The sequence below is a fragment of the Ochotona princeps genome, chromosome 18 (assembly GCF_030435755.1).
Source record: "Ochotona princeps isolate mOchPri1 chromosome 18, mOchPri1.hap1, whole genome shotgun sequence".
Lineage (NCBI taxonomy): Eukaryota > Metazoa > Chordata > Mammalia > Lagomorpha > Ochotonidae > Ochotona > Ochotona princeps.
This window is the reverse complement of record NC_080849.1, coordinates 28686177-29781029: the sequence shown is the minus strand read 5'-3', so window position 1 is coordinate 29781029 and position 1094853 is coordinate 28686177. Positions and strand designations below refer to the sequence as shown.

The window sequence follows — 1094853 nt, the reverse complement described above, 5'->3', positions numbered from 1 at the left end:
CACCAGTTTGTGTCCTGGCTGCTCCACTTCCCATCCTGCTGCCACCTGCTTGTGGCCTTGGGAAGCAGTCAAGGATGGCCCAAAGCTTTGGGACCCTGCACCCACATGGGAGAACCTGTGTATTTGTCTTTCCAATATAAAAAAAAAAAACAATTTCACCAGTGACTAGGCAGCCTTGGGGTCCTGGGAGCTCATGCTGGGAACTGGTAGAACAGGCCTGGTGACTCATGGTTTAGGTCCAGGAGTGGGGTCATGGAGGGGAAGGGGCTAGGGTCCCAGGCTGGCATGCTGGCATAGAACGATGGTAGACTAGACTTGGGGACTCATTAACATGCTTGAGTCCCAGGTGGGCAAAGGGGTAGAGTCTGAGGCCAGTACATGTGCCAAGGACTGCACCTGGGGTCCTGGGGAGGTGGGAAGGGCTTCAGGCCAGCACACCACCAACCAGACCAGAAAACGGCTGGGAACCATCTGCTACTGGGTGCAGTGACTGTGGGTTGATTGGGAAAAGGTGTATAGGATGTGTGGGAGGGGAACCACGGAGGGAGTGCATTACAGGTGAGGAATGACTTCTGGGGGACTTCAGCTAACAAGGCCACTGTACTTGTGTGTAAGCAAGGGTTGAGGCCCAGAGGTTTCAAGGAGGAAAACTGATGGCTCTTTCTGGGTCAGAACAGTGCATCCACCCACATGGGAGACCTGAGCTGGGCTAGTAAGCATCAACCACTGTATACAGGTATACATAAAAGCTAGGACTGGGAGCCCACCTGCCAGAGCTGGACTGTAGTTCCCACCAGCAAGTTTGGGGAAGGGGATAGGTAATGTTAAGTTGAACCATGACACGTGTGATTCAAAGCCTGGGTGTTGGTCAGGTAAGGCTGCTCCACTTGGCAGGTGTGTGGGTTGGCCCTGGGGCAGCAGACTGGGCAGGGCACTTATTTCATAGTACTTTGTCATAATGTCATAAGGCAACCCCTAAACATTAATATAAATCTTGTTTCCAAGTTGGGTCCGCTTCTGATATTGTGGATAGATGTGAACTTTAGGATGATGACAGTCAACCCAACAGAAGACATTGAAAGAACTAATGCCAAACTTTCAAAAGGAAATCTCTAATTTTTCTGTGATGCTGGCATTACTGATACTAAATCCCGTTTCAAGGGGAAAAGCAGTACAAAAGGAGGCAAGATACAAGATTAGACCCCTGATGAATATTGATGCACAAATTCAGTAGAGTCCAACAACGTATTAAGAAGATCATCTCAAAATGAAGTGGGATTTGTCCTAAGAATGCAGTGTTACTTCAACATACAGAAATCCATCTAATACTCATAAAAGACCACATGATCATCTCAATAGACAAAAACAGTTGGCAAAATCCAATACACTTTCATGTTAAAAAAAATACAGCAAGCTGGAAATAAAAAGGACTTCTTTCCATCTGTAAAAGACCCCTGTCTCTACAGCTAACATATTTGACTGGCAAGTGGACAAGGATTTTACTCCCACCACATCTATTCACCATTATACTAGAGATTCTCAAACCAATCAGAAAAAGCATCTAAATGGGCAAGAAATAAAACTTTATGGGCAGATTACAGTTGCATATTAAAAAATCACAAGGAATTTATTACAGACCTATTAAGGGCCTGGCACGTGGCTTAGCAGCTAAAGTCCTCTCCTTGAATGTGCCAAGATCCCATATGGGCACCAGTTCTAATCCCTGCCGGTATGTTTCCCATCGAGCTCTCTGCTTGTGGCCTGGGAAAGCAGTTGAAGATGCCCAAAGCCTTGGAACCCTGCACCCACGTGGGAGACCTGGAAGAAGGTCCAGGCTCCTGGCTTCAGATCAGCTCAGCTCTGGCTGTTGTGGCCACTTGGGGAGTGAATCATCAGATGGAAGCTCTTCCTCTCTCTCTGTATATCTGACTTTCCAATAAAAATAAATATTTTTTAAAAAATAGAGAAGTTCATCATCAAGATTGCAGAAGATCCATATGTATACAAAATAAGTTATTTATGCCATCAATAATTCAAGCATGTAACAAAATACCATTTAAAATTTAAAAAAAATCCACACTTTCATGTTAAAGATTTATTCATTTTATTACAGCCAGATATACACAGAGGAGGAGAGACAGAGAGGAAGATCTTCCGTCCGATGATTCACTCCCCAAGTGAGCCGCAACGGGCCGATGCGCGCCGATCCAAAGCCAGGAACCAGGAACCTCTTCCGGGTCTCCCACGCGGGTGCAGTGTCCCAATGCATTGGGCCGTCCTCGACTGCTTTCCCAGGCCACAAGCAGGGAGCTGGATGGGAAGTGGAGCTGCCGGGATTAGAACCAGCGCCCATATGGGATCCCGGGGCTTTCAAGGTGAGGACTTTAGCTGCTAGGCCACGCCGCTGGGCCAGAAAGTGTGGATGTTACAGGACAGTTGGTTAATCCACCTAGGATGCCCAGTAAAGCTATTTGGTCCTGGACTTTTCTTCATTGGGAGAGTATTTAATACTGACTCAATCTCTAGCCTAGTTATTGATCTATTTAAGTTTTCTGTGTCATGGCTAAATTTTCATAAACAGTATGTGTCCAGAAATTTATTGTTTTTTTAAAAAGAGATTTACCAGTTTGTTGTCACAGTTATTTGTAGTAAATCCTGATGATTCCTTGTATTTGTGTGGTGTCTGTTATACCTTCTTTTTCATTCTGATGTTTTCGATTTGGGTCTCCTTTCTTAAAAATTTTTTGTTTGAAAGGCTGAGTTACACAGCGGGAAGGAGAGACAGATAGTTCTACTCACTGGATCACTCCCCAAATGGCCACAACAGCTGGATCTGAGCCAATTTGAAGCCAGAAGCCAGGAGATTCCTCCTGGTTCCCGACATAGGGACCCAAGAACATGGGCCATCCTCCACTACCCTTCCAGAGCTTCAAAGGGAGCTGGATCAGAAGCAGAGCAGCAAGAACATGAACTGGTACCCATATGACATACTGGCGACGCAGGCAGGTGTTTAGCCTACTATATCACAGTGCTGACCCCTCTTTTTCTTTTGCAGGGGGACTGGCCAATGGTATATCAATTTTTAAACCCCCCCACAAAAGCTCTTCAATTCACAGATAATTTTTTTTAATTTTATCTTTTCTCTAATTATTTTTCTCCCTACTAACTCTGCATTGATTTTGTTATTTTCCTAGGTCCTTGAGATGCCTTGTTAAATCATTTATTTGATGCCCTTGGCATGCATCCACAGTAGGGCCCCAGGGCTGCAAGACTCAGGTGCAGCCCAACTCTGCCAACCTCGGGACCACTCACCCCATGCTTCTCCCCCAACCGCAAACACCATGGACACAGCGATGGTTTTCCTTGGGAAACAGAGATAGATAAATGGATGCCAGACATAGAAATGGGAACTTGGGGTTCTATCACAAGGACCCGTACATGTCTGCCTGACTTTGAGCTAGTGTTGCTGCAATCCCAGCCATGCTACTGCCTATGGAGGTACCCACATGACTCCCCTGGGACAACTCTAACCACAAAAAAAAAAGGTAGTAGTACTCCCAAAGCCTGAAGTCCTGCACTATAGGCTGCTACTAAAACCCATGACCCTCTGCTGGGACTGAAAGGAACACTCCACATCCCCACTGCCACTGGCCTTGATTGCTGCAGAAGAGGTAGGGAGACTACTACAGCATCCACTGGAAATAGGGCAAAGCAGCCTAACAAACCATCACCCAGAGACACCTCTTCAGAAAACAGCCTTTGTTTGCAAAAGGCACTCATTGAAAATACAACAACTAACATGCCAGATGCACAAATACTAACAAAGGGAGAGTTAAGTATAAAAAATATAAAAGGTTATGCACCCAAAGGAACATGATCATGCTGTAACAGACTCCACAGAAAGGGAGACTGACAAAATGTCTAAAAAAGAATTCAAGGGAATGATTATGTAGACACGTATTTTCTTAAAACAGAAAATACAGACAGATGGTTGAATGAAATCAGGAAAACAATGCATGATTTAAATAAGAAGTTCAGCAAAGAGATCAAGAGATCTTGAAAACCAAACAAATCTTGGAAATTAAAAACATAAGTAAATTTTGAAAGTGTACTTGAAATCCTCAAAAACAGACTAGATTGAGCAGAAGAAAGAATGTCAAGGGTAGGGAACTGTGGTGTAGCAACTTAAGCCTCCTCCTGCAGTGCCAATATTATATATGGACACTGATACAAGTCCCAGCTGCTCCACTTCCAATATGACTTCCTGCTATTGGCCTGAAAAAGCAACAGAGGATGCCGCAGGTGCTCGGGCCTCTTCACCCACATGGGAATCCCATAAAGAACTCTTGGATCCTGGCTTTACACTGGCTCGGCTCTGGCTGCTGCAGCATGAACCAGCAGATGGAAGATCTCTCTAACTCTGCCTGTCAAACAGAAGTCAGTCAATCTTTAAAAAATAGTAATTTCAGAACTTGAAGACAGGTCTTTTAAATATCCCACTCAGACACAAGGGTCACACCCTGGGCAAGGAGAACAGCCGATGCTCCTCTAAAGTGCTGCTTCCTCCCTGCCTCCTCAACTCCTTCCCTTTCAGAAGCTGCAGTTGGGCCTGGGACAGATCTGTGCCCGCTCCCAGGCCCAAGCCCCTGCCTTTACACACCGGCAAGAATGATTCACTCTGACATGAACTCTGGGCATTTACCAGATTCTAGAACAGCAGGCAACAAGGAGCTATACTCTCAGTGGGGATGGGGACATGGTGTCTGAAAGGCCAAGGTTAAGGGTCCACAGTGGGAGGCGGCCATGTGGGAACATACCAGGGTTCAAGTTAGGCAGTCATGGGTTTAAACCCAAAGTGGGCCACCTGGCAGCCAAGGGACCTTTAGTCTCCCAGGAGTCTTGGTCACATCTTCCTGAAATGCCTTCCTCGCTGTGTAGTCAAAACACTTGACAGAGGTGGTGCCGACTGCTGGTTGTTTTTTTGTTTGTTTTTGTTTGTTTTTTCCTGTTCTCATGTTCTGTTGCAGAGGCCAGGGCCTTTGGGCAGGGCAGTGGGACCAAAGCTGGCTGGAAAGATGAATCTCTTCTAGAAGAATCTAAATTTAGTGTCCTTTTACCAATGCATGGTTTAATTGGATTCTATCATGGCAATAGCTAAAACCAAGAATGGGATGAGTTTGGGAGAGGATGGTTGTTGTGATATGTGAGGTTAAGCTGCCCACATCCCATATCTGAGTGCCTGGTTCAGGTTTTAGCTACTCTGAACTGTCAATCTAGCTCCCTGTTATTGCACCTGGGAAGCAGCCGATGATGGCCCAAGTACACGGGTTCCTGCCATCTGGGTGGAAGACCTGGATAGAGTTCCTGGCTCCTGGCTTTGGTCTGGCCCAGCCCTGGTGGTTGCAGACACATGGACAGTTAACCAGTGGATGGAAAATGAATTAATCTCTGCCACTCTATCTTTCAAATAAATATTTTAACTATATTAAAACAAATCACAGATTGTGAAAATATTCACTCAAGCAATTCCATGGTAACTAATCCCAACCCACTTAAGTCCATCCTGTACTGGCATGTGCCTGCCAGGAGAAGCTGATCCACAGGACAATGACAGATAAGGGAATAAGAAAGCTCACACAAAACAGAGGCCCCCAAGACAGACACATCTCAGCCACTCTCCGTCATGACTGCAGACTCCAACCTCCCAGGTACGGTACAAACATATGGTGCAAGTATTTTTGGCTCAGAAGTTTAGATGCCAGTTGACATGTGTCTATATACCACACTGGTTCCACTCCCAACTCCAGATTCCTGTTGATGTGCAACTAGGGAGACAGCAGGCAATAGTCAAGCAGTTACATCTTTGGCACACACAGGAGACCTGAACTGTGTTTCCAGCCCACAGTGTAGGGTTGGCCCATTGTTGCAGGCAGCTGGGGGACAGAATCAACAGCTGGGAGCTGTGTGTCCATCTCTCTGCCTCTCCAATGGATTTTTTTTTCAAATACAGTATTATTAAATAGAATTCAATATTATATTAAGTCAAGTTGGAGGGACCATTTCAAGATATTACTTAGGTTCAAGAGCAAATTTGAGTGCATTAGATTGTAGGATGTTTAATAAAACCTAGTAATTTGTCATAAAGCATGCATTTAACATGCATTTTCTAAAGTGTTCTTGTAACATTAACTGATTTTACTTCAAATCAATAGCCAAAATTATATTTAATTAGAAAACCCTGGAGACTTTGCTATTTAAATCAAAGAAAACAGATATGCCTGCTATCATTATTACTACTTCAATGTTCAGGAAGTTCTGGGCAATGCATTAGGATATGAAACAAAAAGACGAGACCAAAAATATCATCAAGAACAATAATCTGTTACCAGGACTTGGTGGGTGGCTGTAGTGATGTGTTCACTAACTCACCAACTATCTATACTGAGGCTGCCTCTCCCACAGCATCCAAGGATTCTGAGGGACAACTCCTTGCCCTCATGGTGCTGACTTGACATGGGAAGGGAGCAGATAAAAGAAGTCAACCATGAGGCAGATAGAGGCAGCCAGCAGAGTGGCAGCTGGGAAGAGGAAGTCCCAGGGCAGGTGCATAGTCTGTGGTGGATATACTTGAGCAGAATTCCAGAGACACAAAAGAACAAGCCGCAGGCTAAATGGTATTGTTTCATTGGGCCAAACAAGCCCCTGGGACAGGGACAGGGCTGAAGCAGGACAGCATGACCAAGCACAGTGGATCCAGCGCTGAGTGGAGAAGCAAGCAGGAGGCAGATCTCATGCCTGTGAGACAGGTGCTGCACGTGATGGGCAGGATCGCTTTAAGAATTAAGAAATTATTTGAAAGAAAGACAGGTTTTCCACCTATGAATTCCCTCCCCAGATGGCCAAAGCCAAGAACCAGGAGTTTCATCTGCATCTCCCACATGGGTGCAGGGGCCCAAGCACGTAAGCCATTCTCCAGTGTTTTCCCAGCGCGTTAGCAGGAGCGGACCAGAAGTGAAGCAGCCAGGACTCAACATGGGATGGCGGCCTCAAGGGGATACCTTAGGCTGCTACACCACAACGCCATCCCAGAAAGGATGGTTTTGAGCAATGCAATTGCACAAGCTGATAGGTCTCAAACATCACTCTGGTCTTGTACGGAGAATCCTATATGAAGACTAGGAGTAGTAAGTAGAAGGGGTTAAACAAGGAGAACATTGTAAGAATTCAGTAAGCAAGACAGGGTAACAGCATCCAGATATATATTTTGAAGAAAAAGAACCACAGAGCTCACTGATAGAATGGATGTGGGATATGAAACAATGGAGTGAAGAACACACCAGTGCTTTTGTCCTAAGGGACCGTTACCGTTGAATGCAGCAGGAGAGCTGTGCCAAGGGAGATGACAGGGAAAGACAGCTGTGCTGCTTGCAAAGCTGTATGAATGTTCTAGCCTGGAGTTCAGGGAAGAATCCACAGGTTTTGAGTAGTCGTTCATAAATAAGCTTGTCTAACAAATGACTCACCACATACCACCCTTTGACTTAGGTGGTGAAATTTGGGAATGTTGAGCCCTACATGAGAATTCGGACTTGATACCGAGAGTTGAGATTACAGGGGACCGTGGTATGGGGCAAACATGGAGTGTGGCATGTAAAGTGGACGTGAATCTGAAGGAGTCAGGGGATAACTGATGACCTCCAAAAGATGCCCTTTAAGGGCATCTCAGTAGTTGAAAGCAGCAGCCCAGGCCTGCCATACACACTGGGGGCTGGAGAAGGTGCACTGACCCTTGGCCTGCTCCCTGCTGTAGGCTCCTTCCACTGACCATGAAGCAGAACCTCTGCAGGGGTCTGGGGAGCACCCTCGGACACCCCAATAACCCCTCGCAGCAGAGCCCTCCTAGGACGCAGAGCTCAAAGTGAACATGAACTTGTTGGAAATCACATTCCCAGCCAGCCCCCAACTCCCCACCCCGCCACCAAGACAAACCATCAGAAACTTTGGAGTGGCCAAAATCTGTGTTAAAGGACAGTGTTCAACCAAAAGGAATAATGATTCTAGTGTGAGCATTAATGGATGCTGTTAGCGATTTTACTTGGCTCATGGTTACTGAAGAAACCTGTAAGATGGCCCAAGGAGTTCAAAGGGGAGAGTCGGCAACCAGGTTGTTGATCCTGAATTGGACCTTGACACCCCCAAAACTCAAACTTACACCCCTGAACCTAAATGTTGCCTCTGTTTTCCCTCACCTTCTTGTTTAACCACAGGTTCTGTTGGGTAGGGAGCTAGAAATTAGCCTGTGTGAGTGTGAGGGGCCTAAGAAGAACGAAGTACCAGTGCCAAGGCATGTAGTAGCTGAAGCAGCACCTGGTGGCCGCCCAGCATCCACGTTACACACAGCACTCTGGTCAGTCCCCATGGCTTTACTAGAGAGCCCAGTCCCCTCCCCTCCTTCCCCCCACCCCCGCCAAGGAAGGGACTCCAGGGGAATTCTCCGCTGGCCACCAGATGGGCTTCCCAGCCTGGGAACGTTGGGTAATACAATGCTGGGGGGTGGGAAGCTCACCTTCACACCCAGCAAAACCGCTTGTCCAGGAAGACATAAAAGCCAAATTACTCAATCGCTACTCCTTGTTGTGTTCACACACTCCATCTCCAAGCCAACCCTCACTAGCTTCAACTAGACTGAAGCTAACCAGAAAGCCTCGCATGCGCTGAAAGGACCCTGGCCCACAGATGACATCCAGAATCCAAGTGGCATCCTGAATCCAAAGCTGCAGAAAGAGTGCAAGTGGGAGAGCCAGATGGCTGTGCCTTTTGGAAGTGAAGAGTCCCACAGACGACAGCACCCACTGGGGACTGCTTCCTCCCTCCAATCCCACCAACACCCTGCTGTGGCTCCACCAATCAGAAACTGCCCTATTGAGGCATCCACATCCTGACTTCCTCCTGACTGTAAAACTTGCCTTAAACCGGGAAACTGGAGCCACTGGGTCTCACTCCCTTTCCATGCTGTCGGGACCTTGTAAAGGCTTTGCTCCTGTGGCTTGGAGCTATGACCCTCCTTTGCTTGGTAACAGCTCAGAGATCAGAGAACTTATATTTTATGCATCGAGAATATCAAAATGAACTTGTAAATGGGTCCCCCACTGGCTTTAGCATATGTGGGGAGGGCTGTTCTTCTGCCAGGACCACAGACCGACCTACTTTGCATCACTGTCAGTCATCGGTAACTTCTGGCACAACAGACGCCCAGCTCTCCATCCAAACAACTCGGCTTTCCTCTTGAGCCTCTGGTTAACCCTGGCGGTGCCAGCCCAGCACCTTTCCCCAGGAGTGGGAGAAGTGAGAGAAACCCGAGAGCCAGGACAAGGATCTGGAATTCCCACAGGAAGGCTCACAATGCTTCAGGACCCACGAGGAACAAGCACTTTGTTTTCAGTGGTCCTTCAGGTCATTCACTCCTAAAAGGAATGGATTTGCCAGAGAGCAGTCAGCTTTAATGCCAGCCAGCCAGCCAGCCATGCGGGTCCTCAGAACAAAATATCACCCACCCAAGCGACTTGCCTTTTTAAGAGAGTCCCTACCTATCTTGAGCACCAAGAAGTAAGGAGTCAGAGCTTCTAGAAGAATCCAGCTTGTGTGCAAGATTGCACCAACCTGGAGATAGAGGAGGGTGGGGCCTGCAATAGACCATCGTAGCTCCACACTTTGGTCCCACTGTGGTCAATGGGTTCACATCACCTCAGCTATGCCCCCCCAAGTCCTGCCCAGACTCCTGCTCAGCAGTGACCAGGGGCACAGGGAAGGGAACCAGGAACGAAGCCCACATACAGTTTATTGGCTAGAATGAGACTTGAGCCAGCACCATTCTCAGGTCCAACTGCCTCCAAAGCCCTGAGAACTTTTTCTTTTTAAAGATTTATTTATTTGGGGGGAGCCTAGTGCAATAGCCTAGTAGCTAAATCCTCACCTTGTATGCCTGGGATCCCATATGGGCACCAGTTTATTTCCTGGCTATTTCACTTTCCATCCAGCTCCCTGATGGAGGCCTAGAAAAGCAGTGGAGGGAGAGCGTTCCCTTTTTCTCTCCTTCTCTCTGTAATATCTGCCTAAATCTAAAAAAATATTTTTATGGGAAAGGCAGGTATTACAGAGAGAAGGAGAGACAAAGGTCTAGTTCACTCCTCAAATGGATGAGCTCATCCAAAGCTGGGAGCCAGGAGCTCCTTCCAGGTCTCCCACACGGGTGCAGGGTCTTGAGGACTCTGCCAACCTCCGCTGCTTTTCCAGGTCACAAGCAGGGAGCTGGATGAGAAGTGGAACAGCCAGGACACGAACTGGCATCCATATGGGATGCTGGCATTGCAGGCGGAAGATGAGCCAGTTGAGCCACTGTGCCGCACCAGTCTCATGCTGGGGACAGTGGGCATGGCACTGCAGTCATCCAGTAAGAATCCTCCAAGTCTCCCTGATGTGAAGATTGGACTCCTTTCCTGGGGGAGGAAGCTTAGCCTTGGCTTGAAAAACAAGCCACTGATACAGGCTCCAGAAGTTTTTATTGGGGCTGGCACTGCGACATAGCAAGTGAAGCTGCTGCCTGTAAAGCAGTGCTGGTAGCCCACATGGATACTGGCTCGAGCCCCACATGTTCTACTTCCAGATCCAGCTCCTTGCCAATATGCCTGGGAAATCAACAGGAAGAAAGCCCAAGTGCCTGGGTCCCTGCCGCCTGGAGAGATCTGGATGGAGAACCTGCCTTTCACCTGACCTAGCAGCTGCTGTGGGAGCCATTTTGGAAGTAAACTAACTGATACAAGATCTCTCTTTCTCTCCCTCTCCTTCCCTCCCTCCTTCCATTTCCGTCTCTCTGAAGAGCTCAGACATTCAAAATGAATTATTTTAAGAGAAAAAAAAAGTTTCTCTAAGGTGGCCAAGAGCTATCAGGCTGAGTCCTCCCCACAGTAGCAGGCAGCCTTAGCAAAAGAGTTGGCAGTTGGAGCTGGGCTCAGAGGAGGGGCATAAGCAGGAAGGATAGCCAGGGGTGAGGGGGGCAGGGTCAAGCAAAATGGTAAGCAAGAGAGGGGTACAGCTCCTGTGAGCTTCAGGTGCTGAGTAAACATTTTCAGCACCTGCAGGCTACAAGGCTAAAAAAGGGCACCTGGAAGCCTCCCAATCTAAGCACCCCAGAATCTTAAAAGGTGTTCCATGGGGAAGAAGCTCCAGGTCTCAGCCCAGCCCAACCCAGCTCCAGCCATTGTCCCACTTGGGGAGTGAACCAGCAGATGGAAGCTATGGATATTTGTCTTTCTCTAACTCTGCCTTTTACATAAATGAATATTTAAGAAAAAATGGGCCTGGCGCAATGGCATAGCGGCTAAATCCTTGCCTTGCACGCCTGGGATCCCACATGGGTATGGTTCATGTCCTGGATGTTCCACTGCCATCTAGCTCCATGCTTGTGGCCTGGGAAAGCACTGGCCCAAAGCCTTGGGACCCTGTCCCAAGTGGGAGACTCGGAGGAAGCTCCTGGCTTCAGATCAGCTTGGCTCCAGCCGTTGCAGCTGCTTGGGGAGTGAACCAGTGAATGCAATGATCTTTGTCTCTCTTCTGTAAATCTGCCTTTCCAATAAAAATACATAGGAAGGAAGGAAGGAAGGGAGAGGGGGAGGGAGAGGGAGGGAGGGAAGGAGGGAGGCAAGCCAAGGAAAAAGGTCTGTTTCCCACTGACTTGACTGCAACCTGGGAAGCAAGACAGGGCAGACCACTGTGAGCAGAGCGCCCTCTGGGGGACGTCTAGGGAGGCAGCATAGTAGGCTGGGCAGCACCAATCCGGACTCCAAGGCTCCGGGGGATTGGAGGCCCTTCTGGACAGTTGAGGGGTGGATGGGTCCTTGATCCCCTAAGGGATAGACGGGCCTTCTGCTGCCTGCCCTGCCTGTGAGTTTCGCTGGGGACTGGGTCACCCATGGACCATGGGGGGGCAGCAGGAGATCCCCAGGGTCCACCGTGGAGGTGGGCACGGTTCATGGGACAGCCCAGGTGCGCGGGTGATTGCAGACCAAGGGGGTCCAAACCCACATTTGGAGCCGAGTTCAGGGTGGTGAATACAGAGGCCGGAAGAGCTAGGGTGGGTGGGGAGCACAGGGTCCCCCTGGCACTCAGCAGGACTTCAAGCAGAGAAGCGGGATCCTGGCCATGCCACTTCCCTGACGCAGGGACCTGCTCTTCATCCAAACACAAATGCACCTGCCATGAACAGGAGACCAAGTCCTTTCGGAGGACACAACGATATTGAGTTCCATTCTTGGGCACCACTCACAAGACAGAATCCAGTCACTTCCTGCCCTAAAGCTCCCCAACCCCCAAAGTTTGAACTCAACCCATCAATTATTCAAAAGTCCACAGTCTCCTCTGAGGCCGGGAAGGAACTCCAGCAGAGAGCCTGGTAACTGCAAACGGGTGGGAGAGGGGGGCAGGCGTGGGTATCCGGGTCCAATCCTACAGGGAGAGAAGCTGAGCAGGGAAAACTTATCGGACCAAAGTGAGACGAATACCCGCAGGGCAAGCACGGAGCGGGAAGCTCCATCGGCAGCACCTGCAGCCGTGGCAGGGCAGTCCACCCCCACACCGGAGCCCCGGGTCCAAGCTCTGCAGCGCCACCAGGCCTTGGTGGGACACTGGACACCGGCCCCGCCCCTCACAGGTGGGCCGGATACCTCCTCTGCAATCTAGGTGCAGGCCCCTGCCTGCAGGTATCCGGATGATGGCTGAATCGCAGACATCTGTGGCCGCGCCAAGCTTGCCGGACACACTGCTGGCAGGTGCCCCAGCAGACAGTTCACACTGCCACTGTCTCGCTCCCGCATGGGTCCCCACGGCAGCTCCCATCCCTTCGTTAGGCATCACTCCCCCGGGGGCTCCAGCAAGGACTGCCACCCCACCGTGCAACGCTGCCTGGCCAGTCAGGTTCTTCTTGGACCAAGGGCAAGCCGCATGGCCCCTGTAATTCTTGCGTTCTTCATGTCTATACACGCAGCACCATGTGGAGGTTAAGGGCAACTATAGAACTGAAGGGACAAGGGCTGTGGCAAACAAAAGGAGCCAAGATCAGGACTATACAAAAGTTACAGAAGAGAGACCGAAAGTGAGGTGTCACGTTTGACAGACAAGGCCGACCCAGCTCCACGGCCCTGCGGCTCCTCCCTGTTAACTCCGCCAGCACCCCAGTGGCTCAGGCTGTGACAGCCGGTGATTCGCGTCAGACCCTCATAAAGCAAGCACAGAGGAATGCAAAATCACTTCCTATGTGACAGACAGACGCCAGGGAACGCGGGGCCCGGAAACGCTGCTCTAGAAGGCCGCTGTGAGCAGGCAGCCTGCTTCCCCCAGCCTCGAGTGGCCAAGCTGCCGGTGGAACCGACTGCACCTTTACCACGGAACAGGGAGAAGCTGCAGGAGCGCACCCCCGGGCTCACACCGCCCCTGGCCAGGATGCCCAGGGTGATGCTCTGAGCGAGGCGCCGGCCACACGCGCCGGGGCAGGGGCTCTGCTCCCCATGCTTTTCCCTGTTTAGGGAAAGTTAAGAATCGCACTCACAACAGCGAACAGTGTCACAGCGTTACTACACCTGCAGCTGAAACCAAGTTTTCCTTCAAACTCAGCAGGTCCTGTTTTGTGGCTAACAATGACCTTCTTAAAAAGTAGAGGCTAAAATTTATAAAACTGTAGATTCTGTTTTCAAAACATGCCAATTTATGCGGTGCGATGGAGTGCTGGTTCTTCAAATGGGAGTTGGTCAACACACACTATTTTGTGGTTACTTTGGGTTCAAGATTAGTTTCAAGTTGCTTGTATTTAGCTTAATTCAGTACAAATGTAGATTAAAACCTTAATGAACACCTACATACATCAAGCTGCTACGGCCTAACACACACAACCATCTAATTAAAACATTAACCACATGCTGGGTGATCTTCAAGGTAAAAATAACCTTCCTCGCCAGGCAGTTCCATAGGAAAAGTGACCACAACTCACTGGGTCATTATTTCAACCTCCTGCTCCGGAAACTCACCCACACCTCCTGCATGAGGTCTCTTACCTTTTCGAGTCTCCATGGTCTTGTCCAGTGGTGGCTCCCAAAGTGCCCTTAGGCATCACCCCAGCAGCCCCCCCCCCAACCCCGCAGGGGAACCCCAGCCTCCCAGGCTTCTTTTGAAAATCTCAGTGGAGGCAGCCAGGCCCCCAGGATGCAGAATCCCACGTGTCTGCAAAACCGGCTGGAGGCACGCGGAGGGCCACAGTAGGTCAAGTTGGAGCCAGCACAAGCCACACCTGAGCCTGTATGAGCCACAGCTGCTGGCCAGAGCGCTCCGCAGCCTGGGGGGACGCATCCCGCCCCCACCCTGGGGTTCAAGGAACACCACTCCCCTCCCTGGCCTCTGCCTCGCCTGGAGCCTTCTCCAGGAATCTTCTCCCTTTGTCCAGTTAGCCAAATGCCCACTCTGACCTGCTACGTCTTTCCCTCACTTTGCAGTCCCCAACAGACTTCCGCTTGGCTCCTTCCTGCTCTAACAGCAGAGTCCCGCACGCGGCTTGTAGCCGGGACGCTTTGCTGCCTCAACATTTCCTCTGCCGAACAAGCAGCTGCACCTGCCCTAAACCTAGCCCTCTCCCCTCCCCCCAGACAGGGACACGGTGCAGCCAGGCTCTCCCCACAGGGTAGCAAGGGCGGCCTTTAGTCTAACCGCTAGGACACCTTGCTTCTCTCTGCCACGACTTCCGTCGAACGCATTCCTGCTCTTGCCTCACTCTCTCTGCAAGCCTTCAATGGAAGTCTGCTTGTCACTCGGCTCTACTTACAGCCATCGAGGCGCTTGCAAGCCTGACCCTCTAAACTCCTAACGCACCCTGCCTGCTAGCCAGTCCCAAAGCGGCTTCCACGTTGTTTTGGTGTGTTCAGTGCCCCCACCCCCAACCCGCCGTTGGTACCAACGTTATGCCTTGTAACAAACTGTACAAACTGTTACAGCTGTAACTGTAACAAACTGTGTAGGACGGGTTGCTTCAACTCACAGTTCTGAAGGTTCATGGCCTGGAACGGGAGGACAGCAGAACACAGGTAGGGGAAGGCTGCCGAGCCCACGCAGGAAGCAGAGCGCGAGGGGCAAGCCTGCCTCTTATAGCCCCTGAGAGCAGCCTCCCAACAGCATGCCCCCCAGTGGCCGAAGGACCTTCCCCCGGCCCACATTCTAAACATCACAATTGGAGTCGTGGGGAGACGTGGGGAGTCAAATCTTTAACACGTGGCCCTTATGGGATACCTAAGCTGATAGCCAAGCAGCAGCAAAAAGTATCTCAGTGTAAACCTCAATGAACTTTGACAAAGACGTGCATCTGGCAGACATTCCAGCAGGTGGCGCTGTGATACTAGCAGATACTTGACGAGCACACTAGCTCAGGTTAAATCTTTAAAACTGATTTCTTTTCTCTTGCTGCGATTCTATTTGCCCCAGCTGGAGCACCCAGGGACTATCTATATAGGTAAGAGCGGAAGGGCAGAGGATGCCAGAGAAAATACGGAAGATGAGAAGTGAAGATTGGAAATGATAAATATTTGGATGACTAAAACAGACTGTTCTGAGTTCTTTAAGTATGACATTTCAAAGGAAAAAAATGCATCATTTAGAAGGATTTTGAAGTATATATACATAACACTTGAGACAGTTAAAACAAAACTGTTAGATCTATGTGGTGTAAAAACCTTTACTCCACTTAAAATGCTGAAATGTTGATCACAAATAGACTTCAAGTTTATGTGTAGTATAATCTCTAGAACACTGAAAACTTATAAAAAGAGATATTAAAATATACTAGGTAACTTAAGCTACAAGACTGAAAAGTGAAATTTAACTCAAAGTAGGGGAGAAGATTAATGAAACATTGAACTAGAAACTAATAAAACGGGAGACCTACATTCAAACATATCAATAGTTAAATGTAAATGATGTAAACACACCAATTAAAAGGTTTGGGCCCGGTACAATGGCCTAGTAGTGGCTAAATCCTCATCTTGCATGCATTGGGCTCTCATATGGACCTCAGTTCACATCCTGGCTGCTCCACTTCCCATCCAGCTCCCTGCCTGTGACCTGGGAAAGTAGTCATGGACGGCCAAAACTCTTGGGACTCTACACCCAAATGGGAGACCCAGAGGAGGCTCTTGGCTTCTGGCTTTGGATCTGCTCAGCTCCAGCCATTGTGACCACTTGGGGAGTGAACCAGCACACAGAGGATCTTTCTCTCTGTCTTCCTTCTCTTTATAAATCTGCCTTTCCAATAAAAATAAACAAATCCTTTTTAAAAAGGTAGAAATTCACAGAATGGATTTGATTTGGCATAGGGGTTAGCTGCTGCTTGGGTGCTTGGAGCCCATGTCAGAGTGGCGAGGTTCAAGTCCCAGGTCCTCTCCTGATTCAGTGTTCTGACCATGCACACCCTGCAAGGTAGCCAACCATGGCTCAACGACTGAGTCCTGCCACACACATGCAAGACCTGGGTTGAGTTCCAGGCTCCTGGCTTCAGCCTGGCCCAGCTCCTGGTGGCGCAGGCATTTGGGGAGTGAATTACATCTCTTCCCTCTCAAAGTTAAAAATACATTTTTTAAACATTATTTAAGATTTTTTAAAATGCAAACATGTTGTTATGCACCAAATAGGGAATAAGGAATGCCACTTATTGTTCACAAGCAAAAGTTTTTAGATAAGTCATTTGATTTAAAAGGGGGAAAAGCCTCCCCCAAAACAGATTCCAAGCTGTCAACAAGGCACTGTTCAATTACAACACAGCTCCCAGATTTCTTTTTGCTTTCTTTTATATACGTGTGTGTGTGTGTGTTGTCTACATAGCTGACAAGGATGTCTGCTCATTTGGGCCGCTGATTAGGTAGGAAGAATTGAGGTATGGAGGGAAAAGGATGGGACTGAGGTTTCCAGTTTCATCTTGGGGGCAGAGTTGGGGAAGAGGGTAAGATTTATTTTTGTTGGAAAGCGAGATTTACAGAGAGAAGAAGAAAGACACAGAGAGAGATTTTCCACCCGCTGGTTTACTCCCTAAATGGCTACAATGGACAGAGCAGGGCTGATTCCAAAGCCAGGAGCCAGGTGCTTCATCTGCGACTGCCACCAGCAGGGAGCAGAACCTGAAGTGGAGCCACCAGGACTTGAACCAGCATCCATATGGGATGCCAGTACCACAGGTGGAGGATCAGCCTGATATACCACCACACTACCCCTAAACATTTTTAAAATAATGAATTACCAGAGAACATGAACATGCTGTCTCTAAAAATCTCACTTCAAATATTATATTGGGAAGATTAAGAAAATGCAATACGAAAAACTCACAGCAACCCTAACCAAAACAAGCCTGTGGATTGACATCACAGTAAAGGCCAAGGAAAGAGAATTACCATGGTTAAGGCATCTCATGCTGATGAAATGTTCCCCTCAGGAAGGCATAACAATTCTTTTTGTTTTAAAGATTTATTTATTTTTATTGGAAAGTCAGATATGCAGAAAGGAGGAGAGACAGAGAGGAAGATCTTCTGTCCACTGATTCACTCCCCAAGTGACTGCAATGGTCAGAGCTAAGCCAATCCAAAGCCAGGAGCCAGGAGCTTCTCCCAGGTCTCCCACGCAAGTGCAGGGTCCCAAGGCTTTGGGCCGTCCTCGACAGCTTTTCCAGACCACAAGCAGGGAGCTGGATGGGAAGTGGGGCTGTTGGGATTAGAACCGGTGCCCATATGGGATCCTGGTGCATGCAAGGTGGGGACTTTAGCCACTAGGCTACTGTACCCAGCCTGGGGAATAACAATCCTTAAGAATAGGACTCCAAAATATAAGGGGGGAAAAGTGAGAACAGAAAAGCAACAGACAGATTGACAATTATGCCTGGAGAATGTAACACTCTTTTCAATGTAATAAATAGAATTGCTGGGCGGAGAATTAGTGAGGGTGGAAGAATAGCCACGCCAACACGTTGAAGACCGCACACAACAGAGAAGACGCCACACCCTCATGAAGGCACGTGCATTCGTATCATGGGCCGCAAGTCAGACCTTAACCAATTTTTAAAGATTTTACTTTTTATTTATTTGACAGGCAGAGTTGCAGAGAGAAGGAAGGGCAGAAAGATCTTGCATCAACTGGTTCACTCCACAAATGGTCACAGTGGCCAGAGCTAGGCTAGTCTGAAGCCAGGAGCCAGAAACCAGGACCTTTCTCTGAGTCCTCCTTATGGGCACAGGGTCTCAAGGACTTGGGTTACTTTCTGCTGATCTTCCTGGTGCACTAGCAGGGAGCATGATGGGAACTGAAGTATCCAGGTCTACAACAGGTGCCACATGGGATACTAGCATCACAGGCAGTGGCTTTCCCCACTACGCTACAACCTCATTCAATTTTAAAGGATTGAAATCTTTACTAACCATAATGCAACTCAACTAAAACCAGTAACAGGGTAACAGAAAAATCTCCAAACATAGGAAACTAAACACCACACATTTATACAGAAAACCAGAAGATATATTGAAATGAAATAAACATAACAAATCAAAACTGATGAAACATAGATTAAAGAGGAAGGGGAATTTGCTGCATTTAAAATCTTGTATTTAAAAAAATGTCTCAAAGCAACCATTTAAACTTTAATTGGTGGGGAGAAGTGGAAAAAATAAACTCAAAGCAAGCAGAAGGTAGGAAATGATAAAGAATAATCATTATTTTTATTGGAAAGGCAGATTTACAGAGAAGAGATTCAGAAAGATCTTCTATCCACTAGTTCACTCCCTAAAGGGCTGCAACAGTGCAGCTGAGCCGATCTGAAGCCAGGAGCCAGGAACTTCTTGCAGGTCTCGCACATGGGTGCAGGGTCCCAAGGCTTTGGGACATTCTTTGCTGCTTTCCCAGGTGACAAGCAGGGAGCTGGATGGGAAATGGACTAGCAGGACTCAAACCTGTGCCCATATAGGATGCCAGTGCTTGCAAATGGAGGATCAGCCAGTTAAGGCATTGTGCTGGGCCCAAAAGAAATGATTAATGAAGTGGAAATAATAAGCAATAGAGAAAACCATTGAACTCAAAAGGTGGATTACTTGTAAGATCAATAAAATTGATGGGTTTCTAAAAAAGATGATGTTTCTAGTCAGACTGACAACATTTTTTAAATCCACAAACTACAAAATCAGTAATGAAATTGAGAAATGTGACTGCAGACCCAACAGATATTAAAACAATAGCGTGTATACAAATGAATTTGACAAATCACATGAAACTGATCAAATTGTCAAAAACAGCAGACTACGAAAGCTTACCCCCAGCAGAAATATAAATATATACCAAATACTCTTGTAATAATCTTAAAAATTGAATTTTAATTTAAAACTATAATTTACAAATCTCCAAGCCTGAATGCTATTTGTAATAATTTTTTTCATAACAGCTTCATTGAGATACAATTCACATATAATACAATGCACCTACTTCAAATGTACAAGTCAATACTTTGTGGTATGTTCAGAATTACAGTCATCACAATTCATTTTCGGACACTCTCAGCACTCATAGAACTCTTGTCTGTCTGAGCAGTCACTCTCCCCAACCCTGCAGGCCCAAGGGGCCGTAACTCTACATTCTTCCTCTATGGGTCTGCCTATTGCCAACATTTCACACAGATGGACTCTATGTGGTCCTTGTGACTGGCTTTCGCCATTTAGTTCACATCTGAGAATTTTCCAACAGTCATCACATTGTAGCAGGTGTCAATGCATCCTTTATTTCTTTTTATATTCAGATAATTTTGCATTGTATGAATACACACATGAACATGCCACATTTGATTGATCTGTTCATCTGCTGATTCACTTCTAAGTTGTTTCCACTATTTTGGTTATTATTAATACCATTGCTATAAACATTCCTGTATATGTTTTCATGTGGACACATTTTTGTTTTTTATTTCTCTTGGACACTTATTCCTTGGGGTGAAATTGGTAGCTTCTATTGCAAGTCACAGTGTATTTTGCATCTTAAAGAACAGCCAGGTTTTCCCAACAGTTGCACCATTCACATTCAGACATACAATACAGACTCCACTCCCACCACATCTTTTTTTTTTAAAGAATTATTTATTTTTTATTGAAAAGTCAGATTTACAGAGAGGGGAGACAGACAGAAAGATCTTCCATCTGCTGGCTCACTCCCCAAGTGGCCTCCTCCGGGTCTCCCACGCGGGTGCAGGGTCCCAAGGCGTGGGGCCGTCCTTGACTGCTTTCCCAGGCCACAAGCAGGGGGCTGGATGGGAAGTGGAGCAGCCAGAGAATGAACTAGCGTTCATACAAGATCCTGGCACTTGCAAGGTGAGGATTTAGCCATCAAGCTACCAATCTTGGCCAATCCTCTTTTCATCTGCTTATTTACCACTTATGTATTTTCTTCAGATAATTTCAAGTCTTTTGCCTTAAAAAAAAAAAGCTATCTGTGCTTATACTATTGAATGGTATATGTTCTAATGCAAGTCCCTTAAATATACAATTGCAAATGTTCCCTTCTATTGTATATGCAGTCTTTTCATTTTCTTGGTGGTATCCTGAGAAACACCAAAGTTTTTCTGAAATTTTGGTGAGACCCACTTTTCTTTTTTTTTGTCTTTTGGTGTCATATCTGAGAATACTCATTCAAATCTAATCTTAGGTCTTTGTTTTTCTCCTAAGAGTTATTATATAATTGGGCTTGAACCTTGACATTGGGCCTAGGACCCGTCCGAGGCCTATGCAGGGTGTGAGGAATGGCTCTTCCACCTGTGACTTCCCAGCTGTCCCAGGCCCACTGTTGCAAAGACCATTCTTTCTCCCATCGAACTGTCCTGGCAGACCCATGCAGGTGAGGGTTTATCTCTGGACTTTCAATTCAGCTTCATTGGTCTGTAAGTCTGAGCTTATGCCAGTACTGCGCTTTTTTGACATTGTAGCTCTTAATAGTAAATTTGAAATGGACAAGGACGAATCCTCCTCTGTTATTCTTTTCTGAGATTGTTTCGGCTCTTCCAGATCCCTTTCCTTTTCCATATGAATTTTTAGATCAGCCTCTCCATTGCAACACTAAAGGAATCTGGAATTTTATAGGACCTGTCCTCAATTACAGATAACAACAGTGTCTTCTGAGTCATCCACATGGATTGCGTATATTTAGGTCTTCTTTGGTTCCCTCAACAACGTTTTATAGTTTTCAGTGTTCAAATCCTGCACCTCTTGAGATGTATCCTTTCATGTATTATTGTTGGGGGCTCAGAAAACAATACGCCACAGGGTGGCACTTCAGAATGTCGAGTACTTTAAACTCCAGAAGATTGGAAAGCCTCTGAAGTTGCATGGGACAGGGTCTCTGTGACCTCCTGCCCTCCAGTCTCTCACCCCTGCCTTTCCGGAGGTGCCAGGAAGGGTTTTTCTCAAGTGCCCTTGTCTTGTTAGAGAAAGCTCCTCGGAAGAGGAACTCAACTGCCATCCATGCCCTCCTTGGAGCCCCAGCTTGAAGAAGGCAGCCTGCTTCCCAGGAGAGGAAACGGAGGGGTGCCACCCGCTCACATAGCTTTAGCACACATTAGCACCTGTCTTGCTGAGGGAGGGCTTATTTATTTTTCCCCAAAATACTGTGCTTTCCCTTGAATTGTCTGCAGTGTGAAGAGGGTCTGTAAGCTTCTGTACCTCGCTGGGGTTGGGAAGTATCCACTTCTCTTCCGCGTGCTCTCCCCAGGCACACAATAAATTTGTAATTTTTTCCCCCTGTTTATCTGTCCACTGTCAGTTTGTTTCATAGACTCAATTATTGAGCCTTCAAAAGCAGGCAGAAAGTTTCACTTTCCCTCCTCTATTATAAATGGGACTGTTTTCTTAATTTTATTTTTGGATTCTTAATTGCAAGCATATAGGAGTAGAATTGATTTTAGTGCATTGATCTTGTGTTCTTCAACCTTAATGAAGTTGTTTATTAGTTTCGATAATTTCTGAGTGCCTTTCTGTGGACTTTCAGCATCAAGGTCGTGTCACCGGCAGACAGATGAAGCTGAAGAAAAGATCACTGAAGACAGCACAAGTGCTGTGCTCACTCACAGCTTGCCTCAGGCTACCTCCACCCGCATCCCCAGAAGTGGGGACCCCTCTCCCCTGCAGCTACCTCTGCCTTCCTTGCTTCACTGGGCTCCCAAGAGTTGATGCCCTGGATACAGGAGCCCTCTGTGCCTCTCTCAGCCTCACTGTTGGCCCCTGGCTCCAGCACCTTCTCCCAAGTAGAGGCTTAACTGTGACTACCCCACATGGGCACCTCTGAAACCAGGAAAAGAGAAGCAACTGAAGGTTCTTACATCCTGTGTTTCTTCCTACCAATCAGGGACTCCGTTTGTGAGTTCCAGAGAGGGGAAGATCTTGGATGAGGCCACAGGGGAATAGGAGGAGGGTAGCCCCAACTTGTGAAAGACTCCAAGGAAACATCAGAATAAAGAACTACAGAAATGCTAACTGTAGGGTAACATTTTTCACATCTAGAAATTCCATACCCACGCATATTACATATGTGTATAGCAACTTCTAAAACCCCATCTCCTTTTCCATACTGTCCACATGGCCTGGGCTCTGTTTCCAGCTCCACGGTGGAGAAGCAACTGAGCTGGGTTCGATGCATTTGCTCGCTCCTTGGCAGAGCCCGCCTTGCACTAGGTGGCTCTTAGCTTGCTCTCTGGGCTCCGGCGGTGTTGAAATGCCATCTTCTCTTTGCTCAGGGCACAGGCCCAACCGCATCCTCCAGCTACTTCCAGAGTGGGGATACAGCACTGCCACCTCTGAGAAGCAAATGGTCTCATCCTGTACCAGGCTGGTCCCACCACCCAACTCTGCCCCAACCAGCTGGGGCCCATGTGCAGGCTGGGAATAGGGGCTAGTCCATCTGTGGCAGGCCTGAATGTCCATGCCCACCCACTGCCCCATGCCCACCTTCCTAGCCTCTTTCTTCATTAAGGCAACAATGCCACCTCCAAAGGGCCAATGTGAAGATGAGGGTGGCATCTGGTACACAGCAGTGACTCAGCAAGTCACCTTCCTGCCTCCCACAGGGTGAGGAGCTTACTGGCCAGCATCCACAGGCCTCTTCCCGCATTTCAGGTGCTGAGCACGGCTCCTTTTGCCTCATTCAGTCCTGGGGCTTCTAAGTAATTTCAGGCTGCTGTGCAACACTGAAGCTTGGAAGGCAACCTAAGGGGATTTGGGAAGCTCTGGGCAGAACAGTCTTGGTCCAAAGGTAGATCACAAGCTTGAGTGCCTACCAAGAATCCCCACACCCCTAGTCCATCCCCTGGCCCCAGGTTCTCACACCACCTGCATCCCAACAACACTGGCTGCTCTGATGCTATTTTCCTAGGCTGCAGAAAGCAGGTCCAGTAGCATTTGGGAGAAGCCTTGCCCTTAGTCAGTTTCACAGCACATTTGCATTTAAATAGATTCTCCAACTCTTTTTCTAAACTTCACAATAACATAGCCCTGAAAGTGCTGACTAACAGGGCAGAGCATTCTTAGCATCACTTTCATCTGAACACCCTTGCATGGTCTTATTAGAGCCCTTGCAGTTCAAATGACCTCCCAAAGCACGTTCAGGCGTTTTGTCCTGCCAGTTAAAAATCAGGCCTGCAAACAGGGCAAGTGTACCTCCTGCAAGCCGGTCTGAGGTCAGCTTCTTCAATGGGGTCAAGGCTGTCCCAACAGCAGAGAGGCCTGTGTTTTAGGAAGGAGCTCTGTGGGTTATGACTCCACCGACTGAGCCAGAACTTGACCCTGGAGTCAGCCGGTAGGAAGCTGGGACTGGCTAGACCGCCTCTCCAATACTGGTCATGACATCTTCAGCAGCCATTCCTGAAAAGTCAAGGATGCAGACCTGTAAGTAAGCAAATGAAATTTTAGATGAAGGTTAAAAATACCCAATCCCTGGCCATCCTGTTACTGCTGAGGCCATTCGTGCTGCTTGCGTCTCTGGGTTGGAGAAGCACACAGTTGTGCTCCCTGGGCTTGGGGCTGCTGTTGCGCATCTGCCCTGCTGTTAGCTTTGCGAGCCAGCCCCCTCTCTGCCTCCTCAGCCAATTGTGAAGCGGCTGTCACACACCAGGAGCAACAAGTGGTATAGGCACAGCACCAAGGGATTCTACAGCATCCTGAGCTGCAGTCTAGGAGCCAAGTGCCTGATTTCTCTGGCTCAAAGCCACCCCAAAGTTTGTTGTGCCCCAAGGGTCTTGCTCACCCCTTCAGCTGCTGCTCTGGCCTGTTCCTGTGACAGGGCCTAACAAGGTGTCCTACATACACACGTGACAGGACATCTGAGAGGCACTTTGGGTAGGGGCACCAAATGGCATAAGCTGCCATGATCCAGGAATGGTGCCAGTTTAAGGGTCTTTTGGCTTTTTTAGTCCCCCCCCACACACACACAATCTCCCAGTATATAAAGTACTAAGGGCTGGTATCAGTTTACCCCAACTACAGAGAGGACTTCAGTGGGAGTACTTCAACAGCTGGACTGGTATCTTCCAGGTCTGGCAGGTGCCATGGACAGTGTGGGTGTGTGCCTTTCTAGAAAATATACAGGGCCAGGGCCTACTGCCTGGAGCACAGGATAGGGCAGGGATGGGAGACAGGGTCCATGTCTTCGGGATTCTACAGGGGAAAAGGGTGAGTGGATTTCAGACAAGGGTTAGAACGCTAGGCGAGAGAAGCACAGTGATTATATCGTCATGTCAGGGGCTGCAGCAGCTTGGCTGAGGTGCCGAGGCCTTGGGAGGAACTGTGGGCTACAGAAGGCACTTGGCGCCAGGCCTGAGCCCTGCCTCCATCCCCTGTCTCCCACCTCCTTAACTTTTTCTCCTGCCAGGTCTCCTGTGCCGGAAAAATCTCTTCTGAGTCTAAACCTTGTTATTGAGAAGCAGAAGGGCAGACATATACACACAGTGGGGAAGACAGAGAGAGATCTGCTATCCACTAGTTCACTTACCTAATGCCCACAACAGCCAGGGCAGGACCAAGCCAAAGGCAGGAGCCCAGAACTGAATCCAGACCTCGCTTAGGGGTAGCAGAAACCAAATATGTGAGTCATCCTCTGGTGCATCCTAGGATATAAGCAGAAAGCTAGAATCAGAAATAGACCAGGACGTAAGCTTTGGCACTCTGCCATGGATGCAGGCTTCCCAAGTGGTATCTAAACCTCTGTCCCTCCAGGGTCACCTGTACCCAGTCATCTCCTGCCAAGCCCAAGCCGCTCTCCACACACACACAGCCACCTTCTCTTGTGCAGACCGCTGGCCTCCAGCTGCCCCTTTGTTCTCCACATTGCATCTAGGACAGTGCTTCTGAAAACCTGCACCAAAGCAGTTGGCTCCCTGGCTTAAAGCTCCCAGTGACTTTCTGAGAGTTGAGGCAGCAGCTCTGGGCGCTGGCCTCAAAAGCGCTGTGTCTCTGCTTCCTTCCTGCACTCACTCATGCTGTGTCCATTCTTGTGCCCTCCCCAGGGCTTATCTCTTCTGACTTAGGTCTCTTGTAGTTTCTGGTCTCCCCTTATTCTCTCTCTTTTTTTTTTTTTTTTTTTTTGAGATTTATTTATTTTCTTTGGAAAGGCAGATTTGCAGAGAGAGAAAGACAAAGAGAAAAGGCTTGCATCCACTTGTTCACTCCCTAAATAGCTGCAACAGCCGGAGATGAGCTGATCCAAAGTCAGGAGCCAGGAGATTCTTCTGAGTCTCCCACGTGGGTGTAGGGTTCCATTGTGTCATCTTCCATTGTTTTCCCAGGCCACAAGCAGGGAGCTGCATCAGAAGCGGAGAAGCTGGGACACGAACCAGCACCCATATGGGATGCAGTTCTTGGAGATAGAGGATTAGCCAGTTGAGCCACTGTGCCGGCTCCTGGTCTTCCCTTCTAAAATGCTCTTTCCCTAGCTTTCAATGTTCAGGGCTCAGCTTAAATCTCTCCTCCCTGGGGACAGTTTCCCTGATCACCCGGCTCACTTTCCCAGACATTTCTTGCTCTTGCCACCCCTGTTAGTCACCAGGACAGTCTGTGGGCTTCTTTGTATGTCTCAGATATGAGCACTGAGGACTGCCTTTGGTGCTGGAGACTGTCTCGCCCAGCTGGCCATCCTCAAGCCATCCCAGCATGGGGAAAAGGTACCACAAGTATTTGTTAAGAGACTTTGCTGCTTCATGAAGCGAGATGTGCAGGGAATAGGTCTGAACTGATTAAAACAGTGTCTTAGCAGTAAAGTCTCCCAGATGCGAAATATTTGCTAAGCAAGCCAACTGGAATACGGCAGCAGGCAGTTTGCTCCCCATAATGAATGCTTGTTTGGAGCAAAGAATCCTTTTGTAATGTAAATGATCCTTCTCCACCCCCTCCCAGCTCTTTGTTGTTCTTGTTGTTGAGGAGCATTTTCCACGGGTTCAAGCTATGCAAAACGCACGTGCGCATGCGTCTGGCGTTCTTTGGTGAATGTTCATGTCTTCCATTAGATCCTTAAAGGAGTGCAGTACCCCGAATGGGTCAGGAGACAGGGTTCTGACCTCCGCCCATCTCTCAGCACCCTTTGGCTGGGGCTCTTTCCGGGTGAGTGGATTCCCTGATGACTGTCTATTTTTAGACAGCGGTTCTTCATTAGCTGCAACTGCCAGCCAGCCAGCCTTAAACGAATCACCCGATTCACATGCTCCGTGAAAACCCCAACATGAAAAAGCCTAAACGTGCTTGCTAAGGCCAGGAGAGAAAATATTTTTCCGCCGCACTTCAAAGAGACTGAGAGCAACAAGTCTTTGGAGGAGGGAGAAAATCTTGCAGTGTGGCTCAAAGCCGGCAAGCCCTTAGACTTTTCTGGAAAAGAAGAAAGAGTGCTCTGGGATTCAAGCTGCCGCCAGGTCCTTAAGCGGGAAAGGAAGGATTTCTTCCCCCAGCACTGGCAGTGCAGAGTGGGTCTGGGGAAGGCACAGTCCCTTCAGCAGCATCCCTCAGGGCAAAGACCCAAGTTCCAGCCCCTTGCTTCTAGGGGTGAAATCCCACTCAACTCCCATCACCGTTCTGCCAACAGCTCAGGTGCCCCTGGAGTCAGAGTGACTCCAGCCACCATACTTGTTCCGTGGGAACCAGTGACACTTCCCTTCCTAGCCCCTAGGACTTTATGCCCATTTCCTCCCAGCACTGACTGCCTGAACCTGAGCAAGGAAGTGTGGGTGGGGCTTGTTGATATTTACTAGGCAATGGCCCCTAGGAGCAGCCCTGTCATTAAACATGCCAAGATTCCAGCTTTTCTGAGTGCCACTGATGTCAGGGAGAAGCATGACATCACAGCAGGACTGTGTTAGGAGGACTTAGTGACGATCTGAGTTCTCGGGATGTGAATCCTGTGGGAATCTCAACAACTGTTGTGGAATGCAAGACCATGCCAGATACAGGTGTAGAATGTGCTAAGGAGTCTTTATTAGTCAAGCTTGGCTAAGGCGCAGCCCATTACTCTAGCAGCCACCAGTGTGTTTCAAGTTGCACCCTCCTAATTACTAGCTGCAGGTACTATGCAACATTCATCTGGTGATAACAGAAATTAGCAAATGAAAAGTCACCGTGGCAATCCAGTCTGAATCGAAACCCCGAGAGGAAGAAATGGTCATTACTGTGAAATCTGTCCATTAAACTGAAGACCAATGTTCCCATTACCCCAGAAAAATAAATTATCCTAAGAGACATGCAGCGAACAACCTGGATACACATACAAAGCTGCAAACATTCACCTTTTTCCTGGATTCTCTGTCCATATTCCATTACTGCTAGGCCTCACTCTCCTGGAACTCTTGAAAGTACACAAATTAGAAATACTAACCATCTTAACATTTGCAGCTTTGCTGATTTGCCCAAGCAGTAAACAGAGGGTGAGGAATACAGACATACAGGGACCATGCTCAGGGGCTACCTGCCCTCAGAGTCTAGCTGCAGGAAGCTAGAGAGCAAGCAAGCCTAGAGTTGGAATGCAAGACTGCTGGAAGTGCATGATCAAGAGAGTGAGGCCCTCCCCAACCCAGGTCTTTTATGGGGGTTTGAGAAGGGAATGGTTGTACAAACACGCATACCGCCCCCACCCCCTTAGTTTCTAGGTGATAATAGGTAAAGTCATTTGACTCAGGTGGGCAGACTCACAGGTGGATTACCTAGGTGGGAGAGGTATAGCTTCCAAACTCATGTCCCTGAACTAACTGTGTAAGACTGTACAAGAACCTCACCTAGGCGCTGGGAAGAAGAAAATAGTACAGACTCTATAAGCCACAGTCCCTCCTATTAGCCACATAGGGGGCTCTGTCAGTTGCTTTTGGGGTTCAGATAGGGTCTTTATTTCAATACCATGCTTGCTTATGGGGCAGTCATGTTTTTAGCTTGGTATGTCCTGGCCATAGAGAGGCACCACCTGACACAGGTGTTCTATGACATTGTTTTGTTCAGCAGGAGACTCTCTGGGCCTGGTTGGGTCCCTCTTGGTGCCTCACTGCCCCTGAGCCCTCGGGGCTGCCCTGTGAGCTGTCAGCTCTCTCCTCTGCCAGCAATTAGCTCTCTCTGATTCAACCCCCTTTGCTTTGCTAGGCCAAGGCCCACTTAGATGTGACATCTCAATCTGTGCTTTCTTCCTTGGCTGTGGTCTCTGCCTCATCTTTTCATTTTCAGGAAGGACCTGTACCCTGCCCACCCCTGTGTCTTCACTGTCATTTTAGAGAACTTTGAAGAGAGAGCAGAGGTGAGGTTCTGCACCTCTGTGTGCGCGTTTGCCTGGGAGTTCTTTGGAGCCTCAGCCAACTTCCAGAAACCCACTTCCCAGTGAAGTCTTGTGTCCTTTGGAAGTGGAGGCCCACTTCTCACAGTCAGCACAAAGTATGGGAGTTATCAGCAAGGGCCACAGGCTGACTCTGGGATGAAGAAAGTTCCAGCTCTCTTATCGAATGAGAACTGTGTTTTTCACAGGCATTCTACTTTATCATCTGCTCGGCGCTGAGCCTGTAGCTTCCAGGGGAGTCTTGGGGATTCATTTGTTTTCCAAAGTGGATTTCCCATGCTGAGCAACTTTGTTCCTTTGTATGTGGAGCAGCAAAAAATATTTGTATCTTACAAACTGCCAAGGCAGCTAACAGACACGTGAATAAGAACCCTACTTCTCATCTGCGATCTTCAGTGTTTTTAATTAGCTAAGTGCACAGCTACCTGTCTCCTTCTGTAAAGTATCAATTATTAAAAGCCGCAGGGGAGAACGCCTGGTTAACACAGGGACATCCATGTGCTGTCTGCCTCAGCAACTTGGCTCTACCCAGTTGGACTCTGTGGAGAGATAATGGTAATATGACAAAAGAATCATCATTAGGCTGTAGCCCCACAGAGCTGGGACTGTTCCACTGCCATTGCGACGACACCTCTGTGCTCACATGGGGAGGCAGAGGACAGCCTGCGAGGGAGAGGAAGCAATGAAGTGGGATGTCTGACTCCAGGTCCAGGTCCCCAGCACCTATCATAGATTGGGTCCCACTTGTCACAGAGCAGGCAGCAGCAGGTACAGCAGCTGTGTGGAATTCTCTTGGTAAATCCCATTTATGACACCACTGAAAGCACATTATGGCTGCAGGTACAATTCTTTTGCTGGAGAGCTGTGTTTGCATGTAGTCTAGGCTTGGTTGCTAGCAGTGAATGTAGCCTCTGGAAAAGGAGGGTGTGAGGCTGGAGAGTAGCCCTTCCTATTACCAGTAGGTTCCAAGCCAAGATGGTTATCAGTGCCACCTACTGGATGTCTAGGCCAATCATTATGTACCCTAGTATATTTCATTTCTTAACAGTCCTACTGAACTTAAAGAAAGAGAGCCAGAGTCTGATAACATTTTTAACCATTAGAAGGAGATGCAACCTCCATCTGAACTCATGTCTGACTCAAAGTCCCCTCCTCCAGGAAGGCTTCCCTGACTTCACATGCCCTCAGTATACCCTGGGCCTGGTACATTGTAAGAACTGGGTGGGAACTTCTTCCACATTTGTCCCTGGTTCTGGCCCAAAGCAGCTTCTGGATGAATTTCTCCTGAACCCACACAATGCCAAGCCATGTCTCTTCCTCCTTGGTGGCTAAGTACAGTCATCTCTCCAACTTTGGTTCACACTTACAGCTACTTGGGATGAGAAATGGTTATGAGGAGCTACCTGTTGCCCATACAAAAAGAAACCTTAAAGTTAAGCACCTTAGGGGCTGATGCAATGGTGCACTGGGTTAAGCCACTGCCTGCCGTGCTGGCATCCAATAGTGGAGTACCAGTTCAAGTCCTGGCTCTCCATTCTAAACCAGCTCCCTGCTAACGTGCATGGGAAAACAACAGAAGATGTCCCAACTACATGGGCTTCCGATACCCAAGGGACAGACCTGGATGGAGTTCCAGGCTCTTGGCTTCAGCCTGGTGCAGCCCTGACCAGGTGACTGTTTAGGGAATGAACCAGTGGATGGAGGACTGAGCTTTCTCTCTTAGTCTGTCTTTCTAATACATACAAACAAATCTTTAGAAAACAGTGTTGAGCATTAAGGCTGAGCTATCATCTTTTTAAACAAACATAACGAAAGAGATGACCAAGAAGGAGTAGCTACACTCTTGCTGATGCCACTTGCCAGTAAGCAAAAGCAGAAAAGGACCAGGGATCTCATCAAAAAGCCCATCTCACCTCTCCAGGTCCCCATCCCATTCTCACCTGTTCACCTTGGTGTCCCTACCCAACACAGTCCCAGTGACCGTGGCTGTGGCGGCCTCCTTTACCACCCTTGCCACCCTTGGGATACACAGCTTCTCCTCATTCTCATTCAGGTGGCCTTGGTTTTTTTTTTTTCATGTGTGTTTCCATATCCTAATACTATTTTGCTTCTACAAGGGTTCAGACAACTGGCGATGAAACGTAGCAAAAGAACAGGTTCTCTGTGATAATACCATGCATGGCCTCGGGTGATGAAAGCAGACCCAGTAAATGAAAATTCCATTTTATGCTAAAATAAATCCTTTGCTTTAAAGGAGAATTGATTAAGTCCTGTCTCCACTGTTAACTTTGAAATACTGCTTACTCACCGCCCACCTACCCCACAGGCATGCTCTCAGCAGACAGGAGCAACCAGGAAGGCGGGCATAGGTGCTTTCTGCCACATCTGGCTAGGAAGCAAGAGCTGGTGGGTGGCAGGGAAAACACAGGACTCAGTGGCATGTCCCCTGAAGAGAGGGAAGGCCATGGGCACAGGGCACACCAAGAGGAACCCTTGGAAATGAAGGGGCAATGGAAGCCAGTGGGTAAAGTAAAAAACTCCTATTCTGACACTCAACTATTGAGCAGATCTCATGGCAGGCACTGGAGGTCAGTCTGAAAACTGGGAAGGTAGTCCTAGAACTTACAGTTGGAGGGTATTGTGTAAATATAATGGAACAACACAATTTGCCATGCTATCAGAAGCGAATTCTGAGTTGGGGGAGTAGCAGAAGGCTTCTATTAAAACACCAGAGAGAGAGAGAGAGAGAGAGAGAGAGAGAGAGAGAGAGAAGGCGGTTATAGAAAGAGACATAGAGGGGAGGTTTTTTCATCTGTTGCTTCACTCCCCAAATGACTGCAATGGCCGAGGCTGGGCTAAGCTGAAGCCAAAAGCCAGGAACCCCATCTGATACTCCCACATGGGTGGCCAGGGCCCAAGCACTTGGGTCATCTGCCGCCTTCCCAGCACATTAACAGGGCCCTGGATCAGAAGCGAGCAGCTGGGCTTGAACTGGTTCTCAGATATGGGGTGCTGGTATAATAACTGGTAGCTTCACCTGCTATGCCCCAACACCAGACCTCCATTTTTAATTTTATTGTGTCTTATCCTGTGCTCCTTTTGTGTTTCCATGTTTTCTGTAATGAACATCCAGAATTTCTTGAAGGAGAAAGCTATTTTTAAGGATATGATTTTATGGGGAAGGTAAGAAAAGGTGGTATTCCATGTAAGTATGAAATCATGAAACAGTGGCTTAAAATTAACTGCAAAAAAGGCCACTGCTCAAATGCAAGCTGTAAGCTTGTAACACTTCACTGTAGAAAAATATTTTGTGGCTTGTAGAAGTGTTGAGGCATTGGATGATAAGGACGTGGCCAGGATACCCAGGGATGGATGCCACAGGAGCCCCTGTACTGGCTGTTCCTCTTACCCCCAACAGTTTGTACCCAGGCCTCCTTTGCTCTGGTGTTGATCAGACTATCCAGTATAGGAAAGCAGCCCCCGCCCAGTCCCCTGTGCTTTCCCATGGGTCGTCTTCTCCTCCCTAGAACACGACGTGTGCAAGAGAGGTCAAAGTCATTTGTTCACTGCCACAACCCTTGAGCCTGCCACAACAGCAAAAATAGGCGCTCCTTAAGCCTCTGTAAAGGGAACAAGTTCATCAATGAATGAATTTACTGGGAGTTTCCAGTGGGTGGTCTGATATTTGTTTCTGACTCAGGATCCCAACAGCCTGGTGTCATTGCTCATGGCCTCCGTAAGGCTAATCAGCACCCTGGACTCTCCAAGCAGAGCAAAGGCTGTGCTTGCTCAGTCTCTGGTTAGCTCTTCTGTTCCTGAGCCACTGGAGTAAAGTGAGTAAAGTGAGATGTGAAGAAACCAGACTGCAGCTCCCAACGGCAACTCCCACGAGAAGGACCCAGAGTTCCTTAGGGAAATGGCTTGCTTCCCATATGAAAGGGAAGAGGAACTTGGGACACCTTACTGTGGCCACAAATAGTTTTTAGACTAGGATGGCCACGACGGGAAAAGGCCCAAAACCCCATGAAAAGGGATACTACTGCCCAAAGATGGGAGCCCTTGAGTGATGATGGTTGTGTTCCGTAACACATTGAACATATCAAAACCTATGAGTTTATATTGATACTAAAAAAACAAAATTCATCGGTCACCTTGGGAGTCTGCTAAAGCACAAATTGATTTTTGCAAAAATTGTTCACGGGAAGGGGAAGCATGGCCTATGTATCCAGTCTTCTTTTATAAACTGCATTTCAAGAAAACCACATAGAACACCATTCCAACTAATAAATGAAGAAGCAAAGAGATAGTTAGAAAATCATCATTTTGTAAATCTCCGGTGGAATAATGGATCCCAGTAGCAATAATTAATGGCTGCTAACAATTAAGGGGAAATCAATGGAAGATATTACAGTGGGTAGAACAGGATGAGAAAGTGATTAATGCCACCTAACATTACAGGAGGTGGGGGACCAGACAGACCTGTCTCTTGGGCCAATGCACTAGGAAGAACACAGCACCCCTTGGGAAATAAGCGTGTTCTCTCTCGCTAATCTTTTTTTCAAAGGTTTAGTTTATTTTTATTGCAAAGTCAGATAGATAGAGAGGAGGAGAGAGAGAGAGAAGATCTCCCATCTGATGATTCACTGTCCAAGTGAATGCAACGGCCGGTGCTGTGCCAATTTGAAGCCAAGAGCCAGGAGCTTCTTCAAGGTCTCCTATGCAGATGCAGGGTCCCAAGGCTTTGGGCCGTCCTCAACTGTTTTCCCAGGCTACAAGCAGGGAGCTGGATGGGAAATGGGGCCACTGGGATTAGAGTCGCTGCCCATATGGGATCCCAGTGTTTTCAAGGTGACCACTTTAACCACTAGGCCACCATGCCGGGCTAAGCTGATGCATACACCAGCAAGAGCTGGGACTGAGGGCAGGCTGGGCTGAGCCATGCTGCAACACCCACTAGTGAATGCCAAGACTGGTGGTGGGCCATCTCGGACTGGGCCATAGCTTCAGGACTAGGTGTATCTCATGTCAGGCTGGACCTCAGTATCCCCTGGCAGGTGTAAGATCCAGGCCTGGTAGAGGAACTGTGAGCACTCCCCTGCTGGGCTGCAGCTCTCTCTAGGGAGCATGAGCGCCAGGGTTGGGGGTGAACACAGTGGTCAAGGCAGCAGCACTTGTCAGTTTGTTGTGAGAGATGGGAATGAGGCAGAACTGACAGGCAGCCGCATTCACTGGTACGTGCATTGATTAGTGCAGATATTGGACTGAACCAGACCCTGCACCAGCAGGCACACATAAGAGTCAAGTGTAAAGTTATCGCAGGTGAGGATTTTAGAGGTACTCCCCACTAGATCACTAGACTCAAATTCTGGCCACAGGGAAAATAACAAGATATGTGGTTTGACCTTGGAGTATATGTATCAGGACTAGGCCTCATCAGTTGCTGATGCCTGCGCAGTGGACAGCATGCCAAGATGCTCTGGGGGACATGACAGTCAGGTCATCTAGGCCAGCAGAGGACATCAAGTGTCTCATCAAAGGATGGAAATCAGAATAGGATGGACAACTCTCCAGCAACTGTCTGTCTATGGATGTACTCTGAGGTAGACTCGGTTAGCCAATACACCATGAAGAGGTTTTCTCATTCCTGGTACAATGAAAACAACAATGTCTCAGAACTATCAAAACCACTAAAGTAACACCCTGGAAACACTTCCCCACAGTGGGGTCTCTAAGGTGTCATTAAATGACTGTTCCCAATCCCTGGGTGCTGATGTACTTTGACAGCAAAGAACTGAAACATTTGTGCCAACCCACCTTCCTTCATATCTGATACTCCCCACGTGAATTGGAGGCCGACATGGGTGTGCATCCTTGTCAACATTGTAAGCAATATTAAAAATAAAATTTTAAAAATTTAAAAATTTAAAAATGAAATGTTGATTTGAAAGGCAATGAGACAGAAAGGGTGAGCTCTTCCATCCACTGGCTCAATCCCCAAAGGCTTCCAACAGCCGGTGCTGGGCCAGGCTAAAACCAAGAGCCCAGAACTCCTAGTGGGTCTCCCACATGGGTAGCAGTGATCCAAGTACTTGAGCTACCATTGGGTGAATTCCAAGGCAGGAAGCTGAACTGGAAGCAGAGCAGCTGGGACTGGTACCAATACTCTGATGTGGGATGTAGGCATCCCAGGCTATGACTTTAACGTGCTGTGTCACAACACTGTCACTTCCATATGGTTTAATTTCTTTTTTTTTTTTTAAGATTTTATTATTATTGGAAATCCGGATATACAAAGAAGAGGAGAGAGGAAGATCTTCCATCCGATGTTTCACTCCCTAAGTGAGCTGCAACGGGCCAGTGCGCGCCGATCCAATGCCGGGAACCTGGAACTTCTTCCGGGTCTCCCACGCGGGTGCAGTGTCCCAAAGCTTTGGGCCGTCCTCGACTGCCTTCCCAGGCCACAAGCAGGGAGCTGGATGGGAAGTGGAGCTGCTGGGATTAGAACCGGCGCCCATATGGGATCCCGGGGCTTTCAAGGTGAGGACTTTAGCCATTAAGCCACGCCGCTGGGCCCCAAGTTTAATATTCTTGTACTGTTCTAGCCAACAGGAGAGAGGATTGGTTCTTCTATTTTTAAAAAACATATATTTTATTGTATTGGAAAGGTAGAGTGACAGAGAAAGAGACACAGAGAGAAATAGCTTTTATATGAAGGCTTACTCCCCAGATGCCTGGAACTCCATCTGGATCTCCTACATAGGTGGCAGGGACCCAAGTCTTTGAGCCATCTTGTGCTGTTCCCCGAGTGCTTCAGCAGTGAGCTGCATCAGAAGGGGAACAGCCAGGACTCGAACCAGGTCCCGTGAGAAACCAGTGTGCCATAATGCTAGCATTGTTCTTATTTTCTAATGTCCAACTTATTGTAAAGCGACACTTTTATAAATGACAATATAATGAGTTGTCAAACAAGTAATGCAAAAAAAAGGCAAGATAAAACTTCAAATTTTTCATCTATTCAACACACATAAAGTGATACTTGTAATAGAAGCAAAACAAACATACCTACATGAAAAAAATTTGTAAATCATACAATTTCATGAATACATGCATGCTAAGTGATGAATATGGGAACTGTTACTACATTGATATCTTTTTGTCATTCTACAATCACAACTTAGAATAAAATAATGAGTAAGGCAGTGATTTTTCATAATAAATGCCTCTGTGTCTGAAGAAAATGATGCACCCATCAGTACTTAAAGATTTTAAAGTGACAAATTAACTTCCCTCTTGCTTGTTAATTTATCTCATCTCATCGAAATTGACGACAAAGCTGCTCACGGAGGTAACATGCACATAGCTTCCCTTTTCATGTTTTAATATTTATTTATTTTTATTGGAAGGCAGATTTACAGAAACAAGGAGAGCAGAAGGAAAAATCTTTCATTTACTGGTTCACTCTGCAAATGGCCCCAGTAGCCAAAGCTGAGCCAGGAGCCTCTTCTGGGTCTCCCACACAGGTGCTAGGTCCCAAGGCTTTGGACCATCTTCCACTGCTTTCCCAGGTCGCAACCAGGGAGCTGGAAGGGAAGTAAACCAGTCAGTACACGAACCAGCACCCATGTGAGATTCCTATGCATAAGGGGGGGAGGATTAGCCAACTGAGCCACCACCCCAGGTCTTTCTTGGCACTCTTACTCGAGAAATCAGCCATACAGTGGCTTCAGATCAGCTCAGCTGCAGCATTTTAGCCATGTGGAAGATAAACCAGCAGATGAAGATCTTTCTTTCTGTTTCTATGCGGACAACACAGCGAACAAAGCAAGTCAAAAGCCTCTTGTTAACAGCATCAGGAGTGGGGGCTCCAAAAAAGGAAGACCCAACAAAATAGTGGGAGTGATGTTTTTCAAGCACAGTTCAGGTGAGCAGAGCAGCTAACAATCAACTAGTGGGCAGGACAAAGCCCATCAGATCACAACTGTAATCCTGTCTAGCTTACTTGTGGCAAAATAAAAAACCATCAGAAGGGTGTCATTGGTAACTTCTATTCCTGAGATATAACTAGAAACTCAAAAGGGTGGGAAAGCATTTTTATCTTGTTAAAAGCACCTTTTGGGTAGGTGCGAGCATCTTATACCCTTTTAAAGAGACTCCCCCATTTCTCATTCTAACTTGGACGTGACCCTAATGATGTATTAGCCTGCCCATCTGTCACACAGGGGGCAGAAAGAAAAGCATGGACAGAGGGTGAAGTTTCCAACTGGAAACTTCTAGAGGACAGGATATTTTTTTACACACCTATAAATTAACTATCTATAATGACCACTTCTTCACATGGACCAGGGCACATGGTATTCAATAAATATAACAAAGCTGAGTTTATGATTTAATTTAAGACTGGAAAACCAAGGTTGAATCAGTCCAGGAAGCAGATTCCAGAACGTGGAGAAATCTGAAAGCTCTCTAGGACGAAAGCAGTTGTAAGATTTGTGTCATTTCTAGGGATAAGAGGGGATTTTCTATATTACAGGAACAGGACGAGACAAGGACTAATAATGATTGAGGGATACCACAGGGACCTGGGTGATGGTTCCAACATTATCAGGCAGACACATGTAATAATCAGCCCTTCAAAACAGGAGGGAGGGCTGCTTTGAAGAACTGTATGAGCTCACAGCAAAACAAAGAGGACTCAGTCCCAGGGACGGGAATTAGACCTAAGGGCTCCAAATCTGAGTCTGTGAGAACTGACTTCATATGGGATTTGAGAGAAAGATAAGGGCATGATTCAACCAAACATTTCAGAGCCAGATTCACATTTTTTAAATCCTATTAAAAAAACAAAAGAAATCCCATTTCTTTTCTCTTTATCCACCCTGCAGATAATGTATTTCAAAAACACTGCACACCCCACATGTTTAATTATGTTGTATTATCGTTAGGTCTTTGGAGTCAAATACAGTCAGACTTTGGGAATATTGGGTTTCTGTACTCTTCGTGTCTTGAAATCATTTATATCCAGGCTGAAATGGATTAAAATAAGCATACTATTTCTCCAAAAGGTCAAGGTTATCTATTACTTTGAAGCTAGTAACTAGTTTTATTTATAGGGATATAGCTGACATTTGATTGAGAAAAAGCTATATTAGGTATGAACGTGGACTGCATTTAAAGGTCAGATTATACTTTAAGTTTTTTTTTCTAACAAATAATGTATTGCAAATTGAACAAATCTGAAACAGTTCAGGGCAAATGAGAGCTTGTTTGTTTAACTACATGAACAAACCCAAGAGAGTGACAGATATTTGCAATTTTTCAACTGGATGACTACTATTTTAATCAATGGTGGTGAACTTATAAATTAAATCCATTTAATCATAGAGGCAAAGGTTATATTTTATCATACATTTTGTGTGATTAAAATTTCTAAGAGAAAATATCTGAAGGATATTTTAACATTTTTCTAAATTTCTCACTGACATTTGGGGCAAAACTATGAGCTATATTTTGTTATCTCATATTGAGTTATATCTCTAAATCTCAAGCTCAGCTGGGTTTGGTCTGAAGCAGCCTGCTGTAAATCAGCAGACGCTGCCACAGTTCATCAGAATGGAACAAATTACAGGAAGATTATGTATTAACCTACGCTCCTTCTTTATTAGTCGTGTGCCACAGTTTTATTTTATGTTTTCATTGCAGGCCAGTGCTTTATCTATCATAAAAAGTCATAATTTCTCTTAGTATTTCATATTAATTGATCAAAACCAGCTTTTACATCGATACAGACTTGCTCTCCCAGAGATCTGGTTGGGGGTGGGAAAGCCAACTCACCATACCAGTATCATGGATGAACCAGTAATTCTAATTTAAAAAAAAATGTGTATTGAATAGCTTCTATCTGGCAGGTAGCATCCTGGGCTAGAAGTATTGAGTAAATGATACGAAGCTTTAAGAATACAGTTTGGCTGTGAAGTCATACATACGATGAAGCCATAATATTGTTTTTTAAAAAAGATTTATTTATTTTTATTGAAAAGGATATACAGAGAGGAGGAGAGACAGAGAGGAAGATCTTCCCTCTGATGGTTCACTCCCCAAGCAGCTGCAACAGCTGGAGCTGAGCCAATCTGAGGCCAGGAGCCAGGAGCTTCTTCTAGGTCTCCCACACGGGTACAGGGTCCCAAGGCTTTGGACCCTCCTTGATTGCTTTTGCAGGCCACAATAAGGGAGCTGGATAAGAAGTAGGGCTGCCGGGATTAGAATAGGCGCCCATATGGGATCCTGGGCGTTCAAGGCGAGGACTTTGGCCGTTATGCTATTATCACGCTGGGCCCAGAAGCCGTAATATTCTAACAACTGAAAGTAGTCATGGTGGGATGGAGGAGGCAGTCAACTGGAGAAAATGCATAGCTCTGAAGTATCTTTTCGGACACTTCTTGACTCAGGGATCTTTTATTGGATGCAATCAAATTAACATGACACATTTAGATCTCATTTTATATTAAATTCTAAAACAGCCTATTTGGTGGTTGATTTTATATCCGCATGACTGGGCAACAGGATGACCAGATATTTGATTAATAGTATTCTTACAGGTCCCAGAGGCTGTTTCTAGATGAAGTTAACATGTGACTTGGTGCGCTGAATAGAGCAGATGGCTATCCCCGAACAAGCTGAGTAAAGGAGGATTTGTTCTGTCCCACCTTCTTCAGCCTTCAGACTCGAAATTACTCCATTAGCTCTTCTGGGCCTCTAGACAGCCAAGTGCAGATGTTGCAACAAATTTCTTTCTCCTTCCCTCTTCACACATACACCCCATTTATTTTTCTGGAGAATTCCAATGTACAAATAAGTTCATGGAACATTTGTGTTATCTTTTACCTAAGATAATAGTAAACCTGTGAATATCCATCAATTTCTGGTAGGAATGGTGAACTTTTGCCCTCACTTCCAATCTAGTTCCTGGCTAATGTGCTTGGGAAAACAGCAGAAGGTGGGCTCCTCGTATCTATGTAGGAGACTCATAATAGGTTTCAGACTCCTACATTCAACCTGGGCCAGCCATTGTGGCCATTTTAGGAAACAACTGGATAAGACACCCTTCCCTCTGCCTTTCCCTCTCTCTCCAACTCAGCCTTTCGCATACATAAATACATCTTAAAAAAAAAAAGATGCTAATTGGAACGCCCATTTCATCCACCAGACTACTTCAGTTTAGGACTCAGATCAGCTCCAATTTCAACTGCCTGCTAACGCAGACCCTGGTTTGGTCTCTGACACTGATGTAGGAAACCTGAATTAAGTTCTTTTCTTCTGGCTGCTTCAATTTGGCCCAGCTCTGGTCAGTGAGAGAATCAATTCGGGAGTGTGTCAGTGAATAGCATGTCTTTCTCTCTCTCTCTCTCTCTCTCTCTCTCTCTCTCTCTCTCTGTCTCTCATTCTCTAATAAATTAAAGATAAATTTTCAAAAACAAAATACAGTGGACCCAACACAGTAGCCTAGTGGCTAAGGCTAAATCCTTGCCTTGCATGTGCCGGTATCCCAAATGGGCACCTGTTCGTGTCTCAGAAGCTCCACTTCCCATCCAAGCTCCTTGCGTGAGGCCTGGGAAAGCAGTAGAGGATGACCCAAAGCCTTGGCACCCTGCATCCACGTGGGAGACCTGAAACAAGCTCCTGGCTTTGCTCCTGGCTACAGATCGGCTCAGCTCTGGCTGTTGCAGCCACCTGGGGAATGAACCAGCAATGGAAGATTTTTCTGTCTCGCCTCCTCTCTGTAAATCTGCCTTTCCATTAAAAATAAATAAGTTTTGGGGCTCGGCAGCGTGGCCTAGTGGCTAAGGTCCTCGCCTTGATCCCATATGGCTGCCGGTTCTAATCCCGGCTGCTCCACTTCCTCTCTGTCTCTCTTCCTCTCAGTATATCTGACTTTGTAATAAAAATAAAAATAAATCTTTAAAAAAAAAATAAATAAGTTTTGACTGGACAGTGGGATGCTGGACTCTGTATGGTGTGAGCTTATAATTTGGGAATCCCAACGGAACCTGAGCTGTGGTTATGCATCATGGTGAAGGAATTCACCATGGGGGAAGGGTTTGGGGTGAAGGGGGGAGAATCCCAGTACCTATGAAATTGTGTCATGTAATACAATGTAATTAATGAATTAAAAAAACTTATAAAAAAAATAAAAAATAAATAAAAGGCTTTTCACAAAAAAAAAAAAGTTTTTTTAAGTGTAGGCTTCTGGGTCTCTTCAGGTACCCTCCAGGGACCTGTGTGCAGTTAAAGCATAGTCCAGCAAGCAAATCTGAAAACACACGCAATAGCCATTTTGTTGCTGCCGTTGCCCACAGTAGCATGAGCAGGGTTGGAGAGAGAGAGGCGAAATGCAACTGAGAAAGTAAGAAATAAGACAAACACGAGATAAAGACTACAAAAGTGAGCAGCCAGAGGCAAACTCCTTTCTCTAAGGACAGAAGTCAACCGAGAAAGCTCGCTGCCTCAATCTTTTATTGAACTGCCTGGAAATCAAATTATAGGATGTGGCACAAACTTTGACACCTAAGTTTCACATTTATGTTAACCAACAAATGCCTGATGATCAGGATGTGGCACTGTGGCCCAAGTACAGAAGTCAGTACATGACTATCTCAAGGATATCTTATGGACCACTGCTCAACTGTGGACACTCACGCGAAGGCCTCAAACTTGGTCCTAAAATTTGCTCACTTATGAACCACTGACTACAGAATTTGACTTTGGTCTCTCCAGCATCAGCAATCTAGGAACACAGGATTCCAGGTGCAGTCTGCCCTATGCAGTGTACAGTGTCAAGTCATACTGTTACATGTGCTGGTGGGAGCTGTGGTACAGTCTGGCATGGCCTACCTCACCTCGACACTCACCAGCGGGTACTGCAGCCTGGCCCGGCCTGGTTCGCACATCTGCCAGTGGGTGGTATGAACTGGCCCAGACCTGACCCACACCCAGACCTGACCCACACCGAGACCTGACCCACATGTATGACAATGGGTGCTGTAACCTGGCCTGGTCTGAGCTGCTCTCAGCCTTTGTTGTTGCGCTCACTTGCAGGGACTGTGTCCGGACACAGGAGTTTCCCAAGTTCCTCTATCAGGTCTCCTCCAGGGCACACTGGTGGGTCCTTGGCCCAGCCTAACTTGCTCCACCTCCTGTCTGGCAGGAACACACTCAATATTTTCTATTTATTTATTTATTTACAAACTGCCTGTGACAATCCCTGCTGGTAACCTGGGAAAGCAGTCAAGGTCGGCTCAAAGCCTTGGGACCCTGCACTTGCGTGTGAAGGAATCTCCCGTCTCCTGTCTCCTGGCTTTGGATTGGCTCAGCTCCAGCCATTGCAGCCGCCTGGGGAGCAAACCACTGGAGGGTAGATCTTCCTCTCTGTCTCTCCTCCTCTCTATATATCTGCCTTTCCAATAAAAATAAATAAATATTTTTTAAAGAAAAGAGAGAAAGAGAGAGAAAGATATTCTAGCTACTGGTTCATTCCCCAAATGGTCACAACAGCTGGAGCTGAGCTGATCCAAAGCCAGGAGCCAGGAGCTTCTTCCAAGTCTGCCATGTGGGTGCAGGGTCCCAAAGTTTGAGAACTGGAAGGGAAATGGAGCAGCCAGAATAAGAACCACCATCTGGGATCCTGGCATATGAAAGGTAGAGGATTGGCTAGTTGAGCCCACAGCACCAGCCCCTACTTGCTGCCTTTTATAAATTAATCCTAAAATGTGTTTTCTAAATGCTGCAATATTTGTGTAGTCCTTTTCCAGAAGCAACTCTAGTTTCCAACATTTCCAATTAGTTTTGCGAGCCTGCCAGTCCATAAGATAACAGATAACAGACATTACCTGTTGTCCATCATGGAGTGGCTTTGCAAAAAAGAATTATAACATCTTCCATTCCACCTATTTAACTAAAAAGATAAGAAATTAAATCTGTATTTCCAGGAATTCTTTCCCTAGCTGTGCTAGGGCTATAGTTGGTATTATGAAGGCAATAAAATTGTGCCCTCAAAATCAGATCTAGGGCCCAGATGTGGTCCTGGTGAGCACCTTTTAACAAGGGTGGGGTCCAGTGTGATAAGACTATGCTTGGCTTTACTCATTGTCTTGCTGAGGTATATCCCAACCTGATCTCCAACTGCCCCAGTCAAATGCTTTCTATGTGCTATGTGTTGGCACAACCTTGCTATACAAAGTTTGTGATTTACTTATCAACAAATTGAAAAATAAAAACCATATGATCCTCTCAGTAGATGCAGAGAAGGCATTTGATAAAATCCAACACCACTTCATGCTGAAAATGCTAAGCAAGATAGGCATAGAAGGAACATTCTACAACACAATCAAAGCAATTTACTAAAAACCCAATGCCAGCATCATGCTAAATGGGGAAAGATTCAAAGCCTTCCCACTTATATCTGGAACTAGACAGGGATGTCCACTGTCACCATTACTCTTCAATATAGTATTGGAAGTCCTTGTCAGAGCTATTAGGCAAGAAAAAAGAATTAAAGGAATACAAATTGGAAATGAGGAATTGAAATTATCGCTATTTGCAGATGACATGACTCTCTACATAGGAAAACCAAAAGATTCAGTCAAGAGTCTATTGGAACTCATAAGAGATTTTGGCAGAGTAGCAGGATACAAAATTAATGAATGCAAATCGATGGCACTAGTGTACGCAAATAATTCCATCCCTGAGAAAGAAATTGTAAGTACAGTCCCCTTTAAAATAGAGAGGAATGTTAAATACCTAGGAATTAAGCTAACTAAATATGTGGAAGACCTCTACGACGAAAACTATACAATATTAAAAAAGAAAATAGAAGATCTTGAAAAATGAGAAACTTACCATGTTCCTGGATTGGCAGGATCAACATTATCAAAATGACCATATTACCAAAAGCAATATACAGATTCAACGCAATCCCAATCAAAATCCCAACAACATTCTTCTCAGAAATAGATAAGATGATGCAAAACACCATGAATAGCCAAAGCTATCCTGAAGAATAAAAATCAAGCCAGAGGAATCACCATTCCAGACCTTAAGACATACTACAGAGCAGTGGTTATCAAAACAGTCTGGCATTGGTACAGAAACAGAGAAGAAGATCAGAGGAACAGATCAGAAACACCAGAAGGGAGCCCACACATGTATAGTCAACTAATCTTTGACAAGAAAACAGAAAACAATCCAGGCAAAAATCCTAGTCTATTCAACAAATGCTGTTGGGACAACTGGATAGCAGCTTGCAGAATAAAGAAGCAAGACTTGTACCTGTCACAGTATACAAAAATCAGCTCTAAATGGATCAAGGACCTAAATCTACACCCAGAAACTATCAAACTATTAAAGGAAAACATAGTAAGCACACTCCAAGATATAGGAACAGGGAAAGACTTCTTAGAAAAGCACAGGCAGGGCCCGGCGCCGTGGCCTAGCAGCTAAAGTCCTCGCCTTGAAAGCCCCGGGATCCCATATGGGTGCCGGTTCTAATCCCGGCAGCTCCACTTCCCATCCAGCTCCCTGCTTGTGGCCTGAGAAAGCAGTCGAGGACGGCCCAAAGCTTTGGGACACCGCACCCACGTGGGAGACCCGGAAGAGGTTCCTGGTTCCCGGCTTTGGATCGGCGCGCACCGGCCTGTTGCAGCTCACTTGGGGAGTGAAACATCGGATGGAAGATCTTCCTCTCTGTCTCTCCTCCTCTCTATATCCGGCTTTCCAATAATAATAAAATCTTTAAAAAAAAAAAAAAAAAAGAAAAGAAAAGCACAGGCAGCCAAAGCCAAAATGAACAAATGGGACTACATCAAACTAAAAAGCTTCTGCACAGCAAAAGACACAATTAACAAAGTGAGGAAGCAACCAACAGAATGGGAGAAAAATTTTGCACACTACACAAGTGATAGGGGACTAATATCCTGGATCTACAAAGAGCTTCAGAAACCCAGGGACAGCCAAAAACATAACCCTATAACAAAATGGGCAAAAGAAATGAACAGACATTTTTCGGGCCCAGCCCAGTGGCCTAGTTGCTAAAGTCCTCGCCTTGAACGTGCCGGGATCCCATATGGGCGCCGGTTCTAATCCCGGCAGCTCCACTTCCCATCCAGCTCCCTGCCTGTGGCCTGGGAAAGCAGCTGAGGACGGCCCAAAGCTTTGGGACCCTGCACCCGTGTGGGAGACCTGGAAGAGGTTCCAGGTTCCCGGCATCGGATTGGCGCAGCACCAGCCATTGCACTAACTTGGGGAGTGAATCATGGGATGGAAGATCTTCCTCTCTGTCTCTCCTCCTCTCTGCATATCTGACTTTGTAATAAAAGTAAGTAAATCTTTTTTTAAAAAAAAGAAATGAACATTTTTCAAAAGAACAGATTCGAATGGCTAACAGACATATGAAAAGATGCTCAGGCTCCCTAGTCATCAGAGAGATACAAATGAAAACCACGTTGAGATACCACCTAATTCCAGTGATACTGGCCTACATTCAGAACTCAATTAACAACACCTGCTGGTGTGGATGTGGGGAGAAAGGTACCCTCCTTCACTGCTGGTGGGAGTGTAGGCTAGTACAACCACTGTGGAAATCAGTATGGAGAATGCTTGGAGAATTGCAAATAAATCTGCCATATGACCCAGCTATCCCGCTCCTAGGAATATACCCAATAGAAGTGAAATCTGCATATGAGAAGGGGATCTGCAATTATATCTGCAAATACAATCCTATATTTGCAGCAGCACAATCTACAATAGCAAAGACATGGAAACAATCCAGATGTGCGCCCAAAGAAGAGTGGTTAAAGAAGCATCTACTCCATGGAATATTATTCAGCTATTAAAAAGAATGAAATTGTACTATTTACAACTAGGTGGTCCCAACTGGAGATCATTTTGTTCAGTGAAATGAGTCAATCACCAAAGAACAAATACCATATGTTCTCTCTAATATAAGGAAACCATGATGGAAAATGTAACTTCAATAACCTGATTGATACTGGGTTTTTTTTGGCAGCATCCCATGTGTTTTGATGTTTTTCATTTCAGTTTCATTTATTCCAAATACTTTCTTTTCTCTTGTTGAATTCATCATTGGCTCATGGATTACACAATGGCATCATTTTTCCTAAGAGACTTTGTGTTTCCATTTTGTCACTCATGTGTTGGTTACTCAGTGGTTTTTTTTTTTCATGGTGCTGTTTTGTTGTTGTTGTTGTTGTTGTGGCTATTGTTCTAATTTATACCACTTGTTGACCTTGTTTCATGGCTTCTCATTTATGGAAATGTATAGTGATGCAGTACTGGGGTCTACCATATCATGATGTGGGGGTAAAATACAACATGCATCCCTGCTTCCAAACAAAAGATGGACTCCCAGTGAAACTGTTGGAAATGTGTAGACAATGGGATGCCGGACTGTCTGACACTGTCTGTACCAGCAATGTTGGGGCACACTTAAATAACAGACTGATGGAATTGTGACTCCTTATGAAGGATTATACAATTGTAGCAACGTGGGGAAAACCTGTCAGAGGGTGGGAGTTTCGGGGGAATCCCAAATAAAATAAAATTTAAAAAAAAAGGAAAAAAACAAAGTTTGTGGTAACTTCATGTCCTTTCTCCTCCTGGGGGCATTGACTCAAATAGCAGTTACATGAAGAATAAGTAAAATGTGGTATACCCATGCAATAAAAATGAATGAATTGTTTGATCTAACAAGGATTGAATGAACTAAAACAAAAATGTTTAATAAAGGAGTCAGTCACAAAAGGAACTGAGACCACTCCATGGAGCCAAGCCTGAACCCACGGGAAGGGTTCAGGGCAGAGAAACTCTGAAGGACAGCTCACCAATTTGGCTCTGCCTTTTTATTATTATTATTATTATTATTTTCTTTATGATCTTAGTCATGGCTCAAATGTGTTTGAACCTCACTTTTCTCATCAGCAAAACAGCAAAACTAAGAAAATAGAATCTTCATTCCTGAAGATCAAATGAAACTGAGTGTCTTCGATGAGGGTGATTTGTTAAGTGGGTCCAATCACTCCTTCCCACATCAATACCCTTGGCTATCTCTTCTCACATACATTCTAGATTAGCCATGTGACTTGCTTTGGCCAGAAGGGAACTGGCAAACATAGAGAAACAGAGAATTAAAATGTATATTCGTACTTACTTTCTTATGCCTTCCAGTCCAACATGTGAAGACAGTTGGGCAGCCAATGGGAAACATGTGGCTCAGATGTCATTCAAGCCAAAACCTAGTTTTGTGAGTGAAACCATCTTAGACCATCCATTACGTCTCTGTGGAGCTATTGATGACTACGGCCATGGGAGTGACTCCACATGCAGAAGAACCAGACACCTGAGCTCAGCCCAGACTGCTGATCCACATATGTAAGGCCACTACAAATACCTCATAGTCACACAAACTTTCCCTTACTAACTTGCTGCAACCAAGAAGAGTTTCATCAGAAGGAATACGAGGTAAGATTAGAGGGGCTTATTACAGAATCTGGCAGTCTGCTGGATTATTCTATAAAGGGTTTAAGAATGTAGGGGACAGCACAGTGGATTAAGCAATGGCAGCACCTCACGTGAGCATCAGTTTGTGTCCCAGCTGCTCTACTTATGGTCTAACTCCCTGCTAATACACCAGGGAAGGCAGCAGAAAATGGCCAGCCACATGGGAGATCCAGATGACGTTCCAGGCTCCTGGCTTTGGCCTGGATTAATTCTGGCTCATGTGTGGCCATTTAAGGAACAAGTTGGCAGATGGAAGCTTGTTCTCTCTCTCTCTCTCTCTCTCTCCCTCCCTCCCTCCCTTCCCTCTCTCTCTCTCCCTCCCCTTTCCCTCTTTCTAAGTCTCTCAAATAAATTGATGAATCTTAGAAGAAAAGTGAGGGGGGAAGAGAAAAGTAAGCAGGAGCCAATTGTTGAGCACTGTTAGGAAATGGAGACAACTTGGTAACTGATCTCCTGATAACTTTTCTGTTCAAGGCAGAAGGATTAAGGTGGAATTCGAGCTAATAGTGCTAAGTCATATGAGCTGGAATGGGGAAGTATTTAGTTATTTTTGAACCATGGAAATTCTTTGCATAGTCATGATGTATAGGGACACACTCTGAGAAATGTGTTGTTAGGCAATTTTGTCATCATATGAATACCATAGTGTGTATTTATACAACTAAGATAGTGAACTATCACTAGGTGATATGATCATAAGGGGCTGCACTGTGACACAGAGGCTACTATCAACAGAAGCATTGCCCATGAGACACATAACTGTAATTTCAGGCATGGTTACCAGTTTGTTTCTGTCTTATTCCACCACAGACAAAGCAAGGCCTTATCTGAGCATTGCTTCTATGCCACAAAAACTATTTCTATATACTCACAATTGCTATAGCTGCTAGTTGCTGGTTTTTGGAGAGCCTTTTTACTTACTTAGATAGAACTAAGAGCAAATAAAATGTTGTCTTAAGCCTTTAAGTTTTGGGGATAGTTTTAATTCAGCAACAAACACCTGGTAGGAGCTGTCTGTAATGCATAAAGTACTATGCAGACTTGATAATTCCTTCAGTTGGGTTACTTAGCTAGGAAGTTCCAACTCCATGGTGTTCCACGTGGAGAACGTGGGCAGGAGGCTGAGAAGGACAAGTGGCAGGAAGCGGCTCAGAGAACTGAATTGGCCGTACCCGTGGCTGCAGACAGGGCTTTAAACCACCTCCTCCTTATGTCTGTCTCTGCCTCTTTCAAATAACGATGCTTCCCAGGGTCAAATCAGGCTGCCCTCTCTGCCTTTCCGGTCCCTCCACATTCAGGGACCACTGCTGGTTTGTAAGGCAGAAGGACTCCAGACAGGATCCTGGATAATCTTCTTGATTATCATTTCTGATAGAGAAGGAAAGGCCACTATCATGCACACATGAACAACATATCCCGTTGACCACCTTTGTTGGATTTTATCCTCCTAAACCACACTGAAGCCTGTTAAGTGTTCAGTAAAAAGACAAACCCACATAGTTCTGGGTACAGGGTGCTGACTCATTCCAGGGAGGCATAATTAGGGAGTGACACTTCTTGGTTGTTTCACTGCTTGAATGGTCAATAATCCAAGAGTGAGCTCTCCTCCTCCTGCTGTTCAACTAAGAGCTTTTAGCTTTAATCTCCATCGGCCACACCCCTGCCATCAGTCTCCTGAAGACAGGCCGTATTTCAGTTACTTCTTCACTAAACAAAACCTTCAGTGATGTTCAGGGAAGAACCAAGGACTGCAAATCTGTTTCCCGTTATGTAAACTCTTGGAAGTTTAAAGAGGGACTCAAGTTTAGCCAACTTCTGGGAGTTTTCCTTTCTCTTAACACCAAGAATATTTTTCTAGTCACTCTCAAGGCCAAATGCAATGACTTTATCAGACAGAATCTGTCAAAGACAGGAATAGAAAGATCCAGATGACTGAAGAGCAAACTCTCAAACTGGCTGACAGGAAAGGAAGGATGGAAAGCCCGGTGGGAACACTGGGACAGCTGTCTTGGTTCAGGAAGTTCTGAAAAGAAAATAAAAACTACTTCAAGGGTGTTGAATTAAATTTAATATGAGAAATGATCACTACTGGGACTAGTGCTGTGGCATAGTGGGTCTGGCCACTGCTTGTAGTATCAACTCCCATATAGGTGCCACTTCCAATCCCGGGTATATCCAGCTCTCTGCAATATGCCTGGTAAAGTTGAAGATGCCCCACGTGCCTGGGCTCCCACCACATGCCTGGGCTCCCCATGTGGGAGACCTGGAAGAAGCTCCTGGCTTCTACCTTCAGCTTTCCCCAGAGCTGGCCAACGCAACCATTTGGAGAGTGAATTAGTGAGTGGAAGATATCTCTATGCCTGTAACTATTTGTGTGTGTGTGTGCCCCTCATCTCCTCCTCTTTCTGTTAACTCTGTCTTTCAAATAAATAAGATACTTTTTACTTTTTAAAGAAATGATGATTACTAATAACAGAGGACTTTTGAATTTCAATGGATTCCTCCTTGTTCTGGCATATCAGCTGAGGGCCAAACACTGGCAGAGTGAGACATATTACTGAAACCACAATCAACTAGCTCATCTGTTCCTGGATGCTTGTTTTGTCAGACAATATCAACATTAAGATGAAAATTTTGAAACCACTGTTATACAGTACAACACATCCACCCTTGATGAAAGTCCCACTGGCCAGATACCTGCTTCTGTCTCCCCTGGCAGTCTCGCAAGCAGCTCAGCTGCTGGGGTACAGAATGTGCTTCTATCCATCTCAGAGGAGTGTTCCAAGCAAGAAGTGAGAAACTGCAGCATTGCTTTGGAAAGTAGAAAATAACAAACATATGTTCCGTGAAATGTTATCATTTTTTTTTTTTTACTTTCTTGGAATCTTACCATAACTCTGTCCTAAGAGGATGAATGAAAGCAACCTGAGACATCTCTTTCTCACTAACAACTTGGGAGGCCCTTGCAGAGAAGGGTCGTTTCCAACCCATCTGTATATCCACCATGACTTGTAGCCCCCTCCAACCTCCCACCCCAGGAAACATATCTAGCACAGAGATGGAAGATACAGTATTGAGCAGACGGACAAATGGAAGGGTGAGCAGATGGGTGGTGGATGGACCAATGGGTGGAAAAAAGGCTGGATCAAGATGGCATTATTGGCTGGGACATTCAGATATTAAACTGTGTCCACCTATGTAGATGAAGAGCCCTTTCCCTGGGTCCCTCTGGTGTCCTGCTGTGGCTCTGGCCATCTCAGATCCTCCACCACAAAGTTGTGGTTCCTTTCCACAGTCTTACACAGCATTCCACACAAGTAGGCAACCTAAGTGGCTGCTGTCCATTCCCCACCGAGCTGTGAATTATTTTTGAGTAAGTCTCTATTGCTTGGATGAGTGGCCATTTCCATATGAGGCCAGCTTGAGGCCTTCAGACAGACTTCTTAGTAAATCCCATGAATTAGATTAAAACTTACTGCCAGCATTACTTACTTTATAGGATAAAATTCTTCAAGATACTGCATTGTAATCAAAAGTCCCTTAAGGCTTAATTTTTATTGTTGAAGCTTTTTTTTTTTTTAATTCACCACTCTCCAAACTTTCCAAACTGTGATTTTCCTCATGCTGGGTGACTTCTTCTCTTACCTAGTTTTTTTTTTTTTTTTAATCGTTCATCTTATCCACAATGTGGTTCTGAGAGATTTCTGTGAGTGGAAATGCCTGCTCGGAGTATCAGGGCCAGTGGGTGACCTATCCCTCACTGGACCCTTGCAGAACATGTGGTAGGTGTTTCAGCTGCAGCAGGTACATTTTCCTATCATATTTGAGAGAATAGGTGTTGGTCACACACAGATCCTGTGCCAGCCACATACCTACTGCCTGCTACATAGCACCTGGTAATATGGCCTAAAACGTCTCGATGGCCTACCAGAGCATGGCCTTCCAGGACTGCTGCCAGCTCTGACCAGGCAGGCTCCTCCTCTCCTCCCCTACTCCCTCAGTTTCCCTGCCAATGTCTTGTGCAGGTATGCCCCTACTCCCCCACCCCACGCACATACCTTCTAATAAAAGATAATCTTCAGAAGCAGAATAGCTTAATAACAATAAACAAGCATTTTCCATGGTGATTTTCTTTCCTGTGTTGGGTACCAGCTAAGCTCTTTGTCTATTTTCCTCTTTCTCTCTAGACCATTCCCAGGTATCCCTCCCCCTTTAGCAAATAGCTAAGATGTTGATATGCAAGCTGTGAGTCAGGACCGTGAAACCTGAGGGATCTTCTGAAAGTTCATGGAAAACATAAATTATGAAACCACTGTGCATAGATTTTAAAAAGTTTTGAGCATTAAATAATTTTATCTTCAATTTCATTTTTTTATTTTTAAATATTTTTAAAATGTTATTTGAAATTCAGAAAAGCAAACAGAGAAAAAGGGAGAAAGGAAGGTTAGGAGGGTAACGAGGGAGGGGAAAGAGAAATCTTCCAACTGCTGCTTTACTTCCCAAGTCTGGGTCAGGCCAAGGTTAGGAGCCTGGAACTCAAAGTCCTCCATGTGCATGTCAGGAACTCAGCTATTTGAAACATCGCCTCTGCCTCCACAGTAGCAGCAGGATGTTGGAGTTGGAAGTGGACCCAAGGCTCAAATTCAGGGAATTTTTTTTAAGATTTATTCATTTGGAAAGTCAGATATGCAGAGAGGAGGAAGATTCTCCATCCAATGGTTCACTCCCCCAGTGGCCACAACTGCTGGAGCTGAGCCAATCCGAAGCCAGGAGCCTGGAGCTTCTTCTGGGTCTCCTACACGGTGCAGGGTTCCAAGGATTTGGGCCATCCTCAACTGCTTTCCCAGGCCACAAGCAGGGAGACAGATGGGAAGTGGGGCTGCTGGAATTAGAACCAGCACCCATATGAGATCCCAGGCATGCCAGGCAAGGACCGTAACCACTACGCTATCGTGCCGGGCCCTCAAATCCAGGGATTTTGATATTGGATGCTCATGTCCCAAATGGTGTCCTAACTATTGGGTCAAATGTGTGACTCTTAATTCCATTTTGCCAAAAACTTTTTCAAGTCTCTTCTTGTAAACTCTTCCATTGCCTAGATGCAAGTTCTTGGGAAGAGGTCCCTCTCGTCACTCCATGCCTCCCAAGGATTTGTTCTATTTTTTTTTAAAAGATTCATTTTATTTTTCTTGGAAAAGCAGATTTACAGAGAGAAGGAGAAACAGAAAGATCTGCTGGCTCACCTCCCCAAGTGGCCACAATGGCCAGAGCTGAGCTGATCTGAAGCCAAGAGCCAGGAGCTTCTTCTAGGTCTCCTACATGGGTTCAGGGTCACTAGGTTTTGGGTCATCTTTTACTGCTTTCCCAGGGCACATGCAGGGAACTAGAAGAAAATTGGAGGAGCCAGGGCACAAACCGGCACCCAGGAGCTTGCAAGGTGAGGATTTAGTCACTGGGCCCCCAAAAGGGTTAATTTTTAGCCCAAAGGTTACACCGGAGACTGTACTCTCAGGGCTGGATGTCAGGAAGGGTACCCACAAAGTCCCAGTTTTCTCTTTGTGTTGCATGTTGCTGTCTCTTAGAAGCAAAGCTACACTCTCTCCCATTTGAAGAATATTTATCAAAAGAAAGCTGCTATCAGAAACACAACAGTTAGCATCTAGAAAGCATGCTGTAAGAAAGGCTATTACACACTAGGGCCAGGCAGTGAAATCTGTCAGCCACTTTTGCAGTCTGGGGAGGGAACAACACAGTGGCTGTCATCCTTCAACAGAAAGCATACTGAAGGATATTTTATAATTAGCCACCACTCTTCTGACACAAAAAATGAAAGCCAAAAAATCAATTCCCTCAATCAGAGCACCAGGAAAGAAACATTGCAGCAATATTGCAGCAGCCACCTCCAGGAGCACCTGCCAAAGGCTAAGTGGAGACCTGCTCCTGCCAGCATTATTCTCCATTCCTCTACCACTAAAGAACTGGCTGAAGTCCCTCTTTCACACCATGTGATATTCATTTATTATTCCTGTTGTGATCAAGTAGAATAATGACAGGGCCAACTAGGAGTACACGGGAAGAAATGTAACATGTAAAAAAGCAGCTGCTGTGCTCACAAGCTGGACTGACCTCCTGAGTCTCCAGGGCCTAGGTGGCTGTGTGTCACCAGCCACTGTTCTTTTGACCTTCTCCCCAGGGACCCCGGCAAAGGGCTTAGTGAGCTCCCAGGTGGAATGTCCCCATACTCATGGCCCCTGTCCTAAAAGGCCAACGCTGTGGGTGTTCAGAGCATGCCCTCCTTGTGCCTGTGACTGAAGCACCGGGCCTCCCAGGAAGGCCTTACAGCCTAGCTCCCAGCAGGGGATGACAGTCCCCTAGGAGTGACAACTGTACTGGTTGCTGGAGTTTGTCTGAGGGGAGGAGGAGGGGGACAGTCCCCAGTCTGAGCAGATGGCCTTGTCATTGCTACAGCTCAGGACTTTCCTCACTGCCCGCCCCTCAAAAAGATTCTGTAATTGTAACACATTTAGCTCTTTAAAAAGAAAGGAATTGGGGTGTTATGTTGTGGCATAGTGGGTAAAGCCATTGCCAGTGGCACCTGTATCCCATATGGGCAGTTCAAGTTCCAGGTACTCCACTTCTGACCCTGTTCCTAGCTAATGCACCTAGGAAAGCAGCAGAGGATAGCCCAAGTGCTCAGGCCCCTGCATCAACATGGGACACCAGATGAAGTTTCTGGTTCCTAGTTTCAGATCAGCCCAACTTTGGCCACTATGGCCATGTGGGGAGTAAACCAGTAGAAAAAGAGCGGTGTCTCTCTGTATCTCCATCTCCATCTCTCTATAACTGCCTTTCAAATAAATAAACAAATAATACATCACTTTTTAAAGGTAAGGAAAGAAAAAGAACAAAAGGAAATAAAAGGAAGGAAGATGGGTAGGTAGGAAGGTAAGTAGAAAGGTAGGAACGAAGAAAAGAAAATCCTTTTTTCCAAGATGGGCAGCAAGGAAGAAACAAGATTTCTGTTTTCCGTCTCAGCTGCCTAGTTTGCAAAGCAAACTATTATATTCAGGAGGCAGACACACAGACCTCCTCAAATGCCTGGAATGGTTGGGGCCAGGCCAGGCCAAAGTCAGAAGCTAGGAACTCAGTTCAGGTTTCTCACTTGGATGCAAAGAGCCAACCACTTGAGCCATCAGCTATTGACTGCTAGAATATGCACTGGCAGGAAGCTGGATCAGAAACAGAATTTGAGTGCTGGTGTTGGGGCATAGGAAGTCAAGCCAGTGTTGGTAGTGCCAACATCCCATATCAGAGTGCTGAGTCAAGTCCTGGCTGCCCTGCTCCAACTCAGCTGCCAGGAAATGTGCCTAGGAAGGCAACAGAGGATGGCCCACATACCTGGGTCCCTGCCATCTGTGTGGGAGACCAGGAAGGAGTTTCAGAAGGCTGTTACAGTTACATGTAAGTATGCTCTGTATTAAGTAAATAAATAATCTTAAATAATAAATAATCTTAAATAAATAAATAAATACACAGAGCTGAGACTGAAACTGAAATGATATGGGATGCAAATGTCCAAATTAGCATCCTAATCTCCAAGGCCAACAACCTGACCCATGAGTCAGTCTTTGAATGGAAGAATTCAATACGGGGAATTGGTTGACCAGGTGACAAGCAGAAGATTTAAAAAGGGAACATGAGAAAAAGCAGAAATCAGACACAGTTGGAAGCTACTACGCACTCTGGGTCCACAAGACCACGAGACACTGGGAGAAAGGCTGTTCCTGGGAGACACAGCCAGCAGCATTGAAATGGCAAGGAGCTGGCCTTGCTGGTGCTGACGGCCTCAGGGAGGGCCGCCTGGAAGAAGCTGGAGCCACAAACAAACAGCTATTCCTGGGATACAAGGAGTAGTGCATCGGCACTTCCTTTCCTCCCTCCCATTTCCCACCAGACTTCCCATTGGCTTTGCCTATTAGAAACCATTGATAAAGGAATCTGGGAAGGAGAGTCATGGAGGCAGGGCTGGGATGGTTCTAAGGCACCCCATCTTTCTCTTTGCCTGCGTCAAAGACCAGGAAGACTAGGACAAAGAGGCTGCAGGACCATCTCATTGTAAACTCCGTCTTAGTTGTCTGGTACCATCAAACCCTTAGAAGGAGAAACAAGAACATGCTCAGATGTGGGGATGAAAAAAGATTCCAGCAGGAGCTTGAAGATCCTAAAGTTGAGAGGATCAGGTCATGAGTTTGCCTAAGCTGAGCTTCTGAAGATGACTGGATTCAGGGATCTGTGGGTTGGAAGTGCTTTGGACAACAGCAGAAATCCAAATCCTCAAATCCCACCAAGGCCTCAGGCCAGAGATGGCCCATGATTTGTCAAAGGGATAGAAGTCAGGGTGCAGCTACCTGCCATCGGAATCTGGTTCTGTAAGCTTATCTCACCCCTTCACATTAGACAATCTGTATGTTTTGCATTATAATGAAAGTCCTTCTGCCTCACCAGGCTGCTGGTGAGCTGGGACAGCTTAACAATCATAGGCCCAAATAGGCTGGGGGCTTTAGACTTCTAACCTGTCCATTTCCTCTGCTAGAAGATAGAGTTGCTAACACTTGTTCACAGAATTGTGAGAAGGGTTACATGAGACAAGTACTTCACAGTGAGGCATGTGAAACAGAAGCTGGCTTCCCACAGTGCTCCAATAATGAGGTCTAGTCTACAGGAGGGGAGAATCTACTTACCATCTCTAGTGGGACCAGCCATTCCCAAAGGCCTCCAGATGCTCCCATGCCAGGCTGGACCAATGAGAATGGACATGGACCCACAGCTGCCCTGCTGGCTATCTCCACAGCCAGATGACACCCAGAGAGCAGACTGAAGGTGGCAAATTATCTTCCAGCCCCTGGCTCCTCAGTCACAGGAGCACCTCCACAAATCACAGCCCTTCAAGACAGCTCCAGAAGAAAGAAGAGAAGAATGTACTTTGTACTGGTAAAATTTACAGCTCTGTGATGGTGATGGAAGCTCACAGTGTGATGCACCTGTCATATCAGGGGAAAGAAAAACCCTCACAAACACAGGGAATGACCACTGCGTGATTCCTGGTGCCAAGGAGACCTGCTGAGGTCTGGGGACTGGGCACCCTGGGGACTGTGAGTTGCTGGGTGGAGCTGAAGTGCCAGTGAGAACAGACAGAGCTGGCTATGCAGGGGCCTCTCCATATAGTGCACGGGAGCTAGGAGGACCTCCCATGGGGTGACCATAGGGTAAGCAGAGGCAGCTAAGGGACAGCTGTAACCAAAAGGGCATGAGAGAGTCACAGAGATCAAACAGGCAGGGTTGACAGGAGGCTAGAGATATGCAAGAGGCAGAGAATGAAATGAGCCAGTGAGAGGTGTGGGGCATGGTATGCGGCCCAGTCCTGGAGCCTTGGAGGACAGTGCACTGTGACAGGCTGAGAGGGAACAGCAGGACTCATGGGGAAGTCTGCTTCTATAGCAACCATCAGCCTCCTCATCACTGCTCCACCTGCTGCTACCACCCACCAACACATTCCCCTTTTTCCATCCCTCCTGTTTGTGCTGCCCACAGTGGGCCCATGCCATGGGGCCTGTGGGAGACCCTTGGCTTGGCACTGCCTCTGCAGGTGCAGACACTTGTGCACCTCAGCTCCTGGCACCTGAGAGCTGACACAATGGGGCTGCCTGCTACAGGTGCACTTGCCTTCGTAGGAACAAAGCTGCCAACTGGGTTCTGTTTCTGAAATACAGCCTGTACCATACAAGTGCTCAAAGAGCTCATAAAAGTCCCATAGAATATAAAGTTGTGTTTTTATAAACACTGAAGTAAAATTTAAGTGTGTTTACTCTTTATTCCCCTAGCTTGGTGAGCCAGGTCTTTGGGTTGGGGAGGGCCCCTACAGAGCTTCTGATGCCAGGCAAGGGAGGAAGGCATCAGTGTGGAGAGACAGTGGTTACATACAAGGAAATCAGTCAAACAAGTTAGAAATGATCAGGTGAGAAGAGCTGGATTTCTCACTGATAAGAGACAGAACTAAATAATAAAGAAAAAAATCACACGCTCGGGTGCTGACTTGGAACTGAGGGAATCAGGAACTTCTGTGATCACACAGTACATGTGTATGGATAGAGAGCAATGGAGACCTGGAGATGTAGGTGCTTGTGTTGCAGTCCATTTTCTGTTGCTGTCATAAAATATCTGAGACCAGTGATACATAAAGAAAACAATTTGCACTCATAGCTCCAGAGGCCAGAGTCCTGCATCACAGCCTCACTGGGGGAGTGCCTGTCACATGCTGACAGAAGGGCAGAACAGAAGGTAAGCATACGTGAGAGATTTAGCACACTGCAGGAGCTTGGTACAAAACCACCTGCTCTCACAGTCACCAACACTCCCACAAAAACAGCATCAACCCATGGTGGGTGGTGGGGCACAACCCAGACATCACACCCCGTCTCCCAACTCTACTACCCTGAAGGTCAGTTTTCCAAAATGTACATTCTACAGACACCCTTGACCCTGTGCCTGTGAAAATCATCAAATAAAGGGGTCTGGGAAGGAGAGAGGCACTGAGGCAGTGTAGTTTTCCTGTGACCTGCAGCCATTTGGGAAGTGAATCACCAGATGGAAGACCTCACCTTCTCTTTGTCTGTCTCTCTCTATTTCTCCCTCCCTTCTTCTTTCCTCCTCTCTCTCTTTCTCTGTAGCTCTGCCTTTCAAATAAATAAAATAAATATTTAAGAAACAAGAAGAATAGAAGAAGACAACATGGCTGCTTCCTATAGTCTTGCCAAAGGAATTAAACTTGAGTCTGGGTCATTCCATTTCCAGCTTTCAATCAAAGGAAATTCAGAAGGCAAGAGAGTGTGCTCATATGCACCTCAAATGGATAATCAGCAGAATGCAACATCACTGATCAATAGTGACAGTACTAAAGGAAAAATAAGCAAAGAATGTAGAAATGCACTTATTAAAGATTAAGACATCATTATGTAGATTTTTTTTAAAAAGAGGTTTAAAATTATAAAGTAAAAGGTAAAACTAACTTTTTTCAATGAGGTAGAATTGCACCTGACGACTGACACAATTATATAAGAACAATTAGAAATAAAACATGTACACAAAGTAGTTTAAAGAATTAATAAACAATCTTCGCGGTTTTTCTACATGTAACAATAACTAGCTAGCAGACAAGACAAATGATTCCATTTCAAATTACCACAAAAACAAAGCAAAAATAGCCAAGAATAAGTTCAAAGTATGCAGCATGAAGAAGTTTCACGCTCTATTCATGCAAATGAAAGAAGAAATGAATAAAGTGAAACACAAAAAAATCTACCATTTAAAAAGGTATCAATTTTCCCTACGCTCATCTACAAATTCAATGTGATCCTCATAAAAATAGCATCAGTTCAACATCCGGATAAAAAGCAATTTCAGAAAGAACAAAGAAAGTGGTAGGAAAAAATTATCAAAGAAAAATGATAATTTCTCACAAAATATTCAGGATTGAAAGGATCCTTTGAATACTCAGCACAATAAATAAAGAAGGGAGACAAACCCATGCAAAGGAGTATGACTAAGAGATTACAGAGCAAGTGTAATGAAACAAAAGCCCTATAGAAACGTGTCCACATCTCCATGGAGAAAAGTACAGAATTTTCCTGAAGGATATAATAGAAATTCTAATAAAGAGAGAGGGTGATGCACCAGGCTCATAGAAAGAAGATCGGTTGTTGACACCCAGATCAATCAATACTCCCAATACAATGGATATCGAATCCCAACTAGGATCTTGATTTGACAAAGCCCGTGGAAGAAGATCAAATGCTGAGGAACAGCGAAGACACTCTTCAATAGAATAACACACTTCAACTTGTGAGAAAGCCCCATCAGCTGAAGCGTTGCACTGTAACATGCAAGTACCATGATTCCTCCAAAGCTCCAGCTGAAATGTAATCATTGTCATGATGGAAACTCAGGGTGGTGCCTAAGGTCTTGAGGGTGACCTCCTCACAAACAGATGCGTGAATGTGTCACAGGAGTGGGTTCCCATGATGGGAGTACCTTTGTCCTAACAGCAACTCTCCCCCTCAAGTGCTTATTAGACATTTTATTTTAAGAGATGAGACAAAAAAAAATCTTCCATCCTCTAGTTCGCTCCTCAAATGACCGCAAACGCTAAAGTTCAGCTGATCCGATGCCAGGAGCAAAGAGCTTCCTGTGGGTCTCCCACACGGGTATAGGATCCCAAGGCTTTGGGCCATCCCCTACTGCTTTCTCAGGCTATAAGCAGGGAGCTGGATGGGAAGTGGAACAGCTGGGACACAAACCAGCCCCTCTATGGAATACCAGCACTTGTAAGTGGAGGATTAGCTAATTAGTCATCATGCCAGCTATCTTCTTTTGCTTTCGCAGGCACACAAGAAGGAAGCTTTATTGGAAGCACAGTAGCTGGGACTGAGCCTGGCGGACTTATGTGGTTTGCCGTTGTTGCACGCAGCAACTTACCCCATTGCACCACAATCCCAGTTCTCCTTGTTTGTTTTCTGTTGTTTGTTTTTGTTTTCTAAAGACACTGTCTGCAATGACAAACATCCCATATGAGTACTGGTTCAAATACCAGCTGCTCCTCTTTCCATTCAGCTCCCTGTTAAAATGCCTTGGAAAAACAGCGTACGATGTCCAAGAAGTTGGGCCTCTGTACCCACAGCGACAACCCAGAACAAGTTCTTGGTACATGGCTTCGTTCTAGCCTAGCTCTGGCCATTGCGGCCATTGGGGAATGAAGCAGAGGAAGGAGATCTCTCTCTCTTTCAAGTAAATAAATAATTCTTTTTTAAAAAAAAATTGTGGATTTCTGCGTAGATAATACCAGAATGTGGCAAAGTTCAGCCAAAATTCTCCTTTCATTCTACTACAAGTATTGAGTATCCTATTTACATAAAACATTGGATGAGACTAGAAGAAAAATTACTGTAATTCATTAAATGATTTTACTCTATTCAGTTTTATGCTAAAAACAACCAACAGGTATAGTATCAGATGATTAAAATTTAAAACTTTAGCTTTCCTGTAGCCATAATACCTGAAGTATTATAACATCACAAAAAATATCTCCTGGATTTAATTAAGACCATAATTATTAGCAGTATATATTTTACAACAATGATCTTTCATTTTATGTACTACAGAGTTTAATAGGAAGTTACTACACACACACACACACACAAAAATTACAGAGGGACAGTAAAAGGGAGATCTCCCACCCACCAGTTATCTTCCCAAATAGCCACAATGGCCAGAGGTGGGCCAGTCCAAACCTAGGAGCTTCTTTCTGATATTCCATGTGGATACAGGGGCCCAAGAATTTGGGCCCTCCTGTGTTACTCTCAATAGTGGCATGGGAGGCAACTAGCAGGGAGCTGGATTGGAATTGGAACAGCCAGGACTTGAACTGGTAACATGGGCAGAGACTTAACTTGCTACACCACAGCACTGACCCTAAAAATATTACTTTTAGTCACAAGCATCCAGATAAACCGAAGCAGGTGACCCATGTGGCGACATAGACTGCTTGTCTGGCTCTTGACTTCAGATTGGCCTAGCTCTGGCTGTTGCAGACATTTGAAGAGTGAGCCAGTGGATGGGAGTATTACCTGTGTCTGTCTCTAGCCCTGTCTCTGTCTTCCAGGTAAATGAAATAAATATTTTAAAAATTAAAAAAAAACCTTAATAAAATAGGAATACGTGTTTTAAAATTGAAGTAGGCATTATGGCTATAAAATTTCATGTTTTCCATCCCAATTATTACAATACATTCTGTATTACAAAGGAGAGTATTGAGTAATGAATAAAGCTTAAGCATTTTTAATAGGATATACTGGGAAAGAAAATGAGCTCATGATTTTGGGAACAAGCTTGACGCTGGAGGCCAGGTTCTAAAAGCAAGGAAAGCCAAAAGTGAGGGGTTGGGGCAGAACAGGCAAGGAAGGGAACTAGGCTTTCTGGGGTGTCCCCTCTCTGAAGCTAGCATCCTTTCCCAGGACCATAAAGCCTCAGTTTCTTCTCAATACGCTTTTCTTCAACTCTTCCTGGAAAACAGACATTTCCCTTAACCTTTATTCTTCATTATCTTTTCAACGTGCTCACATTCTTCCATTATCCCTTCCAAACACCAAGAGCATCCAACTATCATGAGAACCCTACTGCCCCCAAAATGGTGTGCAGAAGCACTCTCACTTAGAGGACATTGACACCTGCCTGCCTGGGACCAGGACCCAGAGGTGCAGGTGTCTTAAGAGTCCGGCATTATAGGCCTCCTAGGGAAGTCCTCCGACCACTCAAGGCAAGGGACCTGAACAGAGACACCGAGCACCCAAACATCACACAACCCAGGGCTTCCTAACTGGGCTCCCAGTACCTCAAGGGGAAAATTTGAGGCCAGTTCCCATCTGAGTCCATTTTCTACGGTTGTAACAGAGCACCAAAAGGTGAGTCATTTATAAAGAAGACAGGTTTGTTTTGGTTCATGGTTCCAGATGCTAGAGAGGCACCAATCTCTATGTTACTTCTGGTGAGGCTCTGTGTATTGTAGAGAGGGTGAAATGGAGTAGGCGCATGACAAGAGACTAAGGGTGAGTTCCCGAGTTACTTTGAAAAAAAAGATTTTATTTATTTTGTTATCTAAAGTGCAGAGTGATAGAGAGACAGAAACATAAAGATAAATCAATATTTAATCTGCCGCTTCAGTCCCAAATGCATGCAAGAGCCGGGGCAGTGTCAACCTGGAGCCAGAGGCTGGGACCTATGGTCAGGGCTCCCACATATAGCTTCATAGCAACTCAAGTACTTGAGCCATTATCTGCTGCCTCTTGTGTGCATTAAGGAAACTGGACAAGAATCAGAGTATCTGAGTAACTGGGGCTCAAGTCATCACTCTAATAGGGGATCCAGACATTCCAAGGGAAACTGAATCTCCATAATGTAGAAGTGGGACCCAGCCTCATGTCTGTCTCCCTTAGTCCAAGGTTCCTTGCATGCCCAGGAATTCACTGACTTAAAGGAGTGATCCAGCTGGTTTTACAAGGCTCCAAAAACTGGACTCAGGAGTCATTTACTTTGCTAATAGGTAAGAACCTTGATGGCCAGTGCTGTCCTGGGATGATTCTTACAGGAGAATTCCAGGCCTCGGCATAAACCTTCACATAGCTACCAGAACAACTAGAGCTCACTTGGCCATCATAAATTCCCTAAAGAGAACACTAGCAGCAATCATCAAAGGAAAGTTTCACTGACTAACCAGGAACTGGCATACAAACTGACCGTGCACCTCTCAGCTTCTATTTCAATCTAAAAGACCCTTCACTCCTAACTCCTTAGGGAGCTCAGAAATTAAGCAATAGCTACCCGGCTCCTTGCTCTGAGTTTTGCAATAAATATTTACTTTCTTCCATCACCCCAATCTCAGTGAATGGCTTTCTGAGTGCTGGGCAAGCAGATCCAGTTTGGGAGTTCCACAACAATGCCTCCAATAGTATGGGGTGTTCAGCAACACAAACAGTAGCTTAGCCAGCTGTATGACAATCGCACCCCAAAATTCATTTCATAATAGCCTGCCATTTTGTGAGAACTAATCTATTCTCATAACAATTGATCCAGTCTTGCAAGAAAGACAGTAATCCCTACTAAAGACCACAACACTTCTTCATTGGCAAGCAAATTTCAGCATATGTTTTGCTGGATACAACCACATCCACACCAAAATATTTTACCTCTCAGAACCACAAGCTCTTGCCTCCACTAAGAAAATCACAACAAAACTGAAGTATAAGATGCTGGGAAACAAATATTGACCCAAGGGTTTCTCCCATCATCTAGTCCTCATTAAAATTCAGAATGAATTAGGGAGTATTTCCTAATAATAACCTCATTGTTGTCAATGTAACTTTCAGCAAAACATCCGTGACTAAATTATTATTTTTGAGTTGTGTTGATTTCCATCATTTTAAATGTATTTGGGTTTTTATATAACCATGAGCATATGTTCCATATTTGCACTTAGTATAAAAATAAATATACACACAGAGTCATTCTTTTTTCACTGAAGGAGGTCTGTGCCCATCTCTAATTTGAAAAACACTGCCTTAATGTCATAACATACATACTTTAAAGGACAGTAGGGATAAGAAAGCCAGACCCAGGTTCAGACACTGTAATTGCCACCCCAGAAAGAGGAACTAGGCACTGGGAATAAGCATGGTGGCATGTTGTGGGCCGTGAGGTGGGGGTGAGAAGGTTGGTCTGGGGTAACCGGGTCATTGACTTCCTCACTGACTTATTCTCAGCTGGTAGAGGCCAACTTCTCAACTCAGATTGGCTCAGGCCTTGGAAGAATGAATGTTCTAGCTATAGGAGAGTTCAGGCTGGCTGGTGGCCCCAGAATATCATCAGAGACCTTCCCTTTCTTTTTGGCATCCTAGCTTCATCTTGGCCAACTACGGATGGAAGTCCCTCATTACAAGCTGACAGCAAATTCCCAGTTTCACATCTTCCCAACTTGGAAATTTGTATAGAACTTCTGCCGTAGTCTTTGCATCAGACCTAGATGGTATAGACCAGTCTCTGTCCAGAAAGTAGCCCCGGGCCTGGCAGTGTGGCCTAGTGGCTAAAGTCCTCGCCTTGAAAGCACCGGGATCCCATATGGGCGCCGGTTCTAATCCCGGCAGCTCCACTTCCCATCCAGCTCCCTGCCTGTGGCCTGGGAAAGCAGTTGAGGATGGCCCAATGCATTGGGACCCTGCACCCGCGTGGGAGACCCGGAAGAGGTTCCAGGTTCCCGGCTTCGGATCGGCACAGCACCAGCCCGTTGTGGCTCACTTGGGGAGTGAATCATCGGATGGAAGATCTTCCTCTCTGCTTCTCTGTGTATATCTGGCTGTAATAAAATGAATAAATCTTTAAAAAAAAAAAAAAGAAAAGAAAGTAGCCCCAACATAAAACCTGTGCATCATCTTGGTCACTAAGAAATTGGTACGATAAAAGGAGATAAAAATGAAAGGATGCTAGCCAAGGCAATTGCTCCATCATTCTCCATCCCTATCAAAAGCAATTCACTGACTTAAGGAGTGATCCAGCTGGCCTTACAAGCATCCAATCATTGAACTCAGGAGTCATTTACTTCTCCAACAGGTAAGAATTTTGATGGCCAGTGTTGTCTTGGGGTGCCAGGTGGATAGTGTTGGTCATGGGTCCATTTTCATCCTTACTGCAAGAAGGAAATGAAGGATGAGACATGTGTAAGGTCAACAGCAAGTTCTACTTGCATGCACAGTGAAAGTATATGCTGAAGTAGTACAAGTGAGCACAAGACAGAGCTGGTCTCAATGAAATCCAGGTCCTTCCCTTTCTATGATCCAGAGGCGTGGGTGAAGGGGTGAGGTCTTGGTATGGTTTAACTGAATACTCACAAAGGGTAGGGCTGGGGGCCATGGCTTGAGTGCCACACATTTTCTTGCCCTTTGGTGAACATCTCAGATGTGTCATGGTATCAGTGCCTGACAGCAGGAGTATCAGTCACAGTAGATTCACTATAAGTGACATTATAATGAGCAGCTGGCAGCCATGTTGGGCATTCTTGACTGGCACTGATCCTGAGTGTAAAGCAGTGGTGCTCCACTGCACAGAGAGGGTAGGTGAGGGTGTGGGCAGTGCAGGCAGGCTGCAGAAGGGGCTTGTGACCTCAGCTCCTCCTTGCTAGCTACCTGCTGGCATCCATCATTTCTACAGTCTTCCAACAATATCAGGTCCTGGCAGACAGAGTGAGATCAGGTGCACGTGCTCAAGAAAAACGTAATCCTGTGGCAACAGGGGAAGGAAATTGGGCTCCACTCTGAGTACAGCAAAGACAAGTAGGGATTTATAGCTATGGCAAACCAGAAAATACTGCCCCAAAACATGACAGGCGGCCAGAATATGCCACCCTAAAACATAACTATACAAGACCAGAATATGCTGCCCCCAAACATGCCTTCTTGGCACAAAAATCATTTTGAAGTGGTTATTTTAAGAAACTAGACAGAGAAACTGCTCTAAAGACTGAGTAGGAGTTTCCCTTTTGTCAGAGAAATTTACATTTGTAAAGGAAATCTCCATTTGTAAGACTGCCTGCCTCTCGCTGGCAGGAAAGATGAAGTCACTGGAGACTCTCAGGGTTCCAGAAAGTGCCCACTACAATTTACATAATAAACCTTAACCTTGTGGGTTGGCCATATCCCAGTTACCTGTTCCAAAGCAGCCTTCCACCACACCCTTTGTTTGTTTCAGTAGATGATGGCATTTCAACGGGGACACTAAGTCACCTCTGGGAAAGACTGATTTCTCTGGATTATCTCCTGTGTATACACCGTGTAGGGATGTCCCCAAACCCCTGACAAAGTCCCAAGGCTAAGAGTGCTGCAGGCACTGCACCCAGAAATGCAAATCAGAAACCTGAGAAAAATTCTTTGCCCTGAAAAGATACTTGCACTTCCAAGGTTGCTTCTTGGACTGCAGTCCAGACTGCCACAGAGAGCTTCTGGCTGCTCTGCTCACTGTTCCCGTGCAACTTGTTCCATAAATCTAACTCAGCTTGCTCTGCATCTGACTGTAATAATGAATTTTTTTCACCAAGAACAATCCCTGTCTCAATAAGTCACTTCCCACAATACACATGCCTCTGTATTTTCTTCTTCTATTACTACAGTATCATTATTTTTTTTCCACAAAAACATTTTTTAATTTATTTTTAATAGTATTTTTGATGCTATTTACATAGTTGAAAAGGATGCATGCCCATGTGGGCCACAGATTAGGGTGGGAAAGTTCAAGGATTAAGGGAAAGTGGATGAGACCATTGTTTCCAGGTTTCATTAAAAAAAATGTTTTATTTATTTATTTTGGGGTGGGGGAAGGCAGGTATACAGACAGGAGGAGAGAGAGAGGGGAAGATCTTCTGCCTGATGATTCACTCTCCAATGGCAGCAATGGGCCAGAGCTGAGCCCATCCAAAGTCAGGAGCCAGGAGCCTCTTCCAGGTCTCCCATGCGGGTGCAGGGTCCCAAGTTTTTGGGCCGTCCTCAACTGTTTTCCCAGGCCACAAGCAGGGAGTTGGATGGGAAGCAGGACTGCCAGGATTAGAACTGGCACCCATATGGGATCCTGGCACATGTAAGGCAAGGACTTTAGCCACTAGGCTACTGTGCCAGGCCCTCCAAGTTTCTTTTTCTTCTTCCTGTATCTAGCGAAAGTGGGAGAGAGGAGGCAGCAGTTGCAACCAGTTAAGATACCAGGCATGGGAAATGGCTACTTGATGTCATCCTGGGGTCCCTGATGTGGAGAATGCCTATGAGAGTACTGCTCAAGTGGTTTCACTAGCTCTGAAATGCTGTCAATCTCACTAACCCAAGAATGAGGAAATCCTTCCAAGGTTTACTGGCTGACACAGTCCACCCTAGAGTCTCCATTCGCCCAGACATTTGCTGTCAACAGTTTGTTGCAAGAGATGTCCAGTTTGTTCTGCCCTCCTCCTTCTGCTATGGTACTAGATGCTCTCTGCAGGCCCCAATGGATTGCCATATTATCCATGTGCATCTGGGCATGCTGCCTACTACTACATCATGTTAGCAAATGAAGAGGCCCAGTTCTGACACATGCACTCCACAGTCAGACCACAGGTCCTGTTATGCTCCCCATGGTTGGAGTTCTGAGTCTAGCAGTTCAGTTGGGGGTGGAGAGAATCCGCAACGAAGCCTTGCCTGAGGCGACCCAGCCCTGACTCCTGTGTGTGCCAGCTGTGAGGAGTGGTTTGAACATCAGCCCTGAAGGCCCCCACCATTTTGGACTCTTTACTATTTTAGATATCTACTCCCCCTTTCCCACAGCTTGCAAATTCTGTGCCATTCCAGATGCCCACCAATTCCTTGCAGCCCCTCCTCCTAATCCCTGCCCACCTACCAGTTACATATGGCTCTGACAATCCTATCCACCAGTCGCTCATGGATGCTCTCCCATCTACTTCCTCTTCCTCCCTCACTTCCTTGCACATGCTGCAGCTTCCCCACTTAGCTCTCCACCATCCTCCTCCATTATGCCCCCCTCTCCCGCCCTGGCAGCCCTATCTTACCACTATGGAAAGAGACGTTTCCCTTCTTGTTCTCTCCCCCTCCACCCCGATCCTGTTCTTATCCTGCTGGAGTAAAGAACCTCCTAAGTACCTCACTGCGCCTGGTATTTTGGCTTTAACGGCAGCAAATGTATGCTGAAAAGTGGAGTTGGCTGAGGGAATTAGCTTTGCGTAAGAACTTAACTGCATGTAAAAACTAACACTAGCCAGTATGGGATCCATCTCAGTCTGTTACTCACATCAGCCTACACACACACTGGTAGCAGTTGCTGGGTCAGTTCTGTCTCCAACCCATCACGTACACAAACCAATGGATGCTGCGGCCCAGCCCAACCCGGCCCACCACACATTCAGCTCTCACATATACCAGTGGGAACTGCAGCCCAGTCAGGGCAACCACCAATAACTCCCACCAGACCTACCCCCAGCCCTGGTTCCTGCGCATGCAGGTATGTGCAAGTGGTTGCCTAATTCATAGCACCGCAACCCCAGCAAGGGTAGGGGGATTGTTGCTAAACTCAGTGGTGTAGTGGCAAAATCCTCACTTTGAATGCCCAGGATCCAAGATGGGCCCTGGTTTGTGTCCCAGCTGTTTAACTTTCCATCTAGCTCCCTGCTTGTGGATAGAAAGACCAAGGGCATAGTCACTAGGAACAAACTCCCCCTACAAATCTGGAAAAGCATCAAGAAAAATGTAAGGTGAGATATGCCTGAGGAGTGGCCAGCCAGAGCTACTAATCTTATCCGCCAGGTAACTTTGACTTGGCAGATGTGCGCATGGCATCTGTTCCATTTAGCATCTGGAGCAACATTAAGCAAACTTTTTTTCTTTATTACTACATTTCTTTTCCTTCCCAAGAAATACTCTTAAAAATTAGTCAGAGGTCTGGCTTTCTTCTCTTCCTCAGAAGGCAGCTCTCAGGGGATCCCTAGCAGACATCACCTGCATTGTAAGACGACGTTTGTTCACACTGCACATCTGGCCCTCACTTGCCCACAGCTCATCCACACAAGCCTTGTCCCCTTTAGTGTCCCAAGCAGTAAGGGTCATGAAGCTTGGAAGAGCTAGCACATTTTTTTCTCCTGTTAATCTGTTTGCACTTCATTCCAACAATTGTTCAGAGGACAGAGGACAATTCCACCATTGCTACCGCAGCCCTTGCAGTTTCCCTGCAATTGATTTTAATAGAGGAGACCCAAGCATCTCTCCTGGATTTCTTGCTCCCAATCCTCAATTTAGGCAACTGTTTCAGACAAAAAACACCTCAAACAAACCCTAAGCTCCTCTGAGCTCTCTTTTTCTTCTTCTTCTCCTTCTTCTTCTTTTTTTTTTTTTTTTTTTTTTTTTTGAGTGGTCCTCCATCCTCTGGTTCACTCCCCAAATGCCCAAACAGCCACAATGGCCAGAGCTGAGCTGATCTGAGACAAGGAGCCAGGAGCATCTTCCAAGTCTCCCAAGTGTACAGGGCTCAGGGACTTCAGCCATCCCTCTACTGCTTTCTCAGACCATAAGCAGGGAGCTGGATCGGAAGTGGAGCAGCCAGGCACCCATGTGGGATGCCAGCACCATTCTGGCTTCATGAGCTCTCTTCCACAAGGCCTCCACCTTGGCCCTCTGTGTCTATGCTGTCCTCACAGTGATTACATAGTCATGTTTTAGCAAATATCTAAGTAAGTTGAAGGAAAATCTCACACTCTTGATAAGGATCCTGTTCATCTTCCCACGTGAAATTGATAGGGAAAAAACAAAACAAAACAAAATTTAAAAACCTGCTCTACAAAAAGGCTAATATAGAGTTTATTCAGGGGAAAATGAGTGGCCTAGCCCCTGAAGACAGAAGTACAATGACTTTTAATGAGTCTTGGGAAGTGGTCCAAACTAGTCAAATTCTAGTCAATTTATATATTCTGTGACAGTAAATTTGCTGTTTAAAAGTTATTTTTAAAAGATTCAGTCATTTATTGCAAAGATACAGTTACAGAGAGTGGGTAGGGGAGAGAGAGAAATCTTTCATTTACTGTTCACTCTGCAGGCAACCATGGTGGCCAGAGTGGAGCCATGCAGAAGTCAGGAGCCAAGAGCTTAATCTATGTCTTTCCTGTGGATGGCAGGGACCCCAGCACTTTGGCCATCTTCTGCTGCTTTTCTCCAGCAAGAAGCTGAGTCAGAAGGGGAGAAGTTGGGACGTGAACTGGTGCCTATGTGGGATGCTGGCATTGCAGGCAGAGGCCTCAGTGCCAACTCCCATTACAGTAAATTTTCATTGATCACTATCTATGCAATGCCTTGGCTCCCCAAAAATGTGGACTTTATGCAAGCGGAGACAAAGTTCTCACAAGATGGAGATTATGTTCTTTAGAACAGCAATGAATAAAAACAACTTCAGAAACAGGGAAGGTGTTATTACCTCTGAAAAGAGGGCTGCTGGTGAAATTTTTAAATATTTATTTTTGTTGGAAAGGTAGGTTTACAGAGGGAAGAGACAGAAAGATCTCCCATCCACTGGTTCACTCCCCAAGTGACTGTAACAGCCAGAGCTGAGTCAGTCTGAAGCCAGGAGCTTCTTCTGGATCTCCCATACTGGCACAGGGTCCCAAGGCTTTGGGCCATCCTCTACTGCTTTCCCAGGCCATAAGAAGGGAGCTGGATGGGAAGTGGAGCAGCTAGGACACGAACTGGCACCAATATAGGATCCCGGCACATGCAAGGCGAGGATTTAACGAATAGGCTATCACGCTGGGCCTTCTTTTCTAATATTTGATGAAAATCCTAGAGAGAGGACTTAAGACAAGTGCATTTTTTTTTGTGGAAGAAGTTTCCTCAGCTAGATGTGGCTTTCCCAGAGTGTCTCCTTCCTTGAGGGAGTAACAGGACAAGGTCAAAGAGACCTCAATTCTGAGACTATTTCTTTTCTTTTTTATTCAAATTTATTTATTTTGTTATTTTATGATACAGTTCCGTAGGCTCTGAGATTTCCCTTAGCCACCCACCAAGTTCCCACCTCCCACCTATTAATTTCCCCTGTATCATTACAATAGTACAGTGCTTCATTAACAGTCATAAGTCCATCATTCTGCTTTTTAAGTGTATCCTGACATTGTAGGTACGGACAACAGCAGGACGCCCAGGATCCAATTGTTGAGACTGCTTTTTTAGCTCAGCTTGTGAAAGGACACACTCTGGGAGCATTATTTTCTGAGCTCCCAAAACACTCTCATAGACTAACTCAAAATGAGAAGGTAATCATAAGGGCATCAACCCTTCCTTGTTTTTCACAAATTTTCCTGAATGAAGGCATTCTCCCCCACCTTTTTATGTTTCAGGTGACTAGTCTTGGTGAATAATGGATGTTAAGGATATTAATAGCCTACTGAAGAGTTGAGTTCTCAGTCCTAGCTAAGAGGGAAGCCTCTGCCCTCTGAAGCTACACCTTGGATCTCCTGGAGGCACTACCATCAGAACAAAGCCTGAGAAGCTGCCAATTACCAAGAGACTGCACTCTTAATTACCAAGAGACTGAACTCTTATTTTTCTCCTAAGGTCCTTCTGCAGCTACACTTGCACCTGGTTTGTTTGGCAGAAAGCGAACACTTCAGATCCAGAGTTCATTCCTTCCCAAAGACTGAGAACTTCTGGAAATATACCCTTTCCTCCTCTTACCATCTCTCTCCTCCAGTGAACTGGTTCTCTTGCAAGGGCCTGATTATTGTCCAGTAACAAGGCTACCCCCATGGAAGTTGAGGAGTTAGCTGCCTTGGGCTTGGGGATATAACCATCTCTTGTATGAAAGAGCCAACACTAAAGCAAAAGATGGTTGCTTTAAACTCCTCTGGGAGCACTGCCTAACACTCCTACAGAGCATTTGCTACTCCAGGATGAAGATGCCAAGTTGACACACTGCTGGCTACTATTGACAGACTGTCAACTACCGATCAGACTGGGATGCTAGGTATTGATTGATAGATGACCGTTACACTGCAAATGGTTTTTGTCTGATGATTGTGGATTTCTGGACTCGTGGCCATTTAATCGGTGCTGCACCTCTTTTAGCAATCCCCCTATTAAATAGGCTTTATGTCAAACTCTTTCATTGCTAAGGCCACAAATTCAGGTAGTATTGTGCAAAAATTCAAACAAAGCTCTAACAATAGTGGTCATTCTGAGTATCCCACCTGCAGAAGAGTCAAAATGCTGTCAACCTGAGAGGGTGCTGGGGAGATGTTCTGGGGGCTCCCCTATGTACCAGTCTCAGCAGGGACTGTGGGAGCAGCCTATTTGCATAACTTTCACTTTCTGGGTTTAGAAACTTATTGATTCAAATATGCAAAAAAGCCTGGGGCAGGGACTGAGTAGGTGTGAGCGACAGCCCAATGGCTCTGCTTGGCATCAATTAGCATTTCAAAAAGTGTCAAGTTGCTGGAAGACCTTTTTTTTAATTGCTGCTAATCAGAGGTTCTAAAGGAGCTATCTGTGGGTGCAGATCCAGTGTAGGGAAAGGGGTCCAAAAAGAGAAGCAGCAGCTAGGGTGCAAAGTGGGGAGGGGCAGGTTGCAGCTGAGAGCAGCAAAGGGCACTTAGAGTAGGGGGATTCAGAATTCTTCAAGCTTGGCTCCCTGCCAGAACTTCTGGGATGTTTTTTCCACAGAGGAGGGGGGCGGGGAGAAAGGCGACTGAGGGCTGAAATCTTGCCTTTAACATCTGTGTGAGTAATGCAGTTCTGAACACTGAGAAAAGATGCTTCTTTATTCCTCTGCTGTCCCTTGATTGCATTCTTTTAAGGGAAATAGAGCCCATCACCATAAAAACACTGTCTTTGCATTACTGAGATGTTTTCCCTCCGAGCACTTGCCGGCAGGAGATAGAGGAAGCTTAAGGGCTATGGCTCACCCAGCAGGGAAAAGACAAAGAAGATCACCTGAATGAGAGCAGGTAGAGACCACCTCCACAGTCATGGTCATGGGCCAGTCGCAAGGCAGGAAGAGGAGTTTGGAGAATTTCATAGTGGGGAAAAAGGATGGGTGGCTTCAGGAATGCTGGCTGGAGGCAACAGGTTTGGGGAGAGCCACGGTGAGCTGAGTATAATTGAGGAATCTTGTTTGACTTAGGAGGCAGGACAAATATTTGGCTTTCTCTGGCCCTCAGTCGGGGAGGGGCAGTGATGAAAATGAGAAGGGAGGAGGCACCTGGAATTCATATGGGATGTTGCTATTGCAGGTGGCAGCTTTACCTGTTTCACTACAGCACCATCCACACATATATTATTTCAAATCCAGGGACTTGGCTCCCACAGAGCTAGAAATACTAAGCAGACAAGTGATACTGTGAGCAAATAGTAGTAAGAGAATAAACATACATTTATGATGAGTGTGGGCTGCCCCACACAGAGTGAAACCCAACACGGAGGGATCAAGGAATTGCCCATAAATGAGAGAGGAAGAAACATGAAAAACACTACTTCTAGATGTGGGACTGTGTCTAAGAGTGGGGGAAGTCTGCCCAAGACCCGTCACAGCAGAGAAAAACACAATGGAGAGAGGCGAAAAGCAGAAGGGTACTTGTAAGCAGGATCCATGGTGGAAACAGAGCTTGCCCCTGCTTTACATCCCCTTTTATAAGGAAAGGGGGTGATACCACAATTAGATATGCCAATAGAGTGGGGTTTTGATGTCAGAACCTCAAATGTGACAGGTGCACCCTAAGAAAGTGGACCTACCAAAACAATAGTTAAACAGACAGCATTTCACTGAAGGTACACAGGAGTCACAACTCATCTACTCTTTAACTAGTTACACCATAGTACTACCAGTCAAGAGAACCCTGGTTTCCTCACCCTGTGGCCATCAGGAAAGGAGGCTCCCTGCCATTGTGTGAGTGGCAGTCAGACAGGTCATGCTCAGCTGCCTTGGTACTTCTCCACTGCTTCTAATCCACAGATTCCTGGATGTTTCACCTGGAGCCCAATGTATCAAACAACATATTGGGTAGAGATGCCCATCTGTGATCAGAGCCAAGAGTAGGCAAGACAATTACAAGTAGGATAGGGACAAGGTGGGCAACCACAGGCCCTGAAACTAACCCACCCAAGGGGCCACTAGTCCCCCAGGAGACTGGCAAGACAGAACTGGAGGAAAATCCAAAGCAGCTGGTCACTGTTGTGCAGAGGGACAGACTGCTCAGAAAGAACTCGGATCCCTTCTTACTCTGTCCTCCAAATGGAGCAATTGCTTACATTGTAGTCAAAATCACATATCTCAATGCTTCCTTGTTCCCTTCTTCCAAGCTTTTCAAGCTGGACTTCTGCACCAGAGATGAGACACGAAGCCAGCGGAGGTCCCTGCAAGAAACTTTGCCCATCTGCCCTTCGGCTTAAGGTGACATGGCCCCAGAGGTGAAGTTCATGCCTTGCGTGTCAGATGACCTTGGCTAAGGCTGACTAAACACTCACTGATTATTTTAGGACCTGGCAAAATTAGGGATGTCACCCCTGTCTAAACCAGTCATACCATACTCAGAATCTTTTTTTTTTTTTTTTACTAGAACACAAATATAAGGTACAGGGCTCTGAGAAATAGCAGAGATGGGCTTAGTCTGCTTATTCCCCAGGGAGAGCAAGGTCTATAAAGTCCATACATGGCTGGGCTGCTCCTTCTGTTGTCTGAACATGGAATTTCATCCCTGACCAAATCCACAAGAGCTGGCTCAGTTTACTTGTCTTTGGGGGCATAAATAAATAAATAAATAAGGCAATAACACAGACTGTAACTAGATCATCTCTCCTGGGGACTGCTGACTTCGGCCCACCTCTTTCTTCAAGGCAAAAACTCTGAATTCCAGGTGACATGTAATCACAGTGCTCTTACCTTGATGGAGAACAGCCAGACAAACTTGCCTCTAGTCTTTGACTAGAAATATTTTGTAAGAAGAAAAGCATCGCTTCTGAAAAAAGAGAGAATTAACTAGGAATTTGTAAAATGGCATTCACTTATTCCCTTGGTTTTTTGCAGATACATGGTGTCTGTTCTGGGAAGGAACACACCAGTCTTGTACAAATGTGTATCACTTAGGGAAAAAAAGAAAATTGTCCTATTAATCCCATCTGCTATCCATAAGAAGGAAAAGCAATTGGTGTCATAAAGGAAGATTTCTCTCTAAAGTCCCCTAAACAGTGCTCGAGTGTTTCTGCCAGCCAAGTGCTGAGCACCAGCTTGGCTTCTGTCTGCGTTCCAGAGACCAAAGACCGGTTTAAAAAAAAAAGTCATAATGATAACAAATACGTTTTTGTATTTATTTATTTTAAATATTTATATATTTTTATTGGAAAGTCAGATATACAGAGGAGAGAGACAGAGAGGAAGATCTTCCATTCGCTGATTCACTCCCCAAGTGACCACAATGGCTGGAGCTGAGCAGATCCAAAGCCAGGAACCAGGAGCCTGGAGCTTCTTTCTGGTCTCCCACATGGGTGCAGGGTCCCAAGACTTTGGGCCATCCTCTTCTGCTTTCCCAGGCCACAAGCAGGGAGCTGGATGGGAAGTGGAGTAGCTGGGAAAGGATTGAAGTGCTTGCAAGGTGAAATTTAGCCAATGAGCCATTACGCCAGGCCTAACATCCACTTCTGAGACAGCTCCCTGCTAGCACACCCGGAAAAGCTACAAAGATGCCCAAGCGTTGGGGGGCATCGGGATTAGAACTGCTGCCCATATGGGATCCCAGCTCATGCAAGGCAAGGACTTAACCACTAGGCTACTGTGCCGGGCCCATTTTTGTATTTATTTATTAAAGAGAGAGAAAGAGAAACAGACACAGATTTTTCATTCCCCAAATGCCCAGAACAGTCAGGAACCCAGAACACCCTGCAGGTCTTCCACAAGGGTGGCAGGAACCCAACTCCTTGAGGCACCACCCACTGCCTACCAGGGTGTTGCTGAGCAGGAAGCTAGACTGGAAGCAGAACCAGGACTTGAACCTAGGCATTCTGACATGGGATATAGGTATCTTCAGCAACAGTTTAATCATAGCAACAAATGGCCACTCTTGAAAAAAATGTTTTTTCTTGTTCACCAAGACAAGGTTCTTTCACAGGACCTGGAATGAGAGGGAAGAAGATCAGGACATCTTTTGTCTTATCATGTAAGAAGCTTTTGGTCTCCCCAAAGGGACAAGAAGTTTACTAAAGAAGGGCAAGTGGCCTGCAGAAGGCCACCTATAGGACACAAAGCTGTGGAATCGGGTGTGTCAAGCTACTATCACCCTCTTCTGGAAGTTCACTGGGTCCCCTCAGAGCTGAGCTCACTGGCCACAGCCAGCCAGAGAGGTTAAGGGACCCGCTCAGGGTCTGTGTTGATGGCTCATCTCAGCTTGCACCTTAAGTGGTTTGCTCTAGGAAATTACATTTTGAGACTCATCTTTTACACCATTCTGGAGAGAGCAGTGTGCAAACTGTGCTCACGGCCCTAAAGCATTTCTAGTGACTAAGTGCGGGCTTCTGGATGTAACCAGTGACCTACATGCAGGCTCAGAAGAACCAAGTATCAATCTGCAAAAGCTGGCAAAGGGGAGGGACAGCAGATGTGACCCTGGCCATAAATCCTGATTCCAGAGATCTGGCCAGGCCACTGTTCACACCCCAACAAATATGACACAACAAACTCCAAGAGGACTGAAGGTGAGGTTCGGAGGGTGAGCTGCAGAGTCCCTGGGAAAATAGAGGGGGTATAGGACGAGTCTTGGTGGGTTTATACAGAATTCAAAGGCCTAGATAAATATAAGAAATGTTCCAGTCCTACAAAGCCACTATATGGATGAGGATTTGGGGCCTGGAATAAAGAATAAAGTGCAGTGCAGGGATCACTCCAACTCTTTCCATAAACATCATTTAGAAATAAATAGCTATGGGCCCAGTAGAGTAGCCTAGTGGCTAAAGTCCTTGCCTTGCATATGCCTGGAGCCCATATGGGCACTGGTTCATGTCCCAGCGGCCTCACTTCCCATCCAGCTCCCTGCTAGTGGCCTGGGAAAGCAGTCAAGGATGGCCCAAAGCCAAAGGGATCCTGCACCCACGTGGGAGACCCCGAAGAAGTTCCTGGCTCCTGGTTTTGGATTGACTCAGCTCTGGCCATTAAGGCCACTTGGGGAGTGAACCAGCAGATGGAAGATCTTCCTCTCTGTCTCTTCTCCTCCTCTCAGTATATCTGAATTTCTTTAAAAAAATTAATTTCAAGAGTGTTTGCCTTTATAGCACCCTTGTTAAGAAAAAAAAAGATAGAGCGAATAAGAGGACAAAGAGGACCACAGACTGCTGGCAAAGTTCACATCCAGGACTGGACAGAACCTGGAACCTTATCTTGTAAGGAAAATTTGAGGCAATGCGAAGTACTTAGCCCAGCGAACACTTGGGTACAACAATGGACTTTTATGATGGAATATTGAAGTCTATCAGCAAGTTTACAAAAATGATAAAAATAATAAAGCCAGTGAAATAGATGGAAGTGAGAGGATGCATATTTTATCCCAACATAAGAAATTGGCAGCAATAGCAGATAGCTATGCTACAGAAGGAGTTGCTGAGCTGTGTTTGAGCAGTAAGCAGCTGGCACAGAACGGTCCAGGGAATTCATAGCTGGACATACTTGCAACTCCCACTGTTGCTTTCTAATTCTTACAACAACTTGGTAAGGTAAGATTTACTATTCCCATTCTACAGATTAGAAACCTGAGGCTCAGAGAGGCTATTCAACAGGCCCAAGGTCATCTACTGAATGATCAGATCAGTCAAGGTTCAAATCCAGATCTGACCCTAAACTACATACTCCATTATCCCATGAGGTTGACTTACCAGTTCATTCTTCCCCATGGTTCCCATTTCTGTTGGTATATTTTCCGTTACTCTAAATAAATACCATCATATTAGTTATCTTCTCACTTCTATAATGAAATATCTTGGGCAGGATAACTTGATAAACAAAAGCTATACTGGCTCATGATTCTGCAGGGGCAAGGTCTATGCCATCTTCCTGGTAGCACCCCAAGGCAGTGCAGAACACCACATGGCAAAAGACCTGGAGTGGGCACATCTGTCCATGTGGTCTCTCTCTGTAGAGCCTCAGGATTCAATCATGGTGACTTCAGCCTAATAATGTCCCCATCCAATTCAATCACATTCCAAAGGCCCCACCTCTCAACATCATAGTCAGATTAAGTTTCCACTCTTTTAAGAAACACTCACCAAAGGATTAAATTCCCCCATGGATCCAGGGGCACCAATACTTTCAAATCATAACAAAAGTCTAAATAATTTACAAAGGTTACAGACTTCGACTCCATCCATGGGTCTGGAGTCCAAGTGTAAAAATCTAATCCTCTGCCTGCCAGTGCTGGCATCCCATATGGGTGCTGGTTCATATCCCAGCTGCTCCACTTCCCATCCAGCCCCCTGCTCATGGCTTGGAAAAGCAGAAAAGGATGGCCCAAGTCCTTAGGCTTCTGCATCCAGAGGGGAAACCCAGAAGAAGCTCCTGTCTCTGAACTTTGGATCAGCCCAGCTCTGGCCATTGCAGTCATTTGGGGAGTAAACCAGTAGATGGAAGACCTCTCTGCATCTCTCCCTCCATCTCTGTAACTCTTTCTAAACTAACTAAATAAAATAAAACAAAAGGTCCAGCATGATAGCCTAGCAGCTAAAGTCCTCATCTTGTATGTACAGGGATCCCATCTGGCTCTGGTTCTAATCCTAGCTGATCCACTTCCCATCCAGCTCCCTGCTTGTGGCCTGGGAAAGCAGTCAAAGATTGCCCAAAAGCCTTGGGACCCTGCACCCACCTGGAAGACCTGGAAGAAGCTCCAGGCTCCTGGCTTCAGATCTCAGCTCCAGCCATGGCAACTACCTGGGGAATGAACCAGTGGATGGAGATCTTTCTGTATCTCCTTCTCTCTGCGTATCTCACTTTCCAATTAACAACAACAACAACAAAAAAGTGAGCATAGGACCAGAGTGGCAATGACATCCACACACTCTCTTCTTTGCTCAGTTACCTTCCAGGGACCGCTGCCATCCACCACTGGGAGTCCAAACTGCCGACAGAGGAGATACCACGACCTGTGACAATGTTGCAGAGCTCACTGGGAGCAGCCAATCCAGGGAAACTTTCAAGTATGCCCATGATGGAGAGGAGAAAGGCTCACAGTGATCACTCAAGACTGCTTCTTCTGATTTTACCAGGAGAGCACTGGGGCGTGTTGGTATCACAACATGGGAGCAGAACCACAGGAGTGCTGTTGGAGCTGCAGGGGCTGATGACTCTGCAAGCACTTTTCTAATCCTCCCCAAAACAACTGGCTGTGTACATACCAACAGTGCTATTGTTGCTTTTATATTAGCCAGTTTCCCTTTACATTGCTATGTGGTTTTGTGCTTTTTTTAAACAGCTTTCTTAAGACATAGTTTGCATACTAGACTCTTCCCTCATTTAAAGTATACGGTTCAGTGCTTGTTAGTATATTCATGGAGTTGCACAAGCGTGACTATAACCAGCTTTGAACACACCCATCCCCATGCACAGTCACTCTCCATTTCCTCCAAACTCTCCATCCCCAGGCAACCACTAATCTTCTTTCTATATCTAAGACTTTGTCTCTTCTCAGTATTTCTTATTAATGGAATTATGCAACATGATTTTCTGATCAGCCTCTTGGCCTGATATTTTCAAGTTTCATCCATGTTGGCTGGATCAGTAATTCATTCTTCTTTGCTGTCAATAATATTCTATTGTGTGGATGTATCATTTATAAAAAAAATCTTCCATCAGTTGATGGACCAGTGGATTATTTCCACCCTTTTGCCTATTATGAATAATGCTGCTACAAACATTCAAGCACAGGGCTTTGTGGAGGTAGATGTTTTCTTTCCTCTTGGATGTATCCTCAGGAGAGCTGCTAGGTCGCATGGTAATCCCACATTTAATTTTTTGAAGTACTGGCAGGTTGTTTTCCCAAGTGAGGTACCACTTCACATTTCCATCCAACAGTCTGTGGAGGGTTCCAATTTCTTTATCTCCTCATCAACACTTGTAATTTTCCAGCATACTAGGTGTGAAGTGATATTATATTTTGGTTTTAGTATTTTCCTGCCTTACCGAGTTTCTTTTTTATTTTTATATTTTGAAATTATATAAAGCATATGGTAATTACATCTTCTCCCTAGAAGATAACTTGTCATATGAAAAACTTTCTTATTTCAGAATCAATTTTTGTCTTAAATTCTATTTTGCTGGTATTAATGCTGCATTACATGTGTTATTTATTTTGAAAAACACATTTCCACGTGTATTATGACCTTTTACTTCTTACTTAAAAGAAAAGACACACAGCCAGCTTCTCTTCCCCCATTAGTTCCCACTGCAGTCTCTCAGTCACCGTGATCTGGGATTTCAATTTCAATAATAAGAATCCTGTGAATACTCGTAATAATGCAAGAACTAGCATTTACAGAGAAACAACCCTAACCCACAACTTGTCTTCAGTAAGTGAGAAGCATTAACTCCTCCAACCTTACCAATGCATCTCTATGAAGAATGCATGTGATATTAATCACAAAGGTTACGCAGTTTGTACTAAGGTTGCGCATCAACACTTCAACTTTACTGTTGGTTTCACTGGTTCATTGCTATACTTAATGATTCCTCTGGATTTTTCTATTTTTATCTTGCTATACTTGTTTTCCTGGAGAAAATCCTTGAGTATTTCTTTTTGCAGCAGTTTAAGGACATTTCTTTTTTTTTTTAAAGTTCTTATTTTATTCGGTATTTTACTTCAAGGATGACACATTATATTCTTTTTTTTTTTTTTAAGATTTATTTTATTTTTATTACAAAGTCAGATATACTGAGAGGAGGAGAGATAGAGAGGAAGTGGAGCTGCCGGGATTAGAACCAGCGGCCATATGGGATCAAGGCGAGGACCTTAGCCACTAGGCCACGCCGCCAAGCCCTTTAAGGACATTTCTTACAGGCCTGTCTTGCTTTCAGATTGAAAATCTAGCTTGGCTAGATATAAAATTCAATATAAAATAATTTTTCTTTAGAGTTTGGTTTTCTTAAATTTAGCATCTGTAGCACCTTTGGAAATACTTATGCTATTCAAACTTTCATTTCTTTATAGATTCTCTTTCCTTCTCTTTCGCACATTATTCTGCCATTATGTGAATATATTTTGTTTTTTATTCAACTAATGTCTTATACATGGACATTTATTTCTAATATTTTAAACCACAACTAAAGTCATAATATTCACATAAATATCTTAAATGATTGTATGTTTATGTTTAGTGGAATTTTTGAGAAACAACACTGCTGGGCTCAAGGGTAAACTCAGACACCACAAAATAACCCTCCATAAAGGTTGTAGCCACTTGCATTCCCTATGATGACTTTGTATTTTTCTATTTAGTTACTTGAATTAGTTTTATCACTGCATCACCCAGGTCTCTAAACAGAGTTTTGTCACTTCTTTACTAATTCTTTTGTCTCTATTTCTCTTGAATAAAACAGTGGTAGAGATAGTGGTTACTCTGGCCTTGATCCTGTTCCTAGTAAAAAATACCACTAATATTTTCCCATTAAGTAAACTGCAGGCTTAGAACTAAGGTTCCTCTATTTTACCAAATTAAGACATTGTTAACCAATTCTTATTTCCTTGAAGATTTTAGCCAGGAATCTCATCAAATATCTTTCTCAGTATCTATGGAGAACATTCTATGATTTTTCCCTTAGATCTATTAATTAGGTGTGTTGCATTTGAATTTCCTAATATGGAACAACCTTACATTCCTTTTAAAAATTCCTAAAATAAGCTCCACTTCATTACAATGTATTACTGTCCTATTTTGGTTAGGTTATGGTGTTTAAACTTATTTGTGCGGAAATTTAAAAGTTTCTTAGGGTTTTGTTTTGTTTTGTTTTGTTTTTAATGTCTGCATTGGTGTAGCATACTTGAGTAAATCTACTTCCTGCAAGTGCCAGCATTCCCCATGAATGATGGTTAGAGTCCCAGCTGCTCCACTTCCATTCCAGGTCCCTGGAATTGGAATTCCGTCTTAGTGTCCTACATGGGTGCAAGAGTCCAAGGACTTGAGCCATCTTCCACTGCTTTCCCAGGCATACTAGCAGATAGCTGGATGAGAAGTGGAGCAGCTAAGATTGAAACCAGTGATGTATGGCATGCTGGTGTTGCAAGTGGTGGCTGAACCCCTGGTTAATTTCCTTAAAATATTCCTTTATTATATTACGGTCTATTTTGTTTACTTCCACTCTTATTTTCATTACTTCGACTGTTGTGGGGTTAAGTTTGTTTGTTTGTTTCTTTGTTTCCCTTGCTATTGTTGTTTCAAGATTTTGAAGTAAAATCATAACTTATTTTCCTTCTTTTATTTCTATTGATAGAACTGTTTCATGCTGTGATGTTGATAACTTTTTAAATGCACTACATAACTTCTGAAATGCAGTGTTGTGATTATCTCTACTTATTACAAATTCTGTAAACGTTTCTTTTTTTTTTTAAAGATTTATTTACTTTGATTGGAAAGTCAGATTTACAGAGGGAAGGAGAAACAGAGAGGAAGATCTTCCATCACTGATTCACTCCCCAAGTGGCCACAATGGCCAGAGCTGAAGCTAGGAGCCAGGAGCTTCTTCCAGGTCTTCCACATGGATGCAGAGTCCCAAACTGGACCGTCCTCGACTGCTTTCCCAGGCCACAAACAAGGAGCCGGAAGAGAACTAGAGCAGCCAGGCTATAAACCTGCGCCCACATGGGATCCTGGAACATGCACTTAGCCCACGAGACTATCATGATGGGTACTTGTAAATGTTTCTTTTTAAATATTTACTTATTTATTTGAAAAAGAGAGAGAGAGAAATCTTCATCTGATGATTAACCCCCCAGATGGTCACAATGGCCAGGAGTAGGCTAGTCCAAATTCAGGAGCCAGGAGCTCCATCTGGCTAATCCCACAATTTACAGGTGACCAAACACTTGGGTCATCCTATGCTGTGCAGGTCACTTACAGGAACACAGATGGGAAATGCAACAGTTGGGACATCAACTGGTGTCCATATGGGATGCTGGTGTTGCAGGCAGCAGCTTTACCCACTATACCACAATGCTGGCCGCACCCATGCTTCTTTGAGACCTAATAGTACAGTAACATTTTGTGGATGCTCACTGTGCTTGAGTATAAAATTCATTCTGTACTATAAGAGTCAAAAGAGGCATTTCCTTTTATCAGTGTTGTGAGTGTATGTGTGTGTGTGTGTGTAAGATTCACTTTGCTCGTTAGGCAGTCTGAATCTTCATATCCTTTTTCTTTCTGGCCATAACAGTGTGCTAAAATCTCCTGCTATTATTGTGCCTCATTTCTTCATGTATCCGTTACAGTTCCTTCTTACAATGGTGGTTGTTACGTTTTTTGGGTACACAGGTCTTCGTAAGAGTTTCAATTATGGCTTTCATAATTTAAAAGTGTTTTTAAATTTTGGCTTGAATTCTATTTGTTTAAATCAGTATGTCAACACCTGCTTTCTTACTATTTCCATTTCTCCTGTAATGTTTAGTACATCTGCTCCCCTTTAAAAGCCTTTAGAGTTGAGTCTTGCTTTGGGAGCCAAATGGAAAATCACTTTCTTTAACTATTGAATTAAGTCCATTTATATAAGTTAACAACTGCCACATTTTAAGTTTGCCATATTATTTTGGTATCATCACTATCTGTTGGATTACATTTTATTGTGTTTCACTATACAGTCTGTTTTCTTTGGTTTTAATTTTCTTCTAAACATTTTTCAAAATTTTTATTTGAAAGGCAGAGAGAAACAAATATTCTCCTATTTATTGGCTTATTCTCCGAATGCCATCAAAGCCTGGGTTGGGGCCAAGCAAAGTCAAATGCCAGGAACTCAACCCAAGTCCTCAGGTGGGTGGCAAGGACCCAACTATCTGAACCATCACCTGCTGCCTATTAGCATATTAGCAGGACACTAAAATCAGGAGCAGGGCCAGGACTCAAAACTGACAGGCAGCTCTCACCCACGAGTGGCAGGCAGCCACTACTTGAGCCATCGTGCCCTGCCTCCACAACATGCGTTAGTAGAAAACTTATATGGGAAGGAGAGCTGGAACTAGAACCCAGACCTTGTCTTAACCAGTTCATCAAATGCCCACTCCAATGTTGTCCTTTTAACTATATGTGGCTTCTTACTTTGAAGTTAATTTTTAGAACCTAGTTTATCTTTATATATACAGTCACAGTCATCTAATCTTTGTTTTGGTCTTAGATTCACAGATAAATATTTCAGTACTCATATCAGAACTTCTCTGGCATTTCCCCAGGCATCACCTGCTTTGATGAAACTCATCTTCTAGGTTCCTTGTCAAGACTCACTGAATATAGTATTTCTCTGAGTTAACTGGATTTTACGATGCTTTTCTCTGGCTTTGAAGCAAGTTGGCCAACACAAAATTTCAGGCTCATTTTTCTTTCTTTCAGCTTATTATAAATGCCCTCCATTTTTGTCTTGCTTTACATGTTGCTCTCAAGGACTCTAACACTATCCTACTTATCTTAATCTTGTAAGAAAAAAAAAAAAAAAAAAAAAAAAAACCTCATTAATCTTTTAAGCAGCTCTAGAAGCCCAGAGTTCTGAGGATTTTCTTGAAAAAAGGACTTACTTACTTATTTGAAAGGCAAGGTGATAGGGAGAGAAATAGAGCAAGGTCTTCCACCTGCTGTTTCACTCCCCAAATACCCACAAAAACCAGGGCTGGGCTAGGCCAAAGCCAAGAACTCTGTCCTGGTCTCCCACATAGGTTGCAAGAACTCAAGTACTTGTGCCACCATCTACTGCCCCCTGGACAAAATTAGGCAGCAGGACTGGAGGTAGGCATATGACTCGAACCCAGGCATCCTGACATTGGATATGAGCATCCCAAGCAACAGCATTACCCATTGTACCACAATGCCTACCTCAGGATTTGGTTTCTATCTTTAAAATCTACTACTTTTATTAACACATTTCTTGAAACTGATCATTTTGGGTGATTTTTCCAAGGTATTGTTTGGACCTGTGAATACATATGTTCAGGGCCCGGCGGTGTGGCCTAGCGGCTAAAGTCCTCGCCTTCAAAGCCCCGGGATCCCATATGGGTGCCGGTTCTAATCCCGGCAGCTCCACTTCCCATCCAGCTCCCTGCTTGTGGCCTGGGAAAGCAGTTGAGGACGGCCCAATGCATTGGGACACTGCACCCGCGTGGGAGACCTGGAAGAGGTTCCTGGTTCCCAGCTTCGGATCGGCGCAGCACCGGCCCGTTGGGGCTCACTTGGGGAGTGAATCATCGGACGGAAGATCTTCCTCTCTGTCTCTCCTCCTCTGTGTATATCTGGCTGTAACAAAGTGAATAAATCTTTAAAAAAAAAAAAAAATACATATGTTCAGGCTGTTTTGTATTTCCAAAGTATTTTTTTGTTTTCTTGTTTTAAACATTAGTTCTATTCTGTTACTTAGTTTCTGCTTTGTGAGCTGCAGTTGTGATGGATTTCCTTTGCCTGTTCTCCATTTTAACAGTTTTTGTTTGTTCCTGCCCATCCTGCCCCACCAGCCACTGTTAGGTTGGGTTGGCATTTCAATGGCATTTTCATATACTCTTTTCTTTTTTTTAAACTTGAAACTGAGAAAGACACAGAAAGTGAGCCAGACCTTATACAGACAGGCATATGTCTTCTATCCACTGGTTCACTCCACAAATGCCTGCAACAGCTGGGACTGGACCAGGCTGAAGCCAGGAGCCTAGAACTCGGTCCAGATCTCCCTCTGGGTGAAAAAGATCCAACTTCTTGAGTCATCACAGCTGCCTCCCAAGGTGCACATTACGAGGCAGCTGACATCAAGAATGGAGCCACGGGCTTGCATTGTGTCTCACCTGGTTAAGCCAATGCCTGAAAACCAGAATGTCATATGGGAAACAGTTCAAGTCTCAGATATTTCACTTCCAGTCCAACTCCCTACAAATGCACCTGGGAAAGCAAAGGAAGATGGACCAAGTACTTATGCCCTTATAGCCATATGAGATACCCAGATGGAGTTCCAGATTCCTGGCTTCAACCTGGACTGTTGTGGACATTTGGGGTTGGGGGAGTGTGAGCCAGGAAATAAAAGCTCCCTCCCTCTCTGTTTTTCTACATCCCTCCACCCAGGCCCATAATTCTACCTTTCAAATAAACAGTTAAATCTTAAAAAAAAAAAAAATGGAGCCAGAACTCACACCCGGGCACTCAAATATGGAATGTAGTGTCCCAACTATTAGGCCAAATGCCTGCCCCATTTTCTATCTTAAACTCAGCTAATTAGCAACCTCAATTCTTCTTTGCCACTTAATATAATATATTCACACGTTACTGGGATTAAAATGTAAATATCTTTGGGGGATGATTATTCTACCCAACAAAGATATTTGTTAGCATTTAATGAGGTCAATTAGCATTTAATGAGGTCTTACCGTATTGTGACAAGGCCTTATTATGCCCCAAAGTAAGTAAAGATTGAGTGGAAACACCACGGATCTCCAGACAGAACATCAACAAATACATCTTCACTTGCACCACACACACACATATACTCACCCGACCCCCAGAAAGGAGGCTAGGGGCTAGAAGCAGGGATGGACGCATGATGCAAGTTAACCAGAGCACAACGAGGGTAAAAAAACAGCCTCACCTGACAATTTCACCTGGATTCAACTAGAATTTGATGAACTAGGTGTTTGACCTATCAGTTAAGACACCTGTGTCTCATACTGTTGTGCCAGCATTTGTTACCCAACTCTAGTTCTTCATTCCAGTTTCCTGATAAATGAAAACCATGGGAAGTAGCTGAGATGGATCAAAGAGTTGGGTTCTGGCATACACATAGGAGATCTGGATGGAGTTCCTGGCTCCCAACTTTAGCCTGGCTCAGCCCTGGACACTGTGGGCACATGAAAAGTGAACCAGTGGATGGGAACACACTCTCTCTCTCTCTCTTCCTATGTGTGTATGCCCCCAAATCAACAAAAACTGTATACATTTTCAAGATGCAGGGAGGGCACCTGGTGCAGCAGTTGAGTCCCTACTTTGAACATCCCACATATCATATTTGAGTCCCTGGGCTCAGGTCCTGCCTCTGCTGCAAATCCAGTTAACAGGTGATACAGGTGATAGCTCAAGTACTCAGGTCCCTGTCAGTCACATGGGAATCCAGGGTGAATTCTAGGATTCTAGCTACAACTGTCCCAGCCCCAGTTGCAAATATTTTCGGAGATCTGGTTTTCTATCTTTTAAATATAATTAATTAAAAAACTGTTTAGTAGAATGTTTTTGATGATAGCAAGCATAGAGTTAAGGTTTGAAAAGGAAGCAAGAAAATCAAAGTTCAGTGAGCATCATTTACAATCCAGAAGTTTCCCAGCAGGAAGACAGAAGGAAATAGGTCTAGATGAGATTTATTTATTTTTATTGGAAAGGCAGATTTACAGAAAGACGGGGAGATGGAGAGAAAGATCTTCCAGTCAATAGTTCACTCCCCCAATAGCCACACTGGCCAGAGCTGAGCCAATCTGAAGCTAGGAGCCCCCTTTGGGTCTCCCGCATGGGTGCAGGGTTCCAAAGCTTTGGGCCAGTTTCCTCTGTTTTCCCAGGCCACAAGCAGAGAGCTGGATGGGAAGTGGAGCAGTTGGGATACAAACCAGCACCCATATGGATCCTGATGCATGAAGGGAAAGATTAGCCTATCGAGCCATTGCACTAGACCCTCCACAACATGTTTAATGTTGTATCTGGAACTGCTTGCAGAAGAGGCAAGCAGGGGACCTGGGCATGGAAGGGATAAAGACAGTTCCATGTAGCAGAGGGAATAACAAGCTCTCCCATACATTCCTGGCTTCCATGCCTAAGTCAGTCACTGCTGCACAGAGGACTAAAGTTGTTGCACCTTGCCAAGGTCTCAGCAGGTAGCACAAGCTGGCTGAAGAGTTCCTCGGAGAGAGTATTAACTGAGAAGCTTGGAGAAGCACCTGGGGATGTGGAGGGAAGTCACTTAACCTGGAAGCCTCTACAGTAGCAGCAGGCAGGAGCTGTCAGTGGTCAGCCAGGCTCTGGGGTGCAGAGCGAGGCTCTCCTTCATGCTGAGCAGCCTCTGCTCTCGCTGGGGCTGCCCACAGCTGAGCTAATCATAAGCCAGAAGGGAAAGAAGTCCCGGCCACCACAGTCCAGAGAAATCAGTCTTTTGGGGGCACTGAGTGGGAGAGAAGAGTGGCACAAATATGACAGCCAGCCACTGCCCACATCTAATTTAATTCTTTCTCCAGTACTTCTTGAAACCACCAGATCTTGCAGAGTGGCAGTCACAGAATGCTTCAGCAGTTGTCGCTGGAGCCCAGGGCTAGAACAGCAATGATTGGCAACTCCAAGAGAAAGGGTGAAGGGCGGGCAGCAGAAGGGAAGAAAGGAGACTGTCAGAGCTGGGAAGCAGCTGTGGTTGCCCGCTCTCCCTCTCACAGAGACAAGCTTAGGGCCTTGGTCTAGACGTCAGTGCAATGAGCTGTTTACCCACCTTGAGTGCTCCCCACAGCCCCACATCTGTCCTTCCACTAGATGCTTCTGGGCCCATTCTCACCTATTAAAACGTTTCTTAATTGCCCCATCTTCCAAGGCAGAGAAAGCCTAATCTGAATGCAGCTTTAAAATCGAGAGCAATCAGCAGAGCTCGGTCAATTAGCACTCGGCATTAAGCCACACAGAGCATTCTCCACGGCGCCAAGAGCCTCTCCACACCTGAACATTTCACAAGGTTCTCTGAATACTCTGTGGGCTCTTAGCTCCCAGTCTTGACTGACACATCGTTTTCCTCAGCTGCCAAAAGTATAATCAGTTCTCTACGGTAGCTCTTTGCCAGCTCAAACAGTGTACCTCCCACAAAGCTCTTTACTCTGCTACACAATTTTTTTTCTTCAAAAAAAAAAAAAAAAAAAAAAAAGCAAACAGAAGTATCTCTGTTTCAAACCACTAATTATAATTTATCATAACAATACTTCCTAGGAAGCAGGGACGGGCCTGTAATTAACTACTGAGGAGTAGGAGGAAGCAGCTGTTTATTTAGTGTCAATCTACTGGTTCAGAATTTGTTACCCTTTGAAACTGAACTGGCAATCAGATCTAAACTCAGAATGTTGCAGAAGCATTGTCAACTCCTGACTGAATATTTTCTATCAAATTTTGTCTCTTTTTCTCAAGATTTTTACTAGTTCACATCCCCTGCCATTTTCTCTAATTGAAAGATTTTATCCTAAAGTGTTGACACAGGTAGGCCTTTCCTGTGAGGTTGAAATGAATGAGTGACTTTTGACCATCACAGCTGACTTTGAAAGGCTACATTTTGAGCAATGGAAATACACAGTCCAGGAGCCTAAATGTACTGAGTACTGCAAAGATAGTGCCTAATCCTGTACCAGGACTTGTAATGACCCTCGGTTCCCCTATCCATAAGATGGGAAAGGTTATAGCTTACAAAATTGTGGTACAGAATAAGATAGATGACAAAATATTATCCAAGCATTTGGGCACAGGACCTGGTACACTAACAGCAAGTGGTTTTCACTTTTCAAAGGAGACAGTAGTGTAATGACGGAAGTAGGTGTGAAGGTAGTTCTGTTTATGCTGAATCGGCTGTAAATGAGGAGCAAAGCATGACAGTCTCGAAGTGGGTCCCTTGTCTGAAATCCTCCATGCTCAGTTCACAACAGTTAGGCTCAGTGGTTTTACATACTTGAATCTCATGTCTCTAAGGTTATAAATCCTTCTGTCACTGTCTTATTCAGATGTTTCTTTCAGATCATTTAGCACCAGGGATCAAGACATCTGTCTTTAGAATGAAGTAGGGCATTCAGTTCCTGACCTTCTCTGGGGAGACTTTGTACAAAAAACTCTAGGAATGCCAAGGAAAAAGTTGCTTTGTAATGCTGTAATTCACCTATAGTTATTCAGGTGTCATTTCTGACAGCTCAGAGAGTTGACAGGGAAAGATCTAACTGGAGACAGCTAACAATATTAAAATGACTTGTATAAATATTTTGGATGCATTTCTCTTTTTAATTCCAGAATATAAATAGTTTGATTGCTAAAACGGGAAAAGCCTTGTGCAGTGGGAGTTAACAAGTCTGGGCTGCTCGAACTCTCAACATTCCCAACATCTTCAGAACAGGCCCTTGACCTTGGTTGTATCCTGCCAACAGGAGCATCTGTGAGTGCCCAAGGCCTTAGGACATATCAGAGTTGATGCTAACAATGTGACTTAGAGCTAACATGCTTTTCTATATGCTTGCTATTGGGGGAGCTCAGTGTAGTCCCTGGCATGCTGAGTTCTGAGCAGCTGAGGTCAGCCATGCAGGCACCTATACCTTTGTGTCTGACACTCCCTCCCCTTGCGCCCACACCAAGGCATCAGTGGGCTTGTTTGGTAGCACTTTACATATGTAGTCCTGTTGTCGCAGGCAGAATTAAACACTGTCCCCATGACTCTCCTGGGTTTGTCCAGACTCTGTCCCTATATGGCTTCTCCCGTTGCTGATTTTCATCCGAATCCTATTGCTTTAATAAACCGCAACCCCGAATGTAACAGCTTTCCTGAGTCCTGTGTGTTTTGTGACAAGTCATCATACCCGACAGTGCTATTGGGGACTCTGAGTGCTGGCACAGAAAATAACACACAAGGGATGGAGGTTTAGTGCAGTGGTTCTGATGCCACTCGGAGTGACTACATCTCATGTCCTGGCTCCACTTCAGGTCCCAGTTTCCTGCTAATGTACACCTTGGGAGGCAGTCAGTGATGGCTCAAATATGTGGGTTCCAGCCACCCACGTGCAAGACCTGGGTTGAGTACATGGTTCCTGACGTCAGCCTGGCTTGGCTGGGGTTTAGACGCACATTTATGAGTAAACCTATGAACAGGAATGTGCCCTCTTGCTCGTTCTTAGCCTCTCAGATAAATATTTCTTTAAAAGATGTATTAGAAAAAAATACAAATTATTGTCCTTCTAAACATTTTCTTTAAATATCTACGTATATTTACATACTCAAACATATCTTTTGTTTACAGGAATAAAAGATCATATTCTGCCTAGTAATGTTTTCTCAGTTAATACGAAATATACTTTCTTCTGCCCTTAATTACAGCTAGTTACTTATATGGCATTCCATTTTAGCAATCTCGAGATTTTTATTTTTCTTTCCTTCCACCTTTTCCTTCCCTTCCTTCTTTCCTATTTAGACAATTAGAGTTCCCATCTGCTGGTTTACTCTCCATAGACTCACAATGGCTGAGATGGGACCAGGTCAAAGCAAGGGCAAAGATCCATAGCTCCCACATGATTAGCCAGAACCCAACTAATTGAGCCATCACCTGCTACTTGTAAGATCTGCATTAGCAGGAAGCTGCAACCAGGAGCCAGTGCCAGAGCCAGGAGCCAATCGCTGATACCCTGTCACGGGACACAGGAGTCTTAACCATTAAGCTAAATATTTCTTCCATTTTTCCTTTTTGCGTTCTTTTTAATAAGAATGACATTTTCAAATTGGTAAAAGAAAATACATTAGTCAACTCAGAATTATATGCCAAGTAAAACTTCATAACTGAGGAAATTTTATAATTTTATACAAATTAAAATAGAATGTATAGCCAAGATCATATTACAAAAAAAAAAAACCCTTAAGGATATGATTCTAGAGAAAAAGTCAAGATCTATAGGAAGAAGTCCTAAAATGGTAAAGCTGTGACACACAGCTCCCTTTCCAAGTTTATTCTAAAATCTCTGTGGACTAGGAGTTGGGCTTTGTAGTTATGTTGCCGACCCATCACAGCGCCTGCCTGGGTCTGAGCGCCAGCCCTGCTCCCAGTTCTACCTTCCTACTCACGTACACCTTGGGAAGCAGTTCTAGCAGCTGGGTTCCTGCCACCTGTGTGGCAGTCTGCACTGAGTTCCCAGGTCCTGGCTCGGCCTGACCCAACCCCGCTTGCTGTGAGTCAGTGCATGCGAGTGCTCTCTAGGAGTCTGCCCATCTGCCTGTTTCTCTCTAGCTTTCTATCTCTCTAAATTAATTATTAATTAATTAACAAAATCTAGGTGGAAGGGCACAGGACACAGAACAGTCAGATCACTGGATAACAAAGCAGAAGCATCTGAATAACAAAGCAAAAAGCCATTTTGAACTTCTCTTTAGCTACAGTGGAGACCATGAGAGAGTGGTGGAGGAACATACATTCAGATAAAACAAAATAGGTTCCCCTCACACAAATGGGTCCTGCCAATTAGTGACAAAAAACAAAAACAATTCACCGGAGAAAGGGTAGTCCAGCCACTGATTGTGCTGGAGCATACTAGAAATGAAAACAGGAGGCAAAAAAAACTCAGTCTAAATCTCATGCCTTTTATTTTAAAAAGTATTCAGAATGAACAAGAGACTTAAACATGTAATCTTGGGGCCAATGCTGTGACATAGCATGTTAAGCCACTGTCTGCAATGCTGGCATCCCACATGGTCTGGTTCCCATCTCAGCCGCCCCTCTTCCACTCCATTTCCCTAAAATGCCTTGGGAAAGCAGCAGAAGATAATGCCAAGTGTCTGGGCCCTTACACCAAAGTGGGAGATCTGCCTCCTGGCTGGACCTGTGAGAATGCTTGTTATACCTAGATCTGAAAGATAGGTTGGTCTCTCTCTCTCTCTCTGCCTCCCTCCATCCCTTCCTCTTTCTTTAATTAAGCCTTTCAAATAAATAAATAATCCATATTTTAAAAACGCATAATATAAAATTAACACCTGTAGAAGAAAGTGTTAGTACCAAAAAAAAAAGTGCTAGTATCTAGGCTTCAGTTGGACACCATTAGCCATTAAAACTGACACCAGCAGCACCACCTGTGTAAAAATGAAGTATTAAAATACTTTCGCTCTATTAAAGACCTTAACAGGATAAAAAAGACAAGCTATAAATTGAGACAAAAGATTCACAAACTATGTATTTAGCAGACATTTTACCAAGAGATCTATGAATGGCAAACACAGCTTTCTACCTTTTAAATACAACTTAAATATAATTAATAAAAGACTGTTTATTAGAATGTTTTTAATGATAGCAAGCATAGAGTTAAGGTTTGAAAAGGAAGCAAGAGGATCAAAGTTCAGTGAGCATCTCTTACAATCCAGAAGTTTCCCAACAGGAAGACAGAAAGAAACAGGCCTCAGTGAGAGGAGAAAGGTTGTTCAACATCATTAGCAATTAGAGAAGTGCAAATTAAAATCACAATGCTTTTACATTCTGGCTAAAATAAAGATAACAACAACAAATGCTGATGAGAATGTGAAGAAACTAGACCTCGTGGCAATGTAAAATGGGACAACCTCTTTGGAAAACATATAAAATGACTTATGAAGTTATAAAGTTACTATTCACTTACCCCCTGGCCCAGCATCAGCACCCTTGAGCATATGTATCCCAGAGAAATGGAAACTTATACTCACAGAAAAGCTTGCACATGGATGTTGACAGGAGCTTTATTTATAAAAGGCAATACACACATAAAAAAAAAAAAGGCAAGACACAGAAACAGCCTAAGTGTCCTTATCAGGTACATGGATAAACAAACTATTATACATGTCTACCAAGGAATACTATCCAGCAATGAAGACAAAAAAAGTACTGCTAAATGCTACATCATGCGTGAGGTTAGGGGCACTGTTCTAAGTCAAACAAAACCTACCTTAAAAAACAAACAAACAAACAACTATGGTATGGTTCCATCTCTATACCACCCTCAAAATGAGAACTTTGTGGGGATGGAGAACAAAATAGCAGTTGCCAGGGAAGTAGGGACGGGACTATAAAGGGCAAGAACAAGAGAGTTCCTTTGTGAAACAGGGACAATTTTGGATCTTGATTATGGTGACTGTCACATAAATGTATGCATGTATAAAATTGTATACAACTATACAAACATACAGAAAAACACTTCTCTGTGAAAACTGCTGAAATCTGAAAAAAAAAGCATAGTTAACAGTAATTTCCCATGTCAACATCCCAATTTTGACCTTGCATTCTAGTTAGGTAAGATATCACTGTTGGGAAAAGATGGGCAAAAGATACTCAGGATTCTCTACACTAATGTGGTAACCTCCTGTAAGTTTATAACTATCTCAATATCAAAACATTTTAATAACTGTTGATTATTCTAAGCAAACACACCGACAATGTATACAGGTGCCTATAACACAGGGAAAACATACAATGAAAATATCACAAAGCAAGAGATGAAGTAAAATACTATTGTGAGAGTCTCCCATTGTTTATGAAATGGAATGTTAACTCAAGTTAAGTTGATACTTTGGTCCTGTCATTTTAGGAATGGGTTGTTCATTGGTTTAGTCTTCTGTTGTTAGTTTACTGGGATGTTCTTCACATTTGCCTTTGGCTTTGTTTGGTGCCATTCCTCTTTTTTGTCAAGAGAACATCTTGAAGTATCATTCATAGGGCAGGTTTGGAAGAGGCAAATTCTTTTAACTTTTCTTTACTGTGGAAGAATTTTATTTCATTTTCAAAGACAAAAGAAAGCTTTGCTGGATATGTTATCCTGGGCCGACAATTTTTTTCTTTTAGGATCTGGGATATGTCACTCCATTCTCTTCTTGCCTGTAGAGTTTCCTGTGAGAGATCTCCTGTGAGTTTAATCGGCATTCCTTTATATGTCAATTGATTTTTTTCACGTGCACATCTAAGGATCTTTTTCTTACGTTCAATTGAAGACAGCTTGATGATTATTTGGCTTGGTGAAGATCGCTTTTGATCAGGACTGTTGGGAGTTCTGTGCCCCTCCTGGATGTTGTTTCCCAATTCTTTCTCTAGATTAGGGAAATTTTCCTTTATTACTTCATTAAATATATTTGTAAAACCATTTTTTCTTTCTGCACCTTCTGGGACTCCCATAATTCTTATATTTGGCCTCTTAACAGTGTCTTTCAATTCTTGAATACTTTTTTTGGTCTGATCCAGCTCTGCTTCCAGCTTTTTGTTTGCTTCCCCCTGATGACAGAAATACCTTCCAATTCTGAGATTCTTTCTTCTGCCTCCTTCATTCTATTTGAGACTCTCCACTGTACTTTTAATTTTCTCTACTGTGTTCTTAATTTCTGATACATCATCCTTGGTTTACTCTACTGCTGCTATTGCTTGTGTAAAGTAGTCCTTAAATTCTTTGAACTCTTGTATGTGCTTCTCATTGTTGATCAGAAGCTTTATAATGAGTTTTCTGAATTCTGTGCCCCCCATATTCTTGAGGTCTTTCTCAGTTAACTCTGAGGTTGGCATAGGGATTTGCTCCTTTGCAGGGGAGTTTTCAGTAATATTCCTTGTGCCTTTGTCTCTTCTTTTGCTCTTGGTTATTGTACTTCTGGTTAGCAGAGTCTTCTTGGGGCTGTGTCACCCACAGGTCTACAGTTTGATTCTACTTATTGCAGTTGGTACACAACTCTTTGCTTGCAGCTAATTGTGCCACTCCCTCCAGCGAGTTCCAGGTCTGGGTTTTTATGTTAGATTTCCACAAAGAACTCTGTAGCCACAGCCCCTGGCTCACCAATCTCCACATCCTGTGATACTGTGCTGAGACTGCACCGTTGTCTGTACAACCTTTCCCCCACTTCCGGTTGGAGTAGGTCCCAGGATTAGGGAGACATCAGGTGTCCCATATAGCTAGGTTGTTGGTGGCACTGATCTTGCCGGAACCTGTTGGACCACCTATACATATTAACCCTGAATGTAAATGGCTTAAACTCAATCAAACGTCATAGATTAGTAGACTGGATTAAAAAAACAAAACCATTTGTTGTCTAGAAGAGACACATTTCACCAACAAAAATCAGCGGAAACTATATTGCATGGGTTTTGATGTTTTCTGTTAGTTTCATCTCTTCAAAACACTTTCTTCTGGTTAAATTCTTCAATGACTCATAGATCATACAGTAGCATCATTTTCTGCAAGAAGGTTCTTGATTTTCATTTCTTCAGCTACACGTTAGTCATTTAGTAGCATGTTATTTAACTTCATGGTGTTGTTAATTTCTTTTTTCTTCCAGATGTTGATTTTGTTTTGTGGCTTTTCATTTAAGGGGATGTATAGTAGCTGTGTAATGGAGACTGTCATATCTAGTAACATGTTATTTAACTTCATGGTGTTGTAAATTTTGATTTTTCTATTGTTGATTTTGTATTATGACTTTTCATTTGAGGGGATGTATAGTAGCTGTGAAATGGAGATTAATATATCCAGATGTGAGGATACAATGTAGTATGCATTTCTACTTCCAGACAAAGATGGACTTACAATGAAACTGTTTACTATATCTTGACAATAGGATGATGGACTCTCTGCCATTGTCCATGCCCGCAATGATGGACATATGACTGCGGACATATACTTTCGTAATGATAAAGAGGAACTAGGTGGTGGTGGGGCGAATTGGGGTGGGGATAAGGGAAATACCAAGAGCCTATGGAACTGTATCAAAAAATGATGATGATGATGATGATAATAATAATAAAATGTAAAAAAATTAAGTTGATAACTAATATATGGGTAGGATAAATCCCTGACCAGACATTAAATATCTCACTTTATAAACAGATGGTATTATGAGCAGATGCGTGTATCTCTGTAAAGCAATAGAGTCCCAAAAATGATAAAACCTAACATTAAAAAGAATTTTCTTAATCCAAAAGAAAGCATGAAACAAGGAACAAATGAGACAAACAGAACACAAGGACAAAATGGCAAATTTTTAACCCAACCACATCAGTCATTATAACTGAAAGTGAATAAAATATTCCAATTTTATTGGTATGAAAGAGGAAAGGAAATATATAGATCAGCATTTTGATTTTTCACAAAGACTGTATTACTTATTATTTATAAAGGCTACACACACATTAAATGCTAAGATTGGAAATGAAAGTGTCAAAAGATATGAGTATGCTTGCCCATACTAATCTTCAGAAAATTGGTGTAGCTCTGTTATCAGAAGAAGGAGACTTTGAGATAAGAACTGTCTCCAGTGAAGGAAATTTCACAAAGGCAAAAGGATTAACAAGACAAAGTAACCCCACACATATGCACTAAATAACACGTCTCCATACACAAAAAATAAAGCAAAAATTGATAAAACAAGCAAACGTAACCTACATCCCTTCTCGGCAAGGTTAACACTTTTTTCTCACTAACTGACACAAGACAAGGAACAAAAAACATCAGGTAACTCAAAACTGGAACACAATTGGCCAAGTTCACTCAACTGATAACTTCCCCAACAGCAGAAACCACATTCTTTTCAAGTGCACATATTTATCACATATTTATGCTGGGTCTTCAAACAAATTAGTACATTTCTAGGATGAAAATCATAGAGCATGCTGTGTGACCACAATAGAAGCAAACCAAAAAAACAAACTGCAGTTCTTTGACTGACAGCTGTCTCTCAGTCTACAGGATCTACACAAGACTGGCCCAAACCCTCCTTTTCTACTGCGGAACTCCAGTATCATCTGCTATATTAGGGTTTTCCAGAGAAATAGAACAAAAAGGCATGCATATAGAACCCTTCTCTTACTGCTGAGTGAGTTTGGGCTTTGTTTTATTCCTGCCTTCAGTGGATGGGAGGATCTTAGCTGTGTAACAGAGGAAAGTTTTATTCAAAGCCCACCCATTTAAATGTTAATCTCAGCAACAAAATACACATAGACACCTTCACAGCACTATCCAGAATAATCTTTGGGAACTGTGGCCCAAACAAGATGATGCGTAAAACCAACTATGACACCTCGTTCTATTATGATTTCTTAAGTTTCATGAAGGGTTTCTTTTCCTGTGACCTCTAAACTAGTATGCTAATTGAATCCAGTTATTCCGTGATCAATTCACATTCCTTGTGTTGTTAATGTGAAATTCGGTGCCAACCATCAAGTCTCAGCAAAACCCACAAATCAACACAACCCCGCTCTCACACAAAGCCTCCATGGCTATGACAGGCTTCAGTCAAGGTCTGAGGGACAGCACGGGGATTTCTGCAGTAACACAGACAACTTCCAAGTGCCCAGCTACATCCCTGCCACTCTCTCCCATTCTGTTCTCTCCCCTTTGTCTTCCTATTCTCTTTCATGATAAAACTACAGGGATTTTAAAATTTACTTATGTGAAAGGCAGAGCAGGAAAGAGAGAGAGAGAGAGAAAAAAAACTACCATCCTCTGATTCACTCTGGAAATGGTTGAAATTGGCAGGGATAGAGCAGACCTCAGCCAGCAGACAGGAACTCCACTGGGGTCTCCCGCATGGGTGACAGGAGTCAAGTACCACCATCCCAGTGCATGAGCAGGCCGCTGGACGAGAAGCAGAGCAGTCAGAGATGTTGGTGTCACAAGCAAGGACCCCTTATGTTTATTTTTACTACAAAGCAATGCAATGTTTCAGTAGAGCCCATGATGCCTCCCCCTACACCATACCCCCAGAATCTTTTCCCATTCATGGTGTTTTCTTAAATAAAGATAACTGCTCAAGAAGAATTCCAGTGTCAACTGTTGAAATTATAACACTTTCCTCCCTAACTGACATAGGAAAAAGACTGGGAGGAAACAACAAAATCCTAACAATGGTTGGTTTTGAGTGAGAAAAATTTAGTTTCATTTTCCATTTTTCTTCAGTTTCCACTTTTCTTTAATGAGCTTTTCTTTAATTTGTTTTGTGTTTGTTTAGTGAGTTTTTGTTCATGATGAAGGGAATTTCAACTTTTTCAAATACACCTTAAATTTATGGAAACTAGTAGAAAACCTACTGAATCATTTACCTGCATCATTTGATTATAAGGTAGGGTGATCACATCCTTTCATTTTTTTGATTTCTTGACTGAGTATTCCCTATCAACAGAGACATTTCTCTATTCAACCTTAATAAAACCATCAAAACCAGGAAATTAACCCTGACACATCATCCCAATCCAAAGCCTCCAGTTTGGGCATCTTCTTTTGGGGTTTTGTCTCCGTTGAACTTCATGATCTGACTTCATTTCCTTCTGGGGTTCCCATCATGTTGGAAAATAACATCATTCACCTATGTCTGCCGTGACCATCTCTATACTCTTGTAGCAAATATTCACACTTTAGTAATAGTTATGTGTGTCCCAGATTGTATGGGTAGAAAATGGCCTCCATGCTGCCCTTCAGGTCTTACTGTGAAGTTTCGGTCACTGGCCTTTGTAACTGGGAGAAGCAAAGATAGGGCACTCTCAAAACCCAGGACCAAAGTGGCTGTGTCACCCGGAAGCCAGCACAGTAACCTGAAGTGGACCAGTGTGAAGAGCAAGCCATACATGTTAAGACTGAGCAAGGACAGGAGAGAGCACTGAGCAGGTCTCTGTGCTGGACACACCACCCTGGTCTCCTCACTGTCTCTGCCTTGGTTCCCCTAGTCAAGTTCCTTGGTGGGGGTGGCTGAGCAGGACCTGTTGCAAACCTGTGTCCCTCCGGCTGCAACACAAGACACGAGGGGTCAGAGCAGCGCCCGGGTCCTGGGTTGTAGCCCGAGGTCCCACACTGTGTCACGGTGAATCCGGCCTGCTGGCACCTGCTCAGCTCACACCTCCAGGTGGGCTGCTCAGCTTCTGCTTGGGGAATCCAATTTGCTGTGCACCTGTATGATGAAGCTGCAAAGGACCAGAAAGGTAGGCACGTGGAGGGCAGTCTGGGCCTGGGGCTGTTCTCAGGTCAGCAGATAATGATCCTGTAGCTTAGATCCAGGATGTCTGGCAGGGGAGACACACTGACCTATACACGCTCGAGGCTGAGTGAGCAGCTGGTCTGATGGAAACACTGAGAAGTGGTAGCCTGCTGCACAAATATTTCACCATCCACATCCCTTCTCCCGTAAACAGTGAGGGATGGCAGTTTACAAGCCACTATTACAGTTTATTATAACAATACTTCCTAGGAAATGGGTTCTTACTCTAACACTATGATGAGAATTTTATAGATGCCAGCCTAGCACAATGGATTGCCCTCGGTTACAATAAATATCCATACTTTGGGAGTTAGAGCAGTAAACATGACATCATTGCTACCCATTTTCAATGGCCCCATGCAGGATTTATTACTTATTTATGGTCTATTTTTATTCAAAAATCCTTATATATCATTTTTATGTGAACTCTTTTTCTGGCAAAACATTTTTGCTTTTTCTTGTAAAATAAAACAAGGTAGGTCCAGAATACCCCCAAAAAGCACCCCATCCTTGGTTCCCCCAAAGGTGATCTGCTTGAGAAATACCTCCTTCAAACTAGCAGTGAGCTCCTCTCGCTGCTGCGGCCCTGGGCTTCAGCTCTGTGGAGGACGCTGCAGCACCACCTCTCCATCTGCCTTCAGGGACGCAGGCCTGTCAGTTTCACTCTCCCAGTCTTTCGGGGAGCTGGTAGACTGGGAGCACAGTGTAGACGCGAAACAAAAACACAGAACTCAAGTCTGGCATGTTTTTCTCTGCCAATGAAAGAAGACAGAATTGCACAGCTTCCCGAGGGGAGAGGAAGAGGAACAACAACAGGCCCAGAGCTGTGCAGGAACTAACAGCCAAACAATTTAGAGGAACAAAATCCCTGAAACTTCTGCAGAAGACAGTTATGAGGGGTTCTTCCCAAATGATACAGAGATTTCCCACTGGATGTGATGGTCAGGCAGGCAGAAAGCATTAACACCCTACTTTCTAATCCAACCCTTATACAGTAAATAGGATTACCCTGACCTGCATGGAGCAGGAAAACTGGCCCCTGTGGGTCAGCGTGGCCAGGTTTTTGCTTTCCCTCCCCAAGCAGCTCTGACTTACTTGATCTTGCCCTGCAGAAGCTCATGGAACTGGGGGAATTAAGCAGCTCTCTGGCACTGGTTTGAGCACCCCACATCTCTGGTCTGTCCTGTCCTGGCTCTTGCAGCCACTATATAAACACAGCAAGTGTTTCAGCACAGTTGAAGTGGCCTGCTCCCCAGGACCTGGCCGAGGGTACACACCCCCAGACCCTGACACTGCTTCCCAAGCCCAGCTGCACAACATTACCCTAGCCTCAAGCAGCCAGGCTCAGGGGCCCGGCTCATACTGAGAAGCAGCATTTCTGCAGGGTCACCTTGCCTTGAAGCTGGCTGCCATGCTAGGAACTGCCAGAGCAAGAAGAAGGCATCCCAGCTCTCAGCAGGTACCAGTAGTGCATGCAAGCAACCTGGCTGTGCAGTGTCAGACACTGAGAGACACAGAGAGGGCCAGGCCATAGATGAGAAAGCCCGTGGTGATGATGCAAGTGCAGGAAGACTCAAGCTATGGTCCTGGCCACGGCAGTAGCAGGGAGAGAAGCCATGATGAACAGACAACCACACCATGCTGCATGCTACTTAAAACAAAAAAAGCACATGACCTCTGACACAACCTTCACCGCATCCCTAACAGTGCCTGGCCCAAGTTCAGAGACATGCCGTGGGGGAGGTGGCAGGGACAAAGCTCCAGAAGCAGCCTAAGGAAAAGGTGGACCACACAACGAGCCCTAGAAACCTGAAGGCTGGCAAAGCAGTGAGGCTGCAGCACTGTTTGAGAAACGGCCGAGCAGGAAATGCTACAAATGACCATCATTACTCAGGGTAGGGGTTGCAGCAGGAGCACCCACAAATGGCCCATTTGCTTCCCATTCACAGGTTCTCTTTGCACTCTTTTTCTGTATTTATTTCTATATCTTAAAAAAAAAAAAGGCCTATACATTATACAGTCACCCTTCAACCATTTGTAATTCTTTCCCTCTGGGGCCCTGCAAATTTCTGTTATGTGATTATCATATTAGAGAACCTAGTATTTTTTTCTACCCTTGTACTCAGAACAGACTCATGGATCTTTCCCAAAGAAAGACCACAAGAGGAGGGCAGGAGAAAAGAGAAGAGGAAGGGCACAGAGAAGGGATAGGGAGAAGGGAGAAAACAGAAGGGAAAAGAAGAGTGAGAGCTCCCCTGGAGCGTTCCCACCCATCACCAGACCCACTTCACATGCAGCGTTTTTTTTAAAGATTTATTTATTTTTTATTGCAAAGTCAGATACACAGAGAGAAGGAGAGACAGAGAGTAAGATCTTCCATGCGATGATTCATTCCCCAAGTGACCACAACAACCAGTGCTATGCAAATCCAAAGCCAGGAGCCAGGAACTTCCTCCAGGTCTCCCACATGGGTGCAGGGTCCCAAGGCTTTGGGCTGTCCTCAACTGCTTTCCCAGGCCACGAGCAGGGAGCTGGATGGGAAGTGGAGCTGTTGGGATTAGAATTGGCGCCCATATGGGATCCATGCGTTTTCAAGGGGAGGACTTTCGCTGCTAGGCCACCACATGTAGCATTTACTAAAACAGGCCTGTTAGTAAAATCTCTCCACCCATCTTTTAAAAAGTGGTGAGAAGGGCTGGCAGGATGGTTCAACTCCTCTGCCTGCAAGTGCTGGCATTCCATATGGGCATCCCAGCTGCTCCACTTCTGATTTAGCTCCCAGTTTATGGCTGGAAAAGCAATGGAAAATGTTCCAAAGCCTGTACCCACATGGAAGACCGAGAAGAAACTCCCGATTCCTGGCTTCAGTTCGGCTCAGCTCTGGTAGTTGTGACCATTTGGGGATTGAATCATTGGATGAAGATCTTCCTTTCTGTAAATCTGTTTTTGCAATAAAAATAAATAAATCTTTAAAAAAAGAGTACTAAGAAAAGATGAATATGCATCTTGGAGCCACCTTTGTGGCACAGGGGGTTAAGCTGCCATCAGTGAGGCTGACTACCTTATATGAGCACTGATTCAAGTTTTAGCTCCTCTGGTTTCCCAGGAAAGCAGAGGAATTTGGCCCAAGTGCCTGGGCCCTTGCCACCCAAGCAGATAAGAATGGATTTCTGGCTCCTGGCTTTGGCCTGACCCAGCCGTGGTTACTGCAGCCATCTGGGGACTGGAGAGCAGAGAGAAGATCTGTTTCTTTGCACATACTCTCACTCTATACATAACTCTGTCTTTCAAATAAAAGAAATAATCTTTTTTGAAGAGCAAATATACATCTTAGATGCTACCACATTCTTTAGCAAAACTGACAGAAGGGTAGAACTCTCATCTGCTGCTTGAATTCCCGAACATTCACTGCAGCTAAGGATGAGCCAAGCTGAATCCTGGTGCCCTATGAGTGGCAGGGACCAAAGTAACTAAGCCGTCACTGCCTTCTCTAGAGTGTGTGTTAGCAAGAAGATGGGTCAGAAGTGGAAGTGCAGTTGAACTCAGGTGTTTCAACAAAATGCAGGTTTCCCAAGAGGAAGTTTAAGTGCTACACAAACACTCACCCCATAGCATTGGAGAAAGTGTCCTGAATTCAAAATCAGAAATCAGCTTTAGAATTCTACACATCAATTCCCTGATTTTCTGATTTCAGAAAAGTTACTAAATATTCTCAACCTTAGCTTTTTCCTCTGTAAAACTCTAAAATTAAAACCTCTCCTAGCTTCTGTAGAGCTGTGAGCTAGGGTAGCACCTGGAGTCTCCTCTGTGACCCCTAAAATCGCAATGCTCATACTTCCAAAAGCTACCAGGAAAGAGTGTGAAGGATAAAGCAGTAGAACAATATTAAGATATTAGCAGATTATTAGTCAAGGAAACACATTCAATCTTGTATTCACATAACAAGCATTTGCTATCTAGTGTGTGCCAGGCTTGGTGCTAAGTGCTAGAAGGAGGTGTTTAACCCCTATTTCAGTCATGGTCAGACTCTGTTAGCTGCAGCTAAAAGCAATCCTATTTCATATTCAAATGGATGGAAAACAAGCTGATGTGGGTGTGAAGGCCTACCAGCATCTGATCCATGAAATCCAGGGAACATTATGTTGAGTCCTGAGAATAAGCTTCTAGCTCTACAAAATGGAGGGTGCTAACTGTGGCATGTTTATGGAACGGCCGTGAGAAGGAACGAGGTGTAACATCATCAAGTCCAGGGACCACAGAGCCTGGCAGCCAGCGCAGCTACAGCCAGTGGTAGGAACTGCTGTTGCTGTCACCACATGGGTGAGTACAATGAACTGAATGTTTGTCTTGCTCCAACTTCCTGGGAGATGACGTTAGGAGGTGGGGCTTTGGGGAGGTGCCAGGTGCTGGTGGGATAAGCATCCTAACAAAAAAGAAACAGCAGAGACTGCTGGTCCTTTTCTTGGGCATGTGAGGACACAGAGGGAAGGCAGCTGTCGCAAGTTGGGAAGCAGGCCCTCACCAGACACCAAATCTGTCGGCGCCTTGATCTGGGCTTGCCAGCCTTCAGAGCTCCAACAAGTAAATCTGTTGATGCTAAGCCGCCCAGCCCGTGGTATTTTGTGATAGCAATCTGAGGCCAGCCAGTCAGCCAGACTGTCTCTTGCACAATGTCAAGTCCTGAGATGATGTGACCATGACCCAGACCATGACACAGACTTCTCTTCACTCCTGCCTCACTGTGGTCAGCCTAAACCTGACTGCATGGCAACCTCTGTCTCCAAAAGGGTGAACTTGCCAGGGAAGCAAAGCAAGGACGTGGCCCACACTCCTTCAGGAGCTGGTGCTGGCTGGCATCACAGAGGCAGCAGGGTTCTGTGCAGGCTGTGGGCCTTGGCCTCCTCAGCCAAACCACGAGAGCACTCAGTGCAATTGGCTGTACTGGGCCTCCCAAAGCAAGCCTGCTTCTAAACATCCACACCTGCAGTGCACACACCAAAGATCAGGCCTACTTCAAGCAAGAAGTTTGGGGGCAAGGCACAGTATATGAAAGCACTCGGCTGGGCTCAGTTCAACAGCCCAAACATCAGCCTGCAAAGGAAACAGGCACAATAAATTATTTTGGTAATAAGTTGAGGAAACCCTTCTGGGTAGATGTCTTGGAGGCTTGTCAGGGAGGCTCTGAGCAATAAGCCACCTTATCAAGCACAGTGCGACTTGCTGTCTTCCAATCCGAGGTAAGGCTTGCCCTCCTCCACGCTCTCCTTAACACTGCCTTCCCAGGCTCCTTGGTGCTGCCTGAAACCCTGCCACCTGCCCTCTCAGCCTTCCACCTGCTCCCTGCAGTGCCCTCTGAGCCAGCCCTCCCTTCCCCTCACCTCCCGTCACCACTCTTCCTCAGGAGCAAGCCCAGACTGATGCCCTTGCCTGGCACTGAAGACCATCAACGGTGCCATAGCCAGGAACTGATCCAACCAAATGTAGAGTCCATTAGAATGCCAGAAGCAGATCAAAGGCAACCATAGCTTTAAAAAAAGATAAGCTGAGACTGTGCCTATGCCGTTTTCATGTCAAAAATTTAACTTTCAATTTTCACATTTGTGATTTTTCTCAAAAAATTGAATCAGTCCATCTCCAGTTACTCCCTGATAGTTATTTCTTTTGGGGAGGAAAGAAGAGATTGGTAGGGCCCGGTGGCGTGGCCTAGTGGCTAAAGATCCTCGCCTTGAATGTGCCGGTATCCCATATGAATGCCGGTTCTAATCCCGGCAGCTCCACTTCCCATCCAGCTCCCTGCTTGTGGCCTGGGAAAGCAGTTGAGGACGGCCCAATGCATTGGGACCCTGCACCCGTGTGGGAGACCCGGAAGAGGTTCCTGGTTCCTGGCTTCGGATTGGTGCACACCGGCCGTTGAGGCTTACTTGGGGAGTGAATCATCGGACGGAAGATCTTCCTCTCTGTCTCTCCTCCTCTCTGTATATGACTTTGTAATAAACTCAATAAATCTTAAAAAAAAAAAAAGAAGAGATTGGTAGATTGATGGATGGATGGGTGGATGGATGGGTAGGTGGAGGGGTGGATGGATGGATGGGTGGGTGGGTGGGTGGGTGGATGAGACAGAGACAGAATTCCCATACACTGCCTTGCCCCAGGCAGACCCAAGACAAAGCTGAGAGCTGAGATTTCCATCCAGGACTCCCATGTGGGAGGCAGGGACCCCCAACTCCAGCCATCACCTGCTGCCTCCCAGGGTGCACCCTAGCAGGAAGCTGGAACCAAGAGCAGAGCCAGAACTTGAACCCAGGCATTCCAATATTGGAAGTGGGCATATGTTAATTACTACGACAAGTACCCCCAAGTTGGTGGGTATTTCAAGGTTCATGGAACTAAACTGCTGACCTGTCTCTGTCCCCAAGATTCTGCCCACACCACCCCTCGATGGGTGTGCCCCTAGTCACATTCCCTTTCCTGAGACACTAAGGCTCCTTCTCATCAGACACCCCACTTCTTAGTGCCTCAAGTGTTAAGACTGTGTTATATTTTTTATATTTCTTTGTTTTGTGTTTCTTATTAAATAATAAATGTTTTTTAAACTCCTGGGTTGTAAAACTCTGTTAGATCAGGAACTAAATCATGTATGGCATTGTGTACCCTGTGGTCCTTAATAAGATATCTTTAAGATTGAAGGTATGCAATAAGTATTTGTTGGATAAATTAAATTACTTCATGAAAATTCCCCTATTTATCATTGAAATGGCCTTTTTCTTCCACGGTTAGAATGCAACAATTCAATATCTCAGAAGCCTTTGCTGATATCATTTTCTCAAGTATAGCTATTAATAATTTGCCTTAAAAATGCTCATTTGAGTGCCCAACATGAAGCTAAGAGGTCTGCTTTCCTGTTGATGCTCACACTCTGCCATAATTATCTGTCATAAGAGGCATGACGAGGTGTGAAGATGAAAGCTCTAAAGGTCGCCTCAAAATCCTGAAATAGGGAACAATTAACAGCAGCCTTAAGTGCTGGGGGTGGGGGGCACCATTAATGTTGCGAGGCTATTTGTTCTGAATGTCCTAAGATTCAATCTCTACTCCCACATCCCAGCTCAGCTTGCTTGTGCATTTTCTTTATTTCTCTGTCACACACACACATTCTCTCTCTTTTTCTTTCTCTCTTTCAGAGCTACCCTTTTTCCTGCTGGAAAAGAGTACTCATCAAGACATAGCCACAGGCAAACCACCACCCAACGCCAACATCCCAGATGGGCACCAGATCAAGTTCTTGCTGCTCCACTTCCTACTGAGCTCCCTAATAATGAGCCCTGAGAGAGCAATGGCAGATTGCCCAAGTGCTTGGGTCTCTGCCACCCATATGGAAGACCCAAATGGAGTTCTAGGCTTCCGGCTTCAGCCTGACCTGCCCCAGTCCTGTTCGTTGCATCATTTGAGGAGGGAACCAGCAGATGGAAGATTCTCTCTCTCTCTCTCTCCCTCCCTCTCTTTTTCAAATGAATAAATCTTTTTTTAAAAGATTTATTTATTTTATTGGAAAGACAGATGTACAGAGAGGAGGAGAGACAGAGAGGAAGATCTGCCATCCGATGATTCACTCCCCAAGTGGCCACAATGGCCGGTGCTGTGCCGCTCCAAAGCCAGGAGCCAGAAACTTCCTCCAGATCTCCCACACGGGTGCAGGATCCCAAAGCATTGGACCATCCTCAACTGCTTTCCCAGGCCACAAGCAAGGGGCTGGATGGGAAGTGGAGCTGTTGGGATTAGAATTGGTGCCCATATGGGATACCGGCACATTCAAGGCGAGGATCTTAACCATTACGCTATCATGCCGGGCCCCAAATGAATAAATCTTAAATAAAAACACTTATGGGACAGCAGAGGATTGTCCAGCCTTCTTAAACATGAGATGTCTCAATGTAATCCAACTTCTCACTTACCTTTCACAGCCACTATCATGAACATTATTTAGTATGTCGTGCATACTATAATTTTTCTCCATCTGGTGTCTTTTCCTCTCGACTGCTAAACTATTCAGCTCCTGTATCTGCTGTTCATAAATCTGCAACCTCACTCTGAGAGAAAACAAGTGGTCTCTGGGTGCATCTGCTCTGGAGGGCATGATGCGTATTCTCACTGGCTTGAAGGTTGCTAGACTGGTCAAGCTGTAAGTAAAGATACTGAGTTTGGAGTGAAGACAGTGCAGAAGCACTGAGCACCCTGTAATCAGCAGCAGAATCATTCATCTCGGACCTGGCGCCGTGGCCTAGCAGCTAAAGTCCTCGCCTTGAACGCCCCAGGATCCCATAGGAGTGCCGGTTCTAATCCTGGCAGCTCCGCTTCACATCCAGCTCCCTACTTGTGGCCTGGGAAAGCAGGCAAGGACAGCCCAAAGCTTTGGGATCCTGCACCCATGTGGGAGATCTGGAGGAAGTGCTTGGCTCTTGGCTTTGGATCGGCACAGCACTGGCCATTGTGGCCACTTGGGGAGTGAAACATCGGACGGAAGATCTTCCTCTCTGTCTCTCCTTCTCTCTGTATATCTGACTTTGTCATAAAAACAAATAAACCTTTTAAAAAAATCATTCATCTCATTCAATTAATTCCACTAACTAGAATCTACTGGTTTTGTAGCTTTTATTGTATTCTGCTTAGATATTCGCTTTAGTTCTATAGCTGAAAATAGGCTTGCATGCATTTTTAAAAGATTTATTTATTTTTATTGGAAAGGCAGATTAACAGAGGAGAGACAAAGATCTTTTATCCACTGGTTCACTCTTCAAGAAGTTGCAACAGCTAGAGCCAGTCTGATCTGAAACCAGGAGCCCGGAACTTGGAGCTGCTTTTGGGTGTCCATGTGGGTGTAGGGTCCCAAGGCCTTGAGCTATCCTCCACTACTTTCTCAGGCCACAAGCAGGGAGCTGGATGGGAAGAGGAACATCTGGGAAATGAACTGGCACCCATTTGGGATCTTGGTGGTTGCAATGCCAGGATTTAGCCACCAGGCTGCTGCACCTGGCCCGGCTTGCATGCATTTAAGTAGCATTGTAATAAAGTCAACATTGCAACCTCTATTAGTATAGTCCATTTTCTGTTGCTGTAGCAAAATATCTTAGGACTTTACAAAGAAAAGACTGAAACAGCTCAGAGTTTCTGGAAACCGTAAGTCCAAGATCAGGTGTCCTTGTCAGTCTGGCCTCTGACAGTGAGGATCCCCTGGAATGTATGACATCACAACAGGTGGCATCATTGCTGGGGCATCTGTGAAAGGCAGCGATAATCACATGGCCAGACCCAGCATCAGAGTACACCCACTTTCAGAGACACTAAATCATTGACATCAGCATTGATCGCTTCTAAGACAATGCCTCCTGCAACCTAACTGCCTTATCCTACAGCCGATCTCTTAGGCCCACCACCTCTTAACACTGCCACACTGAGGAACTGGCTACAAGTGCCCAGGCCCTTGGGGTGGGAGCCCCCTACACCACACATGAACCACAGCAGGACCCATCAGAATATTTCTCAGCTCTGCCCTGGGGAACTCCTCTTGCTTCTTCGCACTAGTGCCTGACATTGGGCTGCTCTCCCAAGGGAAACCAGCCTCTAAGCAGCTGGGGTTCCTGTGTGGGATGCAAAGTCACTCTTGCCCAACAAGGCCCTGACAAGACTGGGCTATGTGGCTGTCAAGAACTCCTCAAACAATCCAAAAGATTCTGAAATTGTCTTTTAATTGACTTCAAAATATCCACATCACTTTTTAATTGAATGACTTATTGTGCATTTACATGCAGTCCTAAAATATAACACAAAGAAATTTCCTGTACTCCTTACTGATTTTCCTAGTGGTGACATTTTTTTAAATAGATTTATTTATTTTTGGGCCTGGCGGCGTGGCCTAGTGGCTAAAGTCCTCGCCTTGAAAGCCCCGGGATCCCATATGGGCGCCGGTTCTAATCCCGGCAGCTCCACTTCCCACCCAGCTCCCTGCTTGTGGCCTGGGAAAGCAGTCGAGGACGGCCCAATGCTTTGGGATCCTGCACCCGCATGGGAGACCAGGAAGAGGTTCCAGGTTCCCAGCTTCAGATCGGCGCAGCACCGGCCGTTGTGCTCACTTGGGGAGTGAATCAACGGACAGAAGATCTTCCTCTCTTGTCTCTCCTCCTCTCTGTATATCTGACTTTGTAATAAAATAAATAAATGTTTAAAAAAATAGATTTATTTATTTTTACTGGAAAGGCAGATATACAGAGAGGAGGAGAGACAGAGGAAGATGCTCCATCCAATGGTTCACTCCCCAAGCGGCTGCAATGGCAGGAGCTGAGCCAATCTGAAGCCAGGAGCCAGGAGCTCTTCCGGGTCTCCCACGTGGGTGCAGGATCCCAAGGCTTTGGGCTGTCCTTGATTGCTTTCCCAGGTCACAAGCAGGGAGCTGGATGGGAAGCAGGATTTCCAGGATTAGAACCAGTGCCCCTATGGGATCCTGGCGCGTTCAAGGCAAGGACTTTAGCTGCTAGGCCAGGGCACCAGGCTCCTTTAGTGGGAACATCTTATAAAACCACAGCATATCACAACCAGGACTTCAACAATGATATCATCTGTCCATCTGAAGCATACTGTGCCAGTATAACAGGCACTCACTGATTCAAGAGTATTTATTTTGGGATGTATTCAGTTCTATGCAATTGCATCATATATGCAGGCATATATATCCACCTCCACAGTCCAATAACAGAACAAATTCATCACCACAAGGATTCCTAGAACCACCTTTTCTTAAGTACTTACACACAAACCTCCCTCAACTGCCACATGCATCCTTAAAGCCTCAACAGTACTGATCTGTTATCCCGTGCAAAATGGACTCACACAGCAAGAAAGCTTTTAGAACTGGTCCCTTGTCCTCAGCATAATCCCCTTAACATGCACCGAAATGGTCATGCCTACAATCATGCAATGGCTTACTCCTTTCATTGCTAAGCAATGTTCCATGGTATGAATGGGCCATGTTCTTTTTAACATTCACCCATAAAAACACACGTGGCTTGTTTCTAGTTTTAGAACAGTACCAATAAAACTGCTAAGAACATACCTATGTGGGTTGTTGTGTAAACATCAGTTTTCACTTCTCTAGGGAAGAAGCCCAAGAGTGAAAATGCTGGGGTGTACAATAATGGTGTTTAGTTTTACAAGAACCTGCCAAACTTTCCCTGCATGCCTGTATCATCTCATTCAACACAATATTTTTAAATTCTCTTCAGGACCATGTGGGCTCCAGTTTACGCAGTGTGGGTTTAGTGAATACCATCTGACAATTAAAATAGCCAGAAGGACTCCTCAAAGGCATGAAACGAGAAATGGCCAGTTCAGAAGGAAATAAATTTTTTAAATTTTGATGAATACATTCTGGGAGCACTTTTTTTTTTAAAGATTTATTTATTTTTATTACAAAGTCAGATATACAGAGAGGAGAGACAGAGAGGAAGATCTTCTGTCCGATGATTCACTCCCCAAGTGAGCACAACGGCCGATGCTGCGCCGATCTGAAGCTGGGAACCAGGAACCTCTTCCGGTTCTAATCCCTGCAGCTCCACTTCCCTTCCAGCTCCCTGCTTCTGACCTGGGAAAGCAGTCGAAGACGGCCCAAAGCTTTGGGATCCTACACCCACGTGGGAGACCTGGAAGAGGTTCCTGGTTCCCAGCTTCAGATCGGGGCAGCACCGGCCGTTGCAATCACTTGGGGAGTGAATCATCGGCTGGAAGATCTTCCTCTCTGTAAAAACAAAACAAAACAAAACAAAAAAAACAAAGTATTGGGCCCGGCGGCGTAGCCTAGCAGCTAAAGTCCTCGCCTTGAAAGCCCCGGGATCCCCTATGGGCACCGGTTCTAATCCCGGAAGCTCCACTTCCCATCCAGCTCCCTGCTTGTGGCCTGGGAGGGCAGTCGAGGACAGCCCAAAGCTTTGGGACCCTACACCCGCATCGGAGACCTGGAAGAGGTTCCTGATCCCGGCATTGGATTGGCGCGTACTGGCCCATTGCGGCTCACTTGGGGAGTGAAACATCGGACAGGAGATCTTCCTCTCTGTCTCTCCTCCTCTCTGTATATCCGGCTTTCCAATAATAACACAATCTTAAAAAAAGAAACAAAAAACAAAAAAACAAAGTATTGTTCTGCCTCCTGAATGGTAGAAGCCTGCCTTTTGGAGTAGTGTTCCTGGAAGTAGGGAAAACCTTCTAAATGGTCTTTGGCAATTCCAGGGCAGAACGAGTGCCTGCACATCCTCACGGCTCACAAGGTAGCTGACCTGCAGATGGAGAGCTGGAGCTGAGTTTGCGGCTGTGCTTGGAAGGTGCCACTCAGTTTACCTCAGAGGCCTCCTACACTTCAGCTTCAAGGCCCTTCTCTTAAATGGGTCACTTTGCAGACCCTGGAAACATTGCCAAAAGCTTCTAGAAAATCTCTAAGAAATAATACACAGTAAAATTACACAGTAAATAAGACCATTTTCTGTTTTTACCTTTCCAATGTCACTTTGTCCTTCAGGCCAGCTGATGGTGGAGCCATCAAGGACACTTACAAGATCTAGAAAGGGAAGTAAGGTTAGGGATTGCTATGGTTTGAGTATAGTTTGTCCTCTTGAAACTCAGCTTGACATCTGATCCTCAACAGAGCAGTGAGTTAAGAAGTGCTGGGACCACTAAGAGGTACTTGGGTCACGAAAGGATTAATGCTGCGCTCACAGGAGTGCATACACTGTCACAGGGGTGTACAAGTTCTTGTCTCAGAGGAACAGATGGGTCACTCCAAGAGCAGGCTGGTACAAAGCAAGGCTGCCATTCATATTTCGTCTTTTTCACACATACCTGCTTGCCGTTCTGCCCTTCTATCACATTACAATACAACATGAACTCTTCTCCATTATGGCCACCAGATCTTGAATTCCACCCTCCAGAGCTGTGAGCTTTGGGCCAAGCCTTTATTTATAAATCACCCAGTCTCAAGTAGGTTGTTATAGCAAAAGATGATGAATATTGGAGTACATACACTTTGGGTTTACTGGGATCTATTTACATGGTTTGCGATCACACCCAGGTGAAGTTAAGTGACTGCCATGTGTCTTGGCACCAAGTGTCATCCAGGAATGTCCCACCACCTCCAGGCCTGGCCACATCCTACAGCAGGAATGTCTTGAAGTAGTCAGCGACAGAAGCAGATGGGCTGAAAGAGAGACATGTTTTGAAATATACAGAGCCAGAAAATTCCTAGAATCATCAGACACACCAAGCGGTAAGCAGAAGATTCACTTCTCATGAAGCTTTGCCTGAATGGAGTGTCTCCCTGGTTGGGAAGAAGTGTCTCCACGGGGAAGCCTCCCAACTATTAATCCACCTGACTGTATCTGAATTTCTATTTGTGGCACGCAACCTGTAAAACATCACCAAGTGCATCTGTGTCAAGTCATATGTTTTATGAATTTCAGTGCTGATCACGGTCTGATATATCTGGCACATCTTGTCTCCAGGAAGTCTCATGGCTCCAAGGGAAATAAATTTTGATCCATCTTGCTAAAGGAAATTATTCTAAGTAAAAATTACACTAACTACAAAGTCCTTCTAGTTTCTCTCAAAAATCTGATAGGTAATCAGGGAGTACTCAGCCTAAAAAAAAAAAAATAGAGGGAAAAGGAAGTTGCTCCTTGATTAAAATAACAGGCAATTTAGTGCTAGACTTAGTGATAGTTCAGCCATTTTTCAGCTTTTTAAAATCCACACTTTGTTGTAGGATTTTTTCTGCATTGTTTTTATAAATATTCACTGTTGAGCTGGCTTCACATTCATGTTATATCATCTGCCCCACTCTGGGAGAAACGAGTGGCCATGGCTGCATGGACTCTGTACCTAACCTTGCCCGGGGGACACTTGCTGTGCCTCTGCTAGATGGGTGGTTGGCTGGTGGGGCCCACAGTGAAGACCTGCCTGGAGAAATACCCTGACATTGATTTCCCCACCTCACCACCAGGCAGGCTGATCTCTTCTGCAGAGCACTCCAACTGCTGAGTCCACATTGGTTTTTGCTGCTTCTAGAAGTCTCTTCCATTATTCAGCTTCTGAGGCCTCTATTTCCATTTCACATCACCCTCAAGCTCTCTGATCCTACTGCTTCCCCCTAATGGCTACCCTTGTGCTTCTGTCTGGATACTCCAAAATGATCTCTCATCTCATGATCCTCTGCCTACCCTCTAAGGGAACACACCCTGGGCATCAGGATGTGGACATTCGTCTGTCTGCCACAACCTCCAACTTGCATATGATCCTGACTAACTCATCAACTTCTCTGAACCCATCTTCTCTTTTGTCTGTTGAAACAATAAGCCAAATCAGGTCTTTTAACTCCAAACGTTCATGATTCTCTGATCCAGCTCACAGCATGCCATGCCGACATGGCAACTCGGACCACTCACTGTCTTTTGGCTGATGGGTAGAAGCAACACTGTGGAAGCCAAAGAGCAAGGAGCTAAGCCACACGTGGCCTGTTTTTAATATGCTTGGGAAAGGGCATGAAATATTTTTAGGAGATAGTTTTCTGCCTTTTACCTCTACCTCAGGCAAAGCTGCCTCACAAAGGTAACTGCAACATCCTCGGCAGAGTCAGAGTCGCAAATTCAGTCATCAAAACATTGCTTATTCCACCCCCCGACACTCTGCTGAGCTAACACTGCACTGTCACTTCCCATACCCACCATGGGTTCAGAGAAATGGCTCCTTTCCCTCCCTTACTGGTGGAGTCCAGACCCAGCTCTCTACTTAGTGCAGTTTGCAGCCTTGATCTCACACCCAGCCAATTATCCATTGTTACCCTCATATTCCAGAGACCAGGAGAGGGCTGGAGTCTGCGTGCAGCACCCATGCCCCTCAGCGTAAGGGTAGAGGGCCGCTGTAGAAAGATGGGCAAGACACAGCTGTCCAGAGGTATTCCCCTTGTCTAGTGCCTCGGGGTCATCTTCCCAGAGGAAGGACAGCATCCCACACTGCTGCCTCCAGGGCTGAGACACTTTCTCAGAGTCCAGAAACTCTCCTGCCACACCCACCCTTCAACCAGAAACACTGCAAGTCCACCAGACCCAGCCTTGCCAACACTGCCCCTGCTCCAGCCTCCTGCGGTTCCATCACCCACCTGCCTGGCTCAGCCAGCCACCCAAGTGACCACTGGACCCATGGATCTGCTGTCATTTGGGCTATGACAAAGAGAGAGCCTGTAGGTTGGTCCACCACCAGCCCCCTCATAGACCCCTGCCAGGCAACTATGCTGCAAATGTGAATACAAGCAGAGAATGGCATGCCTGTCACCCTTCCTTGTTAGTCATTCCTGCACTCAGCAAATCCTCACCAGGAAACAACTCAGTAGTGGGCATGTGGTAAGACATAAACTCCTGCCCTTTGGGAAGCAGTATGTTAGAAGGTTGGGAAAGAGGGGATTGAGTGAAGGCAGGGGTTGAAGAGTGCTAGCAGCAAGAATTTCAGAGAAGGTAACATTTGACCAAAGACTCAAAGAATATAGGATGCAGGCCCTGCAGGTGTCTTAGGGAAGACTCAGCCAGGCAGAGGGAGCCGGCACAAAGGCTCTGAGGCAGAAGACTGCATATGACATGTGAAGAACAGGCAGCAGGGCAGAGTGGCAAAGGCAGAGTAAGCAAGAGGGAGCAGTGGTGGTGAGGGTTATAAGCCATTAGAAGGTCTTGGAAATTTCCTCTAAGTTCAAAAAGGAGATACTGGAGGGAACTGAGCAGAGGAGTGACCAGATAATATTTTTTTTTACATTTTTTTATTATTATTATTTTTATGATACAGTTCCATAGGCTCCTGGCATTTCCCTTATTCCCTCCCCCCATAGATAATATTTTAAATAGGATCCTTCTGGCTGATCTAGACAACAGACTACAGGAGAGCAAGGGCAGGAGCAGTGGACAACAGACTACAGGAGAGCAAGGGCAGGAGCAGTGGACAACAGACTACAGGAAGGCCAAGGGCAGGAGCAGTGGACAACAGACTACAGGAAAGCAAAGGCAGGAGCAGTGGACCAACAAGAGGTATCTAAGTCACCCAGGAAAAGGGCCATGACAGCAGGTGGGCCAGCAGGATGGGGGAACGGTCACATTCCTGATTTGTTTTGAAGTAGAGTTAATAGAATTTTCTGACCTGTTTAAGTGTGGGAAAATAAGAGAAATAAAGATTTTTGGCCTCAGCACTAGCATTAGCACTTGCTAACGACCAAGATGGGAGAAGCGGGTTAGATGGAAGAGAAGGAGATAGCCTTAATTTGGACCTGTTTGTTGGGTAAGCATTTAAGGAGTGACATGAGGAGGTGGTGGATTCATATATTTGGATTTTGGATGTGAAAGTCACACAGGACCTAGTGAAGGGCCGTTGGCATCTAAACAATACTTCAAGCCATGAGCCACAGACAGAACAGCACTCCTGGAAACAGAGCCACACAGATACAGCCAACTGGTCTTCGACCAAGCAACAAAAGCAATGCAGAAAGAACAATTTGTTCGTTTGTTCATTTGTTATTTATTTATTTGAAAGGCAGGTTTACAAAAAGGAGAGACACAAAGTGAGAGGGAGAGATCTGACATCTATTGGTTAACTCCCCAAATGGCTGCAATGGCTGGAGCTGAGCCTATCAGAAGCCAGGAGCCTCAGGCTTCTTTCTAGGTCTCCCATGTGGGTGCAGGACCCAAGGACGTAAGCCATCCTCTGCTGCCTTCCCAGGTTATAAGCAAGGAGCTACCATGCTGGCCCCCAAAATGGTCTTTTCCACAAATGGTGTTAGGACCACTGGATGCGCAGATACAAAGTATGAAGTTGGACATAAATCTCCTTGCACCTTTCACAAAACGTAACTCAAAATGATTTACAGGGGCTCAGTGCAATGGCTCAATGGCTAAGCCCTCACCTTGCAAATGTCAAGATTCTATATTGGCATCAGTTCATGTCCTGGTTGCTCAACTTCCCTTCCAGCTCCCTGTTTATGGGCTAGGAAAATATGGAGAATGGCCCAAAGCCTTAGGACACTACACTGGTGTGGGAGACCTGGAAGAAGCTCCTGGCTCCTGGCTCCTGGTTCAGCTCAGGTCGTTGTGAATATTTGGGGAGTGAACCAGGAGATGGAAGATATTCTCTGTCTCTCCTCTCTGTACACCTGCCTTTCCAATAAAACAAATAAACATTTTAAAAAAAAAAGAATTATAGACTGCAAGGTAAAATACAGAACTGCTAAATGCATGGCGGAAAAATAGGGTAAAATCTTTGCGGCCCTGGCTTTAGGGACAAGCTTGCAGGTGCAGCTCTAAAACCACAATCCATGAGAGGAAAAGTAGGTAAAGGGTAATCTGAGCTTCACAACAGAGCTGTGGAAGTGGACAAGGTTCCCAAAGAAGGAAATGCACAGAAAGAAGCCCGAGAATAGCTCCAGGAATAGCTCTCTTGAGTTTCCAGGGTTTTAGCATGGGACAGAGTTGCAGATAAAATCCAAGACTCAGCATAAACAGTATCTAAAGTTCCCACAAGGCTGCACGAGATGACCTGAAGGTGTCTCACCCAGCAGAAAAGAGTAGAGAGGCCAGGCTTAGGAATCTCCACCGTGATTGAGATGATGCATAGAGGCAGCGTGGGAGGCTGCATCAGAACAGGAGTAACGAGTCAGTGTCATTCCAGAGGTCAAGGGAAGAAAGGGCTTCAACAAGGAAAGAGTGGTCAGATGCAACTGCGAAGCCAAGGGAAGCTGCAGGCTGCCCACTGGGATGGCCACCGAAGGTCCCTGGCAACAGTGTTACAGGCCATGTAAAAGGAATTCAACAGGGAATTAGGGTGCTAGTGCTGTGGCATAGTAGGCTAAACTGCCCTCTGTGGTGCTAGCACCAATATGGGTGCCAGGTCATATTCCTGCTGCTCTGCTTCCCACCTATCTCCCTGCTTGTGGGCTGAGAAAGCAGTGGAGGATGGTCCAAAGCCTTGGGAGCCTACATTGGTGTGGGAGACCCAAAAGAAACTCCTGGCTCCTGGCTTTGGACCTTTGCAGCCATCTAGGGAGACGACCAACAGATCTTTCTCTTCTTCTCTCTGTAACTCTGCCTTTCAAATAGAAATAATTTAAAATAAAGAGAAAAATAGAAATAAAAGGAAAATAGAAAGGATGGTGAACTAAGGCATTTCCATCACAGAATTTTATGAAAATGGAATCAGAGATACTAAGCAGTACCTAAAGAAGGTTTTCTTTATTTCTTTTAAAGATTTTTTTAAAACTGGAAAGTTGGATTTACAGAGAAGAAAAACAAAGATCTTCCATCCAGTGGTTCACTGCCCAAATGGCTGCAATGACCGGAGCTGAACCAATCCAAAGCCAGAAACTTCTTCCAGGTGCCCTACACATGGGTGCAGGGTCCCAAGGCATTGGGCCATCCTCTTCTGCTTTCCCAGGCCACAGGCAGGAAGCTGGAAGACAAGTGGAGCAGCCAGGACACGTATCGATGCCCATATGGGATCCCAGCGCATGCAAGGCAAGGACTTTAGCCACTAGGCTATCACGCCAGGCCCAGGAAAAGGTTTTCTAAATGGAAGAAATTGTAAGACATTTGCTTCTGATGTAAATTATCTAGTAGATAGAGAAAACCCTACAACGACTACAGAAGAGAAACAGGAAAACTGTAGGCGCAGAGAGGCCTTCCGGAGGGGAGAGGAAAGGGTCTGCTCACTCATCCAACCCTATGGGAAATAAGTAGGACTCACATGCACCAAGAAAGTTCTTCAAAGCTCCAGTGTGAGACTAACCTCCTGATGCAGTCTGCTCTGTAACAGCCGCTCATGTTCTGAGGCGTCCCCAGGCCTCCAAGGTTAAATCAATGAGAAGGAGGAAAACACCACAGTAAGCAAACACATACACACTCCAGGCATTTACTTTCTCAAGGGTAGCTCCGTATTTTATGTTGCTATGGGGAACAATGCGAAAGTCTTCAAGGCGGCCAGTGATTCTGATCTTTCAGACTAAATAGCAAGAGAACAAGCAGTAAGAAACTGTTACGACATAGCACATTTAATTTGTTAAATGATGACATTTTTTATTTGATATGACTGAATATCAACTGCTGCATAAATAGTTGACAGTCAGATGCAGGGCAGTTACTACGTTTTTGCCAAACATCTCCTGTTTTCTCAGCTTCTACAACTGTTCACAGAAACCAGGTCAGTGCTTGCCCATGCTTCAGGGTCAGAATGTGATGTGAAGGCAAAAAAGGAGTCTTTTGGGATAATGGACATGTTCCCAAGTCAGGCACATACAATATACTTATAACTCATTAAGTACGCTAAAAATCATTGAATCATACTCTCAGAGTGGGTGAATAGCATGGTACGTAACTTCACAGCTCAAGGAAACAAAGAAAAAAATGTTTATAACAGATGTGGAAGGAATCTGATTGTCTTCAGCTTGGGCAATGTCTTCTCAGAAGCCAGATTCACCTTCAGTGGAAATCCCAAGGCCACCTTCAGGAAGTCAGAGCTCCATCCCCTGTTAGCCAAGAATTTCAGAGACACCAATAGAGCCTATCCCCAGGTAGGTCTGTGCAGGCTTTGGTTCACAAGGACTTGGCAGGAAATCAGCAGAGATTTTTTTATCAGCCAGTGAGGAGTGCTGTGTGTGATGCTCCTTGGTCAGTTACGGCACCCTTCAGACATAAACAAGTGCCATGTGCAGGTAGAACTGACACCTGCTCCTAAGCCCTCATTTCCCTTGTTCACCCTGTTTAGTTTGCAGAGATCTCCGGCCCTGGCCCCCTTCAGCTGGATTCTACTCCTAATGCCTGATTTTCAGTCCAACCATCCTGCCCAAATGGGAACTCCTAAGAAGATGGGCGCACATGACACACAGCTCAGCTTGGCCTTCTAGAACACTTTTCTGAATTGGTTCAGGGTCTCTCTGAGTATAGTGATGTCACTGAAATCCCACCACTGCCTCTAAGAGTAGCAACATTGCTTCTAACAGAACCAAGTCTTGGCCTTGACCTGAATATACGGAGCTATATGGCAGGTGGAAGATTTTCTACATTTCCTAGGTAGAATTTGCCTCCCTCTAGTTCAAAGCTGTACGCTTCTGTCCAGTCCCCACCTGTCACTCTGCCATTGAACTCTTGTACAGCCTCCTTCTTTGCTGACCTGTGACTCTGATCACCAACACCTCACATTCTCAGATTCAACACAATTTTTTTCTTTTGGATCTGAGTAACTGGGTGTAGAGACTCAAATCCTCTCCTTCTCTTCCTCACGAGGCACCCTGAGCAACCAGGCTGGGCCCCTCTGTGTGATGTAGCCTCTTCATCTGCCATGAGAACTAAATGGCTAATACAAAGCAAAGAGTTTATCAGCACAGCCATGCGCCCCGCAGCAAGTGCACAGTCATTGCCAGCTCTTCCCATGGTCAATGAGCCATGCCATCCTCCTGCAGTGCCTTTGGGGATCTTCAGATCTGAGGCACTTTCCAGCTGCCTACAATGTTGTTGATCGTGACTCAGAGATGGCCATTTGAAAGTGGAAGAACTTTTCTTTCCTCTCTTTTGTGCTGTTGGCAAAGTCTGAGATTGCTGGGCTGTCAGCTCTGGCTGACAAATCTGCTTTCTGTTAGTTATGTGCACTGGCTCCAGTGATTTCTACAGCACCTCCAATTCCAATGCTGATTTCTCCAACACCAAGGCACCCTGAACTTCAGCCAGCAGCCACTGCTGCCCCCACCGTTCTCGGATTTCCATCTCCGAACAGAAGCAGAGAAAAGAGCTAGCTTTTTTTCCTCTGTAGGGAGGCATGTTCTCTTCCCAGCTTTCATTCTTAGTCCTTTTAAGCCAAAGCTATTATTACTTCTAATTTGTATTGAATGGTCCCTTAGCAACCATCACATACTGAATCTGCTACTAACTTGCTTCTAATACTTCTAGATTTAGCACAATCTTGGCTCTTTCAAAATACAACTTAAAATGTGATAAACGAAATGTAAACAGCTTTCACTATATCCACAGACATAAAAATCCTCCTTTACCAAATAGTCGCACTACTGCCAAACTGACTGGGAAGCAGGTTTTAGATGAATCCTATTTTTCCCTTGCCAACAATAAAAACAACCTCACAGATTTACTTCCCTGGAAACATCTTTGGACGCAAAACTCAGGCACCGCTCTTAAGAACAAGGGAAATAATTTAAATCACAAACAATATTTAAATAAGTAGGCAATTCAGCATACTTTTTAAAAACATGGTCAGACTTCATCTCATCCAGGAAGAATATTCAAAACAGTGGCTTGCTGAAAGGAGAACATATATCTGTTTCACAGTATTTTGGTGTATGTATTCTCATTATGATTGATTTCAGCTACCAACGATTTAAGCAGAGGCTCACAAAAATACTGAACCACAAGCAAGGAGATTGGGACCCAGTCTTAAGAGATACATAAAATACAAGATAGCATAAATAAAAAGAGGGTGAGAAAGAAGGAAGAAACAAAGAAATAGAAAATGAAGCCAGGAATTCATAAATACAAAACTGCACACTGTAAAACCCCCACACTCATGTTTCATACTCACACGTGGTTTGAGGAAACTTCCAAATCCGAACGCAGCTTACCTGGTTCACAGGGCTCTGAAGATTAAAATAAGCCTCAGGCTGAGGAGTGCCAGTTTCCTGCTCCTCAAGTAGGTCAGCTCTCTCCTCCTGAGGGTCTCTGAAAACAGAGACTGCATCCCAGGGTCAGAGTCCTCCTCAGCATCAGGCTGCCAATCCAACCTTGTGGCTGCAATTAGGTGAAAGCAACGAGACAGGACACGGTGCGCAGCGAGGGGCCAGGAACCAGTGTGCTCACAGCCTCAGCTGGCAGGCAGCTAGAGACTCACACCACAGTCTTGGACTCATCTTCAGCGTTCTTGTGAAAAACTCCAGACTGTGCTAGTCTGAAATGGCCCTCCCAGGCAGATTTCTCCACCTGAAACTAGGTTGCCAGCCATAAAACTCAACTGAAGTATCCTAACGGATAATCAGGGCATGGGGGAACACACTGCATTACCTTTGGAAAAACAAGGGTGTCTCCCAGGAGCCCCTCAGGACTCCAGGTCTCTTCCCTTTGGAAGTGATATCTGATGCACTATTCCTAGTGCCTGGGGAAATACGAAGCTAGGCTCAAAGTCACAAAGGCACAATGGCTTCACCCGTCCAAAGGCAAAGGGAAATGACAGTTCGCAGTGAACTGGGCATTTCCTAGACTTTATCAATCTTCTCAAAGGTCCATAAAGAAAAAACAGAAAAGGTCACCTCTCCATTCCTTAGCATTTGAAAAGCTTTTAGTTTAAAAAGCAGTAAACTTTCTGCTGATGTGTAGCATACAGACAAAAACAGTTTACAAATCATAACACAAAGAAAACCAGGACATCAGCAGCAGATCAAGAGAGTGGAGACGTGTGCTTTGCTGTGTTACAATTCTTGTGACTCTAATTAGATTGAGGTTTTAATTATGACTAACCTGACCAGGTTTTGACAGCACTAACTCCATTTTGAGCTTTTTCTTGTAACCCAAGCAATTCCAGGCCAAGCAGCTGTCCGTTACCTTACTCCTTGCTGATGCCATTGCCTTACCGACTACTGTGTGCCCACCTGCAAAGAACACAGTTTGGATCTGGGGTTGTCCCTCTGCAGTTGTCACCTGGAAGCTAAAATATTATGCCTCTGGGGCAATAAACTCTAGTGCCTTCAAATGGGCATCTGAAATACACACTACTATGACTCAATTTCTCCAGCAGGAATTTACTCTGAGAAGCTATCAGGTGCCAGAGGCTCCAAGGAAGTAAAACATCTTTTGCGTCATTACTGATGACTTGATGGCAGCTAGAGCCATTCTTGTCACCCAGATCATTTGGGAAATTTCCTACACGGATGAATGGTACTTGGCTGGCTGTGCTCTAATAAATTTCTTATACCTATTTCCCTACCTTTTTAGCGCACTCCCTTTGTTCACTTAGGCTTATTCTGCTTTTGCATCTTGTAATAAACCAAATGATTTGGGAGCTATATCTGCCTCCATGCCACTTCATTTGATTAAAGTGCAAAAGTTCGTGCCCCCTTGGCAAAATTACAATCCATGAGATTCAAACTGTCACCAAACACAGAGAAAACCAAAGCCATCCAGCAGGCTCAATCAGACAAGAGGTAGAATATCACCTCTCCCAACTGCCCTCCCATACTTCCCTCTTGACACTATTCCATAACCCCTGACACTACTGATTCATTTCACCTGGTTCTGAACCATATCTAAAGGGACACACAGCAGGTAGTGCTGCTTGCCTGACTCCTTTCACAAATCATCCTGTTTACGAGATTCATCTGCGTGGCTGCAAGCAGGTACAGACACTTCATTCTTACTGCTACATAGTATTCCATTATCTGTACATATCCCAAGGCATACATATTACTTTTGATTAAAGTTGGGTTGTCTGTAGATTTCAGTTGCTAGGAATAAAGGATCTTTTTTTATGAGCATTCAGGCACATATGTCTTTTTGGACCTGGCAATCATTCTTTTGGGTATGTATACAGTAAGAAACTATTGTGTCATATTGTACTGCTTTAGTCCTGCCACAGAGTTTTCCAGAATGGTTGGATCAAAAGGTAACAACTTACCTTCTCAAAATTGCAAAACCCTTTTCAAACATGATGATTCAAGCTGGAAAAACTCTAACAGATTTGATCCATTAATATATACAGCTTGTGACGCAACGCTATACAACCTAGCACCACTGGGCATCATGTATAAATAGATTTGTACATTTAAATAAAGCAAAGATTTGAAGTTAATTATCCATCAAGGAAGCAGATGAATAACACTCATCCATCCACTGATTAAACACACAAGAATAAATTACTCAGGGTGTGTGTGCCAATGAAAGGGTTTGTTTCCCATAAGGAACAAGGTGAGAGTAATTTCCACTTCCCCTGCTGTTCAATGTTGCATTGCAGATGTGGCCAATGCGTTTAGAATAGAGAAAGACCTAAAGAGGCAAACCTATTTCTACTTGCAGGTGGAGAGTATACCTAGGAAGTCTTCAAGAAGCAGCATGACTAACTCAATCAATAAAGTAATTCAAGCCCGTAAAAGGGACATGAACCTTTGAAAATGCTAACCTGCATAGACACAAAGAATAACCAGTTAGAATTCAGAATGGTAGGGCAAATTCTGTTGACAAAACACAAAAATGAATAAAATATACAGAATAAACGTAACAGCAAATGTGAAAAAATCTAAATGAGAAAAACCTTAAACTCCTGATGACAGAAAAGTAGATTTGAACAAATGGAAAAACAACTCTAGCTCCTGGATGGGAAAACATTCTACATCATGAAAATGTTAGTTCTCCTGAAATTAATTTCCAAATTTAATGAAATTTTCATAAAAATACTAAGATTTTCACAGAACTAAGATGAAATTAAAATGTATATGGCTAGTCATAAAAATACTACATATTGCACAAATCCATCTACATGAAACAGTCAATAATAATAGAAACACAAGGGCCTGGCCTGGTGGCCTAGTGGCTAAGCTCCTCGCCTTGCACGCACTGAGATCCCATATTGGCTCCAGTTCATGTCCCAGCAGCCCCACTTCCCATCCAGCTCCCTGTTTGTGGCCTGGGAAATCAGAAGAGGATGGCCCAAAGCCTTGGGTCCCTGCACCCGTGTGGAAGGCCTGAAAGAGGCTCCTGACTCCTGGCTTCGGATCGGCTCAGCTTTAGCCATTGTGGCTACTTGGGGAGTGAATCATCATCAATCTCTCTCTCCTCGTCTCTGTATATCTGACTTTGCAATAAAAATAAATAAATCTTAAAAAAACAAAAGGATAGACCAGTAAACAAAGAGGGACTTTTATCCCCTTGTAAAAAGATAAAATCATATTCATGCTTCACACCTGACACATGCCAAATGCATTAGGAAAATAATGCATATTTTTAAAGAAAATCATATAAACAAGACTAACTATGAAACAAAATCCAGGGTTAACACAAAATATTGATACAGATGTTTGTAAAAATTAAAATGCTAGCACATCAAAACTCGCCATAAACAAAGACAAAAGACAACTTCCAGGATGATGACAGTTTGTATAACACTAAATCTCCTGCAGATAATGGCCATACACTCCAGACAAAATCTTTTTAGTAACTGTTTAAAAGTAACAATCTCCAAGTATTGGAAGAGAACAAGGAGCAGGCAGACACTGGACGGGTGTCTATCCTTGAATAAAGCAGCCCACACTAATGAGTTTCCATTTTCACAGCCTCTCACCTGAGGGCAGCCAGGTCCTATGTGGCACCTCCCAAGGCAACTCAAAATCAGATAGAAGCCAGTAGTCTGACTGGCTTAGGGAATCAAAGATGAAGCTCAGGGCTATTGCCACTGTCGACAGATGAGAAGGCAAGCAATGAAAGCGGAAAACCACAGAGAGGAGCTCCATGCCCCTCCACAAGGCATGTGTCAAACAGGTCAAGCAGCCTTCCCAAAGCTAAAAGCGCAAGAGACAATGTCAGCAATTCCAAGGGCAGGTCCTGATGCCAGTTCTCAAGCTTACATCTTCCCTCCAAGTACATGCGTCTGACACCTACCTTCAGCCTCTGACTGCAGTTTCCTGCTTAAGCGGGCCCTGGGGAATAGCAGTGATGGCTCAAGGAGCAGAATCTCAGCCACCAGCATGGGAGACCAACTGAGTCTCTAGTTCCTTGCCCTGATCTGGCCCAGGTCCAGCCCCAGCTGTTGCAGGAATCTTCAGCTGATGGACTCTCTGTATCAAACACATTTTCTTAAATGTCAGCCTTTGCTTACCACAGCTAAGATAGATTTCCAAATATGAGTTCAGCCAAGTTAACTGCTAAGACAGAAACTTACATCTTCAGAGGAACCATAATAGAAGCCAGAGGCCTTCTATTTCTCTTGTCCACAATACAAGAGAAAACCACGGCACCTCTGCACATGCGAACACACACACATGCACAACACACAAACACACAGAGGACGTGGCATCCCCGATGGAACACAGAAAGCACAGTTAATGAAGAATTATCCTAGCCTTACCAAGATGTTGGATTTAGAAGATGCAGATTTTTAAAGCAGCCAGTGAAAATATGTTCAAAGATGCAGAAGAAAACAAGCTCAAAATCAATTTACAGATGAAAGCTCTCAGTAGAGAGACACACATTTGGGAAATGATGAATCAATCCAACCCAACCCCCAAGCAAAGAGAAAATGCATCTATACCAAAAGTCTCAGTTGTCTGTGGATCAGTATCAACAGATGACAAATACAGAATCCGAGAAGGAGAGGAGACAGAGTGCAGGAGGGACTAGAACGTGGAGCAGCAGCTAACACACTAACGGACCTGTGCACCCCACATTTAAGTGCATCAGTTCAATGCAAGGCTCTGCTTTGGGAGGCAGAAGATGACAGTTCAAGTACTTGGGTCCCTGTCACCTTCTGGGCTCCTGGCTTTGGCACGGTCTAAGCTGTAGAGGAGTGAACCAGTAGATGAAAGATTTCTGTCTGTCTCTGCCTTTCAAATAAATACAAATACAGTTTTTAAATATATACATATATATAAATGAAGCAAAAGTGAACATTCTTTGAGGATTGTTGAAACATCCCCAAATGTGACAAAAGAAACATGTTTAAATATTCAAAGAAAATCTCAGTGAACCCTAACATTTAAATATATACATGGAGGTATCTTCAAAAGTTATAAATAAGTGAAATTAAAAGATAAATTTATCTTGGTACAAGAAAAATTGAAATCCATATACACTTTTTTCCATAACATGTATTTTTTAGTAAACTTTGTAAATAGCCTCCATTGTTTGCAAAATAACACTACAAACTTTAAAAATCAAAGATAAAAAAAATCGCTGAAAACGGTTCAAGAAAAATGATACATTATATACAAAGAAGGAAAATATGAATCATGCCTAACTTTTTGTCAAATAAAATGGAGGCCAGAAAATAATGAAGGCATACAGTTAAAATGCTCACAGAACAAGATCAACCCAGAACTGGACACTAAGCATGCAGGAAGACACTTTCAGGGACCCAGTACAATGGCATAGCAATCTAATTCTCCGCCTGCAGTGCCAGTATCCCCTAAAGGTGTCGGTTTGTGTCCTGGCTACTCCACTTCTGACCCAGTTCCCGACCAATGACCTAGCTAATGGCCCAGGAAAGCAGCAGAGGATGGCTCAAGTCCTTGGGCCCATGTGCCCGCATGGAAACCCAGAAGAAGCTCCTGGCTCCAAATTCTGACCAGCCCAGCTTTGGCCATAGTATCCCCTTCAGGAATGAACCAGAGAATGGAAGATCTCCCTCTTTCTGTAACCCTTTAACTCCCCCCAAACAGTTGTAACAGCCATGGCTGGGCCAGGCTGAAGCTAGGAGCCTTCCATCCCAGGCTCCCACATGGGTAGCAGGGGCCCAAGCACTCGGGGCATCTTCCACTGCTTTCCCAGGTGCTTAAGCAGGGAGCTGGATCAGAAGTTGAATAATCATCCAGATAAGTCAGCTCAGAGATGCAGGTGTCTGAATCTCCCAGACACTTGGCTGTGGCTGGGAGAACCCATGCTGAACCAAGGTTCCTGCTGGGGATTCCAGCTCCCCAGTCACTTCTGCCCTTGGGCGAATCCTGGGCTTATGGGCAGCCAGAGCGACAAAAGAGATGGACTTCACCTGTTGGTTACCCGGCGGCAACTCTGGGATGCTGGGGGTCTGGAACTACTGATAGGGATAAGGCCACAGGATGTGTAGCTGAGGAATGAATCCTGAGGGACATTCAATGACAGAGCCACTGTACTTGCAGGTAAGCAAAGGGACTAAGACCTGGTGCTTTGGAGGGGAGAGATCAAGATATGTATGCACCAGCCCACATGGAAATCTGGAGTTGGGCTTGTTAGCGTGGAACATTGCTGACTACCACACGCCAGTCCACATGAAAAGTAGGGCTAGGGGCGCGTCTAGCAGGGCTAGATCCTAGTACCTGACTAAATGTTGGAACAGGGGATGGGTCACATTAGGCAAGGCCATAACACTAAGCAGCACATGATAGAACCAGACCCAGGGATAGATTCTGTGGGCCAAACCCCATGTAAATGTAAGTCACGCTGGGTTAGCTCAAGAGTTGGGATGGGGAAGGGCTGAGTTAAGTGTGACCATGGAACCTGCCAACACTCGTAAGTACAGGAACCGAGAATAGTCTGGGCAAGTCCAGGCTGCAGCACTCATACGTACATCCTAAAACAGAGTGTGGGGCAGGCCAGGCCACAACATTCACCAGCTCATACAAGGCCAAAAACGAAGAGCAGACTATGCTGGGCAAGGGCCTAGCACCCTTTGGCATATGTGAGATCTGGGTCTGGGAGTGGACTGAGTGGGAGAACTTGGGAAACTCCCCTAGAGGGTCATAGCTCCTGCTAGTGAGCACATGGTACAGGCCTGGGAGTTGGGCAGGCTGGACAAGGTACCTCCAACTGTTGGCTGATGAGTGGGGTGGTTTTGGAAGGGGGCAGACTAGGCAAGACCAAGGAAACCTTAGCTCACTGGCAAATGCAGAAACCAGGTTGGAGCGTAGGTCATGCTGTGTTAGGCTGTCACACCTGCTGGTTTACATGAGCCAGGAATGGGAACAGACTGAGCAGCACAAGGTTCCAGCACCCACCAGCAAGAGCTGGGACTGGGGTCAGGCCGGGTCAGGCCAGGCTACAGCATCCAAAGGTAAAGACCAAGACAGGTGAGGCACTATGCCAAGCTAGGTCAGAGCAACAACTGGCACATGTGAGATCTGTGGCTGGAAACAGGCCTGGTTGGGGAGCAAAAAGGATACCCTGTCGGGCTGTGGTTTCCACTGGTGAGTGTGAAAACCAGAGTAGCGGCTGTTGTCTAGTCTGGGCATGGCTACAGTGTCACTCAGCACAAACGTGGACTGGATCTGGGGTGTGCCAGACTGCGCTAGACTCCAGCATCCACTGGTGCTCATGAGAATCAGGGCATGTGTAGGACAGGCTAGGCCAGGTCTGCCCTTACTGAGCCATGTGTGAGCTGTGTCTGAGTGTGGGCCAGGCTTGGCTGGTGTAACATTCAACAGTAAACACCAGAATACATGAAGGCCAGTCAGGAAAGGCCATGTTCCCACTAGGACAGCAGGTGGACTAAGTAGAGCTGGGCACAAGATCTGGCACTGGGAGAGGTTCTGATGGAGGAGGTTAGGAAACTCCTCTGTCATGACATAATCCCTGCAGGTGAGCATAAGAACCACAATAGGGAACAGCCCAGACCAGGCCAAAGAATGGTACCCACTGGCATACTATGGTGCAGGCTGGTGGCAAATCAGGCTGGGCCAGTTCATATCACCTGCTGGTGAATCCAAACACCAGAATAGAGTGTGGGTTGGGCTGGGTTGGGTCACAGCACAAACCAGCACACATGAGAGCCAAGACTGGGGGCCAGCTGGGCTGGGCTAGCCTGTAGTCTCTACCAGTATGAGTTGGAATTGGGGGTGAGCTGAGCCCAGGCAGGCTACAGCACCCACTGGCAAGTGCCGAGGTGAGGTGGGCCATGCCAGACTGGGATACAACACCCAATTAGCACATGTGAGACTGAGGAGTGAGGGAATGAAGCCAGTAGGGGAGCTACATGGGGCTCAGCTACTGGATCACCACTCCCACTGGAGAGCGTGAGTTGGGATGGGGACAGATCAGGCCAGGCAGGGCTACAACACCTGTGGGCCTCATGTGGGTTGGATCAGAAGAAAGTCAGCCTGGGTTGACTGTTCCTTCTGGTGCATGCATAAGTCAGAGTGGGTGTGGGCTGGTTGGGCTTTGCTACAGCACCAGCTGGCAGATGCTGGCACTGGGGGCTAACCTGTCAAGCTAAACTACAAACCACCTGGAGAGTGCAAGATCCGGGGATGGGAGTGGGCCCAGTAGGGAAACAGTGGGAACCTCTTTTTTGAGTTTCCACTCCAGCTGATGAGCATGAAAACCACAACTGGGGCAGGCAGGGGCACCTGCCAGCACATGTCTGGGCTGGATAGTAGGGCTGGTTGGGTTGAACTAGGCCTCAATGCCCATTGACATGTATGAGAGCTGAATGGAATATGGGACAGACTGGACCGGTCTGCTCTACATACTGGCAAGCACGGGAACCAGGGCAGGGGGCAGGCCTGGTGGGAGTTATTGCAGGTCGCTTCGACTAGGTTGCAGCTCCCACTAGTATCTGTGAAGGCTGAGAGTCCAGTGGGCAGGCTACAATACCCATGGTTTTGCATACAAGACAGGGTTACAGACAGAACTGACCCAGCAATTGCAACCACCAGCATGTGCATAAGCTGACTGGGGCAATAGATGGTCTCAGATCCTGTATTGCCAAACACACACAAGAGTCAGATTTGGTATCACCTCAGACGAAGTTTCTATGGGGATCCACCCAACTGAATCATTGGACTCAGAACCCCAACCATGGAGAGAATTGCAGGTTCCATAGTCTGACTGTGGAGTGCATGTGTCAGAGCTGGGCCTCCTCAGTAGCTTACATGGAGCAGTGGACAGCATATCCAGGTGCACATGAAGGATATGGCAATTCAATGGCACCTGTAGAGGACACCTAGTACCACAACAGGGGATTGAGGACAGAACAAATTGATCAACTATCCCAGCCAAGCGTTGACAGTGAATAATTGTGCAAACGGAGACTCTAAGGTGGACTGTGTCAGCCAGTGGATTCTTAAGAGATTTCATCGTGCTTGGAGTGGCTAGATCAGCAGTAATTCAGAACAGTTGAACTAATGAAACCCCAGGAAGAGGACCCTTAGAGAATGTCCCTTGGGGTGGTGTCGGGTGGCTGTCCTCCAATCCCAGAGTGCAGAGGCGTTTGGCGGGCTGGGTGTGGCTTCCTTCTTTGTCTCCCCTCTTCCTCAGATACAGGAAGGAGAAAAAGAATGTGTAAATGGTGATCTCACCCACCTTCCTGTAGCCCTTGGCCCTAATCACCCTAATCAATCATGCAAAAATCATCAAAAATAAAAATAATTGATTTTTAAAAAAGAAGTGAAATAATCAGAATACAAACTGGCACCCATATGGGATAGCACCATCACAGGCAGTAGCTTTACCCACTACAACACTAGCCTCTATTTCATTTCTTAGCACTTATAGCACAAATTTGTTAGCAATTAATATATTTAGTTTTTCTTTGAGAACAAATTGATACACTTAGTCTTTATTTGTATGTGTCCCTTTCTATTGCTCTGTTTTACAAATAACTAAATCCTGGTTTAAAATGTTTAGAATTGAGGGCCTGGTGCAGCAGCCTGGTGGTTGGGTCCTCGCTTTGCACATGTCAGGATTCCATATGGACGCCATTTCATGTCCTAGCTGCCCTGCTTCCCCTCCAGCTCCCTGCTTGTGGCCTGAGAAAGCATCAAGGGCAGCCCAAACCCTTGGGATCCTGCACCAGCATGGGAGACCTGAAAGAGGCCCCTGGTTCTTGGCTCCTGGCTTCGGGTTGGCTCAGCTCTGGCCACTGAGGCCACTTGGGGAGTGACTCAGCGGGCAGATCTTGCTCTCTGTCTATCCTCCCTCTGTATATCGATTTTCCCATAAAAGATGAATAAATCTTTAAAAAAATGTTTAGAACTGGACCCATCACTCTAGCCTAGCAGCTAAAGTCATCGCGTTCCACACACTGGGATCCCATATTGGCACCAGGGCACCAGTTCGTATTCCAGCGGCCCTGCTTCCCATTCAGCTCCCTGCTTGTGGCCTGGAAAAGCAGTCAAGGGCAGCCCAAAGCCTTGGGATCCTACACCTGCATGGGAGATCCTAAAGAGGTCCCTGGGTCTTGGCTCCTGGCTTCAGATCAGCTCAGCTCTGGCTGTTGCGGCCACTTGGGGAGTGAATCATTGGACGGAAGATCTTGCTCTCTGTCTCCTTCTCTCTGTATATATAACTTTCCAATAAAAAAACTTTTAAAAATGCTTAGAATTGTCCAGGAAAAGAATGGATATATCAGACAACATCCATGAAGAATAACTGTTGTACTAGAATGTGAAACTTAGATTACCCTGTTAGCCAAGATAAAAACTATCATCTTACTGTCTAGAAAATATCCATTTTGCCAGAAAGCATGGTGTTTTCCCCTAGCTTTAAGTGTTAGGACAGCTGCAGTCAATCTGGAAAGTAGGCCCCCAAATACTGACATTTGCCGACCCCCTTTGGCTCATCTGCATTTAGAGCAGCCCGGAAAGTGCCAACATTCATCTAAGCAGTGACAACATCGGAATATTCCCAAATTTTGGCAAGCAAATAGAATGGGATCCAGGGAATTTTTTTTAAGGTGGTCCAGTGTGATGTAGTTTCATGGGACTGCAGCCAGTAGCAGCAGAAGGGTACGTTGAAGGTATGAGCTCTGCAGTCCCTCCATATCCCAAGGACACACCAGGGCAGGAGGGCAGAGAAGCCGAGGGATGAGAGAGGAGAAGGAAAAGCGTGTGTGCATCCAGGGGGAGGAAGTGGAGTTCTCTCAGAGAAGCCACCAAGCAGAAAGACCCTGCGGCAAGAGAGACAATATACGTGTGTGTGCCAGCATAGGCCTCCACATTTTCCTGGAGAACTATGGAAGCAAAAAAACAAAGGTTGTGCCTGGCCCAAACAAGAAGCAGATGTCTACACACAGCTTAGACTACAGCAGTGGTGTTAGACAACCAGAACCAATCTTCTTTATCCCAATACTCCACAACGGAAGTTCTATTACCATCTCTGTTACACTGATCAGAGAGAGTGACTTGGACATCTGCCCCAAATTTCCAGGTTCATCAGTGACAGAGCCAGCAACTGGACTCCAATGCCAGCCACCCGTCCATCCCATCCAACCTCTCCCGTTGGAGCTGCTGCCTCAGGGGGGCAGTTTCAGGTGAGCTATGACTGCATCCCACCTTCCCACGTTCCCAGAGGACTTCACTCTGCTCCAGCCAAGAGGGCATGACAAAGAGGAGCCTCCACACAACAGGAGCCAACAGAAAGATACAGCAGTCTGCAGCCACAGCTCTGAGGCCAGCCTGTACACCTTCCTTCCCTTTTCCACATTCTGTTGTACAAAAGCTAACTGCTGACCTAATGCCTAAATAGTGTCTGCTCAATTCAACAGCAAATGCTTGCTTGAGGATTCCAGAAGCTGGCCTTGAGAAAGGCAGCTGAAGCTGCAATCTGCCCACCTCGGCATGACCAGAGGACTGGATTTATGACTGCAGGACGGCAATAACCAACCCCTACAGCCTGGCTGGGAGCCGACATGCAGCTGGCCCTATCCTTCGTTTCCCTTGTTTGTGATTCCCCATTTCTTTAAAGGACAACTTGAGGGGAAAAGCACCCCACCCCAAGCGTCTGGGTCTCAAATCAATTTGCCCCCTTGTATCAACTCTAGCCAACTGACCATCCTGCACCAAGCAGCCTATACCTAAATCAGCCAGTATCACTGACAGAATCTAACTCTGCTCCTCTGCCTACTCACCCTTCTCCCACAATCACTTTCCAGCTAAGCTGCCTGCAGCAAGGCCCTTATCTCAGGCTGTGCTCCAACCGAGGGAAGGCATCAGTGTCATAGGACCGAGACAACAGAAAGGACGGTCTGTCGGATTCTTCGCAGTCATGTGCTTTTGTTCACACTCTTGATCACTGCCCTGTTTTGAAGAGAGAAGTCACAGGGGAGGAGTAGGGTCTCAGGCAAAGGCTGACTGGTGCTCAGCCATGAGCAAAAGATTTCCACGAACAAACACATCTGGCTGAGCTATCTACCTTCTGAAGGATGGCTTGTCCACTTTGGAGTCAGCCACCACAGGAATCATCCGACCATGGAGTTGCCAGACAATCCGTGGCGTTCTCAGATAAGAGTGCCTCCAAGGACTGCTTCTCGGGGGCAGGTGTCTAAGGCTGATGAAATTCACCCAGAGTGTTACTTCTCCTTTCCTCTTCTCCTTTCCTGACTTTAAGCAGGAAAAAAAAAATACGCATGACTCACTGTATATTCTAATGCTATCAACACCATCTGAAAAAAAGAAAAAGAAAAAGAAAAGAAACTTTGCAGCTTTAGAGGGAAGGAACTAATCTCTCCAGGGTGTCACTTTTTCACCAGTTTGTAAAATGTGAACAGCTAAGAAAGACTTTTCGGGCTGCATTATACTCACACAGCACGTGTATTCAGAGGTCACCCCAGAGACCTGGGGTTTCCCTGGGAACAAAAAATGACCTTATAGCTAAACAGACCTGGGCCTTTCCCCCTGAGCAAGGAAAGAGAGCAGGAAGATAGCTTGTTTCTGTTCATTTCCCTCACTTCATGAAATCAGTGTGGTCTAATATACTATTAAAAAAACAACAACAAAAAACAAAACAAACAAACAAAAACACTATTACCAGAGAACTGCCTTTCCTGAGACACATTTCATGAGAAAGTTCTACAGCAAGGGAAGGTGTGCTTCCTTGGAAACCAGAGGACAAACTGCTCCCTGGGAGCTGCTGTCCTGAGCTGCTCAGAGACAAAGAATGCAGACCTGGGGCCCAGACCTTGAAGGGGATGTGTGGGCTAGTTGGTGCAGGTGTCTCCAAGAGTGGTCAAGAGCATGCTGGGGGAGAGGGACCCTTGTGGCATAGAAAAGTAAGCCACTGCTTGGGATGCCCATATCAGAGTACCTCGGATCAAGTCCTCCCTGTGCTTCCAATCTTACGTACAGCCTCCTGCTCGTGTACACCTTGGGAAGCAATATGCTTCCCACTCACCCACATGGAGCACTGGGATGGAGCTCCTGGCTCAGGGCTCAGCTCTGGCTGCTGTGGGCATATGGAAATGGAACCAGCAGAAAGAAGATCACTCTTTCTCACTCTTCCTCTCAAATAAATATTAAATTTTTAAAAGAGCAATGAGCCTGGGGCATAGCCCTTTGACGAGGCACCAAGAACACTGTGCTGGCATCTCAGACAGGCATAAGGAGACCACTGCTGTGAGAGTTGCAGATATTTCAAACAGGATCCTGCTGCTTCATGGAAGGAAACATCTGTGACATGGCAAATCTATGACTGATGTTGATGCCACAGGAACCACAAGCAGAGAGGTGAGACTGCAGCAAGCCCATCGTCCTCCAAGAACCTGCCATTGTCAGCTAACACTCCTTCTCACCAGAGCCTAACATGAGCAGCAGAACATAGGTTTGTAGAGATGTAGCTGGCCGCAGGTTGGAAGAGCACAGCAGGGCAGGCTGCAAGCTAAGAGGCAACCATGTAGCAAGCAACACTGCACACCATAGGACGCAGGCTGTGCCTGGCCCTTCGTGAAAAACAGCAAGAAAGCCGTAGTGCAAGTACATTCCCCTAAGGTGTTGGCAAAAGTGGTTTTGGCAAAACAAGGCAACTTTTGCATAGAAAATAGAAATGGGGTGGGCATTCAGTGCAGGGAATTAAAGTGGCAAGTCACTGTATCATGCTGGAGTGCCTGGGTCTGAGTCCTGCTCTGCTTCCTATTTCAGCTTCCTACTAACGCAGTTCCTGGGAGACAGCAGGGCATGGCCCAAGTACTTGGTTCCCTGACAGCCACTTAAGAGACCCAAACTGGTTCACAGCTCCCAGTTTCAACTGCTATGGATATTTGGAAATGGAACCAGTGGATGGGACATCTGTCTCTCTCAATCAGCTCCATTTCAAAGAAATAAAACTAATGGGCTTGGTATGATGAATCAGTTAAACCCTTACCTTACAAGCACCAAGATCCCATACTGGGTCCGGTTTGTGTTCCTGGCTGTTCCCCTTCCCATCCAGCTCCCTGCCTGTAGCCTGGGAAAGCAGTCAAGGACGGCACAAAGCCTTGAGACCCTGCACCCCGTGAGAGATCTGGAGGAGGGTCCAGGCTCCTGGCTTTGGATCGGCTGGGCTCCAGCCACTGCAGTCATTAGGGAGTGAACCTGTGCTGCAAGATCTTTCTCACTGTCTCTCCTTCTCACCAGAAATCTGATCTGATTTTTCAACAAAATAAATAAATCACCCTCCCAAAAAGGAAATAGAAATGAATACCTTATTATAATTCTAACAACCTGGAAATGGTTGTTAAGTTCTGCATGCTGTAGCAACTGAAACACTAGACAGCTGGACAAGGAGGCTGAAGAATTGCATTGTGCTGGAGATGGGTTGGAGGCCAACAACCAGGACACCGCTGGAAACCATAGGGTACAAGAGAAATGTGAGAGTCCTCAGTCCTGTGCCTTGGGGGCAAAGGTGGGTTCTGCTTGAAGCACCTTCATTAAGGTTGGAGAGAAGCAGCCCTGTAAAGCTCCCTCCAGGTCTGCTGCCCTGCACTCTCCTTGGCACTGCTCTCAGGAGGGCATAAACAAGAAATCAGTGGGCACGGGGGCGGGGGTTGATGTTTTATAGCTCAATGGGTTAATCCATCACTGCAAGTGTTGGGATCCCATATGGGCACTAGTTTGTGTCCTGATTGCTCCACTTCCCATTCAGCTCCCTTCTTGTGGCCTATAAAAGCAGCTGAGCATGGCCCAAAGCCTGGGACACTGCACCTACACAAGAAATCCAGCATAAGCTCCTGAGCCTCTGGCTTTGGACTGGCTCAGCTCTGGCCTTGTGGCCACTTGGGGAGTAAACCAGTGGATGGAAGATCTTTCTGCCTCTCCTCTCTGTAAATGTGCCTTTCCAATAAAACTCATAAATAAATCTTTAAGGAAGAAAGAGATTAAAGGAAAAAAATCAGCTCAATCTTTATACCCTCCAGAGTCCAAGCGTATTCCCAGCCGAGCACACCAACCAACTCGCACCTCATAGGCTCAGTCCTCTCTCTAGCAGAATGGGTCAGTGAGAGAAAGCATGCATGAAGTTCTCTTGGAAAGACTTTTGCTTACCTGCAGATATATGTGGATGTACAGGATTAACACCTTTCAATCCAGAAAACTCGTGTTCAATGGTCAAAACTCACGTTGATGGTCAATGGAAAAATGAAGTCTCCAAACCCTGGCAAAATACCACCTGTGACAAGACCCGCACTCACCCCGACGCCCCGATGGGAAGGAGGAGCGGCTAAAGTCCTCGCCTTGAATGTGCCGGGATCCCATATGGGCGTCGGTTCTAATCCCCGCAGCTCCACTTCCTATCCAGCTCCCTGCTTGTGGCCTGGGAAAGCAGTCGAGGACGGCCCAATGCATTGAGACCCTGCACCCACGTGGGAGACCCGGAAGAGATTCCTGGTTCCCAGCTTTGGATCGGCGCACACCGGCCCGTTGCGGCTCACTTGGGGAGTGAGTCATCGGATGGAAGATCTTCCCCTCTCTCTCTCCTCCTCTCTGTATATCTGACTTTGTAATAAACTGAATAAATCTTTAAAAAAAAAAGATTTATTTATTTTTATTGGAAAGGCATATTTATAGAGACAAAAGACAGAGAAAGATCCTCCACCTGCTGATTCACTCCCCAAGTGGCTGCCACAGAGAGAGCTGAGCTGATCCGAAGCACAGAGCCTCTTCCTAGTCTCTGATGTGGGTCCCAAGGCTTTGGGCCGTCCTTGACTGCTTTCTCATGCCACAAACAGGGAGCTGGATGGGAAGTACAGCAGCAGGGACAAGAATCATTGCCCATATGAAAGCCCAGGGCTTGAAGAGGGAGAACTAGCCAATTGAGCCATTGTGCCGGGCCCACTCTTACATCTTTTCTAGACGGTTCCTGTGCAGCCATCTTGGGGGGTTGGGGGAAACAGGACATCTCCAGCCTGGATACCTCGGAGAGGAATTATGACAACAACTGAATGACTATTCAAAAATGCCCCCAGGGTAAATACATTATGCACATCAGGAACAGCCCCAGCTCTAAATGCCTCCGATTATTGTCCGGAAAGCTTTCTGTTTGTTTTTGTTACATTTAACTTCAGCCTCTTACTTCCATGCAGGGTGGATGCTTTTCAAGTTCAAAGTGAAAACTGCGTCTTTTATCTTTCTTGGAGGTTTTTTCCTAATCTTCACCTGGCATTCATGTGCGCTCTGCCAACAGGCGCTCCCAGCCCCTGCCTCCTTGCACGGTGATGCTCAGGGCTTTGTGGGTGCTTTAATTAGCTTCAAGGGAGGAAAAAAAAAGTAATTATAATGTGGTAATAGTCCTTTATGAAGAGAGTCTTTCTAGAAAATCTTTCTTCCTCTGAGACTTCAGGCAAAGAGCCAAGGAGCCTGGAGTTATCGGGGAGTGGTGAGGCCCGCTCTGCAAGTGCGCAGGGGTGTGTAAGCGCTGCTTTGGAGGGAGATCACAGGAGCTGACTTGCAGAGAGCTTCTAGAGCTCATAACAGTTGAGGACCCTGAATGTGTCCAATATCTGTTGTATGAATTCCCAGAGGAAAAGGGATAAGTTAATGAAATATTATCTGTCTGCCTTCTGCTGTCCATTTTGTTTCTCCTCACAAACCCCACCCCATAACTCTGCACCCCAATGTGTGTTTGCCCATGCACATGCACCTGCCGGAAGCCAGCTCCAGCCGAGTTCTGAGCTCAAGAAGGGTGCGTGGAGTAGGCATGAAAAGAAAAGAAAAAAGATGGGCCACTACAATTTCCTAATCATAATGGACAATGCAAGAAAGCTGTCCCCTTTATTTATACAGAGGCAGTCACAAACTCTGGCACAGACTCTTTAAAGTCATGGTCAAGTGGGTGTTTCCAAGGATAATTCTGCCGTTTGTTTCATCTTAAAGCAGGACAATATCCATCCTGACCCTGTGGCCCTGTGGTCTGGAAGTTCTCAATAGATGGCACATATCAATCAGAGACACATTCCTACTATAATCCTCATTCTACAAGTTAATCTTAAATCAGTTAGGCGAGAGACATCACAGAAGAAGCAATCTAAAGATCAAGGAAAGAAAACCCTAAACACAGATTCCCACTACACCTATGGACTTACTACCCTAAACAGCATGTTTTCCAATGTTAGTGTAAACATTCTCGAGCTCTTCCAGCCATACGGTCAACGGGGGCAGCAGAGACAGCAAGAATTGTTAAAGGCCCTTTTGCCAAGACGTTATCAGCAACATCAACTTCCAAGCTCACACTGATAGTAAAACCAACTCAGCAGAGGCAAACAATGCCTCAATTACAGAATTCTCAGCAGGTGGTCAGGTGTCCATGCCAAGGGGACTGGAACTGTCTTGAGGTGCTTGCAGACATCCACTGGGCCTTGCCAGCAGCGGACAGATCCTCTTGGCCTTGCCTGCAGGGCAGCAGCTCTCCTCATAGCTTCATGTCCTCCACACCCACCGCAGAGACCCCAGCAGACACACACACACACTCTTGGTCTTCTGCATCTTGACTCTTCTGAGTGCTGCCTTTGGGGCTATGCCAGCTCCAATTCTGATGATCACACACAGGACAAAAATCCATCTATCCCGAACTCAATGCTACGAGGCATCATTGGCCTCATTTGATGTAATTCCCCTGCCCTTCCCAGGCCCCTGGAGCTGTGGACAGGAGTTCTCAGAGGACAATGATCCAGTCAGATGGACAGAGAACAGCAGAGAGAAGAAGGTTCTAGCCTGCTGGGAGTCTCCATCCTGGAGGCAGCTCTGAAAGCTAGTCCTAGGGCCTGCCATTTTCACATGCACAAGCACACACATGCTCTCTCTCACACACACACACACACACTCTTACCTATCATGTTCTCTGAGACCTACAAGCTCCTGCAAGCACTCCATCAGCTAATGTTTTGGAGATTCAGTTCCATCCCAAATACCAGGCACTAGGCAACTACAGCTTAGTAAGCACCACTCTAACCACATAGCGGTCATTACGCCATGGTCTAAGTGCTGAAAGCCACACATAGGTCCAGGAGCCCAACCTGTGAGATCACTTCTTGATCACTCACTGATCATGTGAATGTGACCTGTGGAGTTACACAACTCCGAGGCCTTGAACGTGACCCAGGAACATGCAGATGGGTAGCAGAAAGGCCAATCAGCAGCGATGGCAAGTACTGCCCAGAGACCAGACAGACAACTACCTTGTCCACATCAATCTGGTGCCTGCGCCACCTGCTCCACTCTGCTGCCTCCTGCTTTGTCCTTGCATAGTGGTCTTTAGGAAGCCGACACATTTAAGTCCATAAGATACAGAGGCAAATGATATGAATAACCAACCTATATGCATAAAGGCAGATGTCCAAAATCACTAGCTGGAAGAACAAATGCAGCTAACACTGATGAGGAAATGCACATCTCCTATAACTATGGGGTAAGAATATTTACAATCTTGTGGAAAATAGCCTTTAAAATGGGAAACACACATCACCATGGTCCCAAGAGTCTCACTTAGGGGAGTATCTCCTACAGGAATAAAAGCGCAGCAATGGGAAAGATCCTAAGTAGCCACAACAGAAGAATAGTTGATGGGCCCAGTGTGATGGCTCAGCAGCAAAATCCTCGCCTTGAATGTGCCAAAATGCCATATGGGCACTGGTTCATGTCCTGATGCTCCACTTCCATCCACTTCCCTGCTTGTGGACTGGGAAAGCCTTGGGACCCTACACCACATGGGAGACCTGGAAGAAGCTTACGGCTAGTGGCTTCAGAATGGCTCAACTCCAGCCATTATGGCCACTTGGGGAGTCAATCATCAGAGAGCAGATCTTCCCCTCTGTCTTTTCTTCTCTCTGAAAATCTGCCTTTCCAATAAAATAAACAAAATTAAGAAGAATAAATGATAAAACATAAAATAATAATAAATATAATAATAGAAAGAATGCATTACCTGTGCCAAGGAGTACTATGACAGGACAAAAGAGCTAAGTTGCTTTTATAGATATTTGTAAAGAAATATACCAACGGAAAAGAAAAAGTAAAACTATGGAGAAATATATTGAGACAATATATTGAGACAGAGGGAAAGGTGTATGAAGAGTAAGAAAAGTAGAGAGATCTTCCACTTGCTAGTTCACAGCCCAGATGCCCTTGACAACCAGTGCTAGGGCAGGCCAAAGCTAGGGACGCCAGGCTGGCCTCCTGCGGGAGCGGCAGAAGCATAAACAGCCGGGTCCTTCACTACCTTCCCTTGCATTAGGCAAGGGGCTGGATCAGAGTGGCCAGGACTTACATCAGCACTCTGATATGGGAAAACCAGTGTCACAACCCGTGGCTTAACCTGCGCTGCCGCAGCACACAGTTCAGGCAGTAACTTCACAGTGCACAATAAGCAGAATAAATGTAAAGCAGTAAAATACCCCCACTGTAAACACAGAAAATATATCACTGGAGGCCAGCACTGAGGTGTAGCCTGGAAGGCTTCCTGTGACACTGCATCACATATGAGCACCAAAGTCACGGCCGCTCCATTTCCACTCGAATTCCCTACTGATGTGCCTGGGAAAGCAGCAGAGGATGGCTCAGCTGCTTGGATCCCTGAACACATGGAGGGGACCAGTAAGAGGCTCCTGGTTCCTGTTTTCAGACCCAATTTCAGCTGTCGCAGCCATTTGGGGAGTAAACCAGTAGGCAGAAGATCTCTCACTTGGTCTCTCCCCCCTCTCTCTGTAACTCTGAAGTCCAAACAACTAAATAAATCCTTGCAAAAAATACACATCAAATAAATTAATCAATAATCTGTAATACATCCTGCTTATGATTAAATAAGCTATTACGAAAGAAATCACAACCATCTCAAAAGCCTTCCCCACAGAGAAGACCCCCTGTACCTTGGATTAAAGCATAGCCTGAAATGAACTGAAAGCATGTCTTTCACCAAAATCCTTGCCTTGCACACAAAGCTTTGGGACTGTGCACTCATCGGGAGACCTGGAAGAAGCTCCTGGCTCCTGGCTTCAGATTAGCTCAGCTCCAGTCATTGCATCCACATGGGAAGTGAACCAGCAGATGGAAGATCTTTCTTTTTCTTTCTCTGTGAAAAATCTGTGTTTCCAATAAAAAAAATAAGTAAATCTTTAAAATAATAATAAATAACGTATGTCTTCAGGGCCAAAACCATGGCATAGTAGGGTAAGCATTCACATATATGAACAGCAGTTTGAGTCCCAGTTGCTCCATTTCCTATCCAGCTCCCTGCTTGTGGCCTTGGGAAGCTGCAGAGAATGGCCTACGTGTTTGGGCCCCTGCACCCACCTGGGAGACCCAGATGGAGCTCCTGGCTTCGGCCCGGCCCAGCTCTGATTGTTGCAGTCATTTGGGGGAGTAAACCAGTGAACAGACTCTGTGTGTGTGTGTGTGTGTGTGTCTCCTTCTGCCAATCTGCCTTTCAAATAAAATAATTTTTCAACAGTCTTCAAAAGCACCCATACACTACTGGGTTCTCTTGCAAGCTGTTCTACCTCCAGGATTCTGCTAAGTCCCACCCAAGGTGGCTCGGCATGATCAACTGACTGCTAGTGAGAGGCACATGGCTCTTCCCTCATTCTCCATCCTCTATTCACACCAGAAAGATCAAAAGCAGACACACACAACGTGCTTTATGCACTCATTTACCTAAGAGGCAGACAGAATGCGAGAGCTTCCCCAAACGTCCGCAAAGGCCAGGGTTAGGCTGAGCTGGACTAAAGCCATGAGCCAAGGGCTCAATCCGGGTCTCCCATATGAGGGACAGGAACACAAATACCTGAGCTGTCACGGAGCCTCCTCAGGTCGGCATCTGTTAAGTTGAATCAGCAGCTAAAGCGGGACTGAACCCAGGTATGGGATGCAGGCATCTTCGACGGCATCAAAACCACTAGGGTACACATCCACTCTGGTTACTGCGGCTGCTCAAAAAGCCTTCTTCTTTTTTCTTTTAATCTATTTTCTAATCTATTTATTTTTTAATCTACTAATCTATTGAAAACCAGTTACAGAGAGAAAGAGGGACAGACAGAGAGATCTTCCACCTGTTGGTCATCATTCCTCAAATGACCTCAAAAGTCAGAGCTAAGCCAGTCTGAAACCAGCAGCCAGAGCTTGCTGCAGCTTTCCCAGGCAGGTGCAGGGTCCCAAGGCTTTGGGCCATCCTCTGCTGCTTCCCCAGGCCAAAACCACAGAGTGGGATCAGAAGTGGCGCAGCCAGGACTCAAACCAGTGCCCATATGGAATGTTCCTGCCACAGGGGGGAGTATTAGCCTGCACCGCACCAGCCCCACAAAAGCAATCTTACATCAACAGTTACCATCCTCCAACCGAAACTTTGCAGTAGGAGAGAATTCTCAATCGAATGACAGCCACCTTCCCTGGTAGCTAACTTTCCTTCCCTGTTCTTAGTGAAGATTTGTTTATTCATTCGTTTACTTGGAGTGCCCCAACCCCCTCCAACTGGAGGCTGTCCTGCCACGGCTAACTCCTGGAGGGTAAGCTCCTTTCCCCCCTCTTCCCAGTTTCTAAAAACACCAAGCAGAACAGGCAAGTTTTTAAACAAAACAGGCTGGGTTTTCACAGGTGCACCTAGCAGGATCCTAGAACTGGTAGTATGAGAGCTAGGTATAACAGGCAAGACTGAGGTAGGAGATGTGAGCTGCGTACTGCGGACCGATGCTACGAAAAGCAGGTACCTGCAGCTAAGCTTTTAGGACTATTTCTCTCACTTCAAGGTTTAGCAAATGTTCTACGTGGCTTTTGCATGCATTTCAAATGACGAGGGCATTTTATAATCCTATCTACTTGGGCAGCTACCTGTTGAAAACAAACGGACACGTTCTTGAATCACATCAAATACAAGGACAGCAAAGCACACTGTTGATTCAGTCTAAATAATTCATCTTACTGCTTCACAGCACCTCGGTCTGCTTCTTTACACGCAAAGTTCGCCTAGAGACTGTCACTTGTTTCTCTGGTTCAGAAACACACAGCCTGGCAACTTCTCTCCGAATCCAATGAATGCAATGTTTGCATCTCGCCATCTGGTCGAGTGTCCAAAGGAAACTCGCTGCCCGCGCAGTACGCGCGCTTCCAGTCCTCACGCGCCAGTGAGAATCTCCGAACATGGACGGGAACCGGGGGCTTCGGCGCCGACCACCTCCCCGGCCACCCCGCAGGCGTCCGTGGGGCCCGCGCAGCTCCCTCCCCAGCACCCCGCTCCGCGTCCACCGCGTTGCCGAGCCGTTTCTTTTTGGACCTTCACACACCTCTGCGTCTCCGCGTCCAGTCTAACTCCCGAGCCCGCACTCCCTGCTTCTTTGATGCCAGCCTCGCCCCATGCCAACCTGGTGCAGCATTTACTCGAAACTCAGGAGCGCTGGCCCCGGTACCACCCCAGCATTTAGCCAAGGTCCTGGGCGCCAGCTCCCGCCCGCCGCCTCAGGGACGCAACCTGTTCCACTGCTAAAACCGCCGAACCACTAGGCGGAAGGTCCCTTCAAGCGCCACCTGCCCAGGGCCCTGGAAGACACACCTTGCCCGGGGGTCAAGAGCCGCTTCGCCCGCGGCTCCCACTCGCTCGGCCCGAACCGCTCGAGCCCCCGAGGCCACCTGACGACCGGCGCAGGTTCACCCGGCTCGCACTCCGCGGGCGCGTCGGCTCACCTGGTACCTCTCACACAGGGCGTGCACGCACCTGAGGTCCCGCCGCCTGCCCCGTTAGGCTCGCCCGGACGGCTCTCGGGCCCTCGTCCCCCGGCCAAAGATGCCCCGCACGCACCCGAACCCAGCCGCGGGCTCACCTGGTCCCCGTTCCTGCCCCGCGCCGCCGCGGCCGGCTCCGAAGGAGGTTTGGCGCCGCCCTCAGCCGGGAGTTCAACCCTGCTCCAAAGTTAGCCCCTGCGTCTGAGAAGCGACAGCTGCGGGGAACTTATGAACTCCTCTGACAGGGCCTCTGCGTCCGGAAGGAGCCCCGGGGCAGCCTTCCCCGGGCGCTGACCGCGGGGCCCACCGCCTGGCTCGCCCACCGCCTGGCTCGCTCTGCAGCCGGCTGAGCCCCAGCGGCGCGGCGCGGGTCTCCGTCAGGAAACACGCGCGGCCCGCCCCCTGCCGGCCGCTGGCGGGACCTGCATGCCGGGGCAGCCGGCCAGCTCGACTCCAGCTGCTCCTGGAGCCCAAGGTTGCAGTCAGCCCGCCTCGAGCCCCGTTTGAAAAACGCTCCGTTCTCTTTGATAAGCACCGCAGCTAGAAAAATAAAAGAAAGGAAAAAATGGGGGGAGGAGGGTGAATGAGACGAAAAATCTCCTGTTGGACCGTTGTGTTTCTTTTAACAGTGTGAGATGGCAAATGTGAAAGCAGACAGCAGAAGGTGGGGAGGTTGGACGGATCTTTATGCAAACGGTACTACAGACTGTGACCCAGGGACTGGCGTCTGGTGCGGGGAGTTAAGTCACCGCCCAGATACTGTTCCTTGCCTCCTGCGGATGCCCTCAGGTGCCTGGTAAGCAGCAAAACGGTGGCTCAAGTACTTGGGTCTCTGGTACCTGCCCGGTAGTCCCAAGACCGCCTGTCTCTTTGAGAGTCCAGCCCTGGCTGTGAAGGACATTTGGGGAGTGAGCCAATTCTACCTTTCATATTAAATGCAAATAATTTTTTAATCGAAGCTAATTCTCATGACTTGCCTCCCCAAAAATCAAAATCTGTGCAAAATTGTCTTAAATGTATTTGTTATTTGAAAGGCAGAATTATAGAAAGGGAGAGACTGCGAGATCTCCCATGCACTGGTTCTGACCACAATGGCCAGAGCTGGACAGGTCAGAAGAGCCAGGAACCTCTTCTGGGTTTCCCACATGGGTACAGGCACCCAAGGACTACCTGCTGCCACCCCTACGCACACACACCACTGCTTTCTCAGGCTATAAGCAGGGAACTCAATCAGAAGTGGAGCAGCAAGGCCAGCACCCATATGGAATGCTGGCACCACGGGTGTAGGCTTAACCTATAATGCCACAATCCAGTCCTTAGGCAAAACATTTAAGAAATCATTTGAAAGTCTTAGAAGTTGACAGAAAGTGTGTGAGCCCATCCAGGTCTTCCGCTCAGGGTGCAAGCTGTACTGCCCCCTTGCCCCTGGGACACCCTCTGCGTTGCACATCACACAGAGCTCTCCCCACAGCCGGGAAGCTTTGGGGAGAAACTAGACAAAGCCTGAGCCAGGGGAAACAGTCGAAGAAGAAATGTGCAAAGAACTTGCTCAGGGAAGAAGCCAGCCAGGGAGGCATGACATCTGTGCTCCCCATAGTGGCAAAATGACAGGGAAAAGACAGATCCAGAACCAGAAAGACATCAAGGGTGGCCGTTACAGAGGACATATGTTATAACGGAGCTGACCCCCATTAAAGCAGTCTGTACCGCACCCAGAGCAAAAAGTGTACAATCTGACCAGAGAAAGAGACTATGGCATACATGAACTGTGGAATGCTACTAAGCCATAAAAAATGAAATTCTGTCTCCTGCAACCACATGAATGTAACTGGAAACCATTATGCTTAAAGGAAAAAACTAGTCCCCAAAAGACAAATATTATATGTTCTCTCTGATCTGTGACAACTAATACACAGTTTACAAAAACTGCAAGATTGCCATCTTGAGATTCGAATATTGTTTTCAGCCCTTGTCTATACTCCTGAGGACTAGGGGGTGGTTTATTTTGTCTTATTATTCTTCTTTTCTACTTGCTGTGTGTTGATATCTTTACCTAATGGAGTGTTAAGCCTGTGATTGCAAAGTGAAATGAAAATACGCAACTGTAAAACTTGAGAGAGAAAAAAAACAGGAATAAAGAAGGGTGGGGGTGGATATTGTCAGGAGGGGAAGATGGGAAGTGTTGCTATACTCCTAAATCTGTATCATGAAATACATGAAAGTTTCTTACCTTGCATAAATTTTTAAAACCAAGGGTTTTTAAATTTTTTATTAATTACATTGCATTATGTTGCACATTTTTATATGTACTGGGATTCCCCCCACCTCTCCACAAACCCTCCCCCCACGTTGGATTGCTCCACCTTGTTGCATTTCCACAGTTCAAATTCAGTTGACATTCTTTCATTGGAGGTATTTACCAAGCATACAGTCCAGCATCCTATTGTCCTGGTAAGTTCAATAGTTTCTTGGTGAGACCATCTCTGGTCTGAAGGTAGAGCCAGCAGAGTATCATCCCAATCAATTAAAAGCCCCAACATAATATTTACAACCAATTACAACATTATGGCATTAATTGACATGGTATTGATTAACCAATATTAAAACCAAGTTTTTAAAAAAGAAGTGTTCCATAACAGGCTCTCTGGGAGGCAGGAGCAAAGGAGACCACCTTCAGCTTGGAGGTTAAGATCCCGCATCCACCTCTGAGTGCCTAGGCCCCACTCCCAGCTGCAGGATCCACAACCCTGGGAGGCAGCAGCTAGAACTCAAGTGGTGGGATTCCTGTCCCTGACACAGGAGATGTGGCCTTTATTCCCAGCTCCAGGCTTCAACTTCTTCCACATCCCCATCCCTTCTTCAGTCAGTGTTTCTGGCATTTGGGAAGTGAATCAGCAGATAGGAGTACCCATTTCCTCTCCTCCTTTTCTCTCTGTTTCTTTACTTTCTCTCCCATCATAAACAAAGAACACATCCCAAACATCAGCGTGACTTCCATTTCTCGCCTGTGTGCTCCATGGCCCCCAGATTGATGCGTAACTTGTATGAATAGCCTCAATCTATACACTCTGTTTGACCAATTTCAGAAATTGACCAATTTCAAACCCACCTCGGGCTATTATGACAGCTGGAAATAGAGGGGGAAACAAGAGACCAAGAAACTGAAGGCAGCAACTTGGGCAGGTGCAGACAAGTGAGCGGTGATTCCAAGACCACAAGAGGGTCTGTACCAACCTTAAGAGAAGCCCAGAGCCAGAGAGCCCAGGGAGGAAGAAAAGAAGGCACATGGGAAGCCAGATGACCACGTACAAATACTTCTGGAAGTGGGGCGATGGGCTCATGACACTCTCCTTACTCTGTTGGAGTTTGGACAATAGTTGGGTCTCCTTTGAACCAAAGGCTCGGTCCCTAATGTCCTGTGTCAGTGGTCATGATGGATTGTGCATGGGCTGAGGCTCCTGCAATCAGAGTGTCCAGTGGACAACCGGAGGCCCTGGGACTGGCCCTGGGCTGGTAATCCCAGCAGAGTATTGGCACTCACTAACTCACCCTGTGATTGTCCCTCTCATCAGATTCCTAAACCGACAGGTACTGCCAGGCTCATGCTGCACCTACTGGAAGCGAGAGCCAAACTTCTTCCCACTCAGTGGTTTCTCCTGGGGGATTAAGTAACAGACAACTGCTGCCCTCTTTGGCTTTTGCACCTTTGACATCTTCCATGATGAAAAAAAATGCATTTTGGGGACAAAGGGAACAAAATGGGAAACAAAGTAGCTACTCCAAGCAGGCCACACTTCATTCTTGTGGATCTCTCAGAGAAAATAACCTGGCAGAAGTCAAAACAAGCAGCCGGGAGGGGGGTCGCGTCAGCCTGCTGGGTGGCTCCTGCAGCCCCTCTCTGGGCAGCGACAGCCAATGCTGAGTCAGCCTTGCAGAGGGAAGGTGTCCCCCATCCCTGGCTCTGCTCCTCCCCCTCCCACCCGCCCACCTGCCCATATTTGCTGGACTCTTGAGGTCAGGGCAGGACCTGCAAGGCTGCTCCTCTTGGACCCACTTTGACTGACTCAAGTTTCACGTGTAACGTGAACACAGACACCAGCCCGAGAGTTAAGTCAGTGTCACGAATGGAATGGTAACAGAAGTCCACCAGGCAGTGCAGGAGTACTGATGGGCTTTGGATGTAACAGTGGACGCTCCAGAAGGAGCCTTTCCAAATCACCAAATCATGGCTGGGTTCTTCTCTCCCACCTCTCCCCTCCAGGCCTCTCTGCCTCTTCATCATTATTAATATTCACTGTGTCAAGTCCCTGCTGTTTTAGAGTTATTGACATGCTCCTGCTTCTGTGTTTGTGCCAGTAATTAACACTCCATTCTTCTAAAGAGATCCTTGGGTTTCTGTTATTTCTAAATCAAAATTAATTTATCCCCCAAATCAATTTGTCTCAATGATTCTAAGGACTCGAACCTGCCTCTTGAGAGGAGTAGTACAGACACTAACAGAGAATACAGGAAGCTGGGGCAGGCATGGGAGGGAGGCTGCCCCAGACCCCTGACCCTCCCTGAATGGTAGGGGGGTCTCATATCCAATGACGAGCTCCCAGGGAATACACAAGCAGTACTTGAATGATCAAGAACCACCTGTTATTGTAGTTCCAGCCCCCCCCTTTCCAAATGACTCACATGAGACACCAGCAAACTGAGTAAAGTTTGTTCAAGGTCAGAAAGCTGATAGCTGACAAGAACCCAGGGTTGCAGGCTGCGAATTCATCCTGCCTCCCGACTGAACCGAGAAGATAATTCTGAGGTGAGGAATAAAGGATAGGATTTCTAGAGAAAGAACTACAGGTAGAAGAGCTTGCTATTTTGGACAAAGGAGTTGAGTTGAACAGCTCTTGCAGGTTTGGGAGCAGGACAATAGGACCAAGAAAATCAATGTTGCTGCAGAAGTCTGTGGTTGGCAGTACCACTTTGCCTGGTGGTCTGAGATGTCCTGGTGTTCAAGTTAGCCACAGACCAGAGCAGGGCCAGCCTGGGGAGCCCAGGTTTTGGAGCCAGGGGAACCGGGTCAAGTCCCTCACTGGCATGTGGCTTTTGCAGTGATGACATCTCGGTTATTTCAAGTGTGAAGTGAGGAGGCTAATGGTCTTGCCCTGACTCCCAGGACCCTTGTGATATGAGGAGTTAGCAGGGTTCCAGGCAGTTAGGAAGGGCCCCCATGGGAAGGAGGAATCAAATGTTTGTGCGACGCCTGCCATGTGCTAATCATACAAAAAACAATGCCCCATGTGGGTTCCCCTGCTGGACAACTACTTCCATTGGAAAGTGTGAGTCGGGATGGGGACAGATCATACTAGGCAGGGCTATAACATCTGTGGGCCTCATGTGAGCTAGACAAGAGAAGGGCCAGGGTGGGCTGACTGTTCCGACTGGTGCAAGCAACAATCAGAGTGGGTAAGGGTTGGTTGGGTTTTGCCGCAGCATCAGCTGGTAGAGGCTGGCACTGAGAGCTAATTCTGTCAAGTCAAATGCCAGAACCACCTGGAGAGTGCATAATCCGGGAGTGGGAGTGGCCTCGTAGGGAGATAGTGGGCACCTCCCTTGGGGTTACTGCTCTCACTAGACAGCACAAACACCAGGACAGGGGCAGGCATGGCTAGACAGAAAGGCACCTGCCAGTATGTGTGTGGGCTAGATAATAGGTTGGTTGGGTTGAACTAGGCTTCAATGCTGATTGACATGTGTGAGAGCTAAATGGGATGTGGGACAGACTGGACAAGCCTGCGGTACATACTGGCAAGCCTGGGAACCAGGGTAGGGGGCAGGCCTGGTGGGGGTTATGGGGAGTCGCCCCAACTAGGCTGCAACTCCCACTGGTTTGCGTGAAGACCGAGCGTGAAGAGGGTAGGATCGGGCTGGACTACAACACTCATTGGTTCATGAGGAAGACAGGGCTGGAGGCAGAACTGACACAGCAATTGCAACGACCAGCATGTGCATAAGCTGATTGGCGCGACGGACTGTGCCAGACCCTGTACTAGCAAACTCACGCAAGAATCAGGTCTGGGATCATCTCAGAAGAAGTTTCTTTGGAGATCCCTCCAACTGAACTGCTGATCTCAGAATCCCAACCATGAAGAGACCGTGTCAGCCAGTGGATTCTGAATAGGTTTCATCGCGATTGGAATGGTGAGATTGGCAGCAATTCAGAACTGTTGAACTATCAAAACTGCTTGAGCAGGACCCTCGGAGCGCGCCTCCCATTGGGGATCTGGGATGGGTGGGAGGCTGGATGGGGCTTTTCCCTTTGTTTCTCCCCTGACTCCAGAAACAGGGAAAAATGATAATATTAGTGTGGAAACAATGGTATTACCCACTTTCACCCGGTAGCCCTTGACCCTTTGTACCCTAATCAACGAAGTAAGATTATTTAAAAAAAAAAAAAAAAACAAAACACAATGCCCCGAGAAGACAAAAAGCATCAACAGGACCGCAATAATTCCTGCAGCCTTAGGTAACTGACCAGAATACGCCACAAAGCAGCATGCTGTCACCTGTCACCTCTCTCAAGTGGTCAGCACAATAATATTCATTAATGGGTCAGTAACTGTGACCCGAGGAATGACATCCACACCACGGAGCAGACCCCGGACTACTGAACCTATGCAGAATTGACCAACTGATATGCACTCTCTCTATCAGCTCCCAGTAGCCCTCCCTTGGGGCCTCCTCCCAGTCACAGAAGTCTTGATTCTCAATTCTCCATTAAATCTCTCAGTAAGACTTTCCCTTTACTCACCCTCCCTTGCTTGTTTGCTGTGTAATCTTTCCTTGCTGAGAGATAAGGAACAGATTGAATGAACTCTTCTCGCTGTGAGAAGCATTCAACAAAACTTTTTGGGAACTCCGCTCTCTGCCAGGCCCTAGGCAGGCAGCCACGCATGGAACAGGTTCAGTCTGGAGGAAAACAGGTAAAAAAAAAAAAGAAGAAGAAGAAGAAGAAGAACAAGGTCAGTGGGACACCAAGGTTGCAATGAGTTCGAAGGAACGCTAGAGACAACATGAAGTTTCCCAGGCTTTCATGGAGTCCAGAACAAGTCTTGAAAGCCATAGTGGGTACAGGGAATTCTGGACTACAATGTGGTCAGAAAGCATTCCTGGACATCACATTTGAGTTCAGAGCAGAGGCAGCTCGACTGGTGGCAGCTGGATGCTGGCTGCATCTGATCACATGACTGCCTGCAATGGCCTGAAATGGGGCACTGCGACTGCCCAAGGCCCAACCACAGGTCACAAAGGAATAGTACTAACTAGGCTTTCAGTTAGTTCCTGTCCTGTAAAGTTTGCAGTTCATGACATAAAGACTGAAGTCTGGGGGCATCCCTGAGTCAAATTTAGTGTGACATGTGACAACAGAGAGCCAGGAATGGCAGAGCACAGCTTGGAGGGTGGGAAAAATCTTTTATTCAGGCAGTCAAGGAAGATATCTCCTTGGGATGGTGATGAAAAGCAGCAACAAGAAGGATCTGAGGTTAAGTCTGAGAGAAGGCCAGGGTGGCAAGAGCCATGTGGAGTGGGAAAGGGACACGAAGTGTGAGTGGAGACAGTCCCCTGTCCAGACATGGTCTGGAGAGCTTGGTCAGGCTGAGGTGTTTCCATGGCATCCTCATAGGACTCTTGTGTGGGCTCTGAGAAGGAGCACCCCAAACAAGATTCACATTTTTAAAAAATTAATTGAAAGAATTAGAGAGAGATCTTCCATCCATTGGTGGCCAGGGTAGATGAAGTAGGTGGAGAACCAGATGGAGTGGTGATTCATTTCTGGGGTAGAGTCGGGCCCTGTGACACCTCAGCAGCACATGATGGAAAGAGAAAGCAGCAGTGCTGCCCGGGAAAGAAGACGGAAGACTGGGCAGGTGGCAGGCTGGTGGGAAAGCAAGAGAGATAATTTAGGGCCACTGTGGTGGCACAGCGGGTTAAACGATTCTCTCCAATGCATGAATCTCATAAATGTGCCAGTTCTGGCCTAAGCTACTCCATTTCCAACCCAGCTCCCTGTCAAAGTGCCTGGGAAGGCAGCAGAAGATGGCCCAGGTATTTTGGTACCCAACCCCACATGGGAGACCTGAATTTAGTTATAGGCTCTTGGTTTCAATCTGTCCCATTACTGGCCATTGTGGCTAATTAAAGAGAATTTGGAGAAAGGAATGGAAGGTCTCTCTCTTAAATAAACAAATATTTCATAAATTGATATTCTGGTTATGTTGTATGTGAGTAGCTGAGTTGTTGGGAGTGTGGTGCCACAGTACAGAAGAGAGGGGTGGTTGCAAGTCTGTAGGGAATCAGGGTGTGAGTGTGTGTATGTGTCAGTGCTATACACATTTTTACTCTTTTCAGCTTTGTTAGCAAAACCAGATAGTCTGGAAATAGATACCATGATCAGAATACCTTCCACGTAATGAAGTATCACTTATCTTTTTAAAAAATTATTTACATTATTTTTATTTGAAAGGCAGATGAGATTTATAGAGAGGAGAGACAATGAAAAATATCTTCCATCCACTGGTTCACTCCCCAACTAGCTGCAAAGGCTGAAGTTGAGCCAATCAGGAGCCAGGAGCCAGGTATTTCATCCGGGTCTCCAACTTGGGTGCAGGGTTCCAAGGCTTTGGGCCATCCTCTCCCGCTTTCCTAGACTATAAGCAGGGAGCTAGATGGGAAGTGGAGTAGCCAGGACATGAACTGGCATCCATACGTGATTGGTGCTTGCAAGGTAAGGATTTAGCCACTGAGCCATTGTGCTGGGCACTTAAGTAGCATTTCACCTACACTGTGGAGCTGCCCTGAGGATCACATGAATTCTTACCTGTTAAGATGTTTTGAAAAGTGCCTGGCACATACTCAGGGCTTACTATTATTTTTATTTCAATCCAAATGGGAAAAGATCAGCTTACCTAAGAAGGGTTTTTTGCATAATAAGCTATACATGTTGAAAAAAGATTAGATGTTGTACCTTCTACATCAGTAAATGTATATTTATTACTAAGTAAAAATTTCCATTGAGGAAGTCAAACTTAGATATGTTTGCATGAATATTTAGTAGAATCAACATAACTCAGGCCTTTTCAAGCTGCATAGAAAACACAGATTTAGTAATGAGAGTGACTCTTTTGACCATGAACAGAATTCTGCATGGCATGAATTTTTATAAACCATGCCAAAGATAAGTGAAAAATACTGTATTATATATGACAAGCAGAAGACAAACTTCCCTAAAATGCAGTATCTCTTGGAAATTGTTCCACCAGCCGGTAGAATCTTTCTCTTCAATAAAACCAGGCAGAACACATGAAAGAGCCATTGCCTCTTCACCCATCAAGCGGGACAGAGCCTTCTCAGGCACTGGAAACAGGACTTGTGACCGACAACCCTTTCTGGACCACCAGGTAGATTTTTAAAATGCATAGCATTTTACCCAGAAATTTCTTTAAGGAATTGAAACCAAAGGGATTAAAAAGGACCAGTGTGTACAAGATTTTTGCTGTTGTACCATTTGAACCAGCAAAGTGCAGGAAATGTTTTTGCATTTCCATCAATAGGCAAATGGCTAAATTAGCTATGGAACATTACATTTTGAAACACTGACAGTTACTAAAAGGCATGTGTGAGAATGACATATGCTTGGTGAGATGACTGCGGCCTGCTAAGGAAGACAACAAAATATATAAAAAGCGGTTAGCTTTCTATCTTTTTTTTTTTTTAGTTTGGGCTTTTTATGTGTATGCATGGGTTTAGTTTTGTATGTGGCCATGGTGGGTGGGGCATGCTTATATATGTGTATATGTAATTCAACATATATAGACATAGCAGACACCTACATATTAATATCAATTACTTCAGGGAATGGGAAGGAGGCAAGGATGGAGGGAAAACTGTATTACACAGATGTACATCTACACCTTGCTTCAACCAACCGTGCTAGGCCACCGGCCTTTCTGATTCCTTTTTTATTCTGGCAAGCTCTGTCTTAGAAGCAGAAAGTGAGGCTTTCCCAGAAATCAAATTTGCTTCTGTCTTGATTTTAGACTTCCCAGATTGCACAACACTGAGACATTTCTGGTGTTTACTTTTACAATCTCCAAGGTCAATGTGCTTTGTTGTAGTAACCCCAAAAGCCTAAGACAATTTGGATGATGCAGCTTTCTCAGCTGATACTTATCAGCCCCACACCCTTCTGATCTGCCAGCATTTTAAAAAAAGATTTTTTTTTTTAATTTGAAAGGCAGATTTACAGAGATAAGGAGAGACAAAGATCTTTCATCACCTGATTCACTCCCCAGGTGGCTGCAATGGCCAGAACAGAGCTGATCCAAAGCCAGGAGCTTCTTCCAGGTCTCCCACGTGGGTACAGGGGCCTAAAACTTTGGGCAGTCCTTGACTGCTTTTCCAGGTCACAAACAGGGAGCTGGATGGGAAGTGAAGCAGCTGGGACATGAACCAGTGCCCATATGGAATCCTTGGTACATGTAAGGCAAGGATTTTGGCCACTGAGCCATTGTGTCAGGCCACCTCCAGCATTTCTGATAAGAAGTCTGATGATCTTAGGGGAAAGGTTGATGAAGGATATTTTCATCTCAGATTCTATCTTCATCTGTAGATGGGACTATTGTACCTGTTGTCTTGAGCAACAGAGCATTTTGTCACAGTATCAAGAGTCATGTTGATACCTATCATTGAGAGGTTAAAAGAGAAGGAAGGGATATTTCAAATACAGACATTTAGTCTTCAAAAAACAGAAGTTACCATCACTTTTTTAGGCAGGCTTTAATTTCTCAAAAAATAAACATCAATCTCTATTACCAACCTAAGCAAATAACTTTGAGGGGTTCTCATTTTTATTTGGGTGGAAAGTTCTTGAAGAAATCCCTGTTGGTTATCTGTAGTTATGGTTGGTTCATGGCCATGACTCTATAAAGACCTACTGTTATGAATTTAAAACGGATACACATACCTTCTGGCTAGGAGCTGATTGGCCAATGTCTTTCTCTGACTTTATAAGGAACCACCACCCCTCTTCCGTCATTCCAAAATGACACATGGGCGACAGTACTGTGCAGGTCAAGCCCTGGCCTGCAAGACTGGCATCTCATGTTTGCCAGTGTACCAGCTGCCTTATTTCCAATCCAGCTCCCTGCACATGCACCTGGGGAAGCAGTGGCTGGTCCAAGTACTTGGCCCTCTGTACCCATATTGGAAACCCAGGAGAAGCTTCTGACTCCTGACATTGGCCTGGTCCAGTCCTGATGTTTGTGACCATTTTGGAAGTGAATCAGAGGATAGAAGATCTCCTTCTGTGTCTTCTTCTCTATTTTTTTCTTCCTTATCAAGGGAGCTGTTATTATGTTTTGAAGGACCTTTTAAAAGAGATTTGCGTATTTATTTGAAAGGTAAGGTGACAGAAACACGGAGCAAGAGAGATCACCTATCCACTCATCACTCCGCAAAGGGCTGAGCCCAGCGAGGCCAGGAAGCATCAACACCTCCCCTCCCTCTCTGTCCCCCTCACCAGTGCAGGAACCCGAGCACTTGATGCAGGAATCCGAGCACTTGGTCTGTCACTCTGCCTCTTTCCCAGGTGCTTTAGCAGAGAGCTGGACCACAAGTGCAGCAGCCTGGAGTAGCCCTGGTGCTCAAATGGGATATCAACCTCATAGGTAGTGGCTTTACATGTTGTCCCACAACATCCCACCCCAAATTGTTTACGTTAAAATGATTAATTTTATACGGTGTGAATTTCAGTTTAATTTAAAAAAGAAAAAGGAAAGCTGACTTGCACACACAGGCCAAAGGCAGGCGCGGACCCTCTGCCGTTGGAGGCTAAGATCTCACTCTTTCCGGTGGCTTTCTGATGCCCCAAATTTGGGCTCCAGAATCTAGCTGAGGCCTAGGAGGAAACCGCAGGAGCCGAAGAGAAGACAAGCAGGATAGGCGGATAAATGGGCGCAGGGGACCTGACCACCGGGTCGGGACCCTCCCTGGGAGACCAGGAGGTCTCTACGGCTGAGGGGCAGGGCCGCGCCTGCGCGCTTGGCGGGACGCTTAGCGACCCGGAACCCGTCTGCCCAGGGTGCCGGTTTCCGGAGGGAGCGGTCCCTCTGTAGGCAGCTCTGGGAGATCTGCTTCCGGCGTGTCCCAGTCTCCGCGGCGTGTTCCCCTGGCGTGTCAGTGTCTTCCCGGCGAGCGGTCGTGGCGGCCATGAGACAGAAGCACTACCTCGAGGCTGCTGCGCGACAGCTGCGGGAGAGCTGTCCGGGCCAGGCCCGCTACCTTCTGTAAGAGAGGGCCGGGCGGGAGGCTGGAGGGCGCGGCTAGCAGGTGTGGCGTCGCCCCTCACCATCTGTCCGTGTTTTACAGATGGACCTACAGTTCCTCCCACGGTAAGCAGCGCTCCTGTTCCCGGGGGGGCAGGTGCTGGGACCTCAGTCCTCGCCGTGCCGCAAGGACCACGCGCCCCTGCCTGGCAGAGCTCGAGCGGTCTCCCTGTCTCAGCCGGCTTGAACACGTGGCCTCACTTCCGGTCATCGCGCTGGCCATCACCAGCTTCTGGAGTCCACGCGTCCCGACTTGGCGCTGCGGCCTCTTCCAACCCTCCCCAACCTCTGCCTGAAGGGGTGTCCCGGGACCCAGTCCCTGGACCTCCTTCCCCGGCTACACGTCACCTTTATGGTGACCACTTTTTCCCAGACTTACATGCCCAGCCCAGTCCTCTCCCCACATTCTAGACTCGCATCCCCGGGTGCCTGAAGTATTGCAGATTTACTGTGTCCAAAATCTGGACTTACCCCCCAACAGACCTCCCCTCTCCAGTTTCGCTCTCCCCACCACCACCTCAGAGCCATTCTTGATTTCCTCTCAGCCCGACCCCACCCCACCTTTGGGCCATTCTGCAGGCAGGTTCCGTTATCCTTAAACTATTCCCACTGTGAGGCCACTTCTCACCATCTCTGTTGCTACCGCCCTGCCCAGCCCTGGGTGGCCGCCGATGGCTCCCATGACCTGTTCTCAGGCCAGCGGCCCAGCAATTGTGGTTAAAGCCAAGCTTGCCACGGCTCACCCTAAGTGACCTCCCATCTCACAGGGGAAGCAAATAGAGGGAGTCAGGGCTCAGACAGGCACACGGGCCTTCGGAAGGACCTTGCTGTTGTCTCTGCTGTTGCAGCTGTCCTTCCCTGGGCTTGCAGCTGTGGCCTCTCGCATGGACGCCCACTGCTCCCTGCAGCTGTGGCCCAGGGACACCTTTCCTAGCCCTCAAAGTTGCAGTAAGGCCAGCAGTCCTCGCTGTCCTTTCCCTTTTTACTCTGATTCCGTAGTACTTAGCACCTGTTACCTGCCTGTGTGTCCTTTTTGCACGATTGTGTATGCAGCACCATGGCAGTGCCTGACAGCCTCTGAAGGAATGGGCCTGAGCTTTACATCTGCCAGAGTTGAGCTGCTGACATGCTTCCTGGTGCTTTGTAATTGCTTTCCTAGCACTCAACACAGTCTCTACAGTAGGTACTTAAATCATTGTGCTAGGTGTTTTAAAAATGAAACAGAGTTCTGGTGCCATTTGTTGTTTTTGTAGAAAATAGGTTAGTTAGATGTATAAGTATATATACATGTAAGTACCAAGTGATGAGCTAGGTAGCAAAGATTGGAGACTTGCTTGTCCTGCTGAGAGAAGATAATGGATGAAATTGTAGTATTTTGCAAAACAAATTGTTACCAATTTAATTATTTTGTAAATGTATGTTTAGTGGGCTTAGAGAGTTGTTCGTATGCTCATGTTTTCCTTACTGTTTGTTGAAGTAACAGTATTCTGATTTGATGAACACTGAGTTTTGTGTTTAATTTTAGATGATAAGAACAGTTTTGAAGAAACATGTCCATACTGTTTCCAGTTGTTAGTTCTGGATAATTCCCGAGTGCGCCTCAAACCCAAGCCCAAACTGACACCCAGAATACAGAAACTTCTTAATCGAGAAGCAAGAAATTCTACACTCAGTTTTAAAGAAGCAAAAATTTTGAAAAAGTACAGAGAATCCAAAAGTGTATTGGTAAGATTTCACTTCCAAATGTATGGCTGAACTGGAATCTTTCGTTTCTTTAAGAATCAACCTGAAGGGGCCAGTGTTGCAGCATTGAAACCAAAGCCACTACCTGCAACTCTGGCAGATGTGCGGGCACTGTTTGTATCCTGACTGCTCCACTTCCAATCTGATTCCCTGCTAATGGTCTGGGAGGAGCACTGGGAGGAAGCCCAGGGGTCTGATTCCCTGCTAATGATCTGGGAGGAGCGCTTGGGGGAAGCCCAGGGGTCTGGGCCTCTGCCACCAGTGTGAGAGCCGAGGATGAAGCTGTGGCCTCTGGGTCTGGCCTGGCCCAGCCCTGGCCGTTGTGGCCGTATGGAGAGTGAACCAGTGGATGGAAGAAGTGCCTTTGTGTCTCTGTCTCTTTCAAATTGACAAACCTTTAAAAAAACAAACAAAAAAACCTGATTGTAATTAGAGATTTACAGTATTATCTCATTGGAATTATCAAGATATGTACACAAAATTTTTTTCTAGTGATTGGTATATTATCTGGAATATGGTTTGTGTGTCACTATCACCTTTGTTTTGTTTTGTCTTAAAAATTTATTTATTTTACTTGAAAGAGTTACAGAGAGGGAGAAAGAGATCTTCCATCCACTGGTTCACTTCAAATTTCTGCACGGGCTGGAACTGGGCTAGTCTGAAGCTATGAGCCAGGAGCTTCTTCCGGTCTCCCAGGAGGATATAGGGGTCCATCCCCCATTCCTTTCCGAGGCCGTAATGGGGAACTGGATCAAAAATGACTTAGAATTAACTGGTTTGCCAGTGTTAGATCAGGTAAGTCCATTGTGCTTTTTCACAAAATTGAATATTTAGAGGAAAAGAGAAGACAAACTATTGAAGTGAGTAGGATTCATCTCTTATTCCAGAAAACACTTTTGCCGCATTTTGGCATTTTTAAAAAAGAGTTACTTATTAGAAAGTTAGATTTACAGAGGCAAGGAGAGACAGAACAAAAGATCTCCATTCACTGGTTCACTTCCCACATGGCCACAGTGGCTGGAGCTGAGCTGATTTCAAGCTAGGAGCCAGGAGTTTCTTCCTGGTCTCCCATTTGGGTGCAGGATTCCAAGGCTTTGGAATCCTCTGCTGCTTTCCTAGGCCATAAACAGTGAGCTGGAAAGTGAAGCAGCCAGGGCACGAACTGGCACCCTGACGGGCCTCTGGTGCTTGCAAGGGGAAGATTAGGCAATTGATCCCTTGCACCAGACTCTGGGAAATGTGCTTAAATGGGAAGTTGATCTCCTCTAATGTTTTGCCTTCTTGAAGTTTACATTGTAATGCATTTTAATCAGAGACGCCAACTAGAAAGATGGTAAAAGTATTTGTTTTACTGATTTAATCTATATACCACCTCTTTCCAAAAATCCTAAGATCAGTGAATCCTAAGATCAGTGATGGAAATGAGGTGTGAGAATGTGATTACTCATCTGGTTTTATAAGTTAGACCTATATTTATAGTATTGCTAAGTATTGAAGGAGGGCATTTTTATGTTTTGTGGAGAAAAGGCTTGAAGTTCGTGTGTGAAAGGTAATAGATGTCTGATGCGGGGAGGATTGTCTAGTCTCCTCCCCAAGCCCAGCTTAGGCTGTGTTAAGCTAAATATATATTCTGAGGTGCTGCCTTTTATTGCAGAGTTTTAATTTTAAGTATGTCTCGTCTGGTCCCTGCTGCTGGACTGTAGGCTCCCAGAGCGCAGCCCCTGGCAGAGCAGCATTCTGTGACATTTCTTTTCCTGACAGCTGGTTACTTGTAAAACATGCAATAGAACAGTTAAACATCCTGGTCGAAGTAGAAGCTTTCTGTCAGCGCTGAAGAGCGGTCCAGCCACTCCGATGAGTAAACTCAGCCAGAAGGTCCCAGAGACAAAGACTCCAAGACACCTCAGTCTGACTGGTTCTAAAGTCAAGAGCCCAGCACTGATCTTCAGGTACCTTCATTTGTTAGCCTTATCTGCACTGGCAGTGTTCATGCACACACTTCTGCCTGAATCCATGCTGTTCCCTTCCCCTGCGTGCCCCATGCACTTCCTGCCCTATCCTCAACTCCTTGCTTGTGTCTTCCAGTTATGTTCCTCTGCTTTCAGCCTTCCGTAACCTGTTCCCTGCTTCCTGCTCAGTATACCCTCCTCAGGCTTTACATGTCCAAAGCAGCTCATCTTGTCCCGCAGCTAACCACTCAAGCTTGCTGGTCCTTACAAGTTCCTCACTCTCAGTGAAACATGCCCTTCTAGACATTCTGACCTAACATGACAGTCCAGTTGACATCCCTTCTCCCATGTGCCTCGTTGCCAGTTTCTGATCTTCGATTTCTGTGATGTTTGCACAGGTATTTTCTCCTTTTCTTCCTACCGTCGTAGTCTATGCACTTTTTGTCAAGACTACTACAGTGATTGATTTCTTCATACATCTTCCTAATCTCAGCTCAGATTAGCAGCCTTTTGCAGTTCTCCTGTAGCACAGATCAAAAACTAGCCCAGTGTTTGCGGCCTCACTAATTGGCATCAGTTTGTCTGCCTTACCTTTGCCATCCTGTTTTCTAGCAACACATCTTACGTGCCAGCATACATCCTCCCTAAACTTTTGTTCTTACTCTTTTCTCTGTCAGAAACACCTTAACTGTATGATTTCACCTGTTTTTTTGTTTTGGTAACCCTCAGCACCCCATTCATTGTGATGCTCCATAAATTAAAATTTTCATAGAAACTGTGAAAGTAGTTTTGGAACATTTTGTTACGAAGAGAAATTGAGTCTGATAATCTCTTGAACATAAATAACAAAATTCAGGGCTCGGCAGCGTGGCCTAGTGGCTAAGGTCCTCGCCTTAATCCCATATGGCTGCTGGTTCTAATCCCGGCAGTGCCACTTCCTCTCTATCTCTCCTCCTCTCAGTACATATGACTTTGTAATAAAAAAAATAAAAAATAAATAAATAACAAAATTCAGCAAGGACTAGAGTATCTCTGCTTATTGAAAGTTTTATATTGGGCTTTAAGTTTATAAAATTGAATGAAAGTTAAAACTGAGTTTTCTCTGTGTTCTTAATTATTTTTATGTTTTTTATGCTGGGAATTTATCAGAAATCTTAACTTTATTGAATGCAGGTAGAATGAACTTTAGTTGCATTTGAACCAGACCAGTTAGCCTTCTGTATCTGCAGGCTTTATATGCAGATTCAACCAATTGCAGTCAGAAATTCAGAAAAAATTTATGTCTACATTGAACATGGAGAGGCTATTGTTCTCATACTCCTCAAAGGATATGATGTAACAGACATTTAGATAGTATTTACAATGTATTAGTGTAACAATTAATGAAAAGCTGACTTAAAGTATATGGGAGCATAGTGCAGGTTGTCTGTTGTCGGGGAGGTGGTTCCTGGAGCACAGTGTTGGCCACCCGAGGGATGACTGCACCGGTAGATCAAGGCTGCAGTAGGACACACCCTTCACTTACACAGATGGCACGTTAGAAGGAAGCAGACTGTCAGGCCCCAAACAAGGGCTCAGGGAGACAGGGCTCCCTGGAGGGAATGAGATACGCTAGAGTGCCTCCTGTTTGGTACCGTCAGAAAGCACTGCGATATGCAGTGGAACCACAGAATGTTTGCCCTGCGCACTTCCCTTCTAGTGTGGAAGGTATTACGGAATACTATCTACAGTGTAGGTTGAGACTCTTCACTTTTAAGAAAAGGTGTGTCTTTGAGCTGTGAGGAGTATGTTTTTAACGTTCTTGCTTAGAAATACTATGTTTTGAAGGACTGTACTATTGTAATAATACAGGGGAAAACAGTGAGAAGCAGAACTGGGAAAGGAGGGAGGGAAATTCCCCTGGCTTCTGGGACTGTAATATAAAATAAAGAAATTTAAATACAAAAGATTGCTATGAATGTTGTTGTCAGACCTGAGTAGAGGAACTTGACCCTGATGATACTTTAACATCTACCTTTATCTTTCAAGTATGATAGAAACTTCCAGAACCCCAAGGTTATCTATAACCTATTTTAACAAAATAGGAACGACTCCTGAGTACAGCAGCCACTGCCGACAGATGGTAGTAGTATAAAAAAAGTTTTGAAGGAGTCTAGTAGCAGTTACCTAGGCTAAGTGGAAGCAAATGTCTATTATTTGTTGGTCTGTGGTTTTCTTTCTTTCCAGAACACCTACATCCGTACAGTCAACACCGCTCTGCTCCCCAAAGAACGTGAGCAAAACAAAAAAACACTTCTCTCAACTAAAAATGTTGCTCAGCAAGAGTGAATCCCAAGAGACTCCAAAAATGGACTTCAGAAATTTCTTATCTTCTCTCTGAAGGATGAACTTTAAAATGTATACACTGGGGACCAACAGGTGGCATAGCAAGCTAAGCCTCAGCCTGCAATGTTAGCATTCTACATGGGCACCAGTTCGTTTTCCAGCTGCTATACTTCTCATCCAGCTCCCTGCTTGTGACCTGGGACAGCAACAGCAGATTGCTTAAGCCCTTACAATCCTGGACCCAAACAAGAGACCCAGAAAGAAGCTCCAGGCTCCTGGCTTCAGATCTGCTCAGCTCCAGCCTTGCAGCCATTTGTGGAACAAACCAGCAGGTGAAAACCTTCTCTCTGTAAGATCTTTCAAATAAAAAATAAATCTTAAAAAAGTCTACTGCAATATCTGACACTAAATTAAAAAAAAACTTTATTGTTATTCATTCTTTTTAATACATGCCAAGTTCAAAAACAAACTATTGTTGGTATCCTAAGTTAGTGGGGTAAATGCCTCACGATGTATGGGTATACCCTGCTTCCCTCCCAGGGCGGCTGTGAGGATCATCGTGTACTTGGACATGAAAAGTTCTCACAGTGAACTTACGGGTAGACACCAGGTGGTGGGGTCGTGTCATTTTCTTGAGAGGATTTCTTCACTCATGAAGACTTCTTTACTGTCTGTAGCCTTACTGCTAATTCAAAAGAAGGAGCAAAGGAGTATTGCTATTTTCTCAGTCACCTGCATAAGTATATTATAAGTAAGTATATTCATAAAATCGGAACATAGTACATTCTTTATTATAGGTGACTTGAGACACTGAAGTTTCCGTTTGTACAACTGTTACTCATGGTAAAATTTTCCTGAAAGTGGAATTTCCATTTGCTCTAGTGAAGAATTATTTCTTGGTCCGAAGATCCTGTGGCAACCAGTGTTGTGCCTAAGTGGGTGAAGCTGCCACATGCAATGCTGGCCTCCTATATAAGCACCAGTTCCAGTTCTAGCTTCTCTACCTCCAATGCAACTCCGATGAACCAGGAAGAGCAAAGGGAAAGGGGCCAACCATCTGGGGCCCCACTTGGGAGATCTGGAGGGAGCTCCTGCCTCCTCGCCTCAGCATGGCCCAGCCCTAGCTACCATGACAGGAAGATCTCTATCTGGAACTCAGAGTTTCAAATGAATAAAATCTTAGGAGGAAAAAGGAAGATTGTACCAGAATGTAATACATAAACTTTTTTTTTAATGATTAGAATTGTATTCAACCTGTTTTTTAAGAATGTATTTATTTGGGCCCAGCGCCGTGGCCTAGCAGCTAAAGTCCTTGCCTTGAAAGCCCCGGGATCCCATATGGGCGCCGGTTCTAATCCCAGCAGCTCCACTTCCCATCCAGCTCCCTGCTTGTGGCCTGGGAAAGCAGTTGAGGACGGCCCAATGCATTGGGACCCTGCACCCGCGTGGGAGACCTGGAAGAGGTCCCTGGTTCCCGGCTTCAGATCGGTGCGCACCTGCAGTTGCACTCACTTGGGGAGTGAAACATCAGATGGAAGATCTTCCTCTCTGTTTCTCCTCTCTGTATATCTGACTTTGTAATGAAATAAATAAATCTTTAAAAAAAAAAAATGTATTTATTTGAGGGCCCAGTGCGGTGGCCTAGCGGCTAAAGTCCTTGCCTTGAACGCAGTGGGATCCCATATGAGTGCCGGTTTTAATCCTGGCAGCCCCACTTCCCATCCAGCTCCCTGCTTGTGGCCTGGGAAAGCAGTAGAGGACGGCCCAAAGCCTTGGAACCCTGCACGCATGTGTAGGGAGACCCGGAAGAGGCTCCTAGCTCCTGGCTTCACACTGGCTCAGCTTCAGCCATTGCAGTCACTTCAGGAGTGAATCATCAGATGGAAGATCTTCCTCTCTGCATCTCCTCCTCTCTGCATATCTGACTTTGTAATAAAAATAAATCTTAAAAAAAAAAAAGAATCTGAAATATGTTGCTCCGTTCTCTTGTGGCCTATAGAGTTTCCTGTGAGAGTTCTCCTGTGAAATTAATTGGCATTCCTCTATATGTCAATTGATTTTTTTTCACATGCCCATTTAAGGATATTTTCCTTATGTTTAATTGAAGAGAGCTTGATTATCATGTATTGTAGTGAAGATTGCTTTTGGTCAACCCTGTTGGGAGTTTTGTGCCCCTCCTGGATGTTGTTTCCCAGTTGTTTCTCTAGATTAGAAATTTTCCCTCATTATTTCACTGAATACATTTTAAACCCAACTTCTCTTTCTGTACCTTCTGGGATTCCCATAACTCTTATATTTGGCCTTTTAATAGTGTCTTTCAGTTCTTGAATACTTTTTTCTTAGTTTAACCCAGTTCTGCTTCCAGCTTTTGGTTTCTTCCTGGTGACAGGAAGTATCTTCCAATTCTGAGATTCTTTCTTCTGCCTCCTTCATTCTATTTTGGAGACTCTACTGTACTTTTAATTTGCTCCACTGTATCCTTAATTTCTGATACATAAGCTTTTGATTCATTTCCTGTATGACATGACCCTTAAATTTCTAGAACTCCTGTGTTACGTGCTTCTTGTTGATAAGAAGCTTCATAACACGTGTCTTGAATTCTCTAGCCCCCAGTTTCTCGATGTCTTCCTCAGTTAACTCTGAGGTTGGCAAAGGCTTTTTTTTTTTTTTTCCTCCTTTGCAGGGGAGTTTTCAGTAATATTCCTTGTGCCTTTGTCTCTTCTTTTGCTCTTGGTCATTGTGCGTCTGGTTATCAGATTCTTCTCCTTGGGGCAAGTTTCTAAGCTCTGTCATCGACAGGTCTACAAATATCTTCCATTGACAAGTTCACTCCCCCAAACGCCACAAAAGCCAGGAATGGACCAGGCTGAACCTAGGAGCTACATCTGGCTCTTCCACATGGGTGGTAAGTACCCAAGCACATAGGCTGTATTCTGCTACTTTTCCAGGCTATTAGCAGGGCAGCTTAACTTGCCAGACCACAAGGGAAAACTAGCTACTCGCTCTTTCCCTTTCTGTAACTCCACTTTTCAAACAAAAAAAAAGTTTAAAAAAAATGTGCAATGTTCCAAAGGGCAGTGATGTTCTGGAATAATCAGTTCTTTTCCACTTTTATTGAACAGCAATTAAAAAAAAAATGCCAAGGAGCTGTCTTTTCATCAATATACTTTTTGCCTGTTAAAATACAACACAAGCAACTGAAGTGGGGAGTAGCTAAGCCTGAATTTATATATTCTGTTAGCAGAGTGAGCAGGAGGGCTTGCAAGGAATCGTGGTAGACCATCTATTTTGAGTTGTGAAGATGGCTCTGTCCCATTTTCAAGCCCCAAGGCTTCTCTCCCAAACGAATATGGCTACTGTGACCACCACATGTTTCCAGCTTGAGGGTTGTTAAGGGCCTATTTTATTAATAAAAGGTGATGCTAGTCTGGGATGCACTCGCAGGTGGCTCTTCTCCCCAGAAGTTATCCTTGTAAATCCTTTCACCTGAAGCCTCACTGGTAGTGTAGCGACGAAGTGGCCGATAGTAAATGTTCAGTACATGTTTCTTGACCAAGGAACTTGACCAAACAACCAGTCCCACAGCTAGCAAAAATGTGTAACTAGGAATACAGTAACAATACTGTATTAATACTGTGCCACAGGAGATAAAACCTCCAGCATTGTCCTCAGCTGACATCCCACACAACTGCCAGCTGGAGGCCTAGCCATTGCACTTGAGAGTCAGCTCCCTGCTAATGTGTCTGAGAAGCAGGGGAAGGTGGCCCACATGCTTAGACCCCTGCCACCCATGTGGGGGACTTGGGAGAAGTGTAGGCCCCTGCTATGTTGAGAGCATTTCCCACCATCCACAGACCCAGAGTTCCAGGTCCCTGACTGCAGCCTGGTTCAGCCCTAGCTATTACTACCTTCTGGGAAGTCAATCAGCTGACGGAAGTTCTCTCTCTTCTCTCTGTAATCCCGCCTTTCAAATAACAAATATATCTCTTAAAAAACACTGTTTACATATTACTACTGGTGTGGGCAATGAACACATTCAGTTTCCAATCCAGGTTCTTGATTAAAACACTGAAAAGAGACTAGTATTGAGTGTTAACAGGGACAGAATTTATTTAACAGGGAGGAAATACACCTGCGTTCATACACAGGGAGGAGGAGCAAGCCACAGGGAAACAACCAACACGAGTGGGCTAAAGTGTTGCCCATAAATGGCTGAGGCACCTCTGAGTATGAGCGGGAGGCTCATGGGGTCCTAGAAAAACAAGAGCCAGCTATCCAAAAACATTCTCCAGCCTTCTGGTGCTTCATACAGAAGGCAAAGCGACACACCCAGGAGGGCAATTCACCAGGACCTGTGACTAGAGAACTGCATGTTGGAAAGGTGGGTACACAAAGCTGAAAGTTAAAGAGACAGCATCCACTTTAAAAAAAATTATTCTTTAAGATTTTGCGATGGACTGGCTCAGCCGGGAGCAAACAGTCTGAGGGGAAAAGGAGCCCGGGAACGGTGGGCAAGGATTCGGCGAGTGACAAACAGACACAACAACTCAAGGCAGTTGTATCTGAGTGCATTTTACAAAAGCAAGGCATCAACTTATATACAATAGATTATTGCAAAGGGACATTTTCTTTGTTTATTCATGTGGTAACATTTCTACAAACAATTACTCCAGGCAGGTAAGCGGGGCTGTTGAGAAAAGATTGTTCTCTAACAACCTGGTGACAGACTGCGGTTGCTATTTCTTGTGGACGTGGTTTGGCACCAGTTGCAGTTTTAATTATTAGGTGGTCAGCTCTCATTGTGTTTGTGCCTTACATTGGTTCTAATATTAACCTATTTTTCTTAGTTTTTCTTCCTGTATGGGTTAAAGCCATAAATCTCTACTATAATCTTCTTTTTAGGACTCCTCGGGCCCAGCGCCGTGGCCTAGCAGCTATAGTCCTCGTCTTGAACACGCCGGGATCCCATATGGGCACCGGTTCTAATCCTGGCGGCCCCGCTTCCCATCCAGCTCTCTACTTGTAGCCTGGGAAAGCAGTTGAGGACGGCCCAAAGCCTTGGGACCCTGCACCCATGTGAGAGACCCAGAAGAGTATCCTAGCTCCTGGCTTCAGATCAAGCTCAGTTCCAGCTGCTGCGACTGCTTGCGGAGTGAACCAGCAAATTTCTCTCCATATCTCCTCTCTGTGTATCTGACTTTCCAATAAAAATAAATAAATCTTAAGAAAGAAAAGAAAAAAGAAATGTAGACATAACGAGAAGCTCTAGGGATGGTACCCAGCATGGGCTACTTTGCTCAACCCTTCTTCGGATAATGGTGATGCTCACTACAGATGTGGAACTGCTGGCCAGGTCAAGTGATCTTCAGCAGCTTCTTGACCATAACGTCCCCAGATTCACCATGGCTTTGCTTCCCTCCTGGTTCAGCAAGCAAAGCTGCCCCCGCAACACGGTCGACCCCCTATGTCCAATGAATCAGATTCATAAAAATAACCTACACCAAATGTTTCCAAAAGAACATAAAACTTTATTAAGAACATTTTATACTTCCATCAGATATAGTCAAAGAAAAGGGGTAAACAAACAGGGAAAGTTCATCTTCCCGTGTGCTATTCCACCTCATAACAGACTCAGGTGTGGATGGCTGGAATTACAGTTGGCAACAAAGGCGCTGTTATAAATAAATTCCTTAAGTTACACAATGTTCCCTTTCTACACAGAGAACTGGGCCTATGCTTTAAATGCTCTGATATATTGCAACAACTATGAAACAAGACTACATCTTTAGGACTATTTCCTAATAGAATACACAACAGTTTCGTAGCTTTATGTTATTCATAGAAAGTCAGTTTGTATAATGGAAAATTCAGAAACGATCTTCTAATTTCCCTAGTTATTTTGTAACTTTGAGTTTTTCTCTCTAAAGATTTCTCAGAACCAGTTCAAGAACTGTAACAGATGAGTTGCTCAGCCAGTGACAACTATTTAGTTTCGCTTTTGTTAAAAGTCTGCAAGTCAAGGTGAACTGTTTTATCCCAGATGTAGCTGACTCTGAAAGATTTCTTATAGAAAAATCCTGGTTCAGAGTGCATGTGTGAAGAGGGACCACGAGCGCTGCACCTGCAGAGGTTTTCCTTGGGCAGGGGCAGCCTGCATCCTAAGCACATCTGACTAGTTCAGCTTCCCAGTTCCCCCAGAGATTCTTTTACTTACTGTAGTGATGGAAGGAGCAGAAGGAGCGCCAGAGAATCGGTTCAAAGTGCCACTCCAGACAGCTCTCAGTACTGTTTGTGGAGAAAAAGAGCATGGTGTCCATTCAAACCACAGCACCTCTACTGTAGATGCGGTGACTGTTCTTGAGGGGCCAGGCCTAATGGCACACAGATGCATGATTTGCCTCAGATACACACACAATGGAGAAAATGCTCATGATTCAGATTTTGGTATTACAGTACCCCCACCTAACCCATTTCTTGAGTAAATGCAGTCTTCCTTTTTACAACAGAAGACTGTATACTGCTAAGGCTTACTATGTTAACCATAAGGCTGAAGACAAGACTCCTAAAGCAGACTAGACTGTATTCAGTTAGAGTTAACCAAAAGCTGAGGTCTGTGCAGGGTCAGTCAAAGGATGGGAAGCAAGTTCTTGAGTACTATCACTTATCACAAATCTCATCAAGCTCTTTAAAAAAATAATGCATTTTTATCATAAATATTTAGAGCAGATACTGGCATTAAAATCAGTACCTAAGTCAGAAGTCTGTCTTAAATGGTGAAAATATTTCAACAAACTTCTAAGATTTCAAATCCTCCCAGGAGTACACGGCTTATAAATTAGTTTTAAATGGAAAAAATATATTTCTTGAAAGGATAAATCACCACTTCAGCAGATCATAAATAAGGTCAAGATATTAAAAAATAAGTTAACATACAAATTTTTGCTTTTACCTTAACAACAACAAAAACTAACATAGTTGGTACACTTTCATTACAGATCTAACTGGGCTTTAGAACTGCATTTGCTACCTCCCCTCTTGCTCCATCTTTTCCATTTCCTATGCGTAGAGACAGAGGGGCACAGCACAGCAGACACCCCAATGTTGGAGTCTGGCTGCAGCACACAATTCCACTAGAGTGATGTTACAAATGCTGGTCAAGATCTACTACTAGTGATCTACCAACTACATTTCAAGTTAAACACATTAATGGTTCAATGGCTTAGGTTCCCAGGTGAGCATTCAGTGAGTGGCTATGTCCACAGGAAACCTAATTCCTATTTGTTTATTGATGAAAATTCACCCCAAGCTCCAAAAAAAAAAAAAGACTAAAAACTTGGGAATGTAAGCCATATATGGACAGGAACTGCTGATATCCATCTATTTTGGAGAGGTCAAATCATTAAAAGCACTGTGTTCAGAACAACTACTATTTAAAATCAATGTTTGCCTTCTTACATGTAAATTCATGTTAACTATAATCTCTAGTGCTGAGAAACACACAGAGTGAAGCCATTTAAACTAGCAAGCCATAACTGGCTTATGGAATTCAAGATGTTTTATTGACTATCTAATTTGAATCCTCTTACAATGAAAAGAAAAATATCTAATATGTAAAACAACAAATGAAAAAGAGATGTTTACCCTAAGTCATTACTGAGTACAAATCCACAGCTTAATGTGACTTAGAACACAGGAGAGCATGCAACTGCTCTAACACCAGGGCTAGACATGAAAAATAAAAGGACATTTGTTTACAACTGCAAATATACAAATATAAAATTTACCACATCTACCCTGTAGTGTAGCACTGCTTTATTTCCAAATACAGTCATTCAAAAACCTTAAAGAAACATTAAAAATGTTTCAAGTTAGTTTACTGAACATTAACGATGAATGTGTTGTTATCAGAGCTAAAAATACTACTGCTTTTGAAGTTATATGGCTGAAGCAATAACAAAAGTAATATTACTTTGTTTCTTTAAATCCCCCAAGATGACATTTTTATTAAAGGGATCGTTATATTAAAAGAGACTGACTTGACAAATAGAAATCAGTTCTAGCACTAAAGTTGTTCTCATGGTAGAATGTCAAAAACCTTAAATATTTCTAAGGTATTTTTACATTAGTCCACTCAAATTTTAAGCAGCTGAATCAAAGGAGTCTTTATTTTTAACACTCTCTTTATTCTACATGGGTAGCTAGAATGGAACCCCTATGTACTATTGGGGAGAAGTTCTCTAGGCTGTCCCTAACCCTCAATGTGGCACCCATGTGCAGTGTTAAATTACTGACCTCTAGGAAATAAGGAGTCAAATACACGGAGAGGCACAGAATCTTTATCTGGGTTGGGGAATAGGGCAAAGAGTAAGTTGGAACATTTAGCCCCTTCTACAACAAAGTCCTTACTATACCACAGCAAAGTTTCAACCAACTCCTGATTAGTTCTTCCCCTTTAGGAATTACATGGCATACAGTGATTAGATACTGAATAAAATAAAGGAAAACAAATAAAAATATACAAACATAAACATGGAATTTCTCACAAGACCCTGACTCAAAGAAATTTACAAAAAGATCTTTTGAAAATAATCACTATCTGTAAGCTTATTAGTACACAGAAATCATCACTTTGTTTAAACTAAGTCATGTAACTTCCAATAAAATGGTAAACAAACCAACATCTTACACAAAATTACTTGCCATTTCTTTTGTTGGTGTCACTCTTTCAACAATATACAAAAATAACACTACAGGACTATCCCCCTAACCTGTCTCCATCTCTTGCAAAGTTCTGGGCCCTGTAGAGACTGGTCATCAATCTTCAGTGTAGAGGTCTCCCGCAAAGGGAAGGTGCATGTGGCTGCCAGTGACATTGGGCAATCGAGACAAGTCTGGCAGGCTCTGGATCCGGGACCTGAGTTCTTTGCGCACCAGGGAAACTCTGGCTAACTTGCGTTTATATTCCTGTTAAATCAAAACACTTATGTTAGCATTCACAGAGAGCTTTCTGATGATCTGTTTATCACCCAGTATATCCTCAGTTAATGTCAAATATTAAAAATCATCCCAATTTGCATCTTAGAATCAGAAGAGGAACTTTGGAAACACCTCATATCATAATTGTGAAAAACTGCACTCTTTATCTGTTGCTTAACACCCGCGGAAAGACTAACATATTAATATGCTTAACCTCAGATAACTACTCCTAAGATTTTCCAACATGCTTCATTTGAACAATAAAAGTTACATTTAATTTCCTAATTCTTAACTGAAATTGAGCATTATTTTCAGCTATGACTGTTGGTAACAAACAAGAAACATTTCAATGCCTGTGATTTGGCAAGAGAAATCAACTACTTCATGCTACTTCCTATGGCAAGAAATACCGCCCATATTTGTCATTATTCTAAAATTACGATGGTTATGAGACAATCACTGTATGTTAATGCATTGATAAGAAACCATTTTAAAATTTGTGATGACAGCACCTCAATATAACTTAACTGCTTTGCAATTAGTCATTTTATGAATTTCAAAAGCTAAGGTAATATTTGGCCTAGCAGGCTAGGGTGCCTACATCCATTATCTGAGCACCTGGGTTTGCGTGCTGGCTCCACTCCCACTTCTAGTCTCCTGCTAGTGCAGACTAATGAGGAAGCAGGGGATGGAAGCAGAGTGAGACCTGCACTGAGTTCTCAGCTACTGGCTCCTGCCAGAGCTACACATTTAGGGAGTGAATCGGCAAACGGATTATTATCTCTCAAATAAATAGCTAAATTTTAATAACCAAATGTGTGCACAGCTTCACCACACCACCAAATGTCCAAGGCCAATCAAAACTTTTTTGACTTGGAGGGAACAGCTCCTTCTCTGCATTGGGAATATTTCCTTGGAACAGGTGACTCCGAAACTGCCAAGGGAGATAGGAATTCTAAACTCCAAACAGTAGAAGAAACCTGTTGGAATAAATACTCTCAAGCAGCAAAGTTGGTAGGTTACAGCAGTGCCATTGGGAATAAGGTCTCATTCTTCTCAACTCTGTTAACAGGAGTCACTTCACAAGCCTCTCTCCCATCCAACGAGGCCAGTAACTGATCTACTTGCCAGTGTCATCATTTCTTTCCTGTAACTCGCATCTCAGTCTCCCACAACTGTGCTTTTTCTGCTCCAGGTTCATACCAAGGCTCACTCCCAGTTTAAATCCAAATGCTTCCATCTTCAGAATTACACTCCAGCTCCATTTCCATTTTTCTATAAACCCTATACTCATCCCAGCCATTTTCACACAGCCTCTCTACTGACATGCAATCTGCTGTTATATCATCCCTAATACATAAATATGTCTGTCTTCCCAAAGGTAGGAGCCTTCTTGTGCCACACTAAAACATTAATAAAGAGGTATGATTTACATTATTATGCAAATCATATGGATTTCTATGGAAACTGCTGCTCCAGCCTCATGCTAACTTAATTTGATATGCTACCACTCAAGTGACTTCTGAATACAACTAGTTCAGGATTGTGTCCTGTTTCATATTTGGAATGAAGCACTGTCTATTTCTTGCAATGTCCAGTAAAGAAGTGAGTATCAACAGGTGCCCCTGTCCAGATTCCACAAAATCAGCTCTGGATTAAGTATAGCCTCCTCAGTCGATCATCTACGTGTCCTCCGGCAGAGAACACAAACACCTTAGGATGACCTAAGTCTCGGATACTGCCTTTATAAAACAGGGGTATCCACTTTATAGGATTACAGGGCTCCAATATTAATGTGGATATTTTCAAATTAAGGAGTAATGTTCTAAAATATTAGTTTCTAAATAATCTAGGGGAAGGCATTTCGCATAGTGGCTAAGGTGCTGTTTGGGTCGTGCGTCCCATATCAGAATGCCTGATTCTAGACCTGGCGCCTCCCACCAATGTGGGAGGTCCGGATGGAGCTCTGGCTCCTGATTAGGCATGGTTAAGTTCCAGCTGCTATAAGCATCTGGTGAAGGAAACAGAAGGCAAATTTAACTTGATCTGTCTTTCAAATAAAGTGGAAAACAATTTTTAGGATAATGCATTTCTTTATTATTACTGAAAAGTTAGATTTAGAGAGAGGCGCATCTTTTATCCACTGGTTCACTCTCCAAGTGGCCACAACAGCCAAAACTAGGGTGATCCAAAGCCAGGAGCCAGCAGCTTTTTCCAGGTCTCCCATGAGTTCAGGGTCCCAAGCACTTGGGCCATCCTTTACTGCTTTCCCAGGCCACAAGCAGGGAGCAGGATGGGAAGTGGAGCAGCTGGGACACAAACCACTGCCCATACGGGATCCCGGTGTCATCACACTAGGCCCAGATAAAGTATTTCCTAACTTACACATTTATTGTGGCTGCTTTTTCCTTGCAGATGCTAATAATTCTATTCTCTTCCTTGCATAATTGTGAGAGAATTTCAATTGCAGAAATTTCAACCGCATTCACATGGGACCTTTAATGGCAAGTTCCAAATACCATGCCTACTGAAATGCAACCCCTATGACCTTCTACTCCTTTCCTGAGACAAACATGGGAGCAAAAAGGTGAATGTACCACATCATAAAGTCTCTAGTGATTTAGCTGTGTCACTTATTACATGAAGTGGTTTGAATGTTAAGTTCAGATTTTAGAAGATTTTGAAAAACACTAGGCTTAGAAAAGTCACTCCCTCTTTTGATTTATGACTCCCATCTCCAGGGTCCCTTCAAGGTGTAATATGACTAGGACTGGGACACCAACTTGGAACAGCTATATTGGAAATGTATTTGAGCATGGAAAACAGTGATGCTGTAGCATGACAAGGGCTTCTCCAACAAACCCTACAGTTAATAACACAGATCGAGATAGTTGTGTAATATTTCAACATGACATTTCTCAGAATTCCAGATATTGTAACTGTGTAAACACTCAAGGAATTTAGTATCTTCTAGTAAATGTTAAGTATCCTTAATGTGAAATTCAAATGCTCTAATTTTGGTTACTTCAAACTAGTCTATCAGTCTAAGTCATGTTTCAGCTTAAATATTTGAGAATGAAAATAAGTGGACTCCTGGATCAAAAGACTGATGTTTAAGACTAGTCACCTCTGCTCAGGGATGATGTCAAGAGGCAGGCATTTGGGTTCATAATGCCTAGATTGTTGCTTGGGGGTGGGGAACAGCACAATGGCTCAATTAGCTAAATACTCCACCTGCAAGCACCAGAATCCCATGTGAGCGCTGGTTTGCCTCCAGCTCTCCACTCCATGGCCTCCTGAGGAGACAGTAGAGAATGGCAGAAGACTTTGGGCCCCTGGCTCCATATGTGAAGTACAGAAGCTCCTAGCTGCTGGCTCCTAGCTTTGGATTGGCTCAGCCCCAGCCACTGCAACCACTGGGCAAGTGAACCAGTTGATAGAAGACCTTTCTCTGTAAATCTCTTTCCAATACAAACAAATGTCTTAAAAAAAAAAAAAAAAAAGATTGCAGCTTGAGGCGTCCTCATCCCATATCAGTGTCTGGTTTGAGTTCCAGCTCAACCTGAGATCCAGCTTCTTGCTCATATGCACCCTGGAAAGCAGCAGTGAAGACTCAAGTACCTGGGTCCTTGCCATCCACATGGGTGACCCAGCCAGTCCCTGGCTTTCTTTCCCCAGCACAGCCCTGGCTGCAGGAATCTGCACAAAGATTAGTAGATACAACTTTCAAATAAAGTGAAAATGAATGAAAAAATGGAAAGGACATAACAGAAGTACCAAGATCACCTTTATATTACAGAGATCCTCATGCTGATGGTATAACTTATACAATTCTGCTTTTATTTGTTCTCTGGATGAGTGCCTTTGTTCTTCCATGTGTATTTCATCACGTCCTTTGCCACTCAAGAATCTTACAGGGCTGGGGCACAGTGCATTAAGTTTCCACGTGCAGTGCCAACATCCCATATGGATGCCAGTTCAAGATCAGGCTGCTCCACTTCCAATCTAACTCCCTGCTGATGTGCCTGGGAAAGCAGTGGAAGATAGCCCACGTCCTGAGCCCCTGCCATTCACGGGAGAGACCCAGAGGAAATCTGTGATTCTAGCCTAACTCACTCCCAGTCATTGAAGCCAGGTGGAGAATAAATCAGTGAATAGATCTCTACTTCTCCTTCAGTCTTTAATATACATTTTCTATTTTTAATTTTATAAGGGCCAGCATTGTGACACAGTTTAGGCTGTCATTTGTGATGACAGCAAAATTAGAGCCATGGTTCAATTTCCTGTTCTGCTTCTAATCCAGCTCCTTGTCAATGTTCTTGGAAGATAGCAACTGATATCAAATAAAGTGGTCCTCAGCCACCCTCATAGGAAACCAGAGCGGCGTTCCAGTCTCCTGACCTTGTCTGGCCAAACCCCACCTACTACAGTCACTGAGGAAATGAACAGTGAATGCAATCTCTCCTTAACTCTTTCCAACACATACATCTTTTATCTTTCTGAAGACACTGCTTTCAAGGTAATGAATAAGTTTTCTCATTTTTAGAATCCAAAGTTTACTTTGCTAAGAATTTCAGCTTCTTTACTAGTTTACATAGGAAAAGAAAAAAGAGGACCAGCACCATGGTAGTAGTAGAAGCTTCCGACCATGACACCAGCATCCCATATGTGTGTTGGTTCGTGTCCTCATTGCTCCACTTCCCATCCATCTCCCTGCTTATAGCTGGAAGGCAGTAGAGGATGGTCAAAAGCATAGTTCCCAGATGGGGAACCCAGAAGTTCCTGGCTCCTGTCTGGCTCAGCTCTGGCCATTTGGGAAGAAACCCAATGGATTGAAGATTTTTCTCTCTGCATCTCCTTTTCTCTATAAATCTTTCACATAAAAATGACCAAATCCTAAAAAAATATTTACTCAGTACACTACCATCTTGCAGAGTTAACAGCTTCATGTAGAACACAATTAAGCAAACATTTCTTTAGTTCTTGCCCCTCAGCTTCTTGATCTTTATCAAGCAGCACCTTCACTACTGTTTCACTTTTGACGAGTAATTTCACAGTATGGAAGAGTCTGGGTTAGCAAGCCTTTTTTCTTTCAACAATTTTCACCACATTCTTCCTGCCTGGCTCCTGCTGACAAGTTCCCTGTAATTCTTTTCTTTGTTCCTCTACAGAAACAGGGAACATTGCTTCTCCCTCTGGTTTCTTTCAGTTTCCTGAACTTTTTTAAGACTTATTTATTTTTATTGGAAAGTCAGATATACAGAGGGGAGGAGAGACAGAGAGGAAGATCTTCCCTCCGATGATTCACTCCCCAAGTGCGCACAACGGCCAGTGCTACACCCGATCCGGAGCCAGGATCCAGGAACTTCTTCCAGGTTTCCCACACAGGTGCAGAGTCCCAAGGGATTGGGCCGTCCTCAACTGCTTTCCCAGGCTACAAGAAGGGAGCTGGATGGGAAGTGGAGCTGCTGGGATCAGAACCGATGTCCATATGATATCCCAGCATGTTCAAGGCGAGGACTTTAGCCACTAGGCCACACTGCCGGGCCCAGTTTCCTGAACTTTGAATACAACACACCCAAGCAAAGTTTGTTCTTTGACATGTTTTTGTTATTTTATGCAGAGTGTTTTGAATTAACAGCTCTGTGTCTGTCATTAACTGGAAAATTCTTGGTCATTATTTCAAATATTTTGCTTTATTCTCCTGGTATCCCATGTTTGTCACATCGCTCCAAACTCTGTACAACTCTTGGATATAGTATGTGGACTTCTGAAAACACTTCTTTTCCCTTTGTGTATCAGTTACAGAAGTTTCTACTGGCCTATTTTCAAGTTAATCAATTTTTTTCTTGGCAGTGTCTAGTCTATTGAGGAGCCCATCACAGAATCTCTTCATTTGTGTTTTGTTTCTTTTTTTTTTTTTTTAAAGATTTATTTTTATTACAAAGTCAGATATACACAGAGGAGGAGAGACAGAGAGGAAGATCTTCCAGCCGATGATTCACTCCCCAAGTGAGCCGCAACGGGCCGGTGCGCGCCAATCCGAAGCCGGGAACCTGGAACCTCTTCCGGGTCTCCCACACGGGTGCAGTGTCCCAAAGCATTGGGCTGTCCTCGACTGCTTTCCTAGGCCACAAGCAGGGAGCTGGATGGGAAGTGAAGCTGCCGGGATTAGAACCGGCGCCCATATGGGATCCCGGGGCTTTCAAGGCGAGGACTTAAGCCGCTAGGCCACGCCGCCGGACCCTGTGTTTTGTTTCTAATTTCTGTATCTGGATTTTATTTTTAGCCTTTCCATTTCTTTATTTATATCACCTATCTGTTCTTGCATGGTACCTACATTTTCTAATGTAGCCCTCACAGCATAAATCAGTCGTTTTAAATTGCTGATCAAATAATTCACATCCTACTTGAGTGTGGTTCTGATGCCTGCCGTGTCTCTTCAGACTGCTCCTGCCTTTCAGCATACCTTCTAATTTTTTCTATTGAAATCTGGACTGGAAATAACAAATCAAAACTCTGCTGTGTGAAGTTTTATGTTAACATGATTAGGAGTTGGGTTGCTTTTACTGTAGATACAGCTACCACAAAACAAACCCACCGCTGATATTGAAGAGCCTGTTCATGTCACGCAGTTTAAACTGGCAGAATATTCTTGTCACCCGTAATACATTCATTGGTCCTAAATCTGTGCAAAGAATTAAACCCAATGCCTATTTTCTGATGGCTTTCGCAGTTTCTGAGGCAGATAAACTCATTTATTTTAACTCATCCCAACACTCCATTTCCCATAAATTTCCCAAAGTACATTGTTTCCATTTCCTTGAAACACCCAGGTCCCTACCACGAATTAACTGTGGTATGTAAATTAAATTTCCTATGTGGAATCTCAAGTTAAATACAGAAATCTAGATGTGGGGTTTAAGCAATGAAATCATACTTTTTATATTCTAAACACTTCTTCTTGTAGTTGAATAGCTGCAAGAATACCAACTACATTATCATTCTGATTCATAGCTGCATAACTTCTGAGCTTTCTGCAAGAAGGATTGTCCAATCACGTCCTCACTAGACTGACACAACTCACACAGAAATGCAGGCATCTATGCTAGAAACTTTTTGGCAGAGAAAAGGGATAATGAAAGCTCACATTGTAGCACAGTGATCCCAAAACGACAAGTCATGCATCTCACCAAGGAATGAGTTTCAGAAGCAACTTTAAGACATCTGAAGTTGTAAGCATATTTGAGTACCACTTTTCAAAGCTGTTCGCAACTCAAAAAAAAAAAAAAAAAAAAAAGATCGACAACCTTCATGTTCTCCTATTTCACAAACTGCCTTTATGACGCTTCAATGCACACATTTTCTTTAAATTTTAAAACACCTGGGGCCCAATGCAGTAGCCTAGTGGCTGAAGTTCTTGCCTGGCATGTGCCAGGATCCTATACAAGCACCAGTTCGTGTCCTGGCTGTTCCATTTCCATTCCAGCTCCCTGCTTGCGGCCTGGGAAAGCAGTAGAGGATGGCCCAAGGCTTAATAGCATTTTTCCTTCCTGTGGTTCATATGCACTTGCAAACAGTTTTTCAATATTTTCCAAACTCTCCCTAATAAACCTGTATTTTTTTATAATGGGAAAATACATGAGGAAACAATGCTAAACACTGCATATTGCTCTTTTTTTCTGCATATTGTTTTTTAAGTTGAACTAAACTGAAGTAGTAAGAAGTGCCCATTTAATGGGATAAGTACTAGGGAAAAAGCCAAAGTGCTAAATTCAGCAATAAAGATAGAACTTGCAAAGCATTAGGTTTGAAATTCACATTCTGAAGGTACCAAAAAAAGCAATGGACTTAATAGAAGATAATCTGCCCAGGACTCAGTGAGTCCTGGAACCCTTAACACTTAATTCATTATTATTCCATACTCACTGAAAATGACCAAATAGTAAATATGGAATGACTAAAAGTAATTTTTAGAAATCAATAAAAGAAAAAAATAACTATTACAAAGAAAAAAGAGGGGGAAAATGAACAGCTATACCTATTTTTAGCTTTTACTGTTTTGTTTACAATGACATTTTTACCTCTACCTCACCATAACTACCTCCTTCACAGTCACAGTGTCAATAAAAAGAACAGTTACAACAGTGCCCTGGAAGGTAATGCTACCTAAGTGTAATCGCTTAATGATTAGAAATGGTAAAATACCACCCCCTCTGCAAAGGAGTTTAAAGCACCCCTGCAAGGGTTTAGGTTATCTCAGATACTGGGAACCTCTCACCCACTGGAAGTGTTTCCTTTCTGCTGTACTGTGCTGAGGCAAGAGGGTCGGCAGGGAGGGGGCGGGAAGGGCCATTCAAGATGGCTAAAAATTGAGAGAAACTCAGACTATCAAGCTACGGAAGGTTTTTCTGATAAAAAGTCCACCCAATTATAAGCAAAGTCCAATAAATGAAGCAACATGGTAATTATGCCAGAAAGGAATAACAACATTAAACTACAGAGAGAATGGAATTGAACAGAGTGAGCAAGAGGTGATCTCCCTTAACTCACACTGGTCCACTCCACCCTGAAGACAGAAAAATCTAAGAGAGGTCTAAGTAGGAAGTTGAGGAAAAATGGGGGGTCAGATTCCAGGTATGATATCAGTTACTGGTTGAGGACATAAGCACAAAAAGGCCGTGCTGTGTTGTGTGTTCATTTCTTCCTTTCTCTTTAATCATCTCTCTTCACCTCCACTTTTGCTCTCTGCCCACCCTGTATTCTACCACTCAACACTTCACTCTTCCAACACTACAGAACTTCAGTGATTCTGCATTAGAAACCACCTCCAACTATCAGCGTTCACTTTAATGTTATGTACCTATAATCATATACAGCTTTTTCCATGTCAAATTCTAGCTCTCAAACATAACTTGGAAGAAAACAAAGACACGAAAGTGTGACAGTCGGCCTGAGATTGTACAGCATCTATCGGGTAACATGGGTGCTGTACTCCTTGGGACCACAAGAGAACTCCCCAGAGTTGAGTGCCCAGAATTTAGGGCCACTGAGATGTTCACTGGAGTTCACATAGTGGATGGCTTGTTCAAACTGGGCTTTCAGGAAGGTGGAGCAGATCCAATTTGAACTTTTTCTGAAACGAATTTTCTACAGATAGATTACCCGCATGCTTTCTGGCAAGCACCCTGATCTCCTTCCCCACACACTGTGATAACAGAAGATTCCTGATGTTCTGACCTGGTCTGAGAAACAAGATGCACAGAGGCTCATCTTCCTGATTCCATGGCAGAGTACTGCATCATTGTGTATTACAGCTCCAATCTCCTGCTTCTAAGCTTCTCTTGTGGCATGAGGCATTCTGTGTAAACGTTGACAGTTTTATAACAGCACATCATGGGCTGGCACCACGGCACAGCACACTAAGTCTCCAGCTGCAGTCCCAGCATCCCTAATGGGTACTTGTTTGATACCTGGCTATTCCACTTTCTTTAAAAAAAAAAAAAAAGATTTATTTATTTTTATTGGAAAGTCAGATATACAGAGAGGAGGAGAGACAGAGAGGAAGATCTTCCGTCTGATGATTCACTCCCCAAGTGAACGCAATGGCCCGTGCTGTGCCGATCCAGAGCTAGGAGCCAGGAATCTTCTCCAAGTCTCCCACGCGGCTGTAGGATCCCAAAGCACTGGGCCATCCTCAACTGCTTTCCCAGGCCACAAGCAGGGAGCTGGATGGGAGTGGAGCTGCTAGGATTAGAACCAGTGACCAGATGGTATCCCGGCGCATTCAAGGCAAGGACTTTACCTGCTAGGCCATGCCGTCGGGCCCCTGTTCCACTTTCAATCCAGCAACCCTACTGATAAGCTGGGAAGGTAGTGTCGAATGGCCAAAGTGGAGACCTAGAAGTAATTTCTGGCTCCTGGTTTCAGACAAGCCCATCTCTGGTCATTACACTTATTTTGGGAGTGAACCAATGGATAGAAGATTTGTCTCTCCTTCTCTGTAATTCGCCCCTTCAAATACAAAAAAAATACATAAATCATTTTTAAAACTAGATTGTTAAATAAGATGTATAAAGTACAAACCTTGTAATATACATATTCAAGTACACTAAAATTTTTAAAAAAGCACATTCCAAGATGCTGATCTTTTTCTTCAATTACATCCTGTCAGTTTTTCAATAGCACTTCTTTTTTTTTTCTTTTTTTTTAAAGATTTTATTATTATTATTATTGGAAAGCCGGATATACAGAGAGGAGGAGAGACAGAGAGGAAGATCTTCCAGCCGATGATTCACTCCCCAAGTGAGCCGCAACGGGACGGTGCGCGCCAATCCGATGCCGGGAACCTGGAACCTCTTCCAGGTCTCCCACGCGGGTGCAGGGTCCCAATGCATTGGGCCGTCCTCGACTGCTTTCCCAGGCCACAAGCAGGGAGCTGGATGGGAAGTGGAGCTGCCGGGATTAGAACCGGTGCCCATATGGGTTCCCGGGGCGTTCAAGGCGAGGACTTTAGCCGCTAGGCCATACCGCCGGACCCAATAGCACTTCTTTCTAGCCACTCACATCACTTCTAACTTGTTAGAGACATCACACACAAACACATATATAATTAACTCATTTATTATGTATGTCTTCTCTTCCTTAAAGATATTTTTATTGGAAAGGCAGATTTACAGAGAGAAAGACAAAGAAGATCTTTCTTGTCTGCTGGGTCACTCCCCAAGTGGCACAAAGGCCAGACCTGCGCCAATTCAAAGGTAACATACAGGGAGCTGGATGGGAAGTGGAGCAGCTGGGACATGGGATCCTGGTGCATGCAAGGTGAGGATTTAGCTACTGAGCAATTGTGCCGGACCCTATATATCTATTTCTTTAGAGCTCTTTGGTCCCTGTTCTCATGTGGAAGACGAAGAAGAAGCTCCTGGCTTCAGACAGGCCCAGTTCTAGCTGCTACAGCCATTTGAAGAGAGAACCAGCAGAGGGATCGCTCTCTCTGTCTCTAACTCTTCTAAGTAAAATAGATCTTTAAAAAGGAAAAGTCCAGGGCCCGGCATGGTTGCCTAGCAGCTAAACTCCTCACCTTGAACACGCCAGGATCCCATATGGGCCCCAGTTCTAATCCTGGAAGCCTTGCTTTCCATCCAGCTCCCTGCTTGTGGCCTGGGAAAGCAGTCAAGGACGGCCCAAAGCCTTGAGATCTTGCACCCATGTGGGAGACCTGGAAGAAGCTCCTGGCTTCGGATTGGCTCAGCTCCCGACATTGCAATCATTTGGGAGTTAATCAACGGACAAAAGATCTTCCTCTCTGTTTCTCCTCCTCTCTGTATATCTGATTTTGCAATAAAAATGAATCTTTGAAAAAAAAAGTCCAAAATTGTTCTATAATTTATACAAACAAGCCAATACTAACTGCCAAAATGATGTAAACGCCAAAAAAAAAAAAAAAAAAAAAACAAAACCACTCAGCTCTAAAAGTAAAGCATAACTCATTTACAGCAAAAATAAATAACAAAGTTCATTTTGCTTTGTAAAGTAAAGATTTAATTTACTGGAACTTATTTTAATATTCTTCAAATAAAAGTAGACTCATAATGCATTTGGCTATAATTACCTAAACCCATAGATTAGGCAAAGCAATCTAAAAGCAGGAGTAATCAAACTGTAAAAAGTTAGCCAACAAAAAAATCACACCAATATTATTAAAACAAATAGCAGCTAATTACACAATATTTACACAAACAGGTCTGAACACTTGCATGGATTTTCTAACTTCTGGAAAATTACTATTTTACAGTCATTACTGATAAACGGCTGACTCTACTCCAAATCATTTTAACAAAGCAACCTGTGCCTGGTGTGGTTCCCAGAGGCATAGAAGTATACAAAGATCATAACAGAAAAGACACAAGTGCAGAAATGTGTGTGCCAAACCTGTAAACTGAACTAGACTCTGGCACTAACATCTCCTGACCCTGGATTCCTTCTCGTCTTGTGCTTCAGCATGTGTGAACTGGCCTTTTCTTCAACAGAGACCCACTGATGAGACTACCTCAACTTCCAGCAACAGACTAGCAAAGTTCTCCCACCAGAAGGAAAAACGAGTACAGATGCAGCATATCACCACTATAAAAACCTCAGGAAAAACAATGAAATATCTTAAGAAAAACGCAAGACCAGTTAAGGTCTTCACAATAAAAAGGGCATATCAAATGTCAAGCAACACTAGTTAGAGCCCGGTGTCTTAAATATGCTTCATCAAAATTTCAATTGTGAAGGATTTAGAAAAAAATGTCTAAGCCAAAAGGGAACTTTTTCTCTCTTTTAGCCTAGCTGTGGCTCATGGGCGAACAGAAGGGAAAGACACTCCTCAGACATGCTTGGGCTTGTGCTATTTTTGTAGCTCTTCATAACTTCTGTATTTGTATCTTCTTATTTTGACACATGTCTAACTCAAGTAAATTTTTAATAATACATGAATAGTAATGAAGCAACAAAATATGACTAAGCAGCAATAAAAAGACTTAACATTTTATAGACAAAACCGGCCCACAAGTAAATGGGAAGGGAAGAAGGAATCCACAAGAAAGAGTACAAGACACATCGCAATTATTTCAAATCATGAATTTTCATTATCACTAGTAGGATGTGGGTCTCATTTCCTCTTTGGAAGGTACTCTTTGTTTTCTACAAAAGAATATGTGAATTTGGATACAAGCTTCTGAATTCCTTAAATGAAATACTGTATCATGGACTCCTACCAACTGTCCAAAATATGAAGCCAACTGCTCTCCAAATACTATCGTCCTTTTACACCAGAGCCTTTGAGACTAGCTAATCCATCTAATCTTAGGCAAACTATATGGAATCATTTCCAGTACCTAGGTTAATAAGATGACTTCCAAACCCTGCATCATCTGACTTCTCAACAAGTACTGTCCACCTAAACCTGTATCATCACTTCAAGTGGGGGGAAAAGGATTTCATTTGATTAGGCAGAGCTACAGAGAAAGAAACACAGAAACACCTCCCAGTTGGTTCACTCCCTAAAAGGCTCACATCCTGGAGCTGGGCGAGACTGAAGCCATGGGCCAACAATTCCATGTTGGTGGCAGTAACCCACGTACCTGAACCATCACCTGCTGCCTCCCAGATACGTTAGCGCAAAACTGAACTGGAATTGGAAGCAGGACTCAATCGCAACGACTTGCCTTGCTGCCCCACACCACCTCTCTCACTACACTGCAACTTCACAACAAACCAACAACCAAACCTTACTGTGGGCAAACAGAGCGGATAGTTAGCCTGGCAGTGAGGATGGTCACGTTCAGTATCACAGTACCTGGGTTTGACACCTGGCTCTGGCTCCTGACACCAGCTTCCTACCAGCACAGTCTGTGTGAGGCAGCAGGAAGAGCTGAATTAATTGGGCTCCTATCACTCATGTGGGAGACCTGGACTAAATTCTCAGCTCCTGGCTTCTGTCTTGACCACTGGAGGCATTTGGGGAGTCAATCAGAAGATGAAAGCTCTTTCAATCATTCCTAATCTTTTTCACATACAAATATTTTTAACATGGGCAAAGGACTTGAGTATACATTTCTCTAAAGAAAATAAACAGCTAGGGCCTGGCACAGTAGCCTAGCGGCTGAAGTCCTTGCCTTGCACGCACCAGGATCCCATGGGTGCCAGTTCCAATTCCAGTAGCTCCGCTTCCCATCCAGCTCCCTGCTTGTGGCCTGAGAAAAGCAGTCAAGGACAGTCCAAGGCCTTAGGGACCCTGCACCCACATGGGAGATCCTGAAGAAGCTCCTGGCTCCTGGCTTTGGACTAGCTCAGTTCCAGCCACAGCAGCCACTTGGGGAGTGAACCAGCAGACAGATTATCTTCCTCTTTCTCCTCTTTGTATATGACTTTCCAATAAAAATAAAATATATACATACAAAAGATAAATGGTTAGTAGATAAAAATGCTCAACATTTCTAATTAGGAAAATAAATAGCAAAATCACAATGACACTAGTCTGTACCCATTATGACAATGACTAAAAACAAAAGACAGCTAGTGTTCACAAGGATATGCAGACACTAGAATGTGTATGCTGTGTTGCTGGGATTGCACAATACAATACTACGGAAACCAACACGACAGTTCTTCAAGTTTACCGAACGATTGCATTTTTGGCTATATACAGCTAGAGAACTGAGAGAATGGTTTCACAGATATTCTTTGTACACCAGCACCATCCAGAGGTACGAGGTGACCAAGCAGCCACTGATGATGACAAATGCCTGCTCCTACTACAATGTTTTCCAAGACACAAAATGATATCCTGCCTTTAATGGAATCATTTAGAATTTGTCTACTAAGTTTCAGATCAGTATGCAATTTCCATGGCCCAGTAAATCATAAAGCCTAAAGCAATGGCTTTCAACACTTTTTTGGCAAACATTTCCCCATCCCTCTACCCCCTACTGACTGGACCACATGACCTTGTGCCATCATGAATGTTCCTCCTTCATAAATTGGAGAGGACTTCAGAATGAACACAACATGCTGAATCCTACACTATGGTGTAGCAAGTTAAGTCTCCACCTGTCAAGTCTACATACATATGGGCGATCGTTGGAGGCTTGGCTGCTCCACTTCAGATCCTGCTCCCTGGTAATGCACCTGGGATACCAGCAAAACATGACTCAAGATCACAGGCCCTTGTACCCATGTGGGAGACTCAGAAGCTCTGGGTTTCTGGCCTTGGCCTGGTCCACTCCTAGCCATTGTAGCTATTTGGAGAATGAATCAGCAAATAGAAAAACTCTCAATTTTGCCTTTCAAATAAATAAAAAATGCACTTTTTAAAATGCCCATCTCCGGGCCCGGCACAATAGTGTAGTGGTTAAAGTCCTTGCCCTAAACACGCCAGGATCCCATATGGGCCCCCGTTCTAATCCGGGTGGCCCCACTTCCCATCTAGCTCCCTGCTTGTGGTCTGGGAAAGCAGTTGAGGACGGTCCAAAGCCTTGGGACCCTGCACCCGTGTGGGAAACCTGGAAGAGGCTCCTGGCTTCAGATTGGCTCAGCTCCGGCCGTTGCAGCTGCTTGGGGAGTGAAACATCAGACGGAAGATCTTCCTCTCTGTACATCTGCCTTTCCAATAAAAATAAATAAATGTCTACTTTAAAAATGCCCATCTCGGGCCCGGCGGCGTGGCCTAGCAGCTTAAGTCCTCGCCTTGAAAGCCCCGGGATCCCATATGGGCGCCGGTTCTAATCCCAGCAGTTCCACTTCCCATCCAGCTCCCTGCTTGTGGCCTGGGAAAGCAGTTGAGGACAGCCCAATGCATTGGGACCCTGCACCCGCGTGGGAGACCCGGAAGAGGTTCCAGGTTCCCGGCTTCGGATCAGCGCGCACTGGCCCGTTGCGGCTCACTTGGGGAGTGAATCATCGGACGGAAGATCTTCCTCTCTGTCTCTCCTCCTCTCTGTATATCTGGCTGTAATAAAATAAATAAATCTTTAAAAAAAAAATGCCCATCTCCTCTCTGTTTTGTCATTTATTCTAAGAATTTATGAAAAACCACAGATAAATGAAGAGTCAGCTGAAAAACGATCTGCAATAACATTTTCCAATAGCAAGAAACTGAAACAAAAATGCTAAACGCAAGTAAACAAAACATCAGTTCTTTAAAAAGAAAATGTGCAATTTGGTAATGCAACTCAATCCCTCCGTATCCTGTCAAAAGCTTTTAAAAATGTGACGAAGCTTCAGGGGAGAATCTCCAGATCTTCATCAATGGTTTCCAAAATGTCATAAATACATAGTATTTCTTTAATTTAAAGTTACTGCTTCGGGTCCGGCGGCGTGGCCTAGCGGCTAAAGTCCTGGCCTTGAAAGCCCTGGGATCCCATATGGGTGCCGGTTCTAATCCCGGCAGCTCCACTTCCCATCCAGCTCCCTGCTTGTGGCCTGGGAAAACAGGCCCAATGCTTTGGGACACTGCACCCGTGTGGGAGACCTGGAAAAGGTTCCTGGTTCCCGGCATCGGATTGGCCCATTGCGGCTCACTTGGGGAGTGAATCATCGGAGGGACGATCTTCCTCTCTGTCTCTCCTCCTCCTCTGTGTATATCTGGCTGTAATAAAATGAATAAATCTTAAAAAAAAAAAGTTACTGCCTCACCCCACACAAGTCTGCTCTTTACTGCCCTGAAAATGATTTTCTAATCCTATCTATTGCTAATCTTACTCCATCCTAACACAATCAGAGTTATGATCAGGTGTTGATTATTCCACCTCAGATCCAACTCCCTGCTAATTTCCTTGGGAAAGCAGCTGAAGATGGCCGAAGTGCCCGGGTGTCTGAACCCACCAGGGAGATCTGGGGAAGTCTCCTGACTTGGAATGGGCACCACACCAGGCCACTGCAGCCACCCTGGGGAGTGAACCAGCGGATGGAAGCTGGGTCTCTCTTCTTTGTAACTCTGCCTTTCAAATAAATATTAAATATTCTGATGAATTGTGAAGTCAACCGCCTAGGACATTCAACACCCCTCCACAATGTGGTTCCAGCCTACATTTCAAATATATCTCATTCCCCAAACCTCTCAGCTGGCAACCAAACTAATCAACAGAGATTTTCCTGTACCTCAAGCACAGTGTAACTGCTGCAACGCACAATTCCATTTAGCCACAATTTTTTTTACTAATTTTTATTAGAAAGGCAGATTTATAAAGAGGAGCAGAAACAGAAAGCTGCTGGTTTATTCCCCAAATGACCTCAATGGCTGGAGCTAAGCCAATCTGAAGGCAGAAGGCAGGAGCTTCTTCCAGGTCTCCCATGTGGTACAGGGTCCCAAAGCTTTGGGAAGTCTTCAACTGCTTTCCCAGGACACAGGCAGGGAGCTGGGTGGGAAGTGTAGCGGAACAGATGCCCATATGGGATCCCAGAGCTTGTAAGCAGGATGATTAGTCAATTGAGCCTTTGTGCTGGGCCCATACAATCCCTTTCAATAAGTAGTAGCTTCATGAATGAGTGAACAGACCAAGTTAAATTCCACCCTTGCAGACTTTAATTCATAGCTTCACTTCTTCCATTAGGTGGCACTGTAAGTATCTGCAAATTCAGTGCTTTAAGGATGCTAGCCATAGCTCATTTATTAGTCATCCGTTCTCACAATGTTAAAGCTCCTTTTCTATTGAAGGGACAAAAAGAACAATGCAATAGAAATCTTAAAAACTTCAGAATGGTCATCTATTTGTTTATTTATTTATTTATTTATTTTAAGATTTTTTAATTATTATTGGAAAGCCGGATATACAGAGAGGAGGAGAGACAGAGAGGAAGATCCTCCATCCGATGTTTCACTCCCCAAGTGAGCCACAACGGGCCGATGCGCGCCGATCCGATGTCGGGACCAGGAACCTCCTCCAGGTCTCCCACACAGGTGCAGGGTCCCAATGCATTGGGCCGTCCTCAACCGCTTTCCCAGGCCACAAGCAGGGAGCTGGATGGGAAGTGGAGCTGCCGGGACTAGAACCAGCGCCCATATGGGATCCCGGGGCCCTCAAGGCGAGGACTTTAGCCGCTAGGCCACGCCGCCGGGCCCATGGTCATCTATTTGTTAATGCAAAATGTTCACCTGGGGCTGAGTTAAACTGCTCCCAGATATATTAGTATCCCACATGTTGGAGCCTGGCTGCTCCACCTCCCATCCTGCTGGGTTGTTTCTGGGAAAGCAGGAGAGGATTGCCCAACTTCTTAGGCTCCTGTACCCACAAGGGAGACCCAGATAAAGCTCCCGGCCTCAGCCTGTCCCAGCCCCAAATGGAGCATCTGGGGAATGAACCTCCAGATGAAGTTCTCTCTCTCCATCTTTTCTATACGAAATAATTTTTTACAATGCTTAACTACAGTTCTAGACAGTGTGACCTAAATACACTACCCATGCTATGGTCAAGTACAGTGGCTGCCCCACTGACCCACTGGTGCAATAAAGAATTAAGATATTTGGAAAAGAAGATTGGACAAAGGTGGAGGTAATAAGAAATCAGCCACACTCAGATCATTTTTTTAAAAAGATTTATTTAATTATTTGAAAGCCAAGAGTTGGAGAAAGACAGGAGAGATGAAAGAGACATCTTTCATCTACCGCTTCAACTCTCAAATAACCACAAAGGCTAGGGTGGGCCACGAAGAAGCCATGGAACTGGAACTCCACTTGGGTACTCTACGTAGGTGATGATACTCAAAACATCCTCTACTGCATTCCCAGGAGTGTTAGGAGGAAGCTGGATAGGAAGTGGAGCAGCCAGGGCTTGTGTCAGCACTTCTGGTAAGAAATGAAGGCATTTCAAGTGCCAGCATGCCTGCTGTGGGCAATGCCAGCCCTTCAAAATGATTCCAAGATACTTCAGACTCATATTTAGTACAAGTGATGTTTAACTCAGTCCAATATTATAGCTACCCATCCATCCAAGGCTACATCCAAGACTGCAGAAGTACCAAAACATGTAAATACTGCTTTCCCTGGATGTCCATATCTCTTCAAAGTTTACAAGTTGGCCATTAATGATAGCTAATAGCAGGTTAACCTTTCACCGGCAACATCAGATGACCATGCCTTTCAAATTAACCTTTTTAAAGGCATCTTGGAACAATGAGTTAAAACATTACTTGAGATTCCCACAAAGTCTACTAGAGTACCTAGTTTGGATCTCCACTGTCCTGCTTGGGTTGCAGGTTCCTGCTAATATACCTGGGAAGGCAGCAGATAATGGCTCAGGTTCCGCAGTCCCTTCTCCCAAATGGAAGACCAAGATGGAGTTCCTAACCTGGCCTGGCCATACCCTGCTGGCTGTAGGCATTTGTGACTGAAACAGTGGATAGATTTCAACTTCTCAATCTCTCTCCCACAACTCTCAACACATCTGTACTTTTATGGGCAAGTGTTGGGTGCAATTAACATCAGAATGGCTGGGTTCATGTCTTGGACCTGCTTCCAATTCCAATTTCCTGCTAATTCCACACCCTGGGAGGAAATAGGTTGACAGCTCAACTACCTGGATCTCTGCCACTTACAGATCTGGGCTGAGATCCAGGTTTCCGGCTTCAACATGTACCAGCCCAGGTGCTCAGGTATTTGAGTAGTGAAGGAGTGGATCAAAGATCTCTGTCACCCTGCCTTTCACATTAATTTTAAAAATCATCTAATTATTCCTTCAAATATTTTTAAATACAAACAATTGTAATTCATTAATGTTAATAAGAAAAGAGTGAATGATGACCATCAGGGTCGCCCCGGAGCCCCGCCCAAACAAAACAAAACAAAACAACAACAACAACAAAAATTAGGATAGACAGAGAACAAGAAAAGCTTAGAACCAGATAGGAAACGGTCAGCAGGGAATCACATATACCTTACTAGGTATGACATGAAAATAAGTTACTCCTCACTTGGGTATTGAAGATTTCTCTGCACACCCCTCCTAAAACTTTTCTGTGCCTCAACTGTTGACATAGGCCTTGTTAAAATTATAAGCCAGTTTGGACTATCCTAAAATCTGCCAAGTTCAGCAAAAATTATGCTTCAATACAATAAACTGGGCCCGGCGGTGTGGCCTAGCGGCTAAAGTCCTCGCCTTGAACACGCCGGGATACCATATGGGCGCCGGTTCTAATCCCAGCAGCTCCACTTCCCATCCAGCTCCCTGTTTGTGGCCTGGGAAAGCAGTCGAGGACGGCCCAAAGCTTTGGGACCCTGCACTCGCGTGAGAGACCCGGGAAGAGGTTCCAGGTTCCCGGCTTTGGATCGGCGCGTACCGGCCCGTTGTGGCTCACTGGGGAGTGAAACATCGGATAGAAGATCTTCCTCTCTGTCTCTCCTCCTCTCTGTATATCCGGCTTTCCAATAACAATAAAATCTTTCAAAAAAAAAATACAATAAACTGCTAAATACAAAAATGAAAAGACACGAGACAGCTGAATAGTATCCTACAATCATTTTTAAGGCAGATAGAAGCCAGTTATATATAAACTAAAATTGAAATGTCAATGAAGTAGTCACAGGATGTAGTTAAGAACTGGCATTTTCTAACATATTGGTCACTCCATACCATGTCAATTAACTCCATAATGTTGTAAACTGTTCTAGATGTTATGTCATGGCTTTTAATTGGTTGGAATGATACTCTGCCAGCTCTGCTTTTAGACCAGAGATGGTCTCCCCAAGAAACTGTTGAATTGATCTGTACAATAAGATGCTGGACTCTATGCATGGTACCTGCTTGCAATGAAAGAAGCATGACTGGATTTGAACTGTCATACAGCAATAAGGTAGAGTAATTCACCACAGGATGAGGGTATGGGGAGGAGTTGGGGGAACCTCAGAGCCTAGGAAACTATGTCATAGATGAAATGCAATAAAAAAAAAAAAAAAGTGAATGATGCTGAAGTACTTGGGCCCCCAATATCCACTTAGGAAACCCAGATGAGATCGGGCTCCTGGCTTTGGCTTAGGCCTGTCTGACCCAGCCCTGACTGTTGAGGCCATCAGGGAGTAAACTAGTGTATGGAAAAATGGAAGAGCTCTCCCTACACACCACTGTGCTATAAGTAAATAAATCTTAAAAAACAAAAAAAAAAAGAAAAAGAAAAAGAAAAAAAGAAAAGCCCATAAGCCTGCGGTGTTACAGGGAGTTACAAGAGGGAGCAAGAGGCTCAACTAGCAACAATCAAGGCAACACATGTCATCCACTTAGACAAGGATGGCTGGCAGCAGTAATGAAGCACGCATACGTCACTACACATACAGTAAAGTGTTCCATCTACCTGACAAGTGCAACTCATGTATATCTGCTCTCTCCTAAAACCCACTAAAATAACAAATGCATATAGCAAAAACCTACAAAGGAGAAACAGGACCATAGTACACGAAATCACACCATTCTGAAATATGGAATTACCTCCAAAAGGCTGGATTCAGAGCTATCAAGCTTCCCAAGACGAAAGGTTAATAAGAAGGATCAACTGGAAAATTCCTATACCAACCTATTAAAAGCCTTATTTTATAAAGTCAAACGATAGGAGACAAGAAGTTGAACAAAAGATGATTTGTATGGAGGAATCCAAATCACAAAGGCAGAGCAATATTTTGAAAACCTACAAAGATATGCAACATTTTATAGCTGTGAATAAAGGCCAAGTAAAGTACACCAGGAGAGCTCAGAATTTATCACAAAAAACTAATTACAGAAAATCACAGAAAAAGTAAGTAATAAAATCAGGACCAAACAGAAAAGTGGTCAAAGGCTAAGGGGAAATGTAGGAGAATAAAAAGTCCAGTAAGTACTTTTAAGAGGTAACTGAGGGCCCGGCGGCGTGGCCTAGCGGCTAAAGTCCTCGCCTTGAAAGCCCCGGGATCCCATATGGGCGCCGGTTCTAATCCCAGCAGCTCCACTTCCCATCCAGCTCCCTGCTTGTGGCCTGGGAAAGCGGTTGAGGACAGCCCAATGCACTGGGACCCTGCACCCGCGTGGGAGACCCGGAAGAGGTTCCAGGTTCCCGGCATCGGATTGGCGCGCACTGGCCCGTTGCGGCTCACTTGGGGAGTGAAACATCGGATGGAAGATCTTCCCCTCTGTCTCTCCTCCTCTCTGTATATCTGGCTGTAATAAAATGAACAAATCTTTAAAAAAAAAAAAAGAGGTAACTGAGCAAACAAGTAAGTATCAGACATGGAAAAATAAAAACTACCACATGGTTGGCATTAAGTGATGTATAGCAGAAGATACACTTTCAGGAATAGGCAGACCATTCTGAAGAGTTAGGGTACACTGTTAAGGACTGAACATGCACCCCTGTGATCCAGGTGCATTGTACTGACCATCAGTCTTGTAGATGGACTTGCCGAACTATGCCAGTTGGCATCGCCTGGATATTTGTGGCACCTCCAATACAAATACAGTTCTAAGTGACAATAACCTAATGAAGTCAATCTCTCGCAAAACACATTCATCACTGAATACAGAACAATTTCTCAAGTCAACAGTGCTCCTCTCTAAAAACAACAAAAATAAAAATTTCACTCTAAATCTGTTCACGTGAGACAATAAGCTAAGTGAACAACAGTTTTTAAACTATTTTAAAAACTTCTGAATGGTAAAATGATTCCTATAACAATCTGTGAAACAGATTTTATATATATGAAATTAAGTCAATGTTTAACTAAATCAGCCAGAACCTTCAAAAACCATTGTATATCTTATATTTCCATTAACTCCCAATTCTTCAATATTAGCCTCCCTAAGAAACTTTTAAAAGGGCCCAGCACGGTAGCCTAGCAGCTAAAGGTCCTTGCCTTGCACGTACCGGTATCCCATATGGGCTCCAGTTAGTACTCCGGCAGTCCTGTTTCCAATCCAGCTCTCTTTGCTTGTGGCCTGGGAAGGGAATCAAGGACAGCCCAAAACCATGGGAACCTGCACCTGTGTGGGAGACCAGGAAGAGGCTCTTGGCTTTGGATTGGCGCAGCTCTGGCGCTGTGGTCACTTGGGAACTAAAGCAGCAGATACAACATCATCCTCTCTGTCTGTCTTCCTTTCTCTATATATATCTGACATATATATATATATATATATATATATATATATATATATATATATATATATATAAACAAACTGGCCTGAATTGTGGTATAACAGGTAAATCAGTTGCATACAATGCTGACGTCAATTTTGTGTCCCAGAGTTTTCACTTTCGGTTTAGCTTTCTACTAATGACATGGGAAAAGCAGCAGAGGATGGCCCAAGCATTTGGGCCCCCAAACCCACATGGGAGACCCAGTGAAGGTCCTAGCTTAAGTACAGCCCTGCACCAGCTATGGCCGTCTGGGATGCGAACCAAAGGATGGAAGACCCCTCTCAATCTGTCTTTCCCTCTTTCTGTTCTTACAAAAAATTTCCTAAACTGACATTTAAATTTATACTATTACCAACAAAAAAAAAGAGAGCAACTAATGACACATAAATACCTGTCAACAACAGGTGACATTCAAAAACCGATGAGGACGAAAACTACTTCAAGTTAAGTTAGCTCATATGCAAATATTCACATTTCAGTCTGAACTTAGTAGAAAAAAAATGTCTAACTCATTTTCACATCTTATGACAAAGAAATAATTTTGTTCTAAGTGATAATGCACAAAAACATCTATAGAATAATTTCCAAGTTTGTGCAATATCTAAATATTTTACTTGTAAAAAAATGCTCACTGGGGCCCGGCGGCGTGGCCTAGCAGCTTAAGTCCTCGCCTTGAAAGCCCCGGGATCCCATATGGGCGCCGGTTCTAATCCCGGCAGCTCCACTTCTCATTCAGCTCCCTGCTTGTGGCCTGGGAAAGCAGTGGAGGACGGCCCAAAGCTTTGGGACCCTGCACCCGCATGGGAGACCCGGAAGAGGTTCCAGGTTCCCGGCATCGGATCAGCGCGCACTGGCCCGTTGCGGCTCATTTGGGGAGTGAATCATCGGATGGAAGATCTTCCCCTCTGTCTCTCCTCCTCTCTGTATATCTGGCTGTAATAAAATGAATAAATCTTTAAAAAAAAAATGCTCACTGGTTAATATTACATAAAATCTATTCACTTTCAACAACAGAAGTTACTACAGCCTTTTATTATAAGACTGATGACCTTCGAGGAGGCAAGAAGCATAGAGCAGAGAGACAGAGCTTTAGCCTTTGCTGTAATCTTACACTTCTTTGAACAAAAATGCAAAGCAAATAGAAGTCTTTTTGGTTAAGTGTTTCACTTTGGAAGCAAATTCCCTCGGTTCCAAAGAATTCACTAGCTTTTTGTGCTCTCAGGCCAGTTATGGGTCATAATGTCTTAGCAATAGAACACATATGATATGTTGTATAGAACTGATCTGACACATGAAGTGCTTAGTAGAGTACCTGACTTGTGGTAAACGGGGCCGTTACCACCGTTAGCTTCACCATCTATGAATCTGAGAAACAAAACACAGTAATGAAATACACAGGAATTTTCTTTCTTTAAAAAAACAAAAAACAAATAAAAAAAAAAAAACAGAAACCATCTATGAATCTGACTGGAAAGCACTGGGAAAATAAGAATTGTTTGGGGTGGTGTCTGATTTACTTTGTACACATAAATTTCAAACAAATTCTATTTTTATAATTGGTGCTAATAATGGAAATCTTAAGTGAGCCAAATGAGGTAAAATAATAGTTTCAATCTTTTCTTCAATTTTCAAAAACAGGAGACAATACAGGATTTGGAGTTTGATATTTATTTTTAGCAGGAAGAATATGCTAATGCTGATGACATCATTAGAAGACACGCCCATGTCCAATATCTGCAACAGAAGCTGGATAGAAGTTAAAGAAACCATTCCAAAAGACTAAAGACAAAAGTTCTATAACGTTACTTACTCTTAGATAATAAAAACAAGTAATAATTAGATTGAAGCTCCATGGTAAGATCAAAAATAGTAGTAAGTCAGCTATCAATCTTTTTTTTTTAATTCATGTCATCCTTCCCATGTAGTAGTGGGTAACATCTTCAAAGGTGGGAAAAACTACCCTTTAATTGTTTATGTGAGTAAAGGAGGAGGGTAGACTGAAAAAACATAACGCTCAATTAAGAAGTGAGAGAATTTGGAGTGGGAGTAATTGCTGCTTTCACAAGTAGCAATGGCAATCCTGTAGCACTATTTTTGGCACAATTAGGTCTTACTGAGCCAAGAACTAAAAACTACTCAATACAAGAAACCATGAAATACATACAAACTTACAGTGAACCATGTGTAAATTGCAGGATCTAGACAAGCAGAAATTCTACACACTGCTAGAAAGAAATTGCCATAGAAAAAAATTTTAACGAAGAGCCAATCAAAATAAATTTTCTTTTATATAAGAACAAATCTGGCTCATCTATTCAAACCATGGCTACTCTGCTCAAGTAAACATAAGCTAATGTTTCTTTATTATTACCTGAACCCCCAGACTTCTCATCAAAATTATCAGTTTTTACTTGGTTTAAAGGAGTCACGACTTTCTACATGAGCATGTTTGTGTGAGCTGGAGTAAATAAAAGGGTAATTTGAAGATTTAATAGCACATCTAAAAGACTGCACGTTCTCAGAACAGAAATTAAACAAATCCAGCTACAATACAGTGCAACTAACCCAAGACTTTATCCTAGCTGTTATCTTTCCTATTGTTTCTGTGCTTGAAGACACAGGTTTAAAAGGGACAAGATAAATTACTACTGCATGGGATCTCACATCAATACACCAATTCTGCTAGTTCCAAATTTCTAAATTTACTTAGGCAGGCTGATTTGGTTCAAGGCGAAGGGAAACCATTAATGCAACGAGACACTTACCTGGATCACTGCCTAAACAGATCCATCTTCCAAAAAACACAAGATGCACAGTTACATTACGGACTTCAAAATTCCAAAGAATATATTAAATCAGTAAGCACTAAAGAAGGAAAAGATTACGCACTTCCAATTTTTGCTCTTTCTCTGCAAGGGCTTCCTTTTGACACCGAAGAAAATCAGCTAACATTCGAGTGAGTTGCTTCCTATCATCTATTTCTGCCGCCAATCTGCCATTGTAATCTGCCAGCAACATACAAGCATCCTCTACCATTTTAGAAAGCCTTTCTCCAGATTCTTTATCTAAGAAAAGCACAGGATAATAAAATTACTACATAATAAAAGCAATGACATTTTATATTCCTTAGTCCCAACTCCCCCCAAAAATCCCAGACCATCTCTCATTACCTGTTATTTTATCTAGTAGGGATACTTCTTGCACTTCCACGGGCAAAGAAGCGATCCTCTGATGAACTGCCGCATCGCCCGAAGCGGCATTTTCTAGATCTTGCAATGCTCTAACGAGATCTAGAGTCTAAAAAGTAATCAAACTTTAGAATCAAAATAAATGAGGCTCAAGCAAATACAAGAGTTAAAAGTTATTTTACCTTCCTTCATCTTCACAGGCTAGATAAGAGTTTAAAGTTTCCATTATAAATCTCTTTTGAGAACAAGTCATTTCTTTTTTTTTTTTTAAGATTTTATTTTTATTACAAAGTCAGATATACAGAGAGGAGGAGAGACAGAGAGGAAGATCTTCCATCCAATGATTCACTCCCCAAGTGAGCCGCAACGGGCCGGTACGCGCTGATCCGATGCCGGGAACCAGGAACCTCTTCCGGGTCTCCCACGTGGGTGCAGTGTCCCAAGGCATCGGGCCGTCCTCCACTGCTTTCCCAGGCCACAAGCAGGGAGCTGGATGGGAAGTGGAGCTGCCGGGATTAGAACCAGCGACCATATGGGATCCCGGGGCGCATTCAAGGTGAGGATGACTTTTAGCCGCTAGGCCACGCCACCGGGCCCATGAGAACAAGTCATTTCTTTTATATATCAAGAAAAAGAATCTAAAGTTAGGTGTTCAAAATACAAACTTGATGCTGAGAAGCCAATATGCCAGCAATAGAGGCAATTTATATAAAAACAATTATTTGGGGCCCAGCACTGTAGCCTAGTGGCTAAGGTCCTCTCGCCTTGCATACGCCAGGATCTCATATGGGCTGATTCCCAGCTGCTCCACTTCCCACCCAAACTCCCTGCTTGTGGCCTGGAAAAGCAGTCAAGGACAACCCAAAACTTTGGGACCCTGCACCCACACGGGAGACCTGGAAAGAAGCTCCTGGCTCCTGGCTTCACACTAACTTAGCTATGGCCGCTGTGGCCACTTGAGCAATCAATCAGCAAATGGAAGATCTTCCTCTCCATCTCTCCTTCTCTCTGTAATTCTGTCTTTCCAATAAAATAAATGAATAAATACATATTTTAAAAAAGAGAGAGAGAGAAAGTCCTACCTGGGGTGGCTCACTTGGTGAACCAATAGATGAACAGTTTTCATTTTCATCCACCTTTATCTGTTCATAAGTTCGCTTCCTAGGCTTCTTCTCACCATCTAAGTTGAAAGAAAGTCTAAGTTTTACTGAAAGAATATATTTAACAAAGACCTCATGATAAGCGATCATGATTATATACTTACACAAAGCTTGCTTAAGCTGCTCTAATACATCATTTTCATAAACAGACCTTTCCTCCCATATAGACAGCACTCTTCCAAGGTGTTTCTTACAACTTTCATCAGTTTCACTAGAGAAAAAAATTTAAAAGCACAAATAAAAAAAAGCACAAACAGTAAAAATGCATGACGCTATCCAACTGGCAACAGCAATTGTAAATCCAATCGGTAGGATATTCATTTCCCCAGGGAAAAAGTGTCCCACTGCTTACAGACCACACCTACATGGCTAGCAGTTTACACCAATTCCATTTAACTCAGTGATCAATGTATTCCCTGACACCTTTAAAACATATATACAGATATTATGAAAGAAAAAAATTACACATGGTAGAAGTCTTACTACTGGCCATGCAAGATTACAAAGATGTTCTAATCTAATGTAGCTAAACATGCTGAGAAAGATGACAGGGAAAGGGAGGGGTGTCTTTTTCACTAACTCAGCAAGCATTTACTGATTAAGGGAAGATCTCTGACAAGGAAAACTGCTGTTAAGTGACACAGAATAGAACAAGGAGCAAAAAGACAGCCCTGAGAGAGGCCTGGACCATTTTAAGGAAGATGAGGAAGAATCCCTGAAGATTCTAAACTGAGATCGCAACACTAGATGTATGAAAACTGGAAGCAGACTACTTTCCAGCCATTTCGTCCCTTCGTCACTACCAGGACAGAGGAAGCAACCACTGAGCACAGGTCTGGATGTTAATTAGTAACGATCTTGTCACTGATCCTCAGTTCCGCTCTCTCACCCTGGTGTTGCGGAAGCATCCTATGAACATACATCACCACACCATTCTTCATCTTCAGAGAACCACCAATCATAACAAGAATGAAAATCAAACTCCCTCTCCTAGAACCTCAAGGACATGCTCTGCTTCCTGGAAACCTCCATCCGCATTTCCTCATACCTCTCCCAAATCAATCTTGCTCATTCAAAACGATGCCCAGCACAGCTGTCTCACTGTATCTGTCCTATTTTCCCAATATTTCCTGTTTCCTAGCGTGCTCTCCTTCTAGAAAAAGTTAACTGGTTCACTGCATCCCTTACTTGAGTCTCTATTCAAAAGGCACCTCCTTTGTTCACCTCATTATATAACTGAGCCTTCCTTTGGCTCCTTGCATGCTTTACATTTCTTCACAACATCGGTCATCTGTCACCGCAATACGTATTCGTTCACTAGTTACCTCTGTGTCATTTACTGAAATGTGCCATCCACAAAACAAACCTTGTTTTACTCAATACTGTACCTTAGGGCTAGCACACAGGAGACAATCAATAAATGTTCTGTTAAATCTGAGGGAGAGACAACATTCATACACAACTCATCAGGTGCAAAGAACTATAACAGGTACAGGTGCAGTCAGCGTGAATTAAGACTGCAGACTGGGCCTGCCCTCGTGGCTAAATCCTCGCCTTGCATGTGCCAGGATCCCATATGGGTACCAGTTTGTATCCCGGCTGCTCCACCTCCATCCAACTCCCTGCTAATGGTCTGGGAAAGCAGTGGAGGACAGCTCAAAGCCACTGGACCCTGCACCCACATGGGAAACTCCGAAGCAGCTCCTGGCTCCTGGATTCACATCAGCTCAGCTCCAGCTGTTGTGGCCATTTGGGAAATGAATCAGTGGATGGCATATCTTTCTGTTTCTCCTTTCTATAAATCTATCTTTCCAATAAAAATAAATTTCAAAAAGAAAAAAACAGACTGTAAACTGCGTGAATATGAATCAGCGGAGAAGTAGGAAGTTCCACAGAAGAATACCTTAGGGCCTGGTGCAATAGACAAGCAATAGAGTCCTCACCTTCAACACGCCAGGAACCCATAGGGGCACCATTTCTAATCTTAGCAGCCCCATTTCCCATTCAGCTGTGCTGCCCCAAAGCCAAGAGCCAGGAGCCTCTTCCAGATCTCCCCCACCGGTACAGGGTCCCAAGGCTTTGGGCCATCCTCAACTGCTTTTCTAGGCCACAAGCAGGGAATTTTGGCAGGAAACAAGGATATCATCAAATCAGTATGAGACATAGTGAGTTAAAGATATTTAAGATGTACAGAAGTGTGACCAGGTGCCACAGCCTAGTGGCTAAAGCCTTCTTCGCCTTGCATGTCCTGGGATCCCATATGGGTGCTGGTTTTAATTTCAGCAGCCCCACTTCCCATCAAGGTCTCTGCTTGTGGCCTGGGAAAAGCAATCGAGGACGGCCCAAAGCCTTGGGATCCTGCACTCACGTGGGAGACCCAGAAGAGGCTTCAGGTTCCTGGCTTCAGATCAGTGCAGCTTTGACCATTGCTGCCACTTAGGGAGTGAATGAATAGACGGAAGATCTTCCTCTCTGTATATCTGACTTTACAACAAAAATAAACTTATAGGGCCCCAGAGGAAGGCCTAGGACTGAACTTTAAAAAACACCAACATGTGGGCCTGGTGCGATAGCATAATGGTTAAGGTCCTCGCCTTGAACGCGCCAGGATCCCATATGGGCGCTGGTTCTTATCCTGGCAGCTCCACTTCCCATCCAGCTCCCTGCTTGTGGCCTGGGAAAGCAGTTGAGGACGGCCCAATGCACTGGGACCCTGCACCCGCGTGGGAGACCCGGAAGAGGTTCCAGGTTCCCGGCATCGGATCGGCGCAGCACCGGCCGTTGCGGCCACTTGGGGAGTGAATCATCGGATGGAAGATCTTCCTCTCTGTCTCTCCTCCTCTCTGTACATCTGTCTTTCCAATAAGATAAATAAATCTTAAAAAAAAAAAAAAAACAAAAAACCAACATTTGAAGAGGACAGAATACCTAAAATGAATAAATAAAAATCAAGAAAGTAAACAGCAATATTTTAAATTCACTAATTTCTCTAAATTCACTAATTTCTTTAAATATGTGACTAAACTTGCAGACAATGTGGCGAGCTGATTTTCGTCCTTCTGTTGTTCAAGTCACCCCCATTCCACACTGAATTCTACACTGATTTAATACATTATTCCAATAATGCTCACCCAGAATTAACCATATATTTGCAAATCTTCGGAAATAAAAAATTTAAAAGGTTTCAGTTAAAGCAGACACCTATCCTCAGGATTACTAGTAAAATTTTTCAACGGACAACTTTATATATTCTCTACTTCTAAAGCCTTTTAAAATGTCATTGCATTTTTAAAGTAGTATAAATTTTATATCACTATAAAATACGAATATTACATTTATGTCACATAATTTTATTATAAATATCTTACAGATTTTTAAATCATTCTAAGCAATATGAGGGGAAAAAGAACACAATAATCTGTATATAGAAAAAAAGGTACAAGACTGATAGCCTCCTAGGTACACAAATTCTTAATTCAACGCCTTCATTCATTCTTAATATACTGGCCTGTTTTATCGTTTTCTTTCCTTCTTCAAACTGAGGCTGGTTGTTTTCATTTCAAAAAGAAAAGCTGTAATTTAAACACCCTAAACACCAATCTCACTAATCATTCAAAAATCTTTTCCATCATGGACAAGATTTGACACATTTACAAATGTCACTTAAGGGAAGTTTTCTTCCCCACCCCCAAACAGAAGCTTCAAAGAAACATATTCCTCATTTTTCATTTCAATGTTTTTAGACAAATTTTATCAAAAAAGTGTATTATGCATTTAAAATAGGTTACTCAGAACAATTACTGTACCTTGAAACATGCTTAAAAGCCTCCACTATAACTGGTGCAAAATCTTTGGTAAACTCCGGACCCTTCCGTTTGCTGTTCTGAATGACATCATTGGCTAAGTAGAGAAAAGTAAGCTTCCTGTTTGGCTTGGCTGAAAAATAAGAAAATAATTTAAATGAACTTAAAAATTTTCTCAGTAACTTAATTAAAACTGTATGAGATCTAGAACAAATCAATCTCTTTGATTCTCTTTCCCAACGTATCAAGTCACAGCTGTTAAACTCACCAGAATGACTATTCTTTCTGAACATCAATTATGTGAGCGAAAAAAGAGAATGCAAGATAAGAGCAACAAAAGAGTTTTCTTCCATCCACTGGTTGGTTACTCAGCAGCTACACCAGCCAGAGCTGAGCCGACCTGAAGTCAGGAGTCGGGAGCTCCTTCTAGATCTCCCACATGGGTTTGGGGCCAAAGGACATTAGCCAACCTCTGCTGCTTTCCCAGGCTGTAAACAGGGAGTTGGATCAGAAGTGGAGCAACTGGGTCTCAAACCAACACCCATGTGGGATGCCAGTGCCAAAGGCAGGAGTTTATCGTACTACACCGCAGCAGTGGCACCATGAAATGAGTCTAGAAACTCCAGTTTTTATTATTACCTCTTTGGGAGACAGCCTACGGTACTTTTGACTAGACACTTAAACCAAAATTCCTTTTCCTAATAGTGATGACGTTTACAAACTTTCCTAGGTGCAATACGCTATCCTAAGGATTTTAAATATAGTATCTAATATAATACAAACAACTTAATGAATCTTTATTATTCCCATTTGGCAGGGGAGCAAACACCAAAAAGATTATTTGCCAACAATGAAACAGCCAGAAAGTGATTGGCAGGATATGAATGCAAAGGTTCAAATGCAAGCCACTGTAGCAACTGGAGTATGCATCCGGTCAAATGAGTGCAGATTTACATTTGGTAAGATTAAGAGAGAGACTAAGAGATTTCCCAACTAATTCACTCCCCAAAGGGCCACACTGGGCAGGGTTACCCAGGCTGAAGTCAGAAGCCTGGGATTCCCTCCATGTCTCTCACATGGCTACAAGGGCCCAAGGACTTGGGCTATCTTCCACTGCTTTCCCCGACACATTAGCAGGGAGCTAGCTCAAAAGTGGAAGAACACTTAAACCAGCACTCATAGGGGTTGTACTTTTGCAGTTATGGCTTACATAGGCTTTTACATACCTTGCTACTCGTCTTCTCAATACCTAATGCAGTATCTATATATACAAACAGAACATACTAAACAATTATCTGTAGAGTAAATTAAAGTATGGCATGAAATCTTATAATCAGTCCTTGGTTAAATTCATGCAGTCTACTTCGAGAACATAACTTACATTCATGTATCTATCTGCAGTTAAAACTTTTTTACTTGAGGTCAATAAATAGAAAGTAAATGAGCACCCATACATTGATTTACTCCCTAAATGATCAAACAAGCTACAGCGGGACCAGGCTGGAGCCAGAAGCTCAATCTGGGTCTTCCACGTGGGTGACAGGGACCCAACTGCCTAAAGTCATCACCTGCTACCTTCCAGAAGCTGAAAGGAGTAAAATACTGATAGAGCTGAAACAATGTAGGACTATTAGGATACTTCAGATTTTTGACAGACCAACCCCTCTTCTCACTTCAAGTTGCCCAGGAAGGATTTATACTGCCTCTTCTTGCTTCAAATCCTTCAGACTGTTAATTTATTCCACACCTCAGGCACAGAGATTCCTCCCTGAGCAATCTATACAGGCGAGGCAGTCCTGATTTGCTCCTGTGGTATTCCCTATTTTTCCAACAGTGAACTCACTCATCTAACCCTATTCTTACTTAACTTTGTATTTCCCAATAAAACTGCTGCAGTTGGAAGAAGCTGCTGGCTTTTGGCTTCGGATTGGCGCAGCTCTGGCTGCTGCTGCCACTTGGGGAGTGAATCAGCAGATGGAAGATCCTCCTCTCTGTATACCTTTCCAATAAAAAAATTAACAAATCTTTCAAAAATAAACTGTGTTGCACTGAAACTTGTGGTCTCGTCTACCATTCTATGGAATCAAGTCCAACAGAAAATACTTTGTTTAGTAACTGGTGAATAAATTTTTAAAAATACTTATTTATGGGGGCTCAGCAGCGTGGCCTAGTGGCTAAGGTCCTCGCCTTGATCCCATATGGCCGCTAGTTCTAATCCCGGCAGCTCCACTTCCTCTCTCTATCTCTCCTCCTCTCAGTATATCTGACTTTGTAATAAAAATAAAATAAATCTTTAAAAAAAAAAAATACTTATTTATTTGAAAGGCAGAGCCACAGAGGGGGGGAAGATACAGAGAGATCTTCTACTCACTGGTTCACTCCCCAAATAGCAACAATGACCATAGCTGGGCTGGTCCAAATCAAAGAGCCTGGGGCTTCTTCCAGGTACCCAAGGGCTGCTTTTCCAGGCATATTACATGGAGCCGGATTGGAAATGGAGGAGTCAGGACTCAAACCAGCACCCACATGGGATGCTGGAACTGCAGGTAGAGGTTTAACCTACTACTACATGGCACCAGCTCTAAAAGCAATATAATTTTTTATGTGCTGTCCCATGAGCTGGGTTAATAGAACAAGTAGGCATAGTATGGACAATTTTGAACACATAAATTGGACACTTGATGAAACATCTCTTCCTCAAGACACAAGCTATCACAATTCATTCAATGTAAAATAGCTTGAATGACCCTACAACAATTAAGAAAACTGAATTTGTAATGTTAAAGCTCCCCCAAAAGAGCAATCTCCAGGCTTCAGATGGTTTCCACCTGAAATTTTTCTCAAACGTTTACAGTCTCTAAAGGGCTCGGGGTTGGGAGTACCTTGTTCGGTAGCCAGTTCTGCCTCCTGGCGCTGGCTGGCTAACGCAGACCCTGGGAGGCAGCAATGACAATTCCAGTGACAGAGTCCTGCAATCTACACAGGAAAGGAGAAATGCCTTCCTGGTTTCCTTTCCCCCCAAGACACTTGCAGCCATTTGGGGAGTGAACCAGCAGCTGTGGAAGTACATGCTTGCTCTTTGCCCAAATGTCACTCTGAGCAAATAAACATTTATTCATTCGCCTCTTTCATAAAAAAGAAACTATATCAACTCACACTAATAAGGGGATGAGCACTTGGTATGCAAATTAAGATTGCATGGGGGACCCGGCATGGTAGCCTAGCAGCTAAGGTCTTTACTTCGCATGCACCAGGCCATATGGACAGTGGTACTAATTCTGGTGGCCCCGCTTCCCATCAAGCTCCCTGCTTGTGGCATAAAAAAGCAGTCGAGGACAGCCCCAAAGACTTGGGACCCTGCATCCTCGTGGCAGACCTAGAAGAGGCTCCAGGCACTTGGCTTTGGATTGGTGCAGCGCCAGCCAATGTGGCAGTTTGGGAGTGAGTCAATGGACAGAAGATCTTCCTCTCTGTCTCTCCTCCTCTCTGTATATCAGACTTTCAAATAAAATAAATCTTAACAAAGACTGCACGGAATGAATGCATCCAAAATCAGCCTAAATTCAAGCTGTGGCTCTAATTCTGATATAACCTCCTGAGAGATACCAGTCATAGTGCATCCCAAATGGATGACCCAGATTGAGTTCCAAGCTCCTGGCTTTTAGGCTGGCCCAGCCCGAACTGCTGCAAGCTTTTCAGGAATCAACAAATGGAAGATATCTCTGTGTGTCTACCTCTCTCTTTCTTTGCCTTTAAAATGAATTAAAAATAATTAAATTTCTTTAAATTCACTTGACTCTATAAAAAGCAACCCAAAGTGAAAAAAAAAAGTCAATTCAAAATGGACTGGGCCCAGTATGGTGGCATAGCCAGCTAACCCTCTATATGCAACACTGGCATCCCGTACGGGTACTGATTAGAGTCTCAGCTGCTCCACTTCCAACCTAGCTCCCTGCTAATGACATGGAAAAGCGCTGGAGGATGGTCTTGGTCCTTGTACCTGCTCAAAGAAGCCCCTGACTCCTGACTTCAGACTGCTCAAGCTCTGGCTGTTGCAGCCATTTGGGGAGTGAATCAGCAGATGGAAGATCTCTGTGTCTCCCTCTCTGACTTTCAAGTAAAACAGATCAAATCTTAATCTAAAAAAATCCTAACAAATGGATTTTTAAAAATGTAACTAAAAGCAAAAAAAAAAAAAAAAAACCTAAACAAACAAAAAAGCCACCTCTTTAGAAGAAAACATAGAGGAAATCTTCATGATATTGTGTTGCCAGACTCCTCCTCGGCTAAGCCATCTAAAACACAAGTCACTATAACAAAAGGATCAACTGGATTTCAAAACAGTTTAAAACATTACTATATCAAACAACATCAAACTAACTTTCAATATAACTTTCAAATAAAAATAAATACATCTAAAAAAATGTGGGCAAAGAGCTTGAACAGAAAAATCTCCAAAAACATATAGATAGCTAAAAAATACAATAAACAATACTCAAAAATCACTACACATTAGGTATATATAAATCAAAACCACAAGCAGATATTACTTCATACTAATCAGCAAGGCATTATCTGAAACAAAACCAAGGGAGATGTTTGGGCTGTAAGTTAACACTCCACTTGGGATGCCAAAAACTCCCCATGGAACTTCCCGAACTTGAGTCTCGGATCTGCTTCCCACTCCAATTCCCTGTTAATGCACACTCTGGGAGGCAGCAGGATCCCGTCCAAGTGATTGGATCCCTGCAATCAATGAGGGAAACCCGAATTAATGCTAGGCTCATGGCTTCAGCCTCCCTCAGCCCCAGGTGTTGAGTATTAGGGGAGTAAACCAGTAGATGAGATCTCTTTCAAATAAACAAAATGAAAAACAAAACAAACAAAAAACAAGTGTTATCAAAGATGCAGAGAAATGGGAATCCTGCTGCACCGCTAGCTGAAATGTAAAACACTGTAACAGAACAGAAATAATTTCAGTGCCCACATCTATAGGAGTAGTGTTCACAACTTAAAAATTGAAAGCAGCCCAGGTATCTTGCCACAGATGAATGGAAAAACAAAATGTGACATTTATACAATGACGTATGACTCAGCTTTTAAAAACAGAGAATTGCTGTCACATGCAACAACGTGAATGAACTCTGAGAACGTAATAAAGACAACAAATCGTATGATTCCACTACGTGCCAGAATAGTCAAATTTATCGAGACAAGGCTGGGTTTGGCTCACAACTTTCGATACCGCTTGTTGGGATGCCTTTATCTCATAGTGGAGTGCCTGATTCATGTCCTGGCTACTCATTTCTGATGCAGTGTTTTGCTAATATGCATCCTGGCAGACAGCCAATAATGGTTCAAATACTTGGATCCCTGCCACGTACCTACTACAGCCTGGCAGACCCAAGCTCCTGACTGGCCTGGCCAGCCTGGACCATAGTGGGTATTTGGGAAGTGAACCCCATCCATCTGTTCCTGTTGTTTCAAGTTTACAAATGGGCCAGTTCTTACTTTTGCAGGAAATAGAGGAATGAACCAGTAGATGGGGACTCATCCTATCTTTCTTGTCTCTACCTCATAAATACATTTGGAAGTGAAATAAAATATTTAAAAGATAATGGCTTGGGACAGGCGGCATGGCCTAGTGGCTAGAGTCCTTGCCTTGAAAGCCCCGGGATCCCATATGGGCGCCGGTTCTAATCCCGGCAGCCCTGCTTCCCATCTAGCTCCCTGCTTGTGGCCTGGGAAAGCAGTCGAGGACAGCCCAATGCATTGAGACCCTGCACCCGCGTGGGAGACCCAGAAGAGGTTCCTGGTTCCTGGCTTCGGATCGGCATAGCACTGGCCATTGTTCCGACTTGGGGAGTGAATCATCGGACAGAAGATCTTCCTCTCTGTACATCTGACTTTGTAATAAATAAATAAATAAATAAATAAATAAATCTTTAAAAAAAGGATAATGGCTTAAACTCATCAATTAAACATCACGGATTAGTAGACTGGATTAAAAAACAAAACCCAAATATTTGTTGCCTACAGGAGACACATCTCACCAACAAAAATCAGTGGAAACTATATCTCATGCATTTTGATTTTTTTATTAGTTTCATCTCTTCAAAACACTATCTTCTGAATAAATTCTTCAGTGACTCACAGATCACACAGTAGCATCATTGTATTCAAGAAAGTTTTTAATTTTCATTTTTTCAGCGACACATTAGTCATTAGTAGCATGTTTAGCTTTGCAGTGTCAATTTTTTTTTCTTCCTGTTGTTGATTTTGTATTGTGGCTTTTCATTTAAGGGGATGTATAACAATGGTGTAACAGAGACTGTCATATCCAGATGTGAGGATACAATGTAGTATGCATCTCTACTTCCAGACAAAGATGGACTCCCAATGAAACTGTTTACTATATCTTGACAATAGGATGCTGGACTCTCTGCCATTGTCCATGCCCACAATGATGGACACATGACTGTGTATGAAGAACTACAGTAATGATATAGTTACTCAGTGAGGGGGGAGGGAATTGGGGAGGGGACAAGGAAAATCCAAGGGCCTATTGAACTGTATCATAAAATGATAATAATAAAAAATAAAATTTTAAAACAAGTAATGGAAAAAAATTTAAAAATACATATTTTTTAAATTTGTGGACAGAAAGGAGAATGGTCAAAGCAGAAGGAAATGGAGAGTAAATGTTTTTAAAATTTGAAAATTCTGAAAATAAACAATGACAAATGCAAAGTAATGTGAATGCATTCAATGTCATCATACAGGACACTACAAAAATTGTTGAAATAAAATTGTTATGTCTTTTTTGCTACAATGGAAATATGCGCCCTCAAAAAAAGACCGATGTACTCAGAGACCAAGATTTAATAAAGCTAACTTTTTTTTTTTTTGGAGAGCTAGATTTACAGAGAGAAAAAGAAACAGAGAAAGATCTTCCAACCGCTGGCTCACTCCCCAAGTGGCCAGAGCTGAGCTTATCCAAAGCCTGGAGCCCCCTCCAGGTCTCCCACAGGGGCACAGGATCCCAAGGCTTCCAGCCGTCCTCCACTGCGCTCCCAGGCCACAAGCAGGGATTCCTATGGGAAATGGAACATCGGGACACAAATCAGTGCCCATATGGGACCCTGGTGCAAGCAAAGTGAGGATCCCAGCCACTACGCTACCGTGCCAGGCCCAAAGCTAAGCATTTATACTGGTTCAATGTCCTGGCTGCTCAACTGCCCAACTAGCTTCCTGCTTAGGGCCTGAGAAAGCAGCAGAGGATGGCCTATGGGATCTTAGGATCAGCTTTATGGAGTAAGCCAGTAGATGGAAGATCTCTCTCCCTCTAAGGAACAGTACCAAGCAAAATAAATTAATATTTTTTTAAAAGCAGTATAAAGTAGACAGAATGTCATCTACAGCAATTTATTATAAATGTATTGAGTTATTCTGAAAGTTCATTTGAGGCCAGCATGTGGTACACCAGGTTAAGCCATATTTATGTTGCCAACATCCCATATCAGAATGACATATTCCCTCCCTATCTATCCCACAATCTGTATCAAGTCCTGACTGCTCTACTTCCAATCATGTTCTCTGTTAATGTTCCATGGAATACTAGGCTAACCCTCCACAGCATAAAATCAGCATCCCGTATGGGTGCTAAATCACATCCCAGCTATTCCACCTCTGAGCCAGCTCCCTATTTATGGCCTGGGAGGCCAGTAGAGGATGGCTGGCTCAGGTCCTTAGGTTCCTGCATCCATGTGGGAGACCCACAGAAGGTTTGAGGCTCCAGGCTCCAGGATCAGCTCAGCTCCAGTTGCTACGAACCAACAGATTAATCAAACAATCCCACCCCATAAATCTGCCTTTCCAATAAAAATAAATAACCTCTTTTAAAAGATTTATTTATCATCTCTTATTGGAAAGGCCGATACACAGAGAGAAGAGACAGAAAGATATTCTGTCCACTGGTTCACTCCCCAAGCAGCCGCAACAGCCAGAGCTGCACCAATCCAAAACCACGAGCTGAAAGTTTGCTATGGATCTCCCACGTGGGTGCAGGATTCCAAGGCTTTGGGCCATCCTCGACTGCTTTCCCAGGCCACAAGCAGGGTGATGGATGGGAAGTGCAGCAGCCAAGATACCAACTGGCACCCATATGGGATCTTGGTATGAGCAAGGTGAGGACTGTGAAGTGGAGCAGCCAAGTTACCAACTGGCACCCATACGGGATCTTGGTACGAGCAAGGTGAGGACTGTAGCCACTAGGCCACCACACCAGACCCAAAAACAAATCTTAAAAAAATAATAATATATCACATTAAGGATCCAGTATTGCAACACAGCTTTTAAGCTGCTCTTGTGACATCCCATATCAGAATGCTATTTGGAGGCCCAACTACTCCACTTTTGATCCAGGTTCTTGCTACGGCACCTAGGAAGGCAGCAGAAAATGGTCCAAGTACTCGGTCCTCTGTCAGTGATGTGGAGATCAGGACAGTGTTCCTGGCTCCCAGCTTTGACCTGGCCCAGACTTGCCTACTTAGAGTCATCTGGAGGAGAGCAAACGAACAAATGGAACATCTCTCCTGCACTGTTCCTCCAGCTCTCTCTTTGGTTCTGCCTTTCAAATACATAAATCTAACACATGTTTAAGAATAGCTTTAAAGCAAAAGAATGGGGCCCATGCGGTAGCCTAATGGCTAAAGTCCTCACCTTGCAGCCTTGCAACTATCGGGATTCCATATGCATGCCGGTTCTAGTCCCGGCTGCTCCACTTCCCATCCAGCTCCCTGCTTGTGGCCTGGGTAATGCAGTGCAGGCTGGCCCAAAGCCTTGGGGCCCTGCACTAACATAGGAGACCCAGAAGAGGCTCCTGGCTCCTGGTTTCACATCAGCTCAGCTCTGGCCATTACAACCACTTGGAAAGTGAACCAGCAGATAGAAGATCCTTCTCTCCGTCTTTCCTGCTCTCTGTAAATCTGACTTTCCAATAAAAATAAACAAATCTTTACAAAAAAAAAAAAAAAAAAGGGGGGGGGGAACCTAGAATGCAAAGGGATTTAAAGAATTGACAGGGCCCAACAGGGTGGCCTACCGGCTAAAGTCCTCGCCTTGAACGCATGGGGATCCCATATGGGCGCCGGTTTTAATCCCGGCAGCAGCCCCACTTCCCATCCAGCTCCCTGCTTGTGGCCTGGGAAAGCAGTTGAGGACGGCCCAAAGCCTTGGAATCCTGCACTCACGTGGGAGACCTGGAGGAAGTTCCTGGCTCCTGGCTTTGGTTCGGCATAGCATCTGACGTTGTGGTCACTTGGGGAGTAAATCATCAGATGGAAGAGCTTCCTCACTGTCTCTCCTCCTCTCTGTATATCTGACTTTGTAATAAAAAATAAATAAATCTTAAAAAAAATTTAACACTTTCAAACAAAAAATTAACTTTCTAAAAAAAAAAAAAAAGAACTGACATAAAAGCCATTCGCAATGGAGAACTTTATTTGGACACTGAATCAAGTAAGAGGCTTTAAAAAAAATAAAGAGGTAATGAAGAATTACCCCTGGGTTGCAGCAGGTAATCCTCAGAGGAAAGCAAACACAGAATCCCTCCACATGCCCCAAGGCACCAGAGACAAAAGGCAGAGGAGGGGATATCTACCCTTAGTCCTGACAGGAGCATTGGGACACCAACAAAAGAACCAATTCACTGATAGCATTTCAACAAACTTTTTTTAGGGTATCAGCCTATTAATCAATAATTCCAACCTGCTGTAATGTTACAAAACTCATTTTTTATTACAGATCTTATTTAAAAATGTGAAAGATCTATGAAAATGGAAACAAAGTTACATAGCTGGAATATAATCACATAGTAAATGTATGTTCAAATTCATAAAAATCAAAGCTTGGCAACATCAAAATTTAACTATAGGAACTTCAGACAAGTCTTTTTTTTAATTATGTATTTTTATTTACTTTTTTTTTTTGGAAAGGCAGATTTTACAAAGGAAGAAGGAAACAGAAAGAACGGTCTTCCACCTGCTGGTTCACTCCCCAGACAGCTGTAACAGCTGCAGCTGAGCTGATCGGAAGCCAACAGCAGCTTCTTGGAGGTCTCCCATGGAGGAAACCCAAGGACTAGAGCCATCCTCCACTGCTCTCCCAGGCCATTAGCAGGGAGCTGGATCAGAAATGGAGCACGGACTCTATCCCATGCCCATATGGGATGCTGGTGCTGCAGCTGAGGATCAGACAAAGCAATGTCTACCAATTCATTCTAACTTCAAAAGAAAAAGAAGCATGTACAAGAAAACATGAGGTCCTGAATTTGTCAATCCAGAACAGAACTTCCTTATTTTAAAGATGGTGTTGGTGGTTTTTTAAAGCAAATGTTCTTTAACCGTTCTATTTTTTTCCTAAACAAAATAAATCAGGACAGCTAAGAATACTTATTTTAACTTTTCATATACTTCTAGCCTTTTTCATGAATTCAAATTCAACAAATACAAGTATATAAGAACTGTCATTAAAGGTATAACAATAGAGCTGTGCAAGCACAAAATTCAAAGCAGAGCCCACCATGTACTTGATAATCAATATATAATCCCCAACTATAATACAATGATCATTGGTTCCTGGGTTCTGAGCGGTTCCCATTACCATTGTACCACAGGAGACAGGATCCTGAAGTTGATGAACACTGGACACAACAGCCAGGACTGCCCAAGCACACCCTCTCCACCAGTGTGCAGCAGTCAGTCGCAGCAGCTCCATTAAACCCCACTCCTGCACCTTCCATCAACTTTCCACTTTCCAAAAACAGCATCATTGCCACCCTCCTTTTAAAAGCCTCTTAGACTCCTCTCAGGCACTTACCTTTTTTCAAATTATGAAGCAATCCAGAACCCAGCTAACTTTTAAAAATTATTTTTAAAACATACATTTCATAATACTAGAATAAATTTTATCCCATTTTTTCTCTCCCCATGGTAACCACTATCTTGGAATATGGTGTTAAGCATTACTGTGCGTGGTTTTTTTGAAGATTTTTTTTTCTTTTTCCATTTTTTAATTTTATTTTTTACAATCTTTACATAGTTAATTAGAATAAAAAAGGTTCAAGGGCTACAGGAAAGTGGGCAAGACTATTATTTCCATATTGTTTCCTTCATGTATCTGAGGTAAAGGGGGATATTAAGGGACAAGCCCCACCCAGTCTCCCACCCACCCCAAGTCCCAGATGTGAGGCATTCTCCGAGGGTCCTGCTGAAGTGGTTTTGATAGTCCATCAGCCATGAATCGCTGCCAATCTTGCCACTCCTAGCACAATGAGGTCGTTGAAAATTCCACTGATTGACATAGTTCATCCCAGAATCTCCACCTGGCCAGCTCTTCACTGCCAACATATGGCTGAGGTGGTTGACTGACCCATTCTGTCCTCCGTCTTTTCATGGTTAGGGTTCTGAGTCCAGCAGTTCGATTGGGGAGATCCCCAAAGAAACTGTCTGAGGTATTCCCAGACCAGGTTCTTGTATGCACTAGCAAGTACAGGGCCCGGTACAGTCCACTGCCCCAATCAGCTGGTGGCTGCAATTGCTGGGTCGGTTCTGCCTCCAGCCCTGTCCTCCACTGGAACCAATGGGCATTGCAGTCCAGTCTGTTTCTGCCCAGCACACACTTGGCCCCCACATAAGCCAGTGGGAGCTGCAGCCTAGTCCAGTCTGTCCCACATCCCATTCAGCTCTCATACATGTCAATGGGCATTGAAGCCTAGTTTCATCTAACCAGCTCCACCATTCAGCCCACACAGATGTTGATGGGTGCCTTTCTGTCTAGCCACCCCAGCCCCAGTCCTGGTTTTCGTGCCCTCCAGTGGGAGTGGTAACCGAAGACGGAGGAACCCACTATTTCCCTACTAGGCCACTCCCACTCCTGGATTATGCACTCTCCAGATGGGTCTGCTTGACAGAATTAGCCCCCAGTGCCAGCTTCTGCCAGCTGTTTCTGGGGCCAGGACCAACCAACCCTCACCCACTCTAACTTTTGTTTGTTTGTTGTATATCTGACTTTTTATTGCAAAGTCAGATATACAGAGAGGAGGAGAGACAGAGAGGAAGATATTCCATCCACTGATTCACTCCCCAAGTGACTACAAGGGCTGGGGCTGCGCCAATCTGAAGCCTGAAGCAGGGAGCCAGGAGCAGGTACAGGGTTTCAAGGCTTTGGGCCGTCCTTGACTGCCTCCCCAGGCCACAAGCAGGGAGCTGGATGGGAAGTGGGGCCGCTGCCCATATGGCATCCTGGCGAGTTCAAGATGAAGACTTCAGCAGCTAGGCTACTGTACCAGGCCCTACTGTGCATGTTTTAACTGTTACCTTTATGTATCCTAACAACAACAGTATTACTCTGAATGTTTTCAAATTATATGAAATAGCATACCGGTCTTCACCTTGCTTATTTTGTTTTCTATTTTATTTTAATTCAGTCATGTTGTTTCATGCAGCTCTGGGACCATTTACAAAAACTGTTAAGACAGTTTTATATGAATTTCATAACTTAGGCCCATTCTATAACTAATGGAGTGTAAGCTACTTTCCATTCTGTTACTACAAGGCTGCCAACATGACACTCCTTTCTAGGGTATACTCACATTTCTACAAGAGAACTGCAGCATATGAGGACACAAACTTGCAACTTCAGTATCCACTGTCAAGTCCATCTCTACAAAGGACACACTTTTCCACATTCCCACCAAGCAGCATCAGAATGTTATTTCTCTTCATCCACAACAGTTCTTCACACCTTTTTCTTTTGCCAAAATAATGAACAATGGTACCACTCCAGTTTATTTTCCTTTTGAGTTGCAAGATTAAGCATCGCTTACTGGCCTTTCAAGCTTCCACCTGTGAAAATCCTAGAACCATCATTGCCATTTTCTGATCATTTGTGTGATCATCCTCAAGAGTCCCAGGGTGTCAACTCTTCAGAGCTCTCTCCTGCTTCTCAATGCTTTTTGCAACAATAAGGATAAAGCCAACGCTGATCTGAAGTCCAGTGGAGTGTAGAACCAAAGCCAACTCCTGACTTCTCAAGGTTCTTTCTGTGATTGTTTGATTTATTTTATTTGAAAGACAGAGATACAGTAAGAAAGGGGAGGCAGAAGGAGGAAGAAATAGTCCATCTTTCACTCACTCCAACTGCCACAACCACAGCGGAGGCCAAGCAGGATAGCAGGACATCAGCTGTAGGAGGACATTGTGACCCTAGAAGGTCAGTGAGCAAAGGATTACAGTTGATTGGACAATATTTGTATGATAAACAACTTAATGGATGTCTTATGTGTGACTGATTGGATATCCTTTGCATGAGAACAACTGAATGGCTACCATTTGTATACCTGATGAGATATCATTTGTACAACAGATGAGTGGGAAGTAATATACAAGGCAAAAGGACTTCCAAACTAAGGCATAGAAACAGTTCATGGTTCTGTTGATGAACTAAGTATCTCTATCCTAATCCTGTATGATCCTCAGCATATAAAGTCTGTTGCCCCTAATAAATTTTGGCTATTGATCATCAGTCAGTAGTCCATGCGTGTTATTATCGGCTCCGTGCACCAAGTCCACCGCTGCAGGACAGCGACAATCAACCTCAATATCAGAATCTGCCATGGTGGCAGGGTCCAAGGATTCGCGCCAACCTCCACTGCTTAGCTGGGCACATTAACAGGGTGCCAGGTTGGAAGTGGAGCAGCCAGGTGCAAACCTAAGCTCCCTCTACCCTCTAGGCCAAAACGCCACCCACCCCCATCCTCCCCTTTGGGTATTTACACTAGTGCTGTCCACTCACAGATGAACATACTGTGAAAGCCGTTTCACAGGAGCCAGTGCAATGGTTCAACTGGCTAACCCTCTATCTCTAAGCGTTAGCATCACATATGGGCCCCAGTTCATCTCCCAACTGCTCCACTTCCCATCCAGCTCCCTGCTTGTACCTGGGAAAGCAGTAGAGGATGGTCCAGGTCCTTGGGACCCTGCACCCATGTGGTAGACCTGAAAGAGGCTCCTGGCTCCTGGATTCAGATTGTTTCGGCTTTGGCTACTGTGGCCATTTGGGAAGTGAACCAGCAGATGGGGGACCTTTCTCTCTGTGAATCTGCCTTTCCAATAAAAATAAATAGATCTGGGGCCCGGCGGCGTGGCCTAGCGGCTTAAGTCCTCGCCTTGAACTCCCTGGGATCCCATATGGGCGCCGGTTCCAATCCCGGTAGCTCCACTTCCCATCCAGCTCCCTGCTTGTGGCCTGGGAAAGCAGCTGAGGACGGCCCAATGCATTGGGACACTGCACCTGTGTGGGAGACCTGGAAGAGGTTCCTGGTCCCGGCATCGGATTGGCGCGCATCAGCCAGTTGCGGCTCACTTGGGCAGTGAATCATCGGACGGAAGATCTTCCTCTCTGTCTCTCCTCCTCTGTGTATATCTGGCTGTAATAAAATGAATAAGTCTTTAAAAAAAAAAAATAGATCTTTTTCTTTTAAAGATTTATTTTTGGGCTCGGCAGCGTGGCCTAGTGGCTAAGGTCCTCGTCTTGATCCCATATGGCTGCTGGTTCTAATCCCGGCAGCTCCACTTCCTTTCTATCTCTCCTCCTCTCAGTACATCTGACTTTGTAATAAAAATAAAAAATAAATCTTTAAAAAAAAAAGAAAAAGATTTATTTTATTTTTATTGCAAAGTCAGATACACAGAAAGGAAAGACAGAGAGGAAGATCTTTCATCCGACAAATAAATCTTAAAAAAAAGAAAAATTAAGCCACTTGGCCTTACATACACATAAAGTGAAAACCACTACTGTAAATCAGTTTCTTCTGACATTTCCTTAGCCATAAGCAAATAACACAATACCTACAATGTGTCCTCACTCCATGCAGTCAGCAACATCATATTTTGGCTCTCATACCAACATCAACACACAGCTCCCACTTGGGTCAGCAGGCAAGCATCTTCTCTGCATAATAAGGACTACAATTCTAGATACTTAAGAAAAATCTGAATCAATAATAAAGAGTGCTCACTCTATCCAACGAATCATGGATCAAACTCAGACTAAGCAAATGTATTATGTTCAGACTATCAAAATCCAAGCCACATAAATAAAGTTGCTCTAGGTATTTCAGAGACACAAATCTGCTAAAAATAAAAAAAAAAGTTTGCTTTGTTTATAGAATCACTCTGAACTGTTTTTGCAAAATAAACACTGCAACAAAGGCATCAAACCTAACGCCTTTCAGGGGAGACGTCTGCCACGAAACTTTGCCCAATCCAGAGTGCCCAAAATCTGGGCCCCTGTTCACCATATCATGCACCTTCTATTTTAGACACCCCAGTTCTACAGCCGATTCCTCCGTCAATTCCGTAAGGCTGGCCGATACTGTTACAGGCGCGATCAAAGTCCCAAGCACCTACCTTCTCCCTACTTCCCTACCTCTCCTTCGCCTATTCTCCATGGTAACCCATGGAATGAAACCAAGAACCTACCTGCCTTTCTGGCCTTAACTGGGCACAGTCTCAAGTCCCGGCCATACACTATTTGTTTTCAATCAACCTTCCGTGATGTTGACCCCTCCCGTTCTCCTTCCACACCTGCTCGGCGCCGCTCCTCCCCAGCCCGCGGACCACCGCGCGCGGGCCCCGACCCAGGGCTCCGCACGCCGGGGGTGCAGGGCAGCCTGCCGGGGGTCCCGGGGAGTCCCGGCCCACTGACCTTTGCGTAGCTCCCGCTCCCACACGGTGACGATGGGCCGCGAGTGCTTACGGTGGTGGATAAGCCACAGGGACAGGGTCTGCACGCTCTGCTGCGAGTTGCTCAACTCCGACAGCTTCTTCTCCAGCGCCGCCTCAGAGAAGGCGGACATCCCTCCGACACCACGTTCACGCCGGCCCGCGCCGTGGGGCAGGAGGGGAGGAGAGTTTCGCCGCCCTTGTCGCGGCCTCGCCCCCTCACCCCACCCTTCCCCACGCCCTCACCGCCGCCTCCGACTCCTCCGGCCCGGCCACAAACCAGCAAGATGGCGTCAGGCCGGCAGTGACGTCAGGCGCAAAGCTCCGCCCCGCCCGCGGCCGGCCCGGGAGGAGGCGCCTCCGAGGGACGGAAGGGCCGAGGCCGCAGCAAGCGCGTGTGCTCGGGGTCAGGCCTGAAGCAGGAGGATGGGGCTGGCTGGGCCTCGAGCCCACCTGGTGGTAATCTCTTTTATTTATTTCTTAGGATAGGCTGTGGGATTCCCCCCTTCCCCTTTCCTCCACCCCCCTCCACTGATGGCCCTTACATTGTTGCAATGTTGCAGGGTGCGAGCGAGATCACACCAGACATGTCTAAGGTTTATAAAGGAGTCTTTATTAATCAAGCTTGAAGTCAGCAGAGCACAGTAGCAACTTACAAGTCCATACAGCAATCCACCCAATTCTAATCCAATCAATCATAATCCTGAAAGGAACAAATGGTCATTATCCTTAAGTCCATCCATTAAGCTGAAAACCTATGTCCCAGCTTCCCCAACAATATAAGTTATCCTAAGAGACATGCAACAAATAACCTGGACACACTTACAACGCTGCAGACATTCACCTTTTCCTGGTTCTCTGCCCACATTCTACTACTCCTTGGCTTCACCCCTCCTGAAACTCCAGATAGTACACAAACCAGAAACGGCATCACTATACCCATTGCCTCTTCTAAGCAGTACACAGGGACCCTGCTCAGGGGATTACCTGTCCTGGGTCAGCCAAGAGTCGAGGTGCTAGCATAATGGAAGCACCTGGCCAGAAAGAAAAGATCCCCTGCTTCACGGGCCTTTTAAAGGTGCTTGTGAGGGGAGTGGTTACATAACAACCCAATACCGTCCCCTCTCAGTTGATAGGTGAGTCACAGGTGGGCAGGAGCGAATACCTAAGTATTGTGTGCCAAGGAGTTGATTAGTGCTGGTTAGGATGGACAGGAACAGGAACAGGGCTGGTAGCTAAAAATACCTAGACTAATTGGACTTCCAGTATCCTGGCTCATTTAGGATGTGGGGGAAGTGGTTGAGGATGCAATTACTATTCCATTGCTGTTAGAATCCACCTTTAGGACAGAGGTTGGGGGACCCAGCCACATTTCATTTGTCCACTTGTCAATGGGTGCTGGCTATCACAGGCTGCACCCCATAATAGCAATAGTGTAGTTCAACAGTCACCAAGTCCATCGTTCAGGCTGTTTAATTGTAGCCTCACATTGTAGGTATAGACAATGGTAGAAAGACCATCACCCTACTGCCAAGATCTGTTTAACAGTTTCTTTGGGAGTAGAGATGAATACTGCACTGTCTCTTCACTTCCTGGTATGCTAGTCTCCGTTATACAGTTCCTCTATATGAGGATAGGTACATACATGTTTCTGTAAGTAACTAAGTCAGTCCCTACAGAGGTGTATGCATTGGCGTACGTTGGCTAACCTCTTTAGAAATCTATGTAATCAGTTACATTAAAAAAACATGCACCATCCCTACAGTCTCACTAATTAGCATCAGTGCTGCAGAAAAACCAGCGCCTTTGCCCAAGGAGCTCGGTTGCAGCCGACCACAAATGAAGCCAGGACCCAGGAGCTTCTTCCAGGTCTCCGATGTGGATACAGGGGCCCAGGAACTTGGGCCATCCTTCAGTGCTTTCCAAAGCACATTAACATGGAGCCAGATTGGAAGTAGAGCATCTGGGACTTAAATGGTTGCCATGGTGGCATGGTGGCAAGTGACACCTTTACCTTCTGTATCACGATGCCAGTCTCTAAACCAGCAAGTCTTAGGTGCTACCTGTCTTGACTTGGATAATTCATCAAGGAAATAAAAAGATGAATGTAGGAGGACATTGTGACCCTAGAAGGTCAGTGAGCAAAGGATTACAGTTGATTGGACAATATTTGTATGATAAAACACTGAATGGGTGTGACTGATTGGATATCCTTTGCATGAGAACTGAATGACCACCTTTTGTGTACCTGATGAGATATCATTTGTATAAGAACAGTTGAGTGGAAAGTAATATACAAGACAAAAGGACTTCCAAACAAAGGCATAGAAACAGTTGATGGTTTTGTTGATGAACTAAGTATCTCTATCCTAATCCTGTATGGCCCTCAGTGTATAAAGTTTGATGCCACTAATAAACTACAGCTTTTGACCATCAGTCAGGGTCCACGTGTGTTATTATCAGCTCCGTGCACCAATCCATTGCTACGGGACAGCGACAGATGAACATGCATTCTAAATAGTAATATAAGAAATGTCCAAATGGGTCTGGCGCAATGGCCTAGCAGCTGAATTCTGCCTTGCATGCACTAGGATCCCATATGGGCACCTGTTCTCATCCCAGATGTTCCACTACCCTTCCAGCTCCCTGCTTGTGGCCTAGGAAGGTAGTCAAGGATGGCCCTCCTCAGGGGAGACCCTGAGGAGGCTCCTGCGTCCTAGCTTGGGATTGGCTCAGCTCTGGCTGTTGTACCACTTATGGGGTGTACCAGGGGATGCAGGATCTTTCTGTCTCTCCTTTTCTCTGTATATCTGTCTTTCAATGAAAATTGATAAACCTTTTTAAAATTTCCAGGCACATAAATGAGGGAGGCACCTTCAAAAGGTAAAAATTAAAAGGCCCTCTGGAATCAAAAGGAAAGCTCAAGACCCTCAAAACAAAGAAGTGCATGCTGGCCTAACTGGTAACTCTGTACCCATGCACTACCTTAGAGCAAGCCTATAGCTTTAAAGTAGCCAGTCAAAATGCATGTAACCCTATAAGGGAGACAAAGAAACCAGGATCATACAGGAGCCGAGTTTCTACTCTGTTCACGGGCACAGATTTTTGGGTATGAATCCACTGGGCCTTCTGACAGCACAAGTAAATAAATCCTGCTTCTTGCTAAAGCCTTAGTGTCATGTTTTGAGTATCTCACAGTATATGAAACCACAGGAATGACTAAACCGTCTTTGAGGAGAACTGTTCAAGAACTTTGCACCCGTGGGAACAGTGTGGTAGCCTAGTGGCTAAAGATCTCACCTTGCATGTGTGGGGATCCTGTATGGGCACAGGTTCATGTCCTGGCTACTCCACTTCCCTTCCAGCTCCCTCTCTGCAGCCTGGGAAGGCAGTTGATGACAGCCCAAAGCTTTGGGACCCTGCACCTGTGTGAGAGACCCAGAGGAGGCTCTTGGCTCCTAGCTTGGGATCGGCTCAGCTCCAGCCATTGCAGCCACTTGGAGAGTAGGCAGCAGATAGAGAGGATCTTTCTCTGTCTCTCCCTCTCTCTCTGTAAATCTGACTTTCCAATAAAATCTAAAATAAATCTTTAAGAAAAAAAAAAAGAACATGGCACCAAGTAGGTAATAAAAATGCTTGATTTATTTGCTTGTAAGGACTGTCTCTTCTCATTAGTTGTGGCTTGAGGTTTGGAGAAAGCTCAAGAGATGAAGTGATCTTTCTCTTCCTCTCCAAAAATTCTTTTTTTTTTTAAAGATTCATTTTTATTACAAAATCAGATATACAGAGAGGAGGAGAGACAGAGAGGAAGATCTTCCATCCGATGTTTCACTCCCCAAGTGAGCCGCAACGGGACGGTGCTGCGCCGATCCGATGCCGGGAACCAGGAACCTCTTCCAGGTCTCCCACATGGGTGCAGGGTCCCAAAGCATTGGGCCGTCCTCGACTGCTTTCCCAGGCCACAAGCAGGGAGCTGGATGGGAAGTGGAGCTGCCGGGATTAGAACCGGAGCCTATATGGGATCCTGGGGCTTTCAAGGCAAGGACTTTAGCCGCTAGGCCACGCCGCCGTGCCCTTGTCTGCCTATTCTTACTGTAATGACGGCTCCATGAGCACAAAGATTTGGGTCTGTACAGGACAGTATCTGGTCGTAGTCAGGGCTCCATAAGGGTTTGTTGACTAAATAGTCTCATAGCTCTATGTACATTCATTAGTTTGGCAGCAATTCTCTAAGATGAGTAGAGTCTGTTCTAACCAGGTCCTGGACTATCAGGATGCTTTTCTTTTGTTCAGAGCCTGGTCTTTTATGGTGCAGCTCAGCCAGTAGAGCCTGTTTGGCAGCTTTTGCACGGAGCTGCTTCAGCCTCCTCATCCAGGGCTCTGCACTAACACCGCCCCCCCCCCCAAACCGGCCATGAACTCCAGCATCAGACAGCTCCTCCCAGTTGAGGTGTCTCACATCTCTAAAGGCATTTAAAATGGATGGATATAAAAAAATACTGAAGAGGGCCCGGTGCAATAGCCTAATGGCTAGATATTCACCTTGTATGCCCGAGATCCCATATGAGTGTCGGTTTGTATCCCAGTTGCTCCATTTCCCTCCCTGTGGCCTGGGAAAGCAGTAGAGGATGGCCCAAAGCCTTGGGACCCTGCACCCATGTGGGAAAGACCCAGAGTGAGCTCCTGGCTCCTGGCTTTGGATCAGCTCAGTTCTAGCTGTTGTGGCCACTTAGGAAGTGACCCAGCAGACAGAAGATCTTTCTGCTTTTCTCTGTATATCTGCCTTTTCGATAAAAATAAATAAATACTTAAACAAACACGCAAACAAACAACCAAAAAGAAATAATTTACCTTGATTTGGATATTTTGATCCATAGTGGCATTTGAACTTTTCTTCATAAAAACCATTTGTAAAGACTGGCATCTTGGCCCAACTATAGCTAATCCTCAGCCTGCAATTGCCAATATCCAGTATGTCCTGGATGCTCTACTTCCCATCAAGCTCCCTGTTTATGGCCTGAGAAAGCAGCCGAGGATGGCCTAAAGTCTTGAGACCCTGCACCCATGTGGGAGACCTAAAGAAAGATCCTGGCTGCTAGCTTCGGATCGGCACAGCTCTGAAAGTTGCAGCTATCTGAGGAGTGAACCAGCAGATGGAAGATCTGCTCTCTGTCTCTCCTCTCTGTGAATCTGCATTTCCAATAAAAATAAACAAATCCAAGAATATTTATACCAGCTCTGTTAAATGAACTGTGTTCTTAATTTGACACTAAAACAATTAATGGTCGAATACAAGTGGCATCATGTATACATTACAATAACCCTTAGCTTCTAGAAGCCGCAGTGTCATTAACATTCCACCAGGAGGCAGAGCAGTCTATTATGCTGAGCCCACTGCTGGTTCTTTTTTTTTTTTTTTTTATTAATTATTTTGCATTATGTGACAGTTTCATAGGCTCTGGAAATCCCCCCACCCCTCCCCTTCCCCTCCCCCCTGGTGGATTCCTCCACCTTGATGCCGCTGATGGTTCTTAAACACATTCTGCACATGGCGCTTACATGAAACAAACCAAAACAAAAAACATTACTCAGGGCCTGGCGGCGTGGCCTAGCAGCTAAGGTCCTCACCTTGAATGCGCCAGGATCCCAAATGGGCACTGGTTCTAATCTGGTGGCCCTGCTTCCCATCAAGCTCCCTGCTTGTGGCCTGGGAAAGCAGTCAAGGACTACTCACAGCCTTGGGTTCCTGTACCTGCGAGGAAGACCTGGAGAAAGTTTCTGGCTTCTGGCTTCAGATCGGCACAGCACTGGCCATTGCGGTCACTTGGGGAGTGAACCATTGGACGGAAAATCTTCCTCTCTGTCTCTCCTCCTCTCTGTATATCTGACTTTCCAATAAAAATAAATAAATCTTAACAAACAAACAAACAAAAAACGCTACTCAGCGTTTTCTGACACACTCTAAGGCTTGGATGAATGAACGTTTACAGCAATATGTTGAGTGAAATATTGCCAGTTACAAAAGAACAAATGTTTCTTGTTTCGCTTATAGGACTTACCTAGCATAGTCAAAGCCATAGGTATAAAGTAGAAAGGTGATTGACAGGGGCTGGAGAATGAAGGGGAGAGTTATTGTTTACTGTGAGCAGAGTTTTAGTATCAGAAGACGAAAACCTTCTGGATACAAATGCACAGTAGTTAATGTGGCTGAATGCCACTGAAATTTACACTTTGAAAACGGTTAACACGGTATCATTATTGTATATTTCACCAGAATACAAACTGAAACAAATCCCTGCAATTCAAGATTGCAGGATTCAAGGACTAATCAAGATTGCAGGATTATAGGACTATTCAAGAAATTTATTAATAGTAAAACCATCCATGTTACCATGTAACTTCCCCCAATCCCTATAACTACAAACCTGTACCCGTGTGTAAATAACTTGCTATTACAGTTGTAGAATTACATCAACACTCATTGTGCAGCCACTTTATACTACACTGTCCTCAGCACTAACTCTGGAAAATCATTGATCTATTTTCCTAATCATATTATCTTTCATAGAATATCATCTAAGTAGAAGCAGCTAAGATGCAACCTTTTATAACTTATTTATATAAAGCAAACAAATGTCACATATTTTGCAAGACAGATATATCAGAGCATAGTGATGTTTCCCACCATATCTCCCCTCCTGTCCCCATTCCCCACCCACCTACCTCCTTCTATGCCTTTTTTCCAAATTATTTTTACCATTGCATACTTTTATTTCACTTCACAACGACAGGCTTCAGTAAAGATTGGTAAGTTACATGAAGATTGCAACACAAAGCAAGTAGGAAAATACCCTGCTATTTCTTAAGAGTGTAGGTAAAGGTGTGAATGATAATCAATACTCCAAATGTTATTCTCACTCATGTAGTTTGCAGTTTTTTCTTTTTTACTTTGTGTTATTAGTTACTGCAGATCAGGGAAAACATGATATTTGTGCTTTGGGGACCACTTTTTTTGGTTAGCTAAATGCCTTTCATAGTCCTAGAAGTAGTTGCCTTTATCCATAGATCATCTTTTAATTCTATTTCTTTGAAACACAGAGTTACAGCGTGCAAGAGACACAGATAGAGAGATCTTCTATCTGCTGGTTTGTTCACCATATGGCCACAACTGCAGGGCCAGACTGAAACCAGGAACCAAGAAATTATTCTGAGTCTCCCATGTGGGTGCAGGGGCCCTGGGACTTGCGTCATCTTCCACACTTTCCCAGGTACATTGCCAACAGGGATCTGAATCAAAAGTAGAGTGCCAGAAAATTTGAATTGGTGTCCGTGATATAGTGCCAGCATTGTTTTCATTCACTAGTTGAAGGTCATGTGCGTAGCTTCTAGTTTGAGCAGTTCTGAATAGCATGACCGTACAGGTTTTCTGTAAACATAAATTAGAATTGCTCTAGGGTAAATAAACAGCAGAAGGAATGTTGAATCATAATGTAGGTGAATTTTTACCTTTGTAAGAAATTACCAAGTTGTCTACCATTGTGGCTTTTTTTTTGCATACTCGTCAAGTTCTGTTTCTTCATATCCACTGATAATCAATTTTTCATTGTGTTTTACTTGACTTTAATGCTTATTTTCATTTTACTTCAAAGTCATTGAGGGAGAGGGAGAAAGAGAGAGGGAGAGTCGTCTATTTGCTGGTTGACTCTTCAGATGCTTGCATTAGTCAGGGCTCAGCCAGGCTGAAGCCAGGAGTCAGGAAATCGATCAGGCTCTCCTACACTGGTGACAGGAATCCAAGTACTTAAGCCATCATTTGCTGTTTCCCAGGGTAAGCCCTGGGACTGGAACTAGGCACTCTGACAAGAGATACAGACGTCCCAACAGCAAGTTTGCTGCTATGCTAACTACCTACTCCAAGGAGTTTTCATTTCGGCCTTTCTATTGAGTTGTGTTATTTCATCATGGCTGTATTTTGGATTGCCTTCCTGATGAATGATGTTGAATATTTTCCTGTGCCTTCAAAGCTTTGACCCATTCTAAAAAACGAAGCTATTTGCTTTCTCAATACTATGTTGTAAAAATTCTTTGTAAGATCTAGATATAGGTTCTTTGTCAGACAGGTGATTTGCAGCTGTTCTCCAAGCCTGTAGAAGATTTTTGTTCTCATGAAACTTTCCCATTTTGATCAAGTCCAAACTTTCCCATTTTGATCTTTTATGGGCTGTGCTTTTGGTTTATGTTTTGCCTACCTCCAGCTCATCAAGATTTTCTCCCAAAAGCTTTTGGCTTTTTATTTGTATCGATGATCCACATTACAGTTTTTTTTTGTACAAATTCTGAAGTTTAGGTTGACTTTCATATTTTTTCTACAGTGATCAATAGTTTTATCACTATTGAAAACTACTGATATTCCACTGAATTGCTTTTTTTAAAATTTTCCTTTATGACTTTTTAAAGGATTTTATTTTTACTGAAAATGCAGATTTACAGAGAGAAGGAGAGACAGAGAGAAAGACATTGTGTTCACTGGTTCATTCCCCAATTGGCTGCAACTGCTGGAGCTGAACTGATCCAAAGCCAGGAGCCAGGAGCTTCTTCTGGGTCTTTCATGTGGGTGCAGGATCCTAAGGCTTTGGGTCGTCCTCGACTGCTTTAGCAGGCCACAAGCAGGGAGCTGGAAGGGAGGTGGGGCAGCTGGAATGCCAACCAGCGATGATGTGGGATCCCGGTGCATGCAAGGTAAAGGCTTTAGCCGCTACGCTACTGTGTCAGTCCAAAGGAAAATAAATCTTAAATACAAAATAGTTGTTTATGTTTGTGTAAATATATTTCTAGACTCTGCTCTATTGATCTACAAATTTATTCCTTGGAGATTACCACAGAATTACGATTATGTCAGGTTTATTGTGTATTCAGATAGTACGATTCTATCAATTTTATTCTTCAGAATAGTTTTGGTTATTCCAATTCATTTGCACTCACACATGCCAATGGGTGCTGCCACCTTGTCCAGCCTGGTCTGCCACCAGCCCTGGCTCTGAGCTCAGCAGCAGGAGCTGCAGCACAGCAGAGGGGTGCCCACAGTTCCCTACCAGCCTGGCTTCCAGCCCTGGATCTTGTACTTGCCAGGGAGTACTACAGTCTAGCCTGACATGAATTTTTAAAATATGTATATATATATATACATATATATATTTCAGTTTTTGATGACTTTTACATAGTTTATTAGGGTGCAAAAGGTAAAGGGTTACAGGAAAGTGAGACCACTATGCCCGCATTCTCTTTTTTTTTTTTCCCTTCCTGTATCTTGGGGATGAGGGGAGGTAACGGGAGAAGTCGCACCCAACCTTATACCTTGGGATGGAGGACAGCCACCCAGTAGCATTCCAGGGTCCTCGCTGTGGGGCATGCTCTAAAGGGTCCTGCGCAAGAGGTTTTGATAGCTCAAAAATTCTGAATGACTGCTGATTTTGCCACTCCAAGCACAATGAAATCTCTCAAGAATCCACTGGTTGACATAGTCCACCTTAGAGTCTCCGTTTGCCCAGATATTCACTGCCAACACTTGGCTGGGGTAGTTATCAATTTGTTCTGTCCTCCATCCTCTGTTGTAGTACCAGGTGTTCTCTGCAGACTTCAATGTACTGCCATATCCTCCATGTGCACCTGAATATGCTGTCCATTGCTGCATCTGAACCATGAGACCCAGCTTTGACACATGCACTCTACGATCAGACCATGGAACCTGCAATTCTCTCCATGATTTGGGTTCTGAGTCCAATGATTCAGTTGGGTGGATCCCCATAGAAACTTCATCTGAGGTGATCCCAGACCCGATTCTTTCATGTGCTTGCCAATACAGGGTCCGGCACAGTCCATCACCCCAATTGGCTTATGCACATGGAATTACTGGGTCAGTTCTGTCTCTAGCCCTATCTTTTACACAAACCAACGGGTGTAGCCCATCCTAATCCTGCCCACCACCTACTCAGCTCTCAAGCTAACCAGTGGGAGCCATAGCCTAGTTGGAGTGACCCACAATAGCCCCTACCAGGCCCACAAGTCCTCTACAGAATTTATCTCCAGATGCAGTTCTTTCATGTTCTGGTGGATGCTGTGACCCAGCCTGAGGTGGCCTATCCCCTGCTCTGACACTCACAAATAGGTACTGTGGCTTAGCCCAGCTTCCATGGTACCTGCACACATGGGAGACCTGGCTGGGCTAAACAGCATTGTCTGCTGCCCACTGGCACGCTGAAAAACTGGGGCCAAGTGACTTGGCCTGATCCAGACATGCTTTCCAGTTGCCCCCCTCTAAAGCACTATTTCAGCTCCCTTGCCTACCTGTAAGTTTAGTGGCCTGGTCTGTGGAAGATCCCAGAAGTCATTATTCCCTTGTCAAACAGGCCCTAAGCTGCTCCCACTCGAATATATTCCCAGATTTCCTTCCCTGGGTAATCGGCAGCCCTACTGTCTGCGGTTAGGGCATTCACCGCTTTCCCTTCATATCTTAAACAAACAAAAAAGCAACGAATGTGTTTGCATACTGGTATAGTAACCCAAATTTGACATTAACTAGGCCCAGAATGCCAACCTTGGCTGCTTTTCCCCAGTAGTGCAAAAAAGAAACCTATGCAGTTGCCTATAGCTGGGCAAGCACGTTTAAACATGTTAAGGATGGGGACGCCACACAGCTGTGGTGGCTAGCAGCTGTGACCAGTGAGACGTCTTTGGGTCACAAGGGGGTGCCCTCACAGTGTGCTTCTTCTGAGGGGGTTGGTCACTGAGGCTCCACCTAGCTGTTCTCTGGGCTTCCGGGATCACCCCGTGCTCCTCAGCATCCATCATGATCAGCCTCCGGAGATGACACATTGCAAGCCTGCTCCATCCTGAACTGCCATCTTCAAACTCCAAGCTCAAAGGAACCCGTTCCCTCCCATGTAACTCTTCCCAGGTTTTTAAATGTGTACTAATACACCCCATATTTGATAAATTGCTGCATTCTCTTTTCCCCTTCATTCTCTATGGAGCCACGAGTCATGACCACTTAAACCCACTGACAGGTTTAAACTGGAGGTGGGCTTATGACTTCTTTTCATTCTGGTCTGGCACACCTTCAACCTTCAGAATCTCTGAGAAAGGAGAATGTTCCAGTCTCCCAACTCTTACCGGGACACTTCCAGCTCTTTCAAGAATTTCCTTACTTTGTACTGATGTAGCAGTGGCACTAGGGCAAGTCTGTGAACTTCTGACACCGAGTACCAATTCAGGCAAAGGACAGAGCTCATCTCATTCATTCAGGCATCCCCAACCAAGAGAGCTTTTTGAGAACGTAAATGCTGGTCCTGTGGCCTCTCGGTGGGCCCTAGCATATCGTACTTATTCCTGATTCTCTCTAGAAGGCAGGATGTTAATGCTCTTTCTGCAGCTTTAGACCTTAGCTGTCAAGAAAAGAAAACGAGGGACAGCTGGAAACTAGTCACTGATCTAATTTTTGAAAGTGCCCTTAGTGGCAAAAATAAAAATTGAATACAATAGTATAAATGAATTAAGTAGTAATCTACAATTTGAATTATAATTTAAATATTCAGCTAATACAATTTCATAGAGATAGAAAATCTAGTGGCTACCAGCAGCAAAGGAGGAATAATGTTCCAGTTTTGCAAGATGAGAACCATCTGGAATCATCTGTGAACATACTCAAAACTACTGAACTGCACACTCAGAAAATGGTTAAGATGGCTAAAAGAAAAAAGAAAACCAGATGTCTGAAATTGAGCTGACATAAGGAATTTATTTTGTAGAAAAAAAAAATCTAGAGAATGCCAGACAGCCCTAGTCTGTCTATAGTACTATATATAAAATGACAATTGCTCATAATGACAACACTGAGACACCAAAGAAGTCAGATTTTACTCAATATGGTTTTACCCCAAATATAAATCCAAGTCTCAATATTCTGTTATTTTGTAGACCTGATTAGCAGTATACACAATCATATAACATTTGGCAATATCCAACTTGGTGATTACTAAATCTTCTGGAAATCTAAAAATGTACTCATTATATTCATCTGGTATATCTCTACACAAATATTTCAAAACTCCAATTTCTGGACCAAGTGGTAAACTGAATTAATTAAATTTACTTAGATTTGTTAATAAAAAGTTTTCTACACTTACACAAAGTCAAATGTACAGTGAAGTTATTGTATAAGTGCTCATTGTGTTATTACAGGGATATTAATACTCTTACACAAGTGGTTATGAATATATTCTATAATGATTTTGCCTTTTTTCTCACTTAATCTATGCTCCTTCTACATGACAGCCAATTTTGTGATGTTTTTATAAGTAATTTACACCTCCTCAATGATCAGATTCTTCTTTCTTTTCTTGTAACTTAAATTCAGTAGGAGCTTTATCGGTATCTTGGTGTTCATGCACAATTCTGAATCTTCGGCAGCGGCATTTTGTCAGATGTCCAAAATCCAATATGGGAATTACTATGTTAAATTAGTTTCAGAAAAGCTATTGAGAAATTTTCCCTGAAATACACACAATAATTCATGCCAAATCTTGTTTGTATAATAAATTGATAATATTGGTGAATTGCACATATAGCTTATATTTCCAAAATAGAATAACTTAAATAGTAAAACGTACCTTTATGCTACCAACATAACTGACTTATAAGTGTAACAAACAGCAATACTCAATACAAAAGTCACAAAATCCACTAATTTTAACTGCTCTATATCACAGTGTAACAAATTTCTCTCTGTGACCTATTCAAACTATAGACAGCAATGCTTTTTAAGCTACTTTAGCATTTATACCCTAATTAGAAATTAATACGAAACACTATTTTATGTTCAAATATAGAAATAAGTAACATAATCCCAAAGCCCAAGAGTATCCCAGCATTCTGTAGAAAGAAATATCCCCAACGGCTACATCCATGGTCACTAGCATCATTGTGTAGCATCTCAGGAACCTTAAAAAAGAAACAAGAGAGCAATATTTAAGTTTTCAGAACAATCTGCAGGACAGTATACTAGACTAGCTTTATTGGTTGCTGGGTATTCTATAGGTCAACTCCTGGAAACAAATACGCACAGATTGCGGTACAATTATACACCGACTGACTAGCTGATAAAGTCTAATGTCACACAGCATCTCCTAATGGTTTAATGAATGATCATGCATGGTGTCCTAACCAAGCAAAAATTGTTATTGGTCCTGTTTGCTCCACTTTAACATGGAAAGCTACATTGACATCTCTGTTTCAAGTAGTGTCTATATTATCTGAACTGAAGACATGGCCCAGCTATAGTTCAAAGATAGGAATTCTTGTACTATTTACAATATAATTGTAGCAATAAGATTGGCTGGGATTGATATGTAGGCTTTAGTGAAAAAAGGGTATGACTCCTTCATGAGTTAGTAAGGCCTTCTGAAGTATACAGACCATACTGACAACATGTTGTTTGTGCAAGGTGTCCCAAAGGCCTTCAGACAACTCAAGGCCTCATTACTGAGAGTCTACTGTCAGTATGAGACAGAGCTTTTTGAATACAGAATTACCTTTCAGCATATTGCATTTAACCTACATTTTTTCATAATGAAATTTTACTGAACACATTCTATATTGTTAGTCAATAATGTAAGTTGACCTCTTAAAAACTTACCATATCGACCAGAGCGACATACATAAATAAGCCAGCAGTAAGTGCAAATATCCACATAGAAACATTTTCAGCATAATGACCAATGAAAATTCCAGTTGCCATCCCAAGATATGCCAGCATGGCTGATAGAGCATTGTAGAGCACAGCTTGTTTAACAGTCATGCCAGCCTTTAGGAGAACAGCAAAGTCCCCTTCAACAACAACAACAAAAAAAGCGAGGTTAAAGAAATTATGACATCCTTTTTAAGACAGATCCAAAGGCTTTCTGGAGTTAAGTAAAATCCCTAATTTCTTTCAAGGAAAAAACATAGCCAAACAATTACCCAGGACAAAAGCAGTGTATCCGTTTTAAAGCTATTTTTTATGAGAAAATTTTTTAAGGCTTACATTTTGTCAATCAATGATAAATAGTACAAATCTACAGTTGTGCTCTGGTGTTGTCTTCAAGGAGCTTATAACTGGCAACAAAGAAAGGGGAGCACAGAAACCACACAAGAAATGATCAGCAAATGACAAAGGCAATCCTTAATTAAGAACTAATGACTCCTCCCCTCCTCCAGATACAGGAGAAATGGGAAGAAGTGGGAAAATTGGAAGCATTTGTCCCACCCTCGTTATATCTAAACCTTGACCCTCCCGACCCTAATTGGTGCTCCTCATGGGCATATATCCTTGTCAACTATATAAAGAACATCAAAAATAAAATAAAAGTTAAAATAAAAAAGAACCGATGACTGTGGTATGTGTTATGACTGACACACCAAGATGGAAATGCAGGACACGAAAGATCTAGAATGTGGAACACAGTAGAAGATGCTGAGGATGTCAATCAGTGAGCAGGCAGGTGGGAGGCACTGTTGTTTTTTAAAGATTTATTTTTATTGGGAAGTTAGAAAGAGAGACAGAAGTTAGAAAGTTAGAAAGAGAGACAGAAAGATCTTCCATCTGCTGATTCACTCCTCAAATGGCTGCAAGAGCCAGAGCTGAGCAGATCTGAAACCAGGAGCCAGGGGCCAGGATCTTCCTTCAGGTCTCCCATATGGGTACAGTGTCCCAAGGCTTTGGGCCATCCTCAGCTGCTTTCCCAGGCCATAAACAGAGAGCTGGATGGGAAGTGGAGCAGCCAGAACATGAACCAGCACCTACATGGGATCCAGGTGCTTGCAGGTAGAGAATCAGCCTGTTAAACCACTGTACTGGCCTCTTAGGCCACATTTTTTGAAATATTATTTATCTGGAAGGAAATTAATAGTGAATCAGGGAAGGAGAGATGAGAGAGAAAGAAAATTATCTTCTATCCTTTGGTTCACTTCTAGGTGGAGGCTAGGAGTCAGGAACTCATTTGAGGTCTCCCATGTCAGAGACCCAAATACTTGAGCCATCAGCTTTAACCTCCCAGGCACAAAATTAGGAAGCTGGGTTGGGAGTACCAAGAAGTTACCTGAACCAGTGGGCTTAACCCACTACATCAGAAGCGTGGCCCAGGAGAGGTTTACTGGGTGCCTGGCAGCAGCAAGAAACAAGTGAAATGATGTCAGGCAGGGCATGTGTGTGGATAAATAGTCTATGGGAAGGAAAACAAGGACATGAACTTGAACCCAAGTCAACTATGGAAGAGCAATATTCAACATACAACTCATCAAACTTCCCTTTTCTCTAGCTAGCAGGCAATTCTGTATCCCACTTTCTGTTCAAGAAAAAGATGATTCTTTCGTAGTCTATTCACAGTGAACATGATCAGTGAGGTCATTTGTAAGCCTCCATAGAAAGATAGTCGGAAGGGACGGGGGCAGGGGGACTCAGGTACATCTTTGCCAACATCATATACAGGCTACTTGGGAGGATCAAAGTTCTAGCTGGAGAGGTAAGCATTTGACTTAGTGTTAGGTGGATTTGACCTTGCAACATCTGCATCCCAATTTACAGTTCTGGATTTGAATTCTAGATTCACTTGCAATTTCCAGCTTCCTGTTAATATATACCCTAGGAAATCGCAAATGATGGCTCAAGTAGTTGAGTGTGGTCACCCACAGTGGCAATCCAGACTGAGTTCCTCATTCCAAGATTTGGCCTGGCTCAATCCCAGCTGACATGGCCATCTGGGGGCGTGAACCAGCAGACAGAAGATATCGCTCTCTTTACAATAATCAAAACAAACAAATACATAACATTTGTCTTTATCATTAAAAGGAAAAAAAAAAAGAATTCTGCTGGGAAACAATACCAGGAAGTCAGCAAACTTCTGAGAAGGCACGGAAGCTATGAAAAAGCTTGTTGGAACATTCACTAGCAAAATTTAGTGACACGAAGACAGCCTACATAGTTGTCTTACCTAATTCATGCGGCAACTCATGACAAAATACAGCAACAGAAGTACTTAAACCACTTGATAAACCTTCAGTAAAAGCAGCACCTGTGCAAAAAATATTTAGAAGAAATGACTACCTGTTTTTTGTTTTAAATTCTATTAGCATAAAAAAGGAAGTAACAGAAGCAAGTTATATTTTGGCTGTAAAAAAAATAAAACTTTTCCTATTGAACTGTGTATCATCTCCTTTTACAAAAATTTATACTACATCCTACCACGTCTAAATTTCCCCAAAGAACACAATCAAGTATGGCAGAGAAGGGAAGGTTCAGTTATATGTGAGAATGAATGGATGATCTTACATAAACTTAGAAGTAATCACCACTGTGTAAAACACAAGAATAGAAAATAAGCAGAAAAAGTTTAGAAGAAAACCGCTGTCATGAGTGGAAATGCGTCACTTGCTTCTACTTAGAATTAGACTAGGTTGCTACATTCAGTGTAAGACAGCTCCTTCCCCTTTACAAAGAGAATGCAGCACATAAACAATGATAAACCATGATTCTGCACTTGGACACTCCTTTGTCTGCCTTGGCTGCATCAAAGCCAGCCCAAACAGGAGGGCAGAACAGTAGGTGGCCAAGGAATCAAGGCTGGAGCTTGTATTAGTCTGACTGTACACAGCATGTGCCCTTGAGCAAGCAGCTTCACTTTTCCAGGCCTCAGCTACATCAGTTTAATTATTTCCATGGATCTTGCTGCCATAAATCACTAAAATTTTTAGGTAGGCTACAGCCTTGTAATCAAGGCATAATCATTAACTTAATAAAAAAAAAATTTAACTGGATTTACCAGATATGTTGAAATTTCTTTAGCATACACAAAAGATGATGGAAAAGATAATTTTACCTTAGGTAAAGGAACATCAAAATATATGGGGGAAATATTCACCCATACTCCACATGAGTTAAATCCTGATCTCACAAACGAAGAATTTTCAACATTAACAGTTCAGATAATGACTAAGCACATTTCCAAAGCATTTACTTGCATCTAAAATTTTTGAATACTTTAGTATTTAAATACTCAGACAACACTTTGATAATCGGAAAGTTGCAGAGATTCTTACCTAAACTAAGCTATTCTCAGATTTGACTAGGTGTTTAGTGTGACATTTTTAGGCAATCGATCAGTGAGAATTATGCAGACACATACCAATGGCTAGGCCATCGCTGAAGTTGTGTAGACCATCACCCATTATCACCATCCAGGCCAATGTGGCAATGCCGGCGTCTTTCAGTTCCTCCCGCGAGTAGCGCTGACTGTGACTGTGGGGGTGGTGGTTTTGGTGGTGGTGATGATGGAGAATATGATGGTAGTCATGATGGTGGTGAATGAGATCATCAGACTGGCCGAGCGTATCATGGAAATGGGAGTGGCATTTATTCTTGCACCCTCGGGGTACATATTCATTGTAGACTTCCTGTGGGTGGGCATGAGCTATCATGACCTCTTCTTCTTCCAAGATGGCTGGCTGTTGAGAATCAAAGTGGGAGGGTTCTTGTGTGTCCGCTTGTAAATAACCTTCAGGTCCTAGGAATAAACATACAGGACATTGGGACAAAGTCAGAATACTTGCTAATAAACCTGGACACATGATGAATATTTTCATCGGCCAAGTCAACAATAGATCTCAGAGCGTGGTAACTCACACCTGTAGAACTAGACATCAGAGTATTGTTCAATTTTAGACACAGAAGTTGAATATATTTATGGGATACCACGCCATGCTTCAATACAAGTATAATGCCAGTCAGGACAAACATCTGTTTCCTAAAACATTTAGCATTTCTTTATGATGAAAATATGCAATCTTATAGTTATTCTCCTTTTAAAGGGAAAAAATACGGTATATTGCACCTTACTGGGCAACAGAGCAGTAGAGCTTATTCCTACTTAGCCATAACTTAGTGCCTACCAATCAATCTTTCCTCACTCCTTTCTGCAACTCTGTCCCATCCCAGCATCTGGGAGCAATTACTATACTATTAGCTTTCATTATAGTGTAACTAATGGAAAACATTAAGATATTAACAAATTTTAAAAACGGAATTGTCTTGTATATGGATGGATTTTAAATGTTAACTTTCAATAACTACTCCCTAGCTTCTCCCTTAATTTTTCTGACTTTCCATACTTACTAAAAAAATTTTTAAAAGATTTACTTGAAAATAGAATTAAGTAGCTGGACTCTATGTTTGGTATAAGTTTGCAAGGAAAGAATCTTGATTGAATTTGAACTGTAATACTACACCAAGGTGGAGGAATCCACCAGGGGGGAGGGGCGTGGGGAGGGGTGGGGGGATTCCCAGAGCCTATGAAACTGTCACATAATGCATAATAATTAATAAAAAAAAAGTCAAAAAAAAAAAAAAAGAAAGAAAATAGAATTAGAGAGAGAGAGAGAGAGAGAGAGAGAAAGGGAGACAGAAAGAGGAAGAGGGAGAGTTATCTTCCATTTGCCAGTTCATTCCTAAATGGCCACACACCTAGGGCTGACATAGGCCAAAGTCAGGAGTCTGGAACGCCATCTGGATTTTCCATGTTGGTTGCAAGGGCTCAGGTCCTGGGTTACTTTTCACTGATTTCCTAGGCCACTAGCAAAGATGTGGGTGAGAGATGGAACAGCCAGGACACGATCAGGGACGAAGGGAATGAAGGCACCACAGGAGGCAGTTCTGCCTGCTATACCACAAAACTGCTCCCATCCTAATACTCCGAAAGATGACTTTTCTTACCATAAAATAAGCACATATTTATTTTAGGAAGAATTTTATTATTAATTTTTCTCCAAAACATTATTTACAATGTTTATTTCAGAGAAATGTTAAAAGCAGGAGTAAAAAAATATAGCATTCTGCCATACAACTTTTTGGAAAAAAAATCTAAGAAAAAAACCACAAATCTGAATTATGCTATCATTATGAAGAAGCATTTATTATCTATTTGTGCAAGGAAAAGTTAACTACCACCGAAAGGCTGTTATTCTTTGGTTCCATATACTTTTTTGGAGAGCATCTGTGATCCTGTAATTCAGTTCTAGAGCAGTAATTTTCTCCCATGATTATACACTTCACCAGAATTCATTAAAAAAGTCAAAGAGGGTCTGGCACAGTAGCCGAGCAGTTAGAGTCCTCATCTTGCATGCACTGGGATCCCATATGGGCACTGGTTATAACACTGGTGGCCCCATTTCCCACCAAGCTCCCTGTTTGTGGCCTGGGAAATCAATTGAGGATGGCCCAACGAGGGAGACCTGGAAGAAGCTCCAAGATCCTTGCTTCTGATTGGCTCAGCTTCAGCCGTAGTGGCAATTTGGGGAAGTGAGTCAGTGAATGGATCTTCCTCCCTGCTTCCTTCTCTCTGTATATCTGACTTTCCAATACAAATAAGTAAATCTTGGGCCCAGCGTGGTGGCTTAGCAGCTAAAGACCTTGCATTGAACGTGCCAGGATCCCATATGGGTGCCGGTTCTAATCCTGGCAGCTCCACCTCCCTTCCAGCTCCCTGTTTGTGACCTGGGAAAGCAGTCGAGGATGGCCCAAAGCCTTGGGACCCTGCACCCGCGTGGGAGACCTGGAGGAAGTTCCAGGCTCCTGGCTTTTTTTTTTTTTTTTAAAGATTTATTCATTTTTATTACAGCCAGATATACACAGAGGAGGAGAGACAGAGAGGAAGATCTTCCGTCCGATGATTCACTCCCCAAGTGAACCGCAACGGGCCGATGCTACACCCGATCCGAAGCCGGGAACCTGGAACCTCTTCCGGGTCTCCCACGCGGGTGCAGTGTCCCAATGCACTGGGCCGTCCTCGACTGCTTTCCCAGGCCACAAGCAGGGAGCTGGATGGGAAGTGGAGCTGCCGGGATTAGAACCGGCGCCCATATGGGATCCCGGGGCTTTCAAGGCGAGGACCTTAGCCGCTAGGCCACGCCGCCGGGCCCCAGGCTCCTGGCTTTTGACCAGCGCAGCACCAGCTGTTGTGGCTCACTTGGAGAGTAAATCATCAGACGGAAGATCTTCCTTCCTGTCTCTCTTTGTCTCTGTATATCTGATTTTCTAATAAAAACAATATAAATCTTAAAAAACAACAAAAAAAGCCAAAGAGGAAAGATATAAAGGAACATGAGTAAAAACGCTTTATTTACTCTTAAGAGAAAAATAGTATGCTGGGGGCCCAGTGCAATGGCTCAGTGACTAAATCCATGCCTTGCATTTTCCAGGATCCCATATGGGTAACAGTTCATGTCCCAGCTGCTCTACTTCCCACCCAGCCTCCTGCTTCTGGCCTGAGAAAGTAGAGGATGGCCTAAGACCTTGGGAATCCTGCACCCACGTGAGAGTACAAGAAGCTCCTTCCTCCCAGTTTTGGATAGGCTCAGCTCTGGCTTCTGTGGACACCTGGTGAGTGAACCAGCAGATGGAAGATCTTTCTCTCGCTCCTCTCTGTAAATCTGCCTTTCCAATAAAAATGAATAAATCTTAAAAAAAAAATAGTATGTGGAAGAAACAGGGTGGACAGGAAACCTTACAAACAGGAAATTGTAACAACCTGATTTTCTACCTTCAGTCACCAATTATTAAGCACCAGGCTGTGTTGGGCAGCCCAGCAGGCACTGGGAGAAGGAAGCACAGAAGTATCTGCCTTCAAGAAGCTATGCTCTTATGGTCAGACTGCCACTTAGCAAGAAACACACTGGTAGGAAGAGTTCACGCGAAAGTTTGGGAGGGGAATGTCCCTGAGAGAAGGGACAAACAAGGACAAGGCAATGAGAGCAGCCTGGTGTCAGAGGCTGAAAGGAGGGCCAGTGAGGCTCTGGAGCAGGGTGACTAACAGGTGATAGCGGGTGGGCAGCATGTGATTTCCAAGGTCACGGTGAAGAGTCTGAATCTTCACTGAGTCTGCCCAAAGACAAATGCCAAGCTTTCAGTCCAATTTAGGGAAAATATTAACACTAACTGTAGAAAAATGCTAGAAAGAACAGTAGCCAAACTCTACTAGCAAGAGACACACCATACAATGAGTCACTGAAAAGGACACAATGCCAGGAGGAGGTATTCCTCTTCAAAGAAAAAAGCTTGATCATGACTGACTAGAAAAACTCCAAATGAGAGGCAACCAAATACATCTGATCCTAGATTGTACTCTCAGTTAATTTCTTGGTATGTGGTATGGTTTAAAAAGAACATAACAAAACAAAAAGTTGGGGCATACATTTTGTGTAGTAGTTAAGTCATTGCTTGGGAGGCCTGTATCCCATATTGGAATACCTAGTCCAAGTCTCTTGTAATCCTCTACTTGTAATCCAGCTTCTTGTTAAAGCAGAGGCAGTGGATGATGGATTATGCATCAGACGCTCAGGAATCCAGCACCCATGTTTGAGACCTGGACTGAGTTCTGGGTTCTGGCCTGGCCTAGTCCTGGATATTGCAGGCATTTGAAGAGTGAACCACATCATGAAAGAGCTCTCTCTCTTTGCCTTTCAAATAAAATGAAAACAAGTAAGAACTTAGAATAAAAATTGTATAAACCAGAGAATGATGCTGTATTGAAATAAGCTTCCTGGTTCTGACAACTGCACTGTGGGTATATAAGGCAATGTCCTTTTTCTTAGGGAACACACATTCTAGTATCTGAGTGAAGAAGCATCATGTCTATTATTCATTCTAAAGTGATTCAGAAAAAAATACATATGCATGTGTAGATAGAGGGAAATAAATGAACGTGGCAAAGCAACTGAGGCATCTGAGTGATGGCGAGTTGCAAATTCTTTGCACAATTTTTAACAATTTTTTTCTATGTGTGAATTTTCCAAAGAAAATACAAAAAAAGAAATGAAAATACATGCAGAGATAACCTATTATCACTTTTTAAAAAGTTACAGATTATTGAAAAAAACAGACGGACAGGGTTTCATCTCTTTTAGATGGCTCACGTTGCTGCTAAGACCCCAGCAACGCTTTCCCTCTGGCTCCCAGATCCAACACAAGGACTTACGATCATCTGGATCTACTTTCTCTTCATTAGCTGAAAGTTGAGATTCGTATTTGGATAACTGCTTCTTAATCTCCACATCATCATCGCTTTCAGGTTTTTTTTGATTCTAAAATGGCAAGGGAAACCAACACTTAACACTAGCTGATTTGCTTATGTATACAGCTCTAAATAAGCATGCAAGCAAAATGATATGGAAAAAGACAGAAGAAAGGATCCCTACAGAAACAAAAGCCATCCAAGGTAATAGAAAAATTACCCATAGGAAAAAATTACAGATTACTGGGCCCGGTGCCGTGGCCTAGCGGCTAAAGTGCTTGTCTTGAATGCGCCGGGATCCCATATGGGCGCTGGTTCTAATCCTGGCAGCTCTACTTCCCATCCAGCTCCCTGCTTGTGGCCTGGGAAAGCAGTCAAAGCCCAATGCTTTGGGATCCTGCACCCGTGTGGGAGACCCGGAGGAGGTTCCTGGCCCCATTGCGGTCACTTGGGGAGTGAATCTTTGGACAGAAGAGCTTTCTCTCTGTCTCTCCTCCTCTTTTTTAAAGATGTATTTATTTTTATTACAAAGTCAGATATACAGGAGGAGAGACAGAGAGGAAGCTCTTCTGTCCAATGATTTACTCCCCAAGTGAGCCACAATAGCCAGTGCTGTGCCAATCCGAAGCTGGGAACCAGGAACCTCTTCCAGGTCTCCCACGCGGGTGCAGGGTCCCAAAGCTTTGCGCCGTCCTCGACTGCTTTCCCAGGCCACAAGCAGGGAGCTGGATGGGAAGTGGAGCTGCCGGGATTAGAACCGGCGCCCATATGGGATCCCGGGGTGTGTAAGGTGAGGACTTAGCTGCTAGGTCACGCCGCCGGGCCCAAAATAAATAAATCTTTAAAAAATATTACAGATTACTTTACATGAATGTAACCATGGCTGTTTAAGTGTGGTCTATTTTTTTTTTTTAAAGATTTCTTTTTTCATTTGAAAGGAAGTGTTGGAGAGACGTCTTTGATTTCCTATTGCACTCCCCAGATGGCCACAATGGTTGGAGGTTGGCCAGGCCAGACCGAAGCCAGGGCCCAGGAGCTTTTTCCAGACCTCCCAGGTGGGTGCAGGAATCCAAGTATATGCACCATCTTATGCTGCTTTTCCAGGAGTATTTTCAGGGAGCATGATACGAAGTGGAGCATCTGGGTCTTGAACCAGTGCCAAGATGGGATGGTCTTAAAACAGTATGGTTTAAAAACAGCAGCACAGCATCCCCTGGACAAGCCTGTGAAAAATGCATACTAGTAGGGGCTGGTGCCATGGTACAGTAGGCCAAGCTTCTGCAATTGGCATCAATATCCCATATAGGTGCTGGTTTGAGTGCCAGCTGCTCCACCTCTGATTCAGCTTCCTACTATGACCTGGGACAGCAGTGGAGGATGGCTTAACTCCTTGGGTCCCTGCACCTTTGTCGCAGATCTGGGGGAAGCCTCTAGCTTCAAATTAGCTCAACTCTTGCTTTTGCAACATCTTGGGAATTAACCAGTAGATATAAGATCTCTCTTTTTCTCTCTATAACTCTGCCTTCCAAATAAAAATAAAATACATCTTTTGGCAGGTCACACCCTAGACGTAAGCAATCAGAAGAGATTTTAACTAATCCTGGGCAACTCAAACACATCTGAACACTGAGAAGCTCTACTTTAGGTCATCCATTTAGAACCAGCTAGGTGCATTTTCTTCAGGTATTCTGTCATCTGGCTATCAACTTTTTGGCCTCTGTTATGCCTCTTTCAGGTACTGAAATTTTATTCCTTTCATACTTTTTATAAACTACAACCAATCATGTTTTAGTCAGCTTTCTGTTAATGTGCACCGTAGGAGGTTCCAGAAAAGGCTCAAGTCACTAGGTTCCTGCTACCTGCTTGAGAGGCCTGAGTGCATTCCCAGCTCCAGCCCCAACTCATTCTGTGCCATTGCAGGGATCTGGGAGGGAACCAGTGCACAGAAGCCTTCTATCTCACTCAAAAGAAACACTATTACCATGTTCTTTCTTTTTAAGCAAGTCTTTATTAGTTTTGAATTTATCTTGAGGTTTTTAAAATTTTGTTTTATAAATCATCCTGAATACTGTGCTTGAGAGATTATTTTTATCTGAGTCCTAGCAACATTTATGTTGCATAAAGGTCACCAAACAATAGTGCCCATGGACAATCTGCTTACGCAGAGTATTTCAAATGAGGTAAAGTATCAGACAAATAATAGACTGCTTATTTGTGGTAATTCTGATTATGACTTAAATAATTACTATAGGACCCAAGGTTTTATTCTAGCTCTAGCAAAAGTTTAAGACATCTACTGCTTCTTAGAGGCTACGACCAAACACATAGACAAATACCACTTATGCCTAGTCTAATGTGTCAGTGAAAGTATTTAAATATTTATGAAAATAAATGAATTTAGAGTATTTTTTGAAATTTTATTTTAATTAACAAATAATTATATATAATTATAGGATGAATTGGGGAGGTCTTATAACTTCTATTTGATGCCTCATTTCTCATTAGGCAATGATTCCAGAATCTACAATGCAACCAATTCCTTCATTCTGTAGGTTTTGGGGCCTATAAAGCCCTCCATGGGAAGTTCTGTTGGTACAATACTAAACAGTATCTGTATCTTAGTGCTTGCCTACCTTTCACAGGCTGAAGGAATTTACACAGAAAATGATTGTATGTGTCTGACTGAAAAGTGATACATTTCACAAAGGGAAAGCACACAATGCTAATAGAGGGTTAAAAACAAGACCCAAATGAGTTTCAGTGCAACTTCCTTGAACAAATGTGACATTTACAGCAGGGCCCTGAGGTGAGCAGGAGTTTGCTGGGAAATGGTGCAGGAAATGGTATCCCACAAGGGCACATGAGCAGGGCCCAGAAGCAAGAAGCTGTCAACGCTGCCCACAACTGAAAAAAAGCACAAGGTACGTGGGCCCTAAAAGCCAGAGGAAAGGTGGCTAAAGGGAAGACTGGGGCAGCTGAAGAGATCAGACAACCAAGGAAGAGTAGTGGACTTCATTTTAAAATCAATGTGAAAGACTTTATGTGACGGTGTACAATCTCATCATATTTTCATGTACACAAATCGCTGTCTGCTCCGTGAAAACTAGACTGGCAAAGGAACAAAACAAAATAACATGGCTAAGTCAGTGAGGAGGCAACTGCCGTCACTCAAGTGGGAGATAAACATGGCCTCGACAGGAATGACACCAAGAAAAATGGAAAAAATTGGAGACCATAACATTTTAAATACAATTTGGCCAGGTATTGGGAAAAGGAGGATGTCACAGACATTTTTCCAATTTCCAGAATGAACAACAACCTGTGCTAGTTAAAGAAGCAGGTTTGAAGTTGAGGATTCTAAGGGTCTAATTGGATAAACAGGTATGAGATGGAACACCAATTTGAACAGAGATCTTAGGTGGACCTATATAGCATATGACTTAAACTAATGAAACACAAACTCTCCCAGTAATACTGGATGGGTCCTCAGCAAAAATGCCAAATAAAATGCCCTGTTATAGACAGGCCTGGAGAGCTCCTGTCACCATCTAATGAGCAGTAATGGTTTTTTTTTTGAGAGCGAATCAGTGAGACTAAAAACTACTAAGTAACTAATACTATAATCGGGATGAGCACACATTGTTTTCAAAACTTCCGTAGGAAGTCATTATCTAGAAATTATGATTGCTTGCTGTTCCATGTCTTACATACTCAATAAATATTATCACTCATCTATTATGTTACAGAGAGTACTCCAGGTACTGGAGATAGAGTAATAAACAGACAGGAAGGTACTGGCTTTTAAAAGCTTATATTCTAGCAGACATTATTTCAGGGCAGAAATCATCAACCTTCACTGACTGCAACCCATACTAACATAAGTAATTTATACAAAGTAAGATATGCAATTTATGCTTGCTTCCAAAAATATTGGTCATGACACAAATTGATTTCACAACTCATTAATTACTTAGTTATAAGCTACAGTGTGGGGAGTGGGAAGCTGTTTCATGCCAGGTGAGGAGAATCCGTTCTTGAGAGCCACAGGTTGAAGAAAAGGTATTTTTGAATTCACTTTGTAACTAAACTGGAAAAAAAAAAAAAGAAGTCTCCAAGGCCTCTAAAGCTCAATCACTGCTTCTTAAGACTGGAATAATTAAGCTAGATCCTCCAACCAGCCCAAAGCCGGCAGTGGCCAAAAGCACAGCACACAACACGACTTTTAGGCTAAGAGTGCGTTTTGATGTTACTGCTTCCATCTAAATTTGGGTCCACTGAACAGAGGGTTCAAGCTTAGGAGCTTAGGAGTTAAGAGATTCTTAGAGACCATAAAATTGTACGACACATAAGCAGGTCACTACCTTGTTCCCACATGCACTCCTGCTTCCCACGGAAAGCTCAGCCAGTAGCAGGAATCAACCACATGAGGTTTCAAACCTCTTCATGCCAGTTATACTTGTTACTGTGATTGCACAATTTAATTACATGTTGCTCAAACTATAAAACCATGGTGAGAAGCTACTTCAACAAACATGTAAACTGAACGCTTTTAAACAATTCAGAGGTGAGCTGACTAAAAACAGGACCACCAAATTATACAAGGCAAGCATTGCATGAATCTTTATAATTTCCAAAATCCAGATTCTACACACAGAATGACCTTATAAGTGTGTAATTTTCAACTTTAGAGAAATCAGACTGAAACTGTAGATGAACTGTAGTATGACCCTAAAAAGAGAAATAAGGAAGGTGGGGAGAGGGCGTGCAGGACTAAAAAAGGAGGACACGCAATTTCAAATCAAAGAAAATCCTGGTTGACACCAATGAGCACAGTGAGTATACAGACACTTTAAGTTAAACTATAATAACGTTTTTAAGTTTCCTTCCAATGGTCTTTTGACCACAGGCAATGGGAAAGCATTTTTATCAGAAATAAGGAGCATATTACTATTCTTGCCCAATTTACAAAAGTCAAGCCTATGAAAGGCACACGTCTTTTGAAACAGAATATTCAGGTACTTAGTGAACAATCACAATCAATCACAACAATTAGTCATAGCCACCAATCTATACTGAGGATGTCCCCAGGATGCTCCTGGTAAGTACTTGGTATACTTTTCCTTACCTTTTTCTTTTTATCTTTAAATTGTTTGATCAATGTGAGTACATGCTCAACCAGAAACATGAAATACAAGCCTCCTAGAGCTGTCAGACCCTTCCACGTGGAGTCAAAATAGGGGCTTTCTTCTATGTGTTGAGAAGACAGGTGACTGAAGAGTGGTCCTCTTTTCATTTCCATTGCTGGTTCTTCATGGCTATGACTATGGTGGTGACTTGCATGAGACTAAATGCAAAAAGACACCGAACTCAGAAGATTCCTTAGTTTCAATTAACACATTGGAAAAACTGGCCAGGACAGTAAGGTTAAAATTTGAAATCCTTCAGAATCTGGCAATCAACGAGCCCTTAATTTAATTATAATTCTAGAATTGAGAGTTTAGAACATAAAAAAATGAACAGCAGCCAGCTAACTATCGGGAGCTTAATGTATATAACGCGCTGTGGCATTTTACAGATTGGTCTAGACAGTTTTAATTCCTCTGCTCACCTGCAGAATGTGTATACATACAAAGCAACAGGGAACTGCCAGACTTCACACGCATATAATACCCACTGCTTATATTCTCCACTAAAAAGCCCAAATCAGGTAGTGACAGGCCAAGCAAGGTACCCAAGACCCTGATGCCCCGCCTGAGAAGCCCCCAGTACAGTGCCATAGTCACTACTGCTACTGCACTGATGCTAGGGCGTCAGTTGGAGCACACTAACAGAGGTGAGGACTGGGGATCTCAGAGGAAATTCCATGTACACTCAGCTCTGTGTACCAGGTATTCTAGATATGTCACCTGGTGGCTGGTGGCAGGAGAGCCTGTCACAGCAACATTCTTTCAAGGCCCGGCATAGTAGCCTAGCAGCTAAAGTCCTTACCTTGCACATGCTGGGATTCCTTGTGGACGCCATTTCTAATCCTAGCAGCCCCACTTTCCATCCAGCTTCCTGTTTGGGAAAGTAGTTGAGGATGGCCCAAAGCCTTGGGACCCTGCATCCGGGTGGGAGACCCAGAAGAGGCTCCTGGCTCCTGGCTTCGGTCAGCAGAGCTCTGTCTGTTATGGCCGCTTGGGGAGTGAATCAATGGATTAATCTTCTCTGTATATCTGACTTTCCAATAAAAATAAAACAAATCTTTAAAAAAAAAAAGAAAGAAAAGACCCTTTTACTGCTTTCCCAGGCCAGAGGCAGGGAGCTGAATGGGAAGTAGATTTGCCGGGTCATAAACCAGCACCCATATGAGATCTTGGTGCTTGCAGGGGGAGAATTAGCCAATTGGACCATCGTGCTGGGTCCAGAAAGACTATTTTCTTTCACTGATAAAAGGAACATGAGATTTGTCCTACTTCAAATATTTAATGAAAAATTTTAAATGAAGTAAACTCACTTTATCTAAGTTGTTTAAGAGTTTCTTGGATCACGAAGTGTGAATCTCTACATACATACACACATAAAAACCTGAAAAACCTCTGAGTATATGATGAGTCATATATTTTATTCCTATAGCAATTGCATTAACAGGCTAAGAGATAAGTAGAGGACTTGAACTTCTAGTCTCCTACAGCATAATATTTGAGCAGAATTTGTCTACTTTCACTTAGTGGGTTCCAGACAGTTAAGTTACTCTGAATTTAGTAAATATTCTTAAATATACAAACAAAATAGATGCACATACGTTAATATCCAGCACAAAGTTGTAGCTTTCAGCTATCGAATGTATTTTAAAACTTACTTTTCTAAATCAAAATTTTTTAAGATTTATTTATTTTTATTGGAAAGGCAGATTTACAGAGAGGAGGAGAGACAGAGAAAGATCTTCTGTCCGATGATTCACTCCCCAAGTGACCTCAATGGCTGGAGCTGAGCCAATCTGAAGCCAGGAGCCAGGAGCTCTTCAGGGTCTCCCACACGGGTGCAGGGTCCCAAGGCTTCTGGCCGTCCTCAACTGCTTTCTCAGGCTATAAGCAGGGAGCTGGATGGGAAGTGGGGCCGCCGGGATTAGAACCGGCGACCATATGGGATCCCGGGGCATGCAAGGCGAGGACTTTAACCACTGAGCTATTGCACCAGGTCCCCTAAATCAAATTTCTAACATACTGATATAAACAATTCTAGTGTAAAATGTCTAGCATAATGAAACTAATCTAGTAACATTTAAAAAAAGAAAAACCTCTATGTTGAAGGATAAAATAAATAACAAGACAACTGAGTGTACTTACATGAGGAAGAAGGTGTAAAAAAGCATCACCACTTAATGTCCCAACAGCCAGTGCCACAAGGAAACTCAGGAGAAATTTGAAAAATACACGGTTCATGAGAGGCACTAAGATAACTCCCAGCAAAGACAGGAAGCTGATGATGGAAATGGCTATAAATCCACCAACCCAGGCTGTCAAACACAACAGAAAAGCAAATCATACAATTGGTAACTGTTAAAAGAAAGACTTTTGGAAAGAAGCTAAAGCAATGAGTTCAATGTAAATAGTATGGTGGTAATAGCTGTTGACTCAAATGAACAGTCTGGTGCTTCAGGGTGCCCAATGTGAGAAGATCAACCATGAGAAATCCTTTCAAGGTCGGGGCGGAGAGAGGAAGAGTTACCAAGGATGAACTCCAGTAATTCGGAAATCGAACTTCTAGACTCTGCTAATAACTAAATTACGAGGACGAAGTTAAAAGAGGGAAGTGCAAGAGACAGAAAGCAGGAATTCAATGCTTTCCTCAGTATTTCTTCCTTATTGCATCTTTCGAGCAATGAGACTCTACACTATGGCAAGGCTTTTCCTGCTGTCACTCATCAGTAAGAACATACCAGAATTAGGTTCCTAACTTCAGAGGTGAATCATGCCCTTCTTCCCAGTATGACAATATAAAAATCTAAAATGTCAAATTTCAGGTTTTTTTTTTTTTAATTTATTTGAAAGGTAGAGTAACAGAGGGGTGGTGGTAGACTGAGATCTTGGTACACTTCCCAAATGCTTAAAACAGCTGGAATTGGGTCCAACAGAAGTCAGGTGTAAGGAATGCCATTCAGGTTTCCTATGTGGGTGGCAAGGAACCCAAGTACTTGGGCCATCTTCTGCTGGCTTCTCAAGTTAAACAGTAGGAAGCGAGATGAGAAGTGGAGTGGTCAGGACACAAACCAGCATGTTGATATGGGATACACACATCCCAAGCAGTGGATTAACCCATGATAATCTGAAGTGATTCTGAAATGCTCTCTGGGATGACTTCAAACAAATCCTAACCTAAGTTTTAGTTTCTATTCTTTATTTTAAACTTGGAGTCACACACACTTGGTTTCTTCCTTCACATTCAGGGCAGGAAACACTAAGAAGACATTTGAAACTAAGCTAAAAAATAAAGAGGCTGATGATGCAAATATAAGAGAAAAATAGAACATAGACTTATCACTTGAAGTTATTTTTACATAAAAGTTATACCTATTTGTAAGGAATAGGTCTTTGGAGGGATTTCAGCCTTCTTTTCGCTCGTTGTATGAATCAAACAAGATCTAGCGTCGATTTGATTGATGATGGCTGGGCAGAGGTAGTTGAATTCTGTTGCATTCAGCAGAACCTGGATGCCTATGCCATGTGAGGTAAGCAGCTTGGATGCATTGAAACACTAAGGAAACAAAGCAGTGAAAATCAAACACCAGGCATTCCCACCAGAGAATCCAAGAGTAGTTGGATGACAACATCCTTTCCTACCTCAAGCTATGCCTTCATTTAAGCTAACACAAACTAGAAAGTTACTTTTGTTTTGAGAACTTTGGAACTTGCTGCAAGCTCCCTGGAAGTACTATGTCACTATGGTACTATCTCATCCTCTTCTGCCTGTTTCTTAGGAAAAGCTCTTACATCACTACTCACCTAAGGGGAAAGCCTCCTGTGAACAAGCCTGGGGATGAATGGAGATTCACAAGCCTGTTAACGCATTGTATAAACCGATTAAGGAAATGAGCTTTAATTTTGAAATGGGATTCATTAAAGATTGAGAAACATGTTGTTTCAAGATTAACGCTATCCTACGTGGCCTGGACAAGTCCAGGACATGTTCTTTCAGCACAGACCCTACCTGGAAAAACCTAGCTCAGAATGGTCCACATACCTGGCAAAGAAACGTTCTACAATGAGAGAATATGAAATTATTTGGATTGCTCTTGCGGAGGGCAAGGCTGCTAATAAAACAAACCTGCACTGGCAGGCATATGTGTTCAACAATTTAATTGCATGACAAGCCAGGTTGGAAAAGAAGCTCCCTTATGCAACTTCAAGCCCCTCTCCCCTGCTTGCAAACCAAACAGCCTGCCTGTAGTACCTGTTTCCCACATTCTGACTGATACCCCCACAGGTTCTCAGCCAGCATTACTTAGGACAGACTTCATCATCCCTGGTGTTGCTAGGTCTATGATCATTAGCAGGAATGGGCTAGGATGAGTACAGTCACGTCCTCCTTTGAAGCACTGAAGTTATGATTAAGGCATTCTACCTAATACTGTGGTCCTGACATTTTTCAATCAAGGCGAACTTTGGATACTGTAGAAGTTTATTTTAGAAAAAGCTAATAAATGTTGAACGTGACATCCCAGACTTTTCACCTGCCCAGGACCTAGTTCGTGGTGGTAGCTCCAATGGCAATCTCTAGAAAGTCATTGTGATCTTTGCTAAGGAGATGCTCTGCTCTTCTTAGCATTCTTCGGGATTTCTGACCATGCCTTTCCCTAAAATGTGGATTCTAATGCCTGATTTTCCCATTTTCTGATTTTGAGTGATAATATTCACCTTTAATGTCTTCCACCAAAAAACAAAAACTCACTTGCTATCTTCCTGTAAATATTTTACATTTACATTACAAAAAAAGTTTAGCAGGCAGCAGTTCTCTTTCCAAAGAACTATCACCCAAAGATAAGGAAAGCTTATGACGTAGCAAGAACACCTTGATAGAGAAGCTGGACAAATCTGCTTTTCAATAACATCACTGTCCTATTTTCACTCTATGCCCCTTATAACCAGAAGCACAGTGGCAATCACAGAACTGATAAGCAGCTGCAGAACATAACCAACAGCATTTGTCTTACCTCCTGCGTATTTTCCTGTGTGTTTCTGGAATATATAAAGCCTCTTCTGGGCTCACTCACAGATTCGTTGCCTTTCCTCCCAGCCCTCCGGCTGACCCGGCTCTTCTGTGTGATGCTGGGTGGAGTGGACCTGCTTCCATCTTTGGGGAGGGGTTTTCCAGGTTTTAGAGTTTCGATTGTCTCCAGAAAGTGAGTTCCTTCTGACACAGTGTTGTACACAGTGGAGGTCACTTCACTCACACCCTCCTTGATGTTCTGCTTCCGCTCCGCCCGCTCTTGCCGGTGAGATCCTTTTCCGGGGCTGTGTTTAGGCTCCTTACCTGAACTCTCAGAGTCCCGCTCGGGGCAAAGGGCTTTGCGATGATTTTTATTGGAAGCAGCACGGTTACGGTGAGAGTGACGGCTGCGGTCTGAGTGATGGTCATGATCATGATGGATGTGGATTCTTTTCATCTTGTCTATGCCTATATTCTGAAGCAATTTCTTGAATCCTTCCACAGACAGGGAATTATTTTCCCCATAGCGGTGGAAAAGTTGCTGCAGATGATGTCGTCGGGTAGTAACTGCCAAGTCAATGTTAATGCCGGATTCCCAGCTGGGCTGACTTTTCTCAGTGGTCTGAGGGAAAGCAACTGCTGATTCCAGTTCATGAAGCGGATGTGTGAAGGAAAAGGCCAAAGTCAGGATCAGGAGAACAGACAAATTCCTCGCCATCGGACCTTCCTGGAAAAGAGGGGAAACAATTCTTGAACTCACTGCTAGAAACTATACAAACTAAGAAACCTCAAGCTAGAAATAGATGAGTGATGTTTAAACAGATAATCGTGGTCCACAGAGTATTAGTTGGTGTGATGATATAGAGGACTCGACACCTAAATCCTGCCGTAGCATTGTGAAAACACAAAAAGCAAATGTGGAATAGCTGAGGGCTGCGAATGGAACAAGCCTGGTAACGCCAAAGGTGAGAGAGTGGCAGAGCCAGCCACGTGGTCAAAGCCACACTGGCAACAAATTAGACTTAGAACAGTGAATCCACACAAAACAAACCCATCCCCAATGACTGTTCCACACCAAGAAAGGTAGAGGTGATCATTTCAGAATTTACCTTGAACATTTTTCCTTAAACAAATTTACTTTCATTTTATAGGAATTCAAGCAAGGTTCCTTTCCAGCCAATCTCCTTTAAGGCACTTAATTTTGCCAGTTTTACGAATCCCTGGGATTGTTCTCTATGCATACTCAAATAGATGTGTTTTTTTAGCTAAACAAATGGAAACATTCCCCACCCTTCGACAATGAATGAACTGGACATGTTTTCAAATCAGTACAGATTTACCTTGTTCTTTTAAGTACATAACAGTTCAACCTCATTAAAAACGACATTATTTTCATGCGGTCGAGCCTCCTGCCCCAAAGAATAGTACAAGTGATAGAACCAGGTTGCTCCAGTACTCTTGTTTAGTTCCCTGCACTATCCATCACCACCAGGGAAACCCTCGCAGACTCCTACTCATTCCCACTGCAGAGACTAGAAGACCAAAGTTTTAGCAGAGGAACTGTGGCTTGAAAGGCAGAAGCAGAGCACGGCATAGTCAGACAAGAGAATACATGAATAGCTCGGGGACTAGCCAATGTCCAGCAACCAGTGCTGGACAGTGATGACTAAAGTCGTATTGTCTCCTGCAAAGTCCTAGCAGTGGGGCAAGCTAGTTCTATTACTTTCTTCTTCGGAGCACGAGGCTCCAGTATTCACCAAGTCAACGGGAAAACCCGAAATACCTATTCTACTGGGTGAACCAGGGGACCCCACGAGTGAATGTGGAAGTACTGGTTACACTCGTGTGTTGCACCATCATGGGCGCAGTGAAGAATGCAGGTCTGCACTTAACATTGAGCTAACACTCCTGCAAAAACAACTTCCAGGGCCTGAGGTTTGGAGAACTGAATAGGGTCAAGGGAATCTCGAGCCATCCTTCCTGGAAAGAGGCGGGGACGAGCCCAAGGGATGCGATCGGCCAGTGCCCACGAAAGGCCTTGGCGCCAAGGGAGTGGCCAGCAACGGAAAAGATGGCAAGGTGTTTTCCTTCCCAGGGCTCTTAGAAACACGCCGCTAGTACCTTCTTTAAATTCGCCACACAAAGTACAGATGTCTCCTGCAAGTCTTCCCTCCCTCCAGCCCCCGAAGCCCATTTGGGCGCCCCATTTTTGGGATGCCCGGCTCTCCAGGGCGAAGGGGCATCCCCACTCTGCAACCCGCTCGGCCTCCGCTGAGCCCCCTTGCCCGTCCTGAGCCCCACACCCGAGGCCTGTGGGACTCACCTCTGGGCGGCCTCGCCGTCCCACGGCCCAAACCCGCGCGCGCAGGCTCGGCGCCCCGCGGACGGTACCGGGGGGCTCCGGAGGGGCTCGTGCTGAGCTCTCCAAGAAAGCTCTCCACGGCCCGGGGAGGCGGCCCTCGCATCCGCCCCGCCGGCCCTCAGCCCGGCCGCGCCGCAGCGCCCTCGAGTTCCCGGAGGAGGAGGACAATCGGTAATGACTGAACCGCGCGCGGCGCGCTCAGCCTGGACCACCGCCTCCTGCAGCCGGCAGCCCCGGGCATGCGCAGTGCAGCCCCGGAGCGCCGGCTCTGCACGCGGCTCGGGGAGCCGGGCTCGCCGAGGTGGGAGCAGTGGGCGCGGTCTGAGGGCCCAGACAGCGCCTCGGCGTCGCTGCTCTTCTCTGAGGACCTGAGACTCGCTGGCCGAGGCCTCCAGGACCAGTGCCGTCGGCCACTGACAGAGCCGGGCCGTGAGGGGGAGCGGGATGTTCCCGACGCCGGCCCGACCCGAGCTGCCGCCGCCGACCAGCTCCGGATCCGCGGGCTGGAGAATTAATTGCTCTGGCTCGGGAGGGGGCGGAGCCTGCGGGGGCGGAGCCGCCTGTGCTCCGCCCCCGGCCGCCCCCGAAACGCGGTCCGGGTGACGCCCTCCGGAGACGCGGCGGTCCGCCAGTTGTTCCGTTCCCCGGGCGGAAGTGCGCGCCCCGCACTTGGCTGCGTACGGGCTGGCAACATGGTGGCTCCCGAGCTGGAGATCTGTCATGTGTTTTGCTGCCCGAACCGGGTGCGGGGAGCCGTGAGCTGGAGCTCCGGGCCCGGAGGACTGCTGGCCTTCGGCACATCCTGCTCCGTGGTTCTCTATGACCCTCAGGTAAGGGGATAGGCAGGACGTGGCGCCGCTCCCTCTGTGTTTGGAAAGCTGAACCTTGTGTGGCGCGCTCGGTTGAGTTGCGTTGACTGCCCTCGAGCCCGAGGCGGCCAGGTCCTGAGCTTCTTGGCTCAGGGTAGGAGGCCTGGGCGGGGAGTGCCCTGTGGCCTGCCGGACCTGCCGCTGTCCATGGCGCGCTGTCACCGTGGCTCTATTCTTGCCAGTGGTCTTTAAGCCTCACGCCCTCCTGTCCGAATCCGAAGATGCTTCTCTGACCCCTTGCTGGGGAACTGTGGTGCGTTTGGATTTTAAAATAACCGAAGTGAGGGATGGATGCAAGCCATCCTTCCTGCCCGTGTGTTCCCTTTGGGGTTGGTGAAGGAACTTTTGTGGTGTGACATTTTACAGAAATAGGTATTTTAGCTCCGAGAATAGGCTGTTTGAGGAGAAGCTCTTAGGAAATGGGAATCCTTACCATTGGTTGTCAAATGGACTTCACCCATTCCCTGGACTTCCCTCAGTCATTGGGGTGTGGAGGGGCCCTGCTGCTGTGAGACTTCTTGATTAAGTAGTTTTTGCATGCTTCCCAGAGTTTGTTATGATCCTATTCCCAACAGGTTGCTTAGGATGATGCCATTACGGATTGCATATCAAAAGAGCCACAGCGTAATAGCAGACTACAAATTTAAAGTGCAATGTGGGAGATTGGTATTATGTATTTCTTATACTGCCTTATTGATTTATTTGTGAAATATTTCTGTTTTACCTGTCTGGCTTGTCGCTTTGTTTTCGTTTCTTTCTCATTTGGCATGCTTGCTGGATGACTGGAGAAAACAGGTGAAATCAAGGCTGAACCTAGCAGTGACCATCAGCTGAGAGCTGCCTTGGCAGGAGGTGCCTGTCTTGGTGCAGCAGTTAGTGGCTTAATGCGTTCAACCTGTGTTTAATCACCCAGTGAGTGTGTTAGTGTACCTTAGCATCAAGAAAGTAGTGTATTGAATCTAAGAAGTACTTTGTTTTGTTTAATGTTTGCTGGTTGTGCACTTAATGAAATGTTGGTATGCAAGCATGTGAAATGTTGAGGCAAAGTTTCAGTAATGATGCTCTTCCAGCAAACTTTTGAGAACCTTTTGTTGGATAATTCTGGACTAAGTGGTAATGAAACAGACAAAAAGAATTATAAAATTGCCCATGAAGTGCTTCATAAGAGAGGTCATGATGTACGGTACCTTGTCTCCAAGCTCAGAAATCATGTGTGTGAAATACACTGGCTTCTCTGTGCCTTTAACTGTCTGTATTTTTCCCCCTCATCTGTGCCAGCAGATACAAGGTCAGGCTTATTAGCAACGAATTATCCCAAGGGGAGGGCGCCTGGGAATCTCCCAGTTAGACTTTCAGCCATGGGCAAAATTGGTAAGCTCAAATGTGGGGTGATGTTGGAGAAGGCAGGGGTCATTGCCAGGGATTTGAGTTGAGCCCCATGCCCTTGGATCACTAGGGCTAAAGAGCCTACTGTATGATTAGCCCTGACTTGAAAGAATAGCTGTGAATTTATATTCATTCATTGCGGGTTCCTCTACTCCAGGCTTTTATGTCAACAGAACTCTCAAGTTGGTGTGAGAAATAGGCTCCACACCTGTGAAGGCGTGAGAAAGGGGCTGTTTGTCTAGTCTAGGATGTCAAGGCTGGAGCCCAGGAGGGAGGGTTCTGGACCTTGTGCAAGGATGAGCAGGTGAACGGAGACCTGAGAGCACGGTGTCATGAGAGGGATGCTTAGTGTGTGCAGTGCGAAGAGAAAGCAGGCATGATTTAAAGTTACTCTTTCACTTAGGCCATTCAAAGTTTTTACACAACTTTGGGGCTGGCATTGTGTTGTAGCACGTTAGGCTGCTGCCAGCAGTGCCAGCATACCTTACAGACAATGGTATGTTCTGGCTGCTTCGTTTGCTATCTGACTCTTTGTCAGTGTGCCTGGGAAAGCAGCAAAAGATGGTCCAAGTGCTTGGGAGACCCAATGGAGCACCTATTCCTGGCTTCCATCTGGTCCAGCTCCGGCTGTGACAGCCATTTGGGGAGTGAACCAGCAGATGGAAGATTCTCTCTCTCTCTCTCTCTCTCTCTCTCTCTCTCTCTCCCTCCCTCCCTTCCTCCCTCCCTTCCAATAATTCTTTCAGATAAATAAACAAATCTTGTTATTTTCTTAAGATGTATTTATTTTTACTTGGAACAGTTAACAGAGAGAGGTGAGACAGAGATCTTTCATCTGCTCCACTCCATCCTTTGGTTTTCTCCCCAAATGGTTGCAAAGGACACAGCTGAGCACATGTGAAGCTGGGAGTCAGGAGCTTCTGCCAGGCCTCGCACGTGGGTGCAGGGGCCCAAGGTCTTAGGCCATTGTCGGCTGCTTTCCTAGGCCAGTAGCAGGGAGCTGGATCAGAAGTAGAACAGCCAGGAGTAGAACTGGTGCCTCTCTGAGGTGCCAGCACCACAGATGGAGGATTAATTTGCTATGCCACCACTGTGGCCTATAAATAGATCTTTTCTTTAAAAAATTTGGAAATTGGGCCCAGTGCGGTAACCTTATCGACTGAAGGCACCACCTTGTATGCATCGCAATCCCATGTGGGTGGGTTCTAATCCCAGTAGCCCCGCTTCCTATCCAGCTCCCTGCTTGTGGCCTGGGAAAGCAGTCGAGGATGGCCCAAAGCCTTGGCACCCTACACCTGCGTGAGAGACCAGGAGGAGACTCCTGGCTCCTTGCTTCAGATCCACTCAGCTGCGGCTGTTGTGACCACTTGAGGAGTGACTCAATGGAAGATCTTCCTCTCTGTCTCTCTTCTCTATTTATCTTACTTTCCAATAAAAAAAAAGTTTTTTAAATGAGAAAGAAGAATCTCTATAATATAGTCTTAGTCTATTATTACTGCCCAAAGTGGTAGAATCTGACTTTTACTAATTTGTTACTGTTCCTGTAGGTTAAATTCTGTTATACTAACTGGTATTTTCTTTTTTAAAGAAAAGAGTTGTTGTTACCAACTTGAATGGTCATACTGCTCGAGTCAATTGCGTACAATGGATTAATAAACAGGATGGTTGTAAGTATTAATCTGATAGTTAAAACCTAACTCAGTTGTTTTCTGATAAGATATGGTTAGTCATTGTTCTTTATTCTCTTAATTTAGCATGATCTTATCTGATAGTATGTATGGGAAAACAGAGGAAAAGTGGTGTGTTAGGTGAAATGCCTATTATTGTTACTTTATAGCTAGTAAGCGTTAATATTACAGCCGTGTTTAGGATCAAAGTAGAGACACCTTTGGACTCTGGCAACGCCTCTTGCCCCGTTACTTAGAGTATCCACTGAAAACCTGGAAGCCGGGCCTCGGCTGAAGCTGGCTTTCAGAAGACTCCAATTCTACATCTGTTTGTTAAAGACACCCCTTTACTTTCTAGAGGAGGCACTCTCTTATCTGCACCTCAGTAACCTCTCATAAGTGAAGGATTACACTACTGCAGGGGGCATGCAAAGTCAAAATTGCTCCCATAATAACACTAAAGTGTTCACTTGTTTTATTCTGTCATGAATGTTCTAGTGACCGCATGATGTGTGATCTCGCAGCAGATGTGACAAGCAGCTGTAGTCCAATGAAGTCAGACATTAAAGAAATTTGCAGAACTCTAAAACAGTGCCTCTTGAATGTTACTTATGTTAACAATTAATTAAAAAAAATTTGCTGATTTTTCTTTTTAATATTTGTTTATGTTCATCTACTTGAGGCAGGACAATAGAAAGAGGTGGGGCAGGGGGTTGCCAGAGACCAACTCCAGCTAAGTTTGCAGCTCAAGGAAGAAGGTGTGGAGTCTGTGAGAAAAGAGGCGTGGACCATGATCACTTGGTGCTCTGAATGAATAGCTTCAAAAAGCTGTCTTTTTTATTTACACAAAAATCATCAGAAGTTTCTGCACAAAGATTGAATTGTTTTATTTTTTACTTCATGACTAAGCAGGCATGCACAGACATTCAGTTGTTCTATTTTGTACTTCATGGTTAAGCAGGTGTCTTTAAAGATAATTCTGTAAAACACTATAATCATTTTACTTCAAAGCAAGCCATTTTTCATTCTTCAGTAGTTGTCCCTGGGTGACAGCCAGGCCACATGCGGTTACCTATTAAAACATTCCTACTACATTTCTGTTTCTACAAGGAATCTATCACTTAATGTGAGAAATATGGCAAAAGGAAAAACATATTTTTACAATGTATCTATCACTTAATGAAAACAATATGTTATAAGGAAAGATACATAGGGCCCGGCTTCGTGGCCTAGCAGCTAAAGTCCTCGCCTTGAACGTGCCGGGATCCCATATGGGTGCCGGTTCTAATCCCGGCAGCTCCACTTCCCATCCAGCTCCCTGCTTGTGGCCTGGGAAAGCAGTCGAGGACGGCCTAATACCTTGGGACCCTGCGCCCGTGTGGGAGACCTGAAAGAAATTTCTGGTTCCTGGCTTCGGATCGGCGCAGCACTGGCTGTTGCGGCTCACTTGGGGAGTGGAACATCGGATGGAAGATCTTCCTCTCTGTCTCTCCTCCTCTGTGTATATCTGGCTTTCCAATAAAAATGAATAAAATCTTAAAAAAAACAAAAACAAAGGAAAGATACATAAAGATCCCAAACTAAAAAAAACCTTTTAAACCTTAAATGCCCCACAACTATGGGCTTTACAACCCCAGGAACAATCAAACAATAATTAAAAACATGTTTCTATAGTATTAATGCAAGCATCCTTTAAAGGTTTTTATGCAACAAGGTGGAGGAATCCACCATGGTGGGAGGGTTTGGGGAGGGGTGGGGAGAACCCAAGTACCTATGAAACTGTGTCACATAATACAATGCAATTAATGACTTAAAAATAATAAATAATTTAAAAAAATAAAAAGCTGAAACAGATACTTTTTATTTATTTATTTATTTATTATTATTTTTAAAAAAGATTTATTCATTTTATTACAGCCAGATATACACAGAGGAGGAGAGACAGAAAGGAAGATCTTCCGTCCGATGATTTACTCCCCAAGTGAGCCGCAACGGGCCGGTGCACCGATCCGATGCCGGGAACCTGGAACCTCTTCTGGGTCTCCCACGTGGGTACAGTGTCCCAATGCATTGGGCCGTCCTCGACTGCTTTCCCAGGCCACAAGCAGGGAGCTGGGTGGGAAGTGGAGCTGCCGGGATTAGAACCGGCACCCATATGGGATCCCGGCACGTTCAAGGTGAGGACTTTAGCCGCTAGGCCACGCCGCCGGGCCCTTTATTTATTTTTTTAAGATTTATTTATTTTCATTGCAAAGTCAGATATACAGAGAGGAGGAGAGACTGAGAGGAAGATCCTTCGTCTGTTGATTCACTCCCCAAGTGACTGCAATGGGTGGAGCTGTGCTGATCCGAAGCCAGGAACTCCAATCCTGCTCTGGGCCTCCCACATCGTTACAGGGTTCCAAGGTTTTGGGCTATCCTCATCTACTTTTCCCAAGCCAAAAACAGGGAGCTGGATGGAAGTGGGGCATCTGGGATTAGAAATGGCACTCATATGGGATCCTGGCGTATGCAAGGCAAAGGCCTTAGCCGTTAGGCTGCTGTGCCGGGCCCAACGAATACGTTTTCTAAGGTTACAGTATCTGTATTTATCACCACAACAATTTTGGTTGGTTCTCCCATTGTTTTCATCAATTTTTAGTGTACTTATCAAGCCATTTCCCAGAAGGCATGCTACATATCTGGGCCAGGTTCCGGAGCAATAGTTAGGTACACAAAAGTACACAATTAGGTGTCCAGGAATGGGCTTAACTATACTCTTATGTACATTAATTCTCATAAATTGTTAAAGGCCCGCTCACCAAGACATCAGCCCCCAAGCTCACTTCAGTTGCAGAAACTGTCTCATAAGGGTAAACAACAATGCCTTAGTGGATTTCAGAATTCTTTAACGGGGTAGTTGAATGTCCATGCAAAAGGGGTGAAACTGTGTTGAAGTGATCGGAGAGTCGTCTGCTAGGCCTTGCCATACAGCTGGAAGCTCCTTGTAGCCTGGCCAACAGGGGAGCTGTTCTCTTTACACTTTTGTGTCATCCAACTCCATTGCATGGCTCCCAGCAAGGGGGAAAAGAGAAAGAAAGAGATTAGTCTTCCTGCTGCTGGTCTATCCTCCTGATGCCCACAGTGACCAAGATTGGGCTAAATGAAACCTAAGAACTCCAAATTCCATCTGGGTCTCCCTTGTGCATGGCAAGGACTGGAGCACTTGAGCCACAATTTGGTGCTTCCCGGGTGCATTACCAGGAAGTGCAATCTGAAACAATATAGCCTGGCACTCTAAACCAGCCCTCCAGGATAGGATGTGGATGCTGCAGTTAATGTCTTAGTCACTAGGCCAAATGCCCATCCCAAAGCTAAAATGTTCTTAAGTATGAAAATTGAATTTTTGTGCTATAAGAGAATCTTCCAATTCTTAGGAGATAAGTGATAAAAATCTTTGAGGGTGGGGGCCGTCACAGTATGTGCAATGTGTTTTTTAATGGCTTGTCCACAGAATATATATGCATATTTAGGAGATGAAATATGAAGCCAACGGCAAAATGTTTGTGAATTTGAGTATAGGGTATGGGGGTGTTCTTATCTCTTTTCTGTAACCTTGATTTTTTTTTTTAATAACTAGGAAAATGACTGAGAATATTTAATGAAATGTAATTTTTTTTCAGCTTCTTCTACTGAATTAGTTTCTGGAGGATCTGATAATCAAGTGATTCTCTGGAAAGTAGAGAATAATCAGGTGGGTTGACCCGTTTGTAATGATAAGAAATGACTTGTATCAACTTTTACTTTTGTTGTTGCTTTATGAAGTCCCTGTATTTCTGTTCATAAGTAACACAGATACTTTATCTTCTTTGCTGACCATGTACACATCTGTTCAATTTCTGCTTCCATATTCATTGTCAGTTATGACCATGTGTTTCCTATCATTTTGGAATACTTTTTAAACTGTAATTTTTTTTTTTTGAAAGATTTATTTACTCAAAATGCAGAGTGACAGAGAGAGAGAGATCTTTCATCTTCTGGTTTACTTCCCAGATGCTGTAGCAACCAGGACTGGGCCAGGAGCCAGGAATTCCGACTGAGTCTCCTTTGTGGGTTGCAGGGACTCAAGTGCGTGGACAATCATCCACTGCCTTTGCAGCACATTACCAGGGATGTTGGCTTGGAAAGCAGCGGTTTAATGTGCAGTGCCATGACTCCAGCCCCTCAAGCTGTTTTTTAATAGCGTATCCCATTGTATGTGTGTGATTTATTTGTTTGAAAGGCAGATACACACACACACACTCTCACAGATTGAGTCCTTAAATGTCCTACAGGAGGGCTAGATCAGGCTGAAATGAGAAACTATCTAGATTGCCCGCATGGATGGCAGGAACCCAAGTATGTAGGCTGTTCTTTGCTGCCTCCTAAATGAGTTAGCAGGAAACTGGATCAGATCAGAGGTTGAAGCCCTGGAGTGAACTGGCTCGGTGACTAAATCCTCCCCTTGCAACTGCCGGAATCCCATGTGGGCACCGATTTCTGTCTCTGCTGCTCCTCTTCTCATCCAGCTCTCTGTTCGTGGCCTGGGAAAATAGTAGAGGATGGCCCAAAGCCTTGGGATCCCACACTTGTATGGGGGACCCAGAGGAGGCTCCTAGCTTTGGATCAGCTCAGCTGTGGCTATTGTGGCCACATGAGGAGTGAACCAGTGGATGGAAGATATTTCTGTCCTTTTCTTTGTAAATCTGCCTTGCCAATAAAGATAAATAAATTTAAAAAGAAAGAAACAATCAGAGGTAGAACTCAGTCCCAGGCATTTAGATAGGAGAAATAGGTGTCACTAGCAGAGGATTAACCTTTGTGAGACAATGTTTACTCCTGTCTGTCTTTAAGGGTTGTAAACATTGGTACTGCTCTGTTAAGATAGCATAAGATAGCAGCTGCATCTGAGTGAATGTAGATTTACGTAATTTGGAGGGATGTTACGTTAATGCTTGGTTTGGATGGACCTCTGTTGATACTAGTTGTAAGCCAAGATTGAAAGTAAAAAGGAGGGAAAAAGAAGTGAAAGGGGTTAGCGCATTAGCTGTTCGAGTATCTGTTGTGTAAGAGATAAAGCACAATATTTCTATTCATGAATCAGGGATGCAGTCTTGAAGGCAAAACCTACGTGAATAACAAAAATTCAGGTGCAGCTCCATGGGAAGGTGCTCTAGCCTGCTAGAGCAGAACAACAGTGCCAACTGTGCTGGGTGTTCAGGAGAGCTTTGATGGTGATCTCTTAGTGTAGGATGCATGCCTTAGGCCAATTAAAGGGCAAATATTCTAGGGAGAAAAAAATAGTATTTCTCAAATAAATTTCACGTCTGAGCCATTTGTAAACTTTTCAGCATTCCTTGGAACTCTAAAGCAGAGTTTGGGAAATGTTCCAAGGTAGCATTGGGGGCACTTGTACTTCTCCAGTAGAAAAATAGAGTAGGAAAAAGATCATGTGGGAATTTTGAGTACTAGTTTTGAAAAAAAAAATTTTTATTTATTTTAATTTGGGAGGAAGCATTACAGAAAGATAAGGAGCAGCAGATTTCTAAGTACATTAATATGGTTTTGAAAGATAACCTGACAGTCATGTTCCAAATAAAATAGACAGTAATAAGAAACAAGGGATAAGGAATGTATTTTTGAAACAAATTATGTTGGCATCAATTAAGTTGTTGCCAAAGGTTTGGGGAACTAGTTGATAGTCATGAATAATCAAAAAAAAAAAAAAAAAACAATAAGATTCGGGGCTGGCATTGTCAGCATCTCATATGGGCTCTGGTTTTATAGTCCCAGCTGCTCCACTTCAGAGCTAGCACCTTTTAATGTCCTTTGGAAAAGCAGTGGAACATGCCAGTACCAAATTCTTGATATTATCAGCAGAAACATATTTCTTAAATATTTATTTGTTTGAAAAGCAGAGTTAGGGAGAGACAGAGTAAAAATCTTCAGTCTGTTGGTTTACTTCTCAGGTAGCTGTAGCTGCCAGGGCTAGGCCAAGTGAAAGGAGCTTTATCCAGGTTTCCCATGTGAGTGGCAGGGACCCCAGCTCTTGAGCCAATGTGCCCTACTTTCCCAGGCACATTAGCTGGTAGAAGGATAGGAAGTGGAGTGTCTCTAATTTGAACTTGCCCTCTTAGGGGATGCTGGTGTTGCACGCTTAGTTCATTATACCACACTGCTGATTTGATTTATATATTTTTTTAAGATTTATTTTATTTTTATTACAAAGTCATATATACTGAGAGGAGGAGAGATAGAGAGGAAGTAGAGCTGCCGGGATTAGAACCAGCAGCCATATGGGATCAAGGCGAGGACCTTAGTCACTAGGCCACTCTGCGGAGCCCTTTTAGATTTTATTTTAAAAACTGTTTATCAGGCCAACAGACGGATGAAAGAGAGTTAAGTGAGAGCTGCCATGTACTGGTTTACTTCCCGGGTGCTCACCTGGAGCTAGTCCAGGTGAAGTCTGGGAGCTGGGGATTCCATCTGTTGTTCCTGTGAGTGGCAGGAACCCAACTACTCAAGCCATCAGCTGCTGCCTTCTAACGACTCTGCAATCACAGCAGAGCAATGTAGACTTCAGGCATCTTGGCAACATCTTCACCACTAGACCAAACACCCTAATCAAAAATGACTTCTAGCAGTGAGCAAACCTGGTAGAAACTAACTTCACTAAGTTAGCAATGGCACCTTTGCTGCAATTGCAACAAACTGATACTAGGTGCCTCTTGATGTGTTGCTGTGATAGCATTGTTGTCAAATGTGTATTCTGGAATGTGCTTGTGAGGGAATGTCAGAGTAATCCAAAAGAAATTACTCTGGCAATTCATATTGCTGGCCTGTATTCTTCAAACATGTCAATTTCATGGGCATCTTATTTTCCTGGTAGTAAGCATACATTTATTTATATTACCCTTTTTCTTTTTTCTTTCTTCTTTTATTTATTTATTTTTTTAAAGATTTATTATTCTTATTGGAAAATCAGATTTACACAGAGAAAGAGAGACATAGAGAAAGATCTTCCAACTACTGGTTCACTCCCTAAGTGGCTGCAGTGGTTAGAGATGAGCTGTTCTGAAGCCAGGAGCCCGGAGCCAGGAGCTTCTTTTGGGTTTTCCATGTGGATGTATGGTCTCAAGGCTTTGGGCTATTCTCCACTGCTTTCCTAAGCCACAAGCAGGGAGCTGGAAGAAAAGTGGAGCAGCTGGGACACGAACTGGCGTCCATATGGGGTCCTAGAGCATGCAAGATGAGGACTTTAGCCAATAGGCTACTGTGCCAGGCCCTACCATACCCTTTTTTATCAGCTACAATATACGTCTACAATAATTTAACCAGTCTCCTTTAATAATTTTAGTTTACGCTTGATATTAGCCGAAAGGCCAAGAAGCAATTAATTTTATTTTTATTATAGTTTTTTTTTTAACTACATAATAAGCTGAGTGGTTTCTATTTTTCTTCATTTGTCTCTTCATATTTTGTGTTACCTGGTGCTGTTACATTGTCAGTAGAACCTTGGTGGTGTTATTGCTGTATCCAGGATTGTGTATTTTTTTATGTTATTATTAGGACCTGTCCTGTTTCTGGGTCCGGTATGTTATCTTTCCTTTATTTAGGCTGTGATCACAGCCTAATAAAGCTGAAGCTTTGTTTTAATCATATTGCTTTTGTCATCCTTTCTGATTCAGCTTTCTAAAACAGTCTGTCTCCCCGGCCATGAAGGACCTGTCTGCGCTGTGCGTGCGGTTTACCTGAGGGATGCCGCGGATGCCACATGCGGCATACTCATAGCTTCTGCAGCATCGGATTCAACTGTTCGACTTTGGTCTGAAAAGGATTCAGAAAGTAGGTCTGGAGACATAATCAAGACAACTGAAAGACTAATTATCACATGTTTATTTCTTTTGCACTAAAAAATTCCTGTATATTCAGAGTTCAATATGGATTTTTTTTTTTTTAACCTGCCTGACATGTTTGGCCATGATAATGATGTTATGTTACCTGTAATGAAGCTCAGGTAATTTTTCATGTTTGTTTGTTTTCTTATTTCTTAGTAATGTGCCTTCAGGTCTTGGACTTTGAAGATGGATTTACTCTGGCGCTCTCCTTATCTTTTTTACCTAATACTAAAGGTGAGTGTCTTATTACACACTTACTAAGAGGGTAATATACTTTCATATCTCCAAATGAGCAGAACGGAAAAGAAATATATTGGGTATTAATTTATCCATCTAACTATTTCCGTAAAAGAGGCTAAAACTTAGATAATGTACTTTTGTTAGAGTAGTCAAATGATCAAAGCATAGAATTTAAAGTTTAGGGAGGCCATTGGTGTTTTTTAAAAAATGCTTAGTTTGAATGCTTTGTTTTGATAGAGAGAGAGGGAGAAACAGAGATCTTTCATTCATTCAGAGCCAGGAGCCGGTAACTCATCTGGGCCTCCCACATTTGGTCTATAGCTAATAGGGCTATATTTTGATCATTGTTTCAGGCACTTGGGCCTTCTGCTTTTCCAAGGCCCTTAGCAGGTAGCTGGATTGGAGTGACAGCAGGGATCAGAACAGGTGCCCATGTGAAATGCTGGTTTCCCAGATGGCAGATTACCTGCTAGGCGATAGCACTAACCCCCATGAATTTTCATAACTGTTGAAAATGTAAATCGATTAATATATATCCAAGATTAACATTTCTGTTTATCAAGCGTATGCTGGATGTATATAGGTCTCACTTGAGGAATACCTTAATCTCAAGAACGCGAAGAAAGATCTAGGGAAAACTGAAACAGGGTAAAGTTGGAACCATTGTAAGCATTTCCCGCCCCACAATGAATCCTGCAGAGTAAAAGCTTCCTGGGACCACTTAAAATCTCCAAAGAGAAGCATTTCTCTTTGGCTAGGAGAACTGTCTGTACTTATCTTCAGGTTATCCTCCACCAACGTGATGGCCAACGTGACTTAGTCCTTTGCTTCCTCAGTGACCCTGAAGACAGGACAAGTGGCAGGAGGCAGGGTCTGGTCAGCATCTCTTGACCTCAGCAGGACCTGTTCCTTGGGATTTCCTGCTGTGCTTCCGTTTTGTGCAAAGGCTTCTTAGAGGCCAGGCTGCACTCAGTCTGGTGTCCTAACCTAGAATTTCATTTTGTCATATCTGTGTTGAGGCCAGAAGAGGGGGTGTCTGTTGTTGTTTTTAGGTGCTTTCTAGTGAGTAACTCTTTGAAAAATGCATTTCACAGCAAGGCATTTTCTTTGAATGGAGGTCCCTATTTTATTTTGGTCTATAGCTAATAGGGCTATATTTTGATTATGTGAATTAGTCTTTATATTTTAAGAAACTAATGTTGGTCACACCTTCATCACTTTTAAACCAAGTGTGTGTATATATAAAAGATTTATTTTTATTGTAAAATCAGATATACAGAAAGGAAGAGAGACAGAGAGAAAGGTGTTCTGTCCATTGATTCATTCTACACAAGTGGCTGCAGTGGCTGGAGCTAAGCCGATCTGAAACCAGGAGCTAGGAGCTTCTTCTGGGTCTCCTGCGTGGGTGCAGGGTCCCAAGGCCTCAACTGTTTTCATAGACCACAGGCAGGGAGCTGGATGGGAAGCAGGACCACAAGGACATGAACCATGCCCATGTGGGATGCCGGTGCGTGCAAGGCAAGGACTTTAGCCGCTAGGCTACTGGGTTGGGTCCCCAAGTGTATTTTTTAAAAGAAGTATTTATTTGTATCTGAAAGGCAGATTTACAATGAGGAGAGATATCTTGCATATGTTGGTTCACTCCCCAAAAGGCTGCAATGACTGAAGTTGAGCAAATTTGATTCAAAGCCAGGAACCAAGAACTTCTTCCAGATCTTCATGTGGATATAGATGCCCAAGGACTTGAACCATCCTCCATTGCTCTCCCATGCCGTAACAGGGAGCTGGATTAGAAATGGAGCATCCAGGACTAGAACTGGCACCCAAGGGCCTGGCAGAGTAGCTTAGTGGTTGAAGTCCTTGCATTGCACACCTGGGATTCCATATCAGTGCCGGTTTGTATCCTGGCAGCTCCGCTTCCCTTCCAGCTCCCTGCTTGTGAGCTGGGAAAGCAGTCGAGGACAGCCTAAAGGCTAGGGACCCTGCACTCACATGGGAGACCCAGGGAAGGCTCGGGCTCATGGCTTCAGATCGGCTCAGCTCCAGCCATTGCTGCTATTTGGGGAGTGAATCATCAGACAGAGGATCTTCCTCTCTGTCTCTCCTCTCTGTATATCTGACTTTCCAATGAAAAGAATAAAGAAATTAAAAAAAAAAAAAAAGAACTGGCACCTATATCGGATGCCAGTGCTAAAGGGTGAAGGATTAAACTGTTAAGCCACTATACTCAACCACTAGCCAAGTATGTCATTACATACGATCTTATTAGTTAATTAATTAAGATTATTTATTTATTTATTTTATTGAAAAGGCAGATCTACAAGAGAAGGAAAGACAGAGAGAAAGCTCTTCCATCTGCTGGTTCACTCCCCAAGTGGCCACAATGGCCAGAGCTAACTGCTCCAAAGCCAGGGGTCAGGAAACTCCTCCATGTCTTCCACATGAGTGCAGGGTCCTAAGGCTTTGGGTCATCCTCGACTGCTTTCCCAGGCCCCAAGCAGGTAACTGGAAGGGAAGTGGAGCAGCTACAACATGGATCAATGCCCATAGAGGATCGTGAAGCATGCAAGATGAGGATTAGCTACTAGGCTGCTGTGCTGGGTCCATACTTCTTAGTATTGAATTTGCAAGCAAAATGCAAAGTCCTTGGAGTAACAAACATAGCTATGGGGCTGGCCTCATAGCAGCTCCTTGTTCCCACGCGCTCACAACCCCTGGCATTTCCCATTGGTCTCCTGACTGAGGTGGTCCAGATGCCCTGTTTTGCTTTAGATGAGTTTCCTGGTGTCTTCCGTCACAAACGACGTGGAATGGAGTGAAGCACTCTTAGTTGTTTAGTAGTCATTCTTTTTTCAAGTAACCATTAAGTGTTCATTTTATTGGTAAAGACATTTATTGAGCACTTTAATTTATTCACTGGGGTGGCAAATAAAAATAACCAGGATTTTCAGCTGGAGCTTGGAAGCTAGTGTGGGTGATAATCAACATGGCAGAGTAATCACACTGAAACCTGTCTCTTCCCTCAGTACCAATATTGGCGTGTGGTGGTGATGACTGCAAAATTCACTTATTTGTTCAGCAAAACGATCAGGTAACAAGTGATATGTATTAGGACTAACATTATGTTCTGTTGAATTACTTATTTTGATGAAGTTTACATAGTTGACCAGGCAGGGGTGGGAACGGTTGAGCATTAGGGGAGTGTGGGTGAGACCCTTGTTTCCAAATCTTCCTCCTGTTCCTCCCATATCTGGGGGAAGAAGGGAAATTAGGGAAGAAGCCGCACTCACGCTCCTCGCCACCCCAGTACCTGGGAATAAGGAAAGGCCAGCTGATGCCTTCCCAGAGTTCCCTGATGTGGAGCAGGCTCCGAAGTTCTACTCAAGTGGTTTCAGTAGTTCTGAAATGTTGTCAGTCTTGCCAGTCCAAGGATGAGGAAATCCTTCCAAGGTTCAGTTGTTAATACAGTTCACTTCAGAGGCTCCCTTTGTTCAGATATTTGCTATCAACACTTCGCTGGGGCGGATGAGCAATTTGTTCTGCCCTCCTTCCTCTGTTATGATACCAGATGTCCTCTGCAGGCCCCAGTGGACTGCCATATTCTCCATGTGCATCTGGACATGCCTTCCACTGCTCTGTCTTAGACACTAAGGAGGCCGAGTTCTGACATATGCATTCCACGGTCAAACCACAGATCCTGTGATTCTCCCCATGGTTGGAGTTCTGAGTTTAGTAGTTCAGTTGGGAAGATCTATGGGAGTAGATCTTTAGGTGAAGGAGGATGATATGGAGGAAGTGATAGATAGATATACATATATATATGTATGTATTTTTCTTTACAAATTTCAAATACAATAACCTTGAACACCCAGGATCTCATATGGGTGCCGGTTCATGTCCCAGTTGCTCCACTTCCCTTCTGGCTCCCTGCTTGTGGCCTGGGAAAGCAGTCAAGGAAGGCCCAAAGCCTAGGGACCCTGGCATCCGTATGGGAGAGCTCCTGGCTCTTGGCTTTGGATCAGCTCAGCTCTGTTGTGGCCACTTGGGGAGTGAACCAGCAGATGGAAGAGCTTTCTCTCTTTGTAAATATGACTTTCCAGGAAAAAGTAAAATAAATCTTTAAAAAAATTTTTTAATGAGGTGTAAGAAAACATGAGTTTAAATTTTTTTTTGAAGATTTATTTATTTTTACTGGAAAGACAGATTTACAGAGAGAAGGAAATACAGAGAGAAAGATCTTCCATCCACTACTTCACTCTCCAAGTAGCCATAAGAGTCAGGCTGGAGCTGAGCCAATCTGAAGTTAGGAGCCAGGAGCATCTTCTGGGTTTCCCACACAGGTGCAGGATCTCAAGGCTTTGGAATGTCCTCTGCTGCCTTCCCAGGCTGCAATCAGGGAGCTAGGTGGGAAATAGGGCCACCGGGATACGAGCTGGCATCCATATGGGATCCCAATTCATGCAAAGCAAGGACTTTAGCCACTAAGCTGCTGCAACGGGCCACTGGGTTTAAAAATTTGAAATGAGGCTTAACATACCTCATGGGGTAGCACCCGCTGGAAGGATTTGTTTGTTCTTATGAAGTTTATCAAACATTTTAGTGGTTAAACTGTGGGAGAAAATTTCCAGAAAAGGGGATTATTTCTAGGCCCCGTTCTTCCTTTGTTTATTTTTCAAGGTTCAGGTTTATTTATTTCTTTGAAGGAATTGCTCAGAGAGGGGAAAAACCAAGATTTTCCAATTGCTGGTTTACTGTCAGCAACCAGGACTGAATCAGGCTGAAGCCAGGACTCTGGAGCGTCATTCTGGTCTCCTATGTACTTGGGCCATCTTCCACTGCTTTCCCAGGTGCGTTAGCAGTGAGTTGGATTAAAAGTGGAGCTGCTGGGACTCCTGTGGGGATGGCTATATGGGTTTCTTGCCCCATAGATGGCCGGCTTAGGTGCCTCCCCATAACTGTAGCCCCAAGGATACTTGTTTTTCTGTATTTTATAGATAAGCTGAACCAGCATTGGAGCCCAGAATGTGAAGAAAGATCTAGGGAAAACTGATACAGGGCTAAAGTCTGTTCTGGTAGTGTTCCCAGTCAAAATGACGCAGTAGGTTTGGCTGATACCAAATGAAATCACTGATGTGCATGCAAATGTTAAATTCTTACATCAGCTCACTGTTTTTTTGTTCTTACTAGTTTCAGAAAATGCTTTTTCTCCGTGGACATGAGGATTGGATAAGAGGCGTAGAATGGGCAGCATTTGGTCAGTATGAACTTTTGCTGAAGCTCATATAGTGGAGACAAATGTGTGTAAATTCAAAGGAAGCAGCCTTTTGTTTTTTTGTATGCTGCATATTTCTATTCTCCCAATTAGAAAGTGGATATTAATCCCTTCTGTTAACTTGAATTGGGTGACAGAGCATGAAACATGTTTGTATGTATTTATAAGTAATGTTGACTATAGACTTTACATGCAGACATTTTTGGAAATTTCTTTGTAAAATCTTATACTGCGAAATTACTACATGTCATAAGCATTTATTTATAAATACTGCATTTTTTATTTGTCAGTGTTGTTATAGAGGAAAACAGGTAAGATGAATGAAAGATAAGGCCATAGTCTTTTTTTCTCTTGCAATCTAGAAATATGCATATTGTAGAGGAGAGTCTTATACCCGAACTTAAGAATGTAATATTTAAAATTAATACATTTTATTTTTTAATTAGGTAGTGATCTTTTCCTAGCAAGTTGTTCACAAGATTGCCTGATAAGAGTATGGAAGCTGTATTTAAAAACAACCTCTCCAGAAGCTCAGAATGATGATACTGTAAGGCTGAAGGAAAATACTTTCACCATAGAAAATGAAAGTAAGTAAGACTAGAAATATTTGATATAATAATACTATAAAGTTTATATTTTACTACATTCTTGTGTGAAGTTTAGTTTTTCAGAACTGTCAGGTCCCTACCTGAAACTGAGTGTATACGTTTTTCTGTTTTTATGTGAGGATGAATCATTTTCTTAAGCATTTATTTATTTTTATTTATTTGAAATGCAGAGTGACAGAAAGAAAAGAGGGGAAAAAAGAGCTTCCATTTGATGGTTTACTTCTCAAATACCTGCAGGAGCCATGGCTGGGCCAGACCAAAGCCAGAAGCCAGGAGCTCCAACTAATTCGCATGGATGGTTGTGGGGCCCAAGTGCTGGGGCATCAGCTTCTGCTTCCCGTGGTGCACATTAGCAAGACATTGGATTGGAAGCTTGCAGGATCCAGTCCCTTGCACTTACTTTAAATATATATAAAGATTTATTGTTATTTTTCCATTGGAAAGGGGGATATACAGAGAGAAGGAAAATCAGGATGAACTTTTGTCTTCTGGTTTATTTCCCAAGTAACTGCCTGGCTGGACCTGAGCTGATCTGAAGCCAGGAACCAGGAGCTTCTTTCAGGTCTCTTGCTTGGGTGTAGGGTCTCAAAACTTTGGGCCATCTTCAATTGCTTTCCCCGGCCACAAGCAGGGAGCTGGATGAGAAGTGGAGCTGCTGGGATATGAACTGGTGCCCATATGGGATCCTGTGGATGCAAGGCAAGGACTTTAGCCACTAGGATTTGTGCTTGGCCCAGTCCTTTGTACTTCCGTAAGGGATGTGAGCATAGCAGTTGCAGCATGTGCACAACGCCTGCCCCAAGAATGAGTCATTTTTCACTTAATAAATATTTTTCTTTTAAACCTTATTAATAAAAGCTTTCTAAATTGCTGAAAATAATATTTAATGTTTCTCAATAAGTTAATTTGTAAAATGATACTAGTATTGCATTTTTAGTATAGGAAGAGCTAAAGAAGTAATGTTAGTTATCTTTTTGTTGGAGTACATGTACTACAAGGGACTTACCAGATCCCTGCACTCAAGTAGTGTATGTAATTCTGAGTTTCTCACTCTGGCATTAAAAGAGTAGTCTTGCGTGGTAGATCCTGTTAGAGTCTCCTAGTGGAAGGAGATCTGGGGGAATGTATATCTGAAGTATAAAGTTAGACCTTGCTGGGTATTATAAACCTCAGTATGCTGTTCTTGTTATAACTCTTCTTGGGTATAGAGATCATGAGTTGAGCTTTCAGCAGTTTTAAGGGGAGAACTAAGAAATTATTTGTGTACCCAAATACAAGTTATTTTTGATATTAATTGGTTTGAGAAATGAAATAACTTATCTTTCTGCATTTATTAAGTTTTTAAAAATAACATTTATTTTAAAGATTTGTTTACTTTTATTTGAAGTACAGGTTTTACAGAGAAGGAGACAGTAAGAGATTACTCATTTGCTGGTTCAATCCCCAAATGACTGCAAATGACCAGAGCTGTGCCAGTCCAAAGCCAGGAACCTGGAGTTTGTTCTGGGTATCCCGCGTGGGTACAGGGTCCCAAGGACTTGAGCCATCCTCTGCTGCTTTCCCAGACCATAAACAGATAGCTGGATCAGATGAGGAACAGCCGGGACTCAAACTGCCACCTACATGGAGTGTGGACACCACAGATGGAGGCTTCGCCTACTACTCCATTATGCTAGCCCCCATCAAGCTCCTTTAAAAAGAACATCTTCACAGCCAAACTAGTTTTGCAGTTATATCAACAGTGATTAAAACGTGAGTTGCTTCTTGGCCTTTTGGCTAAGATCAAGTATAGAACAAAACATTATAGCTGAATGTCAACCAATTAAACATACATTTTAAATTTCATTCATTTCATTCATTGCTTAAAATCACAAGACAAAAATAAAATAAATGAAATCACTCAACCAATACTTTTGGAGAAAATCTACATTTTCTGTGATCAGAAGTAAATACTAATAAACGTGCTATTTTTCAAATTTCCAAAATAACTGCTTTTGTACTACAATTAAAAAGCAAAATTGGACATGCTAGACCCTGTTTGATCTTCACTGATTATCAGGTTGTAATAACCTGATTAGATGGGAGACCCGGGAGAAGCTCCTATCTGCTGGCTTTGGCTCAGCTCAGCTCTGACTTTGGGGCCAGTTGGGAATAACCAGCAGATGAGAAGTCTCTTCTCTGCTCTCCTTCTCTCTGTGTAACTTTTTCTTTCAAATGAAAATAATAAAAAAAAGTTTTAGAAAAAAGGCTTTGATAGAAAAATTCCTTCATGCGTTTGTTATAGGTGTGAAGGTGTCATTTGCAGTGACTCTGGAGACTGTGCTAGCTGGTCATGAAAACTGGGTGAATGCAGTTCACTGGCAGCCAGCATTTCACAAAGGTGAGAAGGAAAGCTTTCACATATCCATTAAATCTCACCAAATCTTTAGCTAACTATGTAAAGTGGGGAACTTTTTTTTTTTTTTTTTGGCTTGGTCAGAAATTTCAAATAAAGGATTTTTTTTTAAGTTGGCAAGCTATATTCCTTGTGTTCTGAATACTCATTTTCCCTTAAAAATGTCTCTTACGTAAGGAAGATAAGACTCTTGCCATGATATGGAAACTACCACAGCCCCATTATCAAATTTTACTCTTATAAATTACAGATTTTCACTTATGCATAAAGAGATTTTTTTAAAAAAACTTTCAAATTAATTTCACTGGTAGCTTTATCCTTAGTGAAACAAGTTGCTAATATTGAGATAGGTTATTTAGGAAAAAGTCAAGACTGCGCTTGGTTTCACCCTTCACCTCTGTCTTTGGAGTGATGGCTCTGTGCCTGCTTGCACTGGTGGTGCGGGTCTTGGAGCTGAGCAGGCATGGCATCACTTTCTCAGCTCCTGTCCGAGACAGGAACAGCAATCGTTAATACTCAGCCTCTACTCGTGTTATGCTGCAGTTGTGTTTTGCTTTAATAAATAAATTGGATGCCATCAGTTTGCAGAAACTTTCCAACTTTCCTTGGAGGCAGCTACAGTGCTGAATTCAGGACATAGCATTACTGACATGGCTTTTTATTTTAGTAGAGCTATACTACCACTAATAGTATTGTTTCATAGTTAACAGAACTTGATTACCAAGAAATATTTTATTTATCCTTTTACAATTTGCCTTTCAGCTTAACAGTTTTTTTAAAGATTTATTTATTTTATTACAAAGTCAGATATACCGAGAGGAGGAGAGACAGAGAGGAAGATCTTCCATCCGATGATTCACTCCCCAAGTGAGCCACAACGGGCCGGTGCGCGCCGATCCGATGCTGGGAACCAGGAACCTCTTCCAGGTCTCCCACACGGGTGCAGTGTCCCAAGGCTTTGTGCCATCCTGGACTGCTTTTCCCAGGCCACAAGCAGGGAGCTGGACGGGAAGTGGAGCTGCCGGGATTAGAACCGGCGCCCATATGGGATCCCAGGGCGTTCAAGGCGAGGACTTTAGCTGCTAGGTCATGGCGCCGGGCCCCTCAGCTTAACATTTTAAACAAGTCTGACCATGTTGATTCATGTAACTCTAGTTTTGTTTTTATTGCACTGTACCATTCTGTTGTCTGAATTTACCACAACTTATTTATATGTTCTTTCCACAACAGATCTTTGTGTTTTGAAATGTTTGCTATTACCAGTAATGTTACAGTGGCATTTTTGTAGTGTCCCTGTTGTTTGCTTAGATAATCTACAAGCATAGTGTTTATTGATTACCTGAAAAGCATTAGTTTTTATTTTTCAGGTGGTGTTCTACAGCAACCAATGAGATTATTATCTGCCTCAATGGATAAAACCATGATTCTCTGGGCTCCAGATGAAGAGTCCGGAGTTTGGCTGGAACAGGTAAAGCTGTGACTGTTCAAGGAACAGAAAATTGGGTTTTGTAACCTGATTACTAAATCCTGAATCTATGTTCCTAGAGCTGTAATTTTTCACTCTTACATACATCAAGTGAATGGGAATTTGGCAGTCTCTGGGATTAGTGGTTTCCGTGTTGTGAATTGTTTTCTTTCTGTCATGGCCTAGGTTCGAGTAGGTGAAGTAGGTGGGAATACCCTCGGATTTTACGATTGCCAGTTCAATGACGATGGATCCATGATCATTGCTCATGCATTCCATGGAGCATTGCACCTTTGGCAACAGAATACAGTTAACCCGGTAAGAAAAGTGTAATTTCAAAAATTCAAAGCAGAGAAAGATTATGCCCATTTACTGGAACATTCTGCAAGCCAGGAACTGGAAACTCAGTTCATGTTTTCCATGTGGGCGTCAGGAACCCAACTACTGAGACATCACCCACTGCGTCCTAGAGTTTGCATTGGGAGTGGACTGAAACTGGAAACGGATACATGAATTGAAGTCACATACTCTTATAACGGATGCAGGCATCCTAAGCTGCCTTAATTTTTCTTTTTTAAAGATTTATTTTTATATATTTGAAAGTTACACAGAGCGAGGAACAGACAGAATGAGAGGGATTTTCTCTCTCCAAATGGCTTCAGCGACTGGGTCTGTGCAAGGACAAAGCCAGAAGCCCAGAACTGTTTCCAGGTCTTTCACATGGATGCAGGGGCTCAAGCATCTTATGTCATCTTCCCCTGCTTTTTTTTTTTTTTTTTTTAGATTTATTTTTATTACAAAGTCAGATATACTGAGAGGAGGAGAGACAGAGAGGAAGTGGAGCTGCCGGGATTAGAACCAGCGGCCATTAGGGATCAAGGCGAGGACCTTAGCCCCTAGGCCACGCTGCCAAGCCCTTCCCCTGCTTTTCAAGGCACATTAGCAGAGAGCTGGCTCAAAAATGGAGCAGCTGAGACATGATCTGACACCCATATGGGATACTGCTGGTTTCTCAGACAGCAGCTGAACTGACTACATCATGGTGCTTGCCCCGTAAGTTACTTCTGAAACACAATGTTAAACTCCTGCATCAGAAAAATACTTTTGAATGAAGTTTTTTGTTTGTTTTGTTTTTGTTTTTTAAGATTTGTTTTACTTGAAATTCAAAGTTACAGAGAGTGGGGCAGAGATCTTCCATCCATTGGATCACTTTCCAAATGGCCTCAATGGCCAGAGCTGGGCTGGTCTGAAGCTGGGAGCTAGCAGCTTCTTTGGGTATCCCATGTGGGTGCAGAGTACCAAGAACTTGGGTCATCTTCTGTTGCTTCCCCAGGTCATAGTAGGGAGCTGGATCTGAAGCGTAGCCACCAGCACTCAAACTGGTGCCCAGTTGGGATGCAGGCATCACAGGGGGAGGCCTAATCTGATATACCAGGGTGCTGGCCCCAAATTTCTTTTGTTTAATTCTGAAGGCCTTAATGGAAAAAAGCATCAAGTGAGCAAGGAGAAAGAATTCTATCATTGGGTTTCAGATATTTTTTAAAGATTTATTTATTTATTTATTTATTTTTAAAGATTTATTCATTTTATTACAGCCAGATATACACAGAGGAGGAGAGACAGAGAGGAAGATCTTTCGTCCGATGATTTACTCCCCAAGTGAGCCGCAACAGGCTGATGCGTGCCGATCCGATGCCGGGAACCTGGAACCTCTTCCGGGTCTCTCACGCGGGTGCAGGGTCCCAATGCATTGGGCCGTCCTCGACTGCTTTCCCAGGCCACAAGCAGGGAGCTGGATGGGAAATGGAGCTGCTGGGATTAGAACCGGCGCCCATATGGGATCCTGGGGCGTTCAAGGCGAGGACTTTAGCTGCTAGGCCACGCTGCCAGGCCCAAGATTTATTTATTTTTATTGGAAAGTCAGATATACAAAGAGGAGGAGAGAGAGGAAGATCTTCCATCTGTTGATTCACTCCCCAAGTGGCTGCAACAGTTGGAGCTGAGCCAATCCGAATCCAGGAGTCCGGATCCTCCTCCGGGTCTCCCATGTGAGTGCAGGGTCCCAACGCTTTGGGCCGTCCTCAACTGCTTTTCCAGGCCACAAGCAGGGAGCTGGATGGGAAGCAGAGCGGCTGGGGTTAGAACCGGTGCCCATATGGGATCCTAGCACATGCAAGGCAAGGACTTCAGTTACTGGGCTCCATGCTGGGCCCTGGGCTTTGGATTTTACTTAGCAAATATTGGGATTGATTTGATTTATACATAGTTTTTGCTTTTTAGAACAATTTTAGGGTAACAACCAAATAGAAAATACAGAATGCCACATAAGCCTGCCCTATGTGAACATAGCTTTCCTCACTGTCAACCTGCCATACTCCTAGTAGTATGTTTGTTGCAGTCTGCCCTTTAGGGCTATGATGGTGGTAAGCAGTTATAGTCCAAAAGTGCTCTTCATTGCTCAGAACTTTTTATAAATTCTCTTAGTGCTAATTTTAGATCCAGTTTTTGTGTCTCAGAGGAAATTAATGTCATTTCTTTGTCACAGTCTTTGTAGTTTAGTCATGGACTGTATTCATCAGGATTGGCTTTGAATAATCTGTTCGCTGTTCATAAAAGAGTACTTTTCCTCTAAAGGTCAAGATTTTTTATTTAAAAGATTTACTTATTTGGAAGGCAGGGGGACAGAGAGAGGGGGAGATACCAAGAGAAAAAGAGCAAGTTCCTGCATCTGCTGGTTTAGTCCGCAAATGTTTGCAACAGCTTAGGCTCATCAGGCCAAAGCTGGGAGCCCAGAATTCTATCCAGAACTTTCACGTGGGTGGCAGAGGCCCAAGTACCTGGGCTGGCATCTGCTGCTTTCCTAAGAGCACTAGCTGGAAGCTGGATCAGAAGCATAATGAATGGCCTTCTGTAGTGGCAGGTAGTGGATAAAGGCACCACCTACAACGTATCCCATCCCATATGCATGCTGGTTTGATTCTCAGCTTCTCCACTTCCAATCTAGTTCTCTGTTAATGTACCTGTGAAAGTAGAGGATGGCGGCATGAGGCCAACACAGGAGAGTAGAGGGACTCCTCCATGAAACCCAGGGACGAGGCCGCCCCTCCTCTCTGGAGCCTGTCTGGAGGCACAGTTGAAAGAAGAAAAAAAAAAAAAAAAGAAAGTAGAGGATGACCCAAGTGCTTGGCTCACTACACTGAACTGGAGGACACATGTGAAGCTCCTGGTTCCTGGCTTTGGACTGACCCAGCTCCAGCTGTTAGGGCCATTAGGAGGGTACACTAATTATAGGAAGATCTCGTTCTCTGTGTTTCTCCTTGCTCTCTGTTACTCTGCATTTCAAATAAATAAAATCAATCTTTAAAAAACAAAAAGGCAACGCAAGTGGAAGTAATGAGTTTTGGGATGGGATGCTGACATTGAAGGTGGTGGGTTAACTTTCTGTACCATAACACTGGCTCCTAATGGATTTCATCACCACTGAAAGTTGTTTAAAAATATATATACTCTGGATGAGGCATGTGACATTTTCTTTCTCTTGTGTTTATTATATGTTTATGTGGTTGTGTTTGTAGGCAGACTGGCTAGGTTTGATTTAACCTTCTGCCCTTGACACCTGTAACTTGTTTTATTTAGTAAGAAAAGCCATCAAGTTCACTCTCTGCATCTACTGACTCATTTCACACAATACTCTAGAATTTGGCATAACAAATACATAGCACCTAATATCTGCTAGCATTCTTCTGTATACTTTAAGAGTGTAAACTTGTCTAATCTTCCCAGTGACCTATTGAGGTAAGTGCCATTATTGTAATGCTTGTTTTACAGAACACTGATTTTAGCCACGCAAGGCTGAAGTCATGCCTGGCTGGTGAGAACCATTCAGTAAATGAGTGGAGAGATCGTCCTAAGATAACTGCTTTAATGGATACAATGCATGTTTGAATGCTTTAGTTCTAATTATGATTGATTGGAAAATTTACCCTAATATTTTATGACCTCATCTTACATGCTTGATTTTTCATCTTGCTAGGAGGTTTCATTCATTCTTCTTGTAGGACGTGTTTTGCTTTGAGTGGTACTATCTGTGGTGATTTTTATATGTGTCATGAACACTTTAATTGCAGAAGGAGTGGACTCCAGAGATTGTCATTTCAGGACACTTTGATGGTGTCCAAGACCTACTGTGGGATCCAGAAGGAGAATTTATCATCACTGTTGGTACTGATCAGACAACACGACTTTTTGCTCCGTGGAAGAGAAAAGGCGAATCACAGGTGAAATGCCCTCCAACGGATCCACATTCAGAAGGCTTTTAGGAGCCCATGGAAAGTAGGGCAATATTGTTAGTCATCAGGATAATGTAAATGAAAACTTTTTTAAAGATTTATTTATTTTTATTTATTTGAAAGGCAGATTTTACAGTTGGGGAGAGACAGAGAATCTTCCATATGCTTCTCCCCAAATGGCCATAATGGCCAGAGTTGGGCCCGGAGTTTCTCCTGGACTTCCTGTATAGGTGTAGGGGCCCAGTCACTTGGGCCATCTTCTGTTCCCAGGCTGTTAGCAGGGAGATGGATTGAAAATGAAAAAAACCAGTGCCCATATGGAATGCTGACGTCGTAAGTGGCATCTTCACCTATTATACCACAATAGCAACCCCAAAATGAAATCCTTGAGTAAAATACCACTTCATAGTTTCCAAAGGCTAAAGTAAAAAATAGGGAAAATAAGTACTGCCTGTAATGATGCAGTATACCTGAAGCTTTCCTAGTTGTTAATGTCAATGCAAAATGAAACTGTTGTACTGCAAAAGTTTAATTTTTTTAAAGACTTATTTTATTTTATTACACAGGCAGATTTTACAGAGAAAAGAGAGATATATAGAGAGAAGGTCTTCATCCCCTGGATCACTTCCCAAATGGCCACATTTTCCAGAACTGAGCTGATTCAAAGTCAGGAGCCAGGAGCTTCTTACATGCTTTCTATGAGATATAGTGCCCAAGGAATGGTGCCATGCTCTGCTGTTTTCCCAGGCCATAACCAGAGCTCTACTGTAGCTACATTATGCTTTGGTGTTGCAGGTTAAGCTTCTGCCTGTTGATGACCAGCATCTCATCTGGTAACTGGTTTGAATCCCAGCTGCTTCATTTCCAATTCAGCTGTCTGCTGGTGGCCTGGGAAAGCAGTGGAGGATGGCTCACGTGTTTCGGATCCTGTGGGAGACCTGGAAGAAGCTCTTAGTCCCTGTCTTTGGACTGACTCAGCTTCAGTCATTGTGACCATTTTGGAAATTGAACCACTAGATGGAAGGTCTCTCTGTGTGTCTCTCTGTCTTTCTCTGTTTAAACTCTGCCCTTGAAGTAAAATAGAGAAGTCTTAAAAAGAAAAAAAAATCACAATAAAGCCTTAACACTGATTAAGCCATTAAACTCCTGTGTGGTAAAGAAAGCCAGGGTCTTCAGCCTTTGTTAGTATTTGACAAAAATTCTCACCATTAACTGTGACCCAGTCCATGAAGGCTAATGATATTTCCAACTGACAATACTGCTTCAGTTACACATGATCCATCCAAATGGCGAGAACTGAGCACGTGTGTAGAAACAGCTGTATTCAACTAGAAAATAAGTCAAATGATTTGGAGTGGTTTTCTGTAACTTTCAGTGATTTGTTACTGGTTTTATCCAGTTGTTTATGAGTGAATCTGCCCTGTGATCATAGTTCCTTGGCATCTAATCTTTGGTCATTGAAAATAATTTGGCTTTTTAAAGTGTTCATTTTGTTTAATACCTAGGTGACTTGGCATGAAATTGCAAGGCCTCAGATACATGGTTATGACCTGAAATGTTTGGCAATGATTAATCGGTTTCAGTTTGTATCTGGAGCAGATGAAAAAGTCCTTAGAGTTTTTTCTGCACCTCGGAATTTTGTGGAAAATTTTTGTGCCATTACTGGACAGTCTCTGAATCATGTGCTTTGTAATGTGAGTATTCCTGTAAATGTTTCCCTTAAAACTGTTCCCTTTATTGTGAAATTAAAAAATTTTTATTCAACCTATAGCTATAGTAATGAATAGAAACAAAAGCATATCACTTATTATTGATGTGACAAACTTTGTGTGCCCTGGGGCATTTAGTTGTTTAGATGTGCAACAGATGAGTTCAAGCCATTGTTAGGCAACGTGGCACTGTTCACCTAAGAGGTGAATTTTCTGTTGCATCCTTCTGCTGGATTTTTAGGATAAACAAAATGTGAAAGATGGAATTTGTATATAACCAGGGAGGTTATCATCCATAGGCTAAGGATGGGGGAGGAGAACTAATGTACTTGCTGTTATCGGATAGGTCAACTGCTGAATCTTATGGTACCAAAGTCAGTTCATAGAAGGAAGAGGGCAAGAGGGCACTGTGTTGGAGCATATAAAATATATTTAATGGGATTTCATTTGGGTTTTCGAAGGGTAAGTTTTTAGTTTTGTTTGTGTCCCATTTCTGTAAAAGATTATAAATATATGAAGTACTTAATTTTAAAGGACGAGAACTAAAGCAGCAAGATAGTTCTGATATACAGAACTATATATTCGAAGGTCCTTTATTTACAATTGTGTCACAAATTTGTGAGTTCAGAAAGGATCAGTGCATTTCTCATAGATGGAAGGAGAGAGAGCAGAGTTATTGGGGTTCTTGTTGGAACGAAAACAGCATAGAGGGAATGGAGAAGTGGGAGAAGACATGGTGGTGATTGTGGGATGCAGGTTTGTTTCAGACTGTGGGGTTCTGGTGGATAACCCTGCACACAGAGATTGATGAAAAGCAATCCTCTTTTGGGGAGCAAGAGGCTTGCCTTGGAGTCGAGAGACTAAAAGCACTGGAACTAGCAAGAGCTGGAGAAGGCAATGTGTCATTTGAAATGAAGCACCCAGCTAAACTAGCCATAGTGTGTACACAGGATCTCATGTCACAGCCTTTGCTAATGATTGGAAGAGAATGTAAGATCTTGTTCTGTTTGTTTCTAATAAAGACAGTAAGAATGAGAGTTGGGCTTGTTGGGGAAGAGGCAGATTGTTTCAGAATATCTTCAGTTCTGGGGATTGAAATGGTGAAATGAGTTGCCAGGTATACTTCAGTTCTGTGACCCAAGACACAGGATCCCTATGGACTCTTACTATTTTGGGGGTTTACTCCTGTACTGTGTGTACTGGGTGTACTGGGATAGGGATATAGGAATACTTCTTACTGCTCTTTTTCATCTGTTCTATTTTTCTTGATTTCTGATATAAAGGTTACAATGTTGGTGATGATTTATAATAATATTGCTCATGTTTGTGTCTGGTTAGGGTCCCCGTATAGATCACTCTCAGCATATGGGCCCAGGCCAATTTTGAGGGTTAATGTGTAATTTCACATGAGATAACTTGAAAACTGTGGAAGTCTTGGGAAGTTTTAAAATACAGTTTTGATTATTTAAATATGTTTGATTGAAGCACTGTTGACTTTTTGGGCAATGGCTGTTCACATGGACATATCAGGTTGTGCATGTGAGACTGTTTTTTTTGCTAGTTCAAGCATTCAACCTTCCATTTTCAGGCTGCTGCATTTCTTGCCAGACCCTGAAACCTCTTGAGCTAGTAATATTTAATGAGCTTGTAGATTAAAGGGTGCTTATTTTTTTGGATGGTTGGGATTTGAGGTTAGGTACAGCCTGTCTCTTGAGAGTGTGTTGCATCTGTCGATCAGGAAGTGCACATGGAGGCGAACATTCATACAGAGGTAGTCTTTTAAACTGTTAGCGTCTCTGATTACAGTGCTTTTGTATTGCCTGGAGTAGTAGTAACGTTTAGTGTTTGAAACTTACTTGTTCTTTTCATTCCAGCAACACAGTGATCTTCCAGAAGGAGCCACTGTCCCTGCATTGGGATTATCAAATAAAGCCATCTTTCAGGGTAAGTCTTTAGTCTCAAAAATTGTTGAACCTATATGATACTTAAACCTAATATAATACGTGTCTAGATATATATTAGGTAAAATGTGTACCTAAGGTTTGTTGCAGCTAATTTTTTAGAAAGATTTATTTATTTGAAGGCCTAGTGTGATAACCTAATGGCTAAATCCTTGCCTTGCATCTACTGGGATCCCATATGGGTGCTCATTCTTGTCCCAGCTGCTCCACTTCCCATCTAGTTCCCTGCTTGTGGCATAAGAAAGCAGTAGAGAATGGCCCATAGTTTTGAGGCCCTTCACCCAAAGGGGAGACCCCGAATAGGTTCCTGGCTCTTGGCTTTAGATTGGATTAGCTCCAGCTTTTTTTGCCACTTGGGGAGCGAACCATCAGAGGATGGAAAATCTTTGTCTCTTCTCTCTGTATATCTGCCTTTCCAATAAAAATAAATACATCTTTTTTTATGATTTATTTATTTGAAAGGCAGAGTTACAGAAAGAGAGACAGAGATCTATTCTCTGATTTACACTCCAAATGACTGCAACAGCCAGAGCTGAGTGGGGCTGAAGCCAGGAACTTCATTTGTCTCTCCCATGTAGGTGCAGGGGCCAAGTACTTGGGCCATCTTGTGCTGCTTTCTCAGGCCATTAGCAGAGAGCTAGACTGTCGATGGAGCAGCTGGGACTCAAATCAATGCCTGTAGGGCATGCTGGTGTTATATGTAGTGGCTTAATTCACTGTGCTGAGCACGAGTACCAAATTTTTAAAATAATACATTGGTCCTTTACGTAAAATATTTCATGTTAGGTACACTGTATACACAGACTGCTGAAATAGGTGCAGCTTTCACAGTGCAGTTCATGGCACCACAAGCACAGGTGTTGCCTTGAAGGATCTATTATATGGTTATATTTTTTTATTTTATAAAGATGATTTATTGATTTGAAAGACAAAGTTACAGAAAGCAGGTGGGGTGAATGTGCAGGCCTTCCATCCTCTGTTTCATTCCCCAAATGGCCACAACAGCCAGGTATGAGCGAAGTCAAAGCCAAAAGACAAAAGCTCCATCCTGATCCCCTATGTGGTGCCAGGGACCCAAGCACTCAGGCCATCCTTCGCTGCTATCCTGGGTACTTCAGCAGAGATCTAAAATTGAAGCAGAGTGGCTGGGACTCAAACGGATGCTCATATTGGATGCTAGTATCACAGATGGCAACCAAACTGTCTATGTTATGTGCTAGTCTTGTGAATCTTCTTTCTTAGTACTCCTAGGAACATATTTGGAAAATACTAGGTGGTGGAAATACTTTTTGCTTTGGCATCCCATGGACACAGCTTTGAATACACCAGTTGAAAGTGTCACTGCTTTCTAACTGGTGGTCTTAATATTGAGACAGCATAGGAGACATGGAGATAACAAATGGTGTTGATGTGTTTCCTTAGGAGATATATGTCCTCAGCCTTCTGCTGAAGAGGAGCTGTTAACCAGCACTGGCTTTGAGTATCACCAGATGGCCTTTCAACCCTCTCTACTTACTGGTAAGAAATGGCAGAACACTGGTACACAGTATGGTATCTGTCACTGCTGACCTAAATATGTGCTGTAACATTTACTGTTTTATTTGGATGAAAACAAAAATTAACTGAAATACCATACATTTATTGTAGAACCTCCCACTGAAGATCATCTTCTGCAAAATACTTTGTGGCCCGAAGTTCAAAAACTGTAAGTTCAATTGTACACAACAATTTGATTCTGTTGTAATGTGGGATGTTCACCCCTCCCTACACCCTGCACACCCACAACTTGATTTGTCCCTTTCCATTCTTCCTATCTGTAGTTTTTTTCTACTCTAGATCTTTTTCCTTCATAGTGGTGAAAATCAAACCTCACATTTTTATGTTACTTCTTAGGTTTATTTATTGATCTTAATTTTAAAAGTAGAGACAACATTTGTTCCTTTTTAAAAAAGATTTAAAAAATTTTATTATTCTATTTTTTCTTTTTCTTTAGTGGTTTGCAATTGAAACCTTTGCATGATTTAGTGTTTATTTTGCTGGCTGGCTATGATAGGAGGTGAATACTTGTATGTTAATCTGGTTGTTTGAATGAGTTGTATGACTTCAGAGGGAGCTGATGTTTCTCACCAGCTTCCCAAATGTTTGAATAAAGATTATTCTTTTCACTTTGTAAAATTTTGCAGCTTGAAAACCGATAAAATTACTAATGTGTGTAGAGATTATGCATTTTTCTCTCTTTACTGTTTCTATTTTAGATATGGACATGGTTATGAGATATTTTCTGTTGCTTGTAACAATGCAAAGACTCTGCTTGCCTCAGCTTGTAAGGTAGGGGATTTTCCTTTTGATTCTGCCTGATCACAGGTTCTTCCACGTTTGGTAGTGATGGAGACGAGTCTTAAGTGAACGGCTGCTGGTGTCTGCCTTTTTTAAGTCTTACTTTCTCAGTCTGTCTTTCTTTTCCGACCCTACTAAAGCTTATGTTTGCATTTTAGATCTGTATTTTAACTGCACATTTTTTGTTCCTGAATGCTCAATTTCAGCTGAGTTATGCCCGTGCTCAAAAATGTTTTAATCAGGTCTCTTAAAATGAAGGATACCTACAAGTTTGATTTTAAACAGCTGGAATCCTTGGAGACAGAAAAGAAAAGGTGAAGCTTGGAATGAAATCTCTCTAACTTTTTTTTAAGACACTGTGGCACAGACCTGAGTAAGTGGAGTCCCTTGGCCTGACCATGTTAGCTGGTTACTGCAGCACATGGCACTGTAGCGCAGGACAGTTCTGCCTTTGTCCAGGAGAATGATTTTGAATTCACGATTTAGAATTTATACACGTACTAAGGAGTAATATTTACAAAGGATTGTCTGAAGGATCTGAATCCCACATTCCTCTATATATTTTCTAAAATGTATTTATGTTTTGAGCATGTTGGTGAGAGCTGTCTGTAAGGATGGGCCCCTGAGTCCCTGCTTTTGTTGTAGAGACTGCATTTCCCTACTTTCCCCCTACCTGCTGCTAACAGGTTCTGTGGGGACAGTACTAAGAGTGCTTTCATCTTCTATTGTGAACTTTGGGAAGATTGGGGCTCATTAGTTCAAAAGGCTGTGCTTCTCTTGAGCTGATAATTTGTTTTTAACTTAGGGTATTCTCAATCATGTAATTAGCTCTTCCGTTTTAGAAACAAATAGTAGCTTACTTGTACCAAGTATGTGCCTCTTTTTTTGAAACAAATGCTTTTTAGCTACATTATTTAGGTGTCATTAACATAAATGGTATGTTTTAAGTAAGCAACTTGATCAGTTTTGACATGTTTAGAAAGTGTTAACTGCAATCAAGACAATGAACGTATCCTTCAACCCTCAAAGCTTTGTATGCCTGTCAATAATTCCTCTTTCCTGCCCCTTTCTTTTTTTTTTTATTGATTACATTGCATTATGTGACACTATCTCATAGGCTCTGGATTCCCCCCCACCCCTCCCCATACCCTCCCCCCATGGTGGATTCCTCCACCTTGTTGCAGTATTACAGTTCAAATTCAGTCAAGATTCTTTCATTGCAAGCATAGAGTCCAGCATCTTATTGTCCAGATAAATTCAACGATTTCTTGGGGAGACCTTCTCTGGTCTGAAAGCAGAGCTGGCAGAATATCATCCCGATCAAGTAAAAGCCACAACATAACATCAACATCAATTTACAACATTAGGGAATTAGTTGACATAGTACTGAGTAACAAATATGTTAAAAAATGCAAGTTCTTAACCACATCCTGTGACTACTTCATTGATATTTCAATTTTAGTTTATACACAGAACCAGATGCTATATACCTTAAAATGGTTATAGGGTATTATTCAGCTGTCTCGTGACTATTTTCATTTTTAGCATTCAGCAGTTTATAGTGTTGAAGTTTAATTTTGCTGAACTTGGCAGATTTTGGGATAGTCTAAACGGGCTTATAACTCTAACAAGGCATATGTCAACAATTGAGGTGCAGAACAGTTTTAGGAGGGGTGTGCAGAGAAATCTTCAATACCTTAGTGAGGAGTAACTGATGTTTGTGTCCTACCTAGTAAGGCATGTGTGAGTCCATGCTGACCCTTTCCTGTCTGGTTCCAAGCTTTCCTTGTTGTTCTCTGTCTGTCTATTCCAAATTGTGTGCGTGTGTGTGTGTGTGTGTTTTTGGGTGGGGGGCTCTGGAGCAACCCTGATGGTCATTGCAAGATAGGGTGGGGATCCAAAGTTGAAACTAAGTGAGGACCAGAGAAAGCTCCTCTCCCTAGTCCTGAAGGAAACTTACTGTTCCGATGACCTTGGATCCTGCAAGGAAGGGTTTGGGCTTCTTCCATCCCATGTGGTAGATCCAAACGGGGGTGGATGACTTCCAAGTTCTTGGCCTCCGAAGGCATTCCAGTTCCCTGTGGTCTCCTTGTCCTGCCCCTTTCTTCTCCCCCTTGCAGTTAATCTGCTTTCCATCACGATAGAGTAGCTTTTGTTTTCTGAAATTTCATGTAAGTAGAATCATTTGAGGCACTTTAAAACATTCATGTAAATTGGAATTAAATGATAGTTGATTTGCATACCCCCACATTTTCATCTCTGCAGCTAGTTTTTCCATAATGCACATTCCCGCGGCCTGTAGAAGTTCCCATAAGGAAAAAAAGCAGTGTGTGCTTTTTTCATTTGGCCGGCTCCGTCGTTCATGAAAATCAGAGCTTGCATGTATCCGTAGTTCATTCCTTAGGCCTGCTGAATGATTTTCACTTGTACAGATACACCACAGTCTGCTCACTTATTAATGGGCATTTGGGTTTTTTTCCAGATTTTGGCTTTTTATGGGTGGAACACCTAAGAACATTTGTGTACGAATCTCCATACAGATTTACACTTTCATTTCTTGTGAGAACACCAGTGAGTGAAATTGCTGGATGATACAGTAGACACATTATTTGGCTTTCAGAACAGTGCCAGCCATTCTGAAGAGTGGTTATGCGCAATGCCACTGCCATCAGATCCACAGTGACTCTCCACTTTCACCATCACTTAGTGTTGTAGACTTCTTAATGACATTATCCATCCCATTAGCTGTGTAACACTTCACTGTAGATGTCATTGGAATTTCTCTGAAGGTTATGAGTATAGACTCAATATAAGTTATCCTAAGAGACATTCAGCGAACAACCTGGGCACACTTGCAAAGCTGCAGACATTCAGCTTTCTCTGGCTTCTCTGCCCACATTCCACAACTGCTAGGCCTCACCTCTCCTGGAACTTCCAATAGTACACTGTTGTAGAGTCCAGCGGACATCTTCAGCCATTTCACTGGGAGTCCGTCTTTGGTCTGTATGCGTAGAGACATACTGTACTTTGTCTTGACTACACTCCACTACACTTCTTTATACATCCCCTTGTATGCAGAGTCAATAAACACAGTTCAAACCAGGGAGAAAAATAGTAAATTTTCATCAACATGAAGTTATTGAACATGCTACAGAAATACCAATGCATCACTAGAGCGATAAAAAAGAAAATCAGAAACCTTGTAGGTATAGATGCTAGTGCTTGGCCCATGTGGCGCTGAAGAAATTGCAATAAAAATGAGAACTTTATTACTTATGACATGTAGCAAAAACAGTGTTGAAAGGGACATTTACAATCTCGTGTTTACAAGAGATCAGTCTCCTATGATTGATCAATTAATGAATCACAAGGACTTATTGAGAAAGATGCAAATAACTAGGAAGTGCAAAAAAGTAAAATTCATAGCAATGATAATTAGATTTGACACTACAAAGCTGCAAATTGAAACAAGGAAGAACCATTCTCTACAACAATGAGCAAAACAACCCCTAGCCATATTGGCATTGAGCATCACCAGGGGACAACCACTTGAAATTAGAGATGAAAGAGAAATGGTTCCAACTTTTTGCTCTTTACGTGGCAACTTTTTGCTCTTTGTGACATTGTTGGCATAGTCAGTATGCATATTTTATGTTATTTTTTTTACCTCTTGTGTTCCCATGTTTGTTTTTATTAATATGGTGAATTATATTGACTGATTTTTTTCAAATGATTAACTTTGCATTACTGGAACCAATCCCCTGTTGCTCATACAACATTATCTATTTATATATTTCTTTATTCACTTTGCTGACATTTTTGTGGGAACTTTAATATGTAGTCCACAAGGGACGGTACAGTGCCATTCTCTCTTCCGTCCTTATGGCTTCATCTGGTTCTGGTACAACATAATGCTGGCACCATAGAAAAACCTCTCCTGCGGTTTTCTGGAGTGGTTTTTGTATAATTTGCCTTTGTTTAATTTTTGTTAAATTCACAAGTAAAACCAACTAATCATTTGTGGGGAGGTTTATAATTACATGAAATTTCTGTACTAGAAATAAATAAAGAAACTTGTCCAATTTTTCTTTGATTTCAGTCTTGTAGTTTGTATCTTTCATCTTGCAGAGTTTATTCCTATTTGAGTTGTCAAATTTGCTGGCAGAGTTATTTGTAAATTTTCATATACTTTTAGTATCTGCCAAATTTCTTATGATGTCATCTTATTGGGAATTTGTGTCTTTCTCACCTCCTACTTTTTTTTTTGAACAAATGGAATATTACAGAAGTTTAACCATAAATTGTTTTATTGACAGTCTCTGAAAGTTAGCAGTTTAGATCTGCTATGTAGGTGGCAGGAACCTAATGACCTGAATAATCAGTGCTGCCTCCCAGGAGCCACATTGGCAGGCAGGGGGCTTCAGAGCTGGGTACTGAGCCCAGGTACTCCGAGGTGGGAGAACAGAGTCAGTTGGTTCCTATTGTTGCATATTCACCAGAAGTAAAAGTCTCTGAGTTTGCTTGCTTTTTTGGTTTTGTTTTGTTTTTGTTTTTTAATATTTATTTGAATAAGTGACAGAGAAAAATTAGGAGAGACAGAGAGAAAAGGAGATCTTCCATTCCCTCACTCCCCAAATAAGTGTCTTCACCAGCTAGAGCTGGACCAGGGCAAAGGTAGGAGCCTTAGAAACCCATCTGGGTCTCCCACAGAGGCGGCAGGGATCTAGATACTTGGAGCATCATCGGCTGCCTTTCTAGGCCTGTTAGGAAGAAGCTGGACCAGAAGTAGAGGAGCTGGGATTTCAGCCAATACTTGGATACAGGATGCAAGTGTCCCAAGGAGCAGCTCTACCTGCTGTGCCATAGTGACTGCCACTGAGTGTTTTTCTTATAAAAAGTCAAAAAGTTAAGTGTTAGGATTATGGCATCAGTCCTCAGTGATTCATTTCTGATCTTAGTCTTCTCTTTCCCAGAGATTAGCCTTTATTGATTGGTATCTTTTTTTTTCATTTAAAAAAAATTTATTTTGGATGATGTTTACACAGTTGATTAGGGTTGGAAGGGTTGAGGACTAGGGGCAAGCAGGTGAAACCACTATTTCCACACCTTCCTTCTCTATCTGGGGAGAGAGGGGGAACAAGGAGAGAAGCCAGACCCAGCCTCCCATCCGCCCCAATACTCAGGGATGGGGAAGGGCCACCTGATGTCATCACAGGGTCCCCGATGTGGAGCATGTTCTGAGGGTTCTGTTCAGGTGGTTTCAATAGTTCTGTCATGCTGTTGATCTCACAGATCCAAGAAAGAGGAAATCCTTCCAAGGTCCATTGGCTGACACAGTCCATCCCAGAGTCTCCTTTCGCCCAGAAACTTGCTGTCTTACTGTTCTGGGGTAGATGACTAATTTATTCTGCCCTCCTTCCTCTGCTATGTTACCAGATGTCCTAAGCAGGCTCCATTTCCTCACTTAAATGGGCACATAAAGTATACCTAAACAAATAATGTGTTATTTTTTTTTTAAGATTTTATTATTATTGGAAAGCTGGATATACAGAGAGGAGGAGAGACAGAGAGGAAGATCTTCCATCCGATGTTCCACTCCCCAAGTGAGCCGCAACGGGCCAGTGTGCGCTGATCCGATGCCGGGAACCTGGAACCTCTTCCGGGCCTCCCACACGGATGCAGGGTCCCAAAGCACTGGGCCGTCCTCGACTGCTTTCCCAGGCCACAAGCAGGGAGCTGGATGGGAAGTGGAGCTGCTGGGATTAGAACCGGCGCCCATATGGGATCCCGGGGCTTTCAAGGCGAGGACTTTAGCTGCTAGGCCACACCGCCGGGCCCTGTTTTTTTAAATGTCTTCAGTTTACTTCTTAAATAACTTCATTGTTTCGTCTCTGTCCCGCAGGCAGCTAAGAAAGAACATGCAGCCATCATTCTTTGGAACACCACATCTTGGAAACAGGTGCAGAATTTGGTTTTCCACAGTTTGACTGTCACGCAAATGGCCTTCTCGCCTAATGACCAGTTCTTACTAGCTGTTTCCAGAGATCGAACCTGGTCTTTATGGAAAAGACAAGATATAATCTCAACTGAGTTTGGTAAGGTGGCTTATAAAGATGAAGAAGCTAGTTGTTATGGGATATAGAATGGTCATAAGGTGAAGGGCTGCAGAAGCCTTTCAAGGTTCCTGGATAGCTGAGGAAGCCTTGACCTTCCCTGTAAGACTTGGACAAGATGGTCTTTGGGTTGACTCTGTGATTGTGTCAGTAGGGTAGTGTGCATTCAGACGTTGTAGTGAAGAAAACGCAGATCTACGAATGGCTATGGAAAGCCACCCCTAAGTCCATGAATGTGAGCTGGGATTTGATGAAGTAGAGGAATAAAGATAAAAGGATGCATACTCATATTTGAATAGTTTCTTTCCGCTGTCTCAACGATCTTATGATTTTTTTTAAGATTTATTTTATTTTTAACTGGAAAGTCAAATACACAGAGAGGAGGAGAGACAGAGAAGAAAATTTTCCGTTCATTGATTTCATTGCCCAAGTGGCCGTGATGGCCGGTGCTGCGCTGATCTGAAACCAGGAGCCTAGAGCCTCTTCTAGGTCTTTCACACAGGTGCAGGGTCCCAAGGCTTTGGGCCATCTTCTACTGCTTTCCCAGGCCACAAGCAGGGAGCTGGAGGGGAAATGGAGCCATCGGGATCAGAACCGGCGCCCCTATGGGATCCTGGTGTGTGCAAGGCGAGGACTTTAGCTGCTAGGCTACCGCATGGGGCCCAATGATATTTTTGCTTGTGAAACTGAGACAATTATCCCTAGTCCCTGGCTGCCCTCCTTTGTTACTTTGATCATCAGGAAGGGTGTGTTGGTGTTATCTGTGGATCAATTGATTGCTGGTCCCTGGGCAAAGTGCTTTCCCATGGGCCTGCATTCTATTCTGATGCCAGCATAAATGGGAAACAAAAAAAAAAAAAACCACAAAAAAAAACAAGAGTAAAAGTTTTACGTTGTTGATGTTGTTACAACACTGGTCTGATTCTTTTACTCAAGTTTTTCTTTCTTGAGTAAATTTTAGAGTATTTAAAATATATTACGATGTTTTTATTTTTCCATTGATATGGTTTAATGTACATTTGAATTTCATGGTATTTCTGGTTGTTTAAGTTTTTTGGATCTTAAAACATGTTCAGGGACGATAAAACATATTCAGCAATGTGTGTTGGACTGTTTTTTTTTCTGCTGCACTAGTGATCTACCATACATCATTTGCTTTTTTAAAATCTAAAATGATATTGACAAATATATTATTTCATGTTTATGGGTTACAGATTGATAGATACACTCTTCTTCTCTCCCTGGCAAGCAGTTGCATTTTGCATTCAGCCCGTATAAAAGTAGAATTTACCTTGTTTTTAATGGAACAAGGACAGTATTCTGAGTATTTTTTACAACAGATTTACTTATTAATTGATTAAAAGAGAGAAGGAGAAAGATCTTCCATCTGCTGACTTACTTCCCAAATGCCCACACATGCTGAAGCCTCGGCCTTCATAAAGCCAGGAGCCAGGGACTCCACGTGGGTGGCAGGCATTCATGTGCTTGAGCCTTCATCTGCTCCCTCTTGGGCAACAGGACATTAGCAGGCACCCGGTGTGGGGTGTGGGCCTTGCCAGCGCCGGCTTCACCTGCGTCACAATGCCACACCTCCCCCTCCCACAGGCTTTTGACATTTTTAATGTTGTTTAAGTGTTACATTGATCTCCTTGCCACAGCCTAGTTAGTAAATCTAGTTCCTTTCTGAGTAGAATTACACCGTGTAAGGCTTCTTCCCTGGATGTACACTGACCGTTCAGTTATGTGGCTGCAACATAGCTGTCATTAGTCACGATATGGTGGTAGCGTGAAAATCTGCCCTCCTGGGGGAAATAACTGCACCCAGAACCTTCTGCCAAGGGGGCAGCTGCCGGCCTCAGGCTGCTGCAGAGGCCAGCAAGTTGGCTTAGTAAGGGCCATGATACCCCATACACGACACTTCAGGAGCTTTCCGACAAAGCTTTCCCTGCTTTGAGAGTGCTCTGTGCCTTTCTCTTTGATTCAGAGCCGGTGTTCAGTCTCTTTGCCTTCACCAACAAGATCACGTCTGTGCACAGTAGAATCATTTGGTCTTGTGACTGGAGTCCCGATAGCAAGTATTTCTTCACTGGGAGTCGGGACAAAAAGGTAATTTTAGTTTTGAACTTTTTTTGTCAACTGTGGGATAATATTTTTTACAGGTATGTTTGAATAAAAAACATGAATTTGCTTTTATGATACAACTTTGAAAAATCAATTGATGTGTTCTTTTCTGTGTTTTCCATATACATACATTGAAAAGACATTATTAACTTCTGTAAGTACGTATCTCTGAAATATCATAAATACAAAGGGAAAACTTTTCATATAACAAATGGCCTCAATGGAAAAAAAGTAGTAAATGAAATGGATCAAGATTAAGAAACTAGGAGAGTGGTAGGTGAGGGATAAGGACGAAGGGATTGTTTTTTCAAGATTTATTTACTTATTTATTTTTTAAAGATGTATGTATTATTCTTATTGGAAAGTCAGATTTACACCAAGAAGGAGAGTAGAAAAAAAAATTTTCCATCTACTGGTTTCACTGCCCAAGTAACTGCAATGGCTAGAGCTAAGTCAGTCTGAAGCCAGGAGCCAGAAGCTTCTTCTGGGTCTCTGATAAGGGTACAGGGTACCAAGATCTTAGACCATCCTCTGCTGCTTTCCTAAGTCACAAGCAGGTAGCTGGAAGGGAACTGGAGCAGCCAGCATGCGAACCAGCACCCATATGGGATCCTGCCACATACAAGGTGAGGACCTTAGCCACTAGGCTATTGCACTGGGCCCAAGTTCTTCTTCTTCTTCTTTTTTTTTTTTTTTTGTAAGATTTAATTATTTTTATTGCCAAGTCAGATATACAGAGAGGAGGAGAGACAGAGAGGAAGATCTTCCGTCTGATGATTCACTTCCCAAGTGCTGCGATGCTGCGCCAGTCCGAAGCCAGGAGCCCAGATCCTCTTCTGGGTTTTCCACGCAGGTGCAGGGTCCCAAAGCATTGGGCCATCCTCGACTGCTTTCCCAAGCCGCAAGCAGGGAGCTGGATGGGAAGTGGAGCTGCCGGGATTAGAACCGGCGCCCATATGGGATCCCGGTGTGTCTAAGGCCAGGACTTTAGCCACTAGTCCACTGTGTCAGGCCCAGATTTTTCTTTTTTAATGTTTATTTTTATTATTTGCAGGGCACAGAGGTAGAAAACTAGAAGCTCCTGTGCTTCCCATTCAGCTTCATGTTAATGTATCCTGGGAAGCAACAAATCATGGTTTAAGTGCTTGAGCCCTTGCCACCACATGGACAATCCGGATGGATATCTGGGCTCCTGCTCCAGCCTGACTCAAAGGCTGTTGTGGTTTCTACTGTGCACCCAAACACCCACATCACCTTTGAGTGGGTGGCAGGGGGTGGTCTTCTTGAAAGCTTAGTTGATTTTCTAAACAATGAATGATACCGAGGAAGAGCTGGAGACTTGGTTGGGAAGTTTTCTGGGAGGTGCCCAAGTGCCTCACTGGGGCCACAGCAGATGGACTTAGACCAGATCAGAACTTGTTTGTGGGGTTCAAGAGCATGCCAGATGCTCCTCTGGTCTGCGGCCAGGGACAGTCAGTCTGTATGACATGGTTGGCTGAGCTCTCCGAGACTCAGTATCTGGTTTGAAGCCATGGAATGTCACATGTAAGCATGAATGTTGTCCCCTTTAAGTGCCAGAGCATATTCTGTGTTATCTGTATCTTCAAAACTCTGGAGTGAATTGCTGGGATCTTCGCCAAGAGAAAGCTTCAGCACGTTTTGCCTGTCTGTATCAGGTGGTGGTCTGGGGTGAGTGTGACTCCAGTGATGACTGCATCGAGCACCCCATCGGCCCCTGCTCCTCGGTCCTGGATGTTGGGGGCTCTGTGACAGCTGTCAGTGTGTGCCCAGTGCTTAACCCTTCCCAGAGGTCAGTCTGTGCTGGGGCTCATTGTGTGTCTTCTGCAGTAGGACTGCTGGGATTTTCAGCGCCTCAGCCTTCTTACCGTTTCATTTGTTCATTCATCGGGTTGCTTCGCTTCTAAATTGTCGCAGTTTTCAAAGTGCTTTTGTTTCTGTTAAGAATTTTTAACTTGATTGAAGTGGATGATTGAGGATGGGTAACTAGAGACTAGGATGTGATCCGAAGGTTCTTGTTTCACCAAGGACAGATTGTAGTGCTTCCTTCCTAATAAGCATCTTTGATAGAATGGGGCTCCCTGCGGATGTCGGGGGGAACGCTGGCTTTCAGGTGCTGTCAGTTGAGGCCACTAAACCTACTTACGCCCTCAGCCAAGGGCAGGCTCACTGTGAACCCACTAGACATGCAGCGTCCATTCTAAGCCAGGGACAAGTGGGGTCCTGTAAAAGCAACTTTAGAGTGCTGATGGAGATGACAAATCCATGCTAAAATAATCACTGCTTTTCCCCTTCCTTACAGATATGTGGTTGCAGTGGGATTGGAGTGTGGAAAGATCTACTTGTACAGCTGGAAAAAGACCAATCAAGTTCCAGAAGTGAATGACTGGATCTGCTGTGTGGAGACAAGTCAAAGGTATTTTCTTCCTAAATGAAAACCTTAAGTGAAGGTTTTATGCCAGTTTCACAAAGAGGGCAGGACTCTCCCTCTATGGTACTTTCTACTAAATGGAACTGTGTTAACCTCACTGGAAAGTCATGTAGTTCTGTATATTAATGTTGGTTTTCACAAGTCTGCTTGACCACATTGTTTGTTTGCTTAATACTGTTATTAGAAGCAATAGAGAGTTGAGAAGAAAGTGGTTTTCATAATGGCGTATTTGGAATTTGGCCATAGTAGGTTCTTTTTTTCTTTTTTTTTTTAAAAATATGTATTTATTTTTGTTGGAAGGGCAGATATACAGAGAGAAGGAGAGACAGAGAGGATGATCTTCTGTCCAATGGTTCACTCCCCAAGTGGCTGCAATGGCTGGAGCTGAGCCTATCCGAAGCTAGGAACCAGGAGCTTCTTACGGGTCTCCCACGCGGGTGCAGGGTCCTGAAGCTTTGGACTGTCTTCGACTGCTTTCCCAGGCCACAAACAGGGAGCTGGATGGGAAGTGGAGCTGTCGGGATTAGAACCGGCGCCCATATGGGATCCCGGTGCTTTCAAGGCAAGGACCTTAACCGCTACGCTATTGCGTTGGGTTGCACAGTAGATTCTTATTGAAGTTGAATTAAAGCTTTGTGGTGTTTTGGAGTATTTGAAAGCCATTCTCCTGGGATTGAACACTGTGCCTCACATCTGATAATTGAGCAAGTTGCTGGGTGGCTCTCAGTGCTCTGCATGACTTTGAAGCACAGGCAAGTGCTCTGTGAACCTCATGCCCTGGCATGGCCTTGGCTGCCTGAGCTCAGGTAGAGCACCTGCTGTTCACAGCCTTAACATGGATCATTTTGTTGTTTGTATTGTAGGGTGATTTATTTACTCAAAAGGTGGTCAGAGAAAGAGAGAGCTCAATGATTTATTCTATCTGCTGGTTCACTCCCCAAATGGCTCCAATAGCTAGGACTGGTCTAGGTGGAAACCAAAAGCCAGAGCTCCATCTTGGCCTCTCACGTGGGTGGCGGGAGCCCAAGTACTTGGGCCATCTCCCACTGCTTTCCCAGACACATTAGTAGGAAGTTCAACCAGAAGCAGGGCAGCCTACTGTGGAGCCAGTGCTCCAATATGAAATGCTAGCCTTGTCGACAGCAGCTTAATATTCAGGGATCATTTTTAATGTAGTTTTTGAAAATTCATGTTGTTCTTTAAAAATGTCAAAACTTTGAAAAGTCCTAATACTAGCAGGGGTCATATTTTTAAAAATTTTTTTAATGTCCATACTGTTTAAAATACAATTCAGGTAAGCTCCAACGTAAATAGCACAATGGAGAAAAATTTTTGAGGCCATTTTGTACAAGGTTGCGTCCTACAGTGGAGCTTGCCTCTATATTGGCCAAAAACATTTAGTGCTTGTTGTAGTCATGTTTGCTTAGATTTTACTCTTACTCTCAGAGCTTCTTTCTCACCTTGTGGTGATTAGCTGACAAAATAGCCCAGCACAAAGGCTGAATTGACTAATCCTCCCCCTTCATGTGCCAGGATCCCATTTGGATGCCAGTTCATGTCCTGGCTGCTCTACTTCCCATCCAGCTCCCTGCTTATGTCCTGGGAAAGCAATCAAGGATTGTCCAAAGCCTTGGGACCTTGCACCCGCATGGGAGACCTGGAAGAGGCTCCTGGCTCCTGGCTTTGGATCAGCTTAGCTCCAGCTGTTGCAGCCACTTGGGGAGTGAACCAGCAGTTGGGAGATCTTTCTGTCTCTCCTGTCTATAAATCTGACTTTTCAATAAAAATAAATAAATCTTACAAAAAAAAATTTTTTTTTTTGAAAACCTGGGGGCACAGCAGTTGTGTTAAAACTTTGCAGGGTGACAACTTGTGAGGGAAGTCATTTGGTTGCATGTGTCTTGATGGCAGATTTTAAAAATGTGTTTCATGGACCCGGCGGCGTGTCCTAGCGGCTAAAGTCCTCGCCTTGAACGCCCCAGGATCCCATATGGGCGCTGGTTCTAATCCCGGCAGCTCCACTTCCCATCCAGCTCCCTGCTTGTGGCCTGGGAAAGCAGTTGAGGACAGCCCAATGCTTTGGGTTTCTGCATCCGCGTGGGAGACCCGGAAGAGGTTCCAGGTTCCCGGCATCGGATCGGCGCGTACCGGCCCGTTGCGGCTCACTTGGGGAGTGAATCATCGGCTGGAAGATCTTCCTCTCTGTCTCTCCTCCTCTGTGTATATCCGGCTTTCCAATAGTAATAAAAAAATCTTTAAAAAAAAATGTTTCATAACTTGAAGGTTATACTCCCTCCCTACGTCTGTATTCAGAGTGAACCTGGTGACAGGTTTGAGCATTTGAAAGGATAACTTCCTGTGCTGTGTATTTTTTTCAGTGTTGGTGCCTTGACACCTTTGTAGATTGCTGACTTCATTACTTTTTTATTTGAGTGTCTAATTTGCAGTTTAGATTTTTAGAGGTTATTGAGATTATTCAACTTTAGTTTTTAAGATGCTTTTAATTTTTTATAAGATTTATTTATTTTTATTGGAAAGGTGGATTTACAGAGAGGAGGAGAGACAGAGAGGAAAATCTTCCGTGTGATGATTTACTCCCCAAGTGACTGCAACGGGCCAGTGCTGTGCCGACCCGAAGCCAGGAGCCCAGATCCTCTTCCGCGTCTTCCACGTGCAGGGTTCTGAGGGTTTGGGCTGTCCTTGACTGCTTTCCCAGGTCACAAGCAGGGAGCTGGATGGGAAGTGGAGCTGCCGGGTTTAGAACTGGTTCCCATATGGGATTTCGGGGCATTCAGGGCGAGGACTTTAGCCACTAGGCCACTGTGCCAGGCCCAGATGTTTTTAATTTGAAAGGCAGATTTTACAGAGGAGAGGGGGCTGTCATCTGCGGATTCACTCCCCACATGGCTGCAGCATCCAGAGCTGAGGAGATGCAAAGCTGGGATCCGGGGCCTTGGTTCTTGACTCCCGCGTGGCACAGGGGTCCCAGGATTTAGGCCATCCTCTGCTGCTTATCCAGGACACAAGCAGGGAGCTGGATGGGAAGTAGAGCAGCTGGGACAAAAATTGGTATCTTTGTGGAATGCCTGCACTAGCAGGTGGAGGATTAACAGGTTGTGCCACCACACTGACCCCAGTTATTGCACTTTCATAGAAAGCTACTATTAATCTGTACTGGGTAGTGTTCTGGGTGGGTCTTGGGGAGATGGGGAGCGTAATGCGATGGTCTCTCCCCAAGTCATGCAGTAATAGGCCACACGGAAGACTCAGATTCTCCCTGTGCAGTTCATGAAACCTTTCACTTTCTTTCCTTACTTTTTATTTAATTTATCTGAGAAACGGAGAAAATGAGATAGGAGAGCTCCCCTCCGCTGATTCATTCCCAAGATGTCTGCAGTGAATGCGCCTGGGCCAACAGGCAGCTGAGAATAAGCAATAGTTTAAACCATTGTGCCACAAAATCAGCCCCATATTAATTAAATTAACATGTTGTTGACACTTGTTGAAATATGTTGTGGTTATAACATGCTAATTTCATTTTTCTTTGTTTCCAGCCAAAATCATACGCTTGCTATCACAAAGCTGTGCTGGAAGAACTGCAGTGAAAGCTGTGAACAGAATGAAGACGACACCGAATGGTTGTACTTTGCCAGTTGTGGTGAAGATCACACTGTGAAGATACACAGAGTTAACAGATGTGCACTGTAGGGGACTTAACAACTACATGCTTACAATCACTGAAGACTACAAGACTTGCCATGTAAATACATCACCTTCCTTATCTCCCTAATTGATTGGAATTTCATTTTTGAGTTGGCAGGGTTCTTATGTGGATCTTAGATGCTCGAAATCTAGTGGAATCTCCAGAACCGTTGCTTATTATTTACAGTATGTGCCCACACATGCAGAATATTACCCAGATCCTTGGGCCTTTAGACCTCCCTTTGGGTATCCCCAAGAACCTCTCTTCACCGGATTTGCCTGATTTTGTGTTATCCTGCGACTTCTCATTTTTCTTTGTACTGGTAAAACAAATGAAGATGTACTACTGGTAGGTGCTTTAGGCAGGTGGCATCACTGCAGCATAAGTGTATGCAGAGAGGATGTCATGTGGTGAGGCAGGAAGCAGGAGAGATTCATAGGAGACGCCAGCTTGCTTGCAGTAGCTTTCTTGCTGGGAATGCACTCCAATGAAAAAAGCATTAACTTCTCTGAGAGGCTGATCACTTCTTTCCAGACTTCACCTCTTAAATGTTCCAGAACCTCCCAACATCACACTGGGGAACAAACTTTCAGCACCTGCGCCTATTGGGGACACACTCAAACCCAGTCCAAACAATTGCATCCACTTTGCGAGATCTGTTACTCTCTTTAGGGTGTGGACATAGGAAATAGAGAGGACATTCAGGTCATTAGGTTTGTATTTTAATCTGTTTGTAAATGGAAACACCATACAAAATATGCTGTCTTGTTCCTTCTTCCAAGTGTACTTCCAATTATTCCAGGAATTTGCCAGGTAGTTCTAAGTTCCTTCCTTTAGTTTTCAAAGATGTGGCTGCTGCTGTTGGGTTTTACTTGGGCTGCCTTGACATTTGAATGGATGGATGGTCTTGGCATTTGAGTGGATGATGGTCTGAATAGTACTTAAACAGTACTCTGAGGCATCTGAATGCATGGGATGGCTGAAGTCAGGGGATGTGTATCCCCCAGCAATGATACAGAGAAGGTCTGGAAGTAATGTGAAGTGTTTCCCCTGAGGGATAGGGCAGAGCTTACCCTGCTGCAACATGGAGTCATTGGGCAAATGAGTCTATTGCCTCTGAAGGTGCCCATGAGCTGGAATCTGGGGCCAACCCGGACTGGAACCCACGTGATCCTGTAGGGCATGAGGGCATCCCGAGCAGCATCTTAGCTGCTGTGGCCGAGGGCTCCCAGAGCCTCTAGGTTGGAGGAGATGAGACTGGGCTTTGAGGACATCCTGATGTGAGCGAATCGGCCTTGAGAGACTCATGGGCCATGTACTTAGCATGAGTTGGGAGCTTTACTCTGGAAGGAAGGGAGAACAAGTGGTAGTCTCAAAAGAAAATAATTGCTTTCTGGGATTATCTGGAAGATGAAGTGAGCCAGTCATGAGAAATGTTAGTCTGGTGTCTGGGATCTAATAAGAGAGCAAAATTGTATCTTACTATCATGATTAATACCTCGGCTCATAAATTACTAATCCTCTCATTTCAAGTATTCTTTCTTTGAAGTCCACAATGTTGTATTTTTTTTTTACTTTAAAGATTCATTTATTTTTATTGGACAGTCAGATTTACAGAGAGAAGGAGAGACAGAAAGATCCGTCTTCTGGTTCGCTCCCGAAGTGGCCACAACATCCGGAGCTGAGCTGATATGAGCCCAGGAGCCAAGATTTTCCTCTGGGTCTCCCACATGGGTGTAGGATCCCAAGACTTTGGGCCATCCTTGACTGCTTTCCTAGGTCACAAGCAGGGAGCTGGATGGGAAATGGAGCAGCCAGGATACAAACTGGTACCCATATGGGATCCCAGCATGTACAAGGTGAGGACTTTAGCCACAGGCTAACCGTGTTAGGCCCACAGTGTTGCATTTGTTCTTTCATAGAAATGGTCACTTTCTATGTCTTTTTTTTTTTTTTTAAGATTTATTTATTTAAAAAAAATTTTATTGGAAAGTCAGATATACACAGAAGGAGAGACAGGGAAGATCTATCTGATGATTCGCTCCCCAAGTGGCTGCAATGGCCGGAGCCAAGCTGAGCTGATCTGAAGCCAGGAGTCAGGAGCTTCCTCCGGATCTCCCACGCGTCTGCAGGGTCCCAAGGCCCCGGGCTGTCCTTTACTGCCATTCCAGGCCACAAACAGGGAGCTGAACAGGAAGCGGAGATGCTGGGACACGAAGCGCTCACATGGGATCCCAGCAAGTTCAAGGCCACCATGCCTCACCCTTTATGTCCTTTTTTTTTCTTTCTTTTTAAAAATCTGTTTATTTACTTGAAAGAATTGCAGAGAGAGGGAGAAACAGAGATTTTGCACCTGCTGGTTCACTCTGCAGATGGCCACAATGATCAGGGCTGGGCCAGGCTGAAGCCACGTTCTAGGAGCTTCATCTCCCATGTGGGTGGCAGAGGCTGTCCTCCACTTCCCGTCCCAGGCACATTAGCAGGAGCTAGATCAGGACTGGAGTGTATAGGACATGAACTGGTGCCCATATGGAATACTGGCATCACAGGTGGTAGCTTTACCCACTGTGCTCCAAGCTGGTTCACTTTCTGTCTTCTATTTGTGTATGTCTTTAACATGCATTAGATATTTTTTGTTTGAAAGTTCGTCTTAAGTACTCCAAAGAGTTACTGCCTTATATAACTTAAAAGTCCAGCAGTAGGATACGCTTCAGGTATGGCTTGATCAGGATTCTGTTTCCTTTTCTTTAATTCTCTTAGCTCTCTTAGCCCCTGCTTCATGTCAGGTTTTTGCTAAGGTTTCTTTCCCTCGTTGCTTTCAGAGAAATGCAAGTAGGCATTGAAATTACATGTTTCCTTTTTATATCAAAGGAGTGACTTTTCATATTAAATCTGTAACTTTGATCAAACCATCCCTTAACATCCTGCACAGTATGTAAGAGAAAGTCACACACTGAGAGGCTTAGGCCTACCCATCTGATGTAGCAAGAACCATGAGGTGACCTTGGAGCAAGGGTAGTCCCAGCAGCAGCACATGCCTGTCCAGTGCCTGCTGGTTTCCAAGGCACAATGAGAAGGGCAGGGCAGATGTTTGGCCTAGCACTTAAGGTGGCAGTTAAGATCCCTGTGCCCTGTATCATGGAGCCTGGGTTTGATTCCCAGCCCAGCTCCCAATTCCAGCTTCTGCTAACATGCACCCTGTGAGTCAAAAGGTGATGGTATGTTTGGGTCCCTGCTGAGTGGGAGATCAGGAAAGAACTCATTGCTTCTGGCTCTGGACAGACACTAGCTATTGAGGCATTTGGGGAGTGAACCAGCAGAAGGGAGCTCTCTCATTCTCTGCCTCTCAAATAATAGTATCACAGTCATAAATCAAGTGGATGTTGGAAGGGCAGCCCACACAAGCCCAGTGCACCGTCCTGCCAAGCCAGAACACCTGAACATCAGATAGTTCTTGTTCACAGCACGGAGTGCAGGGTATTGTCACACGTTTGCTGAGTTCAGGGTCAGGTGTGAGTTCAGCAGGGTTCAGCTGTTTGATAACAAACAGTTGACAGCATTCTCGAACATACTCTGTCAGTGACTAGAACACTGGTGTCAGATCCTCTGCCTGTCGTCTCATTCTCATAAAAGTGGAGGGAGCTAGGAAAGATGTGAGTCGAGAGGAACCAGGGCGGTGTGGCCCAGCGGCCCTGCACAAGCAGAAGCTGAGCTCCCAAGAATAAAGATCAGGAGGGTGGCTGCTCTGGTGCCTGTGGCCTGCAGCGACTTCTGGGTGTTGTGGTTGTAGATACCAGGAATATGGATACAATGAAGCCTTGTTCCAGCCATATCATGATTCCCAGATGCCCTTTCAGCTCTGTTCACAGAGAATGTCTTGTGCGCACTTCTGGGAGGGAGCTTCCTGGGATTTTGAGCTTTTTCTCCCTGCCCTCCAGCTGTGCCCACCCAAATGCCCTGCCAGACTTTGGATACAAACTTGCTCCACTGCTATGCCTGTGTTAACACTTTCTGCTCTGCCAGCCCTCTTGATTCCCTGGGTACCAGAATAGCGAGGACTGCAGGTTCTCATTGTTAGAGAGGTGTGCCTTTCACTTTAGCAGGAAATACACATTATTTTTTGAAAAGGATTATGGATTGATTTTGAGAGAGGTACAGAGAGAAAAGAAGATACAGAGAATCTTCCCTCCATTGGTTCACTTCCCAGGTAGCTGCACTGGCCAGTGCTGCACTGACCATCTGCTGGCCAGGAGCTTCATTTTTTTTTTTTTTTAATTGGAAAGTCAGATATACAGAGAGGAGGAGAGACAGAGAGGAAAATCTTCCATCCATTGAATTACTCCCTACGCAGCTGCAGTGGCTGGAGCTTAGCCAATCCAAAGCCAGGAGTCCAGAACCTCTTCCAGGTCTCCCACGCGGATGCAGGGTCCCAAGCCCTTGGGCTGTCCTCTACTGTTTTCCCAGGCCACAGGCAGGGAGCTGGTTGGAAACTGGGCCACCGGTATTAGAACCAGCAGTCATATGGGATCCCGGGGCATTCAAGGCAAGGACTTCAGCTGCTAGGCTACCATGTGGGGCCCCAGGAGCTTCATTTTGGTTTCACTTATGAGAGGCATGGGTCCCAGCTCTTGGACCATCTTCTGCTACCTTTCCTAGGCAATTAACAGGGAGCTGAATTGGAAATGGAAGAGCCCAGATTCCAACTAGAGCTGATATTGGATGCCAGCATTGCAGGCAGCATCTTAACCTGCTTATACTACATCATCAGCCTGGAGAAAATACACATAAATATCTTTCTCAAAATCGAATTCAGCCTTTCCTTACCATCACCACACCCCACCACTACTCTTGACCATTTGGTGGAAAGTTTTTTTTTTTTTAATATTTATTTATTTTATTACAAAGTCAGATATACAGAGAGGAGGAGAGACAGAGAGGAAGTCCGATGATTCACTCCCCAAGTGAGCCGTAACGGCTGGTGTGCGCCGATCCGAAGGCGGGAACCTGGAACCTCTTCCGGGTGGAAAGTTTAATCCATCACAAGACAGAGATTCCTTCCCCACCACACAACTACCTCCCCCCCACACACACACACAGCCTCCAAATCTCAGAGACAGCAATCCTTGGAGTTTAGTGGAAAAGCCTCTATGCTTCCTCACCATGTAAGATCGGGCCATTGTAGGAGTGGGCATTTACCATCATCAGATGCTACTTACGATGCTCCTGTCCCTTATCAGAGGGTCTGGATTGGAGCCTCACCTGCCAATGCCAGCTTCCTGCTAAGGTGCACCTTTGGAGGCAGCAAGTGCTGGTTCAGTCCTTGACTGCTGCCCATGAGACCCAAACAGAGCTCCCTGTGCTGTTGGCTTTGACCTGGTCCAGCCCTGGCTATTGCAGACACTTGGAGAAAGGCAAATTTACAGAGGGAAGGAGACACAGGGAGAAAGATCTTCCATCACAACAGCTGGTGCTGAGCTGATCTGAAGCCAGGAGCTTCTTACGGGTCTCCCACATAGGTGCAGGATCCCAGAGCTTTGGCCCATTCTTTGCTGCTTTCCCAGGCCACTAGCAGGTGTCTGGATGGGAGGTGCAGCAGCAAGGACATGAACTGGTATCCATATGGGATCCTGGCACTTGCAAGGGGCCAGGACACAATCCTGTGCCCATATTTGAGCCCAGTGCTTATGGCGGGTGTGGGGGGGTCTAGCCAGTTGAGCCATTGTGTTGGGCCCTAATCGCTTAATTTTATCATCTGCTTAATCCTTGTCCTCACTGGCCATTCAGTCAATTTTAGCTTGGCTCCCTTGCATCTCTGACCTTTCTCACCCATTAGTGGCACGAAGCAGACACTCCTCAGGCATCATTGTCCTCAGGCCAATACCCTCTTGGGACACTTTGGAGCTCCTAATCTGTCTTCTTCATAGGTCTCTGTTAAGGCATGAGCAGGATGTGGCTCCCTAACTGCTTGGATTTGTTCACACTCCAATGCCTTATGTTAAAGATCAACGGTTGGGCCCGGTGCCATGGCCTAACGGCCAAAGTCCTCGCCTTGAATGCACTGGGATCTCATATGGGTGCCAGTTCTAATCCTGGCAGCCCCGCTACCCATCCAGCTCCCTGCTTGTGGCCTGGGAAAGCAGTCAACAACGGCGCAAAGTCTTGGGACCCTGCACCCGCGTGGGAGACCTGGAAGAGGCTCCTGGCTCCTGGCTTCAGATCAGCACAACTCCGGCTGTTGAGGTCACTTGAGGAGTCAATCATCTGACAGAAGATCTTCCTCTCTGTCTCTCCTCCTCTCTATATATCTGATTTTGCAATAAAAAAAAAAAAGAGAAAAGAAATGGGCCATGGCAGTGACTTAATTAAGGAAAAAGTATAGGGAGAATAGGATGTGGGGGCATGTGGAAAACCTTGTCCCTACTTGGTGCCCTTAGGTGCTCCTCACCAACATTCCCTAGACCTCTTCTAGAAAAAGACTGTCGGCACGTTTCTTGCTCTATCCCTGATTTAAAGGGACCCTCCAGCCTCACTATGGTCTCACTGGCGTTTATCATCCAGTGAGCACCCGAGCCCTGTGCGGAGGACCTGCCGCTGCCCCCTCTCACCTGTCCAGCTGCTGGCCCTGGAGCCCAGAGGAAGCTAAGTTGCTCCATGCCAAGGTCCTGGGAGGCAGCTTCTGCACCTGAAGCCTACAGTTTTGCAGGAAACAGCTCCTGCTCCTGCAGCTTACAACTTGCGCTCCTCTGAGAACCTGGGCTCCACACCTGGTGATCAGCTGGGCATGTGGGAGAGACAGTCTCGGATTTGTACTTAGAATCTCTACCTGCGTGCCAGGCTGTGTTCCTGGTGGTGTTTCTGGGCACTTCCGTTCTGCATGGGAGATGCTGTTTAGTCCAGCCCAGGTCTCCCATGGGGGAAGGTGCCCTGGCCTGCCCCAGAAGTGTCGTATGGTCTCCCTTCTCTAAATCACTCTGTCTCCCTTGCCGACCTGCAAGTGCAGTGGCTCAGTCCATGGAAGACCCCAGAAGTCATTCCTCTACCAGACTTAGTCTCAGCCACTCCTACTCCCGTGTATCCCTAGAACCCCTTCTCTGGGCAATCTGCAGTTCCCTTGCCTGGGGGCTAGGGTGGCGTGCCCCAGCCCAGTGTTCCCTGTCTTCCCCATATATCTTAAAAAAAAAGAATAAGCAACTATGCTGGCATACTGGTAGAGTTAACACAAAATTGACAGGCTCAGAATGCTCACCAGCTATTGGCTGCTTTTCTTCTAACAGTGTAATGCCTGGGTATAAGGCAACCTAGGCAGCTGCCTACAGCTGGGGTGACCTTGGATGAGAATGTAAGTGGGGTGGCCAGGGCGGGCAAGCAAATCAGTACAGCTTCTTGCAACTGTCAAAGCTTGAATCACTGAACACGAAGGAAGCCCAGACTCTGACAAGGGTAGTCCTTCAGCATTGAACTTATTCCAGGTCCCCCATGCGGATGTAGGCTCCCAAGGCTTTGGGACATCCTCTACTGCTTGCTTAGGCCACAAGCAGGAAGCTGGATGGGGAAGTGGAGCAGCCTGGACATGAATCGGCGCATATATGTATGGGATCCTGGATGTACAAGGCCAGGATTTAGCAACTAGTCTGGTCTGTCCCACCGGGCCTTATTCTGGTGGGTTTTGTTTGTTTTGTTTTGTTTTTAAGCTGATTGGTGTACACAGTGTCAGGTACTCTGCAGTGTTCCGGGCAGTGCCTGGCACATAGCCAGATCTCCACAGAGCTGCCAGTTGCCTAAAGTAAGGTTTACAGAAGAGAGGCCAGTGGGGCACTCCCACATGGTGGTTCAATGTCCATTGTGGCAATCTGAAACATGACCGGTGTGGCAGTAGTGGCATGGGCAGAGCCAGGAGCAAATGCTGCGACTGCCTCAGCTGTGTGATGCGGCCCTGGGGCTTTGCAGGGAGGGACAGAGCTGGCTTGCCAGTGCTCAGGTGCCAGCCACAAACTCGCACATCTGCCCTTTGCCCCTTGCTCCCGGTCCTGCACTTGGCCTTGGCTGATTCCATCCAGAGGAGGGACAGTGATGCCCCAGGATGCAACCATCCTGTCCCTGGCACCAGAGGGCAGGCTGGAGAGTGGAGAAGGTGCTTCCCGGAGCCCAGAATGGACAACAGAGCTCGGCTGCTTCTTTGACACGCCTCTAGGGGGAACACTCACAAGCCGAGCTTTGCCGCCGGCCCCGGGTATTCTGGTGGGCTCTGCTGGGACTCTCCAGAGTGACCAGAAGAACCTGCCTTCGCTCCTCCGGTCCGGAGGACTGAAGTGAAACTCCAAAAGGCAATACGTCCGGGGTGAACCGGCCAACACGCGAGGCGCCGCCCCTGGGCCACGGACTTATCACCAACTAGTCTCCCCGGAGGCGCGGCCGGGGCGGAGTCGCCGCGGGCCGGTCTCGCGCACTTCCCGGGATCCGGTCCGCCTGGACGGCTCAGTCATGGCCGGCAGGGCAGCAGAACCGGGGGCCAGACTGCGGGCCTTGGCCCCGGACGCGTCAGAGCTTGTCTACAACTACGGCTCGCTTAGCCTGCACGAGCTGCGGGCGCGCGAGTTCCGCCGTCTGGCAGGTGAGGCGGGCTGGAGGGCTGGCGGGCTCGGGGATTCAGAGAGCATGCAGTTTTGGGAACCGACGTGGAGGGCTCTGTATCCTGGGCAGCAGCAGTGCCACTTCGCTTGTGGTGTGTTTTGAGTCGAAAGATCGGAAGGGCCGCGTCCGCCGGGTGCGCACGGCGGCGCCCTGGGGTCCCACCTGCATCCTTTCTTGCTCCTCAGACACTTCCCGCCCCGCCGCCGTGGGGCAGGATCCACCCGTTCCCTTTTCACTTGCTGCCATCCACGAACAAGACTCGTGGGGTTTCCAGACCCTCGCTTGCTGCGTAATCGTCTCAGCTCTAAAAAGTCCGCCCGCAGCTGAGGTTACGAAATCCTGAGGTCCAGGGGCCGTGACTGCTAGGATGGCCGCCCCAGACAGGAGCGCTGCGGAGGCGGCCGGCGCGCGGGGTGGGTCCACAAAGGCGGGGTCCTCCCAAGGCTGCGCTCCCACAAAGCGGGGAGAGCCCAGGGGTTGCTTTGATTTTTCCCACCCGAGTCGGAAGAGTGCAGCGGGGTCCTAAACTCTCTGGGGGACTGGAAGAACTAGCCAACCATGCGAGCTTTAAGAACAGCGCGAGCCTGGCATTTGGACCCGAGGGCCAGGATCGCCAAGTGCCTTTGAGTGGCCAAGCGGAACGGGTGGATTAAGTTGGAAATCCAGCTCTATCTGGTTGTGTCAGATCTTACTTCGTTGTTGTAGGTGCCGGGGGTCGGGCAGGGGTAGCAGTGAAATGGGCAGCCCCAAGGCGCCTGGAGTGCAGTGGGTGTGGTCTGGGCTGATGACCAAGGCCTGCTCGCCTGGTAGCTGATTTCAGCTCCTGTTTGCTGCACAAACTGTGCTTCCTTTTGGGCTTCCAGGGCTGGGTTCTCCTCCCTGTGTGTTTCCTGTCTGCACCGTGGGGAGAATACAGAAAGAGCCAAGGGCCTTCTGGGGGGCACTCCACTCCCTCCCACGTGTCCCTGTCTTGGACCACTACCTGCTGGAAGTGGTCCATCAGCTCTCTGGCCACTCATGCCCTCTCTGTCAAGCGTTTCTTATGGCAATTTCTCTCAATTCAGAAACAGCGACTTAGCTGTCACAGGTGTGGAGTGTGAGGAGGCCTGGAACCAAATTCCAGGGGCTGGATCATTGAGTCGGTGATTAATTCAGCACCACGCTTCCTTAATGCCCTTAATCCTCTCCAGCTTCGAGCCCTTGCACCTGCCACCACCGACCAACCTCTGCCCTCTACCCTACCCTGGGAAGGCAGTGGTGTTCTGGGTTCTGCCTGGTGTTCCCTGCTGTGCCAGGGTGGGAACCCTGTGACAGCTCGGATCCCAGGCTGGCCTCGGAGCCCCTGGATGCCTACTGTGGGAGGGATAGTGCTGTGTGCACTCCCCTTTAATCAGGGGCCGTTCTAGGGTTTCCCCTGCACCAAACTAAGCTCAAGTAGACTCATGTGGACTGAGGCACCCAGCCCACTGCTGGGAGGCTTGGAACAGGTATACTTTTTTTTTTTTTCTCATGGAGACAAATGAACCCGAGAGAGGGCGGGGAAAAACAAACAGACCAAGCCCAACTCAAAGATCTTCTCCCCTCCCAACCTGACAATTTTTTGCCAGTTTGACAACTTACCTAAGTGGTAGCTCTGGTGCTGAGCTGTTTGGCTTCACCAACTGGTTGGGGATTTCTTTGTGCCAGTGATGGGGGTGTGTTGAATTTACAGATGTGCTGCCAGTGCTTCTGACAGACTCCTGACCACTCACCCTGAGTGGAACTGGGCATGGCACAGAAGAGACCTTGGAGTCTCCCTTCTAGAAATTGATCTGATGCCAATTGGATTGGGGGTAATTGCCCACATTCTAGTAAGAGTTAAACTCGTGGCGTGCTCACCAGTGTGGGGCAGTGGACTGGGTGCTGCCATGTACCACATCCCCTCTGCAGATGAAGGATGGGGTCCCAGGGGGTCAGGGATGGAGCCGGGATCTAAACAACTGAGAGTCTTGGCTTCTGCTGTGCTCATCCCTGCGCTGCCTGACCTCAGCTCAGACCTCAGGCTCATCTGACACAGCTGCTTGTTCTGCTACCCAGGTTGGCTGCTGGAATGGGACCAAAGCAGCTCCAGGGTCTTGACTTCAGAGTGGCTCACCTCTGGCCACTGCAGCCGTTTAAGGAGTGAACCAGTAGATGGAAGGTGTCTCCTTCTTTCTGTAAACCTTCCTTTCCAATAAAAATAAATCTTTTCTTTAAAAAAGGAAATTGTATTACCCCAATGCAGGCTAGTTACGTAAAGCCCCACAGGTAACATTATACTTCAAGGTGAAACACTAAAGCCTGCCCCGTGCCTCCACACACTCAGCACACCGGGTGAGATCTGCTGGTCTGAGTAGACCCCAATGTGCATGTGTGCATGTCTCTAGCAAAGAGAGGCAAGGTGGGAAGATCGGGTCCATTCCGTGTTCTCTGGAAGCCCCAGGATTGTCAAGCTGTGTGGGAAAACAGCGTCAGCACTCCCCCATCAGGGATGTCACACGGAACCTGCAGAGCAAGGTAATGAGTCACCCTGTGGTGCCTAGCTTTATCGTCACTCATCTCCCAAGCTGCCCAGGTGCCTGCTAAGTGAGGTGAGAAGCATGTTTATCAGGAAGCCTCTGGCTTCGGCTTTAACCTTGGGGCTCTCCCATTGCTCATGCCCACCCTGGGCTGCAAGTGAAAAAACACAACGGAGAGGCTCAGAGAAGCATTAAGAATGGCATTAGGTCTAATTGCGCTGAATAGGTGTGGGTTGAACTTCTACAAGCAAGATCTTGATACCAAGACTAGAACACCCAGGGAAAGCAACCTGTGGCTGTTCCCTGTGCTCTCTTTTAGGAACTGTCTACCTCGACCATGCGGGAGCCACGTTGTTTCCCCAGAGCCAGCTCACGAACTTCACTGAGGACCTCATGAACAACGTTTATGGTAAAGACAACATCCAGTCTTCTGTCATTCATCTCCTTGCAGCTAATACCAGCTGTGTGAGTGCCACAGTGCACAGGGCTCAGGCAAGCCCCAGGCTTGTCTGTGTCACACAGTAGTGGTCCGGAGGGTCCTGGTGACTTCCAGCAGAAGGGATTGGTCTCAGGAAACATAGAGAAGGTCAAGTGGGCTGTGTTTGCTGGTGGTGAGTAGCTCTGTACAGGACAGAGGGGAGGGAGGCAGAAGTGGTATTTGTTTATTCGTTTATTTACATGATAAGTTAGAGAGAGAGAGAGAAAGATTTTCCTCCTAATAGTTTATCCCCCAAATGGCCACAACAGCCATGGCTCTGAACCAGGACAAATCCAGGAGACAGGACATCCATCTGGGTCTCCTGCATGGGTTACAGGAGTCCAAATACTTGGGCCATCTTCAGCTGCCTTCCTCAGGAGTATTAGCAGGAAGCCAGATCAGAAGCAGAGCAGCTGGGTCTTGAACCAGCCCTTCAATATGGTGTATGCAGACATTGTAAGCAACTGCTTGACCCAGTCACTGTGCCACAATACCAGCCCATCCATAAACGTTTATTGACTTTCTGTGGGGCATGGGGCACAAATGAGAACAAAATAATCAGAGTCTTTTTCTTTGTGGAGGCTTTTGATCTAGTCTTGGAAGATAAGACTCTAATCAAGTGATCTCCAAATGAATGTCATTGCCAACTGTTGAGAGCTTTGAACAAAAGGTTCCCCATTCCATGAATGTCTCCATCTGCGGAGTGACAGTGGGATTGGCAAGTGTGTGTATGTTGGGAGCACAGGATGGTGGATGAGCCACAATTCACTTGGACAAGAGGAGAAGGCAGGCAGCGGTGACAACATGAGCCAGGAACCAGGGAGGTTTCAGCAACTAGCCTTTGTGCACGGAGAGGGGAGAAATGTGGACCAGGATGGAAAGGGAAGTGGGAATAAGGGCCAGGACATTTTAAATACTCTAGGGAGCATTATTATTTTTTTACAAGATGTATTTATTTTTATTGGAAAGACAGATCATATTTATGCAGAGAAGGAAAGAGAGAAAGTTCTCTCATCCACTGGTTCATTCCCCAAGTGGCTGCAATGGCTAGAACTGAGCTGATCCAAAACCAGGAGCCAGGAGCCTCCTCTGGGTCTGCCACACAGGTGCAGGGTCTCCAGGCTTCGGGCCGTGCTGTACTGTTTTCCCAGGCCACCAGCAGGGAGCTGGAAGGGAAGTGGAGCAGCTGGTGCATGAACTGGTGTGCATATGGGATCCCAGCACTTGCAAGGTGAGGATTTAGCTATGAAGCCATCGACCCAGGGCCCAGAGCTTTATTATTTATTTATTTTTAAAATATTCATTGACTGGGGCCAGTGTTGTAGCATAGCAAGTAAACCTGCTGCCTGTGATGCCAGTTTGTGTCCCAGCTGCTCCACATGTGATCCAGTTTCTGCTGATACTCCCAGGAAAAGCAGCAGAAGATGGCCCACGTATCTGTGCTCCTGCCAGCCACCTGGGAAATCTGGAAGAAGCTCCTGGTACCTTCCTGCCTGGCCAAGTCTTGGCCTCTGTGGCTCTGTGTGGAGTGGACTAGCAGCGGGAAGATCTCTCTTTCTCTGTGTTTCTCCCTCCCTCTCTGTCACTCTTTTATTTATTTGTTTGAAAGGCAGAGTGACAGAGAGGGAGGAAGAGGGAAATCTTCCATTTATTGATTCACTTCTCACCTGGCCAAAAAATGGCCAGGGCAGGGTCAGGACAAAGCCAGAAGCCAAGAACTCCACCTGGATTTCCCACATGGATAGCAGTGGCCCAAATACTTGGAACATCTTTCACTGTCTTTCCAAATGCATTAGCAGGGAGTTGGATCAAAAGTGGAGCAGGCAGGACTTCCAAATCAGTGCCTTCATGTAGAATGCTGATGCTGCAGGTGATGGCTTAGCTGGTGGCGTTGCCTGGAGCTCGATCCTTATTCTGGGAACATGGGATGTCCTTGAGTGCATTAATGTGCAGTGCAGCAGAGTCGGGGATAGCTTTGGAAAGTACTAGCGACAGGAGCAGATGCAGCGCTGCCAGTGGTAACACACAGATAAGGGGAGTGTCCTCATGTGGGGCACATGGCTGTTCCATATGCTTTTCCTGTGCTGCTCTTTCCTCACAACTCTAGAACTGTGTGTTAGTAACCTGTGTTCCAGATGAGGAAATTGCCAGCTTTAGGTGTGCACTTAGCGAGTGCTGGAGCTGGAGGAGCTCTGGCTGAGTCTCCAGAGCTTTCCCCTGGGCCCTCACCAGAATGCCCCAGTGAGATGATGTCACAGCAAGGCATTTGACACATACCTGCAGGGCTTTAAATCCCAGGAACAGGGCCCAGTGGCATGGCCTAGTAGCTAAAGTCCTCGCCTTGAACGTGCCGGGATCCCATATGGGCACCGGTTCTAATCCCAGCAGCTCCACTTCCCATCCAGCTCCCTGCTTGTGGCCTGGGAAAAGCAGTCCAGGACGGCCCAATGCATTGGGACATTGCACCCGCGTGGGAAACCTGGAAGAGGTTCCAGGCTCCTGGCTTTGGATCGGCATAGCACCGGCCGTTGTGCTCACTTGGGGAGTGAATCATCGGACAGAAGATCTTCCTCTCTGTCTCTCCTCCTCTCTGTATATCTGACTTTCCAGTTTAAAAAAAAAAAAATAATAAGTCCCAGAAACAGTCTTCAAGGCAGGTCCTGGCCAAGGACTTTATCTTGACTGTACTTGGTGATTTGCAGTCACTCCTCCCTCATCCTTTATAAGTATGGTAACGAGCTGACCTGGAAGGTGGCCTCACGGAGGTGGAGACGACAGGTGTTTCCTTGCAATGCAGGGCCAGAGGCCATGAGGATCGGTACCAGGTTCTTCAGGGTTCTGGGTGTGGAAAATCAACGTATGTTAGCCAGAAATGCAATGTGATCCTTTCCTTCAGTGGTCTTTTGGGAAGAAGAAGAAAAAGAAAAAAATGAGAAAAACCAAAACCAAATCCTATCCCTACCTGCATTCCCCATCCCTGGCCCCAAATCCTGTATCACTGTGCACATGTGGCTCTGACCCTGAGAAATGCAGATGCCTTGGCGGCAGGTCAGGCCTGTGGAGAATCCAGACACTCTGGGGCACCTGGTAGGGGAGAATATCTTAAAGTCAGCCCAGAAAGATTGGACCTGGGGGGTGGGGCTTCCTCCCTACCCATGGACAGCTGAGGAGGGACCTGCTGGCTCCCTTCATGTGTTGGGTTTCAGCAGGAATAGACAGGGGCAATGAGGGGCATGGTCAGGTAACAGATAGGCCTCGATCAAGTGGAGTTCGTGGCTCAGTCTCAGGGTTGGCGCGAGGGGCAGCTGCCTACGGATGTGTCCTGCAGTCTTTTTATTTATTTATTTATTTATTTTTATTACAAAGTCAGATATACAGAGAGGAGAGACAGAGAGGAAGATCTTCCATCCGATGATTCACTCCCCAAGTGAGCGCAATGGCCGGTGCTGTGCCAATCCAGAGCCAGGAGCCAGGAACTTCCTCCGGGTCTCCCACATGGGTGCAGGGTCCCAAAGCCTTGGGCCGTCCTCTCCTGCTTTCCCAGGCCACAAGCAGGGAGCTGGATGGGAAGTGGAGCTGCCGGGATTAGAACCGGTGCCCATATGGGATCCTGGTGTGTTCAAGGCGAGGACTTTAGCCACTAGGCCATGCCGCCAGGCTCCTGTGTCCTGCAGTCTTATGTTCCATCACAGCGCCCCTGGCCACCTGTGGCTAACTAGCAGGTCTCCTGCTCTGACTCGGCTACTTCCAGGCCAACTACAGCTCCAGATCCCTCTACACCTATGGCAAGCACATAATTCAGTGATTTTTCATAATTTTACTGAGTGGCACAATTATCATTATACATCAGAATGTCTTTTCTTTCTCCTGGTTTAATTCCCCATGCCCATCTGTCACTCCCAGCCCTGGACAACCATTGTCACACTCCTCCTGTTACTCTGTATAATGCCCTGTACTGGACATTTCCTGTAAATGGAATCAAGCACTATGTGGCCTCTTGTCTGAAGCCTCTTAGCCTCTTTTTGAATCTGATTCATGATGTAGTCAGTTATTGTTCCGCTATATTGCCACACAACTCTCCACTGTGTACTATTCTGTATACCCTGTCTTCTGTTACACAGCTGTACCGTGGTTTGTCCGTCTGTGCACCAGCTGATGATGGACATTAATGTCACTACCTGAATTTGGCCCTGCAAGCAAAGCTGCCAGTCCTTGTGTGGACACAGTGTATCTTTTCTTCTGGAGAGATACCCAGGAGTGGAGTTGCTGGGTCATGTGGTAGTTTTTGATTTAGCTTTTTTGAGAAACCGAGGGAAACGGTTTTGAAGGAATGCAGAAACAGAGATTCGACATAGTAACGAGCTGGCTCTGTTTTTGTAACCTGCCAGGTAACCCGCACAGTCAGAACATCAGCAGCAAGCTCACCCATGACACCGTGGAGCAGGTGCGCTACAGGTGAGTGAGGGGGCACCTGCCAGAGTGGACCCCTGGGGTGGGGAGGCTTCCTTCCTGGTACCACCTGTACCCGCTAAAGGCTGAGTTGGGTGCCATAGGAACCCATTCAAGGGAGATGGTTGCACCACAGTAAGCTTCAGGGTCAACAGACAGGAAAGTTGGGGTTGGGCAGACCAGAAGCACAGGCTGGTGGCTCTGAGGTGTGTGGCTCACGGCTGGTGCCAGAGTGGCAAGGAGGGACTCAGGCCCTGGATTTTGCTTGCAGAAAGAAAGCAATGTTTCTCTGACTTTATTAGGCATCGTTTTGTTTATATACTTCCCTCTTTCTGCTATTTGTGCATTAAACAGCTCTTTGTACTTTCCTATGTTACAGTAATTCATTTCTGGCAAATAATCTCAAGTGGTACCTAAAGTTCCTTGAAATAATGTAATTTCAAATTTAAAGTCATAGTTTTACTATAGGGTTGCTAATACTTTATTAAGAAGGCAGATTTACAGAGAGAAGGAGGGAAAGAGAAAAATCTTCCATCTGCTGGTTCGCTCTCCAAGTGGCTGTAATGGTCAGAGCTGAGCCAATCCGAAGCCAGGAGCCCAGAGCCTCCTCTGGGTCTCTCATGTGGGTGCAGGGTCCCAAGACCTTGGGTCATCCTCCACTGCTTTTCCTAGGCCGCCAGCAGGGAGCTGGATGGGAAGTGGAGCAGCTGCAACATGAACCGGCATTCCCATGGGATCCCAGAGTGTGCAAGGCGAGGATTTAGCCACCGAACATTGCACTGAGCCCGAAACATATACATTCTAATTAATTTATTTGAGAGACCAAGATAGAGTGAGAGCAAAAGGGACAGAGACAGACAGCGTGGCTGAACTGGGCCAAGGTGAGAGCTGGAAACTCAATCCAGGTCCCTCCCAGGGGTGACACAGACCCAGTCACCTGAGCCCCTTACCATTGCCTCCCAGGGTCTGCACTAGCAGGAAGTTGTTGGAACAGCAGAGGCAGGTATTGAATTTAAGCAGTCTGATATAGGACACAGGTGTCTTTACTGCTGCACCAAACACCTGCCCCTAGGGCGGCCACTGCTAAAGACAAGCTAAAACCCACAGATGATGCAAAACTTGTTACGATGGTGCTAGACAGAAAACCCAAAGAGAGGCCATTTTTAACTGCAATTAGATTGCTGTGAAGTTTTGCCCTACCCAGCAAGATGGGATTTAGGAGGTGAAGTAACCTTCTAAAGTTTGAACTTGTTTAGCATCTCGTCCCATGAGTTCATCTACCCCTGCTCTCACCTCACAACTGTGGCGAAACCAGTCTGAGCTTGCCCCTCAGCTGTTGAAGTAGCTAGGTCCCTTTTTGTAGCAGTGAAGTAACCCCCAGATGGGCAGTCCCCCGAGGCTGACTGTGGCGGTGGGTGGCTCTGTGCTTCCCCAGGATCCTGGCTCACTTCCACTCCAGCCCAGAGGACTACAGCGTGATTTTCACTGCCGGCTGCACGGCTGCACTCAAGCTGGTGGCAGAGACATTTCCATGGGAGCCCCAGGGCCCAGCGAGTGGTGGCAGTCACTTCTGCTACCTCACCGACAGTCACACATCCGTGGTGGGCATGAGAAAGGCAATCACAACCATGAACGTCACGTCCACCCCTGTCACACCCGAGGACTTGAGGGAGAGCTCTGCTGCGGTCAGTGACCCGGACTGCCAGCTCCCACACCTCTTCTGCTACCCGGCCCAGAGCAACTTTTCTGGAACTAGATACCCTCTGTGCTGGATAACAGAGGTCCAGGCTGGGCAGCGGTGCCCTGTGAACACAGCTGGGAAGTGGTTCGTGCTGCTGGATGCCGCCTCCTATGTGAGCACTTCGTCTCTGGACCTGTCGGCTCATCCGGCTGACTTTGTTCCTATCTCCTTCTACAAGATCTTTGGCTTCCCCACTGGCCTGGGCGCTCTGCTGGTCAGTAAACGCGTGGCTCCCTTGCTGCGGAAAACCTACTTTGGAGGAGGCACTGCGGCTGCCTACCTCGCTGGTGAGGACTTCTACATCCCCAGGCATCCGGTGGCAGAAAGGTAACTTCATTTTGGGCAGTTGCCCAGGCCGCTGGTTGGGTTGTATAAGCCATGGGTCTTGGGAGCTGGCCGTTGTTGGCAGGGACAGGCTGGTGGCCAGGTTCTGATCTGGGAAGGCAGGGATAGGCTAAAGCCATCTCACAGGTGGTTTGGTCACTTCCGCCCACCCCCTCCATCTGTGGGCTTCTCCCTGATGATTGTAGAATCAGAGCCTGTAGGTAAGAGCTGCAAGCAGTAGAGGCAAAAGGCCTTCTGGGCATGAAGGAGGGCGGGCCACCTGGCTTTGGTCCTGTGGCACCGATGAGAGGTGACAGCACAGGCAGTGGGACTTCTTCAGCATGGGACCCTATGGAAGGAGTGGGCATACACGCTGGCAGTACAGCTGGTTCTCCAGGGGCTGGAATCAACTCAGCCTGGCACCCAGAGTGTCATGAGGGTTGATGGCACTGGAGGCTGCCAGAGGTGTGGGCCTTGTTGGCATAGGCTCTGAGAGCCCATGGAGAGTGTGGTTCAAGGAAAGCGTGAGGGCCACCTGCCAGCTGCCCTCATGGGCCAGAGACCTTGGCCCTGGGCTTCTTGTGCTGTGCCTTTTCCTCAGCTGCAGGAGCAGGTGCTGTGGTTATGCTGGGGACTCTGCTGGAGAGTGGTGGCCAGGGCCCACAAGGTTGAAGGTTCCAGTGGGTGGGAGGGGCAGCTTTCCCTGGTTCTGTGTGGAATCACAGTGTGTGTGTGTGTGTGTGTGTGTGTGTGAGGGGGTGCGCCATAGGTTTGGGGTGGCAGACTAACCATGCCACTGATGCCTGGGAAGACCTAGGGTCTCCATAAGAATGTGGGTCAGACCCCACAGACCCAAAGATCCTCCAGGTAGGGCTTTGGCAGTAGAGTTAGCTGTCACTGGGTAGGCCTTCGGGCTCTCCTGTCGGGAGTGGAGGCTGTCTGCCCTGCCTCCCCCCACTGAGGTGGCCTGTGGCTGATCTCTGTGCACCTGTAGAGCTCGGGTGGGTGAAGCAGCACCGAGTGGCGGCTGTGTGTACTGAGAGGCTGTGCGATGGCTGTTTCATCTAGGATGTCTCCATAGCCGGGGCTTTCTGAAGCAGCAACATTAATGGAATGAGTGGGTTTACTTACCACGTGGTCTAACCCAGTGAGATAACAATTACAGGCACAGCATCATGCAAATTAAAGGCAGGCCAAGAGGACCGCTTTCATCTGGCCAACAAGGGCATCTGAAATCCAAGAGAAGTGGGGCAGGTTGTTGGGAATCAGCATGTGGGTGAGCCAGGGCCCCCTCAGACCTCTTTCCTTTGACTGGGGTGGGTCATTTTCCAACATGTGCCAGGCCAAGATGCCCAGCAGGCAGAAAGTGGTGACTCACCAAGAGAAGCCTGTTTTTTTTCCCCCATGTGTATTTGTGACAGGAACTCAGGAGTTCTAACACCCAACTCAAATGCTCACTAAAATCATACCTGGGCCATGAGTTATAAACATAACATATGGCTAGCCACAAACACCTTTTCTAAGAGTTTGTTATGAGTAAATATTTATTAATGATCTGTTAATGTTTTAATGTATGATTGGCCAATAGGGTCCCTTACTGATTATACGTGAACTCAACTGTCAGTCAGCTTCTGAGATAAACAATGCTCCCAGGAGAGGACGCAGCACGTACCTGGAGCAGGAGCTGCTCGTCACACAGCAGTCTGCACACATGGTGGGGGCAGCAGAAGGTTAGGCACACAGGTGCACAAAGGGTGCCCCATGGGGCCAGGGGTTGTACAAGACCCCTCTGGCCACTGGGCATGCAGACTCTGTAATGAGTTACTCAATCACTAATGCATGCATGTGGATCAGTCATCACTTGGTTATTATTAGTAGCCTTTTCTCTGCCCCCCGAGTCCTCCTCAGTGCTGGCTCAGGCGATTTTCCCGAAGAGGACTTAACCCTGGCCACCTTGTCCCACCCAAGTGGCCGCCAGCCCTTTTGCTGACTGCTTTCTTGGCTCTTCTATGTGTGTTTGTTGATTTTTGTGTCTTGTCCCACAGGCTGTAAGCACTCTGTCCACTGTAGCTTTAGCAGCTAGGTGGTGGGCATCCAGTAGGTGGGCAGTCAAGATTTGCTGGCAACCCTGAACTAATTGTGAAATGCAGACATGACAATGCTTTGACAATCAGGAGGGTGTGCATTTGTTGTGTTCCTGATACCTTTGTAATTTTCACCCAAACCTGCCACAATTCCACAGGCTACAGGACCACAGACCAGCCAAAAATTTCAGAGCTGTCCACTAGGGTCTGCAGAATGGACAGTCAGTAGTGCCCTCTGGTGGTCAGAGGGCAGTATTTCAGGTGCTATGGCACCTGAGGTCACTTTTGACCATTTCCTGGGGACAGCAAAGCATATCTTATTGGCTTAGCTTCTCAAGGTGAGGGTTGTGTCTTGGGGCCCTTCAGGACCGACCACTGCTACCTGAGGAAAGTTGGAGCTGCAAAGTGGGTCAGGTCCAGAGGCAGGCAGTGTGTCTGCTATGCTCAGCTCCTCTGCTGCAGGAGACAACGCTGTAAGGCTGCTGAGGAAAGCTATTGGCAGACTATATTCAGCCTATAATCCAAGCCTCATTTTAGAGAACAAAACGCACCTGGATTGTGTTGGTCATCCTTGACCTTGTTCCCCTCCTGCCACGGTCACAGGTTTGAAGATGGCACCATCTCGTTTCTCGACGTGATCGCGGTAAAACATGGATTTGATGCCCTAGAGCGCCTCACAGGTCAGTGCATGTTTTTCGTCCTTAAGTTTTTGTTTATTTATTTGAAAGACAGAGACAGACTATCTCCTATCTGCTGTCTCATTCCAAAATACTGCTGCAGCCAGGCCCAGAGCCAGGGTCCCAGAGCCTAACCTGGGTCTCCTACGTGGGTGACAGTGGCCCACCCACTTTGGTCCCTTATCTCCCCGGGTTGTGCATTAGCAGGTGGCTGGATCTGAGGCAGAGGAACCAGGACACCAACATAGATGCTCCAATATGGGATGCCGGCATCTCCTGTCATGGCTTAACCTACTGTGCCCATTTCCTGTTCCGTCAATGGGCATTTTGTTCATGTAGAATTTGCTCTTCATTTTTGCAGTTTTTTTTCCTTGTAAAGATTTATGTAAGGATACACAAAATTTAAAAGATTATGTAAGGAAAGAAATTTCATGTATTTCATATATAGAGTTTTGTGAGCACCCTCCCCTCCATTCCCCCCTTTTTAAATTTTAATTTTTAAAAAAGATTTATTTACTTATTTTTAATTGGAAAGTCAGATTTACAGATAGAAGGAGAGACAAAGATCTTCTGTCTGCTGGTTCACTCTCCTAGTGGTCGCAAGGACCCGAGTTGAGCCAATCTAAAGCCAGGAGCCAGGAGTTTCTTCTGGGTCTCCCATGTGTGTGCAGGGTCCCAAGGCCTTGGACCATTCTCTGCTGCTTTCCTGGGCCACAAGTGGGGAGTCGGATGGGAAGTGGAGCAGCTGATGGGACAGGAACCAGTGCACATATGTGATCCCAGCGGAGACAAGGCAAGGATTGAGCCACTAGGCTATAGTGCTGAGCCCAATTTTAATTTTCATTATTATTATTATTTACTGAAAGTCAGATATACAGAGAAAAGGTGAGACAGAGAGGAAGATCTTCTGTCTGATGATTCACTCCCCAAGTGACCGCAGTGGCTGGAGCAGAGCCAATCTGAAGCCAGGAGCCTAGAGCTTCTTCCACCAGGTCTCCCATGAGGGTGCATGGTCCCAAGGGTTTGGGCCTTGCTTGACTGCTTTCCTAGACCACAAGCAGGGGACTGGATGGGAAGCAGGGCCGCCAGGAATAGAGCAGGCACCCCTATGGGATCCTGGGTGTGCAAGGTGAGGACTTTAGCCGCTAAGCTACCGTGCCAGTTCCTAATTTTCATTTTTTCAAAAAATATTTTCTAACTATCTGCTGGTTCGTTCCCCAAATGGTTCCAGTGGTTGGAGCTGAGCCGATCCAAAGCCAGGACTCAGAGAAGGAGAGAGGTAGGGAGGGAGGGAGGGAAGGAGGAGGGGAGAGAGCAAGAGAGAGGAAAAGCAAAGTCTTCCCTCTGCAGATTCACTCCTCAAATGGCTTCAATGGCCAGAGCTGGGCCAGGTCAAAGGCAGAAGCCTGGAGTATCATCAGGGTATCCCATGTGGGTGCAGGGGCCCAAATACAGGGACCACTACTTTCCCAGACACATCAGCAAGGAGCTGGATCGGAAGTGGAGCAGCCAGGACTCAAACTGGTGCCCACGTGGGCTTAACCCGCTGTACCACAATGCCAGCCCCCACATTTGCTACTTTTAAGTACAAGTCACAGACAGTAGTTCACGCTGCCAAGCAGCTGTCTTCCACTCTCCGTCACCTCCAACTGAGACTCTGCCCTTTAATAGTTCCTCACCTCTTCCTCCCTGCCAGGCCCAAGGGCCCTCCACCTACTTTCCGTCTAAGAATCTGGTTATTGCAGGTGCCTGCTGGAAGAGAACAGTGTGTATTCCTTTGCATCTGGCTTATTTCACTGGGCGTAATGTTCTCCAGGTTCAGCCAGGTGGAACCATGAATTTTTCATTGCTTTGGATATTAAAATAATTTACACATCAATAAAAACAAATAACAAAAATGGTTCAGCTTAAAGAAAAAAATTTCACATATGCATTTTTAGTTTTATTTGTTTGAGAGGCATAATGACAGAGAGCCAGAAAGAGACATGTCTATCTCTATATAGAGATATTTCATCCGCTGCTTCACTCCCCAGTGATCACAGTGGCCAGTACTAAGCCAGGCAGAAGTTAGGAATTTCATCTGAGACCCCTGAGTAGGGGACAGGAAGCCAGATGTCTGGGCTGTCACCTGCTGCCTCCCAGGGGTATTAGCAGGAAGCTAAGAGGGCAGCATAGAGTAGTTAGGACCTTTAGCTAGCAACCTGATACAGGCTGTGGGCACTGCACGCAGTGGCTTAGCCTCATGTGCCACAACACCCACCTACCGGGTGATATATACTTTTTGCTACCTGTTACCTTTAAATAGCGTTATGAAAGAAAAAGATGACAAGAATTTCTATGAAAAAAGCCCACAGCATCAGCCGTGGAGCTAGTGTTGAGCTCCAAAGACCTAAACATTTGTTGTTAGGGCAGTACCATTCCATGTTTGCAACATGTAGGATTCTTAGCACAATATCTGGGGTGCTAGTTATAAGGAGCTTTGTTTTCTTTTTAAGGAGTTGAGAAATGTATTTGAGAGGCGTGTACATAACACAGTGTGAGGGTGAGCAAGCCCTCTAGCCTGTTGGTTCCCCACTAAAATGCCTGCAACGTGGGGGCTGAGCCTTGGGCCCAGGCACTCCCTGGGCCTCCCATGTGGCTGGCAGCAGCAAAGGTAGTTGAGCCGTTCTCACGGCCTTCCGCGGCCTGCATCCAACCCAGGCGCTCCATTGTGGCTCGTGGGCCCCTTAAACCAGCAGCTTAGCTGCTAGGCCAAAGTCCAGGCCCCAAGCTTGTTTCTTAAAGGAGATTGGGTTTTGTGTCACTCTCGTGGTGGTCTCTCTGCATTTCCTGATTGGTCTCCAGGTGGCATGGAGAATGTAAAGCAGCACACCTTCTCGCTGGCGCGGTACACCCACACTGCCCTGTCCTCGCTCCGGTACCCCAACGGAGCACCGGTGGTGCGGCTTTACAGTGACACGGAGTTCAGCAGCCCTGAGGTTCAGGGCCCAATCATCAACTTCAATGTGCTGGACGACCGTGGGAACGTCGTCGGCTACTCCCAGGTGGGTTTTTCTCTTCCTCGGGCTGTGCTTTTCACAGCAGAACGGCTCCCCGCTGGAGCTGGGCGCCTCCCCACCTGGGACCCTGGAGCGCAAGGCCTCTGCGCTCTGGAAGCCGCCGTGGTAAAGCCCTGGCGCGCCCAGACCACCGGCAAGTGGTCTCACTTGCAGCTATTTCTTTCAATTACTTCAAGTTCTCTTACTGTGATTGTTATGAGGGGACTTCCAAAGGTTGAGGGGAAAGTGGAAATCGAAAGAGAAGCTTTGCTGTGGGCATCTGATGTAGCGGGACTGCATTTCCTATTCTGGAGTGTCTAGGTTCAGGTCAGCTTTGCCTTCCGCTTGCTAAGCCTGGGAGGCAGCAGGTGACCCAGATGGACCTCTTTCTGACCCTCTTTCTCTCTCCTTTAAATAAAAGCAAACATTTAAATAGATAGGTTTCATTATGAATTTTGAAATCTATGTGCCAGTTTTTTATAATGCACATTTTTCATGAGATTTTGGAAAACGTTGTGTATGGAAAACAATCCACTGTTTAATTTTCCAAATGCCCCCCAGTGGCCAGGTCTGGGACTGCAACCCAGGTTTCCCTTCTCGGTGACCAACACCCTGAAGGTCCTCCTAGTTGAACAGCCAGGTCTGCCTCCCAGGGTCTTGGTCTGCAGGAGGCAGGAGTGAGGAACCAGGGCCAGGGACTGAACCCAGAGATTCAGTGTGGGACACGGGCATCTGAACTGCTAGGCTCAAGACTCACCTCAGAGTTCCAGTTTCTTTGCAGTAAAATAAATGTTACAGCACCCTCCCTTGAAGGCAGGCTGCTACCTGTCCATTTCCACTGCTGTAAGAACAATCAGTGTCTCTCTCTCTCTCTCTCTCTCTCTGTCTCTGTCTCTGTCTCATTGAGTCAGCAGGTACATTCCTGTTTTCTTGAAACATCCCAATTGCTCTGGGTGCTGAGGCACCCATGGTCTCAGGGGGCTCATGGTTCTGGCCAGGCTCACCCCTTAATCCTGCTTTCTGCGTTACCCCCCTCCTGCTGAGCTGGTCCCACCTCCACTGAGCAGCACATGATATTGGTTGTGGAAATACCGTCTTTATAATTTTGAGAAATGTTCCATCTACAGCTAATTTGTGGAGAGTTTTATCATGAGAGTTGAATCTTACCTCAGTCATAGTTATTCTTTCATTTACTTGAAGTTCTATCAAAGTTCTAGTCACTGTCATGAGTCGTATCAAATGCTTTCTCTCTGTGGCTATTGAGCTGACTATATGGTTCTTGTTATTCCTTCTATTGGTGGATTTATGATGTTTGTTGATTTGTTAATGCTGAACCACCCTTGCATTTATAGGATAAATCACACTTGATCGTAGTGTTTGATTTTTTTTTGATGTGGTTTTAGTTGAGAATCTTTGCATCTATATTTGTTATCTATGGTTTTGTTTCTGTGCCTCGTCTTTCTTTGGTTTTGGCATTAAACAAAAATACTGGCCTTATAGAAAGAGCTTGATGGAGTGCCACCTTACTGGATATTTGCAATAGTCTGAAGAATATTGAAACTATTTCCTATTGGAATGTCTTGTAGAATTCAGTTGTCAAGCCATCAGGTCCTGGACTTTTCTTGATGGAAGACTTTTGATTACTGCTTCAAGTTCATTCCATGTTATAGCACTGCTCTGGTTATCAGTGTTTTCTTGACCTAATCTTGGTAAGGTATATGAATCCATTTGTTTGAGGTTGCACAGTTTATCAGTGTTTAGCTCTTCATAGTAGTTTATGGTTCTTTGTCTTTCAGTGGTGTCAGTTATGGTATCTTTGTTTTTATCTCTACTTGCATTTATTTGAAATTTTCCTCCTTTTTTTTTTGCTTTGCAATTTGGCTAGAAGTTTATCAGTTTTATTTTCTAAAAAAGCCAACTTTTTCTTTCATTGATTTTTTTTTAGTTTCAATTTAGTTTATTTCTGTGCTGATCTTTATTATTTCTTTTTCTTCTGTTGCTTTTGAGTTTGCCTTTTAAAGATTTCTTTGTTTTTACTGGAAAGAAAAATATACAGAGAGAAGAGAGATAATGATCTTGTATCTGCTGGTTCACTTTCCAAATTGCCAAAATGGCAGGAGTTAACCCAATCCAAAGCCAGGAGCCAGGAGCTTCTTCCAGGTCCCCCCCGTGGGCACAGGGTCCCAAGGCTCTGGGTCATTCTTTGTTGCCTTCCAAGGCTATTAACAGAAGTGGAGCAGCTGGCACATGAGCCAGTGCCCACATGGGATGCTGGGACTTGCAGGTGGAGGATTAGCCGGTTGAGTCATTGTGCAAGCTCTTACTATTTTTTCCTCAAGTCTTCGATGTCTGAGACATTTGAGACATTTCTCTTTTCTTAATGTAAGTATTTAATGCTATAAACTTCCCTCTCAATACCGTTTTTGCTGTATACCATAAGTTTTGATATGTTGTGGATTAATTTTCATTTACTTCAAGAAATTTTTAAATTTCCTTTTAATTTCTTCAATGATCCAATTATCACTCAATAGCATGTTTTTAAATTTCCAAGTATTTATGAGTGTTCTGTTTTTCTTATTGATTTCTTGTTTTATTTCTTTATGTTGTGAGATGATACATGGTATGATTTCAATCCTTTTAAATTTGCTGAGATTTGATTTGTGTCCTAATATGTGGTCTACCCTAGAAATTGATCTGTGAGAAAAAAAATGTGTATCAGGCTTGGTGCGGTAGCCTAGTGGCTGAAGTCCTCGCCTTGAGCGCTCCGGGATCTCATATGGGCACTGGTTCTAATCCTGGCAGCCCCCCTTCCTGTCCAGCTCCCTGCTTGTGGCCTGGGAAAGCATTTGAGGATGGGCCAAAGCCTTGGGACCCTGCACCTCTGTGAGAGACCCGGAAGGGGATCTGGGCTCCTGGTTTCGGACTGGCGCAGCACCGGCCGTTGTGGCCACTTGGGGAGTGAATCATCAATCATCATTGTTCTTCCTCTCTGTCTCTGCTCTCTGTATATCTGACTTGCCAATAAGAAAATAAAAATAAAAAGGATGTATATCTTGTAGCTTTTGGGAGAATGTCCTATAAATGCCTGTTAGATGTATTTCTACCTCCTGGAACCAGCAGAGGGCAGGCAAGAGCCTTGAAAACCTGTGGTGATTGTGTCATTGAACCCAAAGGTGGGGGAACTTAGGCAAAGCAAGCACCAAGCACCTCACATCATCCCAGGAATTCTTTTTGCCAGGCTGCCATGAGGCTGCCTGGCATAGTGCTTGACTGGGGCCTGCTCTGGGAGGGCCGCAACTCCACGGAAATATCTTGTGAACTGGGCTGGAAACCTGGGGTCTCCAAAATTAAATTTGTTATTTGCACATTTCTGAAGCCTACTTCTATAATCCAAACACTGACCTGAAACTCCTTCCCTACAAGGCAGAGTAAATTGGACATCAGTAACCCTGACTCATGTCCCATTTAATCCACAGGTGGACAAAATGGCATGTCTTCATAACATCCACCTGCGAACTGGCTGCTTCTGTAACACAGGGGCCTGCCAGAGGCACCTGCGGATAAGCAACAAGATGGTCAAGAAGCATCATCAGGTGGGTCCAGGGCCCTGTGGCCCAGGCACTGGCCTGAATGGCCCCGGGCAGCACCTTTTGCTGAGCTTGTGGGGGGTCCTGTGTCTGCCATGGGGGCTGGTGCTGTAGACTCATTTTTCTGAGGGCATTCTGTGGATGTATGGAGCAAAACAGGGGTCAAAAAAACCAGAAAATAGGATACTATCTATGGCAGTGCTTTCTGAGTCAGTTCTTACTTTGGGGGCAGAAATGTTAAGGTAGAGAGGGGTTTAACTAGGGAGGTGTTAGTATCTGCTCTTAGTCTAGTTCCCCCAGAGTATCACCCGTATGCTAGAGTTGGCTTCCTCTGCGTTGGGGGTGGCATGGACCCTTCTGGGGTTGAAAGACTTTGTGTCTCCCTGAATCCTCCCTCCCTAGCTTTCCTTTGGGCCTGAGGTTTCTCACTTTGGAGTGTCATAAGAGTAGCTTGAATGTCAAAGAGCGCTGATTTACTTTGGGATCGTTTGTAATTTGAGTTTGCTTTGGTTGCTACTGAAGATTGCATATACTAGATCCTAACTAACTGTTAGCTGGGGATTACTGAGAAGGAGAGAGAAGAAAAGGGAGAGAGAGAAGGAGAGGGAGAGGAGAGGGAGGGGGGAACAGAGCACATGGGAAGAGGGAAGAGAGACTCTGAGCCCAGAGAGTGGTGGTTCTAGACCTAACATTTGGCCCTGTGGAATGCCACGGCACCATGTCTCTGGGTCATTGGCGTGGACCCAGGGAGATTTCCAGGAAGCTAATGCACCAGGTTGACCAGTGCCCAACACCAGGCAGCTGGGCGAGGAGACCATCTGCCTTTTGTCCCCGTTCCTGGCTGAGACTCCTGGGCTGACTGGCTTCACAGCAGGGACCTAGGCTGCTTGCTTTGCAGGCAGCTCCTCTGTCCTCCACTCCTGTCGAAAGGGCAGCTCTGCAGGCCTCCTGTCGATACTGGGGGAGGTTGCTGGGGGCCAGCAGATATCTGTTCCGCTTCAGATCAGGTAGGCATGAGCTGACACCTCCATGGGCCAGCACTGTGCTGAGTGCTGGGTAAACAATTGCCAATGAAGTATTTCTGCCCAAAACTTTCACGGTGCCATGAGGTTGGGCAGTTCCACTTAAGTTCTGAGCAACTGAGGCCCCGAAAGCAAGTTCCCAAGGGCACAGAACTGAAGGCTGTCTCAGACACACAGCTATGGATTACTTTACTTTCTTTATTTTTACTTATCTGTTTATTTGAGGGTGGGAAGGAGGAAGTAAGGGAGAGAGGGAGAGGAAGGAAGGAAGGAAAGAAAAGGGGGGAAAGAGGGAGAGAGATGGGGAGGGGGCTGGGAGGGAGTGACTGAGCCCATCTGCTGGTTTACTCCCCGAGTGTCCATGATGACAGGCTACCCTGCAGCTGAAGCCAGGATCCCAAGAACTTGAGCCATGAATCACTTCCTGCTAAGGTCTGCTTCAACAGAAGGATGGAGCTGGGAGCCAGAGGCAGGTGCTGAACAGTTCCTGTTGATGTAGGATGCTGATGGTACTAGTGTCTTAACCAGTATTACTGTACTTAACTACTATTAATTTTTAAAAATTCTTTTATTTTGGTAATCTTTACATAGTTGATTAGGGCACAAAGAGTTAAGGGCTACAGGAAAATGTGGGTAAGGCCATTGTTTCCACATTAACATTATTTTTTTTCCTGTATCCGGGGTAAGGGAAGAGATACAGGGAAAAGCCCCACCCACTACTATTAATTTTAAAATTAATACAGTTTGCCTTGCGACACGCATCCCTCTGGCTGATCTGTGTCCCCTGCATTCTAGGCTGGCCACGTCTGCGGGGACGACGTGGACCTCGTTGATGGGCAGCCGACAGGCTCGGTGAGGATCTCGTTTGGCTACATGTCCACGCTGGAGGATGCCCAGGCCTTCCTCAGCTTCATCACGGCCACCTGGCTGCACTCGTCCGAGGGTCACCCCGCCCGTGTGGCTGCACCGCTAGGGGTGCAGGATGTGGCGACGGTCCGGGAGGGATGTGACCTTTCTCCTCAGGAAGGCTCCCTCCCCGACTCCGGGCTTCCGATGGATCCGGCCACCCCTGTGAGCGTCCTGGGCCCATCCTCGGGTGAGGCCAGGTCGGCCCTGCACACGCCTTCAGAAGGAGTGGCGGGAGTACCTGATGGGGCCTCGGGGACACATGTTGTCACCAACATTTACCTCTACCCCATTAAATCCTGTGCTGCGTTTGAGGTAAGGACTTCCTCTTTTTTTCCCACTAGAATACCCATCTTTATTTGTAAAAATGCAGCAATAAAACGTGTTATTTCGGTCCTTCTAGATTTTCTTTTTTTACAAAAACAAAAAGGCACAGAACGCCTTTCTTGTCGTTGGTGTTTTTTGGGCAGCCCTCTCTGCTGCCCCCTTCAGTTAGCTGCTAGTCATTGCCTGAACTGAGACAAATCCCTTTTCCTGGAGTGGTCATTTAGCCTAGCATTTAAGATGCCCACATTGAACCCTGGAGTGCCAGGGGGCATTCTTGGCTGGTCTACTGACTCCAGCTTCCTGTCCATGCAGACCCTTGGTGGCATTAGTTAACGACTGGATCTGGTGATTGGGTGCCTGCCACCCACACGGGAGGCCTGGACTTGGGTTCCTGGCTGCTGGGGTTGGCCTGGTGTGCAGCCCCAGGCGCTGTAGCTTCCTCTTTCTCTTCTGCGCATGCACTCCACAGCCCCTCCTCTCCACGGTCCACGGGGCCTCAGTCTTTCCTGTGTTCCTTCACTGGAAGACCCATCTAAGTTTGCATCCACTCTCCCCCCACCCCCCAGGACACCTTGAGTAGAAACTGCCTTTTTGATCACATTTCCAACTAAAGCTTTCAGATTCCTGTGGGTAGGCAGACCAAGTGCTCAGAGGAAAATAACAAGAGAATGAAATAGAATCTCAGTTACTTTGAAAGTCATGCTGTCCTAACCATCCCCAAATCTTCCCAGTCTTCGCCGAAAGACAAAGCTGGCTAGGGAAGGCAGAGTCCTTATGGAGGGGGTGCTGCACCTGCCTTATTGCCCGCAGGTGCTGTTAATTAATCTACGGGCAAGGACACTTGCCCAAGGCCTGCAGCGCCATAAGCAGAAGGGGTCTTTCTAGGTTAGAGATGACTATGAGCTTGCTAGTATGAGGATTCACTGAAGAAATGCAGGCGGTGGAAGACGAGCTGGTGGAGTAATAGCTTAGGAAAGAAGTAGAAAGGGACAATACAAATACGTAACAGAAATGTAACCCCTGGTTGGTCATCTCCATCCAACCTCTCCCACCACCTGCCAGTGGCTCAGGGGAACCACGGCGAGTTCCTGGAGCAGACGGAGCAGCTCAGCACCCCTGACTTTCCTCAGTCTTGGCTTTGTTTCTCTTGGGGGCCTGGGTTCTGGTCCCAATTGTGCCAAGCCCTGTATTATTCTTTTTTTAAAAGATTTATTTATTTTTATTGAAAAGACAGATATACAGAGAGATGGAGATGCAGAGAGAAAGATCTTCTGTCCACTGATTCATTTCCTAAGCGGCTGTAAAGGCTGGAGTTGAGCCGATTTGAAGCCAGGAGCCAGGAGCCTCTTCCAGATCTCCCACGCTGGTGCAGGGTCCCAGAGCTTTGGGCCATCCTCAGCTGCTTTCCCAGGCCACAAGCAGGGAGCAGGATGGGAAGTGGAGCAGCCAGGATACTTACTGGTGCCCATATGGGATCCCGTGCGTGCGAGGTGAGGACTTTAGCTACCAGGCTGCCATGCCGGGCCCTCACACTATATTATTCTTATTATCTCATGTTGTTCCAGCCTTGTCCAACTGCCAGGCTTTCCATTGCTGTCTGCATCCCTGTGAATTACCGCTATTGTGTCTTGTGAGTTCTTCCTCATTTTCTGGCATGACAAGTAGCTTGTGGCTTCCCAAGCATGTTCCCTGCTGCAGCCATCGGAGCAGTGATTTCCCCAAGGATTTCCAGTGCTTTTTCAGTGGTGGAAAGTGCTAGAAAGCATGAGCCAGGCACTGGTGTGGTTAGCATTAGTTTTGTAGAACCACAAGGCATTCAGAAATTGTACATGCTTACAGTGGATCAGTGAGCTCAGTAGCCATCCCAGGGCAGCCCCAGTTTGTGCAGAGGTGTGTCTGTGCTGTGAGGCTGTGCCTGGCGGAAGCCTCACTGCTGGGATGGCTGAAGTCAACGGGGAGAGAGCCAGCAGGAGACAGCTGAGGGCAGAGCTTTGCTCACCCCCTGGAGATGCCCTCTAGTGGGCTCTGAAGGGATGCAAGCTGCAAGACTTCCCTACTCAAAATCCGGGCTGCCCTGGAGGAGGGCAGAGAGGGGACCTCCAGGCTGAGCGGAACCTTGCTCCCACCATCTGCTTAGCCCTGCCTTCTTGATTTCCTCTCTTCCCCTCCTCTTCTTCTTCCTTCAAGAGTATCTGCTGGATGAATAAAGTCCATTGGCACAGTCTTTTGCGGAGGAGCCCTGCCCTCAGCTGCACCTGCCCTTTCTGTCTAGGTGACCAGCTGGCCTATAGGAAAGCAAGGGTTGCTGTACGACCGGAGCTGGATGGTTGTGAACCACAATGGCATTTGTCTCAGTCAGAAGCAGGAGCCCCGGCTCTGCCTGATCCAACCCTCCATTGACCTGAAGCAAAGGATCATGGTCATCAAGGCCAAAGGTACGAAAATGACGCTCACTTTCAGAGAGCAGTTCAGAGCGCTTTTATCTCACGTGATCATAAATAATAGACTTTGTTCTACAAAAGGTTGAAATAGTCCTGAAGTAACTGATGTGATTGGGGAAGATGACAGCAGTTTGTTCCCAAGTTGTTTTGGGGAAATTTCTGGCAGAAAAGTAATGGTCTGATGGTTCAGTCAGAAAGTAAAGAGCCCGGCGTGGTAGCCTAGCAGCGAATCCTCGCCTTGAACATGCCGGGATCTCATATGGGCACCGGTTCTAATCCCGGCAGCTCCACTTCCCATCCAGCTCCCTGCTTGTGGCCTGGGAGAGCAGTTGAGAACGGGCCAAGACCTTGGGACCTTGCACCCGCGTGGGAGACCCAGAGGAGGCTCCTGGCTTTGGATCAGCTCAGCTCCAGCCTTTGCGGCCACTTGGGGAATGAATCAGCAGACAGAAGATCTTGCTCTGTCTCTCTTCCTCTCTGTATATCTGCCTTTCCAATAAAAATAAATAAATCTTTTTTTTTTTTTTTTTTTTTTTTAAGATTTTATTATTACTGAAAAGCCGGATATACAGAGAGGAGGAGAGACAGAGAGGAAGATCTTCCATCCGATGTTTCACTCCCCAAGTGAGCCGCAACGGGCCGGTACGCGCCAAACCGATGCCGGGACCAGGAACCTCTTCCCGGTCTCCCACGCGGGTGCAGGGTCCCAAAGCTTTGGGCCGTCCTCTCCTGCTTTCCCAGGCCACAAGCAGGGAGCTGGATGGGAAGTGGAGCTGCTGGGATTAGAACCGGCGCCCATATGGGATCCCGGGGCTTTCAAGGCGAGGACTCTAGCCGCTAGGCCACGCCGCCGGGCCCAAAATAAATAAATCTTAAAAGAAGAGAGATATAAACTTTGAAATCTTATAGTCACCTTTTCTTCTTGCTTTTTTTAAAATTTCCTTCATTCACCATAATATGTATGGCAGGCCTTAAGTCTTCCTTGCTGGTTTCTATTATGAGTTGTCTAATGTGCAGATAAAAAACTGTGCAGCTATCTCAAAAAGTTCATGGAAGATGTGTATTATGAAAAAGCTATGCCTGGGTTTTGTTTATTTTTTGGTCCCAAAATAAATTTCCTTCAATTCTATTTTTATGTAAAATTTTTGATGTACCAGTTCTGCCCAATAGACCTTTCTCTGACGGCGGGAATATTCAGTATCTACACTGTCCAGGTTGGTAGCTCCCAGCCACGTGGCAGCTGTTGAGCACTTAAAATGTGGCAGTGGGACACTGGAAGTGAATGTTTGGTTGTGTTTCATTTCAAGTCCTGTGAATAGTGGCTAGTGGCTATGCTGTTAACACAGGTGTAGAGGCTGTTAAGAGTATGGTGCGTGAGGGTAGCCATCCTATTCTGGGTATAGCTGGATAGATACACAGAGAGAGAGCTGCCATCTGCTGGTTCACACCCCAAATGGCTGTAATAGCAAGAGCTGAGCTGGTATGTAACTTCTTTTTAAATATAATTAAACTTTTATTTGAAAGGCAGGGGCTGGGCACAATAACTTAGTGGCTACATCCTTAGCTTGCATGCGCTAGGATCCCGTATGGGTATTGGTTTGTGTCCCAACTGTCCTACTTCCCATCCAGCTCCCTGCCTATGGCCTGGGAAAGCAGCAGAAGACAGCCCAAAGCCTTGGGACCCTGCACCCATGTGGGAGACCCGGAAGAAGCTCCAGGCTCCTGGCTTCAGATTGGCTCAGCTCTAGCCATAGTGGCCACTTGAGGAGTGAATCAGCAGATGAAAGATCTTTGTTTCTCTGGATCTCTGTAAATCTGTCTTTCCAACAAAAGTAAATAAATCTTAAATTTGAAAGGCAGATTTACAGAGAAATGGAGAGAAAGATCTTCCACCCACTGGTTCCCCCTCAAATGGCCATAACCCTTTCCCTGCTTGAGTGAAGCTGGGAACTACAGACCCTCCTGTTGTTTGCCCACTGCTGTGCTGGGGGCAGGGATAAGTGTCACAGATCTCCTGTAGGCTTCCTGAGTCTGCTTTTATCTTCTGCTGAGGGTGGGTGGGCAGAAGTCTTCTACTTAGGTTGTAGTTTCCAATGTCACCTCCAAATAATAATCACTTTAAACCACCCTTTTCCATTTTTATTGCTTTACCCTTGTTTTCTTTTTTTCTTATATATTTCTTCTTTCTTTAAAATTTTTTCTTTTGTTTTCTTATGTGTTTTTTCTTTTTTCATTTTAATTTATTTTTGTTTTTCTACTTTCCTATTTATCTGTCCTTTTTCAACATGATTACATTTTCTGGTCATTCTAATACAATGGATAGAACTGCAATGGGAGAAATCTTTACTACTGATTTATAGGATGCTTCCAAGTCTTCAAAAATAAGAATGATGTTTGCTATAGGTTTTTTGATAGCTTTATCAAGCTAAAGTGGTTCTTATTTTTACCAAAAGCATTGTCTTAATTAATAGTCAGCTCTTACTGAATACTTTTTCTGCAACTGTTGATCTTTTTTCTCCCTTAGTTTACTAATGTGATGCGTTATACTGGTAGATTTTCTGTAATGAAACTAATCCTGATCTCAAAAATACTACTTAGCAATGGCTTTGATTCACTAATATCTTCTATTTTTCTATCTGTTTTTAATAGGGGTTTGCACTTATAATCTTTTTTTGCTTTTAAGATTTATTTTTATTTGAAAGGCAGAGAGAAAGGAACACACACACACACACAGATCGAGAGAAATTGAGAGAGATCTTTCACGCACTGATTCACTCCCCAAATGACTGCAGTGGCTGAAGCTGGGCTGGTCCGAAGCCAGGAGCCTGGAGCTTCTCAATCTCACAGGAGGCTGCAGGAAGCCAACGAGTTGGGCCATCCTCTGCTGCTTTCCCAGGCACATAGCAGGGAGCTGAATCAGAAGTAGAGTAGCTGGGACTCTAACTGGTGTCCATATGGAATGCTGGACTGAAATCAGCACCCCTATGGAATGCTGATGCCTCAGGCCGAGGCTTAACTTACTGTGCTGCACACAGGCCCCCAGATAAGCTTGTTATACAGTACTCTTCTTGTTGAAGCTCAGATTCCCAGGAACTTAATATGTTATTATTTGGAACTGTTACATATGTGCATTTTGTATTTCTTTATACTAAGGAATTTAAATGTAACTCAGGGAACAGTGACCTCAGGATGTACTTATTCATAGGTAGAAAAATCAGAGGAACTAATTGAGTGTGCAGGGACTGAGATGTGTTTGTTCCAGTGCAAGGTTTACTGTGAGAGAGCTGTGTGAGGCCGATGCTGTCGGTGGTACCAAGCATGATGAAGGACAGCTCCATGTGTTATAAAAACAATTCTAAAAGTCAGCCGTCTACTTGATCCAACCAAATGCCAGCATGCTTGAGTTGCTCGTGCACTTCATAGCCTGGTGGTGAATTTCCGTCTACTCTTGCTCACCAGGAATGGAGCCTATCGAGGTGCCCCTGGAGGAGAACGGTGAACAGGGTCGGATTTGCCAGAGCAAGGTCTGTGCTGACAGGTGAGATGCCGAGGCAGGTGACAAGCCTGCCCCGCTGCCGGGTGCCCAGGTAGAGAAGGGCCGGGCCTTGTCTGCTCCATCCTCTGCTGCACTTTCTACTCTGTCCATGTGGACTCTGTTTTCCAAGTCCACTAAGCACGTACATTTCTCACATGTTCGCCCTCGCTGTTTCCTCTGCCTGAACGCTCTTATTTAGCTCTCCACTGGACTCATTCCCTCTCCTCTGTCAGTTCCGCCTTTATTAGGTCTGCTCAAAAACTCTCTTCTCAGAGGGCCCGGCGGCGTGGCCTAGCGGCCCTTGCACGCCCCGGGAGCCCATATGAGCGCCGGTTCTAATCCCGGCAGCTCCACTTCCCATCCAGCTCCCTGCTTGTGGCCTGGGAAAGCAGTCGAGGACGGCCCAAGGCTTTGGGACCCTGCACCCGCGTGGGAGACCGGGAAGAGGTTCCTGGTTCCCGGCATCGGATCGGCGCACCGGCCCGTTGCGGCTCACTTGGGGAGTGAATCATCGGATGGAAGATCTTCCTCTCTGTCTCTCCTCCTCTCTGTATATCCGGCTTTCCAATAATAATAATAAAACCTTAAAAAAAAAAACAAAGGAAAAAAAAAACTCTCTTCTCAGAGAGCTGGCCAGCCACCCACAAACACCTGCTCCCTCCACCTGCATGTCCCCATTGGGTCTGTTGTGCTTCTTTGCATTCATTATTATTCCCAACATTACTGTATGTGTTTGTTTATCTTTAGTTTTCCAGCTTGATCACCTGTGTTCTTCTACCTGCAGGGCTTGCAAACAGGCCAGGGGCAGAGTTTGGGGTGGGAGGACAGGCTAGCTGGGGAAATGGTTGAAAGCAGGCTTGATGGTGAGGAAGCTGGCTTCTGAAAAAGAGTGGCTGCTGGTCATAGTTGGAAAGGGTTAGGGATGCAAGTGGGAGGGTCATCTGATCCCCCATGGTAGCAGGAGGCAAGATGACCAGGTGAGCTAAGCTGAGCAGGATCAGGGAGAAGAATCAGGCTGGTATCAGCTACATCTTCTGGCTATACAACAACCCAAACTGGCTAACAGGTTGGATGAAGAGGCTGATGGTGAGGGAAAGTCAAGCCTTCTCAAGTGTAGTTTTCAAATGACAGCTCAAAATAATGTTTCAGCTAGTTGTAGATTGTTTCCCAGTCTGGGTTGTTGATAAACCCTCTGGTAAATTCTAGAAAATGAAAAGTTGAGTCACATGTAATACCGTTTCTGTTTTATTTCTTGGTCACACATTGTTTATCAAACTGTCTCTTGTTATCTAAATCTGAACATAGGGAAGAGAAAATTTTCCAATTATGGGAAATCTATTATGTCTGTTACCTCTGCCAGCTTCCTCCTCACACATTAAGTGTGCAAAATACCAGGCCACTTAAGATGTGCATGTAATTGCCCATTGGTCAATGTCATGAACGAGTTGCTGGGGGAGATCTGTGCTCACTGGACACTACACTGCCTGATATCACAGCACATTGCATTTTCTTGTGCCCTGCCTTGACCATGAGAGTCATATGTGTCATGATGTGATGTGTTACATGTGAAGGAAGCATCCATCCCAATGGGTGCCAGGCAGAGAATCCCTTTAGGACCCTGAAAGGTTACACTCCAGGAGACGGTGCCAGGCTGATGGTGTGAGGACTATGCTTGGCATGGCTGAGCTTTTTGGGTAATGTTGGCCAAAGAGCTGAGCACTTTCTGTGTGTTTTTGCCAAGATAAGCACCAATTAAACTGTCACATTTTAGTAAAAATTTTAATGATGGCACATTTTCTTTTTTCAAAAAAAATTTATTTTTTCTTGCAAAGTCAGATATACAGAAAGGAGGAGAGAGATCTTCCATCTGTTGATTCACTCCCCCCAAGCAACAGCAATGGCTGGAGCTGAGCCAATCTGAAGCCAGGAGCCCGGAGCTTCTTCTGGGTCTCCCACACAGGTGCAGGGTCTCAAGGCTTTGGCCCATCCTCAGATGCTTTCCCAGGACACAGGCAGGGAGCTATATGGGAAGCAGAGCTGCTGGGATCAGAACCGGTGCCCATATGGGTTCTTGGTGCATGCAAGATGAGGACCCTAGCCGTTAAGCTACCATGCTGGGCCCAATGGCACATTTTCAATTAGGGTAAAGGATTTGGAGTGGGCATCTTGGCATGTTGCTGGAGCCAGTCTTCTGACAAAAATATAGTCATGTAGGAATACATACAGTTGGTTCTCGGACTCTCCCTCAGCTGTCCCTTTCACTTAGCTGTGTCTGCAAGGGATGCTATGTTTGGGGGTAACTAGAGATTTTTTTTTTTTTTAATATTTATTTTTATTACAAAGTCAGATATACAGAGAGGAGGAGAGACAGAGAGGAAGATCTTCTGTCCGATGATTCACTCCCCAAGTGAGCCGCAAAGGGCCGGTGCATGCCGATCCGATGCCGGGAACCAGGAACCTCTTCCCGGTCTCCCACATGGGTGCAGGGTCCCAATGCATTGGGCTGTTCTCGACTGCTTTCCCAGGCCACAAGCAGGGAGCTGGATGGGAAGTGGAGCTGCCGGGATTAGAACCTGCGCCTATATGGGATCCCGGGGCTTTCAAGGCGAGGACTGTAGCCGCTAGGCCACGCTGCCGGGCCCGGTAACTAGAGATTTGATGTATGTATCTCTGGAACCCTAAATCTTCAACATAACAAACATGGAGCTGGGTGCATTTTCCCCGTGGGAGGTCTCATGCTCCCCTCTCCTTCCAGGACAGCAGGATGTCTATTTGTCCTGGTAAAATTAGGAAGAAGACAGGTGTCAACATACCCATCCTGTATTCCCACAGGAAGATGCTCGAGATTTTGCATTATAAATCCACATTGGTGTGATATACACTTAAAACGATTCAGGAGGATTCTGGAGTTTAGCAACCCTGGATCAATAAATGTGCTTATGTTAGTAATTTAGAGACCTTGTTAACAAGTCAGTACACATGACCAGGTCTGGAGTAAGCAACTAGGACACATTTCTGGGTTCAAGCATTTCTTAAAGCAAAATACAACTCTGGAAGAGCTTGTGTCCAAGGTCTATGGTTCTCAGCATTAATAATTTGTACTAAAAAGGCTTTCAAGAGGAACTTCTTTTTATTATTTAAACATTTTATTTTTTTAAGATTTATTTTATTTGAAAGTCAGCGTTACACAGATTTTCTCTCCACTGGTTTACTCCCCAGATGACCTCAGTGGCTGGTGAGGCTGAACCCAGGAGTCGGGAGCTTCTTCTGGGTCTCCCACACGGGTGGCAGGGTGGGCTATCTTCTGCTGCTTTTCCCAGACCATTATTCACAAAGAGCTGGTGCAGAAGTGGAGCAGCAGGGACTTGAACAAGCTCCCATAAGAGATATTAGTATTGCAGGCAGCGGCTTTACTCACTCAGCCTCAGGAGGAACTTCTAAAACTACTTATATGGTAAAAACGCTTCCTGAGAGCCTCTCCCAGCCCCTTCCCTTCCGCCTCCCCATGCCCTACTCCCCCAGCACCTGCCTTCTGGTGCCTTGGTTTTCCCATGCGGCTTTCCACTCACACTTTAGGCTTCTGTCTTTCTGGGGAACTTCGGCAGAATCTAACGTCTCTGAATTTGTTTATCATTAAATAAATACTGTATAGCAGTTTACCCTCTTTTTTTTTTTTCTCTTTTCCAGGGTAAACACTTATGATTGTGGAGAAAAAATCTCAAACTGGTTATCCAAGTTTTTTGGCCGTCCATGTCACTTGATCAAACAGAGTTCAAGCTTCCAGCGAAATGCCAAAGTGAAACACGGAAAAGGTATTAGATGTGGTCAGGTTCTTGGAGGACCTTGGCACATGTCAAGACCCTGCCCATGCAGTGGATTCCCAGGGCAGGCAGGAAGTGAGTGGGGGTGACCAGCCATTGGTGGGAGGCTGCTGAGGTGGCCTCAGGTCAGCGGGCCGGGTGGTACCTTTTGCAAGGCCAAGGAGGCCTTCAGGCCAACGGCTTTGTGCTTTTGCTCAAGACTTGAGCTTAAGGGGCACACATTTAGAAGCACAACTTGGGTTCATGAAGTCAGAATGTTCCTAGCTTCCATGATGTCCTTGGATAAGGACACAGGAACAGGACACAGGGACTGTTGGACTGCTTTTCAGTGGGGAGACCTTGGCAAATCCTTGAACCTGAAGCCCCGACTTCCATAGACCTTGGCTGACTAGACTTTTACTAGATGTAACATGTTCCTGTTGTAAGTCTTTGTTAGCATAAAGTGAGATGGTAGAGAGGAGTCTCCTTTGGAGGTGAGTCCCCAAGGAGTAGCAAGCATCATTGTCAGGTGTCTGCTCGGCAGGTGCCTTCTTGGGAAGCCTGCCCTCACTGCCTCTAGAACAGAGCTCTTACCTGAACCTCCACACCACTCTTCCCTGCTTTGCTTTTCTTACTTATTTTATGCTCTGTTTTCCCTCTAGTCATCCCTTGCGTAAGATACAGGCTCCAGGAGCAGGGAATAGTATTCTTCCAGTGTTGTATCCAGGGCTTAGCACAGCACCTGGTGTTTGTGGTAGCTGCTCAGGAAATGCTTGAACAGCAAACAAATGACCATCATAATATCACCAGTCTGTTCAAGGATGACCTGATATGGTGCTCAGCTCCCGGAGAGATTGGCTTGTAAACCCAAATAGCCTTTTGGCCACATAGGGAACAGCAGCTAGTTATATGCACCTGTGCAAATTCACTGTGGATCACTGAAGATAGACCAGTGGTGTTTGGAGCTGGCCCTTCACAGGAGTTCAGGCTTGTTCCAGCACAGAGATGAGTGTCCTCAGGAGAGTGGCAGGGATTGACATCTGTTCATTCAGGGATGAGTTTAGGAGTGTTAGAGGTGGGCAGAGGAATGAGGGGGAGAGCTTGGGAGCAGGGATGTGTAAGTACTGGGGAGCCAGCACTTTGTCTTGCGGTTTGTGGGAGTTCTTGCAGAATTGTAGCTGGGGGTTTCATGAGGCCATTTGGGTTAGAAAGGCCCTCCTGGCTTGGCATGGGCCTACATCAGAGCAGGAGACTGGGGAGCACAAGGGGCCAGGCAGGAGGTGAGGGCCCATCCTGGCTAGGATGAGGGTCTGAGTGAGGCAAGGGGCATGGGCTGGATGGAGGAAAGAAAGCCTGATGCCCGAGTCAATTTAGATGCCGGTTAAGAGGTTCATGTTCTGTGTCACGTCTGGGTTTGATACTCACCCCACGTTGGCTGCTGACCCCAGCTTCCTGCAGATGCAGACCCTGGGAGACAGCTGCGATGTTCCTGCCACCCAGATAGGAGACTTGGATTGGGTTCCCAGCTCCTGGGTACAGGCATTTATAGACTTGAACCAGTGGGTACGAGTCTCTCTCTCTGCCTAAAAAATAAATAACAAAATATTGCCTTTTAACTGTCAGAAATTTTATTTCTTTTTGCTTCTTCAATTTCCTTCTCTTCAGTTAGGCTTAGTAGTGTCCGGTGGCCCAAAGCAACAGAAGCATATGGCACATCTTGACAAATCAGTTCTGAAGCACAAAGAATAAAATGAGTGACAGTGAGGCTCTTCCTGAGATGGCTGCACCCTCCGCCCTTTCGACCCACATCCAGGATCAACTACTAGTGATGACTTAAGAGCTGTCACTCAGCCTGGCTGTCCTTCCAGGAAGAAAACAGTTGGGTTAACTGTTGTTACTATTGTTACTCAGATCTGATACGGGAGTGCATTTGGTTGTCTCTCACTTGACAATAACTTGGTTAACTTCTGTGTTACTGTGATGGCTGATGAAGAATGGGAGCCCATCTGGCTTGCAGGTGCCTCTCACTTCAGCCTCAGAGATAGGCTTGATCAGCATGGAGGAGGGCGTTTGTTTTCTGCCTGGAGGGGGCCTGGGCCTGTCCTCTGTGGAGTGGAGCTGGGGAGGGACTGGCCTTGCACTTTCTTTGTCTGTCAGGGCCATTTTAGCAGGAGCATGTGTGCAAGTGGGTTATCTGGACGTGGTCATAGGTTCTGGGGTCCATGTCCTGGCTCTGAGATGGTTTCACCCAGTAAGCCTCTTAGAAAATTAATTAATTGATTTTAGTTGAAAGGCAGAGAGAGAAAGAGAGGAAGAAAGAAAGAGAGTGTGATATCTTCACTTGTTGTTGCAGCCGCTAAATGCCTGCTGTATCCAGGATGGGTCAGGCTGAAGCCGGGGCGCGGGACTCAGCCTGGTTCTCCCACTTGGGTAGCAGGGACTCAGCTACTGGTGCTATCACCCGATGCCTCCTTCCTGGAACCCGAAATTAAGCTGAAATTCCAACCTATGTACTTTGAAATGGGATGTAGGTGTCCCAAGTGGCATGTTAACTGATGCATCAAGCCTCCTCCCAACCTTTCATTAACATCATGGATAAGGTCAGTCATGGCCATCCTAGCAAACAAAGCCTGGTGATGGGTGGCCAGCTGTTCTGAATGGTCTTGAGATTTTCCTTAAAAAATCCCCACCCGTTTTAGTAGTTTTAAAACTTCTGTTCATCTCTAGTCAGTAACTTCAGAAGGACTAACTGCTTTGCTTGATTGGATTAAAAAGATTGTTTTGTGCTTGCTGCTGTCATTCATGTCCTTCTGTCTTGCAACCCTCTGGGCCACCACCAATCCCAAACTCTCCCGTGTTGCTTCCAAGGCTTTATTGCTGCAACATTTCACTTCAGTGTTTTATTATTGTTATTTTCTCCAAATGATTTACCTTTTTGTTGTTTTGCATTTTTATTTTTTTAATTTTTATTTTTTAATTTTTTTAAAGATTTATTCATTTTATTACAGCCAGATATACACAGAGGAGGAGAGACAGAGAAGAAGATCTTCCGTCCAATGTTTCACTCCCCAAGTGAGCCGCAACGGGCAGGTGCGCGCCGATCCGATGCCGGGAACCTGGAACCTCTTCCGGGTTTCCCACGCGGGTGCAGGGTCCCAATGCATTGGGTCGTCCTCAACTGCTTTCCCAGGCCACAAGCAGGGAGCTGGATGGGAAGTGGAGGTGCCGGGATTAGAACCGGCGCCCATATGGGATCCCGGTGCGTTCAAGGCGAGGACTTTAGCTGCTAGGCCACGCTACCAGGCCCTGTTTTGCATTTTTAAATAGTAATTTTTTAAAAGATTTACTCATTTTTATTGGAAAGGCAGATTTACAGAGAGACAGAGAGATATAAAGATCTTTTGTCCGCTGGTTCACTCCTCAGATGGCTGCAACTTACAGAGTTGAGCTGATCTGAAGCCAGGAGCCAGGAGCTTCATCCAGTCCCCCATGTGGGTGCAGGGTCCCAAGGCTTTTGAGTCATCCTGCCTTGCTTTCCCAGGCCACAGTCAGGGAGCTGGATGGGAAGTGGAGCAGCCAGGACATGAACTGGTGTCCATAAGGGACACCAGTGCTTGAAAAATGAAGATTAGGCAGTTGAGCCATCATTCTACCCTCAAAACATTTATTTATTGTGAGGGCAAATATATATAGAGAGACAGATATCTTCCATCCACTGGGTCACTCTCCAAATGGCTGCAGTGGCTAAACTGGACTGGGTCCCAGTGGCCAGGAGTCTGGAAGTTCTGTGTCTCCCATCTGAGTGCTGGGGCCCAAGGGCCTGAGACTTTCTCTGCTGCTTTTCCAGGCCACAGGGAGTTGAATGGAAAGTGAATCACCTGGAACTTGATCTGGTGCCCAAATGGGATGACAGCACTGCAGCTAGAGGCTTAACTTCCTATGCCACAACACCAGCCTCCTTGTATTTGTTTTGTAGTGGTAGGCAGGCTAGGACAGTTTAACAAAGACAGATAATGAAGGGAGTACACCTGACAGATGAGGCGGGCATCTCAATACAGCCCTGAGAGCCTGGTCTGCATTTACACTGCAATGAAACCCAAAATTCAAGCCTAGAGCTGCCAGTCTCTGACTGAGCACGTGCTGGGCCTGGGTTGCTGAACAGCATGGACATTTCCCTAACTTGCTGACAATGGAGACAGAGGAGAAGGGCAGTGAGTAGCCCCTGGACTGGTCAGGTAAGCCCAGTAGGGCCGGGAGGGTGCAGGCAGGGCATGTGAAACAGAGCAAGGAGCCTCAGCCTCTTATAGGAGACAACTCCTGCCAGGAGACAGTGGCTGGAGGTGACAGTGCTGGGTGAGGCAGGTGGCTGGGCGTGAGAGCCCCGGCAAGCCGCTGTCTTCATGAAATGTCACCGAGGACACTCCCAGTTGCTTTGGAGAGTGAGGGTGGCAGTAGCAGTGCCCAGGACGAGGAAGCTTGGGCCTCACCACTGGGCCTCTTCAGGCCCCACGCCGGGTGCCAGGGAGGCTCCCACGTTGGCTGTTCTGAGTTCTCGTCCTCATGGGAGGAAGAATTCAGTTGAGAAGTGGCAAGGATGAAGCTTCATGAAGAGAAACACCGAGAGAGTACAGCTGATGGGCCAGGTGGGCTCCTCAGTAACAGACTGAGAGCCTGTTCTGGGTTTTTTTTTTAATATTTATTTTCATCCGCTTGAAAGTCAAAGTGGCAGAAGTTAGAGAGCGATGGTTTACTCCTGCATATCTGCCACCTCTAGGTCTGGTCTACACTGGGGACGGGAGGTTAGAACTCCCCACGAGGGTTGTAGGGATTCAAGTTCTAGGGCCATCTTCTGCAGCTTCCCAGTGGCATTAGCAGAAAGAGCAGAGAAGCCAGGATGCAAATGGGGCCCTCTACCATGGGATATGCTTCTTCCAGTCAGGACTCTAACCCCACACCCCCTGACCTTAAATGATTTTTTAAAAAGATTTATTTTGTAGGAAAGGCAGATAAACAGAGAGGAGGAGAGACAGAGAGGAAGATCTTCCGTCCGATGGTTCACTCCCCAAGCATCCACAATGGACGGAGCTGAGCCAATCCAAAGCCAGGAGCCAGGAGCTCCTCCAGGTCTCCCATGCGGGTGCAGGGTCCCAAGGCTTTGGGCCACCCTCGACTGCTATCCCGGGCCACAAGCAGGGAGCTGGATGGAAAGTGGGGCCCCTGGGATTAGAACCGACACCCACATGGGATCCTGGCACGTGCAAGGCGAGGACTTTAACCATTATGCTATCGTGCCGGGCCTGACCTTAGATGCTTTTAAATGGACTATTCTAGCAACTCATTCTCCTCTTGGGAGGTCTGAGTCATTTGTCAGGTACCATTTTGTTTCCCCTTGTGGAAGCAGAATCCACCTTTAAAAACAAGTTCTTGGAAGCAAGCTTCATTTGCATTTCAAGAAAGCATCTTTTTTTTTTAAATACTCCATCATTTTCAGATCAGTTTCTTGCTACGACAGCCACCCTTTCTCTGGTGAATGAGGCACAGTACCTGCTGGTGAACAGGTCGAGTGTTTGGGAACTTCAGCAACAACTAAGCACCAGGTAAGACCTCTTGGCTGAGGACCAATGGACAGGGATAGCCTCTGGAGGGAGGCCTGGCTCTACCTGGGAAGGATTTGAGAGTTACAGAGACTACCCTCTTCACTCACCCCTGTGGTCCAGGGAGTTCAGCAGAGCCTTTGGCCGGTTCCCAGTAGCTTTTTGAGAAAGTTCTCATTTACTGTCCATTGACCCTTAACAGCGTCAAGATCTTCAGAGAAGAATCCCCAGCCAGCATTCTCTAATAATTTCATTATTTTAAAATATTTCTTTCATGACGTCAGTGGCTGGAGCCAGGCCAGTCCAAAGCCAAGAGCTTCTTTTGGGTCTCCCAGGTGGAACTTGAACCATCCTCTGCTGCGGTCCCAGGCACATCAACAGGGAGCTAGATTGGATAGGGGGCAGCTGGGACTTGAAGCAGTGCCCACATGGGATACCAGTATCAAGGCAATGACTGTTCCAGCCATGCCACAATGTCAGCCCATAAAGATATATTTCTTTATTTGAGAGGTAGAGTCTTGAGAGAGATAGATTTTCCCTCCATTAGTTCATGTCCAAATGCCTACAACAAGCAGGACTGTGGTAGACCAAAGTCAGGAGCCCAGAAGTGGGTGGCATGTGAGAGGCTGGCCCAAGCATTCTCTACTGCTTTCTCAGGCATGTTAGCAGGGAGCTGGATTGGAAGTGAGCAGCTAGGCCTGGAACCTGCATTTATATGGGATGTTGGTGTCAGAGGCACTGGCTTAAGCCACCATGCCACCACCCACTATGCTACAACCCCAGCCTCTCATCATTCCATTGACTAACGCTTGTTTAAATTGAATTGCCATCAAGTTGGCCTAGTTTCCTGGCCCCACCCTTCCATTGTCTTCTGTGTCCAAGGAGCCTTGTTCCACTGGACAGTAATTTTGAAGGCTGATAAAAGAGCAGCTATGAAAGCCTTTTGCATTTTTTAAAAATAGATTTACTTATTTTTATTGGAAAGTTATTTTTACAGAGAAAGAGAGAAATATTTTTGTTCGATGATTCACTCCTCAAGTGGCTGCAATGGCCAGAGCTGAGCCAATCTGAAGCTAGGAGCCAGGAGCCTCTTCTGGACCTCCTACGTGGGTAGAGTTCCAAGGCTTTGGGCCGACCTCAACTGCTTTCCCAGGCCACAAGCAGGAAGCTGGATGGAAAGTTGAACAGCTGGAACATGAATCGGTGCCCATATGGGATCCCGGGGCTTTCAAGGCGAGGACTTTAGCCATTAGGCTACTGCTCCAGGCCCCAAATCCTTTTGTGTTTAACTGAGGTGATTCCAGACCTGACTCCTGTGTGTGCCAGCCAGTATGGCTTCAGCTCAGTCTATCGCCCACATCAGCCTAAATACATACTGGTGGTTGCAGTTGCTGGGTCAGTTCTGCCTCCAACCCCATCTCTTGCTCAAGCTAATGGATACTGCAGCCCAGCCCAGCCCTGCCCTGCTCACCATACACTTGGTCCTCAATGTACAGCAGCCCAGTTGGAACAACCCCCAGTAACCCCACCAGGCTCACCCTCAGCCCTGCTTCCTGTGCTTGCCAGTATGTACAGAAGACTGGTTCATTTTGACAAACATCCCGTTTTGTTCTGTCCTGGATCTTGCACTTTCCACATGGCACAACCCTATCCAGTCTACCTCTCTAGAACCAATGCACACACTTGGCAGCAAGTGGAACAGCTTTGCCTGGCCTGACCCGTACTCCTAATCTGAATCATGTGCTCACCAGTGGGAGATACAGCTCACCATGGAAGTTCCCCAAGTTCCCCCACTTGGCCTACTCCCAGATCTCATGTATGCCATTGGGTGCTAGGCCCTTAACCGACACAGCCGGCCCCCTCTGTCTTGGCCTTTGTGTGTGCTGGTGGATACTGTGGTCTGTCTTGCCTAATACCCTGTTCCTGGATGTGCCTATGGGTGCTGAAGCCTGGACCAGCTTGGCCTGTTCCCAATCCCAGTACCCATGAGAGTCAGAGGTTCCCATGGTCATATCTAGCTCAGCCCTTCACTACCCCACTCACTTGAACAAACTAGCAGGTATTTCAGTTCTACAGAGCTAAGCCCACATAGCCCCCACAGAATCTGCTCCCAGATCTGATGCTCTCACGTGCTAGGTGTGTCATGGCCCAGACTTATGTTACCTATCTCCTGTTCCAGTACTCACTGATAGGTACTGTGATCTAGCCCTGCCAGGTAGGCCCCCAGCCCTAGCTTTAGTGTGTACTGGTGGGTGGTGATCAGTGGTGGCTGATGCTAACTAGCCCAGCTCAGGTCTCCCACATGTGTGGGTGCATCAGTCCGATCCATAAAGGTCCTCTAGCTTCCCTCTTCCAAACCTCTCAGGCTCAGCCCCCTCACTTACCTGGCCCTGTTGGTAAAAGTCCTCCAGAAGTCATTCCTCACCTGTAACATACTCCCGTAGCAGTCTTCCCTTGCACACATTCTCATACCCATTTCCTTGAGAGGATTACAGTCCCCACACCTGGGAGCACATGGGTTCCCCAGCCCTGTCTTCCCAAGTCCAATTTTCTGGTGGAGGGGTGTGCTGGCCTGGAGCTCTGGCCACCCACCAGGGACCCAAGAACATAGAACGGGTTCCCAGACCAGGTGCCTGGGCTCTTACCCCTCTGCTCGCTTGGGACACAAGTGCATGTGCAAAACCTCAGGCCTGGCCCAGTGGCACATCATGCCAGCATGGGCCCTTTCCCCACTGCTGCCACCTGCCCTTGGGACCAAAGCACATGCGCTATCTCAGGCCCACTCTTGACAGTTCACTGCAAGTTCTCAGATCCCAGAGCTCATGGAAGAGAGTGTCCTAATGTTGGTTCAGTCTGCGCAAGGCAGAAGAAAGCCACCAGTGGCTCCATTTTCACACAGATGTTCTTTAACTTGGCGCAAAGGGAGCAATTCAAAGTGTGCTTTTTTATTGGAGAAGTCATGAGACAGATTTACAGGGTTTCCTCTGAGTGAGGATGGACATGCGTGGAGCTGCCAGGGACCATCATTCATAACCCCATAGCAGTAAACAGAAAATTAAAACATGAGTTCCAAAAATAGCATAAGCTACTTAAGGCTGAAAATAAGACATTCATCTTTTATGTTGAAATGTATGATGTTTTTAAGTTTTTAATTTGTTTAGAAAATGTTAACAGATATAAACTTTTTATATATTTATGGGGTACTATGTTTCAACACATGCATGCATCATTTAATGTCCAGTCACAGTAAATATTTGTCTCTTCAAATTTCTGACATTTGTTTTTACTGAAACATCCAACATTGTTTTAGTTTTTTTTTAAATTGAGACATAAAGTGTGCTAACATTATCTGCAATCACCCTACTGTGCAAAAGAACCCCGAAACTTCTTATTCCTATCAACTATAACCTAGTACCAGTCAATCAGCTTTTCCCCATCTGTCCTTCTTCCATCCCAGCCTCTGGTAACTGCCAGCGCACTTTTAATTTTATGAAATTACCTGTTTTTCAGACTCAACATACAAGTGAGATCATGTGACACTTGTCTTTCTGTGCTTGGCTTATTTTACCTAATGTGAATTCCACTTCCATCCATGTGATTGTCAATGAAGATTTTGTCCATTTTCCTTGCTGAGTAGTATTCCATCGTGCATATGTGCCATGTTTTGTTTATCAATCAGTGGATGGACACTTAGGTTGATTCCATTTCCTGGCTATTGTAAATTGTGCTGCAGGAAACATGGGGCTGCAGATGTCTCTGCCAGACAGATTTCATTTCTTTTGGATCAAGACCCAGGAGTGGGGTTGCTGGATCATATGGAAGTTCTATTTTTAGTTTTGGAAGAACCTTCATACTGTCTTCCACAATGACTTCATTTTATTTATATTTTAAAAGATTTATTTATCTGAAAGGCAGAATAACAGAGATCAGGACACACACACACACAACTCCTCTCTGCTGATTCACTCCCCAAATAACTGCAACAGGCTGGGGGTATGCCAGACCAAAGTCAAGGACTAAAAACTGAATATTGCACATGGGTGACAGGGCTCAAGTGCCCGGGTTATCTTCATTGCCTTCTCTGGTGCATTAGCAGGGAGCTGGATCAGAAGCAGAGCAGCTGGAATCATAAACGGTGCTCTGATAGCGTATGCTGTTGAGGCAAGCAGCCGTTTAACTTGCTGTGCTTATAATGCCAGCCCCATGTATTTGTGAATGTATTTGTGATAATTTAACTCCCTAAAGGAATGTGAGCTTTTGGTGCTTTTGAGGTCCTTGGTAGTCTGTTTAAGGTCAACTCTTTAATTGCCTATGCCTGTCTCCCTTTTCAGGGGGCATATCTCAGGGGGGTGCTGTTAAAGACTGACAGGTGGGTGTCATCTTATTGCTGGAGGTGAAAGTTTGCTTCTCACCATCCATGCCTCAGGCCAGAGGGAGCTGGCCAATCAGGTGTCATGGGGCAAGTATATGCCCATGTTCTGCTATTCATGCTTTGGGCATGTGTTGTGCAGTGACGAGAATGGAAAGGAGGAGTTATTCCCAATGAAAGACCTCATTTCGCGTTTCCGGGCGAATATTATTACCAATGGAACAAAGCCTTTCGAAGAAGAGAAATGGGATGGCATTTCAGTTGGTTCCTTGCATTTTCAGGTAAGTCATGAGAAGTTCTGCTCTCCTTGTGGAAACGTAATGGACAGACTGACCTCTATCTCTGACCTGATGGTGGCAGGTGAAAAGGACTTCTGTGCTTGGCTCTTACGCCACACAATCCCAGCACGAAAGTGACCTTGGCATCCCAGGGTCTTTGTTGGCATGATCTCTCCCTTGCTCCACAAGAGGCTGGCAGTGCTCAGCTTCATGCAGCGAAGAGAGAAGGAGCTACATACAGATGTAGAGAGGGCTAGGTGCCATTGTGACACAGTCATTATGCAAGAGCCTGCCATCATCTCCAAGGGCACTTGTGTCTGGGAGAACACAGCCTTCTCCAGCAACTTGGAGGGTTTTCTGACCAATGGCAGCTCATGGGAGCAGACCCAGAAGCCTGGTTGCCCCTCAGTACCCATGGCTGCACCTGCTCCTCAGCACACTGTGACTTCTGCCCAGGCCAAGCTAGCAGATGTCCTTCGTCCTGGGGCTTGGGACTCCTCACACTTCCATTGTCTTGGCCCCTACTGTCCCTTCTGCCTGCTTGCTCCTGGGTTTCAGCTTGTCACCTCTTTGGAAAGGCTGGCCCTGACCCATCATTTCCTTCTGGGTATAGAAAAATAGGGACTAGGTCTGTTTTGTTAGATTTTCTCAAGATTTGAAGAGGGATGGGGAAGAGGGGAAAGGAAGAGACAAGGTTTTTATGGAGATGCTGTTGGGTGGCAACTGGGGCCTGGGGCTGGGCTTGTGGGCAGTGCTGGACCTTGGCAGCCATTTGGCAGGTGTAGGCTCCAGAAAGTGAGTCCTGCTCTTGGCCGAGAAGGAAAGAGGATCTGTACACTAAGAGCCACACTGGATCCCATCCCATCTCAGGGTCCCTCATGGGTAACAGTGAAAGTTGTCATTTTTGAGCATGATTGAGTGGCAGACCTGGTCTGGGCAGAAATAGCATCCAAAGTCATCCTTAAATCCAGCTAAAGGGCTGGTGTTGTGGGGTGGCCCATTGATCAGCCACCTGCAATGCCGACATCCCATATGGATGTCGGTTTATGTCCTGGTTGCTTCATTTGCTTCACTTCCCATGGAGCTCCCTGTTAAGGTGATGGGAAAGCAAAGCAGATGACCCAAGTGCTTGGGCGCCTGTTGTCATATGGGAGACCTGGGTGAAGCTCCTAGCTCCTGGCTCCTGATTTTGGCCTGGCCCCAATCCTAGCCATTATGACCACTTTGGGAATGAACCAATGCAGGGACGATTTCTCTGTCTCTTGTCTGTTCTCTTTCTGTATCTCTGCCTTTCTAGTAAATGAATGAAAAAAATCGTTAGAAAACAATCCAGCTAGTGAGATGGAGGAGAAAATGTAGCCTGGAGAGGTCATGGGTCAGCCAACCATCTCAGGTGAGAGACAGGCTCCTCTCTCCTCCCTGCATCCCTTTCTGTTTCAACTACTTATGTGGCCTGGGAAAGCTGCTTTTTTTTTTAAGTTCCTTTATTTATTTTTTAATTGTATTTGAAAGTGGGGAGGGAGAGAGGAGAGAGAGAAATTTTTCATCTGCTCGTTCACTGTCCAAATGCTTGTGATGGCTGGTACTGGGTCAGGCTGAAGCCAGGTCCCTGGAACTCCTGGCAGGTTTCCTTGCCTGCCGCCCAGGGCGTGCACCAGCAGGAAGCCAGATCAGAAGCAGAGTAGCTGGGACTTGAACCAGGCACTGAAATATGGAGTGTGAGCATCTCAATCTGTTATCTGACCATGGCACCACCCTCCTGCCCCTGGCCTGGGGAGCAGGACTTCAGCTCTACAGGAGATTGTGTCCCTTGGCCTAGGTGTGGGCTGTTGCTATGCCCGTCTCTGCAGAAAGGGAGGGTCTGGGCAACTTTGTTGTAGCACTGTCTTCTCCCTTCGCTTCTGCCAGGTTTTGGGACCTTGTCACAGGTGCCAGATGATTTGCATCGACCAGAAAACTGGGCAACGGAACCAAGATGTTTTTCAAAAACTTTCTGAGACTCGCAAGAGAAAGGTAAGCAAGATGGCCAAGCTCTACCTGCCCTATGGTTCCTCGCATTGTTCTGTGGTCTGGCCCGTTACTGGCACCAGAGGTGGGGTGAGGAGAGCACTGAGGAGTTTTCCGAAGTGGGGATTGTCCTGCCTGTTTCAAGGCTGCTGGGCCATCACCACTGGGGCTCTGAACTTACGTTTTCTTTGATTTTGTTTTAGTTGTATGTATTTTTTAATGCTCTCCAATCTTGTTTTAAAAAGCTATGCCTATAAAAAAGCAGTGAGTAAAGTGATTCTGCTGTCTGAATGGCTATTTTCTTTACGGAAGATCTCACTCAGGTGGAGTGACTGCATGCTAGGAATTAGCCAGTGTCATTATCCTGCACTCTTCTTCTTAAGGGTAGTTGTTACAGATTCTAAATGTTATAAACTGATTTCTTAAAAAAGGATTTGTTTTATTTGCCTGAAAAGGCAGAATGATTGATAGAGGAGGAGAGACAGAAAGGGAGCGAGAGAAGAGACAAGTCTCTCATGGACTGGTTCACTTTCCAAATGGCCTGGCCACAATGGCCCAAGCTAGGTCAGATTGAAGCCAGGAGCCCAGAACTCCATCTGGGTCTCCAATGTGCGTATCAAGAGCCCAGGGACTTGGGCCAGCATCCTTTGTTTTCCCAGGGTACCTAGTAGAGAGCTGGATCATGAGTGCAGCAGCAGTTAAGCTGGCACTCCTGTTTTTGGTATTGCAAAGAGAGCCTTAACCCACTGTACCACATGGATTCTTTAGAAAGATTTGTTTTTCAGGCTCATACTTTCTGTTAGGACTTTTTGTTCCCAAAGAATTCCAAGAAGCCAAGTAGGAGTTAGGCAGTGTAGAGCACTTCCTAAAAATCAACAGAAATGGGCCTGGCACAGTAGCCTAATGGCTAAAATCCTCGCCTTGCATGCACCAGAATCTCATATGGGTGCCACTTCATGTCCTGGCTGCTCCAGCTCCCATCCAGCTCCCTGCCTGTGGCCTGGGAAAGCAGTCGAGGACAGGCCAAGGCCTTGGAACCCTGTACCCACATAGAAGACCCTGAGGAGGCTCCTGGCTCCTGGCTTCAGATTGACTCAGCTCCAGCTGTTGTGGTCACTTGGGGAGTGAACCAGAGGATAGATCTTACTGTCTCTCCTTTCTATAAATCTGACTTTCCAATAAAAAAAAATAAGTTTTTTTCAAGAGATAAAAATTGACAGAAATGATGCACGTATCCAATCTATTTCCAATAATACCTCTCGGGTTAATGTGTGGTAGAAGGTTCCGATGCCCTTTCTGTAGAGGGTTTCTGCAGATGCAGGATTTTGTTTCACAAAATTTGACTCAGCGATGTCTCCTTACAGAAACAGGAGGGGTGTGACATCCTGGAGATGTTGCTGTTGGGTGCTGCACCACTGTGTGTGTGTGTCCAGCTGCTGCAGGCCCTTAATGGGTGTGAGCACCTTGAGCCTGCCCCACACGTGTTGTCTGGAGAATTACATGGGTGGGCACAGATCCCAAAGTCCCTGGAAGCAGTATTCCTTAGTGTCCCTATGATCCTGATGGGCACAAGTGGCTGGCTTTTCAAGTCTGCAATGTTTTTATTTACCTCATCTTTATGTGTGGAATACTCTCAGGTAGAAAAGTTGCAAAGTGAGTGCGGAGTCCCCATGCTCTTTTCACCCACAAGCACCTAAATCTTAAGGCATGAACTTGGCCGTAGCCCCATAGCCTGGGTCCTAAAACTGGAGGATGTCCCAAAGGTGTGGGCAGGAACCAAGGGCTCAGAGACAGCATCCTGTCCTCCCCAGGGGTCTTAATGGCTCCATTGCAAACCTTGAACGGACTCTTGAATTTCCTCATTTTGAGCTTTCCATCATCTTTCTTATGGTGAATTTGGAGAACTTACAGTAGTACTCAGTTACAAAGAAAACTGCAAAGAAAATGCAGAATTTTGCCAGTGTCTTCCTTGAATAGTTTTTGGTTCGGGGGACAGAGAGGAGATGGGCCTGGCAGTGGTCGAAGCTGAGAGTGGAGAGAAGGTTTTCTAGCAGGATGCTCGGGGCATGTGGGGCAGGGATGCAAAGAACACGCCCAGCAAGATGGAGGCATAGGGTCAGGATGCTTAGAAGGTAAATCTTTACGATCTGATGCGAATTCTCCCCGTGTCCCACTATGCACTACCATGTAAAACAGCAATGCATCGAGTTCAATGCATGCCTCTGAAGATCATTCTTCAATGTTTGCTTGTACCTCATTATTGGCAGCCTTATTTGAACTTTTGTTACTGCTTTCTTATTCCTAGGTGAACTTTGGCGTGTACCTGATGCATACGTCTATGGATTTAACGTCTCCGTGTTTCCTGTCTGTGGGATCTAAGGTGTTCCCTGTATTGAAAGAGAATGTGCAACATGCTGATTTATCGGCTTCTGAGAAACACCAGGATGTCATCTCCTAATCACACCCTGCCTCAGCATACATAAAAGTTTCTCTGTTACCGCGATCTCTACCGTTATTAAGGTCTGCAACTTGATTCAGTAGAACTGTCTTTTTCAGTAATGATAGGCCCTTTCTGTCGGAGAATGAATGTTCTTCCCCAGTCTCCACCCCTAGTCCCCTGATTTCTCTGCACCTTTGCAGTCGGAAGAGCAGCTCTGAGGCTTGGGGACTGAATGCTGCATCCACAGGCTCCCGTGTGCATCTGGACTGGGGTTGGTAGGAATTGGAGGAAATGTGTAATGAAGCACACTGGAGATATTTAACTTACTCTGGATTCCTACTCGGCTGCTTTCTTAGAAAGAACCTTGAGTCTCTGTGGTTTGAGCTGAGGACAGGGGGATCTGTGCCCACTTGTCTGAGGAGCTGACCCTCTCGACTCTTATAATGCTGGGGGTGACTGGTGCTCCAGGGCAGTGCTGCTGGTCATGTTCCTAGGTGGGATGTTTACATACTAGGCCAAGACACAGGTCAACAAGCTGCTGCATCCTGTGTGCAGCTCCCATCCTGGACCCCTCTGACTCGACACTCCAAGGATGGCGCACAAGCCACACTCGGGACTGGTGGTGCTGAGCAGTAGGCTTCCTGCCTTCCTCAGACCCCAGGGATGGGGTTGGCCCACCCTCCCCAGAACCCCAAGCCCCAATCAGCAGAGGAGCTTTGGAGCACAGCGATCCTGTCACCTCTGGTCAGTGCTCCTGTGGTCTGCAGTACTGGGAAGGCCATTCTATGCTGAGGCTACCCAGTTTATGGGGCTTCTAGAATATTCCTCCCCGGAGCCAGCTTGTATCTGCCAGCCATGACCCTTGCTCTGTCATGTGCAGCAGTGCAGAGCCAGTGTGTTGTCTACTCCATACAAACTCTGCTGGGGTTCCTCTGACACACGGCATCTGGGTGTGGACCCCGATCCCCTCCCCCTTCCACCTGAACTGTCGCAGGTGTCCAATCCCTTCTTTTCCCCAGGCCTCTGCCCACCACTGCCCATTGTGCTTCCTAAATCCAGTGCCACCAGTCTCATTTGTTGAATGCACCAAGCTCAGGTTTCCCTGCTTTGTCCTGAGGAGCTGGTAGGATTCAAAGTCCAGTTGGTTTCATTATCTCATTAGTAGGATATTGTTCCCAGCACCATGTGGGATTTCAGACATGAGGCTGCTCTATTCTTCAGGATTGTGGGTGCTTTGTGCTTGTACCCTCACTTAGCATGCAGAAGTAAGTGTGAGAAGCACACTCTTGACTCATTGGTTGATGTTAAGAGGCTTGTGGGGCTAATATGGTGGCTCATAGGCTAATCTTCCACCTGCAAGTGTCAGGATCCCATAGGGGGTGATGGGGAACTGTTCAAGTTAAAGCTGCTTTGTCCACTCATACCCAACACTGTCTCCAGCCCCTGCTGGGGCCAGGGCAGAAAGACCAAGGGCCCTCTGCCAGCATGGCCCACACTTGCAGCTCAGGGGAAAGAAAGCAGGTTATAAGTAGCATTGGCCCATGAGAAGGACCTGCTCTTGTCAGAAGAAGCTGTTAGGACCAACTGCGCCTGGTTTTCCCCAGCTTTCCTTTACTATAGGGAAGAGGTGAGTTGTCCAGCAGAGCACAGGCAGCTGCTGGAACCCAGTGGATCCAGAGATTCACCACTGGTGCTGGAGGAAGCTGGTCTTGATTGGAGGCAGATCCTGGGGATGCTGACACTGTGGGTGGTGAAATGTTCCTAGCACCCAGGCTCTCCCAGAGCGGCCCAAGTTCCTTTCACTGCAGGAACCAGTTTGGGCTGTTGAAAGCAGCAGGGGAGCTGGGGTCTGCCTGGCAGGCGCTTGCAGCCTGGCTTTCCCCACACTCTTTTGCGCTGAGCTCATTAATCTCACCCATTGTGCTTTGCAAGTGTTCAGATCAAATCATGGCAAACAACCTCCACGTGGCAAGGCCTGGAACACCTCTAAGTCTCACCTGAAAAAGGACAGTAACCACAGGGCTTAACCCATAAAATTAAGGATTGCGTGAGGTATTTTGGGTTTAGCACTGTGGCAAGCAATTAACGCGGCAGTGCGCCACGTTCGCCGCCTGGTGGCAGCACCAGTTAAGTGCGGATTTTGTGAAATTGGGTAAGCCAGTCCCACCCAAGCATGGTGGCAAATCTCACACTGCTGGCCTTCCAGTGTGGACCAGATGTGAGAATGGCTTCTCTCAGTTTTGAAAGATTCTGTTTTATTTATCCAAGAGGCAGAGAAAGAGTGAGAGTGAGCCAGTTCCCATCCACTGATTCATTCCCCAAATTCCCACAGTGGCCAGGGGACAGAAGCCAGAAGCTGGGATGGGAGAGGCAGGAATCTGCGAAGGCACTCTGATGTGGGCTGCCCGGCGTCCCAGCAGGCAAAATGTCTGTCTTTTAACACTGTTTATGGATTCATCAGAGAGAGAAGGAGAAGATAGGAAATTAAATGATATGGGAGCATTTTCTTTGCTGGGGTTGGGGTCCTTTAAAAGATGCTGAACGATTTCTTGAACAGATTACTTTTCGACCTGCTTGGTATCAGCCTATCTTTTGGGGTTTGTTATTTCTCCTGGCACATTTTTTAGTGATGCTGTTTCAATCTCTCTCCCTTTTCTCCTGTGTATGATGGCATGTTCACACATGCATGGGAACACGTTGGTGTAGGGAGAGCTGTCCCAGCTCCTGGTGGCCAACCACAGCATGAGCTTTACTTTTCTGATTCCTGAGTGTTGAAGCCCAGAGCCCTAAGCACCTGAGCCTGTCATCCAAACTCTGCGTATACCCTTCCCACAGATGGCCATCAGCTAACTCTCTCTCATCCTTACAAGGATGAGCTGGTAAAGATACACACACAGATGTGTTCAGAGCCATTTAGGAGGGGCATTTGGGGTCGTTGGTGCCTACAGGACAGTGTACAGAGAGCAACTTGGGCTACAGGTGTAGTGAGGTCTTGGCCCTGCAGTGAGAAGCTGAGGGCAGGGTCCCTGCTTGCTCTGGGCTAAGGACTTTGCTGAAGGAGGCAAACTTCTCTAAGGGAGAACCTAAAGGAACTCAAGACCAAAGCCCCTTGCCCACTGGTTTGCTCTACAAGCAACTAGTGCCGTGCTGCTGCCTGCCCTACAGCACCCATCTGGCTTCCTGTGTGAATGGACAGCCAAAGGCCATGTCACTTAAGGAAAAACAGAAGGGCAGACAGAAAGAACCTAAAGAATGCAGAAACAGTGTGGCTGGAAGGAGAAACACTGGAAGAAAATGGAGCCAATAATATTAGGGAAATCATGAAAACAAGAGAAAGGTATTTCACAAAGACAAGTCAAAGAACAAGAAGGAGTTCTGAAATATTAGAAGCATGAATACTGCCACAAAAATTGACTAGGAGACAGGGAGTCCAGAGCAGAGGAAATCTCCCAGAAAGCAGCACAGAATTAGAGATGAAAGCTGAGAAAATAAGAGAATCTGTTTAGTGGCCTAATATTCCAAGTAATAGATGTTCTAGAAAGATGAAGCAGAGAACAGTGAGGAGAGAATTCCCTCAAAGACAAGACATAAAACCATTTATGTAGCAATTAATGGGATGGTTAGATCAAGACGATATCCAAAAATGTCCATTGAATGACAACATGATGTCCTCATAAGAATGCACATCAGGGCACTTCCTAATGGGAATGAGAGAGAGAGAGAGAGAGAGAGAGAGAGATTATGTGGATATTTTCAGTGACAATATGGTAGAATAGATGACATTCTATCTGTCAAAACAATGAGTGAAAAGCATTTAAGTGAATTTCCACCTAGAGTTCTATAGCATGTGCATTTGCTGCAAAGTTGAGCTTCATCTCTGCGCACTCGGGCCTCTGTGCACGGGACTTTGTTTCTACTTAGCATTGATCTCCCCACTGTTCAGGTCTAGGTTGGCCTTAATTGACTTTTAATTTGCAGCACAGTTCTTGATCCCAGGGCTCAGGGACACTGTAGCTAACGCTTCCAGCAGGAAGACCAGGTCCAGCAGGCTGGGTGAGAAGCCTCAGGCAGGCCCCTGCAGCCACTTGTGGCAGTCAGCATGTGCTAGCAGACATGGAGGCAACAGGCTGTGAGTCCAACTAGCCCCTGGCAACTTTGGATGTCTGCAAGTGCCCTAGTGAAAAACTGAGGATGCCTGGAATCAAGAGAAATGAAAGCCGTGGCTCTTCTAAGTGGATACATTTTGGAGTGGGCATTCAGTGCTGTTGTAACAAAACTTTGTGGCCTTGGCTTTAGAACTAGGTGAAAGGCCCAGCTCGGTAACTTAGTGACTAAAGTCCTTACCTTGTATGTGCCAGTCACGTATGTGCGCTGGTTTTAATCCCAGGTGCTCCACTTCCCTCCAGCTCCCTGCTTGAGGCCTGGGAGAGCAGTTGAGGATGGCCCAAGGCCTTGGGACCCTGCACCCACATGGGAGACCTGGAACAAAGCTCCTGACTCCTGGCTTCAGATTGACTCAGCTCCTGCCATTGCAGCCACTTGGGGGAGTGAACCAGTGGATGGAAGATCTTTCTTTCTGTCCTCTCTGTAAATCTGACTTTTCAATACAAATAAATAAGTCTTAAAAAAAAAAGAAAGAGGGCCTGGCGGCGTGGCCTAGCTCCTCAAGTCCTCGCCTTGAAAGCCCCGGGATCCCATATGGGCGCCGGTTCTAATCCCGGCAGCTCCACTTCCCATCCAGCTCCCTGCTTGTGGCCTGGGAAAGCAGTTGAGGACGGCCCAACGTATTGGGACCCTGCACCCACGTGGGAGACCTGGAGGAGGTTTCTGGTTCCCGGCATCGGATTGGCGCGCACCGGCCCATTGCGGCTCACTTGGGGAGTGAATCATCGGACGGAAGATCTTCCTCTCTGTCTCTCCTCCTCTGTGTATATCTGACTGTAATAAAAATAAATCTTAAAAAAAAAAAAAAAGAAAGAACTAGGCAGAGGCTGGGTGAATGGGGAGGAAAATGTTTAAATCTGTGTGCTGTATGACCTTTCCAGACAGACGCCCAGATACAACTCCTCTGATTCTGAGAATCACGAATGTGAATACCAAGTTATACTCCCTCTATGCTCCCATCCAGAAAATGGTGAGACTAGGTCAGAATAATTTCAGTAGGCACACTCATCTAAGTTTATGTAAAGATCGGGCCTTTCCTGCAGCAGGTAAGGTGCCTGCATCCCACATCGGAGTGTCTGGTTTCAATGTCCAGCTTCAGCTTCCTGCTAGTGCAGACCCTAGAAGGCAGCAGGGATGATTTAGGTTCCTGCCCCCCACCCCCCCAACATGGGAAACTTGATTTCATGACTTCTGGTTTTGGGCTTGGTCCAGGTTTTGCTGTTGTGGGTATCTGGTGAGTGGCCCAGTGGGTGAGAATCCATCTGTATGCGTCTCTTTTTGCCTCTCAAGTAATAATGAGGAGGGGGAAGAGGTGGGGGAGGATGATAGGGAGGCACACAGCAGTTGCTGCTCCAGTCCTGAGCTCCAGCCAGACGTGTGTTGCTCATTCCTCCTACTCTCCACGGAGAGTGGGCCGAGTTCTGCTTACTGGGGTGGGTCCCAAGCTCACTGCCCTCCATGGCCATTACCTCTCTGCTCTCAGAGGATGTTTCTTACCAAGACCAAGGTCTCCATATCTGTAGCTGAGTAGTTTCTTACCCATTGCAGGTTGGAGTTCCAGAGGTTCCTTTTTATTTTGAATGATCTTGGTCCCTTGGAATACAGTCTGGCCTTGCTTCATCAGTACAACTATCTTAAAAGCTTTGTGGATTTTTAAATAAGTCACATTAGAGTTTACTTCATATGTCAAACACTATGTACACAGTTCTTTTTCCTTGGGGCCTATTTTGCAATGCTGCCTTTAAGATTCTTAGGAGCTCTTTTGTCTAAATTAGAGGCCTTACCATGCACTGCCTTAACTCTCTTCATCATGTGAACAAGTGATCTTACCAGCCACAAGTCTGCTTTACCCTTTACCAATGCTACTTCTTGCTTTGAAGATCTGTGGTTGGCTAGACAGAAATTGTTCTGTTTTGAAATCAGCAGGTTTTGGCCATTCCCTATTGTGTTTAAATTCATCAGGCAAACATTATATTGTAATATAAAGCTATAGAATAGAAATCACCTCTCAAGTGCTTTGAACCTCTATTTATATCTTCTCTGCCAAATTCCCCAAATCACTGTTTGTCTTTTCTATCTTCCAAGTTATGTGCCCAGTGACCTTGCCAATTGTTTCACTGCTATAGAACACATGTAACCATTTTTTCAGCCTTCAGTAACAATTATCATTTTGCCTGGATTGAACCTGGGTGCTTCACATCATAATCTCAGGCCAGAGGGTGAGGGCAGAGACAGAGGATCTCACACATCTCCACCTCCACCATATTCCACTGGTCAACTCAAGTCACAACTTGTTCTTTGAAAGAGATGAAAAGGGAGGAAGAGGTGGAAGCCCCCATCTGCTTGTTCACTCTCCAAATGCCTGCATTGGATTGGGCTTGGAAGAAACTGAAGCCAGGAACTGGGAGCCTGATCCTGAGGCCTCCTGTGTGTAGTAGGGAACTAAATATTTGAGCCACTCTTGCTGCTGTGTGGAATCTGCATCAGTGGGAAGCTGGGATTGGGAGTGGAGTTGGGCTTGAATTTAGGCAATATGGAATGTGGGCAAATTACTTGGCTTCCTGCCACCCACATGGGAGATCTGTATAGAGTTTCTGACTCCTGGGTTTAACATGGCCCAGACCTGGCTGTGGTAGGCATTTGGGAGGTGAATCAGCAGATGGAAGAGATTTCTCTCTCTTCTCTCTCTCCTTTTCTTTGCTAAATACTTGCTCTGACTACACGTTTTAATGGGAGATGCAGCAAAGTTACATCGCAAAATGGTGGGAATACAATGGGTGGAAGAATTACTATAGTTCTTCTGCCAACAAATTGCAGCACCAAGGCAAGTATGAAGTCAATGAGTAACAATATTTTGATAAATAAAAATTCTAAGGACTTATTCTTTCCCAGGAAATTACTGGAGTGTATATTTTGAGAAAAACATAAGAGTTCAAGTGAAGAAAGAAGATGAATGATCTGGGGCCAGGGGTTCCCACATAAGGAAAAAAAAGCCAAAAAAATCTCTAGGGGACAGGTGTGAGAGCCATATTCCAAATTTGAGCAGGGGACTGGCAAACTCCCAGAAACAGGTCTTGGGAGAAACATATTTGACATTATTAAGAGAGGCATTGATGGATATGAAAATATTTAACCAGCTGTTCAAGAAAAAGTAGTCAAATTTTTAAAAATGGAGACAGAACTCAACACCAGGAAAAACAAAAAGTTATATAGGAACAAGCATGTAATCATGTCTACCACTTGACATCATCATAAGTTTTAAAATCACTATGAATTTAACAGAAATTGTGATAAACCATATTGGGAGGATGGAGAAAGTAAAGGAGACTATGAAGAAGCCAAATTTCTCAGGGAGCATCAGGGAAAGTCAGTTTACTACGTAAGAAGGCCAGGCTGAGTTACAGCGTTGCACCTGCATTATTTGGAATCTGTGTGGGGCAGAGGTTGTAGGAAGAACAGGGGGCTGACTTTTTGATATAATTTTTAAAAAGGTTTGTTTACTTTGTCCTTTTTAAAAGAAGATTCGGGCCCGGCGGCGTGGCCTAGTGGCTGGGGTCCTTGCCTTGAATGTGCCGGGATCCCATATGGGTGCCGGTTCTGGTCCCGGCAGCTCCACCTTCCTTCCAGCTCCCTGCTTGTGGCCTGGGAAAGCAGTCAAGGACAGCCCAAAGACTTGGGACCCTGCACCCATGTGGGAGGCCTGGAAGACGCTCCTGGCTCCTGGCTTTGGATTGGCTCAGCTGAGGATGTTACAGCTACTTGGGGAGTGAACCATCAGATGGAAGATCTTTCTCTCTGTCTCTCCTTCTCTCTATCTGCCTTTCCAATAAAAATAAATGACTGCTTTCCCAGGCCACAAGCAGGGAGCTGGATGGGAAGTAGAGAAGTGGGGATATGAACTGGTGCCCCTATGGGATCCTGATAAAATGAGGACTTTATCCATTAGGCTACCATGCTGGGCCTTGTTTACTTTGACTTGAAAGGCAGAGTGACAGCGAGGAGGAGAGGGAGAGATCTTCATCATTTGGTTCACCTCCCAAATGCCTGTTACAGCCAGATGTGGGCCAGACAAAACTCAGGAACCAGGAACTCCACCCAGGTCTTCCATGTGGATGGCAGCAACCCAAGCTTTTGGGTCATACCAGCTGCCTTTCCAGGACAGCTGATATGGGAAACAAGTATCGCCTGCTGGTTAAATGCCTGTGTGCCCCACTGCAGTGCTTGGGTCTGATTCCTGGGGCTACCTGCTGCTTCTTGCAGATACAGATCCTGGGTGCAGCAGTGATGGTCATGTCTTTGGGTTTCTACCACTCACGTGGCAGGCAATAGTGAACCAGTAGATGGGCGCATTCACGCTCTACAAATAAAGGAAGGGGAGAAATGAGTGTTGAAGGACATGTGACTTTGGCTGGTCAGCCACATAGGGAAGAGCAACCTAGGTGGAGAAGATCATGTTATGCAAGCTCAGCTAGGCTGTGAAAAGGTAAGAAGGTCAGCTGGCTGGGCAGCAGGAAGTTAAAAGGGAATGACCAGACAGGAGCCTGGCATGGTGAAACTGAGGAACATGCTACAATCCCTTGTGAGTCATGTTAAGGGGTTTGGTGTGTAAGTTCTCCCTAATGTATGACACATAAAATGCATGTCTGGAATGATCACTGCCCCCTCACCCCCAAAGCTGGTGGGAAGGCCACATGTAGGGTGCAGGACTATGAAAGGGAGGCTCTTGGGAGAAAAGCAAAGGGCTGAGAAATATTCAGAGTGATCCAGTGACAGGTCAGAATGACCAGTTGCAAAGAGTCAGAGATGACTCTGACGTCCACTCATTTATCAAACATGTACTGTGTGCCTTCTCTGAAATGCAAAGCCGCTAGGCTGAATCCAGCATGGCCCCTACACTCTAAGGCCTTGCACAGCAGGAGGTGTTTGGTCAGGGGTGCCATTTAATGTGGTGTGGTCCCTGGGGTGGGAATGTTGAGTTGTCCCATGGAAATCGGGGCTGAGAAGGGAGTGACTCGCTCCATGACTGTGCAGTTGCATGCCATGTGCTTACAAGCGGGGAGCCACAAAGCCAAGGGATTGCAGCGGGGAGATGTAAACGGGAACAAGTGGAGTTCAGAGCTCAGAAAAACATGAGGAGCTGAAGAAGAGGGAGAACCAAGAGTGGGTAGGGCCGATGAGTTGAGGGGAGGAGACATTTGGAAGGGGTGATGCATGGAGGAAGATGCAGAGAGAGTGGGTAGCAGGGCTGAGGGAGCCCTGGAGGGAGACTGGCGTGCAGTCAGTGATCTCTCAGAGGCTCTTCAGACACCCTGCCCTTCCTGTCTGCAGGCACACTTGTCTACATTGTGGGTTCTGAAGTCTGACTCACATTGATGCATTGTAGCTTTCCCTGTGGAGTCTGGGTACCTCTGTGTACAATGTTGCAAGACAAGCTTTCCTGGAACTGCCCCTGTAAACCAAGGCCAAGGGAGCTTCCTTGTCCTACTCAGGGATCCCCTCTGCCCACACTTTCTGTTACAAACCCTTGCATGTCTAATCTCATCAGTAAGGGGGGCAAAATTTGCAGGCCCAGCACACAGCCCACAGTGGGCTCTTGTTTTTTTTTTTTTTTTTTTTTTTTAAAAAAAAGGTGATTAAGAATCTTAAGGTGGCAACAGCAGAGTATCAACCAGTTTGGGCCTCTGTGTTCACAAACATTGTGTTTCAGGAGCGTGGCCCTGACCAAGGAGCTCAGGGAGGAAGGCAGCAGAGGGTCGGATCATGGTCCATGGCTGAGCTTGGTCCATGGGCAGGAGGGAAGAGAGGGACGTGGTTGCAGGAGTAAAGCTCTGAGCAAGAGGCAAGACAGGACTTTGACCATCTCCTGGATGGGGGAGATGGAGGATGGAAGAGTAAAGATGGAGAGGAAGGGCAATCAAGAGTGTAGGAAGCAGACCTGACATCATAGCCTAGTGGCTAAATCCTTGCATGTACTAGGATCCTATATGGGTGGTGGTTCATGTTCTGGGTGCTCCACTTCCCATCCAGCTCCCTGCTGTGGCCTGGGAAAACAGCAGAGGATGGTCCAAGACCTTGAGACCCTGCACACACATGGGAGACAAGGAGGAAACTCCTGGCTCTTGGTTACGATCAGCTCAGCTCTGGTCATTGTGGCCACTTGGGGAGTGAACCAGTGTATGGAAGATCTTTCTCTGTATTTCATTCTCTCTGTGTATCTACCTTTCCAATAAAAATAAATAAATCTTTAAAAAAAGTGCAGGAGTGGGGCTGGCACTGTGGTGTAGCTGGTAAATCTGCTATCTGCAGCACCAGCATCCCATATTTGAGTCTTGACTGCTCCACTGCCTACCAGCTCCTTGCTAATACTCTTGGGAAAGCAGCATAAGATGGTGCAAGTCTCTGGACTCCTGCCACCAACATGGAGATCCAGATGAAGCTCCTGGCTCCTGGTTTCCAACCTGCCAGAGCAGGGTAGTTACAGCCAATTGGGGGAGTGGACCAGAAGATGGAAGGTCTCTTTTTCCCTCTCCCCTGTGTGTGTGTTTTCCTTTTAAATATATAAATCTTTTTTAAAAAAATTGTAGAAAATAGGTAAGAAAGGGGGCACAGAAGAATATCAAACAGTTGCTAGCATGAGCTTGTCTCTCAGGGTCTTTCAGAAAAGCTTATCTTGCAACATTGTTTGTACTAGAGGAGGGCAGACCACCAGTCAACCAAGGAAAGTTGTAAATTGTCACAAAGGCTGAAACTGGACAGAACAGAGGCCAGGAGCCAGGGGCTTCTGCCTGGTCTCTCATGTGGGTACAGGACCATCTTTATTGCTTTCCCAGGCCATTAGCAGGAAGCTGGATCAGAAGTGGAGCAGCCAGGACACAAACCAGAATCCCTTCGGGTGGCAGGCAGTGACTACTCATTTGACTACAGTGCCCACACCTAGATACTATTAAGTGAAAAATCTACAGAAAGAGTATAGTGCATACATTTGGGGCGGAATGAGGGGTGTGTGAAGTGCATAGGGGCTCTGGGAGGAAGGACTGGGTGACAGAGTGGTCCCCTTCCGCTATTAGGAGGCATTAGGCAGATTGGGAGGTGCAAGTCAGGGATCCGAAAGGCAGGTGGGACTAAGGAGGCGTGTGACAAGGAGGCTCCTGTGGGGGAAGGGCTGGGGTCCGAGGTACAGCAATGGCCAGGGTGGGATGGGTTTCTTGGGGAGAAGGGAGGCAGATAAAGGGAAAGGGAGTCCAAGAGGCTTGAACTGGGATCTGGGAGATGGCCGAGACAGTGTGGTGCCTGCGTAGGGTGCTTCATTCAGAGGGTTTTGTAGCGCCAGCACAAGTGTCATTGGGGCAGCACCTCCTCAGACCCGGCGGGGAAAGGGCAAGGCCGCAGGTGCAGTGCATATATCAGCACCTCTGGTACGCAGGCTACTTTTCGCTCAAAGCTGGAGGACAGCTCGGCAGACAGCAGAAAGTCCTGGGTGTAAGGACCATCTGAACTTTAGCAGGGCGATTTAGTCGAGGCATGGGGAAACCGAAGTTGCTGCAGGACCGAGAACAGTAGAGTCTGAGAGAATTCTCTGTGGAGACGAAGGGGGTCGCCCGCGAGCAGCGCCCGACAGAGGCGGGCCGGCTGAGAACCTCCGTTCCGCATCCCGGGAGCTGGGGACGCCTTCGCAAGTCCGAGGCCTCCTGGGCCGCGCATCCCGCAAGCCCCGACTGCAGGGGGGGTGGGGGTCGCGGCTACGCGGAGGCTCAGGCGGCGAGCTCTTGGGGTGCCGCAACCGGGTCCCTAAGACTCGCCGGGTGCCTCCCCCCACAGGCCGGCTTCTTGGCCAACAGCTGCCGGCTGGGCTCCTCGCCTCAATCTCGTCCTTGCCAGCGTCTTTCTCCCCGCGGGAAACCTCCCTGTCACCCTCTCCTGGGCTCCCGGTAGCGGCTCCCATCCCATTTTGCCTCCGCTGCCTGGGACCGGCGCCCTGGTCTTCGGGTGCCTGCTGGGGTCTTCTGAATCCGGGCAGCCAGCAGCCCGGGCCGCCAGCTCCGCCTTCGGCGGGAGAGGGCTGTGCCCTCTGCCAGGTGGGGAAGGAACCAGAGGGCGGCCCGGTCTCCCCTTCGCTTCCAAGCTGCTTCCCTCCGCTCCTGTGGGCGGCTGCTCGGCCTGGGGCCGCGGGGCGCACGTGCGGCCGGCTCGGCGCGCTGGACCTTCCGGGCCGCTTGGGCGCAAGGCTGCGATCGCCGCGCGAGCCGCTCGCCTCTGCCCTGTCCTGCCGGCTGTTGCGGCTGGCGAGGGCAGCCGGGTCCGCGTCCGGGGAACGGAGGAGGGGAGGAGCCGGGTGGGGGGAGAGGGTAGGAGGCGGGGGGCGCCCGGCGGCCCCGCCCCCGGCCCGCCCCCGCGGCCGGAGCCCGGGCTGCAGCCCGGCACGCCGTAGCCGGAGAACCCGCGAGCCAGCGAGCGGCGGCTGCGGCCTCCCCTGCGCACTGCGATCCCGGCCGTCCGAGCCGGCGGCCCCGCTCATCCGGGGGCCCGCGCCCCCCGCGGCAGGGATGCATCATGGCCACGCTGGCTTGCCGGGTGCAGTTCTTGGACGACACGGACCCCTTCAACAGCACCAACTTCCCCGAGCCCAGCCGGCCGCCGCTGTTCACGTTCCGCGAGGACCTCGCTCTCGGCACCCAGCTGGCCGGGGTCCATCGGCTGCTGCGGGCGCCGCACAAGGTACGACCCAGCGGGGCAACACGGCCCCCCTCCACCCTTAGCTGAGCGCAGTCCCCTGTGGTGGGGTTACTGCTGGAGGGCTTGGCTGGGCGCGGTCCCCCGGGGTGAGAAGGGGACAAGCACCCCATGGTAGTTCCCGCTCCTAGTGAGGTGTAGGGACCCCCGGAGGCTCCCGCTGCCTGGCGCAGGACCCTCCCGGATCGGCTAGCAGCATAGCTCCGCGCTCCCGCAGGGAGCCGAAGGCGGGCGCGGCGGAGCAGGTGCCTTGCCCGCCCGAGGCGGGATGGAGGAGGCTTCCCGGGGCTCCGCGCCGTTAGTTCTGCGGGGTGGGCGGGGTGGGATTCCGACGCGGGCACTAGGTCCAGGCACCCGAGGCGGGCGGCGAGAGCGGAGCAAGAAGCAGCTTCGGCCCAGCGAGCCTCTGGTGCCTGGAGGATAGCCTTGAGCGACGCGCGGGACTCAAAAAAAAAAAAAAAAAAAAAAAATCGGAGGCCTCCGGGGCGCTACGGGCGGCCGCGCGACCCTCGCTACAAAGCGCGCTGCTGGGGGACATGGTCCGCTCCTCCCCCGCGGGCTCGGGGAGGCCGCCGGCCGCGCGCTGTGGTGGCGCTCGCCGCGCCTCCTCTTTCTTCGGGTAAGCAGGTGGCCTTGAGAACCTGGAGGAGCGAGCGATGGCTGGGGGAGGAGGGGCGGGGGGCGCCGAGGGGCGGCGCGCGCACAAAGCCGCGGCCTCGCAGCCCCCAATGAGTGTCCCCTGGGAAGAATGGCTTCTCAGTCCACCCGTTAGAGTTTTTTTTTTTTTTAACCCTTTGAAGGAGGACAAGCGCCTGGTGAAATGTTGGTTGTAAAGAGCTGGGTGTTGAAAGCTGATCATTTAGTTCAACAGAAAAACCCTTTCCTCCTGTTTAAAGGAGAGCCACCTGGAAGAAAAACCTCCTGGTGGATTTTCTGCGCAAACTCTGTATCAGGCCTTGGGGGCGGTGTATTCCTTGATCATCAACATCAGCAAACGTTTGCAAGAGGCCATTCTTCAGGCCTGACCCGTAAAAACAATTGATTTTTAAAAATTCTTCACGTTTTTGTTCACCTGCTTTGGCAGTAGAGGAAACAAAAGCAAAGAACGTTGGCAGTAATGCATCCCCCTCCTTAATTAATGCCCATCTTAATTAGCTACCTGTGTCGAGAAGAGAGGAATGGGGCAGCTGCAGCTTCTTCTGTCCGTGTAGGTGCTAGTGGACAGGCTCACTGTACCTGGAAATCTTTCGGTCCATTGTTGTGTGTGGGCCTGGGGGACACAGGGACAACATAGTGTCCTTTGGGTGCAGCATGTCGGAGTGACTCTTGTAAATTACTTTTCTTCTGTATCCAGGGATGCAGTTAGAAGTTTTCAGAGGGCTTCTTCCACAGAGTGATTACTCCATTCATGATGGTCTCTGATTACAGTGATCTTTTGTTGCAACCACAGGAGACATAATTGTGGCCCTGTGACCTTGACGTGGTTTCCTTGGGTTTCAAACCCTATATGCATGGGTTGATCTTTCAAGCTGGGAGCTGAAGTAAGTGTGTGTGTGTGTGTTTCCCTGGAACAAGCCCCAGCCTTGGCCGATCCATGTTCCTGGGCTGCTCTGACCAGAAGCCATAGCATGCGAGTTGCTGGTTGTCTCACCAGGTTTCTGTAAAGCAGCACTGAGGGCATGTACTTTCACGCTATAGGTATACATTCATGTCTTTAAGATGGTGGTTACTTCTCAGCAGAGAATCTTCAAATTGGAACCTCTGCCTCCCACCCTGCGATGCCAAGAGCTTAGTGAATTCTGAGCCCTGAGCAGGCAGTATGGATTCTATTGGGGTGCTTGGAGCATGAACTCCCTTAACACTGCAAACCTCCAAAAGGAGGGACTCAATCCTGCTTTTGAGATGAGGAAGTTGAGGCAGAGAGCAATTAGATAACTCTCGTGGGGTTGGAGAGCTGAGACTTGAATGCTTGCTGTTCTGCTCTCTGGGCCAATTGCATGGCTGCGCCACAAGCCAAGGCCTCCTAACCATGCTCTTGGCCAGTTCACCCAGTCGCCTTCTTGTGCCAGGTGTTTCTTGGCCTTAGGGGCAGGTGAATGTTGCAAACATGACTAAGAGCCTTGCAGAATTCCTGGCCGGAGGTGGGCATAGAGAGTTTCCAACCTTGCTGGTGTGGGAGTAGGTGAGTTATCCCAAGAGCCTGTTGCCTGTAGGCCTGCCAGAAACATAGGGGACTTGCTTCTCCCTGGTTCTGTGGAGTCAGAGCTTGGCGAGAGGGAAAGTTCCTTGGGGAGATGGGTGGGGCATTGTGGGTGGTAGAAAGGAGTGCAGGAACTTAGAGGTGGAGCCTGTGGATGCTGCCAAGTATCCTGGGCTGGCTTGTGCACTCAAGTCCCCTGGGGAGTTACCCTTGAATGGGAGTAGATCACACATATGCTAAAATGGTCAGGGCAGAAGTCTGCAGGTGGACGGGTTTTTACCAAGTGAACACACCTGCATAACCAGCCCTGTGCTGGAACCCACCGCCCCCGCAAAGGAGCCTACATTTTTAAGCTCCCCTTGGGATTTTTCTGGGCTGGGGACCTTTGCACTGAATGACCTCCCAGGCCATTCTGGCTGAAACATGAGTCTGGACATTTTCCCATAACCTGATGATGTATTAATGCAGCCCGTATTTGCTGACTCCATTAGAAGTTGTCCATTTAGCAAAACTCTTGTTTGGGGCAAAAACCAGTATCTTATGCTTTATCTCCACCTCCACCCCCCCATCTCTTCAATTTGGTAAATTGCAGAATAAAACAAAACAAAACAAAACTTTTCATGGTGGTTCCAGGGAGGATGTTAGAAACAGCATGAGTTTGGTGACAAAGATCGAAACAGGTGCCCTGGCTTCATCAGGGAACTCTCACCTGAGTGGCTGGATGTTTGCAAGTAAGTAAGAAAAACCTTTTGTCCTTGTTTTCAAGTGAGGCATCAGTAGGTGTTTATTCCTGGCTAAGCATTTTCAAACAAAAAAGGTAATTGTGGAACTTCTCACTTAGAAAACTGCATGAAAGTGAATAGAATCACAGATGTTTTGAAGTTTAACATGTGTTGGATTGATTGACATCAAAAGCATGTAAGGACTTTAGGATTTTTTAATCCCTTTGATAGACAAAACTGGAGTGATAGAATATTTTCATAACAAAAGTAATGTCTAGTGTACATGTCAGAGTGGCAATTATGATGTACTGCTTTATTCAGGAAACGTTTTATTAACAACTGTGGACTGAACAGAGTGGAGTTATAGCAAGTTCCACACACTTGCTTGAACCAGAGACTGTCCTAGCCACATGTCATCTCATTAAGCTCGTGCTCCCCACTCCTTCCCCGTCACTGGAAACAGGTCCTGCTCTGTCACCTTTCATAGCAGGAGAGATCAGAACCAAAAGGAAGTCACTTGGTTGTTCTAGTGCAAAGCTGACAGCAGGTCTAGGCTCTGAATTCCATGCCGGTGTCCTGGTTGTTCTCCCTGCAGGAAGTCTGTCCATGTTCCAGCCCATCCCCAGTCTGAGAGGCACTGGCCTTTGACACATCAGTTCACTCCTTCATCACTACCTGGCATTTGCCTGTTGACCTCACTGCCCTAGCTGTCCCATCTGTAGATATTACACTTGATCCTAACCAAAAGGCTGAGAAGCACTTGTCCCATGGGTAAAATCAGCACTTGCAGTGAGGATTCCATTCTCACTACTTCAGGTGTGGGTTGAGTATGCTCTGAGCCCTTTCTGGAATGCATATTCTCAGGCCTGCTGATTCTGAACATGCCTTTTCCCAAGAGGTCCTGAGGACTGCTGTTCACACGGGGGTCTGAACCAACAGGTCATGGTTGAGGTGGTGGGCGTTAGGTCAGGCTCTCAGTTCCTGGGGTCTGCACTGTTTCTCCTCTTCCAAGGCACCTTTCTTGGTCGTGAAGTCCTGGCTGTCCAGTTCTCCAGGACTGTTCTGTAGAAGCTAAGCAGTGCTAAGACAGGGTGTGCAGTAAGTTGATTGATTGGTGTTAGTTTTAGAACACAAATCCACTGGTATTATTGCATTAATGAATTTCTACCTTAATCCTCTTAAAGGACACATCTGTTTGTGACATTACATTAAGATTTTTCCAAGGTGACATCATTGGTCAACTTGACAAGTGTGTTGTATTGCTGTATCTTAGGACAGCAGTGGTTAGGACTGTTGTCTGGACTGCTAAGAGTGTCTCCCTACCGGCAACACTGAAGCTGATTCCATCATAATTAGCTCAGTTGGTTGGAGCCTGGCTATTGAGATCAGGATCATGGGATTGAACCCTTCATGGGTCACTTGGCTTTGGTTCATGCATGGCCACAGACCACATCGGTAACCCTGCCCGACACCCGGCAGGTGCTGTCGGGGCTCTTTGCAAGGCTCCGGCTTGGGATGTGCTGGCAGCAGTGTCTGGGGGAGAGGGGCTTCCATGCATGAATTGGTGTTGGGGATTTCCCAGAGCCCTCAATGTATATCTCCGTGCATGTCCACCACTATGCTGCAGATAGAATTCTCAGTGAATAGATGTGGAAACAGGCACAGAAAAGCTAAGCAGGTTGGCAAAAGCCATGCTGCTGAAAGAGAAGGAGTGGAAATTTAAAGTCAAAGTTTTTCTTGTGTTGTCCCCAAATCTGCAGCTCACTGTGTCCCGTTATTAGAAAAAACTATGGCCGTCTGTGAGTAGGGCTGGGGTGAGTGCATGGCGCCTGCCTGTCACTGGCAGCTGCCTGTCACTGGACTGAGATTTAAATGGTGGTGTTCCGGCAAGTCCTCCCAGGATTGATGCTTTGTGAGTCTGTGCTTTTGCTCTCCTTTGCACCTCCTGAGTCTGCTGTGTTGGTTGGCAACTTTGTAAGTGACGAACATACTGAGGCCCACTCGGAAGCATCCTGCCCGTCTTCCCCCGACACCTCCTTTCTGCTCCAGGGTTCTTCATTTCTCTTTGAAGATGGAACTTTGCAGCACTGGGGGACTTTTCTACCTTCAGATGGAAGGTGGCCACTGCTTCTGGCAACCTCTGCCACCCTTTCTCCTGGTACCGCTCCTGCTCCCTAAGGGTGGCTTAGGAAGGTCCCTGAGTGAAAACTGACTTTCTTATCATGGTAGCTGGGGCCATCTCTGCAGGTTGTTTCTGTGACCCTGAGTTCATCAGTATTTGCTTTTTAACAGAATCCATCAGACTTTTTGTGAGGAGGGAGGCTGGTAAAGACAGGGAAATGATTTTGGGCATTATTATGAACTAAGAAAGAATGGGGAAAAATTAATTTACAGTGACTGCTGAGCCTCAACCACAAGGATGCAATCAGCAAAATTCAGACTGTGAGAAGTGGTCATTTCTCGAACCAACAAATTGCAAAGAAGAAAAAGATGCAAAGAACTCTTAGTTGAAAAGAGATAGTTGTAAAGTGTGACTCTCATTGAATACTAATTCATACACACATATTGAAATCGCTTGGAGAACTTGAATAGAGACTGAGAATTTGATGTTGAAATGATTAATTTTGACACATGATCGTGGTATGTTGGTCATGTTTAAATGACTTTATGTCTTTTAGAAACACATGCTGAAATATTTACAGGTGAATTTATACGATGTCTGGAATTTGCATTGAAAGAATCCAGATGAGGAGGGAGTAGGCGGATCAGTGTCATTTCTCTTATGGAAAATGACCATGAGTTTAAGCCGGGCTGGAGGAGAGATCATACAGTGTTTTCTGTACTTCGACAAAGGTTAAATTTTTTGGTTGCTTTCTAAAAAATGTTCCTTTATTTTTATTGGAAAGGCAGATTTAGAGAGAAAGAAAGAAATAAAGATAGATCTTCCACCTGCTGGTTCACTTCCCAGTTGGGCACAATGGCTGGAGCCGAGTCGTTCCAAAGCCATGAGTCAGAAGCTTCTTGCGGGTCTTCCATATGGGTTCCAAGGCTTTGGGCCATCCTCAACTGCTTTCTGAGGGCACAAGCAGGGAGCTGGATGGGAAGTAGAGCAGCTGGTACATGAACCACCACCCGTATAGGATTCTGGTCCATGCTAGATGAGGATTTAGCCGCTAGGCCATTGCGCCAGGTCCTTTTTGTGGCTTGAAACTAAACAATTAGGCTGTGAGCTTCAGCATTCGCTTTGGGATCAGGGCTCTTCCCTGCAGAGCCACTGTGTCTTGGGCCTGACTATAGAACTATCAGAGAGGTTCATGTCACGCCTCAGTGACCCGCGTCCTCCCCTGTGGTGGTCATGATCTCCCTAGGATCTTAGAAAAGTGAGTATGGGGGAGGGACACCAGTCTTTGATGCTCAGAGTATCTTTCTAGGATTAGTTGGTTCCTGAGAGGAAATTAGCAAGTGTCAGTTGCACCAGCTGTTGGTTTAGTAACGGATATGCTAAGGTGGTGATGGATGTATTGGTATATGGAATTACATTTTGCTCACTAAGATGTTGTTAATAAGGTGATAGTAAATGATGATAGAAAGCCGCTCACTCCCCAGTGGCTGTCAGGGCCTGGACATGCGCACCTGGCCTCACCAGGGTCTTGTCTGACTGCACATGCGCCAGCTCTTTCTATAGTGTGCTTCAGAAGAGGTTCCAGGAAGTAGTGGTGATGCTACTGTGAGTTTGAACATGGAAGTGGATTATATACCTTAGCTCTCTCACTATTGTGCTTAATTTTTAAACTTTTATGGGCAGATTGACCCATTTGAGAATTAATTATTAAGGAGGTAGGGACAATCATTGTTTTTGGGAAAATAATTACCATGCATTAAGAAGAGTGTGAGGGTACTTCAGAAAGTTCATGGAAAGTGGAATTAAAAGATAATTGTGGTGTGGATTCCTTTTGAAATTCATGTGTGGTTTTTTTCATAGTATGTCCTTTTGTCCAGTTTTTCGAAGACCCTTGTATGTATAGAGGTCAAACTTTTGGATACCAAAATAAGCTTACATTTTAATTCTATCTTCCGTTAGCTTTTTGAAATATTCTTCACTATACCCCCAAATTTTTTTATTTCTAGCAACACACATCATCAAATGAAATCCACATTGTTGCTGTTTATAACATGGGAGCATAATTCTTCACTAGTTGGTTTTGTAAGTTTGAAGTTAAATGTTAGGCTGCAAGGGAAAATGTTTAGTTTATTGTTAAAAGTGTCAAAAGTTTTGAACAAGGGAAAATGCTAAAACAACTTTTGGTTCAATATAGAACTGTGCCCTAGATTTTGGCAAAAAAAGCAAGTTTCGTTTCTTGAATACTTTCTTGAATATTTTTAGCATTCTGGAAAAGAAGTAAGCCAAGAAGGAAGCTTCTTTGTTGTTGATAAACTAACTTTTATAGCTGGCAATGAAACGTCAGGGTCTTCATCAAGAGTTGTGTGACAAGCCTGGTGCTTTTAGCTTTCAGAACAGAATAGAACAGAAGTAATTTCTTTCTGTTTTTATTTATGAGAGAGAGAGGAGTAATCTCCCATCATTGTCCAAATGCACTGAAACCCAGCCATTCCACCATGGGATGTGGGTATCTCAGCCAACATCTAAGCGACTATGCCAGATGCCTGTCCCTGAGGCACTTTGTGACTGGCTCATCAGATCCAAAGACTGGCTCGGGGGTTTTAGCAAATTAGTTGATGGGCAGATACTCTTTGCTTGAGTATCTATGCCCTGACATGTTTAAAGCAGGTGAATACCCAGAGCTGAGTGCTTGGAGGAGGAGGAGAGTCTTGGTTAAACCAGATTCGCTCACAGTGCTGTGTCTATTCCCTGGCCATTGCTTTAACTAAAGAAGTTTATACCATTGTGGGGCTGGTGCCATGGCACGGTAGGCTAAGCCTCTGCCTGTGGCACTGACAATTCATGGGCACTGATTTGAGTCATGGCTGCTCCATTTCTGATTCACCTGGAAAAGCAGCAGAGAATGGCCCAAGTCCTTGGGCACCTGCATCTGTGTGGGAGACCTGGAGAAAGCTCCTGGCTCCTGGTTTTAGGTTGGCTCAACTCTAGCTGTTGTGACCATTTAGGAGTGAATCAGGGATAGAAGATCTTTGTTTCTCCTTCTATCTTTAAATCTACCTTTCAAATAAAAATAAATAAAATATTAAGAAAACAAGTTTATACCATTGCAGTTTGTATCATGTAAGCACTATTAAATCAGCTGAGTCAGATTGAAGCTGGGGAACCGAGAACTCAATCCATATCTCCCGTTGTGGTTGGCACAGACTCTTACCTTGAGTCATCATCATCTGTTGCCTCCCAGGATCTGCATTAGCAGCAAGCTGGAGTTAAGTGCCACAGTTGGGACCATGATCCAGGCACTCCAGTGTGGGGGTGAAGGTTACAAACCTGTTCCTAAACTTTTTTGGACCTTTGCATGGTTAAGGACACACTGTGAAGCCCTGGCTTTATGGCTGTTGCCTGCAAGCAGTAGAAGGCTGTATTTGGGAGTCATGGCTGTGGTGGTCTTCTGATTTCATCACAGAAGCCACATACATGCAACTTGAAAGGGATCTCCTGGAGAGCAGCTGATGGAGGATGGGAGAGGGTGGGGGGCTTGTGTCAGAGGGCCTGGGCCGGATGTTCTTCAGTACTGCCTCCATGCCACATTACCTCCCCAGGCTTGAAAGTCTCTGCTGCTTTGCCTGTCGGTGTGTTTGTGTTGTAATGTCAATTCTAAAATGTGTATTTATTTTAACTTTGTGTGTGTGTGAGAGAGAGAGAGAGAGAGAAGGAGAGAGAGAGAGAGAGAGAGAGAGAGAGAGAGAGAGAGAGAGAGAACCTCCCATCTATGAAACCAGACATAAGGAAATAACCGGGAACTCTGCATAGGTGGTGGTAACCCAAATGCTTGAACCATCACCTACTGCCGTCTGGACTGCACATTAGCAGGAAACTGGATTGGAAGTGCAGGTGGACTTGCTCCCAGAATGCCCCAGTGCCTGCTCTGACACTGTGCTTTCTTGTTGTCATTTATACTTTTTTTCTGAAAGGTTAAGGTGTCTTCCTTGCCTAGAGGATAGTCATTCTTAGGAAAAGAAGACAAGTTTAGAGAGCAACTGATGTGGTCCATTTGACCGGATTAAAAAAAGACTTAATTTTTATTGGAAAGGCTAATCATTTACAGAGAGAAGAGGCAGAGAGAAAGATTTCCCATCTTCTGGTTCACTCCCCAAGTGGTTGCAATGGGCAGAGCTGATCTGATCTGATCTGAAGCCAGGAGCCTCTTCTGGGTCTCCTACATGGGCACAGGATCCCAAGGCTTTGGACCATCCTCTGCTGCTTTCCCAGGTCACAAGCAGGGAGCTGGATGGAAAGTGGAGAAGCCAGGGCATGAATGGAGACCCATATGGGATACCAGTTTGCAGGCTAGGCATTTAGCCATTGAGGCATCATGCTGGGCCCTTGAGTGGATTTTAATGTGAAGTATTGGCCTGGGCCGCAGGCTTATATGATTAGCTGCAGAGCAAAAAGATATTTAGAAAGTGAGGATTGTGCTTTTGCTCCACACCTCCCGTAGGCCCCCTGTCAGGGCAAGTTCCAAAGTCCTGGAGCGACTGATTGGGCAGGGTGGGGTGGTTTTGGTGTTTTGTTGACTGGCATGGATCCAGAGTCTAGAATGGCACCTGGCACCTAGGGAGTGCAATGTACATCTCTGTGGAGTCAGTGAATGCCTGTGCTTTAGAGCTGAGGGGAGGTAGAGTGGCCTCCTCAGCTGTCTATTCCCATGCAGGTGTCCTCTGAGTACAGCTCCTGCCAGGGCCTGCGTGTTTGTGCTTTGGTGAGAAGCCCAGGCCTCTCTCCTTGCACTGGGACAGGTAGTCTACTCCCTGTCCCAGGGTGGTAGCAAAGGACACAGTGCACAGTTAATTGGTCGTCTGTACTCAAGAGGGTAGAAGTAGAATGGCTGAGCTGGAAGAATCACACCCCTGGCTTTGCTAAAGGAGTAACCTGGGACCTGCAGCCTGACCAGTGCCTACAGGGGTTGCTGGAAGTGTCACTCTTGCCCCCTTTCCCTGTGTGGCAGAAACGGAGAGACATTTTCCATCCATTGTTTCAGGCCACAGATGGTTTCAGCAGCCAAGGCTGGGCCAGATTGAAGCCAGGAGCCAGAAACTCCATCCTCATCTCCCATATGAGTGGCAGGTACCCAAGTACTTGGGCCATCATTCACTGTGTTCTCAAGCACTTTAGCAAGAAGAAGAATTAGGAATGGACAACTGGGGCTTGAACAGGTGCGCCTGATGTAGCATGCTGGCACTATAGGAAGTTGCTTAGCATGCTGTGCCACAATGCCAGCCCCTCAACATGTTTGGTGATATGTGCTTGTCTCATGTCCTATGGCATCTTTGCCCTTGTGGTTCTGCATAGCTCTGAACTTAAACTCTATGTGTAGAATCAGGGTGGCAGAGCAGGTTCTGTGAGGGTGTGAGGAAGAGGCCAGGAATCTACCTTACACACTAAACTCACATGGCCCCTTCATAATAGGAGCAGGGATGCAGACTTGGTGACCAAGGGAAACACATTGGACAGATACAGACTGCTTTTGTTAGTGTCTACGGAGGTCATTCTTGAACCTTTTGTATCTTCCCCGAATTACAGTGTCTATGCATGTTAATGTGCAGCACAGTATCTGAATACTTCCACAATCCTTCACTGCTCTCAAGAGCACATGGTCTTTCATGACAGGTTGGTAGTCTAGTCCACATATGGACTATGATCCACACATCACTTGCAGGTGCCATGAGGGAAAGTGTTCTGTCTTTAGTGTTTAAGTGTTCCAGGCTTGGTACTCAGAAAATATTCAACAAATGATGCCTACATGAATGAGCCACTGGTGGATGTTCAGGGAGTTGCCAATTAAAAAGATGCAGACAATGCTGTAATACACTTACTTGCAGAAAATGAATCATTGCGCTCATATTTGAGTATTTCCTGAAGATGAATTGCTGGGTGTTTAATTGTTGACCTGAAGGGTAAGATTTCATCTTGGATGGGAGCAGCTTACCTCATTTTCAGCATAGGAGGAGAATGAAAAGATGTTCCCTGAGCCAGTGTGCGGCCCACATAGAGCTCCCTTTTGCATGCATGGCATTGCTGCTGAGGGTGATGTCTGAATGCTGGGACCACTACTGGGTGGTGTATAGTAGTGTTACATGTGTATCCTGTTGTCGCTTTCTTCCTTCTTTCAGCATGTTTAATTTATGTGTTAATTTTCATCTTATTTGAAAAGCAGGGAGACAGAACAATATGGACAGATAAGGAGAGAGAGAGAGAGAGAGAGAGAGAGAGAGAGAAAGAGAGAGAGAAACAGAGGCAGAGGGATCTCCCATTCATTGGTTCACTCCATAAATGCCAGCAACAGCTGGGACCAGGTCTGGTGGGAACCAGGAGCCTGGAACTCTGTGTGTGTCACCCAGGTGGGTGGCAGGGAGCCAAGCAGTTGAATCTTCACTTGCTGCTTCCTAGGGTACACATTTTAAGGAAGCTAGATTGAAAGCAAAGCTTGGACCCAAACCCAGGTACTCCAGCATGGGAACTGGATGTCCCGAGTGACATCTTAAGTCCCCCGCCCAGTGCCTGTCCCCTCCCTCTCCCCCTTCTCCCTTCTTAGAAGGACCCTGCTAGACTTTCCTGGTGTGTCCTAGGCCAACTGGGGGCCTCATGTACTTTCTGACCCATGACCTTTCCTCCTCTGGGTATGGCCCTGTGCTACGTGTAAGGCCCCACAAGAAGCAAGGGCAGTTTGCCTCACTTTCTGCCTCAGAGTTCCCTGTTCAGTGCCTGGTGCTCAGGGAACCCTCAGTTAGCTTTTTTGAGATCTCAAAGAACACTGAGCAGAAGAAATACAGTCTATGTTTAAATATGAGGGCATTGCAACCTGGTTTCTGGAGGCAGGGATTGTAAAGAGGCATTTATTCGGCTGCACAATGTGCTGGGGAATCTTTGTCCTGTGTTCCTGCCCATGGGTGAGCTGCAGGGAAGGAGAGAGGAGAGCGGAGTGCTTGTGGGCAGGGCAGGGTGCCGTGGCCAGTGTGGCTGCTGTGGCTTCCACAGCTGTGATGAGTGAGTGTAGGCAGGCAAGAGTGGTGGCCATAGAGTGTGGCTCCCTTTCCTTCCACACATGGAAATCCTGCCTTTTACCAACCATGAAGGCTCTGGGAAGATTTTGTTTCAGGTGATGGCACCCGCCATGGAGGGATGTGTCACTCCTCCCTGTAGCATATTGTGGTTCCAGCCTGCTCCTGGCTGCCCTTTCCCCAAATCACCAGGTCCTAGCTGTCATAGCATGACCAGTGTCCTAGCACCTGTTTTACAAGATGGAGGACCACCCAGGCTGATCCAGGAGTCCTGGGCTGCCTTCCCCCACCCAGCAACATCATGCCTTGAAGCAAGGAGGGAGAGCTGTCGTACAGGCCTGTCCAGAACAATAGTCAAGGATCTGAGTGGTTTTCTGTTCCCAGAACTGGGTACATTTTTGTGGACAGTGATTCATCACTGAATGTGCCAGTAATAACTGTGGCGTATCTGTGCCTTTTGCAAGACACTGGGATGTAGATTAGCTGGGCTGATCCTCACATATTCCTAAAAGAGAGGATGAGATGGGACATTCAGGCCCCCATCTCTAAGATGAGAAACCTACATTGTGATGGGGTTGTGACTGATGCATGGGGTGGCAAACCTGGAACGGAGGACACAGCCTCTGCCCTTCACACCCATCTCTCTAGTGAAGCCTTCCTGCCTCTGGGTGCCAGCGAGAACCCTGAGAATGTACATGGACATGCAGGGAAGCATGGGAGCTGGTCACCCCCTGGAAAGTGTACCTGCAGCTCACAAGGCTTTTTGCTTTTTTGTTAGAGAGTTGTTTGTTTATTTTGGAAGGGTATGGAGAAACAGGGAGAGAGGGAGAGCTCTTCCATCTGCTGGTTTCTTCCTCAGAACAAGCCACAGTGGCCAGTGTTGGGCCAGGCTGAAGCCAGGACCTTTATCTCGATTTCCTGCATGGCTGCAGAGGTCTGAGCATTTCCATCCTCCGCTGTTTTCACAAGGCATCGACGGGAAGATGGATTGGAAATGGAGCCCAAACCAGTGTTCATATAGGATGCTGGTATCACAGAGATAGGTTTTACCTGTTATGCCACAATTCCTGCTCCAGTTCATAGGACACTGTATGTAACCAGTTGGTGATACGTTTTATGTGGCGTTAGATCAAAATGGGAAATTTCGCTTCTATCTGTGCTTTCTATCCCAGGGATGTGAAGATGAGCTCTTCTTATTTTGCAATATGATTGGTTTGGAAATGGTATTAAGGTAATACAAAGTGAAGTAACAACTGAAGGCAGCATGAGTTAAAACTCATGTCAAAGTGCGGTGTAGGCTCAGTGTTTGCAAGTTGAACTTCTACCTGCAACACCAGCATCCTATGTCTGAATGCTAGTTCGAGTCCTGGTCATTCTGCTGCTGATCCAATGGCTTTCTAATGTACCTGAGAAAGCAACAGGAAATGGCCCAAGTACTAGGCCCCGTGTCTTCTAAGTGGGAGCTCTGGATGGAGTTTTGGCTTCTTTGCTTTAGCCTGGCCCAACCCCAGCCATTGTGGTCATTGGTAAAGTGATGAAATCTCTCTCACTCTCTCTCTCTCTCTGACTCTGCCTTTCACGGATTAAGCAAATCTTTAAAAAATGCAATGTAGGGCCCAGCGGCGTGGCCTAGCAGCTAAAGTCCTCGCCTTGAACGCCCCGGGATCCCATATGGGCGCTGGTTCTAGTCCTGGCAGCTCCGCTTCCCATCCAGCTACCTGCTTGTGTGGCCTGGGAAAGCAGTCGAGGACGGACCAAAGCTTTGGGACCCTGGACCCGCATGGGAGACCCGGAGGAGGTTCCTGGTTCCTGGCATTGGATCGGCGCGCACTGGCCGTTGCGGCTCACTTGGGGAATGAATCATCGGACGGAAGATCTTCCTCTCTGTCTCTCCTCCTCTCTGTATATCTGACTTTGTAATAAAAATAAATAAATCTTTAAAAAAATGCAACGTAGGCCACCAAAACTATAGATGTGTCAGATTTCGGGGGTGGGGTAAAAACCTCTGTGGACTCTGTGGTCCCAAAGACCTGCTGCAACAAGAGGGTTTGGTTGGGGTAGGTGATGGAGGGTGAAGGGAGCACACAGTGACTCCCAGGCAGGCACCAGGAGTCAGACTCAGCTGCGTGACTGTGAATGGGCATGGACACCTGCCCTATAGGGTGATGGTACAAGGATTAGGCCAGCGGGGCTGGACTGGGGCTGTTGTCAGCTCATACGAAACTGTTTCGAAAGTTACTTGCATTTTGAGTCATAGGAACAGGATGAAAAAGAGTAGAGGAGAGAAGAATGCAAAGATGGAATAAAAATGACTGGTACTGAGAAGGTGAGGGAGAGAGAGACAGGGAATGGAGGCAAGGAAATGAGCGACCAGTCATGGGGCAGCTGTGTGGGAAGAGGGAAAGAAGCGGGCATAAGCCTCCAGAGGGCATGGGCCCCTGCTGGCTGCCACTAATTCCCCCTGAGCTGATTATGCAGGTGTTAGCCAGTGTTGGCTTAAGGCCTGACCCTTTTCTGTAGCCTCTCCTTCCTTTCTTTACAGTCATTTGTGGGAGTCTGCTTGGCATCTGATTGTATTGGTGTGGGCTATCCAGTGTGGGCAACATGGAGGTGGGCTCCATGTCTACCATGCCTGGGCTCCTGATGTGGCCCAGACTGCTCCCTCCATAACCCTCCTAAAACAGTAGACCTGCCTCCTAGGGCTATGGGACCAGATCACTGGGTTTCCCAGAAGCATTGGTGGCTTCCAGACCCAGCTTCCCAGGGCCCATCCCCATCTCCTCTGCTTCAAGCTGAGCCATCGGACCTGCTCTTCTTGCCCTACCTGGACCACAGTGCTGCCTGAGTCTTTGTGATCTACTTTCCTTTTATGAGTTTGTCCTGTTTCTTTCCCACTCCATCCCCACATTGACAATGAGATTTAATGTTTTTTTAAAAGATTTATTTTTATTAGAAAGGCAGATATATAGGGAGAAGGAGTTACAGAGAGAAAGATCTTCTGTCCACTGGTTCACTTCCCAAGTGGCTGCAATGGCCAGAGCTGAGTCAATCTGAAGCCAGGAGCCAGGAGCTTCTTCCGGGTCTCCCACGCAGGTACAGGGTCCCAAGGCTTCGAACCATCCTTTACTGCTTTCCCAGGCCACAGGCAGTGAAAGGCAGAATAAGAGAGAGAAAGAAAGAAACAGAGAAAATGTTCTGTCCCCTTGTTCAGTCTTGAATGGCTGCAATGGCCGGGGTTGAGTCAGACCAAAGCCAGGAGCTTTATCTGGCTGTACTGCTTTCCCAAATGTATTAGCAAAGGGCAAAATTGAAAGTGGAGCAGCTGGGACTGAAACCAGCACCTGTATGGGTGCATAGCACTGATCCTGAGACTTCTGTTGCAAAGGATCTTGCCTTTAAGTCTGGTGGATACTCCTCTCTTGTTTCCTTCTGTAAACTTCTAGTATGTTCCCTCTGAGGAATGCCGACAGCTGTAAGTTGCAGGGTTCGCCCGCTGCCTCTCTTTGCTCCTTCTCAGTCTGTCACTCTCTCTTGCCTTTGGTCGCTAGCTATCCTCGGAGCTTTGTCTACACCACAGCTCCTTTCTGGGGTGACTCTGGGGACTTCCTGATGGCCTCCTGCTCATGTCTCTGGCCCTGAGGTCAAATCCTCCCTGCCTCTGGACAGCAGTATCCTTTGGATGCCCAGGGATGTTAACTGCATACTGCGCTTGAGTTGGCCCCTCACTGTTTTAGAGAGGAACAACACTGCACAGCCGATAATTCAAACCAAGAATCTCTCCCTGGCTCCAACTCTCTGCTCCTCAGCTCCTGTGTTTCTGTAGATTCTGCTGCTTCTTGGAGTTCAGTTCCTCCTTTCTCTGTTCCTTGTGAGGTTTTTATGGCATGAGTGAAAAACAAGATAATATTTGAGAAAGTGTCAATCACATGGGGATAATTCAAACCTTGTGGGTGTCTCAACGAGTTATCTGTGTTTGGGAATAAGTCACTCTGAGAGGTAGTGGCTTCAAGTTGTGAAGTTGTATTATGCCTCCTGATTTACTTGGGTTGTGCGTTTTGGAGCAGTGTGCTGGTGACTGTGGCTCAAGGCCTCTCCTGTGGGCACAGCTTGAAGGCGCTGACTTGGGACCAACTCAAACGCTTCTTCAGTCCTATGTCTGGTGCCTGGGCTGGGAGGCTGCAAGAAGCTGGAAGCTCTGCAGGTTTGTCTTTGTCCGTGGTCGTTCTACAAGATATCTGGCATGGTGGCTTTTTTTTTTTTTAAAGATTTATTCATTTTATTACAGCCAGATATACACAGAGGAGAGACAGAGAGGAAGATCCTCCGCCCGATGATTCACTCCCCAAGTGAGCCGCAACGGGCCGATGCGCGCCGATCCGATGCCGGGAACCTGGAACCTCTTCCGGGTCTCCCACGCGGGTGCAGTGTCCCAATGCATTGGGCCGTCCTCAACTGCCTTCCCAGGCCACAAGCAGGGAGCTGGATGGGAAGCGGAGCTGCCGGGACCAGAACCGGCGCCCATATGGGATCCCGGGGCTTTCAAGGCGAGGACCCCAGCCGCTAGGCCACGCCGCCGGGCCCTGGCATGGTGGCTTTTGAGATGCTGGAGTTCCTACCATGCAGGTCAGAGCTCTGGAGAGAAGGCAAGGTTGATGCCCCATCACCTTTTCCAACTAACATACATGTTGAGCTTCCCTGGTTAGAGGTGATTCACCAGGGGTGGCCCTCAGTCAAGAACAAGGGAATTAGAGAGTACTGTTAATGGAATGTTAAAGGATTTGTGGACTTACAAAAGATCATGTACAGTAAAGTTCACTTCTGTTTTTTGGAAACAGTCCTGTGAGTTCTAACATATGCATCGGTCCTCGTGACCACCTCTATTAGGGTCCAGAGCTGGATGGGAAGTAGAGTAGCCTGGACACAAACCAGATGATTTGCCATTTGATCCATCAGGTCAAGCTCCACAGCAGCTTTTCTTTTCTTTCTTTTTTTTTTAAGATTTTATTTTTATTACAAAGTCAGATATACAAAGAAGAGGAGAGACAGGAAGATCTTCCATCCGATGATTCACTCCCCAAGTGAGCCGCAACGGCCAGTGTGCGCTGATCCGAAGCCGGGAACCAGGAACCTCCTCCGGGTCTCCCATGCGGGTCCAGGGTCCCAAAGCATTGGGCCGTCCTCGACTGCTTTCCCAGGCCACAAACAGGGAGCTGGATGGGAAGTGGAGCTGCCGGGATTAGAACCGGCGCCCATATGGGATCCCGGTGTGTCTAAGGCGAGGACTTTAGCTACTAGGCCACGCCGCCGGGCCCACAGCAGCTTTTCTTTACAGAGGGAAAACTTGGGGGCTCCCTCATTGGAGCTCCCTCAAGTCGGGGCTACTTGTGAATACCACGTGTGCCTGACTATATGAAGTTTCCAGCCCAAGGATCTCCCTAAAAGGGAGATCATTAGATCCCATAAAAAAATTATGAATCTGAATGGGGATAGGGAGGTTTAAGAGAGTGTGTGGTTGGGCCAGGCCAATGCCAAGAGCTCAGAACTCAATCCAGGTCTCCTTTGTGTGTGTCTGTGCCATCCTGTGCTTCCCCCAAGCTGGAATTGGGAGCGGAGAGGGACTGCTGGTTCATGCCCCAGATGCCTGCAATGGCCAGAGTTGGGCCAAGCTGAAGCCAGCAAAATCCAGGAACTCCATCCTGATCTTCCACGCAGATGTCAGGACACCATGTCCTTGTGTTGCAGAGTTTTCTTTCCGCTGAGTTTCTAGAAATGTTACAGCTGTTTTGTGCAATGCTCTTATTTTTCACTCGATTATATCTCTCGTGACCAAAAAAGATTGGGCACATGGACAAGGAATTTTAAACCATGGGAGAAAAATGTATTAAGTGAAAGAAAAAGTGAAAGTGAAGATGGGGAGGTGACTGAAAAAGAGGTAATGTCTGCAAATTTTTATTTGCTTTAAAATGGGGAGCTTTCTCTGATTGATGGCAATAGATATTAAAAAGGGGAAACCCCATGAACCTCTCTGAAAGCAGCTGCCAGAATCAACTGCTTTTGAACAGGTAATAAACAAGGAGAAATGGAAGCGCTCCTTGGAACCTGAAAAACTCATTGTGTGTAAGCACGCTGATAGGGCAGGGGCTCTAGGTTCTTGGGACCTTTGGCTGATGTGACGTTGTGCAATGAATGTTGTGATCGTGTGATTCTCATTTGGGGGTCTCCTATCTTTATCTGCCCACAGTAAGAATCCTGTCCGTTCCCAGTGTCTATCACTTGGGCTATCATCTTGCTTCTTCCCAGAACATTCATTTGCAGGCAACCTCGGCAGGCGGCAGAGGCAGGACCTAAAGCAGCACTCTGATACGAAGTGTGAAAGTGGGAGTTTACGACTGTGCCACAATGCCTGCCCTGATCCCTGGTGGTAAATGCATGCTTTTGCTGTCCTTACTGAGTGAGGGTGTCTCCTCCTTGAGGAGCTGCTCTCAGTGCTGGGATCTGCAAGCCTTGCAGTGGCAGCTGGTTGCTCACCTCAGATGCTGCTCCATACCCCCAGCCATGCTGAGCAGGGCAAGAGCTAATCCTCGGCCAGCCAAGGAGCAGGGAGCAGAAAGGAGGGGCCATGGCCCAGGCCTGAGGTTTCTTTGTGTCTCTAAGCCTCTTTTCTTCACCCCTTCTCTCAGAGGCATTTTTCTCACTCAAAAAAAGCTCCCTGGCCTGCCTGGTTTGTAAGGCAGAACAACACCAACCCTGGCAGCTCACACATGTGGTATTGCCGAGCCGGAAGCAGTTTGTGTTTCTTTACACCGGGTAGTGTTTGGGAATGGGTTTGCCATGCAGGAGGAATCAGGGAGCCAGCCAAGGCAGGCTTCACCTCCCGCATACCCTGGGAGCAGGCAGGGAGAAAATTGGCCCCCCCACACTCCCATCTTGGCCTGTTCCATGCCAGTTGCTCACTAGCAAAATGGGGATGGCCAAATTAAGTCACTTGGGTCGTGGTAGCTTAGAGTCCCATGGCTCTTTGACCTTGTGAAGTTGTCTATGTGCATTCCAAAAGGGGGGTTTCAGTGTATTGATCTGTCATTGATGGAAGGGGCCTTGGGTGTCACTGAGTGGCACCTTATAGCCATTTATTTGTCAGTTTTTAACTGAAAGAGTGAACACACACAGAGAAAGAGAGAAAGAGGAAGAAGGGCAAAGAATGAGCAAGTGAGACATTCTCCCATCTGCTGGTTCACTCTCCAAATGTCTACAATGGCTGGGACTGGCTGTTGCCAGGAGCTGAATCCAGAATCGCAGAACTCTGTCCTGGGTTTGCCTTGGGAGTTCTTCTATTGTCTTACCTGGGTCAACTCTGCTATTTCTGGTGACTGCCAAGAGTGTGGTGAATGAGTTGCCTTCTTGCTACTTTAATGAACAGCCCTGAGAGGAGCCACTTGGGAGGGAAGAGGTTCATTTGGACTTAGAGTTTGGAGGTTCACAGTCCAGAGTCACGTGGGCCCATTAGTCTAAGGCTGGCAGTGGGGTGGATATGTGCGGAGGAGCCGTCCTGTGGTGAGCCCAGAGGCCCCTCGTGGGAGCATGCTCTGCTTTTACCCTATCTGTGCTCCGTCCTTATAAGGCTGTGGTGGTTAGCTCATGGTACTTCACCCTAGCAACCTGGTGCAGCTTGACGGCTTCCAGAGGGCTCTGTCTTCAGACCCCATCGTTGGAGCAAGCTTCCACCCTAATCGGTCACCAATTAACATGATTTCATTAACCGTTAACAAAAGACTTGGGGACTTAAACGCCTGCAACACGTTTGGAGAGCCAAATCTTGTTCAAACCATGACAGGTGTGCGGCTGCAGGTGTGGTGGGGGCACTCACACACCTCCAGCTGGGATGCCAGAGAGAGAGAGTGAGTGAGAGAGAGTGAGCGAGCAAGCGAGAGCGCGAGAGAGTGCGCACACTCAAGGCTGTGAGCTGTGTGGCAGAAGCAGAGCCTTCTTGCCTTTGTTGCTTGGTGGCTTTTGAGTGTGCATTTGTCAGCTTTCTGAACCGGAGTTTGTGTGGCAGGTAGCTGGGAGCCAGCTTGAGTCCTCCCTTTTTGGCCGAGGACTGGGGCCATTGTTGAGGGGTGAGGGGGTGCCTTCTAGGACAGCAACAGAAACCCAGGCGGAGGGAAGACCATGAACGTCATTTCTGGACAGTCTTGGTTCTTCCCCATCTCCACCTCATGTTTTATACCTCGGCTGCTACCTTTGAGCCACATGTTCCTGGCTGCTGCAGGCTGGCTTTCCCTAGCTTCTGACTGCTTCTGTTCTGCATCTACCCCCTGGCTGGCTCAGCCTCATCGCTGTAACAGCTCCAGCAGGGGTTCACTTGCTCCTGCACTGCCTGGTTCATTCTGTGAATGCTGACTGCTGCCTGTTGCGGGCCCAGCAAGGCTCCAAGCATTGCCTCCTTCTTTGTTTTTTTTTTTTTTTTTTTTTCATTTTATTTTTTTTTTGAGATATTTGCTCAAGTGGTTTTAATAGTTCTCCAGTTATGAATCGCTGCCAGTTTCGCTCGATGAGGTCGTCTACTGATTGATATGGTCCATCATAAGGTCTCCATTTGCCCCATATTTCGCTGCCAACATATAGCTGAGATGAATGATTGACCTGTTCTGTCTTCTGTCTTTTCTTAGTTAGAGTTCTGAGTCCAGCAGTTCGATTGGGGAGACTAGATTCTTGTATGTTCTAGCAAGCACAGGGCCCCTGCCTCCTCCTTTGTGCAGGCTGCTTAGGCACCCTTGTTGCTGCGCCTTTGGCTTCCTGTTGGGTGCAGCATAATGGCTTGGAGCCTAGGCTTTGGGTGCTGTGGAGGCTCCGGTGCTCCCTGAGTTCCCTCTTCTCCATCTGTACAGCAGGGCTGCTCATGGGCTTCTGAGAAGTGGTAGACAAGCTGTAACTGCCACTGCTGGAAGCTGCAGGCTTCCCAGAGTAAAGGGGGGAAAAGCTTCCCTCTCTTGTGCTTAGAGGTGGGGCTTCCGTTTCACTGTGGGACTCAGATCTATGAAGTCAGGAGTGGCTTCAAGGGAGGAGGTGGCTTGTCATCAGGTCTGGAAAGCAGGGACAGATTTAGGGCCTGCATCATGGCGCTGTGGGTTAAACTTCTGCTTGCAGTGTGACATCACATGTGAGTACCAGTTTGATTCCAGGAGCTCTGCTTCCAATGTAGCTCCCTGCTAATGCACCTGGGAAAGCAACAGAAGATGGCCCAAGTCCTTGTACTCTTGCTGCTGATGAGGGAGACCTGTATGGAGCTCCTGGCTTTGGTCGGCTCAGCCTCAGTCATTCTGTCCATTTTGGGAGTGAGCTGGCCGATGGAAGATCTCTCTCTCTCTCTCTCTGTAACTCTGATTTCCAAATAAGCAAAATAAAGCTTAAAAAGAGGTGGGTTTAGGTGGGCAGGATAGACAGGTGTAAGTCAGAGACATGAGTGGCAGTGTGGGAGGCTGGGCATGAGGGCTGTTGGTATTCTGAATTTGGCCCATTTGTGCTCAGCCAAACTGGAGATGAGGTCTGGAACTTTCCAGCGAATTTAGGAATGGACCGGGTAGAAACGCAATGAGCTGATGGGCCCTGTGTTGCCTGCTAGTTATCCTTCCTCTGGAAGGTCTTGGCAGCCTTGATGCTATGGGTTGTCTCAGACGACCAAGCATACGGGTATCTGGGGGAGATCAAGTCAGCACTCTCAGTACACCCACCAGGCCTGGGAAGCAAACCTGAGGCCAGCAGTGAGGCAAATCCTCTACCCCAGGGCCCTGTGCCTCTCTTCATCTGCCCACAGGAAGTGGGGAGTGGCTGAGGTGGCTGGGGGCATCCTGATGGGCCTGGAGGTGGGCCCTGTGGCCCTATGGCTGCCACCCTCTGCTGAGAGCCTTCTTACGTTATGCACTCTCTAACCTCATGGCTACCGCAGCCTGTGTGGTGTCTTCAGGCTGAAAAAGGCATCTTTTCTGCTGTAGTGTGAAGTGGAGGAATTTGCTGGTATACGCAGCTGCTGATTTTCCCTCGTAGGGCTTTGTTGATTCATAAGGACCACAACCTGTATGAAAGCTGCAATAGCAACAGCTTGTGGCATGGGGTAAGGGTGGATACACTGGATACACTGGCCATGGGAGCAGCCTAGAGTTATCTGTCAGGCATGAGTGGTCAGCGGAGGTCGTGCTGGGCTGAAGAATGGCACCATGGGTGCTTTCCTTTAGTGATATCAAGTCACACCTTGTACATGGAAATAAATGAATTTCCACCTGCATCTTGTACTCTGGAAGATAATAAGGAAAATTTTAGATAGGCAAATATTTTTAAGCCAGACTCAGATGCCCTAGCTATAAAGTACTAGATGGTTAATCTGAAGTACATTAAAATTAAAATTAAAATCTTGTATTCACTGAGAGCTAACAAATGTAACAACTGACCTCAACGGCCAGGTCTGGGTCAGGCTGAAACCAGGAGCCAAGAAATCCATCCAGGTCTTCCTCAAAGGTGGCAGGAAACAGGCAGTTGGACCATCACCTGCTCCCGTTCCCAGACTTGTAGCAACAAGCTGGGTTGGAAGCAGAGTGTCTGAGACTTGAACTGGCACACTGATATGGGATGTTGGTGTTGAATGCAGATGCTTCGCCCACTGCCAGTGCCAGGCCACAGGTGGCTGTTTCTGCAGTTCTTTCTCTGCTTCAGATACCTCAAGCTCTGTGACCTCTGATACCCAAGAGCAGGTGCAGGCAGTGTGCAGAGGCCCGTAGACTAGAGGAGGGGAACCCAAGATGTATTTTCCCCATCTCTCCCTTCCTCTTTTTGTAGCCTAGTGTAAAGAGTCAGAATTCTTGCTGGAGAGTCCACACCCACAGATGAAAAAGACAGAAGAACATTTATCCAAAGGACAGATGTAAATGACTATTTTGTAGACTGAGACACAAGTGCTAAGACTCGATTCCAGACCTAGTGGGCAGTGTAGCAGACTGTACTAAGCAGACAAGAATTCCATTTTTTGGGAGCTGAATCAAAAGTTGTGCTTTAAAAATGGTTCAGGGAAATAAAGCATCATGGAATAAGGCTGCCATGGTTCCTGTGGGCCAGGGTGGCCGACGCTCTGAGGTTGTTAGCCTGTGCCATGGTATTGTCAAGGCTGTCTCAACGGTCTTTTGACCTGCTGCAATGGGCAGGTTGAAATTAAAAACGTCTTTGCCAATGCCAGGATTTTCAGTCTGGCCCCATCTTGGGAAGGTTGAGGAAAGACACAATGAGAAATACTTCAGTTTATGGGGACAGAAAAATCCAAATATGCACACAATAGCATAATTAAGCTGACTTTGAAAATCAAAACTATCCAATGCTAATGAGAATTTAGAAAGAGGGGCATTCCAGTACACTGGTAGTGGGTACATAAATTGGTATAGCCATTGTGGAAAATAATATGGAAGGTCCACCAGAAACTAAAAACAGAGCTAGCATGTGAGCCTGCAGTCCAACTACTGGGTATATGTCCAGGGGAGATGAAATTAGTCTTTTGAGGAGATATTTGCTGCACTAGTCACAACAGCCAAGACATGCTGATTGTTCAGGAGCCCTGCAGCAGATTAGCAGTTGAAGAAAATGTACTGAATGTATGCAATGGGGGCATGATTAGGCCGTACAAACACTGAAATCCTTTCATTTGTGGCAACATGGGTAGTCCTGAAGATGCTATATTGATAAGTCAGGCACGAGAGACAAATACCTCATGTTTTCACTTATGTGCGGAAGCTAAAAGACTTGATCTTATAGAAGTAGAGACTAGAATAGTGGTTAATGGAAACTAAAAGGGTCGGGAGTCATGGCAGAGACAGGGTGGCTAATGAGTCCCAGGTATACTTAGATACTTACTTTGCTAGGTATTTATTTTTATTTATTTTCATTTACTTGAAAGACAGTGGTGCAGGCAGATGGAGTAATTTTCCCTCCTCTGGTTCACTCCAGATGCTTGCAACAGCCAGGACTAGGCTAGGATGACGCCAAGGGCCTAGAACTCAATCCAGCTCTCTTGAGTGATAGGAATGGAAATTCCTGGGCCATCCCCTGCTCCCTTCCAGAGTGCATGTTAGCAGGTGCCAACTTGGAAGCAGAGGGGCTGGAAATCAAGCCAGGCACTTGTGTGGACATCTCAAGGACTGACCTAACTGATGCACCAAACAGCAGTCCCAAAGAGAAATAACTTCCAATGTTCTTCAGTGTAGTAGCTGTGGTTGACAACAGTTAATTATACATTTTAAGAGAGCTAGTGAGAGGATTTTGACTGTTTCCAACATGAACAAGTGATAAACGCTGGAGTGGATGGGTGTCTCTGTTACTTAATCTGATTGTTACACATTTTACCCATGTATTGAAATGGCACACTGTGCCCCTAGACAATTATTAATGTGTCAACTAAAAATGTATTTTTTGGTGTGAGTTAAAAATGATCAGCATGAGAGTCAAGATTTCTCCTAAATCCTGCTTGTTTTTCTAACCAGCTAAGTTTAAAGTCTTAATTTACTTCTCAATGAAGTTGTCACAAAAGCATTTGCTCTTGATTCTTAAACTAGTGTTGCCTTTCATGAGTATCAAGTTGGAATTGTTCACTGATTTAACAGACAATATGCCTAAGTGGTGTAGCCCTTTCCTTTGAATTTCAGACTAGTAAATGACTTCAGATCATTATAATTCTTGGGAAAATAATACTGTGCTATTTGGTTTGTGGAAAAGTCCAAAGAATGTCGCAGGCTTAGGAAAGAGAGGCAGCAGGAGTAGGTGCACCGCCCTGCTTGCTCCCCTTGTGCTGTTGTTTCTTGGCACTGGTATTTTTGATCCAGTGATTCAAGAGTTTTGCCCTTGTGGGGACCCGTTATCTTCCCACCAGCCCAAAATAGGCACAAAATCAGTTGCTTTTCGTGGTATCACTGCAAAGTGTGTCATGAGCTTTCTTTGAAATGGGCGATCTTCCTGCCAATTTAGGAAGCAGCCCAGGAGCCATTCCGAGGAAGCTTGGATGTTTCCCTGATTCTCCAGAGCCTGCATATTCCCTTAGCAATGCTGATGCCATTGAATGTGTCACCCTTAGTTTTGGTTTTAAGAGCCATGTTCATGCAAGATGAAGGAAACCCTTTGGAGTCCTGGCACACCTCTGTTAGCACTTCTATGAGGATTGTGCTTGGGATGCACCAAATTCCCAAAAAATGAAATGCAAGGACACTTCAGAAGTCCATGGAAAAATGGAATTAAAATTGTAAGTTTATTTTAGGGCAAGGAAATTTTTGGTGTAAGCTATCGTTTTGATAGAATATGGAAAACATGTATGTGAAAAATAATTATGTGTTGCATCTCAACATTATTTTTAAACTAAAATAAGATACATCCTTTAAGATTTATTTTTTTTTCAGGCCTAGTGTGATGGCCTGGTGGCTAAATCCTGTTCTTTCTTGCACCGGAATCCCATTTGAATGCCAATTTATGTCCCGGCTGCTCAGCTTCCCATCCAGCTCCCTGCCTGTGACCTGGGAAAGCAGTAGATTATGGCCCCAAATCTTGGGACCCTAGACTCACATGGGAGACCCAGAAGAAGCTCTTGACTCCTGCTTTCGGTTTGACTCAGCTGTGGCTATTGCGGCCACTTGGGGAATGAACCAGTGGGTGGAGGATCTTTCCCTGTTAATCTCCTTCTCTTTGTACATCTGCCTTGCCAATAATAAATAAATAAATAAAATAAAATCTGTTTTTTCTTTCCACAAATGTTTTGAAGTACCCTCTCAAATCTCAGCTGCTCCCAAGGGTTCTGCGGGTGGGTGGTCTTCCTGCATCTCACTGATAGGGAAGAAGAGTCCCAGAGAAGTCAGGCATCCTGTGGAGTGACATGTAACTGGTGATTGGCAGGGCTGGGGACTGACGTCCAGTCTTCCTCTGTTATGACTACATATAGTCTTTCTACTCCTCTCTCAGCTGGAGGTCCAGCATCCTGCAAAGTTATGGGAAAAAAAATCCATATATTTTCTGGTCAGATCATGACACAAGAGTTTTACAGTATGGGAATACTGTTTTAGTTGGGCATTGGTAACTGTTTCCTTTAAAAGGTCAGACAGTAGTATTTTAGATCTTGTGGCCATACCATTTCTGTTGCAACAGCTTGACCATGCTCAAAACACCATGGGCAACACTGAAGCAATGTGTACAACAACTATGTTCCAATAAAACTTTATTAGTAGAAATGGCAGCTGGGCCATAGTTTTCTACCTCCTGCTCTACTCCAAGCTGTCTTCTGTTCTCTTCTACATCCTTAGACATGTCCACTTCTCTGTTAATGGAACCAGTGTCTGACTTTTGAAACTTCTCCACTTTATCCATTCAGCTGCCACTCATGTCTGAGTGGCCAACCTGTGCTGAGCACTGGGGATGGGATGATGGCCAAAATTCCAGACTTTGTGGGTTGGTGTTCTGGGGAAGGGGCTGGTGGAGACAAAAGGGATTAGTTGGGTGGTGATGGGTATGAAGAACAGGCAGGGTATGGAGTCTACAGTGTACAGCTGTGAAGGAAGAATTCTACATTGGAGCAGAGTCCTAGAAGAAAGGAGTCAGCCTTAGGTTTGGGAGTGTGGCAAGCATTCCAGGCAGAGAGAATAGCAAGTGCAAGCATGGAGTGTACTTGGCTTGTTTGAGCCACAGCCAGGAAAGCAGAGGGGTGGTGAGCAAAGGGAACGATGGTGGGAGAGAGGCAGAGGGAAGCGTGAGTTCTTGTGGACCACTATTGAGTTTGGCAGTGGGCAACCTCAGGGCATGGAGATGCTAAGCAGGAGCAGTGCTGGGATCTGACGTGCTACAGAGGATCCCTGTAACTGCTGGATGGAGCAGGGGTGGAGGCTGACAGCCTCATTAGGAGGCGGATGGTGGGAGGAGCCTAGGGATTGTGAATGCATCATACAGTCAGAGCCAAATTTATACATTCAATGCCATCTGCTTTCCCCATGGATTCCAGCAGGGTGTGGGAGGAAAAGCTGGGTCAAGGCTGACTCGGGAGAGACACAGTTGCCATTCACAGAGATAGGGGTATGGAGAGCAGGTGCAGAGCTAGCTTAGGTTGGTTGGTTAAGTAGGGAGCTTTCAGTTATATATCCAAGTGCAGGTGCCAAAATAGGCACTGAATTGTCAATGTAGGTACTCAGGGTAGAGCTGGGCAGTGGGGAGTCTTCAGGACAGGGAGACCCTAGCCTCTAAAGCCTGGGTCTCCCTGGGGCCACAAGGGAGCAAGTGTAGGAAAGGATTGGGCAAGATAGGAGACCATACCTCCCCTTTAAAAAAACAACTCTTACTTATTTGAAAGGGAGGTAGGGAGGCTTGCATTGGTTCCCTCCCCAATTATCTGCAATAACTGTGACTGAGTCAGACCAAAGCTGGAAGCTGGCTACTTAATTGGAATCTACCATGTGCATGGTTGGGACACAAGTATTTGAGCTATCATCTGTTGTCTTCCTGGGTGTGCATTAGCAGGAAGCTGGAATCACAAGTGTAGCTGGAACTTAAACCCAGATGAAGGCATCTTATGGCTGTATTGCATGTCCACTCTGTCCCTGTCCTCTACTGCTCAGTCCCCTGTCAGTGCTGGTTTCAATCTTCAAGGCACTCGCTTGTCTCTGCTTCAGTAGTTTCCTTTTTGTATGTTCCTCTCAGAGCTACCACGGAATTCTGGGACCCATCCCTGCATGTCCCTGCCCTCTGAGACCTCTGATGCATCTTCACAGCCTGTGGGTGAGTGTGTGGCTGACTCTGTCCTGTGTGACATGCCCACATGCCCACATGCCCTGACAGCCATGCTCCTACCCCAGCGTCACCCTCAGCAGCCTACCACCAAAGCTGTGCAGCTCTTTCTCTATGCCTGTGCTGGCCCTTCATGGCTGTTCCTAATCAGAATCCACACCCTTACTCAAGGTTTTATAATAAACTTGTATGGATTATGCTGAAAAATTGAAAGGCATTGGCAGTGATGTCAATCACTGCAGTGTAAAGATTTACATCTTTAGAAAGTATCTCTTGAGATGACAAAGGGGCATCTGCTGTGAGATCTGAGTGCTGTTGGGGTGCAGTGAGGGTGGTTTGGTTTGGCAGGATACTGCTGGGAAGGTGTAGAAAGAGCCAGTGGAGGAGTACAGTTTTAGCTTTGAAGGGGTAGAACTGGGTTAAAGGAAGGTCAAGGCTAGCTAGTCCTGTGACCTTGTGCAGTGGTCCTCAGATGGCCAGGAATGTTACAAATGTCTTGGGGATCCTCATGAATGCTACAGCTACATCCCAACAGGGGAGAGAATCCTAGTGATGAACTTAGGCAGGACATCCGGAGCACTACTGGGCTCTTCTCCATCAGAGATTTGAAGGGAAAATAGTTTTTAAGAGGGTTCACAGAGTCAAGTCAGATCACCTGCTAATACCTGCTTTCTAGTCAGGTGTCTGAAGAAAGGATGTGGCAATTGATTAGTCATGTCTGCAGTGGGACCCAGAGTTTGCCTCTCTTGTCCAGGAGGACGTTGTTGAACCAGCTGTGGTTCCACTGAGTTGAGGATCATGCTGTGCGAACCACCCACCAAGTCAGATGTGGCTTGAAATTCACCACTTCAATTGCAAACTAACAAAATTTTTTGTTTAGAAAAGTGGGGAAAGGTGAAGGTCACAGATTTTCTCCTTGTGCTTAGTGCAGTTGAAGTGTAGGGACTTAGCCAGTGGGCTTTGCCTGAGGAAAACCAGCTTGCCCAGGATCCCGGCAGCTACTGAACAGACTTGCTTGCTTACTGCTCCTTCCTGCAGTATAGGTCCTCCACTTGGAACACGGAAGGAAGTTTGGTTGAAACTGGTATGTCCTAACTGGTGAGGGCTAAAGGCAGGGCGATATGGCTTGTGAGATAGAAGGCCAGTATATCCATTAGTATTCCAGCAGGGGATAATTGGAGAGTTGTGTCCCATGCCTGCACTATGGGACTTTAATCCAAATGGGGAAGGCAACCTGGCCACCAAAAGTGACTTTGCCTGCAGGAGACCTGCTGTCCACGGGTACCTTCTCTTCCCAGTGGCTGACCTCCTTGGGGAGCATTGTCCAGGCGCTCAGGGGTTTTTGGTGGCTATAGCCGTATAGCTGGCAACACTTTCCTGCCCACTGAGTGCTCAGAAACCGCCTGAGCCCATGACCAGTGATGTGACACTAGATACTGGTAGGCTCAGGACTGAGTATGCCCACCCAGGAGCTGGCTGACCTGGCTCCTGCTTTAGGAAGGAGCCATCTTGCCTGCCTCCCGATCTCCATGACTCTCTAGTTATAATGGCAGCTGGACTCTCAGTGCTTCTGGCTGCCCACCTCTTTGTAAGATTCTGCTTTCTTTTGATTTACTTCAAAGAGATGGGTACTCAGCGCGGGTGAACAGATACAACAGTATAGAGAATTAGGTATATGTCATTTTCTCTGCTGTGTATGCAGTACACATGTTATGGAATACTCAATGTTCGTAAGTGCCTAGAAGACTTTCGGATCATCTAATGATTTGAGAATATTCAAGAGGAGGGTTTGAGTCCCTGTTCTTGGTTTCTTTTTTTTTTTTTAATTATTTATTTGAAAGGCAGAGTTTTACACACACACACACACACACACACACACACACACACACACACACACATCTTCCATTTGCTGGTTCACTCCCCAAATGGCTACAATGGTTGGAACTGAGCTGATCCAAAGCCAGGAACCAGGAGCTTCTTCTGGGTCTTCCACACGGGCGCAGTGTCCCAAGGACATGGGCTCTTGTATGCTGCATCTTCCAGATGCAGGAGCAGCTGGGACTTTGCCACTTTGCCACAGTACAGGCCCAAGTTCTCAGCTTCTGTGTAGTCTTAACTGGCTCTTGCAAACTGTACTGGGAGTTGGTCTCTCTGCTGTAAAAGGACCCTCATTCCTTTGAGCACATGGCTGTCCATGGAAGACAGTGGCAGAGTTTGCTGGCCTGGTGCCTGCTGTGCCAGTGAGGGAGATGTTAGCGGCAGCATTCCTACTTTCGCTGTCTAAATTCAGAAACTAGTAAGAAGTCACACACTAATAGGAGGAAAATTCAGGTGAAGGACCATTGCACAGTGACAGAAGAATCATAATGGGGTCCCGGCAAGCTCTGTCTAGTCCCCCAGGGTGAGGGTTCCCAAGGAAGGGCAAACTCAGAAGGGATTTAGGCCTTGGTGGAGGAGGAGGGGTAGTTGAGAATTCTGGATGGTATGGGCTTAGCTGAGCTGTGGGAAGCACCTGCAGAGTCCAAGGGTGGGGTAACTGCAGCTGGGGCTCCTGGGTGGGCACATGGGGAACCGTGCTATAGGCAGGAAGCCTGGGGTGCACAGTCTAAAGGTGGGGATGAGTGAGAGGAGGGAAGCAGTGTGTCCAAGGACAGAAGGCCTGCAGCACCAGATGTGCGGGTCGAGGGGCCTGTGCAGGTCTGCAAGGTGCTGGGAGACAGCAGGTTGCTGTCTGGGCCTGGAACTGCTCCACAGGATGTCCTTACTGTCTCCTGCGATGTTCCCTCCAGCCTGTGCCCTCTGCTGATAAAGCTGAATGCCATCCTCCCTGTTAAGGCGAATGGCTAGAAGGAACCCCTCTCAGCACTGCAGAGCATGCACAGAGGGTTGGTTGAGAAGCCAGAGGCAACCCATTGTAATTGTGATGGTGTGGGCTGCCCCTTCCTGCAGGCTGCTCTATTTGTTTCAATGTGCGGCACACACAGCAGTTGGATCCTTCTGAAAGACCATAGCCTTGTCATGGGAAGCTGGGAAGAGACTGATGGGAGGGGACCATGCAAAGCTCCAAGGCTTCATCCCTAACCCAGCCTTCCATTTCCCAGGTATGCCTTCTGCATCAGAAAACCATATCTCTGGCCAAGGTCAGAGTCACTTCCTTTGTAAAACCTTCACTCATCCTGCTTCCTCCAGCAGGTGTGTGTGAGCACTTGCATTCTCTCCCTCCCCGCCCCCACCCCCTGCTGTCCTCCCTCCTCTCTCCTCCCCAGCACTAGTACCATGGGGGCACTTGTTAGGCCCACAAACCCTGATCCTGCCTCACCTGCTGAATCAGCATCTGCTGGTCTCAAAATCTTGGGGCAATTTCTATCCATGCTAAAGGTGAAAAAACGTTAATTAGACTACGTTTATTATATTAAAATTTCTTCTTATAAAAATTTTTAAACAGTTACTTATTTGAAAGGCATAGTTAAAGAGGGCGTGCTTCCATTAGCTGATTCACTTTCCAAATGGACTCAACGGCTGGGGCTGGACTAGGCTAGAAGTGGGAGCCTGGAATTCCATCTGGGTGTCCCATGTGGGTGGTAGAGGAACAAAAGTGCCTGGGTTATCTGCTGCTGCTTTTCCAGGCATATCAGCAGGGGGCTGGATCTGAAGTGTAGCAAATCAGAACTCAAACCCATGCTGGCATGGAATGTCAGTGTCACAGGCAGCATTTTTTTCAAAGGTTTATCTATCTTTATTGGAAAGGCAGATATTCATAGAGGAAGAGATACACAGAGAAAGATCTTCTGTCTGCTGGTTCACTTCCCAAGCAGTTACAACAGCCAGAGCTGAGCTGATCTAAAGCCAGGAGTCAGGAGCTGCTTTTGGGTCTCCCATGCAGCTGCAGGTTCCCAAAGGCTTTGGGCTGTCCTCTACTGCTTTCTGAGGCCACAAGCGAAGAGCTGGATGGGAAGTGGAGTAGCCAGGATTAGGACTGGCGCCCATATGGGATCCTAGTGCATGCAAGGTGAGGACTAGCCATTAGGCTACGGTACTGGGTCCTCATAGGCAGTGTCTCAATTAGTGGTGCCACAGCATTGGTTCCATTTATAATAGTAGTTGTTCATTACACAACAAGTTGGAAGTAATGGAAAAGTCCAAAGAACCAAAGACACTGGGGTTCAGCAGTGGTGATGGGTTCCTTTGCCGTCTCTAGCTGGATGTGGGAATCCTGTGCCTGCCCACTTCTTTCTGAGGGGCAGCTGTGTTCAGAGAGACTCTGTTTGTTTCTGAGCAAGAAGCTATTCTTTAGATAGTGGCCAAACCTGTATCCCATAAACAGAGGGTGTTCACAACAAAGGGTTCTGAATTCTCTACTGTTCTACTGCTCTAAATTCTCTACTGCTCTTTTCGGGAACTTGGTGTTCCCAATGGACTCATGAGTTTGACCAAGGCCATGTCCACCCAAGGTTTCATGGCTGGTAACTCGTGCATGCATTGACCAGAATTGCCCAGGTTGCTTTTCCTGAGTGACAGTGAAACTTGGGGGGAAGACTATGTGGAAAAACACGTGGAGAAATGAAGCAGTTGTTGATGGCTTAGACTGCGCTGGCCCAGCCAACGCACCTTCTGATTGCTTGTGGAAACTGCCATTGATAAATGGATTTAGGTAATAATCTAATGCAAATGTGAATGAGGGAGTCTGAGGAGAAAAGGAATTGTCCCGCTTGGCACTCTGGCACAGAGATAAAGGACTAATTGAAATAATCCGCAGAGAGCCCTGGCAGCTGGTGAGAGGCATTCCAGAAGCCACCTTCAGCTCAGCACCCTGGCTCTGAGCCGCTGTTGCTCCGGAGGTGTGCCTGATTCCTCTCTCCACCGTTCTTGGTGTTTGCAGCAGCTGTAAATCTCCAGGGCTGGCCTGGCCACGTGGTTGCCCATGGGAGTTATCTCCTTGAACCAGTTATGACCTTGGAGTCTTAAGCTCCGGGTTTTAGACTTGTGCAATGTTTGTCAGCTCCATTTCCTGAGACTGTTGCCATGGGGACAAGCCTTACTTGTCCAGTGTGGATGGCTGCCACCACACTACTGCTGGCCTCTAGGTGTGCAGAAACTTGGGATATTCCTGTGTCCCCAGACAATGGCAACTCTGAATGGTCGGCATAGGGAGCCTAAAGCATGGACAGCTGCCACTGCTGGGGGTGTAACCTTCCATGAGTGGGCACGAGGGTGTGTGAGAACCAGCTTATATTCATGCCCGTGATGGTGTGGGCATCTCGGGTGGAGCACATGGGATGTGTTCACGCACTGACACATCTGGAGTGCAGTATCTGCTTGGCCAGAGTGTTTGTCTTCAGCATCTGGGGATGATTACCTCTTGTCCAAAGTGAAGTCGGGCAGCCACTGTAGAAATTTCACATGTAGGCAGTGACGAAGAGAAGCAGGCGTCTGTGAGGAGGGCAGGTATGAATTACTGTCCAGGCACACTCCAATTCCCTCACCTCAGAAGCTGCACTGGAAGGACCTGGTGCTACCGCCTGTGACTGGAGCCAAGTGAGCTGTTTTGTGGGACCTGAAGGAGATGCTGATTTTGACTCTGAAGCTAACACTGGAGGATGCTTGTTACCAAAGGGACTCCACCTCCCAGGAAGACAATGACTGACTGCCTAGACAGTGATCCATCAGCTAAGATTTCCTGGCGGAGCCTCTCCTGCGCAGCCAAGGTTATGATGTTGAAATTTCCATGGATTCCGAAAGTGTGCTCCTTCGCAGCCTCAGTCTGACTCGTTTCTGTATCAAAGGTTGTGGAGTCTCCAGATTCTAGAATGAGCTAAGTAAAAACATTCCCGGACTCACAGCTGGGTCACTTTGATTTTGGGTTGCAGAAATACACCTCCTGCACAGTGGATGGGTGCCTTCCATGACTCCCAGAACTGGTGCAGAACTGCTGTCGAACTGGAATCATCCCATGGGAGGTGCTGATTTTCCTTCAGCAGACAGTGCTCAGACATACACTAAAGGCAACGCAGTGTTGGGGCAGGGGGGATCCTCAGGGCCCAGTTACATGGGGTATATGGTGTTGCAGATGGAGCCCTTTTCTTCACTGGCCCCTGTGAGTGGCTCTTACAAGGGTTGTCCTGCAGTGCCTGGAGCTGAGGGAGATGTGTCCCAAAGCCATGTGTTCTGCTCATGAGCAAGAGCAGTGTTTGTTTTTTTTTTTTTTCCCTCTTGCAATTAAAAGTGTACAAGTTGTAATTCAGAAATACATGGATGCCTGTGGATTTTAAAATTGGATTAAAAATGTTGTGGCAGTGAGTCCAGGGAGCAGTGTCTAATTACAGCTCTCAGCAGCCCTAGACTTTGGGATCCTGGCTGGAGGGGGGAGCGGTGTGGGAGGGTTGGCAGTAGGGGAGGTGACATCACCACCCCATGGAGCTTCCAGATGCAGGGTGTCAGAGGTCTCATGAGGGACAAGTTGGCCACAGAGAGGGGAAAGGAGACGTGGAGGCTGCTTAGGTATCTGGGACTGTGACAGTCATGAAGGCTTCATGGACCTCAGTGAGTTTCTGGAGAGAGGAGGTGTTTTGTCAAGGGGTTCAGCTGGGCACGAAACCAGGGCTATCTGATCATCCAGTTAATGAATGACTAAGGGAGGGGGATTCAGCCACAGCCTGGCTCTGAGCAGGAGTGAGGCAGAGAGCATTAGTGTTCTGCACATTCAGTCTCCAGGGGTCTGAGCAGAAAGGGCCTCTGGGTGCCCTGAGTCAGCAGCCACACGCAGAGCAGAAGTGACCTGGGGAAAGTAGGCAGCTGCCTAGATTCGGAGAGCCCTGCTGCTGTTGAAGGGTGACTCGGGCACCCAGAAGGCCTGTGCTCTGTGTGAAGGGTGGTCCTAGGACTTGGGGCTATTTACTCTGGCCTCCCTGGGCCTGGAAGAAAGAGCTGGAAACTTGAATGTTTATGCTCAGTCTCTTTACTTTTCACTCTTGGCAACCCATCAAAAACACTCCAGCACATGCTGCAGGCTAGACTTTCTCCGTTTTCAGGCTGGGAAAGCTGATGAGCCGGTCCAGCACTCGGCTGTTGGTTTGGCTCTGAGACTGGTCTTTTCTTCCCAAGCGGCTACTTTCTGGGGATGTTCTGCCATTACCCAGGTGCCCGGGTTCTCCTGGCTAACGGACAGTGTGCGCTCTAGGAATCTTGAAAGTTCTTCCTAGAAGTCCACAGTCACGGCCAGCTGTGCTTCCCCAGAGGGCAGTTTCTGCTGCTGGCCCTTCATGTGATGGATGGCGGGCGGAGCTGGCTCTCACTGAAAATTTCCTGGGGTGTTGGGCAAATGCTCACCCTTGAACCCTGTAGTATACTGGCTCAGGGTGAAGAATGGCACCTGAACAAAGGTTATGGAGTAGACAGAAGAGCTGGGGGTGGGATAAGAAGTTCTGAAGGCATTGGAGGCCCTGACTTTCTGTTCTCAGTCTCTAACACTCCACTAGGTAAGCTGAAGGGGTATCTCTTTTGTCAGCATAGAGCCTAGAGCTCCACATCGGATTACCTGTGGGTGGTGGAAAATGTGCTGTCTCAGGGCTGGCATTGTGAGGGTAGTGCATTTAGCTGCTGTCTGCAGTGCTAGCATCCCATATGGATATCAGTTTGAGTCCTGGCTGCCCCGCTTCCAATCCAGCTCCCTGCTATTGTGCTGGGAAAGTGGTGGAGGATGGCCCAAGTGCTTGAGTCCTTGCATTCATGTGGGATACCTGTATGAAACTCTTTGCTCCTGGCTTTGGGCTGGCCCAACCCTGGCTATTGCAGCCATTTGAGAGCGAGCCAATGGATGGAAGGTCACTCTTTCTCTCTCTCTTCCTCTTCCTCGAAAAAGGAAAACATGCTGTTTCCTGGCCCCACCTGCCTACTCTACAGAATTAGAACACTGGGGTGTGGTTCAGGAATCTGCATTTTAAATGCATTTGAAGTGGCTGTTTTGCACAGTGAAGTTTGAGAACTGCTGATGGAGATGGGAGGGCAGGTGCTGGGCAACAGGGCCTTGTGATGACTGAGCATATTCTGCAGGAGTGCAGGTGCAGGAGAGGAGCCTGTGGTCACAGCTACAGAGCCCAACAGAGCAGTGGTAGTGGTGGTTCAGGTGTGTGACGGGTATGGCTGTGTGGAGCCCCACACCCAGAAGGCAGTGCTGAACTTAGGGGTTCCTACTCTGCAGTCCTTGTCTTGAAATTCTTTAGTTTTCAACTGAGTGAAGGTTGATGGCCTGGTGGAAGAGGCACTCTACCCAGGTGCAGCTATGTCTGCTGTTGCTTGCCCACCTCCCCAAGCAGCACTGTCTGCTGCCTGATGCCCACCTCATCTGGTAACTTGGGCTGTCCCTTCCACAGGGGCGTTGGTGTAGGAGCAGAGAGTGTTAGAATCAGGCTTAGGTCCAGTATACTGCATGGTAGGGCCTGTGCCCAGCATTGCCCTACTCATTGTGTGTGTGTGTGTTTAAGATAGATTTATTTTCATTGGAAAGGAAGATTTACAGAAAGAGACAAAGAGACACAGGAGAGACAAAGATCTTCCGTCCACTTGTTTACACCATAAAAGGCTGCAATGGCTGGAGCTGAGCCGATCTGAAGCCATGAGCCAGGAGTTCCCACATGGGTGCAGGGTCTCAAGGCTTTGGGCCATTCTCTACTGTTTTCCTAGGCCACAAGAAGGGAGCTGGATGGGAAGTGGAGCATCTGGGACATGAGCTGGTGCCCATATCAGATGCAGGTGCTTGTAGGCAGAGGTTTAGCCAATTGAGCCAATGTGCTGGTCCCAGCATCTCCCTGCTTGTAAGGAAGTATGATGGCAAAAAGCACCAGCAAAAACATCATGGCAGGTTGAAGAAGAGATAGATGAAGGAGGAAGAAAGACTGTTCCTCCCACTTTCTGAACTTGGAGTTTCATATTTTCAGTTTGTACTACAAATGTAGGAGCTGGCGTGAGTGAACCTGTGCTTGCTGGGTCTGTATTTCAGTGGTTCCCCTCACTGAAGCAGATCTTCTTTCTCTGCCTTTTCCGAGTTCTTCATTCTGATGATATCTGACATATTCCATGTGTGTGCAAGCTCCTTCATATTACACATCCTATTATTTTTTCTTGTTATGTGAAAATTAATAGCTGAGGTTTTTTTTCTTTTGTCAGAAAAAATATTTTAAAAGTTCTTGTAAATTTTGTGTAAGAGTTTGGAACATTTAAAGAGAATCAGTGACAGCTCCTATATTTATGTGGTGTCTCCGGTCATGAAATGTTGCATTTTAACTATGTGAGCTTGCTTAGGCACTCTTTACGGATGGTTTCCTCTGCCTCATTTCACTGGGCAAAGCCAGCAGAATGCACTGCTTGGGGAATGTTTGGGGAATAGGATGTGGGACTGCATACATCTCAGTCATTGTTTTTATTGTTTGAAAGGATGAGCAGCTGATAACACTCTAGGAATTATTTTCATGGCCTGGGTCTCACTTGCCTCTTTGCTCACCAGTATTTGTCATTGGCCATGCTCTGCCTGAAACACTGTCTTCCCTTGCTTGTGGCTTTTCTTTATGTTCCCCATCTGTTCCTTCTCAGTTCTCTTGGTGCTGTCTTGATCTCTCAGTGTTGGAATGGCTGAGCAAGTGCTCCTCTGTCCTTCCTCATTCTACATTCTGTTGTGCAGTTGCTAAGAACATGGGCTCAGGAGCTGTGTTGTATGGGTTCGATTGCTACTAATTGTGGTGACCTTGGGTAAATGGTTTGGTCAAATCAATGCTTCCTGTGAGCTTTTGCTTCATAATTTTAATCAATTGAAGATGTGAATAAGAATAGTGCCTTGCCCATAAGCTTGTCAGGGGATTAAATAATTCATACTAGTTCTTGGATGTAGATAATAAATGTTTTTAGCTATTAAAAATTAGCTACTTGGGCTTCTGCTTCTGGTTTTGATGAGCAAGCTTTTAGCAAGAGGGAAGCAAGCCACAGGACCAGGCTTGCTTGTTGAAGGTTTCAGAGAGCTACCAAGGAAGCAAACACTTGGATCCCAGAGAAAAAGGAGACTGAAGTGAGGTTCTCTGAGTCTGATGGTCTACATTGTCTGTCACTCTGATGCAACTGCTGTGTCATCAGTGGCAGGTGCAGGAAAGCACACGAGGAGGTTGAGAAGTTAGGAAGAGCTAATGGTAGCCTTGCAGCTTGCCAGCAGCCAGGGAAAATCCTCCCTGGAGGAAAACATCGCTGGTGTCTAAATGTTTTCATAACTGATTGCATTCAATAGACAGTTTCTTGGCATATCCAGAGACATAAGTTACATAGGAAAAAAACCCACAGAAATATTGATAGGTGATTGTAACATTAGAGTTTTCACAGGTGGCAACCTAAAAATTTGTGAGAAACACAGCCTAGAAAATAGACAAGATGAAGAATTTTAGTAAAACAGGATATATAGAGAACCAAATGGAAATTGGATATAGAAATGGAAACAGGAAATGGAAATGGAAACAGGATACATGGAGAACCAAATTGTAGAAATAAAAAAAATACAAAAATTAAGAATGAGGTAAATGAGTTCAACAGATAATTAATTAGAGATGAAGAGAATGAACTGGAAGATAGCTCAATAGATCGTAAGACCAGTATATGGAGAGCAGAAAACACAGATAAGAGCATAAGAAGTATATGGGACAAGGGTCTAAATACCTCCACTACAGTATTAGCATAGGAGAAGAAGGGGCAGAGGCTGTATCTGAAGACAGAAGAACTTTTTTCCTGCTTTTTAAAAACAGTAATTTGCTTCTGTTGGTGTTTTGTGTTGAAACAAAATTCACCTAGAATTCACACTAATTCCCATTTTAAAGCATAGTACTCAGTGACATTTAATACTTCATAGTGATGTGCAGCCAAGCCTCTAATTCCAGATTGTTCTGGATAACTTGTGAAACTGTAGGCCCTTTAGCTGCTCCTCATTCCTCCCTCCTCCCTGCTCCTGGAAATCACTTGTCTTTCTGCTTTTGTGGGTTTGCCTGCTCTGTACATTTTATTTAGATGATTTTGTGACATGTGGTGATTTGTGGCTCTGAGCCTCTGCCTTCTTTTTCTTGATGAAACATTTTCAAGATATGTACCATGTTATAGCGAATATCAGTACTGTACCTCTCTTCATGGTTGAATAATATTCCATTGTGTCTCCATGTCAAAATATACTACACTTGATCTTAGCCAAAAGGCCGAGAAGTGATCCATGTCAAAATATAAAAATATATTTTTAAAAACCAGTAACAGAAAAAAACCAGTAACAGTTTCAGGATAGTTTATAGATATGGTTCTGAGAATATAATGATATAAAGCCAACATTTTTAAAGTTAAAAAATGACATCAAGTCACAAGGTCAAGATATGCTATAACTCCAGAGAATGAATGCAAGGGAAACTGCCTGTAAGAAGAGCATAGTAAAACTGATATAAACTAAAAACACTGAATGGAGGCCGAGGAAAAAGGGTTTTATTCAAAGCAGCCAAAGTAAGCCTGATGTTTGCATTGAAGTGATTGATATAAACGATGGGACGGTGGAATAACTGTTTTAGACTGTTCTACTAAGCTAACTGCTAGTTCAGAATTCTGTATCCAGGGCCTGGCACAATGGCTGAGTGGCTAAATCATCACCTGGGACAGCCAGAGTTGGAAGAGGCCAAAGCCAGGAGCCAGGAGCTCCATCTAGATTTCCATTGTGGTTGGCAGGGACCTAGGCACCTGAGCTGTCATGTGTGGTTTCCCAGGATGCACACTAGCAGGAATTCTGGTCAAAAGCAGAGGCTGGACCTGATCTTAGGCACTCTGATATGGGAGGTGGGCATCCTGAGCCAGGGTTTAACTTGCTATACCACAACTCCCACTTCTATGTGTATCTTAAAACACATAAATTTAGATGCCTTTACAGGAAGTGAATACTCTTATTGTGTGGGGTATATCTAATTGGAAGCATAAGGAACACTATACCCTCACCCTCCACCATAGCCATGAACAGAGAGTATCCCAGGTATGTGCTTTCTAATCCTTTGCCTATAAAAGTCTGAATAAGCCAAGGGTGTTTTTTCTCCTTAATCATGAAAGGGACACTTAGCACTGCCTGTTGCAAACCCTCTTTCTGAACTGACTTTCTTAGCTTGTCATCCAAGTTCAGTTTCTCCTCTCTGCTGCTTTTAGAAGGAACCACAAAATTTGAGGAGGCCACTTGCTTCATGATTGCCTAGCAACCCAAGCATTAGGAAGCAGGCGAGCTGTCCTGCAACTGACCAGTTGGCTCTCACCACAGGCATTTTGTGCTGCTGTTAGAACTAAGATGATGCCCAGTGAATCTGGAACTTCAAGGGGAAAGTTACACCTGCTGTGTGCTCCTGGGGTGGGGGTTGCAGGCTCAATGGAAGAAGATATAGACTTAAAGGAACAACCATAAAGTTGACCACAAGCATGTGGATCCATTGGGCAGCTCTGGTTTGGGCTAGTCCCATCTTACTTCTTCTGGGCTGGATCCTAGTTTGTCCTTGGCTAGTGGCCCGCCTCAAGGCTTGATGATCCAGGCTGGGTTCATTTACTCAACTGGTGGAAGTTTGCCAGCTAGAGGGTGCTGTAGCTGTGGCAGGAGGAGCAATCAGGGCATGGTCATCCACCCAGCAGCTGGCTGGCCCTGCCTGGCTGCTTCAGGTGGAGGTGGCTGTTCCAAGAGCAGCAAGAGCAGACCACCTGCACCCTGTCTGCTCCTCCGCCCCCATAACCCCTCCAAGGAGATGCCTTCCAGGTCTGGCCAAGTCACATGTGCTCCCCTCCCCCACCCCCCTTGGCAGAGCCAAGCAATCCCGGGAGCTGAGGAGGTCTCCGTTCTCCAGGGAAGCAGCTGCAACACTACACTCCAGGCTGGCATGCAGATGGGCAGACAGCAGCGAGGGCCTTCCTGTGCCTTTGAGCGTTTCCTTAGGTTGATTGATTTTCTAAAAAAAAAAAAAATCCCCCAAAAAACGAAGAACAAGAAAAGTCCCAGCAGTTTCCTCACGTTGGAATGATGACTGAAGTTAGTTTAAATGGTAGCCCTCACGTGTATTTATAGAATGGTTCTGTGCATATCTATTTCGAGGCTACCCAGGGATTTTATTGCTTGGCGGAAGGATCGCTGTAGAGCTGCTGCCAGAACCCGGATAATCATTAAGCTGGCCCAGTGGATTAGGGAAGGGGAAGAATATGGAAACGGAGATGTGACATCAGCCTGGGTTTAGATGTGTGTGTGTGTGTGTGTGTGTTTTAATTTTTATTTTCAGATGGTGAGTCTGCCCTTTCTTCTGGGAGCACTGTCTTTGCCAGAGCAGAGGGAAGAGCCGGAAGGAGCACAGCGTTCCTTCTGGGGCTCCAGAGATTATTTTGTTCCAGGCAGAGAGTGGCTCAAGGCCTGACTCCCTCCTGATCACCTGGTCTCCTCAGCCCTGCCCCCCGCCAAGTGCTGGCCACAGGTTGAGGGCTTCCACCACCAGGCGGGGAGCGGGCAGCCTGGTCCGAGGGCTTCCCACTGCCCACCCCTGTCCTGTCATTACCCTGTGAAATGCCAATCTTCTCACATGGCTTCCAGCCTTGTCTTCTGTCCTGAAGTGCCCAGTGGTGTCCTGGCCAACACACTCAGAAGGAGTGCAGTGGGCTAGGCTGCCAGGGGACCAAGGAGTCAGGAAATAGCAGGGAACACATTTGACAGGAGAGTCCTAGGTTGGGATCAGGTTGCCTCCCTGATAGGAAGTAGGAATTGAGGTTTCCCTGGTCTAGCGGGGAGGGGTCCCGGGGGCCTTGCTCCTGCGGAGGGCGAGCCTGGGTCCCCCAGTGTGCATGTTCCTAACAGCCAGATCAGAATTGGCCACCCCATTCTGTTCGTACTATTTTCTTCTGGAAGTGTGTACCTTTCTCTTAGTTATCATTGACCACTATTAAAGAATTCATTCAGCGTGACTCTTAGTTTGTTTCTACTGATGATTCCCAGGGTGAGTGCCAGGTGCTGCAGGTTAAGCTGCTGCTTGGGACACAGGCATCACACCACAGATCACCTGGGTTTGAGTTCTGGCTCCCTGGCTTACAGTCCAGCTTCCTACTTATCTGCATCCTTGTAGGTAGCAGCAGATGGCTTAAGTGCTTAGGCCCCTGTCCCCCAGGTGGGAGACCCAGCTGGTGTTTCTGGCTCCGGTCAGACATGCCCCTGGCTGCTGCAACCATTTGGGGAAGTGACCCAGCAGAGAGATCTCTCTTTCTCTACATTTCCAATAGAAAAATATTACCAGATCGATGCTTTCTGAAGTGGAGCCCCCTCCCAAATACTGAGGGAGACTTTCCAGTCTTTGGGACATCAGTCCAGCTAAACAGCTGGCTTCCTATCTCTGGGCTCACAGTTTACATAGTAGGCTCAGGTGTCTCAGGTGCCATGGTGATGGGGCTTGTGTAGCCCTGACTGTCAGCTGACTGGGTGCTTGTCCCACTTACTGCAGAACTCATGTGTTTGTCCCAAGGGACTACAAGGCACAGATCCATCATTCTGCCAGCTGGAGACTCAGTGCCATGACTAGAGAGGAGAATGTGTACTCCTTACCTGGGGGATGGCAGGGGATGATGGCAGCCATTTCGTAGAAGGGGGACTTGGGCATCTTACAGAGGATCCCAGGGCCTCCGCTGCTGAGAGGAGAAAGAGTGTGTATGTCGCAAGGATGAGCTCAGCTCCCACATGCTGTGATGGTGTCAAGTTCTCTGCAAGTTCTCTTTGTGAGTCACACTTACTCTTTGAAACAATCCTTCAGAGGGAAGGAAGTGTTGCTGTCTTCCCTGTGGTCTTTTTGTTGAACTTGAACTGTGGAAACAAGTGTAGTTGAATAAGGCGCTGAACAGAAGGTCGGCAGGGATGGTGATAAAGGGCCTGGGGGGAACCTGTGGGTCTACCTGTTGAGATTCTGGGCTGGCAGGGAACACAGGTCTGGCAGGATGGGGTGAGTGTCCAAGAAGTCACATGATTTGCTCCAGATTGCTGGGATGAGCCAAAAATGATATACAAAGCAGTCACTGATGTCACCCAGGAGGGGTTACACCTGCTGGTCGCCAGATGACCATCTCCCCAGACGAGAAGAGCAGAGGGCTTTTATGGGGATGTCAGTGACTGAAGACCCTGGGCCATGGTCTCTCAGCTTTTGCATCCCTTCCCTGTCCCCTCCACTTTAGGAATGGCTGGGGAGAGTCAGAAGGCTGTGTGCTGGCATTGGTCTGGGAGGGCCAGCTATTGCCTTCTGAGGAATTTTTGAGTCAGCTGTGAAAGAAGACCATGATGAAAACTTAAATGATGGAAGCACAATCAAATAAATTCTAATGAAGAGTAGGAAATAGTCAAAGCGTATGACCTCTTAAATATTTGACCGCTACCTCTGTTATTGTGGGTCCACGGGTCTGTGTGGTAGAGATGAGATGTCGGGTATATGTGAGCCCCAGGGACATTTTCTGGCACTGGGCTCATGTTGGTCATGTTGGAGCAGGCTCTGGTGGGCTTGTCTGTGCCAGAACCTCATGCAAGAATTGCATTTCTCTTGGTGCCCACCCCCCAGAACTGAATGGGGGCTACAGCCCTTCTTGAAGAGGAGTATAAATTCCTTATCCAATATTATCTTTTTCTGGCTTCTACATTTCTGGTGGTTGAGGTGACAGTAATTATTGAGGGGTGGGTGTTGTGGTATGGTGGGTTAGGATGCTGCCTGGATGCCTGCATTGTATGTGAGAGTGCTTGGGTTTGAGTCCCCACTCAACTTCCAATTTGGGTTCCTGCTGATGTGCCTCCTGGGGAGGCAGTGGATGATAACTCAAGTGCTGAATTCCTGCCACCCACATGGAGGATTCTGGCTCCTGGCCTGAATCCTGGGCTAGCCTATCCCAGCCCCTGCAGTTGCAGGCGTTTGGAGAATGAATCAGTGACGGGAAGGTTTTTGTGTTCTCTACCTCTCTCTCTGTGTCACTCTGCCTTTCATATAAATAAAACTTGAAGTGATAGTGTTAAAGCCTAGAGGATTTTCATATCAGATCTTCTAGTCTGTTGATAAGATGAGGGATTAGATAGAAGCAGAAGTGTTGTTGCTGTTGTCAGTTACTGGATGTGAGCTTTGTTAGTTGCTAACAATAATAGAGGTTAAAGTCAAGTGTGAGCCTCCCGTGAGTACATTGTGAACCTGGCCTGGTGTGTGTGTTAACAGGTTCAAATTCTAACGGGATTTTCCATCTGGGAAGGTTAAAGCCTTCTCGATCTGTGGGAGACTTTGGGCTTGAGAGATGCCTGCTGCAGGAAACCGTTCCTGTCTGCTGCTCCTAGAGACGGGGCAGGCAGCTGTCCTGTGGTTTTCCTCACAACCCCGGGTGTACCTCTGACACCATGGCAGTCATTTTGGCTAATTTGATTCCTGCCTTTCCCTGCCTTCTGAGAGCAGATGATTCATTCTCTAACATGCCCGTCAAGAATGCTGGAATTCACCATCACGCCTTTGGTTTGTTATTAAAGAAATAGGACAAGTGAACCAAATAGGATTAACCCTTCCAATAATTTCCACAAGGTATGTCTCACAAATAATAAAGAACAAATTCTTTTCATTCTGTGGCGGATAAGTGGAATCCAGGAAATAGCAGGGTGGCGGGGTGTCTCTAACAAGAACTAGCAGCCTGTCTCAGCTGGCCAGGCGATGCAGCCAGGCATACATGGTCAGGCCACAATCTAAATTTCTCTTGCTGGGGGTCACAAGCAAAGTCTTTTCATTGAAAGTGTCTGCTTGCTTGTTGGAAACCTCCCTTTAGTAGCAGATCATTGAGCATCTCTCTTGATGTTTTAGCATAGCGATGCAGCTGTTTGTGTTTCCCCGTCTTCCATCCTTTTGGAAAGGAGGGTCTTCAGTCATCCTGACCTGAATGTGAGAGCTCCCCTAATGGCCCGGGGAATCAAACATGAAGTCACAAGGCAGAATTTCCCCATCATGTTCAGCCAGTCCTCTTTGGAAGAATTCTTTTCCTTCATTTTTAGGTAAACTGATTCTATATGCTACATTGTGGGAACTGGGGCAACAACCTCTAAATCTGAATGATTTCTCACAGCAAGGGCCCATTTAGTGGTCTGGCTTCAGTCTGGGATGGGTTATCAAAGTCTGGGTGCAGTGATGTAGGAACCCTAGCTCCTTGTCTCAGTGCTCCTGCTATTTTCCGGTTGGGGGTCCTTCTCTGGGTCTTCTGCATTTGTCAAGAGAAGACAGTGGGATAGTCAGTACATGGGAATGCTAGGCCACTCTCATCCTCTTCTGTTGGTTGGTTGGTACTCAGTAATGAGGCTAGAGGCTGGAGCCTGGCTGTAGGGTTGTGAGATGTGGTCTGTGTACCTAGGAGGTAAGCTGAATGGGATTGGCAAATGCATAGCTCTGTCTACGCCACTCCTGAAACACTCAGATGGCACATGGCTACATTTTAGAAGTACAAGGAATCTAAGGCTGGTACAGCATGTGGTAATTGTGACTCGGCTGCTCTGAATCCCTGCTCCACTGTTTATGCTTGGGCAAGGAACTTCATCTTTCTTTGCCTTAGTTTCCTGCTCTATAAAGGGGCTAACAATAGAATTTACAGAATTTATGTGAGGCTCAAATGACTTACCATGCACATGTGTTTACAACAGTGCCTGAAGCATAACTAGAAAAAAATGCATCTTTGTTAAGTAAGACATTTTAAAAATGAGATGAAGAATAAAGAAGCTCAAGATCCTCTTTGACATGTTGTGATGTGAATGTGTTCAGATGCAGAAGGTTCCTTTCAATCTGGTGAAAGTGTGGTTGTTGAGCGGCTGTTATTTGTGATGTGCCAGGTGTGATACAGCATCTGAATAGACAGGCTTCTCATGTTCCACCCCCACCACTACTAAATTTGTTTTTAAACTTTCAATGCATGGTCTCATCAGCATCACGGTCTCGGGGCCCACTTGCCAAGTCCATAGATTCTCTGTGTCCCCATGAGTGGACAGAGGTGCTGACCCCATGCCCAAAGGGCTTCTCTTCTTACTCCACCCCAGCCTTCCCTGGCCCCATCAACATTGGAAAGATCTGTCTGCTACTATGCAGTATACCCCTGAGCTGTATGTAGCAGTGTTGCCCTTTGATAATTATGTCTCATGTTTTAGGGTGCGCATGCTCTGTACAGCACTTCTCCTCCTCTGCAGAGTTCCGGTCTAAGGAGCAGGTGCATTTAACAGGATCTTTCTCTTGCAGCTTGATGACTGTGCTCTGCAGCTGTCCCACAATGGCACCTACCTGGACCTGGAAGCCACCCTGGCAGAGCAACGTGATGAGCTGGAAGGCTTCCAAGATGACGCAGGGTAAGAGGGAGGATGGGGGATGGGCATACACAGAGGCCAAAGCTTTGACCTTGTTTGTACACACAGTCACACAGGATGAAGGGAGATTGCCAGGGAGTCATAAGGCTCTTGCGCATTTTCAACAACTTTTCTCGATCAAGTTACTCAGTTCCTATCCTGCCCTAGAAATATTTCTGGTATAGTTTAATCAAGCCTGTAGTTTTTTCATCTTAAATTATTTTTCAATGTAATATCACAATCTAGATTTTTCTGGATTGCTGACTGCTAAGCATGGTTTTCAGAGGTAGTTTACTGCATCTTTTATTTTGTTGGCAGATGTCATTGTTTCAGACAGTATTATCTTTAATAGTCATAACAGTGGAGAAAATGGTGATTAATTATGTTAATGAATGTCAAGTTACTTTTAGCCTACAGATCCATGTAGAGAAACTCAGATCTGTGCTCAGAAGGTGGGATTGTTGTGGGCTGCAGAGCTTCTGGCTAGGTCTATTGTGTGAGAAAATTCAGAGGTGGGAGCATATGATGTACAGGAGAGCAGGATTTCTTTGGTAACACCAAAGTGGAAATTCAAGAACCAAGCAGTGCATGAACAGCCACAAATGCAAGAAAAACCCTTCTCCTAGGAAAAACATGCAACAGTGGAAAAGCTCCCCTCACAGGAGAAAGCCCCTTAACAGGATCAGGCCTTGCCTTTGAAAGCATAGAGGGTGATGTTTAGAGTGGATCCCAAATGAATATTCAAAAGGGGGAAGGGTTTGGGGCAGGGCCTGAGCAATACCCATTTCTGCACTCCTTTAAGGAAATACCAGAAGCATTGTGGCATCAGGTGCATTGTGGTACTGGAAGCTTCAACCAGTTTGGAAAGAGGCTGGGATTTTCCAGGACAAGGGAGGTAGGCCTGTACAGTGCTCGGAACCTTGGGTATGTAGAGAGAAAGAAGAGAGTTTGGATGATGCACAGAGGGTCCAACCTGTCTTACAGCCTGGCCACAGCTGTCCCCAGGTGGGACAGTGTGGAACTATCCATCACAGACATGTCTGGGTCAGCTAGGAGCTGTGGATCACTGACATTATTTGTAGATTGGGTTGCGAGAGGATCTGTTGGACCTCAGCTCCTCCCCTAACTACCTATGTTCCCACAGCAAAATCACTGGTTTCTACATTTATTAGACTACTGAAACAGCTTTCTGATAAAGCCTTGCCTCCCTTTCTACATTTCTTTTCAACCAAGCACATCTTGGGGTTTATCACTTTCTTCCTTAAAAACCATCTGAGTCTCCACGATGCTTTCCAGATAATACTCAGCCGTCATCTGGTATTAGTGATGCCCAAGGGAGTTGACAGTACAGTCAAGTGAGTACTAGCTGAGTGTAAGGATTTTTTATGTATAGCTTGGAGGTTGGGGAGAAGTTGGTGCCTTCTTAGTACTGGTTCTGTATGGCTGATTCTCTGTGTGCTGATTAGACTTCCTGGTTTTTGTACCCTTCACAATTTGTGGTCTTTATTCCGCTAATTGTCCCCCTTCTCTTTTTCTGAAACTCCATTGTGTCAGAACATTCAGCTTGCCTAAAACCCAACAGCTTGTGTTTTCTCAGTACATGACAAGCAGACCAGGTAAATGGCACAGTCCCTGAGTAGATTCCCAAATGGCATTGCCATGATCACCAGGAAGACTAAGGTTCTTGGTAGGTTCCAACGAAGTTCTGCAAGGACACTCTTCTAGTCTTTTGAGAGGTTGTGAGGGCCACACCAGTAGTGTGTTGCATAAAGATCCTAGGAATGAACCAGCAAGATGTGTACACATGAGGGGGTGTCTTAAGTCATACCAGTTCTACTCATCATCACATTTCAATCTAACACTATTGACGTTGATAGAAATGGGTAAATTCTACCATGATAGTTTTTATCAAGAGTTTGACAATGCCATCCTTTTATGCAAAATGGCAGAATTCAGGCTGGATGGCAGTCTAATTGGATGGCTTCATGGCTTGTTGATCAAACAGACCCCAGGAGTGTTATGAGGAGATCACTGCCAACTTGAAAAAAAATCTCTTATCCTTATCCTGTCTGGGTTTCTCTTCTCTCCCATTGTTACTCGTTTTTCAATGGTTAGGAGATGGCAGCTGGGGGTGGGGAGGGGCAAATAGATTTGACAACAGTGTAAGAGTAAGGGATAGGAAAGACTATAATCTTTATGGAGCATCTGTTATTCCAACCATTGTATTGGGTCCTTTATTCACAGTGTCTTTGTTTCATGGTGAATCCTCACAGTAGTGGTGTGGTTGGATTTTATAGTCTCCTCTTTTTCATTTGTGACGACAGAGGGTTGAGAGTTTTGTTCCATGTTCTGGGTGGCCAAGCCAAGGGATGTTGGAGTCCATTTTGAACATGGGTGTGACTAATCCTAAAAGCTGTACTCTTCTGCCCTCCCCAGGACTTCTGGGCAAAGAGACTTGAAGTACAGTGCAGTGTATGCTATATTTCAAAAATGTACAGCAAAAATGTACAGCTGGCACTTTTGGTGACAGGAGGTGGCTTCAAGTGAGGCTGCCAGTCCTGGTCTACAGCACTTTCTACAGGTGGAAACGGTGCCTGTGCACACTGCAGGGTGGCTTCAGAACAGACACCTTTGTGACCATCATCCCTTATGGACACTCAAGCTATCACAGGCAACACCAGCATGATGCAGGTGCTGGAAGTCCTTCCACAGCTGTCTCCAAAGAGCCAGTGGGGGACAGGGAAGATTTGGAGGCTTGCTTTCCAACTGTGTTCCCTTCTGAATCATCACTCAGCTGTGAAAAAATAAAAAGTTGCAAGGATTTCTTAGATCACAAGTCCATCCAGTAGGTGAGACCTGGATCCAATTTCTGTACCCTGGAAGCAAGGAATACTGGGAGAATGAAGAATGGCAAGATGAGACTGTGGAATGCAAGACATGAGGAAGTCTTAACAGAGGAAAGTAATCCAGAGTTGCTGTGGCAAGCTACCCCTTGGACAAACATGTCGACTCACCCCAGAGTGAGGTTGTGTGTTTCCAAGGATCCACCCCTTGTCCATGGAAATAACTCAGGATGATGTTTCCCATCATCCAGGAGAGTGTGAAGATGCCACTTTTGCTCATCTCGTGGTGGAGACCCGTGTCTTCCTAGCCTGTATTGCAGAAGACTCAGGCTTGGTGTTGGCCTGGCTTTTTTGGGTCACCTGGGGCTCCCCTAATATTCACCTCCACTGAACCCTGGGAATACATGGCAGATTCCTGGGAACTGACTGGGAAACAGCTGCAGGTGGAGGCCTCCCATCACACAGGTGTCAGGTGTCAGGAACTTCTATAGTATCAGTTCCACTGAGGGATCCTCTGGGTCCTCTCCCAGACACATGGCATTTGTTGAAGTCTGTGTTCCTGCGAACGCACATCTCCCATGATGGGAGTTAAATATAATTGTTTTTTAGTTTAGATTTGCCCTTTACAAGTATGAAACTGGCAAATGAAGTATCCTTCTTTCTCTTGAGTTCTTGGTGTGAATTGCAGCAATGTCCTCTTGAATCATGACTCTATTGGAGATGTGTTGCAGACTGTACGAATCCTTGGGGTCGGGAGAGGGGTGTTTGTTTTGTTGTTTTTGTCCATTGCCCTGATCTTTTGTGCCAAGACTGAAACTACATTCACATATCATTTGACATTATCACTGAGGCTACAGCCAGCTAGAGAAGGGGAGAAAGCCCTCCCAAAATGGAAGGACTAAGCAATTATTTGGCTAACAAAATGGAACTAGGTATGCCTATCTCCTTCTAAGGTTGGGGAAGTTAGCAAGCCCAGCACAGTGCACCGGAAACATAAGCCCTGAGACCTCTAGACCCCATCATGTGTAACCTTGTACAGGCCACTCAACTTCTGATAAGACTTTAAAAAATCAGCACACTTATAAACTTTATTTATAAGAGAAGGACACTCTCACCCAATCCCAGTTCCCTCCCTGTCAGGGTCTTTGGCACCCCTGGGAAGCCACATGGCACAGTGGTTACGAATGTGGGGGTGTGTGTGGTTAGTCTCCTGGCTCTGTGTCTTTGGGGATAAAACTCTGCCTCTCTGAAGCTTAGTCTTCTTTGCTATGGGGCTAATGTAATGTTTGTCTCTGGGGTTGTTTTGCAGTTAAAGACTGAAATATCTCAAGTAGCAAGGCTGTTAGTTGATGGCACTCCAAAGACACTCAAAACTAGCAACTGGTGCTCTAGCTGCAGCTAGAATTTGGGAAGATACATTGAAGTGTTAGGCCGTACAGGTCAAATACTACTGTTACCAGGAAAGCTCGGTGGGTTCTTTCTTCAGCTTAATATAGAAATAAAAAGCCAGAAATCAGTTGTAGACAGAGAAGTTTTAGTTGCAAAGTGACCAAGTGAACCTGGAAAAAAGAGGAAATGGGAAAGCACTTCCCGGGAGAGTCCTGGGAGGTGGGGTGCCTCCTGAAAGGAGAGAGGGAGACATCAAAGGTTTTCATAAGGGTCTTGGGTTTTTAAGCCTTCCCTGATGCCTCCTTGTCTGGGTGGGAACCTGCAGGGAAGATGTTCCCCTTTGGTGGCTTCTCAACCAGTTAGGAAATGGCTGGTCAATTCTTGTACCATCCACCTGAAGGTGTGGCCTAGATTTTAGGGAGTTTGGATGGTCTCAGCTATGATCTTGGCTGCTGCCTTGCACTATCTGCATCCCATATGGGTGCCAGTTTATGTCCTGGCTGCACTGATGGCTACTCAATAATAAACTCACCTGTTAGTGATATGCAAATGATGCTGTGCTCATTTGGTGAGAAAACAAGTGATTTCTGGGTGGAGACCTTTCAAGGTAAATGCTGGTGTTTTCTTATGGATAGAAAGTATGTTGCAAATAAGTCCCTGATTGCAAAAGTTTGTTAAATTGCATGATAAAGTGCATTTTTAAAAGGATAACGAGAGAAAGAGACATATTCTGGGGAGGGTGTGAACTGAAGAAATTAAGTTTCTCTCCCTCTTTTTTTTTTTTTGTTTTTAGTTTAGGTAAACGATTTTATTAATCAAGGGAGAGAGAGTCTGATGGACTGCTTCCTGGTGGGAGACAGCCCACGACCACTTCCACATGGCAGGGTGACCCACGAGGGAAATCATTTACCTTCAATTGAAGGTTCAAATGTTGCTGAGGTGCTGATGGCCAATGAGTGGAAGGTGTGAAGGTTCTCCTTTCATTCTGCTTGGGGCTGTGCCAGGCTCACAATGCAGGCCATCAGGTGAGGGAGATGAGTGGCCCTTTAGGATGCCTGTTGGGGTAAGTTCACTACTGGCCCTGGGGTTGGGTGACTCAGAACTGGTGTGCAGGGCTGCTGCTAGAACTAGCTGGGGAAACATTGCTTGGTAAGGCTGATCACCTGAGAAGGTTTCGAGCCAGGCTTGAAGACTCTTCCCTTTTTGAAACAGCTCTCAGGTGGTAGGGGGCGTGGCCGGGAGCTTCGAGCACAGGTTTTCAATCTTACGCCACCTGAGGAAGTTTAAAAGCCTCTCAGCTAGCCCAGCCTCACGCGTGAGATCGGACGTGGGCTGTGCGCAGGCGTGCGGGGTGAACTCTTCCGGTGACTGCACCCGGCGGTCGCGGTTGAGATCCATTAGCGTCGAGGAGACTGGGAGACAGTACCCCTGCTGCAGTGGGCCCTGTGCGGCTTGGACCGGGAGCCCAAAACGCCACAAATGCCATTACTGTGGATTGTAGGGATGGGGTGAAGACGGCTGCAGGTAAGAGTGGGAGCCTGAGCAGGGCTGTGAGGTGCAGGCTGGGACCAGCTGGCAGTGAAATGACTGAGAGCCAAGCTTGCTCCTCCAGGGATGAACGGAGGAGGGTTGAGAGGGAGAGGAACTCCAAGCAGAGAAGCCACGGTCATAGGTGGCCCTCTGCGGGAGGGAAGGTGGGAAGGGAGAGGCTTTAGGTCTACACCTGGTTGCAGAGGAAGTGGGGAGGATTGAGGCCTGGGCCACGAGATTGAGGGTGCTGCGACTGTGGCCTTGTTTGGTGTTAGTGGGATGATGTTGTGGGGTGAAGGCTCTATAGAGAACCAGTGAGGTTGTGGAGCAGGCCCAGACTAAAGAGGAGGGAGATGAGGTTTAGATACATTTATGGTTGGAGCCGTCTAGCCACACTCCAAGTGAGTTGGCTAGTGAAAAATGTTGGCCTGGGACCAGGTGAGGAGCAAGGGCCCAAGAGGCCTAGGTGGTCCCTTGGAGGGAGGCAGCCATGGAGTCTGCAGGTCTTGTCCCTGCTGTTGTGCTGCAGGAGCGGGGGACAGTAGATACCCAGGACCTGGCTCAGGTAACCCAGGAACCAGGTACCTGAGTAAGGGGTCTGGTTGAGTCACATGAAACCAAATACTAAACCTAGCTTTTTGAGTCTGTTTTTATCATGGAAAAAAGTGGATATGAAGAGGATGGAAAGTTAGGCTACACAGACTGGGAGAAAATATTTGCAGAGCACACATCAGATAGGAGACATGTAGCCAAAATAAACTAAAAACTGTTAAACTCAGCAATAAGGAAGCAATTGGATTTCAAAATGAGTGAAAGATCTGAAAAGACACCATACCAGAAAGCTTGGTGGTAACTAAGTGTATGGAAGGATGCTCAACACTGTGTGTCTTTGGGGAACTGCAACCTAAAACAAGTCAGATGTCATTATACAAAGTGTTAGGATGGCTGAAGTTCAAGACATTGGCAACACCAAATGCCAGCGAGGGTGTGGAGCAGTAGAGCTCACATTCATTGCTGGAGAGAATGCAGAATCTACCTTGCAAGACAGTCTTGTGATTTCTTACAAAGTTGAGCAAAGATGTGCTAAACAATGTAGCCATCACAGTTCTAGGCATTTGCCTTAATAAAGCAAAAACGTAAATTCACACACAAAAGCCTGTCCATAGATATTTTTTTGTTTAAGATTTTGTTTATTTTTGTTGGAAAGGCAGGTAGAGAAAAGGAGACAGGAAGATCTTCCGTCTGCTGGTTCATTCTCCAGGTGACCACAATGGCTGGAGCTGAGCCTATCCAAAACCAGGACCTAGGAGCTGCTTTCAAGTCTGTGTTGTGGGTGCAGGGTCCCAAGGCTTTGGGCCATCCTCTACTGCCCTGCGAGGCCAGAAGCAGGGAGATGGATGGGATTTAACCAGAGCCTATGTGAATCCCATCTGTTTCTAGGCAAGGATTTAGCCACTGAGCTGTTGAGTTGGGCCCCAGATTAGAGTTTTTAAAAATATATTTGGTCATGGCTGTTTGGATCTGTGAATGCGGAACTTGTGGATATGAAACAATGACTGACCCGCCCCCCCCCCCCCCCGCCCCACACCCTGGTAAACCTAAATGAATAGTTAATAGTCGGAAGTTTAAGGGTAGTGTATTGATTCCACGGTGCTGATTTTATCTTTCTGCCCTGCCATGCTTAGGGTCTGGATCTTTCTCTCCATACAGCACCATATTAGGGTAGGAAGCTTTGTGTGGATCAGGAGACTATCTGCTCTGTTGCAACAGAGAAATCTGCAAACATGACGGTTTCAATAAGACAACGGTTGTCCAGAAGTAGGCAACTCTCAAAGGGGACTGCTCCAAGGCCATGCAGCATTAAAGGGAGGGTTCCACCTCTGGACACATGAGGGCTGCTTATGCTCTTACCATCTCCCCTGTCTCCCAGTTCCCAGAGGGAAAGGATGGAGGGAGTGCATGCTTATTCCTGGTCATGTAGTTTTCACTGCACACCACTGTCTAGCCTTAAGACTGGTGATCTCATGATGAAGAGTCTCCAATCAATATGAATACTGAGTAAAAGATAGCGATCCCTGCCGTTAAGCTAGGCTTGCTGTTTTAAAGGACTTTCCAGAAGCCACACCCAACAGCTTCCACTTGCAGCTCACTGACAGGAACCATGCTGCTTGCAGGTGACCCTGGAGATCGTGGAATGTCCTTGTCCATCCCTTTAAAAGGCAGGAGATAGTGGGTGGTGTGGGGGGTCACAAGCAGTGTGTATCTCAGCAAGAAGAGAGGAAATTACAAATAATGAATAATGGAGAATGCCATGCCAAAAAGTCAAGTAGGGAGAGGAGTGAGGCAAGGCCAGGGGTGTTGCGAGGAAGGGAGCTGGGATGTCCTTGGGCGCAGAGGATACAGAATAGTAGAAGGGCACAGGCAGTCAAAGATAGAATGAAGGCTTGTGTGGAGTAGGCTTTCCCACAAGCTTGGGATGGCTCCAAGTCTTCTGTCCCATGAGGGGAGATCCAAGACGGAAGGCAAGGAGAGTGACAAGGTTAGGATGCCAGGGACCTCACAAAGAGGGGAACTCAAGGAGGCCCTTGTCCCATGTGTAAGAGTTGGAGCTCTAACATGCCCACAAGTGGACAGGAGCAGCTCTCCATGAATATGGGTGAGGTTAGGCAGTTAGAGATGAGCCCAAAGTCTAGGTGACAAACTGGAGTTTTGCAACATGTGAAACGGTACCTCAAAATTTTAACAGATCCAGTGAAAACACATACCACATAATGGGAGGAAATACTTGTTTATCCTATATCTGACAAAAGATTAGTATCCAGGCTATATGAAGAACTCTTAGGACCTAATGATAAAAATGAGATTATAATCCAGGGACTGACATTGAGCCTAAGAGATGCTCTTGTCTTAGAGTACCTTGTTTGATTCCTAGATGTAGCTCTTGATCTACCATCGGCTAACATAGACCTAGGGAGGTAATGTTGTTGGCCACACATGTGAGAAAGATGAGTTGAACCCTGGTACCTGACTCTGACCCCAGCTGTATGGGGTTTGGAAAGTAATCCAGCAAATGGAAACCTTCTGTCTCTCCCTTCCCCCGCCTCTCATAGCCCAATGAAACTCTGGACGAATGTTTTTGTTGCTGTTTCTGTAGATGGGATATACAAATGGCCAACAAGCACATGAGAAGACAGCCTTGCAAGTTATTAGGGACGTGCAGGTCAAAGCCACGGAGATGTTACTTCACACCTGCTGGGAGGCCTAGAAAAAGACAAATCATAGTGAGTTGAAGATATGGAGAAACTGGAGGCTCCTTTGGTCGCTGATGAGAGCATAGAATACTGTACCACTTTGGAGAACAGTCTGATCATTTTTTAGAGTGTTAGACCTAGCTAACCATTCCAGCCCTGCAAGTTGACTTCTAGGTGTACAGTGGAGAGAACTGACCTTGTGTGTTTCAGTAACTGTTTCAGTTACTAACCAGAGGCAGTTCAGTATTCAAAATCAAGTGCTTAACTGACTGGTCAGCTCTCACAAGTAACAACATCAGGATTTTTGAGTTTTTGCGAGATACAAAGTGACATTTAAAAGACTAGCATTTCTGACTTAAAATTTAATTACAGAAACCTTAGAGGACTGTGGAATTTCTGCAGATGGACCAGGTGTTATGTGATTGTGAGCATCCTTAGAGCAGCAGCCTTGGAAAACAAAGAAGTAGAATAAAATGGGAGCAGGCACTCATGGTGGATAGGGACTCTGGGCAGGACCTTGGTTTACAGGCCTCAGCCTGGCTTCAGGCTCCAGAACGAAACAGCTGTGTACCCTTTTTCCTAAAAACTATCTTTAACAAATCATACTTTCCTCTGTTCTAAAGAATAGGAATTGTAACAAAGGCCGTGCTGCTGAGAATTAGTCACAAGTGTTAGCAGTGTGGCCTGGTGAGATCTGTGGCTCCCTCCTTCCATCACAACGACCAACCCAGGGAGCAGGAAGGCCAGGCCTGCTTCTGTTACTGACCAGCCCTGGTGACAAGGGGTATCTGCCTTTCTCTGACCTTCTGTGGCCTTCACAGCCCTTGTTGCTCCTGGGAGCTTGCTTCTGTTTATGCTGTTTTGCTTATTGCTGTATGTGGAGTGGTTTACTGCTGCACGTGGAGTGGCCCACGAGGAGTGGAACCGGGTAGAGGCCCATTCTTTCCCCTCCTCCTGAGAAATGAAGTGAGAGGGAGGCCCAGGGGACTTAGAGGTGGTGTGGATTGGCACTGCCCAGCAGCATTCTTTGGCAGACTCCTTCCTTCCCCAAACAATCATGAATTATTACATGTTGAAGTAGCTCCTCATGATCCCATGATGTGTTTCCTTCCTTATTTCCAAAAGGTAAAAATAGCTATGGGAATGAGCGTGCTGATTAGCATTGTTACATCCCAGGGATTTCACTTCATGGGCCTGGATTTAAAAATTTCTCAACATGGTCAAACTTGGATTTCTTCACATTCTATGGATGAAATGAGTGTTGGGTACTCTGTTGGTTCTGCCCTCGGACCAGACGGGGTCTCCCCAAGAAGCCGAGGAACGTGACTGGACTATAAGATGTTGGACTGTGTTTAGTTTATGCTTGCAAAGAGGGAATCTCAACTGAACTTGAACTGCGGTTATGCAACAAGGTGGAGTAATCCACCATAGGGGGAGGGTGCGAGGAGGGGTGGGGAGAATCCCAATACCTATGAAACTATATCACATAATACAATGTAATCAATGAATAAAAAAAATGAGTGTTGAGATTTCTCAATAAGGTACCATGTGCCTATAGCAAGATTAAGCCTAATTTTGTATTTGGAGCCCTGTGATGTCACATTATTATTGAAGCATTAGTCTTTGATAATTTATTTGAAAGGTGTAACAGAGAGGGACAGAAGAGATCTCCTGTCTGCAGGTTTACTCTTCAGATAACCACAGCAGCTACCTCTCGGCCAGGTAGAAGCCAGGGCCAAGCTGCTCTCCCACATCGGTGGGAGTGTCCCAAGCACTGGGAGCATCACTGGCTGCCTTCCCAGGGCATTAGCAGGAAGCTGGATTGAAAGTAGAGAAGTTGGACCTCTCTCTGGCCCTTTAACACAAGCTATGGGTGCTTTGGTTTCACCTGTTGTGCCACAACATCAGTCCTTTAGAGTAGATTTTTGTACACTGGAGGTCCATGTTTATCTGAAGCCTTGCACAAGTGGGTGTGATGGAACATCATGTTGACTGACAGCCTGCCTTGTCTAATGTCCCTGTTTTGTCTCCTGTGTCTGTTAGGCGGGGAAAGAAGCACAGCATCATCCTAAGAACTCAGCTGTCCGTGAGGGTCCATGCCTGCATCGGTGAGTGACATCTGTGGAAGGGGATACTGGTCATCGTCTCTCAGTGGCCGAGCACGTGATGAGAAGCACCACTGTTCTAAAACGAGCTGGTCACTGTTAGGTGGTTGATGGGGGCTAGCCCCCAATGTGAGCTCTTGGAGTTTCAGTGAGGCCATTTCTACCAATAACTTCTGAAGCCCCATTTCCTGCTGGCTTCTGTGCAGTTGGGTGGTGCCTTGATCTTGAGAACCTTGAGAGCCTCCTGGTGGCTCCACGAAACTCACTTGTGGGCCAGCAGTAGCTGAGGCTCCAAAAGATTGAAGGGAAATCTTTTGCGCCAAATGGAACACAGGTGGAAAGAGAAATGTGTTTTAGAATAGTTTGAATGCCATTACTCAAAAATACCTCTGGGGTCATTCATACAGTCATTTGTTCCAGGACCTACTGGTTTCCCACCTATAGACATGAGCTCAGTGGTGGTGAAACCAGATGTCTGTGCTAAGTGGACGTTTCTGTGTGAATGGTCTCTAATACTGTGGCCTGCTTTCCTCCTGGCATTGGACCAAGTTGAATAAAGAATATAGTGGCATAAAAAATGAAGCTTTGGTTTATATATTCCCATTGCTGGGTAGTTTTACTTTTATTTAATATGTGTTGTGGTCCTCGTGCAGCCCTCCAGTCAGGGGAACCTGAATCCTTCTTTTGAGCCCCAGTCTGCACCTGGTTCATGGTGTCTGTAGGTGAACTTTTTCTCGTCCCTCCTCTTCTTCCTCCTCCTTGATTCCATTTTGGTAACTCTGGGCGGGGAGTGGCTAGACATGGAGTAGAATCTGTGATTGGTGTGAGGTTGTGTCTCGAGTGACACATCTATCTTGTTTTGTAGTCATAAAGTTACCAAGTAGGTGATTTGTAAGTCTCAGACTGAAAGGACAGGAAGTTGTGAGATGGTGAGGTGGTTGGAAACAAAGCAAATCAGCGAACCTGCAACCAACATTGGTCATTCTGTTTCTCAGCAGAATGAATGACTATAAATTGTTCATGGCTGTTTGGTTATATTTACTTAGTTGCTTTTTATTATCTGCCTGATGTTTTTCCAGTTCCTTTGTGTGTATAAATCACATCTACTTAAAGGAAAAGCCTGGCACCAGGACTTTGGATAAACTTCCCCTCACCCTCATTCCGGATCTAGAACAAATCCAGATATGTAGCTTGTGCTGAGTACTGTTCAAGTTAAATATAGAAATACAGCTGATAACCACCAGAGATTTGGGACATGAGTGTGAAGTGGTATTTCCTTGAATAGGCAGGCAGTGGAAAGCGGACCTGTACTAAAATAGGTTAGATCAGAATTTGAATGAGTAATGTCTTTTTAGGAAAATTAACTTTTTTTTTTTTTCAGTATTTGCTTAAGATATTTCAAGTCAAGGAGTATGGTAAACCTGCCATGTTCTTGGCCTGCTACAATACTGTCTGTACCCCAGTCTGTTCCATACTAGGTAGAAAGCACAGCTGCTGGCCCATGTGTACCAGGCAGCAAGAGTCAGCCAAGCCCACTCTCACCTATTACCCACTTTGCTGGGTGATGACTGGATTAGTGTGCTTACTCCTGAGCCCTGCTGTGCCAGTGATGGTTGGAATGATGTGACTGCATGAAATGCTATCTAAATATTTCCTAAGTTGATGAAACGTAAGAGTCACTGCTTTGAAAATAAGATTACATGGAAGAGTCACTCCATTGATTACTTTGGAAAAGACTCAAAATGTGTCACTATCAAAACTTACATCAATGTAGATGAGTTATGACAACTATAAAAGGAAGGGGATATTGTAAAGATTTATAGGGCTTCTGCTTCTCAGTCTCTTAAGTTGCTTGGCTTTGAACAGATAGGAAGTCCTAGACTGTGTTATAGGAGTGGTTCAGAGAAGGCCTGTGTGACTTTTGTTCAGAGTAATATTTGTGCTTTGGCATAGGCAAACCTTGATGTTTGGTAATCGTGACTGTAGCTTGAAATAAAATTTTCAGGTGTGCATGTATTGTTCTTAAATGATTTTCTGCTTCTTAAAAATTCATGCAAGAGCACAAGGGAGAGAGAAAAAAGAGGAAAGGAATGTTTGTGTTAGTTTGCTACTAAGATGTTGTCAACATCCATGGCTGGAGCGAAGAAAGGATAACTCAGTTCAGATCTCCTGCCTGTACCACTGCCACTGGTTCCCAGGAAGCTATAATCAGGAGCTGGGAGTTGGATTTTAAATCTGGACATGTTGTTGTAGGGAATAGACACCTTAAAAGGTGGCTTAACTGCCAGGTCAAGTATCTGTCCTGGAAATTCAGCTTCAATCAGTTATTGCCAGTAATTGCTTCAGACAATTGTGTTGATAAGAGTGTTTGTGTAAATTAACATTAGCATTCAAGGAGGAAACATTTTTTCTTTATTGTGAACCTTCTTTCTCAATCTATTCCCTATTATTGGTAAGTTCTGGAATAGATTTATGTAACAGTACTGAATACTATCCTTTGGTTATGTATAGAAAATGGAAAGTATGCATCATATTTGTGAAGTAAATATTGAGACAGATCCTTCCTTTTCCAAACAGGATTTTTTTTTGGGGGGTGTGTGGAAAAAAGCAAAATCTGGAACAGTCTTGAATTGAAATGACACAGGGAGGCATGACAAGTTCTTGAGTTTTCAGGATTTCCTCTATCACGTGAGACAGTTGAATTCTTACAAGCATCAAATGCACTGGCTACTCTCTCCCTCCAGATGTGGCACAACATGCAGCTCACCTGAAGACCATCTTTCCCAGCCCGCATTGAGAAGGATCCAGAGTCCATTGGAGTTTTGTGGTTCTGGAATGCTATCTTGTCAATTTGTACACAGTGATGTTTTCTTTATCGTCCATTCTCTTCATTCTTGTTTCTATTAAGTATAGGAATGCTTAGAATCTGGGGCTGTGTGCTGATGAATTGGAGGTGACATGCGTTTGGAATTCTCCCGTGTTAACTTAGGAACTCTGCAACTCCTCAGGAGAGTGGAGGGGAACATTCATGGTTAGTGACCCAGCCAACTCATGAGCTGGGGGACTGTTTTTTATTTATTTTGGGGGGGGGTTGGTTTTGGTGGTTAGTTATGACAAGCAGCATGGTGGGGGGTTTGGTAGTTCAAGGTTCTACAACTTTTGGCAGGAGTTGGAAATGAGATTTTGGTACACAGAGATGGCCTAGGCGTTTGTACCTTTGTTAGTCTCCATTGTACATTTCTTTTCTAATTTTTATTAGAAGCAATTGATGTAACTAATTGTGGCAGAAAAGGCATGCCTGGCCTTCTTAACCCTCTTAAAGAAATATAAGTATTGATGGTTATATTTTAGGCATGCATTTATGGATAAGAAGCTAAAAAAAAACCTGATTGGCATGAGATGCCTGCATTTTACAAGGTTAAAGAAAATAAAATCTTTGATCCCTGTATGTGATCCCATTTCCAGACACTGGAACAGTGTTCCAGGGGCCAGTAGGCTCTGATGACCAAGACTTAGCATCAAAAAAAAAGTTGCAGGGTAGGGAGTGCGTCTAATGGAGTGGATTTCTTTTTTCTTTTCATGTTTTGAATTATTAGGATCCTAATTTGTTTCCCCTGGCTTGGCTTTGAGGATGTTTTGGTTGATGAAAACCTTTGCACTTTGCTTTTCTGAGCCTGACCATGTGGTCTCATAAAGAGAATAAACCGTGGCAATGTCTTCTGTGGCCTCTGAGGGTCTGGGCCTGTCAGTGGCCAGCACCGACTCCAGCAAGAGGGTGAAATGTAGCTATAGATTGCAAAGTGTCTTTTTTGTTCTCGTGGCTGTGAGAGAACAGCCTCTCATGGGGCTGTTTGAAGGCATCTCTAGGCCCCATGTGAAGCTGGCAAGGTGACTAAGTCACTGATAACTACTTAAAGTGAGTATCCTGGCTCAGAGGCCCAGGTCCCAGGGATGATGATGTTATTTTTTGCTTAAGAGGAGGAAAGACACAGTACAACCTCCTCCCACCATCTGCTGGTTCCTTCTCCAAGCACCCACAAAGGCTGGGACTAGGCCAGACCAATGCTGAGAGCTTTAAACTTCTTCTAGGTGTTTCATGTGGGTGATAGGAACCCATTTACTTGAGCCGTTACCATTACTTCCTACGGTTGGCATTAGCAGGGAATGGGGATCAGAAACTGGAGCCAGGAGTTGAACCCAGGCCTCCTGCTATGCGACATGGGCATCTTAACTGGTGTCTTTGTGGCTAGGCCAAATGCTTGCAAGGCAAGAAAGTGATACAAGAGAAACTAGCTCCATCCACTGGAGGAGAAAAGCAGCTAGTTTTGCGGGTGCAAAACTACAAACAGAATGAGGCATCCCTGTATAATTGAGCAAGCCTTGTCTTCTCACAGGTGAAGCCATGCACCCCTGTCCCCTGTACAAAGAGGTGAACTGTACATGGTGGAGAAGTTGTTAAAGAATCTTCTATGGGAGGGGATGCATGCTGGGCTGGCCAATTCAGGGGCTCAGTGCTGAGCAGGATTCTAAGGACATGTGCCATCTTTGTGGGAACAGACCTCTGTCTGCACTGGCTTTCTTGGTGGTGACAGGGGTGGCACATTGGCCTGGACTGGAAGTTCACATGAGTTTGGGTTCTTTCCAGTGTCTGAATGTCCTGTCTCCACGGAGCTGTGACTCATGACCCCTAAATGATCTCTCTATCCCTTTCTATTCCCAAGCCTTTGCCCAGTTCTGCCTAACTCCCAAATCCTGGTGTGCTGAGCATGCTCCCGCGCCCTTTCCTGCTGCACTTGCTGGCCAGAAGGACCTCCTTTTCTTGTCTTCTGAGTATCTCCCCCTCTAGGGTCAGTTTCTAGTTTCCTTTTCTGACCTTGTGTGGGGTCTCTGGGCTGTGGAGCATTAGCTAGGTTCCCCTATGGCCTTCACCTCTGGTTGCCTCTGGCAGTTTGGAATTGCCATAGAAACCAGAGATTTCCTTTGGGGAACAGCAGCCTGCCTGTCTGAAACTCAGATATGACAGCTTCTGAGTGATGTGTCTATGGCTGCTGATGAGAATCAGGTGTGCTGAGATCTGAGGCCACTGCAGTGGAGTGGGTTAGTGTGGGCATGAGGTCCCTTGGAGGTGCCAGGGGTTCCCCACAGGCACTGCTGGCCTCCTATGTGGTGGCCAGTGTCCCACGTATGCACTGGGTGAGTGTAGACATGGGGCTGGCCTGCTGTTCCTCCAGGATACCCCCATCCCTAGAGATAGCTGTCCTTTCCTAGACTCCTGTCCTGCTTTCTTGAACTTCAGGCTCAGAGTGTGCTTCTTGCCAGTCTTGACCAGGAGGCTGCTGAGGCTCCTGCCCTGCCTCCACTGCAGCCTGGGATTCTTAGGGAAGGAGTTGCCTGCTTGCCCTGCCCTTGAACCTCACTGTGGCCACTCACCATGATCGTGGTTGGCACTGGTGGGTCAGGGACAGTGAGTTACACTTACTGTTTTCTATCTTTTGTTTCCAGGATCTGTGGCTTCTCCAATGACCATCCCCCTGGGGCCATCTCCATTTCTTCCCTCAGAGGCCCCCAGTTGGTTTGTTACAGTCTCAGCAAGAGATGAGTATAGGATTCAATCTCCTTGGGGTCTCTTGCGGCTGCTATCTTCCATGGAAAAACCTCTTCCCCTTTATGACTCAAATCTGTTGCCCATTTTTACCCATGGTTGAGGTTTTTAGGTAAAACTAAACTCTGTGGGTTAATCACATAGGCACCTGCCAACATTTGTTTCCTGTTTGTCCCTATCCTGAGTGACAGACCTCACAGAATGATCACATTCTGAGTGCCTGGGGAAGAGCTTCCTGATTTGGGCTCATCTGTAAATTCCTCCCACCCTGTGTGTCTGGGCTACTTCCTAAGGCACCTGTCATCATGCTGTGATTGACACCTTGGTTCCACCCTATCTTGCACCCACACCCCTCAGAAAAGAAAGGACAGAAAAGATGGGGAGAGGGATGAGGGATGTGAGACAGCTCACTAGGTTTGTTAATGTTTGCAAGAGTCTTGTCTGTCAGTACTGGTGGTGGTTCAGTTCCATCCCACATCTCTCTGTGCATGCTGTAACTGTATGATGTAGAGGTCGGGAATGATTTCCTCACCAAAAGTGGAAAGAGCAATTAATGCGTGATTCTAAAACGTGCCCTGTCTCCACCGTGCACTCCCTGCAGATGTGCAGGTAACTGTCATTGCAGGAAAGGAGATGAACCCATGCGAAGAGGCTTGGTAGAGCTTTCTCAGATCCTGCTGGAGATGTAGGTCAGCTGTGGGAATGAAGACAGGACATAGGCATGGGGCAGGGATAACTACACACAGGAAAGAGAAAAATCTGCCAGGACACCCTGTCCTGGTAGGGTCATTTTTCTTGGGTATTTGTGCTCTTCCTCCCATGCCACCCAAAGTTTACTTCCTTTCCTTTTCCTTTTTCTTTCCTTCTCGAGAATTTTGTTAACCTTTTGTGTCCACAACTCCCTCCTGATGCTGAGAGAAGTGCTGAGGGAAGAGGGTGTGTGGACAGCTGCCAACACAGGGCCCACATGGGTTCAGCCCTGTGCAGAGGTGGCAGGAACCACCACCACCACTGTCCTGTCCGTGATGTTTGCGTTTCATTGATTTGCAAATAGAGCAAAGTTAAAATGTGGTTATCCTGAGCTTCTCAAAGAATTGCACCTTGGTCGGCTCTATCCCTAGAAATGGAGCTGACTTGCAGGAAATGCATGTCTTACCTCTCAGTTTGAAGGGTCCCCACTTAGCTTATCTTGTACCAGATCCAGAGTGGTACTAAACATCAACCTGGGGCAATGTGCTGGAGCACTTCTATGAAACCCTGCGAGGAGGACCTTTAGCTACTGTCTCTGAGAGGCAGACAGACTTGAAACTCTTAAATTTGATCAATTTCCACTAGAAATCCTTACAGGGTGAAGCTAGCCGACATGGTGTCTGAGGGCAGTTGTGGCCCAGGCATTCTTGCTTAGCTACTGCACTTGGAGCTGATGTTTTTGTGGTTTGCTCCTTAGTTCTGGTTTTGATGCATTTTTAGGATGCATCAGTTTTCACAAGCGTGGAGTGGTCAGCTTGTTTGCTGCCAAACTCTTCATCGAAATGAAATACACTTTTTGACAATGAAGGCAGCTTCCCCCCACCTTTCCACGTCCTCCCTACCTGTACAAGAAAAACGTGGATTAGAAGGGTTGGACTGGAGGAAGAGCTCCTAGCACACACACGAAGGCGTTAAATGAGACAACTGAATGCTTGGAATGAATGCACCAGCAAGGGCTGATGATGTTCAATAACAATGTTAATATTTAAAAACTATGCTCTAAGTGCTGTAAAAGTAGCTCAGATCTTCGGTATGAGTTGACATTTACAAAATGTTCAAATAGATAAGCTATTCAAATTCACCTAAAGGTACAATCTGTTTGTTTAGCCTACAACAAATACAGTCGTGATGGCAAACTTTCACTGCGTGCACACAGCCCATGTATTAGCTGACTCAGAAGCTGGCAGGTGGCTGTGAGCTCTCCCAGGGGATGGGGTCTTCCTCTCCCTCACTTCCCTGCATCAGTTGGTGGCTAGGGGTGGCCTTCACTTGGAGCATGGGTGCTGGGGATGGTGAGGACCTTTCAGGTGGCCCAGGCTTGGTTAAGCAGACGCTTCTTCCCTTCACCAGAGTTGGCTCTGAGTTGCCTGGGAGCCCTGGAGTGTGCCTGGGGTACTTTGCACCTCATCTGAAAGCCATAAAAACAATCACCAGCCCATTAGGGACTTGAAAAGGGACTCTGGCAGTGTGCGTCGTTATTTCTCTGCTGGCAGGCAGTGGAATCTCCAGAGGGGGTTCAGGTAGGTGGCTCAGAGATGGCCTTGGAATGCTGGCAGCTGGCTTTCAGCAGGCTTCTCCAGGGCAGAGCTGCTACTGGACGCCCCCTGTCGGTAGCAGGGTGCTGGTGCTCAGTGCAGCTTGGCCTCAGGGTTTTGGATGCAGCTCTGCCTGTCTACAGCTGACCTCCAAAGCTCAGTCCTTTCTGGGTCTGACTCCAGGCCTGACATCAGAACTTCAGGCCTTGCAGGTGGCTCTGGGCTGCTACAGGTGGTGTCGGATAGGAGTTGGGGAAGATGGAGGTCTGAGTCTGGCACATCAAAGGCCAATGATTGACTGGGCCCTTGGGCAGGGTTTCTTACATCTCAAATGCAGGTGTAAGAAAGAGGGTTAAATATTTCAAACACAATACCAGTTTTTGAGAAAACCCCAAAATGTTGGAGCATGTCCTATTGGATCTTGGGGTCATGGCTGTAGCAGGGCTGTTGGCTTCCTCCTCAGGCTCCCCAATCCTTGAGGGGAGATGGGGGCTGAAGGATGAGCAGGAGGCAGAAGGGTTCTGCTGCTGGAACCAACACTGTTGGCAGAAAGACTTGGGTATGGAGTTTTCTCCAGAAATAGGAGCCCCCTGTGAGCTGCCAAAAGGATTCAAGAGCTGTAAGGGTCATAGGTCAAGAAGCTGGCATCCAGTAGGCCTGTGGGACTTCATTCACGTGGGTTTTGTTGCTATCACTGTCACGATTGGACTGGGTCTGGAAACATGACTCATGCTTATATGTCCCTTCCGGTAGACATTTCCACCTGCCTTAGAAAATAACACAGGGAAGTTGGTGCAATGCCTACTGGTGTTACTCCGCATGAAGTATGTGAAGGAAATAAACAGTTATATAAGTAGGAATCAACTCTACCCACTGTCGAGTCTGACTAGCAGGTGCATGCCGAAAGCTTTTAGCTCTCCTTGAGTCTGCATCTGTGTACATGCTTTGTGTCGTTTGGATACTTCCTATTCCCCGACCCCTAAGCAGGCAGGCTGGGCTTGGGCCCATGCTGCGGTCCATGCAGTAGGTGCGGATGACAGGAAGATGTGAAGAGAACAGCTCCCCTGTTTGGCAGGGCCTGAGGGAGCTTCTCACTGCATGGTAGGGACCAGCAGATGTCTCTGCAACCACCTGAAAGCAGTTCCACCTCCCTTTGCAAGGACACCTGACCACCCCACTAAGAATTTTGTAATCTATTGAGGCATTGTTATTTGCCCCTGCGAGATGGTTTTTACAACCACTGTGAGCTTGGGAGTTAATACTACTGATAACGTCTTGGTGAACGGATCTTTAACAATGTATGCTGTCTCAGTTGCTCTTATGGCCCTTTGGCTGGAAGAGCTCAAGAATGTCTGTACTAACATAATACATGCTTTCAAACTAACTTAGGATTATTGATTCCATGGGTGTAGTGGGAATTTTAGGGAATGTTTAGGGTTTTCTTTCCTTGATCTTTAGGTTTCTTCTGTGATGTTTTCTCCTCTGGTAAGTTGTAGAATGAGAATTGTAGTAGGAGTGTATTACTGACTAATATGTGGTGTTTACTGAGGAATTTCTGGCTGCAATGTCAGAATGGATAACGCGCTGCCTTAAGGTGAAACAATTTCCAGAATTGTCTTTGGAATTGTCTTTGGAATTGTCACTGTCCATTGTAAAGTTGAAAGCAAAATGGAGTAAACATGGCTCATTGCTAACTGCAGTTCTTTTCGCCTTTATGACTCCTGCTTTACTTGATTAGCTAACAAATTGTGTGAGGTTGCAGGCCTAATGGCCAACTAATGCCAGTGGCCCTAATCCCCATAAACCAAGGCCCCAGCCTTATTACCCATAGATAATTCAAGATTGGGGTCTGGTTGTCACAGGCCCACCTGTACCATGTCCCCAGTGCTTCCAATGCCACATGCCCACCTTTTGCCTCTTTCTTCCCCAGTGGTGATGTGTCTCTTCCAGCTTCCCAGTGAGCTTTGTGGGTGGGAAAGAATGTAGCTCTTCTATAGGGGTGCAGGGTAATGAGGTCTTGTTGGAGCTGGGGGTCTGGAGTGGCAGGAGCCAGTCATGTAAGTATTGTGACCATCATGAACTGGAGATACACTCTTAATGTGCTTTTTTAAAACTTTTTTCAATGTTTCAGTGTAAACTTTGGTTACATTGGGACTTCCATTTCATCTTTGGCCTTGTTGGTTTATATTTTCCTCCAAAGGGACTTGCTTGTAAGATACGAATTGTACTCTTCATTTCTTTCCTTTATCTATAGCATGTTGTGCTTTTCTGACTGTGCCTTGGTTCCGAAATTGAACTAGACTGTCAGGTCCCAGCTAACAGGGCAAAACGAAATACCTGGGGCCCAATTCTGGGTTCCAGGTCTGTTATTTCTTAGATCCAAGCAGAGAATGGCAAACTGTGCTCCTGGGGTGTTAACTTGGCCCCATGGAGGGCCAGCATATCAAAGTGGGCCAGGCTGCCCATTCTGTACAGGGTGCTTCTGTTTCTGCTTTCTTGCCTCCAAAGAGGTTGTATCAGCTTGTCATCACTGTAGCAAATACCAGAGAATCCTCTTGGGAAGGAAGAGGCGTTCTTTTGGCGGGCAGTGCTGGAGACTGACAGTCAAGGAGCAAGCAGCTCTCTGTTCTGGCATTCACTGGGGGTGGCAGCTGGTGGCTGTGTGCAGGGAAGGGTCTCTTGGCAAGGCAGGGAAGTCCTGCTTGGCTTGTAGTACTGTCTCATGAGAACATGACAATGGCATGCCTCAGTGACCAAAAAACCTGCCACTGTGCCCACTCAGATGCCACAGTTAGATCAAGAATCCAGCCTTAATCTGTCAGTCATTAACCTTGTTAATTCATTAATCAAGTCCCTAGTAGACAGGCCTTTGGAATCCCCAAACCTATGTAAACCAAGATGGAGGTTGGCACGCCCAGACCCGGGAATTGAGGAGTGCACCTCTTACCTTTCATCTCCATCCCAACCCAAGTGGTGCTTATCATCCTGTGGGTCCTGTCTCATGGACCTGTGGTGCTGATTCTGGAGAAAGCATGGGCCCTTTCCTGCATGCCATGTCAAGACAACTTTGTGATAATAATGGTAATGGTTCTATGGTTGGTTCTTCCATTTGTGTGGCTGTGGTGTGGCTTTGGGTTTCTGTTAGTCCTACATGTCCCACCTCCTTGTTTCTAGAAGGACTTAGGCACCTGCTGTCCTTCCCTGAACATGGCACTCCCTCGAGGTGGAGCCTCGAGGAAGGTGTGGCCTGGGGCTTCATTTTCTGGGTTGTGGGTTATTAGGGAATCCTGTGTCCCCTCTTCCCAGGAAGAACAGGGCTTTACCCCTCAGCTCCCTGGGAGGGCCCTGGTGGCTTCCCTGCACCCTCACTTACTCTTGGCCAGGGAAAGACAGCAGGTGAGGCTTATTCAATGAATGTTCCCTGCCTAGGATAGTAAAGTCCTTGCTCAAATTGGCTCAGAAACTGGCTGGCTCCAAGTGTGAGGCCGGGTTTCTTGTGAGCTGTGCCAGTGGGAAGGCTTCATCCATCTCCCTATCATACCTTTTCTTTTGTGGCTTTGACCTTGGGCGGGAGAGACCACTGTGCAACCTGCAAAGAGCTGCTTCTCAGAATGGGCTCAGGGCTTGGGGTTAGCCCCAGCCGTGCTGCTGCAGGTCGAGCTGAGTGGCTGAGCGGTGTGGACAGGAGAGTTCTGTGCAGTGATGACTTGCAGCTGCGCCTGCCTCTCTTCTCTCTACAGAGATTCTGGCTCCAAAGAGTGTGGTGAAACAAAACCTGGAGGTATCCTGGGCTTCATTTGTTTGAATGCTAGGGTATTCAAGGGCAAAGGTAGGGAATGCATCTAAAATAAAACATGACTGTGTTCATGGTGTGTGGCCAGGTGCCCTTGTGTTGCCTATTGCACTTAGCCTGACTGTGGGCTGGGGTCCTGCACTGGTCATTGTGGTCTGCCTGTTCTGCTGTGCTCTGAGTGTTCTCTGAGTGTTGTTGTTAGTTTTTTTTTTTTTTTAATAAGGTGATGAGTACTTCAGGACATCAGCACTGAATGGTTTAGTCTGTGGAAGTGTAAACAAGAGATGACTTTGAGATGAGCACATGTGGAACAGAAAGGAAAACTGTCACCCTGAATGACACGTCTAGCAGAGGACACCTCTTGTCCCCACCACACATTGGTGGCTCTGTCTGGAGAGATGTCCCACTCCCCAGCGTCTTGTGAGTGGGCAGGAAGGACTCACTAAACTCACAACAGCTAAGTCTTGGGGTCACCACTTGTCAGAGGTTTATGGGAAGACTGTCAGATTTGGCGAACAGAACAACTGACCATGTGGACCACCAATGCGTAATTCATGAATGACACAACTTGTAAGAAACCCAGAGTTCAACAAGAGAGGACACTGCCTTGGCTTTCCCCTGTCCTGTCCTGTCTGGCTCCTGAAAAAGGTAGTGCATGGATATTAGGCAGAAAGTGTGCCTGTGAGATGGGCCACTGAGAACAGAAAGATGGTGAGCTCAGGAACTGGGTATTGCTTGTCAGCCAGGCCGGCAATGCTGGAGTTTCTTTGCGTCAATAAAACGTTAGGTTTCCTGTGGTGCTGCCACCACTGGGAGGGGGTATGCTGCTTTGTAACTCGGTGTAACCCATAGTGTGCTCAGGATCCTGTTGACTCCCTAGAGATGTCAGGTGCAGGCCAGGTGCCTGGGGACAAACTGTCTCCATTTTTCTTTAAAAAAAGATTAATTTAATTGAAATATATTTGAAAGAGTTAGAGAAAAGAGGACACACACACACACGCATATTCCACTGACTGGCACACTCTCCAAATGGCTGCAGTGGCAAAAGCTGACTGAGGCCAGGAACCCTAGACCTTCTTCCAGGTCTCTTACCTTGGTGGAAGGGGTCCAGGCACTTTGGCCATCTTCCACTGCTTTCCTAGGAATATCAGCAAGGAACTAGATCAGAAATGATCAGTTTCTAGATCAGCAGCTGAGTTTTCAGCTGATGCCCCTTTTGGATACTGGCATCACAGGCTGAGGCTCAGTGTGCTATATCACAATGCTGGCCCCACTGTCTCCACTTTGAAGGAAGATCATGGCTGGGTAAAGGGCATTTTGCTGAGGGTTGACCTGTTTCTAAGCTCTCTTTGTTCAGCCTTGGTTGAGGGTAAGAGTCCAGAGTCAATGTGCAAGCTCCTTGGCTAAGTCGGGGCTGCCCTGTCTGCAGAACTTTATTCATAAGAATATGAGAGTGTTATAGCAAATGCTGTGGACCATGGCAAGATCAGGAGATTAAAGCTTGGGTAAAATTAAGGCCTGCAGCTGCTAGGGGTGGCCTGTATTGGACCTTAGCAAGGTCTTTGGCAAACACAGCTTGTAGCCAAAAGTGCCCAGTTGAGCCCTGGTCCTATCCCTGTGCAGCTGTGCGGCTCTGAGTGCCCTAGGGCCTGTCTTGCAAAGGATGTGTGCACATCTCCCAGGGTGGCTAGGGAGGCCAGAGAAAATGACAGTCAGCCTCCTGTCCTCCTGCTCCGTGTCGTGCTGGGCACTGTCCAGCTGGGTCATGTGGTTCCAGGACTTTGTGTCTGTGCCCTCTCTTGTCTGCTGACTCCTACTCAGGTTTTCAGGCTCTGCTCCAAGTGTCCTGCCACAAAACACAGGGACAATAGCGTGTGGCCTTCTGCGTGCCCTGCAGGTGAGATGGGTTAGGCGCAGTGTTTGTCAGCTCCTGGGAGGAGGTGTGCTCACAGCAGGTGGTGCTCTGCTTGTCCTGCCCTGGCCAGCCCTGGCTTCCAAGGACTTTGGAGCTAGCCTTCCTGGGCTACATGCTGGCCTCGCCACTCAGGGCTGCATAGCCTTGAGCAAACCATCTTTCCTGGCCTCTGTCTTACCTGTAAAATGAGATAATTCTTGGAGGTTGAAGGGTTAAATGAAGGAGACAGCATTAAGTTCATGGAACATTGCCTGGTGTGCTGCAGGCGCTATGTATGGGGCTCCTATTATTGGATTCCTAGTATGATGCACAGCACATGGCAGGCCCTAATATATCTATATGAATAACCAGGACAGCAGTTGGGATTATAGTGAGAGCCGAGATGAAATGTCAGACTGTGGAGTCATCTTCCCTTTCTTCCCCAAACCCTCTCAGGTTTCCCTGAAGTAGCCAAAGTCAAATAATGTCTGCCCCCACCTGCCACCCCAACACCCAAGTGCTCCCCTAGCAGGGGAGGGGCAGAAGAAAGGCTGCCTTCTGCCTCCCAGGCCCTGATCCTCAAGCTGTTGTCTCCTTACCCAGCCAGCCCTCCCCAGGGCTGCTGTGAGGGTGCGGACACAGCGAGGCATGTGTTGCTCACCTCCCTTCATCTGATGTGCCTACCTGGGTTTCATGCTGCAGTGGCCAGTCTGCACCTCACCATGGAACACATCCTTTTCCTGTGGCAAATGCAAAGGGTGGGTCTAATGAATTACTGTTTTGTTTTGGAGATTAAGCTTTCATTATAAATATAATTGCTGGCACGCAGCCTGTTGGTACTTACATGTCATTTGCCAATTAGAATAACAGGCTTAAAAAAAAAACAGCTACTTTGTAAAGTGACATGGACAGAGTTAAGCCTGTAGCTCAGCCTGGGTGCTGGAGAGTGAGGTGTTCAGCCAACTGGAAGCAGCATGGATCCAGTCTGCCCACAATGTGCCTGTGCTAAGAGGTCTGAAAATATTCATGACCTTTGAGAAAGAGATTAAAATTAGTAGGCAGGAATGCTGCAACCAACGCCAGCAGTGTGTGATGTGGTCATTCCGGAGTGTCTGCCCTGCCCACCACATGCCTCTGGCCCAGCTGCAGGACCCAAGACTCTGCTGCTTTATTTTAGAGTGAGCTACTCAACGTGAGGTCAAAGGCATTGTGAAGGCTGTGAATCTTGCAATGGTCATGACGATGTTTCTTTTGCTTCCTTTATGTGTCTGTTTTGGGTACTTGCTCTTGCTTTGTTCCATTCTCTATCACGCTGTCTCTATCTTGGTGCTACTGATAATCTGGTTGCAGATTCTTCCTCCTTATGGGGAGTGCTCTGGCATTCAGATGTTTTGTAGCACCCCCTGGCCTCTACCCACTATATAGTAACTTCAGTGATGGCAAAAACTGCCTTCAGACATTGTCACTTGTTTCCTGGGATGGGCTGTACTGTTAGAGAACCACTGCTCTAGACTTGGCTCCATGAGAGCTGCAGGAGACCTAAGAAGCTGTTAGTCAACCACAGTGACACCATGTGTTGAAAAAAGTAGTCTAATTGAACTGATCCACGCAGAGAGTTGATCAGTGATTTTCCCAGGTGGCCAGAAATTCTGGAGCCCCAATTGTGTGCCTGATACTATGTTTAAATCGGAGAGCAGGGATCCCTAGCTCTGTGAGCCATGTAGGGAAATGGGTGTTTTAATTGGGACCAGAGCTTCCTTTTATATTACACAATTGGAGCAGGCATTTGACCTGCTGGTTAAGTAAGTCCCCAGTTAAAATGGGTCCCACACTGGAGTTCCTGAGTTTGATTTTTGGCTCTGCCACCAATTCCTTCTCTGCTTAAGTGAACCGTGGAAAACAGCAAGTTATGGCTCATGTACTTGGGTCTCTGCTACCCATGTAGGAAACTTGGATTGAGTTTCTGGCTCTGGCCTGGCCCAGTCCTGGCTATTGAAGGTGTTTGGGAAATTCATCAGTGATTTCTGTCTGTTTCTCTCTCATGATCTCTGAGCATCTATGTCTTGGCATCTCTGAATTTCAAATAAATAAAAAAAGGTAAAATTAAGCTATGTAACATAGTGTAGTAAACCAAAATCAGTAATGAGAAATTATAAGGAAAAAGAAATAGGTGTTGCCAGGTAATTGAGAAAAGTTAGCAATTGCGGCTTGTCCTTAAATGTTAGCACTGAACCTTCTGGTAGCTCAGTTTGCAAAGATAGACCATTGGCTTCGAGCCTGCCATCTCTCTGTGTTGGCTGGACATTCATTTGAGATAGTTTGCAGGGAAGAACCAATTTTTCTTGGCTCCAAACCAGTGGGTTATTCATATCATTACATAAAGTCATAGAATATGTTGAGCCACTGGTTTAAAAAAAAATCTCAAATCTTGTTACCATGGACATTTCTTACATTGAGTCTCTTAGAAGAAGTGGGGACATTTAAACATTTCACATCAGTGACCTTGATGTAATTTCTGTTTTTTTTTTCCAAAGTTTTTCTGAGGCTCACTGGTGCCCGAGCAGACATGGCAGACCTGAACCCTGGTTCCTGAGAGGGTATCTAGCTAAGCCAGGATCTTGAGGGCTTCCTTGTGGTTGTTGATGAGAAGTGGTCCATGGAGTTTAAAGGAGCTTATTTTTGCAAGTCATTAAGAGTTTGATCTGTGTTTTAGTATTTGTAATTTAACTTACAATTTATTTATAAATTGTTTTAGAGAATAAACTGATTGCTTAGGTGCATAGGATTATTTATGTTTGCAAAGTTTAATTTGACTTGAACAGCTATGCTTTAACTTTGTCCTTTTGAGTAGCTGGTGCAATGATAGGAAAATCAAACATGTCAAAGAACAGTGAGTGACTGGCTGTTTGGCATCACCAGTTCCTGTGACTGTATCCTGGGCCTTGTCTCTGTGGGCATGAGCAAGTATATGCTCATGTATAGGTGCTCTATAGTGTGGAGAGGGTTAGTTAGCTCTTGCCTCTTAGATGCTTACTTTAAGGAGATTCACATTTAGAGCGTATATCCAAAGGCAACTAGCAAAAAGTGCTTTAAGAAGGATTGGTGCTAATGTGGAAACCAAGCCAGGCAGAGGAAAGCCAAGCAGTAAGGGAGGGTGCCATAAATTCAAAGGAAATGGAAGACATGGGAGGACCAGCTGACTTCGAAGACATGGCAATGAGTTCAGTCTTGGGCATGTGTCCTGTGCAATAAGACTAAGCTGTACTGCTTCAAGAGATGGTCTTGGAGAACTGTTAGAGCAGAGAATTGGGTTATGACCTTGGAGTTGCCTCTGATGCTATAACAGATGGGCACCTACAAGGAATAAGTTGAGTATGTGTCAGGAAGCTAGAGATGCAACAGGAATGGGAAGGGAAGCATGATGGGGAAGGGAGTGTTGGAGCAGGAGGGAGGGATTGAAATGGGATGTTGGGCAGAAGTCCTTCAGAATGAAGAATGGAAGCTGTTTTTAAAAAATCCTTGTGAAATAAAACATGAATACATATAATCACCCCAAAATACAGCTTTAAGTGAGTTTATGATAGTTTGGCAATCCTCCCAATCGTTATGAAATAGAACTTTGCCAGCTACCGTTGGGATCTGAGAAATTATCAGAAATGTGTATCTCAACTTCCCGCCTCTAGTTTTATTGATTTTGACTTAAAATAATCATGTCCTTATAGTTCTTTATGGTTTCATCACCCAGATGTGCATTGCTGCTAAGTTTAATATTGATGAATAAATCAGTTTTTCTCAGGTTTCCCTTTACTCTCCAGTTCTTATCCTTTACCAACTATATATCTGTTGAAGAATCAGTTTTGCCTGTGGAGTGTCTGGGTGTGGCTTAACAGTGCTTCTGTCCTGTTGTCTACGAGTTGGTCCCTGTTCCTGGTGGCTTTGATTAGATCCCTCTTTGTGCCTGGGAGGATTCCAGGGTGTTGTGTGTTCTTGTGTCAGCATCACTGTCTCCTGTCTGGTAATGTCGTCGTCTTCTGTGATGCCTACACTCAAAACTCAATGTCAAGGTTTCTAAATTTGCTTCCATTACAAAAAATTCTTTTACATTTACTTGGCATACTTTTATAAAGAGTGGAACCCAGTGTTTGTCTTGGTTACCTACCGTACATTTCAGACAGGAAGGGCAAAATTGAGGCTTGACTTGTAAAAAAATTTGCTAGCTTTTTAAAAGTGATTTTGGTTTTATTGTGAGCTTATGGATCTACATGTTTGTAGGTTTCAGTCAACTGCACTTACTCTATTTTATGTTCAGATTGTCCCATCATGGGCCATTGGGGTCCCTGCAGATGACTTCTGAATCTCTTCTCAATAGCATACTCTCTTAATGGTATAACTGGGATATTATAGTTCATCTTAAGAATGGCTTGTTCCAGGCCTGTAATTGTTTTCTGGGAAGAACTGGATTTTGTTAGTAGAAAATTACATGTCAGAGTTTCATCTCAAGTCCCCAAATTCACAAGAACCCTGGAGTGAATAGAATTCAAATAGCCTATGTTTATGTATTTCGTTTTATATCATACTCATAGAGGTAGCAGGGTAATTTTGTTACCACCAGCAATGTAATTACTGTGAACAATTGACAAGGTTTTTTTTGGCTATCCTCATTTTAAAGTTAATTTCTTATCTACAATGTCAGAATATACAGCCATTGCAAACTATACTGTTAGCTGTCATTTGCTCTTGGTTCTGCAAGTACCTGTGTGTTTTAAGATTATTGTTTTATTAATTTGAAAGGCAGACAGATGCTCCATTCACTGATCAGTTCCCCAAAACCCATAATAGCAGGGTCTGGGTTAAAGCTGATTAAGGAGCTCCCATGGGATATGAGGACCCAACTAGTTGAGTCATCACCTGCTGTTGCCTTCCAACATGTGAGATTAGAAGAAGAATGGGGAGTTGAACTCAGGCATTCTCATACAAAATGCGAATGTCCCAAGTGGTATCTTTGGTGCTGCCCCTGAAACTTTTCCTGATTTTTGTTTGAAGTTCACAATCTTTATGTTAATACAATTTTAGTAATTTTATATATCTTGAGCTTATTCTTTAATCAGCATATTTTTGAGGTCAAAATGATTTTCATACTAATTCCAAGATGTTGTTTTCCTTTTATGCTTTTGGCCTCTCAAATACATGTGGAGTTTTCTGGAAGCTGTGTGATGAACTGTGATAGCATGACAAATTGAATGTATGGTAGGTAGATAGGCAAGTCTTGCTACTTAATGTAAAGAGATATACTAATTGGATTCCCCAAAATGAAAATAATGCTTCTCTCACTAATTTATTTTGTCTTGACAAGCTACAATTTTTTCCCTAAAACGTATGTACTAGCATAACTGTAGTTTTTAAACATGTATTTTATTTTTGTTAGTAAAGAAGAATTAGAGAAGGAAAGACAGAAATAGAGAGGGAGAGAGAGAGGAAGGAAGAGAGATCTTACATCTGCTGGTTCATTCCCCAAATGGCAGCAATGGCCAGAACAGAGCCAATCCAAAGCCAAGAGCCAGGAGCTGCTTTTGAGTTTCCCGTGCAGGTGCAGAGTCCCAAGGACTTGAGCCATCCTCCACTACTTTTCCAGGCCATAAGCAGGAAGCTAGATCAAAAGTGGAACAACTGACATTAACCACTCACCATAGGTGATGCTGGTGCCACAAGCAGAATGCCACAGCACTAGCTGTGTGTTTTAAGTTTTAATTAATAAGTACCTAAAATTTCCATTTTATAAAAGGTAACTTTCCTATAGATAATGTCTATAGGGAGAGAGAGAAAGAGGTTGATTAGTTGATGCATCAATCTGGCATTGCTGGTTCATTGCTCAAATAGCTGCAGTGGCCAGAGCTGAGCCAATCTGCAGCCATGTGCTTCTTCCATCTCTCCCACACTGGTTGGAGACCCAAGTACTTGTGTTATCCTCTGCTGCTTTCCAAGACATATTAACAGGGAGCTGGATTGGATGGGGAGCAGCTAGGATTTGAACTGGGCCCATATAGGATGCTGGTGCCACAGTGCCAGGCCTTTCATAAGGATTGACCTCAAACTTCTATGTTTGAGGCCATGAAATCAGTTTTCGTGAGCTTTCAAAAATAGCCTTAGTTTGTAATTGTTTTTCTAAACTTCAGGCATCATCTATGGCTTCAGTGGATGCCGTAACTGATTGTGTTTTAACAAGTCTGGCCTCTGTTCCTGTTTCTTCTCAGAGGAGGGTTGATGAGTGGGTCTGTCTTTTGTTTGTAATATTGTTCTGTCTTTGTCTATGTTAATTCTTACCCTAGTAGTTCTCCAACCATGAAAGTGAGTCCAAAGGACTATTTTCAAGTTTATAGGGACCAGGGTATGTATTTTTTTAAAGATTATTTTGTAAGTTACAAAGAGGGGGAAAAGGAATGGCAGGTAAGTAGGAAGGGGGTGGGCGGATAGGTAACTAGATGGATGGATGTCTTTCATCTACTGATTGACTCCCCAAATGGCCACAGTGGCTATACTGGCCAAACCTGAGCCAGAAGATTGGTCTGTATCTCCCTCGTGGTGGAAGTGGTCCCAACACTTGCATCATCTCCCATTGCTTTTTCCAGACCATTAACAGGAAACTAGATCATAAGTGGAGCAGTTAGAGATGAACTGGTGCCCATATGGTATGTCAGTGTTGCAGGCAGCTAAACTCACAGTGCAAAAACATCAGTGCCCCATAAGAATGTTGTGAGCGTGATTTTAATCTAAACATTTTTTTGGGGGAGGGCCAGTGCATGCTGTTTTGCATGAGATAACCATTCAGTGGTTTTCTATTGTATCTTGGCAGGGTGATGGCATCTCAATGCATCTCTCTGGTCTCTTGGTGGCAGAGACAGCTGTGGTGAGGGGCTGTGCTCCTTCCTGCCTCTCCAGCAGTACTTAGACATCGCTGGCTTTGGGGTGTGCTAACAGGGCATAACCCCTGGGCGCTTTGAACTTGTGCTGAGCTGGGTGCTGATGGTTCTGTCAGCTTCCTCACATGGTCAATGTAGTTAGGAGCCATCTACATGACACACAGGGGCAGCCTTGACCCTTTTCAGATTGAAACCGAGATGTGCTCATGGGGGATTTAGGAATTCCCTGATTTGCTCAAGTCAACGCATTTGGCAGAATCCAAGTCCAGTGTTGAGTTGGAGGCATTTGTAATGGCTTCACCCTTACATAATGCTTGAGGGGCTATTAGCTTGAGTGGCTGGCGTAAGGAAAAGTCATTCTGTCTTTGCTATTTTCTCTCTGCATACACACATACACAAATTTTAAACTGTGGCCACACATGCACAAGGTAAAGTTTACCACTTTAAGTATGTCATTCAATAGTGGTTTTTTCTTTTTTTTTTTTTTTTTTTTTTTTACGCTAGAGGGTCCAGGGCGACCCCAAGCCTTTATTGTGCGCGGTGCCCGGGGCTCACGCCTCCTCGGCCGGGCCCTCGCGGTCACTGCCCTTGCAGAGCAGGTGCTGCCGGCTGCGCTTCCTGGCGCTGTGGAAACGCACGGGGCAGCAGCGGCCAGGGCCTGGGCTCCCGCTGCTGCCCCGGGCTGGCCTCAGCGGACAGGTGCGCCAGCTCCACCAGGCCCGGCGCTGCGTCCTACGCCGGCGGCCTCTTCCTCTCGGGCCGGGTGTCTGGTGAAGAGGACGCGGCCGCGGGGCTCCTGGACGGAGGCCGGAGAGCAGCGCGCGCCCAGGAAGGCCAGGGCCGCCTCCCGGTTGCTGCGCTCGCTGACCACGGCCACGTCCTCCAGGCTGTACTTGGTCCAGCTCTTGGGGTGCACCAGGTAGTCGGGCAGGCGCGGGGCGGCGGGCCGGGCGCGTCCAGCCCGTCGAACACGCTGTGGCTGTGCTGCTCGAAGGCCGAGCTCTGGCCGCGGAGGCGGAAGGGCCGGCCGAGGGCCAGCTCCGAGTCCTCCGGCTCGCCTGGCCCGGCCTGGGCCATGAGGCTGCTCGGTGGCTCCTGCAGCGGCAGCGACAGCCTCCTCCCCGGGCCTCAATAGTGTTTGAATACATTCATATTTGCATTATTTTGTAGCCAATCTCTACAATTTTTTTTTTTTTTTTGAGACAGAGTGGGAGAGCTCCCATGCTGTTGGTTCACTCTCTGAATGCTTATGATGGCATTGATTGAACTCTGGAAAGTGTAGGTTGTGTGACTCTCTCTGTTCCATGGTTTCAGATTTCTGGCACAGTCTGATTTCAGTGTCCTGTCCACTTGCTGTAAGGAGGAGACAGGTTGTGGATCACCTGTTTGGGTTCCCATATAGCTGTGCCAGGCCTTGCCCTTTGCAGCCTGCACTTTTCTTCAGGGATTGTGAGGTATCAGTTAGATGTAACGGCCTGCGTGTTGGTGCTTTCTGATGGGGACTCACTGCATGTGCTAATGCCTGTACTCTTCTGTGTCTTTGCTGAAGCATCCAGAAACTGCAGAGAGACCTTGGAGTACTGAGTCCCAGGGGCTCTGCCTCATGATGCCTGAATGGCATGAGTGTGTGTGTGTTGAGGGGGGGTGGTGCTGCTTTTTGCAGGTGTTCCCTTTACCCCAGGCTGCCCACCCACCTTACGTCTCACTTCATGCCTCTTGTGGGCATGGCCAACCTTGACTGTAGAGGGTCCCCTGCTGTTCACATTACTGAAACATGGTGACCTTGTCCTTGGAGGCTTGCCAGGGCTCAGTGCCCTGTAGAAAGAAGCTGTGGCCGGGGATCCGGGGTCTGCTTCAAATAACACCAGTCTAGAAGGGGACAGATGGGAACGTGACTAGAGAAGAGACTTCCTGGGAGCTCAAGAAGATGTTGACTTTGCTCTTTCTGAGCTGCAGGGTCACTGTAGGAAATCAGGAACATGGGAGATGTTCTTCAAATGGGAGCGGCAGAGTGTGCAGTGCCAATCCTGGCTGCATGCACACAGGCGGCCATCCCCCTCGCTGCTGGCCGTGTCGTGTCATTCTGTGATCTGGAATTTGTTTCTCCAGCCCTGGTTCAAACATCAGAGTTTATGGGTGAATTTAATGAATTTCCAAGGTTTATTTTTGTATGTTTATAGAGTGGTGGAAAAAAATGAGCTGGAAATTCAATATGCTTTTGAATGAATAATTTTATGTGCTAGAAGCACTCAGCATTTGTTAGACTTTAAAAGTAATTATGGGTTTGGTGTTTGGCCTAGTAGTTAACATTCCCATGTCCCATGCCTGGCTTTGTTGCCCAGCTCTGTTGGTGAGTCCAGTTGTTGCCTGCTAATTCCACACCCTTGGAGACAACAGGTGATGGCTCAAGGAACTGGGTTCCTGTCATGGTGTGCAGACCTGAATTATGTTCCTAGCTCCAGCCAGACCCAGTCCCAGCCAACATGAGTGTTTGGGGAGTGAATCAGCAGATGGGAGCACTTTGTATCTCTCTGGTTCTGCCTTTCAGTCTTGAATAATAAAATCAGGTAGCAATTAGTAAATAAAACTCCAGTGAACTGAATACTCTGTGGAAATCTCAAGAAATATACTGCTCTTGTCCACCCTCTTTGGAAAGGGCAAGGAGATTGGCTTGTGAGTTCAAGTGGTCCCTGTCTGCTTGCCACCCCCATAATGGAGGTTTCTAGGACCTTGTGTCACCCGGTTAGGTTGGGAGTGTTCAATCTTGGGTTTACCTAGGGGCTTCAGATTCCCTAGATGAATCAAAAGTTTCCCTAGGTCTGGGCGGGGCTGTTGTGGTTGGTCTGCGGGACAGTCAGGTCTGCAGCCTGGGGACGGAACAGGCAGGAGGGAGAAGAGTGGCTTCTCTTACCAGTCACATACGCTGGGGACAGATAAGCCCTGGACAGTTGTGAGACTTGGGGAACAGATCTCACCCACTGTGGCCAGAAAAGTGAGTGTCCCCATAACTCTGTTCCTGGGTATGCAATCTTTCTTCAGAGACAGTAAAGCTGGACCTGGAAACAGTAAGTGGTCAGGAGAGCAAGAGGGGTCGGAATGGCCAAGATGTGGGATGTTACAGTAGGTGTTTCAGCAAGGAGTGCTGGAAGAAAATGTAAGGGCATTGGATATGCCTTGATGAAGGCAGCCCAGCCTCTGGGTCTTACAGGGGAGCTGGGTCCTTCTTGAAGTCCTAGATTCTAGTGAGGGAGAGGGAGGTGGCGCTGAGCACTGGAGGCTACAAGATGTGCTTGTGCTGGGGAGTGCATATTTGTGCCTTCCCCACTATTCCTGGGATGAAACCTGTTCCCCAGAACAGCAGTTGGAGAGGCAGGGCCTGTCTGTGAGTGGGCCAGGGGATACTCTTGGGAGCAGGAATAGTGCTGTGAGGAGAGAGTCCCAAGAGAGTTGGATAGTTCTTTGCTCCTTCTGCTGTGTGAGCACAGAGGCAGCACTGCCTGGGAGGAACCGGCCCTTAGCTGATGCAGTCTGCTGCAGCCTTGACCTTGGCCTTCTCCAGCTCCAGGTCAGAGAGCAATAAGCTTGTGTTCTTTATGGACAGCCAAAGCAAAGGTATTTTGTTACAGCAGCCAGAAGAGACCAATGTGGTCAGACAAGCTTCTCTTAGCTGCCATGATACCCACCCCTCTTACAATACTGTTTTTAAAAAGTATCCATTGAAGAGAGAGGAAATCTTCTATCTGTTGGTTTACTCCCCAAATGGCCAGAACAGCTGGGGCTGGGCCAGGTTGAAGCCAGAAGCTTGGAAGTTCATCCATGTCCCCCTCATGGATGGCAGGAGCCTAAGTGCTTGGACAGTCGTTTGTTTTCCCAGTTGCATTAGCATGGAGCTGAATCAGAAGTAGGGCATCAAAGCCTTGTGCTGGTGCTCTTATGCGATGATTGCATTGCAGGAGGCAGCTTCTGCCATTGTGCCACAATGTCAGTTCCCAAATGTGCTAATTTTGAAGTGACAAAGAGTTTGCTTATGGCCATGGGAAAAGGAGAAGCCAACAGGGATGTGCTTGTGGCACAGGTCAGACAGGAGACAGGAACTGAGTCATCCCTAGCCTTCCCTCACAGCAGCAAGAAGGCCTGTTTCAGGGGGACCTGCTCAGTGAACCTAAAGCTGATGATGGCGAGAAACACCATTGCTTGTCCTGATCAACATCCTGAAGCTGCCTACTGAAGACAGTATCTCCATGGGAACTAATGATAGACATGTTTTATCCTAATGTATATTATAGTAATGTAAAACATTTGCCTAAAGTATGTTTCATGAGCATAAAATATCATCTGTGTGCACACAGCCTGCAGAGAAGAAAAGGACTTGTCCAAGACCATAGAGCTGGTGACTGGCAAGGCTGGGCTGAGGTCGACTTTCTGTAACTTTGAGTCCAAGGCCTCCCACTCCTCATTTGATGTGACACATTGTGTGTTCTTTTGAGCCATTCTTTCCCTTTATGTTTAAAGGGAAGAAGACTTTGTGGCCTGTGGAATTTTCTTTTTTTCTGAATTTGAAGGACTTAACAGATACGTTCCAGGGTATCTGGACCAAAACCGCAGCGAGTTTCCACCAGCTGCAGAAAACCAAACGTTTACACGTCACGGCATCTTCTGTTTCACGTGGATCGAGAGGCGACTTGGCCTGGGCTGCAACCATGGCCAACGCTGACGCAGTTAGAGGCTCAAGCAGGCAGAGCTGTAGGAAAGCTCTCCCAGTGAGGAGCTGCTGAATCATAACAGCCAAGTGAGGTCAGTGAGGTCAGTTTACTTGGGAAGGAGCTGGGGACTGCTGCATGCAAGCTCCATGCTGTTGGGCTCTACTCAAGGGCTCAGTGAAAATGCCCCAAGACCAGAGCTGGGGCAAGTTCCAGCCCAGCCAGGAAAGCCCTGGACAAGTTGAGAGTGCAGGGAGTGTTGCTCAGGGTGCCCCCTGACCCTTTCTCATAGGAGGTGATCCAGGCTGTTTCTGTCCTCTGCAGACATCCCCTAGTCTTAGGTTAGAGTGAAACTGAATGGGGTAGGGTTTTACTCGAGGTGAATTGGCACTATCTTGGGGTGTAGAGTTAGATGGAGGACCTTGCTTAGTTTTTATGATGCCGTAATTCCCCACCCACCTTTCACAGAGGTCTCCGAGATGTCCTGCAAGTCTTCTATCCATGCCACCTACTGCAATTGGAATATTAGAAGTCCTCCCGGGTCTAGGCTATTTTACAGCCACAGGCTAATCATTTTGAATCTGAAAATCTGAAATCCAAAGTAGAAAATTCTACACCATGAGAGTTTACTTCATGCACAAAATTGTCTAAAGAAAATGTGTGACATTACCTCCAGGCTGTGCTTCTAAGGTTTCTTTGAGACATACATGTATGAAACATGCATGTAACCGTTTAGACTGAGGTCTCCTCCCCAAGAGATCTCATGCATGTGTAAATGTCTCAAATCAAAAACACTGTGGTCCCAACTATTTCAAGTAAGCAATACTCAGTTCAGCCTGTACAAGTTCTTAGAACTTACTCATTGAAGAATCATATTGTTGGTCTTCATGTTACAGTGTATGTTCCCAGAAGGAATTCCAATAATTGTGAAGCACTACTGGAGGGGGCCGGCATTGATAACATGCTACTTGCAACCTTGGCATTCCCTACTGGAGCTCTGGGTCAAGTCCTTGTTCCTCCATTTCCAATCATCTTCCTGCTACTTTGTCTGGAAAGGCAACAGATGATGACCCACATGCTCGAGTCCCTGCCACTCATGTGCTGGAGTTTCTGGCTCCTGGCTTGAACCTGGCAGCCATTTGGACAGTATAAACAAGTAGATGGAATATCTTTCTGACACTTTGCCTTTCCAATCAATTAGTCAATTAAAAATCCAGTGGGGATTTTAGTAATAAGTACAGAAATACAGTTATAAGAAATTCACCAGAGCAATAGCAGATTGCTTTCATCAGAGTAATTCACTTTTCAGATTGTTTAAGGATTATAATGGTCAAAAATGCTTTAAGATAGGAATGTTATTAGAAACTATGTTGGGGTGCCAGAGCAGTTGGTGAGAGGAGCTGGTGCCTGGACCCCACTATAGCCCCTGGAACCCGGTGCTTGGGCTATGGTGCTGGGCTGTTGTTTCCTCTGAGTCTCACTCAGGGATGCCCCAGGAGTGGCTGGCCTGGGAAGCCCCAGGGCCCATGGGTAACTTGAGCTGAGCCCTTGCTCTGGGCTCCACCTGTGCTTGGCACTTTGCAGTGGGATCACATTTCTGCCTCGTTTGCAGGCAGCCCTTATTATCCCTTCCACACGGAGAGGGGAAACTGAACTTCCCTGGGTTAGGTAACTTAAGTCCAAGCCTTCCTCTCTCCATCCCAACTATCTCTAAAAGCTTGGGCAGGTCTGGGCCCTTGCCAGGTCTCCATCAGTGCCTTCTGCCTGTGGGGACTGCATCCAGCAACGGCTTTTGGAGAGCTGTCCTACATAAGCCACATGCTGCATGCACAGGTGCTGTCAGCTGGGGCATGAGATCCAAGGTGTTCACTTTCCATATGCTGTGACCTTCCCATGTCTCTTCCAATCAGAGATGAGAAAGATCACCTCTTAGTATTGATGCTATTCCATGAAGTGAGAGCGGGAAGGACATGGCCCAGTGGCTGGCAGCCAGCAAGGTGGCAGATTGTTGTGTGTCTTTGTGGTCTAGCCCCTTGCTGAATCCCAAGTGGTGGAAAGGCGTGTTTCATGTTTTACTTCCTGTTGAACCTCTGAGGTTTGTTTTATTTATTCAGATGGATGAGTGACAGAAAGGGAGAAATGCAGAACAGATGGCTTATCTGTTAGTTTACTCCCTGAATTGCTGGGGATGGGCCAGGTCAAAGCTAGGAGCCTAGCACTCCATGCTGGACTCTCCAAGCACTTGGGTGGTTTTCCAGTGCTTTCCCAGGTGCATTAGCAGGCAGCTGGATTGGAGGTTGGGTAGTCAGAACTCATCCTATCACAAAGATAGGGGATACTGGCTTCTCAAGCAGTAGCTTAAGCAACGATGCCTTCGTGCTGACCCCAAAGGTGTTTGTGTGTAGGTGCATCACCTTGGGATGCAGCTTCCGTTGTTGGAGGATAGATTCTGGGGACTGTGTTTTTTCTTTTTTAAGATTTATTATTTTTTTAATTTGAAAGGCGTATTTACATAGAGAAGGATGGAGAGAAAGTATTTCCATCTGCTGGTTCACTTTCCAAATTCCTACAATGGCTGGAGCTGAGTTGCAGTCAGGAGCTTCTTCTGGGTCTCCCATGTGTGTGCAGGGGCCCAAGGACTTGAGCCATCACTGTACTTCTTTCCCAGGTCATAGGCAGGGAGCTGGAATGGAAGTGGAACAGTTGGGGCTAGAACTGGCACCCATATAGGATGCCAACACTGCAGATGGAGGATTAATATGATAAGTCACTGCGCTGGGCCCTTGGGATCTGTTACTCTTATTGTGAGTTCTCAGGATACATGGCTGTCATGCACTTGGGTTTGTGGCTAACTGGGTGGATAGCTGAAACCTCCTATGAGCTGAGGAGTGGGGTTTCCAGTACTGTCCCAATGTGACGGTTGCCATGTTGCTGCGCCTGAAGTGTGGCTCCAAGTGCTCCTAGCTTTTGTCTAGAATTGTTTTCATTCCCTTCAGGTCAGTAGTCACTAGAAGCAGTATACAATCAATCTTGCATTTGAACTTTGTTAAAAATGTGTATTTGATAGCAAATGCAAAGTGCATTTGCTGGATGTCTGGCATCTGAGTGGGACTTCTTGAATATGTAAGATGTAGGTGAAAACAGTGATCCACAGAAAATGGAGCAGAGCTCAGGTGCAGTGTTGATGGGGCTGAGAGTGGACAGGGATGTGTTTCCTGAGGTTTTCAGGGAGTCAGTGTGAGGATGTCTTTATATGACTAAATGTGTCAGAATATAGAACAGATGTGCTTCCCATCCATGTGGAACAGTCAATCTGTGGCTAGAAGGGTCATACGTCCTGGGAGTTGCATGATGAGTTTTCCTTTTCTCTCTCCCCCCAATTCTTGGTTGAATGAAATAAGCTGTTTCTATTTAAAACATATTTCCAACTGGCCAGGGGTGGGTGGGTGGCATCAGAAGCTGACTCAGCCACTCAGTGGTCTTGCCCAAGAGTGCTGAGCACGTAGTAGGCTTTGAGAGTGGCCAGGTGGCAAATCCATTGCAGGGGTGTGGACTTGGATGGGCTTTGATCTTTGCAATATTGTGGTCTGGTCTTTTTTTTTTAAAGCAGTTGGCATGGGAGCATGTCCTGGGGGCAAGGTGCTGGCTTTCAAGCCATGCTCTCCAGCCTGGGGCTGTGTCACATCTCACGTTGTACATGGCTTACAATAGGCATTGCTGCTGCAAGTGAATCTACTACAACGTGGCCTGCCACAGAGAGATGGATTTTGGCTGAGTCAGTGCACAAAACTACCAGTCCTCTTGCCTTGTTTCTTTTGTTTTTTAAAAAATGATTTATTTATATATTTGAAAGGCAGAGTTACACGCAGAGCCAAGATGGGGTGGATAGAAAAGAATGAATGAATGAATCTTCCATTTTCTAGTTCACTCTCGGAAAGCCTATGACAACTGAGGCTGGACCAGATGGAAGCCAATGATCCAGGGACTCCATCTGGGTCTCCCCTTGGATGGCAGGGACCCAAGTATTTGGTCCATCACCAGCCACCTCCCAGAGTGTGAATTAGAAGTAAGTTGAATCAGAAATGGGCTAGCACTTGAACCTCGGCACTCTGGGTGATGGACAATACTTTCATAGCTATGTTTTTCTTTCAGTGCTTCTTTATATGCTTGAAAATGCAATGTTGGACATGTGGGAGTAAAGATAGCATGTTTGTGTCAGGACCCTCTGGTGTAGAGGTGGGGTGATGTGAGGGAGAAAAGGCGTGCAAAAGCCTCTCAGGTGAGCTGGGAAGGGGGTGTGATCTGAGAAGGAAGTGCATTTGGATTAGCTAACTGTGAAAACCCATATCCTGCCATCTTCAGTCCTTGTGGTGGGATGAGTGAATTTGACTTGTCTTTGTTTTGTCTGAGGTCAACTGCTCATAGAGTTGGAACTCTTGTCTGGGGTATCTTTGGGTGGAATCTTGGAGTGAGAGTGCTACAGTCTGATGTCTTGACAGGAAGTGCCACTTGCCTGGACTGGGGGGAGGAAGGGCAGTGGGTAGGCATCTATGTGGAGACAGGCTCCTCTTGGTGCCCAGTGGCTGCAGTCAGCCCACAGGTGAGTCCTCATCCTATCTTGTCACATACCCCTCCCCGACCACCACGGTGAGCACTAGCTGAGTGTACCTGCTTCTGTGCCCAATGAGGGGTGAGGCTGCCTGAGGGTACAGTTCTGCGTGCAGAGGAAGCCATCACCATGCACAGGGAGGCAGCATAAGTGACACCTCCGCAGGGACCCCAGAATAAACTCACCCTCCAAATTACTTTCCTGTCCCCTCCAACCTCTCTTCTTCCTCCTCCAGGGGCTGCTCTGGTGGCCCTTGGCTGTCACTGAGACTTGGGGTCTGATGCCCCATTAAGGGGAGTGAACCATCAGTATCAGGGGCCCCCTTCCGCAATAACAATGAATTATTTTTTTTTTTAAAGATTTATTCATTTTATTACAGCCAGATGTACACAGAGGAGGAGAGACAGAGAGGAAGATCTTCCATCCGATGATTCACTCCCCAAGTGAGCCGCAATGGGCCGGTACGCGTCGATCCAGTGCCGGGAACCTGGAACCTCTTCCAGGCCTCCCACATGGGTGCAGTGTCCCAATGCATTGGGCCGTCCTCGACTGCTTTCCCAGGCCACAAGCAGGGAGCTGGATGGGAAGTGGAGCTGCCAGGATTAGAACCGGCGCCCATATGGGATCCCGGGGCTTTCAAGGCGAGGACTTCAGCTGCTAGGCCACGCCACCGGGCCCAATAACAATGAATTATTCCATGATCTGTCCAACGTATCATCATGGTGACCATTCACCTCAGTCACCTTTAACCTGCTTATTTACACAGCCTGTAAATATGGTCCTTCAGTGAGGCACACTCACTCTAGGGAGATGATCAACCACATGGGCTGGGCATCCTTGGTAATCATGGACACTGTTCAAGTCAGTTAGCCTTCATTTCTTGCTGTTGGCTGCTTGGCTATGTTAGTGCCCAGCTCTGGTAATTCACTCCCCACTGCAGGCAACAACTGGCACTGTGTCCTGGCTATGAGCTGAGCCCATGTGCTCATATAAAGGATATATGCCATTGGCTTCTAGTACAGTCACTGAGTTGACAACCATCACTACACCCTCAGGACATTTGCATCACTCTCAAGAGTACCCATACTGTTAGCAGTTACTTCCTCAAATCCCTCCAGACTCCCAAACCTGTGGTACTTACTAATCTACTTTCTGTCTTGATAGATTTGAATATCCTAGATCCCCTATTATGAATGGAAGCATGTGACATGTGACCTTTGTATCAGACTTCTTTGATTTAGCATGGTACTGTAAAGATCGACTCATGTTGTAAATCCCTCAGTATTGCTGATGAATCAGTACAGCATCCATCAGTACTGCTGTTGTTTCTATGAATGGCTGTTTGTGTGTGTGCATACCAAGCCTTGTTTATCCATTCACTTGCTGATGGACATTTGACTGGTTCTTACTTTTTTTTTGTTCTATTATGCCTAGTGCTGTCATAAACATTCATGTATAAGTTTTTATGTGGATATGTTTCCACTTCTCTTGGGTATATACACTCCATGTTCAGAATTTTAAAGGACAGCCACACTGTCTTTTTAAGGATTTATTTATTTAAAAGGGAGAGAATTTGCAAAATCGCTTCCTTCTGGCTCACGCCTCCAGTGGTCACAACAGCCAGGTCTAGGTGAAGCCAAAGCCAGTGCCAAGAACTCCGTCCTGGTTTCCTAAATGGGTGGCAGGGACCAGAGTACTAGAACCATGTTCTGTTGCCTTCCCAGCAGACTAGCAAGAAGCTGGACAGGAAGTAGAATAATTGGGACTTCATGTTTTTGTCATTATTTGTTCTTGTCTGTGCCTTTAATTATGCTGATTGTAGTAAGTATAAAATAATATCTTACTGTGAATTTGTAAGTATTTCTCTTGTGGCTGATAATGTAAGGCTTCTTTTCAAATGATTACTGGATATTCGTATATCACCTTTGGAGAAATGGTCTTCAAATCTCTGACCACTTAATGCAATTTTTTAAGAGTTTATATGCTCAAACTCCCTTTTTCACATAAATGATTTGAGAGACTTTTTCCCATTCCCCATTCTGTGGGCTGCTTTTTCACATTTGTGATTATGTCCCCCTATAACCTATAAGCAATGCTTTTAAAATTCTGATTTCCAGTTTACCTAACTTTTTTTTCTTAAATCTTGATGCCATGCCTTAGAAATCATTGCCTAATGCAAGGTCTCAAGGATTCACTGCTTTGTTTTCCTTTAAGAGTTTATTTTAGCTTTTACATTTAATTCTTTGATCATTTTGGGTGAATTTTTATATATGGTGTGAGGTAAGGGTGTAGCCTAATATTTTTTGGCATAGGATATATAGTAACTGTGCCATTATTTGTTAAAAAAGCTTTATAGGTTATTGATAAATTAATACATGTTAAATTTTGCTTCTGAAAGTTTTAAGTGCATTTATTAATTTCCTTGGGATCTGTTGTAAAGAAAATGTTAAAATAGTATAATTCCTCAAAGGACATCCTCTGTTATTCAGTGATACTGAATAAGGAATTGATTTCCTCTGTTTATATTGCAAACTGCCATTCATAGAATAATTTTTAGCCATTGAAATCTTTTTGTTTTAAGGATTTATTTATTTGAAAGTCAAAGTTGGAGGGAGGGAGACAAAGATATCTTGCGTCTGCTACCTCACTGTCCAGCTGCCTACAACAGCCAGCACTGGGCCATGCTGAACCCAGAAACAAGGAGCTTCATCGGCGTTTCCCACATGGGTGATTGGACCCCTAGCATTTGGGCCATTTTGTGCTGCTTTCCCAGGCCATTAGCTGGAATCTGGTTTGGAAGTAGAGCAGCTGGGATGTGAACCAGCACCCAAATGAAATGCCAATCTTGCAGGCTATGTTTTTATCTGCTAGACCACAATGCAGGCCCTGAGTTCTAGTTCTCTGTGATCACAGAAGTTTGGTCTTGAGACACTCTTTGGTTTCCATTTATTAATGGTTGCTTTTAATTGTCCTTCTGACCGGTTTCTTGTGTTTACTAGCTTATTTGTTTTTGCCTTTTGTCTGTATGTTGTGAAATTTCCACATTTAAAATGTTACAGTAGGCAACAGCACAGTTATTCCTGCTTATTTCTCTCTTCCCTGTCCTCCATGCCCAGGAGAGTGCTGCGTTTGTTAATTTTCCTAAAGGAGAAAGACCCAAGTTCCTAGTTCCTTCCCACAAAATGAGAGCACCATCATGTACTCCAGGGCCATTTGCTGCCTGAGATCCTAAAACAAGGCACAACCACATAGCCACTGGTAGAGCTGCCGCTGATCAGCCTGCCTGGCTTTTTCCTGATGTATCTATCTTCTCTGAGGCAGGCAATGGCTGCACCTTTTTTGGTTCCCCGACCTCCCAACCCCAATCCCCCACATCCTAAGCTTCTAAAATAGAGCTTGCCTTGGTTAAGGGGCATCTGTAGGGTGGCAAATGAACCACTGGAGCAGTGGGTAAGATTTGAGCCTCCTGTGTAAATTGTGTTCTCTGCCTAATTATAGGCAAGCCTTATCCTGCTAATTCCCCACCCACACTGGCAGCAAAGTGGGGAGTATTAACAGTGCTCCAGGCCACCACCTTGGGGTGGCAGGTGGACAGAAATGGTGCTCATATCTAGCACTTTCTCATTAGCTCTTTTGAAGGAAGTATGACATCTGTACAAATAAACGTGTGTGTGTATTCGTGTCTATTTGAACAGCAATTAGAGAAAGCTATTTACTAAGAATAAAACTCATGTGAGTTCTAATACTTAAAATGAAACTAAAATATTTAGAAATATGGTTGATTCTATAGGGAAAAGGTGATAACATTCTTAAACGCTTTGCTGAAATGTACATAGTTTAAAGTCAGGGTGATAGGTGACAAGGCACAAAGTTGGATTTACTTCTGGACAACTGTGAATGCTATCTCTGTGTATTGAAAGGGTCTCAAGCTATTTTTTCCATTAAAAAGGGAAAAAGAGAGCCCAGTACTGGAGTCTTCCACAGACTGGGCTACTGAAGTCGTTCTTCACTTGCCACACGTTCCCTTAGCCACTCCCACTCCAATATCCTCAAATCTCCTTCACCAAGCAATCTGCAGGGCCTCCATCCCCACCTGGGGCCTGGGGTGTCATGTCACAGCCTGGAATTCTCTGCTTTCCCCACTTACCTTAAAAATAACTGTGCTGGCATACTGCTATAGTTAACACAAATTTGCCATTAACCAGCAGTGTAACACTTACCTAGGTACAAGTAGTTTACCTATAACCTTATTTTTTTTTAAGCTTTAATCATTTTTATTGGTAAGATCAGATTTACAGAGTCGGAGAGATGGAGGGAAAGATTCGTCCATCCACTGGTTCACTCCCCAGTGGCCACAAAGGAACCAGGAGCTTCTTCTAGGTCTCCATGTAGATGCAGGGTCTCAAGGCTTTGGGCCATCCTCTACTGCTTTCCCGGTCCACAAGCAGGGAGCTGGATGGGAAGTGGAGCTGCCAGGATTAGAACCGGCGCCCATATGGGATCCCGGGGCTTTCAAGGTGAGGACTTTAGCTGCTAGGCCACGCCGCCGGGCCCAAGGATACTGGTTCTTGAAGGGGACACACAAGGTGGGGAGCATGTGTTCTGCTTGTTGTGTTTCGCAGTGTGTTCTGGAGCCATAGTTTCCAAAACCAAGGAAGGATGTCGTCTGCCTGAAGCCACCTGCTTACCCCATCAGCTGGTTCTCAGTCCTTCGTTGGTGTCAGTTATGTGCCGGATGAGTCGGTGACTGCTGCTGGCTGCTGGTGATAATGATGCCTGACACAGTAGCAGCCACCACTTCTACAGCCTTCAGCCCTGACCCTTGGCTGGGAGGCCCTCAGTGTTTCAGGGAAGGAGTTAGGACCCTGGGGTGTACCTGTTTCTGAGAATGGCATAGGCTGAGGTGGGGCTGGGCGTTCAGTGGGAGAGTGCAGGTGAGCGTCTGATGGCACTCTGCGTAGTCCCATGTGTCCTTGTTCACAGGGAAGCCCTTCTGATGGCTGTGCTTACTCTGGGTACACTCATTGGCCATCTTGCAGTTCACAGCCAAGCAATCAGCAAAGCCCAATAAAGAGAACCTGGTGGCTGCTGAGGTGGCCAAGGGCAACGGCAGGAAGAAGCTGGTCCTGCTGGTAGATAGCACGGGAAAAAAGCCTGACTTATAAGAAACTTCTCTGTGTGGAAGGATTTATTCACACATCATGAAAATTTAAATTAAGTGATTCAGTCTGTCACTGAGGACAAATGGTCCCTTTCTAGCTTCGTTTCATTTGAGTTGTTTTATATGAGGCAATAAATACTTAATTGGTTGATATTTTAAAATGTGCCTGGCTGCAGTTTATCTATATTTAGCCTAAACCCAAGTAATGGTGTAAGTTGTTTTCAGTGGGATTAAAATTACCAGCATGTTTCTCAGATTTTAACACCACAAGGATAGAGAGCATGCTGTTTCATCTTCATCTTAGACGTTCTTGTGCTGCAGACAGACCCTTAGTAAGGATAAGATTTCTCCTTCCTGCACTGCCACATGCCCCAGGAGTGATGCCGACAAGTAGGCATCTGATTGAAGAGGGCTTGTGATCTAACTGTATGTCTTTGCTGTCTGTATGGTATAACTCAATGGTCACCTGGAAATAGTCAGATATTTATTGTGTTTAGAAAATGAATCTATCACAGAATGACTGCAGTTTCCTAACCATCAATGAGTAAAGTGGAATAGACAAAGAGGGGTTGATGTCATTCAGGATGTAGGAGCAAGATGAAACCCTCAACCCTGTCGTGGGTACCCTGTTCCCAGCCAGGAGCTGTGCTCCAGGCAGGACCCAGGGGACTGAATGAGCCATACTGCACTTGCTAGTATACCTCACTCCACAGCTTGTGGCTTAACAGCACTTGTCATACTTCAAGGCTAATTTCTGCTTACCAAGAATATGCCATAAAAAAGTTGTATTAATTCACTTAAAAGAGTTACAGAAAAGGCAGAGACAGACAAATCTTCTAGCCACTGATTGACTCCCAGGATGGCTATGACAGATAAGGCTGGGCCAGGCTAAAACCAGGACCCAGGAGCTTCACCTGAAACCAGGACCCAGCCAGGAGCTTCAGTTGGGTCTTCCACATGGTTAGCAGGGCCCCAAACACTTTGCCTGTGTTCCATTGCCTTTCCTAGGCTAGACTAAGGGAGCTGTATTGAAAGTGAAGATGTTGAGATTTGGACTGGCACCCTTATGGGATGCCAGTGTTACTGGTGGTGGCTTTAGCCTCTGCCACAACAGTGGCACCAGAACATTTTGATTTATAACATTTCCCGTGAGCTCTTCCTCAATTTTTGGTTGCTCTCCCCTGACTTGGAACTCTGAATGACACTTTCCATGCAGTTTTGGAAAACTCCCTTAAATGCAGCTCTAACTGGTCTACCCCCACTTTCAGACCACCCAGCATCACCTTCAGCCAACCCAGTATGCAAGTGCATCTTGGTGTCCGCCTCTTTTCTGTCCTCTGCCTGCAGTGACTACCCTCCCCCTGTCTCCTTTGCTTGACCGGCTTCCTTTCTGTCAAGATGCAGTTCTAAAATGAAGAGAAATCTGTTAAATTGTAATTCAAATCCCATGTCTCAGTTGGATGGAAGGTACTGGAAGAAGCTAAGACACACATATATATATATACACATGGCTTTATTTCATGAGACTGTGTATCAGGCTCTGCTTTCTGTATTCTTACACTCTTACATTTTCTTTTTTAAATTCTTTTATTTTTTATGATATAGTTGCTTAGGCTCAGGGATGTCCCCTGAGCTAGTGAGGAATTGTTAAGAAAGGAGGATGATGGAGAGTTATGGGTGTACACTGAGTTAAGCCTGCCAGTTGGAGTCCTGACTACTCTGCTTCTGATCTAGCTCCTTGCTAATATGCCTGGCAGGGCAGCAAATGATGGCCCAAGTACCTGGACTCCTGTCATTCAAGTGGGAGACCTGGATGCAGCTTCCGGCTTTGGTCTGGCACAGCTCTGGCTGTTGCAGCAATAGAAGAAACTCCATCCATCTGTCCCCCACCCCCATTACTTTACTTTTGTTTTACGATTTATTTAAAAGGCAGAGTGACAAATATGGAGCCGTTAACCAACACCCCTCCCCCCTCCCACCGCCAGCTAGCTGGAAAGCAATTAAGCCACTCAGTAAATGAATTGCCTTAGAAGATTATAATGTTGACATTAATTTCTTTTACTGACTTAATTTCCTTGAAATGCATCTTATCAACCAGTATTATTATTTCGAATATTTGTTTTGTAGAGTTGTTTTTCTTCTTAAATAGTTACCACCAATTCAAGAAATTGAGGAGGAAAATGTTATTTTTGACAAACAGGAAAGCCTTGGCATGCTAATTCATATAATTATGCATGTTGTAGGAGAAAGTGATGTTCTCTGGTTTTTCCCACCCAAAATGGCACTTGTTAGTTTTCAACTCTGATTTATGGGTACCCTGGCTCCTGCTGATGGGTTGCCACTGGAATTGGGGGATGCTGTGCCTACAGTCTATTCAGGCAGATGTAGCAGTAGCTGATGAGCTTGTGAGTGGTGGTGGCCATCTCCAGAAATAGAAGCTCATACCAGCTTTAACTTCTCATGTGCTAACAGACTGGCATTGAGAATGTTTGTCTAATTCCAAGTAAAGACTTGAGGGAGGAGCAGTTTAAACTAAATGCCTTATTCTGGGCTGCAGTTTTGTGGAAAGTATATATTTTGCTCTTGCAAAAACCAATTGGAGAGATTCCCACCTTCGTTTAAATGCTTTGTACCCAAGCATTGGGTCATGTGAGGTTTGGAGTACTGCTGTAAGACTGAGGCAGCAAGGAGTGGAGGTTGGATTCATGATAGAAGTGTGTGTGTGGAAGGCATGTGGTAAAGGTTTTGCTTTTGTGGCAAAGTGTTTACTTTGGTTGCCCAAATTTTTCTGCCTGATGCAAGTTGAGCCCTTTTGTCAGAACCCACATTGTCTGGCTAAATGGGAATTTCATTTTTAAAAAGAAATAGGACTAAAACAGTGATGTGAGAGTGCATGCTCATTGTTAGTAAGAAAGGAAAGGTGGAAAACACATAAAGCTCTTAGAAGGACTTCAGATGTTAAAGTGAGGAGCTGCTTGTTTGCCTGCAAGTCTGGCTGTAAACAAGTTATATTCTTACCCAGTATCAAGTTCAAGGAAAAATGTAAAATAGTTTGCACTCAAAGGGACTTAAAAATAATTATAATGCTGTCTTCCCAAAGAATACTTTTGGAGTTTTACTTTCTAGCTGTGCAGTCCTAAGGAACTGTTACTCTTAACTATTTGGTGTTCTATTGTTGACTGTCAAGTTCAAGTGGAGGCCTCCTGGACAGCTGGTGACCAGGGCAGCTGTAGTGACCCAGCTGAAGTGTGCCCCTCCCAGGGGTGGAGCTCCCAATTTAGCTGCTGGGTTTGGGCATCAAAATGCCACAGCCCAGCAATCTGAGCTCTCACTTTCTGTTTAAATGAAAAGGCAGATGCTTCACATATGTTTTCACCAATTGATATAAACCATGGAAGGAAAGAATGCCGGTGGTCGAGAGGAGCCCTGTAGCAACTTGTTACTTGTCATTTTTAGGACTGCAGCAAGAGCAGATGCAGAAAGCAGCCTGCACCTGTGCTGACACTGGGCGGAGAGCAAGCCATGCTCTTTCAAGTGCCTGAGTAATGGGTGAATGGGGCATCTAAAAATAGCGAGTGTGTCTGATGGACCCCAGGGCTGTGAGGGCTTCGTGGGGCCAGCATTTTCCCATGTGGCCTTATGTGGCCAGGGAGGCGAGTACACACTCCCTTGCCTTCCTTTCTGTATTGAGGTGAACAGATGTCAGAGTGCCCGGAAAGAGCTCACTGAGGAATGTTAGCTCTAGAGCAGAGTCTCCTGGGGAGACCTAAAATGAAGGCTGAGAAAAGGTCAGTCACTTGAATGAAGAAGTTCTTGGCCCATGGTTCACAGTAGACTGTTGTGACATTACCCTTGGTTATTCTGCTGGCTCTTTGTGGGCTCATCTGTCTCATGAACCGATGGTTGTCTTTTGACTATGGAGGCTGGATGTGGCCTTCCAGGGCTGTGGGCCACAGGCATCATTTACACTTGTAGTGGATGCACACTGTTCTGTCCACGCCCTCTCAATTCTCAGACAGTGCCAGGCACTTGTCAATGTTGAAGGAATTGATGGTGCATGCTAAGATGGATTGCAATACCAGGCTATCGTCTACAGTTCTGTGTCATGTGGGCTGAGGCCTGACAGCTTGGGTCAGCTGTGAGCACTTAAGAAGTGAATTACAGTGTTTGACCTTGGCAGCTCAGGTGACAGCAGCCCTCCGCAGTGGTGGTATCCCACCTGTGGAGAGTACCCGGGCCAGGTCAGACCCAATGTCCGGGACTTGGCCCATGGGCATTGTCGCCACATGGTGATCGAGTGTTAGGCTTTGTGTGGTCAGTGCACCTATTGAGTGCCAGGCTCTGTCTGCTGGCCACCCGGCGGTGAGCTCTAGAGTTTTTAGGGTATGTAATTGCTGCCTAGGGACATCCAGGGATAAGGTTAGTGTGAGTGTAGGTGAGGCATGAATTCTGTGTGATTCCTAATGATGTGGTCATGAAACTTGCTTGCAAGCCTGGGGACTGAGATCTGAGGGTTTGGAGGGGAGAGTCCATAAGTTCTACTTAGGCCAGACTAATTCATCAACCCATACGGGAATCCTGAGATAGGCTGTTAGCGTAGAGCATCACTGACTGCCACTCACAAATCCACACAAAAGCTATGGATAGGGGCCTGTATGGGAACCAGGGCTAGGTACCAGTACCTAACTGAGTGGTGGAACAGGGGATGGGTCACACTTGGCAGGGCCAGGACACTAACCAGCACGCGAGAGAACAAGGTCCAGGGGTAGATTTTTTGGGGAAGGTGTGGGCCCAACCCTGTGGAAGTACAAGTCCCGCTGGTTAGCTCACAAGCTGGGGTGGTGATGGACTGAGCTAGGTGTGACCATGGAACCTGCCATCACTTACGGGTAAAGGAACTGACAAAAGTCTGGGCAGGTCAAGGTAGCAGCACCTGAATGTGCTTCCTAAAACAGGATGTGGGGTGGGTTGAGCTGCAACTGGCAGGGGGTGGACTGTGCAGGGCCAAGCAAACCTTAACTCACAAGGAAGAACAGAAATCAGGATGGAGCACATGTCATGTTGAGCTAGGCTCTTAAACTGACTGGTCTGCATGAGCCAGGGATACTAGGACACAGCAATGAAGGCAAAGGCCAAGACACATGAGGGGATATGCCAGGCTGGGTCAGAGCAACCACTGGCATGTGTGTAATCTATGGTTGGGAACAGGCCCGATTGGGGAGCTAAGAAGAAACCCTAACTGGGTTGGGGTTCCCACTGTTGAGTGTGGGGGCTGGAATGGGAGCTGCATTCTGGTCTGGACATGGCCGCAGTCTCCCTTGGCACAAGTGTGGACTGGGACTTGGAACATACCAGGCTGGTCTAGATGCCAGCACCAACTGGTGCTCTGGAGGACCAGGGTAGATATAGGATGGACTAGGCTAGGTCTCTGCCCCGCTGAGCCATATGTGACCCATGTCTGGGTATGGATGAGCCTTGTCTGGGCTGAAACATCCAACAGTAAGAACTGGAATGGGTTGAAGGCCTATCAGGAAAGGCTACTGTTCCTGCTAGGACAGGGGTGGCTCATGGACCCACCGGTATGCGCAAGATCTGGCAGTGGGAGAGGTTCTGATGGAGGAGCCTGGGCAACTCCTTTGGCAGGACACAGTAACTGCAGGTGAGTGCAAGAACCATGATAGGGAGCAGCCCATATCAGGCCAGACTGGGGAAAGGTACTCACTGGCGTACATTTGGTATAGGTTGGGGGCAGACCAGACTGAACCAGTTCACATCATCCGCTGGCAAATCCGAGCAATGGAACAGAGTGTGGGTCAAGTCAGGTATGGTCGCAACACATACCAGTGCACGTTATGGCTGGGATTGGATGTCTGGTGGGCAGGGCTAGGCTATAACCCTCACCAGCATCAGCTAGAATTAGGGGTGGGCCGGACCAGGCCAGGCTACAACACCCACTGGCAAATGTCAAGGTGAGGTGGGCTGTACTAGACGGGGCCGCAGTGCCCAACCAGCACATGTGAGAACCAGAGAGGGAAGGGGCAAAGTCGGTAGGGGAAATGTGGAGGGCTACCCTGATGGTCAGCCACTCTGACAGGAGAGCATGAGTTGGGATGGGGTAGACCAGACCAGACAGGGATGTAACACCTGTGGGATGTAATGCCTCATGATCAGGGAAAAGCCATGCTGGGCTGATTGTTCCTACTGGTGCAAGCAAAAATTAGAGTGGGTGAGGATTGTTAGGGCTTTGCTGCAGCATCAGCTGGCAGATCCTGGCACTGGGGGCTAACTGTCAAGTTACTCTCCAGAACCACCTGGAGAGTACATAATCTGGGAGTGGGAGAGGCCTAAGAGGGAAATAGTGGGTGCCTCCCTCTTGGGTTGCCAATCCCACTGGAAAGCATGAAAACCAGGATTGGAGCAGGGGTGGCTAGACAGAACAGCACCTGCCAGTATGTGTGTGGGCTGGATAATAGGGCAGGTTGGGTTGCACTAGGCTTCAATGCCCATTGACATGTATGAGAGCTAAATGGGATGTGGGGCAGACTGAACAAGTCTGTGGTACATACTGGCAAGCATGGGAACCAGTGTAGGGGGCAGGCCTGGTGGGGGTTTTGGGGAGCCACCCAGACTAGGCTACAGTTCCCTCTGGTTTGCGTGAGGGCCGAATATGAAGTGGGCAGGATCAGGCTGGGTTATAACACCCATCGGTTTGCATGGAAGACAGGGCTGGAAACAGAACTGACCCAGCAATTGCAACCGCCAGCATATGCATAAGCTGATCGGGGTGACAAACTGTGCCGGACCATGTGCTGGCAAGCACGCACGCAAGAATAAGGTCTGGGATCACCTCAGATGAAGTTTCTCTGGGGATCCCTCCAGCTGAACTTTTAATCTCAGAACACCAACCATAAAGAGACTGTCAGCCAGTGGATTCTGAAGAGATTTCATCTGGTTGGGGCAGCGAGATTGGTAGCAATTCAGAACTGTTGAACTATCAAAACTGCATGAGCAGGACCCTTGGAGCATGCCACACATCAGGGACCTGGGATAGGTGGGAGGCCAGGTGGGGCTTTTCCCTTTATTTCTTCTCTTACCCCACATACAGAAAAAAAATATGGATGTGGAAACAATGATCTAACCCACTTTCCTGTAGCCCTTTGCCCTTATCAACTATGTAAAGATTACCAAAATAAAAGAATTTTTAAAAATGAGTTGCAAGACTGCAGCCATATAGAATCACATCTCATTGCTTGGCATGACAGTGCCCTTGGTGATGCTATTGCAAGACTGCTAAGGGCCAGCCTGCTTACACAGGGGTGGGGTATATCAGGGTCTGTACTCTATTTGGGGGTGGCAGTAAGTGCTCTGAGGACCGACCAAGCAGGCCGTCTGTGAAATGAACTGATAGTTTTACATGTGGCTTGTCCTTGTGCACTCAAGACGGCTGGTTTCTTACCAAGCGCTTTGATACCAGCTGGAAATTTGGTGTTGTCTCATATTTCTCACTCCCATGTTACAAGGTTCTGTAAAATCAGGATTTATCTAAGAATGAATGAACATATGGGAAAGATTTTGGCAGGAACCCAGAGCTTGCTTGTGTCTTTCACCTTCTCTGTGTCTACTTAGATGCTTGCTGAGTTCCAGCCCCTTTCAGTGGTGTGGGCCCGTCAGGTCTGAAGGATGGTGCTACGGGATGAGCAGGGTGTCCTGCCAGCTGAGCAGTGTCCATAGCAAATGGATACAACTTTTGCTGAGTTTTAGACCTCAGTAGTACTGGACTTTAAAATGTATCACTGTCTCTTTTACTTCACCAGCATGCAAAGTGAATGGTTAGATTACATGCAGCTATGACTCAGGCAAAATCCAGTTGTGGCCATTGGGAGTGACAGTGGCATGGATCTCATTAGAATTGGCTCTTTAGAGGGTAATTAGGGTTGAAACTACTGTTTGAGCTTATTCTGAAAATGTGCTTCAGAAATTAAAACTCTTAAAATATTGTATTTTATTTGAGAGATGTGGCAGGAGAGGGAGAAGGAGAGGAGGAAGTGTCTTCTGTTAGCTGATTCACTCCCCCAAATGCCTGCAACATTTGGACCCAGAGCCAGGCAGGAGTCAGAAGCCCCAAACTCCATCTGGGTCTCCTGCATGAGAGGCAGTGACACAAGCACCTGACACATCAACTGCTGCCCCCAGGGTGTGCTTTTGCATGAAGCTGGATCAGAAGTACTCAACCCCAAGTACTCTGATGTGGAATGTGGACATCCCAAGTGGCATCTCCACTGCTGTGTCAAATGCTTGTCCCCGAAAGTAGAACATTAACAAATATGGATTGTTTTCTTGCCTTTTTATGTACGTGCATGAGGAAGCACACATAGTGGAACCACATTTAGTTTTTACAACTGAGAAAATGATCCTTTGGATCATTTGCGAAGTCACATATGTAGTGAGAGAACTACTTTTGTAAGACTATTCTCACTGTTGTACAGCTAGTTGGCTCTAAATATTGTGTAGCACCAGAAGTTTGTGAATGAGTATTTTAAAGATCTTAAACTTTGCTACCTAAAGCAAAACTGAGATTGAACTTGGGTCAAATTTTATGATGGGAAACCTGCATGGTAGCATAGCTGACTAATCCTCTGTGGAACCTGCATCCCATGTGGGTAGTGGTTTGCATCCTGGTTGCTTCCAATCCAGCTCCTTGCTCATGGCCTGGGAAAGCAGTGGAGGATGGCCCAGATCCTTGGGTCCCTGCACCCATGTGGGAGATCCAGAAGAAACTTCTGGCTCCTGGCTTTGGACTGGCCCAGCCCTGGCTGTTGTGACCATTTGGGGAATGAATCAGTGATGGAAGAAGCCTGCCTTTCTATCTTTGTCTCTCTCTGTAACTTTCAAGCAAAAGCAATCTTAAAAAAAGAGCAGAAATTTTATGATAAGGCCTATAGTAAACAGTGATTGGTCTTTTTTTCTACCTTTAGAAAATATTTTGGAGCAGTCAAGACAATATGTGCTGCTGAATCCATGTAAATGTGGCTTTGAGTTCTGTAGGAATGGCTGTCATATCCTGAAATAATTCTCTATAACCAAAAAGCAGCAAGAACATGTACATAGTGACTTACAACCTTGAAATCCTATGGGGACTTTCTGAGTATTTGTGCTGGTTGAGGGCCATGTGCTGGTTCTTGAGGATGGAAAGGAAGCTCTGCTGGTTATTGGGTCACAGCAGCAATGTGCATGGGCAGTCTGTAATGGTGAGGACCTCAAGAAAGGTGAGTATAGGAAAGGGTGGAGAGGCTGTGAGCTAGAATAGCCTGGAAGAGGACAGCCAGGTTCCTGTGGGTCAGTGTCTGAAGCCCTACTTGCTAGACTGGCATGCAGTCATTGCCTTGGAGGAGATGGTGTTTCAACAAGATGTACATCGTTTATTATTGTGAAAGTTGTTAATTAAACTCCCCACCTCCTGAAGCACCAATCCTTATTCTGTCAATTTTTAAATCTTAAGTAATATTTTTTCTTCTGACAAAAGTACTATATGTTGTGATAAATCTGCCAAGTTTATTGTTGAAAGTTACGGCACAGTTTGGAAATCTTGTTGGAGACCAGTTTGGGGTGCTTAGAATCAGACATGAGCATGTGTGGGAAAGGAGGCTGGAAACAGGGAGAGCTGTTTTTGGCATAGCTGAACTTATGTCCATGTGGTTTTGACTGCTGCACAAGTCTGGACAGCTAGGTCACTTGTAGCATCTCCCCAGCATGAGTCTAGTAGGACTTCCTGGACCCGGAGAGAGTAGAATAAGGGTGGATGCTGAGCATGTGCTTAGAACATGCTCCTGGCTGTGGCCACATTGGGAGTACTCTGTTGCTATTTCAGTGTGTTGAGTTATATTGCCTTAGAACCAAGAACACTGGGACAATGGTGTGTGATGAGCCAGTACAGAGTGGTGAGGCCCTGTGACAACACGCACTTCTGAAGGAGGGAGACACACCTGGCAACATGGGAACAGGAAGGAGACATAATGGCAGGATCTCACATCAATGTCCTTGACATGTGGGTTTTTATGAACAGGTATGGAATGAATCCAGTGGTGTAGAATGACAAATCTCCACTTACAGTGTCCCTGATCCTGCTGGAGTTTGTCACAGCAATTACCACCTCATCTTACGCACTCAGTCTGGCACAACACTTTTGTTCAGAAAGCCAGTTTGTATGATATGCCTGCCTTGTTGGGGAATAGTGTGAGCACAACATAGATTTCACATTCGTTTGTGAGATTCTGTTTGCAGAAGCTCTGGGTTGGAGCAGAAACTGCACCGTGTTGATTGAAGCCATGCAAGAATACCCAGAAGGCACACCTTCAGGCGCCTCACTAGCTGCCTCTGTTCTGGTCTTGTTTTCGGGGCCACTTCTGTGGAGCTTGCCTTGCAGTGATCCCTGATGCTGCCCTGGCCCTCCCAGGCTTGCTGAGCATAGTAGTGCTTCTGATGCCTCCTCCCCTGAGCACACTGAGGGTTTTTCACAGTGAACTGCCCCACTTATCATAGTAATGACATATTCCTAAGTCTTTGTGTATATAGCTGGGCCAACATTCTTAACTACTTCTATTCCTTCCCCCCTGCAACCCACATATCTCTTTAGGTCTCAACTGTGAGATTTTTGTATAGTCTAATTTTTAGGGATACATGCATAATGTCACAACAAAGCTGATGCACTGAGACCAAGTGACTCACTATGTTCATTGTTCATTGCGTTTTTGAAAAGGTTTCATGTAGTTATTTGAAGAGGAGGAAGAAGTGGGAAAGAGATAGAGGAAATCTTTAGGCTGCTGGTTCACTACCCGGATGGTCACAATGGGCCAGGATCAAGCCAAAAGCCAGGAACTCCATCTGGATCTCCTAAGTGGGTGGCAAGGACCTAAGAGCTTGGCTATCATTTATTGCTTTCCCAGGTACGTTAACAGGGAGCTGAGTAGGAAGGAGAGTAGCCTGGAATTGAGTTGCTACTCCCATTTGGGATACTGGCATTGTAGGCAGCCCCTTAACCTGCTGTGTGACAATTCTGGCACTGATTGTTCATTGTTTTGTTCCCACTCTTACTAGAATGCCAGTCCATGGGGGCAGTGAGTTTTGGTCACTGGCTTCTGTCTATTCCTGGCACCTAGAAAGAGTTTGGCATGGAGTAGGGGATCAACAATTATTTGTTGAATGAATGAATCATCAGATCTTTTACTGGAAATAATTTTCTAGCCATATTCTGTTATAGTGGTTCTATTAAAAATGATTACTACAGCTAGGAGATAGACTAATGATTGAATTGGCAAGTGCATCTGGCTCTTCAGCTGACAGCTTGTCATGGGCAGGCAGGAATAGAATGTAGAATCTGGGTCACACAGATTTTTATAATGTGAATTTTTCAGATTTGCATTCTAACAATACATAAAAAGTCAATCGAAAGGAAAAACAATAGGGGAAACAGCAAAAGTGTCCAAACCCATGAATGTGTGGTTATGTTCATTTTGTGAAATTAGTGAAAGAGACTGTAATGATAAAGCTTGCCTCCAAAGTAATTAATATGTGCTATAGGAAGCTTAGACAATTCAGAAAGATGGTATTTTGGTCAGTTGTTGGGAAGGACGTCTAATGTAATTAAACCTGATTATTTAACGTAGGTTTGAATGATTAGAGTACAGTGAGGGCATATATTGAACGTGTACATATAGCTTAGTTAGAATTAGTCATATCTGTATATACATAATGTTACCCATTTTGTATTCTTTACCAGAATCCCCAGACTGAATGATTTATAAGAAAATGAATTTTTTTAAAGATTTATTCATTTTATTACAGCCAGATATACACAGAGGAGGAGAGACAGAGAGGAAGATCTTCCGTCCGATGATTCACTCCCCAAGTGAGCCGCAACGGGCTGGTGCGCACCGATCCGAAGCCGGGAACCTGGAACCTCTTCCGGGTCTCCCACATGGGTGCAGTGTCCCAATGCATTGGGCCATCCTCAACTGCTTTCCCAGGCCACAAGCAGGGAGCTGGATGGGAAGTGGAGCTGCTGGGGTTAGAACCGGAGCCCATATGGGATCCCGGGGCTTTCAAGGCGAGGACTTTAGCCGCTAGGCCACGCCTCCGGGCCCAAGAAAATGAATTTTGTCCTGGAGACTGGAAAGTACAAAATTGAGGGGTCCATATCTGGCAAGGGCCTTTGTGCTGCCTCCTTACCTGTCAGATGGTGGGAGGGCGGGAGAGTAGGCAAGAGACTCAGCGAGAGGAAGCCGAACTTGCCTTTGTAACAGATCCACTGACAAGATCATCTGTCCCCAAGATAAGAACCTGAGTGCGTTCATCAGCGCAAAGATACGGTGGAGTCCTATCTTACTGGGCATACTTCCAACACTGTTGTATTAGGAGTTAGGCTTCTAGCCCAGAAACTCAAAGGGTCACCTTCAAAGCACAGCAGCACACATACATACCTACATGCCAGTCTGTGTTACAACTCCCACAAGCACTTGATGCATGTTTTGTGACTTCATCCTCACAATAGCCCTACATTTAAATGATACTGTTTTCCCATCTTCCAGATGAGGAAACTGAGACATGGAGGATCCAGGCATCTTGGTAAGAAGGATACACCTGTTAAATGATGGGCCTGGGGTAATGAATGCAAAGTCTGTTGTGCCTGTGTAAATTGTGAGCTCTAGGTGAGGTCCTGATGATGAGAATGGGAAGACCCATCTTGTTCATTCCAGAAGGAGTGATGGAATTGTAAGTGAAAAATAGCATACTGGCACCCAGGTGAGCACAATGCAAGGAGTGGTGCAGACTGAGAAAACAAGTATCCAACTGCTTTAGATGGTGGCTCCCCATCCATTGATTTAGGTCTTTAGAGGGAGCCAAAACTATTCTGTGCACTGGGCAGGTCAGTTTTATCCCCTGTATTGGTAAGCAGTGGCTTTGGGGTCTGGATGGTGTGGTCCTATCATAACCTTTATTAATATCCTAAGGTTGGTTCTGTTGCTTGTTTTTATTTTCTGTAAAACTCCAAGAATACGCCCAAAGTGATGCAATAAGTGGCTCTGTTTAGATGCGGCCCGCCACCTAACTGGGTAGGAATTATTTTTCAGAATTGAGGACAAAACATCAAGGAAGTGGGACTGTTAGAATTTGAACCCAGGTCTGTCTTTACAACAGTTGATATTTTTTCTATGACCCACAAGGCATGTTTAATGAGCTGTGAGAGGAGATATAACATAGATGTGATTAAGAGACTACAAGTTTTCATAAAAAATGCTCTGAGAAAACTGGACATCATATGTTTAGGAGAAAAACAGTTAAACTCTATAGCAGCCAGTCACAGTGTACAGAAGGTGTGGACTTAAACTCCAGTTACCGAGAGGAAGGAGATTACACTGTCTGCACATGACTTCTCAAAACCTGATCTGATCCTGCGCTTTCCTGCCAAAAACTCATCCTCCATCTCTGCTTTCCAGTGCCTGCAGGACATAAATCTTGCCATGTCTACTGTACCTTCCCAGGCCACTCTTCATCAGCAACCCTCTCCTCAGCAGCATGCTCCCTGTGTGTTTGCTTGTTAAAATAAGTAATGTTCTCTCTTCCAGAGGTCCCACCTCTGTTTTTGCTACAAAATGGGGTTCAAGTTTTGTCGGCTTGTCAGAGCTTCTTGAAATCCCTTGGGCAATATTCAGCTGCATCAGTTATCCTAGGTCTTTGTCAGTTTCACTCTTGGTTTCAGGAGGCTGAATTGGAACCACTGGCTCCTATACGGGATCTCCAAGTATCTACAAGGTTTTTCATGGATGCAGACTATCTTTGATCACATCCATGTTGCTTGGACCTGTTCCAGTGCACCTGGTACTCTCTGCGCTTGTGGTGTAGGTTGGATGGATGGACAAATGGATAAAATTTTAGAATGACCCCATAAAAATGTGATAGATGGTTAATAAGGTAGCCACTGTCATTGGATAAATTGATTGTCTATAAATAATGTACTTACAGTTTTTCATCATATCTGAAGAGCAATTCTTTGGAATTAGTATTTGAAATAGTTTTTTGAGGAAGACATGTTACAGATGTGTGCCATTCAATGCATCACAACTAGGGAGTGTTACACTTTATGCATTTGTTTTCCTCACTCCCCGGAGTCCAGCCATCCTTCTAGGCCTCAGTGAAGAACTTCCTGCTTGCCCAACCTGTCCTCTGTTGACAGCCTTTCAGGGCACATCTGTAGCTGGATTGTTGGTTAACATTGGAAGAGTCTCTAAGGCATGTTTATTGTGCTTTTGTTTTCTTGAGTTACTCCTTGAATTTTTTTTTTATTTGAAAAACAGAATAAGAGTAGTGAGAGACAGAGTGATATTGACCATCCATCAATATTCACTCCTCAAATATGTGCAACAGGTGGGCCTGGACATGTCAAACTCCATCTGGGACTCTCATATGGGCACTAGGGACACTACTACTTGAGCTACCGTGTGCTGCCTCTGAGTTTGCATTAGCAGGAATCTATACTACTAGCACAGCACTCGGGACATGAAACAGGTACGTTGGTGCAGAATACAAGTGTCCCAAGTAACAACTTTAATGACTGGACCACACATCAGCATTCCACGTTACTTCTGACTCCCTAATAAGATAATAAATTCTTAGAGGGCAGCAATCACATTTATACTTTTCCCTGAGCCCTGTGTTCAAAGTTATAAGCATGATAAGCATCAGAATTTATCTGCATGATAAACATCAAGAACATTTTTGTTCATGAAACCATCGCTTGGTTATGTTTTATTTTTTGGAACTGTGACACAGCAGTTGACATAGCCTGACTTTGTAAGGAAAGCACATTTATTCTGGCTCATGATTCTGGAGATGTGAGGTATAGGGTGTTATCTGATGTCTTTGATGCTGGCAGAGTTCACAGCAAGGCAGACGACTACCTGGCCAGAGATTGGAAGCACACATGTCTGGCTGTGCATGTCTTTCTGCTTATTAAACCCTGACATTGAACTGAGGAGGCTCCATGTAAATGACCTGCTTCAGTGGAGGTAGTTGACTGTAAAGATGTGGCTTGGGATGTCATCAGTGGAGGCAATGAAGAAATTCAACAGAGCATATGGGGAATACAGGCAGATGGATGGCCCACACTGTGAGGAAGCTGTAGGCAAGCAGAGTGGGTCATAGAGGGACTCATAGCTACTATTACACAGAGCGTGATCTGATGTGATCTGTGGTGCAGTCCTTTCTTAGTAATGGTGATTTGCTGGATGCTTATAAGGGAACAGTGGCAGGACAGCTAGCTGTCTAGTATGATATGGACTGTGATTCAAGAAGCTTTCTTGTAGTGGCAATGTTTGCTCCGACAGGGCTAATATCTTACAGTCCAAGAGGTTTTCCCAAGTAAGCAGTTTTTATCTCTCAGTGGGGCTGGGGAGCTTATACCTCTCCTTGTTCTTAGGGAACTCCATCAAATGCACTGAGGCCACCCTCTTCATGATTCAAAGGTGCTTTTATTGAACTGGGGAACAGAAGCAGGGTGCGGAGAAGAGGGTGTTGGGATAGGGAGACATCTGTTTGCATGTCTTGTCAGATGCCTCTCATCCCTCCTGCCGATTGGTTCTCTGTTGCCTCTGTGCACATGGCTGCCTGGTGGCCATTTGAGTGATGTTGGTTGGCTTTGTTTTCCCCTGTTAAGAGGAGTAGCTTTATGGTACCCATTGGTCAGGTGCCTTCACCTTTGGTCTGGATAAATGACATCTCTGAGGATCAGCATCTTCTGGCAGGACTGTGGCCTGCATCTCTTGGTTGTGTGACTGTCTGGGTGGGCCCTGCTTCTCCAGTGAAACAGGCTTGGGGCAGTTGAGAATGCTAATTAAAGGGCTTGGAATAAAGACAGGTGAAGCTTCAGCACAGGAAAGGCACCTCGTGAAGAGTTTTGGCGTCTCATTAAAAGGGGAAGTTGCTCTTCCTTCCACAAAGGCTGTGCCACCAGAAGGTCTGGCAGTGAGCATGGCAGAAGGAGTCACTTCTGTCACATCAGGTTGACAGTGTTGGGCAGATATGCAGTGTCTGAGAAGCATGGAGTGACACTTTGTATAATATTGTTAGCTATCAATCTCAAAAGCAAAGCCATCTTCAGAGGGACAGGGAGAGACTAGGACTAAGGCGACTGAGAAATGACAAGCTCCAGAGCCCTAGCATGTGGGAAGCCTCAAGTTCTAGGTTTGCTAAGACTGCTCTGAATAGGGCTACAGGCACATAGGACTCTAACTTCTCATAGACAATCAGTGTGTGTTTGACTTGGAAGCGGTCCTTGGTTTTATTTGTTGCAAAGGCTCATTGCTTTTCCATGGGGGGAAAGAATAGTTTTTTGTTGAGGCAAGTGTCTATCCTACTGGTTCAGATCCTGGTGGAATTCCCATGCCCCATATCACCGTGCCTGGGCTTGATTCCTGGCACCAGCTTCCTGATAATGCACACCCTGGGAGACAGCAGTGATGGCTCATGAACTGGGTCCCTGCCACTCACGGAGCAGGTCTGGATTGAATTCCTGGCTCCCAGCTTTAGTCTTGGCTATTTGTGGGTACTTATGTAATGAATCAGTGGTTGAAGAGACCACTCTGGATCTCAAATACATTAGTAAAAATCTCAGAATTTTAAGAAACAGGCTCTGTATAGCTCAAGGTAAGCAAAAGTAAATTCCCAGGAATGGAGTAATCAGTGGGAAACAGTGGAAAGGAGGTGAGAAGGAGAGAACTGAGGTGGGAAAAGGCGGCTCCACTTTAGGGTAGCTCCTAGTTCTTGGGCATCCAAAACAGAGCAAAGCATCTCAAGCGCTGACAAGCAGCTGTGTCTTTGTGCAGCAAGTAGTGGTGGTGGTGGGAAGCAGCCTTTCTGAAATTCTGACCTCTAGGCAGAGCCATGGGCCCTCTTTGAAGGTGCCTTCTCATGTTGGGGTAAGAGCTTAGCCAGACCCAGCAAGCTCGCTCACTGGTATCTGGTGCCTGGTATCTGGTGCCTGGTATCTGGTGCCTGGTATCTGGTGCCGGCCCTGATCCTCGGTGTGATACTGAAGTGAACCTTAGAACACAAGAGACACATTCATCTGCTTTCACAGTTGAAGACACTTCACTTGGAAGAGAGCAGAGATTTGGGGCTTGGAGAGCTCTTTGTTGTTGACAGTCTAAGTGACAGGTGATTTGATTTCATTGTGCATATTCTTCATTTGCTACAAGACAGAGGCTGGCATATAAAATGGTGTTGAAATAAGCAAGGTGGAAAAGGTTTGTTCCTGGGGGTCTTCCAGTGATTCCTAGTAAAATCTGTTCCACTTAGTACATAGTAGATCAGCAATCATTTATTAAATGAGAGAAATTTGGGGGCAAGTTGATGAGCACATTGCTGGGGTATGGTTTGCCTAAGAGGACAGTACTAAGCCAGCCTCAAAGTGGAGATTCCAGCAGGCTGGTAGATCTTATTTTGAGAAATACATTTGATTGGGCTACTTGTGGCAGGTTTGTGGGTTAGATGTTAGTATTAGAATGTTTATAAGCAATCAGTTGTTGTTGAGTCATCAGCATGAACTGACCAGATCCAATGGATGCCAAAAGCCTGATATGTTTTCATTTTTTTTTAAAATCCATGTGTTCTAACTGGGGGGCAATATTCAACCCAATTCTAAATGACAGAAAGTCAACAGAAAAACCTAGTATCACTGTTATAAGCAAAGTTAAGATGTCAATACATTGAAATCAACTCCAAAAGTGAGACCTGTTAAGAATAAATGGTTACCCCTTGGGTTAAAACCATATTCTATCAGTATGGGAAGAGACTTGAATACAACCCAACAATTCCATAACAGAAGGTCCCTGTGATCTAGTTGTCCATGTTTGTAGAATATAAAGCCATGTAGGATGCCCTTACCTCTAAAACTGGCTTTCTGTGGCAGGTTCAGAAAGCCCTCACAGTTGCTACAGTATTCTGCAAGCTGTGACTGGGGAGAGGGGAGAAGCGGGGGAGGGGGGGGGGGAGAGAATCGTGGCTAACTGGAGGGCACAAGGAAACTTGGCCCAGCAGCCCAGTGGAGGTGGGCACAGCACTTCCCTGTAATTGGCTTTGTCCCGGGGAGGGAGTACGCCTGTCCTGGGTAACTCGCAGGAGCAGCCTAATCTCCATGGGTGGGGGGTTTGAGCCGGTGTGATGGTTGGGTTTGATGGGTTTTCAGTGGGTGGGAAGTTGAATTTGGTGGCCTCTGAGTTTCCTTCCAAATGTCAAATTCTGCAGTGTTGGACAGCCTACATTTTGTTGTAATTTTAGAGCCTCTAACATATGGTTTAGAGAAGAGTTTATCATTGTAATTTGGGTTATGTCATTCTATAAAAGGAAACTGTGATATGGCCGTCCTGTAAGTGGGAAGGCTCAAGGAAGTTTCCAGAGAAGCCAGGGAAGCCATGACTATCTTGCAGACAGTGAGTTTTATTGAATGTCCTTAGGATGAGAGTGGAAGCTCATTTCTTGAAAAATACGCTATGATGGTAGAGAGAAGCGAAGTAATACAGTAAAGGAGACCCCACCTGCACAAATGTGTTTTGCCCTTCATCAGTGAAGATGGACTACATTGAATACATGTGAAAGTTTGAAAAGCCCTTTTTTCTCTTCGGTGATTCTTTCAGAGCATTTCCGCTTTCCAGTAATCATAGCTTTGTCTGTCCAAGCACGTTTGCCTCTAGGGGAACTTTGCTCTGCAGAGCGGTTATTACAGCTGGCCTGGTGGTCAGGGACCCGTCAGGCCCAGGGCCATCCTGGACATTTTCTTCAGAAAGAGCCCCTGGTTACTCTTTATTTTTGCCCATGTTTTACTCTGATCTGTAATTTTAAAAATCTGCTATACAAAGAGTCTACAGAATGCCAGCTGGATGTTGGTTGAAAGACTGTCTTTCTTTCGTCCTTTTGACCATTCTAAGTCAGATGGCCCATTTGATGTTGGCTGTTTAGCAATGGATGAGACACATCTTTCAGCTGCCTTGCTTTCAGGGCACCATTTAAAGGTTTATGTTGAAAGCCTGTAGAAAAGTGGGCCGGGAGCCCTCTGCCGACTTGAGCAGCGGTTTCTGGAATGAGTCCTCCATGCACAGCTTGGGGAACAGGGATTCCAGCACAGCCCCTAGTGTGTGCCTGTGTCTTTCTGGGCAGCTCTTGAATCCCACGTGGAGGGGAGGAAGGCCTGCAGGCGGGGCTGCACTGGGCTTGCCTTCATGGGTGACTGTTAGCCACAGAGCACAGTAAATGGCACCTTCTCCCTTCCGTTGAGAGCAAATGCTAACTCCTGTATAATCAGGGCTGCCTCTTGCCTTTGTTCGAGTGCTCTTTATCATAGGTTTGGGCTAAAGCTTTGGGAGAGGTGGCTTTTCTTTTGGGTTTGAGGATTCTTTGCCTTTTAAATTTAAAGCCACCCCTTCCTCTTCTATTGTTCCAGTGTCTGAATGCCTCAGACCCACACATTGAATCTTTTGAAAAAAAGTCATTTCTACTGGGTTAGAGCATTGTGTGGTAGATGGTCTCAAGTACTGTTCTTTAAGAAAATCAATCAAGCATCATGTATTTAGCTATCATTTTGATTTTTAATTAAAAAAAGCTTGTTGGTCTCAGTAATTTAACTTGTGAGAATCCTAAGGATTATCAAATCTAAAACACAGGCATGTCCATTTAACAGCATTATTTGTAATCATGAGCTCTGATACTTAACACATTCTCCTGTTGTCATGATTTGTTTAATTTATTCTTTGCACTTCTCTGCAACTCAGCATTGTTTTAGCAGCATGTGGGTTACAGGATCTCAACTTCTATGGATTAGAGGCAAGACTAGATGGGTTTCACGTTACTTTGAATGCATAGCTTGTAAGGCCTAAACCTTGGATGAAAGTGTTTCAGCCTTATTGTTTCTGACAGTATGGCCTGTTATAGAATACATAGTGCTGTTTGGACAAAGCACAGGATGTTCTTTCAGATGTGTGGCTAAAACAACAAGAAATCTTGAGAAATACCCAGTAGGAGGAAACTGCTTCACAAATGACAAAAGTATGAGCCAATGCTGAAGCAGCTGCAGGAGGGACAATGGGCTATGGTGACCAAGGACACCAGGGGAGGCGTGTGGATAGAAGATGAGACTTTGGGCCTGGGGAGGGTGGAGATCCTAGTTAAGGACAAGGCCCTCAAGACTACATCCTCCATGAAAAGAATGGAGTACAGAGAAGCATGCTCTTGAGGTTTGGGAACCCCCAGGGGAGTCTGTCAGCTTGGGCTTGGGGCCCAGATCAGTGGGGCTTGTCAGCTCAGGCCTGTTGTCGTTTGGGTGTGGGGTGTGGATTTGCATCCCTTGGAGCAGTCTCTGTGTTGATGATATAACATAGATAAAGCGTTCCAGGCTAGCAGTGCCTCTCTTGAGGATCATATTCTCTAGGTAGGCTTACAGGGTGCCCACCTGTAAAACTTTACTGCTAATGGGCTCCCAGTCCAAAGCTACAGACACCCCTGGGATAAGCACCCCTGTGCCTGAAACTCAGTATCCAGGGTCAACAATAAAGTTCCTTAAAAGACTGCTGGATAGAGAAAATGAAATAAATATGGTTAAGAGTATTGTATACATAGAAAAGGAAATTTAAATACTAAGGATAAAAAGATGCCAAGAAATGAGTCATAAAAAAATCAAGCACAAGTAGGATAATGCCTTTAAAAATCAGTGGATAGGTGAACAAAAATTAAACTGAAGAATTCTGTTTTGGAAGACAGATAAAAGAAAGTTGAACTGGCACAGAGCTTCTTTGAACCTTCAAGGTCAAGTCCTGAGGCCAAGGGAAAAACCTGCAAATTAAAAAGGCTAATAACTATCATGTAGTAGCAAATAACTAAAGCATTTTGCTGGACTATGTTCCAAAATGTGTTATCTTATTTTAGTACTTTATGAGCAATTGACAAGTTGGTTGAAAGTTCATTTGAATACTTGCCCTGTAGAAGGCCTGGTCTGTTTTCTCTGGGGAGTCAGAGTGGCTCTCTGAGTTGTCACAAACGTGACTTCTCCTGCCTTCTGGAAGATATACTAGTGGTTTCTTCTGGGAGTCCTGGGGCATGATGCTGAGGGCAGGCTTATCTGTGAATCAAGTTGCACCAGACCTCCTGGCTTTGGGTCTGTCTGTCCTTGTATGTGATGTTAAGAGTAGAGACACAAGGACAAAGCCAATTCAAGCTAATCAAAGAGGTCCCTGAAAAGATTGCCCAGCTTGTGATGCCCAGCCCCTCAGGGCTGCTTGGCTTCCAACCCTGCACAAGGTCACATGGTAAACTTTCCCTTTAAAGGAGAGAGGCAGGCAGCCAAACATTACAGAGATCTCTCATTTGCCAGTGTACTCTCCAAACGCCTGGCAGAAGCCAGGAGCCAGGAATTTAGTCCAGGTCTCCCACTCTTTGGGGTGTCACCACTGCCTCCCAGGAAACACGTTAGCAGGAAGCTGGAGCCAGGAGCCAAAGGAGGGAGTTCAACCCAGCACACCGATATGGGATGCTGTTGTGTTAACTGCTGGGCTGCATGCCTATCTGGCTTTTCTTTTGGTTCTGAGAACCTGTTTCTTGCTTGCAGCCTTAGAAATGTAATTGATGTCATGGCTATTTCCATTGTTTTTCAGAAAAGCAAGATGAAATGTAGAAAAATCGAGTGATTCTGTGCAGGCCAAGGAACCTATAAGTGGTAGGGACTGAACCTGAAACTTGGTCATGCTTATCTCAGCAGGGCTTGCCTTGCTTTGCTCTGTAGCCTCTGAATGAGCTGTGGTACCCACCCAGTCAACTTAACCACGTGACATCTCTGTAGGCTCCTATGCCATGCGGATGACATTTAGTCAAAGGCTATTTGCCAATGTAAGTGAATTAAATGTGCAGGTTCATCTTTCTCTAAGTTTCAAATGTGACTCCATAAACGACTCTGAGCTTAGTGGCTTAGAATCAATTTGTTTTTTTTTTTTTTTTTTTCTGTGTTTGACATAGATCAGGTACCCAGGCATGGCTTGGCTTGTTTCTCAGATCAACAACTCAGAAGTGTGCAATACTGTTGCCAGTGCAGCTGAGTTCTCTGGAGTCTTCTCTTAGGGCCTCCTTTTCCAAATTCACTGGTTATTGGCTGAACTCAGACCCAGCCTTTCCCAGCCATCAGCCCTTCCTTCCATACGGCTTTTCTGTCGCCATGCCAGGTGCTGCTCCCAAGGCCACTAAGAAAGCATCTCTACTGCTCTTACTTTCCTATCCTGGGTGACTGGGCTCACTGGACTAGGCCAGGCGCACTGGAGGAATCTCCCTTTTGTTAAAAGTAGGCAGACTGGAGTTCCTGTTTACCATATTGTGTGACTCACTAACAGGAGTGATACTGGCATGTTCATATTCTTACATGTAAGAGGGGAATCATGAGTGCATCCACAGCAAGCAGGGGAATCTTGGGGGTTGTTTGAGGCTGCATTCCTCATTCCTTTAAACATTAACTCCTTTAGAGCTCAGTAAATCGCACAGGATTAGTTGTAACAACTTTCCGTTATAGGAGTTGAATTCCTTTCTATCTCAAGTTTACCCACTTAGTGTTTTGTTTTGAATGTCATCAAACTTGCAGTGTGAGGAGCTTCAGTTGTGTTTTCGAACTAAAGAGAACAGCAAACAAGCATGTTCAGTTTGAAGTGCGTTGAGATTTTCTCAGCTCTAGAATATCCTGAGCATGTAATCTAGCTCACATGCAAAGTATGAGCCATAGATCACTGTTGCCTAGGCACTGTTACCAGTTCATGGTGAGATAAATGCAAAAAGCAAGGCTTTAGAAACACTTACAGTAGCTTGCCTCTGTCGTGGTCTCCAAGCCAGTGAGCAGTAGCTAAATCTGACCAAAGCGTAGAGCATGGTTGGGTGGGGCTGGCACTGTGGCACAGTGGATTAAGCTTCTACTTGAAATACTGCCATCTGCATATGGGTATTTGTTCAAGTCCTGACTGCTCCACTTCTGATTGAATTCCCTGCTAATGTGCTTGGGGAAGCAATGGAAAATGGCCCAAATATTTGGGGCCCTGCCTCTTATACCCCTGCCATTCATGTAGGAGACCTTGATGGCCTGATCTAGTCCTGGCTGTTGCAGCCATTTGGGGAGTGAACCAGCAGATGGAAAATATCTGTGTGTCTTTTTCTTTTACTATGCTTTTCAATAACTCTAAAGACTGGATGTTGCTGTGATAAATTATGTAAGATGCTGCTTTGTGTCTTATATCTTAGAACTATGCTTTAAGATAGGAATTTGTTCTCTTAGCCAACTTTATTTGAAATATATAATTTGTGTTACCAAAATAAGAGAAACAATTTAGACAGACAGTAGCTCCTGCTAACTAATCATAGAGTAGTTGATAAGTAAAATGTTAACTAATTTGTGCCATTAAAAACTTTGAATATTGATATATGCTTTTTATCTTCATTGTGTGTATTTGGTTTTTATGTGGAGAATTCCAGTTGAAACTTTGTGCCACAACAAATCATTATGAGGATAATAGCAGGTTTGCTTATTGCTTATATGCTTGCAATAATACATATGTTTTATTTTTATTTTTTCATTTATTATTATCATCATTATTATTTTTATGATACAGTTCCATAGGCCCTGGGATTTCCACTACATCCTCCCCCAATCCCTCCTACAGAGTTCTCCCATATCATTACAACAGCATAGTTTCTCATAAACACTCGTAAGTTCATCATTATGGGCATGGACAGTGGCAGAGAGTCCAGCATCTCATTGTCAAGATACATCCAACAGTTTCACTAGGAGTCCGTCCAGAAGTAGAGATGTACATTGCACTATATCCTCACATCCGGACATGTCAATCTCCACTACAGTCACTATAAATCCCCCCAACTGAAAAGCCACAAAACCAAGTCAACAGGAAGAAAAACAGATTATAAAGTCATGAAGTTAAATAACATGCTACTGAATGACTAATGTGTTAACTGAAGAAATGAAGAAGATCAGGAACCTTTTTGAAGAAAATAATGCCATTGTATGATCTATGAATCATTGAAGAATTTAATGAGAAAAAGGTGTTTTGAAGAAATGCAACTAAAAGCAAAAACATCAAAATCCATGAGATATAGTCTCCACTTACCTCTGTTGGTGAGATGTGTCTCCTGAAGGCAACAAATACATGGGCTTTGTTTTTTTAGTCCAGTCTACTAATCTATGATGTTTGATTTATGGGTTTAAGCTATTTACATTCAGGGTTAATATGAATAGGTGGTAATTTGGTCTTGTCATTTAGCAATGGGTTGATAAAGTTCTTCCACGGTAAAGAAAAGTTAAAAGAATATGCCTCTTCTAAACCTGCCCTGCAGATGATACTTAAAGATGTTCTCTTGACAGAGAAAAGCAATAGCACCCAGCAAAACCAAAGACAAATATGAAGAACATCCCAGTAAAATAACAAAAGACTAAATCAATATATGCTTGCTTTCATTGTGTTTGTCTTGTGTAATACTTTCCTTTTTCTGTAGGTCATGTTATTTTTACTGGAAAAGAATTTTGTGTTTTTAGTCTACTAGAGATTTGGCTTGTATTTATCCTCATTTCCTTTGTTGATATTCTATGTTGATTGTATTTTACAAATGCACTGATGTACAGTAGAGTCAAAACAGTCAGTCCTCTCGCACCTCCACTTTGAGAAACCTGAACTGAATGGTGGGTCGTATCTTGCGAGTTTTTGGTTCTGGTGATATTTCTGTTGCACTTCTCCCTACATTTCTAATCCCAGAGAATGCTTGCCAGGTTTGCCTTGGGGTCTGTCTCAAGCAGTCTGCACAGCAGCGATGTTGGGGGCTTCCATGAACCATCTGAGCCACAAGGAAGAATTATCCAGAAATGTTACTTTTCTGGACTCCACCAAACTGTGCCACAGGTGGCTGTTTGCAGCTGTGGCTTTCTCCTTCCCCGGTGCTCCTGCAACCCTTGGCTCTCCACATCTATTCGATGGACAGTGGGGACACTCACCAGTTTCAAGCGAACTCTTCTTGCCAAATGCTGGACCCTTCAGTCTTGTGGTGCCTTCCCCTTCTGTTGAGTGTGGGGGACCGTCCATCATTAGTCATGTAACTGACTCCCTTGGCAGCAGTTGCCTCTCTTTATGGTATCTTGTTTGAGTTCTTTTCTGCCTCCTCTGTGCACATAACTCCCTCCGGCCCTGGCCCATGGCTCAGGTTTCACTGCCCACACTCCTGTCCCCCTTCAGCTGGCAGTTCCATCAGTCATAGGATATCTCATCTAGGAGTCCCTCTCACTAAGCATGGTGCTATTCATCTCTTTCTCATTGTCAAAACCTGCTGGTCGTCACCCAGTCCAAAGGAGTCCCTTTCTGCCTGACCCCTTACAGGTCACCTAGGTACCTTTATGGTACCTGAGGTCACCCAGCCCAGAGCAGTTCCCACCTGCCTGACCCCTTAGTCTTGGAAACCTGTGCTTGGCACCTTGACGTTTGTCCTGTTAATGTCCTTTCCTGGCTTAGTCCTTCTTGCTCCTCTAAGCACCATGGTGGGTGCTGCTGCTGGGCCTGTCTCTAGATACCCTTCTCTTGCTCTTCCTCCACTTTGACACCTAAGATTTCCCGGAGAATGTCAGATCTGATCCTGCCCTGACCACTCTGCGGCCTCAGGGTGCATGCAATCCAGACCTGTGTGAGTGACTGTCTGGTCTCATGTAGAGTGACTGTGTCACTGTGTGTCAGCCTTGACTCTGAAGTTGTGCTATACTCAGCATGACTTTTAGGCTAGATCCTTGTTATTTGCAATAGCACTGAAGGTCCATGGAGAACAAAACAGTGCCACTGAGAAGAAAACAAAGCACTGATCTAACAATCTCACTGAAACTCCATTCAGGGGCAGAAAGGAAAGTTGTTCTCTGGCAGGGAATGTTGTATGAAAAGAACATAAAGCACCTTGGGACAGGCCTTTGTGGTTAGATCCACGTCTGGGATGCCTGCATCCCATACAGGAGTATGCGTGTTCAAATTCCAGCTCCACTTCCGTTTTCAGCTTCCTGCTACTGCATATCCTGGGAAGCAGCATGGGGGGTCTCAAGTACTTAGGCTGCTGCCAGATATGTGGAGGACCCAGACGTATCTTTTCCAGCCCTGGTCACGGGCCTTTGTGGGGAGAATATACCAGCAGATGGGAGAGATCTGATTCTCTCCCTCTAAATTTAAAAGTCGCTAGAACTACATGCAAAATAGAGTACAGGTCTTTATTTACTAAAGAGAATTATTTATTTTTATTATTATTTTTAATTCATTAATTACATTGTATTATGTGACACAGTTTCATAGGTACTTGGGTTCTCCCCACCCCTCCCCAACCCTCCCACCATGGTGGATTCCTCCACCTTGTTGCATAACCACAGCTCAAGTTCAGTTGAGATTCCCCCATTGCAAGCGTATACCAAACATAGAGTCCAGCATCTTATTGTCCTATTTACTAAAGAGAATTATAAAGGCCCTTAATTTTTGTTAGAGGTATAGCTTCATTGTAGCTGACACATGGTTTCTGTAACCTTAAATTTCTTGAGCTTCAGGCTTTAAACCACAATTGCTATTGTTGCAGACAGGCAGCTGTGTCATTTGCTCACCTGGCAGTGTCTTCTGATGCACCGTACAGATGCCTTGCCTGGTTTTCGGATCTGTAGTAGGATTGAGTAGATCCCAGTGAGTGACCGGAGAATACGTAAATGACTATACCGGCATTCCAGAATGAAATCATTGCCTCTCTGTTACTGTGCCTGTGATTGTGTTGGGGTTCTGCAGAGAACAGATCCTACAGGGAACAGTCGCAAATAAGAGAGGAATCTCTCATACAACTAGGGACTGTGAGAATTCCCAGGGTCTGCTGAAAGCCAGCAAAGCCAGCAGTGCAAGGACCTAGGGATCTGGCAATCTTGGCATGGAGCTGAAAGCCAGGTCATCTGACAGGTAGCTGGTGTTAAGTACCAGATTTTGAAGGCTGAAGATCCTGGCACTGTGATGTTCCAGGGCAGGAAAAGACGGATGTCCTAGCACCAGGAGAGAAAGAGCCTTTCTCCTTCTGGCACTGTTTTGTTCCCCATGGACCTCCAGCATACTGGATGTTGGTAACCCACAGGGCAAATGTTCTATGTGCTGCTATATTGATGTGTATGCTAATCACTTCCCTGCATGCCCTCGTGGCCATGCCCCTAGTGACCTTTGACCAGCCACCTGGGAATTCCTTAGCTCAGTCAAGTTGCCTCCTAAGATGCGCCATTCATAATGGCTTTTCTGGGGATGGGGTTACATGCAGAGGGTGCCTTAGTCTGGGTAGGACAAAGCTTCTTTGTTCTTCACAAGCTCTCCCAGGCGATGCTGGAGCTGGGAGTCTGAGCCCTGGGGACTGCATTTCACATAGCTCTGGCATACACTATTCACCCTAAAAGAGCCCTAGGATTTGTCACCTAGGAGGCCCCAGCCAGCTGTCCTCCCTGTAGGAGGAATAGTTAAGGGACATTCCAGGAAGCCTCCCCACTTCCCCCTGCCCACCCCCCTTCCTGACAGAGGATGTGGCCATTGCCCAGCTCACTGCCTGACTTAAGACTTAAGGAGGTCTTCGTAAGAGTCCTGGGTGGCTTGGCTCTGGCAGAGGCATTTTCCCAGGTAGGCTTTCTGACAGATACCCCAGTGGAGTCTGCTTGTGCTCCTGGAACCCCGGGGCCAGCAGTGCTACTGCCCCCAGTGGCTGAGGCTGAGTTATGACATTTTTGTTAATGAACCTAAGCACCTTTATGGGAGAAAAAGTTCCCTATAATAAACTCTACCACTATCTTACCACATATCAACATAGCTCACATACTTGTCATTTTTAAATGGCTCGGTAGTTAGATTGTCTTCAGTTGCCTGCACAAGCTGTGTGTTGCCATTCCTCTGAGCCTGGGTGCTTGGCCCCTCTCCAGTTGCTGTTAAATGGACTATTTGCTGAAATTATCTCCGCCTCCGTGACTGCCTTGGGTAAACTTCTAAGATTGGCAGGTCACCCAGTTTCATAGTCTTTGAGCAGGCCATGGTTTTTCTTTTTTTATAGTGTTTATCCGATTGTAATTACACAACCATTTGCATGTCACTTGTTTAAAGTCAATCTTTCTCATAGATGGTTTTTATTTTAAAACTATTTTAATTATTCATCTTTATGGTTTACCGTGAAGATAGAAATATGTGTGGTAATGTGACACATACTTCCTGAGTAATGGCCAAATCATGCTCGTTAGCATTTCTAGCCTCTTAAACATTGTTGAACAGCAAACAAGAGAAACAGACAGATCTTCTACCTGCCGGTTCAGTTAGCAAATGTCCACAGTTGCCAGGACCATTCTGTGTTGAAGCCAGAAGCTCAGAACTCATTTCATATTGTCCATGTGGGTGTGAGGGGCCCAAGTGCTTGAATTGTCACTCACTGTAGTAGGTGCACAGTGCTAATAAGCTGGAGTTGGAAGTGAGGCTGGGGCTTCAACTCAGCTCCAGTATGTGGTGTGGGCATCTCAAGTGGTGGTTTAGTTAAGCTCCCATCCCTACTTACATACTTTTTAGGAATGTTTTTGATTAATACTCAGCAGTTGCATATACCTGTAGGGTCCTGTGTGAGATTTCAGCACATCTATATGATGTGCACTGATCAAAGCTATCAGCATTTTTCCTGTCCTGTCAAAACTGTGTTCAGAGCCTTCAAACTTCTCTGCTGCATCAAGTCATAATACACATAGTGGGTTATTGTGAACTGTAGTTACCCACTGCGCTGTACAACAGCAAGACTTAACACCTTCTATTTGGTGTTGTTTCTGGGAAGATAGTTGCTTCCTATCTGTCTTTGCAACATTTGTGCTTGGCACACAGGAGCTCAGAAAACAGCTGGTGCTCTATAGCTGGACCTCTAGGCCAGCCGATTGTGAGCGCCAATGGGTTACTCCTGCTCACCAGTATATACAGAGCACTGGTGTAGACAAGGTGTTGTGGCAGCCACTAGGGAAATAGAGACTTGTAGATGGTGACTTCAAGTTCTCTGAGAGAAAAGTACATAACCAATTACACTTAACTATTGAAAGTGCCAGAAGATGCATAAGCTAAGGTTTCCATGGGAGCATAGAGAGGATGAGAACTGGACTGAGGTTGGATTCTTACAGGAGGTCTTTCCAGAGACAGGCATGAGTTGGCCCAGAGCATTTTCTGAGAGGTCTGCTGTAGGATTTGGAGCATTCACAGAGCTGTTCCAGTGTGCAGAGCCGGAGTTGACCATTGGGCATCTTTATTTTCAAGCTCCCCATAGAGAGAGCACATTGGGAAACAGTGTGTTGCAGGGGAAATGTCATGCAAACAACTGTGCTGTGCAATTGCCCTGGTACTCCTGGCTTATAGACCTCATGGTCAGACACTATCTCAGTCACATCTCAGCTGCTGTCAGTGCCTTCCCTGTGGAGCAAAGCACACTCACTCACACAATTGGGCTTCTTGAGTTTGTGTGGTAGAGTTAAAGGGACCATGGTCAAGTCATGGTGACATGTTGCATGATGTAAATATTTAAAAAGAAAGGAAAAGAAGAAGCAAACCTAAAAAATGAAATGGGAAAGACTAAGGTTATGCTAAGTTAAGATTTCTGGCTACCGTCTGTGAAAGTTAGGGAATAAAGTTTCAGAAGAGAGTAATAAATTATGGGTTGCAGCGTGTTTGCTCAGTGAGTCATGGTGTGAGTGTCATTTTTCACGATTTATAAGTGTCATTGCCGGCGACTGGAGTACTTGGGAACTTCCAGACACTGGAATCCCGTGGGTTTGTGGGGTGCCCTCTCCCGACTCTTATTTGCACTTTGCCATGTGATGTATTTGCAAGATTGCAATTCCAGCTTGTTAATGTATAGCTGCTTTGGAGCTGGAAATAGTCTGTGGAAGTCAACAGTTGATTATTATTTTCTTAAAAGTATACCATATTCCAATTGGGAATCTCAACTGAACTTAACCTGTGGTCATGTAACAAAGTGGAGCAATCCACCATGGGGGAGGGTGTGGGGAGGGGTGGGAGAAATCCCAGTACCTATGAAACTAACACAATGTAATTAATGTATAAAAAATACAATGTAAAAAACAAAATAAAATAAAATAATAAAAAAGTATACCATATTCATGATCATATGTTTATCATGCATAAGAATGCAAGAATATTTACAAACCAGCCTGGAACGAGTGGATTTTATTCCTGAGCTTTTCATAAAATTAAGACTCCTGTGGCTACCCAGGAAAATTCCAAAATAATGAGGACTAGATGGGACAATATTCTTAAGTATGTTTTTGTGTTGTAACTTTGTATTTGTAAATAATTGCAGCCTCCTAAAAAGTTTGCAAAGATGCTATTGACCTTCTGTATACCCTTCACTCAGTTTGCCAAAATGATCACATCTCTTTTCCCAAACAGCATTGTTTTTATCATTAAACCCTGCAAAATATAGCATATAAAGCATCAAAACCAGGAAATGAGTATTGCTGTAGTCCTGTGCACTCATCTGTCCCACTAGTGCCATTTTTTCTTGTTCTAGGGTCCAATTCAGCCTCTGTTAGCATCACACATTTTGTTGAGGTTGTTACATCTCCCCTCCATCTGATGTTTGGCCTGACCATGACACTTGGGAAGAGGATTGGTTGGTTTTTTTTTTTTTTTTTTGTGTGTGTGTGTGTGTGTGTGTGTGTGTTGTAGATTTTCCTCCATGTGGATTTGGCATTTCTTTGTGGTTGGGCTCAAGGGTTGCATCTCTGATGTCATCACAGAAATGTCACATTCCCTGGTGTGTCAGATGGGGAGGCATAAGTTGCCAGTGGGTGGAGATCTCATTATGGTCTGTGGTGACTTTGGCTTGTTGGGTAAGCTGGTATCTGCAAGATCTCTCCACCAAAAATCTATGGCTGCTCCCTGGTTATCACTTCCTGCTGCTCCGCCTGCCCTCTTGTCCTTTAACAGTTCCCGCCTGTGGCGATCTTTACTGTGCTGGTTACAAACGGTGGTTTTGTGTTTCTGCCATCCCACCTACACCTGTTTATTCATGTTCTCCTCTCTTCTCCATGTACCTGTTCTGAACTCGGGGGTACTTACTTTATGTTATGGGTGATAAACCATTACTGCCATCTATTTGGTTGCTCAGATTGTTCCAGACCTTCAAAGTTGGCAGACCTTCAAAGTTGTTTCCTGTGTTCTTTAGACATTCTGTCATCGTATTTTTGTGGAACTTACTTTCTCAAGAAATAGCATGGTTACTTTGTACTTCTGCCATACCCTGAAATAGTGTTTTTCCAACGAGCTCCTCTTTTTATGGAAACTAAGATCTGGTAGTCTCAGTTTGCCCATTGGTTTCATAGCTTTCTAATGCGCATAGTTGGGAAATGCATGAATGTATACATCTGTCATCCATCCATCCTTCCAGTACTGTGGGTTTGTGCTGGTATGACCAAATCCAGTCTCACAGGCCTTTCAGTCTCCTCACCCCCCATTTTTTCATATTAAGAAAAAGGATGACCTGGTAGTATATCATTCTTTTTTTTTTTTAATTTATTTTTATTACAAAGTCAGATATACAGAGAGAGGAGGAGAGACAGAGAGGAAGATCTTCTGTCCGATGATTCACTCCCCAAGTGAGCCGCAACGGGCTGATACGTGCCAATCCGATGCCAGGAACCAGGAACCTCTTCCAGGTCTCCCACACGGGTGCAGGGTCCCAAAGCATTGGGCTGTCCTCGACTGCTTTCCCAGGCCACAAGCAGGGAGCTGGATGGGAAGTGGAGCTGCCGGGATTAAAACCGGCACCCATATGGGATCCCGAGGTGTTCAAGGCGAGGACTTTAGCTGCTAGGCCACACCGCCGGGCCCTAGTATATCATTCTTAACAATCTGACAAAGGTTTAAAACAAATTTTGACGAAGTGCTGTATACATATCAACTGATACAAACAGGCATTTCTTTTTCATTTTTTGATTTTAGTTGTTTTTCTTAAAATTTTAGTTTTCACATATATGGGAGACCATGTGATATTTATCTTTCTGACTCAGGCTTATTTCATTCAACATGATGTCCTCTAGTTCCAGCTTTGTTGATACAAACGATAGAATTTCATTTCTTTTATAGCTGATTAATATTCATAAGGATATATGAAGATACATCTTTATCTGTTCATCTGATGGGTAACACCTTAGTTGATTCCATCTTTGTCTTTTGTGAAAAGTGTTGCTATAAACACAGCAGTAGAATGAGTTCATGTCTTTCTGGAATATACTTATGACCTTTCCTTACTGCAAACTCATTTTTAAGATTTTATTTTTGCAAACTCATTAGTAAAGTGAGCTGAGCCAGGAGCTTCTTCTGGGACTCACATGTGGATCCGGATGTTGGTCCATTTTCTGCTACTTTCCCAGGCCATAAGCTGGGAGCTGGATCAGAAGAGGACCAATTGTGGCATGAATTGGTGCCAAAATGGGATGCTGGCTGAAGCTTGGCCCACTAGGCCATGACATTGGCTCCACAAACTCATTTCTGTATCAGTGAGAATCTCACTTCCTACTAGCCACTCTGTTTCTTTATTGATTGAATTTTCAAATAGATAAGCAATATTTTTAGGATTGCCAACTTGTGTGTGGAAAAATGCATCCCAAATGAACTATAATAACTATTATGAAATCCTATTTATCTTTAGCCTTCTAATACCCAGTCAAGGCATTATTTGCTGAAGTTAAATTCTCCACCTCCTTCAGTATAGGTTTTATTATATATTTAGAATACAGTTAGTTTAATTTGTTACCTCTTGTACTGAGTTCTTGTGTTATGATTTTATTTGCTCATTTTTGAATATGCAAGAACTATAAGCATGGCTTTAAAAATAAGAATGCACAAAAGGCAGACTTAGGGAAATATTCCCTCTTCATCTCCTCTCTCCTCTTCCCTTTCCCATTTTCCTTTACCTTCTTCCCAGTCACATGCTATGGATAACCAGTCTCCTTTCTAGTTCATCATTCTTGTTGCACAAATGAGCAAATATTTGAATTGTTTTTAGATTCTCCTTCCTTCCCACCCACATTTTTTTTTACATGAAGTATAGGGTACTAAAGATACATTCACACTTTGCTTAACTTCACAGAACATGCTGGAAATCACTTAAGTCCATTTATGGAGAGCTTCCTTTTGCTTTTTTTTTTTTTTTTTTTTTGGTGCAGTTGCATCGTGTTCCCTTGGTGGATGTGGCATAATTTGATCATTAGTTTCCCTTCATGGGGTCCTGTAGGCTGCTGGCACTGTTTTGCCATTAGATACAGAGCTGCAATTAGTAACCTCATGCAGGGGCATTTCTGTAGTGTTGTAGATGTGTTCACATGGTCAATTCCCTAGAAGTACAAAATGGGTCAAAAGACAAAGCAGTTATGCAGTTGAGATGTTGCAAAAGACCCTTCCCAAAGTTGTAATAATGTAGTCTGTACAGGACAGGGTTAGCATCTACATATGCCAAAGTCTGGGCGCAGTGGATATGGAGCATTGGTGGAGTTTGGGTGGGGAACTTGATTGTCTGCTCCTTCTTTCCTCCTACCTTTCAATGGCAGTAGTTTAGCCTAGTAGTTTAGGCCAGCTCAGAATGCAGAACATTAACCCCTGCTTTCCCAAATGGTCTGGGAAAGACAGATGGGTGGTGAATGACATGATCTCTTGCTTGAGGGAAATTGCAGGTGCTAGGGATGACTGAGACCCACGTTGGTTTTACAGGTACAGTCCTAAAGTGGCACTTCATCTTACCTTCTGGGATAATGAGAATGAAAAGGGGCAATGTATGGAAACTACTTTCTAGGTGTATAATAGGCTGATGTGACCAGGCTGAAGAGTCAGTGCCTTGTAAATGGAGTAGTGTGCATTTCTTCCCTCCTCTGCTCCCTAGTGATACGTAGGAAGATTCTAGCTCATTCTGTAGATGGTAAAGCTGAGTTTAAAGTTCCTGTAAAAATAAGCTTTGTTCACTTGAGTATGTGATAACCTGGCTAAGGGTACCAGGAAGAAGGTTTGAGCCACTGTCCCCTTTTGGGGTTGCCCTCCCAGGGAGGGTTGGTGAGTCCTAGAAGTGACAGGTCTGTCCACACTGGGAGATGGACACCTTGTTTACTCCCTGCCATGGTAATCGAAGTTGCTGGAAGCTTTGCTCTAATTCTCTAACTCTGTAGTCCAATCTTATTCTAAATCTGTTAACAAGAGATTTTTCTTAAAAATAAATGCCTTCAAATTCCTTTTTTCAATGCCAGAGAGAGAAACAGAAAGACTTTTTTTTTTAAAAAAGATTTACTTTTCTTATTTTTATTTGGAAAGCAACTATAGAGTGAGAATGGGAGGGAGACAGATTTTCCATCTGTTGGTTAACTCCCCAAATAGCTGCCGTGGCCAGAGTTGGGCTGGTCTGAAGTTAGCAGCTTCTCTTGGGTCTTGCACATAGGTGCAGGGGCCCAAGGACTTGAGACTTGCCTCCACTAGAGGGAGCCAGATCAGAAGTGGAGTCTCTGGGACTTGAACTGGCGTCCATATGGGATGCTGGCACCACAGGTGGAGGCTTAGTGTGTTACACCATGACACTAGACCCATAAAAAGAAATCTTCCACCTGATGCTTCACTGTAAAATGCTTGCAATAACCAGAACTGGGTCAGACTGCTGCCTCCTGGGCTCATCAGCAGGGCGCTGGATTGGAAATAGAGCAGCCAGGACTCAAACTGGTATGTGGGATGTATGTATCCTAAGTGGTGGCCTATGATATTGCAACACATTTCCTGCCCCAGGGAACCCTGGTCCCTTGTGCTGGGGTTCTCTGGTGCTTTGTATTACATCCAAATTGGGAGAGTCCGGTGCCAGCCCTGCTGACAAATGGATGCATGGTTCCTGTCCTGATTAGGACCTGGTTGCTGGGTCTTGAAAAGGTCTTCAAGACTATTTCAGGAAGTTGGGATTGTTTTGAAATCGTCCACAGCTAACCACATTGTGCATTAGGGGTGGATCCATGGGGAGTGAGAAAGGCATTTGATAACCAGGCCTTACCATTGGCTCTGGGCACTCAGGGCAGCTACTAAGGGATCTGGGAAACTGGGTATGTAGCTTCGCATTGCCCAGAGGGTCTAGCTGCTCCTCCTTCGGGTTGGAGGTGAGTCACATTTTCTCCAGGACAAGGACTTGGCTGAAACCTCGCTGCAAGGTGCACACTAGGGGCCTTGGGAGAACTGGGCAAGGGCCTTAACTGCTGCCTCTGGTTTCAACGTTGTCCAGCCCCTTTCTCCTTTGTTGTGTTATAGAAACACATGTAGGCTGGGCCTTCTGCTTGGTAAGGTATCTATGATGAATATGAATGTGTGATTCCCCAGGCCTGTGAGTAAGCACGCTGCTCTACCTGGTCAACCCCACATCGTGGCAGTTCCCCTGAGGTGTGGGCCCATGTTCGGGGTTGTGGGGGCAGGCTCTGGGTCCTCTCAGCATGCATCATCCCTATGACTTAATGCTTGCTTTGGAGATGTGAGGTTGTGTGATGGGCCTTGGTGTGTGAGAATTCCATCTGGCCATCATTGCCTCTTGCTGACCTTCTTTTTCTTTCCCACATGAACTGGCCTTTTCCCAATATGATGGTGAAGTTGATGTAGACTGTGTAGTGAAGAGTTTCTTTATGTAGTGTGGACTGTGTGTTTCTTCTAACCTTTGTCACAACTCAGCAAAAGCACAGAACGTTCCAGCCTCAGCAAATAGTGTGAGATCTAGCCAAAGCTGCCCATCACGACCCTGGCCCAGGATTGTCTGCTGTAGCATTATTTACAAGGAAAATCTGAAAATGCCCTTACTATTGAAATGCACAGGGTAGCAGGATGAGTTCAAATTGTGGACTGTCATGCACTTGCCAATGTTATTAGTGTAGCAGCTGGGAAACAACTGTTGGTCAGAAAAAGCAAGTTTCAGAACTGATTTACAAGCACATTAATAAAATGGGTATGTGAGCAAAGCTGGTCACTCAGGAGGTCCCGGAGTAGGGGGTTGGTCCGGGAGAGGCTGCTGACTGCATAGAGTTTTGTGCCTTTGGAGTTTTGCATGAGGTGAGTAGGAAATATTTCCTCTTCAAGAATAAATCACATACAAAAACGTGTGCAAAATCTGAAAGTAAATACCGCACAAACATATGATAGTAGCGGTATTAAGGGGCACCATGAGAAGTATCTTCATTTTCTTCTGAGCGTTTTATAACAATAAAACTGAGCTATTGCTTAGAAGTTCCAACCACATGTGAGTTGCTCACATGGTGGGCGAATTTCCCTGAAGTGCCTCAGATATGGATGAAACCAGACAGAGTCCAAGCTGTTTGCTTGCCTAATGCCTGAAGGGTAATGTGGCAGCCTTCTCAAGGATGCAATGGTGGGTACCTGCCGCTCACAGACACACCCCACCTCCAACCTGGGTCTGCTCGCCTGACCCCACTCACTGACACCAGGGCAGGGGAAGATGGACCAGCAAGGAGTCTGACAGCTGTCACTTCATCCCAGGACCCCTCACAGGATTGGGGGCAAGGTTCTTAGGGTTGGCAGGTGCATGTTGAGCTCCTGGGTAGCCCCCTGCTTTGCCTGCCATTTGTGTGATCCTGGTCTGGCGTCTCAGAGGTGTCATGTTCTCTTGGGAATTTTCACAATGGAACAGTGGACTGATGAGTCAGGTGGCCATTACTTCCTGGGGCTCCTAGAAAAGAAACCCTGCAAGACTGAACAGTGAGATGTTGCCTGAAGAGATAAAGGACCCTGTGAGTCTAGGCCTCCACTCTTTGAGTTTGGTGAGAGGTTGGTATAAGCTCTCATAAAGGCAGAGCAAGGAAACAGAGCCAGAAAGGCAGGGGAGGCTGGGAAACAGTGGGGGAGAAGGACCTCATGGTAGCCAGCATCTGCATCCGTGGCACACTGTGTGCCTGCACACTTTCCTAACAGGTGTGTGGTCAGAACTGTGGCAGGAACGCATGTATCGAGACATAGTGGTTACACCTCACCTTACGATGCGGTGTCCTATGTTGAAGCTCCTATTTGAGTCCCGTCTGCTGCTTTTCCCCATCCAGCTCCTTGCTAATGCACCCGGGAAAGCAGAAGATGGCTCTAAGTATACAGGCCACCTGGGAGCCACAGAGGGAGTTGCAGGCTCCTGGATGCAGCCTGGCCAAACCCCAAGAAGTTGTGATGGCCCTTTGCGAAGCGAACATATAGATGGAAAGTAGCCTCTGTCTCCTCCCTCTTTGTCACACTGCCTTTCAAGTGAATGAATGAATCTTATTAAAAAAACAAGGAACAACAGCAAAAAACCCCTTGGGCCCCTTTTCTTGTGCCCCTGAGGACCCTTCCTGCCTTAAACAGGAAGCTGTCCTGCTACTCAGTCTAGAACTCTCCTCTTCTCCCTCCCCTCCCCTGATTTCTCTTCTCTTCTTGGAGAGCCATTCCTCAGCTTTTTGGAGGGAAGCTGTGAGAAGAAAGCCCTTATTCTGTGGCTTCAAGCTGGTATTTACATTTGAAAGGTGCTTGAAGCAGGCGAAGTTATAAACAAAGCAGTTCATCTCTAATTTTGGAATTTTCTGCTGCATACAAGCTGGATATATTTGAGGATACTGAATTCTTCTCGGTGACCCTCAAATCACTCCACTTTAGAAGCTGCACACCTTTCCTGGCGTTGTAAACAGTCTGTTACTGGGCTTGACTGCTGGATAATTGAAAGTAAGGTCACTTATGCATTTGAAATTTGTATGATGGTGAAGGCACAGAATAGTAAGCATAAGGCTTTAGCAATTTTTAGTTTTACTGAATTCTTTTTATTCATTTTCATACACTTGAAAGGCAAATTGTGCTTTAGACAAAGACATTGAGACTTTCCATCCACAGATTCACAAATGCCTGCAACAGCCTGGCTTAGGCTGAAACCAGGATCCTGAATCTCCATCTGGGTCTCCTATATATGAGTGGCAGGGACCAAGTGTTTGGCTCCTCTGCTACCGCCCAGGTAGATTAGCAGGAAGTTGAATCAGAATTGACATAGCTAGAACTCAAATCAGCATCCCACTTGCTGAGCCTCAATATATGCCCTGATTTTACTCAATTCTTAGGTTCTTCGTTTTCTTACACTTCCTTAGCCACTGTGCTGCTTATGCCGCGGTTTTCCTGATGTGTGATAGAGAGCTGAACGGCTGCTGATGGCTGCCTGCTCTCTCAGAGACAGAAGGCAGGAAGGAAACCAGACCCATCAGACTCCAGAACCTGGGTGACTCCATTACCTGCTTTCTTGACTTAAGTATATTTTTAAATTTTTAAAATTTTATTCTTACTGGCAGGAGAGATAGAAAGCTCCTCTGTCAGCTGGCGCCTCCCCAAGTGGCTGCAATGGCCAGAGCAGAGCCTCTTCCAGGATTCCCACTCAGGTGCAGGGCTCCAAGGCCTTGGGCCATTCTCCACTGCTTTCTCAGGTCACAAGCAGGGAGCCAGACAGGAAGTGCAGCAGCTGGGATGCGATCTAGTGCCTACAGGGGATCCCGGCATGTACAAAGGGAGGATCCAGCCATTGTGCTGGGCCCTACTTTTTTCTTTTTTTGCTCCTTTCCCGACTTGTCCCAGAGCTTTACCGCAGGAGATAATAAATATGTGCTAAAATAGTAGCACAATGTGAAGCCTCGTTAATCAATTAGTATTTTATGCATGGCATGAAATCCTGGAATTTCAAAAATGGCATTTCTCTTGCTCTGACGTATGTAATAGTTTGTTCAGTGAAGTTTTCTTGATGGGTGTTATCTGTAAATATGAGCTACTGAGGGGAAAAATGTTTTCAAGACCAATTTCACTGTTGATTCATTAGGGAATAGGTGTTCAGAATGAGCAGATAGCATCATCATGTAAAATCGTGAGTGTTAATGATGAAGATGACAAAATTCAGTCTTCTGAAATTTTTGGAGCCCCATTTTTCTTACTGTTTGAGAAAAGTGCATGGTTGCTGGGAAGACGGTCATGAATCTTGGGGCCGAGTTTAGGTGAGAGGGAAGGCAGACAGTGGAGAAGGGAAAGGGCCTGGCAGAAAGCAATCAGAGATGAGACAGCCCTGGTATGACAGGAAGTAGTTAAGGCAGATTCAGTGTTTGGATGGACTCACTCCCACATAGTTACTTTTTAAAAGAACTCACTGAATTATAGAATATTTAGAAAATATATATTTGTGTTTGAAATTTTTCTTGAGGTGTAGGAAGCAACTGTTCACTGAACTTCAGTGCCTCAGGGAATTTGCATCTGGCTTCCGTAAGAATAATTTTGTCTGCCTCAGTTCCTGTGCTTGTTCCTGCTATTAAAGTCTTTCAACTTAGATTTCTTTCACAAGCTAAATATATCACATATTTACATTAATTTTCCTAGCAGACCACATCCGTATCTTTCTACATCCCCAGAGAAGATAACCAAGTCAATTGAAAAAAACCAAAATACTGATAACCTCATTAAGACTGAGCCCAAACTAATCTAATGTATACCTCATGGCCCTGCTCTGGCCTTCATGAATTGAAATGTGATAGGTACAGGAAAAGGAAAACCGTTAAGTATGTGATGTGGAAATAGAGTTGACATTACAAGTTGCAGACATGTTTCGCTCCCAGGTTGTGGGTAGCTCTGGATGGTAGCACCATCCAGAAAGAGCAGCAGACAAAATTAATTTGGAAAGAACTCCAATTTAGGGGCAGACATTTCACCAGCAGCTGAAATGCAGATCATGGTGCCTGTGTTTCATACTGGAGTGCCTATGTTCAGTACAGAGCTGTATTCCCAGTTCCAACTTCTGGCAATTACAGACCCTGGGGAACTCAAGTGGCTGGGTCCCTGCTACCACTGAGGGAAACTTCAGTTGAATTTTCTGCCCCAGGCATTTGTAGAGTGACCTGGTGGGTGGCTGCTTCACACATGTGTCCCATTCTCCTCCTGCCTTCTTCCCTCACTCTAAAACCATCCCTGATGGGCAGGTGACTTAAGATGTCCTTTACCTTCCCCACATTTGAATCCTTTCCTGCTCATCTCCTGTAAGGTCCTGTTCATGTTGACAGGACAAAAAAATGACAGCGTACTTCTTTCATCCATTGGCTCACTACCTGGTCAGCACTGAGCAAGGTTGAGGTCAGGAGCTTGGAGTTGCTTCTGGGTTTCCCATAGGGGTTCAGGGACCCAAAATTTGGGTCATCTTCCACTGCTTTTCCCAAGCTATTTGCTGGGAGCCAGATTGGAAGTAGAGCAGCTGGGACTCAAATTGGTTTCCATATTTGCTGCCAGTACCAGGCAGTGGTTTTACCCACTATTGTACGACATTCTGGCTCTGATAGTGTTCCTCAATGAAGATTTCTAATTGCTAGGAATCAAATCTTTTCTCTGCCTCTATGTGTGTGTATAATATGCATGAAATGTACACATGTATGTATATAGTTTCAGTATATATACATATTATATATACATATATAATACACATATATGTATTTATTTGAAAGGTAGATATATTCAGAGATTTCTTCTGCTGCCTTACTTCCCACATGCCTGAAAGCTGAAACTAGGAGCATGGAACTTCACCCAGGCATCCCAGGCAGGTGGCAGGTACCCAAGCACTCGGACCATCATCCACTGCCTCCTAGGCACATGAGCAGGAAGCTCAGTGGGGAACAGGACTTGATCCCATGCATGTTGATGTGGGATGTGGGCACTCCAAGTGGCAGCTTAAATTATTGGGCCACGACACTCCTCCTGTATTCTCTTTATCTTCAGATAATGTCAGCAGAATCTTTGGAGTCAGGGCTGGCCGCATCTTGTTCCGCAGAGAGCTTGTTACAGCATGAGACTCTGGGAGTTGAAGTGGCTCAGGGCCATGTCTGTGAGGTGGGTGGAGCCAAGAGTGCTTCCTTGTAAGATACTAGGAGATGCCAAACATGACTCTTGCCATCCAGAAAGTGCCCACTCGATGTTAGTAACCCTGCTGCTGAGTACCACTGTGACTTTCCCAATTTCCTAGATTTTAGCACCAACTGAACAGGTGAAAAAGTCTTCACTAGTTAGTCATTTAAAAGTCATATGACACCAGGTTGTAGTAACAAGCTTGTTAAAAAAAATAATTTTTAAAAAAGTTAAATAGCCTCTCTTCCAAACATTTAGCAATGACTTCATAGTTTTTCTTGACTGTAGTGACTCACTTTGAGACTGGCATTTGTGAGTTTGACTGAGCTTTGTTAATGTGCAACCTATTATTGTTGCCAAGCAGCAGGCCTTGCTGCCTCTTGTCGGCTCTTAGTTTTCATTCCCCAGAGAAACCTCTTCCAAAGCTGCTTCCCATGATATTAGTCTTCGCATTTCTTTTAAAGAGAATTTGTTTTAAAGATAGAATTACAGAGAGAGGAGACACACACACGCACCACCACCTGTCCTACCTTCCGTCTTGCTGATTGACTCTCTGGTTGGCAGCAAATAAGCAGGACTGAGTCTGGCACAAGCTGGGAGCCAGGAGCTTTAGCTGGGTCTCCCACGTGAGTGCACAGGGCCAAGCAGTTGGGCCATGTGCTGCTGTTTCCCTGGGCATGCTAGCAAGGAGCTGGATTGCAAATGGGCTAGCCGGGACTCAAACTGGTGCCCATAGAGGATACTCGTACTGCAGACAGTAACTTACCTTGTTTCACCACATATCTTCATATTTCTAAAAAATATGTGTTAATGTGTTAATCTTTTTTGCTTACAAAGTGTTATTTCCACTGCCTGTAGTGAGAGATGTGGGTTTTACTCTTACTTCATACTCTCTGCTAGATACACACAGACCTGTGTCCAGACATGTACACCCGTAGTCTTACACAGATACACACACGGGCGGACAGGCAGGCAGGTACACAGGCACACACAGGTGTTGCATTACTCCTCCTTATCCTCTCCTTACTCATGATGGCTGTGGCATCTTTTTGTTAAACATGAGTCAAGTATTGACACTCAGGATTATGACACTCATAATCAAGCCACATACTGTGCTAGGATTCTCATTCCTTTCTTGTGGAACCTGTTTCTTGGAATGAATAATTCTTTTCTCATGGACGTGATGCTTTTTGTATATTAGGAATTTATACTTCAACTCTGATGAAGCTTAAAAAAACCCTCTGATTTTGTTGGCACCAGCAATCCCACCAGTTTACATGTTGTCTATGTCTCCTTCCTTGAACCCCTTTCTGCAAGCTGTAAGTTCCTTACCCTACCCCCTTGTGGCCTTACAATTGGGCACAGTTGGCTTCTGGCTCGTTGGCATGGAGATGATCTCCCAGCATGCAACTGCTCCTTTGAAGACTTTTTCCTCTAGCTCACTTGCAGGGAGCCCTTCCTTTTCATGTTCTGGCTCTCTGGAGCACCGTGTCCTGTGCTGGTTGGCTACTGATTGCTTCCTGGGAGGTGTCCGCTTTCCCCAGGCTGCAGTCTGGATGCACAACGGATGCCCATGTGTCCATCTTAGCTCTGCAAGCCCACTCATAGGACACTCACTTTTTTGGGGGGAAAATGGACACACAAACCATCAAGATCAGAAGGTACTGGGGAGGAAGTGAGAGCAAATTAGGAGCGTAAGGAACCTTTCTGAGACCGGAGTCCCTATATTCTTTCTGCCATGCTTAGCTCAAAGTCATTTCCACCTGTTAGGGTTCCCTGGTGTCTAGCTGCAGTCATGATTCCAGAACCTTCCATCTGGCAGAGTGTAGCAGTTCTGCCCCACTGCTTGTCTGGTGCTGGTGGATGGTGGTCCCAGCAGCCTTCATCTTAGGAAGAGTCTGTGATCATGGACTCTCGGGTTTAAGAAATACAAGTAGGGCCCGGCGGCGTGGCCTAGCGGCTAAAATCCTCGCCTTGAATGCGCCAGGATCCCATATGGGCGCCGGTTCTAGTCCCGGCTGCTCCACTTCCCATCCAGCTCCCTGCTTGTGGCCTGGGAAAGCAGCTGAGGACGGCCCAAAGCTTTGGGACCCTGCACCCGCGTGGGAGACCTGGAAGAGGTTCCAGGTTACCGGCTTCGGATTGGCGCAGCACCGGCCGTTGCGGCTCACTTGGGGAGTGAACCATCGGACGGAAGATCTTTCTCTCTGTCTCTCCTCCTCTCTGTATATCCGGCTTTCCAATAAAAAAATGAATAAATCTTTAAAAAAAATTAAAAAAAAGAAATATAAGTAGTGAAAATTGTTAGGGAGGCATTTAAAGATTTATTTATTTTTATTTGGAAGGCAGATAGAGAGGAAGATCTTCCGCCTGCTAATTCACTCCCTAAGTGGCCACAGCAGCTTCTTCCGGATCTCCCATGCAGTACAGGGTCCCAAGGCTTTGGCCTGTCCTTTTCTGCTTTCCCAGCTCCACAGGAAGGAAGCTGGAAGGGATGTGGAAAAGCCAGGTTATGAACTAGTGCCTATATGGGATCCCAGCGTGTAAAAGGCAACAACTTTAGCTACTAGGCTACTGCGCTGGGACCTTTGCCTAAGGAAGCATTTTATGAGCGAAGGAGGCATAAAGAAAGGGAGGCATTTCCAGTTTTGCTAATAGTTCTTCTCCTTACACTAGTTCCTGTATAGATAATGATTATCACAGAACTTGTAGGGAAAAAGGTTAACAAAGCTCCTTCAAGAGGGATTTGTTTCTTACATGCATAGTTGCTAGCAATGTTGGTTCAACTTTTATATTTAAGCAGTTTTCAGAGGATCATAGGGAAATTTATGTACTTAATGAGGAAAAAAACCTGATGGCCTAAAAAATTGCTAAAATGTGCACCATGCATCGCTCCTGCCATCCTCAGGCTTATATATGCACCTGCAGTTGTTGGAGTATGCATATATTTTTAACATTTAAAAATCATTTGTTTTCTGCTAAAGTTCCCTAGGCTCTGGGGTTGTCCATGCCCTTCCCCAAGGTCCCTCCTCCCCATCCCCCCATTGATTCCCCCTCTAGTTTGACAATGGATGCCCTTTATGAAGTGTCACAAGTCCATCACATATTCTTAAAGATTTATTTTTATTTATTTGAAAGGAAGAGTTATGAGGGGAAGGAGAGGAACGCATGGCTATCCATCATCCACCTGCTGGTTCTCTTTCCAATTGGCCGTAATGACCAGGGCTGTCCCAGGCTGAAGTCAGGAGCCAGGAGCTTCCTCCGGGTCTCTGACATGGATGATAGAGGTCCATGCACTTGATCCATCAACCACTGCTTTCCCGGAGGCATTAGCAGGGAGCTGGATTAGAAGTGGAGAAGCTGAGGCTTAACTAGGGACCATACGGGCCAGCATTGCAGTTTGTGGCTCTACCTGCTATGCTACAATGTTAACTGTGGGGTGTACAATAAGTCTTTCTTGCATACAGTTTATCCATAGCTCCTATTTGGGGAAAAGGTACAACCAGGCTTGGCTGTGGCCTTGAGCAGAGTGGTGTTCTTATCTCTTGTTGTCTGAAGCTTGATGGCCCCTGCCCATCCTGCTCTGCTCCCCTCAAGGTCTCATAGTGCCAGGAGGACAGGAGCCTCTGGCTGGCCACAGTCAGTGTTGGAACCCTGTGTGTAGGGTCCAGAGTGCTGGCTGCAGACTACGTTAAGCTGTGGCTTGTGATGCTGGCATCCTGTATTGAAGGGATGGTTTCAGTCTGATTTAGCTCCCTGCTAGTGCACCTGGGAAGGCAGTAAATGATAGTCCAAGTGCTTGGGCCTTAACCACACTTGGGAGACCAGGCTTCCGGCTTTGTTCTGGCCAAGACCTGGATGTTATAGCCACTCTGGAAGTTAACTAGTGAATGGAGGCTCTGTTGATCTGCCTTTTAGAGAGAAAGAGAGAGAGGGAGAGACAGGCTGACTCTGCATGCAAACACGGTCAAGGCCATGTGCACTGCAAGTGCTGGCATTCAGATCTACCATCCCTGAGGGCTTGTACTTTTCCAGTGTTTTCCAGACCCCCTGTGGAGTTAATGGGGCATCTGTTCCTGTTGAACTCCTTTTGTCCTGAGCAGTGAACAGTGACAGGTGACTTAGTTCCCAGCCCCTGGTTCCATTATAATTAACAGTGGGCCTCAAATCCCTTAGCTATGCATGATTTTCCACCTTTGCACGACCTTTGATGATCTTTGACAGGTCAGCTTCTGACAGTGATGGGGAAGGAGTAATTTTCCAGTCAGTGCAAAAGATTGTCCAAAGACCCGGGATTCAGGCTGGAGACTTGAATAGCTGTAGCAGCTTAGGAGTTTGTGGGCTGGATGTACTCATGGCTTTGCTTGGCCTGGCTTTGCTTGTTTCTTTGAAAGGTGGCAGGAGCAAAGGCGGGAGGGAAGCGAAAGGACAATGGATTGTAACATATCAGAAGGTATTTTGAAAAGAAGTGGTCATGGTTTGGTAAAACTGTGCGTTCCTGTGTCATGGGTAAGAATGGGATGGAAAGTTAGTTGTAGTTAAATAAGCTGCTTATTGAGTTCCTCAGTGTCTTGGGGTTACTGAAGAGATGAGGAAGGAAATCCAGCTTGTGGGACTGCAAGAGTGACAGTGATCAGTAGTGGTCCAGAGGGGTACTCACTTCTGCTGCTGCTTGTGTCAAGCTTTGGGACTGCATCAAACTCATTGAGAGAGTGCACAGTGTACATGGCCAGCTCTTACCTAGGCATATGGAGAAACCTGGGACAGTCAGTCTACAGCTGTGTCCCGTGGCCACTGGTCACGCTGCTCTTTAGTGCTAACATGAGCCGGGGGAGAAAAACAGAGTCACCTTCAAAGGGTCTCATTTCAGGAGGATTCTGTGTTTGCATGTTTATCATCTGCACCTTTACTGTTGGTGGAGGCAGTGAAGGGAAGACTTGGAAAGTTAGGAGAAAGGCTGGATGGAGTTGGGAGCTGCAGGTGAGTTCCGCAGGTGTGGAGGTAGACAATGGGACTGCGGGTCTGGAAAGAAATGGAGCAGCTGCCCAGACGTGTGTGCCTGGAGAGGCAGAGGAAGAAAACATTGACAAGGTTTGTGTCTGATGCCTCATCCAGAGACTTGTGTGTGGCCGAGGAATCGTGCTAGGGCCCAGGGATGCAGGTCACTCAGCTGGGTTAGGTTCTCCTAGGATGGGCTATCATGCCGGCCTCCTGGAGAAGATTGAGGCAGGCAGCATTGGTAGAGGACTCACCGACACCAGTGTCCTCAGATGTAGTGGACAGCTCTGTTGTAAACAACAGCTTCTGTAAAGAACATCTGGTTTGGGCCAAAATGTTGACTTATTTTCCAACACGAGGGGTGTTTGAATGCAACAGTAATAAGACAAAATCCTTGCAAAGGACAAAGGAGATAAGAAGCAGCATCTGTGATTTGCCTTTACTGTTTCCGTTGGAGCTCTACCAAGAAGGGTTAGATAGGCCTTGCTCCCGGGATGCATGTAAAGAAAGTCACAGTGGGAGCTGTAGCAGGTCACGAGGTACACATCCACTTGGGAAGGTCTTTCTGCAAGGACCTGCTTGGCCCTGGGTCTCTCCCAGAGAGATCCCTAGGGGGTTTCAGAGAGTTAGCTCAGTACTTCACTGCCTGGAGATAGCATAAGGCACAGTTTTGCTTCTGCTTAATAATATGCTGTGTAGTAAGCAGTAATTATAGTCTCATAACCTATGTGGTGTTTATTTCATTGACATCTTAGCTGTTCTTAACACTTAGGTGATGAAGAAAGCCCTGAACTGTGCTGAGGGGTTAGGTTCTGGAGTCCTTAGGAAGGAGGGCTGCACTTGCGAAGCCCTTAGATGATGGGCAAGGAGGAGGCAGCAACAGGATGAGCAGGTAGCTCCCTCTTTCCCTTTTCTTCGATCTTGGTACAGACAGCTGTGCCAAGTGAAAGCAAAGAACAGTGAAAGCGTCACTCAGAATTCCCTCTGGAGGTATTTGCTGGCTTGAAGCAGAGGTTAGAGATGCGCAAGAATGACTTGGGTTGTTGAGGTAAGAAAGAGGGTATTTAGCAGCCATGAGTTGGGGAGGTGAGGCGGGTGGGCCTCTTGTCCATTTTGGGTGCCTGTTTTGCCCTTTTGTTCCCGTAATGAGCAGTTACTTGAGCACGTCATTTTAGAGCAGGCACCTCTTGCAGGCTCCTCGCCCTTGTCAGGGTGTTAGTGACCTATCATGTCCATGCACACACACAAACAAGGCTTACAAGCCAGAATCAGGGATGGGAGTGTCTGTGTGCCAGTAACTGCTGACCACTGCCCAGGGCCTCGTTACTGCCCCTCCGTTGGCCTGGTGACCTTGTGCTGAAACAAGGGGCCTAGGGTAGACTCAAGGGTTTTAACAACTCCTAGTTACCTGTTGGTGCCTTGTTATTTTTTAATCGTGTGTGTGTGTGTGTGTGTGTATGTAAAATTCCAGCTGATGCCTGTGAAATATTAAAGTGGCAAAGCTGAACCACCTTATTGGCTTGGCCAAATTATTTTTCATGGATCTTTCTCACCACTTTTTTTTTTCATGCTTCATGTACATTTTAGTACTTTCCTTTGCTGCTGGAAGAAAAGACCAAGCCAGGCTCCTCCATTGAGACTGGTCTGTCTTCAAGCTGCATGGCTACTTCTGCATGTTTCCTTTCACACACCTTAGTTCACACATGTGGGAATTTTCCACCTGCAATTGGATATTCCTGGATTATTCATGCTTGGTCCTGTCCTCTGCTTTGCCTAAGGATGCCTGCAGTGTGGAAGTCTGTGACCATCCAATGGCTGTTTAAGACTATTGCTTGGTGAGAAAGTTGTGCTTCACATTCTCATGCTTCCTGTACCTTCTTGGACCCATTCCCTCCAGTGCTCAGTCTGTCAATAAGCATTTTTTTTTAAAAAAAGATTTATTCTATTTTTATTGGAAAGTCAGATATATAGGAAGGAGGAGAGAGGAAGATGTTCCGTCCATTGATTTACTCCCCAAGCTACTGCAACAGTCAGAGCTGAGCTGCTCTTAAACCAGGAACCTGGAGCCTCTTCTGGGTCTCACATGCAGATGCAGGGTCCCAAGGCTTTGGGCCACTCTCAACTGCTTTTCCATGCCACAAACAGGGAGCTGGATGGGAAGTGAGCCCGCCTGGATGCGAACTGACACCTGGATGGGATCCTGGCGCATGCAAGGCAAGGACTTTAGCTGCTAGGCTACCATGCTGGGCCAAACTATTATTTTAATGTCCACTCTCGACTGGGGAGCAGCAGCCCCAGTGTAAGACAAGACATCCTCCTGCACAAGGAAACATACCTACAGGTTGGTGAGGTAACTCACGTGGCAGTAATAAGGTGAGTTGTGATCAAATGGCTGAGTCATGCATTATGAACTGTTGGCAGGAGGATGTGTATAGTCAGGTGCCATGAAATGATGTATTTAGTGGATGGGGACACACGTGGCAGTGGTCCTGTAAGATTGTAATGGAGTTGAAATTTCTGGCATCTAGTGGTTATCACTGGCATTTTAATGTTACAGTGCCCCCATCCCTCTTGTATCTGTGTGAAGAATCTGCTCTGCTGTGACTGACTTGGAGGCATGCAGGTTAAGCTGCTGCCTATGACACCAGCATCCTGGATGCATGCCAGTTCCAGTCTTGGCTGCTCTGCTTGCTATTCAGTTCTCTGCTAATGCCACTGGAAAGCAGTGGAGATGGCCCAATTACTTGGGTTTCTGCCACTTGTGTGGGAGTCCTGGATGGAGTGCTGGGCCCCTGGCTTTAGGCTGGCCCAGCTCTTTCCATTGCAGCCGTTTAGGGAAAAAACCAGTGTGGATGGAAGATCCCTCCGTGTCTCACTCACGCAAATGAATAAACATTTGTTTTTGCAAAAACCTGCAGCATTGCTAGTTGTATAAAAGCAGAGCATATACAATGATGCAATACACATTACTTGGTGATGACAGTAAATATGCATGTTCCTAATTTATGTATTTACCATGCTTTAATTTTTATCAATGTGTTAACACATTTTCATTAAGAAGTGTTTGCTGGAATACTCTTCTATGTGACACCAGCCCCATTCATCTCATGCTTCCGGTGGGTCTTGATTGTATCAGGAGGCCATGTGTCATGATTAACCTTCACCGTCAGGTTTGTGCAAGTGCATTGCAGGGTGCTCACCTAGTTACACAAGCCTGAAAACCTGTCCTCATGATTAAGTGATGTGCTGCTGTATCCTGCTGAGCTTGATGGTCTGAACAGACAGCACAGCATTACAGGGAGGCTGATCAGAGAAACCTTCCTCACAGCAAGAACTTGGGGTTGTGTGAGCTGCATTCCTGCTATGCAACGGGTATGGGAGCTCCTTTGCAGGTTCCTCTCCCCTAAACCCTTCATCCTTCAGGGTGCCAGGTCTCTGCAGATGGTCTTGTCTGACTTGTGCAGAGTCAGGGGAGAAAGAACTCAACCACTTAGGTGATCTTTCCGCATTGAAGGAGGAAGTGAAGCTGTGACATAGGTGATGAAGTGTACATTGGGGTGTGTGTCTGTGTTTGCATTTTTCAAATACACACTAGCTTCTGGGATAGTTTTAAGTTAGGGGAAAACTGCAAAGCTAGTACAGAGGTCCTTTTGTGCCCCTTGCCTCATTTTTGTTTTTCATAGCTTATGCTCGCACGGTTTCTTTGCCACAGATAAAGTGGAGGCAGGTCGGTGCCTGATGGAGGTTCCCTTTGTGGACACCTGATGCTCTTTTTTGTGCACAGGATCCCATCTAGGAACTCAAGATTCATTCAGTTGCCATGTTTCTAAGGCTCCTCTTTGCCACGACTTGATTTCCTCAGACTTGCATTTGTGTTTGATGACCTTGACAGTTTTGATCAATGCAAATCAGACATTTTGTAGAAGGTCCCTCAACTGGAACTTCCCTTATAATCACAATGGAGTAGTAATGTTTTTGGGAAGCTAGTCTGATATGTTCTCATCATTTTGTATCAAATAGTACTGTTGTTGTTGACCTTGAGCACATGACCAAGGTATGAATCTCAAGCTTCTGTTTTCCTTACTGCACTTGAGGGAAGGAAGTTGCTGAGTGCAGCCCCACCTCATAAGTGGGCTGTTAACCTCCTTCTCCTTAGGGTGGATTCTGCAGTTTTTCCCTTTGAGTTTGTTTATTCAGTGCCTTATACCAGCACATCACGTGGCAGTTCGGGAGTTCTGACTTCTGTGGGTGGAAGTCTATGAGGTGTGCATTCAGGAGCCTGGTGACAGAGCATGGGTTACTCTTCTGCACAGGTGTCGCATTTGGAACGTGGCATCTTGATTATCCTGTCACCAAGCTGGTAACCTTGGACAAATCACCATGTCTCTGAACATCACTTTCTAATAGATGAAACGGGAGGAACATTAGCACCCTTATCAGAGGGTGGTTGTGATGAGTGAGTGAAGAGTTGCTTCACATGGAGCAGATGGTGGTGAAAATAACTAAATTCAGTACCTGCCCTTGTTCCTGCTGCACCTGCTGCACCAGAGAATACAGGCTTCTTGGAATCAAAGATACTGCTCATTTCCACCCCCTAGCCCCTACCATTGCAACAGGTGAAACTCACTGGAAGGTGGGAGGCCTAGGTCTTCAGGGTTATCTATATGTTGGGATTAAGGAGAGAGAGTGAACAGAAGGGGTGAAGTGGCTCCCAGCGGAGTGAAAGTGGGTAGGGATAGAAAGGACTTTTCTGCAAGTCCTCAGAGACTGCCTTGCTCCTGCCTGATGCCCTGGACTCAACTGCTCACTTCCTGTTCTGTTGCCATCAGCCATTGCTTCTGAATCAGGTTGCTCTCCTGGATCAGTGGGTCAGTAACTTTTCACCCTGCTTGCTTGTTGACTTGCTCCTGTAGGCAGAAGCAATGACACTAGAAAAAAAGGCATTTGCATGTAGGGTGCAAGGATTTTCTTCATTGCATTCTGTTTTTTTCATTAGAGTTTTACTGATGGAATAAAGTCGGTAACTGTGTGCTAAGGTTGGGTGAACCTGAATTTGAACTCAGGCTGGTCTCTTTCCAGAGCCTTTGTGTTTATCCACTTTGCCCTCATGCTTTGATGGCGACTTGGCTCTTGAGTATCCTTGTCTGGCATTGAACTTCAATTAGAGGTATTTGAAGACTGAAGGAATCTCATAGGGTTCAAAGATTACCCACTTCTCAGCACTTCCAAATTCCCTTTTGTGGGCTAGCCTGGGAACTCATCCAACACAGGCAACATTGCATTCATAGGGAAATTTCTTTTTAATTTCAAGTAACTAACTGACCAATGAGTTCTTGGAACATGGGCAGTTTGCCTTGCAGAAGTAGATCCCGTCTGTCTTTTGGGCAGATAAAGCGGGATCTGGGCAAGGAAGGCATGATAGAGTGGAAAGAGTTTGGCACAAGATTTGGACAGCCTCTGTCTTAGTCATGGATCTGTCGCTGCTACTGTGATCCTGAGCCAGTTCCTTCTAAGCTTGAGGCTTTCATTTCTTTTTCAATAAAATCAAGTTGAACAAGAAGCCCTTGATCCTTTGCAGGTTTCATAACTTATTATCCCACTATAGAATAATAGGCAGAAGTGAAAATATTCTTGTAGTTACTTGATACCAGCATATTTTCATTCAAGATGCTTGATGATTTTGTTTTCAGTGGAAATACTGGGCTGCTTTAACTTTCTCTCAGAGTAGGTGCTCATTATTCAGGTGCTGTAGAGGAGCCGAGCAATACCTAGAGAGTCAGTATGGCTGCAAACCAGTAGTTTCTTCCAGCTACCTTCTTTCCTTACTCTGATCTGAAGCTCAAAATAATTGACATCAAAATTTTTTAGATTATTCACCTTGGAAGACTCCCAGAATTTACACAGCAACAGTAGTCTCTCTCGTATTATCCACAGAACCATTGTAACTGATTTGCCTGGTTTCCGATATGTTTTATATTTATTTTTAAAAAGATTTTATTTATTTTTATTGTAAAGTGAGATATACAGAGAGGATAAGAGAGAGAGGAAGATCTTCTGTCTGACTCCCCAAGTGACCGCAATGGCTGGATCTGCGCTCCTGTGTGGGTGCAGAGTCCCAAGGCTTTGGGCCATCCTCTACTGCCTTCCCAGGCCACAAACAGGGAGCTGGGTGGGAACTGGGGCCTGTCAGGATTAGATCTGGCTCCCATATCAGATCTAGGCGCGTGCAAGATGAGGATTTTAGGTGCTAGGCTACTGTGCAAGGCCCTGATACTATTTTTAACCCTGAAAACTTTTAGTGGAAGCTGTCTCCAGGGGTTAACTAAATGGAATTCAAAATTTTAGTAGAATCCAAGTTGGTTAGGTAATTGCCTTCCGTTTCCATTACCTGTACACAGTTAGAATTAGAAATCTGAAACATCTTTCTTTTAATTTTGCAGGCTATCACAAGTATTTAGCACAAATGCTCATTTACCTGCCTAAAATGCAATTTTTCTTGGCATAAATGATTTGCATAAAACTGGTGTGTTTTAAGCTTGAGAGACATTGGAAGCTGTGTAAGTTTAAACTTCATCATTTTGTTTTTTCTATTTTAAAAATTATTAAGCTAAGGTAAAAAATTGCATGTATCTCACAATATAGATGTAGCAATATACTAATACTTTCTAGCTTCTCCACTCTCTGGCCCACATTCCTGACCCAATCTCCTTTTGCCTATTGTTTTTAAAGACCTATTTATTTTTATTGGAAAGTCAGATATACAAAGAGGAGGAGAGACAGAGAGGAAGGTCTTCTGTTCACCTATTTACTTCCTGAATGGCTGCAGTGGCTGGAGCTGCACTGATCCGAAGCCAGGAGCCAGGAGTCTACTCCGGGTCTCCCATGTGGGTATAGGGTCCCAAGGCTTTGGGCTGTCCTGGACTGCTTTCCCAGGCCACAAGCAGGGAGCTGGATGGGAACAGGGCTGCCAGGACACAAGCTGGTGCCCGTATGGGATCTTGGTGCATGCAAGGCAAGGATTTTAGCCACAAGGCTACCGTACCAGGCCCCCTTAATGGTTGTTTTATGATACAGTCGCATAGGCTCTGGAATTTCCCATCTGCCTCCCCAAGTACTTCCTCCCCCACCATTGGTTCGCCCTCTAGTATTACAATGGATGATCCTTCATGAACTGTCATTAAGTCCATCATTCTGCTATCAAAGTATTTCCTGATTTTGTAGGCATGAACAATGCCAGAGTCTAGCATCCTGCTGTTAGGATATATTCAACAGTCACTGGGAGTCCATGTGGTCTGGATGCAGAGAGGCATATTGCACTGTGCCTCCACACCTGTACATGTACCACATCCCCTTATAGAGCCAGAAAACACAATCTACAACAGGGAGAAAAACAGAACATTTTCATCAACATGAAGTTAAACAAATTGCCAATGTGTCACTAAAGTGATGAAAAAGAAATTCAAAAATATTCTTGTAGAAATTGATGCTACTGCATGACCCACGTGGCACCGAGGAAATGACAATAAGAACAAGAATACCAATGCCCATGTGATATACCAAAAACAGTGTAAAAGGGCCATTTACAACTAGCAATCAAAAAGTCTCTCATGGATGATCAAGTAATGAATCATAAGGACTTATTGAAAAAGGCACAAATGACTAGGAAGTGTGAAAAGGTAAAATCACAGCAAAAATGGATTTGATACAAAAAATCTGCAAATTGAAACAAGAAAAAGCCATTCCCTAAGAATGAGCAAAACAACCCCTAGCCATATTAGCGATGGGTATCACCAGGGAACAACCACTTAAAATTAGAGAAAGAGAAGTGGTTCCAACTTTTTGCTCTGTACGTTGGTCACAACACTGCTAGCATTGGCAATAGTAGAGTTTGTAATTTTTTGTTGTCGGGGTATATGTAGAAGTTTCATTGGGTGTTTGACCATTCTTCAGTACTTATACATTCTGTTGATTTTCCTTGATTCCTGGTAGCGTGGTCTCTGTTATATACTTTGTGGGGTTACAGGTACATGTTTATTCTTTTATTTTTTGTTTCTTGTAAAATTCGTATCTTGAAGGTATTTCATAAATACATTAACAGTAGTCATCTTTACAGGGTGACTTCGCCTTGTTTTGTGATTTTTTTTTTAACGATGAAATGCTTTAAGGCATATAGTTCACTTGGAAAATAGGTTCTTAGGCTAAGAAGAATTTCACAGTATTGGTGGAAATGATCTCACCAAATGACAGGGTAGGTGGTTGTAAAGAGATTAAATCAGGAAAAAGGACCACGTTTCATTTGATTTTAATTGAAAGAGCTTTGGCTTCTGATACCTGGCACTCACCTTGGACCATGTTTGTGGCCAGGTTGATAAGTCTTTGGGAAATGTGCCATTGTACTTGAGTTTTCAGATGATTGTGTCAACATTGACGTGTCAAAGAAATGAACTGCATGCCTCCCTGATAAAAGATATCTGAGAAAAGGATTAGCAGAGGACGGGGCCGTTGAAGCAATGAACATTCCTTTCATTAATAACGTTTGAATGGCTCCTAAGGACATTGTGCTGCTGTTAAGATTCTTCCAGAAAACGGTTCCTGTGATGAGTTGTGTAATGAGGCTGACCTCCAGCCACTTTGTGCAGGCTCGGGACGTCCTGTGCCTGGTGATGCCATGGATTCTGGCACCCAGGAGATCAACCCAGGGATGGCTGTCTCTAACAGTGAGTCAGGCCTAGCACCAGGGAAACTTGGGTCAAGAAGATAAAAATTGCATCAAATAACGCTTAAGAGACATTGCGCTACTTTTCCTTTGGTGACTGCCAGTGTGATAAACTTGTAGAAGGGGAAAGATGTATGTACAAGTTGAGAGTGAGTGCCAGACACAATACTGGTGTGCAGAGGGCATGGTCTGAATGGATCCCAGGGAAGCAACAGGGATGGGGGAGGTCTCCAGGGAGAAGAGGAAGAAAGGGCTCGATTTTGTGGAAAGGAGCATGAAGACCCATCTCTGAGTTCTCTTCCTCTGTCTCCTCTCTCTCCTTTGGTAATGTGAGACCTTGGAGACAGACAGACAAACACAGCCTTCCAATGTCTGTCTCTTAGATACACAATCAAACTACCATGGGATAGTGAACAATTTTAATGAAAGCAAACTAGGAGTATTAAAAAAAAAAACGAATAGCAGTTTTAGGCAAAGCACCGAGCAGACATGGATCTCAGAATCTCAGAGGAAAGAACAGAAGCTGTGACGTTTGTGCCCACCCTTCTGTGGACTAGAAATGACCAGTGGCCTGGGCTGATCCGAGCTGAGGCTGTGGTCTGGGGTGGGAGCCAGGAGTTGGCACTTGGGAGAGGAAATTAGTTCACTGATTGGCCCTGACACCATCATCAAGGGTGTAATAGGAGAAGTGGCTGACCATGTCCTGATATTTCTGGATTCATCAGGCATTGGTGAAGGTTTGATTATCCATGCATTGGTGGAAACTACAGATCCCAAGCAGGTTTTGTCTTGAAGATCCATCTAGGTTTCCGAAAAGCTGAGTGTGGGATGATCTGAGGCTGCCTGGCTTGGTGGTTTTCCTTAGTAGTAGCTGCGGAGAGAGCAGTGGGAGGGACAGGTAGTTTTTAGCTCCTCTTATGTAAATCCTTCTTCATCACATTAACCTGAGATCTTGCTACTGCTTTTCTCCATGCACAGGTACATTTTGCCTACTCAGTAGGTGAGGTTGGATTGGACTTCAATCCTAAAGCATAAATGCAGAGGCAGTATTCTAAGTAGATAATCCTATCCGGAACTTGTCGACAATCCAGCTTTCTTGCCCTGTTGGCCATTTTCTCCACCTCTGCAATGCTTTCAGATGTGTGGAATCTAAATATTACTGAAGAAATGCAAGTGTGTCTGCCCACTCCACTTTGTGGGTAACCTTGTTCTGGGTTCTGCTGGGCCACCCCTACAGGAATGTGGTTTAATGAGTGTGGGTTCTGGTGTGGGTTGAGCTCTTGACTTGGACACTGAGGCTGGATTTCATTCCCAGACCCTGGACACACCTACTGAGCAGCAAATGTCCAGTTCTTCCCAGTGGTAGAGAAGATAGCACATGTCTTTGGGGTAGCCCTAGGAAAGAAGAGCCAACCTCTCACCCTTGACTTCTGTCCTAAGAGGACCTCAGCATCCTCACTGGGTTTTGTTTTGATTTTCCAGGCACCGCCTAGGGATTCTGATGGACTTGCCACACTCTGCAGCCTCAGGTTCCTCCCAGGGCACTTACAAAGTCATTGTGAGAAGAATACCTGTAACATTTTGAGGTGAAAGTGTCCTTTCCAGTGGACCTTGTGTTTCCAGAGAGGAAAAATGAACAGGCAGGCCAAAGAGCATTCCCTCGGGTCTGGGGACACACCTCACCTTCTCTTACAAGGAAGAGGCTGGGATTGGTATAGTTTGACCCAGTATCACTGTTGGGGCAGGCCAAGAACAAGGAGTGGTCAAGAGTGAAAGCTTTGAGCTCTGACCGCCTAGACTCAAATCTCGCCTCCTCATCTCATAGCAGAGTTGAGGGCACAAGACCTTTCTGTGTTTGATTTATACATTTCTGAAACTAAGAGAACACCTTTCTTTATTCATAGGGCTGTTCAAGAACTGGTTACAACATGTGTAAGGTATTGGCACAGCATGTAGTGTCCTAGCAATGCTGAGTGCTAGCCTTAGTATGACTGACTGAGTGAACGTTACTTAGCCGTAAGACCAGCACTGCCTCCTTCATGTTCAGACTCATGAGACTGGTGCTCTTGGGGTAGGTGTTTGGTGCAGCAGTTGAGATGCGGCTTGGGATGTCTCATGTCAGGAGTGGCTGGCTGTGCTGCTAATTGCAGCTTCCTTCTAATGTGCACCCTGGGGAGCCCCTGGAGATAATTCAAGTACTTGGGTCCCTGCCATTCATGTGGGAGTCCAAGATTGAGCCCAAGACTCCTAGTTTTGGCCTAGCTCAGTTCTGGACATTTCAGGCATTTAGGGAATGAACCAGTAGATGGGAGAGCTCAATCTCTTCCTCCCTCCCTCCCTTTCAAATAAAAGAAGGAAAGCCAACAAGTATTCCTGTGCTTTGGCCCAGGCATCCTGCAGTAAGTGCTGCCTATGGTGTAGGGACCCATGCTACAGATGCTACAGAAGTGTAGACTGTAAACAACATGAATCCAATTCCCAAGAAACTGTGAATGACTTGTACGCTGTGAGGGTAGAGGGCAGGTCCCAAAGACTCTTCACTTTTGCTCTGCAGTCTTCTGAGACGGATGCTGTGGCATGAAGCTTCTCAGCATAAAAGGGGTAAAGCATCAAAATGGGAATAGGCGAGCATTCAGCATGGAAGGCCAAATACCTTCAAAGGTGACAACTGTACTCACTTCACAGGGACCTGTTCTGGCTGGGTTATCTCTGAAGCTCCACCCAGCCTCATGCCTCTATAATACAGAAGCCACCAGCACAGTGAGCATGTCTTCCAGTGTCAGGGGGACCCAGACAGGAGTGGGCCATTAGAGAAAAATGTGGCAGTAAAAATAGCCAGCTAGACTGGAGATAAGGTCTGGTTACTCAGGGCTGTCCTTTCGGGACGGGGAAGGCGGAGGTAGAGGGGGAAGAACAGGTGATAAGATAGGGGTTGCAGCCCTGGAATGTGCTGCATGGTCTCTGCAGTGGCCCTCTGTGAGCCCCCTCTGTGTCAGGCCCTGTGGGTGTGTGTCAGCTGCAAGGAGAGCAGACAGGCTGCACCATTTCAGAGCCAGCAGAATTTCAGAGGTGCCCTCAGTCTTCTGCAGACAGACACCTGTGGGCCAGGATTGCTGTAGAACTTAGCTTAGGCCCAGCCCTGCAGATTCCTCCTTCCACTATGCCAGGACATCCCCAGGTGAGGGCTAGCAAGTGTGCAGGCCTTGGGAATCCCACCATAGGCAGCAGCTTTAGCACTGGAGCAGACCAGGCCTGAGACTTCGTAAGAGGACCAGCAAAGGAAGTGCATAGGTGATGGTGGGAGCATGAATGGGAAAGCACCTGGTGAGTGGCTTAGTCTCAAGACATCACTTGTGCCTGAGGCATTTCCCGGACTTGCCCTAGCACTGTGGTGGCTCTGATGCTTGCTGAGGAGTGAGGTGACATTTCTTTGGTTTTACATGTACCCCCTACTTTCATCTTCAATTCCAGCCTGGATTCAGGCTCAAACTAGGACACAGTGAATGCATGTGGATCTTACTGGGATTGGATGATGACTGTCTAGTCCTTAATTTCTGCCACCCATGGAGATGAGCACAGAGGAAGGGGTATGAGCGGTGTCAGTCTGCATCACTGGGGTGACTGCAGCAGTGGGCAGGGGTCCTGCAGGGACTGTGTGTGGCTGGAGGGGTGGGGGCTCCAGAGCGCTTAGTCTGAGAATCAGTCTTTCACAAGCTCCAGAAAGCCAGCCCTCTGTGCTTGGCTGTTGCTTGGCTAAGAAGCAGCTGGTGCTGGCATGAAAGTGTGGCAGGCGGGCATGTTGGGTCTGACCAGAGCTTGTCAGGCTTCCTGGCCTTGGCTTAGGTCTTCATTGGAAGCCATTTGGTGTCCCATCCAGGATTCTAGGGCATTTGAGTTGTTGTAGAGTTGCAGGCTGCCCTGGGGGACTTCATCTGTGGGTTACTGGGGGTGGCATGGTCCTTGGAGGGAAGCCCCAGAGCTCTGCTTTGGAGCCAAGATAAGCAGAACTGTTTCCACAAATCAAGCAGTTTCATGCACATTCCCCCTTGTGTGCTAATCTGGGTAATTCTGGAATGTAGATGTGTGGTTGGTAAACTGTGGAAACCTAGTTCCTGTTCTTTATCAAGAGACTGACCTAAAAGTTGAGGGAATTGTGCAGTGGAGAGCTGGCAGCCCTGCCTAATGGAGAGACGGGGGTGGGGGGAGCCCTGGCTGGGTTGCATTGCCCTCAGGAAGCAGCAGATGTCAGATGGAAAACATGGAGCACAAGGCATAGGGATGACTGTGGTGCTTTGCATATTGCTTGAAAGGCAGGAAGACCCTACATAGCTTGCTTCTGTCACTGAGCAGGGAGTGGAGCCTTTGTTGTTGACCAGTGTCTCCTCAATGCTGGCAGGGCCCGGTTGTGCAGAGACTAGTAGACATCAGTGATGGCAGTGTGCATGCCCAGTCTCCCTGAATTTTGTTTCCTAAAGTGTTTAACAGGAATGAAGTGCACTAGCTGACAGGTAGCAAAGGATTTCTATTATATGTGTTCTTGATGGGTGCCTTGTGGTGAATTGAGGGCACTAGCAGTTTTGTCTATTTATTGGAGAGTATGGGGAGAGAGCAGTTGCATAATCTAGTCAATTCCCTAAATGCCTTCAAGGCACTGGGGCAAGCTGGAGCCAGGAGGAGAAATTGAAACCTGCATCTCTCATATAGGTGGCAGGGAACCCAAGTGCTTGGCCATCACCTGTTACCTCCAAGGGTATCCATTAGCAGGAAGCAGGAAGCAGAAGCAAAGCTGAGACTCAAGCCCAAGCATGCCGATATGGAATTGAAGAATCCCAAGAAGCACTGTAATTGCTGTGTTGAATGTTGCCCCTTTAGAGAGGCACAGATTTGGCATGGAATGGTATAGGAGTGTCAGAATGCACACACGAATGTCCCCAATGAGACTCTGTCACATCCTCATATTCACTAAATCCTATATGCTAATAATGTATTCACAACTATATTATTGTAAAAGAATGGTCACTGGCGTGGTGCTCAATAGTATGAACAGATAATGGGTCCAGTCAATGGCTTTGTGTGCTTCTTGTGAGCAAAATTGAAAGAAGCTGCACTCCCTGTGAGGACTAAAAGCAGATGCAGGCAGCCATAGCTCCCTGCATGACTGTGGACAGTAAGACTTTAACATGTTGATGTCCGTGACAAGGAGGGGTTAAAGGCCAGGGTGCCAGAACTAGAAATGAGTAACAGAGAGCACCTATCAGGAGGGTGAGTGGATGGTAAACACTGGCACCGCCCTCCTGGTTTTCCCCACTGTCAGCTCACATCTGACTTGGGAGCCAGTGGCATTTATAGGGTGCTGGCTTGGCCTGTCTGGAGCAAAGACCTCAGGGCTGTGAGTCCTGGCTTTGGATGCTCCAAGTACTCCTGTGTGCCTGACTGGGTGTTGCACTGTCGTAGTGGTAACAGTGCTGTACAATAAAAGGGCAGAGGTGTCGGGGCCAGCACTGTGGTACACAGTAAAGCTGCTATCTGCCATGCCAGCATCATGTGTAGTCACTGGTCCAAGTTCTAGCTTCTCCAATTCTGAATTAGCACTCTCATAATGAGCCAGGGGATGTAGCAGAAGATCGTCCTTGTCCTTGAGTCCTTGTGCCCATGTCTGCATAGCTATTTGGCTCTTTGGAGATTAAACCAGTAGATGGAAGGTCTGTGTCTGTCTCTCTTCCCTCCCTCTCTAACTGCATTTTCAATAAAGCTTTCACAGAATGAAAAAAAGGGCAGAGGCGGCACACTGTTTTGAAGAAGTGGGTTTGGGGAGATGGAATGCTGCCCGGCCCATAGGACATGGGAATGGGAGGTCATGCCATGTGGCACATGTTATGAGTTAACGACAGCCACCCTGCCATCTCCCTGATGTGCAGTTGTACAATGTGACACCAGCATCCCAGTTTTTACTCCAGCCTGACCTGAACTACATTGTGTGGGCCTCCATAAGTGCTTTTTCCAGGTTTCCCATAGCTATATTTCTCCCTGCAGGTTTTGAGATTGCTTGATTGGAAGTCACCCCTTCTGCTTCTCTTGATCACCCATGTCCATAGCAAGTGACAGTTGACCAGCTGTTCTGCCCTAATGGTCCCTGTCTTCTCTTGAGAGCTTGGCTCACTTAGAAAGCAACCCATGCCGTTAGAACTAAAACAACAGTCCATTCAGTGCTTCTCCCAGTAAAGCCTCCTTTTGTCCAGAATGCTGACTTGGGAAAGTTCTTGAGGTTTTGGTGTGAGAAATGGAGTCCTGGGACAGAGGCAGTTGGAGAGAACCTCCCCATGGGAAATTGACCCCATTCAAAGGTAGTTGGTTTTCTGCTGCTCCATAATTGCCTCTCTGTCCACAACCTAAGTGATATTTTCTTTGTAGCATATGGAAAGGTTATCCATCTTAGGACATAGCTTCCAGAGCTCAGTTTGATTTCCATCTCAGAAACTTTGACACAAATAAGATGATAATGTTAATGATTTTCATAGCTTTTGTTGCACATCACAAGGTATCTGTAGACGAAGACAGTCCAGATTGAGAACTAATCACTGTACCCAGTGATTTCTTTTTTTTTTTAAAGATTTATTTTATTTTTATTACAAAATCAGATATACTGAGAGGAGGAGAGATAGAGAGGGAGTGGAGCTGCCGGGATTAGAACCAGCAGCCATATGGGATCAAGGCAAGGACCCCAGCCACTAGGCCATGCTGCCGAGCCCTGTACCCAGTGATTTCAAGAAAGGCAGCAAATACTGATTGTGAGGATAAAATCCTCCAACTCAAGCAGTGATGTTGCTTGAAAAATTGGAAATCTTTAGTAGTAAGGAATGTTCAGCTCCTGGATCATGTAAACCAATGAAATTTGGCTTAGCCCTGCCTAGGAAGAACCTGAAATTCAATATAGTAGGATCCTATGGTAGGATCATTTTGAAGGTGATAATTTTGTGTAGCCTGTAAATGATGTTATAGCTATCCAAATAGTCCTTGGCACCACCCAAATGTGAAAAGTATTAGTTGTAAATTTCACTCTTCTCTAATGCTTACTTGGTGTTCAGGATTTCTACTGGAGATGCAACTTCTAGGAACTTGGAAATAATTAGGTCTGGCTGTATTTTTGACTAATGGTTCTAAGTGCGTGGCATGGGAGGTTGGCATGGCTGATGAGAATGTAATGGCAGACAATCCAGCAACTGTTGCTGGCAGATTTACTCTAACATTATGCCTATTTGATGGAAGAGAAAAAACTTACTTGTTCAAGGACACCTATTTAGTCTATGAAGGAGCCAGAATTTTTTCCTGGCATATTGGTATATATGTTCTTCTGCTGTAGGTGTTATCTTCCATATTATTTTTCCCATTTTCTCCATTTTTTTTAAAGATTTTATTATTATTGGAAAGCTGGATATAGAGAGAGGAGGAGAGACAGAGAGGAAGATCTTCCATCCGATGTTTCACTCCCCAAGTGAGCCGCAACGGGCCGGTACACGCCAATCCGATGCCGGGACCAGGAACCTCTTCCGGGTCTCCCACGCGGGTGCAGGGTCCCAAATCTTTGGGCCATCCTCGACTGCTTTCCCAGGCCACAAGCAGGGAGCTGGATGGGAAGTGGAGCTGCTGGGATTAGAACCGGCGCCCATATGGGATCCCGGGGCTTTCAAAGCAAGGACTTCAGCTGCTAGGCCACGCCGCCGGGCCCATTTTCTCCATTTTTAAAATAAAGCTGTATTTATTTGAAAGGAGAGAGAGAGAGAAAGAGAGACAAAGACAGAGACAGAAATATTCTGTTTATTCAGCATCCAGATGACTGGAATAGCTGGGTCCGGCTGAATCCAGGTGTCTGAGCTTCAGCCAGGTCTCCTACATGTATTGCTCAAACACCTGGGCCACCTTCCGCTGCTTTTCCCAAACCACCCTCAGGGAGCTGTATTGAAAATAGAGCAGGTGGTACATAAACTGGCACTCTTATGGGGTGTTGATGTTGCAGATGGTAGCTAGAATTTTTGAACAGCTTTACTAAGATATTCTTCATACCATAACACTTGCCTGTTTAAAAAGAGTACAGTATAATGCCTTTTAGAATAGTTAAAACATTGTGTAGTCATCACCAGTGTCTAAGTTCAGAACATTTCTGCGTCATGCCCATTGCAGGTATTCCTCATTCTGTCTCCCCATCCCCAGCCCTAGGTAATCACTGACCTACTTTCCATCTTCATGCATTTGCCTGTTCCAGACAGTTCCTATACATAGAATCATGGAGGATGTGCCTTTTTGTGACTGACTGCTCTAACTTAATAGCATAATGTTTTTTTTTTTTTTGAGCATAATCCCTGTAGTCAATTTTTTTTGCTCAATGGTGATCCATTGTCTATAATTGATCACGATTGATCCGTTCACCCATCAGTGGGTATTTGGGTTTTATCCTCCACCTTTGAATTATTCATTTGAAAGGAGTAGTGAAAGGAAGAGAGGGAAAGAAATCTTTCATATTCTGGTTTACTCCCCAAAATGACCACAACAAGCAGGGCTGAGTCAGACCAAACCCACGAGTCAGGAACTCCATTTGGGTTTCTCCTATAGATGTTAGAGGCCCAACCACTCGGGCCATATTCAGCTACCCTTCCCAGGAGCATTAGTGGGAAGCTGGATTGGAGTGGAATGGTCAGAACTCAAATCCGTATTCTGAAATACAATGCTGGCATTGCGAGTGATGACTTAACTCACTGTGGCATGATGCTGGCCCCTACTTTTGACAATTATGGTTAATACGACTGTAAATGTTGAGCACAGAAGAAGCTAGAATCTGAACCATTCTGCTATCTGCATGTGATGATCACTGTTTGCATCTACTCCAAAGAAACGTAGAATTTTATAGTAGGCAGAGTTCTGAGAAATAGATCAAACGAAACCTCTTTCAACTGAAGGCAGGCACAGCCAATTAAAATGAAATGAAGTCCTCTAATTTCAGCTATTGTAAGCATGGTCTATGGACCTGCAGTGGCAGCCTCTCTTGGGAGCTTGTTATAAATGTAGCACCTTTGATCCCGCCCAGACCTGCCACATCAGAACCTGCCTGTGTGCTCAGGCCTTGTTCCTGGGTGATGAGTAAGCTCATTCGAGTTTGAGCAGCACTACTGAGTCACACAGCTAGAGTTGGAGCCACAGTTTCCCAATTTCTAGTCTAGGGGGAATTTTGAGTCTTAGAAATGACCTCTGGTGTGTTCAGAATGCATGGTTGTTCCATAAAATGTTAAGTTCCCTGCTGCATCAAAACATAAGATGTGGGGGTACCAATAGCCTTCTGCTTAACTTGGTGAGGAGATGAAGCTGAAAGGAAGCTACTCTGGCATCGCCTAGCATCGTTCCATGTCTGGCTGCATCAAGTGCTCCCCTGGTCAGCCTTGTGCAGCTTCCCTCTGTGAAACTTATGACCCATGGGAAGGGAACAGGGACTCTGAGAATACCTTGGTCAGGGAAGTGCTTTGCTGCAGTGCATGTTTTGAGAAGAGTCGTCTTGTATAAGAGATACTTGCAGCTCATTTTGGGAAATGCATCTGACCCCTCTCTTGCTGATCCCAAATTCCACCTTTTCTCTGTAATAGGGTCAGGTGAGAGTGGCATCCAGGCTCTTCATTGAAGTCTTGGCTTCTTTGACTTGTGCCTTTCTTCTTGCATTGATTTTTGAACTGTTGAGATTGGGATCCAGAAAGTAACACTACTTATGTCCATGTATCAAGAACAGTTGAAGCACCAGGAAAGGTGTGTCTTCAGAAGTTGCTACAGAGCTATCTTGGTTTCTGGTTCATCTTGTAAAACAGGAGCAGTAGCACTGCTGATGACTTCCCAGACTCTATCTGGGCACAGAAACATGGTGCTCTTTGTCTTCAGCTCTCCAGTTAGTGCAGGCCCTGCAGGAAGGTTAGAAATAGTTCTGTGGGGCATGAGGATTTGGGCAACCAGTGACAGCTTTTGACTTCGGCAGATACCCTTAAGGCAACTTGTGTGGTATCCTCAGTGCTCTTTGGGTTGAGTTCTTAGACCAGGAGGCAAATTGCTAACTGAGGTCTGGGTTCTCTTGCCTTGACCTGGAAGCTTAGAGCCTATTGAGCCTTGAAATGAAGATGGTCCCTCAAAAAAAGTACAACTGGCATAGCAACAGTGCATCAGGGAATGGGTTGGGGTTGGGGTTGGGGCAAGCCCTGGAAACCACAAAGAAGATCCCTGTACAGTGAGATCTGGTTTACTTACCACTGTGGTCTCCCGTCTGCCACTGCATCAGAGCCAGTACCAGCCTGAACCCTGGGGTGAGAAAGGTCCACAGAGCCAGGACCCAAGTGTCCCTGGGCCTTGTGTGAGAGGATTCCTGCCAAACCTGTGGCCTCAGGACCTGGTTGACCTCAGTCTGGTTGACTATTAGTCTGGGGCCAAAGCTGCCTGAGGCTGCAGCTGTCTTTGGGCTCAGCTGCATCTTTAGAGTCTTTAGATGCTATGGAGTAGTGTCCTAAGGCTCTGAGGAATATGGGGCTGGAACCAAGGAGTCAGTCTTCTGGTCCTCAGCAGGTGGCTCATCTGCATTTTGAGAAACTCCCAGCATCTTACGTGTTCAGGTCCCTGATAATGACAAACGAGGGGCAGCTGCAAAGATTTGCTGGAGAAGAAAAATATCATTTCTCAAAAATCAGGGCTACATACAGAGAATTAGCATGTGTGTAGCCCCATGTACTATGTGTGTTTCCCACAAGAAAACTGAAAACATCTGCAGTCTTGGGTTCCTAGGGGTATTCATCACAGAGCCAAAAGGTGGAAATAACCTACAGGCCCATTACCAGTGAATGGAAAAGCGAATGGAGTTTGTCGAAACACTGGAACATTGGTTGGTCATGAACAGCATTGCAGTAGTGATGCAGACCACCACCATTAGCACATTAGATTAAGAGAAAAAGAGACCAGACATGAAGACCACATATTGTATTCTTTCATAACATGTTTCTGTGAGTAGGGCGTTTGTTTTCCTCTACTTGCAAGGCAGAGTCTCAAGGGTTTGGGGTGGTAGAGGAGAAGGTGAAGGGAAATCATTACTGATTTCACTTCCCCAAAGTTGTAATAGCCTGGGGCTGGGCCAGGTTAAAGCCAGGAACCTGGAACTCCATCTGATGGTTAGGGCCCAAGCCCTTGAGCCATCATCTGCTGGCTCTCAGGAGGCATTAATAGGAAGTAGATTGGAAACTGAGTAGCTGGGACTTGAAGTTGGCAGTCTGATAACAGTTCAGGCATCCGAAGCAGCTGACCCCTAGGATTTCAGGCAGGTCAAGCTGTCTGGAACACAGAGAAGTATGAATAACTGCAAAAGGAGTTGAGAATTCTAGTGGAGAGGACATGCTATCAAAAGAAAGAGCAATAAAGTAATTTCTGAGACACTTGAAGTAACATAATTAGACCCAAACACTGTTGTGCACTCTGCAAATGCATCTACGATTGTGATTGCTTCATTTATGCTGAGGGAATGTGCCCCAAAGTCTGCAGGGGTGGAAACACAGGAAACTTGAAACAGATTCACAATTATAGCATTTTACTTTTTTTCCCCGTAAATTGCACCTTTTTCCCCCACATGGTAGGAATTTACCTCGAAAGCATGAGCAGATACACATTAAAGAAAATTGAGATTGTTATCTGAAACGTGTGAGCTGAAAAAAAAAATAAAGGCTGACTAAACATTTCATTCACTAAATGTCTTAGAAAGAATGTGACCCAGAGATTGGTCAAGAGCACTTTTTTTAAAGTGTTTCACAGAATTGTGACTCAGTTTATAAATCTCATTCTTTCCTTCTCTGGTTCTTTGCATCCATCAAGCTCTGACTTTTCTGCTGAGTCTCTGCTCCTTCTGTTCAGTGCTGAGATGCCCCATGCATACTGGCATGTATGGCCTCCCCTCCGCTGGTGTGTGGTTTTCTGACTGTGGTTGCCCGTGTTCACTGGGTACTGCAGATTGGGAACATCTGCCAAGAGGCTGGGGCTCCCCAAGGGACATGATCAGCACTCCTTAGGGGTATGGCAGGGAGGCCGTCTGGTGAGAGGAAGGATCCTGTCTTTAGCCACCAGTACCCCTGTGGAATCTTCCTCCAGGCAGAAGCCTCAGACGCATTCCAAAGACTATGCCCCTGTAGATCCTACAGACACCTCAAAGGCAGCCTGGGGAGCCATGGAGGCCAGGGTAGGTTGCCCTTGCCCGAGCCTGACACCTGTGTGTGCTAGTTCTCTGTCCTCTAGTCCCCCACATCTAGGAAAGGGTTATAAGGTGTTCAGTGCCTGTTGTATTTAAGTCAGCTATAAAGTCAGTGTGAATCATCCAGTGGGCACTGTCAAAGTCGGTCATTTCACGTGAGTTAACCACTTAAAAAAAGCAAGTTGTGGGAATCACTGGAGACCAGGGTGCACATTGAGTTGTACATCAAAGAACAATGCCCTCCTGACCTTTCTTCCAGAATCTAATGTGCTTAAGTGTGGAGATCTAAACTGCGTATAGAGCATTGTAGGGGAGGGGAACAGGGGTCAGTTTAACCAAGCACTCCTTCAGTGCTTTGTTTCCCATGGAATGTTCTTGGAGCTGCTGGGATATGGAGGAAGCACTAGATGGCTGCTTGGCAAAGCCCCTACTATGACTTGGGAAACTAAGAACTGCCCGCAAAATAATGTCGCACGATGTCAAGATTTAATGATGATACTGGACAGAGCTTGTGGGGTTAGACCCCCGAGAGGGGAAGAAGCAGTTAGGGGAGAAGTTTTAGGGCAGGTGTATGAAGGTAGCTGGTTTGGCAATATGAGGAGGAGGATGAAGCACTGCAGGAGAGGGAGAGAGGGGGGAGTGTGGGTGTGTGCGGGTGCTTAGGCCTTTCTCTAGTGATGTGGTGCAGGCGGCTATGAGATTGGCTGAGCAGCACATCCTTTGCTGCAGTTTTGTGGGGCTGAGTCAAACAAGTTAAGCATTCCTAACACCTGTCATCCACGGCCAGACAGAGCTAGCTGTCACCCCTGATCAAATTGTGAAAACTTTGTAAGCAATGAAGAGAAACCAGTCAGTTCTGTAGCTTGGATCTGGGGATCTGGGCTTCCAGCCCATTGGCCTGGTTACATGCAGGACAAGTCCCACTGGAGGTAGTTTACCCCTTATCCTGGGGAGATGCCTGCTTCTCCCTATTGCTGTTGTGTGTACCCCCATCTGTTTCCCACTCGCCATCTCGCCTTGGGGACTGCTGTTCATTGCTGTGTTCCGGCAACTCATCACCAGGTGCATTAGAATCATGGACATACTGGGCTTAGTTGTGTAAGTATGTATCTGTGCATGTACAGGGAGATGGGCATTGTCTGTTGTCCAAAGGTTTGCATGGTGGGAGAGGAGTAGCTGAAAAGGCCATACCAAGGAAGGTGTGCTCCCCCAGTTACTGCCCTTCCTCTGAGCAGTGTGTAGCAGGGTCTTTTGCCTGTGACCTCAGGGACAGCTCCATTATTGGCCCCTGTGTTAGTATTTAAAAGCCCTTTCTGTTTATTTGCAGTTTCTAAATCTTATTATGAAGGCTGGCACTGTGGTGCTGCAGATGACAGTGTTGGTTGTGACGCCAGCATCCCATTTGGGAGTGTTGGTTTGAGTTCTGGCTGCTCAGCTTCCCATCCAGGTCTCTGCTAATGCACCTATGAAGACAGCAGAAGATGGCCTAACTATTTGGGCCTCTGCCACTTGTGAGGGAGGACTGATGGAGTTGCAGCTCTTTTGTCTGGCAGAGTTCTGACTGTGCAGCCATTTGGGGAGTAAACAGATGGAGGCTCTCTCTTCTCCTTATTCCTCTCCCGCTATCTCCGCCTCTGTCTTCCAATAAACAAATAAATCCTTAGAATTTTTCCCTAAACAACTCCTTTATTTTGGAGGCTTGCAGTTTTCTGTCAGGCTTGAATAATGGCTTGTTACTGAACACTATGTACAAGATAAATTGTGGCAGCAAACAGCATCTGGTCCTTGTATCAAGCCTAGTTGAGTAGAATGGTTTGATGTTAGTGAATAGCGTGCCTTGTGTAGACTTGAGCAGACTCCAGTGATTGTCTCAGTTAAGGTTCATCACCACCCTGTGATGTGCCTCCATTTCTCCACTCAGTTGTTTCTCTATGTGGAGATTCCACCAGTTTGTCTCTTCTCTGCAGCTCATCTTCCCTCTTGGCATTAGAACTGGGGTTCTTGCTTCTCTGGGAAGGAGTCATTTCAAACTGAAGCTTCCCTGCGCTGCCCAGTGGGTAGAGCCAGGACTTGGGGTGGGTGGGGGAACCTCTCCTTGCTTTGGAAAAGCAGAGCTCCTTATTTGGGTAAAGCGTTAAACGCCTGCTCCAGCCAGGGTTGGAAATAGCCTGAAGCCCGGGGAAATGAAGGGTTTTCCCTGAGGGAATGAGGGGAATGGGGGAAAGTCTTTGTCGCCCCAGGGTTTACTCTTAGCCTCTCTCCCCAGAAAATGGCCTCAAGAATTTATGTGGTCAGCTTAGTTTACTCTTGAAAAAGCCTCTTACAGACCTGACCTAGGCCCTCAAGCAGGCCAGACTCTCCCTTAGGCTGCAGGATTTTCCAGAAGACAATGGAAAGAAAGTCTTAGGCTGGGTCTCTTAATAAGATGGCAGGATTTCCTTTCCATGAGAAGGTGGCCAGGAAAAAGGCAAACAAAACAAAACCAAAACAAAAAAACAAAAAGAAAACCTGTGTGTCTAGGCAGCATTCAGTGCCCTTCCTCTTTACTTCTAGTTGCAATAAAGCTTGTTTATGTGATTCTAAAGAGTGGGGGTAGTTGGGAATCCTGAGGTACCATGGACAGGTACTAAGCTTTTTTTTTTTTTTTTTTTTTTTTAGATTTATTTATCTGGGCCCCAGCATGGCAGCCTAGTGACTAAAGTCCTCGCTTTGCAAGCAACGGGACCCCATATGGGCTCTGGTTCTAATCCTGGCGGCCCCACTTCCCATCCAGCTCCCTGCTTGTGGCCTGGGAGGGCAGTCAAGGTTGGCCCAAAGCCTTGGGACCCTGCACCCTGCTTGGGAGACCAGAAAGAAGCTCCTGGCTCCTGGCTTTGGATCAGCTCAACTCTGGCAGTTGCAGCCACATGGGGAGTGAACCAGTGGATGGAAGATCTTCCTTTGTCTCTCCTCCTCTCTATATCTGACTTTTCAATAAAAAGATCAAGTTGTGGAGAGAGAGGAGGAGACAGATTTTCCATTAGCTGGCTTGTTTCCAAATGGCTTCAGTGCCAGGGCTGAGCCTGGCTGAAGCCAAGAGTCAGGAGCTTTGTCTAGGTCTCTCACAAAGGTAGCAGGAATTCAAGCACTTGGACCAGTCTCTGGGAGAGAGCTGGATTGGATGCAGAGCAGCCAGGACAGGAACCAGGTGTTATAAGTGATATCAGTATGGGAGGTGGTGGGTTTACCCTCTATTCCCCAACTCTGGTCCAGTGGCTTCTGCTCTTAGTTTTATCAAAAGTGAGAACAGATTGGTTTGTGTCTCCATTGCAGAAGCTGATAGGAACAGAGCTGTTGACTATTTTAGACTAGGATTTGGTTTGGGAGTTTACAAACTTGGGCAGAAGGTGGGAGTGCCTAACACTTTGCGTCTTGCAAGTTCTCTGTGGTGCTCAAAGTTAGAGAAAAATAGGAGCTGAAGTCAGACTTCAAACCTCTGATTCATCAGGCAAAAGGCAGAGGCAAAGAGGAGTGGGTTATTTCTCCAGCTTATCTGTCAGCGTTAGGTGTCACTGTTCAAAGTTCTCAGGAATACAGCAGACAAAAACCCTTGTTCTTGAGTTTTGTTGGTGTTTTCAGTGGTGAAGGCAGAGAAAGTGTCAGTAGGGGAAGGATGTACAGTATATGGAGAGTGATCAGCTATAGGAGAAGAACAGCAAGCAAGTGATCTGAAAGTTAATTGTGTATTTGAGTAAATGTCTGAGACATCTCATTCATGGACATGCCATTCAGAAAGGGATGAATGCCACGAGCCTGCAGGTGTGAGGCCAGCTGCTTACACCAGAATGTCTCAGGGCAGGAGCTACAAGGTTGGATGGTGGGAGTCCTTGTAGGTAAGAGTGGGAATGTAAGAAAAAGAGGTGGGAAGGCTTGGCCACAGGATTCTTCCTGAACATTGCATACAAATCCAGATTGCAGTCTCTGGAGAGATGCCACGCAAGACTCTCAATCCCCTGTCATACTTTGTGTAATTGGCTTTTATGCTAGTTTGTCAGCTCCCTGAAAACAAGCCTATTTTTCTTTGTTTCACCCATCATGGACTCCATCAGTGTTTGTCATCTGGAATGGAGTTCACTGTGTTCCAAGGTCATCACTTGGACAAAGGCTCCCTGGTTTCTAGTGCATGGCTCTCTTGTAGTAAAGTGACTGCCTGGGGCTGGCAATGTGGTGTAGCAGATTAAGTTGCCATATGTGATGCTGGCATCCCATTTGGGTACCAGTTTATGTCCTAGCTGCCCCACTTCTGCTAGTAGCCTGGGAAAAGCAGTGAGAGATAGCCCAAATGTTTAGGCTTCTGCCTCCTGTTGGGAGACCTGAATGAAGCTACTGGCTACTAGTTGCAGCATGGTTCAGCCCAGGCCATTGCAACCATCTGGGGAGCAAACCCAGGGGTTGTAAGATGCTTGCTTGCTCACTCTGTCTCTCACTCATTCTTTCGAGTGTGTTTGTGTGTGTATGTGCATATGGTTTAAAATTGGAACACCCAAGGCCACAATGGAATCTTCTCTGGGTTGACCAGATCTGTTCACACCACAGAAGCAGACTTTTGGGCTCAAAAGACTGACAATATGGATCTCACTCCAAACAAAGCCCTGAGCCTTCCCATCCCGGCACCAAAGCAGCTGAACCAATCAACCACACTTTGTGAATACTGGCAGTGCAAGAATTTTCTATTTTGCCTGAGGATTTGACCGCTGGTGTTTGAGGGTTGCCACTTAGAGTCTACTTCTTGACATAATCCAAACACGGCCTAGGGTTTTTACTGTGTTTCGAACCCAAGACAAGCTGGCAGTGGAGGGTGTGTTGGGCCATGGGGCTGATGGAGAGGCAGGAGCAGGTATGGTGGGCACCCACAGATGCACAACAAAGTACCCAGATACTGGGGCTTGGCCAGGTGCACCAGCTGGCACAGCTACTAATGCCCTTTTACAGAGGGAACTGGAAGATTCAGATCACAATTGCTCTAACCTCTTTCTGTTTTGCCATCTCTGTGCCTTTGTCTCTTATCTGTTGAGTGTGAAGAATGAGCATGGGTAGAATAGCCAGTGACTCATTTTATTTAGCCCTACATGGAAAATAGGCAGAGTTCATGCTGATAAAATGCATCACCAGGTGTTTTTACACAAGATGAGTGCTAGTTAAGGGAAGCGGGTGTCTGCCATGCAGATGTCTGACCATGCATTTCTCCAATAGGGAAGCAAGTCATTATCTCAGATGGTGGATAACAAACCCTTCCAGAGCAGGTGTAGACAGGAAGATTAGAAGCATTTGCAGTTGCCACCCCTGGCCTGGGCTCCTTCTGATTCAAACTGTGTGTCCCAGAAGGGCCTACCCTTCAGACACTTCTGGTGTAACCAAATGCCCCCAAGGACAGCAATTTTCTGAGTGATGCCCTGGGGCTGTCTACCAGCCGCAAGAGCGGCTGTGTGCTTGGCTCTACTCAAGGTAAATGGAGTCCAGATGCACTTGACAAGCTCCCCAGGCGGTTCCTATGCACATTCAAGCATGAGAAGGTTATAGGTGATACCCATGTTAGCTCTGCTGGACGATCTCAGAGGCAGGCATAGGACATTCCCAGTTTTGGGTCATTTTTGCCCCAGGGTTCCTTCGCTAATGTCCCCCCCCCCACATTTTAAAGATTTATTTATTTATTTTTAATTGGAAAAACAGATCTACAGAACAGAGAGCTTCCATCCACTGGCTGCATCAGCTGAAGCTGAGCCGGTCCGAAGTCAGGAGCTCCCTCTAGGTCTCCCATGTGGATGCAGCTGGGCCTGTGTCCCCCACACGTCCTGCCCTTGCAGGCTGAGAGTTGCTCTTTAGAGTCTTATTTGATTTGTGCTGCCATCACTGACTTGCTGAGTTGTCCCCTAACTCCAGGTATGAACTGGTAGGGAAAGGAGGTTAAGCAGCTCATAGTTTCCAGTTTCCGTGAGAACAGGGGAAAAACAACAGGCCTTCTCATAATGTTCAGGCTGCAACTAAACAAAACAGAACTGAGCTTCCTTGCAAAGGAAAGCAGTGGTTTGGGTGCCAGGCTGTGTTCTAATGGCACCTTTCTCTACTGAGCCCCTAAGTGCACTGTAATGATGGGTGTTGTGCACTTTGCCTCCCCTGGCCATGTGGAGTCCCAGGGAAGAGCTCCAACCCCCCCAAAGGGGGTGTGGCAAAGGCTGGGGCCATGCTGTCCGACCACAAAGATGACAGGACATTTTCCAGGCCTGCGGCTCTGGCCTCATGGAAGACGGGAGAGTGCTCTAGGGGACTCCCAGGGATCATGGCTGCTGCCTCCCCAGGCTTGCACTGGAAGTGCCCCCACCCCAGCCTCACAGCTCTGCAGCTTAGCTGCTGCCGAGGCAGGGATGTTCACCAAGGGAGTGGTCAGGTCAACCACCTGCCCTGCTATTGTCCTCCTGGAACCCCTCGGCACTTGGGCAGGAATGGGGCTGGTGCCATGGCGCTGGGGAGGATGTGTGTGTGGTAGATGATTCCTATCCCAGAAGAACTTCATCTCTTATGGATATTGTTTTAACCCATATCCATGCCTGGCTGTTCCCTTGGACCAATCAGATGTTGTTTCACTGCCCTTATCTGAAATAATTCAGCCAATTTAGGCATACCAGACTACAGTAATTTGGAGACCATACATATGGTAATTAACAGAGTACATGCCCCAAGCTTGTTTTCTGTCATTGATCTTGACTCTTTTCAAGGCTCCCTTGGCCCTTACCCCAATGTGAATGGACATGGACAGGGAAGCCCTTAAGGGAAAGAGTGTGTGCTTCCTTGCTTGCACACCCAACCCCTCCCCTGTATCCTTCTAGGCCATGCACCCCCCACAAAGCTGTCTGTGGTCATGGCCCAGCACCTGTGGGTGGCCTGCTCTTTCAGCTCCTGTATGCCCTCGCGCCCCAGAACCTACCCCAGGGGCTTCTCTGAATGCTTGGAGAAACAAGTGGAGCTGGATGTGGGGCTGGTGCTCCTGGGACACACACCTTGAATAATCGAGGTAGGAAAGCACTTTGCGACAGTGACAAATGATCTCATCACTGCAAGGCACCATCTACACTGAGTGGATCTGGTAGCTGCCTCGGCGGCATGTGCTGACTGAGGCAGTGTGAGGGACACAGCACTCAGTACCACTGCCCACTGTACCTGCAGTCAGCTGTATCTTGTGCAGAGAGGAAAGGAATTGCCCTTCACAGGAAGCCAGGGGGTTCCCTGTCCCACTCCTCATGTCCTGGTCTATCCTTGCACAGCCTGCACCTGGCAGGGAACCAAGCACCAGTCCCTCCACTTCCCTGTCTTCCCAGGGACCATGATCAAGGTGGCTCATAGCAGTTCTGGCTTTCCCAACATAGACCACTCAGTCTTTACTTTCTGACCAGTTCTGGCTGGGCCATCCCCAGCACATGGAGGCTACATCCCAGATCCAGCCTTTGCTTCTCCAGTTCATGTTCTGTATACTTTCCATGCGCACTTTCATGTTCAAGAATAGTGTTGGTGTAGCTTTATGCAGTTGGTTGTATTAAAGTGATCTCTGGAAGGCAAATGGCTCTGCTGTGGTTTACAACTAGACCTAAGAAGACCCTTGGGAATCAGTCTTCCTTTTCTTAACCAGCTTTGATGAAGGATAATTGATATGCAGTAAAATGTACATGTTTTTACTAAACTATGCGATGGCTATTGACCGTGTTACTAAAGCAGTTCTTCCAAAATTTCATTCTATGTGAATTCTCCATTCAGGCGACTGCTGATCTGCTTTCTCTCATTGCGGAGGAGTCTTCTCTGAGACTTCCTAGACATGGAATTCACATGTTCTGGCTGCTTTCCCTTGGCATGTGTTGTGGAAACCCATCTATATGGCTGCATGTCTCACTCCTTGCTTGTCTGGTGGCGGCGAGGGAGGGGGTAATTCTCCCTGTATGAAAGCATGGGTTTCTTTACTGACACTTTTGGACATTGGTTCCCAGTCATCATTTGCAATTACAAATAAGGTTGTTGTGAATCTCAATGACATGTTTTCATGTGTGAAAGTTTTCATTGTCCTTGTGGAAAACCTGAAAGTGGCAATGCCAGGTCAAGGGGTAGGTGCATGTTTCCATTCATAAAAAACTGGATGGCTCCGCTCCATGAAGGAACTGCCCACAGCCTGAAGCCCCCTTGTCCACATGTAGAGCCTCTGTAGCTTCAATAGTTCAGTGGGAGGAAATGGCTTGGCAGGTGGCTGATCTCATCATAAAATACTGGTTAAGTATTAGATTCAGAAGTGCTTTCTGACCCTGTCCTTTCGTCTTCTCTGTAATCAAAGTCGGCTGGGATTTTGAAGTCATGTGCATGTTACTTTCTAGTTACATTGTCAAACCTGAGAGGTTCACGTAGCTGTTAGCACACAGGGGAAGAGGCATCATACCTTGTGGTCTTGCATTCCCACTCCTGGGACCTCAGCTGTGTGTTAGCCTTGACATATCCTTCTGGGCCCAGAATCTGGGACCCAGAAATCAATTCAGAAGGAAAGGATCAGAACAGAGGTATGTATGAGACAAAACTACTCTTTAAGGTGTGCTGTTCTTAACTGAAAAAGTGCAATGACTCTGTCTTTTATTGTGGTTCTCCCTGCCCCACTGGTTATGGAATTAACTCTCATTAAAATATTGTTCCCCCCAAAAAGGTTTAGTTTCATTTATTTAAAGGCAGAATGACAAAGTTTAGAGATCTTCCATCTGTTGGGTTCGCTTCCCAAAAGCCCACAACAGCAAGGAGTGGGCCAGGCTGAAACCTGGAAACAAAACTCTAGGTCTCCCATGTGGATAAAAGAAGCCCAAATACTCTAACCATCATTTGCTGCCTCCCAGAATTCATTAGTAGGATTGGAAGGTACAGTATCTAGGCCTTAAACTAGCATTGTGGTATGGGATGCTGACATCACAAGTAATGGCTTAATCCACTATATTACCCCCAACCCAAAAACAGAACAAAACAAAATCTGTTCTTTTCTCTGGTTTCATTTTATTTTCGTTTTATGCTGCTTCCAGCAGAAGAGTGTCTGTTTTCATCTTGCAGAGAACTTTAAGCAGCCGTCCTGGCCCCATAGGGAAGGCAGGTGAACTGCTGAGCTTGCCACTCTGAATGGTGACATGATTGATGCTGGATTGTTCTCTGGTGACCCAGGCTAATGATCCCTGTCTTCTCTCCAAGAGTTTGACGTCTGCTTGCTTTTTCAAAGTGTCCAGGGCAGGGAGGCTGAGAATTTCACTTACCAAAAACCACTGGCCCTGGCAAAGAAGAGGTCTTCTCTCTGATGGGGTGATTGGATCTTCCAGAGGTGGCTCCAGAACCCAGGTGGGGTTGTATGAGTTCAGGCAACCTCCTCCCCACAGCTAGGAGGACCTAATTGACACCTACTGGGAGGTGACTCACTGGCCCTAACTGGTTTCCTGGAAAGGCCTGAGTGTTGACTTCATGGGGGGGTCATGGGTATTGATTGGAAACATCATTTAAACCTTAGGATTGGAGTGAGGACAGAGTTGTTGCTGAATACTAGGTGTGTTGCCAGGGGCTCCACCAGCATAACCAAGTTTACCATTTTGCGGCTTTAGCAAGTGTGTGTTCAAGTGAAGCCCAGAGAGAAACCTCTTTAGAAAAGAAGGTGTGCGCTTAGGAGTGAAGGTGGTGTTGTAGGAAGCCCACATATATGCTAGACATAGAACCAGGCCTGGAGAGCATGCTGGAAGGGCAAGCAGCAAAAGAAGTCAAGGACAGAAGGTGATAGCTTCCGTGGATGAGGCAGGGAGACTTAGCAGGGGCTAAGACCAGGCTGGTTCTGGTTGCAGTCTTGGCCTCTGTGAGAAGGTTGAGTAGGTTTTTGATGTGGGTCCTCAGGGGCTGGGACTGTGGTGTGTTGTGGTTTGGGTGGGTTTTACTTTCTTTGGTTCTTCCTCAGTGAGTACTCAATTGAGGCCTCCTGTGGATGGCAGCAGGGATTGTGGATGCCTCTGGAAGAGTTGGAGAGAAAGGACTCCTTTGTCCAGGAAGCTTCTTGCCCTTTGTGCCCACCAGTGGGAGGTGGGAAGGGCTCTCTCTCCGACTGCAGGGCAGTGGCTGCCATTGTTTGTCCTAGAAGGAAACCCCCCACTTGCCATCAAGCCCACTCAACAGCATGGTTTATTTGTTCTGAAGTGAGGACTGGAAGGAGAAATAGGTACAATATAGGGAACATGTATTGATTTCAACTTAATTTTAAAATTAAGAAAGGGAATGAAAAGCCTACAGATAAAGTATTGCAAAGTTCTTTTCAGATTCCCCAATGAAGACAAAAGTAAACCAAAAGGAAGACAGAAATACATAAAGGGAGACAGGAGGGAGTGTAGTCAGAAAATTCTCCTTGGAGACGGGGAGAGGCAGAGGAGGGAAACTGAGGCCAATATCCATCCTCACCTGTTGTTCACACACTGTGGCCTCTGTTTTCATCATTCAGGTGCTCATGGTCTGCTTTTCTAGGGTCAGTGTCAAGGTCAATCATCTCAATGCATCTGTGAAGTCTTTGCTGGGTTGGGCCAGTGGTTTAGCTTCTCAGCGATGGAACTGGATGGTTTCTGAGGACCTTTCTCCGTCCTTTTCTTGGGTTCTGGGAGAAGGAAGGCATGTTTGAAATAGAATCCGGGTTTCCCAAGTGGTCTGCGCTAGCTGACTCTGGCTTTACTTAATGCCGAGAAAAGGTATTTTGGCAACAGTGGCTGGGAGCAGATGGAAGTGTGCTTTGCTGGAGTCCCAGAGCTGACCAGATCACTCAGATTTAGAGTGAAAAATTAGTCAACTGAGTAGGAAGGGAAACCAACATGCTTGCTTGAGCGGCTATCCTTAGTGGAGAGCTGGAGGATGGGGTAATGGTTCCCAAGAAAACCAGCCGGAAAAGAGATGGGGCTCACTGGAATGGTCACAGGGCACACAGGGAACCCTGCACAATGTTTTCTAACTTGGGGTCTTTTGCGGGCTCCTGGACATCAGTTCCTTGGAAGTTTTCTTTGTCTTTTTCATCATGGGGGGGGGGTGGAATAAGGAGCCTACATCTGACATCTCTCTAGGTTCTAGCACGTGCAACAGGGGACTGTTTTTCTCGCCAGGTCAACTTTCTATTCACAATGAGCATTGTGAAGTTGGGGTTGTGCCTTAGGTGGTTTTTATCCCCTGTCTGGCAGAAATACATGAAAGGAAGGACAAGGAGCTGGAATCACCTGCCAGAGACTACAAAAAGCATCCTAAAGTCCAGCATCATGAAAGTTATCTGTGTCCTTCCCTTTGGGAACTCAGAGCAGACACGGAGCTTCCTGAAACTTCTCTGTGGAGCTTCCTACAGGGCTCCCTGGCATCACACAGAACATGCACATCTGCCTATCATGTTTATCAAGAGCTGACTCCAGGTCAGCAACTACCATGGATTGGAGAACAGAACATGGATGAGAGGTGGCTGTGATGTGGGGATATTGTTGAAGAATGTGAAAAAGGATGAATACTGATTTATGGCAGAAAATGTCAACAGCCAAGCTTGAGGGCAAGGGGCAAGGATGAGGCAAGCCTTGAATAAGCCTCAGGCTCATGACCCCTTTCTTTATGGGCTCATCCTTGGGTAGGATATTTTATAATAGATCCTACTTTAGGGGCAAGCAGTTTAAAATGAGCAGAAAGCACAGGGAATTCCCCTCTATTCACCTTCTCAAGAACTGTTATTACCTTGCATGAGTATGGTACATTTGTTACAGCTGGCAAGCTGAAGATGATACCTTATTATTAACTGAAATCTGTGGTTGCTGTTGGTGTTTACTCTGCATGTTGTGCTTTTTATGGGCTTGACAAGTGTGTAATGACATGTAATCACCGTCACAGCGACATTCAGCATGATTGTTTGACTGCCCTCAGAATTCCTTGTGCCCCACCTATTGATCTCTCTCCCCACCTCCAACCTAAGCAACCACTGGTCTTTTTACTCTGCATCGTTTTATCATGAAGCTGTGTCACATGATTGTGACAGACCCCAACCCCTGGCTGTGCTTGTTCCAACTTCTTTTCTCTAGGCAAGAAAAGAATAGAAGATGATGTGAAGATGTACAGGAAAGCAGGCTTTACTGAAAGGGATGCTGTACACTCAGACATGAGTGTAGGCAGCCTTTCTGTCACAAGGAGAGAAGGACTGCTGGCCCCACGAAAGATGGGGTAATCCTTTTAAAGCTTGGGGGTGATGCCCAGAATAGCACCTAATTGAATATTCAAAGAGAATGGAGTTTGGGCAGGGCTTGAATACTATTTGCTTCTCATCCCTTTGTGAGGATTGCTGAAGCATCCTGGCAGTTCTTATGTTGGAGTCTATCAAGTGTCACGGTGTCTTGTGCATGATAGGAAGTGAGGCACAGGTGCACATGGGAAAGACTGCTGAGTCTGAAATTATGTTCGATATTTCCAGTGGGTATGCATGGGAAGGGTGGAATTCTGGGTCTGCGTGTCACCAGGTACTGCTTGCAAATCTTAAGTCTCTCCTCATTCACTAACTACTTGTCTATCCATATCCATAAGGTTGGCCAAGTGACATACCTGCGTAGTGGATAGCAAATCAAGGATTAAGGATTGTGCTTCTAGAAAGAACTTAAAGCATATTGTAAATAAGGCCTTCTTCATTAGTCCTCTGTCTGTGGAGTCTCAGACCTTGTTGTTGTGGCCCTTGGGTCTCTGTCCTCATGCTGGTTGTGCTGTCTTTAGGTTGACTGTCGATGCCCCCAGGTGTCCACTAAAACTCATAGGACCATAAGCAGGAGTGATGAGTCTGACATCACCAAAGTCCTGTGTGTGTGTGTGTGTGTGTGTGCGCGCACGCACATGTGCATTGATTCATGTGGTGACTCAGTGTTAGGGTTGAGATGTGATCAAATTTCTGTAGCTCAGTTGCTTACTTAATTTTTGTTGTACAGACAGGACAGGGGACCTGTTCCATTTCTTTTAGTCACTTTCATTTTCTCTTCCCCACACCCTAGAGCCTCCAAATCCAGCTCTGAGGCCAGCAGTGATCTTACCTTCCATCTTGGTCTCTTCCCCTGTAAAGTGAAGATATTGCATTTAATTAAGGATTTTAACCTTGGGGTCCATAGAATCTCCTTGAAGGCTCAGAGGAGAGGCACCTGTGTCTTATGAAGTTAGATTGATCTTTAACGTTTTGGCGAAAGTTGTGTGTTTTTTTAAAACTTACTTTATTTGAAAGACAGAAGACAAAGGCACACTAACAGGCCTTCTAACTGCTGGTTCCCCTCTCAGAAGCCTGCAGCAACCAGGGCTGAACCAAGGTGGAACCAGGAACCCAAAACAATCTGTTTCTTGCACATAGGTGGCAGGCAGGTACCCTCGTAGTTGGGGCATTACCTCGCTGACTCCCCGGGTACATATTTAGAGGAATCTGGATCTGAAATGGAGAAGCTGAGACTTGAATTAGGCACTCCATTATGGGATACGTATATCCCAAGGATTGGCTTAACCACGGAGTCATTTGCCTGTACAGAGGGATTCTCTATCCACTGGCTCATTCTCTAAATGGCTGTGACATCCAGGCTGAATCAGGCTGATGCCAGGAGCATGAAACTCATCCAGATTTCTCCTCCATGTGGCAGAAACTAAAATACTGGTGCCATAATCTGCTACCTCCCAAGGTATGCGTTAGTAGGAAGCTAGGGTGGGCAGAGCCAGAACTTGAACCTTGGCACTCTGATATCGGACAGGTCTCTTCATAAGTATTTTACCTATGAAGCCAAAACTTTTCCTCTAATAGTCTTCGAGTTGGTGATTTTGATGGGCGAAAAGTATGATGTTCCAGTTCTCTCTCCCATTTTCCTTCTCAGTGGTAATTTCAGTTGCTCCCTTCTCCATTATTTAACTGATGTGAATTGTCTGAGTGGTGCATATTGTAATCTTTGTCCGTTGTACACTGAAGCGTTGTTCCTGTTGGCAACATTTATTTGTGCTGGTGTTTGTGTGCCACATAAGGTTTTTTGAAGGCAACGCTGGAATGGTGTCTAGGAGCTTTTCATTTTTGCCTTCTGTCTTCTTAGTATGATAAGCTAGTTAAGGGTATAATGCACCAACTGACTATTAAAGAAATAGTTCATTTTAAGAAGCAAGAAGTATGGAGCAAAAAAATGGGAGGGCCAGTTGTCAAGACCTAACAAATGTTCTGATTTCACCTCCTTATCCTTGTCAAGTATGGCTCCTAATTACCTTCCACTCTGAGGCCAACACTAAGCAGTTGATTGTCTGTGAGGACAGATTTAATTTGGAAGGGAGTGGGAGAATAAGTGTGTGCATTCCTTCTTCCATTATTGGCCAAACATAAGTTATGCTTTATGTAAAACAGCACTGATGTATGACTTTATAATCAACCTCCCCCTAGCTCCTGCCACTCTCCATCCCAGCTCTTCCCCAGCCACTAGAGTGAGCACCGCCTCTTCCATGGGCCTCCAGTAGCTTGGATGCTAAGGAACTGCTGGGTAGCCCTCGGGGTTGTACTGGAGAGAGGTTTTATTTTATTTCATTTTATATTTTTGCACAACTTGTATCTAGTAGTCCCAAATCTTCAGGAGCAAGTGTAGACTCCAGCCTCACATTTATGCTTTGAATCTTATTGTTAAAACCGTTCTTAGATGCTTGGGTATCTTTTTCCCCCCAGTATTCTGGCCAAGTGCTTTCTAGCACAGATGGGTGGCAAAAACTTTATGTTCTGCATTCTGCCCTGGTAAGGACTGTGCTAGTTTGGCTGGCACAGGTGCATGATCAAGGTGGATCAGCAGAACAAAGAATTGCTGTGAGGTTGAGGGGGAAATGAATAGGCAAGAACACCTCTGCAGTTGCCTTTTTGCTGGCATAGGGTAGGCACAAGCCCTCCTCCTGTTGCACATATGCTTAGTTTGTTTTGCACTGCCTTTTAGGCAGTGGACACACTTGACATGCCCTGCTTTGGCAGTCAGGAGCCAGTGGGGCAGTACCTGCAGTGTGCATGATGTAGTTGAAAGATTAAGAGGACTTGTACACTTGGCTCCATTACTCACAGGCTGAACCCACATGTGCACTTGCAGCTGAACACACAAAGCACATGGGTTTGCAGTACACACATGATATCCAGACAGACAGTATAGTCTGCAGAATGGAGAATAGATTGTAGAGCCAGGGATGGCCATGACTAGTCGCCATTCTACATTGCAGTAATCTTGTACACATCCACATCACTCACGGCTGAGAACCGTGTCCAAGTCTGTGTGTGACAGGCTGCTTCTCAGGAAGCAGTGCTACAACAAGGACAAGGTCCTCTTGGGAAGCTGGCAGGCTCAGCACTGTTGCTCTGAACCATGGTCCAAGCTGTAAGGGAGGCCTGTGCAGCTGAGGGGAGGCTGATTTTCTGCAAGGTGGAGCCTGGATGCTGCTCAGTTGAAATGACTGGTTTCTAGAGCACACTTCCCATGGGGGTGTTCGCCCCCTGCAGGAGAGTAACATGAGGTGCTGCACTTGAGCCACATTAAAGGGCTGTCAGGTGCTGCTGATTTGGGCTTGATGTCTGACACAGTTAAATGCCTGCAGGATTCTCTTTCAGCAGGAATAGTACTTCTTGCAAACTGACAAATTACAGGTACTTTTACAAGTGTTCTTGTTCCTTAATTATTCCTAATTCTTGATACGGGCTGCGGTGGCTCCTAAAATGTGTTAAAAATCTGCAAAACAAGTCAGGCTGGGCATAGGAGCTCTCTGGTTAAAAAAAATAAAAGTAAATTGCACTTTTGAGTTTGAATTTGCAGTATGCATTTGTTTTCCTTTTTAAAAAACTTATCTGAAAAACAGAGGTACAGAGAGACAATGGGGAGTCAAAGAAACCTTCCATCCACTGAGTGTCCGCAACAGCTGGGGTTGAGTTGAACCAAAGCCAGGAGCCAGGAGCTTCATCTGAGTCTACTCCATGGGTGGCATGGGCCCAAGCACTTGCGCCATCTTCCTTTGCTTTCCCAGGCATGTTAGCAGGGAGCTGGATCAAAAATGGAGCTGAAAAAAAATGGAGATGGGACTCAATGCCCATATGGAATGCCAGTGTCAAAGGTGGCAGCTTTATCTCCTGTGCCACAATGCCAGCTCCTGTGTATTCATTTTGCACCACAGTATTTCTTCTTTATAGAGACAGAACGTGTTACTGAATTCTTGTTCTACAAGTTGATTGGTGCTCTACCGTCCTATTCTTTTACATGAGCTTTCAGTTTTTTTCATTTCAACCATAATGGGAATAATTCTAGTTTTGATCTCATCTGATACAAAGGTGAAGACATGCCATTTGTTTAAATGTTAATTGCACAGAAAAATGAGTTTGCAGCACTTGGGAGGATGGTGTCTTTGTCCCCCAAAATGGAAGTCACTGTTAGTCATTTACATAGAAGTGAAAAAAAAAAAGCTACACCTTAAGAGATGCCACATGATAGGATTTCTTTTCTAGACTTTGCCCAGTGCTTTACAGCATGTGGGGTTAAAAATAAGATATATAAGCCAAAACATATAATATTGTTCTATTGACTGGCAGCTCTTTTTTGAGCTTTGATATTAAGAAGTCACAATGAATCTGTGCTTATCTCCTGGAAGTCTCTAGTGAAAATTATCTTGCCTAAAAAAATTATCTTACTGAATAATTTGGAATAGACAGCTACTTCAATAACCAAAGTTTCTATTTTTGAAAGTAAACTACAGTTGGAGTATTCAAACTGAAATTGTAGTTTTTTTCTAATAGAATGACACTTGGCAAAGTGGGAAGGGAGGTGTGTTTGGCACACCTGCTGTTTGTGGGAAGATGTTTCTTTCCAAAGAGTGCACTGTAGCATCAGAACCTCCCCAACATCATCTTGTGCCACTGAGGAGTCAGCTGGCTTGTTTTAGAGGTTAAACATGTGACTGTAAACCAACTAAAAGAGAAATGGTCAGGCTGGCTGAAGATTGGGATGCAGTGCTGTTTATTGAAAACTCTGCGTAGATAGATTTCAGTTAGAAAGATGGAAAAGCATGTATCATGCAAACAGCAACAGTGGCCACATGAAGATCAAAAATGTGGACTTTCAATTCTACAGCACAACCACGTGGAAAGTCAGTGTAGAAGAGCTGAACAGGATTACTCAACTTGACCTGGTGCATGTTTATAGAACATACACCCTTGTTGTAGCAGAACACACGTTCTTTGTAAGAACACATTAGACATTGGTGAAGATAAATTATATTCATAAAATAAGCCCTAATAAATCAGAGTTGTCACTACATTATTAAGTGCATTTTATGATCATAAATAAATTATAAATTAGTAAAGGATATCTGGAACAGCTCCAAATATTTGGAACTTACATGCTTTTAATAAACCATGGACTTAAAAAGTGGCAGGGTTAAGTTATTTCCTTTTGAAATGAATGAAAAATTCATAAATAAGATTTTGAATGAAAAATGAAAATATATCAAATGTATGGGATGTAGCTACACCAGAGCTAAGAAAGGAATTGATTGCATTAAAGACTAATGTTAGGAAAGAAGAGCTTACATCAATCATTTAAGTTTTTGCTTTGAGAAACTAACCATTATGGTTTGTGAAATAAGCAGTTCCCAAAAGAAAATATCATATGTTCTCCTTGATCTGTGGTAACTAACAAAGTACAAAAAAAAAAAAAAGATTATGTATAGGAGTGAGATTGGGGCTTCAAACTTTTTTTTTTAATAGTCTTTTGTTTGTTTGCTTTCTGCCTTTTTTTTAAAATAAATTTTTTATTGGAAAGGCAGATATACAAAGAGGAGGAAAGACAGAGAGGAAGCTCTTCCGTCCGATGGTTCACTCCCCAAGTGGTCAGAACAGCTGGAGCTGAGCCAATCTGAAGCCAGGAACCTACACCCTCTTCCGGGTCTCCCACGTGGATGCAGGGTCCCAAGCCTTTGGGCCGTCCTCGACTGCTTTCCCAGGCCACAAACAGGGAGCTGGATGGGAAGTGGAGCTGCCAGGATTAGAACTGGCACCCATGTGGGATCCTAGTGTGTTCAAGGTGAGGACTTTAACCAATACATTATCACGCCGGGGCCTGCTTTCTGCTTTCTAATTGTTGGACTGTCTGCTTAACAGAATGTTGAGCCTGTGATTGAGAAGTGAAGTGGAAGCGTGTCGCAATAAAAACCTAGGGAGCAGGAAAAAAAAAGAAAAACAAAAAACAAAAACAGGGCCAGAAAAGTTGATGGAGAATGCATGAGGGTAAGGGAATACCACATGCTGTTAAATCTGTATCTGGAGAGGGCTCAGACCTCTGAAAGGAGGATACAGTTCAAGACTAGAACCACGTTCATCACCAAGTCAAATGAGAACCAAGCTCGGGCCCGGTGCAGTAGCCTAGCTGCTAAGATCCTCACCTTGCATGCGCCGGGATCCCATAGGGCCAATGGTTCATATCCTAGCAGCCCTACTTTCCATCCACCTCCCTGCTTGTGGCCTGGGAAAGCAGTCGAGGACAGCCCAAAGTTTTGGGAGCTTGTACTTGCGTGGGAGACCTGGAAGAAGCTCCAGGCTCCTGGTGCAGATTGGCGCAGTTCTGGCCGTTGTGGCCACTTGGGGGGGTTGAATCATCATGCAGAAGATCTTCCTCTCTGTCTCTCCTCCTCTCTGTGTATATATGACTTTGCAATAAAAAAAATCTTTAAAAACTATTTTGTGAAATATGTGATATGCTCACTTTATGAGTAAGAAAGGACAGTAAAATAAAACAAAGCAAACAAGAAAATCTCACACAGAAATGAGAATAATGAAATCAATATCTGGTTCTTTGACAAGATTAATGAATTGATACATTGGTAGCCAAACTGGTCAAGTAAGAAGGAAAAAAAGATGAATTAGCAAAATCAGAAATAAGTTGCTACAGTCATTGATAGGGTGACTGTATTACTTCATAACTATTATGAAAGCCTTATACCAGCTCAATTAACAGCTTAGATGGACGTATTTCTTGAAAGACACAAGTTACCAAAATTCACTTAAGAAGTACCTAATCAGAATGCATATGGTTATTGAAGAAATTTAAGTTTATAGTTGAAAACTTGCCATAGTAACAACAAAAATAATCCCAGGCCCAGATAGTTTCTGAAGAATCCTACCAGTTAGGAAATAAATAACATTAAGTCTGCGCAAGCTGATTGTGAAAGCAGAAGGAATACTGCCAACTCCTGAGGTCTCTATTGCCTCAATGTCACCATCATTGCAAGAAAACTATGGATCAGTATTTTTCATGTATATAGATGCAGAAATTCTCAAAAGAAAGTCTCAGCTAATGTTTTTCCCACGAGTATTTAGTCCTATCTTTAAAAACAGGCCCCAAGTCATAAAAACCCATCTTGCGAATGATTCACAAATCAGGACAGATTGCTGATGACTGAAGGAGACTCGTGATAATGTTTTGATCTCTTGTATGGCATATTTTTGCTTTCATCTCATGATCCTTCAGCAAGAAGGCTGAGGGCAAGCCTGTAATCTTAGGGAGAAGTACCTGCAATTGACTGCTTTCTACTAGTGTTAATCCTGGTTGAGATAATCCTGGCCCACTTCAGAGTCCCCTTTGATCCGATGGCTTTGCTGTTAATTATTGGAAGTGACACTGGCAAAGATAAAGTGATTGGAGGAGTCCCAGATGTCACCTGTGAATGTGGGAGGAAGTGATGACCTGGAGACCACTGAAAATCTACTCCAGCAAAAAGGGGGACCTAGTGCCAAAACTATGGGATGAGGAGTGTGTGTGTAGGGGGGTACCTTTAGAGTATCTACTGCCATGCAAGTGCTGAGTGCTGTCTACCCTGCAAAGTTGGCACATTCTCACAAGTGACTTTCTAAATTCATCTAGGTCTGTGTGTACCATACTCTTCCACCCAAGTTTGTGACACTTACACATAGGAATATCTGGCTCTGCCCTGTAAACCAGTGCCCACTTCCAGGCTAGAATCGAAGCCAGAGGTGTGTAATCTTAGAACTCTTACTTGTTCTAGTACTTCAAATGATTGGTGCTCTACTCCATCATATGGTTTAAAGGAACCATTACCCTTTCAATCTTTTGTCTGTTCCCATTTTGCAGGTAGAGAATTTAAAGGCATAGGAAAGGAAGGTATGTTTCCTAAGGTAACAGAATAAATGGGTGGCAGCAGCAGATTTGACGCACAGGTTGTGAGCTTACATGGCCTTTCCTCAAATTCACCATTTGACTGCTGTACCTCTGGTTCCTAGCTTAATACCCAGCAAGTAATCAGTACGTCTGTGTTGGAAGGTTTCCCTTGGGGAGTTCTGACATATGGTATTAGGAATGCAGTCCTGAGTGCCTGAGTCACTTGAACATGTCTTCTGGAAAACGGTAGAATCCAGGTTCCCAGATACTCTGTAATCAGACCAGCAGTATCCCACCTCTATCCATGTGTCTTCAGCACCTTGTGGCACTACCCTATTGAATATGATTGACAACAAGACCCAAACAGACCTAATGTTGGTTTCCTGCCAGTCAGTCTGTTGAGCCACCATATGTTCCAGAGAATCTTGACCCACAGTAGTTGTTTGAACAACCAGTACACCCCGGAGATGGGAGTTGCCACAGACTTTCTGCACCCAGGAGAAGGGCCTGTGAGGCAAAGGAGAAGGGAGGTGGAAGGATGAATTCTGTTTTGACTGTGCGGATTTACTGGGTGTCATTGCCCATCAAATAGAACTAGTTGCAAACTGGAAAGTGGAGTCTATCAACAGCTAGACATACAGCTCCTGGCTGAAGATGCAAATCTGGTCTTCTCCACAGCCCACACAGCCTTCTCTGTGTCTCTTGCAAATCAGGCACAAGGATGAAGGATTATCTGCACTGTTGAAAGTAAAGGCTGTGTCCTCCCAGAGACAGATAAGCTGTAACGATCTTCCAGTGGAAGTTCTGTTCTGGTTCATTTCCTTGCTGTGTTTCTCTCACCTCTTGGGTCTGTGAAATTAATCTTGTATATTGCATTCTTTATTTCAGAAAAACTGTACAACTCCAATGGGCGAGATCTAAGACGGGCCCTTTTCTCCTTGAAGCAGATCTTTCAGGTAAAAGGGGGGAGAAAAGTACTCCTGGTTTTGCATTGCTGTGGTGTTAGAGAAGACAAGCTTATTTCTGAGTTCATTACAAAGTGAATCTGTAGGTGATAACTATAAATTAGATCAGAGTATCAGCTGAGAGTATTTTACCACATCCGACATGAAATGTCCAGAAAATATTATCAAACCATAATGCTTTCCATATTTACTTTGAGTTTAAGGAATGAAATCTATTAAACACATAGTAAAGGACCTGCCAGGGACAGCCTGGTGGTTCCCACCTCCCTCCTGGACTCTGCTGATTTTCCCATTTGATGTTCATCATTCCTATGTGTTTCTGTTCTGATGATAAATACTCAACCACAATATGTTACGCTCTTTTGCATTCTCTCTCTGTGTGTGTGTGTGTGTGTTTACAACCATATTGCTTGGGTCCTACTTCAGCTTACTTAGAGTGCCAATGGTGTGGATACAGTCAGGACTGAAGTGGCTTTGGTTGAGTGAGTGTTCCATTATATGAGCAAAGAGCAAGTTGTTTTGTCTACTCTTATTGGCAGGTAATTGGGTTCATTTCTAGTGTTTTGCTATTAACAGAGCATGCTGCTGTGGATGTGTGTCCTCGACCACAGGTGCAGTTCTTGCCTTTGGTTTCATTTTGATCCTCCACTCAAGCCTTCCTTCTCTCCTTGCTATGATGAAGTCATCAGCTTATAACAGATGGTTAGGACAGATGCTGACAGGCTCCAAGATGACCACTGTTGGGGGACCATTGAGAGCTGGGTCAGGAACTGGGTTCATGCAGTTAGCATCTGTCTAGGTTTTTCATTCCTTTCTTGTAAGACTTTGAACTTGTGAGTACATTCCCTTTCCTTCAGTCCTTGTCTTATCCACATTGTCAAAAGGTTGTCTTCATCAGTGCTAATTCTAGACAGAGTGGGCTTACCCAGGTTCAGAATGGAACAAGCATATAGGAAGGCCAAAACTCCTCCCACTTGTACATTCTTGTGCTATTCTTCCTTAATCTTGTGCCATCCTACTTTTGTCTTTTTTCCAGAACAGACTCCTTTATGTGTGTAGACATTTCTGGGGACAACCTGGGTCTCACTAGGGTGCTCCATGGAGCCATCACACCCCACATCTCAGAAATGCTGTGGTGGGTGGGCACCTACCTTGATTCAGGCCTGTCCTTCTCTGCCCTGAAAAATGGCACCAGCTATCCCTGGTACCGCCTGCATTGGGTTCTCCCAACTCCATTTTTTGATTGGAGGAATTGAGGCACTCATTCTCTGCATGGTTCCAAGTTGCCTTCTGTGTTATGCCTGACTTGCTCAGTTTGGCATTGAATTCTTCCTTGATATGGCCTCCATTGCTCACTTCTCCATTGTATTTCCAAAAGCAATCCCTCTCTTCTAACCCTTGTTCCTAGACCTCTATCTTCTGTCCCAAGATGTATAACCTCCCACACCCACCCTTCATATCCTGGGATCTCCTCCTCCTAGGAGCTTGTCTCTAGATGATCCATCACGCTTATCAGGGTGCCTCCAAATTGCTTCCAAATACCCTATGCTTACCCTTAGGACGGAGCTGAAGACACTGTAGGATGCTTTTATGAGTCCAGGAGTTCAGTAGCCTGGAAGCTTTCTGGATTTTGTCTCTAGGTCTTGGGAAACAAGTGCAATGTTTGGTACCAGTTAAGGATGACATGAATGGACTGGGTGAGATGAATCATCTTGTATTAGATGCCCATGTCTTAAACTTTTGGCTCCTGCTGATAAATGCTGTGCTAAGTATGTGTCTTAAAATTCCATTTCCAGTGTGTCCATTCTTCACCCACTTGAAAACTCCCTACTGCATTTGGCCCAGACTATTACTGTGTCACCAGAGTGCCATGCTTCTGTCATTCTTCACCTTGCCTTGTTCAGTTGGCAGCAGCATTGACTCCCATTGCTTAAACTTGTTGCATCTTTGAATATCCAATTCGTGGCAGAACTATACAGAAAGGAATTATTCCAAGTATAATTTATTCAATTTTAATAAGGTATACTCTAAGGAAAAAAACTAGGATAAAAAGTGTTTATAGTTGTATTCAGTGGGAATAGCATTGGTGTTACTATTCTGAGACTGGTGTGTGTGAGATTCTGTCATTAGTTATTAAACATAACTATCAAGTTAAAACTATTCTTGAATTTAACTGGAAATGCAGAATGAGCTCTTTGTGTACGTTATCTTAATAAGCAAGCAAATAGGATATTTAATTTTTATTTTAAATTTTGAATTTTATTGTATAATTCTGTATAGTCTGGGATTTCCCCTCCCCCCAACTCCCACTCCCCGAATGATTTTTCCCATGTTGTCACAACAGTACATTCCTTCATAAGGAGTTACAATTTCATCAGTCTGCTCAAATGGGATATTTCTAGTCCTGTTATTGAAAAGAATTAAAAGTAATAAATCATTAGCAATAAACTGCATCAGTAATATTACACTATGAAATGTCAAAAGCAGAGGTGACTGATTGCAAATCTGGAGCAGGTAACGTAGTAAAACAGTCTTGAGCATCTTATCATAAAGAGAACAAGGAACACATCAAATACTGCTGGACATCAGATTGTCAAGAGAACTCACAAACAATTGAATTGGCTAGCCAAAGATGGGGCAGTAAGCATTAACAAGGAAAGTTGAATTGAAACACATAGAATAAATGTGAATTGATATGATAGTAAACAATGGATTGGCAAAATCACTCAATAGGCAGAAGATTCTAGTAAATTAACTTACCGTTTTTGGAAAATGGGTAGAACTGACATCCCATGTTTACCTTGCCTCTCATATAGGAACTTTAGGTCAGTCAGAGTTGCTCAGGGAAAATCTTATTTGTAAAGATAATTTAGCTCATACATAGTAACAAGTAGTTCAGTTTCATCATTTTTGCAGCCTCTGTCGTATTAATGGTTCTGTGTGTTGAATGTTAAGAGCTGATGATAGAATAGGAAAGACGTAACAACCAGATATTTAGGGAAATAGACACTGCTGATGTGAGCAACCCGGCAGAGTCAACCCCACAACTGGTTGTGCCTCTGCATGTAGTAACTGGTTGATAAATGACCCAGGACAGATGCACATATTAAACTGTACAGCATAGCATTGTAACCAGCAGCCTCCAGGCTGGGCTGCTCCAAATGCCTGAGGTCTTATGTTCTTCAACACATAAATTTCAAGGGAATTTGGAGATGGAGTTCCTGTATTAGGGAGGTATTTATGGAAATTTACTGTGACTGGATATTTAGCATTTGTGGATGTTTAATTCATAAATATCCCATTATATTCAGTATAATTCCAGATACTGGAATATTTCTGGAGTCCATTGTATGGTGTCTGGGATTCACTTCAGATCAGGGGGGCAGGAAAGGGCAGGATGCTAAATGAAATGTGATTGGCTCTCGTTGGTGAGTACCTGCAGTTAGTAAATGATTCTGTTGTTTGTGTTTAAAATTTTCCAAATTGGAAAATTCAAAAAGTATAAAAGGAAATACACATGCTTGAACTCTTCTTGCACCTGCCTTCAACCAGCTACTCCCTATGGTATATGTTCTCAGGATCCACAGGGTCATCTTTTCTACTACTAATGAATGAAACATACAGTGTTGAGAAGCCTCTTCAGTGCTGTTTAGGTGAGGAAGCAGATGCTTGTCATCAGAAGTTGATGGTCTGGTACACACACACACACACGTGTAAAACAGAACCCAGCCAAAGGGGGGCAGCACATGGAGGATTAACCAGGCTATGAAGGCAGAATTGGGTCTGGGGCTTAACTTCCATCATCCCATGCTCCTGGGTCTGCATGTCCACTTTTTAGTGTGTTCTCCGAAAGCACTTTTGGGAAATCAGTCTTTTACGTTCTAAAACACATAGCCATTGGTTATCTGGATGAAGTTGAGCATTGCTTGACTAATATGCATTAAAAAATGATGATCAGAGGTTAATGCATGATATTACAGAAGAATCTGAAGTGCAGTAATAGCCACTTATCAGTTAGTGCTAACATTTTCATTTTATTCTACTTTGAAAACATTTTGGGTTTCAAAGTCATTTATTAATGCCTGCATATTTCAGAATACGTCTTGAAAATCCAGTCTTTTGCCAATTTGGAATATGTTCTGTGCATTTATTATCCATAAATTTCTCCTACTTGAGTGCCTTATCTACATACACACATAAATTGTCGTTGAGGTCCTGAATTGTTTTTATAAACAGTGTCTCGCCTGACCAGTGTTTTTTTCCGAGGGCCTTTGCCAGCCAGTCAATTCTCTGGTATATTAATATTAGTGATTAGCTTGAGTGGTTTCTCGAGAGCTTGTTCTCACTTTTTCACCATGAAGTCATGTGTGAATCTAGCTCGAGTTAAAGTAATAAACATTTGTTACATGCTTGGAAAAACTTTCTGACTAGACATGAGCTCATCTAGATGTTCACTGTTCACATGTGCGGGTGGAAAAGGATATGGATGGAGAGAGAATTATTTTTTATTTCCTTTATCCATATGAGTGTAAAGTAATTTTCCAAAAACTCACAATATTGTCCCATTTTCTTTTTTCCAAAGCCATGATTATCTTAAGGTCTGAGTTAACACAGCTGTCTTTCATTACTTTCAGGGAGCAAGCATTGCTCACGCCTCCCTTCCACCACCCCCCACCCAACCCTCCCAGCCTTCCCTGACCCTTGAGGGGGCTTTCTTGGTTCAAAAAGAGCCAGAGCTGTGTCTGCCCACACTTAGCTCTGGTCTCCCATCCGTATAATTGGAAAATGCCATCACTTCCAACTGAAGGGCTGGTTTCATGGAGGGACATGGGAGTTATGCCAGTTCTCTGCAATTATTTTTTCTTTTGGAGATAAACCAGAGTTGCTGACTAGTCCTACAATAATAACCTTTCATTATTCCGTTAAGCTTTCTACTACTTACATCACTGAGGTTTTTTTTTTCAGTTTTGTTCTGTTATAGTTCAAAATGGGTGTTCCAGCTTATTCCTATCTGCACTGGAGATGAAGGCTGTCCAGTGCAGGAGGTCTCCCCATCCCTATGGAAATGGGGGTGAGAAGATTCCTCTGGGGGCTCCATAGAACTTGGTGCTACAGAAAACCGCTTGTGCTTGGGCACGGGTGAAGTAGTAGTAGTGTGATCTTGGTATCGATGCCTCTTTGGGTTGGAGTGCCTTTCTCTGGAAAGCCAGGTTCTTAACCTGACTGCCTTTCCTGGGGGAGTTTTACAGCAGAGCCTCGACCCTGCCCCAGCAGTTCTCATCACATTCATGTGGGTAGGTCTTGCTTCCTGGGCCCTGGAAAGCTCCCCAGATGGTTGTCCGACATGGACCTTGTGGTAAGAACCAGCTGGGTACCTACAGATGACCTGGAAAGCTTGCTGGCCCAACAGTAGTTTTCTATTTGGTTGGGCTCAGTAGGACTGGGTAGTTTTTTGTTTTTGTTTTTCCTTTTAAACAGTGTTTCTACTAAGTTCCAAGCCAACTCAGTTGCTCTGAGTTGATGGGTCACTTGGTCAGTTAGTTGGCCAGGGGCTTGGTTTGGAGGATTGCTGAAAGAGATGAGCTGGGAGAGCCTTCTGCCTGTGATGGAGTCTGTAAGCCCACCCAGACCAGGGTGTCACCTTTAGGCGATGGCTGCTGCAGGTACAAACCTGGTCCTGTGCACTGCCAGCTCCCTTGTCCTGCATGTCAGCTGCTGGGGATGAGAGCAAATGCTGTCTGATGTGCTCAGGGAGTGTTTGCAAGGCTCTGGTCTTACTCTTCTCAGAGCTGTTTATTGAACTCAGTGGTGACTTTGAGGTTTTCCCTCCTAACTCTGCACTGCATGAGATGTTTCCTTCCTGTCGTGAAAAGCAACCCACTTCATGTGCCCAGCCACTTGGGCTATGTAGGGGGGTGCTTGAAGGGGTGACCCGGTAACTTCTAAAGAATGAAAAGCAGAACGCTATAAATACTTCCAACAGGCCAGGGACTCATTGGCCTTATCTTTATTAGATTGCCCAGAAGGCAATAATTGGTCTTTGGCAAAGAGCAGTGTGAGGATTGGTTGTAAAATTCCTCTGGCAAGAGTTAAGATGCCTCATTTGACTAGAGCAGAATGGGTCCAAGGGCGTGGGGGTCGGGAATCCAGCTTCCAAGGCTCACACAGTTTGAATGGCACAAGTTTTGCTGGAATGTGGACAGGGACAGAGTTCAAAGTCATTGATTGTTTCTCCCCCTCTCCTGCCAGGATGACAAGGACTTGGTGCATGAGTTTGTGGTGGCGGAAGGGCTGACGTGCCTGATCAAGGTGGGAGCGGAAGCGGATCAGAACTATCAGAACTACATCCTGCGGGGTGAGTGACAGCTGGGTGCACGCCTGGCAGCCCTGCTGTTTGTAGCTCTGGGCTCAGCGTCTGGAAACCAAGGAGTGGGAGCATTTTAGTTAGACCTGGATTTAGGCCTCAGAGAGTGACAACCCTGAATGACAAAGGTTGGCCATTTGTCCTTTGCTGGTGATTATTGACGGTGTGGTTCCAGCTGACTTTCATCTGGAGTGTTTCTGCTTTTATTAAGTAAAGTGAACATTTGACTTATAAAGTTCTCTTTTGTTGAGTGAAAGGCCCATTTTTCTGGAGAAAGCATAATTCCTGCAGTTAGGGTTCATCTGGGGTTCTGAGCGCCTGTTTCTGACTGTAGACCTGGCACCTGGCATAACAGTGGTTCTGTCATTTCATCATTACAGCAAAGGACATAACAGAATTTGCAGTGCTGACTTCTGTTCTAGTTCATAAACTTTTTATAACTTGTGTTTTGCTTACCTTCATGGGAATAATATTTAATCTTTTTTTTTTAAAGAAAACTGATAAGCCAGATAAAAAACCATGTGAAATCACTCTCCTCAATAACTTTGACCAGTAAAGGAAGAAATTTCATGTAGTTCAATATTCTTACCAGTTTTATAGTGAAAAAAAATTTGAGCATGCAAGGAGAGAGTTTTGCCTCATACAGTCGAGTCCTCAAGTGTGTGGCCAAGCAGAGACCATTGCAGTGCCATGTCAGGGCTATTATGTTTGTGCTGTCCCCTCAGTGTCTATGCCTGCAGCCTGACAAGCTGCATGGTCTTTGTTCATATAAAATACCACAGTCAAAACCACCCTCTCTTTTCCTTTAGATGGAGGAAATAGGTGAAACATGCACTTTGTGATGTGTGCTGACAGCTTGAGTTGAATGAGCCAGGCAAACTGGCACGGTAGTTTTGGCTGTTTTGTTTTGCTATAGGAGCACTTACTAAGGTCCTGGCTTAGGGTATAGTATGTCCCGACTTTGATTTCCCTCCCCAAATTCTTGGAGAAACACACACACACTTAAAAAATACATTTTGGAGCAAGTGCTTTTACATTTGTGTTCATTGTTCCTTTTGATAAATACTGAGCATATGAGTGGGAGAGGCAGCATTTCTCAGTCTCTTGCCCTGCAACCCCTCCTATGTGGTGGTAGCAGTTAGGCTGGGATTGGCTCCTGTGCTGCCTTCCATCTTTGCTTGCATTTCATGTAGGTCCTCAATTAATACATTTCAGTAGAGAGGCTGGTATTGTGAAGCAGCAGGTAAAGCTACTTCCTGTGATGCTGGTGTCACATAGGGGTGCTGGATCCATTCCACTTCTGATCCAGCTCCTTGCCAATGGCCTGGAAAGAGCAGTGGAAGTGCTTGGACTCCTACCACTCCTGTGGGAGATGCCTATGAAGCTCCTGGCTTTGCGCTGGTCCAGCAAGTGCCATTGTGGCCATCTGGAGAATAAACAAGTGAATACAAGATTTTCTGTTTCTCTCACTCTTAGTAAATGAATAGGGGCTCAACATAATGGTTCAGTGGCTAAAACCCTTACTTTGTAAGCACCAGGATCCCATATAGGCACCATGTTGTATCCTGACTTGCTCCACTTCCCATCCAGTTCTCTGCTTATGGCCTGGGAAAGCAACAGACAATGACATAATGCCTTGAGACTCCACACTCATGTGGGACACCCAGGCGAGGCTTCTGGCTCCTGGCTTTGGATCAACTCAATTCTGGCCACTGGGACCATTTGGGGAGTGAACCAGCAGATGAAAGATCTTTATTTCTCCTTCTCTCCGCAAATCTGATGTTTCTTTCCAAGAAAAATAAATAATAACAAAAAAAGGTGTCAGAGACGCTTTACTGGCAGGTTTTAGGATTTCTGTCTTCAATTTAAACATTGAGCACTTTTCATTTTATAGAAAGGCATAGATAAGGACAAAGGGATAGTTATCTACCATCTACTGTCTCACTCTCCAAATGTCTGCAGTGTTCAGGGATGAAGCAGGCTGGAGTGGAAGCCCAGCACAGATTCCAGGTCTCCCTTGTAGGATGGTAGGGATGCTATCACTAGCCATCACCTGTAGCTCCCAGGGAGTGCATCAACAGAAAGCTGGAAGGGATAGCAGAACCAGGTTTCACTGTAACATGGACTGAGGGTATCCCATGCAATTGCTTTAGCACAACACCAAATGCTCCTAGTTTAAACATTTCTGTGGAAGCTGTGATAAGTGTAGATGTGTTAACTGTAAGCTCAGATCTGCTGCCTTGTATCGCATGCAGCCAAGTTACTGTGTGGAAGAAACAAATGAAGGCCTGGATTGTCCTTGTCATGTCTCCATTGAAGCCAGTCTAACACTTAAATAACAGAACATGCAGTAACTCTCACCAGGACAGAAGAACTTCCACAAGTTTTTCGGGTCATTCATAGTATGAATATTCATAAACTGAACCACATAATAGGAATATACTAAAATCGGCTAAATCCAAATCATCAGTCCAGATTGTTTGTCTTTCATTAATATTCAAATATACATCATTTTAATTTTATCATAAAAGGAAGTCATCCCCATCACATGCAGATGTGTCTGTGGAGCTGATGTTTCAATCATCGATGTATGCTTTCATTCCTCTGGCCTTGCCTGGAAGCGTACGTGTGCATTTCTCCCAAATGGGCCTCAGTGTAATAAATATTAACACGGGTCGGAACCATCCAGCCCGCAGGTTGTAGAAGGTCTGTGAAATCGCTGGATATGGCCTTCTCAAGGCATCCATAGGTGAGACCCCAAATTCTATACATTAACAGCATGCAGGCTGACTTTTGTTGCTAATGTATGACCTGTGAATGATGGCATCTGTCTGTCTGTCTACCTACCTACCACAAATGGCCCTTGATAAGGAAAAAGGCTTAGAAAAGGTTAGGAGAGCTGAGAAAGACCTTTGTCCTGCGCGGCAGGGAGTGTTTGCCCGTGGGCAGCCTGTGTGCTGCTAGGAGAATCCTTGCATAGGGGGCAGAAGTTGTTGGTGGTTGCAGAGTCCCAGTTGGCTGATGGCATGGTTTGCATCTGCCTGGGCAATGAAAGATGATACTGAGGTGGGGGCTTCACCTAGGTTTCCTACTCCTGTGAATGTTATCCTGAAGCCTGCAGGAATGTACTGATTTGAAGCTCAGATCTGCATGAGGAAGGGGCCAAAGGCAACTGCTGTACCAGAGTGCCCATTGTAGCTGGGGGAGACCTGCTGCATAAGTCCATGCAGGAGATGCTGGCCAGCTAAAAAGAGTCTGTGGTAGAGGGCTCTCCTGTAGTGTAAGGAGGCTGCACTGTTCCATCCTCAGCACAAAGGCTTTGCCATCGTGTTTTTCTTTCTAGTAGTATCTAGTTACCAGAGACCCAAGGGCTCACTGTGTTACCTGGAAAGGGAGAAATATCCCACGCCATTTAGGTTCATGAGAGTGGAATGGGTACGGTACCTTTGCATGTTTGTCCACCAACCTCTAGATCTCATTAGACAGGTGGAAACCAGGAATGTGACTCTTTTTTTGTTACTATACAAAGAAGCAGGCAGGTTTTTTTTCTGGTCCTTGTGTAAAGTCATCTGTGAATTTGAAGATCTTATCACGAAGGCTTCTTTGAGGTTGTGCTTAGCAACCATGGGCATTTGCAGGAAGAATATATATCACATTAACCTTGACTAATTGAGAGGCCAGGTTCAGTGTGTATATGAAAGAGAAAGAGGGAGAGAAGTTGCAATAAGGTCTATGTTTTGTTCACACTTGGCCACTGGGAAGCTTGGGAAAGGTCACAATGCAGAGGTAGAGGCAGCCCTGGCACAGTCTTGATTGAGGTTTCTGAGGGAAGAATGGACAAGGCGTGGCCAGCAGGCTTGGGGTTCACTGACTTGACCCGTTTCAGACTCCGGGGCCTTAAGGTATTCTGGGATAGTTATGATCAGTGTTTGATGGCCTGGAATATGGGATCCCAACGTGACAGGAGCATAAAGTTAACTCTGATCAACTTGTTGTTGAGTAGGGGACTAGCTTCTAGCTGAGGCCTGCAAACTGGGACACGACAGCATTGAGGACACAACAGTGCAAGCCTCAGTGGTGTGGGTTATTTGCCCAGAAACTTCATACATACAACTCTCCCTGAATTCATCTTAGGAAGTGTGCTCTGTGAAACCAGCTGTGGGTCCCCTAGGCCCCAAGGCAACCTGAGCCTGTGGAGAGCCCAGTCTTTCCCCACATCTGCTTTGAGAGCACTTGTAATTGATTTTTATTTTTTTTTACTTGGCCCTCTGTCGGCTCTTTTTATTGGAAAGGCTCAGGCATCATTAGCTCTGAGCTGAGCATGTATCTGCTAAGAGGTAAAGCCAGGTTAAGTTACAGGGTAGCCAAGACCTCTCCAGAAATGTTGAGCCTGCTGCTTGGAAGAGGTTTTAACTGCACAACATGTAGAAATGATATTTATGTGACTTATTTTTCTTGGATGAGTAGAGCTAATGATCTAAAGTTTTTCAGGATAGCCAGCATTTAGTAGAAATCTACTGTGGGATTTTATACTTCGTTTATTCTTATGGGCATAGGACCTGAAATGGTATATTCCTGGGAACCTAAACTTGCTGCAGTCATCCTGAGCCCTTTCTAAGGACCATGCACTGCAGGGAATCCAAGATACGGCCCTGCCCTGAGTCAGATCCCCGGCAGGTGCTCTGTGTATAGGGCACTTACATGTTGAGTTGCACCTGTCTCATGTATTTAGAAATGTTGCCTATTGTCAATATGTTTTGGGATAATAATTGGGAAGAGATGAGTCAAAAGTAAGAGTGGCTACCCTCCCTCTCAGAAAGCTGCCCCATTCTTGGGGCCATTTTACCTAGGGAGAAAATTAGTTTGGTCATTTTACCCAAAGTCAAATACCAGTTAATCAGCTATTATCCTAGTTGTTGTAAAAGCTGGATAGAATCTTTAGTGTTCATCTAATGAAAGTCTTTCACTTTATAAGAAAACTATGTTTTTTTTTTGCCCTGTTGTGTTTTTCAAAATGCTTTCTTGGGTGCTAAACTTTAAAAATTAAGACATTTACATATTTCAAAAATTTAACTTAGTTGGAAAAATAAGAACTAGAGTTAACTGTATTTGCGTTAGAGAAAAAATAACCCTAAATGTCATGCTGATTAGGGGATTCTTTCATTCACTTATTTTTAAATGATTTATTTATTTGGAAGACAGAGTGACAGAGAGGAAGTAGAATCCAAGAGATTCTTCATCTGTTGATGTATTCCCAGGGGCTGCAAGGGCTTGGCTGGATCAGGCTGAAGCCAGGAGCCCAGAACTCCATCCAGGTCTCCCATGGGAATGACCTGGACAACTTCCTCTGTGTTATGTACACCACCAGGGGACTGGATAGGAATCAGAGCAATCTGTACTAGAACTGGCACTCTGATATGGGATGACAGTGTCCCAACTGGGAGCTGAACCGGCTGCACTACAACAGGGGCCCCCAGGGGACTCCTTAACAAGGATCAGAATATGTGATCAGATGGTGTTTAGCTGCACCTAAATGAAAGAAAGGGAAAGTATTGAAGACATCCCAGAAAGAGATTCTTTCATAGTAGAAAGGAAGCAGAACCACAATGCAAAGCAACAGTGGCGAAAATCTAAATCCTCCACTCCAGGAAGAATGAAGTTTGAATTTTGGCATTTCAGAGAAAAAAGTCAGGTGTACACCACAGAGAGAGTAAGTAGAGAGGGCACTGCATTGATCCCCAGGTGAGGAAAAGGGAACAGGGGAAAGGTTCTAGCTCTGGAACCACACTAAGTCCTTGGTTACCATATTGTCCATTGCACAACTCTGCCTGGCACTCCTCAACCCTTTTACGTGGTCCTGTGTTCCACCCTGCTGGCTTGCAGGATACTCCATGCTGCCACTTGCCAGGAGGTGATTTTCTGCATTTTGTCTAGATATCAGGGGTCCATCACAGTTGCTTTGTGGTTAGGCCTTGGTGTGGTTGACATGAGCTCTTGTCACAGCAATCCCTGACACTCCCTGGCACTCCCTGATGTGTTTTCTCAGAGTTGCTGTACTTTGGTTGCCTCTCTGCCCCACAGGCAGAGCCCTGTAATGATATCATAAGCTGGGACGTGAGAATTAGTTACCTTCAGATCATGAGCCAGCTTTATAGCTCGATAAAAATTATGATGTCATTGGTTCGCAAGTCCTACTTGTAGTATTTTCTTTATATCTCCTTTTCTCAGCCTTTCTCAAAATATGCTCACTCAACACTCTTTTGAATCTGTCTCCTTCCTGCCCCATGCTTTTCCACAGTTATCTAAGGATGTCACCTCAGGGACAGTGGTGTCCCCAAATCTTGAAAAGCAGCCTGAGAGACAGCAGAGCCACTGAGTTGGGCTGCAGTATATTAATATTCTACTGGGACACTTGCTACCCTGGCAGCAGCTGCAGTTGGGAAATTGCAAGGTTTTCATCTCAGCCCTCAGAATCCACCCTAGGAAATTTTTGCCATCACTTGTCATAGGAGGGACCCAGGGCCAAGGTGAGTCCCAGAGAACATGGAGGCCTATACTGGGATTGTCCAGAAAGAAGACTGTGGAAATGACATAGGGATGAAAACAAGAATCAAAATCCTGCTTGTAGGAATAGAAGCTACAAGACTCTGTGGTGCTATGACTCTTGTGGTGCTAGAGGAATTACAGTTAACAACTAGAACTTTATTAGTCATGATATGTCGCAAGAAAGTGTTGAAATGAATATATTACAACCTCAGGTGTTTATAAGCAATCCATCTCTTATGGATGATCAATTCATAAATAACACGAACTTATTGGAAGAGATACAGATAATGAGGAAATGCAAAAAGAACATTTCTGTTTTCATCTCTCTTGTGATGCATTTTTTGGTAGCGTGTTTGTTAGCTTCAAGTTGATAAACTTATTTTCACCCCTTTGTGTACTGTGCTCACTGGTTCTGTAATTTAAGGGATATATAATGAAAGTGTAGTGGAGTCTGATATATTCAGATACGGAGACAAAGTGCTATATGTCTATGCATACAGATCAGAGATGGATTCCCAGTAAAAGAATTGAAACTATCCTAACAGTCAGATGATGGACTCCCTGACAATGTTCATGCCTACGTTGTTGGGAAACACCTCAAAAACAGCATAATAGTCTTGTGACTGTTCTTAAGGATGAAGGGCATTAATTGTAAAACTAGAGGGAAAATCAATGTGGGGGTTGGGAAGGGACCTTGGGAAAGGGCACGGGCAACCCCAGAAACTATGGAACTGTATCATAAAACAAAATAAAATGTTAAAAAATCCATAAACATCCTATTAAAAAAGTGACATGGGGATGGTATGTTTATTGAAGCAGAAATAGCGTTTATAGTTTCTCTTTATAGTGTAAGTTGTGTCTATCAGAGAACAAGTACTTACGTACATACTTGGTTCACAGGTGGTGTTGATAAAGGATCACCCTTACATATGTTGTTGACTGTGCCCTGGAAGGGAATGGGTTAAAAATAAGGACTTGGGAACCTCAGACTGTGTCCCTGTCTAGACTCCGTGGTGTCTCATAGACTGCAGCACAAATATTTAACTTCTTTAATCTGCAGCTTCCTCCTCTGTGAGAGGGAGATGATATCTAGTGTGCTGTGTTGTGTCAAGGGATGCCTAGAAAGTTCTAAATGAAGGACTGGGCTATCACCATGGTGATTATCATCAGCAGTGATCAGTGTTGGAGCCAGCTGTTATGGGCTGAGTTTTGTCCCCCAAGTCCACGGCTTGGAGTCGCACACACCCCCACCCCCAGTACCTCAGAAAGTGACGGACTGTGCAGATGGGGTCTTTAGAGATGTGACTAACTTAAAATGAGGTAATTAGGGTGGGCACTAACCCAAGATGACTCATTGGAAGAGAAAGTTTGGACATGGACCTGAATAGAGAGGAGATAAGCTGCACATAGAGGAAGAAGATGCCCAACTTTAAGCTAAGGTGAGAGACCTTATAGAAACTAAATCCCATCTTGGCCTTCTAAACATCACGACTATAGGAATTAAATTTGTTCTTGGGCTGCTTGAGCCGCCCGGTCTGTGGTATACTTGCACAGAATCCTCTGGGAGTTACTTCAGAATATTAACCGTGGTTGAAGTCCTAGGGGTAAAGTTGCTGGATGAAAAGGTACACATTCAAACTTTTCAAAAGTTTGGAAGTGTATGTTATGCAAACACTGCGTTAATTTCAAAGTTATTTTGTATCCATTAACCTTAAATATTAAATTTATTCGATTTTCTAATTGGCTAGGCATAGAGTACATTTCCATGTACTTATTCATGCCTTTGCCTCTCAAGTACCTGTAAGAATCAGGCTTGGGTGATGCCAAAGCCAGGAACGTGGCACTTCATCCAGGGCTCCCATGTGGCTGGCAGATATTTGAGCATCACCTGCTGCCTTTGCAGTGGCAGGGAGCTGAATTGGAGGCAGAGCAACCAGAGCTCAAACCAGGTTCTCCAAACTGACATGTGGCTGTTGAAGTAGCAGTTCCCACGTTAAACTTTTAATTCCATTTTCCCATGAACTTTTTCGAAGTATCCTCGTACTTTCTGCCTGCTTCAGGTTGGATTACTGCTCCCCAGCCATGCTGCATGAAGTGTGTGCTCGCCACACCAACACCCCTGCTCCAGCTCACTCACCCCAGGTTTGGGGTTTTCACTCTGTGATCTCTGTCATTCCTGGTAATTCAGGTGCACACTTTCCTACTGATGGATTTTACAGTTGCTTTTAAATAGTACTTTTTAGGGCCTGGTACAGTAGTCTAGTGGCTAAAGACCTTGCCTTGCATGTGCTGGGATCCTGTATGAGCACCGGTTCTAATCCTGGCTGCTCTACTTCCCTTCCAGCTCCCTGCTTGTGGCCTGGGAAGCAGTGGAGAATGGTTCAAAGCCTTGGGACCCTGTACCCATGTGGGAGACCTGAAGGAAGCACATGGCTTTGGATCGGATCGGATCGGCCCCAGCTGTTGAGGCCACTTGGGGAGTGAATCATAGACCAAGATCTTTCTCCCCCTGTATCTCCTGTCTATGGATATGTCATTCCAATGGGGAAAAAAACCACAAAAACCTGTTAAATAGGAGTTTGTAATTTTGGCTGTCTTTTGGGTTAAATTTGTCAGTTAATTTGGAAAAGTTGACACTGCTTGAGATTTCACAACTGTTGTCTATGTACACTTTCATTTCCTGCGACAAAACTTTTTTTTTTTTAAATATTCATTTATTCATTAATTACATTGCATTACATGACACAATTTCATAGGTACTGGGATTCCCCCCCCTTCACCCCAAACCCTTCCCCCATCATGAATTCCTTCACCTTGATGCATAACCACAGCTCAAGTTCCGTTGAGATTCCCTAATTAAAAGTTTACACCATACAGAGTCCAGCATCCCACTTGTCCAGTTCAAGTTCAACCGCCTCTTAGGGAGGCCCTCTCAGGTTTGTAGGCAGAGCCAGCAGAGCGTCACCTTGATCAATTAGAAGCTCCAACATATCATCAGCAACAGTCCAGGTATGATGAGGCTGGTGCAGAGTCCACTGATTGACATAGTCCGTCTTAGGGTTTCCCCTTGTCCAGTTTTCCGCTGCAAGCATAAAGCTGAGGTGGTTGATTCATCTACTCCATTTTCCATCTTTTTTTGATTAATGCTTTGATTCCTCCATTTTGTTCAGGGGAATCCCCCTAAAAAAAACTTTGAGGCATTCCCAGTCCAGGCTCCTACATGTACTACTAGTAAGCACAGTGCCCGCCACCGTCCATCACTCCGATCAGCTGATGGTTTTAACCCCTGGGTTGGTTCTCTTCTGAGCCCCGACCTCTATTGGAACCAATGAGTATCGCATCTCTCCCCGGCTCTGCCCATCACACTCTTGTCCCTCACCTAAACCAGTGGGAGGAGTGCTGGTCGGGTGTTGCATTCCCTGCTAGCACAGGCCATTTCACCTTGGCATTTTGTGTTTTGTACTGTTTTTTTTTTTTTTTTTTTTTTTTTATCGCAACCAAACACGGCCAGGCCCCCACACAGTTTCAGCACTTGGGCTTGCCAGTGGATGACGTGAACTGACTCAGCCTGGTCTGCCCCACCCGAGCCAAGTGTATTCCAGTGGGTCACATTCCAAAGCCTCTTCTGGGTTATTTACCTCCATGCTTCTTGTGTTTATTTGCAGAGTCAGTGTCCTGTCAGAGGATCTGTTCAGGTTCCTCCCTCCGACTCCTTCATGGTGTCGGGCTTCACACATTCCAGCAGGTCCTTCGGCCAGCTCCGCTCTTCAATCCATTCTGGTTCCTGCTGTTGAGAGTTTCAGCCCAGCCACGGCTCGTCCATACCCACGCATATCTCATATATGGCTCAGATGGGGTTGAGGCCTAGCCGGCGACAAAACTTTTTAAAGATTAGATTCTTGGTTTTTTGTCAAGGTTTATTTTCCTGAAAGGTTGAGTGACTGGGAGAGGCATAGACATAGATCTCAATCCTCTGGCCCATTTTCTGGATGGCTGCTCTTCTGGATGAAGCCAAGACGCTGGAACTGCATCTGTATCTCCCGCGTAGATGGCAGGGCCCTAAGTATATAGATCCTCTTTTGCTTCGTAGGCTCCTTAGCAGGGAGCTGCATTGGAGGTGGAGAAGATGGGCCTTGAACCCACAGCACTACATTGCTGACCCCTCCATCTAACCTTTTGGGGTGATGTCTATGTGACTGCTTCTTCTGTGTGTGTCCCATTGTATTGTTTGTATGTTTTTTTTCTATTTATTCACTTCTGATTTGGGATTATTATTTCCCTTATGTTGGAGCCAGAGGACTCCTCAGTCTTTCACCTGTTTGCTTTGTTGTCACTTTGATTTTTGTGTCATCTCCTGGGAAGGATTCTTCTTGGCTTCCTTGGGTGTTTTTGCTTCCATCAAAGGCTACTTGCTCTGTGTTTTAGGGCTTGAGAATCTCAGTTGTGGTAACCACACAGAGAAAGAAGGCTTGTGGCTGTTGGGAGAGATGTCCAGAGAGTTCAGCAAGCCCTCTCCTTCTCTGTGCTTAGCTGATGAAAACCCATCCTTCCTACACATAGATAAGTAGTACATCTGCTGTAGGCTCTTGCTGGCTGCTCCTTGCATTTGCCACATGTGGGCTGAGGAGGCCCAAGGGATGTGGCCACTCGTAACCAGCAGTGTCGCTTCTAGGTTTTATTTTTTTTTCTCTCCTCCCTCATAGCTATTGAAACCTCTGCTTTGGTGTCTAATGTTCTCTGTGCCTGGTTGGGCCTGGCCTGGCCTGGACTCCTTTACCTCAGCTAACACACTGTCAAGAATGAAGCTTGCAGATGGTACAGCTGCACCATGGAGGAGTTTGGTTAGGATAAGAAATCCACAGCCTGTGCCACAGTTGGGGGATTGAGGGGATGGGGGAGAAGAGGGAGGCTGGGGTGCTCCTGCCACTGTCCACTGGTGATACCTGGTGATGGAAATGCTGTCCCTAGCATGCTCTGAGTGTCTCCTGAGGCCACTGCAGACACCATGTTGTCTGCTTCCCTCCCATCCCCTACATCAGGCTCTTGCCTTCTAAGACGTTATTATCAGGGACCAAATGGGACATGAACTTGGTCTTCTTTCTAGCTCAGTCAAAATGTGGAGTCCAGTCCCGTTGGGGCAGTTTATGCCTCTCCCCTGGCCTGTCTAGACCAAAGGATGCTATGTACTTGCCTGATTTCTCTGCTTTCATTTTTACAATACTGCATTTCCCAGAGGAATCAGCCTTGTGCAGCCCTGTGCAGCATGGCCAGCTGCAGTCTCTGATGGAGCTGTGAAAGTTAGTAGCATGTGGTTGGTGTACCCTGGTCCCAGGGCTCACAGACTCTCTTCCACCTGTGCATCTCATTGATCCATGCAGGTAACTGACTCGAATGGACCTGCCTGTGGTCTGGGTTGTGTCCTTCAGGCATCCACAGCATTGTGTGCATGAAGGCACTGGATTGTATGGACGCTACCAGGGGAAATAGGGAGGGGGAGAGCCAGGTCCTGCCCTTTTAGGGGACAAAATGCCTTTGTTTTCCTTTTGTCTTGAGGGGGAATATGGACACTGAGTGCACTGAGAGAGACATGATTCATGACCTTACGATCCTTGCCTGAGCTCTGGCACAGTGTGTGACATCTGCCATTAACTTCAGTTTCTATCTCCAGATTTAAGGATAATTTTGATTTTCCCTCTTACCACAGTCCAACATACATGTTTTAACTTGAAATTGAAGTTTCTAGGAAGCTTTAGTTGCCATTTCTTTCCAGTTTTAATTTTTCTAGAATAAAGCTATTACTAATGCCTCCAGACAAAGCACATATTGAATGGGAATGGAAGTACTTGACATAGAGCAGTCATTATGAATAAATATGCAGCAAGATGTACCTGGATAATGTTGTCTCCAACCTGCATCCTTGGGAAGCTGAACCATGTGGAGGTACTGATGTTCGATCTTTTATAGCCGTTGGAAATAGTAGTCACAGGGTTTAAATTAGTGTCATTACCGTAATTCAGTCGTAACTTGATTCATTCCTGGACCCATTAGATTCTTCTTAAAGCTCCCTTTGAGTTCTCTATAGATCACTTCTGTCTACAAATTCTGGTCATCTTCCAGATCTTGCAGAATCATGCTATCACATCTCTGAACATTTCTGCTTCAAGAACCATGCTTATCTCAGTCTTGGCGAGAGAGCCTTCTCCAGGGTTTTAACTTCTACTCAAAGGCTTTGTTTGCTTCCTTTTATCTATGATAAGAAGGAAGAAACACAAACAGTTATTTGGCCATGCCTGTAAGGAGAGTGGAATTTTCCATGACCAAATCATACTACCATGTGCTCACTGGGAATTTTTCTGCTTTATTCATTCCAGAGATGCTGCCTGTGTCCTCTCTCCTCTCTTTTTCAGAAGGACACCAGTTAGGTGTACTTGCACACATGGGCATTATCTCCTGGTCTAAAATTTGGTATCACACAGGGTCATCTTGTATAGGATTCTGCTTAGAAATCCAGATTTAACATACACCAGAATGTCTGGACACCAAGTGAAATCGTTTTCTTGGCGGTGATTTGCTGGGGGAAATCAAAGCTGTTGGGTTCATAGATTTCTGTCTGAGTCTGGAGGGCTGTTGTAGAGGGGCCTGCTGCTGGCAGAGCTCCACTCTACCACATACTGTGGCTTCCTCCATCATCGTATGCCCGAGTCTCTCAGCCCAAGCCACTCTGCAGTGCCTCAGACCTGTAGTGCCAGCTGTCCTCTGTCCTTCCTTGTTTCCCCAGGCACCTCATCTCAACCTGAACCCAGTGTCATAACATTCCAGTCAGCCACCTTGACAGCCTTGTTCATCATCGGGAAATGCACAGCCATCTATCATATTCCAGTCAGCTGCCTCTCTGTCCCCACACTTTCTATTGCCATTACTGATCAAATTTGAGCTTCCTTACCCTTCCCTCTCTCTCATATCTTTATATTGCTTTTCATTCCCAGTTCTAGTTTTTTGGTTTTATTTTAATTTATGATACAGTTGATAGGTCTGGCATTTTCCCCTCCCACTTTCCCAAACCACCTCCTCGCCACTAATTTCCCTTATATTATTACAATAGCATAGCCCTTCATAAACAGTCATAAGTCCATCATTTTAGTATTTAAATGTGTCCAGATATTGAAGGTATGGACAATGGCAGAAAGCCTAGCATCCTATTGTCAAGATATATTTAACAGTTCAGTTGGGAGTTCATCTTTGATTTGGAAGTAGAGATGCATACTGCATTGTATCTTCACATCTGGATATGATAGTCCCTATTACATATTTACTATACATCCCCTTAAATGAAAAGCCACAAGACAAAATCAGCAGGAAGAAAAATATAAAATTTACAACATGAAGTTAAATAACATGCTACTAAATGACCATTGTGTTGCTGAAGAAATGAGAAAATCAGAAACCTTCTTGAAGAAAATTATACTATTGTATGACCTATGTGTCACTGAAGAAATTAATAAGTATAATGTTCTTGAAGAAAATAAAAATATCAAAGCCATGTGTAGCAAAAACAGCATTGAAAGGGACATTTATAACATATGTGCTTACAAAAAAATTGTATCTCAAATAAATGACCTAATCTCAAGAACTTAACAAAAATGAAAAATGAACAGGAATCGGGAAGTGATAAAAATCACAGCAAAAAATAAAATGGAATTAAAACTAAAAAGACTATAAATTGCAACAAGAAACGGCCATTTTTTTTAGGTGAGCAAAACTTTTAACCAGGCTGGCAAAATAAAGAAAGAAAAACCAAGTAAAACTAAAGATGAAAAATAAAACATCTAAGAAACTAGTAAGGTGATCTCTTCTTGCTGAAGGGATCCTTTGATTATTATGTGGTGTCATTCTTCATCTCTTACTATTTTTCACATCAAAGTCTCTATTTTCTAGTATAGAATAGCTACAGCAGCTTGTATTTCCTTTCCATTAGTCTGAAATATCTTTTTCTATCCTTTCACTTTCAGTGTCTACATATCTTTGTTGGTGAGGTGTCTCATGTAGGCAATAGATGTTTTGTTTGTTTGGCAGACTGAACAAAAAAAAAATCTATGACACTTGATTGATGAATTTAAGCCATTACAGTTAGGGTTAATGCTGATAGGTAGTAATCTGGTCATGTCATTTTAGCCATGGATTGTTCATTGTTGGATACAGTTGTCTTTTGTTTAACCGGGATGTTTTCCACATTTGCCTTTGGTTTTTGGTGGCTGCTATTCCTTTTCACTGTCAAGAGAACATCTTCAAGTATCATTTATCATTTGTAGGGCAGGTCTGGAAGAGGCTAATTCTTCGAGTTTTTTTCCCCTGTGGGAGAAATTTTTCACTTTCAGACAAAGGAAAGCTTTTTGCTGGGTATGTTATTCTGGGCTGACAGTTTTTTTTCTTTTAGAATCTAGCATATGTCGATAGATTCTCTTGTGGCCCATAGAGCTTCCACTTAGAGGTCAACAGTGAGTCTGATTGGGGTTTCTCTATACATTAATTGAATTTCTATGTGCATATTTAAGGGTTTCTTCCCTGTGTCCAACTGAAGAGAGCTTGATTTTAATGTGTTGTGAAGATAGCTTATGGTCAACCCTATTGGGAGTTCTGTGCCCCTCCTGTATTTTGTTTCCCAATTTTTTCCCCAAATTAGAGAAGTTTTCCTTTATTGTTTCAACTGAATATATTTTATTTTTTTTAAAGATTTATTCATTTTATTACAGCCAGATATACACAGAGGAGGAGAGACAGAGAGGAAGATCTTCCATCCGATGTTTCACTCCCCAAGTGAGCCGCAATGGGCCGATGCGCGACGCTGATCCGAAGCCGGGAACCTGGAACCTCTTCCGGGTCTCCCACGCGGGTGCAGTGTCCCAATGCATTGGGCCGTCCTCAACTGCTTTCCCAGGCCATAAGCAGGGAGCTGGATGGGAAGTGGAGCTGCCGGGATTAGAACCGGCGCCCATATGGGATCCCGGGGCTTTCAAGGCGAGGACTTTAGCCACTAGGCCATGCCGCCGGGCCCAACTGAATATATTTTAAAACCCAGCTGCTCTTTCTATGCCTTCTGGAACTCCCCTACCTCTTGTATTCAGCCTTTTAGTAGTGTCTGTTAATTCTTGAATACTTTTCATAGCTTAACTTAATTCTACTTCCAGCTTTTTAATTTTTCCCCCATTTTTGAGGGAAATGCCTTTCAATTGTGAGATTCTTTCTTCTGCATAGTTCATTCTATTATTGAATCTCATTCTATAATTGAGGCTGAATTTTTAATTGGTTACGTGGTATCCTTCATTTCTAATAGTTCTGCTTAATTTTGTTTGTGTTGCTATTTCCTGTGTGACATATTCCTTAAATTCCTTGAACTCCTATGTGCTTTTTGTTGTTAAGCTTTATGACAAGTTTTAAAATGTGTTGTCTCCTGTTTTCTCGATGTCTTCCTTGGTTAACTCTGAGGTTGACAAAGGCTTTTGCCCTTTTTGCGGGAGAGACCTTAGTAATATTCATTGTGCCTCTGTTTCTTTGCTCTTGGTCATTGTTGTTATGGTTAGCAGATTCCTCTCCTTAGGGCCAGCTTCTAAGCTAGCCACCCACTGGTCTATAGGTCTATTTTACTGGTTGTGTTTGGTTGGTACGCAGTTCTTCATTTACAGTCACTTGTGCCCCTCCCTCCAGGAAGTTTCAGTCCTAGGCTCTTGTGTTAGGCTTCCACCTTAATCTCTATAGTCCCAGCTCCTGGCTTACACTTTCTATCCCCTGTGTTCCAGTGCTATGGCTGCATCATTGCTTGTACAACCTTTCTGTCACTCCTGGTTCCATCAGTGCCTGGGATTAGGCCTGCTGTCCTAAATCACTGGATTGTCAGTGGTGCTGGTCTTGGTGGAACCTGCTGGTTGTCAGGCCTGAAGGCTACCTGGATCTATTTTGGGTGGAGCCGATAGGATGCCAAGTCGGTATTTTCCCTGTAAGACCAGTGCAATGCATTGAGCCAGAAGTGACTTCTCTCCCAGGTCAGTGTCTGTGCATCTTGCTCTGTTCCTTCAGCCCCAAAGCCTTTTCCTCAGTATAGAAAATGGTGCCTGATGGGGCACTAGTGGAGGTCTGGGCCTATTAGGTCTGTAGGCCACCTGGACCTATTTTGAGTGAAACCTGTAGGATGCCACATTGGCAGTTTTGCCTATGGTACCAGTGCAATGCATTGAACTGGATGTGGATTCTCTCCCAGCTTAGCACATGTGAAGCTCACGGTTGTCCCTCTAGTTTCCCACCCCCAGGCTTTTCCTCAGTACACAAAATGGTGCCCAATGTGGCACTGGTGGTGGTCTGGGCCACAAAATCTACTCCATTCCTACACTTGGGTGCTTGGGCTCTGCCATTCTGCTTTTGCTCGTGGTCGAATCAAACAAATCCATGGAACAGGAAGGTCTATTCTTGGGTTCATCTCCTGAGTTACTGGTGAACTCCCTTTCCCACCTAGCCAGTGGTGGAGTTCCAATCACCAACCACAGGCTACTGCTGGGGCATCTGGTCACTGCAATATTGTTCCACTGTCACTGCTTCCCCATATCCATTGTTCTTGAGGTGTCCTTCTGTCTGTCTTATTTCCTGGGATTGTAGCCTCTCTGCTTCATCCTAGCAAATGATTTTCTATATAAAAGTGTCCTTACCCTATTCTGCTGTCTTATTTCTCTCTCTCTCTCTCTCTCTCTCTCTCTCTCTCTCTCTCTCTCTCTCTCTCTCTCTGTGTGTGTGTGTGTGTGTGTGTTTTAAGATTGATTTTATTTGGAAGGTAGAATTATATAGAGAGATCTATTTGCTGTTTTATTTTCCAAATGACCATAACAGCCAGGACTGAGCCAGGCTCTTTGAATTCCTGGAATTCCATCAGGGACTCCTACTTGGATGACAGTGGTGCAAGCACTTGGTCCATCTTCTGCTCTCCCAGTTGTATTGGTAGGGAGCTGGATTGGATGTGGAGCATCTGGAACTAGAACCTGTGCTCCTCTGGGATGCTGACGTTGGAGCTGGTGACCTAACCAGCGCTACAAGACTGGTCCCTATTCAGTTCTAGTTTGAATTCAAACCATCATCTACTTCTTCCTCATCTGCGTGATCAACCTTCTAACTAGCTCTCTGCTTTCATCCTAGCTTCCAGTGGATCATTTTCACCCTGTGGCATGAGTTGACTTTCTGCCCTGCTGAGCTTGTCTCTGCCTCTTTGGTGAAGATCTTCAGTTGCTGCTCTCATCCCTAGGATGAAGTCCTGGCCCTTTTATGCTGGTAGAATTTACCTTGGTCTGTCCGGTGCACTGCAGTCTGCTCCCATACTATCACAAGGAGAGTTGTATTCTCTTTGCAGAGCTTTACATCTGCCTTTGAGGCCCTTGCTCACCTCTCGTTACCTGGTTCACACTTTATCCTTTGCATCTGCTCATTTTCAAGGTGGAACTCAGGAGATAGGAGTTCCAGGAGACCTTTCTGCCTCTATCCCAACTATTGTGACCATGTGTGCATCCCCTGCCCTTGCTGCTTGTCTCTTTGGTAATACTTATTGAACATGCATGGTGAACCAGAGACCTCAAGCTGATTTCCCTGCACCATGCTTGTTCTCCTTGTACATCACTGTCCATCTTGGGATGCTCTTCATGCTAGGCACACTTTCATAGTTCACTGAGAACTGGATGGATGAGGGAGAAGAGAAATTATGGGGTATCTAGGGGCATCTAAAACATTAACACACCAGATGTTGTTTCTAAAGTGTTACTGAACAACTCTGTGTTTTTGGTGCTTAGCATAACATGCCAAATGGCTGATTCTCTTATAAATAATTTAAAAACTTATTTATTTAAAAGGTGGAGAGAGATCTTCCATCTGCTATTTCACTCTACAAATGGTCATCGTGGCCATGGCTGGGCAGTCAAGTCAGGAGCATAGAACCCTATCTGGGTCTCCCATGTGGGTAGTAGGGGCCCAAGCACCCAGGCCATCTTCTGTTGCTTTCCCAAGCACATTAGCAGGGAGCTGGATCAGAAGCAGAGAATCTGGGATTTGAACAGGTGCTCTGTTGTGTATGGGAAGCTGAGGTCATGGGCAGTATCTTAACCAATTGCGCCCCAATGTCAGCTCCTCTTTATGGTAACTTTTCTAGTTCAAAAGATCTGCGTGGGGCCCAACACAGTAGCCTAGTTGCTGAAGTCTTTGTCTTATATGTGCTGCTGTCACATCTGGGTGCCAGTTTGTGTCTGGACTGTCCAATTTCCCATCTAGCTTTCTGCTTGTGACCTGTAAAAACAGTAGAGGATGGTCCAAGGTCTTGCGCCCCTGCACCTGTGTGGGAGACCCAACAGAGCTGCTGGCCCCTGGCTTTGGATTGGCACAGCAACAGCTATCACAGCCACTTGGGGGAGTGAATCAGCAGATGGGAGATCTTTGTCTCTGCTTGTCTCTGTAAATCAGACTTTCCAATGAAAATGAATGAATCTTAAAAATCAGTATGCTGTATGTCCTGATTTTGAGTAAGTCATGAATTCTACAGACCAAATGCACCTAAGTATGGTTTATCCCATCTTACTTTTTTTTGTATGTAGGTCAGTTATTTCCCACCTTTGAAAGAGATAGGGTAGGAGTTTCTTGGTGTTATGGACAATGTCATCCCAGCCTTTTTAAACATGGCACCAGCCTGCTGCTTGGTATCTCCTTGGTTTTCAGCAGAAAGTTGGTGAAAAGTTGAATGAATGAATGAATGAATGGGAAGAGCTCCCTGAGGCTGTGTTGTAGAGCATGGTCTTGGCCTTGTTCAGTGTTTTATTAGAGCTTATCAGCACAGACTTGACAATGACGATTGAGCATGTATGGTTACGATAGTTACAGGATTGACTCCTAAATGTGATTTGGAAGGCTTTCATTCAATTTGATTTTCCATACCCCCATTATTATAAATTCATTAGCTAGTTTTCCATTGCTTCCATTTGTAACAATAGTGATCAATTTTTCATTTGAGAGGTAGACACACCCACAGTGATAGGCAGAAAAAAATAGATCTTCTACCTGGTGATTGACTACACAGATGCTACAAGAGCTGGTGTGGGGCCAGACTAAAGCCTAGAGCCAAGAATGCAACCCAGGTCTCCCTTGTCGGCAGCAGGAACCTATCTACTTCAATCTTTATCCCCTTGTTTCTCAAGGTTTGCATTACCAAGTGGCTGGAACTGAGGGTGGAGCCAGGACTTGTACCCAAGCACTTCAGTATGGGATGAGAACGTTTCAAATGGCATCCTAACTTCTTTGCAAAACACCTACATCCCTTGCTCCCTGTCCCTTCTGTTCCCAGCTCTTTAGAACCTGACTTCACAAAGCCAGTCACCAGCTCTGGCATCCTGACTTGCTTCTCAGCACAGTTTCCCCAATGAATGGTAGAGCCTCATGGCTGCCTAGTCGCTTCTGCCCGCAGGGTTCCCTGAAGGACTGATGGGTTACCCCCATCATTCCAGAGAGAATGTGTCCTCTTTTCTCTGTGCAGCATGCCCAGTAATTCCTAGAGCCTGAACTTGCAAGGGGTTAAACTGGGGATATGTTTAGATGGAGTTAGATAAAGAAGGGGTTGGTTTGTGAGGAAGAGGAGGCAAAATCTGACTTGCAATGGTGGGTTAGGTACACTAAGAGTAAAGTGGCTTTCGACTGAAGACAAGCTCTGAGAACAGGGTTGGAAAATCAGTTTATTTCTCTTGCCAACACAAACCTGGTCAGCAGTGCCTGTCTGGAACAGTCGGTGGTGAACTCCGAAGCCACATCCGGCCTCAGCAGGAAGGAGCGCCACAGCCGCTTAGTGTCGTCTGTCAGCAGCTTGAGACTGGGGAGTGAGGGTGGAGCCCAGTACATGGTATTTAGTTTTCTGGAGAACTCTGGGCATTTGCAAAATGTGCATTGAGGTGAGCAGTGGATTCTCCCAGCCCCCGGAGTTTGCTGCTTTGCATTGGGGATGCTCTGTCCCAAGTCCAGGGCTTGGGATGGTACTACTAGAGGACCTCTTAACTCTCCTGTAATTAGAGTCTGTGATTTTAAGTCAAATATAAGGAGCAGAAGGAACAAAAGCAACTGTTTGATTCTCACTCTTCTACGTGTTCAGAAATTACTATGGAAATTCTAGATGGCCAGTAAGTATAACTTGTCCTATTTGACCTTCAATAGTTACCATCTGGCTTCTGATCCAGTCTCCAGCTGAATCAGTGAGAAGGAAGATGAGCTATCCTTAGTTATTAGGAGCCCAGCATTCCTGTTGATGTATAGCATTGATTGGTTCATACATACTGGTACATGGTGAGGCCAGGGACACAGCAGACAATGCTAGAATGGCTGCTCCCCAGAGCCTGAGAGACACAGGACTCAAAGAAATGCCAGGAGACTGGAATCAGTCATCAAACCGAGGCAGGTGCAACTGTGAAAAAGTTTCCAGGCAGGGCCACCCTCTTCTTGCCATCTCCTTGAATTCCCTTGTTTCCTTGTATGTGGTCCTAAAGTTCCTGCCAATATTTTTGTGCTGTCTTTTCCCAGTTCCTGCAGAGAATTATGTACACATTGGCATCTCCCCTTTTCAGTGTTGCTTTTAGTTTGAGGTCCTTGGTTTTTCTGTGGTTGGAAGTCTGATCAGTTCACTGGCTCCTTCATTCATCAGGGTGTAACTCTTCATTTCTTTGTATGAGTAAGTTACTTTGTGATCTTAGTAAAAGGGAGATGTAAAAGATGTAAAAGAAAAATGAGGCTCAGATAATTCTAAGTTTTCTGTCAAATCCAAAAACAAAGCTCTGAGGAAAGTGGGCTTAGACTATAGTAAGGTGGTAATGACTTTAGTGCTGTGGTAGACAGAATTCTAAGATGGCCCAAAATATTCCTTTCTTTGCACAACTTTCTCAATTCCTCCCCCTGAAGGGAGGCCGTACAAGTGAGCATGAATTTGTAAATATCATAGTCATGATTAGGTTATTGCATTCTTGACAAAGTAAAAGGATTTTGCAGGTAAAATTGTGTTACAAAATCTGTTGATATTGTGTAAATGAAGAGATTGTTTTAGGTAGGATAAGCCTAAACAAAAGAACCCCTTATAGGGATGGGGAAATGTCCAGCCATGGACCAGATAAGGGTTGTGAAATCATTTGGTCTAACCCTGCCAAGGCAACTGTAGGCAGGGCTTGAAATTCAGTAAATCTATTGAAGGCTAATTTTTAAGTTGATAATTATGTATTACCTGAGACTGATGTTACAAATTTACACATGGCTTAGGGCAGAAGAAAGTCTTCACATTATCAAGCATTTGATCTATAGGAATCATGACATAGAACAATCAGGAGATAAGCCATGGCCATTCTACTCACTACAATAAATATTCCCTGCCCTGGCATAATGACCTAGTGGCTAAATTCTCACCTTGCAAGCACTGAAATCCCATATGGGTGCTGGTTTGTGTCACAGCTTCTCTGCTTCCCATCTAGTTCCCTGCATGTGGCCTGGGAAAGCAGTAGAAGATGGCCCAAAGCCTTGGAATCCTGCACCCATGTTGGAGACCTGGAAGAAGCTCCTGGCTCCTGGCTTTGGTTTGGCTCAACTCTAGCTGTTGTGGCCACTTTGGGACTGAACCAGCAAATGGAAGGTCTTGCTGTCTGTCCTTCTCTCTGCAAATCTGTCTTTCCAATAAAAATAAGTCTTAAAAAAACAACTTGCCGTCACCTTACCCCAGATTCAGTTACTTAGCAGATGTATTGGTTTAAGGGATGGGGAAAGGTTTCATGGAGGCAGAAGCTTTTCATTTGCTTTTCATTTCATCCAGGCTAGTTGGGTGTTCCTCAGTGTCTACCTCTTCTTGCATGATCCTCTTGTGATCTGAGTAAACCCCTCACATGGGTGTTGCAGACTCAGTTGGTCACTGAGCTTTTGATGTCCATGCCACATACATGGGTAAATTCAATATTTTTCTGAAGGCCAGTGTCATGAAGAGTAGGCTGTTTTAAGAAAAGGAAATCTCGGGTAGGAAAACAGACATGGGCACTGGGGAAACATTTGTTTCTCTTAAGAGACAGTGTCTCTGCATCCTGCACTCCCCCATAATTTCATGGCCAATGTTAACAGCTTCATGGAGATAGCAGGGTTTCAGCCAGGCCTCTTGCCACAAGGAACTTGGCATTGGCTTTGGGGTAGGAGTCATTCAGTCAGGACAAATACACATAGAAACATTGCTGAGTTAGGTTTTGGGTGGAAATCCTGAAGTCATCCTTCTTCTTACTTTTTGCTTTGTTTGCGTCAGCATTATGTTTCCAAAGAAGGTTGATAAATTTTCAGTAGTTCAGTCCTATAGCCTTCATTTCAAAGGCGCAGGAAATGATTTTTCAGTTTCTCTTTGCCTAGTCGTTCAAGATGTTTACTTTCCATAATTCAAGATTTCGTTTTTTAGTAGAGTCAGCATAATGTTTCATGGGAATTTCTTAAAATGCAAAGCTGTTCTTACATAGGCAAAGGACAATATAGACTGCTAGGCCTTATCAGCTTGAAAATAAAGAAAACATGGCAATTTATGGTTTTGTGCCTGAATTCTCTGTAGATGTAAACATCCATCAATATCAGCTGGGGTCTTACTGTCAGAGGTGCTTGGAACCAAGCGTGGCTGAACCTTTAGTCAATTACAGTGGTGATCTTAGCCTTCTGTATCTATTGAATGGCACTGTTGATTCTCAGCTGGTCAGATAATTGAAACTGCATCAGTAACTGACTCTGGAGAACAATAGACAAGTGGCTATCCTTCCAGAATGCAGTGGAAGGACTAGGAACGTCTTTCAGCCTGAGACATTGCTGTCTTCCTGGAGTTGTGTCTGCATTGTGAATCAACTTGGGAGCAAGGTGGTTGCTGCTAGATGCCTTCAGACAAAGAGGCATGGTGTCATTGGAATCGATTGATCCCAGGGATGTTTTCTGACTAACCCATCACACATTGAAACATAAATCCAATATTCTCCCAGGAAGGGATTTGTTTAAAAGGAATTCAAGTACCTCCATGCATGTTCTTTAATTGGCCCTGTCCTGAGAGATAGTAGCACTTGAGCAGGATTCTCAAATAAAACCACAGGCTGTCTCTATTCTGCTATCTGTCTTTGCAGACTTACTACCAGGCATTGAGTCCAGCCTTGGTCGCAGAACACTGCAATGAGAAGTGGATTCCTGCTACTGATTTTCCCACATGGCTGGCAGTGAGGGTGGGAGCACACAACTCGCCAAGCCTATTGTTATTATTGGCTTTTGGTCTGAGACTGCAGACCGCTGTCTCCTGAAAGTTGCTATGACAAGGGCCATCAGGCTGCAGCCTGTGGGCTGGCTGTGGGGCAGGTTCATTAGCCTGGCATATGGCAGTGGAAGTGAGAGGATATTTATATGACCAGTGGGGGCGAACAGCCTCCACTCTGTCTCTGAGTTTGTGTCTACCAAGCTCTGATTTTGTGAGCTGTGCAGCCCCATCAGCATCTGTCATGGCCTTGATTGCTTTGTGCACACTGGCTTCTCTCTTTTGTGACACCCTTCCTGTGCCACGTTTTCTGGGGAGCTTGTCTTAATGGACTTCCCATTGTACAAGGGTGGGCATTGCACCTTATAGTGCATTCATAACCAGTTGCCCCACATTCTTCATGCAGCAGGGGCCTCCTTGAGGATCACAGCCACTTTGTTATTTATTTTTTAAAAATGTATTTATTTACTCTTCTTCAATCCACTGGTTCACTCCACAGATGGCCATAACAGCAGGAGCTAGGCTGGTCCGAAGCCAGGAACCAGGAGCTTCTTCCAGATCCCCCACATGGATATAGGCATATAAGTACTTGAGCCCAGCTTCCATTGCTTTCCCAGTCACATTAGCAGGGAGCTAGATTGGAAATGGAACATCTGGAACTCAAATCAGTACCTATCTGACATGCTGATGCCATAGGTGGTGGCTTTACCTGCAACACTACAACTCTGGCCACCGCAGCCGCTTTGCTATTTGCACTTACCTCAGCAGGCACCTTATACAGTGCCTGGTGCTTGGCAGGCCCTTCAATAAAGGAATCAACCAATGACTTGTCCAAAGTTTATCAAGGGAAAAACAAAAATCCTAGAATCAAAAGCTAGGAGGAAGAAACCACAGTACATGAAAATGCCCAAAACCAATGCTCAGAGCCATGCTAAACATGTAAACAATGAAATGGAATCTCCACTTTCTTCTCTTGCCCCAATGCAGGCTGCTATGCTATGTAATCAGGACCTGTAATCATTTGCCTGCTTCTGGGCATTCAAAATGTTTTGCCCTGCCTTTCTGATCAGAGAGCCCCATGTTCTTCATGAACGACGTCTGCCTCAGTATTGCTCACTTCCCCTCCTCGCCCTCACAGAGCAAAGGAAACAGTGCAGAGATTTTGAGGTCATGGTGGCTCCCTCACCCTCTAGGTTACAGGTGCCCGAAGCCTGGTGGATTTGGACTGGCATCTGCACTCTCTTCATGGCTTCCCTTTTAGTCTCAGGTAGCCTAGCATCCCCCCCCCCCCCCGTTGTTTTCCTGAATGATCCCATTGCTTAGGCATTAGCCAAAGCCAGTACCACATGCACAGCTAAATGCCATTGGACTTGTTAAGTTTAAAACTAAGAGCATGGTTGTTTTGTCAGATTATGCCCTGAAGATTTGGAGTGTTTTGAAACTGACTTTGCTGCATGGCTTAGCTTCTGCCCTTTAAGAGGCTGGATGGTGCACATCACTTCACCTACCCCCGCACATGCTTCCTTGCCAGGGTGCTGCATCACCATCCGTCTGGCTTCTTGACACTAACTACCCTGATGATGGATAGGTATTCATTGGGCAGAGTCACACTGCATGGTGAGCAGCTCATGCTCTCCAGAGGAGATCCTGACCCAAGCAGACATCCCCTCTGTTTGCCATAACGAGGGTGTCTGGAAGGCAGATGGCAACTTTCTCACTTGGAGTTTTAAAAATAGATGGAGATGCTGTTGATCAGCCCGCTGCGTTTGCATGGTGCTTCTTCAGCTATAGCTTAAAGCCAAATGTTTAACTTTGTGTATCCTATTGATGGGAAATTGCTGAGGTGGTTCTGGAAATATGGCAGGAGTCAGGGACAAATGGGTTCAAGTTCAAATTTCTTATCAGATTGATAGAACTTGTGCTGTAATTTCCTCCTCCCCTTGGGTTCTTGTTAGGCTGCTTGCTGGGAACACACAGCAAGGTAAAGGCCCTACCTTTCCCAAGAATTTTCATGATGGTTTTGGAGCACTTGATTAGAGCCACTGTGTTTTTCTGGGGCAGTGTGTGTCTTGGTCTTCGATCTTCCTTTTCAGTGCAAAGAATTCAAAAGTCATATTTTGGAGAATTTTTTCCTATATGTCTTAAAAATTATTTGAGAGCCAAAATGAGTTCCCATCTGTTGGCATACTCTTGATTTTGTGAGTATATATGTTGATGAGTCCTTGTGGAGATAACTAGGGAGATCCATCCATGCCAGGAGAATAGCCTGTCCTGGCCATTTTTCACTACTTTATAGTCTTCTTTTAATGAATATTTTGCAAGTGTTCATCAGCTCTGAGTGCACACTGAGGTTGCATCCACCTTTTCTGGAATTGCAGACAGTGCCAGTGCACGTTCTTGATGTGTTTCCTTTGCATCTGTGTGAGTGTCTCTGGGTACAGATAGGAATAGAATTGCTCAGGCAGGCAGGTATTGATCCATACTTCTATCATGGCATACTGGCTGTATTCTATCCTGAGACAGAACTACTACTTCACAGCTCAAGACCTTGGGTTTGTGGTTGGTTGCTTCTAACTGCTTGGGGCTTTTATTCAGAGTCTTGTTCTCCTGGAGGCCCCTATAGTAAGTTACCTCATGCCTGGAAGGCCAAATACTCTGGGTCTAGAGTCTTTGGGCTGGAAAGAGACTTTTCCTTGGCTCATTTGCACTAGTCCCTAAGGGCCTTGCCTCTGAGACCTTGGCTGAGTTAGTTCAGTGTACAATTCTATGGCTGGTCTGTCAGGATTCAAGCTGCTAGAGTCATAAGTTTCTTCTGAGGCCCCTCATTCAGGCCTTGTCATTTAATACATGGGTTAAACTGAGATTCAAGGGGCTACTGTCATGCAGCTGGACTATGAACATTGTATGTTACCCAACAAGCATACTTTTTACATCATTGGAAGAAGACCCAACACTGAAGAATGTAAATAGCTATCATCCCCATCTGTGCATCGGCCCTTCCTTGTGTCTGAGATCCAACCTTGGATGTGCATGGCCGATTGCATAGACCCATACCTTGCCCCTGCTGAGTGTTCTCTTCTCTTGGATAGTCTTCCTTTCACAGTCTGTCCCTTTGCTTTTTCTTCAAGCCGTGACTTCATGTCAGCATTGAAACTCACTCCTGTCCAGAACACTTGGATTGTGGGTACCCTTGCCCGCTGCTCCTTGTACCTCCTGGGTTTTGTCATCCTTCTCTGTCTTGCCCTCCCTGGACCACTGCAAAGCAGGAAGAACTGGCTGCCCTGAGGACATATTTGGATTTTTTGTTTTATTTTTCCTTTTTTGTTATTGTTAAATGTTTATTTTGAATTTTTGAATTTTATGGTACAATTTCATATAGACTTGGTTTCTCCCCCAAACTCCCACCCCCCCAACTGATTTCCCCATGTTGCCACAATAGTATAGTCCTTCATAAGGAGTCGTAATTCCATCAGTATGTTTAAGTGTACTCCGACATTGCTGGTACAGACAAGGTCAGATAGTTCAGCATCCCATTGTCTGCACATTTCCAACAGTTTCACTGGGAGTCCATCTTTGATTTGGAAACAGGGATGTATACTGCATCATATCCCCATATCTGAATATGGTAGTCTGTATTACTCCATCACAATACATTCCCATAAATGAGAAGCCATAAAATAAGGCCAACAACCAGTATGAATTGGAAGAACAACAACAAAATTACAGTACCATGAAAAACCACACCACTGAGTAACCAATGCATGGGTGACAAAAAGAAAACACAAAAGTCTCTTGGGTAAAATGATGCCACCAATGCAATCCATGAGTGAGAATGTATTTGTAACACCTTAGCTGCAAGGGCTCCCTGGTTTAAAAGGAACCTCTCACAAAGGAAGTCTTGAATGTCCCCTTGGAAGTAGCAGAAGCTGGAAGATCGGGTGTTGAATTGACAAAAGGCAGGGAAAAGATGTCCAGAGTGAAAACCTCTAGGGTCAGTTCTTCACCAGCTCCTGGCATGCATCTTCAGCTGCCATTGCCTGCACACTGCTCAGCCACATGGCCTGAAGCCAGAATGGGTTGCCCATGGGTTAGCCCTTTTCCAGGTCCCTTTACACAGCTCCCCCTGCCCAGTCCTGCCCCTCTTCTTCTCCTTTAGCCGAGTCTTATATTACCCATCTTGTGTCCATCCTCATCTTCTGCCCTCATCCTCCTGGGCCTTACTGCCTGCTTCTTACACAATTGCCTCTGAGTTATTGCTATGACTGAAAGAAAACCCCAAGTTTTTCCCATGCCCCAAATTGTGCCTCTTGATGCATATTCTTCATGACGATGAATTGGAACATTAGCAAGGCTGTGTACTTTAAAGAGTGAATGAGGCTGAAATATGGACTCTCAGTAGGCTCCAGCATGAACAATCAGTGATAGCTATTATACAACATCTTTAGTCTTGGTCTGCCTGTAGGGACTCCATGGCTCCTACTCACCTGTTCTCCAGTTCCTTCCCTCCAGCTCTCCTGGGCTGGAAGACAGGAGGGAAACAGGTAGACCTTTGTGCAGGCTCTAGGGAGGCAGGGGTCAGCTTAAGACATTCTTGGGTGATGTCATGGCCTTAGGAGTTGCAGTGGTCACTGGTGCCTGTGCCCAGGCTGATAGAGGGCTCTTCCTGGTTTCCTTTCCCTCCAGAAAGATTTGCAGCTCTCACTCCACTCTTGGACATAAATGAAACAAAAACTTGACCAAGAACCTCGGTGAGCCAATTTGAGCTACTCTCTCAACCCCTCCAGTTGAACAAGCAAGGGTTTCTTGTGTTACTCCCTCGGAGGCCCACCCCGAATGAGAAGCAAGGCCAGCACCCTCACCCTCAGGGCTTCTCCCTTAATCTGTGTAACAGGTCAGGCTTCTATGTAAGAATTGTTTTGAAAAAGGTTAAGGCAAAACACTTCAAGGAGTGAGCGAGGTGCAGTCTCTTGCTGGCACTCAAGGCATGCCCAAACATGCTCTCTACCACATTTTCTCTTTTCACCAGCCCCCACTGTGGCACCTGCTCTGTGTTCTGCCCACCTGGGCTTCCCTGGGAATTTGCAAAGACTCTTGTGTAGCTGAGCTGGTTGGTTCTCAGTGTTGTGCGTCCTTCCCATGTGACAGCAGTCTGGGATCCAGGCCTCTGCCTATGGCTTGAGGACAGGGATCTCCAGTAGTTGCTTTTCCACCCCTGCTGAGTCTTGCTCTGTTCATTTCCCCAGACAGACCTTGAGAGGCTGACTGCCAGCATTAGTACGACAGTTGTGCCCTGCCCTCAAGCAACTCCCCTCTATGACTGTCCCCTCCCCATGGCATCCCCTGCACTGTTTGAAGCACCTTGGGGTCCAAGGTGCTTATGCCTGTGGGCTCCCAGTACCAGGGGCATAGGGTCAGTGCAAACACAAAAAGGTAAGGTGGTAAGGGGAAGAGGGGGAAAATTAATTTAGGGTTGAATCTGGAGTTCACCTGTGTTTCTGGTTAATGAACATGAGAAAGAGGATAGTGTGTTGTTGGATCTCTCCTGATGCAACTTGCATTGGGCAAGCAAGCTGTGTCATCATCAGGCTGAACTTGGATACCTGAGGAGAGGGGGCCATTTGCATTCTGTCACAGAGAGGTAGATGGGTACAATCATGGCCAGGTGGTGGGGAGTTACTGACATCTCTGTGATCTATTTAAAATTTTTTTTTAAAAAAGTCAGATATAGAGAGGAGGAGAGACAGACAGGAAGATCTTCTGTCCATCGATCCACTCCCCAAGTGGCCATAACGGCCAGAGCTACACTGATCTGAAATCTGGAGCCTCTTCGCGTCTCCCACGGGGGTAGAGGGGTGCAGGGTCCCAAGGCTTTGGGCTGTCCTCAATTGCTTTCCCAGGCCACAAGCAGGGAGCTGGATGGGAAGCAGGGCTGCCCATATATTCCTGGTGTGGTGGTAACAGAACCCTTGCTGGCAAGGGGTGGGCACAGGGAGAATGGGGCGCTGGGGGAGGGAAATCTGCATGGCCCTGTTGGAGGCAGTGGGCAAAAGGAATGAAGGTAGGAAGGTGGGGCTCAGCATTCCAGCTACTGGGGCCTGAGAAGAAAGGGGAAGGCTGCAGGAGGAGTAGGCACGGTCGGGGGGTGGGGGGCATGCTGCAGGTGGATAGAAAGCTTTTTCAAATGATTGATTTATTTGAAAGACAGAGTGACCGAGGGGTAGAAAGAACTCTTCCCTCAGCTAGTTCATTCCCCAAATGACTGCAGTTGCAGGGGCTAGGCCAGACTGAAACCAGGAGCCCACAATTCCATCTGAGTCTCCCAAGGGGTACCAGGGCCTGAGTGCTTGGGCCATTCTCCACTGCTTTCCCAGGCATGCTAGCAAAGAGTGGAAGCAGAGCAGTGAGGACTCTGATTAGTACTTCTCTGAGTTACTAATGTTGCAGGCAGTGGCTTAACAGGCTCCACCACAGCACAAGCTTATGCACAGAGCAGAGAGGCAGGGTACTCCAAGTGTCTGGGTGGCCAAGGGATGTGATCCTGACTGGGCTTGGGGGCAGCACATGGGACTGTGGATATGAAAAATGGGAGAGCAAGTGTGGAGGTAAAGGGGCATTCCTGAACCCAAGCTACATGGACAGAGAACAACAGCTTCCAGAAAGGGATGTATGAAGAGCTGTGTCTGCAGGGATAGGGAGGCATCAGGTGGTTGATACGCTTCCAGTTTGGATGACATGGCAGGTAATGACTTCAGCCAATTAGGCTGAGAGGACAGTGAAGGGAGCAGTTAGAGTAGTGTTTGTTGAGTCTGAGTTGCCGTTGGATGTCTGAGTCTAAAATTCAGGAGTGGGCCGAGTACGTTGGCTCAATGACTAAATCTTCCCTTACAAGCACCAGGAACCAATATGGGCACCAGTTTGTGTCCTGGCTGCTCCACTTCCCTTCCAGCTCCCTACTCGTGGCCCAGGAAAGCAGTAGAGGACAGCCCAAAACCTTGGGATCCTGCACCCACATGGGAGACCAGATGAATCTCCTGGCTTCGGGCTTTGGATCAGCTCAGTTCCAACTATTGCTGATGTTAGGGCAGTGAAGCAGCAGATGGAAGATCTTTGTCTCTCTCTCTCTGAAAATCTGAACTGCCTTTCCAATGAAAACAAATAAATCTTAAAAACAAAAAAACAAAAAAGAAAAAGAAAAAAACCCAAGAGGGGGATTCAAGTGGGTCTTCCGGGTGTGGGCAGCAACAGGTAGAGGCAGGAGGTCAACTGGACCTTGAGCTGTCCCTGTAGCTGGAGACATTAGGGGACCCTTGGCCACAGGCAGGAGTAGTCAATACTCAGAGGACTCCTCTAGGGCACAGATGTGGCAAAGTTGGTGTGGTGTCCAGGGAGACTGTCATACCTGGAAGTTACTAGATTTGAGAGGGGCCATTGGGAGAAGACAAGCAGCCAGCTTATGACACCAGGAACTCAAAAGTTCTCATGGGTCTGGTTTCCTTATCTGTACAGCAGGGGCAATGCAAGTATTTCCCTTGGAGGCTCGAGGTATGGGATGCTCTCAGACCCATCCCAGTGAATGTTGTGGGCTGTGCAGGCACTCGCTCTGTTCCCAGCCTGGCTGGAAGGAGGGATGGGGCTCTAGCCAGGCCTCCACCCCTGCCCCCGGCCAGCCTTGAGTGTTTAGGTCCTCAGTGGGCCCCTGTTCTGTACAGCCCCTGCCCAGGAGCACATGTCAGAGTGGGCTACGCTCTATGGCCTGAAGTTGGTTTGGTGTCACTGCAGAGGTGCTTTCCCAGGGCTGGCAGTTCCTGATTAGGCATGGGGACTTTTTGGCGGGGTTCTTCAGGCTAGTTTCACAAGGGCAAAAAGCTGTGGAAGCTGTGGTAGGACTGAGAGGGTGGAGTTGGTGGACAATGCTGGCTGCCTAACAGGGACTTGCTGGAACGTGACTTAATGGCTTCATTATAAGGAAAGCTTGGCACAGTCTGCCCTGCCCTGCAGTGCTGGCTGGCACAGCATGTGTGTGTGTGTTATCTGAGGGCAGGAGGAGGAGGAAGAAACATGTAGGATGTAGTATCTAAAGTATTTTCTCCATTCATGTGGAGAAGGGGAGTATGCTGGGATTACAGGGTACCAGCAAGGACACTGGGACCAGCTTCCCACCCATGGCTTCCCCCACACAACTGGGCAATTCAGCACTCTAAAAGTAGGAGTGGCCTCTCCCAACTTGGGGTACTTCCTTCCTGAAGCCTGTGCCATCTTGCCGACCCCTCTTGGCTTGAGACATGGGGCACATGCTGGGACTTAATATCCCTGTTTCTCAGATGGCCCTTGTAGCTGCAGACACCAATGGCAGCCCTGTGCTGCGGCTACTCTGTGTCTAAGGAGTAGAAGCACAGCTGGGTCTCCTATGTGGTCACTGGTCTTGCCTGTCCTTGACTAATGCTGTGCTAGCCTGTCTGCCAGCTGTGGTGGCACTGGGTGGGTCCTACCATGTGGGGTGATGTAGAGGTGGGAGTGGTCCTGGAACTGGGCTCCCAAGATGAAATTTTCCAAGTTTGGCTCAAACAGTCCAGCTCCTGCTGCTGTAAGTGCCTCGGTTTATCCTGATTGCTTAATGCCTTGAAAAGATGTGAGGAGGCAGATCTGATCAGCTGGGCTTACCATCCACTGGGTTGCAAAAACCCCACCTGAGCCAAGTGGCCAATGGAGAGGCTTGTTTTCCCTGGGCTCACTTGCAACTCGAAACTCCAGGTCAAGCTTCTACTTGACTGAGACTTCGCTGTTCTTAGAAGACCCCTCACTAATGTCACTCAGGACCATCTGTCAAGATTGGCCCCTGCTGTGAGGGCAGGGTGGGGGAGCAGGAGGTCCAGAGACCCTACGGGGTCAGTCTGGTCACGTTGATTGATGTCTTTGTAATGCTTTTCTTCTTGTGTTTCTTGTTTTATTAACTGGGTCCATTTGTTCCTTCAAACTCCAAGCCACCCCTTATTTCAGGAAGCTTGCTCTTTGAGATTAAACATATCATGGTTGTAAATTAAGAAGCCACATTGTACTACTACCCCCCAAGAGTGTCACCTGAGGCCTATGAGCTGAACCCCAGTGACTCAATGGGTTGGTCATTTGTTCAAGTGACACGTGAAGATTTCACTCACCAACGGTGAAAATCACAGGCTACAGGGCCATGACTTATTCCCAGATTTCTTGCCACACTAGAACATCTGTGATGTGTCTGCACACAGGGTGTTGCCCAAGCATCCCTGTGAGCCCGTGCTGGTGTCTGAGTAGGCCATCAGGAGCCACGCTCACCAATGGCCCCAGCCCCTCTGTGATGTTGTCTTCTGCCACCCACCTCCTCCATCTCTGACTGCCAGGCCCACATTGACCCTGGGAGGGATGAAGGGTAAATGTGAAGTCTACAGCAACAGACTCCTCTGGGAAGCCTTTCGTGGGAGTCCCCTTTGTCAGATCCCATGTCCTTTACTTTGTCTGAAGGCTGAGAGTCCAGGAGGAGGAAGAGGGGAAGACTCACCAAGCAGCAGCAAGTCTGAGTCAGAGAATCACTTAAAATAAGCATACCTGCTCCTTTTTCAGCCATTGAGTTACCAGATAGGCAACTGGAGTGCTGTTTGTGTATCATGGAAAAGTAAGTATCTAAATAGCTTGAAGTTACCATATTTTGTTTCTGCGATGGCTTTAACAATATTTAGTGACACTTAATAATATAATTTAATAATACTTTAATGACCTAGTTTTTGGGACAATTGCTTTGTATTAATTTATGTCACAGGGTGACAAACTTTTCTCATGGAAGGCTAGAAAGTAAATATTTTAGGTAGTGCAGTCCCAAAGGCAAAATTGAAAATACTGAGTAGGTACTTCAGAGAAAAAGAACATGTGCGTAGATATTTTTTAATTGACTCAACTCACAATGTAATAGTGATAATTAAGTACAATGTTTTTATAACTCAGGTCGGATGATATAAATGGAATCTGATGGAAGGAGATAGCATTTCACTTAATTGGAGTTCAAAGTTAGCATTTCCTATCATTAAATTGACTGCAAATGTTTATCTGAAAAACCGTTCTTGGCTCACCAGCTCTCTGAAAACAGGTGATAAACCAGATTTGGCCCAGGGCTGTGGTTGGCAACTCCAGATTTGCACGAATGATTTGCTTAGAAAAGTTATCCCTTTCCTCATGGATTGGCCGAGATAACTGTGCGGATACCGTTTTTTTCGACCAAAGATGCTGGTGTCTTTGTCTTCACACATTTTGATTTTAAACCATTGCACACATGTGCTTGCATAATTTTACAACTACTTCTTGATGATTTCTGGTCATTAATAAGGATCACTTTAAGAAGTCAGTATCCCACTGTTCCCCATGGAGCTATTTCCTGCTCATCTGTGCACAGGGTCCTACTGCTGTGCCCTCTGCTCTACACACAGCTTCTCCCATCTGAGCCATGCACGTGTGCACCTGCCCTGCCTGTGTTGCCATAGCCACCTGCCAGACAAGCTGCCCGGAACACAGAGACTCCCTGCTGGAGGCAAAGTGGGCCTGAACAGCATCCTGGTTAGGATCAAAGGATGGAGGAGCAGGGCAGGGCTTGTTCCCACACTCCTGTCTGCTTTTGTGCTGCATGGAGGCCTCCCACGGGGTGACAGGCAGCTGCAGCATCACACCCCGCCAGACAGGATGCACCAACTCTACCGGCACCTCTGGCCCCTAAAGAAGTATCCCTTTTCTTCCCCTTAGTTCAGCTGAAATACTGCAATTGTTAAAATGGAAACCGTTCTAGAAGTAACAGTAAAAGAAGAACAAAAGTTGAGGAAAATGGCACGAAACAATTCATATTATTTCAGTGTGAAATCCCTGGTTTTGATATTGTAATTTGGCTACATAATATGTTCATGGGGTGAAACAGCTGAAGGGTATGTGAAACTTCACTGTACTGCCTTCATGATTTCTTGTATGATTTCAAAAATAAGCAAAGGAAAAAAACAGCAGTACCTGTCATCTGTCGCTTAGCTACTCTACCATCACCCCTCAATACCTTAGTTGGAAAGTGTTAGTACATGTGTTGTGTTCATTGAAGGGTTTGTCATAATCATGTATTCTTCCATGATCATCAGAACTGCTTGTGAGTTCTTTTGGCACCCAGTACCAGATTCTCTGCTGACTAGTACAAACTGGCTGGAACCTGGGGCAGCCCTAGCAGTTTTCAGGGAGTTTTGACAAAATTTGCCAGGGTTTGGGGGAAAGTGTGCTATGGCTTTAACTGTTCCTGTAGTTCACAAATCTAGAAGACAGGTGCTCTGTAATAGGAAGTATTGGAGTGAGACTGCAAATCACTGTCCAGAGAGAAGCATATCCCAGCTGTTGAATTACTCACATGTGCCTGGAGTCAGGAGCAGAGACTTGGAACAGCTGTCAGGAATGCTGAGTGCAGTGGGAATAAGAGGGACTCCATGGTATGTTCCAGTGGCATCCCAAGACTGTCTACCAGAGGACAATGGAAGAATTTTTACACTTCGTGAGGTTAATCACGGGTTGCAAAACCTTAAAATGAGCCATTTAGTTCTCTTTAATATTTTGAAAAAAAAATTAAAACCAAACTAATCTGGATTAGTTTTGGATCCTTTAGTGTCTAAGTTCCAAAGTAGTAAATACAGGATTCAAGGATGTTGGGTTCTCCATTACATCCTCCAGAATGTACGACATTGATGAATCAAAACAGGTTACACTTGGGTAGGGACCTGTTTCTAATGAGGCTTCATGGGGAGTGCAGCTTGGGGGATTCCCCATGAAGCCTCTGGCTCCACAGAGAGGCCATGAGGAACCAAGTGGGTTACCTGCTGCCTCTGGCTTCATGTCGCCTACCTTTAAATCATGATCCCTTTCATTATGTTGTTCCAACAAGCATGCTTGCCACACATCAAAGTAGATTGCACCATGACACAGAGGAACCACAGGCATGGGGTGGGGTTGCCATGAGGTATTAGGCAGGTTTGTAGGACCTTTAAGAAGAGTAACAATTCTGGATCTCGAGGGTGTCCAATCTGGCCAGGTTCCAGTTACAGTAACACCAAGGGTCAAGGCCATGCTGTCTGTTTTATTTTCTTTGTCAATGTGCAGAGAAGGAGTACTTTCCTTCAGCATTCCTTCATATTTTTTTCCAAAGATGCTCAGGAGCTCATGTTTAAATATTAGCTTATTTGATAGAGTAAATGGCTGCTTGAACAGAGCTTATTTTTCCATGTCAGGCTGCCTCACGAACAGAACTTTGGATTGTTCAAGGTGGAATTTGCTTAGATAGGTAGAAGGTACAGCTGGGAGAAGGGTGTTCATGGTACCAAATGCAGCTTGGAGCTGTTGAGCAATTTCTTTTTTAAAGTTTATTTACTTGAAAGAGTAGTTTATACACACACACACACACACACACACACACACAAACATGTGTGTGTCAGTCTCCTATGCACTGGTTCACTCCCCCAGATGGCTGGACTGGCCAGGGTTGAGTCAGGCTGAAGTTCCTGATTACGAGGGGTGAGTGGGAGTGACAGAGTTCCAATCACTTTGACCATTCTCTGCGGCTTTTTTGAGGCATATAAACAGGGAGCTGGATCAGAAGTGGAGCAGATAGGGCCCAAACTAATGTCCCTGTGAGATGCTGCTTCCACAGTGGGGCTTGACTTGCTATGCCACGATGCTGGTCCCTTTTGAGGATTTTCTCATGGAATGAAGCTAATGTGTTTGAATTAATACATTGGACTGTGCTGTTGTAGCCAGACCTGTTTCTGCCTAACTGCACATAGATGCTCAGTGTCCAGTGATGTTGCAGGCATGGGGGAGAGCGGGATGGCGATGTGCAGAAGGTAAGTTGTATAAAGGGAGGAATGCAGGAGCTGGCTGGCTGGCTGGTGAGCACTTATCAGAAAGGAGATAAATGTGTCATCCTAATGCCAGCCCAGAGCTCCTGCATCTGGCATCTGTTTACAGCCCCCACACAGGCACCCCAGATCACACATAGTCTCCTTTGTACTCACATTGGTCTCTGCTTCCCCTGACCCACTTCCACAGTCCAACCTGTCTACACGAGAAGAATAAGGCACTTCAAAGAGCCATCATGAAAAAATGGAATTGAAAGGTAAATTTATTTTCCCAAATAAGTCCAAGGTAATTTTTCATAATGTGTTTTCCCATAAACTTTTAAGCCTCTCCGTATATGCATCAAAAATTTTGTACAAAATCTAATTGAAATATTTTCTTTGTAATAAAAATAAATCTTTTTTAAAAAAAGTCAGATATACAGAGAGGAGGAGAGATAGAGAAGATCTTCTGTCCAATGATTCATTACCCAAGTGAGCGCAACTGCTGTGCTGCGCCAATCTGAAGCCAGGAGTCAGGAACTTCCTTCCAGGTCTCCCACACGGGTGCAGGGTCACAGAGCCTTGGGCTGTCCTCCACTGCTTTCCCACGCCACAGGCAGGGAACTGGATGGGAAGTGGAGCTGCTGGGATTAGAACTGCGCCCATATGGGATCCCGGCGCATTCATACGAGGACTTTAGCCACTAGGCCACACTGCCGGGCCCTGAAATATTTTCATATACTTGATTCTATTTCAGTTCTTTTCCTGCTAGTGGAACATTTTTTAAAAATATTTATTTTTATTGGAAAGGCAGTTTTACATCTGCTGGTTCACTCCTGAAGTGGCTACAATGGCTGGAACTGAGCTGATCTAAAGTCAGGAGCCAGAAGCTGTCAGGTCTAGCATGCAGGTGCAGGATCCTATGACCTTGGGCCATTTTCCATTGCTTTCCCAGACCACAGGCAGGGAGCAGGATGGGAAGTGTAGAGGCTGGGACACAAACCAGTACATGTATGGGATCCTTGCGCTTGAGGGGGAGGATTAACTAATTGAGTTTCTGAGCTGGACTGTAAAGGAGCATTTCAAAGGGCAATTATGTACAAGAAATGTTGTGTTTTTTCTCTTTCTCATCAGTCAAGAATCTGAAGCAAGATAGTGTCTATGTTTATGTTATATTAGGAAATGAATGGGAAATGAGTCTAGTGCTGGTGAACTGAGGCTCAAGCCCCAGAATGTTAGCACAACAGGACTTTAGTTACATGGCATAGGTTATGGGTCTGTAGTTCACCAAAACCCATTCAAAAGTTCAGCCTTTTGAAAATTGGCGTGTAATGACACATGCCTCTTCATGGGATGGAATTGGAAGTGAACCTCAGGATTGAACTGAACCAAATCTCCAGGTTCTGCCTCTTGAGAGTTCTGAGAATAGATTGACCTTTCTTGTAAGTGCTGCAGAGATCTTGGGATAACAAAGCTCTGTGCTCACACCCTTTGCTGGTGGCCTTGCTCCAGAGGGAGGGACCACGTTGTGGTGGCATCTAAAAGCTCCCAGGAAATACTTACCCTTGCTGGCCCACCACCAGCTCCTCATCAAAGCACTTTTGCCATTGGGAGTTTGGATCCCGGTTTATAATGCTAGAATGAAAAGGTCAGTGTATGGCGGCAGAGCTATTTGTGCTGATGATCTTAATGGGTTCCCCCGCAGCTCTTTGTAGAAGGGGTAGCAGCTTCTTTTTATGAAGATGGAAGTCCTGTATGTGTGAGATGGATCAGAGCTGCAGCCCAGCCAGGCAGTGGAGTCTCCTGCAATTTTTGTGTTTGCTTTTCAGCCCAGGGAAAAGGTGCCTTTATTTCTAGAAACTCACTCTTTTAGTTTAGTCTTGTTTTTCAAGGAATGAAAACATTAGCATGAATTTGGGTCATATTCAAAGAAAACCAACAGGCAGTCTTTTAACACTGAAGATTTTTCTGAAAGAGAATGAGAAGTTGATCAAAATAAATGGAAAGACCCTTTACTTTCACGGAGGGTTCTGTGTTTGTGTCCTTGGGTCAATGTGTGACCTTTTGCTTAGCAATGTATTTGGTACTTCATGATTTATCACATCTTCTACTCCAGTCTACTTGCTGAAAGGAATATTGCTAGAAAAACGTGCACTTTAAACTATGTATTTTAAATATATATACACACACTTGTGTACATACACACATCCTATGGAGTGATTGCTTCTGAGGAAAGATGATTACTATCAGGGGACCTCGGCAGGTTTGTAGACGGTGGAAATAAAGATTAATTTGGGGGGTGGCTTAGAAGTTAAATTCCAGAGGCCAGTGCAGTGATGTATCGGGCCAATCCTCCACCTTTGGTGCTGGCATCCCCTATGGGCACTTGTTTCTGTCCAGGCTGCTCCACTTCCTAAACAGCTCCATGCTTATGACCTGGGAAAGCAGAAGAGGATGGCTCAAGTCCTTGGTCCTCTGCACCCACATGGGAGACTTGGAGAAAGCTCCCGGCTCCTCCTGGTTTCAGATTAATTCAGCTCTGACGATCCTTTGGGGAGTGAACCAGCTGATGTAAAATCTGTGTGTATGTGTGTGTGTGTTTCTGTCTGTGTGTATCTCTCCTCTCTATAACTCTGCCATTAGAATAAAAAAATCTATAAAAAGAAATTAAATTCCAGGCACCTGAGAGGCCTTGAAAATGTTTACATTTGGGGTAGTAGTTAAAATGCCACTTATATTTCTATTAATGTGTCTGGATTCAAATCCTAGCTCTGTTTCTGCTTCTGCCTCCTTGCCAGTGCACACCCTAGGAGGCAGTGGGGATGGCCCAAGCATCTGGGTCCCTGCCACCCACAGAGAGGAACCAGGTGGAGTTTGAGGAGTGAACTAGGCAGATGGGAGATCTCTGCCTCTCTATTTCTGTCTCCCTGGAAAAAAATATTCATGGAAAACACATGTTATGAAAGATCTGTACATGGGATTTAAAATTTCTTGACACCAAAATAGATTTATTTTTCCCCTGAACTTTTTGAAGTTTCCTTGTACACTTCTGCTTTAGAAAATTCTACTAGCACAGAAACCAAGCTACATGTTTTCCTTGATAGCCTGATTGATTTATTCCTAACCAGTCTACCTAGGATGAGCAAAAGAGAACATTCCAGAATTTTCTAGATGCAGAAACATTTTAGGAGTGCTCTGCCCACTGAAGACTCTGATGGAGGTGGAGGAACAGTTCTTGTGTGTTGTGCCCAAGTTGAGGTCCAGATAAGCTCTGTGGAGAAAGGCACCAAAATGCAATGAAGTACTTTTTGTCTCCAAAACTTATTCTCTTTCAAACCCTGTAGCATCTGGTGCCAATGCTGACTGTTTTAAAAACAGATCCACTTCTTAAAATAAAAGTGTTTATGGAAAAAGATTGTGCCTCTGATCTCTTTCAGTTTTGTCTATGATGGAAACTGGGAACTTTGTGTCTGAAACCCCAGATTACTTGTCCTTTGGAGCATGGCACAGGGGAAGAGATTGAATATGGTTGCAGAGAAGGAAGAATTCATGTTTGTAGGCTCCTGGCATGTTGTAGGTCTTTGCTAGATGTGTCATTTGACTAAGAAATTCTCAGCCATTCTGTGAGGGGTACTGTGTGTATGTGTGTATTGCTGCGATGTCATCCTGAATATCAGAGTAGGTGTAGAGTGTTGGACTTGACAGAAGGTTGCTGCTAACTGCATGGAAGGAGGGAAGCCAACCGAGAACTGGTGTTAGGAGCAGGTGCAGGCTGTGTGTACAGCACTACTCTTGGTCCCCTCCATCTGGTTAATAACGAAGGGCAGACGCTGCTTGCTCATTGCCTGTTGACTTTCCTTTTTGAAATCTTGTTTGTTTCCCCTCTAATTGCCTCTAGTCCACAGGTAAATGCTTTATTAGTTGGGGCCCTTGCCTAGGCAGTTTCTGGGCCTGGCAAATCAGGCTGTGTCTTGGGTCATTGTCTGTGTGAGGTGCCTGGGAGCCTGACTCACTCACTGGGCAGTCAGGCAAAAGCAGACGCCACTCACCACAGCCACCCAGCCTCCCCAGTGCCTCTGGACTGGCAGAAAGGTGTTGAGAGCTGGGGATCTGGCCCCAAGCTGAAAAAAAGGCAAGGAGACCCCCACAAGGATCGTGGAGCAGTTGGTGTGTTTCGGAAGAAACCTAAAAACCAGGTGAGTATGTGGACAAGTCAGGGCTTGGCTGGCTGTGTCATCCGCCGCCTCCTTCCTCACCATCTTCCCCAGGCATTCTCTTTGAACAGAGCAGTCGGCAGAACTTCAGGGTTTTTTCACAGATGTTAGTAACGTTTAAAAACTACAGATGAAAGCAACTCGTCTTCAGGAGATGGTAGTGCTTGTGAACATGTCAACAGAGAACTTAAATTTCCTGAAGTCTAGTTTTCTCATTGCTAAAACTAAAGTCTAACACTGTCTGCCCTGGAGGGTCCTGAGGACGCGGTGAGGCAGTGCTTAGGAATTGTCTGGTTGCTGTAGATACTGGAGTGAAGTTCTCTTTGGAAGTGCAATCATTTCCTTGCTTCTGATTTTAAAATTTCTTCTGGGTCGCTTTATGTCTCTTCATGTCTCATTTCTCCCTCTATCTCTACTACTCTCGACTTTTACCCAGCACAAAAATTCATTTTGTGTCCAATGAGCCAGGACCTAAGCATTCAGTCGTCGGCAAGACCAACATGATCCTGCCTCCTGGAACTTTCCATTGTGCCCATGGTGGTAGACACAGCACAGATAGAGGACTTTCATAGTAATGACAGGGATGATGAGTGCTTTGAAGACAAATCAGGCAGGGTGTGGGAGTGGAAGATGGTTGTGTGGGGTAGGTATGTGCTATCTTATGTGGAATGGACAAGGAGGACCCTTTTGAGTGAGGTGTACTGCCAGAGGAGTGGCAAAAGCTGAAGGTTCATCTGTATCTAGATGTGAAAGTATTAAACCATTTGCAGTTCTCGAATCTTCAGCAACTTGGAATGTTACTGATGTTTAGATCAGAGATGGTCATTGGGACATTTTTTATGTTTCAAAAATGACTTTTCTGTGGGGAGGTGATGCACATGTACACTTGAGTGTTATGTGTACAGTAAAAATCCTTTTTCCTCATCATGGACCATGCCTCTTGTTAATGAGGATGCTACTGACGGCAAAACTGGGCCCAGCCTGGCAGAGCAAGTGTACAAAGTTAAGCTGTTGGCTGATCCTAGCCGTTAGTCCTCACCAAGGACTAGTGCAAATGAGCAGCCCACGTGTTGGCTTCTTTAGCATATGTAAATGGATAAAAATGATACACATCTGTGTCTTTAAAAACCTGTTAATGTTATTGTTTTAATGCTGTTTCATGCAGATGTGTGGCTCTGTATCTGTCAGAGGGCAGGAAACAGAGTGAGAATGCATAGGAGTTGCTGAAGGTGACCTTAGAAATGTCTTTCCTGGACCCTCCATGTATACTGTGGGGCTTGCCTTTGGGGGTGCAACCCCTCTCAAGTCCTTCTGGGACCCCGGGGTATTAAGGCTGAGAATTCAGGGCTGGAACTAAATGGAAGGGAAGTCCTTTCTTGGGGATGAGGGCGAGGTTCCTTCCGGCTTTGTTCCCTCTGGCTTTGGTCCCTCATTTGTGCTTCCTGTTGCTGCAGATCAGGACTGCCCCACCTCCCCATCCATTCCTGAGAGGCCTGCTTGCTCTAAGGTGCTTGGTACCTCTTTGGCTGTTTCCCCTTCTGCATCTGTGTCTTTACTCACAGTGTTCCGTTGCCTTGCAAAGGTTCCTGCCACATATGCTTCTGATTTTTTTGATATTTGACATAAGAAAAAGGCCTGGACAACCTGTACATGGACTTTGAACATGTTTGTGGCTACTGGATAGCTAAAGTGTGGAGTAGTCCTCAGAACAGCTCTCTTAGGAGGATAGTTATGTCTCGAAAGTTGGGCTATTGTTTTCCTCAGCGACAGTGGCTTTAATGAGGGTTTCTAGGACGTGTCCTGTGTTCTGTATCCAGTACTGGAAAGGGAGAGTGGCCGTGTAGAATGGTCATGAAGGAAGTCCAGGTTCTTCTGTTTCTTGGTCAGAGCAAGCTATTTTAACCAGGACTTGGGATGCAGTGTGGTTTAGATAGATGTGGTTTGCATGTTCACTTGCTTTCTTATCACACAGGTTCCGTCATTTCATTGTAGTTTTCAGATGCTCTGGGTCCGGGGATGGGGGACACAACACAGAAGGCAGGAGGAGGTGGCAGTGACTAAGAACTCTTGCTTGGGGTTTTGAGTCCCAAATGCTGCTTGCCCCAGATCTTCTGTTCTTTATTCATTTATGAGGAAACTCATGTGGAACCTCAAAGCAAGAAATGAAATGTGTAGGTCATATTGCCCAGGGAATATGGACTACAAGGTGGAGCCCACTCCTGTTGCCTATGGAGCTGACCCTGGGAGAGGCAGGGTAAGGGGCAGTCAGCAGCCTGTATTTTGTCTCTTCCTCTTGCCTGGGAAGGATTTATGTCCTCTGCCCCTACACTCAGGCCTATAAAAACAGAGTGGCCATGGACCTTCTGTGTTCAGTCATCCTGGAGGATAGTGGCACCCCTGGGGGACAGGGCACACTAGGGAGAATAGATGAGGACTGACCCAGCCCCAGGCAATGCACGGGTGGGCCATTCACACTGTAGGTCCAAGCATGGTGCATTGACTTTGCTTCTTGCCCCCTCCCCCCTCAGTGCTATCCTTGGAAATCATAACAAGAGCAAAGATTTGAAAAAGAACCACCAAAAGCAGAGATTTTTTTTAAATTTTATGAGGAACACTTACCACCAGTTACACCATCTGTTCTTTTTTCTTAAGATTTTATTTTTATTTGAAAGCTGAGCTATAGGGAGGAGGAGAAACAGAGAGATCTTCCATCTGCTGGTTCACTCCCCAAATGGCCATAGCAGCCTGAGGTGAGCCAGTCCAAAGCCAGGAGCTTCCTTGGAATTGCCTCCATAGATGTTGGGTCCCAAGCACTTGGGCCATCCTATGCTGCTTTCCCTTGGCCACAAGCAGAGAGCTGGGTTGAAAACGGAGCAGCTAAGACACAAGCTAGCACCTCGGGTGAATGATTAGCCTACTACACCATGGTGCTAGCCCAAGATCATTTGGTTTTTAGACCAAGCAAAGGGGGTTTATCTCTACAGGTGTCCTAAGACAAAAGAGAGAGGAAGAAAGCACATCAGAAAGAAGAAACCCTGGAGAAGTTTACAAGGGGGGCTGGTCACATGCTGGCAGTTTTTAACCTGTGCATCCTGCTTTCTTGATCCTCCAGTGACTTTGTCCCAGGGTCAGGAGTGAGGTTGTCCGTCTAGCCAATTCTTATGGGGGAGGGGGAGTAGTTGTGAGCTAGGCCCAGGACAAACAGAAGAGTTCAGGTAAAGAATGAAATGTGGACTTAATGAATGCTTAAAATAGGGCGTATTTGTGTTACTCAACTGGCATCAATGCAAGGTGACAGTTTTCTGGGCATCATGTTTGGCTGTGGGAATGCGGAAGTGCCAAAGTGAGATGGCACAAAGCTTGAAACTTACCTGTAGAGGAGTGTGTTAGTTGGAGTGATGTGAATCTTACTGTGTTCTTTCTGTGTGTGTGTGTGTGTGTGTGTGTGTGTGTGTGTGTTAAGATTTATTTTATTTGAAAGGCAGAGGTTCAGAGAGGAGAGAGAGAGAGATTCTATCCACTGGTTCACTCCCCAAATGGCTGCAATGACCACGTATGAACTGATTTGAAGCCAGGAGCTGAAAGCCTCTTCCAGGTCTCCCACATTGGTGCAAAGGCCCAAGAACCTGGGCCATCCTCTGCTTCTTTCTCATGCCATTAGCAGGGATCTGGATGGGAAATGGGGCAGCCAGGATTTGAGCTGATACCAATATAGGATGTTGGCACTGCGGGCAAGAAGATTAGCCTGTTGTATCACTGTGCTTAACCCTTGTTGAGTGTTTATTATCAAGTGCAGTTATTGACATTGTTTTTGAAGATTATTTGAGTTATAGAGACAGTGCCAGGGCTGAGCCAGCATGAAGTCGGGAACTAGGAAGTTGTTGCAGGTCTCCCATGTGTGTGGTAGGGGCCTAGGCACCGGGGCCATCTTCTACTGCTTTTCCTGGGTCACTAGCAAGAAGCTGGATCAGACTTGCAGCAACAAGACATGGACTGTTGCCTGTGTGGGATGCCACTGTTTTTGTCAGTGGCTGGATCTGCTACACTACAATGTTTGTGCTTAACTGTTAATTTTAAAAAATCTGTTTTATTTTTATTGGAAAGGCACATTTACAGAGAAAGGGAGACAGAAAGATCTTCTGTCCACTTGTTCACTCCCCAAGTGGCTGCAACGACCGAAACTGAGCCAATCCGAAACCAGGAGCCAGCAACTCTATATACTTAAATTGTGAGGACTTTGATGTGCTTTGCTATGGGTATACATAGGTGAAGCCGTTGCCCAGAATTTTGATGCATTGACACCTCAAAGTCCTCATTCCTTGGCATCCTCCCATACCAGTGCCACCCTTCTCACCTGGACAGTCACTCAACTACTTGCTGTCATCGTGGGCTTGTTTGGCTTTAAGAATTTTATCTGAATTAGGTCATGTAGTGTATGTTCCTTTATTACCGGGTTTATTTCACTCTGCATGTTCTCAACAGTTCATGCCTGTCTATTGCAAGTAGCATTGTGGTATATGGACATAGCACAGTTCATGTGTTCACATGCTGATGAATATTTGGGTGTTTTTCAGTTTTAGATTAGCCAATTTAGAGTTATTGTGAAATTTGTGTGCCAAGCATTTGGGTAGAATATGGTTACATTTCTCTGTGGCAAATATGGAAGATGGAATGGTCGGATCACCAAAAAGGTATATGTATAATTTTGAAAAATATTGCCAAGCATATCTGAAGGAGTGGTACTGTTTTATATCCCTGCATGTGGCATGTAGGAGTCCCATTCATCCTCCTCCTGTTGTGTAGTAAGTATGATTAGTCAGTTTGACTTTAGTCATAGTGCCAGGTGAGTGATGGAGTAGCTCATTGAGGTTCTTTGTACTGGTCTTGTGACTGATGATGTAAAACACCTTTCTGTGTGCTTGTCTGCCATCCATTGATTATCTTTGTATGAAATACTTGAGTCTTTGGCTGATTCTTACTTTTATTTTTAATTGAAGAAAAAGGTGATGGAGGGCAATGAGAGAAACTGAGATTATTCCCCTCTTCTAGTTCCAGCCTCAGACCGCTGTAGCAGCCAGGAACTACGAACACAGTCCATGTGTCCTGTGTGGGAGCCAGGGACCTGGTGACGTGCGTCCAGGTGGGAAGGTGGAAGCAGGTGTCAGAGCCAGGCACTGGCCCCGGACACTCTTCAGTGGGATGTGGGCATCTGCACTGCCATGCTGAAGGCCTGCTTCCCACTTGGTCACTTTGAAACTGAGCTGTTTCTTTATCTGTGATTCATTTTATTCCCTACTTGAGTTTATTTATTATTCAGTTTGGTGAGTTCTGCGTTTAAATTATAAGCCTTTTATCAAATATGTGATTTGTAAATGTTTTCCCTAGGCTGTAGCTTAATTCTTTACTCTGTTTTTTAAGATTTATTTTTATTGCCAAGTCAGATATGCAGAGAGGAGGAGAGGAAGATCTTCTGTCCATTGATTCACTCCCAAAGCAGCCACAACGACTGGAGCTGCGCCAATCTGAAACCAGGAGTGAGGAGCTCTTCCAGGTCTCCCACGCGGGTGCAGGGTCCCAAGGTTTTGAGCCGTCCTCCACTGCCTTTCCCAGGCCACAAGCAGGGAGCTGGATGGGAAGCTGGGCTGCTGGGATTAGAACCGGTACCCATATGGGATCCTGCCACTTACAAGGCAGGGGCTTTAGCCACTAGGCTACTGCACCGGGCCTGATTCTTCACTCTTCAGAGTCTTCCTGAGTAGACAGTTCTAATTTTTTAGAAGTCCAGTTTGGATTCTTTTTCATTTCTTTTGTAGACCACATGTTTGATGTCTAAGAAATGCTGACCTAACTCCCGGTCACGAAGATTTATACCTTTTGTCTTCTGGACAGTTTAGAGTTTTAGGTTTTGAATTTATGGTATATTTGAGTACCTTTTTTCATGTAATGTGGATCAAAGTTATTTGTATAAACAACTCTTCTGGTACCATTTGTCGCAAAAACTCCTGCCCTGAGCTGTCTCTGTATCTTTGTTAGAATCAGCTGCTCCTACATACAGACATCCGATATATGCGCTCATATGCACACATGTGTGTGCTTCCTGGCCCTTTTGTGTTCCGTTGCTCTGTTTCTAAACTGACGCCAACAGCAGTCTGCTTTGAGGAGTGTGGTTTTATAAGAAGTGTAAATGTTTTCCTGGTCCTTTGCATTCCCAAATGTGTTGTACACTTGGTCTAGATGAAAGAAGGCCTGGTGGGATTATGACTGCAAATGCATTGAATCTGTAGGTCACTCTAGGGGAGAATTAGGGATGGAAGGTCTTTCTCTCTGTCTCTCCTTCTCTCTCTGCAAATCTGCCTTTCCAATAGAAGTGAATAAAATTTAAAAAGAGAAAATAATTTCTCCCACCCTTTTCTCCCTTTGTTTCACATAGTCTTTGAATCCATTAACATAATGGATTTCTTTCAGCAATAATTTTTAGATTTCAGTATATACCATTGCATAGCTTTTGTGTATTTTATCACTAAGTATTTCATATTGTTGATTTTGAAGAAAAAAATTTCATTTCTAAGTGCTCATTTGCATTGCTTAAATATACCTGGAATCCTGTTTATGCAACTGGAATTGCACAAACTTAGCAAGGTAACTTCCTAGTTTTAGGTTGCCCACAGATTCCACAGGATTTTCTAGGTTGATCATGTCCATGGTAATGAAACTAGTTTTGCCTTTTTTTTCCAAACCAAATTGCTTTTTTCTTTATTGTGGTGGCTGTATGTTGAACAATGTTGAGCTAAAGTAGTAAGAATGAATGTTGATTATGTTCCCCATCTGGAGTGTTTACGGTCTTTACTATTAAGTTTGATGGTTGGTATCAGTAGATAGTTTCTTTTGGGCAGATCATTTATCAAGTTCAGGAAGTTCAATTCTCTGTTTTCTGTGAATTTGTATGTGGAATATGTGTTAGCTTTTTTAAAAATGATTTTTCTGCATATCTTGAAATGATCGCCTTTTTAGCTTGCTTGCCAATATAATGAGCTACAAAAGTTGCCTTGAATATTGTTAAATCGGAGAAACTGGGCTCAGTTATGTATTTTCATTTTTAATGTGTTATTGAACTTGACTTGGCAATGCTTATTATGGTTGCACCTGTGTTTTTGAAAAAGCCTAGTCTGTTTTCTTTCTATAATGTCTGACTGCATTGTAGTAGTGCTGGTCTCAAGTGCAATAGTTGGGAAATATTTACTCTTCTGCAGTTGCCTAGAAGAGCTTGTGGGGAACAGATTATTTCATCCATGAATATGTGGTAGAATTCACCAACACCGACATTTGGGTCTGAAGACCACTTTTCTGGGAAACCTTAAACCACAAGTTGAGTTGCTTTAGTATATGTTGGTCCGTTCAAGTTGTCTGTCTGTCCGTGAGTGAGATTTTTCTTAACTTGCGTCTTTCTATGTACCTCACAAAAGTTGTTAAATATTTTGGCAGAAAGTTCATAATTTCTTCTTAAACTCTCCAGGATCTTTGCTGTTACAAGTCTCATTTCTGGTCCTTGTAATTTGCGTCTCCCACTCTCAAATCCCCCTCACCCTCCTACCCCCATTTTTTTTTATCAGTTTGGCTAAAGATGAGTCCATTTTAGTGAACCAGGTTTATTTTATCTGTCTTCCTTATTTCATTGATTTCCCCCCCCCTGCTATTTATTAACTTCTGTCTACTGTGGATTTAATTTGCTTTTCATTTTCTGTTTTCTTCAAGAGGAAGCTGTATTCACTGACAGGAAACTGTTTTCATTTATAATAGAGGTTTTTAATGCCAAGCATTTCTAAGTACTGCTTTTTCTGCAGTATGTTATTTGTTTGAAATGTTGTATTTGTGTTTCACTTATTTCAAATACTTTCTAATTTCCTTTTTGGTTTGTTGTTTAACCCTGAGGTTATTTAAAACTGTGTTACTAATTATAAAAATATTTGGCGATTTGGCAGAGTTCTTTATTTGTTTATAAATTAATTCAATCATGGACAAAGAATATGCTTTATATGACTTGAATATTTTAAACTTATTGAGACATTTTTGTTGGTCAAAATTTGGTTTGTTCAGAGGCACCTGAATAGGATGTACCTTCTGCTTTTTGGAGTATTGTGTAAATATCAGGCCAATTTGGACAGCTGTGTCCTGATACTCTGTAGGGCTAGTGGCTATCTTTTCCTTTTGATTACTGTTGGAAGTAGTGTTAAAAGTATTCAGCTGTAACTGTAGGTTTTGTATTTCTCCTTTAGTTCTGTCACATTTACTTCAGGTCTTTCAGTGTTGCTGTTACAAATGTTTGGGCATGTTTTTCTCGGCCAATTCTGCCCTTTAGTGTTAGAAAGTGCTATTCTCCATCTCTGGCAGTATTCATTTCTCTGGTATATTTTGTCTAATACTGAAAAAATCACTCCTCTTCCTTTAAATTAGCATTAACACTGTTGAGATTTTTTTAAATTATTTTTATCTTCATATGGAAAACATTTTGTAGGGATCTTGAGATTGAATCTTACTCTTTTAAGTTAAACTTCAGATTGCCATGTTTAGATCATGTATGTTTAATATGACAAATGATATGGGTAATCTTGTTATTTCACTATTTTTTATTTGCTCCATCTGTGCTTTGTGACATTTTCTTCCTTTTCTACTGTTATGCATGATTTGCATTGTTTAGTTTTTCTTTTTAGCTTTGCTTTTTCTTTTTGTAACTGTTACTTTGGTTATTTTGTGAGTTTGCTGCAGGGTGAAGTTGACTTTCCCTAGTTACAGGTGTACTTCGGGTGTTGGTGTGCCGCTGTGAAGCACTTGGAGGAAATGTTGCTTTCCTCCTCTAGTCTTTGTGCCTGGTGTCATACTGTCTACTTGTACAGATGTCATAAACTTCATATAACACTGATTTTTCTGTTTAGCAGTCAGTCATCCTTTAAATGTATCTGAATAATAAACCTTAAGTATTTACCCACACATGTATTCTTTTTCAGTACCTTCTGTTCTTTTTTGTGAAGTCTTAATCCCATCTGGTGCCATTTCTCATTGACCGCCACCCCACCCCCCAAGACTTTCTGATAGTATAGTTCTGTTGATGATTTGTTTCGTCTTTCTGTTTCTGGAAAGATCTTTATCATTTGTATGTTTTTAGTATAAAAAAGTTTAGATTAACAGTTTCTTGTTTCATTGCTCTAGCTGTGTCATTCCATTTCCCCCTTATTTGCATTATCACGAACAAGAAGTGTACTGTCTTTCTTTGGTCCCTTGGTACCTGTGTCTATTTTCTTTTTTCATTATATTTTTAGTTGGTGATTTGAGCAAGCTGATTATGGTCTGAATTGGTAAAATTTCCTTCATGTTTCCTCTGCCTCTGATTAACAAGCCTCTTAGATCTATTGGTTTATAGTTTTCATCAAATTCGGAAAATATCCAGTGAGTAGTCATTGAATCCAGGGACTCTAATCACAAATATATGGCACAATTCATTAATAAGATGTTTATCATCGCATTAGAGTCTATAATTTTGAAATATTCTTCTGATTATTCATTTTAATAAAATTGTTAAAGATGAAAAGAAATAGAGGTGAATAAGATAAAGATCTGTGGGTGTAATATGGCCTGTGGAAACAGAATGGGGGCGGACATTGTGGCAGAGCAGGTGAAGTCATTACTTGCGATGCTTGCATCTGATATGAGAGCATCAGTTCAATTTCCAGCTCATTTGCTTCTGATACAGCCTCCTGATAATGTTCTTGGGAAGGCAGCAGGTGGTGGCCCAAGTGTTGGAGTCCCTGCCATCCACATGAGAGATCAGGGTAGAGTTCCTGACTCCTAACTTTCACTTGGCCCAGCACTAGCTGTTGCAGGCGTTTGGGGAGTAAATCGAAACATGAAGGATTTCTCTCTCATACTCACTCATTCTTACCCACCCCACCCCTGTTGATTTGCCTTTCAGCTCTCAGTTGACTATGTATTCAAGTAAATCTTTTGTTTATATAAAATAGGAAAGGATTAATATAGATAAGTATCCTTAGTATAGCACTCTCTAGCTTCATTTTCACCTTCTTCCATAGGTAACTGCTGTGCAAATATTAATCCCTAAACATATTTTTGTTTGCCTCTGGTTTTTGTAGTATTAAAGCATTGATGTCATGAACACTCTTGTACTCCCCTTGTACTTGTGTGTGTGTGGAGAAGAAAGGTACGAGAAAATTTGTAAGCAGTGAGGTGGGCAATTAGGTTTTATGGAACTAGATTTCATAATCTCTATCTTACCTCTTCTCTGGAAGACAGACTATATCTCTCAGTATGTATTAGTTTTGTCCATGTGTTTTAAAACATAAAAACATCCCAAATTGCTTTATTCATCAGATAATACTGAAACTTAAATGACAATGTAAAAATTTTCATGGTCTTTCTATGTTGCAATGCCTTAGTTATCTAGTTCTTAAGGGAATCTCTTAGAATTTGATCATCTATTTTGGCAGGAGTCAGAGGTGATGCCTTAGTCATCAGGTCACTGTGTAATGATGCTCTTGGAATTTTCCTGTTGGATCCCTTGAGGCTGAATTCATGTGAGCTACGTCACTATTGAACAGAAGTGCTTCCTGCCTACGCTTAGGCACATGCATACCCCTGTGTTGATTTCAGGGGTTAACCCTGTGTCCTTTGGCAAGCTGTCCTTTGTTGCCCATGTGCAGAGGAATCACCAGCTTAGGGCCCGGCGCAATAGCGTAGTGGTTAAAGTCCTTGCCTTGTACATGCTGGGATACCATATGGTTGCTGGTTCTAATCCCAGCGGCCACACTTCCCATCCAGCTCCCTGCTTGTGGCCTGGGAAAGCAGTCGAGAATGGCCCAAATCCTTAGGACCCTGCACCCACATGGGAGACCCGGAAGAGCTCCTGGCTCATGGCTTCAGATTGGCTCAGCTCCAGCCATTGCAGTCACTTGGGGAGTGAACCATTGGGCAGAAGATCTTCCTCTCTCTCTCCTCTCTGTATATCTGCCTTTACAATAAAAATAAGTAAATCTTTTAAAAAGAAAATCACCAGTCTACTGCATGTATAAAGTGTTACTGCCTTCCTTGTCCTTCTCCTGGGGCCACACTCAGTTGTCATATTTCCAGCATTTCTTGATGGCTTTTTGAAGCTGTGATTTTGGGGGACTTGATTTCAGGGCAGGATGATGTCAAAAAGCCTGAAAGGGGTCGATAGTTTTAGCCTTTGCTGATGTTGCTGTAGAAAGACCACCTCCGACCAGCTACACAGCAGCATTGCTGGTCCTCGCAGGGTCCCTCACTCTGCAGCTGCGTCTCCTGGTGGAGCTGAAAGAGGAGCAGTAGTAAGATGAGCAGCTGCACCTGCTTCACTCAAAAGGAAGCTGTTGAAATAGATGAACTTTGCCCTTTCCTAGTTTCTAATAGGCTGCCATTGGCATACAATTGTTGTTTTCCAGTTATGTGTGTCATTAAGCCTGCAGCCCCTTCCCAACCTTCTACTTCCTCCATACCCTTCTGCATTGCTAACACCTTGCTTGGGAAGAACACGTAATCATTTTCAACAGAGCTGCTCAGTGATTTTTTTTAAAACTCTTTCTGTAAGGTTTCTGTTCCCTAAGGATGTGTGTCTATTTTGGGTATCATTATCATCTTATCATGACCAGAGGGAAAGTGTGATGGAATGTGATAGAAGACAGAAACCATGGCCTTGAGTGATTGAAAAATTACTTTCCACTTACAAATTGCGTAAAAATACAGGATGATGAGAACACAGTGCAAAGATCCTTCCCAAGCTCCTAGAGGCATCTGAAGTGCAGATCTTGTTAGCATCACTACTGCAGAGCAAGGACTTACAGTGGTCGCTCAAAGGATATACACTTGAACGCCATCTTTCTGTATGGTGTGTACCCCCTGAAAAAGACTGAATGTATTATGCATGCTTTCACATAAGCTGCAGAGAGGCATGTTTTCTTTTTCTTTCTTTTTAAAAAAAGATTTATTTATTTACTTACTTATTGCAAAGTCAGATATACAGAGAGGAAGAGAGACAGAGATGTTCCATCTGCTGATTCACTCCCCAAGTGGCTGCAACGCCCGGAGCTGAGCCAATCTGAAACCAGGAAGCAGGAGCTTCTTCCAGGTGTCCTATGTGGTTGCAGAGTCCCAAGGTCCTGGGCCGTCCTTGACTGCCCCCCCAGGCCACAAGCAGGGAGCTGGATGGGAAGTGGAGGAGCCGGTATACAAACCAGCGCCTATATGGTATCCCAGCATGTGCAGGGTGATGACTTTAGCCACTAGGCTACCATGCTGGGCCTGAGGCATGTTTTCCAAGGCCTGGTCCTTCTTGGGCCCCCCCGAAGTCAGACACCACACACAGCTAACTTCACTCATTGTGATGCTGAACAACTACAATGAGTGTGCTTCTTGTGGGGTGGCTGAGATAATGTGAAAAAAGAATATGCATTGCTTAAGATTTTCATTTCAGGAAATTTGTTCACCGTTGCTCGTTTCTTTTCAAAGCTGTTTGACACCAGGTTTTCCATCTGACCCAGCAAGGCCTGTTACGAGGCTTGTAAGCTCCCTTGAAGTTAGGATCTGCCCAAAAGAGTTCAGAATTCAAGAGTGAGAACTGTTGAGAGTGTTGGTGATAGAAACCACATGAATGAAGGGTTTCTGAGAAATAACTGTATACCCTCTTTGTATTATTTCTATTAGACATTGCGTGAAGTGGCTTGGACTTGTCAGAGGTGGAAGTTTGTAGCTATCACACATTTGATTCTCATGGCAGCCCCGTGAGGAGTATTACTGCTACCACCAGCCTCTACTTTCTGTTTTTTTCCTCTTCAAGAGGAGGAATTTGAAGCAGCAGAGGTCAAACCACACACACAAAGTTGTTTGGAGAGAGGTGGCCTCCGATTCAAGTTTGTTTGGCTTTTGAGCCTGTGCTTGCAACACTTCTGGCCTGCCTCCTACTGTTTCCCTTTAAGGCTGTGGCGGAGCCAGGGCTCCAATCACCATCCGTTCCTGACCACAGCAGTGCTCCATCCATTGGGCCCACCTGGCTCCTGCCAAACAGCCACAGTAAGCGCTGTGCCCGGTCGGCACTGTAGCTGCATGCATGACTGGGGTAGGGGATGGTGGTGGTGGGCTATATCAGTGTCAGGGAAAGTGGGCTTAGGCTATCTCAGGCTGTCGCAGGCTGTGCACTGTGTTGAAAATACTGGAGTGTGGGAAAGGTGTCTGGTAGTTTTTATTTAATCAAAGTTCCCTAGTCTTTTGCGTATGTCTGTAAAACAGCTTTTTGAGGATTTTGTCTCTTAAACAAAATATATGTGTACAGTGTTAAGCTTTTTCTCATCATCCCCTTTAGGAGTGTTTTGATGTGTTCTTTCATTCCCACTATCCACCCTGTGCCATTTTAATGCCCTGGACACAGTGCGTCCCCATGTATGGACTTGTGGGGGACCATATGCCACTGTCATACTGAAGGGACTTCTGATCCTGAGAGCTAATTGTCTTGTTTCTTGCTCCCGGTGTGAAGTCGTGGTCTGAAAGTATTTATTTAGTTTCAGTCGCTGATGACATGCAAAATGCTCATATTTATGGAAATGAAAACAAGGCACTAGTCATTGACAGCTGATAATGACTAGTAGGCTGGCAAAACAATTCAGCCCTAACGAACCTGTAATTACAACAGCCAGGAAGCAGCTATTAAATATGATGGAGTTTACCCGGTTGTCCAAGGAGGCAGGATGGCTGGTGATGGAGTCTGTAGACACACGGTGTTGTGGCCTGGCTCAGCACTGGGAGGCCGGATTGCTGTCCTGTTTATTGGTGCATAAAGAGAACACTTCCAGGACCATTGGAGACACATGTTCACCGAGGGGCCTGGTCACCTGATGACAGAAACATTGTCTTAGTTGCTTCTATGGTTCTCTGCTGTGGACATGAGGCTGATGGTGTTTAGCCAAGTTGTGGATTTATAAAAAACATGCAATGAATGTACCTGAGAGATGGTCCTTGCAACTGCTAGTTTGTGCCCCAAATGCCCGTCACACTTGGGATTCTGAACCATGCTGAAGCAGGCAGCCAGGAACCCACCCCAGGTCTCCTAGCAGAGCTGGCAGGGACCGAACTGCTTGACTCTTGATGACTTGCTGCCTCCCATAGAGTGCATTCACAGCAAGCTTGACTGGGCAGAAGAGTGGGGACCTGAACCCGGCTACTCCAGTGTGGGGTGTAGGCATCTTAACTAGCAACTTAACCGCTAGTCCAAATGGCCACCCCTCTATAGTGTTTCTGATAGTATTTAATTGACCCTATGCTGATGTTTTTATGTTTGGTAGAAATCTGTGTTAAACCATCTAGGTTACTTATAGTGGTACAATTTGGTGGCATTGAATCATTAATTGCATTAATCACATAGATGCCGCTATTTCCAAAATTTTATGTTCCTATCATCCCAAACAGAAATTCCATGTGCACTAAGCACTAACTCTCCAATTTCCTTTCCCTAGCCCCATTTGGTCCCTTGGGTATTTATTTGTCTGCTTCAAAATAGTGCATAGTATTTGTGTCTGGTTTATTCCACTCTGCATAATGTTCTCCAAGGTTCATCCATGTTTGCGGCATGGACTTGATAGAATTTTGAAATCACATTAAATACGCCCACAATGGGAATGTGTCCATATGTATTTCCATACTTTGGGAAGTAGATAACAGAATAGGTGCGCCTAACACATAGATTGGTCATTACTTTTCTCTCTTAAAGAAAATTTTCTCTGATTGTTTCTTTCATCTTCCTCCTTTGAACACGGATCAGTTTAGAGCTGGCGGACACGAGACTAGCAGGGCACATTTTGGTCACAATAAGGAGGTTTCTGGTTCAACTGTTATGTTCTTTGACAAATGTCAGCTACTTGTTATACGTAAAATGATTTTATTAACAACTTTGATTAAGCTTTTAATGGCGAAGAGGAATTTAGGATTAAGTGGCAGGAGATCACTACAGTACTAGAGCTTCCATTTTGAAAAGTCCCATTGTGGAGAACTACAAGAAGGTAATGAAGCCTTCTGAGAAGAAACTAAAAGGCTTGTGTGGTTGTGTTGTTTAAAAAAAATTCTTAAATTATGTGACATGACATGATTTTCAAACAATGTTTAAAGTTTGAAAATGTAAAAGTGTATCAGCCAGAACATGCAGCTCTTGTACACCTTGACGAGTGCATATGGCAGCTGCGAACCATGTGCAGCTATTTGAAATCCTATTGGGGAAGGGGAGAAGCAGACGGGGTTGAAGGCCACCTGTGTCCCCTCCTTTGTCCTGATCTGTACCCCGTTGGAGAGGCAGAAAGTGAATTATCAGGGTGTGAGAACTTGGGTTTTTCCTGTGCTTGTCCTTGAGTTTGGTTTTGGTGAGCAGATGCTGAGAGGGGGGCTGCTATGAGGAGCCTGGCAGGAAACGAGTCCCAGCAAGAGCAGTCTTTGGTCCATGGGGTGGTCTGGCATCTGCCAGTGGGCATATTCCTTGCTGTGCAGGAACTCTGCTGTGAAATGTTGCTCCACACCCATGCCTGGTGGATTCAGTGATGCAGGTGGGGAGGTGGGTTCTCCTCTGTGGCTGAGTCCTTGCTGGGACACTGGGTATCAACCAGGCAATGGCAGGACAAAGCAAGTTCTTCTCTGGTTTGCATCTCTACCTGCAGATGCACAGCAATTAGTAAAATTTTAGTAAATTAGGAAGTTTAATAACTTGGAGGATTTCCGAAGAGACCACATTGTAAAGGCATGGAAACCACATATGGAAATACAGTATTGATACAGTGGAACATACTTTCATTACCTTAAATATGCCCACACAGTGTATGTCTGATTTTGGTAGAGGTATCATTTATTTAAGTTGTGTATTAACAGGGCGGATATATGGAGTCACATCTCTGAAGCCCGGGGCTTCCTTGTGGAAGCACTCCCCCTAGTGGCAAACACATGATATTACATTGTCCCCACAGGGCTTTGGAACAAAGTTTGGGCGAAGATGAGACTTTGGAGCTGGGCTGCTTGGAGCTAGGTGGCTGTGAAGGTCTCTGGTTAGACCTCCGTGACTCCCAGGTTATACAGTCAAAGTTCAGAGAGAGTCATTGACATAGCCCCAGCAAAACCTGCCTGACCATCAGCTGTGAGTTCTACCCATGCGCCACTTCATCCCAGCAGCCTCATCTCGCCCAGGTTGGATTTGTTTTCCATTTGCCAAGGTGTAAGTGGAGGTTCTTTACTGTGGGAATAATTTGCACTTTGAATTTTTATTGTTCAGGCTTATTTGTTTGAGAGAGTTACAGAGAAATGGGTAGGGGGACTGAGAAAGGGAGCCCATTTGCTTGTTCGTTCATTCCGCAATAGCTGCAAAAGCTGGGACCGGGCCAGTCTGAAGTCGGGAGCCTAGAACTTCTTCCAGGTCTCCCATGTAGGTGACAGGAGCTCGAGGACTTGGGCCATCTGCTGCTGCTTTTCCAGGCACACGAGCAGGGAATTGGATTAGAAGTGGAGCCGCCAGGACTATTGAACCAGCACACATAAGGGATGCCAGTCACAGGCAATGCTTTAACCCCGTGTATTCAAACAGCAGCTCCAACGTGGCCCTTTCAGAAGTAGGAGTGGTGGAGGCAACATGCAAACCAGCTTCTCCTTGGGTGCACGTCCTGGGAGTTGAGCTTAATATGTCCTATTCTGCAAGCAGACATCAGGGCAACCCTCTTTCCACACCTTTTTTTCTCTGGTTCTCTGGGCTTGACATCTCTCTGCTGCCAGCCAAATGTGCCACCTCCTTCGCGGTATGTCTCTTGTCCTGCTCCAGGAAACCCTCTATGATTACGCCAGCTCGTACTTCTCTGATCTTTCTCAGGTCTGGAGTGTGGATAAGCTCCATGCCCTTGTCTTTGCTTTAATGACACCCTCCAAGTCTCTGGTCTGTGCCTGCTGTCACCCAGTGGACAAGTGCACCCCTCAGACATGATTCATTGTGTGTGTACCTTCTGCATGAGAGTTCTCCCTCTGCTGTTTCTGCCTAGTCAAGCCCCTGGACCAGCTTGCTGCCACCCCAGGTCTCCGTCCCCATGGAAACAGCAGGGTGTATTGAGTAAGACCCTCCTTGTCCCCTGGGGAGTCCATTTCTGATTCCTTTCAGCTCTAGCACTGAGCTGCCTGGGGGAAGCTGGGCGTGTCTTTAGAGATTTCTTGGACAGAAGCGCTGAAGGATCATTGTAGAGCAGATCATGAACATGACTATTTTTCTCTGTGTAGGCTAAGATTCTGCCCAAAATTTGTGACAGCTCAAGATCTGTGAGTTTCTCAGCCTTTTCTTCATTTCTTTGATTTTTTTTTTCCTTATCTAAAAACTGGGGAAGGGGTAGGGGGTGGTGGGGAAAGGGTTCAGAATGGAAAAGTAGAAAAAGGGCTGGGTGGCCAACTACAGCTGAGGGCACCCCGACCTACAGAGGGGGGTGATTTTTATGCTGGGAGCCAGGGGAGGCCACCTTTTACACCTTTAGTGTGGCCACTGGGCTGCTGGTGGGAAGGTGAATGAATAGAGGCCGATCAATCAGGCCTCTGTGTGGCATTCAAGGGCAGAGGGTAAAGCTATTGGGAGGGAAGTGAGTTCCAGAGATAAGAGTCCAGGATCCTGTTACTTAATGAAGCTGGCTCTTAGCCCCACGATTGTACGTTTTTATCTTGGGTGCTTTTTTTTTTTTTTTTTTTTAGGAAATGGACATTCTGGGGTGGACCAAGGTTAGTCATTTTTTTTTTTTTCTAAGAATACTTTGGAAAATCTGCAATGCAAATGCTGCTGAGTGTCAGCAGGGAGCCGGCTGGGCTGACACCTTGTTGGAGCTCATTGTGCTGGTTACATTCTTGTCTGCAGCCCAGAACTGGCAGCTTATTCTCCTTAATTTTCATGCAGTAATCAGTGTTGAAAGAGTATTTCTTTGACAGTTGCCCTTAGGGGAAACTGGGCCAGGGCTTGTTATTTGGGGCAGACAATTAAGTGGAAGAGCATAATAATAACGTGGACTCCAAGGCCTTTCTTTAGTTTCAAGAATGTCAACCTCATCAACCTCTTTGCAATAGTTACTGCAGATTTGGTGGGGGAGTGGTGAGGGGAGAGGGGAGGTAATGGGAAGAATGGAAATTAGGGATCTAGGGATCAAGAATTCCATGGCAGAGTTCAGAAGGGGGAATTTGAATGATCTTGTTAAGAGGTTGAAATCTCTTCTTTAAGATGAATTAGTCCTTGCCAGAAGATAAGGCTTGAGGGTTTTTCTTCTCTCCAGAGAGAAATTTGATTTAAAACCTCTCCAGAGTTGCAATGTCGCCAGAGCTGCACTCTGTTCTTGTGAGAGAAAGTGAAGTCTTAGTAGTTTGTGTTGGCCTCCAGGAAGAACTGGCTCCATCCAGCCTTCAGAGCATCCCTGAACCCTCCAAGAACAAACCTGCTGATCCTGGCTCTTAGCGTGGTCCTGGTGATGAGATTGCTTTTTTTGTGAAAATTTCATAGCATTGATTGACTTTTTTCCTCCCTATCCTTTGTAGGAAACAAATAGGAGTTATTTCCAGGTACTTTTTCAAGTGGCAAAAGAGCTGATAAAATGGCTGGAGAACACTCAGTCTTTGTCCTGCTTCTGTAAGACAGGGGATGGAAGACCCGCTGGAAGGGCACCTGCTGAGATGTGCTCAGGGCAGTCACGTCTCTCACAGTGGGACCATGGGTTCCAGTATGCAAGTGGGTCCTTAGTGAGACAACCAGACTTGTCCAGTTAATTGGACGGACTGGCTTGTGGGTGTGATGTGCTTAGTCTGTGGCTGCAACAGTGCTTTTACAAAAATGCGGTTAAAAAAAAAAAACACCTTAGGCTGAACTACACAACTCCGTTAGGAAAGTATTGCTGGGCCAAGCACTGTGACTCAGTCAGGTGGGCCACAGGTTGGTAGATCAGCATTCCGTATTGGAGTCCTGCTTCAAGTCCTGGCTACTCCACTTTTGGTTCAGGTTCCTGCTGATGCAGGCAGTCATGATGGCCTAGTTACTTGGTCCTCTGCCAACCTTGTAGGAGATCTAGGTAGGGTAGAACTTACCTGTCTCTGGCTTGGACAAAAACCTGGGTGTTGTAGCCATTTGAGGAGTAGGCAAAAGGGTTGAGGTGTTCATGTTCATACCACCACCACTACCACAACCACCACCACCCCACCGGCTTTTCCAATAAGTAATAAATATTGGGAAAAGAAGGTACTGCTGCTCTTGAATCTCTGCCGTTCATAGACTGTGACCTTAATTTCACTGTCAGAGTAAAAGGAGAGAATGGATGAGGGGTTTATTAAAGGTGATGCAGGCAGCAATATTTGAGTTCTTTGTAAAGTCGGATGGCTCTGCCAGGAAGCGATTACCATTCAAGTCCTTCCATGGCCTGTTTGGTATGTTGGCTAAAGGAGAGGACATGAACAAGCAGGCAAATGACTGATTGGGGATTGTATTCTTGCACGTCTCCAATGTGTAAGAAATTTCTTCCTTAAAAATCAAGCTTGGCTCTGGTTTGTCAGACGACTGTCTGCTTTATAGGTGAAGGTTTCTATGAAAGGCAAGGCATGTGTAACTAATTGGAAATGGATAGGCCTGGAACTGAAGCCCTGAGCAAAAGGTTGAGAGGCAGGAGCCCGCAGAGGCTGGGCAAGAGGCAGAAAGATTGGCAGGTGGGCCAAGGAGGCTTGGTGCCCAGTCCTGAGACCAGAGAGAGCCAGCACTTTTCCCAGCCTCCACTGTCACGTTTAAGGCTTTGGGGAATTCGGTGGTAAGAACAGTACGTATGGATTGGGAAAAGAGAGTGAGTCCAGCTTAGGAGAGCAGTCGGAACCAGTGATCGCTGGAATCCCAAGAGCCAAAGGAAGCTGGAGCTGCGGGCAGAAGTGAGGGAAGAGAAGGTGAATGGAGGGTCCGTCTCAGGGAAAACTGGGGTCTTCCTGGGCCCCCCTGGAGGTGGAGGAACGGAGTGGTAGGTGGCCTGCAGATGTTGAGTGCAACTTTTTTTTTGTTGGAAACTAACAGGAAAACAAAACCCTTGTATTTAGATAAACGGAACAGAAATAAGAATAAATCTTCCTCAACAAGTACAGTGCTATTTTCCATTCTGTTTTATGCGCTCAAGAATATAGTTTGCTGGTCTGAACTCCCTGTGTTGGTCTCATAACTCACCAGTACTGTTTGGAATTGTGGCTCTCAGGTGAGCTCTGGTAGGTGTCCTGGGTGACACTGTGCTCCGTGCTGTCCACAGGGTCCCTTGGGACCCTCTGAAATGAGCAGAGAGGGGGTGCCCTTGCTGCCAGCAAGGCCCCTGGGGGCTGCCTGTGCTCCATGCAAAGGCTCCTCTTCTTTAAAAAGATTTACGTATTCACTTGAAAGGCAGAATTATACAGAGAGTGGGAGGGAGATCTTCTGTTCATTGATTCCTTCCCCAAATGGCCATAGTGACCAGGACTGGGTCAGGCCAAAGACAGGAACGCAGGGCCCAGAGCTCCATCTGGGTCTCCTTCATGGCTAATGGGTGTCCAAGCACTTGCTGCATCCTCTGCTGCCTTCCCTGGTGCATCAGTACAGAGCAGGATCCAAAGTGGAGCAGCTGGGACCCAACCGCTGCTTTGCTGGCAGGTGGCTTCACTAGTACACCACAGCACCAGCCCCAAGGCTTGCTCTTAAAGGTCCCGTCATGTGAAACGCCTCCAGCATTTAGAAGGAAGGGAGAGGGGGCCAAAAGAAAAGGAAAAAAGGAAGAAGAAAGCAATAGAAGCCCTAGGCTTAGGGACAGGGGCAGTGTTCTGAGTAAAGCCTGGCTGTAGAGTTGGCCAGAATCCTAACCACCACCTACATTGTTGCTATATTTTTAAAAAGACAGCAAGGGGGAGTCTCAGGTCTGCATAGCCATGTCTCTCCCACCTAATGTGGCTATAGAACCTGGAGAGAAAAGATACAGAGCAGCTCTTTGGGAGCTTGGAAGAGTAGATGGTAGCATGCAGTTGGAGGTCCAAGTGGCACAGAACTGACCATATTTCTATCATGTTTCCATCATTCAGTCTGATGTTCCCCGCATCAGGACTCAGCCTGAAACCTAGAGGTGAACATTGGTGTGCACATAAAGGTTTCCAGAGGGATCCACCTGCTTCTGGATTGGGTGGGAAGCAAAAGGACTCCAGAAGTAGTGTAAGAGCTGTGTGTGCCTGGTAAAGCAGAGGATTGCCCAAAAACTTGGGGACACTGCACCTACGTGGGAGATCCAGAAGAGGCTCCTGGCTCCTGGCTTTATGTTGGCTCAGCTCTGGCTGCTGCAGGCTTTTGGGGAATGACCTAGCAGATGGATGATCTTTTTTTCTGTCCCTCCTTCTCTCTGTAAATCTGCCTTACCAATAAAAATAAACAAATCTTTTAGAAAAAAAAGAGTTGCATGTATTTCCTCCTCTCTTTTTCCTGTTCCATTGCAGGCCTGCTCCCAGGCCCGCCCACGATGACAAGAGCTGTGAGGGTGATAGAAGAGCAGTGGGGATCTGCAGCACCTGCAGCTCAGGCAGTGCAGCATAACCTGCCAGTGTGCCCCTGGAGAGTTGGGGGCGAACTCTTGTATTTATGCTTTTTTTGGTCTCCTATTATTTGGCTCCGGATGTGGATCCAGTCACAGAAAGTAAACAACTGAGTGAGCTAAATAAATGGAGCCCCTTTCTTTCTCTGATATTTGGAAGATAATAGAGAAAGAAGAACACAGAAGCATGGCGCATAAAATTTGGTATGGACCCTAGGGCTCACCACGGAGTGTGCATGGACTGACCCGAGACAGCGCAGCAAAGACTCTGAGAACCAAACAAGACTCCTGCCTAGGTCCCCGGTCATGCCCTCTTTGAAGCCCATGCAGGACAGGACCAAATGGTATTGTGTGGGCTTTTTACCCTGAGCTGGCATTGGCGACACAGCCCACCAAAGGCAGGTCAGTACTTGGCGCTTTAACTGAATCAGGTTAATTGCTTGCTTAAAGAAAAAATGTTAACATTTCATGTAACATTTAAACAAAACCCAGAGTTTCACAACATAATTTTCAAAATATCCAGGATATAAGCCAACATTACTTGGCGTTCAGTAAACCAAATAATCTCATCTTGCATGGGAAAAAATCGACAGACACCAGCCAAGGTGATGTAGATACTGGATTTGTCAGAGTCTTGAAACAGTTATTGTGTGAACACTTCAGATGATAAGGGTGAACATCATTGGAATGAAGAGAAAGCTGGAATACTTCGGCAAAGAAATGGGAGATAGAGAATGACCTCAAGGAAAATTTAGAAATAGTCAAATAAAAAGAAATGAACAGGTCACTCCCTGAGTGGCAGTGACAGACTGGAAATGATAGGCCTAAATTCCAACTCATCAGTCTGCTGATTCAAGCATATCAGTAATTATATTACATATAACTTACCTAGCCATAATACTTAACAGATTATTGAGATGGAAAAGCAAAACAAGACTCACTTAAATGCTGCCTACAAGAAGCCCGTTGTAATTATGCTATAAGTAGCTTGAAAGTGAAAGGATGCAGAAAGAAAAATGATGAAAACACCAATCAAACAAAAGTTGAGTGGCAGTATTAATATAGGTGAAAGTGATTTATAGAACAAAGGAAAGAATGAGGAATGAAGAAGACTTTATAAAGACTAAAGGGTCAATGTATTCAGAAAACTTCAGAATACATGAAACAGAACCTGGCAGAACTGAAAGAACAAGTGTAAAAATTCTGTTCTAGCTGGAAACTTGAAAGTTCCTATGTTAGTAACCAATAAACTTGGACTAAAACTCAGCAAGGGTGTCGCGCCACTGTCAGTCACCTCCTTCTGATGGGTGTTTTCGGAGGGCTCCACCCAACCAGGGCAGAACCCTTCTCAAGGACACGTAAAACATCCACCAAGATAGATCATATCCTGCTTCATAAAGCACACCATAACAAATTTAAAGGAATTCAAATCATACGACAGATTTTCTGACTATAATAGAATTAAGCTATAAATCAATAACACAAGGATAGCAGGACTATAGCCAAACACTTGGAAATTAACACACTTCCAAATAATCCGTGTGTTGCAAAGCAATCATCAAGGGAAAGTGGAAACTATTTTGAACTAAACAAATGTAAAAATATCAATTTGAGGGATGTGGATGGAATAGTGCATGGAGGGACATTGATGGATGAACCTACGTAGTTTAGGAAATAAGGGAATGCGCTACTCAGTAATGCAAAATCCTAGCTCTTAAACGAAGGTAGGTGAAGGGAAATCCAGGTAAGTAGGAAGAAAGCAATAATAGAACCATAGTGCAAATTTATGAGCTTGAATTTGAAGACTTATTTATTTTATTGCAAAGTCAGATATATATATTTAGAGAGGAAGAGAGAGAGGAAGATCTTCTGTCCAATGATTCACTTTCCAAGTGACTGCAACGGCTGGTGCTGCACCGATCCAAAGCCAGGAGCAAGGAACTTCTAAGGTCTCCCACGCAGGTGCAGGGTCCCAATGCTTTAGGCTGTCCTCGACTGCTTTCCTAGGCGACAAGCAGGGAGCTGGATGGGAAGTGGAGCCGCCGGGATTAGAACCGGTGCCCATATGGGATGCCGGCGCATTCAAGGTGAGGATGTTAGCTGCCAGACCACTGTGCTAGGCCTGAGCTTGAATATTTTTAAGAAAAATAAAATCAACCAAGAAGGATCACAAAGATTTTACTAATTGCCAATATTTCAAATAAAAGGAAACAAGATCCTGCAAATATTAAGCAATAACAGAATCTTAAGCACCTAAAATCGACACTTTTGATGAAATGGACCAATTCCTTAAATTACCAAACTACCCAAACCCACTCAAGATAAAATAGATAGCCTAACTAGCCTTTTTCGGTAACTATTATATCTATTAAACAAATGTAACTTGGAATTAATAACCTTCAGAAAAAAGGAATTGCCAAGCCCAGATGGTTTCCAGGAGAATTCTTCCAAGCATTTAAAGAGAAAATTAAACTCAATTTTACACAATCTTTTCCAGAAAATAGAAGACAAGGGAACATTTCCCAACTCATTTTATTTTTATTACCATGATACGAAAACCAGACAGGATACTACACACCAACAGTTATCATGAATAAAGATTCAAAACACTCAACAAGATATTACCAAATAGAATTCAGCAAGATATAGAAAGAGTAGTGTACCATGGCCAAAGGGGTGCAAGATTCATTCAGTATTTGAAATTCAATCAGTGTAACCCATCACATTCACAAATCAGAAGAGAAAGTATCAATAGCTATAGAAACAAGCACGTGACAAAATTCATTATCCAGTTACTATCACAATGGTTAGTAAACTGGAAATGGGTGGAGGAGAGTGCTCCCCTTAATCGGCGGCAACTTAGGAAACCTAGAACCAGCGCCATAATTAATGGTGAAGGACTAAATACTTTCCTCCTTATACTGAGGCCAAGGCCAGGGTATCTACCATGTCCACACCTTTGAATGATATGCTCAAAGTCCTAATCAATGCAATAAGGCATGGAGATGATCATCTATGGAGAATGCCCAAGGAAATCTAGAAAAATAAAACAAAATTCTTCATACTCTTAGGATTAATATAGTTAAGAGTGATATGAAATCAATATGCAAAAATCTACTTCATTTCTATATATAAATAATAAATGATTGGGAAATTTCTCAAAAGCTTATTTTCAGTAGCTCCAAAGAATGAAAATTGTTTAGGAATTCAGTAGAAACCAAACCAGGCAACCATGTACAGGCTTTGTAGCTGGAAACCATAAAATGCTGATAAGTCAGAGATGATCTAAATAAATGAGACATAGTAGGTTTGTGGGGTGGAAGAGTCAACATACTAAACATTTCAATTCTCCCAAGGTTTATCTGTGGGCTAACACAATTCCCATATTTTCAGAAAGATTTTTGCTGCTGTTATTGGTTTGGACAAGCTGCTTCCAGAATTTATTTGGAAAGGCAAAAGAACAAGAACAACAGACACTGCAAAAGGACTCCTCCTGCCTGATTTTAAGACTTACTACAAAGCTGTGATAATAAATTGTATTAGTGGCAACAGAATATATGAATGGAACAGAAATAGACCCACCCATATACAATCAGAAATAAACCTATGCGTTTTGGAAAATTTGCAAAAGCAGTGAGATAGAGAAAAGGGAGTCTCATCAAATGGTATTAGGCCAGTTGGACCTCTATATGAAAAAAAAAAAACAGCTCAACTCATGCACATGTAAAAATCATCTCAAAGCAGACCTTGTAACTTGATGTAAAAAAATGAAATTTTTAGTTAATGACTGAGTCAGACAAGGAGCTCTTCCGTGTTGTGTGGTTACCAGCAGTTCAGCAAGGTTGGCCCACAGGCCTTGCTCACATGTTGAGGTCTTGGTGAGGTGTTGAGCATGTGCTCTGTTACTGAGTACTTAACGCTTGATCATGAATACTTCCTGAGCACCTGCAGTGAGTCAGACTGTGCTGCAACTCAGACCCTTGCAATGTCCCACCTGTTGGGTCACACCCTAGCTGCCCACATTGGCTCTGGGTAGCAAGTAACAAGTAGCATTGGCACAGTAGCAAGTTGTGAATTCAATCTAGGGCTCCTACAAGGGTGGCAAGGAATTAGTTGGCTCATTTCTGTTGCCTCCCAAGGTTTGTATTAGCAGACAGCTGATATGAGATATAGGAGTCTTGAGTACCTCTTAAAAGATAAGCCAGACACCCATCCTACTCTGTTATCTTTTCAGATAAAGAAGTAGAAACAAACAGAATAGATGTCTTAGGGAAGACCCTTAGTGTCACCACAGTAGACAGCCTTGGGCAGCCTCTGTGGATCCGTGGTCCTGCCCTGCCTGTTCTCACCCTGCTGGATATCACAGCTCAGTGACTCTGGTGGCTTCTGCACTCCAGGCACATGTATTGTAAGAGCATCCACTGTTACGTTTTGCATTTTCTTTTCTACCTGTTTATTGTGAGGCCCACATTTTCGCTAGTGATTTTTCCTGTTGAAGGTGAGTCTTCACTGACTTGAATCTCATTTGCGCCATCTTGTGACTGGACTGGGTTTTACTAGAAGGATTCCTAAGCTCTAAAGATAGGAGAGAGCCTCTGTCGTGCATCAGTGTGGTCAGACACCTGAATTACCTTCTGGTGACATAGGCTTCCTATGTGTCAAGTTCAAGGCTCGAGGGAAACTGATCAGGCTGGCTTTTAAATCTTAATTCGCCTCTCCATTTTGCAACCTGGCCTAGCTTCCTGGGCTTTTGTGCAGACTCTGAAGACTGAATGGTTGGAGTGGGGTCGTCACTGCTCACTGTGAGCTTCCTGCCCTTAGGAGAGTCCTTTGCATTGGCTGCACCTGCTTGTGGCTGGAGGAGTTCTAATTCATCTCCCTGCTGTGTGTTAGGCTGAGCTGGAGGCAGGCGTGCAACTCAGTCACTGGCTTCTTCCTCGGCTGTCCACCAGTGTGCCGTGTGGTTGGGGGTGGGGAGGGAAGAAGAGTAAAGAAATGGGACAAAATGTGTCGAATTCTTGGAACTTTCTGTGAATTGGGGCTTGAATCTTTCTGAAGGAGAGAAGGTAGGCTCATTCAATTCCGAAGCCGGAAGCATCTGACACCTTATGTTGTTCTACAGTCTTTTGTGTTGTGGATTTGCCTGCCTTCTGTTACAGAAGTGGCAGATGCTTAACCTAAAAATTGAGGAAACAGAACAAGTAGGGGAGGGTGGCATCCAGGGAACATTCCCAGTCATAATCCATGTTTCCTTTTATGAGGGGAGAGTTGTGCGTTTATCTGAATTATGTGATATTGGCAACTGTGTTTATTGGCCATCAAATTATTCCATCAGAAACACTTTGCAGGTTAGGATATAACTGGTAAATTGCTAAGTACATTGAGTTCTAGAATTGTGACTGTTATTCAGTTTTTAGTTATTTTGATATTGCAAATGATGCTTGAGTGACATTTTTGCTTGTTTTTTTTTTTTTTTGTTGTTGTTGTTGTTTAATTGAGAAGGCTGAGTTACACACACACACACACACACACACACACACACACACACAGAGGAATCTTCCGTTTAGTGATTATCCCCACAAATGGTTGCAATGGCTAGGACTGGGCCAGGCTGAAGTTGGTAGCCTGGAACTCCATCCAGTCTCCAGCATGGGTGACCGGGGTGCACATACTTGGGTCATCATCTGCTGCTTGCTCAGACACAGCAGGGAGCTGGGTTGAAGGTGGAACATCTAGGACTCGAACCCAGTGCTTGTGGAATGGTGGTGTCTCAAGCTTTAACATAACCTACTATGCCAGATACCAATACTACTGCTTTTTAAAACAAAAAGCCAAAAAACAAGTCTAGGGTTATTTGCCTGGGATGGGCTACCAGATCCCAGTGCCTGGAAGCACTTAGGACTTGCACACTCTGAGCATGGCCATGTAGGAGCCAGTCTACCTTGGGAAGGAGGGAGATGGGAGTGGTGGGGGGCGCATTCCTTTGTCTCTCTGAGAGTTGCAGTTTACTTTTGGATCATGTTGGGGGTTTCACAGAGTTAAAACAGCACAGGGATGCTATGTGAACAGCACATTAAAATCCCTGCTTGGAACTTGGCACACAGCAAACAAGGGGTGCTTTTCTAAACAGTGGCACCGGGTAGCCTGCTTACAGGCTTTCGAGCAGTTTGCCATGCCCCCAGTGAGGCATGAGATGGCTTGCTGAACCTCTCAAGTCTTGGAAACTTAATCATTTCTTTTACATGTCTTTTGCAGCTTAAAATGAAAATGTTTCCTCATTGTTTCAATAAGCATTTCTTTTATTGTAGTGAGAATGGACAGCTTTATATGTTATCATAAATTAGCTTGTCATCTCTTATGAAATGCTTTTGCCTTTTTTTTCTGTTGGCATTCAGTATTCTCTTACCAGCTTGTGTGAACTATTTAAGCAGGAAATAATGTAATCCTGAATCATATTCATCATCATAAACCTGTTTAGTTTATATTTTTATGTCAGACCTTTTCTGTTACATACGTATTTCTCAGTAAGATAAAAAATGTGATTATTTTATAATTTGTAACGAAAAGATTAATTCCATGTCCATTTTTTATTGTCTGATATTACTTGCAAATAATGACAATATTAGATATTTGTGTCCTACAGCTCTTATTATAACTTATTAAATTGGCCTAATATTCTGCAGCGATGTAAAATGATCATGGGATTAATAGACATTATTTTAAAATGATTTCTGACTTACTAACTCCAGTGTTAATATTATATAGAATATGAGCATGTTATTTTCCAAAAATTATTTATTTTTTTATGTCAGGGATATACTCAAGGACTTTTAGAAAACTTATAATTTTTAAATATTTGGCAGTGAAATTTTTCTGAGTGATTTGTTATTTGACTGTTGTATAGAATGAGTTCTGGATCACACGTGTATTTGTATGCTTAGATATAGTGTAATACTCATTTATTGATGTTTTACGCTTTTTAGTTTATATCATTTCAGGTAGACTGTTTTCTACAACTTGACAATAGTCTGTTCATTCATATATGGCATGAAAGAAATAGAAGAGAATATATCAGCACTATATTATGATTCATTATGGTAGGGCTTATGAATTATTTTTGTTTTACTCTTCCTCATTTTTCCAGTTTCTAAAATGGGGAGGCATAATCTTACTACTAAAAACAAAAAGAAAAATTTGCCTAAAAAATTTCAATGCTGTGCCAATTAATCACGGGTGAAATACGATTTCAGGAGTTCATTGTGACTTAAGGAAGCCATCTTATTTAGGATTGCTAATTCGTGCTTGTTTCTAGAGTCTTGGTTATTTTGATTTTAACCGAGCTAAAAGTAATTTTCTATTTTTTAAAAGAACATGGCTTGGAGAATAATGACAATTTGTGGTGACTGTATGTTTTCCAAAAACTAAGAATCTAGGACTTGATAAGTGACAAATGACTTTTTTATGAGATCTTTTTTATCTAAAAATTTAAAGGAATTACAAATGATATTTAAGCAAATGTTTATTGCTTGTATAACGGAATTAAATTGCATTGGCTCAGGCTGGTTCCATGGAGTCTGGAGCCCGCTGACCACAAGCTGAGACACTGGATGGCTTGCTTCTGGAAATTTCATCTGTCCTCTTGGCCTCGCTACAGCATGGATCTCTTGGCCAGCAGGGGGACTATACACAGATGCAAGACTGGAAAACATGCACTTACATGTTAAAACGGACTCAATGAGGATGACTGGATTGGGTGTCTTTGTTGCCAGGAACAGCCCTGGTCTGAGTAGCACTTTGTCTTTGTAATGAGGTGTAGCTGATTTCCAAGTTCAGAAATTCTCTTCAGACTGAATTCTGAACACACTGTGTGCCAAAAGTTTGAAATCTGGTTGGACATGATGATCATGAAAAATTGTGTTTTCATCTAAATCCATAATGCCTCCTATCTCTTTTCTCTCTCCTTTCTATATAGCGTTGGGCCAGATTATGTTGTATGTGGATGGGATGAATGGAGTAATAAATCACAATGAAACCATTCAGTGGCTGTACACTCTCATTGGTTCAAAGGTAAGGGAAAGTTATAGTTGAACATGTTGTTGAGTTTACATATCGTTGTCCTTGCTTTTCATTGCTCAGTTTTTCAGAAAGAAATGGTGTTTAGCTTTGTTTCAATCCCTGTCTCAGTATTAATGAGAACTGCTGTTTCATAGATTTAAAAAATATGCTTATAGTGACAATAGCCTGTGACATTTTGTGCATTTCTATTTTTTTTCTTCTGTTAATCTTTAACCATGTGCCTTTTGAACCTTTGATTTTTAATGTTTAGTTGAGTCATTATTCCATAGATACAGTTTCTTTGTATTTTTTGTAGTTCATGTCCATATATGTTTTGGTACTTATATACGTATTTATATGCTATACATCTGAATATATATAGTCCTGTACACAGAGGCAGAAATTTGAGATTGTCTCTCAACTGTATCATCAATTATAAAAGTAACCAACATTTATTGAAGAGTCACCTAGCTCCAGAAACCATCTTAAGCATTTTACAAGCATTATCTCAGTTAATCCCTAAAGGCCATTATCAAGTAAATGATGTTATCTCCATATTGTTGAGGAAATTGTGCTTGATTGTTAGTCTAGTTATTTTTCCCAAGGACCCTAGTAAGAAGCCAACTGGTCATGGCCTGGCTATGGGGTCTTCACTGTCTCTGGAAATGCTACCAGGAAGTAGGTCCGCTTTGTCGCCGAGATATGCAGAAGACTGTCCAAGGTCTGGAATGGTCCTTTCTGTTTTCTCCAGGGGGCTGGGAGGAACTTGGAAATGTACCTGATCTGGATATTTGGGAGAAGGTTTGGGGATAGACTCTTTTCTTAGCAGGTACAAACACAGCAGGGTTGGAGTACTATGAGTGTGGAGGGCAGTTCTGTGGACAAGATCACATCCATTGCAGTAGGCAAAAGCTCAGGCAGGGTAGAGTCTGGAGGTCACAATTGGAATCTGAACCTGACTGCAACAGATGACGGCATCTGTGTCATTTGCTTGGGTCCCTCAGCCTGAACTGTGCCCTGTTGCTGGGCTAAGGCAAGCCTGTCCACACTGGAGTGCCCCAGCAAGATGCTATCCTGAGGAGTCACATCCTTGGCCTGGCCCGTTTGGCCATCTGCTTTCCTAGGACGCTATTGCTTTCAGGAGAACTCGGTTCTCGTTTGACTTGGTGATGAGTGTGGTTCTAGTCTTGGGCTGCACCCTCGTTTCAGAGGTCTTAGCTCTGTGGTGACGGGCCTTGAACGGTGGGAAGGGGAAAGCCTATTTGCACTGTATGGGACAGATGTGTAAATAAATACACACTAGGCCCCATGTCTTCAAATGACTGATATTTTACCCCCAAATTTCCTTTCCAAGCATAATTGATGAGAGGTATTTTTTGTTTGCTTGTTTTTTCTTTTCTTTTTTTTTAACCCATTGCATAACAAACAGCCATGGTTTCCCCTAAGATGAATTTTTTTTCCTACTGAGGAAAATGGAAGTCACTGATTTGAAATGATGTAGGTGATCTTGGACGAAGAGTGGAATGCTAGGCCTTCAAGGATGACTTAGTTGGGCTGAGGGAAGATTTCTATCTCATATCCTGTAGGAATGTTTTCTGCTGAGAACCCACCCCGCTGCCCTGTTTATCTGGGCTTCCCAAGTATGGAAGTTTTAAATTATGGAAATGGAAAGGGATTTTGCCATAAAAACAGGCTTTTTGTACTTGCTGTTTTTCTATTTCATCCACAATAAAACACCAACAGATGGCTGGCTTTTAAAGGGTGATAAGATCTAACATGTTTCTGACGGAAAGTGACAGTTGATTGTCACAGTGAAAGTTTCGTTGCCAGTGAAGGACTAGAACTAGGGAATGTAAAGGAGCTGGGAGCAGGAAAGAGAGTTGTCATGAGCGGGAAGACAAGACATTGAGGGTGCCATGGTGTGTATATGTTGCCAGAAGCATATGGTAGAAGCTCCATGCTTAATGCAAAGGTGTTGGAAAACATGGCAGTGGGAGCAGTGAGGTCAAGAAGTCTCCAACCTCGTGAATGAACACATCTTGGTGTAGAAAGGGCTTGGGCCAGTGAGCTAGCTCTCTGGACTCTATGGCTTCATGCATGTCCAGCATTCCCTCTCTTCAGAGGGCATAGCATTCAGATTGCAGTTTGGAAGGAGGGAGGCTGAGCTCTCAGGGTTTTGCACCTTATCTCGCAGCCTCCAGGCCTGTGGGAAATGGATTTCTGTTCTCTATATGCAACCCAGTCCTGGTATTTTGTGATAACACTGCAAATGGATGAAGACAGAGCAGACAGGCATGAAGAAGAGGTGGAGGAAGGGAGAACAAGGAGAGAGGAAGAAACTGGAGAGAGGAAAAGAAAATAAGGATCATATAAACACATCCCTGGGTTTAGAGTCTCCTGGGCTGTGACAACATTGTGTTGAGTTTTGTTTGGAATCATTCTGTAAGGAAAATAAATAAGTGAAAAGGAGCACATATTCTTGGTGCATTTCTAAATCAGGAAAATAGAAGCTGAAAAAATGAGTGTGTACAAACTGTGCTAGCTGGGGGAGGAGTTGTGGGTAGGGGAGCTGTGCAACATGTGCCCCTATAGTTCATGGGCACCCTGGGTTGCAACTGTGGTACCTGGGTCTGAGGCAGCCTGTTTGCCTCTTCCTTAGCCACTTGTGTCGTCAGCACTGGACCAGTGGGGACCAGTATCCATCTTCGCTCTTCCCAAAGGAAGACCTGGAGGAGTCTTTCTCACTCTTGAGTCTGTCTGTGATGGTCTGTGTGAGGGACACAAGTCTCACTCCATCTTGAAGCTCATAGTGTGGTTAGAAAGCAGAGCGTCAGTGTCACGCATAGCTCATGCCCCTGCCACTGTGGTGCACCTGAAAATGTCCTGCTGCTCAGGTCCAGGCTGGTGGCTGAAAGTCGGCTTGATTGCCACTATCAAGTTTACTTTTAATGTAGCTCTCAGATCATCTCTTACGTCCAAGGACAGTGCAGTGTCTACTGACAATTTCCTTACCCCTGTCTAGACCATGAAGAATCTCTAAAAACTTATGTGCCAACCTAGGACTTAGTCTTTGTGAGAGTGAAGTCTCAGTATCTCTTCCTTAATCTTACTGATTGGATGAGAATCATGGCAAGTTTGCCTCGTTCAAGTTATGAAAGCAGGAAAGCCAAGAGTACTAAGACTTTCTGTTTGACAGAGTTGGGTCTCAGTTAATCTGATACAGTCAACCTTGACTTCTGTCTTCACCTTGAACAGACACAGCGTTGATCAAATATTGGGTGGGAATAATCTTGTCACTCTGTTTTTGTAATTCTTCATTTTTTTTTCCATGAAAGGCAACAAGCTGTGACTTTGCAGCCTGCCAGAGGGTCATTATGCAATGCATATTTGCAGATATTTGAGACTCACAGCCAGAGGAGAAAATGATGTGTTTGGGGCCAGATAATGACTTTTTAAAGAAAGAGAGAAGTGTTTTCAGTAAAGCTTTTCTTTGTATTTATAAAATCCCATTTTTAAACTCCCCCTCTTCCCCATCAGAAGGAAGTTAGATGTCCCTTGATATCTCGGGATGTGTTTCTCTTCATGTGTCTGGAATTCTCATTAGCTGGGGTGGGATGATTCAGTTTGTACATATCAAGGATGTCTCTGGTTTTCTGAATGGATCCTCTGGTAGCCATAGGGGAGGCCCCGGGGCTCATAAATGCTCATCTACCTGCTGGTTCCTCAGGGATACCTGCTGATGCTGCCATGTGGGAAGCTCCACATCTTGCTGTACTGCTGTTCACATTTGCTTGTCTGGTCTCTCTACTTTTCAGCTGGGCCTCTCACGTCTTATTCTTCCAACTGTGCTCCCAGTACTGACAATAGAACCCTGCACACTTGATGTCTACTTCTGTGACAGTGGATATGCATCCCTCCTCCCACTCAGCCACAACTGAAGATTTGAGCTGGGGAACCCTGGGCATGGATCCCTTTACACACATACCTGGGGCATTGCTGGAGGTTTCTTGTTAGAACAGTAAGATGGAGAAATGAAGAGTGGAGTGGTAGAGGTGGGAGGAACAGGCAGGGATGGGAAGGGAAAGGATAGTGCAGTATCAGCTGTGAGGCAGGAGAACTGGCTGAGGGCTGCAGTGGGTACAGATTGATAATGTAGAATCGTTTTGAGGAATAGCTTCCTAGGACTAGATTTCTGGAGGTAGAGATATAAAACCAGACATAAAAGGGAGGTGGGTCACAGCTTTGGATCTGGACAGCCTAGGAGTATGGCAATGCCACTGACTGGAGGAGAGAAGTTGGAAACGGGTTGATTGGCAGTAAAGTTTTGGTTATACCAGCTGTGAGATGAAGGAAATATCCCCAGGGTGAGCTCACCAAAGGGGTGTCCCATTGTGCTTCAAGTGTTGTAGCAGATGGTGGATTGACAAGGAGAGGAGATGTAGGGAGCCATTCTGTCTTACAATTCATGGCATGTTGCTGCTTTTGATCCACTCAGAAGCCCACTGAAGCACTCTTTGGGTTACCTATGGCAATAATAGGATCTCAGCCTTGAAGTGATGACAAAGAAGTGCTCCTGACATCAGTCATTCCTAATACCTACAGAGGCTGAACAGCATTATTCTCCCTGGGGACCCTGCTTTGTTGGGTTCTGTGTGACCCACTGTGTCATTAACCAAACATCCATGCACCGCTTTCTGGAGCAAATCATTCTGACTTTCCTGTGGATGCTCTTGGAATATGTAGAGGCATTTATCATGTAATCCTGCCTAAGCTAAACTCCATGGATACTACAGTCAGTCCTCAGAGACATAATTAAAATTCCTTTACGTATTGGTCCACAAATTTTGCCATCCATCTGGTAGAACAGTAACAGTGTCTCCCAGGGTAAGACATCCTTGCACAAATCTCACATCTGAGATTTGTGCCTTTCAGCAGCAGCTCTGGGACTGGCTCAGCTTGACCTGTTATTCTTCACACACTCATGTCTGCCAGTTACCTCTATTTTGCAAGACTGTGATTAATTGTTATATATCTAAATGCTGGGATTTGCCCTTTTTCCCCTATAGATTTCAAACAGAATTCAAGCCTCAAGATAAGCATGAATTTTGTTTTGACTATTCATCATATGAGCTTTAGTACTAATTTTAGTTCACATTAATTAAATAGGTAGTGCTTTTGTGTCATTGACCAAACTATTAAGAGAGATGAGACAATGAATGCATAAACCAATTTCCCTGGAGGTTGATGGTGGTCTGTCAGTGTTTTAGGGCCGTTGTTCAGGTAGCAGGAAGCCTCTGAAACCCAAGACCGAGAAGCCGAAGTTGTCTTCGTTGGAGTCACAAGACTGTCTTGAAATTGAGATCTGCTCTATTTGGCTTTGGGTGAATTATTCTTCCAACTAAAAAATGGAGATCTTGGCCTATAAAATATGAATAATACCAGGGAAGAGTCTGTAAGACAATGTTGCAGCTGGCAGGTAGGTGCCACTGTTACTGATGAAGGATCCTTCTCCCCAAGAGGCCACTGGTCTCCTGTTACATGGCAGATGCGCTCACTTGCCCATGACCCGCTCATCTGGAGGTGTTGTTTCTCAGCATTGTCTGGCCTCTCTAAGTGCTCGTGAACCAGTGGCCCAAAAATTCTCAGCAGCATCTCTTCCGGGAATCAGCGGTGGGTTTAGTGAGCTAGAGGGTGCAGATTTTGGACTTGATTTTTAATCCTTTTCTGAAAGCTGGGGCAGTTAGCTGTTGGTATACTTTTTGATAACTCTTGTTTTCTGCCTTGTCTTGAGGATGATAAATATTTACTTGCCATTGCTTCAGGTACTTGTCTTTTATATACCAAAACAACAAATGTTAAGTTGTTTTTAAAGTATAGTGAAGAATGATTTTAAGTAATACATCAAATTGAGTTTTCATCTTGATACTTGTCTGGACTCCTGTTCTCTACTTGCTTATCTGTTGTGCTAGCGTTTGAGGTTTGCTGTTTCCCAATGGTTTTAATCTCTGCATTTTTGGATTTTCACGGTAGGAAACAGAGGTTATGTGTGCCCTTGTGAGAAGCATTTTGCCTTCCATAGGATGTTTATTAAGATTGTATGTTGCTTCCCTGCAGGCAAAAAAGTTGGTGCTGTAAACTAAGTCCAGTGACTGACATGTAAAATATGCTTTGCATGGGTAAAACTTTTATTTACTATTTTTCTTTTTGTTTTTTACTTTGTGCAATTCTTGTTGTCAGGGTGCTGCTTGGGGGGGGGGGTCGTTCCTCAACTCCTCACAAAGCAGAGGGGCAGCTCAGTACCTCACATGGACATTATCCCACATGGACATGTAAGCGGCACTGCTTTGCCCTTGTGGCCAGGGATCACCAGCCATGTGCTGGCTGCTGGAGAAGGAGTAGATGTGGGTGCATGTAAACTAGGATGGTTGTATTGGGGTAATACCAAACCCCCAGAGTGACTCATGTGCTGTTCCTTTGGTGTAGATATTCTGCTATCTTGGTGGATTGCTGAAATGGCAGAAGGGATGGAAGAAGCACTGGGAGGTAACATGGGGTGCCCTGCCAGCCTGGTTTCCCTTCGCCTGCCTCATGGCTCCCTCTCCTGAGTTCTGCCTCTTCCTGTCTGTCAGCACACACCTGTCAGCCCCTTTCCATCCATTCGAAGAGATGCGAGCCAACATCTAGCCTCACCTTCACCCTACCTGAGGTCAGCTCTTTGTCCCTGGCATGTGTCCATGACTGATGGTTTACTGAAGGTGCTCTTTACTTTGATTATTACTCTGGAAATAGTTATTTGTCACGTTTGTCATCTTGATGAGTGTTTGTGAGCCAAGATCCCACATTCTGTACTGATTTATGTGTCTGGGCCACATGTGTTGTTTCTGATAAAATTCACCTCATGTTGCAGACAGAGGTTGGGGAGTCTCAGCTGTCTCATAGGCTGTCTGATGACTACTACTGAAGCTCTAGGGTGGGGCTTCTCTGGCCTGATAACTCAGAAATTCTGAGCCTGGGGATATGGCATTGGAATAAAATATTTAAGAAATTCTTGAAGGTATGTGCCTTTAACCCACTTGGAAAAAAATTTTTTTTCACAATATGTTGTATACTCTACAGTACTGGTAAACTTAGTTTTATAAATCAAGGCATCAGCTTATAATTCAGATTTTAAATAATCAGTATCTATTTATATTGTTGCTATGGAACCCCCAAAGTTGGGTCACCTCACCCAATGTGCCAATCATTGATTTCAGGTGGCATAAGAAAGGAAGTATTTATTGCAACACAAAGCAAAGAGCCAGGAAGCTATTACTTAATTTCCTGGGTCATACAAGGAATTAGGGATATAGGCCTGGTGCAATGGTTCAATTGGCTTAGTAGTCACCTTGCAAGTGCTGGGATCTCATATGGGCCCCAGTTTGTGTCCTGGCTGCTCCTCTTTACGTCCACCATCCTGTTTGTAGCCTGGGATAGTGGTAGAGGATGATAGTGTAAAGTCTTGGGACTTTTCACCCACATGGGAGTCCCACAAAAGGCTTCAGATCCACCCAGCTCTGGCCATTGTGGCCATTTGTGGTGCAGCAGATGGAGGATCTTTTTCTCTTTCCTTCCCATAAATCTAATCTTCCTTTCCAATAAAAAAAAGAAAGAAATCTTAACAGGATGAGGTTCTTAGAGATTGAAATGGGGGCTAAGAGATGCATGTTTAGCTCGGGTTGAAGTTTCTGGGTGGGTGGTTATTGTGACCTATCTTTGGTCAGTGATGCTATATTCTTTTGGGGATTTGTGTGATGGCCGGGTGGGCTTCAGTGGGCCTGGAAGGTGGAGGAAGGGGTCACGTGTAAGTGATAGTTACCCTCTGCCCCAGACTTGGCATTTCCCTCCTTGCACTCGTAACGTCCCTCAGTAGCCCCTGCAGACAATACTAATCAATAAGGTTTTATCTACTGGAGGAGCAAATGACTCCTTGAGGCTGGTAATGAGATGGGAAAAGAGGTATCATCCCTACCTCAATGCAGTGAATACCTTCTGATGAAAGACAGATTAAAGGCTAAGGGAGACAAAGAGCTGGGTCCTGTCCATACATTACAGAAGTTCAGTCTCTATATAGTTATGCTGTTTTAGTGGAAATCAAAACAAAGTTTTTGGTAACTTAGGTCCTGGCATTTGTAAATTGTTTGCTTTTCATGGCTGTTGAATCTTTCAAAGATGATTTAGGAGTTGGAAGATATTTCAGAAAACTTCTAATGTCTGCTTTATAAGCAGCATTCTTGACCTGGTAAAGATAATTCTCCTACCTCCCAACAATGATGAAACATCCTGGGAGTGTCAGTTTGCTTAACAAAAAAAAAAAAAAAAAAAGAAGAAGATTTATTCTTTCATTGGAAAGCCAGATTCACAGAAAAGAGAGACAAAGATCTTCCACAAGAGGCCAAAATGGCTGAAGCCTGGCTGATCTGAAGCTAGGATCCAGGAATTTCCTCCAGGTCTCCCACATGGGCGCAAAGTCCCAAGGCCTTTGGCTATCCTCCACTGCTTTCTCAGACCACAAGCAGGGAGCCGGAAGGGTCGTGGAGCAGCCAGGACATGAACTGTCACCCGCATGGGATCCTGGCAGATGCAAGGTGAGGATTTTGCCACTAGGCTACCGCATTGGGTCTGTCAGTTTACTTTTAAGTGGGAAATTCTAAGGACCTATCTTTGATTACTTTCCCATGCATCTAGTAGTGACCTTTGCTCAAAAACCTCCATGCCGGGCCTGGTGGCATGGCCTAGCGGCTATAAGTCCTCGCCTTGAAAGCCCCGGGATCCCATATGGGCGCTGGTTCTAATCCCGACAGCTCTACTTCCCATCCAGCTCCCTGTTTGTGGCCTGGGAAAGCAGTCGAGGACGGCCCAAAGCTTTGGGACCCTGCACCCGCGTGGGAGACCCAGAAGAGGTTCCTGGTTCCCGGCATCGGATCGGAGCGCACTGGCCTGTTGAGGCTCACTTGGGGAGTGAAACATCAGATGGAAGATCTTCCTCTCTGTCTCTCCTCCTCTCTGTATATCCGGCTTTCCAATAATAATAAAATCTTAAAAAAAAAAAAAAAACAAAAACCTCCATGCCCAGGTTTTGAACAGGCTGCCTCCACACAGGAAAGGAATAACCTGGAAAATCAAGCAGCACACACAGCCCTGCTACTCTTCCCTCTGGCCCTGAAGTGGACATAGCATCTGAGCCTAAGTTACTCATAGGCTGCAGAGGCTTGGTCTCTGGATGAAGGCTCAGTTTGGCCTGCCTTCCCTCCCTTCACCAGCAGGCATCTCCATCTTTCTGCAGGCTCTGGGCTTGTATTGTTTTGGTGTTGGAAACGGACTGTGCAAATGATTGCTGTACCAGAAAGTCCAGCTTGGCCTCAGTGTCCCTAGAGTATACTAAATATGGTGAAACCTTTAACACTTCACAGGTGGTAGCATATGGGTCTGTCTCCAAGATGTCTCTTGTATGAGAGGATTATCCCTGGTCCCTACTAAATTAGGAGCTGTCTATATGCTGGAGAACAGTGGTGTAATTTCATTGGGACAGGCCAACTTGGAACGGACTGCTAGTATTTCCTCAAATGTAATGAAGTGACTTGTAGGTAGCATGAGGCTCAAGGACTTCATCAGGAGCTCCTGTATGTTTCCTTCTGCCTAAGAGAAGTGATGGCATGTGTACAGGAACCCAAGCACCCTCACACAGACTCCATGCTTTGAGCTGTGTCCAGTTCTGCCTCTCCATGACCCTAGCAACGCTCTACTTATAGCTGTCCTGAGCAGTGGTTCTGAGAGCCTGCAGGGTGGGGTGGCATTCTGGGCCTCTCTCTGCAGCGGACACTCCTCTAAGTCCAAGTAAAAGGGCAGAGCTGCCAGTCTGGTTGTGGAGGTGGGAGTGATGTTGTGCTGACACATGCCTTGGAGAAGTGGTCAGCATCTGAGCTGTGCACTCCTATGTGCTTCAAGGCCTCTGCAACTGGCTCCCACCCCTTCTCGTTCAGGATGCTGGCGCTGGTGCCTCTCGGCCTGCCTGTCCTCAGCCCACGAGGCTGAGTGGCAATAGCAATGGCTGCTTCTGGGAGGCCCGCAAGGTGGAGCCTTCACAGTGGCCCTTCTTGGCTTTAGAACATTTTAACTGCATCCCAGGAACTTGAGGGCATCAAATCCTCTGGTTTCTGGATCAGTAGGGCTTTGCTGTTGGATGCACCGTGGGCTTTTACTGCAAGTCCACATGGTAATACTCAGGCATTTCTGAGGAGGAGCCTGCTGGGTGTATTTTAGTGATTAATTAGGACATGCTTGATATTAGTCCCATAAATATCAACAAAATTAATGCTCTGCTTCTCTTTAAAGTGGTTGAGTGGTCTGTTTGTTATTAATTCATCTAGTAAAGCTTCTATAAGCACATCAACATAAATTTGAACTTCAGTGGAAGCCAAATTCATAGAGCGCGAAAATCATAAATTAGGAGACTTTGGGGTTTTAACATAAAATCACCGTGCTGAAAGTTCCAGAACAGCCGAAGGGAGGATGCTCAGAGCGGCCTAGTGGGGGCTGATGGAGAAGGAAGGCTTGTCCTGGAAAGTCATGATTTATCAATTAGACCCTGTCAGGGTTGGTGGTTTAGGGGCCGTGGTGGTTGGGGCCCAGCGACCACAGAGATGTTCACTCAGGACAACCTCTATAACGTGGGGCAAGGGAGGGGCTGCTTGAGACCAGCTGATGGGAGAGTAGGGGTGGGCGACAGCAAGGCTGTTTCCCCACAGGCCTTTAGAAGGCTTCAGCCATGTAGTGATGATCCAACCACTGAGGAAGTCGCCAAGCTCAGACTTGCTGGCTCTTACTTATTTGAAGAAACATGCTTAAACTCTAAACATGCAATTCACAGCTCCTTGGGCCACGCCTTGCCCGCAGACTTGTGTAACTGAGCAGAGCACTTTGGAATTTAGTATCCCAAGTCAGGAAGCAGAGGCCATTGTGGGCCTTCTGTTAGAAAGTTGGAAACAGAATTTGGTTTTGTGTGTGGTGGGGATGTGATCGTGAGAACCATAGCCCAATGTGCTGCTTGCCTGTAATCCTTGGCTTTGCTGAAGGCTGGGATGGGTTGGTGGCTGGGACCTGGAATGGCTGAAAGGTTTCAGCCACAGTGGACTAGGGGTGCCTAATGGCATTGGGGAGCAATCTTAGAAGTGAGCGGGCTACACTAGGTTGGGGTCACGGTCAGGTTTGGAGGGCAGCATTGAACATCCGGTACTCTGTGAGCTTTCTTACTCAAAGACTAGATTCTGTGCCTGGACATCGCCCAGGATGGAGGCTGGGATTTTGCTTCTGGAAAGAGTCACTCGTTCTGTCATGTGCTGCTGCGCTGAGCACAGAGAGGGACCTGTTGGTTTCACAAGCAGGGAGTCTGCTGGTGACCTGACAACAGTGATCCCAGTATGGTCCTCAGAGTCCTGGCAGCCTAGGCCAGGGAGTCAGCAGCAGGTGAGGTAGGCAAAGGAACAAAGGGCTGTAGCAGGACGTTGGAGAGGTTGACCACTGAGCCCTGGAGGGAAGAAACAGAGCCAAGAGGAAACCAGCTGGTTGGCTGGGAGTGTCATAGGGGAGGTGTTGCATGATATGGAACATGGCCTGGTGCCTGCGGCCTGTACAACATAGTCTTCTCTAGGGTTTCCCCAGAGTGCCCAGTGGAGTCCATTCATATTTGTCACATAGGATGTGATCCCTGTGGGAGGCACTGGGAACGCATAGAAAATGATGGACCATGCCTTGTTCCTGGAGGCCCAAGTGTGACCCATGGGTGACAGTTGGAGTGACCCAGTCTATGACCATGTCAATCAATGAATGCACTTTTCCAAGCCCTTGCTGTGTCAGGTGCAATTCCAGGTACTGCAGAAAGTGTAGACACAAGTCAAATCCCCCGTCTGCTTGAGAGAGGTGTCTGCTGTGGGCGAAGGGTGCTGAACAACAGACAGTGTGTGGTGGGCTATGCAACAAGGATTCAAACTCATCTCCCAGAGGAGAATAGCTGGTTTATGAGTCCCCTCAACAGGTTGTTCTTGGAAGAAGGAGACTGAGGAAAGAGGTTATGGACCAAGGCAGCTCCAGAAGGGAGGTTTGGGGTTTTTCTATGTGAGTGGCCTGTGACCTCCCCAGGGCTGTGTGGTGAGGGCAAGTTCTTCCTATATGAAGGAAGGGTCAGGGTGATCCTAAGACCCCAGGTGACTTCTCTTCTGGGCTGTAGGAACAGACACTTGGTTCAGGCTACTGCTTACCCCAGATGGCTTGTTCTGCCTGACCTTGGCAGGTCATTGAACCTGCTACACCTGCTTCTCCAGTAGAAACAGGCGTTAACTGTGCCTGCCTCCCAGTCTCATAGTTGGGATAAACTGAAGTAATGAATTTGGCAAATGTTACCTCATTGTAGGAAGACTGCCAAGAATGGCTTCAAACTCTGGGTTCTGTTTCATACTAAAGTTGCATGATCCTGGGTTGGCAACTCACTGCCTCAGTTCCCCTCACCTGCACACCCGGGATGAGACCTATAGCTGCCTTCTGCAGGGAGGGTCTAAGGAAGGAATCAAAAAGTAGTGGGGAAGAATGTGAGGCCTCAGCAAGCACAGGTGGAGCCGTGCTGGCAGCATGAGGCTTGCAGGTGTTCGAGGTTGTATCTGCTGTCCTGTGACACTTTATGCTCTCATCTTCTCTGCCTAGTTCCGCCTGGTGGTGAAGACGGCCCTGAAGCTGCTGCTCGTTTTTGTGGAGTACTCGGAGTCCAATGCACCTCTTCTGGTCCAGGCCGTCTCAGTGGTAGACACCAAACGAGGTGAGTAGCTCTGCCCCTTTCATCCAGGTGGAACTACAGGGTGTAAGGAGGTGCACGGACTTGAAGTAGAATGAAGAACCAACAAAATCCCTCATGTTTGTGTGTCCTACTACAAGAAGTGATTTTTAGGATAATCAGTATAAGATGGTTAACGCTGGGGTTGGAGTGTGAATGGTAATGGACAAGCTCTTATGGACTCTCCCAGGATGGGCCAGAGGCCCAGCTTGTCTTTATTCTCTACTTGACTGCTGCCTCGAGCCCATCCCTTCTTGTATATACTCTGTCTTGTTGGGGAGAGTGTTACTCTTTCCTGTCCTCTCTACACACCATTCTTTCTGGTGCCAGGTGTTGTTCATCTTTCTGCTTATCCCAGCCACCTGACTCAGAACTTCAGAGCCCATCCCAATTCTCTTACCTGGTGTCTCTTTCCACCCTGAAGAGTCTCTGGAAGATTCTTCTGAAACACAAATCTGGTCACTACCTTTCACATCTCAGACTTGCCAGTGATTCCTCAGTGCCTGCAGCACAAAGTCCTTCTTCGTCCAGGCTCTGTGCACCTGCCACTCCCATCTTCCACCTGGTCTGTTCCAGTTTAGCTTGGTGATTCAGAGCAGGCAGGTAGCCATAAGTACCTGATGAAGAATAAGCTTAGCTCTGGATTGGTGTGGAACATGCTATGGTCCTTATAGTGAAGCCTGAAGCTAAAATGCTGGGCAGGGGTATGGGTGAATGGGATGGGATGGGAGGGCTTTCTTGTTGCTTTTTTTATTTGTTGCTTTTTCTCCCCAGTAAGACCCAAGGATTACTTGAGGTCGAATTCCCTAATATGATGCTGCTGTTGGATTTTTTATTTCATATTTTATTAGATTGGCTCAGCCCCTGAAATCATCTATGCAAATATTTCCATTTCTGAAAACTCCCAAGTGTGAAAACTTCTGATTCTAAGTATTTTGGATAAGGGACACTCAACTTGTATCACCATTTTTACAAAGGTTCCCATAAGAACAAAAAATTGATAGCTTTTATTTTCTCCTGTGGTTTTGAACAGTGATACTACTGTAGAAAATTAGGAAACTTTGAAAAGTCAGGATAAACATGCTGTTGTATTTCCGTAGTTATCTGTGTGTATGTGTTGTGCAACCTTTGTGTATGGTTGGGGGGTGGGGAGTATTTGGAAGGTGAATCCCAGAGAGGGGCACCTTTCTGTGGCTGCCATATTGCCAACTTGTGTGTGTTAGGAAGACTTGTGGCCAAGAGCAACTGGTGCAGCCGTCTAAAAATCCTTTCCAAGGCCTCAGCTGACTCAGAATCTAGTGTAACTTTTCCAGTGTCATTAGGTTTGAGACTAAAGGTGGGTGTTTGGATAACGGTGAAGCAGCTCCATTCATGCTTTCTTGAAGGATCCATACTCCATTCTGCAGCTCTGCAGTATACATTTGGAAAACTAATGAAATCTGGATGGCAGGTAACTGAGAGCCTTGCAGGAAAGAGCAGCCTTATTGTGACTTGGAGTCCTCCTCTGGCTTAGCTAAGCTAGGAGCCCAAACGTGCCTTCTTGAGCTATCACCGTTTGCAAAGGGGCAGAGGGAGTGATCCCAGGGTCCTGGACCCCCACCAAAGATGACATCCAAGGTTCAGAGACTCTCCACCAAGACAAGTCTTGGGCCATCTTTTCCCAGTTAGTAAAATTAAAACAACTAAATGCACTGTTGTCTCAGTTTCGTGGCTTTTGACTATAAATGTTAAGAAACCTCTAGCAGCTGCTCTCTGCTACTGAGCGCTCCCAGCTGAGAGGAAAGAAAGGTAAAACACTAATGGAAGCACTCAGAAATAGCTCATCATGTGTGGTTCCATGGCGTGTTTCTCTGTGGCACATGTGGTGTTGGCTGATTTTGTAAAGCACGCATATAACACCATTTACTTTCACTTCTAGTGAGATGGTTTCAGAATTCTGGGATGGCACTGAACTTACAAAGAGGTCATGGTGTTCTGTGGGGAATATTGTGACTCTGGGGTGTGGTTTAAGAGTAGCTCAGCCATTCTTAGCTGGGTGAGAGCAGCCATAGCTACCCCAGGTAACTGAGGGTAACTGCTTGCCTAGTTGTGCATGAGCTTATAAGTAAGCCTTCAATCTTACTCCTCACGCTGGTTTTAGATTTGCTCTGTGATGTGGGATGACAGTTGTCTTTTTTGGTAAAGATTTGTTTCACTTAAAAGTTGATTACACGGAGGAAGGGAAGGGAGAGAGAGAGAACGAGCAAGTGCGAGCTAGCTTGAGTTTCCATCTACTGGTTCACTCTTCAAATGGCCTCAATGGTCAGAGCTGGGCTGTTTCAAAGCTAGGAGCTTCTTTACCATCTCCGACATGGGGGCAGAGGTCCAGGGACTTGAGCCATCCTCTGTTGCCTTATCAGGCCTCTATCACAGAGTTGAACTGGAAGTGGAGTGGCTGGGGTTTGAACTAGTTAATTTATGGGATGCCGGTTCTGTAACTAGAGAATTAGCCTATTACGCCACTGTGCCAGCACCCTTTTTTTTTTCAACAGAGAAGATTCGTTTGGAAGCTGAAAACCATCAGACTGAAGGAAGCAGCAGATACAGCTAGCACACTCCATGTCCTCCAGATGACCTTACATAAGCGAATAGTTGTCCCAGAACTGATTGCTCTGTGAACTGCACCTGTGCAGCACATGGGTTAGCCCAGGGCTCCATTCTGTAGGGTGGCTAGTGGCTTCTCTGGCTAAGAGTAGGCTTGGCAGGAAGAGAGCAAGGCAGGCTGCTCATGGGAGCCGTTAAGAGAGCCTCTGTGGGCATTTGGCTGCGTTAGAGACTTTCCCTGAAGTTGTCCTGAGGTCACTCGACAGGCAACTGGTGGAGAGCTCTCTGCAGCCTAGGCAGGGGGACCTGCCCTCTGACTGACAGTATGTGCCTGTCCCACAGAGGCTGCAGCAAGTGATCAGACAGGGTAATTCATTTTACAAATTAGGTCATAGGGTCTGACACTGTAGTGTAATGTGTAAAGCCGCTGTCTGGACATCAGTTTGGATTCTGGCTGCTTCAATCAGTAGAGCTCTCTGCTAACGTGCCTGAAAAACTAGTGGAGGATGACCTGAGTCCGTGGGCCCCTGCACCCATGTGGGAGACCCAGAGAAAGCTCCGGACTCCTGGCTTAGAACTGGCTCAGCTCTGTCGGTTGCGTCCATCTGGGAGTGAACCAATGAATGGAAGATCTCTCTTCCTCTCCCTCCCTCTCCCTTCCTCTCTCTCCCTTTCTGTGAAACTCTGCCTCTCAAAGAACTAAATAAAAAATTTTAAACATTTTATTTGTAAATCTCAAGTGTCACTAATTTGATTCATCAGATTTCTAAAAAAATTTATTGTAAATGCAGAATGGCAGTGAGAGAAACACACAGAAACATCTGCTGGCGTATGCCCTAAATGGTCACAACAGCTGGTGCTGGGTCAGGTAAAAGCCAGGATCTTGGAACTTCATTCCGGCCAACCACATCAGTAGCAGACATCCAAGTATTTGGGCCAGCTTCTGTTCTCCCAGGTGCATCAGCAGGGAGCTGGATCAGAACAGAGCAGCCAGGACCTGAGTTTGTGTTCCTGTGTGGGATGCTGCCATTACAGATGGCAGCTCAACCTGCCGTGCCACAATGCTGGCGCCTTAGCACAGCTTTTGAGGAAGTTCCATTTTTCATTTGAATGTCAGGTGATGAGGTGTGGCATACTTCTGAAACATATGTATCACACATGATTAACACAAAGCGAATTCAGCCGTCCTTCCAAGTGATCCCATTTCTGACTCCTGTTCAAGAATGTATTGTTCTGTGAAGAACATGCTAAACATGATTCTGATTGCAGGGTGCCAAGACTCCAGCTCTGCTCCTCCTGTCATTTATAACTGAGGACTCTGGGTCAAATGTGTTTGTCCTGGTATAGAAGGACATGGACTGCACTGGACAAGCTTCTAAGTGTTACACCTCCTTATATACCCAGCATGGTGGAAAGTCTCTTCTTTTTCTTTTGGTTTAGTGTAAAGTACTAGGAAGGCTATAAGGGAGTGGGAAATATGAGACAATTGATTCTGTGCATTTTGTTCTAGATTTGGAGGGAGGCATCCGCTGTGCAAAGACCAGAAAAACATTGTTACAGAACCTACAAAACAATGGGGTTGGGAGGGAGTAGAGTCGGGAGGGAGACAGATGCAGTGATTAAATGAGGTGCCATCTTCTGATGTGCCCCATTAGTGTTACGGTAAACGGGCAAGGGCTTTATCCAGTGACACCATTGGTACTGCCACCCCAATTTATAGGAGTTCCCTGGGCCTCTTCTACTCAGGGCTTCAGTTTCTTTTCCTGTTGTATGAGGGTGGAGTCATATGGTTTATGGTTTTAATATTGGATGCCCTTATTCCCAGTGTGAACTCAATCTCATTCTCTCTCCTCCTCACTCTATCTGCTCCCACCTCCATCCTCCTGTTTTCTCCTTTTCCTATTCTTTCCTATTCTTTATCCCCAACCCTTCCCTTACTCCCTGTCTCTGGAAGCATCTGGCAAAGGCAGAGAGGAAAGAATGAACTAGACTGCTTTATGAGGGTGCTTCAGAAAGCTCAGGGAATACAGAATTTGAACAGAAGTGTCTGAAATCCACACATTATTTTCTCACTGCACACCTTTCCCTTGACCTTTATGAAGTGACCTTGTAGTTCTGAGCACAAAAGTGCCCAGTGCTGGGCCTTCCCCCAGGGCCTCCCTGATCCCTGCCAGAACCCTTGGTGTTGAGCCCAGCTTTCCATTTCATTCATCCTTGCAGTGTATAAATATTTGCCGGTTTCCTGACTTAAAATCCTTAATGGCAATGGGAGAATCAGAGACCACAGCTGAAGGACACATTTTTCAATCAAGTTAAGCCAGTGTTTGTGTGTATGTTATAAAGGATCAAATGGTGCCCACATGTGTGTGCATCTGCTTCCCCCACTCCGGGCTGCCTGCCTCTGCTACTTGGGCTTTCTTTGCCCACAACATGTTGGGCTACTTTGAGTCCAATGTAAGCAACCAAGAAACAGCTTGGGGACCCACTGGTATTAGTGGAAATTGTTAACTTCAATGCTTTCTTTCCTTTTAACCATTTGTGGGTAACTCAGTAGAATATATATTGAGTTGAGGTTTAGCAATGAGTGTGAATGCTAAAGGTGGCCCTGTTGTAAGCACCAGCAGAAACACCCAGAGCTCTTGAAGGGCCAAGGCTTTGTGGCTACATGGATTTGCTTGGGGATGAGAATGACTGTCTTGCTGGTGTTTGAAGAACAATGGTAATGTCTTTTGAAGTAGTTTGATAAAAATAAGCACGAAGATGACCGAGTCATTACCAGGCAAAGGGGTGTGCCTAAGTGTTGAGCTGCTCGGTTCTGATGGACTGGGCTCCCAAGGACTCCCAAGCCTGGAGCATGCTTTGTTGTGTTACCTTTCAGGGAGTACTCCTGAGGAGACACATGTTCAAGTCTACCCAAAGATAAGGTCACATTTGGGGACTTGAGACTGAAAGTCACTGCCCCTACTGAGTGAGTGGTTAATCCTGGATAACCCACGATGTGAGTGGAATAAGGAGTTTGAATTGCTGTTTACAAATATGTGTTTGCTTTACTCACAGGTGTCAAACCCTGGACAAATGTCATGGAAATCCTTGAGGAGAAAGATGGAGTAGACACAGAGCTGCTGGTTTATGCAATGACTTTAGTTAACAAGGTTGGTTTATGCCTGTTAGGGGTTGAATTTGGTCACCCTGAAGGTTGCATTTCAGCATTCACCATGAATACTTGTGTGTGCAACATTATTGGAAAATAGTCCTTCTAGGTGTAATCCAGTTAAGATACATGAGGTCTTTGGAGGGGAAGCTCTAAGTATCAATTTAGAAGAGAAAAAGGGGCTCATGTTGGTGGCACAGCATGTTGAGCCTCTACGTGAGATGATGGCATTTCACACTGGAGTGCCAGTTCAAGTCCTGGCTGCCCCACTTCTGATCCAGTTGCCTGCAATACACCCGGAAAAGCAGTGGATGATGACCCAAGTGCTTGGGCCCCTAACAACCATGTGGGACACCTGGATGGGCTTTCAGGCTGCTGGCTTCATCCTGCACCAGCCTTGGCTTTATGGTATTTGGGGAGAGAAGCAGAAGATGGGAGATCTCTCTCTCTCTCTTCTGTTTATCCTTGTATGTTACTCTGCCTTTCATATAAATAAGTAGTTCAGAGACAGTGAGATAGAAGAAGGCACACACTGAGGAAGGTGATGTGAACTGTGGAGATGGAGGCTGGAATGAGCTGTCTATGGAACACCAAGGATTGGCAGCAGCTGCTAGTGCAAGGCAAGGAAGGATCTTCCTGTAGAGCCTTCAGACAGAGAAGGACACTGCTAATACCTTTCCAAACTGTGGGAGGATACGTTTGTTACTTTGACCCACTTGATACCTGGTACTAAGTTACAGCAGCTGCAGGCAACTAGCAGACTGTGGAAATGTAAAATTTCCCTCCAAGAGCCACGCTGTGTGCCCAGCCATCATGGTGGCTGGAACCACAGCTGCAGTGTGCGTCTCTGTGGAAGGAATCCCTTACGTCACCCAGGGGCTATGCATACACACAGGTGCATACCCCGGCTGGTGCCTGGGATTGTCTACATGCTGTCATGCTTGGTTTTCTCCAGTGAAACCCCCAGAAAGGTGTGAGTTTTATGTCCACTTGTACCTATTAAGAAAGTCATCTTGGAAAACACTCTTTTAAAGATATAAATGAGCAAATTTTACTCAAAGTAAGTAAAGGAGTTCCCAAGTCAGAGGAGTGAGGGGCATTCTGACCGCTAGCCTGGGATAAGACCCATTTTTAGGGGAAGGGTCCCCCTTTTCTTCTCTAATGGTGACCCTTCTCCCACTCCATCATGTCCCTCTGGTCACCACCTTGTAGGGCAATGGCCATTCCCAATGCCTGTTCCCATGCATGTGGCTCTGTGGCAATGGATCCTGTACTGACCCAGGACAGACTTCATCTGGAATTGGAGTTGCCTCCTTCAGATTGCTGAGTCTAAAAGCACAGGCCCCACATCAGCCACCCTTCCTTGTGTTCCCTAGGATGCTGGGCACGAACTGAAGGGACCAACTGCAATGATCGTGATGGCAGAAATGGAAGCACATTTTTTTTATGTTTTTGTTTTGTTTTGTTTTTCTTTATTTATTCATTAGTTACATTGTATTATGTGACAGTTTCATAGGTACTAGGATTCTCCCCAACCCTCCCCAAACCGTCCCCCCATGGTGGATTCCTCCACCTTGTTGCATAACCACAGTTTAAGTTCAGTTGAGATTCCCTCATTGCAAGCATATACTAAACATAGAGTCCAGCATCTTATTGTCCAGTCAAGTTCAACGGCTTCTTAGGAAGACTCTCTCTGATCTGAAGGCAGAGCCGGCAGAGTATCATCCCGATCAATCAAAAGCTCCAACATACCATCAGCAACAATTTACATCATTATGGAATTAATTGACATAGTATTGAGTAACCAATATGTTAAAAATAAATGTGAGTTCTTAACCACATCCTGTGACCACCTCATTGACATTACAATTTTAGTTCATACACAACATATAACATAACATACATAACATAACATGTAGCAGTGGTATTGTGAGAAAGTTTCTCCTGCTAGGTGGTAAAATGTGTGTGCTGTAAGGATGGATGCAGTGGGATCTGGCTTAGTTTGGCAGACAGACAGCTGGAGCAGAGACACCTTGGAGCAGATTCTCATGCACACGACTTGGCTGCAGTCAATGCCCCATGGAGCAGGCAACCTTCACCCATGATGTCAGAGGTGCTGCTAAATGGGAATAAACAAAATTTCCCTTGGACCACATGCATAGTAATTTCTACAGAGAGGTGGGCATCTTGAAGCTACAGATTAAGTAAGTAACTGTTTGGGTCATGCACATCTCTTGTTGGAGTGCTAATCTGAGTCCTGGATACTTTACCTTTAAAATATTTTATTTAAAAGGCTGAGTTAAGAGAAAGGGAGACAACCGCACAGAGAGAGAGAGAGAGAGAGAGAGATCTTCCATCTGTGTTTTTCTCCCCAAATGGCTGCATAGTTGCAGTTAGGCCAGATCAAAGCTAGGAGCTTCAAGTAGTTGCACCATCTTCCAGTGCTTTTCCAGGAACATTAGCAGGGAGTTGGATAGTAAGTTAAGCAGGCCAGGATTTGAACCAGTGTCCATATAGTATGCCAGTGCTGCAGGCAGTGACAATATAACTGCCACAACACTGGCTCCCAACACTTCACTTCTGATACAGATTTGTGTTAATATGCACCATGGGAGGTAGAAGATGGTAGATTAAGTTCTTGATTCCCTCCCACCCATTTGTGAGACCTGGATGGAGTTGTAAGTTCATGGTTGCAGCCTGGCCTAGGCACACCTTTTGTGAACACTTGTGGGATGAAGCAGCAAGTGGAGAACATTCTTTGTCTGTAGCACTCCCTCTCACTCTGTCTTCCCCCCTCTGTCACTGTGCCTTCAAATATATATAAATAAATCTTAAAAATATATACATTCCAGGTAGATTCAAGATTCCAAAGTAACAAATCAAACTGCAGGAAAAATATAGAAATAGATGAATATGAATGGGTTGCTGGTTGGTAAAATCTGGTTTAATAGAATCAGTGGGAAAGAATCCAAAAAGAAAATATTTAAATGTTTCACTACATAAAAGTATAAAATGGAAACCACAAATTACAGCTAAAAGTGACAAACTAAAATTGCTTGCAAAAAAAGAGCAGGGGAGTGATATAATAGAGCATAGAGTGATATATCCTAAATATACTAAGAACTCAGAAATATAAAAGGCACAAAACCAACGAAGAATGAGAGAAATAGGTAATAAAACAGGACATTTTCCCCAGGTCACAATGCCAGTGATTGCTTCTTAGTGAAATACCATTTGTGGATCGGCATCCAACCCTGGTATTAAATGGGCATCACTTTCAGAAGGATGGCATTAAGAATTCCTTTATTTTCAAGTTGCTTTGTGAATTTAACCATTTAAAGTAGTTTTTTCTATTGGTTTTATAAGGTCAGCTTTATTTCATGTCTCTTGCAAGTTGCTGGTTTCCAAGGAATTCAGCAAGACTTGAATCCTCACCCTGGCAGGTGTTAGAAGTCAGAAGAAGGCATGGGCACTATGACCAGACACTGGCAAGGACCCAGCACATGTCACCCTTGGCTGGGCCTCTGGTAGCATTGCATGTCCAAGAATGTCTCGTTACCCATACTGTTTTGTCGGCTCCCTCTCTTCCATCATAGTTCTGGCCCAACAACAGAAGTGCTGGAAGGTTTTGGAGGACATTGCTCCCCTACCATCCTCCCCTTCTGAGGGTCAGCCTACTGCCGGCCCTCGCCCAAGGTTTGATTTGCTCCATGGAATTGGAGCAGTGTTGATGTCCCCAGTGAATACAAGGCTCTGACAGAACAAACAAAACAACAAATTAAAATGCTAACAAAGGCTTGGGGAAAAATCCAGGCTTTGAAATCTTGGGACTTGGATTGCAAGTTGGGTAGTTTCTGACTAGTATTGACTTCAACAAAATAGAAGATGGCTTAAAGACATGGAATTAAAATATTGACATTTTCATGGCAAACAAAATGACACCGAATCCTAGCCCACTTACCTTCTGGGGGTGAAAACAGTTCTCTTTACAAAGCAGGGCCATTTAAAAAATGGTTTCCACAATGCAGACTCATTTGTGTCCACACATCCCACCGCATCCCACCGCATTCCATGTCTATAGAAGATTCGAAGGAACACCAGAAATGAACCATTTTTCACTCTGCAAGCTCAAGTTTTATTGTTGTGCCTCAGCCTGGTTTGATTCCAGTGGTTATCTACTACTTAGTGAGGCTTAGGTCTCAGTCACTTTGTAGAATAGGATGAGGTAGATGGTGGGAGTGAGAAGCAAGAAGGGTTGCTAGGCAGAACCCAACAGGCACGTGTTGAGTACAGCTTCTGATGCATGACTACTTCTTTTATATGTTTATAAAGACCCTAGAGTAGCTAAGCTGCCACATCAATTACTTTTCATTAGTTACAAAAAGCAGTAGCATGAATTTCATCCTTTTATCTCAACCTTCAGAAAGGGAAAAAAAGCTGTTATTTGGATTAGGAGTGGAGACATTCTTTCCAAATTGATAGTCACAGGGTGGAAGTATTGAAGTCGGTGACATAAAAATGATCTTTGTAAACATATTGATGTTAATTCTTCTGATGCCAGGTGTCATGTCTGGAATCATGTCAGGATATATGTCATATTAGAGATGCAAAAGCAATGAAATAAACAAGGAATAAAGAACAGCACTAAATTCCAGGCCAGAATAACAGCAACTTTGAATGTAGTTTTATCCCTGTGTCTATTCATTTCTGGTTGTCTCTAGTAAATTGATTCTGCTCCTCTCCTTTGTGTCCCACTCTCGTAAGATAAGGAAGCTGCTGTACATCTCCTCCAGGTGCCTCCCAGCTCTGAGTAGGGGCCTGGTCTGAGGTACAATAGAAAGGAAAGCCAGCTTTCTCTCTCTTGGGTTATCATGTCTTCTGCTAGCTGCTTTGAAATTGCCCTTGTTTTCCCAAATATATCTGCAGGAGGAAGCTCTACTGAGTCTCAGCAAAAGTGAATCATTGGGTGGTCATTACTCTGATTATTGGTATACTGATCATCATAGTTATTTCTGATCATGAAGTTTGTTAGTTTTCTATTGTTGCAATGATACATCATCATAAATTGAACAGAAATAGCATGTAACAGCCTTATTTGTTGTCTCAATTTCCATTAGGGCAGAAGTCCAGGTGCAGGTGAGCTGGGTTTTCTGCTCGGTCTCACCAGTCATGATGTCAGCTGGGGTTGTGGTCCCATCTGAGGCTTGGGCATCCACTTCCAAGTTGACGTGGTTGTTGGCATAGTTCATTTCCTTACAGCTGTAAGTTTATGGTGCTTCTGCTTTTCTGAGGCCAACAGGACAATTTCCCATTTTTGAGTTTAGGGAAGACCTAATGCACACTTCCCAATTTGAAGGGTTCATTCAGTGGGATCATTTTCTCTTTGATCAACTAATAGGGAGGAGACGTGAATTACACCTGCAAAATTCCTTCACCTTTGCCCTCTAACAGAACATGATTACAGGAGGGCCATCTCGCCCAACAGTGAGACCCTCTTAGGAGGGGATTGTATAGCTCATGTACCAGAGGGTGGGTATGAGAATCTTGGGGTGTATTCTGCCTACTGTACTGAAGAGGTGGCACTGTCCTGTATTGTATGGCCACTGGCTACCATGTGAAAATGCCTGGAGACAACGTCCTCAGATTCTGTATCTGGTTGTTCTCCTCTCCTAGACGCTATCGGGATTGCCGGACCAGGACACCTTCTACGACGTGGTGGACTGCCTGGAGGAGCTGGGCATTGCGGCTGTGTCCCAGAGGCACTTGAACAAGAAAGGGACTGACTTGGACTTGGTGGAGCAATTTAACATCTATGAGGTAACAGAATGTGCCTTTCTGAGATGTTCACAGCTGAGTAACGCATGCTCTAGCCTGGGGTCCTGAGCGTGGTGCAGGAACCTCTGTACCATCCAGAACTTTCTAGAAATGCAAGTTCCCTGGTCCCAGCTGTCTATGCTGTAACAAGCTGTCCAGTGTTTTTACCATGCACCTGTCTTAGGTGCAGGGTCACTTTGTCACTGTCCTACTCCAAAGGCCTTGAGTTCTCCCAGCAGCACCATGGTTTATGGTGAGAGGGGAAACCGGAGAACTTTAGATAGTCAGTTACAACCACTGTAGCCTGCACTTAACTGCGAACTGGAAATGCAGGGCCATTTGTGAATAACGCCAGAAAAAAATAATGCATTATGTACAAAGTGACTTTTTGCTTTCTTCTGTGGCCTCTCTCATCTTGTTACAAAGGTTTTATCTGCTGTTGATTTAATGTGGTAAGAAAGACAAATTAAAATATTAGAATTATTGTCATGACTTTACTGTTGGTCTTTATTTTTGGAAGTATCAGTTTAAAATGCAAATATAGGAGTGCTGAACTTACATGTAGGATTAAGAAAATGACTCATTTCCTGTTTTGTAGCTCCTACAGGCTTATGTATCTTATCAGTACAGCAGAAACACTGTACAAAACAGACTCGGGTGTTATTTCCCTTAACGTGTACACTCTTATTCTTAACGTGTACATTGTATGTTCAACTTTCTGATGAGTAAGCAAGAGTTAGAAGGGAAAGGAAGTATGGCTTGGCCTTTTTGTTTTTATGTTGTTGTCAGCTTAACAAAAGTGATTGGCTTCTGTGGCTGAGAAAGGGTGTACTTGGGCTCGTAGTGGCATGAGATAAATAGGTGGCCATGTACTGTAAGAGCTAATTGTGATGGTTCAGAGAAGTGTAGAAAAAAAGGTGCTGGGGGTCTCTGAATCTCACATAGCCACCTGAAAGTGCATGTGGAATGCAACCAGCCCTAAGTCAACCCTTTATCTTCCTTCATCATTAAAACTCCCCCAAATCTTGCCCAGTCTCTCCACCTTAAAAATCAGAACAGTCTTAGAAGTTACAGGCTTGCAACTATCCTGACCTCCTTATCTCTTGTGTTCCTACCTCTAGAACCTGAAGAGCTGTAAACTGTGTTTTCCTCTGCATTCTCTTTGCCGTTCCCCTAACTCTGATTCTTACTGCCTTTTGCCGTGGACTAGGGCAATATATATGCATCCATTTGTTTGTCCACTAGTTTGTTCATTCAGTAAAACATTATTGTGCCCCTCCTGTGTGCTGGGCACTGCCCTGTGCTTCAGGGATAGCTGTGACTAGGACAGACAAGACCACTGGACTGAGGGGGTATGCATTCTAAGGGGATGCAGGCAGTGACCAAGAGTAGGTGGGAGGTCTGGCTGAGAGGATGAAAGAGGGAGGAACACTGCAGGAGGTGCCCAGCGTGGTAGCCCTGAGGGTTGACAGGGGGCTGGGCTGGAGCCTGGGAAATGAATGTGGGCTGAGCCTGGAGATGTTGGTCTCCTGTGGGTGCTACCTCCCAGGAGTTACTCCTATGTTCACTGCTCCTCCTGAGTTCCCTCCAGGGACAATAGAGCCTGTCCTCCTGGGAGTTACTGCTGACTTTGGAAAACAAAGGCAAGGGAATGAATGAATGAATGATCGGTACCCAGACTGGCAAGGTGAAACCAGAATTGCTTAAGTTGGTCCAGTTGCCAACTAAAATGTTGGCCATGCTGAGCTTCTCCTCCATGAATGTGAGATGCAGGTCCTTTGGTGGTGGTAGTGGTGGTGGTTGGGACTTCCTTTACTCCCTATTCTTTGCCTGAAATATTCCTTCTTCCCATTTCAGAGATGGCAGACTCTTCTCCTCTTTGTCCTTGGATGTCATCTCCTCCGTGAAGCCTCCTGGACAATGTGGAAGGGGCTTCTGCTGCTTACCACCCCATACACTGTTCATAACCGCTGAAAAAGCGCTTTGCCTGGGGCCACCCCTCTACCCTAGCAGTACTCGACACCCTTCCTGTCTATGTCCCTTTGACTCCAAGGAATGGGTCTGGTGCATCTAACCCCAGGTGCTGGTAGAACAGTGGCTCAGAAAAGTCAAGTCAATGTTTGCATAAATCTCTTTATGAATCACACACTATATGCAAGTGTTTGCCTGGTGCTGAGTTGAAGGAAGGGTGTGATTTCTTCCAAAGCAACTACCTTCAGGAGTGAATGTATGGAGTAATAACTCAAGGGGACAGCTAAATACCTTGGATCACAGGCAGTAAGGGTTTTTATTTCTTTAAAATTAATGCATCTTAAAAATATATTTGCTGTCCCTAGACAAGCCAACTTCACTGTGTAGAAGCAGTAAGAAAACCTGCCAGCAGAGCCAATACTTTCTCACCAAAGACTGCACGTCTGAAGTGAGTGCAGACAGCTTGGGTAGACTCCCAAGCCTCTTCCCAGTAGTGGAGGATGTCTGGTGGCCATATGTCATGGGCTTCCAGGAGAAGGATCAATTTCATGTCATTTAATTCCACTTCAGAAAGGTGATCTGATCCATGTTTAATTAAATTCATTTGAATTTTGATGTTTTCAGATGATTTTTCAAATACATTAAGTTGGACAAAATAAAAAAAAAAAAAAAAGCCTTCTGTGAGATTATGTGTTCTGACGTTCAGTTCTGAGAATGTGGTCCCTGTAAGGGGAAAGACATCTGAAGGCTGAAGGCTTCAGAGGAAAGGTATTGCAGTAATTTTTAGGAATAATTGATAGATCTAATCTGTTAAGAACCTGCCATGTCATAGAGGATTGAAAGTATTGGTCATCTTTTCCTGAGAAATGCCCATAGAATAGCAGTCACTGCTCAGGATCCTATGGGTCAAACGCTGAGGTCTGGTTCAGTGGGATGGTGAATTTTCAAGAGGCTGCAGTGACCTGGTAGCTTGAATGGTCTGGATGGTCTGTGGCTTCATTCACTTTGTCTGGCATTGGGTGTTGGCAGGCCCTGTGTTTTCAGCAGTGTAGCCCACGCTTCAACTGATAGCAGGCTTACAGAAAGGAGAGTCCTAACACTTTTTATCAAGTTCCATTGTATTTACTGATGTGCCATTGGCCAGAGCAAGTCCCATGACCAAGCCAGCACCCCACGTGTGAAAGGATAGTGAAAGGAGCAAACAGAGAGGCGTGCTTCTGTAGAGGCTGATGCTACTGCAGTTCACCACAACCTGTCATCATCAGTTCCTTAGTGAAGTGGTGTTGGCTCTGACACTCATGCTGAATCTGGTTATGTAGGTATGAACTCAAAATGTGTGGGATTTGGAAAGGATTGGCTGTGGGGTCAGGAATAGTGTGCCAGATAAACTCAAAGCAATGTTTCTAGTTCTTACCTCCAACAAGAATGTTCAGATGACTAGATATGGCATTGCTACTAATAAATTATTTTAAGTGGACAAGGAGAGAGCTGTTGTGTTATATTCTTTTTTAAAAATAATTATTTATTTTGATTGAAAAGGCAGATTTACAGAGAGAAGGAGAGACAGGGAGAAAGATCTTCCATCTACTGATTAATTGCCCAAGTGGATGCAATAGCCAGAGCTGAGCTGATCTGAAGCGGGAGCCAGAAGTCAAGAGCTTGTTCCGAGTCTCCCATATGGGTGCAGGGTCCTAAGGCGTTGGGCCATCCTCTACTGCTTTCTCAGATCACAAGCAGGGAACTGAATTGGAAGTGGAGCAGTTGGGATGTGAACCAGCACCCATATGTGATGCTGGTGCTTGAAAGTGGAGGATTAGCCAGTTGAGCTGAAGTGCCAAAGTATGTATATACATATATACGTACATAGTTTGGTGTATGGATACATGTGTATGTATGTGTATATATGCACACACATGGTGGGTGGACAAGAAATTTCTTGTATTCAGTGCAGCACTCTTCATAATGGCCAAGATGTGGAAAAAATGTAAATGTTCAGTGATGGATGTATGGACAAATGTATGTCATGGAATATTTGGCTTTCAAAAAAAAGCAGGAAAGGTTGACATCTGTGACAACATAGGTGACCGTTGACGATGGAAGATGTGCTACAATTATGCCAAGTCAAATAGGCCAAAGTAGGGCAAATAGGGCAGGATTCTGGTTGAAGCATCTTAAGATAGCCACTCCCAGAGAGTAGAGTGATGGCCAGGGGGCAGGGTGGGGAAGGGAATGAGAGGGCTGGTCATCCATAAACAGAAAGTTCTAGTTGAAAAATATAAGTAACTTCTTGAGATCCTATGTAGCATTATCCCTTCAGTGGATAGTAATGTATTATCACTTAAAGTTCACTAAAGAGGATGGATTTCATAGTAAGTGTTCTTACCACAAAGTAAGAGAAAACAAATGTTTTCTGTTCATTGAATGGCCTCAGAAATCCTGGTGGCACTTATCAAAGGTGTTCCTGTGCACTGCTCCTCAGTGTTCTCCTGGCTGAATAGGGACGTTCAGGCTGTGGCTGGTGAATTCTGGAGCCCATGGCTCTCCCCTGAGGCCTTAGTTGCAATGTCCTGTATCTAATCACCAGAGTTGGAATGACTTTGATGAGGGAGCCAGCAAATAAATCAATCACTATTTGGAGAGGCAGAGTTCCTTCAGGACAAGCTAAATCTCCTTCTCTGTTTCCATAGAGTGCATTCAGGGTGCTTGCAATGATTTTGGGTAGACCCAGGGTCACTGGAAATTTTATTGGCTGTCAGTCTTGTGTTGTCCATTTAATCTCTAGATTTGTATAAATTTGTCGCCCCCCCCCCAACAGTTGTCATGCTCTTAAATGTTGCTCAGTGGAATTGTTTTTCAAAATTTCACATGCAGGTTAGGTCTTACTGTGATTTTCTTTCTGTCTGGCTTATTTCCCATAGCATAATGTCACCCAGGCCCAGCCAGGCCTGATATCATTCTGAGTAATATTCTTTTGTATATTCTTCTATGTACTACAGTTTTATCATTCATTTGTTCCTTGTTGGATGCTTGTTTCTCTGCATCAATTTTAAGGGGGGAAAATATTTAGTTTTAATACGTATATTTTTTTCTAGAGGGAGCTCTGTTCTCTGTCCTTGTAACTTACACAGGCAGGCTTTCTGGTATAATAGTCTCTTGCAGCCCATCCCAGGACCAGACACTGAGTGTGGCTCCCAGCAACAGCAGGTACCATGACTCTGAAATCCAACAGCACCTACTGCTGGCAGAAGCCTCCCAGGAGGACCTTGACTGGGTCTCATTCCTGCTTACCTGGATCTTATAGATGTCTCCTATTATGTGCTCCACTAAGCAAGGCCTTTTTTGGGAAAGCAAGGTCAGGCAGCAGTGCCCACCATGTTCAGGAGGACTTCATCTCCTGGCCCAGGAAAGAGTAGGAGTGGGCAGGGAGAGATTAAACCTAGGGCAGTGAAGAGGCCAGTGTCCAGGTTAGGTTAGATGCTGCCTAATTACAGATATTTCTTGGCATTCCTCAAGATAGCACCTGTCCTTTTTACATCCTTTTGGTTGGCAATGAGGTGATAGTATCTTTACCTTTCACATGCCATGGGCTGTGGGGTCACTACAGTAAATCCAGGGCCCATAGCATAGGAAGGAAAGTGCTCCATAGGGTGAAATGAGAGCTTGAAATGCAAAGTTGCTGCTGAAGCTGACCCTGCACTGCTGCACTCTGCTTTTCAGGTGGCGCTCAGGCACGAGGATGATGACGAGGTGGCTGAGCCACCCCCTAGCGGGTGCCGGGACCAGAGACGAGCCAGCGTGTGTTCTGGAGGCAGTGGTGAGCAGCCAGGTCTAGACCGCAGAAGGAGTCGCAGACATTCGATTCAGAACATCAAGAGTCCACTCTCAGCTCCCACAAGCCCCTGCTCCCAGTCAGCTCCTGGCTTCAAACCCAGCCAAGTGCGAGAGCTCCGTGAAAAGTAAGCATTGGCCTGGCTATGAGGGTGACACACAGATGCTGCTTAAAACGGGGGAGTGAAGCCAAGTCTGCAGATGCCCATTACCAACCCTGACCCTACTCCCCTCTGTGGTCTCTTCCCCCACTCTGCATATACCAAGGCCCCCCAATCCCAAAGAGTCTTCCCTGCAAGGTTGTCCCTGGCATTGAACAAACGCTTTCTAACTCCCAAGAACTCTTCTTCCACCACCTGCATTTCTGTATTACTTAATATCTGTTCACAAAAGCTGAATGTTATCACATGGAAAAGAATCTTGAACAGAAGGCTTTAGTCTTGAAATGAGTGAATGATAAAACATCCTAGAAATGGGAAATTTCAAGGATTTTGAAATAGCAGTGGTTGTAGGGGAGTGCATCAAGGTAGATTTTAGTTAGAGTGAACCTGTATGAATGTCAAGACTATGCCTCCTATAAAAACCCAAATCTCCATATGTAGTCTCCTACTAAAGGCAACAGTTTTATTGAGTGTCTGATGATGAATTAGGACTATTCAAAGCCATAACAATGTATATTACATCTGGGCTGGGAGAAAGAATGAAAAAAAAAAGTAGACAGGAAAGACAAAGGTTGAGAATTCCATGAGAAGTTTTATATATTCAAAACATAGAGTTCAACAAAATTTGTGAAAACTCAGTAAGTCTATAAATCAGAGCTACACATAGGGGTGGAGGCTGCCCTGGGCCTGGGGCCAGGTGTAGTATCTTAGATTATTGCTGTGAATACATTAGGATGATCAGCTTGTGGACCAATCCAGGCCAGGCTTATCCAAAGGGCCTCACTGATGGGTTCATTTTCTGCCGCTGGTAGACAGAAGCAGGGCTCCCATAACTGGGCTGCATCATTTTCTCCTGTCATAGAAGTGTTTCTGAGGGCCAGGTTGAGGCAGTCAGCATTAATGGTGAAGATAAGTGAATGGCCTTGTAAAACAAAGCAATGAGGAGGTGTCCATCTTCTCCCTCTCTGGGGGAATACTATTATCAAGGATTGCCAGTGACTAGTGTGATCCCTGGAGCGTACATCAGGCCATGCCGCTGGGTGCCTGCTCTCCTGGAAACAGCAGGAAGATACTGTCTGCAGGTGCTGTGCAGCCACAGGATGTGTTGTCATCCTTCTCTCTCTCTCTCTCTCTCAGCCCCATCCACTGGTTTTTCTGTTTCTGAGGGTCTGTGCTCAATGGGCTCTATTGTCACAAAAGAAAGATGTGGACTTCTAAATAAGCTGGGGAATGAGAACATTGACCATGAATGATGCATTCTGTGACCTAGAATCTTAATGTTAGCCACTGTCACCTGAAACTGCCTCCTTATTATTGATCCTAATGAATGAATAGCTTGAGAATTGAGCATGAAGAGCATTTAGGAAAATACGCACAGTGGGTTGAAAAGTCTTATATGTAAAGCAAAAGAGAAGCTGAGGATAAGTTACCTTGTATCATGCTTGTTCCTGGTCTGTTCTTGTTTTTTACGCGTTAGAAAGGTCCCTACATCATGAGTTTAAGTGATGATGCCTTGTGTGACAGGTTGGCCAGGATGACAACAGTGGAGGGGACTCCTCTGGGAATAGTTCTGATGGCTCAGTGGAATCTGGAACAGGTATTAAGAGTTACTGCCCTGGAAGCTGTTTCATCCTTTCCAAATGCAACAAAGATCTCCATTTACAAAAATTACCACTTGAACATACTTTTACTAGCATTTGAGAAAAATGCACTTTGTACTTTATAAGCACAGATAATAATGTTTTATAAACTGATGATGATGAAGTGACTTCATCCATGAAACCTGTTGGAGGGATTTGCCTATAGCCCTAAAGGTACCGTATGGTTTTGGCCAAAGCGGAAGTGAAATTGAGGAAAAGGGTGGTGAGAAGCAAAACAAAATACATGTGTAACTTGACTATATGTTTAACATCTGTGTCTCAGTAGAGTCCCTTGCAATCAAGAAGCTTACTGTGTCCTGTCCCTTGCAGACCTGGAAGGACAGAGAAATGTGCCTGACTGACCTGGGGCAGGGACATGTCACCTAGACAAATGTGCTGGCTATCATTGCCGTGGCTTGCAGCAACAAGTCTGTCATGATGTATGTAAGTCATTTGAGGCTGGATTTTAAACCTCTGTGACCCATGTGGTGCCAACACTTTTGAAAGAAGGCAGGATGTGTTAGGGTCAGAAAAGCATTGCTCTGACTCTAAATAGTACTGGTTCTCTCCACTTGGATGATCCTTTTTGCGTTGTTGAACTGAATTCTCACAGTGATTCTCTGTAGAGTCTGGGCATTGTGTGTGTTGTTATCCTCATGGTGTGAGTGACAAAACAGACCAGGCAGATGTCTTGTATGAAACTGAGGAGTAGGGGGCTGTGCCAGGGTTTTGCCTTTGACTCTGTGTCTACGCTGAAAAAAACCACCATGTAACCAGTTGTTTCTAAATAGATTCATTGAGTGACTCACATTTCTGACTTTTGAAGAGAGAACTAGATGTAGAAACCGTTGAGGTGAATGTGGAAACTCAAAGGGAGTTGAAAAAGAAGAAAACCTCGGTACGTGCTAGGCCTTGTGTTCTGCTGCTAAAAAGGACTAACTCAGCTGCTCACAGGTTGGCTGACGTTGGCCTGTTATGGAAAAGCTTGACACGGAGCATTTGCCATATGAGGATTGGGTTTCATAGTCATTGATCACCTAAAAGCAACTGTACTACACTGTGTGTGCCATAATGCATCTCATTGTGAAAATTATTGTGTATAGATTTCATAGGAAAGAAGAAATATTTTGGTATTTTCATTTATAACTGTGAAAGAATCTGATTTGAACTCTGGTCATGCCAAAATACTTCAGACTGTCCATGGACAAATGAAAATGAAAAGAGAAGTTTATTTTGGCACAAACTGATGTGCAGTTTCTTCTTGAACTTTAAAATTTATTTGAAAGAACAACAGGGGAAGGGAGAGACAGAAGAAAAAGAGAAAGAAATCTTTGATCCACTGGTCCACTCTTCTAGATAACTGCAACGGCTGGGCTGAACTAGACTAGAATCAGGAGTGCTAGCCTGGTACCTCCACATGGGAGGCCCAAGCACGTGCTATCATTTGCTGCTTTTCCCAGGTGTGTGAGCAGAAAGCTGGATCAGAAGTGGAGCAGCTGGCATGTGATCCAGGCTTCTGAAATGGGAATGGCAGCATTACAAGCTCCAGCCTAGCCTATGCACCACGATGCTGGCTGCTTTTGTGGACCGTTTGGGGGCCCCACGTATCTGAGAAGTTTCAGCACTGCAGAGTTCTTCACGCAAGTGTTCTTGCTGTTTGTTTCTGATGGCTGCATTGCCCCTCTAGGCTTTGGCTCTGTCTTGGCTGAGGACAATATTCCATTCTTGAGATACTCTGCTTGTTAGGGAAGTTTCTGGCCCTCTCCCCACCCTCCCCACCACCATGCTTCCCTGTTCATCTGGCTGCTTCCCTGTCAACACAGGGGAGCTCTCCTGTCGATAGTCTTTCCGACATTGAGTGCTGAGTGGGATGTAATATACCACCTTGAAATTTCATCATGTTGATTTTCACACAACATACCGATGCGGAGAGATCATTTGGAACTTCATTCAGTCACTTCTGTTAGCAGTAGTGCCATCCAGCTTTCAGGCGTGTGTCTGTTTTAATGTACACGGAACAGTGACCTGGCCGGTAGTGGGTGATGACAATGGTGGGGATTGTAAGGTACAGTCTGATGCCATGTGTCTCAGAAGTAAGAGTCAGAAGCTTTCCGTGTGAGGAGTCTAAAAACAAGCTAAGCTTTGCAGGTCACTCTCTGTTGTGGTGCTTGGGTTGAATCCTGCCATCCTAGCCCACAAGTGGCTGTCAGCAACAGGTAACTGAATGAGCCTGGTTGCACTCCAGTTTGGCTTTATGCATACTGAGATTTGAATTTTATGTGTCAAGAAATACATATTTTATTTCTTTTCAACTAATAAAAATGTAGAATCTATTCTCAGCTCACCAGCTGTCCATAAATACGTAGTGGCCAGATTTGGCCAACAGACTATAGTTTGCAACCCTTGTTCTAAGAGCTGTGCTGCAGATGGGAATGGTCTGAAATTAGCTGGGAGAACTGTATAGGATTGGAGAGAAAAACCCACCATGCCATGGCAGTAGGGAGCAGTATTCTTTTCTTTGGGTTTAGAGCAGGGAGGCAAACAAAATCTTCTGTGAAGAGATTAGAGTAAAAGGAGTCTTACAGATGGCTGGTGATATGTTCTTAGAGCACAGTGGAAGAGTGAGGAGATTAGAGAAGGGCAGAGGATAATTCAGATCCTGGGGCACACAGGGACAAATGTGAAAAGGGGGTGTGGTGATGAATGTAAGGATGCTTCGATTGCTTGGGTGAGAGGACGGTAAGGCCAGCTAGGGTAAACCCCAGTGGTTCTGTGGTCTGTTAAGGCAGAGGTTCCCAACTGAGGATGAATGTGAACCCCATGGGAAATCTGCACATATTTTTTAATATTTCACAACTGGAAGGGAGATGTGTGACTAACATTTAGTGGGTGAAAGCTGTTCTGTGATGCACAGAGTAACCCCTACTCTTCACTGTTCACCCCCTAACAGCACTAGCAGACAAAGAAGCATCTGTTCCAGAGTGCCAGCAGTGCCGAGTCTGAGAAGCCTTGCCTTGGGGGAGGCAGATAATTGGTTATAATTTATACCTCCTTGGGTTGCTGCCCAGGTAGGAAGTGTTTTGGCCGTTGGAAAGGACAGCTTTCTTGGAAGTTCTTGGTGCTCTGTGAACCCTACTTAAGTGCCCAGAATTAGAAACACTGGGCACTTTGGTACTCTTGTGCATGGGTCAGAACCATTGCCTTTCAGAAAAAAAATAGTGACTAAAACACAAGGCAGTGGAAGATATTTCTAGTTGAGAATATTTCTTGTTGAAAATATTTCTTGGTATCTTACAGATATCCTAAAAACAGAATTAGAAACAAGATAAAGGATATCTTCAACAAGATGATTACTGGAACTCTGGGCTAACATAGGTGGTTGAAGTTCTGGTCCTTTTTGTTTTAACTCCATTTGTCTGAGTTTTATGCTTCAATCACGAAAGTGCCCAGTGTTTCTGACTGACTGCATATGCATTGCATTCCCAATAACTGACTTCATGGAATTTAACACTAGCCTGGGAGAAATTGATCATTCAGGACAATGAGTATGTAACAAAGGTGTGATGCTCCCCAGCAAGGCTTCATTCGCTCTGGAAGGGAGTCAGAGCATGGACCATTCTCTCCAAAGGTGTTCTGGATATGAGGAACGTGCTTTGAGAGGCAGCTGTGGGCCACCCTCTTGGCACCTGACACTATCAACTGATAATCAAAGCTTAAACATGTTAATTACAAGGACTGCTATTTTTTTCCTGAAATGAGACAAGGGTAAAGAAAGAAAAAGTGCCCAGTAATATGTTGCACTCACAGTAGAAAATTGGAAAATGTTGAAAATATAAACAGACTGCTGAGAGAGCTAAGGATTGTAGCCCAGCCTTAACTTGTAGTCAATAATCTCCAGACTGACTTGATCCTTCAGTAGCAGAGAGTCGAGCCTGGCCTTCACTAATCCCGAGAAGGGTATACAGGAAAGAGTGTGCTTTGATGGATTGCAGGCTAACAGTACCGACTGCAGGAGACCAAATGCATCCATTCTGCAGGAAGGCCTGCAGGGCATGTTCCATGGATGGGAGAGTGTGGAGAAGAGCATCAGGAGATCATTATGTGCCTAGTGGTGAAAAATAGGTCATGGCTGCTAAGGAGCAGAGGAACACCCAGGGTTCTATAGAGTGGCATTTGGAATCACCATAGCACTGGACATAGAATGGAGATGTTGGAGTGAATGGCCAAGATCACAGCCCTGTACCAGCACAGTGACCATGTGTCAGCCTAGAGCCATGGGTTCATAGAAGCCCTGCCCAAGCAGCAATTCTGTTGGCAAATAAAAATGATGGGACTTAAACATGAGAGTCCCTCACAAAATTCATGGACAATGGAATTCAAAGATTCATCGATTTTGGTAGAGAAAAAATTAGTTCCCCCCTCCTCAAACACATGCTTTTTTCCCATACACATTTTGACATTTTGAAGACTCATTTATCCAGATTTAAAAAAAAAAAAAACTGCTTTGCACCAAAACAGCCTTATTTTTTAATTCCATTTTCCATGGACTTATTGAAATCTGGTGTGTGACATAAATGATGACAGTTGAGTTATATGTATTATTCTTCAGTATCTGGGGAGGGGGATTGATTCTAAGACGCCCCTCGCCCCATGCAGGATACCAGAATTTCGGAGCCACACTCCTGTTAGTCAACTGGAATAGCTTGTGTATAACACCTATCTCCCACCCACCCACCCCTGCTGTGGGCTTAAGCTTCGTTGAGTTTAGATTGGCTTAATGTAATGCAAATACTGTGTAAGTAGCTATGCAGCCTTTTTAAGAGAGTAACAAGAAAAGTCTTTACATGCTCAGAACAAATTCATTTTTTCACCAAATATTTGTACTCCACCATTAGTTGAACTTGGAGATGGGGAACTCAGACTGGGGAAGAGGGAACAATTGTAGTTCAAACGCAAAAATAATAGGAGTTGTGATGGTAGCTAACCTTAACTGGACACTTAATTATTTCCCGGATAATGTGCTAAGGACAGAATACTGTGAGGCAAGTTCTATTATTGCCATGTGACCAAAGGAGAAACAGTCCTGAGTCAGTGAAGTACCTTAGCCAGGCTTCCACAGCTAACATATGGGTATGTTTGGGCGGTTTTGGAGTTCACATGGTTTGTAAATCCATGCACACATCATTCTATTAAACTGCCCTATTTCTGCCACTTTGTGGAACTAAAACAGATTGGCTACTTAGCGATTAAAAAGCAATTCATAACTGCACATGTGGTCATCTTTAGTAGATTTTTTTCATATCAGTATGTTCAAAATCATTCTTCAGTGTTCCCTTATATACCATGCCATAATACATTCATTTTTGTCATGGCTTGATTTTACTTTTTCCCTAGTATCACTTTTGGTGGAATGAACATAAATGTAATGTGCACAGACCTGTGTACAGGTTCGCATATGTTTTCTTTTGAAGCTGCGCTTTTACAAAAAGAATTCTAAATGAAAGGACATTTGTGTATCAGATACTCATTCCATCACATCACCCTCTGAACAAGCTTCACCAGTTTTCTCACTTTCCCTTCTTTAGCGTATGACTGGCTATTTTCCCTGGTATCATCAATAACAGTAGAGGTCGTGAGCTCTCCAGGATATTTGTAATTCTGAGAAGTAAAGTGTGATACCTTGGACTTTCATTTGCATTTTTAAATGGTTACTGTGTTATTAATTGTTTGCTTGAAGGAAATCCTATTGACATTTTTTTTAGTATTGCCTTTTATATTCCTTGGTATTTGTCTCCTGAATGGATTGTCCATTTGAATGATGTACAGTTACTCTTTATTTTTTTTTAATGTGACATTTTAGTTCTAAAAGCAGAGAAAATATATTATTTAGACCTTTTAGAAAATAATTTTTGAATGTGTTGTTGCTGTCTCTCAAATGTGTTTACATTTTTGTCTTCATATGGATTTTGCTTGCAAATTTTAAAATTTCTCCTTGTTTCTTGTTATTTTCACTTGAAAGGCAGAGAAATCAAAGGGAGGACACACACAGACACTGGCCAGGCTGGTGTCAGAAGCCTGGAATTCAATCCGGGTGTCTCAGATTAGATTGTCTGCTCCTTCCCAGGTTACACATTAGCAGCAAGCTAGAATCGGAAGTAAATCAGGAACTTAAACCAGTCACTCTGTTATGGGATGTTGGATGTCCCAAGTGACATTTCAGCCATTCTGCCAAACACCCACTCCCAAGTATGTTGTCCTGGTGTGCGCTTTGTGAGTGGTTCCTGTGTGACTTGAGGGTGTCATGCTTGCCCAGGAGCATGCGTCCTTGCTCCAACTTCAGCCTGCATGTATTGTCCTGAGAAAATCTGCTGCTGTTCCCTGTCCTGGAGCCAGTGTTGATGGACAGCTTTGTGCTGGCCATTGTGCTAAGTAGTTTCACGTGAGTTGTGAATTCATGAAGAATCGGTACCCTCACCATTTCATGGACAAAGGAATGGAGGCAAAAACAGATTCAAGAACTTGTCCCAGGTAATAGAGGTGGCAAGCTGCATTGCTGGCTGAAGCCCTAGATAGTTCAGTGCATATGCAGTGTTAGAGATGGGAATCATTGGAAAGATGGTTGATGTTACTGTTAAAATTATTGTACTTCTTTATATTTAGTTCTGATCTAAATATAGATTGCTGCAAGTCAGGTCCCACGGCAAGAGATGGTGAAGATTCTCAGTTTTGGTTTTGAAATGATCACAATGATGTTTCTGTTTTTCTAAAAAATGGGCACCGAAAACATTGTTCTAATAATGTGGAGAGCAGGAACTATGGTCCTCGAACAAGCCTACCTTGTGAATAATACCTAATTCATCCTCTCTTAGGTGAAAGAAAAGGAAAACATAGAGAACAGAACCTTGTGTTTGGAAGTAAGTGGAGGTAACTGTCCATTTTTGGAGGTTGAGGAGGAATAGGGGCCCAAAACTATCGTCCCTGTGAGAGATTTGTAGCTCATGGGCACCAGGTAATGACCCAGCTGATGATGGAGTGAGAACAGGCAAGCTCTGGGGCTGAACCTTGTGGTGGGAGTTGCCGGGAGGCAGTTGGAAAGGAGTTTTCTGTTTCTCTGCAGGCATGTGGGCAGGTACTGGCATCTCTCCCCTGGCCACAGGAAGCAGTGGGTAGAACGGGGAGTCTAATTATGGGACCATGCCATGCTGGAAGGGTGAGCTCATCTTCCAGTGTTTTGACAGGAAGGAGGTGTGTCTGAATGCTGAGGTTCCAGGACAGCCTACTTTCCTCTGGTCTCTGGAGCCTTGTTCACAGGACTTCAATGCCAAAGTTGTGTCCACTGGGTCAGCTGCAGGGTCAGCAGTGGCAGAAGGGTAGAATAGCTTGGTCTCTCAGAAGTTATTAACAACAGGTAGTTGACTTCTGAGAGAAACACAGTATTATAAGACAAGTAGGTCTTGAATGATGGGCAGGTGCCCTAGAGGAAGATGTGGCATGTGTAGTAAGGGAACAGCCACTGAGATTGTGGACTGCTGATGCACAGTGGCCCTCACACCCACCCGCCCCCATCTCCTGTGTGTGAGCTGAGGATGTTGACAACTATTGCACGGGTTGGTGGGGGAGCTGAGATACCACAGAATGCGAGCTTGGCTGAGTGTTATTGTTGTTACAGTCCCTCCATGCCCTGAAGCCTTCCTGGATGTTATTCTGTGAAAGAAGGTAATTGTCAAATAAATATAGACATGAACTGGGGAGAATGTTTTGTATTCTGGCATAAACAGGCTGGGAGATTTCACAATGACTGTATTAACCACTGGTACCATGAGCAGCAAGTAGTTACTTGGGCAGATTTATCTGATGGGAAATGATACATTGTAAATGGTTCTCTGACAAGGACTGTGACCTCCCTGTGCAGATATGGTGGTGGGACTATAGCCAGAGATTACAAGAGACCCCGTCAGTGTTGGGTAGCTAGGTGTGACCTGAAGGGGAGGGGGCTGAACTTGGAAAGGGAGAGCCCATATCAAGGAAAAGCAGAGAAATCAAGATGTGAGAATCAAGGTCACTTTGTAAATCCTCTGGTTGGGGGAGCAGGATTTTTATTTCCTGAAGGTTCATTACACCCAGATTACAGATTTCATGAGGGGTTTTAAGTTGGGGATCTTTCTAGGTTTTGAATAGTCAAATTTTGAGCCTTAGAATTGAGTGAAGTGACTGGTGAATTTCAAATGAAGTGAGGTCAGGGTTGTGACTTGGTGGAGTCTGGGAGCTGCTGGAGAGGGCATTGGAGGAGAGCTGGTGAAAACAGGTAACAGTGATGAGGCGACGTGCAGGAGGACATGGGTTGGGGGAGAGTGACCTCATGACCAGTAAGAAAGACACAGGAGCCTGAGGATTACCAGGCCAACAGTGACGCTGTTGAAGAGGCCAAAGCAGATAGCAAAAGGGGAGTCTTACTGGGCAGAGAGGACCCACAGTTGATGCATTCTGCACAGGTACCCTTTGGGACTAGGTTTTGGAAATGAAAGAAGATATTCCCAAATGCAGTCTGGTTTGAGGTCATGCTTGACTCACTTTTTATGCTTGCTGATGGTTGTGATGAAGGAAGCATTGCATTTGTGCTGGAGAAATACCTGGTTTCTAAGTAGCTAAGTTTCGTTTCAGAAATTGATCAAAATCAACATTGGCTCTAGTCATGATCCAATACATTTTGGGGTGTCTTCTGTCATCTGTTGTGTGCATTCTCCTCCCGTGGGTTTGGGATCTTGTAGGATGGGCAGGGGGAGAGCATGAGAAACAGAGGATAAGAGCTGCTAGGTCCTTGCCTGTGCAGACCCTCCAGAAGAGGAGCTGGAGTTGAGCAAAGCATCCAAATGAGGGAGGAAACAATGGCTTCTTCCAGTCCTTAATGAGCAGGAACAGTTTTCCACTGTGGTGCAAAGAATTTATTGCAAGCACAGGTAGCATGGGAGAGTGGTTAGGAGTAGGGATGCCAGAGTTGGCATTGCCCAAGTACAACCCTAACTTATTGGCTGTGTGACCTGGGCACCTTAAACCTTTCAGTGCCCCAGCTCTTCAGCTGAGAATGGAGATCCCTGCCTCTCAGGTGCCTGCAGGGGTTAGAGAAGTGAACCCTGTAAACAGCCTTGTGGAAGAACACCCTGCAGTGTCTGTTACGTAAGTAGAAAAAATGAGTAGCTGGCTTCTGTGAAAAATGCCTCCTCCAGCAAGCTGGACAGCTGGAGCCGAGTCACAAACAGGAAAGACAGCCCCTTGCCCTCAGAAAGTGTCCTGAAGACCTCCAAGAAGCCTGGGCACCGTGGGGCCTGGGACCCCTCAGCTTCAGTGCCTTTGGCCATCCTAGAGCACACTTCCCGGGACATGGTAACTGTGTGGAGTCCAGAGACAGTGAGCTCACACATTAGGAACACTCAATTACAGTCTCCACATTGCCCCAGAGAAATCGTTTCATTCCTGAGGCTTCATTTTCCAGCCACGTGACTCTGGTTTCATAAACAGGAGATTAAAACTGGATTGGAGGGCCCGGCGGCGTGGCCTAGCGGCTAAAGTCCTCGCCTTGAATGCCCCGGGATCCCATATGGGCGCCGGTTCTAATCCCGGCAGCTCCACTTCCCATCTAGCTCCCTGCCTGTGGCCTGGGAAAGCAGTTGAGGACGGCCCAATGCTTTGGGACCCTGTACCCGCACGGGAGACCCGGAAGAGGTTCCAGGTTCCTGGCTTCGGATCGGCATGCACCGGCTGTTGTGGCTCACTTGGGGAGTGAATCATCGGATGGAAGATCTTCCTCTCTGTCTCTCCTCCTCTCTGTATATCCGGCTTTCCAATAATAATAAAATCTTTAAAAAAAAAAAAAAACCTCCATGCCCAGGTTCCGAACAGGCTGCCTCCTGAGGAAGTGGCCTGCTGCGCCACTGTATGCAGCCACTTGTTGCCCGGCAGGCACAGGGTGGGTGGGGTGTCAGCTGTGCACCAGGGAACAGATACGGCCTCGCAGGCCTGGAGTAGCTCTTTGTCATCTTATGCTTCCCCGCCCCCCCCCCCATCTAATATGCCTTTCCATGTGCCTTCCTAATAGCAGAGTCAGTAATTTAAGTCATGAAATTAGGCGAGAAATCATGGCGAACCAAAGACCCTTTTGTGTACCTGTTTGTGTGCTCAAACTTGAGTCCACATCTGTTAGGATGTGAGTGAGCCACCAACTCACTACAAGAAAACCGTCAATATTGGATGTGTTATTTCACAATAGCTTTCTGTTAACAGACTTCTAACATTGACATTTTCTGAACTTGTGTCTTAGGGTTACTGTTTGTTGAGACAAGAAAACCAACTCCTGGTGATTAGAGTCCAAATCATTTTCATTCATTTGTTCTGCTCTTGTTTTCTTGTGTCCTTGGAGCTGATACTACAGCTGTGAACATGGCCCTGGTGAAGCTTATACTTTACTAAGCCAGTGTAGCAAGTAAATACGGTAGCTTTAGGAGAGGCCTTCAGAAGGCTGCAAGTGAGGCTTATGTGCTTGACAAGGACAGCAATGTAAGGCTGCACCGTTGAAGACCATGTCCAGGAGTGTCAGATGGGAAAAGATGGTCACCACATGGTCACTCATAGTATCAAAGACTTGGGAAATAGCTATAGAAGTCAAACATGAAATAGCCCTAGGGTAGATGCAACTGGCCCCCGAGAAGGGAATGGTATGCTCTGAGACCAGTGGGAAAAGGGCTTGGTGGAGCTGGGGTATTTCGGAAGGCAGACTGCAGAGAGTGGAGTGAGACGGGGGGGCATGGAGGTGAGATGTGATCTCACAGGGAACTGGCCCAGTCAGACGGGCACAGAGGTGGTATGAATTGGATCAGAGGCCCAGGTAAGAGGAATCGGGTGTTGGTGGTAGCTGCTAATGTAGAACTGCTGAAAGCCATGGGTGTCTTGTACTAGATCAGGACAGAGCCTACAAAATGAGCCATGCTCAACCCCTACTTCAGAGTGGTTTAGTACGGTTTCCAAAAGTAGGGCCTGGGCATTTAGAGTTGCAAATAATACATCTCAAAAATGGCAAATGCCAAGCTGGAGGCTGCCTGTGACCTTGGAGAGACCTAGTAGGTTGGAGGCAAACTTTAGAGAAAGACTTTAGCTCCTGTTGCTGGAAATTCTAGAATTATCCCTTCTGCACTAGAATGAGTCTAAACTATTGGAGTTTGGGACACCATGGAAATTAGGTTAGTATGCAGAGGAGTTAAAACCTTTGATGTGCCTCCAGTTCATTGACTAATGGTCTCTGTAAAGAATTCTGGCCCTTACTGGTTCACTCTTTTTTCCTTTTCCTGTGACCTTTGTTGTATACAATTCATTTCTCTGCAGCGTCTCTACAAGTGGCCAGTCAAATAAGTAGAGGGCACAAGCAACCCAAACAAATCCATGTGGTTACTGATGGCAGTTTGAGGGGGTAGAAAACAAAAAATGAGGTGGTTAGGAGGAACTCTGGCTGAAATGTAAGATCTGGGGTTTATCCTTAGATGCCAATTACCTGTACTTGATTACTGTATTAAGAGTTGATTGTGGTATGTTCAAGTCCAAAGCATACAAAAAGGCAATTAGAACTTCTAGAATCAAACCGAGTCATGAGTTTAAAAGCTACTACCATACTCTGGGACTCAACCCTGTTTGCTGGCTACAGAGGATGGCTGTTGCTTAGACTCATATTGCAGCCTGTTCAGTTCTGACCAAGTCTTGCTCTCCTATTTTCTTGTCCTTGTTATGGGTGAAAAGCAGGAGAAGGAGCAGAAGTGTCATTGTTTGCATATATATGCAAGATGTGGAGGTGGACTGCTAGCCTGGTTGCTCAGACATTACTTATGATGCCTGCAGCCCACACGCCAGAATACCCAGACTTGATTCCCAGCTTCAGTTCTTGACTGCAGCTTGAGGTCCATCACTTTTAGAGGCAGTAGTGATGGATGCCTCATGTAATTGGATTTCTGCTACCTGTGAGGGACACCTATTTTGCATTTTTGACTTCACCTGTCCTCAGGCTTCCAACTTGTCCATAGCCTGTTGAAGCCATTTGGGGAGTGACCCAGCTGAGATAGGTACATGTTTTCTGTCACTTGCAATCAACCAATCAAGCATTCTCTCTCCCTCCTTCCATCCCTCCCAACCCCAAAATAAAAAACAAAACTGACCCACAAAACACACACTGGATTAATAATTTTACAGTTTGCAGAGGTGTAACAATATATCCACATAGTTTGATTTCTTCAGCTGTAATACACCATTGGAGTTGAGGCTCCTGTTCTGCTATTACTGTTTGCTTTATGGATGGTGTAAGAAAACCATGAAAAGACCAAGGTCTCAGGATAGATTCAAGGCAGACCCAGGAAAGGCCTATTTCTGTTTCTGTAGATCTCAGCCTGGGACAGCACTCGGCATCCCTGGTGTTTGCAGTTCTTGGAGAATTGCTGTCCTCCATCTTTGCCCTGGATCATTGTCTGCTCTTTGACTCCAAAAGAACATTGGAAGCAATTAACTAATACCTGTGACACAGAGTAAAGGTGTCTAAAATATTTACCAAGTGAAGTAATGACACCCCACAGTCTGTAGCTACTATTGGATTCGTTTGGTTAGTGTTTGAATAAATCTGTAACCTAAGCTACTAATAGTGTTTTCTTTTCCTGTTGATGTTGATGTGCTGTCGATTTGCATTTCATTATGTTAAACTGTTCTGTGTTTCACTGTAATAATGTTCTGTTTCCATTAATATTTGATTATAAAACAAAACAGAATTGCTTCTGAATAAATATTCTGGCTGGTAGGTCAGCATTCTGGGTATATGTTGGGATCCATGAGCTATGCTTCATATTCCCTTGAAGTTTTTGCATGCTACAGAGACAATAAATGCTTTCCTGTCTAACTTTGGTTTCTCACCATGGAAACCCCAAAGCAGCAGTTGGATTCTAAGAGGTGCCTTCTTGTGTGCTTGGCTGCTAAAAATCCTATGAGGACACTTTTTAGTTGTGATGGGAAACAAAACCCTTTCTTCGTGAAATCACTGCTTCAGGGGGTGAGAGCTTTGTCTTAACTGATGAAGGTTACCAACTGGAGGTGCTCACTCTCAGCATCTTGGGCCCTTGGTTACCTGGACGCAGCCCTAGAATTAACAAATGAGTCCTTGTGAGGTAAAGGTCAGGATACAGTGTATTTGGTGTTGCAGAATGATGCAGACTGAGCCATGTATCAGCAAGGACTTTTATGTCATAAGTTTAACAAAAATATTTCTATGAGGTATTTTATATTCAGTTATGCAATTCATACACATTTTGCAGAACTAAATGGGCAATTAAAATATCTGCATTTTATCTAAACCTTGAGCCTTCCAGCCACTTGCCTCATATGGGTTAGACCTCTACGTCAGACCCTCAGGTCCTGGAGGCAGGTCTGGGAGCCACAGCCTTGTCCGTTACTCTAGTGGATTGTGTAAATGGAATTATTTTGTCTGTGTGTGTGGGAGGGACACTGGCAAGCACACTTGAGAGACTGGCTTAGGAGAAAGAATGTAATGATGTTGGAGGTATAAATTCAGGTTAGATGTGGTGCTCCCCTTGCACAGACAGGCAGCTGAGCTTGGGGAAAGGGACTCTGACCAGAACTGTTTTGCAACTTATTTGACCTTGTCTTATCTGAACCTTATTCTCTTATTTATTGAAAAGTTATTTCTTTGAATGGCAGGTAGAGGAAGAGAGAGATTCCATTGTTGATTGACTCCACCAATGGCCACAACAGCCATGGGTGGGCCAACCTGAAGCCAGGAGCTCAGAAACCCACCCATGTTTGCCAACTGGATATAGGCACCCAAGCATTTGGGCCATCTTCTGCTGTTTTCCCAGGTGCATCAGCAAGAAGCTGTGTTAGAAGTGGAGTAGCTAAGACCCAAAGCAGCATTCCTATATGGGATTTTAACATCATTAGCAGTGTCTTGACTTATTTCACCTAACCCTAACCTCATCTCTCTCTTTGTTTTAATCTGCAATGTGGGGGCATCTCTAAGGTTATCTCCCAACCATTGTCAGTTGTGTTCTTTGGCCACAGATAGGAACCAAGTGTTCTTTGATATCCACAGTGCTAAATAACTGCAACAGGCAGCAAGTGAGCACCTCCTGGCTGGGGCTGGGACTGTGTCTTCTGGAGAAATCCACCAAGAAAACTAATTACAGGTTGAAATGCCCTTGGTGCTAGGTGGAAAGTGATAGGAGAGCCATTCATTCAAACTGGGGCAGCGGAATCTGTGGAGCGGGAGGGGAAGATGAGGGTGGAGGGATGAAAGAATATGAGAAGTGAGCTGCAAACTAGACCTAATCCTAAAGCCAGTAGCCATAATCACTGAGCAATTACATACAATACTGCTGAAGGCAATCCTGGACTCAGGTCCTGGTGCACCTGTAAGACATGATCATAGGGAAGGCTCTGAAGAATTCTTTGGGAATTCTTTGCACTATAAAATCTGGCTGCTCCTGCGGCCTCATCCCACTAGATGGCGATACTGCTCACTGTCCCTTCCTGGAATTGTTACGACTAGGTCCCTTGATTGACAGATGTTCCCCTAGACCAGAATCAGCCTATGTAAGAACCACTGCAGTAGCTTTTAACTGTGCCACTTGTAGGTCAGGAACTTCACAAGACCGTGTCCCTTCCTTGCCATGAGTGTTTATACACACTTCTACAGCAGTGTGACGGAATCAATTGACCAACAAGCTCTTTGGGGCTTTGCACTGTTAGTTTTGATGAGCAGTTAAAAAATGACATCTCATTGTGACCTGATTTCTATCTCCTTGATTTAAAGTGAGATGAAAATACCTCTTCATACAAGTGTGTGACCATATTCACCGAATGTGTCCAATTTTTTAGTCCTGTTTTCACTGAGTTTGAAACATACTTGTGTATATCCTTGGCGGGGGGATATGTCTATTGGATGTATTGCCACTGTCATCTCCAGGACTTTGTTCATCTCAGTGCTAAGGTCCTCCAACGTGCTGTGGGGTTCTTTCAAGTGTTGCACTCATGTTTGGAAACTGCTTGTCAGTATTCTTTTTTCCTTTGTGTGTGTTTTGAAGGCTGAGAAACGTGATGTTAGCCTGAGACCCAAAATTTGAGAAAATTAAATTGGCTTTAGTGGAAACTATGCCCTTCACAATGGGTTGGGCCCTCAGTCCCTGGGTTACTTCTCCAGTGTGGGGAAGAAAGCTTCAACTCTGGGGCTGTTTGTCATAAAAAGGAAAATACTTAATGGATTCAAAACAAACCACTGCCCTAGAGTAACTCTATCCATCAAAAACAGGTGGTATCTCCAAAAAAGTGTTCAAGGCTGAAGGCCAGACATGCAGAGTTCCTTAGTGCAACTATAAAGAGAATGAGGTTATACTTTCAAAGGCTATCCAGCTGGGGAGAAAGCAAAATTATCAGGATTCTAAAGTTTTATGAAAAGATTTATTTTTATTGAACAGGCAGATTTACAGAGGAGGAGGAAAGACTAAGATCTTCCATCTATTGGTCACTCCCCAAGTGGCTGCAGTGGCCAAAGCTGTGCCAATCTGATGCCAGGAGCTTCTTCAGGTCTCCCACGTGGGTGCAGGTTCCCAATGCTTTGGGCTGTCCTCAACTGCATAAGCAGGGAGCTGGATGGGAACTGGGGTAGCTGGGACTTGAACCCGTGCCTACATGAGATCCCTGGTACAAGCTCCATGTTTTAATCTAATGAGGATAGGGCCATGGACTGTCAAGGAGGAGTGCCATGCTGAATAGATCAGACATAAATGTAAGTATTACATATGAACATCAGCCAACTCCTGACCAAGCAGCAGGGTGGGGTCCTCCGTCTAAGGGCCATGGGTGCAGTGCTGAAGTTGCCTGCTGTGACACTGGTCTGTGTGGGGGTGTGAGGGCTTGCTGTGCCAAGCTCAGAAGCACAGGTGAGATGTACTTAAAATATATATACATGTATTTACAGATTTATCTATTTTTATTGGAACGGCAGATTTACAGAGACAAAGATCTCCCATCTACTGATTTGCTCTCCAAATGGCCACAATAGCCAGAGCTGATCTGATCTGAAGCCTGATGTCAGGAGCTTCTTCTGGGTCTCCCACACAGGTGCAGGGTCCCATGGCTTTGGACCATCCTCCACCGCATTTCCAGGCCATAAACAGGGAGCTGGATGGGACACTGGTGCTTGTAGGTGGAGGATTAGCCAGTTGAGCCATTGTGACAACTCCTTACTTTTTATTTGAAAGAGAGGGAGAGGGAGAGGGAGAGGGAATCTTCCATCCATTGGTTCACTCCTAAAATGGCTGCAACAGCCAGACATGAGCCAGTCTGAAGTTAGGAGGCAGGAGCTTCTTCTGGGGCTCCCATATGGATATAGCATCCCAAGGATTTGGGCTGTCATTTGCTGCCTTCAGGCCATTAGCAGGGAGCACTCAAACTGGTACACATATGGATCGCTGGCCCTATGGGCAGTGGCTTAGCCTGTTAGTTCAAGTGGTCGGCCCGAGTCAGCTTTTGTGTGATTTCTGGCATTGAGAGAGCAGCATTGACCTCACTGTTCCCTGGACTACTTTTCTCTGGTAGAGGTACCCTGATCCAGTCAGAATCATACCTCCATCTCCTTTCAAACAAATATATAAACAAGTGTTCATAAAAACAAAAAAAACTTGACCATGCTGAGAAAAAGCACTGCATGTATATGTCTGTGTGTGTGTATGTGCATACATACATATGTATGGATATCCATATATACCTACACACACAACCGATAATGGTGAAACTAAGTGGAGAGAAGATGCCCTTTTCCATCAAATTCTGTGAAACCGATGCATCCATGTGAAAAAAAACTATCTGCCATCTGTGTTATGACACATGCAAAAAAAATCTATCCCAGCTAAATTGCAAATCTGCATGTGAGCAGTAGGGTGATGAAGCATGTTAGGGACAACACAGGAAATACGTTTAAGACCGTGACATGAGAAAGCATTCTTAAAAGGATACAAAAATAACCATACATTGAAAAGCAAATAGGACTTTGTTAAGAATAACAGCTTCCTTTTATTAAAAAAGCTTCATGGGGACATTGTGGCACAGCAGCTGAAGCCATCACCTGAAATGACAGCATCCCACATAAGCACTGTTTCAGGACTGGCTGCTCCACTTCTGATCCAGCTTGCTACTAACTAATGTGCCTGAGAAGGCACTGAGGAATGACCCAAGTGCTTGGGCCCCTGCCACCTGAGACCCTGATGGAGTTCCACACTCCTGTCTATAGCCTCGTACTACCCAGAGAAGAAGATACTTACAGCATCTATAAGCATGAGGACTTGTCTCCCAATTATAGAAGGAAGTTTAAATCAAGAGAAAATGCGTTTTGAAAATGCTTACAAAATAAACAGTTAGTATGCGGTCAGCCCTCGGCATTTCTGAGAATGGTTACAGGCTCTCTTTCCCATTCCTTCCTCCGTGATACCAAAGTTCATGGATATTCAAGTTGTTCTATACAATGCTGTATATACACAATATAACATTGTATATAATGTATGCATTTTTATACACCAAAAGTTGTGCACCTGCTCCCATATACTGGTAACTCATCTGTAACTTATTTATAATGCCGGATTCAATGTAAACTTCTCATACTGTATCATTTAGGGGATAATGACAAAAAACTGTGTGCAGGTTCACTGCACACAGTTTTTCCCTGAATATTCTTGGTAGAGGAAACCAGCTGTACTTGGAGACTTCAACAAAGAGGGTATCCAGACATTAAAGTATGACCATGTGCCTATTTCATTCACCAGAAAAAAACAAAAGAATCCACAGGAAGATCTTAGTACACACGAATCCAGTGGCAAAACGATATAGCAAAAAAAAAAAAAAAATACTGTCAGATATTGGCAAGGGTGTGGAACAACCAGAATGTGAGATATGGAAATGTTGATTTGTGCAGGAACTAAAACTGGCAGTTTGTAGAACAGTGAACCCTGGTCTGTCTTAGGTCCAAGAAATTCATTCCAAGTAGATTCTGCAGTGTCGTATTTTCGAACATTGACCAGAGGATACTCACTTGAGTATTTACAGCAACCTGGACCTGAAAGTACCTAAGCACCCATAATAGAGTGTATAACCAGACTGTGGCATACTTGTGTGAGAAGGGAATCCTATAGCAGTAAGAAGACTTGATCTCTAAGTCCACGTATCAGTGTAGGTGTGTCTGCCAGGTGTCATATTCAGCAAAAAGCTAGACTGAGTATGCCTTTAAAGAAATAGTAGAATTCACTAACTGTATGTGCTATGACATGGAGTAGGGAAACAATGAGAATGGAGAATTACAGGGTTTTTTTTTGTTTTTTTTTGGATGAATGTTCTTATGTTGTGAACAGCCAGTGATTTGTGGTGTTTTCTATGTGTATTTTGAGCTTCAGTAAAAAGGGGATAAAATACTAAAGGATAGCAGACAAGAGTTCAAAGTCTTGGAAAACTGATTCCTAAATTGAGAAATGGTAAATTTGTAAGGACTGTCCATCAGAAGGTGCTGGGCCATTCCCCAAGGAACGTTGGGGAAGAATTTTGGTAGTAGAGGCTGGGGTCAAGAGGGGGTTGTGGGAAGTGGATGGGAGGGCTGGCTGCAGGACTTACAAGAGGGATGCTCATCTTGTTTGGTGATGAGATTCAGAGTGTGAGGAGCTATGTGGAAATAGGTGAACTTGAAGTTCAGGTAGATGAGGGGTTGAGAAGGTCAGTAGGGTGTTAAGCAGGTGTTCTAATAACTGGAGATTCAAGTCAGAAGTTGATGAGCCATAGAGGCCAAAGGAAGGTGATGATTCTGTTGCCCAAGTATATAGACTGTATTTGTCAAGCAGCAAGAATAAAACCCAACTTAAACTACTACATGCAAAAATGAGAATTCATTGTTCCCCATTGGTGGAAGGCCAGATTGGGTATTCAGAAGTGCTAGATATAGCTGTGAAAGTAACTTGGAAACTGCTGTCCACTCCCTCCCGCTTTGCCTTCAATTCTGGTCTTCTTGAATGAAATTCGCTTACAGGCAGCTTCATCCACTAGGCACTTCTAGTGAGTTCATGGCATCCTCTTAGTGAATCTCCTTGGACACATAAGGAGAAATCCAGAAACTGACATGAATTGACTCCATCCACCTTTCCATTGTGGGTGAATCTGCTACTTAACCAATTCTCTGAGTGAGAGGGAGTGGCCTGCCACAGCCCCGCATCCACTATGGAGCTTACACAAGGGCAGCGTGGCCTGGCCTGAAGGCAGTCTAACCAGGGGGTGAAGATGTACAACTCTGTGGTTGCTGCAGCAGCTACTCATCGCCAAGAACATTGTATGAATGGCTCTTCATGGATGAGGAAAACTACAGGAGGCTTACCCTTGACCAGAAGCTTCTCTGAATGGCACATGGGTGGTCCAGGGCAGCAGCATTCAACCAACGTGACACACAGGTCTGGCCTCTGCTGTGTTAGTGTATGTCCACTCTGCATTTTCAGTGCCTGATCTTGGAACTGTCTCCTGTCTCCCAACAACTGTGTGTTCTTTCCTGTTTCAACCAGTTGGGTCTTCTTTTTCTTTATTATTATTTTTTTGTTTTTGCTTCACTTTCCTGTTTGTCTGTAATATTCATCTTGCTTTTTTCCATCTTGTCTCTTTGTGTGTGTCTCTCTCTCTCTTTTTTTTTTTGTCTGACCTCATCTCAGGGAAGAGGAGGAGGAGGAGGAGGAAGAAGAGGAGCAGCCAGTCACGGAGCCCAATTCAGAGGAAGAGAGAGAGGACGATGCCCAATGTCAGGGCAAGGACAGGTACTGAGGGCTGGGCCCTCTCATGCGCATGTGCACAGTCTGAGGCTACTTGCTAATGGCCAGTCTGTCCCTAGCACACCGAGTGAACCTTTCCTTACCCACACATGGAACTGCAGGATTGAGTATTGGAGAATTCACTGAGCACTTTGTCTGTGAGAACTGCATTGGTGTTCCAATCCTCCTGACCTCCCAAACATACTATGTGGAATAATAAGTGTTCTTCCCACTTTCTCTCTCTCACTGAGTGCTTTAGCTCAACCAAGTTGACAGTGACTAAAAGGTTTGTCTCCACTGAAATGATTTTCACATTCTAATACAACTTCTGTGTGATCCCTTTTTCCTACTAATTGTACCAGTATGGTGTAAACTGAAATGTGCGGATAGCTACTGTATTCACAATTCAACTTTTCTATCCAAATGATTAGGAATGTTTTACACTCCATACATCATAGCACAACATTTCTAGCATTTTCTTTCATATCCAGGAAAGCTAGCATTAACCTTGCAGCTCTTTGAGGAGTTTGCTGGCCTCTGCTCATCTCAATCAGATGCGTACTTTTCATCCTCAGCCAGTAGACGTAGACACAAGCACCTTGCAGACACTTGTACATATTTTCTCCAACGTAGCATTTCTATAATAAAAGTAAGACTTGCTCACGGTAATTTAATTTTCTAATATTCAAAACATTGTAGAGTTGATTTCCCTCTTAACTGACTGCTATGACAAATGGACATTTTTACCATTAGTGTTTGTGTACAAATAAACCAGATCTCTTGGGTTGGGAGAACTCATCCTCTTGCCACTTTCATGACCAATGGGGTTCTTTGCCTTAGGTGCCTCCTCTGTCAAGCTGCCCATCAGGGGTCTCAGAGTGCTAGTCAAACTGACAAACCAGTGATGTTTTCATTTTTTCCTTTGTAAGTGCCCTAGAAGCCAGCAGGGTGGGGCAATTCGAAAGAAGTGAGCTATTGGCAGAGAATGAGCCTGCATTGCAAATTGAGGAGCAAGAGGACAGTGTCCCGTCGAGCCCCCTGCCTGTGCTGATCTGCTGGACTGGAGACTAGTGACTGATAATTAGGTGCACGATGGGAGAGAAGTATTTTAGGTGTATAAAGAGCCACAGGAGGTTGTGTGGACCTTCAATGAATATGCCATCTTGGCTCTGCAGACTTAACCATGCATGTTCTGTCCCATCCAGAGCCACCGAAGCTCTCAGCTTCTCATGTTGCCCAGCACCTCCAATGCAGATGGATGAGTGTGGCCACAAAGGGCAACTTTTGAAGGGCTCCTATGGTGATATGCTGTGTTTCACTGGGAATCTGGCTGTGCAGGCCGAGGCACCCTGTGTTCGACTCGTTAGGCAATGCAGTTACAAACTAAGCACCAAAGCTGAATCTTCGTGGTACTCAGGTGTTCATTAACCTTCATCTGCCTGCTCTTTATTTTCTGACAGAAAGCTCTAAGACCCAAGAGTGGCCTGGTGCCTGTCGGTTTAGCTCCCTCTGCTGCCCCTTGCTGTGGGCTTGACAAGGCGGTGTGCTCCCACCTGTGCGCCCTGTGACATGGTCTCCTTCCATCTACCCGTCAGCCCAGGGTAGCTACCTGTATACACAGACGAGTTCTCAGTTGTAGTGACGGCTCATATTCCATGCCCAACTGGGTGCTATGGAGTCATTTGCCTGGGGAGAAAGACTATGATTTTGAAAAATACACATCTTAGCATAAATTCTCAAGTTACAAAGGTATGTGTGAAAATATTGCCGTGTCCAAGGCTAATCCACTGTAGATGGAAAGTTCTTTTACATTTAATAACACTTAATTGACACATAAAAATTGTACACAAGGTTTACAGTGTGGTCATTTGATATGTCTATACATTGATTGATTACCACAACCTGATTAATGAATGTATCCATCACTACTCATAATTACCATACATGTGCATGTATGTGGCGTTTGTGTGTAGTTACAATGTTGGTATTTTTTTGTAACTGAAAACTGTGTTGGAAATGGGCCTGCCTGGAGCAGTCTGGATGTGATGGGTTCAGTGGTAGGAATGTGAAATGGGCAGAAATTGTGATCATTATCCTGGCCCTGTCCTAGCATTTTTCAGTTATAAAAGCTGATGGCTTTTGAAAACGCCTCTTTCTCAAGGTCTGGCTTCTTAGCTGGAGGCTGAATCATTTATTTGACCAAGACAAATGAAGCTCCAAGTGTAGCCCTCCAGGTGCTGCACCACCAGCAGGGCCAGCAGGGGCAGAGGAGCCTTGGGGGCTGCAAAGAATGCCCTCCCCACGCCAGACTTGCTGTGGGAGATACTTCCTTGCTCTAAGTCTCACCCCAGCCAGGCAAGCCCAGGTGCCAGGAGTGATTGGACCCTTGGGTATTAGTGCTGCAGTCCCAGAACCCCTGGGCTGTGAAGGAAGCACCCATCACCGTGGTGGGTTGTCCTCTGTCTTGCTCTCTTTTCTAACCATTTCTCCCTCTCTCCCACTTCCCTTGCCACTTCCATTCCTTTCCCTTCTGCCCTGGGCTAGCAGCAAGGCCTGCTCTGTGTTTGAGCACAGCCCTTCTGGAAAGGATGCTACTACCCAGATTTCTGCCCCTCCAGCCGACTCCAGTGCCATCTTGCAGGAAAATTGGCTTCCAGTTGGCAATACGATGAGGAACCCCCGCTGCAGCGGGTCCTCGGTGCCTGAGGCTGTCCGGCCTGCCCTCCTATCACCCCCCAGCCCTGCCTTGGCTGCTCGGCCCCCCTCCTGCACGCCTGGCTTCCCAAAAACATCACCGACCGTAGAGCGGCTACCCTATGTGCCACACAGCCCCTTTCACCTGTTCTCCTATGACTTTGAGGAGTCGCCCTTGAACACCAAGGAGAAGGAAGCGGAGGCCCAGCAGGAGAGCAGGTAGATGTGCACAGACTTCTCAGCATCTCCTGTGCCTTGGCTTTCGCTGTGTGTGTGCGTGTGTGTGCGCGTGTGTGTGTGTGTGTTACTGTCAGAGAGCAGTGAGGGCTGTAACTCACTCTCCAGCCACTAACAGGTGATCAGTATTTAGATAAGCTGCAGAAAAAAAAGTGCTGTCTGATAGAATGAAAGGGCTCTTTCGTTTCAACAGTTGCTAATACTGAGTTTTAGACGTAAGTTTATATGCATATTATATATAATATACATATAACATATGCAATATAGACACAGTGTGTCGAATCTCTTTCCACTCATTTTGAGGGGTGGGGGAGGGGGAAGGTTTTGTGACCTGTGGAACACAGAAAAAAATGCTTTGTGTCTTGCCTTGTACTGCTGTGAATACAATTTTCCTTCCTTTAGCAACAGCTGTTCCTATTCTGTAACTTTGAACACACATTATTAAATAAGTACACCCACCTATTGGAAGAGAAACACTGGAGGCTCAGACTGTGATTCCTCTTCCAATAGGTGGGTGTACTTATTTTCTTCCCCTGTTCCATGGCTTTTTAACATACACATTTTTCTTTCCAAAAAATGCTTGCAATTTTCTTTAAGCTGATATACCATTACATTGTGAGTCATCTAATGGGGACTTTATATCATGCCACTATGTAACAGAACTTAAATTGGTCTTACAAAGCTTGGAGAAGGAACAGCGGGAGGGATGTGCTTTGGGTCTGGCAGGGAATGCTCAGCAGGTGCTTTCCTACCTGCCGGTGTGGCTGTCCTTCACCGCACCCTGACTCAGTGGTACTTTCCTGGAGCAGGAGAGTCTGAAATTGGTGCCTGATCACTCAGCTGGCATGCCTATCTTACAATAATCATCATAGTAGCTAAGTAACAGCTCCTGAAAACGTTGAGAGAAGTTTCAAAATTACATATAAATGATGTGATGGAAAGAAAGCAAACAGAATGTGTTTTTCTCTCCTTTGGTTTTATCTAAGCAATTAATTCCAGTGCCTCAAAGCCTGTCCAGTTTTGCTTCTCTATTTCAGCCAAACTAACTGAATCATGCAATTTGCTGTTCAGCACTTTTACTTGGTAGTGGGAGGTAGTGTTTTATTTTTAATGGCTCTTTTTAAGTCATAAATTTCAATAGTTGTAAAGGATGTAATTTGTCTCATGTATATGTGCCTGGTGTTTATTTTTGTCAAAACCTTGGGGCTTCAGATTTTGCTGATTGAATTGCAGAAAGTGCAAAGCTGGTGCTCAGGCCAAATGAGACCACATTTCAATCACAAAGAGGATCTGACCTGATGTTTCAGTTCAAATAGGCAGGCCAAGGTGTGGCCAGGGGATGACAGCCTCACTCTGGGGTCAGCCTGGCCAGTAGGTGGAGAGGCAGGTCAGTCCTGGGGCTTGCTCAGGAGTTGGTCCATGGGGAGCTGAAATGCAGCTTCCTCGCTCTGTGCTTTTCTTTAGCAGTGCCCCAGGAGTGAGGCTTTCTGGTTACTGCCTTGCCTGGCAGCCTGGAAGTTCAGAGCTCAAGGCAGTGCCTCTCCTCACCCCAGCCTGTTGGTCAGTATTTTCTCTCTCAAAAGCAGAAGGCATTTGCAGAAAGAGAGGCAGGAAGGACAATGGAGAAAGACCTTGGAGCAGCTCTGGCTGACCCATCCTAAGGAGCAACAGATGGAGAAGCCAAGAGCCTGAAGGTACAATTCCTCTGCTTCTGTGAATGGCTGTAAACGAAGTCAGACCTGTTTACACTCAGAAGCTGTGAACCGAGTCTGACCCACTTGGGAGTACAAGTTCATCATGGTCTCATCCAGGTCTGACATTCCTGGTTGCAGGAATCATTGACACCATTTTGCTAATTATTCAAGTATATTACTTACTGCGATACAGTTTTGCAGATACACAAATTCTCCCTTCTTCCTCCTATTTCTCTCTCTTCACTTTCCCCTGAATTGTCACAGTCATATGGTCTCTGGTAACAATTACAGGGTTAACTTTCTGCTATTTAAATATATCATGACATGGTAGGTATAGGTAAAGGTTGAAAACTAGTATCATACTGTACAGATATATATTTACATGTTTCAATGGGAGTCCTATTTTTATTCAGTAGTAGAGATGCATACTGCAAAGTAACTTTACTTCCCAGTATGCTTTTCTTCATCATATGAACTGCAGTTTATCTGTGAGAATATATGCACATATTTAATTATGTATGTATCTTTATTTTGTACTTAGCATAGAGGCTATCTTATATCAGAAGGAACATGTGATATAATTTCCTTTTGGGACTAAGTATGATGGTCTCTAATTGGGACTGTTTAATTGCAAACAGAGAATTTCATTCTTTTTGTGGTTGCTTAGTATTCCATAGATTAAATGTACCACAGTTTCTTTATCCATTCATCTGTCAGCAAGCAGCTGGTTTGTTTCTGTGACTTCACTGTTGTGGATTGTGTTGCTATAAATATTGGGTTGCTGGTCACTTTCTCATAAGGAATTTCATTTCATTTGGATATATTCCCAGAGTTGGTATAGCTGGGCTATATGATAGGTCAGTTCTAGTTGTCTGAACACTTTCCATACTCACTTCCATAGAGGCTGCATAGTCTACAATCCCTCCAGCAGTTAAGTACTGTACCATTTTCCCCACATCCTTCCCAGCAGTTTTTATTAGCTGATTTCTAAGTGTAGGCCTTTCTTTCACCTGGTGTGATAGCCTAGTGACTAAATCCTTGCTTTGCGTGTGCCGGGATCCCATATGGGCACCAGTTCATATCCCAGCTGCTCCATTTCCCATCCAGCTTCCTGATTGTAGCCCGGGAAATCAGTTGAGGATGGGTCAAAGCCTTGGGACCTGCACCTGTGTGGGAGACTGGAAGAGGCTCCTGGCTTTAGATTGGCTCAGCTCCAGCCATTGCGGCCACTTGGGAAGTGAACCAGTGGATGGAATATCTTTGTCTCTCCTCTGTAAATCTGCCTTTCCAATAAAAGTAAATAAATCTATTTTAAAAATTTAAAATATGTGTGTGTGTGTGTAGACCATTCTCATTGGAATTAGGTGGGATCTCAGTGTAGTTTTTATTTGAATTTCCCCAATAGCAAGAGAGCCTGAGCATTTTTTTTTCTGTGTGTCTATTAGCCTTTTGAGTTTCTTAGTTTGAAAAATATCTGTTCATGTCCTTATCTCCCCCCTTGTTTTAAAGATTTATTTGTTTTAATTGGAAAGGTAGATTTACGAGAGAAGGAGAAAGAGAGAGAAGGCTCTTGAATCTGCTGGCTTACTCCCTAAGGCAACCATTTAGTCACTAAACCATTTTGCCACTTCCACCTCCCCAACTTAACAGGGTAGTTTATTTAGCTGTAGTTGAATTTCTGAAACTCTTCATAATACCTTCGATATCTTAGATATCAGACTTCTCTCTGTTGTATAGTGTTCAAAGATTTGGTTCCTCTTCTGTTGGTTGCATCTTCACTTTGCTTACCATTTCCTTTGGTATGTGTAACTTTTTAGTTTGATGTAGTTCCATTTGTTTATTTTGGTTTGGGCTGCCTATGCTTTTGGTGTCTTTTCTGAGAAGTCTTTGCCTAGACCTATGTTTTGTGGAGTGTTTCCTATGTTTTCCTCTAATAGTTTGATGGTTTCTGGATGCAGATTTAGGTCTTTGATCCATTTGGAGTTGTTTCTACATGAGGTGAGAGTTGGTGGGATCTTGTTTCTTAGTTCTGCAAGCAATTATCCAATTATTCCAACAGTATTTTTTGACGAGAATAACCTTTCTCCCTTGCTTATTTTCAGTTTTCTTGTAGAAAATTAGTTGGCTGTACAGGTGCATTCACACCCTTTTTACAGGGTGAATCCAGTATGACTTGTGCACCTTCCAAGAACAGTATAGACAAGTTAGGAGCTGCACCTGTGACTAAAACAAGGCTATCTTGGCATTCTCATCCTTCGCAGTGGGACAGCTGTCCATTGGGGTGGTCCTGAACTTTGTTGTGATGGTGAACCTCTGATAGGGAACTCCTGATCTCACAACTCCCACTCCCCACATGCAATTTCCAAGCTTTCTTATTACTGAGAATCCTGGAAGTGGGAGCCTGGGAAGCAGATAAGCAAATGCTACAAATTTCAAAGAAAAAGGAGCTAAGAGACCAGTTTATTTGGGGTCAAAGTTTTTGAAATTTGTGCAGTCTTTTTCATGGACTGTTTGTGTCCTTGGATTTCAGAGTTTTTGCCTCAAAACTTGTGATTTAAATCTCCATGGACCTTTTGATAATCACATTTAAATACCCAGTATTAGTCACCCAAGCTGCACGCAACAGCCATGTGTTTGTATATAAGGATTGATTTAGGTTAAGTAAAGTGTACAGGATTTTGTTTTTTTAGACACTTGACAACAGTTTGAAAACTGCCCAAAAACAGTGTGTACTTATTGAATTTTCATTCACGGTGGTTTCCAGGATTTTTGTAGCCATAGATTTGACTACATAGTAGTTGGCTGTAATGGAAAGCATTACGGGGGTGGGAGATGAAGATCCAGTGTGTTAGTCATACACCCATACACACCCATTACCATCCCTAGTGCTCTCTCTACCATCCAAAAGGTGCTGATCACCAAACTGTGTGATCCAGTTAGTTTGGCTGAAATTGAGAAACAAAATTGTACAAACAAGGAGACATTGAAATTAACTGCTTAAATACTAGACAAACCAAAGAAGGAAAAACAATATTCTGCTTGTTTTAGTTCTGTAATGTCCTTTAGATGTAATTTTAGCAAAGTACACCTGTTCAAACACAATGCAGGCTGGCCACTGTGGCTGCAGCTGCTGTGGCAAGAGGACAAGCTCAGTTCAGGTCATCAGGGAAGGAGGCCTGGACGTGTGACAGGCAGGTGACATCAGACCTCATTGGAGAGCCCAGGGGTTCTTGGCAGCTTCCTCTTTCTACATCATCACAGAGCTGTCCATTCTGATTTTTCCCTCTCTGCTCCTTAGCTCGGCCTTCTCATCTGCCTTCATCCTTTACTTGTTCTGCCTTTTCCCTGGCTTGTGGCTCCCAGGTCCCTCTTGAAATATCCAGAACATCCAACCAACACTTAACTTGGAGAAGCAATGATCTTGTTGGACTTGTGGAATATTGATTTTTTTAAAGAGAAAACCAGGGCCCAGAAACCAGTCTCCTAAAGGTGCTGGTTCACAGAAGGCAGTGGAGTGGGAGTGTGCTGTGTCTCCCTTGGCCTGGCGGAGAGCCTGATATTGAGCACTCACCTGACATGTGACGCCAAATATATAATTAAGGGAAGAGCAGCAGCCAAGCCGGCCACAGTCTGCGGTGCAGGATGGACTTGGGGAATACAAATATTTCACTTTATGTTATAATTAATGTATTACTAAAAATTGAGGTTTCATTCTTTAAGAGTAGATGGTTTAGTCCTGGTGCAGTAGCCTAGCAGCTAAAGTTCTCGCCTTACACGCTCTGGGATCCCGTATGGGCTAGTTTGTATCCCAATGGCCCCGCTTCCCATCCAGCTCCATGCTTGTGGCCTGGAAAAGTGGTCAAGGATGGTCCAAAGCCTTGAGACCCTGCACCCGCATGGGAGACCCAGAGGAAGCTCCTGGCTCCTGGCTTCGTATTGGCTTAGCTCTGGATATTGTGACCGCTTAGGGAGTAAATCATCAGATAGAGGATCTTCCTCTTTGTCTCTCCTCCTCCCTGTATATCTGACTTTCTAATAAAAATAAATAAATCTTACAAAAGTAGAATGCTTATCTTTTACATTTGTACATGTGCAAATGCTTTTAAAATCAAAAGCAAATTTATTATTTGTTATTATTATTATCATTATTAGGAAAGGCCAATTTACAGAGAGAGAGATAAAGATCTTCTATCTGCTGGTTCACTCCCCAAGTGACTGCAATGGCTGGAGCCGGGCCAATCTGAAGCCAGGATGCAGGAACTTCTTCTGGGTCTCCAATGTTGGTGCCAGATCCCAAGGCTTTGGCTGTCCTCTACTGCTTTCCCAGGACACAAGCAGGAAGCTGGAAGCGAAGTGTAGCTGCTGGAACACAAACTGAGGTCCATATGGGATCTGGTGCAAGGAAAGGATTTAGCCACTGGGCTATTGCGCTGGGCCCTATACATATGTTTTGAGACTGTTTTTACACAGTTGTGATCGCACTCTGTGTTCTATCCATTTAGCCTATATGGTGACATTATCAATGGTGTCACAGAATTGGGAATCGTTTTTAATGATCATATAATATTTTGCTGGTGAATAATACATCCTGCCCCCATAGCAGTTCCTGCAGTGTTTCACTTGCTTTGAGTAGTTTCCAGTTTTATCCATCCATGCTCCAGTGATACTCTTGGTACAGATCTTGATAAACAGCCATAAGGTTGTCTCCTCATGATCATGGCCCAGAAGTGGCATTGTCCTGGCCAGTGATAAACACATTTTGAAGTCAGATTCTTTTCCAAAAGGTTTTGTACCAGTATCTTTTGCCGGGAGTTGGATTGGATTCCTTCTAATTAAGAAATCCTTGTACACATACTCCATAGTGACCTTTGTGGTCCCTCAGACCCAATACTCTGTCTGCAGCTGGTTCAGGCTGTGTGGACTGAGAGGCCGCCTCCACAGAGCTTGTTTGCACCTTGAGAGTCTGCCTCAAGGCACAGTCTGCACTTAGTGATTTGCATCTTGGGAATTCTCTAGGTGATGATAGCTAACCGCTGAGTGACAGCTGTTCTGAAAAACACAAGGAAAATTCTAAAACTTTATAGATCCTGAAGCATAGCCTATCGCAGGTGCGTGACATATCATCAAAGCTTGTGTTACCTTAGTGACTGTGATTTGGGGTCAGGGGACCTGAACCATTGGGAGGAGCGCACACTTCACAGCCAGGAGCATCCGGAAGGCTTGGCGACAGTTGCGCCTTGATTTGGGGTCAGGGGACCTGAACCATTGGGAGGAGCGCACACTTCAGAGCCAGGAGCATCCGGAAGGCTTGGCGACAGTTGCGCCTTGATCACTAGGCAGAAGATGGCATCAGTTTTCATCAGTGAAATTGACTGGAAAATGCCTAAAGCAGAACCTTTAGTAAGGTATTTCCTTATTCCAACCTAGGGTGTTTTGGGTGTTTTCTACAGACTTGTAGTGGCATCAATACTGATTCTAAAGCAAGAGAGGGGCAAGAAAAATCTTCATGTTTCAAATGGAAATATGTTAGCAAACAGTTTTCACATGCACTTTAAAAAAAGGAATTGTGAAGACTGTTGAAAACCTGAGTTCTATAAATTGTGCTGCCTGTTAGGTTTTGGGCTTTGGGAAACTTGAGAACTGATCATACGGAGACAGTTATAAACCTCTTTGGGTTAGAATCATCACGGACGGTGGCAGCATTTCTAGATTTGCCTTTTCTTGCGCAGATTAAAATGATTTCATCTACTGACTTCTCTTTCCTCCCCTCCCCACCCCCAACCTCTGCACTTTTCAGGTATGCCAACTTTGGTAACAACCCTTACCACACCGCAAGGCAATCTGCTGGCCCCGGGGCACCCCCCACTACTGCCTCCTCCGTTTCCCTGCCTCAGGAAGCCAAGTCCCCAGAAAGGTGAGCTGTGCACGGGTGCTCAGGGTGTCCCTATCCCAAGAAGGGGGGATTCACTCAGCTAAGAGTGCTTAAAGGAGAAGCATGACTAAAAGGAATAGTATGAAGTACTTTTCTCTGCAGAGCGTTATCTGGAGGCAAGAATATTTTCTGTTTCACAGTATTTACTAACTAAATATGTTAGAGGTGAGATTTTATTGTTACTATTGAATCAAACCCTTCTGTGTTTGCCATAGGGAGTATAAGAGACAATTTCTTCTGAGACACTTGAATGTACATGTTTAGCTCATACCTTATAAACAATCTGAAATGTTACATAAGCTTTGCAATTTGTTTTATATCAGCTTTCTCATTTGCATGACACTCTATGTATCAGAGTGTGCAGGCCTATTAAGGTGCTATGTAACTAATCTAGGACCCACCAGAGGAGATAGTAATTATACGAATACATGGGAGGAATTTGACTTGGCGTGGGTGTTAGACCACCAGAAATTAACTGATGATTACTCCTGGAAGCCAGTGATTGCACAAGGATGTGTTTACAAGGGAAAAGTAAGACCTGTAATTTTAGAACAATTAAGAACAAGTTACCCTTACATGGCAAGAATGCTGAGTTAGAGACGGCTGATCAGGGTTCCAACTCCCTCACTTGCAAGTTATTTAATCCCTGAGGGTAAAATGCCAGCCGCACCAGCCCTCACCTTACAGCGGGGTTTTGTCCAGCAAACGAGAGTCTGCATGAGGTATTGTGAGAAGCCAACTGTGTACGTCTAGTTTGGGGATCACAGTGTAGAGGAGGTTCATGAGCAGCTTATGACTCATCAAATGTGGAGTGAAGGCACACTCACCAGGGTCAGCACAGATTGAAAATGAGCTTGACTTGTTTTCTGCATTGAGATACTCTTCTGTGCATGATGTGTGTGTGCTGCTATGACTGCTTCTGGTGACTGGGGGCTTGCTCGGACTCTGCCAACAGACAAGGTGAAGGCCCCAGGAAGAAGGGGTGCACAGGGAGGGGTGTCTGGCCACACGTCACTATTGATGTGTGAGGTGATATCAGGCTTCCTGAGACAAACACATAGGCTGAGTTAGGTCTCAGTCATAAGGTAACAGGTTAATTACCCTGGAACAACCCTTACCCATCTATTGCTCTGTCCTGTACCTTAGCATCCTCCCTTCTGGAATCAGCCCAGGTTATCTGTAGCCCTGGGTGAGCTCTGGAAGTGAAATCTGGGGCCAGAGTAAGGAATTTTGCCATCTTACTGATCAGGCATAGCACAATTGTGGACCTAGCAGGCTGTCGATGCTACAGGACATGATGCAGGCTGCATTCATTCTGTGTCCTCCACGTTACCTAAGGATCATATAAACCCTGGTTGAAACAGCCAATGATGTTACCCACTCACTGACTGGTAGCACTTTGGAGGTTCATGAATCTTGGAAATTAAAAGCGTAAGGGTGGCACATAGGTTTACTGAAGCCCTGGGCTTTGGGAAGGATCCTCCTGGGTTCTGGAGAGAAAGCCCCAACCTCTGCCAACTTTCCAATTTCCAAAAGCCAAGGCAAGGCTTGAGCTGAGAAATCCAGAAGTCAGGCTCCTGGAGGACTTCTGGCTGCATTGCCTTTCCTATTTGCACAGCCTGATGTGCTCCTGGTGGAGTGAAACCTGGAAGAATAGGGTTGCATCCTGGAGCATCTTGAACACCTGGCAGCAATGAGCAGGCCAATGGGGCAGTACACAGTAATACAGGACAGGGACTGCTGTAAAGCCCCATTCCATGCCATGAGATAAAGCCATGTCCCATGGGGGCAATGAGCAAGGCGCTTGGGTGGACATGGCTGGAGGCTGGAAGCTGGGGAATCAGTGAGTGAGAGTTCAGGGGGTTCAGCCTGGTGCATGCAATTTTTGATCTCTGTGGCACCAGGGGCATTGTTGAGAGGCCCTGGGAAAGAATGGATTAAGCAGTTGTAAGTCTGAAGGAGGCACTGGGATTCAGTCACTCTGAGGGCACCGTAACCCAGTGGGTCCAGTGCATTATCCAATGGGTAATGATGCAAGCCACATTTCTTCCAAATGCATGTTCTTCTTTCAGTGCTCTTTGACCAAAGCAGCTTGGTAACTTGCATTCTACCCTGTCCATAGACCAGAAGAGTTGCCTTGAATAGTTAATATCTTCCTTTATATTCACATGTCCTTTCAGTTGTTACCATGCGCAGCTTGGGAAAATCATGTAGTAATTTGCTTGGAATGCGGGTTTATGGTAACACCAGAAAGCTGTAGGCCTGACTGCAGCTTCTTTCTCTTGCCTAGATAGCTTCTATTTGGGGATTGGGAAAAAAAAAGCCACAGGTGAATTCCATGATTCCAAGCCATGTTTATGTACCATTGCCTGGGCATATGTTGTCAGTTGCACTTATGGAAATGTGGTTTTTACAAACTTTGTCTTTCTTTTTTTTTTTTTTAAAGATGTTTTTATTAATTTGAAAGAGCAACAGGGAGAAACAGAGCTCAAACCCCAAATGGCCATAATAGCAGGTGTTTGGCCAGGCTGAAGTCAGGAGCCGCCAACTCCATCTGCGTCTCCCATGTGGGTATCAGGGTACCAACCCAATTGGGCCAACAGCCACCAACTTCCCAGGTACATTAGCTGGAAGCTGGACTGGAACCTGAGCAACTGGGCCTTGAATCGGCACTCCTGTATGAGATGTAAACATTACTAGCTATACGTTAATCCAACAGCAGCACAGCACTGTCGTGTGTGTGTGTGTGTGTGTGACCTGAATTCTATGTTTATCACTCATAATCTGATGTCAGACATGTAAGTCTTTTCTGCCCCCTGGATGAGATGTTTGTTTTTGCTTAGATGCAGACTTTGTAAAATATACTGTTTGAGGTGTTCGTGTACCCTTTATTATAATCCAGGAGCAAACCTCTTTTCCTCCTGAGGCAAGATATTGAACTTTTACAAATCTCAGTTGTATTTAACCAGGGAGCCCATATCTTCTGTCAGCATGCTTCCAACTAGTAAACATTGTGCCAGGCCCCCCGCACAGTCCTGGAGAGTTCTAGAACTCCACTGCCTTGATTGGGAAACAACACACACTTCTGGGAAGTCTTGGGAAAATCAGGCCAACTCAAACACCCCTGCAGGCATCTCACCCCACTTTGCATAAGCAGTTGGGCATCAACATGAGCTTAGAGTTTTCCATTTTCCCCCTAAACATATGAATGTGTTAGAAGCTAATAAAACTTGGGTTGATAAAATGACCTACAAAGGAAGAACTGAAAAATATGGCACCCCAAATTAAGTCACAGGTATTAAAACAAATCCACGTCTTGGTCTCCCATTTCAGCTTTGTATGAAAGGGCTCTCTTTTAGAAAAAGTGTTGTGTTAATTTTCATGAAATGGGAACATAGGTCATGCCAAAAACCAAGCACAGAAACCAGAACTATTTGCAAAGGCCCTCAAGGGATTCAGGATGAAGCTATTGAATGAAAGCAGACTCTTCAAAAAAAAAAAAAGCTTCAGTTTTGAAAATGTACTTTCTGATCAGAATTCTAAATATTTGGATTTTGAAAGAAAACTACAGGCATATTTGAACCATTACTGTGCAAGTGTTCAAATGAAACAAGTAAACAAGCAAACAATAACCATAGCGCGAGCCAATGCATGTTCTAGGCTGTGGGACCCACACCCCGCCTTCCCATCCCTGCCATGTCTTCTCCATCTTGTGGGCCTTTTAGGAAATGGCAGCTAGGACCTCCTTGGAGTTCGGGCTTTCTGTTTACTGCAGTGCCTAGGGCTGAGAAAAGGCTTGAGGCAATTAGTCCCTTTGCTGTGTTTAGGAAATCGCTGAAAGCACAGCCTGTCCCGCAAGGTGCATGGGGAGTGCTTTGTGACAGGATGTGGGAAGAAGCTCACGCTGAGATGTTTAGGGGTGATGTTAACTAGAAAAGCTCCGTGGGTTCTTTCTTCAGCTTAATATAGAAACAAAAAGCTGGGAACCAGTTGCGGACAGAGAAGTTTATTTACAAAGTGACCAGGTGAGTATGCAAAGAATAGGGAAAGGGAAAGCACCTCCTGGGAGAGAGCCTAGAGATGGGGTGCCTTTTGAAAGGGAGAGACACCAAAGGTTCTCAGAATTTAAGTCTTCCCTGCCCCCTCCTTGTTGGGCAGGAACCTACAGGTAAAAGGTTTTCCTTTAGTGGTCTCTCAACCAGTTCAGAACTGGGTGGGCAGTGCTGCGCCACCTGCTTGAAGGTGTGGCCAAGGTTTCAGTAGGCTTGGACGGTCTCAGGGGACAGTGAGGCCATCCCAGTGGGCGTGCTCAGCTGTCCCCTGGAGCATCATTGGGTCCCTGAAGTCTTGGTTCTGCTCTCATTGCCTGCTACAGTTGTCTGTCTTTTAGACAAATAGCAGCTACCTGTCAATTTTGGGAATGAGCTGCTCCGGTAACTATCTCAGCAGTGATTCCTAGTTTCTGGGAAATTATCAGGCCAGATATAAAGTAACAACTTCCTCTGGCAGAGTAATATTGGCAATAAGGAATAAAGGATGCCCGTGTGTGTGTGTGTGTGTGTGTGTGTGTGTGTGTGTATGTATGTGTTTGGAAGACTTCATGTTCTCGGTGCATGATACTTTATTGTAGGCACCATGTTGCATGGCAGATCTTTGTGACACATTGGGTAACTGTAGTGTTGTAGTTGTGAACTATAATTTGCAGTTCTGGCACAGTAATTTCCATCATCTTTTGCTGATCCCAGGGAGGCCACCATTCTGTTGTCAACTTCCCTATCTTTGCCTAGTTTAGATGCTTTGGATCAAAGGAATTTTAAGTGTTTGTCCTTCTGGGACTGGCTTGTTTCACTTAGCTTAGTATCCACTCATGTCACTATAAATGATACATTGTACATATATGTGAATATACTGTGTTTTGCCCACTTATGTCTTATTTGTAAGGTACGTGGGGGAAATTATAGAGATAATAAACCATAAAACAGATAGGAGTGATTTTCCTTTTGTTTCATTCGTGACAGTTTTACCATGTAGAAAATTCTTGACTTTATGGGTTAAATTTAGTTTCACTATCTTTTGCCTGTTGCCTCTCTATTGAAGGCTTTTTTCTTCCATAGCTTCTTCTAACACCTCCTGAGCTACATTTTTCACATGTGAATATTTTGTCTCTGAATATTATTTTGGTGAATGGTATGAAGCCGAGGTCCAACTTCAGTGTTGTTGTGAACCCCAGTACCCCTTATTGAAACAGCTATCCCTTCCATTACAGATTTGTTCTCTGTCAGCCTGAATGTAGGCCATTTCCCTTAGGAACATCCCCATCGCCTCATGCTGTCAGCCTTCCCTGGCCAACCCATCTAGCCTGGCTGCCAAGCTTTTTCTTACCACTTCCTGAGCAGTCACTGAAGTGTGCATGCATCATGTGGTACCATGAAGCAATCCTGTTATCGATTCTGTTGCCTGTGGTTGGAGGTTTTGCTAGGTGACTGACAGCATGGGATAGAAAGCTTGGTAGTATTTTGGGAAAGGATGAGGAAAGCGGGGTCCTGCAGTGGCTTCTGACTTCTCCTTTGGAGCTCTCCCTTCCTGGGATCCCTTGAAATGTGTGGTGAGCCCTCACCAGTGCCCCGGTGTCTAGGCATTTGTTTGTTTTCAGTCACTGTGGCTCCTCTAGTGCTTGCCTGCTAGACCTGCCTTTTGATGATTGCCCCAAGTGTAACTCATTGGTACCCATGTCTTCCTCATGTTTGTCACATCTTCCAGGGACTCTGTTCCGTATAGATCGGAGTATTTCTATCTTTTCTTGTCTGTTTAGAATTTGATCATGTGTTGTTCTGACCTTGCTGGTATCCACATTCAGCTTGAGCCTGTGCTTGTCTAGTGCTGATTCTGTGCTATCCACAGATAGCTTTTTTGATCCCAAGTATTTGCTGGCTATATTACATCACTTGACCGACTTAATACTTTACTAAAAAATGTGTTAGTAGTGTTGAGAGCCCCATTGTCCAATATAAAAAATGCAAATGGGTTGATCAGTATAAAAATGCAAATGGGTTGATCAAAGTAAGTTTTCAAACAATCCAGCTGTTACTGAGAAAATCAAATATGGTCTGTAACATGGGATCGAAGATGTTGCCATTCTGCAGACAATTGCACTAGTCCATGATTGCCAACAGGAATCTAAGGTAGCACAACAGCCTGAGGCCGTTACTGCCTGCTATTAGCTCCTGATAACAATCTGGTTATGAACAATTAGTTTCCTGTAAGGCAAAATGTGGTCTTCATTAAATTGATTGTATTACATCTAAAGTGCATAAGGCCAGAAACAGTCACTCCGTCGGGGCATCAAGTTTGCAGGAGTGGAGTCTGGTTTCCAAATAACAGCAGCATGCAGTGCTATGGGCTGGCGACTGGGCTCTGGGTCATGCCCTGCCCTGGCGGGTGATGACTCTGGGTCATCAGCAGGTGCTGGACAGCCCTTCTCCCCTGTGTGTTTGGATGTGACTTTCTCATCACTTCTGCCACTTTCAAGATGCACATCATGCCTGATGTGTATCATTGTTGTGATCTGTGTCCCATAGCCTCTCTGAAGTCCAGATCTGAGCATACGTTGCACCACCCACACCTGTTGGTTGGCTTCCTCCTCACTGTACTTGAACCCATGGGCATTCCACACTGTCTGGAGGCCCTGCCACTCTTGCTGTGTTCTCTGTGTAGTCTCCATTTGTTTTCATCCTGTCTATGATTGTTTCTTCCTGCCCCGCCACCACCCAAGTAGCTAGCTAGTGTGCTGTAAAACCACCATAGCCTACTGAGACAGAAGGTCTGTGATTTCCTCTCTTATTCACATACCTTCCCCCCAGGTCTTGACCCTTTAAAGCCTTATGGGTTCTCCTGAATATTTCTCAAGTGGAATAGTACTCTTGGTGGTCTGGGGACCACAAAGACGTGGGCTAAAATGGTTCACCCTCCTGGATCATCTGTTCTAAGCAAATATTTGGAAAAGATTATCAGGCCGGCTGCCTCTAGAGAGGCTCTGTGTGTGAATCCCATGTTCTTGGCCTCCTGCCTCTGGGGCTTTGCCACTCTCTGTTTCCAGTTTCCAGAATAAGACTAGAGAGTCTTCCTGCCATCGCTGAGCCTTCCATGTCTACCTAGTCTGCTGCCTTCTCACTGTGCTGCTTTATCCATTAGCAGGGGGAACAAAAGCTGTACTAGAGACTAGAACAGCTTTTAATCAGATAATTTTGTCTCTTATTTACATAAAGGTGTGTATAGCAATCTGAAGTATTCCATTTGCATGACATACAAAACTTAATTAGTTTGAGTTGGGCGGTGCAAATACTTCGCATCAAAAATGTTGGAAGGGCAGGCATGTGGTCAATGAAGGTGCCCATGTCCCACATCAGTCACCAGGTCTAATACCCAGCTCTGGCTCCTGACTGCAGCTTCCTGCTTAGGCAGATCCTGCGGAGCAGCAAGGCTGGCCCAAGCCATTGGAGACCTGCATCCTCACCTGTGTCACTTGGCAAATATTTATGAAGTACACATTCTGTGCCAACCCTGTCCTTGGTGTGACACTCCAGTGTTGATGTAAGCAGCCCGAGTCCTTGACTTTATCAGGATTACACATTAGTGACCTGAACCAAAGATAAGCCAACATCTACTGGTGAAAGTTCTGCTATAGTAACTGCTGTAAAGAAAATGAACGGGCCTCGGTGGCGTGGCCTAGCGGCTAAAGTCCTCGCCTTGAATGCACCGGGATCCCATATAGGCGCCGGTTCTAATCCTGGCAGCTCCACTTCCCAACCAGCTCCCTGCTTGTGGCCTGGGAAAGCAGTCGAGGACGGCCCAATGCTTTGGGACCCTGCACCCGTGTGGGAGACCCGGAAGAGGTTCCTGGTTCCCGGCTTCGGATCAGCGCAGCACCGGCCGTTGCGGCTCACTTGGGGAGTGAATCATTGGACGGAAGATGTTCCTCTGTCTCTCCTCCTCTCTGTATATCTGACTTTGTAATAAAATAACTAAATCTTAAAAAAAAAAAGGAAAAAAAAATGAATGGGCCTAACACAGTAGCCCAGTGGCTACAGTCCTCACCTTCCATGCACCAGGATCCTGTATGGGCACTGGTTCTAATCCCAGTGGCCCCGCTTCCCATCCAGTTCTCTGATTGTGGTCTTGGAAAGCAGTCAAGGATGGCCAAAAGCTTTGGGACCCTGCACCCATGTGGGAGACTTGAAATAGGCTTTGAGCTCCTGGCTTCAGATCAGCTCAGCTCTGGCTGTTGTGGATGCTTGGAGAATGAATCAACAGACAGGATCTTCATCTGTCTCTCCTCCTGTCTGTCTGTCTAACTTTCCAATTAAAATAAATAAAAATATATCTTAAAAAATGAACTTCTACCAGAGAACTAGAGAGACGGAGGCCCTCAGAGTGAAGACCTGGGACTGATGGTACTGTTGGGGCGCTCATCTCTGCGAAAGGCCTGGCAAACTGAGTCACTCCTACAAGACCATTTGCAGTTGACCCTGAGGTCAACCCAGTGGCCATCAGTGGGAAAGAGAGTAGGGGTGAAGAAATGGAGTGAGCTTACATCCTTGTTCAAAACCCTATCCTGCAGATCTACAAGGACTGGGAGTGGGAGAGCCTTTGGAATAAACTTGGTGTTTAGAGAAGGGGTGAGTGTGCCCAGGATGAGTGAGCTGACCTGGAACAGAGAAGCAAGAGCCATGATGAGAAGCAAGGGCCTCGTTCTGGCCCTGAGAGGCCTGAAGCCATGGAACGCAGACACTGCTGGTGGCAAACAATGCTTTTGGAAGCCACCAGAAGAATGCTTGAGCTGCAAAGCCAACAGAGGAGGGCCTGGAGCTGTGACAGGAGAAGTCTGACCTCCTCTGGGTTGGAAGATTTTCCTCGTCTTGGACAGAAGGGTGGAAATTAAGAGGGGATGAGAGAATGGGCAAGACCCTGTGTGTGCCAAGGTCAGGGCCTGCAGAAGAGGCCTGCGGATGGGTTGCAGTGTGACGACAGCCGGGTCTGAAGGAATGGCTTCATGGTGTCCTCGTGCGCCTGCACGGTAATGTGAGACTTCACATGGGTCAATCCCCACAGCTCTGTGCGGGCCCTGCTGTCCCTTCCCACAGCCAGAAAGCTCAGATCCGTACTGGTGTGGCGTGTGGGTGTGACCAGCTACAGATGAGGAAGCCAGAAGGAGCTTCCAGCTCAGATTCTGGTGTAATATGGCAGGTGTCTGGAGGACTGTAGCCATGATGTAGGAGAAAAATACCCATTCCTTGGAGTTGTCCCTGGTGTTTCTGTAATTCATCCTGGAGCATGGGGATGTGGCCCTGAAGGTGTGAAGCAAGTTCGTGACATTTTCTTGTTTTAGGGCAAGCCAGTTTTTTCTCCTAGCTGGCTGTAATCCAGAGTCCTCTCTTCTCTCTCGATCTTTGGTTGGAGTGATTCTGAGTTTTATAGCTAGCTTATGAAGACAGTCGCATCATTTAACATACTTGAATTACCATGTAATAGTTTGAGCACTGTGTCTTTATGTTGAGCTACTTGTGGATTATGTGGTAATTTCACATACCAGATATTTTGTGAACTTGGTTTGGCTTTTGTTAATATTTAATCAGATTTTAGTTTATACTTACAGCGGGAAATGTTGAAAGGTTGTGCCTTTCATGAGTATGATAACACAGAAGTGCTAAGTTTATAATTTAAAAAAAAATGTTATATAACTTTTGCAATAAAGTTAACATTCAAAATAAGCCAATGCCTGCAATACCAGAAACCTATATTGGAATATCAGTTTGAGTGCTAGCTGCTCTCCTTCTGATCCAGGTTCCTGCTAATGAGCATGGGAAGGTGGTGCATATTGGCTCATGCTTTTGGGTCCCTGGCCACCCAGGTGGGAGACCTGTATAAGATTCTAGGCTTCTGGCTTTAGCTTCGCCCAGCTTAGCTGTTGCAATCATTTAGGGAGTGAACTAGTAGATGAGAGATTTCTCTTTGTTATGCTGTCTTTCAAATAAATAAATATTTTTAAAAAGATGTAACAGATTTGCTGCCATTGAGAATTTTCAGCAGCTTAACCCACTGCACCAAAATACTAGCCCCCAGATCTTTTTGTCTTTTCTAAAAAGGCATTTATCATTATAATGATTCCTCTTGTGGTCAGGATTATGGTATCTGCTTATGTCCTTGCCTGCAATTCTTATGAACGCTGTAAATTCATGTCCTGGTTGCTCTACTTCAGATCCAACTCCCTGCTAATGGTATGGGAAAAGCAGCAGAAGATGACACAAGTGTATGGGCACCTGCTACCTATGCAAGAGGCCAGCATGAAGCTTCTGGCCCACTGCTGGGGCATATCTGGGATGTGAACCAAACAGATGGAAGGATTCTCTCTCTCTCTCAATGCATGCATATGCTTGTCTCCCCCTCTCTTGGGCACTAATTCTGACTTTCTTTTTAAGATTTATTTTTATTTTTACTGCAAAGTCAGATATACAGAGAGAAGGAGAGACAGAGGAAGATCTTACGTCCAATGATTCACTCCCCAAGTGACTGCAACAACCGGTGCTGCGCTGATCCGAAGCCAGGAGCCAGGAACTTCCTCCAGGCCTCCCACATGGGTGCAGGGTCCCAAGGCTTTGGGCCGTCCTCGAGGGCTTTCCCAGGCCACAAGCAGGGAGCTGGATGGGAAGTGGAGCTGCTGGGACTAGGACTGGCGCCCATGTGGGATCCCGGCGTGTTCAAGGCGAGGATTTAAGCCGCTAGGCCACGCTGCCGGGCCCCATATTTGAATTTTAAAGGTGTCTTTCAGCCCCTGATTCAGAGAATGTATCTTATATGGCTTAAATCTTTTTAAGTTTACTGAAATTTATTTTATATTTCAGCATATGAGCTGATACGGCAAGTTTTCTGTGTGGGTTTGAAAAGAGTTTGTGTTGTAATGTTGGTACGCGGAAGATTCTGTAGATTCTGTGAATGTCAGTTTGGTTGATGGCATTTTTCTATTTTGTATCTTAAGTCATTCTTCCCACCTATGTTGGTTCTAGAAATCTTGTACTGTAGTTTTGGATTTCCCCCCACCTGTTAATTTTTTTCTCATGTTTTTCAGTTAGGTGCATATGTTTGTAGTTGTTGTAATCTGATGACATCATTATTTTGAAATGGCCTTTATCACTATTAACATACTTTATTCTTCAGTATACTGTCACTATCCTACAGTGATGGACTTGGTGCACAGAGCTGATAATAACATGCATGGACTCTGACTGATGGTCAATAACTGCAGTTTATTAGTGGCATCAGACTTTGTACACTGAGCATCATATGGGATAAGGGAGGAGCTTATCTATGGAACCCATTGTTTCTATACCTTTGTTTGGAACTCTTTTGTTTTGTATATCCCACCAAGTGTTCTCATTGACATGCTATCCACTCAATTGTTCTTATACAAATGATATCCATTTAGCTATACAAATGGTACCAATTCAGTTGTTCTCATACAAATGATATCCAATCAGTCACACAATTGGCATCCAGTTGTTCACATACAAATATTATCCTACCAATAGTAATCCAGTGCTCATTGACCTTTAGGGTCACTATGTCCCTTTACAGTATGTCTTATCTGATATTAATGTATCCTGTTAAACTTTTTTTGGACAATTGATATTAATACAGTTTATATTTTGCCCATGTCCAATTTGAAAAGAAATAATTAATTTAAAAATAATGCTTTCCTGTATTTAGAGTGAATTTTTCCAGGGTACATATTATTCAGTACTATTTTTTTTTAATGTAACCTAACAGTCTCTGCCTTTTAGTTCAGATGTTTAGACTGTTTATAATTAATGTAATTATTGATTTGATTGGGTTTATATCTATGACTGTTACATTAGTTTTATTCCACCTCTTGTTTTTCTGCTTTTTGGGGATTGACTGTTGTTGATTAGTCAATTTTGTTTTCAGTTTTTACTGAGGATTTATTATTTTTATTTTAAAGGCAGATTTTACAGAGAGAAAGGGAATAGAGCGAGAAGGTCTTCTATCCACTGGTTCACTTCCCAGATGACAACAATGGCTGGAGCTGAGTTGATCCAAAGCCAGGAACCAGAATTTCTTCCAGGTCTCCTACATGTGTGTAGGGTTCCAAGGACCTAGGCCATCTTTTGCTGCTTTCCCAGGCCATAAGCAGAGAGCTGGGTTGCAAGTAGAGCAGCTGGGACATATAGACACCACAGCGTGGAGGATAATTCTGCAACATGCCAGCCCCTTTATCTTCATTTTTACCTTTCTTTTTTAAGTATAAAGATATATTTGTTTTTATTGGAAAGTCAAATTTACAGAGAGAAGGAAAGGCGGGGGAAAGGTTTTCCACCCACTGGTTCACTGTCAGGATAGCTTGTGTTTTCTCAGTTTTGTAAAGCTGGTGATTTTTTTTTTTTTTTTTGATCGGAAGTTTCATTTGTTGTAGAATTCTACCTTGTAAAGTTCACGTTTTCAGCTTTGTTAGGTGAAACCAGAGCTACGTTTGGTTGAGTCCAGTGTTTTTCTATTGAGTCAAGACACTTGTTGAAACCTAAGCAAATGCTTATTCTTTCATGTAGTTTCTCACAACTCAGATCACTGTCTGTGAATGTCTTAATCAGTCCTCAGCTGAAAGTTTGGTGGAAACTCTCCACAGATGTACAGAGATCTCTGTACAGCCTCTCTCTTGTACATTAGCCTGGGCACTTGAGCCACTGTGTCTCTCCAACCTCTGCCTGGATTTTCCCTTCCTGCACATCCTCCCTAAGCAATAAGCAAGGCCAACACTTCTTTTGCTTCTCTTCTCAGAAATTGGTCACCTTGACCATCCACCTAATGGACGGTTTCTTGGGTGCTATTGTTTTCTCTGTTTTCTATTGTTTTGACTGTAGTTGTGAATCTGGTTCTTGTTTCTCCAGCTTGACTGCAAATCCAAGAGCCTATCCCATCTATTGAAATAGGCCTTCAGTTTTAAGCAGAACATTTGTTAGGTTCAGTGTACCAACAATATGTTTTTATGGGTTACTGTTAATATAAAATCTGACTTGGTGAGGCAGCTGGGCAACATGTCTCATTGGCCAGCCACCCTGCCCAGGCTTGTCTATGTCCAGCTGCCAAGGGCAGCAAGGCAGCAAGCACTCATGTGTAGATGCTTCTAGAGCCTCTGCTTGGGTTGAATCACATTGCTGATTCAACCAGCAACCAGTTGCTGCATTGGCCAAAGTAAGTCACATGTTCAGTCCAGATTCAAAGGGGTGGAGAAAGATTGATTTTTATAAGGGTTGACTACCACATTTTTTATCTACTCTTATGAAATACCGTGCATCATTACAAAATGTGTGTTGTGTAACTAACAAGCAGAGCAGAGGCCTGCTGAGTGTAGAGTTAAAGTCATCAGTTCGCTCAAAGGGATTTCAGGCAAACTGGCAGATTTCAGTTCTATTTTGAATGATTCTCAAATGTTAAAGGAGGTGACAGGATTATGCTTCACTCTATCCTGTTTCTCTTATCTTTACAAAGACTTCCCAGCTGTTTAGTCTATTTGCAGATTATTAGCTCAACAAAGAAAAAAAAAAGACTAATTGACAGAAAAGTCTTCCCTCCTTTCTTGGTCAAGTTATCTCCCTTTGCTGTGTTGGCTCAGCCTGGGCGGTAGAGCCAGGAGACATTCCAACTCCTTAAGGTCAAGGTTGGACTGCAAGTCTTGTGTTGTCTTTTTGGCAGATCACTTTTCCATTAAAAGACAGGAAAGTCTTAGAGAAAGGAGAGGTGACTGTTAATGTATTTAAAATCCCCATTTTGTTATGGAACAGATGTGACTGTTTATTTCTGAATCTAAGAAATCATTCTTATTATCAAGGATATAATTTTGGTTCTTTCTGGAACCGATCCTTTTATTACTTAAGTTAGCATAATGGAAATAATGCATAATTGCTATGAGAAAAACAATGTAAGTCTTTTGACTTTGCCTTTCTCCCTCCAGAAGTGGGGAATAATACATGAAAGAATATGACCCACGTTAAATACTCCTAATTGGTAAATATCATGTAGCAGGTTTTCTTTGTTGTTGACAATAGTGATCACTCCCAGAAAAAAAAGGACCAAATAAATGCAAGGCTGAAGTTTCTGGAAGCCCTGTGTCTTGGTCAGGAGAGCGTGAATACAAACAGCACTGACTGAGACAGGGAGAGGAGTTCCTGGTATGTTTAGCAGAAAACATCTGGAGCTGCAGATGTAAGCCCGTGCCCCTGAGGGTGAATTCTGAATCACATGCTTTTCTCTAGGGTATATGTTGCTTCTGCATTTGTCACTTTGGGTAATAATTTTTCCCCAAACGTGAAATTTGTTCTTTCTTTTAGGGATGTCTTTCAATGACAATGCAGTTTCTTATATTGACTTGCATTTCCTTTTTCTAGGATCTGCCAGGCTTGTTTGAGCTCTGGTTACTACCAACCTTGGGAGGTTAGGGAAGAACTCGTGTGATGATCAGAAAGCTGGGTTGTGAGCCACAGAACAGGCCCCTCCATTCCCAGCGAAGGCTGGCTGGCCATCACGTACCCCTCATCCAACAGCCATCCCTGTGCTTCTGGGTGTCCGTGGCAGCAGAGTTCTGAACTGTGGTCTTAGTGTGGTGTTAGTGTGTCTCAGCCTCTCCCCCTGTGGTTCTCTTGCATCTGTCCTTTTGCTTTCTCCTACCACCACCTCCCTCTTCAGAAATCAGAAAGTTTTTTCTGGCAAGGGTCGTTTGGGTATTTATAACATCATCTAGAGGCCCTACAATCTTCTCAACTTCAGAATTAGTCCCTATAAATGCAAAAATCTGAGACTAGCATGTACATATTATCCTGACTTCATATGTCCTGTCTATTCAATAGCTGATGCATTAGGCTGTCAGTGAGGCTTTCTCTGTGCCAGCGCATAGGGACGAATGAGAAAACTGGGTTGGTTTCTAATATTTAGGCCACCATGGGAAAATACAAGAGCCAATTTAGAAATGACACAGATTGAATTTAGGGTAGCAGTCCTTCGCTAGGGAATACATGACAAAGTGATTATGCATGTGCTGTACTGAGTTCTGCAGGACTGGTACTGTGCTCTGTACCAGAGGTGGGGGGAGGAAAGGAGGCATCAGGCACCAGGGCAGTTTGAAAGCCATGCTCTGCTGCATCTGAAATGCAGGGACCCTGGGTCTCGGCTTCCTCGTCTCTAGAGGGGCCAGCAGGTGCTAGTACAGAAGAATGTGCAGATACAAAATGCAGTGACATGTCATGTAACAGGCATATGGCATCATCTCTGTAAATGCTGAGTGCAAATGCAAACATATCCAGTGAGAGCAGCTTCAGCTGGCTGAGGTCCTTGGGGGGAGCACAGGCAGGGAGCTCTTGAGGCAGAGGGTAACTAGTGCAGTTTCATTTACTCCCTCGCAGAATTTTCCTTCTGGGTCTCTGGGCACCCATGTTTCTCTCTAACTTGGCCCAGTTACAGCTCACTGTGGTGTATCTTACAATGATATTAACTTTCCAGGTGTCTCCTGGGTTAATATGCAGGCTTAATATGCAGCTGACTGCCACCAGCTGGTACCACAATGGGAGGGTTTGTATCAAACTCCCAGGCCACTGGATTTTGCAGGGTTGGGAACTGAACTGCCAGTGTGGGTCTTCAGATCCAGCCTTGGGGGTTGAGGGGGAGACTGCAACACAGTTCCTCTGCATCTCCATGACCCCTAAAAACCTTCCACAGATGTTAGGTTCTTTGGGGTAAAATTCCATCTGTTGAATGTCTACCATGACCCAGATGCTTTTTGAAGCAAATGTGTTCATATACACCCACTCTTACCTTAGACTACTGCATGATTTGAAAGTATGATCATCCCATCTGGCAATCTAGTAGACTGATGAGCAGAGACATGAAGCGACTGAATGTCCACAGGGTTTTTCATTCTAACCTCTGTGCTCAGTTCTTTCTATGTCATAGCTGGTCTCCAGGCCAGCCATGGTAGACACTGCAGGTAGACACTACCAATCCTTACAGGTATTTTGCTGGAGAACTTAATATGCAAGATAAAATCCTTGAAGAAAGGTGTTTACCCTTTGAACTTTTTGAATTTTAGGATGATCTTTTGGGAAACAAACAAAAAGGTAGCTTGGGATATCCCTCTACATGGCTTAAATACTATCTGGCACCGCATTATACTGATGCCATTCACAAATCAGCATTCGCAGGGTCAGAACTCATACTCCCATGTGTTGACCTTCTCTGGTTTTCAAGAGATCTAGGGAAGGCTAGTTTGTGCACATGGTGTTAGTAGCCCTTTGCTCTCAGGAAAACTAAAGAGGCTCCCATGCATCCAGAACAGAAAATTGCAGGATGGAGGGTTCTTGAATTCTTTCCTGCATCTGTGAGAGCTCTTCAGAGAATACATTCTGACTTAGAGTATTTGGCTTCTGTATAGGAAAGGAAGTTCCTTCCTCGTTGCCTTCTGTTAGCACCTTACATATCAGTTCTGTTAGGAAATTACCTCGGGAAGAACCTCCCTGTGTGGTAACATTGCTTGCTGCTGTATTCTTGGGTAGCCTGCTTTCAGCAAGATCTTAGCGAGCGGAGGGACAGTCCGCATATCTTTTCCTTAGGGACACCCCAGAAGCAATGACTGCATGTTCTTGCATTCTGATGCTAGTGTAATCCTAAACATTTGCAAACAAGTTCTCGTGTTTTATTTTAAACCAGGAAATGATGTAAATGTGTAATAGAGAGATGTTTTGCTGTGTCCAAGTATAGCCAGTACTGACCCATGAGAGCTGAGATGTTTAGAGGACAAGCTGTGGTCAGCTTATAAGGCAAGGTCCCTCTTTTATTCATTTTGCTGTTGAGCAGAAATCAACAGTGTTGCTCCCCTTCTCACCTCTAAGGCTGGAACAGAGACGTGAGGTTGCTCGTGGGAGAAGAAAAATCCCCAGTGTGGGCAGGGAAGCCAGGCTGATCAAGTGCCCCATGCAGGGAGGGAAACAGTCCCTAAAATCAACTGCGCCAAGTTCTGTACTTTCTTTTGTTTCTTCTTTCTAGAACTGCGTGTAATTGTGATGTTCAGCTGGCTTGGCTCCTCACAGATATTTGAAAATAAGCAAGAGTTGTTTCTCCATTTATTAAGGGCTTTTGATTCTTTTAAAAAAAAGTATGACATTTAAAATCCTATTCCAGACTTTAAATATTAGACAGTTGCAGAAAACTGGAGATGCTTTGCTTTGCTTCCCATCCAGCTCCCTGCTAATATGCCTAGAAAAGGGAGTAGATGATGCGAATTCCAGTACTTGAGCTCCTGCAACCCACGGGCTAGATCTCGATGGTGTTGCTGGCCCAACTTGGCCAAGTCCTGGCTGTCATAGCCATTGGAGAGTGAACTGACAGGTGAAAGATTTCTCTTGAGGCCAGCATTGTGGCATAGTGGGCTAAGGCGACACCTATGGTACTAGTATCCATATGGTTCAAGTTCTGGCTGCTGCACTTCCAATTCAGGTCACAGCTAAAGCACCTGCAAGAGTTGCAGAAGATGACCCAAGTGCTTGGGCTTCTGCCCCCTGCGGGGGAGACCCAGAAGAAGCGTTAGGCTCCCCGCTTTAACCTGTCAGCACTGGTCATTGCAGCTATCTGGGGAGTGATTCAGCAAACAGAAGATCTCTTTCCTTGTCTCTTCCTCTCTGGATCTCTTTGTTCAAATAAATAAAATAAATCTTCAGAAAAGGAAAGGATCTTTACCTCCTGTCTTTCCTTCTCTCTGCACTCTTCCTTTCAAAAATGTTTTCTTAAAAAAAGAAAGAAAAAAATTAGATTTATTTAGGTGAAAAATTAAGTTGAAATCCAAGAATACTTTTTTTTTCATAATAAACTTACTTTGAAGTTCTGCTTTGCATAAACTCATTTAAATACCCTGATGTTAGTCTGTGTTTCCGTTCCTGCACCAAAGTCAGGTTCCCATTTGATCATGTGGTTTGGGGAATTTGGTCCCTTGTGGGAAAGAGTCATTTTTGTTCCTGATACATTTTCCTTGGACTTCAGGTCTTGCAAGGGAAGTTTGGACTCACTTTGTAAAGTTCGTTGATTGTCAACAACAATACAATAAAAAGAAAAAAAAATTAAAAAAAAAAAAAGTCGTTTTTGGATGTTAATTTAAAATGACATTCACTGAAGAAAACAGAAGCTTGGACCTCTTGACCACCCTGAATCTTTCTATAGTTGGAGGAAGTAAGGCTTCCATTTATTTGAAAATTTTTACAAAAATTTTTTCTATTATTCATTCGGTAATGCATTGTTAGCTTACGGCTAACAATTTCCTCAGTAAATTTTTCCTAGTACATATATATAAGGAACATTGTTATTTCAACATTTTATGTGCAAAAATCTTGCTAGACTCTTAATATAGATTTTCTTGGGCTGTCTGCCTTTATATTGGATTATTTATAAGAAATAACATATTTCTTTCCCCTTATTGTTAATAATAATGTTTCTTAGTGTGCTTGCTAGAATTACCACAATAATTCCAAATATAAACAGTGCTGGGGAATGTCTTGTATCTTTCATATTAAATTTGTTCTTCATGTGTCAGCGTTAAGAATGATATACCACCATAGTGTTGAAATGTAATTTTTTTGTTCAATACCTACTATCAGGTGAAGGATATTTTCTTCTATTCCTAACTTGATAAAAAGCTTTAAAAATCACAACCTGTTTAATCACAGGTAGATGTTTAAACCTTTGCCTCTATAGAGTTTGTCACAGATTTTCTCCTAAAATCTGTTAATATAGTAAGTTACATCCATTGATATTATCATCTTATATCATATTTACAATCAATAGGCAAATTCAATGTGATTTCATATGTCTGCAGTGGTGTTCACAATTGGAATCAATGTATAATTATTTAATCCTTATGCTATTCTTGTCTATTTCTGAATCAGATTAACATTAATCCTATAAAACACACTAGAGAGCTTTTCTTTATGATTTCTAGAACTTTGTATATCATAATGATGAACTCTTCCTTGAGTATTTGTTAGACATCACATTTTAAAATCTTGCACTTATCTGGTACTTGGAACTTTTACAACCTAAATTAGGATGGTCTTTTGAGCCCTAGCTATTCTACTTCTGATCCAACTCCCTGCAAATGTATTCAGGAAAGCAGTGGATGATGACTCAAGTACTTGGGTCCCTGCCACCTGTTTGGGAGATCCAGCTGGAGCTGCCAGCTCCTGGCTTTGGCCTGGCCCAGCTGAGGCTGCTTGAGGCATTTGGGGAGTGAATAATAGATACAGGATCTGTCCCTTTCACTTCCTCTTCTTTGACTTTCAGGAAGATAAAAATAAGTAAACATTTAGAAAAAAAAACCCACATTGACTATAGTGTATTTTGTTGATGTGTGTAGATATGTTTGTAATTCTTGAGTTGGTTTCTTTAATCATTAATGGTATCCCAAATTCCTATTTCTTCTGGAATCAGATTGGTTAGCTGCTTATTTTCAGAAAATTCAATCTTTTCAGAATTTCCAGTTGTTTTGTCATAAAATCTTGCCTCAGTTTCCTGGTTGAGTTTTTCCTTTTTTTTCTAGTTTCTGCCATGTCTGCAACTATATTTACCTAACATTCCTGAATATTATACATTTGTGAATTTTTATTGTGATCAAATTTGGAATAGTTTGTCCATGAATTTTTTAAGATTCCAAATCATATTTTTAGTCTCGATTTTCTTTTAAAATATGTATTTTAATGACATAATTTTGCATATTTAATGGGTACATTGCTGTGTTTCAGTAGGTAAATACCAGACGTAATAACCACATGGGGTAATTTGCATATTTATAACCTCAAATATGCATTGTTTCTTTGTGTTGGAAACCTTCAAAATCCTTTCCACTATCCATTTTGTAATACAGTTGTTGTCAAGCAGTTACTTACTGGGTTATGGAACATTAGAAGTTCCTCCTATTTAACTGCACCCTGTTCCAGTAGCTCTCCCTTCTCCATTCCTCCAGTCTATACACACTTTCCAGGCTATGGAAGCTACTGTTCTTTACCAAAAAAGAAATTGCTTTTATTTGAAAGGCAGATTTTGCAGACAGAGACACAGAGAGAGGGAGAATGGTCTTCCATATGCTGATTTACTTCCCAAGTGGCTGCAATGGCCAGAGCTAGGCAGATCCAAAGCTAAGAGCCAGGAGCTTCTTTTCCAGGCCTCCTACATGGGGAACAGAGGCGCAAGGACTTGGGCCATCCTCTGCTGCTTTCCCAGACCACAGGCAGAGAGCTGGATCAGAAGTGGAGCAGCTGGGAGTCAAAGCACTGCTGACAATGGAACCCAGCACTACAGGTGGAGGATTAGTACTATGCCATTGTGCTGGCTCCACTATTCTATTCTGGAGTTATACCTTCTACATATAAGTGAAGACTTGCTTTGTTTGCTTTGTGCCTGACTTATTGCACTTAACATGATGTCCTCCAATTCCATCTATTTAGCCACAAGGGAAAGAATTGCACTCTTTTCATGGCTGAATAATAGTCCATTATGTGTATATATACCACATTTTCATTTTCTAGTCATTTGTTGATGGGCTTGGTTTGATTGCGTATGTTGGCCCTTGCAAACAGTGCAGAGATTTCATTTGGATATAAAACCAATAGTGGGGTTGCTGTATCACGTGATTGTTACAGCTGTACCCTTGAGGGACCTCCCCACTATCCTCCATAATGGCTGTTCAAAATTACAGACCTACCAACAGGCTACAAGAGTTCTTTCTTGAGAATCAAGATGGCAGAATAGGGTAAGGACACGTTTAAACAGTCTGCTGGACCACTACTCATGCTGGCAAGTGTGAGAAATGGAACTGGGGGCAGATGAGGCTGGGCAGGGCTATACCTGTTGGTCTACATGCGAACTGGGTTGGGGGAGAGCCAGGCTGGGGTAATCAATTGTATAAACTGGTACACGCATGAACCAGAATAGGGGCAGATGCATTGAGTTGCTGCAGCATCAGCTGGCAAGTGTTGGGACTGGGGCAAGTCCTGTCAAGCTAGACTGCAGAACCATCTGGAGAGTATGAGATATGGGCCGGGAATGGGTGCAGTGGGGAGGTTTGAGCTCCTCTGTGATGGGCTGCAACTCCCACTGGTGAGCATGAGAACCAACCTGGCTAGACAGACGGTGGCACCCGTTGGCATGAGTATGGGCTAGAGGGTGGAGTCAGTTGGGTTGAGTTAGGTTTCAGTGTCCAAGATGTGAGATGTGGAGTAGATCAGACCAGTCTGCTGCACATGTTGGCAGGCACAGGAACCAGATCTGGGAGCCCAGTCCGCTGGGGATTGCTGGGGATTGCTCTGACTGGGCTGCTGCTGCCCCTGTGGTAGGTGAAGACCGAACATTTGTTGGGCTGGGCTGGGCTGGGCTGGGCTGGGCTGGGCTGGGCCAGGCCACAGCACCTATTGGTTTGCTGAGGATGGAGGGCAGAACAAATTGATCAACTACCCAGTGAAGCTTCACAACAAATTTCTGGGCCAGTGGAGACTCGGAGATGGACTATGACAGTCAATCAACCTTGGAAGGATTTTCTTGTCCTTGGAGTGGTGATATCAACAGCATCTCAGAACTATGGAAACCACGTGAACAGAACCCTCAGAAAATGCTCCATAATGGGGATGACATCAGGTGGCAGTTTCCCATCCCCTGGGCAATGCGGCAATTGGGAGGCTGGGTGTAGCTTCTCCTCTTATATTCCTCCCCACACCCCCACGTACAGGAAGAAGAAAATGTATAAACCATGGTTTCACCCACTATATCCTGATCAATTATGTAAATATCATCAAAAATAAAATTTAAAAAATTTTAAAAGGATATTGTTGTAGCTATTTGGTATCTATCTTGATTCCACATGAATTTTGTGGTTGTTTTTCTAGTTCTGTGAAGAAAGTTGTCTTCTGATAAAAATTCCATTGACTTTGTAGGTCACTTCACAAGGTCTAGACATTCTAAAAATGTTAATTCTTTGAATCCATGAACACAGGGTATCTGTGCCATCTTTAGTTTCTTCCATCAGTGTTAAGATGACACAATTGAAATGGTCATTAGACACACTAGTTTGGATGCCAGGTGGGATGTTTATATATCCTATTAGAGTGTCTGGTTGGAGTCCCAGATCTGCTTCTGCTCGATCCAGATTCTTGTGGATGCAGTGCCTTTGTGGGGAAGGGGCCAACAGGTGGTGGCTCCGATGCATCAGTTCTTGCCACAGATGTGGGAAACCAGGCTGAATTTCCAGCTCCTGGCTTCTGGTCCAGCTCTGGATGCTGTGGGTGTTTGGGGGGTGGCTAACCAGTAACTGCAGGATTTTGCTCTTTCTCCCTCTTTGCTACCCCTCTCCTGTGTGGGTGTTTTCATTTCAAATAAAAATAAATTTTAATGATGACATTAAGGCTGTATTTTAAGAAATTGGCCCACATGTACCAAAGGAATCCATTTGTTTGAAAACTGGATTTAGCTTATCAAATTCTTTTGAAGCTACAGGGAGCTTCATTGTATGTGTAAATCTTATAAGGCTTTTGTTCATAGTAATAGTCAAGGTTGATGACTGCTTACAAACAGGCGGCTTGGTGTTCGTGTACATTACCACTTTTTGTCTTCACTGGTATGTGAAGCTCATTCCTTAACTCCATCTCCAGGGGAAAAAACCCCAAAACATACGAGATTCTTAGTCATCCCCCCCCCCCCCCCCGCATCGCCAAGTACTGCCTAAGTCCTGACCAAGTGACTCTTGCACATCTAATTGCAGACCATGCAACTAAAACTTGAACTGGTTGTGTCTTTATAGGTCATCACTGAGTGGTCTCCTCACCTCATCCTTTAAGCAGCACCAAGAGTCACTGGCAGCTGAGAGAGAAAGGCGGCGGCAGGAGAGAGAAGAACGGTTGCAGAGAATAGAGCGGGAAGAAAGGAACAAATTCAAGTAAGACAAGCTTTCAGATTTTATAAACGTGCATGTAAGATGTAACTGCCGAACCTGATGACCGTAGGTCACTAATACTGGCCTTGAAGGGTTAGAAAGGAATGCCTGTGTTTCAGATTCTGTCTGAACCCTGACGAGCCATACTCACCTGACACAGCCGCATCTGGTTTGTTATGACCTTGCTTTGACCAGCCAGCAGGAAGCACCACCAGCCAAATGTGATTAGAGCCCATGTGTTGGGTCCTCTGTCAGCTGAGATGGTCTTATCCAGGCCTTCCTGAGGACCGATAGCTTAATCATTTTAACTTAATTTGCCATTTCTCACTGAAGTTCTCATGACTTATGCATGCTCTCTCGGATGCTGAACAGAAAATGCTTTGCCCACCTGCTGGTTGGCTTTGTGTGCCCCGTTTATAACCTCTCACCCTGGGTGGATGGGCAGAAATCATGGTGTTGCTGATTCCCAGCCCGTTGCCTAGGTCAACTGGGTCTGACCAGCTCCCGTTTTGGGGTTCTGGATGCAGCTGCATCCATGTTGCATGCCTTGGCCTGTCTGCCAAGCCCCTGCTTGAGCTCACTGCTCCCTCCCCCTTCTCCTGCAGCCTGTTCACCTGTTCCTCCAGCTATCAGATCCACTTCCCTGTACTCCTGTCTGGGGCCTCATGCATAGCTGTGCTTCATGCAGTTCAAGTGGATGGTTGAGTCTTTACTTACCCATTTCAACCCTTTCCTTTTTCTTCCCCACCTCTATGTCCTATTTCCTTAGTGCAACTTCTTTAGCAAACAGATTACACCCAGTTCATTCCATAAGGAATGTAAGGCATTGTTAAGCACAAGTTACATATGCAAAAACTTAGGCTTTTTCACCCCCACAAGCCAAAGAGAGTGTGCTTAATTGTAAAAACACTGGTCAAAATATGTAAGATTTATGAAATGATTTAACTGTAGCTCAATACTTCATGAAAAATATGCCAAATTTAAGGATGGAATGCTGGTCCTAGCTTCTCTAAGACTGTATTTGGACTCCACCAAGTAAACCAAGGACAGTGCTCCAGTGCACTTGCGTGGCACACCCCAAAGCTGTCAGCCTTCTCCCAAATGACCTGTGAAGCAGCAGCCTGGAATGCCCCATTTCTCATGAGGTAGTTCTGGAAGTCATTGGTTTTGGGAAAGGCCAGATGCTCCTAGATTTATTGCTTTCTAAGAGACTGGACTCTTTTACCACCAAATAGCGGCAGGGAATTTGACTGGAGTACATGGAAAATTCAGGGATTAGCTTACGCATCCAAAGTTTTGATTGAAACACCTCCTCTGACAGGGTCCCTGCCTGGGGAGAATGGATCTGCCTGCTTCGTCCTGCCGCATCATACCTGTAGCCGTGGTCACAAGCCCGGTGTGTGGGGCTCTGAATGCTCTGGGATGGAAAAGAGAACAGGTGGACTGAGGAGGGAGCCTTGACCTCGGTGCCACCTGGCATCTACTAAAAGGCACTCCGGGATATAGAAGCACATAGGAAGTGTAGACCAGAAAGAGTGCCAAAAGAAACCATTTTTTCCCTTAATTAAGACATGGCTGAGGGAATTGCTAAGTTTCAGAGAGTCCAGAAAGCTTGTGGGTTTTTTTCCCCTTCTGTCCTGTGCAAGCTTACAAGCAGTATTGCTATGGAAGCCCCCAGAATAGGAGCAGTGTTCAGGCAGGTGCCTGGACCTGTGAGGATGGGCAGCCCTTCCACTGGCCAGCAGAGCTATGAGCATGTAAGCACTAGGTAGATCCTTTCTCTCCGTCCACCTGCTGCATTGCCAGGGATGTGTATGCAGTCAGATTCAGCAGGAGTCTGGGAGGCATGGGTTTAGAGAATAGGACAGGAGTGTGTTGTCATATGCATTCAGCCAGTGTTTCCACGCCTACAATCAGCCATCTATTTCCATGGGTCTCTCTTCTCTAGATCCAGGGAACTGAAGATCAGAAGTCTTCAGGAAGAAGATTGTGTCTACTAATAGACTCTTTCTCATGATTGTTTTCTAAACAATATGAGAGCAGTGTGACAATTGTTTGACTTTGCCTCTTCCCCTCGCCCCTTTTTTGAAATTCACATTGTAATCTTTCACAGATAATCCAAAGATCATTTAGTGTGTATAGAAAAATGTGAGCAGAGTATGTGCCAATACTGTGCCATTTTGTGGAAGGGAGTTAGGCATCCACAGGTTTTGGTGGGGATCCTGATTCAGTCCCCAGAGCATAGCTAGGGATGTTGTTGGAATGAGAATTAGGTCTGAGCTGCCTTCTTCAGAGACTGCGTTTGTCCCTGGGCAGTATTTGCTCCTGGTTGCTGATGCTGCTCATTTGTCAATGAAGAACCCAGAAATCCAGGCAAAGTGACCCTCATCCAGGGAGGGATGCTACACATGAGGATAGTTACAAGAAACTATTAATGTGTTGGCTATAGTTCACACTTCTGTGGATGTGAGTGTAAAGAAATAAAAAAAAAAAAACAAGGATTGTAACTCCATGAAGTAGTGTATCGGGTCACCCACATGGCTGACCTCTTGTCAGCTTTTTGGCTCATTAAATTGTTCAGTTCCTTATGCTCTTTGTAAAGCATCTCTAAGTTGTTCCTTATTTATTGCTGCTGTTGCTGAGCCTGGCCTTAAATCTTCTGTATTAAAAAGTATCTTTTTAGTGTAACATGTGACATCAACACATCTGAACCCTCCCTGCTCGTGGTCTCTCCTGCTTTCGTCTCCCTGATTTACTGTCCCTGGGGAGCAGTCACTGCCCACCACAGCCAAAGGATCAGAATACTGGGGCTACATTCTGCTGGCCAGTGCAGAAAGCCACAAAGTCAGCCTTCTCCCAGCGAGTGAATGCCCCTACAAGAGGAACTCACAGAAGCCTCAGTTCCGGTGGGAACCTTGCCAGCAGGAATATGAAAACAAAACATTAAAACCAACTGAAGTTGGTTATCGTGTAGATTCAGAGGAGGATGTACTAATTCTCACTCCAGCTGCACTAGGCTAGAGGGGAGTCAGAAAAGACCCCTGGGCTGTGGCAGGAGTGTCCAGAAAATGACCCACACCCTTGGACCCACATAGACTGCTTTCTTGAGGTGACTGTGGTGGAATGTTTAGAGCTCAGCTAATGGCAGTCACCTCCAAAGAGCATTTCCTGCTTGTCACTTGCACAGGAGTATTTTACTTATGCATTTTCTTTGAAAAAGGATTTGTTCATTTATTTATTTAGAAAGAGTTATATGGAGCACTGGAGACACAGAAAGAGTTCTCCCATCTCCTGGCTCACTCCCCGGATGGTTGCAATGGTCAGGGTTAGGCCAGGCTGAGTCCAGGAGCCAGGATCTGTCTCCTACGTCAGTGACAGGGACCCAGGTCCTTGGACAATCTTTGGCTGCTTTCCCAGACACATTACCAGGCAGCGAGATCTATGGGAATAGCTGGGACTTGAATCACACTCCAATATGGGAGTCACACCCCCATATGGGAGTCCCAGGTAGAAGCTTAATTTACTCTGCCACAGTGCTGCACCCTATGTATTAAAACAAACAAATAAACAAAAACCAAAAAACTTCACATCTCTGAGTAAAACCAGTAATCGTCTGGCTTTTCGACAATCCTGTGATTTTATTGGTAATCCATTGTATTTAGTACTTTAAAGTATAAGCTGTAAACTTCAATTGAAAATTCAATTTCCATTTCTGAGGCAGTAGCAGGCTTTTATATTGTACTGTTAATAATTCCTTAGTAATTCTATCAACGTTTAATTGTTATTTTCCTTTCCTGTTTGTTTGTTCTTTTGATTTCCATTAGCCGAGAGTATCTGGACAAAAGAGAAGAACAAAGACAAGCAAGAGAAGAAAGGTTTGTGTATTTCTTTTTTTCCCCCATGATGGTGAGGTGGCCTATGACTGCACTGTTAACCAAGCATGCAGGAGACTGTATTCATGAAATCATAATTGCTTTACCTAAGATTTGGGGTAATTGGCATTGTTCTGGCAATTGGATGTTCTGGTTGTCTAAATTCACCAGGAAAAAACAAAACAAAACAGAAACAAAAAACCTAGCTGTACCACATAGTACCATCATTGGATGGCCTGGATGTGTCTGTACTCCCCAAATCTTCAGATGAGCAGTTAGCATTCACGTGTTGACGTGTCGGGAACATTTGAAATGCTCCATGTCACCTTATTGGGTTAGGAGCCTCTGTGGTGTGCTCCTGTGTCAAATTATGAACATTCATGCTTTTTTATTTTTTTGAGATTCATTTGTTTTTATTGGAAAGGCATATTTCCAGAGAGAAGGAGAGAGTGACTCGGAAGATCTTCCAGCTGCTGGTTTACTCCCCAGATGGCCGCAATGGCCAGAGCTGAGCTGATCTAAAACCAGGACCTTTCTTCTGGGTCTCCCACATGGGTGCAGGGTCCCAACACTTTAGACCATCCTCTTCTGCTTTCCCAGGCCACAGCAGGGAGCTGGATGGGAAGTAGAGCAGCTAGGACACGAACTGGTTCCCCAATGGGATTCTGGCACTTACAAGAGGAGGATTAATTAGTTAAGCTATCGCGCTGGGCCCAAAATTCGTTCTTTTAACAAACATTTGTATATACAATCTGTGGGGGCACTGGCTGTGGTGAAACACACCAGGGATTTTGCTGCGCGTGCCTGATCACTTACATGTTTCCTTTCTGACCTGGACTGACTTCCTGGATGGAAGGAACCATGTCTAATTTTCCTTCGTTTCTCTGTAGTGCCCATCATGATGTGTGTGGTAAATAGTAGGCACTTGGAATGTTGCATGAAATAAACGAGCAAATGGACCAACAGCTTTACTTATAATAGTCAAGCTATATACTGGTTCTTTAATCTTAGTAGAAGCATGCTTTGGATTTTAATGAAACACACACAGTTAACATATGTACTGTCTGAAAAATGTAGAGAAGCAAAGGAAACTGGTTTTAGAAATAGACCAGCAAGAGAATTTTTTATCCCTGAGCTGCACAGCCTGCATTTGTCCCTCTCTGCCACTAGGTGGGGTAACTGCACGGAGAGATGCAAGGCTCATATTGGACCTTGTGTACCAGAGGCAGCTGGGAATGGAAGATTTTCTAGACTATGCCAGTAAGAAGTGGAATTGTGCTAATGATTTAGACATCGTCAGCTTAGTAGATTAGGACAGTGTGGTGCGGGAAAGAGCGGAGACTGTGCTTAATTAAAAAATTAGATGCTTAGGTCAGCGCCATAAATAAAGCTACGGCATGGCCCTGATCCCAGCATTCTATTAGATTCATGTCATCCTAATAAACAGTTGTAGCCAGCAAATTTAAAGTGAAAGATGCTGTTAAAGGAACATGCAACATCTCTTTTGCTGACTACTACCTGTTTTTTACTTTGGGGATGTAACAATCATTGACACTGATGTTGACTTTTTGCCCAGGCTTAAAGAATTAAAAAAAAAAAAAAATTATGATTTTATTAAACTACACTGCGAGCATAATCCATGCTTTTAGGATGATGCCAAAAATTAAAATCTTCTTGCTAGTTTATCCCCAATAGGCTCTGCATTTTCTTACACCTTTGACAATGATCTTCGGGTCTTATCTAGCCAGACAAGACATGGCAGCTCCTGTGGAAGTATCAAAGTGTCTTGGCCAAGGTCTGAACCAGTCAGATCAGCTATACAATTTTCCCCCAAACCCCCCAAGGTCAGCAGTGTTTGGGTCTCTTCCTTCCAGACAGGGATTCTCTCAGGCTTGGCTGACTCGTGTTCAGCAGGTCTCCCTGTCTCACCTCTGGTTCTGCCCTTCCGCTTCTGTCTACTCTGGCCTTCTTGGCAGGTGCAGGAGCTCCTCTGGTCCCCTGTGAGGTTCCCTCACATTACCCACCTCTTTGTGTGCATAGCAGTGGGAGGGAGAAGCAGCCAGGCATTTTCTTCTGTTTGGGACAGCTACTTTTCATAGTTGGTTGATTTCTTGAATTCCTTGATGCAGATGAGAGTGGTGGTGGTGTGAGAACAAATTGTTACCATTTTTTGGAAAGCTGTTGGGGAAGGAGGTAGGGTCCTGGGGGAAAAATAACTTTTCCAAATATATTTAAGTTGCAAATGGACAGGGAAACCAGTCAAGATCAGAATGGAAAGGAGAACAGGAGAGGAAGAAGAGGACCCTCAGCTACTAACTCTCCAGGCTAGAGTCCATTGTGTGTGGTGGATGCGATGTCTTGCTCAGAAAAGATCAGTCAGAGTTACAGTACATGGTATGGCAGGTTTGTATCAGTCATGCAGGTGTAGCAAGATCAGTGCCATTTGGCTATACAGAGGTAGAATGGCCATGCAAATATCTTTTGTATTATTTATATCAGCTTGTTCCATAGTGTCAGGCAAACTATGTTGCTTTAAAGTTGTGTGTGTTTGTATGTTTCTTTGCAAAAGTTAGTTCTCTCATTCACTGGTTCACTCACAAATCCTTGTGCAGCAGCTGGGACGGACACACAGAAGCGAGGAATTTCATCTGGGCCTACCATGTGCAAGGACCCAACAAGTTGAACCATCATCTGCGCCTTCCAGGGTGTGTGTTAGCAGGCAGCAGGAGCCAGGACTTGAGCTCAGGCACTCTGAGATGTGGGATGCTCTCAGCCAATACCCCAGACACCTGCCTCACATTGTGTTATGATGGTGATGCAGCTCAGGAATCACATTGAGTCCTGCTTGTGACTCTCCTAATTATAAATGCAAAGGCTGTACATGGTGATGGTGGATTTAAATAACAGCCACAACAATCTGAAAGAGAAAAGTAACAGTGGAGCATGAGACCCTGGGCTGGGAATTTGCACAAGGGAGGAGGGGAGAGGATCAATCTTTTTGGATTTGTCTCTCAGGTGGGTGGCTGGCCAAGGAGAGGAAATTCCTTGTTGCAAATGGGTGATGGGAGCTCAGTGCAAGGGGAGGCTGGGGGGGGGTGTGGTTTGAGAACTCATGCATGAAAGTGGTGAAGGAGGCAGAGAGAAGAGAGTGCTTACCACTTGGGAAAACTGAGGACTGAGCAGAAGTTGAGGGAGCCAGATTTTGGTTTGATGATACGGGAAATGCCAGAGTTGGAGGGTGGCAGGAGAGGTTGCCTACCAAATACCTGTAGGTAAAGCACAAGTCTCCAGGGGGTGCCTGCAGGGCCATGAGGGCACTGGGCCATGGCCCCAAGCTGGCTGCCCACACCCTGGTGTGAGTTGGAGACCATTGTGGTTGCTTTATTTGTCTGTCTCCCGCTGAACTGTTAGCTGCCTGAGGGTGGGTGTTTGTTGTTTATTGTGAAATTTCTTGTGCCTGCTGCAGTCCTTAGCATGCACCAGGCCCCCATCAGTGAAAAACGGAGTGAGTAAACACATGATGTGGGCAGAGGTCAGATGAATGGCAGTGCTGTGGGGAAGACAGCAAAGGGCAGAGGGACTGTGTGGGGCTGTGGTTTGTGCCTGGAAAGCCTGGAGCCGGACACTTGGAGATTCCCCTGGATGTTGTTGAGTAGGTGTTGTCTCACAGGCAGCCAGGGTGAGTGATAGTCACTGCCTGGCTGGGTGACCTCCCTGGACTGAGTCCCATGGGGTCTCCAAAGGGCTTGGCTGTCACTCCAAGGGCAGGTCAAGATCTAGTTTTGTCTTGCTTCCTGAGGCTTAGTGGAGAGGGGTGTACAGGAGTTCCTGCCAAGCTGTGCCACTCAGATTGCAGGTGCTGTGGCTCCTGCATCCAGCACATGCCATCTGGCTCTGTAGGGTGCAGAGCACAGCTGTGGCTTCCCCAGATGGACTCTGTGCCTCCCTGCCCCTTTCATATAAATCATTGTGATTGTGATAGAATATTCCTAAGCAGCAGAGGATGGCCCCAGACCTTGGGACCCTGCACTTTCTTGTGAGACCTGGAAGAAGTTTCTGGCTCCTGGCTTTAGATCGACTTAGATCCAGCCATTGTGGTCATTTGGGGAGTGACCCAGCAGGTGGAAGATCTTTCTGTCTCTCCTTGTTTCTGTCAATCTACCTTTCCAATAATAAATAAATCATTGTTAAGAAAAAAAAGCCAACCTAAGGGATTGACAACTTAACCATTTAAAAAAAATATAAAATATCCATTTGAAAGAATGACAGAGAATAAGAGAGATCTCTCCAAATGACTACAACAACCAGGACTGAGGCAGGCCAAAGCCAGGAACCAGGAACTCCATCCTTGACTCTCATATGCATGGCAGGGACCAGACCATTAGATCATCTTCCTCTGCCTTTCCAGGGAGCTAGATAGGAAGGAGTGTCACCAAGCCTCAAATCACTCTGCTACACGATGCTCAGGGTTGCAGGTAAGCCTTAGCCCATAGTGCAATAATACCGGCCCTCATGCTAACCCTAAGTGTATAGATAAGTGAATTAATGCTACTGTGTGGCCAGTCTCTCAAAGGCTTCTCATCCTTGAAAGCTGACCCCTGTGTCCGTGAGGTAGCTCAGGCATCCCAACCCTTGTGGTTCCTGTCTGCCTCACTGAGAGCTTCACTGCCTTAAGGAAAGCTTCATTCCAGGATGCAGTTGTCCTATCTTCCTACAACCCTGATTCCTTGGTGATAGTGTTGGTGAGCCTCAGGGCTGCAGAGAAATCATTTCTAGTCTTCTCTGTCTATGTTCTGGGATGGGCAGCCTCTGCTGTCCCCTAGCTGTGTGTGTGTGTGTGTGTGTGTGTGTGTGTGTGTGTAGGGGCGGGGTTTGCAGGAGAAGACTCTGCTGACACACACCTGCCAGTTGTGCTGCTCCCAGGCCAGGAGATGGAGGCAGCCCCAGCTAAAGCGGGGGTCACAGGCGGGATGTGAGACTGCATCCCCTCCCTCCCAGCACTCCCAAGACCTTGCTCTGCTCCCTGCCCAGTGCTTATGTCTGCATGTCACTCCTTGTCCTGCCATTTCCGTGGGACACCTGTGCTCCCAGCTCCTGCTGGGCTTTCCAGATTTCTGACCTGGAACTGGCCACCTGGCCTTTGAATCAGGCCTCCTATGGGCCCTATGTTTTACCTTCAGATTTGTTTTCTCCAAAAGTGTCCATTGCTGCCACAAGTTTTCCTTGCAGGTTTAAATTCCGTTCAGATCCATGTTCCTTTGGTTACCTTTCTGTTCTTAGAAAGGAAAATTCTCAGCTTGAGTCTTTTCTAAGTTTCATCCTGCAACTGTCAGGCAGCTGCTCTCAGCACCAGGTGTCAGGTGCTTGTGTGCCCACACCCGCAACACCTCTTCTTGGGGGTTCAACAGAAAGGCAAGCTCACTGCCAAGATGGGAAAAGGTGTCTCCCCTACTGCCTGGTATCCAGGCTGCAGGTGGGTCTGTGCAGGTGGATGCCCCGGGGCAGGTCTCTCCCTGGGCATTCCATCAGCTTCCTTCCCATCGGCTGAGAGATGCAGCCACTGGGACAAAGAACAAAGGATGATAATCTTTCTAGTCCCTGAAGTTCTATTACCTCCTTGTTGAAAACAGACATCCGCACGTGAGAAGATGACTCAGTATGCCAGGCAGTAAATGTAAAATGCCATCTGAGTTCAATAGGCTACATATCCGACATGAGTTCAGAGGCAAGGCTAAGATCTCTTCCAGCTGTGGTGGTCAAGGCCAGCTTGACAGGACAATACGTGTGCGCAAGCCCAGCCTGGAGGACAGACTGCCTGTGGGCTGGGCAGGGACAGAGACAGGGTGACAATGACAGACCAGGGAGGAAGGATCATGCCCACTGGACAGAGGGAATGAAGGAGTGACTGCTTTTAGGAGGCTTTGTGAAATTTGCGTTTGTTTTGCCTTTCTCCTCTCTGTGTGAGCACCCTGTCCAGTGACTGGGTGAGTGGGGTCCTTAGAGGCTGGGGCATGGGGCAGCATGCCGTTTGGGATGGACAAAAGCCATGAATTCAGATGGCTGTGGAGTCAGGGTTTTGAAGCAGCTGTTTCCAAGTTCAGCGGTGGGTAAGACAGTCAAAACCTGCTACAGCTGAATTTGTAAATTTATTTCTGCACAAATAATGGTGAGTAAAATTAGCAGACATCTGGAAGAGGCACAGATTTCAAAGTTATTTTGGTCTGATCTATAAAGTGTACTATGAGGAATATGATTGGTAGCTGGTCTTAATAAACAGTTAGTGGGCTCTGCCTGCCTGAAATGCAAAACAGATGTATCTTTGTTCTTTTAAACTGACTTTGATGAATAAACTATATGTGACGTCAGGTCCAAGCTATTGGATGTCTGAGTCCTACTCAGAAATATTTTAGAATATAAAAAAGTTTCCATGGCCGACGCTCGGAGAACAAAGTGAATTCCACTTGCATTGCTGTTAGCGTTGAAGCAGGTTCAGAAATTCCGAGAGGCCTCCATCCAAATAACCCCTTTTTGGTATTTGGGGGACATTGTTTCTTTCCACCACGCAGTGACATCCTCCCGTTGCACAGCCACAAGTTCGGAGGGGCTTGGTGCTCAGCTGTCCCTGGGGGGCTTTCAGAGGGTCATTATTGCTGCGTTGCTGATTTGTACACATGTTTCCTGAAACAGCAAAGGAGGATTCTGTAGCTATGAGCCAGGATCTGGGGACTGTGTGATGTTGCCATTGCTCCCAATGTGTTTGGTTCTGAATGATGCAGGGCTTTTAATCATTAGCATCTTGGCTTCGCTGGGTGTGTTTGGCAGGCTGACCCTCCCGTTGGCCCTGTGCTGTTCTCTGTGCATCAGGAAGCCAGCTCACTCTGCAGGTGTTTCATCCATAAACAAGCATCGGCCACGGGCTCCTCTGGCTTTTTACGGAAACCCTTTGGAATTTAACTTTCAGATACAAATACTTGGAGCAGTTGGCAGCTGAGGCACACGAGAAGGAGCTGAGAAGCCGGAGTGCAAGCCGGGCCAGAGCTGACCTCTCCTTGGACCTGACCTCCCCAGCAGCTCCTGCCTCCTCTGCCCCTCTGAGCCATAGCCCTTCATCTGCGGACTCACAGGAGGCTCATCCAGTGCCATTGTCCTCCCCTGGATCACCTCAGCATCCCCAAGGTGAGTGTGGTGGGCGTAGAGGGGAGAGGGGTGGCTTTACATCCTGGCCTTCTTCCAACCTGCAAATACCGAGGCAGTAACTCCAGGTAAGTTGCAGGGGATGGCTGCAGCCAGCCGTGTCGTGAGTACACTAGATGTCTTCCTAGCCTCCTGTGTTAAAGCAAAACATTTTATCAAGGCTGTGCATACCTGATTATTGTAAAGGGAGAATATACAAATTAACGCTGACTGTGACATTTGATCCTGAATACCAGGCTATTCATTCAGTACTGTCATTTAGATATGTGGATCTGTTCAACCAAGTGACCAATTTTTTGTTTTTAATTCTTACCCAATGGGAACTATTGGCCTGGTTTAAATTAAACTAATGGAGAATTAAATTAATTAGAACAAGTCAAGGAAATATGAATTTAGTGAAAATAGAAATTAAGAAGAAAACAAAAAGGAGTAAAAATTACTGGTGCATGGCTGGGTGTGTGTCCCTGCTTATGTGCAGACAAGAGAAGCTCCCTGGTGGAATTCTGTCGCCTTAGCTTTATGTGGAGAAAAGCAATGATGTTTTCTATGCAGCCTTGAGCATCAGCTATCACCCTGATTGCTGGGTGCACCAAGGGACCATTTTCTTTCCCTTTGACAGGGAGGATGGTGTGTGATATAGGCACCTCATAACGTGTTGATTAACCCTGTCCCTAACTGTGTCTGGGTTAATCCAATGTTAGGGCTTATAGCCTGATGGAGATGTGGCCAGCTCTGGGAGGGCTGACTAAATATGGCATAAACTTGAACCTAGCAAGGCAGCCCTCTGTGACCTCGGCAGGATTGGATGTAATGGAACGCCCACTGTCTATCCAGTACTTTGCTGGCTGCCTGAGCTCAGGGTCCGTTCTGCAAGAGAGGGCTGGCATCCTTGCAGCTTTCCTTCATGTCCAGTGACCCCCTGTTCCCTGAGCTGAGCAAGACCGCCCCAAGCAAATGGTTCGGTCACAGATGAGTAATGTCGGTCTGCAAATGCAAGGAAGCAGGAAAACAGACTGTTCTGTAACAGCCGCATCCTTTCCAATCCCTGCCCTTATTGCTTTATCTGCACTGTGTGATGTTTCTACAAGCTGTATGGGAAATACCCCCTTGAAGGCGTGATTCAGCCCTAATTCTTGGGACTTTTGAGCTCTCAGTGGCATTTCCAGGGTTTAAAGAATGTTTTGTCTAATTTGTGATATTCTGCCAGTGAACAGTCGGCATCTACCGATATTGCTTGTCCTTACAGTTTTAAACTGCTGGATATCTGACTTCCGAAGATGGTTCCTCCAGGATTCAATCCGGTGATATTCGGACTTAAGACTGTTTCATCTAATCAGAAAGGCAGGGCATTTAAAATCTGATGAGAATACTGAAAATGTTTGCTTTGTGTGTACAGTATGCATTAGGGGGAAGGGAAAAGTTATTTCAGAAGACCTTGAGAGAGACAAATAGCAAGCAAGCATATTCTTTTAGACACAGGAATCAAATAGTAAGGATGGTCTGCATCTGAGAGACAGTGGGCTTGCGTTTGCATACAATTACACATTAAAGTAACATGAGGCGATGCTTGCCCTTCTGGGGAGGTGCAGAAGCAGTGGCTCTTTAGGGCTCTAGAGCAGCTGTTCATCTGTTCAGTAATTGGAACAAACAAATATGCTTAACTTCATGTCCTAATAGTAGCTGATTTGTAAAATCAAGAATGATAATGGTAGGGGGGAAAAAAGACATTCTATAAGGCTCTGGTCTCAAACAGGTCTGCCGAGGCTTCTAGTTGGGGGTTCTTTGTGCCAAATTGGTATGACAGAAGCATACCAGCTTGATTTGCTGTTCTTTGAAACATCTTGCTAGCAACCAGTTAACAGCATATGACTTTTACTGAGTCCCATTTTCCATTGTTCAAAGTTAACTTCTTGCTTATCCCTGCTATTTACCCAAACATCTGGAGGAAGAATAAAAAACATGATCACACATCCAGATGTCTTCCCAGCACCAAACACCTGGCACTGTGTGGTCCCCATGTGCCAGGTCCTGGCTTGCTTTTCCCTATTTGTCTTCCGTGTCCTGACGTGCTCAGCCCCTTCCTCCCAGAAGCCACTGTTGGATGCCTTGACATGCTGGATGCATGGGTCAGGAAGAGGTCTCTGTTAACATTTTACTGAGGAGGCTCAGATCAGCTTCAGATCTGCTCGGCCCCACCCTGGGAGGTGAGGGCAGTGTTCGGCTCTCATCCTGGTCTCAGATGCACCGCACCTGTAGTCAAGCTCATCATCCCTGTGCTAACCTTTTCAGGATCTGCAAGGCTACAGTTCAGAATCACTCATTCCTACCAGAAAAGGATAAGTGAATGATTGACTTGAGTGGATGCCAGAAAGATCATGGGAAAAATAGAATTTAAAAAGACGAGTTGGGTGCAAAAACCTCAACATCTACATATGATATTTTTTGCAATATTAATTATTTATGAAGGTTTTTTTAAAACTACATGTAGAGACCACAGGCTTAAATATCATTTTATGGGTTCTTTTATTTCAACTCTTCACTCAGATTCTGGAGAACTTTTGAAACCAAATTATGGAGGGGGGGGATTTTTTTTTTCCTCTTACTAAATTTTTTAAAAGAAAGGCTAATGGTTGAATACCAATAGCATTATGTGCCATCTAGTGTGATTTCAGCCAACAACTTTCCCATCTCAATCTGCTGCAACTTTTGTATAAATGATGCCACTACCCCCACCACCAAGTCAGCGTGCACTTGAATTATTTTTCCATCTGGCCCTTTTGTGGCTCACAGCAGATGTGTGTCCCAATACTGCCTGGACTTAGTGGTGATGGTTTGAGTGTTTTTTCTTTGTAAAACTACAGGACTCAACTGAGAAAAAGACATACCCTGTGCTCCCATCTGCACTGTGCTGTAACCACTTGAGCACTTGGCCCAAAGCGTAGGTCACTTTTGATATATTTTCTTTACTTTGATAGCACTTCAGGAATTTCCATAATCAGTTTATTTCCTATTTTTTAAAATGTACGAGTGACTCAAGAAGCACATGGTTATGACAATATGAAATAGTGTTCTTTCTGGGCTGGAGCTCTTCAGTATGACCCTTAATAAAGTTGCTCTGATGATTAAAACTAATAATAGCCTATGTATTCATCAGCAGAGTCCATGTCACCAGGTAACCTGCAGTGTAACTGTACGTCAATGAGATGTCTTTCGTGGCAAATATGTGAGCAGTCGCTCATTTGAAAAGCAGCTCTTGATGATGCTCGTGCGGGATGTCTCAGAGTAGAAAATGCCTTCCCTGGGCAGCTAGAACTGTGTGCCCTGATTGCTAACTCCTGTGCTCGGATGGAGCCCTTTGGAGGCCAGGGGGAGAGAAACACTTTCCTGGTGTAGGGTGGCTGCTGTGGAGATGGTTGAGTGGCTTTTGCCCACTAGCCTTGCCATGAAGGCATCAAGTGTTGGTTATCTTGTAATTATTAGTTTGGCACCCCCCACCCCACCTTTTTTTTTGGTAACAGACCTTGCCAGACAACACTGGTTTTATGTCAGGAGCAAACATGTTGAACAGTGGGCTGGGGGGTGGGGATTTTTTTCTGTTCTTATCTAAATGAGATTACTAGGCATTTCTGCCTTTTTTTTTTTAAAAAAAGATTTATTTATTTGAAGTGTAAAGTGGCAAAGAGAAACAGAGAGAAAAAAATATATAATTTATTGCTTATTCATTCCCCCAAATAGCTGCAACAACCAGAGCTGGCTCATACTGAATCCAGAAACCAAGTACTGCATCCTCATCTTCCATAGGGGTAGCAGGGGGTCCAATTACTTGGACCATCATCCATTGTTTTTTCAGGCTTATTAGCAAGGAACTGGCTGAGAAGCAGAGCAGCTGGGATGCAAGCTAGTGCTTCAGATGGGATGTTGACACCCTAAACTATGGCTTAACCCACTGTGCCATGACGCTGGCCTCAGATTTCTAGCTGTCTTGTTGTTTTGCCTTTAGGATATGAAACATGGTCTACAGAGTCCTTTTCTGACAACTCTGGCATTTACCTCACAACAGTTAGAGAAATTACTGACAACCATGCACTCGTATTTCCTCTCTCAGTCCCAAGCATTCCAAGTACTGGCATGTACGACAGGTCCTCTAGCTTCTCAGCCTTCAAACCTAGACAGAAAGTATAGACAAGCAATCATAAAATGTTCAGGGTTTTAGGTGGCCAGGTTCCTGTGGACATCCCTTCTTCATCTTGGCTGCTGTTATTGAGTGAGCCTTTTTGTCACTTTTCTTGGGTACCATGTTTGAGTCTCCTTCAGGTGTAGGCATTCTCCCATGTTACCTAGTCCATGTGGCTGAAGTCAGAAATGCACTGTTCCAGCTGGTATGGTGGCAGTGGACAGTCATCAGTCATAAGAGGCATGTCTCCTGGGTCCCTCACATAAAACTTTTGGACACTTCCCATCCAGTGTGTCATGAATTGGCAGGAAAGTAGACTCCTTGTGCTACTATGACTCAGGACTGCCCCCACATCCCCATACTCACCTGACGGCTGCTATTTGATGCCATTTTGTTTGTTAGACAAAATCTCTCAGAAACTATACTCAAAACTTTCTCTCTCCCACACCTTCTGTGGAACTTTATTGAGACCCTTTAAAAAAATCACTGGATTTTTCTGCCATGTTGCTTCTTAGTCTCTCAAAATGGAAGAAGAAAAATACTTCTTTTCTTCCCTGTGAAGAATGATGGTTGCCTGTGGCTTGCTTTATTGCCTCATGTTTTGACACATTCAACAGTCTTGAGTCCTTTGGATGTAAATGAAATATAAACCTCAAGACAAGGCACAGAATGGCATTGGGAAAGTTCAGGAAAGGGAGAGCAGTATACAGTCAGAACGACAATTTCACAGACAGCTGGTAGGTTCCGAGAACCGTGAATGGTGTGAATTAATAAGGAGCCCACCACAGTTGCATAGATATGTGGGAAAGATGTGAAACTCCTGGGCCAGAGATAAATGACTTTATTACTCATAGCAGTAATAGGAGCTGATGCTGTGCTGAATATCAGCGCTCGTGCTATTTCCCCCCGTTCCACTTCCCACAGCAGTGTGAAACAGTGCCCAGTGTAATCTGTACAGATCCCATGAAGAACTGAGATGAGGAACCCTGAGGTTAGTAGCCACACATCTTTTATAACAGGTAGTTAGCATGCCTGCTCTTCGTACAGAAGGAAGACTCTCTTAAAGTGGGTGATAAGCCATTTGCCCCCAAAGAGAGGCACTAGCTCCCTCTTCCAGGGCTAGTTGCTATGTGCGTGTCATTAGGAAGAAACAACAAATTCTGTTTGTACCTCTGCTAGCAGGATTGCAGAGAGGCATAGGAAACTGGTGGAGAACCATTTCACAGCATTAGATTATAATGGTTTTTAGCCATTACCATCAGATTTGTATCCTAGAGCTTCTTTAATGTAACTAAAACATTATTTGAGAAGCAGTTAGCTTCTTTGTTCTTATTTTTAAAAAGAAAGAGCATCAAGGACCTTACACCTCTACCATCTCTGATCCTCTCCCGTCCCCTTAGGCATCAGCAGTTTGCCTTTGGTTCCTCTAGCACATATGTACACAGTGATACAGCATGAGCAGTGTGGTCAGTTAGGCCCATCTGGATTTCTAGGTCCTAAAACTATGCTCTCCCAAGACCTTCTGGACCCAGGGACACTGTACAGCATCTCACCAGCCTCCTACCTGGCATGCCTCTGGAGAAGCTTAGAAGCTAAAACTTCTCTGAGAAGTCACTGTCATCTCTTACCCTGGAAGGTTCCAGGAGTTGACCTTCTGGCTCCAGCCTCCCTGCTTCCTCTAGATGATCTCCAGGTCAAACATACTTGTCTTTCCCGTTGTTGTGATTTTCTCATTGAGTTTCTATCTTTTTGTTGCAATATTCTTTACTGCCTTTTCTGCCTATCTTCTAAATGGTGGACTTTTCCAAAGTCCCCTACCCCATCTTCTCTTTCCACGCCCATCTTCCTGTCTTGTGCTATTGCACCAACTCTTGTAATTTTTACCTGTATCCGGGCCGGCGGTGTGGCCTAGTAGCTAAAGCCCTCGCCTTGAACGCGCCAGGATCCCATTTGGGCGCCGGTTCTAATCCCGGCAGCTCCACTTCCCATCCAGCTCCCTGCTTGTGGCCTGGGAAAGCAGTCGAGGACGGCCCAAAGCTTTGGGACCCTGCACCCGCGTGGGAGACCCGGAAGAGTTTCCTAGTTCCTGGCTTCGGATCGGCGCGCACTGGCCCGTTGCAGCTCACTTGGGGAGTGAATCATCGAATGGAAGATCTTCCTCTCTGTCTCTCCTCCTCTCTGTATATCCGGCTTTCCAATAACAATAAAATCTTTAAAAAAAAAAAGATTTATTTATTTTTATTACAAAGTCAGATATACAGAAAGGAGAGACAGAAAGATCTTCCGTCCAATGATTCACTCCCCAAGTGACCACAACGGCCAGTGCGCGCCAATCGAAAGCCGGGAACTAGGACTCTTCCGGGTCTCCCATGCGGGTGCAGGGTCCCAAAGCTTTGGGCCGTCCTCGACTGCTTTCCCAGGCCACAGGCAGGGATCTGGATGGGAAGTGGAGCTGCCGGGATTAGAACCGGCGCCCATATGGGATCCCGGTGCGTTCAAGGCGAGGACTTTAGCCGCTAGGCCACGCCGCCGGGCCCAAAAATAAATAAATCCTTAAAAAAATTTTTTTTACCTATATCTGCTATGCTGAAAACTGGTACGCCTGTAGCTCCAGAATGGTGAGTGCTCCACTTCCTCACATGTCCCCATAGAAGACCCTTGGGTACTTCAGATTTGTCAGGGGCCAGTTTTGGGGCTGTTCATATGGGGGTATCACATTGCTCACATGCAAATCCCCCTGCCTCCAAACCTGTTTGTTCCTTCCAGTCCTCATCTGGGCAGGGACATCTCTATCAACCCAGTCTCTTCAGTCAGAAGGATGGGTGCAATTTTTCACTCCTCCCTCAGTGTCCATCCCATATCAGTCAACCCCAAATATTTGTCATGCTCCTTTCTCTTGAGTAACCTCTTCTCTCCCTTCCTCCCTCTCTGCCACCGATGTCTTAGCCATCTCCCTTCTGGACCATTTTAATTGCTTCCCATAGGAATTTGTTCTGCATTCTTTGCAGCAACTCAAGCAAAAAAAAAAAAAAATCACACATGCACGTTGTTTTTCCGCTTTAAGATGCATTTATTTTTATTTTAAAAGCAGATTTTATATAGAGAGAAAGAGAGAAGGTCTTCATCTGTTGATTCACTCCCCAAATGGCCACAATAGGCAGAGCTGAGCTGATCTGAAATTGGAAGACAGAAACCATCCTCCACTGCTTTCCTAGATGATAAGCAGAGAGACAGATTGGAAGTACAGCAGCTGGAGCATGAAACAGGGTGGAGGATTAGCCTTTGTGCCACCACGCTGAACCCGTGTTTTGTTTTTAAAATCCTTCAGTGTCTCTCTCTCATCTACAATGTAAGTTTTGACTTTACATGACACCTGAGGTGCTTCGTTAGCTGGTTCCTGTGTGTTTGATCATCACAAACACCCCCTACTTATTATGTTCCAGTCATAACAAACCATGTTTTGTATCTGAACAGTGCCGTGTTGTTCTGGGCATGTCAGTATGTTTGGAGAGCTCTTCTGCACTGGGGGCCTACTGGACTCTTACTGAATCCTGCTCTAATTCCTTTCCCGTGTCTCCTTGCCTCCTGTTCTTTGTTGGGTTACGTGACACTCCTCACTGTCTGGGATACGAGTATCCCCTACCCCACCACCACCGCTCTTCAGCATGATCCTCCAGGAAAGGGCCAGATTCAAGGACACCTTGGTACTCCTGAGTGCTAGGAGGAAAAGAAGTTTTCAATCAATGGCTTGTGAGTTGGTGAATGAACAAACAGGAAAGAGACCCATCTTTGTATATACCACTCTATAAGGACAAGATATACGATACTGACCTAATAAGAGAGGGAACTTCTGCAGAAAACAGTCTTGATATATTTGGGTGTTTTTGTTCCAAGAATCTGATCTATAGCTAATACATGGAAAACATTCAAAGGGTGATTCTTAGCAAATTGATGGTTAAGGTACATACTCAGCTGTCCTTCTTGTATTTACCCATTTAGGAGGAAGTAGCTCAATACTATGAACTAGATACCTCAGAACATTTATTTCTGATGATTTTTGAGTCAAGATCAAGGTGCCAACACAGTTGATGTCATATTTAGGATCTGTTTACTGGGCCATAGATGATGCTGCCTTGCTTCATTCTTTCTACATGGTAGAAAGCTAGAATACTCTACAATTTCTTATAAGGGACACTAATCCCATTCATGAGGGCCTGGCTCCTATGACTAATAACCTCACAAAGGTTGGAAGTTAGGATTTCAACTATGATTTGAGATGGAACATAAACTTCTGGTCCCTTGTAAATCCTGTTTTAAGTGCAGTTTACTCCAATTTCAGCTCCCCCTCTCTCTGTGAGTTAGCTTGCTAATGAGGGCAGATAAACCACGATGTTGACTAAGTGGAAACCTGTATCATTGATCAACTATAGGTGAGAAAGGGTTAACTTTCTAGTCACCCCAATTGCGGGCCAGTTGTTCCGCTTGAGCTTGGTCAGAATGTATTGGCAGGAGGAGCTTCTATTTTCTTGAGATGTTAGTTGTTACGTTCTTGCAGTGTGTTTTGGCTTTGGTTTAATAGATTACTTTCACCTGAAAAATATTTCAGGGGAGATATTTTTACATCTCTGAATTTCCTGCACATAGCACAGCACCTGGCCCATAATTTTGTCTTAAGTATTTAGGAATGAATGCTTTTAGCTGCTGATCACATTTGAATATCTAATTAAAAGTAACTATATTCTGTTAAACTTGAAAACAGTGCACTGACCCAAAATGAGCTCAAGCACAGTCAATTTTATTTGCCAGGTATTACGATTCAGTATTATCTTTCCTGATGCTAGGATATTCCTTCTGCCGTATAACAGTTTTTGTTCTCACACCATTGGTGTGCCAAGAGCTGAACGGGCTCTTGGAAATCACTGCAGGATGGAATGAATTAAGGTCTTCATGCTTAATGAAAACCTCACCTTCTTCTCTGTGCTTGTAAGGAAATGAGCATCCCATTAGACGAGTAGTTCCATTAGCTTTACCAGGCACAGATGGATATTTGCATTTAGAGCAGATACTGTTTGATGCCATTTAAATGAAAAATAAAACCCATCTAAATGACCTTAGAAAAGATATAGAAGCAAGCTCACCTAGGGTTGATTTTTTTTTTTCTTTAGATCATTTGGTTTGGATCAGGATAATGACACAGCAATAAATGATGCAATGATCTTAAACTACTTTTCATTTTCTTTAATAGCATAAAATAGAACACCTGAAATTGGCTTCATCTTTTTGGTTCTATATGAGGCTGCAGGGAAGGTAGGCAGTTACATGTTAAACCAAGTGAACTCAGAAGCATTATCTGAGACATGACATGGGAGAGTGGACATTGTCATTTCAGGGGTGCTTGGGATCTTGTCCGACAGTTACCTCAAGTGGTTGTGTCTCCTGGAACTGTCTGTTCCTCTTGAGCCCTTTCTGATTCCACTATACCTTTCATAGAACAAAAAAACTTGTTACATCAAAAAGTATTTTAGGTTTTGAGGATTTGTATTCAGGGAGACACAACCTGTGACTGGAGTCTAGTGCTTTCCACAGGGGTCCACTGAAAGGAAAGGAAAGCTTTGTTAGAACTGTATAGGGTAGTTGTGGGATCCTTATAAAATGACACCTTCCAGAAGGACTTGACCGATAATTTTGGCCATGTGTTGTTTTCATCATAGGATGCAATAAGCATACAGGCCTGAACCAGTTTGAAACATCTAACTCTACAATATGTGGACAAGGCAGGGCTTAGTTTTTAGGATATTCACATTTATCTGACTATTTGAATTAATGCTTTGCAGGTGATAATATGGTTTTAGGATAAAGCCTGAATAGTTGGATTTGCATGCACCCTGATGAAACCATACCCGTAGATGAACCAGGCATGGTTTTGCCCTGCGGGAGACATCTAGCAGTATCTGGAGACATTTGGGCTGTTGTGGTAGGGGGATGGGGGTAGGGGACTTCTTGGTACCATTGGCCTCTAGTGAATAAAATCCACAATGTTAGTCAATATCCTGCGATGCACAAACTGCTTCCCTCAGCAAGGAGATCTTCACTCCAAATGTGCTGGAATCAAGAGTTGATGTGAGTGAGCAGCTTAGCAAGTCCTGGCCCTACACCAAAGGCAGAGTCTGAAGACTTTTCCAAGTTGTGAGTTTTTTCTCTGGGGACCTTTTTCAGATTGATGTGATGAAACATCCAGCCTAAAAGTTGATGGTGTTAGTTATTAGTTCTGAGCCGGGGAGGTCCCTGGAATCCACATTGTTTGCAGCTATTATAGAACTGGCAGGCCCACCCCCTTGGTTTCATGAGAGCTGGCAAAGTCACCCAGACACTACCAAAGATTGAGATCAATTGAATTGCCCAAAGACTTGAGAAGTTCAGATCTTTCTATCAGCATTTTATCTCTTCAAAGAAAAGTCTCGTGATGAGATGCCAGTTGGATGCTGTCGCTTCTGCTAGCAGAGGCATGGTGAAAGCAGAATTGAAATGTTGGTGATTGCCATATGCTGTTGTGCTCAGGAATGATTATGTGCGTGCATGTGGCTTAAGTCACCCACCACACAGTATAGCAGTGTGATAAACAGCTGAGTTTTCCAGGCAGGCCAATATCGGTTCAAATCCCAGCTCTGTTGGCTTGACGCTGTGTGTCATTGAAGTCCTCTTGGAACCAAATGGTACATCCTCAGAGGGAACTTAACATGCCTTGGCACAGTGATTGTTTTCAGAGGTGTATGGGAGGTCATGGAATCATCAGAGGGTGGCAAAGCACCTAGAGATGGTAGGCATGAGAAACTGGGCACACTGTTCCTATTGCTATGGTTACAGGAACGTGATGGGTAATGGGGACTTGCTAAGAGATGTAGCGAGCTGAAGGAAACCATGGAACTGAAATAGTGACCCATCATCCTTGTCTAGCTGGGGGCCTGCCTAAAGGGAGAAGAGATAGAGATAGTCCAGACCCTCTTGCCCTCCACCTGGCTCCCCTGACCAACAGGCACTCAACACTTGCAAGAGGTGTTCTTTGTAAATGTCAGCCTACTAGGTACAGAGTTAGAGTGGACTGAGGGAGCAGCTGAGTTATCAAGTCTGCTGTGTGGCCCTGAGCAGGTTCCTGAAGCTCTCTGAGCCTGTTTCCTCATTGCACACATGGGAACATGCATTGCCCTTTATTTCATCTTAAGGTTGTGGGAGCCAAACAGGACGTGTCGTAAGGCCCCTAGCCCCTCACTGTGTATAGGAGGTACCCGAAGGTGTGCTAGGAAGCACAGTGACTTATCAGCAGGTCTGCTGAGTGTGCTGAGGTTTTGAGGGATTGTTGGGCTTTGGAGGGACAAAGAGGAGAGGTGGGAAGAGAGAGTGTTTGCATCACCTACTTTGGGACAGGGCCACGCTGGCTGCGTCAGAAGCCCACTTGCCTCCCTTTCTACAACCTGTGTTTCTTCAGGGAAGATCCTGGAGTTGTCATTCTTTCTGGAAGGACCCATGTTGCTGGTTTCCTATCTCGGTGCCCTGGTCCCTCTGGCTTTCCTGAGAGCTGTTTCATTGTCATGACCGGGGTCTCATGATGGGCCCTCCCCACAGGAAGTTGACACCCTGGTGCCTGGTTCCCTTTCTTCCTATTATTGCTTGCATTTTACATGAATTATCTGTCATCATATCCTTGCAAACAATGTAGTGTTGGCATTACTTCTCCTTTCATAGTCTCCCTCTCCTGACCTTTAAGATCTCCATCAAAGCCCTCTGAGTCAGGTCAGTGCAGGTTCCAGCCAAGTGCATTTTTCTCATCTTTGCTAAGTGTATTCTGGCGATGCTGAGAGCCGTCTGTCTGCTGTCTCAGGCTACGGGCCAAGAAGACAGATCCCAGATTGGGATGCCTTTAATGCTGCCAGGCCTTCCTAATCATGTCCTCCCTTCATTTGCAAAATTCACACAGCCCCCTCCCACCCCCACAGAGAGAAGGGCCTCTTGACACCTGGCCAGCATTCCTCTTGCAGTTCCCTTCCTAGCTGGCATGGCCCAGTAGGCTCAGGCCGATCTTTGTGTCCTCCTTCTGTCTAAGGGAGCCAAGGACGAGCTCACCTTGATGGTCATCACCACCACATGGCCTCCTGCTTGCTCCAATGCGACCACAGGTCCTGTCTCATTGGATGGTTCACTGCTCAGGTCCCTTGCCCTGTGCCTCCTTGGGTTAACCCTCTTCTCTGCTCCCTGACTTGCTAGATTGGCAGTCTTTTCTTCTTTGAACTTTGCTCCTAAGGTTGGTCATCACCCACCAGGAACCTTCCAATACAGTTCACAGACCATGTGGTCTCCCAGTGCCCTCAAGGTGCCAGCTGCACCGGGCATCTCCCATGCCCTCTGACACACCTGTGCTCCTTATGTGTGTACTTGCCTGTTTCCAGGACATTCTCATGGCCACAGTCTCCTCCCATTCTATTCCTTTTCTTCTTACATGTCATTTCAGCACAGAGACTTCTGTCGCTTCCCAGGGCTTGCCAAAGACCATTGCCATACTGTGCCAGGCCACTGTGTGTGGTAGAAGCAGAGAGACTGGGCTTTCCCTGTGCCCACTGGTAGCTGGGCACCACCACTGGTACAGAGCCCATAACTTTCTTCTGGGATACTGTGCCAGCGTCATGGTGCTGGAGCTGAGCTGGTTGTCTCATGAGTAAAGGTGTCTTTTACCACTGACATCTGAGGAATGGCCCTTATACACCGGGATTGGTGATAGTCAGAAGTTGGAAATGTTTTCATCCCTGGGTGGTGACCAAGACCCTAGGTTCTCCATAGAACTTTCCTGCAAGTTGACAAGGTTCCTCTTGCTCCCTGGTGATTTCATGAGGCTTAGGGACAGTGACTTATAAAGCATGGCTGGGTGAGGGGAGGTTGGGTGAGGGCTCCTGATGACCAAATAGGAGGCTAGGGAGCCAAGGGTGTTCCAGAACCCTGTGTGGAGTGTCAGGACCATCCCAGTGCTTCCTGAGACATTGTATGAGCTGGGGATGCTCTCTCTCTCTGAGGGAAGACCGTGAACAGGATGTGGGAGGGTCCTGGCTATGCTCTGCAGGAACCACTGCCTTTGTCTCCAGTATCTACATGGGGTGTCTTACCCTGTGCAAGGACGAGATGGAGAAAGAGATCTCCCATTCACTGACTTATTCCCCCTAATGGCTGCAATTACCATGGCTATCCTGGCGAAGCCAGGAGCCTAAAACTCCATCCAGTTTTCCCATGTGTTTGGCACGGTTCCAATCTCTGGAGCCATCTTCTATTGCCTTTTAAGACACATTAGCAGGGAGCTGAATTGGAAGCAGAGCAGCTTAAACTAGCACTCCGATGTAGGATGCTGGTGTCACAGGCAGTGGCTTAGCTTGCTGAGCCACAAAATAGCATCACACACCCATAGGTAATATGTTTATGTCCTTAGCCAAGTGCTGAGCTCCCTGAGGCAGGTGCACACATTATGTTTATGATTCTTGATACATCTAGCATAGAGGTGATCAGGGATAAGCTCACAGCAGTGTGTGCACCTTTTTCCCCCCTCACCTTTATTCTTTGTTCTTTTGCTTGACTTGGATGTGTGTGGCTCCTCATAGTCTGTGTACTGTGAAGGCTGCTGCAGGTTTGCCTCAGACATGCATTCTGGGAAGGGGGTAGTGTTGGAGGTCTGGTGGGCCATGACAGGAAGAGGAAGGAGACTACCCCAGGAGTTTGAAATGGGAATTGAAATCATGCCTGATTTCGTGGTGAAACCCAAACATGTCAGGGTAAGACTGTACTCTGCATTTCTGAGACTGCATGGCTTTTCCAGAACTTGCTTCTGTTACCACACCTGTCCGGGGAGCTGAGTCAGTGTCTGCATACACTGGGCTCTGGACAAGCAGAGAGCAGGCTATGGCACAGAAGTCAAACCATGGGTCAGGGGTCCCCACTATTCCACCTGCACAGACCACTGAGAGAGTGAGGAGGCACAGGCTATGGCAGCAGCCCACCCCTTCTCATCCTCCGAGATTGAGCCACCAGGAGGTAGCATTTCCCATCTGCTCACCAGTTAAAGCTTCAGTGTCTGCCACGTGCAAGGCTGCTGGAAGCACATTTGCTTTTTTGATGTGGCAGTCTGAAGGGAATGTATGCAAAAACATGTGCTTTCTGTCAACCAAATGGGGACACCACCACAGCACCAGGCTGCTGGTCTGCTTTCGCCCTGCTTGTGAAACCAAATGGGGTTTTGTCTCCCTTTGCTAAATAGGCTATTAGCAGATGAAAAAGAAATTACCATAAAAATTCCTCCCTCACCAAAGGAACTTTTTTTCTGAAGGGCAAGTTTCCTCTTTCCCAGAGCCCAGCCCAGTTTCTGCTGTTAAGCCAAAGCGCAGGGCGTGCCTGTGGTTCTCAGGCGTGTGCCCTTGGCTTCCTCCTGCTGCTGCCAGCCGGGGCATCTCTGCCTGGAAATAGTCATCTGGTAGTACTGCCAGGGACCTGAAGCCTTCGCTCTGGGGACAACAGCTGAGCAACAGAGAGCCTCTGAACCAGTCCCCCTTCCTTGGGGCTCTGGTCTCCAGCAGAAGATGCTCAGGATGTGCTCCAGGAGGAGGCCCATCTCCTATCCCCCATTCCTACCTACAGGACAACTGAAGGATCTGGGGGAGAAAAACCTGGTTCTCAGAGGACCACAGCCTGAATCAGATAAGGGGAGGTGGTGGAAATGGACCCAGTTGGTCCTGGTAGGAGTCTCAGCTGGGAAGCTGAAGGCAGCTACCTACTCTATGAAACCTGAATCTTCCTCTCCCCATTGAAGTGCCAATGCCAAGGCCACCAGAGGGGCTGGCTGTCCAGAGTTCATTGTCAAACTTCTTCCCCATAGCCTGAGCCAGAAAGGTACCTCATTCCCGCCCCTCATTACCCTTTGAGCTGCTTGTTCCTGTAGGAGCTGGATGGGTCTCAGATAGTTTCCTCCTGTGTGCAGATTCTACCTGGATTTGGTTTTGCTTTTGACCCTCTTTGCCTAGGATCTGAGCACATGCGCTATCAGAGCCCACAGCCAGGGCTCTAGTAGCATGGCTTTGTCCACCTGAGGAGAATCCCCTTAGGAGTCACCTGTCCTCCTCTAGTTGATGTGTGTGGCAGTTGGCTCAGAGCTTCTGTTCTTTTCATTTTGTTGTCAATCCCCAGCTCACAAGTGAGAGCTTTGAGCAGCAAACACATGCATCAGCCACATCCTGCCATTCCCGTGATCCCTGGAAATGTTTCTGAATGAGAGCTTGAGCATTATACCTCTGCTTCTGCCCTGGATTTTAAGTCTTAATTAATAGTAATTTCTGTGCCTGTGAATGATTCTTCTAACTTCTAATGACTCTTTCACTATCTTCCTTTGGTGAGCAAACATGATGCTTCAACCAAAGGGTGATGGAACTCATGGGTTCAGCCACTAATTTCCAAAAACAGGAAGCTGTTACTGCTTGTCACTTTGATTCATGGTGGGTGATGGGTCAGTCTGTCTTTCCCTGAAGGGGCATGGGTTTCAGGTGTTAGTTTCCTATTGCTGTGTAACAGATTTAAGCAGGAGATAGCCATTGAAATGCCCACCCACAGACTCAACAGTTGCCATGGGTCAGACATCCCTTATGGCTATACTGGATTCTTGGCCGTGGGGTCCTGAGGCTGAAATCGAGATTAGGGCTAATTTAGGGTGTTGGCAGGAATCTGGGTCTTTAAGCTTACAGAACTGAGGACCTCCATTTGTGTGCACCTTTGGTCAGGGGCTTCAGTAGGCCACCTGCATCCCTTGTCATGTGGCACCCTCTGTCTGCAAGCCCACAGTGATATAGATCCTTCCTAAACTTGTAACATCTTGCCTTCCTTTGCAGTAGCTAACCAGAAAGCTTTTTGCATTTAGTCTCTCTTGATTGCACCAGAATCCCTACTTTATCTTAATATCCTAAGGTCAGCTGACTTGGAACAGTCCCTTCCCCCAGGATGCATCAATTAGCATTGGAATAAATAACCATGACTCAGGACTCTTAGCCACTGTCCTAGACTTCTGCCCACTCAAGAATGGCACAGAACAATCAGTCTCACATCCCTTTCCATTGCCACCTGAGAAATCCCTTTTGTCAGTATATAATCTCTGTCATTGTCTCTACCAGCAAGTGCTTGCTATCCTGAAGCCAAACCAGCCGCCAAGCGGGGACCAGCAGTCAACGTGGGACAGATTGTCGATAAAGACAGCCAGGACATAGCCACTGCCCCAAGCGGAGAAGAAGAGAGTGAGGTGGAGCGGCCACAGGAGCAGGAAGAACAAGCCTCTCTCAGTGAGAAAGAGAGGCAGAACGAGGAGGTGAACGAGAGGGACAACTGCTCTGCCTCCAGCATCTCATCGTCCAGCAGCACTTTGGAGCGGGAGGACAAAGAGGACAAGCTCTGCAGGGACAGGGCTCCTGGTAAATATGACCCCTTTGCTCAGCAGCTCCTGCCTGGGAACCCAGAGTGGGGGACCCGGGTAGCCAGCCTCCATCCCCCAGCTGTGTTTCCCAGGGACTGGTGGAGGGGAATGTGGCCCCAGTGTCGGCCGGCAGCCCCCTGCCCAGCCCTCCATCTGCCATGTGGTAGATGGGGACTCAGAGAACATGGGCTTTTCCTGAGGAGTGGGACCCAGAAGAGAAGCTTGTTTTCTTCTAGTCCTTTAACTGGGAGTCATAGTGTTACAGTTTTCAGTTTCTGATTTAAGTGTTTTCATGCTCTTATCTCTTCCCTTAATAAATTTTTCTTTAAACTATGTTGGGGTAGCTGTATTTGGTGCAGCAATGAAGATGCTACTTGGGACAATAATATCCCATATCAGAGTGCTTGGGTCTGAGTTCCAGCTCCCATTCTAACTCCCCATTCGTGTGTACCCTGGGAGGCAGCAGATGATGGCGTAGGTTCTTGGGTCCCTGCCACCATGTGGGAAGCCTGGATTGACTTTGTGGCTCTCAGCTTTGGCCTGGCCCAGTCCCAGTTTGGGGCATTTGCCAAGTATGCCTCTCTCTCTTTCTCTTCCTCTCTAACTCCTTTCCTCCCTTCCTCGTTCTCTCTCTCTTTTCTTGTCTCCTTCCTTCCCTGCCTCCCCCTCTTTTCCTCTCTTTGTCTCTTTACCTCCCAAGTAAATAAAACAACAACAGCAAATTAAAAGTGGAGTGTGCTAAGCCACTGTAAGTGGATATTGCACACAGAATCATATCTATTAAAGTGAATGAATACTTTCATAAAGTTGGGGTTCACAGTGTGTTGAAGTCAATGTGTTAAGCCATACTGAAGCTTACATAATTTGGTGGCTTTCTTACATGTGTGAGCACTGTTTTCTTTTTAGTAAAAACTACGTGTTACTTCTTATGGAATTATATATTTTGGGCTCTATACTTGATGGTCACTCAGATTATCTGTGGGCTGTGATGTTACCATTGATAGTCAAATAGAATACTAGGTTATAAACTTGGAGTTGTTTGATGAAGTGGTTCAAATGCTGCCTGAGCTGCCCAAATTCCATATCAGACTGTCTGGATTTGAGTTCCAACTCTGATCTCAAGTCCAACTTCAAGCTACATGACACCCTAGTAGGCAACAGGTGATGGCTCAAGTAGTTGGGTCGCTGCCATCCACCTGAGAAACCCAGGTTGAGTGTTCAGTTCTTGGCTTTAGCCTGGGCCAACACCAAGTGTTGCAGTCATTTGGGGAATAAATCAGCAGTTGAGAGATCGCCCTGTGTCCTTGGCACATGGAGGAGCATGTTCTCTTGCATGCACTGTCTCTGCCTTTCCAATTAAAAAAAAAGTATTAGTATGGCTGCAAAAGCGTCCCAGGACTTGGGGAGGGGTCCATGTAGGGTTATAGAAAAGTAAATGATTGATTCAACCTATAGCATCACAGTGTTGGTTTTCCTATTCATAACTTGTATACTGTTTATGTAGGATACTGCCTTCCTCGTTCATACTCCTCCAATGGAAACATATAGTATGGGCCTTTGTACGAGTTACATGGGGCACACGTCTACCTGCTCCATGGTGAGGAGGCCTGTATCTTGGGCCCAGTGTGCAGGTTTTTCAGTGACTCCATACCATTACCTACATTTGCCTTATTGATTCTGACATTAAGAATAGCATCTCAGAGGCATGGATGATTCTGGTTAGAATATACTGCTACATTTTAATCTCTATTTGGTCAGTTACTATGGAGTGAAATAATAAAGGAAGCCTAAATGATTAATTTACGTTTTAGGAACTATTGCCTTGAAAAAGGTGTGTCTTTGTGTTTTTTTTCTTAAGATAAATGATCAAAGGAGTATTAACTATACTGGTATGAATTTCTTTGAAAGTCAAATCCCAGTTGATCTCCAAACTTCTGCTGGTTATTCACACTTAATGTAATTATGTTCATAATAGAGCACCAGGAAAAGGGTTAAGTCTTCTTAAATCATGTTTTTTTTTTGTTACGAATAGTTTCAAGAATTATTCATCATATCTGGGTTTAGCAGTCCTAAAACATATCATCAAGTTGGTTTAGTAAAAATAAGCCCAAGGAACAGAACTTTCTTGGGTTGGATTGTCCAATATTCTTCCAAATAAGGATAACTTTCCAAAATTGGAGACCACACTCCTAGGGAATGGCCACTGACTTGCTACCCAAAGTGGTGATGTCCAGGGACTGGGGCTTTGTCGTGGTTTTTCTGCCTTGATTCAGTGCTGTTTAGAGACTCTGTTATGTTTATTTGCTGTAGCTTCTTGGTTTATATAATGCCCTGTGCTTGCAGGAACCTCCACAGCTGTAGTCAGGGCAGCTCTGTCATTGGAGCTCTTGCTTTGCACAATGTTTTGAATTAAATCAGAAAGGAATCTTAGGAATACAACTGTCACCTGTCTTTATTTCCAATAATTGTTTTTGCTACTCAGAAATGAATCTGAAAGGCCTGAAGCGGGCTCAGTTTGTTCTGCTTGTGTGGTTTTATATTTGTCTTGTGTGTGCCATTCTGTGACATGGAGGTGAGAGGCTTTCTCATGGCATTCATTACACTTTGTTGTGGTGACTTGTGTGATTGTGCTGGGTCTCCACCTCACTGTAATGTTAATGAAGATGAGGAGGCATATGATGTTCATGGGGGGATGGGTCCTCATTTCCTAGCTAGGTGCTGAGAACATAGTAGGTCTTATAAAATCAAGGGAGAATACATGGTTGAAGGGCAGACTAACCTCCCTTCTCTCCAATGCCGGCGGAGTCCAACTGAGAGCTGAGCATCCATTCTGACTTGATGTAAACAAGGGGCAAGCTATGCAGAGTGGGATGGGTCGAATTGGCTCTGTGTTCTTCCCAGTACAGAATCATTGAGGACCAGCAGGGAGCTGAGCCTCCTCCTTCATTCGGAAGCAAGGGAAGTCAGCATCCATGTTCCTGCAGAGAGGCCAGGGCTGTGCTGGACAGGTGCTTTATCCATCAGCAACGAGGATGTGGAAGTCAGCATTATCCCTGGGTGGTGATAGCATCCCTTTGCAGGGAACTGAGTGCTCACCTCCACCAGGACATGGAGGACAGGCCTATCAAGGGAACTTGCTGCTAGGAAGAGGCTAACTAGGACCCAAAGAGTAGCACATCATACCTAAAATGTTCAAAACACAGTAGAAAGTTCCTCATTATATCAAAATTAGGATACTCACATCTTGAATGGAAAAAGGCAGTCACATAATGCCAACATGGAAATGAGCCAGAAATTAGAACCATGTGACAAAGATTTGGAAGTAGCCATCATGGTACTTTTCTATTTTTTCCTGTGTAGCTCTACTTAAGCAAAGAAGTAAAAGATGTTTTTAAAAAAAACAAAAGAAAAAGAAAAGAACTGAGCAACGTAAATAAAATAACTTACTGGATGGGCTTCCTGGTTGACTTCAGCTGATAAACGGAAAAAGCCATGAACTCAAAAAAGTAGATCAGTGGAAACTACTACATTTAAGTAGTGGAGAAAAATAGCCTGAAAATAAGAAGGCTCAGAGCCTTAGGGCCTTGTAGGACTGTAAGAACAGACCCAACAGCCACGTCATTGGAATTTGAGGAAGAAGAATGCTATAAAAACTTGAGAGACATAGTGGCCAGAAATTGCCCACAATTTTCAAAATCCATGAACTTATAAATGTATTAAACTGACAAAACCTCCAACAGGGCCATCCAAAGACATTCACACCAAGCCGAACAATAATCCAAGTTCTGAAAAACTAAAGACCAAAAAAGAATTTCTAAAGAAACTAGAAAGAAAGATGTTAGCCATAGGGGATGCTCATTTGAAGCCCATAGAGACCAACAGCAAGGGGTATAATACTATGGAAGTGAAGGGAGCAGTCAGCCATGAATTGTGTGTCCAGCCAAAGTATCCTTTAAGAATGACAGGTAAGATAAAGGAAGACAAAGAGGATTTGTCACCGGTAGACTCACCTTACAGAATGATTAAAGGAAGTTCTCTGTACAAATATGGTGATAGAATACCAGAATGAGTGAAATTCAGGGTAGAGTTTCTCTTTTTGGGTTTCAAACAAATTGCATTTGAAGATGAAAGCAAAATATGCCATTTACATAGATGAAATATATAAGGAAATATATAAATTGGTAGTTTAAAAGTGAGGGGGTAAATGGATTTAAAAAGGAAGCAGTTTCTAGAGTTCACACAAAGTCGTAAAACCCCAATACTAGTGGACTTTGTTTAGTTAATGTGTGTATTATAATATCTAGAATAATCATGATAAAAACTATATGATGTTTTACACTTAAAAACATCCTAAAAACTAAAGATAAAATTCTAGAAAAGATTCAGTTAACCCAGAGGAGACCAATAAAGTATAAATAAAAACAGAGAACCAACAAACCAAATGCAGACTTAAACTCCAACATATCAAAAATATTTCTTACATTAAAAGACTAAGATTTGTGGACTGAATAAAAAGTTATGTTCTGTGTCTTTAAAATTCATTCCAAACAGAAGGCTAAAGGTAGATAAAGTTAGAATGTGGGTAAAGGTTTGTAATGCAAACATTAATCAAAGAAAAGTAGCAGGCCCAGTGTGGTAGCTTAGTAGCTAAAGTCCTTGCCTTGCACATGCCAGGATCCCATATGGACACTGGTTCTAATCCCAACAGCCTTGCTTCTCATCCAGCTCCCTGCCTTAGGACCCTGCACAAATGTGGGAGACCTGGAAGAAGCTCCAGGTTTCTGACTTTGGCTCAGCTCCGGCCATTACGGCTGCTTGGGGAGTGAATCAGTGGACAGATCTTCCTCTCTGTTTCACCTCCTCTCTGTATATCTGACTTTCCAATAAAAATATTAAACAAAAAAGTAGGAGTGACAATGTGGAAGTGCTTTTAAAAGTTTGTGAGGTTGGGCCCGGCGGTGTGGCCTAGCAGCTAAAGTCCTCCCCTTGAACGTGCCGGGATCCCATATGGGCACCGGTTCTGGTCCTGGCAGCTCCGCTTCCCATCCAGCTCCCTGCTTGTGGCCTGGGAAAGCAGTCGGGGACGACCCAAAGCCTTGGGACCCTGCACCTGCGTGGGAGACCCAGAGGAGCTCCTGGCTCCTGGCTTCGGATCGGCGCAGCATCGGCCGTTGCGGCTCACTTGGGGAGTGAATCATCGAATGGAAGATCTTCCTCTCTGTCTCTCCTCCTCTCTGTGTATCTGCAAAGTTTGTGAGGAATGGTATTAAAAGAGACATTTATTTTGGTGCAGAAATTTTTGAAACCCATGATTTTTTGGTAATGTGGGTTTTTCCTGACCTTTTTGAAGCTGCTCCTTAATAGTATCAAAAAGAATCAGAACAAAGGGAATTACTAAGGACAAAAAGGGACACTACAAAATTATAAAGGGATGTATGACTTGGGAGACTGGTGTTGTGGCACAGTGGGTTGCCAGTTCCGGTTCTCTAGCTGCTCTGTGTCTAATCCAGCTTTCTGCTAAAGCACCTTAGATGATGAGGTACATTAGCAGATGATGAGCCAAGTTCTTGGACTCCAGGAAACCATGTTGGAAACCAAGGTGGATTCCTAGCACCTGACTTTAGCCTGGTTCACACCTTACTGTTCAGGCATTTGGGGAGTGAATCGATGTTGGAACCTTTCTGTTTGTCCCTCTCTGTGTCACTCACCTTCCAAATAAATATGTTTAAAAAAAAAACAGGAAGATGAATGAATGAATGAAGAAGCAAGAAAACCATTTAAAAGTAGTACCCAGCTCTGTTTTTTTCACTGTTGCCAAAATAAGAACATACCAGCATCTCCCAGGCAATTGAGAAAGCCTCATGCTCTGTAGAGAAAGATTTCTGGTTTTATCTGCTGCATCCTCCTGGCATCAAAATCATTTCCCTGTTTATAAGGGAGCCTGGACCAGGGTTGAGGCCTTGGAGCCAATGAGGAAAGGAATTGGGTTTCTGTGCATAACATGAAAATCTGGTCAGCAGGGTACTGTGTTAGACATGAAGGATGATAGAACAGGAGTCAAGGATGACTATGACATTTAAGAATTGGCCACAGGATGGATGAGGAATAGGAAATGACTGCAGTCGAAGCATGGCCAATTTATGGGTGGTGTTGAAAGCTTTAAGACTACTTCAGATGATGATGAAAAGAGTATAGATGGAGAGAAAGGTTGAAAGTAACATGGAAACAGCAAAGGGATCGGAGAAGTAGCCAGACAGAAAGAAGCTCTCTTATTGCACACCATCTCCTGGACCTCCTGAGTGAGTGTGACCTGAAATCAAAAGTACTCAGAAATGAGCAGCTTTGAAGAATGGTGCTATCAACTGGGTTCTAAGGGATGATCAAAAGAGAACATAGAGGCAATGAATTAATTTGTAGAAGCAGTCTTATTGGAAAGAAAAAGAGGAAAGCTGGGTGGTAAGGGGGGTAAGTAGGATCAAGGCAGGTTTTGTGTTTTTAAGATGGGATGAGTTATACATATGATGCAAGGGTGCGAGTTTGACCTGATGTCTAAGATGCCTGGGCCCCATCCCACAGTGCCTGCTTTAGATAACTGTCCCCAGCTTCTGACTGCAGGCCCTGGAAAGCAGTAGTAAATAACTGAGCTCTTGCCACTCATGTGGGAGCCCTGGATTGTATTTCTAGCTACCAGCTTTGGCCCCAGCAATTATGGGCAGTTGGGGAGTGAGCCATAGAATGGGAATATTCTTTCTGCCCATCTGTCTTCTCCTGTGTGTTTCTCTTTGCCTGTCAGATAAACAAGTTCATGAAAAAAATTCCATTAAAAATTTTGAAATTCTTGCATATTTTTCCGTGAGTTCTGTGAGCTCTCCAGTGTATGCCAGATGGAAGGATCCCCTGGGAAGAGCTTGGGAGCTGCAAGACAGAGTAAATGGCTGGAGTGGTTTCCTATGGCACTTGCCTTCTGCAGAGAGAATGCTTTGTGGGGAGTTGAAAGAGGAAGGCCTTGTCTTATGGCTCTCTGGAAGATCTTCAGAGATCTTCCTGGTAGGCTGATAAACTAAAAAGTATGACTGTCCATGCAGAAGCATATGGTGCGGGTGCAGGGGGTGTGAACAGAGGGAGGGGATTGAAGAGTTATGTAAGAGAGGGAGTTAATGAAATTGCAAGGCAACATTAAGTGTCCCGGAGACTGGTGGCCATGAACTCAGTGGGTGATAGTGGTATGGTTTGTATTCTGCTCCAGGCCCTTTGAGGTGTCCTGGGGAAGATTCAGGGGAAGGGGGCAAGCAGAGGTACCCTTACATTTCCTCCAGTACTTGTTAGAGGGCCAAGGAGTGGCTTCCTTGCTATACCATGTCTATTTGAAATGAAGACCTCTTAGCTGCTTGTGGCTTGTGTCCTGAGCAGCTGCTGTGGGTGGGCCAGACAGAGAAGGTCAGTTTCTCCCCTGGGCCCCAGTGGGAGCCGGGAGCAGTGCTGGGGTGTTGGCTCCAGGGCCTTGGGCAGCTTTGGCTTTGGTTACTTTTATCTCAGCATCTTTTCTAAAGTCACTACTGTGTGTGCAGCCCATCTGTTTTTTTTTTGAAGATTTATTTTTTTCGCTGGAAAGCTAGATTTACAGAGAAAAGGAGAGACTAAGATTTTCTATCTGCTGATTCACTCCCCAAGTGGCTGCAATGGCCAGAGTTGAGCAGAATCCAGGAGTTTCTTGTTATTCTCCCACAAAGGCCAGGGTCCCAAGGCTTTGGGCCATTCTTTACTGCTTTCCTAGGCCACAAGCAGGGAGCTGGATGAAAAGTGGAACAGCCAAGGCACAAACCGGTGTCCATATTGGATCCTTGTGCTTGTCAGGAAAGGATTTAGCCACTAAACCATTGCGTTAGGCCTGCAGCTCATTGATTTATTAGGAGGTTGTTTTGCTCATGCTACTGAGGCTCCCTGCCGGCTTTCTCACTTGTCTGCCTCCTGTGTTTTTCCAGGTTTGTGGTCTGCAGGCGTTCAAGATGCAGGTGTAAATGGACAGTGCGGCGACATCCTCACCAACAAACGGTTCATGCTGGACATGCTGTATGCCCACAACAGAAAATCCACGGATGATGAAGAGAAGGGTGAGGGCGAAACGGAGAGGACCGAGCAGGAGGCGGAGGTGGTAGCCAGCCTTGCCACCAGGATATCCACCCTGCAGGCCAGCTCACAGGTTCAGGACGAGAGCATTAGGAGGTCAGACGTTGGCTGCTTGGACAACCGAGGCAGCGTGAAAGCTTTCGCTGAAAAATTCAACAGTGGGGACCTAGGAAGAGGTTCCATGTCTCCTGATACTGAGATCAGTGACAAGGGTCCGGAGGTGGCACCTGCGCAGCTGAAGACAGAGTCTGATTACATCTGGGACCAGCTCATGGCCAATCCGAGGGAGCTCAGAATCCAGGACATGGATTTCACTGACCTGGGGGAGGAGGATGACATTGATGTGCTGGATGTGGACTTGGGCCACAGGGATGCCCCAGGGCCACCTCCCCCACCTCCACCCACCTTTCTGGGCTTGCCACCCCCGCCCCCTCCGCCCCTACTTGACGGTGTGCCTCCCCCTCCAGTCCCCGGTAATTTATTGGCTCCTCCTCCTCCAGCATTCAGCACTCCTCAGGGCTTAGGGTGGTCCCAGGTAGGCAGGGGTCAGCCTGCATTCGCTAAGAAAAAGAAGACTATCCGTCTGTTTTGGAACGAGGTACGGCCCTTTGAGTGGCCGTGTCCCAACAATCGCCGTTGCAAAGAATTCCTGTGGTCGAAACTGGAACCCATTAAGGTGGACACTTCCAGACTGGAGCACCTGTTTGAGTCCAAATCCAAGGAACTGTCTGTTACAAAGGTATGGCTGGCCTCAAGCTTGCTTTCTTGATCAGCAGTTGTTCTATGCATAGTAGCCTGCTTGGGGTACAAAAAAGTGTTCTTGGGTGTGAGCTGCTTGAGTGAACAGGGCTGATTAGCTAACACCAACACCAGCTTCCTAACCTTGGGCAGAGTTGCTTTCAGAGCACCAGATTACCCTGGGAATAAGACTCCAAGGTTAAAGAAGGAATGCCAGCGGAGCCAGTAGCAGATGTTGATGCTAACAAAGGAAAGCGTGTTTGCTGGCTTCCCTAACTGGCTCCTTGTGTTCATTTGATCTTACCTTAATTGATTAGGATTGATGGTAGTCATTTCAGCTTCAGCTGGAATCACTCTGGGCCTTTGCTGAGGCAGGAGTGCAAGTGACATTGCTTTGGATAATCTGGCTGAGCCAGTCCGCTGCTACTCTCTACATGGTTCCCAATAACCATGTATTCAGTAGCCTACAAATCACATATACATCTAGTTGCAAATTTTTTCAACTTTACATTTTTTTAAAAATGTATTTGAAAGGCATAGTGTCAAACAGGGATAATGAGAGAGAGAGAAAAAATCTGAAATCTTTTGATTTATTTCCCCAAATGGTTGTAGTAGCGGTGATTCTGGATATGTTCCCATTTTAAGAATGCCCCTTCTCCTCAGAAGTTAGGGGAATGAGAAAACACTTGGTGAGAAGCACTCAAGGTTACTTGCTGAATCCAAAAGTGTCTGGAGCATCTACAGAACAAGAATGAGGGAGTTTGTGCTGTCAGTGCTGTGTGATGCTGGAAGACCAGTCAGGGGAGCTGATATTAGTCACCTTTCTTTCAAAGCACATGATGTGGTTCTTGAACTCCCTGCTTGCCAGCTGGCATTGAACCAGTTGCTATGTTCACCCAAGGTCAGTGAGAATGTGAATCTAAATCATTTGCAGCCTCAGGAATTCTCTAAAGGCAGAATGAGCACTTGGTTGGGAATCTGTGGTGCTCAGATCTAGCAGAGGCAATCAGGCCCAGTCAGCCCCAGCACAGAGCCCCAACATTGTCCTCTGTAGCACGTAATACCTGGCTCCCACTCCTACAGGCTCTGTGTCCTTGCTTTTGCAGACCTGGTGAAAACTGAATGGTGCTGGGTGATGTATATAACCTTTCCAGGTCTTACATTCAGTCTGGCACTTGGGAAAAGGCTGGCTGGGATTTGGACACCAGTCTGTAGCTGCCAGCAGTTATCCACAGTTGCCACCTCCTTGGTCCACTGATCTGGTTGGCGCAGTCATCTCTGTCCGCTCATCCTGCCTGTGCTCTTGCCTGATGTGTCTGTTTTGACTTCCTGTGGTTACTCATCAACTTGGGAGGATGCGGGGGCAGAAGGTGTTCCTGGACTCAGTGACAGGGGAGGGGAATAAATGGAAGTGAAAGTTTGGCAGTGAGCCTATGTCTTTTCAATTAAAACCACAAGCTGGTTTGGTCACTAGTTTCCTTGAAAAGACATAGAATGAATGTTGCAACTCCTCTGTCCTCTGGCTTGCTGTGGCTGATTTGGGTATTATTGAAACCCTGGCTTCTGCAATCTCAGTAGCTCCTGGTTTCATTCTTGCTTGAAGTAGGTAGTAGCCTCCGAAATGCTCAATAACTGAACAAGTAGTCACTATTTGCCTCGTTGTAATAAAAGGGAGGCCCAAGAGGAAAGAGCTTACAGTGAACCCTCTTTCGGGGCACTGAATTGGCAGATTGCACAAACCATAGGTGGGAGAGATTAGGGAAAAGACATGAAGCACTACTGAGGCTCTGCACGCTGTTGTTCTTCTCATCATTCCATAAACAACACAGGAGATTAACTCTTCACTTAGTATTTACCTTGGCTTTGTTACTGTAAGAAATCCTGAGACGGCTTAAGTTGTATGCTAGGTTGCACATAGGTCAATATACGAACACTAGGCTGTTTGATGAGCATGCACAGATCATGGTATTTCTAGAAGCAACCCATCCATAGGTATTGTTGGAGAACTATATTGGAAAGTTTACCATACTGATTCCAAAATGTTCTGCACAGGGCCCAGGCAGCCGTATCTTTGCCTCTCAGGGTAGCAAATCTAAGAATAAAATAAACTACAAAATGTTTTTTAAAGTAAAAATGCAAATTAAGTTTCAAACCCATCACCCTAGAAAGCAGATTGCATTTTGTTTGAGTTACAAGTACAGATAGAATCAATTTCTCTTCTATTTCTAATTCTTAGCTGTGCTCTTCATACCACACAGTCATGAATAGCCACCTCCAAATTCTGGTTTATGAGAAGGTTTTCATTAAACACAGTAGAATATAACAAAAATAAAACAGGAATGTACTTTACAAGGCTGCGCAAAATAAGGAAAATTGGTTTTAGGTTCCTTGAGAAAAGTAACATCAGAATAGTTACAGGGCGTGGCTGGGACCCTTCCATCACCCCCAAGGCCAAAATCTATGAGCCAGATCCAAGGCTGGGGCGATCACTTAAAGAATATGATAGCAAAAAAATGTCTTTTAGTTTCCTTTCCAAATATGTCATTTCTAAAGCCAGATCAACTTGTCTTTAAGCAAGAAATAGGTAAGTGCTAGATAGGTAGATAGATGCATAGCTTTTTAATATAACAACCTTCACGAAGTTTTGTGGAGAAAACTGGAAGCCTTATGCTGAGTTTTTGTCCCCTGTGTTTCTGCTGATGATCTAAGATGTGCTGAGTCACACAGAAAGGAGTTAGCGCTCTCCTGGATGGATGTCCAGGCGGAGCATCCCTGGAGAGGGTGGAGAGAGGACCTCCATGAACCTGACTTCTTCCTGTGGGGTCCCAGAGGGCAAGATTCCAACCTTGTGCCTATTTGGAATGAGGTCAGAAAATCCTGTAAGGAGAACACCTGTAGCAGCCAGCCTAGGACAGATGTCGGGTAGAGCAGGAGACCTAAAAAAAGGAGCCTCTGTCCCTCTTTGGGACCCTGATAGAATCACTCCCTTGATCTCATTGGATTTATCCTGGAGATGAGGCTCTAGGCTTTGGAGAAATTTAATGACGAGTTTCCAGAGGTATCAAATGACTTGTTCAAAAAATATCTAGAGATGGTGCTTTCATGGGTTGGAGGGGTAAACCTCACCCCAGGTCTAAATGAAGGCTCTCATGAATCATGTAAAGTCACCAGTGAGCTTCAGGGAGTCTGAGATTCCCAAGCAGCACCCATACGCTGATGGTCCTGAAACCTGGTGCTTTCCTGACAGGAGATTGGAATGCTCCCAGCTTGACTCAACTGTAGAATACAAGGAGATGAGATATTTTATAGATCTTCAAGAATCAGAAAAATCTGAATTCTGCCTGGAAATTGCAAACACAACTTGAGGATCTAAGTATGGGATCGGACACCCCATGTGCCAGGAAGTCCTGGGTGTGCCTGTTGTGCTGGTACTTAGTCCGCTGGTGAGGGTAAGAAAGTAAATGAAAGCAGGAAGCCTGTCTGTTTCACACTTGACCTGTGCTAGCATATGGGATTTCAAATTTTTTTTTCCTTTTTGAAAAAAATCCAAGCCTATTCTGACCATGGATTTGCTTCCTGGCTATGTTTTTGTTGTTGCTTTGTTTTGTTTGTTTCAGCAGTTCTGTAGATGTATGTGTAAGCTTTTGGCCTTCACGTTTTGCCATGTGTCTTGCCATCACCTTTGTTGCCAGACCTCAGGAAAATTGTACCCTTGTCCCCCACCTTTGGGATATCTGTATCATTGTGTCCTTGTAACTGTTACTTTTTCTTAATGGACAGCTTTGGCAATATCCTTCAGTGTCACTGTATTGACAGTGAGCAGGGAGCCAGTACCGTTTCTGGAACTTGAGCCTTGCCCATTAGGCACAAGGACTGCAACAGCAACGCCAAAAAGCATGGACAAGGGCTGCTCCTCCGGGACTCCATGGTTCTTTTGACAGTTCCATCCTTAGCCTGGGTGCTGTGTTCCACTGGGAAGTTCTGGGAGTCAAACATCCACTCTGTAAATGTGACATCTTCTCTTGATAGTAAAATGAAGGGGTGATCCTTGGTGGCCCCCTTTCAGGGATCTGTGTCATCTGCTATTTACAATTTGTATTTCTCTTTCTGCCTTTTCCTAATGGTTGCCAGTAACCCCCATAGTTTTCTTCTTTGGTGAGTGGCTCCAATGCAGGAGGGAGTGGGGGGTCAAGGGCTTTTCTGTTCCCCTGGATGGGGACTGGAATCAGGTCATGACCACTTTTGTGTGGTGGTCACCTGGCCCTCGTAACCATTTGCAATCAAGTTGGGGCCCTTACTTGAAGAATCCAACATACGTGCTCTTGGGGCAATTGCTTGTTCTTTTCAAAGCCTCCAGTTGAATATTTTCTGCTTGCGGGACATTTCTTCTGTGCTCTGCAGTGAGGACCAGTGTCACACCCAAGATCCACTTGGGTGAATGGCTGGCTCTGCCCTGCTTAGTTCCACCTGAACCTATGCATCTGTTTAGCTGTTATAGAAGACATTCGTTACCATATGGCACTTTCTGCCTCTTGGGGGTGGCTGGATATGCAGGGTCCTACTTCTCGTTGCTTGATGAGTCAACCCAACCAGACAATGACCAGGAGAACATGGAGTTGCCCTGCCCGTGAGCCTCGGCTGTTAACAACCACCATGTTCATCAGCTCCTGCCTTTCTGTGTCTCAGAACTCTCCTAACTCAGGCTGGGAACTGAATGTAGCCTCATGCTAGAGGGTTCATTCCTGTTTTCCCACAGCTGGCCCCTCACTTTTGGGCTGTGAGGGAGAAAGGCCCTGAACTGCCATTATGACTGCCTTCCTCCTCCTGCTCTCAAAGTGCTTAGCACACTGGGACAGCCTCTCCTTCTACAGGGGTGTCCTCTGTCTCTCACCTGTCATGGCTTTTCATTGTCCCTGCTCCTTCTCTTGTTCTTGGCCAAGTTCAATCTCAAACAGAAGCCCTACATGGCCTCCAATTCTGAAGCTCTTCTCTGAGACACGTCCCGTGGGAAAGGGCTCTGCTAGGTATGTTGGAGGATCCTTGCTATTCACTCCTTTGTGGGAAGAGCTTGGCTGTAAGGGAAGTTCAAATTTACTAGACTTTCTGGAACTAAATCAGGGCACATAACAGACACTGGAGAAAGATCTGTGTAAGGAAGTCAGATATCTTCCAGTATTTATTTATTCCCTCTATTTGATATGTGGCCAATCAGAAAGTGACAGGTGGAAAATCATTGATGACAGTTGTCAGCAGTGATGGACCCCAGTCAACAGCAAACTGAGGTATCTCCCTGCACTCCCCCATGGCCTCTTCTTAAGGAAGTTTTGGGCATCCACTTTGTCATGTTCATTCCCCAGATTGGTGTGTTTCACTTTAAGTCATCTTTTTGTTTTGTTTGTGAGGGTATCAGGTCTTTGACATATGCTTCTGGGTCACCAACTTTGGTGTCTTTGTTGGAATGGCCTGGATCATGCTCTTGGAGTTTTCTCTACATTGTCATTCTGTTCTGCCAAGGAGTCTAATGCCTGTGTGGAACATTATAAAGCACTCTGAGAGGAGGAGTATTTATTGCATGATAAATACTTATTGTTGATTATGTAGGGATCATATGTAACATGACTGTTTCAGAAGATTGTTGATTCACTTTGTTCCTATGGTTCTTTATGCCAACCTCAGAGTTCTTTTTGCCAATTATAAGAAATCTAATTTGAATGTTTACATAGTTGTTTATATATGTGTGTATATATACAGGTATGCATGTACAGATGTGTGAATATATGTATTAAACTTATTTTTCTAGGGTCATGTTTTTCCTCCTTCTAATTTTTTATTGCTTTGAAGCAAATGGCATCACTTTTTTCAACTAGTTCCCCATATGGCAATAGGTGGCAGGTGTCATTTCCCTGTTTGGCAGGAGCATGTCTGGTATCCTGTCACAATACACAGCAGCTTTCTCAGCTCCTGCCACACTGCACCTCACAACCTCCTTGTGGGTGCCCTTCTTAGCCAAATCTTCCATTGCTTATATGAGGCCCACTTTCTATCCCTTTTCTATCATTGACCAACTGCCTACTTTTCTAATTTCTGTAAATAATCACTGTGGCTTATAGATCCAAGAAATGCGGAAGCACAAAGGTTCCTGATAGAGAGACTTTTGGCAAGGGTAGGATGGAGGGTTAGCAAGGGGAAGGGACCAGAAACAGGCATCTGGGTGTGAACCACCCCCAAGAGGCCAGAGGTGAGGCTGAGGGTAGGGCCATGGCAGCGAGAATGAGGGGAGGGCTTTGTGAAAGAAGGTGGGAATTTCTCTGTTGTGAAACCATGCTGAAGACATGCAAGTTTCACCACTGGCTACCTGAAGCTCCCAGCAGGACCACTGGAATGGAGGAGAACTGATGACTGCTAATCTTCAGATGGCAGGTGCTGCCAGGCATAAGGAGCAGCACTTTGGTGGTTGTGGCAGGGAAGGAATGAGCTGGACAGTCCTCCTGAATCATTCCTTCATCTCAGGCAAACCTGATAGCACGTTAATGTTCAACAACCTCTGGAGTTAGGGGTGTATTCTAATGACCAAGAATGACATGTGAATGATTCCTTTCCAAGTTGTCCTGTGATCCTCATCTTCCCTTTGTAGCGGGGGAGGAAGAGCTTTGACAGCCTCTCTGGAGACGGCTCCCCTCCAACCCCATCTACACACACACACAGTAGTCTTAGGAAGTTTGGCTGCTTGCTCCTTGCTGACTTACTGGGAAGTGTATCAGGAAGTGGGGGGTCTGTCGCTATAAATTGAGTTTTAATGCATACATGACCAGAAGCATCTTAGGTACAGAGCTACCATGTGTGTCTGTATAAGCTTTTCTCTGTATATGAGTGGACACTGGCTGGCATAGCCTGAAACCCGGTGGGGGTGGGGCATTTCTCCTCCCACTTGCTGGTCATGGGCAGTATCCCCAGGGGTGGGCATCTTTTCTTGTCTGCATGAAGTTTCAGTTGAGCTTATGGGCCTGCTTGGACCTTTCTCCATGCTCCCAAAGTAAGGGAGATTGTGGATAAGGAGTTCAAAGGTTTTTGATCCTAGAGAATTTTTGCTGCTTTCCTACATTTCATTCCACATGACCATGAGATGTCTACGGCCACACCTGCAGTATGGTGAGCCTTATGTCCACATTCAGGGCAGCAAGGGGGCAAGGGCAGAAGGCAGGAACCGCTGAGTCAGTCTACTGTTTTATTCTGGAAAACTAATGCCAGAACTAATTTTAGATGTAACTAGTTTTAGATGTAAAGCACCCAGGCAAGTAACTGATTTAACTGACACATCGATAGCTTGGCAAAAATCGGGGTGCTGTTAGTCAACAGAGAGAAAGGAATGGCTTTGGGGTGGGTGCCCTACAGAACCTGGAGCAGTAGGCACTCCAAGATTCTCATGTTGCTCTTAGAGGTTGTTCATTTCTCTTCCTTGCCTATTCTCAGCATTTTTCAGACCTTTTTCATTCCTTCTCAGCATTCCACACACATAATATCTTAAATTAGATTTAAAAAGCTAAATGGAGAATTCGCAGGGGCTCCTGCCAAGTTGATTTGATTAAACACTGAGGAGACATAGCTTACCCTGCAGAGCAGGCATGCGTCTGTACCACGTGTCCCTGGGAGCCCACGGCTCAAAGCTCACGACCACACCCACAGGCATTACCCCTCCTGGCCACCAGACCTCAGAGCAGCTGGGATGCTCGGGGTTGTTTTTTCTTGGAGAAATTTGAGTTTGGTCCCTAAAGCACATTGAAGGAACAGAATAGAATTGTGGCAGTTAATTTGGGAGGGCCCAGGAGGATGTCAGCAGGGCTTTGTCCTTATCTCCCTCTCAGCTCCCTGGCTCCCTATGGCTGGTGTTGCCATAGGCCCAGCCAGATTCTCTGCTTCAAAGGAAGAGGATGAGGCCTGAGCTCAGGAAATGGGTTGGTAGGAGGGAACCTGCCCACAGAGAATGCTCAGAGCTTTATAACTCTCCCATGATATGTCCTCTACCATAGGGCTTCATCACACCTCCAGTCTCACCCCTGGCAGATCCCATCTATTTGCACATCTCCTGACCTGTCAGCTAGGTCCTAGATATTCTGTGGGTGTTGGCTATTACAGACCCACAGGTCCTAGACATTGTGTAAGTGTCTGCTCTTACAGACCCACCAAGGAGGTATGGTTGTCTGCTGTTGAGCCCCTGGTGCAGCAAGCACAGCCAGCTCTTTTGCTGCACCTGTCTTTCTCCTGGAGAGCCATTATTCCTGTTCATCTTTGCTAATGCAGGCCTGTTGCATGAATCACAGTGATTTTCTTCCCAGCTGTGATTGCCTCAAGAGAAACCTGAGCAACAGTGGCTACTTGTCCTCCCTTTAGCTGCACCTCCTCCATCATTGCCACCTACATTTCACTTTGTGAGAACTAAAGGAGAGATCTGGGGGGATTTGGTCACACCTTGGGATGTTGACAAGTATTGGTGCAGCACTGCACATACTGTCCTATCCTGAGAGAGCAGCTGTGATGAAAATACCATGCTCTGAGGGTCTTATGACAGAACTTTAATTCTTACGGTTCTGGAGGCTGTGATGTGAAGATAAAGTTACTGGCCAGTGTGGTTCAGGGAAGGGCTCTCTTCCTCCCTTGCCGATGGCCACCTTCTTGCTATGTCCTCTTAGGGTAGGAAAGAGAGCTAGCTCTCCCGTATTTTCTTAGTAGGACACTAACCCCATCATGAGGACCCACCCTCACCATCTTGTTATCTCCAAAGACCCTGCCTGCAAATATAGCACACTGGAGACTTTCAAGTCTGAATCTGGGGGGAATACAAATAATCAGTCTGATCTCCATGCTGAGTTCCAGCCATAGACTTGTCCTGGGCTGGCCCCGGAGTGCAGAGATGAGGGAGGCCCAGGGCCTGCCTATAACGAACCTCTAGGCCAGTGGAAATCCACACACAGGTACTCAGGATGCAGGGCACCTTTGTCCCCTTATCCTCTGTCCCTTTGTTGACTTCCATGTCTGTCTGTCCCTCATTCTTGTTTGTCTCTTGTTCCTGTTCACCAGTGCATGCCTTTTCATTTCTCTTTTTTTGGAATGCCACTCATCACCCACCCACCCAGGGGGCAGCACGTATATCTGAAGCATGACAGGGAAGGCCAGTTGTTCTTTAGGAGACAGAGTGGAGGATATCTGAATGGTAAGGAAGGGTGCCCGAGATGATACAGCCAGGGAGCTGAGGGCCCTGCCTGGCCAGCCGGGTTCAATGCTCTTCTCTGTGCCACATCTTAGCATGTAGCATGTGTGCTGACTTGCTTTGGCACCATCCCCAAGCACAAAGGCCAACCAAGACTCTGACACTTTGCAGCCTGCCCAAAAGTGATTCTGACAAGTCTTGATTTTGTTTTTGCTGCTTCTAGGGGGCAGGGTTATTTGCAAAATATCACATTTTCCCAATTGAAGGAAAATCCATTTTATTTTGCAATGTGTCTGACTCATGAAGTTCCATTGCCCATTGAAGCTTGGCAACCTTGCGGAGCTTGGTCCTTGATCTCTGCTGAACAGTAGCCAGTGCTTCCTCAAGCCAACTCAGGGCCATTTATTTTCATCCCTAAGAAAGTAGTGAGTTTGCTTTTGATCATGGAATACAGAAAGGACCCAAAATGTTGCATTAATCTTTAATTCTCCTTGTTTTATCACCAAGAAAACAGCTGCCGATGGGAAAAGGCAAGAGATTATTGTTCTGGATTCCAAGAGGAGTAACGCCATCAATATCGGCCTGACGGTGCTGCCCCCTCCGAGAACAATTAAGATTGCCATCTTGAATTTTGATGAATATGCCTTAAACAAAGAAGGAATTGAGGTAAGAGGCGCTCCAGCAAGTGTTGTTTGTGTTGTGTGACATGTCACATGTTGTGACACTTTCCTGTGTCACTGGATGGCTTCCTTAGGGTGCCTTGGTCTATCTCTGTCTTCAGAAGCCTTTACAGAAGGGCAGTCATGCTCTCTGGTCTTATTTGCTGGGTAGAGATCTTCATTTGCCTATTGAGTTGAGAGAGTCCCATGCTCTGCTTTATTTACTGCTGTCTCTCCGAGCATGCTTTGCCCACTTCAGAATGGGAAAAGAATCCAATGAATTCTGGAGGCAGCCAGGATCTCTTTTACATCTTTTCAAACCAAATGCTGTGTGCTTAATGAACATAGGTGAAAGTGAGGTTGTCAGTCGTGTTCACAACCACATACAGGACCGGATTTCTCCCTGGGGACTTGTTGGGTGATGATGAGCTAGATGGTTCATGCTAATGGAAACTTCAGTGTTTGCTGATATTAACATCAAAAACAGAGATTAAGTGGCTGAGGCCACGTGACTGGTGGGTGTCCCAGGTGGAGCCTTGGTTCACAGCCTTCTAACAGCCCATGCTCTGCCTTTAACCATGGACTGGTTTGTGCAGGTTTAATGTGAATATTGGGGCAAGAGCGAGCTGGGGCAGTGATCCAGCATGTGAGTTCCCACAGAGATGAAATAGCCTGGGAATCCACCATTGGCACCTGGGGAACACAGCTTTGTGATGTTGGGTGATGCCAATCCATCTTCCTTTGGGTTAGAGCTCTGGGTTCCATAAAATCCTTTGTACACAGGTTTGCTTTAAAAACTTAAGCATAGAGGGAGCCATTCAGGCCTGACCCTCAAATGGGAACAAGATCAGAAGGGAATAAAGACCCAGGACACTCTGCCAGCCTCATCATAGCCCAGTGTACAAGGGAGAGAGTGGTGGGTCTGTAGTGTGTGCTGAGGGATGAAGCCAGCTGGCAGGTTGCTTTTTTGCGTTGGAACCAAAGGGCCTTCCAGGAAAAAATAAAACCATTGCTAGAGGTCCCCCTGTCAACATTCATTCCCAGAATGTGACCTTATTGAGAACTAGTATCTGGCCAATGTAATGAAGTTACAGTGAGGTCATACTGGATTTAGGTGGACCCTAGATCCGATGGCGGGGAGGGGTATCCTTACAAAAGAAGAAGGTGGATACAGACAGAGAAGAAAATGCCATTTCATAACAGAAAACACCCAGGGAGCCACATGGAAAAGAATCTCATGTGATGATGGAGACAGAACTTAAAGCAATATGTTTACCAACCAAGGTTAAGGATCACCAAAAGTTAGGGGGAAGTCTCCCCTAAACCTGTGAGAGGGAGCAAGGCACTGCCACCACCTTGATTTGGGGTCCCTGACTTCTAGTGTTGTGAAGGAATCAATGCTGTTAGTTTGACTCACCCACCTAGTTTGTGGTAACTTGGTATGGCAGCCTCAGGAAAGCCACGCAAGACCTAGGAGGCTCTGCTCTGAGAAACAAACATCTTGAGACAAGAAACAGTGATGAGAAGGAAAATGTGTTCCCTTCCTGCTTGAAGAGGAAGTTGCACTCAGAGCCCTGGAGTCAGTCAGCCGAGCAGGGCAGCATCTCCAGGCGGGCTGCCAGGGAGGACGGGCACAGGGAAGTCTGACTCAGGCCCAGCAGATAAAGGAGTGAGCTAGCTGACAGCTGTCAGAAACAAAGAGGGATTCTGAGGCTGCAGGAGTAGAATGAAGGAGCAGAACTCTGGTCTGCTCTCCGGTGACTTTGGATGAGTCAAGTGTGAAATGCCTTTCAAGTCAGAGAAACAAGGTACAGGCCTTGGTGCACCCTTGGGCCATCATATTTACTTAACAAAGTCCTTTAGTGCTTGAAAAGCTTCAGAGTCATATGTAGAGTAGCCTCAAGTGCAAACCAGGGCCAGCCTGATCGAAAGAAAAAACGATAACTCCTGCTTTTAAAAATAATCCTCTATGACGTGAGGAGGTGAAAGTCCATCAGGAGAGTAGACTCCTTTGGCTTGGCCTTGATTCCCTCCATCCCTGGGTGGAAAGTTTCAGCTGTAGTAACTTACTCAGAGTTTAGAATGAGTTCAATTATTTTCCCGTGACTGGTTTCCAATTGGACTTCGTTAAGTAATGATAACATCAGTAATGATAGAGTTTGTAGGAATTGCAACCCAGCCCACAGTCTGACTTCCATAGACTTTTCCTGCCAGGTGAGAGTTTTACTCCAGATGGGAAATTCCCATCAACAGTCAAATTGAGATGAACAAAATTAGTTCCAACTTCAGTCAGTGCCCAAGTTCACAGGCAAGTGGCAGAGAAAGCGATTTCAAAAATGGGTGAGAAGCACGTGAGAGGCTTATGGCTTTCCACCCCGAAGCAGGTACAATGGGAAACAGTGAAAGTGAGAATACACAGCTACAGAAAGCGCTGGTCTGCCCTGGTATCTGTTGTGTCATGAGGCCTCAATACGTTCAAACCTATAGCAATGCCTCAAGTTAGAGTATCTTTTTCAGTTTTCATCTGACTTGGGGTTTCTCAACATGACTGGCATTTTGAGTTGTACAGTTTTTGTTGTTGTTGTGGGATTATTCTGTTCTTTGCGGAATGCTCAGCATCCATCATGATCTGCTGGAGGCCACTAGTACTTGCCTCCCCACACAGCAAAAAATGTCTTCATACACTGCCATGTGGCCCTCTGGGAGCCCTTGATCCAAAGGCTGTCTTGGTGAATCCCAAAGCTGTCTAGGTTCCTTAGCAACTCTATGTGGGGAAGTCACCCTCTTGGGAATACAGAATCCAGGGTGTTCAGCCATTACCTGCTTTTTCTGGTCATCGATCTCAGAGACCTGGGGGACTCAGACATCTAGATCCATTTGCTGATCCAGTACCCAAGCTTGTTCTCCAACCTTGCTGGTCAAGAGCTAATCAAGATGGAGGAGAGATGACAGTTCTAGACATACAGACCTTGGCTAGTAAGATTTCTATGTTGCACCCAAAGGGCCTTTAACCAGAACATCTGCTTTGGGGACGCAGGCAGCGGAGCATGGCACCACAGCTAAATAAGGCCATTTGGAAGCTCTTTGTACCTAAATGTAATTAGAACATATTAAATGACATCTTCTGGCTTTGCTTAGCAACCCAGTGGTGTTTCTCTGGGTTTGTCATGCAACCTAACACAGTAGTTCAAGGAAATACTTTTTCATCAGAGTATTAAACTGTAGAAAATTATTTTAGGCCCATCTCTCAGCATTAATGATATTTTCTCGAGTAAAATGTCACCAAATTATCATGAATAGAAGTATTTTAAAAATTCCTCATCCTCCCCCCTACCCCTGCCTCACTTCTCTAATTTTAATTGTGTCTATTCAGAGGGTAACAGAGTTAAGCAGTCCCAAATGATTTGTGATTTGGCCCAGTTTGGCTGCCAGGCCTGTCAACATCCTGGGAAATGAAATTTCTTTTGGCCATTTACACAAAAGCTACAGAATAGTCTTTCTCTTAATTGTTGTGTGTTGTTGTTGCTGTTTCTTTCTCTGAAAGGGAAAAAGGATTTCCATCTGCTGGTTCACCCTACAGATGCTGGCAAAGGCCAAGTAAAACCTGGGATCTGGAAATACAATCTAGGTCCTCCCACATCAGTGGAAGGAACTCAGTTACTTGAGCCATCCTTGCTGCCTCCCAGCATCTGCATTAGCAGGAAACTAAAATCTGGAGCCAAAACTGGGAATCCATTCTAGGCACTCCAGTATGAATGCCACTTAGGCTAAATACCGTTGCCTGTAGCATCTTATTTAAGTAGGTTATGTCAAATTAGTCCTGTTTGCAGGTGCTGGAACCTGCATGTAGAGTCACAGTTGGCTCAACAATGACAAGGATCCGGAATATGCTGATGATTGGATGCAGCTGTGCTATGAATTTTGCTTGAGTGGTTGGATGACCGTGTCCTGTGGAGCTGGTGCTGAGGGAAGAGGAGCATCTTCTGGTTGTCTCTTGAGCTTTGTCTTGGTTGACCTAGCCTGGCTGCAAACAAACAAAATGTTGTATCCATGAATTTGATGCGGAGGTTATGGTCACAGAAGGGCTCGGTGAGTAGTTGGGAGAATGGGAAGAGCTCCTCAGGCAGGGACAGTGAACATCCAGCCCACAGGCCATCTAAGGCTTGTGAAATCAGTGGGTCTGTCTCTGCCAAGGCAGTTGCAGGCAGAACTAGGAACTGCATAAATCAATGACAGGCTAATTTTTAAATTGATAATTTTGTGTAGCTTGCAGATGATGTAAATATGTAAATGACCCTTGGCAGAGAAATAGATTCCCTACCCTTGAAAAGCAGTTAAAAAGGAAGTTTTGCTTCTGCAAACATGTACAAGAATTAAAAAGCTAATTTCTCATGAGAACATACAACTTATGCACAAACCAAGTCCAAATGTGAGTACTCGAGCTTTGTGCTCTTGCAGTGAAATGCTTGTACTAGATTCTTCACTCAAAGCTGTAACCAGGGTATTGTTCAAAACTCACAAAGTGATGGAGTTATTCATTATAGTCTCATCTGCAAGAGAATGAAACAGCCAAACCTGACAGCATTAGGATCCATTAAAAAAAATGATTTGTACATTTTTCTCTAAAATACAGGTTCCAGATACAAAAGTGGCTGCACTTTGGTCTTATTTGAGGCTTGTCTTGCTAGGAAACCAAATGGTGATCATACAGTCACCACTAAATCTAACATAATGGAAGAGCAAATTGGAGATACTGCCCCGTGTTGATCCCACTGTCAGCACAATGCCACCTGGGAAAGAAGGGCCATAAATCAAAGGAATTGGCTTTGACCAATTCCTTACATTGTCTTGAGGCTATTTTTACTGTAAGTGATACGTAAAAAATACAATAAAATAAACTGACAGATGGAAATCTCATAAATCTTCAACAGTGAACAAATGGTTTGAATTAGAGAAGTGAAAAACAAAAGTAAGAATGCTTGATTACTTTCTCTGAGGAGCAACACAACCAAAACCATTGCATGAAAATGCCTTTGAAATGTTGTTTTAAAATGTATTGACACATTTTTGCTTTGGGATTCTTTTCATGGCTAGAACAATTTGTGTGTTAGGTTAAATTTTAAAATTTAGCTAAGAATCATTTTGAAAGCTAGTGAATTCCGACTGTGGGTGGTTTTAAAGAGTTTGAGAAACTCTGCTTAAATTTTTTTTTAAATATTTATTCATTTTGTTACATCCAGATATACACAGAGGAGGAGAGACAGAGAGGAAGATCTTCCATCCAATGATTCACTCCCCAAGTGAGCCGCAACTGCCGGTGCTATGCCAATCCGAAGCCGGGAACCAGGAACCTCTTCCGGGTCTCCCACACGGGTGCAGGGTCCCAATGCAATGGGTCGTCCTCGACTGCTTTCCCAGGCCACAAGCAGGGAGCTGGATGGGAAGTGGAGCTACCGGGATTAGAACCGGCGCCTATATGGGATCCCGGGGCGTTCAAGGCGAGGACTTTAGCTGCTAGGCCATGGTGCCGGGCCCTCTGCTTAAATTTTTTTAAAAAACACTTCTCAGGCACCTTAACAGGAAGCTGGATTGGAAGCAGAGCAGCTGGTCAGCTATAGATCCCCAACATTGCAAGTGGCAGCTTAACCCTCTGTGTCCCAGTGCTGTTCCCTTTTAGGTTATTTTTTTTATTATTATTTGTAATTCATTAATTACATTGTATTATGTGACACAGTTACTTAGGTACTTGGGTTCTCCCCACCCCTCCCCAAACCCTCCCACCATGGTGGATTCCTCCACCTTGTTGCATAACCACAGCTCAAGTTCAGTTGAGATTTCCCCATTGCAAGCGTATACCAAACATAGAGTCCAGCATCTTATTGTCCAGTCAAGTTCAACGGCTTCTTAGGTATACCCTCTCTGGTCTGAAGACAGAGCCAGCAGAGTATCATCCCAGTCAATTGAAAGCTCCAACATACCATCAGCAAAAATTTACATCATTATGGAATTAATTGACATAGTAATGAGTAACCAATATGTTAAAAGTAAATGCGAGTTCCTAGCCACCTTCAGTGACCACCTCACTTACATTTCAATTTTAGTTTATACACAACATATAACATTCATAACATAGCATGTTATACATAACATCATATCATCTTAAATTAAGGCAAACATGTGGTATTTAACCTTTTGGGATTGGCTCATTTCCCTTAGCATTATGGTTTCCAGTTTGGCCCATTTGGCCACAAAGAACTGCATTTTGTTTTTTTTAATAGCTGAGTAGTATTCCATGGAGTAGATGAACCATAGCTTTCTTATCCAATCCTCTGTTGATGGGCATTTTGGTTGCTTCCATGTTTTTGCAATTACTGATTGTGCTGCTATGAACATAGGAGTGCATGTTGGTTTCTCGTAAAACAATTGTTCTGGATATATTCCTAGGAGTGCTATTGCTGGATCATACGGTATGTTGATTTTGAGTTGTTTGAATATTCTCCATACTGATTTCCATAGAGGCTGTACCAGCCTGCAGCCCCACCAGCAGTGGAGTAGGGTTCCCTTTTCTTAGGTTATTTTTTTAATGCCCTCTGCGTGGACAGGTGGAGCATGATTCAGGTGAAGGATAAGCATGGGTCATTGACATTAAATAGCTCCTAGGCCTGAATTCTACGCAGACAGCCTCAGTGTTTACAGCCATGATGAAGAGAAAGTTGAAACTGGAGGTCTGTAAAGACTTCCCAAGTCTCATCTTCTGCCCGTTTGCTCTGAGTGCACTGCTGGCTGTGGGGAGTATCCAAATTTTCAAGGAAAATGGAATTACAAGATAAATTCATTTTGGTCCAAAAATTTAAAACATGGGCCTAGTTTTTTTGTAAGACATTTTTAAATGAACTCTTTCAAAACCCTTTCCCTTACACAGGTACACCCTGATGATGCACAGGTGTATAATCTATGTATCTGTGGGCTGTGGTGTCAAGCATCCTGTTTATGGTTTTCTAATGTTCAAGCTGATAGAGAACAAACTACACTTTTGGAATATACAATTCTGTGAATTTTATTACATACAAATTCATGCAGCATTCACCACAATTGGGATGCAAAAAAATGTCCATTTACCCCCAAAACACTTACATTGCCCTGTTGTAGCTTCATCTTCAAGCTGCTACTAGCTCTTAGTAACCATTGATATGTTCAGGTTTGTCTCTTCAAGAATGCCTCAGCTGTTGCAGCCATCTGGGGAGTGAACCAGAGGATGGAAAGGGTGAGTGAGTGTGTTTGTGTCAGTGTGTGTGTGTGTGTGTGTGTGTGTGATGTGTATAGCCTCTGAGAGCACCTGCTTTCTCCCAGAATTATGCCTTTCAAATTCACCCACACAGTTAGGTATGTCTAGGTTTGCCCCTTTGTTGCTGAGTGCTATTCTACTGCAGGGACATGCCAATGTTGTTCATCTCTTCATCCATTGAAGATTTATTGTGGTCCATCTTTTGGCAGTTCTGGGTTACCTAACTCAGGGAATAACCTAATTTCAAACTACCAAATGGTGGACTAAAACATACATATACTAAGGGTTTTTTTTTTTTCTTTTGCATGAATATACATTTTTCTTTTCTGGGATAAATACCCAGGAATTGAATTGTAGGAACAAAGGGTAACTACATTTTACCTGTTGAGATCTATAGTTTGTCATTTTGTTCTCCTAATGATATCTTTCACAATGCAAAAATGCTCATTTTTAAAAGGTTTGTTTACTTTGAAAGTCAGAGTTAGAAAGAGGCAGAGACAAAGACATCTTCCATCCACTGGTTCACTCCCCAGATAGTTTCAGTTGCCAGTCCTGGGCCAGGTCAAAGCCAGGAACATCACCCCGGCCGTCTGCTTGGATGAGAGGAGCCCAAACAGTTGGGCCATCTGTTCCTGCTTTTCCTAGGACATTAGTAGAGAGTTGAATTGGAAGTGGAGCACCCAGGACACAAACCACCACCCATATGGGATGGTGGCCATGCAGCTAGCAGTTTTACCTACTTATGCCACAACACTGACCCCACAAATATTTTCTCTTATGTTTCCTTATAAATGTTATTATAGTAAGCATTACCAGCAAAGCTCAATGGGTTCTTCCCTCTGCTTAATATAAAAATAAAAGCCAGGAGTAACTTGCAGACAGAGAAGTTTTATTTGTGAAGTGAACGGGAGAATGTGGAAAGAAGAGAGAAGGGGAAGGCACCTCCCAGGAGAGAGCTGGGAGATGAGGTGCCTCTAGAAAGGAGAGAGGAAGACACTAAAGGTTTTTGGAAGGGTCTTGGGATTTTGAGTGGTCTGTGACCCCTCCTGTCTGTTTGAGAACCTGTGGGGAAGATAGTCCCTACCAGTGGTCTCTCAACCAGTTAGGAAATGGCTGGGCAATTCTTGCACGACCCACTTGAAAGTGTGACCAAGATTTTAGTGGGCTTGGATGGTCTCAGTAGGGTTTTTGTTTGTTTGTTTTGCTTTGTTTCATTGTTTAAGGGAAGGAGGTTGGCACTGTGGTGTACCAGATTAAACTACCACCTGTAATGCCAGTACCCAAGTGGATGCAGTTAAAGTCCCAGCTGCCCCACTTCCAATCCAGCCCCCTAATGAGCCAATGAAAAATACCAAAGTCCTTGGGCCCTGTACTCACATGGGAGACCCGGATGGAAGCCCCTGGCTCCTACCTTTGCCCTGGCCCAGCCCTGGCTATTGTGGCCATTTGGGAGTTAACCAACGTATTAAAGATCTCTCGTCTCTTTCCCTCTCTCCCTATAACTCTTTCAAACAAATAAATTTCTAAATAGCATTATGCTTTACTCTTTGGCCTGTGATCCATTTTTAGTTTATAAGGTGTAAGGTATAAAGTGAGGTTCATTTCTTTCCAAATGGAGTCCAATTGTTCTAGCACCATTTGTGGAAAATATTATCCTTTGTCCTTTCATCGTGTTTGTACGTTTGTCAAACCAGTGGGTCATGTTAGTTTGTTCTGTTTCCAGACAGTCTATGTTGTCCTGGTAATCCTTTGTTTATCCTTTTGCCAATGCCACCCTATCCTAAGTACTGTGCCTGCATGGTTCTTAAAGGCATTGTGATTCCTCTAAGGTTGTTTTTTTTTTCTAGATTAATTTATTTTTTATTTGAAAGGCAGACAGAGAGACAGATAAAAGAGGTTTCATCTGTTGGTTTATTCTCAGTGTCTGTGACAGCTGGGGCCAAAGCTGGGAGTTTGTTGTGCATTCCAGGTCTCCCACATGGATGGCAGCTAATTGGAATCAGATAAGAATCTGAGTTTCCAACCCGGGCACTCTGATGTGGGATGTAGGTGTCTTACCTGTTGGGCTAAATGTCTGTTCTCAATGTTTGGGGATTGTACTAGTTCTCTGTAACTTTTATCTATTTTTAAAAGATTCATTCATTCATTCAGTTAAAATTCAGAATGACAGACCAAGAGAGAGAAAACACAAAGACAGAAAGATTTCCATCCACTGCTTCATTCCCCAAACGGTCAGAGCAGCCAAGAATGGGCTAAAGGGCAGCCAGAAGGCAGGAATTCAATCCAGGGTTCCCACAAGGGTGGCAGGGGCCCAAGTTTTCTTAGACTCAATAGCAGGAAACTGGATGGTAAACAGAGTATCCAGGATTGACACTGGCACTCCAGTCTAGGGTTCTGGGGTGTAAGCACTGGCTTGACCAGAGTGCCAACTCCTTGCCGTAGCTTGAAATTCATCTTGTTTATGCAACAAAAGTCATGTTGGTATTTTGTTTGGAACTGAGATTAAGTCTGTGTGCCAATTTGGGGAAAATAAAAATTACCAATGACTGTATCATGTCTTTCAATTTATGAGCATACCATGTCTCTCTCTTTATTTCAATCTTATTTGTTTACTTGTATTGGCATTTTCTAGTTTCCAACATATAGATCTTACGCATGATCTGTTAGATCTGAAACCTGTGCATTTCAGCATAAGTAGCATTAAAAAAACAAAAAACAAAAACAAAAACATCTTAGTTCCTGGAGCAGGAATTTAGTGCAGCAATGAAGATGTTGCCTAGAATGCCCTGATCCCACACCCAAGTGTCTGATGTCGGGCTCTCTGCAATCTCTGTTCTCACTGCTGTATTTTGCTAAGGACTTTTACTTCTGTGTTCATCAGTGGTATTGGTTTGTACTTTTCTTGTTCTGTCTTTATCAGGATACTCTGATCTCCTGATAAAAGGTGGGGGGTTTTCCTTCGCTTGTTTGAGTTCATAGCACAAATTCTGCCTTTTGCTTCCAGTGTTGGCTCAGTTTTCAAAGAGTTCGGAAACTACCTTCAGTCAGCTCTCGAGGTCTTTGATATGCCTTTGAGGGCCAGGTTCACACATGAATAGTTGAGGGGTGGGAGCTCAGAAGTACTTAAACAACATCACATATCTGCTTGGCCAGGCTGCCCTCTGCTGTGACCTCCTGGCACTCCCCACTTTCCTGGGGCTCTCCTTTCTGTCTGGCAGCTGAAATCTGTCGCTTTGGTAACTTCACTTTCCCACTTACCCTTTGTGATTGTACCCAGTGCAAGGCCAAGCTAAAGGAAGATGGAGAATAAAAACTGGGGGACTTGCCCTACTCTTGTAGAACCTCCTGTACCAGTGGAGGGGAAGGTTCCCTCTCTGAGCCTTTCATGTTCTCATCTCCTGCCTCTGCAGCCTCTCCCACCCACGGGAGCACTTCAGGGCTCCCTGGAGCTCTCCCTTCCTGCATCTTATGCCCTCTTCCAGGTTTTAGGATATTTTGAGCCCAAGCAGTGAACTCCCAAAAGGAAGGTGGTTAACTCACCACCAGAGTAATTGTGCTTCCAGTTTTGGTCATCTTCCCCAGGCCACCTGCCACTCTTTTCCATCCAGAGTCCCCAGAGCTGCTTCCCATGCTTTCTTCAGAGGCCAGCCCTCTGTAACATAGTAGCCAAAGGCACCAAGAACTACTAAATTCGCAGTTTAACAAATGATTTGTTAAACTCAATGAGACTTTACCAGAATGTGCCGTTATGTATGCTGTACCACAGAGTGAGACTTTTTACCTCTTAAAAAGGGAATCACTATGGAATTTTGAACTGACAGGAATCAGTCATTCTGAGACTTTTTTGTTTCCTTTGCTTTCCACAATTAATTTTTTACCAGACCTACATAAAAGCAAAAAAAGTCCTTTTCTTTGGTTATTCTGCAGGTGATAATCTGTATAATAATGCCATTATTCCTTTTCCTCAATCAGATATATATGTGATTTTATTTAAAATGTTATGAGGTATGTGTGTTTTGAAATAGTTAAATGAAACTGCTGAGTTTTTGAAGATGGTTCACTTTTATAAATTCTGAAATCAGTGACATATGCTGCAAAGCATGTGTTCATAACATGTTTTACTCAAGACTCCTAACACATAGGAAGTTATTTGTCCATCTTCTCTCTTTTACTTTTTCTCACCCCTCATCCCCCTCTTTTGCCTAGAATCCCCTTCATGTGCAAGATTCAGAACATTTGGGGCTCATTGCTTACAGTGTATTTCTCATACAGTATCAAATATGCATTATAATAAAATGCAAACAACAGAATCACTCTCCCATAATACAAATAGAAATTTTTTAAAGATTTATTTATTTTTTATTGCAAAGGCAGATATACTGAGAGGAGGAGAGATAGAGAGAAAGATCTTCCATCTGATAATTCACTCGCCAAGTGACCATAATGGCTAGTGCTGTACCGATCTGAAGCCAGGAGCCAGGAACTTCCTCCAGGTCTCCCACACGGGTGCAGGGTCCCAAGGCTTTGGATCATCCTGGACTGCTTTCTTAGGCCACAGCAGGGAGCTGGATGGGAAATGGGGCAGCTGGGATTAGATCCAGCACCCATATGGGATCCAGGCGTGTTCAAGGCGAGAACTTTAGCTGCTAGGCCACTGTGCCGGGCCCACAAATAGAAATTTTTATACATATTTAAAAACATAAAGGAGTTAGGTAGCATCCACGTAAGAAAGATTATACTGTAGCATCTCTTTTTTCCAGAAAATTCTAACCATGATTCCCACTGAAGAGGAGAAGCAGAAGATTCAGGAAGCTCAACTGGCCAATCCTGAAGTGCCACTGGGCAGTGCCGAGCAGTTCCTCCTCACACTGTCTTCCATCAGTGAGCTCTCTGCTCGGCTCCACCTCTGGGCATTCAAAATGGACTACGAGACCACAGAGAAGGTATGTGCTCAGCAAGGAAGAGGGTATTGATCTAGTGAGTAGCCCAGGCTAGGAGGTAACCAACCACGGAATGCCCAGAAGGGAGATCTAGAGACTTGGGTGGTTCCCAGAAATGAGGCCATCATTTCCAGTGTCACTTACAGGGAAGAAGAAAAGCCGAACAGGAAGCTGAGCTCTGGATACCACTGGAATATGGAGAGGAGGAGAGCCTCCTCCTTGGCCTGGGACCCCAAGTAGGAAAGGGGGAAGACAGTGTCTGTCACACCAGCACAAGCTCCCATTGGCTTTGTCCGTGAAGACAGGAAGTTAGCTCTCCCTGCCACCTTTAGGCTCTTTTTTATACCTAGCTAAATGTGCCGGTCCACCTGGGATTGTTTTATGCTGGTGAGAACTCTGCTTAGTATTCCCTTGCATTTTACACAAATAACCGCGTAAAGCCAAACTGTACATTCTTTCTCTTTCTCTCTCTCTTTTTTTTTTTAACTGAAAGGAAGTAGCAGAACCACTTTTGGACCTGAAGGAAGGCATAGACCAGTTGGAAAATAATAAAACTTTGGGCTTCATCCTGTCTACTCTGCTGGCCATTGGGAACTTTCTAAATGGAACTAATGTAAGTCTTCCCCCTTTCAGACTTCCAGCTTCTTTTGTCACAAGATCTTTGCCCATTGTTTCCTGATGGAGCTTATTCCTGAGTCCCACAAAGCACAGTGGCCCAAATAATTCTTGTGTCTTGTTGAAAATCCAGAAGTTGTTTGTCCTTAACATATTAAGACCTCTTTATTTGAACCCACATCTTGATACCAGTAAGGAATCTTAGAAAAACACACACTGTTCCTTGTGCAGTGTGGCTACTTTCAGTAGTGGCACTGAAGAATTTTCACTTACTTCAGTTTTTTTTTTTTTCTTTCCATAGGCATTTTCACACAAATATCTGTGCTCACATGTGTTCTGATAATGAAAAATAAATTTATTGTTTATTTGGCTTTGGTCAGGAAGTAGATACAAGGAGTGGGGTAAAGGTAGGAGAAAGCTGTGGACATACACAGCTTGGGACCCAGCCTCATAACACCCTCATTGAGGATGGATTCTGGGTGTGGTTCATGGTTCTTGAGGGAGGGACCAGCTCAGGAGGATGGAGCGCTTCAGTCACAGAGAAACTAAATGTCAGGCTTCTACCACCGACATTGATTCTAACCACGTGTAGCGGTCTGAGAGCCTGGGTAAAACTCATCCTACCCATCTTTTGTTTACTATTCCTCCCACAGGCCAAAGCATTTGAGTTAAGCTACCTCGAGAAGGTTCCAGAAGTCAAAGACACAGTGCACAAGCAGTCGCTCCTCCACCATGTGTGCACCATGGTGGTAGAGAACTTCCCAGACAGCTCTGATCTATACTCGGAGATCGGGGCCATCACCAGGTCAGCCAAGGTAGGTCCATGTCCACAGACACTGAGGGGCTGGCCTCCACTAGGACTGGGGCCACTGAATGCATCCTTAGCAATTATTTCTGAGGAACATGTCCTCCATTTCCAATGAGCATTTCAGATCTTTTTCTGATCTCTATTCTTGGTATGATTCTTTCAGGCTGAAATGTTTTAAGACAAGTCTACCGCTGGGGTCAATGTGCCCTCACGTACTGTCAAGCAATGTTGCTCTCCAGACTGTGTTCTGTAGAATGCTGAAATTGCACATTTTGTTTTCAGTGGGCAAAGGGGGCATGTTAGTGGGCTGTTGCTCTCCCTGAGATTGTTTCAGGATCTTGCAGTGGGATGTGGAGCCAGGAAATAGGGAACCCCTGGCTTGACTCCCAATAGCTTGGCCTTTTCTCTGAGCTTACACAAAAAGGACATTTTTATTGGGCTGTGAATGGTGTAAACCATCAACCCTTCAAGAGAGTGCAGAGGTGATATTACTAGATAGGAGACAGTCACATTATGCAGACACCATATGACTTTGAGTGCCAGAGGCTGAACGGCCCCACAGGAATCCCAAATACATCGCAGCTGGGCCATGGTGAGGGAACTTCTGGGAAATGCAGCCTAGGCTGTGTGCACTGGAATCCAGCATGAGAACAGTGGAGAGGGTACACAAGGGGAGAGAAGGAATGAGAGGAGATGAGTGCTCCCCCTCTCTGCCTTCTCCCATTGCACTGGCTCATTGGGGACTTGTTGGCTAGGAGCTTGGTTGGCAGCTGCCAGGTACATAAGCGGAGGGGTGGGGTTGAGCTGGCCTGACTACAGACCTGCGCTGAGCCTTCCCCTCACCACCCCCTCCCCACTTCTCCACTTACTCAGAATGCTAACAGAGGGATGCTTAGAATGGAGACCACTCTTGAATGAGTGCTCCTCCTGGGTTGTTCAGTGACAGCCACTGTTTTGAGCCAAATAAATTGCCCCTCTGTGTGTCCACAACTCAGATAGTTGTATCAGGAAGAAATCTGAGACAAAATATTCCAATCTGTCTGGTTCACCTTTATCTTGGCCTTGTTAACACAACCACCCACTTCGCCTTTGGGCCTTTCCACCCACTTTGGGCCTTTCCCAGCTGGATGGATCCTGCATATAGTAAAGGTGACTGTGGCTAGGCAAACCTGCCCCCACCCCCCACGGGCCTTCCTTAGTGTCTGTCAGGCCTTTCCCCAAAGCTGGCTGGATGTTTAGTTAGCAGTTAACTGATATCTAAATAACTTCTCCTCACCTAAGGGTTGGCTGCACAAGCACATGCTAAACCGTGAACTTGAACCATTAGTGAAGGTGGCTGTTGACCCTGACCTCTGCGACTGGTAACAGGAAGCCAGGAGAGCATCTGTCACTTTTTCATGGCCTTCACACCTTTCAGGGTATTGATGGGGGACACTTAAAATACAGACAAGTACACAATCGGCTTCAGGAGAATCCAGCCCAGCTGCGTTTTTTCCCATTCCCTGCTGTCATCCTTTGAGCTTCATCACTGTGACTCCTAAGAACCTGGGTTGCCATGGCATCAGTCAGCAAAGTATGTCCCATCAGAGCCAACTGAGATGAGCAAGTTCTGTCCACTCCTATTGAGTGGGACCTCACAGGCTTGCACGGTGTACTGAGCAGTTTGTTCGGATTTCAGGGTGTTAGTGAGAAGGGGTCACTAACCTTGACACTCTGGTCCTAGAGGGTGATATTTCTGCTGTTTGTGGCAGTTATCTGCCACTGGGGAACAAGTCATCTACAGACCATGCAATAGTGTCCCAGAGTGCTGCAAAGGAGAACTCCCAGCTGAGCTTAGAACCACAGAAGCAGGTTGGTTTATGGTTTGAGAGCCCATGATGTGAGACGTGTCAGCAGGGTAGGCTGCTTCTGAGGGCTGTGAAGGAGACCTCGTTCTATGTCTTGGTCTTAGTTGCTGGTTGTTTCCCAGCTGTCACCCCAGTTTCTGCCTGTGTCTTCCATGGTGCTGTCTCTCCCTGTGTGTTTTTGGCCACTTCTCACTATTCTTAGTTTAGGGACCATCTACTCCAGTAAGACTTCATTCTGATTTAAATACATTTGTTGGATGGTAGAGGCAGGCCCTGGTTGCTTCCCACTTGGGCTTCACCCCTGGTTCCTTGGGTATCCTTAATGACTTGACATATAGTCTAAGAAGGAATGAGCTGAGATGGACAGGTAACTACTTGTTCCATTTTGATCTGTTCTCCACATCCTGTTCCCTGAACACCACTTGCCAAAGGTGACTCCCAACCCAAGAGAAGGGCTTGGGGCTCTGCCTCTTAAAAAGGGTAAGTGTCAAGGAATACCCAAGCATTTCAAAAAATGTGACTGTATTTTTCCCACTGTTGTGAGATCATAATAAATAAATCTGGGATTTATTATAAGTAAATAAATCTGGGATTTATTAACCAAGCTTGTAGATAACAGGGCCCACTAGAAATAGCAAATCACAAATTCATACAATTGAAACCCCAAGAGAAACAAATGGTCATTACCCTGAAGTCTGTTAAACTGAAGACCTCTGTCCCAGCTTCTCCAGCAATGTTATCCTAAGAGACATACAACGAACAGCCTGGACACACTTACAAAGCTGCAGACATTCACCTTTCCCTGGCTTCTCTACCCACATTCCATTATGATTAGGCCTCACCTCTCCTGGAACTCTTGAAAGTAGATAAATTAGAAATACAAAGCATCTTAGCATTGCTATCTTTGCTGTCCTGCCCAAACAATGAACAGAGGGTGAGGAATACAGACATGTAGGGGCCATGCTCAGGGAACACCTGTCCTCAGGTAGCCTGAGAGCAAGCAGATACTGGGGAGGCCAAGGGTTGGAGTACCAGAGCTACTGAAGCAGGCTACCAAGGGAGAGCGAGCCCCTCACTATCATGGGCTTTTATAGGGGCTTGTGAGGGGAGTGATTACACAATACAACACCGCCCCCTCTCGGTTCCAGGTGATGATAGGTGAGCATCACAGGTGGGCAGGAGGGAACACGTACGTGGTGCTTGGGGAGAGGGCAGGGTGGCTTCCAAGCTCATGACCTTGAGCATGCTGCCTACCCTATCACACCATCACATCCTTTCTGCCTCTGCCCCCACCTCCTCCCTGAGTTGTCCTGCAAAATTCCAAATGCTCTTGAGGAGACGTAGCCTCGTGTGGTGGACAGAAAGTGGTCGAAGAGAGCAGTCCTCAGCAGAAAGCCAGGCCACATCGTCCCCTGTGATGGAAGCTTCCAGAAGCAGGCATAGGCTTATGATCTTACGGTTGAGATCACAGAGTCTGCAGCCAGAGAACATGGGCTACTATCCCAGTTCTGTCTCTTACCAGCTCTGGCTCTGTCACAAGTGATTCCAGCTCCTCCATGCCTCAGTTTCTGTCCATGAAGGAGGCTGGCTAACAGCATCTGTGAGGGCCTGTGGAGATTGTGCGCTTAGATCCCGTTTGCCTCTTAGAGCTTTCGTAGTGCCTGGATCTTTCCAGGAGCCTGCGACACACTACTTCTAGGTCATAGGCTCCCCATCTGACTGTTCTTGGAAGCACAGTTACTGTGTTCGGCCACCACCTCTGGGAGTGGGGGGAGTGTCACTGTGGACTCTTTTAACCCCCCAAAATGAGCTTAAGCGTGGTGTCATGTCACCTGGTCAGACCCCATAGGTCTGCTTAATGCATGTTTGAGCTTGGCTGAAGTTATTTTGAAGAGGATCCTGAAGCTGCCAGATGCACTGAAGGGCAAATTCAAAGAATCATGGTTAGACTCATGCATTTATTCAGGGCCGCTTGCGTTGGCTTGCCACCTCCTGCATGCCGTTTGTTGGTCCCAGGTCAGCTGCGCCCTTCACTAGTCTCACTCCTTGACCTTCTCAGTCCTTGAATGTCAGTCTGTATTTCTTTGTCACCTGTACGTAGGTAGGCCTTTGTTTTTCTGTTTGTTTTTACTTTTGTTTTGTCTTAGCTCCATTGTGTCTTAAGAAAGTAAAATCTTTTCTATCTGAACCCAAAATTTCTTCGGTTTTAGGAAAATCTTTTCCTCTCATATGCCATGAATCCTCCTTACCAGCCCCAGGGCTTTCCCTGAACTTGGATTTTTTTTTTTACCTTCACATCCCAAGAACTTAGTGTTAAGTGTGGCCCTCATGGGTATTTTTCTTTTTACAACTGAAAGACTCTGATCCACATAATTCTCAATCTAGCAATTCCATCAGAGCATCACCTCAGGAATCCTTGTCTCAGATCACTTTAATCCAAACCAACTGTTCACACATCAGTGACTACACAGTGGTGCTTCTTTCCATCTATTCTTTACCTGTATGGCTTACATCGACAAGCCAGACCTCACATACACCATCACCAACACACATGAGCACCTGCTAGATGCTGTGCATCCTGAAGTGTCCATGAGGCGCTCTGTCTGTGTGATGCATCTCCCCAAGAATAAGAGTTTGGTCTCATTCAGCATTTGTTTTGGTGTTTTTGGTATTCTCGGTATTTTTATATTTTTAGTACCTGACTGACAAGTGCATACTCCCTTGCCTTCAAGTGTTGATTGAATGGTCCAGTGGCAGAATGCATAAAATGATGTGCCATATCAATTCTAAGGAAAATCATTGTGAATGGGAGTCAGCTGCTCACTAGCTGGCCCCAGCATAGAGAGGCCATTTGTGTTTTACTATGGTGTCTTCTGAGGAAGCGAAATAACATCCCTGAAGAACAAGAAAAATTTTATGAGGTACCTACTCAGTTCATCTTGTACTATAGTTTCTTGATGCCATGTTTTCATTCACAGTTCCCAAAGACTTTCCTAGGATGTTTTTTGCCAAATACAGCAAAGGGGGAAAAAATGTGACTTGGGTGACTGTGTATTGGGTTCATTTGGAGAACAGTTTTATTACTGAATAATTTCATGTGAAGATAGTGAGCAATTCACATGTGAATAATTTGTGGCCCTAAATATGTTTGTGTTTCAAGGTGTAAATTTGGTTCGGATGTTTCTTGTGTGTTGATCTCCCAGTTCAGGTTGGCGTCCTGAGTTTGGCACATTGGCAAAGCTCTCTGTCTGATTTTCAGGTTGACTTTGATCAGCTTCAGGATAATTTGTGTCAGATGGAGAGGAGATGCAAAGCTTCATGGGATCACCTGAAGGCAATTGCAAAACATGAAATGAAACCAGTTCTAAAGCAGCGGATGTCAGAGTTCCTGAAAGACTGTGCAGAACGGATTATCATCTTGAAGATTGTCCATCGGAGGATAATTAACAGGTGAGCAACCAAGGAGCTGCTGGATGCATTTTGTACAATGACATGTTCAAACTGTTCTGGAAACTGAGATGCAAAGGTTAAATTTACAGAACTGTTTCCCTGCATTCTTGGTATATGACAAATGCACCTGTGGCACAAAAGTATCTCATGGATACTTAGTTTTTCTTAAATAATAGTGTATTGCATCTTGGGGTTGGAAGGCATCTTAGAGGTCAGTTGTTTGAAAAACCCCACTGCATGGGGATTTGCCTTGTAGGATCTCTGGCGAATTGAATCCTGCTGTTCTGTGTGGGTCTAAACTCATTCACTGATGAGTGGAGAAGGATGCTTCCTGGGAAGCTGGAAAACACACATGGGAAGAGGCAGAGGAATTCAAGGAAACACCAAGGCTGACACCAATGCCATGGAATACGTCCCTCTCCAGGCTGGTCCAGAGTCATGCCTCAGCAGCAGTGGCACACTTGAGTCCAAGGGCAGATGGCAGGACACGTTAAAGCTGCCTGGACTGTGCCTCTGGTGCTTTGAAAGGGAGCCTGCCCTCTGTAATCATGAGATCTGCATGTCCTGTCTTCTGAAAGTTGCAAATTAGTTACCAAAATGCTTTCACCATTTTGCTCCTACCAGGTCATATCCCTTTTATTCTTCTGAGGGAAGGTATGAGGTCTCTCTTTTTTGAAAAGTAAGACTGCATCTTTTCAGACATATTTGTTTTACTTGTTATTCTCCTTGTTTGAAAAACACATGATTGGATTGTATTTTCAGTGTACATGTTAAGTGTAGATTCTTTCTGGATCCAGAAACAAGTCTGTCAAAGTGGAGGGTAAGGAATTCTGGGTTTTGCTTAAGTATGAAAGAAGATCTGGAAAGTGAATGATATTAATAAGAATGAGGAGGAATAGCCAGCTGGGGGCTGGAAAATTTTGCTATTCATTCTTCCTACCCACATATCTTGAGCTGTGATAAGTGGCAAAGTAATAGTATATCACCTCTCCATTGCTATTCTCATATACCATTGTATACCAAGAATATTATGCTAGATGGCAGTAAGATCCAGGAAACAAAAGTAAAAATGTAGCTGGAATACGGAGTGACAAGGAAGTGTTACTTTACAGAATGGTCAGGGAAGGCTTCTCTGGGGAGGCAGCAGCTGGGTAGAGAATGCAGAACGGGAGCAAGCTACCCATGCAGCTACTTGTAGTGAAAATATCTGGGCCTTGGAAACAGCTTGTATTGGTAACTTGTCAGGTTAGGGTGGTCCCTGGTGTAGTGACATCCTTGCCTCTCCGCCAGACCCTACAGGCTGTTTACTCCTCTGCCTCTGTGTGTCCCTGGGGACTCCTCCATACTACACAGGGGACCTGAAGCAGGTTTATTCAAAGAATAGCCTGGACTTCAGGGTGTCTGTATTCCTGGAGAGGTGACATTACAGAGGTAGTAGGGTTGCTTGGGCAGGTATGTGTACTACATTTGGTTTGCCCATTCATCTTCAGGAGGACATTTAACCTTTCTGCTTCTATGTTGTTATAAGTAATGCTGCCATGAAGTTGGTGCAGATCTTGTGTGCGTGTATATTTTCATTTTGGAGGAAGAAACTATGGGAGTGTAAGTGCTAGGTCATTGTACAGTAGCTCTCTGGTGAGCTTTTTGAGCAACTGCCAGTGCCAGATGTTAGGGGAGGCAACTTGGTGCTGCACCAGTTGATCTTTTTGATCACAACCACACGGTGGATGTGAAGTGGTCTCTTACGCTGTAGATGTGCATTCCCCGAAAGACTACAGCTGTTGACTGTCTTACCATGTACTTGTTTGGCAGTTTTATATCTTTTTAGAACCCATGTCAGTTATCTCGCATCCAATTTTGATTGGCGCTTTTAATGTTGCCTTGTAAAAATCTTATATCCTGGATACACTCACTGTAGAATTTGCAAATAGTTCCTCCCATTCTCTGAATTGTTTTTTTTTTTACTCTTCATAATGTCCCTTGAAGCACATTTTTAATAATTTGCACCATTTGATAAAGTCTAATATGTCTATTTTTCCCCATTTGGTTGCTTATATTTTTGTTATTGGATCTTCTTATTTAAAAAGAGAATCTAGTCCAAATTCTAGAGGCTTTGTGTCTGAGCTTCATATTTTAAGCCCAATTTATTGCAAAATACTTCATTATTCTTGATAAAAGGATTAATCCACTGTCCCTCATTTCTGAAACAAACTCATCTCCAAATTGTACAAATCAGTGTGATCAGAAACAAAAATCTGGGTATCATTTAGTTCATATTATTTGTTCCATGTAAAAAAACTTCTGTTATCTTCTTATTTCCTCATTACTAAAATACAGGTCCTTATTTTCTCATAAATTTCTTCTACGCAATTTTTAAACAAATGGAATGTAATAGCTCCTAAATTATAAATAGTTGACAAAATATTTTCTATTTGATATCTTCTAGTCAAGATGACATGTACTATTGTAAGAAAATGTTTCAAAATATTTACTCAGAGAAAACTTCATAAGCTTGTATTTACAAGCCATCGCCTATCCATATTTTCCAGAGCCTGTTCACATTCAAGTGTTCATGGGAAGAATTTCTAGGCAACATTTCTTTATTCCTACTCATTCCAAAATGTGCTCTTTCCTTTTTCTGATTCACTTTTGCTGACTGTGAAAACACAGAAAAGCATCAAGAAAAGGTAATCCTGTGAAATCCTACCACTACTCACGACCTCCATCAGCAGAGCAGAGAGCTGAACTTGACTTCTGTTTGTGTCTTACTGTGGAAGATCTGGGAAGCCCCAGGAGTGAGCTGCAGGGTCTTCCCTCTGAAGCTCCTGCTGTCTGGTTCCTTCCCGGAAGGTTTGATACAGCTCACCTTCATTCCTGAAGGCCACAGTCATCTCCAGCACCCCCATTGCCTTGCAGGTTCCACTCCTTTCTGCTCTTCATGGGGCACCCACCATATGCGATCCGGGAGGTGAACATTACCAAGTTCTGCAGGATCATCAGTGAGTTCGCGCTGGAGTACCGCACCACCCGGGAGAGGGTTCTGCAGCAGAAACAGAAGCGGGCCAACCACAGGGAGAGGAACAAGACGAGAGGCAAGATGATCACCGATGTAAGTCTTGTGAAATCCATCTCTTGAGGGCTCTCATTTTGATAGGTCAGCTGCCAGGTCTCGCCTGTGTGTGTGCGCTCTGCCTCCTGTCCCAGCCACCCCAGGCTGTGAGTGATTGCTGAGGGTGAATGGTGAGGGGCCAGGCTGTGTGGTGAACACAGTGTGTGGATAGTGGAGGATCGTGTAGCTATATGTAGCTTATGTTTTATAAGTAATGAACAGCAATAAATGCTGAGTTCCCTGTCAACTTTCATGATGTGGGAAAAATTGGAAGAGGAGAGAATCGCCCCTTCCAATAAATTACCTGTGTTGATTTCAGACAGACTCAGAATCTTAGTTGTTTTAACATTGCTATGCAACCAATCACCTAATCCATGGACCACCCACTGAGGGCATCTGAACAGACAAATGCCTGGTATTGTTTGGAGGCAAAGATCTGACAGGCTTTTGAATAGCAAGGTGGGAAGAGAGTCCCGAGGACTTGAGCTCAGCTGAAGTGTTCGTACCGCACCTTGGGATTCCCCTCTTTCTGTCCCTCCCCTCTTTATGGCTTATTCCTTCGTCTCCCCACCTCATTCCCAAGCCTGTCCAGGGTGCACAGAGCAATCGCCTGGTGCTCTCTCAGTGAGTAGAGGCTGAAGTGAGTTGGGCAGGTGCCTGCAATCAACACCAATAAACAGGGCAGATCCTTCTTTGTGATAGAAACTACCTGATCTTCTGTTAGTGACAAGGCCTATTTCAAGCAGAAGGGAGGAATTTCTGGGACTTCTATTTTACTCCACATTTCTTAGAAGTGTCTGAAAGGCAGGTTGACAGAAGAGAGATCTTCCATCTGTTATTTCACTTCTAGATGGCTGCAACAGCTGGGGCTGGGCAGGCCAAAGCCGGGAGTCAGGAACTCTGTCCTGGTCTCTGGCACAGGTGGCTGGGGCCAGGTATTTGAGCCATCTTCCACTGTTTTCCCAGGAGCATTGACAGAGAGTTGGATCAGAAATGGATCAGCCAGACCTTGGACTGGTGTTCCAATATGGGTTGCCAGCATCACACACAACAGCTTAAGCTACAGCTGCATACTGCTGGCTTGCTGTGTAGCCTTCCTTAAACACACTCAGGACAGCCTTCTCTTTCTGTACTGACAGATTTGTTTAGAGCCTAATGGTGGTCTCCTCAGTGTGGTTTATTTAATCATTTGGATGGGTGTCTGTGTACTTCTCCCATCTGCACATGTATTTGCGTGGCACATGGCATTTTGGTGACAAAGGGGATAGGATGAGGAATGCTGAAACCCTAGGGAGTGGCATCATTGGGGAGGGTGGGTTGCTTAAAGATTCCATGGACTTCAAGTTGGTTTGGTTAGGGAGGCAGAGAATTGGTTGGGAGGAGCACAGGGTGTTGGCTTTCTGTGTCCAGATGTGCTTGCAGCAGTCCAAACAGAAGGCACATGGTCCCTGCTGTTGTTAAGAACCAACATTCCTGGAGGGCCTGACCTCCACATGGAAGCCGGATGCATGAGCCTAGCAAAGTTGGTGTAATTTTAACACAGTTCTGAAGAGCATTGTGGACTAATTCATCCCCTTAACTACCTACCTCCACCCCAGCCCTTTGGTTCCTTGGAATGTTTTGGACCAAGGAAACAAGAGGGTGTTCAGGCCCCATTTCTCCAGGAGGAGCCCTCCTTGCAGCTGCTGTGTGTGTCTAAGGGCCCAGCTACAGCTGAGAGCCATCTGATGTCTCTTCTGCAGGCCAGGAAGAGGGGTATGTTCAGCCTGCCGGAGGAAAAGTCACTCCAGCAACAAATTGAATCCACTTGGGCACAGTGTGGCCCCATGTTCATTCCAGAGTTTTATTTTGGTGGAAATGCAACCCACTGGAGGGTGAAAAGTACAAGCCCAATGTGCTTATAGTTACAAAAACACATCAGAATTCCTTGCTAAATTCTTGAGATTATTTTTCACAGATCCCACTAATTTTAAAATTCTGTACTCCTAGGCTCTTCCTAGGCATAGACAAAGTTAAATATTTCTAAGGTTTGATTCAAAAGGTACTTGATTATCTATTAAAATTTGGACAGAACAGGCTACCAGTCCACCTTTTCAGTGGTCAAAGAGGGATCATTTGTGTACAAAGCCTGCCACCTGGTGGAAGGCCAGGATGTTGTAGCTTTCCTTTGTTTGTTTTTACCAGTTGAATTTTCTTTTTTACTCTTCTGCAATTTGATAGAGGAAAGGAAGTACAGATTCAGAAATTTCTGTATAGGCTTACAAATATATGTTGAAGTGCAACCAGCATTATTTCAGTGTTTTATACATGGTAAGTTTCACATTTGGTATTCCTCTTTTTGCTGGTTCGCTCCCCAAATGTTTTTTTTTTTTTTTAAGATTTATTTATTTTTATTACAAAGTCAGATATACAGAGAGGAGGAGAGACAGAGAGGAAGATCTTCCGTCCAATGGTTCACTCCCCAAGTGAGCCGCAACTGCCGGTGCTATGCCAATCCGAAGCCGGGAACCAGGAACTTCTTCCAGGTCTCCCACGCGGGTGTAGGGTCCCAATGCATTGGGCCGTCCTCGACTGCTTTCCCAGGCCACAAGCAGGGAGCTGGATGGGAAGTGGAGCTACCGGGATTAGAACTGGCGCCTATATGGGATCCCGGGGCTTTCAAGGCGAGGACTTTAGCTGCTAGGCCATGGTGCCGGGCCCTTGCTCCCCAAATGTTTTTTTTTTTAATTTATTTATTATTTTTAATTCATTAATTACATTGTAAATGCTCCTTGCGTACACCACGGCAGAAGTGAGTGCAGTTGTCCCTATGTATCTGTGGGTTCCATATTTGTGGATTCCACCACAGATCAACAGTGTTTGAAAGAATACACGTGTGCTGAACCTCTCCAGACTTTATTCCTTGGCATTCCCTCAATAAGGCAGCACCATAGCTGTGTATATAGCATTTAAATATTTGGTGTTATAATTAACCTCACGGTGATTAATGTACGTGCGAGCACATATGTAGTTTCTATGTAGGATTATGCCATTCATGTAAGACCCTGAGGCATTCCTGGATTTGGGTAACTTGTGCAAGCTCCCGAAAACCACCTCTCACAGATAACAGAGATAATTGTCCAAAGAAAGAAAAGCTTCTCCTCCAGCGATACCACCTCTGGTTAGAAAGTGATGGATACCCAACTTAAGCAACTAATACCAGAAACAGACAAAAGATGGTGAGTTATGAATACTTGAATGTTGGAACTGGAAAGTTTCGGAAAGATGGCTTATAGTTAGTAAGGCATTTTAAATTTAGATGTTGAAGAAGATGAGCATGCCAGTGGTAGCAGTTAAACAGACAAACAGTCGTAGGGTAAGCCCTACAGATCTGTGTTGATGGAGTTGGCCTTGGAGTAGCTCCCAGATGTCCTTTCCTTGGCCAGGACTTCTTTATGTCTTCCCGGCCAAGGGTCAGGAAGAAACTAAGGCCTCACCCAGAGCTGGTTCTAGAATAAGTGGTGGCTTAGAGAGGACCACACAGGCAGTTGTGGTCCTTCCTACTAACCCAGTGTTCTACAAGGAGTGTGAGTGCCTGGATGTGTAAGCCCAAGGATTTAGCACTGGGGTGTAGGAGATGTGCCAGGTGGGGGGCAGTCACTCCCCCGGCTGAGACCCTCCCCCTTGCTCAGCCCCAGGTTCCTCTTGTACAAAAAGAGAATTAATGGATGCTGAGAGGGCTATAGGGTTTGTATGTTCAGCACCTTGCCTGTGGGCTGACAGCTAAGGACAGAGCCACCCATCTTCATTAAATACTGTGAACGGGGGTAGAGCACAGCTAGATTTCTAGTGGGGTAGGGCAGTGTGCAGGGTGACAAACCAGAAGTATCTTGTCATTTTTGCTTCCAAAATTTTTTTAGTTGTTTCTCTGAAAGCTTATGTCTGATTTGCTGCTCTGGCCTTGTCACCACCATGGAAACAGCTAAACAGAAGGTGGGTTTCATTTGAAGTTAAACGCCGGCCATGAGTTGTTCCCACTCAGTTTGGACTGAGTTTAAAAGCATGTGAAGAAAATTGTCTAGTGAAAAAGTCAGGAAGCATACAGGACACCCAGATGGCCACCAGGAGGGACAGGAGATTTCAGAGACTTCATCTGTCTCTAGGGAAATGTGTCAGGAAACACTCAGTTCCTGTAATCATCGCACTTGTCCTCTAGCCTGAACACAGAAGGGGTGACTGTGACCCAGGCTTAGAGACCAGGACAGGGATGGATGGCCCAACATTTGAGGTAAGAGGGAGATGGCTGCAGATGGGTAGAGCCAGATAAATTGAGGCTGGTCAGCTTGCTGAGGCGCTGATGGACTTGTAGACGCTGGTGGGTTCAACAGGATATGGCTTGCCTCGCATCAGGACATGGAGCTGGGAAGCTGATGGTGTCCAGGCAGCCAGTGATGTGATGGTGGACTTCAGTGGCATCCCAGGGCAGGAGTCTGAATCATGCAGGTTCCTCCTGACTCTGGCCAAGACTGGTCCTGGAGCTTAGCAATGGGGGTGCCCAGACAGGACAGAGGGTGGGGCCTGGCAACTCCCCATTCCAGAGGATGGCTGCTCATGGGGTTTGCTGTGAGCCATGAGATGGTCCCATTACTGCTGACTTCTTTGCCTTCTAAGCATCACTTCTGTCTTTTCTGTCCTGTTCTGTTCTGTCCTGTCGGGTAGACTGATGACGAGGATGAAGGCGAGGTATGACTGTTGGTAAACCTGAAGAATGCCACATTTGACCGTCCCATGCGTCCTGTAGTCTAGCCTTACATAATCAGCATGCACTGTCCACACCATTCCGACTTTAAACCACGCATGGACATTTTCTGGTTGATTTTGTGTGATCACTAACCACCTGCCAGGGGTTCTTGTCATACTGTGTGTGCTGGAGACCGAAGGATTAACTGCATCTTCCAAGCTGTCCCTGACTCTAGGCTGATCAGGAGCACTGTCTGGAGTGGCAGGTTAACGGCTCTATCCTCATGCCTAAGAATGTAAAGAAATTTTTCCTCCAGGCCATGTCAGAGCCTTTCTGGCAAACTCAGATGTGAGAACTGGATTCTAGAATAACCACTTACAGCGTCCTCAAGCCAAAGAGGAAGTAGGCAGTGGCTAAAATCCAAGCTGGAGCCTCTTGCACCAGCCAGCGGGCAGCCTCTGACGGATGCCCATTTCCTGGATTGGCACTTGTGGCATCCTGAATCTGTATGTGTGGACTGCTAAGAGGAAGCCTGGCTCCTGAACCTGGATGCAGGTGCAAGAAACAGACCAACTTGTGGGCTGACTGGCACCAGAAGATGAGAAGGGAGGTGCTGTAGATGATATAAATCACTGCTTAATTGTGGGCTCTCATGTCATGGCAGACACTGGATTGCAGAAGAAGCCAGGACCCCATAGAGCTGGTTTTCTGCTGTCCATGCAGATGTTTAGCTTTGCCTACAGCCTGTGTTCTGGCATAGCCCTTGCAAAGCATGCAACTCTCTGATTCGTCCAATCAGAAGAGAGTAGTAGGTGTTTGTAATGCTTATAACAACTAGATTCTCAAGAGGATCCTGAGTAGTGAGTGTTGCCGAGTTCGGGTCCCGCATGAGTTTGTGCCTGTTCTGGATCCTGACCCTAACCCTAGGTGCTTTGACAAGCCAATTGATTGCAAGGGCCTCTGTTTTCTTTCCTGTAATACAAAATGGGACTAAATCTAGAAGACTTTCCAACTCTTTATTTAAAACAAAGCAAAAATGATTTATTTATATGGAAGACAGAGGGGGAGAGAGAGAGAGAGAGATCTTCTGTTTGCTGGTTTATTCCCCAAATGACTACACTGACTGGGAATAGATCAGGTCAAAGCTAGGAGTTTGGAACTCACTCTCTGTCTCCTACATGGCCCCATGCACATGGACAATCCTCCATTGCTTTTCCAGGAGCATTGCAGGGAGGTGGATCATAGGAGGAGCAGCCTGGACTTACCTAATTCTCTAGGGGCTAGTGTGCTGCTTCAACAGGTTAATCTTCTGTCTTATAGTGTTGGATAGCTCATATGGGCACCAATTCTAGTCCTGGCTGCTGCATTTCCTATGCAGCTTCCTGTTTATGGCCAGGGAAGGGAATGAAGCATGGCCCAAGTCCTTGGAAATCTGTACCCATGTGGGAGACCCAGAAGAGGCTTCTGGCTTCGAATTGGCTCAGGTCTGGCTGCTTTGTCTATTTGGGAAGTGTACCAGTGGATTGAAGATCTCTATCTATCCCTACTTCTCTTAGTAAATCTGCCTTTCAAGTAAAAATAAATAAATCTTTTTTTAAAAAGCCATTTCTGATAGGGGGTGTGAACATTACCAGTGGTGGCTTAGCTGGCTGCATCACAGTTGCTACCCCACCAACTCTTCATGCTGTATGATTTTGTGACTGAACCCCACTTACACAGTTCCATCATTGTGATGTTTATGAGAACTGGAACTGCTTTTAAGCACTGGATGCAGCAAATAAAACTCAGCGCATTTGAATAACAAAGCACATTTCAGTGTTTTTCTCAGGGATTTGGTGTTGGAAACAAATTCGGTTTTGTTTTGTTTTTTGTTTTTGTTTTTTTTAGCTTCTGCCAGAGTGGATGCCAGTTACCACTAACAGGCACCTCCAGTGTACGGATGAGTGATACCTCCTGGAACCCAGGGATTGGCTGTCTGGTGGCAGATCTTTCTGTAGGGATAGATGCTTTCTCATGGGTTGGCAACCTCCGTGGCTGTGGTTAACTCATGCACCTGCAACATGCTTGCAAAAACAGAAAAGAAGGTCTTCCTTCAACAAAACCGTCATAATCCTGAGTTGGCCTTTTAGGAAGGGTCCCTCATCTCCTAACTTGCCTTTGGTTTTGCAGTCTGGCAAGTTCTCAGGCACTTCCCCGGCACCCCCGAGCCAGCCACAGGGTCTAAGCTACGCCGAGGACGCCGCTGAGCATGAGAACATGAAGGCTGTGCTGAAGGCCTCTTCTCCTGCTGTGGAGGACGCCACACCGGTGCTGGGCATCCGCACCCGCAGCCGCGCCAGCAGAGGTAACTCCTGGTCGGGTGGGGTCATCTTTTCAATTTGGCCACCTGCTGGAGACCTTGGTCTCTGCTACAGGGTGCAGGTTATTGTGCCCCCTGAGTGGCTGCTCAGAGCTGCCATCTCCTCAGGGCTTTCTGTGCTGAAAGAACCACACACTTTTTCCTGACTGACGATCACAGCTTCTCCTTGGAAGCAGACACCGCTTCCCCAGGGATTCTTTCTGTGGCTGCATCCTCAAGGGGCAAAGCCAGGCGTGACCAATTGCAACCTGCCAGCCATGTTCATTCTGCTCCCTGTCTCAGTGAGCAGTTTTATTAGGACCCATTTTGGTAATTCCATTTGCATGTTCAACGGTTTTACACTATGATGGCCGGCTTCTGCCTTTTAGGCCCTAAAATATTTATTCTCAGAAAGCTTGTTGACCACTGGCTTTAAAAAAATGCCCCATGGAGGAAGCAATAAACCAAAACTTCAAGGTGGTAAAGACAACGTTTCCAGACTTGGTTTATAATTAGAAGGGAAGTTTTACGTTTTAGTTAATAAATGGGAGAAGAGTCGATCTGTCTTTCACTCACTAGTTTACTGTTCAAATGCGTTTTTCATTTGGGAACATGTACTTGTGTTTTCCTGGTGCAGTTTGACACCATGTTGATGCCCTGAATCCTGACTCTCCCTGCGTTTGGGATGCTGCCCACACATGCTCTCAATGCTTTCTTCTTATTCTGTCTCTCCAGGTTAACTTTTTCTGATCTATACATGTTAGTGCCACTTGATGTGCCCCCGTTGTTCATGCTGGCCCTTCTGCTTGGAACGTCTTTCTCTCCTGATTCCGTATCCTCTTCTCCATGAGAAACCACATAATCCTCTATGCAGCTCAGCTCACCGGGCCACTCTTTCCCCTGCATGCATTCCCCAAAGCCAGATTTAGATCACCTTGAAAATGACAACCTGGAAAGAGAATATCGCTCTACACTCAGCCACTCATGCAGGCTTCGTGTGTTTGGTTCAGTGTGAGCAGCCGCAAAGGTCAAGTACACTGTTGACTGCACTGCAGCTGTCAGTCTGGATCAGGTTCTGGGTCTCGGGCATACAGTGGGAGCTGTCGTGGGAGATGGAGTGTAGCCATATAATGTAGCATGTTGTGTTCCTTTAACAGAAGCTAGACATATGTGTCTGGACAGAAGGGACAGTGAGAAAAATCACTGCCGGATTTAGGATAATATAAGCTCATTTTCACTGAGGAGAGTGATGAGAAAGAAGCTATTCAGTTTCTCTGTGCTGTCACACCCAACTATGGGGAGACGTCTGCTTCCAGATGGAAAGCAACAGTGAAAGGCAAGCCACTGCTACAGAGATCAGAAGGTTTTAAAAATATATGCTTCTAATATATAAATACATAAAAATGCATTTAAATACACACACATATATGTATGAATTTAAAAGAGTTACAGAGAAAGAGGGAGGAAGGGAAACAGAGTGAGCAAAAAAGAGGACTGGGTGATGTTTTTAAAATTTTATTTATTTGAAAAGCAGAGTGAGCAAGAGCCAAACAGGAGATCGAGCATGAGAGAAGAGTTGATCTGTCTTTCACTCACTAGTTTACTGGACTGGGCCAAACCAAAGCAGGTATCCAGGAACTCTCTCCAGGTCTTTCACATGGATGGCAGGGGCCCGAGTGCCTGGCCCATCATGTGCTACCTTCCCAGGTGAACTAGCATGATGCTGGTGTGGAATAGGAGCTTTGGGAACATGAAGCAGCATGCCCAAATGCGATTCCTGTGTTGCAGGTGGTAGGCCTAACTGATATTGCCACAGTGCCAGTCCCAAGAGGTCTGGTTCCTCACCACAACTGTTATCTGGTCTCATCCCAGCTCACTGTACTTGTCTGTGATAACCATTAACAGTGGACAATTAGGAGATTCTCTGGAGGAAACAATACTGACCTCATACTCTGTGTTCTTTCTTTACAAAGTTCAATGCATAGTCAAAATTATCCAAGGGAAGAATATGGAAGCCTGACTGACAGTTAAGAGAAAAAGAAGATAAAAACAGCTGGTTCCCTGTGTGCAATTGTGCAGTAAAGGATTTGTGCTAAATTAAAAAAGGTTTTTAAAAAGCGAACTAGTATAATTGATAAAAGGTAATTTCAAGTGGGAACTGGAAGCTATAGAAAACAGCCAAATTGGCATCCTTACAGTTCCTTATGTGAGATAAGGAACCCAATGCATGAGTCTAATAGAAAATTAGTCCTAGCAAAAAAAAAGACCAGTAAATTCTGTTAGGTTATGAGAACATGTACAAACTAAAACATGAGAAAAAAGAAGAATGGGACAAAATCCAAGACAGATGATCAAATATGTGTCACTTGAATACCAGAAAAAGATGATAGGGCCCGGCGTGATGGCCTACCAGCTAAAGTCCTCGCCTTGAACATGCTGGGATCCCACATGGGCACTGGTTCTAATCCTGGCAGCTCAGCTTCCCATCCAGCTCCCTGCTTGTGGCCTGGGAAAGCAGTCGAGGATGGCCCAAAGCCTTGGGACCCTGCACCTGCGTGGGAGATCTGGAGGAGGTTCCTGGCTCCTGGCTTTGGATTGGCACAGCACCAGCTGTTGCAGTCACTTGGAGAGTGAATCATTGGATGGAAGATCTCTGTCTTTCCTCTTCTCTGTATATCTGCCGTTGCAATAAAAAATAAATAAATCTTTAAAAAAAGATGATAAATAAGAAACTATATTCCAGGATCCAATGGCTGAGAATTTCCCTAAACTGATTGTAGATACCAGAAACTTAGCAAATCCAAGCAGAATCAATACTAAGAGACCTGTATGATAGGCCAACTGCTGAAATCACTAATGCGATAAAAATCTTTGAAACAGCTGCAGCTGCCTTTGTGAAAGGCAGCAGCAGCAAGAATGGAAACCATCCTTCAATAGCAACCATGGAAGCCAGAGGTAAAAATGGAGTGATATCTTAAAAATGCCAGAAGAATGAACTTCTAACCTAGAATTCTGCCTCCAGGGATATTACTCTCAGAAATAAAGGCAAACTTAAAAAAAAAACTTACATTCAAGCCTAACCTATTTTGTTTTATAATTATTTTCCTTGCAGATGATTCCTTTGGGCTAGATTTTTATAAAGAAAATAATTAGTGTTTTCTCCCAAATTACACTGATGGTGTTTTTATAAAAAATGAAGTAAAGTGAAATCATGCTCTTTTGTTCTAGAATGCATTGTTCCCTCTCCTGCATTTCTGTATGTGGCAACGTCTTACCATCACATGCAGAATCATGATGGGCCAAGTGGCCTGCTGGATATGGTGAGCTGTGCACAGTGTACCTCCAGTGGCTCCACGCCGGTACAAAGGGTCCAAGGGTATATTCATGACGGGAATAAATGGCAATAAGACAGCACAGAAACCAGAAATCAAAGGGAGAAAAAAACCGAACCAGAAATGAGGTCAGGAGGGAATGACGTCATCACAGAACTGAGCTTGACAGATTCATGGCAAGAACTGTCTGATGCATCGGTTGACACATTACACAATCAGTAGAAGCCCTAGGGATGTGGTAACTACTGGTCATTCTCACAGGGAGGATAAGGCATTGCCCTCATCATGGCTCAAGGCTCTGAAAATACATTATGAACCAATATGACTGATGGGACTTTGTGCAGATTGTTTGCAGTGCTGCAAAAAACCTGACTTCATGAATGAAACAAGGAGACCGAGGCTACTTGATTATTTCAAAAAAAAACTGTAGTTGGCTTGTTTCTGTGTGTGCCAAAGCTATAGATATATTCCATTTAAAATAAAAGTACAGCAGCAGCAGCAACAGAAGCCCTTCTTGCTGAAAACATCATTGTCCCACAGGCACACAGCAGGAGTAACATACATGATGGAACACCTGGCAATTTGGAGTGTGAATGTTTGTAATGTATTTCAGTCATGTGAGTGTTCTAGCAGAAGCTGGGACCTCTACTGTGCAGTAAGATTTTAACCATAAGCACCCAAATGCATGGGCTGTGATACACTGTTCCTGGCTATTTCCAACAATATCTATTTTTCTTTATACAGTCATTGCCACCCAGGTCGTTGTAAGCCCTGAAACTTAAACTACTAGGGGAAAAAATTCAATTTTTAAAAATATGCTTGTTAGCATTTTCTTCCCTGAATTTAGAAAAGCTGACTCTTTTCCAGCTTCCACTGGACCTTAGACAGGGGGTACCTGTGTGTCGTGGTCAGTTAGTGGCTTGACAACCCTAACGTGAAAGGTTCAAGTTGTGAAAGTTTTACAAAATGAAGTTCAGGTAATGGAAATGAGCAGTTATGAGCATAACTGACAACTTGCCTCTAGCAGAGACAGTAAGAATTTTACAAGGTTCTTATCACAAAGGCATGGTACTGGAGCTATCAGATGAGCATTGCTTTCTACCACGGCTCAGGAATCTGTGCTTTGCGGCACAAAATTTTCTGGCTGTTACAGGACAGATGCCTTGAGGCCAGACTTGGGCTGTCTTCATGCAGTTTGGTCAACACATTTTTCTGCTTAGGAAGCAGGTGATTGTACCAAAGAAGAGTTTTCTCAGCACTCCCTCTGCTAGTTGAGGAAGATAATCCTGTTAGACTTTTAAAAGGCTGCACAACCTGTTAATTGCTGTGATACTTAATTAGAAGGAGAGGGTAGATGACATTCCTGACATATAGAAGCAACTGTGGAGAGTGGATTCAATGACTCCTTGGTGGGTGTCTCTTCATCCCTGGGTATGCACCATGCAATGCCAGTGATGGGTGCTACAGCAGGCAGCATGTGCCATCTGCCCCTGGTAAGCACTGGCCGGGGCAGGTGAAGACATCACACAGAGGGTGGAGAGCTCAGTTGAGAAAACACAGCTGTGTCAAAACTGAGTGCTCTGAGGGTGGGTTCTGCAGAGCTGGGAGGGGAGCAGGTACACAGGATCTGTCACTAACTCTGAGGCTCTCCCTTTGTTCTTTGCTGGCATCTGTTGCTGACAGTGCCAGGTAGCTTCAAGAAGTCAATGTTGTGTTTTCGTTTGGGCATCCTTCTCTTTGCATATGTTGCACTCAAGAGATGTTTGATTTTTCAGGGTCAACTAGCTCATGGACTGTGGGAACCGATGACTCTCCTAATGTCACAGATGACGCGGCCGATGAGATCATGGACCGCATCGTCAAGTCAGCCACGCAGGTGCCCAGTCAGCGAGTGGTACCTCGGGAGAGAAAACGGTCCCGGGCCAACAGGAAGTCTTGTGAGTGCACTCAAGGCGGGAGCTGCCCTTCTGTGTTGGGTGACTCAGTAAGGGCAGGGACCCAGAGCCCAGTTGAGGTGAAATTGTCAGTGGCTGTCTGCAGTGCCCTCAGCACTCAACAGTGTGTCATACCCGTCCCTGGTGGCCATGGTGGAGGAGAGGAGTCACAGCTGTCAGGTATACTGAGCCATTTGCTCTTGCTGACCAGGCCTCCCTCTTTGTGTTCACACTGTGTCTCCAGGAAGATTGGAAAGGCCTTAGATGTCTGCGGTATGGTGGTTTCAGGAATGCCCACTGCCCAGGTTGCCTACTGGAAACTGTTTCTGTCCTTTGTCAAGCCACTTCCTGGGCTGCAGGCTGGTGTCATGCAGGAGGTCACTGGTGCCAACAGATACCCTGATGGTGAAAACCAGGATTAGAGGCTTGTTCAGTGGTGGTTAGCCTAGATGTGCTATTTTTTTTTTCCTTCTCCTACCAAGCGGAGAAGTGATCAAGCTTCCCCAGTTAGTCTGGGCTGCTGCTTGCTGCTACCTGCCAGCCTCATGGGGGTCATGTTGCCTTGGGTTGTGCTGGGTTGACTCTGGAGGAACATGACCCCCAAGGATCCTAGGACAGCTGCCTGGGGGGTTTTCCGATGCAAGCTCAGCCCCCAAGCTTCAGTTTACTGCTTTGTCCCTCAGGGTGGTTTGAGTCTTCACCAGCTTTGCCTCAGAAAAAAAAAATGGTGGCTGGGGCTTGCTCCTCACAGTTGGGTCTCTGGCAATGTTATCATCTTCTGGAGGCTTATTAAAAATGCAGATGCATAGGTATTCCCAGAGCCCCCAGAGCAACCAATTCAGTATCTGCATTAATCCAGAATCCTCAGATGATTCACAATTGTAATAAGATGGAGACACCTTGGCACATAAGACCGAGAGTGGTACTTTGGGTCCTCAGGTGACCAGCTCTTCTCTGGCTGCGGGTGCAGAGCCCGGTTCATCTCCAGTGGTGTAACACAGTGTGCTGCATCTCAGTTTACCCAGGCCAACACAGCACTTCCATTTTCACCAATTTGAAGGGTGTGAAATAGTATTTCTTTATGGTTTTAGTTTATATTTCTCTGTACAGAGGAAAGGCTGAACCTCTTGTTATTTTTATCTGTTCTTGTTTTTTGTTTCCCTAAAGTTTAATATATTTGTTTGAAAGGGAGAGAGAGAGATAGAGAGAGGGAGAGATAGATAGGCAGACATATGGGAGATAGGTTCCTAAATACTTGAGCCATCATCTGCTGCCTCCCAGGCTATGTTAGGAAGCTGGAATCAGAAGCAAGGCCTGAACTGTAAGTCAGGTACTTTACTGTGGAATGTAGAGGTGTCTTAACTGCTTGCTGTGCCACATGTCTGTCCCTACATCTCTTCTCTTGTGTAGGACTTGTGTATGAGTATTGGGTTTAGAAGTGCTTGGGAGAGAGTGAGAGAGGCTTTTAGTTCAGGCAAAGAATTTTATTAGGAGAGGCAGTCTGACAGATTGCTCCTTGGAGGGAGATGGTCTGGGACCACTTTTAGATGGTGGGGGTGGGTGGTGACCACGTGAAGAAAATGGCCACCCAGGGTATACAGCACTGGGCTTTTATACATCTTCAGCATGGGGGAAGACAGCGGCTTATCCCAGCCTTTTGCTTTATGGTATTGGCAGGCAATGTTTGTCTCTGGCTGCTTTGAGCTGAGTCAGGAGGCACCGAGGGAGGTTTAGGCCGAAACATTAGTGGGCAGAAGCTTGCATTGGCCTAGGAAGACTTGGATAAAAGATTGACTAGTGAAGTAAACAGGGTATGAAAAGGCAAAACAAATAATCCCTGGCTACATATAAAAGACCAGTTAGCCTGATAATCTCCTTACAGCATTACCTTCTGTGACAGGAAGAAAACTGTCAGAATGTACCTGTGACTACAGATTTCTAGTTCATTCTATTAAAGATTTAGGGATAGATCTAACCAACCCCTTGGCTGATATGTTATAAACTGCCTTTGTGATCCACTTTATCAGAGACCGGGAGGGAGAAGAGCAAGTTAGGGAGCAAGTGGCCCATTAATGTGGCTTTACACAGATATCTGCTCAAATAGCCGGATGGAACTTGCAAGACCAGTCCACCCTCAAATAGCACCTGCTATGTGGGAAACCAGGACAAACAGCTGTCTGTGACAGAAGTGGCTTTAAAAGAACCCTGTCAGTTTTGGCAAGAGCTAGGCTGCTACAAACAGAACTGCCCTGGGAATCGAAGGACTGCTGGTTTGGAGCCATGGTAGACCACAAACTAAAAACCCATCACTCTGCCCAGCTTCTAAAGCATCCATTGCTATGGAGGGGATGACCTAGGGTCAATGGCATCACAGGTAAAGCTGTGTATTTCCACCTCAAGACACTGCCTGTTCTGTACTGGCTTCCTGTTCAGACCAGCTCTCCCCTCAGTCCAACTGGGAAATGGCAGTCAACATGATGTCTCACACCGCCCTTATGATGTCTCTTCCAGTACCCCACGTAAAAAGATACATAGGCCTGGGCCTCACATACAGCTGGTCAGGTGTTAACACCCACCTAATTTTGAGACTCCTCCTGTCAATTTCTATTGACCTATCAATGGGAAACCTCTGGATTTAGTTAGCAGTAGAACTTTTCTGGGTCCTCTAATGACTCTCTCCATTGGGACCTCTTGTATTTAATCTACTTGTTAGATATGCCTCTTTCAGACTTAAAACAAAGGGTTATAAGTGCCCATGCATATAAAGCCTCAGAAACTGTTTCTGCTGGCTGACACTGCAGACCCATTGAGGTCGCCTTCTACCAGAGCCCTGGCGTGACCACAGACCCCTACTTTGCTCCTGTTCAGCTTGAAAAGCCAAAACATCCACTATGGCTCCTGACAATAGCCAGAGTTTCCATAAGCAGAGAGAGTAAATGAGGAAGCCCAGGACTAGCCCATTCCACAGTTCCTTGCTAGCAGATGCACATTAAATAAGTCAGGAGTGGTTTTTCTTTGCTACAATGATGTGTTATCATTTATGTTGCAAATAGTTTTTTAAACGAAACTGGCCCAGCACTTTTTGAGGTCGTGGGTAGATTATATTCAGTAGTTTCCCCTTCTTACCTTCCAGTTAATTACTGGTAATCAAATCACAGGAGCCATTACCAGTTAGCTCTGGACCTGACTGCAATGCAAGAATCATGGGGAAGGATGTGGAAAGACCTGTGGTGGGGTGGGCTTAGGAAGCAGGTGCAGAAAGACTGCCAGCACAGGAAATTCCCCACAAAAGGAAGGCTGTTTTGGGTCAGCAGGGATCTCAGAAAAACAGACAGCTCAAGACGTTGGCCTAGCCAGTCCCTAGAGGCCAAGGGCATGTGTTCCTTTGGGCTCACATGCCTGCCTTGGCCTAACCCTCTGGTCTGGAGAGAACCAGATTTTTAGAAAGACACAAAGTGTTGCTGGAAACAATGGCACGATTAGAATTAATTTTCCTCTCCAATCTGGCCAGAGAGAGATTTTATCTGTTTTTGTGGTTGACCTAAAATGATTTCCTGTGGTATTGTTTCCATTCCAATTTGATGCAAAACAGCCATATATTTTTTATTTGGCCAAATAAAAAATCTTTTCCCATGACAGTTACTCTTAGAAACACTGCACAGCATGTATATGAGTGTTTCTCTGTAATGGGTTTCATTTATTAATAATGGCAGTATCAACAGAAATTTAAGATGGGGTAGGTTAGGCTTTCACTTTTCTAATAATGGAATGATAAATTCCAGCTTTTTCACAAGAGGTTAAAGGAATAAGAAAAACAATACTCTGCAAAATCTGTGTGTGTCCTAGTGTTTTGGGCTTCAACCTTAGACAAGGCTATATTTTGTTCGATTGTTCAATGGTTGCGATGAGGAAAGTAGATAATGAATAAACCAACATACTTGAGCTGTAACTCATTTTGCTAAAGACACTAAGTGGCCAACTATTATAGGAGACTAAACAGTCTGTCCTATAACCTCAAGTTCATGGCCAGTGGGCCACCTGAGGTTCTTCAGAGATAATTAAATGTTTGCCTTCATGTTTGATGCTGATGTAGGCCTTCCCAGCCTGAAATAGAAAGTCAACTGGGTATGTCAAAGGCAGCTGAGCCCATTTGGGGGTTCCCATGCGAGGTCTGCTATTTTTCCTGCTGCTACCAATCTGAATCTCATTAAGTAAATGTTAGGTGCTGTCTGGATGATTCACGAACATATTCATGGTATACCCTGTGAAATGGTCGCTCCAGCTCACCTGGTGCGACTCCCAGATTCCAGCCAGTGCTCTCCAGTCAGCCAGTGGCTGTGTCCAGGGGAGAGTGTTCTTGGAGTGCTTGGCCTGTTTCTGGCTTCAGTTTCTTTTTCACTGATTGATGTGTTCAGTCCCAGGGATGACCATCCTCCTGGCCTTTTCTAGAAATTGATGGAACTTGATGGTGTTGGAGGAGTCTTTCCTGTTTTGAGTCTGTAGGACAGGACCAGGTTGGGGAGCAGAGGACAATTCCCATGCACCTGCCTTGCTCCTTTTTCTCTTGGATCCAACTCTGGGAGTAGGTTTGCCCAGCTGGGTGCCAGCTTGTGGCTTCCAGCTAACCTATCCAAAAAAAAAAAAACAGCCTGGTATTAAGAATTCCCAGTCTTTTCTCTTTTCCTAGCAGAGTCCAGACCCTGTCCTGGTTAGTACAGTTAGGGAACTAATTTGTTGTTGTTGAATTACCCCTAAAGGAGGGTTTCGGACCCCATCTGTCACATGGTCATGAAGTTTAGGGCTCAGGGCTATGGTTTTATAAAAATGTCATCACTTTGATAAGACATGCAAATAATAGACCAATGCCTTCACTGGTTGAGAACCTAAGTATGGTCACTCCTACTGGGGCAGGTTTTTAGTGGGAAGAACCAGAAAACCAATTCCAAGGTGTTGTGGAAAAGAAGGTCCGAACTCTGATTATAAACCTGACTCCTGTCCCCTCACACCTCGACCCCCCTCCTCACTATGTGTGTCTCTCTTGTGAACTTCAACAGACTATTTGAAGGGCAAGTGACAACTAACTTTCTTGGTTTCCATAAAGTAAGAAGTTAAATCAGAGGACTAGAGTTTCTCAGACTTTGTCTCTTCAGTGAGAGTGTCACTAGTCATTAAGGATGGACTGACAACTCCTCTTGAACAGCTGAGGGCACCTGCCCCTATGCACAGGACATGGAATAGGGGGATAAACAGAGCATGTTTGAGAGAAACCCCAAACACTGTGAGTCAACCTATGTGGAATATCCCTATATGTTAGAGGATTGTACTCTGTTCCAGGGCTGGCCCAGGCAAGAGAGCAGGACTTGATGTGGTTTAAAAAAAAAGCAGAACATGAGGGCTAAAGTAGAAGCTTTGGAGTTAGAGAGCTGGAAGCAGGGCAGTGTACACTGCACTGCAGGTGCTACACCTGCTTTGTTTTTGGTCAAGCCACTCTCCCAAGTGAGAGAACTGACATACTGCAAATGCTGGCTCTGAAATCCTCCACCATGTCTATGCGTGAGCTGGGCACCACTTGGCTTGCAGAGGAGCCTCAAAAGGGGGCAGGATCTACAAAAACAATCTGAGTGTCCTTCCTGTCTCCATGAGTTGTAGTGAGCCCAAGACAAGCGCTCATTTAAGGGTTCTCTGGCAGTACCAAAACCTTGCAACGGGATAGGATAGGACTTCATCTTTACTGCCAAGATCAGCGGACTCCATTTCCTCATTCAGGAATTCACACATGCATACAACAAGTGGAGACTGTGTTTCACCTAAGTTACTTGCCCTCACTCAGCCTCAGTGTGGACAGGAGTGCCCGTCTCCCAGAATAGGTGGGAGGGCTCTGTGAGGCACCTGTAACAACTACCTGTCCATTTCCCTTCCAGGTTCTGTTGCTCAGCTGCCCAAGAGCTCTAGTGCTCCTGAGAGTTTGAAGCTGCCTGTCAAAGCTTAGGGGCTGCATTTGTCACCTGATACCATCAACCACTTCACTCCCAACTCCACCTCCCCTTACTCCCTGCAGTAAGGAGACCATATCTGTGTTTACCTCTCTGTTTTGACACCCCACACCCCCGGGACTCCAGTTTAATGGGGTTGTTCCTGTACACACCAAGGTTGTAGTTGGCTCTCAGTGTTGTGACTTCCTAGACAGATGACTGAGGAACTGGGAAAAGAGCAGTTAGTTTTGTCCCACCCACAACATACAATGATGCTGCAAATTCCAAGGCCATGGATTCCTGAGCCATCCTGCTTTTGTTTCTCTACACAAAAACTGTGGAGGTATTCATTTTTACATTTCATTGATTGCTTCTTGTTCATTTCCTGCCAAGGTACCAAAGAGTTCTCAAGGAGTCCTGGATGCTGAGGTAGCCACAAGTAACAGGAGGAACTGTGGGCAGGACTGTGTGCAGCCAAGGCCACTGCAGCCAGGCCAATGGTTGTTGACTACACAAAGTGCTCGATGTGGTGGGGATTTCTGAGACCTGTTTCAGCTAGAGGGAACTTCCTGTGGGTCAGGAGGAACTCAGGGATTTGAACTCCATCATCACACAAGTCAGGACTTTTCTTTGCATCCCGCTCAAATAGTTGGCGGCCCAGGCCTGGCTACTGTCTGACCCCAACCAGGGTTAAAGTGAAGTGTGCTGGGCCTCCCCAGGCACATTTGCTCACTTGTATACATTGTTCACACTTGTTGAATGTAAGTTAGTCAGGATTAGGAATCTCCGCTGTTGTTGACCCAGGACTTATATATGTGTATTGTCTCTTCAGTGAGAGTGTCACTAGTCATTAAGGATGGACTGACAACTCCTCTTGAACAGCTGAGGGCACCTGCCCCTATGCACAGGACATGGAATAGGGGGATAAACAGAGCATTTATTTATTAAAGATTTGTGTATTTATTTGAAAGAGCAACAGAGAGATCTTCATCTGCTGGCCTGCTCCCCAGATGGTCACAACAGCAGGAGCTGGGTCAGGCTGAAGCTGGAGCCTTGAGCTCTATGCAGGTCTCATATGTGGATCCCAAACACCTGAATCATCATTTGCTGCCAACCCAGCAACATTAGCAGGTAGCTGCGTTGAAAGTGGTGCATCTGGGGCTCAAATCAATGATGAAATGGGATGCCAGAGTCCCACGTGGCAGCTTCACCTGCTGTGCCCAATGTTTTTCCTCAGGCTTTTTTCTTTTTTTTACTTTTTAAAGAATTTAGACTTACAGAAAAGTTGTGCTCTTTACTCAACTTTCTGTAGAACAACTTATCCAAATTAATAAGCTAATGTAGGAACAGAAGAACTAGCCCAAATGCTGGGCTTTCTTCATATTTCACTGGTTTTCTGATGAATGTCCTCCCTGTTCCCCAGGGTCCCACAGTACATCTAGCCACCATCTCTGTGGCCCGGGGAGAACACTTTGTGTCTCTTACACTTTTGCAAAGCACTGGCCAGTTATTTATAGAATGCCCACTGATTTGGGAAACCTCTGTGTTTGATAGGATTTTATGTGAATGAAAGATGGAGGCAGAAAAGAACTCAGATGGCTAAATAATTGAAATTGATCTAAGCAAAGCAAAACAAAAAGCCCGCAGGAAATCTCACATGAAATCATAAGGAACTACTCATCCTAAACCAATTCTCCTATATTGAAGTCCAAAGGGGCATGACTTAGACCTGCTGTTCTGGCTCCCATCAGCAGAGATGGCGCCAGGGGCAGTTCTGAGTGACAGTAGAGCCAATGACACATTCTGGAAACATTTTAGGGCTTAAACCAACACACAATGTTTAGCATTATGTACAGACACAAAATCAAAGACCTATCTTTGATACAAAAGAGAAGGAACACAAATGGGTTTCTCTCATGTGGACATGAAGCTGGATCTCTTATCAGTATGAGAAACATAAGAGTGTCTTGTCTGGCTTCATCAGGGCGCAGCTATGTTGAACCTTCTGGCTCAAATCCTTGGGCCCCTGCCTTGATCTCTGTGTGCCACCATTGGCTTACTTCTTGATGAAGTGCTAACAGTACCCATTTCAGAGCATTTCCAGATTACAGAAGCCAGGTAGATTCTTGGCAGTGGTAGCCAATGGCATCATTGTTCAAATTTGATACCTCTTGCCACAGAACCACCTGATAGTACTTTGTAGAATTCACTTGGTTTTTATTACTAAGGGAGGAAAAGGAGAGAAAAACATCGTAAGATGTTACCTTGATTCCAGAAACAGCTCCTTGTGCTGCATGTTTGTGTCCCTTGCTGTCACTGCAGTCTAAAACCTGCCACAAGGGCCTGGGACACAAAAGTCATTGCTGGTGCCAGCAGAATGACCCACACAGTCTACAGCCATGAGGCAGATAGGGGTAAACATTTGCAGTCTGTTCTCTGTTAAGCAGCTTGGAGAGGAAAGGTAGTCACTTGTGGAAGGCTGGAATGCAACTTTGATTCAGCTTTGATGGCGCCAAAGTGTTCAAGTGGGGGATGGTGACGGGGAGTAGAAAGTGCCCAGATGTTCTCATCAGATCTCCAGCCGGCCCTTTCTCATCTACACACTAACAGAGAAATGTCACTAGTTACTGGAAGGGTTGTGTCTGCCTTGGGAGTCTGGCTTGTGCAATTCCACCTCCTGCAGTCCCCCTCTTGGCGAGGTCTCTTGTTCTATTGCATCCTTAGCCCTTTCTGGTTTTCTGAAAACTGAATGAAAGCTAGCTCCTTATCTAGATGTGGTCTGCCTCCCTCAGCGTTTCTTCTTGCAGAATGTCCCTGTTAGACCTCTACCCTCCTCCTACCATTTCTCCTTTTAATTCATACAATGACACACTTTCAAAATACTTTATAATCACAAGCTTAACCCTCTACTAATCAAAGAATTCAACAAGTAGCAAGTAGATAATAGATTATCAGTTATTTGTTGCTTGACTAAATGGTGGATTACATGTCAACCCCTATTCAAGGCACTGATTTCTCAGGGTGCAGAAATCAAGTCATTTATTAATAGATGATAGCCCCTGTTCATTCTACTGGAAGGACAGATCTCTTGTCCACATCAGAATGAGCTTTTATCCTGGGGATGATGAGGAGTCCTAACTATAAGGTGTATATTACAGAGATAATGTCCTGGCCTTGGCATGAGTGGGTATGATGGGGGATGGTGGATGAGAAGTACTGTGTCTGGAAAGATGCTGGGAGCAAGCTTTACTTTTTCTGTATCCCAGGGTCTCTGATTTGGGATTTAGAGTGGAAGGAAGTTTCATAACAAACTTGTTCTAAAATTGGAATAAATATTTCAAGCTCTGTAGGCCCTTGGAAAAAACAGAGTAGGCCAAACACAATGAGCAAACTCAGGGAAATGCAATCAGTTGCCCTTTCAAGTGAAAGGACCTGCCATCTTCATTCTTATGTCACTTTTCTTTTGTCATCAAAACCGATCAGTTCTAAGCAGTGGGAAGGAAAAAACTAACATGCCAAGGTAAACACAAGCCCCTCTTACATAGTTACATAGGAGTGTTCTAGTTGTTGGTATTACCCTGCGGAAGTTGGTTGTTGGCCTTCCTTGAGGGCAACATTCTGAGGTCATACACCCAGTCCACCCAGCAACACCACCCTTTGTTCCTTGGCATGAATTCCACAAGGAGTCACTATTGTTTAGATCATTGTCCCAGAGGGCCTTTAATGAGTTGAGACTAACACCTATGCATTTGGAGAGGCTCATCCTGACCATGGCCCCTGGTTGGGAAGGCCGTGGGCTTTCACATGCATCCCTGTTGTTGCTCTGATTGCAGGTCCGTAGTGTTGTTGGATTCTGCTGGACCTCTTGCTGGGCTCTAGTTATCCTACTCCATGTGTGTCATGGGGGTCACATCGTCCTGGGCCCCATGGTTCCGTTTCTTGCTCTGATCACTCCTTAGCTGGGAAGATGAGATTTCTACATGCCACTTGCACCTGGCCATTTATCCCCCCTATTCTTTAGAAGCCTCATGGGGAGGCTCACCCTTCTTTGTAAGCCTCACCCTTCTTTGTAAGTCTTCCCTCTACACACACACACACACGTGCACACCTCTCATTCATTCCTCTTGACTCTTCAAGTTCTAAAATCAGTCTGTTGTAACCCAAGATTCTTCCTGCCCTGTAGTCAGAACCTAAGGGCTTATCAGCTGCAGCAGCCGGGAGAAAGTGGGTCTGGTGTCTTGAATGCTGCATGCCTTGTGCTAATAAACTTTTTCTTCTCTTCCCTTTGACCCATGGATGCATTACAGTGCGAAGGACCTTGAAGAGTGGCCTGACTCCAGAAGAGGCTAGAGCCCTGGGTCTGGCTGGCACCTCTGAGTTGCAGCTGTGACACTCATAGGAGATCCTGAGAAGTGTACGGAGCAGAGAGCAAGCCATTGTTGGCTGCAGCCCCTTCTGCACGGAAAAGGGGGAGACTGGACATTAACACCCAAGGGTGCTGGAAGCGAGGACTCCTCCGGGTGTCCCCACATGGCTCAGGCTGCCTGCTCCATGAGCCGTGGACCTCCAGCGGTCTCCCACATACGATTCCTTCATTGTGTTGGCTGTGTCTCTCTTGTGTTCCTGCCATCTGGTTTGTTAGTCCTAACGTGTGATACCTTTTCTGGGTCAGGTGTCACCTGTCCCAGGTGTTCTGAGGCAATTTGGCTAGATCCACAGGCTGGATTTCCATCACAGCAACATCTCCAGATGTAAACTCCAAACTTGTACACAAAAGCAAGCACAGATTGTTTACCAGTTGTGGATTTCAGATGTACTAAATGTTTATACAAATTCATAAATGTACACCATGTTTCAAATACTAAATAAATAATGTCATGGCTAGAACTTTCTCTTCTACTTGGGTATAGGACCTTCTACAGCATCACAGGATCACCTCCTTCTGATTCAGCAATACCCCTCCCCAGGTTTGCCAGAAGGAGCCCTGCTGGGAAGGTCTGTGGCTGTGGAGCTGGCTTTGGCTTGTGTTTTGCTTATAGAATGAATGGCAGCCACTCTGTGCACATCCTAAGCTTTTGCTGTGGGACACGTTAGCTTTTGTTAGTCTAGTGTATATCATCTTGGAGGGGAGTGGTTGTGACACCACATTCACTGTACACATCTGGACCATTCTGCAGTGCACTTTCATGCCTCTCAATGTAAACACATTCTTCAAACATGTATTTGATCAGACAAAACAAGTTTAAAACATCTTTGGAGAACCTTAGAATTTCACAATTAGTACTAATTTCACAGTTAGCTCTTGGGTAGGTGCAAGAGCTAAGGCATCTAGGGGAAAGTGCCAAGAGAGAGCGCCACAGAGCGACGTTGGGGGCTGGTGCCCCTCAAAAGCTGCTTGGCCCTCGGTCACATGGTTCCCACTAAAGAACCCCAACCTCTGAAAACAGGGAAAGGTAACCCACAGCAGGGAGTATTTGCCGGTTGCAGGAAGGTTGAAAGATTATTCCATTTTGAGCATGCATCAGGCATGCCTGACTTGTAGATGGTGTGCAGCAGTACTGCCTGAAGAGCCAAAGGTAGTATGTTCCCGCTGTTAGGCTCCTGTGACTGTGTCCCTGCTTTGCTCTGTCCCTGCTGAGACAGTGAGTGGACATTTGTGAACGACCCTAATAAAGATGAGTACCTTGGGAAGAGTTAAGGTCTATATATTACCACTGAGTTTATTTAATCACTATTGAAGGGAATACATGGGATATTAACATTCCTTTTCCTTATGATTCTAGATAACACATGTAAAATCCCACACGCGGTTTACGAGTTTGTGAGGACAACGGTCTATTGCCTTGGCATTGAACCCAGACCTGGAGTATATCTGTTATCACTTGGGATGGTGATGTCTAAATGAGAGGAATCTGTGTCTTCGTCACAGTGTTTGGTGACCAGATTGGCTGTTGGTGTTCCACTGTGAATTCAGGCTGTAGAATAAAAGGGTCACATTTGGAGGGAAGGGACTGAATAAACCAAATGTTAATTTTATTTGTATTTTCAGGAGCAAGCAAAGAAAACTCATTGCTTCCAGCAAGGTAAAGAGGGTCTCTTTGGGAATGACATCTTGAGTAGCTCACTGTAGTCTGGGGATAATGTCGGGTGGTGGTTCCTATTCTGCACTTTGGGCCTCCCTGGTGTTTCACAAACGATTGATGTCCAAAGCAAAACAAAAGCTACCAACTGCTCTTTTCCCACTGACAGGGACTGTGACCTTGCAATGTGTTAAGGATTTGCTCATCTCCCTCCCCTGCTTCTAAGGTGGAGACCAGCTTGGAAAGCACTGAGTCACAGGGTACCTTTTCTGTTTTTCCAGGATGGGAATTAAGGACAACACTGAAGATGCTCTTTTGAGAATGTTGCAAAAACCAAATACACTTGCCCAAATAGAACTGAGTCTAATTACTATTTGAACCCTACAACAAAAGTCAGAGGCACTGGCCTTCCAAGGATGTTTATGTGGGAATAGTGGTGGGATTTGAACCCTGGCATGCATGTGCTAGGAACAATTAGAGATGCATTGCTAGGCACAGCCAAAGGAGGCTGGAACAAAGTGATGCTTTTAAAAGATGAAAGAGATGTTCAGGTAAGTTGTTTGGAAATAAGAAGATTGATTACAGGGGCTGAACACAGAAGTTGACATCATTCATTAGTGGAGATGGTACGCCAGACCAGAGTTCTTACTTAAGAGGCTAATTGTCCTTGTGTGGTTGGCTGTTCCTTTGTGTGACTTGTGCCACAGATGTGGTCTGCAAAATATTTCCTCTTTTTTGGGGACTGGGGGAGGTTTGCAGTGGTGGGAGCAGGGTATAAGCATAGTGTGTGGATGTCCCTCCTTTATAGCCTTCTATATTTTGTTAGTGTTAGACATAAATGACTTTGATATTGGTAACTTTCACACTCTCAAGTAACAAATCAATCAGGACATGTTTGAGCAGCCTTCACACAGTGTGCCTAGCAAATGAGGCCTGGTTCCTGCTTGTCCTAAGCCAGGCAGAGGAGACTTTGAGACCTCGCTAAAAAGCTTTGCATGTCCAGTAAAATGAGAGGAGCATGGGGGATTGGTGAGAAGAGACCAGCTCTTGCTGTCTATTGTCTTTTTCACACAGAGGAATGTGTACTCAGTGGCAGGACAGACATGCCATGGGGAATGAACCCAGAGGCCGTGGGGTATCCGTAAAGGTCAAAGGGGGTGCCAAGAGGTGCCAGTGAAAGTCCCTTTGCAGGACAGCTCCATAAACTTCTGAATCCTTTCTCCTCCCCCTGGACTGCAAGTTGTTTGGCTTATTCAGTTCCACTGGGGGAACAGATCCATCAAAGGGGCTAAAAGTCTGCATCCTGAAATGTCATTTTTAATGAAAATGAAGGATTTCTTATTTTATTACTTCTCACCCTGCTGCCACTATGGCTGCCTGGACTAGTGACTTTTAATTCAAACTGCTAAATCTGTCTTAAAAGATCTGTGTGAATGGCACCCTTATATTTATGTAATACTATTGCTATTCTCCCGGGTCATTGAAATAGATGTTCTCATTCCTATGTTTCAATATGAATCAAAATGATAAATCTGATAAAGTTAAAAAAAAAACTACTAAAGGTGGCTGGGTTTCTTTGTAATCTTCAAGTTTGTTCTTTAGTTTTGGTATGGGGAGGAGAATGCATAGGGCTCTGGAGGGTTGAAGACCCTCTAGTCTTATTTTCTTCCAAGTCCATCATTCACCACAGCACAGAGACCAGTAGTGTGGACTTAGCTGCCAGGCTTGTGGTCTGTGGGTGCTGTCGCATCTTCAACAACTCCCAAATCCACTGCCGTGTCTATGGCCCAGTGTCACTATAGTATGCTTGGCAGTGACCACCCAAATATAGCAGGTCCTAATCCCTTTACCTGTAATTTTTTTTTACAAATATGATTAAGGATTTTAATATGGGCAGATCATCCTAGATTAAATAAGGATGCCCTAAACTCATCCCAAGAGTCATTAAAATAGAACCCAGCAGATCTCATAAAAAGCATAAGAAGATGGCCTGAAGACAGGAGCAGAGATTGGAGCGTGTGGCTATAAACCAACAAATGGTTTATAGCAACTCCAAGAGGAACAGATTCTCTCCTAGCACTGACAGAGCATAGGGGGCCCTTTAATGCCCTAATTTTGACTCAGTGATGCTTGTAGCCTCCAGAATTATCTTAAAATATTTTTTTCAAAGATTGCTTTATTTGAAAGACAATATGAGAGTAAGGGAAAAGAAATGGAGAGGGAGGGAGGAGAAAGGTTTTGATTTCAGTTGATTGAGAGAGTCTACCATCTATTGGTTCACTCCTCAAATGGCTGCAACAGCCAGGGCTAGGCCAGCCAGAATCCAGGAGTCTGGAACTCCGTGCAGATCCTCCATATGGCAGAAGGGGCCTAAGCAGTTGGGTCAAGTTTTGCTGCTTTTCCAGGCATATGAGCTGCTGGATCAGAAGTGGAGCATTGGGACTTGAGAGTGGTATTCACAGGATGCTGGCATCAAAAGAAGAGGTTTGGCCTGTTACATCACAGTACCACCCCAGGACTTTTTGTCTTAAGCCACCAACTTTGTTAATTTGCTATGGTACCCCTAATAAACTCTCTAACCAGCCCAAAGGGCCTGAGGTGGAAGCAATACTGTGCAAGGCATGGCAATGCAGGTGGTTAAGGCAGAGATGACACCTCTGCTTAGAGAGCTTACCCAGGACCATGGGAAGCAACCATTGGCTACAAAGTGTAGTTTATTAACCACTATCCATCTTTTCTATCAGAAATAATTTTATGAGGACAAAATACCCAACATAAGGAATAAAATGTCTTAGCAATTTCAGTGAAGGTGTCTAATAAGATGTATCATTTGTATTTAAAAACTCAATATATTTGGTAGAACAGTCATTTCGGTTCTCCAGGCAATCCATGGTAGAGAAGAAGACTATATGAGTGGTGGTTTTAGTTACAAAATTTATTAAAGGCATGCATACTTTATCTATTATTTAACAGAACTCTTATAGCCACTCTTGTTCTCATTTCACATACACAGAACTTAATGATGAGAGATGCTGCACAGCTTTCTGCAGGGGTGCAGATAAGTGGTCTATCTAGGCTTGTTCTTTTAGAACCTGTAAGAGCTGCAGAGTGCATATCCAGAGTCAGCTATGATTTGGGGCACAAAGCACAGAGAGGATCCTGAGCCAGGCTGGGACTGGTGAGTGGGAAACCCATCAGTTATGACCGAGCTTACAGGTGCTGGAGCCCTGATTGTGTACAAAGAAAGAGGAGGCTTCACTGCTACTCCTTTTCCAAGTGGGCAGATTCAGGAGGGCAAGAGCATCCGTTGTGAAACCGGGATGGGATTGTTTCCCCCAATTGGTGAAAAGGTATGAACGGTCATTTGAGTGCTGATACAACTTAATTTTTTGTATGATTTGATTATTGTCCATAAAAAGAATTCTTCACTGAGGATATACCTGAAGAAGCAAAAATGTGTGACTCTGGGGAATTCATGGTTCATATAGTTCATCTATTAGCAAAGTAACAATTTTCCCTTGGGGCCGACATGTTGGTTTAACTGGCTAATCCTCCACCTCTACTGCCAGCCCCCCATTAGAGGACCGATTCATGTCCTGACTGCTCCACTTCCCATCCAGCTTCCTGCTTGTGGTCTGGGAAATCAACAGAGGATGGCCCAAAGCCTTGGGACCCTGCACAAACATGGGAGATCCAGAGAAAGTTCCTGGCTCCTGGCTTCAGATCAGCTTAGCTCCAGCTGTTATGTGGCTATTTAGTCAGTGAGCTGGCAGGTTAAAGATCTTTTTCTTTGTAAATCTGCCTTGTTTTCCCCCCAATAACAATAAAGAACTCTTTTAAAAAAATTTCCCTAACTATCTTGGTAACCATGATTTGTTACTAGACTCTTCTGCAATTCAGTGCACAATGCAGGGGCAGGAAAATGGCGTAGGCTAGGTATTTTGAAGCAACACTTAACAGCAGCACATCTGGCCATGACTGAAACATGACTGGGACACTGAGGTTCCCGTTCAGTGGGACCAGCCTGTGCTGTACCCACTGTATCTCTCAGGCATTTGTCAACACTCTTGCATTCGCCTTCTCTGCTCCCATCAGAGACGCTTATCCACCAGCTTCCACTGAGCATACTTTCTTTTATTCATTTCAGTATGATCTGCTATGTCATCTGGTTTAAGTGGAAATTAGAAGGAAGTGGACCCTGACTAAATGTAAAGCTATTACAGATACCACATTAACCAGCCACAAGGTAAGCGGGTGTCACCATTGCGTTTTCCTTCTCTGTGACAAGTCACCCCACTAAGTCAGCTGGATTAGCTTCTAGTTTTTCAGAATTATCTTTTCAGAGACTCTACTTCCAGTACGGAAGTGAATGCTTTTAAACTTGTCCAGGCAGTAGCCAGTTAGGGGTGGGGCAGCAGGCTAGGAAATAATAGCTGTCCTCTAATCCCTCCCCCGGAAAAAGAACCACTTGAGTCACGTATCCAGTGTAATTACCATTTCTTAAAATCCCAGCTTGCAAGTAGGACTCAAATATCAAGTAAGGTAGCTGAAGAGAAATTGCTGGGTGTATGGCAGAGTGCTTCTCACTGCTTTGTCCAGTCCTGGAACAGCGGCTCCTTGATGACAATCTGCTTTAGACAAGGTTATTTTACTGGTACTCAGTACACAGCAGCTGTGGGGAGGTCTGGCTACAGAAAAGAGTAATTCAATCCACTTCAGAGTCTTTCTTGGTCTAGGAGATTAGCGCGAGATTGGAAACGTCAAGGGATAAAGGAATCTATTCACAGCTCAGCTCATCCTCAGAAATGCCGTCTGTATGGAAGGAAATGAGTTCTAATCCAGTAGCCTGTCAGCAGGTGGAATGAACAATTTTCTCCCTCTGGAAGACAAATGATTCTGAAATTATAAAGGTTGTTGAAATACGACGTCTTAAATCTATTTAGCTACCTATCAGTTTTCTAACTCTTGAGTTGATGGACAGCTTATGAAAAAGCAGGATTTTTGAATTTGTCTTACACGCGCTAAGCATGCAGCTACGGGCCAGTCAGAAGGCACTTCCTGAAACCTGTGTACCGCCAAGCTCCGAGGGGAGGAGAGGTCTCAGTGCCATCTTAGGGCACACGTGCAGTGCTCCCGACAGTCTTATGCTTTGATTCAACTACTTTTGATGTTATACTTGAATTCTGATTCTTTTAAGTGGCTTTGAAACGTGATTTATGAGAGTAATTAGGCCAAAACAATGTTTTCGAATCATGTTTTTAGAGAAAAACCTAGCTCTTCTGATGATACCAAGTCACATCATAAACACACATTACCTCATCTTACTATCATGTCCCCAAACTTGTGTGGCCATGAAGTTGCACCCCCTGTGGGAATAAACACTGCCCCCAGAACTACCAGGCATCGAGTGACCTAACCTACATCTCAATCCCCCAGGATGCCCTCCTTTTCCAAATAAAGCTACCAAGTGTCAAGCTGTGAGCTGGAACCACGGTGCAGGTAAGCTACTTTTCCCGGGGTTTCGTAGGTCTTAGTGGTTAGTTCCTCACTTGCAGCTTGTGCATGGGTGAGGTTTCTCGTCTGCAGTGGGTGTGACTGTTGTCAGGGCTGTTTGTGTCCTAGATCTGGTTGGTTTCCAAGGTACTTTGTCAGTCTTCCTACTACGGGCAGAACAAAGTAACTGCTCTGGAAAACAGTAGCAAGTGCTTTGAGAAATAGTGGTTTCTGAGACCAGTGGCTGATCCCAATGCCAGGTCCACCTATTCCCTGGAAGGGCAGAGATGAACTGCCTGCTCTAAGTAGGAAGCCATGAATACTTGCAAGTTTCCCTGTTTCTCAGGTTTCCAACTTGGAGTTCACACAGAGGCCTGGAGAGACTGACCTGCCTTCGGGGCTGAGTCTTTGCCCATCCAATGGGGCAAACTCATTCATGTGCAGTCTGTTCTGTGGCCAGGACAGGCAACAGCAGGTTAATTTTATCCTTGGCTTTTCCTATAAGCTACACCCGAAAGGGGGCAGAGTAGAAATGGAAATTACGTTGTAGAGAGCAAGTAGCTTAAAAAGTAGGGAAGTGCCTGTATTTTCTTAAATTTAGCATAAAAAGCCTTTTTCAGTAGACTTATTCTGAGGATTTCAATGTGAAAACAAACTATTCCTCGTATAAAATAGTGTTCCCTGAGGAAACTCAGAGCTGATGCAAGTGTCCTGTGTGCACTGACAGCAGATGGCTGGAGAGACTGAGGAATGGGGTGTTACATTTTACTTTGTGCCTGCTATCCTGCAAAGTGCAGATCTTGCCAAAAAACCTGCAGGGATTCAATTTTTCTTTTTGCGTTCAAATTTTTAATTCCATTTTCCACAAATGGACCTTTTTTTTTAAGGTTTATTTTTATTGGAAAGTCAGATATACAAAGAGAAACATGAACTCCCCAAGCAGCCGCAATGGCCAGAGCAATGGCCGCTGCTGCGCTGATCTGAAGCAGGAGATCAGAGCCTCTTCCGGGACTCCCACGCGGGTGCAGGGTCCCAAGGCCCTGGGCCGTCCTTGACTGCTTTCCCAGGCCACAGGCAGGGAGCTGGATGGGAAGCAGGGCAGTTGGGTTATGAACCAGCGTCCATATGGGATCCCGGCGCGTGCAAGGGGAGGACTCTAGCCACTAGGCTACTGTGCTGGACCCTTAAAGAACCTTTTTATGTTCACATTTACCTTGGTTGTGTTTGGGGCCTTGGAACTGGAGTTCCAGGCCTCAAGGGAGAGTCTTGTGTCTCCCTCTGTGATGTATCCTGCTTCCAAGATGCACTCTCTGCTAGGCAAAGGCAGATCTGTGGGCAGAATCCTGTCACTGTGATCACCTCTGTGGCGGGGCATTCGTTTCCTATAGGAGACAGATTCACTCTGCAGTGAATTCATGGAATGCCGCTTTACAGCTTCGGTGTTCTTGCTTGTTTCGACAGGGCCCCTGAGGGGTCCTCACTATTACATTCCGTTCTTACTACCTGGCAGGCCTGCTCACGGCAGATACTATCCGTGTGGCCCTGCATATTGAGCACATCCAGTTGGATGGCCTTGTTCCTTTATTTCTCTTTTTTTAAAGACTTTTATTTTTATTTTGAGGTGAGAGAAAGAAGAAACAGATGTTCCACCTGCTGGTTTACTCCCTAAATGGTCACGATGGCTGGAGCTGAACCTATCTGAAGCCAGGAGCCAGGAGCAATGGATAAGGCCTGGGTACTAGGTGCTTTAGGTGCTTTAAGGATGTGTCCTTAACAAAGCTCTAATTTCCAAAATGACAAATTAAGGTGCGTTGTTTGGCTGTGGCTGTCACCTCGTATCAGTGAGGCAGTCTGGGCAATAAAGTTTGCAAGTCATCACTGAAGTCAGGAACGACTGAACAAGGCAGCTGGGACTGAAGGGTGCAGACGGTATGGACGTCTGGCCTTTATTCCTCAGAATTCTTTGTTCTCCAATCTCTGGGTCTTCAAAGACAAAACAAAACCAAACCCAAAAAACCCCAGACAATAACAAAAGGAAAACTTAAAGTAACCAAGGACCTCGGGCTGAGTGAGCCCTGCTAGGAGGCAGACAGAAGGGCTTGCTTTCAACTATTGCCAGACACTCAATTGAAAACTGGATCAACCCTCTCTATAGAAGTGCCAATGCATGCAGTAGCTAAGTTCAGATTTATCTTAAGTATTAAGCATACCAGGGATTTTCAAAAAGTTCAAAAAATAACCTAACCATGTATTATGGAAAAATGGATTCATTTTTTCATTGCACTAAAATTTTTAATTTTCCATGAACTTTTTGATGTATCTTCAAATTTAGGCTGGCTATATTTAGCACGCTATGTGTCCATGAAATTTTTTTCTGAATTACATGCGATAATTACAAAGGAACTCTGAGAATCCCAGCTAGGCAGAGGATGGTGGGGTTACTAGATGGGGTGGGGCGAGATGTTTCAAGGCTGGATTGTCCAGGGCAGGTAGGAAGCTTTTGTTAACAGTGACTGGTTTCATCAAAACTAGGAAGAAACCTGCACAGCCATGTTTGGGAGTATTTGTTGGTTTGTTTCTTAGTGGTTAGAATAAAGTAAACCAGAAGTGCACCTCTACTTAACATTAATTTTGGCATATAAACAACACTAACATAAAACTGAAGAAGGAAACAGTTGAGGAAGACAAATTTCTCAGGAAACTGAAAAGAGCATGAACAGAGTGAACTACATTTGGGATAAAGGATGTAAAGAAGATATGACCCAGTCTCCGAGTGTTTTTACGAAATAAGACCCATCAAGGTAAGGCATCAGTATCATCTAACAAATTAGTCATCCAAGGAAGGACAGTATGAAGAGAATCTAATGTTCCTCTCTGTATCCACAGCATCCATTATGGACTCCACTAGCCACATGTGTACTGGAAACGTGGCTCACCAATGGGAGGGCAGGACTCTTCAATGCAAGTTGACGTGGACGTATGTGATGAGTGGCTACCAGCTGAACAATGCAGTCATCACACTTTATGGATCAAAACCAGTGGTTTCCATAGAGGATTTCTTTAATCATTGTTAAGGGATGGAGGGTTGGGTTTAGAAAAACAGGAAAGCTCTCAGTAGCTTTATTTGGCCACTTTAACGAGATCTGGACATCCCCACGTCTTATGGACTCAGCGATGGAACATCTGCATTAAGAAGGGGTGAGGGGAAGCTGGGGGAGACTTTGCTGTGTCCTTCTGACTCCTGGCTGCTGTCATTAGAAACAGGCTTAGGGTTGTGGCCATTCACATGGGAAGAAGCCTGTAGTTCTACACATTCAGAAGGAGGGTGGAGCCAACTGCACATGGAGACTGCTACAGTGATGAGGTCAAATGCTCATTTCCGGATGGAGTTTCCAGAGCCAGAGGAGGATTTAGAGGTGGAGGAACCAGAGGCCCCCTTCTGTCCTCCTGTGGGCTGCACAGGTCCTTTCTTCTGGGGGGTTACAATCTTATTCTTGCTCTTAAACACTTTGCTGGGATCCAGCTTGTTCACAAAGCAGTCAGTCTCTTCTGTGAGCAGGTCTGTGTTATAGGTGATGGGTTTATACAAGCTGAACCATTGCTGTAGAGCAAAATTGGAGAGAAGGTCAATGCCACCCTTTGCGACCTGTAGTGGGGCCTGGGATAGAGAGCTTAGAAAAGAAGCTGAGAGAAAAGAGTATAGGTTGAGCACTGCTAATCTGAAATGGAAACTTTATGTGAATATATCAGACTCCGAGAAACTGTACAAATTCAGGTTCAAAGCATTAAGTGAAAGGAATAAGGTGTAAAACAATGTGACTAGCACAATGCACTTCTGATGCAGGATAAAAGCACCAACACACACAAGCATGCATCTTCTACGCAAGAGTGTCTTGTAAAGGGCACAAAAGCCTGGCTAGAGTGGCTGCCTCTGGGGAAGGACCTGGGAAGACAAAGGAATACTTTACATTCTTCCCATAAGCATTTATGAGGATTGCTGGTCCAATCAGACAATCAACTAGACCTAAACCTCCCAATAAAACTTAGTGAAAAATAAAAACCTCTCAAGTGCTTCTGAGGATTAGTCAAGTTTGGGAACCACTTAACTGGATCAGTAGGAAGTGAAATTGGCCACCCACACGAGAATGGCCAGCCTTGCTGACTCAAAGTGCAGGTTCTCTCTGCGCCCTACTCTGGATCTCTTGAATCATGTGAATGGTTAGAATCGGCAATGTAACTGTTTATCAAGGGGTTTTTGCCCATATTATAGTTTGACATGACCCCTTACCTTGGCCTGGGGACTAATGCCATAGCCGGTGAAGGCATACTGCCACTGGGGCAGGCCCAGGTGGGTGATGAGCAGACGGTAATAGGCTGTGAAGGTATCTGTGAGAAAATGCCAGTATAATGCTCTGTCCAGGAACCAGATCTCAGTGTCTTGGGCTAATGCTGAAAAAAGTAGGCAAAAGCAATGAATCATGAGGGATAGCTTAATATTATTTCCCTATTAATTCTAAAGTCAATATAAATGGCTTAAAAGAATTCTAGTAATGGTGAGAATATAAAATGTGAAGTAAAAGTTCCTATATTTCCACTTCCAATCTTTTAGTCCCTTTTCCTAGTGGCTACTTTTACCAGTTTCTCTGCTATTTTTTTTTTAAACCAAATTCTTGATTGATGAGCTGGTTGATCTCACTGCTTGACTGTGACCATCTTGAAGTACATTCAGGCTATCAGGGTGGATGAGCATTCCTCTTCTGCTTTGATAACACAGAGTGGCCTCAGCTTTCCTGGAGTCAGATCTGAATGGCTCAGGGGTTTCTGAAGAAATCTCTCTCAAGAGCCAGAAACGCCAAGAGAAATCATGATGATGCTTCTGTGGGAATCACCTGTGTTCTGTGTGAAGGTGGGGTTAACAAGCAGGTGTCTCATGCCAGCTCCTGCTGCCCCTTCAAGCCCATCCGAGTTTACCTGCTGTCTAGATCTCTGCAACTAGTCTTTAGTTTCCAGGCTATGGCAGCTACTGGTGATCACAAATATTTACATTCAAATTGTGATATTCAGCTAAACAACCTTGATTTCCAACTGTATTCTACATTATGCCCAAACTCTGCTTGGCTTTCAACATTTTGTATGACAGGGAGCCTTCATTTCCTCAGTTTCTAGATAAACCATGTGGCCCAATGAAGTGGGTTCTATTATTCCTTACCAATCAGTTGCACCTCACAAAGGCCTGGCTATTGATTATCTGTGCCGTTGCTTGTTGGATGCCACATTTCCTCCACTGATTCACTTCCAGATCCTCATCTAATGCCTATGCATAGTTCAATATATAGTCTGCAGGCTAGTCAGCAAAGATTGTCCCAGCTGCATATGATCTCTCTCTACCAGAGATAACTTCTGATGTCTTCACCAGACAGAGTGCCTGAAGGTTGGCCCTGTCCATGTCTGTAGTTTTATAGTACCTGAGCTAAGGCCTGACCTGCCTGCTGTCAGCTGACAGCTAAGTGCTGGCTGCTGCTCAAGGGCCTGGTGCTTTTTCTCCAGATTCTCTGTACAGTCTTGAGGTCCAGTAATTTAGGTTTGACTGCTGTTATCTGGCCTATACACAGAAATGTGAAACCAAGACCAATGTGTTTCCTGGCTATTTATCTGATGTACGAGTATACTGCAGAGTATATAAACAGAATGATTCTCTTGTTTCTCACCTATTACACTAAACACACTGCAGTAACTTAGAAAAGAAGATGGCTAAAAAGACTGTAGGAATTAGTTTACAGAGCAATGTGCAGAGGAACCAAAACTGTTTTCTGGATCTTGACACCTGCAAGAGACCTGGCAGCAGATCAGGAGGGCAGGGAGATACCACATTTTTTGTGTGATGGCTGACAAACGAGGGTCAGTGAGTTTACAACCAATCATAGGATCAGGTTGATAAAGGGTTCTTACCTGGTTTCCTACTTTTGTAGACAAGGCAAACCTTCCCATTTCCATTGCAGGAGTCCAGCTCAAATATCACATTGCGAGAATCAAAGTGTGGTTTTTCTGGCTGGTCCTCATTGCCTGTTAACACAGAAGTTAGTGTTTAAATAAACTCAACCACATATGCCTGCATCTGACTTTGCAAGGAGAAGAAAATGGAGGAAAAGCCTATTTCAGACAAATTCTTATATACTGTTTTCAGATGAATTCTATAAACGCTTTGGACCTCATCTATGACTTCTGCTATCTATCTGGGTCTCCCCATCACCAAGATACAGTGTTAGGAATCTATGGAAAAGTGACATGAAGAAATCACACACACTATTGGGAGTAGGAGTGTATAAAGTTAGTAAAAACGAAATGGCATGCATTTCACATCACTTTTTCCTGTACAAAAATGGAATATTATACACATTGTAGAATATCATGTAGAGAACTTCTAAGTCATGTAGTATAATACATGTGGGTATATCTTATTCCTTATTGCTGCCTCTCACCCTCTTGGATAGGCACTTACTTTCTCATTACTTCCCAGTTTGTTACAAAATGTACTTAAATTCTTGTACTTTTTAATGCTAGTCTCCAAGGTCCATCAGCAGGGATCTGGATAAGAGGTAGAGCAGTAGGACGTAAACTGGCATTTATGTGGGATGCTGCCATTGCAGAAAGTGGCTTAATCGCTTGTGTCACAACATCGGCCCTCCATGATGTCTCTTATTCCTGGTTTAAGCCTTTTGGATTTTGAGAAAATAATTTCCATCATTCTTGTAAAATTTATTTCTTTGTTTCCTGGCTTATGGCCCCCTTTGTCCCTCTGCCCAGGGATGCTTTTTCATTAAAATTTTTCTTTCTGTATCATTTGCATGATTTCTAGTGTTACATCTTAAGTTTCTCAACCTTTGCTTCTGTAGAATCTAAGCCAGGGTGGGTCTTTTTGGTTGTCTGGCTTGTTTTGTTTTTGTCTAAGAAACTAGTTTTTATCTTTAAAGGTTTAACATGAGTTACAGGCACATTTCTTCCCATATATTCTGATCTGTAGTTGGTTGAATCTATATATGCATAATCTATGAACAGGAAGGCCATTTGTGTGTATGGCTTTTCCCAGATCTCTAAGACCCACTGCTTTCCAGTCTAATACTCTTTTGGTATTAGTCTCCATTTGCTTGTCCAGTTCAAGGAGAAAGCCTTATATCAGTTCTTTCTGCTGCAACTTCAGTGAACCAAGACCTTAGCAGGGGCCATGCTAGTCACCTACTCACCATTCACTGTTTCTTTTTGCTATGGTTTGAATAGGATACAGCTCCCAAACAGAAAAGGTTAGACTGCAAAGTTTTAAGTTCATGAGAGGGTTGACTGTAAAAGAACTCAAATACTCCCTTCTGCTTCCTCACTCACACTGATTCTTTCTGTACATGTGGCTAGTGTCACGAGACAGCTGAGCCAATCAAGTCTCTTGGGCTGTAATGCTCCAAAATTGTACTTCCTTCTTTCTTATGCAGGACAAAGCTGATGAATACTCTTTCTTAATTAATCCCAGTTCTCTGAGGAGACATGACTGCACAATTAAAAAACACTGCCTAACGTTGTCTTGCAGCTATCGGGAGTCTTTTGGCTTTGTTCTGTCCCATGACTACTGAGAGTTTGTTCCAAGAAGAGATTCTGTCAAGTGCCATTTTGTGTCCATGTCCTTTGTCTTTTACTCTTCTTCCCACCAGGAATACAGGTTTGCAACCTGTACTGGAGGCCCTATTCCTCAATCATGGGAATGAAAACAATACCCAAAGGCTGGGGCAGCAGGAAGCCAGAGAATTATTTTATCACCCACACTAGCCTAATTCAAGAGTTCTTGTTAAGAGAAAAATAAAGTACCAAGTAGACATTGTAACTGGGTCTGTTACATGCAACCAAATAATTCTGACTGAAGAAGTGTGCCCATTCATTAGATTTTGCAATCATTTGACTTGTAAACCATTTCACTGAGAAGTGGCAAAACATCTGATGGTAGGAATGGAGAATGAAGAGGCTACATCCATACCGCCTCTAACATATTGAAATGTTAATTGAAGCTTAAAACATTCACTCATGAAGTATTTTTCAAGTGCCTACCATGTGTCAAGCACTGAAATCAAATGTGAGAAATAGAACAAAACTCCAATCCTAGCATTTTCTTCATGAAAATTGTTTCTTGATCTATGTTATATTTTACCCTTCTCCCAGGGTCTTAAGAATCTATGAATGTGGCTTTTAGTCTGATGGAAAATAATAAGATACTGTAGTAACTTCTGATGGTTCTTCATATTCTAAGAGGGAAGCAAATGATTTCTAACTCAGAGGAGAAATTCCTTCAGGTACCTTCATGTATGTCATCCTCCAGGTCTGCCAGAGTTGGTGCATTAGGAAGTGAGTACATGGAAGACTGGTTGAGCTGAGTCAGTCTGGAGATGCTGTTAATTGTCATGCTGCCCAGGGGAATGATGTTATCTACAGGAACATTAAAAAGGAGAATTTTATGGAGTGACACCTAGGTACAATGAGCATCACATTGAATAACTAAAGCCCAGTCACTTTTGGTCCCATGGCTGAGGGATCTGACAGAGTGGGGAAAGAAGGTGGTCCATCACCGCACGCCCCTAAGCCTCAACCATTCATGGGAAAACAAGAAGAAACAACAGCTAGTGGCTAAAGGTGATGAAGAATATCACACTACATTTCTTAAAATGCAAATGATGAAAATTTTAAATGGGAGTAAGTCTTGGCTTAGTGATTTCATTTGAAGAAAAAAAAAAAGGCTTAACTGTGGTTTTTCTTCCTCTTAAGTCAGTATCCTGCATACAGAGCTACTTATTCCAAAGATGGTATGGCTTTATTGTATAGTAGATCCTTTCTAACCTTTCTGAAAAATTGGCTTTCATGATGGAAGAACTGCTATTTGTCATCTTTCCTTATTCAGTGGAAAGAACCTGGCAGTCTTCTTGCTTGGTTCTAGCCTTCTATGATTAGGATATGACTAAGGAATGGGAAAACTGTGTTTTCCTAGTCTATTTTGTAGGACCTTTGTATTACAGGTTGGCACACAAAGATTTAGAAATCAGTTTGCTGAGCAAAGCTGGAATGGCTGCAACAGCTGGCATACAGACTTTGTCTACCTATTCTGCCCTCTCTGTCACTGACTATGGCTGGCCAGTACAGAACGGCATGACAATGGAGGTGAGAAGCCCAGGCCAGGGCAAACTAAATTTACAGAAGTAATGACAGTAGCAAAAAAGGACTTACAGGTAAAATATCCATGAACGTTTCCTGATGGAGAGGCCAGCCTGGCTCCATAATGTGGGTCAGGCAGTTAAGTCTGTCTCCCCATACTGCTCCGGAGCCCAGAGGCCTGGAGAGAAGGCCCTGAAGCTGATGAGCAGGCTGGTCTTTGAGTCACTGGAGAAATGGTTGTAAAATAAACACGGGCCCCTAATTAGTGCTAGGAGATGGGCTGAGAGGCTTTGCGAATCCCCAGAACAAAGGGATTTGGGTATGGAGGCAGAGAAAGGCAAGGGTGGGCTTTGGGGATGTGCTGGGCAACAGAAAGAAACACTGTGTTCTTAGGGACAGCAGCAGCAGGTGTAGCTGCTTCCCAAGGCAAGCACATCTGAGGACGCAGCTGGAGTTGGAGACAATAAAGACTGCTGGGAAGCTGAAGGCGAGAAAGCTTGCCATGAATGGGTTTTGTCGCAGGGTTTCCCAATCTATCAAATCTTATAGGAGTGTTCATGCAAATATGCACTGCTGCCTGTGAACCCATTCAGCCCCATGATCTCTGAAAGGTACAAGATTGTGAGTACCATGTCCACATAGCAAAGCTTTGTTCTACACACATTGAAGGTCAAATCCAGCCTGGGACCTATGTGGTGGGCGACTCAGACATGCAAGAGAGAAGGAAAGGCTTTTGCTTTGGGGAGTCACCTCTTGAGGCCTTAGGGGTCCTCTGAGAAGTTATTTATCAGGCAGCCTGGGTTTTCTGGAACTGAGGAACATTGTCCATCTCCTTCCAGTCAGAGGCCTCTCCAGGGAGCTTCCACTTCAGCAGCAGTGAGGTTCTGACATGGGGAGATGGTGGGCAAGGCAGACAGTGGCTGTCAGCCTGGCAGTTTCCAGATGCAGCAGTGTATCTGAGAAGTTCCTGTGTGAACCGTCCACAGTCCAAGACTCACAAGGTGCAAGTGCCCTCAGGGCTGCTCCCTCCAGCAAGGAGGCCGACTCACCATCCAGCTTCACACTCCAGGTCATGTGGAAGCCATTGGTCATCAGGTAAAAGTTCTTCACATCCTCAGGCATCTCACAGTCATTTTTCTAGAATCACAAAGAAGCTGTTAGGTGAGGACTTGGGAGGAGGAAAAGCACCAGGGGCACTCCTGACCATGACCATGTTTCTGATCCCTGAAACAGGGAGACTCCAGGTAAGCTTCTATAAAGGCCCAGCAGAGGAGATGGGGTCTGCAATCAGCAGTTTGACCTTTACTTGGTTCCCACTAGATAGAGTGGGCCAGGTACCTGCTCCGCCTTGGTAACGCCTCCATGGACACTTGGCTGGAGAAGTAGCTGGAAGGGAACAAGTGGAGGAGGACACAGAGAAAGTTGTGGAAAAGGAGGGCCTAGGTCAAGTGATCATCCCGACAGCAAAGCAATCACTGCCACCAGTGTCAGATGGTGCTCAGGTGACCTGAGAACAGCCTAGAAGTAAAAATAGTTCATAGGAGTAACAAATCATCCAAACAAAGAAATACCTTAGGATGCTTTCAGTCAGTACTAGGGCCAAGCCTGGACTCTAACTAACTCACATTGTCCACTTGCCTAACCAGTTAGTGTTCGTTAGCCCTCAAATTCCTGGGTGGACGGAAGGGCGACTTCTCACACTCCTTTCCTGGGCTCCCTGGAGTGATGTCTTGATTTGGTGTTATAGGAAAACAGGTAACTAATAATATATAACTAATGATAAACTAATAAATATATAATAAATGCTAATAACTCCGCTCATGCCTGTGGTTTAAAAACCCACCTGAGACGTGAGTGACAGTGCTTACGTCGGGTTTGCTTTAGGTTACGCTGCCAGTTGGTTCTAAGAACCCATATTCAGGGAAGTATAGCACAGCGGGCCAATCTCCGCTCACATCCCAAGTCTGCCACTGGCTGGGTGATCTTCAGCATTTCACTTGAGCTCTCTGAACCTATGTTCAAAACAAACCCCAGAAACAAAAAGCACTAACACAATGTGTAAATTACTGGAGGCGGTGGGGGTGTGAGCATGACAGCAAGAGATTAGGGAATTAGGATTTAAACTATTGCATCCTCGACAACTATAGGTGTAAAGAGAACTTTAGTCCAATGGTTGATTCTTCAGTAGTGTTCTTGATAAGTAAACAGACAATGTTTGTGTTTTAAATGTAGTTTTTATTTCATCTACAAACTCAGTTCTTCTCTTCTCTCCATGTTTTTCTCATTCTCATGTGTGACACTAAGGAATTCTTGGACTCCTCAGACCGATTTGTTCATATCCCTACCCAGTAAGTTATTTGGAGCTTAAGTCTCACTTCAGTACTTTCTATATGGCTATGTTCTCTGTGCTTTGAGGGAAACGCTGTGTATTAGTCTGCCTTTCGTCCACCTGCAGGACTATTAGGTTATTAGTACTGACAAGCTCCTGTCATCGCAAAAGGCTGGCCTCTGCTCAGAAATGCTGCCTGATACTGCCATCTAGTGGTAGAGACCAGGAAACTAGGATCTCCCAGCCTTTCCCAGCATTCACTGAGAACCAAGCCCCTATCTCCTTTCTCCTCTGGTAAAGGCAGCTTAGGAAATGGGCATGAGTCAGGACCGACTGCAATAGGCCTGCTGTGGAAACATGATCTTAAGCAGGTATTTCGATGAGGAAGGAGAACAAGCTCGAATCTCCTGCCCTCCATGGCTTATAAGAAACACAGGGAACAAAACAGCACATGCAGCACTGGCCCATTTTGATTGAGAAATCATTCAAAACCTGTTCTTAAGTTTTGGGGAGTTATAAACTCCCTTAAGAATCTGGAGAGATTTGGGTCCTGCGTGGTAGCCTGTCCACGCTTTGTGCATGCTGAGATCCCATATCGGCACTGGCTCAGGTCCTGGCAGCCCCACTTCCCATCCAGCTCCCTGCTTGTGGCCTGGGAAAGTAGTCGAGGATGGCTCAGAGCCTTGGGACCCTGCACCCGTGTGGGAGACCCGGAAGAGGTTCCTGGCTATTGGCTTCATACTGGCACAGCGCCAGCCGTTATGGTCACTTGGGGAGTGAATCACTGGATGGAAGGTCTTCCTCTCTATCTCTCCTCCTCTCTGTATATCTGACTTTACAATAAAAATAAATCAATCTTAAAAAAAATGTTTCCATTCCTTGTCCTAATATTGCTTGTATTTTAGGTCTGGTGTATTTGTGCTTAGTGAAGGACTCAGAGGAAATTCCCAAATCAACGTATCCTATGATCGATCTGAAGTACTTTCACAGAAATTGTGAGAACGTCTGAAGAAGGCCCTATCAATTGTCTCAGGAAATCAGGAATCACTTTTTGATGCCTCCCCCTTCACCCCTTCTGACCCCCGACAGCTTTCACATGAGCTGTGTCACTGCGTCTGTAAGTGTCGGTCATAATTGAAGGGAACTCAACACAGTTACCTAATCCAGAGGCAGATTCTTGAGAGATCCTTTAAAGACCCTGAAGAGCAGCTCTGCGAAGATATGTTCCAAAAGAGTAAATTCTAGTGCAGCAAGCAAAACTGCAACAAATGCACAAAGTCTTAGATTTGCACAGAAGGAATAATACGCCTCAAATTCCTTCATTAAGGGACACTGCACATGCCCTCATGCTGCTAGCACCCTGGCACAGTATCCCTGTCCCCTCAGTCTCCCTAGCAGGACCTCATCCCTCAGGAAGACACCAGGATCTCATTCTCATGACAGAGCTTGTGGCAGCGAGACACTTCTCTGTAAAAGGCTGATTTAAGCCTGGAAAGGACCAGCAGGGATGTTGCCAACCACATCTTCTCCTTGTGCAATAAGGCCAACCAGGCCAGACTTGTAGAGAGCCACAGCCACACCTGCAATAGGTTCTGATAGGATGGGCAACTAAGAACTAGACAGTGCCAGAGAATTCAGGGGCTATGGGTGCAAATGTGACAGGGCTGAGTGAAGCTGCAAAAAAGTTGGGATGTTGCTGAGCTAAAGTCCTGGAGAGAAACTCCTCTGTGGCGCGGACAGTCACACTGGCAGCACTGAACATGCACCAAGGGGGCTGTCTGGCAGCCAAGGGCAAGACTCCCACAACGCTGTCCTGCAGCAGAGGGCAGCCTGGCAGGGCACAAAGGGCATGGCAAGAGCCAGGCTATCTGCCACTAAGGTATCACAGCCTCAGTTTCTTCATCTACAAAGTGGAGCTACCATTCTGATCTTGCAGGGTTGCTATTCATTCAATATAAAAATAATGTATGTGATGGTAGCAAATACTTATTAAATGGCAGGGCAATTTCTTGCCCCTAGTCAAATCCATCTGCTACTCAAACAGCCAAAATGGCTATCCCCCAAAATTGTATCTTCACATTTCCCTACATAAAATACTACAGTAGCACCACCAAGACAAGCAGCAAATTCTTGGAGCTCCAGTTGCGCAATCGGTTAGCACGCGGTACTTATAAAGCAGCAAATTCTTGAGGGTCCATGAGGCCTGCATGTCTTGGCCATGGTTCTCTCCTCTCTTACTTGAACAGTGTACTCCTTCCCATCTGACAGCCTTCACGCAGGCTGAAAACTCCTCGCCAGAGCACATACGCTTAATTTACTTTTCATGGCTTATGTGGGGGGAAAAAAAAATCTTTCCTCAACTAGGTCAGGCCTCTTGGCATTGCTCCTCCTACCTTTATAACAGTACCCAGTCCAACCTGTAATTGCACGCAGAACAATCTACACTATCAGACATTTCAGATCAAGAGGTAATAAAAGTGTGTTTTAAAAAAATTCTCATGGGGCTGGCATTGTGGCAATGCCGCTTAAGCCACCATCTGCAACTCCAGCATTCCATCCTGGCTGTTCCACTTCTGATCTGGCTCCCTGTTAATGTGCCATAGAAAGCAGTGGAGGATAGCCCCAATATTGCCATCCATATGAGAGAGCAGGATAGAGTTTCTGACTCTAGGCTTCAGTCTGGCTCAGCCCCCATTGTTGCAGCCATTTGGGGATTGAACCAATGGATGGAAGATTTCTCTCTCTCTCTCTCTACCTTTCAAAAAAAATAATAAATCTTAAAAAGCAAAAATTACCATTGAATCCTCAGGATTCAAAACTAGACATAATGCTTTGTCCATTTCAGGAACTTAAAATGTTTATTGAATAAATGACTTAAAGTTCTGGAGGTTGGGAAGCATTAGCTGTTGATGTGGTTAATTGCTGTTTGCAACACTTAAAATGTTTTATGCCACAAGATGCCTACTATCCATCTATGAACTTAGTCTCTCTTTTTGCTGAATCTCTATCTTTGTTGTGTTGAGCTTGTTCTAAACTGATGTCCATACTTGAGTGACAATTGATCCAAAGCACAATCCGTATATAGTGAAATGAAACTTAGCTTGATAGGCAAGTAAATTATAACCTAACCTAAGTGGCTACCCTAACCAAACAATTGAGCTCAGCCATTCACAGCAGTGTAACCTTCAGCCACACACAAATGATCAAATAAAGCAAAATGCCAAACTGTACCAATCAGGCAATCTCAAGTACTTCATTTTTGTTTCCTTGGTAAGACACGGTGATGGAGTAGAGACAAAAGCCTTAGATCCATTTGGCTTCTCACCTACACAGGAGCAAGCAGGCCTCTATTCCCCTGCCCAGTTAGCACAGCCCCATCCTGTCTTGACCAGCCCTCCTCCATGCTACTAACTTGAAGGCCCACCCCACTCCCAGAGCACCCTGCTATCTCAAAGCACCCTTAGAATTAGCCCAAGCTCTCCTTCTATGTAGGTAGTACAGCTTTAGCTTGGACTTCTCAAGCCCCTCACCACTGCTTGTGCTATATAAACCACTGATGTATAAGGAGGGTGTTCTCTCCCTGCCGTGTGTTCATCGGCAACTCTGACATATGATCATCTGGGAGTGAGTCCCTCCCAGGCTTATTCTCTGAATGAACGTGGTTTGGCTGTGGCTTTGTGTTGTCTCTTCTTTCCTTACAAATACAGCTCATCTCACTGTAAGGAGAGGCATTTTGAATTATCTTTGGTCTGGAATGCCATCCCACCCTAGAACTTTTTCTTGTTCAAGTAAACTTTGTTCAATGTAACTAGTTTTGGGGTTGTTATTTTTTCACAACACTTAAATATGATTTTGAATGTCCACACCCTCCATAGGCTTAGTGGGGCTCACAGAAAACACTTCATAACGAGTAAGTAGGTAGAATGGGAGGGAATCCTGGATAGGCACAGAGAAAACAGCGAGTTCCACCTGCAAGGCAAGGATGGCTTGAAATAAGAGTCAGTTTCCTGTCCTAAGCTTTTCTTTCAGGGACACTGATGCTGACCTCTCTGTTGGGAGGTAAGGATTCCACATGATAATGCTTACCTGTTCCCAGGAAGAAATCATATGACGTTCAGCAGGTGCTTTTTCAGTGATGTTCACCTCTGTCACACCTGGAGAAGATTCTGAAGCAGAAAAAGAGATTCTGTGGCGTTGCACTTGGTCTACTCTCCAACGTTTTACATTAGAGGTTGGCTATGTGAAAACCACTCTAGGAATATGCATGAGCACTTATTTTTAGCATCGAGGGAGAACTTGTTGGTCCCTCAAAGGCACTTGCTTCCATTAACCTAGGACAACATGAGTAGCTGCCCTGGTAGAAAGCCTGTTCGCAAAACATGCTCAATCGTTTTACACATTCAATAAAGAACTGAGATTCCAGATTGGTAGAAAATTTACAGTAAACTTTTCAGCTTTTATATCTATTAAATCATATATATGATTTAAAAGAGTATGAAATAGCATATCATTAACTTTTATAAAACTTGTAACTTGTTATATTTTCTTCCAAATATACCTCATTTTGAATTTAATTGTCTACTCCCTGAGGTCAAGAATTTAGAAGCTGGGCCAGCATGATTAAGACTCCGGAACTACACCAAGCACAAACATCTCCAGAGAAGAAAAAGGTTTCCAAATAATCTGGTATACCTCTCTTTGTGGAGCTGCAGTCAACATTCACTCTGGGATGAAAGAGGAGTACAACAGATTTCAGTACACGCCACACATTGTTTGTGGTGGCCCAAGCTTGTGATTTTGAAATCTTTAGGGCATAAATTCTGTCACAAAAGCTGCTATGGCTTCAATTTTGTCCTTCTAAAAATGGCATGTTGAATCCTAAACCCCAATACCTCAAAATATGACCTTATTTGGAAACAGGACTATTGCCAATGTACTTATTTCAGAAGAGGTTATATTAGTGTAAGGTAAATCCTGATCAAGTATAATTGGTATCTTTATACAAACAGCATCACATGAAGAGACAGGAACAGAGGGAATGTGGCCACACACAGGTGGAGGACTGGAGTGATACATCCAGGAATCCAGCAGGACACACACCCCAGCAGGTTTCAAAGTGTGCATGGTGCTGCAGCCTCTTGATTTCACAATTTGGTCTCTACAGCTATGAACCTCTGTTGTGCTAAGCCATCCAATGTGGGTACCTTTTGCAGCAGTCAAATGAAACCCACGCAAAGCCATCTACTGTCTCTTTTAATGATATGTAAATTATTCCTCTACTCTGGCTTTTTTCCTCTCCATTCTTGTTTGGGTCTAGCTTTTGTGTGGAAGATTAGGACTGATGCCTATTTGTATCTTCTTCCATTTCAGAATCCAAATCTTCTACTGTAGTCAGTGAGCGTTTCCTTACTGCCTCCCTTCCCAGGGCCTGCCCCAGAAACATACCCAGTATGCACATTCAGTTGTGCTGTACCCCTTCCTGATATACACATGTGCCCATGTCTTCATGCACCCAAACCCTACCTATACTTTAAGGCCACACTCAAGACCCTGCTTCTCCCATGAAATTACTAATTACTCTAATTACTCTAGCTCACTTTCAACTCTGTTTCCTTTTATGGAGGGTGAGAGCCACAATGTTGGCTATTTTGAACTATATCTTGATTATTTACCATGAGGTCTAGGCACACTGTAAATAAGGAATATATGGAAATGTATTTTAAAATTCTCTAGGAATCTAGTGGAGATTTCTAATCTAGTTTCATGTGGCTGAACAATTTTGTAAATATGCCTGTATTCCTATGTATCATAAACTTTCTTCCAATCGTCAGAAAACTCAAATCTTGGGATGCAGTAATAGCCCAATATAGGAACTAAGAAATCTAGATCCAACTACTCTAGCCTTGATGTATACATTCATTAACTGTAGGACCCAATTTATGCATTCATAAATTGTAGGACTTCCTCTCACCTTCAGTAAGACAGTAATATTGCTTTTGGTAGAGAAAAAAAATAAGGGCGCTATGGAACAATAAAAAGTACTACATGGTTATACCCCTTTTTCTACCTTCTGTTCAATGTTCTTCCAGCGATACTAGGGAAAATGGTGCTGTGATGGAAAAATATTATGAGCTTCAAGCTATTAGGCCTGGAGTGCGAAAGAGGTAGCCATTTTATTTTTAGCCTCACTCAACTGAGTGTGGAAAAGTGTCAGTCCCTGCTTGGCTAGGATGAAAGACACTTTCTGTCCTCTCAAAGATGACCCCATTTAGCACTGCTCCACCAAAGTCAATGTAGTGAATAACTAAAGTTATTCATATTGCACAGACAAGGATACGAGGCTGAGTGGTTAAACCAAAGCAAATTCTCTGACTCCAAGAATAGGTCTAATTGAGAGAAAGAAAATTGAGCAAAAGTTGTTACAGGTTCCTTAGCACAACCCTTTAACTATCTTAAGCAATATAGGGTTTTGCCTGAACAATTTAGCAACCCAGCACTCTACCCACACTAGTACAGACAGAATTTTTGCCAATAACCCAGCTGTTGTATAGTGATGTCATCTGACTACACCTACTGAACCATCTGGTATCTAGCACTACAAGAGGCTCTGTAAGGTCAGACAAAACTACTATGATGCTACGGCAGATGGGGTCTTATCATACTTAATGTTGGAATTCCTCCACAATAGGCCAGCTAATCAGCACACTGATCTTAATAACTTTCAGACAGTAAAAGCTGCAAAGGAAGTACCCACTGTAACAGCTCTTCTTTTTAGCATTAGTGAGAAAGAAATTTTGAGGAAGAGGCCATCATGCAATGAATTTTATTTGTGTGATATTCTACCATGGGAAGTTGGGATAAATCATCCTGCTTAGCTTTCAACTAGCCTATAAGGCAGGCATTATCAGCCCCGTTTTATAGAAAAGGAAAATGAGGTTCAGAGACATAAAATTATTTTGTAGAACTAAGCTTTTTGGCCAAAACTATGAATATCAAAACTCTTTTCCCACAATGCTTTCTTAGTGATTATTATTTTCATGAGATAACCAGAAGCATTTTGAGGATGCTCAGAAAGCAATAGCAGTAACACTGTCTTTCAGTATACCAAGATGCCACACATGAACAAAGGTGACAAGGGATAGTCATCATGATTTCCCTGCCTTAGGGACAAGCATGTATAGGCAGCCTTTCTGGAATAATTTATGTGGTAGAGTAACAGATAAGAAACTCAGGTCTTCAGACAGCATAGCCCACTCTAGGTAATTGGGTGGGATATCACAGATCAAAACTCCTTGTGCTGGCTTACACCAGAGATGGGTACCAACAATTTCCCGCTTCCCTCATGTTTACACTATTGCTGCAGTGAGTGGTGAAGTTTATTTCTCCATCTCCTTTAGTTTGGCTTTGTCTATGACTGTTCTGAATAAAATGTGGTAAAACGACACATGCCAGTTTGGACTTTAGCTGTAAGAGCTCTTGCAGTTTCTGTCTTCCATTGAGTCCTAAGCCATCACATACTAAATCTGTACTACTCATCTGCAGAGAGAACATGCTGAGTAGCACCAAGAGGACAGGCATATGAGTGCAGATGTCAACAGATAATTCCAGTTCCAGCAGTGATCTAGCAGCAGCCACTGGAAAGACTCAAGATGACCACATCTGAACTGAGTCAACCCACTGAACTAGGAAATGGCAAATTGTTATCTCAACCTACTATGCTTTGGGCATGGCCTGTAACTCAAATGTTGGTAACTGGGGCAAATTCCTCAAGGGCAAACAATCTCTGAGTCAATGATCTTTAGGGTATTTAATGAGGACCTGCTATGTTCTCAACTTGCAGAAATTATTGCAAAGTAGGAATGACCAGTAATATAAACCAGACAGACATGAAGAAAAACTGAAAATATGAGGATTTTTGAGAAGGTCAAATGGAGCACCCAGGATGCATGACATCCTCCACAGAGAACCAAAATAATAACATACTGCTACATTTCAAGGTGAATTCCTAAGGCAGAACATCAGAATTCAACACAGGAGATACAAGAACCTTGGAGGATATGAAGACCTGGGACAGCAGTATATAGAGAGGAACAATTTGACTGGCAATCGCAGAGCAACAACAGAAAAGCCTCAGTAGCTATCTCCACAGACACCTTATGCTAGCAATCCTAGCAAAAAGGAACATAATAATGCTTTAGTGACAGTCATCAAGGATAGGAAATTGATGAAATACTTGACAAATGATTCAAAAGAATGATCATAATGATAGAGATACAAGAGACTATAGTTTAATGAAATTAGGAAAACAACTCATGAAACAGAGAAATTTGGTGAAGACAGAGGTGAAAAACGATCAATTCTAGAGGCCAGTGTTGTAGCACAGCACGACAAGTCACTACCTGTAATGCCAGCATCTCATATGAACACTGGTTCAAGCCTACAGCTCTTTGCTAAGGCATCTGGGAAAGTACCAGAAGTAGGTCAAAGCATTTGGCCCCTGTCAGCCATATGGAAGACCAGGATGGAGTTTCTGGCTCATGACTTTGATCCAGCCCAGCCCTAGCTGTTTGAGTGAACCATCATATACAAGATTTCACCATCTCTCACTTTCAGTACTCTGTCTCTCAAGTAAAATAAATATATGCCAACAGAAAATAACCAAACAGAAATCTTGGAAATAAACAAAGAACTAAGAAAAAAACAAACAAAAAGCAAAACAAAACACAGATTAGATTAAGCAGAAGAAAGAAATATCTGAACTTGAAGACAGATATTACAAAGCTTTCCATGCACAAGGAAAACCTAGGAAGAGGAGAAGCAGGAGAAGTGGGAGAAGTGGGAGAAGTGGGAGTAGAGGGAGTAGAGGGAGGAGGAAAAGGTGAAGAAAACAGACTCACAACTTTTGGAGATGTTAATAAATGAAGAAATATTTGAGTCCTGGGGATCTCTGAAAGCGTACAAAGTACGAAAAGAATGAAAAACTGGTTCAATAAAATAACAGCTGAAAATGCCTTTGATCTTGAGAAAGATATGGTCATCCAAGAATAGAAGACCCAAAGAAAGGTACGTTCAATCCTTACCATAACACATTATAGTTTAACTCTCAAAAGCACAAGACAAAGAATTCGTACAAGACAAGGAGAAAAAGCACAAGACAAAGAGAAAAGCACCAATAAGCACTTAAGGGAACCCCAATTAGATTAACAGCAAATTTTCATCAGAAACCTTGTAGGCCATGAAGATATGGAACGATGTATTCTAAGTTATGAAAGAAAAACATTCATCAACTGAGACTATCATACACAGCAAAAGTATTCTATCAAGGATAAATAAGACACTCTATGATAACCAAAAATTGAGGACATTTATCAATAATTACCACACCAACATTACAAGTAACAACAACAACAAAAAAAGCCAAACAAAAAACTCCCAAATCATGAAAATGCGTGAAAGTATAAAACCTAAAGAGTATATACAAAAAAGAAATACAAAAGAACCAAACCTCTTGGGAAGAAGCCTGGTCTCTTCAACAAATGCTGAAGGAGCTTGCAGAGTTAAAAAGACCAGTACCTGTCACATTATTAAAAAATCAGCTCTAAACGGATCAAGGACCTAAACCTAGCAGTTCAACTCACAATAATTAAGATATGAAATCAACTCAGGTATGCATTAACTGATGACTACTTATAGAAAATGTGGAAAGATACCCTAAGAAATATTAGTCATAAAAAAAGTAATGACCTCTTCTCTTTTGCAACAAAACTGGTGCTAGTAGAAACATTACACGTTGGGAAATAAGCCAGTTTCCAAAACACAAATACCACATTTTCTCTGCTATGTAGTAGTTAGTATAGAATACAAAAAGTGTAGAAAAGAAACGGACATCATGAGATTTATTGTTTTATTTCTTGTTTCAACTCCTGTGATGCTGTAGCCTTTATATATATTATTTTTTATTTGTTGACTATTATTGTTTGTGGTACACTAAGCCTGTGATTTTGGAGTTAAATTATATTTTAAGAAACTTTCTTTTATTTTTAAAATTTATCATACAATTCTGTATAGTCTGGGATTCCCCTCTACCCCCCGATTGATTTTTCCTATAATGCCACACTCTTCATAAGCAGTTACAATTCCATCAGTTTGCTATTTAACTGTGCCCCGACAATACAGTGTCAGACAGTCCATCATCCCATTGTCTAGATATATCCAACACTTCCATTAGGAGTCCATCTTTTGTTTGGAAGCAGAGATGCATGTTGTATTGTCTTCACTTCTGGATATGGCAGTCTTCATTACTCCATCACTATACATTCCAATTTGCATGATGGATTCCTTATATTAGAGAAAACATATTTCTCATTTTTAATTGACTTATTTCGCTGAGCATAATGGTCTCAGTTAGGACCATCTAGTTGTAAATGGTATATTTTTATTCTTTATGATGGCTGAATAATATTCCATGATCCTAATATCTAGGATTTACAAAGAGCTTCAGAAACTCAGGGAAAGTGGAAAAAAAAAAACCCTGTGAAAAATGGGCAATGGAAATGAACAGACATTTTTCAAAAGAACAGATCCAATTAGCTAACAGACATATGAAAGGATGCTCAGACTCCCTAACCATCAGAGAGATACACATGAAAACCACATTGTGGTTCCACCTAACTCCAGTGATGTTGGTCTACATTCAGAACTCAAGTAACCACACCTACTGGCGTGGATGTGGGGAGAAAGGTACCCTCCTTCACTGCTGGTGGGAGTGTAGGCTGGTACAACCAATATGGAAATTACATTCTAACTGAAGAAAAAAAAAACAGATATGGATTGAGGGAAAGATGATGGGAGGGATGTGTGGCTATCTTTCTAGAATCGGGTTTAGACAAATACGTGAAATCTGTTCTTTTTATATGCATAAAATTTAAAAATGAAAAAAATAAAAAAGACCAGCACCTGTCACATTATACAAAAATCAGCTCTAAGTGGATCAAGGACCTAAATCCACACCCAGAAACCATCAAACTATTAAAGGAAAACATAGGAAGCACTCTCCAAGATATAGAAATGGGAAAAGATTTCTTAGAAAAGAAGCCAAAAGCACAGAAAGTTAAAGACAAAATAAATAAATGGGACTACATCAAACTTAAAAGCTTCTGTACTGCAAAGAAAATAATTAACAAAGTGAAGAAGCAGTCAACAGAATGGGAGAAAATCTTCACACACTACACAATTGACAGGGAAGTAACTTCCAGGATTTACAAAGAGCTTCAGAAATCAGGGACAGTAATAAAAAACCAACTCTGTGAAGAAATGGATGAAGGAAATGAACAGACATTTTTCAAAAGAACAGATTCAAATGGCTATTAGACACATGAAAAGATGCTCAGGCTCCCTAGCCTGATGGGGGATACAAATGAAAACCACATTGAGGTTTCACCTAACTCCAGTGATGTTGGTCTACATTCAGAACTCTACTAACAACACCTGCTGGCATGAATGAGGGGAGAAAGGTACCCTCCTTCACTGCTGGTGGGAGTGTAGGTTAGTACAACCAGTGTGGGAATCAGTATGGAGACTGCTTAGAGAACTGCAAATAAACTTGCCATATGACCCAGCTATCCCGCTCCTAGGAATATATCCAAAGGAAACGAAAACTGCATATGAGAAGGGGATCTGTAATCCTATATTTACAGTAACACAATCTACAGATTGTGCCCATCCAAAGAGAAATGGTTAAAGAAACCATGGTACATCTACTGCATAGAATATTACTGAGCCATTAAAAAGAATGAAATGATACCATTTGCAACTAGATGGACCCAACCAGAGGCCCTTATGCTCAGTGAAACAAGTCAATCCCAAAAGAACAAATACCATATGTTCTTTCTGATATAAGGCAGTCTTCATGCAAATTATGAGATTAATACCCCTTCCATACTGTTTTTGCTGCATCCCATGTGTTTTGATGTTTCTACTTTCATTTGTTTCAGTTTCTTTTCTTTTTGAATTCATTGCTGGCTCATGGATCGCACAGTGGCATCACTTTACCCGAGAGGCTTTTATGTTTTCTTTTTCAGTTCTTCACCCATGCTTGGTTGTTCAGTGGTGCATTTTGACTCCAACAACCATTATTTAAGAGAATGTATAGTGATGGCGTAAGAGAGACTACCATATCCAGATGTGAAGATACAATGCAGTATGCACCTCTACTTCCAAATCAAAGACGGACTCCCAATGAAACTGTTGGACATATCTAGACAATGGGATGCTGGACTGTCTGACATTGTACCAGCAATGTCAGGGCACACTTAAATAACAGACTGATGGACTCATGACTGCTTATGAAGGACTGTACTATACTAATAATATGGGCAAAATCAGTTGGGAGGTGGGAATTTGGGGGTGGGAACTTCCACAAATCCCATCCCCTACAGAATTGTACCATAACATTCAAAATTAATTTTTAAAAATGATAAAAAATAAAAGTGACAAAACAGAACCAAACCTCAAACCTCATCAGTAAACTGCAAAAACAAAGAGTGAAACAAAATGGAGCAACACAAGATATGTAAAACAGAAGAAACTTCTAAAATAAGATAGTCATTACTTTTTCATAATCCTGAATGAAAATAGACTGAATTCCTCAAATAAATGGCACAAACATCCTGAATGACTACAAAAACAAAGCCCAACAAAATGCTGCCTACAAGAAACTCACCTCACCAGTACAAGAGACAAGCATAGATTGAAAGGGAACAACTTGAAAAAAAAAATCAAGGACAAAGATGGTCACTATATAATGATACAGGGACCGATTCAACATGAAGGAACAGTAATTGTAAACATAAAAACAGCTAATGTGGGAGCAAGCAGTTGTACAAATAAGCATTGCTAGGACTAAGGAGAGAGCTCAGTTTTCAACCAGGTAATAGGGCAAGACTTCAATATCACACCCTCACCAATGAATTAATCATCTGAAAAGTAATCAAAGAATATTAGAGTTAAATTATACCATACACCAAAATGACCTAAAATACACTTATAAAACAACTCATCTAGAATGTACATTCTTTTCATCAGCTCTTGAAACATCCTCAAGAACAGATAACATATTAAGCCACACAACAAATCTCAACAAATTAAAAATCAAATAAAAAACCAAATCATAAGGTCCATTTTTTTCTAACCACAACAGAATAAAACTAGAAACCCAAAACAAAAGAAACCTTAGGATTTACATAAGTACATGGAGACTGAGCATGCTTCTGAAAAAACAATGGGTTATTGAAAAGATAAGAAAGAATAAAAAATACTCAAAACAAATGAAAATATAAACATACCAAAAAATTTATGGGACACAGCAATGGTAGTAGTAAGAGGAAGTCTGCAGTAAGTAGTGTCTACATTTAAAAGAATCAACAATAAACTATTCAACACATTTCAAATAAGCGGAATAATACATCTTAAGGAGCTAGAGATATAAAAACACATCAAATTCAAAGTTGGTAGAAGAAAATAATCATTAGAGAACAAAGTTGGAACTACCACACTAGCAAAGAAATACGGGAGAAAACCGAGAAAAGAGACAGAAAAAAAGATACAACTTACTACATGAAGCATCATTAGTAATGCTACAGTTTGAACAGAATTTGGCTCCCAAGCTCATATAGTTGCATTCCCAAGTCATATATTCATAGTACTAAGGGGAGGGAAGCTTAATCCAATAATGGTGTCTATGAGATTGGCCTAGAGGAGTTCCTTAGATAACAGGGAGGATGCAGTTCTTAGGAGAGAGCTGATGACTTTAGCCTAGTCATTGTCTGCTTCCTGGCTCATCATGTATACGATTATTCTGCACACACACCCAAAGCAATGGGACCTGTCTGATCTTTGACTCTGAACCTCAAAACTGTGAGCCAGAATAAATTTTCTCTTCTTTTTTTTTTTTTCTTTTTTTTTTTTTTTATAATCCATTTTATTGTATTGTTGTTGACAATCTTTACATAGTTAACTATAGTTGAAGGAAAATCAAGAAAGAGAAGAAAAAAAAAAAAAGGTTCAGGGGGATAGGGAGGTGGGCAATGCTATTATGTCCATATTGTTTCCATCATGTATCTGAGGTAAAAGGGGATATTGAGGGAGAAGCCCCACCCGGTTTCCCGCCCACCCCAAGTCCCGGATGTGGGGCATGCTCTGAGATATGTGCTCAAGTGGAGTTAATAGTTCTCCAGTTATGAGTCACTGCCAGTTTCGCTCGATGAGGTGGTCCACTGATTGATATGGTCCATCATGAAGTCTCCATTTGTCCCATATTTCGCTCCCAACATGTAGCTGAGATGAATGATTGTCCTATTCTGTCTTCTGTCTTTTCTTGGTTAGAATTCTGAGTCCAGCAGTTCAAGTGGGGAGATCTCCAAAGATACTTTGAGGTATTCCCAGACCAGATTCTTGTATGTTCTAGCAAGCACAGGGCCCGGCACAGTCCATCACCCTGATCAGCTGGTGGTTGCAATTGCTGTGTTGGTTCTGTTTTCAGTCCCGAGTTGCACTGGAACCAATGGGTGTTGCAGTCCAGTCTGGTTCGGCCCTTACATCAACCAGTGGGAGCTGCAGCCTAGTCGGGGCGACCCACAATAACCCCCACCAAGCCTGCCCCCTACCCTGGTTTGCCAATTTGTGTAGCAGAAGACCAGTCTGTCCCCCATCCCATTTGGCTCTGGTACTTGTCAATGGGTATTAAAGCTTAGTTCTATCTAATCGACTCAACCATCCAGCCCTCACAGATGTTGTTGAGTGCCTCTGTCTAGCCATCCCAGCCCCCGTCCTAGTTTTCATGCCCTCCCACGGGAATAGTGACCCAAGAAGGGGGAACCCACTTTTTCCCTCCCAGGTCTCTCTGTCCCGGTTTATGCACTCTTTAGGTGGTCCTGTGATTTGACTCGACAGAATTAGTCCCCAGTGCCAGCTTCTGCCAGCTGATGCTGTGGCCCTGATCTTGTCCACATGCAGCGCACAGGTGTTGTAGCCTTGCTTAGTCGTGTCTGTCTCTATCCCAGCCAACACTCTCCAGTGGGAGTGGTTGTCCAGCGAGGGGACCAGCCCCTTAACCCCCCCGCCAGCTCTGCCCCTCCCTTCCTGGATCTCACGTGTGCTGGATGGGTGCTGCATTCATATCCAGTACAGGCAACCACGCCCTGGCGTTCCAGAATGTGTACTGGTTTTGTCGCAACCAAACCCGGCCCATTCCACACTCTGTTCTGGTGATCGGATTTGCCAGAGGATGACATGAACTGATTCAGCCTGGCCTGCTCCTGACCCATGCCGAATGCATGCCAGTGGGAAACTTTCCATGGCCTATTCTGGGCTGTTTCCAATCATGCTTCTCGCGCTTACCTGCAGGGACTGTGTCCTGCCAGAGGAGTTGCCCAGGCTCCTCCATCAGAACCCCTCCCAATGCCAGATTTTGCGCTTGCCAGGGGGTTCTTGAGCCAACCCTACTCAGTTCACCTCCTGTCCTAGCAGGAACAGTGGCTTTTCCTGGCTGGCTTTCACCCCATTCTGACTCTTGTTGTTGGATGTTTCAGCCCAGCCATGGCTCGTCCATACCCACATACAGCTCACACATGGCTCAGAAGGGGATTGAGACCCAGCCTAGTCAGTCCCACATCTACCCTGTTTCTCCATAACACCAGATGGTGCTGGGATCTGAACCGGCCTGGTGCATCCAATCCCAGCCCACACTAGTGCCTCGGGTGACTGCAACTGTTTCCTAGATAGAACGCAGCCCCCATTCCAGCACATACACCCCTTGGTGGGAACCTCATCCCAGCTGTGGCATCCCAGATTGGGACCGTTCCTAGCCGTAAATCACGCACCTGCACGTGGTTGCTCCGAGGACCATTAGGTGCCAGCCTGCTACACAAGCCGGAGCTTATCTTTTACTTGATAGGTGTTCAAAGCTCAGCATTATTAAGGGATTGGAAGTTCTTCAAAGGAAGAGTTACTGGCATTGGGAATCTTTAGGATTGACTCAGATCCCAGAAACAGTGGGGTCACTCTAGAGCTATCTCAGCAGCGATTCAGATGTCCAATACCCCAGAGCTCCCCGGCCGGGCGGCCAGCAGGCTCAGCCTGGCGCCAAATGGCGCACTGGCCACCCTGGCCCAGCCCGCCATGAGCCATGGCGGACTGGGTTCGGGATCCGAGCTAGACGTCCTCTCCCGCAGCCCTCGGCTCGCCTCTGGCAGCCGGAGGTTAAATCCTGCAGGCCCGAGGTTGCGCCCCTCCCCAATCCCGTTCACCCACCACCCAATGAGGGTGTTGGGTGGGTCCCGGACATGCCCAGTCACGGAGGCCTCCCCCCTCGGCGTACTCACCCCAGAAGGAAGCAGGCCGCACCCAGGCATGTCCGGGCCCAGCCCGCCATGAGCCATGGGCACATGGCGGACGGGGTTCGGGATCCGAGCTAGACGTCCTCTCCCGCAGCCCTCCATAAATTTTCTCTTCTTAAAGTTATATTTCTCAAATATTTCATTGCAGCCAAGAAAAGCTAATGCAAAGACTATTATGGGCTATATGCCAACAAACTGGAAAACCTAGCATAACAGATACATTTCTGGACAGAACCTAACAAAAGTGACACAAAAAGACACAGACAGCCTGAACAGAACAATAAGGAGTAATGTGGTTGAATTACCTCAAAAGTCTCCAAAAAAGAAAAATCTCAGAACCAGACTGCCTCATGGTTTTTTTTGTTTGGTTTTTTTTTTTGTGTGTTTTGACCAGAAGAGGGTTGGTGATGATGGTACAGGGTATAGGTGGAGAGTAATCTTCACCCATCCATGCCCAAATCTGCTAGTTCAACCCCCCAAATACTCATACAAACTGGGCCTGCCATAGGCCAAAGGCACATGCCAGGACAATTCAGGTGGCACATGGGTGGCAAAAGACATGACTACTTGAGATATCATCTGACACCTCCAGGGAGTTACAGTAGTTGGAAGCTGGAGTCAGGAGGCAGAGCTGGGATATGAACATAGGCACTTCATTATGTGCTGTGGGGTCCTAACCACTGACTTAACTGCTAGGTGGCCAAATGCCTACTACCCCTCTACCAAACGGTAAAAAGGCTCCTCATTCGAGTGCTGGCGTGGGTGGTGGTATAAACAATGTGGAGTCAACCACCATGAACGAGATGAGGTGAGGTTGTGATTACACTAACAGCTGTGATCATTGTCTCTTCTGAGCTGAGATCTACCATGTCAACTGCACACTCAGCACAGACCCTCCAGATATCCACTAAAGGAACAGTCACTCAACCAAGCCACAGAGATATAGTTTAAAGATGAAACTCATCAGAGAAAAACCACAAGTGCTTCTTGAAATGCCTAAATATAAACGTAGAAACACAAGCAACATGAATGAGGGAGGCAGTATGACTCCCCAAAAGAACAAAACAATATTTCAACAATAAAAGGCAAAAATGAAGAGTTATGGATTGCCTAAAAATGAATTAAAAAATGATCATAGGGTTACTCAAAACTAATGAGAAGTAGGAATTAAGAATATGCATACATGACAAGGATGAAAACTTTTCCTGTAAGACAAAAATTTGGAAGAAAAATCAAACTAAAATCAAACTAAAAGAAGAATTCAGTATGCTAAATAAAAAATATGGTGGAAAGTCTTAATAGCAGAGTTGGAGAGGTAGAAGAAATAATCTGATAGAAGACAAGTCTTTGAAGAACTCCCAAACAAAAAATAAGAAATGAGAAAAACCAAAAAGTGTCCACGACCTATGGGACACCATTAAACAAGCTAACATATGAGTTAGAAGTTCTTAAAAGTATAGAAAGAATGGATTAGATGACAAAATAATAATGGAAAACCTCCCTAATGCTGGACTATCTGTATTGTCTGTACCGGCAATCTCTGGGCACACTTAAATAACAGACTGATGGACTTATCACTGCTTATGAAAGACTATACTATTGTAATAATATGGGGGAAATCAGTGGAGGGTGGGAATTTTGGGGTGGGGTGGGGTGAGGAAATCCCAGACCCTGTGGAATTGTACCATAAAATTTTTTTAAAAGGTAAAAAAAAAAAAATACAAAACCTCCCTAATATGGAGAAAGGGAATCCATATACAGGAAGTACACAGAAATCATAATAAGCATGACCAGAAAAGACCTTCACCAAGACACATTACAGTTAAACTTTCCATAGCTAAACATTGAGGAAAGATTCTAGGATTGTGACAAGTGCAGGAGAGAAACAACAGATTACCTTCAGAAGATCTCCAATGAGACTTAAGCTGGAATCTCATAAACTCTACAAGCCTAGAACAGAATGGAAACATGGTCCAGGCCCTATAAGAAAGTACTGCCAATCCAGAACACCATACCTAGCAAAGCTCTTTTTTATAGATGAAGGCAAAATTTCAGACCTTCCAAAACAAAGAGAAATTGAAAGAATTTTCCACCACCTGCCCAGCCGAAACAAATGATGTTCAGAGATGTGTTACACAGAGAAATAGAGGAAGACACTCGCCATCATGAAAGAATCTGAAGGTAAAAAATTTCCCAGTAAAGTTACAAAGGAAATCCAAAGAAAACAAAGAGAATATTTACGTAAAAATGGTAGGAACAAGTCATCACCTTTCAATAATAATCCTGCCAATGCCAACAGAAAGAAAAATGAGCAGGTGCAGCAGCCATTTTAACATCAGACAAAATAGATTTTACCACAAAACCTATTAAACGGGATGAAAAAGGACATTACATAATGATCAAGGGATCAATTCAACATGAAGAAATGACTATCATAAATGTATATGCAACAGGTGTCAGGGCACCTTGTTATTTAAAATAACCATTAAGAGATCTAAATAGAGACACAGACTACAACAGAATAACGTTTTTTGTTTTAATTTTATTATTTTTCCCATTAATTACAATGTATTACGTGACACAATTTCATAGGTACTGGGATTATCCCCCCTTCACCCCAAACCCTCCCCCCCGCCGGTGGATTCCTCCATCCTGATGCATAGCCACAGCTCAAGTTCCGCTGGGATTCCCTCATTGCAAGCATATACCATACAGAGAGTCCAGCATCCCATTGTCCAAATTCAACGACCTCTTAGGGAGGCCCTCTCAGGTCCGAAGGCAGAGCCAGCAGAGTGTCATCCCGATCAACTAGAAGCTCCAACATATCATCAGCAACAATCCAGGTATGATGAGGCTGGTGCAGAGTCCACTAACTGATAAAGACCATCATAGCGTCTCCCCTTGTCCAGTATTTTGCTGCCAACATATAACTGAGGTGGTTGATTGATCTATTCCATCTTCCGTCTTTTCTTGGTTAATGTTCTGATTCCTCCATTATGATTAAGGGAGTTCCCAAAGAAACTTTGAGGTGTTCCCAGACCAGGTTCCTACATGTACTAGTAAGCACAGTGCCCGCCACAATCCATCACCCTGATCAGCTGGTGGTTGCAACTGCTGGGTTGGTTCTATTCTCAGCCCCGACCTCCACTGGAACCAATGAGTACTGCAGCCCATCCTGGTTCTGGCCATCACACACTCATCCTTCACTTAAACCAGTGGGAGGTGTGCTGGTTGGGTGCTGCATTCCTAACCGGCACAGGCAGCCTTGCCTTGGCATTTTGTATTGTATACTTTTTTTTTTTTATTATCGCAACCGAACCTGGTCAGACCCCCGCACAGCTCCGGCGCACAGACTTGCCAGTGGATAACGCGAGCTAACTCAGCCTGGTCCGCCCCCAACCTGAGCCAATGTATGCAAGTGGGTTACTTTCCAACGCCTCTTCTGGGTTGTTTACCTCCATACTTCCTGCGTTTATTTGTAGGGTCAGTGTCCTGTCAGAGGAACTGTTCAGGTTCCTCCATCAGACACCTTCCTGGTGTCAGGCTTCACGCATACCAGCAGTTCCTTGGGCCAGCTCTGCTCTTCAACCCAATCTGGTTCCTGCTGTTGGAAGTTTCAGCCCAGCCACGGCTCGTCCATACCCACATATAGCTCTTATATGGCTCAGTTGGGGTTGAAACCTAGCCGAGTCCGTCCCACGTCTACCCTGGTCCTCCAGAGCACCAAACTGTGCTGCGGTCTAACCTGGCACAGTGCGTCAAGTCCCAATCCATATTTATGCTAAGGGACTACAACTGTGACCCAACCAGAACTCAGCCCCCTTCCAGTTCCTGCGTTCCTTAGTGGTAGACTCCACCCAGCCAAGGCCTCCCACAAGCTCCCCAACCAGGCCTGTTCCCAGCCAGTATTAAGTATGCCAGTGGTTGCTCTGTATCAGCTCAGTGCGCCCCATAAACTGTCATACCTCCTGCATTGTCTCCACCGGCCCTCCTAAACCATCCAGTGGGGTCAGAATTTCCACGGGGATTGGCCCACACAGCCTGACACATTCTAACCCAGGGTATTGTTCTCGAATGCCAGTCAATGTCATGGTCTTGCCTATGTGACCCCTCTGCTAATTCATCATCCTATTAGGCAATGGGGACATCCTGCTGGACAAGCCCGTAATTTTGCCTTTAAATGAACTGGTGATTGGCAATCTGCACTATAAAGTGAGTACAGGATCGTCAGAGGAAGATTTACTGCCATTGAGAATCTATAGGATTGATACACATCCCCAGAGCACTGTGGGTTCAGCCTGGAGCCATTCATGCAGTATATCAAAGCACCCAAATTCCAGAACTCCCTGGCCGGGCGGCCAGCAGACACAGCCTGGCGCCAAATGGCGCACTGGCCACCCAGGAGTTGCTCAGCCCATGTACCTGGGTGTGCCGTGCTGGAGATGGGGCGAACCCGAGCCCCCAAGCAGCATGGCTGCCCGCACTCCACTTTTTTTTTTTTTTTAAAGATTTATTTTATTTTTATTACAAAGTCAGATATACTGAGAGGAGGAGAGATAGAGAGGAAGTGGAGCTGCCGGGATTAGAACCAGCAGCCATATGGGATCAAGGCGAGGACCTTAGCCACTAGGCCACGCTGCCGAGCCCACTCCACTTTCTTTTAAAGCACTTTTATATTTTATTTTATGATATGGTTCCGTAGGTCATGTGCTAGCAGTGAAAATCTGGGCAAACAGAGATTCTAAGGTGGACTATGTCAACCAGTGGATTCTACAGTTATTCCATTGTACTTGGAATGGCGAAATTGGCAATTCATAACTGCTGAATTATCAAAACCACTTGAGCAGGACCCTTGGAGCATGCCCTACATGGGGGACCCGGGATGGGTGGGAGGCAGGGTGGGACTTCTCCCTTTATCTTCCCCTTTACTCCAGACACAGAAAAAAAATGTGGAAACAATAGTCTTACCACTTTCCTGTAGCCCTTAAGCCTTTGTGCCCTAATTAACTATGTAAAGATTGTCAAAAATAAAGTTAAAAAAAAAAAAGAAGCTCAGCTCACTGTACCTAAGATGCCCAGCTAGTAATCTGATGGTATCACATCAGAGCAATCAACTCAGATGCCCATCAACTGATGACTGGATAAAGAACAAGCTGTATATGCAGACTAAGGAATACTATTCAGCCTTAAAAAAAAATGAAATCGTCTTTCTCAACTAGATAGATCCAGCTGGAAACCATTATATTTAGTGCAATAACCCAGTTCCAAAAGAGATAAATATTTTCCCTTATTTGTGAAAAAATAAAGTACAAAAAAGATCATCTTATAAACAAGATTAATATCCTGGGATTTGATTATTGCTTGCAGCATTTGTCTATACTCCTAAGGAATAGTAGTACTTTTTTTTTTTGCTTTTATTTCTATTTGCTATGTCTTCGTATGTTTACCAGTTGGAGTGCTAAGCTTGTGTTTGTGAAGCAAAATGAAAATCTGACATTGTAATAATTAGAGAGGAAAATGTAGGAGGTTATAAGGAAAGATGAGAGGAGGTTAGGTGAGAGATGTCATTGTGCTTCTAAATCTGTATCATTAAACACATAAAATGAATTTACTTTTTATGAATAAAACAAATTTTAAAAAGTCTCCTCAAGCTATTCTAAGAAATGGAATGAAGAAAATTTTTTCAAATTCATGTATCAGGCCTGCATTGCTATGATATCAAAATAAAAACATCAGTTATCATGATCAATTGGGATTTATTTCAAGAATTCAAGGGTGGTTCAACATTTGAAAATCAGCAAACACCAACATATCAACAGAATAAAGGATAAAAATTATGATTATCTCAATAAGTTTGGTGCATTCAATATCTGTTTGTGATTAAAATCCTGAAAAAATATGTATAAAAGGATTTTACTTCAGCATGATCATATATATATATATTTGACAAAATCAAAGACAACATCATATTCTATGAGAGCTGAAAATATTTCAGATCATATGTCAAACAAGACGAGTACATCCAGTTTTGCCATTCTTATTCGATACACTACTGCAAGTTTTAGCCAGGGGAATCAGAATCGTTATTGGTGGCGGTGTTGTGAATGAAGAATGGTGATTACCAGACATTGGGAAAGGTGTGTCTGGAAACAGGGGAGATGACAGGTAGGTTGGACTGTGGATACCAAAACAGATACAGCAAGTTACAGAACTCGACAGTACAGCTGAGTGAGTTTACAATACACTATTATATATCTTTTGAATTAACATGAGAGGCACTCAAAAACTTGGAACAAATAACAAGAAATACTGAGCAGTACACGCTGCATACATTTCCTGAAATATCAAACTGTACCTCATAAATATGGATAATTATTAAACATCTGGTCATAAATGAACATTTAAACATTTTTACTAAGCATTACAATGCTTTAACTTTTTAATGTTTACAGAATTGGAAATGCTAACTGGATTTTCATTATCCATGAATACATGTGTTGAAATTACCACAATGTATGCCTTAAAATGCGTAATTAAAATGAAAAAAGAAAACATCTGAGGTTAAACTGAGTGAAGCCAGCTCTCAAGGCCACAGGAGTACAATGCACAGGGAGGCTGGAGTCAGAAAGGCAGATAATGTCAGGACTACATGCAAAGCTGGTCTGGGCAGATGACAGGGCAGTCACTTCAGATCTACTCAGCCATACCTACTCCTGCTCCCTCCTAGTGCACACTTTAGCACTGAAAAAGCTGAACACTAAAAACAGTATTTCCTAGACTCCACTACGCATAGGTCTCCACAGATGTCTAGGGTACTTATGGGAATCTACTCACTTGGAAGGAGATGATGAACAGCTGAGGCAGAGAGCAAATGAGGTGGCTGGATCTTCTCATTGCAAGGGTTGGCAGCAGCAGCTCCAGCAGCACCTATTTCCTGTCTGCAGCTCTGATTATGCTAGCTCTGCCTCCTTAGTATTCCTCTTTAGTAATGGGGGGGGGGGTGTCTCAATCTCACCAAATGAGATTTTGCCCACAGGTGAGCTTTCTCTGCCTCCACTAGCTAAGGTGGATCTCTAGCACCTTCGACTAGCTAGAGGCATGGGCTTCAGGGGCGTCATAGAAGGTGACTTTCTTACACAAATGACTGCACAAGGCTGGGGCATTCTCATTTAGAGAACTTAGGATTTATGGCTAAAGCCAGGCAAACAATTAAGGTTTTGAGACACAAAATGTGCCATAAAAAGTCTTTCAAGCCGGAGAGAAAACGATTACATTTACTTGTGTGGATAACAGAATATTCAAAGGGAATTACAAATTAGTGGCTTATTACACAAACCTGAGAATTAGGTAAGAGTACACTTGAAGTGAGGGACTGAAGGTGGAGTACTTGGAGGACCAAGCAAGGTGGGCAGGACTGCACCAAAGAGTTAACACAACAAACCTGAGGTTAATATCATTTGCAAGGTCAGATTTTGCGATTGAGCCTGGCCAGTGTTGAGAAACCTGGCTTATGGAAAATTTCCTATATTGACAAGGTTGTTCACCGATCTGTCACACTAAACCACAAAACACTTGCTATCATTCTAAATCTGAAAATCTGACAGCCGAGGCAGCTTGTTTTCTCAGTGTAACCAACCACCACCATTTCCCTGGCAGAAATATTATACAAGTGTTGTTGCATTTTACTGCTTAAGAAAGCAATATACAGTCTGATCAATCACAGAACAGAAAAATATCAGAAGCCTGTATGTAGAAGTCTCTGGAGATGCTGCCTGATGTGTCCTCTTCTCACTCATTAGGATTCTAGATTTTTTTTTCATATTTATACTCTGCAGATATTGTTTTGTGGAATGTCTTGCCATTTTTTAGTGCATCCTGAAAAGCACAATTTTTGATGAAGCCGAATTCACTTTCTTTTGGCTGTGCTTTTGATATATTTATATTTAAGAATCTTGCCTAAAGTCACTCAAAAATAAATCCAATATCTGTTTTCTTCTGAAATTTTCATGGTTTCAGCTCTTTGGCCTAAGAGCAATTTCAAGTCAACTTTTGTCTATGATGTAGAAATTCCATTTGATTGTTTTACATGTGGTTATCCAATTATCATGGCATTTGTGGAAAAGAATATTTTTCCCTACTGACTTGTCTTCATACCCTTGTCAAAAATCATTCAACCACACATGTGATGTTGCTTTCTGGAGTCTCAATCTCATGCCATTGATCTGTATTTCCATCTTTTATGTCAGTATCTGGAGAACGCTTGTAGCTTCATAACAATTTTTATAGTACTACAATACACATGAAATTCATCACTTTAATCATTTTTCAGCTTTCAGTTCAATGGCATAAGGTACATTTACATTGTTGTTCAACCATCATCACTGTTCATGTTCAGACCTTCTTCATCGTCCCCCAAGTAATAAACTATTTAAGAACAGGGAGTCAAAGAAACCTTTTCTCTTTTCTCCATGATTGGCTACTCTAGGAATGGAATCAGTTTACCAATTTCTTCAACAGACTGATGAGATTCTGAAAGGAAATGTGGATCCTAAATTTATAGATGAATTTCGAGAATAGTGAGTTGTTAACAAGGTTAACTCTCCCAATTAAAAGAAAATGATTTGTACTTCCACGTATCTTGATCTGTTTTAATTTCTCACATGAGTGTGTGTGTGGCAGAGAGGAGGAAGGGACAGAACAACAAGAGTGAAGGCACTTTCCCCATCTACTGGTTCACTCTCCCAAATGTTTGCACTGGCTAGGAGCCAGGAACTCCAGGTCTCTGGAGTGGCAGGAACCCAGCTACCTGAATTACCACTACTTGGGTCTGCAAGAAAGCAGAAACCAAGCTGGAGCCAGACTGACTCTGATATGGGGGTGGGCATCCCAACCAGCGCCTTTGTCACTAGACCAAATGCCCACTTCTCCACATTGTTTCAAAGCTTTCACAAGTCATGGATTGCTATTTATTTATAATGACTTTATTCTCCTTGATATTATCACAAACAGAATTATCTTCTTCATTGTATTTTTGGATCATTGCCTGCTAGTATACAGGTTTCTTTTACCCTCTTCGCTTAGGATTTTTTCTAATATATAAGATCATGTCATCTGCAAGTGTATATATATATATATACACACACACATATAAACATATATGTGCATATACATACATATCTATACATAGAGAATTTTTTCCAATTTGTATGTCCTTGCCTTTTTTTTTAATGATTTGTTTATTTGCTTCAAAGTCAGAGTTGTAATGACAGAGGGAGAGAAATCTTAACAACTGGTTCACTACTCAAATAGCTACAATGGTCCCATCACTTAGGTCATCTTCTGCTACTTTTCCCAAGCCACTGGAAGGGAGCTGGATTCACAGTAGAGCAGCAGGGACACAAACCAGCACCCATTTGGGAGGCGGGTGTTGCAGGTGGTTGCTTTATCTGTTGTACCACAACGTTGGCCCCCAAAATTCCTTTTTCTAACAAAAAACATTTGAGAGGCAGACAGAAAAAGCGAGCTCCCGTGTATTGGTCTGTGAGCATCACCACTGGCAGCTTCATTACTAACCCACACATTCCAGTAGGATTCTTACTGTGCAGAAGCAGTGAAAACACTAAGCCCAAGACGTCAATCCTTACAGAGAGGACTGCTCATAAGCTTGGTCCTTGGCTGTCACCTGGGAACTTGGATCCCACCACTTCCTGATTAGAAAGGCTCATCATGCCTCAACTGTGAGAGTCCAGTTCATTCTGAGCACCTGCTTTTCTTCAGGAACTCCAGGGTCTAGGCTTATGCTAAGCAGACAGTCCCTACACGACTGATTCCCAATGAAAGGTGTAGACATCAAGGCTCAGATGAACTTTCCTGGCAGACAATATTTCTGATAAAATGTTGCTGGAAGAGATTAAGTGCTTCCCATGTGATTTCACTAGGCTAGAACTCTTGAAATCCTGCAGCTAATATATTCTTGAGGGCACCACCTACAACATTCCCTTTGCTGCAATAAAGCAGCCACAATCAGCCATGACTGCAAATGTCTTTAAAGTCCTGTAAACATCCCAGCAAATCTTCAGACCTGGTGTGGCCTTGTTGGGAACCCCTGACATTTTTCTTATTCCTGATTTTAAGAAGAAAGTAGCCAGTTCTTCATCATTAAGTATGATTTTATCCATGGGGCTTCCACAGATGGTCTGTTAGGTTGAAGAAATTCTATCTCTATTATACCCTATTTTTAGCTTATTTAAATTAAAACATATTTCTTTGAAAGTGTTATTAATCTTTGCTCTGTTGCTTTGGATCTCTAGCGGCCTGCAATGGCCAGTGCCGGGCCAGGCTGAAGCCAGATGCCAGTTCTTCCAGGTCTCCCACATGGGTTGCAGGGGCCTAACACTCAGATCATCCTCCTCTTTTTCCAAGCAACTACTAGGCAGCTGAAGTAGAGCAGCTGGGACACAAGCTGGTGTCCACAATCACAGGTGGTGGCTTTACTTGCTATACCACAAAGCTGGCACATTATTATTATTATTATTATTATTATTATTATTATTATTTAACTCAGGGACTCGTACTGTCATACATGAGTTACAGCACCTCCCACCCACCACCCCAATGATGGTTTTAATCCCAGCTGCTCTGTTTCTGATCCAGCCATTTGGTACTGGTCAAGAAAAAGCAGAAGATGCCCAATGCTTTGGCCCTTGCCACCGTGTAGGACACTTGGACGACATTACTGGTGTCTCACTTCAGCTTGGTGCAGCCATGGACGTTACAGGCATTTGAGGAGTGAATCAGCAGATGGAAGATCTTGATCTCTCTCCTTTTTTTCCTCTCTCTCACTGTGCCTTTCAAGTAAATAAATCCTTAAGAACAAAAACTGAAGTCATGAAAGGGCATCACATTTTTGTCCAAAGCCTTTTCGGCATTACTGAGATGGCCTGTGGTTTTTATCATGTACTCAATGAACAGATTTTATTACATCAATTTTCATATTAAACAAGCCCCACATGCTTAAAATAATTCACACTTTGTGGTGAACTTCTATCACAGAAAGCAGACAAATGTAGGAAAACAATCTAATACATGACATCAAGTAGTTGGTAATTGTAGTGGATGTTTTAAAAAAAGTAGGGGGAGAGGGAAAGTATGCTGAGGAAAGAAAATGGTAGGCATGGGTGATACTAGCACTATTCAGAAAGGCTCCTCTGAGGTAACAAAATTTAACCAAAGATCAGAATGATCCCAGACAGACAATCAGAGGGAAAATGACTGCAGGTGGAGGGCCAAGCAAAGCACGAAGAGCAGGAAGCAGGTGCAAGCTTAGTGTGTTTATGGTCACAGCCTTAACAGCAAGAAGGCTGCCAGCATCAAAGGAGTGAGAATAAGATTAGGAAGAAAAACAGAGCGTAGGTCATACTGTGGGTCACCGTACAGAAACGTAGATTTATTGTAATTGCGATGAGAGGGCTTCGCAGCATGTTCCTCGGCCCACCAAGACGACGACCCTGCCCCTGGCTTCCTACCTCACCTCTGCCTGCCCAAGCACCTAGCATCTCTTCCGGAACATGCTCCTCAACTTAAAGCTCCCTCACCTCCCCGGGGCCACCTCCACTGACCTCGCCAGGGACCAAGTCTGATCAGTTTTCTTTCACAGAACTGTCTGCTGCATCTTTGTAGCCCCAGAATGTAACAGCGGTGGGTGTTGCATAAATGTTCGCGGAAATAAAAAGTTTCAACCCATTCGGTGGAGCGAGTTCTATCCCTAGGACCAGGATCCCACCCCTGTTTGGATGCTGTACTCGGGAGGCGCGAGCCGACTGACTGCTGGAGACACCACAGCCCTGCTCACTTTGCTACCAAGCAAAGCCTTCGCTTTTCAGGGGTGCTGTTCTGGCTCTGCGAGGACCAAAGTCCCGACCTGCTAGCATGCTTTTGCCCGTCCTTACAGGGACCCTGGGGTGGGGCCGTGCATGGAGGGAAGCTTAATTTTTTCCAGCTCTGCCTCCAAAACCAGCTGACAAACTCTGCACCTTCTAGACAAGCACACAACATCCCTCTACTCTTTTCTCCTTGGCAACCAGTCACAGCGGCGCTGCCCGCTCATCAACAGCGTCCAGCGTCGCGCCGCCCACCTGCAACTCATAGCTCCGCTCCTGTCTTTTACCCTACACTCCCCAGCTCCCAATGTCTCTAGCGCGGGGCTCCCCGCACCACTCACCTAGGATGCGGGTGATGCCCAGGGTCAGCTTCTCTAGGTGCGGCTTGCTGGAGCTCGGCAGCAGGGGCGGCGTCTCCTCCATGGCTCGCGTCCTTGCCAGGCGCGCGGCCGGGACAGCAGCAGGAGCCGGCTTGGAGTGAGGGTCCGGCCGGAGGAAGGCGGGGCTCCGCCTCAGCGCCAGGGCCGTCAAGTCCACGGCATGCCGGGAGCTGTAGTTTTCGGCTCCTGCGACAGCTGTGGGGAGGAGATGGGGGCCCCGGCCTGGTCTCGCAGTAGTAGCTCCGTGGGGCGTTCGTTCCCGCGGCCCTGGTTTCGGATCCACACTGCACCGCCGGGACACCGCCTCCCCTCTGCCCGGGCCCTCTCGCCCCGCCGGGGCCGGGCACGCAGGCGGGGACGGGCCTCTTCGCGGAGCGGCCAATGGGGACTGAGCCTGGAGGCCGGGGCGTGGCGGCCCCGGCGCGACGCCCGGAGTGGCGGTTGTTTCAAGATGGCGGACGCGGCGGGCCCCTCCCGCTCGGAGGCTGCTGCGTTCTGGACCCGGGATCGTATCCTTTGCCCTCCTGGCAGGGGGCGCCGGCGCCCTCCCGGGGGCGGCGAGGGGCGAGCGGTCCCGTGGGAATCTCAGTCGAGAGGAGACTCCTGTGCTAGCGCGAGGGGCGGGGGTCGTGCTCTCCGGCTTGTCCAGGTGCAAAGCTTTCGCTTGCTGGGTTATCAGGTGTCTCCTGGCTGGAATCCCAGGTGTCGAGGCGCAGCGCAGATGCTTACAGGCCCTCTCTGGCTGAGGGCTTTGGACAGTTGCCCTGGAGTCGTGACCCAGCCTGAGACTGGGAGGGTCTCTCTGCCCCGCTTCCTGGGGTGAACCCAAGCTGACAGAGGGTACGGAGTGAGGTGGTGGAGGGGCGAAGAGGTGTGGGCAGGGCAGGGATGACTACTGACTGTCAGGGAACCTTTTCCTCTTCGTTGAGGCTTTCTCTTAGTCTGCGATGTTAGGGTAACCAGTCAGGAGTTTGTGGGACTTTAGATATGCTGTGGGAAGTACTGTCACTGCTCTGTGGTCAGTTGTGAGAGCTGCAGAGATGCGAATCCGTGAGCCTGGCAGTAGTGCTGTGGACTGCGTGGGGATTGAGCATTGGGGTTTGTGTGACAGGAGTGATTTTTTCCCTGGGTTAGGTAGAGCTTTGAATTGACACTGCGTGTTCGTTTAGAGGGGCGTTGCCTGGAAGGAGGGCAGATAGACCCTGGCAGGCGCGAAACTGTCCCTGAGCTAAGACTGGTGGTGACATTTTTGAAAGCTTTGCTCTTAACTTTGTCAGTCAGTCTTAGGACGTTCTGCTAAGCTTCCAAGGAAAACTTGCAAAGTTACATTATTAGTTGGCAAGATTAGACTGTCATGTGAGGAGAGAGGGCTGTATTTGCTTGTTGTGCTGCTAAATGTGTTGTGTTAGGCGCTGACTGGATGTAATTACCACTTGTCTCCCATAGGTTGATGCACATGAAATCGCATAAAGATTGTAAGTGAAAACATGATAGTGCACTGTGGAAATTACATATTTTTACCTGTCAGTAGAAAGGAGAAGATGGTGTGGGCATTGGGGGACTACCGGGCTGAATTAAGAAGTCAGAAAATTGAGTTGAATCTTTTCTCATGAAATACTGCCTCTGCATTGATAGGATTTTGTGGCAGGGAAAATCCTGAGCAGTTAGTTCAAAACAGTCAATGGTGGTGTTCTGATGTAGGATAAATTCTTGCAGGTGGGAGTGGAACTATACTCTATTGCGGTGCAACTGATTAAATTAATTGACGGGTGTGGGCTGAACCTGTTTTTAGTTTAGCCCCATATTTATAAATGTAGTTCCATCACCTCCTAATTCATGTGAAATACTTGTATATACTCCCTTACTCTTCACTCTTTCAAAATGTAATGTAAGATACTACCTTTACCTTAATAGAAATTGAAATTTTATGGGGGAAAAGAATGGTGGTGATTACAACCAGTGAAATCCAGCCATAGAAAAAGAATTGCAAGGTTACTAATATCACCTGTTTCCCCTGCTTGTTCCACCCAGTGATCCACTACCACCCAGATTCAGCTGTTTTCATTTTAAATCACCATAGGCCATCAAAGCAGTGTCAGATGTGAATCTATGACTGAATGCTTGCTGAAAGACATGATAGTTCTGAATCATTCGGTCTAGTCATGTATCATAAGCTCTTGATCACTTTTCTTGTCACATTGATAATGTCCCAGTCCATCCTAGAGCTTTAGAGTAGAATTTTCTGTAGAAAAAGACCAAAATATATGTATCTGTAATAGGTATTTCTTTTATACATTGGAAAAATTTCTTTAGATTCTTGACCTAAGTAATTGAGAAATGTGATTGCGAAACTTCCTAATCCTAGATGGAAGAGAGATCATTTCTCATTGAATGTCACTTTTTTTTTTTTTGCAGTGCTGTGAATGGTGTGTCTCCAGCAGAGAATGATTCACCACTGCTGTTGAGTACAAAACATGCTTTGTGCCAAAGGTGTAAACAATGATTATTCTATGTTGTCATGTTGTGGATTAAATTAAAATACACTCCTTCCACTGTAAATTGCTTTCCTGTTTTGTTATAGCTCTTGGGAGTGTCACAATGAGCTAGTGTTTCTTCAGTATCTAAATCTGATTGCTTATATACTCGCAGGTATGTTAGCATTAGTAGTGTTATTTAACTTGATTTTTAGCAAATACAAATTACAAGGGACCTGATCAGAATATTATAAAAGCTGTAACTCTGTCATCAAGTTTTCAAATAAAAATAGACAAAGATTTATATCAATATAAAAATAATATACTATCCCGGAAAGTCTTGGTGGTTGGTAATAATTCCACATATGTATGTTGCTAGCAAGTAATTTTCACATCCAGTGCTGTAGAGTGGGCAGTAAGGGAGAGGAATGTCCACGCAGTCCATGACTTCAGCCTGGGTTTCTTGTCACTACTTAAATTTTGGGAGTTTGCATGGAACCAGCATTAAAGCTGCCTCTGAAGCGAAGAGCTAAGATGCACATAGAACCCTATGGCCCATCAGTGTTCACATATACTTCACACATACTACATATTCAAATTTTTCATAAAATACACTTTTGGGGGGAAATGCTGTATTTTAAGAAGATAAATATTTGGATTCTTCTAAAGAACATTACATATTAATAAAATTAAGGTAGATCGCAAATCATGAGAAACAGTAGTTTGGATGAAGATAATGTGAAATGTTCTTATTATGAATCTTTTTTTAAGGTTTATTTATTTTTATTGGAAAGGCAGATATATGGAGAGCAGGAAATAGAGGGAAATAGAAAAATCTTCCATCTGCTGATTTACTTTCCAAGTGGCCACAATAGCCTGAGCTAAGCTTATCTTCAAGCTAGGAGCCAGGAGCTTCTTCTGAGTCTCCCACGCTGGTGCAGAGTCCCAAAGCTTTGGACCATTCTCTACTGCTTTCCCAGGCCACAAGCAGGGAGCTGGACGGGAAGTGGAGCTGCTGGGACATGAACCAGTGCCCAAATGGGATCCCAGAGGATACAAGGCAAGGATTTTTTTTTTATTAATTACGTTGCATTATGTGACACAGATTCATAGGCTCTGGGATTCCCCCATCCCTTCCCTGTCCCTCCCCCCTTGGTGGATTCCTCCACCTAGTTGCAGTATTACAGTTCAAATTAAGTCAAGATTCTTTTTTTTTGCAGTCATATACCAAGCATAGAGTCCAGCATCTTATTGTCCAGATAAATTCAACAGTTTCTTGGGGAGACCTTCTCTGGTCTGAAGGTAGAGCTGGTAGAATATTGTCCCGATCAATTAGAAGCTCCGCACAACATCAACAACAATTTACAACATTATAGAATTAATTGACATAATATTGAGTAATCAATACGTTATAACAGTGCAAGTTTTTAACCACCTCCTGTGATTACTTCTTTGACCCTTCAATTTTTGTTTGTATTCAGCACCGGCTGCTATACACCTTAAAGTGGCTATAGGGTATTATTCAGCTGTTTTGTGTCTGTTTTCATTTTAGTATTCAGCAGTTTATTGTGTTGACGCATAATTTTGCTGTACTTGGTAGATTTTAGGATAGTCTTAAACTGGCTTATAAACCTAGCCAGGACACAAGGCAAGGATTTAACCATTAGGCTATTTCATTGGGCCCCTTAATCTGTATTTTTAAAAATGTATTGTAATCAGGACTGGAGTGGTAGCCTAGTGGCTCAAGTCCTCACCTTGCATGCACCAGGATCCCATATGGGTACTGCTTCGTGTCTCAGCAGCGCTGCTTCCCATCCAGCTCCCTGCTTCTCACTTGGGAAAGCAGGTGATGGACGGTCCCAAAGCCTTGGGACCCTGTACCCACATGGGAAACCGGGAAGAAGGTCCTGGCTCCTGGCTTTGGATCGGCTCAGCTCCAGCTGTTGTGATCACTTGAGTAGTGAGTCAAATGGACAGAAGGTCTTCCTCTCTGTCTCTCCTCTTCTCTATATATCTGATTTTCCAATAAAAAACAAAAACAAAAAAATTCTTGGAGTATAGGGATTCCAATCCTCTAAAAAAATGTGTTGAATTCATTTTAGAGTTTTTATGTTTGAAAAGACATTTGCCATTGATGAGCCTAGAATAAATTTTGTGTACATAATTTGGGTGAGATAGAGATCATGAAAGTTGTTGAACAGTCCCTCATAAAATTCAATACCAATTTCATTCTTTCATAGATGACTTACAATGAGATGCTTATAGAAATACATACATACATATGTGTGTGTGTATGAAAAACAAGGAGAGTTCCCAGCTTTTGGTTCACTCTACAAATAACTACAATGGCTAGAGCTGAATTAGGACTTAATCCAGCAGCCAGGAACACAATGCATGTCTTCTGCATGGTTGGCCAAAACCCAATCAATTGAGCTATCACCACTGCCTCCCAGGGAGTTAGAAGCCAGATTTGGGGTGAAGGGTGAGCATTTGACAGTACAGTTAAGATGCTGGTTAGGATGCTCACATCCTGGAATCAGAGTATCTGACTTTGATACCTGGCTCCCTTCCTTCCTCTTGCTTCCTACTAATGCATACCCTGGGAGACAGTGATGATGGCTCAGATAGTTGAGTCCCTGCCACCCACCTGGGAGATGTAGAAGGCATTCGCGGCTTCTGGCTTCAGCCCAGGTCCAGCCATGGCTGTTGGGGGCTTTTGAAGGTATGAGCCAATGAACGGGATTCTCTTTATCTCCCTGTTCTTCTCAAACAAATATTAGAAAGGAGGGAGGGGAAAGGAGGTAGCCAAAAAAAAAAAAAAAAAGAAAAGGTATCATAAAGAAAGAAGCCAGGAATCCATGCTAGGTATGAAGTGTAGGTATCTTCTAGAGTAAATGCTGGTTCTTGATACATAACATTTTCCTGAGATAAGACCATTAATAAAAAATAGATTATATGCTCAAGAACTATAGGTGCCATGCAGAAAGACAAGCAGGAAAGACTTAAGTCGGAGGGAGAGGAAAATGGGTTACAGGAAGAGAGGTTTGCAGTTATAAATACCTGCCTGAATAGGAGTTGAAATCTGAATCAGAAGGTGATCTGTGACCAGCATCTCAAAGGAGGTGAGGAAGTGATCCATAATAATGCTTGAAGAAATCACATGCAAAAGCTCTGAGTTAGTAGCTTGCATCACTCATTAGTAAGTATAGGGAGATGAGCAGTAAGCAATGTAATCAGGTCAGAGTAGTAACCTGGCATGGAGGGTCAGGCCCTTGTTAATATTCTGGCTTTTTGTCTGAATGCAAGACATCTTAAGTTTTGAAGTGCTCCTTCTGACCACTGTGTGAAAAAGTCTGTTGAGGGGTTAGGTATAGAAATCAGAGCTGTTGCAGAGATGATTGCCGTCCTGTGAGAGGCAGAAAACATGGATGACAAACAGGAGTTCTGTTGAGAAGTAATTAGTGTCTATGTTTTAAAGGTCAAGTCAGCAGGGTTTTTAAATTTGTGATATGAGAGATACAGGAGTCATGAATGATTCCATGTTTTGGCCTGGGTAGCTGCACAGTTGAAATTGCCTTTTAGGGAGGTGATGATGCTGTGGGAGCAGCCGTTTTTGAGATGAAAGTTAAAGCTTCAGTCCTGGATATGTTGAATTCAAGATCTTTTCTAAATGGCAGTGTCATGCTTAGGGGATTTGGCACCTACTGGAGATTAATTAGGCAGAATTCATGATGTTGATAGTATTTAAAAACGTAAGAACTGATTGAAATCACGAAGTGAACGAGTGGAGGAAAAGAGATAAGGCGTATCAGCATGGAAGGATCCAGAGTCTAAGAAGCAATAGTAGAAAAAGGAGGAAAATTATGAATTAAAAATGTCTTTGTAGTTAAGAAAGGAGTTTTAGGGAGATGGTGGCCAGGAATGACATGTGCTATTAATAAATCAAGTACACAAAATCTGAATTAACTAATGGTGTTAACAATTGTGCCACTGTATCCTTGGTAAAAGTAGGGTCATTTGGGCTGATGAAGTCAAAAGCTTCTTTGTTCTAAGCTCAACACTGAGAGTAGAGGAGTTGAGAATAGCATTTGTGTCTCTTGAGAAGTTTTGCTGTTGAGAGAACACAGATGGGTTAGTAGTTCACAGAGATGTAGAAACAAGGGAGGCTTTTCTTTTCAGGAAAAAAATGATTACATTTTTGTTTGAAGTAGAAATTTTAATAGGAGAAAAAGCCTGGTTTGGGGGGAAAAGAGAATAATATCGGAAACAGTGTCCTTAGGTTAAAAAAAAAAAATCCTAGAAAAGCAGTGGAAAGGAAAGCAGTCTGTGAGAGGTTGGAGCAGCTGAGTTGTTGGAGTTGCTGGGTAAAGGTTAGGAAAACTCTGTATAGCTGGTGTTTTTCACAGAAGTGGGAAGCTGAGAGTAAGGATGGAAGTGATGATGTCAGATTTCAAGGGGACAGAGAAGGGATGAAATCACTTGCTTGGGCTTCCTCAGACCAGGGTGAAATGGAGTAGATCCCCAGCAGCTGATCTCTCTGGGAACAGGTTCTAGCGAACAGGCAAGGGAAGCATAACGTGCTAGTTTGTGTTTGTTTCCTGGCTGTTTGTGTCTCCTAAAACATTTTAAGATCCATCCTTGATGTTTTAGGAAATTGCAGTTTTAGAGGTAATGGCCATTATTAGCCCAAATGTTAAAGTTGTACAAGCTCATGTATTGCTGTCAAGAGTTGGTAGGAAGAGGCCAGTGCTGTGGCTCTGCAGGCTAATCCTCCACCTTCAAGTACCAGCATCCTATGTGGCTGCCGTTTAGTGTCCTGGCTGCTCCACTTCTGATCCAGCACCCTGCTAATGTGTCTGGGAAGGCAGTCAAGAATGGCCCAAGTCCTTGGTCCCCAGTACCTATGTGGAGAACTGGAAGAAGTTCCTGGACCTGGCTTTAGATCTGCTCAATTCCAGGTATTGCGTGGCCATTTAGCGAATGAATCAAAGGATGAAAGATCTTTCCCTTTCTGTCTCTCCTTCTCTTTCAACTATCTAACTAACTAACTAATTTTTAAAAGGGGCTATTAGGAAGCCATGGCAGCTCAGACAGGAAGCACCACTTGAGTATTCTGGAATTCCTTGGATTCTAAGCATTTCTAATCAGTAGTCCCTGAAAAGACTTCATTACCAGGATTTAGACTATGCTGAAATATGCATATATTAACTTTGGTCAGGTTATGAAATTCATTCCAGTTTTGTCTAGAAGGATATAGTTAATACTTGCTTTGTGTAAGAATATTTGGAAAGAAAACAAGGACAGAGACCTTTGGAACTTTATATATTAGGGGAAAAAATCTGCTTAGATGCTGCTTTCTTGGATATATACTAGATTATCAAATTCTAGGCACATCTGGATTTAGATACAGTTCTGAATAATTTTTTTTCTGGAAAGAAAGCCTTCTTATGATGTTAACTTTTAAATTTCTCTTTTTGAAACTCAAAGTAGTTCTTTTGTATTAAATTTCAACTTTTTCAGTAGGGTTTCTTGGGATATATATGACTGTACTGCAGAATAATAAATAATTAGTTTTGTATTTGCATGATTGGCTTTTCCTCAAACCATGCTGCTCTTCAAAGTTAAAGCCCACCCTGAAATCATTTATTTCTTATGTCTAAGAATAATTTTTTAGTTTTCCATTCATGAGTAAAGAGGAACATGTAACTCCTTGTTTTTAAAAGGAAAAGAAGCCTGACAACAGAAAGGGTATAGTTTATCTCACTTGGGAAAAAAAGAATAAAAGTTGTTTTTTTTTTAATAAAGCTTTCTAAAATTCTTAGCATGTAATTGTCAGTATATAAAGAAGAAATTTTGAAGAATTTTAATTTTTCTGCATGTAACAATCACTTTCTAGCTGTGGTTTTTAAAAGTGCTTATAAATTTCCCAAAAAAGATGCTGAACTATAACAGATACACAGAAAAGAAGTAGCACTGGGATATTGAATGTTCTTTCATAGTGTTTTCCTTCATGTCCTGCTACATAGTTTCTGATGAAGAACAATCAGTAATATATGTTCCAGGTATGATACTCTGTCTTAAGATTTGGGAAACCTTTGTTGAGTAATGGGAGAAAATATCAGGAAGACATTGCAGGTTTTCTGTTCTGAATACTGGATAGTAGTACATCAAAACCTAACGTTGGTGTTTTGAACATTTAGGGAGTCTGTTGAAGTTTGAAATGCTGGCCAAGTCAGTGGTTAATGAATCTGTAGAATACTTCACATGTTAAAGGACATAAGTGTTTCTTTTATGAATCATAGCCCAGGTTTAATATTTCTAAGAAAAATGTGAGAAATTTTTGATGCAAAGTATATTGAAGAGACTCCTTAAAATTTGCTGATTCTAACTAGATGTATAGTAAAGCTGAACCATTACAGGCACTCTAATTTGAAAAATATCTTCAATTTCTCACTGAATATCTGACTTGTAATTTCTTAATTTTAGTATGAATTATGAACACTCAGAACTTTTTCAAAATTCAGTTCAATCTTAAAGTATTTCTATATAACCTTTTCATAATTCATTACGCATAAAGATATATTTAAAATGAAGTTTAAAAAGTAGAAGTGTTTTTCTTATCAGGTCTCATAAATTAAAGGATACCAAGAAAGAGAGATTAATGTGTGTATGTTGGCGGGGGGGCCTTTGGGAGAATGAGAAGATACAATTTTGAAATCTTGCTGAATGAAAATCCTTAGGAATTTCTACCGAAGGAAATACCAGATCAAGACACAAGTTGATGAGTTCAAAAGCTGATGCAAAAGTGAAGACTTCCAGGGTGACTGAAGCTTCCGTTTCCATGGAGACAATGCGAGGTGCAGGGGATTCTGCAGATGAACAGGTCAGTCATTCCGTAGTGTTTTTCTCGGTAAGTGCTAAACAGGAAGCTTTGGAAGCACATTAGGTGATCAATCTGGAAGCATTCTTAAAGAGGATTCTTGGGCCCCTCGATACTGGTTATGAACAGAGGGGATTTAGATTACTCTGGGGTTCTCTCCAATGTACCTAGATTTGCACTAAGCCTTAGCTAAGAAATGTGTTATGTTGGTGTGTCTCCAAAAAATATATATGTGTGGCATTAATAAATGGAATTAATAAGAAACATTAAAAAATCAAGCATGTTTTTGTGATTGTTATTCTTGTGAATTAATTGATGGATGAACACTTTTATGTAAGATGGTTTATTAAAGGAAAATTCACCTGTATTATCATTTATTGTTGTTACTCTATTGGGAAAATAATGTTTTAAAGTGGTTTGCTTTCTGTAGCACCAGTAATTGATTTTTCCCTCATCCTTTATAACGGTAGTAATGTTTGTGAGTTTTTTTGGCACATTTTCTGTTTGGCTCATTTGTTTTATTTTGCTTCATATTTTATCTCTCCAACTTGAGTTTAAATCGGGGTTTGGAATCTGTAACCTGTGGACCAAATCATACAGCTATCTTTTTAATACATAAAGTGCTTTTGGAATGCAGCTATGCACATTCTTTGATCTACTGTTTATGAATGTTTTTGTATGTAAGTAACAGAGTTGCTTTGTAGAGTATATGCCAACAAAATAAAGCATTTAGTGTTGGATCCTTCATTGAAAAAGCTTCTCAGCTTGTCATGTTCAGTTTTCAAGACCTTTCCTGTATTTGGGTTGATACTATTAATTATGTGATAGTCCACAGGATTTGACTGTGATTACACAAAAGTGTGATTATGTCACTTGTATCCTTAGTGTACCCACTTTGCACTGGGGAATAAATAGTTGAATTTGCAGGCTCTTCTCAAAAATTCAGTTTCTTTACACACAAGTTTGATTTGTATTGAGCAGTAACCTTTTGGATTAAGTCTGTGTATTTTTCCTGTAACATTAGCTATCAGTATTACTGGTGTTATTTTGGTTGATCCTTTGGTAATTGTAATATAACTCTTTAATTTGTCACAGCCTATTTTTAAATGATATTTTTCTACTTCATTTATAGATTAAGGTAAATTTCAATTCTCCCTATTGATTTTTATAATACTGTTGTCATATTTTTCTTCTATGCACAAACTCTAAAATACTTCCTTTTACTTAAAGTGATTAAAGTGTAATTTTTTTCCAAATTGAAGTATAATTTATATATTATGAAATTCACTCTTTTAAGGCCTAGAATGTGATGTTTTCTTTATTATTTTTGATGATACAGTTTCATAGACACAGGGATTCCTCCTCCCTCTCTCCACTCACACTGTTTTCCCCCATATTATTATACTAGTTACAGTTCTTCAATAGCAGTCACAGGTCCAACATTCTGCTATTTACTGTGTTATGGTGTTGTAGGTATAGACAGTGATAGATAGTTCAGTATCCCATTGTCAAGGTATACTTAACAGTTTCATTGGGAGTCTTCCTTTTATTTGGAAGTGGAAATGCATGCTGCAGCATCTCTTTACTTCCTGGTATGCTTATCTTCATTATACAGTTAATCTATGAGACTGTATATACAAACATGTTTACCTGTATAGCTACTTCTGTTGTATTTTGCATGAAGGTTGGGTTATAAAAGAGAGAGAACATAATGATATTTGTCCTTTTAAATTTGGCTTATTTACTGAGCTCTAGTTGGGATCATTTTGCTGTAAATGGTAGAATTTCATTCTCTTTAATGGCTGAGTAGTATCCCATAGAGTAGATTTACCAGAATTTCTTTATCTGTTTCTCTTTCAACGGGCATCAGAGTTGTTTCCATATCTTTGTTGTTGTCACTTGTGTTGTTAATGTTTCATTTTGTCTGTTCACCTGAAACCTAATTTTGAGATGTTCTTATAAGATCATGTAATTGAGAGTGGTGATAGTTTTATACATTCCTTTACACTTTGGATGCCTTTTATTACAGTTGCCTTTTAAAGATTTTAAAAGCTCATCCATCACAACTTTTAAATCTGGCCATACATTGGTGGTCGCACAAATGGCAGCAATCCTGTGACTTCCTTTTCCATGTTACCTGTCATGCTCTTGGATTCCCTGAGTTTGAGTAACATGCCTATTAGTGATGCCTAAGTACTAGGCAGAACTTTCTGAAGCATGAAAGGTAGGACAGATACAATAGTATTTTAGAACATAGCCCAGAAGCTATGATGGAGTGCTTATCTTCTGGTTAGCAACTGGGATCCTGAACAGTATGTACCCTACATCTAGAAAGGGGATCATACCTTGTTGTAAAAATGAAATGGAATAATAAGTGAAAAGTCTTAGCATATTACTAGAGTGGGGCCCAGCACAATAGCCTAGTGACTAGATCCTCGCCTTGCATCTGCTGGAATCCCATTTGGTGCTGGTTCATATCCCAGCTGCTCCGCTTCTCATCTAGCTCCCTGCTTGAAGCTGGGAAAACAGTAGAGAATGACCCAACGCCTTGGAACCTTGCACCCACATGGGAGGCCCAGGAGAAGCTTCTGGCTCCTGGCTTCAGATCAGCTCAGCTCCAGCTGTTGTGGCCACTTAGGGAGTGAATCAGAGGATGGAAGATCTTTCTCTCTGTCTTTTCTCTCTGTAAATCTGCCTTCCCAATAAAAATGAATAAATCTTAAAAAAAAAAGAGTATCACTAGATGTTAATTATTACCGTTACTACTCTTTAGTCTAGTACTTATTAGAATCAAACTTAGGATACTTTACATAATTGTGCCTCTGTTTCATATACCCTTAAAGAAAATTAATCACTGTCCTCCTTTAAATGTTTGTTTTTATGACATTTTGCAAGAGACCATTGCTTCCCTAGCGTTAGGTAGCGTTTAAAGCAGAAAAGGCATGTACTTTGAAATTCTTTCTATGTAAATTTTGTGCTGTCCACTGATAGGCAGTGCATTTCTCAGATGAAAAATACTCAAGAGATTTAATAGGTTTCTCAAAAAGATTTAAAAATTATTTTTAGAAAGAATAAACCAATAGATTTTCCTCTTGTTTTAGAATTTCTGCAAAGGTGGAACAAGGAGTGCATCATTGAAAGATTTATGTCTTGAAGATAAAAGACGTATTGCAAACTTAATTAAAGAACTTGCCAGGTAAGACAAAACCATTTATGAAGTGATTATGTAAAGCACAACTTTTTTTGGAAAACAAAAAATTAGAAATATGATTTCATGTTATTTATGTCTTTGATCTCATTGGAGCATAGACCAAAAAAAAAGGCATTTTCTGGTGAAAAAAAGGTTTTAAAAGCAAAGAAACAATAGAATCAAGCCACTCTCCAATTTAGATTTTCTTGCTTTCCAAAATTATATATTTTTGCTTGGGAATATATATATATTCCCAAATTATATACATTTAAAGGCATGGTAGTAAAACCACAAGAATATTTGCACTTTGCTAACTCCTACAGCTTTCAAATAAACACATTTGGATTTTGAAAATGATAATTCTTACTTGCTTGGAATTAGTATTGCATTTTGTTAATATTGAAGATGACATATTTACTGTGTATAATTTCATTGTGAAATACATGTCTGGTTCGGGGGGTTCTTAAAAATACTTAATAAAATTTTATACACACATATATACACACACATGATATGGAACTACTGAGTCTAAGTTGTAAAAGTTAAATTGAGGAAGAGATCACAGCTAAAAGTTGATAAAAAAATAATGACAGTTATTATTATTCAATTGTGTGTTTGGATATAGAATTTTTCCTTTGAGTGAGCCAGCTGTGTAAGATGTTTCAAAGCATATTCTATTGAGGTCTAACAATAATGCTTGTGGAGGCTTTTATAAAGTGATTGAAGTTAAAAATTTATTCCACTTTGTTATAGAAGCAGATGAACCAAAAGAAAAAAAAAGTCCTCTTTTGGGGACCAGAGCACACGGTATGAGAATTGAAAGTACACGCCTTAATCTAAATTTGATATTCCACTTGAAATAAGCAGTAATCTCTTTCATTAGAATCATTAGGCTATTGTAGTGTCTAAAGTATAACTTTCATTAACATCATTGGTTTTTATTCTTGGTGCTTTGAAGATGATTTTCTCAAAATGCTTTTACCACGAAGATGGCTGTGGATGTCCTAGTGTATGTTTGTTTGATAGCATTGGAAAGCTATTTATTATGGTCCTATGATGCTGTTATTGTAATCACCACCCCATTTCATTTTAGCTGCCAGACTTGGAAAATATTGCCTGTATTAGAGCATATTATTTTGGTTTTTATAATCCTTTGTTTCCTAGCAAAATGATAATTTCTTGGTAGTTTTTCTATAGCAGGTTAGTGTGGCAGTACCAAGTGAATATAAGTCTACTTAAACTGTTAAAGATCATATTTGTTTTTAATATACAGGACCATAAAAGCAACATATTTTTAACTATCTGAAATATGCAAGATTTCTATTGTAAGGCATTGCAATTTGATTTTTTTCTACATATTCTGCCCAAACCATTTCTTTTTTAAATTCAGTCATCGAAGTAGGAATGTAAAGAATGGAATTCCATATACCTCAAGCACTGGCAACAAAGCATTCTCACCCTTTATGGTCTATTCCTCCTGACTGTCCACCGCTATCTCAAATAGCTATTTTTCCTTTGGCATCAAACATATTTTCTCTTTTTAAAAAGATTTATTGTATTTTTATTGGAAAATCAGATACACAGAAGAGGAGAGACAGAGAGGAAGACCTTCCGTCAGTTGATTCACTCCCCAAGCAGCCGCGATGGCTGGAGCTGAGCCCATCTAAACCCTGGAGCCTGGAGCCTCTTCGAGTTTCCCATGTGGGTGCAGTGTCCCAAGGCTTTGGGCCATTCTCAATTGCTTTCCAATGCCACAAGCAGGGAGCTGGATGGAAAGTGCGGCTGCTGGAATTAGAACCGGTGCCCTTATGGGATCCCAGGGTGTGCAAGGCAAGGACTTTAGCCCCTAGCTACTCTACCGGGCCCTTTTTTATCCGAAGAAGTACTCCTTAGAGCCACTTTTTTTCTTTGTATTCTATAATGTAACTTTATTTCTAGAACAAAACCTCCACTATTATTTTCTACTCTTGTTGTGTTTCGTTCTTTCATCAATCTTGCTTATACGTCAAATAAATTTGCATGAAACAATATGTACATACTTTAAGTGCAAATTTCAGTAAGCTTTGACAAATACAGGTTATATAATGCATTTACTAAAATATAAAACAATTGTTTAACTCCAAAAAGTGACTGCTAGATCTTTCGGGTTCCTTTCTCTAGCTCCCATTCCAGGCAAACAGTAGTGTTATTTCAGTCATTACAGCTTGGTTTTACATGTTCTGATGCGACATATAGAAATGACTATATTCTATATATATAGAAATGACTTTTATCGTCTAGCTTCTTTGATGCAGCATAGTAATGTGTTTGAGTATGTAGCAAAATCTGTGTAGCATTAAATTAATACTTTTTAAGTGTATATAATTCATTGGCATTAATATTCATTGCTCTGTACAGCCATTTCCATCATCCACTTCCAGAACATTTTCATCATCTCAAACTGCAACTCTGTACCTGTGTAATAGCAGCTTATTCTCCTCTTTCATACTTCTAGAACTGTAATGCTACTATGTATCTCTATGAATTTAACTCTTGTAGGAATCTCATGTAATTGGAATAATAATATTTTTGCTTTCATAACTTATTCCCAGTATAACCTTTTTTTAAAAAAAATTGTTTCATTCCCCTAACCACTGGCCAGGCTGAAGCGAGGAGCCAGGAGCCAGGAACTCCAAGGAGGTTTTCTTTGTGGATGACAGAGCCCATATGCTTGGACCATCTTCCACTGCTTTTCTCAGGCCATTAGAGAGCTAAATCAGAAAGAAGTAGGGTGGCTGGGACACAAACTGCACGCATGTGGGGTGCTGGTGTTATAGGAGGCAGCATTACCTATTATGCTACAACTTCAGTCTTTCTTAACTTTTTAAGTTGCTTTCAATGGTTCCTTGGACCATTCTTCCCTTGTTTTCTGAAGCACACTGGCATGATATTGGTTCAAAAACAGACATTCCAGGACTCCCACTGACACTTGAATATGGGATGTCAGTGTTCCACACAGTGGCTTAACTTGCTGTACTACAATTATGTCCCCTGTATTGGATCTTTCAGTCTGTATTGTGTATCTGTTTATTTAGATTTTTAAGTTTTATTTCAATAGATTTTGGTGATTTTTAGGATGCAATTGCTAAGGATGTTTTGTCATATTTATGCATACATATTTTATTTGTAAATGATTTCGTGATTTTAATTTTGGTTTTTACATATTTGTGATTACATTTTATATTGTTGAGTTATTTTTTGAAACCTTATTAGACTTGCTCACTAGTTTTAGGAGATTTTCTGTTGATTTTCTTGCAGTTCTTTTAGGTGGACTATCATGTCATTTGTAACTAGGAACAGTTATCTTTTTCAACATATATGACTTTTGTGTCTTAACTCCTGTGCTGCCTTGGACTTACAGTGCTCTGCGAGTAAAAATGGTGGGAGAACATCCTTGCTGTATTTTTCAAATGGAAAGTAGCTCATCACATTAAGTACACTGGTAGCTGTTCATTTTTGTAGATGTGCTTTATCAAGTTGTTAACTTTCTCTGTTCCTAAATTTAAAAGAATAAGAGATAGCATGCTGTACTTTATTAAATGCTTTTTTCCACATCTATTGATATAATCCCATTTTCCTTGTTAGCCTGTAGATATAGATTATATCAATTGATTTTTAGCTGTTGGACCAACTTTGAATATCTATAATAAGTCTCAGTATCAATCATTGTCTTTTACATTGCCTGATTTAATTTGCTATTTTTTGTTGTGGATTTTTATATCAAAGTTCAAGAGGTTTTTGCATGTTTTTTTCTATTTTAGTGTGTTTTCATTAAATGGTATAACAGTGCTAGCTTCATAAAGTTGAATTAGGAAATATTTCCTCTTTTCCTGCTTAATGGAAGAAATTATGAAAGTTGATGTTGATTCTTCCTTAAGTGCTAGAATTCTCCAGTGAAGCCATCTGGGCCTGGAGATTTCTTTTTGAAGAACTTTTTAATTAAAAATTCTATTTCAAGATTATTCAAGTTACCTAGTTCATCTTGGTTAAGCTTTAGGATTTGTGGTTTGCAAGAATTGTTCCATTTCCAAGTTGCCAAATTTATGAGAATAAAATTATTAATAGTGTTAGCTTATTTTAATTTCTGCAGGAGTCATAGCACCTCATTTCTGATGGTTGATTTGTATTTTTTCTCTCATTTTTTCTCAGTCTTGCTTGATTTATCAATTTAATTGATTTTTTTAGAGACCCAGATATTTGTTTTATTGGTTTTTCTGGTATCATTGATTTTTATTTTTTCTTTTATTTATATTATTTCTTCCCTTCTTGTTGCCTTGTGGTTAATTGTGTTTTCCTGTTTATTAATACAACAACTTGGAGTCTGTTTTCTTTTAATGTAAGCATTTAACACTATAATGCTAAATCACTGCTTTTGCTGTGGCTCCCAAAATTTAATTTGCTGAATCTTTTTCATCCATTCATGTATTCTTCAAGTTTTTCTTTGAGCCTTCTTCTTTGACTTATGAATTACTTAGAACTGTTTTTCAAAATTTTCATGTACTTGGAGATTTCCCTCTTGTTTTGATATTACTGATTTGCTTACTGCTTATTCATTTATTTGAAAGGCTGAGTTAGAGCGAGAGCAAGTGGCTGAGAGATGGATTGACCATGTACTGGTTCACAGAAATACCAGCAGCAACTGGGGTTAGATCAGGAAAACCCAGGAACCAGGAACTCCTTTGTTATTGGAAAAAAAAAACAAAAAATAAAAAAGACAAAACCTATTTCTGCTGTCTTTAGTTTTTCCTATTTTTGTTTAATAATCCAACATATAATTAATCCTCCACTTCTGCTGTTTCTCCCTTTCCTGTGCAGCCTTCCTTTATTTGACTCCCTGTCCCGGGCCACCATTCCCCTCCCTTGAATGCCTTTTTTCCCCATTTGTGCTTTCACACACCAGTCCAAGCTAGATACCCATTGCTTAAATGGTCTGATCTTTGTGCTGGACTTTCCTCACTGCTTGGATAGTCTCTTTGCTCTGCTTAGGATTTGACATCCCTCATCAGGGATGTAAGTCCCTGTTTCCCTTCTCCAGCTTTTGTGTTGTTCTGCTTGCTTCCTTACATGTAAGGATGCTCTCTTCCTTCCCACATCAAGCTCTTTCGCTCAATGTCCAATTACTCCTTTGTGAGAATACCTTTGCTCTCTCTGTGCTTAGGAATATAATACACTGTGCTTGTCCCTATTATGTTTTACACTCAGGCTGCTATGAGAGATCCCCCTTCTTCTTGGGTTCAGACCATGGGCATTTTTTATGCTTCCTCAGCTGCTCTTGACCTTCATAAATCTCTGCACCAAACTTAAGTTCTGAGTCTTAGTTTGGGGTCACCATCTTTCTCTCGCATGGATATCCACCTCACCCAGTTTTAGCCACTTCGCCACAGTGGCTACACTACTACACCACCCTCTCAGACATTTTTTTTAGGAATAGTTGAAAGGCCATAGCTAATATGTATATAATAGGCATCCATGTGAAGGAGCTAATCAGTCATTTCTCAGATGGTTTGCATTTTAATGTTCTTTCTTACATGGGCTTATACAACTATATGCTAATTATTGCTTTCATAGCTATATACATGTATTCGTGTATCTCTATTGAATGGATTAAAATTTCTTAGACATGAAGTGAATAGGGGAAGGGAGAATTGTTGAGCTAATCTGTAAAAAGAAGGTGAAGAGCATAGGCTCTCAAGAATCCTAATAATGCTACTTATTTAGGGTAATGCCTCAAAATTGGAACTGGCTTGAATTGCACATTTTCAAGCTCATGCTTTCTAACTTTATCCTTAATGTATTACTTTTCAGGTTTGGGTTGAAAAATAAGCATTAATTGTTTACTATGTAATGATCTATTGTTTCCAAGCATTTGGAAAGGATACTCAATTTTGTCATGTTAAAATGCTTTTCTTCTGGTAATTTTTGAATTATTTTTTAATTCATCCAGGATATAGACAGTTACTGTTGAGTGATATTTTGTATTAGTTCTTGCAGATGCTAGAAAGGTTGTATCTTTATTCAGTTGGGAGGATACTTTTCTATTTAATTTTAATTTCAATTTGAAATTATAGAGATACTAAAACAATCTTATAGTAAAAGCTGCAAATAAAGTAAAGTCCTACTTTAACATGCCATCCCACCCTTGCCCCCCTCACCTACCTTTCCTCATAGGACCTGGCACCCACCACTCTGGCAGGCCCAGGGATCTGTGTCAGGTGACCCTGGCCCTGCTGGACTCCCTCCCCACCCCTGGGGCTCATGGGCCTGGCATCCACCACGCAGCAGGCCCAGGCACCTAGGCCAAGTGACCCGGGTCCTCCCAGACCACCACCCCCACCTCTGGGGCTCACAGACCCGGCACCCACCTTGCAGGTGGGCCTCAGGCCCCGCCAGACCTCCCACCTGAGTCAACTACAGACCCTGAACCCAATGCACCGACAGACCCAAGGACCCGAGCCAGAGATGCCCCTTGCCCTGCCACACCCTCACTCCACCCCAACCCTAGGGCTCACAGACTTTCACCCACCGTGCCAAGACTGGCATGATTTGCCTTACCTTGGTACTGTTACTGTGAACTGACTGGTTTTGTTGCTCAACCCAGACCATTCTGCAACCCACCCTGCTTCTCAGAACTGCCAATGGATGCTATGAACTGGTCCAGCCTAGTCTGTCCCCATATCTGACCCACATGTGTACTGGCAGGTACTGTAACCTGGCCTGGGCTGCTTCTTGCCTTGATTCTTGCGCTTACCTGCAGGGACTGTGTGTTAACAAAGGAGTTTCCCAAGCTCCTCTATCAGATTTCCTCCCAGTAGCAGATCTCACACACACCGGTTTGTTCTTGGCCAAAGTTGACTTAGTCCATCTCTTATCCTGGCTCAGCTGCCCCGCACCCATCTGGTTCTTACTGTTGGGTGTTAACTGCTCAGCCATATCTGATCCATGTCAGACACAGCTCTCACATGGTTCAGCAGGAGCCAAGACCTAGCTCAGCCTGTTATACACCCACCCTGGCTCTCACGAGTATCAGTGGGTGCTGGATTCTATCCCAGTCTGGTACTGCCCAAACCCAGGCCACACACATGCTGAGGGAGCCATGTACAGCCCAGACTGCTGCCTCCATTCTAGCCCTCGTGCTCACCAGTGGGGCATCCGCTTAGCTCCCCAACCAGGCCTGTTCCCAGCATAGATCTTGTGTGTGCCAGTGGATATTGCAGTTCCACAGGGGTAAGATTATCAATACAATTTGCATACATCTTTCACCCAACTTGCTGTACATTTCACATTAAAATAAAATTGGTCGAAACTAGGAAATTAACAATAATAAAATTGTGTCAACATAACTGTAAATTTTATTATATTTCACCAATGTCACTTAACTATTTCTGTTTTTTTTTATTCATTCAGTTTAGTACATCATATCTTATTTGGTTACCACATGCTTTAATCTTCTCCATCCAATTGACACTTTAAAAACAGTAGTTGTATATCATGCAAAGTTTTTCATTGTGTATTTTTATAATGTTTTTCCTTGATTCAAATAATGCATATATAACGAAAATGCAACAGAAGTGATGTGCTTTTTCAGTATGCCTTCTCAGGGACTACCTGAAAAAAATACTTTAAAAAATATAATTTGCAATAGATATTTAACAGGTTTTTTTGCATTTTCTTAGATAACCATGTGAGCGTTGTCTCTTATTCTGTTGATGAGATGTATGGAATCAATTGATTTTGGATGTTAAGCAAACATTGCATTCTTGGAGTAAATCCCAATTGATTGTGATGTGTACAGTCTTTTTGATGTATCTGGATGCTGCTGGCTAGCATTTTGTTGAGGATTTTTGCATCTTTGTCATAAGAGATACTAATTTGCAGTTATTACAGGATTGCAGACATGGATTACTATAATTTCTGAAATCACCCATTTTCTTAACAGTGCATTTCAATGATAACCAGATATTAAAATTTACCATTGGGGAGCTAAGATTATTTTATTGAATTATTTCTAGGTGAAATCCCTTCCATTTCACATTTTCTTTGCTTCAGAACAGTATATTCTTTTGATTACTAGGTATGCTGTCAATTGTGTTTCCTCCTCCTTCAAATCTGATACTGCCAAATAGGAGTTATTAAATAAGGGGAGAAACTTACTTGGTTGACTGTCAATGGAGCTGTAATTCCCTCTGTAATAGAAACTTTGTTGAGTTAACCTTGTCCTTTACTTAGTGTAAAAGTGTCCATTCCTGGAGTGTTTGGAAAAATAACAGGGATATGCAAAGCCATAAATGAACATTAATTTTTCTTAAAGCCTTCAGAACAAGTGTGTTAGGGAAGACATTTTGCATTAAAATAGACTTGACAGTTCTATAGACGAAAGTAGAAAATGTGCATGCATGTATAAGGTAAAATATAAGACTTTTAGGAAAGCATGAATATAAATATCTCTTGTACATATAATTTGTTAGAAATAGTTGAACATGAATTAAACAGTAAGACAAATATCAGAGTAAATACATTTTGCTTTATTGACAGATTCTTTGCATCTCAAGTCTGTCTATATTAATATACTTACTCATATTCGCTATGCTAATTTGCCACAACCAAGCCATGTGTGTCTTTAGATAGGCCTAATGAAAAGTGTTACCCTTTGTTCTTAATATAGCTTGTTAATTTTATAGCTTTCCAGAGCACGATAGCTAATAAAGGATGGTCTAATCATAGCAGCATAAAGGAAAATATCTTTATCTTAAAGACTTGCCAAATAATGTGGCAGCAAATATTTCCAGCATACCCAGAAACCAAATTTAGAAACTAAATGTAGGGTGGAGCACTTTATATTTTGAGTATAACCTATTACAGACGCTGGCTTTGTAAATTTGCCTGTACAAATATTTTTTCCCTCCCTGACCCCTTGGGTGTCTTCTTGGAGCTCCTTAGCATCACCAAAGAAAATGAATAAATGTTGCTGTACACATGTATTTTTGGACCTAGCCAGGCTTGAGCAGTAATCTCTGTATTTAGATTAATGTTGAAGTGAATTTGATGTTCTGCTTTTTTATAATTTTTGGTAGCTCTGGAACATTTCTTGGTAATGGAATAAATTACTGGTGCATTCTTCATTTTCATGGCTTTTTAGGTTCAGATAGAAACTACAGAGGGCTGTGTTCTGGTTTGCTTTTGGATACAGTTTATTAAATACAGTTATTGTGATTATTTTTTATACAAAAGGCCTTATATATTTAGTTTTTTGTATTCTTTGTAAATATTGTCATTCTTAGAGATTACCCTCTTAGAAAGAAGGACCTGCATCCCATTCCAAAGCCTATATGTGAAACATAAGTGGTATGATTTTGGAAATGACTTGAATACCATGAAAGAAAGAAGTACTTATTTGATAAGTACTGTTTGTTATGTGATTTCACACAAATGACTTTGAAGATAAGATAGAGTGAATTCTTGAACGTTAAAAATTCTAATTTTCATTAGTTTATTTAATTGATTTTCATATATCTGAAAGCAAGCAAGCAAAAGAATTCATATTATTTGGAAGTTGTTCTGATGTTACAGTAGTTTGAAGGAAGTAAATTTAGTGGATTAAAGAAAAGGTTTAGATTCCATATACATTTTGTTAAGTTATCCCTGTGTCCTCTTAGAATAAGTATCTTTTTTGGAGGATTAAGTTCCAACAACAGAGAAATTCAGGGTTAACATCTGTGGTGCTGAGTAGCATGAAGATTAGGGGCGTCCAATAAATGCTTCAGGTGATTATAAATTTTAGGAATAGACTGGGCTTTTGGTTTAGCAGTTAAATTGCTTTTAGAGATACTGTATCCTGTATTGGAATACCTGATTTAAATGGTGGTTCCTCCACTTCTGATCCAACTTCCTGCTAATATGCACCCTGGGAGGCAGCACATGGAGCACTTGGGTTCCTGCCACTCATGGGCAGTCTGCACAGAGTTCTGGATCCTTGACTTCTTCCTGACCAAGTTTTGGCTACTATGGACATTGGGAAATGAACTAGCAGATAGAAGGTTGATTTCCTCTCTCTCTTTCTGCTTTATAAATGAGAACAAATTTTATTGCTGAGATTTGTTTTAAAATTTCTTTTTGAAAAAGATTTATTTATTTTTATATGAAAGGTAGATATACAGAAAGAGAGAGATAGTCCATCTATTACTTCACTCCCAAAATAGCTGCAAGGGCCAGAGCTAAGTGCGTTCAAAGCCAGGAGCCAGGAGACTTTTCCAGGTCTCCCATATGGTTGCAGGGGCCTAACATCTTGGGCCATTCTCCACTGTTTTCCAACGTCACTTGCAGAGAGCTGGATGAGATGTGAAGCAGCCAGCACTTGACTGAGCACCCATATGGGATACCAGAACCACAGGTAGAAGCATAATCTACTACACATCAATGTTGTCTACCCCAATTTTTTTTTCTTTGTACTTCTGTTGAAAACTATCCCTTTTAGATATGATTAAATCGTGTAGTTAGAATTCCTTCACAGTTTGATATAGTATCAAACATTACAGATTTTTTAGTTCAGTATTTAAAACTTTGTAATCACTTTTAGACTAATAATGTGCTCCAAACCTTCATTTACACAAATGCCATCTTTTTATTTCAGTTCAGTTACCATGATAACAATGAATAAAGGTTATTAGCGCCCCCCAAAGTAAAATTGGCTGTATGTACTAAAATATATATGTTGTCTGTTTTGTTGATAGAATTTAAATAAAGGTAGGAAAATCGTTTTCATCAAAACATTGATTATGCCAATTCTGATGATGAATAAATGAAACCTTATGGGTTGGAATATTTTTATAGTTATATATTATAATTCCTTCATGAGAGTTTCCATACTTTAGATGTTTGTGACAAGTAGGGACATTCTTGATGTCAAATCATGTGTGTGTTTTGTTACAATGCTACGATTTTTAGAGTATCTCTGAAGAATTTCACTTACCTTTGGAGGAAATCTAGTTTTGGTGGACTGCAGGTGCAAGCATATTTTTAGTTTTATTCACTTAGGCAGTTTTAGTTTTCATTTTTGTATTTCTTTCAGAGTAAGTGAAGAAAAGGAAGTGACAGAAGAACGGCTGAAAGCTGAACAGGAAACGTTTGAGAAGAAGATCCGGCAGTTGGAAGAACAGAATGAACTGATCATCAAAGAAAGGGAAGATATCCTTTTTGAAAGTCCTCTTTCTAACGCACAGAAAGTTTGACTCTTTCATGAAGGAAATATAAACTCCAGAGAAATAATTGTTCTAATTTATACTGGGGAATAAATCTGCATGTGCTGCTGTTTCCAGGCAGAGGAAACGACACTTCCCAGCATGTGCCGTTGCTTCCCTTGTGCTTGACAAGCTGTCCAGCTGTTCAGCTGCTGCTGTTATGCTGCAAAGCACATATTTGTCAACTAAAAAAGACAATAAGAAATTTGAACATTAAGATGTAATGTTGGAACTTTATTTCTCTTCCACTGCTGTAATTGAGCCTGAAACATCCTTGTATTTGGTATTATTTCTAGCTAAAGTTCTGGCAGCCCTTAGGAATTCTACTCTGAAATCATAAAAATAAGACCTTATAGATGTGACAATTGAAAAGCACTTATATTGTAGCAAAAGTCTCCCAAACCATTCACAGAAAGAGGTGAGTCAGATTGGTAATAGACAGTTTAGAAAGCCTAGCCACCAGTTGGAGTGGTCCTTGTTTGTCTTTTTAGATACTTTGAATTGCGTGTCTGTCTGGAAAGGTAGACTCTAGTTTTGGTGGACTATAATGCGTGTAGCAAGTAATAGATGAATATTATTTCTTCTCAGTGCTGACAAAGGCTAAACTTAGCATGACTGTGAAGGCTAAGTATTAACATACCCCAGTTGATTGTAGGGGCAATGTTTTCCTGCTTTTCTTCATGATTTGGCCAGGGATACGCAAACTCGGGCTCTGCATTAAATGCTGTAGGGTGCCTACTAAGTCTAGCCACACCCATTTCTGTATGTGTTGTCTGTAACTGCTTTGTGCTCCAGTTGCAGAATAGTGCAACAAAGACCCTATAGTTCTCCTAGCACGGAATATTTATTATGTGACCTTGCACAGAAAAAGTTTGCTCTCCCATCATCTACCTTAGGAGCTGAAGATGGGAACTAGTGTTATGGCACAGAGGGTTAAATTGCTGCCTTCAACAGTGGGATCCCAAAGGAGACTTGGTTCAAGTTTCAGCTGTCTACTTCTGTCTAGCTCCCTGCAATGTCCCTGGAAAATCAAAGGAAGATGGTACAAGTGATTGGGCCCCTACTACCCATTTGGGTGTCTTGGATGGAGTTCCTAGTTCCTGGCTTGGCCTGACCCTACCCTGGCCATTTTGGCCATTTGGGGAGTAAACCAGCAGATGAAACATTTCTCTGTCTATCTCTGTCTTTCTAATAAGTAAATCAATCTATCCTTCTTTCTTTTCTTTTTTTTTTCTTTTCTTTCTTTCTTTCTTTCAGAAGCTAATCATGGAAGAAAATGCATGTACATAAAGTTAACTTGGACCTGTGGCATGGTAAGACCTATTTTTTTTACATGCTGGGAAGAAATTTGGTGTGGTCATTTTTTCCTTTTTATGAATGAGCAATTTTTTCAAAAATAGGTTTATTTATTTGAAAGGGACAGTTACAGTGAAAGGAGTGACAAGAGACAGAGATAGAAATCTCCTATCTGCTGATTTACTCCCAAAATGGCAGTAGTTACTGTTGGGCCAGGCTGAAACCTGGCTTCACAACCCAAGTGGATAACAGGAACCCACTACTTAGGCTGTGTTATCCAGGCTCATTAACAGGTAGCTATATCAGAAGTGGAACAGCTGAAACTCGAATTAGTGCCCACATGGGATTTTGTTGTCATAGCAGCAGCTTGATCTTCTGCGCCACAGCACTGGGCTCACAAATGAAGATCGAAATAAATATTATAGCATTGTCAAAGACCTAGTAAACATACTCAGTTTAAATTTTTTTTAACCATCAAAGCTAGGTGATACATGCAGAACTTTATTGTCAAAGGTGGGAGAAAGATATGGTACAAGACAGTAGTGTCCACTATTTTTACCTAAGTAGATAGTTCAGGTGCAAATCTCCTTTACCAGAATTAAGCTGCCAAAGGTTAATATAGATGACTTTACAGTACATAAAATTCTCTAAAACTTAGAAATATAAAATGAGGCTGTAATTTAAAACAGTATAATTTTGACTACAGATAAATTATCTATCATGAGTGATTCAAACTCAGATAATTTCAACTCATTTTAAAGTCGGTTTCAGTGTAGGAAGCTATATTCATAAATTGTGAGTTTTGACATTTTAAAAAGGATGTGTTACACCAAATTGGTGAGATTTTTGTCTTAAAAGTTCTAGTAATTTGACTTTCTAATCTAGTATGTCTGAACAAGTAAATACACGCCACTGCAACATAATACAAATACTAATACTAGAGAGTAAATTTTACGTGTTTGCATTAGAATAGAACTGTTAAAGGATTTGTTATTTCAAAAAATTAAGAATTGATCATGAAAATAACCAAGATTCTTGGTAATTTTTAGATTTTGAACAGCAGTTTACTTCTTGAGAGTTTATATAAATGAACATACTACTTGCAAAGCCAACCAATGTGATGATTCTCGTTGATTTTGTCTGGCTGAATAATTATGACAAGAGAGAAATTTGAAACTTTCTGATTGTCCAGTAACAGTAAATCTGAAACATTCGTGTAGTATGTGGCAGTAACAAGTAGCATGTAACATATAACAATAAAAGACAGGATGTAACCATTAGAAAAATTGATTGAACTGTTTGGGTTTCTAAAACATTATAACTCAGATCAAGAGCAATATCAAACGTTTGCAGAAGGAGAGTCTAATGTTTGCTGACTTGCTGTCTTTAACTCATTGATATAGCCAGTGAAGAGACAGTGATGAAAATAACGTGGGCCTCAGAGTCTCCAACATCCCCTTTCTGCCCTGAGTGACTGAATAACTCAGTTCCTCTGAGTCTACTTTTTTTTTTAATGTATAGTATTTAGGTAATGAATAATGCTTTATTTACTTGCCTGTTGAAATTTGACTGGCTTTTAACAATTTGTGCATAAGAACCTTAAAGTGTCTTGCAGTTATTAGGAGTTGAATAAAAGATAGCAATTATCATTTTGACTGCTATGAATTTGGATAAAGGATAAGAAGACTAATTCGTCTGGTTTTCAATTCTGTGCCTGTTTTTACTAAGATTTTGATAATTTTCATCAGGTTATGCAAGTGGTTAGGCTAGTTGGAAAACCAGTAGTAGAGTAAAATCTGTTTGTTCCCAGCTTTTATTTTCTAATCCCTTGGAAAAAGGAACACTCTGCCATTTACCCTGCTAGTAAGCTCACTGGGAGGACACCAGATTTTAATTTCCTATCCTAGAAACCAAAATGTCAGAAATATTTCTGGTTTTTTTATTTTTATTTCATTTTCTATGATCTTTCTGTTTGGTATTAAGAAAATTGATGATATTTGGTCACAGGCTTTAGCACTTTGCATAGGCAGTCATTTTAGAAATCCTAGGAAGGAAGAATTTTAAAGAAGCTAACTGTTCTTTTTGAGGACTATTTTAGAATTTCTTTAATGTCTTTGTGTATCTGCGCTGAAAATGCATTAGAGAAATTCACAAGAATTTTATCTAGTAATCTTTAAAAGCATATTCATTTTAAATACTTGAGATGTTTAAAGCTTTCTGTTAACTTTACAACTGACTTCTGTAGCAACAAGATAACCATCCTCGATTGTCATCTCTTGTATTATCTGCAGGATGGGCATCATCCTGTAGAAAGTGCTGTCTTTCATATATCTGGGTGGAATTGTGTAGGGAGGGAGAGTGAGCAAGGAAAGATGTATTGAAAAGAATTTCAGGGTTTTAAGAGAAAGGATTCTTTTCATTGTTCGTCTTGCCTCTTCATAAGGAAAGGGAGGGAGGAAGATTATTTAGTCATGGAAATAGCTGTGGGAGAATTCATCAACTTTGATGAATCTTAGCCATTTTGTTTTGAATAAATATTGGGCTCCTGTTTACACATTTACAAAGTAAATTATTTAGTGTTAGTATTCTGTGTACTTGACTATAACCAATTTATTCCATTTAACCAGCCCTAGAACATACTGCTTCACTAATCCTGTCATTATCTCTTTCAAATTGTAGGTGGTACACTGCTTGGAGCTCATTTTATTTGTTCTATGATACTGTGGAAATTTAGCAGATTTAGGGCCATTGTTATTGTATATCGTCCTGGAATGTTGTTTTAAGTCAGAATAACAGATGAAATGAATTTTCATTTGTATTGCAGGGAAATAAATACTTAAGGAAACATTCAGTTGTTAATAGTTATTTTATCAGTTTTTTAAAAGATTTGTTCATTTGAAAGATTAGGTTACAGAGAGAGAGCAATAAGGAGAGAAATCTTTCATTCATTGCTTCATTGTCCAAATGATCACAGCGGCCAGGACTGGGTCAAGCCTAAACCAGGAGCCAGTAACTGTCTGAGTTTTACTGATAGGTGACAGGGACCCAAGCACTTGGTCATCTTCTGTTGGTTTTCCAGGCTGTTAGCAGGGAGCTGTATTGGAAGTGGAGTTGCTGGGATTCCTTCATGGCCCTTTTCTGGGATGCTGGTGTCTCATGTACTGCCTTAACTAACTGCCCCACAGCACCAGCCCCTAAACCATTCTTGAAGACAGATGTTCTTCTCTTACAATGTTTATATCTTAACGCTAAGTAAAAGGTGAAATGATGACTAGTATTTGTGGAAGCTTTTTAGATTATATAAAGTTATCCATATGCTTAATCCTTTTAAAGGAGTGGTTAAGTTACTTTTAAAAACGTATTTATTTGAAAGATTTACAGAGAGGAGGCATGTGCGCACATACATACACACACACACACAATGAGAGAGTGATACCAATCCACAGGTTCACTATACAAATGGCTGTGACAGCTGGAGCAGAGACAGTCTGAAGCCAAGCACCATTTTTATTACATCACTTCACTTTTTTTAATAACTTTCTGTAGCTTTTCATGGCCTGGAAGATCAAGAGCATATTCCTGAGTATGTCATTCAAACTCTCCCTTTTTAGTGTAAAAAAACAAACAAGGAAACCAAAACAGATATGGCCTTCCTTGTAGTACCTCCATAACTAGTCTGGACTGTCTCATTGCTTTTTCTTATTTCTTAGAATTTATTTCTATTTCTTTGTCGTTGTTTTTCGCTGATTTTTTTTTCCAAGATGTCTCCTTAGTCATCTTTCCTGATAATGGTTTCTAATACTGATCCCTTAACTTTCCTACCTGTGCCCACTGTTGTGGCTTATATTTCTTTATAAGATGATTTAGGTCAGCTCTGGAGCACTAGCAACAATGCTTCTTGAATTTTGAGTAAGAGACAAAATGTTAGAGCTTTATATCTTCATCTTTTTTGTACAATTGTGACTTTAGAGGAATCATTGAATGTAGGGACATTTCAATGACATTCTAGAAGACTAAGTCAACTTGCAGTGACTTTAGCCTTGAATAGGAGTGAGAAAATGTTTTCTAGCTAAAGGAGTCTCTATACTTGAAAGAACTTTTTTGTTTCAAGGCTGGGAGAAATTTTTGAGATCTACCTTATATCTCCTAGTACCTTTCTGATTTTTATTATTTTTTTTCTGTGAGAATGAAACAAATATTTTTAAAAATCTGAAGCATTTATTTAACTACTAACCCTTACATTATTTGGGGTATTCTGAGAGGAGGTTGTACTTTTTCCTTTTAGCTCCACTGCCCATTATTACATGCTTATCAAGGTTCATTTGTTAATTTGTTTTTTTTTTGTTTTTATATTTGTTATAGATTGAAATATGTTTGCTTCTCCCACCCTTCCCCCTCCCTTCTACCCCTTGCCCTACCTGTCAGTGTTACTGTGAGTGAAGAGAGCTTTAGGAAGCAAAGATTAAAAGAGGTCGTAACAGTGAGGCCCTAATCCAGTAGAACTATGGCTTTGTGAGAATAAAGATCTCTTCTCCATCTCTTCTCACCTGTGACGAGGCAGTAATGACACAGAAAGCCAGAAGAGCCCTTATTAAAAACTGGGCCCTTCTATGCCTTGATGGTGGACTTTGCAGGCTCCAGAACTGTGAGAAGATGAATTTTATTGCTTTACACTCAGTCTTGCAGCCTTAGCAGATTAATACAGTACTTGACACATATTTAATTCTTTGCTATTTTTTCATTTTAGATATGATGAAAAGGCCTTTCTGCCCTTTGTAGAAATGATACTGTTTTTAAACTTTGATGTGTTTTCAGATGTAATCCTCTAATTATTTTCCCTTATTTTTATACTCCTGGTTGTGTGTGTTAATGCACATATCAAGAATAATTTTAATATTGCTTTTTATTTTTAAAAATATTTGAAGGGAAAGAGAAAAAGAGGCACATACACAGGCATGTAGATAAATACACACACTCATACACACATGAGAAAATGAGGGAGGCGCCGTTTGGTTCACTCTGCACCTGCTGACAACAGCCAGGACTGGGCCATGCCAAAACCAGGAGCCCAGGACTCAGTCTAAGTCTCACTTGAGTGCAGGGAAGCTGGGATAGGATCCTAGATACTCCGTGTGATGTAGGCCTCTTACATACCATACCAGAAGATCACTTCTGTATTGTATTTATATGAGTTAGGCATTTGGGGATTTGTCTCTGCCTTATTGTTTGAGACTCTTAGTAACTTTATATGTATGTGTACATATATATGTATGTATATATATAATATATATATAATTATTGTTCAAGAGTGTTCATTACTGTATTTATCCTTTTCTATTAGGGATCCACCATAAGGACTGTTCTGGTGGAATCTCTTCAGCTAAGTCCATTTGCCATACCTCAGCTTACAATTGCTTTAGATGTGAAGAATATAATGAATGACTTTATTATTAATCAATAGCAAAGTATTTCTTAGTGTTCTTAAACTTAGAGTGGACTTCACTTATGATTAGTTCACTGACTCAAATAGTAATATTTTTATTACATGTAGAGACTTACAGATTATTTCTTTTTTTAAAAACTAGTATCTCAGTATTTTGCATCTCCAAGTTCTGTGTTTTTTTTCAAAAGCAGTAGATATAATTTCAGTATATTCATGCAATGAATAGAAGTTAACACTTTCTGAAATGAATTTCCCTATACAAAAGATAGTAAGGATTGTTACCTTCCCGTCATCAAACAATAGCAAGAAAAACAAAGGAAAAAACCACCTTTCTTTTTTTTTTAAGATTTATTGATTTATTTAAGATTTAGTTATTTTTATTGCAAAGTCAGAGATATATAGAGAGGAGGAGAGACAGAAGGTAGATCTTCCATCCGATGATTCACTCCCCAAATAACCACAATGGCCGTTGCTGATCTGATCCGAAGCCAGGAGCCAGGAGCTCTTCCAGGTCTCCCACACAGGTGCAGGGTCCCAAGGCTTTGGGCTGTCCCTGACTGCTTTCCCAGGCCACAAGCAGGGAGCTGAATGGGAAACAGGGCTGCTGGAATTAGAACCAGCACCCATATGGGATCCTGGTGCATTCAAGGCGAGAACTTACGCCACTAAACCACAGTGCTGGGCCACCACGCTGGGCCCAGATTTATTTATTTTTATTGGAAAGGCAGATATACAGAAAGGAGGAGAGACAGAGAGAAAGATCTTCTTTCCACTGATCCACTCCCCAGGTGAAACCAATGGCCAGAGCTTAAACAGTCTGAAGCCAGGAGCCAGGACCTTCTTCCAGGTTTCCCATGCGGGTGCAGGGTCCCAAGTCCTCAGGCCGTCCTCAACTGCTTTCCCAGGCCACAAGCAGGGAGCTGGATGGGAAGTGGAGCTGCTGGATATGAATTGGCTGCCATATGGAATCCTGGCAAATTCTGGGTGATAACTTTAGCCACTAGGCCACCATGCCAGACCCAAAAACACCTTTTTTTTTTTTTTTTTTTTTTTAACACTGCTAACCAGTGCTCCAAAATCTGAAACCTTATGAACTTGTCTGGTATTCTCAAAACTGCAGAGTTTGAGGCATTTTAGTTATCAAAATTTTGCATTAAGAATTTTCATTCTTTGCAGAAATCCCAATCTGCTGAATCTTACTTTCTTGAATCCTTAGGTTTGTCAAGAGTAAAGCCAAAGGAGCAGGAGCCCCTCCCTCTCACAGTAGTCTCAAGCAGCCCTTGTATTTCCAAATAAACTTATCCTGGAAAAATCGAGATATCTGAAGATGATGCTTCTGTTCCAGTTAGCCTGTTTTTCAACTAGTAATTGCAATGTATGTGTTTTTGGTTTTTTGTTTTGTTTTGGAGGTGGGAGGAGAGGAGTAGATGTTCATATCTGGAAGATTCTTTCTACACAAAAGCTGGTAAACACACAGAAATTTCAGGAGTTTATCAAGGAGGAAAGAGGAAGATAAATGAAGCCAACAGAAAAGAAGGTTAGAAATAATAATTGCCCCAAGAGAGAAATTTGCACTGGATGAAGTTTGTCATTAGAGAGTTTATGATATAGTGACAAAACAGAATACTTAGTTCACAGAAAAGTTGCCACATAGCCACATCTGTTCGCATTAATAATCCCAAGGAAAGGATGTACCAAGCTGAAAGCATGAAGACTAGTTTGACATCAGAACAGATGCCACAGCATCCAGAAGTAAATCCTTTGTGTAATGTTCTGTAGTAACTGAGATGGCAGAAATGTCATTTGAGATGCAACTAGGGTAACTTTTCTCTTACTGAATAAAAATAATTTGAAAATCCTGTTTGTAGAAATTGGGTGCCTCAAGGATGACTTATCTTGATGTATATTAAATAAAAGAGCACCAAGAGTTATAAAGCTTGGATGCTTGGCTTAGTGCTGCCACTAAACTGTAGCTGAATGACGTTGGAAAAACTAACTGCTGAATTTTTTTGTTTATTAACTTTTTTAAAAGATTGATTTATTTTTTTTTGAAAGGCGATCTACCTAGAGAAGGAAATAAGAGAAAGATCTTCCATTTGCTGGTTCACTCAGCTCAAGACAGAGTTGAGTCAATCAGAAGGCAGGAACCAAGCACTTCATCTGAATCTCCCACATGGGTGCAAACTCCCAAGGCTTTGGGCCATCCTCTTCTGCTTTCCCAGGCCACAAGTGGGGAGCTGGATGGGAAGTGGAGCAACTGGGACATGAACTGGCATCCATTTGGGATTTTTCTATATTGGCAACTTAAGCTATATATTCTAGGCAGCATAACAGAGTTTGTTAAACCTGAAAAGTTTTGCATTTGTTTTGATTTTTTCATGATTAAATTTATAAGCAGTATTTATTTTTGTTGGTTGATTTTAAATATTTTTACAGATGTTTTCCCCAAAACAGTAGCCAGTGTTGGCAGGGATCCAATTAACTGAGCCATCATTTGGGGTCTCCCTGAGTGCACATTAGCGGGAAGCTGGAATGGAGAGTAGAATGGGGACTAGAATCCAGGTACTCTGATAATGGATCCAGCATCTCAAGCCGTATCTTAACCACTGCCACAAATACCTGCCGCATGATTTTATATTTTTTATCCTTGCTAAATCCTTATTTACTGTAGTAACTATTTTACAGAGACCTTTGAATTTTATGTACAGTTATGTCATCCTCAGATTAAGTCAATTAGAGTTTTCCCTATTCGTTGTATGCTTTCCTTTTCTTATTATTTCTAGTTAGATATTAGATATCATAAGTAAATGTCTTATTCGAAGGCTTAGAAAAATACATTCTTATCAAAGGTCCTTAAAGACATCATGTAAAATGCCTATAACAAAAATCATGCAGATTTCAGAATTCCCTTTTAATTTCATGTTTCATGAACTTTTGAAGTATTCTCATATTTCATCCTTTGATGTTAGCTGTAGGCTTTTTTGAGTTTGCTAGATGCATTTTTATCACATTGAAGAATTTCTCTTATTTATGGTTTAGTAAGAAGTTTTTTTTCTGTGTTTAAATCATGAATGAACTCTGATTATTCATGGTACTTCACATTCTGTTATTTATTGTCTAGTTCCATCATACAACATAATTTCTATGTTGTACGCTATTGTATACTGAGAATCTACAATATATTGTAGTCCATTAATAATCTGCCATAGAAATGAATTGTTAAACCAGAGTTGCTTCATCATAGCTCATTTCACTTTTGAAAGAAGCTTGGGACTTTTCTGCTAGAGATCTGTAATCTAGCACTGTAACATCATTTGATGACAGTGTATCTAAATTGCAAGAGAAACTCTTTGGAAGATGAATGAAAAATATGCAATATATACAAATGAGTAGTCTTATGGGACAGTTATACTTCAATAATAAATGTATCCTCATTATATATAACAAGACTATGCTTGAGAATTAGCAAATATGTTTGACATTGGTAGGTGCTAATGTGCTTCCTGTTTTCCTGAATGCTAGAAAAGTTTGCAAGATCAGTTAAGTTAGTTACATTAAAGAAATGGAGTAATTGTGAAAGTTGGCAGTAGATTGAGAGCAAAGGCATTTCTGTATTTGAATTTCTGCTCTGTCAGCATTTCCTTGCTGTGAGATGCCAGCTAAACCTGAATTTTAAACAGCAAGGAGTTTTAGTATCTTGTACTGAATATTTAACATATTTCAAGGAAGTACAGCTTGAGGCCAACATTAAAATTTAGGATTGTTGTTAAAAACCCAATGCCTTGGTTGTATGGAATTCTGAGACGTAAGTGTAGAACTGAGTGGGATTTAGCTGTTTCATCTGCTATCATCTTGATGTGAAGCTATATGTCCTCTACACTGCTAGGATTTACCACTGCATTTCTCCATCCCCTCCTAAAAGATGCACTTTAAAAAAGGGAAAAAATGGACAGTGTGTAACTTTTTAAAAAGTGTGATTCAAATAATAGGATTTTTCTTATTGAGGCTAAAATGGTCAATCTTGTTATAAAATGCTGATGATTTTACCTAAAGGTTATTCAGTCCTACAAGCAAAATATCCTAGGGTGATAGTATTGGGAGTAGTGTTTTAGTAATAAAAATCATCTTGTGGATAAGTTCCCTACAAGGCCCCATGATGGTAATACCCCTAGATTTTGTCTTTAAAGAAAACTGCTGATAGGCAATAATTTTTTTTGTATCTGTCCCATTTTCATTAATGCATGGTAATTGATGGAGTTGCAGTGACTTGTAGCAGTAATGAGTTCTAAACATAATAATGCACTCTTTTCTAATAAGTGAGCACTGCTGGGGTTTAAAAGCATACTAAATCAGTTGCTTTAGTATGAATTTATTAGTTTTTTTCAGCATTAGCTTTAATAGTAGTTATTTACATAAGCGTACATCCCATTAACCGCCATCAGGGCTGGAAAACATGCTGAACTGTTCATATTTTCATATAATTATTGAACATAATGGTTTCATTTGCATTTCTAAACAGTGATGTTTCTGTCAGCCTTGGAAATAGTGTCTTTACGCAGTCCCTATTTCACATCCACTTATTTGACATCGTTAAATTTTATGCTAATGTGCTTCCCTAGAATATCATCAGTAGGACAGATGCTTGTGCTTTAATATACAAATCAGGGATGCTTTTCCATCCGCCAAATGGCAAAGGAAATTTTTTAAAATCTGCACTTTGAGATACAGAATCCATCTCCATATAAAGTTTATGAATAAAACCTTCAGGGTTAAATGTTTTAATCTGATTGTCTCTTCAAAATACTTCATTTTTAATAGCTACCAACCTTATAGGATGTGTTTTGTTTTCTTGAATTGGAGGAGTTTTAGTAAAGATTGTGTTGCTTATGAATATGTAGACTTCTCTTTGTGAAATGCTGATCTTGAGAGGCAGGCTTTCAGTACCTTGATTTGTGTCAGACATGGTGTTTCGTTGTTTTTTAAAGTGTTTTCTGTATTTTTGTTTCTGTAGTCTTAACCTGGGTCATAATGCCCATGTAGAGGAAGCTTTATGCTAATGCTCGTGGGCATGGACGTCTTCACTTTTCGTATAATTACGGACAGTGTACAGTGTAGAAGTGAGTCACATGGTGGGGAGGCGTGTCAGGCGAGGCAACGGAATTAATATAAAAGGCGTGGACATACTCCTTCCTCCTGGGTATCTGTGTGTACTATCAGCCTCTGATATTTGTGGATGCTTTTCTTGCTGCTGTCAGTCAGATACCTGGAAAATTTCAAACAAGAACCTCCAACTAAAGAATTGTTTAGTGAGATGACTCATGTCTTTTATTGGCAGGATGGACATGAGGCCAATAGCCTTTTTTTTTTTCCTGTTTGGTCTTTGTGGGCCTCTTATTGTGTTTGGACATCACGGGGCAGCATTTTACTGTTGACTGTTAGTGAACCTGCAGTGCTAGAGCTGACTTTGCACTGTTCAAAATGCAAGGTTGGCAGTCTGGCAAGATAGAGTAAAGAAGCTTTGAGAGGAGTTCTTGCCCCAAATTACTTGCTAAAAATATTTTAGAACTGATATAGCACAAAACTGATGCTGCGTAAAAGGATTATTTGGATAGAAATATATTTGGCTTAACGGTCAGGATGCAACTGAAAATTTGCAAGGAATTTTGTTCTTTAAGGAATTACCAAGAAGGAAGTGTGGTGAGGATTGTGAAGAAATTGCTGTGAATGTAGAGTTTCATAGTCCTTTTAAAAAAAAGATTTATTTATTTTTATTGGAAAGTCAGATATACAGAGAGAAGGAGAGACAGTGAAAAAGATCTTCTGTCCGACAGTTCACTCCGCAAGTGACAACAACGGCCAGTACTGCGCCGATCCGAAGCCAGGAGCCAGGAGCTCTTCCGGGTCTCCCACAGGGTTGCAGGTTTCCAGGCCTTTGGGCAATCCTTGACTGCTTTCCCAGGCCACAAGCAGGGAACTGGATGGGAAGCTGGGCCGGCGGGATTAGAACCAGTAACCATATGGGATCCCGGCGTGTTGAAGGCGAGGACTTCAGCCGCTAGGCCACTGTGCTGGGCCTCATAGTCCTTTCTACCCCAGAATTCTATGAACTTTTGTGCAGTCTCTTAAAACACTCAGACATTAATATGTTTCATGCTGCTGAGATCTTTTAGTTGCCTGTGTGGAAATCTTTGGCATGCCCTTCTATCTAGGGAGATACAGCTTTCATTGTTACCAAATCTGTTAGTGCCAATATCATATATGAAAGTAAAAAAAAAAAAAAATCTGAAAATCCAGCCTTGCTTAGAAGTGAGATAATAGTTTCAGCTCTTACAAGTTATTTCTAATTGAATGATAAACAATAATTTTTTGGTGAGGATGATTTGTCCCAACATCCCAAAGGTAGAAAATACATTTTGTGTTACTGAAACATAGCATTTGATTTTTTCCTCCCTATATGTTTCTTTTCCTTTTCCAGAAAAAGGTTTAACATTGAAATGAAATTTTCATCTGCCTATTTATTTGGTCTTACAGTGCCATGACATTTAATCTGACAGCTTGCCCCTGAATGTCTGTTGCTGTAGAAATTTACCAGCCTGAAGGAAGTAAAAGAGGTGTTTTCTGAGTGAGACCTAACTGGTTTCCAATTCCTGACTTCAAAGGATAAAAGAATTTTGAATTATGTTTCTGTGTGGCTTCTTTGTACAAATTTTGTAGTTCAGAGTTCTTAGCAGGAGGCTATGGAGACACCTGCACACTGTTTTAGAGAACCTGGATTCACTTTTTTTTTTTTCCTGGATTCACTTTTGACTACTGCTCCTGACTCCTGGGTCCCGCCAGCTGTGGCCCCGGGAAGGCAGTGGTGTTGACCCTGAGTTATTTTCTCCCTGGAGGTGTAGATTGATTCCCCAGCTTTCAGCTTGAAACCTAGTTCTACCCTGTTCATTACAGGCATCTGGAAAGTGAACCAGTGAATGTGAGCTTTTTGATGGTGTCTGCCTGTCACTGAAATAAACACATTTTGAAAATTCTATATGAAGTCACGTATTATTCATAAGATAATGAACCATTTGGGAGGACTTTACCTATATGGTAATACTCAGGGGCCATTTGATAGTTTATGCCTTATTCAGCTGAAATTTTTAACTTACTTAAAATTTTCTACTTGATTTTATAGTATTTTTATGTGATTTTTACTTTATATTTGCAGATGACCCACTTTTTCCCAATTTAAAAAATAATACATACCAATCACAAAATATTTTGAAATAAAATGTAGAATATTGATTTTTTTCTGGAAATTGTCAGTTTGTGTCATACTCATTTTTCATCAAATTATCACTTAGCTAAATGAGTTTTTCAGGTCTCTTGCTTTGTATCAGTTGATATTTAAGGTAAAATATTAAACGGCTTAGCAGAAAGTCATTGAAAAGGTGTTTGGTAGCAGATGGATATGTACATATTTATTAATTTTTGCCAGCTCAAGTGTAGAACAGTAATTACAAAAGTTGTCTGCTAACTTTTCTTGCAGATGCTTAGGTCTTTATAGTGAAGATGGGGAAAGAGAATTCAGAAGAAAATGAAATCTAAAAATGATCTTGATTTGGGTGAAAGTAGTATGTAAAGGAATTTTGTGAAGCTGATTTAGTGTTCACTATGGCTATGCTCTGCTCAGCCAGCTGATCAAACTATGATAGGTGCAAATCACTGACCTCACTAAACTTCTCTTCCTTCTCTGAAAAATTAGAATAATAGTACATATCTTAATGAAATTTTTGTGAAGGTTAAATGAGATATAATGCATGTAAAATGCTGAATACCATGAGAAAACACATTAGAATTTTTCAAAAAGTGGATTCTTTTCTTTCTGTTATTGACTTTTTTTAGGAGTGGGAATAACTAAAGTGACCCTAGGTTCATTTATCCCATGTTTTCTCTAGTTCCTTGATTACTCCAGTACCTTATTCAGGTCTGCATGTCAGCATCTGCAGCAATACCTATGAGCTTTTCGGAAATGCAGATTCTCAGACCTGGTACCTACTTCTTCAGTATCCCTAGTTTTACAGGATCCTACATTAAAGACAGTACTAATTTCTCACAACAGGGACTTTTTAAGTAAGAGGAATGGCCAATAGGGAGAGAGGTTTTCTGAATTTTTGTTCATCTGTTTAGTTTGTATATTCCATTATCGTGTTCTAGTGCAAATGGGTGAATGATTCTTCAGGTGTTAGGTTCCAAGTTTCTGTGTGCATATTAATTTTTTATCTACTTGTGGTTTTTTTTATCAATTTCTAAAGAAAATTGTATTAAGCTTTTTATGCATAACTGTGGACTTGTCTTTTTCTCGTTACAGTTCCTTTGATTTACTTCAGATATTTTTAAGATCTACTTTTAGGTCCTTCAGAGATTGTTACCCCCTAATGTATTGACCCTTTTATCATTATGAAATAACCCTTTAAATCCCTAATGTTATTTTTGTGCTAGAAAGTTCACTATCTAATGTTATGAGCATACTCTTCATGATGAGTGTTAGTATGGTATTACTCTTTATATCCTATTCTTTATCTATGTAGTATTATTATTTTCCATGTTTCAGTTTTGTAGGTAAAGGGATTCTTCCCTCTGCCTCAATTTCTCTTTCCCGATTTTCCTCTCCTACCATTTTTCCCCATATTATAGTATATAGTCCTTTAGCAAGTCACAAGTTTAACATTCTGCTATTTAAATGTATGTTATCTCTTATACTTTTAAACTAATTATGTGTTTAAAGTATTTTTCTATTATCTAGCACATAGGTGAGCGTTGCTTTCCATCATCCATACCTTTTAATTAGAACATTTAGACCATTTACATTTCATATTATTCTTGATAGAGTTAGCCTTGATTATATAGTTTTCCCATTTGACCATTGGTCCTCTTTTTTTTTTTTCCTTTGGCCTTTTGGAATAATTTAGTAATTTTAAAATCTTATTTTTTCTTTTGTTGCCTTACTAGCTATCACTGTGTTCAGTTGCTCTGAGGTATGTTTGTACACTTTTAACGAATCATGACCAGCTTTCCAGGGATGGCTTACTCACTTGAGTTCCCTTATGTAATGTTATTTCTACCTTCTTGAGCATTGCACTATTGCTAAGGTATGCTTTACTTTCACATCCTTACATTATTTTTCTAAATAATTATCTTTTAGTGATATTTAAGGAATAAGGAAACAACATATTTACTCATGTATTTACCTTTTTAAAGGTTTACTTATTTTTATCTGGAGAAATTGCAGAGAGATGGAGAAATGGATATATCTTCCATCCATTGCTTCACATCCCAAATGGCTGCACTGGCCGTAGCTGGACTGGTCTGACACCAAGAGCCTGGACATTTTTCTGGGTCTCCCATGTTGGTGCAGGGACCCAAGGCCTCAGGCCATTCTCTGATGCTTTCCCAGGCAGAGTTGGATCACAAGTGGTGCAGCTGGGACACAAGCCAACATCCATATGGAATACTGGTGTTTCAGGCTGAGGATTAACCAGCTATGCCAGGGCATCAGCCTAGTATGTAGTTATTAATTCCAGTGTTCTGAAGAGTTTATGTAGCCCATATTTACATTAATTTTAATTTGCATTTACCTAATGGTTTGATTTTGATGTTATTTTCGTGTGTTGTCCAACTGTACGTTTTTGCTGAGAAGTCTGTGTCCATTTTAGAATTAGATTAGTTGTTTTCTTATTGGATTCTAAGAGTTTTTAGTATTTTCTGGGCTTTAATCATTCTCTCAGATATATAACTTGCAATACCTTCTGTAAGTGTGATTAGTGTTGTCATTCTCTGTACTGTGTTTTTCACACAGCAGAAATTCAACATTTTGATAAAGTCTAGTTTTGTTGATCTTTATGATCCATGTATTTAATAATGTATCTAAAAACTCACCCTCAGGACTAAAGTTAAGCAAATTTTCTTCTTTGTATCCTTTGAAGAATTTTATCAGTTTATTTTTTCCAGTTAGTTCTGTAATCCACTGAGTTGATTTTTGTGAATTGTGACCCCTCTGGCTAGGCTTTCTGTTTTTGCACATGTATAGTGACTTTTCTCAGAAACATTTGTAAGAAAGCTGTCTTTTTATTTCCTTTGTCTCTGTCTAAATTATTTAAATGTATTTGTCTGAGCCTGCTTTTTTGTTTTGTTTTGTCTTTTGGTTGCAAACAAGTTTTATTTATGAACATGGGAAGAAGAGTGAAAGGAAAAGCACCTGCCATGAGAGGGACAGAATTTGGAGTGCCTCTTGAAAAGAGAGGGAGCGACACCTAGACTTTTGGAATGGTCTTGGGATTTTAAGCATTCCCTGACCCCTCCTTTTCTGGGCAGCAACCTGTAGGGAAGATGTTCCCCACTTGTGGTCTCTCAGATAGGTAGGAAGTGGTGGGCAATTCCTGGCTCAGTGGGCCTGCTTTTAGGCTCATTTTTGTTCTGTTACTTGATGTATCTGTTCTTTCACAAATTGATGCAATGTAAGTTACTATATCTTTACAGTAGTATTAACATCTTTTATTGTGAATCCTGTAGCTGTCATCTTCCTTCTCAGAATTTTTTGGCTATTTTGATTACTTTACCTTCCAACTTGTTGTTATCCACATCATAAAATGACCATTGTTGATAGCATATTTTATAGAGGACTGTGTTTCCAAAGGCAAATTGAAATAATCTTTATTATCCAGTAACTAGGTTCCCAAGGCAGATGTACAGAGAGAAGGATCTTCCATCCACTGCTTAACTCCCCAAATGACTACAATAGCCAGAACTGATTCAGAGCCAGGAGCCTCCTTTTGGCCTTCCACTTGGGTGCAGGGTTCCGAGACTTTGGGCCATCCTCCTGTGCTTTTCTACATCATAAGCAGGGAACTGGATGCAAGTGGAACAGCTAGGGCATGAGCTGGTGGCCATGTGGGATTCTGGTGCCTGCAGAAGGCAAATTAGGCAACTGAGCCATCATGCTGGACCTGGCCTCTGTCTTTAGAATCAATATGGTCCCACTTCTTTATCCCCTTCATAAATGACATTGAGTGTAATCATGTAACCTACTTTGGTAAAACAAAATAGGATTATAGTTGTAACTAGTGTGCCAGTTTCAAACTTGGGCTTTAACTACTGGCATTGAGTATTTCGGCTTTGCTGTCATTGCTGAGAGAAACATGAATAGGAGAAGAAGCATCTCAGGAACTCAAGAACCCCAGATGGTACCCCTGTGGCTCTCTCACATCACCGCCACCTACACTGGTGGTTTTTGTGGCTTCTAAGCCAGAGATTATTTTCTATCCTTTTCCTCTTTGTACATCCCTAGGGTTTGGCAGAGGTCCTGATGGAAAATGAGCAATGTTATTAGTTTTCTTAGATTGGCAGATTTGATTGGTTTTGTGCTTTATCATTAAGGTACTTTACATGACAGAAAACTGATCGTTGAGATTAGGTTATGAAAATTAGCAATCAGCTTGCAGTGTGATTCCTAAGTTCTTGACATTTTTACTCTGTTACTGCCTCTTCTATGACAATGTTATAATTAGGAATTAGAGTTGTCATCACAATCCTTTGTAAGCTATCAAATAGGCGTGGAATATTTTATTTTAACATATTTAACCTATTGAGGCAGGAGAGAAGATTTTTTATTAAAATATTATTTATTTGAATGGCAGTTACAAAAAAAGAGAAATAAAAAATCTTCATTGGCTGATTGACTCCTCCAGATGACCAAAGTGCCCAGTGCTGCACTGGGCTGATGTGAGGACCAGGAGCTTCAGTCAGGTGTCCCCCCTGACTGACATAGTTTCAAGCACTTAGGCTGTCTTCTGCTGCTTTCCAGACACATCAGCAGGGAGCTGGGTCAGTGATACTCTGTATGGGATGCTGGTGTTGCATGCAGTGGCTTAAACTCACTGCACCATAGAGCTGACTGCAGGCTTCAAAATGTTGTTAAAAGTTACCCTCATGTTTATGGCAACTCAATGCACAATAGCTAAGATGTAGAATTAACCCAAGTGTCTACCAACCAGTGATTTGTTAAAGAAAATGTTGCCTATCCACACAATGAAATACTGCTTAGCTATAAAAAATGAAACCCTTACATTTTAACAAAACAGATGTCACTGGAGACCATTATGCTAGTGAAGTAAGCCATACCAGTAAGACCAGTGACATGCTTTCTGATATGTGGTGGATAATATAGAATACAAAAAGTATAAGAATGCAACTGGCATCTTAGGATTTGATAATTGTTTCAAAAATTTATCTGTACTCCTGTGAAACAGTGGTCTTTTTATTTGTTGACCATTTTAGTTTGTGGTACATGAAACCTGTGATTATGAAGTAAATTGAAATTATGTTATTGCAAAAATTAAACTAAACAAGAAGGAAGATGGGAATGAGAGGAAAAAAGGGAAGAAGGAATATTTTCTGCTTAGAACTGTATCTATGAAATATATTAACTCTCTTATCTTTATATAATAGAAATGTTAAAGAATAAGCAAAAAAGTTCATGTGCATGTAATTTATTTACCTACATTTTAAACTCTTAATTTTAAAATCTCATTTTAACTTTATTTTGTATAGTAAAATAGAGTAAGTTTTTAATAGGCTAATTTTTAAAAATTTGTTTATTTTTATTGGAAAGGCAGATTTAGAGAGAGAAGCAGAGACAGAGGGAAAGATCTTCCTTCCACTGGTTCACTCCCCAAGTGGCCTCAATGAACCGATCCAAAGTACCAAGCTTCCTCTGGTACTACCAATGCAGGTGCAGGGTCCCAATGCAGGTGCAGGGTCCCAAGGCAGGTGCAGGTCCCAAGGCCATTGGGATGTTCTCTAGTGCTTTCCCAGGCCACAAGCAAGGAGCAGATGGGAAGCGGAGCAGCCAGGACACAAACTAGCCCATATGGAATTCAGCGCATGCAAGACAAGGATTTTAGCCACTAGGCTGTTGCACCAGGCCCTAGAATAATGTTTTTTATGTATATTTTAAAAAAATTTAGCTTTGTTGAACTGAAATTGATTAGGTAGTTGGAAATCCCTGTCCTTCCCACCTTTCTACCAGTGGTGCTCCAATCGCTGCTGAGATATCTGTTCACTCAGACTGTTCCAGTGTCTTTGCTGCTTCCCCATGTCCATGGGTCCCTTGGTGTCCCTCCAGCATTGGCCAGTGGACCTCTGTTACCCAGTATCCTGCTCATTCTGCTTCTCCTCTGCTAATCCTTCCTTATCCACTTTCACATATTCACCCTATTCTGCCATCTTGGTCACAGTGTGTTTTCATCCCCTGTTTTTCTGCTTGAACATTTGTGTTGTTTCCATATCTTGACTATTATGAATGGACTCAGATTTTGATACCCTACTTGGCATTTATTTTATGAAATAATCATCAGTTACTGTTGTTCTAAGATTTTGTAAGTTAATACCAATTATTATAAAACCTCCCATTAGACCCCCCCTTTTTTTTGAAGATTAATTAGTTTGAAAGGCAGTTGCAGAGAAGGGGACATGGAAAGAATGATAGAAAGAGAAGACAGAATCTGTGAATCTGGCTACTGGGTCATTCTCTCAATTATCACAGTGGCCAGGTCTGGGCTCTAGGCTCTTTCACTGCTTTCCTAGGTACATTAGTGGGGAGCTGGATGGGAAATGAAGCATTGGCACTTTAATCAATACTCATATGGAATGCTGGCATCCACAGGCAGCAGCTTAACTTAGTCATTAATTTTTGGAAAAGATGTATCAATGATTATGAATTCCAAAAACAGCTTCTTGATTTGTGTATACTGAATTAGATTTGTGTACACTGAGTTCTTTGTGATGTTTCATGATTGTAAACGTCCTGTGAATCAACTGTTACCTCCAACTGAACCTATCATATCCTTTTTTATTTCTATGATAAGAATTTAAGAAATAGAAGAAAATATAGTTATGCTGCTTCTATGCATCCAGATTACCTGCAGTAATAAGAACAATCCTAGTTCATTGAAACTAATAGTAACTGCAATGTATTGATGCTTGTTTATAGCTCAGAGAGCTAAAGTCCACAAATATAACTTGCTAAGGGTTAATCAGTTAGTAAGTAGTCTAGTCAGCTTTAGTTTGTGATTTAGTTGTGGTAACTCTGGATGAATTTGCTTGTTAATAGATTTCCTTGTTAAATGTGTGGCTTTATGTTTCACAGCAAATGAAATTTTGTTTTATATTTCAATTAGTTTGCTTTTATTACTGTTGTTCCTGCCTCTCATTCCTTGCCTTCTAGAGACTCTGTGTGGACATATTTCGGATTATTTCATTGCAATTTTCATATCTTCACTTCTGTTCATAGTATCTCTGTTTTTCTATGTTGGTTTCTTGACAGTGTCTTCATGATTCTCTTACACATGTCTTTGCTTTTTCTTTGTTAAGCATATCAAATGTAATTACATTTCATGACAGATAATTCCAAAATAAGATTCTTTCCCAGGTCTGTTTCTGCTGTATGTTATCTGATTCTTACTTATGGTGATTTGTTTCCCTGTGTATTCAGAGAGTTTCACTGAGTTGTTTACATGCTTTGTAGCTCCATTTTTAAACATTCTTTAAGGCATGTGATGAAAATGAGTTTTTCCAAAGTCAACTTGGATATTTTCTAGATTATTGTGAATCTTTTCGTGTGACGATCTTTGCAATCAAGGCTAGTGTCCTATACCACCTACAAGTGTGTGAATATTAGCTGAAGGAGACAATTTCAGGGTACCAGATTCCTAGGTTGATATGTGTTGTTGCTTGAGTTTTTAATTTTTCTACTATCCTAGCTTTGGGTTATAATAGAGGTGCAGTGAGGAAGTACATACAACAAAGTTTGCATTGACAGAACACTCTTTTTTGTGTGCCAGTGCATATAGAGATGTCCTGTATGGGAAAGCTATTTGATAAGACAGCCTTGAAATATCCTGATCATGCTTCTAGAAAAAGATTAGGTATTAGTTTTCAGTTTTATTATTCTCACAGAAAATCTCAAGGGATATTAAACAGTGTCCTAGAATTAAGTCAGTTTAGTAGTGTTACAGAGTCTTAAATCAATACATGTATCTATTACAATAAGTAATTGGAAACTGAAATTTAAACTATAATGCTATTTACAGTATACAGTGGCATAAGAGTTTAACTAATTAGTTTAATTTAATGTAACTCTCCAGTAGTTTCAATAATATTTGTTGACTTTTAAGAAAAAACACACTTGTTGTTTCTGTGTTGTCTTTATTGAAAATAAGTATCAACAGACTTTTTGTATAATCTATTTCTCTATTTTGCTGACACTACTGTCTTGATTACTGTAAATAAGGTAATGTAAATCCTTCAACTTGTCCATTGTCAAAATTGTTCTATTTTAGTTACTTTCATTTCTATATAAACTTCAAAATCAGCTGGCCAGTTTTTAGACATAGAAACTTTGCTAGAATTATTATGAAACTTGAATCCATGTAAAAATCCACAAACCTTAAATTTTGATGGTATTGTATCTTCCAGTCTCTAAAATAGTTGTCTTTTCATTTATTTTTTACTTTTACACTTTTAGTGAAAAGAGATAATTGTGTTTGAAATTTTTTAATGTAGAGGGTTTACATTATTTTTGATAAGTGTATTTGTAAGTATTTTGTTTTTTGGAACTGTTGTGCATGAAAGCTTTTAAAAACTTTGTTTTCCATTTCACTGCTAGCATATAGCAATATGGTTAGCATTTGCCCATAGCTTAGGATTCCCAATACCTTCTTCAACTGTATGATTTTTCTTATTGATTGCTTTATGCTATTTACATAGTCATGTAGTTTGCAAATAGAAGCAGTTTTTGTTCTTTTTTACAGATCTGTATGCTTTTAATATTTTATGACTGAGTTAATAAGCATAACTTTTCCTGATACTGCGGAGAGTACTTAGTCTTTCATATTACAGATGATATTAACTGTGACATGATTTTCATATCAGATTAAGGATATTTCTAGCTGATTCTAGTTTGTGAATACTTTTATTGTGAATGAGTAGTCAATCTTGTTAAATGTTTATTTTGCATAATTTGAGAGTATAATATAATCTTTCTCTTTTAGTTAATATGGTAGATTTAATTAATCAGTTTCTCAAATATTAATGTTTCATTCAGATAATCCTTACTTGATCCTGATAATATTCTCTTTTTGATGTATTGTTGCAGTTAATTTGCGAATATTTTAGTTAGGACTTGTTACCTTACATGGTTTATTATTCTCCAGTTTATCTTTCTTGAAATATTTTTTTGTCAAGTTTCAGTACTGAATAATAGAGACCTAATGGTCTCTAGGATTATGTCAGGGACATCATGGTCTCAAGGATATTGTCAGAGTTCTTGGCTCCTGGCTTTGACCTAGTCCAGCCCTGACTGTTGCAAGAATTTGGAAAGTGAACTACCATATGGGAGATCTTCCATTCTCTTGCTTGTTCTGTTTAAATCAATTATGTTTCCATCTTAAGACACTAGAGGAAGATAAATTAAATCCCAATTAAGTGGAAAATAGGAAATAAATATGAGCAGAAATCAAGAAAAAAAAAAAAAGCCTGAATGAAAGCTAAGAGTACATGAAGTTGATTTTTTTAATATAAATTGCAAAACAGTTGAAAAACAGATAAAACACTAGTTATCATTTGTTTCACACTACAGATGTGAAAATGGGGAGAATCTTCCTAAGGTGGTCAAGTTTGTTTTCAACTGAGCTTCTCACATATAATGACTTTAAGTTCTAGATGTACTAACTCTTGATATATAAAATAGCATGTAAAAGACACCCAAGATGAACATAAATAATGAGTAGGGGGATGCCAACTACAAGGAAGCAGCACTAAAGACTTGACACTGAGTGCAGGCCTCATTCAGTGTTCAGCAGAGTGGGTAATAGAAATAGCCCTGTCCGTTGTTGAATCGGGAAATGCAGTTTAAGGGTAATCACTGGGTGGCAACCGATGGAGAAAAAGAAGTGCACACATCCTGTACGTTCAACTGTGTATAAACCTCTGGCTGACATCTATACTGTCTATAGAGAAGTGTCCAAGGAGCCCAGATAACACCCAATGAACTAATCGTAGATTTCAGCTTTTACACTCTCAGTAAATAGGCTTTGATATCCGAATACAGGCCAAACAAAACAGAATTCCAGACTCTTCACAGGATTACCACAGAATGCAAACTCTCAGCAGTGTATCATTCATCATATTGAAGAGATAATCCAAAGTTGTAAGAAAATGGGGCTTACAGGCCATCGATGAAGACCAACTCTAAAACATCCCGGATGTGGGAATCACATAACAGATTTTAAAATAGCTATTATAATTATGCTTAAACTGAATAGACGAGAAGTCTATGTAAAAATAAATTACAAAAGTAGCAAAATAAATTTTTAGAATTAAGGAGTGCACTATATGAAATGAAAATTTCACTGAATTCACCTTCAATGGCACATTTGAGATATTTGATTAATGAGTCTTTGAACTCCAAGACACATCAGTATCTATAATCTGAAAAGAAAATACGAAAAAAGCTTGAAAAATATACAGGCAATAAGCTTTTCAAAAGATAATATGACTGACATGTAAATTGGAGTCTAAAAATGAGAAAAGGAAAATATCTATAACCCTTGTTAAAAAACTAGAAGAAATAATTGCTCAAAAATTTCAAAATAGTGAAAGATATAATTGAATATGTTCAAAAAGCTCATTGAATTCCATATAGGAAACTGCTTAAAATATCATGGAAAAACCACTTTGGGACAAAAAAAGCAAAACAGACAAATCTGTATTACATACAAGTGAAAAGGAAGAATTGCCTTTCTGCCCTCTGTTTTCTGGTTCTTACTCAGCCTCTGCTTTCTAACAGTTCTTTACTTGGCCTCCACTGTTACACTCAGTACTAAGCAGTGGGGGCTTTCCTCTGCACATCTCTGTTGAGCTCCTTCCTCTCTGGGACCCTTACTTGCAAAGTCTGCCTCTGACCTGGCTGTCTGCCACTTTGTGTCTGCATAGCTCTCACACTGGCAGGTTCAGTTTGGATGACATTATTGCACTGTGAACTGGAAATTGCCTTTAGGCAGTAAGCGTATGTAATTCTAGCACTCACCTAGTTTTTTACCTTTTCTCTGGCAACATGATCCTCTGTTGTCCTTTGTACAACATCTGAAGGCAGTTGTTTTTATGTATTTTTTTAGTTGTTTATCAAAGGAGGGCTAATCATTCTTCAAGTCATTCTTCAATGTGGAAACCAAAGTCCTTAAAAGACTGTACGTATAGTCATATTTACAAGAGGACGTTTTGTAGTTCAGTTTGAATGTAATTCTTTTAATGTATTTTGACCATTGCATAGGCTCGATCTTCACATTCACAAATTAACAAGGAAAAATTAGAGAAGAAAAATAAGGGTTTACTTTTCTTTTTGCAAATTTTTTAGCAGATGCTCAACTTACAAGTTTCCTATGACTTGTCCAATCCATTCTTTTCACAGTGAGTGTCTTTCAAGGTGTAAAAGAATTGCCAAGTTTTGAGAAGCTCTCTAGTGATTGGTGTATTTTCTAAAAACTGGTCCCTAGTACTCACTCCTCCCCTTTTGCATATTTTTGTCAGAGTACTTATTTACAAAAATTATAGTTTGCAAACTTTTGAAATTACATTCTTTTTATGAAGGCAACCTGAATGTGACTTTTTTGGCAAAACAGTTTTTTCAAGAAGATAGTGATAGTATCCAGCACATTTCATAGGTTTTTTCAAGTATTGATAGAATTAATATCTTTGATGCGTACTGAATGTAACTGTCTCTCCTGATCCTGGGAAGCCACTTCAAAAAAATTAATGGAAATTTTAATTTAAAAGCAGTTTATTTTGGAGCTGGCATTGTGCAGCAATTGGTTAAATTATTGTCTACCACACTGACATCGCATAGAAGCAGCAGTTCAAGTCTTAGCTGCTCCGCTTGCCATCAAGCTCCTTCCTAATGCATTTGAGAATGCAGAACATGGCCCAAGTGCTTGGGCCTCTGCGGCACCCTCTATGGGCAATCCAGATGGAGTTCCAGGCTCCTGGGTTCAGCCTGGCCCAGCCCTGGCCATTTCAACCATTTGGGAAATTGAACTTTCTCTTTCCCTCTCTCTCACTTTTTTCCCTCCCTCTTCCTCTCTGTTCTTTCCTCTCCCTCTTCTGTTCCCTCTTCCACTCCTCTGTATTCCAACCTAGGAATCCATTTTATAGAATCTGCATATTTTGGTTTAAAAAAATTGGAATGCATGCAGTTTTTTCATAAGTGTTTTCCATCATTTCTTGGAAGACTCTCATAGTGTTCTTAGGGAGGTAGTACCTTTTATTCATTTTGGCATGCCTCTTTAATATTTTTAATATTTATTCATTTTTTTTTGAAAGAGAAGAAGAGACAAATAATTTACATCACTCCACAAATGGCTACAATAGTTAGGGCTGAGGCAAACCAGAACTGGCATCCAAATGCTCCATCTAGGTCTTTGTTACGGTGGCAGAAGTTCAAGTGCTTGGGCTACCATCAGGGACCTCACGGGCCCATGAGCAGGAAACTGGATCAGCAGCAGAGTAGGCACCTGCATAGGGCATTTCAAGCTAATCCTCTTCTGGTGGCTGCAGCATCCATACGGGCACCAGTTTGTGTCCTGTCTGCTCCACTTTCCTTCCAGGTCCCTGCTAATGGCTGAGAGATTGGAGGATGGCCCAAGTCCTTAGGTCCCTGTATTGGTATCAGAGAAGCTCTTGGCTCCCAGTTTTGGACTAGCTTAGCTCTGCCTGTGACTATCTGGGGAGTAAAAACAGCAGATGGAAGACCTCTCCTCCTGCTGCCCTCTCTGTAATTATGACTTTCAAGAAAAACAAACAAACAAATAGATAAATAAGTAAGTAATAACTGGGACCGAAACCAGCATTCCGAAACCAGCTGTAAGCTTTGGTTAACTTGATGCCACAACACCCTTGGTCAGCCTCTTTAAATGAAACACCAAAATGGTATACTGATTTTTAACTGTAATAGAAAATTTTATATTTAAAGCTAGCATCATTGTGTATTATTAATTACGAATCAGTCATATTGAGAATGTTTTATATGAGAATTGTGTAAGGTTCCATGTTTAAGACTTTAAGAATCCTTTTTTTTTTTTAACTTTAATAGGCTAGCCCATGGATACCATTTTTTATTTAGCTACATACAAAAACATTTACATTTAGACAAGTAGACATAATTTTCCTTACCTTTATAAGTACTTTTTTAAAACAGAAAAGAAACTTAAATTTAGCAGAACTCTGAGGAAAGTCAGCCACTTAATGGGGAGCACAGGTGTTGAGTTAATGAGCCTGTGAGCACACTCAGATTTCATCTTTCATGTTATGTAGGTTGGAAATGGTGTTCACATCATGGAGATCATTTGGGAGACATTTTACATTCTGTTCTGAGAGGAGTCTTGGTGCTTTTTGGATTGTTACCATAATAGCACTCAATGTTTGCAAGCAAGTAGTACATTGAAATATGTATAGTATTCCTCATGTCAAGAATTTTTAAAGATGTTTATGGCTAAAATATTTTAAAAATTTTACTTCTAAATACAAATCAAATAAGAAATTCAAACTTAGAAAATGTTTGAAAATAAAGAAAAAAGAAACATATGTTAAAATTATTTGTATATGACTGAAGCAGTACTTAAGGTAAAGTTTAGACTGAAAATCTGCTTTAGAAAGAAAAAAGCTCTCAAATCAATATTTTCACCTTCTACCTTAAACTAGGAAAGGAAACAAATTAAATCAGAAGTTTACATCACAAATAAAGATCAAGGAGGAAATCAATGAGCAGAAAACAAAAAATAGAGAAAATCAATGAAACCAGCCTGGCTTTTTGAAATGATGATAAAACTATAAAACTCAAATCATACTGGTCAGGCAAAATGTGAATGGCCAAATCAGGAGTGACAGTGGTTGTAACCCTATAGGTTCTGTAGATATAAAAGAATTATTAAAAATGAATTATGAGCAACTTTATGCAGAGAAAGTTTACAATTCACATGAAAAGGAGAAATTTCTTTAAAATTACCATAGCTTACACAAACATATAAAATGAGTAGTTCTATACTATTCAACTTTTTAGTTGAATTTATAGTTAAAAAATATACTAGCAAATGAGAAATTAAGAAAGGAACATTCCATACAGAAAAAACATATCCTAAGATATAGAGAAATAAGAGTGTGGAGCTGTGTGGTTTGCTATAGTTAGTTACATATTGTCATTTCAGTTTGAATCTATTACAATTTATTTGAAAGTTGGGTATCTTTGTCACACCACATTTTAAGTTGCAGTTACATGTAACACAAAGTGTATAAAACAGATATGGAACACTTAGATCATCACAGAGAGTTCTGTTAGACTGAATTATAATGAGTTTGGGAAGTTCCACACATTTGATTTGCTGAGAGATTAGGTTCTGTTTGTGAGGTAGTAGTTGCAAAGGCTAGTTGGAGGAAAAGTATACTGGAAGGGTAAGATTAGTGCAAATCAGTGAATGTTTTCAGTGGCAGAGTAACTCAGGGGGTACTACCTAAGAGATGTTTGGAGGTTGTGTTTTGGTTATTAAAGTAAGTGCTGGCAAGTTAATCCAAAGCATATTCAAAATTAATTTTCTAGCAACAAGACAAAGAAAGGCTAAAACCTGTGTTTAGGAGTTCATTGCCTCATAGATCAGTGGTCCAGATGAGAGGTACTAAGGGCTGGGTTAGAAAGAGACAAATTTCATTGCTAGTTGACAAAGAATGGGTACAAGAATTTGTTGTGGGAGCTAACAAGAGCTGAATTTCTGGACCAGATATATATGAAAAATTCATTATAGGAGCTAAGAGGAGTTGAATTTCTGGATCAGATACACACGTGTACACACACACACACACACACGCACACACGTTTTTAAAAAAGAAAAAGTTGGGTACCATTGTTGTGGCACAGCAGTTCTGAGTACCAATTCAAGTCCTCACTGCTGCACTTCAATCCACTTTCCTGCTGATGTGCTGGGGAAGCAGCAGAAGACAAAGCTTGAGCCCGAGTTCCAAGCTCCTGATTGGTATGACCTAGCCCTGGCAGTGTTGGCCGTGTGGCAAGTGAGCTAATGGATTGAAGGGTTTTTTTGGTATCACTCTCTTGCTTTAACTGACTTTCAGATAAGTATATTATCTTTTAAAAGTTCTGACTTCAATTTTGACTACATTAACTTTGAAGATATTCAATTAAGATTTGAGTGAGCCACGAGCGTATAGGTGGATTTTGAAACTTAGAGTTTGGATAAGATTGTGCACAGAGAATATAGACAATAAAAAAGATGAAAGCCTAGAACATACCTCAACATTCATCAGGTATATAAGGTCTTGGACCAAGACTGAAAAGAGGTATAGTGAGAGAAAAAGGAAAAACATTAACAAAGAGTGCTACTAAGAAGAACCCAAGGAAGATGACATTTCAAGGAAGGTAACCAGTCAAAGGAAAATCATTAAGCATATATATTATATATATATTGGATTTGTGGGATAGGAAAGTCATCTAAGACTTCTAGGAATCACAGTGTGCTGAACCACCAAGGAAAGTGGTGAAAGTACCAGTGTTATTGTGGCCTATGATATTCAGTTGCATAAGTTCTCCTTGTTTTATTTTAAGATGTTAATATACCCTTGTGGTTTAATTATGATAAGGATTAGATAAGGAAAAATAAGTATTTTGTAAAACTTATAAAATTTTTTGAAGTTGACAGAATTAAGATTACTTCTCAGTGAAATCTACTTATATAAGGCAAGGGGATGACAGGATTTTACATAAAGACAGAATACATAAAGACTTATCATGGAAAAACACTAGGGAGCCTAGAGGATCTGCAAGAACTCTGTGGAGGTATGAGCCATGAGAGAAAGGCTCTGCTGAGTAAGGAAGGAAAATTGATTGTCCCCTTTCTGGACAGATCTAGAATAATCTGAAAAGCTTAGACACTTCTCTTTTTTGCATAGTACATTTAGATCTCCATTCCTTAGGTGTGCTCATACTACTTACACTACTTTGCTTCTAAGCTTGGGGAAGAAGTTGTTCTACATTTCAATATTTTTCTTTTGGAGTGGTTGGTTTTGCAACTAATATGGATTTCATTTAGTTTTTCTTCCTATCTTTGTCTCTTAACACTGTCTCCCCTTTGATTTTTTTTCTGACATCATCACAATGTAAACAAAATGTTTGTTTCATTTTATTTGAAAGCAGGGAGAGGCAGATGCACAGAGGGACAGAGAGCTTTGGTACACTGACTCTAAATGCCTGTTACATGCACGGCCAAGGCAAAGCTAGAATCCCAGGTCTCCCGTGCAGGCTGTCACTGCAGCTGCCTCCAAGGATGCATGATGTAGCCAAAGCTAGATTCCCAGGTTTCCCACACAAGTGATCAACCATCTGAGCCATCACTTGCTGCTCCCCAGGATGCATCATGTAGCAAGCTGGATCAGCAGCTGATTAGTCAGATCTCATACCCATGCACTTTGATGTGGGATACAAGCATCCCAAGTGGTGACTTCACAGCTGTGCCACATGCCCACCCATCTCAATTTGTTCCCCTACTGTTGTTGTCTGAAACCTTCAGCTTTTGTATCTTTTCTGTGTCAATCTTCTGGGTGTGGGGCTTTCTGGACATTTTTATGTTCTGTTTAAATGAATCAAACTCCTTTTCAAAGGGGCTCAGTTTCCTATATGATAATTGATTAGACGAAGAATTGATTTATCTGGGAATACGAAAATATGTAGTCTGATCAAAGATAATTTATAATTCTTACTTCAACATACCTAGTTATCCCATCTTCCCTGATCTCTAGGTGTCAGTAGATAGCAGCATCAGCAGATGACAGTATCAAACCTTTTGGTATTGATGAGAAAAGCGAACATCAATTTCACTTACTCTTCTTTTTCCTTTGTTTCATACTAGTTGCCCTCTATCACAAGAGGAGGGAGAGAGTGTATGTGGCTGTGATTGCACAGTACCAATTGGTAATCCAGTGAAAGCATTTCTTGTATCCTGCTGCTCTCTGAAGCCATTTTTATGCAATTATGCTAGGGAAAAACATTTCGCTTAAATGTGACATTCTAAATTTATTTCCTTTTAGTGAAGTTGGGGAGAGATTTGTTCATTGGTTTTATTAAAGGGAAATCTCAGCTAAAAACTTTCACTTTTTCTGACCGTTTTATATCTATCCTATATGAAACAACTTAGGATTAAATTAGTGAAATGGAAGAGAAGATAGAGCTCTCTCTTGCAGAAAAAAAATTTAATGTTTTTACATTCTCTCACTTTGGGCAAGGTGGAGTTTACTTTCTGTCGTCTATTTCTGAAAAGGAGTTTCATCCAAATAAATCTGGTAGAGAAAGGGAAAAAAACCCTTATAGTGGAAAAGTGGTGCAAATGTTACTTAAGACAAATGGTCAAGGTTAATGTCACTGGTGTCTTGTGGATGTCTTGCACCTGATAAACAGTAATAACAATGACATTTCACCTCTGTAGTGTTCTTTCTGAAAATCCATAACCCTTAGAAAAGTGCCAGACAGGCTCAAATTGACAGACATTTTACAAAAAATATCTGGCCCATACTCCTGAAAACTATTGAAGCTACAAAAAACAAGGAAACTGTCTTGAACATGGCACAGACCAGAGGAGAATAAAGATATCTGACAATTAAATGCAAGTGATGCCCTGTGCTGGATCCTTGACCAGAAAAAAAAATAGTAGAGAAATTAGTGAACCGTAAATAAAAGTATGGAGTTTAGTTAATATCCCCTATGCTATTACAATAGTATAGTTCTTCATAAACAGTCACAAGCCCATTATTATGGGCATGGACAATGGCAGAGAGTCCAGCATCCCATTGTCAAGATAGTTAACATTTTCGTTGGGAGTCCATCCTTGTCTGGTAGTAGAGATGTGTACTGCATTGTATCTTCACATCTGGATGTGATAGTTTCCATTAAACAGTTACTACAAATCCCCTTAAGTGAAAAGCCACAAAACAAAATCAACAACAGGAAGAAAAATAAAATTTATAATGCTCTAAGTTAAACAACATGCTGCTGAATGATTAGTGTGTCACTGAAGAAATGAAAAAAATCAAGAACCTTCTTGAAGAAAATGTTAAGTATGATCTATGAATCAGTGAAGAATTCAATATGAGAAAAACTTTTGAAAAAATGAAAATAAAAACAAAAACATCAAAATTAATGAGATATAGTTTCTACTGATCTTTGTTGGTGAAATGTATCTCCTGTAGGCAAGAAATAGATGTGTTTTGTGATTTTAATACAGTCTACCAATCTATGAGATTTAATTGATGAGTTTAAGCTGTTTACATTCAGGGTTAATACAAATAGGTGGTAATTTGGTTCTGTCATTTTAGCAATGGGTTGTTCATTGATTTAGTCTGTTATGTTACTGGGATGTTCTTCGCATTTGCCTTTGGTTTTGGTGGGTACTATTCCTTTTCTCTGTCAAGAGAACATCTTCAAGTATCATTTGTAGTGCAGGTTTGGAAGAGGCATATTCTTTTAAGTTTTGTTTACTGTGGAAGAATTTTATTTCACTTTCAAAGATAAAGGAAAGCTTTCCTGGGTACGTTATCCTAGGCCGACAATTTTTTTCTTTTAGAATCTGGAATATGTCACTCCATTCCATAGAGTTTCCTGTGAGAGGTCTCCTGTGAGTTTAATTGTCATTCCTTTATATGTCAGTTGATTTTTTTTTCACGTGCACATTTAAGGATCTTTTCCTTAAGTTCAGTTAAAGAGAGCTTGATGATCATGTGTCAGGGTGAAAATCGCTTTTGGTCAAGCCTGTTGGGAGTTCTGTGCCCCTCCTGGATTGTTGTTTCCCAATTCTTTCTCTAGATTAGGGAAATTTTCCCTTATTATTTCATTAAATACATTTTTAAACCCAGCTTCTCTTTCTGCACTTCTTTGACTCCCATAACTCTTATGTTTGGCCTGTTAATAGTGTCTTTCAGTTCTTGAATACTTTCTTTTGGCCTGATCCAGCTCTGCTTCCAGTTTGTTTTCCCCTGGTGACCGGAAATATCTTCCAATTCTGAGATTCTTCTGCATGCTTCATTCTATTTTGGAGACTCTCCACTGTACTTTTAATTTGCTCCACTGTATTCATTTCTGATATATCAGCTTTCATTTGATTCATTTCCAGTGTGACATATTCCTTGAATTCTTTGAATGCCTGCTTCATGTGCTTCTCAGTGTTGATAAGAAGTTTTATAACAAGTGTTTTGAATTCTGTATCTCCCATTTTCTCAATGTCTTCCTCCGTTAACTCTGAGGCTAGCAAAGGCTTTGCTCCTTTGCAGGGGAGTCTTCAGTACCATTTGTTATTCTTATGTCTCTCCTTTTTGCTCTTGGTCATTGTACCTCTGGTTAGCAGATTCTTCTCCTTAGGGCAGATTTCTAAGCTGTGTCATCAACAGGTCTGCAGTTCAGTTTTACTCATTGTGGTTGGCACAAGGGTCTTTGCAGCCACTCTCTCCAGCAAGTTTCAGGTTTAGGCTCCTGTTTTAGATTTCCACCACTGTCTCCATGGCCCCAACTCCTGGCTCACCACTCTCCACCTCCTGTGATCCTGTGCTGTGGCTGCACTATTGTCTCTACAACCTTTCTCCCACTTCCTGTTTGAACAGGTCCCAGGATTAGGGAGATACCAGATGTCCTAAATAACTAGGTTGTTACTGGTAATGGTCTTGCCAGAACCTGCTTACTGTTAGATTTGAGTGCCGTCTGGACCTATTTTGACCATAGGATGCCAAAGTTAGTATTATTTTCCCTGTGGGACCAGTACTATGCACTGAGCTGGAAGTGACTTTGCTCCCAGCTCAGTGCATGCACAGCTCACTGCTATCCCTGTATTCTCAAAGCCTTTGCCATACTGTACAAAATGGTGCCTGGTGTACCACTAGTGGAGTTCTGGATCTGTTGCTGGCTGTCGGGTCTGGGGGTTACTCAGACTGTTTTGGGTGGAACCTGAAGGATGCCCTGTTGGTGTAATATACTGAGCTAAAAGTGAGTTCACTCGTAGCTTAGTAAATGCACAGTTCCATCCCACAGCTTTTGCCTCCCTACACAAAGTGGCACCCAGGGCGGCTCTGGTGGGGTCTTGGCTGTGAAATCCACCCTGTTCCTGCATAGCCTGTTTGGGCTGTTTTGCTCTGACTCTGCTCCTGATCGAATCAAACAAATCAGCAGGATGGGCATTTCTTTGCCTGAGTTTACCTCCTGAGATTTTGGTGACCTCTCCTTTCCACCTGGCTGCTGGAGCTTTTGCTGTCAGTGAGCTCAGTTCACCATTCGCTGACTGCCACTGGGGTGTCTAATCACTGCAACACGACACCATTGTCTCTGCTGCTTTACCATGTACACTATTCTCCAGGTCTGGGTGCCGCTCTGTTGTTGGCCTGTCCTGGAATGTGCCTTCTCCATCTGTGTAAATGTGTCCTTACCCTATTCCACCAAATTGATTCTCCCATTGTGACTTTCTTAGCTGTGATAAATATACTATGAGAAAAAGTCACCATAGGGAAAACTGAATAAGGGATATATGAGAATTCTGTAATATATTGGAAACTTTTCTCTAAAGCTTATGCTAAAATATACAAATTTTAACATTAATTAATCATATCATTATGGCAAATGTGTTGGTTAGAGAATATGCTTCCAGTAAGTAAACACAATTGGGAATAGTAACTTTTTCCTTGATATGATCCTTTTCACTGTGCTTAAAAGGAGGGAGTAAAGGGAAACGATTCCAATTGGATGTGCTCATTAAGAACAAGCATGTGTGATTCAACTGAAAAATATGTACATATTTTTTTCCTACACATACATGTGTAGGAAAACCTGGGTTTCTTTTGTTGCCCAGAAGTGCTTGCTTGATTTAGAAGGAATTACATAAACTGTGCTAACATTGACTACTAACTGTAGAGCAATAGAGACTTTTCTGTTCCTATTGGATCAGTATGGATTTCAGAGCACTCAAGGAACAAGTGGTAGTGGTGGTGGTCTAATTATTGCTGCTTATCCCACCTTCATAGGGAGGAGATGAAGGTCTTGACCCTATAAGCCCTGAGTGAATGATATAGTGACTGAGAATAAACCCTAGTGCCATACTGCTGGGACTTGAACCTAGGTTTCATGGCTTCCAACTGCATAATCCTCAGCAGTCTCCTTAATTTTGTTCTATCTGGCTCTTCATCTGTAAAATGAGATGCTAATTTCACCTTGCAAGGCTTCTGTAACACTTAGAAATATCTAACATGTACCAAGTGACGCTAACTATATACTTCTTCTTTTATTTGTGATTTTTGAGCTTCATTAATGTAGAATGTTGCTATTGTGACACACTTTTAGAACTTTAAAACAATTTTTTTTTAATCTTCACAATTTTTCTGTTTGGATTTCATTTTCAATAGTTTGACAATGATATCCCATCTTTGTGTGTGTGCTCATCTGGCTTGGAGTTCTTTAAATTTCTTTACTTTGTGGTTTGTTAATTTTGCAGGTTCAAGACCTTATTTCTCTGGATATTTATTCTGCCCCTTCTGTCTCTCAGCTCCCTCTGTGTTTGCAATTATATATATTTGCTAAAACGCCACAGGTCTGAGATTCTCTCTTTATTTTCCGTGTGTTTAATTTTATTTTTCATCTTATTCTTCCTTTTCAGGGCTTTTGATTATTTCCTATACTCTATTCAGTCTGCTGATAAGACCATTACAGGAATTCTTTATTTCTTGTATTTGTTTTTTAGCTCCTGCATTTACACTTTTTAATACAATTTCACTTTTGTTTGATTGCCTTATTATTTCCTGCTTGTACTCATCTTTTTTCACTAAATTTTTTATTTTAAAGTTCACATCTACTAATCTTGTATGTTAGTCATCTCTGAATCTACTTTGTGGACTCTTTTATTTCTAGAGTATTGGTGGATGTTTCCCCATAGCATTTGTGTCATTTTTCCCTTAATGCTTTTATTGTGTTTTAACAAATACGAAAGACTGAGGTAAATTGCATTTATGCTCAGAAATGGGTACCCATTTCATCCAACAGACATATAGTTTGTGATCTGACATAGTCTACTTCATAGCTGAAGTAGATGTTGTGATATTATTACTCATGGTTACATTTAGTATACCTGACTTTTAGTTCTGCTAATGGTAGGCTTCTACAATCTTATGCTTTCTCTGGGTCCTGGAGTACTGACATTTTTAATTTACTGTTCCTAGTTTCTGGGTACAAGTAAATATTATGGGCAGAGTATTTGTGTCCCCCCCCCCCACAAGTTCATATTTTAAAATGCAAACATGATATTAGGAGGTGGGGCCTTTGGGAAGAAGTTAGGATAGAATTTTCATTAATAGAATTAGTGCCTTTGTAAAACAGACCCCAGAGAGCTTTCAACCTCTCTTTCTGCCACTTGCAGACACACTGCTCAGTGACTTAAGCTACCACCTGCAGTCCTGGCAGTTCAGCTCCCTACTAATGTTCCTGGGAGAGCAGCAGAGAGAGTCCCAAGTACTTGGGTCCGTCCCTCATGGGGGTCTCCAACTGATGAAGACCCGGTCTCCTGACTTTGACCTTGCCCAATCCCAGCTACTGTGACCATTTGGGGAGTGAACCTGGCGATGGAAGATCTCTGGCTCTCCCTCTCTATATAACTCAGCCTTTAAGTGAGTAAGTCTTTGAAGACAATCTGACTATGCTGGCAGCCTGATACCAGACTTTCAGATACTAGAACTATCAGAAATATATTTTTGTTGTTCATAAATAAGCCTGTACTGCAACAGTCCCAGCTTACTGAGACATCTGAGCAGGAAGTGTCTGTTGGCCTTTTATTAACACCTTCCAGGTTTTACTTTCCATTAAAGAAAGATCCCAGAAGCAGGGAGTTTGTTCACATGCATGACTGAGGAAGGCTGTCTTAGTTCTTTTGTTCTATGCTCATTTTTTTTTCTCAAAAGTACCTCAACCAGGCTGTGAAAAAGTTCTAGCATGATCTAAACTGTCTGGTAGCTCACAGCTAGCTGGTTTTATCTGCCTTTATGGTTATCTCTTTCTCTGGCTTCTGTGTCCTTTCCAAGGTTTGTCATTCTTTGGAGTTCAGATCACCTGATTGTCTTGTGACCTCACCTTTCTGTGGAGCTCCAAATAAGATCATTATGAGATTATCTGGCTCTTTCTCATTATTAATGTGGAAGCATCATTCCCCTGAGACTTCAACTCTTCTAGGTCTCTTCTAATGTTGATGGATATTTTGTGGATAAGTTACATAGTTCTAAGAAGAAATATTTGACATTTGTCATTCTGTATTTTCTAATTTTGGATATTATAGTGGTAGCCTTTAATAGTTTTAAAATAATGGTAGCAGTGCATAAATGAATAGAATTTTTGAATCTCACAAAGCAATATTAAAAGGTGTGCTGCTCAATGAGGTTAGCTGTGCAAAGTGCTGCTTTGATTCTATTAAGGTACAAGAATGGCTTTCCTGCTGTGCTGTGCATCTACTTACAGAATTCACTTCATAATTCTTGGTCTACACTTTGATTAGATCAGATACGAATGATGGCCGCTCCTTCTTCTCTTAATTCTTTTAAAAAATAAGATGAATAGAGTGCCTTCTTCAAAGTGAATCTGAAAGTTATGGGATGGCATTAATGCTATAATAGTTCTATAACAACAGATAAGAATTGTAAGTATGAAAAATTCTCTATCAGCTTAAAGCCTTGCATTTGCCAGCTTAAAGCCTGGCTTTTGCTACCTGTTTGCATTTCATTTATGTATTTGTTACATACCTCTAATGATCTTCCAGAATGAGGAAAGCCATTTCTTTTGCTTTTTATGTTGCTGTAATGAAAAACAAACAAATAGGCAAAATCCTAACAAAAGAAGTCTTGGGGCTAGAATCTGGGTTTATAATGACAGTTCAGGACATCCTGACTGGTTTGGTTTGGTTTTCTGTATGTTGTGATAAGGTTCCTAGTTTGAGTTGACCTCTAACTGCCCTAGCACTGTATACTGAAATTTTTTCTCTGACTTAACACATGTAAAATATTAATTTAATAGCTTTTATTTTAAGTTAGGAATGACATGGTCAGTAATGTACCATTTTGCAATGTTTTTCTTGGTTTTTGCTGCAGAGAATATATGCTATGGTGCAATTTTTTAAATTGCCAAACTCAGCTGTTTTAGTTTTTAGTTTTGTCTTAACTTTTGATAATTTTCTTATGATTTTATATATTGTTTACAAGGAAGTTTTTGCTCATGGAATTTTACCTTTTATATTTTGCAGAAAGTATCATATGTAATTTAACAAAATAAGTTATAAAAGATTTAAATCATAAATACTTAAAATATAATGGTTTTTTCTAGGATAAATTGGGTTTATTTCCTTTTTTGTCTGAAGGACTTTTCTAATTTCTGTTTTAATCGTTTAGATTTCTTGTAGCTTATTATTATTTTACATTTTCAAGGGCACATAGAGGTAAACAAAAGAAGTCAGTTTGCAAGATTTTTCCAATCTCTGTGTTTTCGTCATTTGGATTTGATGCAGTTTTAGATCAGAGTCATACCACTATTCTTCTCTGCCACTAACATTCATGTTTCTACCTATAAATGATAGACAGTTCTTCTTTTCAAAGAGAAACATGCTAATAAATCATGCATTGCCTATGGATCAGTTATGTAGAAAGTCTCCTAAATTCCTAAATATTCAAGATTTATTTTCCTGTGGTTAGTTTCTAGAGCAGATGACTCTGCTTACACCTGCAGTAAATGACTCAGAGCAGTGGGGCTTCTCACACTTCACAGAGGCATCTGTACTGAATCTCAGCTCTGTCCATTAGCAGTGCTGTGGCCTTCATGGAAGTTGGTAGGAAAAATCATGGTGACCCAGTTTGCAATGAAGGGACACAAACACAAGGGATAGCAAGACCAGGGGGAGGAAGATGGGTGAAGGCAAGGTCTTCAGCTGCTGAACTTTTGAAGGGTTTTTGAGAGTTCCAGTTTTTAAAACAGGCTTTCTACCAAGTGTGCCTCTGAGAAGATTTTCTCCAGATGTTTTGTCAGTTTTTTAGCCCTACTCTCACACTAACTACTTTCGCATTTGTCCCACAAATGGAACTTCTGGACATATACCCAGTTTATAAGGGAAACAGATAATAAATTGAATCTCAATTTGTGTAACTTTTTCTTTATGTGTCTCTCTTATCTCTTATTCTCATTTTTTGTCTGCTATTCCTTAGTTTGAGTCTTCTGATTAGGAATCTCCTTACATGTATTTATGTTGCCATCCTTGTGAGAGTAACTTTCACTACTTGAAAATAGTTGTTTCTCCATTCAATAAATCAATGAAAGTTTTTAAGTTACAAGGGTGAAACTTGGGCAAAGGAAAAACACATATTTGTTATACTTGTATTGCCGCAGTGTGATAATAAGATCTATAAGAAATCTGCACTTCTATTTAAAATTTGATCCAAGTTAGTTATCAAAGGGTTAATCCCTCTTAAAACCCAGTCACTATGAACTTAAAAGCCTTTTTTTATCTGCAGAACAACCGATTTTCATTCACAAATTCTTCAGTCTATTTTTTTTTTGAAATCCTGGGAAAATTACAAGCTTAGTCCTTCTATTTCTCAACTGGGCTATGGCACAGCTTGGCAAATCATGGCTCGTGGACCAAATTCAAGCAGCTTCCTGCTTTGTAAGTAAAGTTTTATTGCAACACAGGCATATTTACTTGGTTATGTATTGTCTGCAGCTACTTTTGTGGTGTAGTACCGCGGCAGAATTGAATAGACCAAATGGCCTGCTAAGTCTGAAATACTTATAATTGGACTTCTAACAGCAGAAGTTTGCCAAAGTGTAAGTAGATATCTTCCACCTAAAGTGAAACTGTCCTCCCTTTCCCCCTTTTCTTTTTACTTACACTTGAAGTCACTTAATAAAAACAAAGTTTGGACCTCTTTGGTATAAGCCTGTCAGCGAAAGACTGAAGTAGCATTGGCATTTCCCCCATTTACTGAAAGCCACCCTCAATATGCCATCTTTACCATTTCAAATGACGTATGATCAGTAAAACCTGTTTGCTGCTACCTGCAGACCCTACAGTTGGATTGGTTTGATAGTAGTCTGTGTTTTGCTGTTTTTGTTTGCATCTGGGGTGCAGGGTTTTCTCCTTCCTTAGGCCTGTTCACTGTAGACACAGTGTGCTTGTAAGATGAGGAACAAGAGGAAGCTGCAATCTTCTTGTCCTAATGAAGTAGCAGGCTAGTCAGTGGCAAGTGTATACTGCTGTGTACACCTAACAGGAGGTAGGGCAAGAGAGCTTGAGAGAACAGTTGTTTCATCAAAGGATTGCTGTATTCTTAGCATTTTAAACTATATGGCAGTGTGCTTGTATTTGTAAGGAATACATGGTGTTCAGTAAAACTGAAAAATACTCTTACCACAGCAACTTTTGGAAGGATGCTATTATTTAAATCTTTCCTTCTGTTGGTTTTAATTCATTGTAATCAGGACACTCAGTTTAGTGAGTTATATATAATAGGCAATGAAAATGTTAACTCTCTTTAGTTTTTAGACTGTCTAATCAGTACAGTGTTACCTAAGTGTGTGACATAAATGTGAATTGCTAGAATTTTGTTTTTATTTCTAATGGTAGATAATTATATGGGGTTCAGTGTGATGCTTATATTGTGTCATGATTAGATCAAATGGACAAAGCTGTTATCTCGCAGACTTATTAAAAAAGATTTACTCATTTTTATTGGAAAGATATATTTATAGAGAGAAAGAGAGACAGAGAGAAAGATCTTCCATCTTCCAGTTAACTACCCAAATGGTCGCAGCACCCAGAGCTGAGCCAATTGGAAGCCAGGAGCCTCGTTTGGGTCTCCCGTGCGGGTGCAAGGTTCCAAGGCTTTTGCCCATCCTCCACTGATTTTCCAGGCCATAAGCAGGGAGCTGGAAAGCAAGTAAAGCAGCCAGGATGCAAATCAACACCTGCATGGGATACTAGACTTGTGGAGAATTAGCCAATTAAGCCATCATACCAGGCCCTTCACATTGCTTTTGATTCCACTGTTCCTATCCAGACTTATGTGAGGTTGAGTTTTTTAGATTTAATATATAAGTGAGATTATGTGATGTTTATCTTTCTATGCTTGGCTTATTTTGTCTAGCATAACATCTAGGTTCATATATATTTTCAAAAATGACAAAATTTTCTTCTTTTTAAAGGCTTATACTCCTTTATGTGCATTTATGTGTATTTGTGTGTGTTGATATGTTTATCTAATGATATAGAAGTTCCTTCCATGTCCACGCTGTTGTGAATAATGCTGCCATGGAGATGAGAGTACAAATGTCTGTTCAACATACATTTTCAGTTCCTTTGGAAATACACTCAAAAGTGGGAGTCACATGACAGTTCCATTTTTAGTTTTCTGAGGAACCTCCATACTTTTTCCATAATGATGCTATTAATTTTCATTCCCAGAAATAGTAGGACTGGGGGTTCTCTTTGTCCACATTCTCACCAACACTTACATTTTATCATTTTGATAATCACTTCTTGGCCTTTTGGCTAAGATCATTGTAGTATCATTTTGATAATAGCTATTCTAATAGGTATGAGATGATGCTTGTTTGTGATCTTATTCAGAATTTTCTTGGTGATTGCAGATGTTGGGTATTTTTTTCTTTTAGTGCCATTTATGTATGAGGAATATCTGTTTAAATGATTTACCCAGTTTTTATTGGTTTCTTTGGTGGTTTTTGTTTTGGTTTGGTTTTTGTTTTGTGTTGAGTTCCTTATATAGTTGGGATATGTTCCCCTTACCAGATGTTTATTTCTATTTTTTATACTTTCTGTTGTTTCCTTTGCTACATTGAAGCTTTTCAGTAAGTTATAATCATCACATGTGTTTATTTGGGGTTTTTTTTGCCCATTTTTATGTAGTTATGTCCAGTAAATCTTTGCCCAAACCAACACACCAAAGCATTCCTCTTATAGTATTTTCTTCAAGTATTTTTACACATTCAGGTCTTATGTTTGCTTTAATTTATTTTGTTTGTTTTTGTGTATTGTGTGAGATACAGATTTACTTTCATTCTTCTTCATGTAGATATCCATTTTTTTTCCTAACATAATTTAGTGAATAAATTTTAACACTGTGTGTTCATGACACCTTTGTGGCACATCAGTTGACCCGGAAAATCAATTGATATGTGCTGTTTTTCATGTATATGTTTTAAAAATAATTTTATGGTCGCAGCACAGTAGCCTAGCAGCTAAAATCCTCTCCTTGAATGTGGCAGGATCCCACTGGATGCCGGTTCTAATCCTGGCGGCCCTGCTTCCCATCCAGCTCCCTGCTTGTGGCCTGGAAAATCAGTGGAGGAGGGCCCAAAGCATTGGGACCCTGCACCCACTTGGGAGACCCAGAAGAAGCTCCTGGCTTCGGATTGGCTCACCTCCAGCCATTGTGGCTGCTTGGGGAGTGACAAACAGACAAAAGATCTTCCTCTCTGTCTTCCTCTCTGTATATCTGACTTTCCAATAAAAATAAATAGATCACTTTTAAAAAATAGGCATTACAGCTAATTTGCTAGTAAAACATTAAGACTTCAATGACTTTTGCTCCTCTGAGGAAGTGCAAATAGACAAAAATGGATTCTGGAACTTTGGCATAGTGGGTTAGAGCAGCTCAGCATTCCAAAGAGTACAGTGTTCACATATCAGTCACCTGAGCAGCTCAGGGAAGTGCAGGCTCTGACCCAGGTCTGGAGGCAGGCCCAGGGTTTTGCATTTTCTTGCAGACTCCTATGGGGGAGACCTGTGCTGGGTTCCTGGTTCCCAACTTTGACTTGGCACAGTAGCCTCTGCCTTGACGGCGCTTCGAGAGAGGGAACCAGTAGATGTCAACTTGCCTTCTGTCTCTCAGATAAATAACTTTTAAAATAACCTGGTAAAATTACAGCATGGTTTAACACTTATTAAATAAATAAACAAACAAACAAACAAACAAACAAATAAATAAATAAATAATTCTGACACCTTACCTGGGAAATACTTGAAGTATGTTTGTACTTCATTCAAAATGAGGATTGAATGGGTTCCTAATTTTGAGTAGAGGGAGAGTTACTGAAATTGGATTAAAAGTCGTGCCACCACATGTTGGTGGGTATGGCTCATAGTACCAAATGAATGAGGTAGCCTGTAGATGCTTGAGGTATGAGCCGCATGGGTACCTGTTTTGTATATTCCTTCTGGCTTGGAGCGGCTGAGTGTGGTAGTTTTTTTTTTTACCTATACCAAGTGTTTCTTGCACTAATACATTGTTCACAAATCACATATATTGGAACAAATTTGTGCTTTCCCAGTAAATGTTATAGCAGACCTGAATGGATATGAATTTTACTTTTTTATTTTATTGCAATTCAGTTGCATGGGCACCAGGGGGAGTGGTAGGTTCACATTTCACAGCAGCACCAACTGACCAGTGCTTTTCTTAGCTTTACAGCTGCACATATGGTAAATTATTATCATTTTATGGTTACAGTTATAAGCAATTTGGTAGAAAATGACAGCTAAATTATACAGTGTTACTTTCATTCATTTTAATTTTGTAATCTAAATATATTTTTTAATTGGAAAACAAAACCCAGAATAATTCTTAGGAGGAGGACCAAGCAACCCTTGCTAAGACCTAGTTTTCTGCTCCCAGCTATACTTTGCGTTTCACTTTCATTGACCTCTTGTGTATGGCAGCAATGGGAGTATTGACCTGAGATTGCCTGTATTGTGGGGAACGGTGTTTTGTTTTTGTTTTTTGTTTTGTGTGTGTATGTGTGTTCAAGCCACATTATCATGACTATTACTTTATTTAAAGGAGCTTTAATAATTAAGTTAACAAATATAAAAATGTTTAAAATTTCTGGAAAATCCTAGAGTACATTCCCAAATTGAGTTTCAGGAAGCAGTTCTAGAAATGAGTTCCAAACTGGACAAATGTGCTTCTGTGACACTTACCAGAATTTGTTACAGTACTGCCCAGATAGCTCCCTGGCTGCAGGGAGCAGGGCATGTTGACATCTTCATTTAAACCCTGGAGTTGAATAAACTACCACCATTTCAGGACAAATGTGTGCGTTGTGAGTGCCTTGTTGCATTGGGGCTTATAGTGATTAGTAGGGACGTTGCTATAAGCCAACTTTGCATAAATGTCTATTATGCATAGACAGATGAGACTGTTTTTGAAGAATCCGAAGTGTTATTCATAGTATTTATTTCAGTATACACTGTTTCTCCATAAAGCCTTCATCAAATGTTTTCTTGACTTACTCAGCATTGATATCTGCTGATGACTATATGGTGATCTTTTTATTTTATTTTAAAACATAGTCCATCATTCTACAAGATTTTATGTACTTGAGAGCCATTACTAAACTGGGGAAACAATGCATATAAACTGCTTCGTCATTGAAAGTGTTGGACTCAGTAAAGTAATGTAATGATTGTAATCTTTATTAACATAAGTAGGTCATATCAGTAAGTTTGACCAGTGTAGGAGGGAATTTAGCATTTTTAATAGCATTTAAGTCATTTTAAAATAGTTACTGCACAAGCGATATAGATGGATCTAAAAAACAAGTAACAGGTGTCAGAAAACCATATATTATTAAAATTGTTTTGAGGCCAGATGGAAACAAAATGGAAATTTTATTTCTAGGAGTAATGTATCTTTAATTTGATGCAGTGTGCCTTCTCTTTTATTGTATGTAGGTTACCCTAACCTAGTTCTTTCGTCTTACATGCCATTTTGGACTCACATCAAGGATAAAGAAATCAGGAACTAATAATGAGATTTTATTCTCTGGTGAGGTAAATTTCATGTTTCCTTTGAGTGAAACAGGTATAGATTATTTGCATTTTCTTTTTAAAAATTACATCATTCAGCAATATAATGAGAGTGCTCTGAACAGTACCAGAGGGATGTAAGTTTTGAGGGACATTGATTTAAATGCAAGAAGTCAACATAATGATTTGAAAATACTGGAAATAGTTGTAGAAATTGAGGGTTTATACACTTATTCATACTGTATGAGTCATGTACTGTGAAATACAGATTCATATTATACTGGACATAATAATCATATTTGTAACATGGACTGCAAAAGAACCATATATTATGCTGTTTGAAATAGCTACAAAATAGAATTTTGAGAATCAGTAGGTTATTTCAAAAGTTCAATGAAAATGGGTTAAAAGATAAGATTTTTTGGTGTAAAAATATTTTTGAAGTCCAAATATACAGAATGTTTTGAAAAAGTTCATGGAGGATGCACATTATGGAAAAAACTATAAATTTCAAAAGTGTATCTTTTAATTCAATTTTCCCACCAATTTTTTTTTAAAGATTTTATTATTATTGGAAAGCCAGATATACAGAGAGGAGGAGAGACAGAGAGGAAGATCTTCCATCCGATGTTTCACTCCCCAAGTGAGCCGCAACGGGCCGATGCATGCCGATCCGAAGCCGGGAACCTGGAACCTCTTCCAGGTCTCCCACGCGGGTGCAGTGTCCCAATGCATTGGGCCGTCCTCAACTGCTTTCCCAGGCCACAAGCAGGGAGCTGGATGGGAAGTGGAGCTGCTGGGATTAGAACCGGCGCCCATATGGGATCCCGGGGCGTTCAAGGTGAGGACTTTAGCCGCTAGGCCACGCTGCCGGGCCCTTCCCACCAATTTTTAAAGTGGATTCTTACACTGAATTTTTCATTCAGTATAAGGTTGGTCATAGGAAGTGTGCTAGAAATACAGAATAGGGGCCCGGCGGCGTGGCCTAGCGGCTAAAGTCCTCGCCTTGAAAGCCCCGGGATCCCATATGGGCGCCGGTTCTAATCCCGGCAGCTCCACTTCCCATCCAGCTCCCTGCTTGTGGCCTGGGAAAGCAGTTGAGGACGGCCCAATGCATTGGGACACTGCACCCGCGTGGGAGACCTGGAAGTGGTTCCTGGTTCCCGGCTTCGGATCGGCGCGCACCGGCCTGTTGCGGCTCACTTGGGGAGTGAATCATCGGACGGAAGATCTTCCTCTCTGTCTCTCCTCTGTATATATCTGGCTGTAATAAAATGAATAAATCTTTAAAAAAAAAGAAATACAGAATAGGTTCTAAGCCATTATATTAGGAAATATCTATTTTCTGGTGAGTGAAAAATGGGTTGTCCATGAAAGACATTAGAAAGGAGCCATCAGTAAGGAAGCAACCCAATGGGCCAATGACTAGGAAACTGAGGAAGGCAACCTGAGAAAGGAGGATATGGCCAGTGGAAAGGGTAAAACCTACCCTCAGATGGTGCTGTTCAGAAGTTATGAGATTGGAGAATACATGTGAAGATTACAGTCTAAATAGATCAGGGGCAATAAAGGCTACATACATTAATTCCGAAAGTAAATTGGAGATGAAGAAATTGAGACTGTGAGTGAGGATTACTTATAACAGGCTTTTGATGATGAAAGGGAAGAAGGACAGGTTAACAGCTTAAGAAGAAAGTATTGTTTGAGAAGAACCTTTCTTAGGATACACTTAATTAAAGGCTTAGGAACAATAGCCAGATTATGGTTAAGATCATGAGAAGAATTAAATGTTTTATACTACTGTGTTCTAAATGATACAGAAGAGGGTGAAATCAGGAACACAGATGAATCAGTTTTCTTAAAATCATGAATTTCCACTCTTTGGAATTTGCCTAAATGAAATGAAATCAGCATGAGAGTTATCTGTACTTCCATGTTTATAACAACTCAAACCACAAAAGCTAAGATATCAAATCAACACAGCTGATGACTAGATTTTTAAAAACATAAAATGCATGTGCACGTGCACACACACACACACACACACACTTTAGAATACTACACAGCCCATAGAAAAGGCTGGAATCGTGTCTTGCAACTAAATGGATGCAATTGGAAATCATTATGCTTTGTGAAATAAATCAATCCCACCAAGACAAATACCATGTTTTTCCTGCTTTGTGATAACTAATACACAGATTACCAACAAAATGTAATCTTATGGGCAAGACTATTTTGGAAATTGATTATTGCTTATAGCTGTTGTATATACACTGAAGAATAGGGTTTTTTTAAAAAAATTTCTACTTTCTAATTGTTGAATTATTTTTTAAATTATTTTTTATTATTGTGTTCTGATCCATTTTCATAGACTCTGGGATTTCCCATCTCCCTCCCCAAGTTCCCTCTCCCTGCATTGATATCCCCTCTAGTATTACAATGGATGGTCCTTCATGAATTGTCATAAGTTCATCATGTTGTTATTGAAGTGTTTCCCAACATTGTAGCCATGGACAATGTCAGAGAGTCCAGCAGCCTACTGTCACAATAATTTCAGCTATTTCACTGGGAGTCCATCTTTGGCCTGGATGTATAGAGGCATACTGCACTTTGTCTCCACATCTGAATATATCAGTGTGCTACACTTCCATTATACATCCCCTTAAATCTAGAGCCAGTGAACACAGTCCACAACAGGGAGGAAAACAGTAAATTTTCATCAATGTGAAGTTAAAGAATATGCTACAAAAATATTGTCACTAGTGATAAAAAAATTAAAAACCTTCTTGTAGAAATTGATGCTATTGCATGGCTGAAGTGGCACTGAAGAAATTACAATAAAAACTAGCACATCATTACCCATGAGATGTAGCAAAAAATAGTATTGAAAGGGACATTTACAATCTCAGGTGTAAGTCTCGTATGGATGATCAATTAATGAATCACAATAACAACTGAAAAAATACAAATGACTAGGAAGTGCAAAAAGGTAAAATTCACAGCAAAAATAATTAGATTTGACACCAAAAAAAAAAAACTGCAAGTGGAAACACAAATGAGCCATTCCCTAGGAAAATACAACCCTTCAGCCATATTAGCATTGTCATCAGGGGACAACCACTTAGAATAAAAGATGAAAGAGAAATGGTTCCAACTTTTTGCTCTTTGCCTGGGTCGTGACATTGTTGTGTGGTCAAGTAGTAAGGAATATAGTTTTTTATTGTCCAGGTATACTTAGAAGTTTCATTGGGAGTCTACCTTCGTTCCTTAGTAGAGATGTCTTCTGTTTATTTTCCTTGATTCCTGGCAGTCTTGTCTGCATTATGTCCTTGGTGGGGTTACATGTGTATGTGTTCTCCTTTTTTGTCATGTATTTTTGATAGAGTTGTCTTACATTAGAGTGAACATTTGATATCTGTCCTTTTGGGATTGGCCCATTTCACTTAGCATAATAGTCTCCATTTGGGCCCATTTGGCTGCAAACTATAGAATTTTATTCTTTTTAATAGCTAAGTAGTATTTCATGGAGTAGATGTACCACAGTTTCTTTATCCAGTCCTCTGTAGGCGGGCATCTAGGTTGTTTCCATGTATTTGCAATTGTTGATTGTGCTGTAGTGAATACAGGGGTGCAAGTTGCTTTCTCATGTATCAGATCCTTTAGATATTTTCCTAGTAGTGGGACTTATGGGTCATATGGTAGGTGAATTTTCAGTTACTTGAATGTTCACACTGACCTCCAGAGTAGCTACACCAGGCTGCAGTCCCACCAGCAGTGGAGTAGGGTTCCTTTCTCCCAACATCCTTGCCGGCAGGTGTTGTTGGTAGTTTCTATAAGTGGACCTTTCTCACAGGAATTAAGTGGAACCTCAGTGTTGTTTTTATTTGAATTTCCCTTATTGTTAAGGAGCTTGAGCATTTTTTAAATATGTCTGTTGGCCATTTGGATTTGTTCCTCTGAAAAGTGCTCATTTCCTTTGTCCATTTCTTGACTGGTTTGTTTGTTGTATGGTTATGTTGGAGTCCTTTGTATATTCTGGATATTAGTCCCCTAAATTCTTTACCTAATGAAGGTTAAGCCAGTGATTGTGAAGTAAACGTCAAGTATGCCATTGTAAAAAAAAAAGAAGAAGAAGAAGAAAGAAGAGGAGGGCATGTGGGTGGGAATTATTCAGAAGAAAGACTAGGGTAGGAAGTAGCACTCTACTCCTTACTCTATATTGTGAAATACTTTAAATGTGTTTACTTTATATAAATAAAAGTTTTAAATTTTTAAATAAAAATGAAAACACATTAATTTATTGACCTATCCATTGAGCATTTAATACCAAAATCTGAAGAAATTATATGTTAAGATAGGATTCATGAGGATTTGGGGAATATTTGGCAAGTTCATATTGGTCATCTACTTATTAAAGTAAAAGGTAAAAAAGCTGAATAAATGTTGTACTTCCCTGTAAGTTTCTTTTTTTAAAAATCTGTATCAGATGATATTGTAACTTGTTTCAGTTTAGAAAGAAGAGAAAAAGAGTCTATTGTATCTGCCCACATCTGTACTCTTTGTATTCTACTTTCTTAGTATTCAAAAATTTCTTCCTTAATCATTTCCTTCCTGCCTATAGAGTTTTCTTTAGTCATTCTGTTAGAATATATCTACCCACAGTAAATTCCCTTCACTGTTATTCATCTAAGAATTTCTTCATTTCTCCTTCATTTCTGAATGATGTTTTTACTGCATATAGAATTATGAGTTGGCATTTGTTTTATGTCAGCACTCAAGAAATATCTCATTTCCTTCTGGCCTTTATATTTTGTGATGAAAAAAAAAAAGCCACTGTCATTTGAGTTTCTCCCCTGAAATAAGGTGTTGCCTCTTTCTTGCTTTCAGGATTTTTCTTTGTATTTGGCGTTGAGAAGATTATGATGTGTGCTGCAATGGATTTCTTTGGGGTAATCTTGTTTGGGTTTACTCTACTTCTTAAGTCCAGATTTAAGTGTCTTACCCAAATATGGGTAATTTTCAACTTTTGTTTCTTTAATAACAACCTCTTTTCTATCTTTCTGTGTTTCTACCCCCAACCTCTTTCTGTTCTCTTTCTGGTACTTTAATAGCCTCTTAAACTCTGTTTTCTCTTTGTTCAAGTTGAGGAATGTATATTATTTTCAACCTCACTAATTCTTTTATCCTTTCCATTTTATTGATGAACCCTTCCAGTAAGCTATTTTATTTCGACTGTTTTGTATTTCAGTTCTAAAGTTTCTATTTCATTTTTCTTTATGGTTCCTATTTCTTTGCTCAGACATTATCAGCAAAGAAGTACTTTTAAAATCCTTCCCAGATACTTCCAACTCAGTGTTGCTAAGATGTAAATTCTTGACTTCCAACTTGGCTTCCACTGACACCACCCTAACCAAGAAGGGCACTTCATTAAGGCGAGGGAGGAGAGGACTTGCTTGTGGAGAGGCGCCCCTAGACGATCATGAGGGCAGAAAAGGAGGTAGAGGCAATGACTGAAAGAAGTGCTGCTGCCTGCTCAGTATTTCCTGATACCTCTCTAGAGGTTAGACAAGTCCAGGTAAGGTTTCCACTAACAGTCTTCCCTTACTTTTTTTTTTTTTTTGTGGGTTTTGCTCATTGGCACTTCTTAGTTTCTGACTTTTGCAATGCCCAGTGCAGGATTTAAGAGACAAAAACTAGCTCAAGCACTGTACTACTGTCATTCCCAAAGCACTAAGACCTCTACCCAATCTGTCCTCTCCATTTTCCCGTCAGTTCAGTTTGTTTTGTGTGTGGTACCTAGAGTTTTTGCTGCACTTACTAAGATAATGAGAATTGTGTTTACTCCATCTTGTCTAGAACCAAAACCCCCACTACATGTGTTTTATTTTTTCCCATAAATTGGGTTTTTTTTTTTTCTGGCTACTCACATTTACTCAATTTTAGAAACATATCCTGCTATATTTCGTTGTCTTATCCTCATCTAAAAAAGGATATCTTTCGCTTCTTCCAGCTCAGAAATGGGTGACTGATTTAGCTGATTTAATTTTCAAGAAAAAAATCACCGCTAGATGCAAGTAGCGAAGTTCCTGACTCCTAGCAGAATTATTTAAAACAGTTACATATGCAGAAAAAAAGTAAAATAGAAATCACTAGCTGTAACTATTCTATTTGTTACTTTTAAATTTTGTAGTTGGTCTAATTGTTTTTAAGAGTTCATAGTAAAAACCCAGGCCTCAGGGATTGTTTTTAAATACTGCCTTGTAGATTGTTTTACTTAGTAGGAAATAGTGTTAACATACTAAAGCAAACCCTAACTGCTTGATTTTTGTGACACTGTTAAAGTTTTTCCCTGGATTGTTTTAGATAATTCCTTTATAATAGTTCTTAAGTAGAAGAGCAGGCAAATAAACTGGGCTTTTTTTATTTTACCAGTTTTTAAACAGTCCATATAACTCAATTATATTAAGAACCAGTGAAGTGAAGTTGTTCATAAAATGCTTTATTACCTTCTGTCTTTGCAGCATTTGCTGAGTTTAGATAATAAACCTGTACCAGAAGTTACTTAATTTTTCTCTGAACAGTAATTTGCATTTGTGATCAGCAGCTTCATTTTCAAAGAAACAAGTAATGAGATATTTCTACTTCTTTTGCCAATTTAACCTAAAAATGTTAGATGTGATTGTATTGTACATGAACTTCCCCTTTCCACTACAGTTATGAATGCTATTTTATCAGCTTTGATTTTTGCTTAAAATTATTAATATTGGGTGATATGATCATGCTGTATAAAAGATGTATGTCCTTTTGTACTGCGCTTTGCTTCACAAAGTGTTTCTCTCAAGGCCAGTCATACTGAGGGTCCCTCAGAATCTGGAAAGTCTCCTGTGCAGACCACGTGCCGCAGGCTGTTTTGTCAGGAATTTACCCTTTTTGAAATTGGAAAATTTCAAATGTTACTCATTGTTATGCACATCACCTTAAAGTTCCAAGGGAGGAGGGGTGTGATACTTTTTCTTTTACTGTTCCAGGCTACTTTCTTGTAACTTACAAAAGGCTGGATTGATTTAAAACAGCTTTTCCAAGTGGGGAAAATATTTCTCCTTTAGATCTAACCAAAACATGTAGTCTTTAAGTAAAATCTAAACTTTTAAAAGCAGGTTAGAAGTAAAAGAAAATACATGGCTTTCAATCGATGTTTTTTTTCAATCTTATTTTTTGTGTCCGCAAAGAATGTTTGGAAGTGTACATTGTCTTAGAGCATTTTGTGAATTGGAAACTGTGAAAGAAGAAAATAAAGTTCTGACCAATCTGGCACATTGATAGTTTGCTTTCTAGGCTATCTGCATATGAATTTTTTAAAATTTAGCTTTAGAGTTGAAGAAACAAACCTGGGGTCTTCATTGTGTAAGTGGTTTCCTAAAAAACAACCAGATGTAATGAACCGAGCCAAAAAACTGACTCTAATGAACCCCAGTCCATCTCTGCCTCTGCCCCGTACTTTCAGATTCCATCAGAAATGAGGAAGGGAGCTAGAAAGTGCAAAAGGAGCTCATTAGATACGCCAGTTTGATAACACAGTTGTATCAATGAGTTGTACTCACCCATAGGTCACAATATAATAAGCAGATATAAACATGGATGTAAAATTGCTTTGTCTGCTAACACAATCAGGTTTTCTTTCTATCAGCAAGCTGTTTTCCATTTCATATGCTGTTTGTCAAAAGTTACATCATTCCTAAGTCCCAGAATTAAGATTTGAACCAAGAATGCTAGATTGTCATCAAGATCTGTACTTTTACTGACTCTTTATTACAACCTTTGTACTGCTTATGCTTCTTCCAGAGTATTCCAAAAGCTTTTGTTAAATGAGTGGGAAAAAACTTGGTAAGCCAGTTTTGCTACCTAGGGTGTGCCTCTTTCTAGCTCACAGGAGACTTCTTGGTTAACAAATCATTAGCTTATAGTAGTTTGTCACCCAACTTGATGGTCAAGGGCACATGGAGAGATAGGAAGCTCTTGGGAAGCTGACCTAATGCTTAGGGCTCTGCCTTGCCCTTGATAACTTAGGGCAAAAGTAGGAAGACAAGAAGAGATTGAATGAAGTCAAAACACAGAAAGAAACCCCAAAAAACCTATGTATATGGAAAACAAAGCAAAAAAAAGGCTTCCTTACAACTTAAAACATTTATTTTCTGATATAAAGAAAAGTTGAAGAGAATGGTAGTGAATTTCCATATACTTCTACCTAAATTTCATAACTGTTGAGGTTTAGCTAAATCTACTTTGCGTCTTCTCATATAGAAATTTATATTTATATGAAATTGCCATGTATGAAATATATAGATAAGTGTATAGATTTATTTACATATCAAATACATTAAAATGTGTGTATTTGTTCCTGAACTACTTGAAAATGGCAGGTATCATATGTTACTCCTAAATACTTTATACGCACCTCCTAAGAATAAGGATATAGTACTAGCATCCTATATGACCTCATTTTTTATGTTCCACTTTTTTCTCCACTTTTCAAGTTTTCAGATTGACCAAATTTGGCCCTGAATCCTCCTCACGTTAGCTCCTATTCCTGTGACACGACTGTATCTGACTATCTCTGAGCATTTCATTGTATTATACCATAACAAGATGTTTCAAGCTCACTTTGTGGTTTCCTTACCCTAGAATGGAACTTAGTTGTTTTTCCAATGAATTGCGGTTCCAAAAAAGGAGAATTAAAAAAAAAATTACTAGTTCATCTTTCTCCCCTCACAGGAACTTTCCTTCATTTGGTGCTGTATTGGATTGGCGTTACTAAATACCAGATCCAAGTGTCTGAGGTGTCAAAGGCAAGACTGGGCCTCCTGGCAGCTTAAGCCAATTTCTCTCTCTCCTATTAGGGGTACTTCCTCTCTCCACTTCAGGTTCTTCTACCATACAGAGTTTTTTATGTGTTCATCTCTCTCTTTATTCTGCTTTGATCTTTAGCTTTATTTTTCCATACATTGCATTTTCAAATCAAGACTTAAGGCTTTGTAAAATGAGCATTACACAATCCATCTCAGTTGTATAATTCAATATTTAGGTATTGATGTGATCTTGTTTAACACTAATTTATGCTATGTTGTCATAGGAAGAGTCTCTTTGAAAGATTGTGATGACTGCTATTTTGCCCGGTTTTAAATGGTGGTTGACAGACTCGATTGCATTAAATTCATGTCATGCTTTGCTGTATACTTTCCCTTAGGTTCATTTTACTACGTCTGTTGCATTTTTCCCCTGTCAGTTGGCCAGGACTGAGTCAAATATATCTTCTTTTCATTGTACCCCCCAAATCCGTGAAGAAGGCATTTTACCCACATTTTCTGAACATAAATCTCTCTCCAGATGGAGATCTGAAGTCTCATTGTGCCAGGGCGGACAGAAAGGGGGGCATTTTGAAAGCTGGTGAATCAAGAAAGACATAAAAAATTGATAAAGATAAGGCTACCTGTTTTTATATTCTGCCACATAGCATGTGTTTAAATGAATTTGCCTATAATTTGTCTCAAATGCTGACATTGGACTCCTAGGCTATATAATTGGGCTTGATTTTTCCAGAGTAAAATTCATACTCTGTGACCAGACTAATATGTTCACCTACTATAAACATTACTGCCTATGGTAACAGCTAAAATAAAAAATTCTTTTTATATACATAATAGCTGGCAGAGACTGCTGCAGCCTCCACAAATCATTCCTGTCTTTTGGAAGCTGCTGCCAAAAAGTGAGGAAATGTAAAACCAGCCTGGTGTAAGATAGATGGACTCTGAAAACTTATTAACTTACTAACTTGTTTAAACACTGTTCATATTACTGTTACTTTTACTATTTTAAGATACCAGGTTTTAAACAAGCTCTTCTAATAAATATATTGTTTGAGGTTAGTGAAGTGTACTGTCACTGTGAACCAGTTCTTCTGTAAGCTATCTCTGACTACTTTTTGTTATGGCTGTTAAAGGTTAATAATGAGGATAATGCAGTAATTTTATTTATGCAGTCATGATTGGCAAAAGTTATTAGAACAGGAATCTTTCCAGAAGCAGTAATTAGATTATGAAAATGATAGGGGTGCTGAAATTAATCACCATTTTTGTCATTTAAAAATTATTCCTGGGGCCAGCACATTGGCTCAACTAGCTAATCCTCTACCTGCAAGCACCAGCATCCCGTATGGTTGCTGGTTTATATTTGACTGGTCCACTTTCCATTCAGTTCCCTGCTTATGACCTGGGAAGGCAGTAGAGGATGGCCTTGTGACCCTGCACCCAAGTTGGAGATCCGGAGGAAGCTGCTGGCTCCTGGCTTCGGATTGGTTCAGCTCTGGCCATGTGGGGAGTGAACCAGCAAATGGAAATATTTCTATCTGTCTCTCCATCTCTCTGTAAAACTCTCTTGACAATAAAAATAAATAAATCTTTTCTTTGAAAAAATAATTTTTTCTACCCTTAGTCATGATGACCTGATGTTATGTGTGGGCAGTGATTCCTATAACAACAATGTATATGATTAATCGTTAAGAAGAGATTCAGAATGATCTGAAGAAAAAGGGTCTTTGGGGGATTAACACAATGGGAAGTAAGTATCAGAACTCTATTAGATAGGACCAAATCTAACTATTTAACACTGTTAGATAGGGTTGTTTCCCAGACACCTATTTATGAAGGTAGTGTTACCTTTTTGATTTTGTATTTTCATCCTGTATGTTATATGAGTTTTAGTAGCTGTAAAAGAGGGCACCCCAAGTTAGGTTGCTATGATTTTTTAAATATTAGATTATAAAATGTGGAGAGTCATATGGGCATAAAACTTTATGGTGGTGGCTTTTACTGATGATACAGTCACTTAGTGATGTTATATAAAACAATACCAAGACTATGTCAAGTTACAATCCCTGTATGTTTAACTTCCACTTGGAATTTTCTAACTACATTTGGCATTAATTACATTTACAGTAACAGTAACCATGTCATTATTCCTATTCCCACTTTAAAAAAAAATAAAATTTTTTGAGATAAAATTCACCTAACTAGAATTAAACCCTTTTGGAATCTAGAATTACATGACTTTGATTATATCTCCAAAGATGTATAGATACCTTCCCTGTCTAATTCTAGAACATATTCATTATGTTTTCCCTAAATCCTATACCTATTAGCAGTTACTCTGTATTTTTCCCCACCCTAATCCCTGGCAACTACTTAATTGCTTCCTGTCAATATGTTTGCCCATATCAGATATTTCATATAAATGAAGTCTTATAACATGTGGCTTCTTTTTGTCTGACTTATTATCAAGTGACATTCCTATTGTAGTATATAGCAATACTTGACTGTGGTAAAGTAGTAGTAGTTCACTGTATTGGCATTCCACAGTTTTACATTTTGTTTGTCTACTTCTCAGTTTGTGGACACTTAGGTTGTTTTCACTGGTGGTAATGCCGCTTTGACTTAACACGTGCAAGTTTTTGAGCAGATTTATGTTCTCAACTCTCTGGGGTATCTAAGAGTGGAGCTACTGGGTCACATGATAACTTAGTCTCACTTTTTGAAACAATGCTAATTTATTTTCTAGAGGATCAGCATGATTTATTTTCCCATTAGTGTCTAAGAATATTCCAGTTAATCCACCGCTTTGTCAGCACTTGTATTATTAGTCTTTAATTTTGGTTGATTATCATAGTATCTGATTGTGCGTTTGATTTACTTTCCCTAATAGCTGTTATGCTGATTATCTTTCCTTGTGCTTCTTGACAACTTATATATTTTTGGGGGAAATGTCAAGTCAAAGTCTTTGCCTTTTATTGATATTGGATAAAGCTATTAAGTTATATAAGATCTTTATACTTTCTGGATACTGGTCTATCACATATATGATTTTTAAATGTTTTCCTTTTATCCTAGGGGTCATCTTTCCTGTGCATAATGTGTCTCTTGTAACATAACAGTTTTCAAATCCCAGAATCATCTGATCCAGGGTTACAAGTATAAAATTTCACATTTTCTTCTAAGAATCTTATACTTTTAACACTTATATTTAAATCAATTTAGATCATTGAACCACTTTTAGTTAATTTTTATATTATTTGTATTATGTTATTTTTATATTTCAAATTATTGCATTCATTTGCTAGGGTCTGCTTTTGTTTTTATTTACTAAAATCTAAAGAATTGAAAGATAAATTTTTCTTTAAATGAGACAATCCTTGCTATTCTGAGAATTAATGTTTTATGATCTGGGGAAGAGGAATACATAAACTTTTCTTCTCACAACTTTATGCTCAGCTCATGCTCTTATCAAATAGCATTGCATTTCTGTGTCTGTTTTATTGAAATTTGCAAGAGAGCACCAATGGATGCAATTTAAGTCCTTTTTTAAAAAGTTTTTTCCCTTAATTTGACATCTCACCTCTTCAACTACAATATAGAGAATGCCAAGAACTTCTAAGCCTCTATCAGAAATATCTGTCAGAACAGCAGGAGAAGCTCACTATGTCTCTCTCTGAACTTGGTGCTGCTAGAATGCAGGAGGAACAGGTAAGCAAATTTGTTCTTATTTTTGTTGTCTTTAATAGATTAACAAGCCATCAGAAGAGTCATATGTCATTCACATTATTTTGGCTTACAGTGTATCACATCACTAAAATATACAAATCAGCATAAGATTGAATTGACATCTTTACCTCCCTCTTTCTCCTTTCCTTTCCTATTCCCATGGCCCAGATGTCAGATGTGGGCCACTGGGAAGCCTCTGGTTGTTGAAAGCACAACGGAAGTGGTAAAGAAAGTCCATTACACAGTTTCTTAATGAAGATCAGGTAGCTACTTATTGCTCATGGTTCTTGGACATAACACTAATAAGTCTTGCCGAATTCATATTTATAATTTTTGTAATAACGAAGGTGATTTATAAAGATGTTTAGTGAGTAAAACTGGAATGTTTTGCCCATTTGTGTATATATATGAGACATGTATAGGATATATGATAGTATTTGTATTTAAATATTTATATGTGTATCACCAAATGGCTTATATTATATAATTAAGTAAGTATTGAGAATCCTGCAAGTGAAGCATGGCATCTAAAGGCACACTTCTTACCCTCTAGCAACGAGTATCTTGTTTTACATACATGATTTTAAATCGCCAAATGGGTGAAAATAAGTCTTAAGGAATACACTAAGATATAGAAGAAAGAACTATGTAGGAAGATCAGACTCTCTCATATTAAGTTTCAAACTATGGATAATGTGACCAAAGTACTTCTTTCCCCTTTCAAATAATATCAAGTCCTAAAGATCAGTTGTGGGGCTTTTTTTTTTTTTTTTTTTTGCAACCTTTGGAAGAATATCATTGCACTTCAGCCTAGATATAACAGTTTCAGATACTTGTATAGAAACTAGAATTTTGAATATAAAGCTTGATTATATGAAAAATAAGAATGGTAATAATTTTTGCTGGAATGTGATATAACAGATTTATATCCTATTTTTTGTAGTCACAATTTTTTAGAGAAATAGCCAAAATGTGAATGATATGTTTATATTCAAATTAGAAATTGTTCCCAAAGCCAAATCAGGCTGCCTCACAACTGACAGGCCAATGCTTTAGAGGTAAAGAGTTGATACAGTTTATTCAAGAGGTGGGCAACTGAAGGTGATGGCAAATACAGTTTTCATTGAAACCATCTCAAATTCTGAGGTAGATAAACTTTTTGAAAGGAACAAAAATGGGAGCTAAGGGAGGAGACCAAAACAAGGGCAATGAAGGAGACAGGGCCAGCTACATTCAGGTTGGCCTCTGCTCAGGTGAGATGGGTCTGGTTGGAGTCATGGCAGTTACTGTCGTCCTGCAGTCATAAATCCAGTCCTCTGCACATGCTGATTGGGACCAGTGAGATTACTTTGCAGCTTCAGCACGTTTTCTCAAGCCAGCTTCTGGAATTCACAAGAAAATATTATTTACCTGTTAGGTTAAACTGAAGTCTATTAGTTGCAAAATTAGCAGTTAGCTTTTGTTAAACAAAATGGAATCATTTAAGCTACTGTTAGAACATATTTCCTTGTCCTGAAAGCCAAGATCCTAAAATGAGTTAGAATAAAGTGGCATCCAATTTTGATTATTCAGATTTTCTCTACCACTTTGAAAACAGGTCAGGTGGTTTTTAAAATGGCTCTTGCCTGTTGCTGTTCATGATAGTGTGAAGATCACATTTCTGATCTTTGTTTTTGCAGTTTTACACCCTCCCTGTCCTTCATGTAACTGTGTATAGAAGAAACAAAACTGTATGACAACTCCTTTGGCCAAGGGTATGGGAGGGGTGGTGTGGAGAACCTTTCATTTACCTACCCATATTAATGGTCTTGTTACCTCAAGATCTTAGACTGAAAGTCAAGGATTAGTCACTAGGGGGCCCTAAAGACAGCTGGATGAGAAGGCCTACCTTTTTTTTTTTTTTACTATTTATTTCTGAAATTGGATGAAAATATAGATTTTTCAGATATTAATGATCATGTATTTGAGTTTGTAATTTTTTTTTTTTAAAGATTTATTCATTTTTATTACAGCCAGATATACACAGAGGAGGAGAGACAGAGAGGAAGATCTTCCATCCGATGATCCACTCCCCAAGTGAGCCGCAACGGGCCGATGCGCGCCGATCCGAAGCCGGGAACCTGGAACCTCTTCCAGGTCTCCCACGCGGGTGCAGTGTCCCAATACATTGGGCCGTCCTCAACTGCTTTCCCAGGCCACAAGCAGGGAGCTGGATGGGAAGTGGAGCTGCCGGGATAAGAACCGGCGCCCATATGGGATCCCGGGGCTTTCAAGGCGAGGACTTTAGCCACTAGACCACGCCGCCGGGCCCGAGTTTGTAATTTTTTAGAGGTTTTAGTAGAAGCCCATTGTATTGAAAACTACCTCCCTGTTCCTTAACCTTGAAGAACAAAACAAATCAAAATAAAATCATAAGTAATAAAACCAAAGTGTTGATGAAGTACAGGCGGAGACCCCAGCCTCAAAAAGAGATGCTTTTGGATTTTCATTTTGACTTAGGGCTGACTGAGGAAAATTTGAACCATGTTATCAGGAAGTATCTGTTGGTCAGATTTGAGGTTATGTTACATAAACAATGAAAATAAAAGCCAGTTAAAGGCCTCTTGTGTAGCTCTGCAGTGGGAAACTCCAGAGGGAAATCTTCTTTTCTAATACCCAGTGGAGACAGTCACCCTATTTCCTGTGCTGTCTGGTTCTTTGTGACAAGCTTCCTAAGTTGAATGTAGGTAAGTCCCCTTCCTTTCTTTCATTTGGGAATCTGGTACATTTGACCAGCGAATCCGCTTCCTGGCAGGAAGAACATCATTGTGAAGACTGATCCTGAATAGGAAGGTGACCTGATTCTCTCCCCTTTTCCCTGGCTTCCCTGTGGAGAAGTTAAATGTCGTCTTTGTGTACTCACAAATCCACTGTGCCCATTTCTGTCACCCCGGCTTTCTTGCTATTTGTAAACCAGTGTTTCTTCATCCATCTCCCTCACCAGGTGTTTTTAAAAACAGGCATCCTGTTCAGGTGCTGTTTGTACTCTCAGAACCGAACATGGGTCTTGGCCCAATATTTCTTTTTATTTTCATTTAACAAATATTTGAGTCGTACATACTATGTGCATACCCTTACACTTGCTAAATTATTGAACCCTAACCCATTTTCACCGAATAGGAACCCCAGAACAGAGGGAATGAGTGTTTTGACCGAGGGCATGGTCAGTAAGTTTGTAAACTCATGATATGATGAGTTTGGTTCCATGGTTTGTTGAAAATAAAACAAAACAAACAGAAAAGCCCATTTTTAGACAGGAGGGTTAAGAAAATAAATATGTATGTAGAATAAGAAAAAGAATAAATAATTTTTAAAAACTTAAATGTCTTTATAAATGACAGTTTCGTTAACATAACGGAATCTATATGTTATATATCTGTGATACTACTGTAAACATTGAAGAAAATCTGAATATTGAGCGTGGTGGGAAAAGGATGTAAATGGAAGGCCAAGAGAAAAGGAATTATTTCCCTTTACTACCTAATACTTATAACTATTGAGGCTTTTGTTATTGTTTTTGTTGCTTGTTTATTATATGCAGATATTATGTAATAATTTTCCTTCTTCCTTTCTTTTTTTCTTCCTTTCTTCCTTCACTCTTTTTTTCTTCCTTCCTCCCATCCTTTTTAAAAATAAAATCTACAGCTGGTCCTGAAATTCATACTGAAATGTAATAGCTCAGTTAAGACTTAGTTTTATTTTGTAGTGAAGAAATGTGATATCCAAAAGATAGAAATCAGTGCAACAATGCACACCATCCAAAATGAAACCTATTCATATCTGATCAGTTGAACCCTAGACTTCAACGGAAAACCTAAGGTTGTAACATTTTTAAGAGAAACATTTTAAAAAAACACCTGACCTTATGTACCTTGGGTTAGGCAAATATTTATAAGACTCCATCACAAACAAAATTATGAAACAAAAAAAAAAATACAGGGTCTGGTGCAATGGCTCAAATTGACTAATTCTCTGCCTGCAAGTACCAGAATCCCATATGGTCACAAGTTCATGTTCCCTGGGTGCTCCACTTCCCATCCAGCTCCCTGCATGTGGGTGGCCTGGGAAAGCTGTGAGGACAGCCCAAAGCCTTGGGACCATGTACCCATGTGGGAGACCCAGAAGTTCTTGGCTTCAGGCTGGCTCAGCTCCAACTATTGCAGCCTTTTGGGGAGTGAGGTAGTGGATGGAAGATCTCTTTGTTTCTCCTCTGTAAGTATGCCTTTCCAATAAAAATAAATCTTTTAAAAAATTATAAACTGACTCCATCAAAATTAGAATACTACTCTTCTAAAATGCTGCTGAGAGGGTAAAATATTTGTACAATAGACTCTGGGAAAATATTTGTATTCCACTTATATCAAAAATATGTGAAGAAGTCTCAAAAAACTCAATTTTAATCAGATAAATCTAGAATCTAATCTAGTATTTCAAATATTTGTTGTTGGCTTTTAAAGATGGGTGATAAGGAACAGGTAAAGTAGTACAAATATACCTTTTCTATGTTTTCCTTGCTTGTGCCCCTTGTATTATTTGGTGTTTTATGTATTCTTATGGGTTATTTATTTGAAAGATTGAGTTACAGAAACACAATGTGAGACAGAAATAGTTATCCTCCATCCATAAGTTTACCCTCCTAACATCCACACCAGCTGGAGCTGGGCCTGGCTGAAGCCAGGAGCAAGGAACTACATCCCTCTCTTCTCATAGTGGGGTAGCAGCTGGGCCATCTGCTGCTGCTTTCCTACGCACATTAGCAGGGAATTGGGTTAGAAATGCAGCATCCAAGATTACCACTTATGCTCAAATGGGTTGCTGGTTGCTGGGGTCTCAGGAAGAGACTTAATCCTCTGCACCACAATGTCAGCTCTGTGTTTTACTGCTTATGTAAAATGAGGTAAGTTCTTTTGCTTTCTATTGGTTCTTACCCATTTCAGTTTCACTGTCCTAGTTTTGTTACCTCTTTGAAATTAACTTAGTTATAGTACAACACTAGCTCTTACTTACAGAAATCTAACTCGATTTTCCTAGACTGCCAGTGAGTTTCATTCAAATTGTTCATGTCCATAGAATAAACTAGTTGGTAGTCAAGATTCAAACTCAAGACTTTGTAGTCTTAAGATCAGCATTGTTTCTGTTATAGGTCAGTTTCTTGATGTTTTACGCAGAGGTGAAGACACTGTTTGGGGAGCCCTCCTCCCATATCAGAGTGCATGGGTTTCTGTCCCAGTTCCAACTCTGATTCCAGCTTCTTAATAATTTGTATCTTAGAGGCAAAGGGTGATAAGTGAAGTACTGTTTTTTTTCTTCAGCTCCAAATTAATCGTAGAAAACAATTCATATTCTTAGAATGTGTTAAATGCTACTCCAGTTAGACATTGAAGAGGAGGATGCAAGCCAAGATGACAGTAGATTTTAGTTATGGAGTTCTTGTTGCTGATTGGTAAAAGTAGCTATAACCATATTGTGGTATTAACCATAGTCTGGTTCCTACCCTTGTTCAACTAATTTTGCCACCTACACCATTTTTAGTATTTTTTAGCTCTATTTTGCTGTGCATCTTCATTTCTCAGAGATTTTCTACCATAAAAGCTTAACTAATTAACCATATGTCTTCCCTTAAATAGAAACTAATATTCAAAATGCAAAGTAGGACATTTCAGTTGTGGCCAACAAGTATCAGCTTCAAGGTCTGTGACTGTTCTCATTGCTGATACTTTTTTTTGTGGGTCTCATGTCTGTAAAAAAAATTCTACTCCATCCAACCTTCTACATTTCTCTTCCCCTACTTCCCAACTTCATTAACATTATGCTTAACATTTCTACTTGCTTGAAGGTTACTCTTCCAGCTATTGCTTTATTTTTGTTAAAGATGTATTTATTTTTATTGCAAAGTCAGTTATACAGAGAGCAGGAGAGACAGAGAGGAAGATCTTCTGTCCACTGTTTCACTCCCCAATTGGGTGCTGTGGACGGAGCTGAACTGATCCAAAGCCAGGAGCCAGGAGCTTTTTCCCAGTCTCCCTCACGAATGGAGGGTTCCAAGGCTTTGGGCCATCCTCAACTGCTTTCCCAGGACACAAGCAGGGAGCTGGATGGGAAGCAGGGATGCTGGGATTAGAACCAGTGCCCATATGGTGTCCTGGCGTGTTCAAGGCGAGGACTTTAAGCATCAAACAGGCACTATCATTCTTAGGGAATTTAAATAATGAACAATAGTAATGAATGAATAATTATACAGATTTAGGGAATGGATGGATATTTGTGAGACATACTAATGACTGATGATTGGGAAAATAATAGTTTCCCATTCACAGTAGATTGCTGAAGGATCAACTGGTAAATATCAAGACAGTGCTAACCTTGGTACTGCTTAAGTTTAAGACCATCACTGAAAAGACAATAGATAAGAATCACCCTTGATTGATAAGTCTTAGGGAAAATACTGATGAGGAAACAAGATACATGTTGGCCTTTTGCTCTGCTTAGAACATTTATTAATTGCAATGGAAAAAATCATAATTGTAGTATGAAGAAATTGTCCAGCTGTTCACAGTTACACAGGAGTAGTTCTGAAGAATCGCCCTTTTGTACCAGAAATTTCCATCTATAAAAGGAACCCTTGTTTGTAAGGTGTCTCCCTCTACATTGGAGGTGCGCTATCCTCTCTAGAGGGGAGATGTGACAAAAAAATCACTGGAGACTTATAATAGAGAAAACCCTGATGGAAACATGCTCAGTAAAAATAATATTTGTGTTGCTTATCCTGCCATATCAGCTTGACCAGGCCTCTGTTAGAATCCCCTTTGTGTCAGATAAAGATGGTGTTTAGGCCTCATTAAGCTATCCCTTCGCAATCTGATCTAGGAGCTGTACTCTTTTTCTCTGGGTTAATTCCAGTGTATACAGAAAGTATCCTTGTCATTGCAATTCTGCTTGTTTTTGTCTTAGCAAACTTTCTTTTGTTACAAGAAATCCCAGCTGAAACTTCTGAAGCATAGAGACAAAGTTACTTTCTCTTTTCTGTAACTTCTTTATTTTTAAATTTTTTTTGCTATGTTTTAATTTCCTACCTGTATTTGGTATTTATTGGCATTAGAGGGATCCTCTGGAATAGTCATGTCACAGAATGTATGCAAAAGAGAGGAAGACATGGAAATCAATTACTTATCCAACTATGCTGTAAGAATATCACCTAGAGTGCTACCTAGTAGAACTTTCTGTAATGAAGTATTTGATCTATGTGCATGGTCCAGCACAGAAGCAGGCATCACATGTGGCTATTCAGCATTGAAATGCAACTAATGAGATTGAGAAATTGAATTTTTAAAAATTATTTGCAATGTTAATAGTCATACATGACTATTACATTAATGTGGTTCTGGAGCTGTGATTAATGCCTGAATATGAGAAGTTTATAAGTTCCTGTAATCAATAGCTTAACTACTTAAAGAAATCAAAAAGATATGAGTTGCTCATGCCTGGGCTTATTACTGGAGGGAAGATCTGTGCTTTGCAGAAAAAATTTGTGATATACTGCATGTTTTTACCTTTTCTTTAACAAAATGTTATTGCTGAACTGAATGAAAATTTCAGAAGTAAAATGAAATGTAATTATTATAGGCTTGCTTTTTATAGATTATAGCAAAAGTCACGAAAAACTCAAAGTAGATGTAGACTTCCTGTTAGAGACTTAGCCTGATTAAACAAATGATGGATGTATAGAGAGAAGAAATAAAGGAAGGAAGGACGCTTGGTTAGATAAGAAAACAGTGCAAGATAGCCTATTCTGAATGCCAGGGGAATGGTACATTAAGTCTCTTTTGTTGAATATATAAATTGATTTGATGTTATCTGAGATTCCTTCCAGCTCTAACTTTTGTAATGCTAAACCCTAAGAACGCTGAGCAGGAGAAAATCTGAGAGTGGAGCCTTCAGATTAATTTAGGACTTGGAGCTTGCTGTTTGACTTGTGTTGTTATATGATCTTAATCTCCTAGGCCATATGAATGATTTCTGTTGTGTTAGGCAAATTTATTTCATTTCAAATGGAGTATTGATTTAAAAAATCTGATAAATACTCCCTAGATTGTGTTATCTTCCTGTTTGCTTTAATAATTTTAAGAATGATACTAATGCCTTTAATCATTCAAACATATGCTACTTATGCGATAACAAGTTAAGGTAATAGTCAAGAAAGGAGGATAAACATAAAATTATAAAAGGTAGCTTTGTGTTTATCCAAATATAACACTGGTTAACATTAATAGGGAAAAGAAATGATTTGAAAGTTTTTACTTTTCAAATACACCAGAGTCTTTTACTGTAAGTCACTGAAGACCTGTCATTGGCCTGCCATCCTACTCTAATTGATTAGCCAAGTTGGCATTTCCAGTGCTTCATTTGGACTGAGTCAAAGGATTAGTTGTTTAATGCTTTGTTAGTTTGTCAGGCTTTTTCTGTTTATTTAGCTTACATCTTTACACACTATTCAGATCTTCTAAAATACATGTGCTGTAGGTACAAATTGACTGACTGTGTCTGTTTGTTTCCTTTACCTTTTTTTTTTAACCACTGTTTGAATCTTCCTTGGTGTCTTTTGCCCAGAGAATTTTCCCAAGTACTCATAGCACTGTCTCATAGAATAGAATACCCACACAGAACTGTACGCCACCCCAATCTCATGGTTTTTTCTCCCCTAAAACAAGGAATCGTGGTAATCCAGTGAAGGTATTTCCAGGTCTCTAGCTCATTCTCAAGTTTGATCATTTACTAGGAAGACTGACGAGACTCAGGATACATTCATACAGCTAAGATTTACTTTGTGAAGAAAACCAATCAATGGAAAAGGTGTATAGGAGCAAGGGAAATTTCCCCTTTGTCCTCTGAGGGTTTGCTGAAGTGAGTTGACAATAGATTCACCAAGAGACATACACATTTATAAACATGAACATGTGGATGGGAAATATACACACATACAGACTGGGAAACTACATGAAGAGTTTGATAGTTAAAGCTAAAATAGCTACTTCATAGGAGTGGAGAGTGGAGGACTGTAAGCATTTTTAAGAGGTAATAAATGACTTCTTAGGGGAAATGAATGAGCCAAAGAACAGACAGTGGCCTAGACCAAAGCTGGACTGTAAATGTGTAATGTGTCTGTTCCTCAGTAGTGAATCATTCTTGGTGAATAAATTTCAAAACAGTCGCATTTGTTTTACAAGAGGCATTTTCCTTAATCACATGAGGGAACTTCAGATAGCTTCTTAATATGCATTAGGAGAGGAGGAGGATGAAAGAAGAGCAGCAGGTGAGTTGGGTATGTGAAGTAGAAGGTCAGAGAAACCTTTGTTCTGAAACTGTTTCTCTAGCCCATCATGTCAAAGCACCACACTTTGGGGTATCGTTTTTGAGCCCCCAGGTGGGATCTGGAGGAAATCATATAATCTTCAACAAAACACTTTTCCAAGTAGAGTTCCCTAGGAAATGCTTTGCTCCTCTGGCAGTGAATTGTGGCAACACCTGTGAAATGTTGTCCGCCTAGAAAGACTGTTCATCTTTTTAAATAGGTGCTGGTCATATCAAAACTTGTTGCCTAGAGTGTGTGAATTTCTAGATCCCACATGGAAAGCAGATGTTGTGCATAAACCACATTATTTGTACAAACCACATACGCACGGGAAAATATCTTTACCTCTTAGAGAATTGTGGAAATGCTTCTGAAATCCAGTTTGCTTTATTGCCAGCCAAGGAACAGCCATGAAAACATGACTTTCTAAGGAGAACAGGCTTGAACTGCTTTTCTGATCTTGATTGTACTTCAGGGACATTCAGCCTAGGAAATTTTAGCCTATGTTAGGCTGTAAATGTACCTGGTATCCTTATTGTCTTCTACTGACCATTACTGTCACTTAGAGATGAATAGAAATAGAGCGTATTCTATACCTACTCCCTTGTCTCTTAGGACCATTGCTGTTTCTTGTATGCCAGACAACCAAATTTTTCTTACTCTTTGCCACTGTTTCTTTTTTGAGATCTGCCTTTTCCTGAAATTTGATTGGATTTAATATTGCCCAAAAAACTGAGTAAAGGCTGATGTAGAAATAATGTTTCAGTAATTGGATCTCCAAATATATAGCATTGGTGTTAGTTAAAAAAATTTCACTTCTTGTCCCAAGTGATAATTTTATGTCATAGGGAATGGCAGAGATTGTCAACAGTGACAATGAAAGTCACAGACCTCAGTCCACTATGTCCTACATGGCTTTGGAGTTGTTAAGGAGGATTCAACTTAAACGGAACTGGTTAGAAAACCCTTTAATTCACAAAAAGGGGGAAAAATCATAAGATAAGCATCTACAGTGCCACTGATGGTCTGACTATATCCCCCTAAATTCACTGAATCTTCAAAGCAATAAAGTTGAGAGATGGGACCTAAATGGAAGTATTCAAGTTGTGGAGATTTTAATTTCATGAATAGATTAATGTGTTTATAAAAAGGACATGTGCGAATAGGTTTGCCCTTTCTTGTCTTTCCTCTTTCTGCTGTGTCATGACACAGCATTCCTTCCTTTGGGATACACAAGTCAAAGTGCCATCCTGTATGTAGCCCCCATACTTATTGCCTTCTAGATCTTAGAGGTCTCAGCTTCCACAACTATGAAAAGTAATTTTTTTTTAATCTTTTTGATCTTTACATAGTTGATTAAGGCTCAAAGTGTCAAGGGCTACAGGAAAGTGGGTAGTAAGACCATTGTTTACACACACTCTCTCTCTCTCTTTTTTTAAAGATTTATTTATTTTTATTGCAAAGTCAGATATACAGAGAGGAGGAGAGACAGAGAAAAAGATCTTCTGCCCAATGATTCATTCCTCAAGTGACCACAACGGCCGGTGCTGTGCTGATCCAAAGCCAGGAACCAGGAACTTTCTCCAGGTCTCCCACGCGGGTTCAGGGTCCTAATTTTTTGGGCCATGCTCGACTGTCTTCCCAGGCCACGAGCAGGGAGCTGGATGGGAAGTGGAGCTGCTGGGATTAGAACCAGCACCCATATGGGATTCCAGAGCGTTCAAGGTGAGGATTTTAGCAGCTAGGCCACTGTACCTGGCCCCACATTCTCTTTTTTCCTTCCTGTATCTGGGGGAAGGAGAGACAAAGGGAGAAGCCACACCCACCCTCCCAATTTTAAATAAATCATCTAATCTCTGATATTCTAACAGCCCAGTCTGAGAGACCCAGTCTTCTAGGACCAGTAGGGTCCTAGGTAACCAGGAAAGGTATTCAGAGGATACATGGATGCTTCTTAATGTTGCAAGTGAAGACCTAGTTGTTTCCATGAAGTGCAGGTACGTTGGTAAGGCAGACCAGATGTAATATTCATATGTTTAGGCATTATAAGGAGTTTATCTACCAAGAGAAAGGAAAGATTTCTCCTAATAAGGGAAAAGCCTAGAGTCAAGCAATATATCAGCTTTTACAGAAACAAGTGTTCCAGGTCCAGGTACTGGTTCAATAATCACAGAGAGCTGATAGGCTGCACCATGGCTCTTTCCCCAACAATTGAGCTTGTGCTAGTTCGTTGTTGTAAATTCAGAATCTCTGATGATGTTTTTACTAGCTTAAAGAAGTTACAAGAGATAGGGAGAACAGTGTTATTAATTCAAGCTAGCAAAATTTAATAGATAAGGAACAAATAATGTTCAGAGAAACAACTCATTTTAGAATTCAAATTGACAGAATAATGGCTGGGAATAGAACCTGCTCCCATCAATCAAAATGGAAAAACTTAAATTTGGGGGACATTAGGTAAAAGGTAACAGTTGTATGTTGCCTTAGTAAAGGGGAATAAATAGATCTAGACTGAGGATTTCATTTTACTGCAGCCACCCAACAGATTGTAAAATTGTTAAAAGATGTTTCTAAACAACTCTATCACAGAATGAAACCGAAGAATAGTTTTAGAAATATGAAAATATACAACACCCAAGAAGGTAAAATTCACAGCACAGTATTTAGACTCTAAACAAATACTGCCAAGCATACAAAAAAGCAGAAAATTGCAATTCATATGTAGAATATCAGTTGAATCGGCACAGATGAAATAATTAGCAAACGGTGAATTTTAAAACATTATTATACCTATATCCCATCACCTTACAACATCAAAGGATATAATGTACCAAAAATATACAAATTGTACTTCTGAGTAAAAATTACAATTTTAGACAGGAAAAATACACTAGATGGGATTAGCAAATTAGATATGGCAGAAGATAAGATCAGTGAATTAAGGACATAACATTAAATGGAAGAAAACCATTTTTAAGGTGATTCAATACTTTTAAGACTACTATAAGTGACTTCATGTGTGTAAATAGAATTCTGGAGTAGAGTTGTTGACAGAAAAAAAGCTGAAAAAATAATAGCTAAAACTTTTTCAGATATGTAAAGTATAAGCCTAGAAAGTCAAGTAAGTCAGTAAAACTCAAGTACATGCAGTAGAAATAACCAGGCATGTTTTTATCAAATCAGGCAAAATTAGTGATAAGATCATAAAAGCAATCATAGGGTAAAAAGATACAGAGAAATGAAGATATATGCAACAACACATTCTTTCAAGGAAATAATACAAGTGAGAAGACACTGGGACAGCATTTATGAAGAGACTGTGTGTGTGTGTGTGTGTGTGTTTATAATTTTTCATGAAATGGTTCCATAGGCACAGGAATTTCCCCTTCACCCTCCCACTTCACCTCCACACTGTTTTTCCTGTGTTACTTCAATAATAAAGTCCTTCAGCAACAGTCGCAAGTCTATCATTCAACTATTTAAGTGTATCATGACACTGTAGGTATAGACAGTGCTGGAAAGTCCAGCAACCTCTTGTCAGCATGTATTTAATGGTTTCATAGGGAGTCATCTTTTATTTTTCTGGAGTAGAGACGCATACTACAACATATCTTCACTTCTTGGCATACTAGTCTCCGTTACATCAGGTGTCAACCTAGAATTGTATACCCAGGAAAAAGCTATCTGTAATAACCAAAGGCAAAGTAGACAAGTTTTTCTCTCAGTTTTTCATAGAAGAACCTCCTGTCATTAATCTACTTTCAATTGCACCATCAAAAGTTATTCTCATGAAATACCAGCAGTTGGCTGACTCCAGGTCCAAGATGAGGTGTGACATGCTAAATAATTGTAAGAGTTTATATAGCAGAAGGAAAATATCATTATCAGGAGATCAACACTAAAAAATGTTGAAGTCTTTTAAAAAAGAAGGAAAATTGCATAAGATGAAAATGTTGAGCTATATAAACTAATGGCATATACCAGTGTGACTTCATGAGTAAAATATAATTTTCTTTTTTACAATGTATCTGTAAAAAGAATAATAACATGTATTTTAGAATTTTTACATGTATATATACAAGTGTATACACATACATGTGCATGACTATTGAGTAGTGTAATATGGAAGCACTCTGTTGTTTGATTTTTGTCTTGCATATAAAATGACAAATCAGATAATGGCAATCAGTGGTAGGTTAAACCCATATACCAATAACCCTATAGAAAAGTGATAAGTAAAAAGGCTGTAGAAATTTTTTAAAATTCAGCAGGAACAAGGAAAAATCCAAGGATATGCTGGGAAAATACTGCCAACTAGTCTGAGGTAGTTGGTATTATCTGACTGGTTAGTTCACCTTGTTGGTGGATTCTAAATTCCCACAACTTACTTAGAATTGATGTATTTTTTTTAAAAACTGCACCTGTACTGAACATGAGCATTTTTCATTTTACTATTCCTTAAAACAACACCATGCAACAACTGTTTACATAACATTTATGTTTTATTCAGTGTTGCAAATAAGTTCTAGGTGATTTAAAGTATGTGAGTGGGGTCAGGCAATGTGGCTTATATAAGGGATTAAGCTGCCACTGGGACACTCGAATCTGTGTCAAAGTGCCTGTATAAATCTTTTCCCCTCTGCCTCCAGTTATGCTTTCTGCTAATGCATTCTGGGCGGCAACAGGTTTTGCCCAAGTTCTTGAGCCCCTACTATACTCACAAGAAACACGGATAGTGTTCTGACTCCTGGCTTCTGTCTGCCCAGCTGTGAGTGTTGCAGACATTTGGGGTGTGAACCAGTAAATGATAGCTCAATCTCTTTTTGTTACTATACCACTAGGTGAAAGAAATGTTTTATAATAAAGTATAAGGGAAGATATACACAAGTTATATGCAAATATTACATAATTTTGTATAATGTATTTTAGCACCCATAGAATTTGGCACCCATGGAGCTCCTGGAACCAAATCCCTGTGTATACCAGGGGATGACTGCACTTGGGACAAAGATGGGACAACCTTAGGTATTAGGTCGATTTTCAAAATTGAATTTGCAATTAAAAAGCTTTTTCACAAAGAAAACTCTTATGGTCTGTAGTATTACAGGTGAAGTCTTCCCCCCAAAAGTGAATAAGGAATAATACCTTTCTACATAAAGTTTTTAGTAAATTCGAGAAAACGAAATACTTACCAGTGCATTCTGTAACTGATATTACCCCATGCATAAATGATAAACAAGAAACCATTATTTTTGTAGTGGAATGCAAGAGAGATGACACCACACTCAGTGTAGGATGTTAGGAGGAGTCTCTGTTGCCCAAGGTTGGCAGCAGCAGCTCCTGCTGTACTCTAGGAGCTACTGCACTGAATTCAGGGGTTTTAAAGTTCTCATCCTCCAATCAGAATGGGAGCTGCCAGAGCCCAAAGTTTTCCTGTAGTTAATCAACCTAACCTATCACCTTAGGAGGCAGGAGGGATTCACATTGTCAATTAACCTGATAGGCAGATGTTAACCATCAGCCAGCTGCAGGTTCTGATTTTATTTATTTTGTGTGTTTCCTGTTTTTTTTACTTTTGCCAAAATTTACCAATTTGTGTACTTATATATGTGTTGTTACTTTATTTTACTTAAACTGCTTTAAAATTATTGCAGGTTTTTCCTTTAAGAATTCTAGGTACCTGATTTTATTCTGGTCAGATCAAACTGTCTAAGCCTAGTTCAATTCTTTGTTTTCCCTAGTAATGTATTTTGTAATATGTGATGTATTTAATACTTACAAGAAGAAACAACTTATGAGCAGTTAGTATAGCCATTATCATAACAAGCTACATATTCCTAAGTGTAAATGTCCTGTTTTGATGTATTTTTAATGACACGTTATACAGACTTTAAATGTCAGCCTTTGTATTTTCATTCCTTCTGAAACTTGAATGAAGTTTATGTTGAAGAGCAATCAACTCTGATAGCAGTGACTAAATACCAGTTTCTCAAAATAAAATGTATATGAATCTTTTCTCCAGATAATTTGACTTGCAAATGGTTTTAAATGTGACATATTTATATTAATGACAGTAGTTTGAAGGAACAGCTATAAAACCTGAAATTCATGTTTTAACTTTCCATGCCTATTAATGGGCTATGGGAAAGTATGTGCAAATAACATTGGCTTACTTTGAATTAAATTGCTACCTTCCTGGCCAATAAATGGCAAATATCACTATACCTTGGAAATATAAGACATGTGGATCTTTGCTACACTGCAACTGTATATGTGTGAAAGATATTGCTATGTTATACTTTCTTAAGTCATATTTGGAAGTATTAGTTTATAATTAAGATCTTAACCTAGAGCTTGTTTTTAAATAAATAGGTTATTTTTCTGCTTATTCTTCAAGAAGTCCTTTTGAATGCCAGTTAACAATGTGAACTTGGGAGCCAGAATGCTTGGCTTCCTCGGTGGTAATCTGTACTACTAACTGTGATGGTGACATTACTGTCAGTTTCTTCATGTGCTAAGTGGGGGCGATGCAGTGAATATACCTCATGGGGTATGTGTCAGGATTGAATGAGTTAGGAGGTAGAAATCGAAAAGAATAGTGCCTACCATGCAGTTAATGCTATGTAACAGCTTGCCCATTATTATCATTGTTACTGTAGTGTTTGATTGTATTTAGATTGTAAAGTGGATTTCATTTAGATTGTGAAGTGGTTGGTTTTTCTTTTTTTTTTTTCCACCAAAAGCATTGTCTGTCAAGAAATACCCTTAAATGTAATTCTCCATTTTTACGCTGAGCACAGTTAGCCCTGAAATAATATGTCAGTTGAAATACTATCATAACTGGTGCTTATTCTATCAGTCTTGGAGTACAGTGTTCACCTGAGTTGGGGACTTTGAGGATAAAATTGAGTTTGGTGAATTAACAGATTTTCTTATTGTCTGAGAATAACCACTAGTGTTCATTAGATTGAAAAACACAAGGGAAAATCATACTTTATAAAGAGGATTGCTGTGTTCAATTGTTCTTCAGCTGCATCGGGCCTGCAGCCTACACTTAGAGCTGGGACCCATCTAGATGAACGTTTTCCCTGGAGAAGGCTGCAAGACATGTGTTAGGAGAGAATTCTGATAGGCGAGTCTAGAGAAGCTCCTGCCCAATTTCCTTGTCCCAAACCCATCTGCTTTTATTCCCATCCTGCATGATTTTTTGATTTCATCAAGACAATAGGAAAAGAGTTTTAGTCCAGGAACTACAGAAATTATGGAGGAGATTAATTTTAGTCACTGTCAACATGAGACAGGAAAGACAAAGATTATTTATTGTTAGCATTTTGCTCGTAAGATTGCTTCCTGGTTGTTCATTATTGTTTAGCTGATACATTCTGGTCTTAGAAACATATTCACAATTGTATGATATATTTTAAGTCCTCTATATTCTCTTTCCTCAGCAGTAACTATTGTTGACATTATTATGTATTGTTCCAGATTTTTTCTATGCAGAATGTAATGATTTAATTTTAAGAAAAGTAGGTTAATAATGTACATGTAATTTTTACTTTATAATTTGTTTTCCAGAGTCCGTTTATCTATGAATTGATGTCTCTTCAATACTTTAGTGTATGCATCTGTTACAATTGTTTTAAACCGGTGTGTGTTAGTATATACTTAGATTTATATTAGTTTATTTTCTGCTGCTACTACCATAATACCACACGCTAGATAAACAGTCAGTGGAAAAGAGGTCCACAGTCAGGGGAATGTGTTTGGTGATGTCTTGCTGGCAGAGACCAGACAGGGTAAAAGCATCCAATGGCAAGAAGCAGAGAGCATTCATGTGTGTATCCAGTTGTTCTTTGGCTCTCAGAAAAGCCCCCAGGATTCAGTCATGGAGGCTCTGCCTTGATTGTTTTATCTCATTTCTAAGCACCTCCACAAGACCTGGCTGTAGTCAGAGCAAATTTTCACCCTCTAATACATCAAAATGGAGTTTAACCTGCAGTATGAAATTCTGAGGGGACAAGGCACATTCAGACCGTAGCAGAGTTCTCTGTGTTATTCTGTTATTTACAAAAAAAAAAAAAAAACCCTATAAAATTATACCGTAAAATTCAAAATTTAAAAAAAAATAAATTAAATTTTAAAAAAACACAATAATGAACATGCTTGTACCTAAATTTTTAATATGATTGTGTTTTTAAGTTTCCTAAGTAGAAATATATGCTCACAGACTATAGAGAGTTTTTAAAGTTAATGCATGATAAGAAATTATACCAGATATATGTTGTAAAAAGTCATTCCTGCATTTAAGGTTGATGCCAGTGATGGGACTAGCAACCTCTGCTTTGCCTGCATTTTAAAAGTTGGTTTTGTTAATGGTTAATAGTGACTTCTAGATATTTAAAAAATGGATAGCTCACCCTTCTTTTTCTTTCTTCTTCTTTTTTTAAACATTTATTTAAGTTGTAAGTGTTAAGGAGAGAGAGTGAGATCTTCCATCCACGGTTCACTCCCCAAATGGCTGCAATGGCCAGAGCTGAGCTGATCCAAAGTCAGGAGCTAGGAGCTTCTTCGGGATCTCCAGCGTGGGTTTGGGGACCCAAGGACATGAGTCATCGTCCACTGCTTTTCTAAGTCAGAAACAAGGAATGGGATAGGAAGTTAAAAAGCCAGGATGTGAACTTGTGCCCGTGTGGGACATTGGCACTGTAGGCAGATGATTAATGTGCTACACTACCACACCAGTTCCAAACTTCTTCTTAATTTTGTGTGTCCTTCCTAATCATTTATTGATCCTTAACTTATAATATTTTAAAATATGAAATAAATATATGTATTATAGAAAAATTTAAAAACAAGTTTTTATTACAAACAATCACAGTCTTCCTGATTTTTTAAAAAGATTTATTTATTTTTATTGGAAAGTCAGATAGACTTCCAACAGCCTGCTGGCTGCTGGTGGGTCTCAGGCCGGGGTGTCTCCAGGCTCGGAGCCCTGACTCCAGCCACCGTGTGGTGAGCTGTCCCAGGTGGCCAGCGCACCGTTTGACACCAGGCTCCACCTCTTGGCTGCCCGGCCGGGCAGCTCTGGGATTTTAGTTCTTTGAATTGTTGCTTATGTAGCTCCACGTTGAACCCACTGTGCTTCTGGGATGTGAATCAATCCCATAGATTCCCAACGACGGAGTAACTTTTCCTTTGAAGAACTTGTAATCACTGAACAATGCTGACCACCGAACACCAGTCCATGCAAAACCTAAGACTTGGGGCTTGTCTAGCAGGAGCATATCCTATTACCTGACATGATGGTGGGTCAAGAGACGGGTCACATTAGGCAGGGCCATGACATTAACCAGCACACCAGAGAACCATATCCGGGGTTAGTTTCTGTGGGGGTTGTGTGCGCCAAACCCAGTGGAAATTCTAGCCCCACGGGTTAGTTCAAGAGTTGGGGTGATGATGGACTAAGCTAGGTGTGACCAAGGAACCTGCCATGAATCACAGGTTAAGGAACCGACAACAGTCTGGACTGGTCAAGGCAGCAGCACCCAAATGTGCATCCTGAATAGGGTGTGGGGTGGGCCGGGCTGCAACATTCACCTGCTCATACAAGGCGAAATGGAAGGTCAGACTATACCGGTCACTGACCTAAAACCCAATGGCATGTGTGAGAACTGGGTCTGGGAGTGGACCAAGTGGAGGAACTTAGGAAACTCCCCTGGCGAGTCATAGCTTCCGCTGTCATCTAGTCCAGACCTGGGGGTCGGACAATCTGAGCAAAGTAGCTCCAATAGCTGGACTATGTGTGAATTGGCAATGGAACGGGGTGTACCTGGCAGGACTGAGCAAACCTTAGCCCACAAGCAAAATTAGAAACCAGGATGGAGCACAGGTCATGCCGAGCTAGGCTCTTGCACCTACTGGTCTATGTGAGCCAGGGACGCTAAGCCACAGTGTGTAAGGCAGGGGTCGGGACAGGTGAGGGGCTGTGCCAAGCTGAGTCATAGCAACCACTGGCATGTGCATGATCTATGGCTGGGAACAGGCCCAGTTGAGGAACTAAGGAAACACCCTAGCTGGGTTGAGGTTCCCACCAAGGGGCGCTGGGGCTGGAATGGGGCTGCGTTCTGATCAGGAAACTGTTGTAACCTGCTTTGGTACAAGTGTGGACTGGGACGGAACACACCAAGCCGGGCCAGACCCCAACACTGTCTGATGTTCTGGAGAACCAGGGTAGATGTGGGACGGACTAGGCTAGGTTTCAACCCCTACTGAGCCGTGTGTGAGCTGTATGTGGGTATGGATAAGTGATGGCTGGGCTGAAACATCCAACAGCAAGAACCAGATTGGGTTGAAGGCCAGTCAGGAAAGGCCATTGTTCCTGCTAGGACAGGAGGTTAACTGAGTAGGGCTGGCTCATGGACCCCCTGGTATGTGTGAAATCTGGCATTGGGAGGGGTTCTGATGGAGGAGCCTGGGCAACTCCTCTGGCAGGACACAGACCCAGCAGGTAAACGCAAGAAGATGATAGGAAACAGCCCAGAACAGGTCATGGAAAGTTTAACACTGGCAAACATTTGGCATGGGTCTGGGGCAGACCAGGCTGAATCAGTTCATGTCATCCACTGGCAAATCCGAGCACCAGATCAGAGTGTGGGTCAAGCAGGGTTTGGTCACGACAAAAACCAGTGCACATTACAGAATGCCAGGGTGAGGTTACCTGTACTGGTTGTGACCGCAGCACCCAACCAGCACACGTAAGAACCAGTAAGGGAGGGGGCAGAGCTGGCAGGGGGACTATGGGGGGGGTTCCCTTGCTGGACAGCTACTCCCACTGGAGAGCATGAGCTGGGATGGCGGCAGACCAGATTAGGCAGGGCTACAACAGCTGTGGGCCTCATGTGGCCTAGATCAGGGAAAAGCCAGGATGGGCTGATTGTTCCAAAAAAATAAAGTGGGTGAGGGTTGTTTGGGCTTAGCCGCAGCATTAGCTGGCAGAAGCCTGCACTGGGGGCTAATTCTGTCAAGTTAAACCACAGAATCACCTGGAGAGTGCATAATCTGAGAGTGGGAGTGGCCTAGAAGGGAAATAGTGGGCTCCTCCCTCTTGAGTTACCACTCCCACTGGAGGGCACGAAAACCAGGACAGGGGCTGGGGTGGCTAGACAGAAAGGCACCCAACAGCATCTGTGTGGGCTGGATAGTTGGGCTGATTGGGTTGAACTAGGTTTCAATGCCCATTGACATGTATGAGAGCTGAATGGGATGTGGGACAGATTGGACTAGTTTGCTGCACATACTGGCAAACCAGGATGGGGGTGGGCCTGGTGGGGGTTATTGTGGGTCGCTCCGAATAGGCTGCAGCTCCCACTGGTTTATGTGAGGGCCGAATGTGTGCTTGGCAGAACCAGGTCGGACTGCAAGCACCCATTGGTTCCAGTGGAAGACAAGGCTGGAAACAACTGACCCACCAATTGCAACCACCAGCTGATTGGGGCGATGGACTGTGCTGGGCCCGGTTCTTGCTAGTACATACAAGAATCTGCTCTGGGAACACCTCACACAAAGTTTCTTTGGGGATCCCCCCAATCGAGCTTTCGGACTCAGAACGCTAACCATCAAATGACAGAGGACAGAACAAGTCAATCAACCACCTCAGCTATATGTTGGCAGTGAAAAACTGGGCAAACAGAGACTCTAGGATCGACTGTGTCGATCAGTGGGTTCTTCAACGACCTCATTGTGCTTGGAGTGGCGAGATTGGCAGCAATTCATAACTGTTGAACTATCAAAACTACTTGAGCAAGACCCTTGGAGCATGCCCCACATCAGGGACCTGGGTTAGGTGGGAGACTGGGTGGGGCTTCTCCCTTAAAATCCCCCTTTACATCAGATATATGAAGGAAACAATATGGAAATAGTCCTACTCATCTTCCTGTAGTGCTTGAACCTTTTTACCCTAATTAACTATGTAAAGATTGTCAAAAATATAATAAAAATGGGGAAAAAATAAAATAAACCCTTGTTGCCAAACAAACAAACAAAAAGTGATGGTTTTGAAATACACGAGAGGAAGATCTTCCGCCCAATGATTCTCTCCCCAAGTAACTGCAACGGCCGGTGCTGCATTGATCCAAAGCCAGGAGCCAGGAACTTCTTCCAGGTCTCCCATGTGGGTGCAGAGTCCCAGTGCTTTAGGCTGACCTCGACTGCTTTCCTAGGCCACAAGCAGGGAACTGGATGGGAAGTGGAGCCACCAGGATTAGAAGCAGTGTCCATATGGTATCCTGGCGCATTTAAGGTGAGGTCTTTAGCTGCTAGGCCACTGCACCGGGCCCAGTCTTTCTGATTTTTACTTGCAGAGTTTAGTAGCAGTTCTAATAGTTATGTGCTTACAATTTTGAGGTCTGTATTTGTCAGTCACTTAACTTAGCAAACAGTTTGACCCAGGTGTGTTCTGGTTGTGCCAATTTTCCCTGTGATCCGTGGCTGCATCAGATTTACATGGCTTGGCTTCTCTAGCTCCATCTTTATATTGGGTCAAGGCCCTATATCCTTGTAACTTCAGTAACTGCTATATCCAAAAATCAGCTATATTTATTACCAAGAGTCTTAGGACTCCCAGCGTGGGAAAGTGGAAGCTTCCATGTTTCTATACAGATTGGATCAGAACTGGTAAAGTGTCTATTAAAGTGAATTGACTACATTGTGGCAGAGTGAGTGAAGCCACCCTGCATTGCCAGCATCCCATAAACAGAGGGAGTAGGAGAGAGAGGGAGAACTGGGCCAAGCTAAAGCCAACTCTACACAGCCCCAATAAATTCTTTAAAAGAGAAAATAAAATGAGTAACTTGGTCAGACCAGATGCAAGGAGCAGAGCAAACCACTACTGGAATGAACTAGATCCAAGCGTCCGGAGACATGGTGGGCTGGAAGCCATAAACATTGCAGGGGCTACAAATGCCATCTCATAATCATTTTCATTTGATTTTATCACATAGGTGCTGGAATTGAACAGCTTTTCATTGGTGTGTTTTCTTTTCCTGTTAAATGCCTTTTCAAGTTTCTTCTTTTTTTCTTAGGAGTAGTATGTCTTATTTATTTGTAGACATTCTTTTTATACTATGAAACCTTTGTTGCTTATGTATGTTTTCAACATCGCTAACCAGTTATGTCTTAGTGGTATTTTTAATAAGTGAAAATTAGTGATTATAGTTGAATTTATTTATCTTTTACACCTTGTACTACTGTGGTCTTTGTCCCTTGCAAAGACTAAAATATTCCTGTATAGTGTTTTTTAGTTCTGGTTTTATATATAAGTTTTAATTTGCTGGGAGTTGAGACTTGGTGTCAGAGTGGCCCAATTCCTTTTTTCTTTGTTTGTTTGCTATTTTACTCTATATGCTTCTGGCTTAGCTCCACTATTTCTTGAATGTTTGATGTCCCATTTTCCTGGACTTCTTTCCTGTTTTCCTGGATCACATCTATACAACAGTTCCAGAAAAAAAAAAAAAAAAAAAAAAAAAAACTACTTATAAGGAGGTCAGCATGTAATTGAACATTTCTATAATATAGTTAAACAGATGTAATCCTTCTGTAGAAGATAGCACTTAAACTCAGGGAAAGATTGTTTCTGGTATAATGAATAGCAAATATCCCTACCAACTAAAAGAAACAGGCAGTTAGAAATACAGTAATAATAATAACTTGAGCAAGAAAGTCATGACTTAAAAGGGAATAAAATAGACATGATCTGGAGTAGTTGAATGTTAGAACAATAGGAAATTGCTTTGGCTTCTATCTCAACACAGTCTTTAAGTATGTGATTTAGTGATGGTAGGTGGATATAACTCTGTGAATCTAATCACATTCCTTTTTCTGTTATGATAAATATTTACATACATTTTTAGATTTTCTGTTGTCAGGAGAAACCTGTAAAAATGAAAGAATCAGTCTCTGAAAAGGATACAGATGCTGGGCTCGGCAGCGTGGCCTAGCGGCTTAGGTCCTCGCCTTGGAGGCCCCGGGATCCCATATGGGCGCCGGTTCTAATCCCGGCAGCTCCACTTCCCATCCGACTCCCTGCTCGTGGCCTGGGAAGGCGGTCGGGGACGGCCCAATGCATTGGGACCCTGCACCCATGTGGGAGACCCGGAGGAGGTTCCAGGTTCCCGGCTTCGGATCGGCGCGCATCGGCCCGTTGCGGTTCACTTGGGGAGTGAATCATCGGACGGAAGATCTTCCTCTCTGTCTCTCCTCCTCTGTGTATATCTGGCTGTAATGAAATGAATAAATCTTTAAAAAAAAAAAAAAGAAGTATTGTCTTCAGTAGAGGATCAAGTAGATATCACAGCTATTCAGAATTTGAAAGTCAATGTATGTAAGAAGTAAAGATAAACCATCACTAAGAGCAACTTTAAAGGATGTAGTGTAAGTGAGCTATATAATATCATTGGAAGGTATACACTGGATATTGCTTATTAAGTAAGTATGTAATTGAAGAAATAGAGGTCTAAAAATTTAATTAAATTTGTTGAAATAGCATTAGAAATAGAGTCAGAAATGGAAAAGAGTGGGATTAGGAGTAAGAGACAAGATATTTTGTTTTTTATTTCCTGCAAGTTCTGTGTGTTTTATTTTTCAAATAATATAGAATAAAAAAGAAAGCTGAAACTACAATTCTGTGATAAAAGAATTAAATGTGGTAAATTCAGAAATATCAAAGTTACACAGTTGGAATATCCTTATTAAAAATATATGAATCCATTTATAAACTATCAAAAATATACATGTTATATATAGTTTAAATGAATTTACTTCATTTAAGTTGTAAAATTAATGTAATGCTATAGATGCATTTATTCATGTGACAAATGTTTGAGTGAAGTAAATCTCCCATTATTATTCTTGAACCCTGTCTCTGCTGTGCATTTTTTTTTCAAGATTTATTATTATTGGAAAGCCGGATATACAAAGAGGAGGAGAGACAGAGAGGAAGATCTTCCATCCTATGTTTCACTCCCCAAGTGAGCTGCAACGCGCCGGTGCGCGCCAATCCAATGCCGGGAACCAGGAACCTCTTCCGGGTCTCCCACGCTGGTGCAGGGTCCCAAAGCTTTGGGCCGTCCTCGACTGCTTTCCCAGGCCACAAGCAGGGAGCTGGATGGGAAGTGGAGCTGCCGGGATTAGAATCGGCGCCCATATGGGATCCCGGGGCTTTCAAGGCGAGGACTTTAGCCATTAGGCCACGCCGCCAGGCCCTCTGATGTGCATTTTTAAGTTTTATTTATTATTTGAAAGGCAGAGTGACAGAGAAGGAGAGAGCAAGAAACAGATCTTGTGTCAACTGCTTTACCTCCCATTTAGGCTCAATAACCTAGTCTGGGTCAGGTCAAAATCACGACCAGGAATTCTATGCTGTTCTCTTCCGTGGATGGCAGGGACCTAAGTATCTGAACCATCCTCTTCTCCTTTCCCAGGTACCTTAGCAGGGAGCTAGATCTGAAGCGCCATCAGGAGGACTCCAATTGGACTTTGATATGTGATGCCAGTGTTAAAACCGATTGCTTATCGTGCTGTGCCACATGCTGCCCCTGGGGAATTTTGTATGGCTCATCATCTCAGACATGTTTTTTTAAGATATCTTCTCCCTAGGTGATCCTGATGTACATGGTGAGAATCATTCATCTCTTCTATCAGTATTTACCAAATGGAAACCTAGAAACTGAATTTCATGTCACTGATTAGCAGCTGGTTATATAGGTGGACTTCTAGCATTCTTAAACCTATAGTTTTTTTTCCTTATACTAAACATAAATTGCCATCTTTGAAAGCTTCTTTTCTAAAACAGTTTACCTTAAAGAAACAGTTAACTCTTCCTTTTTCATCTCGCATCTGTCTTCAATTTTAATAAGCCCAGTGCTTTCAGTTCCTGAGCTAATACCTATAAGGCTACTTCTTTATTCTGCTTGTTGATGCTAAGTGAGTTTCTAGTTTGTTCACCTACTTCCAACATCCGAAGGCTTGTTGGTAGTTTCTTTTCCAGCTATTTGTTCCTGCACTCCAGTACCTTTTTATTTCCCTTTCCTGTTATTCCTTTGCTATAAAATTCAAAGACTCTACTAAAGCGGTTTTGTTGCAAATAAGCATTTCTTTTACTTTTTTTAAAAAATTATTTACTTATTGTTTTTATTGGAAAGGCAGATTTACACAGGGAGGAAGAGACAGAAAGATCTTCCATCTGCTGGTTCATTCCCCTAATGGCTGCAATGGTTGGCCCTGAGCTAATCCAAAGCCAAGCACCTCCACCAAGTCTCCCCTGTGAGTGCAGGGTCCCAAGGCTCAGGCCATCCTCTGCTGCTTTCCCAGGCCGTAAGTAAGGGGCTGGATGGGAAGTGGAGCAGCCAGGACATGAATCAGTGCCCACGTGGGATCCTGGCACTGGCAGGCAGAGGAATAACCAGTTGAGCTATTGCACAGGGGCCCTGCCAATAAATATTTCCATATATGATCATTACTGTCACATCAGTAAGGCCACAAAATGAAAAGACTGCTCTTGATGGCACAAGCACAGCACTTCAAAAAATTCATTGAAAATAAAATTAAAAGGACAACTGATTTTGGTGCAAATGTTTTTGATATCCATACATACAAAGAATCTTCAAAAAGTTTCTGCACAGGGTATATTATGAAAAAGATGTGCATGAATTTCAAAATTTTTACAACAAAATGAGCACATTTTTTAAATCGAAATTTCCACAGACTTAAAAAAATATGTTCATATATGATGAAACTGTTTTATTAATATTGTCTTATTCACACTTCTAGCAGGGTAACTATTCCTTGTTTCTGTTCAGAAGATTGGACTCAGCAAAGCTTTAGATAAATGCACCTTGCTTATTTCTTCTTTTTGGGCTGTAGTGGTTTTCAGTGAAATTAAATTTACATTTTTCTGGTTTCCCTTGTAGAATTCAAAGTAAAGTATCTTCTGGGAGCAGAATAACTTCCTGATTGTGTGGAAGAAAGCTGGGTGAAAAATCACTGTTACTTATTGGTCACTTCTTTGTACCATTTGCTTTAGAAACATTTACTTTTTTAATCTTCAAAATATTATAATTAGTAATTATTGTCTCCTTTTAACAAATGATGAGTAACTTGCTAATTCTTTTCCCAGGGTTACAGCATTTGTGTAAGACACAGGTGAAACTTGTGTGTTATCCTACAATCCATTTTTTCCCACTTTCTGTTTGATTAGACTCTTTTTAGTAACAACAGTGACAACAACCAGAGCTGACCCTTGTATAACACATACTACACATAAGCCACTACTTTAAGCCATGTGTGTTTGTGTGTATACAGAGAGAAAGATTTAATTCTCCCTTTAATAACAGTAGCCACCATTATTATCCTCCTTTGTGGAGGTCAGAGAGATTAAACAACTTGGTCCAAAGTCAATTACTTAGAGCTCTAATGAATAGAGCCAGAATTCTAACATAGTTGTTTGTTACTGGAGTAGATGAGAATGTTTATATTCATATCTATTTCAATTGATTACTAGGTTTGTATTAAAGGATTGTATTAAAGGTTTGTATTAAAGGATTCCTTTGTAATTAAAGGTTGTATTAAAGGATTCCTTTGTATTAAAGGATTGCTTTAATACAATATAAATAAATATGAGTTTCTTTTTCTTTAAAACTCTTAAAGGGTAATCTGAAAATTAAACATATTACCACAACTTAAAGCTCATTCATTAGTAACCTAGCCCTTGCCAGGAAGAAGTGAATAAATGTAAGTTAGGGAAGAAGATGACAACAAATGTAGATGAGGAAAACTAGCATTTTCTCTGAAGTGTCACCTTTCATTTTTTTTATTTTGCTTGACTCTGTTGTTTCTGGTTCCAAGGCAGATAATACGTATTTCATCTATTCAACTGTATCAGAGGCTAGTGTCAGCCTGCATAATGTTGGCAGAATTTCAGGAGACTATTTCCTGTGTCTGGAGTCAAATGTTTGGATCTGCTGAAATACTGCCTGTACCTATTGTGGACATGCACAATGGTTTTACATTTCTGTCTGTGTCTTTGACCCTCAGACAGTGTTCAAATGGATGGAAGTAACTCTGAGCTTCCTGGTTGATACTTTGAATTTCCAGGTTTGAATTTCTTATGTTGCTGTGTGTTACCTTTTCTTCTCTTATTTATCTGCACCCCCCCACACACACACACACCTGCTGGCCAATTACTTTAGAAGGCATAATAGTAGAGAATCCTCTAGGAAATATTTTCAGTTTCTTTCTATAAACAGTATGACCCATTGGCACTCTGACTTCATTAGTTCAAACCCTTTTTCATTCTCATTATTGCTTTGACACTCAGGATTTCTGGGGTAATATATTTAATTTTTGTTTCTGTTCATTGTTTATTCAGACTTTTTGATTTGGTTTACGTAGCTGGCTTCTAGGATTTCATAAAATAGCTCAGGAGTATAAACTTACTACATGTTTCAAATTATCCACACCTCCATAAAGATTACATTTAAAATTGGTTCTGAGTTTCTAGTAAGTCATATCAAGCATTTTCTTATTAGTATTAAAAGTTTTCAGCAATTTCAAATACTCTATATTCTCTGAGCTCTATAAATTCATAACTTTTCTTTTCAGTGGCATTCAGGTGAAAAAACTTAAAACTGCCTTTATTCTGCAATCAGGCATATCAAGCACATGACAGAGTACCTGCCACAAAGTGAGCATTCAGCAGATTGTAGCTGGGGAGCATGCAGTTTTTATTATTATTTATAACAAAACTCAAAGGGTAAATGCCTAAGTAATAGGAAAATTATCCAAAGCTTAGATATATTTACATATTGTTTACCTCATTTAAGATTTCTCTGTTGCTAGGAGTTTTAAAATATAGCACCTGCACTCTTCTTCCACTGAGTTCCCTTTTTCAGTTCTAAATACTACCTTCCATCTGGAATGCCATCTAATCCTGAGGAAAGGACACACTTCCAGAACAACAAGATGTCAGGATGCTTTGAATAAACATGTCCTTTTCTCTTGGCTGCCTAGAGGTGGAACCTCAAACTGTTTAATCTGGAAATTTGTATTTGCAATTTACTAATAAGGCAAAACCAGCTAGCCAAACATCATACATTTGTTGAGCTGCTACTCAGCAAATATCTTCTAGCTGATACTGTTTACAACCATAAGAGATAGACATTAGTTACTCCGAAGCTGGCATCATTTATGCTTACTTTAGTATCAATATAATATTGTCTACATCACAATTATATAATTTTGGTACCTGTAGTTCTTCAAATCATAACATTTAGAACGTTGTTAGGAGTTCAATGATAATATAAATGAAAGAGGATCCAGATTGATTAGAAGAAAAAATTGACCAGTTTCTGAAAAGTAATGATAGCAAGCAAACCATTCAAATAAGTGAAAACACAAAGACCTTTTGCTATATAAAGATAATTTTTTTTGCTATATAAATATAATTTGAAGTGTAGCATAAAGGAAGAACTTCCTTTCCTATGGAGATGAGGAAAGCCCACTAAAACTTACCTCTTCTGTTTAGAACTGAAAATTCTGGGTCAGGTACCACACCAACTATGTAAGAAAGCAACATCAGGTAGATGATAGATACTGGTAGGGAGTCAGAATTTAGAGGGTGCATAACGCAGGTGTTTGGGGCAATGATGAAGACTCTTCTTTTGATGCCTGCATCCCATTTCAGACTACATAGGTTCAAGTCTTGACTCTGCTGTCCATTTCAGCTTCCTAGTAATACACAGCCTGAGAGGCACCATATGACAGGTCCCTGCCACCCATGGGGCAAACCTGGATTGAGTTCAGCAGTCCTGGCTTCAGCCTGACTCAGCCCCAGCCATGGCAAGCATTTAGGAAGTAAACCAGCAGAAAAGAGATCTACCAATCCGTATCTCTCAAATTAATTAATCAAAATGTTCTCTTAAAAGCTCAATAAGGGGCAAAAAACAAAAAAACTTGGAGGGGGCAGCTTTTATGGAAGTGAATTCCTGGTTTTGTAATTATAATTATGTTTGTTTTCCCTTTCCTAGCATCGCCACTACAGCAGACCCAATTGTCAAACTAAAGCAGCAGGGATTTTCTGACTTTCTTATAGAAGGAACCCAGAAAAACTCACTTTCAGGTCGCAGCTGAGAAAAAGCTTGTGATCTGAACCTAACTTTCCTGATTTCCAGCTAAAGCAGGAACGGTAAAAATATTATAGAAAACTTTATAAGCATTCATAGCACCCAATCTATGTAATGTAACATTTCAAATGTTCAGGATATGCTTCAAAAGCATGCTACCTACCAAAAAGAAAAGTTCACAATCAGTTATCAAGGGGAAATACATTCAGTAAATGTTAGCTCCAACTTCCCTTGAATTTGAAACTACCAAGTAAGGACTCTAAGTCTGCTCCTCTAGCATAGAAGTAAACACAGTGGAAGTTAGTGGGTGTAAGTTCTCTGGAGAGAAACAGAAATTATGAGAAAGAGCTAACTAGTAATTTTGAAACTGGCAAACACCAAAACACCATATTTAAAATAGAAAAATTCACTGAGTCGTTCGTCAGTATTGGAGTGACTAGGGAAAGAGTTAGCAAACTAATAAATAAATCAGTCCACATTATCTATTCCAATGAACAGAAAGGAACAGACGAGGAGAGGAGAGAATGGAAAAAGTACAGAACTTTAAGGACCTTTGGTATAATAGCAGAAGATCTAGCTTTTCTATCACTGGATTCCCAAGAGAGGAAATACATATAAAGACCCAGAAAAAAGATAACCAGTTCTCAGGAGAAGAGGCAATCTGCAAAATGATCTTTTGAGAAGTCCTTTCTAAGACACACATGATGACAGATTTAAAAACAAACAAACAAAAACCTTGGGAGTATTTTTCAGTTATATGCTGAAGATTGTCAGCTTAAAGAACAGAACAAAGTATCTTGAAAATAAAATACTGAAATGTCGTCTCTGATAGGAAATGCTACTTGACCACCTGAATATCCATTTGCCAACCTAATGTCTGTCTTTCCTTCTTAATTGAATCCAATCTCATTGCATGTATCAGTGGCTCTAGCTAAAACCTACAGTTACCCAACCTCCTTTGCAGAGGGGGTGACACTGGGATACAATTCAGGCCAATAAAATATAAGTTGTTGTTTGAATCATTAAAAAGACAGGGAGCAAATGGAAGGCGGTAGCAGAGTAAGTTTTTGGTTTGTTTGTTTGTTTGGTCTTCTACTCATTCTCTTTCCTTTGTGACACTCAATTCTCATTTCTAGGGTAAGCTTGGCACCTCTTTGAATTGTCACATTTTTTGGTTGTTACAACAGGAAGTTGTTGTTAGAATCTAGCAAATAGAGGCCAGCAATATTGTTAAACATCTTATACTATGTAGGACAGTCCCCAGAACAAATATCTGGTATAAATATCAATAAGCCACGTTGAATGACCCTTTTGTTTTCCTAAGGTTGCAAGTCATTGTAGTGAGCTGGAAGGTAGTGAGGTTTGTTTTGAGGTGAAAAACAGGAGGAACTAGTTTGTGGTGACATTGCAGAGCTGCTAAAAAAGCCCCAAAATATTTTCTTCTGGACATTTTATTATAAGAAACAGAGAAGGCATTGAATTGTTTAAGCTCAGTGGGTTTCTCTTCCCTTTCATGTTCCGATTATTTGCATGAAAACTGATAGTCAACAAGAGTAGGGCAGCCAATAAGTCATCATGAAGAGGCCAAATGGGCTGGAAAGAATAAAGAAAACTTACCATAACACATCCAAAAAGATCTTTTATGGAAGGTATACTTGCAGGCTACAGGAGTATAAATTGAGGAGAAAAAAAATCAAGATTTCTGGATATAGTCATAAATTGAGAGATTGAGGATATCTCTTTTTTTAAAATGTATTCATTCTTTAAATTGGGAAGGCCAATTTACAGATAGAAGGAGAGACAGAGAAAGATTTTCTCTGCTGGTTCACTCCCTGAGTGGCTGCAATGGCAGGAGCTGAGCCGATCCAAATCCAGGAGCCTGGATCTTCTGGGTCTCCCATGTGAATGCAAGGTCCCAAACACTTGGTTCATCCTCTACTGCTTTCCTACAATGCAAGCAGGGAGCTGGATGGGAAGTGGAACAACCAGGAAGTGAACCAGCACCCATGTGGGATCCTAGCACTTGCAAGGTGAGGATTTAGCCACAGAGCCAATTGTACCAGGCCTCAGAGATTGCAGATATCTTAAAAGGAGTTGATAGCATTATGTTAATTCCTATTTCAGTGAAACATTTTTCTGTCTGTAATACAATATATCTCATCTGCTGCTGAACTTTGGGCATCTGGGGTGCCTGCATTGTGGCATAGCAGGTAAAACCACTACCAGCAGCACCAGCATCCCATATGGATGCCAGTTTGTGCCTTGGATGCTCTACTTCTGATTCAACTCCCTGCCAATGGCCTGGGAAAAGCAACAGAAGATGACCCAAGTGTTTGGATCCCTGACATCCATATGGGAGACCTAAATGAAGCTTCTAGTTCTTAGCTTTGGCTTGGCCTGGGTTATACATTCCAGCCATCTTGGGAGTGAAGCAGCAGATGAAGATCTTTCTCTTTCTCTTTCTGTCTCTCTGTTTACACATGTATGTGTAACACTGGCTTTCAAATAAATAAGTCTTTTTTTTTTTTTTAAGTTGGGCCACTGAAACTTCCATTAGCTCTTCAGTTAGCTTGAGTGAACTAGTTACATAAGAAACACCTTAGCTTTCATTGCCTGCAGTTGCAGATCCAGGAAAAGGAAAACAGTTGAGGTAAGTAGTGTGTTCTTCATAGCAGAATGAGAAGGAATGTTGATTGGGCTCTCTCCTTTTTCAAATGTGGGAGCAATATCAAAGCTAAAACACTGCATCTAGCCTTGAAACCCTAACAAGATGGTATTGTCGCACTAAGATCTTTAAGAGACTAGAAGAATATATAGAAATAATTGACAAAAACAGAAGATAAAAGTTTAACATAGAGAATTTCCCTAACCATGAAATTACCTCAAGCTCCCAAGAAAGTAGTATTTCTTTGCTATAACTTTGCTTTTTCAGCTGTCACAGACAAAGCTATAATCACATAAATTATAGATACCCTAAAGGTAACCATTTGTGGGATTCAGAAAGCTTAGCACACTTGTAAATTTCCACCTGTGACAGCTTGAGTCTCACTGCAGAAATTTAGACGCTGGAAAACACCCCCACATCTCCTAACCTGAATCTTGTATTTCAGACTTTGGAATTTTAAGTTAGGAAAAGATGCAGATCCTATTCTAACAGACTTATTAGTTAAGGAAAGAGTAAATACACACTTACACAGTTCACTCATATCTTAAACTGAAACTCTTGATTTCCTCTTGAACTATCCACTTAGCTTAACTAAATGGTCCTCCCATTCTTCCTGTTTCTGAAGAAGGATGGAGCCATAATTTGCTTTCTTTTTTCATATCCCAGATCCAATCCATCACCAAATCTAGTCCATTCTTCTTTGTACATATACCCTAGCTCTTACCATTTCTTACCTTATTTACTCTTCTTACCTTTATTCAGTTCAGGTTTAGAAGTATTTGCAAATTTTAGGGGACAACACATCCTCCACCAGTGATATCAGCATCCTATATGGATGCCAATTCTAGTCACAGCTGCTCCAGACCAGAGGAAATTACTAACTCCAGGCTCCAATCAGGTCAGCTCTGGCTGTTGCAGCAGCAGTTTGAGGAATGAACCAGTGAATGGAAGATCTCTCTCTCCCCTTTTATTTCTCTTCTTCTCTCTGTAACTCGTTCATATAAAAATAAATGAATAAATAAATAATAAGTTCTTTAAAGAAAAAAGGCTATTTCACTTTAAAGTGTAGAAATAGTAAGACTAGATTTTCTAGGAAGCTAAATGATCAGACATTTCCTAACAAGTTTAATCATTTTTGTAATTTTTCCCAAATGAAGATTCAAAGTAGTCATTTTAAGTAAGCTTTGGTAACTTTTTCATCTTCATTACAAGCTATAGACCCTAAACAAAGCATGAAAATGGGCAGTGTGCTGTTTAATTTTCAAATTGGATTTTTTATTATATTTTATGATGACTTTTTATTTCTATCAAGTTGTATCTCAACTTTCTGTTTAGCCTCAAGAAGATTTATGGCAAATTATCTTGGTGCTTATTTGGACAAACAAATGCAATCAATCAATTTATTCTTTCAATAAAATGTTATTAATAGAACACATTATTCTGTTCAATATTATGTTATCTTTAAAATTAAGCAGAACATTAGTGGCAATGAAACTAGTTTCAATCAATACATTCCTGTAATGAAACCTATTGTACGAGAAACTTTTCCTTTTAAGGAGGAAAAATGCCCTTAAGCAGAATGACCAAGTTCTGACCCTAGAGATGGTATTTTACAGTTTCTAAAAGCCATTTGGTATGATTTTTTTATTTGTTTGAATGTTACAAAGGTAGTTTCTTGAAAATTACCTTGAAGCAGTGGAGTAGAAGTATTTCTTTGATGATTTTTGTTTAGCTGAAGAATTTTGTTGTTAGGAGGCCAAGTATATCCTGTTAAAACTGAGGAATTTTTAAAAAATAAAATAAATCTAAAAATTTTTTTAAATTGAGGAATTTTTACCACTGGGGGAAAAAAGGTTCCAGTTGGAAAGCATTATGCTTAGTGAAGTAAGCCAATCCCAAAAAGACAAATATTGTATGTTCTCTCTGATATAAGATAGCTAATTCTCTTAGTACAAAATAAATACCATGCAAGGGAGATTAGCATACTGGATGTGACAATACTACATAGTCTGCATCTCTACTCCCAAATAAACATATGATTCCCAATGAAACTTATAAATATACCTTTACATTATGGTGCCAAGTTTTCTACCTACTTACTGTGTCATGATACATTTAAATATCAGAAAGTTAGTCTTGTAAATTATACTTAGGGATTATTCTATTGTGATAGCGGTGGGAGAGGAAAACAGGGAGGAAGGAAGGAGAAAGGGAGCGATGAAACCATGTGCCTACATAGTGGAAAATAATTTTAAAAAGACACAAAAAGCTAAAATATAAAATTGAGGAATTTAAGAAAAAGCAGAGCTACTTGTAGCACTCAGGAAAATGAAACTTATTCTTTTTTTTTCTTCCAATTTAACAGAATCTTTCAGTTAGGTTTTTCCAATGGATAAAAAACAAATACAGTTCAAATAATGAGGCTGTAGATCTTAATTTTGAAATTAATGTAGTACAAAAGCTTACTGGTGTTTGAGTCCTTATTTAGATTTAGAACCATCCACCATATTTCCAGCTGATATATTGGCATTACGACTCTTTTAACCAAAATTTTTAAAAATTTTATTAATTCATCTATTTATTTGACAGATAGTCTACCATCTTCTGATTCATTCTCCAAATGTCCATAATACCCAGATTTGGGTCAGGCCAAGACCATGAGATAGGAATTCATTCTTGTTCTCCCACCTGCATGGCAGCCCCTATTTCAGCTATCACCAGCTGCATCTTAGGGTACACATCGTCAGGAAAGTGAAATCTGGAATGAAGCCAATACTTGATACTCTGTTATCAATGTGGGCACCCTGAGTAGTGCCTTAATTGATAGACCAACACCATCCTGGAACTCTGGCTCTAAGATTAAAGGTGACCAAAGTCTTCAACAGCTTCCATGATCACTTTGGAAAACTGAACAGACTGGCAGGCTATTGCATTGCTTTTAGATGGCACATTGCCTTTAAGGAAGGCAACCTAGAAGTTAAAGACCTTTAGATGTTAACGTGTATACATCCTCCAGTGACAAGTCTTTTAAAGTATTTTATTAATATTTTTGCTTGACAAATTGTATTGTCACATGGCAGCTTAAGAAACCTGGTGAGTTGTCAGAGTCCCAAATTTATTCTCTTGCCTTCTGCCATTTTGTATGTTTAATCTGAATGTAAGAAATAAAAATGTTATCTTACTGTGGTTTTGTTCTCATTAAGTTGTTGAGATATTGTTCTTTGGGGGTTGAGAGTTATGTTATTAACAAAAAATATTTATGAAAACTTAAGCTGTCATATATATTAATGTTGGATTATGATAGTTTCCATAGCCCATCAGGCAAATAATTTGAGCATATTACTCTACCATTCTAATAATAAACATGTGAGCTGTGCTCTCACTAGGTACCACAGCTAACATTTTATGCACAGTCCTAGTCTTCTCATTCTGTATTTTAAAGGCAGATGACAGTCATTTTTTTTAGACTTTAAAATCTGCATTAGAGTTTTTCTGTTGTTTTATTTTACCAGATAACAGTTTTTCTTAGCTCTACCTTCAAGTGTCAAAACTGTGTTTCTGAAAGAGACTTGTTTTGTGATGTTCACATCAGTACCCCCTGGCAATCACAGGATCCTGGCTAGGCTTGGAACTGGGAAGGGAGCTGTGGGCACTTTCCTGCTAGGCTGCAGCTCTCACTAATGAGCAAGAGAGCCAGAGCTAGGAAACAGGTCAGGCTGGACTGGGCAACAGCACCCACCAGCATACATGCAGGCCAAGTCTAGATAAGTCTAGGTGCTGAGCTAAGCCACAGCACCTATGGGTGTGCAGAAAAGCTAGGTGGGACACAGGATGAGGCAGGCTGGAGTGCAGCACAAGCTGGCATCCACAAAAATCAAGGCTGGGGGCAGGTCTGGTGTGGGCCGCAGAGCCTGCTGGTGTGCATCTTTTCTCTGCTTCTCTCAAATCTGTTACCGTCTACTTTTCCATGCCATGTCAGCTTTTCTTCCTGCTTTTCCCTCAAAATATGCCTTCAGAGAAGACTACTGTTTACAGGTTTGTGGATTTGAGTTAACACTATTTTTTCTGCAGTAATACTCTTCCCTCAAAGTTACCCTGTTATGTAAGTATTTGACAGCAGGTGTACTTGGTACCTGTTGCTTCAGAAATGTGCTCCATGAAAGAAACTGCAAGGGGCTTAAGTGGTTTGAACAGCCATAAAAGATAACATCGTGACATCCAAGTTCAGGTACTACTCATGAAGGAAGAAGAGGTTGTCTTACCGTGATTTCTGTAAGAGAAAGTATGTGTTCACAACTTTTAAAGAGCAGGCTGATCTTGATGTCATTAATCTCTGGCTGTTTAGGACCTAGGTAATAGCTCAGTAGACCCAGGGTTCTGTTGATTGCTAGTGAAGTTTTGCCCATGTTGTCTGAGACTGATTGGTGGAAACTCCTAAAATACAATCCATGCTTTAAGTTGAAAAGATGATAGCATTTTGGCATGTATAGATCTTCTATACCATTTAAGTTGATTAGCTCTTACAATCTAGAAACCTGAAAACTATTGCTCTTTTTATTTGGTGTTGATGCCTGAGATGTTCTCCTAGTTTAAATGCCTAAGTCCAGTCCTTTGCACACAAAAAGTGCCAGGTTTATGTTTCTGTATACACCGCATATGCCCACACACACCCACTTGTAGTAGTGTTTATATTCTGTTATATGAGAAGTACTTCTCCCACTTTCTTGTTGGTATTTAGTCTAGTCTAGAGTTAATTTTTTGTGCCCTTTAGACTATTGCAAATAATAAAACAATTTAGATAATATTACCAAAATTATACTGCACAAATTATCTCACAGTGATTTTCATACCCCAAATAGTTTTACAATAACTTTTCATTTGAATTTTTATTATCACTCTTTCTTAGCAGTAAAGGAAGCAACATCTGGTGTACTATTTGAAGAGGTTGTATCTTCCATTGTCCTTGCAGTTAAATTCAGTTCTTTCTTTCTGTTTTCCACAAACTGTGTTGTTCACTATATATTGATGTGAATATATACAACTTTGTAGTAAATTTTCTCCAAATCAGATAACTTCTCAATAAATTTGAAGCAATATAAAGTTGTAGTGTATGTCTCACACATAGGTGACAATACTATCATCAGTTAATATCTTGTTTTTGTTTTTCAGATAGTATCTTGTAAAGACTTCAGATAATCTCCAGCCAAGTGTCAGGGATTTTAAGAGTTCATTATTAACCTCGATTGCTATTAATCAAATAGTTCTATTTTTATTGTCTTTGTACCATTGATCAGCAATCCCTAATTTACTCGTTCATCTCTTTCCCCAAGAATGTGCATTTTCATTAGCAAGCTGTTTATAGTCCCTAATAATCCCTTAGTTCCAGAATAACACTTTATACATGTATTTTTGTATTCAGTGTTAGTGAATAAACTAATATTAACATGTAGTGGCCTTGTTAACATGCACTTGATCACTTTGTTAAGTTTATGGAATTGTGCAGTCATCACCACAATTCAGTTTGCTGTTTTGGTCACCTTGGAAGGATCTCTCATGCTCATTTGTAGTCTTTCATGATTCTGCCCTCGGGTATGGAGGACAATAGTCTGTCTTCTGTGTCTGTTGGTCTTCCTTTTCCAGATGTGTTGTTCAAGTGGAATGACACAATAGATAGCTGTTTGTATTTGGCTGCTTTCTCTTAGCATCATGCTTGCATGTCTCAGTATTTCCTTCTTATTGCTGAATAGTATTCCATTTTGTAGATATGTTTATTTGATCATTCACCATTTAATAGCCATTGGGGTTATTTCTAGTGTTTAACTACTATAAATAATGATTCTGTAACCTAGAAGTAAGATAACCAAGTAGGATAATAAATTCCTATCTATCTTTTAAAGAAATTACAAGACTATTTTCCAAAATGGCCATACTGTATTACATTCTTACCTGCAGTTTTTGTGAATTCTATTTTCTGCAAATTCTCATTTTTGTGATCAATCTTTTAGTGAGTACAAATTGCCTTCTCTTTAATCTTCTTAATGATTAATTATTATGAGTATATTTCCACGTGATTATTATCCATTTGTAAATCTTTGATGAAATATCCATGTGTTTTGCCATTTTGGCTCCTTTTTAAATTTGGTTGTTAGTATATTGATTGATGAGACTTCTTTATATATTCTGAACATAAGTCCTTTATCAGGAAAATAATTTCCAAATGTTCTCTAAAAGTCTGTGGCTTATCTTTTCCTTTTCTTATTTTAAAGTATGAAATATTTTCATTTAAATGAATGACAGCTTATCAGTAGTTTCTTATATGAATTGTACTTTTGGTGTTATATCCAGAAAATGTTTATCTAATCAAAAGATCACAAAGGTTTTCTTTTTTTTTTTTTTTTGAGTAGTTTAATAAAAATCTAATAGTTTCAGTTCTTGCTAGGATGTTGTTACATTTTAAGTCAATATTTATGTATAAGGTACTTAGTGTGTGTGTGTGTGTGTGTGTGTGTGTGTGTGCATGTTTGTGTAGATTTAATTATCCCAGCACAGTATGTTGTAATTGCTTAATTGCATTGGTACTTGTATGAATATAAGTTGGTCAGGTTCATGTGAGGGCATCTTATTAAAACTCTAATCGAGACTGTATTGGTTTGGTCACCTTGTATGCACTGCCCACCTTAGTGGCCATCCCAGTGTTCAGATCAGCTGGGAAGGATGCCAGTGATTGTATTCAGGTAACCTTTATTTTATCCACTGATAGTCGCAAAGCACAGGAGTAGTGATGTATTGGCTGTTTGACTATGACAAAGACGAGCCTTCAAGTGCTACATTAAGGTGAAAAAGTGAAAGTTCTCAACTTAATAAGGAGGGAAAAAAATTCAAAATGATAGTGCCAAAATCTGTGATAAGAACAAATCTATCCATAAAGTTATGAAAATGAAAGAAAAAGTTGTGCTGGTTTTGCAATAAATACCTAACACTGCAAAATGTACTGCCACAGCGCATGCTAATCACTCAGTTATGGGGTTATATGATTTAAGACTAATGGTACATAAGGGGAGACTACTGTATTACTTAGCCTGTGCTGAGCCAGGCCACAACCAGCTAGATGCACTGGCAGGGAGCTGGACTGCAAGGGAGTTGAACTGGCGTCCTTATGGGATGCTTGGTACTGCAGGCAGTAGCCTAATGCACGGTGCTACAGTGCTACAGTGCCAGTCCCTACTTCAGTGATTTTATTTGTTGCAGGATTTACTCATTTCCTAAACATGTATAAGAAATCGTAAATTTGGAACCCAAAACATGGATAATTTAAGCTATTTTCATCTAATTGGGATGTGATTAAATTGACATCCTCTGCTTTACTGTTTACCTTCATATACCCAAAACTTTTTTGTTCCTCTGTTTCTCCCTCACTTTTGTGAAGTAAGTGACAAATGTGTCTGTGATTACATCTGCATTTTCTAATGTAACACTTATGTTGCTTAGCTATTTTTATACAATTTTTAAAATAATTGTTCTAGGGATTACAGTATGTATTTTAACCTGTCACAGTCTCGTTATGGTAAATTCTGACAACATTCCAATAAAATACAAAGGTCAAGAAGGTTGTTGGAAGATCAATTAAAAGTGATTTGGGAGCAGGTGTTTAGACACCAGGTGTGACACCCCCATCTCACATCAGATTTTGTGAGTTCATTTTCTGTCTCTGGGTTCAGATTCCAGCCTCCTTTGCATGTAGCTCCCGCGTAGCCATGGTGATAGTGCAAATGGAGGGTTGCTGCTATCCACGTGCAGACGCAGACTGTGTTCCAGGCTCCTGCCTCACACCTGTCCTCCCCCATCCTCCATGGACATTTGGGTAGTGATATAACAGATCTAAACATTCTCTCTCAAATTCAAGTGTGCGTGTGTGTATGTGTGTGTGTGTACATGCATGCATGCATGTGTAAAATTTTGGTGAAAAATTTGTTGAATTTTATGCATAGCTTTTTTCATGATACAGATTTTTCATGAACTTTTTGAAGACCCCTTCATACAGACAAGTTTCAAAAATGTTTACATCAAATCTTTTCATCTATTTTCCATGAACATTTTCAAATATTTTTATGTAAGCTTACTCTGATGTATATTTCTCCCTCTTCATTTCTACTATTGTTGTCATTCATGTAACCTTTTTAAAGATTTAGTTATTTTTATTGGAAAGACAGGGTTACAGAGAAAGAAGGAGAGGCAGAGAGAGATATTCCATCTGCTGGGTCACTCTCCAAATGGCTGCAACAGCCACAGATGGGCTGGTTCTAAGCTGGGAACTAGGAACTTCTGGGTCTACCAGGTGGATGTGAAGCCCTAAGAACCTAAGCCATCCTCCACAGCTTTCCCAGGCATATTAACTGGATCAGAGATGGAGCAGCTGGGACTTGAACCTGCAGCCATATGGGATGCTGGCAATACAGTCAGAGGCTTAACTCACCGGGGTGTTAGCCCCCTTTTGATACTTTTTTCTCCACGCGTGTCCTTAATCTCTTCATTAATATTCTGGATTTTTGCCATGGCTATTATTCCTGTTAATTCCTCAAATTGGTTTTCTTTAGTCTTTCAGCATTTATAATAATAGTTGCTTTGAAGTCTTCATTAGTTCACTATTTGAGTACACTGTAAGATAACTTTTTCTCTATTGTGGGTCATCTTTCTCTGTTTCTTTGAACTTACTTTTTTTTAAATTGAAAATTTAATGTCTTATACATTATAGCAACTTTGATCCATTATCTTCAAAGTTATTGCTGTCGTTTTTGTTTGTTTGATTAGTTGTTTGTTAAATGACTTGCCTGGATTCACTTTGTAGAATTTTTCGAATCTTACCATACTGTACAAAACCATGCAATAAAAAACACAGTTTGTGGAAGAAATGGGGTTAGAAAGACAAAACTCAAAAATTTAAAGCAACAATGTGAAAACAATAAGAACTAAATAAGGATAGCCACAAGTTTTATGCATGTTAAAAGTTTAAAAAATAGATGTAGATACAATACATAAGGTAACTTCACCTTGAAATAGACCTAAAGTTGCATCTTGAAGTTTGAAGTTATTGTGCAATGTTGCTTAATTATCACCAAGGAGGAAGATGATACTACCAGATGCAGAATAGTGACCTGGATGGGAAATTGGCACGAAGCATCTCACATAAGTCATATTCTGGTCTTATGTCATATGGCATGCCTTTCTACAAGTCTCTGTAGGTATACAGTTAGAGCAGATACTTTATTTCATCACAGTTCAACATTTAATCCAGTGTGTACCTTTCCTGAATTAACTTCTGTATCAGTGTTACAAATTGATTTGCAACTGTTCATTTACATTCCTGGCTTTACCAAACATCTGAAAGGCAGTTTAAAACCACTGATACACCCATTAGTAGCATAGAAAGCAACCACCACTAGAGGATGGTAATCTGCGTTCACAGTCGTTATAAGTAGGCAGTACTTTCAATGTACCTGCTATTCTGTTCCTTGATCCTCATTCTAAAGACTCACCAATCCTTCCATTTCTTTTATTTTTTTACTCCTTTTTCTTTTTTTTAAGATTTGTTTATTTATTTTTACAGAGTCAGATATACAGAGAGGAGGAGAGACAGAAGATTTCCATCCACTGATTCACTCAACAAGTAGCCACAATGCCTCGAGCTGAGCAGAGCCAAAGCCAGGAACCAAGAGCTTCCTCCGGTCTCCCACAGGAGTTCTCAGTTCCAAGGCTTTGGGCCGTCCTCAGCTGCTTTCCCAGGCCACAAGCAGGGAGCTGGATGGGAAGTGAGGCTACAGGATTAAAACTGGTGCCCATATGGGATTCCGGGGTGTGCAAGGCAAGGACTTTAGACGCTAGGCTAGCATGCTGTGCCCTAGCCCTTGTTCTTAATAACTTCACAGAACTTGAAGTTGTATAAGTAACAATCATAGCTATCTTTTTTCTTTCTTTCTTTTTTTAAGTTTCTGCAGTTATTTCTTATAATCCACGATGTGGATTCCTTTGTACTTGTGACTCAAGAAATAATGTATTCTCTTCGTTCTTTCTGAAAAATGTATTATTTTAAGTTCCCACTCTGTACTTACATGAGTGTTCAGAAAAGTTTAGAAAAGTTGAGTGTTTGCTTATATTGCTTGGATGGGGCAGTTGTTAGGTACATCAATTTAAGTTACTGCTTACAATGCCAGTATTCCATGTCAGAGCAACAGTTTGAGGCAGTTTAGCTCTACTTCCAGCTCTCTGCTAATGTACCTGGAAAAGCAGTGAACATGATGACCCAAGTATTTGGGCCCCTCTCACCCATGTAGGAGACCCACAAGGAGCTCCAGTCTCCTGGATCCCAGGCATTGTATCCATTTGGAGAGTGAACCAGCAGATGGATAATCTGTTTCTCTGTGTGTCTTTCCCCTCTCTCTGTCACTCTGCTTTTCAAATAAATACACAATATACTTTTTAAACTTCACAAATCAAAAGACTAGCAAAACACAAACTTTTATTTAAACACGTTTGAGGATCCAAGACGATTGCTAAATGTTTCAGGTGTATGTTTTGTAAATCCATACGTGGCTCAGATCAGCTGCATGCAATTATCTGGCTTCACCTCGGGGTTTGCACCAGAAGAAACCCCTGAAAGCAAATATAAATATTTCATTATGTTCAGATTGTGCCCCAGTATACAAGTCATGTTGAAACAAATCCACTTTTTCAGAATAGTGCTATAGTACCACTTACTATGTTCCAGGAAATTTAGGCATTGTTTCCCAAGCTAAGCTGTGGTGAAAGACTAGGTCTGAATATTTTTGCTTCTTTCTACTCTTCATGGATTAAAACTTTTGTGAAATTCCTTACATATGAAATGCTAGAAAGTGAAATCAATGAAAATGTTTTATTAAAACCATAAGTTATATTTCAGTAAACTGAGCAAATGCAGCAGGAATAAGGAAATGACAAAAATCTGCATTAAAATGTGGGTATGGCTAATTAATATGAAAAATGACCATTAATATTATTAACTTTCTTTTTTTCCCCATTGTAATTAAAAAATATTTACATGTTGGGACTAGCATGGTGGTGTACCAGGCTAATCCTCTGGCTGGGATGCCAGATCCACTTCTAATCCAGCTCTTTGCTTATGGCTTAGGAAGGCAGTGAAACCCTGTAACCATGTGGGAGACCCACAAGAAGCTTCTGGATCCTGGCTTTCGATGGGCCCAGCTCTGGCTGTGTTGGTTATTTAGGGAGTAAATCAGCAGATGGAAGATATTTCTGCTTCTTTTCCAAAACCCCATAATTCTGACTTTCAAGTAAAATAAATGCATTTTTAAAAATAATTCAATCTTAAAAATATATTTTAATGTGAAATCATAATTTCTTCATAATCCCTGCATAATGGCTTTACACACCTGAAATGAGTTCCATGTGTACTTATTACATTAGGTATATCAGTACTTAGAGTTTTTAGTATAATACATTGTTTATTTATATTCTGATGCCTGCATGAAAATATTATTCCGTTGCTAAATGTTATCAGAATCATTCCCACACAAAATTTAAAACTTCAAACCAGATTCCTGGACAATGTAAGTCCTTCATGGTTTTTTTTTTTTTTTTCAAGAAAAAGAGGAAGAGAAAGAGGATTTTTCCACTCACTGATTCACCCCACAAATATTTCCAACAGCTGGAACTTGAACAGGCTAAAACTGGGAACCTGGAACTCATAAGATGATTGTCAAGGATCAGAGTATTTGAACCATCTTCAGCAACTTTGCCAGGCGTGTTAGTAGAAAGCTAGATTGGAAGCTGAATGGATGAGGCTCAAGCTGGCACTTCAATATGGGTTGCTGATGTAAGATGCCTACAGCACAGGCGGCAACATTACCCGTTGCAGCGCAACTCCACATCCTCTTCATAACTGTATATATTGAAACTCAGAATGAAGTGAAAAGAACGTATTTCTCCATGTCATCATAGAGATTGCCCCAAAATTTGTGTATTCTTTCAGATTCTGGTCTGAGCCTATAAGTTTATTTTTCCTATTACTGTCCAGTTCCTACATAGCCAAATCAAGCTATGCTGTCTTAAAAAATGGGATGTGAGTTACTCTCTTTGCTGCAGATTCACTTAATATTTCTACATACATATTTTAAATTAAAATTTATTTTTTTATTAAAAGGCAGTTTAACAGAGAGGAAGAGAAAGAATGAGAGAGAGAATTTTTCCATCCACGGATTACTCTTCAAATGCCAGCAGCAGCCATGGTTGCACCAGCCTGTAACTCGGTTGAATCAACCACATGAGGGGTGGGGATCCAGGGTATTTGACCCATCATTTCTGCTTTTCCAGATGTATTATAAGGAAACTGAGTTCAAAGCAAAATAGCCATTACTCAAATTAGTAACCTGAAATGAAATACAAACACCCCAGGTAATATCTTGACACACTACACCATAATGCCTACCTTGTGTAGTTTTTTAAAGTTGACACATATTGGTTGTACCATTTGATGAGATACTATGTGATGTTTACTACATGTATACATTGTGTAATATTCCAATAAGGTAAACATACCTTGCCATTTATAATTTCTTTGTGGTAAGAGCATTGAAAATGGATTCTTCTAGATTTTAGAAGCATATTGTACATTATCTGTTGGGCTGTCTTGTGCTGCTTTCCAAGTTACATTAGCAGGGAACTGAATCTAAAGTGAGCAGCCACAACACAAACTGGTACCCATATGGGATATAGGCATCACAGGTGGCAGCTATACCTGCTGCTATGCCACAACTCCAGGCACCCCCAATTTAATTTTAATGTCAGCTGTGAAACTTCTCTGCTTCTACTGTAAGTAAAACCACTGATTAGCTCCTGCTGCTGCTTTTTGCAGGTATTGCTCTTTACAGACCTTATGACATATCATGTTTTCCCTCTTTAGCATGTAGCAGATACTTCCAGATCCTTGTATTGCTCAAACTGATACCCTGAACCTTTGGAAGAATTATACAGAGAAAAAATAATAACCCTCAATGTGTTTGTCCACTGTATTTTGTTTGTATATTTTTTCTCTTCATTTTTTAGGTAAATGTAGATTTGGCTTCTAGTTTTAGAACTTTTGTCCATTCCTATTTACCTCAACTTTATTAACTTTTAAAAAATATTATTCCTGCCCAAAGTAGTATGACAATAAACCTCTCAAATTTAGTATGGGAACAACACTTGGAGAACAGAAGGGAACTACTTAAGCATTTTCTCATAGTTAAAGAACTTTGTGTGGTAGTATGTTTTGTTTTTTCTTTACTTATTAGAGGTTAACTGACAAAATTTTTTTGGAATGACCCTGGAAATAAGTGATACCAACCTAGCCTTGAGTCAAGAGTAGAATTTTTTTTTTTTTGTATCTTAGGAGGTTTATTCCAACGGGGCAGGAACGGGTAGAGGTGGTGAAAATCAGGAAAGACGGGGAGAGAAGAGAAGGGAAAGAGAAGAGAGAGAGAGACCAGAGAGAGAGAGAGAGCAGAGACAGAGACCAGAGAAGGAGGGATAAGAGCAAGAGTAGAATTTTTTTTAAAGATTTATTTATTTTTATTACAAAGTCAGATATACAGAGAAGAGGAGAGATAGAAAGGAAGATCTTCCGTGCGATGATTCAAGTGAGCTCAACGGCTGGTGCTGTGCCCCGATCCGAAGCCGGGAGCCAGGAACTTCCTCTAGGTCTCCTACACGGGTGGAGGGTCCCAAAGCATTGGGCTGTCCTCGACTGCTTTCCCAGGCCACGAGCAGGGAGCTGGATGGGAAGTGGAGCTGCTGGGATTAGAATTGGCGCCCATATGGGATCCCGGCGTGTTGAAGGCGAGGATTTTAGCCACTAGGCCATGGTGCCGGGCCCAAGAGTAGTATTTTTAGTTAGGATATTTTAAGCACTAGGAAATTAGATTACTCTTTTTCAAAACATCCATTTCTAATGAAATCTCTTCTGTTGTTTTTTCCAGTAAATTAAACTAGCTTATACATAACATTTTAATTTTTAAAAGTCAGGATTTGTTACTGTATAATTAAAGCACTAAGAGCTCTAAACAATATTGAGTCCTTAAGAAAAGCCATCTCAGAGGGTGGCCATCTTAAATCCCCTTGACTTGGGAGTTTCCTGTACTTTGGGGAATACTTCTCATTAGGTTTTTGGAGCATTCTTGGTCTGCAACCAATTACACCCCCCCCCCCAAAAAAAAATACAAAAAACAAAAAAAATACCTGAGTATACGGGCTTAACAAGACTGACCTTTAAAAACAGGGCTGTGACTCACTCCAAATAATCTTTGCTTAAAAAAATAATAGTATAGTTTTCCATCTCTTTTTGTCTACAAGTAGACTGTTGGTTATACTCCTTTATATTTCTTACGTTCTCTTTTTCAGAAAGTTTCTTTTATTGGACAAAAAAAAGTGCCAATAGTTTTTCCCCCTCAGCCAAAATCATGCATGTACTATAAGGTCTACATACCACTTCAGGAAATTAGTCATATTCATGTAGTATAAGGAACTTACTGTAGGTATATTACTTTGTAGGGCATGTTCCCTGATTATTAGTATGGTTTCTTTTCTCTCAATCTTGAGTTTTTTAGATTTGAAAGATAGCATAAATTACATGAGAGATAAAGCAACTTACCCAAAACAAAACTCATAAGAAACAGTACTGGAATTCCCATCAATCTTTTTTTAAAAGATTTACTTATTTTATTTGAAAGGCAGATTTTACAGAGAAAGAGCTTCCATCCACTGCTTCACTCCCCAATGGCTGCCCATCTGAAACCAGGAGTAAGCCAGGAGCTTCTTTCTAGGTCTCCCACTAGGTGTAAGGGCCAAGGAACTTAAGCTGTTCTCCAGTGCTTTCCCACGTCATTAGCTGGGAACTGTATCACAAGTGTAGCAGGCAGGACACAAACTTATGTCCATATGGGTAGAGTATTAGCCTGTCGTGCTACCACAACAGCCCCTAATCAAGGTCTTTGGACCTCAACTGGAGTATACTGTTAGTTATTCCATGTTGTCTATTCATTTTAGTAGCAACTCACAAATTCTAATAATGTTCAGGGAATGTAATAATAATTAATGAAGATGAGGCTTAGCCCTCTCTGAATCTGGTAGTTACTATTAAGAGTGTTGGCAAGCCTTTGGTATACATATCCTAGGATCTGATATGGTATTTGGTATCTGTTGCTATAGTGTTCTGACTTTTACACATTATTGTGTACCTTTCTTGCGCTTATATTCTTTTAAATCTCATAATTAGATTGAATATTCTTAAGTTGTGCAACAATCCCTATGAGAATTAGAATGAGTTATTAGAGTCTTGCAAATGTATTTGACTGCTGCATTATGTTATTTTCTTTTCCATTGATGGCCTACTGCTTCTGCTGCTGAGCAGTGGAGGCACTTAAACCTCTAGGGCCCATTATATTTAACTTGTTTACTGCATTGATATCTATATGTTAAAAGACAAGAGAGTTCAGGTTTTTTAATAATTTAAAATTCAGTTCTAATTGGTGTCATTTGACCTGGAAAAGGCCATGGACAATGCCAGGAGCATGCTGTGCATTTCTTATAAATAATTCATAAATTAGATGATTCATTTGCCTTGATGTCTTGCTAAATGCAAAGTTTGTAAGTTATAACTGATGATACAGCACCTGTAAGTATTTAGTTCATAATGCTGGAAGGTAATCTACCTTGATGATCTTCTAAAGCAAAATCTGCCGGTATTGGAGAGTTAATTGCACTGGGGAAAATGAACATTTTTGGGGGATGAGACTTTGGCAATGCACTTGGTGCAGCTGTTGCATTGCGAATTTTTCTGTCAGCTTGACAACTAGTCCATGAGTGCTCAGTGCTGAAAATGCAGCCAGCCATTCTGTAATTTACTCTACATGAACTCCAAATGCTCTGGAAAATACAATGACCCACCCCACATACGCTAGTTACCTTTAACAACATTTCTCTAGGTCTTCAACTACTGACCTCTCAATAAAATAAAATGTAATGTTTCAAAATGGAGACTCGTTTTTATAAGACTGTCAGTGGGATTAGGAATATTGTTAATAATAGGGTACTTGCCAGAATGGGAGAATTATTACTTATTTCCAGAGAGATGAATACCAATAAGACCAGTTGGTACTGTAGGCTAATCCTGTGGTTAACAACTCATAAATGCATCAGAAATAATCATTTTCTAAGCATCCAAAGTTTATAACAACATGCTGAAAAAAAAATAACTACTATAGTTCAGTCTTCCCCTCTCCTTATAGTTGTCTAGCAGAGATTGGCCAGGGTCATGAACATGACTTACAGAAAGTTATGAAACATCACTATTCAGTTGTTGATGATATTTTACAAAGTAACTCCCAGTTCTTGTTTTTCATGTAAGAAAGGAAAAAAAGGCATTATGCCACAACTTTGTCACAAGCCAATAACATGTGCACTTTCTACCAATCTTTTTTTGTGTCATGGACTCACAGGGTGCTAATTCAAGAATTTCATTAACAGAAGTCACTTAAAATAGGCAAGGATTGTGATACATTTTATTGCTATGATCTATGTATTTCCTTGCCTAAACTTTTTAAAAACTTTTATGCGGCTTTTGTTTCCTGTTAAGGATATTCCTTTGCACACTCTTGCCCACCATTGTTCTTATCATCTTAATTAAGCACATCATCTAACTCATTATCATTATATAGAAAATATGGAAGTAGCACATCTTAAGCATGTTGTCCAGATTTCTCATTTGATTCTAAGCTCATGTTAGCGTATTCAGTGAATTCTTTAATTGGAAGAACATAATGCAGTCATCAAGTTCAGTAACTACAAGCTAAGTCCAGCTGACTACATGCTGTTTTGCAATTCATGGACTAAGAATTAATTTTACATCAGTAAATGGTTGAAGGTGTATTAGACCTCTTTTTGCTGCCTTAGTCAAAATACCTGAGAGGAGCTGGTTTGGGAAAGAAGAGATTTATTTCTGCTTACAATTTAGAGGTTGCAGTGCAGGATCAGGTAGCCCCATAAACTGGCACTGTGGAGGCAGGCTTTTGTATGGGGTATAGATGTATGATTACCTGGTATTCCAGTAGGAGGAGAGAAAGAGAAAAAAGTAAGTAGGTTGATCTTTAGCTCCAAATAACCTCCAGCGGCAAACCCTCTATGATCTAAACACCTCCCACCAGACCTGCCTTCTAAACTCTACATTTAGATCAAGTTTTCCTTTAATCCAGCAACCACTAACATAAAGACATCAGAATTCAAACCTGGCTTTTAGGGAGAAAAAAACCTATACAATACATGATGGGGGGTAAGAAGAGTATTTCATAAAATGGGAAAATTATATGACATTTATATTTCAATATCCATAACTAACATTTTGGTGGGACACAGCTACACCTATTCACTTGCTGTCTTTTGCTTTTGGACTGCTGAAGCAGAGCTGACTGGTTGTGAGGAAGAACTTTGGCCTTCACTGTTTGGCTCTTTACACAAAGTTAGTTCATTTCTGCTATGTAGTTATAAAATGAACACATGACAGCTATTTGCAACAGCATGAAATAACTTCACAATTGTAGTGTTGGATGAAAGAAGTCAGATGGCAAAGAATATATATATATCACATAATTCACTTTAAAAGCACTCTTGTATGTGTTAAGTATAGAAGTAGTAATGCAAAAAAAATTACTCTCTCAAAGTCAGGATAGTTACTCCCTTTAAAAGGAAAGGTAAAAGATAGTGATTTCATGTGGCCATGAAAAATCTGCTACATGCACATAACATTTGATTTCTTGGACACTTTAACATTGGCATTGCATTGTGATTATTTATTCATCTATTCATATTTGTATAGCTATATATTTGTGTGTATAATGTTTTACATAAAGGAAGTTTAAAAAGCAATGGTTGGGATTACTGGAATACTACAATGAAGAGCAAGACAATGCGGATTTGACATTGTCAAGTTCTCTTGTTTCACTGAACCTCATTTCTCTGTAAAATGATAGTTATAATAATTGTCTTACCAAATTGTTATCAAGAATTTAACATTGAATATGTAAAATATTTTGTGTAATACATAGTAAGTTCTGAATTGAGAATAACCTAAGTGATAAGATTATCATTTGGGGTGTTTGTCCTTTTGTCCATTCAAGAGGCACCCCACCTCCCGACTCTCTCTTGAAAGGTGCTTTCCCCTTTCCTCTTCTTTTCCCACTCACCTGGTCACTTTGCAAATAGAAACTTCTCTGTCTGCAACCAGTTCCAGGCTTTTTATTCCTATATTAAGCTGAGGAAAGAATCCACCGAGCTTTTCTGGTAACATATTTTCCCTGGCATCCAACATGGGGTGTGAAAAAAACTTAGCATGGAGCCACGTGACCGATTCAACCAAAAGAAGACTTCACAAGCTCCCTGGCTATGGCCTGGGAAAAGTGGAGGATGATCCAAAGGCTGGGAACCCTGTACCTCTTTTGCAGAACAGGAGGAGGCTCCAGGCTCCTGGCTTCAGATTGGCTTAGCTCTAGCTGTTGGGGATACTTGGGGAGTGAACCAGTGAATGGAAGATTCTTCTCTCTGTGACTCTGACTTTCCAGTAAAAATAAATGAATGTTTAAAAACAAAGATTACCAAAAAAAGAGGGGGGGATTATTATTCTGGTATTCTAGGAGCATGTTAAGCTTCAGTAAAGATGACTATTTAGAACCAAGTTCTCTTTTGAAAAATAATTTACTAGAAGATCATCTCTGACCTTCCCTTTTCCTTTGTCATCTTCAGTCCTTTAAAAATTAACTTGAAATACTTAAGTTTAGCTTCACTAAACACTTCACAAAATAAGATATTCAAATGACCAAAATATGAGATATCCAGGAAATAAAAAATCACAACGAGATTTTACTAGCTGCATCCAAGATTAGCTAAAAATAAAATACACATTGCCAGGTATTAGCATGAATGTGGGATAGTTGAGACTCATGCTTTGCTGAACAGATATAAAGTAGATTGACCCCACTGAACATTGACAGTTTCCAATATAATTAAACAAACGCCTACCCTGTAGTCAAAAATTATAAATATATGTTGAACAACATATATACTACAATAATATTCATAGCAGTTTTTATTTATTATAGTCCTAAAGTGAAAGCCTAATATCCTTGATAAAAGAATTAACTACTCATTAATTTTAAAAAAATGAATACCATTGAAGAAACTCAAAAACTGTGTTAAGCTAAAGAAGTCAGACACAAAAGAAAGTCATACTCTGATTCTGCTTGTATGAAAGTCAACACAGAAAACAGATCTGTGATCATAGAAGTCAGAATGGTGCTATCCCTGGGAGTTGAGAAGGTGGTATTAACTAAAACAGATGCAACGGAACTTTCTTGGGTGATGGATATGTACTGTGAATTGATCTGGGTTTTGGTAAATCCAAGTGTAAGGAAGTCATCAAGCTGTCCGTTAAAGATCTGTGCATTTTGTCGAAAATCATACCTCAGTTAAACAAAATGCAAATTATAGCTCAATTTCTGGAAGCTATTGGTTTCTAAATTAGTGTTATCTGAAAAATTCACATTAAAGCCAAATGCTAGAGGCAGCAGTATGAGATTCTGTTAGTGTAAGCCATCATTAAGAGAAGTTATATTTGTAAATATCACATGGAGGGCGTAGTTGCTTTAGAAAGAAAAATACATCTGTTTCATTCAGGCCCATTCTTACTTCCATGATTCCCAAAGGCAGTATCGCAATCTTCAGCTCTACTAATAAAATAACTTAGTTTCTTATATTCAAACTCTAACAGGGAGTTCTCTGTTCTCTTACTTCTATTCAGTAACACATGATTCATCCTAATCAGAGATTCTGATTTCTTTTCCTTTAGTCACTGTAATCCCAAAAACTCAACTTGAAGTTTCCTACTAACCCAATGCAGTTATTCCATGATTACTGAGAATGTGCTACGTATAAGCATGCACACCATACATACAGAGGTATAAACATAGCCCCTGCCTTCAAAAATTGCTGAAGCAGAGAAGTCACTGGCAAGAATAAACAGAAGCAGGTTTTGAATCCTAGCTTTATATTAGACATCATTCAGGCAGTTTGTATGAATTAGCTCATTTCATCATCCAAAGTGCCTAAGAGACAGTGTAAGACGTTAGTACAAGACTGATAATTTTTGTATGAAGGAAAAAAGATGAAGAGCCTCTCTATCATCTCAAGTAATTCAACTCTATTCTGACCTGAAACTGCACTAAGTGCAAAATAAAGGAAGCTAACTGAATCCATTGATTTTACACAATTGTTTAGATATAACCTGTTATAAATGAACATGGTGAACATCCCCACTTGGATATTATACATGCACATACAAATGTTCTCCTTGAAAAAAGGTTTTGTTCTGTTTTGTTTTTATGAATTGAACCCTTTTACGTTGGCATTTTGATAGCTGCCCATCTTTCTCATCGTGATACTGAGTTTTGAGACAGGTGCTGTTTTGAATTCCCACATTATTGATAAGGAAGTTAACATTTAGACAAATTGAACATGTCTTTCATTAGTTTTCCATTGTTGTGTAATTAATTACCACATCTTAGCAGTTTAAAACAATACGGTTATTAACTCACCTTTTCTGTGTGTCAGAAGTATAGGCAAAGCTTGGTCGGTTTCTCTGCTTAGGTTTTTAAAAATTAGTAAATATTAATTTGGACCCAGCGTGGTAGCCTAGCAACTAAAGTCCTCGCCCTGAACGCCCAGGATCCCATCTGGGCACCGGTTCTAATCCCAGGATTCCCATCCAGCTCCTTGCTTGTGGCCTGGGAAAGCAGTCAAGGACAGCCCAAAGCCTTGGAACTCTGAACCCACATGGGAGACCTGGAGGAAGGAAGCTTCTGGCTCCTGGCTTCAAATCAGCTCAGCTCTGGACATTGTGGCCACTTGGGAGGTGGGATCAGTAGATGGAAGATCTTCTCTGTTTCTCCTCCTCTCTGTATATCTGACTTTCCAATAAAAATAAATAAATATTTGAATGCTTATTTTTTTATTTATTTGAAAGAGTTAGAGGGAGAGAAAGGTGGAGGGAGAAAGAGAAGCTGAAACAGGTCTGACATCTGCTGGTTCACTCCCGAGATGGCCACAAGTTCCAGGGCAAAAGCCAGGAGCCAGAAGCTTCATGCAGGTCTCCTATGTGGATGGCAGGGACCCAAACACTTGGATGATCTTCTACTGTGTTTCCCAGGTCATTTCTGCTCAAGGTTTTAGCAATGCTGCAATGGTACGGAACTCAAGGTTCTTTTTCATGCTCACACAGGTGTTATCAGAAGTTAGTTTCTTTGTTTGCATGATGGATGTCCCATTTTCTTATTAGCTATTGACTGGAGACTACCTACAGCTCCTGAAGGCCTTGCCATATGACTCCCTCCACTGGTCCATCCACACCATAGAAGTTTATTTCTTTAGGACCAACAAGAGAATTTGTGATCTTGTCAAAGTGCTTGGAGGTAAAGCAGACTTTTCTTAAAGGGCTTACTTGATTAGGTCAAGGCCACCCCAGATAATCACCCTTTTTGTTAAAGTCAACTGATTAGGAATTTTAGTTAGATCTAAAAAGTCTCTTCCCATATGATATAACATCCACAGGTCCTACCCATGCTCAAGAGGAGAAGGTATTGTAGGATGTATCCAGTTGAAGTATAGGAATCTTGGGAACCATCATGGAATTCTGCCTACCACACATATGCAGTCACCCAGTGGCTAATTGACAAAGTGATGTTCTCTGTGAGCAAAACATATATCAAAATAAGTTGGTTTCATTGCATCTCAAAATTGAGGAATATTCCAAATATTTGACAGCTATGAATTATGTAGTAAGTACCATATGAAGAAATGTGAAATATATACTTGTGTAAAATGGAAATAATTTAAGAGCAAAAATGAGAATATTTGATAAGGCATACATGGTTTTAGTCATTATGTGATAATTCATGAATTGGGATAGTTAATGTTATAAAAATAACTAAGTTTTTGGATCTTTTACAAATTAAGCTGTAATTTTTGAAGTGTAGTAATTATATAAAAAAGATATTTTACCATGCAAAGGAACATGACAAATGTTAAATATTTGTGTTGATACTAAGCACTATATAAGTTCAGAGCAGAAGAGATTAATGTGGACTAGTGTTTCCCGTTAGGTGTAAAATAATATTAATTTTATGAGGTAGTTTATTGGAAATTTTGTCAATGACTTTCATTTTCTGTAGCTTGTCACCTGCTCAATATAAAGGATTGCACCTCCTCTTTGCAGAGGATCAAATTTTCTGCCTTCTTGTGGCTCAATCTCATTTAAATTAACTCACTGAACATTGCTTTAGCTCAAAACTTCAAGAGTCACTGTAAAAGCTTTTTTTATTGGAAGTTAGGAAACATGATACTGCTATGTATCTCTGTTGACACATCTTACTCATCAGCTCAGCATATTTAGAGACTACACGATAAATTAGGGAGTTTTCCTCCTTCTACTTGGATTTCAACATTCATTATTCTGTGTCTCTTGATATTCATTTAAACTATTTATAAATTAGCATTTACTTTGAAAATGTTGAAACAAAAACTATAACCTTAAAATTTCCCAAAAGACTCAGCCTCGCTAACAGTTTGAGTTTAGTAGCCTGAAGGAACTTTCTAATGTCCTTATTCCATAACTGTAAGAGAATAATAAACTTGTGCTGTTTTCAGACACTAACTTTATAGTAGTATAACAACAATAGAAAACTATGAGGTGGCCATCCTGCTTCATCTACCTAGTGGATTATGATTCTTTCTTCCATAGTAATTTCTTTTGTAATTTTTTTGGTCAACTGTTTACCTTCATGAGCAAGCTGCTCATCTGTAACACAAAGAATGTTTGCATTAAGCAAGAATATTTACAGTTGAACAACAACCTGGAAATTGCCCAGTTTCTGAAACATGAGGAATATTGTACGGCATCAAAGAAATTCAGAGCTAAGTATTAAATTCAGCTTTTCAAGGCCAAGGTTGATAGTGAGGCAGATGGAGATGTTCCATGATATAGACCAGTGGTTTTCAAAGTGTAGTCTCGGACCAGCAATGTCAGCATCACCTGGGAACTTGTTAGGAATGCAAATTCCCTGCTCTGCTCCAGACAGTGGTCGACTCTCTGGGGTGATAGCAGAGCTTCTTGTTCAACAAGCCCTCCGGATGACTCTGAGAGACACTGAAAGTCTGAAAAGCATTGATTATAGACTAAGTGTTTGCTCTTGTTGATAGAAAAGTCTTAGGCTAAAATGTGGGAAAAGCTCACTTGCTATTGCTTGAGACAGTTTACAGCTGCCTTGTTTCTGCCCACATTCTTTCAGCTTGTAGTCACTTGAATAACTTAACTGAAAAAAAAGGCACAGAAACTAAGTGTGTTTTGTATTTAAATAGCTACTTGTCATTAACATTATATTTGGTTGGAAATAGTTGGTTTTCATCTGTGTTCTCAAAAGATCATTTTTAAAAACTCATTAAATTTACAGCAGTGGGCCTGGCGTAGTGGCCTAGCAGCGTAAGTCCTTGCCTTGAACACTCCAGGATCCCATGTGGGTGCTGGTTCTAATCCCGGTGGCCCTGCTTCCCATCCAGCTCTCTGCTTGTGGCCTGGGAAAGCAGTCGAGGACAGGCCAAAACCTTGAGACCCTGCACCCACGTGGGAGACCCAGAAGAGGCTCCAGGCTCCTGGCTTCGGATCAGCACAGCTACAGCCATTGTGGTCACTTGGGGAGTGAATCAGCAGATGGAAGATCTTCCTCCCTGTCTCTCCTCCTCTCTGTATATCTGACTTTACAATAAAATAAATCATTTTTAAAAATTTGTAGCAGTAACCTGCTATTACAGTGTACAGTAAAAATTTTATATCAAATTTCATCTTAAATAATGGATAATCATAGTATTTAAGGTTGCTGAGTGAATTTTTAACTATCCAAAAGTAAATATTTTAAGGCATTAACCTTTACTTGTCCTGCTTTTATGGAACCCTCATTATTTGCAATCTGAAAATCAACAAAAATCTTGCTGAAGCAGCATGTAGCAAAACTTTGTCTCGTCGATTTTATAGATTTACTGAAATGTAGATCACTGAAAATGAATGTAGGTTTATGGTACATGTCTGTCTGTCTGAATGTTATTGTTGAATATTCAAGAATTACACAACAGCTTTTTTTGGTACCCATGTATTACTGAGTTCTGAAAAGCCAAAAGGAATCCCTATTTCATTACATTCTAACTTAACAAGTGACCCTGTGATTTCTTTTCAGAGAGCCAATAAGAAAAGCACTCTCCGAACTTCATCTTTGGAACTGGATGGTTCCTACCTGAGTGTAGCCAAACCACAGACCTGCTGTCAAAGCAAGCAAAGACCCAGGTCTACAAACCAGTCTTCAGCCTCAGAATCCCTGTTGGAGTTTAGGAATAATCCTTTGAAACCAATTCATCATCCCAAAGACAGTCCAGACAGGATGCCACCAGAAACCAGAACATGTAATCATGAATCCCCAGGGAGAAAACCAGTGGATGCAGGCCCAAAAGAGAAAGTTCCACCAGAAGAACTAAGGCTGAAGGAATGTCCACACCTTAAAGATGCTGCATCTCGTCAGTGTTGTAATCAGAGACTTCCTGAAAATATAGACCACGTTCATGACAGTCATTTTACAAATATGTGCTCTCAATATCCCAAGACACATCAGGAATCATGTGGTTATTGTGGACTTTCTTGGACATCTCTGATGCATGGCAGAGGGGCACTACAGCCCAGCGAGTCTGATGTCAAAAAGCAGCTCTCAGAAGATAGAAGACACCAACTGATGCTTCAGAAAATGGAGCTGGAGATTGAAAAGGAGCGCCTCCAGCAGCTGCTGGCTCGACAGGAGACAAAGCTGCTCCTCAAACAGCAGCAGCTCCATCAGTCTCGGCTCGATTACAACTGGTGAGTGTCCCTGTTATTTTAGCCCTGTTTGTGGCTTGGAGAACACACTGTAAAACTGACATGTGTGTTACTAGAGAGGTATGGAAGAACAGAGGTTTCCCATAATCTTGGCTTGCCGTAGGTGCATACCAATCCATATTCCTATGAAGTACTTCTCTCCCTTGTACGGGAGACTTGAAAGATTGTCATGTTTTCCAGAATGTTAGCTTAAAATGTCTGCTTCCAGATGTCCAGTGTAATTCTTATTGGATTCCAAAGAAAACATTTAAAAGTGATAGTACATGCTTTTTTCTGTTTGATGTCATTGAATACTTAGGCATTAAGTAAGAGCTTGAGATTTGGGGTTGTGGAATCAGAATGTGAAAAGGTTTCATCATTCCATATTTATGTCTAGCCACCTTTATAAAATGTAACAAGTGATGGGACACTTCTAAATTCAATCTTTCCTGATGATGAAACATAACCTGTCTAATAACCAAGTCTTATAAACTTATCCACATTGAGATCATTCTTCTCTTAACAATTTTCCCCCAAGGACAATGAAAAGGAAAATTACTATTTTGATATTATATAGTTTTGCATGCAGAGTCATAAAGTTTGCTGTCTTATTCAAGAAAAATTAATAAAGCAAACACAACTATATTTACAATCCAGTAAAATAATGGTGTTTGTATCTTTAACAGAATGATAGAGTGCAAGTTGCCATAGGAAAGTGCTCATATACCATATCATTTTTCCTTAGCAAACTTGCTGTTCCACATTTGTACACATTCCTATTAGGGACATGCATCCCACATATACATAATAATGGTGTTCACTTATTTTCTACGGTTTCTTGGGAGTAATTGTCTTTGACTTACACTTTCTGCCCAATATTTTTAGAATTACAATATTTTTATATTTCCATCTTGACATTGTTCCCTCAGTGTACACCTTCTTTTTTTGGAATCAAAAAAATCACTTGCTTCATAGTTAGACAATCCTATCTGTTGAAACCTTGAAGCTTATTTTTTAATATTTATTTTATTTATTTGAAAGAGTAATAAGGTGGTGGAAGGAAGAAGATTTAGAGATCATCTCTGTTGACTCACTGACGTAATGGTCAGGGCTGCATCAGGCTGAAGCCAGGCTCCAAGAATTCATTACCATCTCCAATGTGGGTGCATGGACCCAAGTACTTGGCCCATCTTACAGTGTTGCCCGGACTCATTGGCAAGGAGCTGGATCAGCCAGTGCTCTGATGTGGGATCCAGCATCCCCGGTGGTAGCTTATCGCACCACATCATAACACTGGCCCTGGAGGCTTTTAAAAGAAAGTGGAAATGACGACTCTTACAACAAAATTGTTACCAAAGGCTGAGCTGTTATTGCTTCATTGTTGTGACCACTGTCTCAAATTCTTCAATTAATCCCAAAGACTATTCTGAGAAGTTGACTTAATAGACATTTATCGGGCCCGGCGGCGTGGCCTAGCGGCTAAAGTCCTCGCCTTGAACGCCCCGGGATCCCATATGGGCGCTGGTTCTAATCCCGGCATTCCACCTCCCATCCAGCTCCCTGCTTGTGGCCTGGGAAGGCAGTTGAGGACGGCCCAGTGCATTGGGACCCTGCACCCGTGTGGGAGACCTGGAAGAGGTTCCAGGTTCCCGGCTTCGGAATGGCACAGCACCGGCCTATTGTGGCGCACTTGGGGAATGAATCATCGGATGGAAGATCTTCCTCTGTCTCTCCTCCTCTGTGTATATCTGACTTTGTAATAAACTGAATAAATCTTTAAAAAATAAATAAATAAATAAGCATTTATCAGATGCTTATGAGATGTGATAAATGGCTCTAGGTGCTTACAATTTAAAAAAAAATTAATCAAACATGGTCTTTCCTTTGAAGAAGGCATAGTTTATCAGGAGAGAATGGATAATTTTAGAATAATCAATCATGTTCATTTGCACAGCATTATATATTCAAATATTGTTGCATAATGATGATAAAGTCTATATTGTTCTCTTTGTCATCCTAGCCTTGAAAAGAGAGCTTCTGAGCAATTTTGTATGTATAAATTGTGAACTAAGGTTTTCATTTCCATTAATGGAAGTTTAGGACTGTGATTGCTAAATCACATTTAACTTATACTATACTTAGTTTATAAGACATTCTCACCAGCAGTGTATGAAAGATCTGGATACTCTACATCCCTAACAGCACATGGTATAGCCACTAATTTTTGTGTTACATCTCTTAATAATTTCTAATGATTTGTTGTACCTGTAATATGCTTTACTCTGATGATTAGTGATACTGGACAATGCTTGTTTTCCTCTTTGGCCAAATTGTCTCTTTAGTATCTTTTGTCTATAGTCTAACTGGATTGTCAGCATTTTTTCACTCCTGAGCTTCAAAAATTTTGCACATATTCTAAACAGGAGTCCTCTGTCAGATATGTGAATTCTATGTCTTTCCTCCTGGTATGTAGTTCATTTTTTTCAGTATCTTAACAGAATCTTGGGGGGGGATTTGTTTTTGAAATTTGGGGTGGAGGGATGGCAGGAGAGGGAAGAATATCTCTATCTGCTGGTTCACTCCCCAGGTGACCACGCTTGGCCAACACTGTGTCAGCCTGAAGGCGGAGCCAGTAGCTTCCTCCTTATCGCCTACATGGGGGGCAGAATCCCAAAGACTTGGACCATCTTCTGCTGCTTTTTCCATGCTATTAGCAGGCAGTTGGATTGGAAGTTGATCAAGCAGGATGTAAAATTTAATCCATATGTAATGTCAGCATTGCAAGCAGCAACACCTTATTGTTTGATTTACAATGTGTAACAGTTTTGTATTCCTCATTTCAGAAAATATTTTATGAGCCCTCAGTTCTACCCATAGTAATGTAGAGTACCTGATCTTATACCTCAGCATATTCTACACAATCTTACTCTTTATATATAATTTGAGCATTTATGTATTCTTACTGAACTTGACACTTAATGGCCCAAGGAATTTCACTTCAATTCACTTATGAATTGAAATCTGTCATGAACAAACCATTGTGATGCTTTGGATGTTTAGGAGAATTGCTGGGAAGACGTTCTGTATTTGAAGATCAAGTGTGTAGTACAGAATTGTTACAGAAGTTTAGAATTTGGGAATAAGCTTGTCACTTAATTTAGCATGGCATTAACATGTACTTAAATTGTGGTTAATGACTCATTTTATCTCTCTGATATTACATGATGGTCAATAAGAGATTTCAACAGAGTATTATCTTTGTGAGCTCTCTCCAAATTGATCAGAGAGGATTTATTTAGAATACTGTTTATGAAGAAATCACCTTAAACCCATTTTGGAAACAAGGTAGTGTTGTGTATATAATGAATAAAATCAAGGCTAATTATAATTATTTAACTTTGTTACTTTTAGAATATAATTTAATTTGTCTACTCTGTACCTTAGATAAAAATGGTATTTATATCAATTAAAAATATGTGCATGTGCCTGTACCTCCCTTTAGTCTCTTGTAGATGCAGATGGTAAACGTAATCCAAAGAGTATGAGAATTAATGCAGTGATTTATATGGAATGCACCCCTCCATCAATTCTAGTGCTGCTCCAGAGGCTGTTCTGACTGTCACTATTACTGTTGTTTTTACACTCTTTTCTCAAAATTGCCTGATTTTAACATTTTGCATTGACATTTAATTTCCTGATTTTAACATTTTGCATTGACATTTACCTACCTACCAGTGTGTTACTTCCAAATATTAGTCTTAAACTGTAATTTCCTGAAGGTAGCTAATCCACATCTGTGCATCACTGAAAATAGCAAACTGCAATTATTATATTTTTTGACAATGATGAAAATATCATCATTGGTAGCTTAAGAACATACTGTTACAGATAACCAGAAAGGAGTGGTTTAATACATACATGCATATGTTCATATATGTATGTATAATACCAAGAGCATAGATAGTGCCTTGTATTTGGTACAGTTGATTAACACCAATACTCCTGGTTAAAAACAAAACAAAACAAAGAAACTTGTGTTAGTTTCTGAAACAGCCTTCCCTCCTCAGTACATGTATGATTGTGGAGCTAAGTTAACATTGTTCTAAAAAACATCTTTCACTTTGAAGAAAGTTTATTTTTGAGTCAGGGAAAATATATTGGTCAGTGAGTTATAGTTCCAGTTCATTTAAAATGTCAGTATGAGAAGGAGGCATTCCCATGTACATGTTGGACAGGATTGATACACTTAGAGTTTAAAAATATTCCCAGGCCCAGTACAATGACCTAGTGGCTAAATCTTCACCTTGCATGAACTGGAATTCCGTATGTGCACAAGTTTGTGTGCCAGCTGCTCCACTTCCCATCCAGCTCTCTGCTTGTGGCCTGGGAAAGCAGTAGAGGATGAACCAAAGCCTTGGAACCCTGCACCCACAGGAAAGACCCAGGAGAAGCTCCTGGCTCCTGGCTTTGGATCTGCTCAGCTCCGGCCATTGCAACCACTTGGTGAGTAAACCAGTGGATAGAGGATCTTTCTGTCTCTTCTTCTCTCTGTAGATCTGCCTTCCCAATAAAAATAAATAAATCTTTTTCAAAAATGATATATTTTTTAAATGCTCATTTTTACTCTCATACTGAAAATATACTTTCCTGGTAATGAGTATATTTCATTTGCCAATTATTTTTGACATGTTGGGTTTTAGTTTGAAAATCATTGTAGATCAAGCTGCAACAGCATGGTTTTTTTATTTTACTGCTTTCTCAGGCTTCTAGCAGGGAGCTGGATTGGAAGTGGAGCAGTCATACAAACCAGCACTTATATGGGATTCTGGTGGTTGCAAGACAAGGATTTAGCCACTGAGTTATCATACTGGACCCAAGAGCTTGGTTTTCAAGGGTTACCATTTAGTTCATCACGCTCTGGAGGGTTAGAAGTTCTCTAAATTTGTTCTTATAGGTTAAGAACTCAAGCTGTGTTTCAGTCGAGAGGGCTGGTTGCTGACAAACAGCCTACCAAACCCCAAGAACTCAGTCTGGACCTGACTGGGAATGACTGTGGAACCAGGTAAGCCTGAAGGCTAAATGAAGGCAGCAATAGTAAAAAACATAGAAATAGGATGTACTTGATAAAGTATACACATATGTGTTGGTAGATAGATACTTGTATAGCTTTCTGACTATATGAGTAAAAATGTTCTTGTTGGGAAATTTTTGAAAATACAGAAAAAAACTGAAAAAGAAAGTGAAAATCATTCAGCTTTCCTGCTGTGCACTATTTAGCCAACTATGCCTAAATATTTTTTCAACTGAATGTTTTATTTTTAAGATAACATTTTTAATTTATATTATAGTCAAAGGCTTAGCATGCCATTCAATGCAGAGCTCATATGTGTAAATATTTGTTGTCAGGCTACTGTATTATATAGGGTTTTGCTATTGTAAATTATGCCTTAAAGAACATTTCTTTAAATACATTTTTAAATTTTATTTCCTTGGCATAGATTCCTGTAAATGAAATTACAGTTTAAAAGACATGAATCTTTTTAAGACTCTTAAATCACATTGCAAAATTGTTTTCTATAAAAGCTAACCAACTCACATCCCCAACACAGTATTTAAGAATTTTCTCTTCTAGAAATTTGAGGAATTTGAGGCCACTATTCATTTGAAACCTTTTTTCTTTATTTTCTTCACTTTTAGGACTTTGGTTTCACACATATGAGGAGCCTCAAAAAAGTTGTAGGAAAGTGCTTATTATGAAAAAACTATTGCATGTACTTCCAAACTTATCTGCAGAGAAATAAGCTTTTCTTAATTCCATTTTCCCACGAACATTTTTGAAATCTTCTTATATTAAAATTACAGATATGCCCCACAGGTCCTTGGCAATGTTAACTTTTAAAAATAGTTTTCATTCTTCATACTGTACAATTTCTGTTGATCTGCCCCATGTTCATCAGCTCCTCTGTTGTTTGTACTATACAAAGACCCAAGGTGACTTTAAGTTTCTGTATGTTTTGGTTCTGGAATTTCCGGTTACATATAGGTATTAAAAACTCCTTTAAAGAGTTTATATGCTCATTCCGACACTTGGTCACCTTGGGTTTTACCTCTATTGATTAGTTTTTCTCTTGAGTATTGGTATTGGTCGTATTTTCCTATTATTTTGGCCCTTGTGAATGACTCTGGAATTCAGGTATTTGCTATAAACAAAGTTGACTTCCTTTTGATAACAAACAAGCAGTTTCACTGAACTCAACCTCATTCTTTCTCCCTCAAATAGGTGGCAGTAGAAATGACTGCTTAAGCTGTTTGAGTCTCTTGGCCTGGAGTCCTAGTCCATCAGGGCTGACCTAGCACTGGTTTGAGCCTTGATGCTGGGGCTACCGGAGCCTAGGGGCAACCTAGGTGTGAGGCAGGTGTAGAGCCTGGTCTGAGGGCATTGATCTGGAGCCTAGGATCATGGGAACTGACCTGGTGCCTAGAGCCATCAGACTGCCCTAGAGTCTTGGTCCATGTGATCAGGCCCAGAGCTTGGGCTTGTAAGTGCAAACCTAAAGATTAATTATATAGTTTTCTGGCCTTCAGTCTGGATCTACAGTAGCTAACCTGTGTCATGAGTCTTTGGGGTCATCCTAGTTCTGGGCTGTGCTGAAATGGACCAAATCCTTAAACATACCAGAAAATGTGGCCAGAGCAGCAAGTCTGGAAGTTGAGGTTGTCAGGACCAGTTTGTCATTGAGCTGAATGCTTAAAGCTGTGTGGACTGTCCTTGCTCTCTGCTTGTCTAGAACCTGTTACAAGCCTGGAGCCTAGGGCCACATTGGCTATCAGCACTGGGAGAGCATAGGGACTGTTTTCACAGCAGCCTGTCTAAAAGCTGGGCACATAGGCGCTGGCTTCAGGATCTGGTCTGGTGCTGGGAAAGACATGGAACCTGGGAATGTGGTGTGCTGACCCTGTAGGGACTGTCCTGATACTGGGTCAGCACCAAGCCTAGGACTGCTAGAATCATCCCAGTACCAGGAACTGCATGATACTGGGACCTGTCTGGAGCATAGAGACACTGAAATCAACTTGATGGTAGTATGTACCTGAAGACTGAATCCACCAGGCCGGCCTGAAGTCTAGATCTCATTAGCTCCCGGTAGGTGTGAAAACAGAGTCTTAGGGACCTGTCTAGCACTGATTTTGACTGGAGCAAGCCCAGTGTTGGGATTTGAAGTGAAGTTCAACACTTACTTTCCTCCTCTTCCAATACAGAGAGGGCATCTCTGCCCATTCTGTGCTGCCTATAGATGGGAAGGGAAAATGACTTGATGTAAAACTGTCCTTCCTACCATCTACAATGTGTCTTTTATTTCTGTGCTACAACTTTGCTGTAATATCTTACCTGTTCCATTTGCACTGGTAAATGTATTTTCTTGCCTATATAATTATTCAAATAGATATTTCTGCTATTTGGACATCTTGCTTGTATTCCTCCTCCAACAAGCAGTTTGACTGTTATAAATGTTTCTACTCTTATCTGTTTCTTTCAGTGTTTGTATCCTTATTTCTGAATAGCAGACATACACAGTCATTAAGTATTGATTTTTTTTTTTACTATGAATAGTGCTGCTATAGCACCATCTCGCAGATAACTGTTTTCTCTTCCTCTTTGCCCCCTGCTTCCTGCCCTCCCTCAGGTGACCTCCTTCCCTCTTCTCTCTTGTAATCCCTCTCTATCTCCTCTTCTCTCTAGTAACACATCTGTATGCATACAATTGATTGCCTGTCTTGTGTTTTCTCAATATATCTACCTCAAAACATTCATAAGAAGGCCATAGATGCTATGCACAACTGAATTAACAACTTTAGTTTTTATGTATTACTTTCTGTAGTATTCAAAAATGTCCAATTTAGCACAGAAAGAAGATATCACATAATATATGTGTTAGTCCATTTTCTTGTTGCTATAAATGAAATATCTGACACCATGTACTGTATAAAAAATGGAGATATTTTATTTTCCAGAAAAGTACAAGTTCAAATGCAGTGGAAGGTGTTGGTAGTATAGTGGTGAGCATAGCTACCTTCCAAATGTAGTGGAAGGCAATGGTTGTGGACAAGTGCAGGAAATATCCCAGGGCAAGGCAAGAAACAGAGATAGTGGCTAGGCCCAAACTGAGGCTTTATGAATGACCCTCAACAAGATCTCAACAGGCTTCGAGAGAGTTGCCTTCTTAGTGCACACCCACCATGGTGTGAGGACAGTCCTCCCCAGGTCCTGCCTCCTAAAGATTCCACAGCCTCCTAGTAGCATCACCCTGGGCACCATGCCTGTAAGTTAGCCTTAAAATGAAATATATTCATAGCCTTATCTTACCAAGTCTTTAATTTGAGCACCTTTGGGGACCCTCACAAAGTAATATCTAAATCCCAATACGTGTAAATTCACTCTTCAGTGTGAACTTAAAAATTAAGTAATATTTGGCAAATTAATATGTGAAAAGAAAATCTTGTTATAATCTGTAGTTACTCAGTATTCAATTAGGGAGAACATTTTCCTACGTGTTTATCACCCGTTTGTGTTTCTTCTTTGCAGAATATTCATTGCCTGACTATGTATGTCCATATTTTTTATTTCTAAGTCATTGGATTTCTTTTATTGTTCACATAAGAATTTTTATTACATTTGTTCTAAGTTAAATATTATTATTAATTCTATTCATATTTATCTATACCTCCTTTTCATTGTTATTTCCTTAAAAGGAAAATATTTGACTTGTTTCATCTATAAATCTTTAATAACATAATGATGCGTCTCAACCTCTCGCCCTTCCTCCCACCATCGTTCCTTTCTTGTTTTTTTCTCTTAATTTTTGTAATGACACATTTTCAGTTTATGTTTTAATCACAAGCTCAACCCTCCACTAAATAAAAAATTCAACAACTAGCAATTGGAAAGATCATTGTTCCTCGGGGCTATAAAAAATAATACTATCTCAGTATAATTTCATGTGCTCTGATGGTCAAAAAATTGTAAAATACTGATAAACTACATAAGGAAAATAAAATAAAAATATCCATATCTTGTCTAATCTTAGTGTATGATTTCAAGATCTTATTTGTTTATAAATATGTGTTTATAAATGTTTATACTATATTTTTGTTTCATACTCCATCTTAAAATTCTTTCAACTTTCAAAACAGCTTAAACATTTCAAGACATATCAAAAAATTATAAGTTGTCTTTAATTCGTTCCCTACGACATTCCCTACCTGCCTTAGTTGAGTTAATGTTAGCACCCTGAGGTGGATCCTTCTTATAAATATATGCTTATAAAGATATGCAATAGTATATAGTAGAGATCATACTGACCACATTATTTTTTTCACCTAGTAATACTTGCTGGGTTTTTTAATCAAGATCTAGAGCTGTGTTAAGCAGACTAATTATACCTCAAAGATGTCTATGTTCTAATCCCTGGACTCTATACAAAAGTGTTGTCTTACATGACAATGTGATTTTATAATACAATCAAAGAAACAGATGTTGATATGAGATTATCTTGAATTATCTGAGTGGGCCTAATTTAATCAGACAAATTCTTAAAAGTATTGAACCTTTCTCACTGGGTCAGAGGTAAGAAAATAGAAGGAGAGATTACAAGTGTGAAAACTTCCACCTGCTAGCTGCCTGTAAAGATAGAAGAAGGAGGTCACAGCTGAGAAGATTGTGAAACAGGGTAAGGACATGTTTAAACAGATGGAGAATCATTAGCCACGAGAAGCGGAGAGGGCACATTCCAGGAAATAGGAGAGGACAGACCAATGGCAGAGGGGCACCTAGAGACTGACAGACATGGGAAAGCAGTGGAGACAACAGTGTGATGTTGCAGTGACCAGATACTCAAGTGACAGTCAGCGAGCTGTGATCTGGCCTCCACTGGTGGCCAGAGCTCTGCCAGCAGCCAAATGGGAAGGAGAGGTCACTGGGAGCTCATCAGGTGAACCCAGACAAAGAATTGCCCATCCTGCTGATTTGTTTGATACCATCAGGAGCAGAGAGAGCAGCAGATCTCAAGCAGGTTGTGCAGGAATAAGCTGGATTTCACAGCCCCAGACCCCCACCAGAGTCGCATTGGGCCATTTTGTGTAGGGAGGCAAAAGCTGTGGGATGGGACTGTGCATTTACTAAACTAGGAGCAAACTCATTTCTGTCTCAGTACATTATATACCAACAGGGCATCCTTCAGGTTCCACCCAAAATAGTCTGGGTAGCCCCCAGACCCGACAGCCAGCAGATCCAGAACTCCACCAGTGGTGTGTCAGGTGCCATTTTGTACAGTATGGCAAAGACTTTGAGATTGGAGGGACAACAGTGAGCTGTGCATGCACTGAGCTGGGAGCAAAGTCACTTCCAGCTCAGTCATTGCACTGGTGCCACAGGGAAAATAATACTAACTTTGGCATCCTATGGGCCAAAATAGGTCCAGGTGGCCCTCAGGCCTAATGGCCAGCAGATTCCTGCAAGATCATTACCACCAAAAACCTAGTTATTTAGGACACCTGGGAACTGCTTGAACCAGAAGTGGGAGAAAGGTTATAAATACAAAGGTGCAGCCACAGTACAGAATCACAGGAGGTGAAAAGTGGTGAGCCAGGATCTGGGGCTATAAAGACTGTGCTAGAAGTCTAACACAGGAGCCCAGACCTGAAATTCGCTGGAGAGAGTGGCACAAGTGACTGCAAACAAAAACCTGGTGCCAACCACAATAAGTAAAATTGAACTGTAGACCTGTGGGTTGACATAGCTTAGAAAATTGCCCTAAGCAGAAGAATCTGCTAACCAGAAGTACAGTGACTAAGAGCAAAAGGAAAGACAGAGGCACAATGAGTATTACTGCAGACTCCCATGCAAAGGAGCAAAAGCCTTTGCTAGCCTCAGAGTTAACTTAGGAATACATCATAGAAATGGGGGATATAAAATTCAGCAACAAGAAGAACATGCGGGAGTTCAAGGAGTTTAAGGAATATGTCACACAGAAAATAGCAACACTGAAACAAAATCAAGCAAAATTATTAGCAATGAAGGACACAATGGAGCAAATTAAAAATTCAGTGGAAAGTCTCCATAATAGAATGATTAAGGCAGAATAAAGAATCTCAGATGGAAGATATTTCTTGTCACAATGGGAAACAATCAAAAAGCTGGAAGCAGAGCTGGGTCAAGCTAAAATAAAAGGTTTCAAGAATTAGGAGGTCGTTAGCTAAGGAATGAGAGTAACCTCCAGAAGACAAGGAATAATAATCCTCAACCATCAAGGAACTGGCAAGCAGCGGAAAGCTGCCAGCCACCTGAGCGATCAGGAAACAGTGCTGTGCTTAGATCCTTGTGAAACGAACATGGTCCTGCCTGTGACACCTGGATGCTAGCTGGTGGCATCAGTGTTACACTTCTGACTGGCAAACCTGTGGAGCAGACATCTAAACTGAATTCTTCTTCATTATTTAGTATAAATCCATAATAAGCAGGATCAGTACCTTTTTACCCTAGCTTATCCAGAACTACTACTGTTGATGAAATTCCAAATTGTTTTGTGTTTTTTACCACTGCACACAACAGTATAAGAAGTATGACTACACATATGTTGTTACGTTTTGATACTTCAGTTTCTTTAGGATAAATTCCTAAAACTGAAGTTGCCATTGTCAGAGGTTACTTTTACAGAAGGATATTTTGATATAATTTACACTTGTAATAGAGCCTGCTAGTTTTCTTTACCAAAAGATGGCTATTTATTGTAATAATATAGGGGAAATCAGTATCTGTGTGTAGGGATAGATTTGGAGAGAGAAGAAGGGAAACCCCAAACTCTATGGAACTATATCATAAAATAATTATTTTTTTTAATTACAGTAATTCATACTCCCACTTGAAGTTCTTGAAAGTTGCTTTTACTGCTGGTCAAGTAGGTGTAATAAGTGCTTTGGAGATTACTGCTGCAGCTGAACACATGAACAGTGCCATAAGGTTTTGGGACATCTAGACATGCATGCCCTAAATTGTATCCCAACATGCCTCTAATAAGATGACCTTTTGTAATGTTATTATTGGAAGTATTGGAAAAAGCCATAGCAGCTATTTCCAAAGTCTGACAGTCATTGGAAAGCCAAGAATTCTCATTCAGTAATCTTTCAGTTTTTTAATAGACAAAAGAAGAAAGTGCATGTGATGTCTCCTTGATTCAGCTGGCTATGGAAATGAAGTCGTTTGCCTTTACCCCAGGGAGAGTGAGACCCCTGGGGACACACTGGGCCGCCCTCAGCAGCCTCTGTAAAATTACTGCAGCACAATCACCTGCTGGTTTTAGAACATATTGTCAAGAACTGTTATGGGAATGACCCTTTTTCTACCTTTGCAGGCTCTTTGATTTTAACAGTAGAACTCCCTAGATAGAATTTAATGTTAAGCTAAATTTTGTTTATCTGGAAACTTAAATTATGTTGGTATTAAAAAATACTGTGTGTATTTAAAATATTAAACTTACTCAAGTGAGGCATTAAAAATTTGGAACTAAAATAAATGAGATAATGAGAAAGTGAAAAACATATTTTTTATAATTAACAGCTCATTTTGAGTTAATTATATACAATTACCAAAATCTAATTGCAATTTATTTTCTATTATCTGTGGAAAGAATCACAGGCAAGGGAGCTTACAACGCTGCCTTCCTGCCTAAATGCTATAGAGTGAAAATAAATAATCTGTGAGGCCTAATGACAAATCCGAGGGCGCAGCTGAGCCAAACCATTGGAAGATAATTATCACATGAAAGATGGTAATGACTTAAAAAGCCACAAGCAACCTGATTGTTTACAGGTCTCTGTTCTGTTTTCTAGTTAGTTTGTTTGGTGTTTGCTTATTGGCTAGGCAAAGATAACTCATTAACAACTTTTCAATTGTGTGTAAGCCTAAAAATCTGACCACCCCTATACTTTCATTAAATACTGAGCAACTCAGCAAACACTTATGTTAAATACAAATTATGAAAAGAGAAAGCCTTACTCAGTGCTTCCATGGATGTTGGAAGCTAACACATAGATGTTTGAGGAGCTGCAAATTCTGTTAACAGCAGAGTAGGGGAAGTCTACAGGTGTTTTTTTATACAGAGCGTACAGGCTGCCAGAGAAACACAAAGGAAAGATTTCTCCAAGAGCTAGTATCTGAGTTTAAGTCCTAAAACATAGGATAGAATTTTGAAATGCCGGGGCATTCTGGTACTATTCTGTCTCCTCACCCTACAGACTGTGTTTTAGGGGAGAGGGGGTGGGAGGAGGAGGGGATTCCAGGTGACAAAAACCGCAAAGAGAATCTGAGGAAAGGAAGGAAATCCCACTGGGTGCTCAAAGAACAGCAGGAGGCATGTTTGACCAGAAGAGAAAGGAAAATGCAACTAAAGATTCAGTTAGTTAGGGCCCGGAGGCGTGGCCTAGCGGCTAAAGTCCTCGCCTTGAACGCCCCGGGATCCCATATGGACGCCGGTTCTGATCCCGGCAGCTCCACTTCCCATCCAGCTCCCTGCTTGTGGCCTGGGAAAGCAGTTGAGGACGGCCCAATGCATTGGGACCCTGCACCCGTGTGGGAGACCCGGAAGAGGTTCCAGGTTCCCGGCTTCGGATTGGCGTGCACCGGCCCGTTGCGGCTCACTTGGGGAATGAATCATCGGATGGAAGATCTTCCTCTCTGTCTCTCCTCCTCTGTGTATATCTGGCTGTAATAAAATGAATAATCTTTTAAAAAAAAAGATTCAATTAGTTAAATTAGGTTATATCCTTAAAATATTTAAGTATTGGTTTGAGGTTTGCTATCCCTGTGGTTAGGAGGAAAAAGAAATGATTTTGTGATGAAATGACTGATTTTAAAGACCTATTGGTTTAGGGTCAAGAATGTCAGCTCGGGTGTTTTCTGTCATTAGTCATGCAGCTGTGGAAGTGCTATGCAGGGCCACACTGCGGTGCAGCAGGAAGGACCGCGTGCTTAGGCCATCACATTCCATACCAGAGTGCACATTAGCTTCTTGCTAATGTGCCTGGGGCAGCAGATGATGGCCCACATATTTGGATTCCTCCAACCCACATGGAAGACTCAGATGAAATTCTAGCTTCTGGCTTTGTCCAAACTTAGCTCTGTTACAGGTGTGAATTGATCTGGATTTTCTCCTAAGAGTTTCTTCTATCTCTAACAGTTTGTGATTATTAAGCAAATAGGGAGATGGGTGTTTCACCTAATGGTTGAGGCACCTGCATCTTAAAGTGCTGGAGTTCAAGTGCTAACTCCACTTCCAGCTGCTTATAATATGCGCACCAGGAAACAGCAGATGGTGGTTCAACTAGTTAGGTCCCTGTTACCCCAACAGAGACTGTGAACTGTGACTCCGTTGCTGACATTGGCTTCAGCCTGGCCAAGCCCCAGCTTTTGCAGATATTTGGGAGCGTTCTATTTCTGGGTCTCTCTTTGCCTTTCAAAGAAATAAAAAAAATTTTAAAAATTTTTAAACAGGTAAAATTTCCATGTGGAACTGTCCAGTAGATAAGTAGAAAATTTGGTCCAAATCTTACAAGCAGATCTGCATTGAGGCTGTATCTGTGAAAATGAATATGAATTTCTGAGAAAAACTAATGTAGAGAAAGAAGATAAATGTAAACATCATGGTAAATTCATGTGTCTAAGTCTAAAAGAGCAAGGAAAGCAACTGTAAAAAAATGGTGAGTGGCTTAGGGCACGGTCATGGATACAGGAGGAAAAGTAAAAATAGTGCATGTGGGTAAAGTTGATTACAGGAGTATACTTTTATGGATAGGATTGATTTAAACATTAGTACAGGAAGAGATTGCAGAAAGGGAATAGTTGGTGAGGCAGCAGTTGATGTAGGAGTCCTACTACCCAGTGGGAGAACCAGGGTATGTAACCAGATCCCAGCATTAGGACCAGCCCAGCCCTAGCTTTTGCACTCAATGGAGGAATAAACCATCAGATGGAAAGTTTCTCTCTATCCCTGCCTTTCAAATAAAGGATTTGCTTGATATGAATCCTTTTCTGTGTTCATAATAATGATCCAAAGTTAAAAACAAGAAAGAGCAAAAACCAGAACACCTATGTCCTGGTAAATGATAATATAATTTTATAGAATTATATGTAACCAGGGGAAACCCCAATACCTATTAAACTGTGTCATAAAATAAAGAATTTAAAAATATATAAAGAAATTATATGTAACCAATAAGTTGAAAATTATCAATTAGTTTATAATGCATTAAATCGAATGTATTTTTTTCTTTTAACCAGTAAAGGGGGTAATTAGCATATTACTCATCCAGTACCTGTTTTTTCCATGCCTTAGCTTGATCTCACCTAGCCTTCAGTACCAGAGCTTCACTCTGTATCTGGGCTTTCACTGTTCTACCCTTGCTACAAACACTAATTTTAAAATCATAACTGATAAACTGAAATGAAAAGCTACTTAAGGTTTTCCCAAATTATTTTTACATGATTTGGTACTTTGCATAGTGAAGGCACTCATGCAGCAAAGAAAATATGCATATCCCCCTTATATATGGAACAAAGCGTATCCTGAGGATTAGCTGGTCAGGTAGAATATCTACATGTTCTGGGCTCATGATAATTCACCATCACACTTTTCATTATAGATATTTTCTACATTGGCAATTCATTCATTTTGGGGGTGCTGAATTATCTTACTGTGTAGTCTTCTCCCGAGGTCAGAATGCTATCTGTATGGGTGGAGCATCATCTAAGCAAATTAGAGAAAACTCCTGAAAAATGTTACCACTATTTATGACTACATACAAACAACTGGATAATAAAGTACATAAACATTTAAACATTTATACCTTATCTGCTGTATGCAAATTAAAAGAGTAGTCATGATTCTCAACCTTTGCTATTAATATACTTACACAATTATTTTTGAAAATAGTTTTCCTGGCCAAAATATTAATGATATTCGGGAATTGATAGCTTCATTCCCACTGAGTCTGCTTGCTTTGATAGCCTTATTCCCATATTTATTTGGAAGGAGAGCAGTGTGCTACCTGTTTAGACAATAACTGCTAATCCTGCAACTGCCTACCTGCTCCAATCTGAGACACATTGGTTTTTGTCACCACATGGAACAGGCAGTGAACAGAGATTAGCCTGAAGCCTACAACTGCACATTTGTTCATGTCAGATCTTTGCTGGAACCCAAAGGACTATTTGTGGATATCATGATCTAATTGAAAAATATGTACAGATAAAGATTTTTTTCTGTGGTTCCTCCAACAGAAATATTTATATGTTGGGTATTTTGTATAGAAAGAGAAGGAGGGACTAAGCATTAAAGAAAAATGGATGTTTACCAAAAGCCTCACATCAACCTATGGCAAGGTGAAGATTATTAAGTCAGCTTTTTCATTCTTGTTTTCAGAAGTCCAAAATTCCCCCTGAAAAAATATAAAAATTGTAGATGATATTAAAGATTTTTAACTAGCAGTAGCTTTGGCTTGATTTTCTAACTGGAGATTAGTTTCTGGATTCAGGACAACTGAATACACACAAGATGAACATACACAAAAATTTAATAAGTGCATTCTTTTATTTATGGAAGTGTTAGTGCATAGAAATTTCCTGGGTAAGCAGGAGACTGAAGGTTTTATGAAGAAGAGATTCTAAGCACACACTTTGGTTGTAAAGAGGTCTGATATGGCTGTGATCTTGACTGGGTCATATGATTTGATATAGGTGGGTGTCTATCTCAAAAGCACTTGCTGCTGCACATGAAACAGTGCTATATAACCCTACAGAGAAAATCTTATAGGGAACCCAACTGATTTGTTTTTCGCATTGTTCCTATGGTGAACTAGATTGATTTCTACTTTGCTTTCTCTCCTTTGGTGCTCAGTGTATGTAAGCTTCAATCCTTTACCCTTTGATCTGAGCTCTAAGCTTCTTGCTGAAAAGAGACTCTTCTTCCTTTGTTATGGCATGTAACATGGTGAAGTATAGTATTAGAACCAACCAGAGAAGCAGAATCAAGAGACAGTGTCTATTATGAGATGTACTGTAAAGACCTGGCTTACACAGGTGTCAGTGCTAGGCAGGCAAGTCTGAAATCCATAAGGTAGGCCATCAGGCAGGGATGGCTGGACTGGGAGCAGGCTGGAGCTGCTGACCACACAAGGTTTCCTTATTTCTTTCCCAAAAAAGCTTTGCTCTTAAGGCTCTGCAAGAAATCAGCTTCATCCCCATTACCTACAATTACACAGACTTTCACTGCATCTGCAAAATAATTTCACAGTAACATCTAGATTAGTATTTGGGAACTTAAGCCTAACCAAATTTACATGTAAATAACTACATCACAACTCATACTTGTCATGTTAGCACCCTTATAATTCTTAATAAACCATATTCAGCTTCTATATAAATAGGATGAAAAGCCATACTTCTACCAATCAGCTTGCATCCAAGTGAAAATGCACTAACCTCTTTCCCACAGAAGAGGATGCATTTTTGCTCTTCTCCATGAAAACTCTGCAACCAGAAAACTGACATGAGAAGACAACTTAGTGTGTCTTATGTTATACTAACAACAGGATGAGAAACTGAAGAAAAATGATCTATGATTAGTGCGTATGTAACGTATTCATAGCATAGTAAGTACTTTTGACAGTTACACTCCTTATTTCTGCAGCTGGCGCCCTGGCCTTGACTGATACTTATACCCTCTTCCACTGCTTATTCTATATTCCCTTTGCCATAGCTACAATGTCAATAGTAATTTGCTGAAGTCATCCAAACCTTGATTCCTGCAGAAGCTACACTTAGTAAGCCTACCTGAATTGGGTTGTTGTTGTTTCCCATCAACTTCAATCACAGGAGCTTGTGTCTCCTAATAGAAACATTTGTATTTTAAGAACTAGCCCAATAGAACCTAGAGTCATTGGGAAAAGGAACAAAAGTTTAGCTAGCAGATTGCTAGGGGTAATAGTAAATCCATTCCCGTTTCCACTGTTTTTTCTTAGACCTGTGACTCCCAGCTATAGAAAAAACATTCCTGTGTACTGGGCAATGATCTAGAGCACCCTAGACAACCTCTCCCCAATTCTACAAGGCATTGCCACTTTAACTGTCATTGGGTCTTCAAAAAGATCATTTCACTGTTCTCAAAGCACCTGCCTTGTGATAAGCACAGGTTGGTTGCCATACTGCATTTATCAAGCAAACTTCATCAAAAGCAGAGCTGTATGAAATACTGTGACATGGGCCCGCCAGCGTGGCCTAGCGGCTAAAGTCCTTGCCTTGAACGTGCCAGATTCCATGTGGGTCCCGGTTCTAATCCCAGCAGCTCCACTTCCCATCCAGCTCCCTGCTTATGGCCTGGGAAAACAGTCCAGGACGACCCAGAGCACTGGGACCCTGCACCCGCATGGGAGACCCGGAAGAGGTTCCTGGTTCCTGGCTTCGGATTGGCACAGCACCGGCCCGTTGCGGTCACTTGGGGAGTGAATCATCGGACGGAAGATCTTCCTCTCTGTCTCTCCTCCTCTCTATATATCTGACTTTGTAATAAAAAGTAAATAAATCTTAAAAAAAAAAAAGAAATATTGTGACAGGGACAAAAGTGTTCCATAGTCCAAGCATGGATGGCAATTTTGGCAGAACCATTGTGTTCTGAAAAATCCATTTTGAGAGTGCCGATTCCCACCCTGTGGCACCAACATCTCAGATGGGGACCAGTTCATGTCGCCGCAGCCCCACTTCCCATACAGCTCCCTGCTTATGACCTGGAAAGGCAGCAGAGGATGGCCCAGGGCCTTGGTACCCTGCACCCATGTGGGAAACCTGAAAGAAGCTCTCCTTGGCTCCAGCTTCAGACCAGTTCAGCTCTGGCTGTTGCATCTACTTGGGGAGTGAACTGCTAGATGGATGGCCTCTTTTCCTGTCTCTCTTTCTCTCTCTACAAAATCTGCCTTTCAAATAATAGAACCTTTTTAGAAAGAAAAAAGAGAACTTAAACCATAGATAGATTTGCTGATAAGTTTTACCAGATATTTAAATTTAAGGAAGGTATAATAACACTTCACACATACTCTTATGAATAATTTGAAGACAGATGGAATACTTTCAAATTCATTTTGAGGCTACTATTATGGTGATAAACATTATAAAAAATAAGCCACTACCTGCCAATATTCTCTTTAAAGGTCAACACAAAAATCCTTAACAAAATATTGAGCCCAGCAGTATATAAAAAAGGTAATATTTTGCAACTAAGCAGGTTTATCTAAGAATGTAAGATGGGTTATCTCTAGAAAACCATGTACTTCTACCATCTCAAACTAGAAAAAAAAGATCATCTCAAAAATGCAGAGAAAGTATTTGACAATGGTCAACATTCATTAGTGGAAACTGTATCTTAGTACACCAGTAAGAGAAGTGTACTTCCTCAACTACATAGTGGGCATCTATAAAAAATATTAGTTGAAGTATTTTGTAGGGCAGGCATTAGACACAGCAGTGAAAATGCCATTGGGGATGCCCACCTCCCATGGGAATGCCTGGGTTGGGTCCTGGCTCCTCTGCTTCTGATTCATCTTTCTACTGATACACACTTAGAAGCAGCAGGTAATAATGATGGTTCAAGTACTTGGGTCCCTGGCACTCATGAGAGAGACGCAGGCTGAATTCTGGGAGACCCAGCATGTTCCACTCTGGCTCTGGCAGGCATTGGGACAGTGAATCAGCAGAGAAGGGATTTTTGTCTCTATGTCTCTAATAAAATTAAATAAGTAAAATTTTTTCATAAAACCAAACTTGTGGTAAAACACTAAAATACGTTCCATGAAGACAGGAAACAAGGCAAGAATGTTCAATCTTCAGTTCAGGGTTGTACTAGAAGTCCTTGAGAATGGAATAACACCAAGAACATTAAATAAAAGGCTATACATTTGAAAGGAAATAAAAATTTTAATTCGCATATGTTGTAATTGTCACATATGTAATTCACTTATGTTCAATTGACTTTGAAAGAAGTCTACAAAAGGTTATTAGAAGTACCAGCTTTAACAAGATTGCAGCAAACAAGGTGAATAAATAAATGATAAACTAGTAATAGACAGTTGGAAGTTGAAAATTTTTAAAAAGCATACATATTTACAATTAAATAGCATATAATACTAAGGAGCAAAATTCCCCATCAATATAAGAACTGTAGACTGAAAACTACAAATCAGTGCTGAGATAAAGAAAACCTAAATAAATGGAGAGAAAGATCATGTTCATGAGTGGGAAAAAAGGTGTAATTAAGATGTTATTTCTCTTCCAGGTTCATTTAGCTTCAGTGGAATTTCAAATTCCCAGCAGCTTTTTGTGGTCACTTGAGGCACATCCTAAAATTTAGGTGGAAATTCAAAGGACCTGAAGCAGCCAATATAATTTAAAAAAAAGAAAAAAAGATAAACTTTGAATCCACTATATAATTTCCAGAATTATTGTAAAATATTGTAAAATCATAGGAACAGAGTACAGTAATGGCATAGTAAATATGTAGATTAGTAGAGTGGAGTAGAAATTCCAGAAGTCCCAAACATTTTTGTTCAATTAATTTTTTAAGAGATGCCACCATAATTTAGTGGGGAAATAAATGATTCAAAGTAAGTGAATCATTGAGGTATTTTTTAAGTCTTTGATTCCTAACTAATACACTATATAAAAATTAACTCAGTTTATCATCAATTTAAATATATAAGCTAAAAACTATTAAAATGGGGGCCAGGGTGATGACTTAATTGGTCAGTCCTCCACCTGCAAGCACCAGCATTATATATGAGCGCCAATTTGTGTCCTTGCTGCTCCACCTCCCATCCAGCTTCCTGCTTTTGCCGTGGGAAAGCGCTGAAGGATGACCCAGGATCTTAGGACCCTGCACCCACGTGGAAGACCTGGAGGGAAGTACTGGCTCCTGGCTTCAGATCCACTCAGCTCCACTGTTACGGCCACTTGGGGAGTGAACCAATGGACAGAAGATCTTTCTTTCTGTCTCTCCTCTCTGTAAATTTATGTTTCCAATCAAAGTAAATAATTTTTTTTAAATCCATAAAAATGTATTTTAAGGAAACATTAAAAGGAATCTTTGCAACCAAAAGTCACAAATCATACCATGATAAGTGCTGGTGAGCGTAAAGAAACTGGAATTCTCATATATTGCTGGTGGGAGTGGAAAATGGTAAACCCCTTTAAAAAACAATTGGGATGGGCCCGGTGCCGTGGCCTAGTGGCTAAAGTCCTCGCCTTGAACGCCCCGGGATCCCATATGGGCACCGGTTCTAATCCCAGCAACTCCACTTCCCATCCAGCTCCCTGCTTGTGGCCTGGGAAAGCAGTCGAGGACGGCCCAATGCTTTGGGACCCTGCACCTGTGTGGGAGACCCGGAAGAGGTTCCTGGTTCCCGGCTTCGGATTGGCACGCATCGGCCATTGTGGACACTTGGGAAGTGAATCATTGGACGGAAGATCTTCCTCTCTGTCTCTCCTCCTCTCTGTAAATCTGACTTCGTAATAAAAATAAATAAATCTTTAAAAAAAACAATTGGGTATTTTTAGAGGAAACAAAACTTATCTTTTACCTACCACTCTTTCTCCTTGGTATATCCTCAGAAGAAATGGAAATATAAGGGTGCTTCAAAAATCACATGGAAAAGTAGGATTGAAAGCTGTTTGTTCATTGGTTTTTGGTTTCAGAATCAATCTTTTGACAGAGTAAATAATCCAAGTTGCAGTAACATTCTGACCATCAGCAACGCACAGCTATAGGTGTTGCTGACCCAGGACAGAGGTGAAGGCTGTGCGGAGAAGCAGGAAGATTGGACACATGAATTTCTTCCTCCTTTCTAGTGTGGAATTAAGAGAGCTTCTGAAGTTGATGAAACGCAAAACAAATGGTTCAATGTGTTATTGAAGCATATCCAGATAACTAATAGACTTTCAGCGATGTAAGTGGCAAACAGAAAGAGAGAAAAAAAGAGTCAGAGCTAAATACTTTTCTAAATGCAGGTACTCTTTAACGTGCTTAATTAGGGTTTAGAAGATTATATATAATACATGGCACAGTCACTGGAAGAACCTAAAACAGAAACAAATGGGAGTAAAATGGAGCTTAGGGCAGAAAAGTTTTGATTTTCACAAATAGATTATTTCAGTGTTGAAATTTCTAATCATGCACATATCACTTATCTTAGAAATGATTTTTTTACAAAAAATTATCAGTTCATTTTTTACAGGATTTATCAATTGAACAATAAGAAATATAGTAGAAACATACTCTTCTTAGAATTTATGTAACTTATTTGAAAGGCAGAAAGGAAAGGAAAGGAAAGAAAGAAGGAAGAAAATTCCATCTCCTGGTTCACTCTCCACATGCTCAGAGCTGCTCAAGTGGGGCAGGCTGCAGCCAGAAGCCAAGAACTCCATCTGGGTCTCCCACATGAGTGTCAGGGATCAATCGCCTTGAGCCATTATATGCTGCCTTCCAGTCACTGTGGCAGAAGCCTGGATCAAAAGCAGACAGGCCAGGAATTAAACTGACACTGTGATATGGAATAAGTGTGTCTCAAGGAGACAGTGCCACAACACCAACCCCAGGGGAAAAAAGAAATCTGGATTTTTGCAAAGCCATTTGAATAAGGCCCTATGGACAAGGAAAAATAAATTAAAAGTTTGTATCTTGTAGTATAGTTATAAGACTTCATGCATGGAGTCCTTTGACTCAAAAGATACTTAAACTGATTTTTCCCCTTACTTATTCTGGTAGAGTTTGAGGGAATAGGATGGCTTTTTGCTGTATGTTCCAAAGTTTTGTCATCCATCATGCTATATTCCTTGTAACTCCAATGTGGACGTATTGGGTAGTTAATACAGGAACCAGTGCTTGACCAATCAAGTAAAATACCACTCAGATTCCTGTATCCCATGTCAGAGTACCTGGATTAGGGTCCCAGCTCTGGTGAGAATTCCCTAGTGCATGCTCTGGGAGGCAGCAGTAAGAGCTCAAGTATTTGGATACCTGCTGCTCCTGCAGGAGGCTTTGATGAAGCTGCTAGATTCTGGCCTCAACCTGGTCCAGCACTAACTGTTGTGACCCTTTGGAGAGTGAACCAGTGGATGCAATCTCAATCAATCAATCAATCTCTCTCTCTCTCTCTCTCTCTCTCTCTCTCTCTCTCTCTCTCTCTCTCTCTCTTGTGTGTGTGTGTGTCTTTGTGTCCCTCTCTGAATTCAAGCAGCTGTAAGAAAAAATATTTAGTTTGGAAATAACTAGAGAAGACCCTTCCAACATCAGGTTATGCTTTTGTGAAAGACTTAATGTCCTGCTGTAATGTGACTGATGCTCAGTTCACAGTTTATTATGATATTGTCATTATCTTTAGCAGATAGTTTGTGTGTGTGTGTGTGTGTGTGTGTGTGTGTGTGTGTGTGTGTGTCCTTTAGGACCACTAGAGATTCAAGTGGTATTCCAGCTTCCCTTGCCTTGTGGAGCAGGAATGTGCTGTCTGAAGTCAGCTTGGATGAGTCATAGTTCATAATCCCCTGGTTCTGTGTGCGTAGCATCTTTTGAGCAATGTAAAAAGAACCTGCATCTCCAAATGAGTTTACATAATACGCTGTCATGTTTTTTTGGCTGAGTGGTTAGAGTGGCTAATATATATTATATATTCATATTCAGGAACCTCTTGCTCCTACTTCTCACTTATCTCCAATAAGCAATAATTCAGCATCACATCTAACCTAGAGTATTGTTTTAAAGAAACACTGCACAGGCATGGAAGCCTTTTAACCCAGAAACCTCAGCGAAGGCCAGTTTCAAACTGCAGCATTTTAATAGTAAGGTTCATTTAGTAACTGTAATAATTCAGTGGAGCAAACATTCTGTGGAGAAAGAAGAACACACATACATGCAAAGGACTGTCTTATATAAATTATGTATAACTATTAAGGTAGCTTGATTGATTTCCTTTAAAACTAGTCATACTAGTAATAAAAGGCTCTAACTGTATTCATATTCTGGAGCTTAACTTCCTCTCAGAGTGTTCCCAGTCAAAAGAATATCAGGGCATGGCCTGTCCAAGTAACAAGAAGTCTGTGATTTTTTCCAGCTCAAAACTGACTATTCTAATTATGGGTCCCTCCAGGTGTTTTCTTTGAGTTCCTGTAAAATGGATTTTCTTCTTCTTTTTCCCAGTCTTTTTTTACATTCTCATTTATGTTCAGTGGATGAGGTTCCATCAATAGAAATCATTGACCAAGACAAACAAACAGTAGATGTATATTTACCCAAAACTGCCTGCTAGCAGTGGCTAAGAGCCAGTTCTGGTGTCCAATGATGGAGAATACTGTGTATTCTGATGTCATGTTCAACGTGTGAAAACCTGAAAGGTCATGTAGCATACTTTATAAAAGGTTTTTATAAATATGTCATTGATTATAAGTGTCACATAGCAACTCAATTCTGAAGTGATATTATAATTAGCACTGGAGAGAGGTTTTAAACTGTTTGGACCATACAGACATCTTGCTGGCCTCTTGCTGGTTGTTGTTCTCAGTAGTCAGACCCCAAAATAGGATTCTGCCAATGCTAAAGAATGGGGTTCTTCTGTGTGTATATGTTGATCACTTGAGACTTATTTGAGTCTCTTGCTCCAGCAGGGGGGAAAGCTAACTGGATTGGAAATTTCTGATAAGTTCTCAAGGACATATTTGAAGTTGACTTTCCTTTAACAAATGAGTTATAGTCATTTCTTAAATTACATAGGAAAATGGACTTTCTTTTTAGCGTGCCAAAAAACTTGTTATGAATGGAAGAATGTGGATTTTTTTCAAGCATCTTGTTATCAATGATAAAAGCCAGAATGCTGCAGCCACTGTGCATGACCAGAGTTGGAAAGCAAGGTGACATGCAACTGAAAAAAATGAAAAATGAGATAGACACAAAATAAGGCTACAAAAGTGGGTGGTCAGAGGGAAGCCCCCTTCTCTGAGGAGGGAGGTTGACATAGAAGGCTCACTGCCTCAATTTTTTATTGAGATGCTTGGGGAATCAAATGTTGATAGCTACTTCCTTTATTGATGTTAACCAGCAAATGTTTGATGATCAGGAAGCAACAGTGTGACCCAAGTATGAAAGTCAGTATGTGACTGTCTCAAATCTTAGAGTACACAGTGCTGTAGCCTTGGACCATTGCCCAGCTGCAAACCCTCACCCACAGGCCTTGACCTTGGTCTTGGACTTTTACCCACTCAACGACCTGGGTCTCCAGTACAAGCAGTCTGTAAGCTCAAATTTCCAGGCACAGTCTCCCCTGCTCTTCATATCAGGTATTACTGTTATTTTTCACCAACTTCCTGTGGCACAGAATTCCTACTTTACTGTGTCACTGAAATTTGGAGTTTCCTTTAATTAACTGAATGTTCACAGCAACTTTATTAGTGACAGCCAAACTGTGGAGACCAAGTGAGTGTTCTTCAACAAGTACGTGGATACGCTATGATGAATTCATACAATGGAATTCTATTAAATGAAGTAAATATTGATAGATGTAACAAATAGTGGTGAATGAAATAAGCCAATCTCCAAAAATTGCATCCTATTTGATTCCACTTACAAGACATTCCATGAAAGACAGAACTTTAGTAATGGAAAACATAGTGCTAGGCATTAGAATAGGAGAGAGTGTGACTACCTAGGAACAGTAGAGTGAATTTCTATGGTAATGGAACTTTTTGTATCTTAAGTGTGGTGGTGGATAAAAGAATCTATATATGTATTTCCATGTCTTCACTATTGTGAATTGCACTGCTGTAGCTATAGTGTTGCAGGTCACTCTCTCATGCAGATTTCATTTCCTTTTGATGTATTCCCAAGAGTGGGATGGCTGGGTCATACAGATCAACTCTCAGTTGCCTGACATACATATTTATAGCAACACAGTTCACAATAGCAAAGACATGGAAACAACCCAGATGTCTGTCAACAGATAACGGATGAATAAACTGTGGTACATCTATGCTATGGAATATTATTCAGCTATAAAAAATAGTGAAAACCTATTATTTGCAACAAAAATAGTCCCAACTGGAGACCATCACACTTAGTTAAATAAGCCAGTCCCAAAAGGATAAATGCCAAATGTTCTCTCTAATATAAGACAGCCTTTAGTCAAATTACAAAATAAATAGATGTAAGTAATCAGGTGTTCTTGAATCAAGTATTCATATACTCTCACAGATTAATGGTATAATGGAGACTAGCATAAGGGAAAGTAAAGTTACTACAGTACACATCTCTACTCCTGAATAGAAGTGGGATTCCCATTTTGAAGCATGAAAATACATCATACAGTGTAATACTAGGTCTTCTACCTCCACCTATACCTACCACGTTATGATACATTTAAATAGCAGAAAATTAATCTTACAGCTGTTACTTAGGGACTATACTACTGTGATAACTTGAGGAATAATAACAGGGTATGGGGAATGGTGAGGTCTGAAAGGAGGTGAGGAAAGAACACCTATACCTACAAAACTGCAAAGAAATATATAAATTAGACGGGCCTGGTGCAGCGGCCTAGCGGCTAAAGTCCTTGCCTTGAACGTGCCAGATTCCATATGGGTCCCGGTTCTAAACCTAGCAGCCCCTCTTCCCATCCAGCTCCCTGCCTGTGGCCTGGGAATGCAGTCCAGGACGGCCCAAAGCCATGGGACCCTGCACCCGCATGAGAGACCTGGAAGAAGCTCCTGGCTCCTGGCTTTGGATTGGCTCAGCTCCGGCCGTTGTGGCCACTTGGGGAGTGAACCATCAGATGGAAGATCTTCCTCTCTGTCTCGTCTCCTCTCTGTATATCTGACTTTGTAATAAAAATAAATAACTATTTAAAAAATAAATAAATAAATTAGAAAAAACCAATGCAAAGAAAAGAACCTATATGTGTATTAATATTCATAAGACCACATTCCCTAAAAACGTCAGTTTTACTGTAAGTTCTTAAAATTAAAAACTTCTGCATGAAAAATTTTTCCTGCCTTTGATCTCAGTATCTCCCATATTGATGCTGCATTTAATTTTCCAAAGGAGATATTGGTAGTTATTTTTAGGAACTCCATTTATCATACTATAGAATAGCATTACTCAAATTCTAATCCCTACACACTTTTAAATATTGTTGTGGACCCTAAAGGACGTTCATGTAAGTTTTATCTATTTAATGTAATAACTAATAATGCTTATTATAATGGAAATTAAAGCAGAAAAACCTTAAATATTCATTGAAAATAGTAACAGTAAACCAATTGTATGTTAATATAAAGAATATATTTTTGCAAAACTTTTCTTAAAAAAGTTCAAAGAGTATACTGCACATTTTTGCATCTCTTTAATGTCTGGATTAATAGAAGACAGCTAGATTCTGATATCTGCTTTTGCATTTACTCTGCTGTAATCTCTCTTGTCATGTACCTCCTAGAAAATTCCACTGTATAATCATGAGAGAATTAAAGTGAAATAGATAAATAACATCTTAGTATTAAAAGAATATGTTTTTTACATTCTTACATCACATTGTAAGAACTGCTGCTTTTGGGCACGGTGCCGTGGCCTAGCGGCTAAAGTCCTCGCCCTGAACGTGCTAGGATCCCATATGGGCACCGGTTCTAATCCCAACAGTTCCACTTCCCATCCAGCTCCCTGCTTGTGGTCTTGGAAAGCAGTCAAAGACAGCCCAAGGCTTTGGGACCCTGCACCCACAGGGAAGACCTGGAGGAGGTTCCTGCGTCCCGGCTTCGGATCGGCACAGCACCGTTGTGGTCACTTGGGGAATGAATCATCGGACGGAAGATCTTCCTCTCTGTCTCTCCTCCTCTCTGTGTATCTGACTTTGTAATAAAAAATTAGCAAATCTTAAAAAAAGAAAAAAGAACTGCTGCTTTAGGGATATTAGAAATGTAGACTGGTCCCAAGTTGTACGTTTGGTAATGTCTCGCTGTGTGTTCACTCATCAGGGAACCTTGGTATTCCTAAAGAAGTTTGCAACCATAGTCCTTAATTTACCACCAGGAAGTTGTTTTGTTTTTGCTAATTCTAATAGATTTTTAGGTCTTTGTTATCATAGATTGGATTACCCTTGGTTTCAAGCTTTTGTATTCATGGTTCATTCACAAGAATTTTTTTGGCATAAAGAAGTCCTCATTGTGTCATTCTCATCTTATTTCATATTTTAAGTACTTGCTTTGATAAAATTAAAATACGGATTATAAATCTCTGCTTGACTTTGAATGATCCACAATAGAAGGAAGAGAGAACAACTAGCTCAAGAGTTCTGTTGGTTTAAGCCCTCTGAATTACACCTGTTTCCTCAGCAGGTGTATTATGTCAGACCCTCTCTCCTCTGCAGGGAAGGTGTTTCTAATGATTCAGAGAGGAGGACATGGTCTCTGCTCGTCGGAAACTAAATGTATCAAGGCCAATCTTAATACTTCTGTACCTGTCTTCAATATTTATTGGAACCAACATTTTCATATTGCTGTCAGTTAACTTTGTCTTAACACTTCCAATAGTAAAAGCAAAACAACTCACTCTACTTTGAAATGTATACTAATTGACTTAAAGAACCATTTCACTTGTGAAAGACACTACAGAAATTCTAAAGGTGTTTCTGGAATTAGAGCAGCAGAAATCTAAACAGTCATTTGACGATCCCTACAACAGAGTGTTTTATTTAGTATTAGTGGTTGCTACACCTTCCTTCCTTAGCATTCTCTATAACTCTGCCTTAGTTGATGTTTCTTCTGGATAGAATGAAAATAAAGGTACTTTAACTAATTAAATGCCAATTACATTCCCTTTAGCGAGGAAACAAATTAAAATCCAGTGACGCCTTCAAGCATGAAGTGTACCTTCATGAAAATGAGATCTACTCTAATCTCTGATGGTGCAGTGAGGGTCACATCTTTAAGTGGAGCATGGGCCTCTCTCTGGAGTCTGTAACTTAAAATGCCTGTGAGGCGTTACCATCTGCACCTTATTCGCATTCTCTTCATATTTCCCCAGTCCTTCCACTACATCAGGATCATCTATCTCCTGGCTGTTCCGTTCTCGTTCCTTCCCCTCAGCCAACAAACATGCTCAAAGATCCTTCTCCATGAAACAGGATGTTGTCCTCATTTTCTACTTCTATTTTCTCACCTTTCTTTTAGTCCTAGTCTACTCTATCACTCAACTAAAACTAAGTTCCCCATAGCACTGGTATCCTAATTCCCAGATCTTTTGTTTCTTTCCAGTCCTCATCTTACTTATCAATAGCAAATTATACAGCCAACCTTTTTTGACACTCTCTGGTTTTCACTGCTTATTTCCCTGTTGGGCCTTGGTTCCTTTGCCTCTCCCTGCTGTTTAAATAGTGCTAATTCCATCCTCTTCACTCTTCTCAACAAATATCTTTCTCTATGGGAATCTTAATTCATTCCCATGACTTTAGGTCATATTTCTATGCCAATGACTCTGAAATCTTTATCTCAAGCTCCAGATTTTCCCTCCTGAGATCCAAATATGCCCTCAAAACTGCATGATAATATTATCTAGCCCATATGGTTTGCAGAATCTTCAAATTAAATATCTCCAGATTTCATCCAGTTATCTCAACCCCCCTACCAAAATGACTTACTCTTTTCCTCTAATTTCCAACAATGTATTCAGGCTAAAATCACTTACTAATAATGTGCACCTAGTATGTGCTAGGTACTGCTTATGAGCCTTTTAAGTGTTTCCTCATTTAATCACATAAATAATGATAACAGGAGATAATGATGGGACCTAGCCTTTGGATAGTGATTACGTGCTGGGAACTCTTTTATGCATCTTAATGTTTATTAATGTAATCTTCACAGCAAGCCTATGAGCTACATACTATTATTAAGCTCATATTATAGATAAGGAAGTGAGGGCTAGAGAGGTTAAGTAACTGCTTAAACAAATCACATTTATCAAAACCTACAAATAGTTATAGAATACCCAGTTTTGTTTCACATCAAAGCTAATACTTTTTTTAAAAAGGCAGAGGTACAAAGAGAGGAGGAAAGACAGAGATTTTTTCCATCCACTGATTGACTTCCCGACTGACAACATAACATATGGGTCTAGGACAAGCCAAAGCCCAGAGCTTCTTCCCTCCCACATGGATGGCAGGGACCCAAGCACTGATGCTGTCTTCTGCTGCATATACAAGTGGATTTGCCAGGCCTCAAACCACTGCCCATATAGGATGCAGGCACCGCATGTAAAGGCTTAATGTGCACTAGTCCCAAAACTGACATTCTTGACTACGGTGTCCCTCAGAATAAAACTCTTAACATCACACATTTAAGTTATGTCTCCCCTGCCCCTAAAGTACCTGCTGTTGCCCAGAGACCACGATTCTACCCAGCATACCTAAGACATTTGGCGTAAATAAATTCACCACTAAGATAGCCACATATTTTAGAGTTAGAACTATGCCTGAGTCTTTTGCTTAATAAACACTGCTAAACAAACTATCATTAATTTTTCTAGTCTTTTCATACCTTAACCTCTTTGTGACCCTGCTTCCATCCTTCTTAAAAGCCTTTTGTTACTGTTTGCTGCTCCATGTAGCGGTGTGCGTACATTTCCACCCTAATACCTGTCACATTCTGTTTTCACTATTTAGCTGCCTGTTTCTTCTTATTTATCTGTGAGTATTCAACAGTAATCACTTACCCTTTTTTGTACTTACATGCCTGAATATAGTACAGGCATATAGTAATCTCACAGTTTTTTGAATACATGTAAATACAATTTGCATTGACTTTGGGAGCCCAACAAAATGGCTCACTTGGCTAATCCTCTCCCTTGCAAGTGCCGGATCCCTATTGATGCCAGTTCATGTCCCAGCTACTCCACTTCCCATCCAGCTCTCTGATTAAGGCCTTAGAAAGCAGTGGAGGATGGCCCAATGCCCTTTGACCCTGCGTTTGCATCAGAGACTCGGAAGAAGCTTCTGACTCCTGTCCTCAGATCAGTTCAGTTCCAACCCTTGCAGCCATTTGAGGAGTAAAGCAGCAGATGGAAGATCTTTCTCGGTCTCCTTCTCTCTGTAAATCTGCCTTTCCATTAAAAATGAATAAATCCTTCAAAAATTTCACATTTATTTTGAAATGGAAAGACAAGGATCCAAAAGTATAATGAACTGTGTCTGAAATTATAAACAGTTTGGTTATATGATACCTAACATCATATTCATTGGTTGCCATGGGTGCATAAGTAGGACAGAAGTGATAATTAGGAAGTTGTACAACACTAGAAATTACAAATTATTTCTTTCTAAGTAGCAGGTAGAATTTAAATGCTAGCTTAGGGTTTTCCTTGAACCTCTCTTAGTCGAGTCACTTAGCACATCCAGGGGTCCATAATGTTCCATGTGCAGCAGACCAAGCAGACCATTTGGAAAGACTGACTTATTGAGATAAACGGCTAAAATAAGTTAAATCTCATCATCACATCCCTGCATTAATTTTAACATGAATTTAGTTTGTGTTAAATGGACATTTGTTTTTATTGTCCCAAAGATTGAACTTTTTCTCCAGTAAAGCAGAATAATGCATCTATATGCTGTCCTCACTTGAGCAGTACATAAAGATTAGTAAATAAGGCTCCATTAAAAATACTTATAATGTAAGTAACATGAGTCCCAGTAGCATTTCTAATGTCCATTAATGCTTATTCTGAGGATCAGAGCTCATTTTACTGAGCCATTTAGTCAAACCGTGTGATTATTTAGAAAGTTAATTCATGCATACTAAAATCTAGCTTAAGTAATGCAGAGGGTAGGAGGTAAAACTCTATGGAGACGATAGTCCTTTTTGTTATTTAATGATCAGCCATAATTAACTTGCAAATTTGAAATAATTAGAACAAATTAAAGGTATTTAACTTTGCCTCCCTAAAGAAAAATTCAAATTGCACCAAATGCAGCTTTAAATTATTCAAGTCTCAAAGGTCTGGGCTAGATTTTTTTTTTTATAATGCCTTTTCTATGATGAGAATACCAATCTGCTTTTTGTCAGAAGGCATCCTATCAAGTAATTGTTCTTTGTGTTAATAAATGACAGCTATTCTTCTTTGTAAAAGTATTTCAGTCTCCCTAGACTACATCAGCATTTCTGTGGCATTTTAATTCAATAAAACAAAAGGTTAATGTTTTTCTACTTTTTAAGGAATGCAAATACAAGTGATATTCAATTGGTCCTGAATGACATTTAAAATTTGCCATTCAAACTCAGACTATCGCGATATGAGATTTGGGCAAAATAGAAAAGTTCAAGGTTCTTTGAATTATTAAAATTTTATTCAACTTAAAGAACTGAAAACATTTTTCCTTTCCCCGCTATAAATTGAGACTACTGAAAGTTTCTATTTTCTAATTTATAATAGTAAAATATGGATATATGGTGCAGTTAAATCTCATTCATTTTAGATATTTAGATAGTGCAGAAATCCTACATGTCCTTCTTTATCTACATTTTGATCATTTTATCATCACTTTTTAACAACTCAGTAGGTGCTTAATAATAACAATGGAAAACTTCCCAGTAATTCCATCCATATCACTTAATAATGTTGTACCATGAATCATAACACCTCAATGAATTCTTCCATTTTCTTAGGTTTTCTTTGTGATAGAAGTGTACCAAATTTGATTTTTTTTTTTTAATTTTGAAAGTCTGAGAAAGAGAGATGTTCCAGCCCTTGTTTAACTATTCAGATGACTACAATGTCCAGGCCCGGGCAAATATTTACAATTTCTTGATATTTTAAAAAATGTATAGGTTGTTTAGAAATAAGTTAATTTCTAAATACTTGAGAGTTTTTTTAAAGTCTGTTTTTTCTTTTTAATTGAACTTCATTATAATCAGATTACATATTCTATCAGTTTTAGCTCTTTTGAGATGTAATGAAATTTACTTATTTTTGGAAGTCAGTGAGATATTTTCAGAGTGCCTACAACACCTGGAGCTGAGCGAGGCTGAAGCCAGGAACTGGAAACCCAATCTAAGCTCCCCACTCAGGTGGCAGAGCCCCAGCCGCAGAGCGAGCACTGCTGCGCCTCGTTCGCACAAATTTGGAATTGGCGGACCTGAGGCTCAAACCCAGGCACCCTGATGCACACACTGGCCCTGAAGCTTGTGTTATTGCCTAAAAAATGATCTGTGTTGGTCACTATTCCATGTGTACTTTGGAAAGCTAGTATTCTGCATGTTGATGAAAAGCGACATTCAATTCCTCTGTAGTCTGCTGAATTTTTTTCTTCTTCTTTCAGCTGATGACAAGACTACTTTTTTCATTAGCCTTGCCAGTTTTTGCTACAGTGTTTTGAAACTGCTTTAGAAGCTTATATATTTATAATTTTTATGTCTGTCTGATAATTTAGCTTCTTTACCATAGTGAAAAATTTCTTCTTATTTGTGGAAATATTCTTTTTCTTAACATCTACGGTATTTGATAACACATGGGCTTTTTAGCCTTCCATGAATGTTGTTTGCATGTCATGGCTTTTTATGTCCATATCGACCTAATCTATTATTTTATATTTACAGTGTGGCTGTTGTAAACAGCATGATTGCACTCTGCATTCTTCTCTGTTCAGATTATATACCCATTTAATTGGAGTGCATAATTCCTTAAATTCACTTTAATTGCTGCTATTTGTATTGGAAAGGCGGATATACAGAGAGGAGAGACAGAGAGGAAGATCTTCCGTCTGATAATTCACTCCCCAAGTGACTGCAGTGGCCGGTGCTGTGCTGATCCGAAGCCAAGAGCCAGGAACCTCTTCCGGGTCTCCCACGCGGATGCAGGGTCCCAAGGCCTTCGGCCGTCCTCGACTGCATTCCCAGGCCACAGGCAGGGAGCTGGATGGGAAGTGGAGCTGCTGGGATTAGAACCATTGCCCATATGGGATCCCAGCAAGTGCAAGGCAAGGACTTTAACCACCATGCTATTGCACCGGGCCCACTACTGTTGGATTTAAGTCTACCGGTTTTTATTTTATTCACCCTTTCTATCAAAATTGATCTATTTGGTTGTAGTTATTTGTGGTCTTTGTTTGCTGCTGCTTTGGAGCTGAGGCAGGAGGGAAGTATCAGCTTTTTATATGTTTTCTGTCCTAATCATTATCTTGTGACCAGGCCTGCCAGCAGTTCTGTATTTAGATGCTTGACACCAGTAGGGACCAGTCACCAAGTCATGTTCTTAGCTTTAGCTCACTGAATGGAAGGCATGTACAGCCAGCACTATAAGGTTTATCTGACCTGTGAGGCTGTTTTCCTCTGTAGTAGACAGCACCTTGGTGGTCAGTATTGCCTGCAAGGGTTTCGTTTAAGGAAATTCAAGGTCCAAGTGGAGGAATCCCAGGCTCAGGGCAGAAAGCACTGAAGCCCCTTGGACATCATAAATATTTTCTGAATAATACAGCATTACTGACTAACCTGGAAGTTGGACACACGATGACCATGTAACCAGACCAAACAACTAGTGCAACTCCAGCCAGCCCTTATCACCTACTGGAGCACCACAGACATCTGGCTTTATTCTTTGTCCCCGTTATGTTTGTCCCTACCTTGTAGTTTTCCCTGTAACTTCAAAGCATCCTCATGCAGGAGGATGGCAGCCCTTGAGGTGGAGGTATGCTGTCTACAGAGTTTAAACTTTCTCATTCCCTTACGTTCAAAACCTGTGCTCATTATTGTGATGTAGCACTGGGAACAGGGACCAAACTTTCTGTAACATCTCTTTAGCCATACTTCTTTGCATTTTTCTTCCTTAGTGATTTCTGCCGAGATTGCAGTGTAATTCCCTAACCTATTACAAGTATTTGTGGTGCTGACGCTTTATCATTTAATGTAGAATATAGAGGTTTTTGTTATAAAGGTGTATTTATCTCCTAATTCTTTGTGATGTTATAGTCATACACATTACATATCAGTGTATTATAAACCTCATAATGCAGTGTTACCATTTTCTCTCAATATTGGTCTATGTGTAAAAGACATTAAGGAGAAAAAAGTCTTTATATTCACCCACACATGCGCTGTTTCTGATGCTCAGCATTTCTCTATAGATCTAGGTTTCCATCTAGTGTTCTTTTTCTTCAACCTGAAAAACATCCATTATTTGTTAAAGTGGAGGTGCACTGGCAGCAAATTTTTTTATCTCTCTTTAGGTAAAAATGGTATTTTCATATTTTAGAGGAAATAACTAAGAAAAGGTAGAATTCTGGAATGGCAAAAGTGTTTGGTTTTCTTCTCAGCATTTTTAAAGAGCATTTCCGCCTTGATGGACCATTGTTGCTATGTGAGAAGTGAACTGTTCTTTATATCACAATTGTTATCTGTGTAACTGACACATTTTTCTGATTGTATCCAGGATTTCCCTTATTTTTGGTTTTTACTAGTTTGTTAGATCAACATGTTTTCATCAAATTTGAAAGCTACTGTTATAATTTCTTTAAAATTCTTTAAAATATATATCTTCAAAAGTATTTTTCAACTCCATTCTCAGTCTCTCTGCTTGTGGAATTTTGGTTGTATTTGTTGTAGCTTAATGTTTTCTCCAAGAACCCTGAAGCTATGGTAATTTTTCTCCAATTTTTTTCTCTCTCTTCAAATTTTGCCGTTTCTTCTTGTATATAAAATTCACTTACCTTTGTTCTTTCATCTTTACTTTGTCCTCTGTGATTTTCAGGCCTAGAATTTCCATTTGCCTTTTTTTTTAACTGAAAGGCAGAGCAATTCACAAAGAGAGAGAGAGAGAGAGAGAGAGAGAGAGAGAGATCTTCCATCTGCTGGCTCCTCAGATGGCCACAACAGCCATGTTTTGGCCACCCCAAAGCCATGAGCCAGGAACTTCATCCACGTTCCCCATGTGACAAGGACCCAAGTACTTGGGCATCATGTGCTGTTCTTCTAAGAACATTAGCAGTAAACTATCAGAACCAGAGGGGCTGGGATGCTGATATCACTGTGCCTTAACATCAGCCCCTCTGTCTGACTCCTTTTTCAATTTCAGCATCTCTTCTGCAGCTGCCTATCTGTTCACTCAGTAAAGCCATATTTTCCTTTATGACCATCAACATATCAAAGGTCTTTGATTTATAATGGCAGTTACATCCTGATAAACCCATTGTAAGCTGAAAATATCTCAAGTAGTATTTTTTTAAGATTTATTTATTTTTATTGGAAAGGCAGATATACAGAGAGGAGAAGAGACAGAGAAGAAAATTTTCCGTACGATGATTCACGCCCCAAGTGAGCACAATGACCGGTACTGTGCCGATCCGGGTCTCCCACACGGGTGCAGGGTCCCAAAGATTTGGGCACTCCTCGACTGCTTTCCCAGGCCTCAAGCAGGGAGCTGGATTGGTAGGGGGGCTACCAGGATTAGAACCAGTGCCTCTATGGGATCCCAGTGTGTTCAAGGCGAGGACTTTAGCCATTATGCTATCATGCTGGGCCCTTAAGTAGTATTTAATTCACCCACTAACAAGGATTATAACTTAATCCCTGCTTACTTTAAGCATGTTCAGAGTGCTGATGCTGTGACACAGTAGGTAAAACTGCTGCCTGCAGCACTGGCATCCCATTTCAGCCCTGGTTTGAATCCCAATTGCTCCATTTCCTATCCAGCTCCGTGGTAATGCAACTGGGAAAGCAACAGATGATGGCACAAATCCTTGGGTCCCTGTAACTACTTGGAAGACCCTAGCTCAAATAGCCATTTGGTGAGTGAAACATCAAATAAAAGATCTCTTTATGTAAAACTCTGTCTTTCAAATAAATAAATCTTATATTTAAAACAAAAGTATTCAAAATACTTACATTAGTCTACAGTAAAGCAAAATCATCTACAGAAAGCTGATCTTGTCATAAAGTGTTAACTATCTCTTATAACTTACTGTGAATACTGCCTTGGAAATCAAAAACAGAATACTTCTATGGGCATGCTTTTGAGCCCATTGTAAAGTTGAAAAGTACTAAGTCATAATATAAGTTAGGGACTATCCATATTTTTAATAGCTTATTTAAGTAGTTTTATATTCTAAGTCTAACATGTGGACCATCTTTGGTTAGTTTTGTTAGGCTTTTTTTTTTTTTTTTTTTTTTTTTTTTGCTTGACTAGAGGGTCACACTTTTCTCATCTGGTTACTATTCCTGTGTCCTGTATATTTTAGATACGTGTTTAGAGAAGTGAATTTGCTAATCATTCTTGGAAGTGTTAATTTTTCTTTCACCATCAATCTGAATACCAAATGTTCACCTTGAACTTGGATTCATTTGCTTTTATGCTTTGTAAGGCCAAATCTGAAAAAGTCCTGGGGTTTTCCTCTAACATGGTGGTGCTCAGTGTACAAACTCTTTGTTCCCTGTGTATTTTATTATCCTGAATTTTAGTTTTTTTTTTCCCAAGAGAAAGCTTACCTTATGGCTTTTTCTAGAATATGGACCATGTGAAGTCTCAGCTGAAGTCCAGCATATTAATGATAGCCCCATTGTGTAACCAGAACTTAAATTTCTACCTGCATTGTGAAATTTGGAGTATTTTGATATTGCTATTCTACATCCAACCTTGCAGCTGTCACTCTGGCAGTGAAAAAGAAAACTAAAAAAGCCAGCAAACTGAAAGTTGGTTCTTAGAAAACCTAAATAAAACCCAACAAACACTTCTTTTCTAAAAAAAAAAAAAAGATTTTTATTTTCATTTGAAAGGCAGATATACAGAGAGAAGGAGAGAGAGAGAGAAGAAGAGATCTTCCATCCACTGGCTCACTCCCCAAATGTTCACAACAGCCAGAGCTGAGCCAATCCAAAGCCAGGAACCAAGGCCAGGAGCTTCTTCCGTGTCTTCAACCTGGGTACAGGGGCCCAAGGACTTGAGCCATCCTACACTGTTTTCCCAGTCCATAAGCAGGGAGCTAGATTGGAAGTGGAGCAGCTGGGACACTAAGTCTTTCCCATAGAGGATGCTAATACTTGCCAAGTAGAAGATTACCCTGTTAAGTCACCACACAGATCCCTTGTTTTTATTTTGAGAGCCAGAATTCCTATGTGCTCTTTGAATCACTCCCCCAAATGCCCGGTACAGCTGAATCTAGAAGCCAAAACCTCCATGTGATCTCCCATTTGAATGGCAGGGACTCAGCTCCTTGAGCTATTACTTGTTGTCTCCCAGGATGTCCACTAGCAGGAAACTGCAATCAGGGGCAGAGCCAGCTTTTGAACCCAGGCATTCCAATATGGGATCTCGGCACCCCAGCTGTTGACTAAACTGCTAGGCCAAATGCCCAACCCTGGGCCTGTTTTTTGTTTATTGTTTGTGTTTTAGTGGAACATGTGATCTGGTTTTTAACATGAGCAAAGAATCCAGTTGAGGAAAATTAATAGGTTTTAAGAAACAGGTGATTAACATGCCATAGTCACAGAGCACACGGGTCACAATGCATGAAGAGTGTGAATTAAAAGAAAAAGGACTACAAAAATAAATGAGTGAATATGAAATTATATTAAATTGAGCAAGAATTTTTTGTACAGCTATCCTTGTTTTAGGGAAATTAGAAACTAAATGACCTGTTGAGATGAGGTTTTGAAGAAAACTGAGCAAAAATATTTATGTGACATGGGTTGAAGATGCATGAAATAGTATTGAGAGGCTAGGCTAGTACTGGGAGCTCACTTCAGTGGAGAATGAATGGATTCCGAAAACTGACAGTCATGATGATATTAATTTTACCACACAAATAAACAGATGTAGTCATTGAAATAATTTGCCTAGGTTTGGGATTTCTGAGCTGAAGTTCATTTGCATTAAATTCATAATATTGTACTTGTATTCTTCCTGGTTTCCTGGCCTATGAATACAAGTTGTATAACCTGAGGATTCATCTGTTGATGATCTGCATGGAAGAAGGACCCCTTTGTTCCTGGAAATTAAAGAGTGATGAATTGAATACATTGCACTGTACCCATTTAATGCCATATTACTATTTTTGCTTCTTCTGAATATACAGCCATTTAATCTTTGTGGGGTTTTTTTGTTAATTATTTTATGAGATGACTTACTGGAATTCTGATCAACACAAACTGTTGATGTGGATAGGATTATGCGATTTGAATCCTAGTCAAGGACCACCTGAAGAAAGTAATAGGTCCATGGGCACAGCACAAGAACTCAATTGGCTAATCCTCCGCCTCCAAGCACCAGCATCCCATATGGGTACTAATTCATGTCCCAGCTGCTCTACTTCCCATCCAGCCCCCTGCTTGTGGCCTGGGAAATCAGCAGAGGATAGCCCAAAGTATTGGGACACTGTACCCACATGGGAGACCTGGAAGAGGCTCCAGGCTCCTGGCTTCAAATTGGCTTAGCTCCAGCCATTGCAGCCCCTTGGGAACTAAACTAGCAGATGCAAGATCTTTCTTTGTTTCTCTCTATATATCTTCCTTTACAATAAAAACAAATAAATAAATAATTTTTAAAAAATAACAGATCCATCCTTTTCTTGTCCAGAGATTACTTCTGCTCCTGGGGAGTTTAACCAACTTAATTTTTAGAATCTCACTTTTTGAGTAACTACATCTACCTACTTTTCCTGTCTTCTTTTTCTCAACTAACATGTTCATGTTGTTTATGGACATGTGTAAGAAAAAAAAAGAGTGTCATGAATCTATAGTAAACTAAATTAGAAGAAACAAGCTGATGGAATACTTAGGGAATAGATAACATATCATCTGAATATTTATCCATAAAATAATAAACTGAGAAAATTTGCCAATGATGGAGACACAGTAAATTAGATAGGAATAAAGGCATATGTACACATGTTCAATCACTTTATAATGAAATTGTGTAAGGATGGAGCCCAGTTCTTGCACATACACTGTTGCATTACTCCTTACATAGTCTCACTGTAATAAATACACTCACAATCGAAAATGAGCAACACAAATGCGGCTTGAAACACATTAGGGATATTTTAATCCCTAATGTTCATTTTCAGCACTTGGAAAACATTTTAGATATGCAAGTCTTGTTTTAACATACTCTTTCTTTCTACGGATATTCAACTCTTAGTCATACTCTGTGACTTTATTACTAGTTTCATGGGTTTAAGTCTCATTTCCCCAATTCTAAATGTAAGCTTTTTGAGGATAAGGACCATTTCTTCTTCAAAATTATTGTGGCAGGACACAAAATAGACCTTTAGTGGATTTTTAAAATTGCATCTCAATAAAAAAAAAAAAAGGGAAGTTCTAACTGCCTTGAGTTGCCATGTTGAATTTAAATACCTGGTGATCTCTCTCTCCTTATCTATGCCCTTTGCAATTCATTCATGATTGTCTTTTCAGTTTACTAAGATCAAAGTGTGATGGCTGGCTACTTGGAGCATCATCATCCACTAAGAAGTACCCAGATGCCACCAACAGCGCTGAGAATAAGAGGGAGAAGAAGACAGTTGGGTTTCAGTCACACGTGGAAGATGATGCTCCATGGACAAGTCAAAAGAAAGATGCATCTAGACCCCAAAGAGGTAAGTTTAGCATTTATAGTCACAAACTAGAAGCGTTGGGGAGAAGGGTTTCCTGCAATGCTGAACTACAGTTAAATGTCACAAACTGACAGGAGCCTACCAGGCCATGTCACATCCAATAAATTAGTGAAATGCATCTGCATTTTCTTAGAATACTGGTGTGAGACACTGCAGCCAACTTGTCCCTCTTTTTGCAAGCAACAAGCTGTAAGAATGAGGCAGCCTTTACTGTGATCACAGACACAAAATACTGTTCACCATGAGTAAAGAGAACAAGACATTGAACGAAATCTCTCCTGAAAAATAAACCCTAACAACTACAGTTAATCCTCAGCTGACTTGTGAGAGGTGAAGGGGAGGTCATAGCAACTCATCTCAGTAGTCAACACAAAATGCCACGAGTGAAGTACCTATTGCCTAACAAAAGTGTAGGCCCTTGTCATACATTCTACATCATATATATGTGTGTGTTTGTGTGTGTGTACACAATATATATGGTAATTTTTAAAATCAATTATAAATAGCTTCATGAATTCGTGAGTGAAGCAAATTTGTTTTCTAGTTGATCTTGGAGTGGCTTTTGTCTTTGTTCTCATGGCATCCTTAGAAGGACTTTGGAAGAGAATGGAGCAATTCTGAGCTTCATTAGACAGACAGGACAGAGGGCAGCGAAATAGCTCCGAGCCCATCCTGCTCTCGCTGCTTTTCCAAGCGTCTTTTCCTGCTCACAGCCATTAACGCTTATTTCCTTCTTATTTCCCTCCTTTTCTACTGGGCTAGCACCTTTATCCTTGTGGCGTTAGTAATCTCTCTAACCATTCTCACATGGATTTATTTGAGAATTGGGCATTGCCTTGTGAGAAGAATTTACAGGTATGCCACTCCCTGCCTTTCTACCTGCTGCCAGCTTTGTAATCATGTTTTTTTCTAAGTTTTTTTTTTTAGGATTTTTACTTGGAAATCAGAATTACACAGAGAAAAGCAAAAAGATCTCTGCAGTGGCTAAGTCTGAGCCAGGCCAAAGCCAAGAGTCAGGAACTCCATCCAGCTCCCCTTGTGGGTGTAGGAGCCCAAGCACTTGAGCCATCCTCCACTGCCTTCCCAGGCTACATTACAGCAGTGGACACTCTCTAAATTTTAATCATGACTGATCTAGCAGATTGTTTAGTTCTCTCCTAGATAACTGAGAAATGGCAACAAGTCCAAATTTCAAAAGGAGAACTGTTCACAGGCCCAGCATGGTAGCCTACTGGCCAAAGTCCTTGCCTTCCATGCAACAGGATCCCATATGGGTACCAGTTCATATCCTGGCTGCTACACCTTCCTTCCAACTCCCTGCTTTTGGCCTGGGAAAGCAATGGAGGAAGGCCCAAGGCCTTGGGACCTTGTACCTATGTGGGAGACCTGGATGAGGCTCCTGCCTCCAAATTTCAGATCAGCTCAATGCCAGCCATTGCAGCCATCTGGGGAATGAACCAACAGTTAGAAGGTCTTTCTCCCTGTCTGTCCTTCTGTCTGTAAGTACGACTTTCTAATAAAAATAAATAAATCTTAATAAAACTATGCACAATTTGAAACAAACAAAAAAAGGTTTTGTTTGACAAAGGCAAACAATCTGCAGAACTTGACTGATTTAAGACAATTTGGACACTTCTTTTAAGACATTGCTACCAAAGACAAAAGTAAACTTGAGACTTAGTGCAAAAGATAGGATCTGCTTTGCTTTCTATCCTTCAGAAATAGGAACGCTTGCTTTGACACCGTCTGTTCTTAATCATTGGACTTGGGAGAGTGGAAAACTAAGTCAGCATTGGTGTGGGCGCACCACACGGCTTAACACAATCTTCTGTCAACATGTCAGCCAACTTATGTTGTGTGTCAGCACTAAAATAACGTGGCAAAATGAGAAAAATATGGTATAATAGCAAAAGGACAAATAACTTGTGTTACTGGTTAAGAGCACAGCAACATTAGAAGGCAGCGATTGAAAAGGCACTTCTAGCGAGGCGTCATCAGGCCTGCCTTGCTGTGTTGGGGGTTAATCTCTGCTGGGCCTACCCATAGAAGTCGGAAGCCTGCAAAGGGCTTGTGTCCCCCAAAAAATCAATTTCTAATTTGAAACAAAATCATTTTTGACTAACAGGAGTTCAGAACCCATTACTTTTGGCTATATGGTCTGCTGACATTTCAGCACTTTCTGTTGTGCACAATGAATCCTAATAGTCATTTTCTAATGTTGCTACACCAATCAATTGAGCCAAGAGAAAGCTGTTACAATTCTGCGACGTTTTCAGGAACAGTTATCGCTCATGGTTTTATTTTTTCATTAAGGTAGTTTCATTCGGTTGGGGAAGTGGTGGCAGTATTGCAGGCGGGAAAATAGACATTTTTGTCTTTTTAGAAGTCTTATTTTAAGGTATTCACGAGAACTTTTAACTTTCAATGCTAGAAAAAAGAGTTTCTTATATTTTTCTTTTAATTTGCATCCATTAGCAAAGTGACAGATTTCTGCTCACCGAAGCAGCTGAAATTTCCCCCTTGTGACCATTGTTGTGCCTTCTGCAGAGGTGGTGTGCATCTGCAGGGCCAAAGTGACCGCATTGGCATTGCTGTGGCCCTCAAGCAAAGGGGAGGCTGTGCTGCTGTGGGTTTGGATACTCTGTTTATCGTCAGGCCAATGACCTAGCACTAATTGCCTAAGTTACACTGTTTGGTTTAGTGCCTCCATAATTGCTTTCCCCTCTTCAGCGTGTCTGAATTGTTTAATATACTTTTCTTGTGTCTTATATGCTTTGATCTTTTGTTGTTGTCCTTTAATCATTAAGTGCTACATAGGTCATTTGCTGCAGGATCATTAATCTTTATTGCCTTGCCAGTCTCTCTCACACCTTTACCTCTCCTGTCTTCCACACCATCCTGCCAACTTTATTGATGCCAAGCCTATAGAAAAAAGAAGAAAAAGCAGACTCTTGAAACAACCTCATGTTAGCAAAGATTTGCATTCATATCAGAATTCTGTGTAAAATATAAACTTTTCATTCATCAATGCTTAAAATGTTGTGTTTTAGTTGCTTTTAATGAACTATATAGAACAGCGAGACATTACTTGGAAAAAATCTAACCTTGGTTCAAGAACTTTTTGAAAAGATGTATTTATTTTTATTGGAAAAGCAGATCAGATTCATGGAGAGAAGAAGAGACAGAGAGAAAGATCTTTCATCTTCTGGTTTACTCACTCCCCAACTAGCCACAACAGCCAGAGCTGAGCCACTCTTAAGCCAGGAGCTGGAAACCTCTTCTGTGTCTCCCACACAGGTGCAGGGTCCCAAGGCTTTGGGCCATCCTCTGCTGCTTTCCCAGGCCACAGGCAGGGAGCTGGATGGAAAATGGAGCAGCTGGGATACGAACCAGCACCCATATAGGATCCCTGCACTTGCAAGATGAGAATTTAGCTAATTGAGCCATCGCGCCAGGCCCAAGAACTTATAAAAGGCATAGATCTGGGCACGCAAATACTCTTTCCCAACTTACCTAGAACTTCCACTTCCGAAACAGTCACCATCTCTGTTTACAATAACTCTCAAAGCTGAGGACATTGTTTTCCTATTGTGTTGATGGACTGGCAGTGGCTGGGAAGTCACTGAGCACCCACATTCCAGAACTGACTTGTTTCACATCAGGCTCTTACACTGTCCATTCCTAAATAGGCTTAAAACCATCCCGAAGCCTCTTACTGCATTCAGAGCTGCCTCCCGTTAGTTTCTATTTCAAGGATGTTTAAATTCCCTTCCAACTTTGAGAGAAGCTGGACCTAGAAATGATCTGGAGTTAGTTGATAGCATTGACCATGCTCTTCACGTTGTCTATAGGCTTTTTAAAGTTATATTTGTATAACCTTACATAGCGGCTGTCACTGCTTGAGCTTACCTGAGTAACTCCCCAACACCTTTTTTTTCCTGAAAGGATTATTATTGTACTCCTTGTCTCTCATTCTTGCTTCATCACTCTGCCTGGCAAATAAATAAACAAACCTCTTAAAAATACTGAATAATTATTTATTTATTATGTATTGTATTTTTTCCCACTAAACTATGAACATTGCTCAACTCATGGTAGACGCTATACATTTATTCACTGAACAAATCAATAAAATCATATATATATATATATATATATATATATATATATATCTTTCTATACCTAGTTCTGTTTTTCAAATACGTACTTGATCAGTTAGAGCTTTTGTCATCAGTTGCTGCAGTGATTTAAGCAAAGTATAAGCTTGTCCCTTCAAAGTCCCTATGGTGATTGATTGGTGATGTCAAAGAGATATCAGTAGAATCAAGTCTTAGGAGTCAAGAAGATGGTGGAATATTTTTCCCTTTCGTTACCTTTTACTTTAATTGTGGTCTAATTTATTTACAACATATCTTAGATGTGCAGTTGGATAAATTTTGATAGTTGCAAATACTCATGTGACTACCAATTAAGACGCAGTACATTTCTTTTGTCAGCAAAAGGCTCCTGTGCGGTCCCCTGAGGCCTCTCTCCTTGACTTGCAGACAGCTGCCTTCTCCCTGTGTCCTCACATGGCTCTGTGTGTGTGTGTGTGTGTGTGTATGTGTGTGTGTGTATTTGTTCCTGCTGCCTCTCCCTCTTGAAAGGACACCAGTCAGACGTGGTTTGGGCCCACCTTTATGAGCTCATTTAGTCTTAATTATCTCTTTTAAGACTGTAGAAAAATACAGTTGCATTCTAAGGAGTACAAAAGTTTAGGATTTCAACATAGGAATTGGGGATTTACAATTTGGAGAGGGGAGACAGGGAGCAGAGAGTGAGGTACAATTCAGTCTCTAACATCTACTCTCTGTCCAAATTTTATGTCTTTTATCTCTCATTCTTATCTAATAAGTTTGGCCTAGGGATTCACTGTAACATAGAGTAGAACAGTAAAAGTGGCCTTCATGCCACATTCGCAGTCCCATTAGGAAAGCAGAAAGCCTTTCAACCGTTAAGTTGGACTTTACCACCAAGTGTTTTGTAAATCCTGTCAGGTTGAAAAAGTGACTTCCTAGTTTCCTAAAAAATCTACCACAATTTGGTGTTGAATTACAACAGAAATCTTTTTTTGTGATTGTTGAGATCATCTTTTTTTCCTTTTTCTCTTCTTCTGTTGATTTGATGATTGCATTGGAAGAGAGATGCTGGGATGTGTGTGTGTGTGTGTGTGTGTGTGTGTGTGTGTGTGTGTGTGTGTGTCTGAGGAGGTGGGAAGAGGATCTTGTCAAGTTTTGATATCAGAATTATGCTAGGTCACAAATTATTCAAGCAGACAGCAGCAAAAATAGTAATGTAGGTATCTCTAGCAGCTACTTCCTCTCTAGAAACACAAAACCTTGGCAAAAACTATCAGAGTTCACTTTGGAAGATAGTGAAGGATTTCAGGGGGGGAAAAATGGTTAACCAGCAGCAGAACTGCCGAAACATAATTGCAGAACTTTGTGGAGTTGTAATTTAGCCTTGCCCTAGGCCCCTCTCTGATCTGGCAGCAGGTTTGACCATGACAGCCCGAGTCATAGGTGTGAGTACCTGATCTCCATAAATCCTGTGCTTGTGTTGACCTGTATGTATGTGCCCTATAGGACTGAGCAGGGGGGCACCTTTTGTTTTGCTTGGTTCTGGACCTCTTCAGGCAGAATAACAGCCACATTTAGGGCATTCTTGAAAACCCTGAAAGCCCCATAAATAAACAACTGCCACCATGGGGTAGAAAAGTAAGACAAACAGTAGACACACCAAAAGCCAAAAAGCTGAGTAACCTACAAGAAATTCCTAAAAACACAGACTATCAATATTGACTCCGAAATGAAAAGAAAATCTGAATAGTCCTGTGATAATTAAAGATGATATCAGTAACCAAAAATCTGACAAAGAATGCCCAAGACCAGATAGCTTCACTGGTGAGTACTAACATTTAAAGAATCAAAACAAATCCTTCTGAGAGTAAGATGGAAAGGGAAGAACACATCCTAACTCATAAGAGATGAGCATTACCCTGATAGCAAAACCAGATAACAACTTCACAAGAAAACTGTAGGCCAGTGTCCCTCGTGCTATGGGTCCTGATGAATATGGTTGATAATATCCTTAACAAATACTACCAAGCTGAATACAGCAGTATGCTAAGAGGATTATATATCAAGACAAAGTGGCATTTGGCACACATATGCAAAGGTGGCTCAACATACAAAAATTTATCAATGTAATACACTGTATTAATTGAAAGAAGAAAGAAACCACACAATTTCCTAATTGACAAAGAGAAGGCATTTGGCAGAATACAACACTGTTTCATAATAAAAATGATAAAGTTGGAACAGATGGACATGATATAAGATACATATGTAAAACCTACAGTTAACATCATATTCATAAGAGATAAGAACTTTTCCCCTTACAATTAGGAATAAAGCTTCTACTTTTACTACTTCTTTCAAACATTGTACTGGAAATTCTGGAGCAATAGACAAGAAACCATGTATATCTACATTAGAACAGAAGAAATAAATTTTAACAGATGACATGGTCTTGTGGAGAGAATCCTGTAGAATGCACAAAAAACCTGTGAGAGCTAATGAATGAACTCAGCAAAATTACAAGGTAGAATTCAACATTTAAAATTTTTTCATTGTTATGTACTAGTAATAAACTATCTGAAAAACATCCTCTGATTTCCTACCTGACTACACAAAATTAGAAAGAGAATTGGAGCTTATAAGGTAGCAGTGTCCCCAAGAAGGAAAGGGTTCATTTTGGTGGGTAGCTGACACACTGTACCACAGCAATATCCTTCATGATATCCTCGAGCCAGAAACACTCCATCTGCCCACCAAAAACCAGAAGTGCTTAAGATAGAATAGTATGCAAAGGCAAGCACAGCAGATGCACCTACATCAACGTCAGTAAACTTTACAGACACCACATTGAGCAGAAGAGCTCTCAAAAACAATCCTTTCTGTCATGCAGTACTTTCTATGCTTATAGATCTCAAAAGCAGCTAAACTAAGTTGCTTCTTTACCAATACATGAATGGTGAAACTATGAAGAAAGATAGGAAAGAATTACCCAAATAATGACTGGCCCCTGGATGCCAAAAGACTGAGGATGGGTGTTGGGGATATGTCTAGATGCCACTGCTGTATTTTTTTGATTGGGAAAGGGAAATCTGGCTGGGGTTTTTTGGTAAATCTTTAAACTAAACTAAATAGATAATATCAGCTGTCTTTGAAATGCAAAATAAAACAAAGAGCCCAGAGACAGAGCTTACTAATCATTGATCTTCAAGAAAAAATTATCTTATTATGAGATATTGATTGATGCTCAGGCAGACATAGACCCAGCTACATTTAAGTAGAACATGTTTGATCTGTGCATGCTAAAAATGTGCATGTTTATTTATATAAATGCATTCATATACGTTACATGTATATATGAAATTGATTGGCCTAATAGGTAATCTTAACAGCACTTTCACTTTTAGAAAGTATATTTAAAATGTATATTTATCTTTCTAGACGCTTAAGAAGGAATAGAGGTAAGATAATTAAGAAAAAGGAATAGTTATCTTGATCAGGGCCTTAGAAGCAGTCATTCTTCACCTTTATAGGTTAACCTTAGCCTTATAGAATTTAATGAAAGCTGTAGTCTCATTTCCAACATAATGAATGAGCGCATCTGGACACACTGTTGTACTTATAGTTATGAGGTATTTCACAGATTCCTCAAGTAAATGTGTTAGCTATAAAGCTTCTTGGTCTCTCTGTTAAAATTGTTTACATTGTTACCATCAAATGCTAGTCGTCTCAACCCAGCTTTTGACAGCAGTGTCAAGACAGAAGAAGAAGACTATCGCCCCAGTCTTCTGTGACAGCGCTATCACGGCCGTGTATCCTGTCATTCCAAGACTAACCTGCACATCTTCTGTGACAGCAGCTGGCAGATAGCTGCGTCATCACAGCCAGGCTTTGCTTTCTCCCTGTCACCTCCCTACTAATCTCCCTCAATATTTTCTCATTTGTCCTCTTAATGTGGACATATATCATAACTTTTTTATTCCACTTAAAAAAAGTTTGTATCCATGGGTCAGTATTTAATAAACGTGGTCATGTATATGAGAAAATTGGATCACATAACATATAAAAACAATCACCAAAAAATAGATAACAAAGCCTAATGAAAACAGACACTCAGAGAATAGGAAAGGTTGTATCAGCATATAAGACAGAAATGAAACTGTTAAACTGAAAAAAAAATCAGAAAATGCTATATAGAATGTGGCAAATTAGAATACATGTACTTAAAATACATGTACTTTATACAAATTAAAGTTTGGCATACGGATCTCATAGAGTCCAGGAATTCCATTTTCAATTATATATGCTACAAAATTCTGGATACATTTATATATCAAAATTATATGCAAGATTATTTGTATTGGTATTGTTAGAAATAGCAAAACACTTGACATAAGTAGGCAAAGAGAATAGCACTTTAAGAAAATAAATCATGTTATATGCATACAATGGCATGGTATACTAAAATGAACTTTGATAAAAACATGTATGTAATGTTGGGCCATTGTTACAAACATTTTTTTTTAATTGGAAGTCAGATATACAGAGAGGAAGAGAGACAAAGAGGAAGATCTTCTGTCTGATGAGTCACTTCCCAGGTGACCACAGTGGCCAGAGCTGAGCCGATCTGAAGCCAGGAGCCAGGAGCCTCTTTCCAGTCTCCCACGTGGGTACAGGGTCCCAAGGCTTTGGACCATCCTCAACTGCTTTCCCAGGCCACAAGCAGAGAGCTAGATGGGAAGCAGGGTGCCAGGACAGGAACTGGAACCTACATGGGATCCCAGCGCATGCAAGGCAAGGACTTTAGCCACACTAGGCTGCAGCACCAGGCCCTACAAACATATTTTTATTTTTTAAGACTTATGTGGCTTATTTGAAAGGCAGAGTTACAGAAAAGGAGAGGCAGAAGCTGAGAGTAGTCTTCCATCTGCTGATTCTTGCCCCCAAATGGATACAACAGGCTGGGCCAGGCTTCATCCAGGTCCCCACATAGGTTCAGGGACCCCAGCACTCAGGCCATCCTGCATTGCCTTCCCAGGCACCTCAGCAGCAAACTAGTCAGAATCAAACCAGCACCCATTAGGAGATGCCCGCACTACAAGTTAGGGTTAGGGTTAGGAACCCTCAACCTGTTACACCACAGTTCTGGCCACGCCTATTGTTAACAAATTATCCAGAGATAAGAGACATTTCTCTGTGTTATTCTGCTTATATATGTTGAAAAGCAGGGACCCTAATTTCTATTTTTAGTTAATAGGATAGTGACTACTTTAGCTTCATGGAAGAAATATTTATAACTAAGTACTCAATGATGTAACATCCATGCAGTTGTTACACTCTGCATGTTAACTCCCCTGAAGTTGGAATAAGTATATTTGTCTTTCTGGGTTTGGCTTATTTTGCTCAGCATAATCTCCAGTCCCATCCATTTTGTTGCAAATGTCAGGATTTCATCCTTTTCTGAGGTGGAGTAATAGCTCAGCATGTATACATACCTAATTCAGGTGTTTCTTCTCCTGCTTATCCAACTTCATTTCCCCCGATATTGCCAGGGTTCTAACCAGGCAACAGAGAGCGACTTGGCTTCTTTTGAATACCAGAGATTGTGATCATCATTTTGATGTTAATCTCAATGTATGATGACAGTCTTCTCTTTGCTTAACTTTTCCCAGAGTTAACCTACCCTATGTACTCCTGGCATGTTAAGCTCTAGTATTTTCACCACTCCCAAGCTGTTTTCATGTTGCTCAAACATTCACTTTTTTTCTTCAAGGATAATATGGATTTCCTAGGCAACAGTTTTCCAGGAACCAGAAGAAAATTGCCAATGGGATTCTTACAGTATTCCAAGAGAAAAATATTTTGTGTTATTTTGAAAATGACAATAATTATAGCAATAATAATAGATAAGTAGAATATAAAACCAACCAAAAAAGCTGTCCTGTCCATCCCCTGTATTTAGTCAGCACTCTGAAAGAGCAAATTTTCTATCACATAAATATTGCTTGGTAGAAAGGATCAAAGTATTTTGAGAACTCTTGCTTAGGAACTTGCCAATGATGCTAGAAGGAATAGTATCTCTTTCAGTTAAGATGTGTTTTAGTTCAATATAGTTTTGTTAAAAGAAACTTTCAGGATTTATGTATACCTTGCAAGAGTTATGGAAAGGATCAACTCAGTATGGAAGGCTTAGAGTATAAAGAGCCAGAATTTTCTGTTTCGTCAAAGAGAAAGGAGATCTTTTCTTGTAACAATTAAGGGGATAAAACAAAATCACCCACAATCTTAGGTATTTTCACAGTAAATCCAAATCAGCAAGGATATGATATGCAATCAGGTTTTAAAACAAAAGCTCTAGTTAGTCTGTCACTGCAGTAATGAAACTTTTTTTAAAAAATAAGGCATTATGGAACTCTGATGTTTACAATACCAAAACAAGTCACTGAATTTCCCATCTGCCTTTGTTCCATTTCAGGGTGAAAGGGGGCATATTGGCTTGCTTTTGAAGCTTGGGGACTCCTAAAATGTTAATTCTATTACTCAGAATGGACTTTTTCATTTCCTTTTGTTGAATGCCCAAATTATTTCCTTTATTGTACAAACAGAGACAATGGCAGGAGTTAGGAAAGATGCATCCACATCTCCTATGCCAACAAGAAGTCAAAAGGAGCTTGCAAGTACATCCTCATCATCATTCCAACTCAACAGTTCAAGGTAAGTTTCAGGGATCATTTGTTTTAACATTCTGCATAGCAGAGCATTTTTTGAGGTCCCTTTAATAGGGGATTGGAAAATCCTGACAATTCTTAGTACCTCTTATTCTGATGCGCTTATATTTAGCCAGGTTAAGCCACATGGAGTTCTTTATATATGTGCTTTTTAAATTGATCATTGTCACTGGCAAGTATTTCCATGGAAACCCAAAGCTAATCCTATCCCTTATCAATAAAAAGCTTCTTAGCAGCAGGTTCTTCCCAATTAATTATGGAATAGTTCTAAGTGGACTGTAAGTTAATCTGATAACTAATTGATCATAGAAGTTATAGTGCCTTTGTGCTAGTTAACAGGGATACTGACATTGACTTATACCAGAGGCTTTGGAAGGGTTAATCATTTGATCAGGCTTTTCAAGAGTCAGGGGAAGAAATATTTAAAATCTCTTATGTCTAATAATCCAATTCCCATAGTACACATTTGAGGCTGAACATGTAAGCATCAGTGCTGAATATATAAACATCAATACCAAAAGGGTTTGGTTTATGATTCCTTGGGGATGTGATTGGTTTTGCACACTTAAATTCCTCATATCTTAGCAGATGAATATAGATTTTAAGACATAATTTGTAGTTAATTCAAAGTCCATTGACTTTGCAAAGTGAAAATGCCCCCAAGTTGTGGGTCTCACCCCTGATGATTTTAAAGATGTTCTCTAAAATTCATTCCTTTGGTTTGTGGTCATTTCAAAGGGGAAAGGAGAATTATCTTTCTTCCTCTAAAGAGTTGTATTTCAGCCAAGTGCTATAGAAATACTGAGCCAAAGAAGCCAAATTTAGGAATCCTGAAAAACTAGTGTCATGATGACCATGGCTGTTATTGCTGTGGCTTTCTTTCTGGAGCTAGAAAGATATGCGTCTTACAGAAGTTTTGATGAATAATGTTAAGATGGAGGATAACAGCATTTGCTGGGGGTCCAGCACTTTGCCAAACCCTTTGTATGAACTATCTGATTGGATCTTTGAAAATCTCACTATTAGCATCCTCATTCTTCAAATTAGGATACTAAAACTGAGATTCCACAACTTGTCTATTGTTAATGAGAGGCAGAGCCAGTCTTTCAGACTCCCAAACCCTTAGTCTGCCACACTAATTACTTGACAGTGACAATCCCCAGGAATTGGAGACCACTAGTAATTTGCCACATTCTTTCTCTGTTTATCTCTTTTTTGTAACACTATCTTTGTTTCGATTTGTTGCCAAAGACCCCCTATTAGTTGGGATGCTAGAGTGTTGATGGGCTGCCTCTGTGGACCACTTAACATTGTGGTTGAAAGCATGTGTTCTGAGAGCTTCCATCCTAGCTCATCTTGACGGAATGTTTGGAGTGAGTAGCAGGTGAGAGGGGCAGATGATCTGGATTTTGAATCTCAATGAATTTCCTTTTTTTGAAGAGTGAGTTATCTGATTCCATATAATATATTTAATGTTTCTGAAGTTTTATACACAAGCGTGAGAAAAACAAATAAAATGTTTCCCTGTAAGGATTTTATGAAACATCTTCAACACACGTTTTCTGAATGAACCATATCACTTCATAAACTTTCATAATCCCAGGTTAAAATTGCTGTGAAGACTCATAATTATGGACTTTGAAAATGAATTCTTTATCTCTTAGTTCTTAATGCTGCAGATCAACTAAATGTAGATTCTCAGATGCTTCTTAAATAATGAACATTTGGCTAAACAAAACAGTGTGTAGTGCACCAGATTTTATCCTTAGAAGTACATGATGATAGTTTATAGGTCTGTTACACAGAGTGCAGAGTTGAAAGACAAGATTTAGTGCAATGAAAATCAGTTACCAGGAAGGCACAGTTTTCGCTTTCCAGACTTAAGAATCAGGAATATTTGAATTGCTGTTATTTCACAGTTTGTAAAAAGCATCTATTATGGACTGTGTTTCAGTGCATGCAAACTCTTAAAAGAGGAGGAAGCTTCTTGTTCTTCCTCCCAGTCAACTTTTGAAGGCACTGAGGGGAGGTGGAGAAAGCCCTTCCTGTCTTCCCTGAATTCCAAGGCTTTGTAAGACTCACACAGGAGGACTGAGTCATTCAGGTCAGGAGAGATATATTATCCTCTGTTCTCTGCAAACATTTAGAAGATTCCAGTGATTCCTCATACAGGTGAAAAAAAAAAAAAACAGGCATGGTGAAGTCATCTTTCTCATTTACAGTGTGGGTTAATTGTTTCCTCTGTTGACTGTCAGTATAATGTGAAATTTTCATTCCCCATTCAAGATGGAAAAAAATTGGGGCTGAAAATGTTAACATTTGCATTTTTATTTGTTGATTTATTTAAAGGACAGCCTCTCCTATAGCAATCCATCACTTAGTGACACCCCAAATATGAATAATGTATTGTAGACTTGCGGTTACAATGTGTAATAAGTGCTGGGGACAGTAAGGGAATGTTAACTATGTTGAAAATGTAATATTTATCGACTCATAAAGTTTATTGCTTTTGAGGTTCAATAATACTGACCATAGGACATTAATATCACTTATCCTGGTTTAAGCTGGGCACCTTTGCATGTAGAATATTCATCTCTCTCATGGTAACAAAATAGATATATAGTTTACGGCATAAACAAAGAGCGTATTGTAGGTTTCCACACCAAAAGCCACAATACCTCTTTATCTCTATTTTGCTCCTCCCCCAGATTTGATCCTGTACCCCTGAGCTATGGAGGATAGTGGTCACCCTAGCACCAGCGGGTGCTAGAGTAGGCTAAGTGTTACCACTTCCCTCCGCTTGGCTGGAACCCATAAGTCCCTGACCTACTCCACCTAGGGAAGGGACTGGAGGGACTTTTTTCCCTGTCATTCTGGATGCCTGGTGGTGGGTAGGTGAGCCTTGGCTCTGAAAGAAAATTGAAGAATTACTTGAGGTTACCATTAGCTTCTCAAATGAAAGTGTTACAAGCACAAATGCTAATGATGATTAACCCTTCTATGTCTTTCAGAATTAGGTGTGTCCATTACCAACAATAAAAATTCACTGTATAGAAAATAGCTAACACCCAGAGCAAAAGAAGTAGTGTTAATTATCAGCCATCAGCTGTAATTGTAATCCCCATTAAGGTGCAGAATTATGTATTTCTCCATTATAAATTACCGTTCTAATTGTACTTGATGTATGCCAATTTAATCAAAAAGTATACTTGCAACAGGCAGATATTTGCATTAATATAGCTTTGGATTCCCAAGTCTTTCATTGAAATTTGCATGGGAAAAAGGTTTTACTACTACTCTAGATTATTTCTCTGCTGGTGCCTTTCTTCATCAGGTATGTAGATGTGATACATTTTACATTAAAATGAAGGTGTTATCTTGTAGAATTGTTCAGTGTAACAGGAATCATGTCACTTCTTCAAAATATTAGTTCACTTTCAATTCTTAGTCATATGACAGTGCAATGATTGTATCAAGCTAATAAATAGAGACAAATACCAGGTGTGTGACAGCATAATTACATCTTCAATTCCCATAGTAAAGGGTGGCCAATGCTACTTCTTTCTGCTCTTCCATAACTCATTGAAGAGGTACAGCCTGCAGTCTTGCCCCTGCTCTCACCTTTGTGTGAGATGTTGAGGAGAAAAAGGAAGATGTAATCAACACATGCCCAACTAGTGACTTTTCTTTAAAAAAAAATTATTTGAAAGGCAGAGTTACACATTGCCATGGAGGGACAGAGGGAGAGATCTTCTATCCACCGGTTCACTTCCCAAATGTCTGCAACAGCCAAGGCTAGGCCAAGAACCAAAAACTCCATCAGGGTTCTCTAAGCACTTGGACCATCTTCCACTGCTTTCCCATGCCCTTAGGAGGGAGCTGGATCCAAACCAGAGCATCTGAGACTCCAACTGATGCTGCTGTGTGGAATGCTGGCATTGCAGACATCAGCCTACCTTGCTGGGCTGCAACACCTGCCCTACTAGTGAGTTTTTTTAACTGAAACTAGATTCATCCTTTTTTTTTTTTTTTTTTTTTTTTACCATAACCAGAAGTGTTCAAGCTTTTTGTTGTTGTTGTTTCATTTTATTTTGTTTCTTTTTTGAGTTATTTGGGAAATGGCATTGTTGATTTAATGGAGCTTGTTTTTTCTTGAGGCATTTATAGAGAGATTTCAGTTATATGCTTTGAAAAAGTTTATAGCTTACCCAGGGCCCCTTAAAATTGTTTAATCTATTCTTTATTTAAGATCTTGGTCCTTTGCTGTCAAGTTGCATGCTTAATGTGTTCTGAAAAATTAGTTGTATGTTTCCACCTTGCTGAGCTTTGTCTAGAATAGAGCTCTGCTCAAAAGGTAACTGTTGCACACAGCTGACTAGAAGATATCTTGTGAGATCCTGGGACCACACTCTACCAAACCTTGGCTGGAAGGACCTTCTCTTTGTCTGCGCTGGGACCTGCACTCTGTGTGCAGGGTTGAAGAGGGAGCAGCCGGCAGTTAAGAAAAACAAGAGTTGGGCCCCGCTGTGGCCTAGCGGCTAAAGTCCTCACCTTGAACGCCCCGGGATCCCATATGGGCGCCGGTTCTAATCCCGGCAGCTCCACTTCCCATCCAGCTCCCTGCTTGTGGCCTGGGAAAGCAGTTGAGGACGGCCCAATGCATTGGGACCCTGCACCCGCGTGGGAGACCCGGAAGAGGTTCCAGGTTCCCGGCATCGGATCGGCGCGCATAGGCCGGTTGCTGCTCACTTGGGGAGTGAATCATTGGACGGAAGATCTTCCTGTCTGTCTCTCCTCCTCTGTGTATATCTGGCTGTAATAAAATGAATAAATCTTTAAAAGAAAAAAAAAAGAAAAACAAGAGTTAAAGGCAAGATAAGATGACAAGCTAGGAGTGGGAGGCAGCTGTGCGGGGGCGCGAGATGGGACGGGAGGCCTAGGGGAGCGGCAGAGGATTCCTGTCTGCCTAAGAGGAACACTGGCTGGAACACTGACTGAGCTGCACCCGCCAGCTTTGATTCTCGGAATAGTGTTCCAGCACTGATGCTGACATGTCTTCAGCGCCCTTAGATCTCTGTGGAGCAGGAAGCAGTTGAGAGATAGCATGTGCCTCCAAGTACACGTGTTCTTTGAACTTGATATCTCAGGAGTGTCCACCTTCCTGAAGCCTTTGTCAGCCACAGACTTTGTCACAAGGCATGGTCAAGGGCTCGGCTTTGCTAACCTGACTGGATCACTCAGTATCACTGTGGGAAGCTTCCATTCTAAGACTCCCAGTTCACTTTCTTCTTCTAATGTTTCTAGCTGTATGTATCTTTTTCTGTTGGCCTCCAGCAGTCTTGAGTATAATCTGAGGGTACTTCAAAAAGTGTGGGGGAAATGGAATGAAAAACAATTGAGTTTAGCGGGGCTGGATAGTGGTTTGTCCTAGCAGTTATATCCCTGCATCTAGCTTCCCACTGAAATCTATCCCAAAAGGCAGTGGTGATGATTAGAGCAGCTGGATCTCTGCCACTCAGATTGGAAACCCGAACTGAGTTTCTAGCTCCTGGTTCTGCCCAACCCAGTCCCAGCCAGTGTGGGCCTTTCAGAGTGAGCCTGTGAGCAGGAGCTTTGTCTCTATCACCCTCCTTAAATATTTTTTTAACTTATTTATTTGAAAGGCAGCATTACAAAGACTCTTCCATTCCCTGCTTCACTCTCCTAAGGGCTACAATGGCTGGAACTGGGCCAGGAACCAGGAAATTCTTCTGGGTCTCCCACATGAGTGCACGGACCCAAACACTCGGGACATCTTCACTGTTTTTCCAGGTGCATCCACAGGCAGTTGGATCAGAAGTGGTGCCACCAAATCTTAAAGCTGGTGCTCATATGGGATGCTGGCATTGCAGGACTTACCTGCTGTGCTACATTGCTGAACCCTAAATAAATTGTTTGAAAGTTGTTTATTTTGGTGCAAGAAAATGTTTTCATATACTGGAAGAAAAAATGTATATTATGAAAAAACTATGCATGGATTTTTTTCTAAATGCTTTTGCATCAAAATAACTCAAACTTTTAATTCCATTTTCCTGTGAACTTTGGGAAGTATCCTTGCATGTATTTATCTTTGTTTTTACCTTAAGTAGCTTCATGAGAAAATCCAATCTCTGCCAGCTGCAGATAGGACAGGAGTCCTTCGAAGAACTAGGACAGTTGGTAGCATTTCAGTCTTTTGTTTTGCTATATAGAGAAAAAACATATCTACAGTTTTTGTCCCCGCCTCATTCTCTCTAGGTCATAAACCAAGCCTTGGTCCATGGGCAAGCCAGGCATTCCATTTCCTACAAAACACTGCCAGTAACCAGTTAGAGTGAAGAGAAGAAGAAATTATATCTGTATGTTGGTCTGTTTTATTTTGGCATCAAAATTCTGGATTGACAGCTGCCAGGGGATTCAAAATCTACAAATATACTCATCTTCTATGTTTAACTAGGATAATGAAAAGTCCTGCCATTCAAACAGGTTTTCATTTAGTTGGGTTAATAACCTAGAATTCCATGCCAGCAGCTACATTACTAGCAGGAACAGCTGAATACTTGAGAATTCTTATGTTTGAGAAAAAATATATTACTTTTAGCTAAATTGGGTATTTCCCACTGTTACAACCATTATATAACCAACCATCCATTCCTCTTATACACGCCAGCTTACATGAGGGCATTTCAAAAAGTTCATGGAAGATTTGATTAGAAGTACATTTATTCTGGTGCAAAAATGTTTGAAAGCCATGCATACCGTACATTCCATGAACTTTTTGAAGTAGTCTTATAGTGTATGTAAGTTAGAAAGATAGAAACATAGGCTAAGTAGTAATAAAAAAAAAAAAAGTTGTGATGTAATATCAAGAAAGGAGTTCGGTTTGAGAAAGCTTATCAAGGCAGTCTTACCATGGGGGAAATATGGGAAAATAGGATCACAGCAGCTTGTATTTACCGTTCACTTGAATTGCTACTCTTTGGCTTCAGAAAATCTTTCTAACGGCCCAAGTTCTAGGTGATGAGATCTTAAGGGCTATTTTATTTTTCATGTTTTCCAAATATCCTACAATAATATAGATTACTTATGTATATTTAAAAAGAACTAATACTTTAAAAAGCAAGCAAAGAGAACGCATTCATAGGAAGCAAACCCATTTTGCACACAGCAGTTCCAAGTAGCTGCAACGACCCTAAAGTTGCATGTGACCCGTATGACATCAACATCTTGCTTCTTTTCTGATCCAGCAATAGGTGAGGATTATGCTTCCTTGGTGGCTTCTCCAGGGTACTGAACTCAAAACTATGATTAGTGACATCTGTTCGGTATTGCTACTTCCAGCTATCATTTCACAGTTTTTAGCTCCGCGAACTGCTATTTTAGAATTATTCATTTGGTTCAAGGTCAAAAATCCCCTTAACTTCAACTCTAAAAAATATCCATTGAGTGTCTCTTGTTCTTGGGACTTTAATGCTTTTATAAAAATGATTCTGTATATGTTACCTAATGTAATGCTCACAGTCATGAGAAAGTAAAGCTCCAAGAGATAATTATAGAACAATTAAGAGACCAAGTGTGATAATTATAACATGAACGCTAACTATGTGGTTTTGAACAAATCATTTAATTTAATCTATAAAATGGGGATAATAATATTTCCCTCATAGGCATGTCATGATGATTACGCAAGATGGTTTGTGTGAAGTACTTTACTCTCTACAGTCCTGGTATGTGGCTAAGCATTTCACAGAGTCATTGTCATTTTAGAGAATCCCAAGATCACACAAGTATTAAAGACTAGAACTAAGATTTTGGCCTTGCTGCTGTAAATCCAGCCTCTGCGTGTTTCCTAACAGGCACGGGGAGGCTCATCTCAGAGGTGAGCAATTGACTTGTACTTTTTATACTGAACTTGCAAATGTGTGTGACGCAGCAAAGTCAGATGCATCATGTGAAAAATAATAATTTTTTAAGATTTATTTACTGTTATTGGAAAATCAGATATACAGAGAGGAGGAGAGACAGAGAGGAAGATCTTCCATCTGATGATTCACTCCCCAAGTGGCCACAATGGCCAGAGCTGAGCTGATCCATGGGATCCTGGCATGTTCAAGGCAAAGACTTTAGCTGCTGGACTACCACGCCAGGCCTGAAAAATAATAATATTCAAAACTACCTTGTAAATTTGCTCAGAGGATGAGATTTCGTAGGCAAATCCTTTAACTTGATACTTGGCCAATATTGGGCACTCCATGAACTTTCCTCTCTGTACTCTGAGAAAGAAGACTTGGTCGCCCGGAACACTGCATTTGGATGATCCTGACCCCTCTGCACAATGCACTGAGTCACAGTACCTCTGCAGACATGTGGCTTGAATGATGCTGCTGATGGAATTTGTCCCATAATTAACCCTGTCTAAAAGTTTTGAAAGGGTCTAATTCCCTTTAGAGCAGTGGTTCTAAAATCTGTTTAGCAGTGAAACCTTGAATATGTTCCTTGGACCACATGGAAGCTAAATTTTATGGACTTGTCCATCTCAAAGTGACACAGCAAGAAGAACAGATAGAGGGATTTTCATGCACTGACTCTCACTCGCTAAATGGCTACAACAGCCAGGTCTGAACCCGGCTGAAACTAGAAGGCAGGAACTCCACCTTCTTCTCCCTCTTGGGAGGCAGGAACCCATGCACTTGAACCATGCCTTCTCAAGTGCATCAGCAGGAAGCAGGAGTGGAACATGAGTAGCCAGGATTGTGTGAGATATTAGTACAGCTTAACTTTTTGTACCTTATCACCATGCTTGAAGCTAACAACTTTTACAGAAACTGATATAAGCAATTTGTCAACCATCACTTAAGCATGTATGTTTAGTTGAGACAACTGTAACTGTACTATAGATGTTTTTAAAGCAGTATTGAAGGGCCCAGCATGGTAGTCTAGTGGCTAAAGTCCTCACCTTGCATATGCCAGAATCCCATATGGGCACTGGTTTTAATCCCAGAAGCCCCACTTCCCATCCAGCTCCCTGCTTGTGGCCTGGGAAAGTGGTCGAGGATGGCCCAAAGCCTTTGGATTCTGTACCTGCATGGGAGACCCAGAAGAAGCTTCTGACTCCTGGCTCCTGACTTTGGATTGGCACAGCACTGGCCGTTGTGGTCACTTGGGGAGTCAATCAGTGGACAGAAGATCGTCCTCTCTGTCTGTCCTCCTCTCTGTATATCTGACTTTCCCATAAAAATAAATCAATCTATTTTTAAGTAGCATTCAAATGATCTCTGAACCTACTCTCCCATGCTGTATATATTGTATTGATAATGGTATATGTCACTGCCAGAATTTTAGTAACTAGCATATTTTCCAATTCTATAATTACACTTATTAGTGTTGCTCTTTCTTTAACAATACTTCTCTAGTTTTTAAAATGCCTGAAAGCAAAAAAAGCAGGAGTTCCTCCCCTGTGTTTGCCATTCTGTGAATCAGTAAGAAGAGAGGTGGAAATTGGTTGTGCTAAATACATTAGCCTAGATTGTGGAAACAGGGTTGATGATTGCAATGAGGATATACTTATTTCTTTCTTGTTTTACTTTATGGGACCTCAGGAATATTATGGTGTGAAACACATTTCCCTTTGAATCTAGACAGAAATCTGAGGTAGAAAACACTGCCATAAAATACATGATCTATTTCAAACGTGACACACACCTAACTATATTTTTTAGGTGAGAAAAAAAATGTGTGGTAAAATTAAATTGGGGGACGTATTTGGTTTGGTGGGTAAAGATCCACTGAGACACAGTGGCTGGGTTCAGCTCCCAGTTCTGGCTCCTGATCCCAGCTTCCAGCTAATGCCGACCCTGAAAGGCAGTAGCAATGCTGCAAGTGATTGGGTTGCTGCCATCCATGTGAGTACCTGCATGGAGTTGCCAATTTAGTCCCAGTCATTGTTTGCATTTGGAGAGTCAAGTAGTGAATGGGAGTATTTGTGCTCTCCCATGCTCCCAAATAATAACGAAGTCAAATCTAGGAAATCTTCCTGGTTAGGAGTCCTCCAGGACAAAGAATGTTGCCACTCAGGCTTGCTGGCTGCACGTCCACATTGCCAGTTTCCAGAGGCAGAGGTGACTTCAGTGAACCGCATCATGTCACCCTTCTGGGAATGTGTAGTCAGGGCCATGAAAAAGGCTATTCTCTTGCTCTGAGCCACTCTTGAGACACCAAAATAATGTTTGGTTTTTACCTCAGCATACCCTGTTTATCCTTTTTTTTTACCTCCTTCCATTTATCATTGATCTTGACCCACACAAGGGTTGTCAGATGCAATTACAGTGCTGGTCCAGTACCAACTATAATGAGACAGGAAACCCTGGCTTCCCCAACAATTCCCATCCATCTTTCCTGTTTACATCTCTGGTGTTTCAGTAGCAAACTTATTTAGCTTTCCCTTGATGATTATGATGATGATTTTATTGCCAGAGCATTGGAAGAAACCCCTGTTGGTTTTCCAATCTTGGTGATACTGGCTTCTTCCCCATCAATTTATGCTTTATCCACTCCTTGTTTGACAGTCAGTGAAACAGCTCCACGTATTTGGCTTCACTTGTTTTCTTCTCTATTGACCCCTCTTCTTTTTTTCCACTTCTGCTGAAGCATTCTGATTTCCCTAAGACCAGTAAAGTGCTTTGAAAAAAGTTATGATCATAAATCAGATAATTTTTTCTGTACTATTTCTTTTTTAGTTAAAAATCATCATATACACATGTGTGTCTGAACACTTCATTCTCACCGTGTGTCCAGACATCTATTCCCTGAAATACTTCTTTTCTCAGAGTGGTAAGCAAAGTAACACTTTAGAATCTTCTTTTATGTATCCCTGTGCTATTTCTTATTCTACCCTAATAATAAAGTACTGTGGGAGTGACACCATGTGCACTGTAATCACGTTTTATCATGGCCTGGGTCATGGGCATCTTTATTGGGAGAACATCTTGGGTACCATAAAGCCCATGCAGCATGGCTTGTATTCGGGATACTAATTCAGCTGCTTCAGCCACGGTACTTCATTTTGTGTTTACTAGGGGAGTTGGGCAATTGCTTTTCTAGGTTACACACTGTGTATAATTGACTTCATTCACCCCAGGTTAACCTTTCCTCATCTTTAGTTTTCCTCTGAGGTACCAGTTGAGCATCATGTATTAATCCAGACATGTAGCCTATTCAGAATTATCCTGACCAATCATTTAAGTAAAGTCTCTACTGGGAGCTGTCTGTACTATCAACAAAGTGGGCAAGCTTCTCAGCCTTGTGTCCACTGGGTCCCTTCATTTCATGAGTTTGCCCTCTGTCAACCTGTGTCATCCTGTCTATGACCATAGCACAAAGGAAGTAATCTGCCATGGTGATTTGGAAGTATCTTTGGTCTCTTCCAGAGATCTCATGTTTCCTTCAAGTGTGGCACTGAGGACAAGTGGAATACCTCACCCTTCAGTTGCTTTTTTCTCCACTAAAGCACCCTTGAACATCAGATTTTACATGTGTGTTGCGGAGGGGGTGGTGGGGCAGTGAAAAGTGTTTGCTGTGTTTGGCAACACCAGATTTTACTTACATCTAAAGACAGCAACAGTGGCGTACATAAAGAGTAATTGTGAGTGTGTGTTTGTATGTGTATGTGTCTGTGTATATGTGTGCAGGTTGTTTTCCCTAATAGGTTCCTGTAAACGTTATAAAGTTTATCTATCCATATTTTTACAAAGCCAAACACTACTATTTAATCTTAAATTTTGAACAAGGCATTGATGAATTATTTATGCTATAGAATGTATTTTCAATAAAGTATAGCTCAAAAAGAAATGAATGCATTACATGCCCTGAACTTCCCAAAGTGCACACTAATATATAAGAATATTTGGCATCATTCTGGCCTAGTAGCATTTACAAGGCAAGCACTTCTTCCTCTTGGTTTTCTGTATTAAGTTCTATCGTGCTGATTCTTTCTTACTGCAGCCTAGCAGGTAAAATTCTTTTTCTCAAAGCTGTCCAACAGTGTTTGTCTCTCACTACAATGAAGGTTAAAGATCTATAAATTTTACTTTCCTGCTGCCTTCCAGCCATACTAAATTAGATTTTAATTCCCAATTAGTAAGGAGTTACAATTCTGTACTAACAGAACATTTGATATGAAATAGTCTTTACATATTGTAATCTCAGGAAATAATTAAATGCTAAAAAAGAATTGAGATGGGCCCAGCACGGTACCCTGGTGGCTAAAGTCCTTACCTTGCGTGCTCCAGGATCCCATATGGGTGCTGATTCGTGTCCCAGAGGCCCTGCCTGTGGCCTGGAAAAGCAGTCGAAGATGGCCCAAAACCTTGGGGCCTTTCATCCATGTGGGAAACCTGGAAGAAGCTCCTGGTGTCTGGCTTCGGATTGGCTCAGCTTCAGCTGTTGCAGTCACTTGGGGAATGAAAAGAAAATTTTCCTCTATGTCTCTATTCCTCTCTGTATATCTGCCTTTAAAATAAAAAAATAAATAAAATCTTTTTTAAGAAAAGAATTCAGACATCATAAGTTTTTATTTTTATTTATTCATTTAAAAGACAGAATGACAGAGGGGGAAAGAGAGAGAGAAAGAATGAGAGAGTGAGAGAATGAATACTTCTATATACAGATTCACTCCCCAAATGGCTGCAATGACCAGGGCTAGTCTAAGCTGAAACTAGGAACCAGGAATTCAATCCTAATCTCCTTTGTAAGTGGCAGGGGTCCAAACATTTGGGCTATCATCCCCTATTTCCCCAAGGACATTAGCCTGCAGCTGAATCAGAAGTGAAGTAGTCGGGGACTCTGTTATGAGCTCCCTACGTTGCAAAAGGGGCATTATCTGCTTTGCTGTAGTGCCAGCCCTATGATACCTTAGGTTTTTTTCAGTTCTTGAAACCATAGGCATGGAAAGAGAGGTGATTTTTTAAAATTATTTTTAATTTTGTAATCTGGGTGCAGGTTCTGCTATAGTAACAAAAATATTCTTAATTTTATTTGTATAGTTGCACAAATTATCAAATGTGCTCATATTTGCTTTCTGTATCTGACACAAAATACCACATATTATGACATGTCATTTATATGAAATGTCCAGACAAAACTGTAGAGATGAGTAGTTGATGTAACACTGATAGCTGCACAACTCTGTAAATAAGTCACTGAGCTGCATACTTTAAATAGGTGTAAACTTTTCTATCCATTTTACTGATACAAGATAGTTTGAAGTTTATAAAATAAACAACCAGCCACACTGAACACTATGGAGGCATTGTATAAAAGGAGAACTATGTGGTGTAAGTGTTGTGGCACAGTAGAGTAAAGCCACTGTTAGAAATGTTTGCTTCAGAGGGCCTGGAATCAGGTGTGCCCTCTACTTCCAATCCAGCTTCCTGCTATTGTGCCCGAGAAGCAACAGATGATAGCTCAAGTATTTAATTCCTGCCACCCACATGTCCTGCTCCTGGCAGCAGTCTGGCCCAGCCCTGGTTGATGCAGGCATTTAAGGAGAAAAACAGATGAGATGTCTCTCTCTCTCTCTCTCTCTTACTGTTTTTCTCACTTTCTTTCAAATAGATAAGTAAATGAAACTTTAAAACATAAGAACTAGAAAAACTAGTTGTGTTTACCAGTATGGAGGTCTTTGATGAATTTGATCATTTCTGTTTCAGTAACAGAAGAAGGCAGAAGGCAGCTGGAAATCAGTTGATAAATGATTCGGTTGTGGAATAGGGAGAGCCTCCTAAGTGCTCTTAGTTTTCCAGCAAACTAGAAAAGATAAACGGTTCTGCAGTGGATATTCAATACTAGAATGTTCCTAAGAATCACAAAGGATCTAAGAGATGGTCACTTCTTTCAATTTAAAGGAGATGAGGGGTTCTTTAAAGCTTGTAAGTTAGGTGGTGCAAAGACAATTTCTCTTTAATGGTCTCTGTTTTCTCTGAAGTATGAAGCAAGGCCATCTGTTTGGGGTACATAATGAAAAGTGAAATAAGGAGAAAAAAAACACAGCTTGTTGGTGAAATGCAGAAGCTTTGTGAATTGTTGAACACCCAAGGTTAGTGACTGTGACTCCAGGCTCTGCCCCTACTTTGCTTCTTGTGTTAGGTACATTAAAGTGCCCAATCCTAACTAACAACAAAGAAAAACACTTGATCTTCAGTGTTGAGACTTTGCCAGATTTGTTGGTAAGAACATGACAGAGGACATACTAAAAACATCCGTAGCATAGGAGGCTGTCTCCACCTGCAGCATCAACCTCGCACATAGGCACCTCCTTCAGATCCCAGTGGCTCCACTTCTGGTCCTCCCAAGGATCCCATGTAAGATCTCCCTCTGTTTGTCCTCCTCTTGGAATCTCTGCCTTTCAAATGAAATCAATAAATGGGAAAAACACTAAAAAGCATTGCAAAGTTAGTGATTGGAATCTTGAATCACAAAGTTCATGTTGGATAGGGATAAAGAATTAGGAAGAAAATGTGTCCCACTAGAACCAAGATTTTGGCTCTCCTGTTCACTTTATTCTAAGGACTGGAGTCCTTAGAAGAGGACTGTCTAATTAATGATCTGATGAGGCTAACAGAATAAATACTGGGAGCGGTTGAAGAATCCAGCTCGAAGGGCAAGATATGGGCATAAGAAAGTCATACTATGTTTGAATCACTGAACTGAGAGGAAATGCTGTTTTAATTGATGACAGGTTTTAGGATACAATGATGGGAAAGACTTATAGACAAAGTTTCTGCAAGTGAGAGACTATTGAGGAACTAAGAGGTCGAAGTGTGTGTTGTAATGGTGATGTTAGGGATGGAGGGGTTCAGAGCTGGACAGGAGAAAAGTGAACAGGGAATCAGCAGGTCCATAGATGATACAGATGGGGAGAGCTGGAGGGTGAGACATGGGACAGCTGAATAGTAATCTATACCCACTTTAAGGTGTACAGCAGCCGGTTGTATATAAACTAATAATTGAAATGTCAATGTAGAAGTCACAGGATGTGGTTCAGAACTTGCATTCTTTTTTTTTCTCTTTTAACATATTGGTTACTCAATACCATGTCAACTAATTCCATAACATTATAAATCGTTACTGATGTAATATCGGGGCTTTTAATTGTTCGGGGTGATACTCTGCCAGCTCTACCTTCAGACCAGAGAAGGTCTCTCCAAGAAACTGTTGAACTTATCTGGACAATAAGATGCTGGACTTCATGCTTGGTAGATGCTTGCAATGAAAGAATCTCAACTGAATTTGAACTGTGGTAATGCAACAAGGTGGAGGAATCCACCTTGGGTGGGGGAGGGATAGGGGGGAACCCAGTGCCTATAACACTGTGTCACATAATGCAATGTAATCAATAAAATACAAATAAATTAATTAATTTTAAAATAAATAAATAAATAAATAAATATAATAGTTGTTCCTTATGTGCAATTTTGTTATTTGCAATTTCAGTTAACCATGACCAACCACAACCCAAACATCTTAAATGCAAAATCCCGGAAATAAATAATTTGTAAGTTTTGAATTGTGCACCATGTTAATAAATGTGTTGAAATCTGAAGCTATTCCACTCTGAATATTCCACCCAACCATGAGTCTTCCCTTTGTCCAACATATCTATGCAATATATGCCACCCACCCATTAATCACTGTGTTATTAATTTTGCTGTCATAGCATTTGCAGTGTTTATGTTTCAGTAACCCTTATTTTACTAAGTAATGGCCCCAAAGTGTAAGATTAGTAGTGCTGGCAATTTCATAACTGTTCTATGTTATTATTAGTTATGGCCATTAATCTCATGTTATGCCTAATTTATAAATTAAGCTCAATCATAAGTTTGTGAGTAGGGAAAATCATGGTCTATATAGGGCTCTGTGCTCTCTGCTGTTCTACCCCCTAGGAATCCTGAAGCACTTGCCCATGAATAAGGGAGAACTTACTGTAAATTTGAATTATCTAGGGCTAATGGTTCTTATGGAACAAGTTTTCTAAAAAAGATTCTTTTCCCACATTAGTTTCATGTGTTGCAAAGCTTTATTTTAAGTATAAATTTATATAGCAGCTTTTAACTTATTTGAGTTGCAGCGAGAGAAGAGAGAATGAAAATGAGAATGAATGATCATATCTACTGGGCCACTTCCCACATGTGTGCAACAGCCAGCGTTGAGCCTATGTAAAGCCAGGAGCTCAGTCCAGATCTGACATATGTGGCAGGAACCCAGTTATTTGAGCCATCACCATTGCCTCCCAGGATCTACATTAATAGGGAGCTACAATCAAAAGCCTGCGCTGGGTATCTGATGTGAATTCTGACATCTTATTATTTATATGCAGTGTCATTTTAATATTCTCTTTGACATGTTCTGTACCATGTAGAGATCAAGACACTTAATGATTTCTATGTAATTCAAAATGCCTTTATGCTTTCTAGAGTTGTATCTTCAGTTACCAAAAAAAAATAATTTAAAATTTGTATTCCTCATTAATAATTGGTTCATTTGAGGCTGCATGTGAAGATATTTACTTTGCAATGTGATAGCAGTTCTTAAAACCAGAAATTCTCAACTCCAAAGATTTTGATTTTCTCTCACAGGCTTTACTGCAATGCCTGTGTGTGTGCTTTTATTTTGTTCCTATCTCAGTGCTCTGGTCAGAAAGGGAACATTTTTGTGGCAGGGAAGTGTCTCAAGAATAGCCCCCAATAAATGTTATCATTAGCATCACTCTTTATCACAATTACTTTTCCCACTCTGTTGTCTCATTTTGTAAATTGATTAGGAGAAGCCTAGGACCCATATCAGAGAGCCATTTCTCCTTGGTTCCTCCACTTCCGGTTCAGCTTCCTGCCAGTGAGTCCTGGAAGGCAGCAGAAGATGACCCACATGGTTGGGCCCCCTGACACTCACAAAGAAGGCCTGGATGGAGTTCTGGACTCCTAACTTCAGCCTGGCCCAGCCAGGGGAACAGAGGTCTTAGAGATTGAAGCACTAAATGGAAGATCTCTCTCTCTCTCCCTGCCTCTTCAAGGATATGGAAATAAATAAGTAAAGAAATAAACAAGGTGTTAAAGGGGAAAGGATTATTAGAAGTCAACAGAAGACAAGACATGACAGAAGCAGCCAGGGACCTGGGGTCTGGAAGCCATTCTGGTATTTACCTTCCTTGAAGCCAAGAAGCCTGTTTCCAGCAGTCTGCTTGGCTGCCGAGGGCCTACCCGTCTGATCCTTCCCTGTCTGGTTGTGTGTTTTACAGGTATGAGACTTCTCTTCTGGATTTGGTTAAGTCCCTGAGCCCAAAATCTGCCTCAAGACCACAGCTGTGTCCCTCCAGAGATGCTGGGATCTGGAATCACGGTGCCTTCCGACTTAGCCCTTCAAAACCCACCTGGAGGAAGATGGGGGTGCGCAGGACCCCAGAAGACCTAGAGGAGAATCAAATTTTGGAAGATATATTTTTCATTTGACAGCAGAGTATATGCTGCAAAATTTCTATAGGGAACTTGCAGGTTTCCTTTTTTCTTCACATATATACTGATTTAGGATTTTAAATTATTTGATTGTACAGTGATTGTATATCTCCTTTCACAGGGGCCTGTCCTACTAGCAACTTGTTATGTGTTGAATATAGAAGTCATTCAAATCGCAAAGTATTTTGGGATCAGACCTGTCAATAGAAAGCACACTGATGGGGTGGACTCAGGGGATAGTAGCTTTTCTTTGCCAACAACACAGGACACTTTCTGTCTGGCAGGGGTCATTGTTTATTCAGCTTCATTTTAAGAGTGTTTCTCAGTCATCTGCTGGAAAATATTACTCATTTTTGTCCACAAAGAAATCTTTTTCACTAAAAGATCCTCTAATACAAAAGTAGCACTTTGGTAACACAGATACTTCCAGAAAGATGAACTATTTCACCTTCTCCATCCTCTTCTGTCATCACTTTGAGTGTGATCATTTGATTCTGAAGTTGAATTGGTGCTTCTAGCAGCAGAAGCAGGACTCGGGCCAGTTATGAGTCATCCTCAGCAGTCATCAAGCAGCTGATTAGGCATCCCATTGTTGAAGAACATAGTGGGACCCAACCAATCCCTGGAAACAGGCAATAGTAAATCATATGAAGGGGAAATCAAATGGCAGGATGAGCCTGAAACACTTTTCGTACCAATATTCAAGTAACCAGCCCTTCAGTTTCCCAAGAAAAACAAAAACATTCTCCAGGTGCCTTATTGGCCCAAGTGTCTGTTTTGTTTACTTGCTGTCACATGATCTCTTAGACAGCTCCTATGGCTGTCTCAGGGGAAGCCACAGGAGGGAGGGAGGCATCCTGTTGCTGCAGGCTGATAGGCTTCCTCAAGCTGCCATCTCACTCGGTGAAGGTGAGAGGTCATAGACTGACTAGGCACTGCATGTGCTCTGCTCGGAGCTCCTGTCACATTGCCCTGGAGAACCATCTCACCAGGTTATGCTCTGCTACCCAAGACATGCTGTCCCCACCTATCCTACTGTGTCTCATTTTAACCCGGAGAAAGCCTGTGAAAGAAGCACAGTTGAGACTGCATTCTCCATTCTGTCTTCCTATCAGCAGACCCTCTCAGGTTGCCTATGTCAACTCACAGTGAGCCCCGGGGCTCCCCAGCTCATCGGCAATCACTTGGCCCCATATGACAGGGTCTTCAACCCCCAGTCATTGGCACCAAGAGAAACGTGTGTCCCAGAAGGATGTTCCTGGATGACTTAATGCAATCAGCAAGGTGTTGGCTTTTTCTCTCTCCTTTTCTCTTAACCCCAGGCTAGAACTTTGAACAAGGCCCTGTCGGTTAGTATTAGTGACCAAGGCAGGTCAGGCATGCATGGCTCCCATGAGTTCTTCAGTTACCAAAGTTAGGTCTAGAAAGACCGTGTTGAGCAGCCTCTTTATCTGGATAAATACCTATCTCATTGTCTTTTTGACTGAACCTATGGCCTCTACTCGGCCTTCCTTCACTTGGCTGGTTTTGGAGGCCAAGAGAATGAAACCTACCAACATCCTATCCTAAATCTGAGATATACATAAGGACAGGGCTAACTAGTGTAGTGTGTCTTTTCTGAAAAGTTGAAAATTCAAAATTACCTTTTAAAATTTACCCCATAGAGTAACCAAATCACTCTTATCCTGTTTTTAAAAGCTCTTGGAATACATAGCTTGCTGTGTTGTGACAGAAATGCATATATGGCCACTGAGAGTCCTTGACCAATCTATCAGTTAAAATTAGGTTTCCAGAGCTATCTAATTCTTGGCATGTATGTCATGACGGCTAAATGTACATGCCTGCCTTCCATCAGTCATAACCACAGCAACCCATTCTGGGCACCCACGTCCTCACTGCTCTCTGAAATGGGATGATTCTTAAGGATCAAAACATGATTTCTTTAAGAAACATATTTCTTAGAAAAATTATAAACAGGATTTACAAAGAGAAGGCTTTTCAGGACAGACAGAATAGAGGTTAATTGATTCCTTACCTCCCTCCTGGAATGAACAGTTGGAAGGAGCAGAGATAGAGTTCTACAGAACATCAGTCAGTGTGTGCCTCACTCCCGGACCAGGTGCCCTTCTGGGCCCTATAAACTTTTGTTGGGATTGGTGTGAGGGCAATAGGGTATAAATCTATATGTAATCCAGAGTCTCCCTTATTAACTGAATAGTGTGTCTTAACATTCTAATCTCTAAATTTGCTTTGATGAAAGGTAGTTGTAGAGCCTCGAGGCTCAACCTAATTGCTGTCTTTTCCATCAAGAGAGAGGGTCTGGCACAAAGGAACCTACCTTTTTTCCCCTGTTAAGTATTCCCACAATGACCACTTGGAATTTGCTTGCTCAGCTTCCACAGCAAGACTAGACATGTATTGAGGGTGCTACAGTTAGAATTAAAACATTGCCCACCCTGCTACCCACCACCCTGTGACCGAAAAAAAAAATGAATCAATGTTTGTAAAATGGAAACAGGACAAAGTATGTCCACAGAATCCCCCCAAGTGCTTGGTTCGAAAAACCAGAGTTAATCAAGGAGAAGTTTTTACTGATGTCACCCTACCAGAAGGCACACTTGTTTATGCAGCCCGTGACTGGTACTGAGCTGGTATGCCCTGCACACCAGCAGAGAGCAGGACTCTTCTCTCCCAAAGCCACCCTGCACTCAGCTCTGTGAGGGGCTTGCCAGTGAGAGACTCTGGAAAGGGTGGACCAAGGGGGCAGAGCTGGGCACCAACTGCTGAAGGGGACAGAGGTGATGGCAGACTCTACCCACTCATGTGTTAGCCACAGCTCAGTGTGTGTGGGTTCTCATGTGGACAGATGTTTATACACTAATGAAATTTCTAGTTAATAAATTATCTCTAAGATTATTCTCCTTGTGGTTTTGATTCTGAGCATTCCTCACTGCATTGGGGTGGGGGAGGTGAGGGGTGTTCAGAATAAGAGCAGAACCCCAGGTTATCATAATGTCATTTTCCACAGTGTATTTTGATTAATTATGTTCCAACATAAGGTATATGGTGGCATCAACAAAGGAGCTCCTTGAGGCACACGACTTGGGGACAACTGTTGAACAAAGGAGAGGAAATGTTAGAGACGAGAAGAATTTCAGAATAAGGACAAAATGAGATGACCTGGAAGTGACTGCATGAGCCAGGGAAGAAGGACATTAACCAGACTGGGTATGAGGAGTGGGGATTGTGGCAAGAAGGTGTGTGGAGTGAAGGCTAACAGGTGCTGGGGAACTACTTGCTGTATGCCAGTTCTCAGCCTGGGCCTGTGGACTATCATGCTCTTTCCTTGTAAGACAGGACCTCTTCATAATTTTTAAATAGCCCTCTATAAGATTTTTTTCTTGGAAACAGCCTAAAACACTTTACCAAATGAGGCTATATATTCATCTGTACACACCTAAAATTGGAGGGGATGGTACAGGGGTAGAAACACTTTGCATCAACATGGGAAATGAAGATTAGTAAGACATATCGATGTCATCATCTATTAAAGAGTGGAATTGAGAAACAGAAAAGGGGCTGGAGGTCCTTATTCTTTTCTTCCATTCTCTTCTTTCCAATAGATCTCCAAGAAGTATCAACTCTTCCTGTTTTTCAGACTAAACCGTTTCTAAATCCGCTGACACTTTTCTGGTACAATAGTCTCTTTATTCTTGGTCTTCCTGCCAGATGGCATGAATTCATGCTAGAACATGTCACTCTCTGCCTCATTCTTATCTTCAGATGAGAATTATAATATGGACATTTGACATAGGGGACAAGGGCACAATTGGGGATGCCCAAATTCCATATCAGAGTCCCTGATTTCAAGCCCCAGCTCCACTTCTGATTCTACTTGCCTGACAAAGTGCGCCCTGGGAGGAAGCAGGTGATGGCTAAAGGACGTGTGTTTTTGCCACAAGCATGGGATTATACTGGCTTTACCCTGGCTCAGCCCCAGCCTGCAGTTATTTTGGGAATGGCACAGTAGTTGAAAGGTGGATCTCCCCTTGCCTGTCTCTTTCTCTCTGTCTGTCTGTCTGCCTCTCTCTCTCTCCTTTACAAATAAAGAAAATGAAAGAAAAGATAGAAGAAAGAAAAACAGAACATATGTCATGGGTTCTTAGAAGGTACAATGAGCTCATGCCTGTAGAGCTTTCAGCACAGAACATATAATCACTCAGTAAGGTTTACTTATCTCCATCAAACCACCAGGTCATGAATCCATGGCACAGCCTGGGGGACCATGTTAGTTTCCCATTTCCCTTAGAAGTTTGGACTGGTAAGCATAATGTACCAGGTTCTCCATGATTCAACCTAGTGCCATCTGCAGAGCGCCAGCCCCTTCTTTTCCTCATGACTCCTCCTCACTTTCTGATGGGCATACCCTCAGGGCATCCTTGGTCACACACTTGCTGTGCTAAAATGGCTGTTTCCTTATCCAATTTTTCCTGTGGACTATAATTGCCATGATGCCCAAAATAAGATGTCAGTTTCACTCAGCATGAATTTCCTGGAGCTGACCACTAAGTAAACAGTAAGCTCCTGATCTTTATTTGTGAGATAGAAGGATAAATAAACTGATAGATGATAGATGACAGATGATAGAGAGAGAGAGATTTATAAAAGATGGGTACAAGATCTGTGGCTTCCTACTCCAACACCTTTTGTACTACTCCAGGCTACATGCAGTTCTTTGGGCAAAGGAGAAAGTGAGTGGTGTCTGTATCTTCCCTGCCACAAAATCCAAACTCATTAATGCTTACAGAACAAGAAGGGCATCCCTCTGAGTGGCATGCCAGGACTCTAGGGAAAGAAGGGCACCTCTCCCAGTGGCATTCCAGCACTCCAGCCTGGGCTGCATGTCCCTCGTGTGACCCATCTCCTCCCTTCTCCTCTCTGCAGTTTGCACCTGTTAGTGTCTCCCGAAATAGTCTTTTTTGCCTATGTGGCTTTCCAAGGTCTCTCTTTTGAGTGGATCCTTCCATACCCAGCTCTGTGGTCACCACCTAAATCATCCACAATATACTTGTGGCTCCAGGAACACTTGATGGAACATCTGGTATGACCCACCCACTGTAAACTGTTGTTTGAACTTGTGTTTTCTATTACAACGTCATGTACCCAAACCTGTATCTACCTTGGAGAACCCAGTCTTACCCTTGTGTGCCATGTAAATGCTTATCACCCTCTAAGCCTTAAAGATCATAATTTATCAAATCTGTAAAAAGGGATCTGGTGGAGCTGGCATTTGATGTAACAGGTTAAACAACTGCTTGCAATGCTGGCAGCCCACACAGTTGCTGGTTTGAGTCTTGGCTGCTCTACTTCTGAACCAGCTCCCTTCTAATTTGCCTGGTAAGGCAGCAGAGGATGGCCCAGGTCCTTGGACCCCTGAACTCACATAGGAGACCTGGAAGAAGGTCTGGTCATGTAGCGCTGCGATGATCAGTTCTGGCAGTCGTGCCATTTGGGAAATAAGCCCGGAAATGAAAATCAATCTCTCTCTCTCTCTCTCTCCTTCTCTCCCTCTCTCCCTCTCTCCCTTTTTCTAGCTTTGCCTTTCATATTAATAAAATAAACCTTTATTTTTTAAAAATGGAGGTGATAAATCCTATCTTACTGATTTTGTGCCACCTATGTTGATAGAACCTTAGAAATGACCCCAGAAGAAAACCAGGGTGCAGAGGCTGAAGTGCTCCATGAACAAGGAAGGCTAAGCAGAGGGGCCAGAGATGTTAGAGGGCCTGAGAGTGGGATGAAGGGTCTGCTCCATGGCCTTCCAAGGAACCAAAAGGCCCAGGAATAAGGAGCAGTGTTGGCACTGAGGGAAAGTCTAAGAGGTGGTTGGCTAGAGGACCAGACCCTATTGGTGATTTGACCAGGGCATTGGAACTGGCCTCTTCCCTCTCCCTTTCCACAGTCAGCAACTGGGCAGCTTTGGCTGATCCTTATCTGGCACCACCACACCAAGGTCCATGGCCTGATGCTGCCAGGCTGCCCACCTCCCTTCACCTGCCTACAGCTAGAAAACCATGCTTCCCCTTCCCTGCAGCTTGAACATTATCTTGTCCTCCTCCCATCCTTCATCCACTTTTTTTGTTTGTTTAGTTTGAAAGACAGAGAGCTCCTTCATCCACAAATCCCTACAATAGTCAGGGCTGGGTCAGAATGAAGCTGCAATCCCAGAGCTCCATCCAGGCCTTCCCAAGGGGATGACAGGAACCCAAGTATTTCGGTCATTGTCACCTACTACCTCTGGGATATGCATTAGCAGAAAGCTGGATGGGAAGCAGAGGAGTTGGGACTCAAACCCAGGTCCCCATATACGAGACGTGGGTGTCCCAAGTAGTACTTGACCTGCTGTGCCAAACACCCACTCCAGCCTCATCCTGTCTAGGTTCCATGGCAGCCATGCTGTGCTGGGATGAATGGCTGGCACTTGCAGTGAACAGTGGCTTCCTCGCTCCTCACTGTTGCCAGCTGAGCTGGGATGAACCACACAGCCCCACTTTTCCCCATTCTTCTCTCAGCAGCAAATGATTTAAGCTTATTGGATTTATATAACATTGGGAAATGGTAAACTGTGTAAATTTGCTATGTTTTCCAGGGACAGTTATTTATGGAGGGGCATTTTTAACTCAAGTGCTAGAAGTGTTAAATCATTATAATAAATTCATGCTATTCAGACTTTCTTACATTGTAATAAATTTTTTTCTAAGCATGAATGAGGAAATCCATGACTCTCCTAATATACCATTATGTATTTCTTCTCAAAGTGACACAACTTACTGCATCAAGTTGGAGAAGAATAGAAGATTTATTGCATTGAAGGAAAAACTGGTTGAGCAGTGATGAGTGTAAGGAGTTCTTGGGAGCCGGGAGGGCCAGTAGAACACCTCCCTGCTGACCTGCTGCCTTCTTGCTCCAATGGAAGAAGCAGCCACATCGACAGGGGAAGGAGAGGTTAGGAGCACATCCCCTCCACCTCCAACCCCAGCAGAGCAAGAGTTTCTGGGCAGAGAAAATGGGGCCAGGGACCCCCGTGGCCTCTGTCCCATTCTGTTCAAGTAGAGGGGTTGAAGTGGCTTTTCAGCTCTCGCTCCTCCCATGGAAGTTCATCTAGATCAGAAGGATTACAGTTCCCATCAGATTCTCAGGGAAGCTGAGATACCCAAAAATCAGTTACCAAGGTCTTGGGTGAAATCTGAGGCTTTTATGACCATCCACTAGTGCCAGGCGAACACCTAACAGTTTGACTTCTATCCTCTCTCAGGTGCAATGCAGTGAGGCAGAGATCAAGTTGAGCCACAGTTAGAGTTCCCTGAGTTTGGTGCAGCCTTTCCCATGCAGAGAAATCTCCATGAGGAGATTAGGAACCCCAAGATGAACCCTAGGACAGTCATCCTTGAATGCTAAAACTGCAGTTTAAACTTGAATGCACAGCACGGCCCTGTAGAAGAAGATTTGTGGAGTCCAGTCCAAGTCACTGCTTACCACTGTTGCCAGGTGACATTGTATAAGTCCTTTCACCAGATCGAACTCACTGCCTCTATTCACAAAATGTAGATAGCTTACATATGCACAATCTGCTTTGCCTGGCCTGTATGATCTGATGAAAGGATGTCCATGCACTTGCTGGGGCAGGTGGGGGGGGGAACAACCCACAAAGCACTTTATACATATCAGGTGTGTTTCCCTTTTATCTGAAGGCTGACATGAGGCAGTGGGTCTCTCTGAAGCACAGAAGCCTGGCAATGCCTTGACAAGACAATGTTGGGCCTGCCAGCTGCCAGCTGTTGCTGCTTTCCACTGCAGGTCACCTCCTCAAGCTTCTAGCTGCTTCCTAGCTTCCAGAACCTCCTCTGCCAGTTCAGGGCATCTCAGCCTCAAGATGCCAGCCTTGAGGAGTGTCAGCAGCAGGGTGGTCCAGGCATGGTTGGGATCTCTGAGATGGGTACAGCAGATCACCTGCCCCCATCACCTGCCTGTGGTTGGCTCACCACACTGCTTCCCTATCCGCATCCCAGGCTGCATTCCCCACCTCCAGTATTTTGAAATTAGTCCCCTTCTCTCTGGAAAGGAATACTTTATGCTAATTTTCCTTGTTCTGCTAGTCAGGTCTCTCCTACACCCATGGGTAGGAAAGGACACCCCCAGAGGTTTCTGAGCAAGGGTTCGTTTGTGGTTCCTGTGTGGGTACGGGCAGAAACCATGATGGGCTTATTACGCAGCCTGCGACACACATACCTTATGTCTGCGGTTAGGCATTTTTCCTTGCCAGTTGGCCAGCATGTGTCCTGGAGAAGGCAGAGACCTGGGCGTGTCCCTCCACAGCCTAACTCACCTGTCGAACAGCTCTGCTAAACTTACCCAACATGCATGCACGCTGGCTCTGTCCCAGGCTTAGGCTGTGTGTCATCGTTGGAGACATGCAAACACACCCAGCAAAGAGAGTTTGGAGCCAAGAGCCATCAGGCCTGAGCCTCTTCCAGCATCACCCTGGGCAATGATCCCAAGCATGCATTCTGCCACCGGCTGACCTGGGTTTGGCCCCATGGCTCTTGGGCTGGCGTCAGAAGTAGCAAGGACAGTGTGTGGGTGATCAGCATGTGAACTGTTTGTGAACAAGGCCGTAACTTCCCCAGAATGTCCCCCATGTCCTCCAGGTCCCAGGATATCCAGCCAATCATGTCATTCTCCAGCTTAGAGGTCTTTGTTCCTCTACAATCTCCCCCTCACTATCCAACGCCTGACCCACAAGTCCCCAGTCTGGCTCCTTGCCTTTCCACCTTGCACTTCTCTGGGCCCCTGCATAGTTCCATCCCTACACCCTGGGATCGCCTTTTGCATGCAGGGGAACGTTGTGTGAGGTGATGAGTGCACCTGACTGAATCCTGGCTCCATGACCTCCTTGCAGTGTGATCCTGAGGAACCAACCTACCTTGTCCAAGCCTCTGATAGTTCATTTGCAGAATAACTCTCAGGATGACCATTACACACCTCACACATCGCCATTACACACCTCACATATAAGGTGACGACGTATGTGCTATCTTCGTCTCTTCTCCCCTAGTCTTCAGTGCAGTGCCGATCCTTGGTACAAACACTACAAATACTGCTGAAGCAGACTAGCCCGCAGGTGCAATCCTCACCCCAGGGCAAATTTCACTGAAAAAGCAGAACTGAGGAGGCCCAAATCTGACCCCTCCCACACAAGCCTCTAACGATAGGACCTAGGGCTCTAAGCCGACCTGCAGCATCATGAGCAGAGGTCTGGGGCTGGTGTGTCCAAGTACCCATTGTGCCTGGACAGGGTCAAGATGACTCACAGAGCCCTTGCCTCTGCAACCCCCTCCAGGATCCTTACAAGGAAAGCAGTGAGGGAAGGGAAGTAAAGTTGAAAACCCCTGGCCCCTCCCTTGGGTTTCGTGCAGCCCCTTTGCCCACGGCACCTCGAGTGAAGCTCCCAGGAAGAGGAACAGAGAAAGGGACACAGCGAAGATGAGCCATGCCAGAGGCCCTTGACTTTGAGCCATGCAGGACCAGACTGCACTGAAGAATTGACCCAGAGTTGTTCTCTCCAGAGTGCAGTGTGCTGGAGAAGATGGAGCGCACACTGTGCCACAGGCGTTTGAACTTGGGCAACTGCGTGAGATGTTATCACTGTTAACTGGATCTGTAGGTTATTTCTGTCTCCCTCTACGGTCTCCCTTCTGTCCCTACCAGCCAGCAAGCACTGCCAGGGAGGGGAAACCCCTGCCCTTGGCAATATGTCACTCATTCTCCTGGAAAGAGCTTTAGCTCTGCAGTCCCAGGTTATGACATAGAGGCTCAGATCCCCGCTTGCGACACCCACATCCCAGGTCAGAGAGCTGGTTCAAGTCCTTACTACTCTACTTCTGACCCAGCTTTGTGCTAATGCACACCTGTGGGACAGCAGCCAATGCCCCATGTACTTGGGTCATCCATATGGGAGACCTAAAAGAAGCTTCCGGCTCCCTAGCTTCAGATCAGTTTAACTTTTGCCATTGCAGCCATTTGGGGAGCGAACCAGGAAATGGAAGATTGTTCTGTCTCTCCTCTCTGTAAATCTGCTTTTTCCAATAAAATAAATAAATAAATCTTTTGAATGAATAAATTAGAGTGCTGTAGCTCACATAGCCAATGTGAGAAGGGAAGAAAAGCACTGACATCTAAGTCAACATGGACCGTACCATTTCTTAAAGGTCAAACTGAGATTCATGAGAAAAGCAAGTTAGTGACAGGAGAGGAGGTGGGAAATCTGTCAGGTGGGTTGGGAGGGAGACACTGAGGAGGCACTTCACTCCTGAGGGAGTACAGAGCCTGCAGGAGACATGGCTCCTTGAACTCAAACTCCTGGTAATCTAGCCACATGCCCTGACCTCGCTGAGGTGTGTAGAAAAAGTAGGGACACTTGCATGTGGAGCTCTCACATGCTCCCCACCCTATCCCACTCCCAGCGTCATCAGTAACTTACACATAAGCACCATAAAGATGCCAGGTAGCAGCCCCACATTGCTCTTCTAGCTACCTGTCTGGTGACTGGCTATGCTCTGTGGGGCACAGCATGTTTTCTATGGCAGCCTGTGGGGGGAACGCACCTCACCTCGCTGAGGTCTAGCCACGTGCCTGATGACATCTCTCATCTGCATCACCCAACTGGTAGGCAAATCAGCTGTGGCTATAATTCTGCAGCTCTGTACAGTGTGTGTCACTGGCTCCAGAGCCACAGCTGTGGCTTCCTCTGACTGCAGCCCATGTAATCAGAGTACCTGGGAGGGCCCTGATCCCTCTGCTCTCCTCTGGGAAGCCCACAGGCCAGCGAGGGAGTCTAGGTGTCTCCCCCTGCATCTTCCTACTGAAAAGCAAGATGAGAGCTCAGATATTTCCACCACCTTACCCCCAACAGCCAGGCACTGAAAGTTAGAGAACAGTGTGCCTTCGATGCAACAGGTAAGCCACCATCTGTGATGCCCACATCCAATATCAGACTGCTTTGGTTTGAGTCTTGCCTGTACTTCTAATTCCAGGTGGCTGTTAAAGTAGCTGGGTCCTTGTTATCCACTGGGAGATCTGGATTGAGTTCTGGGCTGCTGGCTACTGCCTGACTCAGCCCCAGCTTTTGCAGGCATTTGGAGAGTAAAACTCAGAGCTGGAAGATCTCTCTATGTGTCTCTTTCAAATAAATACATTAAAAAAAAAAAAGACTAAGGACTGGCATGGTGTTTCAACAGACTTATCCTCTGCTTTGCAGTGCCAGCATCCCATATGGGCACCAGTTCATGTTCCAGCTGCTCCACTTCTGATCCAGCTCCTGGCTTATGGCCTGGGGAAGCAGTAGAAGATGGTCCAAAGCCTTGGGACCCTGTACCCATATGGGAGACTTGGAAGAAGCTCTAGACTCCTGGCTTTGGATTGGCTCAGCTCCAACCATTGAGGTTATTTGGGACATGAACCAGTGGATGGAAGACCTTTCTCTGTCCTTCTCTCTGTAAATCTACCTTTCCAATACAAATAAATAAATCTTAAAAAAAAAAAAAAAAGACTAGACAAGAAAACCTGAGAACACTGTCTGCCTCTAGAGAGCAGAACAGGCATGAGGGAATATATTTCAGCATGGAAAGAGGAGCTCCTGCTGCCCTTGATCCTACTTTGGAAGTTTGAAATATCTGAGTACATCACCTAGGCCAGCAAAGAGGGAAAATGTCTCAAGTGCAAATATCTAATCAGCATGCAGCTCTATGATGAACCAGGAGGAGGGAGGTTGTGGGCGGCAGCACAACTTTGTATGTACAGAAAGGAGAGGAGCCATGAGGACACAGGGGCAGATGCAGAGAAGGAGGGACCCCAGGGCACACAGCCCTGGTGAGGGACTGCAGAGAAACCTGGGCCAGTGCAACCTGGGGTGAGGTGCGTTCCCCCCACAGGCTGCCATAGAAAACATGCTGTGCCCCACAGAGCATAGCCAGTCACCAGACAGGTAGCTAGAAGAGCAATGTGGGGCTGCTACCTGGCATCTTTATGGTGCTTATGTGTAAGTTACTGATGACGCTGGGAGTGGGATAGGGTGGGGAGCATGTGAGAGCTCCACATGCAAGTGTCCCTACTTTTTCTACACACTTTGAGAATCACACACACACACATACACACACCTGTGTACACACAGCATTCCAATCTGCTGGTTCACTCTCCAAATGCCTGCAATGGATATGACTGAGCCAGGATGAAGCCAGGAGCCAGGAACACAAGGCAGGTGTGTCCCAGGTGGGTGGCAGGATCCAGTTACTTGTGCCATCACCAGCTGCCTCCCAGGGTCTGCACTGACAACAAGCTGGAATCAGCAGCCAGAGCCAGGAATGGAATCCAGACATGTATGTCCTGGTGTCTCTAGTTCTGGTTATGATGGTTTAAGTAGAAAGCTCGTAACAAGAAACACAAGGGTTTCCAAAGAGGGAGGAGCTACGAAGGCCAACACACTGCAGCTAAGACACAGGCGCAAACAGAAGGGAATGAGTGTCACGCTTCATGTTTTATACTGCAGGGCAGGGTTTCTTGTCCCCGGTGGTGGTAGTGGTGATGGATGAGCTGCAAGGATCCCTGAGCTTCCCAGAACTGTATCCAGAGCCACCTGATGTTGCCAGCAGGTTTCCAAGGAATCTTAGAGGTACTGTGTATATATTAATGATTTGGTGTATGATTTAAATATGGGACTCATTTCTTCTACCTGGCACAGTCCCACCTGGCTCAGAGTTTGCACTCTTCCTGTCAACTGGGTTCATTGATTGGCTTCACAGTCGCCTCTCTGGTGGCAGTTTGCAAGACTCCCTACGCCGATGGGACCCTCAGAGGTGGTAAGGCAGGGTTACAGGAGACAAAGAAACAAGAGCCTAGAGGTCAACTGGGGCCTCCACGCACAGCAAGAGGCAGGTGGCCAGGCTACTATCCTCGGGTGAACTCCTTCAGGGGGAAATTCTCAGAAGAAAGCTTGGTTCTGAATAGCCTGAGGCCAAAGCCTATAGACCTCCCACTAACGCCCTGAAAATTCTCTAGAAAACACCTTTCTGTTTCTCCTAGGGTAGGCTGCCCCAGACAGCTACCTGGGCTGGCAGCATGATGGAGAGGAGGGTGCAGATTGCCGGGCCAGCGAGGGTCTCCTCAGTTCCCCTCTCAGAGCTGTCTCCAAGTGGGAGGCAAGGCTGGACTGCAGCCTGTGTTTGCTGATCCACAAAACCTTTCCTCTGGTGCCTGACTCCTAACAGGCCAGGGGGAGGAACCACACTCAAAGGACACAGGCAGGAGCCAATGGGATCAGGGGTTCAGGGGTGGCGCTCCAGCCAGGGCTCCCCCCATCCTCTTCTGGGGAGATGGTTGAAGCCTAGAGCCACTCCCCACTCTGCAAGTAGAAGCCTTACCAAGACTCCTTTGCTGTTCCTCAGGAGGCTGCAACCCCGTGGCGTCCACACCCTTAACCACAGAGAGAGAAAGGCAGACCTTTGGAGAGCTGTGGGACCAGGGGCAGGGAGAGAGAATGGGGTGGCCAACATGTAGCTCGTGTGCATGGGCTTGGGCTGGCCCTTTGGGAGACCAGCCCCTTCTATCCCCCAGGCCCTGGCTCACACCCTTCAGAACCGGCCCAGGGTATAGACAGCCCTCCTCAGGGCTCCTCCTGTGTATGAAAAGAAGCCTTTCCTTCTACAGTACCTCCCTACCAGCACCCTTCCTGTCAACCTTCTGGTATCAACCAGAACCCTCCGCTGGCTGCACCTAAGCAATTGCCCAGATGCAAGAAGACACAGGAGCCAGGGCAAGGTGGCTGGTAGAAGAGCTCAGATTATCTTCCTCCTTCTTCTGGTCCCCTCCTGCCCCGCACAACCCTCCCTTCCCTGGAACCACATGGCCACACCCCACAGGTCAGCTGGCAGGCTTCTCCCCTGGCCCTTGTCTTATGCTTGGGCACTGGCCCACCCGCATCCAGGGCCTCCAGAGAATGGGTTTTCCACGGACACACACACACACAAACACACACACACACACACAGAGTCAAGACACATTTCCCCTTTCTATCACCTTGGAGAAATGGCCCCATGTGGCAGACAGATCCAGCAGAGGATTGAAGCCATTCAGCATGGGGACTGCTAGACACCGCCAGCCTTACCCTGAGAGGCCCAGCCCAATAAAGAAAGTGTTGTTTTTTTTAAACTGTGCTTTATTTAGGGCTAAGCTGGAGAAAGCGTCATCCAATAGTTACAGAGGGTTACAAGGAGTTTTAGGGAGTTGAGTGTGAAAAGAGCAGTTGTACTAAACTGCAGCTGTTTTTTTTTTTTTTTTTTACATCTGGACATCCTAAAAGGAGGAGTCGAGAGAAAGCAAAAGAACATGAAAAATAACAGTGATAAGAAACCAACAGAATGGAAAGAAAGGAAAGGCAGGAGCCAGAACTTCGCTGTTACAAAGAAAACAAAACAAAACAAAACTAAATCAATGGTAAGACGGAGAGCCCTCCCCCCGCCCGGCTTCCAGGTGACCCACCTCAGGCAGAAAGCAAAAGCCAGTCTTCCCAAGGGTTCAAATAAATTATAATAAATATGTTCTACTTTAAAATATATGTGTTCTTAAATAATTCAGTGTTTTTTTCTGATTCTGAGTTTTTTTAAGCAATGTCTTTTAACTGCTCTAAAGTCATTTACCAAAGATAAATATCGTGCTTTCATTAAATAGTTTTCCTTGTTTTTTTCTCTATCATTACAATTAAAAGTCCTACAAAATATGCAAATTTATTTACAGAAAAACAGAGCCGGCATCATTTAAACATCCCTGTTTTTCAAAATTCCTTGTAAACAGTTTCAGAAATTCTTCAAAGATTGTTTGTTTCTCTCTCTTGTTTAAGGTTTTGTGTGTGTGTGTGAGTTGTTTGACGATGAAGAGTTCCCACTTCTCCCTTGCCCGGAAAAGTCTCTGGAGCGAGCATGGAAGGCGAGCGAAGCGGGACGTGTCCAGGGCTTTGCGGGTAGCCGGCGAGCGCGCGCGGCTCCCGGCGCGAAGCAAGAGGCGAGGGCTGCGGCGGCGACGCGAGGGCCCTTCCCGGTCACAGCGGCCACGGCGGCCAAGGGCGCGGCCTCCACCGGCGATGGGTCTGGGGAGCGAGTCCGGCCTGGCCCTCCGGAACGACGGCGTCCAAAAGCACTTCGCGGGGAGAAGGGATGATGCTCAGTCTAAACGCTACAAAAAGTACAGGCCTACGACATCTGGGATTTTTAGCAGTAACGCTAACTTCTATAGGTTTTTTTTTTCCTTTTTTTTTTTTTTATTTTTTGCTTTCCTCTAATTTTTTTCTTCTATTATATAGGTATTTTAAACGTTTCCTTTTTTTGTTTTAAATTCTGTACAACTATTATGATTTTAAGAGGGGGAGGGGAGAGTTAGAAGCATTTACAGACTTTTCACCACAATGGCCTTGCCTTGTCTAAGTCCCTTTGTCCCCTCCTGGTTCTTGTACACTTCTGGGTGGGTGAGTTCTTGGCCCACGTCTCCACCCACGGTGCTTGTGACAGCTCCGTCCAGACGTCCGACACGGAAAGCCACAGGAAGGTGTGCCCCCGCAGGTGAGGGGACCCAAGTGCTCCTCCGAAGTATCAAAGAACTATCATCTGGCTGTGTTAAAAGCATCAAAGCAGAAGTTTTCCTGTTGGATTTTTTGTTTTTGTTTTTGCTTTTTTACTTTTTTTCCAAAGTTTTTTTTTGTTTTTTTTTGTTTGTTTTATTATTTTTTATAACATTTTTCATAGAATTCGCTCTGAGCTGTCTTGGGAACAGCGTCGAGGGGCAAGAAGGAGGCTGTCCCCCCTTCTCCCTCGCTCTCTGACATAGAGCTACACATCTGTGATACAAAGTTTGGTCCTTTGGTCCCTAAATAGCTAAAGGAATGACAGATAGAGATGCTGGGCAGCGGCCTCCCTGCCAGCCACCCGCTCGCCTCCTCCTGCCTCGGGCGCCCAGGGCTGCCAGCATCGGTGGGCAGCGTGGCGTCTCCTCCCAGAACCCAGCCCTTCAGCCTACCGGTCCGGTCTCACATGGTTTAAAGTTGCTTTTTTTTTTCTTTTTCTTTTCTTTTTTTCTTTTTTTTCCTTTTGCGTGTATGTATTTAATTGTTCTCATTTTGCTGTGTCATCTTCTTTGTGTCATTCGTTTTGTTTCCCCCAAACATGTGCCCCTCTGAATCCACAGACGCTAATGCTTCCCTTGAAGAAATGTTACAGTCACACAGAGTGTCTGGAGTCTTCAGCTTGATTGATATTGGCTGATATGTCAAAGGTGTCATCCAACAGTTCTCATTTATAAATATAGATAGAGAGAGGTTTGTTTTTTTAATGTAGCCCGTTCAGCATCCTGCCCTAAAACAAAGAAAATCAGGGCTGATTAAGCCAAGAGGGAAACCACAGAATGCATCCAAACAGCAATAGGAACCTGCCTTGGGGTTGGGATGGGAGCTCTGGGGGGATGGCAGGAGGGAAGGAGGAGAGACTGGGATGAGAATTAGTCATGATCATGATACATTACAAAGAAATCGACTCCTCTGGTCAGAGTAGAAAACCCTGGGGGGGGGGGAGGTCTGGTGGTGATGGTGGTGGCTGAGCTTTAGCTGTGGGGAGATGGCTCTCGATTTGGGTTCCTTTCCGGTTCTGGATTGAGGAAGGGCTAAATCTAAGGGGAGAATTTGGGAGTGTGGGCTAGGAAATCAGAATCAAACTTGACTTGAAGGGATCCAGCCCAGATACAATATGTATACAGAAGCCTAGCAAATCAGTTTGTCAAAACGCAGCACCCAGCATTGCTCCTCCTCAGCTCCAGGTAACGGAGGAGGCAGCAATCGGTGACTCCAACAATGCCCAGTCCCCCACCCGGTCTCCAGCCAACCACCTGTCTTCTGGGGTCACTAAGCATTTGCGAGGCTGTGTATAGATATGTGTATCTGGAGATAGGTGTGGAATATATTCGCCTGCACGTATGCGGACAGACACAGATATGTGTGTATGTGTGTGCACAGACACACACACATCCACACACATAGTACTTTTCTCATACATGCCAGGGACTTTAGAGGAAATTCGGAGCTTCGGGGGAGTGGCTAGGAGAACCTGAAACAGGTCAGAGCAGATTAATCATCAAACTCAGGCGGTTCTTGATTTGGTTTTGAATGGTGGCTTTTTGGCGTTCTGTTTGGCTTTCAAGGACAAAAATCATGATCTGACTAGAATCAGAAGGTGAATGCTGAGTTGTTGTGAATTAACAAATGAGACTCATCTCCATTCTAGCAAGCAGCTTCCACTTATACATGGGGGTGACTGGTTACATCGAGAAAGTGAGAACTGCAACGCCCCAGTCGAGGGGACAACGTCATGCGTATATCAATCCATGCTGGCAGGTTTTTCACACTGTTGATTCAACAAACAGCAAACCGTACACAGCGGTCTAAACAATTACAACACCAAAGAAAATCATAAGAAAATTAAAAAACACTTGTCAAGGACCCTTTTTCAGTTGTAAACAAAAAGGTGCATTTTGGCTTTTGTCAGTACTGTCTCTTCCAGACCAACCAAAAAACATAAATAAAAACCAGCCCTCCCCCAGCTCCCCGGTCTCCCACCTCCCCTCCCCCCATCAAATTTAGCAGAAGTGGCTACAATACAAACCTTACAATTGATACCGGGCTCTCTCAGAGAGGCCTCTGGCTTTGTTCTATTTAGTTTGGTTTTGGTTTAGAATTTTTTTTTATCATTTTGTTACTGTAGATATTTTGGTTTTTGGTTTTCATTTGTCCTTTTGAAGTGAGACTTAAAATAGCCTAACTGGAAAAAGCCCCAGGAAAGTGTCAATTGAAAAAGGCCCCCAAATTTCTAGAAAAAAATAAAATCACAAAATTTTCAAGTGCAAGTAAATCAACCACGCATAGATATCTTTAAGATGTTTTCCTTATTTTTAAGAAAAAAAAATAATGATTTGCACAGTTAAAATGATCCCATGTTAGATAATTCAGGAATTCATCTTTATTTTTACTCTTTTTTTGTTGTTGTTCTTTTTTTTTTTTCTCTACGTGACATCTAGAGAAGCATAAAAAAACGCTGAACAAGAAAAACCAAACAACAGAAAGTAAAACCACTGCAAGCACCAAGAACGAAACGAAAATGAGCACAGCAAAAAAGATTGTGGCAGCACAAAAGTCAAGAAAATGCACGTGTGATCATGACTGGCCAATCATCAACGGGTACAACATCCAAGAAAAACGCTCCAATCACAGCACCTCCACGAAACTTGACGGCAATTGTCATGCAACCGATTCTTAGCCTTGTTACATGACGCCATCATGTCACACTGTGAACTTTGAGTTGATTTGAACTTACGGATGGGGGACTTTTCTCCACTCTCATGTGATTACGTGAACTTTATTCCTAGCTCAGCGCGAGACTGTGGTGGATTTGACTGGCCCTGGTTGGGTTGTTGGAATTTGATTGAATGACAAAAGAAGAAAAGATTTATATATATATATTTATATATGTAGAGAGAGAGAGAAAGAGGGCAAGAGAGTGTGGGTAGGTGGGTGGGAGGGAGGGAGGAGACGGGAACAGGGGTGGTCAGGGGCTGTGGAAAGGCAGGGAGAGCTGGGTTGAGGGGGAAGAAGGGGAAGGAAGAAGTTAAAACAAAATTTAAAAGAAAAATATTTATACAGCACCAGACCACAGCATCAGTCTAAAAGCTCAGATGAGAGAACAGCAGTCAAATCAGAAGGGAACTGAAAAGAACTCAAAGGATGGAGGAAGCCAGCAGACAAACGACATGGGCACAGCAACACACACGCACACGCACGCACACACACGTACACACAGCTGTTTATGCAGACACATGATACACTGTGAACAGTGGCAGAACCTTACACAGGGCCTGCGGGGGTAGGGCCCGTCATGCGGTGGGGAGGGAGAAGGGGCCACAAAAAAATAAACAGCCCCTCAAACCACCATGGGCCGCCAACAGACCTCAGGGAACAAGCTCTCTCTTGATCACCCCCAGATTCTGCCTCCCTCCCCCACCCCCACCCCTGGTGTGGGGGGACAAGCTCTCCTCCCACACCACCCCACCCCAGCCTATGGACCAGCTGGAGAGCCAGACAGGGTGGCCTGGATTTGCCAGCCGGTGAGAGGCCGGCTAAAGGAACTGTTAGCTGCAGTGGGACTCTTGGTTGCCACAACACAGTTGGCAAGGTCAGCAACTTGGCCTTCTACTCTTGAGGGTCCCACCTAAGCTGCCATCTTAGAGAAGGGGGTCTCCAGGCTTCCAGGGCAACCTGATACAAAGAGTCAGCTCTTCCCCTATGCTCCCTTCAAGTCTCTTTCCTCGGAGCCTTTGGCATGGACAGGAGTAGTTTTGAGATGTCAAGAATTTAGATGTAGATGGCACCCTACAAACATGCCCTGGCACTACAGATGTCACTGCGCAATTGCCTCCTGCCCTTGGCTCATGCTCTTCTGCACTCTCAAGGTGGCTAAATGGAGGCTCCTTCTGGGCATGAGAAACTCTTTGGAGGGTGGGCAGCTGTAACCTCTACAGTATCACCAGGAAGGCTGCAGATGCCCAAGGTGCCACTGCAGGCTGGGGCCGCCCAAGGGGTGAACAGTGACCAGCAGCATCCCCACCCTCGGCTGACTTTCTGCGCACCCCTTCCCTTCCATCCCTCTGCCCTCCATCCTTCCAGTATGTGCTCTGCACACTGTCCCACCTCACAGGCTGTTTCCATTGTCCCTTCTGCTGTTTTGCTGGTGCAGCCCCAACAGGCTCAGAAAGAACATCCTTCCCTACACTCTCCATCTTCCCCAATCCTCACTATCTAGCTGAGGATTATTTTCTGCCCCTCAGGAATTTGAGGATGCCCAGTTCTGGCCCTCCCTCATGACCATCCCCAGCTTTACTCCCTACACCCTGCTCTCCAGGAGTCCCCTGGCCCATTCCAAACCCCATCACATTTTAGTTTTCTTTGCAGGGTTGCAAACAAGCAGGCTCCACAGACAGGGACTTCCACTCTTCGTTCTCTGTTGTCTTTAGGGGAGGGGTGGAGTGGGTCCTTAGTGTCCTTAGGGATCACCTATGTGGTATTTGAGTAGTGGCTGTTTTGCCTGTCTGCCTGGTCTCCAACTCAGCCTTCAAGCACTCCCTAGCCTCTTTCCTCGGGACCTGGCTGGGTTCTTGCCCTTCCAGGCTGGTCTCTCTGCTCTTCTAACAGAAGAAGATCTCCCCCATTGAGCACAAGGCCCACCACTCTGGCAACGCCACCCTTCCCTGCATTTCCAACCTACTCAACGGGTGCAGCCAGCAGCAGGAAGCCTAGAGTACTAAGGCTATTGGCTGTGGTCAACTAAGGACTCCTGGGGACTCCTAGCCTCCCCTCCACACCAGTCCTGAGCACCACACAGGCATTCACTTCTTCCCTCTGGGCTTGAGGGGCTGTTCTCTCTCCCAGCTTTGCTCCAGATACCCATCAAGCCAGGCTCTATGCCCCATACAGGGAAGCTCAATTTGGGTCTGGAAAGATCCAACTCACTAATTCAGGTGAGAGAATTTTGGCCAGGTTGAACTAAGTCCAATGTCAGGCATTAAAGCCAGTTAGGTTCTAGCCAGAGAGGGCCCAGGCCAAAAGGCATAGCCTGGCCCAGTATGGGTCACACCAAATCATCTCTGTCTGCAGAGGTGGGACCAAGACACGCAAAAAACAGCCTCAGGGCTGAGGTCAGGGCCCAGGAGAAGCATGACTGCCTTGGGGGAGGGAGGACATGCTGTCTGGGACAATCACAACCCCCAGTGCTGAGAGTCAGGCTCTTCCCTGCTGCCCAGGGCCCAGGGTGTACTCTCTAGACAGTGACAGGAAACTGTGGGCAGAGTAGGACGAGGGAGGCAGCCAGAAGGGCAAGGCCCCCAGGAATCTGATCTGATGAGAAGGAACTGCCACCCAATTCCCAAGTCTGATCCTACTGCTCCTCACATTATGGAACCAGCACTGACCTGTGCTTCCAACAGCTGTCCTGCCAATGGTCCTGGCCCTTCATCAGGTCTGGCCCACTCCCTTCTGCCTTGATCTTGGCCCCACTGCCGGTGGCTACCCTGGTCCTGAGACTCTACTCCTCACTACCTCTTTGCTTCCATCTGTGTTTGGTCCCCTGAACTCCTGCTCAGGCCAACCCCACCCCTCCAATTACCTGTGACTGCTGCTTGGGACATATCCTTTTTTTTTTTGTTTTTTTAATTGGAAAGTCAGATAGACAGAGAGGAGAGAGGAGGAGAGAAAACAGAGGAAGACCTTCCTTCTGCTGATTTATTCCCCAAGTGGCCACATCAGCCAGAGCTGCACCAATCTGAAGCCAGGAGCCAGGAGCCTCTTGTGGGTCTCCCATGCGGGCGCAGGGTCCCAAGGCTTTGGGCCATCCTCGACCACTTTCCCAGGCCACAAGCAGGGAGCTGGATGGGAAGTGGGGCCGCTGGGATTAGAACCAGCACTCATATGGGATCCCAGCACATGCAGGGTGAGGACTTTAACCATTAGGCTACCACGCTGGGCTGGGACCATATCCTTTATAAACACCATTCAGTGACCTGCAACTTTGGAGCAGTGTTTCAACTGCTTGACTAAGCAGGCTCCTCCCTTCTTCCAGCCTGAGAATGTCCACACCTCTCACTACAAACCCCAAGCCTGCCTTAAGATGCGCCCTCATCCCCTCCTAGCACACTCCTTCCACCATTGCTTCTAACAGAATGGGGCTGGGCAGTAAACGTTGTGGATGAAAACCAAAGGCCAGCAGCTTTCTTGTAAGAGTCAGGTTGCCTTGGAGCAGTTGAAAAGTCTGCTTCCTGGGCCCTAAGTGGTAGCCTAGCAGCTAAAGTCCTCGCCTTGAATGTGGAGGGATCCCATATGGGCGCCGGTCCTAATCCCGGCAGCCCAGCTTCCCATCCAGCTCCCTGCTTGTGGCCTGGGAAGGAAGTTGAAGATGGCCCAAAGCCTTGTGACCCTGTACCCACATGGGAGACCTGGAAGAGGCTCCTGGCTCCTGGACTCGGATAGATTGAGATCCAGCTGTTGTGGAGTAAATCATTGGACAGAAGATCTTCTCTGTCTCTCCTCCTAGCTACCTTCTAGGCAGCCATGGCTGCATATTTAGTACCTAGCAGAGCAGTGCCAGGACAGGGGAGGTGCTTGCGAAAGGTGTGTGGGTCTCCTCTTCCTGGCCTTGGCCTTCCCCCAGGGCAATTCCCTTATCCTTCCCAGAGACCTGCTTGGGGCTGCAATCCTCTCACCTACGTAGCAGACTTTTAAAACTAAATAAATTTAAATTTTGACAAAAGGAGGACCACTATGCTGTTTAAACCACTTGCCCCAGCTCTGCCTGCATGGTTCTACCCTCAGGCCACTTCTCCACTTCCTCTCCCATTCCAGAAACAAACTCAGTGGCTGGCTGTCTCCTCATCCCAGTCTGTGTGCATACAGCTTGGAAGCTCCGTGAGGGCAGGAATGGTGACAGGTTCATCTCTGCATACCTAGCACTGAGCCCAGTGCTTGGCACACAGAGGTGCCTTGACTATGAACAAGGGCTGGAAAAGCTGGTTTGGCAGTTAGCAGAGAAGGGCCTTGCCCTCCGTGAGTGGGGGGGGCAGGGCGGAAGACTCTTCCGCTGGGCTCTGTGTCCCACTAGGGTGGGTGGGGATGGTTTTGGAGGGGAACTGGGAAACTGGAGGACCCCCCTCTTCAACCAGACTTCAGCCTCAAAAGCTCCATCTGAATGTCTGCCTCTCTCACCCAAGTTCCCTGCTCTCCTAGTCACTCAGGCCAAAAGCCTGCAGTCATGTTTGGCTCCTTTTTCTCTCCGGGTTGCTATACTTTGAATTCATTGGAAGTAGCATCCTTGGCTCATACTGCACCTGCTTCACCTCACATCCACTGCTGAGACCCTGGCTGGAGCAGCAGATGCTTGGCTCCTGCCCCATGGTTAGATCTAGCAGAGAGAGCTCCCAGAAGGGGAGAACTCAGAACTCTTCGGCACCCTGCCAAGGTCTGCACAATGGTCTCCTGGTGCTTTAGGGACCCCCCACCCCTCTCCCCTGGCCTCTGGCTGCCTCGCTGGGGTGTGCATGATGATGCCTGTTCCCTCTGTGCTGTTATGGCTCCCTCTGTCCCCTTCAAGTCTCTGCTTCAATGTGTCTTTCTCCATGACAATGACTCTGCTTTGCTGATCGAAGTGTAACCCACAAGACTGATGTGCTTGAAAACCTGCTCTTGTGTTACTGGCTCCCTCACCACTGAGTCCCAAGTACCTAATGCGGTCCCTTGCACACAATACTGCTAAATAAAAGCAAGGGGTAGCCATTGTGAACTGAAGGGGCCAAACAGGGCCTTCATCTCCACCTACAAGTAAGCCCAGGACTTGTAGGGCATATGGTAACTGAAGGCCAAATCGAATGGCCTCTTCCATCCCTTCCTCCGAAAGTGGTTTCGCTCAGCAAGACCCCTGGCCTGGAAGAGGAGTGGCTGACAGGGTCTCCAGCCGCTGGGCAGGGCTGGGGAAAAGACGGCCAGGAAGACTGGGACAAAGTCCCTTGGCAGCTACAGTGTTCTGCAGGGTCTGGCGCTGGAACCCTCTGCTTAGCTGTCCATCAGGACCAAGGGCGCCTCACCGGGGTTGGGGTGGAGTTCTTCACTCCTGCCCTCTGTTGCCCTGCACTAGGGGAGCAGGCCCTGCCCATTTCTGACTCTACCTTTGCACCTGCCGGCTAGGCCTAGGGAGAGGAGCAGGTTGAACCAGACGCAGCGGGTCCAAGGCACAAAGAGGGTCCGGCCCATGGAGACCAGAGGAGGCGGCGGGTCCGTCTGAGTCCTCGCCCCCAGGCCACCCAACCCCCCTCCCGTGCCCTCGCCCCGGCCGCCCCCGGTTACCTGTGCGAGTCCTGGTCTCCCCCGGGGGACGCTCCCGCCGGCGCTCAATACGGGCGATTGGTGTCTTTGGGCCGCTTCAGCTGCACCTTGAGCCTCTTCATGCCGATCTGAAAGCCGTTCATGGCCTGAATGGCGGTCTGCGCGCTGGCTGGGTTGTCGAAGCTCACGAAGCCTGGCGAGACACGAGGGACGAGGGCCTGGGTTTCCACGGGGCCGCTCGTGGCGGGGAGTGGGCAGATGGTGGGAAGCAGGACGGGGCTCGAACCCCGCTCCGGCCCTGCCTCCAGCCCGGCGGGGCCACGTGCCGCGCCCGCCCCCCCTGCAGCCCACGTGCCGGGGCCCCACCTGGGCTGTGCGCAACCGCACCGCTCGCCCAGCGCCCACTCCCGCAGGCGGGGCGCCCCCCCTCCCCGGCCGGCCCCCGCCACCTCGGCCCTCTCCCTCGGCGGGAGAGGGCGCACACACCTGCGGGTGGAGTTTATTGGACACTGTCCTCCCTGACAGGAGGGGGCCTGGCAGCGGGAGGGCACTGGGTGCCGGCCTGGGGAGAGAGAGCAGTGCGAGGGGGCGGGAGGGGAGGCACCACCCAGACAACTTCTCCACCGCCACGTGAACCACCCCCCTTGCCAGTGCGGCTGGCCGTAGGGGGAGGACCAGAGGCGGGGGCCACCGCCCACCCCCGGGCTGTCCCAGATGTCCGTTTGGGGACACCGGGGTAAATCCAGACCCACTGCTTTGACCCACCACCTGGCATCCAGGGGTTACAGACATCTCTGAACAGAGAGAGTCTTTTTCCCCCCCCGGAGTAAGCACTGCACCAAATTACCTGATGGGTCTCCTGTGAGCCCCTCAAGAGATGTACAACTACTATAACAATTCACACCCTCAGGAAAAGTTAGCAGCCGGCCTCTGTGCACCTGGGGCTGTTGAATCTTTCCTTGCACGCAGACTCTGGGCCACAGCAAGTAGTTCCCAGACAGGGATAGCACCTGTTACAAAGTGAGTGCATCTCCATCCATATTTCCCCAAGCTGGCCCTAACAGGTGCTTCTGGAGCCAGAGGCGTTCTCCTAATTGGACTCCCCGAGGCTGGCTCAAGGCACATGAACAGAAAACTCTCCCTCCTGCCCCATGTTCTCTGGCAAAGAAACCTTCAGAGCTTGATTTACTCTAGTATTTCCTTGAATTTATCCAACCTTAGAGTCTCTCCTGCAGAAACAGATGAAACTCTACTGGGCGAGACACCCGCACTGTCTAAAGGATGTGCCTCAGCCAGAGTGCATGTCCCTGAGTGGCTACTGAATGTACAGTCAGATCTAGTGCAAACAAGAGGTTGTTCTCTTAGTTAGTCATGCATGGTACTCAGGGCACCTCTGCAACCTCTCCACTCCAAGAGAGCTACACCTGTTGATGGCTCATCACTCTCTGTATCCCACCCTCCCAGGCATGGCTTTGTTAGCTTCTTTTTCTCCTTCCTTCTTGGCTCATGCTGCACCCCACCACAGATGGGGGAAGGGGCGCAGGGATATGACTCCTATTTTTGCAAATATGAACACAGATGGAGCTGGTCAGGGCCAAGCCCAAAATAACAAAACCAACATCTGTATAAATCAGCATAGTCAAACACAAAGAAAAAAGCCAGGACTACCCACAGCTGGCACTCAACCTCCAGTTATCCTTTTGTCTCCTCCCCTCTGGGCTCAAGGGCCCTGCACCTACCTTGAATATCTGAAGACTAAAGTCCTTGGCAGAACTATGTGAACCACAAATCTGTTCATCCTGCCCCTGTCCCTGAGGGTAGTTGAACTAAAGCCTTTGCCCAGGCCAGGACAAGGGAGTCTGACAGCTGCGTTCTCAGCCAACAACCCCCTCACCTACTGGCGCTACTGGCTCCAGCTCTACCTCTGTGTCTAGACTTGGTGTCTCTTTTTGCAGGCAACAAAATGTGAGCAAAGCAGGGACAAGAGGTAGAGGTAGGAACAGCCACCGGGTGGGGGAGAGCAGAGAGAAGTTTCTGCAGGAGGGAAGAAGCCATCTTCCTGCAAGAGTTGAGTACTATCAGGAGCCCTGGGATTGGGAAGTCTTCCAGGTTCAAGGGAACTTTTCTTCCTCAACTGATATTGCTGGCTGGCTGGTAGGCAGGACAAGGGGGTATCACCCTGCAGTGTAGCAACTCTGAGTGCCAACACCAGACCCACAGTCCCAGAACTGTCCTGCTTCTCCCAGGGTTCCCTCCCCCATGGAAGGACCCTCCACCATGACCCTACTGGAAGCCTCTAGACGATTCCATGCATGCTTATAAAGAGTGCAGTCTTCTGAGGACTTCACGTGGAAAGAGAGCTGCTTATTTGGCAAAACTATCACAAGCCTTCAGGAACCATTGTCATTTCCTGAGTTTGTTCTGGCCAAGTCCCTCCCAAAAGCTTGGGAGGAAACTTCAAGCATCCCTAATGGTGGTGTTTGGGGGTTGCAGGGGGACAGCTTTTACAGTCCCATTTCACAAATGAGGATGCTGCCACTCGGAGGGCCCAGGGACTTGTATGGAGTCAGGTTTGCTACAAAAGGACCCTGGATGGGCCAGATGCAGAAGGCTCTGCTGTCAGAGTGGCTTAAGGAGGAAGAGTGGAGCTGGACCTCATGGCAGGAGTCCGTCCTCTTTTTTCAGGCTGGTAGATGCTCAGCATGAGTCAGAGTGGAAGGACAGAGGAGTCCTACAAAAGGTAGGGAAAAACCCTAGTTCTGGAGTGTGCAGTGGGTGACCAGCTCTTGGAGGTCTAAGGACAGTGCACAGGCAGGCGGAGGCGGTGCCTTTAAAACTGGCTGTCACCTGTCAAGGTGCCCAGACCCCATGGGGCTGGAGTGTGTTCTGGTCTTGCATACCCTAGCATTTGCTGAGCTCTCAGCATTTCCCTCCCTCATGACATCACATTGGAGCCTGACTTTAAAGAGTGAATGTTGCTGATTTCCAGTTTGCTGTTTTACCTGCACTTCTATAACTGCAAGGAGCCAGAGCAATCCAGGGATGGCTGTTGGTAAAATGGTCATAGACTTGCTTTTCTATATCCAAAGAGGAATGAGCTGCTGGGGCCGTGGACTTGTGAATGGCACCAAGAACTTGACTGCCTTGGGGAACATGCTTGGATTCTCAAGCTTTTGACTGTGCTGGAAAGTTCCCAAACTGGGAACTCCCTGACACACTGGGAGAGCTCCCAGAGACACTGTCTGCCCTCTACCACGCACGACCAAGCTGTGACGAGGGTTCCCTGAATAACCCAGGTCTCAGAATCAGGGCTCAACCTGAAGATGCTGTGCTTCTGGCAGACTCCAGTCTCAGACAAAAGATGGCTCTTGGGGACCTCAAGTCCTCAGGGACTTGGGAGTGGGTCTGGCCCCATTGGAGTGGGCTGATGGAAGGAGAAGAGGGACCACTGAGACCAGAGGGGAATTAAGAGGACATTTCAAGTCCCTGGATAGGATTATCATATTTTAGCAAATATGAACCAGGATGCCCAGCTAAATTTGATTTTCAGATTAATAAGGAATTGTTTGTTGGTATAAGCATACCCCAAAATCTGCATGAGCCCTATTGCATGTGGTGTTTGGGACATACTTACACTAACAAAAGTAAAACAAAGATTCATTGTGGACCTATAATTCACATTTAACTCGACATCCTGTATTCACCTGGATCTGCCCAAATCTTTGCACGCCTAACATGGTTCACTGGGACATCTCTTGAAAGCATGTTCCCAGTCCATTCCTCCCAGGTTAGGCCCTCCCACCACCCTCCATAACCTTCCCATCAATTGAATCATTGTGTGCATGGTCAAAGCCCTCCAGAACACATACCCTCCCAGCTCCTCATGGCCTGTCCTTTGCCCTTTCAGCCCATCCCCTGCTTGTCCACTCCATCCTCCCTGGCTGTGATGACCTCCCACCCACATCCTCTGCCTTCCCCAGTTCAATACCTGGCAGAATTCACTGCCGTGCAGCAGGTGCAAGTTTTATCTGAGCTCAGAACTTAGCTTCCTGGGTGGGAGAGGGCCGAATTTCCTCGAATCTCCTCAACAGCGCCTAGCTCTCGGAGTGGGGGCGGGGAGGGACAATACTGGAGGAGAGTTCTCTGCACAGCAGAGGGAAGGCAAAGAGTAGGAAAGTGAAGGGAGCAGGGTCAATAGGGCATGTGGAGGAAGGCGGCTCCAGCTCGCCAGCAAGGGGTGGGATCTCCTGTAAACTGCCCCAAGGTCGTGCTAGGCCAGGGCTGGGCCCGGGAGCCAGGGAGGAGAGGGGCTGCTGGGAGGACTAACATTTCGAGGCTCGGCTGCTCACGGTTCCTTTTCCTTTCCCTTGGATCAGAGCCTTTGGGCTGGAAGCGGAAACCCATTTTTCTCGGTGGGAGTTGGGAGCCAGGGGGGCGGGCAAGGGAGAGCGAGAAGCAAAAAGAGCGGAAGGATAGGAGAGCGGTGAGAGATGGAGGCGGGGCCGTCGGGAGCACCTGGGCGGCGGGGCGCAGTGTGCGGGAGCAGGTTAACCGCACTGGGCGCCAACGGCGCGGCGGGGCGGGGCGGTGCGAGCACCGCCCTGTCCGAAGTGAAGCTAATTGGTTTGTTATCTTTACCCACCAAAGCATTTACTTTGGTTAGTCGCCCGATCCACAAACACTTTCGAGGAGATGACATTACCGAAAGGGAGGAACATCTGCATCAGCTCAGCGTCCCCAAACTCCTGGGGCAGATGGTAGATGAACAGGTTACAGCCCTCGGGCCCTGCGGTGAGGGGAGGGGATGGGCAGGGAGGAGGGATGGCGGGGTGGGAGGGGGAGAGAGAGACAGAGGAGAGGTGAGCGAGTTAGGCAGCGCAGCAGGGAGGGCGGGGCGAGGTTAGGAGGAGGGGGGGTTTCATTCCAGACCCAAGGGCAAGCTTGGCTCTTGGCTCTGCTTGTGGAACCTCTCTGGGCCTCAGTGGACTTCGCAGCAAAATGACTGTAGCAGAGTCTGGCCGCGTGACCTGGAGTCAGGGAGGAACTCTGGCCTGCCAGCCCCAGCTCCAGCCATGGGGAAGCTGTCCAGCTACTGGGACTGATGCCTGGAGTGGCCGCAAGAACCCCCTTTCTCTCAGAGTCCCACCTGTCTGGCCCGCCCGCCCTGTCTGAACATTCCAGGTGGGTGCGGGACACCCCGAGTCTCATCATCGCAGCAAAGGTTCACTTTCTGACAACCAGAGACCTGCCACTGCTACAGCACAAGCTGTACCAGCTCTCTCCGGCGGGCATCTCCCAAGCACACTATCTGCAGTAATCCTTAAGCAACCTCGGGGGTTAACTACTACTGGCACTGCCCTGCCATGGGTGAGGAAACCGAGGCCCAGAGAGGTGAATCACCTGCCAAGAAACATGCAGCTGAATGGGGCAGAGGAACAGGATACCCACCCAGGCTGTCTGCTCCATAGTGTGTGCTTTTCTCTGTCTCACCCCATACCCCAAACACTGTGCAGATCTCTGAGTTTCTGCAATTACCAGAGAGCCAAAGACTTACATATTTCCCTTGAAAGGTTAAATGTTCAAAATGCTCTATTTGAACAATCTGAAATGGACTATTTTCTAAGATGCACACTCTATTTGAGTGATGCTGCTACCTTAACTAGGGCCTATCGCATGTGAAGTGGCCTGTGGCAACTCCAGTGATGGCAGACACAGCCTACAATGGGCATAGCAGGGAAACAGCCGTGTTTAGTGGAGCTGTGTGACTGACAGTGGAGGACCTGATGACAGACCAATGGGGAAACCTGGGCGTGAACTTGACAATGAAAACCTTAAAGCACTCCTGGGGGGTCCACTTGTCCGAGGCTATGGTCAGCTGTTCTGCCCTGTGATTTAGTTCTAAAACATGGCTGGCTCAGGAGTCTCTTCTCCTCTCCCCTCCTACCTCCATCCATCCTTCTCCACCCTTGCAGACCCACAGTCCTGACCACCAAAACCATCCACGGACTGCCTTGGTTTTTGGTTCCCACCCTTCTTCCTCCACTGGCTGCCAGGCACTCTGCTAGACAGTGTGTCCACAACCAGGCACAAGTGTGCTCTCCTCCCTGCTCTAGCTCTGGTGGATTCCCCTCTAGCCTTGCACCTGCTGTACCCTCCAGCCACACCCTATACTGTGCCCCTCCATGCCTCCCAGCTAGAGGATGACCCCCTTGGGGCAAACACAGCCCTAAGGCCCAAGGTCACTATTCCTGCCTGCCCACCTTCCATACTCTGGGGTAGTGGCTTTCTTCCTTGCCTTCTGGAGGTTTCCTTTGCAAGCCAATGGAGAACTCCCTAGGGAAAGGGGCATCTACTAACCCACTCCTGCCCCCTGGCCTGCCCTCTCTGCTCATGTTTGCTTTTAGCCCCACCACCTGCGGACAGCTGCCTCACTAGAGACCCTCACTCTAAGTTCAGGTACTGCAAGCTGCTTCCCCAGGATGTTGTGTCTGCGCCTCTTCCTGGTCAGGAACCCCTGTGCTCAGTCCCACCTGCACAAGGCGTTAGGCCAGGCCCCTGGGGCGACACTCCAGCCCCAGCCTGACTGTGGCCACACCCTGAATTAGTTCCTTTACTCCCGAGGCCTAGACTGGCAGCTCATTAGGGGTGTGAGAAATGGTGAACAGAGCTCCAGGCAGGGCCATGCTGCAGCCAGCACTGCGGGCAGCCTCCTCCCAGCTGCATGCGGGTGGTCTCTGCAGGCCGTTGTTACTTTCCAAGCTCCACTCAGAGACAAGGATCTGGCAGGAGGAACCTCCACAGCAACCAGCATGCCTTGATGTGCCAGCAGCTCCACAGAGAGACCGACTCCAGGCACACCTTTTCTCTCTGTACACCTGGCTCTGGCAGGACTCGCCCCGCTCCCCCCAAAACCACCAGCAGCCTGTCTGTCCTCAGGCTCAACATAGCCGTGGAAATATCCACACTGGGCGACCGCTGCCTGCCCCCGACCAGGCTGGCAGGCCTGCCCACTTCCCCCACTCCTCTCTTCCAGGCCCATTGCAGTTTTCCCAACCACTCACTCCCAGCACCCTCATCTTGCCTGCGTGTGCAGTATGGTTTCTGGGTTCTCATCCTGCCCTGGCCAATCCCTCGCTATTGGAGTGCGGTTCAGCATGTGCAATGCAACCAGGGAGAAGGAGAAGAACTAGGGGAGGCTCTCAGCCTCAAGGAGGGTCTACAGAGAGCAGTGGCCACTGGGGCCTGGCCTGGGTGGCAGGGCATGGGGTCAGAGAGAGGTGAAACTACTGGGAGATGGAAAAGGCAGGAGGCAGATGCCGGGGTGGAGAGGCAGTAGGTCATGAGGGTCCTGAGCTCCAGGCCAGCAGTAGGAGCCATCATGTGTGTTGGTTAGAGTGGCATTGGCCTGTCACTGCATTTTGTGCATGTATCTGCATGTGTGTGTATGTGTGTGTGTGTGTGTGTGTGTGTGTGTGTGTGTGTAGCAGAGTGAAGAGACCTTTGTGCCCACAGGGAGCTGACTGCGTTCTCAAGCCAGCAGGGCTTGTGGTTACAGCTCTCTGCTGAGTGACGAAAGCTTAGACTGGAGGAGACATGGGGCAGCCTGTCTGCCGCAGGGCATGACAGTAGAGGGCAGGCAGGCAGGGGCCAGCTGTGTACTGCCTAGGTCTCTGTAACCTGGCTGTCCTGGGTGTGGGGAGCTCTGGTGACATAGGATGCCTCCTGGAAGGTGTTAAGAGAGGCTGACGACGTGGTGAGGGAGTGGCTTGGACCTCAGACAGGTAGACTCAGCTTTTTACATGTGCCGATCCGAAAGCTGGGGGCTTGGGGTCACAATGGGAGGAGGAAGTGGCCCAGCTGGGAGTCCCACCAAGAGGATCTCCTCCAAACGGTCAGGGCTAGTCTGATGGAAGAGACTGGGATAAGGAGGTGCTCAAGGTCCTTCCCAGGGCTCACTTCATCCTAGGGCTAGGAATCATAGCAGGGGCTGGAGGTCAGGCACTTAGGGATCATAAGATCATAGGACAGGGCCTTGTTAGCTTCCTGCCTCTTGGGCTGGCTCTCTCTCTCTCTCTGCAGGCTCAAGGACCCTTGCCGAAGGTGAGCTCCTTTAGCAAGCTCCTGTCTCCCTGACTGAGGGCTGGAGTCCTTGGGAGTCCCTGCGACCCCAGCCCACCTACCTTGCCTCTCCTGTCCCATACACACTGGGGCTCCTGGAAGCAGTGTTCTGGAGCCTCCTGTGCCCTTGCCATGCCTTGGGAGCTCTACACATTTCTCCTGGTCACTTGGGGTCACCGCTTCAAGTAGCATGAACGACTTGACTTCCTCCATTCCCCTCCACCATAAGTCCCTCAACTCCTCCCATCTTCCCCACAGCCCAACTCTGCCCAGCAGGGTGTGTGTGTGTGGCGGGGGGAGTATTCTTGGATCTCACCCATCCCAGCACCTCACCTCAGTCTGTTCCTTCTCAATGCCCTCAGCTGTCAGGGCTGGAACCACAAAAATCCACCCCACTGCTCAAGTCTTGCCTTCTGGCTACCCTACCTGCTCCCCAGCAAGTCTGATAAAAAACCCCTAAAATACAAGCCCCTAGCTCCTCCCTGAGCCTGGACTGCAGCCTCTCTCTGGGTGCTGTTGCTATGCTGCTTGCAGGGCTTGCCGGGCAGGGAGCACACCTGGCCATCTCCGAATATTGATTCCCACAGCAAGGTCTGCGCACATTGAGCTGCGTCAGACCAGCAGCAAATGACAAGGCAAGTGGGAAACATGCCCTGTGCAAGACCCACCGCCAGCCCGGGGCCATTCGGTCCTGTTCTCTGCCCATTAGGTCTGCTGAGCTGTCCCCAAGGTGCGGTTTTCCCACCCCTGATGCCCCCACACAACATGCCAACATGACCACATCCAGCCAAAGGGAGCACCTATCTGGGGAGAGAAGGGGAGGAGGGACGGCATACCCACCTTCTCTCTGTTGCTGGGGAATCATCGGTGGTGGCTGAGGAAAAGCCTGGCTTATCTGACCATAGGCAGCAGGGTAGGCGGCTGCTGGGGAGCCAAAGAGAGACGGCGAAGAAGACGGCAGGGCAGAACGACAGCAACATGATGTGGAGAAAGACAGGCGAGCAGCAGGAAGAAAGAGAAATTTCAGTGTCAGCGGGGCAGCTGGCAGGTGTGTGCAAACCCAGCCACCTGAGATAAAGCCACTTCAGGCGGAAGTAGCAGTGTGACCGTTAGAATTGGCCATATGTGTGTGTACTCTTGTGGGTGTATGTTTGGGGGAAGGAGGCAGTCTTAATCTGGACAGTGGAGAGTCCACACGTAAGGGTACCACAAAATCAAGATGCTTTGAGTAAGATGGCACCACACCTTCTGGAACCCTCTAGAAGGTTCTTGTGCCTTTCATTCTGAGAGGTGCCCATGTTGGAGGTAGGGAGTCCCCCGAAGTGTGGACTCAGCCTCTAGGGGAACTGCAGGGTCATCTCTGGGGTCAGCAAACTGAACTGGACATGCCTGTTGGGTTGTGGACTCAGATGGAAAGAGTCAGAGATGGGACAGGAATGGCCAGAGCTCTTCTTGGCTTAGCCTGGCTCCTGGCACTGTAGGGATGGAGCGCAGAACTCAGGGGTCCAGCAGGTTAAAGAGCTTCCTCTGGACTCCTGATGAGCAAGGCACCCTCTAAGTCCCCACCCTGCCAGTAGCCCCATGTCTGGCTCTTTTAAGGCAGCAGAGGGCCCTGGCAGAGTTAGACAGTAGGTCCCAGGCTGACTCAGAGGACCGTGGTGTGTGGCCCAGGCCAGGGATGAAGATGGAGAAGCTGGGCTGATAGCCTGGCTGGGCCTACTGAGCCAGGGCTATCTGTTGGCCCCAGAGCTATCTCCTCACCCCTCCTCCCTCCTCCCTGCCTGTATTTGCTCAGGCTCATGTCTGATGCCTGTGAGATCTGCCCCTCTCCTAGGCTCCCTGATTTTTTCAAACCCTTGGCCTGTGGACTATACCAGGCAGCATGGCAGGTGTCAGCCACTAGCATTGCCCTGTTGCCTGGTGCTCCTGATAGTACAACAGGAGTTGACTGGCTATCTCATCCCAAGTTCTGCCCACCCATCACAACCAGGGCACCCTGCTGGTGTGGGATAGAAAGGTGTTTAATGTCTGCCCCGAGTGCCAGTGGGCTTCCTACCACTCCCTCCTCAACCCCATATAGTGCTGGGCCCAGATCTTGTTGGGCCCCGAGAGCTCTGGGCGTTGGCAAGATGAACGGAGCTGTATGAGAGCCGTGGGGACGCGTGGATACTAACGACCTGCATACTGCTGCACTCCGGCGTAGGCCTGCTGCAGGGGGTCCGCGGCGGTGGGGCTCTGTGCTGCAGGGGAGCCAAGGGGGTAGAGGTCAGCAATGGCCACCCAAACCTGCCACACACATCCCTCCGCGCTCCCCGAGACAATGCAATGTCTATACTGCCCATTCCAGCTAGTGTCCAGGGCATCTGAGACCATAGCCCTGAATGCCTGGGCCCTGCAGGCACCTGCTCCCCAGCCCTAGACCCTTAGCAGGGTAGAGAGTTGCCCACCCTGGTTGGGGGGTACAGGCTGCAGCTGGGCTAAGGGTAGGGACGAGGTATGGGTTCAGGTACAAGTCTGCTGCAGAGATGCCATAGAGGTTCAGCCATCAGCTGCTGGGTGGAGAGACTTGGGGGTGAGGAGGCGGTTTTGGCCTTGGAGAAGAACTGGGAAGGGGGACGAGGCCATCAGGAGGGTGGGTTCCTTCTGATTAATGCTCAGCACAAGCCTGGGGTACGGAGCAAAGGGACAGCCTGGAAAATCCTGTGGTCACTGTGGCAGCTTGTTCCTGCTCTTATGGAGGCACTGTCATTCCTAGGGCACCTGCGCAGGATACAGAGGCCTTCCCCTCCTGGCCATGGCTGATCCCCTTCCCAGCAGGCACTAGCCACACCAAGCTTGGCTCCCCAGCAGGCTGGGAGAAGGGCAGTGCCTATAGACACTGAGGAACCAGACGACTGAAGACCTGTCTCCCATTCTGAACCTGCAACTCTGTAAGGTCCTACTGCACAGTACCAAGGGAGGACCCTTGATATGACACTTCGGCAAGAAGCTCGGGGAAGCTGGCCTGCGGCACAGGGTGGGTTCACATCTCTCCTTTGCTGTCTCTGTAGGAGCTGTGAGTGGGACTGGCAGCGGATACCACTTCCAGTGACCAAGACAGGAAGAGTGACGTGGAGGCGGGCTGGCCTTGGAGGCCACGGACGTGGGAGGAGACAGATGCTCACACAGAGGGAGGATCCCCAGGATGCTTTGTGGGGGCGAACTCGGTAACACAGGCAGAAGCAAGACAACCATCTTGGCTCCTCTGCCTGTGCCCCCAGGTGAGCCACGCTGTGAATTCCCAAACTTCAGACTGGGAGCATTCCCAAACCTCTCTCCTGAGCTCTTGTCCCTGAGTCTCAGTAAAATTCCATTAGAAAAAAAAAAGTCCTGGGCCTCAGGGGGAGCCCAGGGAAAAGCCTTGAACTGAAGTCCCCAGAGACAGCAGATGGCATACCCCACAGGCACTAGGAACTGGGGTGCAGCAGGAAAGCTGGGTCTATGGAAGCTTGGCACAGAACAGAAGAGCTAAAGATGACTCAGGAGGCAGGCTTCATCCCGTCCCGGCCCAACACCCTGTCCCCAACCACCCCGTGGCAGAGACTAGAGCCAAGAGCTCCCAGCTGTGGCATACTTGGTGGTATGGTCTCTTCCTGCCTGCTGTTGCCTCTGCCAGTCAAGTCTGCCAGTCTCTAAATCCTTGGCCAAGGGAGGGGCCATGTCTGGCTTGTCCTCTTAGTCTTCCCAACTGCTCACCCTGCACGTATGGCAGCTTCATGCAGATTAGAAAAGGGCATCCCTTCCTTCCTTGTGGCACAGTTTGGTGCCCTCACACAAAACCAAACCTGCACAACTTCTGTGGCAGCCAGTCCCCACCTTCAGGCAGTGCTCAACACCTGATTAAGTCTAAGGAGTGCAACTTTAGGAATGAATGAACGTCTTAATGTTTGTGGAAGCCATTTCTTCAAGGGTGTTAGATGGCAGCCAAGGCCTTCCTGTGTGCTTCCCACATGCTCTTGATGAGTAAGAGGTGTGTAGAGAGGAGCTACCTGGGGCTAGGAAATGCAGAAGAGCAGTAGTGGGACCCTCTCTGCTTCTTTGCCTAACGACCTCATTAGTAACTGCCAAAGAGTGAGCATTTTGAAGGATCTCGCTCATTACAGCAGCTCCAAACTCCGCATCTGACGCTGGTAAATTAATTTTTTTAATGCACTGCTTTTCGCCTTTCCTTTCCTCTATCCCTCCCTCCTGCTCTGGCAGGGAATTGTTTATAGGATGTGGCAGATTGTTACAAATGGGGGAAAGGAACAGTTCCAAATTCCATAAGGGGAAAAGGCTCACAGATGCTGGTGCGGGTGGGGAAGGAACAGGTTTGTCAGGATTCTTAGATCCAGATGGGACCAGAGGCAAGGAGGAGCACAGAACACAGCCACCCAGATGTGCTGGGGATGGCATCTTCCAGCCCACAAGCCTGATTGGCAGAGTCTCTTCCACCTCTGGCTTGCCAAGCCTTGCCCTGCCACCCCTCCCAGACTGAAATTTTCAGCCTCAGACAACACTCTGAATTCTACTTCACTATCTGGATCTCTCTGGCCTCTTCTCTACGCTTTGCACCAGAGTGGGATCAAGGACAACTCCAAGTTCAGAGTCAGGAAATTCTCTATTTGCTTCCAGGACAAGACTTTTGGCCTCTATTGCCAGTGGGACTTTTGTATGTTACAGATGCCTGGGCCCACTGCAAAGGGAATTCTGACTCTAGATTTCTCTAGTTTTAGCCATCCTTACACTGGATTCGAATGGGCTCCCAGGTGGGGAGCATGTCATCACCCTCCTTGTTGATCTGCCTCAGGCTGGCTGTCTGCCCTCTCCTGCAAGTCCCTCTAGGCAACCCCCTCTCACAGGAGTGGGCTGCTTGTTCCTCCTCTCTTCTCCAGTCCTGCTCATCTGATATGAAGTCCTAAATTACCTCCTCCTCCCTGGGGGCTTCTTCTGCCCATAGAGTTCCCCCTTCATGTCAATCCTCTTCCATCTGGAGTCAGAATATTCAAACTTGATTGTCTCATTATTTTGTAGAAGTGGTTGGTGTTCTCTACCAGACCCAGACCTCTCAAGGGATGAACCTATGCCCCACCCTTCTTCCAGGGCCCTCCTTCCATGCAGTGCAGGCTGGGCCTTTACTGATGCTTGCAGAGGACCTCATCCTATCCCTTCCAGGAGCAGGATAGCACTCCTGTGCTATCCTCTTAACTACCACCCAGCTGGTCTGTTCTAGGGCTTTTGAGTCCTCCCTCCTCTCCCTCATATCAGTCCACCCTGCAGAGCAGAGAACTGTTTCAGACAGCTGCATACTCTTACCACCTGAGAAAAAGAGCCTTCATTTTCCTGTTTTGGATCCTGAAGCTGTCCAGGGTGCTGACCAGAGTTTTTTTCACACCAAGTGACCAGACTGATGGACTGCCCAGACTGCCAATCAATACACTCATCCAAAAAGAACTTTTTCCTACTCAACACTAAATCTGATTATTCTTTTGGCAACTACCTCTTGACTTCCTATAGGTCAGATTCATGTTCACTTAATGTGCAGTTACTAACCTCTCTATGTGGTTGCACAATTGCCTCCAGTCTCTTTCCCTCAAGGGAGCCCTACAATGAGATTCTTCCTCACTAATCAAAGCTTCAAGTAGATGGAATTTTGCTTCCTTCTTTCTCACCACAGGCTCCCTAAGATAGAGGAGGGAGCGGGCCGTCCCTGGCCACATTTGGGATTCCACCAAGGAACTGACAGAGTACACAGGTCCTGTTATAACATCAAGAGCCAGGACAGACTGGACAAGGAGTATGCTTACCTGGGTAGGGGTGGATACCATTGGCAAACACAGCTTCTGCAGCAGGTTGCCCATTGGCCTGTGGGGGAAGGCCGGTGAAGCCGTTCACCCCAATGGGGGACGGGATGCTAGGCACGGCTGGTGCAGTGATGCCCGGAGGGGTGCTGCCACCTGGTTCCAAGGGGGTGGAGGTGGGGAAGCAAGTAGAAGAGAGGTGAGGACGACCAGCCCATGGAGCTCCACCAGGCTGGCCCCAAGAACTGAGGCACAGACTTGGACCTCATATACCAGCTCAATCTTATCTGTGACTCATGTGTTGGCTTATCCCCCTAGATGGAGTGGCCTTACACATCCTGATTGCATTCATCCTTCAAGATGGAGTCCAAGTCCCTGCCCAAGAGGACTTTCTTGACCACTGAAGGCTCACCCCTAGACCTACTCTTGGCTTTTAACCACACTTGTCTTTCTTTAGGGTCATCTTCAGGGACTCTTGCTCATCTTAGCTAAGTCAGGACAGACAGTCTTTGTTTGTTCCAGGAGGGGGGGGTATCTGTGTCCTCTGAAAGAGGTCTGACTGTTCAAATGTAGGAAGGTTCAGTCCTGGTGTTTCCTTGCATTTCAGGAAAGTCTCTCTGAGGATGAGGACATGGGGCTGGTCCATCACCTTGGACACATACGTATCTCAGGCTGGGAATCAGAGCTGGGGTGTAATGTTTAAGTTGGGTCTGGAGATGGAACAATATGTTTTGTGGCTTTTAGCTGGGAAAAGAACAGCCTCTGGGTGTCAGGAAATCTGCTGCCATTGACTGGATGCAAATAGCCAAGGGGACCTAGTGAAAGAGAGCATAGAGTGCAAGGGCCAGTCCTTGGGTCCATCACATAGAGTTTCTCAGTGTTAATACTACTGTCACTCAGAGCTAGGGAACTCCTTAATGAAGCAGACCTGGGCAGTGTAGAGTCTCTAGTCTTTCCCCACTAGATAGAAGTAGGATTTCTCTCTCCTGTCCTAGATGTGACAAACAGAGTGGCCTCTGGACATTGACAAATAAACTGGTGTTGGAAGGAGGCCTAACTGTGCTGGTTAAAAATCAATAATTAAAAATTGCAAGTTATGGTGTTTTCCAACCCCAGTTTTTTTTAGCACTTGTGGTTGTGTGGCTGTCTTAGGATAATCTAGTAACCCTAAGGTTAGAAATAAATGAGAAAAGGGGCTCCTTCTGGGATTGGGTCAGGTTCTGGACATACCCTGGCATGCCCTAAAGAGAGATGTTGTCATGTCAATTTCTTCCTAGGTATCTATTAGAGATCAAGGTAAACTCTTTCCTGATAAGGTGAAGCCACTTGAGTGAAAGTCCCAGCACCCTGAAATCACACAATAGACTGCATAGGGCCCACATCTCACCTTCCCTTGGGCCCCCGTGTTTAGACCCTTTTTGAAACAAACTTTCAGAGAACAACCCGAATCCTGGTCTACTGGTAGCCAAAACTTGGGATCAAACTGGGCCTTGGCTACTCTCCCATCAGACCAGGCCCCAAGTTCTTGATATCTGTTGGCTCACCTGAGGTTGGGGTCATAGGTGCGGCCGCCAGGCCGTTCATGTTGAGGGCCG

The 1094853-nt window shown here is 44.0% G+C and overlaps 9 protein-coding genes, 1 long non-coding RNA gene, 1 other non-coding gene and 1 pseudogene across 18 annotated transcripts in view; 6 read left to right on the top strand and 6 right to left on the bottom strand.

The window, feature by feature from the left end:
- Positions 1-24632: 24632 nt before the first annotated feature.
- On the bottom strand, positions 24633-144545 carry LOC131482537 (uncharacterized). Its single transcript, XR_009247077.1, has 3 exons — positions 144288-144545; positions 121198-121294; positions 24633-25195 (listed from the first exon to the last, which is right to left on the bottom strand). It is a non-coding gene; the product is annotated as an uncharacterized LOC131482537 (long non-coding RNA).
- An 11745-nt stretch (positions 144546-156290) lies between these two features.
- Positions 156291-162926, top strand: C18H18orf21 (chromosome 18 C18orf21 homolog). Its single transcript, XM_058676995.1, has 5 exons — positions 156291-156518; positions 156601-156623; positions 158083-158282; positions 160062-160249; positions 162476-162926. The coding sequence occupies exons 1-5, from the start codon at positions 156442-156444 to the stop codon at positions 162627-162629; spliced, it is 642 nt and encodes a 213-aa protein (XP_058532978.1). The 5' UTR covers positions 156291-156441; the 3' UTR covers positions 162630-162926.
- Positions 162927-167994: 5068 nt separating this feature from the next.
- On the bottom strand, positions 167995-218410 carry RPRD1A (regulation of nuclear pre-mRNA domain containing 1A). 4 transcript variants are annotated; one of them, XR_009247076.1, is made up of 9 exons: positions 218105-218408; positions 202340-202469; positions 198638-198744; positions 198456-198553; positions 197356-197482; positions 197075-197250; positions 171343-171538; positions 168789-168859; positions 168018-168246 (listed from the first exon to the last, which is right to left on the bottom strand). XR_009247076.1 is itself a non-coding variant. In XM_058676993.1 (8 exons), exons 1-7 carry the CDS (start codon positions 218253-218255, stop codon positions 171389-171391), a joined length of 939 nt encoding a protein of 312 aa, XP_058532976.1. In that variant the 5' UTR covers positions 218256-218408; the 3' UTR covers positions 167995-168859; positions 171343-171388. The 4 variants fall into 4 exon arrangements, 3 of the variants coding, with proteins under 3 accessions (XP_058532976.1, XP_004579603.1, XP_058532977.1); XM_058676993.1 differs by having other exon boundaries at positions 167995-168859; XM_004579546.4 differs by lacking the exons at positions 168018-168246; positions 168789-168859 and having other exon boundaries at positions 170891-171538; positions 218105-218410.
- Positions 218411-229895: 11485 nt separating this feature from the next.
- On the bottom strand, positions 229896-253021 carry SLC39A6 (solute carrier family 39 member 6). The gene is made up of 10 exons (XM_004579545.4): positions 252724-253021; positions 250405-251127; positions 248765-248948; positions 247541-247710; positions 245338-245556; positions 240177-240282; positions 235335-235712; positions 234144-234224; positions 231812-232002; positions 229896-231117 (listed from the first exon to the last, which is right to left on the bottom strand). The coding sequence occupies exons 2-10, from the start codon at positions 251116-251118 to the stop codon at positions 230965-230967; spliced, it is 2196 nt and encodes a 731-aa protein (XP_004579602.2). The 5' UTR covers positions 251119-251127; positions 252724-253021; the 3' UTR covers positions 229896-230964.
- Positions 253022-253348: 327 nt separating this feature from the next.
- ELP2 (elongator acetyltransferase complex subunit 2) lies at positions 253349-310838 on the top strand. 2 transcript variants are annotated; one of them, XR_009247075.1, is made up of 23 exons: positions 253349-253592; positions 256606-256684; positions 260347-260417; positions 264391-264547; positions 264757-264834; positions 267867-267931; positions 270028-270094; positions 270559-270699; positions 273005-273100; positions 274483-274583; positions 274767-274898; positions 278708-278857; positions 280375-280563; positions 282453-282522; positions 283962-284057; positions 284187-284244; positions 284795-284867; positions 290779-290971; positions 292974-293095; positions 294787-294920; positions 295431-295544; positions 299114-299319; positions 310750-310838. XR_009247075.1 is itself a non-coding variant. In XM_058676992.1 (22 exons), the coding sequence occupies exons 1-22, from the start codon at positions 253455-253457 to the stop codon at positions 299265-299267; spliced, it is 2478 nt and encodes an 825-aa protein (XP_058532975.1). In that variant the 5' UTR covers positions 253350-253454; the 3' UTR covers positions 299268-299349. The 2 variants fall into 2 exon arrangements, 1 of the variants encoding a protein (XP_058532975.1); XM_058676992.1 differs by lacking the exon at positions 310750-310838 and having other exon boundaries at positions 253350-253592; positions 299114-299349.
- On the top strand, positions 277584-277715 carry LOC118758138 (small nucleolar RNA SNORA26). The gene has a single exon (XR_004995560.2). It is a non-coding gene; the product is annotated as a small nucleolar RNA SNORA26 (small nucleolar RNA).
- MOCOS (molybdenum cofactor sulfurase) lies at positions 307290-353590 on the top strand. The gene is made up of 15 exons (XM_004579693.3): positions 307290-307873; positions 310750-310839; positions 315297-315363; positions 316793-317425; positions 320110-320186; positions 323028-323227; positions 326698-326814; positions 328626-329051; positions 331336-331498; positions 334964-335042; positions 338727-338851; positions 344331-344436; positions 348945-349083; positions 350989-351093; positions 353393-353590. Exons 1-15 carry the CDS (start codon positions 307744-307746, stop codon positions 353543-353545), a joined length of 2610 nt encoding a protein of 869 aa, XP_004579750.2. The 5' UTR covers positions 307290-307743; the 3' UTR covers positions 353546-353590.
- Positions 353591-366091: 12501 nt separating this feature from the next.
- FHOD3 (formin homology 2 domain containing 3) lies at positions 366092-800666 on the top strand. 3 transcript variants are annotated; one of them, XM_058676900.1, is made up of 28 exons: positions 366092-366406; positions 412588-412694; positions 423748-423812; positions 546860-546927; positions 553186-553291; positions 623818-623912; positions 636633-636744; positions 642400-642494; positions 648167-648310; positions 653996-654234; positions 675674-675775; positions 678317-678682; positions 686192-686308; positions 709215-709349; positions 713171-713221; positions 720180-720394; positions 736772-737065; positions 745050-745933; positions 755645-755803; positions 767842-768024; positions 768515-768634; positions 769290-769451; positions 774551-774741; positions 777658-777850; positions 782549-782572; positions 784740-784914; positions 790016-790177; positions 800454-800666. In XM_058676900.1, exons 1-28 carry the CDS (start codon positions 366242-366244, stop codon positions 800534-800536), a joined length of 4812 nt encoding a protein of 1603 aa, XP_058532883.1. In that variant the 5' UTR covers positions 366092-366241; the 3' UTR covers positions 800537-800666. The 3 variants fall into 3 exon arrangements, with proteins under 3 accessions (XP_058532883.1, XP_058532884.1, XP_058532885.1); XM_058676901.1 differs by lacking the exons at positions 675674-675775; positions 678317-678682; XM_058676902.1 differs by lacking the exons at positions 675674-675775; positions 678317-678682; positions 782549-782572.
- Positions 405459-405537, bottom strand: LOC118758159 (U2 spliceosomal RNA; annotated as a pseudogene).
- Positions 800667-810823: 10157 nt separating the features above from the next.
- TPGS2 (tubulin polyglutamylase complex subunit 2) lies at positions 810824-848158 on the bottom strand. The gene is made up of 7 exons (XM_004579544.3): positions 847846-848158; positions 823318-823397; positions 817952-818039; positions 816054-816182; positions 813669-813782; positions 812008-812168; positions 810824-811320 (listed from the first exon to the last, which is right to left on the bottom strand). Exons 1-7 carry the CDS (start codon positions 847925-847927, stop codon positions 811093-811095), a joined length of 882 nt encoding a protein of 293 aa, XP_004579601.1. The 5' UTR covers positions 847928-848158; the 3' UTR covers positions 810824-811092.
- On the top strand, positions 848045-1056955 carry KIAA1328 (KIAA1328 ortholog). The gene is made up of 11 exons (XM_058676791.1): positions 848045-848393; positions 856385-856420; positions 857099-857241; positions 860340-860434; positions 871533-871648; positions 928849-928976; positions 985575-986242; positions 991194-991301; positions 1026750-1026931; positions 1037670-1037778; positions 1055101-1056955. Exons 1-11 carry the CDS (start codon positions 848045-848047, stop codon positions 1055309-1055311), a joined length of 2145 nt encoding a protein of 714 aa, XP_058532774.1. The 3' UTR covers positions 1055312-1056955.
- Positions 1056956-1071175: 14220 nt separating this feature from the next.
- CELF4 (CUGBP Elav-like family member 4) overlaps positions 1071176-1094853 on the bottom strand; it is a 189034-nt gene continuing 165356 nt past the window's right edge. Inside the window, exons 6-12 of one of the 2 annotated variants that reach the window (XM_058676924.1) lie at positions 1094803-1094853; positions 1093265-1093414; positions 1089614-1089679; positions 1088280-1088363; positions 1084024-1084107; positions 1079343-1079514; positions 1071176-1071768 (exon numbers count right to left, since the gene is read on the bottom strand). The exon at positions 1094803-1094853 is cut by the window's right edge and continues 97 nt beyond it. In XM_058676924.1, coding sequence (XP_058532907.1) covers positions 1079387-1079514; positions 1084024-1084107; positions 1088280-1088363; positions 1089614-1089679; positions 1093265-1093414; positions 1094803-1094853 — 563 coding nt within the window. In that variant the 3' untranslated portion in view covers positions 1071176-1071768; positions 1079343-1079386. The remainder of the gene's footprint in view (positions 1071769-1079342; positions 1079515-1084023; positions 1084108-1088279; positions 1088364-1089613; positions 1089680-1093264; positions 1093415-1094802) is intronic. The other variant, XM_058676925.1, reaches the window with a different exon arrangement.

Bases quoted from the DNA above. Each gene is read 5' to 3' on its own strand.
- FHOD3 (XM_058676900.1), top strand. From the start codon at position 366,242: ATGGCCACGCTGGCTTGCCGGGTGCAGTTCTTGGACGACACGGACCCC. The intron at 648,311-653,995 runs GTAACAGAATGT...TCTGCTTTTCAG, and splicing joins AGCAATTTAACATCTATGAG to GTGGCGCTCAGGCACGAGGA. The intron at 709,350-713,170 runs GTAAGACAAGCT...GATTTCCATTAG, and splicing joins GAAGAAAGGAACAAATTCAA to CCGAGAGTATCTGGACAAAA.
- TPGS2 (XM_004579544.3), bottom strand. From the start codon at position 847,927: ATGGAGGAGACGCCGCCCCTGCTGCCGAGCTCCAGCAAGCCGCACCTA. The intron at 823,398-847,845 runs GTGAGTGGTGCG...TTTCTGCTTCAG, and splicing joins GGGCATCACCCGCATCCTAG to AATCTTCTCCAGGTGTGACA. The intron at 812,169-813,668 runs GTAAGAACCCTT...TACTTTTTTCAG, and splicing joins CTACAAAAGTAGGAAACCAG to CATTAGCCCAAGACACTGAG.
- KIAA1328 (XM_058676791.1), top strand. From the start codon at position 848,045: ATGCCGGGAGCTGTAGTTTTCGGCTCCTGCGACAGCTGTGGGGAGGAG. The intron at 857,242-860,339 runs GTCAGTCATTCC...CTCTTGTTTTAG, and splicing joins GGGATTCTGCAGATGAACAG to AATTTCTGCAAAGGTGGAAC. The intron at 871,649-928,848 runs ATATCCTTTTTG...TTGACATCTCAC, and splicing joins GATCATCAAAGAAAGGGAAG to CTCTTCAACTACAATATAGA.
- MOCOS (XM_004579693.3), top strand. From the start codon at position 307,744: ATGGCCGGCAGGGCAGCAGAACCGGGGGCCAGACTGCGGGCCTTGGCC. The intron at 317,426-320,109 runs GTAACTTCATTT...CCACGGTCACAG, and splicing joins AGGCATCCGGTGGCAGAAAG to GTTTGAAGATGGCACCATCT. The intron at 338,852-344,330 runs GTATTAGATGTG...CATCATTTTCAG, and splicing joins CAAAGTGAAACACGGAAAAG to ATCAGTTTCTTGCTACGACA.
- C18H18orf21 (XM_058676995.1), top strand. From the start codon at position 156,442: ATGAGACAGAAGCACTACCTCGAGGCTGCTGCGCGACAGCTGCGGGAG. The intron at 156,519-156,600 runs GTAAGAGAGGGC...CGTGTTTTACAG, and splicing joins GGCCAGGCCCGCTACCTTCT to ATGGACCTACAGTTCCTCCC. The intron at 160,250-162,475 runs GTACCTTCATTT...CTTTCTTTCCAG, and splicing joins AGCCCAGCACTGATCTTCAG to AACACCTACATCCGTACAGT.
- ELP2 (XM_058676992.1), top strand. From the start codon at position 253,455: ATGGTGGCTCCCGAGCTGGAGATCTGTCATGTGTTTTGCTGCCCGAAC. The intron at 260,418-264,390 runs GTGGGTTGACCC...TTTCTGATTCAG, and splicing joins GGAAAGTAGAGAATAATCAG to CTTTCTAAAACAGTCTGTCT. The intron at 284,245-284,794 runs GTAAGTTCAATT...TTTCTATTTTAG, and splicing joins TGGCCCGAAGTTCAAAAACT to ATATGGACATGGTTATGAGA.
- RPRD1A (XM_058676994.1), bottom strand. From the start codon at position 218,255: ATGTCCGCCTTCTCTGAGGCGGCGCTGGAGAAGAAGCTGTCGGAGTTG. The intron at 198,745-202,339 runs GTACAGTAATTG...TTTTTTCTCTAG, and splicing joins GCTTTTAAGCATGTTTCAAG to TGAAACTGATGAAAGTTGTA. The intron at 197,483-198,455 runs GTAGGACTTTCT...ATTACTTTTTAG, and splicing joins CACCAAGTGAGCCACCCCAG to ACTCTAGATCTCGTTAGAGC.
- SLC39A6 (XM_004579545.4), bottom strand. From the start codon at position 251,118: ATGGCGAGGAATTTGTCTGTTCTCCTGATCCTGACTTTGGCCTTTTCC. The intron at 245,557-247,540 runs GTAAGTACACTC...TTTTGCATTTAG, and splicing joins TTTTACACCTTCTTCCTCAT to TCTCATGCAAGTCACCACCA. The intron at 234,225-235,334 runs GTATGTGTCTGC...TTTTTTGCACAG, and splicing joins CAGCGATGGCCTAGCCATTG to GTGCTGCTTTTACTGAAGGT.